Source organism: Microcaecilia unicolor, chromosome 1 (genome assembly GCF_901765095.1).
Source record: "Microcaecilia unicolor chromosome 1, aMicUni1.1, whole genome shotgun sequence".
Classification (NCBI taxonomy): Eukaryota; Metazoa; Chordata; class Amphibia; order Gymnophiona; family Siphonopidae; genus Microcaecilia; species Microcaecilia unicolor.
Genome location: NC_044031.1, coordinates 69,975,813 through 70,827,230, shown reverse-complemented (window position 1 = coordinate 70,827,230; position 851,418 = coordinate 69,975,813). Strand labels below are relative to the sequence as shown.

The following is an 851,418-nucleotide window of genomic DNA, read 5'->3' as shown; positions in this document are numbered from 1 at the left end:
AAGAAATAAAGTAAGCAAATCAAATCAATTAATGTGTACAGGAAGGAGAGGAGGGTAGGTGGAGGCGAGTGGTTACAAGTGGTTACAAGTCAAAAGCATTGTTAAAGAGGTGGGCTTTCAGTCTAGATTTAAAGGTGGCCAAGGATGGGGCAAGACGTAGGGGCTCAGGAAGTTTATTCCAGGCATAGGGTGCATTGTTAATTTTTTAGGCATCTGAGTTAAATGTGTATAGCACAGGGGAGCTGATTCAGTTTCTTAGAAACGTTTTAACCAAGTTCCCTAGCTTAATTGTGTTAGGTGATTTTTTAACATCGATTAATGAGAAGTTACTCACATATATGAATGCCTATTTTGTTGATTGTATGCAGGGCGTAGGATTTAGGCAATTAGCAAATGGAGTAACAAGTGGGAAGTCAAACACTGGATCTTGTTTGTCATTGAGTGTCATGGGTGACCCTCAGATTTGAGGATGTATCTGATACTCCAGCCCCTTCATCAGACCATCATGTAACAGTTTTTAAGTTATATGGCTACTCACAACAGAGGAAGGTTATTTTGGTGTGAAGTGAGAGACCTGTGGGAAAACCTTTGTGATTACATTCCAGGCTAAGCACTAAGGTCTTAGGAAAATACTTTTTTTAAAGGATTGGGTTGCCATAAGAACGGCACTAGGAGTTAGATCCTGGTGGATTTATAAATGGTTTGAAAACATTGGGGTTGATATTCAGCTGGCAGGAGATAGCCCAATAAATGCCGCGGTTGGCCTTGACCCCGAATATTCAACGTTGGGCTGTTTCCAGTGATTGGCATTTAATATCCAGGGTTTTTTTTGTTTTGGCTGGCTCTAACTTATCTGGCTAAGCAAATATTCAGCGCTGGCCAGTTAATAGTGAACAAAGATAGGACTGCTATTTATACGGTCCGATTTGCCCGCTAAACTTAACCAGACTGCACTGAATATTAGCAGCTAGTTGGATAATTGCTATCTAACTGGCCAGGAGCCATTCCTGGCCGGTTAAATGGCGCTGAATATTTGAAGGAGGGGGGATGTAGTTTATTACCAAATAGGTTTAAAATTAGTAAGTTTTTTATTTTGTTTTTGTTCCAAAAGTTTGTTCTAGCACAGTGACTCAATTATATTGCAAGGTCTGTAATATGTTATGCCGGGAGTATACTCAGTTATTTTAAATTGTGAACTGCCTAGAACCCTTGAGGTTGTCTATAAATGTCTGATGTAATATACCACATGGAGTGTTTATGGATATGTAGTAAATAAATCAAAATAAATTAATTAATGTAATAAGCAGGATGACATAAACCTGTTTGAACTCAGACTAGCTTTGCAATCTTTTATGTGGCTTCTGGGGACTGAGGGAGAAAGACTGAAGGAGAGATTTTTTAAAAAATACCACCTTTCTGTGGTATAATCAAAGAGGTTTACATATCAGATGCAGGCACTCTCTCTGTGCCTTGTGGGCTCACAATCTAAGTTTTGTGCCTGGGACAATGAAGAGTTAAGTGACTTGCACAGGGTCACAAGGAGCTGCAATGGGAATCAAACCCAGTTCCCTAGATTGCACAACTAACCATTATTAGGCTACTCCTCCACTCAGTACAGCACATTGTTTTAGCTTTGTGAAGGTGCGAGGCAGGGATTGGAGAGTACTTTTGACTCTGCACAGCTATTTTGAACTCAGGCAGGTGTGTGGGGGGGGGGGGGGGGGGGGATGTTGGGAGCTTGTGGCTACCTCCCTCACCCTGCATAAGATTTTGAAAGTTGCAGGAGGAAAAGTGGAAGCTGGGATGGTGCTGAAGGGATATCAAGGGGGCTACTGACTCTTTGGATCATTTTTAATTCAGGTCAATAGAAAGGATTTGGCCAGCCAACACTGATTTTCAGAACTGGTTACCTCTGTTTAGGTTCTCAAGGGCTGCACATACTAAGTTTTAACTACTCAGATTTAGGATGCGTTTCAACTGAAGATCAGCTTAGGTGGCTAAATGTGTCTCCTTAAGTTGGATGCTTAGTGAGCCACTGAAGCATCTTGACATGGTCCTTGCACATACAAAAGCGATGGAATCCTCTGGACAAAAATCAACAAGAGTCAAACTTCAATATTTACAATAATGCCAAAACAAAGTCTATGATTTGATAAGATTTAATATCCTTAGTTTTAAATCAGAAGCATTTGATTGCTTAAAAGTGACAGTACAGTGAACATTTTAGATTGCAATACAGTAGAACACCAATCATCCGGATTTCCAATTATCCGGACCCATTATCCAACAATACCTTCCTAACCAATCCTCGCAGTTTGTGCAGAGAAAGCCCTGCCCTTTCCTGGCTTGATGATGATGCGGGACCGACACATGCAGAAGCCTTTGAATGCTTACAACTATGGCTTGGCTAGAAAAGCAGGAAGAAAGCAGTGCAATCCAGCTCCTTTTTCTGAAAAGACTACACGATCTTGCAGAGAAACAAAAATCGGTCTTCAAGCAATTAAACATTACGTTTTAGTGTACAGTAGTGTATATACAGTATGTACAATACTGCACTGTAGGTTTAAAAGCAGTTTTTGATCAGAACTACTGTATTTTATACTTTTTTCTGCAAACATATTGATGGTGATAAAACTAATGTTTAACATGCAATGCTGTAATCTTGTTTTCTTTACAGAAATTTGATATGTCTAATTATCTAGATTTATGTTTATCTGGACTACCCTCTGCAGAGGACAGTCCGGATAATCTGCATTCTATTGTATTTGAATGATTCAAAATACAGTACTGTTACCTCATCTACACCCCCCCCCCCCCCCCCCAAACAATCCATGACCTCTTGTACTCATATTGAGCCACAATACAAAATGATATAATTGATAAATATTTAATTTTTAAATGCCTCATTTCAAATAAATCATATATTGTAATTACAAATCAACAAAATACAACAGGCAGTAACAATTTTCTTTCATTAAAAGTTGACATTACCATTAAAGGAACAGTATGTTCAAAACAGCAAAGTAATTATAGAATTAAATATTAAAAATGATATATCTAAAATCTGAAAACAGAACCTAAATACTTAAAATCATTAAAATGGACTTAAAATATATACCTATACAAGTTTTAAAAACAGCTCCTGTATTTTCAAGTGGAGTAGCCTAGCAGTTCAAGAAGCAGCCAGGGTTCAAATTTCTCTTCTCTCACTAATACGTTTACACTGGGGTTTACTAAGCCAATATCACGGCCGGCTGTGCTCTAGTGCCGACACAGTCCATTCACCTTGAATGGGCTGTGTCAACAATGCCGAGCAGAAGCCGCTAGCGCACCTTAGTAAACAGTGTCCTTATGTACCAGAACTCTAACTTACCTTGAGCTTTGGAAAATGCAAGGAATTAAGACTAAAATCCAACTCCTTGGGATCATAAAAATAAAATTAACCACCGTTCACCTGTTCTACATAATTTGTAACTACTTCTCTTACGATCTAGTCTGCTCATAAATTGCACATCGATGTTGCTTTAAAAGTTGCCGCTGCACATCTGTTAATAGTTGCTATCATACAGTACTTCCCAAAATATGCTACGCTTTTGCAGCTGGACTTTGAAAGCATTTTCATTAACAAAGTTCTAGTAAGAATAGCAGCTAAGAGCTTCTTCCTTTCTGCCCTCCACTATTGTTTCTGAAATGAGGTTGCCTGAAGCAGCCCTCCTTGCACATCCTCTCTTCAGCCATTATCTCATAGCTTCAGCTTTCAAAACGCCACTGTTGAAGAGGAGAACCATCACAGATCGCCATGGCAACATATCCCTTATGGTTAAGTGGATCAACAACTTCCATGCACTGCCCGACAGACACTTGGTAGAGACGATTATTTTTCTGAGAAAGAAATAAAATAGCATTTTATTCCCATGTTGCAACAAATATTAATACACATTTTGTACAGCAGCCAAGCAATATTAAATTTGTAATGCTCTAAACAGATCTATTTTACACAATGAAAAGCCTTTGATTCTGTGGTGAACCTTTTGAATTATAAGCTTGAGTACATGAAGGACACCCACACATCATAGATGTGATTTGCTGACTTTATATAGTGTTTGTGACAATTGAACTGTACATGTGAACACTTCAATATTATGTCCCTGAGAAAGAAAATTCAAAACATGGCCACGTTGAGCAACTTGCTTATATAAGACAATAAAAGTTTTGTACTGTTGCAGTAGTCTGTGTTGGGCCCTCCTTTTTTGGTGCTACTCCTAATGAATATTGTAATAACCAGAGGAGTAGCTCTCAGAGTGTAGAACCTATTCCCAGCAGAGTGCACTAGTTTGCCCCAAACAAAGAACCGTACCCAAGGTAGAATGGAAGATTTGGCCTGACCAGGAGAAAGGATTCAGGTGCAGCATTACAGGACTCCCCGAAAGCACAGCCGTCAGTCTTCTGGCAGTGGGAGGAGTTCAGATGAGGCTCAGTTTCCCTGGGTGACTAAGCAATAGGTGCTCGTACCAAGGAGAAGCTGAAAGTGGGAGGGGCAGCAAAATGCTCCTTAGGAAAAAGCCTTGGACAGATAGAACAGCATCCTGGAAACACTTCCCCTGAGCTGCTGGTGGCAAACATAGACGTTGTGGAGGAATGGGAGCTCTTTCCTGAGGAGCCAATGGTCGTTACAGCAGAGTGAGTCCCAGCTTAAACTGAGATTTTAAATTTCTGTTTGCTATTATTTAACAACCAGCCCAGTGGGTGGCTGCCAGGTAATCAGAACCATAAAATCCTGGCAAGTGGGAGATGGGATGCAGGCACAACTGTGTACGATTATGACCCAGAATTTCTGCTGGGAAAGGACTTGCTTTTTGGAATTAATATTGCAGGAACAAACTGTGTGACACAGAGAAGGGGAGGGAAAGGGAAGAAAGGAAGATTTAGACTCCCCTTTCGGCTCTACCTTGAAGAAGCTCAGAAACTGCAGCATAAAAGGGTACTGAAATTGCAAGAAACCCTGGGATTGGGTGCTTCTATCCAGGGCAAATATTAAAGCCATCAGGAGTTCTTGGAGATTTGTTGCTTAAGAAAGACTTGAACTAAGCTAAACAAAGTCAAGCCCAAATTCCTTGCTAAAATTTCTGTTTCTGGCTAAGGGGGTGAGGAAACAAAGGACTTGTGGGATTATCCTGCTCCTGAAGGAAACATTATTTGGCCTCTATAATTTTTCAGTCAGGGGTTTTGTTTTGGTTTTCAAATTGGCTATTTTGGACTAAAAATTGTTTGGAAGAAGAAACACCTAGTGTGGACTGTTGTGTGGATTCAGGGCTGGTCTTAGGCAGAGGCGACCAAGGCGGCCGCATAGGGCCCCGCTCAGCGTGCCTCAACTCTGCCTCGTGCCTCCGCTCCGACCGGGACCGCATCAAGTCACTCAACCTCTCTGCAGCCATAGGCAGATAAAGCATTCCTGGCATACCTTGTACATTGTAGCACTGTGCTGGATCTTTTCTTAATATTTTTCCTTATTTTTTCCTTTATTATGAGAATTGGAACTACTAATTGTAGTGGACTTGAACTGAATAATTTCTGGGGAGAGGAGGTTTCATGATGATAGCATTGTGCTTATTATTTCAATCAGTTTTTTTGTACAAGTTTAGCTTCATTTGTCTTTATTTGAAATTTCATAAATAAAAAAAAATTCTAAAAATAGAATAATCTTATCAATGGGGTGGAGCTAGGGTGGGGGCGGGGCTAAGACCGGCCCTGTGTGGGTTTGAGCTGTGGGGAAAAGTGATGCTTTTGTGAAGCTCCAGGACCACAGACCCCTCTAGCAAGATGACCAACATGAGGAAGATTTGGGAGAGATACCGGTTCTTTTGTGTTTTACTTGTATGTTTGCATGCGCCTGTGGCTGTATGTGTCTCTCTAATCCAGTGCAATTTTTCTAGCAAAAAAGGTGCCGGTACTCAAATGCCAGGCCACCCTTCAGGGGTGGGGTGATCACTGAGGGACTCACTCCACAATAGCCAGGCCCCCTGCAACCAGTCACAGAATCTATGACAAGGCAGAATTGGTGTCTTGAGCCTGAGCTCTTTCATTAAAACTTGTGGTCCATGGGTCAATTTTAGAAGACACTGGAAAAGGTGCCAGTACTCAGTACCCCCTCAAAAAAAAAAGGCCTGCTCTAATCACTAGGCAAGAGAGTGATTCCCAAATATTTCTTTATTTTGGAAAAAAACCAAAATGAAACCAAATGTGATAATATATTCAATTATTAACTGTCATTGTTGGATTTCAGAGGATTAATTTTACAGTTTAAGCCTAGGGTACACCTCAGTCTCAAGGCCACAAATATTGTCATGCTTCTTCACCATTAGTTGGCAGTATATATAGCCATCAGTAGTGAAGTGCACAGTTGAGTCTCATGAGTTGTCACGGTACAGAACAACCATGAAGACAGCTAAATAGTTCAGTCACTAGGACTAATTAAGATATAGGCTAGCAGGGATAGTGTGGCAGTAGTAAATGAGTGGTGGGGAAAGCCATGTGGCGCATAACTTGTAGAATTATTTCCAAGTCCTCTGTTTGCATGTGTGTGTGATGATCTACTTGTCTGCATAGCTGTATGTGTTTATCTGTTTGAGTTGGTGGATGTCTTATGTATGTTGGCTCTGTGTGAATCTGTGAAACCAGAGAACAAGGGAGAAGTGGATTAAATGGAGCTATTCCCAAACTGCTGTGTGTCAGTGTATCAGTGATAGTATGATGCAGAAACCAGAACTGCTTCTCCTACAGAAATACAGTGGGTCATTTTCTGGAGTCTTTAATTCTCTAGAATATAGGGCTGATCTGGCCCAATTTCAAAGAGTTTTTTCATGGTGTTTTCCTTCAACAACAAATTGGGCCCCATTCCATTAAAGTTTTGGTTAATTATTTTGCCCCCATACAGACATTCTCAACCCCTTATATATAATTTCTTTCAAACATGCCGTTTGGTTGGAAAGTATAAAAAGGCTATGGGCAGTGTGGTTCACATCATTCAATAACCTCGATTAATGCCAGTGTAAAGATTTGTTCAAAGTGCCGTCGCACAGGCTGGAGATGGTGCTGTCAGCTCTCATTAAGCAAAATGAGATTCGCTTTGTCAATGGACTGTCACTGATAGCTAATCCGAGGAGATTGTTCAATAGTGTCTAATGAAACCGCCAGTTATCTTTGGCTCTGCCAATCCTCCAGCCACATATCACTATTATCATCTCAGTAGCAACTTGGTTTTAGTTCCTTGATACATTGGACAGCTGGTACACCCTTGCTGCAATGGAGGAATTATCAATATTCGCTCTGCCCAGCTTCCAATCTATTTGCAGAACAATTTTGATTAATTTCATTCATAGGTTTAATTGCCTATCATTACCCATCTAGACAATGTGCAAACAGAACATAGATAAACTAGACAAAAATAAAGCTTGTGACATATCAAAAAATGTTTTGATATTCTGTTTCAATAAATACTTTACTACTACTACTACTTAACATTTCTAGAGCGCTACTAGGGTTACGCAGCGCTGTACAATTTAACAAAGAGAGACAGTCCCTGCTCAAAGAGCTTACAATCTAATAGACAAGTGAACGGTTCTTACTGCTTTCTTCATTTGGAACTTTTTTTAAACCACTTACAGATGATGGCTCTGCACTGTCAGATGACCTGACCTAGACCATTTTTGTGTCCGATTACACTGCCCTTCCTAATGCTGATTTTTATTTTTAGTTCTGTGCTTTGTAGGTAAATATTTTATATGCTTTTTTTTTTTACAATGCATAGTGTGTGTCCCAAGTTTAACCCCATCCTGATATTACAATGTTTTGCTCAGCAATGGGTTGTGGAGACATGGTAAAGTCCAGTCGATGTTTCACTCAGATATATTCATTCAAGTATTTATACATAGCTTAGGCCTAAGTGGTTTACAGTTTCATTTTACAGGTACAGGGTCTGTCCCTAGCTCACAATCTAAGTAGTATATTGTACTACTGTTGTAACTGGGGCAACAGAGGGTTAAATGACTTACCCAGGGTCACACGGAGCTGAATATGGAATTGAACCTGGTTCCCTAGGATCTCAACCCACTGCTGACCAACAGGCAGCAGTGGGAATCAAACCCAGTCCACAACCCGCTGCATTAACCATTAGGCCACTCTTCCACTATTGACCTCTGATATAAACACAGAAAAATGTAGGCAGATAAAGACCATATGGCTTATCTAGTCTGCCCATCCATGTCATCTACTGTCCCTAACACTCCCCTCAGAGATCCTATATATTTGTCCCAAGCTCTCTTGAATTCAGATACTCTTTTCGTCTCCACCACTTACACCAGAAGGCCATTCCACGACTTCATCACAGTAGTATTTCCTCTGGTTACTTCTAAGTCTATCCCTTTTCACCTTCATCCTATGCCTCCTCGTTCCAGAGCTTCCTTTCAATTGAAAGAACTTGCCTCTTGTGCATTTATGCCACATAGGTATTTAAATGTGTCTACAATATCTCTCCTCTCCCACCTTTCTTCCAAGGTATACATATTGATATCTTTAACTCTGTCCCCATATGCTTTCTGATGGAGACCACTGACCATTTTAGTAGCCACCCTCTGGACCGACTCCATCCTGTTTATATCTTTTTGAAGGTACAGTCTCCAGAATTGTACACAATATTCTAAATGAGAGTCTTAAACAGAGCCATCATCACCTCCTTTTTCCTACTGACCATTCCTCTCCCTTTGCACCTAAGCATCCTTCTAGCTTTCACCGTCGCCTTTTCTACCTGTTTGGCAAACTTAAGATCATCACATATGATCACACTCAAGTCCCAATCCTCTTTCGTGCACAAAAGTTCTTCACCCCGTAAACTGTACCATTCCCTCGGGTTTTTTCATCTAACATGTATGACCCTGCATTTTTTAGCATTAAATCTAAGCAAATTCCAGACCATTCCACTAGCTTCGCTAAGTCCTTCCTCATGTTATCCACACTATTTATTTCATTTGTATCCCACATTTTCCCACCTATTTGCAGGCTCAATGTGGCTTACATAGTACCTTAGTGGCGATCGCCAGTTTCGGTAGAACAAATACAAGGTGATAGAGTAGCAGAGTAAAAGTTCATGTGTGACAGACACATTTCGTTTGTAAGTAAAATAAACATGAGAGAGAGAGTTTTTGGACATAAAAATAACTAAACAAGGAACCAAGGGATTTGGCACATCAATTTTCAGAAAAACAACTGACAGGAACACCTTGTTGTATTATTCCAGCTTTCCCTCAACGTCATTGAAAAAAGGTGTTCCTGTCAGTCAGTTTTTTAGATTACGTAGGCTATGTTCCACTAAAGAGGAATTTAAAAACAAGCAGGGGACATGGCAACAAGATTCATTATGAGAGGGTACCCCGATCAGGTGGTTAAAAAAAGCATTTAAAAGAGAGGTCACGTGACGCCATGGTGCAGGGCTGACGCTGGAAAGCTAGGCTCCGCGCACATTCACCCGGAAATCAGATAATTTGACTTACCCAAGGAGCGAAACGCCACATTTTCACTCATAATCGGTGGGAGAGCGATTGGCGAGTGGAGATCGAGTGGAGAAACATAGAATGGCAGCGAAATCGGTGAGGAGAGAGCGAGACAAATCGAAACTGCCAGAAAACAAGATGGCCGACCAGCGAGATCCTGGAGAATTTGCGGTGGGATCCGCATGGCTGACCGAAATCACGGCCGAGGTTACAGCGGCGGTCGAAGCTGCGCTGGAGAAAAAACTTCAGCAATTGCTCGATCGGACGGAGGAAGCTCATGAGCGTATTGATAGTATAAATATGGAGCTAGATGAAGGTTTACAGCGGATTTCAGAGATGGAGGAGACGGTAGGGGCGCAGAAAGAGATCAACAAGAAATTGGAGCGGAGAGTACAGGATCTGGAGACAAAGATCGATGATATGGAGAATAGGAGCAGGCGAAATAACCTGCGTCTGGTTGGGCTTCCAGAATCGCTCATGGATAAAGATCTGCCCACCTTTTTGGAGGATTGGCTGCCGAAATCATTGCACTTAGAGGACAAATTACAGAGTTTTTGTATTGAAAGGGCTCATAGAGTTGGGCCTCCGAGACAGCATGAGAACAGGCCGCGAGTAGTCATACTAAAATCTCTGAACTTTCGACATAAACAACATATTCTGGAAGCGATAAGAGGAGACAATACCCTCACCTACCAAGATAAGAAGATCCTGTGTTTTCAGGATTACTCCCAGCAGGTGCAGGCGAGGAGGAAGTCCTTCGCACCTATATGTACGGACCTTTTCAATAAAAAAATAAAATTTGCGCTCCTATATCCGGCTAAGCTGCGCCTCACGATCAATGGAGTCACCAAATTTTTTGACACAGTTGAAGCAGCTAAAGCATACATTCAACAACATGGGGGTGAATAGATCCTCTAAGAGGAAGGATATAATTACAGAAGCATTTTCTGGAGCTTTACAGGACGGAGGTTTAATTGAAACTATTTTGCTATGGAAAACCACCCTTGGGAAACATTTTGATCTCTCAAAGATTGAACATTGAATGATGAAACAGAGATTTGATTAGACATGTTCAATGCTTGAATATATGGGATCTTATTGACGATACAATACATAGATGACAATAGGGGAAATAGACATGGACTGTGGAATATAATATGGAATTTCAAGGTCGTACGAGCATGGAGAGGCGGAATGCAAATAAGGCTGAAAGACCACACAGAACTGAAACACAGCACAGTATGCTGAACTATCGAAAGGTGGTTGCAACAGAAGATGATCAAAGACTGGTATATGAAAAGTGACCTGTTAATTTGTGAATGAGTAGGTCGTTAGGAATGGGAAGAGTTGGAGGGGTAAATGATAACTGCAGGGTGAATGCAGGTGTTAATAAGTGACTAGTTCTTTGAACAGGAGGGAGGGAGGGAGGACTTGAAGGATGGGAGATGGGAGGGAGGGAGGGGGGGGATGGGAGATAGGGAGACATATAGAATTTGGCTAACAGATTCTCAATTAGATACATGGAGTCAGAAGAGAAACATGAGTGAGTTGAATGATGAGCGGCTGCTTGAACAAATAGTAGGAGTGGTGCTGCTGGGACACCATGACTGCCCTTATGTGGATGTGGAATATTGGTTGATGCATGAGCGAGATTTGGGAGACTGATGGGATTAAGGATATACTCCTGGAATGTGGGAGGTATCACATCTCCCATTAAGAGAAAGAAAATATTACATAGTCTCAAAAAGAAAAGAGCAGATATAGCACTCCTCCAGGAGACACATCTATCGTCTCAGGAGCATCTTAAGCTCAAAACCTGGTGGGTGGGGACAGTATTGGAGACCCCTGCGGTGGGGAAGAAGGCGGGGGTAGTGATATTGTTCCATAAATCACTCCAGGTTGAGGTGGGGCAGCTGTGTATTGATTCTGAAGGGAGATACATTCTGGCACAGGTCAAGGTGAATAACACAGCCTGCCTCATTAGTAACATATATGCCCCTAATGTGTACAGTAAGAAATTCTTCCATACTCTCATAAGCAAGATGCAGCAATTTAATGTTTCGAAGAAGATAATTGGGGGTGATTTCAATGTAGTAGCAGATCCCACCATGGACAAATCCCATAATGTAGCAGGTGCGAGAGGGGAGATGGATAAAGGTATCAATTTGCTGTGTGGAGCTCTGGGAGTGGTTGATGTGTGGAGGGTTCTTAACCCAAATACCAAAGATTACACGCACTATTCTAGAGCTCACCACACGCAATCACAAATAGACTACATACTGATAGATGAAGACAGCTTTGCAGATATCATGGAGGCAGCAATTGATCCTACGATAGTATCGGATCATGCGGCAATATCTATTGAATTTAAAGATCTGAATTCACAAAGCAGACAGCTTCGATGGATATTTCCCTTGGATCTGTATTATGATCAGGATTTCAGACCATATATTAGGAGAAAATGGGAGGAATATGCACTGTACAATGCATCTCATACTGATACACCAATATTGTTCTGGGAGGCTGGGAAGGCTGTGTTAAGAGGAGAGATTATAGCATACAGTGTCAGAAAGAAAAAACAGAGAGATCGGGAGATCATTAGATTGGGGGAACAGTTGGTGCAATTGAGGAGGGCATATGGACAAGGGGCAGCAAATCATATCCGAGAGCAATTGTTAGCCACTCAGGTAAATTTAAATGAACTGCTACATCAGCGAGCCAGTAAATCTGCTGAATATTATAGATATCAATTGCATAGATTTGGAAATAAACCAGGGAAGCTGATGGCAGGGCTGGTGAGGAAGGCGAAGGGGCAGAGGAGAGTGTTGGCGGTCAAGACACAGAGGGGGAACCTAGTACATGATGATACAGAGATACGAGAAGTATTTCAAGATTATTATGCTAGGCTATATGCCAAAAAAGACGAAGATGATTTAGACCCTGACATATATTTAGAGAATATCAACAAGACAAAGATCTCAGAACAACAGAAAAGGGCGCTAAATACACCGATTGAGACTGAGGAGGTCCTTAAAGAAATTAAAGCTAGTGCTTTACATAAAGCTGCGGGGCCAGATGGATATAGGGCTGAATTCTATAAAATATTAATGCAGGACATAGGAGGTCCCTTAACTAAAGCCTTTAATAGATCAGTTGAATTAGGGGAACTTCCACAGTCTTTGCGACTTGCGGATATAGTGGTATTTCCAAAACCTGAGAGGGATCCAACTATACCAGACTCATACAGACCAATTTCACTGATTAGTTATGAAGCTAAGCTGCTAGCAAAAATTCTGGCCTCGAGATTGGCAAAAGTGCTTCCCAGCATAGTTGCAACTCCACAGGTGGGATTTATACAAGGGAGACAGAGTGGGAAAAATATTAGACTGATATTGGCATCAATAGAGAATGTGTGCAGAGGGGGTAGAGATTCCCTATTGATCAGCTTCGACGCCGAAAAGGCGTTTGATCGAGTAGAGTGGGAGTTCCTGTTCGCTTCATTAAGAGCGTACGGATTTGAAGGCTTCTTTACACAAGCAATCTCTATATTATATAAGAACCCTATGGCGAGAGTGCAGGTTAATGGAGCGTACTCTCGAAATTTTGTAATTAATAGAGGTACCAGACAGGGATGCCCTCTGTCCCCTCTACTGTTTGCTATTACGCTAGACCCGTTGGTCAGGGAAATCATAGATAACCCTGAGATTGAAGGTATAAATTTGGGAACCAGAGAATTTAAGATCTCGGCGTTTGCCGATGACATTTTGGTTCATCTAGCTAGACCGGAGAGCTCACTACCGGTGTTGATGGAGGTTTTTGAAGAATATGGGGCCTTTTCGGGATTTAAATTGAATTTCCAAAAGTCAGAGGGATTGCCCACAACTAATCAGGTAAGGGAGAAATGGAAGGGTAGGTTTCCACTGAGATGGGCGAACAAGGAATTTAAATACCTAGGCATAACTCTAACAAGTGATCCGAGTAGATTATATAGACAGAATATTGATAAGTTATTGCAATATACGCGCCACAAACTAGCAATATGGGAGGGACTACCCTTAACTTTAATTGGGCGAGTGGGTTTATTTACGATGATACTTTTTCCAAAATGGCTCTATGTATTAAGACAGTTGCCACTAGTTTTACAGACTAAAGATATAAAGAAGATTCGAGGCATGTTGACTAGGTTCTGTTGGAGTGGGAAAAAGGCTAAAGTTAAATTGGAATATCTCTATGGGAAAAGAACAGAGGGAGGCCTGGGGTTGCCTGACATTAAACAATATAATTGGGCCTGTTTAGCGAGACACTTAGCAGATTGGATTATGGAAACAGAAGAGCATACGGCATGGAATATTGAGTGTGAATTGTTTAGACCATATCATCCCTATTATATGATGCACGTTGAGAGTAAAATGTTACCAAAGGAATGGAAACATCATATTTTATTGCACCCAATGAGATGTATATGGCAGTACATATTGAGGAGATTAAATAAGAACCCACGATGTACGGACCTCCTCCCACTAGTAGGAAATGGAGCATTCGAACCAGGGAATGCTTACCCGAAATTTATTAAGTGGGCACAGGAGGGAGTGGTATTAGTGGCAGATGTTATGCAAGATACGGGAAAGATTATATCAAGGGAGGCTTTAGAGGACTTGGTGGGAGTAGAGAACGTGACATGGTATGCTTACTGCCAGATCCACAGCTATATTGAGAAATTACTTAGAGAAAAATGTGATAGAGGGATGTATGAGTTGCTGGTGAATTTGTTTTTGCCTCAGGGAAGAGAACAGACTACGGTGTCCACACTGTATAAACAGCTAAGCTTGATTGCTAAGCATCGTAGTTATGAAGCAGTGGCAAGACGATGGTCTGAGGATTTACAGGTAGAGATCAGCAGTGGAGATATAGTCCAATCACTAAAGGAGATAGTACATAAAGTGGCTAGTGCCAGATATAGGGAGATACAATTTAGAATCATTATGAGAGCGTATTTCTCTCCCATACAGGCTTATTACGCAGGTAGATTGCAAGAAACACATTGCAGTAAATGTAATTTTCAGAGAGCAACACTGTATCACATGTTCTGGGGATGTCTGGTTATACAAAAATTTTGGGGTCCAGTGCTGGAATATTGTGAGGCCTTGTTGCACAGGAAGCTTCGGCTAGAGACTAAAACTGTTGTGCTTGGACTAAGGGGACGAGGGTCAATAATGCGACATAAAGAAAGTCTATTTATCTATAAGGTACTAATTGTTGGGAAGCAATGTATATTACAACATTGGACACAAGATATAGGACCATCCTTCTGGCAATGGAGGAGCTCGCTTCACTCCCTGGTGCGAATGGAAGCACGTGCTATGTCCAGTAGCCCTAGAAATAGACAACGGTTTTGGGAAGTCTGGGAACCATATGTACAGGCTCTATCAAGCAGAGCTCGTAGTTTATTGGTGAACACACTCACGGGAAAGGAAGGGAAGGAAAGTTAATGATATATATGTTTATTGATTAATGGTGATATGAGAATTATACGGTTCAGGTATAGGGGGGGAAGGGGGGTGGGGGGAAGGGGAAGGGTACCTTTAAAACTTTTGATGACACTTTAGATATGATTATGTTAAGAAACAAAACGGACAAAGACCTGGATTAAGTAAATGTTTATTGACTATATTTGTTATTGACTGTGACATCAATAAAACAGTTTAAACATTAAAAAAAAAGCATTTAAAAGAGCACTATATTCCCATCGTGAGTGGTTATTAACGCCCCGTACTAAAGAAAGTGAAAATCAATTAGTGTGTGTACTTCCCTATTTCACCCAAGCCTCAGGTGGGATCATCCACAAATATTGGGATATATTAGGGGTTCATCCCTCCCTCACTAATCACCCCAAAATAGCGTATAAACGTAGTAAAAACAAAAGGGAACTTTTAAAAAACTCTAATACTGACGTGAGGAGTTCATGCTCCATGTGGTAGATGTGTGTATTGTCGATTTTCAATACACACTAATCATATTAAAGTACCTGGGACTGATAGGAAATTCTATCTGAAAGAGGATACCACATGTGATTCGTCACAAGTTGTATATTGCATAATATGTCCGTGTGGCCTTTACTATATAGGGCACACGAAATCGAAATTGAAAATTTGTATCGCGGACCATATTAGCAATATCAAGAATTCGTGCAAGGAGGCCCCCTCTGGTGTGTCATTGGGGCGAAAAAAGTCACACAACAGAGCAGATCAGATTTGCGGCTATATGCCAGGTGAGATTGAGGGGGGGGGGGGGGGGGGGACATTAAACAAGTGTTACACAATATAGAGCAAAGATGCATTTTTTTGTGTCGCACAGTCATCCCGGGCAGGTTGAATTTAGAAGCAGAGTGGCGATTGGCCACTTCGCATACCACATGTTGTGATTACATTGATATTTAACGAGTTCAGCATGGCTGGCAGGATATCCGCTCGGAATGACTGGTGGCGTCGATGCCCAGTGGACAGTAGCCCTTCTGGTAAGCAGCCGTTTTTTGTATCAAACATGAGTTAAAATGATATTTATTTAGTTTGTTACAACAAAAAATGTATGGGTTAAGATATGATGGTGGTTATGTATTTGATTAAAGGTAAAGGATGCTTCTCCCGAAGAAGATAGCAATCGAAACATGGTTCCACATAGAGAAGCAAAGGAAGTTTTATTGAAAAATGTAACGGTGCCAAAATGAAAGAAAATCTATCTAGGTTGTATTGTATGAAGACAAGATCTGTGGTATGAAAAAGAAATTATTATCCTTTTGAAACAACTGAAGGGGGAATTTTCCATTTGTGCTTGATTCAAGAGGTTATGGAACTAAGTTTTCTACTTGTGCTTGACCTATGAAGATAAGGATTCAAGTAAGGGAATACGATCATCATAGTGGGACTTAACAAGGACTATTAACAGTAAAGGATAAGGAGTGAAAAGAAAACAGCATAACACAAATAAGTACCTGTATACAATATGTAAGCCGCATTGAGCCTGCCATGAGTGGGAAAGCGCGGGGTACAAATGTAACAAAACAAAAAAAAATAACACAATGGGCTCTAAGGTGGATTATTAGAGAGTTAGCACAATGATGTATTAAGTAGGTAGAAACTTTTTGTTGACACTGTATACAACAAATATATAAGAAAACAAATGTGTGGGGATTAAGTAAATAAATGATCTTTATTTTAACTAAATAATATAAGCAGGGTCCTTTTGTTTAGTTATTAAGTGATATAATTGACCTCGCAGAAACATGTTGGTCTCCACAAACAGCTAGTAATTTAATATTATCTTTAACATATAATGCTACTCCCCCTCTCTTTGATAACCCTGCTCCAATGATTCAAGTTTAAAGCCCTTCAGTAGGTTAGCCAGTCTGATGCTGATACGGGTTGTACTTTATCTTGTATGTATGTTTGTTGACAGTATCCCTGATGACTAGACAGTTCTGTAGAGGTTTTGAATGGGTTAAAGTTTCAACATGTCATACACAACTTTGTTTTTTTTCATTGTTTATGAATAACCAACAAATAATGGACAATGAACATGACTTTCTCCCCTCTATAGCTTCCTGCTATACAGGGAAGTATTAATCTTTTAAGCACTCAAATTAATTTGTACTCACTAATATGGGAGCTGCAGTGCTGAAAACTGTTTACTATGAATAGTACTTCATGGTACTATAAAGAGTACTTCACTTTTTCAAGAAAAAGAAAGCCCAAATAGTCCTATTGCAGGAAACGTCTCATCTGCACCAAAGCGATTGGGTAAGCCAGGCATTCTATGCCTCATTTATCTCCAAGAGTAAAGATGTTTGTATTTTGATCCATAAAGTGCTCCTTGTATCTCCTAATAAGGCAATCCATGTTCCAGAAGGATATTGTATTACTGGAGTACACTGGTGCAACTTAAGAGAATGGCTCTATTCTTTTCTTCTCCTGTGTGGCTAATAATAGAAAGATCTTTCACAGTTTGTGTGCATCTCAGGACAGTACTCACTGACTGCGCACATACTTATTCCATATGGCGCCTGACTTATACTGTCTAGACTAGGGTATCAAGGCAGGCGACAGTCTCTGCTCATTCCCATATTTCCTTCTTTTCTTATCTAAAAAGGATGGATGGAAGAGAGATGCAAATAGGACAAGTTTGGTGTAAACAGCAGACAAACATATCCAAATTGTTAAAATAGTCTCTATATAATAGTCTTTAAAAAGGCCTTGTTTGATATAAAAAGCCAAGAGGTCCTGGACACTACACTGGCTAATATGGTGGAGTTTGCTCTATACAGAAAGTATAACAAATAGACGAGCATTCCTGTACTATTGCAAAGTCTATTAGAATCAACACAAAGCAATTGTTTGCATCCCTAATTGACAAATGGAATGCTTAACTTCTGATTAGAATTGATGAGGACTGGTTTTTAATTTGGTCCCAGGCCCGTCAAATTCTTTGTGCTGAAGACTTTATACCACGCCTACAGATTCCCCACCTTTTTTCAAACATTTCTTCTCTCCCCTTGTCCTCTATGCTGGAATCTGTGACCTTTGCGGATCACGTTTCTATGCCTTATTAAACTGTCCTATTTTTCAGAATTTATGTGCATTTTTTCTGAAATTTCTCAAGTTACCGGATTACATCTTATGCCTTCTGCTGAACTGGCTCTTCTTTTTTAAACTATCATAACTGCTCTTTGATATGGATCTGCCTCAAAGTTTCCTACATTCTACATGACGGTCCAAAAAATAAATGAAGTGTTTCTTCTAAACCTACTTTACAGCCATCGCACACAAACACCTAGAGAAACCTAATTCTATGTTTGCTCTCCCTCAATTAAATCCCTGCACTGACTCAGTCTCTCAGACCTAAGCACTATCCACATAAATTCATAGAAATTTTCCTCTCCATCCACTTAATGGAGAAACATACACTCATACATCCTCTCTATCTCATATACCAACCCCAACTGCCTTTAATGGAAATCCTTGGAATGTTCAGGTTCACACTTGGCATGAGGTGTTAGCTGTCGCGAGCCCACAAATTCAGCCACACATGCACAAGCACTGAAACATATAGTGTTGAGTTTAGGAAAACATTACATTTATGAGCACACAGCCAGCCGCCCATGTACCTTTGCCAGGGTCTCCAGATTGGGTTCCCAGTACAGTCTCTACATGCACTCACTGCATGGCTTCCTGAATACATGCACTTCCTCTGCATACGCATTCCCTCACTTGTCGCACCTTCTCTGGGCTTTCCCTCTCCCATATCCTGGACTCCAGTGCCAAAGCTGCGCAGACAATGGTCTCCCAGCTGCCTCTATACATGCTCCGGGACCCCTGGGTCTTCACATATCAAGGAGAGCAACTCCGGAGGCCCTGACAGCCTTGGACTTTCCTGTAGTCTACCCAGCGCTCCCACAATTCATACATACACATGCCCAGCATTCGCTGGTACAGACTCACTCAAACTCTGGGAAGCTCCCCACCACTCCCAAAGGCTCAAGGAAACATTCTTCGGCGCCATCAACCACCCAGACCACTGGAAACCGCCACACTTCTCCTAAAGTGGCAACAACACTTGCGGGACTCAGGATCAAGAACAGTTCCCCAGAACCATAACAGCACCCAGGTGAGCCACAACCTTTATTATTTATTAATCTGGGCACAACTCCTGCCCTACTTCCTCAGTACTTTCATTTAAAAATTTTTTAAGCCTACTGGTTACAATACAATGCGCAACTAGTGTCCATTAGCACACACTAATCTTTAGTAAAATATCCCCTTAATGAGTTGTGAATCAGCTTTTCAAAGTTGTGCATTTTGAAAAGTTAATACATTCCCTTTGCAGCAGGAGTTCTCAACCCAGTCCCTGAGATATGCCCAGCCAGTCAGGTTTTCAGAATACCCACTATGAATATTCATGAGATACATTTGAATGTCCTACCTCTATGGTGTGCAAATTTATCTTGTACATATTTATTGTGTGTATCCTGAAAACCCACAATGAAGATATGTACAATATGTTTTATGCATTTCAACATGGAGCAAGTCTTGATCTCATTATGTGGCTCCTCAACAGTAATATTGTACTACAGTATATGTCCAGCTATATTATTTTTGGTACCTTTTTGGTTTTGCTAATTCTCCATAAATACGCTGTAGTATTTTTGGGCATCACCTTAGTTGTCTTTCTCCGATACAATTTAGTGTCAAACACGTAGTTTATCTGTCTCACCTTTCTACTCTAAACCGTCATGTACGTCTTTCAGAAATACAAAATTATGATACAAATCCAGTGCTAGGGAAAAGTTTCATGATAAATCTTATAATAGGAGAATGAGCTTTATACAAAATGAAGAAACTAGATACCACATGGCCTAAGTAAAAATACATGCATATGAACCCACGGATTAAAAAGGCTTTTCAGCATTCTGGCATAGAAGGTAAGAACTACTCACTCCGAATAACCATTGCTGTGACCCACCAGATCCATGGCATTTCATCAGACGAGGTGGATCTGACGAGCGTATTTCTGACATATCCAAGCAAAGGAGATTACTTAAAATCAGCTCATGCTCTTCATTGTAACTCCATATCTGAAATATTAGTGTAAGAGAAGACAGACATATCTATAAATTAATAATATTTGGGCTAATTTGTGTCAGAACACATTAATTATATATTTTATGAAATAAAGCTGCAAAAAATGCAAAGAATGTTAAATTAAGCATGGCCTATATCCACTGTTTTTGAAATGTGAGTACACGTTACTGAATATTTATTATATCCATTATTTACTCACAAAACACAGACCCTATAATGAATTTTATGGAAACTGAAGCTTCCCATTCCTGATTATTAGCAGTCAAATTGCACATATAGTAAACCCTTAAACTCAAATACCATTTTCTCTGGAACACCACTAAAGGGATCCATTTCCCTACCATTCTTTGTTAGAACTTATTTGGTTGTCAATTATACATCTTTTTCTGCTTGACTAAATAAGGATTATGACACACATGAATGTGTGCTGCATCTGCTAAAAATCCCTGTATTACTTATATTTAGCTAAAATATGAGTGTGTTTTTCTTGAGGGGGTGGGGGGGGGAGGAAGGACAGAGAGGAAAGAGACCCATGGTAGCACTTTCTTCCTTTCTGATTCCAGCTCTGTCAGAATCAGGGCTGGGTTATATGTGGTTTTATTTGCAATGACCCTCCCTACTCACCAGTTGTTTCTGTAAAACACCCAGTTGTGCAATTTGTGTGAAGCCTAGTTTCCTATTTATATTTTTTAAAAAAGTGAAAAAAACAGAGAAACATCTCTGAGGCAGACCACTATAGTTGAAACAGTACCAATGTTAGGTCTTAGACAAACAGTAAGCAATGTACTTTGAATAACGTGACATTTATCTGAAAAAGAAATTGATTTACCATACTGAGTTCCCTCCCCCCCCCCCCCCCCCCCCCCAGAGTAAACTGTGATAAATATAATAACAATGAACTGTGATATGCTATATAGGATTTTAAGAGTAGAATGTTCATTGGTTGTTTTGGAGTTTTTACTAAAACACAAGGATGTACAAGGAGTTGTTGGCAACTAATGACAGTGTTCTGTGATATTTTTTTTTACAACGTTAAAGGATGAGTTACAAGACAACAGATGGCAACTCACACTACATTTTTTGAGATGAGCAGTTTATGCATTAAAATTGTGTCCTTCTCACCTCGATTTTTATACTAGTTAAAACCTAGCTTCCTAAATCTCTTACAAATGTCAAATTTATAAAATAAAAATAAAGGGGCTCATTTTCAAAGCACTTAGACTTACAAAGTTACATAGAAACTATGGAACTTTAAGTCTAGAAGCTTTGAAAATGAGCCTCAGAGACACAGATGTTTTTGGTTGCATCTTTCTACCTGGCCAAAAGATGCAATATAATAAATATTTTATGCTTCTACACATGTTAAGTGTTCTAAAGATCACTTAACATTGGGTATACCATATCTTTTGCTTTGTTCTTCACCACCATGCTTCCCATGTTAAATAGAGTTGAAACAGCTCATTTTAATGGAAATTATATGGCCACAACTTTTATTTAAAGCCCCAAAACAAAAATTCTGCAATCATATGAACAATTTGAAACTTAAGATCAATTTCTAAAAGACCCCACCAGCTAGTTTGCTTTCTGAACCTCCCTTCATACAGAACCTTTCTGTGAACAAATCTACCATATAAAGAGTTACTCCTTTGGCAAGAGACCACTGATGGGGATCTAGGAACCAACAGTTTGTCTATTTACATTTCAGCTTCCTTGATTATGGGAAGATTTTCCAGGGGCTGCTGAGCAGAGTGGGTGTCCACCTATTACCTAATAAGGGGCGTATTTTCAAAGCACTTAGACTTACAAAGTTCCATAATAACCAATGGAACTTTGTAAGTCTAAATGCTTTGAAAATGAACCCGTAAGTGTCTTCCACAACCCATCGGCTAACCTAATGAGGGTGCCTTTAAACTAGGTTTGTCGGAAATGAGTAACCAAAGTCTTCAGGTAAGTAAAAGCTCTCTTGTAAGTAAAACATTAAATACTACTACTAATTATTTCTAAAGCGCTACTAGATGTACGCAGCGCTGTACAATTGAACATGAAGAGACAGTCCCTGCACGACAGAGCTTACAATCTAATTAGGACAGACAAACAGGACAAACAAGAGATAAGGGAATATTAAAGTGAGGATGATAAAATAAGGGTTCTGAACAAAGTGAATAAGGGTTAGGAGTTAAAAGCAGCATCAAAAAGGTGGGCTTTTAGCTTAGATTTGAAGACGACCAGAGATGGAGCTTGACGTACCGGCTCAGGAAGTCTATTCCAGGCATATGGTGCAGCAAGATAAAAGGAATGGAGTCTGGAGTTAGCAGTGGAGGAGAAGGGTGCAGATAAGAGAGATTTACCCAGTGAACGGAGTTCCCGGGGAGGAATGTAGGGAGAGATGAGAGTGGAGAGGTACTGAGGAGCTGCAGAGTGAATGCACTTATAGGTCAATAAGAGGAGTTTGAACTGTATGCAGAAACGGATAGAAAGCCAGTGAAGTGACTTGAGGAGAGGGCTAATATGAGCATAACGACACTGGCGGAATATTAGTTGTGCAGCAGAATTTTGAACAGATTGAAGAGGAGAGACAAGGGGAAAATGGGCAATATCTAGAAAGCTGTTTGTATACAAATGCCCATAGTATGGGAAATAAAATTCCAGATTGTTGAGAGACTAGCATGCTGAGGCTGTGATGCAAAGTTTTAGGGCATTCAGAATTTTCCTTATTGCAAAGAAATTCATTTGTTGAAGCTTATCCTGAGCAAATCAGACTATGAATACCTTTTCATGAGCTCTCCAGCACAGAATGAGAGCACCTACAGTTAGGATGTTTTGAACAGGTGGAATTTGGAAGGAGAACCCTTTCAATAGATGATTAAAATAGCTGCTCTTGACTTTGACTTTATCACAAAGGACCTTGAGTGCCCTACACCCACTAAGATCAAAGAGGCCATTGAGCCTGACTTGCATGTTTAATCATTAGTTCCAACATCCTCATGTTACATGCAGAATCTTTAATCCTTTCCTGTGGAAGAAGTCAAATTGAGATGGCAGTCTTAAATGGAGTTTGGGGTAATTTATTATTAATTTTAGCAATGGTACTGTTTTTTTTAATACTTCACTGAGATGTGCCCTTGACTAATCAATTAGCAAGACAGTGAAACACCCCCCCCCCCCCAACTTGTAGAATAAATTGCAATGCCCTTGTTTCAATACACTGGCCCAAAATTTGCTTATAGAAATGTTCCAAATATGATTTAAACACATTATCTTTACTTCCTTACTCCTTTACTCTTTCTATCTATTATTACAAGGAGGAAAAGGTTCAGATGTTCTGAGAGATGATATCTCTGTGGGTAAGTGACATTATTTTATTCTGAGCTAGGGTTTAAAAGAGGAATTGTAGGATACTGATAAACAGAATTTTAAAATTAAAAAAAAACAAGCAAACCTTATTAGCTGGTCTCCATACCCTTTTCCCCAAAGTTTTAAAACTTGAAGTTTCTGCCATAATATTAACAGTCTCTAGAAGGCACAGAAGGGCCCAATTCAGTCCCAGCTCTCAAAGAACGAGTCCGTTCCCTTGAGGCTAGAGTAGCAGACTTGGAGGAGCTAAGGGAGACAGAGAGGTACCTAGAGGAGTCCTAGAGGGACACTGTAGAGAAGTCCCACCTCCAATCTGGCAGCCCCTGTGCTGCCTTGGAGGAGGGAGGTCTTCTAAAAGGAGAGCATCACCCTGGTGCAGCTGGAAGTAATCCTGTAGACAGGATCAGCACACTAGGGAATGCAATATCCTCTCGCACGGAGGATGTATCTCCAGGAGCTACTGCCCAGGTGGGAAGGGTTAGGACGGCTGTTGTAGTTGGTGATTCAATTATTAGGCATGTAAATAGCTGGGTGGCTGGTGGACGTGAGGATCGCCTGGTGACTTGCCTGCCTGATGTGAAAGGTGGCAGACCTCACGCGTCGCCTAGATAGGATTTTAGATAGTGCTGGGGAGGAACCGGCTGTCTTGGTACATGTGGGTACCAATGACACAGGGAAATGTGGGAGAGAGGTTCTGGAAGCCAAATTTGGGCTCTTAGGTCGAAAGCTCAAATCCAGAACCTCTAGGGTAGCATTTTCTGAAGTGCTACCCATTCAACGTGCAGGGCCCAAGAGACAGGCAGAGCTCCAGAGTCTCAATGCGTGGATGAAACGATGGTGCAGGGAGGAGGGGTTTTAGATTTGTTAGGAGCATCCTTTTAAAAACCAGCAGTCGCCATATTTAAACAGACGACATCAAGATATACTTGAAGATATTAACTAGGGACACGGAGGAAATTGTGCAGTTGGTTTGTCTCCTGAAGAAGCAGCGAAATGGAGGTGCTCTGTTGATCAAACCAAGGTTAACAGACATCAGCAAAGATAAGTGACAGTGTAAACATAAGAAAACCATTTATAAATTGCTTATGAACATTGGGAAAGAATTGTATAAAGCAATAAAAAACGAATAAAGCAACAAAAGTTTGAAAAAAAGTCATAAAACGAAAAAGATTTACATATAGGACGTTTCTAGGCTGATGAGGAAGTTCGCCCGGTAAATTGCAAAAAAACAGCAAAAACTAGCCGAGAACCTGAAGCCTTTTCCTCTTTGTAATAATAGAGAAAGTAAAGGAGTAAGAAAGAAGAGATAACTTGTTTAAATCATATTTAGAATAAATTGCAAGACATTTTGTGAACATATGCAACACTGAGGGGCATAATCGAACGTCGCCGGCCAAATACAGCGCTACAGCTGGCCGGAACCGTATTATCGAAAAAGATGGCCGGCCATCTTTTTTTTCAATAATATGGTTTAGGCCGGCCAAATGCCGTGGAGTTCGCCGGGTTTGAGATGGCCGGGTTTGTTTTTCAGCGATAATGGAAAGTTATGTCGGCCATCTCAAACCCCGGCCAAATTCAAGGCATTTGGCCATGGGAGGAGCCAGCATTTTTAGTGCACTGGCCCCCCTGACATGCCAGGACACCAACCAGCCACCCTAGGGGTCACTGCGGTGGACTTCAGAAAAGCTCCCACGTGCATAGCTCCCTTACTTTGCGAGCTGAGCCCCCCAAACCCCCCCCCCCCCCAAAACCCACTACCCACAAATGTACTGCACCCACTAAAATTGCTCCAGGGACCTGCATACAGCCTCTAGGACTTATTGCTGCTGTATAACTTTGGCACACCAGTTCACACCTGAAGACTAATCTCTCTGAAAAAGTCCTTTCTTGAAATAACCACTTTTACTCACAATTAACTGCAGATCAGAGGTTGTGCCCCAATGGCAAAGAGTCCCCTGGTACTAAGATTAGCAGTAGGTCAGAGCTGGCACAATGGTGTACAATGCCCTCTTTCAGCACCATTCAAGGTAAGAACTATGTTCTCTAACGTGGGTAACACAGGAAAGGGAACTAAAACTGGCTTACAAAAATGGCCACTACCGCATGCACTACAACAGGAAGCAAAACAGGGCACACTCTGACCCAGTTAACAGGGGGAAAAGCACCATGGGAGTAGAGCCCAGTACCCTACACCCACCACAATGCATTGCTAATGTGACTCTGCAGGGCACCTAACAGAAAAGGTGTTACACTCACCCGAGAGCCACATCGCAACCAGGGAAAGGCTGTCGGAGGATACAACACATTCTGCTATCATGGAGGTGGGTACGGCATTTGAGGCTGGCATACAGGCTGGCAAAAAAGGTTTTTAGTTTTATTTTTTTAGTATGGAAGGGGGTTGGTGACCACTGGGGGAGTATGGGGAGGTCATCCCCCATTCCCTCCAGTGGTCATCTGGTCAGTTGGGGCACCTTTTTGAGGCTTGGTCGTGAAAATAAAAGGACCAAGTAAAGCCGGCGAAATACTGCTTAACGCCACTTTTTTTTTTCCGTTATCTGCGAAAGCTGGCCATCTGGTAGCCATGCCCATGCCCCGCCTTCGCTAATCTACCGACACGCCCCCTTGAACTTTCGCCGGCGAAGCGACAGGAAAGCGGCGATGCTGTAAAAAATGCCGCTTTCGATTATACAGATTTCGCCGCTTTTAAGAAATTGCAGGCCATCTCCCGATTTGTGTCGGAAAATGGCCGGCGATCACTTTCGATTATAAGCTGGACTGTGATATTAGAGATAATTACTGAAATCACATTTTTGTTTTTTTTGAGAGGATTTGGAAAGCCATATGATCAGCAAGAGAAGCCAGCAGGGCAAAAAAGGGGCTGTACAATGTAAAAAAGCCTGCAGGTATGGCCCTGTCCCACAAACCCAGTGCTTTTCCTCTTTTGACCCTGCATTAGCCCTCATTAGAGGAACATCAGAGTCCAGGAATGTACTAATCAGTGAAGCATCACTACTGAACCTAATAGCTGGTCACTGATAATACAGACATTACATCTCTGCTAATGTATAACCTGATTCGGATATATGTGTATGTATATTTGTAACTGGACATATTAGTCACAGCAGACCACAATACTGGTATTTACTACTGTTAAGAGCCATTCCTATATATATAAAAAATAAAAACAACTCCCCTCTGTACTTCTACTAAAGAAATCAAATAAAATAGCTTTTACTATTCTCTTCATAAAATTGGCGAACGAGAGGTCCTCCAATGGAGGCCTTCTCCTCTCCTGTGGAAGAGTAGTAGCTGAAGAGAGATCTGAATTCTCCTAATGAATACAGTTAAGAACTCCAAGCACTCTCAGACTGAACCAGAAACAAAGACTGAAGAAATTATCAGAGTATCACCCTGTCTACTTAGCTCTGAAGCGATGGTAGGTAGTAGAGGAGCAACATTTACGCCATTTCCTCTCTTCACTTCGCACTTGAGTTTTCAACCTGAGTTTTCAAGAGGTGGAGCCCTGGGTGATACCATAAGAACATAAGAATAGCCATACTGGGTCAGATCAATGGTCCATCTAGCCCAGTATCCTATTTTCAACAATGTCCAATCCAGGTCACAAAGTACCTGGCAGAAACCCAAATAGTAGCAACATTTCATGCTACCAATCGCAGGGCATGCAGTGGCTTCCCCATGTCTGTTTCAATAGCAGACTATGGACTTTTCCTCCAGAAACTTGTCCAAACCTTTTTTTTAAACCCAGATACACTAATCGCTGTTACCACATCCTCTGACAACAAGTTCCAGAGCTTAACTATTCAATATTTCCTCTGTTGGGGAGAAGTGGACCATTGTTGCAGTGGTATTGAGGCATCTAAAATATTGACTAAAGAAAAATGAAATACAGAAACTTGATCCGATAGAACTGGTGGAGGTTCTAAAAGGTCTAATACTGATTTAAGTATCTGCCTATGTGCTATGTCTCATTGTATGCTGTTGGTATCAATAAAGATATTTAAAAAAAAATTCTAATGGATTGGCCAGAGGGAAAGGGAGAGGAAGACAGAACCAAGACAGATAGTTGAAAAAGAATTAATGAATGGTCAGACCATGAAACAGGATAGCTAGTAAAATTTGACAGAGTCAGAGCCGAGGAAGGCTGAGAAAAGATGAGATCATGTGGTTGATAGCCTAATGCTCAAACCACTAGCACCCTCTTCTGAAGCATAATTGACATACCTTAAACAAATGTTTCAGTGGTAATAACAAAAATTAAAAATAAAACCAAATCAATACAGTGAAGAAGGTATGGATTGATTACTGTGGTGCTTCATTAGCCACAATATTGTGTAAAACCAACATTTTTAATAAGTAGGTTCTCTTGGTCTACCCGGGCTTGCATGGCCTAATGAAGTATGAAAAGCAAATCCAAAGCTGGGGATTTGGATTAATCACCTGGTAGCAATGCACCAAAGCAAGAGCTAAAAGAAGCATATCAACATTCAATAAGTATATGCTTAGTAATTTGCTTATTTATCACATACATACTGTAAGTCTCAATCAGTATGAAAAGTTTTGCTTTATCATCAAGAGGCTACACCTGTTAAGAAGTGGTTTCCTATTACCTACCTGATTTGGATCATTTAAGTCACAATCCTTAACAACAACTAGTCCTCCTTTCTGACTCGGATGACCTTGAGCACTTAGACATTTGTTTGTTTGCAAATTGAAGAGCTGAAAATGAAAAAATAAATGGTTAAGAATTCCAAAACATGTAGAATGATGTTGCTGGGGTGCAGAAATGGGGAGTGGAAGTGGGTAGGAAGGACAACTAGCATGCAATGTGATGAGACTGCAGCTGGAGCAATGTTAGAGTACACAGAGAGATGCATAACTAGCACAATGAAACAGTTATTTACCTGTAGCATGTGTTGTCCCAAGGACAGCAGGATGTGATATTCTCACTGATTTTATTTATTTATTTATTTATTTATTTATTTATTTGCAAAACTTTCTATACTTCTCTATCTGATAGGTACGAACAGAGTGGTCAATGTATAGGAAAGCAGAGTAGTTAAGTTTAAAAGACAGGAACAGCTAATAGAAGAGAGTAAAACTAAACACACATAAAAATAAAGGCATGGTTGGGTGGGTAACACTGGTAGTTTCAATCAGACTGTTTCCCCAAAAGCTAATTGGAAGAGCTAGGTTTTCAGCTCAATTCTAAAGTCCTTGAAAGTGGAATTGCTAAGATTGTTCTAGGTGTGAGGAACAAGGAAGAAGAATGCGCTGACGTGTTGATTCCAAGTGAGCATGTTTCGGACAGGACAGAACTAAACAGTGATCGTTTAAAGAACAGAGGGTTCTGGAGGGGGCAGTTAGGGTTAGGCAGGAAAGATAGTTGGGGATACCAAGCCTGAAGGCCTTAAAAGTAAGAGTGGTGTGAAGAAAAGAAACAACTTCAAAATAATCAGGTTTTAGATGTTTCAGCACTGCTGGAAACATCAGACTTGGAACAACTAATAACAACTTTGGTGGCTACAGTTGCCTTAACACCAGATAAAATTTGGATTTTGAGATTATTTTTTCAAATAAAGAAAAGACATTTAAAGGTTTTAAAGTCCGAATTTACCCGGATATTTCGAGGGATACTCAAAAAAGACATCAGCAATTTCTTCAATTGAAATCACAAGCACTTCAAATAGAAGCAACTTTTTTTCTTAAATACTCTTGCAAATGTTTGATCAGATACCAGTTACAGAAATATGTTTTTTATGAACCTTCTCAATTGGCAGCTTTCATATCAACCAGACAACCAATAGGAAGTACTACCATCTAGCAATAACTCTTAGTAATAATGTAAATCTGTTATCCGTCCAGATTTCCTAAGTTTGATGATGTTTTTCTCCATTTATTAGGTATCTTGGATTCACATTATGGACTTACGTGAAGTTAACAGATATCATTTTCCTTCTTTTCTTTTTATTATGCCAATTCATACTATTGTTTAAAATTAACTGAACTTTTCTGTACATTTGCTTGTTAAATAATTTAAATTAACAAAAATAAAATTAAAAAAAAATAGAGTGGCAATTTTGTAAATAATCCTTTGTTCGACAGGAAGCCAATGATATTGTTTCAGCATGGGTGAAGTATGATCAGAGCGATGGGCACGGCAGAGTAACCTGATGGATGTGTTCTGGAGCGACTGAAGTTCCTTTAATGAGTGACAGAGCAATCCAGTGTAAACAATATTGCAATAGTCAAGATGGGTGGTAAAAAAAAAAAAAAAAAAAGAAGGATTAAAGCATGAAATTGTGGAGTGTCAAAGAAGTGATGAATTGCTCGTAGTTAACTTTAAGTGTGAGATTTGTGGCAGAGAGAAAGGAATTAAGGACAATACTTAAATAGCGAAAGGTAGATACCGGTGTAATAAAGTGCTAAACAGAGTAATGGGGGATGGAGGGGGGAAAGATGTACCAGAAAACCAACAGGCAACAGTTTTATCTGGATTCAGCACTAACTGATGATTTTTTAGCCGGCTAGCAACTGAGTCAAGGCAGGTCTGTAAAGGATTGAGGGAGGGAGAGGAAGAGGTACCTGTTTGATGCTGCTTTTAATTCCTAGCTTGTCACCTGCTCGTAACGTGTCCTGTCTGTCCTACCCTTATCCCTTATTTGTCCTGTCTGTCTGTCCTGATTTAGATTGTAAGCTCTTTTGAGCAGGGACTGTCTTTTCTTCATGTTAAATTGTGAAGCGCTGCGTACGACTGGTAGCGCTATAGAAATGATTTGTTGTAGTAGTAATGGGGTAGATCAGCAGAATATCATCAGCATAAAGATGGGCAGAGATTCAGAAAGATTAGATAAGAGCAGCAAGAGGACTCAGGAAGAGGTTAAAAAGAAAAGCAGGGAGTATTGACCCTTGGGGCACTCCCCAATGTTGTATAATCTGAAATGTGCAATTAGACAGAAAAAGAAGAGAATCAAGAGAGAACTGTCCTAGTGATGCCCAAGAAGAAAAATGTGAAAGTAAGAGAGAATGGTTAACCAGATCAAAAGCGGAAGAAAGGTCTAAAGAAACCACCCACACCATTCTATGTTGGTCAAAATGAAAGGGAAGTTCACTGATAAGTGCTGCTATGATGGTTTCTGTACTATAGTGAGTCATGAAGACAAATTGGCGAGGGTGTAGAGAGAGATTTTTCTCAGCAAAAGATGTGAGTTGGGCAAACACTATTTTTTCTAGTACTTTTGACATATAACAAAGATTTGAAACCGGACAATAATGACTAGGAATAGTAGGGTCAAGGGAGGGCTCTTTTTTTTTTTTTTTAAACATGGGGCAAATTATGGTCTGCTTCCAGAGGTCAGGAACTTGGCCTGAAGAAAGGTTAACATTAATCAAGGATAATAAAATTGGCAGCAAATCTAACTCTAGTACCTTAAGCCAGGAACAGAGAAAAGGATCACAATAGAAGTAGGTGGTTTTCATGGAAGTCATGTTTTTTTTTCCAAGGAAAAAAAAAAAGTTTGAACTTCAAAAGAAGACCAGGTAGGGAAGCCAGTGCGTGAATCTGTTAGAGGGAAATCAAGAAAGAAAAGTGGTCCAGCAAGTGGCGCAGAATGCCCAGATATCAACACAAGAGATTTCACTAGGATAACTATCTTATTAAAAAATAACATGGAGAGGATTTCTGCTGAAGGAGGTTTAAGCGCAGTATTTGCAGACTTAGACTTCAGCCTGCCAGTAGATGGAAAAGACGTTCTTAGAGGGATGAGAACATTTCAGGAGTTTCATAGTAATGTGATCTTTTTTTTCCTTTGTTAAGTGAAAATTATAATCATTATGAAGGAAATGACTTTTTAAGAGACTGGATGTGGTCTTGGACTTATTCCAAACCCTTTCATTGTGACGATATTGGTGGTTGAGGAGTCGCAAATTAATACCAAGCATTCCTTTTAGCGGAGCTATGATGATGGGAAGATTTAGGAGCAACCTTGTCAAGGCCTTCTGACAGAATGGAGTGCCAGGATTTGGTTTGATCATTCAGAGTTCTAGAGGGAAAAGTCCGAGGGAACATGGAAAAGTGATGGAGAGAGAGATGACACATCAACTTGAGAAAGGGCCCTAGTCCAACAGCCATTGGACACCGGCTGTATTGGAGACTGTGGAGGTAGGGAGAGTTTTAAAAGGATGAGATAGTGATCGGTCCAAGAAAGGGAAGAGGAGGAAAACACTGGTAGGCAGTCTGAGAGTCCTGCATAATAAGTACCAAATCTAAACTGTGCCTAGCTACACGGGATAAAAAAGAAATCCATTGACGTATGGAAAGATCGGAGAGAAAAATCACAGAAGGATTTAGTGCAGGGATTACTGGGGTCATCTACATGAATATTGAAGTCTCCTAAGTTAAGTAAATTAGAGAAACAAATGGTGGCTTCTGATAAAGCTTGTAAGCATGTTTCCTAGCCTTCTGCAGAAAAAGAGGGAGGAATGTAAAATAAAGGAATGTGCAGTGATATATCTGCATCTACCTTAACAATCAAGAACTCTGGGTAATGGAATGGGGAAGAAATTTCAGATACTTTCTGGTCAGTAGAGTATATTATTTCCAAACTGTCATCCAATTTCGATGACTGAGAAACCAAATAGACATCATAATATGGAGGAAGACAAGCATAGAGATGCGATTCCTTACCTGACCATATCCATGTTTCCATAAGACCCATAAGAAAACTTACTCAGGGTAAGTTGGTTACAGACAAGAAAGGATTTGGAGTGTAAAGACCTACAGTTAAGGAGACCAATGGAAACTTCACTGGGCAAAGGTGTGTGTGTTGCGGCGGGGGGGGGGGGGGGGGGGCCTGAAATGATTAAGCCTGGACCTGAAAGAAATGGGCCTAGGGGGGGTAGCGTTGAATTCTACACCCCAAATTTATTCTGAAGGAGTGTCCCATCCTGTTACAAACAATAGTGAGATTTAAATGTGTGGACTAAAGTCCAAGTTGCAGTTCTGAAATTTCCTCTAGGATCTGCTTATCTCAAGTGGGCTCCTCATGCTTTCATGGCTCAGACATTACGAGCTGTGACATGATCTTCTAGAGTTGGCCCAGCTGGGGTGTAAGTAAAGGAAACACAGTCCACTAATCAATTTGAAAGTGTGTGTTTGCTGACGGCAGCCCCCATTCTGTTTGGGTCAAAAGAAACAAAGGCTGAGTGGACTTTCTATGGGCTTTAGTTTACTCCAGATGAAAGGGCCAAGACTATCTTGCAGTCCCAAAGTGTGGGCATGAGGTTTTGGAAACAATGTTGATTGAACAATTAACTAGTTAAGATGGAACTCAGATACCACCTTAGGAAAGAACTTAGGATATTTGCACAAGACCATTCTGTTCTTGAAAAACGTAGTATAAACGTGAATCTGCAATTAAGGCCTGGAGCTTACTGATCCTGAGGTGACTGCCATCAAAAATAGGACCTTCCAGGTCAGGTAACTTCAGGTGATAAATATCCAGTGGCTCGAATGGATTTTGTACATGGGCACTATCACAGCTTCCTTTATTTGGGGGTGGGGGGGAGGGGGTAATCAAACTGGAGAATGTCTAATGTCTCAGCCCTGGGTTCAGCCTCAGTTTTCAACCTAAATGGGACCGATTTAGCTGTCTCCACTGCAAAAATCACAGTGGGGAGAAATCTGAGATAAGAACAAGGGACCCCGCCTGAAAAAGATCTCTGGTGCTGTCTAGGGGCACTCAGAATCTGACTCATAGAAGTATTCCCCATGTGACTTCCGAGTCTCAGCATGTCTCAAATGACTGACACTGGGGTCCGGCTTAGGCCTGGGCCTGAGGCATCAGGAATCCCATGTGCATTGGGAATGCGTCCTCCTGTAAAGGGCTGGAGATCAATATTGGTGACGTGTGCACTGACCCTGATGCCTCTCGAGGCCTTTGTGTCAATACAGTACTTTCAGGCAGCATGTGGGCCTCTAGGATGGGCTGAACTGCCTCCAGCCCCAGCATCCATGCCGTTGACACCGTTCTTGCCATGCAAAGAAGCATTCCATCTGCTCCTCAAGAGCTACCAATGACAACAGCAGGGGATCAGGAAGTGCAGTCATGTCCTTCAGAGACACCTGGGTGTATTGGGGGCTTGGTGTCAAATGCTTGGAGGCTGTCACACCCTGTCCAATGACAAAGGAGGGCAAGCTACCTTCACATCAGGAGTGCATTGAGGTCACCGGTGACCCTCAGTGCCTCAATGCTCTCAGTGGCATACTATGAGGAACAGCGATGACAGTGCACCTTGGCCTCCATCCAATGCTCCACAACTACACACTGGCATCCCTCGGTAACAGTGAAGAGGAGGATGAATCCAACCTTTTCCTTGGAGTGTGGGGGAGGAAATCAGAGGATGCCTGATCCAGACTATCTTTGATGCACTATGTTGAGGGAGGCTGAGACACTCTTGATGTCAATAAATATCTTGGAAGCAAAATAATAGTTTTCAGCAGTGAAGTTATCCTTTCTCAACTGATGAATATTTGTGCCAAATATTCATCAGTTGAGAAAGGATAACTTCACAGTGAGTTTGGAGATGGCTTTAACCCGAGACCCTGAAGAAAGACTCTATGAAACCTGCGGAGTCGGGCGTTTCAAGGGGCGGCCATAATCTGTTGTGAAGCAACGAGGCAACACATTTTGGTTCACATAAGTTCACATTTTGATTTCATTTTGAATAGAGCACTAAGCTGTGAGGCAATAGCACATACAGAAAATTAAGAGGGACCTGCTGAAAAAAGTGCTATACCACTGGGCAAAGAAACATATTGCCTTCAAAAAAAGTGGTTTTTGCTGAGGGCTCTCCTTATTACATGTACACTAAGAGCAAAAAGCAAAAAAGTATTTATTTGTATTGCATTAGCCAGGATTTTGAGTGGTTTAAGGAGTCTTGGTTTTTTGGTTTTTGAGTTCACCCCAAAATGAGCAACATCCAGTCAGACAATACCCATTCCCCTCCCCCTTATCCACCAGCCCCCATAAGTACTACAACATAGTCGTTGTTTACATGTGACAAGCAAATCTGGCTACTGGACATTTCAGTTGGACCTCTGGTAAAATCATTTTGATTGAAAAATACTTTCCTTGGGGGAGGAGCCAAGATAAGTGGCACATTAGTCTGAAAGAGCCCAGCATTTTACTATTTACTTTGTTTTGTCTTATTGAATTACCACTCTGATGGCCCCGAAGAGGAAAGTTCAGGCTTGCCCCTCTTCTGTGTCAAGAGGACTGCTTTCCTTGCAGCACATACTGGCCTCCTTTGCAGCATGGCAAAAAAAACATGAGTGGGGTGCCTGTTTCTCCTCCGGTGCTCTTGGCCAAGGGAGAGTAGTCTTGTTTTAGTCCCAATCAGCAACTTCTTCCAGCTTTGCAGTCTGCTGATCTCTACCTTCTGCCCAATAATACCATGTGAGGTCAAAAAAAAAGAAAAGTGTACACCACTTCCTGCTCCACCCTTATTATACCATCTAGAGCTATAAATAGCTTCATTTTCTCTTCCCACACCCCAACCCCAGGTAGAATATTCCAGCTCCCTCCCAGGGGCCAATAATCAAATTCCCCGTGCTGCTCCGAACAGCGCGGGGAATTAAAGTCTCAATGACCAAAACTAATAGCATGCAAATTTATGTGTGCTATTAGTTTTCATCATAGGGGTACTTCTGTGGGAGAAATTGCACCTGGAGGCATAATCCTCCTACAGAAGTTGTTTGACAGGTCTGGGATGTCAAAAAAATAAAAGTCCCCCCTCCCCAACACAAGGGGGCTGGAGGTCCAGTGAACTTCTAGCCCCCCGACAGCAAAAAAAAAAAAAAAAAAAAAAACCACCTGTCCCTGGTGGCCCAGTGGGCAACCCTACCCCCACCCGCCCTGGTGGCCTAGTGCCCCCTAACCCCTCCCCCGTACCTTCAGAAGGGAGAGGGGAGTAGTACTCCCTTCTCCTGGGGTGCCAGCTTCAAAATGGTGGTGTCCTGCCCTTCCCAATGCATCCTGGGATGCACTGGGCTGGGTTTCAATACCATATGAGCCCCCTTGTGTCTGGGGAGAGGGGGCAGGGAGAAGCCCCTTGTGTCTGGGGAGAGGGAGGAGGGAGACAGCTACTGGGCCAGCAGGGAAATGTCTTGGGGGGGCCTGTAAAAATGCAAATGCATGCTGAGCAGGGCTCCCCATTCCTTCCCTAAGTTGGCGTAGGGATTGCCGTGGCAGCAAAGTTTTTGCTTGGTGCTGCCTGCTAAACATGGGGGAGGAATAGTTAATGCACTGTTTAGCATGCATTTGCATGCTACTTGCAGTCAGAGGGAGTGCGTCGTTTCATGAGCTCACTGGCTCTGATCACGGGACAGGAGCAAACATGGGCGCTAGTATAGTGCTAACAGCCTCTAGCACCCACGTTTGCTTCTGACCACTGCCCTGCCCCCCCCCCCCCCCCCCCCAGTGCCTCTCCTCTCCCTTCTGCATTTATCTGAGCCATGGAGAAGAGAGAGAGGAAGGTGTTGCAGCAATAGGATTTGAAGTCACTGATGGCAGGCAGGAAAAGCAGTTCTGAAGTCAGGAAGCACAATGGATAGAGACACTGATTGAGGAGGACAGTGGATTTCCTTTTGGCTCCCTCCTGTTTTTATGGCTTCTAACCTCTTCTGTATTTGTATTTATAATTCTTTTATTAAAGTCACACAAAATCGCAGGCTCAAGATACATAGAACCATATAAACCAGGAAAACAGTAAAAGAAGTCATTCACAAGAAAACAATAATGACTCAGTTTTCCCCTCATTAATACCCAACTTCCCCCACCCCATCCCTACCAAAGAGATCAGCCAGCCATCAAAGAACACTGACCTATCCCGGTCCAAGTCATCCATGTTGTTCCTTCATGGTGGCCCAAACCCTAAGACAGCTGAAGAACAAGGTTCTACCCCATACCCAACCCACCTATCACAACACCCTAAGATTAGTATGTTGTAGATTACAAATTACAGGCACAACGAAGTAAAGTGTCCCAAATCAATGAACATGTTTGCTGAAATTGCTGCCAAGCCCTAGACAAGACCAGCTTAACATCCAAGCACTCCTTCTTTAGTAGATAGAAAAGTTAATTTTTCTAAGATGTCAAGGACAGTGCCTCCTGTTGTCGCCAATGGAGCAAAACACATTTCGGGGCCACAAAAAAGGCTTTTATAAGGCCCCCTATGCAATCACAATGTGACAAAGTTCAAAAAGAGCAAAATATCTACTCTCACAGAAATACACTTGCCAAGAATTGGACATAAATAGTTCAGAAGACACTCCCAAAAAAGTCAAATGTGCCTACATGTACAAAACACAGCCTTTCTTTATAGGGAAGTTGCCCCATCCCCTTTATCATTTTCGTCGCCCTTCTCTGTACATTTTCTAATTCCACTATATCTTTTTTGAGATGCGGCGACCAGAATTGAACACAATATTCGAGGTGCAGTCGCACCATGGAGCGATACAAAGGCATTATAACGTCCTCATTTTTGTTTTCCATTCCTTTCCTAATACTACCTAATATTCTATTTGCTTTCTTAGACACAGCAGCACACTGAGCAGAAGGTTTCAACATATCATCAACGACGACACCTAGATCCCTTTCTTGGTCTGTGACTCCTAACGTGGAACCTTGCATGACGTAGCTATAATTTGGGTTCCTCTTTCCCACATGCATCACTTTGCACTTGCTCACATTAAACATCATCTGCCATTTAGATGCCCAGTCTCCCAGTCTCGTAAGGCCCTCTTGTAATTTCTCACAATCCTCCTGCGATTTAATGACTGAATAATTTTGTGTCATCAGCAAATTTTATTACCTCACTAATTACTTCCATCTCTAGGTCATCTATAAATATGTTAAAAAGCAGCGGTCCCAGCACAGACCCCTGGGGAACCCCACTAACTACCCTTCTCTATTGAGAATACTGCCCATTTAGCCCTACTTTCTGTTTTCTATCTTTTAACCAGTTTTTAATCCACAATAGAACACTACCTCCTGTTTGAACAATTGTATGAGTATCTTCAAGAACAGAGAATTTTAGGTCATCAGTTCAGCTGTAGAAAAGATCAGGACACAGAAACATTGTTGATCTTTGTTGGATGGTGTTAAGACCGGTTTTGACAAAGGGAAAAAGTTTCTATTGATTACTTTGGGCATTTCTGCAGCTTTTGACACCATTAATCACAATATTTTACTGAACCGGTTACAATCAATTGGTCTGACTTGTATTATGTTGGTTTCACTCCTTATCAGGTAGGAGGTATTGTGTGTTTAATGATTTAGAGAAATCTGAGTTTGTTGCATGTTCAACTGGACTCCCTCGGTGCTCCTGTTTGTCTGCAGTGCTATTCAATCTTTTTCTTATACCACTATGTATGTTTTTGAAATGTCTTGGAGTGCAATATAGGTTGTATGCTGATGACATCTAATTTCTATTGCCAGCTGTAGTTTCTTTTGAGGACACTTTTGCAAAATTAAGATAGTGTCTTATGAAAATCACTCAATGGATGGAAGTTAAATGTTTAATCAATTAAAATTAAGCATATCAAAAACTCAAATTCAGGTTTTATTGATATTGATTGCCCCACTGTGTTTAAATTGATTCAGAGAAATCAGAAATGTAGGTGTTCAACCTGATACAACTTTGTCAATGAAGAAACAAGTGCAGAACATGACCTCAAAGGTCTTTTACAAACTTAAAATAGTTAAGACATATTAGACCTTTTGTTACAGAAGATAATTTTCGAAAGGTTGTTCAATCAGTGGTTTGTCCTTTGATGGACTACTACAGTGGCCTTTTTATTGGCATTGCGAGTGGTTCGTTGAGAGCTTTGCAAATTACTCAGAACTCTAAAGCAAGAATTATCACAGGGAGGTCACGTTATGATAATATTACTCCCATTTTGAAGTCCTTGCATTGGCTTCCTATTAGGTTTCATACTGAGTTTCATTTTGATCTTTAAAGTATTGAATGGCTGTGTTTCCCCAACACTTAGTTCTACTCTAAGATGTTATCAACCTCTACGCACTTTGACATCTTCCCAAAAACAGTTGCTTTATGTTCCATCATTTAGGCAAATTCATCTGGAACAGTATAGATCTTCCATTTTGTATGTTAAAGGTCCTAATTTATGGAATGCTTTACCTGTTGAGCTTCGCTCTGTACAGAATATTGCTCAGTTCAAGAAAGAATTTTAAAACCCATATGTTTGTTCAAGCATATGGGTTTTTAGATTAATGATGCTATTTTAGTTTTGCTAGTGGATGACTTTATATTAGTGCTGATTTATTTATTGTATTTTATGTTGTTTTTGTTACAAATTTTGTATTTATTTTTGTTCCCTGCTTAGAAGGTTTCAGATATAGAGGGATAGAAACAAAGTTTTATTATTAAGATTACATAAAGCACAACATACAGTTGATATGAGAACTGACATACAGCTCTCAAGATTAGCAATTATCTGACCTCAGCATCCACACCTGAGAAAAAATAAAAGGGAGAGGCACTTAATGTGAGCTGCCTCTTTTTTCCCTCCCCCCAAACGTAAGGACAGAAGAGCCAATAAATGTCCAGATTTGTCTATTGAGAGTCATACAGCTAGGATAGTTAGGCACCATAGATAGAAAAAAAAACCAAACACCATCTGACAGAAACAGTAAGAACATTCTGGCAAGAAAAGACAGACAGAAAATGTAAAGCATTATCTATGAACAAAAAGCTAGCCCTCCACATAGAGTCTCAGACAAATATTAGTTGTTAAAGAAACAAGAACAAGGCTTTCTTTTAGTAACTCATGCAGCTCAGCAGTAAAGAGTCTCTGCTGTGAGGAATGAATAAGCCAGATACCTGTGTATATTTAAAAAGAAACAGAAACAAAGACCACACTAATGCACTGAAATAGCTAAAATAAATCATAACAGGCTCACCAAATGCAGGTTGACTTCCAAAGGAGACATCGACGGTCCGGGGGAGGGGTGGCAGGGATCTCAGAGACCTCAGATATACCTCAGGTCCACAGAATAGCTGCCTTTTTTTCTTTAACAGGAGCTTATGCCATAGAAGGCACCCCAACGCAACTGAAACCCAGATATTAAATTGGGTGAGAAGAACAAGCCCAGGAGGGCACCCCTAACTCAACTGAATCACAGCTGAGAAGCTGGTTCTGGAGACAAGCCAAACAGGCACCCCCCCCCCCAAGTCAACCGAGACTCAGTATAAAACTAGCTCAGAAGCACAAAACCCCAAAACGATAAAGTTCATCTGAAACTAGTTAGAAACCAGATCAGAAGCAGGGCTGTCAGCCTATCATCCATCTGCTTGAGAGACAGAACTAAAAATGAACATTCCATGCAGCACAATACCCTTATGGGGCAAATCAAGTGACAACTAATTTTCATTCTCTGTCTCCATCTGCTGGTAGATGAACACAACCTATTGGTCTGGACTGGTCCGATTGGATGCTATGGAAGGCTATTCTTAAGTTCTAATGCATATGCAGCTTCAACAAACCAGACTTAATTAGATGTGATGTTTGTAACATTGTATTTTTTGGATCTGTTCAATTGCACTGAATGAGCAGAGAAATATATATGTCTGTTCAATCATTAATACTGACAACCTCTGGATGCAGGCACTCTACCTAAACATGGCCCATGTTGGGTCCTTTATTAAAATTTGTTTCATATATCCATTCTCGAGGCCTGTTGTGCTTCAGTCCCCATGCTTTGGATCCCTCTCTCCTGTTTCTTTCCATTTAGTAAGGGAATCTTTGCTTTTTAAAAAGAAGAAAATAAGTTCTAAGGCATAAGCACCTGAAACTGAAAATCAGTATTACTAGAGGAGCATATCCCCTGTCATTCCTGCTTTCAGTTGGGCAACAACTCTTCTGTTTTCAACTGTTAGAAGTTTGGAGCTAAAGGAACAATTATATGTTGTCAGAAAAAGCTGAAGCTGTTCCTCTATCAGGACGCCTTCAATAACTATATATAAGATGGGTGATGTAGGTAGAAAGGGACACCACACAGGAAACAGCAAAGATGACTCAAAAGAATATCTTGACAATGTTTAGTATCTAAAAGTTTAGTGTACAACTTCGTAGATTCAACATGGCAGTGTTTCGGCCAATTGGCCTGCCTCAGGAGTCTCTCAAGAACGTCTAAGCAATTAGATCAATGTTGCTTTCAGTATAAGTTGTGAAAACCACTGCTTGAAGTACTCTGGTTTTGGCAGGAAAGAGAAAACCAGCCAAAACGTACCTCACCACTATCAAGTTAAAGTATACGTTTTGGCAGTTTTTCTCTTTCCTGCCAAAACCAGAGTACTTCACGGAGTGGTTCCACTATACCAGTATATATAGTGGTTTTCACAACTTATACTGAAAGCAACATTGACCTCATTGCTTAGACTTCTTTGACAGACTCCTGAGGCAGGCCAGTCAGCCAAAACACTGCCATGTCGAGCCTATAAAGTTGTACAATAAACTTTTAGACACTAAGCATTGTCAAGGTATTCCTTTGAGTCATCTTCGCTGTTTCCTGTATGGTTTTCGAGTTTACAACGGTTTGTGTTGTTAGGTAGAAAGGGAACATCATGTATGCAATTTTATTGTCTTCTTAGCTGATGTATCATTTGTCAGCATTGCTATTTTTTTTAATTTGGATTTTATATTGGATTATGAACAATCCAAAAGATTTCTTGGACTGGTGGTATGCAATCTGTTTTCAAAATAAATCAGATAACAAAACGCAATAATAAAACTTAAGAAATTAGCCCACTCCATGACTCAGGCTGTAGTGCTGGACACTGTGATAACAGGGGATTTGGGTTTGGATACCTTACCACTTGGGATGGTAAAGGTCAATACAGAGGTGGTGTACTGAAGCTCAAGGGAAAAAAGCTAGCTACTGTAATGGCCACTGCTGCTTCAACACGTGACAGAGGGTTTGCCTCAGAGCAGCACCCTATAACCCTCAGGCTAGTGAAATTTCCTGATAGTGCTGGCATAATCTGAGGAAGGAATAGCAAAGATGGAGAGATTAAAGGGGAGAACTTATCCCTTAAATATTTTTCCCAAATCCATTATCTGAGAACAGAAACAGAGCATGCAGATAGGAACATCCTGTCCCTTACTCACAAACTAGTGTCTATATTATAGGGTGACCATATAGCATTATGTCAAGGGGGACAAGCTGAGAAGTCTTGGTTTTACACCATTGCAAACATAAAGATGGAATATTAGAACTAAGTATCCATCAAAGACTGGTGCAGGTCATCGCCCCTGACAAAGTGCTGCATGGTCACTTTAGTACAAGGAGTCCTCAAACTATGGCCTGTGAAGATTACTTTTCTGGCCTCCCATACTGTCTGTCCCTGCTTGAAGCTAAATTCTCATCCATGCATGGCAAAAGCAACAAGGCCTGTAGGGTTCCCAGGCTCCATCAAGAATAGTACAGCATGCCAACAAACTCCACAAATGCAATGCAGAAAAACAAAATGATTACTTACAAGTCTAATATTATAATATGATTTCTCATGTCCTCTAGATGATTTTTCAATTGCTTTTTGTGCCTCTTTATCAATACCATTTAGAAAAAAAATATCATGCACCTAACAAGTACTGCTCTTGTAAATGGACACAATTTCCCACTTTGGATTCATTCAGAATTCAATAAAACACATATTTACACTAAGTACAAACCCCATTCAAGCGACCAGGTTCACCAGATTTTCTGAATAAATGTGCACTATTCTGGACATCAGCTCACTTAGGGCCCTGTTTACTAAGCCGTGCTATAGGCGTGTTAACATTTTTAATGCACACTGTGTACGCGCCTACAATATCCCTATAGGTGCCTACACGGTTAGCGTGCGTGCTAATTGTAGGCGCGTTAAAAACGCTAGCGTGCCTTAGTAAACAGTGCCCTTAACTATTACCTCAGAACTTCACATTACTGTATAAAATAAAATCCAATAAAACCAAACCACAGTGGAATGCAATTACATTTATTAAATTCAATTAACAAATCATTTTTTAAACTCATAAGAAGGAAAACAGATTTTCTAAAAAAAAAAAAAATGAAACCATTTCTTACCCTTCCACGTTGCTGTATTTTTGGTCTTTTATGCCCTCCATTATTAAAAACTGGCTGCTGTGCTTTGGCATTAGGCCCAGGTATCTGCATTTCTGGGTAGACATTGACTAAATACCATTTAAAAGATTTGCAATTCAATTTATTTCTTAGTGACAGACGCTCACTAATGTTCCCATAATTTCTGGTCCTCAGTTCTGGTCTTACAGCAAAATATTGCTCCTATATTGAAAAAAAAAAAGAAAAGGACAGAGGCTCTTATTTCCGAAACAAACATGCAGTATTACAACACAATTCTAATATATATAATAACATGCATTGCCTTAAATGGACAAGTTAAAAGGCAGCTGTGGGAAAATGCAAGGAGTATCACTACAGGTACATCATTTTTCATTTCTCGTCATTCCCCAAAACACACTTGTGGTCTCAAATTTGCCATCAAAGTTGAGTTTTATAATAATGAATTAATTTAATAAAAAGAGGACAGAGGATCTAAGACAGAAGTAAAAGAAAATACTGGTATATCTAAATTGGACATGTCTTCAAGATTATCAGCTGAGAATATGGATTCTGCAAAACTGTTGGTTAGTTTTATTTTGAAGTCAGATACTTAGATTTTTTTTTCCTAGAAGATAGAAGTGTTTTGGGGTTTGTAGTTAGAATTTATGTAAATGTTACTTGGGAGACTCAAATTCATAGATGGTACATTTTGGCATAGAAACCAAGGGTTACAGTATGGTGGTCTTATTCTTTTTATATTATCCTTGTAAATGTAAGGTGATTTATCAGCAGAAAGGATATCTTTTCTTTGAGCTTGAACAATTAGCTACCTTTTGTCTGCTCATGCTTTAGATTCTGAATCATCCTTGGAAACTTAGGGGCCCTGTTTACTAAACCATGCTGTAGGCGCTCTTATCATTTTTAGTACATGCTAAAAATTAGCACGGGCTAATAGAAGAGACACCCATAGGAATATATGGGTGTCTCTAGCGTTAGCGTGCGCTAAATGTTAGTGCGCCTTAGTAAACAGGGCCCTTAATTTTGTCATTGATAGGTCAGGCTTGGTATAGATGTGGTTAATTCTGATGTAATTTGAGGACTGATTTGTTCTAGAGCTGCACCGAATAGCATATTTTATTATTCGGCCAAATACCGAATATGAATGGGAATTGAGCTTTAAAAAAAAAAAAAGAAGCAATGTGGAATCAGATATCTGTGTTAAATCCTACTTAAATAAACACTTGTAGAGCCCCGGATTATTCATATTCAAATTTAAATCACTATTCGGCCAAATCTGGAATGAATTGTCATTGGAGGTAAGGCGCGATCTTTATCATAAGTACATAAGTAGTGCCATACTGGGAAAGACCAAAGGTCCATCTAGCCCAGCATCCTGTCACCGACAGTGGCCAATCCAGGTCAAGGGCACCTGGCACGCTCCCCAAACGTAAAAACATTCCAGACAAGTTATACCTAAAAATGCGGAATTTTTCCAAGTCCATTTAATAGCGGTCTATGGACTTTTAGGAAAATGCTTAAAAAAACAAACACTTTTTAAAGAGATTTTTGAATGTCTAATACTGTAATGAATTATCATCTGAACTGTTTTAGCTATTATCTTTTTAAACTGTACTTTTAGTCTTTATGTTATTGTACTTTTGTTACGGCCTTGTCAATTGTACACCGCTTGGGAACGGATCTAGTGGTCTAGAAATATTGTGATTAGATTAGAATACAAATAATGTATTTGGGGCCGTAATTGAATAGGAATACTAAAATTCGTTACAGCTTTTAGGGCTTACCTTTGTAGTATGTATTTGCAATGGTTGTTTAATAAAACTACATGGAACAAACAAGAACAAAATACTTCCAAGGTATAAATATACAAGTTGAGCCTTTTTTTTTCAAAGGAAAGAAGGCTCTGGAATGAGGTATAGGATCAGTATGAAAACAGGTAGACTCTAGTATAATTTAAGAAAGTATTTCTTGGCAGAAGGGGTAGTGTATGAATGGAAGCGCCTTCCAGTGGAGGTAGTTGAGCATGGGACAAACACTGAGATACCCCCCTTACATCATTATCTTCTGAGAGGCCCAGCGGTGTGATGGCATGTAAATCCTTTTGACACTGCTGTCTGTGCGCTCTCCTGTAGTTTATAATCCACAAACTCCACACTTCCTCCATCTACATGGCTCTACTGCTCTGTTTCCTCTTTTATGTTATACTGCTTTGTGGCAGCAAGTCTCCATTTTTGGAGTCACTTCAACTCCACAGCAAATATTCTGAGGAAAAAAAACCAGGCTTATTACCTAGATCACCCTAGGCATCTTTCCTAATTAACCATTCCTTACCCATTGACATGGTCCCTGAGGTCTTTTTGCTTAGTTCTCCCAAACCCTAGATAAGCTCATAATGAAATGACCAGGCACTCTACTTTTTAATATTTGGCTCCCAAACTCTGGAACAACTTTCCCTCTACCGTTCATGCTGAACCATCTGAAGAAATTTAAGACCTTACTTAAGACAACTTTATTTATTTATTTATTTTACTTTGGCCTTTAGGAACCAGGGGTTGGGTTACTTAGATTGCGGTCTTTCTTCCCATCCTATTTGATTGTTATATTCATTTCTATCTCACAATCAGTTCTTTTTAACTAATTTTAGTGTACACTGCTTTGTCCTGCTTGCCAACTTAAGTGGTATATCACGTACACAGTAAACATCAAACAAGATACCGAGAGATCAAGCTCTAGAAAATAAGGGCCACCAGCATCTCTCTCCCATACAACTTCCTCACTGAAGCATAATTAACCCCCTCTAAGGAGGTAATCTCCCTCTGCCTGCTGAATTGGCTATTTCCTCCTCTTGCCTAGACTGTGGAATGTTCTAGCACCCCAAACTCTGCCAAAGTCATCCTGTTGGTTCTTTCCATGCAATGTTTATGGCTAGAAAAGGCTCAAAATGGAAAGTAAAAGCACTGCTGAAGTATGGCCATAAAAGAATGTGGGTTTTTTTCCCTTTAAAATTCTCTGGTTGAAGCTATTTTTCATGCAGTACAAACCTGATCTGTCCTTAAAGGCACTCTGGGAAACTTCAACTGTATAAAGAGGCAGTCAGCCTGTTCTGCAAGTTGTGCCCACAATTCAGAGTTGAAATGTCCGTGGTTTTACCGCAGAATTGGGTGGGTTCCCGCGGGTAGCAGCTTTTTGGGTGGTTTTCACTGCCAGGGCCCACGGGTTGGTGCGTTTCACCTCTCGCCATCCTATTGTTCAAACTTGACCAACAGGAAGGCAGGGGGGCGGGATCCATCCCACTTCTTAATTTTTTGGCCCCTGCCGCCCTCTCTCAGACTCTACCTTGGTGTGTGTGGGACCGGGTGTTGTTGTCAGTTCCTGTTGTTTGAACATCATGGACTCTTGGGCAAATGCATTTCAACTAAAACTCAACAAAGAAAAAACACACTGTCTCATCCCAACACAGCGCGGACAACCCCGCAACTATCAACACCCCAGATTACACCCTCCCTATCTCAGACAGCCTGAAAATCCTCGGCGTTACAATGGACCGCAACTTAACACTAGAGAACCAAGTGACATCCACAACAAAGAAAATGTTTCACTCAATGTGGAAACTCAAACGCGTGAAACAATTGTTCCCCAGGGAAACATTTCACAATCTGATACAATCAATGGTACTAAGCCATGTAGACTACTGCAATGGAATTTATGCGGGATGTAAAGAACAAACCTTAAAAAAAACTTCAGACCGCTCAGAACATGGCAGCCAGGCTTATCTTCGGAAAACCCTGATTTGATAGCGCAAAACCCCTCCGCGAGAAACTACACTGGCTCCCAATCAAAGAACGCATTGCTTTCAAAATCTGCACAATGGTTCACAAAATTATCTACGGTGAAGCCCCGAGATACATGACAGACTTGATCGACCTACCATCTAGAAACACATCCGAATCAACACGAATGTACCTAAAACCTGCACTACCCAAGCTGCAAAGGACTCAAATACAAATCAACTTTCGCATCCAGTTTTTCCTACATAAGCACACAATTGTGGAACGCATTACCAAAAGCCTTGAAAACTACGTACGACCACCTACACTTCTGGAGAACACTAAAAACTTCTGTTTAAAAAGGCATACCCTACCAACCCAACATAAATGCCTGATCTCTGCAACACAACAAAACTAAAATACGGAATGGACATAACACAATTCTTCCATTGTACGACTCCCTTATGTGGCTGTACCACATGAACTTTATCTTATCTCAACATCACTCTGTATTTGTTTACACTGGAGTCTACAAACGCATCTCCAGTACTATGTAAGCCACATTGTGCCTGCAAATAGGTGGGAAAATGTGGCATACAAATGTAACAAATAAAATAACAAGTCAGTCAGTTGATATAATATATTTGGTTTTTCAGAAGACATTTTTACAATGTCCCTTATGGGAAACTCCTCAGAAAATTTTAAAAAATAAAATAAAATCAGCTAGAAGTCAATGCCCTACTGTGGATTGAAAACTAGTGTAGAAAATGAACCTAACCATTAACACTGGTTCAGGCCTAAAATGATTATAAAAACTGACAGGCCAGAACTTGTGTGACACTGGCCTGAACTCCAGTGTGGCTCAGCTCATGATCTGTTGAGACACCCTGGTGCAAGCAGACATGAGGAAGGGGTGAGGGTGGAAAAACATAGTAAAATGGTTTAGCAACATGGTGGTCACAAATGTTTTAGTGAAAAATAGAACAAGATAACTCCTCAGGAAGATGACTTAGTCTTCCAGGAAGAGCTAGTCCATTATTAGCTTTTCCAGTAAGTACTAACCACATTATTATAATAGCCAATCAGTGTTAACCATAATATTATCATATATCCAATAAGTGTGATTATTGTCAGATCACCTAGGTATGACCTGTTATGTTAATGAACGTATATAAGTGATTGTATTTGCTACTTCTTTGGAGACAGTCACAGCCAGTACCTTTGTGCAAGCAGGGTTGCTCTCCCATTAGAAACTAATCAATTGTATCTGCATTGGCAAGTAATAATAAAATAATTGTTTTTCTTATAAGGAATAAATCCTATTGCTTTCTCATACATAGCCTTGGGTCTTATCTCTGCAAATTGGTTTTGGCTGGTAATTTGGGTGGGGGCAAAAAAGACCCTAAATTATTCACTAGCTAAAAACAATAAATAAAAGAGCAGGATTAATGGTCAGTTTCCCACAATGAGTAAGGTGATTAAATTTGCAGATAAAACAGCAGAGAATTGCAAGCAACTACAGAAAAATGTTGTGAGACTAGGAGACTAAGAGGGGCATTTTCGAAAGGGACGTCCAAATTGTGATTTGGATGTCCTTGCAAAACGGCAAGATCTAGGGGCGGGGAAACCCGTATTTTTGAAACAAGATGGACGTCCATCTTTTGTTAAGAAAATACCGTCAGGGATGTCCAAATCCTTAAATTTCGCCGTCCCTAGATTTGGACGTCCCTAGACATGGTCCTTCTGATTTTCGTCGATTTTCGAAACCAAAAACATCCATGTCAGAAACAACCAAATGCAAGCCATATGGTTGTGGGAGGAGCCACCAGCATTTGTAGTGCACTGGTCCCCCTGACATGCCAGGACACCACACGGACACCCTAGAGGGAACTGCAGTGAACTTCATAAATTGCTCCCAGGTACATAGCACCTTTATCGTGAGTGCTGAGCCCCCCAAAACCCACTACCCCCAACTGCACACCACTACCATAGCCCTTATTGGTGAAGGGGGGCACCTAGATGTGGGTACAGTAGGTTTTGGAGGGCTCGCTGTTTCCTTCACAAACGTAACAGGTAGGGGGGGCTGGGTCCGCCTGTCAGAAGTGCACTGCACCCACTAAACCTGCTCCAGGGACCTGCATACTGCTGTCACGGACCTGAGTATGACGTCTGAGGCTGAAACAACATATTTTGAAAGCTATTTTTTGAGAGTGGGAGGGGGTTAGTGACCACTGGGGGAGTAACGGGAGGTCATCCCCGATTCTCTCCGGTGGTCATCTGGTCATTTCGGGTACCTTAGTCGTAAGAAAAACAGATCCGGGTGAAAACGTTCAAGTGTTCATCAGGGACATCCTTGGTTTTTTCGATTATGGGTCAAGGACGTCCAAGTGTTAGGCACACCCAAGTCCCACCTTCACTACGCCTCTGACACACCCCCTTGGTCTTTGGCCATCCTTGCGATAGAGTGCAGTTGGGGACGTCCTAAATCGGGTTTCGATTATACCGATTTGGACATCCCTGGGAGGATGTCCATCTTCCGATTTATGTCGAAAGATGGATATCCTTCTCTTTCGAAAATGAGCCCATAAGTCACAGATAAATTTTAAGGTTGACAAGTGCAAAGTGATATACATAGGAAGATATAATCCTAACTATAAAGTGATGAGTTCCAAGTTTGGAATCACCAGTCAAGAAAAGATCTTGGGAGTCATCAGGGGTAATATGTTGACATTTTCACTCCAATGTACCACAGCTGCCAAAAGAGAATCTAGGATGTTAGCGATTATTTAAAAGGAATGGAGAACAAAACTGAGAATATCATTATGCCTCTGTATGGTTCATGGGGTGACTGCACCTTCACTTGTGTGCAGTTGCTCCATCTCAGAAAGGCTACAGCAAAAGCAGAAAAGGTTCAGAGAAGGGTTAGGGCTAAGGCTATTCAGCTTGGAAAAGAAACTCGGGGAATAGGACACAAATTTATAAAATCACAAGTAGGTTGGAAAGGTTAGATATGGGGATAACTGGCGGCTCTGTGGCATGGGAGTGTTCTACCAACAACGCTAGTAAACCTTGAAACTATCTGGCAGGCTATTACAAAATTAAGCTTATACGTGAGTAAAAGACTTTTTCCAAGTAGAGAAGGACTTGGAGTGTATAACATCTAAATTCATAGAATATGAAGGGACTTCAGTGGGTGGTTCAGCTTCCTGGGAAGAGCTAGGCAGGAAGGTTGCCAGAGTACAAGAAGTTCAAAGTAAGATACTTATCAGGACTACATCGGTAGCATGAAATATTGGAAAATAATATCAGGAAGTTAAATTTTACTTTTTTTTACATTTCCCCTGGATACCTCATATGACACCAAGGGATTATTTAAGAATAACTAGGAGAAATGTTGAAATTGCCACCTGAGGCATTACCCTCACTGAATAAGGTCTTCTATCTACCCTACAAAAGAAAGCAAATTGTGGCCAAAGGGACTGCGGTATTGCTAGACAGTTTGAATGTAACTGCTATACTAGAGATCTCCATGGAAGTGGTGGAAGACCGAGCAACTCTACTTGTGTCATTTGTTTTTAAATAAGATGTTCTAACCCTGTTTTTTTCAACAGACTTGAACTGTTTTTGAACAGTTTTTTCCAAATATTTGCAAAGAGACTCAGGAAAGGCAGAAGCAGTTCCTGAGTTTGCGAACAAGAGTAATTCAGAATAATGGTATTTTCTTTTTGAGTTTTCCTGTAAAATGTATGGTGAAGTTTGAGAATGTGAAATATACTTCTATAACCCTAACCCTAAGCAACTGCAGTGTTTTCTGGACAACAAATTTCCTCAACTTGTAAATCCTAGCTAGATAGATCTCAGTAGTTACCGAATACGGGTTTAGATTGGGGTCTTTTTTTTTTCTTTTTCCTTAGGGAATGGATTATTTCGATTTTTTCTTGATTGTTCCTTCCAAGTTTTCTGAGGGGGACTGATGTGAAGGGAGATTTAAATTGATTTACTGGGGGGTGGGGTGGGTTTCTCTTTGATGATGTAATCTTATTAGTGTGTGTGTTAACTCTTTTCTTGGATTTCTAAGCAAGTGTATTACTTGTATTATTTGCAAAAATTTACTATAAAGGGGCCCTTTTGCTAAGTCGCGTAGGCACCTACGCACGTCAAACTGGAGTTACCGCCTGGTTACTGCGTGACCCCTGCAGTAATTTCAATTTTGACGCGCGTCTGAAAAATATTTTTTAATTTTCTGAAGCGCATAGACCATTACCGCATGAGAACTTAATGCTAGGTCAATGGTTTGCGGTAAGGTCTCAGACCCAAAATGGACGCACAGCAATTTTCATTTTACAGCACCTCCATTTTTGGCATTTTTTGTAGGTGCACTAAAAAATAATTCTGCACACCCCCAAAACACGCGTCTACACTACCGGCCATTTTTCAGCGCACCTTAGTAAAAGGACCCCAAAATAAAATAAAGGATACCCTTTCAAACACTAAAACAAGAGGAAACTGCATGAATTTAACAATCAGTAAACTAAAAACAAATCTTAGTATTTTTTCATGTAGTACACAATTAAGCTGTGGAATCTGGTACTGGAAGACATGGCCAAAACAACTAATATACCATGGTTACAAGAGGTCTGGACAAATACCTGGAGGAAATACTGATAAATTATTAGTCAAGTAGACTTGGAAAGCCATTGCTTATTTCTGGAAATGAGCTAGAAGAAATCTAATCTACTCTTTGGAATGTCAGGTCCTCATAACCCAGACTGGCTACAATGACCTTATTCTGACTCAGCCTAGTTTCTCTCATGTTCTTATGTCATTTACTTCATATCAAGTCTTTCTTCTGGAGGTGTGGGGGATCCCTGCTGCATACATCTGCTCTGACCCTGAAAATGACTAAGCCAAACCAGTGGTACTCTAACAAATGCTGTACTCAAAAAAAGGTCATGATGTTCTATACAGAATGTAAATCAAACTTCCTAGGTGAATGTATAGATATCATTTCTGGATTTTAAACCAATACTGGGATTCTCTCTCCAACAATACGTGCAACAATTAAAATGACAATTAAGACTATTAGTATGCTTCTACACTACATAAATATCATCAATCTCATCACTTAAATGGAACCCTATTACCTTATATTCATCCATCCAGACATGAGCCAGCCGCAGAGAATTGTGTGCCATGGTATCTTGCCCTTCCGGTGATCCATACGGACGTCGCTTACGAAAAATGTGTCCAACCCTCGAGCATGGTATGATTAAAAGCTTTCCTCCGCACATCCAAATCTAGACAAAAGGTGAAAATAGTGTGAGTGTGTGGCAGCAGAGGAATGTCCATATTGTGAAATAACCACAGAAACATCTATGTAGAGGAATAGCCTAATGGTTAGAGTAGCCGGGTAATAACCAGGGCAGAGAACCAGAGGTTGATGGTTCAAATTCCACTGTAGCTGTTTCTAATTTTCTTTTCCCTTTTAAACTGTGATTACCTACTGTGACTTTGTTTATGCCATCCAGTGGAGAACTTCTCAATTGGAGCATCTTTCTTTAATCTGTATGTGCCAAGTACCAGGTTTAAATGTGGACATCCATCTTTTTGGACATGACTGTCTTTTCCCCTTCTGCAATCAGTTGGACATCTATATTTTGGCCCCTCCCATCCAAAATACGCACAGGCCACACCCCCTGCTATATGGACGTACTGCAGCTTTAGATTTACATATCCTGGTTTTATAAAATCAGGACTTGAACCTTCAATGCAATATGTATGTCTAAATGCCAACTTTCAGACATCCAAAACACAAACAGAGCTTCTAAAATAAGCATGATAGGTTAAATACAGTGGTGGAAATAAGTATTTGATCCCTTGCTGATTTTGTAAGTTTGCCCACTGACAAAGACATGAGCAGCCCATAATTGAAGGGTAGGTTATTGGTAACAGTGAGAGATAGCACATCACAAATTAAATCCGGAAAATCACATTGTGGAAAGTATATGAATTTATTTGCATTCTGCAGAGGGAAATAAGTATTTGATCCCCCACCAACCAGTAAGAGATCTGGCCCCTACAGACCAGGTAGATGCTCCAAATCAACTCGTTACCTGCATGACAGACAGCTGTCGGCAATGGTCACCTGTATGAAAGACACCTGTCCACAGACTCAGTGAATCAGTCAGACTCTAACCTCTACAAAATGGCCAAGAGCAAGGAGCTGTCTAAGGATGTCAGGGACAAGATCATACACCTGCACAAGGCTGGAATGGGCTACAAAACCATCAGTAAGACGCTGGGCGAGAAGGAGACAACTGTTGGTGCCATAGTAAGAAAATGGAAGAAGTACAAAATGACTGTCAATCGACAAAGATCTGGGGCTCCACGCAAAATCTCACCTCGTGGGGTATCCTTGATCATGAGGAAGGTTAGAAATCAGCCTACAACTACAAGGGGGGAACTTGTCAATGATCTCAAGGCAGCTGGGACCACTGTCACCACGAAAAACCATTGGTAACACATTACGACATAACGGATTGCAATCCTGCAGTGCCCGCAAGGTCCCCCTGCTCCGGAAGGCACATGTGACGGCCCGTCTGAAGTTTGCCAGTGAACACCTGGATGATGCCGAGAGTGATTGGGAGAAGGTGCTGTGGTCAGATGAGACAAAAATTGAGCTCTTTGGCATGAACTCAACTCGCCGTGTTTGGAGGAAGAGAAATGCTGCCTATGACCCAAAGAACACCGTCCCCACTGTCAAGCATGGAGGTGGAAATGTTATGTTTTGGGGGTGTTTCTCTGCTAAGGGCACAGGACTACTTCACCGCATCAATGGGAGAATGGATGGGGCCATGTACCGTACAATTCTGAGTGACAACCTCCTTCCCTCCGCCAGGGCCTTAAAAATGGGTCGTGGCTGGGTCTTCCAGCACGACAATGACCCAAAACATACAGCCAAGGCAACAAAGGAGTGGCTCAGGAAGAAGCACATTAGGGTCATGGAGTGGCCTAGCCAGTCACCAGACCTTAATCCCATTGAAAACTTATGGAGGGAGCTGAAGCTGCGAGTTGCCAAGCGACAGCCCAGAACTCTTAATGATTTAGAGATGATCTGCAAAGAGGAGTGGACCAAAATTCCTCCTGACATGTGTGCAAACCTCATCATCAACTACAGAAGACGTCTGACCGCTGTGCTTGCCAACAAGGGTTTTGCCACCAAGTATTAGGTCTTGTTTGCCAGAGGGATTAAATACTTATTTCCCTCTGCAGAATGCAAATAAATTCATATACTTTCCACAATGTGATTTTCCGGATTTAATTTGTGATGTGCTATCTCTCACTGTTACCAATAACCTACCCTTCAATTATGGGCTGCTCATGTCTTTGTCAGTGGGCAAACTTACAAAATCAGCAAGGGATCAAATACTTATTTCCACCACTGTATATCAGTATATACCAAGACTGTGTTAGAATGTCATTATGTTGAATATTGGTGCATTATGTTTTTGAATGAAGTATGTTAAAAGTCAGAAAGACAGACTAACTAGAGAAGCAAGAGTTCAAATCTTGATTCTTCCACTGACATTTTTATGTCCTTCATCCTCCAATGCTTCACATGCAACTTAGATTGTGAGACCATTAGGGCGTCCCTGATGAGCACTTGGACGTCTTTACCTGGTCCTGTTTTTCTTATGATCAAGGCACAAAAAGGTGCTCGAACTGACCATATGACCACCGTAGAGAATCAGGGATGACCTCCCTTTACTCCCCCAGTGGTCACTAACCCCCTCCCACCCTCAAAAACATCTTTAAAAATATTTTGTGCCAGCCTCAAATGTCATACTCAGGTCCATCACAGCAGTATGCAGGTCCCTTGAACAGTTTTAGTGGGTGCAGTGCACTTCAAGCAGGCGGACTCAAGCCCATCCCCCCCACCTGTTACACTTGTGGTGGTAAATGTGAGCCCTCTAAAACCCACCACAAACCCACTGTACCCACATCTAGATGCCCCCCTTCACCCATAAGGGCTATGGTACTGGTGCACAGTTGTGGGTAGTGGGTTTGGGGGACTTTGGGGGGGGGGGGGGCTCAGCACACAAGGTAAGGGAGCTATGTACCTGGGAGCAATTTCTGAAGTCCACTGCAGTGCCCCCTAGGGTGCCCGGTTGGTGTCCTGGCATGTCAGGGGGACCAGTGCACTACAAATGCTGGCTCCTCCCATGACCAAAGGGCTTGCATTTGGTCGTTTCTGAGATGGGCGTCCTTAGTTTCCATTATCGCTGAAAATCAGAAACAACCAAGTCTAGGGACGACCTAAATGTCAAGATTTGGGTGTCCCCGACCGTATTATCGAAACGAAAGATGGACGCCCATCTTGTTTCGAAAATACGGGTTTCCCCGCCCCTCCGCCGGGACATTTTGCGAGGACATCCTCAGCAAAACTTGGGCATCCCTATCGATTATGCCCCTCCACATGTGACAATTTTATGAACAAGTGGTAAAAGACGAACGGTAGATGATTTGATCTAGGTTGACGGAATCAGGTCCAGAGCACGTGGTGAAATGCACCTCTGCAAGGGATCTAGAAGGTGCATCACAGATTGATACATTGAAAAAAGTCCAAGAAGAAGTAGGGCGTTGATGGTAAAGAGCTTGGTTCTGAATCATATGAGGTTACAAGAAAAGAAGTCACCTTAGAAAGAAAAAACTGGGCTAATACATCAGCAGAAGGAACCATATACAAACTCAACCTGAGATGGTCAGATAAGATTTGAGAAGACAGAAAATTTTTGTTAGAATCAAAGGAGTTCTGTACAAGATCGTTATAATAATGCATTTGGCTTTTTTTTTTTTAAACTGTGTATTATAGTACCTCTGTTGAGCCTTACAGGCAAAATGTATATCAGCAGATTTATATTTGCGCCATTGGCGAACAACATGCCACACCTGATGTTTCAGCAATTTAAGGCTGTGATGCTACCAGGGTTTGTTTTGAATTTCGTCCCTTTGCAAAGTGTAATTGGGCTATATCGTTAAGTTTATCAGTCAGAATTGAATTCCAAAGAGAAATGTGAGCAGCAAAGTCATCTGGAAAGTCAGTAGAAAAAGGGGTATGGGAAGAGAGATCAATAGCATGTAACTTTGGGTACAGTATTCGGTATTAGATGGGGAAAAGGAGGATGAAAAAAGAATAACATGATCTGGCCAGGAGAGTGACACTGAGCAAACATTCTTACTGAGGGGCAAATTAGTAGAATTAGAAATGACTAGGTCTAATGTGTGACTGGCAGAGTGAAGCATTTTATCTGACACAGGTGTCAGGAATGGATTTTCAAGCACCATAATTTACATAAGAATACTAGCCATACTGGGTCAGACCAATGGTCCATCTAAGCCCAGTATCCTGCTTTCAACAGTGGCCAATTCAGGTCACAAGTAGAGAATCCCAAGTAGCAGAAGCCCCTGGAGACATATCCTTGGCGCGAGAGGATATTGCTTCCCCTGAGGTGCAGGTACTAGCTACAGGATCACTTTCTGCCTCTCCAAGGTGATGCTCTCCATTCAGGTGACCTTTCTTCTCCATGGCAGCAAAGAGGTTGCCAGACTGGAGGTGGGACTTCTCTAGTACACCCCTGTTGTTCTCCTCTGTATACCTCTCTGTCTGCCTTAGCTCCTCCAAGTCTGCTACTCTAGCCTCCAGGGATCGGACCCATTCCCTGAGGGCCAGCAGTATTTTGCACCAAGTACACACATACAACCTCTCACCAACTGGGAGATAATCAAACATGTGACACAGTGCAAAAGACTAAATAGCTCCCATCTTGCTGCTGGACTGCTGCCTGCATGTTAGTATTGATAATTTCTAAATCAAGTTGCTAATGAAGTAGGAATTTAGAAACTGACATCACCTACAACTGTTAGTATATTATAGGCTATGCTAATATTTAGGATTAAAAAAAAAAAACTATTGTTATCTGTAGGTTCCCCTCTATAGACATTTAGGCATATTTTCAAAACACTTTGGAAGGCTAAGTTCCATAGGTTTCTATGGAACTTTGGGAGGCTAAGTGCTTTGAAAATGAGCCTTATTGTAGACTATTTCTAATAACTAATTACTGGCTGATAGAGATGCCCCAATTAACTTTCTAGCCTTTTAATTGGTTCAAGACCCTTTAAATCAGAGATTAGGCAAGTGGTTGATGGGAGGGAATTAAAACTCTAAACTGAGGTTTCCTATGAATATCAGCTCTGTTCTACACTGATGATATGGTAAACTCCAGAATAGTCCCTTAACTGCTAGCCTACAGAACTGTAATAAAAGCTTTATGACACACAAAACCCTATTCCTTAAACTGCCTTTGCTAAATAAGCAGAGTAACAAAAATAAAGACATCGAGATTACTATTTAACTCTGTCTACCTTTTCCCAAGTTTAAAAGCAATTTCCCAGTAAATAACTTACCAGTGAAGTTCTGTCCTGCTCTGGAACTCCTCTCATAGCACCTCTTCTGATGCTGTTATGGTTAGCAACCCTGTGGCCTTGCAGAGGAATGCATCTAAGAATGATGGTTTATGGTTTATTGCAATATTATATATTGCCCTTTGCAACAAACCATAACATAGTAACATAGTAGGTGACGGCAGAAAAAGACCTGTACGGTCCATCCAGTCTGCCCAACAAAATAATCTCATATGTGCTACTTTATATGTATACCTGACCTTGATTTGTATCTACCATTTTCAGGGCACAGACCGTAGAAGTCTGCCCAATACTAGCCCCACCTCCCAAACACCGGTGCTGCCACCCAATCTCCTCTAAGCTTCTGAGGATCCATTCCTTCTGAACAGGATTCCTTTATGTTTATCCCACGCTTTTTTGAATTCCATTACCATTTTCATCTCCACCACCTCTCGCGGGAGGGCATTCCAAGTATCCACCACTCTTCTCCATGAAAAAATACTTCCTGACATTTTTCTTGAGTCTGCCCTCCTTCAGCCTCATTTCATGTCCTCTAGTTCTACTGCCTTCCCATCTCCAGAACAGGTTCGTTTGCGGATTAATACCTTTCAAATATTTGAACGTCTGTATCATATCACCCCTGTTTCTCCTTTCCTCCAGGGTATACATGTTCAGGTCAGCAAGTCTGTCCTCATATGTTTTGTAACGCAAATCCCATACCATTTTTGTAGCTTTTCTTTGCACCGCTTCAATTTTGTTTACATCCTTAGCAAGATAAGGCCTCCAAAACTGAACACAATACCCAAGGTGGGGCCTCACCAACGATTTGTACAGGGGCATCAACACCTCCTTTCTTCTGCTGGTCACACCTCTGTCTATACATTCACATAACAGTGGTGTACAATAAAAAATATATTGTAGAATCAATAAAATATAAAATGTGGGAGCTCCAAAAATGGGGGCAAGACTGTGGTGCAGGGAATAGAGTATTTCCTGACCTCTGTGGTGGAACCATATGAGCCTGAGAAGATAGATATGCCCTCAGATTTGCCCCAGTAAAATTCTTGCTGGATTAAACCTCCAGTGCTGACTCGAAAATCTCTATGGGTAGCATTAACTAGAGTAGACTTGGTGGTTGATAATTGCACTATATATTGTTTAATTCAAAAGGTTGATGGATTGCTGCTTACTCAGGAGTCCTGTACCAAAATTTGTATGCATAGATTACATAGATGAGAGGAAAGGAAGTGAATGTAAGAATAATTCTGATTCAAGATAAGATGATGCAGCAACTAGAAAATCAGAATAGGCATTTAAATCTGCACCTTCTGAATCTCCCTAAACACTAGCTTATACTCCAAAAGATTTAAACATGATCTCATTGAGGCTCTTGGAAAAGCATCAGGTGCTATACCTCCTGTCAATAAGATATATTTTATCAGGCTTTTCCAATTTAATCCTTATTGGAAAACTCTGAGTAGAATGTGCAATGTAGAACTACCTTGTTTTTTTTTTTATATTTGAGCAGGACATTAATCACATTATGCAACTTTACTTTCAGAACGCTTAAACACTGTTTATGGAGCAGATGGTCTGAATTTAACTAAATGTTACATGAGTGAGAAGGAAGCAATTTTTGTCTATAAAGAAAAAAAAAAAAAAAAGAGGTTCAAGACCTCAGGATGTCTTTCTTTTTTTAATCTTTATAAATGTAAAATGTTTTAATAAAATATAGTGGGGTGGGTTTCATTTTCTTTGCTCCAGAACTAAGATTTTTCATTCAATCTGTGCTTTGCACCTGCTTGACGCTTATTTACTTAGTTAAACTTCCTGATATCTCCCATGTAGTGATTCTCATCCCTCCTCTAATTTTGTAGTCTAATATAAAATTATGCTTCTTTCTTTTTCTTGAGAAAGAATTACAGATTTTTTATATTCTTTTCTATTGTTTCTTTTGTAATAAGAAAGTATAGTTTGTATTTCTTCAGCAAGGTTCACTTTTGATTTACTAGTCTGAAATGTTATAAAATAAAAAATAACCAGTTTCAAAACATAAGTCCCATTTTGCATAGGACATCTAGGTCAAAACATTCACAATTCCATATCTATTTTCCAAAAACTGCTACAGCCCATGGCCTTGGCCACCTTGAGGTTAGAATCAGCTAGAGGAGAAGCCCTCCTAGCTAACAGAGCCCCAGGGAACTCAACAGTCCTCAATCAAACTGGGTGCTGTCAGGTCCCACGCAGGGATGCTCAAGACTTTCCTTAGCATACCATGGGCCAAGTAGTCATGGATGACACAGAAGAATTATACTTAAAAGTAGTATCCTACCCTGATGCGCAGAGCTCTGCAAGAAACTTGATCTTGTTGGTGATTTGGTCTAAGGGGATTACTTCATTTAGAAGCCAAGTATTGCTTCTTTTAAAATTTAAAAATGTCCAATTTTTGGAGTTTTATATATTTGAGCACTAAACATTTGAATATACTACTGTGGATGGGAAATTTTGGGAAATAATTAAAATGGACCTATTAATATAATTTGCAAATGGAGTTCTAGTAGACTACTGTGTATGATGGTCCTTTAAAAAATATATTTGGATTCTATGAGAACCTTAATATAACTGAAACATTCTGTTGAAGTCTTTATAAAATAGGCACATTTTCGACTCCTTGATGCCTCATTATAAAATTTCCACCATAAAGTACCAAAATCCATGATATTTAAACTAGTCTTCTGTGTAGTTAATAGAGTAAAAGGAGTTATTTTAGAAACATCTACATATGTAAACAGCAGCATGTACAAGGATAAATTTCATGAACGTCTAAATGGTGATTTCAGAAAGCCAGCTGTAGATACAGATAAGCCTCCATTTACACATAAGGATCCACACCATGCAGATATTATTATTATTATTATTACATTTGTACCCCGCACTTTCCCACACAATGCAGGCTCAATGCGGCTTACATAGTAATTTGAAATACAAAGTTAATAGAATTTTAATAAAACAGTAGTAAAACAATGTAAAGTTGGCCTTAGTAGTGTATGATAAGGTGAGCTAGATAATATATGACTAGGATAAAAGAGGGTAGACAGGATAGGATAGTTTAATTTGGGAGAAAGGATAAGGAGGGATAAAATTAAGGAGAGATGGAAAGAGAAGGATGGGAGGTTGGTATTTAAGTCAGAACAGAATTGGGAGTGGAAGTTGGCGAGATTAGGTTGAGGCATTTGGGTAGGCTTGCTTAAAGAGATGAGCTTTCAGCATTTTTCTAAAGAGCAAGAAGTCATTTATTAGTCGGATTGGTCTGGGTATAGCGTTCCAAAGCTGGCTGCCCAAAAAGGAGAAACTGGATGCGTAGTAGGTCTTGTATTTAATTCCTCTACAATTGGGAAGGTGTAGGTTAAGATAAGTTCGTGAAGAAATAGATCTGTTTCTAGCAGGGAGGTCGATCAATTCATTCATGTAGCCAGGTGATTCACCGTGGATGATCTTGTGGGTCATTGTGTTGATCTTAAAATTTATTCTTACTTTGATGAAGAGCCAGTGAAGCTTTGCTCAAAGAGGTGATGCACTTTCGAATTTTGATTTGCCAAAAATAAGTCTGGCAGCCATGTTTTGGGCAGTTTGGAGTCTCTTCAGTATTTGGGTTTTGCATCCTAAAAGACACTGTTGCAGTAGTCGGCGTGGGTAATAACATAGACTGTATCAGGTTCCGGAAAGTGTTGAGTGGGAGATAAGGCTTCACTCGTTTCAATATCCAAATCATATTAAACATTTTCTTCTTGGTGAGTTTAGCGTGGTTATCAAAAGATAAATGGCTGTCTATCGTTACTCCCAGTATCTTTAAGTTGTCAGATATGGGGAGTTTGACATCAGGGGTGTTGAGAGTAGTCGGGAGATAAGGGGAGTATTGGGAAGAGAGAACCAGGCACTGCATTTTTTTTCTTTATTTAATTTCATTTTAAAAGCATTAGCCCAGGAGGTTAGAGTGGTAATGGCAGTATTGATTTTGTCATGGATTTCAGACAGATTGAATTTAAAGGGGATATAAATGGTGACGTCATCGGCATAAATGAAAGGATTTAGACCATGTTTGGTTGGTATTCTGGCCAAGGGGATCATCATAACGTTGAAAAGTATCGGTGAGAGTGGAGATCCCTGTGGTACTCCACATTCTGATGACCATGGGAATGATAGATTTGTAGCTCCTTTGACTTGATAGGATCTGGTAGTAATGAAGTTATTAATCCAGTTGATAATGTTTCCACCGATCCCAAGTTTGTCCAAGAGTTTGGTAAGGACTGAATGGTCAACCATGTCAAAACGCTGGATAAATCAAATTGTAAGAGGATGATGTTGTATCCGTTTGCTATTTCAAGTTTGAATTTAGATATTAAGGTTAAAAGAACCGTTTCAGTGCTGTGGGCAGGTCGGAAGCCTGACTGGGACTCGTGGAGGATGGAGAATTTCTGAATATATTCCTTAAGTTGTGAGGTCACTCTGTTTTCCAATAATTTGGTGATTAGAGGTATGAATGCAATTGGATGGTAGTTGGTAACGTCATTCACAGGTTTCTTTGTATTCTTTGGGATAGGTGTTAGTAATATGTTAGAGTACATAAGTACATAGTACATAAGTAGTGCCATACTGGGAAAGACCAAAGGTCCATCTAGCCCAGCATCCTGTCACCGACAGTGGCCAATCCAGGTCAAGGGCACCTGGCACGCTCCCCAAACGTAAAAACATTCCAGACAAGTTATACCTAAAAATGCGGAATTTTTCCAAGTCCATTTAATAGCGGTCTATGGACTTGTCCTTTAGGAATCTATCTAACCCCTTTTTAAACTCCGTCAAGCTAACCGCCCGTACCACGTTCTCCGGCAACGAATTCCAGAGTCTAATTACACGTTGGGTGAAGAAAAATTTTCTCCGATTCGTTTTAAATTTACCACACTGTAGCTTCAACTCATGCCCTCTAGTCCTAGTATTTTTGGATAGCGTGAACAGTCGCTTCACATCCACCCGATCCATTCCACTCATTATTTTATACACTTCTATCATATCTCCCCTCAGCCGTCTCTTCTCCAAGCTGAAAAGCCCTAGCCTTCTCAGCCTCTCTTCATAGGAAAGTCGTCCCATCCCCACTATCATTTTCGTCGCCCTTCGCTGTACCTTTTCCAATTCTACTATATCTTTTTTGAGATACGGAGACCAGTACTGAACACAATACTCCAGGTGCGGTCGCACCATGGAGCGATACAACGGCATTATAACATCCGCACACCTGGACTCCATACCCTTCCTAATAACACCCAACATTCTATTCGCTTTCCTAGCCGCAGCAGCACACTGAGCAGAAGGTTTCAGCGTATCATCGACGACGACACCCAGATCCCTTTCTTGATCCGTAACTCCTAACGCGGAACCTTGCAAGACGTAGCTATAATTCGGGTTCCTCTTACCCACATGCATCACTTTGCACTTGTCAACATTGAACTTCATCTGCCACTTGCACGCCCATTCTCCCAGTCTCGCAAGGTCCTCCTGTAATCGTTCACATTCCTCCTGCGACTTGACGACCCTGAATAATTTTGTGTCATCGGCGAATTTAATTACCTCACTAGTTATTCCCATCTCTAGGTCATTTATAAATACATTAAAAAGCAACGGACCCAGCACAGACCCCTGCGGGACCCCACTAACTACCCTCCTCCACTGAGAATACTGGCCACGCAATCCTACTCTCTGCTTCCTATCTTTCAACCAGTTCTTAATCCATAATAATACCCTACCTCCGATTCCATGACTCTGCAATTTCTTCAGGAGTCTTTCGTGCGGCACTTTGTCAAACGCCTTCTGAAAATCCAGATATACAATATCAACCGGCTCCCCATTGTCCACATGTTTGCTTACCCCCTCAAAAAAATGCATTAGATTGGTGAGGCAAGACTTCCCTTCACTAAATCCGTGCTGACTTTGTCTCATCAATCCATGTTTTTGTATATGCTCTGCAATTTTATTCTTAATAATAGCCTCCACCATCTTGCCCGGCACCGACGTCAGACTCACCGGTCTATAATTTCCCGGATCTCCTCTGGAACCCTTCTTAAAAATCGGAGTAACATTGGCTACCCTCCAGTCTTCCGGTACTACACTCGATTTTAGGGACAGATTGCATATTTCTAACAGTAGCTCCGCAAGTTCATTTTTTAGTTCTATTAATACTCTGGGATGAATACCATCAGGTCCCGGTGATTTACTACTCTTCAGCTTGCTGAACTGACCCATTATATCCTCCAAGGTTACAGAGAATTTGTTTAGTTTCTCCGACTCCCCCGCTTCAAATATTCTTTCCGGCACCATGCTTGATGGGGAAAGAGCCTTTTTGAAGTAAAAAGCTTAAGTGGGAGGTGAGATCAGAGATAAAGCATGAAGGGGCGCTTTTCAGAAGGTAGTTGGGGCAGGGGTCAAGGTGGCATTGTGATCTAGAGAGTTTTGATATGGTTATGATGACTTCTTCAGTAGTAAGGGGGGTAAAATTAGTCCAGTAACGGTCAACAGGTGTTTCATCAGTTCCAGGGTCCAGTACGTCAAGGAAGGTGTCAATAGTGGAGTTATCTTTAGAGATTGAGTTACGAAGATTAGTTACTTTTTCTCTGAAGTATTTTGCCAATTGATCTGCAGAAGGACGATTTAAAGGTGATGATGTCACTGGATCTGTGTTTAAGAGGTTTTTTATAAGTTGGAATTGTTTCTTCATGTCTGTGCCAAACGTTGAAATTTTTTGTGTATAATAGGTTCTTTTAGCATGTTTGATGGTGTATTTATAGTTTCTTTGCGATTGTTTCCACGTGATAAAGGCAAGATTATCTCTGGATTTGCTCCATGCTTTTTCCAGTTTCCTGGTTTGAGATTTTACATTTCTCAGCAAATCGTTAAACCATGGTGATGGGTTTCATTTATGTGTAGTCATGGGTCGTAGAGGTGCAATTTCATCCAATATCATTGTGCACCTATTACCCCAAAGTGTAAGAAACAGATCTGAATTAGGTTGGATTGACCAATTGTTCGCATAGATATTTTGCCAGAATTTGACATTATCGATCCATCCTCTGGTAAGGATGGTGGTAGGGACGTGAGATGTGGGCTGACCTTTTCTGCGCCATTGCAAGGTGAAGGATGATTTGTAGTGATCCAACCATGGAATGGGATACCAATCGATGTCGGATATAGTGAAGTATTGGTCAGAGGAGAATTTATGAGAAATGATGTTGAGAGAATGGCCTCTGATGTGAGTGGGTTTTGACGAAGGTATGGTGAGGTTTCAAGGGAGGGCATGGTTTGGTTGTACCCTTTGGTGCAACAAAAATCTATACATGTATTCTTTTTCACAAAAGGAAAAGAGCTTTATGGGAAATCATTTCCCTGCTGGGTTTTATGCAGATCAAAAGTATAACCAAGGCTCCACATGAAGGCAAAGGGAGCAATTCTCCTTTATCCCCACTATTTGTTTCCCCTTCCAAAATAAAGAAAAGTAAAAATTGTGGCCTCACTACTTAATTAGCTGCACTTACACGTCTAGGTTTATAAACTAGGGAGCGCTTCATGTGGAAGCGACTGGTTTTGTGCTGTTCAATTTTTCAACGTGTATATTTGACTGTCCTACTTGCATGTGTAAGCAAATACATGTGCATTCCTGCATGTGTTTATAAATTATGTTACTGATTGTTCCATGATCATCAGATCCTTTATAAAATATTGCTGAAATAAAATCCCAACCTGGACTTTCAATTCTGATCCTGAAGAGCTAAGTAAAATGGGCCTTAAAATGAATGACTGTACTCTCAGACATGGTATACTACATAGCAATTGAAATAAACATTTCAAGCAGAATTACCCGAAACGATATTTCCAAGTTTTCTCCACCCCAGATGTCCATGCCACTGTCATACTGACCAAGTTCATTAAAATATTCACGGTCCATTGCAAACAAACCTCCAGCCATCGTTGGTGACCTAGAAAAAAAAAAACATGGATGCTAATGTTTAACATTATCTTCAAGAACAAAGCTATAATGTAACAGAGTTTTTCAAGTATTAACATGTCCAAACACAGGATTAATCATTCTGTAATAATGCAGTGGATTGTACACATATAAGCAATAAGACATCTTATTTTGCTGCGGAGTATCATTATGATCTCTGAATGTACTATAAGGAATGAGGGTAAGTGCCAACAACCATATGAGTAGCAATGATGGGCTTCCCTGCAACATACACCCCAGAATGCCATGCTACTCTTACATTAATTCTCCCATAAGAAATCATTTTACAGTGATTACATGTAACCTGTATTGTTATGCTTGGAAACTTGGTACAGGGTAGAAGTATCAGCAGCCACCATGGAACCAAACCAAAGAATTTCATAATGCACAATAAGCAGCCTAACTGAAACCTCTACCTCTTTTCAAGCTTCTTCAAACAATCCTTACTGGTTTTGTTCTACTCACTGTAAAAATGAATTCAAAACAAAAAAAGACATTTGTATTGAATGTTTTCCTTTCTAAGGAAGCTGCTGATATGCTGCAACTCCTGGTCTCTTTGCTTTGCCATGATTTTGTCCTTGTTCTCAAAATCCTGGACACAAATAATAACATCCCTAGGCCGAGAGACCTTTTTAGGGCTTAGGCTACTGTAAATTTGTTTCTTTTGGGGGGGGGGGGTTATTTATAAGTAATTTTCAAATTTTACAAGAAAACTATTGAACAGAAAGATATGACATCTCATTAATAAGGAGTAAAAAAGCATACTAGACAATATAGCACCATTCCAAACCAGAACCTCACATAGAAAACTCAATACCTTGGTTCAACGAAGAACTGAAAACACTAAAAACACAAGTTAGAAGGCTAGAACAAGCATGGAATAAAATGAAAGACAACTCCGCACTAAATGCTTGGAAGCAACTTCAAAGAAAACACAAGTACACCATTAAACAAACTAAAAAATCATATTACAAAACTAAAATCGGAACAGACTACAAGGACACACACAAACTCTTCCAACTTGTGAACAAATTACTAGACACTACACCAGTGACTTCTAACAGCACAGACACACCAGCAGCGACATACTTCAAAGAGAAAATTGTAAAACTACGACTCACAAAACCTGCCATTACCACCGACTACGTCAAACTCCTTGATTGCCTAGACCCAAACCCTGGTGAACACCCAGCTGACAGAACCTGGATCAACTTCGACACACTATCGGACAACGCCATCTTCCAAACCCTTAAAAGGTTTGCCAAGTCACACTTCAAGTTAGACATATGCCCCAACAACCTTATAAAATCTGTTCCTCAACAATTTATATCAAACCTCACGAAGCACTTGAACTATATGCTACAAAATGGACTCTTCCCAAAGGATAAAGGAAACATTCTACTCACCCCTATACCCAAAGATACTAAGAAAAGTACAAGTGATCTAACCAACTACCCCCCAGTAGCATCCATTCCTCTGATAACCAAACTAACAGAAGGGATGGTGACCAAACAACTCACCAACTATCTAAATAAATTCTCAATACTTCACGACTCCCAATCAGGTTTTCGATCTAACCACAGCACAAAATCATACCAAGTGACATCAAACTCGACTACATCTGCTCCATGAATACCTGAATGTGGAGTTCCTCAAGGATCTCCCCTCTCGCCAACCCTCTTCAACTTAATGACACCCTTGGCCAGATTATTATCCAACCAAAATCTCAACCCATACATATACGCAGATGACATAACGATCTACATCCCATTCAAACGTGATCTAAAGGAAATTACAAATGACATCAACCAAAGCTTCCATATCATGAACGCATGGGCGGACATATTTCAGCTAAAACTTAATGCTGAAAAAACACGTCTTATACTATCCTCACAACATAACACCAACAAATTCACCACAATAAACACACCAAACCTGGCCCTCCCTGTTTCAGACACCCTGAAAATTCTTGGAGTTACCATCAATCAAAACCTTACTCTTGAAAGTCATGTGAAAAACACAACCAAGAAGATGTTCCACTCAATGTGGAAACTCAAAAAAGTAAGACCTTTCTTCCCAAGGACCATCTTTCGCAACCTAGTACAATCAATGGTGTTGAGCCACCTAGACTACTGTAATGCACTCTACATTGGTTGCAAAGAATAAATCATCAAGAAACTCTAAACAGCCCAGAATACTGCAGCCAGACTTATATATGGTAAAACAAAATATGAAAGTGCAAAACCCCTAAGAGAAAAACTACACTGGCTTCCACTCAAAGAACATATTACATTCAAGGTATGCACTCTGTCACAAAATCATTCATGGAGATGCCCCAGCCTACATGGTAGACCTAATAGACCTACCCCCCGGGAACGCTAAAAAATCTTCCCGCACATTCCTGAATCTTCACTACCCCAGCTGTAAAGGTCTAAAATACAAACTAACACATGCATCAAGCTTCTCCTACCTGAGCACACAGCAATGGAACGCACTACCGCTTAACCTAAAAACTATCCACGAACTAACCAACTTCCGTAAATCTCTAAAGACCTACCTCTTCAACAAGGCATACCACAATGATCAAGAACTATAAATGTAACACTTCCCCACTCTACTTATACTTGGAATCGCTTCCCTCTCATACTTATTGGATTAATGTTACTATGCCAGACATGTTCTCTATGTAATATTAATTTTATCTAATATGTTAAGGCTAATGCCATAACGATACACTGTAAGCCACATTGTGGGATACAAATGCAATAAATAAAAGTTCTCATAAAAAAGAAAAAAAAAACCAAATATATAATTAATACAAATCCAACTAATCCTCCTATATATCTCACAAAGAACTAAAGAAATATACAAAAGAGAATCATATCTAAAGTCCACAATTAATGGAGTGCAAGGCACCATTCAAAGAAATATTGTTACCCCCCCCCCCCCAAAAAAAAAAAGGAAAAACAAACAAAGCCCAGTCCAAGCTAATTATACTTTATGGAATAGATGTAGTAAGTACCAAAGCAAGGGGAGGGGGAGGAGGAGTAACAATCAGCTTAGAGTCCAAAAAAGTCACTAAATGTGCAGGATCAAAAAAACATATTTAACCAACTGAATTTTAATCACACATTTGCATGGAAATTTAAGCCAAAATATACCTCCTAGCTGCAAAAAACGTGGATGTAATTTTAAAAAAAGCTTGATGTCTCCACTGGGTTTGTCTGGAGACATCAGGAATAACTCTTATAATTAAGAAATAAATCTTGTCTATGACAAAAAACATCTTCAAAATCCAAACATGATCTGGTTGCAGGACAAAATCTACAAAGTAGCAGCCTGGATGCCAATGGTTTCATCTTCTATTGTCTGGGTGAAATTCAAATTATCAAAAGGTACTTCAGATCCCTCTGTTATCACCTGACCCATAGTTTTCTTTATATAGGGCAACAAATAGTATATTCTAGACACAGGTGGATATGATTGTTCTGGTATTTTCAGTATTTCAGCAAGATATCTTTTAAAAAATAATTAATTAGAGGGGCTACAGCAGGTAACTTTGGAAAATTAATAAAACGTATTGTCTTCAATCTTTGCTGATTCTCCAAATTTTCTATTTTCCTTTGTAATACTAACTTCTCTTTAATCACTGCACATTTTCCCTCCTGAAGTTTCCCAATATCAAGTTTAGTAGATGAACCAAAAGTCTCCAAATTCTGTACCTTTAACTCCCAAATCTGCAACTTTACCAAGAAGTAATGAGGTTTGAGTCACTAAAGTTGAAATTCTAGTTGAAAAAGAAGTTTCCAGACTCACCAGGCCATCCCGTATTGATTCCAATGTAATCACTGCTGGATTTGCAGGTAATAAAGACAAACACTGCTACTCGCAAACACCTCCTTCACCTTTGCTCCAGAAACTCCAACAAGATCTCTAGCAGCACTACTTCCTTGTGCTGCTACACTCGGCTGTTGATTGCTTTGGTCTACTCCTGCTCCCGAGACAAGCAAAACCCTCCTCAGAGCTCACTAACCCGGGAAGACCTCCAAGCAAAACTGCAGACATTGTTGGAGAACTCCGAATTACGGGCTGAGTGAGATGTGTGCCTCAAGCGGAAGGAGAAGTTCACCTCCTGCTGTTCCAATCCGCTGCGAGGCTGCCAGCTCTGGCATCAAACTTGGAACCGCAAAACGATCCATAGGTTCCACCGAAGGTCCAACAGGAACAGCAGGGTAAGTTCTCTGTTTCCCCCTTCGTTTAGGCATGAAACCGAGGAAAATCTTTTCTTAATGCAAAACTCTCAAGGTAAAGGTGAGAGAGAGGAGAGATCGGCAGCACTTCCTACCAAAACGCCATCTTGCCTCCTTTTTGTTTTTTTTTTAATTAGGCCAGGATTCTTCCTCTCATACTATGCTTTAATATTTCTTGACAGCGCAATTGAACAACCACTTTGCAAATGGAGAAACGGTCCTCCTCAGGAACCTCCTTGTATACAAAATTTATTGTTACAAATGCTTCAGTTTTATTCTAGTAACTTAATTTTGTGTTGCTTTAAGCAGTACATGCTGTTTTTATATCTCCATTATTGCTTCTTTGTGCTGCTCTACCTGGCCCTCTGTTTCCTCCCCCTTACTGCTTTTGCCCATCCTCAGTTTCTAAATCAAACGGGTCAGACATAGACAGCTCCCATATAAAAATCAAAAAACGAGAGCTCCTCTGGAAGGGACTTTCTCTTTTTATGTGAAAGAAGAGGTCTGAGGGAAGACCAAAGGACCTCGCCTTTGAGAAGCCCTCTGGTGCTTCCCCAGTCACCCAGGAGTGGTCAAAATCAGACTCATAAAAGTATTCCCCCGGAGACATTTTAGTTTCTAAATACCTTGCATGACTGACACCTTTGGTCAGGGCTGGAATGGGGACAATGAGGTACTGGGGATTCCTGGTGCCCCAAGAAAGCTATGTTCTCCCAAGTTAAGTGCAGACCACTGCCAAGGCCCCCTGAGGCCTCAGTGTTGATTTGCTCCCCGCAGGCAGTGCATGGGCCTCCAAGATAGGCTAGAGCTTCTGAAGAGCTGGCACCAATGCCCTTGATGCCGTAGCCTGTTGCTGGGCAACTAGATGCTCTATCTGCTCTTGGAGCATGGCTCTGAGCCACTCGGAGGGCTATCAATGAAGACTGGGGCTCAGCCAGACTGGTCTGGTCCTTCAAAGTCAATAGGATAGTAATCTGTGACCTGGTTTCAGTTTGATAGATGCTGTCTCGCCCAGTCAAGCTCCCAGGAGGGTAAGCAGTCCTCATTTCGGAGGCACTTTGAGGGCTTTGATGATCTCAATGCCTCAGTGCTCTCAACGCTGTGCTTCAGGGGAGATCAATGCCAACGCTTCTTGGCCTTCACATGACACATGGCATCACAGTCCCTCAGCATCAACAAAGATGAATCCTTCCTCGCCCATGAAAGGGGATTGGAGAATGCCCAACTCAGACAGCCACTATCAATAACTCAATGTCAAGGAAGATGAAGGACCTGGATGGAAGATGGAGTGGAGGAGTGGCCTAGTGGTTAGGGTGGTGGACTTTGGTCCTGGGGAACTGAGGAACTGAGTTCGATTCCCGGCACAGGCAGCTCCTTGTGACTCTGGGCAAGTCACTTAACCCTCCATTGCCCCATGTAAACCGCATTGAGCCTGCCATGAGTGGGAAAGTGCGGGGTACAAATTTACAAATGTAACCTCTCGATGTTGATGCATTCCCAGTGTCCAATGCAGCTAACTGAGCTTAGAAACCAATGCTTCCGATGCCAGAGTCGATGGACCAGACTTCTCAGTGTCAAAAATTCATTCCCCTCTGCTTCTCTCTACCATTAATATCTCCTCTTGAAATCTGTGAACAGATTGCAGGCACCAATTATACGTGTCTGTGAGGGACATGGTCCTGCTGCACCAGGTGCATTCTTAAACCACTGGAAGTTTTCTGGAACATGGTAGGAAAAATGGCCAAAGCAAAATGAAATGGCTCAATGGTGAAAAGTCCCCGACCAGATACCCAAGGCCTAAGGGTCAATGGGCCTCAGAAAGTCAAAGAAAACTTGAAAGTGCTGAATAACCTGACTAAACAAAATAAAACAGGAATGCGAGGGAACATTAATCCCATGTGAGAGACACACCTACACACTCATAATTTAAGGAAATAAATAAGCATTGCAAAACTGTGAAAACACACTAAAATGTGAGTTGTGGGGAGGAACTGAAAAAAAGTGTGCACATTGCTCCATAGGATAAAACAGAACTGAGCTGGTCTTGTACAATGACAGTGGCCAAGATGACACATGCACCATGGTGGAATGCTTCCAAGCGCTTCTAGAAAAAATGCTAGGGAGCACTTAGTGCACCAGGCTCCATCAGATGGATGTCATCCATCTGTAAGAAAATCTATATCCTTCTTGTTCTCAGAGAATCATTGTTCTTATTGAACAGAGCTATCAATGCAGTTTCATTAACATCCTATCACTAATCCCACTTCATCTGTTTTCAAGCTGTCACAGCTGCATGCAAACCCTTACCTCTAGGATGAAGGTGAAAGACGGCACACTCAAGAGTCATCTAGGAAATATTTATTTTCATAAAGGGTAAAGTATGATACAACAGTGGAGGTGGTGGAAACAGATACTATTTGAATTTAGGAAGGTATGATACAAGCACAGGAGGATCTTTGAAGAAGAGGGAGAGATTGTAAAACTTAGCAGTTGTTATGGATGGACAGACTAGATAAGCCAAATGGTCTGTATCTGCTATCATTTTCTCTGTTTCTGTGTTTCTCTAGAAATCTATGCTTTTTCAACACATATTTCTACCATCTATAAACTCTCTTCAACCTGTGGCAATGAACACTTCACAAGAATGTGTTCAATATTTCTGCTTTTATTCCTCATTAGCCCCCAAAACAAATACTTCTTCTGTAGTTTTCTCCATATAACATTTTTGGAATAGCTATGAACTCAAAACACTACTTTTCAAAAACAAAACAAAAAACACCACCAACTTAAAACCTTGTATATACACAGACTGGAATAGTTGTAATGGAAAGTAAATTATTTTTTTGACTTCACTCCAAGTATTTCCACCTCTCCATTTTGCACTCTCCCCCTTCCTAATCTGTCCTTGCCTCAATCTTTGTCTGCCCTCTTATTCATTCTTACTTAAAAGTCTCATTTCCACCATCTCCAAAACCTCTAAATATTCCCTTTTCTTCTATTCACTCTATGCATTCTTCCTTCTCAATCATGCCTCTCCTTCCTCTCCCTTCCTCTTACAGCCCCTCCTCCTATCCGTCTTCTCTTCTGCCCAATACTAGATATGAAATTCTAAGTGCACATGGGAGATTTATGAAAGCACACATCTACATTGATGACCTTTATCTTGAACTGAAATACATTCTTTTTTAATACAATGTCAAAAACCTTACTTGAATGGAGCAGAGGCGCCTTCAGATCCCTCCAATTCTGAGAGAGGAACGGGATCCCACTTGAAGTGCAAACCCCAGTTGAATCCTCCACGTACAATAGGAGAGGAGCTATAGATAAGTGTGTCAGCACTGATAATATCAATCACAGGACACACCACTGTCTTGTGGTCTTCTTTGATTGGAGTTAGTAAAGGCTGTAACCATGCTTCATTTACTTCACAGTGACTGTCCAGAAACACAAGGACTTTCCCTGAGACAACACATAAAAGAAAAAATACACATCACAAAAGCCATTTTAACTTTCAAACAAATAGGGAAAGCATGTCCATAAACCGGTCAGATTTGCAAAATTGCATCCACACAACTTTGCAAAACACAGATAAAAGGTTTGGCTCACACTGGAATAAGTGCCCACAGTACAGCATTGCTTATACAGAAATGATTTGCAGAGGAGCATTGCTGAAGGAAGCCTCGTCTATGACTTCAAACTTTGTCACCTTAACTACACAAAAGAACTTTTTGGAACAAACTATTTTTGATTAATGAAACAAAAATTGAACTCTTCAGACACTTCCACACATCTGGAGAAAAAAGGGTGAAGCATCTGAAGAAAATACCCTCCCAACCACCACAGGAGTGGATGTCTCATGCTTTAGGGTTGTGTGGTGACCAGCGGCAAAGGAAATAGTAACAGGGTAAATGTCGGCAAAGACCTACACAGTCAACCCAGTCTGCCAACAAGGCAGCCAGAGCCACACGCGTTCTTTCATGCACGTTACATTCCCTTATGATTAAACACTAGTACCACAAACAGAGCAGTCAGCAATTCAGGACCATATCAACCACACATAGGCAAAATATCACAATAGCGGGATTTTATTATTATAGCTGCAGCATAGTCACTTTCACTGTCAATACATGATTAAAACCAATAATCCCACAATATTGCTAACACTTTACTCACTAATTTCAACCTTTAAGATGTCTTCCACCACTTCCCCCACTGAGATACCCAGCACTCGTACTCACAGCAGATGATATGAATGTGATATAATACACATACTGGATCACAATCTGTCTTTTGCTATTTTCAGAATATCAAACTAGAGCTCTTGGAGTATCATCAAATCAATTTCTGGAAAACTCTAGACAGATACCCAAGCAAAAAAGATGATGTGATAAAGATAATTTTATTTATGCGGAGGAAAAGCCTCAAATGTGAAGGGAGCATTCCGTCGTTGATGATTCCAACATAAGGGAGGTCCCTTTAAATCATCACGGGCATAAAAACCTCCTTTAAGAAAAGTTGAGCTATTAGAACCTAAACATACTCTTAACGGTTCTAAATGGTACACTTATTTCTCAATCCTGCAGTCGTTAGAACACCTTCCACGGCCCAACCTCTGACCAAGTTTTGAATTCTGCCTCAGGGTCCGTGGTGTCCGACCAGGGAAATCGATATCGATTTCCCTGGTCAGACACCACGGACCCTGAGGCAGAATTCAAAACTTGGGCAGAGGAAGGTGTTCTGACTGAAGGATTGAGAAATAAGTGTACCATTTAGAACCGTTAAGAGTATGTTTAGGTTCTAATAGCTCAACTTTTCTTAAAGGAGGTTTTCATGCCCGTGATGATTTAAAGGGACCTCCCTTGTGTTGGAATCATCAACAACGGAGTGCTCCCTTCACATTTGAGGCTTTTCCTCCGCATAAATAAAATTATCTTTATCACATCATCTTTTTTGTTTGGGTATCTTCTAGAGTTTTGCTATTTTCAGGACACAGACCATAGAAGTCTGCCTGGCACTGGACTTATTTGCTCAACTACTGCAGTTGCCATCTAAGCACCACTCCTGCCCATCATAACACAACAGCCATGAGGTCATTACCTCATTAACAATGCTTCCAGTGAAGATAAGACCAGTGTTGTGATCAACAATGTCACTTATCAGTTCTCAACTTCTGTAAGGATTGTGGGAGTTTATTTGGACTCCAAATTTATTTTACAAACGCAAAATAAATCCAACTAGCTTTTTTTTAACCATGCATAAACTTTATCAAGTTTGCAAATATTTTGAGCAAGACCACTTTCAGTTAATTGTTCAAGCACTGATTTTAAGCTTGTTGGGTTACTATAATATTATTTATCTTGGCTGCTCTAAGCAGATGATCAGGAAATTACAGACCATTCAAAACATAGCTTTAAGTCTGATTTATTCAATAAAGAAATCTGATAATATATCACTTATTTACATGAAGGTTCATTGGCTCACATTGCATGTCACAATTGTATTTAACATTGTGTGTGGACATATAAGGTTGTGTTTGGTCTAGCACCTTTTATCTCTTTCTAATCATTTTGTATTCTCAACAACAGTGCAAGACACAAGAGCTTGTAATTTGTTCAGTTATACCCCTCTAAAGGGTAAAAAGAAGCTTAAGAAATTGGATAATACATTATCCTTTCAAGCAGCAAGACTGGATAACACTGATAAAACTACCTTGAACTTTACGCTCCCTGCTCTAGATTACACACATTTTAGATGTATGATCAAGACGTATCTCTTCAGGAAATCTACAGAATAATGATTATTCGCTTTATCACTCTAGTCATTTGATTCTTTTCTATTTTTGAACGAGATTTGTACTGCCATTGTTAATATTATTAGGCTGTAATTCTCTGGTAATATCCAGATCCATTTTCTGTAATCTGCATAGAACCGCAAGGTAGATAGCAGACTAAAGTTTTGTAATTCCATCCTCTTTCTATTTAGGGATCCTCTTGTGTTTATCCCACCCAGTTTTGAATTTTGACAGTGTTTTTTTTTTCTCTATCACATCCACCAGGAGGGCAACAGCAGATGATGGTAGATATAGACCTTTACGGTCCACCCAGTCTGCCCAACAAAATAAACTCATAGCATAAGGTATATGATACTGTATACCCCATCTTGATTTGTCCTTGCCATTTTCAGGGCATAGACTGTAGAGGTCTGCCCAGCACTGTCCTTGTCCTTCAACTTCTGAAGTTGTCATCGAAGCTCCGCTCCAGTCCATCCAAATCTGATCAGGACACAGACCAAAGAAGTCTGCCCAGAACTGGCTTTCTTTCCCAATTACTAGTGTTGCCATCTAATCACCACTAAGCTTCTTTGGATCCATTCCTTCCAAACAGGATTCCCTTGCCACGCATTTTTGAATTCCGTTACCGTTTTCATCTCCACCTCCCCCCATGGAAGGGCATTCCAGGTATCCACCACTCTCGCCATGAAAGTTATTTCCTGATATTACTTTAGGTCTACCACCCTGCAATCTCAATTCATGTCCTCTAGTTCTACCACTTCCCTTGTCTCTAGAAGAAATTTGTTTCTATAATAAATTTCAAATATTTAAAGGTCTGTATCATATCTCCTCTATTCCTCCTGTCCTCTAGTGTTCAGGTCTTCAATTCTCTCCTTGTATGCCTTTTGGCACAAACCACATACCATTTTTGTCACTTTCTCTGTGCTACTTCAAGTCTTTATATCTTTAGTGAGATACGGCCTGCAAAACACAACACAATACTCCAAGTGAGGCCTCACCAACAACTTGTATGGGGCATTAACACATCCTTTCTTCTGGTAATTATATCTCTCTCTATGTAGCCTACCATTCTTCTGGCTAAGGCCACCGACTTGTCACATTGTTTTGCTGCCTTGAGCTCCTCAGATACTATTGCCCCAGGTCCCTTGAGATCCCCAGATACTATCACCCCAGGTCCCTCTCCCAGACCACATTTATCAGCCTCTCACCAATTGACACATACAGTTCCTTTGGATTTCTAAATCCCAAGTGCATCACTGTGAACATCTTTGCACAAAGTTTTAACTGCCAAATATTAGACCATTCTTCTAATTTTTGTAGATTAATTCTCATTTTGTCCATGTCCACTCTGTTGCAAATCTTCGTATCATCTGCAAAAAGGCAAACTTTTCCCTTCTAACCTTCAGCAATGTTGCTCACAAATATAATGAATAGAATCGGCCCCAGTACCAATCCCTGAGGCACTCCACTACTCACCTCTCTTTACACTGAGCTAATTCCATTTACCACTACCCTGTCTTCTGTCTGTCAACCACTTCCCAATATAGTTTATTATTTTGAGTCCTAACTTTAGCTCACTGAGTTTATTAATAAGCCTTTTTATGAGGAACCATGTCAAAGGCTTTGCTGAAATTCAAGGAGACTACATCTAGCATGTATCCTCAATCCAATTCTCAAGTCAGATTTGTTTGGCACGATTTCCTTTAGTAAAACCAAGTTGCCTCAGATCTTGTAACCTCTTAGAATCCAGAAGTTTACTATCCTTTCCTTTTGCAATGCTTCCATTACTTTTCCGATCACCAAAGTCAGACTTACTGGTTTGTTGTTTCCCCACTTCTGTCACCTTTTTTTGTGAAGAGGGAATCATCTGCTCTTCTCCAATCCCACAAAATCTCACCCATCTCTAAGAATTTAGCAAGCAAATCTTTACGAGGACCTTCCCAGAACCTTTCTGAGCTCCCTCAATATCCTGGGTTGGATATCTGGTCCCATGCTTTGTCCACTTTGTTTTTTCACATTTTTCATAAAACCTTTCTTCCATGTTTTTCGTATTATGTAGGTAGGAAGAAGAATGGATTTAACTAAATATTCTCATAGCTACTTCCCCATAATCAGTGAAGAAACTGAAGCTGAGAAGATGTTGGATATTTCCGCAAGACAATGATTTAAAAAAAAAAAACCATGATGAAAGTTTCAGAATGTTTTCAAATTCTCTAGACTTGAATATTATTGAAAATCTGTGAGAATACCTCAAACATACAATATATGTAAGGAGAATATTGCTGAGCTAGAAAAGTTCTGCAAGAAACAGTGGGAAATAATTGCAAAGGCAAAAATAGAAGGCTCATTTGGCTACAGGAAATTATTAGAAACCATCATTTGTAACAGAGGAAGTGTCACAAAGTACTGACAGAAAGATTGCACAAACTTTTGCATCTGCCATATTCAGGTTTTTTTTCTTATTCAGAATCTGTAAAAAGAAACTGCACACAGTAATTATGAATTAAAATTTGCAGAAAGACGTTAACTTTGTTCCAATACTGAGTAAAAACCAGAAGTATCAGCAGAGACTCATGATCACCAAAAAAGTAAGACTAACAAGTTATAATTAAAACAAAAACAAAAAATGTGGTCAATTGCTAAAGGCCTTTAACAACATTAGCACACGCTGTTAGGGCTTCTTTTACAAAGCCGTGCTACTGATTCTTGGTGTGGCAAATAAGAGGAAGACCGTTCAATTCTTATGGGCTTCCTCTCTTTTGTCGCACAGGAATCACTAGCACAGATTTGTAAAAAAGCCCTCAGTAAATAACCATATATATGTAGTCAAAACTTCCTAATATAGAAAACTATTTATAAAGAAAAATATATTTTAGATTAAAAAAAATCTTTATCAGACAAATTCTTACATATAATAATCCCTATTGAGTGTAACACTGCTGTACCACCTAATTACACTGAGCAAGTTTTTGACCAATGAATATGTGACCCACTGAGCGAAAAGGTACCAAAAGTGGGGTATGTGACTTATTTATACCACAAGATAAGAGGAATATCAATTGTATAATCCTGCAAATTTTCAGCCTCAGGTATAATCATGTCTTTAAATCAATAAAAAAAGTAATTAACCCCAGAAATCACACACCCCACTTTAGGTACCTTTCAGGCACTTGTGTTTTTAGGCTGTAGAACATGAAGAACATCAAGGTTACGAAAAATATTACACAGTCTCATTCTACTGACCCTATAGTACACAAAGAGGAGCACAATCGAACGTGAACGCCCATCTCCATGGGCGTCTCTCTCCGAGAACAAGTACGTGAAGGGGCGGGACAAACCGTATTTTGAAAAAAATGGGCATCCATCTTTTTTCCGATAATACAGTTTGTGCCAGCGAAATGCATCGGATTGTGCGGATTTGAGCTGGGCGGTTTCGTTTTCAGCGATAATGGAAACCAAAGGCGCCCAGCTCAAAAACGACCAAATCCAAGGCATTGGGTTGTGGGAGGGGCCAGGATTGGTAGTGCACTAGTCCCCCTCACATGCCAGGACACCAACCGGGCACCCTAGGAAGCACTTGTAACAATTAAAAAAACAAAGCAAACTACCTCTGAAGTCCATAGCTCCCTTCCCTTGGGTGCCGAGCCCCCCAAATCCTCCCCAGAACTCTACACCATTACCATAGCACTTATGGCTGAAGGGGGCACCTAGATGTGGGTACAGTGGGTTTTGGGGGGCGGTTTGGAGCGCTTACATTTACCACCACAAGTGTAACAGGTGGGGAGGGGAGGTGAGCCTGGGTCCACCTGGCTGAAGTCCACTGCACCCACTAACAACTGCTCCAAGGACCTGCATAGTGCTGTGATGGAGTTGGGTATGATATTTGAGGCTGGCATACAGGCTGGGAAAAAAAGTTTTTAAAGTTGTTTTTTTTGAGGGTGGGAGGGGGTTAGTGGCCACTGGGGGAGTCAGGGGTGGTGATCCCCAATTCCCTCCGGTGGTCATCTGGTCATTTAGGGCACTTTTTTGGGACCTGTTCGTGAAAAAAAAAGGGTCCAAAAAAAGTGACCTAAATTCTTGCTAAAAACGCCCTTCTTTTTTCAATTATCGGCTGAGGACGCTCATCTCTCCTCGGCCGATAAACACGCCCCAGTCCCGCCTCCGACACGCCCCCGTCGACTCTGGCCATTTCCGCGACAGAGTGCAGTTGAAAACGCCCAAAATCGGCTTTCGATTATACCGATTTGGGCACCCATGCGAAAAAGATGCCCATCTGCCGATTTGGGTTGCTTTTTGGACGCCTTTGACTTTCGATTATGAGGCAGAAAACGAACTAAAAAATGAAAGTTGTCCAAATTTAGCCCTTCCTTTATCTCTGTTATTTGTAACCCACTTTTGGTACCTTTACGGTCAGTCACAATTACATTTTTTTTTAAAGTTTATAATTCTTTTTCAAAAAGTAATTTTTGAACACTTATACAGTCAATACTGAAGGTGAGGTCGCAACATGGAGCGATTCAGAGGCATTTTAATATTCATGGTCTTAATTTGCATTCCTTTCCTATGGTTCCAGAGGAGATCCGGGAAATAATAGACTGGTGAGTCTGACTTTTTCCTGAGGGCATCCCCGCAGGACGGCCCCGTGAAGGGGCAGGGAAACCGCTATTATCAAAACAAGATGGGTGTCCACCTTTCGTTTCGATAACACGGTCGGGGACGGCCAAATCTCAACATTTAGGTCGACCTTAGAGATGGTGGATCTAAACGTTGAGATGGCCGTCCCCGGTTTTCAGCGATAATGGAAACCGAGGACGCCCATCTCAAAAATGACCAAATCCAAGCCATTTGGTCGTGGGAAGAGCCAGCATTCACAGTGCACTGGTCCCCCTCACATGCCAGGACACCAACCAGGCACCCTAGGGAGCACTGCAGTAGACTTCACAAATTGCTCCTAGGTGCATAGCTCCCTTATCTTGGGTGCTGAGCCCCCCAAAACTCACTACCCACAACTGTACACCACTACCATAGCCCTAAGGGGTGAAGGGGGGCACCTAGATGTGGGTACACCTGCCTGAAGTGCATGCACCCACTAAAACTGCTCCAGGGACCTGCATACTGCTGTCATGGAGCTGGGTATGACATTTGAGGCTGGCAAAAAAAAAATTAAAATTTTTTTTTTAGGGTGGAAGGGGGTTGGTGACCACTGGGGGAGTAAGGGGAGGTCATCCCCGATTCTCTCCAGTGGTCATCTGATCAGTTCAAGCAACTTTTTGAGACTTGGTCGTGAAACAAAATGGACCAAGTCGACCAAATGCTCGTCAGGAACGCCCTTCTTTTTTCCATTATCGGCGAGGACGCCCATCTCTTAAGAACACCCCAGTCCCGCCTTCGCTACGTCTCAGACATACCCCCGTGAACTTTGGTTGTCCCCGCGACAGACTGCAGTTGAGGACACCCAAAATCGGCTTTCGATTATGCCAATTTGGGCAACTCAGAGAAGGACACCCATCTCCCGATTTATGTCAGAAGATGGGCGCCCTTCTCTTTCGAAAATGCCCCTGCTAGTCTTTTTCTTGAGTGCTGACTCCTAAAGTGAACCCTAGCATCAGATAACTATGATTCGGATTATTCTTCCCAATGTGCATCAGTTAGCATTTGTCTTCATTAAATTTCACTTGCCATTTGGATGCAGTCTTCCAGTTTCCTAAGGGTCTTCCTGCAATTTTTCACAACCTGCTTGCATTTTGACAACTTTGAATAGTTTTGTGTCATCTGCAAATTTAATCACCTCACTTGTTCCGATTTCCAAGACTTGTCTTTCTCCTACACTATCTCTCCTCTTGGCCTAGACTATTTGTGAGCCATTTTTCCTGGCAACAAGAAATTCATTAAGTGGTATCAATATACTATACCTGTAGAATGAGATGCGCCTATCATCCTTCCACGAATTAGTCCTTCCCTCTTTGCATTTCTTATAATTTTTACTTTACTGGGAAGATCTGTTTGGATATATTCATCCAGTTCATTCTTTAAGTCAGCTGAAATCAAAACAAGTTTGTTACTCATCTGTAGGAGATGTTTTTCCAAAGGTGATACTTTAAGATGGATTTCAATGCATACATGAAACCTATTTGGTTTCTAAAATAGCAAAGTTATCTAATTATGGTGAATTTAGATTTGGATTCCAGATTTAAAATAAAAAGTTAGGGGCACGTTTACTAAAGAGTAGTAAAAATTTGCACTTACCACACGTTAACAGCCAAAATTCAGTCAAGGTAAGTATAAATGCTGTGTAGTAACCATTGGAAGCATGACCAGCATTCCCCCTGCAGTTACCATACAGACCAACTCCCTACCATGAGTTGTCAAGTGCACCTGCACTAACACATTTGACAGTGTACTGCTGTTATAATTGAAGTCCCTGCGCCCTCTCTGCCAATACCTCGCCCACTCCCCTCTCTTTAGCATGGAATTTTTACTGCATTGGCCATTTCAGCATGTGGTAACCATTAGTGTCAGCCTAAATTAACAGCACACACTAAAACCTGTTCTAACTGCTTACTACGCTTTAGTAAACATGCCCCTTACTTTCCAAATCCAAATTCAAGTCAAGTTACATACAGGAAAGGTAATTAGTACCCTAAGCAAGAAGGCCTACAGTCTAATAAGGTCTATGTAATAAACTACACTAAGCTCTACATAGATGTTTACTTCCAGTTTAGTGATGATATTTTTTATGTTACTAGGATTACTTCCATTGTAACAATATCTGAATTGTTTAACCAAATGAAAGGTGCCCAAATGTATATAAAACTAGACCTCTAGGGGGCATATAATCTGATTTGTATAAATGAAGAGGACAAGAACAAGACAGCTTTCAGCGCCCCAGGTCAGTACAAGTTAAAGTTACAAATAGTTATGCCTATAATGCCCCTGCTGTCTTCCAAGACTTTATTAACAATGTTTTCAGAGATATGCTAAGACAGTACGTTATCATATATTTGAGTGCACAAGTGGAGGATTGGCCTAGTAGTTAGGGTGGTGGACTTTGGTCCTGGGGAACTGAGGAACTGAGTTTGATTCCCACTTCAGGCACAGGCAGCTCCTTGTGACTCTGGGCAAGTCACTTAACCCTCCATTGCCCCATGTAAGCCACACTGAGCTTGCCATGAGTGGGAAAGCGCAGGGTACAAATGTAACAAAAAAAAATGATTGGTGTACCTGAAAGTGGGACTTCTGACCATATTGCTAACGACCAGGCCAGTATCATCTACTGTCTCAAAATTGAGATTGAGAGCTCCCTGAAAACAGATGATCAGAGGCTTTTGGCTTATCCTTCAGCAATTACTATGACTTAGTTCCCCCAGTTCTTTCACCGAGTTAATGAGATCGTCTCCAAATAGCCACTTGCCTAGAAAGGGCAGTTTAATTATATGTGACCAATGCTGCAACCAGAGTTGCAGACATGAAGTAACAGCCAAAGACATACTGTGGGCCGTAACCCATAATATGTCAAACAGCATCCACCGAGTAGGCCAATGCCATTTCCAGCTGGGCATTATGGCACCCATCTTGTGTTGCAGACTGTTATGCAACTTCAGGCATGCTCTAACCACAAACAAGCTGCAAACTGTCGATTGAATGACCAAAGAGGCCACTTCAAAGGCTTGTTTCAGTGAGCCTTCTAGCCTGTAGGTCATTTAGGGCAATACTTCCTTCCAATGGCAAGATCGTCTTCTTAGTCAGCGCTGTAAACCAGAGGAGTCCACCCTTGGAAGCTGCAATTTATCTTTCTCCTCCAGAACTAATGGACAGAGGCGAGTCATAGTTCTTCCCACTCTCAACTCCATGTCCAGTGAGACCCAGTCTGCTGTAATCAGGTGTTGAATGTCTGAATATATTGGGAAGACCTATAAGCCCACTTGTGATTGACAAAGATGGAACGCCTAACGCTGAAGCAGAAAGCTCCTCAATGGAAAGCACCGCCAAAGCCGAGAGCTCCTCAATAGAAAGCACCACCAATGCCTCAAAAATAAGTGCATTGAACTCCTCTTTATGAAACCACCTCAGTACTTTCAGGTCATCCTCCTCCTCAAGAGGAAGCTCTCCCTTTTCTAACAGCTCCTTCAACAATGGCTCCTCTGAATAGACTGAGGCAACAGCAGATGATGAGGAAGAAGCTCTCTTACAAGCCAGAGTGGCAGCAGGGCAAGAAACTCGATCACCTTGAAGCAATTCTGACTGTCCCTGCTTCAGTAAATAGGCCAGATATAAGAGCAATATAAACTCTGGAGAAAACAAAGATTCTGATGCAGCTCAATGCTTTGTTGGACCCTGAGGTGGTAAAATGGCTGCTGTGCTCTGTGTGTGATCAAACAGAGGCTGTTCCTAACTGCCAGTCAGCCCTGACAAAATGGTTCCCCGTTTCTGCGCTCTCCTGCATCAAACTGCAAACTCGCCCTGCCAGAGAGCCCGACATCCCCGGCATATTCAGATGCTGTGCCAAATCCAAATATGTGCTAACACCAACCATTTCCCCCACGTCCCATTAGATTCCCGACTTACATGCTCTGCAATGCCAGCCAGTAGGTCTCACAGCGGGAAAACCACTTAACTGCCTCTGTGGGAGTCTCCATTCGCCCAGACTGGCACAATTGCAGTCACAAACACAGTTCCAAGCGGTAAGTCAGGATCCCTCCCCTGCACCAAGTAGCCCTTCAAGCCATTCCAAGTCAAACTTTATTTGGACTTACCGCTGCCGGCTGCTCCCCCCCAAGCTGAGTTTCCACAAGATTTACCCCTGAAGAGAAAGAATCAGGACCAATACTCTGTCCCAAACTCTCCAGTAAACCTCTTTCCTTTTTTTTTTAAATATTAAGATCACTGTACTGGAAAAGGAGAGTGCTGCAGGAAAACCAGGGAGATGGTGAAGGGGGCACCAGAGACAGGGATCTGAAGACCTTCAGATATGACACTGCAAACTCAAGGCACCTGAAAAGCTCAACTGGAAACCAGTTGAACAACTAGAAAAGGAACAAATCACTTAGACCTTGATGCACTAAAGTCCTATTAAAGCAGTGATCACTATTTCTAACTCGGTAAATATTACCAAGTTCGAAATAGCCAGCCATGCTCAGAAGAAACGTGATGCAAATGAGCTGCTCACAAAAACAGCCAAAAGCTCAGTAAGGGGAAGCCAATTGCTCGGTCTTCCAAGCATGCGCAGAACAGCCAATTGTTAAGCATGGCTGCTCTGCGCATGCTACAGACATCTTTCATACACAAAAGCAGTTGGTAGCCTTTTTTTCTTTTTGGTTTTCCACAATTTCAGAGCCATTGTGATGTTTCCCAAAGACTTCTTTGTCTTCATCTGTTTTCCTCTATTCCTGATTCCATTCAATTTCGTCAAACTGAATACAAATTATCTACCGATATAAAGATCTTGGGCGTATTAGCAGATAGTGCTACTTCATTGGAAGCGCAGATTGTTACCTTATTTATTTATTTATTGCATTTGTATCCCACATTTCCCCACCTTTTTGCGGGCTCAGTGTGGCTTACAATAGGATATGAATAATAGAAATACATTTGTTACAATTTGGTTATGGATTACATTGTGCAGAGTTGTGCGAGACATTCGAATATCAATTAGGAATATGACAATGGGACATCAACATAGAAATATTGGAAGGAGACAATGGGAAGCTAAAGGGCAGTGTTAGACAAAGACATATGGTGTACATAGTTCCGTGGATAAGTGTATGATTGACTGGATCAGAAGTGGATGTATGTTGCATTGATGAACAGTGAGTATGGACTCTATCTGTTTTGGCTCTTTCCGTAAGTTTGTTCAAACAGATGAGTCTTCAGTAGTTTACGGAAGGAAGCTTGATCGTTAATCACTCTTAGGTTGCGCGGTAGTGTATTCCAAGCCTGCGTGCTCATGTGGGAAAAGGTTGACGCGTGTAGCGTCTTGTATTTCAGGCCCTTGCAAGTGGGGAAGTGGAGGTTGAGGTGTGTTCGGGATGATCTTTTAGCGTTTCTGGGTAGTAGGTCTATTAAATCAGACATGTACGCTGGGGCTTCGCCGTAAATGATCTTATGGACTAGTGTGCAAACTTTAAAAGTAACGCGTTCCTTAAGTGGAAGCCAATGTAATTTCTCTCGTAGTGGTTTTGCCCTTTCATATCTTGGTTTTCCGAAGATGAGCCTGGCTGCTGTGTTTTGGGCTGTTTGAAGTTTCCTCTGTATTTGCTCTTTGCAGCCCGCGTATAGTGAGTTGCAGTAATCCAGGTGGCTGAGGACGAGGGATTGCACTAGGCTGCGGAAGACGAATCTTGGGAAGAATGGTCTTATCCTTTTCAATTTCCACATGCAGTAGAACATCTTCTTGGTTGTGTTGTTTGTGTGGGTTTCGAGTGTTAAGTGGCGGTCGATAGTGACTCCAAGGATTTTTAGCGTTTCTGAGACTGGGAGGTTTAGGATTGGTGTGTTTATCGCGTTGAATTTATTTGTGTTGTATTGGGAGGTGAGTATCAGGCATTGGGTTTTTTTCTGCGTTTAATTTCAGGCGGAATGCATCTGCCCATGTGTTCATGATGTGTAGACTTTGATTGATTTCGTTGGAGATTTCTTTGGTGTCTTGTTTGAATGGGATGTATAATGTCACATCATCGGCGTATATATATGGGTTGAGGTTATGGTTTGATAGGAGTTTTGCTAAAGGGATCATCATTAGGTTGAATATAGTTGGTGAGAGAGGTGATCCTTGTGGGACTCCACATTCAGGTGTCCATGCCTTGGACGTGGTTGAATTTGATGTGACTTGATACGAACGCAGGGTTAGGAACCCCTTGAACCAGTTCAGGACATTTCCTCCTATGCCAAAGTATTCAAGTATGTGTAGTAGGATTCCATGGTCAACCATGTCGAAGGCGCTTGACATGTCAAATTGTAGGAGGAGTATATTGTTGCCAGTTGCAATTATTTGTTTGAATTTGGTCATGAGGGTGACTAATACTGTTTCTGTGCTGTGATTCGAACGGAATCCTGATTGGGCATCATGGAGTATTGAATGTTTGTCTAGATAATTTGTGAGTTGTTTAGTTACCATACCTTCAGTTATCTTGGTTATTAGTGGTATGGATGCTATTGGCCTGTAGTTGGTTATTTCGCTCGTGTTTTTCTTTGTATCTTTAGGAATTGGGGTGAGTAAGATTTTTCCTTTTTCTTTTGGGAAGAGTCCATTTTGTAGCATGTGGTTTATGTGGTTTGTTAGGTCTATTATGAATTGTTGAGGAGCAGATTTCATGAGGCTATTTGGGCATATGTCTAGTTTGCAGTTGGATTTGGCATATCTTTTGAGAGTTTTCGAGATGAGGTCTTCTGACAGTAGTTCAAATTCGGTCCAGGTTCTGTCTGCTGGGTGTGTTCCTTCTTCTGGATCTAGACAGTCTAGAAGAGTGGTGTATTCTGTAGGGCTGGCGGGTATTTTGTGTCGTAATAGTATAATTTTCTCCTTGAAGTATGTCGCAAGGTTGTCAACACTTGGTGTATCTTTGCCGCTGGTTGTAACTGGTGTGGTGTCTAACAGTTTGTTCACGAGGTTGAAGAGTTTATGTGTGTCTTTGTAGTTTGGTCCTATTAATGTTTTGTAGTGTAGTCTTTTTGTCTGTTTTATGGTATATTTGTATTTTCTCCGAAGTAGTTTCCAGTCGTTTCGTGTTTGTTCGTCTCTCTTTTTGTTCCAAGCTCGTTCTAGTCTCCTGACTTGTGTTTTTAGTTTTTTCAGCTCTTCGGTGAACCATGGATTTGCATTTTTCCTGTGTGATGTTCTAGTTTGGACTGGGGCGATTTTGTCTAATGTTCTTGTGCTTATATCGTCCCATTCTTGGAGGAATTGGATGGTGTCAGCGTTTGTAGTCCATTCGTTCTGGTAGATCTGTTGCCAGAATGTTGTGGGGTCTATTTTTCCTCTTGTTGTGTAGGTTGTTCGCTCATGTTTATTGTTCGTGTTTAGTTGTGTTTTTCGCCAGCAAAGAGTGACATTTGCTTTATGGTGGTCTGACCATAATGTAGGTGTCCATGTTGTATTAGCGAGTATGATAGTTGAGTCCGGTTCGAATCTATTCGTTATGATATCTAGTGTGTGTCCTTTTTCGTGAGTTGGTTGTATGCTAGGTGTTTGCAGATCCCAGAGTTTTAGGAATTCTTTGAATTCTCGTGTACTTGGTAAGGTGTCGTCTTCTAGGTGTAAGTTGATGTCGCCTAGTATGAGGATGTTTGAGGCTGATACGCAGGTATTCGAGATGAAATCCATGAGTTGTGTTTGGGCGTCTTGCCATTTTCCTGGTGGCCTGTAGAATAGGATTGTGTTGAGGTGTCCTATTAGGCTTGGATGGTTGATTCTAGTCGATGCAATTTCAAGTTGTGGTGAGGTGGATTCGCCCGTGATTGTGATGGTGAATTCAGGTTTGTATATAATAGCTATTCCGCCTCCTCTTTTTTTTCCATTTCTTGTCCAGTGCGTGATTTTGTATTCTGGTGGGCACGTTTGTAAGATGGCGGGGTCTGTGGGACTATGGAACCAGGTTTCTGTGATAAATAGGAGGTCTAATTTGTCTGTGATGATCCTATCTAGTATGTTTACTGAGTTGCTTACTGCTGATCTTGCATTGATGTATCCTAGTTGGATTGAGTGATATGGTTCCAAGGTGGGGTGTGACGTGTTTATTTTTATTAGTTGTCTGTTTCTTCGGTAGTTGGATTTGTTGTTGTCATTGTTTTCCTCATTTTGTCGGTGGTGTTCATATCCGGAGATTATTGCAGTTGGTTGGTTGTTGTGTCTTTGATTTGGTAGGTTGTCTAAAGGTTGTGCATAGGATTGGTGAGATGTAAGTGGGTTGTTATGGTTGTTGTTTTGGGCGTGCATTGTGTGTATATGAGTGTTATGCGGTTTGTGAGTAGTGGGGTTGTTATTAACTAGGTTGTGGGTTGTGTTTGCGTGTAAGAATATAATGAGGCACTGGATGGTTAGGAGTGCATTGCTGGTGTTCATGTCTATGTGTTAGGCGCTGTGGCAAATATGTACAGTGGTGGAAATAAGTATTTGATCCCTTGCTGATTTTGTAAGTTTGCCCACTGACAAAGACATGAGCAGCCCATAATTGAAGGGTAGGTTATTAGTAACAGTGAGAGATAGCACATCACAAATTAAATCCGGAAAATCACATTGTGGAAAGTATATGAATTTATTTGCATTCTGCAGAGGGAAATAAGTATTTAATCCCTCTGGCAAACAAGACCTAATACTTGGTGGCAAAACCCTTGTTGGCAAGCACAGCGGTCAGACGTCTTCTATAGTTGATGATGAGGTTTGCACACATGTCAGGAGGAATTTTGGTCCACTCCTCTTTGCAGATCATCTCTAAATCATTAAGAGTTCTGGGCTGTCGCTTGGCAACTCGCAGCTTCAGCTCCCTCCATAAGTTTTCAATGGGATTAAGGTCTGGTGACTGGCTAGGCCACTCCATGACCCTAATGTGCTTCTTCCTGAGCCACTCCTTTGTTGCCTTGGCTGTATGTTTTGGGTCATTGTCGTGCTGGAAGACCCAGCCACGACCCATTTTTAAGGCCCTGGCGGAGGGAAGGAGGTTGTCACTCAGAATTGTACGGTACATGGCCCCATCCGTTCTCCCATTGATGCGGTGAAGTAGTCCTGTGCCCTTAGCAGAGAAACACCCCCAAAACATAACATTTCCACCTCCATGCTTGACAGTGTGGACGGTGTTCTTTGGGTCATAGGCAGCATTTCTCTTCCTCCAAACACGGCGAGTTGAGTTCATGCCAAAGAGCTCAATTTTTGTCTCATCTGACCACAGCACCTTCTCCCAATCACTCTCGGCATCATCCAGGTGTTCACTGGCAAACTTCAGACGGGCCGTCACATGTGCCTTCCGGAGCAGGGGGACCTTGCGGGCACTGCAGGATTGCAATCCGTTATGTCGTAATGTGTTACCAATGGTTTTCGTGGTGACAGTGGTCCCAGCTGCCTTGAGATCATTGACAAGTTCCCCCCTTGTAGTTGTAGGCTGATTTCTAACCTTCCTCATGATCAAGGATACCCCACGAGGTGAGATTTTGCGTGGAGCCCCAGATCTTTGTCGATTGACAGTCATTTTGTACTTCTTCCATTTTCTTACTATGGCACCAACAGTTGTCTCCTTCTCGCCCAGCGTCTTACTGATGGTTTTGTAGCCCATTCCAGCCTTGTGCAGGTGTATGATCTTGTCCCTGACATCCTTAGACAGCTCCTTGCTCTTGGCCATTTTGTAGAGGTTAGAGTCTGACTGATTCACTGAGTCTGTGGACAGGTGTCTTTCATACAGGTGACCATTGCCGACAGCTGTCTGTCATGCAGGTAACGAGTTGATTTGGAGCATCTACCTGGTCTGTAGGGGCCAGATCTCTTACTGGTTGGTGGGGGATCAAATACTTATTTCCCTCTGCAGAATGCAAATAAATTCATATACTTTCCACAATGTGATTTTCCGGATTTAATTTGTGATGTGCTATCTCTCACTGTTACCAATAACCTACCCTTCAATTATGGGCTGCTCATGTCTTTGTCAGTGGGCAAACTTACAAAATCAGCAAGGGATCAAATACTTATTTCCACCACTGTATCTGGTGTACCTTTAAGCGAGTCAAAGTTTACAATTGCATTTGAGCTTGGCTACAGTTCAAGCGAGGTAGTGCTGGCATTTGCTATTAGCTTAGCAAAAAATTTAATTTAAAGCTGGCAGCAGTTCCGTGCTAGGCAAACGGGTGGTGCTTGTATTTGTATTTAAGCTTGGCAACAATTTAATTTAATTTAATTTAAAGCTTGGCAACAGTTTATTGTTGGCAAGCCTGCACTTAATACTTGGTAACAGTTCATTACTAGGCAAATGAGGTATTATTTGCATTTGCATTAATTTTAGCAACAATTTAATTTAAAGCATGGCAACAGTTAAAGGTGCTATATTGGTATAGGACACAGTTGCTTTCAATTTAAAGTATGCAGAGCAAAGCAAATAAAGCGAGGATTTTTAAATCATGCTAAAGCAGTGCATGCATGTTGCTTTCAATTTAAAGTATGCAGAGCAAAGCAAATAAAGCGAGGATTTTTAAATCATGTTAAAGCAGTGCATGCATGCAGTTAAGATGAGCAGGCATTTGATTGCTCTGTTCAGTCACGACAGTGCAGCTCCTGTTCCTTGGTTGTGATGCTAGGCAGGTTGGTCTTCCCAGTCAGTCTTAGACATCAACAGTCAGCCTTGGCAGTCTAAACCAGTAGCTCGGCCTTCTGGTCAGAAGGAGAGCTCGACTTGCTCCCAGCGATCCTCCGATCTCGATCCGATCTCGCTCGTCCTGCGTCTTAACCGGTTTTCGGCGTCACGTGGCCTCAGGCTGCCATCTGATCAGCCGCTAGCGCTGGGCTCGGTGGGTCAGGCTCTGCGGTCCCGCTGGGGTTTAGCGGGTCAGGCTCTGCGGTCTTGCTGGGGGGGGGGGGGGGCTCGGCGAGTCAGCCTCTGCAGGCAGTTCCGTAGCTCTTTGCCCGGCAGCGTCCCTCTCGGCAAGCCGCTCGAAGTCGCCAGATCAGTTACGGCTTACCCTGTTGTCTTCTCCGACGTCGGTCGCTCCCCGAATCGCGGCCCGGAAAGTCAGACCCAGCGTCTGCCTCCGGGTCGGGTCTCCCAAATCCGCAAGGCTGGGCAATTCGGAACGAGGGCCTCTACTCCAGCGGTGTCCGAACCCTTCCGGTCCGGTCAGGGCACTCGCCTCTACTTGGATGACCCCGCGAGTTCGACCGCTCTGGGTCTTGGTCGTCTGCAGGCAGATGGGCCGCGTGGCGTGGTCAGCTCCTCCAGAACTCGCCGGTTGCGCTCCAAATCCTTGCCGGCACGGTTTCTCCCGGTCTGCTACGGCAACGGCTCTAGGCAGTACAGATGCCGTATGTGATGCTCGGCGGCGGCCACACCACAACCAGGTACCCGCGGGATGTCTTTCTTATGAGAAAATTGTGCTGCATTAGCAATGTTGCATGCATCTACATTTTCCTATATGGGCATGCAGCTATGGAACGCACTACCACGCAACCTGAAAACGGTCCATGATCTGGCCAACTTCCGCAAACTACTGAAAACTTATCTCTTCGAAAAAATATATCACAAAGATCAACACGTGTAACTGCACAATCTTTATTATAGACTTGTAAAAAAGCCCCGTTTCTGATGCAAATGAAACGGGGGGTAGCAAGGTTTTCTTCAGAGTGTGCATGTGGGAGTGTGTGTGTCCCTGCCTTCTGCCCTCTCTCCCTCCCCCTCCGAGTCCAGTCCTTCAGTGTTAAGTTTCCTGCTGTTCTGTGTTTGTGTTACAGAGAGAGTGAGGGCATCTCTCTCCCCTCCCCCCTCTGAGTCTTTCACTGTTACAGAGGGCCAGATGATCAAAAGCCCTGCGCTGTTCCAAACAGCGCCCTAAAAATAGCGCCGGCACAGCGCAGGGCTTTTCTGCATCGATGATCAAAGATAATGCATGCAAATCTAAGCAGCGCTATTATCTTTGATTATGTTTAAAGTGCGGGAGAATTGTGCCGAGCAATCCTCCCGCACTTGTTTGACAGGTCTGGGCTGTCAAAAGCCCAAACCTGTCAAACAGCCTGCCGAGGCCCGAACCCCCCCCCCCCCCGAACCCCCATAAATCCTGGTGGCCGCCTACGGCCAAACGCTATCCCACCCTCCCTCCCACTCAGCGACGGGGGGGGGGGGGGGGGGGGCTGGAGGTTCGGTGGGTCTCTAGCCCCCCAAACCCCAAGAAATTGTGGCCTCCACCCTGTTATCCATCCACGAAGGGGGGTGGGGGCTAGAGGTCCAGTGGACCTCCCAGCCCACCCCAACTCCTCCCCTCCCCCAGCATTCTGAATCCCTGGTGGTCCGTGGTCACCCACCCACCCTCCCTTCCAGCCCCCCCGGCTGGCTCCCCTACCTTTTGTTGGAGGAGGGACGCAGCCTGCCTGCCTCACTCGTCTTCCTGTTGACGCCACTGCAAAATGGCGACGCCCAGCCCTGCCCATTGCATCCTGGGATGCGCTGGGCGGGGCTACAGACCATGTAAGGGAGCGACGGACCACCAGGGATTCAGAACGCTGAGGGAGGGGAGGAGTTGGGGTGGGCTGGAGGTCCACCAGACCTCCAGCCCCCACCCCCCTCCGTGGATGGATAACAGGGTGGCGGCCACAACAATTTCTTGGGGTTTGGGGGGCTGGAGACCCACCGAACCACTAGCCCCCCCCCCATTGCTGAGTGGGAGGGAGGGTGGGATAGCGTTTGGCCGGAGGCGGCCACCAGGATTTATGGGGGTTGGGGGGGGGGGCTGGAGACCCACCGGATCTCCAGCCCTCCCTGAGCATGGAGGGGGTCGGATCATCAGGGGGACCGGAGGTCCACCGGACCTCCAGTCCCCTGTTTGCGTTTGCTTTGGGGGGGAACGGGGGCCTGCCAGCATGCAACTGCATGCTGGACAGGGCTCACCATTCCTCCCCAATGATCCACAAAGTCTAACGCCAGCTCTGAGCTGGCGTTGATTTTGCCGCAGCCAGCGACCCAATCTTTGGCGCGCTGGCCGCTGATCATTGGGGATGAATGCATTAAGCGCTGCTTAGCATGCATTTGCAAGCTAATTGCGCTCGAAGCCCTGTTTAGCATGCTACTTGCGCTAAGAGCCCTCGAGTGCGTTGTTTCAGGCGCTCGAGGGCTCTGATCATGGATCGGCAGCAAACTCCGGCGCTAGTATGGCGTTAACAGCCTCTAGCGCCGGAGTTTGCTTTTGATCATGAGGGTGAGAGAGAGGGATTTCGTGCTGTGCTGTTTTCCTTCACTCATGGGGAATCCGGATATCTCTGGCGCTTCACACTTCCGGCTGGAGGCTTCAGTGGTGCCTTTTATATATATAGATAGTAATGTCTTATAACGTCTTTTGTTATAATACAACCATGTACTTCACCACCATGTAACCCAAACCTTCTATAAACCAAAATGTATATTTTCTACTTTATATTTCCAATATTCACAATGAATTGTAAGCCATATTGAGCCTGCAAAGAGGTGGGATAATGTGGGATACAAATGCAATAAATAAATAAATAGTTTTGAGACAACTACATTCAGTCTACTGGTACAGGCATTACTTTTGTCACAATACCACTGCAATTTAGTATATCTAGTATGTACTAAATCTCAACTAACAAGAAATCAAGCCATTTAGAATACTGCTGCATGTCTGAAATTTGGCTTATCAAAATAGGATCGTATTTCCTTTTATTATATTAAACTTACAGTTGCCTTTTGAGGCCAGAGTTTTGTTTAAATTGGATTGTTTCTTTATAAATTATTGCATGGTCTAGCTCCAAACTACCTATATTTGCATTTTCAGTTTGCAGTTTCACTTAGATCTAGAAGGACTACATGCAATTATTTATTCTCTTTTCTTTCTACTAAAGGTATTTTTCTCCTCATATACTTATATGCTATTTAGGAAAAAGGTCAAGACTTTCTCGGAAATTTAATCTTTTAAAGTAATGTTTTACCTTATCAGATACGTCCTTTAGTATCCCACAGATTATCCTGGTTTGTCTTGCTTTCATACCCGCCTTGAACTGCAAGGTATTGGCGGGATATAAGCTTATATTGTATGGTATCGTACCAGCTGTTAAATGCCACCCTATCAGAGCACTGCACCAAAAGTAATCTAGGCAGAAAGTGAATTGGCTATTGATACAACTGTTCCTCACCTAATTCACTAAAGTCATCCACTAAAATAATTTCATGAAGAAGATTTGATGGAGTGCGATCCAATACACTGTGTACTGTCCGAAGCAAGGCAGAAAATGCTTCGTTGTAGAAACAAATAACAATGCTGGCAGAGGGTAGCTCAAATGGGTACAGTTTGTCTCCACACCTGCAAACATAAGAACACAGCAAAAATAAGAAAAATACTGTTCCAATATTTCAACAATTGTATTGCAGAATACATGAAATTTCCCACAAGGTTCAACATGATGTGAAAACAAGAATTACCTTTTAGTTTTATAAATCAAGAGTTTGAACATATTCGCTCTACAAAATTATTTTCCCATCACTATATTAGATTGTTAATACACTTACACAGCAGTGTGGAAAATACGATGGTTTTGAATTAAACACATTCAGAAGACTCAAAAACTAAAAAAGTTAGGATACTTGAAGGCAACTGTTTCCCCATTCTAGTTTCCTTCCTGCTCTTCCATGCCTACATATCCAACATGTAAAAAAAAGGTGTGCTTTCGGTCACTTAAAAGCAAGGGCAAACATCTATTATCAGGCAAAACACCCTTCCCTACATGCATGCTACTTAAGAGACAGCTTTTAGACTCTGCCATAAAAAAGGAAGTGGATAGTAAGAAAACATTTTTACAGACAACTGATTGGTTCTGGGCCTATTAATAGTAATAAGCTGTTCTCTTTGATTAAAAAGGACAACCTCAGCAAAAGATTCTGCAATTTCTTTAATGCAACCATCTGCTCATGAATTAGCAGATTTGTTTTTCTCAATAAGGTTGCTCAAATTCGACTTAAATCTGCTGCAACCTTCTTCTACACGTAGTAATTTAACTTCTGTTTCTTACCTAGGTCCAGATCAACCTATAATGGCTGATCAGATTTGGGATTCTTTTCCATATATTACTGTTGATTCTATTTCCACTTTATTAAAGAAATTCTCACATTCACAATGCATACTTGACACTTACCCTGTTTCATTACTATCGACAATTCCTCAAGTTCTTATTCAATGTTTGACATCTGAAGTGAATAAGTTATTGCTTTCAGGTATTTTACCAATTGATATGGGCCAAATTGTACTTACCCCTAAACCCAAGTATCCTAATGTTGATCTAACTCTACCTTCAAACTATCGCCCTGTGGCTAGTATACTACTACTACTACTACTACTTAACATTTCTAAAGCGCTACTAGGGTTACACAGCGCTGTACAATTTCACAAAGAAGGACAGTCCCTGCTCAAAGGAGCTTACAATCTAAAGGACAAAAAATGTGCAATCAATCAATTTGGGGCAGTCTACATTTCTTGAATGAAATTGAATGAATCATATGTAAATCAATTGCTTATGGGATATTTAGAGAGATTTTCTTGTTTGCATTATTCACAATTTGGATTCAGACCAGCTCACGGTACTGAGACCCTGTTACTAGTACTTTCATCATATGCGAAGGAGGCACTGGGTGCCGGAAGTCAGATACTTCTCCAAATTAATATCTCTGCCACCTCTTGACGTGGTGGACCGTGATCTTTTGCTATCTAGGTTGGAAGAAATTGTTATCTCGGGTTCTGTGTTAAATTGGTTCCGGGAATTTTTGATTCACCACGGTTACTGTATACGACAAAACAAAATGTATTCTGAGTATTGTTTCCAGGATGTAGTGTTCCCCAGGGTTCACCTTTGTCCCCTGTTCTTTTTAATTTTTTTATGTCCTCATTAGGAAGAAACAGGTTGAACCCTGGTGAACTGCTGCAATCCTATGCTGATGACTTTTTTTTTTTTTTTTACTTCTGCCAGTTCCTCTTAGTTTTAGAGGTTTACTTGAAAATGTTTCATCTGGAATTAATAAGTTCAGCAATGGACATTCACTAAAGTTAAAACTAAACCCAAACAAAACCAAAGTGCTTTGGTTTCAAAATCCAGATATCAAAGTGCCTTCTCCATTAGCATTGTCCAATAATAGGGTGATAACTGTTGAGGCAGAGTCCAGAGTACTGGGCTGTGTCACATTTGCCACGCTGGGAATCACTAGTGCAGTTTAGTAAAAGAAGCTCTTAGATCGTGAGCCCTCTGGGGACAGGAAAATAGCTACTACCTGAATGTAACTCACCTTGAACTACTATTGAAAAAGGGGAGAGCTAAATCCAAATAATGAAGATTTTATGCAATCCCAAAGATTCTATATAGCGTGACCTAAGTTGTGCATGCAAATCCAGTCATAGTGTAGATTTGTGCATGCAACTTAATTAGTTAAACAAGCCAATCAGTGCCAATAACTGCCACTTAAGCAATTATTGACACTAACTGGCATTAATTAGAATTTACATGCACAACTGTATAAGAATATTCTATAACGTGATGCGTGCAAATTGTAAGTTGCATAGTTGAAAAGGGGCGTGGAATGGTGGGTCATGGACATTTCTAAAATCTATGTACGTTACAGAATACACCCGGTTCGCACCTAATTTAGGCACTGGCATTTACATGAAGTTTTAATTGGTTTAATTTCCTGTGACTAAATTCAGTCACTCGGATGAGCGACCGGTGTATTCTATAAACCACGCAGGAATTTAGGTTCATTCTATAAAGTACACCTAAATGTAGGTGTACTTTATAGAATACACCTAGGAATATTTCGTTTCGGCACCGATTTTTTTTACACGTGATATATAGAATCTAGTCCAGTGTGTCTAAAGGTATGTGTCTGCAAAGTTTATTTATTAAGATTTATTTACTGTGTTTTTGAAGACATTCACTCAAGGCAGTTTACAGCAAATATCACTGGACACAGGCAAAGCGAATGCTACATACCTGTAGAAGGTATTCTCCGAGGACAGCAGGCTGATTGTTCTCACTGATGGGTGACGTCCACGGCAGCCCCTCCAATCGGAAACTTCACTAGCAAAGTCCTTTGCTAGTCCTCGCGCGCCCGCGCGCACCGCGCATGCGCGGCCGTCTTCCCGCCCGAAACCGGCTCGAGCCGGCCAGTCCAGTATGTAGCAAGACAATACACTTCAAGGGAAGACACAACTCCAACGGGGAGGCGGGCGGGTTGTGAGAACAATCAGCCTGCTGTCCTCGGAGAATACCTTCTACAGGTATGTAGCATTCGCTTTCTCCGAGGACAAGCAGGCTGCTTGTTCTCACTGATGGGGTATCCCTAGCCCCCAGGCTCACTCAAAACAACAACCATGGTCAATTGGGCCTCGCAACGGCGAGGACATAACTGAGATTGACCTAAAAAATTTACCAACTAACTGAGAGTGCAGCCTGGAACAGAACAAACAGGGCCCTCGGGGGGTGGAGTTGGATCCTAAAGCCCAAACAGGTTCTGAAGAACTGACTGCCCGAACCGACTGTCGCGTCGGGTATCCTGCTGCAGGCAGTAATGAGATGTGAATGTGTGGACAGATGACCACGTCGCAGCTTTGCAAATTTCTTCAATGGAGGCTGACTTCAAGTGGGCTACCGACGCAGCCATGGCTCTAATATTATGAGCCGTGACATGACCCTCAAGAGCCAGCCCCGCCTGGGCGTAAGTGAAGGAAATGCAATCTGCTAGCCAATTGGATATGGTGCGTTTCCCTACAGCCACTCCCCTCCTATTGGGATCAAAAGAAACAAACAATTGGGCGGACTGTCTGTGGGGCTGTGTCCGCTCCAGGTAGAAGGCCAATGCTCTCTTGCAGTCCAATGTGTGCAGCTGACGTTCAGCAGGGCAGGAATGAGGACGGGGAAAGAATGTTGGCAAGACAATTGACTGGTTCAGATGGAACTCCGACACGACCTTTGGCAGAAACTTAGGGTGAGTGCGGAGGACTACCCTGTTGTGATGAAATTTGGTGTAAGGGGCCTGGGCTACCAGGGCCTGAAGCTCACTGACTCTACGAGCCGAAGTAACTGCCACCAAGAAAATGACCTTCCAGGTCAAGTACTTCGGATGGCAGGAATTCAGTGGCTCAAAAGGAGGTTTCATCAGCTGGGTGAGAACGACATTGAGATCCCATGACACTGTAGGAGGTTTGACAGGGGGCTTTGACAAAAGCAAACCTCTCATGAAGCGAACAACTAAAGGCTGTCCTGAGATCGGCTTACCTTCCACTTGGTAATGGTATGCACTGATTGCACTAAGGTGAACCCTTACGGAGTTGGTCTTAAGACCAGACTCAGACAAGTGCAGAAGGTATTCAAGCAGGGTCTGTGTAGGACAAGAGCGAGGATCTAGGGCCTTGCTGTCACACCAGACGGCAAACCTCCTCCAATGAAAGAAGTAACTTCTCTTAGTGGAGTCTTTCCTGGAAGCAAGCAAGATGCGGGAGACACCCTCTGACAGACCCAAAGAGGCAAAGTCTACGCCCTCAACATCCAGGCCGTGAGAGCCAGAGACTGGAGGTTGGGATGCAGAAGAGCCCTTCGTCCTGCGTGATGAGGGTCGGAAAACACTCCAATCTCCACGGTTCTTTGGAGGAGAACTCCAGAAGAAGAGGAAACCAGATCTGACGCGGCCAAAAAGGAGCAATCAGAATCATGGTGCCTCGGTCTTGCTTGAGTTTCAACAAAGTCTTCCCCACCAGAGGGATGGGAGGATAAGCATACAGCAGCCCCCCCCCCCAATCCAGGAGGAAGGCATCCGAAGCCAGTCTGCCGTGGGCCTGAAGCCTGGAACAGAACTGAGGGACTTTGTGGTTCACTCGAGATGCGAAGAGATCCACCAAGGGGGTGCCCCACGCTTGGAAGATCTGGCGCACCACTCGGGAGTTGAGCGACCACTCGTGAGGCTGCATAATCCTGCTCAACCTGTCGGCCAGACTGTTGTTTACGCCTGCCAGATATGTGGCTTGGAGCACCATGCCGTGACGGCGAGCCCAGAGCCACATGCTGACGGCTTCCTGACACAGGGGGCGAGATCCGGTGCCCCCCTGCTTGTTGACATAATACATGGCAACCTGGTTGTCTGTCTGAATTTGGATATTTGGTTGGACAGCCGATCTCTGAAAGCCTTCAGAGCGTTCCAGATCGCTCGTAACTCCAGGAGATTGATCTGTAGACCGCGTTCCTGGAGGGACCAGCTTCCTTGGGTGTGAAGCCCATCGACATGAGCTCCCCATCCCAGGAGGGACGCATCCGTAGTCAGCACTTTCCGTGGCTGAGGAATTTGGAAGGGACGTCCCAGAGTCAAATTGGAGCAAATGGTCCACCAATACAGGGATTCGAGAAAACTCGTGGACAGGTGGATCACGTCCTCCAGACCCCCAGCGGCCTGATACCACTGGGAGGCTAGGGTCCATTGAGCAGATCTCATGTGAAGGCGGGCCATGGGAGTCACATGAACTGTGGAGGCCATGTGGCCCAGCAATCTCAACATCTGCCGAGCTGTGATCTGCTGGGACGCTCGCACCCGCGAGACGAGGGACAACAAGTTGTTGGCTCTCGTCTCTGGGAGATAGGCGCGAGCCGTCCGAGAATCCAGCAGAGCTCCTATGAATTCGAGTCTCTGCACTGGAAGAAGGTGGGACTTTGGATAATTTATCACAAACCCCAGTAGCTCCAGTAGGCGAATAGTCATCTGCATGGACTGCAGGGCTCCTGCCTCGGATGTGTTCTTCACCAGCCAATCGTCGAGATATGGGAACACGTGCACCCCCAGCCTGCGAAGCGCCGCTGCTACCACAGCTAGGCACTTGGTGAACACCCTGGGCGCAGAGGCGAGCCCAAAGGGTAGCACACAGTACTGGAAGTGGCGTGTGCCCAACTGAAATCGCAGATACTGTCTGTGAGCTGGCAGTATCGGGATGTGTGTGTAGGCATCCTTCAAGTCCAGAGAGCATAGCCAATCGTTTTGCTGAATCATGGGGAGAAGGGTGCCCAGGGAAAGCATCCTGAACTTTTCTTTTTCGAGATATTTGTTCAGGGCCCTTAGGTCTAGGATGGGACGCATCCCCCCTGTTTTCTTTTCCACAAGGAAGTACCTGGAATAGAATCCCAGCCCTTCTTGCCCGGATGGCACGGGCTCGACCGCATTGGCGCTGAGAAGGGCAGAGAGTTCCTCTGCAAGTACCTTCTTGTGCTGGAAGCTGTAAGACTGAGCTCCCGGTGGACAATTTGGAGGTTTTGAGGTCAAATTGAGGGTGTACCCCTGCCGGACTATTTGCAGAACCCACTGATCGGAGGTTATGAGAGGCCACCTTCGGTGAAAAGCTTTCAACCTCCCTCCGACTGGCAGGTCGCCCGGCACGGACACTTGGATGTCGGCTATGCTCTGCTGGAGCCAGTCAAAAGCTCGCCCCTTGCTTTTGCTGGGGAGCCGCGGGGCCTTGCTGAGTCGCACGCTGCTGACGAGAGCAAGCGCGCTGGGGCTTAGCCTGGGCCGCAGGCTGTCGGGAAGGAGGATTGTACCTACGCTTGCCAGAAGAGTAGGGAACAGTCTTCCTTCCCCCGAAAAATCGTCTACCTGTAGAGGTAGAAGCTGAAGGCTGCCGGCGGGCGAATTTGTCGAATGCGGTGTCCCGCTGGTGGAGAGACTCTACCACCTGTTCGACTTTTTCACCAAAATATTGTCCGCACGGCAAGGCGAGGTCCGCAATCCGCTGCTGGATTCTATTCTCCAGGTCGGCGGCACGCAGCCATGAGAGCCTGCGCATCACCACACCTTGAGCAGCGGCCCTGGACGCAACATCAAAAGTGTCATAAACTCCTCTGGCCAGGAATTTTCTGCACGCCTTCAGCTGCCTGACCACCTCCTGAAAAGGCTTGGCTTGCTCAGGGGGAAGAGCATCAACCAAGCCCGCCAACTGCCGCACATTGTTCCGCATGTGTATGCTCGTGTAGAGCTGGTAAGACTGGATCTTGGACACGAGCATAGAGGAATGGTAGGCCTTCCTCCCAAAGGAGTCTAAGGTTCTAGCGTCCTTGCCCGGGGGCGCCGAAGCATGTTCCCTAGAACTCTTAGCCTTCTTTACGGCCAAATCCACAACTCCAGAGTCATGAGGCAACTGAGTGCGCATCAGCTCTGGGTCCCCATGGATCCGGTACTGGGACTCGATCTTCTTGGGAATGTGGGGGTTAGTTAATGGCTTGGTCCAGTTCGCAAGCAATGTCTTTTTCAGGACATGGTGCAAGGGAACAGTGGACGCTTCCTTAGGTGGAGAAGGATAGTCCAGGAGCTCAAACATTTCAGCCCTGGGCTCGTCCTCCACAACCACCGGGAAGGGGATGGCCGTAGACATCTCCCGGACAAAGGAGGCAAAAGACAGACTCTCGGGAGGAGAAAGCTGTCTCTCAGGAGAGGGAGTGGGATCAGACGGAAGACCCTCAGACTCCTCGTCAGAGAAATATCTGGGATCTTCCTCTTCCTCCCACGAGGCCTCACCCTCGGTGTCAGACACAAGTTCACGGACCTGTGTCTGCAACCTCGCCCTGCTCGACTCCGTGGAACCACGTCCACGATGGGGGCGTCGAGAGGTAGACTCCCTGGCCCGCATAGGCGAAGCTCCCCTCCGCCGACGTAGTCGGGGAGCCCTCCTGGGAGGTGGCCGCGGTCGGCACCGCACGCGGTACCGACGTTGGGGACCTCAACCTGGGCGATGGGCCAGCCGGCGCCACGCTCGACGGTACCGGAGGCGCAAGCACCGCCGGTACCGGAGGGGTAGGGCGCAACAGCTCTCCCAGAATCTCTGGGAGAACGGCCCGGAGGCTCTCGTTCAGAGTGGCTGCAGAAAAGGCTGAGAGGTCGATGCAGGCGTCGACGTCAGAACCTGTTTCGGGCGAGGAGGCTGTTCCGGGCTGTCCAGAGTGGAGCGCATCGACACCTCTTGAACAGAGGGTGAGCGGTCCTCTCGGTGCCGATGCCTGCTGGGTGCCGAATCCCTCGGCGACCCAGAGCTCTTGGTGCCGACACGGGGAGGAGACCGGTGTCGATGCTTCTTCGATTTCTTCCGAAGCATGTCACCGGAGCTCACCCGGCACCGACGAGGAGGACGTAGAATCCATCCGTCGCTTCCTCGGGGCCGAGGCCGAAGGAGGTCGGTCTCGGGGGGGCTGTACCTGCAGGAGCCCTCAGGGTAGGAGGAGACCCACCCGAAGGCTCACCGCCACCAGCAGGGGAATGGACAGCCCTCACCTGCACTCCTGACGATTGCACCACCGTCCGACGACATCAGCAGACGAGGTCCCGGTACCACCGACGTCGATGCAGCTATCCGATGTCTCGGCGCCGATGCAGAGGCCCGATGCCTCGATGCAGGGGCGGCCGAGGAAGATGGTCTGGACGCTGACGACGTCGATGCACTCGAAGATCCCGGTGCCGATGCCGACGAAGAGCCCGAGAACAACACGTTCCACTGGGCTAGTCTCGCTACCTGAGTCCGCCTCTGAAGCAGGGAACACAGACTGCAGTTCTGAGGGCGGTGCTCGGCCCCCAGACACTGAAGACACGACGAGTGTCGATCAGTGAGCGAGATAACCCGGGCGCACGGGTGCACTTCTTGAAGCCGCTGGAAGGCTTCGATGTCATGGGCGGAAAAATCACGCCGGCGAAATCAAAATCCGAAATGACGGAAAAGAGCACCAAAACTTTAGAGGGAGAAAATCTCGACCGAGGCCGAAAAGAGGCCTACCCCGACGACGAAAGAAAACTTACCGGGGCAAAAAGCTGGAAGTACGGGGAGGATTGACACGAAACCCGGTGGAGGGTTTCCGGAGCACTTCCCGACTTAAGCAAAAGCTTTTCCGAAGAAAAAACACGCTCAAAACAATTTGGACGCGCGAGGTCGACTTTCCGGGGCTCGACACGGCGAAAATACGACCGTACCGAGTGCGGACAAAAGAAGACTGGCCGGCTCGAGCCGGTTTCGGGCGGGAAGACGGCCGCGCATGCGCGGTGCGCGCGGGCGCGCGAGGACTAGCAAAGGACTTTGCTAGTGAAGTTTCCGATTGGAGGGGCTGCCGTGGACGTCACCCATCAGTGAGAACAAGCAGCCTGCTTGTCCTCGGAGAATTTATAATTATAGAGGCAGCATGACTATAATAAAATGTTCAAGTATCAACAGAGTGTACAATTAAAATAGCAAAGTAACATAGAAATAGGCAAATGAAATCACAAAAATAAAATATGTTCACAGTAAATCATTCATATTAACAATACCCATTAAAACACAATAAAATGCTTATAAACAAAGGAAAGAAACTCAGTGTCAGAGAATACTCGCAAAAACATCAGCAGACAATAAAGGAGGCATGAGAGAGGAATATGTACACAGACAAGACAGGATACAGCAAATGAGTTGAGATAAATAAAAACACCCTTATGTAACAGCTTGACCCCTAATGGTAATACCGAAAGATTAATGCTAGGGGTCATGGTAGGTGTTTTTTAATCCAGAGCCCTACGATCAAGAGTGAGTAGGGATTAGTCTTGCTCCCACTATACAGCAGGGGCTCCAGCAAGGCCAGGATGGGGGGGGGGGGGGGATAGGAGGATATGCAGTAGGGATGATTATTGGGAACTGAGGGTACTGGTACTGCTGGATTGGGGCAACACAGAGAGCAGGAGCACCAAACCGGGGGTGGGGGTGGTATGCACTTGTTTTCCTCACATGCATCTTTTTGAAAGCGTTGCTCCCGCTGGATGCACAAGGCCATCAACGTGCAGTCCTGCACCTATTTTACAAACAGCTCTACGTTTGGCTGAGCCACTTATAAAATACTGTGGGAATCTTCCATGTCTCAGCCTAGATGTCTAAATTCCCTTCTCTATGACCTTTCTAAAATACAGCTCCATGGCAATTCGATATGCAGTCCACTAGCCAGTTTGATCAAATGTCTTTAATTATTGCAGTTACTATTCTATTAGAATTAAATGATATAATAATTTGATTGCACTGGCAATGAGGCTGTGATCTTATGTAATATGCCTGTATATCTTTACAATCCAGTGTGTACAGGGCCTGTTCATCCTTACGTTTAGTAGGCCTTGAAAAAAAACATAGGAAATGCAATGGATTGGTCTGGCTGAAAAGGAAATTTTTGGACAACCCCATTGTAGAAGATCTGCAGATACAGAGAATAAGATGAGTGCTCAATTTTGCTTATTGATGCTAAGCAGAGATATAGTTCCATCTCAGCTTCATAAAGTAATGATTTTCTGTGTGCCTCCACCCCTTCATGAACTTTTATATAGACAAAGTTTCCCTGCTTTGTTGGGGGGGGGGGGGCAAGGGGGTTGAGAGCTCAGACTGGTGGCAGCAAGGAGGATAACTTTCTCCCCCTCCCATCAAGATGGGCAGTGATGAGCTTTTACACTCTTACTACTCTCCTGGCCCCAACCCCCTCCTCCCACACCGAGAGCCACCACTAGCCTCAAACTTCCCAACTGTTCAATTGTAGATGAAGCAGGTTGACAGAAAATATTTTCAAACCTATGCATTTCTTTATGTCAGGGGCATAGCCAGACCTGACATTTGAGGGAGGGGCACTAGGCATATAGGTGTGAGTAGAGCTTGGTATACTCCTAAATAATGCCTTAAGTAAACAGTCTGTCCTGCATCAACATAAACAACATGCACACTTATGGAAACTTTGGAAGCGCTGACATTTTTTTTAAATGAAGTTGCATTATCCTATAACAAACTCTACCATTATAGTAGACTTGAGTCTGGTTACCTCTCAGCACACATCGCAGTACCCTGGAAAATTACTGCACTGGCACATATCCCTCAACTTTACTTCTTAAGAAATATAAAATACCTCGATATGCGCCAGGATTTAGGAACTGGGAGCGGAGGGGTCTGTGGGAGCTGGGTCAGGTGTGGGAGGATGGGGAACTTCTCACTTTTGAGGCAGTGCCTCCAACGCCTTCCAATTCCGCCAATTGAGGGCGTACAAAGGAAGAGTTGAGCCTGGAGGAAACACAATTAGAGCGGGCAATGGCTGGAGGAGGTGGTAGAGGAGGGATATCTCGGCTCTATAAAGCACTCCTATTTCAATCACAGCCCATCCTGCACTATACACAAAAATGGGAGAAATTACTAGGGGCTTCCTATGAATACCACATGTGGGAAAGGGTGTTTACATCTTTGCTTAAAGTGTCAGTCTCTAATGCTTTGGTAGAAAATGGCTACAAAATATTATATTGTTGGTACTTATATACCACAGAGACTAGCCAAGATGTTTAGGGGGGGGGGGGGGGTCTGCTCTCTGCTGGCAACAATGTGGTATGGAAGGTGACATGGTTCATATCTGGTGGGCTTGCCCACAGGCTCAACAGTACTGGATGAGGGTTTTGAAATTGATCGCTAGTATAACAAAAAATTGCTTTTCCCATGAAAATGGACCATTGCTTACTACATATAAGACTGCAGGACAGCAAAAAGTATGCGCACCAATTGGCCACTCAGATATTGGCGGCTAGCAAACTAGAGCTGGCAGCAGCATGGAAGCAGCAGACTCTGTCGAGATTAATGGCAATCCTGTGGAAATTGGACTATATTCAGTTGATGTCTAAGCTGACTGCTATGCGACTGGGTTGTCTGCTACCCTATCATCGTGTTTGGGATCCATACACTGAGTGGTTGGCACAACCGGACTCTACCTTGATAATTAACTAGGGGGGAGGGAGTGGTGGTGGGGGGGGGGGGGGGAGGTGGGAAGGGGGACATAAACAGTTGGTTAAAGCTATACAGAAGGTGTTAAAATTTGAAGTTGGAAAGCATAAGACTGAATATTTGCATTTACATTTGTATGTTTTGTCTTTATTCAATAAAAACTAAAAAAAATATATATATATATATAAAATACCTTAAGCTGTATTAATAAAATAAGTCTTCTTGTCCTTTCCTTTGGTTCTACTGCTTTCTCTCCTTTCTGAAGCTGATATGACCCCATAGTTATGCCACTGCTTTATGTTCCAGTTTTTATTCTTTATTTAGATTTATTTTCTTTTATCTAGCTTTTCCTTATAAATTTATCTTTATCCACATTTCCTCTCCCTTCTGATTTCTAAGGTTTTTTTTTTTTCTGTTGCTCAATTTATTTTATAATTTTTATAACTCTGCTTTATTTTTGGTTCAAACATTAACAGTCTCACTGTATTATTAACAAATCATAGAAATCCCCTCAGGTCCTGTAATCCACTGGATTCCACTATTTTCTGTTTTAGAAGCATTTCCATTAATTTATTCACCACAGAGGTCAAACTAAACAGCCTATAGCTCCCAATCTCCTCCTTACTACCACCCATCTCCAGAACTACTCCCAACTCTATAAAAGCACTAAAAAGGACATACAGTGGAGCTGCCAGACCTCCACCATCTACAGCCCCCCCTCCCCGACATCCCCTACCCGACATGAGGGCCCAGGGGGCTGGAGATCCGGTGAATCTCCAGCCCCCCTAACACCCAAAAAGAAGCCCTGGTAACCCCATCCCCATCTTCCCTGGATGTCTAGCGGAGCCCTCCCCCCAACCCCGTACCTCTCTGACAGAAGAGGGAGTAGCACATTCCCTTCTCATCCAGCGCCACCTTCAAAATGGCAGCATCCTTCCCTGCCCAGTGCATCCTGGGATGTGCTAGGTAGGGATTCTCCCTCATATAAGGGCCCCCCGGGCCCTCGTGTTGGGGGGGAGGGGTGTGGGGGCTTGCAGGGGGCACTAGCCACCAAGGCCTTGATCACTTTTGGAGGGGTTTGGGGGGCTTGCAAATGCATGCAGGACAGGTCTCCCCATTCCTCCCCAATGTTCCACAAACCCTAACGCCAGCTCTGAGCTGGCATAGGGTTTGCTGCTGGAGCAGCAACAATACTTGGCGCACTGCCCACTGAGAATTAGGGAGGAATAGATAATGCCCTGTTTAGCATGTGGTTGCCTGCTCATTGTATTCAGAGCTGATGAGCACATTGTTACATGTGCTCACTGGCTCTGATCATTGGGCGGGAGCAAACGGAGGAGCTAGTATGGCGCTACTGGCCTCTAGTGCCCGCATTTGCTTCTGATCATCAGGGCATCAGAGACTTATCACTGGAATGCTCTGATGTTTCACTTATATATTCTGACATTTGTCATCTTTTGCTCAATTCTGACCTGAAGGTTCTACTTTTGAAAGCTATCAAAAATATTATTATGCTAATCCAATAAAAACGGTATATAATATCACTTTCTTGTTTTATTTCTATTTAACGTTAAAGTGGACTAAAATGGCAACCACACTACTTTATCCATGATTTAAAAAGGAACAGCAGCTCTCCAATATTACATCTTCCAAAGGATAAAATCAAAACAAAAACAAAAAAGACTGATGAATTTAACTTGCAACTGAAGTAACATTTTTGCTACTAGTATCACTATGAGGCTCATTTTCAAAGCACTTAGCCTCCCAAAGTTCCATAGAAAGCTATGGAACTTAGCCTCCCAAAGTGCTTTGAAAATATGCCTCTATGTCATTTTGATAAAAATTCAATGTGTAATTGAACTTGTTTCTGGTAAACGTATCCTTATATTAAGGTACCCATCAGGATCCCTCCTGTTTTCACCTGCCTGCTAAGCAAACAATCCTGGATCTTAAGAAGTGAGCCTAGGTCTCTAAATAGGGTAGATGAATAAGCATTGATCTTACATGCAATTCTTAGGAGTTACTACAAAGGCACAGTAGGAACGACAATACAGAACAGTGACAGAATGTGAATGACATACTTTGGGTCCCTTGTATCTGGCACATCTCTATGGTAGCCCAACCGGTTACTAATAAGAACATTGAAGGAATGCTTCTGATATCCCAAGTCTCTCACCTCCTGATCTTGTTCATTAAAAATCATGCCTGCAATGCAAAGATGTTGAAATTAGTTACACTGGCTTAGAAACTAGGCATTTACACTCATCATGACAGCAATTTACTTCTATATAACAAAAGAGAGGAAACGAAGTACAAACTAAAGTCCAAACAAAAAAAACAGCACCACGGGCCTTTAAAAATGGAACACAGTTCTTTAATGAATGAGCCTTGACAAAAAGACCCGACACGAGCCATGTTTTGGTGACTAGCACCTGCGTCAGGGGTCACAGTGATGACGTGGAAAACTCTGGGAATAAGTCGAATATATTCCTCTACAATATATTATTCCTTACCCCACGTTTCATATAGTAAAAGCTACAAAGCACCAAGGCACTTTCACTTTCTGTATCCAAACGGATGAAAAAGTGAAAGTGCCTTGGTGCTTTGTAGCTTTTACTATATGAGACGTGGGGACCCCTGACGCAGGTGCTAGTCACCGAAACACGGCCCGTGTCGGGTCTTTTTGTCAAGGCTCATTCATTAAAGAACTGTGTTCCATTTTTAAAGGCCCTTGGTGCTGTTTTTTTTGTTTAGCAAATTACTTCTGCCATAAATTTAAATCGCTAAAGAAAAGCTTAAACAGGCCTATACCAACTATAACAAAAGGCAGATAAAGCAAAACTGCTGTTGTAGAGTAATAAAATAAACTATGATTCTATTGCTTTTAACACATTTTCTGTTTGAGTATGCATCACAAACTCATTTTATTTATAAAAAAAAAAAAGATGCACTAAATCAATAGCATGTAAATAAATTTAAAAATTAAGCGTAAGTGAAGTGACCTACTTCTTCTTCTACTTATATCTATAGCACTACTAGACGTACGCAGGGCTAGGTACTTTATCTGTCCCTAGTGGGCTCACAATCTGAGGTGTGTGGTGGTTTGTTTTGGTTTTTGTTTTTTTTGTACCTGGGGCTATGGAGGGTTGTGACTTGTCCAGGGTCACAAGGAGCTGCAGTAGGAATCAAACCCAGTTCTCCAGGTTTGCAGATCACTGCACTAACCATTAGGCTCCTCCTCCTAAATATTTACTTACGCAAAGTAGGCTTGTCTAGTATTTTTTTTGCTATTGCTCTTCTTTTGTGGAACCTTCTGCCCAGTAATTTGAGAACAGAATCTGATTTATCGTCATTGCACAGGGGCCTAAAGACCAGAATGTTTTCTTTATAAAGCTTATGATACTGATCCACAGGTGTTTTACTGGATCATTAGGCTATTTTTATTGTTAGACTGAAAGGTTTGGAACAGAAAATTTTGAAGCGTCTTGGAATTGGTTTTCTATTAAACGCAATTTGTTTTTAATAAAACTTAGAAACAGGATATTAAAAATCTGTATGTGTGTTTGATTCCCACCCCTACCAACATTAGCTACATTCTTTGATTTATAAGTTGTAAAACTAATTAAGTGAGCAGGAGAGAAATTGATTTCATAGCAAGAATTAAATACTTTTATCAATAAGCCAGTAATCCTAATCTTGGCAATAGATTAATTCTAGTTTTCCTGCAGGTCACTGAAAAGCAAACATAAAATAAAGCAAACAAATACACAGGGCTTTTTTTGAGGGGGTACTGAGTACCGGCACCTTTTCCACTGTCTGCTAAACTTGACCCATGGTTCTCGTATTTTAATGAAAGAGCTCAGGTTCTAAGTACAAATTCTGCCTTGTCATAGATTCTGTGACTGGTTGCAGGGGTCCTGTCTATTGTAGGGTGGGTCCCTCAATGATCACTCCACCCCTGAAGGGTGGTCTGGCATTTGAGTACCGACACCTTTTTTGCTAGACAAAATGCACTGCAAATACATCAGAGTCTTTATATTAGTTTAAGCATCCTTACTTCCTTAATAACTTTAAATAACTAAAACCTCACCAATACTAAGATGCAGATAGTAGTCCAGCAGTGAGATGGGGACAATTTCAATCTTTTGCACACAGTGCCACATGTATGATTATCTCCCAACTGGTGAGAGATTATATGTGCGCACTCAGCATAAAAAGCTCCTGCCTCTCAGAGTACAAGTACAATCCCTGGAGACTACACTGGCAGCAAAAAGGAACAGAGGGGACCTACAGGGAAAAAGAAGAACAGGCCCATCTCTGATCTGGTAACTTCTGTGATATCTTGGAAAACAAATGTCTACTAGAATGAAATCACCATTTTGATGCAGCAGATCATGATCCTCATGCTCCAGGTGATGCATTATCTAATGGGGCAAGTGTCTTAGAAGGAGGGGTTGAGACTGCTGGAATGTGGATAGCTGGAAGGCTGGTGAGCATGAGGATCAGTTGATTGTCAAAGTATAAAGGTGGTGGACATCACGCATCATCTATATAGGATTTTAGGCATAGGAAGAAAGCAGTTGCAAAGCTTGGCTTATGTTAATTAGGCTTGATATACTATAAATCATATAATACCTGTGTAGTTTACAAATGTATTTATTAAAAATCAAAGAGAGAGAAAGGAATAGGAAAGAAATGCCTAGGAATAGACATTCAATTTTATATAGACCAGAAAAGCAGCATAAAGGGTATGGTACATATAGCTCCCCATCCTAGCAAGCCTACCTAACTCTTCGTCCTTCGAAGTTCAGCCTGCAGGAAAGGGCAAGGGTTCTTAAACAGGAAAAGCTTTATGGGAAAAAAATTAGTTTTCAGAGCTGTTTTGAAATTTTTTAGGGATGGCTCCAGTCTAACCTCAAGAGGTAACCAATTCCAGAGGATAGGCGGACTAACCTTGAATGCTATTTTCCTAGTTAATTTAGTACATAAGTATTGCCATACTGGGAAAGACCAAAGGTCCATCAAGCCCAGCATACTGTTTCCAACAGTGGCCAATCCAGATCACAATTACCTGGCTAGATCGCAAAAAAGTACAAAACATTTTATACTGCTTATCCCAGAAATAGTGGATTTTCCCCAAGTCCATTTAAAAACGGTCTATGGACTTTTCCTTTAGGAAGCCGTCCAAACCTTTTTTAAACTCCGCTAAGCTAACCACTTTTACCACATCCTCTGGCAACAAATTCCAGAGTTTAATTACACGTTGAGTGAAGAAAAATTTTCTCCGATTCGTTTTAAATTAACTACATTGTAGCTTCATCGAATGCCCCCTAGTCCTAGTAATTTTGGAAAGCATGAACAGACGCTTCACATCTACCCGTTCAACTCTATTCATTATTTTATAGACCTCTATCATATCTCCCCTCGGCCACCTTTTCTCCAAGCTGAAGAGCCCTAGCTGCTTTAGCCTTTCCTCATAGGGAAGTCGTCCCATCCCCTTTATCATTTTCGTCACCCTTCTCTGCACCTTTTCTAATTCCACTATATCTTTTTTGAGATGCGGCAATGAGAATTGAACACAATATTCGAGGTGCGGTCGCACCATGGAGCGATACAAAGGCATTATAACATCCTCATTTTTGTTTTCCATTCCTTTCCTAATAATACCTAAGATTCTATTTGCTTTCTTAACCGCAGCAGCACACTGAGCAGAAGGTTTCAACGTATCATCAACGACGACACCTAGATCCCTTTCTTGGTCCGTGACTCCTAACGTGGAACCTTGCATGACATAACTATAATTCGAGTTCCTCTTTCCCACATGCATCACTTTGCACTTGCTCACATTAAAAGTCATCAGCCATTTAGACACCCAGTCTCCCCGGCTCGTAATGTCCTCTTGTAATTTTTCACAATCCCCCGCAATTTAACGACTTTGAATAACTTTGTGTCATCAGCAAATTTAATTACCTCACTAGTTACTGCCATCTCTAGGTCATTTATAAATATGTTAAAAAGCAGCGATCCCAGAACAGACCCCTGGGGAACCCCACTAACTACCCTTCTCCATTGAGAATACTGACCATTTAACCCTACTCTGTTTTCTATCTTTTAACCAGTTTTTAATCTACAATAGAACACTACCTCCGATCCCATGACTCTCCAATTTCCTCTGGAGTCTTTCATGAGGTACTTTGTCAAACGCCTTCTGAAAATCCAGATACACAACATCAACCGGATCCCCTTTGTCCACATGTTTGTTTACTCCTTCAAAGAACTGAAGTAAATTGGTCAGGCAAGATTTCCCCACACAAAAGCTGTGCTGACTTGCTCTCAGTAATCCATGCCCTTGGATGTGCTCTGTAATTTTGTTTTTAATAATAGCCTCTACCATTTTCCCCAACAATAGCTCTGCAAGCTCATTTTTCAGTTCTATCAGTACTGTGGGATGAATACCATCCGGTCCAGGAGATTTGCTACTCTTTAGTTTGTAGAACTGCCCCATTACATCCTCCAGGTTTACAGAGAATTCAGTTTCTTCGACTCGTCAGCTTTGAATACCATTTCCGGCACCGGTATCCCACCCAAATCTTCCTCGGTGAAGACCGAAGCAAAGAATTCATTTAATCTCTCCGCTACGGCTTTGTCTTCCCTGATTGCCCCTTTTACTCCTCGGTCATCTAGCGGTCCAACCGATTCTTTTGCTGGCTTTCTGCTTTTAATATTTTACTATGTGTTTTTGCCTCCAACACAATCTTTTTTTTTGAAGTCCCTCTTAGCCTTCCTTATCAGCACTTTGCATTTGTAATGGATAAAATCTATAGTGGAGGACAACCAGCATATTCTGCTGTAAGGAGCATATAGCATGAGTAGGCATAAAAGAGATGAGAAGATTATGTATGAATAAAGGCATGCCAGAGTGCACAACAGGATTTACTAGAAACATGAATAGTATTCCGTAAGTTATTGTGACCCAACAGAAGTCCTTCAGCAGTGGCGTAACTTGATCAAATTTCTTTGCCCCTTTATTGAGCTTGGCTGAGGTGTTATGTACCATCTGGAAGAGACTACACTGTGATGATTTATTTTCAGGCGCAGCGACAGCAGTGAAGAGGACAACACAGCTTCTCCCTTCCCTCACACAGTGTCCTGCCCTTACGGAAACAGGAAATGCATCATCGCAGAAGGCGGGACACTGTGTGAGGGAAGGGAGAAGCTGGAGGCGAGCCCGCTGTGTTGTCCTTTTCACTGCCGTTGCTGCGCCTGAAAGTAAAAGGCTTAACCACGCCACAAGGGGGTGGGGGAAGGATGGAGAGGAGGGCTGTCAATTGGGGAGCTGAGGGCGGGCAGGAGCAGAGGGACCGTCCGAGAGCTGCCTGGCTGCAGCCCTGCTGCGCCAGGCAGCCCTGCATTTGGAAGGACAGGAGCCAGGGGAAGGTCATGGTTGTGCTTTGAACACCATTTCTGGCACCGGTATCTCTCCTAAATCTTCCTCGGTGCTGCTTAATACTGATTATAAGATGATATTCACAAAAATCCAGGCTCGCAGGCTGCGGGGGCTGATGCCCCACCTGGTCCATGAGGATCAGGTGGGCTTCACTGAAGGCCAACAAGGCTGTGATAATATTCGATGCCTCCTACATGTGATCCAACAGGTTAGAGATGAGACCACCCCGGTATTATTGCTCTCCTTAGACGTTGAGAAGGCGTTCGACCGGGTGGACTGGACATTTTTGTTCACGGTGTTGAGGCAGGTGGGCTTGGGGGATAGGTTTCTCCATTGGGTGGCTCTGCTTTATACTGGCCCCTTGGCAACGTTGAGAATTAATGGCTCGGGGTCCAAACTGGTTGAGCTTCATAGAGGCACACGACAGGGCTGTGCACTCTCTCCTCTGCTCTTTGCTTTATCTATAGAACCCCTCGCTAAAATAATAAGGGAGCATGGGGACATACGGGGCGTGATTAGAGGCAGGAAGGAACATAAGATCATGCTTTTTGCAGATGATATTTTGATGACGCTGGCCAATCCATCCCGGTCCCTCCATCATGTTATGGCAGTACTGCAGCGCTATGGCCGTATGTCCGGCTTTAAAATTAATGTTGCAAAATCAGAGATACTGAACATCTCGACGACCCCGCATGAGGCGGATATGATAAAGAAGGCCTACCCATTTATATGGGCAGCAAAGTCAATAAGATATCTGGGAGTCCAGATTACGGCCAAGGTAGAGGGTCTCTTCACTGCGAATTTCCCAGCGAAAGCCCGGGAGCTTTTCTCGGAATTAGATAGATGGGAGGGTCTCAATGTCTCCTGGACAGGTAGGATTAACGCAGTCAAAATGATTCTTCTGCCAAAATTACTATACATGTTTATGGCGCTGCCAGTGCCGATTCCACGCTCCTTTTTCAGGCAACTCAATAAAAGAATGTTTGCATACCTCTGGAAAAAAAGGCCTCCCAGGGTGCGACGTGCGGTAATGTTTCAACTGCCCAAGGCGGGGGGCATGGGAGTCCCCAATTTCTATCTTTATTATCAGGCGGCTCAGTTACGAGTGCTGGCTGAATGGGAACCGCATAACACCAAAAAATGGCTCCATTGGGAGAGGGCATGGATGGGCACTTGGTTCCTGGGTAAGGTGCTGTGGGGGCAGAAAGAGGGCATGTTAGCCGCAGCACGTAGACTCCCGATAGTAATGAATCATCCGCTTTGCACATGGCTCTCAATAAGGAAGAGGGTATTCCCTGACACACTGTACTTCCTACAAACAGCCATCTGTGCCGCCCCTGGCTTTTTGTGGGGTGAGAATGAAAAGGCATACCAGATTTGGGCGAATAAGGGCCTATGCACGCTAGGACAACTGTGGGAGGACGGGAGAGTTAAGGGATTTGAGGAGCTACAGGCTGATTATGATCTAAGGGAGAGAGATATGGTCTATTACCATTGCCTGAGGAGCTATATACTCAAGAAGGCCTCTGAGGAACTGGATCTTGCTGAGACTGGGCTGGAACGAGCATTGAGAGGGGGAGGGAGGAAAGGGAGTATAACACGGATTTATCGGGCAGTATTGCTCTTGACCACCCCTATAGAGCCATATACCCGAAGATGGGAAGAGGCATTGCAGAAAACGTACACAGCGGAGTGGTGGGCGAGTAGCTTTAGATTTTTATTAAAGCCTTCTATTGCCCAGCCAATGATTGAGAACGAGTATAAGATGCTATACTGGTGGTATTATACTCCGGAGAGGCTACACAAGATCTATCCAGGGGTCCCTTCAGACTGTTGGAGAGAATGTGGCGATATGGGTACCTTCATGCATGTCTGGTGGGGATGTCCAAAAGTGCAAACATATTGGCAGCAAGTGATTGACAGGGTCAATAGCTTGTGTACAGGGGTTTATCAGACTAGAGCGGAGCACTGCTTGCTTCATGTGCGACCACCAGGATGCCGTGCGTCAGAACATAAGCTCGCTATAATTATATTTACAGTAGCTAGATTAGTCCTGGCGCGAGCATGGAAGCAGGTGGAAGTGCCATCAATGCGCAGGATGGGTCTTAAACTGGATCATATCTACCAGATGACCAAATTAACAGCATTGAGGACAGGGCACATTCAGAAGTTTCAAAAAGTGTGGGAACCTTATGAGAAGAATAATGTTGTTTTTCAACCTGCCGACAGATAGTTGAGGTTAGAGGGGGGGAGGGTGATCTCTGGGAGGGGGGGGGGGGGCGAGGTTTTGATGTTATTTGCATTTACTAGGAGCAACATGTTAGAATGTTCAGATTTTTTGTATTAAGAGGTGATTGGGTCTGCGCACCCAGACAGTTGCTGTTATTGGAAAATTAAATAAAAAATTTTTTTTAAAAAATCTTCCTCGGTGAAGACCGAAGCAAAGATTTCATTCAATCTCTCTGCTACGGCTTTGTCTTCCCTGATTGCCCATTTTACTCCTCGGTCATCTAGCGGTCCAACTGATTCTTTTGGCAGCTTCCTGCTTTTAATATACCTAAAAAAATGTTTACTAGGTTTTTTTGCCTCCAGCGCAATCTTTTTTTCAAAGTCCCACTTTGACTTCCTTATCAGCGCTTTGCATTTGACTTCCCATTCCTTATGCTGTTTTTTATTTCAGTCGGTTCCTTCTTCCATTTTCTGAAGGATTTTCTTTTAGCTCTAACAGTTTCCTTCACCTCACTTTTTAATCACGCCGGCTGTCGTTTGGGCTTCCTTCCTCCTTTTTTTATATGCAGAATATATTTGGCCTGGGCTTCCAGGACGGTATTTTTGAACAGCATCCATGCCTGATGTAAATTGTTGACCCTCGCAGCCGCTCCTCTAAGTTTTCTTTCACCGTTCTTCTCATTTTATCATAGTCTCCTTTTTTAAAGTTAAACACTAACATATTTGATTTCCTATGCATACTTACTTCAAAGCTAATATCAAATCTGATCATATTATGATCACTGTTATCAAGCTGCCCCGGCACCATTACCTCCCGCACCAGATCATGCGCTACACTAAGGACTAGGTCTAGAATTTTTCCTTCTCTTGTTGGCTTCTGTACCAGCTGCTACATAAAGCAGTCCTTGATTTCGTCTAGGAATGTTACCTCCCTAGCGTGCCCCAATGTTACATTTACCCAGTCAATATCAGGATAATTGAAATCACCCATTATTACCGTGTTGCCTAGTTTGTTAGCGTCCCTAATTTCCTACAACATTTCTACATCCATCTGTTCATCCTGGCCAGGCGGACGATAGTACGCTCCTATCATTATCCCTTTCCCCTTTACACATGGAATTTCAATCCATAGGGATTCCAAGATGTGTTTTGTTTCCTGCAAAATTTTAAATCTATTTGATTCAAGGCCCTCCTTAACATACAGTGCTACCACTCCTCCAATTCGATCCACCCTATCACTACGATATAATTTGTACCCCGGTATGATAGTGTCTCCTTCAACCAGGTCTCAGAGGTGCCTATTATATCTAATTTTTCATTTAGTGCAATATGTTCTAACTCTCCCATCTTATTTCTTAGGCTTCTGGCATTTGCATATAGAAATTTCAAACTATGCTTGTTGTTCCTAGTTATATCATCATGCTCAGTACGTGACAGTATTAATTTGCAATCTTTTGTCTGATTTTTATTTTTAAGGACACCTAATCTACTATGGTTTCTTTTGCAACCTCACTATCGGGATACCCTATCTTCCCTGTTTTGGTTGTATCTTTGAAATCCGAACCATGCGCTTTTGAGCAACTGTCGGCCTTCCCCCAGTTTCTAGTTTAAAAGCTGCTCTATCTCCTTTTTAAATGTCTATGCCAGCAGCCTGGTCCCACCCTGGTTAACTTGGAGCCCATCCTTTCGGAATCGGCTCCTCCTTCCCCAGAATGTTGCCCAGTTCCTAACAAATCTAAAACCCTCCTCCCTGCACCATTGTCTCATCCATGCATTGAGATTCCAGAAGGGTCCAAGATTAGAATCATAGTTAAACAAAAGAGCTTAGTCACACCTTGCCAGTGCTGCTTTTTCAGGCTCATGTAGGGTCAACCAAGCCAGAAACATTTTTAACTGCAATACCATGTTTCACTTTGCTAGCATCCAGCACTGGGGCCTTCTGCATCTATCCTGGCTTTCACCATTACTTCATTTTCTTAAAAACAAAAATAAAAGTTCCCTCTGTACCCTGCCTTCTTAAACACACATCCGCAGGCCAAATGCACAGCATTCTAATGAGTCAGCCACCTGTGCAAATACAGCATAAGCTCAATAGTAATTAAGAAGCAAAGTCACAGTAGCACAAGCCTATGTATATCTGTGCACTCAGGACTATGCTATTTTTCTCCTGTCAAATTTACCTGACATGAGAAGCTGTTGGTCATCTAGGATGGAAACAGAGACCAGACATTAAAATAGCTCCCCAGTTCTATCACAAATTTCAGCTCTCATATGTTTTATACTACTAGTCTTTTTACTACCTCCCCAAATTAGTACTCACCAGCCACCTGCAATTTAGAGAGATAAAAGACTAGAAAGGCCACGCGTATGAGAAAAGCAATTCTTTAATTATTTACCAAGAGAAAGTTACAATTACGGCCAGTTCGATGAGCAGAATCAAGATGGCGTCAGTAACGGTTGAGTGATCCCGGACCTCCTAAAAGTTTAAGAGTGAACGAGCGAGAGAATTTCTATCCCCAATTTTCAGATGGGGAAAAGAAAGGGGAAAACGCTGGCTCCTACCTCCGCGGTTCCAGCGCCGACGCCAACCTCTTGTCAAGCGACGCTCGAGAACTTTGGAGTCGGGATTCTTGGCGGGCAGGCATCTACTTCAACGGGCTCGCCCCTCTCTGGAGCACAGCGCAGCGCGGAGGGAGCAACACCGAGTCCCCCCTCTCTCACTGCTCCTCCACAACCCGGAAGTGTATTAGTGCCGGTGGGATCACAGCAGTTTGAAGCCAGAACTTCAATGTTTGTGGACGGAGGACCCTCGAGCACGTCGACCCCGGGGAAGGAAACAACAAGTCAGGAACAAACGCTGGTCGGTGTCCCTGCTACTCGTGGCCCTACCTCTGAGAGTGGTGGTGGATTGAAAAGACCAACTCAGGTGACTATGAATACGCTATGGGACGCAATTCAAGAGGTGAATAACACATTACTTCAGATGAATGTTTCCATTAAAGGTGAAATTATGGAACTGAAACTAACTAGTCATAATCTGTCTATCAATGTTCAGGAACAAAAAGAACAAATATTGACTATGGAAAATGAGGTTAAAAATTACAAAATTTAACGCTGACCTTGATTAAAGATAAAGAAACTCAGGAAAAAAAATTAGAATACCTGGAAAATAAAGGGCGGAAGAATAACCTGAGACTATTGAATTTTCCCAAGTCGCCTTTAATTACAGCAATAGATATGCTTAAAAAATGTTTTGGCGATATATTGGGGATCCCAGTAGAGGGGTATCCCCCCTATAACACGGGCTCAATATATCTCTGGAGTAGTGAGATCTTCTAAAGAGCAACCCCAGGTTACTCCTAATTTGAATTTGACTGAATTTCTTGAGAACTCCCTGGAACTGATTACAGCGAGGACAACGTTAATTGTTACCTTTGCTCTTGAACGGGACAGAAATAATATTTTAAGATTATATTTTCGCCACTTAAACGATAACTTCTTGGGACAAAAGAGTCAGATTTTTCCAGACATGGCAAGGAGTACACAAAAGAGGAGAAAAGAATTCCTATTATATAAATCCAGAGGGCTTAAATTAGGAGCTACTTTTTTGTTAAAATTCCCTTGCAAGTGTCATGTTACTTTTGAGTTGGTTAATTATATATTCTTTACTCCCTCGAAGTTGCTAGAATTCATTGTATCGAAGGAAACTGTTAAATCTCCTGATGACTTGCCTCCTTAATTACAGTGCTGTTACATTGGCTGTACACAGCTGCTTTGACCCTACAGTTATAATAACTTAGTTTATTATAGGTTTTTTCTTTCTTTATTATATTGCCTAGTATCTTGATTCAATTTATTGTGGACAAATTTTAATATGTTTTTCCTTTATACCAGTATTGGTTATAAGTAAATATTTCCAATGTATATTTATTTACTGATATTACCTATATTGATGTTAACGAATGTAAATGCAAAACTTATAAATAAATAAGTTACAATTACAAATGCTAGTTTCTCATGTGGAGAGCAGGGGACACAAACATGTGGTCTGCCACTGCCTCTCCAACGTAATGTTCTGGTTCAATTGTTTATATACCTTTTGTGTTAAGCAATGCTTCACATTACTTCAGCACTTACCTTCCTCAGAGATCATTCTGTTCTCACCATCTATTTTCCCTTCCTTAAGTTGCTAAATCACATTCTTCTGTCCATCCATAATTGCACCTTTCCCACGCCAGCTTGCCCGTAAGGGTATCATAATAGATCATAAATCCCTGAGTTTACACAGGCTCATGTTCTTTAATAAATTACAGGCTTCTCAATCTCTGATAGATTCCAGAATCACACCGGCTTGTCAGTCTCTGCCCTTTTTGACCTGTGCTGGGGTGCTGACCTGTGCTCATGATTCTACACATAAGAAAATTTTGTTCAGTCCTCATTTCAGATTTTTCAAACTACCCATTTCATTTTCCCCTCTACACTTGGAAGCATGCAAATACTCCATAAACATGAATATCTTCAGAATGAACTAGAGACAACTTTGGATTTTAGATTTAATAATCACCTTTTCCACATTTGAGCTCAAGGTGAATTACAGGTTCACAAGTTATTTCTCTGCCCAAGTGTTCTTTTCAGGAAAGCTTTAATTGCAACTCCTGCCATCATGTTAAAGTACACAATTGCTCCCCTGCTTAGATTCAGCTGATAATGGAAACAATGCACTTACCCATTTCTGGTAAAAGCTCAGAGTTTCCTTCTTCTAGATCCTCCACATGATTTCCAAACTGATTTCTTACCCTGCTGTTCTTTTGATGATCAGATAGTTTAAATTGATTACGTGTAAAATGGGGATAAAACCTTTTGGGAAATGGCTTATAAGGTTCAAGCCCCTTGACGGGCACATTTTTGAAAGTTTGGCTTTCTTCGCTAACGTTGAAATAAATGAACAGCAGAAGCGTCCAAGTTACAGAGGTGAAAAGGCATCCATAGCAAAAGTAGCGAAGTGTGGCACTGCCCATTATACACCTAGCATTATCGAAGGTCCATTCTTAATTCTCTAAAAGGAGAAAAAAGAAAAAGAAATCACTTTTGATTTATCTACAAGGTTCTTGGGCAACTTCTTGTAAATCACAAAAATACAGGTACATCTGTTCTTATATGCCTCAGTTCACAAATGACGTAAATAATAAACTCCTAAGGAACATTAAAAATGATTAGAGCAAAGTATGCATACCATGATTCATGGAAATCATTCCAACCTCTCTGCATGTAAGTGTGTGTGTGTGTTGGGGGGGGGGGGGTAAACATATTTGTATGTGTTAGTATACGTGCATGTGTTTTCTGGGCATCTGTGATCAGGACATGAGAGCGGAAGGCAGGCTAAAAGGTGCAATTTCTTACTCACGGTGTGCACCCCCCCCCCCTTCTCATTCTTCTTCCCCCGGGCGCGCACCCACCCTTCTCATTCTTCTTCCCCCTGGCGCGCACCCCCCCTTCTCATTCTTCTTCCCCCCGGCGCGCACCCCCCTCTCACTCTTCTTCCCCCCGGCGCGCACCCCCCTCTCACTCTTCTTCCCCCCGGCGCGCACCCCCCTCTCATTCTTCTTCCCCCCCCCGGCGTGCACCCTCCTCTCATTCTTCTTCCCCCCCCCCCGGCGCGCACCCTCCTCTCATTCTTCTTCCCCCTGGCGCGCACCCCCCTCTCATTCTTCTTCCCCCTGGTGCGCACCCCCCTCTCATTCTTCTTCCCCCTGGCGCGCACCCCCCTCTCATTCTTCTTCCCCCTGGCGCGCACCCCCCTCTCATTCTTCTTCCCCCTGGCGCGCACCCCCCTCTCATTCTTCTTCCCCCTGGCACGCACCCCCCTCTCATTCTTTCTCCTCACCAGCCATCGTTGTATTACTTTCCTACCTTCCCCCACGGTCGACCCTCAAGCATGCTCTTGCCCACACCAATGGCACTCTCAGCTAATTTTGTCCCTGCCCCCACCCTCACCCCACTGCACAATCTGTGCCACTCTCCCATCCCCATAACACACACTCACCTTGCTTTACCCCCCCCACCCCCACAACCCCAGGGATCAAGGTGAACATAGTGTCAAGTAGGGACTGTCTCTTCGTGTTCAAGTGTACAGTGCTGAGTACGTATAGTAGTGCTATAGAAATGGTAAGTAGTAGTAGTATTACTATATTCACCTTCATCCCCACCCCCATCCTCATGGCACATTCACCCTACATTCCTCCAGCATAATTGAAAAACAGAACTTCTTAAGGTGATTGATCTGGGATTCAAAGGTCAATTCAATCTTGTATCTTGCTGTCTAGGGCTTTTGAAAATCAGCGTACAAAGCTCAGCTATGAGAGCATGTGACTCTCTCTCTCATTAATTTGGCATTTTGAGTTTCTGCCTCGGATACCTTTTTTTTTCCATATTTCTCATTCTCTGTAAAATTTGTACCTCTCACTGGTTTATATCTTTGGACCCTGCCAACATATCATGATATCTGCAATTTAGTAGTATCTATTTGTAAACTGAAGCATTGGCACTATGTCAGATATCTGATCCTGCATACACCTCTGCATTGCTTGAATGGCTTCCTGCAGAGTTTCTACTTCTCACGGGATTCTTTCTACCAAGGCTCACCTGTCAATGTATCAATTTCCTGATGAAGGAAACCAATTTTATTTTATTGTCATTTCAATAAACATTCCAATGAATATTTCACTTGAACAGAAAATAAGAAACAATAAATCATGAAAATCCAATTTTTTTTAATATGAAAAAGGAAAATCCCAATCTAACATAGTCCATGACATAGTGGGGGAAGAATCAATGGAAAATTAAATAAGAAAGAAAGGACTCCCCCCTCCCTCCCCCAATTCACTCATATCATGGCTGCAGACAGCATAATTGCAACACCAGTTGACTATTTAGAGACCATATCTGCCTCTCTAACTGGTGAGCTAGTGTTCATTCTCATGCCACTCATGAACCCAGAAAGTTGAGAAGATTCGAAAAAGATATACTTCACTGATTTCCACTTAATCACACATTTACAAGGATATTTGAGAAAAATAGCGCCCCCTGCTGGACAAGTGCAGGTCTCATCAAAAGAAAAGCTCTCCTCTTTTGGAAAGGGAAATGGGACTTGATATACCGCCTGAGATTTTTGCAACTACATTCAAAGCGGTTTACATATATTCAGGTACTTATTTTGTACCAGGGGCAATGGAGGGTTAAGTGACTTGCCCAGAGTCACAAGGAGCTGCAGTGGGAATCGAACTCAGTTCCCCAAGATCAAAGTCCACTGCACTAACCACTAGGCTACTCCTCCACTCAGTCTCTAGTTAAATCTGGAAATATTGTGACTTGCAAACAATAGCCACAACATAGGCGGTCAGTGACTCAGACGTTTGGGGAGGCTAAAGAGGGGCAAGACTGGGTAAGGCTAGGGTGAAGTGAGTGGGGCTAGGAAGGGGGGTAGGATGGGGCGGAGTGTGGGGGTTGACACCTATATTGGTAGTAAATGGGTCACATTTTAACACAACAGGGAAGCATCCCTCCACTGTGTCCCTGTGGTACAGCTGCACCAGCTGCCTCCCTTGCTAGTACCTCTTTGATGGTAATATGCACATTAAGTGACTTGCCAAGCAACATTAGTAGTTGAACCCTGGTTCTCACCCTGTTACTCTAACCACTAGATACAACAGTAAACTAAAGGCCAACAGATCTAAAGCCCGATGGTCATTTGGCAATCTAATGTAACTCACCTTGACCCACTACTAAGAAAGGAATGAGCTAAATCCAAATCCAAAATCCATTAGAAGACATACTGTGAATCAATACAAAACCCTACAGAAATCACTCAAAACTTTTAAAGCAATCTACCGTATCATAATACACTAACTTCCAGGAGTTACACAACATGGGCCTACCAAAGCAAAGGCAACACACTAAAGATAGAAGTGGGCAGAAGAACATCAATACACAATTAGGAAAACTAAATAAATCAGATTAATTGATCCTACAAGGACAATCAATACCTTTTTCACACAAACAGAACACAGATACACCACCCCTTACCACCTACAGAATAAGAAAACACAAACTAAGAATAGAAAGATGTACTTAAAAATTAAACTGAATCCCCAAGAAATCAGACTGCATATAGTGCAACACCAGAGAAACAAGTGATGCATGTCCTCCTGTACTGTGCAAAATAAAGAAAACGGATAACTTTCATAAACTTATACATGCCAATCACTACATTACAAATTAACAAATATAAAACAAATAATCAAAAATAAGGTCATACCTTTTTGTCTGTCTTTTAGAGGCCAAAACCTCCTTCCTCAGGTCAGGTTCTATCCTGACCTGAGGAAGAAGATTTTGGCCTCTGAAAGTGCTAGCTAAATAATGATCTAGTCCAATGAAAATATATCACCTTATTTTCCGTTTTTCACTTTATTTTAATTTATTAAGCTTTAAAGTGGACCAACATTGCTACCATACTACTTCACCCTAACTTAAATTTTTAAAAAATGGCTACCTTTGTTGTCTGGCCATTTAATTTTTTTTAATCATGTAGGTCCCAGTCTCTGATCACTGCTTTCCTGTCTTTTAGCTCTCTTTCCAGGGTCTCCTGTTTCTCTTCCTGTCTTCTTCACTTTCTCCAATAAATTCATCTCCGACACTGCCTCTTGTTTTCTTCACTTCCTCCACTACATTCATCTCTGACACCGATCTCTTCCTTTCAGCTTTCTATTTTCTGCTTCTATATCCATTCAAATTTCATTCACTCTTACTATCCAGTCTAAAATCTCCCTTTATTTATTGCATCTACCTAAAGCTTTCCATATATTTCACTCTACCCAGACCCTCATTTCTTTCCTCTTATTTCTCAGTCTCTTCTCCCCATCCAGTACTACCCCCTCTCTTTCCTCCCCATCCACCATTACCTTATCTCTCTGTCTCACTTCATCCCATTCTGTATTATCCCCATCTCCATGTCTCTCTCTCCTATCCAGCATTAACCCATCTCTTTCTAATCTCCCCATCCAGCATTACCCCATCTCCCTCTCACTTCACCCTATCCAGTGTTATCCCCATCTCTCTTCTCTGTGTCTCTCCCTTCTATCCAGCATTACCCCATCTCTCTCTCTCTGCTCCCCATCCAGCATAGAGTGCGCGAGTCTTCTCCTCATTCAGCATTATTCCCTCTCTCTGTCTCATCACCGCCTCGTCTGTTTGTGTGTCTCTCTCTGTCCCTTCCTTTCTCCCCAGTAACCATTACCCCACCTCTCTCTCTCTTCTTTCCAATACAGCATTACTCGGTTTCACTTCTCCTCTTTCAGCACTATTCCCTCTCTCTGTCTCATTTCATCCCATTCAGCATTACCCCATCTCTCTCTCTCTCTCTTTTGTGTTTCTTTTCCATTATCCAGTATTGTCCCGTCTCTCTCTCTCTCACTCTCTTCCCCCCATCCCATCCAACCACTCTCTTTCCCCCTTCTGCTCACCCTGTTGCTGTTTTCCGATCGGGCCATATCATTTCTATAAGCAAAGATGGGCCGGACCATTTTCCTGTGTGCCACCGCAAGCTCAGCTGCTCCCATCCCTCTGATGTAAACTTCCTGCATCGGAGGGGTGGGAGCAGCTGAGTTAGCGACAGCATGCATAGGAAAATGGTGCCACACATATTTGTTTCTAAAAATGACACCGCTCAACCAAGCAAACAGCAATGGCATTGGGGGGGGGGGGGGGAGCGAGAGAGAAAGGAGAGGTGCTGGGGGGGGGGGTTGGAGGACGCACAGATGCAGGTTGGGGTGGTAAGGCAATATTTTAGGGTGGCACTTGCTACCCCTTTCCACCCCTTGGTGACACCTATGTACATGTGCCCATAGTGAATTTATTACACTGCAAATACAGAATCTCCAAAGACTGCCCTACCTACAACCTACTACGATAAAACTTACTTTAGCATTTATAGCAAAACAAACCCTTGTCACTCCAACAGTAGTCATCTATAGCATAGAAACACGACGGCAGATAAAGTCAAAATGCCCACCCAGTCTGCCCATTTGAAGCATCCTCTATCTCCTCCTCTCCCTAAGAGATTCCCATGTGCTTGTCCCACACTTTCTCGAATTCAGGCACAGTGTGTGTCTCTACCACCTCCACTGGGAGGCTATTCCATGCATCCACCACCCTTTCCATAAAAAAAGGACATCCTTAAATTACTCCTGAGCCTATACCTCTTAACATAGGCCCTGTTCACAAACTAGGACTGCAAGATCCAATTAACAGCCAAAATCTCAGCACATACCTCAGACAGAGTAGCTAATTATTGATCTCCAAAACGATGGGATAAACTATTAACCTGTAAAGAATTCATAATGCTCCAGCCAATTCTGAACAAACACTCAGATTTCTAATTCTTTTTCCACCAGAAACCTATCACGGATGTACTCATTAAATTTTACATCTGTTTAAAAAGTAACACTTTATGAAACCAATGGTTAAACAATAATGTTTAGTTAGACATATTCACTGCATGCAATTTTATATGTAAAAGAAAAGGTCTGGAAAAACAAATTCCCCCCATCTGCATGTATTTGTCCTTATATTTGTGAATGCTCATTTGGGCTCATACTTATGTGACTTAAAGGGTGTGTGTGGCTGCGTATGACAAAAGGGCGCAGTCTTGGGGGCATTTTCTCCAAATGGGCTATTTTTGCACATACCGTGACAGTAATGAACCTCACTCTTAAGCTAGGGTATGCGGAGTATGATCTCAATCAAACTGCTAACACTCACCATAGTACTTGTATTGTGCCAAAGAAAACTTCTTTCTCGAGTTCTTAAGACGTAATGCGTATAGGCAACTTATCCAGATCAAGCCAGGCTACAGTTTGTGTGAAGGAGGTTGTGTGTATGCCGTGTTTGAGTGGCAGAGGAGCTTGTCTTTTACAGTATGTGCATGGGTGCTACAAAATATTGCTGTATACATAGATATGTGGATGAGTTAAGAGACAGATGGGATAATATTCAGCCCTGGCAGTAAGCAGCTTGTATGTTGCGCACAGCTGTGGGCTGAACTTACCCCGGACATTCAATGCTGCAGCATATGAACTGATCCGAAATTAACCAGATAGTCAGACCAGTACCCAGTTAATGAGAAACAATGTGAAGACAGCCTTTCTAACGTTACACGCTTAGCTGATTAGCAGACTGAACATCACCACTAACCAGCTAAATGATGGCTTTGCCCAAGCTGAGCCCCAGGACTGCTCCTAACCTGGCAAGTTTGTGGTAATATTCAGCAGCACTCTCCAGTTATGTGGAGTGAATACTGCCGGCCTAACCTCTCCTACCTACTTTTGAATAACGACCTAAGACAAACTACTACTACTGCTTATCATTTCTATAGCGCTACCGGACATACGCAGCGCTTCACACTTGAACATGGAGAGACAGTCCCTGCTCGATAGAGCTTACAATCTAATTATGAGACAGACAGGACAAGTAAGGGATAAGGGTTAGGACTGACAGGACATATCAGGGATAGGGGTCAGTTGAAGATTTAGGTGTTAAAAGCAGCATCGAAGAGGTGGGTTTTTAGCCTAGATTTGAAGATGGCCAGAGATGAAGCTTGGCGTACCGGCTCAGGAAGTTTATTCCAGGTATACGGTGCAGCAAGATAGAAGGAACTGCATCAAATATTGAAAGAAATGTCCATCTCTGCATGCTACGTGTGTGTGTAAAAGGGATTGCACTGGCTTTAGAGAAGAAATATGTATGTGCATATGTGTGACACAACCAACCACCCTGTGAATTGGAGAGATGAAGATGGGCATCAAATGCCAACCAATAACCCTGGTGTTCTCCGCAGCACAATCCCAAAAAGATGATAAGCAGCTGCGGCACATAAGGGATACCCGCACTCTGCCGCTAGATACCAAGTCACAAACTCACACGTCACCAAGCCTCCTCTCCGTGGTCTTTCTTCCGCGACCCGACATCTCCCCCTCAACCACCACCCCACAGCCTAACAACAAACTCATCATACCTGAGATTGCCTACCAACAACACCGCAGCTTTCCTTCTCAGTGCCCCATGATCCCTTCAGACATAACTTTACCCCCTCCCTCTCTGACAAGGAGGTGGTCGCGTCCCGCTTTGACAAATTGCCGGAAGCAGGAAGTTGCGTCAGAGGAAGGCGGGCCACCCCACCCCGAGAGAATGGAAATAGTTCCTGCCAAGGACGGCGGCGATTAGGTTAGGAGACGAAGTGAGGCGATGTAGTCCATTATGTGAGTTGAAGCCAGTGGGCGGAGCTTGGCTCGGTTTTAGTACACCCAAAATAATAGTAAACGCTATTGAAGACAATAGCAAAATATTATTAGAAAGAAGGGACTGCCTGTGCGTAGTCAACCTGTAACAAGTCTAAAGCTGTTCCAGTTGGATAGGCAGTGTTTTAAAAGGTGGAGGACAAAAGATTTTTTTTATTTGAAATTATTTGAAAGCTTCCCATATTTAGATATAAACAGCATGAAATAAAAATTGAATACCACTAAGTACATAAGTACAAAAGTAATGCCATACTGGGAAAAGACCAAGGGTCCATCCATCGAGCCCAGCATCCTGTCCACCACAGTGGCCAATCCAGGCCAAGGGCACCTGGTGAGCTTTCCAAACGTACAAACATTCTATACATGTTATTCCTGGAATTGTGGATTTTTCCCAAGTCCAGTTAGTAGCGGTTTATGACTTGTCCTTTAGGAAACCGTCCAACCCCATTTTAAACTCTGCTAAGCTAACCGCCTTCACCACTTTCTCCGGCAACGAATTCCAGAGTTTAATTATACGTTGGGTGAAGAAAAATTTTCTCCGATTTGTTTTAAATTTACTACACTGTAGTTTCATCGCATGCCCCCTAGTCCTAGTATTTTTGGAAAGCGTGAACAGACGCTTCACATCCACCTGTTCCACTCCACTCATTATTTTATATACCTCTATCATGTCTCCCCTCAGCCGTCTCTTCTCCAAGCTGAATAGCCCTAGCCTCCTTAATCTTTCTTCATAGGGAAGTCGTCCCATCCCCGCTATCATTTTAGTCGTGAGGCAGCCATGGAAATAATTATATATAAGAAATCATATTAAGTGTTAAGTCTGTTAAAATCTGGGGTTTAAAAGTGGTGTTTGAATTCCTATTTCAAAATCAGCTTTTTACCTTGCAAGCAGAGCAAAGGAATGCCAGATGGTTCATATTATTTGAAAGTCTTGGCCGAGCTAAGGTTAGGAAAGGTCAGTGAGAAATGAAACTCTGTCCCTTGTGAATTGCCAATGCTAGCTGGCACAGCTGTAAACTATTATGAATGAATAAAGGAATGAGCCAGACATATGATTAATTGTAGTTTAAAATGCTTAGATAGAAAATACTATTTAGAGAGAGAGAGGCAATAGATTAGTATTTACAAGTTTTTGATATTTAGAATATGTCTTATAAGAAATACTGATTCTGTGTAAATTAATAAGGTTTGTGTCTGTGTAGAATATCTGTTAAATTCTGTATTACTCTTTGTCTGCTGTTTAAGAGGTCAAGCAAGGACTGCATTGAGGAGATCAACATGTGGTTTGACTTAGCCATAGTTCTGGCTGGTTCAATGTATAAGCTGATAGGTGAAGAGGTCAGAACTAGTCAGCTCTCTTCTCCTTGATTAATTATAGGTAACTGTAGGAATAGTCCTGAAAGTATAGCAGTATGCCATTAAGTAAGATTGGCTTTTGACCCCTTTAATGAATGCCAGAGTTTAGTTAGCAGTTAGTACTAGGAATATGAGAAATCAATCATAATAACATGTAAGAGACTGGAGACCAAATGTCTGGCTTAAGGGGCCCCAGGTCGGAGGTCAGTTTAGGATGTCTGGAACCTATGTAACTGATATTTCAAAAGTAATGATTGGTTGAGGCAAGGTAGCCAATCAATTTCTTAACCAATTGGGAGTAAAGGGGGCTAGGCTAGGAGGAGGGCTTAGGACCCTATTTAAGTAGGAGCAGAAGCAGTTTACGTCAGAAGGAGCTCAGAAGAAAGAGAAGGACAGAAGGAACAGACAGAAGAAGGAGAAGACAGCATAAGAAGAGAGCTGAGACAAAGACACAGAGAGCTGAGAGAAAGACCCAGAGAGCTGAGAGAAAGAGAAGAGAGCTAGAACTGATGTCTTGCTTTGTTTGCTGGCAAATAAAGAAGATTTTTCTCTCATACTGGTGTGTGCTGTCTGACTCCTGAAGCATCACAAATTCATGCCTCCATTCCTGCAACAATTCTTGGTGGCAGCGGTGGGATGAATCCTGCATTAATCCCAGCACCCAACTGACTGGAGAACATTCGCCGGGTATGTATTCTGTATTTTGTATTGTAATTCTAGCTAGAAAATTGTAAATCAGCCCCTCAAGAAGGAGGGAAGGAGAATCTGATCAATTCTCAGCGAAGGCCCTAGTACCTTCTAGTCGCGGGGACTAGAAGCGAAAACGCTTGAGCTTATCTGTATTTGAGAAATCTGAAATTGTTGGGTGGGATTTTCTGTACTGAATGAATGTGTGATGCCTGAATGTTAATGAGTGCGGACTTCTTATAGCTGCATTTCCAATTAACGCGAGTTCAATTGGTCAGCAACGGAAGGAAGCGATTGCTGTCTGTCTACCTAGTGTCTCGAGAGTGCAGACCCCTTACTGCACTTTCAAAAATTCCCTCCCTTTTTGTGTGTTGTAACTGTAAGCATTATGGGTGGGACATCATCTAGACAAATTGATACTCCCCTAGACTGTATGCTTAAGAACTTTAGAAAAGGATTTTTAATTAATGACTATGGACAGACTTTAAGCTCAAGTACTTTAAGAACCTTGTGTGAAGTTGAGTGGCCATCTATGGGAGTGGGGTGGCCCCCTAGTGGCAGCTTAGATATTGAAGTAATCCGGAAGGTCTACAGCATAGTTGTAGGAGAACCAGAATATTCTGAACAACTCCCTTATATAGATTCCTGGGACAGCCTTGTGACTGACCCTCCCTCGTGGTTGAAAACTTATATGGGATCCCCAGTAAAATTCATGTTAGGCCGTGTTCAAAGAAAGATTAGAAAATCTAAACTAGAAGAGGGAAAGAGCCCTAGGAAGCTTACCACCCAATCAGTGGCTTCCGCCCCTACCCTGTCTGAGAAACCCATACTCTCTGATGACCCCTCAGACCTTGAGCCACCACCTTATGGCCCATTGTTGGGGTTCCGTGCCGCCCCTAGAGATCCACGTCGCCCAGCCCAAGCTTCTCCAGCACAGGCTTCTCCAGATAGTTCCTCCCCCACTGTGCGAACCCCACCACATCCTAGGTTGGACTTTTCACCTGGCCTCTACCCTTCTGTGCCAAATCCTCTCCTGTTAACCTCTGAAGACCCGTTTTGGGTTCCACTCCCTGACTCCTCAACTCCTGACAGCCCAGCCTCTCCCTCTAATACCCCTACCCACTCATCAGGGGCCCGGCATCCCTTTCAATGGACTGACTCACCTGTGACCACCTCTCAGTCTATGAGTACCCCTCCCCATCCCTCAGGGGTTCAACATACCTCCACTGAATGGGTTAGACCCGCTGCAATCACCTTTGAGCATGATAGGAGGGTAGCTCCTAGCTCTACCTCAGGTTCCATTCCCACCTCCTCGAGAGTTCTGCCCCTCCGCCAGGTAACTACCACTCGACCAGATCCTAATAATCAGGGTCAGGTTATACAGGCACAGGCCTATCAGTATGTACCCTTCACAACCACCGATCTCCTGAATTGGAAGACGCATTACCCCTCTTATACTGAAAAGCCTCAGGCAGTGGTGGACCTAGTGGCTAGCATTATGGCCACCCATAACCCAACCTGGACTGATTGTCAACAACTTCTCCTGACCCTCTTCACAACTGAGGAGAGGCGGAAGATTTTGCAAAATGCTGAGGCCATCACGCGAGAGCGTGTCCCCGGGGGGACACAGGACCCAGAGGGATGGGTTAGAGCTCGGTTTCCTCGCGCAGCTCCAGATTGGGATCCAAATGATGGGCAGCACTATGAACTGTTGTCTGGCTATTGCCGGGACTTGCTGGAAGGTATGAGGAAAGGCATAAAGAGGCCCATTAATCTGGCAAAGGTCTCTGAAATTCTCCAAGGGGCAACTGAATCCCCTGGGGCCTTTTTAGAGCGACTAATTGAAGCCTACAGAACATACACCCCATTTGACCCTGAAGCCCAAGAAAATCAGAGAATGGTGAATAGTGCATTGGTGGCCCAGAGTATGCCAGATATCCGGAAGAAGTTGCAGCGTCAGGAGGGATTCGCAGGGATGAATACCACCCAGCTAATTGAGATCGCAACCAAGGTTTTCATTAATAGAGATCAGGAGGTGCGCCGAGAGGCTGACCGGAAGATGCAGAAGAAGGCCGACCTTTTAGCGGCAGCCATTACTAATTCCACCCTTAACCGAGGTCGACCTCTAGCTAATGGGAAGCCAAAGTGGGACCCCGGACCACCAGCCAGGCCCCGAGATTCCTTCAATCAATCCCGGCCAAGGGGGGAGAATCCCAGACCAAGATTGGAGAGGGACCAGTGTGCCTATTGTAAGGAAAGAGGGCACTGGAAAGATGAATGCCCCCAGAGGCGCCAGGGACTGAGAAGGGGACCAGGAGATCGAGGAAGCCGAGGCCGAGTTCGAGAGGGAAGATATGAGCCTCCTGAATCTGACATCATCGGGATAGCCGAGATGGCAGAATGGGACGAATAGGACAGACCGGGTTCCTACAAACTGGGCTCCCAGGAACCTATGGTCAAGCTAACTATAGGGAGCCGCTCAATTCCATTCATGATTGATACAGGAGCTGAACATTCTGTTGTGACGGAGCGATTAGCGCCTGTGTCTGGAAAAACTGTCCGAGTGGTGGGTGCCACGGGGGTGCAGAACCGGAGGCCCTTCCTGACAACCCGTAGATGCCAATTAGGCTCACACATAGTCACTCATGAATTCCTGTATATGCCAGACTGTCCAATCCCTTTGTTAGGCCGAGACCTGCTGTCCAAGCTTAGGGCCCAAATTTCCTTTGACTCTGATGGCCAGACTTCAGTCTCCTTTCGGCCCCCGACATCCAGCCCTAAGGGTATATTGAGTTTCTGCTGCCCTCTTGAAGAAGAATGGCGGCTGCATCAGTCGCAGGGCCAAGTTGACCTACCCCTGGCAGACAGCTTTCAGGTCAGTGGGGTATGGGCAGAAGATAATCCCCCAGGGTTGGCCCGAAATATTCCTCCTGTACATGTAGATTTACTTCCAAGTGCCCGGCCAATCCATCTTCGCCAATACCCAATTCCCAGAAAGGCTCTGGAAGGGATTCAAGCACATTTGAATCGTCTGTTATCCCATGGAATTATTCGTCCTTGCCAGTCTCCATGGAATACGCCACTATTGCCAGTTCAGAAGCCAGGGACTGAGGACTACCGGCCAGTCCAAGACTTACGAGTGGTTAACAAATCCACTATTTCATTACACCCTGTAGTGCCTAATCCATATGTCCTGCTAGGATTGATACCTTCTGGAGCTACCCATTTCACGACACTAGACCTAAAAGATGCCTTCTTTTGTATTCGGGTGGCCCCAGCCAGTCAATTGCTTTTTGCCTTTCAATGGGAAAACCCAGTAACAGGAAGGAAGCTTCAGTATACATGGACCCGCCTGCCACAGGGGTTCAAGAATTCCCCCACCATTTTTGGGACTGCCCTAGGGCAAGACCTTAAGACTTTTAAATCTGAGCCTTCCAGGCGAGTTTTACTCCAGTATGTAGATGACCTCCTGATTGCAGCAGTGACCCAGGAAGAGTGTTTTGAGGCTACCAGAGAATTGCTGGAGCTACTCTTGGATGCAGGCTATAAGGTCTCACGCTCAAAGGCCCAACTTTGTCAGTCAGAAGTGAAGTATCTGGGCTTTTGCATTTCCCAGGGAAGTCGGAGACTGGATGCTAGTAGGAAGCAAGCGGTAGCTGCAATTCCCCAACCCAAGTCCAGAAGGGAAGTTAGGGAATTTCTGGGAGCAGCTGGATTTTGCAGAATTTAGATTCCAAATTTTGCATTGATGGCGAAACCCCTTTACCAAGCCACAAAGGGGGGTGAAAAGGAACCATTTGAATGGGGACCTACTGCTCAACAATCCTTCATTGCCATAAAGAAAGCCCTACTCCAAGCCCCTGCGTTAGGCCTTCCTGATGTGGAGAAACCTTTCTCATTGTATGTCCACGAGCGACAGGGGGTTGCTCTGGGTGTGCTGACCCAGATGATGGGATCCTGGCAGAGGCCTGTTGCATACCTGTCTAAACAGCTGGATGGAGTGGCTAAAGGATGGCCAGCCTGCATGAGGGCCATTGCAGCAACAGCCTTACTGGTCCAGGAAGCTGATAAGTTGACCTTGGGGCAAGAACTGGTTGTTAAAGTCCCCCATGCAGTTCTCACCCTCATGGAGTATAAGGGCAACCACTGGTTTATAAATAACCGCATGGTTAAGTACCAAGCCAGCTTGTGTGAGAATCCACGGATACACCTGGAAACAGTGGCTACATTCAATCCTGCTACTCTTTTGCCAGCATCTGAGGGACCACCGGATCATGACTGTATCCAAACTATGGATGAAGTGTACTCCAGTCGACCAGATCTTAAAGATGTTCCTTGGAGGGACCCAGATGTAATTTATTTCACAGATGGAAGCAGTTATGTGGAGAACTCCAAGCGACTGGCAGGCTATGCTGTGGTGACAGAGGACAAGGTGATAGAAGCAAGAGCCCTGCCCCAAGGAACTTCAGCCCAGAAAGCAGAACTTGTGGCCCTCATACGAGCTCTGGAGTTAGCAGCAGGACTGGTAACCAACATTTATACTGATTCCAAATATGCCTTCACAACTCTACATGCTCATGGAGCTTTGTATAAGGAAAAGGGACTCATAAATGCTGCAGGCCAACCTGTTAAGTATGGACCTGAAATACTTCAGCTGCTAGAGGCTGTGTGGGCCCCTAAGAAGGTAGCTGTTATTCACTGCAGGGGACACCAAAGAATAGATACTCCAGTGGCCCGAGGGAACCGCCATGCTGATCGGGTGGCCAAGGAAGCTGCTCGAGGACCCCCAGCAAGTACTGTGACCCCCCTGTTCCAAATCCAACTGCAAGAATGGACACCTATATATACCCAAGTGGAAGAGAAATGGGCTCAAGAGGAAGGTGCAGTAAGGAGACCTGATGGCTGGTTACATCTCCCTGATACCAGAGTTCTGGTGCCACGCCACCTAGCTTGGCCTGTAGTGTCTCAAGCTCATGACCTATCACACTTAGGGAAAACAGCACTAGCCCGCCTACTCAATCGAGTAGTGGTGCTGGAAGGATTGGATAGTCTGGTTGCCACTGCCTCTGCCCGATGTACTCTCTGTGCCCAGAATAATGCTCGTCAGGGACCCCGTATTCCACCAGGAGTTCAGTCTAGAGGACTAACACCCTTTGAGTCCCTAGTTATAGACTTCACAGAAATGCCCAGGAGCGGTAGGCTCCGATACCTCTTAGTCATGGTCTGTACCTTTTCTGGGTGGGTGGAAGCATATCCTACAGTCACTGAGAAAGCCACAGAAGTAGCTCGAGCCCTCCTTAGGGATGTCATCCCCAGGTATGGACTGCCCCTTGCCATAGGTTCAGATAATGGTCCCGCCTTTGTTGAAGCTACACTTCAGGCCCTGTCCCGCGCATTGCGCATTACCTGGAAATTGCATTGTGCCTATCGTCCCCAGAGTTCAGGGCAGGTTGAGCGGGCAAACAGAACCTTGAAAAATAGCCTAGCAAAGATTTGTCAGGAAACCCAATTGAAATGGCCACAGGCATTGCCACTAGCCCTCTTTCGCCTCCGATGCACCCCAACTAAAGGAACAGCCCTCTCTCCCTTTGAAATTGTGTATGGGAAGCCCCCAGCCATTTTACAGGGAATTAAGGGAGACATAGGGATTATAGGGTCTGCCCAGGTGCAGGAGCAGGTAGCCCTCCTGGGTAAGATAATTTCTGAGCTTCAGTCTTATGTGAGAGAAATAAACCCTGTCCCCTTCCAGGCTCAGGTACATTCCTTCCTGCCAGGGGATAGAGTTTGGGTGAAAGACTGGAGGCTCCAGCCTTTGGGGCCCCGATGGAAAGGACCTTTTACTGTTTTGCTTTCTACCCCTGCAGCTGTGAAGGTCGCAGGGATTACTCCATGGGTCCATTGGTCTCGAATTAAGTCTGCTGACCAGACTGAGCCCAGCACGGATCAGACGGAGCCTAGACAGTGGAGAGCAGAAAGTGATCCAGCGGAGCCATTGAAGTTGCGCCTGACCCGAACCAAAGAATCTACTAGCTGAAAAGAAGGGTCAACTGCATACTGCAGGAGCGGCTGAACTTCGGCTTCATACTGAGACTCTTTCTGTCCAGATTCTGGCTTTCTTGGAATTTGAAAGCTTGATCCTTATCAGTTGAGGGTCTATCCCAACTGGTATAAGAACTCAAAGACTGAGAACACTATATGAGAGTAATCTGTGATTAGCACAGACTGTTGAAATATTACTGCTTAATTAGTTTGCTGTATTTGTTTTAGATTAGGAAGAAGAAAATGTTAGTAGTTTGGATGCTTTTGTTGTTTTCTACTCCTTGCCTCCTTGTTCCTAATACCCCAACTCGCTCTAACCTTTGGTTACACTCTGTCCAGGAACTAATTAGCCAGGCAAAGATTACTTCCCCTTGTATTGTGTGTTCCCGATTTTCTCCTTATACCACAGATGTCCCAGCTGTACCTGTCCCTGTGCAGCTCCCAGCTCTTATACCTCCCTACTTTTCGAGTTCAGGCCCTTGGAGCCAGGATTATACTTGGTGGTCCTTTTATAATGCTACTTCCCCCTCTGAATCTTCTCTAAGGCCAGTTTTTACGTCTCCCTATCCAGCCTCTGGAGTGTTTTGTTTAACAAGAAGCATCTCAACTGTTCTTCCCATTCCCTGTAATTATACTAATGTTCTCCCAGAAAAAGGAGAATCTGTGTGGGTAGTTTCTCCAGGTACTCCTATGTGCCCTGCTACCATACCTGTAGATTATGACCCAGGTGATTATCTGGCTCCTAAGCGTACCACTGAGAAAACTATAGTGTCCCATCCCATTTTCTACTTTCATAAGTCCCCGGGGTATGAAGAGTTACTAACAAATGAGCAGCCTGTCACAATTGGGGATTGGCGCCTATGGTGTGCAAAGTCTCCATTTCGTCTTCGTTCCCCCTGGGATAGGGGCTCGCATTATGGGCACCCTAAGTACCCTGTCCAGCCTGAGCCAACATTTATTGGGAACTTTCCTCACCCTCTCCTTGGTCATTACTGGCTCTGTGATAATGTCCTCCACATGATTCTTCCCCCTACATATGATTTTTGTGTATTGGTAACCTTGAATTATTTTCCTAAAGTTATTCCTCTTAAGCCACTATTCCCGCACCGCTCTAAGCGAGAGGCTTTGTCCTTACCCTCCTCCGTTGCCACAGAGGATGAGGCGATTGAATTAGCCCTCCAGTATATCAATTCTACTTATCCTCTGACTAAAAAGAGACTTGTAGCCCTTTCTGCCACGGCCTGGATTCCAATTGGAGGCCCGGTAGCGGGTATTACTGAACTAGGTATGGCTACCCGGAGACTTCAATCCCTACTCCATGTTTTAGTTCATGAGCTGAACGTGGTAGTCAATGCATTGCAGGATCAAATTAATGAATTAAGTATAGTTTCTAGGTATAACCGTATGGGTCTTGACTATCTCTTTGCAGCCCAGGGTGGTCTCTGCACAGTGCTAAATTCTTCAGAGTGCTGTACTATTGTCATAAATAGGACGCATGTGGTTAGGCATGCCATGGATAAAGTCCTACAGTTGGCTAGCCTTAATGTGGAGGATTACCGAGGAGGATTAGACCTTACCTCCTGGTGGTGGTCATTGACCTCCTGGATACGTCCTTTGTTCATTTCCCTAATAGTCTTAGTTTTAGCAGGGTTGTTGTTTTGTTTCCTGGCCTCATGTGCTTCGGCAGTATGCCGTCGGACCTTAACAAGTAGGGTAATGGTGATTCACAAGTCTATTCCTAGTTAGGATCACTATAATCTCCAGAGTTTGAGTTGTGAGACTTATCTCTGCATAAGCTGATTTTAGTCTCAAAGGGGGGAATGAGGCAGCCATGGAAATAATTATATATAAGAAATCATATTAAGTGTTAAGTCTGTTAAAATCTGGGGTTTAAAAGTGGTGTTTGAATTCCTATTTCAAAATCAGCTTTTTACCTTGCAAGCAGAGCAAAGGAATGCCAGATGGTTCATATTATTTGAAAGTCTTGGCCGAGCTAAGGTTAGGAAAGGTCAGTGAGAAATGAAACTCTGTCCCTTGTGAATTGCCAATGCTAGCTGGCACAGCTGTAAACTATTATGAATGAATAAAGGAATGAGCCAGACATATGATTAATTGTAGTTTAAAATGCTTAGATAGAAAATACTATTTAGAGAGAGAGAGGCAATAGATTAGTATTTACAAGTTTTTGATATTTAGAATATGTCTTATAAGAAATACTGATTCTGTGTAAATTAATAAGGTTTGTGTCTGTGTAGAATATCTGTTAAATTCTGTATTACTCTTTGTCTGCTGTTTAAGAGGTCAAGCAAGGACTGCATTGAGGAGATCAACATGTGGTTTGACTTAGCCATAGTTCTGGCTGGTTCAATGTATAAGCTGATAGGTGAAGAGGTCAGAACTAGTCAGCTCTCTTCTCCTTGATTAATTATAGGTAACTGTAGGAATAGTCCTGAAAGTATAGCAGTATGCCATTAAGTAAGATTGGCTTTTGACCCCTTTAATGAATGCCAGAGTTTAGTTAGCAGTTAGTACTAGGAATATGAGAAATCAATCATAATAACATGTAAGAGACTGGAGACCAAATGTCTGGCTTAAGGGGCCCCAGGTCGGAGGTCAGTTTAGGATGTCTGGAACCTATGTAACTGATATTTCAAAAGTAATGATTGGTTGAGGCAAGGTAGCCAATCAATTTCTTAACCAATTGGGAGTAAAGGGGGCTAGGCTAGGAGGAGGGCTTAGGACCCTATTTAAGTAGGAGCAGAAGCAGTTTACGTCAGAAGGAGCTCAGAAGAAAGAGAAGGACAGAAGGAACAGACAGAAGAAGGAGAAGACAGCATAAGAAGAGAGCTGAGACAAAGACACAGAGAGCTGAGAGAAAGACCCAGAGAGCTGAGAGAAAGAGAAGAGAGCTAGAACTGATGTCTTGCTTTGTTTGCTGGCAAATAAAGAAGATTTTTCTCTCATACTGGTGTGTGCTGTCTGACTCCTGAAGCATCACAAATTCATGCCTCCATTCCTGCAACAGTCGCCCTTCTCTGCACCTTTTCCAATTCTACTATATCTTTCTTTCAGCGACCAGAATTGAACACAATACTCAAGGTGCGGTCGCACCATGGAGCGATACAACGGCATTATAACATCCTCATACCTGTTTTCCATACCTTTCCTAATAATACCCAACATTCTATTCGCTTTCCTAGCCGCAGCAGCACACTGAGCAGAAGGTTTCAGTGTATTATCGACAACGACGACACCCGATCCCTTTCTTGGTCCGTAACTCCTAACGTGGAACCTTGCATGACGTAGCTATAATTCGGGTTCTTTTTTCCCACATGCATCACCTTGCACTTGCTCACATTAAACGTCATCTGCCATTTAGCTGCCCAGTCTCCCAGTCTCGTAAGGTCCTCTTGTAATTTTTCACAATCCTGTCGCGATTTAACAACTTTGAATAACTTTGTGTCATCAGCAAATTTAATTACCTCGCTAGTTACTCCCATCTCTAAATCATTTATAAATATATTAAAAAGCAGCGGTCCTAGCACAGACCCCTGAGGAACCCCACTAACTACCCTTCTCCATTGTGAATACTGCCCATTTAACCCCACTCTCTGGTTCCTATCCTTCAACCAGTTTTTAATCCACAATAGGACATTTCCTCCTATCCCATGACCCTCCATTTTCCTCTGTAACCTTTCATGAGGTACCTTGTCAAATGCCTTTTGGAAATCCAGATACACAATATCAACCGGTTCCCCTTTGTCCACATGTTTGTTTACTCCTTCAAAGAATTGAAGTAAATTGGTCAGGCAAGATTTCCCCACACAAAAGCCGTGCTGACTCGGTCTCAGTAATCCATGTCCTTGGATGTGCTCAAAAACAGCTTCAAAAATTACTGTAGCTGGTAGCATTAAGAGCAGTTAAAAACTCTGTATTTTGTGCTCATTTTTCTACACTTGTATACAATACGATGGCCAAATTTCAGTGAGGATATCCTGTTTCCTGATGTTATAAAGATGATGGAATAGCCTGAAATTAAATTGAATTCAACTCTCCTTTTATTGGGGCACATACTTTTAGATACACAAATGGATTATTCTGTTTTGAACATGTTTCAGGTGCAAATGGTTTTATAAGTCAAAATAAAAATAAATATTTTGTTTCATGCAGATCTCATACTTAAATGCAGTCCATTGGTTTTCTTAAGTTTCTTCACTGGACCAAACTTGCTTTCCTTGTGCTATCACTATCCAGCAGGTAGGCAGTGTCTTAAAAGGTGGAGGATGAAGGATTTTTTTTTTTTTTTTTTTTTTTAACATTTATATCACACATTATCCCAAGCAAAGTCGGGTTCAATGTGACTTACATTTGAAAATACAGTGAGACAGAATGATAGAATTCAGTTCTATCATGGGAACAAATAGATTAATAAGTCTGAAACATTTAACAAAGTTGAGATTAGTATATATACCCAACTGGGCATTTAAAAGTTTGTCCTTTAATGATGCCACATGTTCAAAAATCATAGCTATAAGTATAGGCAGTCAGTGGCGTAACTAGGTGGGGCGCCAGGGGAGCGGCCGCTCCCCCAAATGGAGTTCTGCCGGCGCCTATTTTTCTCTCGTCGTGTTGCATAGAAAATGTGCACCAGCACTAGCGGAAGTCCGCTCTCGCGCCGCTTTCGCTCCCCCCACGCTGTAAACCTGGCTCCGCTTCTGTAGGCAAAGATTATCACAGTCACACATTACAACAGGCATCTATCACGTTGCAAAAGTAACATAGTAGATGACGGCAGAAAAAGACCTGCACGGTCTATCTAGTCTGCCCAACAAGATAAACTCATATGTGCTACTTCTTGTGTATACCTTACCTTGATTTTTATCTGCCATTTTCAGGACACAGACCGTAGAAGTCTTGCCCAGAACTAGCCCCACCACCCAAACACCAGCCCCGCCTCCCAATCTCGGCTAAGCTTCTGAGGATCCATTCCTTCTGCACAGGATTCCTTTATGTTTATCCCACGCATGCTTGAATTCCACTACCGTTTTCATCTCCACCACCTCCCGCTGGAGGGCATTCCAAGTATCTACCACTCTCTCCGTGAAAAAATACTTCCTGACATTTTTCTTGAGTCTGCCCCCCTTCACTCTCATATCACGTCCTCTCGTTCTACCGCCCTCCCATCTCTGGAAGAGGTTCGTTTGCGGATTAATACCTTTCAAATATTTGAACATCTGTATCATATCACCCCTGTTTCTCCTTTCCTCCAGGGTATACATGTTCAGGTCCGCAAGTCTCTCCTCATACGTCTTGTAACGCAAATCCCATACCATTCTCGTAGCTTTTCTTTGCACTGCTTCCATTTTTTTTACATCCGTAGCAAGGTACGGCCTCCAGAACTGATCACAATACTCCAGGTGGGGCCTCACCAACGACTTATACAGGGGCATCAACACCTCTTTTCTTCTGCTGGTCACACCTCTCTCTATACAGCCTAGCAACCTTCTGGCTAAGGCCACCGCCTTGTCACACTGTTTCGTCGCCTTCAGATCCTCAGATACTATCACCCCAAGATCCCTCTCCCCGTCCGTAACTATCAGACTCTCCCTGCCTAACACATACTTCTCCCGTGGATTTCCACTCCCTAAGTGCATCACTTTGCATTTCTTCGCATTGAATTTTAATTGCCAAACCTTAGACCGTTCTTCTAGTTTCCGCAGATCATTTTCCACTCCCTCCTGGGTGTCCACTCTGTTACAAATCTTAGTATTGTCCGCAAAAAGGCAAACTTTACCTTCTAACCCTTCGGCAATGTCACTCACAAATATATCGAACAGTTGCAAAAGTAAACAACAACTTCTACAGAGTACATCCAAAATTTAATTTTTATTTTATTTCCCATCTTCCAAAATTTCAGACAGCAGATGTACAGATCAGCAAAGCATTTCAAAACAAGTAAAGTCAGAACAACATAGTTTATACCTAATTGTTCATCCATCCTTAGAATTCACCTTTGGGTTTAAAAAGTAAACCATGTGTATGTAAGGTCTGAATAAACAAATTAAAACAAAGTTTAAAGCAAATGCCCATATGTAATACGTGGTAACAATAATGAAATAATGATGTAATATTCACATAGCAGGCAGCCTGAGCCAACAGATTTATTTTTAACTGAACATAATTAACTTTGTATGAACGTGGCGGCTAATAGTGTTCTGAACTGGACAATGTTAGCACATTTAGACTGACTCTGACATCTGCATGAAGGTAGTGTCATGTCCCCTACCTCAACGCAAGCGGCGTCCTCGGGCTGTGCAGGGTCCCATTGACACGCACATTTGACTGGCACAGCCCTGAGCTAAGTGTGTGTAGTTCTTCTCTGGGTTGGTTCAGAGAGAGAGTGGTTGCAGGCTCCTTGATTGCTTTGCTTCCGTGCACCTGTCTGCTCTCTCTCTCTCTCTGCTTGGCTTCCCTTTCCCTATCAGCTATGTGTGCTGACTGAGTTCTGGTAGGAACATTCTTTGTCTTCCCTTGCTTCTCTCCAATTGGTCTCCCGGTTTCCTCCTCCTCCTCCTCCTGCCCTTATCCTATGGCTGTGCTCCTTCTCCCGGCCGGTTCCTGCTGATGTCAGATGCCAGCAATTTATTAGCTGAGTTCTTCCTGGACTCCATGCTTCGACTTCTACTTTGGTAGGTGTTACTTACTCTGTAGTGTGCTTCTTATCTACTTGTCCCTCGTTGCTGACTTTGCCTGTACCTGGATTACTCTCTTGCCTGCTGCCTGCGTATTGACTTTGCCTGTACCTGGATTACTCCCCTGCCTGCTGCCTGCCGCCTGCCTATTGACATTGCCTATACCTGGATTACTCTCTTGCCTGCTGCCTACCTAGTGACGCTGCCTACTTCGGGATTATTCTCCTTTCTGCTGACCTCCTGGCCAAATCCCTTGGCGCTCTTTTCTCGTCTCTCCACGTAAGTCCTTCCGGCCGCCTGAACCTGGGGGCTCAACCTCCGGGGAACGGTGGTCACTGCAAGTGAACCTTGGGGTTGCCCAGCCGCCAAGCAGAAATTGGGTTCGCTACATCAGACTCAGCAGCGCTCTACATAGGTTACAATCAGGCTTATTTTCGAAAGAGAAGGACGCCCATCTTTCGACACAAATCGGGAGATGGGTGTCCTTCTCCCAGGGTCGCCCAAATCGACATAATCAAAAGCCGATTTTGGGCATCCCCAACTGCTTTCCGTCGTGGGGACGACCAAAGTTCCCGGAGGCGTGTTGGAGGCATAGCGAAGGCGGGACTTGGGCGTGCCTAACACATGGGCGAACTCGATCCTTAATCGAAAAAAAAGGGCGTCCCTGATGAGCACTTGGGCAACTTTACTTGGTCCTTTTTTTTGTTACGACCAAGCTGTCAGAAGGTGCCCGAACTGACCAGATGACCACCGGAGGGAATCAGGGATGACCTCCCCTTACTCCCCCAGTGGTCACTAACCCCCTCCCACCCTCAAAAAAAACTTTAAAAAAATATTTTTTGCCAGCCTCAAATGTCATACCCAGCTCCATGACAGCAGTGTGCAGGTCCCTGGAGCAGATTTAGTGGGTGCAGTGCACTTCAGGCAGGCAGACCCAGGCCCATCCCCCCCTACCTGTTACACTTGTGGTGGTAAATGTGAGCCCTTCAAAACCCACCAGAAACCCACTGTACGCACATCTAGGTGCCCCCCTTCACCCATAAGGGCTATGGTAGTGGTGTACACTTGTGGGGAGTGGGTTTTGGGGGGGGTGGTTGGGGAGCTCAGAACCAAAGGTTAGGGAGCTATGCACCTGGGAGCAATTTGTGAAGTCCACTGCAGTGTCCCCTAGGGTGCCCAGTTGGTGTCCTGGCATGTCAGGGGGATCAGTGCACTATGAATGCTGGCTACTCCCACGACCAAATGGCTTGGATTTGGTCGTTTCTGAGATGAGCGTCCTCGGTTTTCATTATTGCCAAAAATCAGAAACGACCAAGTCTAAGGACGACCATCTCTAAGGACGGTCTAAATGTCAAGATTTGGTCGTCCCCGACTGTATTATCGAAACGAAAGATGGACGCCCATTTTGTTTCGATAATATGAGTTTCCACGCCCCTGTCTGGGGATGTCCTGCGAGGATGTCCTCAGGAGAGCTTGGGTGCCCCTTTCGATTATGCTCCTCCACGGGGCTCATTTTCAAAGCACTTACAAAGTTTACAGTGGGGCTCATGTTTGAAAGAGAAAAACATCTAAAAAAAAACAGCACAAAAAGCAGATGGACATATTTCTTGCCAAAAAACGGCCAAAGCATATAATCAAACAAAAGAAAACTGGTCCAAATCACTAATATGTTTAGATTAGGATGTCTCCAGAAGGTGCATTTTGGACATGGGAGGTGGGCACATGGACGATCTTACAGAATGAATGTTTCCAGCCCAAAATGGATAGGAAAATGACTTCCCAGTGGCAGGAAGAAAAACGTTTGCAATTAGAACTGCTTTAAAAGCATCTAGGGTAAGAGCAAAGCTGTGTTTAGACCGATTTGCGAATTTGTTGAGTTAGAGAGTGGAGAGCTGGACGTGATTGTTTGATAGAAAGTTGAGAGTTGCTGAGGGCTGTGTTACCATTTTGTTTGCCCTAGTCTGAACCTTGTCATCCTTACATTCTCTGACTTCCCTCCTCTGTGTCTCAGTACTGAATTACAAGTGGGAAAAGTCACCTCTGAAAAAATTGTGAGAGTTAGCACTAAACAATGTGCCATACAAAGAGAAAACCTAGACTCTGAAAGTGACTCTGATCTGGAAAGTCTCTTTTTGGGTCTGTCTGACATTAAAAAGCTTGAGAGATGAGATTCAATTCTAAAACCTATCATCACTTCACTAATGTCAAGCGATCTGCTGGAGTTGTCCTCTTGCTCCAAAGAAACTAAAAAATTATGGAAGCAGATCCGGCTTCAGCTGATAAGAGGGATCCTATGTAGAATGATAAGAAATCCAAGAGATTTTTGTGAGATAAAACAATTAGTTGCTCCTTTGAGTCTTCAACGTGAAGTCTGGTGCAAAACACACTAACGCTGGTCATATTGCTGAAGAAAACATTTTGAAAATGCTGAGGAGAAATTATTACTGGCCTACCATGATAAGTAATATAAAAGCTTGGATCAAACCCTGCTCCAGATGCGCTTTGACAAAAGATGTCTTTCCACATTATAGGAGTGAAAAGCAGTGCTTCACAGCCTCTTATCCATTGGAAGTGGTGGCAGTTGATTATACCACTCTGGAACCAGGAACTGATGGGATAGAAAATGTACTAGTCATCATTGACCTATTCACCCGTTACGTAATCACAGTCCCAACCCATAACCAGACGGCTCTGACTACTGCTAAAGCCTTACACACAGGAAAGAAACTTTGAGGCTGCTATAATCCAAGAATTATATCAGATCTATGGAACTGAGAAGAGCCAAACGACACCATACCATCCTCAAGGCAACGGGGCTTGCGAGAGATTCAATAGCGCTCCCCATGAAACGTTATGAAGCCTGCCTGTCACCAAAAAATGTTAATAGACCAAATACCTGGCAGAACTCACATCCTATATAATAATTCTCACCTCCAACGTTCTGTGCTTGGGACCGTGGCTCCCTGGAGGTGGTGGTCTGCTAGGCAGACATGCACTGACGTCACTGACGTCAGGACACCTGATTCGAAAGCAAGGGGAGAAGTAGGGAAACGCGTAGCACTTTGGATGAGTGGATAAAACAGCATTTGCAGAAGTGGGATGTCGCCATCCGAATCGCTGCAGAGATGACTGAGTAGACCCTGAGGTTGAGAGTAGGGATGAACTACGTTACACACAATGCATTCCTCACGTATCTTTGCAGTGGGAACTGCAGCAATGAAGATCCTTAGAAGTGAGAATGAGAGTAAAGGCATTAAACACATTTTAGGGTCACATTATGAACTAGTGCAAGGCTGTCAGAGGACAGAACAATAGGTTCTCAGCCTACAGCCACAACCTAGTATAAGGGAGTGTTGAGAGACTGCAGGCCTGGGACCCCCCTCCTCCCCCAGCTTATCCTCAGCCTGCCTCTGGAGCAGGGCCAGGATTTGTTCAAGGACCAGGTGCTGGGCCTGCAGCTCCTGCAGCACAGTAGTCTGTCTATCAGAAGGCCCTGGGCTCCCCAGCTGGGCCTTCAAGCAGAAGGAGAGTGGGCTCTTCTTCTGCCCCTGGGTCCTCCCCCTGGGTGGGGATGTGTGCCACCTCCCAGGCGCCAGCCTCAACCTCCACTGTCTCCCACTTTCACTAGTCCCCGCCTGCCTTCTCCACTGCAGCCGACTGGTCCCCAGCTGCATCTTCCACCTGCAGTGGGATGGTCCCCAGTTGCCTCCTCCTCTTCCTCGGCTGGCTCATCCCTGCCTGCTTCTTCCTCTTTCTCAACTGGCTCTTTTCCGCGTGCCTCCTTCTCTTCCTCGGTCGGCTCATCCCTGTGTGCCGCCTCCTCCTCCTCGGCCAGCTGGTCCATGGCTGGAGGGTATCCTGTGTGTGGAAATAGTTGGCAGGTAAGATCCTACATGATTTGCCTAGTGGTACAGCTGGCTGATGGGAGGCAGATACAGGAACAAACGTGGCAGGAGTTGTTTCCTAGTGGCAATGAGATGACATAGCAGGGAACCTTGGAAGTACTGTGATCAGAGGGGCTACTCCAAATGTTGGGTTATGGGTTCAACTCCCACAGTGGGTGTTAATGAGAACTGTACTATTTGCCCTGCTGTTGTGGCTGCATTGTGATAAGTAGGTTGTTGTGTTTCCCATACCGAGGCCTTTGTTATTGACGGATGGTGTGCAATTTGTCCCCCACCCCTTCCTTCCTATGTCATCTCATAGTTTGTAGGTTGGATGCAACACGTGGGGTTTGCAGGCTCACTCTAAGGAGGGTAGGTGCATCCTCAGGTGCTCTGGTTGTGGTACTCACTTTGGCACTGCATGCGCTCCCTTATGCCCCGGATCATTTCAGGGTTTTCACGGCATATGCGCCAGTACCCGGTGGACTCTGTATCTCCTACAACACATAAGTTGGTACAGACAGGGTTCAGATGGGAAGCCTTCTTGCATCCCCTACATTATTATGTTTACATACCAGTTGTGCTATGCTCATCACATAAGCTGTGACAGGTGGCAGACAGACAGATAGGGGTATGAGGTCCAGGGGAGAGCATTACACGGGCAAAGATATTATGTCAGCAAAGGTAGCCAAGGAGATAGGGAACTGCATGTTGGCCTTTCTGTGCAGCATTTGCTGGGATGTGGGGATTGGCAGTGGGTTGAAAAATGGTGTGCATGTGGTCAGCAGACTATACTTTAAGGAGCTGATGCCAACAGTTCAAGCACTATGAAGGGAGGGGCCAGGATAAGGGGAGGAAAGGGTGTAGATCTGTGCAGTCCATCATTATGGCTTGCCTTGGTGGGGACCATATGTTATGGACTTCAGATTTTTTTTTTGTTACATTTGTACCAGGGGCGTAGCCACGGGCGAGCCCGGGTGGGCCTGGGCCCACCCAATTTCGGGTCAGGCCCGCCCAGCAGCAAAGTTCCTGACGGCGATTCTACTCGCAGGCTCCGCTCGCAGTGATTCCCACACACTGCCTGCCAGTGCCGGCTGCCACTCAACAATCTCCTTGCGCTACTAAGCGCTAACCCGGAAGTCTCTCCTCTGCAGGAGAGACTTCCGGGTTAGCGCTTAGTAGCGCAAGGAGATTGTTGAGTGGCAGCCGGCAGGCAGCGTGTGGGAATCGCTGCGACTGGGAGCGGAGCCTGCGAGTAGAATCGCTGTCAGGAACACTGCTGCTGGGCGGGCCTGCAAGGAGGGTGAGATGCTGCAGCTGCATGTGGGGGGGGGGAGGGAAGACGGAAAGAAAGATGCTGCACAGGGGGGAGGGAAGATGGAAAGATGAGGCTTGGTTGGTGGGTGAGAGAGATGCACGGGGAAAAAGGGAGAGATGCAGCAAAAGGGTGGAGGGGTGAGGAAGGGAGAAGTCTTGGCTGTGTATGAGGTGGAGGGGAGGGACACATGCTGCATACAGAGGGGATAGGTGGGGAGGGGGAGAAATGGTAGGCATAGGGGTGGAGAGGAGGGAGAAATGGTGGGTATAGTGGTGGAGGGAGCGTGGAGCAGAGAAAATTTTGTGCCCACCCACTTTGGGCTCAGGCCCACCCAAAACTGTCTGTCTGGCTACGCCACTGATTTGTACCCCGCGCTTTCCCACTCATGGCAGGCTCAATGCGGCTTACATGGGGCAATGGAGGGTTAAGTGACTTGCCCAGAGTCACAAGGAGCTTGAAGTGGGAATCGAACTCAGTTCCTCAGTTCCCCAGGACCAAAGTCTACCACCCTAACCACTAGGCCACTCCTCCACTCCATACAGTCAGATATTTTCCTCTCAATTCCTTATTTCCGTGATGTTACATTTTTTTTATGCTGTCACTTGATTAATCCTGAATGGGAGATACTGCAATAATATTGTACTGGTGTGACAGCAATAACATGTATTGCTACCACTGTTCAGTATATGAATGCTGCTGTGCTACCGGGGGGGGGGGGGGGGGCAGGCAATGCTGGATACTTACCTTGCCAGGATATCTCTTATCTGTCTCCATGCTCGCAGGGAGACATTTCTTGGGGGGGGGGGGCGGATGGTAGTAATATTTAAATAGCAGTATCCTATATCTGAGGCACAGGCGCACTAGGAACAGTGTCTCTTGCACAGAGTAATTTGGCTCGCTTCTGAGGGACATGTTTACTCTGTCTTGAGCATTGTTCCATGTGAAGAACTATATATAGACATCTTGCATGTCACAGGAACGTGTTTGCATGCTACTGCAGTAGTAACGTTTTCAGCTGGACGTTTTACAGTGGTGGAAATAAGTATTTGATCCCTTGCTGATTTTGTAAGTTTGCCCACTGACAAAGACATGAGCAGCCCATAATTGAAGGGTAGGTTATTGGTAACAGTGAGAGATAGCACATCACAAATTAAATCCGGAAAATCACATTGTGGAAAGTATATGAATTTATTTGCATTCTGCAGAGGGAAATAAGTATTTGATCCCCCACCAACCAGTAAGAGATCTGGCCCCTACAGACCAGGTAGATGCTCCAAATCAACTCGTTACCTGCATGACAGACAGCTGTCGGCAATGGTCACCTGTATGAAAGACACCTGTCCACAGACTCAGTGAATCAGTCAGACTCTAACCTCTACAAAATGGCCAAGAGCAAGGAGCTGTCTAAGGATGTCAGGGACAAGATCATACACCTGCACAAGGCTGGAATGGGCTACAAAACCATCAGTAAGACGCTGGGCGAGAAGGAGACAACTGTTGGTGCCATAGTAAGAAAATGGAAGAAGTACAAAATGACTGTCAATCGACAAAGATCTGGGGCTCCACGCAAAATCTCACCTCGTGGGGTATCCTTGATCATGAGGAAGGTTAGAAATCAGCCTACAACTACAAGGGGGGAACTTGTCAATGATCTCAAGGCAGCTGGGACCACTGTCACCACGAAAACCATTGGTAACACATTACGACATAACGGATTGCAATCCTGCAGTGCCCGCAAGGTCCCCCTGCTCCGGAAGGCACATGTGACGGCCCGTCTGAAGTTTGCCAGTGAACACCTGGATGATGCCGAGAGTGATTGGGAGAAGGTGCTGTGGTCAGATGAGACAAAAATTGAGCTCTTTGGCATGAACTCAACTCGCCGTGTTTGGAGGAAGAGAAATGCTGCCTATGAACCAAAGAACACCGTCCCCACTGTCAAGCATGGAGGTGGAAATGTTATGTTTTGGGGGTGTTTCTCTGCTAAGGGCACAGGACTACTTCACCGCATCAATGGGAGAACGGATGGGGCCATGTACCGTACAATTCTGAGTGACAACCTCCTTCCCTCCGCCAGGGCCTTAAAAATGGGTCGTGGCTGGGTCTTCCAGCACGACAATGACCCAAAACATACAGCCAAGGCAACAAAGGAGTGGCTCAGGAAGAAGCACATTAGGGTCATGGAGTGGCCTAGCCAGTCACCAGACCTTAATCCCATTGAAAACTTATGGAGGGAGCTGAAGCTGCGAGTTGCCAAGCGACAGCCCAGAACTCTTAATGATTTAGAGATGATCTGCAAAGAGGAGTGGACCAAAATTCCTCCTGACATGTGTGCAAACCTCATCATCAACTACAGAAGACGTCTGACCGCTGTGCTTGCCAACAAGGGTTTTGCCACCAAGTATTAGGTCTTGTTTGCCAGAGGGATTAAATACTTATTTCCCTCTGCAGAATGCAAATAAATTCATATACTTTCCACAATGTGATTTTCCGGATTTAATTTGTGATGTGCTATCTCTCACTGTTACTAATAACCTACCCTTCAATTATGGGCTGCTCATGTCTTTGTCAGTGGGCAAACTTACAAAATCAGCAAGGGATCAAATACTTATTTCCACCACTGTATGTGGCATCTTTTCGAATGGCAGAGACCTTCTTCTCTTTTAGGACGTTTTACTTCTAGATGTTTGCTGGATTTTTGATCGTCTAAGGACATTTTGTTATTTTTTCGATTATACCCCTGTTATTTTGGCCATTTTCTGATAAATGTCTGCAGAAGCATTTGGACATTATATTGAAAATGCCCCTCTTTGTATGACAGTGTAAATAAACATAAGGATAAAAGTGAGACAGTTGATATAGGGGCTTATTTTTGAAACAGAAAAATGTCCAAAAAGCAGCACAAAGCGGCAAATGGGTTTTGTTTTGTTTTTTGCCAAAACAGCTAAATTACTATTTTTGAAACCCATTTTTAAGACGAGTTTCTGTGCAATTAGTTTGCAGTTCATCCAAATCGCAAGGGGTATCAGGGGCATGTTGGGGAAAGGATTTGGGTGTTCATAAAACATGGATGTTTTTCTGCCATAATGGAACAAAGCAATGTTCAGGGCTAACACGTTTTGGACTAGACCTGTTTCAATCAAGACTAAATCACAAAAAGATGCCTTAAGTGACCAAATGACCACTGGAGGGATTAAGGCTTGACCCTCCTTTTCTCCTCCAGTGGTCACTGACCTCCTTCCACCCCCTAAAGATGTGAAAGAAGCAGTACATAGCAGCCTCTATGACAGCTTCAGATGTTATGGCCAGTCCTATTACAGCAGCAAGCAGGTCCCTGGAGTAGCCTAGTGGTTGGTGCAGTGCTCTGTAGAGAAGGGAACCCAGTCCATATCCCACTCTAACTGTTACACTTGTGGTGGAAAGTGTGAGCCCTCCAAACACACTAAAAAAAACTACTGTACCCACATAAGTCACACCTGTAACCATAAGGGCTATTGTAATGCTGTACAGTTTGTTACAATAGGTTTTTGGTGGATTTTGGAACCATACAATATAAGGGGCTAATGGTGAGATATGTACCTGTGAAGTCCACTGCAGTATCCCCAGGGTGCCCCACTGCTCTGTTGGGATGTCTATGTAGCCAGTAAAATTGTTGGCCCCCATACATCCCAATGGCTTGTTTTTGTGTGTTTTTCCCTTGGATTTTTGTTTTTTTTTCAAAAATGGTCCAAAAAGACAGAAGCACAGAGCAAACAACATCTAGCAAATAGCCATTTTTGAAACAAAAAGACATTTTCTGCTTCAAAAATCGCTATGTTCGCCACTTGATTATTGGGCATTTTCAGCAAAATGTCCAAAATTGGATTTAGGCATCATATTGAATATGCCCCTCTACATGTATCTAGAGTTTCAAAAACATGTGACAAGTCCTTTGCGAAAGACCCCTAAGGAAATTAAAAAATATATAAGCAGGAGTCAATGTCCTGTTGTGGAATAGGAAGTTGTTAAAAGGTAGATAGAAAATAGAGAATATGTTTAAATGGCCAATTTTTTTTCCAGGGAGGAAGGTGAATGTTGGAGTGCCACAGGGATCTGTACTGGAACTGATGCTTTTTAATCATATTTATAAATAGTAACATAACATAGAGGGGAATAATCGAACAGTGCCGGCCAAATAGATCGCAGGCGATCTATGTTGGTGGCGGCGCTACAGCTGGCCGGAACCGTATTATCAAAAAAGATGGCCGGCCATCTTTTTTGTCGATAATATGGTTTAGCCCGGCCAAATGCCGTGGAGTTCGCCGGGTTTGAGATGGCCGGGTTTGTTTTTCAGCGATAATGGAAAGTTATGTCGGCCATCTCAAACCCTGGCCAAATTCAAAGCATTTGGCCATGGGAGGAGCCAGCATTTTTTATGCACTGGCCCCCCTGACATGCCAGGACACCAACCAGCCACCCTAGGGGTCTCTGCGGTGGACTTCAGAAAAGCTCCCACATGCATAGCTCCCTTACTTTGGGAGCTGAGCCCCCCAAACCCACTACCCACAAATGTACTGCACCCACTAAAATTGCTCCAGGGACCTGCATACAGCCTCTAGGACTTATTGCTGCTGTATAACTTTGGCACACCAGTTCACACCTGAAGACTAATCTCTCTGAAAAAGTCCTTTCTTGAAATAACCATGTTTACTCACAGTTAACTGCAGATCAGAGGTTGTGCCCCACTGGCAAAGAGTCCCCTGGTACTAAGATTAGCAGTAGGTCAGAGCTGGCACAATGGTATACAATGCCCTCTTTCAGCACCATCAAGGTAAGAACTACGTTCTCTAACGTGGGTAACACAGGAAAGGGAACTAAAACTGGCTTACAAAAATGGCCACTACCGCATGGACTACAACAGGAAACAAAACAGGGCACACTCTGACCCAGTTAGCAGGGGGGAAAAGCACCATGGGAGTAGAGTCCAGTACCCTACACCCACCACAATGCATTGCTAATGTGACTCTGCAGGGCACTTAACAGAAAAGGTGTCACACTCACCCGAGAGCCACATCACAACCAGGGAAAGGCTGTCGGAGGATACAACACATTCTGCTGTCATGGAGGTGAGTACGGCATTTGAGGCTGGCATACAGGCTGGCAAAAAAGGTTTTTAGTTTTATTGTTTTAGTGTGGGAGAGGGTTGGTGACCACTGGGGGAGTATGGGGAGGTCATCCCCGATTCCTTCCGGTGGTCATCTGGTCAGTTGGGGCACCTTTTTGAGGCTTGGTCGTGAAAATAAAAGGACCAAGTAAACCCGGCGAAATACTGCTTAACGCTGCTTTTCCATTATCAGCGAAAGCCGGCCATCTGGTAGCCATGCCCATGCCTGCCCATGTCCCGCCTTTCGCTAATCTACCAACACGCCCCCTTGAACTTTCACCGGCGAAGTGACGGGAAAGCGGCGATGCTGTCAAAAATGCTGCTTTCGATTATACCGATTTTGCCGCTTTTAAGAAATCGCCGGCCATCTCCCGATTTCTGTCAGAAGATGGCCGGCGATCACTTTCAATTATAAGCTGGATAGTAACATAGTAGATGATGGCAGAAAAAGACCTGCACGGTCCATCCAGTCTGCCCAATAAGATAAACTCATATGTGCTACTTTTTGTGTATACCTTACCTTGATTTGTATCTGTCATTTTCAGGGCACAGACCGTATACGTCTGCCCAGCACTATCCCTGCCTCCCAACCACTGGCTCTGGCACAAACCGTATAAGTCTGCCCAGCACTATCCCCGCCTCCCACCACCGGCTCTGCCACCCAATCTCGGCTACACTTCTGAGGATCCATTCCCTCGGAACAGAATTCCTTTATGTTTATCCGACGCATGTTTGAATTCCGTTACCGTTTTCCTCTCCACCACCTCCCGTGGGAGAGCATTCCAAGCATCCATCACTCTCTCCGTGAAAAAATACTTCCTGACATTTTTCTTGAGTCTGCTCCCCTTCAATCTCATATCATGCCCTCTAGTTCTACCTGTTGGATTATTTGTAGTAAATAATTAGCAGATTTTATACACACAGCTTCAGCTTTAGAAATGTTAATTTCTTTTCTTCATCTCTCTCTCATTCACCCCAGAATAATTCACTGCTGAGTCACTTTAAAGTTGAAGTAACAAAACATCTGTTTACTCACAGTTTGTAGTTAGATTATATTCAGACAGGCTTATATATACATAATACTATACATTTGGATTATCAGCTCTTTCCATGTGCTTAGATGGTAATGGATGCTCACACCACCATAGATCCTCTCAGGTTAGGAGAGATCATGAGCTCCATGTGCTGTGCCTAACCCCCACAGGAAGTTGCATGGCTGTGACCTCTCTAGGTAATTCACATCAGAGGTCACAGAGTAATCACAGAGAAAAATTGGTGACAGGCAATGCATGTAAAATACAATACATTATTCCAACAAACCCCTTCTCATGCATAACTGTCATGCAATTATTTATTCATACAAAGTCCAAGCTTTATACGCAGATTCTCAAAACGTTCTCTGGGTAACGGTTTGGTCATGATGTCAGCTGTCATCTCATTGGTGTGACAATAGTGTAGACTGATGACCCCTTCTTTCGCCAACTCTCGCACGTTGCGGTATTTCGTTGCGATGTGCTTGGTGCGTGACTGAACCTTGTCATTCTGTGACAGTCGGATGCAGCTCTGATTATCTTCCATTAACTGGATTGGTCTCTGTTCAGCTATTCCAAAATCCAGCAAAAGTTTTTCAATCCACATCAGTTCTCTGCATGCTTCTGATACAGCCACATATTCAGCTTCTGTAGAAGACAGACTCACAATACTTTGTTTATGACTGGCCCAAGAAATTTTTACATTTCCATACATAAACACATATCCACTTGTGGATTTATAATCAGAATGATCCCCTGCCCAATCTGAATCACAGTAACATATTAGTTTTGGATTACTATTGGCTGAAATCTTTAATTTACAATCAATGGTACCCTTTAAATACCTTACCATCCTTTTAACTGCAGTCCAATCTGATTTGGTAGGTGAGCTGACCCTTCTGCTCAAAATTCCTACTGCATTTGCTATATCAGCCCTGTATGTGGTAGTCAGATATAAAAGCTTACCTATGGCTGATCTATATTGGATGTTATCTGGTAAAGGTTCTCTTACTGTTTCATCCTTCAGAAAATCAGTGATCATGGGAGTGCTTACAACTTGGGCATCTTGCATACCTAAACTTTCAATAAGCTCATTTATTTTCTGCTTCTGGCTTAGAAGATAAGAACCATCATTTTGTTTCTCAATTTCTATACCAAGATAGTATGACACATTACCAAGTTCTTTTATCTCAACATTCAGGTTTAAATATTTTACAATGTCCTTGTACTCTTGCTCACTTTTGCTTGCAATGAGCAGATCATCAACAAAAGCTAAAATGTATGCATATTGTCCATTTCTGCACCTAGTGTACAAGCATTTATCTGCTTCACCTTGCTTAAATCCTAAATTTGTCAATATTTCATGCAATTTGTCATTCCAACATTTTGCACTTTGCTTTAATCCATAAAGACCTTTGTTTAATTTACACACTAGCTGTCTTTGTTTTGTATTTATGAAACCTGTTGGCTGTTCCATGTACAAGTCTTCAGTTATATCTCCATGAAGAAATGCTGTTTTCACATCAATGTGGTTGACTTGCATGCCTTTTGAGACTGCAATGCTCAGAAGTGTTCTGATTGTCGTGTGTTTCACTACAGGTGCAAACACTTCATCAAAATCTTCTCCATATTTTTGAAGATATCCCTTTGCGACTAATCTGGCTTTATACCTTTCCACTTTTCCTTGTGCATTCCTTTTTAACTTGAATACCCATTTGCATCCTATAGCTTTCTTGCCAGGAGGTAATTTTGTAAGAATCCAAGTATTATTTTTATCCAATGCATCAATTTCTTCTTGTGCTGCTTTATGCCATTCAGCAGCTTCTTCTGCTGGCATTTTCTCAATCTCATCCCATGTTAAGGGCTCTTGAGCTTCTGCTGACTTTGTTAGGTAAGACAGTCTTGGGGGTGGAACACCTTTGTTTTCCCTGGATGAGCGTCTGACAACAGGTTGGTCTGACCTTTCCGCATCCTCTAAATCTGAGAGTCCTTCTCCAATTGATTCCCCTTCTCCAACTGTACTGTCTCCTGCGATGATCCTTTCTGTGTCTGCTTCCTCTGCCTGTTCCTCGTTAGATACAGATGAGTTGCTTTCAGACATCTGCCTTGGTATGGCATTTATATACACTGGCATGTCTATTATGGTTCTAGTTTCATATTCTGGATGATAAGGCTCATCTGGGATAATCCAGCCTTTATCAACCCTTTTGTTTTCATCAAAATATGTAACATGTCTTATGCCAACAATGCCAGTTTTCAGATTCAAAATTCTATATCCTTTGTGTCCTGGAGCATAGCCAACTAAAATGCCCCTTTCTGTTGTGGAATCCAGCTTATGCCTTCTTTGCTTTGGTATATGAGCATATGCTGTACTTCCAAATGTTCTTATGTGTGACAGGTTTGGCTTCCTACCATGCCATGTCTCATGTGGTGTGCGCTCAGCGCCTTTAGTTGGCATTCTGTTTTGTAGGTACACTGCTGTGAGAATGGCTTCCCCCCATAGTCTTTTAGGGAGATTGCTATCTGACAGCATACATCTGGTCATTTCCACAAGTGACCTAAATTTTCTCTCTGCAACAGAATTTTGCTCTGGTGTATAAGCTACTGTTGTGATATGCTGAATGCCTTCTTGTTCTAGAAATGTGCGCATGCTTTGTGAAGTGAACTCACCACCATTGTCGGTCTGAAGAACCTTTGGTTTTCTTTCAAATTTATTGCTCACCATGGCTACGTATTTCTTCAGCATGTCTGTGACTTGACTTTTTTCTTTCAGCAAATAGGCCACACAATATCTAGAGAAATCATCCAAGAATATTAGCACAAATCTGTTATTTCCCAATGATGGGATATTAAACGGTCCACATAAGTCACTGTGTATTAAGTCCAGTACTTTATTACTCCTATTTCCTGTGTATGCAGGAAATGAGGGTCTCACACCTTTTTGAGTAACACAATCTATGCATTTCTCCATTTTACCAGTACCTGCACTTATCTGAATGCCTGTGGCTAGTTGCTTATTGTAAAGATCCTGGATCACCTTAACATCACGATGTCCCAGGCGGCGGTGCCAGATTTCCAGACTACATTTACCATCATTCTTCCTTACTTGCGCCATATGTGAGGCTTCACCTGAAATGCTCAGTTTATAAACATCATTATGCATAAAAGCTTCAGCATACACTTCATCATTTTTAGAGATTGTGCACTTACTGTTTTCAAAATGAATCACAAATCCCTTCTTATCTAATGTAGATACACTAAGCATATTGCAAACTGCTTGGGGAATATACAAGACATCACTTACAGGAATTTCTTTAACTTCATTAGACACTTTGCATTTTAAGAATCCAATGCCTTTTGCTTGGATCTGAGTAGTCCCTGCGTTTGCAGTTTTAAGAATACCTTCTTCTGGACTCATTTCCTGAAAGAAATCCTTAGAATTGGTTAAATGGCATGTGCTCCCCGAATCCAAAATCCAAGTACTTTCATTTGAATTATTATTTACCATAGTCAAAGATTTTTCTGCCATTAGAAAGCCCTTATGTTTATCATTGTCTTTCATACATTTCCTGGTTGGAGAATTCTTTTGTTCCATTGGCTTAGGTGAGCTAGAGGGAGTGTTTTGTGTTTCCTTACACCATTTAGATACATGTCCCTCCTTTCCACATGAGTAGCAAATCAGCTTGCCCTTGGGTGGAGTTTTCCCATAGCTCCGCCTTCCTCTGTTCTTTGCCAAGAAATTTGTTTCATTTCTCTCTGACTGACTTTGAGAACACTTCTCCTCAGAATCATTAATTATGCATTCCTGCCTCAGTTTTGATGCTGCCTGTTCAAAAGATTGCCCTTCAATGGCTTCATTTACAGACCTAAAAACATCAAACTTCTTTGATAGTGAGGTAAAAAGAAATGCTCTTTTCAATGCATCACACATGGGAATTCCAGAAAGTTCTAACTTTTGAAATGAAGACATAAGATGCATAATGTGATCATTACACTTACTTTTATCCCTTAATTTGGTTTCATTCAACTCTGCCAACCAAATTGGTTGCTGTTTTGCATATGTAGTTGCATACATAGTTCTCAGTTTATATAAAATGTCCTTCACTGCAGGGGCGTATCTGAACTGCGGCGGTAGGGGGGGCCAGGGCCAGAGAGGGGGGGCACATTATAGCCCCCCCCCCCGCCGCCGCCGCCGCCGCCGCCGCCGCCATTGCCGATCCCCCTCCCCCCAGCCGCTGCCATTGCTAACCCTCCCCCTCCGTTGCTCGCCTACCTTCGCTGGCGGGGGACCCCAACCCCCGCCAGCCGAGGTCCGCGTCCTCCTGCCGCTGCCGGCTGCCTTTGGTCCTTTCATTCTTCCATTGAAGCTGGCGCCGACGAAAAAGTTTCTTTTGAATCTGACGTCGCTGCACGTTGCACGTTGTACGTGCAGGACGTCAGACTCAGAAACAATTTCTGAGTCTGACGTCCTGCACGTACAACGTGCAGCGACGTCAGACTCAAAAGAAACTTTCGTCGGCGCCAGCTTCAATGGAAGAATTAAAGGACCAAAGGCAGCCGGCAGCGGCAGGAGGACGCGGACCTCGGCTGGCGGGGGTTGGGGTCCCCCGCCAGCGAAGGTAGGCGAGCAACAGAGGGGGAGGGTTGGCAGCGGTAGGGGGGTCCAGGGCGAAATCTGCGGGGGCCCAGGCCCCTGAGGCCCCACGCAGATACGCCCCTGCTTCACTGTATCTTTTGCCTCCACTAATATGGCTTGTTTCTCTGAGAGAGCTTCCAAAAACATGCACTTCACATAATAGTTTGCATTGTCCCATTCAGCCATATTTTCAGCTGTTCTGTTTTGGTCTAAGCATATATTTAATTTCTTTGCTTGAAGGAGACATCTGAATCTTAGTTCCCACTGCTGATAATTAAATTCAGTTAATTTAGGCACCTTGAGAGAGTAGAAAAATGGTGAATTTCCTCCCTCAGCCATTTTCTTAGCCTTCTGTTTGGTGTGTGGGGGGAGAGAGAGACAGACTGAATCTTTCTTTTAAAACTTAAGAGAAAAATGTGGCTTTTTTTTTTTTCACTGCCTGGTAATATTTCTCCTCCTTTTCAATTCCTGGACCCTGGGCCCATAACCCTTTTTGTTGGATTATTTGTAGTAAATAATTAGCAGATTTTATACACACAGCTTCAGCTTTAGAAATGTTAATTTCTTTTCTTCATCTCTCTCTCATTCACCCCAGAATAATTCACTGCTGAGTCACTTTAAAGTTGAAGTAACAAAACATCTGTTTACTCACAGTTTGTAGTTAGATTATATTCAGACAGGCTTATATATACATAATACTATACATTTGGATTATCAGCTCTTTCCATGTGCTTAGATGGTAATGGATGCTCACACCACCATAGATCCTCTCAGGTTAGGAGAGATCATGAGCTCCATGTGCTGTGCCTAACCAGGGTTGCCAGGTGGAAAATTTTTTGCCAGCCCAATCCAGCCCCAAAACCAGCCCAAAACCCGCCCAAACACAAACCCCGCCCCTAACACCCCCACCCCCGCGTCATCACCCCGCCCCCGCCGTCATCAACCCCGCCCCCGCCGTCACCGGCCCCGCCTCCCCGTCATCGGCCCCGCCTCCCACGTCACCGGCCCCGCCTCCCCGTCATCGGCCCCGCCTCCCACATCACCGGCCCCGCCTCCCACGTCACTAACCCCGCCCAAAACGTCACTAACCCCGCCCAAAAAACGTCACTAACCCCGCCCCCCCGCGGCCGAAAAACAGCCCAAAAAACCGCAACCCGCCGCGGGCAAAAATTTCCCGCGGCGGGTCGCGGAAAACCGCCCAATTGGGCGGTAAAACCGCCCACCTGGCAACACTGTGCCTAACCCCCACAGGAAGTTGCATGGCTGTGACCTCTCTAGGTAATTCACATCAGAGGTCACAGAGTAATCACAGAGAAAAATTGGTGACAGGCAATGCATGTAAAATACAATACATTATTCCAACACTACCGCCTTCCCATCTCCGGAAAAGGTTCGTTTGCAGATTAATACCTTTCAGATATTTGAACATCTGTATCATATCACCCCTGTTTCTCCTTTCCTCCAGGGTATACATATTCAGGTCCGCAAGTCTCTTCTCATACGTCTTGTAACGCAAATCCCATGCCATTCTCGTAGCTTTTCTTTGCACCACTTCAATTCTTTTTACATCCTTAGCAAGATACGGCCTCCAGAACTGAACACTCCAGGTGGGGCCTCACCAACGACTTATACAGGGGCATTAAAACCTCTTTTCTTTTGCTGGTCACTCCCCTCTCTATACAGCCTAGCAACCTTCTACTTACGACCACCGCCTTGTCACACTGTTTCGTCGCCTTCAGATCCTCAGATACTATCACCCCAAGATCCCTCTCCCCTTCGGTACCCATCAGACTCTCACCGCCTAACACATACGTCTCCCATGATCTATAAATGATCTAAAAATGTGAACAAGTATGATGATCACATTTGCATATGATTCAAAATTATTCAAAGTTGTTAAATCTCATGCAGATTTTGACAAATTGCAGGATGATAAATGCAAATGTATACACATGGGGAAGAATAGCTACATGATGCTATGTTCCACATTAAAAGGCTAAAGGGGGCGGGGTTAGGGGTGGGGCCAGAGACGGGGCTTACATCCATAATTGTCTGACAACAGAAAAAAATAAGTAAAAATAAGTCACAATTAATACCTTTTATTAAAGTTAGATATCAAATATGTATCATATGTCAAAGAATAAAGTGGTTGCTCAAAGCATGTACTAACCACAATTGCTCAACTGCAAAACACTATGCACAAATTTGTGCAAAAACACACTCATAAACCTTACTGTACCATAACACTGGGCAGACCCTATTAAACCAATATACCACCCATACGGAAAATGCAGACCGTCAACAATATGAAACAAGGGATCATAATATCACAATTCTCATGTAGAGCCACAATACACCCTTTTAGGGTGGAAAGTGTTCACAATGAGCTCCTTTTATGAATGACTATATGTAGATCCTTCAAGAGGTAGTGTGTCATGATTTAGGCTCTAAAACCCTTTCTGATGATTTGGTGCCACCTCAGTAAGGCCAATACACAATCTCTCCACTGCAAAACACTATACACAAACTTGTGCAAAAACACACTCATATAGCCTTACCAAACCATAACAGTACTAATTCCAAGGACAGGACGAGCTAAACCTTATGCGTGGAAAGGCAGCACTGTAATTACACGGGACTCTAAAACTCCAGTGTACAACCTAGTGAAACAAAAAAAAAACAACCCAAAAAGGGCTGAAAATACTACACGCTAGCAGAATACTGCACCTTGATCACACATGAAAAATACATGACACAACAGATATGAAGGCAAAATACTGAACTGGAAAGTTACCTCAAGAAGTCAGACTCAGCATGCAGCAATACTAGAAAAATTGAAATTTACATGCAAAACATCACAGATGCACAATTCCAAAAGCTGACATATTCCAGTTAATAAATTCTGAATAAAATACTTTTTTCTACCTTTGTTGTCTGATCATTTAGTTTTTCTATTCGCTTTGGTCCCAGTGTCTTCTGTTTTATGCAGTGTCTTCTTTCCATTTGATATTTTTTCTCTCACCATGTCCACCATCCTCCTGTGTCCTTATGCGTCCTGTCTACCATCTGTAGCCATGTCCCTATCCAGCTCTTAAATTCAACAGTTTTCCCTCCATCCATATCCATCATTTCTCCTCACTTCCCTCCATCCATGTGCATATACTCCCCTCCCCTCCATCCATGTCCAGCACCTTCCCTCTTTCTCTCCTACCATGCCATCCAGTGTTATCCCTCTTTCTCTCTCCATCCTTCCACCCATTATCCTCTCCCAATCCTTCCGTCCATTGTCTTCCTCTATCTCCCCTTCCTTCTAGACAGTTCTCTCTTGACCCTTTTCCATTCAGCATGTCCTCTCTCACCCCATCCTTCCAGTGTCTTTCCTCTTTCCCTCCCTACCAGTTTCTTCCCTCCTTCCAGCATTTTTCCTCTTTCTCCCTCCTTTCATCCAGCCAGCATTTCTCAGTCTGACAGCTAGGGTCTCCCCCAGTTTCTCCCCAGCAGCTTCTCTCTCTCTCCTGCCCATGGCCCCTCTTTCTCTCCCCATCTCTTTCTGGCTCTCCCTTGCTTTTTTTTTCCATGTCCCTGGCTCTTCCCTGCTCTTTTCCATGGCCCCTCTTTCTCTCCCCATCTCTTTCTGGCTCTCCCTTGCTTTTTTTTCCATGTCCCTGGCTCTCCCCTGCTCTTTTCCATGTCCCCTCTTTCTCTCCCTATTGCTCTCTGGCTCTCCACTGCACTGGCCATGTCCCCTGGCTCTCCCCTGCTCTCCTTCTCTCCCCTCCTACCGTTTCCAGGCAGTGGCCACGTTCTCTTCTCTCCCTCCGGCCCGAGCCTCTTTAGCTGACAGAAGAAAAAGCAGCGTGGGGCCGCAGCAGCATTCAGACATGCGCTGTCGGCTCTGCCAGTCCTCTACCCCCGGAACGGGAAATTGACGTCACGGGGCAGAGACCGGCAGAGCCGACAGCGCATGTCTGAACGCTGCTGCGGCCCCGCGCTGCTTTTTCTTCTTGTGCTGGCTCTGAGAGAAGCGGCGGCAGCGGATCAGCTGCATAGATGTCGTTCCTGGCCGCCGCTGCTCAATAGAAGCGGCGGCAGCAGAAGATTTCGGCAGGGGCAGGCCGCGGGGAAGGTCAGAGCTGGGCTGGGGAGGCTTAGCCTCCCTAAGCCTCTTATACGGGGCGCCTATGCAGGCAGCCTAACTTTCCCACAATGCACTGGCAGTGCTACAATAGCTCTGCAGTTCAACATCTGACATAGCAGGTCTAGCACCACCTGCTGCAAGGTGGCTGAACTGCAATTCCCCATAAGGGAGTATATCTAGGGATGTCGGCACTATGTCCCTCACTGCCTCACAAGGGGATAGAAAGACTCTCATATGAGGAAAGGCTAAAGAGGTTGGGCACTTCAGCTTGGAGATGAGATGGCTGAGGGTGATATGATAGAGGTCTATAAAATCCTGGGTGCAGTGGAATGAATAAATACAAACTGATTGTTTATTTAAAAAAAAAAATACAAAGACTATTCAAAAGCACTTATGTAGTCAGCCGATAGTGCTCACTGCACAGGTATTTTTTCATATATTTTTTGCCATCCCAAAGAATGGATACATTTTGGCCATATAAAGTGCTATATAGCCAAAATGTATTCAAAGAAAATGGAGAAGACCCGGGGGCAGGGTCTGAAGCACTGTTTTTCTAAGCTGGATGCAGGGTCGGAAGCACTGTTTCCTCTAAGCCGTGTGGAAGTCCTCAAACTGCATTGCTGCCAGTGGGGGGGGGGGGGGGGGGGGGGTTCAATATTGTGTTTTCAATTGCTAGGGAGAGGCAGGTTCCCTGGAGTCCTGCAGTGCTTGCCTGTTCCTCACTTCTGAAAATCTGATAGTGAAACAGCACCCCCTACTGGTAGGACTGTAGGTGGATGAATCCTGCTCAGCTTAGAGGGAACAGTGGTTAGTAGTTATACGGACAATGGTGTTATTCAGACTGAATTTCATGTAACGTATGCATTCAAGTTTGCATACAGAAGTAGCAGGGATAGCTTTATTCAGATAAGCTATCCATATAAGTTTTGGTAAGTATTTTTAGCCAAACTATACATTCAGGTCTGAACACTGAAAATGCTGGCATAAATATATACAGTGGTGGAAATAAGTATTTGATCCCTTGCTGATTTTGTAAGTTTGCCCACTGACAAAGACATGAGCAGCCCATAATTGAAGGGTAGGTTATTGGTAACAGTGAGAGATAGCACATCACAAATTAAATCCGGAAAATCACATTGTGGAAAGTATATGAATTTATTTGCATTCTGCAGAGGGAAATAAGTATTTGATCCCCCACCAACCAGTAAGAGATCTGGCCCCTACAGACCAGGTAGATGCTCCAAATCAACTCGTTACCTGCATGACAGACAGCTGTCGGCAATGGTCACCTGTATGAAAGACACCTGTCCACAGACTCAGTGAATCAGTCAGACTCTAACCTCTACAAAATGGCCAAGAGCAAGGAGCTGTCTAAGGATGTCAGGGACAAGATCATACACCTGCACAAGGCTGGAATGGGCTACAAAACCATCAGTAAGACGCTGGGCGAGAAGGAGACAACTGTTGGTGCCATAGTAAGAAAATGGAAGAAGTACAAAATGACTGTCAATCGACAAAGATCTGGGGCTCCACGCAAAATCTCACCTCGTGGGGTATCCTTGATCATGAGGAAGGTTAGAAATCAGCCTACAACTACAAGGGGGGAACTTGTCAATGATCTCAAGGCAGCTGGGACCACTGTCACCACGAAAACCATTGGTAACACATTACGACATAACGGATTGCAATCCTGCAGTGCCCGCAAGGTCCCCCTGCTCCGGAAGGCACATGTGACGGCCCGTCTGAAGTTTGCCAGTGAACACCTGGATGATGCCGAGAGCGATTGGGAGAAGGTGCTGTGGTCAGATGAGACAAAAATTGAGCTCTTTGGCATGAACTCAACTCGCCGTGTTTGGAGGAAGAGAAATGCTGCCTATGACCCAAAGAACACCGTCCCCACTGTCAAGCATGGAGGTGGAAATGTTATGTTTTGGGGGTGTTTCTCTGCTAAGGGCACAGGACTACTTCACCGCATCAATGGGAGAATGGATGGGGCCATGTACCGTACAATTCTGAGTGACAACCTCCTTCCCTCCGCCAGGGCCTTAAAAATGGGTCGTGGCTGGGTCTTCCAGCACGACAATGACCCAAAACATACAGCCAAGGCAACAAAGGAGTGGCTCAGGAAGAAGCACATTAGGGTCATGGAGTGGCCTAGCCAGTCACCAGACCTTAATCCCATTGAAAACTTATGGAGGGAGCTGAAGCTGCGAGTTGCCAAGCGACAGCCCAGAACTCTTAATGATTTAGAGATGATCTGCAAAGAGGAGTGGACCAAAATTCCTCCTGACATGTGTGCAAACCTCATCATCAACTACAGAAGACGTCTGACCGCTGTGCTTGCCAACAAGGGTTTTGCCACCAAGTATTAGGTCTTGTTTGCCAGAGGGATTAAATACTTATTTCCCTCTGCAGAATGCAAATAAATTCATATACTTTCCACAATGTGATTTTCCGGATTTAATTTGTGATGTGCTATCTCTCACTGTTACCAATAACCTACCCTTCAATTATGGGCTGCTCATGTCTTTGTCAGTGGGCAAACTTACAAAATCAGCAAGGGATCAAATACTTATTTCCACCACTGTAGATAACTTTGTTTGTTTGCTGAATATTTATGTCAGCTTTGTGACCTCAGACTTCCTAGCAGCAGTCTGTTAGAGGGTTGGAGGCTGCAGCTTTGACTGAGGGCACTGCCAGAACAGAATTGCCTAGATATCATTCTTGTGTCCCCCTCCCCCTAGTAGAGGCTGAGGGAGTGCTTTTAATTTAAACTGGAGCAGGGAGGGAGTTGTTATTTCGTAAGGGATTGGGGTTGAGGGGTGGAGTTGGGGGTGGCTATTCTTAAAGGGTTAGAGATATGGTGAAGTTGCACCCCTGTTCATTTTGCATAATAATGAGCTACTTTGCATGTATTTATATGCTTCTCAGCTCATTATTTAATGTGTGTTGCAGTAACAAAAAAAAATCCACTTTAAGCTGCATTATTAGTAAATGACACGTATCAGTGCCTTAACACCTTGTAGTCAATAGTGATTTCAAAGTAGAGAGTTGCATGGGGACAGAAATCCAACCCATCCCCGCCCATACCCACTGGAATCTAACCTGTCCCCGTGGGGAATCTAACCATCCCCGCCCGTCCCCACAGAGAATCAACCTGTCTCTACCTGTCTCCACAAGAATTTAACCTGTCCCCACCCAGTCCCGCAAGAATTTAATGGTACATAAAAAAAAAAAATTCCTGTCTGCTCTCTGTCTCTCTCTGGGTTCGAACCGCCGCACTGCAGGCAAGAAAGAAACGGAAGTTGGAACACTCTGGTGCGCACATGTTAGACTTCTCTGATTCACTGGCACTGTGTGCTAAGAGATCACCACATGCATGTGCCAGTAGGTCAGATGATATCTGATGCTCATGCCTATGTCAGAACTGAGGTCTGCACATCAGCTCGGGAGCAGAGAGGATTAATAGTAACATAGTAAATGACAGCAGATAAAAACCAGAACGGTCCATCCAGTCTGCCCAATAGACATAATCATTATCAATTCATGATTAAATCAACAATGAATGTGATATTAAATACTTGATTATGGTTTTTCTGTGGTGTTTCTGGGACATAGACCATAGAAGTCCGCCTGGCCATATCCTTATGTTGCAACTGCTGGAGTTGGTCTCAAAGCCCACTCCAGCCTATTCATCTTCTCATTTGCGGGACACGGACTGTAAAAGTCTGTCCAGCACTGTCCTTATGTTCCAGCCACTAAAGTTGCTGTCTAAGCCCTTTCCAGTCCATCTTAAACCAGATTGGCATATATAAGACACAGACCATATATGTCTCCGATATCGGCCCTAGTTCATCACATCCAGAGTCGCCATCTAAGTATCACTCGACACATACACACACATGCAGCCATTTAAGTTTAGGTTTTTTATAACTTCCTTTTTCTAATTAGAGATCCTCTGTGTTTATCCCATGCCTTTTTGAATTTCATCACCATTTGTATCTCTACCACCTCCCTAATGGAGACTTTCCGCATCTGTGCTGTTCAAGCAAGGAGGAGGAGGAAGAGACAGCACTCAAAGAACTTGGTACTCGGTAGGTGAGAGGCTGGCGCAAGTGCAGCATACACTTCCACGGAAACCCCGCAGGAACTGCTTCCGTCCCCACGGGAACCCCGCAGGAACTGCTTCCATTCCCGCGGAACCCATTCCCATGCAGGTCTCTATTTCAAAGTGCAAACTCTCTTGGGACACGAGAACACCTATTGTACCTGAATATAACTTGTATTGAGCTACCAAGAAAAAGACGTGAGCGAAATCCAAACTAAATCTCCAAGGAGATTCCCTGAGCCCCCAGGAACAACTCCACTCCCTAGTATGGCCCTGCAGCCAAAATGTTTGCACATCCTTGCCATAACCATCATTGACTAGTGGTTTTTCTTACCTGCTCTTTAACTAGAGGCCTTCTGGGCTTATCCCATGTTTTCTTGAGGTCTGGCATAACTTTTATCCCCACTGCTTCCACTGGGAGGCTGTTATGTGCATCCACCATCCTTTCCATCAGGTAATATTTTCTGTTGCTGCTCTTAAGTGGAGCCACAATGTAATGAGCTTTTATTGTATTGTATCAACTGAGAAAGGTTTGATTTTTTAATGTTATTTATACCTTTGAGGTATTTGTCTCCATTACACCCTCTTTCCTTCTTCTCACAATGCACTCATGTTTATCTCTTTTAGTCTCTCCTCATAGGGCTTTTGAAACAGAGTCTGCACCACTTTGAAAGCTGCTGGAATGCCTTAACTCTTTCTATATCCATTCAGGGATACAGCCAGTCAATTCCAACACTGATTATTTCGAGGGTCATTTTAAGAAAGTTGCCTATGTGTGAAGGTCATGTAGGTGCCTATTTTATAAAGTCACATGGTCAAAAGCAGCAGAAATCACACCTAGAGTGAAGCCACAGACATTTAGGCCTTGTCAGAAGCAGGTGCAAATGTTAACAAGTAAAGTATGCACTTGCATGCAATTTTTTACACAAAGCATGTAAATTGCAACTGCCCAGGCTCCACCTAAACTTCACCTCAAAACACATATACATTGGATTACATAAAAACATGTGCTTTCTTGGTTATTTACTCATGTGGTAAGACAAGTTTATAAAAAGGCCTTTATATGCTAAAAAAAAACCTTTATAAAATCACCCCCTCGTGTTATTTTTAATATTCTCACTAGATGGAGCTCAAGAATAATCCAACAAATGCAAAACCTACCAAACTGAGTAGTTTTCAGAAGTCTAAGAATGGTGTATACTAACTTCTGAAGTATGACATAAAGGGTGCAGGCAATCTAAATGATTTTGCATCCCTTTTTGCACTTTATCTGATGATATCCACATGGGGGAGAAGCAAAATTAAACAATTTACTCATTCAAACCTCATATTAGCTTTAAATTGGCATGTCTGATATATAAAGTCTTCGATGGCACTAACCTGGATTATTGATTACTTTACTTTCTTTTCCTAAGAATATTAAGAAGTGTCATAAGTACATAAGTATTGCCATACTGGGAAAGACCAAAGGTCCATTAAGCCCAGCATCCTGTTTCCAACAGTGGCCAATCCAGATCACAAATACCTGGCAAGACCCCAAAAGTACAACACATTTTATACTGCTTATCCCAGAAATAGTGGATTTTCCCCAAGTCCATTTAATAACAGTCTATGGACTTTTCCTTTAGGAAGCGCTTCAAACCTTTTTTAAACTCCGCTAAGCTAACCGCCTTTACCACATTCTCTGGCAACAAAGTCCAGAGTTTAATTACATGTTGAGTGAAGAAAAATTTTCTCCGATTCATTTTAAATTTACTACATTGTAGCTTCATCGCATGCCCCCTAGTCCTAGTATTTTTGGAGACGCTTCACATCTACCCGTTCAACTCCACTCATTATTTTATAGACCTCTATCATATCTCCCCTCAGCCGCCTTTTCTCCAAGCTGAAGAGCCCTAGCCACTTTAGCCTTTCCTCATAGGGAAGTCGTCCCATTCCCTTTATCATTTTCGTTGCCCTTCTCTGCACCTTTTCTAATTCCACTATATCTTTTTTGAGATACGATGACCAGAATTGAACACAATATTCAAGGTGCAGTCGCACCATGGAGCAATACAAAGGCATTATAACATCCTCATTTTTTGTTTTCCATTCCTTTCCTAATAATACCTGACATTCTATTTGCTTTCTTAGCCGTAGCAGCACACTGAGCAGAAGGTTTCAAAGTATCATCAACGACGACACCTAGATCCCTTTTTTGGTCCGTGACTCCTAACGTGGAACCTTGCATGACGTAGCTATAATTTGGGTTCCTCTTTCCCACATGCATCACTTTGCACTTGTTCACATTAAACGTCATCTACCATTTAGACACCCAGTCTCGTAAGGTCCTCTTGTAATTTTTCACAATCCTCTTGCGATTTAGTGACTTTGAATAACTTTGTGTCATCAGCAAATGTAATTACCTCACTAGTTACTCCCATCTCTAGGTCATTTATAAATATGTTAAAAAGCAGCGGTCTCAGCACAGACCCCTCCCTGGCAGGCAGGGTTTGCTGGGAACTCAGCGCTGTCAGGACACTTTCATTCTTCCTTCAGGTACTGAGAGACTGTAGCTGAGCCTAGAACAGAAGGGAAATGAAACCTCTCCAGCACAGCATCAGGGAGTTACTGTACCATCCCAGAAGAGAGAGCCTGGAGCTGGGACCCAGGAGCCCAGAGGCGGAAGCAAGGAGGGGGGTGTTGCCGGCTCTCAGCCACCATGCTAAGTACCCTGCAACTCAGACCAACTTCCTGAATTGCACTTTTGCACTGATCAGTGCTTCTGTGACAGTGAGAACCCTTGTATTTCTAGATTCTTTCTTCCAGGACCGAAGGAGTCCCTGGATGTATTTTCCTTTTCTGTTTAATATTTCTTTGGAAAAGCACGGTGAGCTGTTTTTCTCTTTGCTGGACATATGTACATTTCACCCAATAACCATCCTTTGGGAAAAGTGAACCGTGTTCAGCGTGAGCTTTCCTATTAAGGAGCTGTGTGTCTGAAAACCATCCAGATGTGTCTTGATTTTTCGTAAGAAGAAAACGAGAAGTGTCAGACCTACAGACCATTATACCAAGTCAAAGCGTAGCTGCATTACTGGCACTTTAATAAAAGACAGGCAAAACTCCCAACCGTCCTCTACCCACAGCTTTCATACATGCTGCTTGTATGCATGCATGTAAGCTATGGGTAGCACATGCTGTTCTGACCATGCACAGAGCAGCCACGCTTAGCGAGTGACTGTTCTGCATATGACCAGCTTACCAGCTGGCTGTCCCCTACCGAGTTGCTCGCTGTTTTTGCGAGCAGCTCATGTGCATGCGATTTAATTTGGGAATCGCTCACTATTTACAGCTCGGTAACTTTTATCGAGGTGGAAATAGTGGGTGGTTCCCTCCGAGGACCTTTGTGCATCGGCTCCTCAGTATTTTATAGACCTCTGTCATATCCCCCCTCAGCTGTCTCTTTTCCAAGCTGAAGAGCCCTAGCCCCTTTAGCCTTTCCTCATAAGGAAGACGTCCTACCTCCTTTATCATATTCATCACCTTTCTCTGTACCTTTTCTGATTCCACTATATGTCCTTTGAGATGAAGTGACCAGAATTACACACAATATTTGAGGTGTGGTTGCATAATGGACTAATACAAAGCATTATATTATTCTCAGTTTTGTTCCCCATTCCTTTCCTAATAATTTCTAACAAGCTATTTGCTTTCTTAGCTGCTGCTGCTGTACACTGAGCAGAGGGTTTCAACACATCATCAATGATGACACCAAGATCCTTTTCCTGGGTGGTGACTCTTAATGTGTAGCTGTAGTTTAGGTTCCTGTTTCCTACATGTATCACTTTGTGCTTTCTCACACTAAAATGTCATCTGCCTGGTCATCTTTGTGTGCTGAAGTTAGTGCACTCTTTGGACCCATTCAAGAATGGGACATTGTGTACGGCATGTTATAACTGTGATTAGGTGTAGGCAATATGAGGTCTTAGTATCTTTACTGCAAAGGTGGAAGCAGGAGGTTATTTGCAGTCTAGCTATTATGGTATTGCTTTTGAAAATGCAGATATCTTTCTGGAGTAGCAGAAGGGGGGATGCACTAAGCCACATTAAACTGGCTATTAATGTGCAATAAAAGCTGCTTTTACTACAGGTGCTATCCACCACAAAACAGTGCTGCCCAGTGTTCAAAATAGCATTGAACCTAGTGTTTTGTGACAGTTAATACTGAGGCTGGACCAGTGGTGTAGCCATGAGTGGGCCCAGGTGGGCATAGGCCCACCTACTTTGGATTCAGGCCCACCCAGTAGTGCACATCCTCAGTGTACCTGGTGGAGATCCACAAGCCCCGCCTTCTGAAGACATCCTCTACTGGAAGCCCTGGGTCTTGTCAACACTGGGGATGTCAGCGGTGCACTTCCATCCACCGACACCTGCACCCCCTGTGCATTCTCAGTTCATACACATGAACTGAGCATGTTTAGGGAGTGCAGACGTCGGACGGAATCACATCGTCAAACTTCACCAGCATTCACATGGTCCAGGGGGTTCCAGTGGAGGATGTCTTTAGCTAGCAAAGCTTGGGGAATCCCCACTAGTTAAGGTATTTTTCATGCTGGAGGTGGGAGGAAATGTGTGGGCCCACCCAGAAATTCATCTCTGGCTATGCTACTAAGGAGGGCAAAGAACCAAATGAGGTTGGCTGGCACCATCTTGCATGGCAGAACAGGAAGCAGGAGTTTTCTTCTATTTCGTTCAATTTGCAGAGCAGCTGCTGGCCAGGGCCCAGGGGGTAGGCAGGGGGGATTCTGGCCTGGGGGAAGGAAGGAGGATAGGGTTTGAGCAGAGCTGGCTTAACCACTAAGCAAGATTGGGGAGTCATCTAGGAGCTTTGAAGAGACTTTAAGGAGACAGTAAAGAGCAGCTGCAGTCAAAGTGTCACGGTTCGAGGGAAGTAAGCCCTTGGGCCAGTGGTGTGCTGGTAAATTATTAACAACAGGCTCTCTCCCCGGGTATAGTCAGCCCTGCAATTCTTTTTTGTTGGGGGAGGGGGTGCAGAGGTCCCAGTCTACCTCTGCGCCCCCCCAAAAAAAAAATTGCAGGGCTGGCTAAACCCAGGGAGAGAGCCTGGGAGGGGGCAATGCATTACTCTCTCCAGAAAAAAAGAAAGATTTTAAATGCTCTCAGGTTCCAATCTAATTCATGTTTAATGTGGGATAAAATGCCAAAAATAAGTAAATAGATAGATAGAAACTCTGAATGTTGAGCACCTGATTCTCATAATATGATGTCTCTTTTAGTAGACCTTTTACCAGGAGAAAAAAAATCTCTGCAAGTATAGAACACATGCTAGGGTGTCCCTGTAACCAGCCCCTCCTCCAAATGACACACTAATTACGATTTATTACAAATTACTACTCTACCTATAAAAAGTTATACTTTCTGTAGTACATCCGTATGCTGCAGCAGCTGGCTGGTATGTTTGAAAATATAACTAAGATTAAATAAAAATGCTACCAACAATTAAACACAATGTGGTTGCAGCAGCCCTTATCCAATCCGATCTGCTCCGGCTCCCTCCACCCTCCATCCCCCATCCCAGACTCACACTTTCTATGGCTCCTCCGGCTTCATCCTCTCTGGTGGCGCTGCAGGTCCTTCTCTCCTGATGATCTGCTCTCTCTGACAATAAGAGCAGATTGGGAGGGGACCCGCCACCAGAGGCACCTTCCATCTGGCGTCTGTCTCCGCGCTGCAGCACAGCCAAGAGGACCAGGCCAGGCCATGTGAAAAAGCTGCCTGCAATCAGGGGGGCACAGAGACAACTACTGGCAACAAGTCAAGAAGGTGCGCAAGCGAGCACACACTCGGCGGCGCGATCAGTTTTTTTTAAAGCAGTGCTGATATACGTCAGCAGGGAACAGGCTACTTCAGCCAATCCCAGGGGCCTTCCTTCAGCCTGTCCCACCCCAGAGGGCTGAAGAAAGGCCCCGGGATTGGCTGAAACAGCCTGTTCCCTGCCGATGTATACCAGCACTGCTTTAAAAAAATTAAGTGCTCCGCGGCCGGCAGTACAAGAGGCAAGGAGGTGCAGGGGGGCAAAAATTGAGCGCAGAAAGGTATGGGGGGGAAGTGGGGAAACAATATGCCTAGCCTAAGCCACAGACATAGGGGAGGGGGATGCCGATGCGGGTATCCAAACCCAAATTTTGGGAGCCGGTTGTTAAAGTAGGTACATTAACAACCGGCTCCCAAAATTCTTAAAAATTTAACAAACGGCTCTTGCGAGCTGGTACGAGCCGGCTCCAGCACACCACTACCTTAGGCCCTAGCAAGGTTGGATGTACATGTGCAATGCAAGCGCAGCACAGGTCCTCGCTGCCAGCTGCTGACACAGTCATTGACAAAGTCCAGGACCCAGTGGCAACTCCAAGCTGGGGGAGATGAAGGCTGGGGCCAGCCACAGATAGACAAGAACTGGAGCAGACCCAAGGTCTAGGCAGACAGCAGGCAAAGTCAGGAACAGGCCAGAGGTCTAGGCAGTCAGCGAGCAGTCAAGGTCAGGAACAAGCAGGACAGTAGCAAACAGGCAGGAACAAACAGGTAGGAATGAGACAGGGCAGGAGCAAACAGGCACGAATGCTGGAATGAGGCAGGGAAGGAACAAACAGTCAGGAATGCTAGAACAAGGAAGGGAAGAAACAAACAGGCAGGAATCCTGGAACAAGGCAACACACACTGAAGTCTGCAGGACATCAGGAAGCCTGTTGCCAAGGCACTGGTTAAGTGGATGGAACTTCTTTATATGCTTAGGCAGGATATGTGTATACTTTTCAAACTATTAGTCTTCATATTTAAGTCCCACATGATTGGCCTACCCCACTACCTCTCCTATCTCATTATTCCATACTCATGAGTCCGCCTTCTCTGTTCACTTAATGATCACTATCTAGTCTTACCTGGCCCTAAGCTTGCTCAGTTAGAATTCACTCATCATGTTGCCTTCTTTTTGCCACCCATTTCCACTGAAATTCCCTCTCATTAGATATCTGTGCCCCCGTGAACTTTGGTCGCCCCTGCAACGGAAAGTAGTTGGGGTCGCCCAAAATCAGCTTTCGATTATACTGATTTGGGTGACCCTGTGAGAAGGACGCCCATCTTCCGATTTGTGTCGAAAGATGGGAGCCCTTCTCTTTTGAAAATGAGCCTGATAGTGTACCTATTGATGGAACAGACAGGGCCCAATATATAAAAAGCAAAATGTAATAAAACAAAAATAGTGATAAAATTAAATAAAATTATATTAGCCCAAAACACCATTTAAACAAAAGTAATTTAAGCATATGCCTTCACAGAAAATGCTCAGTGCTTCAAAGGTTACCTACAGTGAGCTTCCTGAAGAACATTATGTAAGCACATGGTCAGGTGAAAGCAAAGGTAGTGCTCCTAAAGTAGGAACAATAAAATAATTTCTAGGGCCATCTAGTACAGACCTCAATGATTACAAGAAACACAGTGGGCTGGATATGGTGCCCAAAAAATTGGCACTGAACAGTGTTGTAGAAAGGGCGCTCTAGGATGGGTGCCCTTGATCCACGCCCAGTTTTGGGTGTGAGCATTTACACCAACTGAAACCAAGTGTAATTCCTAGCTCACAAGTTAGGCGTGGATCCCCCGAATTTTATAACAGTGCGCACATTATAAGGGAACGCCCCTGCTCCGTTCCCATCATTACACCCCCTTTTCAGATCTGTGCTGAAACACTTAGGCACTATTCTATAACAAGGTGCATAAGTGTAGCTCCATTTTTGGGCCATTTCAGCACTTTGCTTCCATTATAATGCTTTTCCATGCCAAAATATCAGTGTGGAAATACTACATAATGCTAGGTGCCATACATAGAATTCCCTAGAATATACAGAATTACATACAACTATCTACTTGTAATGACCTTCAAATGCTGGTCTCATTTGAAAAGCATAGATAAAAATTGTAGGATTAAAAATAAAAATGAAAATAGAACATCTTGCAAGAAGTATGTAAGTACCAGCCTCATCTGCAGAAATCACCTGCAATTCATACAGAAACAATCCAGAAAGATAAAAATGTTAAGGATCAGATGGTACAAATCTTTCCTTGGTGCCTGAATAAAGATTTTCTGTCTGCAACTCCCGTCTTGAGAGTCGTGTGTCATCCTCTACTTCAGTGGTGTATACAAATCACACAAAACATCATGGATCTGTAAAATATGAGGACATAAGAAACACATAAGATTAATTAAATATGCTAAAATAAATCACGATTTGAAGAGACAATGCATAATTTTTAACCAAAATAACTTTAAAAATAGCACAATATAAAAACCAGAATGTTTGCCTTCAGTGTGAGGGGACATAACGAACATATTGAGCCCATCAAAACTGCTAAAAATACACTAAAGCATTTGTGATTTTAAAAGAGCAGAGCATAATTTCAAGCCAAAATAGTTTTAAGAGTATCACAGAAATAAACACCAAACATTTTTGGCGGGGAGCCCAGTTGAGTGGTTTCAGGACTATACATGTTCTGATCTTCCCATTAGATTTTCTGACCAGCAGCAGTGCTGATATCCACTCTGACGCTCCTGCATCTTAACCAGAATCCCGTGACCCTCTAACTCTTTAACTCTGCTTTGACTTTGTCCTTGATAGGAATTGAGAAACAGCACAAAGGTATCTGGACTGGTTAGATAGTGGGATCTGTTCCTATGTTTAGCTGCCAGTGCAATCTACCATACCCAGCGAAGGCATCCAGAAATGGGCTACATATCTGGTTTGTCTGTTCACTTTTCCCTGGATTCTATATAGGTCGTCCAAAGCTGGGAGCCCAAATTTGGGTGCCTAGAGCAGATGTGTGAACAAAGTAATTAGTTAATGAGACATCAACAATCAATAGTTGAAGTTAATTGGCAACAATTTGGAGTAACGTGCACACCTGCCCTAAGTGCAATTCTATAACATACTACTACTACTACTTATCATTTCTATAGCACTACTAGATGTACGCAGCACTGTACACTTGAACATGAAGAGACAGTCCCTGCTCGACAGATCTTACAATCTAATTAGGACAGACAAACAGGACAAACAAGAGATAAGGGAATATTAAAGTGAGGATGATAAAATAAGGGTTCTGGACAAGTGAATAAGGGTTAGCAGTTAAAAGCAGCATCAAAAAGGTGGGCTTTTAGCTTAGATTTGAAGACGGCCAGAGATGGAGCTTGACGTACCGGTTCAGGAAGTCTATTCCAGGCACATGGTGCAGCAAGATAAAAGGAATGGAGTCTGGAGTTAGCAGTGAAGGAGAAGGGTGCAGATAAGAGAGATTTACCCAGTGAACGGAGTTCCCGGGGAGGAATGTAGGGAGAGATGAGAGTGGAGAGGTACTGAGGAGCTGCAGAGTGAATGCACTTATAGGTCAATAAGAGGAGTTTGAACTGTATGCGGAAACGGATATGAAGCCAGTGAAGTGACTGTGCATACATTTTATAAAGTGCAACTCCAAAGGGGTGTCACTATGGGAGAAGCATGGGCAGATCAGGGAATGTTCGCAGAAGTTAGGTGCAATGTTAAAGAATACTATAAAATGCACATCCAACTGCCATAAATTGAGTGCCTCTCTCAAACAATCCCCTAAGGGACAGACAAGATTTAAACCTAATACTAATAAGTCAATCCCAAAATTCACTGGTGAAACACTAAAGGAAAGAACAGGATGCTCACGGAGGACTCTGTACAAAATTCATATGCTTAAAATTTGATTAAAGAGAAGAACAGGAGGACTCAGCAGGGCCGCCGAGAGGGGGGGACAGAGGGGACAAAATTCCCGGGGCCCAGGCCTCTGAGGGGGGGGCCCGGCGCCGCCGCCACAGTCCAGCCCACCCGCCCTCCGTCACTCCCTGGCATTGAATTTAAGCGCCTCACCTTTGAAAGCGCAGCAAGCAGCAGCAGACCACTCCTTCCTTCCGTGTCCCGCCCTCGCCTGACGTAACTTCCACGAGGGCGGGACACAGAAGGAACGGTCTGCCGCTGCTTGCTGCGCTTTCAAAGGTGAGGCGCTTAAGATCAGTGCAGAGGGCCCGGGGGTGGCCTTGTCCCGGGCCTGGCCCGGTCTCTCGGCGGCCCTGGGACTCAGTATAGGCTGCACTTGCTGAGAGGTGTGTCTGCGAACATTAATCTCATGTAGCCCAGATAAGTTGGCTCCTGCAGGGTCTTTTACATCCAGTGTTGGCAATTTTTTTAGTTAAAAGAGATTTTGCTAATAGTCAAGCTCTGCTCATGGTATTTTTAGCAATTTATGCTTGTAGTTTTCACTTCCTCCAGGTGAACTTAGGGGATACGGGATGTTCAGGGAGTACTTATAATTTGATTTTTGTTCAAAGGGTATTCACTTTATGCAAAAAATTATAAAAAAATCTCAAAAAAAGAGTGTGAACTTTTGGAGGACAAGTTATGATATATAGAGCTGTTCAGGTGAGCCGCTTTCTAGCATTGTGACTCACTGAAATTAAGCTCTGGCTGTAGGTGCAGCCTATACTGAGTCCTCCTTTTCTTCTCTTTAATCAAGTTTTAAGCATATGAATTTTGTAGAGAGTCCTCCGTGAACATCTTGTTCTTTCCTTTAGTGTTTCACCAGTGAATTTAGGGATAAATTGAGTGCCAGCATTTACACCAGATTGTGGCAGGCATAAATGCTGGTGCCCAAAGTTAACAAACTCAGAAGTGGGGAATGAAGGAAGGCTGGACAAACCACAGGATCAACAGATCAAATTTATTGCTGCGATGTATAAGAAACAATGCTCAAGACTCGACAAGGCACCATGTTTTGGCACAAAAAGTGCCTGCCTCAGGAGTCTGATGATACGGAAATGAAAATGAGATTGTGCAGCTTAATGGGAATGATGAAGAGGCTTTTAATAGACCGTGCATGCATGACTGATGCACTATAGAAAAACATATGGCAATGCATGCCTAATACTCAAAGCACGAGTGCTAATTCTTCCGCATTAGGAGACCACTTCAGCCCCATTCAGCCGTGTCAGGTCTTCAGCATTGTTTTTATGCATTGTTTCTTATACATCACCGCAATATATTTTATCTGTTGATCCTGTGGTTTGTCTAGCCTTTCTTTGTTCCAGGGTCGCCGAGAGGGGCGGGGCAAGGTTCCCCTGGGCCTGGCCTCCAAGGGGCCCTGGTGCTGGAGTCTCTCTCTCTCTCTCTCCTGCTCCTGACGGAACCCGGGTGATCGCATCCTGACAGGAGTAGGAGAGAGAAAACTCTGGTGTCAGGCACCCCTTAGAGGTTGGGAAGGAGCATACACAAGGCTTTGGGGCTTCTTTTTGGCTAGCGGGGGTCCCCAGGCCCCACCAGCAGATGAAGTCTTCCTCCAGCATTGTTTTTTACTCCGTTGTATTACCTGCCCTGCAGCTGCTTTTCCCCTCATGTCATGCATGCTCGGTTTTGATGAAATTGAACATGTGCGACGTGAGGGGAAAAGCAGCCGCAGAGCAGGTAATGCAACAGAGTGAAGAACAGCGCTAGAGGAAGGCTTCTTCTGCTGGTGGATCCTGGGGACCCCCAAAGCGAAGGGAGGGAGAGGGGGAGAGGGAGGGAGGGAGGGGAGGCCTGGAACTGGGAGGGACTGGAATTGGGAGGGAGGGAGCGGGGGGGCCTAGAACTGGGAGGGAGAGAGGGAGGGAGGGACTGGAACTCAGAGGGAGGGGTCCTGGAACTCGGAGGGAGGAAGGAGGGGAGGAGAAGGGGGAGGGGGACGGGGAGAGGGAGGGGATGGGGGAGGAGAGGAGAGGGAGGAGGATGGGGGAAGGGAAGGGGAGGGGAGGGGAGGAGAGGGAGGGGGACAGGGGAGAAGAGGGAGGGGGAATGCACCACCTGTCAAAAAAAAATTTTTCAGCACCTCCAATCATTTTGAAAAGTTGGCTTCTATGACCACAACAGATTGCTTGTCATCCCATGGAAAATTTGACACTGGGGTAACTGTCCACTGGATTGATAAGAGTCTTTAGGGAGGAAGTCTGCTTGTCTGGCCTTAAGATTGAAGGGATCCCATACATTTGATGTTCTTGCATCAATTCTCAAAAATATTCAGAGTTTGCCATCAGACGAAAAATTGTTAGAAAAACAGAATGATTCCAACTTTGTGAAAGTGTTCTTTGTAATTGAAAAACAAAAAAGGCAACAGTCTACTTGCTACATAAAAGTCTGCTACCCAAGGACAGGTTACCCAGGGAGCTCAAAAATCTATTAAACAAATAAGGCAAGAGTGGGGAACCCTGTGGGACCCCGCAACCGGGATTACAATTATGAGATCTTCCACCCCTCCCCTTTACACTATAGGTTCTGTTACCCAAACACTGTTTAAACCATTCAAGTACTTTTCCGGAGATCTCTAATTCATTCATTTAAAAAAGTAATATAGAGTGGTCCACGGCATCAAATGCTGCTGATAAGCCGAACTGTAACAAAAAAGCCTCCCCACCCATTCCGAGAATATATCTTATTTTTGTAGCAAGAACCAAGAGTAGAAGTATCTCAGTACTATGACAAGTCCTAAAACTATGTTGTGTCTTATGAAATATATCAAAAATCTCTAAGAATCTTAAAAGTTGCTCATGTACCAAAACTCCATAAGTTTAGCCTTCTAAGGAATACTGGCTACAGGCAGATAGTTTTCAAACTTGGATGGATCTCCATTAGAGTTAATAGAGGAGTTAAAAAGTTTCAGACAGTGATTTTGGGTTACAGCCTTCCATCAATAACTTATTTATGAATTCTGTCAGCCATAGAAGAATCTGAGCTGGAACATCACTTAACAAATAGGAGGGATAGGTATCCAAAATACAACCCTTCTTATAAAATCTTAAAGAGTAATTCATGAACTGAAGTAGTAGTTACTCTTTCAAAATTTTCCATTTCTGCGGTTATACTACAAAGATAATTTGTACACAGGATAGATAGAATCAGAACCACATTAATGACTTATAGGGCCTTGGCAAACACTTGTGGGTGGGACCCTTGTAGCTCTGAGATCTGTCAAGCCAGCTAATTCAGCTAGAGATTTGATCATCTGAATGTATCAGCCACATTATTAGTTCTCTTGTCCATAGGAAAAAGCAGGCCAAGATGGGACAGGACTAATCTTGCTAACTGATACATTCTCAGTATATTATCAAACACGTAAAAGCAAAATCATGGGAAATACTTTATTTAGACACTAGCCGTTGAGCCCGTAAAAACGGGCTAGTAAAGGAAGGGGGGGGTTTGAAAGCCCCCCCGGATGGGTCGCCGCCGCCCCTCCCCCCCAGATGGGTCGCCGCCGCCCCTCCCCCCCGGAGTCACCACCGCCCTCCCCCCCCGGAGTCCTCTCCGCCACTCCTCCACCCGGGCCGGGTACCTGGCTTCACTATTCAAACCGCCGGAACGCAGCACACAGCTCATCTGAGCTACCATCGGCCTTCCTTCTTCTCTGTGTGTGTTCCGCTCTCGTGTGACATAACATTGGCGAGGGCGGGACACAGGCAGGTAAGGAAGGCCAAAGGCAGCTCAGATGAGCTGTGTGCTGCGTTCCGGTGGTTTGAATAGTGAAGCCAGGTACCCGGGCCGGGTGGAGGGTGGGTGGCGGCGGCGACTCCGGGTGGGTGGGGGGAGCAGTAGCGGCAACCCTGGGGGGGAGCGGTGGCGATGGCGGTTCCCTCACTCGCATGTGCGCAGGTTCCCTCTCTGTCATGCCTCCGTCATCACGTATTGACGCGGGGGGCGGGACAGAGAGGGTCTCTACTGCGCATTTGCGAGTGAGTACGCCTCTTGCCATTTATATGTTTGATTTTGGGCTGGATTCAGGAAATGGTGCTCAAAATTCAGTCTTCTATAACAGGTGTTCTGGGATTGGCACCCTTTAAAGAACAGCACATAGCATTGGGATCTGCACTCATTTTTGAACCCGAGGAGTTATACCAACTGAAACCAGATGTAAATCCTGGTGCACTAATAGGGCAAAATTCACATTATTCTATAACACTGTGCACATTTTAAGGGAACACCCCTGACCTGCCCATGCCCCTCCCATGGCCACACCCCTTTACAGATCTATGTAGAAACACTTAGGTGCTATTCTTTAATGGGCGCATAAGTGTGTTTTCACACAGATCTGCTGTTTCTGCCCCATTTCGGCAAACCTCAGGAATTACAATGTTTAACCAAATTATACAATAATTAAAAAAAAAAAAACCATCCTCAGTTACCATGAACTAATAACATTTATTAAAAATAAATGTCTTAAGAGCTTTCCTAAACTAAAAATAACCACATATACTTACTATAAAAGAAGGAAGAGAATCCCAGCATTGTGCAGCCTGATAACAAAAAGTAGATTGAAAAATCGTCTTTACCTTTGCATGGCGAAATGAGGGAAACTTTAATAAAAATTGATTTATTAGTAGACCTAGAAATAAAATCATTTTAAAAAGCAAGCTGAACACCTAAATAAGCAGGGGTAGATCCATACAATGCTTGATAGGTCAAAGCAGATGACTTAAATTGAAATCTTGCTTCTAATGGTAGCCAATGTAAATGACATAACAAAGGAGTATATAAATTCCCGTTTATATTATGACCCATTAGCTTTCTCTTGCTCATTTAGGCTTCAGTCTCTCAAAGCCTGGCTGTACTACAGCTACTGTGCATTTTTTAACCCTTTTAAATCTAACCACAGAGCTGCCAGATTATCTAGTTCCAGAAGTGGAGATTTCAGACCAGTTCTGGATTTCTGAGAGTCCCATCGTGACGCATTATAGGACTTACAAGACTGATTTCAATGGGTAGAACCAGGAGCGGGAGGTAAATTCAAAACCAGGATTGGCCAAAAAGGCTCTCTCCTGGAACTGGATAACTTAGCAGCTCTGTTAACCCAGAAGAGAGCAACCATTTTTTGTAGAAAGGCCACAGCAGGCAGGCATAACCTGGTCATAGTATCGAGCAGGAGCAGGCTGAGAAGTTCCACTACAATCAGCTGTTTTCAGGGTTGCAGGGTGGGTGTGGCATTTTGCTGTGGGCTGGATCAGATAGAGCCATGAGTTGCATCTGACCTCCAAGGTTTCCCGTCTTTATGTAGCGCAACTAGTACAGTTGGAAATCCTCTGCGTGAGAGGCAAAAACCACTGTCTGTAGAATCTGGCACAAGAGTTCCCCTGTCCAGCTGTTAGTTGATAGTATTGTATGATGGCTGTGACTCCTCCTACCTGGGACCGGTAGCATAGCTACGTGGGGCCTGCCCCCCCCCCCCCCAAAAAAAAATTTGCTCTGGGCCCCTGGCTTGGATGGCGAGGGTTCCCAACCCCCGCCAGCTGAAGACTTCATCCTGCGCTGGTCTCCGGCACAGCCACATTGCCTGCCCTGCTCTCTCTTCCCCTCATGTCCGGCACACTCTGTTTCACTAAAAGGAGCATGCCAGTCGTGAAGGGAAGAGAGAGCAGGGCAGGTTTCTGTTTTTGTAGTTTTCATACAGGCTGAGGCAAAAAAAAAGTAACCCCCAAGAGTTTTTTGCTATTTTCTCAGCAACCGCTTGGAATTTCAACATGAAATTTTACAGCTTTATTTGTTACTATATATGTTTATGTGTCAAGTGGAGTGAGATTATCTTTAAACATTGCAGACTTTTTAGTGTGAGAACCCAGCGATTTTCGAACGTTTAAAAATGGTTGCAAGTACCATTATTTGGGGAAAAAAAAAAAAGAAAGAGAGAGAGATACCAGCTTACTGTTAATCACATCAGAGTGACATAGACTTTTGTCTGGGGGGGGGGCAATGTTGGAGGCCTATCACAAGCTCCACCCAAAGCCGCAAATAATCGCTGATTTCAAGAAAACGCTGCAGATGATCTGGACAGTTTGCCCCAGGGACCAATTGATAAGGCTGTTAAGAACTTACCAAAGTGACTGAAGGCCTGTGTTAAAGCTGGGAGCGGACATTTTGAGCATTTACAGTGACTGTGAAATTCTGACACATTGTTAAATGTATGTACAGTATGAATGACGTTATTTTATTGTGTTTTAGCTCAAACATTTTAACACGCAAAAATCGCTAGGAAGTAACGCTAAAATGTCAGTAAAATCAACATAGCTTAAGATAACTTAATGCTGTTTAATAGTAACATGTAAGTATGATGACTAAGTATGTACAATTTCTTGTTGAAATTTAAAGCAGGTGCTGAGAAAATGGCAAAAAACTCTAGGGAGTTACTTTTTTTTTTCTCCTCACTCCTTACAGTGGTGGAAATAAGTATTTGATCCCTTGCTGATTTTGTAAGTTTGCCCACTGACAAAGACATGAGCAGCCCATAATTGAAGGGTAGGTTATTGGTAACAGTGAAAGATAGCACATCACAAATTAAATCCGGAAAATCACATTGTGGAAAGTATATGAATTTATTTGCATTCTGCAGAGGGAAATAAGTATTTGATCCCCCACCAACCAGTAAGAGATCTGGCCCCTACAGACCAGGTAGATGCTCCAAATCAACTCGTTACCTGCATGACAGACAGCTGTCGGCAATGGTCACCTGTATGAAAGACACCTGTCCACAGACTCAGTGAATCAGTCAGACTCTAACCTCTACAAAATGGCCAAGAGCAAGGAGCTGTCTAAGGATGTCAGGGACAAGATCATACACCTGCACAAGGCTGGAATGGGCTACAAAACCATCAGTAAGACGCTGGGCGAGAAGGAGACAACTGTTGGTGCCATAGTAAGAAAATGGAAGAAGTACAAAATGACTGTCAATCGACAAAGATCTGGGGCTCCACGCAAAATCTCACCTCGTGGGGTATCCTTGATCATGAGGAAGGTTAGAAATCAGCCTACAACTACAAGGGGGGAACTTGTCAATGATCTCAAGGCAGCTGGGACCACTGTCACCACGAAAACCATTGGTAACACATTACGACATAACGGATTGCAATCCTGCAGTGCCCGCAAGGTCCCCCTGCTCCGGAAGGCACATGTGACGGCCCGTCTGAAGTTTGCCAGTGAACACCTGGATGATGCCGAGAGTGATTGGGAGAAGGTGCTGTGGTCAGATGAGACAAAAATTGAGCTCTTTGGCATGAACTCAACTCGCCGTGTTTGGAGGAAGAGAAATGCTGCCTATGACCCAAAGAACACCGTCCCCACTGTCAAGCATGGAGGTGGAAATGTTATGTTTTGGGGGTGTTTCTCTGCTAAGGGCACAGGACTACTTCACCGCATCAATGGGAGAACGGATGGGGCCATGTACCGTACAATTCTGAGTGACAACCTCCTTCCCTCCGCCAGGGCCTTAAAAATGGGTCGTGGCTGGGTCTTCCAGCACGACAATGACCCAAAACATACAGCCAAGGCAACAAAGGAGTGGCTCAGGAAGAAGCACATTAGGGTCATGGAGTGGCCTAGCCAGTCACCAGACCTTAATCCCATTGAAAACTTATGGAGGGAGCTGAAGCTGCGAGTTGCCAAGCGACAGCCCAGAACTCTTAATGATTTAGAGATGATCTGCAAAGAGGAGTGGACCAAAATTCCTCCTGACATGTGTGCAAACCTCATCATCAACTACAGAAGACGTCTGACCGCTGTGCTTGCCAACAAGGGTTTTGCCACCAAGTATTAGGTCTTGTTTGCCAGAGGGATTAAATACTTATTTCCCTCTGCAGAATGCAAATAAATTCATATACTTTCCACAATGTGATTTTCCGGATTTAATTTGTGATGTGCTATCTCTCACTGTTACCAATAACCTACCCTTCAATTATGGGCTGCTCATGTCTTTGTCAGTGGGCAAACTTACAAAATCAGCAAGGGATCAAATACTTATTTCCACCACTGTATATGTTTACAACACAAACATTTATTAGACATTGTAAATAATGCCTGCATTATCAAATCTCTGAGCCCATGATTTAAGGTGCTGCCAAGTTACGTGGAAGTGCATGCGGTAGCTCACCGTGTCAATTTGTTAATTTTGAACATTTCTGACTGCGGTGCACTGGGAACAAGACACGGCACTGCTGTGAAATGGCCTTGAGCCACTCACACAATAAATCTGCATTCCATGTTGTGGCAACATTACTTCACTTAAAGCTGCCACAATATCATTTAATTGGTTTTGAACTGCCTTCTAACGTTCAAAGTCTCCTGGAAAGGGCAAGGCAGTGTCTGGTCAGTATTATTATTTCATAAGTCTGCAGATGTTTACATTGTTACTTGTACTCTCGTACAGGGGTTCTCAGCCCAGTCTTCAGGATACATCCACCAGTCAGGTTTTCAGGGTAACCACAGTGAATATACATGTCATAAATTTGCTTGCGCTTTTCCTGAGTGTTGTAAAATTAGGTAAATGTGCTACAGATACCATTACAGTTAATAGATCATTACTAAGGGGGACGGGAAGGGGATTTTGATTTAGCTCACACTTTTTCTGCACTTGCAGCTCAAGGCAGGTTACATCCACCTGTTTCTTTCACTCTGGAACAGCGATCGCCATGACAGATCAATGTAAGCCAAATTGAGCCTGCAAACAGGTGGGAAAATGTGGGATACAAATGCAACAAATAAATAAATTCAGGTATAGTAGATATTTTCCTGTTCCCCCCCGGAGGGCTTACAAGCAAAGCAGTGCTACCGATTAGCGTGCGCTGAATGCGAAGAAGCCCATGGGAATTGAATGGGCTTCTTTGAATTCAGTGTGCCAGTAATCGGTAGTGCCACTTTGTAAAAGAAGCCTTTAGTTTGTGCCTGAGGCGGGGGGGGGGGGGTGGGTTAATTTACTTGGCTAGAATCACATGGAGCCTAAGGAATGTTGTTCTCAGTTTGTCTGTGCAGTGAGCAATTAGAAAAACCTGTTGTTCAGAGCTGACACTTAAACCCATGTGCAGTTACTTCATCCATAAAATATATTACCCTGGGCATTGCATTTCAAATATTCTTCTGTGATACGTTGCCAGTAAGGTTGGAAAACCACATAGAATTCAGCTATTTGTAAATTAAGAAGTGGATTAAGATTGACAACCATATAACAATAACAATAAAATAAGAGTGTAAAGCTGCCTCTTGGACTCTGATATTTTAAGCTTGAGCAATTAAGCAGCATGAGAGGTGGGGACAGAGATTAGTTTGTTTGGGCCTCCCAACCAAAAGGTGTTCCAGTTCCCTTGAGCAATGTCTTCATCCAACCCTTCTCCTGCTCAACAAGCTTGGACTTCTTCCCTCTCCCCACATGATGCTAAACTGAAATCCCTCCAAACTTGCCCATCCCCTGGAGGACAAGAGCCAGCTCCCTGCTGATAATCTGCCATTCGCTTCAAAAATGTTTTGCACTTATTTGGGGGTTGGTGTCAAGGAGGGCTAAGCCTTCCTGGCTTACAAATCTATAACATGGCCTGTTTGTTGCATCGTATGCATGATTGGTTCATAGGCGGATCAGTTTACACTAATTTACAAAATGAACAAACATTATTGGCTCTTTGGCATAGCCGTAATCTACTGCATGTTCCTGGTAAGATTCTTTCTATCTCACAATGTTGTAGCATTATTTTGATTCCTTTGAGCTATTTGAGTGCAGTCACATTCTGCATATCATTATGACATGTTCTAAATATTGGCTTACGGTTACTGTGAGGGAGTGGATGGTATATGGAAGAGCACTCCCTCACTGATGATACAGTTCGGCCACCTTGCAGCAGGTAGCGCTAGTCTGCCAAGGTTGAGGCTGATGCTGAGTCAGAGGGGTGGGGCTCAGATCAGGCTAGAGCTAAAAGCCCTGAGGCTGAATAGATCAGGGAGGTTTCCTTATGGGAGGCCCTGATACAGAGGCCCAAGGAAGGAGCTGCTGCTGCAGTTCCTGTGTACTAATTGTGACCTGGCAGAGATAAGCCAATTTACTGCTTGTTTACGATTTGCCTTACTTTGAGGTCTGGCTTCAGGTCTCAGAGAAACCGAGAACTTATGGACTGTGTTGGGGGCATGGCAGCCCCACCACCCACAGACTATTTGGCCTGCCAGACAGAGTCCTGCTCAAGACTGTTTACTGAACCAGAGACCTTTGCACCCGATGTTCCTGGTCTGTGAAGTAACAGGTTTCATGGCTCAGCTAAATAAACCATTTATTTTACATTTATATACCTGTCTGTCTGTGTTATTCACAGGGCCACACCACACCCTCACCCAGGGTATTGCAGTTACCCACAGTAACCTTTAGTACACAAGCATACATGAATGCAAGCTTATTATGCATCATATAGCTGGGTATTCCTTGTTCTTGTAGGTAATATGTAGCTGATTATTGACCTTGGTCAAAATAATCAATTAAGCAGTCAATTATTAATTGTACCTGGGTAATCTTATCAGCAATCAGTGCACAGTAAAACTACAGAAAATTCTTGAGGGTGGAAGGCCAGTGAGTTTATGATGGAGGCTGTTAGAGTAAGCTTAGTGGGTGTGATCCAAGCACTTAAAGAGGAAATGTGATAACAGCAGAGATAAAGAGGAGGGACACATTTATAACACAGGTAAAACCATTCATAAAAGACATGACAGATTGCTTGTACAATTTTATTTTATACAAGCAAATATTGATGCAAAAAAAAAAAGAAAACCCCCCCTTAAACTGTACTTGCCATAATCAAATGTTCTGCAGTCATAAGAGCATAAGAACATAAGCATTGCCATACTGGGGCAGGCTGAAGATCCATCAAGCCCAGTATCCTGTTTCCAACACTGGCCAATCCAGGTCACAAGTACATGGCAAGATCCCAGAACAGTAAAACAGATTTTATGCTGCTTATCCCAGGAATAAGCAGTGGATTTTCCCAAGTCCATCTTAATAATTGCTTATAGACTTTTTCTTTTAGGAAAGTATCCAAACCTTTTTTTAAGCTCTGCTAAACTAACTGATTTTACCATATTCTCTGGCAATGAATTCCAGTCCTTTCTGTATGAATTGATAAGCATGTGGAGCATGGCTCATGGAATTGTGTATGTGTGTGTGTATTTTGCCAAATATGCACATATCTATGAGTATGTGTGAGCCAGGTCATGAAGTGGTTAACTCTATATTGAAGAGTTTCATTAAGTGCTGTTATCCTGCATACATATGCTTGTTGTTTATGTGGGGTAACACTTGCCCAGTAACTAGAGATGATGGAATGGAAGGGGAGTGGATTGTGCAGCTGTCTCTCTCCACTAGGAGGTGGTCAAGGTAGGGGTTGTAAGGTCACATAGCTTATAAATATGGGTGCTTTTGAATGGAAACAGAGATGGAGAGGGAGAGAAAAGCTTTGGAGGGTTTACTATTTATTCCCAAGAGGGAAGGATGTGTTTTTAATCTACCCCTCTATAGACCCCCGCAGGACTCTTCCACACGGAGGTGTACAGAGGGCTTGTTCTTCTAAGATCTTTTTAACCGCCTCCCTGAATTCCAATGACACCCCTTCCCATGGGTATCGGCGCTGGAGAGGCATCAGAAGGCGCAGTTCAAATCTTATTCCCATGACCACAGCTTTCTGTCTACTTGGATCTAAGTGAATTTTGGCCATTTATGTTCCCACATAAAATCTATAAAAACTGTTTCAGGGAGGAATCTTACTTGTGTGTGTGTGATACTTTGTAAAATAGAAGGCAAATAGAGATTAAATTAAAGCAAAGACAGAAACAGTTTAGTTATAGCAATAGTCTTTTATTCTCACCTTTATCAGGTTTTAATCTGGTACATTCAGCGGACCGATTCTGGAACCGACCGGCCAGAGCTTTGCCTTCTAGGATGCGTTGGGGAAAAAACGTTCCAACGAGAGCTCTGAGCACCCTCCTTATATACAATCTGGTTCCAATACAAGTCTATGGAGAGGGACTTTTTTTTTCTAATCTTGCTTCATCTCTGAATCATACTTGACCTCCGGTCAGGTGCCCACCTGCCCCTCCTCTCAAAGATTGCTTAATAATGCCAGTTTCAACACTTTCACTTCCCCTTTTCCAATTCTAAGAGACAGATCTGTGTCTTTATATCTTGTGATACTGAGAGCCATTTTATAAAGACATTCTCCATCTTAAGAACCAAACTCTTTACCATTTTTGTCTCTAATTTCCTCATCTTGAGTGTTACACTCAATTTGAAAGTTGTACCAGGTTTCCTTAAGACTCACCAAGCAGTCCTGCTCATGCAGGCTCTCTGCTATAAGGCCATCAGCTGGTTATCAGGCCTAGTCAGTGCTTTTCAGCTGGTTAGAGCCGTGTAGCTTGGCCCACCACTATTCCAGTGGATAGGTCTCAAGCTAGAACACATATTAACAGATGCAAAGATCTTTTGCTACTTTTCTGCCTCCTAGAAGCAGACTTGATGCTCAAGGGGAGGAGCTTCTAGTCAAGTGGAAGGTGGACCCTCAAGACTAGGGCTTTAGAGTAAAGGAAAAAGTGGGCACTGTCTCCATTCTAGGCTGAAAAAGAAAATGGAGTGGGTCTGCACACAGTGACTTGTCAAGGTTAAAAGTCACAGGCAAGGGAAGTGCCTAATCAATGCTGAGTCTGGGTGGAATACCAGAGGTGATCTTTCATCAGGAAGAAGATCTGAGGTGTAGTAAAGAACTCGGGGTGGTCCTAAGCTTAAAGTCTGGGGTGACTGCCAGTCTGGAATCTCCCTGAAGAAAGTGAGCAAAAGGGCCTGGAAATTGTGATTATTTGATTAGTTATTTATTTATTACACACCTGTCTCATAGTACTAACAGCCTCTTTTATCAAACTGTGCTAGCGGTTCCCCGTCCTGTAATGCCGACAAAGCCCATTCTTTGAATGGGCTTCATCGGCATTGCCACAAAGGAACTGGTAGTGTGGCTTGATAAAAGAAACCCTAAGTACTGTATAAACCCATCCATATTAAAAACATAACATTTAAAACAATGAGCAATAAAAAAAATCAGTGAATAAAATTAAAATAATAAAACAAAAGCAGTCATAAAATAAATAGGCAAAAATATATATACATAAAGACAACCAAAAAATAAGTTTCACTTTCTTTCTAAAAAAAGGCAATGCATTCCAGAGCCTTGAATCTTTCACAGACAAATTCTGAAACTGAAAAACAAATTTTGAACAGATTTACTGGAAGGATAACGTAATAAATTATGATTGAACAAAGCTCCTGTGTTGCATAGTATCTCATAAATAAACCTAGTAATTCACCCCCTAGAAATGCCTCTAAAAGCTGAAAATACCAATACAAGTAATTTAAATTGACAGTGTTGTTAGATTGGTAACCAGTGTTAAAATCTACTGGTTCCTGAAAGCAACCTTGCTGCTGCATTCTGAGCCATTTGAAGAGGTTCAGGGTAGATACAGACAACCCTACATATAAAAGAATTCAATAATTGGACATATTTAGGATCAATACCTGCAAAATCACCTGAAAGTAGAAGAACAGGATCATATTATTCAAAGTAAGTGTAACTTTAAAAATACCTTCATAACAACTTGTTTACTTTGAGTGTGTATACTCGGCTGTGAATCGATTGTAACTCCAAGGTAATGGAACAGCTGCTAAAAACATGAGACTGCAGTTTCTGAGGCAGCATGGTTTAACTAGAGGTAGGTTTAGTCAGATGAATCCGATTAACTTCTTTTACTGGGTAACTAGAGAGTTGGATCAAGGGAGAGTACTAGACGTGGTGTACTTAGATTTAAGATAAGAGCCTCTTCTTATTATAGCTGAACTGATTACTGTAGAGAAAAAGACCCCAGTTACAAACGCTTTGCCAAAAACTTTCTAGGGCTAAATTATTTATGTTTTGTTTTGTTTATTTCAGTTTGCTATACCACCCTTCATTCTGGATGCCAAAAAAGTGTACAATTCAAATAATAGAAAAAGAAAGGAACTCCATCAATTACAATAAGAAAAAAAGACAAAGGACAAGGAAATCAGAAGGAGCAGAGGCAGTGAAATTTCACATGCTCATCCAGCAGAGTCCCACCACTCAGGAAGGAGAGTCTGTGGCACAAGAACAACAAAAAAGAATGCCTAGGAAATTCAGGTCTAGCACAAGCTACAATGGAGATGTTAAAGCGGTAATCATGAAACCAGTGGAGCGAGCGAGCAGGAGAATGCGTAAGTACATAAGTATTGCCATACTGGGAAATATCAAAGGACCATCATGCCCAGCATCCTGTTTCCAACAGTGACCAATCCAGGTCACAAATACCTGGCAAGATCCCAAAAAAGTACAAAACATTTTATACTGCTTATCCCAGAAATAGTGGATTTTCCCCAAGTCCATTTAATAATGGTCTATGAACATTTCCTTTAGGAAGCCGTCCAAACCTTTTTAAAACTCTGCTAAGCTGACCACCTTTACCACATTCTCTGGCAACGAATTCCAGAGTGTAATTACACATTGAGTGAAGAAACATTTTCTACGATTCGTTTTAAATTTACTACATTGTAGCTTCATCACATGCCCCCTAGTCCTAGTATTTTTGGAAAGTGTAAACAGACGCTTCACATCTACCCGTTTAACTTCACTCATTATTTTATAGACCTCTATCATATCTCCCCTCAGCCACCTTTTCTCCAAGCTGAAGAGTCCTAGCCGCTTTAGCCTTTCCTCATAACGAAGTCGTCCCATCCCCTTTATCATTTTCGTCGCCCTTCTCTGCACCTTTTCTAATTCCACTATATCTTTATTGAAATGCGGCAACCAGAATTTAACACAATATTCGAGGTGTGGTCGCACCATGGAGCGATACAAAGGCATTATAACATCCTCATTTTTGTTTTCCATTCCTTTCCTAATAATACCCAACATTCTATTTGTTTTCTTAGCTGCAGCAGCACACTGAGCAGAAGGTTTCAATGTATCATCAACGACGACACCTAGATCCCTTTCTTGGTCCGTGACTCCTAACATGGAACCTTGCATGACGTAGCTACAATTCGGGTTCCTCTTTCCCACATGCTTCACTTTGCACTTGCTCACATTAAACGTCATCAGCAATTTAGACTCCCAGTCTCGTAAGGTCCTCCTGTAATTTTTCACAATCTTCCCGCGATTTGACTTTGAATAACTTTGTGCCATCAGCAAATTTAATTACCTCACTAGTTACTCCCATCTCTAGGTCATTTATAAATATGTTAAAAAGCAGCGGTCCCAACACAGAGCCCTGGGGAACTCCACTAACTACCCTTCTCCATTGAGAATACTGACCATTTAACCCTACTCTCTGTTTTCTATCTTTTAACCAGTTTTTAATCCACAATAGAACACTACCTCCTATCCCATGACTCTCCAATTTCTTCTGGAGTCTTTCATGAGGTACTTTGTCAAACACCTTCTGAAAATCCAGATACACGGTATCAACCGGCTCACCTTTATTCACGTTTGTTCACCCCTTCAAAGAAATGTAGTAGATTGGTGAGGCAATAGTGACCCTCCCAAATTAGGAGCTGGAAGGACTGGACACTAGGTCTGAGCCAATAGAAGCCTCTTCCTATGAGGAGATGGAATATCTGGAAACTGGACAGTATGGTGGAAGCTTTATTTTGACAAGCCATTTTTTGAAACATCCTTTTGAGGTTGGAAATAAAAATCCCAGCAAGAAGGTCTACACTGGCTACCAATAGGAGCAAGAGTGATCTTCAAAATTTGCACTTTCGAGTACCAGATTATACACGGCACAACACCAAGCTACATGATGTAATTGGTTGAACTTCTGCACCTTACCCTCAAGGAGAAACTGAGAGACCACCTCATCATACACCATCTCAGCTCTAAAGGGGTGGCCTACAAAGCAGCTCACATCACAAACTTCCCATTCAACGCGGCCAGATGGTGGAATATTTTGCCAAAGGACACACAACACGACATCACCTATGAAAGTTTTTGCAAAAAATTAAAAACATTCTTGTATAAGAAATTTCTGTTGATTGACACAACCTAACTCAAACGACAGACAACACAACAAATATACTCAGATCATGATACTGCACTACCTCCCAAGATATGTCAACTGTACATTCTCCCTACTCACCCTCTTCTCACACCCCTGACCTATAACTAACACATCTGATCTGTAGATCTGATTAGCTTCAAAGGGGTTTCGATGTTAGCTTAAGAGGCTTCGATGTTAGTTTCAGAACTTTTAGTACAAGAACAGTGCTGGGCAGACTTCTACGGTCTGTGCCCTGAGAATGGCAAGGGCAAATCAAACTCAGGTATACATATAGCATATAAAGTATCACATACCATGTAAAATGAGTTTATCTTGATGGGCAGACTAGATGGACCAGTCAGGTCTTTATCTGCTGTCATTTACTATGTTACTATGATTTATATACATGATTAGTTATCAGACCTCTATTTATATACCTGAGTGAGCCATGCAGAACTGAGTTTGAGACTTGGAAGTGTGGGGGGTATAAATCCAATAAAGTAAAGTAAAGGTCTAGGGAAGGTACTAATTGCCATGTGGGTGGGACTTTGCCAGTCAATATCTCCAAGAAGGCAAGTCTTGGCAAGGGGTAAACAGAGGAAATATTTTACAGCAATGTGGTTTTTGTTTTGCTTTTGACTTGTACCTGCACTGAAGAGTGTTTTTTGTTTCTTTGTTTTGAGGAAGCCAAGTCATCTGCTGGGAAAGTGCAAGAGCTTGAATAGCAGATAGGGAGAGGGGAGAAATCCACCAACCCTGAAGACACAGTGGAAGCTGGTTTAAAAGGATTTGTGGCTTTAAATAACGGATTACAGCGCCCACCAACAATGCTTTTGGAACTTTTGTGCAAGTAGCCCATGAGACAGGACTATTCTTGAGATTAAGGCACTGACTAGGATACAGCTGGTATTGTTTATTTGGATAACTGATGGGTATTTTTTAGGAGAGATTACCCTAGAGATCATTTCTAGTCTGCCTTGAATGGGGAAATCAGAGTTTGATTTATAGTGAACCTTGGATTATAAAAGACAAAGGGAAAAGCAGCTGACTTTTTGAATTTCAACTTCTAACAAGGTTTCCATATCTTTTATCGCATGCAGGAGGACCTTGGGTGGCTGGAAGACTTGTTATCCAAATGGCAGATTAAAATTAATGTGGACAATTGCAAAGTGATATAGATTGGGAAGAATAACCCACATTATAGCTACACAACACTAGGCTCCACATTAGGAGTCACCACTGAGGAAAGGATGTAGAAGTCATTGTGGACAATATGTTGAAATCTTCAGCTCAGTGGGCAGCAGCCAAAAAAGCAAATAGAATGTTAGAAATTATTAGGAAAGGAATAGAGAACAAAACAAGAAAAATATATCATAATGTTTCTGTATCGCTCCATGGTGAGATCTCACCTTCAGTAATGTGTGCAATTCTAGTCACCACTTCTCAAAAAAAGATATAAAGGAACTGGAAAAGAGAAGAGAGTACCAAAATAATTAAGGGGATGAAATGATTCTTATATGAGGAAAGCCTGAAGAGATTAGGGCTCTGGCAGAGAAGGTGAAACAGATAGGTGCACAGGTGGTGTTCTCATCAATCCTCCCTGCTGAGGGTAAAGCCCAAGACTGGAGATGAATGTGTGGTTGCACAGATGGCGTCATCGAGAGTGTTTTGGCTTCCTGACCTGTTGCTGTGTCTTAGAAGAGTTGTATGAAGAGAACCTATGACTCAGTTCCTAGAAGCCAGCACAAGTGGAAAGAGTATCCATCGCTGCAGATGCCAAAGCTGGATCCAGCTGCAAATCCCACCCCACCCTGCAAAAACACCTATATTCAGACCTTTATTTTAAAAAACAAACTGTCTTAATAATGAGCACTAACGTATAGGACTCCAATAGCAACAACCCTGCTGATAAACAGCAGCATCCTAGAATACCAATGTACTTCCTAGTGAAAAAAAACAGCTAAAAAGTCTAGACTGTTACAGACTCCTAAACAGAAACATTAGCAGAATACCTCACTTCTATCGTTCCTGCAGATAGAGTCTCAAATACAGAATAAGCAACCACAAACTAGAAATAAACTCCTAGAAGTTTGAATGAATTACAACACTGGAGAAACAAAAATGCATTTCCTTCAGTATTCTGTAAAATATAAAAGTTATCAGGGTTGCCTATTTTAAAAGCTGACCTATTCCAGTCACAACTGAAAATAAAATGTGTTCTGTATTTGGTGTCTGGGCATTTTATTTTATTATTCCGTTTGGTCCTGGCTTTTTCTTTCAACTTTTCATGGATAACATTGATTTGAATCTTTTGGACTTTGGACTTTTGTATTAATTATTAGATTAAAACATGTTTTTTTAAGTTTTGATTGTACTGTAACATTTTGCATAATAAACCGCCTTAGTGGTAAATAAAGATAATAAATCAGTTCTTTTCCAGAGTCTAATTTTCATTTCTTCTTTCTTCTCCTGCTTTTTTTCTCTAAATTTGTCTCTGATATTGATCATTTCCATTCACCATTTTACTCCTTTTCTCTTCTGTGCATCTTCACTCAGCAGCTAGATTTTACCCCTAATTCTCCCATCTCTAGTCCTCAGTTCTCTTTTCACATCTTACCTATCTAATGAGATTTCCATCTTCCATTCTCAGCTCTCCACAGCCCTGATTTATCTTCCTCCAAGACTCATTCCCTCATCAATCCCAGCTCATTGCCTGTCATTCAACATCTCCTGGCATCCAGCCTCCTTTCTCTTACTTGCTACCCAGTTCCTTCATTCCCTTCACAGATCTGACCCTTTCATGTTTCTTCTCCATTGTCTCTCACCCTTTTTCCATTCCCTCCACATCCTTCATGTCTTTCCCCTTCTTGCCCCTCCCTTCTTCTACAAGTTTCCCTTCTTACCTCCTCTTTCTCCATTCTGATCCCTTCTCACCAGTTCCCTCCCTCCCTTCTGACCCTTTCCTTCCATTCCACTTCTCTCTTATTCCTCCCTACCTGTACTCAAGCCTCTTTTCCTCCTTTGCCTTCTCCCCTAGCCCCTTCCTCCCAGGCCTAGCACTAAACCCATCTTCAAGCCCAAATCCCCTTCTCTTACCTGTCACCCCCTCCTCCCCGGCCAGTATTAGAACCTTTCTCCCATACCCATCCCTTCTCCCAACTCCAGCACCTGTGTTAGTTCCAAGCCCCCTTCTCCCATCCCCAACACCAGACTTTTATCCTAGACCTAGTATGAGCCCCCATCTATCACCATCAACCCCCTTCTGCCATCCCTAGCTGTGTGTTAGTCCTTTCTCCTGCTGCACTTTCAATACTGGCCCCCTTCCCAACTTCTCCAGTGCTGTAGAACAGCAGCAGTCTACTTCTTCGTTGCCACTGCTCTGACTGTCCTCTGTCGGCACTACACAGGAACTGAAAGCGGAGATCAAGCTCTTCCAGTATGATACAGGAAGTACTTGCTCTCCAATTTGAACAGGCAGAGTAGGAGGAAGGGAGAAATAATCTCCTATTGTTCTGCAGCTCACTTAGGGGCCCTTTTACAAAACGTTGGTAAACCCAATGCAGGCATACCGCATGTTAATCTGGAGCTACTGCCGGCCCAATGTGAGTGCCAGTGGTAGTTCTTGCACTGGGAAAAAATAGGACTGTATTTTTTAATGTGGTGCTAATCCTGCGGTAATAGGGCAGCGTCGCGTGCTATCTGGTTACTGCCGGGTTAGCGCAGGAGCATTTACTGCCACCTCAATGGGAGGCAGTAAGTGCTTCTCCTTGCATGGCCATGCGGTAAGAGCAATCTTACCACATGGCCATGGCTATTTTCAGCCTTTTTTCTTTTACCCACTGTGGTTAAAAGGGCCGCAGCGCACTGCAAAAACAGCCCCCACTGCTAGGGCAGGGCCCTTTTTACCACAACTTGGTAAAATGACCTCTAAGAGAACAGGAAAATGTCAGAATGCCAAGGATGGCCCATCCCAGTGAGTGAGACTGATTGTCAGTGAATGAGGTTTATCTTGCAGTGCATTCAGGATATAAACTTGGTGTGGTAGTGGAGGGATTGAAGCTTGAAAAGAGGCTGCTGACTACTCTTATTTATTTATTACATTTGTACCCCACACTTTCCCACACAAGGCAGACTCAATGCGGCTTACATCGTAACAATATAAAAATAACAAAGTTGTAAGGAATTAAGCGTTAGGGGGTAGGCGTAAGGAAGTAGGAAAGGAATAGTTAATGGATGGTAATAGGATAATAGTAAACATGGTCAGTGTTTAAACAGTCATCATAAGAATCATGTGCTAGCTGACAGTGTATATAAGTGAAAACATTCAAGCATTACTATGACAGTCTGACAGGGTTGGGGGATGGGGGTGGGTAGGAGGTATGCATGGGGACATCAAAGCATATCATTGATATTCTAACGGGATAGGTGTGGATAGGTGAGGGGAGGGTGATCAACAGAGAAATACAGCTTTATGGTTTATAATGGGCTAGGAACCCCAGATCCTTGTTAAGTCCTTTCTGTTGGGTGTTAAAATATTCAATCATTTTGACTTCAAAGGTCTTACGTTCTTGTATGGTTTTAAAGTTACCTTTCAGGATTCTCACTGTGAAATCACTGGTACAGTGTCCTGGTCCTGTAAAATGCTGACCAACAGGTTGATCACCCCACCCCTCACCTATCCACACCCATCCTGTTAGAATATCAATGATATGCTTTGATGTCCCCATGCATACCTCCGACCCACCCCCATCCTCCCACCCTGTCAGACTGTAATAGTAATGCTTGAATGTTTTCACTTATATACACTGTCAGCTAGCACATTTGCTTATTTCCGATCTGACGAAGAAGGGCAACCTTCGAAAGCTAATCAAGAAATGTATTAAGTTATGTCCAATAAAAAAGGTATCATCTTATTTTCTTTTCCATGTTTTATTTTGTTTGATTTCTATTGGTGTACATAAATAAAGTACTTTTGATTTGTGTGTATATGTGTGTGTATGTGTGCACGCATGCACCACATTTCTATAAGGTCCTATAGCCAGCTGTTAGCCACAATGCCACAGGGTCCATCACCAAATATTTGGCTAGAGCCTTATAATTGGTTAAAGCAAACTTGCCCGCACTGCTGAGGCTGCTAAGGCAGACATCTCTGCGTCTGACTCCAGAGCACAATTTCCCTTCCACAAGGTGGCACCAACCAATGTAAAACTGATAGCACCCATCATATTAGGCTGGCAATGGCACAGAACTGTGCTAACACAGTCTGTCCCTAAACAACATATATAACTGCCAGTGCATCTTTCAGAGTCAGACAATGAAGATCTTGACTGAAAATTCTTTCTACTATAACCATAACAAAGAAAATATTCAAAATGAAGCAAGCTCAAAAGATTGCTAAAGGAGACTCTAGAATATGGGATAGGATGAGGATGAAAAGGGGCAAGACATATATTTTGCACAGAGGAGTGAAAGCAAGCAAAAACTGGGGGGTTGCTAGAGATCTCAATAGACTAGAAGAATTTGAAATGAGCAGAAAGACAAAGGAGGAGAGAAAGATACCAAGGAGAGATATGTGAGGACAGGACTGACAGGGTTAGTGAAGCAGCCGTAGAACCTGGGAAACCAGGTTTGATTCCCACTGTAACTCCTTGTGACTCTGGGCAAGTCTCCTACCCTCTATTGCCCCAGGTACAAAATAAATACCTGCACATAATATGTAAACTATGTTGATTGTAACTACAGAAAGGCAGTATATTAAATCCCAAATTTGAAACATTTTGCCATCATTTTACTTTATTCCTTTGGAGTGTATGTTTTATTTTTATTGCACTGCATTTATACATTTTTGCTTGTCTGGACTGGAGGATGCCCATTAACAGGCAATTCTATAATTTGGCATCAGAAAGTAGGTGCCACAATGGGGTGTGCCAGTTCTATAACAACACTTTGGAGCACCTAAGTCATTATACTAATGCAAACCCGCTTTTAGTGTGCCAAATGTTTGGTGCAATAACTTACGCCAGGTCAGACCTGGCTGGTGTAAGTGGAAGCACCTAGGTATGGTGTGTGGCTCTTAAATGTATGGGTTTTCCTGCTGATTTTATAATTCCTTTATTTTTATTTATTGGGATTTGTATTGTACACTGCTATGTTCTTGAATACTGTGGAGTGGAATGGGTAGACATGAATCGCTTGTTTACTTTTTCCAAAAATACTGGGACTGGGGGCACCCAATGAAGCTACTAAGTAGTAAATTTAAAACAAACCAGAGAAAATATTTCTTCACTCAGGGGTCCTTTTACAAAGGCGCACTAGTGTTTTCAGCTTGCGCTAATGATTGGCACGCATTAAACGCTAGAGGTGCCCATAGGAATATATGGGTATCTCTAGCATTTAGAATGTGCTTATTTTTAGTGTGCACTAAAAACGCTAGTGCACCTTTGTAAAAGGACCTCTCAATGTATAATTAAACTCTGGAATTCATTGCCAGAGAATGTGGTAAAAGCAGTTAGCTTAGCAGGGTTTAAAAATGGTTTGGATAATTTATTAAAAGAAAAGTCCATAAGACATTACTAAGATGGATTTGGGGAAATTCCACTGCTTCTCTTTTTTTGGAAACAGGATACTGGGCTTGATGGACCTTTGGTGTATTATAATTATTTATTACATTTGTACCCCGCGCTTTCCCACACATTGCAGGCTCAATGCGGCTTACATAGTGGTTAGGGTGGTGGACTTTGGTCCTGAGGAACTGAGTTCGATTCCCACTTCAGGCACAGGCAGCTCCTTGTGACTCTGGGCAAGTCACTTAACCCTCCATTGCCCCATGTAAGCCGCATTGAGCCTGCCATGAGTGGGAAAGCGCGGGGTACAAATGTAACAAAAAAAATACAATTACAATAGCAAGGTCTTAAAGAGAATGTTATAAGCAGTGAAAGTGAGGTTTAAGAATAAGTAAGTTGAGTATGTAAAGGTAAACAAAGGTAGGATAAGCAAAAGGAAAAGAGATTGGGAGGGGTGAGGGGTATCCCAGTATGACTACACTTATGTTCTTATGGTATAGAAATTTAATAAACTGTAAACTATAACTACTATAATAAAAAGCAACCTCAACATTCTGAGGACACTGACGTCACTGAAGTCAGTCAGTCTCCCAGAATGGTTCGTGGATTCATGGTGGTGAAGCCACCCCACAGACCCGTGCCCCGCCCTCGCGTCATACGTCATGACGTCAAGGGCAGGAAAAAAAATCACCTAAACAAACGGTTGACCCCCCCCTAAAGCTGCAGCTCAACACAAGGACCTCCAGCACCCCCCCCCCGCAACAACCCCCTCCTGAGACACCCACCTTTGCGTTGCTTTGCCGGCGGGGGATCCAAAACCCCGCCAGCACAAGCCCTGTCTGCTCACTACGGCGTCATCTTTGGCGTTCCTAGCCTGTGGAGGCAGGGCTTCTGTGCGTCTGATGTCCTGCACGTGCATGACATCAGACGCACAGAACTCCGCCCTGCACAGCTACCAACGCCGACGATGACGCCGTACTCAGCACACAGGACTTGTGGTGGCGGGGTTCCGGGTCCCCCGCCGCCAAACCAACGCGAAGGTGGGTGCGATGGGCACGGTGGGTCGGATGGCTGCGGCCAGATGCATCGCCGTGGGTGGGATGGTGCCGGGAGGGGGGGGCATCGCACCTCACAGGCAACTGCTCAATGAGGAAAACCTTGCTAGCGCCCGTTTCATTTGGGGCAGAAACGGGCCTTTTTTTTACTAGTAAATTAATAAATATGCACAACAGATAGTTTATCCTATAAGTTGTGTGAATTGTTTAGTGACACACCCATGGTCTATTCATGCTCCGCCCACATGTACGCCTCTTGCAGTTATATGCTATAGCACTTATTAACTACCTTTTAGCATAGCAGCTAGTTTATTTATTTTTATTGTTGTTACATTTGTACCCTGCGTTTTCCCGCTCATGGCAGTTCACATATGCATGACACAGCCAATTATTGATTCCAACGATATGCACAAGTGGCATGTACTTCTAGGTGCCTATTTATAGAATTACCAAGTATATGGCTCAGTATATCAATATCAGCCCCCATAGTTGCTTCACCATGTGTGGGTTGCTTGTGCCTGCCCAGAGACTATTTAGAGCATTTTAAGCCAAACTGTTTAAATATTTTCTGTGCGAATGAGAAGAGAGTGGTGGAAAAGGTTGTGAGATTTGAATTCAAATCTTTTTTAATTTTTTAAAAAGTAAATAAACAAAACATGTACATGTATACAAAATGAAGAATATAAAGATACAATATGAACATTTTAAAAAATATATAAGATCACAACATGATTTTGTTTTTGTAAGTTTTTTTAAATTTTTCCTTTTCAATACATTTCTGTCAATTGATCCTGTTGCTTTATCTCCCCCTTCCATTCTCCCCATTATGCTTTATTATTTAATTCTTTATATATTTATGATTCTTTCCTTATTGATATATGTGGGTTTATGTATTTTTAGATATTTTGTAATGACTTATTTTTAGCTTGTTAGCCACACTGAACTCAAAATTGTAAGGGAAAAGAAAGCACAAGACAACTCAGAGTACCTCAGAGGGAAAGGAAGGGATTATAGAGCTGAGCAGATAGTGATGATGGGCAAACAAGAATTCCTATACTGTCTTTTGCTGTAATGTTCTGTTTGAATGACAAGGCCAGATATAGCATGAGACCTGCTTGTCACAGGATGCAGGTCTTGTATTGTTTTGTCAGATAAAGCCATGATGACGGTGAACTCAGTTTACTTGTGCAGATTACTTTGTCCTTTTTTTTCTTTTTGTAAACATATTTTATTGAAGGCTAACTAGATATAATGAAACAAGGAACTATGTACAATAGTAAAGGCAACCAAAATAACAGGCAACTAACATTTTATAGTTTATCCCCCCCCCCTCCCACATACACACACGAGAACCCCCCAAGCAGCTGTTCAGCAGTGGCGTTCCTAGGGCGGCTGACACCCGGGACGGATCACCAATGCGCCCCCCCCCCCGGCAAAACAACACCTCCCCCCCCAGCGAAACGACCCCCCCAGGTGCATTTTTACCTGCTGAGGGGGGGGGGGGGGTGCCGCGCGCCTGTCTGCTTCGCTCATTCCATGCTCCCTCTGCCCCGGAACAGGAAGTAACCTGTTCTGGGGCAGAGGGAGCATGGAACGAGCGGCGCCGACAGACGCGTGTCACCCCCTCAGTGGCGTGCACCCGGGGCGGACCGAACCCACGGCCCCCCCTAGGAACGCCAATGCTGTTCAGTATTGTGAACAGCCTACTACAACCCCCACAACAGAACCAGCCTGCCTAGTCTAAACTGAACTGCAATGATTTTGCTGCATACTTTGCCAACAAAATTAAAAGTCTCTGCCAAGATTTATAGGCAATCCTACCCAGCCTCCAATCAGTTAACCAGGAGTGCACAAACTTGCCCCTCCTGACAGAGACACATGGGACACTGTTAACCCAATAACAGAGGAAAGCCTTCACAAATCTTAAGAGACCTTCCACCAACTACTAGCTCCCTCAACCCCTGCCCATCAAAGATAGTGCAGCAGGCAAATACGGGCCTCACAGAAGTTGCCAATAAAATTGTGAACAACTCTCTTTCCAATGGGCAACTACCAACAGCATTAAAAAGGGTGATGGTTCACCCTTTGCTAAAGAAAAACAACCTTGACCGTGACAAACTTGAAAGTTACTGGCCAGAATCCAACATCCCATTTCTAGGGAAACTTATAGAACAAACAGTCTGTGTTCAACTCAGTGATTGGCTAGAAGAGTGAAACAGGCTAGATCCATATACAATCTGGATTCAGACCCAGTTATGGAACAGAAACGGTCCTTATATTCCTACTAGATGATCTTCACAGAAACCGATTTGTCTCGGTGTTAGTACTGCTAGATTTCTCAGCAGCTTTTGACACTGTGGATCATGATAATCTTGCTAGCACAACTGGCAGAAACAGGTATCAATAGAACAGTACTTGTGTGGTTCAGATCCTATCTATCAGACAGGCAACAATCTATAATGTTTGGCAGCACCTCATTGCCACCATGGACACTGACCTGCGGGGTACCACAAGGATTGATACTGTCACCCATTCTGTTCAATATCTACCCCATGCCACTAGCCAATTGATCTGGTTGACGGACACTCAGTTCTACATCTATGCAAATGATGTGCAGCTATTCATACCCATTGAACCTGACATATCTACAGCCCTGAGTAAACTGATTACCTAACATCAATTTAAGAATGGGCTAAGCACAACAAACTTTGCCTGAACCCAAGTAAAACTGAGCTTCTCTGGGTCCCTAACACAAGTGGACACATACCTGACATCAAAATCTCTTTTAGAAAGTAAGAACTCCCCCTCAAATCACAAGTCAGGAACCTTGGAATACAATTAGATTCAACACTTACTCTGATTCCCCAAATCCAAGCAACCTTCAAGAGCTGCTTCTTCTATTTGCGACAACTATGCTGCCTCTCTCCTTACACTGAGAAGGAAAATCTTATCCTAGTTGTGCATACCACGATAACATCAAAACTGAATTACTGTAATGCACTCTACAATGCTCTGACTACAAAGGGCCTGCACCAGCTCCAATTGATTCAGAATGCTGCAGCAAGACTCATAGAAGGTTGCAAATGATGTGACCACATTTGCAAAAACTTCATTGCTACCAGTACAATATAGGGCTAAATTTAAAACTCTATGTCTGATCTTCAAGGCCCTTAAAGAAAATGGCCCCAAGTACTTGAAGAACAGGATCACCCTCTACTCACCTCCAAGGACACTAAAGTCCTCCTAAGGGGTATCCCTACCACACCCTCTCCAAAAGACATTACATAATGTGATACCCGCAAGTAAGCCTTCTCCGGAGTACCCCCACACTGGAATGCACTCCCTGAAAGGCTCTGCTTAACACAAGACTATCGCTACTTCAGGAAGCAGGTAAAATAGCAGAAGAAACTACTAACTTCTTAGTCTCACAAAGGCACACACACACACACACACACGAGTGACACAGGCTGCACATACTGCAGCAGGACATGTTTATTTATTGCATTTGTATCCCACCTTTTTGCAGGCTCAATGTGGCTTACAATTCATCATGAAAACTGGAAATGGAAAAGAATATACATTTGGGTTTACAGCAGGTGTTAGGTGCATGATGGTGAAATACATAGTACTGGAAATAGAAAAGAGTATACATTTATGTTAGCAGACGTTTAGGGTGCATGGTGGTGAGATATATGATAGTATTAAGTCATAGACATTAGGTATATGATAGTGTGAAAGCAAAGGGCATTGAAGAGCGTTCCTGGATATCTTAACGAATGTGGAGTTATGCGTGTTGTTCTTTATGATATATTTTGTCGAAGAGATAAGTTTTCAGGATAAGTTATCAATTCCTACCCTAGCTGAGATAACATTTAATCATCTCTCTGACCTCATGTGCAACTTTCTTTAAACTAGTCACTTTATTTTCTAACTTCTCTTACTCTCTTACCTATCTATATGTTCCATCTTTGCTGTCTATTAAAATGTTTTATTACGTATTGTGTTACTTTGTATTGTTGTTTGAATATTTTTACTGCTGTAAATGTCTACTGCTTATGTTGGTTTTATTCTTACTATACACTGCCTTGAGTGAATTCTTTCATAAAGGTGGTAAATAAATCCTAATAAATAAATAAAATAAAATCACGATGCAATAAAGGAAAGAAATAGACAATCTAAAGCCCACTACAATGTACATTTCTAACAAATAAATATCTGATAAATTACTGTTAATGTGCAAGACAAACATCTTTATATATATCTCACAGATACCTCAAATAAGAGGATTTTTAAATCAATTTTGATTATATGGAGAAAAAGACCTCACTTATCTGATTCACTAGTACACAAGCTGTTGCAAATGAGGAAAGGCTAAAGAGATTAGGGCTCTTCAGCTTGGAAAAGAGACGGACGAGGGGAGATATGATTGAGGTCTACAAAATCCTGAGTGGTGTAGAACGAGTAGAAGTGAATCAATTTTTTACACGTTCCAAAAGTACAAAGACTAGGGGACACTCAAGGTCGTTACATGGAAATACTTTTAAAACAAATAGGAGGAAATATTTTTTATTCAACAAATAGTTAAGCTGTGGTACTGTTTGCCGGACGATGTAGTAACAGCAGTTAGCATATTTAGGTTTAAAAAAGATTTGGGGGGAGGAGTCAAGATAGCGGCTCAACGCTGAGACTTCGCGGTCGCATAAGCTGAAGTTCTCCTGTTTACCTCTAGATTCAGCAATCTTAACAAATGCCGCATACAAAGAGAAAGGGGGTAGTAAAGGGTCTACCACTGCCGGCCCGAACACCTACCCCCGGTCAGCAAACGCTTCTGCGATATGTCTCTAGTACCCCAGTGAATACCGGTGAGAGGGATCCCGTGTTTGGACTAGTCGAAGGAGCGACGTCTCCACTAGGGATCGAGACATCATTATCCCCACCGGAGCTTAATCCACCGCCTTGTCCTGCTATTTTTCAGCCAGGCGTGGAAGGTACGATGGAACCGGAAGTCGGAGACCAGAGGCCTTCAGACAGTGGCGCTTTGCCGCGGGAAGCAGACGATAGGAACAGGGAGTTAGTAACTCCCCAGGCGGTGACTCTACAATCTATCTGGTCAGCTATACAACAATTAACGGTTGCGGTGACAAAAACATCCCAGGATATGGCTTTGCTGGTAAAAAAATTTGATTCTTTATCGTTAACCCTTGAAAATGTAAAAGTTGAACTATCTACTCAGAAAGCTACAATCTCCTCCCTTAATGTAGAAATAGATACCTTGGTAAAAGATAAGTTGAAGGTTTCTTTAAAGTTGGAACACCTTGAGAATTATAATAGACGTTTAAACCTACGGATATTGAATTTTCCTGTTTCAAGTGGAATTGCTCCGATTGATTTCCTAAAAAAATACCTTCTGGAAGTTCTTGCTTATCCTCAATCTGCTATTCCACCAATTAATAACATTTACTACTTGCCGGAATCCAAACAACCCAAGGTGAATCCAACAGTAAATAATCAGTCTTCTGAATTGAATTTGCAAAATATATCAGCCTTTTTGGAAGAGTCTTTATCAGAAGTACCTACCCGAAGGACGCTTTTGGTATCATTCGTCTTCGAGCAAGACGCGAAGGCGCTACTTAGACTCTATTTTAAGAACTCAAATAGAACTTTTTGCGGACAAAAATCTGGATTTTTCCAGATGTGATAAGGTCTACACAAGATCGTAGGAAAGCTTTTCTAGTTTATAGAGAGGAGATTAAAACAATGGGTGCTACATTTATGTTAGCTTATCCATGCAAATGCTGTATTAAATATCTGGGAAATAAATACATCTTTTTTGAGCCAGACCAGCTTAAAGCATTTATAGATAGCAAGAAACTGACCAGATAGAGTTTGTGGAGTATTAAGTAATAGCATAATAATAGGGGTTTTTTTTGAGCCAGGCCATTTACATCTGCAACAATGCCTTATTTCTCCTTAAATAGTTTTCTCCTTACCCCCATTCACGATTGTGGTCTAAGAAAGCAATTTATATTTTCTTATTGTTTAAATATTTCTTGAGAATGCAAAATTAAGTGAATGTTTGGAATATTTTCTTTTGTAAATCAGGAATAATGCAATCTCTGTAATTATATTGCTGGGTTTCCGATTTATAAGTGTCTATCTTGTAAATTTGAAAATTTAATAAAGAAATTTAAATCAAAAAAGATTTGGATAAGTTCCTGGAGGAAAAGTCTATGGTCTGCTATTGAGACAACACAAAAGAAAGTGGAAAAGAAACCAACTCCAAGAGATCAAACAAAATGCAAGGATAAGATGCTCCAAAACACAACCTTTATTCTGACCCAACACGGGCCGTGTTTCGGCTTTTACAAAAGCCTTCTTCAGGGGTCGATCAGAGAGTGCACAGTCATATACTGATTGACAGTGGAGCACTTAATTCTATATACAAGGAGGTATACTAAAAGGGACTTGAAAAAACTGGGAATATGGTTAAGGGTTTGGAAAATGAGCTTTAGTACAAAAAAATGTGTAAAATCATGGATCTGGTTCACAAAAATCCATTTGACACCTTAATTGTAATGATAACAACAGAAACCAACAACTATGAACAGGAAGAAAATGATAATGTTCACTTGTATAGGCATTTTACCTACAGTATTCTTTTCTGTTCTGGAGACTCTACCTTCTGAACAACATTGAGAGGACAGAGGCAGTTCAGGAAAAACTATGCAAGGCCTGCCTGCACTGTAAACCCTACAAAGACAAATTGAAGCTACTCAGCATACTGGAACCAAAAAGGGATGAGGGACTTGATAGATGCATTCAAATATTTAACAAGCTTCAATATAATGTGGGGAGTCAAAACTTTCCATAATAAAGGAAACAAAGACTGGTTGTGATGTCACAATATTAAGGTGTAGGGAGGAAAGTTTTGAAGGAAACATTACATACCTGGAATAGCATACCAATAGAGACAGTGGCAACCAAAGCAAACATGTTTCATTCCATTTAATTTTCATATTTTTATACTGCCCTACTCCATATAAAGACTCGGGGCAGGTTAGAGTCAAATGATGCAATAAAAATCAGAATTCAAAATATGATCTGATACAACTCAAAAATGTAAGTCATATCATCTTTATCATCATGTACTTTAAATCCCTCCTACAATTTAAATGTAATTAAATCAAGGGAGTGTAGAAGACTTGAATCCCCTAAGGAGCTACTGGGAAGTCCTGCTATAGTGACTGGAAGTTTTCTCTCATGGTGATTTTTCCATCCTTGGGTTGAGCGGCTCTGGGATCAACTGAGCACCTGGGTGGCATCACCTCCTGTCCAATGCCTCTGCATAAGAATCATAGACAACTGCAGTATGTAACTGTGGGTTTCTGCCCGAAGGAGCATGTTCAATGGGGTGTACCCTTTTGGAGACAATCTGATGCTGATTGGGAGCACTTGAAAATATATGAGCAGGCTTGTACAGGGTTCCTTGATGACAAATACATGGAACGGTAATGTCAAATAATCCCCTGAAATTAAGATTTCAGCTTGTCAAGGCATTATGGCCTCTTATGTACTGACAAGGAGAAGACAAGAGACAGTGGTTGACTGCTCCGCATTAGGTTCACCTGTAGATACTCCAGTGATTAAAGTGTTAGGAACAATTAAGGAGTGTATTAGTAAGGGGGAAAAAAAACAGATGAGTGGGTAAGGGATGGAAGAAATGAAAAAGGAGGTTTGCATGCTTCAGAGGCCCATAGAGGGGAAAATACAAACCAATAGGTAGGGGAAAGGTGTCACGGTTGGTGGAGACATCCGTGCCTTGCTCGTCAGGGCACTCGTCAGTGCCCTGTTCCTCTTAAACCTTCTAAAATTGCCTGCAGTTCCAGTGACCTGTGGGGTCACTGTAGAGTGGTGGAGGCCAAGCTGGTGCTGTCATCACCACTGAGCACTTCTTAAGCTGGCTTCTGAGAGTGCTCAGGGTTCTGGTAATTATCCTTGATGAGGCCCAGGCCTGCCTGGGCTCTGCTAGTTCCTACGACTATTTCTTTGTGAGGCCGTGGCCTGAAGTTTTGCCTACAGTTTTCTCCTTATGCTGTGTTCCAGTGGAAGTCTGCTTCCAAGCCAGGAAGTCCTGAGGAGTAAAGCTTGGCCTACAGCTTTTACCTTATGTTGTCTCCCAATGGAAGTCTGCCTCCAAGCCAGGGAGTCCTGAGGAGTATAGCTTGGCCTACAGCTTTCACCTTATGCTGTGTTCCAGTGGAAGTCTGCTTCCAAGCCAGGGAGTCCTGAGGAGTAAAGCTTGGCCTACAGCTTTTACCTTATGTTGTGTTCCAGTGGAAGTCTGTCTCCAAGCCAGGGAGTCCTGAGGAGTAAAGCTTGGCCTACAGCTTTTACCTTATGTTGTCTCCCAATGGAAGTCTGCCTCCAAGCCAGGGAGTCCTGAGGAGTAAAGCTTGGCCTACAGCTTTCACCTTATGCTGTGTTCCAGTGGAAGTCTGCTTCCAAGCCAGGGAGTCCTGAGGAGTAAAGCTTGGCCTACAGCTTTTACCTTATGTTGTGTTCCAGTGGAAGTCTGTCTCCAAGCCAGGGAGTCCTGAGGAGTAAAGCTTGGCCTACAGCTTTCACCTTATGCTGTGTTCCAGTGGAAGTCTGCCTCCAAGCCAGGGAGTCCTGAGGAGTAAAGCTTGGCCTACAGCTTTCACCTTATGCTGTGTTCCAGTGGAAGTCTGCCTCCAAGCCAGGGAGTCCTGAGGAGTAAAGCTTGGCCTACAGCTTTTACCTTATGTTGTGTTCCAGTGGAAGTCTGCCTCCAAGCCAGGGAGTCCTGAGGAGTAAAGCTTGGCCTACAGCTTTCACCTTATGCTGTGTTCCAATGGAAGTCTGCTTCCAAGCCAGAGAGTCCTGAGGAGTAAAGCTTGGCCTACAGATTTCACCTTATGCTGTGTTCCTGTGTAGCCTGCTTTCAAGACTGGTATTTCTGAGGAGTAATAGCTCTGCCTACAGCTTTCACCTTTGCTTGGGTCCAGTGAAGCCTGTTGCCAGGCCTGTGAGTCCAGAGTCTCCCATACTTCGTTTGAGATTCGTTTGTGAGTCCTTAGTCACTGTATACAGCGAGTGGCTTTGTGCTGTGTTTGGGACTGGGCTGGCTAGATGACGGGGAGTGCTGCAGGTGCAACAGCTGAGGCCATGTCTCGAGGTATCTCTGGACAAGGGAGCGGTACTTGGAGTGCGGAGGGGTCCCCGTGGGCTGATCCTGGCCCGTGGGTGCTGTGCAGGGCTGTTGAGTCTTCTGCCTTGGGAGCATCGGCTCAGGTTTGGCTTCTTCACCTTGCTTGCCTTGGAAGCATCAGCTCAGGCTTTGTTGCTTTATCCTGCTTGCCTTGGGAGCATCCGGCTCGGGCACCTCAGTGACTGTTTGCTTGTCTTAGGTGTCATCTCACCAACCCACTCAGTTAAGAAAGCCCACCTTCTATAATTACCCTAATCACTCCCTTCCTTCTTCTTTCTTCCCTTACTTAATCTCTGCACAATACTAAATGTATCTGTTATCCTGTAATGACAATGTTAACAAAACTATGTAAGCCACATTGAGCCTGCAAATAGGTGGGAAAACGTGGGATACAAATGCAATAAATAAATAAAATCTCTGGTCTTCTGTACAATGTGCATGACGTCAGACTCACAGAAACAGAATGAAGCCTTGTGCCAGAAGAAGAGGACCTCGGCTGGCGGGGGTTGGGGTCCCCTGCCAGCAAAGGTAGCTGACGATGGGTTGGCGGCGGGAGGGGGGGTTGAGAGGGTCGTCGGCAGGAGTTGAGAGGGTCGTCAGCGGGGGGGGGGGGGGGGGGGCTAAGTTGTTGGTAGTGGCGGCGGCGGCGCCACCGTGGGCGGGGTGGCAAAAATGTGCCCCTCACCTTGGGCTCTGGACCCCTCTCCTGCCGAAGTCTGGCTATGCCCCTGGAGTGAAGGTATTTTTGCCATTGCCTAGTGCTAGACTTGGAGGGCATGGTTTGCTGTCCCTCAGGACTCATACACTGAGTTAAAAACAAACAAACCTTAGTGTACCCCAGGAGATAACAGCCAAAAACAGTACTCCACTGCTGTGGCATAGCTAGAACTGTTTTTTTGATAGAGCCTAAAGTTAACGTGGGTGGGCATTAGGCAGTGTGGATGGTGACTGCCTGTAGTTCTGTTATATTGACGTGGGGTCACTGCGCTGGCTGTGCGAGTCTGACCCCAGTTAAAAGGATTGTGGCCCATCAATGTGCATACTGTCTGTTAATTTGTCCATACAGTGGACCTTGATAGGAATGATGTCGGAATACCAATTAGAAGAATGGATGTTAGCCACAATTAGGTTTACGACAGAATATACGGAGTAGGTCAAGCAGTACCAGGGGCCTGCCCTGAAGTTCTGTCTCAGTGACATCATTCAGCTTTGGCAAAGGGGTTCCTTGTGGCATCGGGGCCTGTGCAACCACCCTGCTCTCTCCCCTCCTCCTCCCATTTGAAAATGAGCACATAATACAGAAATGATGCTATTCTAGGTTCATTGACAGCTATAACCAATCAATCAAGGCTGTCCACTCTTTGGATTCTCGACTCCCCTTCCTCTTACCCACTGCTGCAAACTACAACCCCCCGAGTACTAATATGTCGACTTTCATAAGAGCCACATGTGGGCAGTGAAGGAAAGAAAACTTTAGCACAACTTGAGTACAAAATGCATTGCTAGACTTGATGTCTCCTCCTAGTGAAGCGAATCACGTAAGGGAATGCATTGGCCGTAGGTTTTCACTTCCTTGAAAGTTACAGGTGTAGCTTCCACATTCTTGTTCAAATGTGGGGCCAGACGATTCATGATGTATCTACTAGACAGAAACAGGCCAAGTGAATATTTTCGCCCTGGGGGTGGGGGTGGGGAGGCTAGGACTATTTGCAGGCTGAACCTCGAACTTTTTCTAGTGCGCTTGAAGCCTGTGAAACTGGTGCAGGCTGTTCGCCCGGCGCCACCCTTTGCTACCAACCCCTTTTTGCATTTTTTCACAGGAGCGAAAAAAAAAAGAAAAAAAGAAATTGCGCAACTGTAGATGGCCCTGAAAACAAAACAAACAGGGCAGAGCCACCACATGCTTGCAGACGCGCATGGCAGCTTCCCGTCCAATACAAGCGATTAAGGAACCTGGCTCGCTTGCATCCTTCTTTTGCAAAAAAATTCGTACAGAGAAAACGCCTGAGGCGGAGGGGGGCACAGTGACAGCGCCAGTGGCCGGGCAGGATCGCAGCTCTTTCCGTTCCAGTGAATCGCGGCGCTGGGGGAGCAGAACGAGCAGTGAAAGGTTCAAAGCCTCCACCGAAGGGGTGCGGGGGCCAGCTGGCTCCCAGCAGGGCCTTGAGGACGTGAGGAGGAACCTTGCCCCGGGAACACGTTGCAAAGGGACCGTAGCTGGCGTTTCCTGGAGGGGCCCTCGGCGCTACTTTACGGGGGTTCGCAGCCTGCTGTAACGCGCGCGAAGCATGGGCAGCACTGCCATGGACACGAAAAAGAAGAAGGAGGGTGGCAAGAAAAACCCGAGCCAGAAGCGGCGTATGCTGCGGGTGCACATTCCTGTAAGTGCCCGGGGCAGAGGGGGAGGGGTGCTGGGTGTGTGACATGTCAGGGAGCGAGCATGTCGCGGGGGGTGTGTCTGAGCGTGTCAGGCAGCGGCTTGGGGGAGACTGTGTGTGCACTCGTGTTAGGGAGTGAGGCTTCTAGAGAAGGAAGTTTCCGTGGGCTTGTGTGTTAGAGAGTGAGAGTGACACACAGAAACATACGTATCGTGTTTCAGGCGCAAACTGTCAGTGAGGGGTCTGGGGGCTGAATATTTTGCCGGAAGGGGCAGCGCGAGCCGGGACATTGTGAGGTTCTGCACGGAACCCGCACGTGTCGCCAGCAGCTGCTGGGGTGGGTGTGTGTGTTGTGGTGGAGGTGGGAGAGAGGGTCTTTTACTCCCTACTATAAGCCGCAAGTATCAGGCGCCTGCGCCTTGCAGCTAGAGGGGGCGGGACCAGTCCTCAGCGCCCGCATAAACAGGACTCACCAGTTGGGCTTTATAAGTATTGCTGCTCTGCATGCCAGTGCGTTTTGCTACAAAAGTGATTGTATGGTTGCGGACTCCGTAGGAATTTGTGCAGGAGATGGGTACACAGCTGAAAGGGGCTTTATTGGCTTTACTGCTGAGTGCACAAATTATATGGAGAAGAGCTTCGGTTGCTGAAACAGACACACACACCACGGCAGGATTTTGTCTGCACGGCATAAACTTGAAGGCAGACCTTGGAAAAGTGTTAAAGCAGTGCTTCACAAGCTTTTGTACTGAGCTGAAGTTATGACAGCTGACATTGTGGGACCTGTGAAGCACGCAAAGGAGATGTGAAAAGTTTAGGAAATCCACTGTAACCCCCCGGAATCCATATGTGGCGCCCAGACTTGCACGCCCATATTTGAGCGTGTGCAAATTAAATAAGACCCCTGAACCATCAGTAAAAATTTGGTGCTAGCTACCAATTATTGATGTTAATTGGCACCCATTAAAATTTGCACATGCATCTGGCTGTGTTCTATAAGGCAGGGTGCCCAACTCCCGTAGGCTTATCTCAAAAGGGAGCATGGGCGTGTCAGGGGCAATCCAAAAAGTTTGTCATCCTGGTGCCTAACTTTAGTCGATCTATAGAGAATTTCCTCCATAGAACATATGTGGTAACATTTCATAATGAGTTGGGGGTTCTTGCTCAATATTGGGGGCGTACAGCTTTTGACCTCACCAGTTTGACCGTAGTCATAATATCCAATATGAGCAGTCTGTCAGTTCAAAAGCATGATAATCAAAATGGCAAAAATTGTAGCAAAATGCACCCAGAAGAAATTCAGCAGCTATAGAATACTGGGTAAGTGTGCCCAACTTGGGTGCCAGCATTTACACCAGGTTTCAGCAGGCAAAAGTCTGGCAACCAAAATAAGGGCGCGGGAATTGGCACAACGTGCTGATTTTTTTTTCAGCACCCATTTTTGATCTTTATGTATAGAATCAGGCTCTAAACATTTATGCCTTAAAATCACACTTTTTTACTATGATGCTCTAAAACTAGATTTTTTTTTTTACTGATACCACAACCAGAACTGCTACATTGCATTTTGTTCAGCAAACATGCCACCTGATTATCCCCTGCTTTATTTCTCAAAATCCTTCTTTACAGACTGGCCCTGAGAGCCAGTGATTTTCTGAACTGTGAATGGGCTGTCGACACTACTGCACGGCAGGCGCTAGTGCAGCTTTGTAAAAAAAAAAAAAAAGGGGGGGGGGGTAAGTTAGTCCAATAAAAAAGGTAGCTTATTTTCTTTTCTCTGTTTTGATTTATTTCTATTTATTACCTGAACTGTGAAGAAAGCAAACACTCTGGAAGGGTGCCCAGGGGATGTTGATGGATCTTGTTTACTTCGTGTAGGTACTGATAGGGTATTCTAAAGTACTGTGCATGTGGTTATTAAAGATTAACTTGATAATTGATGGCGCAAAAATTAGAAAACAGTCCTACATTCTCTGCATGAAGTGTTGTGGAAGGATTTTATATGGCTGCCCTCAGTTGTACTCTGTGAACAGATCTTAGGTAATTAATAGCAAGGTGTGCACAAATTGTATAGGGGTGACCCCTCCATAGTTTGTACCTTGGTGACAGCTAAATGATTAAATTCTGTCTCAGCAGTTACAATATACTTAGCAGTCAGTGCCATCGATGCCAGCACCCTGTGAATACTCAGTTACTGATCTTGTATAAGAACTGAGCATGTGCAGGGTATTGGAATTAGTGGTACTGACTGTCATGGCTTTCGATGGGGGTTGGCAATTTTGGTGGGCTACTAGTGTCTTCACCTGGCAGGGCTTGGGGATCCCCACTAGCTACACCAATGGTGCACCACTGTTGAGTGGGCCTTAGGCTACACCTCTGTGTGTAAGTGGCAGAAATCACGTTTATCTATCAGTCATGAATATTTACACTTGCATACTAGCTTTAGTGTATTTCTAACCATGTGTATACTTACAAAGTCTGCCCATATTGTGCTCAGATTCCACTCCTTTACATGCCTACTAGCAAAGTGGGCACCATCATGTCATGACATGTACCAGAGGCATAGCCAGACACCCAATTTTGGGTGAGCATGAGACCCCTGCCTCCCACCCAGCATCTCTCCCTCCCCCCCCCCCCCAGGCAACTGGGTGTCTCTCGCCGCGCCGCCCACCCGCTCCTCTGAACCATGATTTCTTTGCCAGCGAGGGAAGGTTTGGGACTGCCATGAGTTGCTGCATGCTGCCGGTAAAGAAATGAAGGCTTTAAAAATGAAGGAGTTCAGAAATGCTGGAATGCCTGTGGGGGAGGGAAGGGAAAGATACTGAAATTCTTCAGCTGGCAGGACTTGGGGAGCCCTAACAGTCACATCAGAAAAGAGCCTTCTGGGTGGACCTGAGCCCAAAGTGGGTGGGCCTGTGCCCAGCTGTGGATACACCATTGATTCATGTACTTTTATGCTGGTTAGTTTTTATATGAGACCATTTAAATGACTTTATAACATTACCCCCGGGGGGGGTGTGTGTGTGTGTGTGTGTGTGTGTGTGTGTGTGTGTGTGTGTGTGTGTGTGACTATTGAGACCTGGCTCCCACAGGAACTGGGACAGGAGCTGGAGTGTCAACGGCTAAGTGCTGAACATATACACTGCACTCGCATTTTCAATTATGTGGAGAAAGCACAACTCATGGCCCGGTACAGGCAGTGTAGATCACTTGAATATAAAGGCACAAAGCTCCTGCTGTTTCAGGACTTTTCACCTCGGGTCTTGGAGCAGCGCTGCTTGTTCTTTCCTTAGTGCTCACAGCTTTTTTGAGAAGGGCATAAAATTCATGCTGCAATACTTGGCATGGGTGAGAATAGTCCACGATAACAAAACTTTAATTTTGGACACGCCGGATACCCTGAAGTCTTTCCTGGAACATCATAATAGGTGGGAAAATGTGGGGTATAAATGCAATAAATAAATAAATAAATAAATAAGTGGCTTTAAGGGACTTTGAGAAAGCTTGTTGTATGCAGGAGCTATTATTGGGTGATCCCTGATGGGGAACTTCTGAGGCTCCCCTTATTGTCATATTTGTTACTCTGGCTTTGTCTCGTATGTCTCATTCCCTGGATTGTGATTTGTTTAGCCCAAAAGCACTGATGGACCTTTTTATGCTGGCAGGGGCTAGGGTGATGCTACAGAGGCTGCCTACCTCTCGGACGTGTGCTTGCTTGAGCATTATGACCTTAAAAGAGACAGTAAGGCAGTCTGGTTCTTGCCACGCTAGTATCTCCGGACTAGGTACTGGACATGCGATGGCTCTGCTGGGTACCAATAGGTTGCACTTTGAATTGCCTGCCTTTTTTTGTCTTTGCCGCCAGGAAGGCACCGCGTGCAGATGTGGTGCTTGGGTCCCGCATACTCATTGTTTATTATATATTTTTTCTTTCACCATTTTTATTATCATTTCTATTTTTACTGTTATTATTATTATTACATTCCTTCTTCATGTAAAGGCTATCCAGGGATTGGAGGTTCTGGGGTTTCAGTTGATCTTTTCGTTAATCTTTTGGACTAATATTGTTGTTGAGATACAATGATGATTGGTGGTGCATCCACCTCTTTATCTATCTTTGTTTTTTGCACCATTGTTTTGGGGGATTTCCTCAAGTATTTGGTTCTGTGGGTGGGGGGAGGGAGAACTGGTCCTGTTCAGGAGTTGGGAGGACTGTTGGGACAAGAGGGATTGTTGAGTGCTTGTTATCAGTGTGGCGGTTTCTTTGAGCGTCTCTGGGGTATTAGGGAGAGTATGTGTGTGAATGTTGTATTTGGGGGGGGGAGAGGGTTGAAGAATGGGTAGGTGGGGATGGGGAAGAGTGGGACAGGTGTCCTCCAGTGTCGCAAAATTGCTTGTTCCGATGCTCTCTTCCACTTTTGAGTTGGGGTTCCAGTGGATTCCTATGGGAGTGGTGCAGCTGGGACACCACTTTGTTGTGAGCTCCGCTAAGCTTCTGAGGATCCATTGTTACCCCAACCTGTATTTTGGGAAGCAGGCAAGGCAGTGATGGGGGAAAATATTAGCACACGCTGCTCATGTGCGCAGGGAGAGAAATAGACTTCTGTTGTCACTTTCAGAATGCCTGCATGAAGTGAGGGGATGCCATATCTTGACAAAAGATGAAGCGGTGAGGCGAGAATATAATGAAGTTAGGAAGCAGATCAAAGAAGGGTGGCCCAAGACATACAACTGTACAAATATAACCTACACAGATGGGGGAACAAAGCGGGGAATTTGCTCTCAGAGAGGGGCAAAATTTCTGTGGATGCAGTTTAAGATAAGTGGATTGGGATTGGATTTATTGATTTAATATACTGCTCTATACTGACGTGTCTGAGTGGTTTACAACAAAAAAGGTGAACATGCAACATACATCATATAAATCATACCAAAACTATATAACATTTTTAAAAAAGAAGTGCTGCTTATTTCATAAAGAGTGAAGATGACTGTAGCAAATGTGACCGAGTTTGCGATTGGGATTGCTCCTTAAAGAGTGAAGAGCATTGCTGCAAACTCACAATATTTATGACAATGGTCTAGAATTGTTGTTATAATCATGGTTGTGGTGTAGGAGTGAAGACAGTATTAGCAATGTGTTGCAATTATGATATATAAGAAAATGTTTTAAAAAAAAGCTTTTTTGAGATGCGGCGACCAGAATTGAACACAATATTCGAGTTGCAGTCGCACCATGGAGCGATACAAAGGCATTATAACGTCCTCATTTTTGTTTTCCATTCCTTTCCTAATAATACCTAACATTCTGTTTGCTTTCTTAACCGCAGCAGCACACTGAGCAGAAGGTTTCTACGTATCATCAACGACGACACCTAGATCCCTTTCTTGGTCCGTGACTCCTAACGTGGAACCTTGCATGACATAGCTATAATTTGGGTTCCTCTTTCCCACATGCGTCATTTTGCACTTGCTCACATTAAACGTCATCTGCCATTTAGAAGCCCAGTCTAGTAAGGTCCTCTTGTAATTTTTCACAATCCTCCCGCGATTTAACGACTTTGAATAACTTTGTGTCATCAGCAAATTTAATTACCTCACTAGTTACTCCCATCTCTAGGTCATTTATAAATATGTTAAAAAGCAGCGGTCCCAGACTAAACTAGATCCTGCAGTGCCTGCTAGAGGCTATCTGTTAATGCTGTGGTACAAAGTTCAAGTTGATAAAATTTGCTTTTTTCTATTTTTATTCTGCCTATCACTAACCTACAATTCCTCCTTCAAACCCCAATCTTTAAATTCCTAAAGCACAAAGCAAAATAGTGTTCACTTACCAGAGAAATGTCCTCTTCTCTCAGAACGTCTCAGAAAGAAAGTTCAGTGGGACCTTTCCTCTCTATATAGCTTTGAATCTAAGCGACGTTTTTTTAAACAGGCTCTTTGAAGCTAACTCTGCAACCTATGCAAATATTCTACTTCCCCACACTTTAGTTAACACCTAATTGAGGTCGCTGGACTTGCTACCTCTCCAGCAGCCAAAGAACAGAAAATAACTGCCTTTTAGAACAAAAGTTTTTGGCTGTTAAGTTTCTACCTCTAGAAAAGGTTTCAGTTTAAAACTATGGGGAAAATGCCTATTTCTAGAGAAAATTTCAGTTTAAAACTATGGGAAAAGGGTTGTACACTATCAGGCTTATTTCCAAAAGAGAAGGGCGCCCATCTACCAATACAAATCGGGAGATGGGCGTTCTTCTCTCAGAGTTGCCCAAATCGGCATAATCAAAAGCCAATTTTGGGCGTCCTCAACTGCTTCCCGTCGTGGGGATGACCAAAGTTCACGGGGGCGTGTTGGCACCGTAGCGAAGGTGGGACTGGGGTGTGATTAGGAGATGGGTGTCCTCAGCCGATAATGGAAAAAGAAGGGCGTCCTTGACGAGCACTTGGCCGACTTTTACTTGGTCCATTTTTTCTTGCGACCAAGCCATGAAAGGGTGCCCGAACTGACCAGATGACCACCGGAGGGAATCGGGGATGACCTCCCCTTACTCCCCCAGTGGTCACCAACCCCCTCCCACCCTAAAAGAAAACTTAAAAATTTTTTCCACCCTCTATGCCGGCCTCAAATGTCATACCCAGCTCCATGACAGCAGTATGCAGGTCCCTGGAGCAGTTTTAGTGGGTGCAGTGCACTTCAGGCAGGTGGACCCAGGCCCATCCCCCCCTACCTGTTACACTTGTGGTGGTAAATGTGAGCCCTTCAAAACCCACCCAAAACCCACTGTACCCACATGTAGGTGCCCCCCTTCACCCCTTAGGGTTGTGGTAGTGGTGTACAGTTGTGGGGAGTGGTTTTTTTTTTTTTGGGGGGGGGTGGGGGGCTCAGCACCCAAGGTAAGGGAGCTATGCACCTTGGAGCAATTTCTGAAGTCCACTGCAGTCCCCCCTAGGGTGCCCGGTTGGTGTCCTGGCATGTCAGGGGGACCAGTGCACTACAAATTCTGGCTCCTCCCACGCCCAAAGGGCTTGGATTTGTTCATTTTTGAGATGGGCGTCCTCGGTTTCCATTATTGCCGAAAACCGGGGACGACCATCTCAACATTTATGTCGACCATCTCTAAGGTCGACCTAAATGTTGAGATTTGGGTGTCCCTGACAGTATTATCGAAATGAAAGATGGACACCCATCTTGTTTCGATAATACGGGTTTCCCTGCCCCTTCACCGGGACGTCCTTAGAGATGGGTGCCCTTAGAGATGGTCGTCCCTGTTCAATTATGCTCCTCCACGGCAACTAGTTAATAATGCTTGCTTTTCTCGCTCTCTTTTTATTCACCCCCTTAATACTAAACTAGGTCCTGCTTGCTTTTCCCCTTCTCTCTCTCTTTTTATTCCATCTTAATACTAAACTAGATCCTGCAGTGCCTGCTAGAGGCTATCTGTTAATGCTGTGGTACAAAGTTCAAATTTTAAAACTAAGGGGAAAAGACTATGGAGATTAGTTGATAAAATTTGCTTTTTTCTATTTTTATTCTGCCTGTGACTAACCTACAATCCTCCTTTAAACCCCAATCTCTAAGTTCCCAAAGCACAAAGCAAAATAGTGTTCACTTACCAGAGAAATGTCTTCTTCTCTCAGAACTTCTCAGAAAGTTAGGGCTATTCAGTTTGGAAAAGAGATGGCTAAGGTAGTTATGATTTTTAAGGGCGTATTTTGATCAAGAAGCCTTTTCTGTACTGGTTCGATGTCATTAAAGTTCAATATGGTGTACAATAAAATATAAAAAATAATACCATCATAAAGAAGAAATAATAAACAACATAAAAAGAAAATTTTATCCATACTGACAAAATAGCAAAAATTACTTTTCATATGTGATCAAACAAAAATGTTTTTACCCTTTTCTGAATCAATGGTAACAGAGAACATAGTATTGGTCATTTTATAAAAACAAATATTTTGGAAAGAAGGGGGACGAAGTATCAATTGATTACTTAAACAAGCGGAGAGTCTAGGCAAAGACACAGAAACAATTCGTATCAACAGTTCAGAGGTACACCCATTGAATATTTGAAAAAGCAAGCAAGCTGCCTTAATAGAATTTGTTCCTTGATTAAAAGCCAATATAACTTAGTAATATAACAAGAGACACTTATAAATCTACTGAGTCCAAAAAATCAATCTAACTGAAGTGTTCAGTATCACTTGCACCTCCCTATTTATTAAGCCGTGCAATGCCGACACAGCCCATTCAAAGTGAATGGGCTGTATTGGCATTAGTGCACCGCAGCTGCTAGTGCAGCTTAGTAAACAGGGGGTAAGTGTGATAGGATAGACATTTGAACCAGTACAGAAAAGGCTTCTTGTAAAATACGCCCTTAAAAGTCATAATTGCCTTAGCCATTTCTTATCCAAGCTGAAGATCCCTAACTTCTTTAGGCTTCTCGCACATGAGAGTTCCATCTTCCTTATTATTTTGGTGACCCTCCTTTGAACCTTTTCTGATTCCGCTATATCTTTTTTTTGAGATATGGTGACCAGAATTGCAATAGTCCAGGTGAGGTCACACCATGGAGTGATACAGAGGGATTATAATATTCTTAGTTTTATTTTCCATCTCTTTCCTAATAATTCATATCATCTTGTTTGCTTTTTTGGCTGCCGCCACACACTGGGCAGAAAATTTCAGCATGTTGTCTACAATGAAACCTAGGTCTTTTTTCTTGGGTGCTGACTCCTAAAGTGGACCCCAGCATCAAGTAACTATGATTTGGATTATTCTTCCCAATGTGCATCACTTTGCATTTGTCCCCATTAAATTTCATCTGCCATTTGGATGTCCAGTCTTCCAATTTCCTATGGTCTTCCTGCAATTATTCATAGTCCTTATGTGTTTTAACAACTTTGAATAGTGTTGTGTCATCTGCAAATTTAATCACTTCACTTGTCGCTCCAATTTAAAGATAATTTATAAATATGTTAAGTAGCACCGGTCCCAGTAGAGATCACTGTGGCACGTCACTATTCCTATTCCTCCACTGAGGAAAATGGCCATTTAACTCTACCCTCTGTTTTCTATCCATTAACCAGTTCTTAATGCACAACAGAACATTTCCTCCTATCCCTTTCATTTTCTCAGGAGTCTCTCATGAGGGACGTTGTCAAAAGCTTTCTGAAAATCTAGATACACTACATCAACTGGCTCACTTTTATTCACATGTTTATTCATGACTTCCAGCAGTGGCCAGTTCAGTTCACAGGTACCTGGCAGAAACCCATGTTTATTTGCACCTTCAACGAAATAAAGCAAATTGGTGAGGCAAGAATTCTCTTGGCTGACTCCATGCCGAGTCTGTCCCATTAAATCATGTTTGTCTGTGTGCTCAGTAATTTTATTCTTTATAATAGTTTCTACTGTTTTGCCCGGCACTGAAGTCAGGCTTACTGGTCTGTAGTTTCCCGGGTCACCCATGGAACCCTTTTAAAAAATCTACGTTACATTGGCCACCCTCCAATCTTAAGGTACTACGGATGTTTTAACAACAGGTTACAGATCACTAAGAGCAGATTGGCAATTTCATGTTTGAGTTCTTTGAGTACCCTGGGGTACATTCCATCCGGTCCGGGTGATTTACTACTCTTTAATTTGTCGATTTGGCTCTTGTCTTTCATGTTCACCGAGATTTGGGTTTCTGCCAGGTACTTGTGACCTGGCTTGGCCACTGTTGGAAGCAGGATACTGGGCTAGATGGACCATTGGTCTGTCCCTGTATGGCTACTTTTATGTTCTTACGAGATTAATTTCAGTTCCTCCACATCGTCACCCTTGAAAGCCATTTCTGGTACAGAAGGGGTGCTTCCAGAGAGGGAGAGATCTTTACTGGTAAGAATTTGCTGGGAAATTGTTTTTAAATTTGGGGAAAGGTAGACTTAGAGTTAAATAGGTATCCTCAGGGACTTTATTTTAAATTACTCTGCTCACTGAGCAAAGGGGATTAAGGAATAGTATTTCTTAGCATATAAAGTCTCTGTTACAGTTCCAAAGGCTAGCATTAAGGGGACTATCTTAAAATTACCATAGAATCATTATAAAGCACAGCTATAAGGCACAGGAAGTCTCAGTTTAGACTCTAATTGCCTCCCACCCACCCCCGGCCTGATCTCTGATTTATAGGCCCTTGAACCAATTAGGAAACTACAGATTTAATTAGGGCATCTCTGCCAGTAATTAACTCTTATAAATGCAGTCTAGTTAGATTCATAGAGGGGAACCTACTAATATTAAAAAAAAATAGTAATAACTAAATAGCATAGCCTTGCTTATAACTAGAAATCTTAGGGGACTTTAGTTTACATATTCACACTCCAATAGCAACTTAAGAAATCACCAAATAATAAGATACAGCCAGCAGTTCAGCAGCGAGGTGGGGCTACCCAGTCTTTTGCACTGCGTGTCATGTGTGATCATCTCTCAGTTGGTGAGAAGTCGTATGTGTGTACTCGGTGCAAAGAGCTTCTATAACTCAGAGAACGGGTCCAATCTCTGGAGGCTAGAATAGTAGACTTGGAGGAGCTGAGACAGACATAGAGGTACCAGAAGATTGAAGGATGGCCAGTGTAACGCCAATTATTAAAAAGGGTTCCAGAGTTGATCTGGGAAATTATAGATTGGTGATGTCAGTGCTGGGCAAATTAGTAGAGACTATAATAAAGAACGAAATTACAGAGCATTTACATAAGCATGGCCTAGTGAGACAAAACCAACATGGATTTAGTCAAGGGACATTTTGTTTCACCAATCTACTACATTTCTTTGATAGGGTGAATAACCCCAGAAACTGCTGGTCTGTAAAAGTTTGACCTAGATGTCACTGCCATTTATCCTTCAATTTAGTAATGCCTCTACTCGGGGAAATAGATTTAATACATTTATACCAATATGAAAGTTTGTTAAATAATGCCGGTGTCTTGGCAAACAGCTTCCCACACCCCCATGTGTCGGGTCCCTGCCTATGCAGCATTTCCCAATAATTGTGGATCTGGAGTTATGCAACAAGTGCCTGTATGGCAAGCACCATTTGTCCTGTAGCTGAGAGAAAGAGAGGAAGGATCTGTGACCCAGCTCCATTAGGTGTTGCAGCATTGAACACTACCTAGAGGCCCACTCTCTAAAAAACTAACTGCCCCCACCCTGCAAGAAAATCAGAATTGCCATACTGCCCTCCAATCGCAAAAAAGGGGAAATCTCCGGGCATTTATGTTGGGCTTTCCACCACCATTTCCAAACCTTCCGCACTGGGGACAAGAACTGAACCTTGGATCTATACTTCACAGCCAGCCCCTCCTGAGTGTGAAGTAGATTGGTAAAACTTAAGTGGTGGGCTTCAACCCAACCTTCAACCCACCTCGGGGAGAAATATTACAGGACACTACTGTAACCCTCAAGGATCCATCTCATAAAGGCAGCCACATTATATGCCCAAATATCAGGAATGTTGTGACCCACCTCACTTTATCCAAAATCAGCTTGTCCATAGTAATTTAAGCAGGGGCAGCGGAATGCCTTTTTGTTTGGGGGTGCCAGGCTCTGCCCTTAACCCCCCCCCCCACCCATGGTCCTTCCCCAGCACCAGCATCTCCATTTACGTACCATCCCATAGTTGCCCCCCTCCCATGGCTTTCATCATCTTTCCCTACCTTTGAACCCCCACCAACATGGTGCCTAGCATTTCTTTCCTCCCCTCCCCATAGTCTCCAGTACTGTGGTCTCCAGCACTTCTCTCCTTCCCTCTCCCCCTCCCCATGGTCTCCAGCACTTCTCTCCATCTCCCTGCCCCCCTCCATGATATGTTTAGTGCCTTACCTTCCTTCCCCAGGGTGGCAGTACTCCAACTGCCACAGCTTCTGCCCCTCTCTGTCTCTCTGCCTTTCCATCCAGCATCTACCCCCTCTCTCTCTCTCCCTTTTCCATCCAGCATCTGCCCCCTCTACCCTTTCCATCCAGCTTCTGCCCCCTCTCTTTCCCCTTTTCATCGAACATCTGCCCTTTTGTATCTCTCCCCTTTCCATCCAGTGTCTGTCCCCCTCTCCCCTCTTCATCCAGCATCTGCCCCTTCTTTCTCCCCAGTTCCTTACAGAGCCTGGTCCTTCTCTTTCCCCATTTCCACCCAGAGTCTGTCCTCTTTTTCTCCCTCCTCCATCCAGCATCTGGACTTTTACTCTCCTCGCTTCTGTCCAGAGTCTGGCCCCTCTCTCTCCCCAGTTCCATCCAGTGTCTGCCATCTCACCATGTCATCCAGCGTCTGCCCCCTCTTCCTTCTTCCATCTGGTGTCTGTTCCCTCTCTCCCTCTCATCCATCTGGTGCCTGTTTTCTCTGTCCCCCTCCCCCTCATCCAGCATCTGTCCCCCATCCCCCTACATTCTCTTTCTCTGCCCCCACATCCAGCTTCTACCTCCTCTCCCACTCCCACCCAACAGCCCCACCCAGCTGCTGCTGTTTATTCAGACCAACAGCAGCAGAAGTGGCAAAACAAAAGTAAAATAATCATGGGGCGGCTCTGTTCCTACTCACGGCTGTTGGTCCTGCCCCCCTCCGACAATGCGTCCTGTTCCATGGCAGCTGCAACCAGGAATAGTGCGGCCCCGCAATCTCTTTTTGTTTGTTTTTGTTGCCACTGCTAAAACAACAGTGGTGGTGGCAGGAACAATGAGGTGTTGGGTGGGAGTGGGGAGAGCCTAGTGCAACTCCTGCCCCCTCTGAATTTTTAGGGGTGCCATGGCATCCGTGGTTACCCCCCATTCTGACACCTATGATTCTAGGTGCCCTAGACCTCCAAATGAATTTGGATATGACCGATCAAAATTTAAATTCCTTCTGATGGGTCAACCATATAGTAGTGATCTGCAAAGGGTAGCGTAGTTTCGGGACCATTACCATCTTTACCAATGCCACCTGCCCAAACATTGAGAGTGGGAGATCCTTCTAGACCTGAAACAACTTTCCTATCACCTTCAGGTTATGAACCATGTTAGTTTTGTAGATAGTGACTGGGTTTGTGCTCAGGTACATTCCCAGATGTTTTCTAGTGGGTGGAATAGCTAAGGTATCCTGCCAAGCTTCTGGACTACTGCTGACCAAAACTAACAGCTCAGATTTATCACAGTTCACCTGTAAGCCCGAGAGCTGTCCAAATTGCTGCATTAAGTGCAAGGCAGGATTCAAATGTATTGGAGCCTGATCTAAGTAAAGCAAGATATCATCTGCAAAAAAAATTATCTTGCTCTCCCTCCCTCCAATCAACAGTTCTTTAACATGTCAGAGGTCCTGCACCTAATTCTGTATGACAGTTCTTCTTAAGAATGGCATCCAGCTTTTTCACCAGTCGCTTGACCGTAGCAGTAAAGATCAGCAGCATGGAGTGCTCATATAGTGGGCTTTTATAGAAGGCGGGGATATAGGTACGGGGCTATCAGAGACAAGGCCCTTTGCCCTTGCACTGTATTGTTTTGATTTGCATTGAAGAGTTTGCTGCAGATTCCTTATGTATTGCAAAATGTTCACTTCTATGTTCACTTTGTAAAATTAATAAACAGATTTAAATATAACATGTCAGAGGTCCTGATCTTAATAGCCAGAGGTTCAATAGCTGGAAGAAAATTGGGGACAGAGGGCAACCTGGTAGATGCTCCTCTGCAATTCAAATGAGTTAGTGAGCTTCTCGTTAACCAAAATGCGAGCATAAGGGCTGGTATATAGTGCTTTAACAAAGCCCAAGAAACCACCCTCCCATCCATGCCTGGCCATGACCCTAAACAAATATTCCCAGGAAATGCTGTCAAATACCTTTTCCATATCTAATCCTTCAATAGCAGAGGTGTCCCCATTAGTTCTATGAACTTGCAAAGCCTCCATGACTCTCATTAAGTTCATGGAAGCATACCTACCCGGGACAAACTCCAACTGATTGGGATGGATATTAAGGGGTAAACAGGCATTAAGACGTCGGGCTAGGGTAGCTGCAAGTAGTTTCATGTGTTGTTTCAAAAGAGAGATGAGCCTATAAGAATTGACCTGTCCTAGGTTCTTGCTCGGCTTAGGCAGAAGCACCACATTAGATTCATTATCTCATACTTGCTGGGGATCTCGAGTCAAGGTGTTACACATATAGCGCTCAATGGCTTGGCCATCAGATCCTGAAGAATTCTATAAAATTCTGCACCAAATCCATCTGGTCCCGGTGCCTTTGTAAGCTTAAGAGCCTTAATGCTGGATCTCGTCTCCTCCTCTGTAATGGGCACACTCAATCTTCTGAGCTGGTCCTCACTAAACTGGGGTATAGGCAGGTCCTGAAAAAACTGAAAAAGATCCAATTCTATCAGGCCTTCCTCTTGTAGAGCAAGGACAAATTGCTCTGCTATCTGATCTGCTCTGTCAAATTTGGCCCCATGCACATCCTGAATTGTTGTAATAATCTGTTTCTTTTTAGGAGGGCAGACTAGATTAGCCAAAGGTTTTCTTGTTCCCCCACCACCAGCACTTGATCAGTTTATATCTCTGAAAATACAGAGATTGTTCAGCTTGTATTCAAAATGCTCTAATATCCTCTGCTCTAGAAGCTTGATCCAGGCTACTAATACGCTGTTGTCTAAACACATGTAGCTGCCGAGAAAGCTCCTTCTCTCTCTCCTTTTTCTTGTGGGACACATAACAGATTATATGGCCCCTTAACAAGACCTTGGAGGCCTGCCAGAAACTGACCAGACCTAACTCGGGGGTAACCTTGTCTACCTGATACTCTAGCCATTTTTGTCTTTAAAAAGTGTGGAAGGCTGTGTTATTAAACAAATAAGGTGCAAGCGCCACAAAATCTCTCTCTGTTCTGATGTGATGGTAAAGGAGATCCCCACTGGGGCATGGTCCGAAATCATAGGAGAATGAATTTGCGCCTCCTGTTCCTTTGGAAAAAGGCTGTTAGCAATAAGAAGGTAGTCATCTTCCTGCCACTGTGTCTTACTGGATCCTGCAGTTTCTGCAGGCTTCATCTCCAGTCTTCAAGCACCAGTTAACTTCTGTTCTCTGGACTCATATACTAGTCACACAGAGCAACCTGTGACTTTTAGATCTTGCATTAGATGAAATGATTTATGTTTAAAGAAACATTTCAAGGTCCCGATATTTGAAGGATTTATGCGCCTCACTTACAGAGTTAAGCTTATAAATTGGCCTCTTTGGACATTTACTAGGGCTGAATGCATAAGTTTTTATTCAAAATGTCACTAAAGAGCCCTTTTACTAAGCCATGGTAGGCTCTATGCGCATGTAGCTTTCATCCAAATGAGACTACCGCCAAGCCAGCTCACCCTCCTGGCAGTAATTTCAGATTTGGTGCATGCCCATAACGCATGGATGAATCATTTATTTATTTCCGCCTACACGCACCAGTTCCGGTACTTGGTGCGCTGACCAGTCACTACGCATGTAGCGCGTGAGCCTTTACCGCTAGATTAATGGGTATCGTTAAGGGCTCAGGCCGGTTTTGGACGCATGCTGTTTTCATTTTTACTGCAGGCCCTTTTCCCGTCCCATTAAAAAAAAAGCCCTTTTTGTAGATGCGGTAAATACTGGCACAGTTCTCCCAATACATGTGCCTACACTACCACTGGCAACTTTTTACCACTGCTTAGTAAAAGGGCCCCAAAACTCTTAAATTTAGGAGAATAAAAAGTGGGTGCCAACAGGAGTGGATTTAGGGTGGGTAAAAGAAGTTAGAGCTGAGCACTGATTTTCAGTATTAGGCTCATAAACCTAGGCAAATGAATGGCAGACCTAAATTTTTATCTGTTTAACTTGGCTGCGTCCCTTCTCGTGGATCCAGCATCATTATACTCGTGCTTTCCTAGCACTCAAAGTTGGCTTGACGTCCAGCAGAGGATCTGTTGACCCCTGAAGAAGGCTTTTTTGCCGAAACACGGACCGTGTAGGGTCCCAATAAACTTTGTTTGGAGCTCTTACTCCTGTGTTTTGGCTGGTCACTTGGACTTGTTTTCTTCCACCCTGTGTTTGGTAGACCTAAATTTATGAGCATAACTTTTAATCTCCTAAATTAAAATGAATTTTCAGCTGAAAGGTTATGCTCCTAAATTTGGCTGAAAATAGTGCACAGATTTAGGAAATCAGCATTTTCTGCATATTGAGCCCCAATAATTTTTGTTTTTGAACTCTGGGGAACCTCCTGGCTTCTAGCTCACTAACCTGTTATGAAATTATTTTTCTGCATTAGAATTCCTTATTAAGAATTAATGGGAATAGGCCAGGGTAAATGAAGCTATATTTTCTAAGGGGCCCTTTTTCTAAAGGGTTGGCACACAGCAGTGGGCTTGCCGCATGCCAATCTGGAACTAGCCTGGTGGTAGTTCCCACCCCCAGTGCGTGCAATTTCTGATGCTACAAAAAATTATCTATTTTTGTAGCACCGGTGCTTACCTGGCAGTAATCGCTGCTCAGTTACTGTCGTGTTAGCGTGGGAGCCCTTACTGCTACCTCAATGGGTGGCGGTATGTGCTCCCCCCTGAAATGGCCATGCAGTAAGTAGTTCACTTACTGCACAACCATTTCTTAAAGAAAAAACAAAAAAGAGAGAGCCTTTTACCCACTGTGGTAAAAAGGGGCTTATTACACGTCAAAAACACGCGCTGATGCTAGCGCAGACCCCCTTTTACCACAGCTTAGTAAAAGGCATGAATGCATAAAGTTACATTTTATAAATTTAAAGTTTTTTTTTACAGTACATATGAAAAATCTGAAAATTTAGTTCTGATGTGGCCATATCTGTCACAGGAGCTGTCCAGGCCATAGTGCTGAACAGTACTGAAACTGGATTTAATATAAACCCCAGTATTTATTGGTCATTCTTGTTGTCCTGTTTATCTTCTGTATGTTTAATTTAGTCTTCAGGTTTAATGCTGTTGCATCTTCAAATTGCTCCTGTTTACAGTATGATAATAGCTGCATAATGTGATGGCTCACAAAACCTTGTGCTGCGTAACCCTAGTAGCGCTTTAGAAATGTTAAGTAGTAGTAGTAGTAGTAATACACAAAACAGTGTGCCAAACAGAAAAAAGGAAGTCTTATTTAGTTTAATTTACATATTTATATTACGCTTTTTAAAGGAGAAACCTGAGAAAAGTGAATTGCAATATATTTTAAAACAAATTAAATCACATAAAAAAATTTAAACAAATATAAAAGTCAGTTAACATCATAAAAATATAATAAAGCAGAATTGAGATATTTGAACAATGTAGAACTAACACAGTAAAATTCCATTTTACACAGAATGTTCAGATCAGAATTGAGACACCCAGGTTGGGATGTAATCAGTTTCACCAGTAATTTACAAAAGGCTGCACCAAACACATGGGGGTCCTTTTAGTAAGCTGTGGTAAGCACTAACGTATTTATTTATTCATTAGATTTATTTACCGCCTTTTTGAAATAATTCACTCAAGGTTGTGTACAGTAAGAATAAATCAAACATAAGCAATAGACAACTACAGCAGTAATTTGTAATAGAACATTTCAATAGACATCATAGGGTATAAGCAAAGATGGAACATAAAGGCCCCTGTTTACTAAGGCGCGTTAGCATTTTTAACGCGCCTACAATTAGTGTGTGCGCTAACTGTGTAGGCGCATATAGGGATATTGTAGATGCGTACATAGTTAATGTGCATACATGGTTAGCATGCGTTAAAAATGTTAACGCGCCTATAACATGGCTTAGTAAACAGGGTTGCAAGTTGCAAAGCTTCCTGTTCTTCTGAGTCTGACGTCCTGCACGTACAACGTGCAGGACGTCAGACTCAGTTTCAAATTCTGAGTCTGACGTCCTGCACGTTGTAAGTGCAGGACGTCAGACTTAGAAGAACAGGAAGCTTTGCAACTTGCAGCCTGCAACGGAAGAGATGATCTCGGCTGGCGGGGGTTGGGGTCCCCCGCCAGCAAAGATCGGTGACGGGTTGGAGGTGGGAGGGGTGTGTGTGGAGAGGGTCAGCGGTAGGGGGGTCCAGGCCAAAATCTGCAGGGGCCCAGGCTCCTGTGGCCCCACGCAGATACGCCCCTGAAGGAAAGTAAATAAAAGTAAGAGGAAAGGAGGCTGCTTTGGTTCTCAAAAGTAATAGCTGAAAAGGTAAGGAAAAAGAAGTTAGCCTTTATAAACTACAAGAGATTGCAGAAAGAAGAAGACAGGCAGCAATATCTGGAAAAGCTAAGAGATACTGCTAGAGTAGTCAGGAAAGCAAGGTGCAAAAGCCAGTAAGGTAAAATGGGGGGACAAGACATTTTTTAGATATGTTAATGATAGGAGGAAGTGCAAACGTGGCATTGTAAGACTCAAAGGTGAAGAGGAGGAATATGTGGAAGCTGATAAAGACAAGGTAGAATTGCTTACGATTCAAATTTCTTTATTTCTTGATATACCGCTAAAGGGCGGTTGCTATCAAAGTGGTTCACAATATTAAATAAACAAGCAAGAGAATTAATGAAAGGAGCTACAATGTGCAAAGGAAAGTAAAGTAAGCAAACAAGAGGAGTGAGATGGGGGGAAAGGGGCAGGCGAGAGAGATAGGGGGAGGTATAATTCCCAGCTGGTGCAGGAAGTAATGCTGCTGGGGCCACTTGATAACAGTGATCATAACAAGTTTCAGAGATTTCATATAATCTCTGGACTAAATACACAGACGAAATCTAATACATTAGCAATTAACTTTCAAGAAGGAGACTATGATAAAATGAAGAGAATGGTTTAAAAAACCCCAAAAGCTTAGAGGAGGAGCAGCTGCAAAAGTAAAAAATTTACATCTGGCAAATCCTGGAAGCCCAGACCAGATATATTCCATGTATTAAAAAAAGGAGGAAAGAAGGTCAAATGATAGCTGGCAAAGTTAAAAAGTGAAGTGAAGGAAGCTATTAAAGCTAAAAGAAAATCCTTCAGAAAATGGAAGAATGATCCGACTGAAAATAATAGGAAACAGCATAAAGAATGGCAAGTCAAATGCAAAGTGCTCATAGGAAAGGCAAAGAGAGACTTTAAAAAGAAGATTGCGTCAGAGTCCAAAACTCATAATAAAAACTTTTTTAGGTATATTAGAAGCAAGAAGCCAGTAAAAGAACCAATTGGACTGCTAGATGACTGAGGTGTAAAGGGGGCACTCAAAAGACAAGGCCATAGGGGAGAGATTAAATACCAACATATTTACGGACCATTTTTAGACTTTTCACCTTTCCTTATTATCTATTTTCTCTGTTTCTTTGATTCTATCTAATTTAATTCTAATTTAATTGTAACTGTATCTCCTCTGATCTGGCAATAGCCTATCAGTGCATTGTAAGCCACTTTGAGCCTGCAAAACTGGGGGAAAAACGTGGAGTATAAATGTACAAAAATAAATAAATAAAAAATTCATTGCTTTGGTTTATACCGAGAAAGATGTGGGAAAGATACCAGTACGCAGTGCTGATGAGTCAGAGAAACTGATTAAAAAGCTCTGTAAACCTTGAAGATGTAATCGGGCAATTTGACAAATTGAAGAGCAGCAAATTGCCTGGACTGGATGATCTATATCTCAGAGTACTGATAGAACTAAAAAATGAACTTGTAGAGCTATTATCAGTAATATGTAATTTATCTTTAAAATCAAGCATGGTACCGGAAGTTTGGAGGGTGGTCGTTGTAACTACAATTTTCTAAAAAGGGTTCCAAAGGTGATCCGGGAAATTATATAGTGGTGAGCTTGATGTCAGTGCTGGGCAAAATGGCAGAGACCATAACAAAGAACAAAATTTACACAGCATATACATAAGCATGGATTAATGAGACAAAGCCAATATGGATTTAGTGAAGGGAAATCTTGCCTCACCAATCTACTGCATATCTTTGAAGGGGTGAATGCACATGTTGACAAAGGTGAGTTGGTCGATATTGTGTATCTGGATTTTCAAAAGGCATTTGACAAAGTACCTCATGAAAGACTCCTGAGGAAATTAGAGATTCATGGTATAGGAGGTAATGGCCTATTGCAGATTAAAAACTGGTTAAAAGATAGAAATCAGAAAGTAGGGTTAAATGGTCAGTATTCTCAATGCTGCTGAATATCAGCATTAATTACTAAACTGCAATCCAGCTATTTTATAGGTGGTCCAGGGCAGAGTCAGTAGTTAACAATCTAAGTTAACTGGAGAAATTAGATTGCTTAAAAACAGTCCTCTCCTTATCCGGTTTTACTTAGACAGTTTAGGGGGTCTTTTACAAAGCTGTGCTAACATTTTCAGCTTATGTTTAAAAAAATCATCAGTCGATAAATACTGAGACGCCTATTATATTCCTATGGGCGTCTCAGCATTTACCGCCAGCTGATTTTACCATGAATTAAAAACGCTAGCGTGGCTTTCTAAAAGGCCCCCTAAGTGCTGAATATCACACAACTGGAACTGAGAGAGCTAGCCACATAAACCTGGCATTGAATATCTAGGCATAATGATGGTGTTGGCTTATGTTTAAAAAAATCATCAGTCGATAAATACTGAGACGCCTATTATATTCCTATGGGCGTCTCAGCATTTACCGCCAGCTGATTTTTACCATGAATTAAAAACGCTAGCGTGGCTTTCTAAAAGGCCCCCTAAGTGCTGAATATCACACAACTGGAACTGAGAGAGCTAGCCACATAAACCTGGCATTGAATATCTAGGCATAATGATGGTGTTGGCCAAAGAACGCTGACTGCCATTGGCTGAATATTTACCCCATTGTTGGTATCACTATATCCTTTGCTTAATCATCCATTAGGGACAAAGATCTAAATTCTAAATCATCCTTTAGAGAGTAAACTCAAGATGACCTCAGAAACCACTGTTTTTAGAAGAATCACAAAAAAATTCCCACTTTATCAAATTTGGGTGAACGAGAATGATAGGCAGTTGCTCACTCACAAATAATTTTAGCAGAAATTAAAAATTCAGGAAAGGCCTCCGCTGATTCAACAGAACTCTTAGTGGTCAGCAGCTTCGCCATCTAAGAAAGACCCATTAAAGAGGTCACTATGTGAGAAATGTTGAAAGCAGCATAGTGCATCTTAGCAGCCTGAACCTGTTTCCTATGTTCCAACATTTTGGCCACATACTGCAACTTGTTTTGGCCATTCTGGTTCTTATGTCACCTGTGTTCAACTACACCAAGGCTCCATTAAACCAAGAGGCAACCAGCAAACACCTCTGAGAACGCTTCACCTCTATTATTATTATTATTATTATTTTTAATCATTTATTTATAATTTTCATTTTACAAGGGTCACTTGCAAACAGTAATACAGAGATGACTGTACATTAATACAATATTAGAAGAAAACAATCTCAACTAGATAAACGAATTATATACAATCTTTCTCTTTCTTAGACCACAAAGTAAATAGGGAGAGTGAAACAAGACAAGGAGATCAATTAAACAACAGTAAACCAAGAAAACGTGGTATTAACCTGATTATCCCCAGTTATTATTTATCTGAATCATTGTTCCACATTGATCATCTGGTTGGCCTCCTCAAACCCAAAACGGTGTATAGTCAATTAATTTCATTGGAAACATACTTATTGTCCAATATTAGTGGAAACAATACACCTGATTTCATTTTCGATCTATTATTATTATTATTATTACTATTAATTACATTTGTACCCCGCACTTTCCCACACATAGCAGGTTCAATCTCCACTATCTCCACTGAGTAGCTGAAGTTTGAGAAGCACTGCTCAAACCACTAGATTAATCCTTTTTTGACCATGAAGATACTACCTTGACTTGTTCTTCATTGCAGGACCATTTAGGACCTTAATTATTCACCTATACAGTAGAATCTGTATATAGTTCAGTATATTAAAAATTTGCACTCAATAGACATTTTATTTTTGTTACACTTGTACCCCGTGCTTTCCCACTCATAGCAGGTTCAATGCGGCTTAAATATTATATACAGGTACTTATTTGTACCTGGGGCAATGGAGGGTTAAGTGACTTGCCCGGAGTCGCAAGGAGCTGCCTGTGCCTGCAGTGGGAATTGAACCCAGTTCCCCAGGACCAAAGTCCACCACGCTAACCACTAGGCCACTCCTCCACTCCAGTTTGTCCTGCTCCCTCTGCTTTTGAACAGTTAATGGATGTTATGTTTTGTTTGTTTGTTTGTTTGTATGTATGTATGATTTCACTGAGATACCCTATCTGGTACGGAATCTGTGGTACACAGGGCTGAGTCTTTGCTGCCCTGACTGCCTGGGCATGGATTTGTCTGCCAAAATGAGATTGTTATGTTTACTTTTATGTCAGATAGTGAAAGAGGCAGCTCTAAACTGCTTCTGGCTATGTTGTAATAGAACCTGAAACAAAATCATGCCGCTTATTTCTCTTTCCTACTTTTTGCTTGTACTGTTTGTTGTTGGTCTGCATCTGTGATGAAAGTAGCAGTTCATGTTAGCAAGGTGTAATTTTCTGAATGATGGGGTAGCCTAGTGGTTAGAATTGCTGGCTGAGAGCCAGTGAAGCTAGCATTCAAATCTCACTTTTCCCTTTGATGCTTCTTGCAAATTTGGGCAAGTCGCTTCACCCTCCATTATGTCAGGTACAGGCTAAGGTGGTAAGCCCTCTGAAGACAGAGAAATGTGTACTGTACCTTGAGATCTATTTAAAAGGTATGAACTAAATCCAGACTGCTAAGTTGCTCTACTTTCTTTACATTCTTAATTTTGAAGGATGTAATCAGACATGTTATTCTATTAGATTTTGCATTTCTTCCACATTTTTCTTCTGAGCTTTCATACTTGCCTCAGTCAGTCTGAGATTGTTCCCTGGACTGGAGTGGAAGGGAAACATCTTCTGAGGGAGATTTTGAAAGACTATTATGAATTCAACACTGTAGATCTTCTGTTTGTGGTAAGCAGCATGGAATCTGGCTATGTTTTGGGATCCTATCAGGTACTTGTGACCTGGATGGGCCACGGAAACAAGATACTGGGCTTGATAGACCTTTGTTCTAACCCAGTATGGCAGTTGTTATGCCAAAATGCAAAGGTATCAACCAGAGGGCAAGACTAGTATACTAGAAAGGCTAGCTCATGAAATCAATTATGACTAAACCTGTCACATGTAAATCTAAAAAAACAGTGTGTATAACCCAAACTGAGCCTCATCAACATGCTTTCTATACAGGGAGGGCTGGGGTACAAACTGTCCTGTCTCAGAGGTTGTTCTGATTACCCTTTATTGAATTGTTCCTTTGGTTCTTGTCTTCAGCAGTTATCATGATTTTCATTTCTGTTCTGCTGCTTCAGTTTTGCAACTTTAGCCCATAGGAAGCTAAATTATAGGCAACCCGAATGACAATGTACCAGTAATCTACAGGTTGGCCAATCTAAATCTCCAGGAAAAGTCAGTGCCAGGCATGATTGTATTTTTTTTTAATCTCAACCTAAAACAGCGTTGTGATTCAGTGGAAAGCCATGATGATAGGCCAGTATAGCTGGTCTAGGACTCAAAGTTCTCTTTTAAGGAATCATGCACTGGTTCAAAAGACACTATAAGATAGAGGTACTTCTCTCATGGCATACAGAGCAGAAAGGTATTTCACAGCCTGCATATCAGCTGTTCATTATCCAGCCTTGCAGTGTGATATTTAAATGTTCCTATGAGGGAGTCTATAGAATGCTGCCCCTCTCCCTTATGAACAGTCTCCCTAATAGTCGGAACCACCTTAACAGCTCTTCCCTGGGAGGAGGTGAACTGGGAGGGGTGGAGCTCATTCTGTTGAGTATGAAGGATAGGGCCAGGCCAAAGCTAAAGAAGCCCAGGGAGGAAGGACCAGATGCCCTTAACTGTGGTAATTTGTCTGAGGTATGCCCTTTGCCATTAATAAAATAAACACTGCAAGTTTTGCTGTATTGAGATCTGGCTGGAGCCAGACCTGAACTTTTTGAGAAGAGTAAAAATTGTGTTTGGGGCGTGGCAGCCCCGGCAGCCATAGCTGAGCTAGGCCTGTTGCCAGAGGCCTGCATAGGACTTTATTTTCTGAACTGCAGAAGTACTCACGCTATGACTTGGGTCATGTGAAGGAACAAGCCCGAGAACTTTTGTAAATAAAATATTTATCTTTGCACTCTACCCTGTGTCCATTTGTCTTATTCCACTGACCATGCCCAAACTCTGCTCAGGGATCTTACAGGTTTTTTTTTTGTTACATTTGTACACCGCGCTTTCCCACTCATGGCAGGCTCAGTGTGGCTTACATGGGGCAATGGAGGATTAAGTGACTTGCCCAGAGTCACAAGGAGCTGCCTGTGCCTGAAGTGGGAATCAAACTCAGTTCCTCAGGACCAAAGTCCACCACCTTAACCACTAGGCCACTACTCCACATCAGTTCCCTGCTTTGTTAACTTTTCAGTTTGAAAAATGATGCGAGCATTCTGTTTGAACAGGACCTTTACTTTGAATGTGCCATTTTGTATTGTCCTTAAGCATCCCTGCATTATGGTGATATGTCACATATGAAAAGCCAGGTGTGGAAGAGCTGTGTCTTGGACAACTCATCTGACAATCCAATGTATCTGCAGAACCCCTTAGGTGGTCCATACATTGCTGAGAGAATACCTTAAGGGAAAACACTTATTGGAGGAAGTTTCTGTTTTCTGATAAGGTTTTCTGGGTACATGTCCAAGGCCAGGACTACAAAGAGATGTGGAGCCCAGCCGTCAGGTTCCTAAGAGTCTCAGGAAGGAAGAGCAGTGAATGAGGAAACATCACTCAAAAGTGTGCAAACAAATCTCAAATTATTTTCATGGTGTAAGAAGCAGACTTGAGCTATAGTTAGTTCTCTGACATGAGGCCTGATATATATATATATATATATACATATATACATACATACCCTGGAGAAGACTGAGGGGGCAAAGAGTGGAGTAGCCTAGTAGTTAGAGCAGTGGGCTTAGAGCAAAGGAAGCCAGGGTTCAAATCCTGTTTCTCCCACTGATGTTCCTTGTAACCTTGGACAGGGCATTTCATCCTCTACTGCTTCAAGTATAGCTTAGATTTTGAAATCATTTCAGCAATAAAGTAGCTCATGTACCCAAAATGAAACACACAATGAGCTCAGATTTGGAAAAGGTAAGTAATTAAATCCTGATCTAGCCATTTTTGTGGCTCAGGGGAAATATCTGTGGTACTTTGAGTCTATAAATAGCAGAGTCATTCATTGTGCTAAATGAAGTTAGACGTGACTGCTTTTGAAATTAACTTTTCTAGAGGTGAGGAATATCCCCTTTATCATCTCCCTGTCAGCTTCATTTAAACCTCTGGTTTTATTTCTGTAGTGAATCCATGTAACATTTGTATCTGTTTGTTTGTGGAGGGGTGAAAAATGTTATTGAATATATTTTGGATTTCTGTTCTGTGTTTTCTGCATCCTAAGATCAATAAAATGCTTTTAATGTTTTACTTGGCCTGGAACTGTTGATTTGTTCAAGCAGGATAAAAGCAGATTGTCTTCCCCGCATGTCCTGTTTGCAAGACACAGTACAAAATAATAGGAAAAGTACATTTCCTAAAAACGAGGCAGCCAGTCAGAGTCCTGTTGGAGGCTAGGGGCCGGGCACGCATTGATCAGGCACAAGACAGCTAGGTAAAAATATTTAGTGTTTCCACCACACTATGGATCCTGGTGATTTACTATACGCCTCTCTTTTTTATAGAAAATATCCCATAAGAAACCAGTAATAAGAACTGGGTCACGTCGCTGTCTATCGATTTTTAGCAAACTTGTATGTGGGCATTTCCTGTTCTTCACTTTGATACAGAAATTCTTTGTAAGGGTCTGATAGTTCACCAATTTGCCTTGTGCTGCCCTGAAGCATTTTCCTGGCATTTGGGACTTTAATTATGCAGAGGGATAAACCAGGCATTATTTCTAGTTGTAAAAGCATTCCATTTTACATTGTTTTGACTGGAAGCAGTCAACAGAGCACTTGCATACAATATACAGTATTTCTTTATCATCCATACTGCCCCCCTGACAGCAGATAGAGCTAAAGAAAAGAAAAGCTCAGAGCTGACTTCACTTCCTTTACAGTGGGCTGATGCTGCTTTCAGCTCCTCAGTATTTCTCTGGCTTCAGCAGATGGTGAATACATGCAGTCTGGGGCAGCAGCTATGAGTAGATTGCTCCTGGGAAAGCTGTATGTCCAGATTTCTGGTGAAACAGCCCGTGTTTGGGAGACGCTGTGGGTAACAGTTCTTTGGGAATGAGTTCCCTCTTCTCTTGGTAAGCAATAGAAGTAGAATAAAATAAAATATAGAAAAGAAAATAAGATGATACCTTTTTATTGGACTAACAATACATTTTTGATTAGCTTTCGAAGGTAGCCCTTCTTCGTCAGATAATAAGCAAATTTTGATAAGTAACAGCATATATTAGTGAAACATCAAAGTGAAACATCACTTATATATGGTGTTACTTATCAAAATTTGCTTATTTCTGATCTCATGAAGAAGGGGTACCTTCGAAAGCTAATAAAAAATGTATTTAGTCCAATAAAAAAGGTATCAACTTATTTTCTTTTCTATGTTTTATTTTATTCTATTTCTATTGATTACCTTTAAAAGTGGACTAACACGGCTACCACATCCCTCTTCTCTTGGGAACAGACTTAGTTGGAGTCCGAATTCCCGTACTAGTGGGTTCAGTGCTGGGTGGTCCCCAGTGACTTTTCACTCTTGGTGAGTCTGACAGCAGGAGCTACTGATAGCACACTCCCTTCTTCTAGCTATGGTGGGCCACTGGAAGGTTGTGAAATTTACACCCCCTAAAACCCCTTCCCCCAATGAAAATAACAGGCTTTCAGCACAGCCTCTTTCCCACCTGTCTCGTTGTCTTCTATGGTACTGTGTCGGATTTGGACTCGGGATATGAGGCGATCACACTCTTCCCTCTACCCCCACTTCCTTTTAATACGTGATGAACTGCAGATAAGTCATAGCAGTTCAGCAATTTGCTTTCACTCCCTGGCATCCAGTGTTTCTGAGAAACTGCCTTTCACAAGCTTTGCTGACAAGCTAAGTACTTTTTAAATATGGAATATAAATGAAAGATGTCCTAAGAATTTCTAAATTTGAAGAATACTTTTGAAAATAAAAGAAGGTGGAAGGTTTTATGAAGTCAGTGATTGCTGGGGAAGTGGCGGTTGCTACGCTATGGGGGCGTCGAGGGTTCTGTTCTCTTTTGCTCTTCTCTTGTCTTTGAGCGCTGCTGTCTATGAGGATCAAGTGGGGAAATTTGACTGGTGAGTGCTGAGAACAGACTGGGGAGGGATCTGAGCGTGTACTTTAAAATCTAGACTGAAAGCCCACCTCTTTAACATTGCTTTTGACTCGTAACCACTTGTAACCACTCGCCTCCACCTACCCTCCTCTCCTCCTTCCTGTACACATTAATTGATTTGATTTGCTTACTTTATTTTTTGTCTATTAGGTTGTAAGCTCTTTGAGCAGGGACTGTCTTTCTTCTATGTTTGTGCAGCGCTGCGTACGCCTTGTAGCGCTATAAAAATGCTAAATAGTAGTAGTAGTAGTAGCAGTGATTGACATAACAATTTTTTTTGAAGCGTATTAACCTACATCTGAGGAGTTTTCCTTCCTGAGAAAATGATAATGTGAAAAAAATATATATGTATATAAAGTAGAAAACACACATAAAAGTATACTTGCTGTTTAATGGTTGTGGAAGCTTTGAGTACATATTTGGTGAAGTGGATGTAGTAGCATCGAGATATACTTCACTGCTCGGGATTATTGTTTGTTAGACTACTGGGTGGCAGAAAGCCATGAAAGCTCTCAGCAGTCTAACAAACAATAATCCCGAGCTCCTTAGACGCTCGTGCTAGTACGGGCATGCCGAGCGATGATTCTTCCCGCTCAATGGAGCTGGCAGTGGGCGCCATTTTGGAAGCGACGCATGTCTTGACCCTCGCGGTTGCTGAGGAGTCTGAGTATAGGGGGACGCCTCGTTTAGAGGCTGCCAGAGGAGCTCCTACATCCGTTTCTCCTAATTCGGAGGCGGAGGGTCAGGGTGAGTTTTTCTCTCCTGAGTTTGTGCTTTTAATGCATAAGGCCTTCATGCTGAAAAGAGCTCTGCTGCAGGTGTCTGACACTGCGTTGCATCCTGGGTTCCCTCCGGGTGTTGATGGCTTCAGAGTTTATCTCCTCCCCCGAGCGTTGGAAACACGCTAAACATAGACGGGCAAATTCCCCGTCTGAAAGTGGCGCATATCCTTCCCCCCCCCCCCCCCCCCCCGTGGTCGGGCTGTGGGGAGTCTGAGGGATCTGGTAGGCCCTCAGGGACAGATGATCCAGAGGGAGGGTGCCTGCCTGTTTGCCACTGGATTTGGATGATCCCAGTGCTGTTCGGATTTTCCACCGCGACGAGCTGCTGGCTCTCATTACTGATGCCTTGCAGGCCCTCTCGATTGATGATCCTGCTGAAGAAAAGGCCTCCTCTGTTAATCTTAGGATGGCGAGTACTAAGAAGCCTACTCGGGCCTTTCTGGTGCATGACTCCATCCAAGAGCTTATTTCAACTCAATGGTCTGACCCTGATGGGCCTTTGAAAGTGGCCAGGGCTGTGGGTCAACTTTACCCTCTGAGTGAGGTGCACTTGGCCCCTTTGGGGATGCCTAAAGTGGATGCGTTGGTCACGGCGGTGACTAAAAAGAACAATTTCCCAGTAGAGGGAGGGGTCGCTTTGAAAGACATGCAGGACCGGCGGCTGGAATCAGCGCTGAAGCGGTCATTTGAAATTGCAGGCCTTCCCTTAAGGGCATCTATTTGCAGTTCTTATGCAGCCTGAGAATGTCTTTCCTGGTTACAACAGGCAGTGGACCTACCCGCAGATGATGCAGGGTCCCTCTCTGAGGTTGCCCCGTGGATGGAGTCGGCCCTGTCATTTTTGGCTGACGCCCTTTGTGATCTGGTCAGAGCTTCGGCTAAACAGATGGCTGTGGCAGTTTCTGCCCGCCGCCTTCTTTGGCTACGGCATTGGGCGGCTGACATGGCCTGTAAGCAAAGGCTCATGAGGTTACCCTTTCGGGGCCTCCTGTTATTTAGAGAGGAATTGGAGAAGATTGTGAAAGACCTGGGGGACGCTAAGCCCCAGCGATTACCTGAGGATAGGTCGCTGGCCTGTCCCTTGCTGCTCATCCAGACATTGCCCAATTTCTCAGAGGGGTGCTTAGGCTCCGTCCTCCCGTCCGGTTGCCCTGCCCAGCCTGGAACTTGGGGCTGGTGTTGAAGGCTCGCCAGTGTTCACCCTTCGAGCCGCTTAAGCGAGCTTCGGAGAAGGATGTGACTCTCAAGACAGTCTTTTTGATGGCCATGACATCGGCTAGACGCGTGTCTGAGCTGCAGGCGCTGTCCTGTCGGGACCCTTTTCTACAATTCTCGGAGTCCGGAGTAACGGTTCGTACAGTGCCTTCCTTCCTGCCTAAAGTGGTTTCAGCGTTTCACCTGAACCAGCCCATTTTTCTTCCTTCCTTTTCTAGGGAACAGTTCCCGGACTCCTTTGGACAGTTACATCTTTTGGATGTCCGCAGGGCGCTGTTGCAGTATCTACAGATGTCAAATGACTTCAGGACTTCTGATCACCTTTTTGTCTTGTTGTCAGGTCCTTGACGTGGATGCCTAGCATCTAAGGCCACTATAGCCCGTTGGCTCAAGGAAATAATTTTTTCTGTGTATCTGCTTTCAGGTTGGTCTCTGCCTGAAGCGTTTAAGGCACATTCCACGAGAGTGATTTCCTCCTAGTGGGCTGAAACGGGTGCACTCTCTCTTCAAGAGATCTGTAGTGCGGCTACTTGGGCTTCTCAGCACTCATTTGTCCAGCATTACAGGCTAGATGTTGCAGCGAAGCAGGACGCTATTTTTGGAGCTCAAGTGCTTGCTCGCAGTGTGGCCTGTTCCCACCCTATTTAGGGAGTGCTTTTGTACATCCCATCAGTTAATGGATTCATCTGCTGCTAATGACAAGGAAGGGAAAATTAGGTTCTTACCTTGGTAATTTTCTTTCCTTTAGTCACAGCAGATGAATCCATGATCCCTCCCTGTCTGACTTTGTTTTTTGTTCAGATCTTTCATGCAGATATAAATCTCTTTGGCAGACATTGGAAACCAGTTCTCAGAATTTCTACGAGATGTTCTACTACAGGAGTTTGAGATCGTCCCTCCTTTGTATGGTTATTGCTCCTGTTCTGGGGCGTTTGTTCGCTGTGAGGAAAGTTTATGTTATTATACCTTTATAGTTCACTCTGCTTTGGAAATCTCAAATACTGAAGGCAGTTGGGGCTAGCCGTCCAAGGGTCACTGTGGTTTTTCAGTGTTCTCTATCTCCACCTGCTGGTAGGCGGATACAACCCATCAGTTAATGGATTCATCTGCTGTGACTAAAGGAAAGAAAATTACCAAGGTAAGAACCTAATTTTCCCTTTCTCTGATTTATTAAAAATGTTCTACCTATTAGTTTACCTGCGTGCCCCCTAGTCTTAATAGTACTATTTTAAAGGTAAAATAACTATTCCTTATTTACTTGTTCTTCCCCACTCATGATTTTATAAACCTCCATCCAAAAGGCTTCCAGGCCATCTCTTCTCAAAACTGAAGAACTCTAACCCTTTAAGCTTTCTTCACTTCAGAGTCTATTCATCCCCTTTATCATTTTTGTTGCCCTTATCTTATCTTTTCTAGTCCCACTATGTTTTTTGTGAGATGAAATGACCAGACCTGTACACAGTATTCGAGGTATGACCACACTGTGGATTGAGACAGGAGATTTTGACATTCTCCATTTTCTTCTCCTTTTTAAATAAGCATGAGAGTTTTCAGTTTCCAAGTGTTTAAATTGTCAAAACATTATTAGCATTTTCGTGATAGAGATGAATCAGGGAATTTCATTGCTTGCAAAAATGAGGGTCTGTATATGTGTTCTTGTGCGGAATTTATTTATTTATTGGGATTTATTAACTACTTTTATGAGGAGATTTACTCAAGGTGGTGGAGTGTGGTAGCCCCCATCCTCCCACCCTGTCAGACTGTCATAGTAATGCTTGAATGTTTTCACTGTCAGCTAGCACATTTGCTTATTTCCGATCTGAGGAAGAAGGGCGACCTTCGAAAGCTAATCAAGAAATGTATTAAGTTATGTCCAATAAAAAAGGTATCATCTTATTTTCTTTTCCATGTTTTATTTTGTTTGATTTCTATTGATAACCTCAAGGTGGTGGAATTGCAATAGTGCAATCCTGCAAGTTAGTTAACAAAGCAGATTTGTTTTGTGGATTACTTTCTATGTGTTATCTGAAGCCATAGTTGTGAAGGGGGCATTCCTAACATCAGATCTGCCTCTCGAGTCACCCTTCCTATTTCCTGACCCACAGTAGCTGAGTGAAGATGAGGCACTGAAGAGCGAGCTGTCTGAAATTGGGGGCCCTTGAGCACCCGCAGTGCCTGCAGAACTGGTGCCTTTTGTTGCTTCAGAAAGTAAATATTCAGTTACCCACCAAGCGCAAAAGCAAATGAACAACATTGGATCTTTACCTTTCAATGTGTGACCCCTAGGGGTTTAAATAATGACATTGACCGGATTGACTGCATTTGATTTTGACAGCTTTGCAGATTTTGGTTGGTCTATAATGCCCATGTGGGTATCTGATCTTTTCTTATGTTCCTTGAGATCAGTCCTTGAATGCTGACATTAAAGTCTCTCAACAACGGAATCTAGAAGCAGTAGGCCACAGGTGTTTTGAAATAAGGGGTAGACTCCTGGTTTAGCTTTGAGAAGTGACATTTTGATGCATTTATATGCAATTAGAAAATTGTTTTTTTTAAGTATTAAGATTGTAAGAGATGAGGAACTGATGATTGAATGAATGGTTGAAGCCCATTGCTAGGCACCCATTATTTTCACTGAGTTTTATGTTTATTCCAATTCTTGACAGACCGTCCTTCATCGGATGTGGAGGTGGTGGAGATGAAGACTAACTGAATTCAAGAATGTGTTGGACAAGCACATAGGAAGAGGGAGGGATAGTAGATGGTACGGTTGGGCAGATAGTAGATGGTATGGTTGGGCAGACTGGAGACCATATGGTCTTTATCTGTTGTCGTTTTCTGTGTTTCACATTTACTTCAGAAAAAGCTTGATTCTTCATCCAGGCATATTCAAATCAGCTCAACTACCGTGACTGGAGACATGTGGGCTTTATTTAACTATGGGTCTTGTTGAGGCAGTTTTTGAAAACAGAGCTAATTACAAAGGGCATATAGGTTTACATGATCAATACTTTTTGGTTTCTTATTTTTAATTGCATTTTGAATATTTTTAAAACTGTTCTTTCATTTGGAAGTATAGAGCATGCTGTGTAGACCAGTGAAGGAAATTCCTACTTTGTTGCATTCTGATTTGTATTTTTGAAAGATCAGTATGTGAAAAATGTACAGGAGTTGGAAAACTTCCGTGGCACCAAACACAAACTTGCGCGCACACACACACACACACACACACACACTGTACATATATTCATATGTAAGTGTTTCACATGACTGACTGAAGCACCATAGGCAACCAAAAAACGATAGACATGTTCTAACTTGTTGCTTCATGAATAATTGGCAGGAATCATTGTTTTTCTGTTAATTTGGAAAACACACAATAGTTTCAGTGTGAATATTACTGTAATAAGATTGGTAATTTTAGTATTTGGCTTATTTTAGAGGAATCTGAGGAATGTTTTTCCGCTCATAAATGTAAGGAGCTGGAGAGTATTGGCACATGCTAAATAAGACAGACTATGCACCATCAGCTTTGACAAGGTACCTGTTTCTCAAGAGCTGTAATATTAAACCACTAGTAAAAAAAGCCCCGTTTCTGATGCAAATGAAACGGGGGCTAGCAATGTTTTCTTCTGTGTGCATGTGGGAGTGTGTGTGTCCCTGCCCTCTGGCCTCTCTCCCCTCCCCCCTCCCCCCTCTGAGTCCTTCACTGTTACAGAGCCAGCGATTTGATTTCGTGCTCTGCTGTTTTCCTTCACTGACTGTGTTACAGAGAGGGCGGGGCAGACACTCATAGGGAAACCGGATATCTCGCCCCCTTCACACTTCCGGCTGGAGGCTTCATAGAACGTTGGTGTTGCCTTTTATATAGAGAGATAAGATATTTCAGCGCTGATGATTAATTGGGAGCCAACAGTTTTGAACAGAGAGGGTGAGATAGATTCTCCGTAGGAGACGTGACGATAAGCCTGGGTGCCTTATGCAGCCAGAACTGTAACTTGTAGACACAATTATGATGATAAAGGCCACTGAAGTTTCCTAGCCAGAGTGCTATAAACGTTATGAACTACTGTTTCTGGAAACACTCAAATTTCCATAATAAAACGGAGATGGATCTATCTACTACAAACTCATGAGCACAGCAGCCCCCATTTATGCAAATTCTGACAGACTCTTCCCATGACTAACTAGTGAGACCTAAAGTAGCTGCAAACAATGTAGCACACCAGTGGAATTAAAAGAAAAATGTATGCAAAAAGCAAACATTTCCACCCCATCAGAGGGTCATCTCCATGGATAGCAGCACAAAACACTGATTTGTTTTTCTTTACATTATATCCAAGATGGCAGCAAGTAGAACTCTAAGGGGCCCTTTTACTAAGCAGCATAAGCATCTACGTTCGCCCAATGCGTGCCAAAATGGAGTTATCGCCCAGTTACCATGTGGCTCTAGCGGTAATTTCATTTTTGGCACGCCTCTGAAAAATCATTTTTAAATTTGGATGCAGCTATTAGACGCGCACCAAGTGGCATTTGACACGCGTAGGTCATTACCACACGGTTACCGTGTGAGACTTTGCCACTAGGTCAGTGGCTGGTGGTAAGGTCTCAGACCCAAAATGGACGCATGGCAATTTTCATTTTGCCGCATGTCCATTTTCTGCAAAACTTTTTAAAAGGCAATTTTTACTGGTGTGCTGAAAAATGATTCTGCGTGTGCCCAAAACACGCGTCTACACTACTGCAGGCCATTTTTCAGTGTGCCTTTGGGGCTCATTTTCAAAGCACTTAGACTTACACAGTTCCATAGGTTACTGTGGAACTTTGTAAGTCTAAGTGCTTTGAAAATAAGCCTCTTTGTAAAAGGGCCCCTAAGCTACTTGTAATAGGTTGCATTATTTTCTCTTTGCCTTTATTAATTTTATTGCTGTAATAAACATAAGAGGAAGGTGAAGGTATTTCCTTTGGATCCCCTACTATCTTCATTACTTCTAGAAGCCTCCATGAATTGCACCTCTATTGCCATGACAGCTAAGGAAGCAGGCAATCAGCTATAACATTTTGTCATCCAGCAGCATCTGTTAACTTTTTCCTGTGCTTTGCTGGAGCATAGCAATGAATCATCCTGTGCAGTGATACAGCTAACACCAGTAGAAGCTGAGCAGTCTAGCATGATAGGAGAAACATCTTTGTTTCTCATTTGGTTTCGCCACTGATGCCCAGGATGGTTGCAGTCTCCAGCCTGGCAAGTGATGCAGGATACAAGGAGCTTGATATGCCAAAGGTCTTGTGCAGTCAGCACTGCGTGTCAACCACATAAGCTCGTTTTTCAGTTCCCTACCTCTTAAGGAGCAGCTAACTTTCATTGTATTTTATTTAAGATATTGGTAGCCTGTAGTTTCCGAAAATCGATGTTGGTTACAACTTAACTTTCATACAGTTTGTTTTTTTTAAATTGATGAGGGTTACAACATAACTTGCTATAGAACACAAGTTAGCTGTTTTCATTTTGGCGGGATTCAGTGAGCTGTGGCAGGTCAAAATCTAATATGGATATTGGCGATATTGAGCCACAGTCCAGACAAGATAAACATCTAAAAGGGGCAGTTACTAAGCTGTACTATAATATTGCATTTTACTGCAGCTTAATTTATCACAGGTCATTAATCTGTGGTAACTAAGAGGGGCATAATTGAACAGGGCGCCAAGTTTTCATGAGGACGTCCTCGCAGGACGGCCCTGTGAAGGGGCAGGGAAACCCATATTATCGAAACAAGATGGGCGTCCATATTTTGTTTCGATAATATGGACAGGGATGCCCAAATCTCAACATTTAGGTCGACCTTAGAGATGGTCAACCTAAAATGTTGAGATGGTCGATCTTAATGGCCATAATGGAAACCGAGGACGCCCATCTCAAAAACGACCAAATCCAAGCCCTTTGGTCATGGGAGGAGCCAGAATTTGTAGTGCACTGGTCCCCCTCACATGCCAGGACACCAACCAGGCACCCTAGGGGGCACTGCAGTGGACTTCAGAAATTACTCCCAGGTGCATAGCTCCCTTACCTTGGGTGCTGAGTCCCCCAAAACCCACTCCCCACAACTGTACACTACTACCATAGCCCTAAGGGGTGAAGGGGGGAATCTACATGTGGGTACAGTGGGTTTCGGGTGGGTTTTGGAGGGCTCACATTTACCACCACAAATTTAACAGATGGGGGGGATGGGCCTGGGTCCGCCAGCCTGAAGTGCACTGCACCCACTAAAACTGCTCCAGGGACCTGCATATTACTGTCATGGAGCTGGGTATGGCATTTGAGGCTGGCAAAAAAAAAATTTAAGTTTTTTTAGGGTGGGAGGGGGTCGGTGACCACTGGAGGAGTAAGGGGAGGTCATCCCCAATTCCCTCTGGTGGTCATCTGTTCAGTTCGGGCACCTTTTTGAGGCTTGGTCGCAAGAAACAATGGACCAAGTAAAGTCGGCCAAGTGCTCGTCAGGGATGCCCTTCTTTTTTCCATTATTGGTCGAGGACGCCCATCTCTTAATCACGCCCCAGTCCCGCCTTCATTACGGTGCCGACACGCCCCCGAGAACTTTGGTCGTCCCCGCGACGGAAAGCAGTTGAGGACGCCCAAAATCTGCTTTCGATTATGCCGATTTGGGCGACCCTGAGAGAAGGACGCCCATCTCCCGATTTGTGTCGGAATATGGGCGCCCTTCTTTTTTGAAAATAAGCCTGTAAGTAGCACAGGTACAAACTCCTACAATATAGGAATAATGCAACTTGTGAACAACCTTTCAAGCTGCAGTATTTTTTTCGGGAGCAGCAGGTAATGCGTTAGGAGCCCAATGCTCCCAAGGGCATCTTAAAGGAGCAGGTGTTAAAAAAATAAATAATAATAAAAAAGAAGTCCTACATGGACCTGCCTCTCCATCCCCTGAAGACCCCCCCCCCCCCCCCCGAACTTTAATCAAGATCTATCTGCTGAAGATCCCTGTCCCCAGGACCTCCTGTTGGGGTTTCCCTGGTGTTTAGGGGATAGGGCAGGAACAATCCCCAGTTGCTCCTTCCCTGACAACCTCAGGGTGTGATATGATGCCAACTGACCCCTAGCCATATTTGACAGTATGACCCCTAGGATAATACTACAAGACTACCGCTACATGTCAACAAGCGCCATTTTACACAGGACTGGCTACACTCATAGGGCTGTGAAAAGAGAAATAAGTTTTGGAAAAGTGACAGTGGTTATTTTAACAAAAGAAGATGTGCATGATGATAAGCAGAGGTCAGATGTGGATCCTCCCCAATTCACATTTCTAGTTGCACCAACCCCTACAAATTCTAGACCTTTTTTATTTGATTGGCTTTGGAAAATATCTTCTTTTGCAGGCCGACAGAAGAAAGAGAGAAGCTCTGGAAGGAAATTGTATCACCCACAGGGCTGTTTTGGAATATTTTAATAAAGCGTATGGCCTTTTCCCATGAAAATCTGGCCTGAAGCCTTCTGCTACATTGTATTATATTTTTTGAGCAATATTTTAAACTTTTAATACATAGCAGTAACATTTTGGATTGATTGTTGTAATGTTAGACGATGCCCTAATGTGATTGTGCCACGTGAACTTGATCTTACCACAACATCACATTGTATTTGTTCACACCGGAGTCTGCAAACACCTCTCCGGTACTATGTAAGCCACATTGAGCCTACAAATAGGTGTATAACAAATAAATAAATAATGTAATTTATGAGGGCTTGCTGAAGTTGATGAAAAAGATTTGACAAATGATTCAAAATGCTATGATTCAGTTTTTAACAGGGTCCAGGAGATTTTTTTTGTTACATTTGTACCCCACACTTTCCCACTCATGGCAGGCTCAATGCGGCTTACATGGGGCAATGGAGGGTTAAGTGACTTGCCCAGAGTCACAAGGAGCTGCCTGTGTCTGAAGTGGGAATCAAACTCAGTTCCTCAGTTCCCCAGGACCAAAGTCCACCACCCTAACCACTAGGCTACTCCTCCACTAGCAACATTCCATGTAGAAGCCTGCCCTTGCAGGACGTCAGACTCACAGAAACAGAAGCCTGCGCGGCTGCAAGGGCAGGCTTCTACATGGAATGTTGCTAATGGAATAGCAACATTAACATTCCACGTAGAATCTCAAATAATAGCAACAGAATCTCAATAGTAGCAACATTCCATCTAGAATCTCCAATAGGGAAAGGGAACTGGGACTTGATATGCTGCCTTTCTGTGGGGTTTACATAGTATATACAGGTACTTATTTGTACCTGGGGCAATGGAGGGTTAAGTGACTTGCCCAGAGTCACAAGGAGCTGCCTGTGCCTGAAGTGGGAATCGAACTCAGTTCCCCAGTTTACATTATATTGGCTGCTGATACAGAATAGCATATGATTTATAAATAGTTGTTTGGTTTTTAAGGTTAGGTAGATTAGATGCAACTGAGTTTGGTCACTCTTGGGGGTATGTCAACCACAGGGCTTAGCGTGTGCTAACACAGGACTTTCCCAGGTTCTAAGTGCATTTCGAGGATGCCCAGGATATAGGGAATTTTCAGTGATTTTTGTTTCAGCTCATGTACTAATGTTTGCATTAACGTGCATTACTTGAAAATAATTAATGAGGAGGAGGCATAAGGGCTCACTTGTTAAGCCAGCATTAACCAGGTAGTGTTCACTAATGTGGACATGCTATCTGGTTAACACTTCCCCACTCATTCTCCGTCTATGCCACATCCCTAGCAAAAAATAAATGAGAAAAAAAACAATGTGCATTTAGTGCATGCAGCTACAGAAAAATGCTTTAACAGATCTTGCAGTAAGCGTTTTCACACAAGCTAAGTGTGAGGGCTTAACATCCTTTAGTAGACGCACCCCTTGGAGATCTTATGTACCTGCTCATATTTACACTCTTCTAGTCAAAATTTGGTTGAGATTCCAGTGGTATGATAGTTAGGGAAGAGATACATTTCTTGTGGCAACCAACCCCTTTGACTGTACTGTATATAATAATTTTACCACTGACAACACGTCCTACCTCCTAGACACTATGCTTAGGGTACTAGGCCCTCTCATTCCAGAGTTTTCCTTCATATGAAAGAGGCTCACCTCCTGTACATTAATGCCACAGAGGCATTTAAACATTTCTATCATATCTCCTCTCTCTCGCCTTTCTTCCAAAGTATACATATTGAGAGCCTTAAGTCTGCCCCATATGCTTTATGAAAGACATCACTGACCAGTTTTGTAGCCGCTTTCTGGACCGACTCAGTCCTGTCTATATCTTTTCGTGGGTGCAGTCTCCAGAATTGCACACAGTATTCTAAATGGGGCCTCACCAGAGACTTATACAAGGGCACTGTCACCTCTTTTTTTTCCTGCTGGCTATTACTCTCCCTATGCACCCGAGCATCCTTCTGGCTTTGACCATTGCCTATTCTACCTGTTTGGCCACCTTGAGATCGTCAGACACAATTACCCCCAAGTCTCACTCTTGTCACCTATTCTACCTGTTTGACCACCTTGAGATCATCAGAGACAATTACCCCCAAGTCTCGCTCTTCTTTGGTACACAGAAGTACTTCACTCCCTATACTATATCTTTCCCTTCGATTTTTGCAACCTATGTATACGACCCTGTATTTTTTTAGGATTAAATCTGAGTTGCCAATTGCTGGACCATTCTTCATGCTTTGCCAGATCTCTCTGCATGCTACCCACGCCCTCCGTGGTGTCTACCCTATTACAAAGTTTGGCATCGTCTGCAAAGAGGTCAAACCTTAACAGGCAGTCCTTCCGCAATATCACTCACAAAGATGTTAGCCAGGCCAAGGACCGATCACTGCGGTTCACCACTGATAACATCCTTTTCCTCGGAGCAAACTCCATCTACCACTACTACTTTCTGTTCTTCTTCCACTTAACCAGTTTTTAACCCAGTCACTTTAGCACCCATACCGAGGGCACTCAGTTTATTTTTCAGTCACCTTTGTGGAACTGTGTCAAAGGCTTTGCTAAACTCCAAGTACACCACATCTAGCCCCCTCCCATATCCAACGGTTTGGTCACTCAGTCAAAGAAATCAATCAGATTTGTCTGACAAGAGCTGCCTCTAGCAATCCGTTTGATTCTAGAAACCTCACAGTCCTCCGCTTTAGAAGCATTTCCATTAGTTTACTCACCACCAAGGTCAGACTAATAGATCTGTAATTCCTGACCTCCTCCTTAGTACCACTCTTGTGCAGAGGGACCACATCTACCCTTCTCCAGCCCTCTGGGAGCACTTCAGACTCTAAGGAAGCATTGACGAGGCCAGACAATGGAGCCACCAAAACTTTCCTGAGTTCTTTGAGCAACCTTGAATGTATTCCGTCATGCCTCATCGCTTTGTCTATTTTTAGTTTAACCAGCTCCTCCTGAACACAGTCTTCTGAGAATCGGTCCTCATCCACCAAACATCCATTCCCATTAGCATTTATTTTCTGTGGTCCTGCTCCCGGCCTTTCATCTGTGAACACAGAACAGAAATAATTGTTAAGCAGTTCAGCTTTATCCTTATCAGCATCTACTTAGTCCTTCCTTTCACCCTTGAGCCTCTCTTTGCCATTTTGGCACTTCCTCCTATCACTTACATATCTAAAAAATATCTTGTTCCCCAGTTTTGCTGTACTGGCTATCTTCTCTTCCATTTGTATCTTTGCTTTCCTGACAGCTTGGGTATTTTTGACTGAATTCCTCTTTCTGTGTCATATTGTAACCTATGAAGGCTAACCTTTTTTCTCTCATCTTTCAGTTACTACATTTGAGAACCAAAGTGTCCATCTTTTCTTCTTACTTACTTTTCTAACATGAAGGTTTGTTGCCTTTAAAAGAGCTCCTTTCAGTTTTGCTTGCTGCTTTTCTGCTTCCTTCAGCTGTTGCCATCCAACTAACTCTCCCATCTTGGCAAAGTTAGTTCTTTTGAAGTCTAGAACCTTCAATCTTGAATAAGCCTTTTTCTCATGTGTCTTAATATTGAACCACAGCATCTGGTGATCACTAGATGCCAAATGATCACCCATCATAACATCAGAAACACTCTCCCCATTTGTAAGCCCCAGGTCCAGAATAGCTTTGTTCTGTGTAGGTTCCATTACCAACTGTTGGAACAATTCTTCCTGTAGAGAATCCAAGATCCCCTTGCTTCTAGATGACCCCTCAGCAGGGACGCCCCAATCAACATCCGGCATATTAAAATCACCTATCAGTAGCACTTCACCTTTCATAGCTATCTTCTGAATATCTTCAATTAAACCTCTGTCCATTTCTTCTGATTGTGAGGGAGACCTATATATCATACCAATGTAAATACTTTTTTCCATTGTCTCTTTCAAGATTAATCCACCGTGCTTCTTCCTTACCTCATATGTCCTGCATTTCTGTCACTTCAATATTATTCCTAACATATACTGTAATGCCACTTCGCCATCCTTTTTTTCTACCCTGTCTTTCCTGAATAGATTATAGCCGGGTATAACTATATCCTAGTCATGGTTCTCCGTGAACCACGTCTCAGTGACTGCCACTAAATCCAAGTCAGCTTCTACCATTACTGCCTCTAGATCTAGAAATTTGTTTCCCATATTATGGACATTGGCATACAAAACTCTTCAGATATTGCTCTTTTTTCCCATTTCTATAAAAGTATTAGATATCTTGCATTTCTGAGAGTTGTTAATGATTGGGGCTTTTCTCACCCATCTCCAGTAAATCTAGTTTAAAGCCCTCTTTAGTACATTAGCCAGTCTGTTACAGAACACATAGATGGACGCCAACTCTGCTCAGTAGATCTTGGAAAAGCATCCCATGGTCAAGAAAACCACACAATCACACATTCAACTCCAGGATGTGATCTTCTCTCATTCCGCCTTTACCCTCAACAGGAAGGCTCAATGAGAATGCTGCCTGTGCACCTAACTGCTTCACCGTCTGTCCCAGAGCCATTAAGTCACATTTGATATGATCAGCAGGATACCTAGCAGTATCATTTGTGCCAACATGGATGAGCAGTATAGGATAGTGGTCAGTATGTTTGATGAAACTCTGTAAACTTTCTGCTACATCCTGAATCTTGGCACCAGGCAGACAGCACACCTCCCTGGACATAATGTCTGGGTGACGGATGGGCACCTCAGTACCTTTCAGAAGAGAATCACCAACTATGACTACCTTTCGCTTCTTGTTGACCACCGATTCAGCAGCTTTGGGATTATTGAGCTTTGCTTCCTCCTGTTCTTGAGATATTTTTAGCTCTTCTACCTCCAGGGCTGCAAACCAGTTCTTCAGTTCAACAGAAAATGGAGTGGGGGGGGGGGGGGGGGTTGATATTGCAGGATCTGGTGATCTGTGTCCAGTTGTCCTCTTTTTGTACAACATAGTAACATATAGTAACATAGTAGATGATGGCAGAAAAAGACCTGCACGGTCCATCCAGTCTGCCCAACAAGACAACTCGTGCTAGCCCCGCCTCCCAACCACCAGCCCCGCCTCCCAACCACCGGCTCTGGCACAGACCGTATAAGTCTGCCCAGCACTATCCCCGCCTCCCACCACCGGCTCTGGCACAGACTGTATAAGTCTGCCCAGCGCTATCCCTGCCTCCCAACCTCCAGTCCTGCCTCCCACCACTGGCTCTGGCACAGACCATATAAGTCTGCCCTGCACTATCCCCGCCTCCCAACCTCCAGCCCCGCCTCCCACTACCGGCTCTGCTATCCAATCTCGGTTAAGCTCCAACATATCCTATCCCTTTCTTGGAGAACCCCAATGCCTTGAGATGCATTTCTAGGATTGATTTCTGGTTGTCACAGATGCTTCTTAATCTTGCCACCTCCTCTCTTAGTTCTTGTACTTCTTTCATGAGAGATTCAAGGTGCATATATTTTGCATATGAAACCAGTCCCTCGCCTTGGATCCAGTGTTCAGTCTGGACAGAAGCAGAAGCTTGAGACACAAAAGGTCCATCTCCTAGTGACCTTCTGTTGAGTCCTGTTTTTTTTTACCTGAAATATAACAACAATTATAAATTACCAAAGTATCTGATAAAGAAATTTCCAACACTTCCTTAAGATATTTCTTTGACAAAATCTCCAGTTTCAACAGATAAATGGAAAATTCAAGAAACACTATTTGTATTTTCATGTGCTTTCAATTTAAAATGAATATTAATAGAGTCCATCATTGCAGACACTGAAGTAGCTTGTAAAGGAGAAACCTGTGCTTCAGCAGATTACAAATGCTTATCTAATAGGGCAATGTTAGCATTCACATTAGTAAATGTTGTCATAGTCTCTTAAGAAAAAACTACTATCTTGGAAATCATAGACAAAAGCATACCCTCCATTCTGGAAATTACTGACCAGAAATCCTTTATGGTAACATCCAGTTGTCCACCCTCAGATTCTGGGGTTGGGACTCCATTTAAAGGTAATGAAGCCTTAGGAAGACTAGTATAGGTTAATAATAAGAGGGAGCCTTATTGGCCAGATTCCCAACCTCCAAGGTTGAAGAGGTGGCTAATTGGAAGTTGACAGAGAAACTAGACTTTAATAAATGGAGGGGAATGAGCGGTGCACTCAGCCAAGCTCAAAGAAACTCCTACTGGAAAGAGTACCTGTGCACTTTCAAAAGAGAAAACATCTCAAAAACGGCATAAAGTGGCATTTGGATGGTTCTTTTTCAGAAAAATGGCCAAATCACAATTTTTGAAACTTGAATTTGAGACATTTTTCTCTGCAGTGCATCCAAATCACAAGGGGGCATTTTGGGGGTGGGAATTGGGCATTTCCAAAACTTACACATTTTTCTGCCATAATGGAACAAAGCAAACACGTCCAGGGCTAAATGATAGACGTTTTGCTCTAAACCTGTTTCAGTTATGCCTAAGTCACAAAAGGTGCCCTAAATCAGTGTTTCCCAAGTCCTGTCCTAGAGTACCCCTTGCTAGTCAGGTTTTCAGGATATCCACAATGAATATGCATGGAAGAGATTTGCATATAACAGAGGCAGTGTATGCAAATCAAGTTCATGCATATTCATTGATGGGCACCGGCTACATGTGGACAGGCGGGGTGATGGAACATATGTAGGCTCAGCTGATATGCAGCTGGGACTGGTGGAAGAGTAGCCTAATGGTTAGTGACATGGGCTTTGATCCTGGCAACCTGGGTTCAATTTCCACTGCTGCTTCTTGTGATCTTGGGCAAGTCACTTAACCCTCCATTGCCCAGGTACAACCCCCCCCCCCCCCCCATGTTTTAGGGTTTATAGTTTGGTGATTGAGGTTTATATAGGGGTTTTTGGGGGGAGAGTAGTTGCTTTATGATGGGTGCTTATGATTTGTGTATGAATCTTTGATGTTTGATGTATGTTTTATTATTTGTTATGTTATGTTATTTGTTATGGAATGCTGTGAATGGCAGAATACAGATGTGTTTTAATTAAATAAATACATAGGTATGCTACATAGGAAGAAAATAATTCTAACAACTTTTAGTAAGTTCCTCATCCCCTACATGCTCCTCTGTTTCCTTCGCTCTGATGATTACAACCTTCTTTCACTACTGTCTTTATCAGAACTCCACTTGACCTCTTCCTAAAATACTGCCTTCTGTTATCTTGGTCCCAAATTATGGAACGAGCTCCCACTCCACAACAGGAACCAACCAACTCACCTGCTTCCACCTTTATACTCAGTCCTTTGGTACAGCTGCTAACTAATTCCTCTGTCTTTTATTCTACTACTACTACTACTATTTAGCATTTCTATAGCGCTACAAGGCATACGCAGCGCTGCACAAACATAGAAGAAAGACAGTCCCTGCTCAAAGAGCTATGTAATAAAAGTGAGCCAAGTATAGGACAATCAAGCCATTGTGACATCACTGATGAGGTTGGCTCTTATTGGTGGACTGAGGCATTATGACATCACAATATTAGCTCTGGTTACAAGAGACTACTACTACTACTTATCACTTCTATAGTGCTACAAGGCGTACGCAGCGCTGCACAAACATAGAAGAAAGACAGTCCTTGCTCAAAGAGCTTACAATCTTTCTTTCTCTCCCCTTCTTATCATTCCCTCCCCTTATTTTAATTTTGTGAACCGCATTGAAGCCTAGCCCAGGCCATATGGTGGTCCATCAAGTGAAATAAATAAATATATATTAAACTCTGCTGCTACCATCTATTTTTGTCAATTTTGCAGAAGAAAGGGGTTCTGAACATCTTCCAGAGCACAAGAACATGCAGCACTTTGCTTGGACTTAAATCACTTAGCATGGAGCAACATCTCAGAAATCAATTATGGAGCCCATCTGCTAATTCAAGTTACCAATAAGCTATTTAAATGGGAAGCATCAATAGCCATGGAGCCTTATAGTAGTTAACATATTTCTACAGGGGCATAAGATCATGGGGCTCAGATCCAAAGGCCGGGGCCTGATGGTTGCCATCCTCACTTTTCAAACAGGCCATATTTTTCTGCTTGAAATCTTTTTCAGTGGAAGACCTGATTTCATATATTTTGTATTGGTTATGCGTTTTATCTGCTTTTCCTACTTCAAATTGATTTTCTCATGCATCAGCTGTTAGGAAAAGGGTTTGCTTTGAAGAGTTCACATGTAGTTCCCTCCCACACTGAGCTCTGGAAAGCAGACATTATTTGACATGACAAGACTTGGGAACTTACTACAGCAACATTTCTGAGTTCTTGGCATGGCTTCACATGCACTGTGTCTCTAGATTTGTTGAGACACTGCAACAGCACATTAGACTTCTGAGCTCCTAATATGTACTTTTTAATTTCTTTGGTAACAACCCAACTAGTACATGACATACTTTTAGAAGAGAAGAAAAGAAAAGGTTATTTTCCTTGTAGGATACCACATAATATGTGATTTAGTAAGTAGATTAACTCTTGACCAGTTCCCAGTCATTTTTATGTCATCCTAGTTTTTCCTATTGCACTGAAAGCTTAACTTGAAATTGATAAGAGACAGACCATGCTTTCATCCCAACCATGCACACATCAGTCTTGTGCGTTTACTGCCCACTTTTGTTGCAATGTAAGAGGTGTGTGAATTGTGTTGTATAAATATTAGGTATGGCCTGGTGGTTAGGAGAATGCACAGAGACCCAGGAAACTACTGACACTCCCTATGAGTTTGAGCAAATCGCTTTATCTCATGATCTCTCAAATACTCAGTTATATTGTGAGTTCCTTGGGGCAAAGGCTTAGTCTACTGAGCATTAATAGTGCTGTAAGGTGTTTTGAGAATCATTTGGAAAGACAAGCTAAAAATCCAAGCATCAGTCAGAAAAATCCAAGCAATTTCAATTTAGTTAAAAAAACAAACAGATTTACTGCATTTGCAGTTCAGACCTGTCACAAACCATGAGGTCTTGGGGCCAAAAAGCTTCAATAATAATTGTGTTTGACTTTAATCTCTCTCACAAATGAAAATACAGCATCCTTTTTCCTACAGTGGCCAGTCCAGGTCACAAGATCTCAGAAAATTGATCAGTTTATCATAGCTCATTGTCAGCGAAAAGTAATGGCTTTCCCCAAGTCTGCCTGGCTAGCAGTTTTTATGGACTTTTCCTCCAGCAATTTGGCCAAGATGGCAGCTGAATGAGCAGCACAGGAAGTCGCTCCGATTGTTGCAGTCACTTAATACCTTGAAAAGCTATCTACTTACATAAACTATGCCTAAAAGGAGAGGCAAACAGCGAATTGGACCCGCAATTCCTGTATTGCCGAGAACTGCAACGCTTGACCACTTACTTCTATTGGGAACGACTACGGGATCATCCTCGCTGCCGAGAGGAGTGGAGGGAGACCCTCGCTCCCCCGGCTTGAGGCGGAAACAACGCTCAGTCCCGAAGTGAGGATCCCTCCTCCGATGCCGGTGATGGCGTCAACTACGGCCCAGAATACTCCGGGTGAGAAAACTCCGACGGGGTCTCCCGGCGCGGGCGCCGAAGTGGTGTCAGAGACGCCGACAAACCCCGCATCGATGGAAGCGGGTGTGAGCGGAGGAGAAGAGGTTACTGGGGAAGACCCTGGAGATACAGGAGGAAACTCGGATTTTCCCTCTTTTCCTGACTTGGGAACCCCAAGTAAGTCGTTTTTGCCCTGTAAGCCTCAAATTATTACACTAGAAAATATATGGGAGGCACTTGTGGGACTGGAAGCCTCATTTGTGCAGAAGTTTACTCAATTTACCCAGAAATGTAATTTAGAGACAAAAGTAACTTCTCTGGGTAAAAGTATGGAAAATAACTTAGCTGCTGTTCAAAGCTGTCAACAGATTCAGATGAATTTGATCAAGGAAAATATTTTTCTACAACACAGGATTGAAATCTTAGAAAACCACCAACGATCAAATACTCTGAGGCTGATAAACTTTCCTAAGCAGCTTGCTATTTCACCACTGATAACCTTTAAACAGTATTTAACTGAGAATTTAAAGATTCCAGAAAAATCTCATCCTCCGATATCCAAGATTTACTATATAGAACCTTATCGGAAAAAAGAACTGTTACAGGAGGATAAGATGGTTCCTCCAGCAGAGACATTGGACTTGAATTTGGATTTGACTCAAATAATAGAAGGAGAGAATGTGGGTTTAACAACTGCTACTCTTAAAGTATTTTTCATACTTCAGCCAGATAGAGACTGGATACTCAAGCAATATTTCCTTAATAAAAGTCAGGATTTCTTAGGTTGTCAAATTAGAATGTATCCAGACGTCTCTAGGGCGACCCAGAGAAAAAGACAGGAATTCCTTAAATTAAGGCCGAAGGTATTACAACTTGGTGCACTTTTTTGGCTGAATTTCCCATGCAAGTGTGTAATAAAACTGAATTCAGTAAAGTATGTATTTTTTGAGGCAAAGCAACTAAATACTTTTATAGAGGCTAAACTAAGAGATTCCTCGTCCCCATTTCCAATAACTGTAACAACTTCAACCCCATGATTGATTTAAGAATCCCGATTGCTCTCACCAGCCACTTTATTCTTAATTAGAAATTGTTTTTCTGATTTATTAATTTCTTTTCTTAAGTTAGTAGGGGCTCCCTTTGTATTGTGGACTAAAGATGATAATTTAGTTTATTGTATTTGCCTCTATTGTTTTTCCTGTATAACTGGAAAAGGAATTATTATAATCATCTTTTCTATATTCAAGATGTATACGTGATGTAAAAATTAAAATCTTATAAATAAAAAAAATATATATATATATCATCATGGAAGCCCAGACCAGATGTATTCTACATATTAACAAAGGTGGAAAGAAGAGCAAGTGACAGCCAGCATGGTTAAAAGGTGAAGTGAAAGAGACGATTAGAGACAAAAGAACATCCTTCAAAGAATGAAAAAAGATCCGAATAAAAATAAGAAGCAACATAAGCACTATGAAGCTAGATGCAAAACATTGATAAAGAAGGCAAAAAAGAATATAAAGAAAAACTTTCTACAGAGACAAAAACTCATAGTAACACCTTTTTTCAGGTACATCAGAAGCAGAAAGCCTATGAGGAAATCTGTGGGACCGTTAGATTGTGAAAGAGCAAAAGGGGCACTCAAGGAGGACAAGGCCATTTCTACCTGCGGTAGTTTTGAGTGCGCTGGGCCATTTTTTTACCACGGCTGAGAAAAAGGGCTTTTCTAATGGTAAGGGCTCACGCGCTACCCATGCAGTAACCATCCAGCGACACCAACTGCTGATTACCTCTGGGAGTAACCCTGTGGTAGAAACTAGAAAATATTTTTTACCGCAGGATTTGGTGCACACCAAACTCAGAATTACTACTGAGCTCATGTGCTAGCCCAGCGGTAGTGCTGATTTGGTGTGTGCTACCCTAAGTTAGCCCTCTCATACCTCAGTAAAAAGGCCCCATGATAAGAGATTATTATACTCAGACTACAACTAAAGCACTGCCTTACAAATTAACACGTATTATATCTCTTACCTTTGCTGTGCAGAACCACATAAAGTTTCACAGCCCGCTAGCTGATGAAAGAAAATGGCACCAGTTTTTAAACAAAATGCCGAGAGAAAGGGGGTCCTGGAAGTGATGGTAAAATTACCTCATCTCTGGAATCCCTATCAATATGTATTATAGTAAGTCTTCCATTTACATATTATAAGAATACTATCCATTCAATGTTTGCATTTAAACCCACTGATTCTAATGTATTCAGACTATTAATCCAACACTTTTCTAATTGTATCAATTTTTTACCCCAGTCTCCACCCCTGATGTTACTCTCCGCTTCATCTAGGACAAAGCATCGTAATTGATTCATAGTATGACCTAAATTTGAACAATGTGATACTATTGGTGCTTCAGGTTTTTTTTGCAATTCAAATTTGATCAATGTTCTATCATCCTCACTTTAAGTGGATGGATAGTCTTGCCTACTTAGATCTTCTGGTAAGGACAAATAATTAAATATGTAATAGTCACTCATACAGTTAGTTTCATGTCTCAAAACATATGTTTACAAATTTGTAGGATTTTGAATTTCACTCATTTTGAATGATTTATACGATCATTGAATTTGAAATTATTTTTTCATGTCAGGAACAGACAATGGATAGGTCTAATGTCAGAAAAAAATCCACCTGGTTCCCCTCGGGGCCATTGGTCCCTCTGGTAATGGCTTTTAAGCAGTTAGTAGAGCAGGATTAAAGAGTAGTAAATTCAAGAGTAGTAAATCACCTGGACCGGATGGCATACATCCAAGGGTACTCAAAGAACTCAAGCATGAAATTGCTGATCTGCTGTTAGTAATATGTAACCTGTCATTAAAATCGTCCATAGTACCTGAAGATTGGAGGGTAGCCAATGTGACACCCCAATTTTTAAAAAGGGTTCCAAGGGTGATCCGGGAAATTATAGACTGGTACGTACCAGGCAAAATAGTGAAAACTATTAAAAAGAATACAATTATAGAACACATAGCAAACATGGTTTAAAGGGACAGAGCATGGGTTCAGACGAGGAAAGCCTTGCCTCACCAATTTGCTTCATTTCATTGAAGGCGTGAATAAACTTGTGGATGAAGGTGAGCTGGTTGATGTAGTGTATCTAGATTTTCAGAAAGCTTTTGATAAAGTTCCTCGTGAGAGACTTCTGAGAAAATTAAAGAGTCATAGGATAGGAGGCAAGGTTCTGGTGTGGATTAGGAATTGGTTATTGGACAGAAAACAGAGGGTAGGGTTAAATGGTAATTTTTCTCAATGGAGGAGGGTGAACAGTGGGGTGCCACAGGGATCTGTGCTGGGACCATTGCTATTTAACATATTTATAAATGATATAGAAATCAGAACGATGAGTGAGGTGATCAGATTTGCAGATGATACAAAACTATTCAAGGTTGTTAAAACATGTGCGGACTGTGAAATATTTCAGGGAGACCTTAGAAAATTGGAAGACTGGGCATCCAAATGGCAGATGAAATTTAATGTGGACAAATGCAAGGTGATGCACATTGGAAAGAATAATCCGAATCACAGTTACCTGATGCTAGGATCCATCTTGGGGGTAAACTCTCAAGAAAAAAATCTGGGTGTCCTTGTAGAGAGTACGCTTAAATCTTCTAGTTGGTGTGGTGGCAGTCAAAAAAGCAAACAGGATGGCAAATAAGACTGAAAATACTATAATGCTGCTGCATCGCTCCATGGTGCTTCTACTACTACTACTACTACTACTACTACTATTTAGCATTTCTATAGCACTACAAGGCGTACGCAGTGCTGCACAAACATAGAAGAAAGACAGTCCTTGCTCAAAGAGCTTACAATCTGATAGACAAAAAATAAAGTAAGCAAATCAAATCAATTAATGTGAACGGGAAGGAAGAGAGGAGGGTAGGTGGAGGCGAGTGGTTACAAGTGGTTACGAGTCAAAAGCTTCCGCACCTTGAGTGTTGCATTCAGTTCTGGTTGCCGTAACTCAAGAAAGATATAGCAGAATTAGAAAAGATTCAAAGAAGAGCGACCAAAATGATAAAGGCGATGGAACTCCTCTTGTATGAGGAAAGGCTAAAGAGGTTAGGGCTGTTCAGCTTGGAAAAGAGACGGATGAGGGGAGTTATGATTGAGGTCTACAAATTCCTGAGTGGTGTAGAATGAGTAGAAGTAAATCAATTTTTTTACTTCTTCCCAAAGTACAAAGACGGACACTCGAGGAAGTTACATGGAAATACTTTTAAAACAAATAGGAGGAAATATTTTTTCACTCAATGAATAGTTAAGTTCTGGAACTCTTTGCCGGAGGATGTGGTAACAGTGGTAACAGCGGTTAGTGTATCTGGGTTTAAAAAAGGTTTGGACAAATTCCTGGAGGAAAAGTCCATAGTCTGCTACTGAGAAAGATGTGGGAAGCAACTGCTTGCCCTGGGATTTGTATCATGGAGTGTTGTCACAAGTTGGATTTCTGCCAGGTACTTGTGACCTAGCTTGGTCACTGGAAAACAGAATACTGGGCTAGATGGACCATTGGTCTGACTCAGTATGGCTACCCTTATGTTCTTAAAATAGGTTCAAAAAATTAAAGATTTCAACATAATCTATCTTCAGCAGAACGGCAAGCTTTAGTTTCATTACAGACTGATTCATCTATTACGAAGAGCAGATAAGGGTGGATCAGTTGTGATTCAGAATAGGGATAACTACGAAGCTGAAATAGAATGATAGTTGGGAGACCGATTGGTGTACTGCCCTTTGGAAGATGATCCTACAGATGAATTGAAGAAAAAAAAAACAAATTCTGGATATTACAAATTCAGGTTGAGAACCTGTGTTTTTTTTAACCAAATTGGAATTTCAATTTTTGAATCTAAAACATCCTGTTATATCAGTATTACACTGTTCGAAAGATTAATAAAACACTGAATAATCCTCCAGGAATGTCCTATTATATCAGCTTCCGTATCATTATTGGAACCATTATCTATATATGTGGATTGGTTTTTAAAACCTTTGGTTGAGCGAAGTACCTCATATATAAGGGGCAAAACACATTTTTTGAATTTGTTGTGTGACAGAATCAAATCAATTCCCTTTTGCCTTAGCTACTTTGGACATAGCCTCTCTGTATACCTCAGTTCTCCAAGATGGGAATTACAAGTTTTGCAACATTATCTAAATACATGCCCGACTCCTCATCAAGTTCCTACAGAGTTTTTACTATCTTTAGGAACTTTGGCTTTGAAAAAGAACTTCTTTTTGTTTCAGGAACAATTATACCTACAGATTTCAGGAGTGACAATGGGTGCCACGTTTGCTCCATCAGTGGCCTGCCTCTGTATAGTGGGATTTGAACAGCGATGGTTATCTATGGCTCCATTCTCTGTAAATGGGTGCATTATATAGATGATGTATTTGTGTTATGGCATGGAACAACATCACAATTACAGTTATTTATGGATTATTTAAACCAATGTGATATTAATATTGAGTTTACTTCACAGTTTTCTCAGAAACAGATACATTTTTTTGGATGTGAATGTTATAGAAGAAAATGATAATTTTACAACAAAGATTTGCAAAAAGCCTACAAATGAAAATTCGATGTTACAGTTTGAAAGTTGTCACCCTTATAGTTTAAAATGCAGTCTCCCGTTTTCTCAGATGGTGATATATCAGGGCGTTTGTACAGATATAAAATATTTCCATATACAATCAAAACAATTAATGGAGGAGTTGGAAACTGGATGTTATCCACAAAAAGCTCTAGCGAAAGCTTATAAGCGAGCCAAATATAACAACCGTGATCATCTGCTGCAACATATTAAGAAAGAGTCAGATTCTTCATTGTTTCAGACCAGTGTTATGAAATTTAATCAAAGCTTCAGACAGATTACCCATATATTACAAAATCATTGGCAAATATTGCAAAACCACCCGGAGTTCAAAGAGCTAGGATTGAGATTAGCTTTTTCAGAGGGTGAAATCTTAAAGAGGTCTTAGTCCATCAGTTTTGTACCCTCTGCAAGCAAGGAATAGAGTGGGCCTCCATTTGAAATGTGGCCAATGCGCAATTTGTTTAATTCTATGGAATTGAGTGAATTTGAAAATCCTACAAATTTGAAAACATATGTTTTGAGACATGAAACTAACTTTATAAGTAACTATACATAGTAGATGACAGCAGATAAAGACCTGTACGGTCCATCCACTCTGCCCAACAAGATAACTCATGTAGTACATTTTATGAATACCTGACCTTGATTTATCCTTGCCATTTTCGGGGCATAGACCATAGAAGTCTGCCAAATACTTTCCCCGCCTTCCAACCACCGGTGCTGCCACCCAATCTCCGCTAAGCTCCTGAGGATCCATTCCTTCTGAACAGGATTCCTTTATGTTTATCCCATGCATTTTTGAATTCCGTTACTGTTTTCATCTCCACCACCTCCCACGGGAGGGTATTCCAAGTATCCACCATTCTCTCTGTGAAAAACTACTTCCTGACATTTTTCTTGAGTCTGCCCCCCTTCAACCTCATTTCATGTGCTCTAGGTCTACCGCCTTCCCATCTCCAGGAAAGGTTCATTTGTGGATTAATACCTTTTGAAACACTGAATGGAAAGTATTCCTATAATATGTAAATGGAAGACTTACTATAATACATATTGGTAGGGATTCCCTAGATGAGGTAATTTTAGTGTCACTTTCGGGACTCCCTTTCTCTTGGCATTTTGTTTAAAAACTGGCACCATTTTTCTTTCATCAGCTAGCGGGCTGTGAAAGTTAATGTGGTTCTGCATAGCAAAAGTAGGAGATATAATACTTGTTAATTTGTAAGTCAGTGCACTAAGTAGTCTGAGTATAATAATCTTTTATCATGTTTTTATTTATTTGTAGGAACTGAGTGGCATTAACTGGTGAAATTAAAAATCATATTCTCAGGGCAGTCAGGCTCCTGAAGAAGTCGACTAAGGGGAAATGGATGACTCCGTAGATCCCAAAGAAGATTTGAAAGATAAGCTCATAGCCACTACAATATTTTGGACATTGAGAATTCTATATTGAATACTAAAAATTAATTAGGTTTCTGCCAGGTACTTGTGACCTAGATTGGCCACTGTTGAAAGAAGGATACTGTGCTAGATAGACCATTGATCTGACCAGTATTGCTGTTCTTATGTAATTATTGTACTCTTAAAATAGAGATAAAATTATAAAAATGGGTTTTTTAGACCAATGATGGTGGTAGTAAATGTGAGGCTAATCATACGCTTATTATTAGGCTATGAGGCTACTGAGGTCTTTTCCCCTGCACAGTAACAACTACTACTACTACTTATTTCTAAAGCGCTACTAGACGTACGCAGCGCTGTATACTTGAACATGAAGAGACAGTCCCTGCCCAACAGAGCTTACAATCTAATTAGGACAGACAGGACAAACAAGAGATAAGGGAATATTAAAGTGAGGATGATAAAATAAGGGTTCTGAACAAGTGAATAAGGGTTAGGAGTTAAAAGCAGCATCAAAAAGGTGGACTTTTAGCTTAGATTTGAAGACGGGCAGAGATGGAGCTTGACGTACCGGCTCAGGAAGTCTATTCCAGGCATATGGTGCAGCAAGATAAAAGGAACGGAGTCTGGAGTTAGCAGTGGAGGAGAAGGTGCAGATAAAAGAGATTTACCCAGTGAACGGAGTTCCCGGGGAGGAATGTAGGGAGAGATGAGAGTGGAGAGGTACTGAGGAGCAGCAGCGTGAATGCACTTATAAGTCAATAAGAGGAGTTTGAACTGTATGCGGAAATGGATAGGAAGCCAGTGAAGTGACTTGAGGAGAGGGCTAATATGAGCATAGCGACACTGGTGGAATATTAGTCGTGCAGCAATTGAATTAATAGTGGATAAGAGGAAACTCAGGTTAATAGAGTGTGTATTACTAAGAGATCGACCTGTACCAGACACGGTTTTCAAGGGTGATGATGCAGAGGAACTGAAAGAAATCTTGGTAAAACTAGAAGACATACTGAGCCAAATCGACAAGTTAAAGAGTGATAAATCACCTGGACTGGATGGTATACACTCCAGGGTACTGAAAGAACTCAAACATGAAATTGCTGATCTGCTGTTAGTGATCTGTAACCTGTCATTAAAATCATCTGTAGTACCTGAAAATTGGAGGGTGGCCAATGTAATGCCGGTTTTTACAAAGGGTTCCAAGGGTGATCTGGGAAATTACAGACTGGTAAGCCTGACTTCAGTTTGGCAAAATAGTGGAAACTATTATAAAGAATAAAATCACAGAAGACATAGACAAACATGATTTAATGGGATAGAGTCAGCATGGGTTCAGCCAAGGAAAGTCTTGCATCACAAATTTACTTCATTTCTTTGAAGGCATGAATAAACATGTGGATAAAGGTGAGCTGGTTGATGTAGTGTATCTAGATTTTCATAAAGCTTTTGACAGAGTTCCTCATGAGAGACTCCTGAGAAAATTTGAAAAATAGGCAACCGATCTACAAAATCCAGCACGGAGACAAAAACAGTAGATCGTAGAAAGTTCAAAAATTGTCCAATTTATTCACCACTAAATTAATAAATACATAAAAATTAAAAGCCCAACATGGCTATGTTTTGTCCTCTCAAGGGCTGCGTCAGGAGCTTGTTAAAATACCTAGGGGTGTAGTCACAAAATACCACGTAATGAAGTTAAACTCCAGTGTAACAGCGGCATGTGGTGAATCAGATGTAGTGTATCTATATTTTCAGAAAGCTTTTGACAAAGTTCCTCATGAAAGACTCCTGAGACAATTAAAAAGTCATGATATAGGAGGCATTGTCCTTCTGTGGATTAGGAATTTGTTATTGGATAGAAAAGGCAGCCGAGGGGAGATAAAATAGAGGTCTATAAAATAATGTGTGGAGTGGAATGAGTAGACGTGAATCATTTGTTTACTCTTTCCAAAAATACTAGGACTAGGGGGCATGCAATGAAGCTACAAAGTAGTAAATTTAAAACAAATCGGAAAAAATATTTCTTCACTCAACTGTAATTAAACTCTGGAATTTGTTGCCAGAGAATGTGGTAGAGGTGGTTAGCTTAGCGGGGTTTTAAAAAGGTCTAGGTGGCTTCCTAAAGGAAATGTCCATAGACTGTTATTAAATTGACTTGGGGAAAATCCACTGCTTATTTCTGGGATAAGCAGCATAAAATGTATTGAACTTTTTTGGGATCTTGCCAGGTATTTGTGACCTTGATTGGCCACTGTTGGAAACAGGATGCTGGGCTTGATGGACCTTTGGTCTGTCCCAGTGTGGCAATACATATGTACTTATGTATCCTAGTGGATGTAAGCACTCTCTCTGCAGCATCCACATCTGTGGCCTGGGCTGAGAAGCAGAAACCAGCTATTGAGTCTAGGTCTGCTGCACAGAAGTGCTCAGCACTCTTATTGATCCATTGTACTAGCCCCTTGAAGAATTCTTTGAGGGGAAAGGGAAATGGGACTTGATATACCACCTTTCTGTGGTATTTTGCAACTACATTCAAAGTGGTTTACATATATACAGGTACTTATTTTGTACCTGGGGCAATGGAGGGTTAAGTGACTTGCCCAGAGTTACAAGGAGCTGCAGTGGGAATCGAGCCCAGTTCCCCAGGATCAAAGTCCGCTGCACTAACCACTAGGCTACTCCTCCACACAAGTTAAAGATGTTCATATTAATGTATTATCTGAAAAAAAGACTTTCTGTAAAGTATTACATATAAGGTAGATACCTAGAGGCAATGCCAAGGATGACTGGAGAAAAACAATTGTCTGTGAGTGAACATTGCTGTTATTGTTTTAAAAAAATCATAAAACTGTGAGCATTTTTAACAGGAGACTGAGCTAGATAATGATGGTAGATTGTTCAGAATGAGCTAAATAGCTAATGGCCACTAATGTTCCATAACAGGAAATGTAATGCTAGGCTTTTAACGGAACCAACAATTTTCTGCATATCCCCAAGAATAACTCTAATATAAATAAAAATAGGCAAACTTACATGTTCCCCGAACAGTTTGAAAACCAGAACTGTTTGCATCTCTTGGAACAAGTTATATCCATCCATCATGATTCTTAGCTTAATTTCTTGAATGCCAGTATCATTTTTTTGCAATGCAATCTAATGCTTGTTTTTAAGATCATGGTAACTGGCACTGACCTTGTAAAGGCTTGAAAAGGTTCAGAACTTAAGATTTCTTTTTGATTGCAACAGAATCAGAATTCTCTTGACGAAGAACATCAAACACTATGTGGGGCACGTCATGATTTGCTTCTTCCTTCCAGCCTTTACAGGGCTAGGCTGGGGCAAATTGGAGACCTCATTCCTTTACGACTGAAATGAACCCTCCAACAATTCATGAAAGAGTTTGGACTATAGGCTATCACAGTGGCCTTATGAGTACCGAGACCCATCTACAAGCTGATAGGTGTAAAGGACAATTTGAACCATGAGCAATCTACCAGAAGCAGCGTGCACCTTGAGGAAGGTGAATAGTGAAGCACGAGAGGGATCTGTACTGGCACCAGTTGCTTTATAACATAATGATCTGGAAATGGAAACAATGAGTGATGTGATGAAATTTGGAAATTACACAAAATATTCAAAGTTGTTAAATCGCATGCGGATTGTAAGAAATTGCAGGATGGCCTTGGGAGACAAGATGACCTGGTATTATTTACACTCTCTGTTTATACTTTCCCCTTTTCTTTATTGAAAATGGCGTTCTTTTCTCTCTATTAATTTACATAGTAAAATAGTAGATGATGGCAGAAGAAGACCTGCACGGTCCAGCCAGTCTGCCCAACAAGATAAACTCATATGTGCTACTTTTTGTGTATACCCTACCTTGATTTGTACCTGTCCTCCTCTTCAGGGCACAGACCGTATAAGTCTGCCCAGCACTATCCCCGCCTCCCAACCACCAGCCCCGCCTCCCACCACCCTATTATGTTCTCAGGAAGGATGGTATATTAAGTCAAATGAACCATAATCAAGGAGTGGCAGAACATCACATCCAGGAGACTAATAAACACATATCGTATAAATGGCCACAGAGGGTTGCCTTCCCATAAGGACAGTTAAGTAGAGGCTTTAGTAGGTATGGGCACTGTTTTGAGGGATTGCGAAACAAATGGACAACAAATTAAAAAACTGCAACCCCAAACCAAATATATGTATTTAACTGTATTATACATTTTATTGGTACAAAGGATATGTGCAGGCAGCAATGAATTTATAAATAATATTAAAACATACAATATTCTTTACTGTAAATTCCATATGACCAACTGATTTTCACAGAATACTTTGGTTGATGTTTGCCACACTTTTGTATCTGTAGCCAGCCTATGGGGTATGTTTACTAGCATTTTTAACGTGCCTGTAAATTTAAGGCGCATTAAACACTAATGCGCCTATACATTTCTATGGGCGTTAGCATTTAATGTGTGTAAACCATTTATACGCATTAAAAATGCTAACGTGCCCATAGCGCCGCTTAGTAAACATAGGCGTATATTTGCTATTTATCCAAGTTTTAAGAAATGGAGCTGCATCCCAATCTGCTAGCTCTGTCTCTAATAAATTCATTGACATTCAATCTGACTTATGATTTACTGTCAAACTATTTCTCAACCTATATACCAGTATACCTACTATTAGGAAATTGTAACAAACTGGACTGTTACAGATTTCTACACAGACACTATATGCTAGCAGAATGCTTTACCTCAGTCGCACTGCAGAACAAAATACAAAATAGGGAGCCACAAAAAAACATGCGGACAAAAACTGGAAGTCCTCAAGAAAGCCAGATTCTATAGGCAGTGTCTGTTAGATTGTAAGCTCTTTGAGCAGGGACTGTCTTTCTTCTATGTTTGTGCAGCGCTGCGTATGCTTTGTAGCGCTATAGAAATGCTAAATAGTAGTAGTAGTAAAATACTGGTAAAAGTAACAGAAATGCATTTTCTTCCATACGCTACTAAATACAAAATTAGAAAAGATGTACATTTCCAAAAAAGCAAGCATCCGTGAGCAGCATGTCCCCCTTTCCTTTCCCTTCTCTTCCCTCCCATCCATGAACAGCATGTCCCCCTCTCCTCTGCACGTCTCCCTTTCCTTTCCTTTCCTTTCCTTTCACTCCCATCCATGAATAGCAAGTCCCCTCTTCTCTCCATTCCCTTCCATCCATGTGCTGCATTTTCCTTTCCCCACTCTCCCTACCCTTCTCTCCATGTATAACATGTCCCCCTCTCCTCTCGCTCGCATCCTTGTGCAGCTTGTCCCGGAGGAGATGCGAGGCGGAGGCGCTTCACTGTTTCGTTTTGTTTTTTTAAGACTGGGTGGCAGGAGATGTCCGTCGATGGAGCTGGTGAGCAGAAGTCGCTGGGAACAAAGGCAGACTGAACACTGGAGCAGAGGCGTGTATGCGCACCCCCCCCCCCCCCCCCCCGGATGTTGGCTGGGCGGGTCTGGAGGGAAAGTGGCTGGGCCTGGCCCCGTCCGGGCCCACCTGTGGCTACGCCCCTGGGACTGAGGATGCCACCCCTGCCCTAGCATTTCTTGATACAACACTGTGACATTTATCCAGTCAATATTTGGGTAATTGAAATTGCTCATTATTACCTTCCCCTAACTTATGTTAACATTTCAGCATGTGTGTGTTCATTCTGGGCAGGTAGACAGTAGTATACCCTCACCAGCATTCTCTTCTCCTTCATACATGGAATTTGTATCCTTATGGATTCTGTGTTATAGTCTGATTTCATTTCAGCAGAATTTTTGTTCTGTTTGACCCGGTTCTCTCTTTAACATATAACTTGATCCACCCTATCATTGTAATATAATTTGTATACTGCTATCACAGCATCCTACTAGTAATCCTCCTTTTGCTAGATCTCTGAGGAGATGCCTATTACAGCTACCTCTTTATTTATTGAGATTTATTAGCTTCCTTTATGAAGAGATTCACCCAAGGTGGTGTACAACAGATACAGTTTAACATAAAACTTACAATTTTGTTAATTTTATTACATTTGTACCCTGCGCTTTCCCACTCATGGCAGGCTCAATGCGGCTTACATGGGGCAATGGAGGGTTAAGTGACTTGCCCAGAGTCACAAGGAGCTGCCTGTACCTGAAGTGGGAGTCAAACTCAGTTCCTCAGGACCAAAGACCAGCACCCTAACCACTAGGCTACTCCTCCACTAGCAACCTTCCATGTTGAAGGCTGCACAGGCTTCTGTTTCTGTGAGTCTGACGTCCTGCACATACGTGCAGGAAGTCAGACTCACAGAAACAGAAGCCTGCATGGCTGCAAGGGCAGGCTTCTACATGGAATGTTGCTAGTGGAATAGCAACATTAACATTCCACGTAGAATCTCAAATAGTAGCAACATTCCATCTAGAATCTCCAATAGTATCTATTTTATTTTTGTTACATTTGTACCCGCGCTTTCCCACTCATGGCAGGCTCAATGCGGCTTACATGGGGCAATGGAGGGTTAAGTGACTTGCCCAGAGTCACAAGGAGCTGCCTGTACCTGAAGTGGGAGTCAAACTCAGTTCCTCAGGACCAAAGACCAGCACCCTAATGTAGCAGGGGGTTAAAGGGGGAAGAAAAAAATTAAAAATAACTTTTTTTTTAATAAACTTACCTGGGGTCTGAGGGGTCCTGCCATTTTCGGGGGGTCAGTGTTGCAGGGGGCAGAGTCGGGATGTCGGGGCCGATTTCAGGCCCGTTAGGGAGCTGGGGAGGTTTTTCGGGCCGATTCGGGGCGAATCGTGCAGCAGGCAGCGCGACCTGGTGGGGTCTTCGGGCCCTGTTTTGGGGCCGTTTCGCGTCGGGGTTTGGGCGCGGGGTGGTGGGCGCAGAAGCACCGTCGTTTCCATGTCCGGGGACAATTGCGGATGTCCCCGGACCAGAAGAAATGACGTCGGGTTGGCAGTGGGCGCAGTAGCGCCGAAGAAGCCGGCGAGGCCTGTTTTACAGGGCCGGAATGAAGAGGAGAGGCGGGAGGAGCCAAGGAGTTCGTGCATGCGGCAGCGCGCCTCATGCACGAATCGGCGACGCGCATCGGCGAAAAAACTCCGTGTAGGCCGAAGCCGGGGGCTAAATTTTGGGCCCGGCCACGGAGGTTTTTTTGTTTTTCCTCCGTTTTGGAAGAGGGATCACCGGGACCGGAACCAGCGGGGGTCTTCGCGAAAGAGGAAATTCTTATTTCAGGTAAGGGGTCGTTTGACCCGAAATTTTACTTTATTGAATTTTAAAATGTAGAAATAGTGTTTTTTATTTTTAAAAAATCGGGGTTTTGAGTTTTTTAATTTCGGTTTTCAGTTTTGGGGTCGGGGAATTTTTGGGGATTTTTGTGGTGGGTTAGATTTTGAATTTGCATATTTTAAGTGGGAGTTTTTGATAGGGTGCTGTTAGAAGGGGTTCTGAAAGGGTTAATTTTTTTATTCGACGGGGTAGGTTTAGAGGGGGGAGTTTGAATTTTTGGGATATTTTTAGAATTTTTGGGGATTTTTAAAAGGGGATTTGAGGGAAAATAGTGTGGTATGGTTTAGAAAGGGTTAAATTTAAATTTTGAAATTACTGCTAGTTAGGGAATAAAAGTGTTATTGGGGATGGGAATTTTGGGGTATATTGGAAGTTGTTTAGTTGGGTTTTTATTTTAATTATTGATTTCCCCATTATTTTCTATGGGAAATCAGTAATTAAAATGGGGATTTAGCACTGCTGGCCAAGATTCCGCCGGTCAGCAGTGAAGCTCGGAATGTTAAGGGAGAGGGCTGATTGGTTGGGAAGGGCTTGGAATGGCACCGAAAGCTCCGTATCCTTGGATACGGAGTCGTTGGCGGTTGGGAGAAGGAGTTGGGATCTGGTGAGGAGAGGGTGTGTTTTGGAGTGGCTGGTGGAGATAGGTGATTTGAGGGTGAGTGGTGTGGATTTGAGTTGGAAGAAGGGAGTGAGTGGTCAGGAGGAAAGTGAATAAATAAGGATTGGGTGTTAAAGAGTGAATTAATGCTGGTGGGGCTGATTTGTATATATAGGGAGTTGAATGTGAATGTTAGGGTTACTGGGGGGGGAAAAGAGTGATTGTGGGGTGTTGTGTTGGGTTCCGGTTGATCACCTGATCGCTCCTTTATTAGTTTAGGGTCCATAATAAAATAAGGTTAGGTTTTTTTAGATTAGGGAATTATAGTTATATTTGTTTAAAAGTTAAATAGAACCAAAGTTTTGATAGTGTAAGAAAGTAGTGTCATTAAGTGGGGGTATTTACAAGGGAGAGAGGGTCTTGCCTCCTTTTTGGTTTTTAAGGGTGAGGTTAGAGCGAAGACGTGCTGGAGGAGTGAAGCTGAGAACACGGGCCCCCACGCAAGAAAGACTACCGACCAGCTAAAAGGAGCGTAAGGAAAAGACTGCATTGCTGCATCCGTTTAGAAAAACGGGACTTTTAAAAAGGGAAAAGAACAAAAAAAGGGGGGGGGGGGGAAAATAGAATATAATATAAAAATAAATACTTACCTGGTTCTAGGGAAGGTGGGTCCGATATCCCTGTAAAACATAAACATCACACAAAGAATCAAAATCCTTATATGAACACAATTCTGGAAAAGAAATTGAATAATTTATTTGGATATTGTAAAGTATAAGAATAGAGGTTAAGCATAAGAATACTTATCTGAGACTGGGGGATGTGGAGAGAAAACCTGTGAAAGGAATAGAGAAATAAAATTACCTAGTTGTTTTACATTATAAATTTTATTAAATGTTATGCAAAAGGTTACATCTGTTTAAAATAAATTCTTAATCATTTGAAATTTTATATGGTGAATTGGTGATTTGTGCTCTCAAGGAGTGGGAAAATCTTGAAATTAGTTTACATTCCTCTCTTGCTTCAGAAGCAGGGGACGAGGTTAGTGACTGTTGTCTGCTCCTCACTCCTGGGAACTGGTTCCTGAAGAGCCGTCACGACTACTTCCATCAGGCTTACCAGGGTCCAGTTTATTGACATCATCCCGGGCGTGAGGGCCGACTAACATTTGGCGTAGTCGGCAGGATTTTCCCGTTGTTGAGGGTAACAAACGGGGACATTGGTAACCTCAGAAGTGTATATTGGGCTCTGAGAAATTTGGGAAATATTGTATTAACAAATCTTCTCTTCAGGGTTTCCAGTGATACGGGAGAGCTGTGCTAATAAAGATATTGGGGAAAAAAAAAAGTGGTTGGGGTTTTTGTCTCCCGGGATCTCTGTCTCGAAAGCAGACCCAGTCTCCTGGAAGAAGAGAGAAGATGGAAGGAGAAGCCGCAATGGGAAGCCGAGTTCCACAAATTGTGACCCACACGGTGGTGATTCCACAAGACCGAACTGTGCCGGATTTCCATGGGTTCCCGAAAGGGCCGGACGACCTTCAAGTTGAAGAGTGGATAGATAAAATGAAATCCAGATTGAGGATTCTGAGAGTTCCGGTGGAGGACCAGGTGGAGGTGGTACGGGATCACCTGAGAGGGATAGCACTCGACACCATCAAATACTCCTTACCTAGAGATTGCTCTGTGGATGCCATTTTTGATGTACTTCGACAGGTATATGGAGACAAAGTGGCCCTTGGACTTCGAATTCAGGAGTTTTACAACTACCGACAGGGTGAACGTGAATCTATCCGAGTGTTCGCCTATAAGTTACAAGAAAAGATGGAAATCATCATGAAGCGTGACAGAAGGAGGATGGGCAACGCCGAAGAGTCATTGAAAGAGCAATTTATCATTGGGTTAAGAGATGAAGCGTTGAAAAGGGAAATTTCGAAGCGGAGTGAGGACAACCCGAACATGCCTTTCTCCGATCTGATGCAGGCTGCCATCCGGTGGGCAGGAGAGGAACGAGGGTTGACGTCATGGGAACAGACGCCGAAGAGAATTTTACAGCGGAACAGAGAGGAGGCCGGAGATTTTTGTCGTGCTGGGGAATCAGCCACGGTTGCCATGATGCAGCAAATGACATCTATGTTTACAAAAATGTGCGAGCGGCAGGAGCAGGAGTGGGATCGCCAAAGAAAGGAAAGGAACGAATGGAGGTATGCAAATCCCCCAAGAGAGCGTGCGGGCCCTAGCCAGAGCTGGGGGCAGTCTAGAACACAGACTGGGGAGATCATTTGTTTTAGGTGTCGGGAGCCAGGTCATATGGCCAGGAATTGTCAGAGTGAACGGCTCAGTAGACCCTACTCTGGGCCCAACCGAGAAGATCCAGCAGTACCAAGTACGAGCGGGAGTGTACCCAGAACCAGCGGTGTCCGTGGGGAAACTTCAGAATCACCAAAAGGGAGTGATCCTCGGGCGGCTGTCAGAATGCAGAGGAACTTGAGCATGGAGGCTAAAGAGGAAAAATTGTTTGGAGAGAGAGCTATTGGTGCGAGCCCGGTGCTGAAAGTGAAAATCAATGGAGTGGAAACAGTATGCACAGTAGACACCAGGTCGAGTGTTTCCACCATTCTCGCAAGTTTTTTTAATAAAACTTTTAAGAATACGGAGAATCTTCAGGATGCGAGTCAGCTGACACTGGTAGCGGTAAACGGGACTGATCTACCAGTGTTAGGGTACATCGATGCGGATGTGCAGTGTTTGGGGCAGTTGGTACCTGAGAGGTGCATCTTCATTGTAAAGGACAATTTTCAGAATGGGCAAGTGGACAATACCTCCACTCAGGGTATTGTGGGAATGAACGTTCTTCAACACCTGGAAGGGTTATTTAAGGACCTATCCTGCTTTACCCTGGAACCGGTAAAGATAGCAAGAATACTATCAAAAATCTCCCAGAAAAAGTCCAATTCCAGAGAGAATGAAGGTTGGGTGAAGTTGCAGGGGAGTTCGGGTGAGGTAATCCCAGCTATGTCGGAGAAGATCATCATGGGAAAATGTCAACACGTCCGGAAGACCTCTGGAGTTCTGATGGTATCAGCATCAAGGAGAGTGAATTTACCGGATAAGATTATGGTGGCCAACACCCTGGTAAAGCAGTGTAGAGGGAATGTTCCGGTCCGGATGATAAATATTGGAAGCAGAGATATCAAGATACCGGGAAGAACTCAAATCGCAGAGGTGAATTCAGCTGAGTTGGTTGCACAGGAACCAGAGCTGGAATCGGCTGAGGAGGTGATGGAAGGTTGGGAAGAGTTACTCCCTAAGGTCAAGGTGGAGTGGGAAAAGCTGACTACAGAGCAAGCGCAAAGGTTGAAGAAGCTTTTATGGGAACACAGAGATGTGTTTTCTGTAAACGACACTGATATTGGGTATACTGACCTGATTACTCATAAGATAAATACGGGGAACGTACATCCGATCAAGCAACCCTTCCGGAGAGTATCTCCTCACCTGTTCGACCAATTCAAGACACACGTGCAGGATTTGGTGCAACAGGGAATTCTGCAAAGAAGTTTTAGTCCGTGGGCATCACCCGCGGTTGTAATAAGAAAGAAGGATGGAAGTCTTCGCTTTTGTTGCGATTACCGCAAACTTAATGCAGTAACAGTACGAGATGCGTACCCTCTACCGCGCATCGATGAATCATTGGACGCCTTGGGGGCTTCTCGCTGGTTCTCTTCATTGGATATGACCTCTGGCTATTTCCAACTGGGAATGTCTCGGGATGACATAGAGAAAACTGCCGTTACCACTCCCTTCGGTTTGTTCGAGTGGACTAGGATGCCTTTCGGCTTGTGCAACGCGCCAGCGAGTTTTCAGCGTCTTATGGAAACAGTCTTGAGTGATTACGTGTTCCAAATTCTTCTGCTGTATTTGGACGACATTCTGGTTTACGCTTCTAGCTTTGAAGAACATCTGAGAAGGCTGAATATGGTTTTCCAGCGGTTGAAAGAAGTGGGCTTAAAGCTGAAGCCTTCCAAATGCAAAATTGTTTGCCAGGAGGTTCGTTTCTTGGGGTATGTGGTATCTAGTCAAGGAGTGTCAGCTGATCTTGACAAAGTGAAGGCCCTGAAGGAGTGGAAAGTTCCCACAACGAAGACAGAAGTGCGTAGTTTCATGGGGTTCGCCAGTTTTTATAGGCGTTTTGTCCAAAACTTCGCTCAAGTGGCAGCCCCATTGCATGCCTTAACTGGGAAATCAGCATCTGAAGGGGCAGTGATTGTGTGGAATGAAGAGTGTCAGTCAGCATTCGAGACACTTAAGGAGAAACTTTCAACCGCTCCTATACTGGCATATCCAATATTCACGGAACCATTTATTTTAACGACGGATGCTAGCTGTAAAGGCTTGGGGGCGATCTTGAGCCAAGTTCAAGAAGGTTGCGAGAAGGTTATCGCTTTTGCCAGCAGGGGGTTGAGAAAATCTGAGAGAAACTCCAGCAACTACTCTGCATTTAAACTGGAGCTCCTTGCGCTGAAGTGGGCAGCTACAGAAAAATTTAGAGAATATCTGCTGTACCGAAGATTCATAGTAAGGACGGATCACAATCCTCTCAAATACCTGGAGACGGCTAAAATTCAGGCAGTGGAACAACGTTGGCTTGCGCAGCTGGCCGAACTGGATTTTATAGTCGAGTATAAGCCTGGAAGAAATAATTTAGCGGCTGATGTATTGTCCCGACTGCCGGAGAGAGAGGAGGCGGAACTGAGTGAAGAGGAGTCTGGGAAAGATTTTTTGAAGATGACATGCTCGGCAATTACAGTGAAGGCGAAGAGGAGAAAAGCTGCAAAAAGAAAATGTGATGGAATTTTGACTGAGGCTCAGGAGACAGAGATTGAGAAATTGCAAAAAGAAGATGAAACCCTATCTAAGGTCATGTTATGGCTGGAATCTAAACATGTCCCCGTATCAGAGGAGTTGACTTCTTCGGAAGTGAAGGCACTGTGGAAAATAAGATCCAGATTATGTGTGAGAAAAGGAATTTTGTATAGAATATTTGAAGATTGTCGACATGGAGGAGAGGTATACCAAGTGGTGGCTCCGGAGGCAGTGCGAAAGGAACTTCTGGAGATGTTTCACGATCGGAGAGGACATTTCGCGGCAGAGACTACCTTCAAGAATCTAAGGAGGAGTTACTTTTGGTTGAATATGAAGGCCGATGTGGAGAGATGGATACAAAGTTGCAGGAGATGCTGCTATTCCAAGGAGTTGTTTCCAAAGGAAAGAGCCAGAATGTCGTGCTTTAATGTGACAAAGCCTCATGAAGTGTTGGCTGTGGATTTCACAGTTCTGGAAAAAGACAGCAGAGGATTTGAACATGTGATTGTGATGACGGATATGTTTTCTAGATTTACAATTGCTGTGCCAACAAGGAACCAGACCGCTAGAACAGTCGCAAGGGAGTTGGTAAATAGGTGGTTTTCTGTTTATGGAATCCCGGAGAGATTACATTCCGACCAGGGGTCTAATTTTGAATCTTCCATCATCAAAGAATTGTGCAACTGGTACGGTATTAAGAAAACCAGGACAACACCGTACCATCCCCAAGGCAATGGAAGATGTGAAAGGTTCAATCGAACTTTTCACCAGATTATGCGCACCTTTCCTGAAGATAAAAAGAAAAGCTGGTCCAAATATCTCCCGGAAGTGAATCAGATCTATAATAGTTCTTTACATCATGCCACCGGCTATACACCGGCATCCCTGTTCTTGGGAAAGGAGAGTTTGATGCCACAACGAAAGTTCGTGGAGGAGTGGGAGGAAGAGGTAACTGGAAGGAATTTGGATGAGTGGGTGCAGAATCACAAGGAGAGATTGGAATGGGCGCAACAATTAGCCCGGGAAGCGGATGAACAGCAAAATGAAAAAATGAGAAAATATCATGACCGGAAATATGATGTAAAACCTCTTCAAACAGGAGATTGGGTTTTGTTGAAGAGGCAGAGATTTCCGGGACGGCATAAAATTCAAGATATTTGGGAACATCAACCGTATCAGATCATGGAAATTCTTGGGAATACTGACAATGTATTGAAAATTAAGAATGACTTATCCGGGGAGAAAGTAATTCATAGGGATTTGGTGAAAAAATATGACTTTGATGATATTATGTCTGGGGATGGGCAAATACAAAATGTTGCTGTAGAACTCAGAAAAGATATGTGTACGGTTCCTGTATTGAAATCAAAAAAATGTGGTTGGTACACTATTTGTACGGAGGTGATGATCACTCCTGCTGAGTCTGATTGTGGAAAACTGGGAAATGTAAGAAGTTCAAGTAGGCCTAACAAGGGAATATGTTCTTCATACTTAAGTGAGTATTTTGTGTTAAAATAAAGGAGCAATCCGGGAATGAATGGTGTTATGGAGGTGTTGACTGATGATAAGAGTGGAATGTGTGGGAGGAAGGAAAGTTCTGATAATGGTAAGAATGTTAGGGTTGTGAGTTTATGAAAGGAATATTGGGGACAATATTTGTTTTCAGCATGGGTGAATGTAGCAGGGGGTTAAAGGGGGAAGAAAAAAATTAAAAATAACTTTTTTTTTAATAAACTTACCTGGGGTCTGAGGGGTCCTGCCATTTTCGGGGGGTCAGTGTTGCAGGGGGCAGAGTCGGGATGTTGGGGCCGATTTCAGGCCCGTTAGGGAGCTGGGGAGGTTTTTCGGGCCGATTCGGGGCGAATCGTGCAGCAGGCAGCGCGACCTGGTGGGGTCTTCGGGCCCTGTTTTGGGGCCGTTTCGCGTCGGGGTTTGGGCGCGGGGTGGTGGGCGCAGAAGCACCGTCGTTTCCATGTCCGGGGACAATTGCGGATGTCCCCGGACCAGAAGAAATGACGTCGGGTTGGCAGTGGGCGCAGTAGCGCCGAAGAAGCCGGCGAGGCCTGTTTTACAGGGCCGGAATGAAGAGGAGAGGCGGGAGGAGCCAAGGAGTTCGTGCATGCGGCAGCGCGCCTCATGCACGAATCGGCGACGCGCATCGGCGAAAAAACTCCGTGTAGGCCGAAGCCGGGGGCTAAATTTTGGGCCCGGCCACGGAGGTTTTTTTGTTTTTCTTCCGTTTTGGAAGAGGGATCACCGGGACCGGAACCAGCGGGGGTCTTCGCGAAAGAGGAAATTCTTATTTCAGGTAAGGGGTCGTTTGACCCGAAATTTTACTTTATTGAATTTTAAAATGTAGAAATAGTGTTTTTTATTTTTAAAAAATCGGGGTTTTGAGTTTTTTAATTTCGGTTTTCAGTTTCGGGGTCGGGGAATTTTTGGGGATTTTTGTGGCGGGTTAGATTTTGAATTTGCATATTTTAAGTGGGAGTTTTTGATAGGGTGCTGTTAAAAGGGGTTCTGAAAGGGTTAATTTTTTTTATTCGACGGGGTAGGTTTAGAGGGGGGAGTTTGAATTTTTGGGATATTTTTTGGAATTTTTTGGGGATTTTTAAAAGGGGATTTGGGGGAAAATAGTGTGGTATGGTTTAGAAAGGGTTAAATTTAAATTTTGAAATTACTGCTAGTTAGGGAATAAAAGTGTTATTGGGGATGGGAATTTTGGGGTATATTGGAAGTTGTTTAGTTGGGTTTTTATTTTAATTATTGATTTCCCCATTATTTTCTATGGGAAATCAGTAATTAAAATGGGGATTTAGCACTGCTGGCCAAGATTCCGCCGGTCAGCAGTGAAGCCCGGAATGTTAAGGGAGAGGGCTGATTGGTTGGGAAGGGCTTGGAATGGCACCGAAAGCTCCGTATCCTTGGATACGGAGTCGTTGGCGGTTGGGAGAAGGAGTTGGGATCTGGTGAGGAGAGGGTGTGTTTTGGAGTGGCTGGTGGAGATAGGTGATTTGAGGGTGAGTGGTGTGGATTTGAGTTGGAAGAAGGGAGTGAGTGGTCAGGAGGAAAGTGAATAAATAAGGATTGGGTGTTAAAGAGTGAATTAATGCTGGTGGGGCTGATTTGTATATATAGGGAGTTGAATGTGAATGTTAGGGTTACTGGGGGGGGGAAAAGAGTGATTGTGGGGTGTTGTGTTGGGTTCCGGTTGATCACCTGATCGCTCCTTTATTAGTTTAGGGTCCATAATAAAATAAGGTTAGGTTTTTTTAGATTAGGGAATTATAGTTATATTTGTTTAAAAGTTAAATAGAACCAAAGTTTTGATAGTGTAAGAAAGTAGTGTCATTAAGTGGGGGTATTTACAAGGGAGAGAGGGTCTTGCCTCCTTTTTGGTTTTTAAGGGTGAGGTTAGAGCGAAGACGTGCTGGAGGAGTGAAGCTGAGAACACGGGCCCCCACGCAAGAAAGACTACCGACCAGCTAAAAGGAGCGTAAGGAAAAGACTGCATTGCTGCATCCGTTTAGAAAAACGGGACTTTTAAAAAGGGAAAAGAACAAAAAAAGGGGGGGGGGGGGGAAATAGAATATAATATAAAAATAAATACTTACCTGGTTCTAGGGAAGGTGGGTCCGATATCCCTGTAAAACATAAACATCACACAAAGAATCAAAATCCTTATATGAACACAATTCTGGAAAAGAAATTGAATAATTTATTTGGATATTGTAAAGTATAAGAATAGAGGTTAAGCATAAGAATACTTATCTGAGACTGGGGGATGTGGAGAGAAAACCTGTGAAAGGAATAGAGAAATAAAATTACCTAGTTGTTTTACATTATAAATTTTATTAAATGTTATGCAAAAGGTTACATCTGTTTAAAATAAATTCTTAATCATTTGAAATTTTATATGGTGAATTGGTGATTTGTGCTCTCAAGGAGTGGGAAAATCTTGAAATTAGTTTACATTCCTCTCTTGCTTCAGAAGCAGGGGACGAGGTTAGTGACTGTTGTCTGCTCCTCACTCCTGGGAACTGGTTCCTGAAGAGCCGTCACGACTACTTCCATCAGGCTTACCAGGGTCCAGTTTATTGACATCATCCCGGGCGTGAGGGCCGACTAACACTAACCACTAGGCTACTCCTCCACTAGCAACCTTCCATGTTGAAGGCTGCACAGGCTTCTGTTTCTGTGAGTCTGACGTCCTGCACATACGTGCAGGACGTCAGACTCACAGAAACAGAAGCCTGCATGGCTGCAAGGGCAGGCTTCTACATGGAATGTTGCTAGTGGAATAGCAACATTAACATTCCACGTAGAATCTCAAATAGTAGCAACATTCCATCTAGAATCTCCAATAGTATTTATTTTATTTTTATTACATTTGTACCTGCGCTTTCCCACTCATGGCAGGCTCAATGCAGCTTACTTGGGGCAATGGAGGGTTAAGTGACTTGCCCGGAGTCACAAGGAGCTGCCTGTGCCTGAAGTGGGAATTGAACTCAGTTCCTCAGTTCCCCAGGACCAAAGTCCACCACCCTAACCACTAGGCCACTCCTCCACTCTGTGTTATGCTGTTAACAGCATAACAACAGTAAAATGACTAAGTAAAAACATAAGTACAATAAAAGAGGTAATCTTGAAAACTGCAAATTGAAACCTAATAATGGGACTACCATGAAACAGGATCAAAAATATACACATTTAAAAGCACTAAAATTCAAATAACTGAGATATAATATGATGTCAGCATAATACTCATGAAACAGCTATATTTAGTACTATATAGTCATTTGCATACAGACATTTATGAGCAGTTGACAGGAATAATTAACAATCTTTACTCTGTCCATGTAGTGTTCCATTAAATTGACCTGGCTTACTTGTGCCTTTGTTGCAACTTCTCCAGCAGGATGACCAAACTTCCCTGTTTTGATAATATCCTTCAAAAGAGTCCTCAGTCTGAACTATGTGCTCCTGAGCAACTGTTGGACTGTTTCACAAAACCAAGTATGTACGGGGAGGGGGGAGGGGTGTCAGCACAGCATGATGTGGCCTGGCCCAGTAGCAGCAGCAACCACTAGGCTTCACATGGAGGAGGGCTTCTGCTGGTGGGACTTCGGGATCCCCAAAAACTCACATATGTGGGATCTGGGGGGGGGGGGGGGGGGGAACAGCTGCAGGGTATGAGGCAAAATTGTGCACCCCCCATCACCACTTTTGGCTCAGGCCCCCCTAAAATTTGAGGTCAGGTTACACTCCTGCTATACTCTACTCTTCTTTGGACACCCTCAATACTCCTGTCATTCCCCATCCTGTAAGGCATAAGAAACCTTAACCTTGGCTGACCTCTAGAATCTGCTACCTACATTCCTGTGCTCACTCTGTCTTTGGCTAACATCCCATATCTATGCTGACTTCATACATTTCAAGTTCTTGTTGAACTCCTTCCAGTCTGTTATTGCATTTGGCAAACAAGAGCATTATATCCATTTGACAAACTTACCTTCAACCCTCACTGTCTCTTTACCACGCTAAATTCTCTCCTCAAAATTCCTCCAGCTCCAACTAACCCTTTTTCTTTCTGCCCAGCCTACGGTTAAGCACTTTCATGATGAGGTTCACAAGGTTAATTTTGATTTCTCTACTAGATCACCATACAATACAAGTAGAGAGGGTAGTACAGCATACATATAGAGTATACAAACAAAAAAAGCAACACTGGGCCTTCAAGACTGAGACAGTAGTGGTTCTTTATTGACCTGTCAATAAAGAACCACTGTTATCTCAGTCTTGAAGGCCCAGTGTTGTTTTTTTTTTTTTGTTTGTCTACTAGTTCACCTCCATCTCCTCTTCGCTCACTTAATTCTCACATCCTTCCTTCAACCCTCACCACCCTTTCTTCCTTTTCTCTTCCGTCAAACTCACTGCCTGTTTTTCTGATCCCATTCCCACCCATCTACCCAGCTCTATGTCCTCTACTGTCATCTTTATCTGTCATATTTTCAACCTATCACTTTCCACTTCAGCAGTTCCAGAGGCCTTTAAACATGCTGTGATTATGCCATTCTTCGAAAAAACCTTCATTGAACCCTATGTGCCCTTCCAACTGTCTTCCCATTTCCTTCCTCCTTTTCACATCCAAGCTACTTGAACGTGCTTGTTCACCACTGTGGTCTTGATTTTCTTTCATCTCAAGTTATTCTTGATCCACTCCAATCTGAATTTTGCCTTGTATAATCTTTACCAAAGTCTCCAGGTCGCCTTTACTCAATCCTCATTCTTCTTGGACTATCTGCTGCTTTCAAAACTCTTGATCACTATTGACTCCTTGATACACTGTCCTCAGTTGGATTGTGGTACTCTGATCCCATTCTTTGTTTTCTCCCTATTACTGTTAGTGTATGCTCTAGTGCCCTGATGGCGAACGTATAACACGCGTGTCAGCACTGACACGCGTAGCCATTTTTGATGACACGCGGCGCTGCCGCAGTGTGATCCGCCCTCCCTCCTCGCTCCTGGAAACTAACCTTAAAGCCTCCTTTCACGTCGCAGCAAGCAGCAGCAGGGCAGGCCACTCCTTCCTTCCGTGTCCTGACCTCGCCTGATGTAACGTCCGCGAGGGCGGAGCACAGAAGGAAGGAGGAGAGGTCTGCCCTGCTGTTGCTTGCTGCAACGTGAAAGGAGGCTTTAAGGTTAGTTCCGGGCCCGGTAGCGGGTGGAGGGGGGCCCGGCGACCTCGGGTGGGCAGCGATCTCAGGTAGGGGGGGCCCGGGGGCGGTCCTAGTAGCAGTGATTTTTCTTGAAGTGACACACCACCCGAGTTATGCTTGGTTTTTTGGTGAATTTTGACACACCAAGCTCAAAAGGTTGCCCATCACTGCTCTAGTGTATTCTTTTCCAATGCTATCCCAGTGCTCTGCCCTTTGTCTTAGGGCCTTTATTTTTCTCTTTCTGTACTTGTTTTTTGGGGGTTTGATATCCTCCCATGGTTCTTAGTACCATCTTTACACTGATGACATCTCTCTATATTTGAATTTTCACTGGGAATCCAGGCCCACGTCTCAGCCTCCTTGTTCCACCCCCATCTGAAACTGAGCATAGCTTTTTATCCACCTCTCCTCTTCCTCTATTCTCTATTTCTGTGAATAACACTGTCATCCTACTTGTCTCCTCAGCTTCTACCCTTGGTGTCATCTTTGACTCCTCTCTCTCTCTCTCTCTTTCTGTGCATTTATCCAAAAGAAAATTCCTCTCCTTTTTTTAACGCACTACCAAAACCCTTATCCACGTTGTCATCACCTCCTGTTTATACTGCTGCAACCTGCTCCTTACAGGTCTCTCACTGAACCATCTTTCTTCACTTCAGTATATTCAAAATTTTGCTGCACAACTAAATCTTCCATCAATGTCACTACAGTTATCTAACCCCTCTTTTCATGTCGTTTCGCTTTCACCCTATCCATTATCACATGCAGTTCAAACGTCTCTAGTGGATTTATTCTGCAGCTCCTCAGTTTCTCTCCTCTCTTGTCTCTGCCTGCACCCTTCCTTGAGAACTCTATTTTTTTTTTTGTTACATTTGTACCCCGCGCTTTCCCACTCATGGCAGGCTCAATGCGGCGGGCAATGGAGGGTTAAGTGACTTGCCCAGGGTCACAAGGAGCTGCCTGTGCCAGGAATCGAACTCACTTCCTCAGTTTCCCAGGACCAGAGTCCACCACCCTAACCACTAGGCCACTCCTCCACTCAGTGGGTAAGTCACTCTTATCTGTGCCCTTCTTCTCCACTGCCAACTCCAGACTCTGTTTCTGGTCTTATTCAAATCCAGGCTAAAACCCCACATTTTGGAGGCTGCTTTGAAATTTAAACCCCTTATTCACCTCTTTTAATACTCATGTTTTTATAATTATTCCCACTCCCTAATCTCTTATTTGTCCTTGTTTGTCTTTCTTGCATAGATCATAAGCTCTGTTGAACAAGGATTTTCTCTTAAATGTTTATGCAAAGCACTGTGTATGTCTAATAGCACTATAGAAATGAGAAGTAGTTGTAGTAGTAGTGGAAGCAACCACACGAATAACAGGAGGAAGAGCAGAGAATCCCCCCTCCCTTGCCCCACACACACCCCACCACCATCACCACCACTTCAACCAGCAGTTGCAAAGAAATGGAAAAGTGAGTCAGTCCTCACCCATCCTACCACTGAATGAGATGGTACAGAAGAAGATACAAGTTTAAGCCAGTACTTTTTTTTGGTTTATGCTATGTAAATAATCATTTTTAACTTGTTGATTTATATAGGGGGTGTGTGCTGTCAATTCCTGTTTAGGGTTGTGATATCTCTGTTGGAAATAAGTCAGCAGTAAATGCCACAAGAAGGAGGGTTTGAGTCCTTAGGAGCCGACGCTGTGGGTCTTGAGCACCCCCAATATTGAGAATATTCCTTGTATGTATCCAAGGAAGGATTATTTCTACTGGGCTTAGCACCCCCAATAATTTTGAAAAGTTGGCTCCTATGTTTGAGTCATATACATGCACAGTGTTTTGAGTGCCTGATAATTGTATGCAGTAGTGTTATCTTAGTGATGGGTGAATCCTGCTTACTGATGTAGCACTAAAGTATTCCAGTACTATATGTCCTTTGTTAAAAAAAAAAAATGCAGTACTGTGTATCGTTATTCCATGTACATGTTCTCTTTGTTGGAGAAAATGAGAGGTGCATGTGTTAATATACATATAGAATAAATATTTTTTACTGACAAAGGATAAGCCTCTGAATAAATTTTATTTATTTATGTATTTATTTATTAAGATTTATTTACCGCCTTTTTGAAGGAATTCAGTAAGAATAGATCAAACATGAGCAGGAGGCAATTAGAGCAGTAAAAAATATTTGAACAACAATACAAAGTATGGCATAGTATACTACTTGCAATGACAACACAATCCAGCTTATTTTCGAAAGAGAAGAACGTCCATCTTCTGGCCCAAATCGGGAGATGGCCGTCTTTCTTTCGCGGGCGCCCAAATCGGTATAATCGAAAACTGATTTTGGGCGCCCCCAACTGCAGTCTGTTGCGGGGACAAACAAAGTTCCCGGGGGCGTGTTGGAAGGGTAGCGAAGGCGGGACAGGGGCGTGCAGGGGCGTGCTTAAGAGACGGGCGCCCTCAGCCGATAATGGAAAAAAGAAGGGCGGCCCTAGCGAGAATTTGATCTGCTTTTTTTGGACCCTTTTTTTTAGGTCCAAGTCCCAAAAAAGTGCCCAAACTGCACAGATGACCACCGGAGGGAATCGGGGATGACCTCCCCTGACTCCCCCAGTGGTCACTAACCCCCCCCACCAAAAAAAAAATGAACTTTTAAAACATTTTTTTGCCAGCCTCTATGCCAGCCTGAAATGTCATACCCAGCTCCATGACAGCAGTATGCAGATCCCTGGAGCAGTTTTTAGTGCACTTCAGGCAGGTGGACCCAGGCCCATCCCCCCCCAACCTGTTCCACTTGTGCTGGTAAATGGGAGCCCTCCAAAACCCACTGCACCCACATCCAGGTGCCCCCCCTTCACCCATAAGTGCTATGGTAATGGTGTAGAGCTGTGGGGAGTGGGTTTTGGGGGGGGGATTTGGGGGGGGCTCAGCACACAAGGTAAGGGAGCTATGCACCTGGGAGGTATTTTAATGTTTTTTTTTTTAATTTTTAAAAGTGCCCCCTAGGGTGCCCGGTTGGTGTCCTGGCATGTGAGGGGGTCCAGTGCACTACAAATCCTGGCCCCTCTCATGACCAAAGGGCTTGGATTTGGTCGTTTTTGAGATGGCCGGCTTCGGTTTCCATTATCGCTGAAAACCGATGCCGACCATCTCAAATCCGCCCAAATCCTAGGCATTTGGCCGGCACCAACTGTATTATTGAAAGAAAAGATGGCCACCCACCTTTTTCGATAATACGGTCTGTCCCTCCCCTTCGTGCCCCCGTCCTCGGAGATGGGCAGCCATGGAGATGGGCGTTCCCGTTCGATTATCCCCCTCAATATGTACTAGAACATTATAATTGGTAGTGAGGGGTAAGGCAAGGTTGTAATACATAGATGAGTAAGAAAGTAGGAAGAATCAGAAAGCAAGGAGACTGATCCGAAGAAAGTTGCACATGAGGTCAGAGAGATGGTCAAATATTATCTCAGCTAGAGTAGGAGTGGATAAACATGTCCCGCTGCAGTATGTGTAGCCCGAGTCAATCCTTGTGTGTGTGAGTGAGGCTAGCAAGTTAGTTACTTCTTCCATCAAAGGCTTGGTTGAAGAGCCAAGCTTTCACCTGCTTCCTGAAGTAGAGATAGTCTTGTGTTAAGCGAGGCCTTTCAGGCAATGCATTCCAGAGTGTGGGGGCTACTCCGGAGAAGGCTCACTTGCGAGTATCACTCACCCCCCCCCCCCCCGATCACAGGTCCTATTTTCAACTAAATCTACAGTGTCACTTCCCTGTTTACTAGATCTTGATTCCTGCTCCCCACTGAACACATAGCTACAACCGCCTCTTTCTTATAATTGTTCTTAACTTCTCTATTATCCTGTTGGTTGTTAGCCTCGCTGTTACAATTAAACTGATTTGTGGTTGATTGGTTGTTCTAGTTAGGTTTCCTGTTATACTGTAAAAATTATATTTGGCATCACTGTGGGGCTCGTTTTCGAAAGAGAAAAACATCTAAAAAGTGGCATAAAGCAGCATTTGGACGTTTTCCTCACAAAAACGTCCAAATCAGTATTTTCAAAACCTATTTTTCAGACGTTTTTCTATGCTGTTCTTCTGCAGTGCATCCGGGGCATGTCAGGGGCAGGATTTGAGTGTTCCTAAGACTTGGATGTTTTTCAGCCATAATGGAACAAAACAAAACCGTCTAGGACTAAAGCTAAGATGTTTTGATCTAAACTTGTTTTTATAATGAATAAGGCACAAAATGATGCCTTAAATGATCAGATGACCGCTGGAAGGAATCAGGAGTGACCCCCACCTAATACCCGCCCAGTGGTCACTGATCCCCTCCCACCCCCCAAAAATGTGAACAAAAATATGATTTACTGGCCTCTATGACAGCCTCAGATGTTATAGTCAGGTCTATTATAGCAGCATACAGGTCCCTGGAGTAGTGTACTGGTCGATGGAGTGCATTATGGAGTGAGGGAGTCAGGTCCCTATCTCCCTCTACCTGTCACAGTTGTGGTGGAAACTGTGACCCCTCCCAAAGTCACCAAAACCCAACTATACCCACATATACCTGCCCCCTTCACCCATAAGGACTATTGTAGTGGTGCACAGTGGAAGGTAATGGGTTTTGAAGGGCTCAGGGGACAAGATAAGGGAGCAAAGGTGAGATGTGTACCTGGGAGCATTTGTATGAAGTGCTCAAAAGTGCCCTCTAGGGTGCCCCATTGCTCTCTTGGGATGTCTGGGGGACCAGTCTGCTAAAAAATGCTGATTCCTCCTATATCCCAATGGCATGAATCTCTCTGTTTTGCACTTATTTTTTTTATTTTTGGTACATTTTGTATCCTGTGCTTTCTCACTCATGGCAGCCTCAATGCGGCGGGCAATGGAGGGTTAAGTGATTTGCCCAGAGTCACAAGGAGCTGCCTGTGCCGGGAATTGAACTCAAGTTTCTCAGTTCCCCAGGACCAAAGTCCACCACCCTAACCACTAGGCCACTCCTCCACTCCATTTTTTGGGGGGTTTTATTTTTGAAAACAGACCAAAAAAAAAAATGTCCACAGCACAAAACCTTGTTCAAAACAGTATTAAAACAATAAATAGATGTTTTTCTTGTTCACAAATGACCTTTCCTAATTTTGGATGTTTTATGCAAAATGTCCAAAATCGGACTTAGATGTCATTTCGAAAATGCCCCTCCACATTAACCATGTTTCACGGATCCTGTTATTCTGTAAGCCCATAAAACCAAATTTGATTTGGATAATATGGGATATAAGACTAAATAAATGGAAATGGAGAATGGAAAATATATGAAATATAGTTCTAAATGTGTGAGAGAAAGGGAGTGAAGATGCTTATGAAATAAAAATGATTCATCCATCAATCTAAGAGAGTTGGTGATGTGATTGTTGTGTAGGGTAATGGGGGAGGTAAGATAGGGCAAAACATTTTTTATTTGAGTAGATGCATTTGAAAATAGGTGGTTTAACGTTTTTGTCATGTTGTCTAATAGAGTAAAGAAAAAGGCCTTGTTGCAAATAGCTTTTTATTTTGCAAAAAATATAAATACGTTTAAATGTATCAAAATTGCTCTCAAAGGGGACAATAATCAAACATTTTTACATGAGTAAATGCTTATTTCCCACATTATGGGCCCTGTTTACTAAGGTGCACTAGCATTTTTAGCCTGCGCTAATGCTAGAGACACCCATAGGAACATATGAGTGTCTGTAGCATGAGTGCATGCTAATTTTTAGCACACGCTAAAAACGCTAGTGCTCCTACAACATGGCTTAAACAGGGTCCAAAATGTGATTTGGTTATCCCCAGCCTCCTCTAGTGCAGGTAATACTGTGGGTGCTATTCACAGCACTTGTATTTTTATCTGCACAAGAATAGTGGTATGGACAGTTCCGGAAGTATACGTATGTGCAGAAATTGGCTCCATGCATGAGGTGCTTCTGCTGCTCCTGCTCTGCCACAAACAGAAAGGGATGTTAGATTCAGGGGGCAGAATGGTGTGGATGGTATGAAGAAGGATCTAGCGATGCTTGAAGAATGGTCCATGACAACTAAGTTTTAATGCTAAGAAATGCAAGGCCATGCACTTTGGGGTACAAGAATCCAAGGGAACGGTACATTGTAGGGGATGAAGTGCTTCTGTGTACAAAAGAAGAACGGGACTTGGGGTGATTATGTCTGATGACCTTAAGGTAGCCAAACAGGTAGAAAAGGCGACGGCCAAAGCCAGAAAGATCCTTGGGTGCATAAGGAGAGGGATGACCAGCAGGAAAAAAAAGGTGATAATGCCCTTGTATAAGTCTCTGGTGAGGCCTCATTTAGAGTACTGCATGCAATTCTGGAGATTGCACCTACGGAAAGATATAAACAGGATGGAGTTGGTCTCGGTCATACGACATATTGGATCAGGCTTAGGAACCTCAACATGTATACGCTGGAAGACAGGCGAGAGAGAGGGGATATGATATAGGCATTTAAATACCTCAGTGGCATCAATTTAGAGGAGGCGAGCCTTTTTCAAATGAAGGAAAACTCTGGAATGAGGGGGCATATGATGAAGTTAAGAGGAAACAGGCATAGGAGGAATCTAAGAAAATACTCTTTCACTAAAAGGGTGGTGGATGTGTGGAATGGCCTCCCAGTGGAGATTGTGGAGGCGAGAACTGTGGCAGAGTCTAAGAAAATGTGGGACCCCTTAGGAAAGGAAGAGTTAGTGGTTACTGAGGATGGACAAACTGGACCTGCCACTTGGCTCTTATCTGCCATCATGTTTCTGTGTTTCTACGTTTCTAGAATTATTACAGCTGCATGGGCCCCCAATCTTTATTTGCTGCTCCACTAAGGACAGCCTTGCCATGGGGTGGCAGTGGGAGAGGACTTAAATGAATATAGGTTTTGGTGGTGTGTTTTTTTGTTTTGTTGTGTTTTAAGGAGAAGATTGCTCATACAAATTGTTATGCAATTCTTTTTGTACCTGCTTTATGGTCTTGAGCCTTATATAGATATTGAGGACAAAACAATTTTGGATGTTAAGTTTTGCATGAAGACTATCAGCTGGTATTTTGTGTGCAAGTCCAGCTGGTGTTTCCAGCTATTATTGTTGGGTTGGCTCTTAATTCAAACCTGCTTGTCAACAGGTTACGCCAATCGCATGTAATAATTTCATAACAATCTAGCTGTGCACAAATAGAACAAAATCTTCCAAACCTCACAAGAGACACAGAGGGGCATAATGGAACAGAAACGCCTATCTCCATGGGCGTTAATCTCCGAGAACGGGTCCGTGAAGGGGCGGACCAAACTGTATTTACGAAAAAAATAGACGCCCATGTTTTATTCGCCAATGTGTGAGCTGGGCGTTTTTGCTTTTCAGCGATAACGGAGAATGAAAGCGCCCAGCTCAAAAACGAATAACTCCAAGGCATTTGTTCGTGGGAGGGGCCAGGATTCGTAGTGCACTGGTCCCCCTCACATGCCAGGACACCAACCGGGCACCCTAGGGGGCACTTTTACAAAAACAAAAAAACAGGTAAAAGAGCTCCCAGGTGCATAGCACCCTTCCATTGTGTGTTGAGCCCCCCCAAATCCCCCTCAAAACCCACTGCCCACAAGTCTACACCATTACTATAGCCCTAAGGGGTGAAGGGGGGCACCTACATGTGGGTACAGTGGGTTTGGGGGGGTTGGACGACTAATAAGCATTAAGCAGCACAATTGTAACAGGTAGGGGGGATGGGCCTGGGTCCACCTGCCTGACGTCCACTGCACCCCCTAACAACTGCTCCAGGGACCTGCATACTGCTGCCTGGGAGGAGGGTATGACATTTGAGGGTGAAAATAAAAAGTTGTGAAACATCATTTTTTTGTGGTGGGAGGGGGTTAGTGACCACTGGGGGAGTCAGGGGAGGTCATCCCCGATTCCCTCCAGTGGTCATCTGGTCATTTAGGGCACTTTTTGGGGCCTTATTCGTGAAAAAAACAGGGTCCAGGAAAAGTGCCCTAAATTCTAGCTACAAACGCATCCATTATCGGCGAAGGGCGCCCATCTCTGTTCGGGTGATAACCACGCCCCAGTTCCGCCTTCGACACGCCTTCGACACGCCTTCGACACGCCCCCGTCCACTTTGTCCGCATCCGCGACGGAGTGCAGTTGAAAGCGACCCAAATTCGGCTTTTGATTATACCGCGTTATTCGTTTTTGTGAGATAAACGCCCATCTCCCGATTTAGGTCGGAACTTGGGCGTTTTTCTCGTTCGATTATAAGCTGGACACTCTGTTAAGTGAAAGAGATCAACTTTCTGTAGTTTGACTTTAAAATACTTAAAAATCTGCCAACATGCAGCCCACTGTTTAGCATGGTGACAGATACTAAGATTTCGATAGATTTGTGACTCATTTTGGGTTTCACAGGTTGTCTGCGAATTAACATGTAGCCTTCGTGGACTTGCTTATACATTTGAGCACCAGTCATAACAACATTATGCTTGTGTTTATGTTTTTAAAAAAATTTGCTATACCACCCTTACTCAAAAACAATATCAGAGAGCGATTTAGTTCCCTATCATCCTGCTAGATCAGGCCAGACCTAAGGGTTATCTCCCCATATCAGCAGATGACATTAGTGTAACACACCAGAAACATTCCGGTAAATCTCTGCCTCCATCAGGTGGTACAGGTGGACAGGTACAGCAGTTTCTGTTTTATTTGTTTTTTTCTCATTTGGGTCATAGCTTCAGGCTACGGCTCTTGGCTCTGTGGTTGACGTCTCGTCGATGGACTCCTTCCCAGGATCTGAGCCATGGCCAGACCATCGGTTGAGGTAGAGGATGGCTGATAGTTCCTCTGTGGCTTGGAGTCTCAAGCTAGGCCTTTGCTTTGTGTGCTGGGTTGCATCGGAGCCTGCAGAGCCTCAGAGCAGGGGTAGGTGACTTCCCCCCAACCTTGCCCTCCCCCATGGGGCTCTTAAAAAAAGCATTGGGGCTGGTACTGTTTCTTCCCTGACAAGGGGATGCATTTAAAACAAACAAACAAACAAAAACATAAGACAGGAATAGGAGGCAGAATGGTAAGCTGAGGCACAGTAGTCTTTCTCAGCCTTACTCATGTAGGTGGCAGGCCTGTTGTAGTGGACGAGAGGCAGCCAATTCCACCTCTTCCAGGGCTGGGGGAGAGCTGTGCATCTGCAGCTGTACTGGGGTAGTGCTATCCAGGCATTCTGTTATATGGGGAAGCTGCAGGGAGTGCCCAGGACTGTCTCTGGCAGTGGGAGCACACTCTTGGGGAAGTCTCCATTTTTGTTGCACCTGAATTAATTTCAGGAAGAACGGTCGCCATTTTGTCCCCAGAACTCATTTTGAACACATGGTCTAAAATAAGTAGGTTTCTTCCATTGGGGGTGTTGGGGGGGAGGGTCTCCCACACTACTGAAATTGGGGTCACAGGGAGACCCCAGAGACCCATTGGCTGGATTAAGGCCCCAGTTTTCAGCTAGCCATTCTCTCCCCTCCTCCCTTATTCCTGTCTTCTTTCTTTTTTTCTAAACCATATTTGCTGTCAGGGAAGAAGCACCACCAGCCCTCAGTGCTTTTTTTTCACAGACACTTTGCTCTGCTGCTTAGCCCTGGGGGGCCCAATGCAACCCAGCACACAGAGCAAAGGCCTAGGTCGAGGCTCCAGGCCAACAAAGAGAAATGAACAGCTCTCCTCTACCTGAAACCAGTGGTCTGGCCATGGCTCAAATCCTAGGAGAAAGTCCATCAGTGAGTCTTCAACCACAGAGCCATGGATTGAAGAAAAAAAATCAGTCAAAGAGAAACTGTGGCACCAGTCTGCCTGCTGGAGGCAGAGAAATATTAGAATGTTTCTGGCTTTATTGCTTTTTACATTGATAATGTCATCAGTCTCTCCCCCATCTTCTCATAGGGAGACATAACCCAACATTCTGGACTGGCCTAGCAGTTCTTAAGGAAAGGAAAGGAAATTAATGGACAACAACAACTTTCACCATAAAATCAATAATAAGAAAATGTAAAGTATAGAAAATGACCATTTTCCAGAAAGCAGCAATCTTCCATGAGTGCCATTTCTCCTCAATCCCTACATCACTTAGGGGCCCTTTTACTAAGGTACAAAGGCACCTACACGCATCAAATTGGCACTACTGCCCAGCTACCTCGTGCCCCGGGCGGTAGTTCCATTTTTGACGCACGCCAAAAACACATGGTACAAAATATTTTCCATTTTTTACCGCGTGGCGCTTACCCGTCAGTAATCGACAGTTGATGTGCGTTGAATGCTTACTGCATGGTTAGTGTGTGAGACCTTACCGCTAAGTCAATGGGTGGCGGTAAGGTCTTAGACTAAAAATGGATGCATGCTGGTTTTAATTTTCCCACACGTCCATTTTCCAGCACAACCCCCCCCCCCCCCCCCCCCGCTTTTTTCTAGGCATGCTGAGGAAATGGACTAGCGCGTGTCCAAAACATGCGTCTACACCAGCACAGGCCATTTTTAGGTGCGCCTTAGTAAAAGGGCCCCTTAATGTTTGCCTGCCTCCTGTTCTCTAGAAACACATTACCAAAGTATAATTGAATGGAATCCTCAGTAGAGCCATCAGAATCACTCTTATTTCTCATATTCTATGATGCATCTCATCTGGTCTCATTGAGAAAAACGAAGGCAGATAAAGACCATATGGCCTAGTCTGCCCATACATGCCATCCCTTCTTTCCTCTTAGAGATGTCTACGTATTTTCCTAAGCTTTCTTCAATTCAGATACAGTTTTCCTCTCCACCACCACCACCGGAGGCTGATCTACAAATTCATCACCCTTTCCATGAAGAAATATTTCCTTGGCTTACTTCTAAGTCCATCCCCTTTCACCTCCATCCTATGTCCCCTCATTCCAGAGCTTCCTTTCAATTGTAAGAGACATGCCTCTTGTACATTTATGCTGCAAATGCTACAAAGGTATTTAAATGTCTCTATCGTATCTCTCCTCTCTCACCTTTCTTCCAAAGTATACATAACAATTGAGATCTTTAAGTATGTCCCCTTACGCTGTATGACAAAGACCACTGTCCATTTTAGTAGCCACCCTCTGGACCAACTCCATCCTGTTTATATCTTTTTTGAAGGTGTGGTCTGCAAAATTGTACCCAATATTCTAAATGAGGTCTCACCAGAGTCTTATACAGAGGCATCATCACCTCCTTTTTCCTACTGACCATTCCTCTCCCTGTATACCTAAGCATCCTTTTAGCGTTTGCCATCGACTTTTATACCTGTTTGGCCACCTAAAGATCATCACATACAATCACACCAGAGACCCGCTCCTCTTTCATGCATAGAGGTTCTTCACCCCCTAAACTGTACTGTTCCCTTGGGTTTTTGCAGCCCAAATGCATGACTTTGCATTTTTTAACATTTAATCTTAGCTGCCAAATGATGGACCATTCATCAAGCTTCACTAGTTCCTCATGTTATCCACACCATCCCCTATTGCAATTTTCATTGACATCGGTGTGGGTTAATATCTGCCATGTGCCATTCACGTATCTCACTATACACAGTGGGTGCAGCTTTTCTGCACACACAGGTTCTGTTCTAAGTCATTCTATGACTAATCTATAATGTCTGTCGTGTGGGAGTATGAAGGCAATAAACAGTGGTTCATTAAGCACCAAAGTCGAGGATCTAGTTCACCATGAAAGCTGTTTATTCTGACTGTACTCTTAGGCAGTGCATGTTCTTGTTTTTCTAAGATAGGTCTGAAATAAAAAATATTATTGTAGAGAAAAACTTGCTTAGTAGTATGGCCCAGTGGAAAGCATAGGATGATAGATTTCAATGGAGAAAAACAAAATCCTTACGAATCAACTAAAGGCTAAGGGATAGCGTTCCAGGGAATGGTTATCCTGAAAAAAAGAAGAACTAGGAATATACATTTTTCACAGAAAGACTGTATGAACTTCATTTGCACTGCCTAGTTCATATGTGATCCAGGTCACTAAAATACCCTAGTGAACTGATAATATTTGCCTCTATTTTAACTCAGTTTCTAATGGCATAATGTACTTTGCGCTGCAGGCTTATGTGTCAGTAAACAATCATGTGCCCCACCCCTTCCTGTAAGACCTAGATTAGGGGGGTGGGGGGGTCTGTGAGGACACATGACACACAGGATCCTATGCTGAATGATGCTACTGTTGCCACCACAGCTTTGAATAAGTGGATGAGTGGAAGCGGAGGGAAATGGAGATCTGCTATTTTGTTTTTGGTTACATTTGTACCCCGCGCTTTCCCACTCATGGCAGGCTCAATGCGGCTTATATGGGGCAATGGAGGGTTAAGTGACTTGCCCAGAGTCACAAGGAGCTGCCTGTGCCTGAAGTGGGAATCAAACTCAGTTCCCCAGGACCCAAGTCCACCACCCTAACCACTAGGCTACTCCTCCACTAGCAACATTCCATGTAGAAGCCTGCCCTTGCAGCCGCGCAGGCTTCTGTTTCTGTGAGTCTGACGTCCTGCACGTACGTGCAGGACGTCAGACTCACAGAAGCAGAAGCCTGCGCGGCCGCATTGCTGGTCTGCAAGGGGAGGTTTCTACATGGAATGTTGCTAGTGGAATAGCAACATTAACATTCCATGTAGAATCTCCACTAGTAGCAACATTCCATGTAGAATCTCCAATAGGGAAAGGGAACTGGGACTTGATATGCTGCCTTTCTGTGGGGTTTACATAGTATATACAGGCACTTATTTGTACCTGGGGCAATGGAGGGTTAAGTGACTTGCCCAGAGTCACAAGGAGCTGCCTGTGCCTGAAGTGGGAATCAAACTCAGTTCCTCAGTTCCCCAGGACCAAAGTCCACCACCCTAACCACTAGGCCACTCCTCCACTCATCAAAATCTGGGGCCACATGACTTTAAGTGTTAAAATGGGGTCATATTGGATAAAGGTTTGGGAAACACTTCACTAAGGTAAGCTGGCACTGTATATAGTGTTGTGTAGTGCTGCACATTACTTTTTTTGTTTGTTTGTTTGTTTGTTTCCTGACATAAACCCTTAACTACAACCACTGTTTATCTTATCTATCTTTGTATTACAAGTTTAATGTATTTTTATTTCAGCTGTCTTCTCCTGCTCCTTTGGGCTTAATCAGATCCAGTCTCTACTAAGCCTCAGGCATTAAACATTACCATGTGCCGATCACTGGCTGATCTTGACACAACCAAATTTCTGTTATATAACTGATTCTTTACACACTCAAAGCTTGTAATTTAAACTTTGCTCAGTTTAAGAACAGTCACCAAATACAGTCCTGTACAACTTAATATTCAGCATATGGTAGGATAACATTTTCATGGCAGGTAAAGCATTCCCTTCTTAGTGTACTGCTAGCAGTGGCGTTCCGAGGGGCGCTGACACCCGGGGCGGATCGCCAATGCGCCCCGGCCACCTGGGTGCAGCGCCCCCCCGTGCAGCGCGACCCCCCCACCGGTGAAGGGACTCCCACCCTGGTGAAAGAACCCCCCCCTCCCCCCCGGGTGCACACCGCTAGGGGGGGGGGTGCTGCGCGTCGGTCAGCGTCATTGTTTTCCATGCTCCCTCTGCCCCGGAACAGGTTACTTCCGGGGCAGAGGGAGTATGGAAACCAACGACGCTGACCGGTGCGCGGCACCCCCCCAGCAGCGTGCACCCGGGGCGGACCGCCCCCACTGCCCCCCCCCCCCCCTTGGTACACCACTGACTGCTAGGGACACCATTTTGGAGGTGGTGCTGGCTGGACAGGAGAGAAGGAGGATTGCTTCTGCCTGTCAACCACTAAACCACCATCCTCACTGCATGGGCGTAGCCAGACCTCGAGGTGGGAGGGGGCCAGAGCCCAAGGTAGGGGGCACATTTTGGTTGCCGCTCCCCTCTCCTATGCTGCCCTCCTCCACTGCCTCGCCGCTTCAACCCCTGCCAGCTAAAGCACCGCTGCTGCAAATACCTTGGCTGGTGGGGGTCCCCAACCCCTGCTAGCTGAAGACTTTGTCCAGCACTGATCTCCAGCGCTGCCGCATTGTCTACCCTGCTTTCTCTTTCCCTCATATCCTGCATGCTCCTTTTAGTGAAACATTCAAGTCTAAAACGTCCAAATTCAAGCCATTTGGACATGGGAGGAGCCAGCATTTTTAGTAGACTAGTCCCCCTGACATGCCAGGACAGCAGTCGGGCACTCTAGGGGGCACTGCAGTGGATTTCATAAAATTCTCCCAGGTACACAACTCCCTTACCTTGTATGTTGGGCCCCTCAACCCCCCCCCCCAAAAAAAAAACCCACTACTCCCAACTGTATACTACCATAGGCCTTACGGGTGAGGGGGGCACCTATATGTGGGTACAGAGGGTTTCTGGTGGGTTTTGGAGGGCTCGCTGTTTCCTCCACAAATGTAACAGGTAGGGGGGGTATGGGCCTGGGTCCACCTGTCTGAAGTGCACTGCACCTACTACTAAACCACTCCAGGGACCTGCATTCACTATCATGGACCTGAGGCTGGCAAGTAATATTTTTAATCATGTTTTTTGGGGGTGGGAGGGGGTTAGTGACCACTGGGGGAGTAATGGGAGGTCATCCCCAATTTCTTCCAGTGGTCATCTGGTCATTTCGGGCACCTTTTTGTGCCTTATTCGTGATAAAAACATGTCTGGGTGAAAACGTCCAAGTTTTAGTGCTGGACGACTTTGCTTTGTTCCATTATGGCTCAAAGACGTCCAAGTCTTAGGAACTCCCAAGTCCCGCCTCGAACACGCCTCCAATACGCCCCCTTGAGATTTGGACATCCTTGCGACAGACTTCTGACAAAGACGTCCAAAATCGGGTTTCGATTATACCGATTTGGACGTCTCTGTGAGATGGGACGTCCATGTGCCGATTTATGTCACTTTTTGGACGTCCATCTCTTTCAAAAATGAGCCTGAAAGTAAAGTATCCAACTGTCTCATATATGTTGAATTTGATAGGTCTGTGCTATGGTATACTGTAAATTATCTCACTGTACTAACTGAACAGTTACCATTGATGGAAGCTAATTCACTAAAGTGCATTAACACACAATAACGCGTTATTAGTGACTAGGTACAGGACCGGATTAACCATTAAACAGACTTGGGTGGTCATCTAGGGTGGCAGCTTTTAGGTGGTTGGCAAAGAGCAGCAGTAGTCAAAGGAAAAGAAAAAGTCCCGATATCCAAATAAATTAAAAGAACCATTGCAATGTACTTTTAGCTTCAGTTAGCTCGTTTACCTGAGTAAATGGGTTTTGCAAACTGCCCTCATAGGGGTGGTTTTATAACAGGGCACCTACAGGGTGAGGTAAATAAAAGTGACCTCCTAACAGTTGTTTGCTGTTTTCTCAGCGACTGCGTGGAATTTCATTGTGAAATATTACAGCATTATTTGTTGTTACTATATGTTTATGTGCTGATTATCTTTAAATACATCAAAGTTATAGACTTTTTAGCATCACCACCCAGTGATTTCCGCGCGTTCAAAAATGTTTGCACTGTAAATGTAAATCTACCGTTGTTTGGGGAAAAAAACAGGGCAACAGCTTTCTGTTAATGGTGTCACAGTGATGTAGACTTTTATAAACAATAATTTGAATTTGAATAATTTGTATTTGATAATATGATAATTTACAGATAATTTCTTTTAAAAGCAAACAATTGCCAACGTCAAAGAAGCACTGCAGATGATCTGGAACAGTCTGCCACAGGGACTGATCTGTTAAGAACTTCCCAAAGTGATTGAAGGCCTGTATTAGACATTTTGAGCATTCATAGTGACTGCAGAATTCTGACACATTGTTAATTGTATTGTTTGAATGATGTTATTGTACTGTGTTTTAACTCGAATATTTTTAACATAGAAAAATTGTAGGTAGTCACGCTAAAATGTCAGTAACATCAACATAATTTAAGATAATTAAATGTTGTCTAATAGTAATACGTATGTCTGATGACTAAGTAAGTACTTAACATTTCTCACTGAAATTCAAAGCTGTTGCTGAGAAAACTGCAAAAAAATGTAGAAGGTTAATTTTTTGTGTGTTATCCTGTATATTGCAGGTGTTTCTTTGTGAAGCTATGGTGATCTTACAAAGTGTTCTACTGAAAAACTAAGTGCATGATTTGTAACTTTTTTTTAATATTATGAAACATAAAATTTTGATGCACTGAACATATATTGTTTTGTTGTGACACATCTGAAGAAGTTTTTGAAAATTGCAAGATTTTTTTATATGTACTCATGAATTATCAGTGGACCGATGATTATATTCCAAGGCATGTTTTCAGTTTCTTTGAATAGCTTCATCTATGATGGGCCATTAAAATCATACTGTTGACAATAGTGTATATCCGGGTTTATTTGACTTACTTTTATAAAGAAAACATAGGCATCTATGTACTGTTCTAAAATAGGGGAAAGGAAAGGGGATGAGATTTGATATACCATCTTTTTGTGGTTACAATCCAGGGGCGTAGCCAGACTTTAGTGGGAGGGGGGTCCAGAGCCCAAGGTGAGGGGGCACATTTTAGCCCCCCCTGTGGCACCAGCCCCCCCGGCGCCACCACCACCAACAACAACTTTGACCCCCCCCCCTCCCGCCGCCAACCCTCCCCTGTCGCCGTTGCCGGCTACCTTTGCTGGCAGGAGACCCCAACCCCCGCCAGCCAAGGTCCTCTTCTTCCGGCGCAAGGCTTCGTTCTGTTTCTGTGAGTCTGACGTCCTGCACAGGACGTCAGACTCACAGAAGCAGAATGAAGCCTTGCAGATCAGCCAGCAGGACCAGAGGACCTCGGCTGGTGGGGGTTGGGGTCCCCCACCAGCAAAGGTATCCAACGGTGGCGAGGGGAGGGGTTGGCGGTAGGGGGGGTCGAGAGGGTCATCGGCAGTGGGGTCCAGGCCAAATCTATGGGGGCCCAGACCCCCGTGGCCCCACATAGCTACACCACTGTTACAATCAAAGTGGTGTACATATATACAGTTACTTATTTTGTACGTGGGGCAATGGAAGGTTAAGGGCCGGATTCAGTAAATGGTACTCAAAAATTGACACTGAAAAAAAAATTGGTGCTCAATGCTATTCTATAATAAGCACTCAAAGATCAGCGCCCATTATAGTATAGCATTGAGTGCCAATTTCGGACTTACGCCTTCTGAAACGAAGTGTAATTCTTGGCGTCCAGTTTGGGTGCACATCCCCCAGTATTCTATAACACTCTGCGCAACTTTTAGGAACATCCCTAACCCGTCCATTCACCTCCCTTGGCCACTCCCCCTTTTGGTTTCTGGACTATAGCTCTCTGCACACGGCCCTTCATGCTTTGCTTATTTCCCGCCTAGACTACTGTAACATGGTCTACCCTGGATTTCTCCTCTCTCAGATTAAAAGACTTCAAACACTTCAGAATTGCGCCGTATGTTTTCTCTGTAATGCAAAGTTTTTTGATCGAGTCACACCAATACTCACCAAACTTCATTGGCTTCCTGTTAAGTTTCGTTTTCATTTCAAAATCCTTTCGCTAGCACATAAAGCTTATCATGCTGGTGACCCTGGCTATCTTGCTAATTTAATTACCCCTTACACTCCTTCTCAGAACCTTAGATCTTTAGATGTTAAAAGACTGGTTATCCCCAATCCCGGACATATTACACATGAATCTACCCGCTATTCGGCTGTTTTCTGTTTGGTTGCTACACTTTGGAACAATTTACCTGATCACATTTGCAATGAATGGTCTCTCAAAATTTAAAGTTCTCCTTAAAACTGATTTCTTTAATAAGGCTTTTGTTGGATCCCTGCCTTTACGCTGTGGGCGGGTTCCTGTCGTGAAGTATTTGAGTGTTTTGCTGATCGGACTTTTCTGTGTGTTTGTCCACTGTCCTATTAATTATGGCATTCCTTTCTGATTTTATTCTAAATGTTTTATCTCTTTTATTGTGAACTGTTTAGACCCTCTTTTGTTGGAATTGGTGGTTTATCAAACTTTTATTAAAATAAACATAAAGATTGTTATAGAATAGCACGTAGCAAGATATGTACGCAAATTCAAACTGGTGTCAATTAGCATCCAATTATTGGCACTATTTGGCTCTTTAGCCAATTTAGTTGGGTACACATCTTTGAATCAGCGCCCGAATATTGGCACCCAATTTTGGGTGCCATATATAGAATCCCGGGGTAAGTGACTTGCCCAGAGTCACAAGGAGCTACAGTGGGAATTGAACCCAGTTCCCTGGTTCTCAGGCCACTGTACTAACCATTAGGCAACCAGAACTATCCCCAACATTACATAAATGCTCTTGCATAAATTTGTGCCTTTTCAAAGGCAGGTACAGAGATATACATGCACTTCTGGGGAGGTGAGTGTTTATAGAAGGCATTTTCTGCATGTAAAGCATGTCTTATTTGCAGAAACTGGGTCTTATGAAACTGTATAGACACATAAAATGTAGGTGCTTAAAGGAAAGATTGAACTTTCCTTTATGCAGTTTGTGCATAAGTATTTCTGAGGGTGTGGCTTGTGTGGAGCTGGAGCTGTGATAAATGCATGTAATTTACAGAATGCTCATGTACACAGATAGAAGTGGATTTTAGAAAGGATGTTCAAATTGGAAATGAAAAAAGAAAAAAAGGAGTGGGAATGACCAATGCGATGAGTCAGGAAAGGGATAAAAAAATGTCCTTTATTCATATGTGCAACATGTGCTTGAAGACAGCACAAAAAAGGAGATGACAAGAACTGGAGTACTAATGCCCTGTAATAAATTTCTTCCAAACAATCCAACGACTCGACACAGGCTGTGTTTTGGCTAAAAAGCCTTCTCACAAGTCTCACAGTGTACACGTGGAGAGGCATAATCGAACGTGAACGCCCATCTCCATGGGCGTCTATGTCCGAGAACGGGTACGTGAAGGAGTGGGAGAGACCGTATTTTTGAAAAAAATGGGCGTCCATCTTTCGTTTCGAAAATACGGTTTGTACGGACCAAAATGCCATAGATTTAGTCGTTTGTGAGCTGGTCGTTTGTTTGTTTTTTAGCAATAATGGAAAATAGAAATGCCCAGCTCAGAAACGTCCTAATCCAAGCCATTTGGTCGTGGGAGGGGCCAGGATTTGTAGTACACTCGCCCCCCCTGACATGCCAGGACACCAACTGGACACCCTAGAGGTCAGTGCGGTGGACTTCAGAAAACGCTCCCACATGCATAGGTCCCTTACCACGGGTGCTGAGCCCCCAACCCCCCTCCCCCAAAACCTACTACCCACAAATGTACAACACTACCATAGCTCTTAGGGGTGAATGGGGCACCTACATGTGGGTACAGTGGGTTTTGGAGGCCTCCCATTTACCAGCACAAGTGTTACAGGTAGGGGGGGATGGGCCTGGGTCCCGCCTGCCTTAAGTGCACTGCGGTACCCATTAAAAGTGCCCCAGGGACCTGCATACACGCAGGCCTCTAGGACTTGTTGCTGCTGTATAACCTTGGCACACCAGTTGACACCTGAAGACTAATCTCTTTGAAAAAGTCCTTTATTGGAATAAGCACGCTTACTCACAGTTAACTGCAGATCAGAGGTTGTGCCCCAATGGCAAGGAGTCTTCCTGGTACTGAGATTAGCAGTAGGTCAGAGCTGGCAGAATGCTGTACAATCCCCTCTTTCAGCAACATTCAAGGGAAGAACTAAGTTCTGTAACGTGGCTAACACATGAAAGGGATCTAAAACTGTGTTACAAAAATGGCCACTACCTCATGGACTACCGGAAACAAAACAGGGCACACTCTGACCCAGTAAGCAGGGGGGAAAAGCACCATGGGAGTAGAGCCTACCAACTACCAACATCATGAGCATTTAACACAAGCTACTGGAATCATGGAGCCCAATACCCTACACCCACCACAATGCATTGCTGATGTGACTCTGCAGTGCGCATAACAGAAAAGGTGTCACACTCACCTGAGAGCCACATCAGAACCAGGGAAAGGCTGTCAGAGGATAAAACACATTCTGCTGTCATGGAGGTGGGTACGGCATTTGAGGCTGGCATACAGGCTGGAAAAAAAAGTTTTTAAAGTGGGTTTTTTTTGGTGGGAGTGGGTTAGTGACCACTGGGGGAGTCAGGGGAGGTGATCCCCGATTCCCTCCGGTGGTCATCTGGTCAGTTGGGGCACTTTTTTGGGACTTGGACCTGAAAAAAAAGGGTCCAAATAAAGCGGACCAAATTCTCGTCAAATACGCCCTTCTTGTTTCGATTATCAGCTAAAGACGCCCATCTGTCCTCCGCCGATAACCACGCTCCAGTCCCGCCTTTGCCACACCTCTGACACGCCCCTGTCAACTTTGTTCGTTCCTGCGACGGAGTGCAGTTGAAGACGACCAAAATCGGCTTTCGATTATACCAATTTGTTCGCCCACGGGAGAAAGACGCCCATCTCCCGATTTGGGTCGAAATATGTACGTCTTTCTCTTTCGAAAATAAGCTGGATAGTTGATGTGGCATCAAAAGTCTACAGTCAGCAATTAAGTCTTCAGTAAACAGAAGATAAACTTCCGATATTACTGTCAACTAAATAAGTCCTCGCAATGAACTGATTCATGCTCTTAAACACGTTGCTGCATTTGTCGTGAATGTACACCACCAAAGGCTCAGTCAAAAAGGGAGGGGAGGGTCCATCATAAAAAGAAGCTTAAGATTCTTTCATATGCATTTCACATTAGAGCCACCTTCTGTAGTACAATCGTCAATCTCACTTTTTCCAAAAGCAGAACAACCAGTGCAAATCCAAAAAAATGTGTTTTCCATCAAAATAGCCACTGATTACTTAACTGATTGAAGGTCAGAAAAAACACCAACGTGATCATGTGTCAAATACTACTCGGTATCAAGGTGTAGCTCCATCATGAAAATCCAATTCCAGTAAACACAATTTTCGCGGCTAATTAACTAAAGTTTGCATTCTTCATGCCACCAACTCATGGGCTTTGGACGTGATCCCTTGATTTGCTGTGTGTTTCTTGTGTTAGCATACATTTTTGTATAAGAATCAAGATGGCTATTTATAACACACTATAAATGTACAGTGGTTCAAATGTTCTAAAACTCATACATTACTATACTGCTGTTTTGTGACTTAAATCTCCTCTTTACAAAGGCAACGGACCTTCAGAGATGGGCTTCCATAAAATACTGGAAGAGTTGGAACAACTTATATCGTCATAAGTCTGAGCAGTAATTTTATATTTTTGTACTTTTTTTAAATGAATGATTCTTTAATTTTCATTAAGTGTCACAAAACATCTTACATTTACTTATAAATATTCACTAGTACTTATCTTAGGCATTCTTCATTCAATCCAAAGGGGATAAGTGCTGAGCAGGCTGAAATGTGGCCAGATGAATATAAAGGGGGACTGCCTTGAAACAGCAAAAGGTGAAACGTGTTGGCACTTATCCCCTTTGGATTAAATGAACAATGCTTAAGCTAAGTACTAGTAAATACTTACAGGTAAATGGAAGAACTTTTGTGAAACTCAATGAATATTAAAGAATAATTTATTTAAAAAGTTCAAAAATTTAAAATGGATGACGATATAAGGTGTTCCACCTCTTCCAGTATTTTATGCTAGCTCACCTCTGAAGGTCCGTTGCCTTTATAAAAAGGAGATTTAAGTCACAAAATGGCAGTATAGTTGTGTATAAGTTTTAGCATATTTTGTGGACATCTTACATAGACACCCTACCCTGTATGTGTGTAGCTTGCATCTTCACCTCAGCTATACTAAAATGCTGTTTCCTGGAATACCTGTGTGTGAAATATGCAATACATTAATTTGTATGTGCACATCCACCTGTGAGCTTTTATAATAGCCATGTTCTGCATGCGAAGCATGCTTTACTTATAGAAAAGAGCTGGAGGGCATAGAAGCTGACAAATGCATGAAGAATGAGTTTTAAACAGTGTTTGGTCATCAAGAAAATTTCAGTGCCTTTGTCTTTTTGGCTTAGTGATTTCTTCCTGCTCTTTCGTACTTTTAGCACAGCTGAAACCAACCTGTGCTGGGCTATGGCTCTATAAACATTCATTCGCAGATACCTAAGGGGTCCTTTTACTAAGGTATGCTGAAAAATGACCTGCGCTGGTGTAGACACATGTATGGGACGTGCGCAGGTCCATTTTTCAGCGCTCCTGCAAAAAAGGCCTTTTTTGGAGGGCCGAAAATGGATGTGTAGCGAAATTGGCACCCATCCATTTTGGGCCTGAGACCTTACTGCCACCCATTGACCTAGCGGTAAAGTGTCATGTGTTAACCGGGCAGTAATGGTCTATGCGCATACAATTCTGATTACCACCGTGCGCCGGAAATTTTCTGGTGCGCCTAGTGGATGAGCATAAAAAAATGAAATTACCACCCGGGCCACATGATAGCCGGTCGGTAGTTCAAAATTGACGCACGTTGGATACGTATACGCGGCTTAGTAAAAAAGCCCCTATATTCTAGGGCTGTTTAAACTACAGCCCATGGACTAAGTATGGCCTACAGGCTGTCTTAATCCAGCCCGTAGGCAGTTAGAGCGTTCCTGGAGTTCTGGCCCACAGTTAAGTGTTTCCAGCTTAAGCGAGATCATGACCCTACCAGCCCCAAATAGGGCATTTTAAGAGTTGCAGGCAGTTGGGATTGGGGCGTAGCCAGACAACAGATGTTGGGTGGGCCTAGGCAAGAAGTGGGTGGGCACCAAGTGTCCCCCCCCCCAACCACCACCCAAAAATATCTCAGCTGGTGGGAAAAAGCTTCTTTCCACCTTGGCAGTCTGCAGCAAGTATGCGCTGAAAACTGAGCATGCGCAGGTGCTGGTATCATGGCAAGTAGCGTTTTTGTTACCGTCAAGGGAGAAGTCTTCAGCTGATCGAGCTTGGGATCCCCACCAGCTACCGCTAAACGTGTGCTACTATTGGGTGGGCCTGAGCCCTAAGTAGGTGGGCCCTGGCCCACCCAGGCCTACCTGTGGTTACGCCCTGGTTGGGAAGAAGAGGCAGCAGTAAGTGGGCTTTGCTGCATTAGGATCAAAGAAGAGTAATGCTGATTGTTGGCATCAAAGTCTGAGTGAATCCATTGCTGTCGCAGAAAGGAAAAGGTAGAAGAATCATTTCTGTCACTTTTTGTAAGAGAGGAAATGAAAGTGAGGGGACTGGGTCTTGAATGAGACGGCTGCTGAGGAGACAATGAGAAGCAGTGTATGTGTATGAGAAGAGAGTTGGCTATGAAATAGAAAGAGACTGTGTCAGACTGTGCAGACTCCTCCTGCTTCCTCTTCGTTGGATTGTCTCTGGTTCTTCAAATACTGCCCCCCCCCCCCCCCCCAAGATAGTTATAGCTTCCAATGTGGCCCTTGGGTCAAAAGAGTTTGCTGCTACTGCCCTATTCCATATCCCCCTCCCAACTCAGTCCAACAGTTTTGGTGATGGTCCTTGGCTGGGAGCTATAAGATACTGCTTCTTCTGGGGCTTAGCTAAGTCCATTCACTAGATTCAACTGTTGCATAATGGCTGGGGTGCTTTCCTTCAGGGACAGTCAGAACATCCCCTGCAATATCCCCAGCCTCAGCCAGCGCAGAAAGTAGAAGATGCAGCCTGGGAATCGAACGTGGGTCTACAGTGAACAGTGCAGCCACTGAACCAACTCTTCAGCATCTTTTCTGATTGAAAATGCACAGAGGTGCACCCCTCCCCTCCCCCCCTGTCCTCTTCCACTGGGTGCTCTGCAAAAATCAACAATTGCAAGACCTGACTTAAGTGATAAGGTGAAGTTTCTTGCTGTGGCCAGACAGCAAGGTCAACTTTTTCATTGCTCAGCTGAAATGGCTCTGTACTATGAGTTTTCTGCTGAGGCGCAGAAAAAAGTGGAAGAGGTTTGAGGAAGTTGCAAATCAACTGAGAGCTGTAAAGTACAAATAGGCTATTTTATTTTCTACCTGCCTTTGCATGGAAACAAAAAAGTCTTGTACAGTAAATGCATAGGAGACAGGCCTCTTTCAATCGAAAGGAAACTCTGGAGGGAGGCGGACATAGAATGAAGGTGAAATGGGATAGACTCAGGAGTAATGTAAGAAGATGTTTTTTTTATGGAAAGGGTAGTGGATGTGTAAAACTGGCTCCCAGCAGAGGTGATGGAGAGGAGGACTGTATCTGAATTCAACAAATCAAAGGACAAGAACAAGAGGATCTGTAAGGGAGAGGAAGGGATTAAAGAGCTTAGTGGTAGGTATGGATGGGTAGACTGAATAGGCCATATAGGATGCAATTGTATAAATTGCCATCTCCATTTAGGCATGCTAATGCTATGCGCTGGACAGCAATTCTAAAACAGTATCTGTGCACAAGGATTATAGAATACTAGCATAAATCCGCATGGGTGTGCCTCAGTTTAGATGTGAACATTTACGCCATGTCAATTTCAGGTGTAAATGGGCGCTCCTTACACGCACCAAGTGATGCAGATAGGTGATAGTATTCTATACATTATGTGCATGCCAATGCTCCACCCATGTATACTTCCCTTGCATTCATGCTATAGCACTTCGGCACTACCTTATAAAATAACGCCTAGTGCACATTCACACCTATCAATTATTGGCGCCAATGCTGCACATAAGTGGTGCATATGTTTAGGCACCAATTTATAGAATTATCTCCACAGGGGCTGATATTCAGACCACGGGAGTTAGCCGGGCTGCCTCCCGCGGTCAGCACTGACCCTGAATGTCAATGTTGGGCCATTTCTGCTTCCCGGCATTGAATATCAGGTTTATTTTTGGCCAGGTTCAATTTAACCGGCCAAGCCGATATTCAGCACTGGCTGATTAAGTTTGGACCAACTAAAGATGTTCCAGGTATTGATGTGGCCATATTTGGCCACCAAACTTGGCCGGCGACGCACTGAAAATCAGTGGATAGCCGGTTCTGTTGCATGATGTAACTGGCTATCCGCTAGGCGTTAACTGGCGATATTCAGCAGGAGGCAGCCGGCTGTCTCCCACTAAATATCACTGGATAGCTGGCTAAGTACCATTTAACCGGCCAGGAACAGAATTCAAAAAGCATGGGATAAGCACAGAGAATCCTTCGTTTCAGATACAAGGGTAAGCCAAAACTATCCTGCCTAGTTCATTCCTTTTCAGTATCGGGCCCAGTGTGTCTTAGAACTTATACAGATGATCTAAAAGGTTGATTTTCTCTGTAAAATATTTTCAGTACGACAATTAATACTGAGAAAATCATTTAAGTATACTATCTTGCATCATTCAAGGTTAAATAATATAATTAAAAGAAATACCATGTTTCAGTTATTGACAAATCAAGAAAATTATGTGATTTTCCTATGAGAAGATTTGGGCTAGATTTGCTAGCATGTGCTAATATGAATAATGCATTTATGGGGCAGTTCTAGAAATGGACACCTAGTACATGCCACTTGCATGCTTCATGGGCACCAGTAGGTGGCAATAATGTGCATTTAGATATACCTTCATATTTTATGTAGCGGGTCCCACATTATGGATTAGTCTGCCATTAAGACTTAAGAAAATTCAGGAGATTAAGCAGTTTAAGACCTTTCTCTTTATAAAAGTTTATGGGTCAGATAATGAAATGAGCTGAGAAGATGGAAGAGATCAAGTCAGATATAGTAATTGAAGCCAAGATTTTATGTTGTATATTTATTTGTGATTTTGTTTTATAATAAATGGTATGATTATATGTATTTGAATTTTATGTATGTAAATTTGTAAACTACTGAGAACTTTGGGATTCTGTGGTATATAAAAGAGTTCAATAAAATAATAAATAGTGCAGTGGTTCCAAAACCTGGTCCTGGAGGCTTCCCAGCCAGTCAGGTTTTCAGGCTATCCACAATGTGGGATACAAATGTAACAGATAATAATAATAATAATAATAATATTCTTGAGAGAGATTTGCATGCAGTGAAGGCAGTGCATGCAAAATCTCTTTCATAAATATTCATTTTGGATGTCCTGAAAACCTGACTGGCTGGGGTGCCTCCAGGACCACATTTGGGAACCATTGCACTAGGCGCTGTTCTATAAGGCAGTATCTAAGTGCTAGAGCATATAAAGGGCGTTTACATGAGCTGAGCATGGGCGTGTCACCAAAGAATGCATGCACGTTGATTGGCGCACCTAGGCACGCCCACTTATATCGACCATTGACCTGGCATAAATGATCACACCTAACTTTTGGCGCACTGAAGTGAGTTTGTGCTAATATTCTATAGTGACTTAGGCACGCTTGAATGCAAGAATTGGTGCTAAGCAGGCCTCATTGTGGCACCAAATTATAGAATGGCACCCCCTGATAAATAGGCCCTATTGAGAATAATGGAGTTTATGGAAAATAGCATGCAGTAAATCACCTTAACGCTGTTAATGTTAGTAAACCTAACCCTTAGTTTTGTAAGAAGAAAGATTCTTTTCACGCCACTTACACTGGTGATTCTAGGAGGGTTACCTGTTTATTAAAAAAAAACACATTTACTCCTAGTGAAATCAGATCTAGAGGGAAGATACTTGTTTTTTTTTTAATGGTTGACTTTTAATGGAGATTCATTGCTGTGGCTATATTTACATCTGATTTAAGAAATGAAAGTCATGTTTCTTTGGCGAATCATTGAATGTTAAATCATTTCAATGCAGTCTTGGAACTGTTCCTTGCATAGGCATGGATTTTCGGAAGTACAGGTAGAATTAAAATATGTTAGCAGATACCTTGCATTCCCAGGGTTTTATGAGGTATGGAATGCGCTAAGTGCTGAGATAAAGGCATATTCATGCTTCTTGAGCTCTTATGATTTTCTGTCAAGGTTGGATATGTGCCCCATATAATGTAGTAGTACAATCAGCCTGCTATGTCCTCTTCTAATGTATGGCAAGTATGTACAAATCAGATACCCAAGGTCAGATCTGTAAGACATTGAATAGTCTGCCTAATAGTCTGCTATTTGATCTACACTCACACTTTAGACTGTCTTGAATTTCCGCAGTTATTTAATCAAGAATGTATCCAGTCACTGCCCTTCAAAAATAGATCCCCCCCCCCCCCCCATATTCAGCTGGTGTAGGGCTGCACAGTGACTGCCAGACGCCTTGCACTCACACTGGATATTCAATGCTGGCCCATATGCGGTGACCAGCATTGAATGTACGGTTTTACTTTTGACCACGGCAACTTAACCGATTAAGCTGATATTCAGCATTAACTAGTTAATGCTTAGTGGTTAAAGATAGGCCTGCTATTTAATGATATAGTTGCATTAGAGACAGTACAGAGAAGGGCAACGAAAATAATAAAGGGATGGCTAAGGCTCTTCAGCTTGGAGAAGAGATGACTGAGGAGAGATATGGTTAGGGTGGTGGACTTTGGTCCTGGGGAACTGAGGAACTGAGTTCGATTCCCACTTCAGGCACAGGCAGCTCCTTGTGACTCTAGGCAAGTCACTTAACCCTCCATTGCCCCATGTAAGCCGCATTGAGCCTGCCATGAGTGGGACAGCGCGGGGTACAAATGTAACAAAAATAAAAATAAATGATAGAGTTCTATAAAATACTGAGTGGAGTGGAATGGGTAGAAGTGATCCACTTGTTTAATTTTTCCAAAAATACAAAGACCAGGGGGCACACAACGAAGCTACTAAGTAGTAAATTTATTTATTTTATTTTGTTACATTTGTACCCCGCGCTTTCCCACTCATGGCAGGCTCAATGCAGCTTACATATTATATACAGGTACTTATTTGTACCTGGGGCAATGGAGGGTTAAGTGACTTGCCCAGAGTCACGAGGAGCTGCCTGTGCCTGCAGTGGGAATCGAACCCAGTCCACCACAGTAACCACTAGGCCACTCCTCCACTCCACAAACCGGAGAAAATATTTCTTCATTCAAAATGTAATTAAACTCTGGAATTAGTTGCCAGAGAATGTGGTAAAAGCAGTTAGCTTAGCAGGGTTTAAAAAAGGTTTGGATACTTTCCTAAAAGAAAAGTCCATAAGCCATTATTAATATGGACTTGGGAAAATCCACTGTCCATTCCTAGGAAAAGCAGCATAAAATCTGTTTTACTGCTCTGGGATCTTGCCACGTACTTGTGACCTGGATTGGCCACTGTTGCAAACAGGATACTGGGCTTGATGGACCTTTGGTCTGTTCCAGTATGGCAACACTTATGTTCTTATGCGGCACTTATGTTCTTATGTGCCTAATTTAACTGCTAAACATAGCTGGCTTGACACTGAATATCTGCCCCTAGCCGTCTCTGTCGTGCCATAGAGCTGGTTAGCAGCTAGCCACAAACTGCGAATATTCAGCAGAGATAACCAGTTATCTCTTGCAGAATATCCACAGTTAAGTGCTTAAACACTGTTTAACCAGCCAGGAGTTGTTCCTGGCCAGTTAAATAGTTTTGAATATTATCCAGAGAGTTATTGGTAGTGGATTTGGAGTGTATGGTTTTATGGAGATTGCATTCTTATTGGTTAAGAAAATAGTTATGCATGAACAATTACATTCAGTTACATTTCCCTGAAAAGGACAGATTATGAGACATTGCAGGAAGTCTTTGTGAGACTTGGACAATAGGCATTAAAATGACAGATGAAATTTAATGTGCACGAGTGAAAGTGATAGACATAGGGAAGAATAATTCAAACTACAACTATAGGCTGCTAAGTTCCACATTAGGAGTCACCTGGGCCACTTTTACTAATGAGCAATAGAGGCAGCTGCCCAGGCCCCTACATAAAGTGACCCCAGCCACCCAGTTACTCATTGGACTCCAGGCTAACTATCAAACTCTCCCTTTCCCTTCATGGGTCCAGCATCTCTACCTCTCCCTTCCTCTCCTTCTTCTTCCCTGCAGTCCTCTAAACTGTCTTTGGTGGCTGGCAGAAATTAAGACACGTTGCTTCCGGCTGTCCATGGGGCCTTATCTCTGCTGTGCCCTGCCTTCTCTGATTGCAGTTTCCTATAGGGAAGGCCTTGTGTCTGGCCAGAGGCTGCCTGTTTTAACTGCTGCTGGCCACCAAAGGCAAGTTTAGAGGACTGGAGGGAAGGGGGATGGAGGGGGAAAGGGAGAGATTCTGGACCTGTGGGGGATGGGAGAGAGAGAGAGAGAGAGAGAGAGAGAAAGAGGCTGGATGGGGATCCAGGGGGAAGAGATGATGGACCCATGGAGGGAGATAGAGAGACGCCGGACCACGAGGTAGGGCAGGGAGACACAGGGAAAGATGCTGGCCCTGGGGTGGGGAAGGAACCAGAGAGGGGAGGGACAGGGACACAGAGAAGAGATGCTGGGCAGAGAAAAAACATGAGTAAGAAAAAACTTTCTTATTCATGTATATGTTACAACTTTGCCTTACCCTTCACTACCAATTATAATGTTCTCTTACGTATTGTGTTATCATTGCAAGTAGTATACGATGCCATATTTTGTATTGTTACTTGAATATTTTTACTGCTGTAATTGCCTATTGCTCATGTTTGATCTATTCTTACTGTACACCGCCTTGAGTGAATTCCTTCAAAAAGGCGGTAAATAAATAAATAAATAGGAACAGGAACACAGAGGAGAAATGCTGGATGGGGAGGGGAAGGGACAATAGGACACAGAGGGGTAATGCTGGACACAGAAGGGGAAAAGGGACACAGAGAGGAAGTACTGGAAAAGGGGGGGGAATAGGAATACAGTAGAGTGATGTTGATCACAAGGGACGGTTTAGGAACACACAGGGGGAGGGGGAGGGACACAGAGGGGAGATGCTGAATATAGGGGGAAGATAGGAAAACAAATGCTGAGCATGGGAGAAGGATAGGGACAAGGACATAGAGGCGAGGTGCTGGACAGGATGAATAGGAACACCGAGGGAAGATGAACGGTAGATATGGAGAGAGAAGAAATGTCAAATGGTTAAAGAAAAGAGAATAGAAAAATGAGTAGAAAAATAAAATGCTCAGACAACAAAGGTAGAAAATTTTTTTATTTTGAATTTACTAATTGGAACAAGTCAGTTTTTGGAAATGTATATTTCTAATATCTTTCATTTCAGTTTCTGTTTTTCTAGTATTGCTGTGTATGCCGAATCTGACCTAATGTGGTTTCCAGTTCAGTTTTTTGCCTTCATATCTCTATAACTGATCTGTTGTTCCTAGTTTCATATTTGTTGAGGGTTCGTTTTGCACATGTGACCAAGATACAGAATTCTGCTAGCATGTAGTTTCTGTATAGAACTCTGTAGCAGTTCCACTCGCTCTGTTTTACCAGTAGTAAGTGTTTTTCTGTAGAGTTACCTATTCATAGGTCGAGTTGGTGTGCTACCGTAATATAGCAGGTTTACTACCTTACTAAATTAGGATTTTTTTCAGGTTTTGTTGCGGGAAGGTTGGATTTTTGTGGATGTAGAGCATGTTTACATTTATCTCAGAAGAACTGTTATACTGCATCAGACCAAAGGTCCTTGAAACATTTAAGTTATGCTTACAGTATTTATTTATTTATTTGTTTGTTTGTTACATTTGTATCCCACATTTTCCTACATATTTGCACGCTCAATGTGGCTTACATACTACCATAGAGGCGATCGCCAATATCGGTTTGAACAAATACAAAGTGAGGTTGTGGTAAAGTTAGTTCTTATGTGAGTCATAAGGAGGAAGAGTTAAGTTATGTCCAGCATGAGCTTTGGTTTTGTTGTGTTGCTGGGTTAAGGCATTTACGTTGGATCGTTAGGGTACGCCTTTTTGAATAAGGTAGTTTTTAATAGTTTCCGGAAGTTCAGGTGATCAAATGTTGTTCTCACAGCGTTTGGTATAGTGTTCCATAGCTGTGTACTTATATAGGAGAAGCTGGATGCATAGGCTGATTTGTATTTGAGACCTTTGCAGCTTGGGTGATGGACATTTAGGAATGATCGTGTTAATCTTGATGTGTTTCTGGTTGGTAGGTCTGTAAGGCGGGGCTTCTCCGTAGATGATTTTATTTACTTATTTATTTGGTGCATTTTACCCTACATTTTCCCACATGAGCAGGCGCGATGTGGCTTACGTTAAATCAAGAGGATACAATACAATACATTGATGGCACAGAATCGGAATGTGACAGGAGGGGAAGGTACATGAGATGACACGGGGTAAATGTCAGTGGTGAAGAGCCAGCAAGCGAGAGAGGTTAAACATTGGAGTTGCCAGCGGAATAAGCCTTGTCGAATAAGAATGTTTTTAAGGACTTCTTCAACAGTTGGTGGTTGTCTATTAACAACATTTCCATTGTTTGTATGTTTCATACATATATCAGAGGTTGTGACCCACGGCAAAGAGTCTCCCTGGTACTGAGATTAGCAGTAGGTCAGAGCTGGCAGAATGCTGTACAATGCCCTCTTTCAGCCACATTCAAGGTAAGAACTAAGTTCTCTAACGTGGCTAACACAGGAAAGGGAACTAAAACTGGCTTACAAAAATGGCCACTACCGCATGGACTACAACAGAAAACACAACAGGGCACACTCTGACCCAGTAGGCAGGGGGAAAAACTCCATGGGAGAAGAGCCTACCAACTACCAACATCGTGAGACTGTAACACAAGCTAATGAAATCACGGAGCCCAATACCCTACACCCACCACAATGCAATGCTGGTGTGACCCTGTACTGCACCCGAGAGCCACATCTGACCCAGGGAAAGGCTGTGACAGGATCGAACACATTCTGTTGTCATGGAGGTGGGTACGGCATTTGAGGCTGGCATAGAGGCTGGAAAAAAAGTTTTTAAAGTGGTTTTTTTTTTGGTGGGAGGGAGTTAGTGACCACCTGGGGAGTCCGGGGAGGTCATCCCCGATTCCCTCCAGTGGTCATCTGGGCAGTTGGAGCACTTTTTTGGGACTTGTTCGTGAAAAAAAAAAGGTCCAAAAAAAGTGACCCAAAATCGCGGTAAAAACGCCTTTTTTTTTTCAATTATCAGCTAAAGACGCCCATCTCTCCTCGGCTGATAACTACGCCCCAGTTCCGCCTCCACCACGCCTCCAACACGCCCCCGTCAACTTTATTCGTTTCCGCGACGAAGTGCAGTTGGAAACGCCCAAAATCAGCTTTCGATTATACCGATTTGGGCGCCTTTGCGAGACAAACATCTATCTCCCGATTTAGGTCGCACTATAGGCGTTTTTCTCTTTCGAAAATAAGCTGGACAGTGTCAAAAGCTGCTGAGAAATCTAGCAGTACTAACATTGAGGTGAACCCCTTGTCTCGGTTTCTGTGAAGATCATCTAGCAGGGATACGAGGACCGTTTCTGTTCCATAACCAGGTGTGAATCTAGATTGACATAGATCTAGCCAGTTACTCTTTTCTAGCCATTCATTAAGTTGAACACCAACTGTTTGTTCTATGAGTTTCCCTAGAAATGGGATGTTGGATACTGGCCTGTAACTTTCAAGTTTGTCCTGGTCAAGGTTGTTTTTCTTCAGCAGAGGGCGAACCACTGCCCTTTTTAATGCTGTTGGTAGTTGCCCATTAGAAAGAGAGGTGTTTACAATTTTTGTGGCGCCTTCTAAAAGGCCCATACTTGCCTGCTGCACTATCTTTGATGGGCAGGGATCGAGGGAGCAGGTAGTTGGTTGAAGGTCTCTTAGGATTTTGTCAAGGGTCTCCTCTGTCATCAAGTTAAAAGTGTTCCATCTGTCTCTGTTTGGAGGGGGCAAATTTTTGCATCCCTGGTTGACTGGTTGGGCACTGGGTGCAATTGCCTGTAAATCCTAGTGGAGACTTTTAATTTTGTTGGGAAAGTATGCAGCAAAATCATTGCAGTTCAGTTTAGACTGGGCAGGCTGGTTCTGTTGTGGGGGTTGCAGTAGGCTATTTACTATACTGAACAGCTGCTTGGTTGAATTGGCAGCCTGTGCATTGAGAGAAATACTGTTTTTTGGTTGCTGTTAAGACTTGGCGGTACTTTGCCATGTGCTTCCTGCAGTTTAGCCTGTCTTCATCCAGGTGAGATTTGCGCCATCTCCTTTCCAGTTTTCGTCCTTCGCGTTTAAGGATCCGAAGTTCTGGAGAAAACCAAGGTGAGCATTTGTGAGTGGGGCATAAGACCTTTCGAAGTTCTGGAGAAAACCAAGGTGAGCATTTGTGAGTGGGGCATAAGACCTTTTTTTAATGCTACTGTTTTCTCTAAGGTCTTGGCTAAGTGTGTATTCCAGATGTCAACTTGTTCTGACAATGTTGTCTTTTAATCTAGATGTGGATAGTCCAAGGCCTCTAGGAAATTCTCAGCGGTCAGAGGGCCATATAAATGTCAGCAATATCCTTAGCGGGCCGCACACAGAAAACAAACAAATATGCCCTATCATTCACTGTCAACAAAACTCATTGTGATGACTGAATGAACATAAATTATTACCAGAATGGTCAGTTACCTTACACTTTTGTGTTTCCAAACAGTTGCTAACACTGTCATAGTAACATAGTAGATGACGGCAGATAACGACCTGTACAGTCCACCTAGTCTGCCCAACAAGATAACTCATCGCATAAAATATGATGTGAACTACATTTGTATACTTGATCAAGATTTGTCAATTAAGTCTTGGCCTATTGCTGTATCCTTCAGCTATTCCATTTACAACAAAACTCTGGTTAATGATGTTTATGCAGGCTGTTTTCTGTGAATACTTCCCATGGTCTCGCAGGCTACATATATTTCACTGGTGGGCCACAGGTTGCCCATCCCTGGCCTAGGGCTTTCCCAACCAGTGTTCCATCTTGACATGGGGAAAGGAGTTTTAGCTCCCATAAGCTAATCAAAAATGTTCCTCGTTATTAGCAAATAAGATATCACCTTATTTGTTTTTAATTTTTATTTATTAACTAGTAAAAGAGGCCTGTTTCAGAGCAAAGGAAACGGGCACTAGCAAGGTTTCCGTCGCCAACACCCCCCCTCCCTCCCTGGCCAACCCCTTCGTTATTCTTACATTGCTCCGCCCCCAACGTCATGACGTTTGACGCGAGGGCGGGGCCGGAGCGATTTCCCACCCCCCGCCTCCCTGCCTCACTCCCTGCCAACCCCTTCGTTGTTCTGCCATTGCTCCGCCCTCAAGGGTGGGGCCCGGAGTGATTTCGCACCCCCCTGCCTCCCCTGCCAACCCCTTCGTTGTTCTGCCATTGCTCCGCCCTCGAGGGTGGGGCCCGGAGCAATTTTGGTGGCTTCACCACCACGAACCTTCGAACCTTTTTGAAGGAAGTCAGGGCTTGGCTTCACTGACGTCAGTGTCCTCAGAACGTTGAAGGTGAGTTTTATTATAGTAGATCTTTATTTCAGTGCTCCTACCCAGTATGCCACTGCATACTGACGTGCCATGGAAAAAAAATCACCAGTTCCTCATCATATCCACACCAGCAGATGGGCTCTGTTTTTAGCATGTGACAACAAGAAGACACTGGTGGTGGCTTTTAGACATGCAGAAGCTCATTTCTGAGCAAGTTCAATTATTCCTAGATGCAGCATGAGCTCTTCAGTGTGAAAATTGACAGGCATCATATATGGGCTCAGATAGCCAGTTCCTGCGATGTGCATCACATGCCATACACACAGCACTTCCTCCTCATCCCCTTCCTGACTACTACTGCTACTACTACTTGACATTTCTATAGCGCTACTAGGGTTACACAGCGCTGTACAGTTTAACAAAAAGGACAGTCCCTGCTCAAAGGAGCTTACAATCTAAAGGACGAAATGACAAGTTGGGGCAGTCTAGATTTCTTGACTGAGCTGCTACTTTGTGTCCATGTTGCCTCTGATGGGACTTTGAGTGGTTTCCTAGCTTTTCTCTTGCCATATGAGCTCCCTTCCATGCCCACACTACCTACTCCATAGAGAGCTGTGCCACACAATGTTTTTGAAAGAGTTAAGTGTGGCTTGGGCTTGACGTTTGGAAAACACTTCCCTAGGAAATATACGTCTCAAAGAAACATTATTGAAAGATTTAAAATAGAAATAATATGATGACAGATAAAGATTATTAGGCCTCTCTGTTCTGCCAGTTTTCATTCCTAGTGCATGCCAAAGACCTCAGTTAATTTTTGGCTTATCCTCATATCTGAAACAAAGGATTCTCTGTGCTTATCCCATGCTTTCTTGAATTTTATTCCTGTTTGTTTTTACCTTCACCATTGAGCTGTTTCATTCATCTATCCTTTCTGGGAAGAAATACTTAGAACATAAGAGTAGCCATACTGGGTCAGGCCAATGGTCCATCCAGCCCAGTATCCTGTTTTCCAGACAGTGGCCATGCCAGGTCACAAATACCTGGCAGAAACCCAAATCATGGCAACACTCCATACTACAAATCCCAGGGCAAGCAGTTGCTACCCATGTCTGTCTCAATAGCAGACTATGGACTTTTCCTCCCGGAATTTGTCCAAACCTTTTTTAAACCCAGATACGCTAACTGCTGATACCACCCCCTCTGGCAAAGAGTTCCAGAGCTTGACTGTTCGTTGAGTGAAAAAATATTTCCTCCTATTTGTTTTAAAAGTATTTCCATGTAACTTTATCGAGTGTCCCCTAGTCTTTGTACTTTGGGAACAAGTAAAGCATTGATTTACTTCTACTCGTTCTACTCCACTCAGGATTTTGTAGACCTCAATCGTATCTCCCCTCATCTGTTTATTTTCCAAGCTGAAGAGCCCTAACCTCTTTAGCCTTTCCTCATACGAGAGGAGTTCCATCTTTTGAGTTTATCTTCTGAGGCCTCATACCATGACCTCTTGGTTTGGAGCAATTTTTCCTGTGACAAAGGTTTGCTTCTTGTGTATTATTGATACCTTTGAGGTCACAGTGTTTATCACTCTTTAATGTGGCGTGACCCCATTTTAATGGGGAAAGACAAAAGCACAACCCCCAACTCCATATTGTTACCCATACTGCTGCTCCCCTTGTCCTTCGTATAGCATTGGCTATGATGCTGCTATAATCCTGTTCCTCCTGTGGAGCCTGCGCAAGTCACCATCTTGAACCCAAAAGCAGGTTTTGTGATCAGAGTTTGGGAAGTTTTATTCTATCATATCCCCTCCCCCATTTCACTTCTCCTTTAGAGTATATATTTTCTTGTCTTAATAGTTCAAACTCTTTCAAGCTGGTTGGGAATTATCTGTGGACTGCAGGCTTCAAGTCTTGTCACAGGTTTTTTCTATTGGATTTAATGGTTGAGGAATTTAAAAGGTCTGTGTTACAGCCCTACCCCTATCTCTCCTCATCTTTAGAGTATATATATATGTAAGTCCTTACAGTCCCTTGCAAATGTCTTTACATGTGTGTACATTTTTCACATTCTGTTGTCTAAAAGAAATAGTTCAAATGCATTAAAATAGTATGTTTCACTGATCTAAACAGCATAATGTACACTTACAATGTAAAAGAACAATCAGAACATTTATAAAGTACTTAAGATTAAAAAAAGAAAAAGCTTTAATTGAATAAGTCTTTACAGCCTTTGACTTAATATTTGGTAGAAGCCCCTTTTTGCAGCAAAATAACCATGAGTTGTTCAGGATACGAGTTACTCCTCTGGGAATACTGCACTCCTGCACACTGCGGAATTTCCCTACTAGGCAAATTCTGCACAAGGGACCAGGAGGCAGTGGTGACTCATATTGCTGCTCTCCATCTTCTCAGGGTGCATGCACACATCCTCCCTTCACAATAACCCCCCCCCCCCTCACACACACACACACAAACACACACTCACACACATATAGGCACTCCTGACCTGCAGGCATCCCCAGCCTGGCACTGATAACCACCAGCAGAGGAGTAGGAGAGCAGCTGCACATCAGGCCATGTCCTCTTCCTTTGCTATTATGGTGCTGAATGCAAGCTTTGAACACCAGGGCTCTATGGTGGCCCATGCAGTTCAAAGTCTGTATTCAGTGCCAAAGCAGAGAAGACTGACATGGTCTGATTTGCAGGCGCTCTCCTCCTCTGCTTGTGGGGAATCAGCACTGGGCTGGGAATGCTGCGAGGGGCGGTGGACATGCTGTGGGGAGGGGAGCTGCTGCAGGAGGGGAGAGAGCTGGGTATCTGTGTGCTGAGAAGGGGGAGGGGGCTGCAAGAAGGGAGAGATTTGGGTGTCTGTATGCTGGGTGGCGGCAGGAGGGGAGAGAGCTGGTATATGCAGCAGCAGGAGGGAACAGAGCTAGGTATCAGGATGGCAGTATGTTCGGAGTTCAAGTCCACAGTCCACAGATGGTAGGACTTACAAACTTAAGTTTCATACCACGTGTGAATCGAAGAATGTGGTTTATCTTTTTTCGATGCCCTTGCAATTTAATCTACATAGGGCACACTACTCGACAGTTTAAAACGAGGGTGATTGAACACCGGCATTGCATTACTAATTCCAAGTGGGAAGCTCCTATGACTCGCCATTGTTATCAGGCTCAACATCAGTTCGATCAGTTACAATGCATGGTCATTGATCAAGTATTTATGGGTAAGAGAGGGGGGGATTTTAAAAAAATCTTATGGCGTAAGGAACAACACTGGATATATATACTTAAAACAGTTGCACCCTCAGGATTAAACAAAAATATCGAGTGGAATGCTTATTATTAAGTTTTAAGTTGGAGATGTGGTTTCCTTCGCTTCTTTATCATGATTGGTTAAGATAGGACGTCAGGACGTCATGACGTCACGACATCGTAGTAACATTTAAGAAATTGAATTTCAATCGGAGTTCCAGCTCCTATACCATCTGTGGTACTTATACGACAGAGACTCGGTTTCCAGCGTCGTTTTTCAGTAGCTGATGGATTTAAAGCGCCCTTCCTGAAGCACCCACGAGGGTGGCGAAACAAGGCGCTCTTGTTGGAGGGTCGGCATTTTTTCGTCGAATCAAATACATTTTTTGCAAGGCTCCGGAGCCCTTGAGGGATTGCAGATCGTTAGTGGCCAGCATTCTTCACAAAACATCTATGCAGGTTCCTTTTCAAGTTTCCATGGTGGGACGAAGCTAAGTACAAGAACTTTTTACACTTGGGATGCTTGGCCATGGGGGTCTTCTAAGTTTACTATACAGCGGGCAGATTTGGGTTTTCTCCTACTGCTTTAGTGCTTGAGTTAGTTTACTTGGGGCTCTCCTCTCCCGAGGGGTCTCCTAATAGGTAGTCTGGTTCTGAGTTGGGGTTAGTGTAGGTAGGTGTGGTTTTGGTGTTCCTTTTACAGTGTCTTTAAATTTTTACAAGAGGGGAGGACAGTTTTTTAACCCATACGGTTTTCTCATTGTAGATGAGTTTTTTCGTTTGGGCTTTTTTTCTCTCCTCCTTTCTTAGTAGGAACCTATGATAGTAACCTACTCCTGTATACACAAGGTGTTATAAGCACTTAGGCATGGTCCCTTGTTGGAGGTTTGAGGTTCCACTTGTTAGATAAAGATTGTAAAGGTTGGAGTTTCTTTCTCCTGTTTAAGGGACACTTCAAAACTTACTACATTTCTACTTCAAGCTTCATTGCACAGGTTGTAGTATTCTATTTAGAGCTTGAGTTCTCCAGTAACTGTTAGTATGTGCAGAGACTCATTGGGTCTCATTTAGGGCTGAAAAGCAGGGCCATGTGAATAAAACAATTGCTCATCAATGGTAGGGCTAGCCTATTGGATGTCTGTGTGCTGGGGGAGGGGCAGGAGAGAGAAAGTTGGGATAATATATTGGAGGGGACTATGCCATGGAGTTGTATTGGGGTGGTCATCATTGAGAGAGAACTGTGGGGGAATGTATGCCACAATGGGTGTATGGCAGAGCTGTGGGAGGTGATGTGGTTGAGGAGAGGGTAGGGGGGTATGGGAAGGTTGGTATTGAGAGAGAGTAGACACAGCTGTTACCATCTCCCTGCCAATCAGTCCTTAAATCGCCTAAAAGGCAAGTCTATCCCCATCTATCAGACTCTACATAAGCTCTAAATAACTGAAATAAGAGCAAATCTTGCTCAAGCACCAAATACCTTCATAAACAGATGACATTTCAACCTCCTGTGAAAAGTCACAGTATCTGATGTTGATCTCAGGAAAAAACGAAGATGATTCCATTTAATAGGCCCAGTCACTGAAAAAGCACTTCTCCTTTATTTTCCTGGTGGGGACACCTTGAGGTCATAAAAATGGTGATGGCCTCAAAGATTCTGTATATTCTAAGTATGCTACCATTACAGTTCCCTTTTAATTGTACTGTCCTTCACTAAGTTCAGATCTGGTGTAAAAATCTTTCTTTTTCAAAACTTATTCGACTGCTGAGGGTTGCTGTTGCAGGTGCTCTGGAGCCTGGTGATATAGCACGGAGAAAGAGTATATTTCTGTCTTGCTTTTATGGATTGTAGCTTCCCTCTTTTATTTTCTTATTTGGTACACCGGTGTCTGCAATAAATGGAAAATATGACTCAGAATCATTCAGATAAGTTTCAAGACAACATTTGCTGGTCATATTGTGATTAGTGACGTTTTACGACAAGCACTAGATGTTGAGAAGAACTGTGTAGTTATTTAATCTTGCTCCGTTAGCGGTCAGTGAAAGTGTATAGTTTAGTGAGTGGTCTGCTGTGTTTTTCACAGTTTCATCACTAATCATAGATGTTTGGTGGGGGTGTTTTGATCAAAATTTGATAATTGATTCATGACTCACGTTCTGTTTTTTGGCCACAATATTTTTTCTCCTTATAGGAGTTTTTTTTGATGATTGTGGTCTTTTTCGGAAGGTGGTAGGGCCTGTGATGTTAGCCAATTCAGTGGAGTCCTATGCATAGGTTCCCTGGGCATCTGAGGCTGGCTTTTCAATTATATTTCAATTATTTTTTGATCATAATCCTACACCAGCATCATTTATGAAAAAGGAGTGGTGGTAATAGTTTCTTCCATTAACTGCATTATCAAGAATAAAATGAACCTTGAAGCCCATTGAGCATTTGCTGATACAATTTCTCTGGAAGAACTGGCTCCTATGGATAGCCCTGTCAAAGCTTAAGCAGATAAAGTGGATGGAAGGAGATAGCTTTCCAGATTGTCTCCCGTTTACTAAGCCGTGTGTTAATGCCTGTTCAAAGTGAGTGGGCTGTGCTGGGGGTATGTCATCTATCATGCTTTGTTTATATTGAGACAGGGTGGACTTTAGTTTCAGACCCAGTGGGATGTAATTAAGCCCACCTGACTGGAACTGAAGAAAGCTTTGACTGCTCCCTTTGTGTTAAGTCCTCTTCCAATAATGTCCTTTCATCCAAAGCCATGCGGTGGCCAGTAGTGGTCGCTACTTGTTATGAATATGAACCTTGGGCCCAATATTCAGCCAGCAGTGATCATCATTTTGCTGGCCGCTGCCGGTGATGGCAGGCCATGTGTAGACACTGGCACTGAATTTCTGGGTTTCCCAAGCCAGCTAACACCTAGCAAGTTAAGTGCGATATTCAGCACTTAACCAGCTATAGGTTACTACATAAAGATAGGACTGACTTGTATGTGGTCATATTTATGCAGTTAACCCGGCCGGTTAATACTGGCACTTAACCGGCCAAGTGCTGACTCTGCCCCTGGAATGCCCCCAAAATATAGTACAGTCTTGCTTCTCCAATCTTCACTGATCTGACCATCCAGCATATCTGTCAGACCCCCAGTGACATCACATGTCTTCTCTTTCCGTTTTCTGAACCTGGGATCCTACTTTTACCACCATTGTGGGCTGGGACCCTGCTTTTGCTGCCTTTGTTTCTGCATTGTTTGAGGGGTTACCATTGTTGTCCATATTATCCAGCTTTTCATTTATCCGACAATGGTTTTCATTTTGTTGCTAACTGGTTATTTTCTGTGGCACTAACTGGTTAAATGCCACTGAAAATGAGCAGTCATGGCTGAATAGGCGATTTAATTGGCCAAGAGACATTTCTGGCTGCTTAAATCTCTTTGAAAATTGATCCCCTTGTATGTGTGTATCTATAATTGTTGTTGTATTAATTTCATATTATGTGTAAATTTGATAATATATAAATATGGGCGATAATGCCTAAGAGGGAGGTATGCAAAGTATAATAGGATTTTCTATATGCACATAAGTATATAAGTATTGCCACACTGGGATAGACCAAATGTCCATCAAGCCCAGCATCCTGTTTCCAACAGCGGCCAATCCAGGTCACAAATACCTGGCAAGACCCCAAAAAAGTTCAATACATTTTATACTGCTTATCCCAGAAATAGCAGTGGATTTTCCCCAAGTCAATTTAATAATGGTCTATGGTCTTTTCCTTTAATAACTTGTCCAGGCCTTTTTTAAACCCCCGCTAAGCTAACCCCCTTTACCACATTCTCTGGCAACGAATTCCAGAGTTTGATTACATGTTGAGTGAAGAAAATTTTTCTTTGATTCATATTAAATTTACTACTTTGTAGCTTCATCGCATCAGCAGTATGGTATTATTTTAATTTTTAAAGAGGCCTTTCTATTATTATAAAGTCAATATTTTTATATCAATTTGTGTCTGGGTGTTCCACAGATTTGTTGTACTGCTGAGACAGGCTGAGGCTGAAACGCAGCCACATTGAGTGTTTTGTCTTCAATAAAGTTATTTATATGTCATTTACATCATGTGGTAAAACAAGTTCAAAATCACAATATGATAGAGGGAGATTAATCCTTGGAGGGCACCACCCTTAAAATACTGTCATTTCCAAGGATAGAATCTTGTTTCTATAGGTTTCAGAAAAGACTGATAGATGTGGAGAAAGTGTAGGAGGCTGAGATGGAAAGCTCTCTAATGGAGAAATTATGGAGCTAATTTTGGTCCAAGGGTATTAGAGTAACTCATCTAGAGTTAGTGGCACAGTCATCATTTTTTCTCTCTCATTGAGCATTGTGGATCTCGCTGAAAGCAATGAACCATGATGCTACTCGGTAAATGCATGGTGGTGATGTAAGGCAGATTCTGGCACCCTTTCTCACTTGATATGCTTTTGTTCGAATGTGCATATATTCTGAACCTAGGTTTGAAGGTGGATATCTGTGATAATGAAGTCTAAGCTTTTAACATAGTTATTTGGACATCCTTATCCTATGAGATGAGCTTCCATCAGCAAACTCCGTATTTGACTTTCTCATATGTAGGGGGCTAAAAGTAATTATTAACCACTGGAAGAATATTAATTCAGCTCTTAGTTTTCATACGTGGTGGAATTATAAACATTTTTAGCATGCGCTAAATGCTAGAAATTCCAGTGTATTCCTATGGACATCTTTAGCATTTAGCACGCGCCTATTTTTAGCGTGAGCTAAAACGCCAGCATGTCTGAGTAAAAGACCCCATAAACATTTAATAGCACTGTACAACAATTATATAACAAAGAAGTATGGTGAATGTCAGTGGAGTAAAAATGATACCATAGTAGGTAGCACGGATAAACATTCATATAGATAATAATACTCATATTAGCACAATACAAATGAAAAGCCTTAGTAGGTATGTATTAGAACATTCAGATACCATAGATAGGATGCCAGTGCTATCTGTTCAATACAATGAAACTTCTTAATAGGTAGCTGAGGGTGCAAGTGCAGTTGAGATATATAGATGGGACAAGATGGTTAGTACAAAGTCATTGCGATAAATAGATGGATGACGAAACTGAAAGTAAATTATGCACAATCATAACGCTCACCATTCTTCACCCTCTCTCTGGGTGCTGAAACCCATTTGACAGAATCAAATAGGAATATTTTTATTTTATGTTTTCTTATGGTACATTTTGGCTAAACTCACAAAGTCTATTGCATTTTATTCAAATGTATACAGTGACTCTCCTGTCAATCTGTCTATCAATAATAGATTATTGGCCTATTTTAGTTTGCCTTGGGGATATAAAGGGGTGTCATTACTATTTAAGCAGGCCTAAGAATCTAATGCAGCTGGGTCCCTAATTCACTGGGACTGAGGATGACACCAGGGATGGGTGCAGACAACACATGATTTCTGTAGCTGCAAAATCAACTTCTACAAAATCCTCTCCCTAAGCACATAGAATATTTATAAAGGGCTCCTGATGGCCTTGTGTGTAATCTGTACATAGGCTCTGGACAGGCACACTAAACCCAAACAGGAAAATTAACTGAGGGAGGCAAATCAGGGTTAAAATAACAATACCCAGTTATTGGGCCCTCCCTTAGAGCACAAAAGCATACAAAAGTAGTACTATGTAAATAATAAGGCACAGAGTCCAAAAAAACAAAGTAAAGCAATTACAAACAGAATCCAATGTGCTGAAAGTATTTACAGTCCTTGGTCTCCTCTGTGGTGTGTTTTCTTCTCTGCTCTCCTGCTTCTCCTATGCTCTTTTCTCAGATGGACAGCTCTTGAACCCTTTTTACTCCTTTGTAGATGCCTTTAAACCCTAGGGACCTCTAATAAGACCCAAATTCTCTTTCTCCAACAGCAGTAAAGCAATTCGCTTGCTAGGGAATGTGAATCATCCCTCTGACAAAGTATTTCCCACACTATCACTCATCAGGCTCTGCAACCACACACTTCTTCGAAACAGTCCCTTCTCCGGGACTCCAGTCTCATAATTCTTCACAACTACACCAACTACACATTTCGGTCCCTTTGGACTAGGCAGGTAGAGTGTACCTAAGATGTGGATCCTACATCCTATCTACACTGGCTTCTTGCATTCAAAGTTCCACCATGCTCCAACCCCAGATCTTTCCCTGTTGAGATTGTAGACTAGCAGTGGCTTCACTCTTTCCACTCTTCCCTGAGAACAGGACAAGATCTCCCCAGTGATCTCTCCTTTATCCTCCTTAAGGCACTCTGTATCTAGAGGTTCAGACTTAAAACCCCTCACTTTTCCTTTTTCTTAAGGGGACAGGCTCTACTCCTAGCTTTCCCCTTCTCCCCTTAAACTCTTGGGTAGAAGACTAAGGGCTGAATGGGGTAGCCACCTGTGTGTTCCACATCCTTCTGTACTGGTTTCCTTCCTAAAGAGAAGACAGCCTCACTCCTCCCATTACCCCTGCCTTATAAATTCCTCTGAAACGGAGAGATACTCACAAAAAGCGAGACAAGCATATGCATACTCCTGTACTGCTTATGATACTTGGCAGTCCACGTGCACAGCTTTAAACGTGTTACTCATGATCGCACAGTTAAAATGTGATTGGGCAAGGGGTCCTACCATTTTATGCAAATGAAGTATTGATTAGTTTAATACTGAAACCTGACCGGCAGCCTGAACTACCCGACTCTTATCAGCCAATCTGTCTGATAAATGTTGATCTTAAACTCTCCAGAGTTTGGCTGACCGACTGTCAACCTATTTGCCTAATATTATTGGAGATGACCAGGTTGGATTTGTGAGGAGCCAGCAGTTGGTCTGCAATATTAGAAAGGTGTCATTGGCTGTGTCCCACTGTCAACAGAATGGAGAGCCTTCTCTGCTGGCCAGCTTGATGCAGAGAAAGCCTTCGACAGAGTCCGATGGGAGTTCTTCTTTTCAACCCTAGAATATATAGGACTATCGGGATGGTATTTGGAGGCTGTCGGACTCTGTACCTTTAGCCGAAGGCCTCTTTAATAGTCAGTAGAGTCCGGACTGCCTCCTTTCCTATTGAAGTTTGAACCAGACAGGGTTGACCTTTGTCTCCTTTGCTCTTCTTAATATCCTTGGAACCTTTGTTATGTACTGTACATGTTGAGGGAGGGGTAGAGAGAGTGTCATTGGGGGATAAGATGATCAAGATATTAGCTTTTGTAGATGACCTGTTATTGGTATTGACAAATCCATCTTCTTTTTTCAATTTATTGAACTTGATTGAGGATTACGGTGGACAACTGGGCTTTTGTTTAAACTTGTAAAAATCTAAAGTGCTTCTGGAACTTTCTAGTATTAAGACGAATTGGGAGGGGCAGTTTCCATTAGTTTGGGCGGACTATGTCCTGTAAGTATTTGAGCACTGTCATTCCAATGGATTTGACAAAACTTTATCATCTAAATTTATCCTCCATGTTGCAAGAGACTTAACATAAGCTTGCGTTGTGGCAGTCTTAGCCCCTTTCTTTGATGGGAATGGTACATCTTTGCAATATGATGATCATACCTTGGTGGCTTTATAAATTTCAAATTCTTCCCTTATACCTGAAAACTAGGGATGAGAAGCATCTCCATAGGTTGTTTTTTTATGGAAAGAAAAAATGCCCAGACTGACTATCCACAGAGCCATGGAGTCCCGGGATGGAGGGGGATTGGGGCTGCTTAATGTAAGGCATATGATGCTAGCGAGTCATATGCTGCATATTAATGACTGGTACAGGCGCATGGTGGAGTTCTCTATCACATCTATAGAGATACAGTTGAAGCCCAGACTTCATTTTAGTGTGCCCTTACATGCCCCAATACCATTGGTATTAAAGGACTTCCTGCTTTTCTGGCCTCTGCATGCCATATGGTGATGGATATGCAACTATCTTGAAATCTCATAACAGTGTTGCCCTTCTTTGTCGGTCATCATAATCCAGAGTTTTTACTGGGGAGTGACAACAAAGTGTTTTTGGACTGGGATGCGAAAGGCATCCATTATCTATGTCATGTGGTAAAGGATGATGGATTGATGAAAAACTTTGCAAACAGAATATACTTTGGTGAGGAGTGACATATAAGCTTACTGGCAATTGAGGCATTATTTCCATGGACCTCCAAAAGAGCATTTGAACGAGGAGGCGCAGGAAAAGCTTAGTACAATGCATACACTGGTTTCCCAGCTCAAAGTGCCATTAAAGCATCATCATGTGGCTCGTCAGGAAGCAGCACTTCCAGCCACATTTGATGTTTTAGCTGCTCATTGGTCGGAGGAGTTGCATACGACATCACAGTAGATCTTTTGTAGACCTGTCTGAAACAGCTCCGTGGTGTTTTGGAGAACATTTCTTTGTGGGAATTGCAATATAAGTTCCTTATACAACTCTACATATCACCTTATGGAGCCACACAGCTTCCTTTCAGCAACATGACAGATGCCCCAAATGCAAAGCTCCAGGGGCTTATCTGGGCCACATGTTCCTGTCCTCATGTGGCTTGCTTCTGGATACAATTAGTGGAAACGCAAAATTACGGTTATGCCTGACATTGTTTGGGAAATATAACATTCCCTTCCCTATTCCAAAAGGACTTAAAGGATTTCTAGATAAAGCTACCCTAATGACTAAGAAGGCAATATTGCTCCTTTGGATAAGTGAAGAAGCACCATCGCTAGTGCTGTGGCGCACTCAAATGATACATCTGCTCACCATGGATAGATATGGAGTCACAGACATTGCTTTGATGAAAGGGGTGGAATTTCAGTAGACCTGGGAAACCTTTTGGGTCATTCTCACCCCCATGGCATGCAGCCGGATCTCTACCTTCTAATAATGCATTTATGCAACTGTTAGATGTTCTCTGGTTTGATGGTTGAATCGGGGTACCATCCCAGGGGCATAGGTGGGAGTGAAGGGGAGGGAGAGTATTGTTTGATATTATTTTATATTATAGTAAAAGTGGGAAGATGTTCAAAGAATGTCTAGTATGGGAACATCATGTTGCTACAAGTTAGAAGCAAGATACTGGGCTAGATAGACCATTGGTCTGACCCAGTATAGCTATTCTTATGTTCTAAGATATTCTAAGATAATCTGGAACAAAGTTGAAATTCTGCCCTGAATGTGCACCCGTCATGAGTCAAGAAAGGTGAACCTTTGGGCCACAGCTGGGTTAATGCTACCCGGTCAACCCGAGGTTTAGCTGGGCCCTGGTTGGTGGCAGGCAAGTCACCCAGACTAGGCGCAGGACAGATAGGACCAGGCACTAGGCTGTGCAGGAACTGAAGACAAGGCACAGCTGGTGCTGAAGGCATGGCTGGATTTCTCCCATTACCAACAGACATTTTAACTGCTCCACGGCTGTTGGGTTAAGACATCACCTATGAATTCCGCATGATGTTACATTCTTTCTCCCTCTTCTGTGTCAGGATTGTAGTGGAGGGCTGGTTCCCTGTACCAGAATCCTCATTGTTCAGATTCAGCAGCTGTATAGATTATGTTAGGTGCACCTCAATCCTTTTTGTCTCCAGATGCTGTTGCTGTGTGAGCCAGAGGCCCTCTTATTTTCAGTAGGTGTATTTAGTTAGGGAGGAAAGAACCAAGCCTCTTCCCTTGCAGTAGTGGTCCTTACATCATCCAGGCACTTATCAGCAGCTGGGGGGGGGGGGGGGGGGGGGCTGTTCACAGCGAAAGCCAGGAATTCCTTTGACCAGGAAACATGGTTCTCTGTGCAGTATGTACATTCTCACAGACGAGCTCCCCATTTCACTGAAAGAAACCCCCCTTTTTATTAGGCTTAGAACTCATGTTCAGAGCTAAGGAAAATTACAGAATGCTTGAGAATAGGTAAACAAGCCATACTGTGGGAATGCGGTCATATGTTTCCAAGTCCAGGTGGCCAGTCTGAACTCAAAACCGGAAACAAGCTCCAGCATTGAATATCCAGGGTCAGTGCTGACTGCAGGACTTATGCGGACTGCCTCCTGCTGGCTGAATATCAGGCTCCTTATATCTTGCCTGAGTTACTTTGCAAACTGTTTCAACACAGTCTTTATCTGACTGTTAAGTGAACAAGCCCTTGATGCCCGTTTGAAATCAATGCCATCTCATTCAGATTGTTTGAGTGGAGGAGTACCCTAATGATTAGTGCAGTGGGCCAGAGAATGTGGTAAAGGCAGTTAGCTTAGCGGGGTTTTTAAAAAGTTTGGACGGCTTCCTAAAGGAAAAGTCCATAGACCATTATTAAAATGGACTTGGGGAAAATCCACTGCTTATTTCTGGGATAAGCAGCATAAAATGTTTTGTACGTTTTTGGGATCTTGCCAGGTAATTGTGATCTGGATTGGCCACTGTTGGAAACAGGCTGCTGGGCTTGATGGATCTTTGGTCTGTCCCAGTATGGCAATACTTATGTACTAGTGGCCAGGGAATTGGAGTCAAAGACAAGGCTGCCTTCTGAATTTTATCTATACCCACACAAAGAGGTCTTCTCCAATCATTGTCAATCACAGGCAGAATAGCCAAACCTTTGTTTCAAAAGCTTTAAGAATGTTCTAAATCAAAAGTTGTATAGCTTATCCTGGTAGTGAGTTAAAGCCTTTGTGGAGCTCTTTTTTTTTTTTTTTTTTTTAGCAAGCAAAACCTGAAGGCTTCTACACTCTTTATTTAAACAAAGATATAAGAAAGGCATCAATACTTAATTTGCGAAGTACATAAACCATCAGTAGTCCCATGAATGTGCAATGAAAAAAGACCCCTCCCAATAGATGAGTCAGCACACAATAGACCAAACTTGACATCATGCATCTGACCTCCTTCCTGCCCAGTACAGGCCCCAGACACCATTCTATGTATGTGATCTTCTTTGTATACATTGGGGGTAATTCTCTAGAGGTTGTCTAAAGTTAGGCAAAGGATGATGTGTGCTAAGCACAAATTCTATATCAGCAATTACGCACCCCTGACCCGCCCATGCACCTCCCAGGTCTATTCCCCCTTGCAGTTGTGCAGTATGGATTTTGCGAACTCAATTTGTAGAATATTGACTAAGGGCAATCATGCACATAACTGCAAATTAGTGCCAATTGGCACTAATTATAGATAACATTAATTAGCGGACAGATGTGAAGTGTTTGTTTACACTTTCAAACAACAACAAAACCAGGGGACTCAAGTTGAAGCTAGAATATGGTAGAATTATAACAAATAGGAGAAAGTTTTTCTTTACTCAGTGTGTAGTTGGAATTCGTTGCCGGAGAATGTAGTGACAGCAGCTGGCCTTACAGAATTTAAAGGGGGTTTGGACAGATTCCTGAGGGAAAAGTCCATTGAACATTATTAAAAAATTTTTTTTTTTTTTTTTTTTTTGGGGGGGGGGGGGGGGGGGGTTGCCGGGTTATTGAAGCCTGGATTGGCTGCTGTCGGAGACAGGATGCTGGGCTTGATGGACCCTTGGTCTTTTCCCAGTATGGCGGTGCTTATGTACTTATGTACTTATGTACTAAGTTACACATTTAATTGACACTGTTCTATAACTTGTGCATGCAACATTGTGCGCTAACGCCTGGATTCTATATATGATGCCTAGATTTCTGTGTGGAAATCGAAGAGTATTCCATAACAGTGTGCATAACCTAATTGATGACAAGCCAGTCAGCATTAATAATTGCCAATTAACAAGCAATTATACCACCGACCTACTCAAATCCCTTTATACCCTATCTCCAATCTTTTCTTTAACATCCTTTTTACCTCATCCCTCCCTATCTCCTTCCCTTTTTACCTATCCTATCCTTGTCTACCTTCCCTATCCCAATTCATATATTTTTGCGCACTGCTGCCAATGTGTCTTTCACAGTTTATATTACTCCTCTTACATGTGCTTAGTAATGCTTTTTACTATCTAAGCAGATATGGTTATCACAGTTTATAATGTCCTTCTTACATGTTTCTTCTGTAATGCTTTTTACTATGTAAGATGCACTGAACCTGCTGTATGTGGGAAAGCGCGGGGTACAAATGTAATGAATAAATAAATAAATAAATTTACATGTAGAACTGTCTAGACATGTTCTGTAACTTGCTGCGTGTAAACTCTAAGTCTCATAGTTGAAAAGTGGGCATGGTCATGGTCATGGATGTGGAATGGGCAGGTCTTGGGCATTTCTAAAATCTATGCACATTGTTATAGAATGCACCCGGTCTGCGCCTAATTTAGGTATTGGCATTTACACCAGGTTTTACTTGGTGTAACTGCCCACAATTAAATTTAGTCGCACATACAGGTGCTTGGTGTATTCTATAAACTGTGCAGAAATTTAGGCTTATTCTGTAAAGTATACCTAAATTGAGGCATACTTTGTAGAATGCACTTAGGTGAATTTCATTTCGGTGCCGAATTTTTAGGTGTGATATGTAGAATATAGTCCTAAGTGTAACATTGTGTATGCAGGTTCATAGAATTATGGGGTGTATGTGATATGCTCTGTAATTTCTACCTCTGCAAGAACATTCCTCAGTGCTGTATGTTAGGGATATACCACCAGTAAAATAAATTATTAGTCTGGATGCCTGAAGACGATGTGCGACCAGTGAATATATTGGTCTGGGTAAGTCATCTTTCCACTCCTTGCCCAAAAGATACTGTAGCGGAGTGAGGGTCACCCAGACTTTATCAAAGATAATGCATTGTACCCTAAACCAGAAGTCCACAACCTTGCACAGCTCCACCACTTATATATGTAGGGGCCAGTTCTGAGCACCCCCAGTATTTAGCAAACTCCATCATTCTAGGTCCCTAGACCACTACATCTCCACTAAGATAAAGTAAGGACTAGATGGTCCAAATCTGGCAGAAAATCAGAGGGGTGTGATGAGTCCAGTGAAATGCTTTATTCATCAGTTCCTTACTCCCGTTGCACAATGAGATAGATTAGAGGTTCATCCAAACCCCCTGCTAATCAGTAGAATCAAGATCCAGCTGTAGATCAGGATTCTACCTGTTCACGAACCTTGCTAATGTTCTATATTAGATTCTTCTAAATGATGATATGAATAAAATTTTGTGATCACGTTTGATGGAGGTGGTGCACATGATTATTCTTTCAGTCTGTCCCAGGGGTACGGACTAGCCAGTGGATCACTTCCCCCACCCTCTGCCCTGATTTGGAGATAGGCAGGCAATTTTGTAAAAAGTCAGTTTCTGCAAGTAAAATACTATATTACCTGCAGAAGTTGCATTGAAAATTACCATTTTAGTAGATAATGGCAGAAAAAGATCAATTGGCTCTCCCAAACTGCCCTGTTACTCCTGTCCTGTATACTTTGGAAGAAAGACAGGTGAGGAGATCTATGACAGAGATGTTTAAATACCTCCATGACATAAATGCACAGGAGACAAGTCTCTTTCAATTGAAAGAACATAAGAGTAGCCCTACTGTATCAGACCAATGGTCCATCTAGCCCAGTATCCTGTTTCTAACCAGTGGCCAAGCCAGGTCACAAGTACCTGGCAGAAACCTAATTAGTAGCAACATTCCATGCTACCAATCCTGGGGCAAGCAGTTGCTTCCCCATGTCTGTCTCAATAGCAGACTATGGACTTTTCCTCCAGGAACTTATCCAACCCTTTTTGTAAACCCAGATACGCCAACTGCTGTTACCACATCCTCCGGAAAAGAGTTCCAAAGCTTAACTGTTCGTCGAGTGAAAAAATATTTCCTCCTATTTGTTTTAAAAGTATTTCCATGAAACTTCCGTGAGTGTCCTCTAGTCTTTGTACTTTCGGAACGAATAAAAAAATCAGTTTACTTCTACTAGATCGACACCACTCAGGATTTTTTAGACCTCAGTCATATCTCCCCTCATCCTTCCTTTTCCAAGTTGAGAAACCCTTTAGCCTTTCCTCATATGAGGGGAGTTCCATCCCCTTTATTATTTTCATCGCTCTTCTTTGAGCCTTTTCTAATTCTTCTATATCTTCTTTGAGATACGGTGACCAAAGCTAAACACAATACTCAAGGTGCGGTCACACCATGGAGTGATACAGAGGCATTATAGTATTTTCAGTCTTTTTCACCATCCCTTTCCTAATAATTCCTAGCATCTTGTTTGCTTGTTTGGCCGCCACCAGGAAGCTCTGGAATGAGAGGCCATAGGATGAAGGTGAAAGGGGACAGACTCAGGAGTAACCTGAGGAAAGACATCTTCATGGAAAGGGTTGTAAATTCATGGAATGGCCTCCAGGTGGAGGTGGTGGAGATGAAGACTGTATCTGAATTCATAAAAACTTGGGACAAGTACATAGGGAGAGGAAGGGATAGATGGCATAGATGGCCAGAGTGGACAGGGCACATGGTGGCCGATTTCAGACCATAGGAGTTAGCCGAGCTGTTTCTGGTGACCAACATTGTATATCCAGTTTATTTTTGGCTGGTTTAAACTTAACTGGCCAAGTCAATATTCAGTGGCCAGTTAAGTTTAAACTGGCCAAAGGTAGACCTGTTATCTAGTGTGGCGCTGAATATTCGTGGATAGCTGGCTATATCGCATGTTATAGTTGCTTATCTGCTAAGTGCTGACAGTGAATATTCAGCAGGAGATAACCGGCTATATCCCACTGAATATTCATGGATTGCCGGTTAAGCACTATTTAACCTGCCACGAGTTGTTCCTGGCCAGTTAAATAGTGCTGAATATTGGGCAAATGATTTTATCTGCTTTCATATTTTCTGTGTTTCTATATTGTGAAAAGATCAGGGTTATGGTGTTTGTCGCTTTGGTTACAGTTTAACCTCACAAATAACATCACCTTGTCTAAAGTGACCTTTTGGCGTGAATCCAACAGGACTGGACTGCTGTAAACATGGTTTTGAAATGTCTCTGAGCTTGGGATGTACAGTGTAGAGCCTAACAGAGCAGAGAGTATGAGGCCTATCTTGCCTGTCCAGTTTACTTCCTGTTGTTTTGTCCCAGCTTCTCTTAATAAAAGGATGATGGATTTAGATTAGTTAGGAATTGGACAACGTTCTGGGGAAGGGGGGGACCTATTCCAAAAGGATGGTCTCCATCTTAACCAGGATGGAACCAGGCTGCTGGTGCTAACTTTTAAAAGGGCGATAAAGCTGCTTTTAAACTAAAATGGGGGGAATCTGACAATCGCCCAGGAGTATCCCTAAAGGATACTATTGAAACAGGACATTCAGGGAATCCCAATAGAGAGGTCTCAATAATGGTGAAAGAAAGCCAGGAGTGTTTAATGGGAGAACAGAGTAAAGGATGCAAATTATTCTCCTCAACTTCAAAGCAGCTAAATAGTAGTAGTAGTAGTAGCAGCTTGTAGATGCTAGGAAAAAACACAATTTGAAGTATCTGCATACAAATGCTAGAAACCTAAATAATAAGTTGGAGTGTATAGCACTAAATGAAGAGGTAGATAAGTACATAAGTAGTGCCATACTGGGACAGACCAAAGGTCCATCAAGCCCAGTATCCTGTGTCCCACAATGGCCAATCCAGGTCACAAATTCCTGGCAAGATTCCAGAAAAGCTCAATACATTTTATGATGCTTATCCCAGTAATAAACAGTGGATTTTCCCAAGTCAATTTAATAGTGGTCTATGGACTTTTCCTTTAGGAAGCCGTCCAGACCCATTTTAAACCCCACTAAGCTAACCACATTTACCATATTCTGTGGCAACGAATTCCAGAGTTTAGTTGCACATTGAGTGAAGAAAACTTTTCTCAGATTCGTATTAAATTTACTATTTTGTAGCTTCATCGCACGTACCCTAGTCCTAGTATTTTTGGAAAGAGTAAACAGACGATTCACGTCTACCCGTTCCACTCCACTCATTATTTTATAGACCTCTATCATATCTCCCCTCAGCCATCTCCTCTCTAAGCTGAAGAGCCCCAGATGCTTCAGCCTTTCCTTGTAGGGAAGTCGTTCCATCCCCTTTATCATTTTTGGCGCCCTTCTCTGTTCCTTTTCTAACTCCACTATATCTTTTTTAAGATGCGGCAACCAGAATTGAACACAATATTCGAGGTGCAGTCGCACCATGGACCGATACAAAGGCATTATAACATCCTCACTTTTGTTTTCCATTCCTTTCCTAATAATACCTAGCATTCTATTTGCTTTCTTAACCGATGCATCTCAGAGACTTGGTGGAAGGAGGACAATCAATGGGACACATAAGGGTACAAATTATATTACAATGACACAGTGGATCAGATTGAAGAGGGGGGGTTGTGCTATATGTTAAAGAGGGAACTGAGTCTACAAAATAAATATTCTACATGAAACAGATAGCAGTGTGGAATCCTTATGGAAATTCTATGTGTGAAGGGAAAGAATATACTGGTAGGGCTTTACCATCTACCGGGACAGCATGAACAGGCAGATAAACAAATGTTCAGCCAACGTAGCTCTTGCCTCACCAATTTGCTTCATTTCGTTGAAGGCATAAATAAAATGAGTTTATGCCAGGTACTTGTGACCTGGATTGGCCACTGCTAGAAGCAGGATACCGGGCTAGATGGACCATTGATTGATCTGACCCAGTATGCGGATATAGGTAAGCCAGTAAATGTAGTGTATTTGGATTTTCAGAAAGCTTTGACAAAGTTCCTCATGAGAGACTCCTGAGAAAATTAAATAGGAGACAATGTCCTTCTGTGGATTAGGAATTGCTTATTGACAGAAAACAGGTTAGGGTTAAATGGCCATTTTTCTCAGTGGAGGAGGGTGAATAGTGGAGTGCCACAGGGATCTTTACTGGGACCGGTGCTACTTAACATGTATAAATGATCTGGAAAATGGATCGATGAGTGAGGTGGTTAAATTTGCAGATGACACAAAACTATTCAAAGTTGTCAAAATGCATGCAGATTGTGAAAAATTGCAGGAATACCTTTGGAAACTGGAAGACTTGGCGTTCAAATGGCAGATGAAATTTAATGTGGACAAATGCGAAGTGATGCACATTGGGAAGAATAATCTGAATCATAGTTACCTGATGCTAGGGTCCACCTTAGGAGTCAGCATTCAAGAAAAAGATCTAGGTATCATTGTAGACAATACGCTGAAATCTTCTCCTCAGTGTGAGGCGGCAGCAAAAAAAGCAAACAGGATGCTAGGAATTATTAGGAAAGGGATGCAAAATAAGAACAAAAATATTATAATGCTTCTGTATTGCTCCATAGTGCGACCTCATCTTGAGTACTGTGTTCAGTTCTGGTTGCTGTATCTCAAAAAAGATGTGGAGGGGCATTTTCGAAAGGGACGTCCAAGTTGCGATTTGGACGTCCTTGCAAAATGGTGAAATCCAAGGGCAGGGAAACCCGTATTTTCGAAACAAGATGGACGTCCATCTTTCGTTTCGAAAATACCGTCAGAGACGTCCAAATCCTTAAATTTGGATGTCCCTAAATTTGGACATCCCTAGACATGGACGTTTCTGACTTTCTGCAATTTTCAAAACCAAAGACGTCCATGTCAAAAACGTCCTAATGCAAGCCATTTGGGCGTGGGAGGAGCCAGCATTTGTAGTGCAGTGGTCTCCCTGACATGCCAGGACACCAACCGGGCACCCTAGGGGGCACTGCAGTGGACTTCATAAATTGCTCCCAGGTACATAGCTCCCTTACCTTGTGTGCTGAGCCCCCCAAACCCCCCCCCCCCCCAAAACCCACTACCCACAACTGTACACCACTACCATAGCCCTTACGGGTGAAGAGGTCACCTATTTGTGGGTACAGTGGGTTTGTGGTGGGTTTTGGAGGGCTCACATTTACCACCACAAATGTAACAGGTAGGAGGGGTATGGGCCTGGGTCCGCCTGTCTGAAGTGCACTGCAGTACCCACTAAAACTGCTCCAGGGACCTGCATGCGCTGTCAAGGACCTGAGTATGACATCTGAGGCTGGCACGACGTATTTTTAAAGATGTTTTTTGAGGGTGGGAGGGGGTTAGTGACCACTGGGGGAGTAATGGGAGGTCATCTCCAATTTTCTCTGGTGGTCATCTGGTCATTTTGGGCACCTTTTTGTGCCTTATTCGTAATAAAAACACATCTGGGTGAAAATGTCCAAGTGTTCATCAGGGACGTCCTTGTTTTTTTTCAATTACTACTACTACTTAACATTTCTAAAGCGCTACTAGGGTTATGCAGCGCTGTACAGTCAAGTATGTCCAAGTGTTAGGCACGCCCAAATCCCGCCTTCGCTACACCTCCAACACACCCCCTTGAACTTTGGCCGTCCTCGCGACGAAGTGTAGTTGGAGACGTCCTAAATCCGGTTTCGATTATACCAATTTGGACGTCCCTGGGAGAAGGACGTCCATCTTCCAATTTATGTCGAAAGATGGATGTCCTTCACTTTCGAAAATGAGCCCAATAGTGGAATTAGAAAAGGTTCAAAGAAGAGCAACCAAAATGATAATGGGGATGGATCTCTTCCCATATGAGGAAAGGCTAGGTTAGAGCTCTTCAGCTTGGAAAATAAAATGCTGGGGGGGGGGGGGGGGGGGGGGGGTTATGATTGAAATCTATAAAATCCTGAGTGGTGTAGAATGGGTGAAGTGAATTGATTTTTCACTCTTTCAAAAAGTACAAAAACCAGGGGACACCTGAGTGGTGTAGAATGAGTAGAAGTGAATAAATTGTTTAGTCGTTCCAAAGGTACAAAGACAAGGGGACACACAAAGAAGTTACATGGAAATACTTTTAAAACAAATAGGAGGAAATATTTTTTCACTCAACAAACAGTTAATCTCTGGATCTCTTTCCTGGAGGATGTTGTAAAGCAGTTAGCATATCTGGGTTTTAAAAAGGTTTGGACAAGTTCCCGAGGAAAAGTCTATAGTCTGCTATTGAGACAGACATGGGGAAGCAACTGCTTGCCCTGGGATTTGTAGCATGGAATAGAACATAGAAACATGATGGCAGATAAAGGCCATATGACCCATTCAGTCTGCCCATCCTCTGTAACCCCTAATTCTTCCTGTTCCTAAGGGATCCCACATGCTTATCCCATGCCTTTTTAAATTCTGGAACAGTCCTCGACTCCTCCACCTCCACCAGGAAGCAATTGCACACCTCCACCACCCTTTCTGTGAAATACTACTTCCTTAGGTTACTCCTAAGTCTATTCCCTCTTAACTTTCTCATATGCCCCCTCATTCCACAGCTCTCCTTCATTTGAAAAAGGCTCTCTTCCTGTACATAAATGCCCTTGAGATATTTAAACGTTTCTATCATGTCTCCTCTCTCCCTCCTCTCTTCCAGCGTATACATGTTGAGGTTCATAAGCCTGTCCCTATAATTTTTGCATTCAAGACCGCTTACTAATTTCGTAGCCGCCCTCTGGACCGACTCCATCCTGTTTATATCTTTCCGTAGGTGTGGTCTCCAGAACTGCACGCAGTACTCCAAATGATGCCTCACCAGAGACTTATACAACGGCACTATCACCTCCTTTTTCCTGCTGGTCATGCCTCTCTTTATGCACCCAAGCATCCTTCTGGCTTTGGCGATTGCTTTTTCTACCTGTTTGAAAGCTTTAAGGTCGTCAGACACATTCACCCCCAAGTCCCACTCTTCCTTCGCACACTGAAGCACAACACCCCCTATACTGTACCATTCCCTCGGATTTTTGCGACCCAAGTGCATGACCCTGCATTTTTTGGGATTAAACTTTAGTTGCCAAATATCAGTCCATTCCTCTAGCTTTGCTAGGTCCTTCCTCATGTCATTCACACCCTCCAGTGTGTCCACCCTGTTGCAGAGTTTAGTATCATCCACAAAGAGACAAACCTTACCAGACAGCCCTTCTGCAATATCGCTCACAAAGACGTTAAAAAGAGCTGATCCCTGCGGGTATTCCACTGATGACATCCTTTTTCTTCAGAGCAAGCTCCATTTACCACCACCCTCTGTCTCCTACCATTCAACCAATTTTTTAGCCAATCAGTTACTCTAGGTCCCATACCGAGGGCGCTCAATTTATTTATCAGTCACCTGTGCGGAACCGTGTCAAAGGCTTTGCTGAAATCCAAGTATACCACATCAAGCGCCCCTCCCACATCCAACTGTTTGGTCACCCAGTCGAAGAAGACAGATTCGTCTGACACGACCTGCCACTAGTGAAGCCATGCTGCCTCGGGTCTCACATTCCATGTAGTTCAAGAAATGTCACAATCCTCCTTTTTAGAAGCGTTTCCATTAGCTTACTCACCACCGAGGTCAGAGTGACAGGTCTGTAATTCCCAACCTCTTCCTTACTTCCACTTTTGTGTAAAGGAACCACATCCACCCTTCTCCAGTCCACCGGGACCACTCCAGTTTCTAAGGAAGCATTGAAGAGGCCTGTCAGCGGAACCGACAGAACTTCTCCGAGTTCCTTAAGCACCCTTGGGTGTATCCCGTCAGGCACCATTGCTCTGTCTAATTTTAGTTTGGCAAGCTCCTCACGAACACAGTCCTCCGTAAACGGGTCTTGGTCTACCATATGTCCATCCCCTTTAGCCTTTGTTTTCTGCAGCCCTACCTCCGGTTTTTCATTCGTGAACACCGAGCTAAAATAATCATTAAGCAGTTCAGCCTTTTCCTTATCATCTTCCACATATTTCTCTCCCTCAGCTTTGAGCCTCACAATGCTATTATGGCCCTTCCTCTTGTCACTTACATATCTGAAAAAGGTCTTGCCCCCCAATTTTACCGTATTAGCTATCTTTTCCTCCATTTGCCGCTTCGCTTTCCTGATAGCTTTTCCAGCTTCTCTTCGCTTATTTAGGTATTCTCTCCTGTCTTCATCTTTCTGAGTCGTCTTATAACGTGCAAAGGCTAGCCTCCTTTCCCTTATCTTTTCAGCTACTACATTCGAGTACCAGAGAGGCCTTCTTTTCCTCTTACTTTTATGTAATTTTCTAAGTCGCCTTTAATATAGCCATGATTTGAGTTTCTGCCAGTTACTTGTGACCTGGCTTGGCCACTGTTTAGAAACAGAATACTAGGCTAGATGGACCATTGGTCTGACCCAGTATGGCTATTCTTATGTTCTTAAATAAAAATAGTTAGGCTCTGGAAATCGCTGCTGCAGGATGTGGTAACAGTGGTTAGCGTATCTGGGTTTAAAAAGGGTTTGGACAATTTCCTGGAGGAAAAGTCCATAGTCTGTTATTGAGATGGACATGAGGGAAGCCACTGCTTGCCCCGGATTGGTAGCGTGGAATTTTGCTACTATTTGGGTTTCTGCCAGGTAGTTGTGACCTGGATTGGCCACTGTTGGAAGCAGGATACTGGGTTAGATGGAGCATTGGTCTGACCCAGTGTGGCTATTCTTATGTTCATATGTCCTTTCCGATTGAAAGAGACTTGTCTCCTTGCATTTATGTTAGAAAAACTCAAGTTAATGTTTCCAAATAATGGATGCCGGCCGTGCTGGTGCGGCCTTTGCAAGTGTAAGTAGTAGGTTTATACTAAATCTAAATGACACAGTGCATCTAAGTACTGATTTTAGAAAAGCTGCTCCTTACATCTGTATATCCGTGGCACACACAGTTTTCAGAGTGAAATGTGTTTTGGGAATTGTGTGGATGGGTCTGATAGTTATGGAGGCAGTTTTATAACAGGGGACCTATATTTCTACGCCACTTGAGGGTATAAGTGTACAGAATACTTTCACTTTCATGGGCAAATGTACATTTATGTGCTCAAGTGACAGTAAAACATGTAAGCGCTATTCAATAAGAGCTTGCACAAATGGCATAGGGCTGGATTCAGTGAATGTCGCCGGGAAATATTTACGCTCAGCACTATTCCATTTTTTATAGAACAGCACTTAGGGCTGAATGCTATATATGGTGCAGAAAAAAAACCACTATTCTGTAAGCCGCATTTAAAGTTATGTGCGGTTTATAGAATAGCGCTTACACCCAGAAATCGAACCAAACTTTAGGTGCAGCCATTTGCACCAACTGAAATGTGGTCCAAATGTACATGCCTAAATTGGGTGCATACTCCCACATTCTGCTATGATGCATGTAAATGCTAGGAACACCCCCGTTCCACCCATAACCCTCCCATTTCCGTGCCCTCTTTTTTTATTCACGTGTAAAATTTAGGCGCAGATTCTACACATAACATAGCAAGGCACATATTTCTTTTGGAATGCCCCTGACCCTGTCATAGCCACTCCCACTTTTTGGTTGCACGTGTGAGGATTTGGGTGTGGATCTTTAGAGAATCACATGCAGCCAGATCCGTACAGAAATGCAAAATAGAGCCAATTAACCTGAATAATTGGATTGGATTGGATTTATTAATTTGATATACTGCTCAATACAAAGAGTCTGAGCAGTTTACAACAGCCACTTTATTGAATGTTAATCGTGCCAATTAATGTCTATAATTAACAGGTAATTTATTTGTAACGGCTCATTAACTAATTTACTTGCACGCGGGTCTCAGGATCATGTGCAATTTTAGTTACCCAAATTTGAACACCATTTATAGAATCCAGGGGATAGTACATAAATGCAAGGGGTGCTCACACAGACACGGCATGGGAGGACTGCTGCTTACGCATGAAACTTACAGAATACAATAAATTACACACACTCATACCACACTTGGGTACCCGCAGCAATGCCAGGTCTATGGCTGGTGTAAGGCATACCGATACTGGGTTACGGTAGAATTCCATAATGGAATCTATGCGCTCAGGTGTCTTTATAGAATAGACCCTCACCACATGACATTGGGGTACCTATAAGGAAGTGCCCGCTTATTACTCATTGCAGTGGTGGCACTCATTCATGTGTAAGTACCAGCATTTATGTGTTCAGGGCCTCAGTTGTGTGGCTCTATATTTGACTCTGTTATTTGTTGTTGTTGTTGTTTTTTTTTAAATAAAATGGCTGTTCCCACTGGAGCTGCTGCAAAATACATGAGCCTTAGAAGTATTTTACAAAAAGCTCCACATTCAAGGTGTGTTATATAAATCATGCCTGCTTCATAGATTACACTGATTACTGTACCATGGCCCCCATGTACAATTTAGCCTCTACAATTTGCATAAAAACTAATGCTTAGTAAGTGCAAAGGCCATATGTTAACTGTTGGATGTGTGCCCCTCATGTCCCTCGTAGTTATTACATAGAAATGTTCTTAAGAGAGCCACTGGTAGGAGCCTATCCTATAAAGCAGGGATTCTCAAACCAGTCCTTGGGACACATCTAGCCAGTCAGGTTTTCAGGATACCCACAATGAATATGCATGAGATAGATTTGCATGTGATGGAGGTAATGCATGCAAACTTATGTCATGCATATTCATTGCAGGTGTCCTGAAAATCTGACTGGCTAGATGTGTCCCAAGGACTGGATTGAGAATCCCTGCTTTATAGGATAGGCTCCTTCCAATGGCTCTCTTATAGAATTGACCTCCCCCCCCCCCCCCCCCCAGAAGTGCAGAATAATGATGCACCTATGGAAAGTCTACCCAGGTCACAACCCCAAACATAGGTTGTGTGACCCCCATTACCCCATTTGTAGTCCTGACCCACAGTTTGAGAAGCTCTGGGCTATGCTATAGAGTTACCTCTTGAGAAGGCATTACTACTACTACTACTACTACTTATCATTTCTAAAGCGCTACTAGACGTACGCAGCGCTGTACACTTGAACATGAAGAGACAGTCCCTGCTCGACAGAGCTTACAATCTAATTAGGACAGACAAACAGGACAAACAAGAGATAAGGGAATATTAATGTGAGGATGATAAAATAAGGGTTCTGAACAAGGGAACAAGAGTTAGAAGTTAAAAGCAGCATCAAAAAGGTGGGCTTTTAGCTTAGATTTGAACCACCTAATTACATTTATGGCACTCAAAATGGCGTGCACATGCCCAATTTGCATGCACAACTTAATTGAACAATGAAGCAATAAGCGCCGATAATTGGATGCCAAGTAATCAATTATTGGAGCTAATTGGCAATTGAATTTACACATGCATCTTTGTAGTCAGTATTCTATAAAGATGTGCGCATAATTTTTTATGCATGAATCCAAAAAGGGGGGGGGGGGGGGGCATGGCCATGGGAGGGGCATGGACAGATCAGGGCTGTTTCTTGAATTTTCGTGCAGTGTGACAGAATACGACAGATCCATGCCTAATTTAGGTGCAAGGATTTACACCAGGTTTCAGTTGGTGTAAATCTTCACACCCAAAATTGGATGCAGATCCTGGCTCTAAACACTGTTCTGTAAACAGTGCCCAACTTTGAGTGCCATTTATAGAATCAGTGGCGTAGCCACAGGTGGGCCTAGGTGGGCCAGGGCCCACCCACTTAGGGCTCTGGCCCACCCAACAGTAGAACATATTTAACGGTAGCTGGTGGGGATCCCAAGCTCTGCCAGCTGACGTCTTCCCCCTGATAGGAACGAAAACGCTGCTCTCCACGATACCGGCATCTGCGCATGCTCAGTTTTCAGTGCATGCCTGCTGCAGACTGCCAAGGTGGAAAGAAGAATTTTCCCACTGCTGAGATATTTTTGGGTGGTGATTGGAGGAGGGGGGAGAACACTTGGTACCCACACATTTCTTGCCTAGGCCCACCCAAAATCTGTTGTCTGGTTATGCCCCTGTGTAGAATAACGCTTAGCGCTTGTTTTTTTTGCGCCCACATTTGGGTGCCATTTATAGAACTTAGCCATAAGTGTGCTAACCAGACAAGTGACAGCTACATTGAGCAGTCCCACACCAGTTCTCCATATATAACCCGCTCAGTGCAGTGAATATAGGATTTTTAGCACACTGACTATTTTGGGCGCACAGTAGCATGTTAAATCTTGTGCTAACTGCTTAGTGCAGGTTAATAAACAGGTCCCTTAGGGGCCCTCTTACTAAAGGGTTGCTGTGCCGCAACCCAGAACTACTGCCGGCCCCACGCGGGAGCCGGCGGTAGTTCCATCCCCTGCGCGCGTCATTTCTGGTGCTAGCGGAAATATTTTAAAAATATTTCTGCAGGGGGTTACCTGGCGGTAATCGGGCACCGTCGTGTGCTAACCAGTTACCGCCGGGTTAGCACGGGAGTCCTTACCGCCACCTCAGTGGGTGGCGGTAAGTGCTTCCCCCCCAAAATGGTCACGCAGTAAGTGTCGAACTTACCGCATGGCCACTTCATTTTTGGCCATTTTTACCCACTACGGTAAAAGGGGCCCTGGCGCGTGGCAAAAATGGCCACCCCCGCTAGCACAGGCCCCCTTCTTAAATAATTTCATTCCTTATTTAATCCTCGTTCATTACTAGCCTTTAGTCACTACTGACAATGATAACAGCTTCTTGATAGCTTATTTTTTCTATGAAGGAAGCACTAAGACTTCGTATCATTCCGTAAGGGCCTTAAAGCACATCTGTTCTGATCTGCCTTTTGATGTATGCTTTTTAATATTTGTTTCTTATGATGGTTGCTTTATTAAGTATGTTTAATTATAAACATAATGAAATGATAACGAAGTGAAATGAAATGCTCCGCAAACTGTGAACATCCAGACTTGGGCATCCTTTTTCCTACGTACACCCTCTGTGCACTATCAGCTCTATAGGTGTCTATTTAACTAACACTGGATCTTTTGTATTGGCGACGTACTGGAAGTGGAGGTGTCAGGTCAGGTTTTTAATTCTGTAGCATATGGAAATCACTGGGAAAAGAGATTTGCTTGCGTGCTACATATTTTAATTTTAAATTGTGGTATTGCTTCTTTTTCCATAGCAGGCCAAGAAGAAGAAAGCAAGCCTCCTTGATACAGATGTTTAGAGCATGCCAGCTGACATTAGTTAGTGCAGTAGGGTAACATATATACCAGATATTGTTTCTGGTAGTCCAGCTAGTGGGGGCGCTCCAACAATTCACTCTCCTGGTGTTATTCCTAAATAAATAGATGGCCTTTTTTTTTTTTTTCATTGCACAGCAGCACATTATTTTCTCATAAGCAAATTTGTATGGCCAAGTGAATTTCTGACACTATCATCACGTGATCATTTGCTGTGGTGTGGGCTGGACACAAACAAGAAAACTTTGCAGATGATCCTAGATATTTAATGATACTCTCAAATATATCCAGAAATGTTAATAATGCCTTCTATTATATTACTATCTTGTATTCCATTACCATGTAACCCAAAATCCTTATGTAACACCATATGTCTACTCTCTTCTAATTTCCACTATCCATGATGTATTGTAAGCCACATTGAGCCTGCAAAGAGGTGGGAAAATGTGGGATACAAATGCAATAAATAAATAATACATTGCCGCTGGAGTTCTGGGGATAAAAAAACAGAGGACCTACAGGGGCTGAGTGAATAATTGCCTCTGTATAGTACTGCCGTGCCACCCCCACCCAAACAAGGCTAGCAGCTAGGAAGTCCATTCCTCCACAGCCCAGTTCTCTACTCGCCAATTTATTTTCTGCATAGATACCCTGATTGTGCCTGGCTGTAGAATGCAATGGGTTAACTGGCCTTGTGCTCCATGAAATTCTTTAGAGACGGTGAACTTCCTGAGCCCCTACGTCTTGCCCCATCCTTGGCCACCTTTAAATCTAGACTGAAAGCCCACCTCTTTAACATTGCTTTTGACTCGTAACCACTCGCCTCCATCTACCCTCCTCTCTTCCTTCCCGTTCACATTAATTGATTTGATTTGCTTACTTTATTTATTTTTTGTCTATTAGATTGTAAGCTCTTTGAGCAGGGACTGTCTTTCTTCTATGTTTGTGCAGCGCTGCGTACGCCTTGTAGCGCTATAGAAATGCTAAATAGTAGTAGTAGTAGTAGTATATCCCAGTAATTCACAGCACTCAACTTTTGCAGTCTTTATACACATTTGAACATAAAGTATTGCATTTTTCCATGTTTACTGTTATTTATCTGTGTAGGCAATATCATAGTTTCTTGCCTTCTGAAAGTTCGGCGGCAGGTTGGTGCTTTCTTCTAATTGGGTCTCCAGATGCCTTTGTAACATTTTTTGCCTATAGCATCCTGGGTTACCTTGTGCTCTCCGCCTTTCTCCTGTTGAGCAGCGCTGAGAATCAGGAACACACCCAGCATTGATTCCATCTGTTGCTGCAGTAGCAGAAGCATGAATAGCAGAGGCTGAAGTGCTTCAGCTCACTTGCCCGGTTTAATGTATTTGCTATGGACCTTTCCAGCCAGGCCCCGGGATTTTTCCGAGCTGTAAGTTTGCCATTTATACATGTATTTTGCTTTGTGTAACAAGCATCCGTGTGAAACTGCTATATTTCAATCAGACATGAGTAAATAAAACAATTCAGCTGAGAAGACTTGTGGTGTGCAGCCTGTAATGAAAAACATTCCTGTTTTGAGTGTTTTGTTGTTGTTGTTTTTTTTTAACATTTGGATAACAACAGTTGCTGTTTTGGAATGAGACCTTATCTAAAATGCTGCAAGGCTTTGCAGCATCTTTTCTCCTGTTGTTCAGACCTGTTTGTTTGTTCAGAATTTTGATGTGCATTTTAAATTAATTCTGTGTGTGTCTCTTTAGGAGGGGTGGTGGTGGTGTCTAGAAATGTGTGTTGATGTCTATTTACCAATATGCAGGATTCAAGAGTTTGCATGGAAGCTTTGATTCTCTGAGCAGAGAGCATTGTACAGGTGAAAATCTCAGCTTGCAGAGAGAGGGCCTGTTTTTATCAAGAGCTCCTTCCCATTAGGTGCCTATAGGGAAAACCTGTAATAAATTAGGCCCAGTGTGTGCTGTGTTTTTGTGTCAGGTAGAAGTCACTGGTGATGAAGCAAGTTTATGGGCATGGAAGGAAATTCTTTTCTCTCTTGTCATTAAGGTGAAACTGATGTTGTGTTTGAGCTGATGATAAAAAATGTTTCTCCAGTGATTAACATAAAGGTGTTGATAAATAAGGTGAAATGTTACTGTTTTGATGTTATACTTAAATTAATCCTGTTTGCCAATTCCCTTTATGCTTATCAGTGGAGGGACATTTTAATCATAAACTCAATCACAACATCAGTCTCATCTTCATAAGAGAACACGGAGCCTCCTCCACCCCTACCCCCACTCTGTATAATTTTTTTTTAATGCGATCTTTGGCCTTTTTGCATTCCTAAAAGATTTTTCTGCTGAATTCATGCAATAAAATAACTTTCTTTTGGAATCCAAATCAGATGAGAGTATCTGTGGGGAACCCCACCCGCTGCGTGATTTAGTCCTTAGATGATGTTATAGTATGAGAGTGTTGTCTGCTGATTTCATGCCTGGGAAGAATCCATCCTGTGCTTTATGATCATTTCACAGAACGGTACTTCGGTAGTTGAAACCTAAGGACAGGGCCGGGCGGACTTCTATGGTCTGTGTCCCAGGAATGCCAAAGAGAGACAGTGGTCAAGTATTTTATATCACATTCATTGTGGGTTTAATCATGACTTGATAATGTGTGACTGATGGGCAGACTGGGTGGACCGATCAGGCCTTTATCTACTGGCATTTATTATATTACTATGGTACTGAGTATATACAGATATGAATTTTTAAAAAAAAAGGGAATGGATTCACCTGAGGAGGTAGGATGCAGCCACTGGAGGCCAACCCAATAGATTCATTTTCAGGAACTAACCGGGATGAACATGGAGGAAGGGGTAATGGAAAGGAGGGTGAGTCAAAAGATATGGAAGAAATTCTTAAAATACTTTGGGGATAGCAGAAAATAGAAAAAAAAAATGAGAAAATATCCAAACAAATCCTGAAATGTTTCCTGGAATATCAGACCTTAGTTTTCTTTTCCAGATTGCTATAAAAAAAATGTAGCTCAAGGCTATTTTTATTTTAACCAATGAAGAAGTACACCCCAAGTCTTCACAAAACAGCTTTTCTTTTTTCATAATGAGTTTTATTTTTAACAGTATCGGCCAGTAATTAGCTCTTTACTTTGATCCATAGAGAGGAACCTACTAATAACATTAAAATAATAATAATAATAATAAATATTAGCATAGCCTAGCACATAACTAGCAATCTTAGTGGGCATTAGTTTACATATTCCTACTCCAATAACAACTTAATTAAGAAATCAATAATAAGGTGCAGGCAGCAGTCCAACAACGAGATGGGGGCTATCCAGTCTTTTACACTAAGGGCCCTGTTTATAAGCTGCGCTGTAGGTGTGCTATCGTTTTTAGCACGCGCTAATGCTAGAGACACCCATAGGAATTTATGGGTGTCTCTAGCATTAGCACATGCTAAAAACGCTTGCACACCTTGGTAAACAGGTTCCCAAGTGTCACATGTTTGATTACCTCTGAGTTGGTGAGAAGTTGTATGTGTGCACTCAGGGAATGGGTCTGATCGCAGGAGGCTAGAATAGCAGACTTGAAGGAGCTGAGGCAGACAGAGAGGTTTATAGAGGAGGCCTACAGAGATATAGTAGAGAAGTCCCACCTCCAATATGGCAACCTCTGTGCTGCCATGGAGGACAAAGGTCTCCTGAAAGGAGAGCATTACTGTGGAGAGGCAGGAAATGATCCTGTAGCCAGGACCTGCCCTCCAGGGCATGCAATATCCTGTTGCACTGAGGATGTGTCTCCAGGGGCTTCTGCTCAGGAGGGAAGGGTTACAATGGCCGTATTAGTTGGAGAATAGTCTCTCAGGTAGACTGAGCCACCTTAATCCCACTAGTCCCGCCCAGGGAGGACGCTAGACAGCAGGGGTGGAGCTAAAAGGACAGGAACCAGGGAGTATAAAAGGCAGGTCCAGAGTGGGGTTAAGGAGGCACAGGGAAGAAAGAACTGAAGCCCAGTCTATGCCGTTTACTGAATATGTCTAGCTGCTGTGACCTGGCTGAGGTAAGCCAATCTTTTATTTGAAGACTTGTGAGCCTTGTTCTGAGGTCTAGCTGAAGCCAGACCTGGAAATTCCAAGAGAAACTACAAACTGTGTTTGGGGCATGGCAGTCACAGGCCATAGACTGTGTTTTGGGCTCTGTTAGCCAAAGACCCATTTTAGTACTTTTTCCCCCCTCTGAAGACAAGAGATTTTACTTTTGTTCCTAGGCCACAGGTCTCAGGTTTACGCTAATAAAGCACTTATTTTCATGTTTATAACCTTGTCCAGCTGTGTTATTGTGAAAGCCCACCCTCAACCCTTGCTCACAGTATCACAGGCTTGTAGATAGCTGGGTGGCTGATGGACGTGAGGATCACTTGGTCACTTGCCTGCATGGTGCAAAGGTGCAGACCTCACATCAGGGGCGTATCTGCGTGGGGCCTCAGGGGCCTGGGCCCCCGCAGATTTTGCCCTGGACCCCCCTACCGCCATCAACCCTCCCCCGCTGCCGTTCTTACTTTTGCTGGCGGGGGACCCCAACCCCCGCCAGCCGAGGTCTGCTTCCACCTGCCGCTGCCTTCAAAACTTCTTCTTCAGCCGGCGGGGGACCCCAAACCCCCGCCAGCCGCCCCGCGCTGTTTAAAATTCATCTTCGGCCTCCGTGGCCATGCTGCTGGGATAGGCGGCGCTGTTGAAATCCACTTCGGAGTCTGACGTCGTTGTACGTTGTGACGTCGCAGCACGTACAACGTACAACGACGTCAGACTCCGAAGTGGATTTCAACAGCGCCGCCTATCCCAGCAGCACGGCCACGGAGGCCGAAGATGAATTTTAAACAGCGCGGGGCGGCTGGCGGGGGTTTGGGGTCCCCCGCCGGCTGAAGAAGAAGTTTTGAAGGCAGCGGCAGGTGGAAGCAGACCTCGGCTGGCGGGGGTTGGGGTCCCCCGCCAGCAAAAGTAAGAACGGCAGCGGGGGAGGGTTGGCGGCGGGAGGGGGGTGGAGAGACTAAGTTATTGGTGGCGGTGGGGGCGCGGCGGCGGCGGGGGGGGCGCTAAAATGTGCCCCCTCCCTCTGGCTCTGGCCCCCCCTACCGCCGGAGTCCAGATACGCCCCTGCCTCACATGGCACCTAGATAAGATTTTAGACAATGCTGGGGAGGAGTTTGCAGTCTTTGTACATATGGGTACCAATGACATAGGGAAATGTGGGAGGGAGGTTCTGGAAGCCAAATTTAGGCTCTTAGGTAGAAAGCTCAAGACCAGAACCTCCAAGGTAGCATTTTCAGAAGTGCTGCCCAATTTACTTGCAGGGCTCAAGAGCAGTGCTGTAGCGAGGGCTAATGACACCCGGGGCGGGTCGCCGCTGCGCACCCCCCCCTGGGTGCAGCCGGGGCAGAGGGAGCACAGAACCAGCGGGGCTGGCACCCCCCCGAGCGCGTGCACCGGGGCGGACCGCCCCTCCCGTCCCCCCCTTCCTACGCCACTGCTCAAGAGTCAGGCAGAGCTCTGGAGTCTCAATGCATAGATGAGGCGATGGTGTAGGGAGGAGGGTTTTAGATTTATTAGGAATTGGGCAACATTCTGAGGAAGGGGGAGCCTATTCTAGAGTGATAAGCTCCACCTTAACCTGGGTGAGACCAGGCTGCTGGCATGAACATTTTAAAAGGAGATAGAGCAGCTTTTAAACTAGAAACTGGAGGAAGGCCGACAATCACTCAAAAGTGCATGGTTTGGAACACGGTATCTTTAAAAGATATCACCAAAACAGGGTAGATAAGGCATCCCGATAGCAAGCTTCCAATAGAGACCATAGTAGATCAGGTGTCTTTAAATAAAAAGCAGACAGATTTTCAAGGATTGCAAATTATCACTGTGAAATGTTGAGCAAGTTGTAAATAGGAACAAAAACATTGTTTGAAATGTCTATATGCAAACGCCAGAAGCCTAAGAAATAAGATGAGAGAGTTAGAATATGTTGCACTAAATGTAAAGATGATAGATATAATAGGCATCTCTGAGAACTGGTGGAAGAAGGATAACCAGTGGGACACTGTCGTACCAGGGTCCAAATTATATTGCAGTGATAGGGTGGATCGAATTGGCGGAAGAGTAGCCTTATATGTTAAGGAGGGCCTAGAATCAAATAGACTAAAATTTCTGCAGGACACGAAACACATCTTGGAATCCCTATGGATAGAAATTCCATGTGTAAAGGGGAAAAGAATAGTGATAGGAGTGCACTACCATCCATCTGGCCAGAAGGAACAGACAGATGTAGAAATGTTATCAGAAATTAAGGAGGCTAACAAACTAGGGAGCACAAAAATAATGGGTGATTTCAATTACCTTGATATTGACTGGGTAAATATAACATCAGAGCACACTAGGGAAGTAAATTTTCTTGATTAAATCAAGGACTGCTTTATGGAGCAGCTGGTTCAGGAACCAACAAAAGGAGAAGCAATTCTAGACCTAGTTTTTAGTGGAGCCCATGATCTGGTGGAGGAGGTAATGGTGCTGAGGCCGCTTGATAACAGTGATCATAACATGATCAGATTTGATATAAACTCTGGATTAAGTACACACAGGAAATCCAATACGTTAGCATTTAACTTTCAAAAAGGAGACTATGATAAAATGAAAAGAACAGTTTAAAAAAAAAACTTAGAGGAGCAGCTGTAAAAGTCAAAAATTTACATGAGGTGTTAATGCTGTTCAAAAGTACCATCCTGGATGTATTAAAAAAGGAGGAAGGAAGGCCAGGCGACAGCCGGCATGGTTAAAAAGTCAAGTGAAGGAAGCTATTAGAGCCAAAAGAAAATCCTTCAGAAAATGGAAGAAGGATCCGACTGAAAATAGTAGGAAATAGCATAAGGAATGACATGTGAAATGCAAAGTGTTGCTAAGGAAGCAAAGAGAGACTTTGACAAGAAGATTGCATTGGAGGCAAAACACATAGTAAAAACTATTTTATGTATATTAGCATCAAGAAGCTGGCAAAAGAATCAGTTGGACCACTAGATGACCGAGAGGTAAAAGAAGACAAGACCACAGCAGAGAGATTAAATTAATTCTTTGCTTCGGTCGTCACCTAGAAAGATATGGGAGAAACACCAGTGCCAGAAATGATATTGAATGCTGATGAGTTAGAGAAACTGAAATAAATCTCTGTAAACCTGGAAGATGTATTGAGGCAATTTGACAAACTGAAGAATAGAAAATCATCTGGACCAGATGGTATACATCCCAGAGTACTGATAGAATTGAAAAATGAACTTGCAGAGCTATTTTTAGTAATATGTAATTTATCTTTAAAATCAAGCATGGTACCGGAAGATTGGAGGGTGGCCAATGTAACGCAAATTTTAAAAAGGGTTCCACAGGTGATCTGGGGAATAATAGACTGGTGAGCCCGACGTTGGTGCCGGGCAAAATGGTAGAGACTATTATAAAGAACAAAATTACAGAGCATATACATAAGCATGGACTAATGAGACAAAACCAACACGGATTTAGTCAAGGGAAATGTTGCCTCACCAATCTACTACATTTCTTTGAAGGGATGAATAAACATGTGGATGAAGGTGAGATATTTTTCTATAAATCTGACCCCTTTCTGGTTCCCTAATAGACACTGCCCTTCACTGCTGCATTCCTGCACCATACCATGGCAACTCGGTTGAATGGCAGCTTGGGCGTGCCAGCAGAGCATTTACTGCAGGAGCATCCAAATGTTTTCAGCAGTGGGCCACATGATCAAAACTCCAGCCAGCCAACAATCAGGCAGGGTGAAATTTATTAAAATGCCAACCACCACATCTGAATTATATTGGATATTTAATATCAATATCCAGATAGTGACCGGCATCAAATGTCGAAATTCAGCACTGTCTGCCTGTACTATCTGGATACTGGTGATATTCAGCACGACATCTGGACAGCCTTTGTGCTGTCCAAGATTTATCCGGTTAGTGATCCAGTTATCAGACTGAATATCGCCACTAACTGCATAACTTACAGAACCATCCTCACTCCACTCACAGACGCTGAGACAGTCTACAATGATTATCCAGATAGAGCTGCAATCTGGGGGTGGACCTGGTCAGTACTACTTATGCAGATTGCAATACCTGCTCCCCTGATAAGTAGCTTTGAAAATTGACTGGCATGGGTATGCAAGCCACTTGAATTTTTTTTTTTTGTGGTGGGCCACAAGATCAGAAACGTGGACTGCGTGAATATTTTAGGCTGTTGTAGCCTGAATTATATTCATCAAAATGTGTGAATTTTTTCTGAAATTGTGATTTCATATCTTTCAAGTAACTTTATACTTCATAAAAATCATGTTTGTGGGCTAATTAGGTTGAAGTTTTCTGAAGCAGTGGTATCTTGGTGTTATTTGTGGTGATATGAACCAACTATTGTAGCAGTGTTTTTTCTTGTGTTAGTTCTTCTGTGGTAAGACATCGAGACAGTAAAACACATACTCAGACTCCTGAAGAAGGCATATTATTGCCAAAACACGGGACCATGTCAAGTCCATTTTATCTATTTCTTGGCAATAAAGACTTTTTACTTATCTGCCTCTGGAGTGCTGCTTGTTTTGGTTGACCTACGTCCCTTCTCTATTTCGTTGGATATAGCTTTTTTTCATAGGAAATCCTTCCTTGTTTGTCAGGTGTTGGGACTATCTCAGCCACATATCAAAGATTAGAGGATGTTTGGTGGGAAAGCTAGAGAGAAACAGTAAGTTTTCAGCTGAGATTTAAAATTACTGAAAGAGCCTTCTAGTCACAAATACAAGGGAAGGGCATTCCATAGAGTTGGCGCAAGTACGTTAAAGCAGGGAGCTTCTAGAAACATCTAGGAAAACCTGACAGAAGGATGGAACTTGCTTAGTGGACTGAAGAGATCTGACAGGGGAATAGCGAAATAGGATACTGATGAAGAAAGAAGGGAGACCTAAGGATAAAATATTAATCTTAAAAAGTATCCTAAAGGCAACTGGAAGGTTGCAGACCAATAAAATGGAGAAGTACTTGAAGGTGGTGTTAAAGGAAGTGGAAGGACAGTGGATTAAACTGAAAGGGGCTGTGAAAAGGGTAACAGATCTTTATATAAAGAAACTAAGTAGAAGCAAGAGGAAAATGAAAACTATATGGTTCCCCGAAGAGGTGGCCGCAAAAGTAAAAGGCAGCGTTCGCAAAAATGCAGATGTTCATGAAAAAGAATACCACACAAAACTGAGAGAGATGAGGAAATAAATCAGTGTAGCAAAAACACGGGCAGAAGAAAATGGCAAAAGATGTTCAACCAAGGTGACCAGACCCTTTTCAAGTGTATTGGCAAAAGGAGAAAGGCCTAAGGTGGAATTACAAAACTCGAAGATACAGAGGGACAATGTGTACACAGAGATGAGAGAAAAGTGGGATTGTTGAACAATTACTTCGGTTCAGTATTCATGGAAGAAAAACACAGTGAAGGTCCACAGAGGATTGACAAAGATACATATGGGTATGGCATAGATACTGCACAACCCTGGCTGCCTTTCTGGGCAGACTGGATAGGCCACGCTGGACTTTACCTGCTAAACAATCAAAAGCCCAACGCTGTAAATACATTTCAACATGTGCTGCTGGCCAATCTTACGTTCAAACCTTGGACCTCTGTGGCAACTCATTTCACACGAGGTGACACCCCATGGCTCGCTCAAGTCTTCATCAGTCCATGTGTTTTGATTTTAGAATTTTTTGAATAAATATATATTTTTAAATGATTTTTATTTTCTCATTATAAATATTAAAATTGTACTTAGCTTAAAATGAGACTTTATAGGTCAGGACCTAGCCAACATGGGCCATGTTTCGCCAATACTGCGGCAGGGCCTGGTCCTAGTATATAGACATGCTGTTCTTTCCTCACTTAGCAATCTAAAAAAAATGACTTTATCTGCTGTCATTTACTATGTTACTATGTAAGCTCAGGGAGTAATCATAAAAAGGAAAAACAAAAACAGTCACAGACTTTTTAAGGAGATACAAGCTGAAAGGAATCTTTATATAGTGCAGCCCATTGTCCATAGTTTTGATCAACAGTCGTTTTACGGTAACTATTTAAGGGTTTGACTCCGGCGCTGTCTTAAAGTAAGAATCAGAAAATAGCTTTGCGTACAGAAGTAAAATCCCTTTGTAACAATTAAGTACGCGCCTTATTACTCAACTTAGAAGCAGGTAGTTAGCAGCTCTGGGCCGCATGTTTATGCCAGCTGGAAGGCTGGCCTGGTGACAGAAGAGAGTGCAGAGCTTGCCTCGGTGTTCACTGTACTACATCTGGAAGAAAAGGATCGAGAGAATGGAGACTTTACACAATAAGCAGATACTTTGAGATAATTTTATATGAGAGCAAGTAGGTGTCTGCTTACAGGTAGATGATATTTTGTAAATATACATTTTATAAGGCAGAAATTGCACCTACCTTGCTGTTGGTCAGGTACTTAAGTCATTCAAGTACACATGTAAATTAGTTTATTTTATAACTATATGTGTCTTGGCAAACTCCATCTACACTCTGTCCAATCTGTCATACAGGCCTACCAGTAGGATCTGCGCCTAAATTTTATGTGTGAGTTAAAAAAGGGGGCAAGGAAATGTGAGGGTCATGGGCGGAACAGGGGCATTCTTAAAATTAGCGCACACTGTTATAGAATAAAGGGGAATGCGCCTAAAGTTAGGCGCAATTCCTGGGCGTAAGCTCAATTCTGTAAACCATGCCTAACTTTAAGTGCAGCTTATAGAATATTGCTTTTTTCAGCGCCTTACATAGAATTCATCCCTATGGTCGCAGTTCTATTACTGGATAACCTAATGCCACGTGGCAAGAGCCTATTCTATAAGGGCGCCCAGATTAGCCTAACATAGTATTCTGTGTGTTATATATGTAACAGGGAGCCCCGCCTAAGCTCCTCCCATGTGTTCGTTCCCTTGAAATTGCCTGCCATAGCACTTACAGAATAGCGCATGAGGTGTTTTACACCCCTAAGTGACAATTTTCTCAGCATTTACATGTACCAGGCGGGAGTAACCACAGGCATCTAGATATAGACTTGTTTTTCACATCTTTTTCTCTATCGGGCGTAGCCAGACCTCGGTGGGAGGGGGGGTCCAGAGCCCAAGGTGGGGGGCACATTTTAGCACGTCTCCCCCCGCTGCCAACCCTCCCCCGCCACTTTCGACCCCCCCCCCCGCCAAGTACCTTGGCTGGCGAGGGTCCCCAACCCCTGCCAGCCTTAGTCGTCTTCAGTGCCGGTTTCTGGCGCGTTCACTGATCTGTGCTGTGAGTCCTGACTGACATCCTGCATGCACGTCCTGCACAGGAACGTGCAGGACGTCAGTCAGGACTCACAGCACAAATCAGCAAACGCGCCGGAGACCGGCGCTGAAGAAGACTAAGGCTGGCGGGGGTTGGGAACCCCTGCCAGCAAATGTACCTGGCGGCGGCAGGAGGGGGGGGGGGGGTCAAAAGCGGCGGGGGTGGTCGAAAGTAGAGGGGGCCAGGGCTAAATCTGTGGGGGCCCATGCCCCAGTGGCCCCACCTAGCTACGCCCCTGCTATCCGTGAGGAGAGAATGATACCCATCCAGATGCAGGTGTACAATCTAAAGCAGTTCCCTTATTTATGTACAGTGAAGCAGGGGAATGTATTACAAATGGCCCTTAGTGTGGGCTTTATTCTGCTGCTTACATCTATGTAGTTTTAGTTTTGTGGTACTGTTATCTCGGGTTTGCTACATTAGTGTTTTTGTTGAAGGTTATCCAATAAAATAGTTCTAGTTTGGGGGGGGGGGGGGGTTGTTTTTTTTTTTTTTGCCTTTTCCCTCTTTTATTGCCCTTCCTCACCAGAGAGCTGAAGGGACATGTTCAGCACCTTGCCAACTATTGTCCTTTTCTCTTTGCATCGGATCACACCATACCCTGGATTCTGTATAGGTCGCCTAAAGTTGGTCACGGATCCCAGATCCACATGCAAACTAATTAATGAGCTGTTAACCATCAATAATTGGTGTCAATTAGCCCTCGTGTAGTTACACTCGGATCTGCCCTGCACCTTCTCCTGTACCATGAGTGCCTAACTTTTATGGCGCACAACTCAAAAAGGTGCATGGCCATGAGAGGGACAAGGGTGGGTCAGGTGCCTTCCCAGAACTTAGGCATGATGTTATAGAATACTGTCATTTATGTGCCCAACTGCCATTAGTTACGTGCCATTATTTATACCAGGTTTCAGCAGGCGTAGGTCCTCGCACCCAAGTTAAGTGCGAGATCCGCACTAAGCTCAAATTCTGCAAAGGGCGCTACACTAGTTCGGATCTTCCCGACATCTAACTTTGGGCACCATTTTCTGAATTCCCTCCCTCCCTATCTGTTTTGTGGCACACCTGGAATTGGACTATACTTGTAGGGCCCAGTATTCAGAAAATGCTGAGCTCCTAAACTTATGCTCCCAAGTTACTCCTAAATTTATGCCCTATTTTCAGCCAAGAGCATAATTTCAGCTAAAATCTTAAGGAGCTTAAAATTTATGCTCATCAATTTAGGCCTGTCATCATAGGAGCCAACTTTTCAAAATGATTGGGGGTGCTGAATTTTTTTTTTTTTTACAGGTGGTGCATTCCCCCCTCCCTCTCCCCTCCCCCTCCTCCCCTCCCTCCCTCCGAGTTCCAGGCCCCTCCTCCCTTCCTCCAGGCCCCCTCCCTCCCTCTGAGTTCCAGGCCCCCCTTCCTCCTTCCCTCCCTCCCTCCGAGTTCCAGGCCTCCCTCCCTCCAAATTCCAGGTGCCCTCCCTCCGAGTTCCGAATTTTAAAAGTCATGTTAGCTCGGGGTCCTGGCAGCAGCTGCAGCGGTGAAAGGTGTGCAGGCTCGGTGCTTCAGCCTTCCCTTCTCTCTCTCCGGGCGGGACCAGAGCCGAGCGAGGGAGAAGGGAAGGCTGACGTGCTGAGCCTGCATGCCTTTCACTGCTGCCGCCGAGACCCCGAGGTAAGATGACTTTTAAAATTCTGGGCGGCACACAAGAAGGCAAGGGCGGGCACTGGGCAGGTCGGGCTGGCGAAGGGAACTTCCGGTTTCGGCGGGTGAAATATTGGGGGTGCTCAAGCACCCACAGCACCCACGGAGTCGGCGCCTATGCCTGTCATAAGTACATAAGTAATGCCACACTGGGAAAAGACCAAGGGTCCATCGAGCCCAGCATCCTGTCCATGACAGCGGCCAATCTAGGCCAAGGGCACCTGGCGAGCTTCCCAAAAGTACAAACATTCTATAAATGTTATTCCCAGAATTGTGGATTTTTCCCAAGTCCATTTAGTAGTGGTTTATGGACTTGTTCTTTAGGAAACCGTCTAACCCCTTTTTAAACTCTGCTAAGCTTTAAACTCTGCTAAGCCTTTCACCATGTTCTCCAGCAAAGAATTCCAGAGTTTAATTATACGTTGGGTGAAGAAACATTTTCTCTGATTTGTTTTAAATTTACTACACTGTAGTTTCATCGCATGCTCCCCTAGTCCTAGTATTTTTGGAAAGCGTGAACAGACACTTCACATCCACCTGTTCCACTCCACTCATTATTTTATATACCTCTATCATGTCTCCCATCAGCCGTCTCTTCTCCAAGCTGAAAAGCCCTAACTTCTTTAGTCTTTCTTCATAGGGAAGTCGTCCCATCCCCGCTATCATTTTAGTCGCCCTTCGCTGCACCTTTTCCAAGTCTACTATATCTTTCTTGAGATGCGGCGACCAGAATTGAACACAATACTCAAGGTGCGGTCGCACCATGGAGCGATATAACGGCATTATAACATCCTCACACCTATTTTCCATACCTTTCCTAATAATACCCAACATTCTATTCGCTTTCCTAGCTGCAGCTGCACACAGAGCAGAAGGTTTCAGTGTCTTATCGACGACGACACCCAGATCCCTTTCTTGGTCCGTAACTCCTAACGTGGAACCTTGCATGATGTAGCTATAATTCGGGTTCTTTTTTCCCACATGCATCACCTTGCACTTTCTCACATTAAACGTCATCTGCCATTTAGCCGCCCAGTCTCGTAAGGTCCTTCAGTAATTTTTCACAATCCTGTCGCGAGTTAACGACTTTGAATAACTTTGTGCCTAGATTTATGAGGCTAGTTTATAAAGCCTATTACTGAAAATCAGCCTTAAGTTCCTTACTTTTCCCCTTAAAGCCTTCCCTGTTGCCACCCACTTTTTATGCTTCTAAATAGTGCAAATCTAAATTTTCAAAGACCCAGTTTATAACTCTCAAAATTAGGAGTATATATCCTTTGAATTTTGGGCCCATACTTTTTATATACACAAATTATCTTTTTTAATTTCTAGATATTTATTTCTAGGCATGTTTTGTTTACCTAGGGGGGTCCTAGATATCTGACTAACTAGACACCAGCCTTATAGTGTTGGGTGGGAGCAACCAGGTTCTTTACCCCTGGGGTTGTGTTGGACAGGGGCAAATGAACTGTTAAGGTCCCACCTTTGTGGGATGGAGTCATCTTTCTAGACTGCACCAAACACTTTCCTTCGGGCTCAGAGCAAGAGGCCACTTTCCAGGCCAGTTTCTTGAATAAAAACTCAATTAATTGCAGTGATTGTTCTTCAAAATAAACAAGCCAAAACACACTGAAGTACATGCAAATAAAATCTTCTGTCAAGACATGGCAGATTAGCTGGCTATTTATTCAGGCCTATGGTTAAGTTGACATACTTTTTAATTATTCCGAGACTGTTCATACAGCCTCAGTTTTGAGTTACTTAGCATTGCAGTTTCTACTGTAAAGAAATAATACGGTTCTTTGTGTAACTTGTCCTGCAGAAACACTACTTTGCTGTGTTCCTGTTACCTTCTTGTTTAGATAGGAGAGCAGAGTTAAAATGTAATAATCTCATGTTCAGTATCAAACCCTAAACTACTCAGCCAGATGCAGTAAAGAGAATTTAAAAGCCTTTGAGCATGAAAATCCATTTTACAAATTGAAAAGTCCAATTTATGAACGGGGAAAACAAGGGGCATGGAGGTCTGTGTGGCAGCTTAGGAATGTCCATATTATAAAATGGTCACACACATGTCCATGCAGAGCAGAAATGTAGCCTAATGGTTAGAGTAGCAGGCTAAGAATCAGGAGACCAAGGCAGGGCTGCCGAGAGGGAGGGGCAGGGGTAGGGTTACCATATGGCTCCAGTAAAAGGAGGACACATTGATCCAGTTCAGGTTTTGCTTCCGTTGAAAGCAATGCAAGTAAAACCCAGACTGGCTCAATCTATCCTTTTTCTGGAGCCATATGGTAACCCTAGGCAGGGGGGAAAAAATTCCCCAGGCCTGGCGTCCAAGGAGGGCCTGGCACTAGCCATGAAAATCTAGACCTGCCCTCTGAGGTCCAATATTGTTGTTGTCCTTACCTCCTCCCCTTCAGCGGTCTTCCATCTTTTCTACGGGCTGCCAGCAGTGTCAATAAGGAGAGCAAGCTGCCTCTGGCTGGCCCCGGAAGCATTCCCCCTGCTGTGTTCTGCCTCCTCTGACACAACTTCCCGTGTCCGTGTAGGTGAAACACAGCAAAGGAAACGCTCAAGCCCCCTCCAAAACTGAAGTGCTGGTTTAATGGCTGGCTGGGATGCCAAAATCCCACCAGCCGGAGAGATGCAATGCCCAAGTCCCTGCCTGAGTAACCTGGAAGTTAGTGGGGTGCTTCAGCACCTGTGCTGGCTAATTCTAGGTCTGGAGCTTGAGACTTTATCCATGCCTGTACAGCCCTACACAGAGAGAACCATAGAGTATCATGTGCATGGTGAGATAGCGTATCTTTTCAGATGTTAATATCATGAGACTGTAGAGTCCCATAGTTATACCAGCACATTTTACATCTTGAAATGTTGCCTTTCTGTGGTTACAATCAATCAGTTTACATATTATGCAATTTATGTATTATATACAGGTACTTATTTTGAACCTGGGACAATGGAGAGTTAAGTGACTTGCCCAGAGTCACAAAGAGCTGCAGTGGGAATTGAACCCTGTTCCCCAGAATCAAAATTCACTGCACTAACCACTAAGCTACTCCTCCACTCTTATATCACCATCCTTTTCCAAATCCCTCATCATCAAATGTTAACTGTTAAATTTGCTGAGTTTTAATTAAGATCAGTATCTGAATAAGAAGTAGTCTAGTGGTTAGAGCACCAGGCCGACAGCCAGCAAGTCACTTAAACCTACATTGCCTCAGGTACAAAACTAGACTGTAAGCTCGCTGATGACAGAGAATTACCTAGCCTACCTGAATGTAACTCACCTTGAGCTACTACTGAAAAAGTGTGAACTAAAGCTAAAAATTAAAATCCTAAATAAATAAAAATAATTAGTGATCAGAACACATAACTATTTGTCTGGTTTCATTATAACATTGAATTATATTGTTTTCCAGTTAAAAAAAAAAAAGTAAGCCCAAAGTATGACCTTGGGAATTTGCTGTGAGTGTGATTTTCTGCTGGTAGCTCATCACTGCCGTTCCAACCATGAATTCCTCAGCAATATTTGATCCTCTAATATCATCTGTATGACTATTAAAATAACCAGTTACAGTAGAGTTTCGTTTATCCAGCATAACCATGACTGGCCCATTGTCAGATAAGTGAAAAGTCGGATAATACAGAAAACAATGGGAACCCCACAAACAATGCATCAACAAAGGCATAGAATTCACAATTTTCAAATATTCTTTATTAAAAGCACTATAGCACAATCTACAACATGATTTGAGTGCTAAAACATACTGTAATCACTGTACTATTTCATAAAATAAGACCAATACAGAACTGTAAAAAACAGAACCAGAAAAGAGTACATAGAGGCATATTTTCAAAGCACTTAGCCTCCCAAAGTTCCATAGAAACCTATGGAACTTAGCCTCCCAAAGTGCTTTGAAAATAAGCCTGCTACTGTACTATATACCTAGTAACATTTCGTAAAAATTAGTGATTGTTTTCCTCGCTGCAAGGTCATGCTAGCGTCTCAATAACATTACATCAGTAGCTTTCACTTTCTTTTGTTGTTCCACATATGCCAGTGCAACCTCAGTTGCCTTGACGCGTTCACTGTGACTTTTACAATTCTAGTTTCAGCCTCATTCAAGGTGTCTTCATCACCATCATATCCATTCCCATTCACCAGATCAATCACATCAGTGCCAGTTAGCTCTTCTTGTTCATCCGTCGGCATCCATTCTTGTATGCTATCCTCACGCATTCTCGCAGCTCAGTATTTCCTGTAACAAAGGAAAGAGATCTTCCTTGGCTGCTCTGTGTTCCGCATCCTGTCCTTGTTCATTTTCATTCTCAGGAATTAACTTTCTCCATGATTACAGCCTATACTGAATTCTCCTTTGCCTCCCTTAAAAAATTATTCATATAGTAAGCTTATTGATATTTAAGTACAGGTCCCTTGGAACCTGATAACATATTTATTTATTTGGATTTTGATCACACCTTTTTCAGTAGTAGCGCAGGGTGAGTTACATTCAGGTACACTGGGTATTTCCCTGTCCCTGGAGGGCTCACAATCTAAATTTGTACCTGAGGCAATGGAGGGTTAAGTGACTTGCCCAAGATCACAAGGAGCAGCAGGATTTGAACCTGCCACCTCTGGATGTCAAGACCAGTGCTCTAACCACTAGGCCACTCCTCCATTTTTTTGTAGTGGGACTGATTCTTTTTTTGTGATTTTATAAATAAATAGAGAACCCCAGGTACAAGCCCTAAAATGACTGACTGAGTTAGAAACTGGTTGAGTGGGAGGCAACGAAGGACAGTGGTAAATGGGGTCTGCTCTGAGAATAAGAGCTTTAGGTTGAACACAGGGATCACTTCTAGGTCTGATTATTAACATTTTTATAAACGATATTGTAGAAGGGCTGTTAGGTAAGGTTTGATTCTTTGGAGATGATACCAAAACCTGCAATAGGGTAGATACCCTATGAAGGAGTACACTAGTGAAACTTGAAAATAATGTAGAATTTGACAGCTAAGATTTAATGATAAAAAAATGCATGAACATGCATTTGGGCTACAAAAACCCAAGGAAAATGTACAGTATAATATGTCTGTTCATGAAAGAAGAATGGGAACTTGTGATTGATCATATCTTGTGAATGATCATACCTTATGTTCTTAAGGTGGCCAAACATGAAGAAAATGTTATATGGCAAAGATCAGAAGGATGCTTGGGTGCATAGGGAATGGCCAACAGAAAAGGGAAGGTGGTAGTGTCTCTGTATAAATCTCAGGTCACACCTCATTTGGACTAGCGTGCAGTTCTGCATACTGCACTTATGCCAGCTCAAAGACTGGGGTAAATGTGGGTACCTAAATGTGCCAATCTGCCAAATGCATGCAAAAATGCAGATATTTTGTAACCTGTAAATGCATATGCTGGGCATGCCCCTGACCCACCCATGCCCCTCCCACATACACGCCCCTTTTGAAGATTCACGCCCTAGAATTTAAACGCCCAGTTATAGAATAGGGACTAAGGGCATTTCGGCATGCAATTGCAAATTGGTGCCAATTAGCACCAATTAACTCTAATTATAGCCAATAATTGGATATTAAGTCAAATTAACAGACCATTATTACATTAATTTGCACATGCAACTGACCTTATTCTATAACAGCATACGGAAATTTGATTACTAACCCCCAGATTCTATATAATGCGACTTATGTTGCGCACAAAACTCAAGTCATATTCTGGATTTGGGAGCGCAGCTTAATTACTTAAGTCAATCAGCGCTAATAATTGCCACTTAAACAATTATTGACACTAATTGGCATTAAATAGAATTTACACGCAGAACTATCGAAGAGTATTCTATAACATGATGCGTGTAAATTCTAAGTTGCACAGGTGAAATGGGGGCATGGCCATTGGCGTGACATGGGAGGGCTTGGGTGGTTCTATCTATGCACGTTGTTATAGAATACACCTGTTCCGTGCCTAATTTAGGCATCGGCATTTGTCTGCACCTAAATTTAGTCACGCAGATGGGTGCTTGCCTTATTCTATAAAGCACTTGGAATATTGGGCATATTCCAGAAAATTTAGGTGTATTTTTTTTTTCCATGTGGAATTTTCAGGTGCCATATATAGAATCTAGCCCTGTCCATTTTACATGCCTTTTTATAGAATCCGGGGGCTAGTGTGCAAATATGAGGGGACATCCACAGGGAAAGGTGCATAGGTGGGTCATGTGTATATCCAGCATTTATATGCATAACTTACAGAACATTGTAGGCTACACAATAAAGTGCTCTATGCCATGTAGGCGTGCACATTTGTGCCTGCTGCATCTTGGCACATAACTTGGCAGTTATTGAATTGTTCCCTTAGTGTGTAGTGTGTTTTAAAAGGTTTGGACAAATTCCTGGAGGAAAAGTGCATAAACTTATTAAAGTAGACCTGGAGAAAGGCTCTGCTTATCCCTGCAGGTAAGTAGCCTAGAAACTATCTACTTTTGGGGATTCTGCCAGGTATTTTTGACCTGGATTGGGTGTGGCCTAGTGGTTAGAGTGGTGGACTTTGGTCCTGGGGAACTGGGTTCGATTCCCACTGCAGGCAAAGGCAGCTCCTTTTGACTCTGGGCAAGTCACTTAACCCTCCACTGTCCCAGATACAAATAAGTACCTAAGCCGCATTGAGCCTGCCATGAGTGGGAAAGCGCAGGGTACAAAAAAACAAACAAACTGTTGGAATCAAGATATTGGGCTTGATTGATCCTTGGTCTGACCCACAATGCCAGTTCTTATGGGGGTAAATATTCATCTGGCGGTGGTGAGTGTTTTGTTGACCACTACCAGCGTCATTCCCAGATACTCAGTGCTAGGCCATAGCCTGGCTTCGGCACTGATATCTGGTTTATGTGGCACTGGCTAATGCCTAACCGGTTAAGTCGATACTCAGAATTTAACCAGCCATGGGATGCTTATAAAGGTAGGACTGTATTTTATGCAGTCCTCTTTATGCTGAATTTTGGCGCTTAACTAACCAAGTGCTGACCGCCCCTGGAACACTCCCAAAATAGCTGATTTTCATTTAGACACTAACCGCTAGTTTTTAGTGGCAATAATCAGTTAAGTCCTGCGAAAATGAGCGGATAGGGCAAAGAAGCAGTTTTACAGGTCAGTGGCTGTTTCTGGCCTCTGAAGTTGTTTTGAATATATACCTGCATGTTCTTAAGATGATAACTCAAGTGTAAAAGTAAGCATATTCTTTCTGCTCCTTCTGTGAGCAAGGTTTTTCATCTGCCACCTGAGCAATTTGATTAGTTGCAGATCAGGACACCGAGGAATGAGGCTCTTTCTATCACCCCTTGCATGTAAACAGTGTTTACAGCTACCCTGTGTATGTAGACTCAGGAAACAGTTTTAAAGTTGTTTGGTTTGGACAATTTTCCCATACTCAGGAAAACATGAATTAAATTCTCGTGAGTCATTAAATAAACCTACCTTGTTCCTTAATTGTGAGAAGAAGTACAGTGCTGTTGAGTTCTGAATTGCACAAGCCATGTAGCTAGGGTTAGATGCATCAATTAAAGAAAAGTATAATTACGAGACAGAGTGCCTCATGTAAACAGTAATTGTCAGATTCTTCATAATATTAGAGTGCCAGTTTCTAGACTGGATTGCTTTTTTTTTCTCTCCTCGTGTGTTTCCTTCTGGGTTTTTTTTTTTTAAAGCCTGATATGGTTCTTATGCAGCTGGTCCCTTAGTGGACTACATGCTGCAACTTCAGGTACCTATAGACTTTACCTCCTTTAGGGATGCTGAAGAGTGGGGGAAAATTGCTCTTCAAAGCTCTAGTGTGCATGCACCACCTCCAACATCTCTCACCCTGTGTCCTGACTCTAAACTAGAGCCAGCTTAACCATTAGGCAGACAAGGCAATTGTCTAGGATGGCAGCTTCTTGGGGGTGGGGAGGGGGGAATAAAGGGCAGTTGGAGACAAAACAGTAAGTCCAGACAGTCACAGAAACTTAAAGAACAATCAGCATGGGGGGGGGGGGGGGGGGGGGGGGGGGAGGAAGGCGAAATAACCCATTCATGTGGGCACATGGCTTTACATATGCAAGACAAAGGTGGCTTTTACTATATTGTCTTAAGCATTTAACATGCTAATTTGTGTGAGTTAACCGCTACTGCACAAGTGCACTGTTAGTGCAGTAATTTAGCAGATAGTGCATATTAATTCATACTATAAGTGCTTTCTGTATTGCGGTAGAAACTAGAGAATGGGGGTGGATCGCATTTTGTTGTTAATGCGGGATATGTAGCGCATGCTGTCAATTGTGCTGGTAACGTAGCATCACTTAGCACCTCCTCAATAGGCGGAGCTAAACTGGGGATTCTATACAGCGTGCCTAGAGATCCATGCCAAAACCCAAGCAGATTCTATAACAATATACGTAACTTAACAAGCTAATGAGCACTGATAACAGCACTTAACAAACAATAATGAACACTAATTGGCATTGATTAATAAATATAATTTAGGTGCACAGCTCACTAAGTGTATTCTGTAACAAAGTGCACTGAACTTCTAACTCGCCCAGGCAAAAAGGGGCATGGGAAATGGGCATTTTGGGGGGGGGGGGGGGGAGGCGTTCTGAAATTTATGCATATAGTTCTATGATATAGGTCAGTGCACGTAAATCTACGTGTCGGAATTTACGCCACGTTTTCATTGGTGTAAATGGATGCATATAGTTTTAGGCACAAAAATATCAACTGTGTTCTATAATCAGTGCCTAAATTGGTGCCGATTTTTTTTAGGCGCCATATATAGAATCTCATCCTAAGTGTGTCTGTTCTAATTGCGAGCAGTGTTAATGCATGGTGATGGATATGCGTGTGCTGAGCACACCCAACAATTAGCAAGCAGCCTTTGCACTTACCGTATTTTTCGGACTATAAGACGCACCGGACCATAAGACGCACCTAGGTGCTCCGGTGCGTCTTGTCCGAATCCCTCCCGCCAAGTTCGGGATCGCCCTCAGGATTACCTCCGTAGGTAGAGATTTGGCTGGCTGGCCGGCTGGCTGGCTGGCAGGCCGCCCGCCCTCCCCCCTCCCTCCGAGTTCGGGATCGCCCTCCCCCCGGCCCTGTCACCACTTCTCCCTACTCACGCGATCTTCCCTGGTGGTCTAGTGATGTCGGGGCAGGAAAGAGCCCCCTCTTTCCTGCCCAGCGCACTGCTCTCCATCCTCATGTATGCATTGCTGCCTGACGGTCTCGGCGAGATTCAAAATGGCCGCCGAGAATTGAAGTCTCGGCGGCCATTTTGAATCTCGCCGAGACCGTCAGGCTGCATACAGGAGGATGGAGAGCAGCGCGCTGGGCAGGAAAGAGGGGGCTCTTTCCTGCCCCGACGTCACTAGACCACCAGGGAAGATCGCGTGAGTAGGGAGAAGTGGTGACAGGGCCGGGGGGAGGGCGATCCCGAACTTGGAGGGAGGGAGGGCGGGCGGGCGGCCTGCCAGCCGGCCAGCCAGCCAGCCGGCCGGCCAGCCAAATCTCTACCTTCGGACTATAAGATGCACCCCCCATTTTCCTCCCAAATTTGGGGGGAAAAAGTGCGTCTTATAGTCCGAAAAATACGGTAAGTATTGTTATTTTTTGCGTTAAAGCGCATTAAGTGCAAGAATTTAGTGCACTGTATTAAAAGTACCCCATTGTTTAAAGTTTTAAAAGTGTGATGTTCATCTACACATTTTTACAAGATTTTTCTAGGATGATTGCTGAACATAATTATGAAAATCTCAGGGGCTGCCTAGGAGCATGAATGATAACTGAGCGAGAAGTGGGGGTGGGGGGGAACATAAGGCGAAATGTTCATCTAGGGCTTCTAATACTCTTACACCGGCCCTGCTTAAAGTTAACTCAAAAAGTCCAATGTCACTCCAGAACTTTATTAAAAGAATATACTTTCCTGGGTGAATCCAGAAAATAAATCATCTGCTGATTTTCTGCCACAGCAAGAAAAAAAAAATCTCAAAAGGCAGAAAAATATAAAAAGAAAAATAAGACACTAGTTACTCCTTCCTCTGCACACTCCTCTTCTCCATAGAACTTTTTGGGTCCTTTTTCTGGAATGTTCTTCTTTACAGGGACTCTGTATAGTAAGGCCCCCCTTCTTCCCTGAACTCCGGAGGACTTTGGTTTGGCAGTCTCCCTAAACTTCCACTGTTGGCTAAACACCAAGCGTTTCCGTAAACATCCCAACTGCAAGTCCTCTTTCCTCAAAAGTAGTTTACCTCTGGTAACAAGCTTTAGTTCGGTACTTGCCTGTGACTCCTATATGTGGCAAGCTAGTTGTCTACAGACACCACTCCACTTTCTTTCTTGGCTAGAAAAGAGATAAACCCCTAATTGCTCCTTTTTCCTTTACCCCAAGCCCTGTTCTAGTACTTAAGGATCTGCCCTCTATACAGCATGAGGCTTTCTATAAGAGAACCTAGCCTGCTTCCAGGAGGCAGAAGAAAGGCAAAAAAGCTCTTTCCCTCCCCAAACACCACAATTTATAGAATTAGTAACCAAATCCAGCCCCTCCCTGCAGTAGATAGGCAAGGGCAAGTAGTACCCCTACAGTAAAATAGCATCCGCTTCTGAACATGTAGTGACGTGTGTCACAATTACGAGTCAAAACCCAACACCAAGACCAGTGTGATGTAATGCCACAAATCAGTTTATGAAAATACACCCTAAAATGCCCAACTCTGCGGGTTTCTTTGTTAAAGAAACTGCCTCAAGGACTCAGGTGAAGATGCCAAATATCAGAAAGTTTCTCACTTTCTTAAGGACTGCATACATTGCTGTATATGCTGGCTTTCTCAGTCAAAATTGCTGATATTACAAAATTTTTGTAGTGTGAAGTTTTTTGGATGATTATGTTTAATATTGAATTATCATTGAGCACAAAGTTTGTTGAAATATGGGTGCACTTAGATTACATTTAAGGTTGTGTAATAAAGGAAACTGAGGGCATCCTCTGTTCACATAATATATTTTTTATATATTTTTTCTTTTTTTCATATTTTTAAACATTTTGCAGCACTGTGATTATAAATTGATTTGTACCATCTTTGTGTCATTGGTTGGATTTTGTATCATTTCTCCAGTGCTTGGAAACTTTATCATTTGTCAGTTGACACAAAGTCAGGCATTTTATGGAATACATTTAAAAATCTTTTGCATTTGCTTGTTGTTGGTTTGTACTGTGTTTGTATTTGATGGGGCTCATTTACTAAGTTGTGTTGAGCAGCTAGCACGGGTTTTACTGTGCATTAAATGTTAGTGTGGGCTCGCATGAATAGTTAACGTCTCATTAAAACAGCCGGCACAGCTGCTGTAGCTGCTTAATATGAGTATAGGGGTGGAACAGAGAAATGGCTTTCGGTGACAGCTAGAGTGTAGGCCAGTACTGCATGCTAGCTGTCACAACTGTTGATAGCGCAGCTGCACTGAATGGCACCTCAAGAAATGGTGTTAAGTGCAGTTGTGCTATCTGCAGTCTGGTTGAATTGCTACTCAAAGGAGAACAGATGCAGCAGTGCTCCTTCATTGACACATCCCTGCCTGCTGATCCCCCCCCCCCCCCCCCCAACACAAAGCTGTTTTTAATTCCCCCCTTTGGATCCTGACCACAGTTGAAATCCCTCTTCCAATCCCCCCTTCTGATCCTCCCAATACAAAGCCTGCTCCCTGAAAACAAACCCCACTCCACAGAGCTCAACTCTCCTCCTCACCCTAGGACCTACCCAGGGGTTGCATTGGTGGGAGGGGTCAGGCTGTGGATGGCGGGGCTTGCTTTCGGTGGTCGGCTTTGTATCGGGAGGATCAGAAGAGGGGATTGGAAAGGAGCTTTGAGCGGGAGGTGGGGGGGGGGGTGGAATAGGAATGGGGGTTTTATGTTGGCGAGTTCTGCCACCGCGGCTGTAGTATATGTAGGTATTTATTTTTATGTAAGCCTGCACCACATTACATGCTGTGGTAGATAGAGTGCTCTCATGTTGTCACTGCATGTAATAGGGTGCTTGTGCAGTAAAATGCAGGGTAGATGCAGGGCAAGCCCCCTGCATTTACTGCATATCAGTTTTTGCTACTAATATGCAGTAAATTCAAAACGTTTTGCATTTTAGTAAAAGGGCCCCTGTGTGTACCAGTGTGACATCTAAACGGGGTTTTCTCTGGAGCAGCACAACTGTGACTTGGCTTTCTTAGATTGGTAATGGCAGAGTGATTGAGTTGGAAGATCCTTCACACACTCTAAACACACTTCTTTTTAGGAATTAAATTAAACTCGGAACACAAAAGGTTCATTTTAAAGATCATAATGGCCAACAGAGGTTCGTCCCCAGGCTGGTACAAGTGGGTCATCCATTTTCTCCTTTTCTCTCATTAGGATCTCAGCTCCTTTGCCATGCCATTTCTGGATGGAGACTTGGAGAGCTCGGAAAAAAATGCCTCTCAAAAGGTAAGAAAGTGAGGGAACTTCATAACACGAGAACGTTCTTGTAATGCAGAGCCATGTTCTGCTTGATTCCTGGCAAATGCTCCCGTTCTCCAACATCTCTGGATGGAGTGTAGTCTTCTGTCTTACATTTCCATGAGCTTTAGCTCCTTATGGCCAGAGCTGGATTATGGCATAGCAAACTAGGCACACGCCTAGTTCCTAAATGTTTATGAAGGCTCTGTTAGAGTGCCGAGGACTCAGATGCCTAGGATTACCAACTATTTCGATTTTTGCAGGATTCCACGAATTTGTAAATGAACTGACTTGAAGCCAGAATAACGTCTGTAGTGTCTGGATATTTTTCAGAGTTTAGCCCTCTACAGCTCTCCAGTCCTCTCCCTCTTCCAGTGGAGAAAGGCTGTGGTAGGACCCACCCAGCTAATGGAAAGGCTGCTCTAGTGACAGGAAGGAGGGGCTGAGCTGGGAAACTGAGAGATCCAGTGGCACAAGTGATGATGATGGAGATGATGGATACTTATAGCCCCCTTCAATCCCTAAATTTAGGTTAAGATCAGGTTAACAGCTACAACAAAAAGGACAACATCAGTCCAGAACTACAATGATAAATAATTATAACGCAAACAAAATTACTATAATTTCATAACAAAAATTTTTGAAATCAAATACAATTTCAACTATTTACAAAAATGAATGTAGGAAGGACATAATCTGACTTCTACTTGGAGTATATTCCAAAGTTTTACTATTTGAAATGTACTACTACTACTACTTAACATTTCTAGAGCGCTACTAGGGTTACGCAGCGCTGTACAAATTAATAATTAAGGACGGTCCCTGCTCAGAAGAGCTTACAATCTAAAGGATGAAATGTCAAGTTGGGGTAGTCTAGATTTCCTGAGTAGAGGTGTTGTGATTAGGTGCCCAAAGCGACATTGAAGAGGTGGGCTTTGAGCAATGATTTGAAGATGGGTAGGGAGGGGGCCTGGCGTATGGGCTCAGGGAGTTTGTTCCAAGCATGGGGTGAGGTGAGGCAGAAATGTAATTGATTTCTCTTGAAAATGTTTCAATTTAACATGTCTAAAGGAGGGAAATTGCAACCTGAGGTACATTCAAGTTCGTTGATCACTAAAGTCACCCAATAAAGTAATTAATAATGTCAAATCAGTTGGACAGTGATTCTCTAAAATTTTTAAAGCAAGACATATTTTGAAAGCTATTCTTGCTTTCACCAGGAGCCAGTGCAGATCGATCAACAATGAGGACACATGATCGAATCTGGTTTTATGAAAAATAAGCCTAGCCAGTGGCATAGCAAGGAGGGCTGCCACCCGAGGCGGTTCGCCGTTGCACCCCCCCCCGGGTGCAGCACGATGACACCCCCCCTCGTCGCATCAACACCCCCCCAACCCAGTGCCTACCCTCCTCAGCTCCCTCCAACCAGCTCCCGCACCCTACCTTTAAAGAAATTTCCGAAGCTGTGGAGAGGTGAGGCGCAGCGCCTCGCACCTGTATGTAAAAGAAGCGTGGATCCTCATCGGGCCTTCCCTCATGCTGTCTATCCCTCCCTTGCGGAAATAGGAAGTTGCGTCAGCGGAGGGTGGGACAGAGAGCATGAGGGAAGGCCCGATGAGGATCCACACTTCTTTTACATGCAGGCGCAAGGCACTGCGCCTCGCCTCTCCACAGCTTCAGAAATTTCTTTAAAGGTAGGGTGCGGGAGCTGGTTGGAGCCGGAGGGAGCTGAGGAGGGTAGGCACTGGTCGGGGGGGGGGGGGGTGTTGATGCGCCAAGGGGGTTGTCATCATGCTGCACCGGGGGGGGGGAGCTGGCAGGGACCACACCCCCCCCCCGAGCTGACACCCGGGGCGGACCGCCCCTCCCGCCCCCCCTTGCTATGCCACTGAGCCTAGCTGCTGTGTTCTGAATCAACTGCAGCCTCTGTAATTGCTTTTGATTAATTCCAATATACAAGGAATTACAGTAGTCCAATTGTGATAGAATTAATAACTGCACTAGCACCTTAAAGTGATTAGAAATAAATAAGAACGAACTAATTGAAGTTGTTCAACTTGAAGAAAACCTTCCGAAATAAATGTTTGATCTGAGCATTCATAGTGGAATCTAGAATAACCCCCCAAATTATTGAAGTTCTATTCACCATCAACTGAGAACCATCTAAACAAATAATATAGCTGGAAATGTTATCTACGTTTACAATGAACCAAAGAACTTTTGTCTTACCTGTATTTAACTTAAGCATAACAGAAGAGGACCAGTGCCTAATCTTCTCCATACCGTAGTTGATTCTAGAAAAAGTAATATAGTTGAAAAAGTCCACTGGAATGAGCAAAAAAAATTGCATCAACATATGACAAGAGTTTCATACCAGTCTCCAGTTTACAATGTCCAAGTGAGCTCATATAGATATTATAGAACAGCAGAGAAATAGGAGACCCCACAGCAAGATCGCCAAGGAAAAGAAGATACACCATCCTTAATAACCTGGTATTTGCCTGTTTTTCAAAAAACAGCTGAACCATTGAAGCACATTAGCAATGAAACCTAATTCTGATAACAATTAGCTTATTATGGTTGACCATGTAAACGTCAGCAAGCAGGTATATCAAATTGTAGTAACACCATCCCCATAATTCTATAAAAGTCACTAAAAATTGCGCACACAAATTTTTTTGCATGCACCCAGTTTGCACATGCAATTTAATTGAATAAAAAGCCAATAATTGACTTTGTAACAAGCAATTATTGGTACTAATTAGATTTAATTGGCATTTACATGTGTATATTTAGGTGTGGGATCTGCGCCTGAAATTTACATGTGATCTGAAAGAGGGGATGCGAAAATGGGAGGATTGTGGCCATATCGGGGGCGTTCCTAAAATTAATGTGCATTGTTATAGAATAATGGGGATATGCGCCTAATGTAGAAAAAGTAATATAGCTGGATAAACAAAAAAACATTTCAGTTGGTGCAAATGACCAAGCCCGATTCCCAGGCATAAGCGCTATTCTATAAACTGCACCTAAGCACAGCTTATAGAATAGCGCTTTGTTGGCACCAGTTTTTTTGGCACCATTTATAGAATCTAGCCCCATACCTCTAACTCTACTTAGTAGACGCTTAACTTTGTTAAGTTGTTAAAGATAATAAGAGTGTCTCTGTACTATGATATGTCCTAAAATCATGTTGAGATGCAGGTGGTGCCAGGGGATTTAGGAGGCACAGAGTGTGGGGTGGGGGGGGGGGGAATCGAGAGGTGTTCCATTGGACCATCAGGGATTTTTGTGAAAGTTGGCAAATGCATTTGACAGCTTTGAGTCACACACAGCGATTGATGCACAAAGGGGGACCTGTGCATCTCATTTGTATGCGATCCCCTTTGTGTATTGGTCGCTGTTTGCAACTCGGTGACTTTTACCGATGCAGCCATATTTTATGGCTGCCTTCGTGCATGGGGCCCAAAATACTTTGAAAATGATCCCCTTGTTCACGTATAGATGGCAAAAAATTACAGTTCAAAGTAAAATTGCAACAATAGTGATCTGGCCAATAACTAGTATTCATGAACAAAAAGATACTAACCCAGAAAAATGACCAGCTACCATATCAAGATGAATGGGAACAAAAGCTGATAAACTAAACTGTGAGTTATCCAACAGTGACAGAAATTCAGAAACATCAATATCATCACATTTGTCTAGATGAAATTAAAATCATCAAGTATTATTAAATGAATACATTTTGTGTTGGCATAAAAAATTTGCTCATACAGAATCCACTGACCAGGAGGTCTATAAACCAACAAAATCCAAATAGAATTTGAAGCATGTTCACCAGTTAATTGGCAGAGGAACAACTCGGGCCCTTTTTACTAAGCTGCGCTATAGGCGCGTTAACATTTTTAACGCACGTTAACCATGTAGTGCATTAACTGTGTACGTGCCTACAATATCCCTATAGGCGCCTACATGGTTAACGCACGCACTAATTGTAAGCACGTTAAAAATGCTAATGCGCCTTAGTCAACAGGGCCCTTTAAATTAGTTGGCATGGAAGAACTAATTATAAAAGTGATAGAAAAATCTTACGAATAACAGCTAAACCTCCACCCTAGCCCTTCCCAACAACTCCAGTGGGGGTGTTGGGAAGGACTAGAAATCTAAGAGGAATGGGATGAAGTATGAAGGGCCTCTTGCAAGTTGACAAAAAGAGCTAGTAGCAAATGCAAGAACTTTACATGTTGGGAGTCAAAGCTGGTTTGACTGAATGGGCAGATGAGGAGCAGAAGCCACACTGCACCAGAGGGGTGTGTATGTGTCGGTCTGAAAAGTGACAGAGGGTGTGCATGTGTGTGCCTGATGGGGAGTGGCAGGGTGAATGCATGTGTGTGTGACTGAAGTGCGTTAGAATGCATGTGTGGGTGTATGTTTCCGTATCTCTTGTGAGGGCAGCCTCGTATAAAGAGAGCTTTGAAAATTTCAGCTGGAGTAAAGGTAATAAATAAAAACATAGAAAAGAAAATAAGATGATACCTTTTTTATTGGACTAAATACATTTTTTGATTAGCCTTCAAAGGTAACCCTTCTTCTTCAGATCGGAAAGGGTCTGATCTGAAGAAGAAGGGTTACCTTCGAAAGCTAATCAAAAAAAATGTATTAAGTTAGTCCAATAAAAAAGATACCATCTTGTTTTCTTTTCTGTGTTTTGATTTATTTGTATTTATTACCTTTAAAAGTGGACTAACACGGCTACCACACCACTTTACTCGAGCTGGAGTAAAGAAGTCCGCTGGTTCAAATGTACCTGTATGCATACTAAATGAAGAGGCGTTTTCAGCCCAGAGAACTGACCCAGCTAGACAGATGAAATATGTGTATGCATTGGGGAAGGGGAGTAGGGGGTGGCATTGAAGGCCTTGAATAAAGATCTTAGGTGGGAGCGTAGAAGAGGGCTCACATTTTTGTCTAGGACCCAATATAGTATTAATTCATCCCTGCTCATGGCCCCCGTACAGGGCTGATATACGGGAGAAACCAGAAATGAGCAAGGGCAGATTTCAAGCTACAGCACTTTAATGGAAGGTCTTAGTTTTATGAATAGGTGGTGGGAACAGGTTCGATCCTAATGCATTATGTTTTTGCTTCCTTACTGCTATTTTGTGTGTGCGTGTGCGCACCCATTTTTGGTTGGTTATGGAGTTTTGCTGTTTATGATATGCACCATTGCAGAAGATGTACCTTGTGGCACACTAACATCAGTTTTGCACTGGTTTTCAGGGTAACATAGGAACAAATTCTCAGCCAGCGCAATCACCAGATTAAGTTAAGTGCACAGTCTGAGTATCCAGTGTCGCTATCTGTACAGGAGCAGCCCCAATCATGTGAATTGACTGGTGACTGCACTGGTGCTACCCATTGAGCAGCTAAGGGTTGCCTTCTCTGTTCTTCTATCCCAGGCCACACTTATAGGGATCGATAGCATGGTTTAAGCAGGCAGGAGAGGCTAAATATTGGCTCTAACTGCTCATTTGAAATTTGGGCAGTCCTGGAGCATTCCGGGGCGGTGGAGTAGGCAGTTATGCAGGCATAGGTCACATTCAGTGCTGGTGCCTGCGTAAGTAAACATGCAGATTGGACAGCTTTTTTTGTGGTCCTATCTTTGCTTGCTTAGCTGTGAAGATGCCAGCACCCACATAAAACCACTACCACTGCCACTCCCACCCCTGCTCCGATTCCCCAACAGCTCCCTGGTTCCAATCCCCTCCTGGTCCCCCACCCAAGATCATCCCCCTGCAAGATAGACCCCCTCCCCTCATGAGTGTACCCTGTCCTGAACCCCCTCCAACAAGAGCAGTATCTCCCACCCAAAATCAGCCCCACCTGTACGCCTCTCCCCAGGTCTACCTTAAAAGTCCCCTGATTGTCTAGGGGGTAGTTCAGGAAGCAGCAATACCCAGTTGCTCCTGCCTTTGCCGGCACTGATTTTCAAAATGGCAGCTGCTGTGACCTCTAGTGGAAGTCTCCCAGCACTACCATTTGTGTCCTGACATCTAGCAGTAGTACTGCAAGACTACCACTAGATGTCGTGGGTGGCCACCATTTTGAAATCCAGTGCTGGCAGGGGCAGGCATGAGTGGGCATTGCTCCTGCCCAGACTACCCCCTAGACTACCAGAGAAGTTTTAAGGTAAGCCTGAGGAGGCCTACGAGGGGGGGCAGTTTTGGGTGGGGGCAGGGAGGAGACACGGCTCTTGTTTGGGGGGGTGGGGATTGAGAAGGGATATACTGTTGTGTGAGAGGCAGGAAGGGGTCTATCTTGAGAGTGCCTGATCTTTGGGGGGTTTCAGAAGTGGGCACTACTCTTTTGGAACTGGATATAACCACCAGATATTTACCTTGCTACCTGGTCAGCTAACCGAATAGCAGGCTGAATATCGCACCTGCCCACATGCATTCTGGGCATAACCAGAATCCAGCCAGAACCCAGATATTCATAGGTGCCAGCACTGAATATTGGGGCCTAATTCAATCTGCAGGGTCAGCTTTAAAAAAAAAAAAATGCTGGCCACTGTCAGCTGAACATTGACTGTATAGTATTGAGCCATTTAGTGATTTTAATGACTCAATAGTATCTGTGTAATTTCTAAAAATGTATACACAAAGGAGTTAATATGTTGGTAACGGGTAGCAGATTCTTAAATCAAATATGTGCAATTACATGATGTCACATATATTTATCATACTGGAGATGAGATCCATGAATATGCAGTAAGAGACCAGTCAGTGGTAAGGGTGGCATGCTGTTTCCTTCATCGTTAGTATAAGTCAATATATTTTCTGTTCATATTGTTCAGCATCTTGAGAACGTATAACTCACTAGGGATATCTCCGGCCTCACAGTGAACCCAGGTTACATGTTCCACTCCCTGGGCTGGTCTGGATAAGACTGCAGATGCCACCAAAGCACATAGAGAAAGGGTGCCAGTCACTGTGCAGCAGTAACACCTGTTGTTCACATATAGGGCTCATGAACATAGGGGTTTTGACATGGCTACCTGTTTCTGTAAGGAAGAAAAAAAGTGAGAACAAAAATCAAGGTGCCAGAGAATCCAAAAATGTGAAATATCACTTCAATTTATTCATCAAGCAACACAAAATAAGGGACAGTCCAATTTGCTGTCAATCACTTGAAACAACTGGAGAAACAAGACTCGACACGGCCTTATTTCGGTGAGAGTGCCTGCATCAAGAGTCATTGAGCATCTACGTGTAACTTCAAAAAGAAAAAAAAAACCCAACTGGTTTTTTTTTGTTGTTACATTTGTACCCCATGCTTTCCCACTCTTGGCAGGCTCAATGCGGCTTACATATTGTATACAGGTACTTATTTGTACCTGGGGCAAAGGAGGGTTAAGTGACTTGCCCAGAGTCACAAGGAGCTGCCTGTGCCTGAAGTGGGAATTGAACTCAGTTCCCCACAGTGGCGTTCCTAGGGGGGCTGACACCCGGGGTGGATCGCCGATGCGCCCCGCCCCCCTGGGTGCAGTGCCCCCCCCCCCGGATGCAGCGCAACCCTCCCCCAGCGAAAGGACACCCCCCACGAACCTCCCCCCTCGGGTGCACGCTGCTGGGCGGCACAGGAAGTAACCTGTTCCTGTTCCGGGGCAGAGAAGAAGCATGGAACGAACGGAGGACAGGCGCGCGCGGCACCCCCCCCTTCCCCAGCGGCGTGCACCCAGGGCGGACTGCACCCACTGCCCCCCCCCAGGAATGCCACTGGTTCCCCAGTTCCCCAGGACCAGAGTCCACCACCCTAACCACTAGGCCACTCCTCCACTCCTTGTTCTCTACTATTGAAATTAGAACACTGTCTCCTCTAGCAGTAAGGAGTATAACAGTAGTGAAGCTTTCAAGTGATTGACAGCAAATTGGACTATCCCTTATTTTCAGTTCCTTGATGAATAAATTGGAATGATATTTCACATTTTTGGACTCTTCCCCCCCCCCCCCCCCATTTTTTTGTCCTCACTTTTTTTTTTCTTCTTTATGTATTTACCCATGAGGATTTTGCTGTCCTCCTTTCTTGTGTACCTGTTGCTGCAGTCACCAGGGTAGGTGAGTTGGGAGGGGATGTATGTCATCGTTTGCTCAGGGGGTAAATTTTTGTTGATCGTTCGGTATGGCTGAGTGGGTGGTGTAGTGGACTGCAGGCAAAAGCACTCAAAAGCAAGCATGAACAAGTCTGTTTTTTGTGGCACCTATAATTTGTGCTAATCAAAGCCTGAAATTACTGCAAGTGACTCCAATACCACTGCTTCCAACTGGCTCGATTTTCATTTAGAGGCAAAGCATTTATTTACAAGCTGTTCCAAAGGTACAGGTTGAGCGTACACAGGCTTTAATTATTTGGGTAGGGCATAATGGGTTCCAGTTCAGCATTCCTTTCACAGTTCACAGATTTTACACATCCTTCCTCTCTGAAGCTATTCCTAGTATGGGTTTTATCTGGAGCTTTGGGATAACAAGTCTCAATTCAATAGCAAATCATCCTGCTCAAACTTGGAGTAAAGTTTCTGGGTTGTAAAGCATGTGGCTTCAGCCTCAGCTTACCCCAGGAAGGGATCTTCTGACTCAGAGACCCTTGTACTAAGCTGTGTAAGTGTCTATGTGTGCCCAACGCACACCAACATGGAGTTACCATCCTGCTGCCGTGTGGCTCTTGCGGTAATTTCATTTTTGGCACGCAGCTGAAAAATAATTTTTATTTTTGGATGCACGTATCGGACACATGCCATGTGGCATTGTACGCACATAGGTCATTACCGCGTGAGACTTTACCACTATGTCAATGGCTGGCGGTAAGGTCACAGACCCAAAATGTATGCACGGCAATTTTGATTTTGCCGCAAGTCCATTTTCGGCAAAAAGTTTAAAAATGCCTTTTTTATAGGCACGCTGAAAAGTGGATCGGCACGTGCCCAAAACCCGCACCTACACTACCGCAAGCCATTTTTCAGCACACCTTAGTAAAAGGACCCCTCGGTTCTGTACTGAATTTTTCTATTTTGTAGCAAGTGCTGCCTGGTGAATTCTTGTGCTTCAGAAGTCCCATACAGTGTAGCTGGATCCTGTTATGCCCAGTCTTCCAATTCGTGACACACTGCCTGGAAACACAGTAGCACAGTAATACAGAGAATAATGTTTTGTGTGTGGCAGGTGTGTGCAGAAGTTAAACCTATTTTGTGAGGAAAAATGGGCCTACACTTTCCTTTTGAAAATGACCTCTCAGATAGTTTATACCCATGTTTATACCTGCTATGTAGTAAGCACAGAGATCTCCTGTGCTGGATCTTGCCAGGTATTTGTGACCTGGATTGGTCACTGTTGGAAACAGGATGCTGGGCTTGATGGACTTTTGGTCTGTCCCATTATGGCAATACTTATGTACTTTTGTACTTATGATTTATTGTACACGCATACTGATGTATGTTTTGTTTTTACAGTCTTTCCCAGCTCTACCCCAGAGAGTGTCTTCAGGCAGGTCAGATAAACTTAAGTGCACACAGGCTGTATGTGCATATACTCAGTGAAATTTTATAAAAGGATATTTCTGTGAGCGAAACACTGCTTCATCTGCAGAAATGCTTTGAAAAATTACCCCCATAGTGAATGATGTCATGAGTCTTCATTTTCCTCTTGATTGATGTTTCCTCCTCCTTGCATCTGACATAACAGGGCTGGTTTTTGCAGTAACTGTTCTCAGCTGCTCATCATGCACCAGGGCTTCTTCCTAGAGTCTGCATTCATGCGCTTGGAATCCTTAAGCAATGTCCATGGCTTTATCTCTCCCCACCCACCCACCACAGACAACCCAAGTTGTGGGGATCAGACTCTGGACCTTTTTCATAATACCAGGCCAGCCCTTTCTCCTCTCTTTAAGCAATTCAATTTCCATTTTCCTACCCTCAGCAACTTTTTTTTATTCTGTCCTTTTTCTTTTTTTTTTATTTTCTAAGAGTTTTGTTTACTTGGTTGATGACTCTATACCTTAGTCTTAGCTGGGTGTTCTCACGCCATCTCTGGCCGTCTTCAAATCTAAGCTAAAAGCCCACCTTTTTGATGCTGCTTTTAACTCCTAAACCTTGTTCACTTGTTCAGAACCCTTATTTTATCATCCTCACTTTAATATTCCCTTATCTCTTATTTGTTCTGTTTGTCTGTCCTAATTAGATTGTAAGCTCTGTGGAGCAGGGACTGTCTCTTCATGTTCAAGTGTACAGCGCTGCGTACGTCTAGTAGCGCTATAGAAATGATAAGTAGTAGTAGTAGTTTTTAACTTGGGATATCTAATATCAGTCACTGGTAACAGAGGTGAAGAAGAGGCTATTGCTTAAGAAAAACACAAGATAGTAATCCTTTTCTTGAAAGATTATTGATAAGACCATATTACAATAATATACTTTAAGAAATCTGAACAACTGTTACAGGGGAAGGGCTTGCAAAACTTGTGAGGTGGATTTAAAATTGGTCACTACATGTCACTCAAAGAGATTGTGTGCAGCAAAATTGCTTGTTTTGGCCATTCGTGGCATGTCTGTCTTATTAATTCATTAGGATTTATTTACCGCCTTTTTGAAGGAATTCACTCAAGACAGTGTACAGTATCTGTCCAAACTAAGCAACAAAATTTATTTAGCAAGATTGGACATAGCTGTTTGAGTTCTTTTCTAATTTCATTGGCCATATAGTGTACTAGACCTCCACTAACTGTGATATTTGGCTGGACACTTCTGTGAAGGATAAGCGGCATGGTCATTCAGTCTGCTATAGAATGTCTGCTGATCCAGCTGAACTGATGTTCCCAAAATGGCTGACTTCTGTTTATAGTGGTCATAAAAGGTCTGCTTTAAAGTTGATATATTATGCTACCTGCAACTGGCAGTACTTCACCTATGGTACAGATTGATAAAGAAAAGTGTTAAAAGTTCAGTGCATTGTGTGTGGGTTAAAATCCCCTGTTTACTTTTGTGCATTGTAGTGGAATACCTAATGGTCTCATTTACGATCCATTTTAATGTACTGTGTATTCATGTATATCGTTTAAGTTATCCCCTGCCCTGAACCCTCTCTTGATAACTGTGTGCTTCTGCTCACAGTAACTTTCTTCACTGGCCCTATGGTACTGTAGCCCAGTAGAGTTTGACACAGAGGGAAAATCTGATTGATTGAAATTCAGCCCATGCCATATCTCTTGTTTTTTTTGTTATCACTGCCTGCACTCAATCTCAACAAAAGCACCATAGACGCAGGAAGCTTTGCAAGCGGAAGTTCCAGCGAGAAATCAGCTCTATTTCAGATAGCCACTTCCTTATTTCAGCAAACACTGACTGGTTAAAAAAAAAATCCCTTGTTCTAAATTGAATTAATAAGTACAGTAATTTACATTCATGAAATCTGTAAGGACCCAGTTTTGTGAATTATTCCACCACAATCGCTATTTGGCCCATTTGTTTCAGTTCAGCTTTCAGCAGACCATCCCTGAGAATCCATGATTTGCTATAGATCAGACCCCTGCTGAGAAGTTAATTTCCCATGTGGATTAAAAAGAGTGTCATTCAGAGATATATTCAGTTTGACAAACCTGGCAGGGGGATAATATAAATCAAACTGTGAAATACAGTTTTCCTCTGAGGAATGTAGGTCATTGAGGCCGCCGAGATGCAGGTATTAGAAATAGTGTCTTGGTCAGGGGTGTAGCCACAAGTGGGTCTGGGCGGGCCAAGGCCCCTCCATTTTGAAATCGGGCCTACCCAGTCAATGGCAGCAGCAGCAGCAGCACAGAGCCAATGAAAGGAGAATGGGAGGTAATGTCAAGATCTCACTACCTTGTGTCCACCCAAGTTAACCTTGGGCGCCACCAAAAAAATTATTTCTGGCTATGCCACTGGTCTTGATGGATGTATTTTCTAAAAATCATAAAATTGTGTCTAGAAAAGTTTATTACAGACAGATTTAAAGAAATGCTTTGAGTCCGAAATAAATAATACTAGTTCAAAAATATACAAAGAGGTAACATTTTCCAATGAAAAAGATGCTAAAATGTCAGTAACATCAACATAGTTAAAGATAATTAAACGTTGTTTAATAATAATACGTAAGTATGATACCTAAATAGATGCATAAAATTTCTCACTGGAATTTAAAGCAGTTGCTGAGAAAATGGCACAAAACTCTAGGGGGTTACATATTTTTGCCTCACCCTGTAAATGAGCCAACAATGGGAAATTTCTCTCATTATACCCCCCTCTCACGTTCACATGAATTAGCAAGGGGAGAGCACACATTCTCTGTCCTGCTTCCCTTGGTCTGACACTAGCACCTTCTCCTTTTCTCCTTCTCCAAAGCCCAGCTGTTTCTCCATTCCTCCCTCCTTACCCAGTACTTCCCTCCTTCACCCAATATGAACCTTCAAGAGTAATGTAGTTTTGTGTATTCCAGACCCTTGCCTCATTCAAAATAGGAGACCACAAAAAACAAGCAGTGTAATTCTGGTAAAAGAAACAGAAATGCATCTTTTCCTGTACTCTGCTAAATACAAAAATAGATAAGATGTGCATTTCTCAAAACAGACACATTTCAATCCTTAAAAAGAATTAAATAAAATTAGTTTTTGTTCTGCTTTTGTTGTCTGAACACTTTTCTAATTGGGTTGTTCCCAGTCTTCTAAATTTTTTCCAGGTCTGCCTTCCATTTCTTCTCTCTCCTTCCTTCTCTATATCCATCTGGCACTGATCTTTCTTTTTATGTTTCTTTTCTCTTTTCTCTACTCTGCCTCTGTATCCACCTATATATGATTTTTTACCCCTCCCCCAAATCTTTCTCTCACTCTCTACTTTTCATTTCACCTTTCATCTACCTACCAGCTTTTCCCATCTCCCTCTCATCTCTCCAGCAATCTTATTGCCCCCCCCCCCATCTATCTGTCTTTTTCCCAAGTTTCCTGTTCCCCTCCTCAGTTCCCCATTTCCAGTCTTTTGTACTCATCTACTTTCCACTGCCTCTCATCCCCTCACCAGCCCCAGCTCCATCCCTGTCTCTTCTTCCTTCCCTTGCCTCCAGGCCATTCTTCAATACCCCATATCCTAATGCCTCTCTTTCATCCTCTTTTTAACCCTATTTCCACCCTCATTCAATTCCTTGGGACACCCATCCCCTTCCTATGATATCCTTCCCCAGTACCCCCATCCCTTTCAGTGCCTCTCATTCTCTCTCCATTCTTACAGGTCATTCACACTATGTCTCAGTCATTCTCCCAAATTCATTCATGTTCTCTTAACCCTCATTTCATACCCTCGCTCATTCTCCTAACCCATCAACATACCCCTACTCATACTCTCCAATTGCCAAGTACTCACTATCCCCTTAAAATTCCCGCTCTATCTGTCCCATCTATAATTTCCTGTTCTGCCCCCCAACACTCTCCCATTCAATCACCAAGTCCTAGTCATCTTCTGCTCTGTTCCCATTCTCCCCACCCCTAGTCCTATTCATCTTCTGCTGTGTACCCCTTCCTTCCCCTCTAGTCCAATTAATCTTCTGCTTTGTTCTCCTTCTCCTCTCCAGACCCATCCATCTTCTGCTCTGTTCTCCCTTCTCCCCCACCCTCCACATTCCATCCATCTTCTGCTCTTTCCAGGTGTCCTGCCCATTTGATATTACTTCTCTCTCCAAGTCCACTGTCATTCTATATTCCTCTTTGTCCTGTCTAGCTCTTCCCCTTTGTGTCCCTGTTCCTCCCCCTGTCCAGATTCTCCCCTCTCTTCTCTTTTTCCTGCACTCCTACACTTAATCCAGCATCTCCCTCTCTCCCCATGTTATAACATCTATCTCACTTAAAACTGCTTTGTTGTACCACAGAAAGGCTGCATATCAAATCCATGACCCTTTACCCTCTCTCTCACTCCCTTCCCAGGTCCAGCGTCTCTCTTATTCTTACCCACCGATCCATATGATCTCTCCCTTTTCCTTCCTCCACTCAACCCCAACCCAGCATCTCCCCCCCCCCCCCTTCCCTGTGGGTCCAATATTTCTCCTCCTCTCTTCCCCATCACCTCATCTGAGCTCTCTCTTCCCTCTCCCCCTCCACCCATGGTCTAGTATTTCTCTCTTTCCTGCCCCCCATGTAATGTGGCAGCTCCTCCCTTCCCTCTCCCACAATCCATAGATGTGGCATCTCTTGCTTCCTCCACTCTACCACCCTCCATGTGGTCCAGTATCTCTCCCTTTCCACTCCTCTTAGCGCTACTCTCCTGCAACCTCTGGTGGGCCACCGACAATGCCAGTGATTTAAACATGCTGCATTTGGCTGGTCCCAAAAGCTTTCCCTCTGCAGTGTTCCGCCTATGCGGGAACAGGAAGTTGCAGCAGATGGAAAGCTTCCAGGGCTGGCCAAAGGCAGCATGTTTAAATCACTGACTCTGCCATTGACCCACATAAAGATTAGAGGAGTGCAACGCTCTGGGCAGCGGGAAGGGAGAGATGCCTATAGGTAAGAGCAGCTCATGTGGGGGGCAGTGCGCCTCTGATCCCCCCCAAACTACGCCCATGTGGAGGGTTCTTATTCCTGACATTGTTGCCAAGAAATAAAAATTAGTAAATAAAGGTTAGAAAAATATAAGGTGATATCTTTTTATTGGACGTTTTATCGTTTTATTGAGAGCTAACATCTCTCACATGCAAAGGGGGCATTAAAGTGGGAGGGGCATCAGCGTGTCAGGGACATTACGACTGTTCTCGCACACATTTTGTTGAATAGTTGCATTTATGAGGCCAACTGCCGCATTGAGGCGCCACCATTTACGCCAGCCATAGATATGGCATAGGGAATCCAGCCTAAAGTTTGGTGCATGACTGCGGACGTATGCTAGTATTCTAGAACAGATTTGGTGCGCAACTCTGTGGTTACAGAATACTAGCTGAGCACCCAGTTTTTTGGTGCCTAATCATTAGTGACCTACATTGAATTTACCCCTAAATGACGGCACTTTTCAAGGGGAAGCATACACATACTTTCCTTTTGAACACTACTCCATGAAAAGCACATCCACATTTAAACCTGCTACTTAGTACACACAGTTTCATTTTATATGCAATAGATTTGATGTACTGACTTTCTGTGGTACCAGCAAAGCAGTTTACATATTATTGGCAGGTACTTTCTCTGTCCCTAGTGGGCTCACAATCTACACTTTTCTACCTGAGGCAATGGAGGGTAGGGGACGTGCCCAGGGTCACAAGGAACTGTTGTGGGAATCAAACCCTGTTCTCCTGGTTCTCAGCCCACTGCACTGACCATTAGTCAAGTCCTTTGCTCAAAGTAAGTGTGTTAATGCTGATCCCACCCAGCCCTTCCTCTGGGATCACTTCTGCTCAGTTTGGGTAAACTTAGGCACATCCAGGTTGTATGTGCAGTATCCTACTGGTTAGTGCAGTGACCTGAGAGTCTAAGGAACTGGGTTCAGTTCCCACTGTAACTCCCTGAGACCCTGACCACCTGTATATAACCTGTAAACCACTTTGATTGTAACCACAGAAAAGCAATATATCAAATCCTATCCCCTTTGATCCATATATAGTTCCAATAATTAAAAAAAACACCCCATCTCTACGGATAAACCTCTATTTTATACATGTAAATGATCTTTATTATTACCCCAAATGTGTTGCTCATCCAATAAAAAGATATCACCTTATATTATTTTTGCTTTTCATCTAATTTCATATATTTACACCTGCCTATTGTGACCCTTTTAAGCATGATTGTTACAGTTGTCCAGGTCTTATCTTAAGGCAACACATTTCTAAGCAGTTCACAAATTAAACATTCATAATAATTATATCTACAAAATACATGAAAATAAAAAAAATTAATAAAACAAACTAATAAAATGCTGAGGTAAATAAATTTCCAACCCTTTCCTAAAGGTTAAAAAATCCTGTTCTGATGGGTGTTCGTTCTAATGCTGAGGACCATTCACTGAGAATACCTGTCCTCACATTGAAACTTTGTGGACATTAGATATTGTTGGTACTGCCAACAACCCTTGCTGACTTAATTGCAACAACAAGGTGGCTTCTTCAGTAAAAGCAGGGAGGTCATTTGTTAGCTGTTATTTCTGTGCATTCAAATGGACGAAGATAGTACCTTGGTTCTTTATCTTAATGATGTTAAAATTGTACCTGGATGCATGTCTTGGAAAGCACCATGGCAGTAAATGCCTTGCTGTCTTAATTACACAAGCAAGGTGGTTTCTACAGTAGAAGTAAGGAGGTCGTTTGTTAACCTTTATTTCTGTGTCACATAAAGCCCACCCAATTCACTGTTGTGATTGAAACAATTTTAAGTTGATGATAACTTTAATGATACATGAAGCCCCATTTTGCATAGGAAGGCTAGTAGGCTCATTTTCAAAACAGAAAAATGTCTAAAAATTGGCATAAAGCAGCATTTGGACATTTTTCTCACAAAAACATCCAAATCAGTATTTTCGAAACCTATTTTTAGATGTTTTTCTATGAAGCCCGTCAGAAGTGCATCCAAATCTCAAAGGGGCATGTCAGGGGCATGTTCAGCCTGGGGCTTGGGCGTTCCTAAGACTTAGACATTTTTCAGTCATAATGGAACAAAACAAAACCATCCAGGACTAAGATTAAGACGTTTTGAGCTAGACCTATTTTTATTACAAATAAGGCACAAATAGGTGAACTAAATAACCAGATGACCACTGGAGGGAGTCAGGGTTGGCCTCCCCTTAGTCCCCCAGTGGTCACTAACCTCCTCCCACCCCACCCCCCAAAATGTGATGAAAAACATTACTTGCCAGCCTCAGATGTTTTACTCAGGTCCATTAGAACAGCATGCAGGTCCCTGGAGTAGTCTAGTAGTGGTGCAGTGCATTGCAGACAGGTGGACCCAGGCTCCTACCTCCCCCTACCTGTTACATTTGTGGAGGAAACTGTGAGCCCTCCAAAACTCACCAGAAACCCACTGTACACATAGGTGCCCTCTTCATCCATAAGGGCTATGGTAATGGTGTACAGTTGGGGGTAGTGGGTTTTGGGGGGCTGAGCAGACAAGGTAAGGGAGCAATGGTGAGATGTGTACCTGGGAGCATTTTATGAAGCCAACTGCAGTGCCCTGTTGCTTTCCTGATATGTCAGGGGGACCAGTCTACTAAAAATGCTGGCTCCTCCTACATCCCAATGGCTTGATTTTATGCGTTTTGCACTTAGACTTTTTTTTTTTTTTTTTTTAATGGACCAAAAAACAAAACATCCAAATCACAAAACCTTGTTCCAAACAGTAGTTTTTTTTTTAAGATAGACATTTTTCTTTTTTAAAAATGACCTTCTTTCTTATTTAGATTTTGAACATTTTTTTGCAAAACGTCCAAAGTCAGACGTGGACATCATATCGAAAATGCCCAAAAAAGGGATGTCTAAGGAAAGGAAAGGGGATGGGACTTGATATACCAGCTTTCTATGGTTACAATCAAAATGGTTTACATATTATATACAGGTACTTATTTTGTACCTGGGTCAATGGAGGTTTAAGCAACTTGCCCAGAGTCACAAGGAGCTGCAGTGGGAATTGATCCCGGTTCACCAGGATCAAACCTTATTGCACTAACCACTAGGCTACTCTTCCACTTCTTGAATGTCTAAATTGGGACATTCAAGATTTCCAGGTATGTTACAAAAGATTTGCTTATCACAGAGCCTTTTGTAAAGTATGTGTTATGACGTGCAGGAGTTCACATGTAGCTGCCGGCAGGGAACATCCATTTTACAAAAAAACCTGCAAAATCAGTGCTGTTTCATTGAGGCTGTGTTGCATATGTATTTGCTGGCACTTAGGGGGATAGGTTAAAGTGGGAGTTACTAACCTTTGGCATCTCAGTACCGCAGGATAGTGACTCCCATGGTACATGAATAACGCAGCTTGTGATTTTTCTTGCCTGCTAACCTGCAGCCCAGGGCTCCCAAGCCACACCTTGAAAGGGCTGGGAATTAAAAGAATATTCTTCCCCTTACCCCTGAAGCCCCACCTCCAAAACAACCCCCACCAAACACATTGTCGCTGAAGATCCCCACCCCACCAACCCTACCCCTCTCCACCCACCCCACCCTAGGCCTACTTGTTCAAATCATTGGTGTTTAGTGATTTCAGGGCAGGAGCAACTGTGAAATACCAGTTGTTCCTGGTCCTGCCAGCACCAGGTTCAAAATGGTACTGCCTTTGGCAATCTCTAGCAATAGTCTTGTGGGGCCTAGGTAGGGTGAGGGGTCTTTAGGAGGAAAGGGAAGTTCTTTGGGGGGGTGGGCTGTGTTGGGGGGGCTATTTATGTATTTATTTAAAGCATTTATATCCCATATTTTCCCACTGGTTGTAGGCTCAATGTGGCTTACTAAAGCATATCAGGACTACAGTACTAATAGTAAATTTAAACAGTACAAACAGTAAATTAAAAATTGGCATTATATTAAACAGTTAGTAAGTATATCTCTCAATCTCTGTAATTTTCACCTTGGCGTTTTAGGAAAAGACTTCAGACACTTGGTACCTGCTGCAATTTTTCAGCTCAGCGGTCCCGTTCACTCAACGCACCATAGAAAAATGTCCTTTTCTTGAAGTATGTGCAGTTGGCGAGTATCGTCATAAGTCTAAAAAAACCTCTACTTAAATACATCAACACTTATGCTGGAATATTAGTAGAACTGGTACCACAGCTAAGTACCAGTTCTACTAATATTCCAACGTAAGTGTTGATGTATTTAAGTAGAGGCTTTTTTAGACTTATGACGATACTCGCCAACTGCACATACTTCAAGAAAAGGACATTTTTCTATGGTGCATTGAGTGAACGGGACCGCTGAGCTGAAAAATTGCAGCAGGTACCGAGTGTCTGAAGTATTTTCCTAAAACGCCAAGGTGAAAATTAGAGAGATTGAGAGATATACTTGCTAACTGTGTACCCTTAGATTTACTCTATTTTGGCAAGTACGAAGTATATATATGAATTAGAACATTATATTAAACAACAGAATAGTAAAGAAAATAGGTTTAAGTGTCACTGGATTTTTTGAAACCAAAGAAATTGATCAGATTAAGTTGCATCTGGAGAGTAGACCTTTTTGAATAGGATGGACTTTAATAATTTTCTAAACTTTAGATAGTTCTGTGTTGATTTAACTAATTTGGGTAAGGCATTCCACAGTTGAGTACCCAAAAAAGGAAAGTTGGAGGCGTATGTAGATTTGTATTTGAGGCCAACACAATCCGGATAGTGTAGATTTAAATAAGATCTGGAGGAATTAGATCTGTTTCTGGGTGGTAAGTCAACTAAATCTAGCATGTATTCTGGAAGTATGCCATAGATGATCTTGCGAATTGAGGCTATTGAGGAAAGGGTAGAAGATTCTTTTAATATTTCGCCCATTTATGATCCAGCATAGGTGCATAAGGCCACGGGTGAGCAGCCCGATGCTCAAGGGCTGTGAGCTGGCATTAGTTTTCCAGGAATAACACTACAAGCTGTTTTGCATGCATTTGCATGCCTGTGGTAGAATGGCCATGCAAAACACAGAGATAGCAGGTTCCAAGTCAGGCTTGCTGTCTTTTAAAGAACTGGTCTGATTAAACCTAACTAGTGAATTTTGTCTGCTCTGCCACCACTGATTACCATCTCCAATGCAATTAAAAGCCAGCAGTTGATTTTTAATCTTTCAACATGCGAAGAAAAATTCAGAAAGGAAGTGTGTGTGCCTTCCCTTTTCTTGTTCCAGAAATGAGCCAATTTTCGTTCTAACCACTGGTTTGCATGGAAACAACAGCAGTATGAAAAACATGCAGAAAACATAAGTGATGTATCGGAGTTAGCTGTTTGCCTTGAATCACTCAAATGCTTATTAATGTCATAAGTGGTAGTAAAAGCGAGTGCTCACATCTTTCAATTAATCCCTATCCATTAGGGACATTTAAATCCACTCCTGGCTTTTTAGCTCCGGAATCCAAGGTTTCTGGGATCTGTAGTCTTTTGCAAGTACCCTGTGAAAGTAGGGCAGCAAATGAAATAGGAAGATGGAAGTTTCAGAACTGGAGCTCTTTGGCACCAGCAGCCGTGTGGTGTCACTGATTCTGAATCAATGGGCCTTGCAGCTGATTCCAGATAAGATAAACATGCACATCCAAGAGAGCTACGGCCTTACCTTTGAACCAGAAGGGACAGTCCAAAGTGAAGGCCAAACTATTCCAGACTTCTAAGACAAAATGTTTTGCTCAATTAGCACTGACCATTTTGCCATTAAAAAAAGAAGCCGAAGAAACATTCTGAGACATTGAAAACCTGAAACTCATCTGGACCTGAATAAAGAAGGTGCAGGACACATGTTGTCACAGAAGAGTCCAAAACAAGTCTGAAAGTGCCTCCGGCGTCCAGCAAAGCCTGTGTAGCGCCACTTTAAGAAAACTGTCTTTCTCTTCATATGGTGCATATACACAGAAATGTGTCACATTAGTGTCCAGCGCAGTGCTCTAGCAGCCATGTGGAAGACCCAAGCTCAGTTCCTGGCTGAGGCTTCTGCTCCTTGGATTGGTGGAGATGCTGTGGAGGCAGTGTTCGGAGCCCCTAGCAGGAAGGGAATCCCAGCTAACATTCAGCAGTGGCTTTCCTGTGCCATAAATAAATAAAATCTCACTTTGCCAGGTTCCTAAAACAGCCAAAGGATTGTCACCACGATGACTGAGCTGGTTTGAAGTGTACATGACGAGGGCAATTGTATAATTTGGCACCTTGATTTAGGCTCCACAGTAGTGTGCGCTGAGTGCCAATTCTATAATGGCATCTGGGTGCATCTAAGCCATTTAAAAATACTAGCATAAAGCTGCTTTGTTGGGCCAGACTTTAGGTGCAAGCACTTATGACAGGTCGATGGCTGGCATAAGTTGGTGCACATCCATCAATCATTGGGTTAATCATTAATTGATGAGTGTGACTGTTGGGCAGACTGGATGGACCATTCATGTCTTTGTCTGTCGTCATCTACCATGTCTCTGTGGGGCCCTTTTACAAAGTGGTGGTAAGCCCCAACTGCTCGCTAAAAGGGAAATGCTGCCAGGCTACCGCAGCAGCCCAGCGGTAGTTCCCTCCCCCAGCGCGTACAGTTTCCGGCGATGCAAAAATATTTCAATTTTTGTAGCACCGGTGTGAACCCAGCGGTAATCAGGCAGTGCCATGTGCTGCCCGGTTCTTGCCAGTTAAGCACGGGAGCCCTTACCACCACCTTGATGGGTGGCAGTAAGTGCTCCCCCCTCCCCAAAATGGCTGCACGGCAAGTGCTTCACTTGCTGCATGACCATTTCTTGAAAAAACCCCAAAGACCTGCTTTTAACCCGCTGTGCCAAAAGGGGGTCTGTGCTGGCATCGGCGCGTTTTTGACGTGCACCGATGCCATCGCACAACCCCTTTTTCCGCAGCTTCGTAAAAGGACCCCTATGATACCTAAGAGTGCCATGTAACATGGGCAACTGATAGTATTCTATAAGTTACACATATCATGCAGGGGCGTAACTATGTGGTGCCACAGGGGCATGGGCCCCCATAGGTTTGGCCCTGGCTTCCCTGCCGACGACCCTCTCGACCCCCTCCCGCCGCCACCATCGGGTACCTTTGCTGGCGGGTGACCCCCAACCCCCGCCAGCCAAGGTCCTCTTCTCTGGCACAGCCGCGTTGCTGATCTGCAAGGCTTCGTGTAAGTACGTGCAGGATGTCAGGCTCACAGAAACAGAACGAAGCCTTGCAGATCAGCCAGCAACGCGGCCGCGCCAGAGAAGAGGACTTCGGCTGGCGGGGGTTGGGGTCCCCCGCCATCAAAGGTACCTGACGGTGACGACGGCAGGGGGAAGGGGGGTCAAAAGGGTTGGCGCCGGGGGTCAAAGTTGGTGGCGGGGGGGGGGGGGGGGGTCGGCGGCACCGGGGGGGGGGGGGGGCTAATATGTGCCTCCTCACCTAGGGCTCTGGACCCTCCTGTCGCCAAAGTCTGATCTCATGGTAACATGGTAACACACTCATGGCCTTTCCATGATCCAACCACATGTACGCCTCTCTTGCATGTACATACTGTTGCACTTATTTGCTACCATACGGAACGCATATAGTGCACTTGCCGCCCACTTATAAAATTGCCCTGAAAATGAAGAGGAGCCCTGGTTAGGTGTAAATCAATCACAGAGGCAGACAGAAGTCTAATGTCTCTTGGCTTGCCGTCCTTCTGGGTTATCCATTTACAGACAGTTTGTCAAATAGTTCCTACTTTATAGAATGACTATTGATATGCATCTTCAGCTATCTTTTCCAAGATTTAAAAATAAATTGAATATTTAAAAGTTTGAACTGATCAGTTCTTGCGCTGGAGCGTGATTGGATTCTGACACAGCAATGAGAAATGGATGGTTTGAATATTAGTTTTTTTTTTTCTTTCTATGATTATTTTAACTTTTTTTTTTATTTTTACAATTTCTTTTGTTTTGCCTTTATTATACACCGCTCAGATGTTTTACAATCTGCGGTATATCAAATGATAATAAACCATAAATAAAGGCTTAGGAAGCTTTAGCCCAGTTTGGGCAGGTGTTGGAGCAGGAAGCCCAAAAGAAGGACATGGCTTAGTTAAAAGTCATTTTACATGTGTACATGGAATATGTCGTACCTTACAAATATTTGTGAGCTAAAAACAACAAAGAGAGTCCAAAATCTCCCGCAAAAAAAACAAGAAAACAACAAAACAAGCGGAAGATATCCAGAAGGACCAGACTCAAGCCACAGATGTTGGAAACCAGAATAATTTATTACGACCCAACACGGTCCGTGTTTCGGCCGAAAAGGCCTTCTCCAGGGGTCTAAAACAAAAATATGACATGTATAATAAAAACATGAAAACACGTATCATATATAACAGTGGCATTAAAATAAAATTTGTATTAAAAATGTACATATAAAATACATATATGTAATCGCAACCCATTTATATAATGAACCAAAAATATATAAAAACTTAAAAAATATTACATTTAAAGTAACAAATTAAATATACAACATGGAGGCAGAAAGGCTAATGGAAACAGTAGTCTTATAATGGCCATACATATTATACATACAAAAGATAAAATATATGAGATTTAAGAGTGCGATAAATTAATAAAAATTAATAAAAATCTATATAAGGATACAAACAAGTGTAGAAATAATAGTTATAAAGACACCAACACTTGCATAAATGTTATTCAATATTTGTCATACCTTCAGACTGGCTTATACTGGTATTCCTCCAAAAGGATCTCACAAAAGTGAGACGATCTGGACAAAAATAAATGCAAAAATATGAGTGAAAAATGTATTGATAAATATAGGAAGGTACTAAACAGATGGCAGACTATATGGTATAAAAATGTATATAGCGAAAAATATATCATATAAAAATATATAAATATCTATTGCAGGTACTTTAAAATATAGCCTTTAAAAATACATTCAAAAGAATGTGTATATATGTGGCCGTCTGAAATCTATTTAAATTGAAATGAAACCTACAGATATAAACGTTTACCGCCGAACTGGATGAAAATATAAAAAATAAGAAAATAATGAAATATCCTTAACAAAATAGCGGATTCGATCCATATACATGTGCACAATTGACTAATATATAAGTACTCTCAGAAAGAATCATGTGAAAAAATTAAAGTCATACCGCTAATACTATTCGAATAGCAGTCGACTTGCCGGTAACAAAAAGCGCTGTTATTTTAGCCAATGAGTGACGTACACTTATTTTTGTCCAGATCGTCTCACTTTTGTGAGATCCTTTTGGAGGAATACCAGTATAAGCCAGTCTGAAGGTATGACAAATATTGAATAACATTTATGCAAGTGTTGGTGTCTTTATAACTATTATTTCTACACTTGTTTGTATCCTTACATTAATTTTTATTAATTTATCGCACTCTTAAATCTCATATATTTTATCTTTTGTATGTATAATATGTATGGCCATTATAAGACTACTGTTTCCATTAGCCTTTCTGCCTCCATGTTGTATATTTAATTTGTTACTTTAAATGTAATATTTTTTAAGTTTTTATATATTTTTGGTTCATTATATAAATGGGTTGCGATTACATATATGTATTTTATATGTACATTTTTAATACAAATTTTATTTTAATGCCACTGTTATATATGATATGTGTTTTCATGTTTTTATTATACATGTCATATTTTTGTTTTAGACCCCTGAAGAAGGCCTTTTCGGCCAAAACACGGACCGTGTTGAGTCGTAATAAATTATTCTGGTTTCCAACATCTGTGGCTTCAGTCTGGTCCTGGATATCTTCCACTTGTTTTGTTGTTTTCTAAATATTTGTGAGCTACATCACTGAAGAAAATTTCTAAAGATGACTTAACAATATGCAACAGTAGTTGCACTGAGCCGAGATTGGATAACAGAGCCGGTAGTGGGAGGCGGGGCTGGTGGTTGGGAGGCGGGGATAGTGCTGGGCAGACTTATACAGTCTGTGCCAGAGCCGATGGTGGGAGGCGGGGATAGTGCTGGGCAGACTTGTACGGTCTGTGACCTGAAAAAGACAGGTACATATCAAGGTAAGGTATACACAAAAAAGTGTCACATTTCTTGGGCAGACTGGATGGACCGTGCAGGTCTTTTTCTGCCGTCATCTACTATGTTACTATCTGTAATCCTCAGAAGGCAAAATCACTTGGTCTGATTTTTGCTAGAGTTTGCCTGGCTGACATATGCCATCTGACTCCCCAGTCATTTAAATAGATGTTGATCATTTCCCATCTCCAACCCATATTGCTTCCTGTGGTTCACCAGTAGAGAGGGCAATGGGACTTAATGGGTTTCCGGAGGGAGAAGAGTAAAACCTGTTTTTGCTTAAGGTGAATTTTAATACTGGTTTTAGAGTGGTAGCTCAAAGCCAACCCAAAAGTTGATTATACTTAAAAAGCTCTTTAAAAGGTTGTAGAGTATGAGTAAGAATGATGTTAGACATCCAACGCAAGTTAAGCTAAGGTATCAATCAAACGTTATTCTCTTTAATTATAGAGGATGCATGTGTTAGAAACTCTGAGCTCCTGTATGCTTTGCAGGGTCAACAGTCCTGAAAATGCTGCCTTGGGGGGGGGGGGGGGGGGGCTCTGAAGAGACAGAGGGCAGCCAGAAAGAACCATGAAATGTATTTCACCATGCTGAGTATTTAGAGATTGTCAGGCATGGGTGCATGACTGCAAAATCAGCCTCTCCCTCTTTCAGGTTTGCTTGTGTAACGGGGGAGTACTGTTGACAGGGTGGTCCACAGATGAATTCACACTTTGTTTGTCCCAGTCCTTTCCCCTCAGGTCAATGCATGCACAGTCTTATTCAAGGGAGCAGGTTTTTCTGGGGCAAGGGATTTCGCTTCAGGGCCCTCGCGTAGAATTATCTCAAAAACAATCATGTAGAGAGAGAACTGGGGTGCTCCAACTCTCTTTACTGAAGATAAGTGCAAAACAATTAGTGCTTTGAGGTAGTCTTTCTGCCCTAAGACTGAACAGCATTGAATAAACACTGTAACACTCCACAGTCTTCCTTTATTTGTGTCTTGATCCTTTTCAATAATAACCAGTCTTTTAGGATAAAGAGTTCCCGTGTACTGTGACAAACTTATTCACTTTTGAATAAATCACACAGCCCCTCCTTTCTGGGATCCACTTCCAGACATTCTTCCAAGTAGGAATAATCTTGAACACAGTACCTCCTCTGGTAATTCAGATCCTGAGTGGGGCTTCTCTCTCCATGTCCCTTTGGCTTCAAAATCGAGCTATTGCAGCACTCCTTAATTAACTAACCGGCAGGATATAACCTCTGTCTTTCACATTCATAGTTGTTGGAATGAGGGGCCACAGGGGCCCTGGCTCCACCAAACTTTTCCTGCCACCTGAATCTTCACTTACCCCTGTAGAGCGACGAAGACTCAGACATGTCGGCATTAGGCCCCATTCTCCCTCCTTTCCTCCCATACATTCTGACATCTGTCTCTCTCTTTCCCACCCTCCCCTCCCATAGTCTGGCATCTCTTCCTGCCTACTTCCTCCTCCCCCTCCCCCCCGTGACTTTCCAAACTTGCCATTGTTCACTGATACCGGCAGCCTCCCTCTGCTGTGTCCTGCCTCCTCTGATGCAACTTCCTATTTCCTCCCGCGCAGGACATGGTAGAAGAAGAGCCCCAGACCAGCCAGAGGCAGCTTGTCTTCAGTGCTGCCCTTGCTGGTGGGAAAAGCTAGTTTAAAGGACTACCTTGAAGGGGACAGGGAGAGGAAGGGATGCTGGATCCTTGAGATATGGATGAAGAGAGAGAGAGAGAGAGAGAAAGAGAGATGCTGAACTGGGGAGAAAGGAGGGAGGGAACAGGGAGGGACATTTGCTGGATTCCTGAGGAGAGAGGAAGAGGAATGGGAGAGATGCTGGACCCCGGGGAGGTGTCAGGAGGGAGAGAAGAGAGAGAGGGAGAGATTCTGGCTGTTGACCTGAGGGATGGGGGTAGGAGGAAGAGAAGAGTGAGGGGAGAAGCTGGATATGGGTAAGGATAGAGACACAGTTGGGAAATGTTGGACATATAAGGGGCAGAGACACAGAGGGGTGATCCTGGACATTTTGGGGGGGGAGGATAGGGATACAGACGGGTGATGCTGGACAGATCAAGAATAGGGACACAGAGCGAGAGGAGATGCTTAGCATGGTGGAAGGATAGGGGCAACAACACTGCTGGGCAAGGTGAATAGAGACACAGAAGAAAGATAGATGGTAGACATAGAGAGAGAGGAAATGCCAAATGGAAAAGGAGACCCTGAACATGAGAATAGCCATACTGGGTCAGACCATTGGTCCATCTAGCTCAGTATCCTGCTTCCAACAATGAATGATTCAGGTCACAAGTACCTGACAGAATCCCAAATAGTAGCAAGATTCATGTTACTGATCCTAGGGAAAAGCAGTGACTTTCCTCATGTCTGTCTCAATAGCAGACTATGGACTTTTCTTCTAGTAACTTGTCCGAACATTTATTTATTTATTGGGATTTATTAACCCCCTTTATGAAGAGGTTCACCCAAAATGGTGTACAATAGATACAGTTTAACATAAAACTTATAATTTTGTTAACAGCATAACAATAGTAAAATAACCAAGAATAAACATAAATTCAATAAATGAGGTAAACTTGAAAACAGTTAATTCAGTATAAAATATACACATTTAACAGCACTGGAATTCAAATATCAGAGATATAATATAATATTAGCATAATACTAATGATACACCTAATAAGCATGCATTAGAACATTCAATTAATATAGATATCATATAGCTTAGGGACCAAGAGCAGATATATGATAGGAACAAGATGTGTGATAGAGTCAGTTGGGATAATTTGATGGTTAGTTCATTGTATAGTTAAGCAAGAGATAAGGAACTGATCTAAGTTACAGTATGTAGCAAGCTAATCCAGGTGTGGAATGGGTGTATAGTCAGTCACACTATATATTAAAGACTTGGGAGAACAGCCAGGCTTTCACTTACTTCCTGAACTGGGAGTAAATTCTAGATTCTGGGGGCTACTCCTGAGAAAGCTTGCTGGAGGGTATCACATCGTACAATTGCTTTTTAAACCTAGATATACAAATCACTGATACCACATCCTCTGGCAGCAAGTTCCAGAGCTTAACTATTCATTGAGTGAAAAAATATTTCCTCCTGTTCATTTTAAAAGTAGTACCATGGAAGTTTTTTTGCACTTTTTTAAAGAATAAAAAATCAATTTACATTTACTCATTCTACACCATTCAAGATTTTGTAGACCTCTATCATATCCCCCCTCAGCCATCTCTTTTCCAAACTGAAGGGCTCTACTCTCGTAAGCTTTTCCACATATGTGAGGTGTTCCATCCTCTTAATCATTTCGGTTGCCCTTCTTTGAACCTTTTCTAATTCTGTTGTATCATGCTCCATGGTGCAAGTGCACCTTGAGTATTGCATTCAGTTCTGGTCACTATTTTAAAAAAAGATATATTGGAATTAGAAAAGGTTCAAAGAAGAGTGACCAAAATGATAAAGGGGATGAGCTCCTTTCGTATGAGGAAAGGCTGAAGAGATTAGGTCTCTTCAGCTTGGAAAAGAGATGGATGAGGGGAGATATGATTGAGGTCTACAAAATCCTGAGTGGTGTAGAACAAGTAGAAGTAAATCAAATGTTTTACTCATTCCAAAAGTACAAAGACTATGGGACATTCAAGGAAGTTACATGGAAATACTTTTAAAACAAATAGGAGGAATATTTTTTCACTCGATGAATAGTTAAGCTCTGGAACTCTTTGTCGGTTAGCATATCTGGTTTAAAAAAAGGTTTGGACAAGTTCCTGGAGGAAAAGTCCATAGTCTGCTATTGAGACGGACATGGGAAGCCACTGCTTGCCCTGGGATTTGTAGCATGGAATGTTGCCACGATTTGGGTTTCTGCCAGGTACTTGTGACCTGGATTGGCCACTGTTGGAAACAGAATACTAGGCTAGATGGACCATTGGTCTGACCCAGTATGGCTACTCTTACATTCTCTGTTTATTAGGGAGGTCTGTGTGGACATATTTTTGAAAATGACGCCAGACAGTCATTTATGTCCCTGATTATTTTCTTTTTCAAAAGTTGGACGTTTCATTTTGAAAAATGGCTATTCATTTTAGACCTTTTCAGTGCAAAAACAACCATCTCGCATTCTTACTCAAACAGTATTAATAGAAATCAAACAAAATAAAACATGGAAAAGAAAATAAGATGATACCTTTTTTATTGGACATAACTTAATACATTTCGGTATGATCTTATTTTCTTTTCCATGTTTTATTTTGTTTGATTTCTATTGATAACCTTAAGAGTGGACTAACATGGCTACCACACTCCTCTACTTAAGATGGAAGATACCGCATACAGCCGCATGAAAAAGCAAATGAACAAACGTTTGGAAAAAGAAACAAAAGTGAACAGTCATCTTTACTTTCTGACAATCTGCAAGAAGAATGACATCATTCCCAAAGGACTGAGGACCTCCTACCCACCCCCATCCTCCCACCCTGTCAGACTGTCATAGTAATGCTTGAATGTTTTCACTGTCAGCTAGCACATTTGCTTATTTCCGATCTGACGAAGAAGGGCAACCTTCGAAAGCTAATCAAGAAATGTATTAAGTTATGTCCAATAAAAAAGGTATCATCTTATTTTCTTTTCCATGATTTCTATTGATTACTCAAACAGGAAATGTAGGGTTTTTTTTTTCTGTTTGATTATGCCTGTGAGATAGCAGTTTTGAAAATGCCCCTCCAAGTCTATGACTGGTGTAATTGTTGGGCCTAAATGTTGGGTATGCCAATGCCGGAATCTGGGCACTCATATGCTGTTACAGAAAAGGCTCTCTCTGTGTAGCATTGGGCTCCTAAAAGGAGGTGCCCACTTAGAGAATTGCCCCCCCCCCCTTATATATGTTTGGCATAAGGCTCTCTATTCAGCAGGCCTTTTGTAAAACAGACTGAAAATTGTGACTGTCCCAACTTAGAGGTTTTTCTCACCTAGATGCCCTATGAAAACTGGGACTTCATATGTGCTCTGTTGAATGAAAGGAAAGAGGAGGGCTGAATAATCAGTGAAAGGTCACCAGCTTTGTCAAGTGATTCTAGATCAGTGCTGAGTGTCCTCTGATGGCTCGTTTTCCTGCCCTGGATTAGAAAATGTTATAACGTTACCCACTGCCGTCACTAGGTGACACTTTTTTAAACAAATGTGTTAAATGCAGAAACGTGCCACGTTGAAAAATGTAATGAGAAGTGTCAGTTTGAAATAAGAATCTCACTGCTTGTATGCTATTAATGTTGTGTGACTAATAAGTCTGTTAATGATTTTGCATTTCTGTGCAGTCACACCTGAATGTAGAGCCAACAGGCTGTGAAAGGAACATTTGTGTGTGCATGTGTGTATATAACTGATGTTTTTGCTCTCTCTTTTTAGACAGAAGAATCCCACAACACCGGAAGCCCTTCCAAAAGCTTCTTTTCCAAAGGACTTCATAACAGGCCTTCAAGCCCTGTGTCAGCACCTGTGAAGTCAAAGCTTAGTCCAGGGTCACCAAAAACAGTATTTCCCTTCCCATATCAAGAATCTCCTCCTCGTTCCCCTCGCCGAATGAGCTTCAGTGGCATCTTCAGGTCCTCCTCCAAAGATTCTTCCTCCCCTGGTTCCAGTTCGTCTACCTCACCTGGTGGCATCAAATTCTTTACAAGATCCCGGAAAGGTAAGACTTCCACCATTTTGTTTTAGGACATTACCTCTGAGCATAGCACTTCCTTTAACTTGTTCTTTTCATATAAGTACAAGTGCCGGTCCAAGTGCCCTTGGCAACAGACTCTACCGATATGTGACTTCTTTGCTGAAAGTTGCGTGTCCTGACTACAGGCATCTTCTGTGAAGACTTGGGTATACAATGTAAAAGAGGGCTGTACATCTACCTTGGAGATAGGGCTTGCTGACAAGGAGATTTTAGGTTTTAGAAGACGAGAGCTTAAAAAGGGAAGTTATCAATATGGGCTAGCATTAAGTTGTGTTATTTTACTATTAACCCCAGATATTAGTAACTAGGCTTCGTTGCATAAAATGGGATCTGTGGTAAAACAGCACGAGTTAGTTAATAGTAGCCCATGTTGATCACTTCAGTACTAAATGCTTTGTTGAATGTGGTGTATTCTGTTGGATTTAATGCTGGTTAAAGATGGATGAGACAGGATTACAAATACTACAGCATACTGTGATATAAGTTCAGATGCAAGGGAACTGCTAGAATTTCATTACAGACCCCAGGCTATCTATAGTGATCTTTTCCTATCCACTCCTACTCTAACTGAGATCATTTTCATCCACCTTTTCTAACCCCACGTGCAATTTTCCCTTAAATTAGTCACCCATATTTTCTAATTCCTGTTATTCTATCTTATCTGTCTATATGCGCCATCTCTCTTATACCCAATGCTGTCTGTCAAGATGTTTTAATGTGCATTGTGTTGACATTATAAGTGTTTGGATATTTTTGCTGCTGTAATTGTCTATTGCCTATATTTAGCTTATTCATGCTTTACGTTGCCTTGGGTAAATTTCATCAAAAAGGCAAGAAAGATAGATATAGGAGCTGTAAGGAGTAGTGTATGTACTACAGGTTCATGCCCTTTGTGGAGGAACTGAAGACCTGTCTCACTCCCTGACTATTGGTGATTATTACCCTTAAGAGCTCCCAAAATGAACAATTATAAAATAAATGAACAATTCATACAGAGACCCCAATACACAGGACCGTCTAAGGCCCCATCTTCAGATCTCTAAGTTTCTCCAAAGGCTGTTAGGTCTTGCGTTTATTCCAAAAGCTCAAAAGATCTTTACAGTGCTGGACTTTTCCCAGTAACTGGTTTCACAGATCAAGTCCCACACATGAGAAGTCCCACGTTTCAGGCTAGAAACAATATGTCTCCCATCCTTTCCAAGACACCCTGGTTGGAGGAATTCAGACTGTCTCCCTCAATTATATTCCTTAACACAAATATTATCTGTGGGAGCAGATTTCTGGACCAACTTATGGAACTACCTATCAGGGATCCTGAAGGTGCAGCTGGTCAAAGATCCTTGGTTATATCTTCTTGACAAGGCTAAAGACTTGTCACTTAAAGATAAAATAAATATGTTATTTCTCCATAAGCCAAGTTTATTAGCAAAACATTGTATATTATTCCATTGGGTCAGTGACTATCCCCAACAGTGATGCAGTGGAAGAATCACATGTACAAATTGTTGCAAATGAAATGTATATCTTTAGAGTTGGCTGGTAGAGTAGCAAAGACGTTTTTGAAAGCGTGGACTTCCTTTCCTTGGGACCCTATTGATAAAAGAGCAAGGTACATGATTGAACAATTTGGGAGTTTAAAGTACACTAGTTGGAACGTTAGAGGGGAAGGGAGGTTGAGGAAGAGGATTTTTCTCCTGCTGTGACCAGTATGTACAAGTTGAAAGAAAGTCAGCTTGTTAGTTCACAAATCTTATGGTGTTACATTTATAACAGCAATGTTTATATTTCAATAAAAAGATTCATATATTCCTTAACACAATTTACTATATCCCTTCTAGCCAATCCATTCAGAATTTTGAAAATCAGTGTTAGTATTTTGGACTCAGATCTCTGTTTTATAGATAACCAATGGAAGTCATGCATTTACAACAGAATTACACCTCTCAGTTCCTGACAAGAAGTTTCGGCTTTCCCTTGCTCTCCTCACATTCACACCTTTCTAAGTTCAAGAAATAGCTACCTGGGACCCTTGCTGATTCAACTTATACTAGATCCCCTTCCCTGTAGGGATGATAGGAATATCTCATGGGGAACTGAGTTCAGATGAGGCTCTGCTTCTCCTTCCTCAGTCTATATACATGGATACCTCTAGTCTTTTCTTTTGACTCAAACTCCAGGTGATCTTGAAGACAGCATTCAGGCCAGATCAGTAGAACAAGGAGTCCTTCCAGGTGGGTGTTTCCACACTATATCTGGGATAATGGTAAATTGGGTGTGAGAGCTGAGTCTGTCAAGTAGCCAACTTTCTCTTCCTTCTGTTGTTGAAAATAGTGTCTTCCTGTACCTGGCTCTGTGAGATATGTACAAGTTGGGTTGGCTTGAATATCCAGGGCAGGCTGCAACCTACTGACTTTCAGGATTGAAGAAAAAGATATTTTTCCTCTAAAATCTTGAGTATATATAGTTTTACCAACTGCTCTCCTGGTCCCTCCTATAGGATTGGACTTAATAGATGGTCTGTGGAAAGGTACTAAATGTGATCTCATGCTGATTCCAAGGCGCAGACTTCCCTGAATGCCTAAGAATACACAATGGGTTAACACCAGGCTTTAGTGCACCTGGAACATTAAAATAAAACATTTCTCTCTGAAATGCCATTAGTTTAGAACAGCTTTGCAAGTACAAGGGTCAGTGTTTTCAGTGGTGGGAGTTCCCTGGCTTCCTCCTTATCTTCTGTTTTTCTGCTGATTTCAGGCTGTTTTGTCATTGCTAGGAAGGAATGGTAGTACTATAAGGGCAGTAGTTCAGGTTTTGAATTTTTTTCTTTTTCTAATTTCCACTAACGCTTGCTTCCTGCAGCTTAAAATGCATTACTGCGGGGCGCACTCAAGTGTCCAGTGCTAATTTTGGAATCCGTGTGTGCTTCCCACATGCTGGGGGCAGAGAGTAGGCGTGTACTGAACTAATTGGTTAGCACAGTTACATTGCCGTGTGCTAACCGATTAGCGTTTGGCAGAGGCGTAGCCAGACTTTAGCGGGAGGGGGGTCCAGAACACAAGGTGAAGGGGCACATTTTAGCCCCCCCTGGTGCTGCCGACCCCCCCGCCACTTTTGACCCCCGCCGGCGCCCCTCCCCCGTCCCTTTCAACCCCCCTCCCACAGCCGCCAATCAACCCTCCCCCGCCAGGTACCTTTGCTGGCGGGGGTCCCCAGCCCCGCCAACCGGTCCCCTTCAGCGCCAGTCTCCAAGTCTGGTGTGTTCGCTGCTCTGGATTCTGTTTCTGTGAGTCCTGACGTCCTGTCAGGACTCACAGAAACAGAATCCAGATCAGTAACGCAATTGAGACCGGCGCTAAAGAGGACTTCGGCTGGCAGGGGTTGGGGACCCCCGCCAACAAAGGTACCTGACAGCAGCAGTGGAGTAGGGTTGGCGGCGGCGGGAGGGGGGGTCGAATGTGGCGGGGAGGGTCGGCGGCGGGGGGGGGGGGTGAAAGCAGGAGGCCAGGGCTAAATCTGCGGGGGCCCATGCCCCCGTGACCCCACCTAGCTATGCTCTTGGTGTGTGGTTAGCGCATGAGCCCATACTGCCTACAAATAGGGGCTCAAGTGCCAATGGGGAAATTAGCGCGTGAGCATTACTGGAAAAATGGAAGAAGCTGCTTTTTACCAGCAGCGCTAAAAGTGGCCTCAGCGTGTGGGAAAAGCCTGTGTTAAGGCCACCCCAAGCCACTTTCTTGCGCTGCTTGGTATAAGGGCCCCTCAGTTTGCAATCTGTCATTTATTAGCTGAATTTACCTAATAATTGCTAAACTCAGCTCAGCTGCATTTCAGTTGATGACAGAGAAAAATAAATCCATCAAAGGAGAGAGCTCAGTTTTCTGTATGGAAAGTGCTGCTTGAAAATAAATACATTAAAAAAATCCTACTTCATAAAGCTGCAGTAAGCAATAGCACGTACTTACCGCAGCTTAAAAGGGTTTACCACGGGACATGCTCAGGCGTCCCATGGTAAGTTCCAGATGAGCACACACTACCCATGAGCTAAAAAATATATATATTTTTTTGGCTGAGGGGGCAAGTCTGGGGGTGGTGAGTGGGTGTTTCTGCACTAATCAGTAAGTACTCTACATTACCTCATGCTAACTGCATAGCACAGGATTAGCACGCAAGCCCTTACTGCCTACAAAATTGCACCCGTGCTAATTTTTGTTAATGAACATGCGCTAATGGCAACATTAGCACATGACCATTAGTTAGCAAAATGGAAAATCGGCTATTTTCCGGCCACAAAAAAGTGGCCTTAGTGCACAAGAAAAACATGCATAAGGGTGTGCGTAGGCCACGTTTACTGCAGCTTTGTAAAAGGACTCCAAAGACAACTAGTTAATGATCTTCTATAAGTTCCTTGAATTGGGAGTGCTTGTTGTCGTGCCTTTCTCTATGAGGACACGACTTACGGCGTTGGCCAGATGCAAAGGTTTTGCTTTACCATTAACGGAACCTCGTAGTCGAAATGTAACATTGAGATCTTCATTATTCATTGCAACATAATATTTTGCAGACGTGTTGACCCATGAGGCAGGCATTTGTGCCGAAACACGGATCTATGCCGGGTCTCTAGGCTACATCGTGGTCCCCTCTGGTGGACATCAACTTTGGACTTCTTAAAGTATTGTTTGTGAGATTTGTGGTTTCAGTAAAGACTTGTTACGTGCTCTCTCTAGTCCTTCTTCCTGTGGAAATCCATTGGTCCATCCCTACTCTGAAAAGCTTGTACTGTACTTTGGCGTAGGGTTCCTGATCTCTTCTTCTGTACCAGTGCTTGTTGTAAACCATGTTGGAGAGGAAGTCAAGCAGTGTGGCCTAGCAAGGGGGAGATGCTGCGGTTTAGTCCTGGTCTGCTGAACTGCAGCTGCTAGAGAAGCAGCTCATTTTCTGACAGCTCTGCATGATTTAAAATGATCTGAAAATGGAGTAGGTATGGAAAATTCAGCAACAATTTTGCATACTGATACAATCAAAGTCAGCAAACAAAAAAAGAACTAAATAATAAAGTGAAAAATTTTTTGGGACTAACTTAATACCTTTCTTGACTAATTTTTGGGACTTAAAATCCCTTCCCCAGGCCCAAACAGGCTCCTGAGGAAGGGAGTGCTAATGTTCAAAAAAACTACATTAGGATAAAAATGCTTTTTTGCTTTGACCTTAATTTCACTGCATTCAAGTGGACTATCAGCGCTACAACACCAATATGGTAACTAAAAAAAGAAGCAAGATAACTAATACTTGCAGCATTCTGTGGTTTCCTCGGTCTGAGAGTTCCTGTTTTTACTCTGTCTCATTTTTCTAGGGTAGCTTTATAAATGACTCCAGTTACTTCCAGTGCTCTCTGGCTGGCTTTTCGGTTCCCAGTACAGTTTCATTGTTCTAGTCGCACCTTCAAGCAAGGCGCAGTGCCCCGTAGGGTGCACGGAGCCAAAAATAACATGGCGCCGTGCCCCGACGGGCATGCGCTCCGTGGCCAGCTGGGAGCGAGCAAGGGAGGAAGGGGCAGGACCCCGACGCTCGTGGATCCCCGCTGGCCATAGGAGGGGCTAACCAAGAAGGGTTTAAAAGCCCCAGAAGAGAGCGGGGTCAGCCTCTTCATGGCCAGGTCAGCGGCGGGGGGCTCTCTTTACAATGCTTAGCCAGTCTTGCTAGTGTGGCGGACTTGGCTTGGGGGTGATTGAGCCAGAGGCTGAAGCGGCTTGGGTATGCCCAGGGTTAAGATATGTTGTATTTGAAATAAAGCTGCGGCCCAGTTGTGCCACAAAAAGAAATACCATGTGTGAAGTCTTATTGGGGTTATAGTGGTAAAGAGAAGAATGGTGGTCCCGAGGGGTCTCGGTTGCCTATGTTATGGTTTCATGCACACTGGGAAGAAATTTGAGCAGACTGCAGTTAGCATGTTCCAGCCACACTGGAGGAGCAGCCAGCCACAACCATCTCCCAGAAGGAAAACAAAGATTTTCCAGATCCACAGTTCAGTGAAAAATACTTTCATTAGCAAATATGAATCAAGCTACTTAAAAGAATGGGTAGCATTAGTGACCTCAGTGCGTTGGCCTTGGAATAAAAGTGCTTGGAATCGAATAAAACCGTAATAGATGAATAATTCAGAGAAATGATGAATCTCAGATGTGATCAGAGATAAGATATTTTAGTTAGGGGAAGGGGAATGGGATTTAGCTCACACCCTTTTCAGTAGTAGCTCAAAGTGAGTTACTACTCCAGTAACTGGGGAAGCAAAGCCAATGCAGAGCAGACTTCTACGGTTTGTGTCCTGATCCTAGCTGGATAGATTCGGATGGGCTGGAGTGGGGCTTTGATGACAGCTTCAGTAGTTGGAGAACAAGGCCAGTGCAGGGCAGACTTCCAAGGTCTGTGCCCTGAAAATGTAATGGACAAATCAAGATCAAGTATGCATATGTAGTATCGCATCATACCTTACGCTATGAGATTATCTTGTTGGGCAGACTGGAAGTTGCTGTGTTACAGTTTAAGGCAGGGAAGGGTTAAGTGACTTGCCCAAGATCACAAGGAGCATCAGTGAGATTTGAACCAGGCTTCTCTGGTTCTCAGCCTGCTCTAACCATTAGGCTACTCTTCTCTATATACTGGGGGGTAATTCTGTATAGGTCACCTAAAGTTAAGTGCCTAAAATAGGGCTACTTAATACTGGTCCTCAAGGTCCAGTGGCAGGCCAAGTTTTCAAGATGTCCACAATGAATATGCATGAGAGAATTTGCATACCAAGGAGGCACTGCATGGCACTCCTTCTTGCATATTTATTGTGAATATTCTGAAAACCTGGCCTAACTGTGGACCTTGAGGACCAGAATTGAGTAGCCCTGATCTAAAGTGTGTGTGGTAAACGTGCTTAATTACCATTGCAGAATATTAGCGTGTCTGAAGTTATACATTCATTAACTAACAGTATTCAAAAAGCTTAGCGTACAAGTGCTCAATATGCTGTTGCCCTCCCCGGCGCCTCAGTAATTTCTTAGGTTTGTGTGTAGGTTTTACATTTATAGTTCATTTGTTTTATTACTTTTGCTATACTGCCTGCCCTATGCTGACAAAGCAGTGTAGTCTAGTCTAGAATAAGTTGTTCAGCCATAATGGAACAAAACAAAAACGTCCAGGACTGAAACTAAGACGGTTTGAGCTTGACCTGTTTTTAGAATGAATAATGCACAAAAGGGTGCCCTAACTAGCCAGATGACCACTGGAGGGAATGAGGGATGACCTCCCCTTATTCCCCCAGTGGTCACTAATCCCCTCCCACCCCCCCCCCCCCCACGCCACCCCCAAAATGTGATGAAAAAATTACTTGCCAGCCTCAGATGTTATACTCAGGTCCATTAGAACAGCATGCAGGCCCCTGGAGTAGTCTAGTGTTGGGTGCAGTGCACTGCAGACAGGTGGACTCAGGCTTCTACCTCCCCCTATCTGTTACACTTGTTGAGGAAACTGAGCTCTCCAAAACTCACCAGAAACCCACTGTACCCACATATAGGTGCCCCCTTCACCTGTAAGGGCTATGGTAGTGGTGTACAGTTGGGGGTAGTGGGTTTTGGGGGGGCTCAGCACACAAGGTAAGGGAGCAATGTTGAGACATGTACCTGGGAGCTTTTTATGAAAGCATGTGTGTAAAGTACTGCATTTAAATTATCATATTTATTTATTTGAATTTTGTTCACACCTTTTTCAGTAGTAGCTCAAGGTGAGTTCATTCAGGTACCCTAGGTAGTTCCCTGTTCTTGGAAGGCTCACACTCTGATTTTGTACCTGAGGCAATGGGATTTGAACCAGGCATCGCTGGATGTCAAAGCCTGTGCTCTAACCACTAGGCTACTCCTCTATTCCACTCCACTCATGTCTGGAGAGATCTGGAAGGATGGCTCATATTTATGGTGGAAAATATGAAAGGGGGATCTAAGGAATGTGTGGGGACAGACTGCAGCTCAGTGGGAGCTAAAGAGTGTATCATCCACTTTTAATTTTCCATCCCCCATTTGATGTAGCTTAAGCCTGTATCATTGCCAAAGCTGCAGTTATTGGTCACAACTTATCTATCTATATATTGTGTATTGTGTTATATTATTGTTTGAATATTTGTACTGCTGTAATTGTCTTTTGCTTATGTTTGACTTATTCTTATTGTACACCACCTTGAGTGAATTCCTTCAAAAAGGAGGTAAATAAATCCTAATAAACTAACTAACTAAATAAATAAATGAATAAGTAAAATAAAGATAGAGGGACAGAGGGGGGAGAAACAGGTGAACAGATGAAAGGTAGGGAGAGGAAGTACATGGGAAGGGGCAGATTGGGGGCAGGGTTTTTTTTTCAGAAAGTTGACAGTCCTACCTAGCCTTGTCTGAGGAACGTGTGTGAAGACTGTTCCACTGCTAAATATGTCCAGCACTTCCCTGTATGCTGGAAAATTAAAGTAGTTCTTATTGTATAAGCCCTGTTCCTTTTCCCCATTGTTTACTGCTTATAATTTCACAGTTCACTGTTGTCTTCTTTTTTTGTTTTGCTACTAAAGGGCCCCTTTTACAAAGCTGCGGTAAAAGGGGCCCTGCAGTAGTGCAGGCAGGCAGATTTGCTGTACGCCAAGGCCACCTTTTACCACAGTGGGTAAAGACTTAAAAAAAAAAAAAAAGGAAAGGGCCGTGTGGCATAGGAGCCAACTTTTCAAAATTATTGGGGGTGCTAAGCCCAATGGAAATAACCCCTCCCTGGACACATACAAGGAATTTTCTCAATATTGGGGGTGCTCAAGCACCCACAGAGTCGGCTCCAATGCCATGTGGTAAGTGAACCACTTGCAGCACAGCCATTTCCTGGGGCAGCCCTTACCACCACCTGCTTAGGAGGTGGTAAAGGATCCCATGCTAATCTGGTGGTAACCGAGCAGCATGTGGGGCTGCCCAATTATTACCAACTAAACCCTGGCACTAAAAAAATATTTTTCAACGCTGGAAATGGTGTGCATTGGGGGCAGTCACTACCTCTGGGCTCCTGTGGTAGCTCAGCAGTAGTGCCAAACTGGCACCTGGCAAAGGGGCAGTGTGGGTATGGGTACTGCCGCTTTGTAAAAGGGGCCTAAAATGTACTATGACGGATTGGAGGTCCCTATATTTTTTGTGATAACTTGCAGGCATTTGCTTAGAAGCAAGGGACATGGGCGTGAGACATTGTCCTGCTTAATAGAGCCATCCAAGTCTCCATAGGGTTAACTCCTTATAGTTGTCTTGGTAGTTTTAAGGTGTTTTATTTTTTACCCAGCTAAATGGTACATCTCATAGTATAAAAGATATCATTTGCAGGACCTGTTATTTAATAGAACAAGACAAACGTGTTGTAAGGCCTCTGGTTGGCCTGGCTATGGTAAAGCCTCCGATGGGCCTGGCTATGGTAATCCTCTGATAAAGAGCACACAGTAATCCACAGGGTAAGGCAAGTCTTTTTAATCCACTGGAGCACAATTTTAGATTCAGGTAGCTGAGCAAAGCGATTCCAAAGCAAACAGCTCAAGAATCCCCGCAGTGTCAATAAAGTAGTTCAAAAACAAACAACTCAAAATTCTCAGAGGTGCCAGTAAAACAGCTCCAAAACAAATAGCCAAAAATCTCAGCAGTTTCAGCAAACAGTTCCAAAAACAAACAGTTCAAAGCATTGCAGCTGAAAAACATTGTACTCCAAGAACACTGCAGTTCCACAGCATTGTACTTCAAAATATTGAAGTTCAAAACCTCCAGTTCAAGCAGTGAAGCTTCTTTCCCTACTTCCCCTTCTCTGCCCAACTCTCCAGGCCAGGGAAGTAGCAGGGTCCTACCCTTTACCTGACAGCCACTACTCCTGACAACCACCCACTCTGACCCTGTGGGGAAACAGCCATGCTTTCTCCTTCAACCCCTGCTCTGGAGCAACCACTTCCTTCCCTTCCTAGCCCAGCCTCCGCACCAGGCTATTACCTTCTGGCCAAATTCTTTCCCTCTGGCTTTGGCAAACCCTGCGATATCCATGGCCTCTCCTTCTCCCTCTTGAATCTCCTGTTCTTCTGCCCCTTGCCATTCAATGGGCTCCTCTACCCCACCCTCTTTCCACCTGTACTGCATCTCCATGATTAGAGGTACTTCCACTCCCTCCCCCCTCCCTGAACTTCTCCTTAGTCTCCTCTGGGGGCTGTTGGCAGGGTTGCCAGGTGGAAATTTTTTTTCCAGCCCACTGGAGCCCAAAAAACAGCCCAAAAACCGCCCAAACACAAACCCCGCCCCTGACACCCCCACCCCCGCGTCATCACCCCCGCCCCGCCGTCATAAACCCCGCCCCCGCCGTCACCGGCCCCGCCTCCCACGTCACCGGCCCCGCCTCCCCGTCATCGGCCCCGCCTCTTACATCATCGGCCCCGCCTCCCCGTCATCGGCCCCGCCTCCCCATCATCGGCCCCGCCTCCCACGTCATCGGCCCCGCCTCCCACGTCACTAACCCCGCCCAAAACGTCATTAACCCCACCCAAAAACGTCACTAACCCCGCCCCCCCGCGGCCGAAAAAACCGCCCGAAGCACAAAAACCAGCCCAAAAAACCGCAACCCGCCGCGGGCAAAAATTTCCCACGGCGGGTCGCGGAAAACCGCCCAATTGGGCGGTAAAACCGCCCACCTGGCAACACTGGCTGTTGGTTACATGAATCCAGGACTCTGGGACAGAGCTTCTGCAAAGCCTGCTGGGGATTGTAGTCCCGATTTTAAATGTATGTTTCCCTTAAGGGCTGCTGGGAATGGTCGTTTTTACCTTTTTTCCTGTTTCCCGGAGAAAATGCTCTCCCATCACCTGCCTCCTCCTTACAGTGTGCATTAATTGACTGGAATAATTATAAAGGAAATACCAGATGCCATGAACCAAATCTAAATGAAAGTTAACAAGTTGCAACGGATGAATTACAGATACTGGGGGAGGGGGGGGCTCAGCATTTTCCATATAGCAGAGCAACAATATGGTAGCAACCTCAGCGAGGAACTAAGACCATTAGAGCTGGATGGAATTTTCCAACTAGTGCATTCTTTACCTCCCAGCTTATTAATACCAGCAATATTAAAGTTTCATGGATATCAATTGGAAGAAGCCAAGAACAAACAGGTGCCAAGATTTCTACAGTAACCCTGAGCACATAGCCTCGCTTACAGAAGAAACTCATTTGTGATGTGTTATGTCTGAAAATACGTGTGGTGAGAGAACATATTGATTCCTCCCAAAATGAACAGTCAGTTTCTGTCCACAAAATGATAGACAAATATCATTCTTCTTATTGCTCAATAGAAAAACAAGGATATGTCTATAACTTATGAGAAGAGAGTCCTCCTGTCAGGGATGCAACTTCCGTCCCTATTCATGAGTGAATTTAGGAGACAAAAAATGGTTTTCCATTGCTCATGAACAAGCTCTATTATTTATACCAGAGGGGATTCATTTCAGAATCTGAAGTAATTGCTGAATGTGTAGTGGCTTACTGAGCACTTTCTCTCTTTCTTTCTGTCAGCTTCTCTAGTAGGGGGAAAAAAATGCTTTGTCCCTGGCATTCAATCCCCTACTCAAATTGGTCTCTTCTGGAATAAGTAATGAAGCGCAGAGGAGTATCACTTTATGCCCAGAATTTACTTACGAGAGATGGGAGGAGGGAGGGGCAGCTTCACATCTTATGGGCATGGTTAAACCAGCATTCCCACCCTAACATTAAAATGTGAGTGTATGAATTTGGGATTATGTAGAGTCTACCACTGAAAGATTATGCTAATGCCCTGTATGAATCAGTGCTTCTGAAACAGGCCTAAAGACACCTCGTGTTTGGTTTGAAATCTTGGTGCCACTTTTGGCACTTGAACTGTATGTAAAACTTTCCAGGGTGAAGGATTAGCTCTGCTAAACACCCAATTCCTATGACTCAAAGACTAAGGGGAACAGAGGAGAAGGGAAGAGCCTGGAGTGAGTTCTGTCCCCCATAGGAGAGAAGAAGGGGTTTAAATCGGAGCCATAGCTAAACCCAGAGGCACAGTATGCCATAAGGAGGAGAAAGCAAGGACCAGGAGGCAGGATCCTATCCTAAAAGAGAAGTAAGGAAGTAGAGAGTTGCACGGGGACAGAAATCTAACCTATCCCTGCTAGAGTCTAACCTGTCCCCACAAGAATTTAACCCCTCCCCGCAAGAATTTAATGGTACCTAAAAAGAATTTCTGGTTGACTTTCTGTCTCTTTCTGGGTTCAAGCCGCAGCACTGCAGGCAAGGAAGGAATGGAAGTTGGAACACTCTGGTGAGCACATGTAAGACTCATCTCTGATTTGCTGGCACTGTGTGCTGAGAGGTTGCCATATGCATGCACCAGTAGGTCAGGTAACCTCTGATGCTCATGCCTGTGTCAGAGTTGAGACCTGCAAATCAGCCTGGAAGCAGAGAGGATTTATGGAAGACTTTCCGCATCTTCACTGTTAAAGCAAGGAGGAGGAGAAGGTGGCACTCAAAGAACTTGGTACTTGGTAGGTGAGAGGCTGGTGCAGCTTACACTTCCCCAGGAACCCCGCAGGAACTGCTTCCATCCCCGCAGAACAGCTTCTGTCTCTTCAGGAACCCCACAGCCCCGGAGGGGATTCCAGTGAACCCTGTTCCCATTCAGGTCTCTAGTCTGAAGCTGCTGCTAATTCCACATCCAATATGGGGAGAATTGGGACCCAGAAGTAACATAGTGCCCAATATTCAAAACAATTTGAGCGGGCAGGAGAGCATCTTCCTGCTTAAATCATGCTGAAGATGCTATCTGTCAATATTCACATACAGCAAAGATAAAAGATCCCTAGCAGCTGTCTTAATGTTCTCTGAACAGTCTCTACTCATGTACATGCGATGCACTAGAAAAATCACTAAGGGATGCTAGTAGGAATTTGTACAATAATATCCATTTAGGTAGCCTAAAGTTAGGCAGCAAGAATGCACATTTATGACTGTCATACTTGCAGTGCAGTATAGTTCACTAGAAATTCCACTTACAGTTCAGATGTTGGCTGTCATGAGGCTCATGAGAAGCAGGCTATTTGTACCTGGAATCCGCCAATGTGTTCTAGGATACTCAGGATCCCTGTAGATGTTGGAGCTGGCATTTTTTCTTCAGCCCTGTGATGTTCTTGGACCACTAGTAGATAGGATAAAATCCAGGTCAGCTTGCTGTGATAGAAACACAGATATGAGTGGAGGAGTGGCCTAGTGGTTAGAGCACCAGTTTTGGAATCCAGAGGTGGCCGGTTCAAATCCTGCTGCTGCTCCTTGTGATCGTGGGCAAATCACTTAACCCCGCATTGCCTCAGGTACAAACTTAGATTGTGAGCCCTCCTGGGACAGAGAAATATCCAGTGTACCTGAATGTAACTCACCTTGAGCTACTACTGGAAAAGGTGTGAGCAAAAGTCTAAATAAATAAATATACTAGTCTCTCCTTGTCCTCAGTAACTTAAGAGTTTGGTGAAGGTTTCCCATTCCCTATGCCATCCACCAGGGCAAGTGCTTAAGTGGCTTTCTGACATTAGATTCTCCTGGATACTCCTTGACTTTGTGGTACTGGCTTGGGTAGCACTAATCCTTATAATCTTCAAGGCCCTTAAAGGAAATGGACCTGAGTACTTGAAGAACAGGATCACCCTCTACTCACCTTCAAGGACACTAATGTCCTTCCAAGGAGTATCCCTAACCACATCCTCTTCAAACAACATTACACAATGTGATACTCGCAAGCGAGCCTACTCCAGAGTAGTCCCCACACTCTGGAATGCACTCCTTGAAAGGCTGCGCTTACCGCAAGACTATCTCTACTTCAGGAAGCAGGTGAAAGATTGGCTCTTCAACCAGGCCTTTAATGGAAGAAGTAATTAACTTGATAGTCTCACACACACACATGGGCTATATTTATCCACTCCTACCCTAGCTGTGATAACATTTAATCACCTCTCTGACCTCATGTGCAACTTTCTTTAAATCAGTCTCCTTATTTTCTAACTCCTCTTAGTATTTTACCTATCTATTTATTTATTTATTTATGGTACATATCTGTATGTTCTATCTTTGCTTATACCCTACACTGTCTATTAAAATGTTTTATTACGTATTGTGTTGACATTGAGGCATATTTTCAAAGCATTTAGCCTTCCAAAGTTCCATAGGTTTCTATGGAACTTTGGAAGGCTATGTACTATGCCATACTTTATATTGTTATTTGAATATTTTTACTGCTGTAACTGTCTAGTGCTTATGTTTGACTTATTCTTACTGTACACAGATGAGTGAATTCCTTCAAAAAGGTGGTAAATAAATCCTAATAAATAATAATAATAATAATAATAATATCTGGGCTATAAAGCTAAACCTTAAGATTGAAGGTTCTCCCTTTATGCTTCAGGTCAGTGGCTAGGGAGAATGGGATCATGGATTTGATGTACCGCCTTTCTGTGGGTACAACCAAAGCAGTTTACATATATTACGTGCAGGTACTTTTTCTGTCCCTGTTGGGCTTACATTTGAAGTTTGTAACTGGGACAATGGAGGGTTAAGTGACTTGCCCAGGGTCACAAGGAGCTGCAGTGTGAATCAAACCCAGTTCCCCAAGTTCTTAGCCCACGGAACTAACCATTGGGCTGCTCCTCCACTCCTCGAGGAACCTGACAGGATTTCAACAGTGAGACAAGGTTTTATAGTTGGGGGTGTTTTCTCCTGCAACCAGTCACTTCTAGCTTCTGCTTCTTTCTGGAAGAGACCAGAACTCCAGATGATCCAGTATTACGGAGATCAGACAAGAAGTGAAATTCTATTGGATAAAGTAGTAGCACAGGGAATCTAAGCAGGCATCCCTACTGCTAGAAGGCCTATGTGTACGTGTACCATTGTGCAATCTACATACAGATGTCCCTGTATCTGAATTCAAGAAAGCTTGGGACATAGGGTCTCCAAGGGAGAGGAAGAGATAGTAGATGGTATGGATGGACAGACTGGATAGGCTATATGGTCTTTATCTGCCTTCATGTTCTATGTTTTTATAGTTTGGATGGAGCAGAGGTAAAGTTGCAATGTACAAGCATATTTTATAAAATAAACATGTTCACACACAGGAGATAATTTTATAAGGGAGTTAGTGCCTACTTGTTTATTGGCACTTGATATAGTGCAAATCTTATACAAGTCTAGCATTTACAAAACATCATAATATATCAATGAAAGGAAAGAACTCCACTGCCGACAGCATAGACCTATCCACACAGATCCATCTTAACATTCTCCCCAGCCCCCTCCCAAACCTTCCCATCACTTGCACACATTTACATTCATGTCTATTTCACATTCTGAGACAAAACTGTGGCATCCAATCCTGGAACAACCGACTCAAAAGCCTTTGTAAATTATAAGGCTTTTTAACAAAGTTTAAAATTGTGATAAGGAGGCCTATTCCTAATGGAAGTTGGTAAATGATTCTATAAATACAGCACCAATAATAAAAAGCATACTTCCCAGTAACAGCCCTACGTTCAATAGCTACTGCCGGTAGCAGCATACAGGTATCATTTACGGATCTCAAATCTGTTGTGGGAACTAATGCGGCCAGGTATAAGAGAGACTGTATATAAAGCACTGAATGTGCTAAAACTAATAACTTATACTGTATCCCATAACTTACTGGTAACCTATGGTATTTTATATACAGTGGTGTGGCATGTTCATATTTGTGGGCACCCACAAAAGTCTAATAGCCGTATTTTGCAGTGTTTATAATCTCTTCATATTAAGAGATGACAGTCCTACGTAGATTATGATCCCATAAGCAATCTGTGAGATCAATAATGTGTGTATCACAGAATGCAAGGACAATTCATCCAAAATATATTTGTGAGACTGCAGCTGACGCAACATATCAAATCCTTTCCAAACTAACTTGGTACTCTGCTAGTAAATGTTAACTGGAAATCAGTGCATACTTCCAAATATTTAAACTTGCCAAGGACAGGTAGAACTCTGCCAAATAAAACCAGATCAGTGTAGGTCAAGCCAGATGACCTAAGGATCTTATTATAAAATCAAGCCCATAGTGAAAATATTCAGCTTCTATACAGATAAATTTAGCCATATAAGTGGACCACACAAACAGAAGACTGAACTTTGTAGATAACCTATTAGTATAAACTTTGGACTGTGTATTCACATAAAGATAGCTTTTCCACATATCTTTATGGAGTTGACCTCTTGCTGAATATATTGGCAGTAATATTTCTAATGTCCAGCTAGGGGATCACCTATATTCCACTGATCTTATTTATTATTATTATTATTATTATTATTTATTGCATTTGTATCCCACATTCCCCCACCTATTTGCAGGCTCAATGTGGCTTACATAGATTTGATAACATTGTCATAACAGGGTATCGGATACAATTAGTAATGTGTAGCGCTTAGGAAGGGGTGAGGGAAGAGAGTTGTTAGAGTAATTGTAGGAGGTGTGCGCTCATAGTTGAGTGGACTTAGTGAGGTTATAAGTTCTCATTGTAGGCCTTGTTGAAGAAGAATGTTTTCAGAGATTTCCGAAAGATAGGTGTTTCTTTGATTGCTTTCAGGTCTGCAGGTAATGCATTCCATATCTGCGTGCTCTTGTAAGAGAAGGTAGTGGCATGCATCATCTTGTATTTAAGTCCTTTGCAGCTGGGGTAGTGCAGGTTGAGAAATTTACGGGATGATCTTGTGGCGTTTCTGGGAGGTAGGTCTGCGAGGTTTAGCATGTAGATTGGGGCGTCTGCATGAATAATTTTGTGTACCAACGTGCAGATCTTGAACGTGCAATGCGTTCCTTCAGTGGAAGTCAGTGAAGTTTCTCTCTTAGTGGTTTTGCGCGTTCATATTTGGCTTTTCCAAATATGAGTCTGGCGGCTGTATTCTGGGCAGTTTGAAGTTTTTTGATTGTCTGTTCTTTGCACCCAGCGTATAGTGCATTGCAGTAGTCCAGATGGCTTATTACCATTGACTGTACCAGGGTACGGAAGATGTATCTCGGGAAGAAAGGTTTTACTTTTTTAAGTTTCCACATGGTGTAGAACATCTTTTTCGTTGTGTTTTTCACATGGGTATCAAGAATGCGGTTTCGGTCAATGGTGACTCCGAGAATTTTCAAGTTTTGTGAGACCGGAAGAGAACAGTATGGTGTGGTTATGGCGTTGAAGTTTTTTGTGTTATGTTGTGAGTTGAGTACAAGACATTGTGTTTTTTCTGCATTAAGTTTTAGTTGGAATGCTTCAGCCCAGGTGTGCATTATTTGGAGGCTTTGGTTGATCTCGTTGGTGATTTCAATTAGATCTTGTTTGAATGGGATGTAGATTGTGACGTCATCTGCATAAATGTAGGGGTTGAGGTTTTGATTGGTTAATAGTTTGGCTAGAGGTATCATCATTAGGTTGAACAATGTTGGTGAGAAAGGGGATCCCTGGGGGACACCACATTTAGGTATCCATGGTGGTGATCTGTCTGCGTTCGTTGTTACTTGGTATGGTCTTGTGGTCAAGAATCCTTTGAACCATTTTAGAACTGTGCCTCCTACTCCGAAGTATTCTAGTATATGTATTAGTATTTCATGGTTGACCATGTCAAAGGCACTGGACATGTCGAATTGCAGGAGGAGGATGTTGTTACCTGTCGCAATTGCTTGTTTGAATGAGTTCATTGCGGACACTAGTACGGTTTAAGTGCTGTGATTCGTCTGAAATCCTGATTGGGACTCGTGCAGAATTGAGTGTTTATTTAGGTATTCAGTAAGTTGTTTCGTCACTATGCCTTCCATGAGTTTGGTCATGAGTGGAATAGATGCTACTGGTCGGTAGTTAGTTAAGTCCATTGTGCTTTTTTTAGCATCTTTCGGTAACGGAGTGAGTAGGATGTTTCCTTTATCCGTAGGAAAGAGTCCATTTTGAAGCCTGTAGTTTATATGCATCGTGAGGTCTATTTTGAATTGTTTGGGTGCGGATCTTATTAGACTGTTAGGGCAGATGTCTAATTGGCATTGCGATTTGGCATATTTTCCTAGCCAGTATGAAATTTCTTTTGATGAGAGCGTATCAAAGTCGGTCCATGATCGATCTACTGGGCATTCTCCGGGTTTGTGTAGTCTGTTGTGGTAGTGGGTATCATGAGTCGGAGCTTTATGATTTTTTCGTTGAAGTAGTTCGCAAGGTTAGTTGCTGATGGGGTATCTGAGTTGTTGGAGGTGACCTTGGTAGTATTTAGAAGATTGTTTACGAGAAGAGTTTGTGTGTATCCTTGTAGTTTGGTCCTATTTTGGTTTTGTAATAGGTCCTTTTCGTTTGTCTGATAGTGTATTTGTATTTTCTTTGTAGTTGTTTCCATTCTTTGTGTGTGTTTTCGTCTTTTTTCTTGATCCATGCTCTTTCCAATCTTCTGATTTGTGTTTTTAATTCTTTTAATTTATTTTTATTTTTTTGTTACATTTGTACCCCGCACTTTCCCACTCATGGCAGGCTCAATGCGGCTTACATGGGGCAATGGAGGGTTAAGTGACTTGCCCAGAGTCACAAGGAGCTGCCTGTGCTGGGAATCGAATTCAGTTCCTCAGTTCCCCAGGACCAAAGTCCACCACCCTACCCACTAGGCCACTCCTCCACTCCACATTCTTCGTTAAACCATGGTATTGAGTTTTTTCTGTGTGAGGTTCTGGTTTGAAGTGGTGCTATGTTGTCTAGTGTTATTCTGCATCTGTTCTCCCAATCTTGGAGAAATTGGGGTGAGTCTGTAGGTATTGTCCATTCATCAATGTAGAGTTACTGCCAAAATGTTAGTGGGTCTATTTTGCCTCTCATAGTATATGTTTGTTGTTTTTGTTGTGTCTTTTTTGTTCTCCAGTGGAGGGAAAGGTTTGCACTGTAGTGGTTGGACCATGGCCTGGCTGTCCATTTTGTGACTATTAGTGTGATATTTGGTTCTGGTGAGAATTTGTGAGTGATGATGTCTAGTGTATGACCTTTTTCGTGGATGGGTTGTGTGTTTGGCCAGTGGAGTTCCCATAGTTGAAGGAAGTCTTTGCATTCACGAACATTGCTTGAGTTAGTATCTTCAAAGTGAACGTTGATATCACCTGCTATAAGAAGGTTCTGGGTGGAGATACATGTATTCGATATGAAATCCAGAAAGTGCGTTTGTGCATCTTGCCAGTTGCCTGGGGGTCTGTAGAATAGGATTAGGTTTAGGTGATCACTTAAGTTGGAGTGGTTAATTCTGACTGAGGCTATTTCGAGTTGGGGGAGAATAGATTCCGCTGTTGTTGTGACTTTGAATTGAGATTTATAGATTATTGCTATGCCTCCTCCTCTTTTTCCTTCTCTTGTCCAGTGGGCAATTTTGTATCCTGGGGGACAGAGTTCTAAAATTATTGGATCTTTGGGATCATGGATCCAAGTTTCGCTAATTAGTAGTAGGTCGAGATGGTCAGTTGTAAACCAGTTGGTGAGTGTCGTGGTTTTATTGACTGTCGATCTGGCATTGATGTATCCTATTTGTATTTGTTGGTGGTGTTCAGTTAGGTTTGGGGTAGTACTAATTTTTATCAGTTGTCTGTCTTCTTTATGTATGAGTTTGTTATGTTCTTTCATTCCTTCCTGTTGATGGTGACCATGGCTAGTAGATTTTTCATGCCATGGTCTGATTTTCTGGAGAGGCATGCTGTGTGTGTGTGTTGTGTGGATAGTGTGCTTTAATATGACAGCTGTATTGATGTGTGGATGTATAAAAACCTATCACAGCATTCTTTGCTCTGCCAAGTTGGAGACCCTCATTTATTTAAGGAAGCACTCTAGATCCTAGAAAAGTAACTAGTTTTTTCAGTTAAAGGTCAGTGCACACCTGGATAGAGGTTCAATATATTTCACTGAAATCAGCATTTGAAAGGTTTGTTCAGCTACCTATGGGAGTCAGCCAAAGAAACCCTCCTTTAAAATTTCAACCCTGCTGACTACCTAAAGTATGAGCTGACAAGTCAGGGCATGCAAACCTATTCACTGGGATAAAAAGAGGTAGTGCTGGAGGCGTTCTGGGGTGTGGTTTCACTGCTGAGTACCAACCTTCAGAAAAAAAAATAGCAGCTTAATCCTAAGCAAACAGGTGACCTAAAGTCAACTGGACAGTTTTACCAGTTACCTTTAACTGAGTGTATTCAGACCGCTGGATACCAACTGAACAAAGTAATACAGTATGCAGACTAGCATATCTACCCAGGGTGGTACAGATTCAAATTCAGATAGCTTTATTGTACGTATGTTGTCAAAGAAATACATTTACTGGTTATAGTAAAGAGGGAAATAAATAGAAATAAATCAAAACAGAGAAAAGAAAATAAGATGATACCTTTTTTATTGGACTAACTTAATACATCTCTTGATTAGCTTTCAAAAGTAACCCTTCTTCTTCAGATTGGAAATAAGCAAATGTTGACAGATATCAGAATACATAAGTGAAACAAAAAAGCACAAAAACAAAGTAGAGGGAAAAACCCCAGAATGAGGTAAGTTACAAAGTAATAGTAACAAAGAGGAAGACAGCAAAACCTGATTTGAATAAGGAGAAATACCTTAAAATTGCTTAAAGTTCTACAGCTGCTTTATATCCTTTTAAGCTTAATAACTAGGCAGAATGAAAGGACTGACTAAGTCTTTTTTGCCATCATCTACTATGTTTCTAGGGCGGGGGGTTGAAGGGGTGGGATTGGAGGATACCCTAGTTGAATCCTCTTGCTGTAGAGGCAGATTCCTGGATCTACAGAACAAGTTTTTAGTTTTTGTGGTTCTCAAGGACGTTTCCAAGGCCTGCCCCACTACTTGCTCAGTGTCAACTCCAATCTCCTCCATCCGCTCTTCTGCAAAGGATGGGCTGTCCCAAAATTGAATCCACAGCACATGGTAAGGTTTACTGAACTGCAACATAAAAGAAACATCAATGAATCCGTGAACTTCATCTTGTTACAGTATCTCCCAAAAATGCACTTGGAAACATATTTATAGTTCGGGTAATAGGTTCGTATAACAGTCTCAATCCACCTTTAAAGTTTTCTGCACTTGGGGAAAATCCACTATTTCTGGGATAAGCAGTATAAAATGTTTTGTACATTTTTGGGATCTTGCCGGGTATCTGTGACCTGGATTGGCCACTGTTGGAAACAGGATGCTGGGCTCGATGGACCTTTGGTCTTTCCCAGTATGGCAATACTTATGTACTTATATGTAGATTTTCCCCAAGTCCAGTTAATAACGGTCTATGGACTTTTCCTTTAGGAAGCCGTCCAAACCTTTTTTAAACTCCGCTACGCTAACTGCCTTTACCACATTCTCTGGCAATTAATTCCAGAGTTTAATTACACGTTGAGTGAAGAAAAAGTTTCTCCGATTCGTTTTAAATTTACTACATTGTAGCTTCATCGCATGCCTCCTAGTCCTAGTATTTTTAGAAAGCGTGAACAGACGATCCACATCTACCCATTCAACTCCACTCATTATTTTATAGACCTCTATCATATCTCCTCTCAGCTGCCTTTTCTCCAAGCTGAAGAGCCCTAGCCGCTTCAGCCTTTCCTCATAGGGAAGTCGTCCCATCCCCTTTATCATTTTCGTCGCCCTTCTCTGCACCTTTTCTAATTCCACTATATCTTTTTTGAGATGTGGCGACCAGAATTGAACACAATATTCGAGGTGCGGTCGCACCATGGACCGATACAAAGGCATTATAACATCCTAATTTTTGTTTTCCATTCCTTTCCTAATAATATCTAACATTCTATTTGCTTTCTTAGCCGCAGCAGCACACTGAGCAGAAGGTTTCAACATATCATCAACGATGACACCTAGATCCCTTTCTTGGTCTGACTCCTAACATGGAACCTTGCATGACGTAGCTATAATTCGGGTTCCTCTTTCCCACATGCATCACTTTGCACTTGCTCACAATAAACGTCATCAGCCATTTAGACGCCCAGTCTCGTAAGGTCTTCTTGTAATTTTTCACAATTTCTCCCGCGATTTAACGACTGAATAACTTTTGTGTCATCAGCAAATTTAATTACCTCACTAGTTACTCCCATCTCTAGGTCATTTATAAATATGTTAAAAAGAAGTGGTCCCAGCACAGACCCCTGGGGAACCCGACTAACTACCCTTCTCCATTGAGAATACTGACCATTTAACCCTACTCTCTAGAACTCGTTTCTGGAGGATGTGGTAACAGCAGTTAGTGTATTTGGGTTTAAAAAAGGTTTGGACAAATTCCTGGAGAAAAGGTCCATAGTCTGTTATTGAAATAGACATGGGGATGCCACTGCTTGCCCTAGGATTGGTAGCATGGAATGTTGTTACTAATTGGATTTCTGCCAGGTACTTATGACCTGGATTGGCCACTGATGTCAGCAGGATACTGGGCTTAATGGACCATTGGTCTGACCCAGTATGGCTATTCTTGCGTTCACAAATCCTTTGTGTGCATGCGTCTAGCAGCCCCCACCCCACACAATTTGCACACAAATTCCTTGCACATAACATTTACGGCCACTTAGCTTGCTGCTTGACACAGTATTAGGTTTGTGGTAGAAGCAGAAATCTGTGCTTGGCTCTACCTGTAATTTTCTGCATTGGCCTCTAATTCTCGTCTGAGGCACAGCAGACCAGAGCAACAACAGGTATCTTGAGCAATAAAAGGCTGACGTTTTAGCAAGCAACTCTTTACAAACTTGATAATCTGCATTGCTGGCTCACGTGGCTGCTTTCATTTTTGGGGTGATGATGTGAGGATGAGACTGGGTTGCTTTCTCCTTTCACTGTATAAAGCAACCTGTCTCTGCATGAGGAATTTGGAACTTGGCTTAGCTTAAAAAGGAACAGGGGGGGAAAAAGCTAGGAGCTTTAATTCTCTTTGTGCTTCCACTTGGTCCCACGCTGCTCATCATGAACGGTTTCTCAGAGCGCCTTTGCTATAACAGTGACTCAGCATGTGCCACAGGAGGGGGGAAGGGGGACTGGAAATTTCCTACAGAAGCTGCTCTGTGGTCTGTGCTCCTGCAGCCCTCATCTCCTGGGGATGGGTTTCCTACAGCTTGCCAGGCAGCACAGTCCCCCAGGTGAGAGCACAATACTTAAGCTGGAAGAACTGAACTAGAGAACTACTTTTAGCAACAAAAACCTCTAAAGTTATTTATTTCAGGAGCAGAACTGGGCCCTTGTCTCCCTTCCCCTCTCTCCTGAACTGCAAGCCATAAATACTTCAGTAGATTAAGGGAATGTTTGGGGAAAGCAGCTTAAACAGCTACACAGATCAAATCAGATTAAAAGCAGCTTGTACTAATCTGACAGGTGACTGATTTCAAGTGTGTCTGAGATCATGAGTCCCAGTGACACAATCTTTTCACACAGGCAAGAAATATGGAGTTGAGTTCAGAAGCAAGGGTTATGTTCCTCACTTAGAAAACAACTGAAAGAAAGCAGAAGAGCCTGCTGCATTGTGAATCATTCCTAATAAAACCTCATATACAGAAGTAAAAATGACCCAAGGATCTGGTTTCTACAAGGAGACCTTAGGCTAGTGAGGACCGGCCTTAAGCAGAAGCGATCACATAGCACCCCCCCCCCCCCCGCCCCCGCCCGCTGCTAGTGGCCCTGCACTTAATTGAATCAGCTTTGCAGCTGGCGGTTGATAAAAAGTTAAAGCTTCTTTTCCCTTTCTGTTTCCATCGCCCTCTACCTCTCCTTCTCTCTCACTCTCCCTCCTAGTTGGTAATCGTGTTTCTCAGCACCAGGGGCATAGCCAGCCCTCAAATTTGGGGGCTCCAGGGATGAACTGGGGGGGCAAAGCATTCCTCCTTCCTCCTTTCTCCCCCTTCTCCCACGCACGCTATAAACATATCTTTGGTGGCGGGGATGCAGAGGCCCTGTCAGCCAAAGTAATAAAGTGCCCAAGCCATTCCCCTTCTTCTTGCGTGCTTCTGTAATGTGGGCGTTGGCAACATGTCTCCAGCTGCCGACTCCAGGACTCCCTGAGCATGCTCAGTTTACGCCACTGAGCCCCTCCCCTCCTCATTGTGCTGCTTCTTTAATGCAGAAATTGGTGGCATGCCTCCAGGCCGGCAGCAGTGTTGCCAGGTGGGCGGTTTTACCGCCCAATTGGGCGGTTTTCCGCGACCCACCGTGGGAAATTTTTGCCCGCGGCGGGTTGCGGTTTTTTGGGCGGCTTTTTGGGTTTCTGTGCGGTTTTTTGGGCGGCTTTTTGCCTTTTTCGGCCGCGGGGGGCGGGGTTAGTGACGTTTTTTGGGCGGAGTTAGTGACGTTTTGGGCGGGCCGATGACATGGGAGGCGGGGCCGATGACGTGGGAGGCGGGGCCGATGACGGGGAGGCGGGGCCGATGACGGGGGAGGCGGGGCTGGGGCCGGTGACGGCGGGGGCGGGGGTGATGACGCGGGGGTGGGGGTGTCAGGGGCGGGGTTTGTGTTTGGGCGGGTTTTGGGCTGGTTTTTGGGCTGGATTGGGCTAGAAAAAAATTTTCCACCTGGCAACCCTGGCCGGCAGTGGCTGGAGGCACATCGCCAATTTCTGCATTAAAGAAGCAGCACAGTGGGGAGGGGAGGGGCTCAGGCACTTTATTTCTTTGGCTGGCAGGGCTTTGGTATCCCCACCAGCTGTATCCCCGCCGTGCTGCAGTTCTAGAGGAGGCCCTAGCCCAAAGTGGGGGGGGGGGCCTGGCCCCCTGTGGCTATGCCACTGCTCAGTATTTTTACTCCTTCCACCACACCGCCAGCCAGCCCTTACATCTCCTCCCTCTCAACCCCCCTTGGCCTTTGGTTTTGCACTTCTCAGAGAGATAGTGCCATTTTACTGTCTTTCGGTCCAAGCTTGTAAATCACTAAGATTAGAATGGTAGTCGGCAACTAAAGAATTCTGTTTAAATAAATATATCTCTGACACCTCATTAAAAATCTTGAGTCCCAGGCTGAGGCCTCACCAAACTGGTCAGCAGTGGACCCACAGTTACTATGGCTAGCCCTGTCGTCAGTCCTGCCTTTTTGACCCCTCTCCTCTGCCCACCCACCCCCATCTGATGCATTTTGGAACCTATAGCACAAGGGTTCTTAACCAGTGGTACCTGCAAGAGATCAAATGGGGTGTGGCGAAGGGGTCTTGAAATCTGAAGCAATTTATTAAACCTTTTTAGACAGCGTGAAGGCAGTTATTAGTGACATGGCAGTTATCACTGTTAGCAGCTAACAGCAATATACATAGCTGTCAGTCGCCACTAGTGGACACATAGTTTAGGAAGAGGATGTGAGGGTTTCAATGATCAGTTAAAGGGGTGCAGGAACCAAAAAAGGTTAAGAATACCTGCTATAGTGCCAGGGCCGCCAAGAGACAGAGCCAGGCCTGGGGCAGGGCTGCCACAGCCGCTGTACCCCCCCCCCCCCAACTCGGGACACAGCCGCCGTCCCCCCACTCAGAACATACGCAGCTGGCACTGCCATCCCTCACTTACTCGCTCACTCAGGCTGCCACCGTCCCCTGCCCCCTACCTTGCTGTGTCAGTGCGTCTGCTCCTCCCCGGCCTCCAAGAGGGGCTCGGCGCTGGGGTCTATCTCTCTACTGCTCCTGTGTGCCAGGACCGCATTATGCATACACAGGAGCAGGAGAGAGACAGACCCTGGAGGCCAGGCCTGGAGAATTTTGCCCCCCCCCCCCCCCCATCCACTTCTCAACTGCCCTGTACAGTGTTAATTTTGAGCAAAAGAAGAACCAGTAAAACATAACGCTCAAACATCCCCTTTCAGAAACGAGATCATTTGGGGGGGAGGTGCAAAGAGAGAAAAACATTCTCTCCAGAGACCCAAAGTTGGCATCATCCCCTGGCTTATCTTGCCTTAAGAATGGAGGTGTACACAGCAAAGAGGAGATGTGAAAAAGGGACAAGAAATCCCCTGGTCAAAAAAAAAAGCATGCTGTATCACTTCGATGATGCCATCAAGGATCTCATGGCTTGTGACCATTTGGTATTTCTAGAGCTGCATTTAGTACAGAGCTGAAGGTCACTGAAGTCAACTCAAACTATCTTTTCTTAATATCACCCCAACACTCTGTGGTGTTGCTTGATTTGTTGGCAGGGTTAACGTAGGAGAATGTATTTTGGAGCCCAAAGTAAATGAGTTATCCCAAAAACGTGGACCTACCTGGGTCACAGTTTCCCTATAGTTTACAGTTTATTATTTCATCTGCTATACCACCTTTCCAGAGACAGGTCAAGGCGGTCAATTCTAAGATAAGAACAGGAAAGATCACACACATAAAGAGGAATAGACAATCATAACATATCTAAAATATATATAAAATAAAATAAAACAAAAAAATAGAGAAACAATTTTATGCGTGCATCCTACCTCCCAGACAAATCTAGACCGGGTTAAAGTCAGCAAAAATACTTTTGTAAAAAAGTGGGATTTGAACACTGACTTAAAATTTTGGGAGGGAGATTATTCCAAAGAATCAGGGTAAAAAGAAAAAAACCGGAGGGTCTGGTAGATTCATAGGACCCTGTTTACTAAGCCACGCTGTAAGGTGAAGATCAGTCGATAGTCCCGATCGTCGACTGATCTTCACCTGGAGTCTCCATGAAAATCATTACGTTCTCCTGAAGACGCCTACCGGCGAAACATGCAGCATGTTGAGAATGTGACAGTACTGATTAAGAGTTAACCAGCACACACTTAGTACCACACTATAGCACTAGCACGAGCAAGAAAAAAAGTAAAAAAAACTATGAAGATAAGAATGTGAATTGATTGGTAGCCATTTTATCCGCTGGTACACCTAGCAATTTAGTGGAATACATCTGATGCAGTGGAGCTAAGTATTACTGTTATCAGCATCATAGGGCATACATTATATAAAATTGAATATTGACCAGTTTACCAGATTTCTGTATGTCATTTACTGTCAGCTCCATCAGCAGGTAGGAAGGGAGGGTAGTGCAATGATGTTGGTTTCCAGTGGCATGATACAAGCTGTTTAATAGCTGAAATCCATGCACGGCATTCTGAGCACTATTATACACTATTGCACACTACTTTAGAGCACACGGTATATAAGCAATAGTAACGAAATATTTGAGGTTTCTAATTCTTCTATATATTTATAATATAAGAGAAACCTATTGTTTAATCCCCAGTATTTCTTTATTAAATTTTAACTGCCAGACCCTCGACCAATCTTCTAACGTTTGGAGATCCCTTCTCATTGTTTCTGCTCCCTGAAATCCAAGTAGATTACATCTAACACATGTCCTTCATCCAGTTCTTTGGTCACCCAGTCAAAGAAGTCAATAAGATTCATTTGGCAGGAGTTTCCTTTGGTAAAGCCGTGTTGCCTCAGGTCCTGTAACCCGTTGGCTTCTAGAAAGTTAACTATCCTTTCTTTCAACGGCGACTCCATTACTTTTCCTACCACCGAAAGGAGTACAAGTTGATGAGAATCTAAAAATTGGAGGGTTCTTGTTGGAGTATACGGAATAACTAATTTGGATACATAAGGAGGGTCTCCTAGATGTAGGAGTTTGTGGGTTAAGCATAAGATCTTGAACTGAAAAACGATACTGATCTGGTAACCTACAAAGTCCTTTGATTGTAGGCAAAACATTTCAGGACAGTGTGTGCATTCACTGCAGCCATGCACACTAATAGGTTAAAAAGGAGACGAAAAAAAAGGTGCGTTTTCATCAAGCTATATAAATTGAATAAACCACAAACTGTGTCCTATCTGTTCTCACAGTGATTTGTGTGGGTGTAGAAATTGGCAAAATAAAAACAGTAGGGCAAGAGATCATCAGATGAAGTTTTGTGGATTATTGCCAGGCATCAGTGGGGTGGCATTTTGTCTTACACTGTCTGTAAAGATATGACAGTTCAATTACTGGGGTGAGCAGGCTATTCACTCGGCAAGAGCGTGAAAGTCCATTTCTGTATTCAGAGTGAAATACAGCCTTCTCCTAAGAGAGTGCATTCAGACATCCTTGGCTCCTGCACTAGCGATAAGGTGTTACTGAAACTGAAGAAACAAATCTTTTCCTCTTAATTAATATTTCACTGGAAATGCTGACATGGATGAAATACTTCAAATTGTCCAAGGTTTAATCCTCAAACTCTTTCTGTAGGCTACAGCATTCAGGTGCTGACACTGCACAGGTTTAAAAAGGAATGTCACCAAAATGTATGGATTCCCATGATGAAAATCTGTTGCATTTTTTTTTTTTGTTTTACTGAAAACCTGTATAGCATTCTCGCCAAAGCCTTTTACACCAGTGTTCACTTGTGTTCCTGAGGCAGGCAGGCTAAAGATGCAATGGCATTCCCAAGTGTGGTCTGGCTGACTACGGGTAACAAGACTGGTGTAGACACGTGTATTGGGCTTGCGCAAATCCATTTTTTAGTGCACCCTCAAAAAGGCCTTTTTCTTTTTTAGCCGAAAATGGACATGCGGCAAAGTAAAAATTGGCATGCGTCCATTTTGGGCCTGAGACCTTACCGCCAACCATTGACCTAGCAGTAAAATCTCTTGTGTTAACCAGGCGGTAATTGTCAGTGCACGTACAGTGTTGATTACCGCACGGTTAGTGCCATGCACCAGAACTTTTCTGGGGCACGTAGTGGGTGCACATAGAAAATGAAATTACCGCCCGGGCTACGCAGTAGTTGGGCAGTAATTCAATATTTATGCGCATAAGCAGCATAGTAAAAGGGCCCCTTAGAATTTTATGATAATGCGAGTTATAAATAGATTTTATTATTATTTTATTTATTATTATTATTGTTATATTCAGTGCTGGCACCTGCATTCCTAACCGAGCAAAGATAAGAGTGCTTTTTGTGTCCATATATCTTTTGCCTTCACCACAACAGTAACCAGACAGTGCCATGGTGGTCAGACTGGATTTTTAGCAGCATTGTACAGTTAAGTGTGGTGGGTACCTTTGGGGGTGTATTGAACATCAATTCAGTGGTGGTGGTAGTGGGGTAGGCGTTTCCTGGACCATTGCAAAAAATATGCTGGCGGTTTGTTTTTAAAATTCACCCTACCTGCCAGTGCGCTCGGCATGATTTAAGTGGATAGAAGACTCTCCTGCCTGCTTAAACCATGCTGAATATTGACCCCATTCTTTTTAAATGGGTGCTGGAGGAAAAATGAACTAGAATGTATGGAATTGGACCTATTTACTAATAACGCACACTAAGGACCTTATTATATGAAGGCTATGCTCCTAAATTTACACTCCTAAATTTACCAGTGTAATTTATGCTCCTAAATGTATGCTAATAGTCCCTAAATTAGGAGCATAAATTTAGGAGCATAGATTATGCTAGTAATTTAGGAGTATAAGTTTAGGAGTGTAACTTTTAAGAGCTTAAATTTAGGTGCATGACCTTTATAGAATAAGGCCCCATGGGGGCAATTCTATAACTGTGCACCTATATATATGTACTGAGAGGGCACCCGACAGTCACCTATTCTTTAAAGGAAAGCAGTTGCCTACTTTCCTGCATAGAATACTAGTGAACTTAGGACCCTGTTTACTAAGCCACGCTAGAGGCGCGTTAACATTTTTAGCGTACGCTAAGCATTAGCATGCGCTAACTGTATAGATGCCCATAATATTCCTATGGGTGTCTACACAGCACATGGTAATTTTTAGCACGTGCTAAAAATGCTAGCTCACCTTAGTAAACAGGACCTTTGGTCTATATATGTCTACGCTTTTTGGCGACTCTCCATTTAGTTATTAGTGGACCTGTCTTTTTCAAGACAAGCTTTGTTTTTCATCTTTGGGTGACTTAACTCTCTTTCACATATAGACCCCTGACGCAGGCACCTGTTGCCAAAATGCAGACGGTGTCGGGTCTGACCAATAAAGTATAGCTGAGACGCTCTCCTTTTTCAAGGCTCCTTGTGCTTCTTTTGGCTTTTCAATGATTTAACCAGCCAGGAGCCATTTCTGGCTGGTTAAATCTATTTGAATATCGACCCCTTAATTTTTATTGTAGAGAAATTCAAACTAATTAATTAATTATTTATTTGTTGCATTTGTACCCCACATTTTCCCACCTATTTGCAGGCTCAATGTGGCTTACACAGTACCGTAAGGAATGTGCCAAATCCGGTAGAGAACAGATACAAGGTTATGTTGTGTTCGAATAAGGTAGATGTATTCCAAGCTCCATTGGGGTCGAAAGGAAAGAGGTGGTATATTGTCCAGTATGGTCTTTGGTTTAGTTGCTGGATGTTGGGATTTACGTTGGATCTGTATTGTAGACTGTTAAGAGGTTGTTTTTTAGTGATTTTCTGAAGTTTAGGTGGTCGTGGATTGTTTTCACAGCTTTTGGGAGTGCATTCCATATTTGTGCGCTTATATAGGAGAAACTTGATGCATAGGTTGTTTTGTATTTGAGTCCTTTGCAAGTGGAGTAGCCAGACGTGCCATTTTGGATGGGCCTAAGCCCAAAGTGGGTGGGCACAACATTTTTCCTTTGCCCCTGCCCCCAGTAACCTCCAACTCAAATTATAAATACCTTTAATAAAAGAGATCATCACCAAGGCCCACCAGCTGAAGAGGTCCTCCTCCAGCGACCAGAATACTTGCCTATGCTCTGCAGTTGGCAGCACCATCTGTGGGTCACTGCCACACTGGACCCCTCAGCGTGCTCAGGTTTGGTATGTGCAAGAAAACTGAGCATGTGTGTGTGTGGGGGGGGGGGACCAAATGTAGCAGCGGCCAATGGACAGTGCCGCCAACTGCTGAGCACAGTGGAGTGTTCTGACCGCTAGAGGAGGACCGCTTCAGTTGGTGGGGCTTGGCGATTCCCACTAGCCTTAGCAAGGGTGCCACAGTTTTGAGTGGGTCTGATCTCAGTGTGGGTGAGTCCAGGCCCACCCATGGCTATGCTACTGGTACCAGTGATGTGAAAACACTTATAAATGCACATTTTTTATACCTTCAAAGAATCCTTTAATATGTGCAATGTATAAGCACCTAACAGAAGAAGCCTTCTGCCCGATATTCAGGCTGGGATGGTTAGCGGTTTTTTTAAACACTGGATACCAGTGCTGAATATTCGGTTCTTTGGTGGCCACTGCCTGGGTGACTTAGAACAATCTTTTTGGCAGCCCAACTAACCCAGATAGTTATGAATATCGGTGGTGCCCGGATAAGTTCTGCTGTGCCTTAGCCTCACCCCAGCACTCCCCGGACAATATTCAATGGCACTGTCTGGTTTTGTGCCACTGAATAGCTAGCAAGGACCTGGGCAGCGGGAATTAACCTGACAGCAGCTGTTCCTATGCAGTTAACTCCTGCTAAATATTGACCCCTCCCCATTTATAACCCACTTAAACAAGTTAGCTCAAGACACAAAATAGTTAGGTCTTCATTTACAAAGCAGTGCTACTGATTAGTGGCGCACGACGCAAAGAAGCAGAACTGCTTTGTAAAAGGAACCCTTAATACATAGATCATACAAAAATTATACATGAGCAATAAAACATCTCACAGTTCACAGTTCAAGTTTATTTACTATACCACAAATAAAATACTTACCTAAGTGGTGTACAATTAAAATGATAAAGGAAAGGAAAAGGGGGAAGAAAACATAGGGATGTCTAGATTACAGTAATGCAATATATAAATATAACAGGAACAGACTCTATAACAGGAATAGAGTCTGTTCATGCTTTCCAAAAATACTAGGACTAAGGGGCATGCGATGAAACTACAGTGTAGTAAATTTAAAACAAATCGGGAAAAAAACTTTCTTCACCCAATGCATAATTAAACTCTGGAATTCGTTGCCGGAGAACGTGGTGAAGGCGGTTAGCTTAGCAGAGTTTAAAAAGGGGTTAGACAGTTTCCTAAAGTCCAAGTCCATAAACCACTACTAAATGGACTTGGGAAAAATCCACATTTCCAGGAATAACATGTATAGAATGTTTGTACGTTTGGGAAGCTCGCCAGGTGCCCATGGCCTGGATTGGCCGCTGTCGTGCACAGGATGCTGGGCTCGATGAACCCTTGGTTTTTTCCCAGTGTGGCATTACTTATGTACTTATGACAATTAGAATAAATTAAATTAATTGATAAGGTATGATACAATAGGAGGGGAGGCAGTGAAAAGAATAACACAGAAGGGGGGAAAGGGAGTTTGTTGCAATGGGGGGCATAGGGCATGATTCCTGCAATATCTTGTTGGGAGGGTGGTGAGGAGCAAACTATCCATCAAGTTGGCTTGTGAAAAATAGTAGGCTTGAGTATGGCCTTAAACCATAGAAGGGACAATTCCCTCCGCAGATCAAGTGGGATATTATTCTAGAGGGTGAGGGAAACAGTTGAAAAGAAGGAGGGTCTAGTGAGATGTGAATAAACCGGGAGATATATGGGAATCACAGAGGTGCTGATTTCAAGATCATAAGGAGCGCATAGGTGTGTAAGAGATAAGAAACAGTGCCTTAAAAGAAACAGAGGCACACCGGAGTGAAGAATTTGAAAGGTGAAGATAAGTATTTTAAAGCGGATCTGATACCGGATTGGTAGCCAGTGTTCAGTGTGGATTAATGGGATGACAGTCAGTTTTTCTGACCTCATGTATGAATATGACAGCAGTATTTTGAATAATTTGTAAGCGACATATCTGATATTGGGGTAAACTCTGGAGAAGTGAGTTGCAGTAGTCCAGATGGAAAATCACAAGGGAGTGCATGAGGAGACAAGAGATCGTGCTAAACAAATTTGCCTGAAAACGAAAAAGAACTTTTTAACTATGGCAGAGATATGATTCTTGAATGTTAACCAATTATTAATGTCACTAAGGATTTTGACTTCATCCTTGAATGGGGTCTGAGTTCTAGAAATACAGGGACCAGAAATTAGGGTAGAAGGATCTGTCAAAGGGAAAAAGCACAGCAGTGGTCTTTGATGGGTTCAGTTTTAGGCAATGTAGGGAGAATCAGTCGGCAGTCCTGTCTAGTTTGTGAGAAATATCTGCGATCAGAGAGGAGTCCTCTAGTTTCCTGATAGACTGGCATAACTGAAGGACACTCCATCATCACTTCCAACATTGTTATTGTAAGACAGTAACAGAGTGAATGATGGCAAAGACCTACAAGGTCCATCCAGTCTGCCGACAAGGCAAAATTGCACCCTCCACTCTGTGCAGGTTATAGTCATTTATGCTTAAACACCGGTTTGTTACGTGATACTGCAAGTGATGATAAAGTGACTTTCAGTTATGCCAGTCTATCAGCTTCGCTCTGAAAGGTACGGGCTCCCTGTAGAGGATTAAGTATATAGAAGTCATCAGTCTTATGTGATAGTGTACCCTGACACAGCCTGAGGGCAAAACGTGGCCTCATCAGGTTTTACGTCCAATAAATTCTTTTTAAAGACTTTACTCTGGTATGGAAACATTTACATTGTCCAGCCTCTCTGTGTTCCTCATTGGCAGGTTGGATACCGTTCATGGGCTTTCTAGCAGATTAGTTATGACTATTGGCTGCAGTTACTCTGACATGAGAGTGAAAATAATCTGGGTCAACAACGATCACGGCTGGGAACCTTGTTGTCTATTCAGCTACTTTTCCTTTTGATTAAAAATTGATTGAGTTTTCTTTCCATTCAAGACCTGCTTGATGGTGCAGATCTTGTCTAAGAATGAATGCAGTGGTGAAACAGCATTCCTTTGCTTGGGCGTGCCCCCACCCTTCCTCCCTCAGGCTAGGTATATAACTAGGTTCTTTTCATGGATCCCAGGTTCTGCTTACTCAGAAACAAGTGGCTACGTCATGCCAGGGGCTCGAATTTCCTCTGAAGGGAAACCACAGTCCCCTCTAAAGTAGCATGTCACACACACACACACACACACACACACACGCACATGCGTGCGGAAGCTCACTAAACAGTGCTTCAGAAAAACAAAGAATTGTAGCCAGTTTATGAGCTAGGCATTATTTATAGTCCTGCTTCATTTCAGAGCAGAGCTTTGTCAAAGAGTGAGTTGAACTGATGCCAGGCTTCTCCCCCAGGGTGTGAAATAGTCTTCTGAACAGAAGGCAGCAAATCCCAGCAGTTCCACAGGGTACCACTGCATCCTGGAGGTGATTGCACAGATAGTTATAAACTCCCAGTAGCAAGTGCAAGGAAAATCAAAATGTCCCCAAATACGTATTCTTCTCATGGGAAGGCCCCAGAATGTGGTATTTGAGGGTTCTGTCTTTCTTGATAGCTTCCCCTGTGTTTAGTGAGATGCCAGCAGTCCCTTCATTTTACTGTACCTCAGGCAGGTTATTGTATCAAAATTCTACATATTCTTAGAGAGCTACAGAGAGCTCTACCCCAAATTTTCTCTACAAGACCCATCTAGGCTAAATTGACCCCATATGGCAGTGTTTCTCAACCCAGTCCTTGGGCCACACCCATCCAGACAGGTTTTCAGGATACCCACAATGCATATTCATGAGATCGATTTTCATATACTGCCTCCTTGGCAGTGGCATACCTAGATTGGCTGCCACCTGGGGTGGGTCGCCGCTATGCCCCCCCCTCACGGTGCATCACCCCCTCCCCCCCGAAACGCATCATCCTCACTACATGGGGATGCACAGAGCAGTCACACAGCTGTCGGCTTCGCCGGTCACCTGTCCTGGAACAGGAAGTAACGTCAGAGGGGGCAGGGAACAGGCGGAGACGACAGTCATTCAACTGCTCGATGCATCCCCGCTCCCACCGCCCCACTCTTGGTACACTACTGCTCCTTGGTAAGCAAATCTACCTCATGCGTATTCATTCTGGATATCCTGAAAACCTGACTGGCTGGGTGTACCCCGGAGAACTGGGTTGAGAACCACAGCCATATGTGATAGGTGTGCTTTTCTCCCGCTATCTAGTACATTAGTGGTATTCAGTGATGGTCCCCAAGAGCTGCAAACACCAAATGATTATGCTTGAGATAAATTTGCATGCGTACCACCTCCATTGTGTGCATATCTATCTCATGTGCGTTCGTTAACTTGAAAACCAGAGTCATCTGCAGTTGTTGAGGACTAGAAGTGAATAACATTGTACTACATCCGTTCATGCATGAACTGTCTTGCCACTGAAATGTACTTGATTCTTGCTAATTTCAGCTGCATTCAGGAAGCATCTGTGGTCCTATTTTATATCACTGATCACTAGAGCCCTCTGCTGGATCGCTCCCACAGATGCAGTCTCCATGCACAGTTCATCGGTATGATATTGGTCTGCCACATCTGCAACACAGTTCTTCTGCAAGAGGCTGAGACCTCTGCTTGCCCTGGTTTGCACTGTCACACTAAAAAGCATTGGTCTTGACATAGATCCCAAATGAACCATAAAGTGAGCCCAAATGAACAAGAGTCAGAAATATCAATCAAAAGCTTGTGGTTGTGACTCATTTCACATCAATGGTTTTAAACGTGATTTGGAGAACTGTGGTATGGTGATGCAATGGCTTGGAAAATCTTAAGTGTATGCACTTCAAAGAAGAAAATATTATTAGAAAAAAATAAGTTAAGTAAATGAATCAATATTCAGGTGGAAGTTTTTTTAAGACTACTGATATGATATAACTATAATCTATAGGTTAAATGTGACTTAAACGCTGATCTTTTTTTCTCTTTACATTAAAAGTTGATTGATATTTATGACTCATTTGGGCTCACTTTACAGTTCATTTGGGATCTGTGTCATTTGAAATTCTGATACTTTTTTGGGGGGCGAGGTCACTTTATTGTTTGTTTGGATTGGCACGTTATGATTTCCAATATCTCTCAAATGCAAAGCTTCTCTGTACTCAATGAGTGCTAAACTTCTTTGAGATTTGCATCACCCTGGACTGGAAATCTCACCGTAAGACTGCTAGGATAGCAATACGCTGGACAGCCATTCCCACAACGAACTCTATTAATGCTCAGTCTTTGTTGTACACGAGTTTCTGCCCCTTCGCCCCTGCCATTGTAGGAGGTATCATACTAATAAAATCTTACAGGACATAAACTACCATACAGGGACTAACACTGCACCTGGACCATCCTTCTTACAGGGTAACCTCTGGCTGCGTCTTCATGACAGGCATGAATGCATGGATTGATTGTACAAAGAGAGTGGTAGCAGGGTATTACATAGTCAGAACAGGTAAATATGCTATTTGATGCAGAAACATCCGGTTTGTTTCTCTCTAACACAGTTGAAAGATTTTGCCAATGAAAGGTTGTGTCTTCAAACCTTATACTTCTCTTTCATCTGATCATGTTGTCAAACATGAAACAGGAACTTCACTAACCCTTTAAAAGAGTACTATGTTAATCCCTTCCTAAAATGTAACATCTTTTGGTTGTGTAATAGGGAAGTTCTTGATTTATTTTTACTAGTGGAGTGGAGGAGTAGCCTAATGGTTAGTGCAGTGCACTGAGAACCAGGGAAACCAGGGTCGAGTCTGAAGGGTGAGATAAATAATACCTAGGGCAACAGGTACCCACAGATTACTTATACCAAGATTCCCTGATGCAGAAGTCTGCCTAACAGACTCACTAGCTCTGTCTAGGGTGAGATACAGGAATCTTGCTTCTGGCACCTTTCCAGGTGTTTTGGTGTGTAGAGTGAAAAAGAAAGACACAGCTGATAGATAGATATATATTAGCTTTATTATGGATAAGAAAATAGAAATACTCTGCGCTAGCTTATGCAATAAAAATATCCCTTACTGATATGAGCACTACCAAAATATATTGTCTAACTACACTCTGATTATCCTGAGACTAAGTACGGTAATGATTAGAACAGTACAAATGATAACCTAATAATCCTTATGAAACTTATCACATCTTATGCAAAATACACATTAGCTGCTTTCCCTGACCAAGAGCTGACATAAACCAGTCGTACTTAGATAAAACCACTGCCTAACCCCAGACCAGGAAATATATCACTGTGATCTTACCACGCTGTCGTGATGACGGCTTCAGATAAGACCGGAGCAGAATCTCCCCAGAGGCTATTTTAGCTGTCTGTGTCTTATGTAGTGCAGGTCTTTATCAGCCCACGTAGGTTCCCGTCACTCCTTTGGTTATCAGAGCCAATATCTCTGCCACAGGTATTTGCACCAGGATGCAGGTCACGAGGTTGGTATCATACAAAGTCTCTGGCTCCCCCGAGCCTTGCTGGATTTCTCAGGTCCTCTTACCAGTTGCCCCTCTTCCAAGGGTCTCCGACTCCTGTTCCCGCTTTCCCCGTACCTCTCCGTCAGGTGACGGTAGGAACCAATCAGGATCTTGTCCAGTTCAGTACATGGCAAGAAGAGTTCTTTGTTTTGTGACCTTGGAGAATGGTAACTTCTGGAGCCATGTCTGCCTCCCTACTCCGTTCTCAGGGTGATAGAAGGGGGTGTTTAGAACACAGACTGTCCTTGGCCTTAGCAAGCCTGTCAGTGATTTTCCACAAGCTGAAGCTGGATCTTGCTGACACAGAGATGTTGCAGCAGCCATCTTATTATACCAAGATGTCATAGGCTTGTATAGGCCAAGACCAGCTTAGGCTAGATCACAGGGAAATACCCCTACAAGTCCCACCGCTGTTACTTGTGATTCTGAGCAAGTAATTTAATCCTCCATTGTCCCAGGTACAAAAACTTAGATTGTGAGCCCTCTAGGGTCAGAGAAAGTACCTGAATATAATAATAAATGTAAACTACTTTGGTTGTACCACAGAAAGGCAGTATATCAAATACATTATCTTGTTTTGGGATCTTGCCAGGTACTTGTGACCTGGATTGGCCACTGTTGGAAACAGGATACTGGGCTTGATGGACCTTCGGTCTGTCCCGGTACGGCAATACTTATGTTCTTATGTTAATGGCTGCTAAAATTGCCTAGGTTTATCCACTGATATTTAAAAGCATTTAACCAGCCAGGTAAATGTGCCATAATCGACTAGGCATAAGTTGGAAAAGGAGGCACAGAACATTTGCAGATACATTTATGCACACACATGTTACTTAAACCCAGAACAAAATATCAAAACAGGTTTTATGTTGCTTATCCTAGAATATGCAGTGTTTTTCCCAAGTCCATCTTAATAATGGCTTATGGACTTTTCTTTTAGGAAATTATCCAAACCATTTTTAAACCCTTCTAAGCTAACTGCTTTTACCATGTTCTCTGGCAACAAATTCCAGAGCCCTAGCTTCTTTAACCTTTCCTTATAGGGGAGTCATCCCATCCCCTTTATCATTTTCATCACCCTTCTCTGTACCTTTTCTAATTCCACTATATCTTTTTTGAGAAGCAGTCACCAGAACTGCACACAGTAATCGAGTTGCAGTCGCACCATGGAGGGATAGAAAGGCATTATAACGTTCTCCGTTTTGTTTTCCATTCCTTTCCTAATAATTCCTAACATTTTATTTGCTTTCTTAGCCGCCACTGCACATTGAGCAGAGGGTTTCGTCATATCATCAATGATGACACCTAGATCCCTTTCCTGGTCGGTGACTCCTAATGTGGAACCTTGTATCACATAACTATAGTTTGGGTTCCTCTTTCCCACGTGCATCACTTTGTACTTACTCACATTAAAAGTCATCTGCCATTTGGATGCCCATTCTCTTATTCTCATAAGGTTCTCTTGCACGTTTTCACAATCCTCTTGTGATTTAACAACTTTGAATAACTTTGTGTCATCAACAAATTTAAATGACCTCACTAGTTATTTCCCATCTCTAGATCATTTATACAGATGGGAATAACTAGTGAGGTAATTCAATTAAATTTCTGCACATAAGCCTCTGTTTTGTTCATGCTAATAGGTTTTAAAATTAAATGTGCCGCCCTAGTCTGTACTTTCTGCAAACTTAGTGTGTTATTTGTTCTCTGTCACATCGTGCTGTGCAAAATCATAGTGATCAAATATAGAAAGAGCCAAGTTTGAGTTTTGGCTACTGAGGCTGTCTAGGTCTGGGGATGCTGAAGAGGGAGCTACTCACCTTCCTTGAAAGGGTTTCCCAGTCATTACTCAACAGTGGCACCTACTGGTTGACTGAAGAGAGGATTTTTTACAGATTCTGGAGGATTTACAAAGTTATGGTAAAAATTGGCCTTAGTACACCATTGTGCGGATCATTCCTGTGTGCTAAGGCCATTTTTACTGGGCCATAAAACCCCTGTTTTTATATATTTTTTCATTAATGGCCTTGCGCTAATGTTGCTATTAATACTTGGCGGTTTCTTTTTAATTACTGCGGTAGCACTTACTGCCACCTATTTTGTAGGCAATAAGAGCTCCCGCGCTATCCATGCACTAACCAGCAAATGTGTGATAATGTAGATGTGCTAAATGATTAGCACAGGAGCACCCACTCTATGCCCTTTGCATTCCCTTTCAAAAAATACAAAAAAATTATTTAGCACATGGTTAGTATAGAAACATAGAAACATGATGGCAGATAAAGGCCATATGACCCATCCAATCTGCCCATCCTCTGTAACCCCTAATTCTTCCTGTTCCTAAGCAACCCCACATGCTTATCCCATGCCTTTTTAAATTCTGGAACAGTCCTCGACTCCACCACCTCCACTGGGAGGCCATTCCACACCTCCACCACCCTCTCTGTGAAATAATACTTCCTTAGGTTACTCCTAAGCCTATTCCCTCTTAACTTTGTCATATGCCCCCTCAATCCAGAGCTCTCCTTCATTTGAAAAAGGCTCTCTTCCTGTACATAAATGCCCTCAAGTGAGATATTTAAACGTTTCTATCATGTCTCCTCTCTCCCTCCTCTCTTCCAGCATATACATGTTGAGATTCATAAGCCTGTCCCTATAATTTTTGCATTTAAAACCGCTTACTAATTTCGTAGCTGCCCTCTGGACCGACTCCATCCTGTTTATATCTTTCCTTAGGTGCGGTCTCCAGAACTGCATGCAGTACTCCAAATGAGGCCTCACCAGAGACTTATACAACAGCACTATCACCTCCTTTTTCCTGCTGGTCATGCCTCTCTTAATGCACCCAAGCATCCTTCTGGCTTTGGTGGTTGCTTTTTCTACCTGTTTGAAAGCTTTAAGGTCGTCAGACACAATCAAATACCATTTGACGCTTTAGCACATCCCATGTTAGTCCATTTTTTGCTGTGTTAGGTGTACATTAGCATCTAACACAGCTTAGTAAAAGGACCCTATGATAACTGGACTGGGAGGAGAGGTACAATGGGGATCAGCCAACTGCAAATGAAGACTTCTGACATCCAAGCCCTAACTGGGGGCAGTTCAGTAAAGCTGGAAATTCAAAGAGAAGCAGGAAAAAATTGGATGTTTTTGTGTGACTCTTGCCTTATCATCATTATTATTACTATTATTATTATTATTATATATTGTGCATTACACAAACAGAGAGTTTTCTGGTATCATCAGAGAATTCAAGCTTCACTTGGAAGCTTAGGAATTATCTAGGTATCGTCGCAAAAGACTGTCCTGCTTATAATCGAACGAGGGAAAACGCCCAAGTTCCGACCTAAATCGGGAGATGGCGTTTATCTCACAAAAACGAATAAAGCGGTATAATCGAAAGCCGATTTTTGGATGTTTTCAACTGCAATCCGTCGCGGATGCGGACAAAGTTGATGGGGGCGTGTCAGAGGTGTGGCGAAGGCGGGAACTGGGGCGTGGTTATCTGCCGAACAGAGATGGGCGCATTTCACCGATAATGGGAAAAAAGTATGCGTTTTTAGCTAGAATTTAGGACACTTTCCTGGACCCTGTTTTTTTCACGAATAAGGCCCCAAAAAGTGCCCTAAATGACCAGATGACCACTGGAGGGAATTGGGGGATGACCTCCCCTGACTCCCCCAGTGGTCACTAACCCCCTCCCACCACAAAAATGAAGTTTCTCAACTTTTTATTTTCACCCTCAAATGTCATACCCAGCTCCCTGACAGCAGTATGCAGGTCACTGGAGGAGTTGTTAGGGGGTACAGTGGACTTCAGGCAGGTGGACCCAGGCCCATCCCCCTACCTGTTACAATTGTGCTGCTTAATGCTTATTAGTCGTCCAACCCCCCCAAACCCACTGTACCCACATGTAGGTGCCCCCCTTCACCCCTTAGGGCTATAGTAATGGTGTAGACTTGTGGGCAGTGGGTTTTGAAGGGGGATTTGGAGGGCTCAACACACAAGGGAAGGGTGCTATGCACCTGGGAGCTCTTTTACCTTTTTTGGAGTTTTGTAAAAGTGCCCCCTAGGGTGCCCGGTTGATGTCCTGGCATGTGAGGGGGATCAGTGCACTACGAATCCTGGCCCCTCCCACGAACAAATGCCTTGGATTTATTCATTTTTGAGCTGGGCGCTTTCATTTTCCATTATCGCTGAAAAACAAAAACGCCCAGCTCACACATTGTTGAATAAAACATGGGCGTCTATTTTTTCCCAAAATACGGTTCGGTCCGCCCCTTCACGGATCCGTTCTTGGAGATAAACGCCCATGGAGATAGGCGTTTTCGTTCAATTATGCCCCTCTGTATAGCCTGAACCCAGAAAAACTATTTTTTTATAAGACCATTGATGTCAAATCAAAGATTTTGTAGAAAGTTGTCCAGCTTTGGTGTAATGCTGCCTAAGGCTCCTACAACAATGGGATTAACCTAATATAGCTTGTTCCAGAGTTTTGCCATTTCTATTGCCTGGCCTAGGTACTTTGTTAATTTTTCCAGTTCTCCTAGTATCACAGTGTCGATTGAAACTATCATTACTACTAATTTTTATTTCTTTATTTGCCTTTTGTGAAATGCGATTTCCAGGGCTTCTTGTTATCAATAGAAATCAAACAAAATAAAACATGGAAAAGAAAATAAGATGATACCTTTTTTATTGGACATAACTTAATACATTTCTTGATTAGCTTTCGAAGGTTGCCCTTCTTCCTCAGATCGGAAATAAGTAAATTTGCTAGCTGACAGTGTATATAAGTGAAAACATTCAAGCATTACTATGACAGTCTGACAGGGTGGGAGGATGGGGGTGGGTAGGAGGTATGCATGGGGACATCAAAGCATATCATTGATATTCTAACAGGATGGGTGTGGATAGGTGAGGGGAGGGTGATCAACAGAGACATACAGCTTTATGGTTTATAATGGGCTAGGAACCCCAGGTCCTTGTTAAGTCCTTTCTGTTGGGTGTTAAAATATCAATCATTCTGACTTCAAAGGTCTTACGTTCTTGTATGGTTTTAAAGTTACCTTTCAGGATCTCACTGTGAAGTCACTGGTAGAGTGTCCTGGTCCTGTAAAATGTTGACCAACAGGCGTGGGAACCCTGCTGGCACCAGTATTGTTCATATGATGTCTATGTAAATTGAATCTTGTCTTAAGCATCTGGCCTGTTTCTCCAATACAGCATCCTTCGTTACATTTTTTACACTGAATGATATATACCACATTGGAAGATGAGCAAGTGAAAGATCCCTTTATGTTGAATATCTTTCCTTTGTGGATGACTTTGGGGTCCTGTGAAATATTTTGGCATAGTTGCAACTGGATAAATTACAGGGAAGTGTGCCCTTCTGTTCCTTTTCAGTCTGTGATGGAAGTTTACTTCTGATTAGCTTGTGTTTTAAATTGGGTGGCTGTCGGAAGGCCAGTACTGGTGGGGATGGGAATATCTCTTTCAGTAATTCATCCTCCTGGAGTATAGGTTGCAGGGCTTCTTGAAAACATAATCTATAGCCTCCGAACCTCTACAGTCCTTTTGTACTAACAGCTCATTTGCTGTGTTTAAGACACCCAAGGACAGACAAATCCTGATGTTTCCTGTGAGGACTATAGGTTCCATGATACACTGCACCTTTAAGGGAGTCTCCCTCCATCAGACTAAGATGGAAGCTGTAATACTGGAAAAATCTCATTGGACAAGTCCCTTCCTCTCCACTGACAAACAGCATATAGTAACATAGTAACATAGTAGATGACGGCAGAAAAAGACCTGCACGGTCCATCCAGTCTGCCCAACAAGACAACTCATGTGTGCTACTTTTTGTGTATACCCTACTTTGATTTGTACCTATGCTCTTCAGGGCACAACTGTATAAGTCTGCCCAGCACTATCCCCGCCTCCCAACCACCAGCCCCGCCTCCCAACCACCGGCTCTGGCACAGACCGTATAAGTCTGCCCAGCACTATCCCCGCCTCCCACCACCGGCTCTGGCACAGACCATATAAGTCTGCCCAGCACTATCCCTGCCTCCCAACCTCCAGTCCCGCCTCCCACCACTGGCTCTGGCACAGACCGTATAAGTCTGCCCCGCACTATCCCCGCCTCCCAACCTCCATCCCCGCCTCCCACTACCGGCTCTGCTATCCAATCTCAGTTAAGCTCCTGAGGATCTATTCCTTCTGAACAGGATTCCTTTATGTTTATCCCACGCATGTTTGAATTCCGTTACCGTTTTCATCTCCACCACCTCCCGCGGGAGGGCATTCCAAGCATCCACCACTCTCTCCGTGAAGAAATACTTCCTGACATTTTTCTTGAGTCTGCCCCCCTTCAATCTCATTTCAGCAGTGTCGCTTCTAACTCATTTAAATCTACTGAACTATTTGTGTAATACATTCTTGTATGCCAAGAAATCTTTGTAAAAAAATTAACCATTATAATATTTCGTTAATTCACCTCTTATGTTTAGTAGATCGGTCATTACTACATCAGATGTGGATAGTAATTCTATAATTGTCTCTCAATATATTAACTTGGCTAATCCTATTCAAACCTTCAGTAAGATTATGAGCAAGTGCTGAAGCTTCTGCTGCACAAAACTGACCTTGAAATGCAGATGGGAACATATGATTCATCAGACTGCTATATCAGAATAAGACAAACCAGAATGGTGAGAACTTGCTGTCTATTGCTTCTCTAGGTGATAGCATATAGTGTGGCTGCCCTCTGGTGGGCATTTGGTGAAATTGTTCGTTCCAGTTCAGAGCCAGCCCAGCTCAAATGTCTCCTAAACGAGTGCCCTCTAATTTTTAAAGGAAAGGGAAAAGTGGTAGAATCAGATGCCATGAAATACCCATTTGTATTTCCCAAAAGCAAATGTGTATGTCTCGGTGAATGTACAGGCATAAAATGTTTAAGGCAAATGCTCTTAGGTAGATAAAGCACAACATAATTTCTGAAATAAGACAGAAAATAACTACTGAATTAGAAGTCTAGCTGTTTCACACTTCATAACCCGACATTAAGGGGCCTGTACAATAAAGCTTAGCATTCATTTTAAATGGTGTTTTTTTCCCCTAGAAAAAAAGGGTGCTGGTACTCACATACAGGGGGCAGGATGGCTGTCCATAGCTCTGCCACCACAGTAGCCATTCCTCCTGCAACCAGCCACAGAGCATACGAAAAGGCAGCATTTCAAACCAGTCTCTAGTACACTGACATACCTGTTAATGGGAAAACAGAAGAAGCAGGATTCTCTACACAGAAACTGTGTGTCAGAAGAATACTTCACCTTGGTCACAAAGACCGAACAAGCATAGAGCTTGATTGTATAGAAAATAAGAAATAGAAATGTGCACAGAAAATCTGAATTGGTAACCAAAGAAGCCCCATCCACAATCAGCATCTCCCCTCCCTTCCTTCCTTCCTGCCATCCATCTATGCACAGCATCTCTCCTGTCTTCCCTTATGAGGTTAAGGGCTGTACGTCTAGCTCCATCTCTACCTGTTTTCAAATCTATGCTGAAAACCCACCTTTTCACTGCTGCTTTTGGCTCCTAGCCATTACTCATTTGCCTCCCCCTTGTTCCTTCTCACCCAATACTTCCCTCCCCTTATTGTCTTGTCTGTCCGTATTATTTTTAGATTGTAAGCTCTATTGAGCAGGGACTGTCTCTCTATGTCAGGTGTTCAGCGCTGCGTGCGTCTGGTAGCGCTATACAAATGCTAATAATAATAAAATTGTACTTAATCATATAAGTTTTAGAAGGCAACATGTAACCAGATATTCAGTGCCCGTGTCTAGAGATGACCTGGCATTGAATATCTGGGAATACAGCCAGTAGTGTATATAAGAACGCTGATTGCTGCCAGCCGAATATCGGCCGGACTGTTGACTTTAGAGTTGCACCTATTGTTCAATGCAGATTATTCCCAATACTGTCTTGATATTTTGGTTTGTAACTGCTGCCCGGAGCAGGTTACACTACTGCTTTGTTTCTGTTCTCTTGCCAACAGGGATCCTCTATGTTTATCCCATGCTTTTTAAAAAAAATTCTGCCACCATTTTTGTTTTTACTATCTACTCTGAAAGGGCATTCCAGGCATCCAACATCCTTTTCAGTGAAAAATACTGTCTGATCTTGTTCTGAAGTCTACATCCCTGGAGCAAAAATAGCATGTTATACAACAATGACTTAGCATACCTGCTAAACAGGTCAGGAGATGTTATGTTAAAATTAACCTGAATGTCCAGGAAAAGCAGGAGATTGGTCATTACTACATCACATCTGGTCAGTAATTATTTTCAGCACTTAATATACTTAAATTGAGCCCCGAGGGGTCTATGTGGTTTACAGAGAAGGGCGACGAAAATAATAAAGTAGATGAGACAACTTCCTTATGAGGAAAGGCTGAAACGGCTAGGGCTCTTCAGCTTGGAGGAAAGATGGGTGAGGGGAGATATGATAGAGGTATAGAAAATAATGAGTGGAGTGAAATGAGTAGACGTGAATCGTTTGTTTACTCTTTCAAAAAAATAGTAGGACTAAGGGGCACGCAATGAAGCTACAAAGTAGTAAATTTAAAACGAATCAGATAAAATATTTCATCACTCAATGTGTAATTAAACTCTGGAATTCGTTGCCAGAGAATGTGGTAAAAGCAGTTAGCTTAGCAGGTTTTAAAAAAGATTTGGCTAGTTTCCTAAAAGAAAAGTCCTTAAACCTTTATTAACATGGACTTGGGAAAATCCACTGTTTATTTGTAGGATAAGCAGCATAAAATGTACTGTTTTAGGATCTTGCCAGGTACTTGTGACCTGGATTGGCCACTGCTGGAAACAGGATACTGAGCTTGCTGGACCTTCTGTTTGTCCCAGTATGGCAACATTTATGTACTTAGGTTTGAAAACATGGGGTGGGACTCGGATGATTCCCTCTTTGCATGATGAGAGCGGTAAGATTCATAATCACAGTGATCATACAGCCCAAATCTTTGTCCAGCATTTTCAGGCCCTATATTTAGCTCTTGATCCAGTGCCACTAGGCAGAGTTCACTCTTTTTTGGATAGGGCCAATCTTCCCAAATTGTCCACGGAGGCAATAGAGTTCCTAAATCAACCTTTTCAGGCCAAAGAAATTTAGCAAGCAATCAGAGCTTTGAAACCTTGCTCTGCCCCAGAGGCTAATGGCTATATGGGGAAATTTTATAAGGCATTACAAGTGCCTCTAGTGGGGCCTCTATTGTCTTACTATACAACATTGGTGGAGGAAGGCTGTTTTTCCTTGTAAGATAATACCGGGTTGCCTAAACCTGGAAAGACCAGACTGGGTGGGCGCCTACTGACCAATTTCTCTTATAAACGTGGATATCAAAATTCTGTCCAAAATTGTAGCTACCAGATTGGCCAATTACTTACCCACCCTAGGTTGGTTTTGTTAAGGATAGCCAATCTGTTCTAAATGTCTGTAATGTTTTGTTGGCTCTAACTTATGGTAAAGTACATAATATTCCCCTTTTGGCTGTGAATCTGGATGCAGCAAGGCTGGGGACAGGAACAGGCAGGACTGGAAGCAGGAACTAGCCAGGCAAAGAACATTGGAGAGGCACAACTCTGGAAGTCGGTTGCCAAAGCAATGGCGGAGTGTAGAACACTTCCTTATATATCCCTAGCCAGGAAGTGAGGTCATACGTCCACACCCCATCTACTAGGGCTATAAAAGGGAAATGCAGCAACCAGGAAGTAAACACTCACAAGACGCTTAGGCATGACATGTTGCAGGACTCTAGCAGCTTAATGAACCAGGTGAGGGGCATGACATCTACGCAGTGGTCACTTGATCTTCAGGTCACAGTGAACTGAAAACATTTCTTCTACACATTCCCAAGGATCAGCAAAGTATGCTTCATCAGGAGACACTGTATAAATTTGCCCTTCATCTGTTCATCTCACCTAGGCAAGCTCAATATGCAGGTTTATCTGCTCAAGAAGTTGCCCTAAATGCTCTATGCGGGAAGCTATATTAGGACATATGTTTTGGACATGCCTGGTAGTAATGGATTTTTGGAAACAAATGCTGGGAACTGTGTGCCAGTTATGGCCTTATCCAGTAGCAATGCATTCTCATTAACTCCTTAATTGCTTTCCATTACCAGTCCCTCTGCCACCAGGTTTTAGAGGATTTTTGCGACAAGCAGTCTTTTTTGCTCAAAAATCCATCTTGGCAAACTTGGGCGATACCTGCATTTCCATACAGCAGTGCAGAACATATAGATTCATCAAATGCGTCTGGAGCGGTTATCTGTTTTGGATTTCTCACACACTAATGGGCTGATGATCAGAAGCAAACGCAGGCACTAGAGGCTGATAGCGCCATACTAGCACCTACGTTTGCTACCGCTCCATGATCAGAGCCCCCGAGCACGTGAAACAACGTGCTCGCAGGCTCTGAATGCAACTGGCATGCAAATGCATGCAAAACAGGGCTCTAGCACAAGTAGCATGCAGATGAGTGCTAAATGTATTCCTCCCCAATGATCAGCGAGTAGTGTGCCAAACATTGGCACGCTATCTGTGGCAAACCCTGTGCCAGCTCAGAGCTGGCATTAGGGTTTGCAGACCATTGGGGAGGAATAGTGAGCCCTGTCCAGCATGCATTTGCATGCTAGCAGCCCCCCCCCCCCATTCACCCCAGTGCAGCAGCTCCCCCCTTGCAGGAGCAGGAACCCCATCCGGACCCCCCCCCCCACCAGCAACAGTGGACCAGCCCCCCCCCCCCCACTGACACAGGTTCAGGGGGATCTCCAGCCCCCCTAACCCCCCCTAGCATCCCCTCCCCCCAACCTGGTGGTCTAGCGGCCCTCTTCCCCACCCCCTACCTTAGTTGGAGGAGGGAGGTGGCCTCCATCCTCTTCTATTGGCACTGCCTCGAAAATGGCGGCGCCCAGCCCTGCCCAGTGCATCCTGGGATGCGCTGGACAGGGCTTCACACCATCTAAGAGAGAAACTCCCTTATATCTCCAGATTTCCCCAAGTTCTTAATTGTCCATTTCTTCATTAGAAGCTTCACTCTATACAGCTGGCCCCAATGCTTTAACTCCTCCCCACCCCCTCCCTATCCCCGTATGTTTTGTCTGTGCTTCTCTATCTCTACCTTTATCAGAGACTATTATGTATGTACTTAATGCAGGAAGAATGGCCTAATGTAGTATGTGTAGTTTCCTGTGTAGGTTTTCCGTTAGCTCATGGTAATTGTGCGCTATTTACTATTTTACATTTTTTTGGCAAGGGACGTGTCACGGGCAGAGAATGGGGGTGGAAGCGTAAACCAGTGAGCACGCTGGCATTACCCACATGTACTGGTTTATCTGTGCTTCCTAAATAGGAGATGGAAAGTGCTCCCATGTTGTTTTTTTCAGTTGCTACGCACTAATGATAAGATCAGTGCACGGCCTGAAAAGAAATTGAAAAATAGCAATTTAAGACCGCGATAGAAATGGCCATAGCACTCGGAAATGTCCTGGGTTACCACACACTAAAGCTGTTTTTTTACCACAAAGTAGTAAGAGGGCCCCTAAGTTAAGTTACGTTACACGTGTAACTGACACCATTCTATAAACTGCTTACACAGTTTTATGTGCTAAGGGTTGAATTCTATAAATCATGCCGAAAATGCTTAAGCGCTATTCTATAAGTGCTTAAGTCCCAGGGGTCGTGCGTAAATTTAGGCGCATCCATTTGTACCAGTGGCGTAGCTACAGGGAGCCTCGGGGGCCCAGGCCACCCCATTTCTACCTCAGCCCCCCCCCAACAATAGTGGCTAGCCAGACTGTTGGCTGACCCTTAAAACTGGCACCAAATAAGCCACTTTTTTGCTCCCTCAGGCTCTCCACTCCCTTTACCACAGTCAGGCTCTCCCTCCCTCCCTTCCTTCAGGTCCAGCCGGCTACATCTCTCCTCCCACTTCTCATGGTCTTCTCAATCAGCAGTAAGCTGCAGCACGGGCAGCGCTGACGGCAGCTGCTTCTGGCTGCCCCAGTCCATTCGCTGCTTCATCCCGCCTTTTCAGCTTCCTGTGTGTGGGACTAAGCAGCGAGATGGACCAGGGCAACCGGAAGCAGCTGTCTTCAGCATTGCCTGCGGCTCACTGCCAGGGAGGTTTGATTGAGAACAGGAGCATGATGCCAAAAAGCTGAAACCACGGAAATTAATCTCTCTTTGCACTCCCCCACTCAGCTGTCATCCTGATTCTCCATACACTCAAAACAAAGCAAACAAACCTATGAGCTGCCACATCCACGTTCTCATTTTATTTGAGCCCACTTATATTTTCAAACACGCTGGCTTGTGCAGCATATGGATGTACACAGATGAAGTACAGTAACAGAATAACTTTTCGTAGATAGAATAGTAATTTGTTATAAATTGTAATCAGTGTGTCATTTGGAGGGGCTGGTTATAGGGACACCCTAACATGCGTTGTATTTGTGCAGACATTTTTTCTCCTAGTAAAGGGCCACTAAAACAAACATCATGTTATGAGAATCAGGTGCTCAACATGCAGAGTTTCTATATATGTATATATATATATATATAGTTTTACTTATTTATGACATTTATATCCCACATTACTACTACTACTACTACTTATCATTTCTATAGCGCTACAAGGCATATGCAGCGCTGTACACCCTACACAAAAGACAGTCCCTGCTCAAAGAGCTTACAATCTAGATAAACATGAATTAGTTTCAAACCTGGGAGCATTTACAATTTTTTTTTCCTGTGCCTAGAGCAAAAGAGAAAGATGGTATATGGGAATTTGGCTCCTTCTGTTTTGTGGAATGCAGTGGTATATTATAAAAATGCACTTAATATTGTTTTTTACTACTATTTATGAGAGATATTGAATAATTGTATTGTATTGTAACATTTATAATAATGAGGGCACAGCTACTTTCATGCAGAAGTCCAGAATCAGTCTAACGCCTATGTTTACTAAGCAGCGCCATGAGTGTGTTAGCGTTTTTAATGCGCATACATGGTTTACGCACGTTAAACGCTAATGCGCCCATAGAAATGTATAGGCACTTTAGCGTTTAACTTGCCTTAAATTTACAGGCGCGTTAAAAACACTAACGCACCTTAATAAACATACCCCTAAATGTGCCAACATTTTCCAGTTCTGTGGTATCTATATATATATTTTTTTCTTCAGGTTTGGTTGTAAAAGGCATTTTTTTTTTTGGGGGGGGGGGGGGGGAGGGGGGTTAATCTTTGTCTTCTGGCAGTGTGTTTGTATGTAGATGAGTCCAGGGACTAATGATGGCTAAAGGAAAGCAGCAGTAGAAGAGTTGGAGCTGAATGACATTTATGTTTTCCAAATGGTGATGCATAGCTTGATGGGATGTCCTCGTTGTAAGACCAGAGTAAACCATTTCTTACCTTGTTGGCTGTGAAGCAACTGTTACATTTATTTGCATGTTTAATTGCCTTTTTTTGATGTGCTGACGTTGTGAAATTTGAAATGTCAAGGTTCCAAGGCTCCATTGCAATCAGCAAGCGTAGATGATAGGAAGTTCAATTTAAACACTGTACGGTCTTATATAACGTCTTTGAAGAAGTCCAGACACAGCAAGTCTATGTTAGACTCAGTTTGTAAAACTAGATTCCAGGGGTTTATAGTTTGCATTGACAGTTTGCTGATGCTGTATGACTTCCTGATTGGTAAACCTGCATATCAAATGAGCTTCCTGTGTGCCTTTAAAGTAAGCCTAGACCATGTAGAGTAATTGTTTGGCAAAATTCGGCATCTCTGGAACTGTAACAACAACAACCTGTCAGCTAGGCAGTTCATTGCTGCTTATAGAAAAAATGCTTGTGCATAATGATATGCAAAGTATTCTCCAATGTAATTGCCCGCCTCTGGAAACTGTTCCCATTTTAACTGTATCAAGCAATTACATAGCCAAAGTAACACCCTCAGCATCAGTCCTTAACAATTCTATCAGTGGACACAGTCTCATTGATCTTGATGAAAGCGTAATGCCGGACCATGATTACACTTATATCCCAAGTCCTGCCCATCTCTCCATGTGTTCAGACAAAATTTTTGTATATATTTCTGGATTTGTTGTTTTTAAGTTGCAAACATCTCTACATTGTGAGCCCTACATTAATGCTTTGAGTGACGATATTGGCAGGAAAGTAAAGGTGGTCTTATTTCAACAGATGTTATTGAAATTTGTATTAAGTGTGAAAAGATTTTGGACACCATAGAGGGGCATAATCGAACGGGGCGCCCAAGTTTTCCTGAGGACGTCCTCGCAGGACGTCCCAGAGAAGGGGCGGGGAAACCCGTATTATCGAAACAAGATGGACGTCCATCTTTCATTTTGATAATATGGTCGGGGACGCCCAAATCTCAACATTTAGGTTGACCTTAGAGATGGTCGTCCTTAGAGATGGTCGTCCCCAGTTTTCGGCGATAATGGAAACCGAGGTCGTCCATCTCAGAAACGACCAAATCCAAGCCCTTTGGTCATGGGAGGAGCCAGCATTCATAGTGCACTGGTCCCCCTCACATGCCAGGACACCAACCGGGCATCCTAGTGGGCACTGCAGTGGACTTCACAAATTGCTCCCAGGTGCATAGCTCCCTTACCTTGGGTACTGAGCCCCCCCAACCCCCCCAAACCCACTCCCCACAACTGTACAACAAAACCATAGCCCTAAGGGGTGAAAGGGGGCACCTACATGTGGGTACAGTGTGTTTCTGTTGGGTTTTGGAGGGCTCATATTTACCACCACAAGTGTAACAGGTGGGGGGGGGGGATGGGCCTGGGTCCGCCTGCCTGAAGTGCACTGCACCAACTAAAACTGCTCCAAGGACCTGCATACTGCTGTCAGGGAGCTGGATATGACATTTGAGGCTGGCATAGAGGTTGGCAAAAAATATTAAAACATTTTGTTTAGGGAGGGAGTGGGTTAGTGACCACTGGGGGAGTAAGGGGAGGTCATCCCTGATTCCCTCCGGTGGTCATCTGGTCAGTTCGGGCACCTTTTTGAGGCTTGGTCGCAAGAAAAAATGGACCAAGTAAAGTTGGCCAAGTGCTCGTTGGGGACGCCCTTTTTCCCATTATCGGCCGAGGACGCCCATGTGTTAAACACGCCCCAGTCCCGCCTTCACTATGCTTCCGACACACCCCCGGGAACTTTGGTCGTCCCCGCAATGGAAAGCAGTTGAGGACGCCCAAAACCAGCTTTCGATTATGCCGATTTGGGCGGCCCTGTGAGAAGGACGCCCATCTTGCGATTTGTGTCGAAAGATGGGTGCCCTTCTCTTTTGAAAATAAGCCTGCATGTCTCAAATCCATCTAACCCAGCAGCTTCCCTTTCTTGGGTTTCTTGTTTTGAACTAGTGCAGTCTGTGTTAAGAAGCTTCTCCAACAGAACTATCTTCTCCGATTGGTCAGGTCACATGTATGCGCTTTTGTTAATTAAAACTGTAGCAGAAAAATATTTACAAGTGTAATTTTATTATGCAGGCAAACAATACACTGCCAAATTACAAAATAGTGAGCAGCATAGTATTAGCCGCCAAGTTCATACAAATTTAATTATTTTCAGTGGAAAATAAATCTGTTGGATTCCTGCTATGTGAATATTCCATCCTGTTTCATTATTGCTACCAAGTATTACATATTTAGGGCATGTGCCTTCAACACAGATTGTTTAAATTCTTTTATCTAGTACTTACATGTAGGCAAAACTTAAGGGTGGTTAAACAATTTGGTATGAACTGTGTTGTTTATGACTTTACTTGTTCTGCACTGCTTTGGGTCCTCCTGGATGTTCAATGCCGGTCACTGGAAACAGACTGGCATTGGATATTCAGGATCAGTGCCGATCATGGTACTTATGCGGGCTGCTTCCTGAATATCGGACCTGTGTACCATAAGATTTTTAACATTTCGTGGGTATCCAACTAATTTATTTGTGGGTTTTATTTTGGAGTAGAAAGTGATCTTGCATTTTGCTTCCTACAGTAGATAATGCATTTTTATTTTTATTTCTACTGTGCTGTACTGCTTATAGAGAATGTGATTTTGTAAGTGTTTCCTTTTCTAATTTTGTGGTCCTTTATTCTGTAATTGGTGAGGACTGGTCTGTGTTCTTTGAGTGACTGAGGTAAGAGACTTAAATGTCAATGTTGCCAAAGTTTCCATAAGTGTGAATGTGGTTTATGTTGACGCAGGACAGACTGTTTACTTAGAAATCCATCACAAAGTTCGCTCTAAGGCATTATTTGGTATACTCCTAAACACTACTCACACCTATATGCCTAATGCCCCCATGTTAATTCTGTGTCCCCACAAAATGTCAAGTCTGGCTACACCCCTGGTGCAAATGCCCCTGCCTAAATTATTCGCGGAACCCCCTTATTTTATAATTACACATGTAACCCCAAACCATGCCTATGATCTGCCCCGAACCACCCATGACCCTCCCATTTCCACATCCTCTTTTTCAGGATATCCATAAAATTTAGGTGTGCACATCTTAATTGATTCCAATTAGCGCCAATAATTGCTTTTTAAAAAGTCAATTATTGGCACTAATTATCTTGCTATTCAATTCAATTGTGTGTGTAGGACATGTGCCTAAATTTGCACATGCAATTTTTAGTGACTTCTATAGAATTACTACTACTACTACTACTACTAGCATTTATATAGGAGGTAAATGTAAAATTGTGCATTCAAGTTTATAGAATTATGGGGTCTGTCTTACCCTGAACAAAAAAAAGATTGCTAATTATTCAAATGCCCTTCTCTACTGACAGATGTTTCTGTTTGCCAAATAAATGTTTCTTGTTTTGAAGCAGGATGCACTAGAAGCTTAACTTGGTGAGCACAGGCACAAAATCAAGAGTAGGGGGCCAGCCAATCTGACTGTATGTGGCTGAGGAGTGGGGAATTTGAAGTCCAGCCCATTTGTGCTTAGTGACGAGAATAAAATTGCTTTTTTTTTTTAACTGATTTTTTAAAATAAAAATTCAGATGGAAATAATCCTAAGAAAATGAATCTTATTAATTCCTCTCAGAAGACAGACAAAAGCAGAAAAAAAGCAGAAAAATTGAGGAATTTGTAAAAAAATGTTAACAGGAACATTAGACACATTTCTTGCTCAAAATACATTCCCAGATTGCAACGATGGCCACTACTGGGAATTGATTCTTCATGTGGGGAGTAATTCCGTAAGGAGGTGTCTAGTTTTAAGTGTCAAGAAAATGCATAAATTTTGGTATTCTAGTCATTTACATGTATATATCAACACATTCACGCTTAAATGAGCAGTTTCCAGCTAGGTAGTGTTTTGTAAGTGTCTAGATATGGTGGTGTATACTTTGTGAGTGGGCATTCTCATGGGCAAAGTTTGGGCAAGCCACATAATTATATGCATAAATTATAAAACTTCTGCAATCTGGGCACGAGCATTTACACTAGCTTTATGGCCAATGTAAGTGTTTTCTTCTTAAATATAGGTGTGGTTTTGGCCACTTATGTTAGTATTCTAAAAGGAAATCTAGGAGCCTATTTTTCTTGATAGAACAGGCTTCACATAGGCACTTTCCTAGCGCTTAAATCTAGGCGTCCCCTTAGAGAATTACTCTCCATGCTTTAGCTGAGTAAGGAAAACATGTGTAGAGTGATAATGCTTTCTGTAATATTTCACACATCGCAAGAGATGTGGAGGCACATTTCAAAGCACTTAGACTTACAAAGTGGCATAGAAGGACATTTTCGATATGAGGTCTAAATCCAACTTTGGACTTTTTGCTGAAAACATCCTTAAATCCAGTAGCGAACATGGCTATTTTTTTGAACCTGAATAACATCTATCTCTTTTTTTTTTTTCCCAAAAATGACCTTTTGCTAGACGTTTTTGTGTTCAGTGCACCTATCTTTTTGGACCATTTTCGGAAAAAGAAAATCCCCTGTCCAAGTGAAAAACACACAAAATCAAGCCGTTGGGATGTAGGAGGCGCCAGTATTCTTACTACACTGTCCACACAGACATCCCAGCAGAGCAGTGGGGCATCTCAGGGGACACTGCAGTGGACCTCCCATAAAAGGTCCCAGGTACACATCTCACCGTTACCCCTTAAATGGTAAGCCCTCCAAAAATCTTCTATACCCAAGTTTACACCACTACAATAACCCTTATGCTTGCAAGAAATAAGGAAAACAAATGAGGATTTTTGTGACTCTTTGTTTCATGCCTGTATACAGCACTGGTGTTTTGAGGCTGACCCCTTATTGTCCCTCAAGGTTGTTCAGATCATCCCTGTAGAATCTACATGTAGTCCCTGCCTTTTGAGAAATCTTCTACATTTTTATTTATTTATTTATTTTATTTATTCTTACTTGTATCCCACAGTTATCCAAAAACGAGTTTTGGTTCAATATGGCTTACATTTAACAGTTGCTACAGATTGCATTGATTCAATTACATTTACAAGGTTATATGATGCTTTGTTTTACAGTGATTAATTAGTAAGATAACTATTAGTTCATATGGAATTCTCATTGGGTTTCTTGTGAAGTTATGTCTTAGTTATTTTCTTAAATGAAAAGATGCTTTACAGTTAGATGTTGTGTTGTGTATTGTTGGTCCAGAATGATTAGTGCATTTACTCATAGAATTTCTTTTCTGAACTGGACTTAGTTCATGATGCTTCTTATGACTATGGGAATTGAGTTTCATTTTGAGCCCAGGTAGCTAAATCCCACCGTGTGGGTGGACTTGTGTAGTCTGTTTTTGCAGTTGGGCGGGTGAAGTAGTAGGTAAACTCTGGTTCCTGGATTTGCAATTCTTGGTGCTAGTTTGATCATGTCTAGCATATAGTCCGGTGACATGCCAAACAGTATTTTGAAGATGATTGTTCTAGTTTTGAAAAATAGTCTGGCCTTGATCGGGAGCCAATGTACCATTATGAGTAGTGGGATTGTGCAATCATATTTCGATTTTTTGAATATCTTTATTTTATTTGTTTATTTATTTGTTACATTTGTATCCCACATTTTCCCACCTATTTGTAGGCTCAATGTGGCTTACATAGTACCGGAGAAGCATTTGCCGACTCCGGTGTGAACAAATACAATGTGATTTTGTGGTAAGATAAAGTTCATGTGGCAGAAGCCACATTAGGAATCATAGAGCGGAAGAGTTGTGTTGTGTTCATTACGTGCTTTAATTTTTTTGTGTAGCCGAGATCAGGCATTTAAGTTGGATCGGTGGGGTATGCCTTTTTAAACAGGGTGGTTTTTAGTATTTTCCGGAAGTGTAGGTGGTCATACGTCGTTTTCAAAGCTTTTGGTAGCGTGTTCCACAATTGTGTGCTTATGTAGGAAAAGCTGGATGCGTAGGTAGATTTGTATTTAAGTCCTTTACAGTTTGGGTAGTGTAGATTTAGATATGTTCATGTTAATTCGGATGTGTTTCTGGTTGGTAAGTCAATTAGGTCTGTCATGTATCCAGGGACTTTGCCGTAGATGCTTTTGTGAACCATGGTGCAGATTTTGAAGGCAATCCGTTCTTTGAATGGGAGCCAGTGTAATTTTTTGCGGAGGGGTTTTGCACTTTCAAATCGCGTTTTTCCAAATATGAGCCTAGCTGCCATGTTTTGAGCAGTTTGAAGTTTCTTTAAGGTTTGTTCTTTACATCCTGCATAGATTCCATTGCAGTAATCTAAGTGGCTGATTACCATTGATTGTATCAGGTTGCGAAAAGTGATGGCTCTCCAGTGTTAGGTTACGGTCCATCATAGCGCCGAGGATTTTCAGGCTGTCTGATATAGGGAGAGTGTCTGGGGTGTCGATACTAGGGGGGTTGACCGTGCTGTGTTGGGATGAGAGGATGAGACTGTGTGTTTTTTCTTTATTGAGTTTTAGTTGAAATGCATTTGCCCATGATTCCATGATGTTTAAGCTTAGCTTGATTTCTTTGGTGATTTCTGTCAGTTTAGTTTTGTAATGGATGTATATTATGAGATCGTCTACGTAGATGAAAGGGATAAGGCCTTTCATCTAAGGACTTGGCTAATGGGGTCGTCATTAGGTTGAAGAGGGTCGGTGATAGCGGTGATCCCTGTGGTACTCCACAGTCTGCCCTCCATGATGATGATATGTTTGAGTTTGATTTTACTTGATATGTTCTCATGGTTAGGAAACCCTTGATCCAGCTGAATATGTTCCCACCGATCCCGAACTTGTCTAGTAGTCTTATTAATATATTGTGGTTTACCATGTTGAATGCGCTCGACATGTTGAATTGTAGGAGGAGGATGTTTTTGCCTGTTGCAATTTCTCGTTTGAATTTGGCTAGGAGTGTGAGTAGTACTGTTTCGGTGCTATGGAGGGGGCGAAATCCTGACTGTGATTCCTGTAATATTGAGAATTTGCTTATATAGTCTGTAAGTTGTTTGGTTACCATCCTTTCCATCAGTTTGACTACCAACGGGATAGACGCTACTGGGCGGTAGTTAGTAATTGCATTTGCTTTTTTCTTGGTATCTTTTGGTAACGGGGTAAGTAGGATATTGCCATATTCCTTGGGGAAGAGACCCTGTTGGAGCATGTGATTTAGGTGGGATGTGAGGTCTGCTATGAAGCGAACAGGGGCGGATTTCATTAGGTAGTTAGGACAGGTATATAGTTACAGTGAGTGTTGGAGAACTTGTTGATCACCTGGGTAACTGTTTCGACGGTCAGGAGGGCAAAGTTTGACCAGGTTCGATCAGCCGAGTATACACCAGAGGTTGGGTCCAACTCATCAAGGAAGTTTTCGATGTCAGTGTTGTCTCGAGGTAGCATGTTGCAAAGGTTTATAATTTTTTCATTAAAATACTTGGCAAGTTCATCAGCCTCAGATGGTATAGCCAGGCCTATTAGAGAAGTAAGCAGGTCCCTAGAGTAGCATAGTGGTCAGTGCAGTGTACTGTGGAGAAGGAGACCCAGGCCCATATCCCACTCTAACTGTTACACTTGTGGTGGAATGTGTCAGCCCTCCAAAGCTCACCAAAAACCTACTGTGAGTGGAGGAGTGGCCTAGTGGTTAGGGTGGTGGACTTTGGTCCTGGGGAACTGAGGAACTGAGTTCAATTCCCAGCACAGGCAGCTCCTTATGACTCTGGGCAAGTCACTTAACCCTCCATTGCCCCATGTAAGCCGCATTGAGCCCGCCACGAGTGGGAAAGCACGGGGTACAAATGTAACAACAAATATAGGTGACACCTGCAGACATCAGGCTATTGTAGTGGTGTACAGTTGGGAGTGGTAGGTTTTGGGTGGGTTTTGGAGAGCTTAGCAGACAAGATAGGGTAGCAACGGTGAGATGTGTATCTGGGAGCTTTATATGAAGGCCACAGCAGTGCCCCATTGCTCTGGGAGGCTTGTGTGGCCAGTCTACTAAGAATGCTGCTGGCTCTTCTTATATCCCAATGGCGTGATTTTGTGCATTTTGCATTTGGACTTTTTTTTTTTTTTTTTCGAAAATGGACCAAAAAGAAGTGTACAAAGTACAAAAACATCTTGCATGTGGCCATTTTCGAAAAATAAAGATAGACATTTTGCTGTTTCAGACTCTGGACGTTTTGAGCAAAACATCCAGTCGGACTTAGATGTCATATCGAAAATGCCCCTCCGCGTAACTTTGTAAGACTTAAGTGCTTTGAAAATATGCCTTCATTTAACTTTGTAAGTCTATGTGCTTTGGAAATAAGCACCTTAAATTGCTTAAGTTAAATTTAATTTAATATAAACAAGAATATAGTGGAATAGCCATCCTAGTATGGGAAAGTTCTGGGAAGAAGATTTGGCAAGGAAAAGAAGGTAAAAGCTGAAGACGGTTTTGACAGACAAAAGGGAGCTGCCTTCCTAAAAAGGAAAGCTGGATGGTCTGTAGTTAATTTACTTATTTTGGTTACCCTAATATAATAAGCCTGTTTGTAACCCTAGAAGACCAGACATGACCATTTTTAGTTCAGAGGTACTAACTTTCTAAAATATGACAAAATTAGTTTTAGCTCCTACTGCTTAAATGCATTAAAAACATGTTTGTGTTAATATTAGCTGCTGTTTTTGCTTCCCCCAGCTGGCTTATTTATCTCATTTCATGATAACCCAACCTATACAAGCAGGGAGTCAGTACAAAACAATTCCTACTACTGACTGATAATGTCGTTTACCTCACAGCCAAGGTGAATTATTAGCTAATCCGTTCATGGTTGCAGTGAGGGGTGGTGGTAGGGAGGGGGGTAGTTAAGGGATAAATATGGAAGTGTAACCTTTAATACTACAAACAAATCCAGTTGGGAGGTGATGAAAGCAGTTGGATGAAGCAACCAGTAATGTTTGTGCTACAGCAGATGAGAACATTTCATTTTTCAATTCATGGAAATAACCAGCTCAAAATGGGTGAAACCAGGGACAGAATGACCACTGGGGCAATAGGGCAGTGCCCGAGGACCCACAACAGTAGGGGACCTACTGTACCCTAACCTCTATCTAGTTTAGTCACTTTTGATATGTGGTTAGGGGCCTATGACCCTTTTTGCTTGAGGGCCCTGATCATTGTCAGACCACTCCTGGGTGAAACAGTCATAACTGGATAAGTGCATCATTACAACACCTTATATATATATGTTTTGTTTTACATTATTATATATTATTAAAAATAAATAGATGCTGGCAAGTTATATCTAGTAGAGAGGTTGTGAGTCTCATTCATTCTGCAGCAGATTGGCTGGATACTTCTAGTGTGGGAATTTCTAGGGTCTATGAAGGGTTGATCCCTTATCAATCTTACAATGTTCAAGGAGTAGCCTAATGGTTAATGCAGTGGATCGAGAACATGGGGAACTGGAGGGGTTTGGTAGTATTAGCCCGAATCAGGGTTGCCTGACTGGGGCTAATAATACCAAACTGGTGTGAAACAACTGCAGGCACCAAGCTTGAACTTTTCTCTTCCTCACAGAAACAGGTCCTGCTGCAATTGAAGTCAGCCCATCAAAGGATAAAACTTTGTTGAGTCAATTGACTGTACACCCCTCCAGTTCTGTTGCTTGATCAATAAATTTATCTTGGATAACCTTCACTCTGCATTTTGGTTTGTTGTCTGTTCACTGGTTTGAGGTTACCAGGACAGGTTGAGGAGATCCTGATCTACAAAATTTACCTGAAGTAAATTTTAACTATCGAGAATATCTGGTATACCTGTTTGTAGTGAGTCTGGATTTCCCAGTTCAATTCAGCATCTTCATGGCCATTTGTATGTATTTATTTATTTATCCCTTCATTTGATATACTGCTTTTCATAAAAGAGTCACAAAGCAGTTTGCAATCAATAAAGCAACTCCCTCACTCCTGCCAAACGAATCTTATTGACTTCTTTGACTGGGTGACCAAAGAACTGAATGAAGGACGTGCGCTAGATGTAATCTATTTGGATTTCAGCAAAGCCTTTGATTCGTGAATAAACTGAAAGGGCTGAACTTAGGACCGAAAATGGTGAACTGGATAGGAAACTGGTTGGCCGACAGGTGGCAGAGGTTGGTGGTAAATGGAATCCGCTCGGAGGAAAGGAAGGTGAGCAGTGGAGTTCCTCAGGGGTCGGTGTTGAGTCCTATTCTGTTTAATATATTTGTGTGAGATATTGCTGAAGGGTTGGAAGGAAAGGTTTGCCTTTTTGCGGATGACACGAAGATAGCCAATAGAGTGAATACCCTGGAGGGAGTAGAAACGATGAGAAGGGATCTTCAAAAGTTAGAAGAATGGTCGAGGGTCTGGCAGTTAAAATTTAATTGGCTGCATCCGGGGTATAAGTTATCATCCGGTTTTATTTATATTACTCAATTTCTACCAAAAAAACAAATTATATTAACACACTAAAAAACTACCTAAAAACTATTTGTGTTGTGGTGCACAATTTTTTTCTTTTTTTGATATATGCTAATGGTGCTCAGTGACTGGGTATCTTGCACTGAACCAACCCGCAGTGTGAATCTGCTGTCTACCCGCTTTTGCATCATTGCACCCCCTGCCATCACCCTTTCCAATATTATCACTTCTGTGGCTGTTTATTCTCCTATTCCTGATAAACTAAAGTATTAGTTACAATCCAGTCATGTTTAAACTGGGTCAAATGTTGTCTCTTTGTTGTTTGTGACAGTACATTATTGTAGTATATACTTGTGTGTCAGGCGTGCTACTTATCTTGATGTGAGGTGGTGGCAGGGGTTGCTGAGAGTTGGTCCTATTGCGATCCCAGTCCGTGATTTAACGTGCTTTAAAATGAATGCCCTGTCCTGGGCCTCAGCGCTTGTTACTCCTCAGATTACTTCGGTTCCCTACATGCAAGCATGTTTTGCCCACTGGCATCTTCAGGGGAATGTTATACTGAAACAAATGCAATGTAATCAATCAATAGCACATTATGGGATTGTTTCTCTGTCAACATTTCGTAAATCCACTACACTCTGAAATAAGTATTCCCAAAATTCTTCCATAATTAAATACTGTTTGACTGACCTGTAGCGGTAACAGTTTAGCTTCAGACTCCCAACCGGTGGGAACGCCGGTGCATGCGCGGTAACCACATTGTTGGTGCCTCCCTCCACCTTTAAATATTGGGGGGGGGGGGGGGTGCTACCACCCACCAGTCAATTTCCTTGTTCAAACCTTGTGGATTCACTGTTTGCCATTGGTAAATTAATCGCTGTTCTTTGCGGAGTAGTGCTGACACTGCATCCCCAGTGGTGTTAGGTGGTATTTGATCTAATACCACAAACAGGAGATCTTTTTCCTTGTGCTTTGCTTGTTTCCAATGTGACACTAAAGGTGCCTCAATCTTGTGAGTTCGCAAGTTACTTTGATGCTCCGCTATACGGTCTTTTACCCACCGTTTTGTTTGCCCAATTTGCCACATCGCGCAGGGGCATCTAGTACCATATATTAAAATTTAATGCCAAGACGTGCAGAGTGATGCACTTGGGGTGTAGAAACCCAGATGAGAGATACTGCATAGGAGGGGAGAGATTAGTAAGCTCTATTCAGGAGAGAGATCTTGGGGTGTTGGTGTCAGAGGATATGAAGGTGAAGATACAATGTGATAAGGCGACGACCATGGCCAGAAGGATGCTAGGATGCACAGAGAGTGGTATAACCAGCAGAAGAAAGGAGGTGTTGGTTCCCCTCTACAAGTCGTTGGTGAGGCCCCTCTTGGGGTATTGTGTTCAGTTTTGGAGGCCTTATCTTGCTAAAGATGTAAAAAGACTGGAAGCGGTGCAAAGAAAAGCTACAAAAATGGTATGGCCATATGAGGAAAGACTTGCTGACCTGAACATGTATACCTTGGAGGAAAGGAGAAACAGGGGTGACATGATACATACGTTCAAATATTTGAAAGGTATTAATCCGCAAACAAACCTTCTCAAGAGACGGGAAGGCGGTAGAACTAGAGGACATGAATTGAGGTTGAAGGGGGCAGACTCAGGAGTAATGTCAGGAAGCATTTTTTCACGGAAAGAGTGGTAGATACATGGAATGCCCTCCTGCGGGAGGTGTTGGAGGTGAAAACAGTAATGGAATTCAAACATGTGTGGGATAAACACAAAGGAATCCTGTGTAGAAGGAATGGATCTACGCAATGTTAGCGGAGATTGGATGGCGACACCGGTAATTGGGAAGCAAAACTGGTGCTGGGCAGACTTATGGTCTATGCCTGATCATAGCTGAATAGATATGGATGGGCTGGAGTATAAATTTTAAGGGGCTTCAATGTTTGCCTCAGAACGTTTAGTACAAGAACAGTGCTGGGCAGACTTTTACGGTCTGTGCCCTGAGAAAGGCAAGGACAAATCAAACTTGGGTATACAGGAGTGGAGGAGTGGCCTAGTGGTTAGGGTGGTGGACTTTGGTCCTGGGGAACTGAGGAACTGAGTTTGATTCCCGGCACAGGCAGCTCCTTGTGTCTCTGGGCAAGTCACTTAACCCTCCATTGCCCCATGTAAGCCGCATTGAGCCTGCCATGAGTGGGAAAGTGCGGGGTACAAATGTAACAAAAAAATATAAAGTATCACATACCATGTAAAATGCGTTTATCTTGTTGGGCAGACTGGATGGATTGTTCAGGTCTTTATCTGCCGTCATTTACTATGTTACTCACTCACAAGAGCCAAACTTTTCAAAATGATTGGGGGTGCTAAACCCTATGGAAATTACCCCTCCCTGGACACTGTAAAGCAGTTTGCTCACTAATGGGGGTTCTCATGCACCCACAGAGCTGGCTCCTATGCCCTCACTTGCCCTATAACTGGGATGAGAGGTGGCTACAAAGATGTTCTATTAATTCAGTGCCAGTGTTTACAGCTTTTCATTCACTCAGCCCTGCTCCTTCGCAGGCTCAGCACTTCAGTGGAGTGTGGAAACCACATCCATTAGGCAGAGGAGACCATGATGTGCAGACGCTGGTTCACAGACGTCAGATAGTCTGAAAGGGGTGGCTTTATTCAGCTTGTAATTATAGGAATTGTTAATTATATGGACCACATGAAACTTGACCAAGGCTCTTTCTGTTGGTTGCCAGGGTGATGACATTGATTTTTCATTTTTCTCTCTTTTTTTGTGGGCATTATGTAATAATAATTAAGACAATTTTTGGAACTAGCTAGACACTTACCTCAGCAGTTCTGTTGTTTTACGCTGTTTAGCAGCTCGGTGGTTTGTGATATACATGAGGTTCTCTCAGTGTGAAATTATCCAGGTGGAAATTTTAGGTCTGGACAGGTGTAACCCGTGGAACTGCGAAATTCAGGGTACCTGTGGACCTTCTTCCTAAATATCAGGGTGCATGGGCTGTAAGTATCCTTTGACTTTGAACCTGCAATTTGTGTGGGCAAAATGTGAAGGAATTTTGCGTGCATGAATTTGAAATTAAATCTATATGTGTTGTTTTTCTACCCCTTCTCCAGGAACACCTCCCCTCATTCTGGCTAAAAGTAGAAACTCAAACAAACTTTTAGGAAGGTAGAGGAGGGCATTTTTCAGCCAGGTCAAGGGATCCCTGGTAAATTGCTTTGCTTAGACTTGCATTTAGTAGAAATTTACTCTAAGACTGAATAGAATTGGTATACTGGCAACAGAGACTAAGAATAGGCTGAGAATGGAGTCTACCTGTGGCTTTGTGTGCTTTTGTATACAGTTCAATCATCATCTAGCTTCCTCATCAATGGCTCGCATTCACACTTTAGGCACACTGAGGATTTGTGCAGGTTGTGATATCTTTCATTGGGCCAGCATATTATTTATGTAGGAGCTGTGCAGAACAGAATGTCCTTTATCAGATGTTAAGCGCATTAACTCACATGCGTTTGGAACTCAAATGGAATGTATTTCAGACTCCTCAAAGTTATCTGAGGACTGTACTGCATACAGACAGGGTGTTAGCTGAGTGTGACTAGAAGCTGATAGTGCTCTCAGTATTGTGACATTCTCACAGGCCACCCCTCTGTTGTGAAGCATTAGGAGCTATTGGTTGCTTTAGGTTTAATAATAATAATAATAATAATACTTTAAGTCCACTCTTGCACAGGTTGTCTGTGTAGAAAACGGGACATTCAAGTCTGAATGTTCACAATTTACAGAATATTTTACCAAAAGACTCACTGAATGCAAAGCTTTTTGTAAAATGCTTAAGGCCATGATATGTCTGAGGGATTAGAATAGAATAGAAATGTATTTTTCATCACTCAGGGCTTTGAATCAGTCATGCAGCCAGACATTACATTTGGGGGGGGGGGAGGGGGGCCAAAGTGTGTGTTGAGGGGGCAACAAAACTTTGCCTTACACTCGCCTAGTGACTCTCCCTTGTGACCTAAGCTGGTGGGGATCCCCAAGACCTGCCAGCAGACAAGGTCCTCCACTGGTGGCCTGGCAGTTGGCCCCTTTTCCATAAGCTGCTGCTATACCCCCCACCCCCCTCACCAAGCATGCTCAGTTTACACACATGCAAAAACTGACACATGCCCGGGGGGGGGGGTAGCGCAGCAGTGGCGACCCATGGAAACAGCCACCGACTGCCAGGATGCCAGTGGAGGACTTTTCCTGCTGACACAGTTTGGAGAACCCCACCAGCCACAGCAGACACTTCTGCAATTTTGGAGGGGCCTGAACCAGGGGCGTAGCCAGACAGCAAATTTTGGGTGGGCCTAGGCAAGAAGTGGGTGGGCACCAAGTGTTCTCCACCCCACCCAAAAAAAATGCTTCTCTCCACCATGGCAGTCTGCAGCAGGCAGGCGCTGAAAATTGAGAATGTGCAGGTGTCAGTATCGTGGAGAGTAGCATTTTCATTACTATAAGGGGGAAGTCTTCAGCTAGCAGAGATTGGGATTCCCACCAGCTACTGCTAAATGTATATTACTGTTGGGTGGGCCCTGGCCCACCACAGCCCACCTGTGGCTATGCCACTGGCCTGAACCCAAAGTGAGGACGCAGGCTGCCTCTCCCCTCCCCATGGCTGCACTTACGCATGTAAAACAATTTTGCAGCCTACCTATGGTAAGTACAGAAAAGAGGAGGAGTGGCCTAGTGGTTAGGGTGGTGGACTTTGGTCCTGAGGAACTGAGTTTGATTCCCGGCACAGGCAGCTCCTTGTGACTCTGGGCAAGTCACTTAACCCTCCATTGCCTGCCGCATTGAGCCTGCCATGAGTGGGAAAGCGCGGGGTACAAATGTAATAAGAGAAGTTAACACAATTGCTACATCCCCAGGAGTAGCCTAGTGGTTAGTGCAGTCGACTTTGATCCTGGGGAACTGAGTTCGATTCCTTCATCAGGAGTGACGTTAGAGGGCAGTACTAAGAATACCCGACTTAGACGCTACTCTCGAAGGTTCGCAGAAATAGTTCCTCCTGATGAAGGAATATCTGAAATGCGGTCTCACATTGAGGAACGGCAATGAATAAATCCTTGCTCATTAGCATGAGTTGTTGGTTTTGTGGCGTTCCAGTACCTGCTAAAGTGACCCGTGACTTATATGATTTGGATGGTATAATTGACAAACAATATCTGAGTCAACAAAAAACCTGAGCACAAGTGTCTTTGCAGGTTTGGACATCATTGCAGGCAAGAATTTCTCGCTGGTTGTAGCGGGTTAGAGTCCCGCTTTTGATTGAACTTTCGGACAATTATGAGACCTGCTTGGTATAGCTAACAACTGAACACGTTGTGTGGATTGACTGTGAGCCATCTTCATTGAGTTGGTATAACAAGGGTTGGATTATGGGTACTTGTGAACCCTGCAAAATTTGTGTGATTTAAAAATGTATGTGGATGTTTATGTGTTGGTATATTAAAAAGTTTGTATATTTATAATTGGAGTGCATTTGGGGTATAGTTATATATTATTGTACTCTGATATAAAACAATATTCCCCTGTATTTACATATATATATATATATATATATATAGCCATTGCTGATGGAAACTGTGGTGTCTAAAAAAAATTGACTTTTTCTGGGGGGTAGTCAATTTTGAATTTATTGTAGGATGGTATGTATTGAAAGAACTGTGAAATTGTTTGCAAGTCTCTTCTCCCTCAGTCGAAGTCATAAAAATGTCATCAGTACCAGTAGTATTTTAGGAGTTTAGTCTGGTATGTATTCAAAAATGTCTGTTCCAGTTCTGCCATGAACATATTAGCATATTGTGGTGCCATCCTGGTGTCCATCGGAGTGCACATGATTTGCAGATAGATATCATTGTTAAAGCGGAAATAGTTATGAGCGAAAATAAATTTGATTAATTTTGTAATACTTTCTAGTGAGTATTGGTGGTCCAGTGAGGATGTTTTTAGGAATTTTTCACATGCAGCTGTGCCGTTTGCATGGGGAATGTTGCTGTATAGTGATTCTACATCCATTGTGACTAGAAGAGCACTCAGTGGTAACTGCTTGATGTTTTTAGATTTGTTCGGTGTCTTGTATGAAGCTGTTTATATTGTGCACAAACGATTTAAGAATCCCCTCTGTAAGTCCAGATATTTTCTCTGTAAGTGTGCCAGTGCCAGATATGATTGGTCTGCCGGGTTTCCAGGTTTGTGGATTTTGGGTACCATGTAGAATGTACCCACAGAAGGATGGTTTGGTATGAGTTTTTTTTTAGATGTGGCTGTACTTGCTTTTGGAAGTGTTTTGATAAGATTTTTCAACTGTTTTGTACAATCCTGTGTGGGTTTCTCAGTCAGTTTCCTATAGTATGTCTGACGCCTCCTTTTTCTGCAGGTTTGATGACAATGTTTCGGTTATTTTGTAGGGTTTTTATGGCCGCTCTGTTTGCTTGTTGTTATTTGCCATGATATACCAATAAATATATATCTACTTAAAAAATGTAGTGAGGAAGCTGACCCTAGAGAGTGACACTAAGTTCACTAAGTTATAGGAAGAGTCGTAGATTTGCACATCTGCCACAGTCCCTAACCTCTTCCTATAGGAATATCTGAAACTTGGATAATTCTCTCTAGGCCTTTAGACTTTCACTTTAGTTAAAGGTACATTTCCTAGCATCCCCAGGTACCTGATGGACTCAGCCTTAGGAGACTCATTTCCTTGAATTTTTGAGTCTCCTTGGTACATATGCAAACTCAGCCTTAGGAGACTCATTTCCTTGAATTTTTGAGTCTCCTTGGTACATATGCAAACTCAGCCTTAGGAGACTCATTTCCTTGAATTTTTGAGTCTCCTTGGTACATATGCAAACTCAGCCTTAGGAGACTAATTTCCTTGAATTTTTGAGTCTCCTTGGTACATATGCAAGCTACATCTAATCTATAGGAGTAGCCTAATAGAGGAGTGGGCAAGGCTGCTTTAACCACTTATGGGGCCATGGGCAAACTTATGTGAATAGGTTACCTTTCATTTTTTTCTACATTGAAACCACCCAACTACATCCTTCCTCTCCTCCCCACCCCCAAAAAGCTTTGTTTCTCCTCAGCCCTCTCCTGGTCCAGAAGCTTCTCCACTCCCCTGCCAGTCATGCTTTTCCCAGGAAATAAAAAGTGGCATAAAGGTGTGGATCCACTGTTTTGCTTAAACTGTAGATAGCTTTGCCAGTCTTGCCCTGTAGGACATGAACTTCCTATTTCTGAGGGTTGGGACCAGTAAAGCCATCAGTGATGCAGACTAGACGGAAGCTCTGAGCCTCTTTTGCTGAGAAGTAGTGGGACCGGTGGGGGTGGGAGAGGAGACAGGGCGGGAAGGAAGCAAGGTAGCAAGCTGCTAGGTTGAAGCAGGGTGGGCTAGATAAATTTTAGCTCCATTTCTGAATCATTTCTGAGTGGAGGAGTGGCCTAGTGGTTAGGGTGGTGGACTTTGGTCCTGAGGAACTGAGTTCAATTCCCACTTCAGGCACAGGCAGCTCCTTGTGACTCTGGGCAAGTCACTTAATCCTCCATTGCCCCATGTAGACCGCATTGAGCCTGCCATGAGTGGGAAAACGTGGGGTACAAATGTAACAAAGATAAATAAACTGGCAGACAGGGTAAATAGTAGTTCTCCTTGTGATCTTGGGCAAGTCATTTAACCCTCCATTACCTCAGGTACAGACTTATTTTGCAAGCCCTCTGAGGACAGAAAAATAACTGCTGTACCTGAATGTAACTCATTTTGAGCTACAACTAAAAGAGATGTGTGCCAAACCAAAAACCCCTTCCTCTCCCCCCCCACCATAACGAACAAAACCCCAGAAGAATCTCATGACAAGTGATGATCTCCAACAGCACTGGTAGCTCTGCTAGAAGTTTATATTTCTTTGTCTTTCCTTGTACTGTAAAATCCGCTGTGTGAGCCTTTTCACAAGTCCAGCTTGCTAGTCTTTGTAATTAGCTCCCAAATATTTACTGTATGCAATAACTATGGTCTGCCAGTGCTGGGTTTTCTTAATACTTGGCTCAGGGTTTCTGGTTTGTAATTCATTTCAACATTCTGCACAAAGGGGTTTTTATTAGAGGAGGATTTAGCTTGATTATTTATCCTTCATAAGTCATATTTGTGTTGGGAGCAGCTTTCCTCTCTCCCTCCTCCCCGACATGTAGAGGTATGAAAGAATTGCAGGATCCAGTACAGGCAGCAGTCACACACCAAGCTTTCCAATTTAAGAAGATTGGACTTTTTTAGTAGATAGTGATGCAAGCTCCCCTCCTCCTCCCCACCCCCCAACACACCGGTGAGCCCATTAGTCATGAAGGCATTCTGACGTCTGTCCACTGGTTCTCTGGTAGGCAACCCTGCTGCTCTGCTCCTGTACAGACCCTGAAGCACATGAGTCAAAATAGTTGTGTGATGTCATGTCATAATGAGAATGTGCTCTGGCCAATTGGTGCCAAAGATTGTCTGGACGGGGTGGTTTCCTTTTACAGTCTTTTTAAAGAGACATCAGGCACCACTGCACATGACAATTCTCCTGAAGAACACTTGTGCCACTTTTGCCTCTGTGCATTTTTTAAAGAAAAGAAGGAGCTTATCAGTCAGTTACTGACCTTTTCTGAACAGGCGGACCTGCTGATGTAACATGATTTCAGATTCTAAAGCTTCTCTGCCTACTTAAGGGCAAGGACTGCAACAGGCTGGACTCTTTTCTTTCACTGCTTCAGACAGTACAGCTCCTTGCAGGATAGATCCCATAACGTGGAACCTAGACTACAGGCACCTTGCGCAGTCACACTTTGACTAAGATTTGTTTTGACTTTTTTTTTTACTGGATTTTATCACAGCTAAAGACATCAGTTGAAGTGTCTGTGGATCAACCCTTAACATATTTTGTTTTTCAGAGTGCAGGTTTTGTTTCAGTTCAATATTTGCAGGATTTTTACTGTCTCTTCCCTTCTCCTCCTTTTGAAGCAGACTTGTTAATCTGGTGGGTGGGACGCTTTTTCCACCCCATCTTCCCATCCCATCCGCTCCTGAAATTCCACCAGTTGGGCATGATTGACTGCTGCTGTAGCTTCGATACCCACTGCAGCCCATGAAGCGCTTTGGCAGTCTCAGAGGAAGCAAGAAACGCAAGGAGCAAGGAAGGACCACTGAGAGGCGCCAGTCAGAGCCACATGGCGCCATAGGTAGGAAAGCTCTGCCATGCACATTTGGGCATTCAAGAGCCTGGCCATGGCCAAATCTTAAAAAAAAAAAAGTCAACTTGACAAAAAAGTCAGTAATTCCATCGAACTTGCAGTACGTTCTGAAACCATTAGGCAGTTTAGCATGAAATCATTGTTTTTAAAATGTGCATAGGAAATCACGCATCCTCAGGGAACCCAAGGTATCATTGTGATTGATAAAGAGTTGCACTAGTAGCATGGTTTACGTCAGAAGAGTTTAAGAAATTTCACACACTAGGTTGTTATTATTTTCACCAAGAATCTACTTTTAAAAGATATAATGAAATTACAGGACCCACCACTAAATAAAATGAGCTGAAGATGCAGATTATAGAGGTCCTTTTAGAAGGCATGCATGGTGTTTACACAGGAATCTTGCCAATATGTGTGAAAAGCCATTTCAGAAAGCTGCTTTTTATACATGTAGATCTGTAGCATACACAATTTCCAAGTAGGTGTGTTTTGGGCGGGATGGAAAAATATAATAATAATACTAATGCATATACTGTTAAATACCAAAAGCTTAAATTGGTTTGCAGTAGAAATATAGAGGCTGACATTCAGGCCGCGGGAGTTAGACCGGCTAACTCCTGTGGTCGGCACTGAGCCCGGATAGTAAATGCCAGGCCATTTCTGGTGAACGGCATTTAATATCCAGGGGTTTTTTTTTTGTCCGGTTTAAAGATAACCGGCTAGGTTGATATTCCAACTTAGCTGGTTATGTTTAAACCGGCCAAAGATATCTCACATTTTCACGCAGGCAAATATGGCCGCTAATCTGGCTTTAAAAATTGGCAGATACTGGTTATATCGGGTGATATAACCGGTTATCTACTAGCCACTACTAGCCACTAACTGGGGATATTCAGTGGGGATAGCTAGTTATCCCCTGCTGAATATCGGTGGATAGCCGGTTAAGCGCTATTTAACCGGTCAGCAGCCATTCTGGCTGCTTAAATAGCACGGATTAACAGGCTGTCACTAACAACATAGATGTTTTTGAAACAACAGATTATGAAAGTGCACATTGTTTCATTCAAGTCTTCATTTCAACAGGAAGAGAAATCCATAAATTGGGTGAAACAGTTTCTTATGAGATGATGATAAATGAATATGAATGTATGTATGCATGCGTTTCCAAGTTTGTAATAACAGCACATTCTCACTTAAAAAGAAACTGTTTCAAGGCAGGTGTAAATGTCAGAAAACTGCTAGTTGATCAGGTCTGTCATGTATCCCTGGGCTTCACCATAGATGATTTTGTGAACCAGGGTGCAGATTTTGAAAGCAATGCGTTCTTTGATTGGGAGCCAATGTAGTTTTTCGCGGAGGGGCTTTGCGCTTTCAAAGCGCGTTTTCCCAAATATTAGTTTAGCTGCCGTGTTTTGAGTAGTCTGAAGTTTCTTTAAGGTTTGTTCTTTGCATCCCGCATAAATTCCATTGCAGTAGTCTACGTGGCTTAGTACCATTGATTGTATCAGGTTGCGAAATGTTTCCCTCGGGAAGAATTGTTCCACGCGTTTGAGTTTCCACATTGATTGGAACATTTTCTTTGTTGTGGATTTCACTTGGCTCTCTAAAGTTACGGTCTATTGTAACGCCGAGGATTTTCAGGCTGTCTGAGATAGGGAGGGTGTAATCTGAGGTGTTTATACTTGTGGGGTTGTCCACATTATGTTGGGATGAGAGGATGAGACAATGTGTTTTTTCTTTTTTGAGTTTTAGTTGAAATGTGTTTGCCCATGAGTCCATGATGTTCAAGCTAATAAAACCTTTGATTATAACGCAACAAAATTACTAGCAAAAAAAATTACATACAATAAAAGACAATTTCCCTGATATTCAGCGCTATTTAGCTGGCTAGGCCCCCCTGAATATCCCCGGTTAGTATCTAGCAGATAGCCGGTTATATTGTCCGATATAACCAGCTATCCGCTGATTTTTAAAGCCGGTTTAGTGGTCATACGTGGTCGGGTGAAAACATGGGATATCTGAATATTGACTTAGCTGGTTATCTTTAAAACAGCCAAAAGAAAACTGGATATTCACTGCTGGCCACCGGAAACAGTCCGGCATTGAATATCCGGGCTCAGAGCCAACCGTGAAAGTTAGCTGGTCTAACTCCCGCGGTCTGAATATTGGCCCCAGTTCCAGCCTTCATACAAATATATCCTTATCATATCCCACTTAAACAAATGCCTAATGAAACAAAAAGGCCTTAAGCTGTGTTCTAACATAAGATGAGAATCAATTTTACACAAATCAGTAGGCAAAGCATTCCACAAAGTAGGTCCTATTTCTTGGAAAGTAGAGGATCAAAGACCAAGTAAATTCACAGATCGATAATCAGGAATTTGCAATAACAATTTACTGGCAGGCTTCGATGGCCGAACAGGTTTGTACATTTTTGAAGTGGAGGACATAATAGATGGTGCTTCATTTTAAATCTTAAAAACCAAAGTTAAAATCTTAAAAGAAATCCTTTTCTCAATAGACAACCAATAACACAGGAATAATATGCTCTGATAACAGAATTTTTGTGATCAAACGAGCTGCAGAGTTCTGTGACACCTGTAAAGACTTCAGAATATAAACTGGAAGGACCAACCAATAGAGTATTACAGTAATCAAAATGTGCTAGCACATAACTGTGCAACATAGTTCAATTATTTGATGTAGAAAGCAAGTCCCTCATTCTCCTCAATAAATGTAGCTTAAAAAAAACAGTTTTTATAACTTGCTTGATATGACTTCATAGAAAGCAACGAAGAATCCAAAAGAACTCCCAGATAACGTATTTCGGACAAAATAGGTACCTTAATCACAAATAAAACTAGAAGGACAATCAGTGCTCTTAAGTCTAGAGAGATACAAGACTTGAGTCTTACCAACATTGTTGAAATCTATTTGCAGCTAGCCAACTATTAGGATCAGAGGTTTTGACAGATGTTTCAATGCTTCATAAATAGTATTATTGATTGGAAAAAAAATTGCAAATCATCTGCATAGATTTTGTATTGCCGCTCCAAACATTTCAAAATAACTTACAAATTGATGTCATATATAAATTGAAAAGAACAGCAAATAACGCTGATCCCTATGGCACTCCAGCAGTTATCGGAATCCAAGAAGAAACACTATCAGTCACTGAAATGCTTTGATGTTCCCATGCATATCTCCTAGTCTCTCACCTATCCACCCCCACCCTGTTAGTCTGTCACTGAAATGCTTTGATGTTTCACTTATATATACTGTCATCTACCAACACTTGCTTATTTCCGATCTGACGAAGAAGGGCAACCTTCGAAAGCTAATCAAGAAATATATTAACTTATGTCCAATAAAAAAGGTATCTTATTTTCTTTTCCATGTTTTATTTTGTTTTATTTCTATTGATTACCTTTAAAAGTGGACTAACACGGCTACCACACCTCTCTACTCAAGGCTTATTTTCGAAAGAGAAGGGCACCCATCTTCCAACACAAATCGGGAAATGGGCGTCCTTCTCTCAGGGTAGCCCAAATCGGCATAATCGAAAGCCGATTTTGGGCGTCCTCAACTGCTTTCCGTCATGGGGATGACCAAAATTCACAGGGGCGTGTCGGCACCGTACCGAAGGCGGGACTGGGGCGTGATTAAGAGATGGGTGTCCTCGGCCGATAATGGAAAAAAGAAGGGCATCCCTGACGAGCACTTGGCCGACTTTACTTGGTCCATTTTTTTGTGCGACCATGTCTCAAAAAGGTGCCTGAACTGACCAGATGACCACCGGAAGGAATCGGGGATGACCTCCCCTTACTCCTCCAGTGGTCACAAACCCCCTCCCACCCTAAACAAACTTAATTTTTTTTTTTTTGCCAGCTTCAAATGTCATACCCAGCTCCCTGACAGCAGTATGTAGGTCCGTGGAGCAGTTTTAGTGGGTGCAGTGCACTTCAGCCAGGTGGACCCAGTCCCATCCCCCTTACCTGTTACATTTGTGGTGGTAAATGTGAGCCCTCCAAAACCCACCTGAAACCCACTGTACCCACATCTAGGTGCCCCCCTTCACCCCTTAGGGCTATGGTAGTGGTGTACAGTTGTGGGGAGTGGGGTTTGGGGGGGGGGGGCTCAGTACCCAAGGTAAGGGAGCTATGCACCTGGGAGCAATTTGTGAAGTGCACTGCAGTGCCTCCTAGGGTGCCCAGTTGGTGTCGTGGCATGTGAGGGGGACCAGTGCACTACGAATTCTGGCTCCTCCCACCACCAAAGGGCTTGGATTTGGTCGTTTTTGAGATGGGTGTTCTCAGTTTCCATTATGGCCGAAAACCGGGGACGACATCTCAACATTTAGGTCGACTGTCTCTAAGGTCGATCTAAATGTTGAGATTCGGGCGTCCCCGACTGTATTATCGAAACAAAAGATGGACACCCATCTTGTTTCGATAATACAGATTTTCTCGCTCCATCGCAGGACCGTCCTGCAAGGACGCCCTCATGAAAGCTTGGGCACCCCATTCGATTATGCCCCTCCACGACAAGTCTTAACTTCTAACGTGCAATTAGTTAAGAAAGAATTAAACCACTCCAGAACTTTCCCTGACAATCCAAAACTCCACAAATGTTCAAGCAAAATTTTATGATTAACTGTATCGAATGTGATAGATATATCCAAAGTAGCTATCAACAACTGGGACCCATCATGAAAGCCCAGTTTAATAATATCACAGACAGATATCAAAAGAGTTTCTGTATTATTTTATTTATTTCAATTATATATCACACATTATCCCAATAAGATCAGGTTCAATGTGGCTAACAACTTATTGTAATTAATAGTACAAAAAGTGGTGTGGGATAGTGTACATTAAGCAGTAATAAAGTAAATGAGGATTATTAGAATATTTAATCTGGAAACGAATGCTAGATGCAAAAAGGTAACAATTCATAGTCATCCATTTATAATAACAATTAGAATGGAACTGAGAAATTGGAATAATTGTACAGTTAGGGGTTTAAATTAATTGTGATAGTCTGTGATAAACTGCTTAAGCAGAGATGCTTTAAGGTATTTCCGCAATATCAAATAATTTGGTTCCTATTTGATGAATTTCAGGAGGGAATTCCTCCATTTGGTACAGAGGTAAGGGAATCCTGACATATAGGTTGACTTGTAGGTCACATTTTTGCAACTGGGATAGTGGAGGGTTAGAACCAGGGAGAGCGTTGCGAAGGGGGAGATCAATTAAAGGTTGCATATAATCAGGGGTTAAGCCATATAGAGTTTTGAAAACAAATGTACATAGTTTGAATGTTATTCTGGTTTTGATTGGGAGCCAGTGTAACTTTGTAAGCAAAGGGGCTGCACTTTTGAATCTCGTAGCCTTGTAGACTAATCTGGTTGCTGTATTTTGAGCTGTCTGCAGTTGTTTCAAAGGTTCCTTACAGCCAGCATAGTTGGTATTGTAATAATTGAAGTGTGATAATACTAATGTTTGTACTAAGGTTCTAAACATATCATTAAGGAAGAGCTGCCTGATTCTTTTTAGTTTCCACATTGCTTTAAAGGTTTTTGTGATGATTGCATGGACTTGGATGTCGAATAACATGTAGGAATCAATTATTATACCATCAGGCTTATTTTCGAAAGAGAAAGGCGGCCATCTTTCGACACAAATCGGAAGATGGGCGTCCTCACAGGGCGGCCCAAATCGGCATAATCGAAAGCCGATTTTGGGCGTCCTCAGCTGCTTTCCGTCGCGGGGACACCCAAAGTTCATGTGGGTGTGTCAGAAGTATAGTGAAGGCGGGACTGGGGTGTGCTTAACACTGGGCTTCCTCGGCCGATAATGGAAAAAAGAAGGGCGTCCCTAACGAACACTTGGATGACTTTACTTGGTCCTTTTTTTCTTACGACCAAGCCACAAAAATGTGCCCTAAATGACCAGATGACTACCGGAGGGAATCGGGGATGACCTCCCCTTACTCCCCCAGTGGTCACTAACCCCCTCCCACCCTAAAAAATTTTTAAATATTTTTTCCAGCCTCTATGCCAGCCTCAAATGTCATACCCAGCTCCATGACAGCAGTATTCATGTCCACTTGTGGTGGTAAGTGTGAGCCTTCCAAACCCCACCACAAACCCACTGTACCCACATCTAGGTGTCCCCCTTCATCCCTAAGGGCTATGGTAGTGGTGTACAGTTGTTGGGAGTGGGTTTTGTGGGGGGCTCGGGGGGGCTCAGCACACAAGGTAAGGGAGCTATGCACCTGGGAGCTTTTTCTGAAGTCCACTGCAGTGCCCCCTAGGATGCCCGGTTGGTGTCCTGGCATGTGAGGGGGACCAGTGCACTAAGAATGCTAGCTCCTCCCACGACCAAATGGCTTGGATTTGATCGTTTCTGAGATGGGCGTCCTCGGTTTCCATTATCGCCGAAAATCGGGGACGACCATCTCTAAGGACGACCATCTCTAAGGATGACCATCTCTAAGGTCGACCTAAATGTTAAGATTTGGGCGTCCCCGACCGTATTATCAAAATGAATGATGGCCGCCCATCTTGTTTCGATAATACGGGTTTCCCCGCCCCTTTGCGGGGACATCCTGCAAGGACGTCCTCAGGAAAACCCCGTTCGATTATGCCCCTCCATGTATCTTTAGTTGAGACTCCAATGGATAAGTTACATTATCAATTGTGAAGTTCTGACAGTTTGTGACACAGTGAGGGTTAGATAATAACAGAAATTTTGTTTTCTCTCTATTCAATTTTAGTTTAAAGGTAGAAGCCCAATTCTCTATCAGGTCTAGACCACTTCTTCAATAGAATCTTTGAAAGATACAAAGATGGTTATGTCATCCACATAAATAAAATTATTATAACCATGGGCATCCAGCACCTTTCCTAAGGGGGATATCATAAGATGGGTGAAAGGGGGGGATCCCTGTGGGAATCTGAAGTGGAGCCTATTGGGGGAGATGGAATTAGGAGATTTAACTTGATAGGATCTAGATTTTAAAAATCATCGGACTTAATTTAGGACAGACCCTGACCCTCCTACACCTAAGTTGTCCATTAGTGCAAGTAACAAATTATGGTCTACCACATTGAATGCACTAATGCTTTGGTCGAAATCCAAATTGGTGTTTATCAAGTAAATTATGTTGCTCTTTAAAATCCTGTAAGTGCTGGAACACCATTGTCTTCAAAACCTTTGCTAGAAACGGCATAGAAGATACCGGTTGATAGTTACCTTGTACTGAAACATCTAACATAATTTTTTTTTAAGTGGAGTATTAGAAGCTCTTTTTAAACACTGTGGCATTTTTTTTTTAAAGTAGTCAGCTAAAGGGCATTAATTTTATCCACTTTATTAATAAATAATGGTAATGAGGAAAGTAGCTCGGGGGGAAATATCCTCGAGTTGACTCAGCTGTCAACGGTCCCCATTATACAAATCAGGAACCTCCACCTCGTTACTAGGCAAAATGTTAAAGAGAATTTAATATACAATTCACAGTCATTCAAGATACCAGAGAAGCAAGGAAATGAAATTTAGGGAAATTAAGAACTTGCAGTTCCTGGCTGTGAAAATACTCTCTAATAGTTCAGCTTCCCTTTGTAAAGACAGACTATCCGGAAAAAGTTCAGAGCAGGCCACAAGTGCTGGCCTTTTCCACTTAAGAAAGGATATGCTTTCTACCTACAAGCATGCCCACAAATGGTTATTCATCCAAAATGTTATTTACATTGTCAAAAAAATCCCTTCAGTCCCTTCATCTTTTCTCCCTTTTCCCTAGTACGCATGCTCAGAGAGTCCATGTTGGCAGGCACCCTGCTTTTTGTTTAATAGATTTTGTCACAGTAGCAGCAGCTATTTGCCATCTTTCCTTGAGCCTAAACAAATCACGTTCATGCCACAACCAGGTATTCACTTCTGAGAGCTCGTAGACCTGAATATATTTATTCTTCCTTGAGGCTGGTGTAAGTGTGAGCCAGAACATAGAATGGTTGTGTCAATCTCAAAACCTCTACATTTCTTCTTCGTATTGTTCTGTTTCAGGTGATAGATGTCAGGATATGTTACACTAGGAGTAGAAAAAAAGTTCTAGAACAGGGCATCATAATATTAGGCCCAAAGGGGTAGACTCGGAAGTAACGTTAGACAATATTTCATCACAGAAAGGGTAGTAGACACATGAGACAGTCTTCCAGTGAAGCTGGTAGAGGTAAAAACTGTAACAGAATAAAGGCACTTATATGCCTTTATAAAATAGAATCACTGCACATAACTCCTCTTGCACAAACTTACATCTGCTGGGAAGACGTTGTAAATGTGTGCATGTACTTTATACATGTACTAATGCATTTTATAAAATGTGCACATATATTGCACCTCAGCCCCAGCTCCACCCACACTCTTTCCATGTATATACTTTTTCACGTATATGCCCATGCCATTTATATGAACCTTCTTCCATATGTCAAACATGCTTTACATGGAGAAAAGGCTTTATAAAATTATCTCCCTTTAGGACAATTTTCAAAGAAATTTACCCCATAAACTGACCTGACTGAAAGCTGCTTTCTCCACCGTGCCCACCAAGCAGCTAAAAAGTGCATATTGATTTCACAACCCCATGTTCCTTTCATTGAACTAGGCTGGGGGGGGGGGGGGGATTACAAATTTGCAGCAAAATATGTAATTTTACCACAGCTTAGTTTACTGAGGGATTCACTAACCTACGGTCACTTTAGTACCACAAGTTAGTGACTCCCACAGTTACGAGAAACATAGAAAGCTGGGTTATTCTGCTCCACCGAAGTATTGAGTCACCAACACATAACTCGATGCTCCCAGAGAGCCTTTCTTAAAGGGGCTGGCGCAGTATAAAAAGAAGAGTGGTATAGGATCCCCTCCCCTTCCCAAGTACTCTCTCTCCAAAGGATAATCCCCTCAAAGATACATTATACCCCCACTCCTCCTGTAGACCCCTGGACGCCTACTAAAAAAACCCCAACCCTCTGTAGTCCCCCCTGGCCCCCTCAGGTCTACTGTGGTGATCTAAGGGTGCTGGAGGTGCTGCAGAGGCAATCTTCATAGCTCCGCTGCAACATGGGGATAGTCATAGTTATTGCTCAATGGGTGATATGTAATGGCAGAATTTAGGGTCCCGGATTATAGGGTTCTGGAAAAAATGGTCCAGACATCTGAAGTAATTCTTGAGCTGGCCAAAGATCCATTCTATGATGGTTCAGGTACTCTTACGCCTCTTGTTGTACTCCTCCTCCATTTCATTTTGGGGGTTGACAATCTCCCCCTGGGCATCACTTACAACCTACATGTTTATGGAGTGATATGATTTTCTATTCCTGTAGGTGTCTTTGTGTGCCTGGGGGGAGGGTGTCTGAGTATATTGTATGTGCAGTTGTTGATGCGAAGCTGTCTATGGCATAGAACTGAGCCATATTGTTCTGGAGTGGATGGGCGTTGTAGGGAAGGTAATATAGCGTGAGATCTGGCTGAGACAGGCATCGAGAAACTGGACAAGACAGTTGGCGATAACAGGCTGGGTGAGACCTGCACTGACTGGAAAGTGCCGGTGGCCAGAAAGGTGAGGGAGGCAGTGACCTTCAGATGGGCTGACACAGGATTATTCCTGCATGTCCTGGGTTGGAGGAGGGGTTGTATCTGGTCATAGAGTTGCTGTATGGCAGCCCTGTCAAAGCGGAACCTAGTAAGGTATTCCTGGTCAGTGAGATCCAGGAAGCAGGTGCAGGGCCTCCCCTCCAAACTATATACCTCCAGCAAGGCGTGAGCCACCAAAGCAATCAGCACATCCATTATTGACATGCATGTGTCCCACCACCCTAGGTGACACTGACCCCTGAAACACCACTATGCACACTTCCACCTTCTGTACCTCATAAGACCCAGCACCAGCACACAGTTGTTGTGAGACACACACCAGATGCCCAAAAGCAGATATAGGGAAGTATAATGGGAGGAGTGAGGGTTTGGTGAGGGAAGGAGGCAAGATACAGAGGAAGGGATGGGTGTGGCTGGGGGGCTAGCAGGTGAGGGCAAGGAGTTGAGGATGTGAGACACAGAGGAGGCAAGGCAGGAAATGTGCGGGTCAAGGTTCAGACTGGGACAAAAACACAAAGGTAAAGCACTCAGCAACTCTCCCCTATTTCTCACAAACGATCACTTCCCACCTCTCCAACTCAGCAAAATCACACATGAATCTAAAGACTGGTCTAATTCCGGACATTTTTCTTTCTGCTTCTGGGAAGTTGTTTTGCTATCCATTAGTGGCAAAAAAAAATGTTCATCATGTAACAGCGCCCATGAAACACCCCCTCTGGAAACATCTTCAGCAACTAGAGGATGGACTTTTTCAAAAAGATTCCGCGCTTTAGACATTTTTCTGTAAGAAATACACATATCGGCTTGTTATGCCATTGTTTGGATGTTACTCTGTTTCGAAAATGAGCCCCATAATCTCCCACTGCATTGCTGTCAGGAATCGAAACTCCCACAAAACAACAACTTCCTCCCTGGACATAATGCCATGTGCTCCTTTCTTTAAGCTTTTTCACAGGGCCTTCTGTGCCTCTATGTTTGTGTTGTTATCAGTGTGACCTCCCCTCCCCCCTGAATCTGTACTCTGATATGGTATGGAGTGGCTGCTGGAAGTTATCTGGGTATGGATGATATTCTGCACCAGTACTACTACTACTACTACTATTTAGCATTTCTATAGCGCTACAAGGCATACGCAGCGCTGCACAAACATAGAAGAAAGACAGTCCCTGCTCAGAGAGCTTACAATCTAATAGACAAAAAATAAATAAAGTAAGCAAATCAAATCAATTAATGTGAACGGGAAGAGAGGAGGGTAGGTGGAGGCGAGTGGTTACAAGTGGTTACGAGTCAAAAGCAATGTTAAAGAGGTGGGCTTTCAGTCTAGATTTAAAGGTGGCCAAGGAAGGGGCAAGACGTAGGGGCTCAGGAAGTTTATTCCAGGCGTAGGGTGCAGCGAGAAAGAAGGCGCGAAGTCTGGAGTTGGCAGTAGTGGAGAAGGAAACAGATAAGAAGGATTTATTCATGGAGCGGAGTGCACGGGAAGGGGTGTAGGGAAGGACGAGTGTGGAGAGATACTGGGGAGCAGCAGAATGAGTACATTTATAGGTTAGTAGAAAGTACAAAGACAACTATCTAGGCTAGCCCTTTTGCTGTCCTAATTTACCTGGATAGTTGTCTAGGTAGAGGTGCTGAATATGTACTACCCAGATAACATCTGGCTTCACCTTAGCTCCTCCCCCAGCCCACCCCAGCACTACCCGGATAGGGCCAAGATGGTTAGAGATGATTTTCAGTGGCATTGTCCAGATAATGCCACTGAAATTTCAGAAATAATCCCAGTGAATGACACTTCTCTGTGGCTCCTATCCGGAGAAGTTCTGCTGAATATTGGAGCCTGAACTTTTCTTCTGTATTTATTTTTTTTTACTTTTTGTTTGCACTGCAAAACATACAGTTGGCATGTCAAAAATGATGTACTGATGCAGGATTCTGACAGAATGTGCCCTTGCAGAATGCAAACAATATTTTTTATTTCCCCCTCTCTCCCAATTATCAGAATTCTAAGGAAGCACAGCATATCTGGGTTTAAAACAAAGGTTTGGGCAAGTTCCTGGAGGAAAAGTCCATAGTCTGTTGGGCAGATAGACATGGGGAAGCCACTGCTTGCCCTGGGATTGGTAATATAGAATGTTGCTACTAATTGGGTTTCTGCCAGGTACTTTTGACCTGGTTTGACCACTGTTGGAAGCAGGATACTGGGCTAGTTGGACCATTGGTCTGACCCAGTATGGCTATTCTTGTGTTCACATGTAGTGTGCCTCTTTGTTTTAAAGCAAACAAAAATTATGTAGGAAGTGGTTCCAATCAGAAGAAATGATCCCTCTAGTCAACCTCCACACCCCAATCAACGCACTTATCACTCCTTTCTCTCTCCACTGACTTAAAGGTGACAACTGGGAGAGGATGCAATCAGCACCCTTTGGGTGAGGATAAGGAGTAAATTTTGAAGTACTGGGGTGGGTACCAATCAGTGAGAAAAGGTGTTTTATTTTAATTTATTATCTAGTAGCAATATATATATTTATTTTGAATTTTTTTGTACTAGGTTTTACTGATTAGGTTTTGCTTTAGATGTGCAATGATTCTTATTGTTATGTAATGATGTTATGCTGCAATACATACTGTAAACAGCTTTAGCACAATGCTGTGGAAGGCAGTACATAAGGTCAATAATTCAAATCAATTGTAAGGAGAGGGAAAGGTTGCTCCAGATAGGAAGGGCAGAGGAGGGAAAAGGCTGTACTGACAGAAGTGGAATCAATATTCCTGCCAGAATTCTGCACAAAAAAAAATAAATCAAAATTCTGTGCAAAAATATTGTAAATTCTGCAAGTTTGTCAAAATGTAACCAATATTACAGCCCCCTGTACACAGATACCATCAATATTTTTCCCAGCCCCCTCCCAGTACCCATAGCATCCATATATTTTCTAGCCCCATCCCTGCACCCACACATAGCATCCACTTTTACAGCCCCCTCCCACCCGCACACACATAGCATCCACCTTTTTTTACATCCCTGCATCCCACCCACCCACACTTACACCCACAGCATCCATTTTTTTTAGCTCCCTCCCTGCCTGCATCCACAGGCCAGCAATATCAATATTTTTTTTCAGCCCGCCCCTGGACCTAGTCATGAGGTAGGGTCTGCATGGGAGTTCCTCTTTGTGGCAGAAAAGAACCCCACTCTTTCCTGCCCAGCCTGCTGCTCCGCCAAAGCTTCCTGCAGCAGTCTCACGAGATTACTGCATGAAGTCTTGGTGGCCATTTTGAAAAAGCAGCGGCATGAGCCAGGGAGTGGCAGCAGCAGCAGGCAGGAAAAAGTATGGCTGTTTCCTGCCCCTGAAGAGGCCACTAGAACACCAGGTAGGCCTGGGAGGGCGGCGGGGGAGTCAGCCAGCCTGCGTGCCCTTGCCGCTAGCTGGGGAGGGCCTGCCGAAGCTCAGGGTTGGCAGGGAGGCCAGCTGTCCAGCCTCAGAATGCAGATTCTATGCAGACATGCGGAATTCTGCGCACCACAGTCACGCAGAATTCTGGCAGGAGTAAATTAGTGAGCTGATGAGAGAGGAAGTCAGGGTGACAGTGGATGGGCAGAATGAATTGCTGAATCCACTGAGATATGGACCGTAGAACAAACCTGGAGGGGGTTTTCATAACTATAAGGTTACTTTCCTGTAAGGTATCAGGTAGCAGCGTGTTGGATATCAAACTGCCAGTTCCAAGAAGGAGATTTCAGGCCAGTCCTGGATTTCTGACAACCCTGTCCTGATGCATTGTGTAACCTGCAGCACTGATATTAATGGGCCTGAACAGGGGCCATAAATAGAATACTGTTTTGAGCTATAAATGCAAAAGTAGGACTTCCAAAAAGTCTCTCTCCTGGAACTGGGTAACTTGGCAGCTCTGAGATATAGCACAACTTGGCACAGTGGAAAGTCACAGTAGCCAAGGTGGAAGGAATCAGAGGCAGAAGCACTGATATTCTGGTATGCGGGGAACGCTATGGAAGTGTTAAGAGGCCATTTGTAGATATGTGAAATGAGTGACACTTCAGGAACTGGGTACTTGTAGGTTATAGACCGAAAAGGCAAGTGGTATTTTTTTATTGCTATAATTAGCAGCAGCAGAGTGAGAGTTGTGGCAGTGCTAATGACAGTAAGGTCATGGCCAAGGAGGACAGATGGTGCCACTGTTAAAGAAGGGTTTTTTTTAATGTAAAGAGCAGTGCTTCTGTCGGGCTAATGTTGTGGTGTTTATGGCTTTTCTTATTCAATTTTATGGTAGTAATCTACGCTGTTATTTTCGGATTCAAGAACCTATGTGAGCGTTTATTGGCATCATATTTCTATATGTTTTGCTATTTTTATACTGCTCACTTTAATTTATTTATGAGTCAGTATTCAGTGTGGTTTAAGCAGACAGGGCTGTGGAATCGGTAAACCAAATCTTCGACTCCGATTCCAACTCCTACTGATATTAGGCTTTAAATTTTTTGTGCAGGGTCTGATGTACTGGTAAATATATGTACCAGTACTTTAGATCCAGGACAAAATAAATACATACATTTATTTTAAGCATGAAATGATAAATTTAACATATATTATAATGTACTGAAAGAACTCCAACATGAAATTGTTGGTCTTTTGTTAGTGATCTGTAACCTGTCTTTAAAATCGTCCGTGATAATGCCAATTCTTAGAAAGGGTTCTGGGGTGATTCGGGAAATTACAGACTAGTAAGCTTGACTTCAGTGCTGGGCAAAATATTGGAAACTATTATAAAGAATAAAATTATGGAACACATATGCAAACATGTTTTAATGGGACAGCCAAGAGAAGTCTTGCCTCACCAATTTGCTTCATTTCAAGAGGTGTGGTACCCAAGTTAGTCCACATTTAAAGGCAATAAATAGAAATAAATCAAAACAGAGAAAAAATAAGATGATACCTTTTTCATTGGACTAACTTAATGCATTTCTGATTAGCTTTTGAAGGTAACCCTTCTTCTTCAGATCGGAAATAAACAAATGTTGACAAATTAAGTGAAACACGAAAGCATTGCAATGGCAGTCTCACAGGAAGAGGGTGGGGTGGGTTAGGTGAAAAAACAAGGAGAGCTGGGTGGTTGAGAGACAGGGAGAGATGGATGGCTAATAAGAGAGTGACAAAGCAGTAGAATTTTATGGTTTATAGTGGAATAGAAAACCCAGATCTTTGTTAAGTCTTGTCTGGTAGGTGACAAAATATTTCATCATTTTGACTTCAAAGGTCAAAGTGCTTATTTCTGATCTGAAGAAGAAGGGTTACCTTCGAAAGCTAATAGAAAAATGTATTAAGTTGTCCAATAAAAAAAGGTATCATCTTATTTTCTTTTCTCTGTTTTGATTTATTTCTATTTATTACCTTCATTCTTTGAAGGCATGAATAACATGTGGATAAAGGTGAGCTGGTTGATGTAGTATATCTAGATTTTCAGAAAGCTTTGGACAAAGTTCCTCATGAGAGACTCCTGAGAAAATTAAAAAGTCACGGGATAGGAGGCAATGTCCTTCTGTGGATTAGGAATTGGTTATTGGACAGAAAACAGAGGATTATCTCAGCTGAATAGTAGCACTTGCAAATAGCAGCTAACTGGCTATGTCACGTGATATAGCTGGGTATCTGCGAATGTTCAAGCGCTGGCCGGCTAAGCTTAGTGAGCAAATTGGACTGCGTAAATAGCAGTCCTATCTGTGCCTGCTATTAACATAACCGGCCAGCACTGAATATTCACATAGCCAGATAAGTTACAGCCGGCTAAAGAAAACCCTGGTCACTAGAAGCGGCCCGGCATTGAATATTCAGGGTCAGCACCTGCCACCGGCTGAATATTGGGGGGATCGCGCCTAACTGCAAAGGAGGCATTAACATGGGAAAAGCATGGGTGAGTTGGGGTGTGCCAGGCATTTACATGCTAAGTTTATAGAATAATACTGTCAGATACGAGACCAACTGACAGTATTTAGGTGCATCACCTTTTATGGATCATATAACTTTAAGTGCAGGGTTATAAACATACAACTAAGAATACCCAGCATCAGTTTTGTTCTCAAACTGACATCTGTATTATATTAAGATTATAACGAGGTGTATTTTCAAAGCACTTAGACTTACAAAGTTCCATAGTAACCTATGGAACTCCATAAGTCTAATTGCTTTGAAAATGAGCCCCAATGTCAACCTCACTCAGATTTTGTAATGACAAAATACCTCTGTAATTGATTTTTGGGAACTATCTGAAGTGATTTCAATGAAGCAAGCAAACCTACAGCTTTCTGCCAATTTTGGATGTCCTTAGCTGCCCATTGCAGAAACGGCAACATTTGGACGTCCTCAACTGCCCCGTCGCTATACCTATCACACCCCCTTGAAATTTGGCCATCCCTACAACAGGGCAGTTGAGGAGGTCCATCTTCCGATTTAAAGATGGGCGTCCTTCTCTTTTCATTGGTCTCCAGCCCAGACCTGTCAAACAAGTGTGCTGAGTGCATGCTCAGGCACAATTCTCCTGCACTTCTACCCCATAATCAGAGATAATTGCGCTGCTTAAATTTGCATGCATTTTCTCTGATCATAGGTGTAATGGCGCCCCGCGCTGTTCCAATGCTAATTTAGAGCGCTGTTTGGAACAGTGCGGGGCTTTTGATCATCTGCCTGTGAATCTGTTAGATTTCTTAAAACTAAAGTCAACCATCAGCCCCTGCATTAAGTTTCCAAAGAAATTCACATAGAAGTGCTAAGTACAATCATTTGTTTTCATTTGTTGGAAGCCTTTGATCTTTGACTCTCTTTGCTTGTGAAATAAGCAGGATTTATAACTGAAAAAACCTCCAGAGATCTGCATCAATTGGAACAAAGGACACCAGGATCAGAAACTGCTAACTAAAACCACCACTACAACTTTTGAGTTAATGTTCATATCTATAACTTATACTACCTCTAAAGCTCTGTTATCTTGCTGAAGCTTCTTCAGCATTAAAACTTCCAAATAATTTCACAGGAGTGAAACACATCCATCTGATGCATGTCTTTGATGAACAGAAGTGCCTGTTAAATATTAGATACTGGACTTTAAAAACCAAATTACCAAGCATTTCCCCTGGCTACATTCCAAGGTATGGTTATGGTCAATGACGCCTCTTTGTCTTACAAATTCTTGAACCTCTCAGATAATCTCCTCTTCCCCTCTCCAAGCCTGCATTTACCATCTAAGCAATTGCATAAAGTTATGCAAAACAGCTGCCCTAACTTGTGCTGAGTTAATCGGGCACCAGTCTGAATTGGCCCCATGGGGGACCGCACGAGGCAGCAGACGGTGCTCGGGGAGCCCGTGCGGGTCCGGCAAACGGCACCGCTCTCACCCTCGGAGCGATTTGCATATAATGGAGACAGCGCATGAAAATTTATCTCCTGCATATTCATTGTGAGTATCCTGAAATCTTGACTGGCTAGATGTGTGTCACGTTTTCAAAAGCAGGAACTAGGTTAGTGAGCCCTTGGGCCACTGCCGAGGAGCGGCAGTGGCAGGCAAAACCACCCCACGCCAGGAACAAGACAGAACTCAGATAGGAACAGCAAGACTTCACCTACACTAGCCGCCCTTCCCCAGGAGTTGAGCCATTGGCTGCAGGCGGCCGACAGGACTTACAGGACAGGGTAGGAACTGGAAGCTGCAAGCAACCACTAAAACAGCGGAACAACACTGACAAACACGAGACAGAACTGAAAGCTTACCAAGCAGCCACTGAACAAGAACACAGACAAACAGAAACTAAACACAAAGACAGACCAGGAACAAGTCTAGGAAACAAACAATAACCCTAAGCTAAACTACACACAGACTAGCTAGCATCAGACAAGGAACTAGAATAGAACCAAGCTAGGCAGAAGTGCAACAAGCACCAACAAACCAGGGCCTTAGGCGATGCAAAGGCAAAGCAGAGAGTGTCCCAAATGGCTAATAAGCCCCAGCAGCAGCTGAGATTCAGCTGGCAGCAATCACCAGGCAGCTACGGGTGCTGTGCAGGCTCAAACAAGACAAGCAAGTCTGGCAGGCCAGAAGATCCGGACTGGACTGGGCTGAAGTCTGGAACGGGAAACAGCACACAGACAATCCAAATGCAACCACCAGGCCTGGCCACCAGGGGGCCAGATGACTGAGGAGCCTGAAACCAGGGCACGACCGGTCACAGTGTGTCCCAACAACTAGGTTGAGAAACCCTGGGCTAAAGGAAAGGAGAAATGCACAGGGGTTGCCAGTGTGGTTCACAGCTGTTCTTTGGTGCATATGTAAAGAAAGAGGTAAAAAGAGTGAACTAATTAAGGGTTGTCAGTCTAACCTACAGCTGTCCCCTGAGGCACAGTGTCCAAAAGAGAAATAGGGACTAGATCATCAGAGAGATCCTGATCCTCAAAAGAGAAAGACTTGAGTGAAGCTGCTGAGAAAATACAATCCTTAAGGGGAAAGGATCTAACTGGTGAGCGCTGATAGCTTAAAGAGACAGGAAGTAGGGCTCTCCTTGTGGGTGCTGATCAACTTGCTTGTTCAAAGAGAGAAAGAGCACTGGGTAACACAAAGTCACAAGGGAGAAATGTGTGATTTGAGCACAGGAATCTATTTGCTTGCCAAGAGAGTGAGAGGAGTAAAGAACAGGGCTTAACCCATGGCCAAAAACTAACAAAAAGGAGAGAAACTACCAACTAACTTGAAGTAGACTAAAGGTACATTACTAAGGAGTAAGGATTTTAACAGCTGTCCAGTCTGCAAAGAGGTGTGAAAGATACATGATCTAGAAGTAGCAGAGAGCACTGCTCAGAGGAGACCAAGAGCACTGAATTCTTTGAAACGTTATGGGGGTTTCTGTAAGTATTTTTCTTGACTATTTGCCTCATTGTTTTTCTAACCTTCTGTTGTATATATTGGTACACTATTGGCCAATAAGTGGGACTTTTATTATAATTAAGAACACTGTCAGTCACCTTTTTGCTTCTGACTTTACTGTTCCTATCTAATACTGACTAATAATTTTCAACAATTGACAACATACAAGTGGTCACAGTTTTTTTTTTTTTTAAAAGGTACCTAATCACACAAAAATATATCCAAACAAAGGTTCCTTATAAAAATACTAAAAAAAAATTTTTTGTGGACCATCAGAATAGCGGTTAAGCTCTATCTTGGAAGTGTAGTAAAACACTCAAGCACCACGCTTAAACTCCTCATCAATCTGTTTTATATTATCAAAAAAATTCCTTTTCTTCAGTTCATAATTCACAAATAAACTTAATAAACTTTCAATTATTCAATACAGAGTAACCAAGTACTTATCTTTTTCAAATTTTGAGCTGTTAGACTGCCAAGAGTCATCTCACTGAATCGGCATCTGCCAATAGAAGGTATATCAGCTGTTCTCATATCATAGGTTCGACATAGCTCTATGTTTCGCTATGAATGGATAGCTGCTTCAGGGGTTTTTTTCAGTCACACTTATGCGGGCTTAAAAATGATGGCAATTATCAGTGCCGATTGGCTTGTTAACCAGTTAGGTTATGTGTATTGTTATGGAATGTGCTTTGATTTCTGCGTGGAAATCTCAGCGCAATATATAGAATCCAGGGGATAAAGGGGTCAATATTCAGTCAGCGGTGGTCAGTGTTTTCCTGACCGCCACCCAGTGGCGTACCAAGGGGGCAGTGGGGGTGGTCTGCCCCAGGTGCACGCCGCTGGGGGGTGCCGCGGCACGCGCCTGTGGGCTCCGACTTCGCAAACTTCGCTCGTTTGCTGCAGCTCCCTCTGCCCCGGAATAGGTTACTTCCTGTTCCGGGGCAGAGGGAGCTGCAGTGAATGAGCGAAGTTCGTGAAGTCGGAGCCCACAGGCACACGCCGCGGCACCCCCCCAGCGGCGTGCACCCAGGGGGGGTGTCATCTTGCTGGGGAAGGGTGAAGGTGTCATTTCGTAGGCGGGGGGGGGGGGGGGGCGCATCGGCGATCCTCCCCAGGTGCCATCCACGCTAGGAACGCCACTGCTGCCACCATTTTTATTCGCAGATATTCAATGTCAAACCATGTCTAGGCACTGGCAATGAATATCCAGGCATACGAGGGTGGCTAAATCATAGCCAGTTAAGTGCAATATTCAGTACTTAACTGGCTATGATGAACCGCGGTTCTATTTATGCAATTAACTTAGCCGGTTAGGGCCAGATTCTATATATGGCACCTAAAAAATCCATGTGGAACTAAGCATATTCTATAAAATGTAGGCGTGGTATATAGAATACGCTTAGTTGATACCATAGTGCCTAAATCTACGCGTGTGCATTTACGCCAATAAAAACCTGGTGTAAATCCGTGCACATAGATTTAGGTGCACTGACCTGTATTCTGTAATTATGCATGGAAATTTTGGAACACCCACAAAACTCCCATAAGTATGCCCATAAACACGCCCCTTTTAAGCTATGCATGTTTATTTTGAACTGCACGCTTTGCAGTTTAGGCGCAGTTCTTTATAGAATACGCTTAGCGATTTCTGTGCATAAATTGTAATTATTGCCAAGTAGTGCTTGTTATTGCATGTTAAGTGCTTTTAACAGCACTGATTGGCTTGTTAAACCAACTGAGTTACGTGTGTATCTCCGTGCAGAATCTAGGCACCATCTATAGAATTCAGGGGTTAAGGGCTGAATATTGGCACTTAACCAGCTAGGTGCTGACTCCACCCCTGAAATGCCCACAAAGTAGCTGGTTTCGGCATAGGCACTGTCCGTGCATTTCCAGCAGCACTATCTGGTTAAGTGCACCGAATACGCCTGGGTAGCCCTGAACAAGTGATTTAAATGGTCAGGTGCTGTTTCTGGCTGTGTAAATCGCTTTGAATATTGACCCCCAATGAAAGAGAAAAATTGGGGGGGGGGGGGGTACAAAGATATGTAAAAAATACCCCCCTCCCAAACAGATAGCATGCCACAGTTCCCAGAAAGTCATTATATAACAGGGCATCTAACTAAGTGCAAGGCCAAATATGTCTCTATTTAAGCCTATTTTATAATGGCACATAGGCATCTATGAGTATTTACTAGCACAAAACCTGCCGAATTTGTGGCTACAATGCAAATGCATACATTACACTGCTCAGGAGCAGGTGTAAATTTACCTGGCTATGGGTGTGCTTTATAAGCTACATGTGGATTTTGTTGACTCATCCCTTTCTCCGCCCAAACTCCTCCTCCAAACACACCTACCCTGGATTACATCCATGTATGTGCTCACTTGTCTTAGCCTGTACTTTTAGATTAGGGTAATCGTATAAGTGGATTTTTACACACACACAAATCCATTATAAAATTATCCCCATAAAGTGAAATTACCAAAGCAAAAAATGGAGAAAGAATGTCCAGTAGATGTCGCAGTTTCATTTTGATACTATTTGAGAAATAAAAAGATTCAGTATAACTCCTATAAGCAAAACGACTGCAGAGGCAAGATTCCCAGGTGCCGATGATCAGTTCCCTGCGATGTTTAGAACAGTGTGGGGAAAGATACCGCTGGAACAACGCATGGAATGAACACCCCAATGATCAACGTTAATAACATACAAATTTATGTGCTTTATTAGCATTAATCATAGGGGGACTCTGCAGGAAGACTGTGCCTGGGTTATGTGCTGAATGATTTTCTCCCGGGCCTGTCAAACCTAAAGACCTGGTGGTCCGGTGAACCTCCATTTCTCCCACCCTTCCAAATACAAGAGCCTGGAGGTCCGGTGGACCTCAGGCCCCTTGGCCACTGTCGTGGACAGGATGCTGGTCTCGATGGACCCTGTGGCATTACTTATGTACTTATGTACCCACCTCGAGCATATCCCCCCCCCCCCCCCACACACACTGAATGCTCTGGTGATCCAGCAGTGAGACCCGCAACCGGTGGGCCTGACATGACCCAACCCCCCCCCCCCCAAAGACTAGTCCTGGTGGTCTAGCAGTGAAGGGGTCCCCTAACCCAAACTCCTCCCCTCCCATAGCACCTTTAAGTTGGAGAAGAAGGAACTAGGAGTCCCTCCTCCTTTGCGGTCACCAACTCAAAATAGCAGTGCCCTGCCCTGCCTAGTGCATCCTGGGATGCACCGAGCAGGGCTTCCATATAAGTCCCTGCTCCTCTAACTTAGAGGTACTATGGGTCTTGGTTTCGGTTGGGGGACCCCACTGCCACTGCTAGACCACTATGGCTAGCCTTTGGGAGGGGGGGAGTTGGATCACTTCAGGCCCCCCTATTGCGGGTCCCACTGGACCACTACGGCATTAGGTGTGGGGGGGGGGAGGTATGTGCTCAGGGGAGGTGAGGGGTTTATGGGTCCACCAGACCTCCAGGCCCCTATATGTATTGGGGGTCTGGGGGATCTGAGGTCCATTGGACCACCAGGGCTATGTTCACTGGTCTCCCCCATTCTTTCCTTGCTCGGCAAACCCTAATACCAGCTCTGAGCTGGCATAGGGTTCGCAGCAGGAGCAGCTCCCTTGTTTGGCGTGCTGCCCACTGATCATTAGGGAGGAATGCAGGAAACCTTCCTTTGCATGCAATTAGCAGTCAGAGCCAGCAAGCTAGTTGTTTCACGCGCTCACTGGTTCTGATCCTGAGGTGCAGGCTAACGTGGGCGCTAGTCTGGCGCTAATGGCCTCTATTGCCCGTGTTTACTTTTGATCATCTGGGCACCAGTGTGAGAAACCAAGCACAGGCCACATCTCTCTACACAGCAAGCGACTGACATACAAGAAACTCCAAGGCTTTACCCATGGCCCATGATCTTCCTGCGCATGAACCTACACCCCCCCCCCCCCAGATGGCCACAAATTGTCATAAAATATTTTGTGGAGGAGTGGCCTAGTGGTTAGGGTGGTGGACTTTGGTCCTTGGGAACTGAGGAACTGAGTTTGATTCCCACTTCAGGCACAGGCAGCTCCTTGTGACTCTGGGCAAGTCACTTAACCCTCCATTGCCCCAGTTACAAATAAGTACCTGTACACAATATGTAAGCCGCATTGAGCCTGCCATGAGTGGGAAAGCGCAGGGTACAAATGTAACAAAAAAAAATGCACAATTCAATTCACTTTTTTGTGGCACACACTTTTCAAAAAAATTAGTATAATTTAAGGAACCCTTTTACTAAGATACACTAAGAAATAGGCTTAGGGCATTTTAACATGGGACTTTCACATGCACTAAAGCCCATTTATAATACATCCCTAAAATAGGGCTTTTTTCTTTTTACATGTCTTGTACTAATTTTTCCGTTAATGTGCAAGACCTGCAAAAATATTAATGTGGAAGCACTTATCCCCAGATTCTATATATTGTGGTGCGTGGAAGTCGAAGCGTATTCCATAACAATGCACATAACCTAATTGGTTAACAAGCCAATCAGCACTGATAATTGCCAATTAACAAGCAATTATTGACATATTGACATTAATTAGAATTTACACACAGAACTGTCTATGCGTATTCTACAATGTGCTGCATGTAAATTCTAAGTCGCATAGTTGAAAAGGAGGCATGGCCATGGGCGTTGAATGGGCAGGTCATGGGTGTTTCTAAAATCTGTGCGCATAGTTATACAATACACCCAGGCTGTGCCTAATTTAGTCGCGTGTACGGGCATTGGTTGTATTCTATAAACTGTGTGGAAATTTAGGCTTATTCTATAAAGTATGCCTGAATTGAGGTGTACTTTATAGAATGCGCTTAGGCGAATTTCATTTTGGCACCAAATTTTTAGGCATGATATATAGAATGTAGTCCTTGGCGTCTCCTATTTAGGAGGCACTAAGTGCTCCCGCGTTAACTCCACATTAGCTAGTTAGCACATGCTAATGCAAATATACTAGCTGGATAAAATTTCTATACCCATTCCCATGACACACACCCTCCCAACAAAATGACGTAACAAATAAATAGCACGCAATTAGCACATTATAACAGGCAAATTATCGCAAAACTCTTTAGCCCATTTTGTGGTAAGCCTTTTCTTATGTGCTAAGCCTGTTTTAGGACTCAGCACTTTGGTAAAAGGGCCCCTAAGTTAGCAATTAGCCTACTGTCATTTTTAAAGGACACTGGTAAACAAGACCCCAGGGTGAAACCAAAAGATTAAGGCCAAGATGCACTAAAAAATCGTTAAAGCCCTTCCCTTACTGATTCCTGTCACGTCTGTGGCCGTGACCACCCTCAGCCTTACCTTCTTTCTGGGGGTCAGCAGCTCTACTGGCTTCTGTCTGTCTTTGTGTTAGTGTTGGCTCTGGCTTTGTGTGCTGATTGCTCCACTAGACCTCACCTGTGTGGGCTCTGTCTCTCTAGGGAGCCAGCAGCTAAGATGGCTGCCACCGGCTCTATGCCAGCTTCCAAGATGGCTCCTGCTTGTCTTTCCCGTGGGCTCACTTCCTTTGTGTGTCAAGCCTCTCTTTGGGGTCAGTATACTTTCTGCTTCTGTCCTGCTGGTGGTGACTCATCAGTGAGAGCCTTCATAAGGAAGTGCTGTGCTTGCATTCAGGGCCTTTGCATGGTGTCATGCCTAAAGGTCAGCAGGTTAGTGAGAGTTCTGTTATGCTGCTACTAAGCCTGTCTCTAGGTTCCTACCCATCTGCTTTCTGTACCTGTGGACTGCTAGTCCTTCCCTGTGGGCCTTGCCTGTGATTGGCTCAGAGACTTCCAGGTCTCTCAGCTGAGTGAAGGACATCCAAAAAGGCTGTTTTTATTATTATGGGGGGGGGGGGGGGGGGGGGAAAGACGTCCAAAAAAGATGTCTTTTTGGATGGACGTCCTCAATTGCACTCTCCTGCTAAGATCGAGCCGCATCGGAGCCTTCCTGCACCAGGCCGTGGAGGGGGTGAGCGGCGTGGCGTCTTCCTTTCGGGCAGCACAGGTTTTTATTAAGTGAAAGACGTCCAAAAAGAACGTCTTTGGAGTGGGGGGGGGGGGGGTTCAGGTGAAGGACGTCCAAAAAGGACGTCCCTGATGACATTTTTTTCTTCCGATTTACCCCAACGAGGGGTGCAGACCTCCCGTTAGGTTTTTCACGGTAAGGGGATCGGAAAACCGTAGTGCATCTCATTATAATAGCCTTGCAATAGCCTTTGGATCATCTGCATTCCGTTTTCATTAGCTGCTACCGTGATTGGAAAATGGCTGGGAGAAGCCTTTAGTACATGCCAGGGTTTACTACTTGCTCGTTAATGTCTCATTAAGTTTAGTGCATCTGGCCCTAAGAGCCTTTGATCCCTGACAGGCATGTCTCTGTGTCAGTCTGGATAGCAGCACTTGTTAAACCAATAAAAGGACCAGAGTCCTACCCCCTACCTCATAACATCAATGTCTTGGGCCCTCACAGCAGAACAAACAGCGAAGTGGACTAAAACATGGATGATGCTCCAGGGAAAAAAAAACTTTATTGATTGATGAACACAACTCGACACAGCTGTGTTTCGGCCTAAGGGGCCTGCATCAGGAGTCTAATTACAAAACAGCATATAAAAAAGGTAAAAACATGGACATAAAACAAATAGAATGTTAAATATTGACACAGTAGTTAGTATGAATTTGATTAAAATGAAATAAGAGCTCTGATAAAAATAAAAATATAAATACAAATAATTGTAAAGAAAGGGCTCTTATAAACATTTTTTAGACATTGTTTTAAAGGGTACTAATTACAAACAGCACATAAAAAACATGGACATAAGACAAATATAACATTGAATATCAACACAGTAATAGGTATCAATTTAATTAAAATGAAATAAGAAATAAAATAGAAATACAAATATAAGTACAAATGAATGTAAAGGAAGGACTTTTATAAACATTTTTGTAGAATGATATTGTGAGCAGCATCATTGTCTGTTTGTTTTAAAGGGGGCATGTCTTGAATCCACAGAATGCAAAATTCATATAAATTGGTTATGTTGTAATAAACAAGGTCTTGTTTAGTAAGAAACAACAAAGAGAGAGAATGATAATATATGCATATGAATTTGTAAAGCCTAAGTCTTTCTTGGTGTTAGGATGACAAAAAACTGTTACCTTGTGTGATCTAGAATTCACTCCTTGTGTCTAATAAAGAAAATATATTCATGTATCAGTTAACATAGACACACCATGGCTTTCTATTTAAAGGTTGTTGCAGAAACCTTTAAATAGGAGTGGAGGAGTGGCCTAGTGGTTAGAGTGGTGGACTCTGGTCCTGAGGAACTGAGTTCTATTCCCACTTCAGGCACAGGCAGCTCCTTGTGACTCTGGGCAAGTCACTTAACCCTCCATTGCCCCAGGTACAAATAAGTACCTGTATATACTATGTAAACCCCACAGAAAGGCAGCATATCAAGTGCCAGTTCCCTTTCCCTATTGGAGATTCTAGATGGAATGTTGCTACTATTGAGATTCTGTTGCTACTATTGGAGATTCTACATGGAATGTTAATGTTGCTATTCCACTAGCAACATTCCATGTAGAAGCCTGCCCTTGCAGCCGCGCAGGCTTCTGTTTCTGTGAGTCTGACGTCCTGCACGTACGTGCAGGACGTCAGACTCACAGAAGCAGAAGCCTGCGCGGCCGCATTGCTGGTCTGCAAGGGGAGGCTTCTACATGGAATGTTGCTAGTGGAGGAGTGGCCTAGTGGTTAGGGTGGTGGACTTTGGTCCTGGGGAACTGAGCAACTGAGTTTGATTCCCACTTCAGGCACAGGCAGCTCCTTGTGACTCTGGGCAAGTCACTTAACCCTCCATTGCCCCATGTAAGCCGCATTGAGCCTGCCATGAGTGGGAAAGCGCAGGGTACAAATGTAACTAAAATAAAATAACAGGACATACTATCGAAAGATTGTTGCAGAACCATTTAGGGTACTATAGTAATGTAATATTGTAATGCGTTAAACATAGTTATACATCCTCAAAGTGTATAGGTGCTTCATAATATTGAAAAACTGAGTTTTTGGAACAAGAAGTGCCCAACAGGTAAACCCCATACAAATTGTGAAGAACTTACTCGTCATTCAATGGATGGTGTTGAAATGGAGCTGTAGCGTCTTGTGCCTCAGAGCCACATAGGTGACCTTTGTTTACAACTTGAGCATACACAGATGAGCTACCTGATAATTGGTGCAGAGAAATTCAACAAACTGTATTTCTGAACACGTAGGTCTGCGCTTCCAGACTGTTTCAAATCAAAGCAGTAAGTACCCAACTTTGTAGTGTAAGCACAACAGCCAGGACAATTTGGAAGCGGCTAAATCTGGTTGTCTAAAGTTTCTCATGCTTAGAAGTCCTTGACCTTTCTCCACGTCTGAGCAAGAATGAAGGTGAAACGGAGCTGCTGCAACACATTTTGATATGATCGGGACACACAAGGCAGTGTGGGGGGGCACTGCACTCTCTGTTCAGCATATTATTAAGCGCTTGGCACCGGATCAGGAAGATATGGCCAAGGAGAGTGTCTGCTGCCATTTCACTAAAAAAAAAAAGTATTTTTGTGTAAATCCTGACATGCTATGTCAATATCAGGTTATTCTTAATGAGACACACAAAAGATAGAAAGTTCTAATGCTAGTACATATTATGCAAAGGTTTAGTCAGGAGAAGAGAAAGTCAAGCGTGAATGGCACTTTCTTTATCTTTATTAGAGGGATTCCAAGAATGATTTATTTTAATGCTGCTGATATGAGGTTGTGCAGAGGGCAAGGAGAGGTGGATGGGACTTGTAAAGGGAAGTGAAATAGCAGAAGACAGAGGCTCTTATAAAGGTATCTGTAGGGGCCAGCCCAAGGGCTCAATGGCAATGCTGCTGGTTTCTGTGAGAAAAGCAAGGCTCAGTGCCCCAACGGGTGCACGTAGCTGCCATTAACATGGCGCCGTGCCCCGATAGGGATGCGCAATAGCCTGAGCGGGGCGAGGCGGGCTCATTCCCGCCCCTCAGAGGCACCCCGCTGGGAAGGGTGGAGAAAGAGAAGGGGGTTTAAAACCCCTAGGCTGAGCCCGGACGTCCTCTTTTGGCAACCGGGCATCAGCATGCACGAACCGGAGCAGCCTCTGTTAATCTGAGCACTGCTGCCTGCCTTGCAGTGCTCTCGTCAGCCCCCGCAGACAAAGAGGGGAGATTACTCAGCTTCCGCTCTTCTCACGGCCCGGTCTGCTTTACCCTCCCCCGCATCAGACAGAAACTCTGGGGGCCAGCTCTCCTGCTGAAGCAATGCAACGAGGCAGTGGCGTAGCCACAGGTGGGCCTGAGTGGGCCAGGGCCCATCCACTTAGGGCTCAGGCCCACCCAACAGTAGCAAGCTCTACCAGCTGAAGACTTCCCCCTGATGGTAACGAAAACACTGCTCTCCATGATACTGGCACCTGCGCATGTTCAGTTTTCAGCTCATGCCTGCTGCAGACTGCCAAGGTGGAAAGAAGCATTTTCCTGCCAGCAGAGATATCTTTTGGTGGTGGTGGGGGGAGAACATTTGGTGCCCACCCACTTCTTGCCTAGGCCCACCCAAAATCTGTTGTCTGGCTACACCCCTGCAACGAGGTAAGAAGGAAAAAGGGAGCACGACTGGTGGGGACTGAATGAAAGTTGTGGAATCGGCGCTTGTAACCGGAGCTCATCTCCCTTTTCACCCTGATGATCGGAGTCTGCCTTGCCCGGCCCATAGGTGCAGGCAGCCACGTGGGCTTAAAAATTTAAAAAAAAAAAAAAAAAACGAGGGTGATGAGCCTGATCAGAGAATGCAGGGGATAATTATCGACTTTTCCCATGCAGCCTGGACATGTGCCGGTTAAATGGGGGGTGGGAGGGAGGAACCCACTCCACTCCAGGCCAGTCTCTTAAAGATGGCGCTGGCAGGCTATTCTCCCTGCAGCAATAAGTTTGTATCCAGGTTGTTAAGAAGGTCAGATTCGTTGCCTGGCTTTGCGCCCCAAAGGAGGAAAGCAGAGCCTTGCTAAGTTGCTTTACTATTAGGATTGGAGTTGTGCTGCTCTTTAACAGCTGACCCCCTCCCTCCTTACTCTCTCAATAGCTGCAGGGCACCACAGGCCCCCCTTTGCAATGCCTTTTCATGTTTAATTGTTGGAGCTAGCTGAGAAAGAAGCCTCCAGCAGGGACATGCAATTAGAAGAATAACAGACCATACTTAAGTTACATCTTCTCTAGAATGTGGTCATTAGAACTACTTTCTCCGTATTTCAAATAAAGGCATTAAATCTTAGCAAACTTTGGTTATTTTGATAGGGCGAGTCAGAAAATGTTACTGTACATGGATCCTTAGCCTTTCCAGTTCAGAATTCATTTTCATATGCACTTGTTGAATCTCAGACTGATTCATCACATTTAGTTAGGTTTGGAGTATAACCTTTATCTGCTGGAAGGTTGCATGTTATGTTTTTTAATTTCCTAGCTCCCCTTTTAGCTAGTATTTATCGCTCTACAGTCCCTAATATGGAGGGCAATTTTTAAAAAAATTTAAAATGATCAAGTTAGTAGCTCTATAAGATTCTTTATAAAAGTCATCCCATTAGAGATTACACTACTTTATCAGAGAAATGGATAAATCAGGAGCTTCATACTTTGTTAAACTGTACAGCGCTGCATAACCCTAGTGACGCTCTAGAAATGTTAAGTAGTAGTAGTAGTTAAAGAGATGCCTTGGGTGGTTGACAGTGCAGATTTACTGGAATGTCGCGTAGAGTCCTTTCCCGGGCATACTTCACACAAATTCAGGTGTGTAAATCAGACTGCATTCAGACGTTTGTATGTTTGAAGTGAGGGCTGAAGAGAATACCTTGAACCATGCGGCTCAGGGGTCAGCGGCCATCTTGGTAGGCCATGCCATAGTATGTGAATGCTGGATCAAAGAAACTGTTAGCGGCCATCTTGGTAAGCCTTAACATAGAATTGGTATACAGGCTCAGGGATGGTAATCATCTTGGGAGGTCATAACAGGGAATTGAAGGCAGGCGATAATTCCGAGTGTTGCCTTCAGCGGCCATTTTAGGAAGGGCAAAACAGATAGCCGCCATATTGGTAGGTAGAGAAAGGGAATGTGGGGAAAAATTTTATGGACATGATTACGGCTATCATGTCTGCCTTACATTTAGATAGTCCTGGGTCCAAGCCCCACTGGAAATACTTCCCGGGCCAGACAGCTTCAGCAACGGCACGGAGCGGGCCGCGCAAAGGGCGGTAGGCCGTGCTCGACCAGCTCCCAAGTACAAAAAAAGGGGGGCATTCCGTAGGCGGCATGCCGCTGGGAGTGGGGTCGTTCCCCATGCAGCCCTGAGCAGCCGAGTGCGGATCACTGGTCCCTCCATTGCAACGAAGCGTATTTATAGACCACGAGCCTGCTCTCTCACGAACCATTTAACTATGCCTTCGAAAGAGATGTTCCCAACAGTAACCAGCAGATGGCAGCATAATAGGGATATGAGAATAGCACAGAAAAAAAGGGAAATTCTGATAGCATTTGGGCTTGTTTCTGTCTCATCTCTTTCTCATATTTTAAAGCAGGTGCAGATGGCAGCACCCTCATGTCGACGGCAACATATGGTAACAATACAAATAATAATAATATTTGTATTTATATGTATATACACTCTATTCCATACCTTGTAGCCGCACTGAACCTGCTATCGAGCAGGAAAGAGCGGGGCATAAATGCTATAAATGAACAAGATAAATAAATATGTATATATATGTATGTATGTATGTATATATATATATAGATATATAAATATGTGAGAAAGAGATGAGCTTCATTTTCTGCCTTGCTTTATTCATTCAGGCCAACTGGGGTAGGGGACGGTATAGTCTCACTCAAATGCCTTGCAAAAATGAACCAATTAAAGGAGCGCAATAATAACCCAGGGAAGACGTAGACGTACCAGAACATAGTAACATAGTAAATGACGGCAGATAAAGACCTGAATGGTCCATCCAGTCTGCCCAACAAGATAAACTCATTTTATATGGTATGTGATACTTTGTATGTATACCCGAGTTTGATTTGTCCCTGCCGTAAAACCGTAAAAGTCTGTCCAGCATTGTTCCTGTACTAAAAGTTCTGAAGCTAACGTCGAAGACCCTTAAAATTTACACTCCAGCCCATCCATATCTATTCAGCCGTGATCAGGGCGCAGACCATAGAAGTCTGCCCAGCATTGGTTTTACTCTCCAATTACTGGCGTCTCCACCTAATCTCTGCTAAGATTCCGTGAATCCATTCCTTCTAAACAGGATTGCTTTGTATTTATCTCATGCATGTTTGGATTCCATTACCGTTTTCATCTCCACCACCTTCTGCGGGAGGGCTTTCCACATATCCACCACCCTCTCCGTCAAAAAATACTTCCTGACATTACTCCTGAGTCTGCCCCCCTTCAACCTCAATTCATGTCCTCCAGTTCTACTACCTTCCCGTCTCCGGAAAAAGGTTTGTTTGCGGATTAATACCTATCAAATATTTGAACATCTGTATCATGTCACCTCTGTTTCTCCTTTCCTCCAAGGTATACATGAAAGCGGAATATCGTTTAGGAAACAAACTTCTACACAGTCATGCAATTAGACTCTGTGGGGACAGTTCTGCAATTGGGTGCCTCCACTTAGGTGCCCCAAGGAGGCGTGGTGAAGGCCTATTTTACAACACCATCTGGGTGCCCAGACTCCATTATAGAATACCAGCATAACCCAGCATCAGCGTGCCTTACATTTGCACCACAACTAAACAAAAAAAGGGGTTACTAACCACCACTTTCAGATCCAATAACCAAAAAATAAAAAATAGTGGCAAGATGCTTCATGAATGGACAGCAGTTCTCATAGATAACTTAATCTATGAGATTAAGCTAAGTGCTGCTTTTGATTGCTTGCAGTGTCTTTATAGTATTGTGATTTGAATGTGGAGTTGAGTACTTTAAGCCTATATGAGAAGAGTAAATGATCGGAATAAATTGGGACTTAGGCTTGAGGCCTGGAATGGGATGTCTAAGTCCGACTTTGGACATTTTGCAAAAATGTCAAAAATCTGAATAGGAAAGAAGGTCATTTACAAAAAAGAAAAACGTCTGTCTTTCTTTTTTTTTTTTAAATACTGTTCTGAAAAAGGTTTTGTGATTTGGACGTTTTGTTTTTTGATCCATTTTCAAAAAAAGAAGTCCAAGTAAAAAAAACGCACAAAATCAAGCCATTGGAATGTAGGAGAAGCCAGCATTTTTAGTAGACTGGTCCCCCAGACATTCCAGGAAAGCAATAGAGCACTCTAGGGGGCACTGCAGTGGACTTCATAAAATGCGCCCAGGTACACCTCTCACCACTGCTCCCTTATTTTGTCTGTTGAGCCCCCCAAAACCCACCCAAAATCCACTACCCTCAACTATACACCACTACCATAGCACTTATGGGTAAAGGGGGCACCTATATGTGGGTACAGTGGGTTTCTGGTACATTTTGGAGGGCTCACAGTTTCCTGGCCTGGGTCCACTGTCTGCAGTGCACTGTACCCACCACTAGACTACTCCAGGGACCTGCATGCTGTTCTAATGGACCTCAGTATAACATCTGAGGCTGGCAAGTAATGTTTTTAATCACATTTTGGGGAGTGGGAGGGGATTAGTGACCACTGGGGGAGTAAGGGGAGGTAATCCCTGATTCCCTCCAGTGGTCCTCTGGTCATTTAGGGCACCTTTTTGTGTCTTATTCGTAATAAACCACACTCAATAATTGGCCGTTTCAATTGACTATTAGACTGGTCAAGGTATATCTCTCACAGTTAACAAAGCCAGTCCACAGTGTATATATTGTATTTCTTCACCAAATATATACTTAAATATTGTTCAAAAAAATTCTTCAGCAGTCAATATCATCTTATAGCATTTATATACTTTTATAGAATGCCTCAGTGATGTCTGTCGTCCACCACCCTTACAGGCTTTATGTGGCGACCAATATTAACATCAACCTCTTCATTGGCCCAATTTATTCTTTTACATGCTACTTATTATTCATAATAAAAACAGGTCTAGCTCAAAGCGTCTTCGTTTTAGTCCTGGACAGTTTTATTTTGTTCTATTATGGCTGAAAAATGTCCAAGTGGAAATGCCCAGATCCCACACTTAACACACCCTTGACATGCCCCCTTGTGATCTGAACGCACTTCTGACAGACTTTATAGAAAAACATCTAAAAATTGTTTTTGAAAATACCAATTTGGATGTTTTTGTGAGAAAAATGTCCAAATGTGTATTTATTTCAATCCACAACAAGGAATAGAGAGTCCTGATACTATTGTACAAAACTATCTCTCTAGTATAGGTAGCAAAGTACTTTAACAAAACTATAATCTTGTGAGGTGCAATTGAACCTTGATAAGAAAAAGGGAAAAGCCTCTGAACCCAGCCCAACCTCCAACCAAAATCAATGTTTTCAAAAACAAAGGTGGAGGAAAATATATAGGCTACTTCTCTTCATTGGCATTAAAAAACCCTTAATTTTTTTTGGTTCAAAATTGCTAAACATCACAGAAATGACAATTAATGGATCCACAAAAAGAAGTAAAAGAGCCTCTCCCACCTCGAAAAACCAGAAATATTGTTAGAAGAGGCGGGAGTGGCAGAAGAAAGGCCCTACACTGGCCAGAAGCAGCGTCTGTTCAACACTATGGGCGTTGGTCTTAAGCAAGTTTGGCGGACCACGAGATTGATTGGCAATGTGTGAGATTCTAAAGGTTACGCATGTGAGCTGGTGAAGGGATCCAGATGTGTGTGTCACATGCTAAATGCGTGTGACTTGGCATGTTTGGAGGAAGATAAAGATCCTGAATGCAGCTTTTTGGCAGCCTGCTACATATAGTTTCTGTATTTCTTGTTTCTCCTGCTCCACAGTGGTCAAGAATCATGACAATGTACAAGAGAGAGGGAAGGATGAAGCTGTCCCAGTAGCTTATACTCAATGCTGGCCTCGACTTGATCAACAGATGTGATATAAAAGTTATGAGTATTATAGTTTTGTGTCATTGTTGGGAAAATGCTAGCTTCACCACTTCTGAAAGGGTTAATTTATGCTAAGAGGCAAGAAAAGCAGAGAATAGAGTTCAGAACCTCAAGCAGGTTGTCAACTTGAAAGACCAAAATTGTTGCTATTGAAGTGTGTCTTGTAAGGAAAATAAAAAGGAGACCTGCAAACCACAGATTATTGCAAAAAAAAAAAAATGAGCCCAAGGATTGTGTGAAAAAGGCATGTAATAGGCTTATTTTCTCTCACAACTCATTCTTCATGCTGCATTGCACGGTAGCTCTTTTATCCCCACCCCGTGCTCTTGATTATTATTTCTCTAATTTTTTTTTGCATTGCATGCTCAGTGGGAAACTTAAAAGCTGTCCCTCTTGTGCTGTGGAATTTGGGTTCATTTGTTAAGCCTGACGAATTGCAGTGGGACTTACTTTGTATCTGCTAAATGTACTGTAGCTATAGCAACTCGTCAGCGCACGGGTCTGAACACTATAAATAGATCTCTCCATCTGAGAGGAAGCATATCAAGGAAAATGAGAGAGCAGCCAACAGGGAGAAATCTCTTGATCAGTTTCAGTACAGAGCCAAGCAAAATGCATGAAACTAGAAAGAGCTCGCTTCACAGTCTGCTTTAGCTCGCCAATGTGATCTTCTCGTGCACAGCAGCTCGCTGTGTGCTGATGGTGCTCTCAAGTAAAATCAACATATGTGGAATGAGAAGGCAATATATTTATATTTATTTTACATTTGTACCCCGCGCTTTCCCACTCATGGCAGGCTCAATGCGGCTTACATATTATATACAGGTACTTATTTGTACCAGGGGCAATGGGCCTGCAGTGGGAATCAAACCCAGTTCCCCAGGACCAAAGTCCACCACCCTAACCACTAGGCTACTCCTCCACTAGCAACATTCCATGTAGAAGCCTGCCCTTGCATTCTGTTTGTCTGACATCCTGCATGTACATGCAGGACGTCAGACTCACAGAACCAGAAGCCTGTGCGGCTGCAAGGGCAGGCTTCTACGTGGAATGTTGCTAGTGGAATAGCAACATTAACATTCCATGTAGAATCTCAAATAGTAGCAACATTCCATGTAGAATCTCAACTAGGGAAAGGGAACTGGGACTTGATATGCTGCTTTTCTGTGGGGTTTACATAGTATATACAGGCACTTATTTGTACCTGGGGCAATGGAGAGTTAAGTGACTTGCCCAGAGTCACGAGGAGCTGCCTGTGCCTGCAGTGGGAATCAAACCCAGTTCCCTAGGACCAAAGTCCACCACTCTAACCACTAGGCCACTCCTCCACTATATCCTTGCAAACTAAGTTTAATGGTTAATTTAAAAAGTTTGTGCCTATAGATATTATCACAGAGCTTTCTTTTACTTTATATTTATTGAAGTCAAACCTAACACAAGTACAGATAATTTGATAAAGGAAAACTCAAAAGCAATATAGAATATCCAAGAAAATAACCATATGAAACAACCTGTGCTATGTCCACCCACAATACCAAGGGCATAAAAACCCAGGAGGATTATTAAGGAACTAGTAACGAAGGCCCGTTTCAAATCGCAATGAGACGGGCGCTAGCAAGGCTCCCCTCCGTCCCTTTGTGTCTCCGTGTGTCGCCGGCCCCCATGCAGCCTCCGTGCGAATGTGCTGTGACCCTGGCCCTTTTGGCACGCCCCCCAGCATCCGTGACCGTTCCCTTCCCCCCGATGTGTGTGTTGCCAGTGCACCCCCTTCCACCCCCACCGATGTCATCGCTGCCGGCGCTCCCCCCCTCTCCGAAGGCCCCCCCACCCCACTGACCTGCCGAAACAGAAGATTTCTGCGTCATGTGAATGCCCCTGCAGTAGGAACCGATAGAGTAACGTGTGCTCCGCCCTCGACGTCATCGCGTTTTGACGCGAGGGCGGAGCAGAGCTACAGTGCAGTACAACGTTGGAGCTGAGAATGTGCTCCGCCCTCAATGTCATAACGTTTGACGTGAGGGCGGGGCCCACAGACTGTGATTTTGTGTGGCTTCAGAGCTTCGAACTTACGAACCTGGCTTCAGTGACGTACGTTGAGGGTGAGTTTTATATATATAGATTATAACAAAAAAAGAATGATAAATAGAACAGATGAATGTGACTCCAGGGTTACAGCCACTCTTACTAAAGGTGCTGTGTACAAACAAGACATTGTTCTGGGAGTAATTCTATAAGAAGGTGTCCGTAACATGTTCCAGAAATGCACCCATGTGATGTCTTTTATAAAATAGGCACCCACAGCTATTATCAGTAGAGCACAAATTCTCTCACAAAAACGTACCCCAGCTCCAAGGCAGATGCAAGTAGGTGCGTGTATTCCAGGGGTCCTCAGATCCGGTCCTCGAGGTCCACAACCCAGCCCTGATTTTCAGAATTTCCAAAATGAATATGTATGTGATCTATTTGTATTCACTGTTTCCATTGCATGCAAACAGATCTCATATATATTCATTATGGAAATCCTGAAAACCAGGGCTGGGTTGTGGACTTTGAGGGCTTACATCACAGCGCTGCCCGAACTGCCCTCACAGGAATGCAGTTTGGGCACAGTTGGGCAGTGTTGAGTCAATATTCAGCTACTGGCACTTAAATTAATACATATGCCTAGTACCCCCACCTTGAGCCAGTGACACAGGGGCTGGAGGTCCGGCGGATATCCAGTCCCCCCAACCCCCCTGACAAGTTCAGGGGGGCTGGAGATCCGGTGGGTTTCTAGCCTCCCTAACTCCTCCTAGCATCCCCCCAAGTACAGCCCTGGTGGCCCAGTGGGCCACAAATCAACCCCCCCCCCCCACCTGGTGTCCTAGTGGCCCTTTTCCCCACCGCCCTACCTTTGTTGGAGGAGGGAGGTAGACTCCCTCCTCTTCAAGCAGCGCCAGTTCGAAAATGGTGGCACTCAGCCCTGCCCACTGCAGCCTGCTAGTTGCATTCAGAGCTCGCAAGTGCATTGTTTCAAGCGCTCAGGGGCTCTGATCATGGGGTGGAAGCAAACACAGATGCTAGTATGGCGCTAATAGCCTCTAGCGCCTGCGTTTGCGTCTGATCATCGGCCCATCAGCGTGCACTCATTAGTATGATTTAAGCAACATGCTGAGATAGAATTTCCAACTGTTGAAGGAGTTTCCTCCAAATGAAATTCTCTGCTGCATGTAGGTTTATTTATTTGTGACATTTATATTCCACATTATCCAAAATAAGTTTGAGTTCAATGTGGCTTACAATAAACTTTATAACAAAGAATAATGCATAAAAAAGTAATTTGTTGTAAGAATCCAATTTTACAATACAATATCATAAACATACTGGGATAGCTATGGATGTTTAACATTTAGAAAATCTATTATGAATGAGAAATTGTACATAAACCAAAGAGAAAATTAATAGTAAATAGAGTAATAACCAATTCAGGTAATAATTAATTGTTTGAGATATGGTTGTTTTTTGTGAGGGTTTGATGAATAGGAACAATTTGAGGATTTTGTGGAATGTAGTATATTCCTGTATAGTTCTTATTTTGGGTGGTAAGGAGTTCCACAATATGGTTCCTAGGTAAGTGAAGTCTGCAGAGTGGACAGTTTTCTAGATCACTTTTTTGCAATTTGGGAGGTGTAGTCTGAGATAGTTTCTTGTCTCATATTTAGTGCTTCTGTGAGGTAAGTTTATTACTGGTACCATATAGTCTGTTGCTGTGCCATTTAGTATTTGAAAGATAAAGGTGCATAATTTGAAGGTAATTCTCGCTTTGATTGGGAAGCCAGGATAATTTGATTAATAAAGGGGAGGCACTTTCAAAACGAGAGATTTGATATATGAACCTGGCTGCAGTGTTTTGAGCTGTTTGGAGTTTTTTCAACAGTTACTCCTTACAGCCAGCATATGTTATTACAATAATTTAATTGGGATAATGTTAATGATTGTACCAATGGTCTGAATATTTCTGATGAGAAATAGGATCTGATCCTTTTTAGTTTCCCAAAGAGACCTGAAAGATTTTGTGATTACTGAGGAAACTTGAGTATCAAATGTTAAATGTTTGTCTATAATTATACCTAGAATTTTCAGTTTATTGTCAGTGGGGAATGAAGTGTTGTCAGTTGTGAAACTGTTGTGGTCGTTTTGGTCAAATAGGTTGGTAATGACCATGAATTTAGTTTTTTATTTAGCTTTAATTTGGATTCCGAGGTCCAGGTTTCCATCAAATTTAAGCTAAGTTTTGCCTTTTGTAAGATGTCTTGAATGTTCTTTTTGAAGGCTATGTATATGGTAACATCGTCATCATATATGAATGTTTTGAATCCTGCTGTTTCTAGTCTGTTTCCTTGTGGTGACATCATTACATTAAACAGAATGGGCAATAATGGAGAGCCCCGAGGGACGACACCACAGTCCGATGACCAAGGAGAGGATAAGCTTCCTTTCATTTTTACTTTGTAAGATCTTGATTTCAGGAATCCTTGAAATCATTTGCGGACTGTGCCACATATATAACAAATATATATCACATATATTAAGGTTGTTTATAGTGATGACTATGTTGATGTGAATACTGTGTGCTGCTGGGCCAAAAATGTAAAGATTGTATACCAGAATGGGCTGATTGACACGATCAAAAACAAAGTGGTCAACCTGTGACAGCAACGGACTAGTCTAACGCAAGAAAGGTTGACCAACTCATAAATGACAATCAGAGGATCACTCAAAGCATTACATTGCAACCCTGAGAGAAAAACTGTATTTATCTTAAAAATGTAATATATAAATACTTGAAAATAATATTAATCATACTTATAAAAAATGAATGGTGAGCTATGAAGAACATGCTCATTATGTCAAGATAACTTACCCAGTTGACTATCCCAGCAAAAATGGTGTGAGGTCTAAGGGGTCCTTTTACAAAGCTGCGGGAAAAAGAGCCCTGCGCTAGTGGTGGGGGCAGTTTTTTCCGTGCGCCAGGGCCCTTTTTGCTGCAGCTGGTAAAAGCTCCCCCCCCCAAAAAAAAAACAATGGCCACATAGTGAGATAACTCTTACCGCGTGAGATAACCAGGCAGTGCGCAGCAACACCCGATTACTGCTGGGTTATCGCTGTGCAAGCCATTTCCGGGAGTTTTCTTTTTCCTCCAGAAATGGTGTCCGCTTGGGGCGGGACAACTGCTGGCGGCACAGGGGTAGAGATATGGACATAGAGTAGAAGATGCTCGACTGGGGAAGAAGAAACTCAGAGAAGGGGGATGCTGAAAACGAGGGTAGGATAGGGACACCAATGGACAGGAGATACTTGCAAGAATTACTACTACTTAACTATTACTTAACATTTCTAAAGCGCTACTAGGGTTAAGAGAAGACAAAGGAAAGCAGAAACATGAGACTGGTACCAGTATAATTAAAATAAAATGAGCAGACAAAAATGGTTGAAAAATAATTTTATTTTGTATGTAATGATTAGAATATTGCTATTGTTCTATTACCCTATCAGTTTCCCGTTGTCTCTTTCCACTGTTCCATTGTTCTCTTCCTTTGTCCTATTCCCTAACGATACTTGACTCTGTCTTCACATAACTGTCACAATGTAATCCATAACTGAGTTGTAACAAATTATACTTCCATCATTTACAATGTATTGTAAGCCACACTGAGCCCGCAAATAGGTGGGAAAATGTGGGATACAAATGCAATAAAATAAAAAATAAAAATAAATATCAGTTTTTGGAATGTACATCTGTCAGAGCTGAAGTTAGACATGGCAGGGATCCAGGGCAGAAATTTGGGAATGAGAGGGTACACCAAAGCCCACTACTAAGCTGTGTTTTTTTCAGGTTCAGGCAGGCTTGGGACCCTCTTTGGCCAGAGGATCAAGGCGATTGCCCTGGCTGCACTGACCCCCATCTTTATCTTTTGTACAGCACAGGGAGAAATGCATCTCTTTCTATTTCTCTGGTGTTGTGCTACATGCAAGGCTGGCTTCTTGAGATTTCAGTTTAATTTCTGTCAGCATATTTCTATTTTTAGTTTATGGTCAGTTATTCTGTATTTGGTATCTATGTTCTGTTTGGGTGACTGGGACCAGGCATTCTGTTAGCATGCATTTTCTATTTAGTGATCTGAACTAATTTGTCTCATTCAGTTCACTCAATAGATATATTGATGCTCTACGGTGTTGGAGCTGTTTGGCATTTTTCTTTATAGTAAATGTCACCACACACCACTGGCTTTTTATCATCACTATGTGCCAACAATTCTAAACAATGTTAGTGATAAAATACTGTGGTGCTTAAGCTGCAGTCCAGGCATACTTAGGGCCCTCTTATGGTTGTGATTTATAGTTTATTTCGACTTAATATTCCGCCCTTCCTGTAGGCATCACAGGGCAGTTTACAATTAATATGTAAAACCAATACATAGTAGAATGCAGAAATGAATGCTAAAAATAATAGGAAAAGGACAGTCATACATACACTCAGAAAAGGAGAAGGGGAAAAAAAGACTCTGAAAAGATTGGGTCTACTTAGAAGATCAGTGGACCCTAACCACCCTGATGCCAGCTGTCACGACATTACCAAAGGCATTTTGGAAAAGGTGGGTTTTGAGGGCTGAACGGTATTTAGGGTAGCACGACTCCAAGTGCACCTGTGGTGGAAAAGCATTCCACAGGGATGGTTCCGCTGATGGTGCTTTATAGTGCAGCATTTGATGGTGGATGTGAAGAGAAGATCGGGACCAGGGTGAGTTGCCGCCAGTGTTTGTTTGTTTTGGAACTATTATGCTTTTCTGATTTTTGAGTTTTGCGTTTTTGAACTGGGGATTGGAATTGTTCATTGGTGAATTGCCTGTGTTAGTGCCAGGTTTTTTGGGAACAGTCTATTTTTCTCCGAAGTAATCAGTTGGATGTTTTAGCTATGGTTTATAATTTTATGGCATTGCTTAGTTTAATATTATATAGAGAATAATTTTGTATTTTCTTGGCATGTTGTTACCAGTATATTCTTATCGTTATCCGCAGGGAACCAGAGTATGGTATCTGTGGAATATAAGATCTGTGTAACATAACATAACATAACATAACAGGCTTAGGTTCACATGAAGGCATTACTTGTCAATAACAGTAGTCAGCAGCCTTTCCTCAGGCCTCAGTCCCTCTGGGAACCACTTGCCAAATTTATACCCCAAATGCACCACAAGGAAAATCTCAGTCATTGGCCTTCAATCTCACTTATTGGAGTGGTAAATCTCTCTTTTTGAAATGGACCACCCTTGGTGTTTCTGAAATTTTCCTGTTCTCTAAATCTGCTGCAGAATAGTGGAAGTTTGCTTCTTCATTCCCTGGCTGTTGAGATCAGGTCGCAAATAATTTCTATATCATACAGGAAATACGTGTTCTCCGATTTCAACTACTGCATGGTGCTGGCAGCCAGAACCAATAGAGGAAAAGGCAGAGAAGAGGGAACAAAGAACAAACTCTCTTGCCTCTCTGCAGCTGATTTCAAGGCATGAGAGAGGCAGGGAAGAGGGCTGATGCTGAGAGTAGGGCAGGGAGAAGGGGCTGATGCTGGGGCTATTTGCTGGCGGAGCTGAGGATGGCAGCAGGGGCCTGATATTGGCAGATGGGGGGGGGCAGAAGGGGGATGATTTTGTTAGATGGTTGGCGGTGCAAAGAGGCTCATTCTAGGGCTTGGAAAAAGGTTTGATGCTGGGGCTGGGAGAGGGGGCTTGGAGCTAACACAAGGCCTGGGGTTGGGATAAAGGGAAGATGATAAGGGATGAGTTTTGGAGAAGGGTTCCAATATTGGGCCTGAGGGCAGGGGCTGACAGGGAGGTAGGTAAGAGAAGGCGCTTGGGGCTTGAAGATGGGTTTGCTGTGGGGCTGAGAGGAAGGGCTAGGTGCTGATACGGGTACTGGGAATAGGTAATGGGAGAAGGCATAGAGGGAGGGAGAAGAAAAAGTGGAGTGCACTGGGGAAGGGGTCAGAATGGAAATGACAAAAAGGGATCAGAATGGAGGAAGAGGGGGTATGACAGGAAAAGTATGTAAGGAGGGAGGGGGAAGAAGGGGAAAACTGGAGGAAATGAAGGTGTGAGAAAGGGAAAGGATTAAAGGATCTGGAGTGGGTGGAAAAGGGTTGAGAGGCACTGGAAAGAAACAGATTAAAGGAACCAATCTGAGAAGCAAATGGGTGGCAGGTAAGAGAAAGAAGAAAGAGGCTGGATGCTAGAAGGGGTTCAATGGTAGGTAATAGCTGAGTCCAAGCAGATTAGCCTTTCACATGGTTCCACATAGATGACTGTGATGGGGTGTATGTATTGTTCAAATAAAACAATTCCCAAAAATAAAACATCAAACATTTACATGGAAATCAAAGGTAAAAAGTAGCAACCATTGAAATCACCCAAGATTTCACAGCCAAAATTCTTTTTGCACCAGCTGAGTTGAATGGCAACAACTGGGAAAAGCTGAAATCTCTGACCACAAAAAGAAATATCTTTATATTGAAAATATGCTTTCATAATAGCACTCCCTCTATTAGAAAAAGAAACTTGTGAAGCCTGCAGAAAGGCTGAAAGATCAAACTCTCAGCCCTTTCAAGAACATCCAAACCTCCCTCTGTATCATCTTTGGTTGAAAGATTGAATAACTTTAAGATACCAATCTCTTGTGAATTAGGCAGCTTTAGGTGTTCATTTTCAAAGCACATAGGCTTACAAAGTTATGTGGAGGGGCATTTTTGATAGTGCGTCTAAGTTGGACTTCAGACGTTTTGCGCTAAATGTATTATTATTTTTATTATTATTTATTGCATTTGTATCCCACATTTTCCCACCTATTTGCAGGCTCAATGTGGCTTACAGAGACCTGTTATGGCGTCGCCATTCCAGGGTAAAAGATACAATTGGTGTTACAAAAAAAGATCAAGGATGACTAAAAGATCTAAGCAAACCATTATAGAGAGATGACTTTCTTTAACATTGCTTTTGACTCGTAACCACTTGTAACCACTTGCCTCCACCTACCCTCCTCCTTCCTGTACACAATAATTGATTTGATTACTTTATTTTTTCTCTATTAGATTGTAAACTCTTTGAGCAGGGACTGTCTTTCTTCTATGTTTGTGCAGCACTGCGTATGCCTTGTAGCGCTATAGAAATGCTAAATAGTAGTAGTAGTAGTAGTAATAAGGGTAGAGTGGTGAAGTGTTATAATTAAGCTATGGATTCTTGTGGTAGTCCTTGTTGAAGAGAGAGGTTTTCAGAGATTTACGAAAGTTAGTTATTTCATTAATTGTTTTCAAGTCTGTTGGTATTCATTCCACAGCTGCGTGCTCATGTAGGAAAAGCTGGTCGCATGTGTTAGTTTGTATTTTAGTCCTTTACAGCTGGGGAAGTGTAGATTAAGAAATTTGCGGGCTGATCTTTTAGCATTTCTGGGAGGCAGGTCCACGTGTAGGTTGGGGCATCTCCATGAATGATTTTATGAACAATCGTGCAGATCTTGAACGAGATACGTTCTTTAAGTGGGAGCCAGTGAAGTTTCTCTCTTAGGGGTTTTGCACTTTTATATTTTGTTTTTCCAAATATGAGTCTGGCTGCGGTATTCTGGGCTGTTTGAAGTTTCTTGATGGTCTGTTCTTTGCAGCCAGCGTACAGTGCGTTGCAATAGTCTAGGTGACTTAGCACCATTGACTGTACCAGGTTTTGGAAAATGGATCTCGGGAAGAAAGGTTTTACTCTTTTGAGTTTCCACATGGAGTGGAACATCTTCTTTGTTGTATTCTTCACGTGGGTTTCGAGTGTGAGATTTCGATCAATGGTTACTCCGAGAATTTTCAGATTGTTTGAAACGGGAAGGGAAAAGTTTGGTATGGTTATGGTGGTGAATTTACTTGTGTTATGTTGTGAGGTGAGTATAAGACATTGTGTTTTTTCTGCGTTAAGTTTTAACTGGAATGCATCCGCCCAGGAGTGCATGATTTGGAAGCTTTGGTTGATCTCGTTGGTGATTTCCTTTAGGTCATGTTTGAACGGGATATAGATCGTGACATCATCTGCATATATGTAGGGGTTGAGGTTTTGATTGGCTAGTAGCTTGGCTAAGGGTATCAACATTAGGTTGAAAAGGGTTGCTGAGAGGGGGTAGCCTTGGGGGACTCCACAATCAGGTGTCCATGAGGCTGATATATCCGCGTTTGCTATTACTTGGTATGATCTTGTGGTCAGGAATCCTCTAAACCAGTTAAGAACGTTACCTCCAACTCCAAAGTATTCTAAGATATGTAGTAATATTTCATGGCTGACCATGTCGAAGGCACTGGACATGTCGAATTGTAGGAGGAGTATGTTGTTGCCAGTTGCAATTGTTTGTTTAAATGGGGGGACGTTAGCAACCCCGGCTACCATTAAGATAGGTTATTTTAGCACAACTCATGCTGTTTTAACACAGGTCCCATTGTATTCAATGAGTCCTAATTACTAATAACTGGGGTTAACAGTAAAAATAACTTCCCCTCCTAAATAGGCAATATGAAAACTATTCACCCTCCATGTATGTAGTGACGGTTTGTTGAGTTAATGTGGCTATCAGGACCTATTGACTGCACCTCTCTTTGCTGTTCCCTAAAAGCTGCCACTGTAGGCAACTGCCTGACTACCTAATGATTAAGCAGGCCCTGGAGGACAGTCTTTGATAGGGTGTGCAGCATAAGTGTTTTATGTACCAGCCTTTCTTGAAAGCAATTAAAATTCGCCCAGGCAGGCAAAAGTGATCTTAAGAAACAAGTGCAACATTACCATGACAGAAGAACCAGGAGGCATTGCTAACTAAGATTTGTCTCCAAGGAAGGAGAATGACATTTATGCATTTTCACAGGGTCACATTTTTTTCCTCCCTTGTGTCTCAGGCACATTAAAAATAAAACTGGTTCCATTAGAGCCTGGCAGCGACGAACACCAAGTCCCCTGTTACAGTTTAAATACCAGGTGGCGTGTGTTAATGCCTGCAGCAGCTCTGATCTGTGTGCTTATGTCTCCTAACAGCCAGCTGTAACCGGCACACATTGAGAGCTAGGCAAGTGATCCTTAGCATGTGATGCTGCGCCTTTCCCAGGGTCAGGAGGTTTCTGCCTCAGGAGCTGGTGTGATATGGAATGGGGCTCAGAGCTCGATGTGTCAGGCATTGCGTTGGGATGACGTGTTGGGTGTGGGCTGGAGTGGGGAGGAGCTGTATCATTTGCTGAAGGGAATACTTTCACTTGAACAGAAGAATTTGAATGTGGATTGTTCTCATCAGCAGCTACTACTACTACTACTACCACTTAACATTTCTAGAGCGCTACTAGGGTTACGCAGCGCTGTACAGTTTAACAAAGAAGGACAGTCCCTGCTCAAAGGAGCTTACAATCTAAAGCTGATAGTAGTGCAGTCAAAAGGCCAAGTATGCTAAACGGATCTTTCTTGAGTCTGTGGCAGAGAAAGCTTAGTACATGTTGCCCATAGCGTGTAACTGGGAGGGGCATGCCTAGCATTTATGCATGCGGGCTATAGAATACTAAGTTACATGCCAAACTGCCTAAAATTAGGCAAGTAACTGTGGACTCTCACTAGTATTTTATAAATGCAGTTACGCGCATAACTGCCGTCAAAGAATTTGCACTTAGCAAGCATCGTCTTAGCGCCTAACTTCAGGTGATCTTTTGAGAATGATCCCACCTTGAGGGGCATAATCGAAAGGGACGCCTAAGTTTTGTTGAGGACGTCCTCGCAAAACGTCCCGATGGAGGGGCGGGGAAAACCCGTATTATCGAAACAAGATGGACGTCCATCTTTCGTTTCGATAATACAGTTGGGGACGCCCAAATCTTGGAATTTTGGTCATCCTTAGAGATGGTCGTCCCTAGACTTGGTCGTTTCTGATTTTCGGCGATATTGGAAACCAAGGACGCCCATCTCAGAAACGACCAAATGCAAGCCCTTTAGTCGTAGGAGGAGCTAGCATTAGTAGTGCACTGGTCCCCCTCACATGCCAGGACACCAACTGGGCACCCTAGGGAGCACTGCAGTGGACTTCATAAAATGCTCCCAGGAACATAGCTCCATTACCTTGTGTGCTGAGCCCCCCAAACCCTAAAACCCACTATCCCCAACTGTACACCACTACATTAGCCCTTATGGGTGAAGGGGGCACCTAGATGTGGGTACAGTGGGTTTCTGGTGGGTTTTGGAGGGCTCGCTGTTTCCTCCACAAACGTAACAGGTAGGGGGGGATGGGCCTGGGTCCGCCTGTCTGAAGTGCACTACACCCACTAAAACTGTTCCAGGGACCTGCATATTGCTGTGATCGACCTGAGTATGACATCTGAGGCTGGCAAAAAATATTTTGAAAGATGTTTTTTGGGTGTGAGGGGGTTAGTGACCACTGGGAGAGTAAGGGGTGGTCATCTGGTCATTTCGGCCACCTTTTTGTGCCTTGGTCGTAAGAAAGACAGGACCAGGTAAAGTCGTCCAAGTGCTCGTCAGGGACACCCTCTTTTTACCCATTTTGGGTCGAGGACGTCCATGTGTTAGGCACGCCCAAGTCCCGCCTTCGCTACACCTCCGATACACCCCCTTGAACTTTGGCCGTCCCTGCGACGGAAAGCAGTTGGGGACGCCCAAAATCGGCTTTCGATAATACCGATTTGGACGACTCTGCGAGAAGGATGCTCATCTTCCAATTTGTGTCGAAAGATGGGCGTCCTTCTCTTTTGAAAATGAGCCTGCTTGTCTCCCAATCTCATCAGCTCCTCACAATCAAGACATGGATTTAACAACTGAATAATTTGATGTTATCTGCCAATTTGATCACCTCGCTCTTGGCTCTTTTTTGCATATACTTTATATAAAAGTGAAACAGGACTGGCCCAGTACAGATTCCTAGGGAATTCCACTATTTCTTTCTGTCTATTGGGAAAATGGATTGGTTGTCCAGGTCTTTGTTTCCTATGTTTTAGCCAGTTACAGTTCACCATAAGACTTTCCGGGCAGTTCTATAAGCTGGCACCTGTGCCATTTAGGCACATCTATACTATAATGTAGTGCCTAAGTGCCACAGCACTTCACTGCAAGGGGGCATGTTTCCCAGTTATGCGCACACCCTCGGATTCTATATATGGCGCCAATTTAAGATGTGCGCCCAATGAAATTGTTTCACAATTCAATTAATGCTGATAATTAGCAGCTAATTGGCAATAATTTGGAACTGGGCGCACATCTTGCAATGCGCTATTCTATAACAATGTGTGCTCAAGTACTATAGCATGCAATCCAGAAGGGAGTGTGGCCATGGGAGGAGCATGGGCGGGTCAGGGGTGTTCCTGAATTTTGCATGCAGTGTTATAGAATACCGGGGATGTGTGCCTAAATTGGGCACTAAGAATTACACCAGGCATAAGTCCTGCTGCCCAAATTTGAACGCTGAAATTGGCTCTCAGTGCTATTCTATAATGGGTGCTCATCTATGAGTACCCGTTATAGAACAGCATTGAGTGCCGATTTTTTTCACTGCCATTTACTGAATTTAGCCCATAGTTTATAGAATACTATAAATTACATGTGTCACTTGGCGCTCTTACGCCTGCCATTGACGCCTGTCATTTGGCACACCATCTGACGCCTGCCATTGACATTGTATAAGAGAATGCACCTAAACATGAGTACACCAATGCCAACACCCTAGTATTCTGTAATGGAATCTTGGTGCTAAGATGCCAGTATATAATTGGTATTAAGCGTACAGCATTGGGGTGCTGAAACTGAGACACCAATTTATAGGGAATTGCCCCAGTTGCCTTCTACCCCATGAATTTTTAATCTTGATGTTATGATCCTACTGAGACAGGCAGGGTAATGACTGGGTCTTGCTCCTGATTGGCCATGTCAAGGATTGGGCTGACGTCTGAGGCAGTTGACGTCAGATGCCAGACCCTTTGAAGCCTATCTCTGTCTGCATAGTACGCTCTAGTGTTCTCTCCTTCAGCTGTTAGCTTCATTTGCTTCTGCATAGTCTGCGCGTGTGGCAATGTGTGAATTTTCTTTTGTGTGGTTGCCATTATTCTCTTTGTCTGTGTTTGTTCTTTGAGTCTGTAGGAGTCTGCTTCCTCTGATTGCTTTGCTGTTGTTCAGCTGTGTTCAGCTTCTCTGTGTATGAGAAGGCTAGGGCTTTTCAGCTTGGAGAAGAGACGGCTGAGGGGAGATATGATAGAAGTGTATAAAATAATGAGTGGAATGGATCGGGTGGATGTGAAGCGACTGTTCACGCTATCCAAAAATACTAGGACTAGAGGGCATGAGTTGAAGCTACAGTGTGGTAAATTTAAAACGAATCGGAGAAAATTTTTCTTCACCCAACGTGTAATTAGACTCTGGAATTCGTTGCCGGAGAACGTGGTACGGGCGGTTAGCTTGACGGAGTTTAAAAAGGGGTTAGATAGATTCCTAAAGGACAAGTCCATAGACCGCTATTAAATGGACTTGGAAAAATTCCGCATTTTTAGGTATAACTTGTCTGGAATGTTTTTACGTTTGGGGAGCGTGCCAGGTGCCCTTGACCTGGATTGGCCACTGTCGGTGACAGGATGCTGGGCTAGATGGACCTTTGGTCTTTCCCAGTATGGCACTACTTATGTACTTATGCTGCTTCCCTGTGTGCCTTGCCTTTCCCTTTCCTGCTGTGTGTGCTGAGTGAGTCTGTGGGAGCTTACTTCCTTCATTTGGGTTTTCCTATTAACTCTACCTGGTGTATCTGTTGAGGACTGTTCCTTGTCTAAGCTGTGTTGCTTGAGCAGTCTCTTTTAATCCTTTTCCTGCTGTATCTGTTGCTTGGTTCTTGTGAGCACTGCTTCTCATCTGAGCTGTGTAGCTTGAAGCAGTCTTTCTGTTTAGGCTGCCCTAACTCTTTACCTGCAGTATCTGCTCTTGTGAGTACTGCTCCTTGTGTAAGCTATGTAGCTTGAGCAGTTTCTCTGTATAGTCTGCATCAACCCTTTACCTGCTGTTTGCTTCTACTGAGGACTGCTCCTTACCTAGCTGTGTAGCTCTTGCTGTCTTTCTGTGTGGTTTCCCTTGTTCCCTATACTTGCTGTAGCTCTTGTTTGGATCCTATGTAGGCTGCTCCTTCGTTTAAGCTGTGTGGCACAGCTTGGGTTGCCTCTCTGCATGGGTTCCCTTATTCTGGTTGTTGTCTGTATATGTGTGTTTGGTCTGGTGACCTTTCGTTGGTGACTGTGTGTGGCGCAGTGTGCGTGGCCCGAGTGCCAGTCCCTACCTAGATTTCTGTCTGTTCTTTTCCCTTCCCTTTTGCATGTTTGGGTTCCAGATCAGCCTTGCCACCCGTACGTTTGGACTCTGTACATGTGGGTTCCAGTTCAGCCTTGGGGCCCGTACAAGAGGTCTATTTCTCTTTCTGGTGGTGCTCATTGGTCTCCCTGAGTGTGCTGGGCTTCATAGCCCTTTGTCTGTATAGTGTGAGCTTGGTCTGCCCTAGGTCTCAGCCTAGGTCTATCCTAGGACTCGGCCTAGACCCAAGGGCTCACGATCAACCTATCATTCCTGAAGAGTTTCTCATGAAGTACCTGCATATAATAAAATGCAAACCGCTTTGTTTGTACCACAGAAAGGCGGTATATCATATTCATGACCTTTTATCATTATTAAAGGTAGAATATCAAATATAATCACTAAGATCAAACGTGCATGCCAGGAACCTTTTCCAAAGTCCACAAAATAGCAGTAGGAGGAAGGGGAAGGGATTTGATATACTGCCATTCTGTGGTTACAATCAAAGCGGTTTACATACTATATACAGGTACTTATTTTGTACATGGGACAATGGAGGGTTAAGTGACTTGCCCAGTCACAAGAAGCTGCAGTAGGAATTGAACCCATTTCCCTTGGTTCTCGGGCCACTGCAGTGACCATTAAGCTACTCTTCCACTCTAAGGAGGAGTGGAGGAGTAGCCTACTTCTCAAATCTCAGACTTGTTTGCTTACGGGGGAAAAATTCCGCAAACATTGTCTAATGTCCTTGTTTTAGAAGACCTATGTACATTGTAGACATGCTTAACCCAGTGTTTAGACATGTATATTACATACATATGTTTAAATCCCAATTTTACAATGCTGGGATATAGATGTCTATATCTCAAAAGCATGCATATGGCAAGGGGGCATGGTCTGGGCATATTTGGGGCGGTACTAGAATAGGGATAAAAAAAATAAGCATGCGCTCCGCATTTTAGAAGGGGAATGCGTGTCTGTGTCCAAAAAGATGGATGGTGTTTCCTGTAGCACTCCACTGGAGGGATTAAAGTTGTCACCCCCTTAATCCTCCAGTGTTTCTTATTCTTCCCCTCCCCCCCCCCCACAAAACGGATACCAGTCGAGGACAGTGGTCCATGTGACAGTGTCAGAAAACATAGACATGTGCAGTATGTTTCTTACATGGATAACATACACATGTATGTACCAGCACATACATGTGTATGCTCTGAAATACCAGCACATATACATTTATTTTGCCTTGTTGTCCCACTTATATTTACGTTTCTGTAATGGATTCTCCTGTGCATGTAACCAGTGCGTAAACATTCATTTTACCATGGATCTTTTAACAGTCTCTTTGTCAGCATAGATCCTATTCTAAAATACTAGTGAAACATGAGACTTCCCAACCTGCATGTCCTTTCTAAAATGCTGCTACAGCTCTTCAGCTTGGAGGAAAGATGGCTGCAGGAAGACATGATAGAGGTCTATAAAATAATGAGTGGAGTGGAATGGGAAGACATGAATCACTTCTTTACTCTTCCCAAAAATACTAGGACTAGGGGACACACAATGAAGCTACAAAATAGTAAATTTAAAACAAATTGGAGAAAATATTTCTTCACTCAACGTGCAATTAAACTCTGGAATTCGTTGCCAGAGAATGTAGTAAAAGCATTAGCTTTTGGATAGCTTCCTAAAAGAAAAGTCCATAAGCCATTATTAAGATGGACTTGGGGAAAATTCACTGCTTATTTCTAGGATAAGCAGCTTAAAATGTATTGTACTGTTCTGGGATCTTGCCAGGTACTTGTAACCTGGCTTGGCCACTGTTGGAAACAGGATGCTGGGCCTGATGGACCTTTGGTCTGTCCCAGTATGGCAACACTTATGTTCTTATGTTCTTAGCTGCACAGGATATACTGGAGTTGAGTCCTATAAGTCTAGTCTGGAACTTCCAAACACGCATTCCCCTTCTAAAGAGTGGAGTGGAGGAGTGGCCTAGTGGTTAGGGTGGTGGACTTTGGTCCTGGGGAACTGAGGAACTGAGTTTGATTCCCGGCACAGGCAGCTCCTTGTGACTCTGGGCAAGTCACTTAACCCTGCATGTAAGCCGCATTGAGCCTGCCATGAGTGGGATAGCGCGGGGTACAAATGTAACAAGAAAAACTTGGAAGAAGCTTAAACTCTTTAGGAATCCTCGAGCTGGGTCCCTAAGACCTTTGCTGAAACTAGTGGCTGTAACCAGCTGGACATGCACATTTCTCCCAACCGTTCTCAAACTCCTCTTTTTCTCTGGTAGACCAATCCGGACCAGGACACCTTCTCTTCTGGTTCAAGCTCTGGCTGGCCATGAAGAGAGGAAATTCCCTAATGCTGTGCAGAAGCAGCACAAAGCCCTTGAACCCCTTGGGCTCTAACAACCACTCTCAAGCAAGGTTGCTAATTTTTGATTATGCAGAGCTTTTTCTAGTTCCCTCCAATAGTTACAGAGAACATCCTTTTACTGGGACAGACATCTTAGCCCATCCTCCAGAAATTTCCTTATTCTAAAAGTAGGAGAAAATGTTTGACACAGCTAGTTACATTTGTAATGATGAAATTGGTAACTACAGTAGCAGTCCATAACCCCTTCCCTTTGAGCACTAGCCCCTGGAGACACATTCTTGGTGCAGGAGAATTCTGCATCACCTGTAGGGCAGGTCCTGGCTACAGGATCACTTTCTTCCTTATTGGAGGAGTAGCCTAGTGGTTAGTGCAGTAGACTTTGATCTTGGGGAACTGAGTTCGATTCCCACTGCAGCTCCTTGTGACTCTGGGCAAGTCACTTAACCCTCCATTGCCCCTGGTACAAAATAAGTACCTGAATATATGTAAACCGCTTTGAATGTAGTTGCAAAAACCTCAGAAAGGCGGTATATCAAGTCCTATTTCCCTTTCCCTATTGGAGATTCTAGATGGAATGTTGCTACTATTGGAGATTCTGTTGCTACTATTTGAGATTCTACATGGAATGTTGCTACTATTGGAGATTTTACATGGAATGTTGAAATTCTGTAGCTACTATTGGAGGTTCTACATGGAATGTTGCTATTCCACTAGCAACATTCCATGTAGAAGCCTTCCCTTGCAGATCAGCAACACGGCTGCGCAGGCTTCTGTTTCTGTGTCAGACTCACAGAAGCAGAAGCCTGCGCGGCCGCATTGCTGATCTGCAAGGGGAGGCTTCTACAAGGAATGTTGCTATTGGAGGAGTAGCCTAGTGGTTAGTGCAGTGGACTTTGATCCTGGGGAACTGAGCTCAATTCCCACTGCAACTCCTTGTGACTCTGGGCAAGTCACTTAACCCTCCATTGCCCCTGGTACAAAATATGTACCTGAATATATGTAAACCTCTTTGAATGTAGTTGCAAAAACCTCAGAAAGGCGGTATATCAAGTCCCATTTCCCTTTCCCTATAGTGATGCTCTCCTTTCATGTCTGACTCAGTATGACCCAATATGGAATATCATATGTTCAGATGAGCCAGTGCTAGGTTACTTGAAGACTTTCCCCCCAGTGTTCAAAAACATTTAACTGGCCAGGATCAGCACGTGTCCGGTTAAATGCCCCATAGCTGGCTATTCAGCAATATTCAGCGGGGGATAGCCAGCTAGCCTCCGCTGAATATTGCCAGTTAGCACCTAGCGGTTAACCAGTTATATTGGCCGATATAACTGGCTAGCTGCCTATTTTCAGCTGAAGTTTAGCGGCCAAATATGGCCACTTGAAAACGTGGGAAATCTTTGGCCAGTTTCAAGATAACCAGCTAAGTCTGACTATCTACTTAGCCGGTTATATTGAAATCTGCTAAAAATAAACCAAATATTCAATGCCGGTCACTGGAAACAGCCCAGCATTGCATATCTAGCATCACTGCAAACCGCAGGAGTTAGCCGGGCTAATTCTTGTGGACTAAATATCGGCCCTTTTGTGCATGATTGCTAGGCCTGTTTTAAATTGATGTCTGCTTTTTTGTTTCATTGTCACTATGGGACAGCATAAGATGTAGGGATTACATAAAGTTCTACAAAAGGTGCTTGAGCGAAATCCATAAGATGCTTCCTTTATAAGTGAGCAAAATTCTTTCAGACAGTACCATAATAAAGATATTCCTAGTGATAGCAGCTCTGCAAAATGTAGACCCTTGGGAACAGTTAGAGCTTGCTGACAGTGGTGAGCTTTTATGAGGAATCATGTACAGTGAAGGTGAATGATGTATTGATATTACACAAGGATAACAGGATTTGAATGTTCAGCTGGCTGTGGACAGTGGCTTTTTGTCTTCCGCTGGTGCTAAAACTGGAAATTCAAGGCCTGGCCCTGTACGGGCATCGGCATTGAATTTCTGGTTTTGTAAAAGCTGGCTAGCACATGCCCAGTTAAGTCGATATTCAGACTTAACTGGCCATGGGCTAGCACATAAAGACAGCTATTTATGAAGTCCTATTTACCGTATTTTTCGGACTATAAGACGCACCGGATCATAAGACGCACCTAGGTTTTCCTCCCAAATTTGGAGGAAAAATAAAGTGCATTTTATAGTCCGAAAAATAGTTACAGGCCCCCCTCCCTGTTCCAGGCACACTCCCTCCGTTACAGGCACCCCCTTCCTCCCTCCGTTACAGGCACCCTCCCTCCCTCTGTTACAGGCACACCCCCCTCTCTCCCTCCGTCGGAATTTTAAAACGCCTCACCTCGTTGGTGTGACTCACGGTAGCAGCAGCGCTTCAGCGTGCATGCTGCTCGTCAATCTTCACTCAGCCTTCTCTCTCTCAGCTCTCTGGTCCCTCCCTCAAAGGGCGGGACCAGAGAGCTGAGAAGAGAAGGCTGAGTGAAGATCGCCGAGCAGCATGCACGCTGAAGCGCTGCTGCTACCGCGAGTCACACCGACGAGGTGAGGCGTTTTAAAATTCTGACGGAGGGAGAGAGGGGGGTGTGCCTGTAACGGAGGGAGGGAGGGAGGGAGCCTGTAACAGAGGGAGGGAGGATGCCTTTGACGGAGGGAGATGCCTGTAACGGAGGGAGGGAGGTGCCTGTAACGGGGGGGTTGCTACATTCGGACTATAAGACGCACCAACATTTTCCTCCCAAATTTGGGAGGAAAAAAGTGCGTCTTATATTCTGAAAAATACGGTATGCACTAACCCTGGCCGCTTAGCTCTGAAAATTGGGAACTAACCGGACTTGGCCTCTGAAATGCACCAAAGTAGCAGTCCTCCACTTCGGCACTAACTGGTTGTTTTTACAAGCAAGTTAACCGGTCAGTGGCCGTTCCCAGCTGGTTAACTCGCTTTGAATTTTGGAGATATATATATATGAGATGTTACGAACATATATATACACTAGTGGAACCCAGCCTGTTTCCTCAACAATGAAACAGGCCCTAGAAAGGTGGCTCTCTTGTAAGCGATTTTTTGTCTCTCCCCTGCCCTCCCCTCCCCTCCATGTCCAGCGATTCTCCTCTTCCCTGTCCTCCCATTCCATCCCCTCCCCTCCATGTCCAGCGATTCTCCTCTTCCCTGTCCTCCCATCCATGTCCCGTGATTCTCTTCTCTTCTCTCCTGTCCTCTCCTCCCATCCCATCCCATCCAATCCCATCCATGCCCATCGATTCTGTTCTGCTCTGCTCTGCCCTGCCCTCCCCTCGATGTGTCGCAATTCTCTCTTCCTTTGTACCTCATCGTTTTCTGGCTGGCCTGGCTGGCTTCCCTTCTGTTGGTAACATCCTGACGTCAGCTCGCCTCCAATGTTCCCTTCCCTCTCACTGTCCCGCCCTCTGACGTCACTGCGTTTTGACGCAAAGGCAGGGCAGTGAGGGGGAATGGAATGCTGGAGGCTGGCTGACATCATGAGATGTTACAAAACCAGGCAGCCAGACAACGATGGAACGTTGGAGGTGCAAATTATTATATAGGAGATTATATATATATATATATATATATATATATATACACAAACTCATACAATCTCAGGGGCCTGACTGCAGACTAGATGGGCATTGTGGTCTTCACCTATTTTGGGGCTATGTGTCTTTATAAACGCAGAAATCACAGGTAAAATGAACCCTGGATATTTAGTGCTGGGCCGTGTGCAGACATTGGCAGTAAATATCCAGTGCTAATTTTGGTTGTCCTGGCCACCGTAGCTTATGTGATCCTGGCCAATAGTCAGTCGGGGCTCACATAATACTGTAATGCGAACCCCGACTGAATATTGGCTGGGACTCACATAGCTTAACCCCCCCCCCCCAATAAAACAGCAGGCCTTTCCAATCCCACTCCCACCTGGAAACACCCATCCCCCATTCGATCCATCTCCCCTTGCAGCAGCAATCACCACCCCACCTGGCTCGCCATCACCATAGGCCCTCCCCAGGCCTACCTGGCACCCCTGGTGGTCCAGTGGGAGTGTTGGGGGCAGCAGCAAACCCCACTTGCTCCAGTTCCTAGTGATGGTTTCAACAAAATGGCTGCCACAACCTCATGACTTTTGAGCTGTCCTATATTTGCCCACTTAGCTATGGGGGTGACAGCAGTGAATATTGTCAGCACCTGCATAACTTCCAGCTCCTCCCCAACACCACCCCCTGTACCACCCCTGACCTGTACACTTTTTTGTTGGCCTATCAGAGCCAGTATTCAGTGGCACTGCCCAGTTTAGTACACTGAATATCAGCAGTTGGGCAGCCAGGAGCGATTTAAGTGGGCTGGAGCCTCTTCTGCCTGCTTAAATCACTTGAATATTGGGGAGGTATATGTATATTTTATAAACAGTGAGGGCAATTCTATAAAGGGCAGCCTACTTGGATCCTAATGTAACCCATAGAGGGTTAAATAATTAAATTTTACCTGGGTGCCTCCGTGACCGGCATTGGCTTCGGGGCGTTAGTTTTGGAGAGACATCTGGGGCTGCGGGAGCCGATTTGGGGCATTTCTTCGACCCTTTGCGGGTCCGACGTTTTCGGCGCTGGGTTTCAGCGTCGGGGATGGAACAGCGCGATTTGGGGCTTCCCTAGGCTTGCTTCGGGGATGTTGGGTCCCGATTCGGGACGGGAAGGAGCGAGGGCGAAGAAGGGGAAGCCCGGGGAAAGCTTGGGGAGTGTTCTGGGCTCTGATTGGCCCTGCGTCGGCGTCTGACGTCGACGTAATGACGTCAGACGCACGTTTTTGACGCAGGGCCCGGGATTCTTTAGGCTTAAAGGGAACCGGCTCTTTTAAAAGTGCAGAGCCGGTTCCGAAGAAAAGATAAAGTCGGCGTGGGACCGGAAGAAGAGTGGGGGAGTGCTCCGGTGCACTCTCCCAGCATTTATTTTTATTTTAATAAAGTGGCCGGTCACGTAGTGGGTGCTGCACGCGCCAGGGAATAGATGGGGGAGCGTGAGGAGGAGAAACAGCAGTTGGCACGAGCTGAATGCTGGCTCGTGGACGGAGCTGAGCAGGAGGCTCGTGCCAGAAGAGAACAAGGAAGATTTTCGGGTTTCAGGAAAAAAAAGGTATTAATATTTGCATTTATTTAAACAGCTGTGTATTTCTTTATGTTTAAAATGTATTTAATATAATGTGCAAAGGCTATATTTGTGTACTGAGGGTTTAGAGTGCCCGGGGCTCGTGCTTAGAACTCGAGCTCTGGCAGAGATGTCATCAGGTTCTAAACGGGGCAGTTGGCAGTTGGGAGGTAGGTGCAAAGCTGACCAGACCTGTAGTATAGGTCTCTGGTCAGTGGATAGTGAAAACATTATAAAACTGACAAATTAGAGTTTTGGGAAACGTGTGTGTCTAGAGAGTGATTTAATATGATTGATTAATTTGTCTAAAGCCTGCCGCGTCTTTAAAGGCTTTTTAAAGTTGTGGTTGGGAACTGTGTGAGCTGGCTGAAGTGTTTAGGATAACATAAATTAATACAGTCAGCAAGACTTAACTGTTTAATAAGCTGGTAAAGCTTGTTCAATGAACTACTTGTCTTGTGAAATGTACAGGACTAAGGTGACAGTTTAAATGTTCATTTCTTACTGTCAGATTAAGCAGGGGTTTTGTGGATAATTTATAAGGAGGAAAGAAAATCCCTGCAGATTTCAAAATTAATTGCTTTTATTGTTTTAACATTTTAAAGTTAAAGTGCATACAGTGCTACTATGTGAGATTTTCTGACTCAGAAGAGTTCAAACTCTCCGCTTTCCTTTGATGATCTCAGTGAGTCTGGTCATAAAGGATTAATTATTCTGAGAAACATTATTTGAAGGGTGGGATTAGATTAGGGTCAAACAATTATATATTTCTTTTATTGGGGAAGCTAGTTAGGGAAATATTTTTAAGTTCATTTAAAAAAAGGCTATTTCTTTACAGAAGGAGGTAGGGTCTAGGGTTTTTCTTTATTGCTTTTTAAAGCTCAGGTTAGTAGGTACCCCGAACCACGTTCCTGCCTCTAGCTGATACGGTACCCAACGTTAAAGAAAGAAGAAGAACAGAAGATATACAAGAAAGCGGGAAGAAAGATAAGTGACTGAGGTTAACATACAAACAGCACAAAGACTGTATAAGAAAAGGCTAACCTAAGAACAGGAAAAGAAAGAAAAAACCACAAACTATACTTACCTGCTTGTTGAATGAGAAACCTGAAAAAGAGAAAAAATACAAAGAATCAATTCTTATAGAATAGGGGAATGTTTAGACAAAATTTTAAGATTAGATACATATTCAGTTTATGAATTTTGCTAAAGTCAAATGATACTTATCTGATAAGACATAGGAGAAGTTGATCTGTTGGATTGTTGATGAACTAAAAAAAAAATATATGTTGAATTTGTTAAAACGAATCGGAACTTGACACATATCCTTAACATAAATAAAAAGAATAATTTATTGAATTATCTATGTAAAAGTCATTTGTTCTCCTGGGTTATAACGAAATATAATAACAAATTTAGTTTTATTTCCTCTTCCCATTTTAGAAATGGGAAGACAGGGCTAGTTTTAATGTCTGTACTTCAACCCTGTCCGATACATGATATTTTGCCCGAGGTATTCTAAGGGTATTGTAGGGTAAAATATCGTGCCCAGGGTGAGGTCACAGGTGCACTATTCTACAAAGAAAAGTAGCGTAACCGGGTATATACGAACTGGTATAAATATTCATGCCTTGATTTGGAAAATACATGCATAAAGTATAGTATTCTGTAAGTTACATGCATAAGTGTGTGCTGCACCATGCAATGGCTTAGCCAGACAGTCAATTTTGGGTAGGCCTGAGCCTAAAGTAGGTGGGCATAAAATTATCTCTGCCTCGCTATACCTCCACCTCAAAATATAAATACTTTAGTTAATGAGGATCTTCAAGCTCTGTTAGCTGAAGACTTTCTCAGAAGGAGGCCAGAACTCCCTTTTACCAAGCTTGGCAGGCAGCAGCAATGTCCCTAAGCCACTAATGCCAGCACCACATGCGTGCTTAGTTGTCGGTGGCTCAAGGATGCTGTCGCCAACTGGAGAGTTTGGTAGAAGGGAATTCTGGCTGCCTTTGGAGGAGGTTCTCAGCTGGGGATGCTTGGGGATCCCCACCAGTTATATAGCAAGGGTCAGGGCCAGTGTCAGACATACTGTGGCCCAGGTCAGAAAATAAAGGAGGGCACTTTCTCTGATCCCCTCTCCTCCCTGCCTCCCCTCCAGTTTTCCCACCTGGCAATACTATCACACCGACAGACCTTCACCAAATACAGACCAAGGGATCACAAATTAGAAATTAAAATATTTACACAGAAATTGAATTGAGAACCCCAAGAAGTTAAACTTGACAATACTACAACACGGGAGAAATAAAAACAGAAATGAATTTCCTTTCTATTGAACACAATGCAAAGACATTTGCTCTGCACATTTCCCAAAGCTAATATATTGCATTTAAAACATTCAGAATAAAATGCTTTTTTCTACCTTTGTTGTCTGAATGTTTTATTTTTCCATTATGTTGGTTCCAATTTCCTGTCTGTCATCTACTAATTCTCCTTCAAGCGGCTGCTGAACATTTGTCTTCTCCTCTCTACTGTCTATTCCCTCACTACACCTACCTCTGATATATTGATTGTGCCTTTTTAGCTTTTTCCTCTCTTTTTTTCTTTTCTGCCTCTCTGTCAACTCAAATTTCACTCTCTTTCTCATCCTTCTCCTCCTTTTTACTTTTCAGCTACCGATCAGATTTCTGTCTTCTTTCACCCACTAGCTCTCTCATTCCCCATCTCACTCCTTCCCCAGCCTTCCATTCCCTTTCATCTTTAATCTATTCTCCATGACCATATCTTTAATCTATTCTCCATTACCATATTTCTACCCTCTGTAATCACTATCCTCTCATCCATTGTCTTGCCAACCTCCTCCTCTCCCTCCTCCTGGCCTCTTCCACATGGTTCCACCATTCCCAACGCCTTCCTCCCTCCACTCTTCTAGCCCAGCATCTGCTCTCTCTTTCTTCCCTCCCCACCTTTGTAGCCTGATATATTCTGTCCCTTCTCTCTTCCCTCCTGTCCTGTCTATCCTCTCTTCCCCCCTGTCCCCCATGGCCCACCATTTCTTCTTCTCTGTTCCCTCACTCCCATTGTCTGGTATCTCTCCATCATTTTCATCTGCTCCTGGATCCAACAGCTTCTTCACTCCCCTTTCCACCTCCTGTGCATCTCTCCCTGCCTTTCATCCAACTCCATGCCCTACATCTATCTCTCCCCCTCCCTTGTACCCCAGATCCAACATCTGTCTTCCCCCTCCCTCCCATGCAGCATTCATTCCCTTCCTTCACCATGTCCAACATTTCTGCCTCTCTCCCACTGTCCACCATTTCTCTCTCTCCCTCCCTTGTGCCCCAGGTCCAACATTTCTCTCTTCCACCCCCCCATACAGCATCTCTCCCTTCCACTGTCATGTCCAACGTTTCTTCCTATTTCCCCGTGCACTATCTCTCCCTTCCCTTCACCTCTATGTGCAACATTTCTCTCTCTCTCTCTCTCTTTCACCCCTCTCATTCATACCATAAACACATTTATGCACTTGACAGGCTATTTTAAACTGAATTCGGGATTCAATTCTTAACCAGTGCGACTTTATTAATAATGGACTGGCTTCACTAAATTTTCCTAAGCCATATAACAGACTATTCCATAATATCACAATATATTCGGCGATTTACACACAGTCTCCTCTTGTGTTCTCCCTCTCTCTGCTTTGTCCCCCACCCCCACCCCTCTCTCCCTTCCCTCTAGCACCCCCACCCCAGGGGCCCAGCACTTTTTTCCCTTCCCCTCCAGCGACCCCCTCCAGTCCCCCCCCCAGTCTAGCACTTTTCTCCCCCTCCAGCAACCCCCCTACCCAAAATGGTCCAGCACTTTTCTCCCTTCCCTGCCTCCAGCCCCCAGTCCGGCAACTCTGTACTTTTTTCTCCCTGCTTCTGCTGCGGTGTTTGCAACTTACAGCATTGGCGCTACCCAGCAGCGATTCACACACTCACAGGCTTACAGTAGCTTCGGAGTTCCCTCTGCCATGTCCTGTCCTAAATAGGAAGTTGCATCAGAGAGGGCGTGACACGGCAGAGAGAACGCCAGAGCCGGCCTGTGTGTTTGTGAATCGCTGCCGGGTAGCGCCAATGCTGTGAGTTGGAAGCACTGCGGCAGAAACAGAGAGGAAAAAAGAGAAGTGCCGGATCTGTGGGATGGGGTGGGAGTGGAGGGAAGGGATCATTGGTGGTCAGGGTGCACCATTCCTAGGTGAGCCTCGGGCTTAAGTGGTTGGGCATGGGCCCACACAGGCCCACCCATGGCTACACCCCTGGCACCATGTGAATGCCCCCCTGCAGGTTTGCACTATTGAAGATATGTTCATACTTACAGGATAGCACGTAGCTGGATTATTGTTACATATGTGTGTATGTGTTCACATATGTGTGTAAATGGCTAGAATATCAGCATTTATGCACATACTTGCTGTCTAAATTTAGGCAGCGCCTTATGGAATTACCATCAATTAATCTGCTTGCAGTCTGTCCAAAATCTGTCCCCGAGCATGCGTGCATTCCTGCACATAAAAATAGGTATTCTTGTCATCAGGCATACGTTTTGCAGGGAGGAGAGGGTTAATTTTATAAGAGGCATTTTGACCCATATACTGGCATATATACATAAGAAATCCTTTGCAAAATTACCCCCATAAAGTATAAGTATTCATTCACATGGGACATTTCCAGACCAACCAATAAAAATCCCCCAACAATGAGTGCACAACAGAAGTGGGACATTTCACTTGACAATTCAACATACAAAAAATTTTTTTTTTTAAATTCTGGAATTACATCAATAACAGCACTGCAAATGCCTTCCCTGCTGCCAGGCACAGTAAAATAATATAAAACCCTGCAAGCAGACATTCAGAAGTTTACCATACCATACCAGCACCAAGTCTAAGAATAAAAACTACACCAACCTCACCTATGAAACCTTGGCACTGCAAGTGCCTATAACACCAGTAGATGTCCATTTGGGAAAAGAGAACCTACTACTACTACTACTACTAATCATTTCTATAGTGCTACTAGATGTATGCACTATGCAGTGCTATACACATTATATGCAGGTACTTTTTCTGTCCCTAGAGGGCGCACAATCAAAGTTTTTTTTTGTACCTTGGGCAATGGAGGGTTAAGTGACTTGCCCAAGGTCACAAGGAGCTGCAGTGGGAATTGAACCCAGGTTTCCAGGATGAAAGCCCACTGCACTAACCGTTAGGCTACTCCTCCACTCCAACCCAGGCTGTTATAGATTCCTACACAGGTTCCCTTACCATGATGGGGGTGGAGCGGTCAACTAGGGAGTAGTTGTGTAACCCTTCAAACAATATAAAAACCAAATTGAAAATGTACCTGTATGACTTATCCTCTGCCAGTGTTACTACATTCACGTAAACCTGCTTCTAAGTAATTTTATTGGCTCCCTACTGTTTCCAGGTATAGTTCAAACTTCTGTTACTCATCTAGAAGTCCATTTGTTCTGCAGCTCCTCATTACCTCTCCTCTGTTTTCCTTGGGAACTCTGCTCATTAGGTAGCTTATTCTTATCTGTGCTGTTTTCTCCATTGTAAATAACAAAGTGTTGAGCTGAGAATCTAATCTCCTTACAATATTTCTCACCATGAGGCAGCAGATAAACTTTTCTAAGTGCTGGCTCTTCATAGACTCCAGTATTATCATTGATCAAAAACCTCTATTTTTTTGTATAACTTTTTTCAGTGCGTACTTTCATATATCTTTTTCAGTCTTTATTAGAGAAAAGATTTGAACTTTGAAAGGCACTTAGTAGCTTCACCTACTATCCAAAAATAGTTTAAATATTTGGAGATGAAAACGGTAATGGAATTCAAACATGTATGGGATAAACATAAAGGAATCCTGTTTAGAAGGAATGGTTCCACGGAATCTTAGCGGAGATTGGGTGGCGACGCCGGTAATTGGGAAACAAAATGGGAGCTGGGCAGACTTCTACAGTCTATACCCTGATTGTGACTGAATAGATAAGGATGGGCTGGAGAGTAAATTTTAAGGGGCTTCGACGTTAGCTCCAGAACTTAGTACAAGAACAGTGCTGGGTAGACTTCTACGGCCTGTGCCCTGAGAAAGGCAAGGACAAATCAAACTCAGGTATACATATAAAGTATCACATACCATGTAAAATGTGTTTATCTTGTTGAGCAGACTGGATGGACCGTACAGGTCTTTATCTGTCGTCATTTACTATGTTACTGTGTATTTGAATGCACTTAGCTTAGCTTTCTGCCCGTGCCAGTGCCAGACTCTGTTCTTTCCCCTGTGCTGCACCATACCCCTGGAGTACACTTCTTGAGTCAGTGTTTCCTGCTCCCTCTCTGGCCTTATTCAAATTCAGCTTAGCCCATTTGATGCTGCTTATCAATCTAAGGGCCCTGTTTACTAAGCCACGCTATAGGCGCTAACCTTTTAGCACACACTAATGCTAGAGACACCCATAGGAATATATGGGTATCTCTAGCATCAGTGGATTAGCCAGAAGTCAATTTTTGGGTGGGCCAACAGGTTGGATGGGTGGGCACTAGACAGTGGTGTGCTGGTAAATGTTTAACAACAGGCTCTCTCCCCGGTCCACCTCTGCGCCCCCCCCCCCCCCCAGTCCACCTGTGCACCTCCCCTCAAAATTGCAGAGCTGGCTATAGCCGGGGAAAGAGCCTGGGGGGTGGGGGAGGCAATGCATTACTCTCTCCAGGAAAAAAAACATTAAATGATCCCAGGTTCCAATCTAATTCATGTTTAATGTGGGATAAAATGCCATAAATAAGTAAATAAATATAAACTTTTAATGTTGAGCACCTGATTCTCAAAGTGGACATGTTCCAAACACTATAATGAAAATAAAATGATTTTTTTCTACCTTTGCTGTCTGGTGACTTTGTTTTTCTGATCATACTGGCCCAGTATCTGATTCTGCTGCTATCTGTCCTCTTTACTCCGTTTCCAGGGCTTCCTTTCCATTTATTTCTTTACTTTCCGCCTTTCTTCTTCATTTCTTGCTCTGGGTCCTCCATAGACTTGACTGTCCAGTGGATCCAGCTTCTGCCTATTTTCTTCATCCATGTGCAATTTTCTCCTCTCTTCCTTTTCCCTCATCTCATCTCCTTCCTCACTCTTCCCTCCCCTCCATCCATGTCCAGCATTTCTTCTCTCTCCCTTTCCTCTCCTCCATCCATATCCAGCAGCCTCCTCTCTCCTGCCCTTCCCTCCATCCATCCATGTCCAGCAACCCTCCTCTGCCCCCTGCCCTCCCCTCCATCCACCCATGTCCAGCAACTCTCCTCTCCCCTCCATCCATCCATCCATCCCCAGCAATTCTCTTCTCTCCCCTGCCCCTATCCATCCATCCCCAGCAATTCTGTTCTTGCCCCTGTCCCCTCCATCCATCCATTCCCAGCAATTCTCCTCTCTCCCCTGCCCCCCACCTCCATCCATCCATCCCCAGAAATTCTCCTCTCTCCCCTGCCCCCACCTCCATCCATCCCCAGCAATTCTCCTCTCTCCCCTACCCCCCCCACCTCCATCCATCCCCAGCAATTCTCCTCTTTCCCCTGCCCCCCACCTCCATCCATCCATCCCCAGCAATTCTCCTCTTTCCCCTGCCCCCCACCTCCATCCATCCATCCCCAGCAATTCTCCTCTCTCCCCTGCCCCCCACCTCCATCTATCCATCCATCCCCAGCAATTCTCCTCTCTCCCCTGCCCCCACCTCCATCCATCCATCCATCATCCCCAGCAATTCTCCTCTCTCCCCTGACCCCCACCTCCATCCATCCATCCATTCCCAGAAATTCTCCTCTCTCCCTTGCCCCCCACCTCCATCCATCCATCCATCCATCCATCATCCCCAGCAATTCACCTCTCTCCCCTGCCCCCACCTCCATCCATCCATCCCCAGCAATTCTCCTCTCTCCCCTGACCCCCACCTCCATCCATCCATCCTGTGACTCTCCTCTCTCCCCTCCCCTCCCGCTCCCATCCATGTGTCCAGCGATTCCCTTTCACCCCCATGCATCCTTCCCTCCCATTCCACCTGCCCGCCCTCTCTCTGACGGCAGCGCTTCCCAGACGCTGCCTACCGCCGCCACGATCTACCTCTTCCCTCTGTCTCACTCTGTCTCAACAGCAGCGGTAGCGATTCAAACACGCTACCTCCTGCTTCTAACCCGGAAGCGTCTCCTCTGCAGAGGAGACGCTTCCGGGTTAGAAGCAGGAGGCAGCGTGTTTGAATCGCAACGCTACTGCTGCTGTTGAGAGTGAGACAGAGGGAGGAGGTAGATCGTGGCGGCGGTAGGCAGCGTCTGGGAAGCGCTGCCGTCAGAGAGAAGGAGGCAGATGCAGGATCAGCGCTGCCTGCTCCCTCCGCTCCGCTTCTGGGTGGGCCTGAACCCAAACTGGGTGGGCCTAGGCCCATCCAGGCCCACCCGTGGCTACGCCCCTGTCTAGCATAAGTGTGCGCTCATTTTTAGCGTGCGCTAAAAAGTTAGCATGCCCACAGCGTGGCTTAGTAAAGATCAGTTATTCTCTTATTCACACCCATGTTGATTTTAACCATTTTCTATAATAATTGAAGCTCTCTAATTCTCCTTTTTGTCCTGTGTGTTAAGTATATGTGTACAGTATTTCATAGCACTATAGAAATAACTAGTGAGATTACTGACCTATGTAAAAGTATGATATCCCTAATACTACTTAATAGTAATAAATATTACTTCTGAACAGCATTCTGTTAAATATATTTTTCACAACTATTACCAGATGAAAGAATTAGAAGTGAGAATGGTAAGAATGCCAAAAATAAAGCAAGTAAAACCAAATAATTCTTAGAGACCAGAAAGTCTTCCAAATAGGCTAATATTTTGTTATAGATACTACAATGAAGTACCAATCAGATTGTAACATATTTTCATGCAGAAATTTAGATATTTGCTTTCACCTGGGATCTAAAGGAATGTACAGTCAACCTTCGATTTAACAGATCCTGATTGAATAGATTTTGGATTTAACGGACAAGATTTGTTTTAAGCATAAATTACTGGTGGTTATGTGTGTATTATAATGACAATGCTGACATTAATTATTCAACAGTCACAGCTGAGATTTCAGAATTCAGACGCAGCAGAATTCCAAAACAAAACAATTAAAATGTATTTATATGAATGTATAGCACATATTTCTTAATGCATGATATGTAATGTTCTTTCAAATAGCTAAATTTGTGGCTTTTAATATGAAAACAAGGGCTTTTTTTGTGCCGGTACACGCCAGTACAGCATACTGGCATCCACTCATTTAGCGGACTTTTGATTTTGCAGGGTTTTAATTTTTCAGATATTTCAATTTAACAGATGTAACACAGACACTTCCTCCCCAAATTAGTCCGTTAAATCGAAGGTTGACTTGTATAAGCAGAAAACCAGGTTCTACTAAATTATTCTTGCAAGTAAATCATCATATATAACCGCTTAAATGTGTTTGGCACGGTGCTGAATTACTGACTGCCCTTTTTGTGATACCAGTGTTTAATCACAAAGGAGTGTAACGTGCACATAGTGAGAGGTGCAGTTCTGGCTGCCTTGTTGGGTAGAGTAGACAGACAGCGTAGACCTTTATCTGCCATCATTTACTACATGTGTTACTACATTCGTTTACTGAAGGCTTTACTTTGTAGTCTGACATTTTTAACAGTAGTAGTTCAATTAAATTGTGTTCTGCCTATACTTGGAAGTAGTGCAGTCCGATTTAGCCAACATTTTTTTGATTCAATTCACTCACATGAATCGATTTTTTTTTAATTTGATTTGATTCAGTTCTTTAAGGCTACTATCAATAAATAGAAAACAACATTAATTTTTCTACTTTTGTTGTCTGGTCTTTTAATTTTGGGAATCGTGTTGGTCCCAGTTTCTGGTTTCTGCTGTCCTCTGTCTTCTCTTAAATCTTTTGCCAGGGTCTCCTGGTCCATTTGGCATTTTTTCTCTGTCCATGTCCATCATTCAACTCCCCTCTGTGTCCCTGCCCCTATCTTCCTGCCATGTTAAGCATCTCCTCTCTCTGTATCTTTATTCTTGCCCTGTCCAGCAGCACCCCTCTTTGTCCCTATCTCCCTTCCCATGTCCAGCATCGCATCTCTATGTTCCTATCATTCCTTATGTTCACCTTCGCCCCTTATTCCTTCTTCCCTCCTGTCCTCCCTCCCCTCTTGTCCTTCCTCCCCCCAGGACCAGCATTTCCATTCCTTTGCTCTTCTCTTCCATCCAGTGTGTGTCCTCCTTCTCTGCCCCCTTTCCATCCAGCCTCTGTCCTCCTCTCCCTCCTTCCATCCAGCCTCTGCCCTCCTTCTCTGCCCCCTTGCCATCTAGCCTCTGCCGTCTCCCTTTCCTCCCCTGCCTGGATGTCATACCTCATTTGTGGTATAAAAGAGAAAAAAGGGCACACGGACAAAATGAACAGGGTGAGGGGCCAGATGCAGCTGTAAATCTCACACGAGGACAGGGGACACTGAGGGTTTCTTTGTGGGGTGAGGGGTTGCAAAGGGTTGGGAGCAGATTTTTATATATGGTTGAAGAGGGATGTGGGGGATCTGTTTTGTGCTGGGGGTTGTAAATAGAGGTCTGGGTGTGAGTATGGGGAAATAGGGAAGGGCTTTTGGTGGTGTGTGAGATGCAGAGGAATCTGCATGCATGCTTATGTGAGGATATCATCAGTTTTAAGCCCAAATTCCTGCAACAAGTCTGGGGTAAAGTAAGCTTCCTTTTCTTCTGCACTATGCCATGTATATTTTTCCAACTGTAATTACATGTTTGTTTTAAAACCCTTTAGTGTCCAATGTTCCCGTAATAAGCCATATGGGAACAGATTGATGGGAACATTGGACACTAAAGGGTTAAGCATCAGTTTGAGCCCCTCCCCCCCAGCGTACCTTTAACTGTTGTTCTTCTCCAGCAGCGAACAGGAGCAACCAACAACTGATACACTGCCAGCGACACTGCTCCCACAGGCCCCACAGCCTTCTTTCTGACGTATTCCCGCCTCTGCGGAAACAGGAAGTCACGTCACTGGGAAGGCTGTACAGCCGGCGCAAGCAGTGTCGCTGGCTGCTCGTTCTCTTTACCTGCTCGTTCTCATTGCCAGTGAAGAACAACAGTTTTAAAAGGTAAGTGGTGGGGGTGGAGAATCGAATTACCGATTTTTTTTTTTAGAAAAAAAAATTGATTCAAATCACTTTGCCAAAAACGAATCGGCAAATCGATTCGAAGCGCGAATTGGACAGCACTGCTTGGAACCTTGGTTACATTTTAGAAGGTTACTGTATAAGGAATTGCCTAATTTTAGGTGACAAAAACTTGTGTAAATGCCAGTATTCTAATCATTTACCCTCTATGTGGATACTTTCAAGCACTTTCTGACCTCATTTGCAACTTTTCTTTAAGTCCCTTATTTTCTTACTCCTGTTACTTTATCTTTGCTTACACTCTATGCTGTCTATTAAAATGTTTTGTTGTGTACTATGTTGACAATGTAATGTAGTATATTGTGCCATCTTGTACTGTTATTTGAATATTTTTACTGCTTTAATTGTCTATTGCTTATGTTTGCCTTATTCTTGCTGTGCACCGTCTGGAGTGAATTCCTTCAAAAAAGTGATCAATAAATCCTGTGCATAAATGAGCATTTTCCAGCTATGTGGTATCTGTCAGTATGGACCCCCGGTACATGCCCCACACTAGACCCTTTACTTGTCCTGTTAAATCTGTGTTTGTTGCTTTGTGGATAGGTTTTGGCAAGAAAGAGATAAAGGGATTTAATACATCTTTTGAATATCAACACTCATATAGTAGGCTCAGGGCCGCCGAGAGGGGGGGACAGGGGGGACAAAAGGGCCCGGGCCACCGCAGTCAGGCCCGCCCGCCGGCGCTCCCGAACTAACTAACCTTAAACGTCTCCTTCCTTTTCTTTCACCACCTTCATGGCAAGCAGCAGCAGGGCAGGCCACTCTTTCCTTCCGTGTCCTGCCCTCGCCTGACCTAACGTCCGCGAGGGCTGAGCACGGAAGGAAGGAGAGGTCTGCCCTGCTGCTGCTTGCCGCGAAGGTGGTGAAAGGAAAGGAAGGAGGCGTTTAAGGTTAGTTCAGGGCCCGGTAGTGGGTGGAGGGGGGACCCAGCAGCGACAATGACCTCGGGTGGGGTGGGGTGGGGGGGCCCGGGGGCGGCCTTGTCCCGGGCCCGGCTCTGGCTCTCGGCGGCCCTGAGTAGGCTAACATCTTTCTTTTTTGAAACTTGTAAGCAGTAGCATTATTAGCAAGGCTTGAATTTCCATTATAACTTACTTTCTTATCTCCCATTAGCTTGCAGTCCCCACAGTTATTTCACAAATGTAGAATTTTAGGAAATGAAGGAGTAACTAGGGAGCACAGACCTTGTTTTAAAGGTGAGACTTATTAATCTAAGGAAGAGAAGTTGAACTTTGATAGGGGAAGTCAAAGAAAGAGGAAGGATATTGCAGTCTTGGTGAGGGGGAGAAAACAGGACTGCACTAAGAAAGGGAAAGAATTAAGGACAGGATAAAAAACTGGTAGAGAGCAGGACCGTTCCATGCTATAAGTTGTGCCCTATGCTACTCGCTCACTTTTCGTCCACCAGTGAGAAGAGACAGTGGATGAGAGCATGTTTCCTCTCCACCCCCCCCCCCCCCCCCCCCATATTTGCGCCTTGTGCTGCCTCTCTGCTTATACAACCCTTGCTTTGGCACTAGTGGAGAGGAATAAAATTTCGTAGAAAAATAAAGGTTGTCAGAGCCGACTATTCCAATTCACAATATGGGATTCTTGATGTAAGAGACTTGTAAACACTACCTATATCAGAAAACCTGAAAATTCTGGGAGTTACCATTGATCGAAACCTCACACTTGACACCCACGTGAAGAATACAACGAAAAAAATGTTCCAATCGATGTGGAAACTCAAAAGAATTAAACCTTTCTTCCCAAGAAATATCTTTCGCACCCTAGTCCAGTCACTAGTTATAAGCCACTTGGACTACTGCAATGCCTTGTACGCAGGATGTAAAGAACAGACCATAAAAAAACTCCAGACAACTCAAAACACAGCAGCCAGACTCATCTTTGGAAAACCTAAATATAAAAGCGCGAAGCCCTTGAGAGAAAAACTGCATTGGCTTCCGCTCAAGGAACGAATTGAATTCAAGATATGCACATCCGTGCACAAAATCATCCACGCAGATGCCCCACTCTATATGCTAAACCTAGTAGACCTGCCGCCCAGAAACGCCAAAAGATCGGCCCGCAAATTCTTAAACCTGAACCTTCCCAGCTGCAAAGGAGTAAAGTACAAACAAGCATATGCCACGACCTTTGCATACAAAAGTACACAGTGCTGGAATGCACTACCCAAAACCCTGAAAACCACGAACAATCTAACCAGCTTCCGCAAAGCTTTGAAAACGCATCTCTTTAACAAAGCTTACAAAAGTCTCCATCAATGATACAACTCTTCCCCCAATTCACCTAAACACATCTAAACACCTCTCATATAATCTACCCAAGCATCCGCCCAACTACCACATCTCTTACCTCTGTTTTTGATCAATTGTATTTAAATTAGGCACTGTCTTTATCATAACCTACTCTGTAAGCCACATTGAGCCTGCAAAAAGGTGGGATAATGTGGGGTACAAATGCAATAAATAAATAAATAAATAAGATTGATTCTCAAATTTTAGTTAGAACACAAGAAGATTAAAAAAACGCCTGAGTCAGACTGAATATTTATCTAGGCCTCTGTTCTGCCTCTGATAGTGGCAAACGTTGAGGGCTTAAAGGAAGTATGGAAGAGGGAAACAGAGTGTAGAGCTATTCATCTTACTCCAACCCTGTGATTTAAATTAAGGGTTGCGTAGATTACGCTTTCCACTGGGGAAACAAGATTTTTTTAAAACCCGAACCACATAACCTTTCTACATGACTTAGGATTTTCAGAAACCTAGCCACAGGTTTACCAATTTCTCAAGTAACAAGCAAATTCTAAATGTTATTCCTTTTTCATTACAAAAGCTCTTAAAAGATGTTGGCTAGATTTTTACTGCCTCTTTTTATGGCTTTCTCCATAACGTCATTTGTTCTGCTTGAATTGCCTGGGAGCACTTTCCCTTTTATGTGTGAAGAGGTTTTTTTTCTTCCCAGGGGAAGAAGTTGAACCTTTTCTTAAACCATTTGAACCATGACTGTTAAGTGCTCTGCAGTGGATTGTTTTAAGCTAGGCTGCATAATGAAATCTAATTTTCTCTTCCTCAGTATATAACATAGCTATAGGGTCTATTTTATTTATGCAGACAGAAAATCAGTTAGTCTGGTAATTTTTTTTTTTTCAGGAGCACGGGGGGGGGGGGGGGGGGGGGGGGGGCTTTTTCTCCCTTTGCTTTCTAACCTAGGATGACTGGCCAAGCGAGCCTGATTGCTTTGCCAATAGAGAGAGGTCAAAGAGATGTTTATACCTAGACTGACTTCTTTAATGTCGGTCTAATATTAATAAAGTGTGTGCTGTAATGAAAATTGTCTTTCCTGGTCCTCAGGTGCACCTTCACTTGGAGACACCTGATCTCTGTTATACAAGTCATGAAGGGCCATGTTTACAAAATGTTAGTGCACACTAATGGGAAGTAGCAAGCACTAACTTTCATCTCACCCAGAGGAATAATATGAGCATGGTTGCAGTTAGCACAAACTAACATTTATTAAATTTCACCTGAATAGTGGTCTAAGACTACAGACTGAAATTATCTTGAAGTCTATGAATGTAGTATGACAATAAAAATTTGTAATGGACCCGCTGAATATTCATGGATAGCCGCTTAAGTGCTATTTAACCGGCCAGGAGCTATTTCTGTCTGGTGAAATAGCGCTGAATATCAGGGGGTGTATATGCAAGGGGAGCATACACATGAGTTGAAGGATAGGAAACAGAGAGTGGGGTTAAATGGGCAGTATTCACAATGGAGAAGGGTAGTTAGTGGGGTTCCTCAGGGGTCTGTGCTAGGACCGCTGCTTTTTAATATATTTATAAATGATTTAGAGATGGGAGTAACTAGCGAGGTAATTAAATTTGCTGATGACACAAAGTTATTCAAAGTCGTTAACTCGCGACAGGATTGTGAAAAATTACAGAAGGACCTTACGGGACTGGGAGACTGGGCGGCTGAATGGCAGATGACGTTTAATGTGAGCAAGTGCAAGGTGATGCATGTGGGAAAAAAGAATCCGAACTATAGCTACGTCATGCAAGTTTCCACGTTAGGAGTCATGGACCAAGAAAGGGATCTAGGTGTCGTCGTTGATGATATGTTGAAACCTTCTGCTCAGTGTGCTGCTGCGGCTAGGAAAGCAAATAGAATGTTAGGTATTATTAGGAAAGGAATGGAAAACAAAAATGAGGATGTTATAATGCCTTTGTATTGCTCCATGGTGCGACCGCACCTCAAATATTGTGTTCAATTCTGGTCGCCACATCTCAAAAAAGATATAGTGGAATTAGAAAAGGTGCAGAGAAGGGTGACGAAAATGGTAGAGCAGATGGGACGACTTCCCTATGAAGAAAGGCTAAAGTGGCTAGGGCTCTTCAGCTTGGAGAAAAGGCGGCTGAGGGGAGATATGATAGAGGTCTATAAAATAATGAGTGGAGTTGAACGGATAGATGTGAAGCGTCTGTTTATGCTTTCCAAAAATACTAGGACTAGGGGCCATGCGATGAAGCTACAATGTAGTAAATTTAAAACGAATCGGAGAAAATGTTTCTTCACTCAATGTGTAATTAAACTCTGGAATTCGTTGCCAGAGAATGTGGTAAAGGCGATTTGCTTAGCAAAGTTTAAAAAAGGTTTGGACGGCTTCCTAAAGGAAAAGTCCATAGACCATTATTAAATGGACTTGGGAAAATGCACTATTTCTGGGATAAGCAGTATAAAATGTTTTGTACTTTTTTGGGATCTTGCCAGGTATTTGGGACTTGGATTGGCCACTGATGGAAACAGGATGCTGGGCTTGATGGACCTTTGGTCTTTCCCAGTATGGCAATACTTATGTACTTATGAACATGTGCTAAGCCCATTTCTTAGCGCATCTTAGTATAAGAGACTCTAAATAACTTCAAATTTTAAAAGAAATTGGAGAAAATATTTGTTTCACTCAATGTATATTTAAGCTCTGGAACTCATGGCCAGAGGATATTGAAAAAAACAATTAATGTAACTGGGTTTAAAATAGTTTGGACAAAGTCCTGGCAGAAAAGTTCATAATCATTAAGGTAGACCTGGGGAATCTTGCTACTTTTTGGAAATCTGCCAGGTATTTATGACCGAGATTGGCCACTGTTGGAAACAGGATGCTGAGTGAGATGGCCCTTGGTCTGACAATTCTTATATTCTTAAACATATTCATTTTGGATATTCTGAAAACCTGATTGGTTTTGTTGAGAAATTAGGGGTCCCGAGCCCCCCCAAGAAGGCTGGAGTGACCTTAATCTGACTCCATCTCTAAATAACACTAGTACTGGGGTAATCCCGGAGTTATGAGGTTCTAAAAGGAATTGCCACAGAGAGAGACGTTAGGTCTAAGGGACCCGCATTAGTCCACCTCTCAGCACTGGCAAGGAATGGATACCAGCCTTATGACAAACTGGATTTAGGTTACAAGTTATACAATGCCGCGAAAGATAGCCTGATATAGCAAAAGCATTTATACTTACAGCCTTTCATCATTAAGTGAAGCACACAAATCATCATTTGGAATGGGGAGTTTATTTGCCAAGGTTTAAGTCAAATCAGTGATTGACAATAGGCATGTACAATCAATTAATTATAGGAATATAATAAGCTGCAAACAGGTGTTAATTATTTGCTAATCTTTTATAATTTCTTTTACCAATTAGAAGTTTTACAAGGGAAAGCAATTAGGTAATTTGTCAATTCTGCTGGACACATTGGTTTCCCTTGGAGAGAGAGTGCCAACCCTTTTCTCTCTAGCTTAAACCAGGAAAAACCCTGATTTTTATAGGTGCCCTCAGGATATGGGTAATATGACAGTAGATATACCTGATTGGATCTATGCTAATGTCATGGTTGTCACTGATTGGCTCATGCTAATGAGTAGCTTCTATCTTGCTACGCCTTCCTTTCTCACACCAGCTGACCACAATCCTGCTCACAGGAAAGTCTCCCTCCTCTCTTGGACAGCTAGTTCCCTATTTTCTATGCACCTGGCATGACTCACTCATTTCTCAACTTGTTTTTCTAACTTACATTAGAGAAAATTCCACTTTGTAACAGATACAGCTTCCATTTTGTGTTGAAATCCTCCATTTTGTTTCCATATCTATTAACTTTTCCTAATTTAGCTTATTTAGGCCTCAATGTGGGCTACAAACTAGGCCATACTTTTCCAGTAAGCTCCCAGTTGTGTCAGCCATCAGATTTCTGACTCAGCCAAGGTCTGTACTGGCCTGAGCTCTGTGACTGGGCCCTCCACCATTCCAGTGTGGGGGGGGGGGTCTCTAGCTGTACCATAATTATACATTCCCCACTTGTCACCCCCTCTGGGGAGGGGTGACACAAAGCTCGTCAAGCTTGTCATCATCCATTCCAGAAGGTGGCAAGCTATCAAATGAGAGGGGGAGTTTTGGTCTTACAAATTGCTAGAAGGTATGGTGCAAGATAGGAAACTTCATTCTCAGGTGATATATTATTTGGGCATATGGAATTCCCTTTATATTACCCAATCCCTTGGGCCTTAATCCTGATGTCATCTCTCTTGAGACTTACTCAAACCTGTAGTGAGACATGTTTCATGAATGGGACAAATCCATGAGTTCATCTACAAAATCTCATGAAGTATAGGTATGCTGGTAATAGCAATTTCAGGTGGATCATGCTAATAAATACTTTCAGGTCTTTCTATGGCTTCTATTGTATCTGCTGCATAGTGCATGGGGAGATAATCTAATGTATGTATCTCAGTGGTCTTGGGAAGGAACAGTGGTTTCGATTGAGCATTGTTATGGGCTCAACAAATATATGGTTAGTACTCTGATTGCAGGCTGTTTTAGGTTGTAGGTAGTCAGAATCCTTAAACAGGTCGGAATTCCTGGACCTTACTATTACTCATCATTGGCATCCAATCATGAGCACTAAAAGTGGATAGCAAGTATGAGGTTACCTCATACAGCAAAAATGGCCAATCCTAGGAAAATTTATATTAACAAAGGTCATGCATGGATCTTGACATATGCATAATGACCTGGAGGTATGGGAAGCATTTCATATATCCGTTACCCCACTTGGAGCTTAGTCAAACCTACAGAAAGACATGCAACTTAAGTAAGCCTACACCAAAGTTAAACAAATGCATAACTGGTTGATACTAACAGAGTTTACACCTACATTATGATATCATAGCCAGTATTAGGGTTTGATGTTACCCTTGTATCTGAGCAATATCAACTTCAATTCAAATTACATAAATAGAAGTAACGGGGAAACTCTTAGAAAAACAATAAGAACAATAAAGGAAATAAAAATAAAACCCCAGTACTAGTGTTATTTAGAGATGGAGTCAGATTAAGGTCACTCCAGCCTTCTTGGGGGGGCTCGGGACCCCTAATTTCTCAACAGTTTGCAGCCCTCAAGCACTGGAGTTTAAGAACTCTGATTTTTAGTATCCTTAAAGTTTTACCCTATAAGGCCCCATCATTTTGTTAGTCCTGCTGTTACCCCGTTTCTGTCTCAAACCTGCCCTAGAGGACCACCAGCAATTGGGTTGTCAGGATACCCATAATGAATTTGCATGCATGGCACACATCTGTGATATATTTTGTAAATTCTCTCTGAGCTTGCATTAAAATTCATTCCCTTCCTTTTAGGAGGTCCTTTTGCCAATGGAATTAGATTAAGTGGCCCTTAGTGGTTCTCTTAACCCATACTTGTTCATCCCTAAATCTGTCAGTTTTCTTTCTTTAACTTTGTCAGCCATATGCAGCTGGGACAGCATCAAAGATTCTCTGAATATTGCAATCATCTTTTTGCCTTGGTGGTTCCCACTACACCTTTGAACATCCAGGTCAATTGGACTATAACGTTTTGGGGTTGTAGAGATGAGAGCCTTCATTCAGAACTACCAGGAATTTCCCCCCCCCCCCCCCCCCCCCTTATAATCCTCAGTTACTAGCTGCTCTTATTGAAGAGTTAGTCCTGGACTGGAGATCACAAATTCCAGCTTTCCCTTGTAATTGTGAGCCCTAAGTCTGGCCACTAGGTGTCACCATTGAATGATGACTGAGAGTTCCTCTGTCCCATAGGCTGTGAATATTGCCTTTTCAGTAACACTGTCACCAAACCACCTAGCTAGCACCCCCTTCCCCAGCACTCTTGATGTGACATTTGCTCTAGAAAAAAAGTGGGTCTAATTCATTTTTCACTTTGCTCTTTTACTCTCAGTTTTAAAGCTGCTTATAGAGAGTTGTTTTTATTGAACTTGGAAATAAGAGGATTTTGTTCCTCATTTCTTATATTGAAATTTTGCTTTGTAGATGGTTGGTCTGTTCTTAATTCTAAATTAAGTGTGACTCATTAAAACCCTGCTCCAGGTTATGTGTTGCTTCAGTATTAAGTTTGGAAAACTTCAATAAATATGAATAATTAAAAATGTTGAGAAGCAGGAGTCATTTCAGTACAAATGCTGAAGTGCTTCACCTCTGAAAGGTCATTAATTTGTCAAGCATATACCCTAGGGAGGCATTGATGAGTACAACTGTGGAGAAATTCCAGTTACCAAGTACGAAGCTGCAAATGCATTTTCATGTGGTATGTGAACATAGTGAGGTTTCTGCCTTTTTGAAAAATATGGTAAATGGTGCCCAAATTTGAGTGCCCAAAAAAATGCATGCTGAGCACGATTCTATAAACGGGGCTCAATTTGGGGACCATGTATACAAAAGCACACAGTGCTGGGATCCACATCCAACTTTTAGGCATGAGGAGTTACACCAGCTGAACCCTGGTGTAAATCCATGTGCCTAAATTAGGTGCAAATCCCCCCTGAATTCTATAATAGTGCACGTATCTGTAGTGAATAGCCCTGACCCGCCCACGCCCCTCCCATGGCCACGCGCCCTTATCAACTACACACGAAAGGATTTGCATGCGCATCTTTATAGAATAGCGCTTAGCAATGTGCATGTGTAAATCTAAATTGAGGCCAAGTAATGCCTATAATTGATAATGCCCAATTTTAGGCACTAATAGGCTTGTTACTCAAATTGCGTGTGCGTCCAGATTTGTGCATTGCAGTTTTAAGCACCATTTATAGAATTCCCCTCTATGTCTACAGAATTAATACAAAGGGCATGAACACTAAAATTAAGTAGGGCATTAACCTACTTGTGTACTTATGGCATTATGGTCCAATGCCATAAGTACACAAGTATTGCCATACTGGGAAAGACCAAAGGTCCATCAAGCCCAACATCCTGTTTCCAAAAGTGGCCAATCCAGGTCACAAATACCTGGCAAGATTCCAAAAAAGTACAAAACATTTTATACTGCTTATCCCAGAAATAGTGGATTTTCCACAAGTCCATTTAATAATGGTCTATGGACTTCTCCTTTAGGAAACCGTCCAAACCTTTTTAAAACTCCGCTAAGCTAACCGCCTTTACTACATTCTCTGGCAATGAATTCCAGAGTTTAATTACACGTTGAGTGAAGAAACATTTTCTCTGATTCGTATTAAATTTACTACATTGTAGCTTCATCGCATGCCCCCTTGTCCTAGTATTTTTGGAAAGCGTAAACAGACGCTTCACATCTACCCATTCAACTCCACTCATTATTTTATAGACCTCTATCATATCTCCCCTCAGCTGTTATTTGAATATTTTTACTGCTGTAATTGTCTATTGCTTATATTTGATGTGTTTTTACTGTACACCGACTTGAGTGAATTCCTTCAAAACGGTGGTAAAAATCCTAATGAATAAATAATATATGAAGTTTCAAAGCAATACTGCCAGGTCAAATGAGATCAGAATGCACTGTACTTTTTTCCCTCATTTATATTCCCCTTGGAACATAATTAGACCAGTCATTGTAACAATATTCCTTAATTGGAGCCCACGTAGCAGCACTCTGGCCACTAGTTGGCACTGTTGTGCAGTGACAGGGGCTTCCTCCCCCTGCCCAGGGATAGAATTTGAGATTTTGGATTTAGCTCATGCTTTTTTTCCATAGTAGCTCAAGGTACAGTAGATAGTTTCCTGTCCCCAGAAGGATTACAACCTAACACGCAGATAATCAGAAGCCCCGCGCTGTTCCATACATTGCTCTAAAAATTGCACTGGAACAGCGTGGGGCTATACCGCTCCTACGATCAGAGTTAATAACAAGCTTAAATTTGTGTGCTGTTATCTCTGATCATAGGGTAAAAGTGCGGGAGTGCTCAGCCACAATCCTCCCACACTTGTTTGACAGGTCGAGGCTGTCAAACACAGGGGCTCCCTCAACTGCAAGGCCCCTACATGCCCCACGAGCCCCCACACCCCCCCCAGGACAGCAAAACTCCCTTATATGATAGGGAAGCCCCACCCAGTTTATCCCAGGATGCACTGTGCAGGGCTGGGTGCCACCATTTTGAAGGCGGTGCTGAAGAGGAGGGAATGTGTTACTCCCTCTTACACCACAAAGGTATGGGGGAGAGGGGCCACTAGACCACCAGGTGGGGGGGGGGGGGGTCTGGGCTTGTGGCCCATTGGGCCACCAGGGCTTTATTTTTTGAGTGTGAGGGGTGTTAGGGGTTTGGAGATCCACCAGATCCCCAGCCCCCCGTGACCCTTTGTTGGAGGGGAGGCAAGGGGCACTGGAGGCCAGCTAGACCTCCAGCCCCCGTGTTGCTGGCATGGGATGGGGAAGTCGGGTTCCTGCGGGGGGGGGGGGGGGAAGGCTTGGGTTCTGTTCCTGTTGGGGCGGATGGGGGAGTCTGCTAGCGTGCAAATGCATGCTGGACAGGGCTTCCCATTCCTCCCCAATGCTCCGCAAACCCTAACATCAGCTCTGAGCTGGCGTAGGGTTTGCTGCAGGAGCAATGCCGATGTTTGGTTCACTGCATGGCATTACAGGGCATTGGGGAGGAATAGGTAATGCCCTGTTTAGCGTGTATTTGCATTCTCATTGCGTTCAAAGCTGGCCAACACATTGTTACACACACTGGCCAGCTTTTGTCATAGGGTGGGAGCAAAAGCAGGCACTAGTATGGCGCTATTGACTTCTAGTGCCTGGGTTTGCTTGTGATCATTTGCCTATGTTTGTACATGAAGCAATGGAAGGTCTAGTGACTTGCTGAAGATCACAAAAAGTGACAGTGAGTTGCTGTAACATTAGGCAACTCCTCCACTACTTCAGGGGGCAGAAGCTGGACCCAGGAATTTAACCGGGGTCTCCTGCACCAGGCCAGCTCTTACACACAGATTTAAGAAAAATAATGGTTTTATACCTACTTTCATTAAATTAAGAGCCGGAACTTGAAGGTAATTATGAGGCATCTCGCTCATACATGAATCATTAAGGCAAATAAATTGCCCTGCTTATACTTGCATTTCAATCCATAAGCACAATTTGTTTAACAGATACACTTTTTAAATAGAGAAACTCTTAAGAGTTTCTTCATGTTCAATTGTGAAGCGCTGCGTACGACTGGTAGCGCTATAGAAATAATTTGTAGTAGTAGTAATGGTAAAGAAATATAAACTTAACAATAGCCTTTTAGGGGATAATTTTATGAAGCTTTATTTGTGTGTAAAGTCTGTTTTCAGGCACAGGCAGCTCCTTGTGACTCTGGGCAAGTCACTTAACCCTCCATTGCCCCAGGTACAAATAAGTACCTGTATATGTAAGCCACATTGAGCCTGCCATGAGTGGGAAAGCGCGGGGTACAAATGTAACAACAACAAAAAAAGAGGGCTTTCATAAAATTGTACAACTGCATACATGGATCAAAAGTGTGTGCACGGAAAGTGTGTGCCTACTTTTATGCAATCTGCTTATATGCATTACTGGAGACATAGGGCTTCTTTTACAAAGCCAAGCTAGCGGTTCCTGCACTGTAAATGAGAGGAAGCCCATAGGAATTTAATGGGCTTCCTCTCGCTTGGCGCACAGGAATCGCTAGCACGGCTTTGTAATAGAAGCCCAGAGTTTGGATGGAACGGAAGTGGAATTGCAATGTATCTATTTATTTTATAAAATATATGGGTATACATATAGAATATGCATATACATTTACACCTTTTGCAATTGTATTAAGCACCCTAGGCAGGTTGTCAGTTTTCTGCCCCCCACCCCCACCCCAGTTAATTTCCATCCCTCCCACATATTGTGATAATAAAACAATAACTGAGATTACCCCCAACACCAATCCTCCCAGGACCGTCCTGCAAAAGTGCTTTATTTTACAACACAATAAGGGAAATATCCAACAGGTAAGGGTTATTTGAATCCTGCCACCCTTCCTGTAGGTAAATGTATGTGCGGACTGTTATGATTGTTTTGAGCTGCTCTTTGGTGTCCTCACAGAAACTGCTGTCCTGGGTGATTTCCTAGAGTTGCCTATTGGTTAATCCGGCCCTGAACAGGTATAAAAATGTGTGCATTGGTATCTGTGTACTATAGGGGCTGGATCTGGGAGCTAATTTTATAACGGCAGTAGGCATGAGGAAGAATCTTTGGAGGTCCCAAAAGCATGCCTCTTGAAATATCTATCCCTCTGAAAGTAAATAACAAATTGTTTTGTTTGACCTTTTCTGAAACAGCTTGATCGTGGTCAAATGTGCTTTTGCTATTAATTGAGAAACACAATCTCCAGCCTTTGGTAACATTGACAATTGCCTAGTAAGGTCATGACTTTGGAACTTTGAGAGGAAATTTCCATTGACTTTTTATTTCACTTTTCTGGCAAACGTGCAGAGCTTGCTCCTTTTTGTAGTGTAACTGGTGTCTGATTGGTGGGTTCAAAACTTCTCTGTTTGGGGGTTTTTGAATGCATGGTTGTCATGTCATGGCACAGGGTGATTGGCATGATGGATGGGGCGTTCCAGACCCCTTTGTTCCTTAGGTAGGTCTCCCTGCTCAAGCTATCAGTAGGGCACTTGGTGTAGGAATTTTCTTGAGCCAATGACCCTGAGATTAAACATTGCTGTTCATAACATCATGGGTGGGTCATGCAGAATAACTTATTAAAATTATATTCCTTAAGCACAGACTCCACAGCATAGCAGACAGCAAAAGCATCATTGCTGTTTATGGCAGTATATATTCCTTTCCATGTGTTGAGTTCTGTGATGGACCCTGGCATTGCACTCTCATGGTGTAGCAGCTTATTGATGGTAAGGCTCCTTATTCCAAAGAGCATACCATATCTTCTGGCAAAACCAGAGTTGTCCTCCTTTTCCTACTCCATGAAGTATTTACTCACTTTTTGACTGCAAGTTGTGGTGAGGCCTCTAGATAAAGTTTTCATGATCTTCCCATATGCCTGTAAGTGAAATATTATGCACATGATCAGTGGTGTGCTGGAGCAGGCTCTCACAGGCTCGCAAGAGCCGGTTGTTACGTTTTTTTAGAATTTTGGGAGCCGGTTGTTAAAGTAGGGCCCTCCATGGCTACTTTAACAACTGGCTCCCAAAATGTGGGCTTGGGCCCCCTGCTGAATTCTCTTTTACTTTACTGGTGGGGATGCTGAGTCCTGCCAGCCAAGCAGGCTGGGACTTCTCGAGCATGTGAAAGAAGTTCCAGCATGCTGCTCAGAGCAAGATGTTGGGAGTGGTGGCAGTCCATTTATTGGCTGCCAGCAAAGGTATGCCTAATGTGCCCGCACGAAGGGAGGGAGGAGAGAGAGGCAAGTTTTGCTCTCCACCCCCCCCCCCCACCCCCCCTGGCCAGCCCTGACGCTTCCAACTGCAGAGCTGGCTACATCCGGAGAAAGAGCCTGTTGTTAAGAATTTACCAGCACAAAAGATTTATAAGCACACAAAATGCAAACAATGAATAGTAGATTCTAGAATGCACACAACTGCTTTGTGTTCCGTTCTTTCTAGAATGCTCATTGGACATACTCCTTCCATATTAGAAATGACATAATTTCTCTTTGGAGTTGCAACGCACATAGTACCATTACAGTTAATGATACCTCACTTGTGGTCAGTAGTGCTATAGAAAGTAGTGGTAGTAGGATGCTCACCATCTGTTTTACTTCTGGAATACTATATAATGTTCATCCTGTGTTGGAACTCTTTTTCTTTTTCAAAATATAATATTTCTTCTTTTTAACAGCCTCGGGACTCTCCTCAACACCATCTACTCCAACCCAAGTGACCAAGCAACCTACGTTCCCCCTCGAGGCATATAAATATGAACCTGAAAGGTTAGAAGCACGGCTCCGCTCTTTCTCCTCTCCTCCAGACACAGGCCAGAGGTTCACCTTACCACCCATCCAAACAGTAATGACTAAACCACCTCCAGTGACATCAGCTCACAGTGCTACCTCAAAAGCAGTAAGTCAAACATCCGTCTTCACTATTTTATTTTTGAATGGAGTAAGATATTTGTCCATGCTTTATGGAGGTGGAAGGATCTGATGTAGTACTTGGGCTATAGTTTGGGCTTTATGAGGTAAACCTGGTACAATAGCAGGAGTAACATTGTGAACTGTTCTAGGGGTTGGGTCCAGTTGTCTCATTTATTGGGAATTGTTCACATAAGCTTACAGATATGGTTGTGTAACCTGGGTCTCGCCTCCAACTACTAGCTCAGCTCTAATTACTCATGACCTGGGCCATAGGAAAAACATTCTTTTACTCTTCTCCCTATTCTTCACACTCCACTCTGCTCACTCCCCATACTCCACTCAGCACAGTCCATCCAGTTCGAGCTTGGGAGTGGGTCAAGGTCTGGAATAGAGGTCCGGGGATTTGGGCAGTTTAAGTGAGGACTTTGCACAGTTATCTACCAGTTCAGGGAGCCAATGCCCTCACTCCCCACTTCAGTGATAAACCGCACTGCACTCCAAAGATTCTGTTTAATGCACATTCAGCTTTACTGAAACTTTCTGCAATGGCAGGCAAAAGCAGTATTAAACTTCATCTGTACAGTAGACCTTCTGTCCGGTCAAGACCGTATATCACAATCTCAATCCACTTTTCCAACCTCATCTTTTTAGGGTTTTCAGTATTTACACATTTACAGATGCCCCTGTCCATTTACGCATCCCGGGGGCTGGTAATAATCCAAGGCTGTTAATGTACTCCTTTGATTCCAATCTGCTTCCAATCTACTTCCCTTAGTCCCAGACCCTTTAGGCTGTCCTTCTTCCAGCGATGCACGTCAGGAGTTGCATCCTGGCCTTGAACAGGCTTTCCCTGTCCAGATTCCTGCTTCAGGCTGGGTTTCCCTTACCCATCCTTAGCTCTGACACCATCACATTTTCCACTTGATGGGGCAGCAACCACTCCTTAGTCAGCCTGAGTTTATTTAGCCACTTTGGGATCCTCCTGTCCACCAAGGGTCCCGGTGGGGGTACAGACAACCAAAGACCACTTCTCTGCCCAAACAGGAGCTTTCATCACCTTTATCTCCACCTCCCTTATCAATCAACTACTAACCCACCTTCTTTCAGCAACTTATTTCAACACCATTCCCTTTGGGCTGGGCCTTCCTCCCACCCAGAGACATCCCAGCTCTCCCCCCAGTGAATCCTGAGAGCTGACAGCACAGTCTAGTAATCCCCATATTATTTATTATATTTGTATCCCGCATTATCACACCAAATGGTAGGTTCAATGTGGCTTATATGGAACAATGGGAAAGTACAAAAGGGTGGTTACAAGGTTAGGAGTGGGTTGACAGTTGTCGGGTGGGATATGGAAATCAATATGAATAGCTGGCGATTGTATAAGCTCTTATTGAAGTAGTAGGTTGGGTGATGGGCATCAGATCAATTTGCTTGATTCATTGTTGTAGAATTACAATGAGAGCCAAGTGGGATTACAGTGGATTAATGGGGGATCACAGTTGTAAATCAGTTGCAACTGCTTTGTTGTTGCTCAATATGTTTTTGATCTGTGACTAAATGAGACTGCAGTTTGATGTAAGATTAATTCTTTATTTATTTATTTTGGGGCCTTTTTATGAAAGCTTAGCACATGCTAACAGATATTAGTGTGAGCTAAATGCTGGGCATCCTATTTTATACCTATGGGCCATGTGGTATTTGGGCACATTAATGGCTGCTATAAATTTATATTCTATACTTTATTAAAACTTACTATACCGCCCAAGCTGACTTGCAGATCAGGGCGATTTACAATCTAAAACAAATAAATGTTTGAAAGGAACTACAATTTGTAGCTAGGAGAGGTTCAAGCATTCTTCAATTAGGACAAAGAACTTAGCAAAACAAAAAGATGGAGGAATCCAGAGGGTAGAGGAGGCACAGAATTGGCAGGGGAGGGGAGACAGTAGTGGAGTATGATGCAACACACCCTCACCCCTCAAACTACTGAACTGAGTTAAGTGCATGCTCACACAGCCAGGTTTTTAAGGCTTTCTTAAACTTCTTGAAAGATGATTCTGAGCAGAGAGAAAGCTTTAGTAAAAGGGCCCCCTTAGTTATTTTATTATTAGGAGATTCACCCATAGTGGTGTATAACAAGTGTGGCTTGATATAGAAACTTACCTTGTAGTAATAGTTTAACTATATATATATCTCAGCATGTAAGCTCTGCATCAGTTAAGGGGTAGATTCTGAAGCAAGAGGTTGAAAATATTTCACCCAAATTTCTGAAATTTTGTAGAAATTCCACTAGTATTACTTCTACCACGAAACGTGTATTAGTAGTGATATTCACTCTGCTAACCAGTTAAGCGGATAAAATTAGGACAGGAAAAGGCAGTCCTAGTTTTATCCTCCATACACCAGTCTGAATATTGGGTGACAACCCGGTTAAGTTCCAGGCGACTGCATTTACCCAGAGATTCAGTACCAGAGCTTGGACATAACCTGGCATTGAATATCTGAGCTTAATTCAGCCCACAGCGGTCAGTGGCTTAAAAATCGCTAAGCCTGGGGCTGAATATTGGGCTCTCTAAATTTAAGTGCGCTAATAGTGATTAAGTTTAGGGCATCATGTTATAAAATGACAGGGTTGAAAGCCATATGCTTCATCACTGAAAAATCAGGGGGGAAAAACCCAAACACAAAAAAAGGAAAAACATTCCTACCAACACTTTAGTCTATTCACATGTTTTTATTCTTGTCCTTTTTATTAGGGCCCAAAGTACTGGGTTCTTTTTTTTTTAACATTGTTGTCCAAAACTTTTATTCTTTAATCATACTCTGAATATATCAGTGTCACCACATTTTCACGATAAATACGCAGCATGTATAAATTATATTCAGGCCAATACACCAACAAAAAAAAAAAAAAAAGATTTAGCTGTTCTGATAAATGCTTTCATGATTTCTAGAGTTTGTTATTGTAACACTTTATGTTGTGAGCTTTCAAAATATCAGCTAAGAAGACTGCAGCTATTCAACAGAAGATAAGATGCAGTATTTTGTACTAAGAAAACTCCTGATCACATCGTTCCTGATTTAGCAGAATTGCATTAGTTCCCAGTTGAACAGTGTGTGCTTTGTTTTTAAATTGCTGGGTTTAATATGTCTAGAGGGACCTGAGTATTTGTGAGATCTTTTGAAATATATGAATTTTCTAGACTGCTTTGTTCTTTTCAACAGGTTTATCTGGCTGTACCCAATGAATTTAAATTTCAGTCCACTTATAATGGATCATTTGGAATTTGGGGGCCTAAATTGTGGAATGATGAATTTAAGATACAGTTAAATAGATTTTTCAGGACATTTGTGATTAAGAATTAATGTCTGGGTTACCATGACTTCTGTGGTTTCATCTCACTTATGGATGAAAACACATAAACTTAAACTAAATACAGAAAAAAAACCTTCTGTTAGTCACACTAAGGATGTAAATGAAACCAGTGTGATGATAAGCCAGGCAAATGTATTATTTTTCCTCTTCCATAAGGATATTAGGAATCATGTTGGATGGTAAACTAACTTTATAGATTATCAGATTAACAAATGTATTCAAAGATAATTTTTACTGATGCGCAATTTACGATGTATCCGAAAATATTTTGATCATGATCGCTTTCGACTTATAGTACAACCCTTGATTTTGAGTTTATTGGATTATTTTATTTATTATTTGTTTATTTGTACCCTGCGCTTTCCCACTCAAAGCAGGTTCAATGCGGCTTACATAGTAAAAGGGATTACAGAGTATTGATAGAGAAAATATAAGTTAAGTACATAAGACAACATGGTTTTAAGTACATAAGTAATGCCACACTGGGAAAAGACCAAGAGTCCATCGAGCCCAGCATCCTGTCCACAACAGCGGCCAATCCAGGCCAAGGGCACCTGGCGAGCTTCCCAAACGTACAAACATTCTATACATGTTATTCCTGGAATTGTGGATTTTTCCCAGGTCCATTTAGTAGTGGTTTATGGACTTGTTCTTTAGGAAACCGTCTAACCCCTTTTTAAACTCTGCTAAGCTAACCGCCTTCACCACGTTCTCCGGCAACGAATTCCAGAGTTTAATTATGCGTTGGGTGAAGAAATGTTTTCTCTGATTTGTTTTAAATTTAACACACTGTAGTATAGCCAAATAGCAAAAAAAGATAGGTAGAGAAGGGCAAGGGTGAAGGGAGTAGGAGAGGTATAAGCAAGGGTAGGTGAGCACTGGAGGAGGGGTAGAGGAGGCAGGAGGGGGATGGGATACGGGATAAGCATAGGGAATTTTGGAGGGAGAAGTAGTCTGGTCATTGTCGTAGTTTCCTGGATATATGTTGGGTTATAGAGTTCATAGGATTTATTTATTTATACATTTGTACCCCACAAATGGAAGTTGTTGGAGGTGGACGCAATCCTACTTCAGTTCTGTTTGTGATCATGTGCTTTGGTGTGTTGGTCAGGATCTCCTGGCTATGCAATTTCATTGGAAAGGAATTGCCTGAAGAGATGAGCTTTCATGTGTTTTAGGAATGTTAGATAGGTCTCCATGGGCCCTCTTTACTAAGGCACGCTATTGTTTTTAGCTAATGCTAAAGACACCTATATATATATATATATATATATACTAGTAAAAAAAGGCCCGTTTCTGTAGGCAAGGAAACGGGCCTTAGGCAGGCAATTCCCCCCCCCCCCCCCCCGCGCTACGGCCCCCTCGAACCCCCCCTTCCACGACCCTGTCGACCCCCCCCCCCCGTGCCGGCGAAAACTGCCCCCCCCCTGCTGCCGCCGCCGTTGTGCTACCTGTGCTTACAGCTGAAGTGTTGTTGTGCCCTTGCTTCCTCAATCATCTTGTCTGGAAGTTCCTCTGCGTGCGTCTGACGTCAGACACACACACAGAAACTTTCAGCGAAGATGATTGAGGAACCACGGTCCCAAGCACAGAACGTTGGAGGTGAGAATTATTATATAGGATATTATATAGGATATATATATATATATTTCTATGGGTGTCTCTAGCATTAGTGAGCCTGCAAATAGGTGGGAAAATGTGGGATACAAATGCTACAACTAAATAAAATAAATAAATAGCACATCTACAGCACAGGGCCCCATGTATTTTAAGTCTTTCGGTAGAGAGTTCCAGATCTGCACTCGATCCGCAGCCCCTCCTTACCTCTCTACCCTCATCTCCCCTTACGTTCCTACCCGTAACCTCCACTCTCTAGACAAATCCCTCCTTTCAGTACCCTTCTCCACCACTGCCAACTCCAGGCTCCGCCCTTTCTGCCTCGCCTCACCTCAAGCGTGGAACAAACTCCCTGAGCACATACGCCAAGCCCCCTCCCTGCCCATCTTCAAATCACTGCTCAAAGCCCACCTCTTCAATGTCGCCTTTGGCACCTAACCACCACACCTATACTCAGAAATCTAGACTACACCAACTTGATATTTTGTCCTTTAGATTGTAAGCTCACCTGAGCAGGGACCGTCCTTCTTTGTTAAATTGTACAGCGCTGCGTAACCCTAGTAGCGCTCTAGAAATGTTAAGTAGTAGTAGTAGTAGATGTATGTAAAGCTGGTTGTAAGTATAGATTTGTATCTTAGGCCTTGATATTTAGGATAGTGTAGTGTTAAACAGGATCTTGCATTCTTGTTTATGTTGCATATTGGTAAATCTATCAGACCTGTAATATATTCCGCAGCGAGGCCATAGATAATTTTACGGGCTAGGGTACATATCTTGAAGTGTATTCGTGCTTTGATGGGCAGCCAATGTAAGTTTTGGAGTAGTGGTCTCACTCTGTCAAATCGTTTTTTTCCAAATATAAGTCTGGCTGCTGTTTGTAGTTTTTTTTAATGTTTGTTCCTTGCATCCTGCATATATTCCGTATATTATATTATTGCAATATAATCTATTTGGGAGCCCCTAAACAATTGATGAAAAAACTTCAAACTATTCAGAATGTGGTATTGTGACTCATTTATTCATTGAAAAAATATTTCTCAGTATTATAGAAAGCTTCATTGGCTTCCTGTGCATGCTAGGATCTGGTTTACATTTTTTTGTTTTATTCATAAGACTAGTAAAAAAGCCCCGTTTCTGATGCAAATGAAACGGGGGCTAGCAATGTTTTCTTCTGTGTGCATGTGGGAGTGTGTGTGTCCCTGCCCTCTGGCCTCTCTCCCCTCCCCCCTCTGAGTCCTTCACTGTTACAGAGCCAGTGATTTGATTTCGTGCTCTGCTGTTTTCCTTCACTGACTGTGTTACAGAGAGGGCGGGGCAGACACTCATAGGGAAACCGGATATCTCGCGCCCTTCACACTTCCGGCTGGAGGCTTCATAGAACGTTGGTTTTGCCTTTTATATAGAGAGATATTATGGGCCCTGTTTACTAAGGCACGCTAGCGTTTTTAGCACATGCTAATGTTAGAGACACCCATACATTCCTATAGCACAGCTTAATAAACAGGACCCTATATGGTTCAGCTCCAGTTTATTTTTTGAATCATTTTCAGGCTTATTTTTGAAAGAGAAGGGCGCCCATCTTTCGACATAAATCGGGAGACGGGCATCCTTCTCCTAGGCTCGCCCAAATCAGCATAATCGAAAGCCAATTTTGGCTGTTCTCAACTGCTTTCCGTCGCGGGGACGACCAAAATTCACGGGGGGGGGGGGGTGTCGGAAGCATGGCGAAGGCGGGACTGGGGCGTGCCTAACACATGGGCGTACTCGACCGATAATGGAAAAAAGAAGGGCGTCTCTGACGAGCACTTGGGCGACTTTACTTGGTCCATTTTTTCTTGCGACCAAGCCTCAAACAGGTGCCGAACTGACTAGATGACCACCGGAGGGAATTGGGGATCACCTCCCCTTACTCCCCCAGTGGTCACTAACCCCCACCCACCCTAAAAAAAAAAAAAACTTAAAAAATATTTTTTGCCACCCCCAATGCCAGCCTCAAATGTCTACCCAGCTCCCTGACAGCAGTATGCAGGTCCCTGGAGCAGTTTTAGTGGGTACTGCAGTGCACTTTAGGCAGGCGGACCCAGTCCCATCCCCCCCTACCTGTTACACTTGTGGTGGTAAATGTGAGCCCTCCAAAACCTACCACAAACCCACTGTACCCACATCTAGGTGCCCCCCTTCATCCCTAAGGGCTATGGTAGTAATGGGGAGTGGGTTTTGGGGGGCTTAGCACATAAGGTAAGGGAGCTATGCACCTGGGAGCTTTTTCTGAAGACCACTGCAGTGCCCCCTAGGGTGCCCGGTTGGTGTCCTGGCATGTCAGGGGGACCAGTGCACTACGAGTGCTGGCTCCTCCCACAACCGAATGGCTTGGATTTGGTTGTTTCTGAGATGGGCGTCCTCGGTTTCCATTATGGCTGAAAATCGGGGACAACCATCTCTAAGGACGACCATCTCTAAGAGAAGGAAAGAGAGAAGGATGCCCATAGTAACATAGTAGATGACAGCAGAAAAAGACCTGCACGGTCCATCCAGTCTGCCCAACAAGATAACTCATATTTGCTGCTTTTTGTGTATACCCTACTTTGATTTGTACCTGTGCTGTTCAGGGCACAGACCGTATAAGTCTGCCCAGCACTATCCTCACCTCCCAACAACCAGCCCTAAGGTCGACCTGAATGTTGAGATTTGGGTGTCCCCGACCGTATTATCGAAACGAAAGATGGCTGTCCACGCCCCTTCGCTGGGACGTCCTGCAAGGACATCCTCAGGAAAATTGAGCGCCCCGTTCGATTATGCCCCTCCACGTCTTTTTACAAAAAACTAGAATCACTAGAACATTGACTCTATTTACCTTTGCATCCATACAAAATGTTAAAAGAACTAAATTATTAGACATTCTCTTTTCCTATCAGGCAGTTCATCTGGATAAGTATGTTCAAAGTTTGTTACTCTCAATGACTAGTTACAGCCAGTTTCGGAGGCATATAAAACCCTATTTATTCAAGAAATTTGTACTGAATTGTAATAATCAATAAGTCGTCATTTTGTGATTAACTTGTATCTGTCTTTGTATTTCCTGGAAATGACCAGCTTCTTTTTATATAATCTGCATTGAACCGAGAGGTATAAGTTTTATTATTATGTTATGTTAAGGGGATGGGTGGTAATGGGAAATGAAAAATGTGACATGCTGAATTATTATTTTGATTGGAAATCACCTCAAGCTTATATAGTGAGGTATGCTATTATATATTGTAAATTACCTACCTCAGAGTACTCCACAGGTACTTTTTCTCCAACACAGATATTGGTGTACCAAAACTACTACTACTTATATCATTAGCTCTCAGCTGAGTCAGATATGGATTACGTGCACTTCATATTTATCATCAAATTGCCATGGCAATACTTGGGACACTGCTGTTTTTTTTGTCTCTGAATGGATCTTGCTACTTACCGTATCAAACTTAGTACAATGCTGTTTCAATTATGTAAGTGGGTTTGCAGCATTTGTTAATTGTATATAAGAGTTCCTTTATTCTGAACATGTGTAAGAAGAGACTGTGGAGAGCACGTATCATTTTGTATTGGAACTGCATTTTGCAGATTAGATAAAATGAATGAATGAAAGATGGTGCCATGATTAGATCTTATGCTGAGTAATCAGGCAAGTATGTTCTGATATGTTTAGCTTAAAGCAGCTTTTCATTTCTCTCTCGCTTTTTTGTCAAAATGTATGTGCTTTGCCTACAACTAAATATTTGGTCAACAAGAAAGAGTTTATGTTCTTGTATTAAATTAAGTGGGTACACTGCCCACATAAATTTTAATAATTGCAGGTAATTGCCTTCCCCTCCTTAATCATGCTCCCGGGAACACCTACACAAAACTGCTAAATATAGCTATCCAAATGAGAATAGTTTGCAATAATAAACTGGTCAGCAGCAGGACAATTTTTTTAAACAAGGGATTCAGCCAGTTAACCTTTTGAATATTGTTCTTGTATTCCCACACTACCATCATGGCTGCTGATCTGACTGCCAGAGAAGAGGGGAAATCATGGGGGAGGCTAAAATGTGCCCCCTCAGCTCGGCTCTGGACCCCCCTAACGGCGAAGTCCAGATACGCCCCTGGCGTTAAGGGCCATCTTCTACAGTATACAGGCAGTCATGAAGACAGATGTGACCAGTGAACTCTGCTCCAGATAAATGTAGAAGCAAACTGTGACCAGGATGCTTTCCACTGCAGTATAATAAGAATTTCATTTGTGGGCCAGTAAAGCCAGATTAAATCAAATGCCTTGTTTGGATGCCTGGGGAGATGAAGAGAGTTGGCTCCAGACTCAGAGAGAGCCAGTGGGGAATCTTGTAAGCATGCTGCAGGAGGTACTAATGAATGGCAGCTCAGTGCTGGGATCACCTGGCCTCTCCTCCTCCTCCTCTTAGATCTTTGTCATTATACATGGAATCAGTTGTTTGTTTCAAATAACCCACAAACCATGGATTGATTTCTCCTTTTATGCCAGGTACCAGTGAACAATACCTACATGACTGATGCCCCGATGATCAGAAACCCTGTGCTGTTCCAAACAGCACTCTTACATTATCACCGGAACAGCATAAGGCAATAATGCCCCTATGATCAGAGCTAATAGCATGCAGATTTATGCACGCTATTAGCTCTGATTATAGGGGTAAAAGTCGGGAGGATTGTGCTTGAGGGCATATCCTCCCACACTTGTTTGACAGGTCCAGGCTGTCAAATGCAGGAGATGGAGATCCATTGGACCCCCCCAGACCCCACCATCGCTTCATCCCTGGTGGCCTAGTGCCTCACCCCCAGACAGCAACATGGGGGCTGGAGGTCCGGCAGACTGCCAGTCCCCTCGACTCCCCCCCCCCCCCCCGACACAAGTCACAGGGGGATGGAGATCCAATGGCTCTCCAACCTCCCAACCCCCCTCATATCCCAAAAAACATCCCTGGTGGCCCAAGTGGGCTGCCAACACAACCCCACACCCACCCTGGTGGTCTAGCAGCCAACCCCCCCCCCCCCCCCGCGTTCCTTGATGATGGAGGAGGGAGTGGCACACTCCCTCTTTTCCAGCACAGCCTTCAAAATGGTAGCACCCTACCATCCCTACCATATAAGAGAGTCTGTGAGAGATTACTGGCTCACACACTGACAAGAAGGATATTTAACAAAAAACAAATCACCAGATCTGCACCCCCTCCCCCCACAAAAACATAAATCCCTGGTACCCTAGTAGTCCCCCCCACAAACCTGACCCCCTGCCCTTGACATTAAAATAAAATGTTCCTTGATAGTCTAGTGTATTCCCTCCTCTCTCTGACCCCCCCCCCCCCCCACCCCACACATCTCAAACAGTGAAAAGGCAGGGGTGATGCCCACTCGCTTCTGCCTATGGTGCTGCCATCAATTCAAAATACTGGTGCCTGATCTCCAGTGATGGGTTCTGATGTACCGCTAGGGGGCATTCTACCAAATAAGGAATGAACTTTGCCTTATTTCATAGGCCGGTGCATCAGGATGCCCTGCTAGTGTTCAGTCTACCAAACAGCGCCACCAAGAGACTGAACTGAGCCCCCCCCCCCCCCACAAGACTGCCACTGCTGCCCCCCTGGCCCACCGCATAGCCAGACTACAAAAATTGGTGGGGGCCAGAGCCCAAAGTGTGTGTGGGGGGGGGGGCACATTTTGCCCCACCTCCCTGCCCCCTGCCACAACTCCACATACCTTGGTTGGCAGGGGTCCCCAAGCCCCGCCAGCAGAGGCCTTCCTCCAGCGCTGCTCTCCGCCACATTACCTGCCCTGTGACTGCTTTTCCCCTAATGCTGCGCATGTTCAACGTGAGGGGAAAAGCAGCCACAGGGCAGGCAATGCGGCAGAGAACAGCACTGGAGGAAGGCTTTTGCGGGTGGGGCTTGGGGATTCTCGCCAGCCAAACCAGAGGCCCCGAAGCCCTGTGTCTGCTCCTCCCCAGCCTCTAAGGGGGGCCCAGCGCTGGAGTTTTTTCTCTCCTGCTGCTGTCGGGACTCGATCACCCGGGTCCTGTCAAGAGCAGGAGAAAGATAGCCCCTCTCGCCGGGCCCCCCTTTGAGGCCAGGCCCAAGGGAATCCCTGCTACCAAATAAGGCACATATTGCCTTATTTGGTAGACTGACTGCTAGCAGTACATTATAATGCAGGAGTCAGGTTCTGCCATTTTGAATGATGGCAGCACCGGAGGCAGGAGTGAGCGTGCATCACTCTTGCGTTTCCACTTTTTGAGGTGGTGGGATGAGTCTGGGAGGTTCAGGGAGCGGACTGAATACACTAGACTACCCGAGATTTTTTTTTTATGTCGGGGCAGTGGGGTCCGTAGACTACCAGGGAATTTTTTTAATAGTTGGGGGAGGGGAAGAGTCATGCTGGGAGACACTAGACTATCAGGGATGCTTGTTTTTATATCAACAGCAGTAGAGTGTTTGGGTCAGGGGCCAAGTAGGCTACCAGAGCAACTAACCCTTCTATGCCACATCAAACATGGCGGGTGGTACATTTCTCATGTTGTATTCACATTGTGCTCTGTCAAAAACTTATTTTCATTGAGGCTGTTTAACTAATAGGAACTTTTGTTTTCAGTTTTTACTTTATTCTGTTTTTCCCTCTGGTATTTTATCAGTAAATGTTTCAACACAAATAAAAAGGAGAGAAAATCAGTAGAAAAAAGTAACCCATTTTCTGGGTAAATAACAATTGATGAGCAGAAGCCAGGATAGTAAAATATATTTTATATATTAGCTAAACAGTTAGGATCCTAGCGCAGTCTTTGGGGCTCTTTTATTAAAACGCTTTAAGCACATGAGTAGATTCAAGGTAATAAATAGAAATAAATCAAAACATAGGAAAGAAAATAAGATGATACCTTTTTTTTATTGGACTAGTTTAATACATTTTTGATTAGCTTTTGAAGGTAGCCCTTCTTTTTCAGATGAGAAATAAGCAAATGTTGACAAATATCAGAATATATAAGTGAAACACAAAAGCATTGCAGTGACAGTCTCATAGGAAGAGGATGGGGTGGGTTAGGTGAGAAACAGGGAGAGCTGGGTGGGTGAGAGACAGGGAGAGATGGATAGCTGATAAGAGGGTGACAAGCAGTGGAATTGTATGGTTTATAGTGGGATAGATTCCAGAAAGGAAGCCAAAAGCTAGGCTCAAAAAAATTGAGTGCTGCCACTAAGCAAGTATTCTATAACAGCAAAGATGGACGCCAAACTGTTACACAATACTAACGTAAATTGTATTTGAGCACCTACGCCATGTCAAAGGTTGGTGTAAATGCCTGGGCCTAAATACTGTCAGTTAGGGACGCTATTCTATAAACCTAGCAAATAAATCTGCACCCTGGTCCATAAAATTATCTATGGCAAAGCCCCAAGATACATGACAGACCTCATAGATCTGCCAACCAGAAACGCAACAAGATCAGCACGAACATACCTAAATCTTCAATACACAAACAGCAAAGGACTCAAATACAAATCAATGTGTGTTTCCAGCTTTCCCTATTTAAGCGCAGAACTATGGAACACACTGCCAAAAATAGTAAAAACAACATACAACCACCTAAATTTCCAGAAAGAACTGAAAACAAACCTGTTCAGAAAGGCATATTCCACCGACCCAACATAAAAGCCTGAGCACCTGCAACACAACAAAACCAAAAATCGTAATGGACACACCCCAACTCCCCTCTTCCTCCCTAAGTACCCTAATTTACCTACCTTACATGAACCTATTCTACTACAATGACACCTGTATTTGTTATTCCAGAACTGGCGAACGCCACTACGGTCCTATGTAAGCCACATTGAGCCTGCAAATAGGTGGGAAAATGTGGGATACAAATGTAACAAATAAATAAATAAGTGCCTGATCCGTCCATGCCCCTCCCTTATTAATGCCTCCTTTGCAGTTACACGCTGTAGGACTTAGGCCAGTGTTCTCCACGCTTATCCATGTGAAGGGCCACAAAGTGGACACAGGACAGCTCCAGGGGCCACCAAAAGATTTTCGGCTTACAAATGTAATTTTAAATACTAATTTTGATTCTACAAAGATATTTTAAAAAATCACTTTATTTTGGCTTGTCAGTAGTTACAAAAACCATATATGCCTCTGCTTCTGTTACTAGTAATTCTGCCCATCCCACATGAGCCCAAAGGAACGAAATTATGTTTATCCTTAATAGTCCTGAGTCCTCTAGATATATATAAAAAAAGAATGTACTTGGAGGGTTTTACAAATGTAATATCTTGCATTTTGGGTGGAAAAATCCAATATAATAGTCAAGGACATGAACATGAAACTGTTAAATAAGAATGATGTATAGATTTAATAGTTCACACACTAAAACAGAAAGTAATGCTTGCTCACCTGATGCATGCAACTGTATGGTCTTTACCTGCCTTTATTTTCTCTGTTTCTGTGTTACTATTAATCTTCCCCATACCACATGAGCCCAAAGGAAATAAATTATTTTTATCCTTGATAGTCCTCTGGATATACAAGGAAAAAGAATTTACCAGGGAGGTCTTAGAAATGGAAGCTCATATTTTTACTGGGTTTCCTCAGAGTCCTCAGCAGCAGACTACTAGAGCAGCAGACTGGGGCGAGAGTCAATCAGTCCTTCAGGAGACCACTGTTTTCAAAGTGAATTATGTGGGTAAAACGTTGTCTGAAAGTTGGCCACACGACATGAAAACTTGTAGTCAATTTGATAGGAGGTGCTCCCAGGGGCACATTTATGTTTTTAACTAAGGTGAAAATTAGTTTACACTGATGATGGCATTTTCAAATCTTCATGCTTAGTACTTCAAACACCAAAACAGAAAGCAAGGTTTGCTCACCTGATGGATGCGGCCATTCGAGGCAGAGGTGAACCATTGGGAGATTTTGCTGCTGCTGCTGCAGGTAGAGAAAAGGCCCCACAAAGCTCCACTGGGTCACGTGTGACTGCATAGATGGCGGGGTAACTGAACATGCTGTATGAAAATAACGCTCCTGATGAAGCCAGTGTGAAACAGTTGCGCTGTAGAGCAAAGCAGATTTGTTTCAGATAAGTACCCGATTGAACATGATCATATTTGGACTCTAATATTGAGGGGGAAAAAAAGAAAACATTGTCAAAATATTAAATAAATATGGAACTAATTGTATAGGAGGGGTTTTTTTAGAGCTGATGAAGAAGTAGGGTGGGTCATTAGTCCAAGCCTCATTTCAGACGTGACCTAAGCCACTGAAGTCCTTTTTCCTCCTATTACTTTTATTCTTAGCAAATTGGACGTTACTCGCTAGTACTTTATAGGCATACATGAAATACTAGCTTAACACGTGCACATGCTGACACATACACATTTATGTTGCCGTGTTGACCCATTGGTATTTTAGACTAGTGGTTCTCAACCCATCAACCCAGTCTTCGGGGCACATCCAGCCAGTCAGGTTTTCAGAATATCCACAATTGATATGCATACTAAGGAGGCAGTATATACTCGACAGAAACAGCACTCTCTAAAGTCTGCAATGACCTGTTCCTTGCCAAATCCAAAGGTCACTATTCCATCCTCATCCTCCTCGACCTATCGGCCGCCTTTGACACCGTTAATCATAATTTACTTCTTGACACACTGTCCTCATTCGGGTTCCAGGGCTCCGTCCTCTTCTGGTTCTCTTCGTACCTTTCCCAACGCACCTTCAGAGTATTTTCTAATGGCTCTTCTTCCACCCCCATCCCGCTCTCTGTTGGGGTTCCTCAAGGATCTGTCCTTGGACCGCTTCTTTTCTCGATCTACACCTCTTCCCTGGGCTCGCTGATCTCATCACATGGTTTCCAGTACCATCTCTATGCTGATGACACCCAGCTTTATCTCTCCACTCCCGACATCACAGTCGAAACCCAGGCCAAAGTTTCGGCCTGCCTCTCTGACATCACTGCCTGGATGTCCAACCGGCATCTGAAACTGAACATGGCAAAGACCGAGCTCCTTGTCTTTCCACCCAAACCCTCTTCTCCTCTTCCCCCACTTTCCGTCTCTGTTGACAACGCCCTCATCCTCCCCGTCTCTTCAGCCCGCAATCTCGGAGTCATCTTCGACTCCTCCCTCTCCTTCTCTGCCCATATCCAGCAGACAGCTAAAACCTGTCGCTTCTTCCTCTTTAATATTAGCAAAATTTGCCCATTCCTCTCTGAACAGACCACCCGAACCCTCGTCCACTCGCTCGTTACCTCTCATCTTGACTATTGCAACCTTCTTCTTGCTGGCCTCCCGCTTAGCCATCTATCCCCCCTTCAGTCTGTCCAAAATTCCGCCGCACGTCTTATCTACCGCGTGAATCGATACTCTCATATCACCCCTCTCCTCAAGTCGCTTCACTGGCTCCCGATCCGCTACCGTTCAAGCTTCTCCTATTGACCTTCAAGTGCACTCAATCTGCAGCCCCCTTTACCTCTCTACCCTCCTCTCCCCGTATGTTCCCACCCGTAACCTCCGCTCTCAGGACAAATCACTACTATCTGTACCCTTCTCTACCACCGCTAACTCCAGACTCCGCCCCTTCTGCCTCGCATCACCTTATGCCTGGAACAGACTTCCCGAGCCCATACGCCATGCGCCCTCCCTGCCCATCTTCAAGTCCTTACTCAAAGCCCATCTCTTCTCCCTTGCTTTTGGCGCCTAACCACCTTCCCCATTCATGTCACCTACACTGACTACATAGTTTATAACCTTTAGATTGTAAGCTACCTACATTGACTACCTAAGTTGTAAGTTACCTACACTGACTACATAGTTTGTAACCTTTAGATTGTAAGCTCTCTTGAGCAGGGACTGTCCTTCCCCATGCTAAACTTGTACAGTGCTGCGTAACCCTGGCAGCACTATAAAAATGCTAAGTAGTAGTAGTAGTAGTAATCTGTCTCATGTATATTCATTGTAGATATCCTGAAAACCTATCTGACTGGGTTGAGAAGCAGTGTTTTAGATGATAATGGTTGTAAAATACGTGTTGCTGCCACACAGAATTGGCACATACGTGTTCATTCCTGGATGTATTGTAAATCAGGCTCTACATTGGCAGATCCTGTACAATATACTAGCAAAACCTCACATGTCCCAACCTGGTGTCTTAATTCAAGTGTGGACTTTCTATCTAAAATATTATTATTATTATTATTACATTTGTACCCCGCGCTTTCCCACATAATGCAGGCTCAATGCGGCTTACATAGTAATTTGAAATACAAAGTCATATAATAGAAATTTCAAAACATTATAAGTTGAGCTTGATGGGAAAATTAGGTTCTTACCTTGGTAATTTTCTTTCCTTTAGTCACAGCAGATGAATCCATTACGAATGGGTTGCGTCCATCCATATGCCTTTACATGTTTTTAATTAAGGTGAAAATTAGTTTACACTGATAATGAAGGACCCTAAATTTATGTAACACAGACATAAAAGAGCACTGTACTGGAATTTACTAAGTTCCGTTTGTAATCCCCTGTTAAATTGGGATTACTTGATCAAGTCACCCATCCAAGAGTTAAGAAAGCTGAGGCCTAAGATTACCTTTAAAGAATTATACAGCTCTCTGACTGAGACCTGGGAAAATGTTGACCAACAATTTCTAGATCACAAACGTGTCCCATATGGAAGGATGACAAGAAAAGCCTTGTGCCACATGGTATTTGCAAAGAAACACTTAGGGGGAAAGTTATCAACGTGGGCTACCATTAAAGATGGGTTATTTTACCACAAACTTGTGTTAATGTTTGCACAGGTCCCATTTTATGCAATGAATTCTAGTTACTAATAACTAGGGTTAACAGTAAAATAATCCCTCTTAACGGTAGCCCATATTGATAACTTCCCCCCTTGAAGGACACTGCATGTATGCAGGAGAAGGTTTAGGGCTCCTTTTACTAAGCTGCGTAGGCGCCTATGTGTGGCCAACGTGCGCCAAATTGGAGTTACTACCCGGCTACCACATGCCCCTTGTGATAATTTCAATTTTGGCACGCATCTGAAAAATATTTTTATTTTCTGGTGCACATAGCGGACGCACGCCGGTCATTACCACCTAAATTCTTTACCGCTAGGTCTATGGCTGGCAGTAAAGTCTCAAACCCAAAATGGACGCGCAGCAATTTTGATTTTGCCGCACATCCATTCCCCCCCCCCCCCAAAAAAGGCCTTTTTTACAGGTGCGCTGAAAAATGATTCTGCGCACACCCAAAACCCGCGCCTACACTACCGCAGTCCATTTTTCAGTGCGCCTTTGTAAAAGGACCCCTTAGTGATCTGATGACACCACCATGGTCACATAAAGCAACCACCAAAACAAAACAATAATGCAACAAAATAAGATGATAGAATGAAAAAGAACTTGGATTAAAAGCCAGATATAAATTTTAGAATTTTGCCTGGCAATACTTCTCAGTCAGGTTTTTATCATTCCAGAATGAAGAACTGTTTAAGATAAGGTTTTCAAATTGTTTATTATAAGTTAGTATGCATTATTTATGGTTCTTTTTAGCAGATAAACACTGATAAAACAGTTCTATGCAAAAATAAATAAAGTAAATATCCCAGGACAGTTTGGACTTAACTGCATTTCTTGAAAAATCAGATTCAGAAGTGGTGTCTCGTGAGACTCTATTGGTAACTTTTGTTTTTCCACTGAACAGGGGGAAATGTATTAAAATCCTATTTCCATCACAGACAAAAACAGTTTCTGGTTCAGAAAGTTTGATTTTGCCAGATTTAATAAAAGTAACATAGGAAAGAAGGGAAAAAAATTTTTAGCGATGAGGCACCAAGTAGTTTCACTTAGTGCAACATTTATGCATGCGTTTTCCTTGTAAATGTAATGTGTTATTTACCTTTAACAAATATAGGGGCTCTTTTACTAAGCCACGTAGGCGCCTACATGCGCCAATTTGGAATTACCGCCAAGCTACCATGTGGTCCTTACGGTAATTTCATTTTTGGCGCGCATCCGCTACGCGTGTCTGAAAAATAATTTTCTGACACACGTCAGCTACGCACGTCAAGTGGCATTATACGCACATAGGTCATTAATGCGTGAGACCTTACCGCTAAGTCAATAGCTGGCGGTAAGGTCTCTGACTCAAAATGGATGTGCGCCAATTTTTATTTTGCGGCACGTCCGTTTTGGGCAAAAAGTTTTAAAAGGCCTTTTTCACAGGCGCGCTGAAAAATGGATCTGTGTGCACCTGTAAAAAATCTCTTTTTAAAATTTTAGCCAAAAATGGATGAGCGACAAAATGAAAATTGGCGCGCATCCATTTTGGGTCTGAGACCTTACCGCCACTCCAGAAGCGGAGCCAGGTTGACGGTGTGGGGAGAGTGAAAACGACGCGAGAGCGGACTTCTTCCGCTTCGCACATTTTCAATGCAACATGACTTGAGAAAAAAATAGGCGCCGGTGCCAGCAGAACTCCGTTTAGGGGGAGCGGCCGCTCCCCTGGCGCCCCACCTAGCTACACCACTGCACCACCCATTGACTTAGTGGTAAGGTCTCATGTACCGGGCAGTAATGGTCTACGCATGTATTACAATGCCTTTTACCGCCCGGTTCGCCATGCGCCGGAAAATAAAATTGAAATTACCACCCAGGCCATGCGGTAGCTGGGCGTTAATTCCAAATTGACGCACATTGGGAGCGCATAGGCGCCTATGCGGCTTAGTAAAAGGGCCCCTCACTTTCCTTAGTACTCTTTCACCTGCCCTAGTGCTTTTACTGCTGCACTGACAACTTCTCAACTGCACAGATACATATATTTGAATCAACTGAAAAGTGTACCTAAGAACATAAGAACAGCCATATTGGGTCAGACTGATGGTCCATCTAGCCCGGTATTCTGCTTCCAACAGTGGCCAATTCAGGTCACAAGTACCTGGCAGAATCCTAAATAGTAGCAGCGTTCTATGCTACCAATCCCGGGGCAAGCAGTGGCTTCCCCATGTCTGTTTAACCTAGAAATAGTACCTGCATGCAAAGCACTAGGTTTAGATTGTCTAAAAGGACTCCTAATTAGCTGGAAAATAAACACTTAAGGGTTGATGTTCAGTGAGAGATAACTGGGCAGTAATGGCTGGCTCCTGCCTCCTGACATGAATTCAGTGACACCTAATGGGATAGTGCCACTGAATATCTTGTCTGCTTAGTTGTCGGGAGGGGGGGGGGGGGGGGGGGTGAAGTACAGACAGAGCTGGAAGTTATCAGGGCATCACCAATCAGTAAAAGTGCCCAGATGACTGTTCAGGCAAGTAGGACTGCTTAAATGGCAGTCTTAAATTACTGGATAACTATCTGGAAACTGTGAAAATTGGCTGTACCTGGATACCTTTCAGCAGCCACCCAACACCAAGGTATTCAATGCCAGTAGCCGGATATGGCCCAATATTAAATATCCAGGTCTAATTAAGCCTGTGGTATCCAGCATTTTATTATTACCCAGCTGAATATTGCCTGGCTAAATTTAAAAGTTGGGCTCCCAAAAAAACAAGTAGGCAAACAGTTTGCTAAGCATTTTAATCTACTTTATTAAAGATTTATAAGATTCTTCCACTTTACTACTACTACTACTACTTAACATTTCTAGAGCGCTACTAGGGTTACGCAGCGCTGTACAAATTAACAATTAAGGACGGTCCCTGCTCAGAAGAGCTTACAATTTACAAGTTGTAAATACTTAAGAATAGAATGCCTAACAATGCTGCAGTTTGTTTGGATGGATTTTATAAGATCTTTGATTGAGAAATATAGCAAGACAAAGTTCTCCCAATTGATATCTTTCCTTAATATCCTCGTTTTTTTCGTGCCATCATCTTTTTTTTTTCCAGCAGCTCTTTTTTTTCTGTTCCTTTTGATTTATTGTTTATTCTAGTCTGCTTTGTTACAGTAGATTTCACCTGGAACTCAGCTGCATTTTCTTTTAAAATTTATTTCAAGAACACATTCAGATTCTGTGCAATGTCTTTTTAAAGACTAACAGAAGCTGTTTTTGTGCATATCTCTACTTTCAGTTACAGTTGGTGAGATTTTTGTAAGACTACTGAGGCAGACACTCTGTGCCGAAACACGGAGCTGTGTCGAGTCATCTAATAAAAGTACTGTTCCTCCTTGAGTTACGTTGTTTGTTGAGCCTTCTTCTCCCGCCCGCTCATTTGGCCCTTCTTCTCCCTCCCGCTCATTTGGCATTTTGTAAAATAAACACAGCACATCATCTTGTTAACAACAACCTTATAGTAAAACAGGGTAGTGGCAGAGTTATATTATGGGTATTCTTTGCAGAAGCTGGAACAGGGAATCTTGTGAAGATCAAGGGCTAGACAGATGGTACAAAGTACAGTGGAATCCTGGAAGAAAACTGTTCCTGCTGTAGACTAGAACCAGGGAGAAGATTCAACTTTCAGTGGGCCATCGATATTAAGCACAAAACAAAAGCACCAGTGGAGTAGTTGAGCAAGAAGAAGGGGAGGGGCCAATATTCAAAAAAAGTTATACCTTCACTGGTGGCTGATGACTATTTAATTTCCTTATCCATGGATTTTCAGCCAGTATACAGATAGAATTGGGCCTAGGTTTGGGGCAGAGCAAGGATAGGCCAAGGAAATTAACCAGATAGTAGCTATATTCTGCCATTGTATGGATAAGCTATCCATTTAGCTTAGAGTTGTATATTTTATAAAATACATGGATATACTGCAAGTACACACAGAGTACATGCATACATTTACAGTTGTTTTAGAGCAAGTATAGATGTATGCATCGGCATTTGCATGCTGTCTGGGCTGGTTCTGGGGCCTACTTCAAAAAAGGTAAAAAAAAAAAAGCAACCCCTTTAATCAAAATTTCACCAATATTTAAGACAACATATATGAAAAAAGCCTAAACCCCATTATAACAGCAATGTAATAGTTAGCGCACTGTCATATAATAAGTGAAGTCGACACCATTAAGAACTTATTGACCTTGCTACTTAAATTATTGGAGGAGTGGCCTAGTGGTTAGGCTGGTGGACTTTGGTCCTGAGGAACTGAGTTTGATTCCCGGCACAGGCAGCTCCTTGTGACTCTGGGCAAGTCACTTAACCCTCCATTGCCTGCCGCATAGAGCCTGCCATGAGTGGGAAAGTGCGGGGTACAAATGTAATAAATAAAATTATATCACTTTTTTCAAATGTTGCCAATAAAATCAATGTCTAAAAAAAAAGACAAAAGTACTTAGCTGCACAGACTAACCTGTCTTCAAAATGTCAGCCAGGAGAGTTCTCAACTTAATGATTCCACTCTAACATGATAGCATATTTCATTAAGACACTGCTTCAGGGAGAATAGCTGCTAAATAAATTATGAAGTCCATTTCTTGTGGAAAAACCCTAATCCAGTATCAGCACTTTCTTCTTCTTCAGTCATGCTAAGTATTGGATGCGAGTAATACTTAGAATAACTAAAGAGGTGAACCTGATAAATTATTTTGAAGCTGTTCTCTCTGAAACAGTTTTATAATGAACCATATCACGTCAAACTGGAATTACTAGGTTGAGAACTCTTCTGGCTGATATTTTAGTGAATCTATGCAATGAGTTTTGCATTTTTGTTTAAAAAGAAATTCTGTTTGTTGATATTTTTTAAATATTATGTTCCACTGCACTCATTTGTCTTCATGCTATTTTTTGGTGAGATCTAATCAGAAAAAAATAGTACTATTCAATTTCTGCATTCAACCCAGTAGGTTGCACCAAACTGAGTATACAAATCCATTTTTGATCACATTGACACTACAGTAAATTGCTGTATCCACTTCAGTGTGACAGTGGGATGTGATTATAAGTACATAAGTATTGCCATACTGGGAAAGACCAACCTGGAGGTTTTTTTTTTTAACTAGGTTTTTCAAAACAACTAGTGGTAAGTCCTGAGGCCTCTTTTCTCCATTTTACTTATTGACTTTCTCTTAAGTGTACAACCTATAAACATAACTTCGTAATTCCTTTCCTTTTCTCACTTGACTAGCCGTTAAGCCTATAAAAACGGGCGAGTATTGCAGCCCTCCTCTCTCCCCTGGCCTCACCCCGTCCACCGATTTCCCCCCCCCCCATATCCAGTGACCCTCCTCTTTCCCTTGGCCTCCCCCCCCATGTCCAGCAACCCTCCTCTGTGCCCTGCTTTCACCCCAAGTCCAGCAACCATGGCCTCTCCCCCCTGCCCTCCCCCCATGTCCAGCTACCCTCATCGCTGCCACTCCCTCCCCCCTCCATGCTGGGCCCCCTGTACTAACCTGACAGCGTCTCTCACCTCCGTGTAAAAGTGCTACAGGCAGCAGCAGATCGCTCTGCTGCTGCCTGCAGCGCTTCCACACGGAGGTGAGAGGCGCTGTCAGGTCAGTGCAGGGGGCCCGATAAGGAGGGGGGTGGGAGCGGCGGCGGGGAGGGGGGAGGTTGTTTCGCGCGATGTTCCTTTCCAGGTGGCAGCGGCGGTGTCCGAAAATTCGACTCCGTTTCCCTCTCTGTTCCGCCCTCTGACGTCATGACGTCTTGACGCGAGGGCGGGACAGAGAGGGAAGTCTGTATTGCGCATTTGCAAGTGAGTACGGTCACTTGCCATTTATATGTTTGATTGTATATGTACAGCTCAAAACATACCATTTCATACAAGTCTTCTACTAGAAATCCCAGCCCAAGGCTCCCTTGATTTCAGCAGTGCTGCAGTCACCATTTTCTGTTTTTGCATCCAGGCACCCTAGATCCCTAACCATTGCTATTATGCTTTGCCTAAACTTTAATTCATCTGGGGATAAGTAGCTGTCTCTCTTTGCAGATATCTTTTTTGTGTTCTTTGTATATTTAATCTATATTGTTTCACTTCTCTGATATAGAGCTATATATGTTAAAGACACTTTCCAGGGAATATTATGCATTTCCACATGTAAAGCAGTGCTTTACACATGTAGAAATGACCTGTTACAAAAACCTCCAATCCAGTATCCAAGTAAATTTGTACACATATGTTCCAAAAGTCAGGATTGGAGAGGGATTTGCATTTAGGTGCACACTTTTAAAAATTCAAATGGTTATGCGTAATATTACCAAGAAAAATTGTTTGCCTGCGGTACGTAGTTTTCATGGATTAATTTTAAAAGAAGTACTGTTGCAAAGAAAGTCCAGGAAAGTTAGCACAACGCTCATTAACAAGAAGTGTATCTAAAGAGCAGGATATGCGTCTTTGGGTGCTACTTGGGAAGAGAAGTAGCCTAATGGTTAGTGCAGCAGGCTTTGATCCTGATGACCTGGGTTCAATTCCCAGTGCAGCTTCTTGTCACCTTGGACAAGTCACTCCATTGTCCCAGCTACAAAAACTTAGATTATGAGCCCTCTTGCAACAGGGAAGTACCTGCATATAATGTGCACTGCATAAATCTAGTAGCGCTGTACAAATGATTAATAGTAGTAAGTACAATCCCTGGGGGTGGCTCCTAATATTCCTGCTTGGCTCTTCAATCTATACATTTTTTATGTCTTCTAGTACCTTGCTCTTGTCTTTCTCATACAATTTATTTGCAGTAGTTAAGCGGAGACATCTTCGTGTTCACACATGGTCAGGAGGTGAGGTCCATTGTGCAACAGGTGTCTTATTTCTGGCAAGGGCCAGAGATTCCTCTCAGCCAGCCCTATTATTAATGTAAGGTCTCTGTGGTCTAAAGCTACACTTGTAAAGGGATTTGATAGTGATAATGATTTCACCATTCTCTGTGTTACAAAGACATGGCTTAATGAGGGTGAGCTTGCCTATTTACAGCAGCACAGTGCTTCACCAGGGTATACATTTGCGTATAAAGACAGAAATGGAGAGAAGGTGGTGCTGATATTTTTTCAACCCGTTAGGGTCTTTACTGTGGTGGAAGATGCTTACTAGGCACAGTCAGAATTGTTTTAATCTTAAAATTAATTTCTGCATACTTTCATGTTGCCATTCTCCCTCTTTAACAACTAATTTGGAAAAGATAGGGTAATTAATCTCTATTTTAGTAACTCAATACCCCTGCCTAGTGATTTTTGGAGACTAATGTTCAAGCAAACTTGCCTTCCAAACTTAAAATATTATGACTGATTTGGGCTTGTCACAGCGTGTCTTGAGTTCCTATATTTTCAACACGTCATGCACTTCATTTCATTTTAGTTTAGAAGATGGCCTTTATCCTTAATTTCACAACACTATTACTTCCATGGACAGACCATGGGTTTGTGAGCTTCACTTTGCACGTGGCATTTGAACCTTCTCGAACTTCTGTTACATTATATCAGAATAGGAATATTAACTTGGTTGATGCTGATTCTTTTCCAGACTTGACCAAATTTTGGTAGATGAGCAGGTTTAGACCTGGAACACGGCTTTTTACTATTTTAAACTCAGTTGCCTGCTTGTACTGTAAGTGAGACCCTTGGTTTCATCATGGCTTACATTTACTTAAGCACCAGATGAGACAAGCTGAACGCCTATAGAGAAAGGAGAGGAATGTAGGCAGTTTTGCTCGATATAAAAACTCTCTCTCTTTATATCAAAGTTAAAGAAGAGAAGTTAAATTAGCTAAATGAACATCTTATTTAAAGATTATTAAAGGTAGCAGTAATCAATCTAGGAAATTTATAATATAGTCTTTAGCAGTGGCATAGCCAGACAGCCAGTTTTGAGTGGACCTGAGCCCAAAGTGGGTGAGCACAAAATTTTCTCTGCCCTGCCCTACCCTACCCTCACTTCAAAATATAAATTCTTTAGCTAATGAGGATCCCCAAGCTCTGTCAGCTGAAGACTTGAATCGTTCCTATTCAAACAATTAATTATTACCTGAATAGGTTATTACTCTATTTACCATTAACTTTCTCTTTACTTCATGTACAACTTCTTATTCATAATAGATTTTCTAAATGTTAAACATCCAGAGCTATCCCATTATGTTTATGATATTGTATTGTAAAATTGGATTCTTACAACAAATTACTTTTATATGCATTATTCTTTGTTATGTATCCTATACTGTTTATTGTAAACCACATTGAAATCAAACTTGTTTTGGATAATATGGAATATAAATGTCACAAATAAATAAATAAAACTCCCTTTTACCAAGCTTGGCAGGCAGCAGCAATGTCCCTAAGCCACTAATGCTGGCACCCCACTCATGCTTAGTTGTTGGTGGCTCAAGGATGCTGTCACTGACTGCAGAGCTTGGTAGAAGAGAGTTCTCTTTGGAGGAGGTCTTCAGCTGGGGATCCCCACCAGCTACAAAGCAAAGGTCAGGACTGGTGTTAGGGCCCAGGTCAGAAAATAACAAATAAAGGAGGGCCCCCATCCCCGATTCCCTCTTCTCCTTGCCTCCCTTCCAATTTTTCCACCTGCCATTACTATTGTCAGCAACCTCCCCAAATGTCAGCAATCGTTGTCTAAGGATGGTCCCAGGTCCAGTTCGCAGAGGCAGTGGGTTCTCAAAGAATACACAGTCCACACGGGTTTGTATATATATATATATATATATATATATATATATATATATATATATATATATATATATATAAAGTATATTATATTTTGCACATATATATAGGCTTACAGCACTTGGTACAGGTAAAAGGGTACAAGGCTGTCTCTGGGTGTGTGTTTAGAGTAAGAGAAAGAAAGGATAGGGTGTAGGTTCAGAGGAAGAGAGAAGCCTTGGAATAGGGCTGTCTGAGAATGAGGGAAGCAGAGCCAGGTGCTCTGGTGGCTAAAGATGGAGGTGTGCAGAGAAAGAAAAAGAAGAAACAAAGGCAGCCCAGCAGAGTCCTGTGCACTCTGCTGCAGGGAGAAAGAAAGAGAGAGGTGTAGTGCCCAGGACACAGAGAAGTGCCCGGGACAGAGAGAGGGGAGGAGAGCATGTGCTCTGTTTTTATACCTCAAGAACAGAAAAAGATCAAAACTTATCTTTCTTCCTAGCCAACTCCAGTGTACTTTTCTTTGAAGTGAGGAGAGATGAGCAATTTTACCAGTTGTCCTTTTTGAAGTTACAAGCCATGGGAGCCTCTATGTCTGGCCTCCTTTGTTCTCAAAGAGAGCTCTGCTGATCAAGAGCAATTAAACCCAGGGCTATTTAGGCCATTTGGTCCTTGTCATCCTCAGTGGTTCCTGAGGGGGAGGGGGGAAGTTCTCAGAGGTCAGAAGCTGGTTTCATAGTAATATAAGTATGTCCAGCAATACTTTTTACTTCCAGCAATCCTGACAACTATCATACTGACAGACCCTCACCAAGTACAGAACAAGGGATCATACATTAGAAATAATATTTAGGCATAAAAACAGAATTTCATTTCAGCTGAGCAAACAATACAAAGACATTTGCTATGCACATTTCCCAAACCTAACATATTCCATTTAAAATATTAAAAATAAAATGCTTTTTTTCTACCATTGTCTGGACATTTTATTTTTCTATCATGTTGGTTCCAGTTTTTCTTTTCTGCTTTCCTGTCTGTTGTCTGCTAATTTTCTTTCAAGTGGCTGTTGTCCATTGTCTTTTGTCCTCTCTCCTGTCTATTCCCTCACTGCAAACACATTCTTTTTTTAGCTCTTTCCTCTCTTTTTTTTTTCTATTCTGCTTGTCAACTCAAATTTCACCCTCTTTCTCACCTTTCTCCTGGTTTTTACTTTTCAGTTACTTACCAAATTCCCATATTCTTCTCTCACTGTCATGTCCCCTACCTCAATGCAAGCGGCGTCCTTGAGCTGCGCGGGGTCCCGTCAACACGCACACTTGACTGGCACAGCCCTGAGCCATGTGTGTGTAGTTCTTCTCTGGCTGCAGGCTCCTTGATTGCTTTGTTTCCATGCACCTGGGTCTGCTCTCTCTCTCTCTCTCTCTCTCTCTCTCTCTCTCTGCCTGGCTTCCCTTGCTTCTCTCCTATTGGTCTTCCGGTTCCTTCTTCCCCCTGCTCTTGTCATATGGCTGTGTTCCTTCTCCCTGCCGGTCCCTGCTGATGTCAGACGCCAGCACTTTATCAGCTGAGCTCTGCCTGGACTCCATGCTTCGACTTCTACTTTGGTAGGTGTTACTTGCTCAATAGTTTGCTTCTTCTCTATTTTGTCCCTCGTTGCTGACCTTGCCTGTACCTGGATTACTCACTTGCCTGCTACCTGCCTGTTGACTTTACCTGTGCCTGGATTACTCTCTTGCCTGCTGCCTGCCTACTGACTTTGCCTGTACCTGGATTACTCTCTTGACCTGCTGCCTGCCTGGCCAATACGTTCACCACCCCGCTTCCAGCTCCATCTCATAAGTCCTGCAGGCTGCCCACACCTAGGGGCTCAACCTCTGGGGATCGGTGGTCAGCGCAGGTGAAACCCGGGGGTGTCCGGGCGCCAAGCAGAACCTGGTCCGAGTACCGTGCTCAGCAGCGCTCTACTTGGTACAAGAACTCACAAGTCTGACACCCTCTAGCTATCCCATTCCCCACCTCACTCCCTCCTTAGCCCTCCATTTCCATTACTATATTTCTACTCTCTGTAAACACTATCCTCTCATTCATTTGCTTGCCACCCTGATTAGTCTACAATAATCTATACTGTGGTAGTAAAACTTTCTAGTTTGAGTATCATTGCAGTTAAGTTGCTTTATGCTGCAAGGAAAAATGATCAAGGGGCTCATTTTCAAAAGAGAAAAACGTCCAAAAACTAACATGTCTGCATTTGGACGTTTATGTCACAAAAACGTCCAAATCAGTATTTTCAAAACCTCTTTTTAGACATTTTTCTCTGAAGTCCATCAGAAGGATGTTTAAAGCTCAAGGGGGCGTGCCAGGGGCATGTTCAAGGTGGGACTTGGGCGTTCCTAAGACTTAGACGTCTTTCAGCCATAGTGGAACAAAACAAAAATGTACAGGACATTTTGAGCTACACCTGTTTTTATCATGACTAGCTGCAGTGGGAATTAAACCCACTACAACAGGATCAAAGTCCACTGCACTAACCACTAGGCTACTCCTCCACTCCACACAAAAATATGCTCTTAGTCCCCCAGTGATCACTAACCCCATCCTACCCCCCAAAAATGTGATTAAAAATATTACTTGCCAGACTTTTATGTTATACTCAGGTCCATTAGAATAGCATGCAGGTCCTTGGAGTAGTCTAGTAGTAGTACAGTGCACTGCAGACAGGTGGACCCAGGCTTCTACCTCCCCCTACTTGTGGAGGAAACTGTGAGCCCTCTAAAACCCACCAGAAACCCACTGTACCCACATATTGGTGCTCCCTTCACCTGTAATGGCTATGGTAGTGGTGTACAGTTGGGGATGGTGGGGTTTGGGGGGCTCAGCAGACAAGGTAAGGGAGCAATGGTCAGATTTGTACCTGGGGGCATTTCATAAAGTCCACTGCACTGCCCTCAAGGATGCTCTATTGCTTATTTCAGCTGCTCTATATTTTTTCATCTTATTTCTATACACCTGGGATGCCACTTTCCTACTATTCTACCTGATGCCAAGCTTTCTTTTTTTTTTTTTTATAACATCTGAGCCTTGTGTCTATTGTTTATTGGTAGATTTGGGCTTTGAATTCAGATCTATAGATAAAAAGGAGGTCTCATTATATATATCTAAATACCAGAATGCTATTTTTCCATACTTCATAGCAAGAGTGTACGTTCCCTAATTACCTGTCCCAATACAACTGAAGCTTTTACCTCCTCAGTGCATGTAAATGGTTTCATCCGTGTGTGGATTCTCTGATGCCGTGTGAGGCTTTCTTTCCAACCAAAGCTTTTACCACACTCAGGACATGTAAATGGTTTCACTCCTGTGTGTATTCTCTGGTGCATCATAAGGTTTACCTTCTGACCAAAGCTTTTACCAGACTCTATACATGCAAATGGATTCTCTCCCATGTGGACTTTCTGATGCGCTTTGAGATTTACATTACAACCAAAGCTTTTACCACATTTAGAACATGTGAGTGGTTTCACTCTATTGTAGATTTTCTTGTGTATTTTGTACATTTTGCATTTGGACGTTTTTTGTTTGAAAATGGACCAAACAATAAAACGTCCAAATCACAAATTGTTTTTCCAAACAGCATTTTCAAAAGGAAAAGATAGACTTTTTTTTTTGGTAGAAAATGACCTTTCCTGTTCTGATTTTGGACGTTTTACAAAAAAAGTGCAAATTCAGACTTAGATGTCAAATCCAAAAATGCCCCTTGTGCACAAGGAGTAGCAGTGGAAATTGAACCCATGTTGCCAGGATCAAAGCCCACTGCGCTAACCATTAAGCCACTCCTCCTCCTATGTTTTGGACATTTTGCATTTGGACGTTTTTTGTTCGAAAATGGACTAAAAAAAACCCGTCCAAATTACAAGACTGCCACGAAAGATAGACGTCTATCTTTTTTGAAAATGACCTTCTTTCCTGTTCAGAATTTGGACGTTTTTGTAAAAACGTCCAAATTCTGATTTAGACGTTCTATCAAAAATGCCCCTCAATGGCACTGCATGCTTCACCCTTTTAATTATCCCGTTGGTATGTCTTTGACAGGATGGTATGATCCTAATAGCTCATAGCTGCTTCAGTTTCTGATTCATCTCTCCTATGGAATTTATTGCAGTTTCAGCTTTTCTTTCAAGCTCATTTAATCTTGATGTTCTTAGTGTAGCTTGAGTTCTTAATATAGTACTTTTCCTGGAGAACATTGCAAAGTGGTTCACAATGAAAAATAGAGGGATAATGTTAATACAGTGGTAAATTTCTAACTGACCTGAGCATGTAGAACAGTGCTTTACACACTCAAGTAGGAGCTTACAAAATTGGCTGGGTATGAACATGCATAAAAATAGGTACGTAGAACACATATCATTTGCCAGCACCAGACAATAGACGGAATGGGGAGAGAAAGTCAGTCTTACTGTACACCGCCTTGAGTGAATTCCTTCAAAAAGGCAGTAAATAAATCCTAATAAATAAATGTTAATGCACATACTGTAACTTTGTGTGGCAACTTTCAGCTAGCAATTGCTAATCAAGCACTCTTTTTTTCAAAAATTGATATCAATTTTTGAAAAAAGTGCTTGATTAGCAATTGATAGCAGAGTATTGTTGTACAATTAAATCGTTTCTATTTTTATACTCTGTACAGTTTTTTGGATTTTTGGAACTTTCAGCTAGGCAAACTTTGCTTTCTAACTCTTTGGCAATGTCGCTCACAAATATATTGAACAGAATGGGCCCCAGCACCGTTCCCTGAGGCACTCTGCTACTCACCTTTCCCTCATCCGAGCGAATTCCATTAACCACCACCCTCTGGCGTCTGTCCGTCAACCAGTTCCTAATCCAATTCACCAAGTTGGGTCCTATCCTTCAGCCTGTCAAGTTTATTCAAGAGCCTCCTATGAGGAACCGTGTCAAAGGTTGTGCTGAAAGTAGATTACATCTATCGCATGTCCTTGATTCAGTTCCCTGGTCACCCTGTCAAAGAATTCAATGAGATTCGTTTGGCACAATTTACCTTGTCTTGGATTTTGCAACTTATTGGATTCCAGGAAACTCACTATCCTTTCCTTCAGTATCGCTTCCATTACTTTTCCAATAACCGAAGTGAGGCTTACCGGCCTGTAGTTTCCAGCTTCTTCCCTGTCACCACTTTTGTGAAGAGGGACCACATCCGCTGTTCTCCAATCCCATGGGACCTCCCCCGTCTCCAAGGATTTATTAAACAAATCTTTAAGAAGACTCGCCAGAGCCTGTCTGAGCTCCCTCAATATTCTGGGATGGATCCCATCCGGTCCCATGGCTTTGTCCACATTTAGATTTTCAAGTTGTTCATAAACACTCTCTTCCGTGAACTGTGCTATATCTGCTCCATTCTCATATGTACTTTTGCCAGTCAATCGTGGTCCTTCTCCAGTATTTTCTTCAGTGAAAACAGAACAGAAGTATTTGTTTAGCACATTAGCCTTCCCTATGAGAAAAGGCAAAGCGGCTAGGGCTCTTCAGTTTGGAGAAAAGGTGGCTGAGGGGAGATATGATAGAGGTCTATAAAATAATGAGTGGAGTTGAATGGGTAGATGTGAAGCGTCTGTTTACGCTTTCCAAAAATACTAGGACTAGGGGGCTTGCAATGAACCTACAATGTAGTAAATTTAAAACAAATCGGAGAAACTTTTTCTTCACTCAATGTGTAATTAAACTCTGGAATTCATTGCCAGAGAATGTGGTAAAGGCGGTTAGCTTAGCGGAGTTTTAAAAGGTTTGGACGGCTTCCTAAAGGAAAAGTCCATAGACCATTATTAAATGGACTTGGGGAAAATGCACTATTTCTGGGATAAGCAGTATAAAATATTTTGTACTTTTTGGGGATCTTGCCAGGTATTTGTGACCTGGATTGGCCACTGATGGAAACAGGATGCTGGGCTTGATGGACCTTTGATCTTTCCCAGTATGGCAATACTAATGTACTTATTATCCACATAGTGGTTCGCATCATCTTTCAGTCTTACAATTACATTTTTAGTCTTCCTCTTTTCACTAATATACCTGAAGAAATTTTTGTCGCCCCCTCCTTATGTTTCTAGCCATTTGTTCTTCCACTTGCGCTTTCGCCAGACATATCTCTCTCTTGGCTTCTTTCAGTTTCATACGGTATTCCTCTCCGTGTTCTTCTTCTTTCTAGGAGACATGCTGTGCCCACATGTACACCCTACCCTCTTTGTAGTTAGGTGCTATGGCACTTAGGCACTACTTTATAGAGTAGCAGCTTGTGCACAGAGGTGCCTGTCAGTGGCCGCCTTTGATGTGCCCCTTGGTGTACTATTTTACCTGTACAAGAAAAAGTTTTGATACATTAAGAGCACTCATCAGGGTTATCATAGAATACTGTCAGGACCCCCTTCTGGGCAGGAACAAAGATGGAGTGGTTAGGTCCAAGGCAGAGTTGAACAGTATATGCATGGCACAGAAAACAGTGATGTAGCCATGGGTGAGTCCAGGTGGGCAGAGACACAGCCATTTTGGGCTCAGGCCTACCCAGCAGCAGGACACTCTTGCTGTAGCTGGTGGGGTTCCTCATGCTCCGCCACAGCTGAAAACCTCCTTGAACATGGCCAGAACTCTCTCCAATGCACCTCCATGGTTGTCACAGCTTTTCCATGCTGCCTGACACCAGCACTCAACGCATGCTCAGTTTTTGCATATGTGCAAAACCAGATTATGCATCAGGTGCTGGTGTTGGGCAGCTCCGATGTACTAAAGTACGAATGAATCCTACGGAATTGACAAAGATAATAAAATTAACTAACTACATGTGAAATATAACTTTCAAAAGATAGCCCCGCATCTAGTTGTACTCCCAGACCTCGTATTTGATCTTTAGTAACCATTGTTGATCCATCCCATATCAAAACAGGACAAGGATTTGAACAACTATCTCTGTGAACCCATAGTAAATTCTGTCTTAGAAGAATTCAGTTGAAGTTTATTCAAAATCATCCACTTTAAGCTGAACCTAAAGGAATATATAACTGAATATCATCTGCGAATGTATGAATATGAGTACTATGATTCAAAGCAATATCAATAACAGACCTAGCAAAGATTAAAATGTAAACGTGTCAAAAGAGCATCCTATGGGACTCGAAACAGCAAAGGCTTAGGTTTAGAAAGCTCAGAGCCTATCAAGACATGTTGACTCCTATCTTCTAAAAAGGATTTAAACCACAATAGAGCTATATCACAAATCCCAATTCTAGATAACCTACCTAAAAGGATAGAGGGGTCCAAGGTATCAAAGACAGCACTTAAATCTAACAGAATCAGAAGAACATCCCTTATCCAGATATTTCCAACAATCAACAATATCCAGCAGAACTGTCTCAGTACTATGGTTGAAGCTAGGTGTCCACTGCAGCTCAGTGGCAAGTTTCTGTCTTTGGTATACAGGTTTATGGGTTCAAATCCCATAAAACCTCACAGTCAGAGCTACTTTTCAGATCAATGTAATTATTTATAACCACTTAACCAGTTCTTTTATTAATAAACCCCAAAACTTGTCTTTTACCTAATAGTCCATTATCACAGCCAAGTGTATATATGTTGTTGTCAAAACGCTGTGTCTATGCTATTTTCAAAATTAATTAACTTATAAACCATCTAGGCGAGTCTTTATCAAACTACATTACTGGCAAAATGCCTGTTCTTTCAAAACAAATTGTCACCAATAAACATATATTATTGTCAGCATCATGTATGCATTATTATGGAAGTACTTGCTTTATATATCCTGCTCAGTCTGGCAAAAGACAGACAGTCAATACTTTATAAAGCTATTCCTGGAAGAACACTTGACAGGATCTTGTTTTGCTATATCCGTGCCTGCGTGAGGGGAAACTTTTGCCATTCCACCACTGGAAAGACAAATTTTAAAAAAAAGTATTACAAAGAGGAGAGGCTGTTCACAGAAAAATATTTTTAGTTTTCCTCCCCAGTAGAGGCAGCATGTCCTTCCTCCCTCCCTCTCTCCTTTCTCCCCCAAGTTTAGGAAATATGCAGAGCATGGCACATGCAGATTCACATTTTTGATCTTCACTAGTAGACCACTGTTTGCCATGGGCATTATCATAAAAATGTTCTTGGCAGTTAGCAGTGTCTAGATCTTGTGACTTGAAGATGGTTGGGTTCATCCAGTCATTCAAATTTATGTCCAGGATTTGGCATGAAGCCCAAATGTGTCCTATAGGCAAACATCCTCAAACATACCTAAGCATAAATCCATGCTCATTTGAGAATCTTGCTAACATCTGTGCCAGTGCCTGAATAATTTATTGCAGGTAAACTTGGAGAGAGAGAGAGATAGAATATGTTGCTGCTACCTGTAGCCCTGTGCTGTGAAATGTGTTTGCCACAAATTGTCAGGATTCATATCACACAGGAAATCAACCAATTAAATATAACCCCTGTCAACACTGCTTGACAAGGAAAAAATTGCCTGAGAGCAAAAGTAGCCCGTTGGACGGTAAACTACTGTTGACATCTGTGGTAAAAATATAGCACCTCTCAGAAGGGTCCTTTTACAAAGGCGTGCTGAAAAATGGCTTGCGGTAATGTAGGCACGGGTTTTGGGAGCGTGCCAATCCATTTTTTTAGCGCGCCTGTAAAATAGGCCTCTTTTTCACTGAAAATGGACGTGCGGCAAAATCTAAATTGCCGCGCATCCATTTTGGGTCTGAGACCTTACCGTCAGCCATTGACCTAGCAGGAAAGAATCTGGGCGGTAATAACCTGCGCGCATCCGTTACATACGCCAAAAAATATTTTGCAGACGCACACCAAAACTGAAATTACCGCAAGGGCCACGCGGTAACCGGGCAGTAACTCCAATTTGGAGTGCGTAGGCGCCTATGCGGCTTAGTAAAAGGGCCCCAGAATGGCCTTATCCTATGAAACAAAAATGAGCAGCAATATTCATTCTATCTGTGGAGGCATTTGGTCCAACATTTTAACTATCTTTGCAGTTTAACAGATAATCTCATGTCCACAAACATGTCTGTACCGTTTCAGGGTGAACAGAATTTAGTTTACAATAAATCGGTGATCACCAATGGAATGCGTGGAAATAGTGATGTGGCAATATCACAGAGAAAGAAATAGTTTGTTACTATTATGCTTGTGGATAGTAAGGGTAAGGTCATTTAAAAAGTAACTAACAAAACAATATTCACATCAGCAATTCTGTGTTGTAACAATCATAATTCACAACTTAACTCTGCACTTGATTCTACAGTGGTGTCCGGATACAGTATTAAAAGAGATATATCATTATAGCAATACCGAACAAAAACCTGAAACGGCTTACCTATCAAACACTTATGGCAAAACACTAGAGTCGTCCATATGTTCCTTATGAGCGACTTAGTGTTTAGCACGTGCTAATCAGTAGCGTGCGCTAAAAACACTTAACGCACCCTTAATGCTGCTTAGTAAACAGGACCCTTAGAATCTAAGTTCAGTTGAATTTTCATGTTTGCTCAAATAAGTGTTGGTATTTTTACAGTTAAAACAATCTTTATATAGTTACCAGACAACATGGTATACAGTACACCATTTCCTTGCTTAGGTTTTTTCCTCAACATTTTCCCCCCATTTCAACAGTCCTCTCTCATACATGCTCTTAGTAACCTAACTTCACCGTTTCTAAGGGGTCAATATTCAAAGGGGTTTAGCCGTGAAGGAGAGGCTCCTTCATCATTAAACCCTGCTGATATTCAGCCAGCTACTGATATTCAGCAGACCTTATTTGGGTAGTGCCGCTAACCAGCTAGGTTAGTAAGTGGTGTTGGGGGCAGAGTTTGGGTGGAGCTTCAACTTAGCTGGTTAGTGGTCCTAAGTTATCTGCTGAGTTAATTGGGCACAAGTGCCGGGTTAGCTGCACATACCCGGATATTCAGTGCTGGAAGCTGCATATGCCCCAGCTTTGAAGATCTGGGATTAGCTCAGGCTATGGCTGTGAGCACCTTACAGGCCGCAAGCTGAATATTATCCCCTATGAATTCAAGAAATCTGAATCCTTGTTTGTACAATTCCATATACGGCATATTCTCTTGTGGCATCACTGACTGTCCATTCAGTGGGATCCAGGGCAGACTGACCATTCAGGCAATCGGGCAGTTCCCCATGGCCCAGAGGCTGTAGGGGGCCCACAGGCTCTGCCCAGTTGCCCGCCACTGCCAGAGCACATTGTGGCCCTCCCCAGACCTACCTTGAAGGGCCTGGTGGTCTAGTGGCTTCTTAGGGGGCAGGCACCATTGTGTTTTAAAAATGGCTACTGAGACTTCTTGGACCCATGAGACTGCCATGGTAAGTCTCTTGGCAGCCATTTTGAAAAACATGGTGACGCTGCCACCGCCAGGCACAGTAGCATTTGCGGGCAGGAAAGAGTGGGGTTCTTTCCAGCCCCCAAAGAAGCCACTAGACCACCAGGCCCTTCAAGGCAGATCCAGGGAGAAGGGTGGCAGGCAGTGGCTGGGGAGGGCTTGACATGCATTTCAGATTATTTAAGCTTCAAACAATGCATGCGTAATAGATGACTTAAGAAATTTTACATAGAAATTTATTTCTATTACTATTATTATTAGCAGCCCTAGTGAGAATATAGAAGTTTTGGGTGAGTATAACTTCTGCCTCTTCATTCTTCTCATCAACACCATGTACTGTCACTTTGCAGAGAAGAAACAAAATGTAACTGTCTTCTGAGCAATCTGATCAATTTTATGGCTTTATCCTCGTGCTCGGAGCTCCAGTCAGTCCCTCGTGACAAAATTGATTTGCTTCAGTGGACCCTCTTCCTGTTCTGTTGCCAAAGATTTTATTCAGCAAAGATGCTGGATCTTCAGTTTCTCTATTACAGCAGTTCAAGAGGCGTCAGACTATAAGAAGTGCATGTAGTCCCTGCTGAGGCAGCATTACGTCAATTCAAATCACCTTCCATTTGGCACAGTTTGCTTGACAGAAAAAAAAATCCCCTTACCTGCTAAAATGGCAAAGTTGATTCACAATCCTGCTTACAATTATAAAATAACATGTTTACTTAGTGGTGATACAGAGCTGATTCACTTCTAGATAAACACTCCCAAGTGGTTTGCTGAGGGACATGGGAGGAGGCAGGTATTAAGGGCCAGATGCATTAAACTTAACGAGCCATTAATGAGCAAGTAGTAAACCCTGGCATGCACTAACGGCTTCTCCCAGCCATTTTCCGATCACGGTAGCAGCTAACAAAAATGGAATGCAGATCGCAAATTAGTATTATAACTAGTAAAAAAATGCCCATTTCTGACACAAATGAAATGAGCGCTAGCAAGGTTTTCCTCGGAGTGTGTATGTTTGAGAGAGAGTGTGTGTGAGAGTGACTGTGTGAAAGAGAGAGAGTGAATGTGTGAGTGTGTGTGTGTGTCAGAGAGAGAGTGAGACTGGGTGCGAGTGTGTCTGTGAGAGAGAGAGTGTGTGTGTGAGCATGAGAGTGTGTGCCAGGCCCCCCTTCCCTCCCAGTTCCAGGGTCCCCCCTCCCTCCCTGCCTCCGAGTTCCAGGGTCGTCTCCTCCCTGCCTCCCTTCGAGTTTCAGGGTCCCCTCCCTCCCGTGCATTATGCTCTCTCCCCTGCATTTATCCATATGCAGGCAACGTCCTCTGTGCCCTGCCCCTCCATCCATCCATGTGCAGCATCTTTCCCCTGCTCCTTCCACCTCCCTCCGAGTTCCAGGCCCCCCTCCCTCCCCCCCTCCGAGTTCCAGTGTCCCCCTCCCTCCTTCCCTCCCATTTCCAGGGTCCCCCCTCCCTCTGTCCCTCCGTCCCTCCCTCCCAGTTCCAGGGTCCAATGGAACTGGGAGGGAGGGGGGACAGAGAACGTTGGAGGAGTGACATCAGCAGGTGGTTACAATCCCAGTGACACACATTGGAACGTTGGAGGAGAACATTGGAGGAGAACGTTGGAGGAGTGATGTCAGCAGGTGGTTACGATCCCAGTGAGACACATTGGAATGTTGGAGGAGCAAATTATTATATTAGATGTGTAGAAACTGTATTGTAATGAGATGCACTACCGTTTTCCGATTGCCTGACCGTGGAAAATCTAATGAGAGGTCTGTACCTCTTGTTGGGGCGGCATGGGATTGAAAACCTTCTATAAATGTAACAAAAAAAAAATCGGAGAAAAAAAACGTCCAAGTGCTCGTCAGGGACGTCCTTTATGGACGTCCTTCACTTGAAACAACGCCCAAGTGCTCGTCAGGGACGTCCTTTATAGACGTCCTTCACTCACAAAAAAAAAACACCCTTAAGCCTTAGAGCTGGTTATTATTTGTCTTGTTTAATACTGTTGCATTTAAAATTGTGTTCCTGTAGATACTAATGGGCAGCGCGAGATGGTCCAGGAGGAAGAACCAGAGCCCAAATTGTTTGATTTTTAATCCAGGCTACTTTTTTTGTTCTCTGAAACTTCAGATGCTCCCGTTCTCTGCCCCAAATGTGCCTGCACGTTTCCGCCAGATAATAAAAAGGAGTTTTCATGATTTCTAGAGACACCAAAGGCAAAAAGCGTTTAGTGGCTCCGATGTGGCTCGATCCTAGCAGAAGAGTGTAGTTGAGGACGTCCATCCAAAAAGACGTCCTTTTTTGGACGTCCTCCCCCCCCCCCCCCCCCCCCCGCAATAATAAAAACGTCCTTTTTGGACGTTCTTCACTCAGCTGAGAGACTTGGAAGACCTGAGAGACTTCCAGGTCTCTCAGCTGAGTGAAGCACGTCCAAAAGGGACGTTTTATTATTGCGGGGGGGGGGGGGGGACATCCAAAAAGGACGTCTTTTTGGATGGACGTCCTCAACTGCACTCTGCTGCTAGGATCGAGCCGCATCGGAGCCTTCCTGCAGCAGGCCGAGGAGGGGGTGAGCGGCGCGTTGTCTTCCTTTTGGGCGGCGCAGAGCGGCCAGCATAACGCTTGGCTGCTCTGCCCATGCTCGACCGGCCGACTGTACGACTGTTTACCGATGGAATAGAGAATGCAAGTGAGCTACAACGAGCAGCTCATTTGCATTCCTTTTCCTTGATGCATGCCTGTTCCTTACCGATTCGCTAAGGGAATCTGTAAGGGAAGGGCTTTAAAGAGTCTTTAGTGCATCTTCCTCAGCCTGTGAGAGCTGCTAGGTAGTGGTGTTTGGGGTGTCATCTTGCAGGGGGTGGGAGGAGCCAAAGCAACATTTCTGCAAATAATACCCCTCCTTTCCTCTCCAGCCAGTTTCAGCTGTCCAGTAAAAAACACTGTTATAATTTACTTCATTCAGCAAATTCTTTTATGTGGGAGTGGTCTAGTTTCTTTAAAGCAGCGTTTTTCAACCGGTGTGCCACGGTCAACCGAGCACTGCCTGAGGATCCACAGCAGCAAGGGGCCCAGTGCCTCCCCCATCGTGGAACAGCATTTCTCCCACTCTCCTGTCTCCCCCCTGCCCTGGTCTACCTTAAACCGCATCCTCTAAGGAGGTTCCCCAGCAATGGCAGTAATTCACAGCTGCTGCTTTCAGCCTGCTCAGAGCCTCTCTTCTGCAGCAACCCACCCCTTTCTAATGCAACTTCCTGTTTATGCAGGGGTAGAACAGAAAAGAGGCCCTGAGCAGGCAGCAAACAGCTGTGAATTATTGCCACTGCTGTTGAACTTCTTTGAAGATGTGATTTAAGTTAGATGGCGGGGGAGGTTTGCACCTGGGGGTGGAAGGGGAAAGGAAGAAAGAGACAAATGTGGGAACTGTGAGGAGGGGAAGGGAGGGAAGAAAAAGAAAAATGCTGCACCTGGGGAGTAGAGGAGAGTTTGAGGAGAAAGAGAGAAAATCCATAGACCGGAGGGGGCAGGGGGGAAGGCAGAAGTGACGGACATGAATAAGAGAGAGTTGATGGACCCAGAAGAGGAGGGGAAAAAGAGAGAAGTTATGGACTCAAGGAAGAAATGATGGATCCAAGGGGTAGAGGGGAAGAAATAAAAATGATAGACCTGAAGGTGGAGGGGAGTACATATGTACATAAATGTTGCCATACTGAGAAAGACCGAAGGTCCATCAAGCCCAGCATCCTGTTTCCAACAGTGGCCAATCCAGGTTACAAGTACCTGGCAAGATCCCAAAACAGTACAATACATTTTATGCTGCTTATCCTAGACATAAGCAGTGGATTGTCCCTAAGTCCATCTTAATAATGGCTTAAGGACTTTACTTTTAGGAAGCTACCAAACCTTTTTTAAACCCTGCTAAGCTAACTGCTTTTACCAAATTCTCTGGCAACGAATTCCTAGAAATAATTCCAGAGTTTAATTACATGTTGAGTGAAGAAATATTTTCTCCGATTTGTTTTAAATGTACTACTTTGTAGCTTCATTGCGTTCCTCCACTCCACTCATTATTTTATATACCTCTATCAAATCTCCCCTCAGCCATCTTTTCTCCAAGTTGAAGAGCCCTAGGCACTTTAGCCTTTCTTCATAGGGAGGGAGAAAAATGTTGGGCCATAGAGGCAGGGAGGGAGGGAAGAAATGTTGGGCCATAAGGGCAGGGAGGGAGAGAAGAGATGTTGGGCCACAGGGGCAGGGAGGGATGGGAGAGAAATGATGCAGGGAGATGCTGGAGTGAAGGGAAGAAACATGCAAATGTCAAGCTACAAGGGAGGAAGGGAGGGTGGGGGGGGCAACAAAAGTGAGATGGAGGAAGAAGGAGTGGAGAAACTGGGAATGGGGGAATCAGGGAGAGATCATGGGGAGTTGTCAAGGAGATGAGTGAGAGGAGGATAATATGTACAGAGGATAAAAATGTGATAATGGGGAGTAGAGGAAAAATAGAAGGGATTAGGAGGCGGGGAAGGAATGAGATGGGGAACTGGGAGAGCTAGGGGTGAGAGAAGAGAATGGAAAGGTGATAGGTAGTTGAAAAGTAAAAAGAAATAGATGGAGAACTGTGGGGTGAGAAAGCAGTTCAAATCTGAGTTGACAGAGAGACAAAAAAAGAAAATTGAGGAAAGAGCTAAAATGGAAAGATAAATATGTCAGAGACAGATGTAGTGTGGGAATGAAACAAGACAGGAGGAGAGAAGAAAAATGAGAAATAGACAGCAGCCCCTGGAAAGAGGAGAAGACAGGAAAGCAGAAAAGAAAAATTAGGATTGACATGATGGTAAAAATGTCTAGACAACAAAGGTAGAAAAAAAGTGTTTTATTTTGAATTTATTAACTATCCCCCCCCCCCCCTCCGTTTACTGAGCAGCACTAGCAGCTGCCACGTGGCAATGCCAACAAAGCCCATTAGCGTACGGCAGCTGCTAGCACGGCTTAGTATACAGGGGGGTATGTTAGTTTAGGTAATGTACATCATGAATGCCTTTGTATTATGTTCAGTATAAGAGAAAATGCATTTCTGTTTTTATTTCTCCCATTTTTGACTTCTTGGGGTTCCCAGTTCAATTTTTGTCTTTATATCTCTATTTCTATTTTGTGATCCCATTCTGTATTTGGTGAGAGTCTCTCTGTGTTTTGCATGTGACTAAAGTACGGTATTCTGTGGGCATGAAACTTCTTTGTAGAGATCTGTAGCTGTCCCACTTGTTCTGTTTTACCAGTAGGAGGCGGTGTATTGGTGTTTTGGGGCCCAGTCTAATATTTGTAGTGCTGCCTATTCGTATGTAGAGTTCTTGCTATTTGAATGATATGAATTAGTGCTACTGTTGTATGACATATTTATAAATTAATGTTAGGATTTTTTTCAGGTTTTGTATTTCACAATGTGCTTTGTAGTGGAGAGTTTTATTTTGCTATAGTTCACATTACATGAGAACTGGAATATTTTTTGAATGGTGCCTTCCATGTTGAATACATGTTTTTTTGTGGCTAATTTCTTATCTTTATCTTTGTTATTGCCGTTTTGCTAACTTTCTGTCTTCAATAAAAATATTCAACTATAAAGATAACAAAATGATTAAAAATGTAATAATTGAACTTTAAATACAATCTTAATACTCGTTTGTTAAATGATAAAATATATATCCTTACAAAACTGATGGCGTGCTTTGACAATTTTTGCTCCTTGTCATTGTGCGGTTAGATGAAAAAGGCTGAAAATCACTGCTTTAAAGGACTGGTCAGAATATAAGCCCTGAAGCTCTAGTTTTGTATCAGAAACTCCTCGTTCCCTAATAATGAAGCTATTCTCCTTATAAGTCACCATATAAAAAAAATTCCAATTGTGATTATCAACCCAGAACTAGTACACACTCCTTTCATTGCCAGACACTTTGTTCAAAACATATGTTTTATTTTTATATTTGTGACTTTACAGGATATGAACACCACTAACATTTTTATTTTGGGTGACAAGGGTGCTCTAAATCCTGCTTTCAAAGAAGGCCAGACGCTTTACAAAATAATTCAAGACCTTGCAAAAAGACACTCAAAATCTATAAAGGAAACATACTAAGCCATAACATCCCTAATCCACCTATGAAAGGACAGTGCTTTAAATACTATACTGGGCCCTGGAGCACCAGTATTACTCCTGCTGTGAAACTGGAACAGGCTGGACAACACCAGCACTATATGTTAGCAGAAACCATTACCTCAGTCACACGTGCAGAACATGGACAGACCCTCACATGATAGAAAATAGAGGACTATGAAAAACATGCAGACAAAAACTGAAATAGAGACCCCCCCCCCCCCCCCCCTCCTGTTCACCCAAGAAAGCTGACTATCAACAGTGCAATACTGGTAAAAGAAAAACAGAAATGCATTTTCCCCTGTACTCTGCTACTGTATATATAAAAATAGAAAAGATGTATAGTTCTCAAAGAGGACACATTCTAATCTATAAAATGCATTAAATACAAATACATTTTTTCTTTTCTACCTTTGTTGTCTAGGAGCTTTTCTAATTGAGTTGGTCCCAGTCTGTTCCAGTTTTTGTGTTCGGTGTTCTAAATTCTTTGCCAGGTTGGCCTTTCCATTTCTTTTCTTTTCTCTCCTCTAGTCCTTCTTCCCTTCTTTCTCTATATCAGTCTGGCACTGATCTTTCTTTTTTATGTTTCTTTTCTCACTTCTCTACCTTTATATCCGCCCATATATGATTTTTGCCTCTCATTTTGCCTCCTTCACCCTCTACTCCTTAGTCTCCTTTTCACCTTTCATCTACCTACCAGTTTTTCCCTCTCCTTCTCATCCCCTCTCCAGCAATCCTGTTGCCCCCTCTGTCTTTCTCATTCCCAGTCTCATATCCCCTCCTTTCATTCACCCACTCCCTAGTCCGCCATTTTCACCCTCTCAGCCCCAGCTCTATCCCTGTGTTTCCTTCCTTCATTTGTCTCCAGGCTACTCTATCTTTTACCGTCTACTCCATCTCCTATTGCTGCTCCTTCAACATCTTTTTAAACCTATTTCTACTCTCATTCAACCCTTCAAAGATCCATCTCCTTCCTCTCTCATACCCCTCCATAACACCTCCATTCTTTTTCAATGCATTTCATCTGCGTGTGACTTGGTATGTCTGTACTAGCCGTTAAGCCCGTTGAAACGAGCGAGATTTCCAGCTACCCTCCTCGCCGGCGCTCCCTCCCCCCTCCGTGCCGGGCCCCCTGCACTGAACTGACAGCGCCTTTAACCTCCATGTGAAAGCGCTGCGGGCAGCAGTAGATCACTCTGCTGCTTCCTGCAGCGCTTCCACACGGAGGTGAGAGGCGCTGTCAGGTCAGTGCAGGGGGCCCGTTACGGAGGAGGGCGGGAGCGGCGGCGGGGATGGGGGGGTGGAGGTTGGTGCGCGCAATGTTCGTTTCCAAGCGGCAGCATCCGACAGTGACTCCGACTCTGTTTCCCTCTCTGTTCCGCCCTCTGACGTCATCACATCTTGATGCGAGGGCGGGACAGAAAGGGAAGTCTCTACTGCGCATTTGCAGGTGAGTCGGTCACTTGCCGTTTATATGTTTGATGAATAACATGGAGGTATGGAGTTAACTTCATGTTATTCATACAGATATATCAAGTCACACGCATTGGGCCCTGACTGCAGCTCACATGCCAAAGCTCCCTCCTCTTACGCATTGAGAGGAGATAACTTTGGCGTCTAGTCAAACAGCAGCGTGTTCCTCTGATCTCCCTTTCCCAACTTCCTTGCGGCCGCTGTGCTGGAATGTATGTTGAGTGCAGCAGTGATCCTCAACCACTGCCATCTGGGCCGGATCCATGATTTATAATGGTGGCAGCAAACTCTCGTGAGGCTAGCACGAGAGGTCGCAGCCGCCATTTTGAACTGTGGAGCCAGCACAGGTAGCAATGGCTGAGGATCGCTGCTGCACTCAATACACATTGCAGCTCAGCAGCCACAAGCAAGGTGGGAAAGGGGGATCAGAGGACATGCTGGGCATAAGGAAGGTGGAAAAGGAAGATTAAGATGTCATTGTACACACAGAGGAAGGTGGGAAGAGAGATTGGGGAGGAGGAAGGTGGGTGGGAAGATTGGGGAATATGCTGGATATGATGGAAGGGGAGATTGGGGGCATGCTGGGCACAGAGCAATGAGGAGAGATTGGGGAACATTCTGGGTATGCAGGGACTGTCTTCTGTGTATGGTGTACAGCGCTGCGTATGCCTTGTAGCGCTATAGAAATGATAAGTAGATAGATAGATTGGGGGACGTGCTGGGCATGGAGGAATGTGGGAGGGGAAATGGGGGGGCCAATCTGGGCATGGAGGAGGGTGGAAAGGGAGATTGGGGTGATATGCTGGGCACAGAGGAGTGAAGGTGAAAAGAAAGATTAGGGGGAGGTGCTGGAGAAGAAGGAAGGGAAGACTGGAGAGATCCCTGGCATCTATGGAAAGGAAAGGGAAAAGAGGGGAGATGTTAGAAATGGGTGAGGGAAAGAGACGGAGTTAGATAGAAGCAGTAAAAAGAGGGAGCTGGAAGACTGGAGGATGAGAAAGAGGGATAAAATTTATCTGGTGTTGTGCTGCACGTGAAGTCTGGCTTCTTGAGGTTTCAAGCTAATTGTTGTTTATATATTTCTACTCTTAGGGGTCCTTTTACTAAAGCTTAGTTTGCGCTAACGGGAATTAGCATGCGCTAAGTACCCTGTGACCCTTAGGTATAAAATAGGACATGCAGCATTTAGCACATGCTAATTCCATTAGCACTCGCTAAGCTTTAGTGAAAGGGCCCCTAAGTTTGTGGTCACTTATCCTGTATTTGGAGAGGGTTTATTTTTGTTTGCACGTGTGACCAAGGCCAGATATTCTCTTAGTGTTGATTGTTTGTTGGGACCTGTAGTAGTAGTAGTAATCCAGCTTGTGCAATTTTCCCAATAAGTGTATTGATGCTGTGGTCTCACCACAGTATTTCTGAGGCTGCCTTTTCCTAGAAAGGTCCTTGTTGGTGATGTTATGGAATGGTACGTAGATTTGTGTTATACAGGTCCTGAGTGACTTTTGTAGGGTTTGTATAAATTCATAATATGCCTGTTACTGGAAAGAACAGTTGTTGTTGTTGTTACTGAGATAAAACCAGAATCAGACTGATGTGGGCTACGTTTTCTTTGACCTGGCACGATTAGAAAGATTTCTTATTGATAAGAAGCCAGGTGATGTCTTATTGTGAGTTTGGTCATGATATTCCAAGTTTGATGAGAAAATTAGTATTATTCTTGATTTCCTTAGATTAATATGTTTGCTTTTCTCTTCCTCTCATTGATGTGGACTTTGTGATGTTCGTCAATCTTTTTTTAAGTACTGTGTAGTAAATTTTCAAAAGAAAAAGAAAAATACGATTACCAAACAAACAGGGTCTTTTACTGAGGTGCGCTCGCGTTTTTAGCCCACACTAAAAATCAACTGACGCTATAGTGCTGAGACGCCCATAGGAATATAATGGGCATCTCAGCATTTAGCACCAGCTGATTTTTAGTGTGAGCTTAAAAAGCTAGCACACCTTAGTAAAAGACCCCGAAAGGTAGGAAAAAATTATTTTCTATTTATTGATTAGGATATGTCAGTTTTTGGAATGTACATATACTAGAGATAGTTTAAGACATGGCAAGGACCCGTGAGAGAAATCTCACTCATTGGCATTTAAATCTCCAGCATTGTGGGGGCAAATCTCCAGCCTTGGGATGGGCCACCCTTGGCGTCTCTGTATTCATGAGTATATGCACTGGGTATTCTTAAAATCAGTTTCTTATATATGAATATAAGTAAAAATCAGAAACTCCAATTTTAACTCAAAATTTAAATATACAAATAATGAAGAGATTAAAACATTTTTTATGATATGTGCTCAGTTTTAGGTGTATACACTTAAACTCAGGAACTGAGATGTTATAGCACCTTTCCATACATCATAGCACACCCTGCCTCCTCCTGATAAGTTATAACTCAATCAAATCTTCAAAGTAAACCAAAAAAAATATTTTTGTTAATACAGATTATGTAGCACTGTTACTTAGCTTAATCAGTGGGTTTAATGCAGTCAATGGTGTGTATAAGTCGTTTCATACAGATTCCTGGTTAGTGTATAACTTTTTTTATATATAGTGCAAAACTTCTTCATTCAAAACAACACAACTTCCCAAGTTCCCTACATGGGCCATGTTTCGCCAGTCAAATGGCGTCTTCAGGGGAACGCAACTGTGAAAAAAACAAAGATGTTTCAAAATTCTAAAAGCTGCAACATAATCCTTTGTACAAACTTATTCAATCCCCACAGAATTTCAATCTTATTTTAATCTCTTCATTGTTTGTATATTTACATTTTGAGTTAAAATTGGAGTCTCTGTATTCATACCATGTCTCAACCTCTTCTCACCCTTCATCCCTTTTCTCTTATCCTTATTTCACACCATCACTCATACCCCCAGCCCATCTAACCTTCCCTATTCATACCTATCCCCTCCAGATTCCCATCAATCTTCACATTCCCTAAAAAGTGCCCTTCTCTAGATTCCCCTTTCTTTCAACTCCCTCCCCTCGATTCAGTATCTCCTCCTCTCTCCACCCCCTCCCTTCAGGGTACCTTAAGACTTTGTTTAGGGGTTGCCAGCTGTGGTAGCTAATTATATACTCTGTCTGCAACCTGCCTTAGTGCCTTCCCTCTGCTGCATCCTGCATTTAATGTTCTAGTTTATAAAAAAAAAAATGATGCCTATCTCCAGCTCATGTTCTGATTAGTAATGAATTATGTTCATCGAGTCACATTTGCCACCGTGTTGATAGGAAAACTGGGCAAGGAGGTGGTGTTTGGTAATTTGTAAGGATGTGGTAATTTTGTCTACTTTTAATTCTAGTTACACTGAGGCCATATTAATTAGAAACAACATATCTGTGTTGTGTATATCCCTCCTCACCTTAATGGCATTTTTGGAATGGCTATCATTAGAGGTCAATCTCTTGACTACAATTATGGTTGGCAATCTTTACAGTTGTTTTGATTCCAGAAGGAATCATTTGTGCTTATCCCATGCATTCTTGAATTCCATTACTGTTTTTGTCTCCACTACTTCCCGTGGGAGGGCATTCCATGCATCCACCATCTATCTGTGAAAAAGTACTGTTGACCCCCTGTAACCTCAGTTCATGTCTTCTAGTTCTACCACTTACCCTTCTCTGGAAGAGGTTTGTTTGCATAGTAATACAAGTGCTGCATGTCAATTAAAGTTTTTAATTGTGGTTAATCATGCAATTAAAACATTTTAATCACAATCACACAAATTAAAGGTATTTTAATTATTTATTTATTTCCCGCTGCAGCTCCTTGTGACTCTGGGCAAGTCACTTAACCCTCCATTGCCCCAGGTACAAAATAAGTACCTGTATATAATATGTAAGTAAACCACTTTGATTGTATCCACAGAAAGGCAATACATCAAATTTCATCCCCCTTCTCTTCCCTAAAGGACTAATAATCACAGACTGTTCACTTACTGCAAACTATGTTGACAGTCGAATGCTGGGTATGTCAGCGTTAGATTTCTCACAAAAGATTATGTTTTTACTGATGGACACATTTTAGATTTTCTTTTCATACCTGAAATTAATAAATCTGTTGATGTAATAAGGTGTCAGGCCTAGTGGTTTCATAGTCTGTTCATGAACTATTGAAGATTCTTTCTCAGTGTGTAATGCATTTATTCCATTGACAAACATACTAATTATAAATGTAATCAATTTTTGTCAATTTTTCAGCATTCCATACTCTTATATAGGCTTTCCTGATATCCCGACTGGAATATTTCAATGTAATCTATGCCAGTATCCCTTCCTATCAAGCCAAACACAAATAGACTGTCCACAACACAGCCCTTTGGCTCCTCTGTCACACTTAAATGTTCGACCATATCACTCCTTTATCTTTGTTGTTCTTTTTAAGATTCTTTGTCTTACCCATAAATCCTATCATACAAGTGTCCCACTCTACCTTTCCTCTTTGACTCTCTCTTATGCTCATATGAGGTCCTTAAGATTCCTAGTTTATCATCATCTTGTTCTGCCTGGACCTAGATTAGCTCACCATGAATCCACCCGTCAATCCACCTCCTTTTTTCTGGCTCTGGAATGACCTTCTCCTCCCCCCAAAATTTGTGGGGGACATTCATTCACAAAGTTTAAACATCTTTAAAAATCTATTTTTTCCACAAGGCATTTGAAAATTTGCCAGGGTGCCCAGCCAGATAGTTTGCCTGCCAGTATTTGCATTCAACCAATTTATTGTTCTTTGTGAGAATATTTGTAAATCCTTTCCTTTCCAATTTTATGTATTTTTTTTCTTGTAAACCGCTTTAACCCACTCACCAGACTTTGCAGTATATCAAATCTTGAATAAACTGTAAACTCTAATAAACTGTAATTACCCCAGAGAGAGAGTTCTTCTGTTGCCTGGCTTTATTCAAACTCTAGATGTACAGATTGAGCATGTAATAACCAGGGCCGGCGAGGGGGGGGGGCAGGGGGAACAAAATTCCCCGGGCCCGGGCCTCCAAGGGGGGCCCGGCACTGGAGTCAGGCCGCCGGTGCTCCAGTTCCCGGTCTCACCTGCCTGCCTCCTCGGCTCCGGGCCCCCTGCATTCGAAGCGGCAGTCATAGATCGCCTCCCTTCGGGCCTTCCTTCCCTGTGTCCCGCCCTCGCGGAAACCGGAAGTTACATCAGACGAGGGTGGGACACAGGGAGGGAAGGCCAGAAGAGAGGCGATCTGCGACTGCTGCCTTGAATGCAGGGGGCCCGGAGCCATGGAGGCAGGCAGGTGAGACCACAGACTGAAGCGACAGGGGGAGCGATGGGGCGGTAGTAGCAGGGGGAGCGATGGGGGGCGGAGGTGGGGCGGCCTTGCCCCGGGCCCGGCCTAGTCTCTCGGCGGCCCTGGTAATAACTCTTTGGTTTACTGGTCAGTTACGTGAGTAAGAATGGTTACTTCACAGGGTAGAAAGAGCACAGAGAAACATGGAGGGGCATTTTCGATATGATGTCTAAGTCTGACTTTGGATGTTTGGAAAAAACGTCCAAAATCTGAATAGGAAGCATAGAGGATTTTCTATTAAGCAAAGAGAGTGTAATTGTGAAAATTTAATCCTGAATGTAACACTGTATAGTAGCTTGGATTAAGTCAACAGAGCATGGTGCAGTCTTTGGTTTAACAATTAGAGAATAGGCTTTATTATATTAGCTTATAATTTAATTTCTTTTTCTTGGATCAATTCCTAAATTGTGGTCGATAAGAGGTTTTTTTTCTATTTCTCTTTGTATTACTGTTTTCTCCTTGATGATGTTGCATATTTCGTGTATTTTATTCAAGATTTTTTGAATATTGTAATTATTAAAATTTGAAAAAAAAATCTGAATAGGAAAGAAGGTCATTTTCAAAAAAGAAAAACGTCTATCTTTTGTTTTCGAAAATACAAGGTTTTGTGGTTTGGATGTTTTGTTTTTTGGTCCATTTTCAAACAAAAAACATAAGTGCAAAACACACAAAATCAAGCCATTGGGATGTAGGAGGAGCCAGCATTTTTAGTAGACTGGTCCCCCTGACATCCCAGGAAAGCAATAGGGCACCCTAGGGGGCACTGCAGCGGACTTCATAAAATGCACCCAGGTACACATCTATTTCTCCCTTATCTTGTCTGCTGAGCCCCCCCCCAAACCCACTACCCCCAACTGTACACCACTACTATAGCCCATACGGGTGAAGGGGTACCTATATGTGGGTACAGTAGGTTTCTGTTGCGTTTTGGAGGGCTCACAGTTTCCTCCACAAGTGTAATAGGTAGGGAGAGGTATGAGCCTGGGTCCACCTGTTTACAGTGCACTGCACCCACCACTAGACTATTCCAGGGACCTGCATGCAGTTCTAATGGACCTGAATATAACATCTGAGGCTGGCATGTAATGTTTTTAATCACATTTTTGTGGGGTGGGAGGACATTAGTGACCACTGGGGGAGTAAGGGGAAGCTAACTCCAGACTCCGCCCCTTCTGCCTCGCATCACCTTATGCCTGGAACAGACTTCCCGAGCACATACGCCATGCGCCCTCCCTGCCTATCTTCAAGTCCTTACTCAAAGCCCATCTCTTCTCCCTTGCTTTTGGTGCCTAACCACCTTCCCCATTCCTGTTACCTACACTGACTACATAGTTTGTAACCTTTAGATTGTAAGCTCTCTTGGGCAGGGACTGTCCTTCCCCATGTTTAAACTTGTACAGCGCTGCGTAACCCTGGCAGCGCTATAGAAATGCTAAGTAGTAGTAATAGTAGTAAGTCACCCCTTATTCCCTCCAGTGGTCATCTGGTCATTTAGGACATCTTTTTGAGCCTTTTTCGTTATAAAAGGTCTAGCTCAAAACATCTTAGTGTTAGTCTTGGATGGTTTTGTTCCGTTCCGTTATGGCTGAAAAGCATCTAAGTGTTAGGAATGCCCAAATCCCGCCCGTAACACGCCCCCCCTGACACGTCCCCTTGTAATTTGAACGCACTTCTGATGGACTTCATAGAAAAACATCTAAACATTGGTTTTGAAAATACCAATTTGGACGTTTTTGTGAGGAAAAATGTGCAAATGCAGATTTATACCACTTTTTGGATGTTTTTCTCTTTTGAAAATGAGCCCATCAGTCAACTGAACACACAGCGTATATAGATGTATTGAAAAGATATACATCACAATTGAATGAAGCTGAAGTAAAGTTATTTTCCTGCAAAGATGAGTTGTTTTATAAGCATTTGAATTATTTCAAGTGGTACACTACCTATTAGAAGCACTGAATACAAAATCTGATATAGCTTTAACAGCAAAGGAATTTGGGGCTTATTTAATTCACAGGGTTTTGGAGCATGCTGTTTTTCCCTAATCTTAAGCTGTAGTTTAGATGTCAAACTAATGCCTGGTGGTGGTATTTGTATCAGAGGATCAGCTAATCACAAAGAGGTGTATTTTCAAAGGATTTAGACTTACAAAGTTACAAATGTCTTCCCAGAAGTATTAGGGCTCTGTTTACTAAGGTGCACTAGCGTTTTTAGCACACGCTAAACACTAGAGAAAGCTATATATTCCTAAGGGTATCTCTAGCATTAGTGCACGCTAAAAATGCTAGCGTGCCTATAGCACGGCTTAGTAAACAGGGCCCTTAGAGTACTAGCTTTAAAAATTGCTGGAATGGCAACCAAAATTCAGTGTGGAAGCTCAAGAGCTAGGCTTTTTAGCCTCCTCTCCCTCTCATGACATCTTTTCTTAAACTTTTTAATTAAGCATTGTACTCTGAACCATTAGATTTTTTTTTATTGTAGGGTTCCCTGGGTAAGGCACCATGTAGGTCCTGTAAACATAAGAACAAATTTGATGTACACCAGTCTGAGAAGATAGTAGAAGAGGTCCCTGTTTTGTTTTGCTTTGATTTTTTTTTTAATGATTACCTGGTTAGTGTGCATATTTTGGTTATCTTGGAAACCTGATCTATTGCAGATTCTGAAGGACAAAACTTGAGCAATCATTCCGTTAGTGTTGTTAATTCTCTCTTCCACAGTGTGTTTTTGCTTTCAGTCAGAAGCGACTTATCTTTTCTCTGCTGCTTTGGATATATTATTTTGTAATTATCTGCCAGCTGTTTTGTGAATGCTAGTGCTTAAGCTGTTTTTTGCTGCTTTGTCTCAGATTTTTGTTTGTTAATGATCAGTTCCCATCTCACAATGGTGGTCAAAATTCTGCATCACACACTTGTTGAAACAGGTAGAGCTGGGCGGAACATGTGAAGTTTTATATGAGTACTGTTATAAAACTTCACATGTTCCGCCCAGCTCTACCTGTTTCAACAAGTGTGTGATGCAGAATTTTGACCACCATTGTGAGTACTGTTCTGCTGTTTTTTTTAAATTAAATTTACGCAAACCCTGACACAGTTCTATTTTTGAATCTTGTACTGTAGCTGCGACCACTACTGTGTTGGACTGTATGCTCACTACTGAAGATATGTTTATCTAAAGTAGTAACCCATGACTTACCACATGCTGCACTGCAGATGAAGTAATAAGCTGTTTATATTGCTACAGGTGATACACGTTAGTCTCATGACACACCACAATGTGATGTCTCCCCGCTTGTACATTTATCTCAGTCACTGCTATAGAAATCACAATTTTCATACTGTCTCTTCCCATAGAATGGGCTTCAAAATTACATATTAGGTCAAGCCTACATCATCATACGATACACTTAGCATACAGAAAATAACCATAGTTTCCCAATCACCTACACTAATTAAAAACAAGCACTTTTTTTTTTTTTTGGAAAATGAGATCATCAAAGGCCATCAGACAGACAGGCTCACCTAGCAGGCATTCTTCATGAAAAAAAGCACGATCATGGGTCTCAGCCAAATTGATTCCAGAGGGAACTTGTGAAGGAAGTTCCTCTGGGAAAAACAAAAAGATGTGACAAGGCATATATTGCTGAACACTTGCTGATATATATGGTGAAGTCATCCAATCCATTTTTAAGTTCAGTCCTCTGCACAATCAGTAGCCAATGTAGACGCCTAAGCACAGGCTGAATGTGCTCCTATTCTAGTCATCGTGCGCTATTTTGTATCAATTGCAATTTCCATAACTGCCTGTTTGGCAGACCAGCAAATGCTTTCTGTTTGATCCCTGGATGAAGTTTTGACTAAGGGTTAGTATGGCGGCATCACAGCTTATAAAAATTAGTTTGCTGGCAGTGCTTAAGTAGGAGGAGATTAAAAAAACAAAAAACTAAAACAACTTTAACAAGTTGGTATGTGCACACTTACAGGATACTGCAGGTGATCCGCTTCAATCCGGTTTTCGCCCTCTTCACTCGACAGAAACAGCACTTTCTAAAGTCTGTAATGACCTGTTCCTTGCCAAATCCAGAGGCCACTACTCCATCCTCATCCTCCTGGATCTATCCGCTGCTTTTGACACTGTCAATCATGACTTACTTCTTGCCACACTGTCCTCATTTGGGTTCCAGGGCTCTGTCCTCTCCTGGTTCTCCTCCTATCTCTCCCACCGCACCTTCAAAGTTCACTCTCATGGATCTTCCTCCACCCCCATCCCCTTATCTGTTGGTGTTCCCCAGGGATCGGTCCTTGGACCCCTTCTCTTCTCAATCTACACCTCTTCCCTGGGCTCCCTGATCTCATCTCATGGTTTCCAGTATCATCTCTATGCTGATGACACCCAACTGTATCTCTCCACACCAGACATCACCGCGGAGACCCAGGCAAAGGTATCGGCCTGCTTATCCGACATTGCTGCCTGGATGTCCAACCGCCACCTGAAACTGAACATGTCCAAGACCGAGCTTATCGTCTTTCCACCAAAACCCACTTCTCCTCTTCCTCCACTTTCTATCTCAGTTGATAACACCCTCATCCTCCCCGTCTCATCTGCCCGCAACTCATCTCGCCTGGACTACTGCAACTTACTCCTCACCGGCCTCCCACTTAGCCATCTATCCCCCCTTCAGTCTGTTCAGAACTCTGCTGCACGTCTCATATTCCGCCAGAACCGATATACTCATATCACCCCTCTCCTCAGGTCACTTCACTGGCTTCCGATCAGATACCGCATTCAATTCAAGCTTCTCCTTCTTACCTACAAATGCACTCAGTCTGCTGCCCCTCACTACCTCTCTACCCTCATCTCCCCTTACATTCCCGCCCGTAACCTCCGTTCACAGGATAAATCCCTCCTCTCAGTACCCTTCTCCACCACCGCCAACTCCAGGCTCCGCTCATTCTGCCTCGCCTCACCCTATGCTTGGAACAACCTTCCTGAACCCTTACGCCAAGCCCCCTCCCTGCCCATCTTCAAGTCTTTGCTTAAAGCCCACCTCTTCAATGCTGCGTTCGGCACCTAACCCTTACCGTTCAGTGAATCCAGACTGCCCCAATTTGACTGCCCCGATCGGACCGACCGTTCACTTGTCTATTAGATTGTAAGCTCTTTGAGCAGGGACTGTCTCTCTTTGTTAAATTGTACAGCGCTGCGTAACCCTAGTAGCGCTCTAGAAATGTTAAGTAGTAGTAGTAGTAGTAGGTGTGGGCAGCCTCTGCTTTCGAGGGTCGCAACCCAGTCAGATTGTCAGGATTTTCCCAATGAATATGCATGATCTATTTGAATACAATGGAGATGGTGCATGCAAATAGATCTCATGCATATTTATTGGGGAAATCATGAAAACCCAACTGGGTTGCAGCCCTTGAACATTAAGGTTGCCCACCCCTGGTATAGTATTACAAAGTGGTGCATTTGAGTCTTTGGATGGAGAAAGTATAGAGGTAGTGTATGTGGGGGGTCATGTTAGTGGTTTGTTCGCTTATATAAGATCAGAAGTATAGTAGGCTTGGGGATGTTGACTCTGGGGCAATGAAGTTGGGTTGTATATATGTATAAATATAACTGTATCTTCGACCTCATGTGCAACTTTCTTTAAATTAGTCACCTTATATTCAAACTCCTCTTACTCTCTTACCTATTCCATCTTTCCATATGTTCAGTTCTGGTCGCCGCATCTCAAAAGAGATATAGTAGAATTAGAAAAGGTGCAGAGAAGGGCAATGAAAATGATAAAGGGGATGGGACAACTTCCCATTAAGGAAAGGCTAAAGCAGCTGGGGCTCTTCAGCTTGCAGAAAAGACAGCTGAGGGGAGTGGGCAGACTTAAACGGTCTGTGCCCTGAAGAGCACAGGTACAAATCAAAGTAAGGTATACACAAAAAGCAGCAAATATGAGTTATCTTGTTGGGCAGACTGGATGGACCATGCAGGTCTTTTTCTGCCGTCATCTACTATGTTATATGTTATGATATGATACAGGTCTATAAAATAATGAGTGAAGTGGAACAGGTAGACATGAAGCATCTGTTTACGCTTTCCAAAAATACTAGGACTAGGAGGCATGCGATGAAGCTACAAATTAGTAAATTTAAAACGAATCGGAGAAAATGTTTCTTCACTCAACATGTAATTAAACTCTAGAATTTGTTGCCAGAAAATGTGGTAAAGGTGGTTAGCTTAGCGGAGTTTAAAAAAGGTTTGGACGGCTTCCTAAAGAAAAAGTCCATAGACCATTATTGAATGGACTTGGGGAAAATCCACTATTTCTGGGATAAGCAGTATAGAATGTTTTGTACTTTTTTGGGATCTTGCCAGGTATTTGTGACCTGGATTGGCCATTGTTGGAAACAGGATGCTGGGCTTGATGGACCTTTGATCTTTCCCAGTATGGCAATACTTGTGTACTATGTACTTAATTAGAGCTGGTGTACACCCTTTGTAGCCTGACCGGTGTAGAGTGCATTACAGTAATCCAGTCTTGATGTTATCATGGTATGCACAACTGAAACAAGATTTGTCTTCTCATTGTAAGGAGAGAGGCAGTGTAGTTGTCACAAGTGATGGAAGCTGCTGTTGAAGGTTGCTTGGATTTGGGGGATCAGAAAAAGTGTTGAATCTAACTGTATTCCAAAGTTCCTGACTTGTGATTTGAGGAGGGCTTTCATAGTTCCCAAAAGAGATTTTGATATCAGGTATGTGCCCACTTGTGTTCGGGACCCATAGAAGCTCGGTTTTACTTGGGTTCAGGCAGTTTGTTGTTTTTAGCCCATTCTTGAATTGATGTTAGACAGATAGACAGTTTATTCAAGGCTGTGGGTAAGTCAGGTTCAATGTGTACGAGCAACTGCATATTATCCACGCAGATATAGAAATGACTGTCAATCAACCATATCAGCTCAGCTAGTGGCTTGAGGTAGGTAGTGAACAGAATAGGTGACAGTATCGGTCCTTGTGGTATCTGTGCCCATGGCAGCGATGAGGTGCAGCCAAACACTATGAACTGTTGCCTATCTGATAGATAGGATCTGAACAATTAAGGCTCAGGCCCACCCAACAGTAGCACACATTTAGCGGTAGCTGGTGGGGATACCAAGCTCCGCCAGCTGAAGACTTCCCCCTGATGGTAATGAAAACGCTATTCTCCATGATACTGGCACCTGCACATGCTCAGTTTTCAGCACATGCCTGCTGCAGACTACTAAGGTGGAAAGAAGCGCTTTCCCACCAGCTAAGATTATTTTTGGTGGTGGGTGAAGGGGAGAACACTTGATGCCCACCCACTTCTTGCCTAGGCCCACCCAAAATCTGTTGTCTGGCAACGCCCCTGGCAAGTACTACTCTGTTTCTGCCACTCATGCTAGCATAATATAAATCCAATGTTCCAATTGCTGTGGGCAAGTCACTTAACCCTCCATTCCCCCAGGTACAAAATAAGTACCTGTATATATGTAAACTGCTTTGAATGTAGTTGCAAAATACCACAGAAAGGCGGTATATCAAGTCCCATTTCCCTTATGAATGTTTGATGTTCACTATACAGTGCTCTTCACTTCCAGTTCTCAAGGGCTCCCAAGAAGTCAGACTTTCAGGATATCCGTAGTGAATATGCATTAGAGAGATTTGCATACATTGGAAGCAGCAGGCAAGCAAATCATCCTCATGTATGTTCACTGGGATATCCTGAAAATCTGGCTTATTGGTGGCCCTTGAGGACTGGGAAAAGATCAAGGATCTAATGAGACTATCACCTACAACTACTGCAATAACTAGAATTCCTTTAACAATATCAAACACCCAGTGCAGTTTCTACATATACAGTGGTGGAAATAAGTATTTGATCCCTTGCTGATTTTGTAAGTTTGCCCACTGACAAAGACATGAGCAGCCCATAATTGAAGGGTAGGTTATTGGTAACAGTGAGAGATAGCACATCACAAATTAAATCCGGAAAATCACATTGTGGAAAGTATATGAATTTATTTGCATTCTGCAGAGGGAAATAAGTATTTGATCCCCCACCAACCAGTAAGAGATCTGGCCCCTACAGACCAGGTAGATGCTCCAAATCAACTCGTTACCTGCATGACAGACAGCTGTCGGCAATGGTCACCTGTATGAAAGACACCTGTCCACAGACTCAGTGAATCAGTCAGACTCTAACCTCTACAAAATGGCCAAGAGCAAGGAGCTGTCTAAGGATGTCAGGGACAAGATCATACACCTGCACAAGGCTGGAATGGGCTACAAAACCATCAGTAAGACGCTGGGCGAGAAGGAGACAACTGTTGGTGCCATAGTAAGAAAATGGAAGAAGTACAAAATGACTGTCAATCGACAAAGATCTGGGGCTCCACGCAAAATCTCACCTCGTGGGGTATCCTTGATCATGAGGAAGGTTAGAAATCAGCCTACAACTACAAGGGGGGAACTTGTCAATGATCTCAAGGCAGCTGGGACCACTGTCACCACGAAAACCATTGGTAACACATTACGACATAACGGATTGCAATCCTGCAGTGCCCGCAAGGTCCCCCTGCTCCGGAAGGCACATGTGACGGCCCGTCTGAAGTTTGCCAGTGAACACCTGGATGATGCTGAGAGTGATTGGGAGAAGGTGCTGTGGTCAGATGAGACAAAAATTGAGCTCTTTGGCATGAACTCAACTCGCCGTGTTTGGAGGAAGAGAAATGCTGCCTATGACCCAAAGAACACCGTCCCCACTGTCAAGCATGGAGGTGGAAATGTTATGTTTTGGGGGTGTTTCTCTGCTAAGGGCACAGGACTACTTCACCGCATCAATGGGAGAATGGATGGGGCCATGTACCGTACAATTCTGAGTGACAACCTCCTTCCCTCCGCCAGGGCCTTAAAAATGGGTCGTGGCTGGGTCTTCCAGCACGACAATGACCCAAAACATACAGCCAAGGCAACAAAGGAGTGGCTCAGGAAGAAGCACATTAGGGTCATAGAGTGGCCTAGCCAGTCACCAGACCTTAATCCCATTGAAAACTTATGGAGGGAGCTGAAGCTGCGAGTTGCCAAGCGACAGCCCAGAACTCTTAATGATTTAGAGATGATCTGCAAAGAGGAGTGGACCAAAATTCCTCCTGACATGTGTGCAAACCTCATCATCAACTACAGAAGACGTCTGACCGCTGTGCTTGCCAACAAGGGTTTTGCCACCAAGTATTAGGTCTTGTTTGCCAGAGGGATCAAATACTTATTTCCCTCTGCAGAATGCAAATAAATTCATATACTTTCCACAATGTGATTTTCCGGATTTAATTTGTGATGTGCTATCTCTCACTGTTACCAATAACCTACCCTTCAATTATGGGCTGCTCATGTCTTTGTCAGTGGGCAAACTTACAAAATCAGCAAGGGATCAAATACTTATTTCCACCACTGTACATAGGCAGGAGTCTAATGATCTGTGAATGGAGACCTCGGCAGTGACTCATTTCATGCTTGGAACACTGCCTGTCAACTCACTGGTCTTATCATCGGTCCCCAATATTTCATAGTGATCAATTCTAATAAATGTTGCAATTTTATTATCTCAAAATTAAATATATCTAAAAGAAAACCAATTTAAAATTTATTAAAGCAAAGCTACATCAGGGCCCGGTTCTAGCAAATACAAAAAAAGACAATTAGAATATCTAACAATCTACTAAATACAATAAAACTTACCAACTAACTCACATACCTATGTTGACGCTGTCAATCTCCCAGCATCTAAACGATCTTTCAAGATGGTAATAGCCTCACTATCACCACCATTATACAAACTCACTGACTAGCCAAACCAATAAAAATCCAGTGATGTCATATTAAAGAAAACCAATCTATTTTTAAGTTTAAACCCCCAGGGACTACAGTATCAAGAGTGAAGATCCATCGCTGCTCTTTAAAATTAAGCAGAGATGCACCGTCACCGCCTTCAACCCCCAAATTAATTTGTTCCAACACCCGCCAACACATATCTTTTAACAGTATGATTCTACTCCAGCCAGTGGGTTGCTAGAGGAGCCTGTTTATTCATATAAGCTATCCTTTACATGCTGTGTTAACCGCTGTTATATATATATAGGATTCTTCCTATATAAATTAGCCCATAATGACATCAAGCTACAATGTAGTAAATTTAAAACAAACTGGAGAAAAATTTTCTTCACTCAACGTGAAATTAAACTCTAGAATTCGTTGCCAGAGAATGTGGTAAAGGCGGTTAGCTTAGTGGAGTTTAAAAAAAGGTTTGGACGGTTTCCTAAAGGAAAAGTCTATAGACCGTTATTAAATGGACTTGGGGAAAATCCACTATTTCTGGGATAAGCAGTATAAAATGTTTTGTACTTTTTTGGGATCTTGCCAGGTATTTGTGACCTGGATTGGCCACTGTTGGAAACAGAATGCTGGACTTGGTGGACCTTTGGTCTTTCCCAGTATGGCAATACTTATGCACTTATGTAACGTAAATTACAGAACTAGAATTACAATCAGTGTTGTCCCAAGAAATTATTTTAATGTGTCTTGGCGTATCCCAGCTAGAACCTGTTATGGCAGTGTTGCACAACTGACAATGACCACAACTTTCATGCTCCTTAATAGTGTCTTCCTGAGCTGAATAATCTAACCTTTTGTATGACAAAAATCCACCTATAGTCTGCCTCATCTGATAAGCAACAATAGGTGGTTCCATAAAAAGTTGATGAATCTGTAAAACATTCCAAAATTTGTATAACAAAGAAACCACCAAAGATATGGGGTAGTATAAGGGAAAACTGCTACTAATCTGTCCTGTATACCTGTACTATTATATTGTGACAACACCTCATGATGGGCAAATTTTGCTCTATAGTATGCTTTCTTTAAAGCTGAAGAAGAACCCCCCCCCCCCCCCCCCCCCCGGGCATTAAACCTATCCCATAAAGAACTAGCATGAAATTCAAATTGCTCATCAGTAGAACATATTCTTCATACCTGAAGGAACTGACTAATGGGAAGATTCATGCACAATTTATAAGAAAGGAAGCTACTAAAATGCAATAGAATATTCCTAACCACTTCTTTCCTGTACAACATAGTATTTATATTTGTACCCACACAATATAGATGAACATCCAAAAATTCAATGGCAGCTCTATCAGACTGAATTGTAAACTGAAAAACAGTAGTTAAGAGTTCAACAATTTTTATTGATGACTTCTTGAAAGGTAACACAAGCCATAGATAACCAAAGAAAAAACATTCCAAACTGGCGTATCCCCAGTAAATCAAACCAGCCAGCCATTAAAGTTTTTCCCCCCAATAAATCAAACAAGCCATCAAAGTCCTCCCCCCCTACAACCCCCGTCCCAAAATCCCAAATGCTACGTCAACAAGAATGGAAAGAAAACCTCCAGGGCCAAGGCCTGTACTCTTGATACCTCTAGCCCCCCATAGGAAAGAGAATTAAAATAAAACCTCTTATGGTTACCCCCTTCCCCCCTCCTCCCGGAAACCCAAATAACTCCCTTCCTCCCCCTAAAGACTCATGCTTCTTAGTACTACACAATCCCTCCACATCGTCCCCCTAGGCTATAACAAATTTAACAGTAAGCTTCATCCCCTAGAACTCAGTATATGTAAATAAACAGTCCATATTGAAAGAGAGCCACATGCTGCCCTCATCTCCCAAGTGGCTAATAAGTGGATTTGATTCCGCTAATGCCAAACTGAGGAAGCCTTCCCTGAGGTCCAGTACTGAAAGATACACTTGCGGGCAATGAGGCACAGTTTACTAAACAGAAGAATTTGCTCCTTAGTCCCATTCCTATAAGCTAACTAATTGCTCCACCAAGCCGAGCAGCCCCACCCAGAACAGAAATCATGTATTGCATGACAGCTGACCAGAATCTTTGAATCTTGGGACATGTCTAAAAAGAATGCCCCAAGGTGCCAGCAACTCCACCACATTTAACACAGAGAAGCAAGTGTACTCCACATGCATGAAACAACTGCACTTGTGAAAAATAAGCACAGTGTATCACTCGAAAATAGCATTCCTGGAGCCACGTCCCCGTCACCAAATGAGGAGAGCCCGAATATTTTACTTGGATCCCAGGCTTCCAAGTCTTGCCCCAAATTCACCGCCCAATGATTCTGAAGATTGGACAGATCTCTTCCCACCCGCCGGGAACAAAGTGCACGATGCAGCCTAGAGATAGAGATGCCCTCCCTAGAGAGTGACTGAAAGAAATCCTTCAAGGTGGCACCCATCCCTCAGCCCAACGACATGGTCAGCAATGAGAGGACATGGTGGTGTAGTTGGCAATACCCATAGCGATTACCCCACTGGGTCCCAGCTTGTTGCTGAAGGTCCTCAAAGCTTTTGACATTAAAATGTGTTTCAAATGTGAAATACCGTGGGACTCCCAGGCTCAAAATATCGCATTGTCCATCCCAGGGTCAAAATCTGCATTTCCACAAATAGCTAACATAGTAGTAATGACAGGGTCACCCCACAACAAAGCAACCAAGGCCTTCCATACCACTCGGAGAGGTCTCAGGAGAATAGAATGCTTGAAACAAGGCAGAAGCTGAGCAGATGTACAATAAAGCAATGAAAGGCAATTGTACAGAGCAAAAAATGCCTGCTCCAGAGTCAAAGTGTAAAACGTGACCTACCCAGTCACCAATCACCCATGTGGCACAATAGGCATGTCTGGTTGTAAAGTCTATAGTCAGGTAATCCCAAACCACTCTGGCTCCAATTTCCCAAGAGGAGATGCCAATGTATCTTAGGCTTCTTCCCCACCCAGCAGAATCTATTAAAAATATCATAAAGCTTATGGAGATCACGGTGTAAGAGTTGAAGAGGCAGAGTTTGTAAGAGATAAAGCCATTCAGGAAAAATAACCATACAAAGCAGACTGATGCGCCCCATCAGAGATAATGGAAGGTCCATCCAGCCTTCCAGTAGCCTACAGATTTCCTCAGTTAGAGGGGGAATATTAATGGCGTACAGGGTCATTGGATGCATGGTCAACTGTATCCCCAGATATCGAAAAGACTGAGTCGCCCATTTCAGCAGAAAACCCGAGCCCCAGAAAGTCCTATGGGATGCTGTAGAAGACAATGCCTCCAATTTAGTGAGATTCAATTGAAACCCAGTGAAATCTCCATACTCCAAAAACAAGGCTAAAATGCTGGTAGCGACTGTTCAGGGTGGGTGATGTGCACCAAAGGATCATCAGAGAAAGCCACTACCTTAAAGCACAGACCACCCACCCGAATCCCATGAACATCCAGAGTGTGGTATATGTCCCTCAACAACAGATCCAAAGTGAATATAAAGAGCAGCGGCGAAAGTGGGCAGCCCTGCTGGGTACCCCGTTGTATAGGAAAACAAGCAGGCACAGAATTGTTAACCAGTACATGAGCTCTAGGAAAAGAATAAAGCACTTGAACCATAGAGAGAAACTGTCCGTCTATGCCATACTTAGGCAAAAGGGCAAAAAGAAAATCCCAGCATACCCGGTCAAATGCTTTTTCCGCATTGAAGCTAAGTAATAATGAACGGTAATCGCCTCATGCCCGGTGTTCCAGCATCACCAATATTTTCCATAAGTACTACTACTACTACTAACTAGCATTTCTAAAGCGCTACTAGGGTTACGCAGCGCTGTACAATTTAGACATAGAAGGACGGTCCCTGCTCAAAGAGCTTACAATCTAAAAGACAAGAGAACAATCTAAAGACAAGTGAACAATCTAGAGGACGAGTGAACAGTTAATCTGATAGAGTGGATAGATAGGAAAGACCAAAGGTCCGTCGAGCCCAGCATCCTGTTTCCAGCAGTGGCCAATCCAGGTCACAAATACCCGGTAAGATCCACAAGTTCTTCGCAATGAACCAGCCACGCACAAATCCCACTTGAGCCTCATGTAATAGAGAAGGTAAATATCGTTCTAGTCTATTGGCCATCGCCTTAGCAAGTAGTTTAAGCTCAAAGTTGATCAAGGAAATAGGCCTATAGGACTCAGGCAGAAGAAGGTCCTGTCCTGGTTTAGGGTGGACAACAGTGCGAGCCGTGTTCAGCTCCGGTGGTACAGCCTCCGCATTCACCATTACATTAAACATTTGAGTAAGTGGTAACACACATTCCTCCCCCATCAGCTTTTAAAATTCATCCCAAAACCCATCTGGACCAGGGGCTTCCCCCATCAGCTTGTAAAATTCATCCCAAAACCCATACGGACCAGGGGCTTTCAAGAGAGGGCTATGCGTAAAAGCAAACCGAACCTCATCCATGTCTAAGGGTTGATTCAATGAGTTCCGCTCAGCGGGAGTGAGAGCAGGTATGAAGATATTATCCAAATATTGTGATGGTTGTAAGCCTTCATCAGGGGGCATGTCATATAGTCAATGATATAAGTACATAAGTATTGCCATACTGGGAAAGACCAAAGGTCCATCGAGCCCAGCATCCTGTTTCTAACAGTGGCCAATCCAGGTCACAGATACCCAGCAAAATCCCAAAACTGTACAAAACATTTTATACAGCTTATCCCAGAAATAGTGGATTTTCCCCAAGTCCATTTAATAACGGTCTATGGACTTTTCCTTTAGGAAGCCATCCAAACCTTTTTTAAACTCCGCTAAGCTAACCGCTTTTACCACAATCTCTGGCAATGAATTCCAGAGTTTAATTACATGTTGAGTGAAGAAAAATTTTCTCCGATTCGTTTTAAATTTACTACATTGTAGCTTCATCGCATGCCCCCTAGTCCTAATATTTTTGGAAAGCGTGAACAGACGCTTCACATCTACCCATTCAACTCCACTCATTATTTTATAGACCTCTATCATATCTCCCCTCAGCCGTCTTTTCTCTAAGCTGAAGAGCTCTAGCCGCTTTAGCCTTTCCTCATAGGGAAGTTGTCCCATCCCCTTTATCATTTTTGTTGCCCTTCTCTGCACCCTTTCTAATTCCACTATATCTTTTTTGAGATGCGGTGACCAGAATTGAACACAATATTCGAGGTGCGGTCGCACCATGGAGCGATACAAAGGCATTATAACATCCTCATTTTTGTTTTCCATTCCTTTCCTAATAATACCTATCATTCTATTTGCTTTCTTAGTCACAGCAGCACACTGAGCAGAAGGTTTCAACGTATCATCAATGACGACACCTAGATCCCTTTCTTGGTCCATGACTCCTAACATGGAACCTTGCATGAAGTAGCTATAATTCAGGTTCCTCTTTCCCACATGCATCACTTTGCACTTGCTCACATTAAATGTCATCTGCCATTTAGACGCCCAGTCTCCCAGTCTTGTAAGGTCCGCTTGTAATTTTTCATAATCCTCCCGCGATTTAACAACTTTGAATAACTTTGTGTCATCAGCAAATTTAATTACCTCACTAGTTACTTCCATCTCTACGTCATTTATAAATATGTTAAAAAGCAGCGGTCCCAGCACAGAGCCCTGGGGAACCCCACTAACTACCCTTCTCCATTAAGAATACTGACCATTTAACCATATTCTTCACAAAAATATCCTGAATATCTTTGTCATCTACAACCAAACAGCCCCTGTGGTCTCGTCAAAACCCGAATCGTTCCTCCACGGTGTGAGATCAGATGGACTAGCATCCTCCCACATTTGTTGCCTTGAGTATAAAGACGATAATTATAATAAACTAAAGATTTCCACGTTCTCTCCTGTAAAAGCTTGTTAAGCACTACCTGAGTCTTTAGGAGTTGTTTTCTATGAAAAGGATCATGTGTATGGCCAAAGCGTTGTCTGGCAGAATGCACAAGAGCCTCCAAGCGGAGAATTTCACAATCTTGTGCCTTCTTTACATGGCTTGAATAACTGACTATTTCCCCCCCATAGAACCGTCTTGGCCACCTCCCAGTACAGCAGAGGGTCATCCTGGTGGACAGCATTATGAGCCTTATAGTCAAGCCAATTCGGGTGCAGCCTAACCTGAAAAATCGGGTCAGATGACAAAGGTAATGGGAAGGCCCACCACTTGTTCCAGTCTGATCCCAAATCAAGTTGCCAATCCATCCTGACCCATGTGTGGGCTGAGATAGCATATGGTCCGATTTCAGCGTGTCGCACCAAAGAAAATAGGGAAGCGGAGATGTAATTTCCAAAAAAGCCGGTATAAAGCAATACAAGTCTTGAATAGGTCATAATTCACTGAAGGGAAAAAACCAAGCCCTTACTCCAACACCGCGCATTGTTGAGTGAGGATAGTATCGGCAATAAAAACTACTGATGATCCTGACTCTTCTTGGCCCAGGTACACGGTCTCACATTTTATTGGTCCTGATAACTTGTCTTAACTAGAATTCTTAGCAGAAATACAGGCTCTCATGTAGCTGAGTGTCTGGTAGGCTGTGCATAGGTCCCCTATGTAGACTGCTATATAGACCTAGTTCATGAGTGTCTGCATTTCTTAAGTCTTCTAGTTATTACAGTAGTTGCAGACAATGTACCAGTCAGACCTAGCTTCTAGCTTATCTATTTCATCACAGCCTAGTTATTAGAGACACTTACTAGGCTGTGATGAAATAGATAAGCTAGAAGCTAGGTCTGACTGGCACATTGTCTGCAACTACTGTAATAACTAGAAGACTTAAGAAATGCAGACACTCATGAACTAGGTCTATATAGCAGTCTACATAGGGGATCTAAGAGGCTGGGTATCTGGAAAATGTCCATGCTGGTTTTGCTGTCCAGATTGTTGCAGAGTTTTGTGGAAAAGGTTGGTGCTGCAGGGAACTAAGTGGGAATCATGTAATCTTGTTTACTCAAGATGCCAGAGAACAAATGGGAAAGAAAGTTTATGATGGATAGGGAGAGATTATTATTATTATTATTTATTGCATTTGTACCCCACATTATCCCACCTTTTTGCAGGCACAATGTGGCTTACAGAGTAGGTTATGATAAAGTCAGTACATGATTTAAATACAGTTGATCATAAGCTGAGGTAAAAGAGGATTTAGATGAGCGGATGTTGGATAGGTTGTGTGAGAAGTGTTTTAGGTGTGCTTGGGTGGTTTGCGGGTAGTCACACTCTGTGGCTGGTAGTTAGGCTGTAGCAGTGTGCATGGAATAGTTAAGCTTATTTGTTCTTTTTCTCTGTTCGGTTTTCTTAAAAATATATATTTAAGAAAGTTGTTATGTGTAGCAACCTGGATGGAACGGCTGCTTTAAATTAGATGGCTTTTGTATACGTTAAGTACCCAAAAAATATGTAAATAGGAACTAAATGTGAGATTCATTCTTTGCACTTCTTCCCTAATGCAAGTTTACATGCATCATACTGCAAATAATTGTTCTCTGTTATACTTGCTGTGTAAATGTTCTGAAACTTTTTTCTGGGGACATTAGCAGAACTTCATCTGTTACTCGCTATCATAGATAAAATATCTTGAAGGAAGTTTTAATGCTCCTTAGTTACAGTTCCTCTAAAATAACAAATCTCAACTGGCTTGTACTCTCCTGTACCATGTTGTCTGGCCCTGTGTGCATGAGCTACAGGATGACAAGCAGCAGAGGGAGTCAGAGTGTGCTGCAGTGAGTGAAGGACAGTAGTTGGATTACACTCTATATACTGCAGAAGAGAGGTTGGGCAGGTTCGCAATAGGCTAAAAGCGCAGGTGTGGAATAGGAAGAGTCATCAGGATTTTTTCAAGTCCATAAATAAGTGTACATACCAGCTGTGCAAGTGTTTCCAGTATCTTCCTTGGGGAATTGTAGGCAGGCAGTTGCTCAGACTTCTCATTCAATTTGATATAAATGAACTACAGGACTGATGATATCAAGCTCAGATTTGCAATGAACTGAAGAGAACTTTGGGCATAGGCCAAGAGTAGTAGCAATAACAACAATGTATGTAGGTGAGAGCTGGTACTAGGGAAATTATATCCGTGACAGAAAATATTACATTCAATGCCATTCATTCACCTAATGCACCAGAAGTACACACAGAGAATATTTTAAGACTGCAGTTGTAGCTGTTGGAATTATTACTGCTCTTCCCATGAATTTAGTTACCTCCATAGGTGCCCTGTGTAAGAGGCTTGGGGAGGCTAAGCCTCCTCAGCCGCAACTGTGACTTTCTTCTCTCTCCCAGTGCTAGTGGAGGTGCGTGAAGAAAATTAGTCCCACACATCTTCACATTGGATTATAGCTGATGGCTTCTGTTCTGCTGTCCACCAGGGAAATCTGTAGTGGGGGGGGGGGGGGGGGGAGAGAAAGTGAGTGGTGCTGGCATCAGTGGGGGGAGCAGAGAAAGATAGCCAGAAAGAGAGAGAAAAGAGAAGGGATAATGATAGATGAGGGAAGAGAGAAAGATTGGGGTGGATGGGGAGAAGAAACAAACAGAGAATGGGGTAATGCTGAATGGGGGAGAAGAAACAGAGAGAGAGTTTGGGATAATGCTGGATGGGGAGAAAAAAATGGAGTGAGGGAAAAAAAAGAAAGAAACACACAGAGAATAGGGTAATGCTGGATGAGGAGAAGAGGCACACACACACACAAAAGAGGGTAATGCTGGATGGGGGAGAAGAAACACACAGAGAGAACGGGGGTATTGCTGGATGGGGTATTGCTGGATAAGGAGAAAAGAGAGAGATGGGGCAATTCTGATTTGCAGAGGAAGAAAAAGAGACAGAGGAGAGATGCCAGGCAGGGGGAGAGAAAGGGAAAGAAACAGAGTAAATACTGCATGGGAAGAGGAGACAGAGAGGAGATGTTGGATGGGAGGGGGAAAGACAGAAGAGTAAATGAAAAGACTGGGGAATCAGAGGAAGGTGAGAAGAACAGCCACATGAAGTGGAGGAACGCAAGTCCCTATGACCGTATGAAGACGAACCAGAGTAGGATAAAGGGGTGGCACATCCAAGAATCACAAGGGAGATGAGATGATCTTTATATGCAGTATTTATTTGAAATACACCAAATGACTCATTTGGACGGCATTTTCGATAATGTGTCTAAGTTGGACTTTGGACGTATAGTTTCTGGATAGGAAATATACCCATTAAAAAAAAAGACTATCTTTTTTTCGAAAATACTGTTTCGAACATGGTTTTTATGCTTTGTGTGTTTATTTTATCATCCCCACCTTAGTAATTCCCTTATCTCTTATTTGTCCTGTTTGTCTGTCTTAATTAGATTGTAAGGTCTGTCGATCAGGGACTGTCTCTTCATGTTTAAGTGTACAGCGCTGCGTACATCTAGTAGCGCTATAGAAATGATAAGTAGTAGTAGTAGTATCTTTTCAGGCCATTTTTGAAAAAAAGAAAAACAACGAACAAGTTAAAAATGCACAAAATCAAGCCATTGGGATATAGGAGGGGCCAGCATCTTTATCAGACTGGTCTCCCAGACATCCCAGGAGAGCAATGGGGCACCCTAGGGGGTACTGCTGTAGACTTCATATAAATACTCCCAGGTACACATCTCACCATTGCTCCCTTTTCTTGTCTGTTGAGCCCTCCAAAACCCACACAAAACCCACTACCCCCAACTGTACACCACTACAGTAGCCCTTATAGGTGAAGGGGTCACCTATATGTGGGTATAGTGGGTTTCTGGTGAGTTTTGGAGGACTGTTAGTTTCCACCACAAGTGTAACAGGTAGGAGGAGGTATGGGCTTGGGTCCACCTGTCTACAGTGCACTGCACTCACCACTACACTACTCTAGGGGCCTGCATGCTGCTTTAATGGACTGCCTTTAACATCTGAGGCTATTTTTATTCATATTTTTGGGGGGCAGGAAGAGGTCAGTGACCACTGGGGGAATAAGGGGAGGTCATCCCTGAATCCCTCCAGTGGTCGTCTAGTCATTTAGGGCACCTTTTTGTGTCTTATTCGTTGTAAAAACAGGTCTAGATCAAAACATTTACGTTTTTCGACCTAGATGTTTTGGTTTTGTTCCATTATGGCTGTAAAACATCCAAGTGTTAGGCACACCCTAAGCCCACCCTAATTCCGCCTTTGAAATGCCCTGACATGCCCCCTTGTGATTGATGCATTGCAGACGAAATGCATAGATAGATGTCATGTCTGCAAAACAGGTTTTGAAAATACTGATTTAAAAAGAAATCCATCCAAACTGTGCTTTATGATACTTTTTAAATGCTTTTCTCTTTTAAAAATGAACCCCTTGGTGTATTTCAAATAAATACTGCATATAAAGATCATCTCATCTCCCTTATGATTCTTGAATAAGAAGAAGGGGAATGGGAGGGCCTGGATGAGGAAACGATATAGAAAGCTATAGGTTGATGCAGTGAAAAAAGGGAGATTGAAGAGTGGATAGTTAGAATGAATGAAATCTGAAATCAAACAGGCAGAAAAATAAAAGAAAACAAAGAAAAGATCAGTATTAGAGATGGATGTAGCGCAGGAAGTGAAGAAGACAGAAGATTAGCAAAATGAACAGGAGATCCTTTAAAGGAAAGCAGACTGGGACTTACATGATTAGAAAAATTAAATGCTCAAAGGTAGAGAAAAAATTTTTATTTTTAATTTAGGATACAGTAGTGTTGTAGTTCTGTCAGTCCAGTTTAATGGTTATTAAATTAAAATAAACAAAAAAAAAAAACCCCAAAACAAAACATAAGGTGATACCATTTCATTGGACTAATTCAATATATTTTTGACAGGCTTTCAGAGGTCAAAACTTGACCTTGACCTGAGGAAGGTGGTTTTAGTTAGTCAAAAATGTTTTGAATTATTCCAATAAAAAGGTATCACCTTATTTTCCATGTTTTTATTTTTGTTTGTTAATTTGTAATATAGTGATTGGAATGTCTCCGTTTTCGAAAGTTACATCTGTTGTCTTTATATTTTGCACAGTACAGGGGGGCATGAATAACTGTTTCTCTAGTGTGGCACTATATGGACAATCCGGCTTTCTAGGGGTTCAGTTTGATTTTTATCTACTTATTTCTATTTTTAGGCCCCTGTTTACAAAGCCACGCTAGCGGCTGGCTGTGCAGTACTGCCGATACAGCCCATTCACTTTGAATGGGTTGTGTTGGCAATGCCGCGCAGCTTTCTAAACAGGGGGGTTACTTATTCTATACTTGGTGACAGTCTATCTGTATTCTGCATGAGTGAAAAAGGTATTGAATGATCAGTAGTTAGATTATTTCATTTTCCCAAGTGCAGCCTTTTCCTAGATAGGTTCTTGTTGTGTAACTCCTAGAAGTTAGTACTAATTGCCTTATAGGTCTTGAGTGACTTTTATAGGGTATTGATTTCACAGTATGCATGGTAATGAATTTTGGGTTTGGATTTAGCTCACACGTCTTTCTCAGTAGGTGAGTTACATCCAGGTGCTTTAGGTATTTCACTGTCCTTGGAGGACTTACAGTTTAACTTTATACCTAAGACAATGGAAAGTTAAGTGACTTGTCCAAGTTGTAGTAGGATTTGAACCCTGGTTTATCTGGTTCTTATGCTGCTGCTCTAACCAATAGATACAACTAACACAGCTATGGGGAATTTCTGTATATGGCACCTACAAAATTGGCGCTGAAATCAATGCCGACTAAGTGTATTCTATACTTGGTGCCTAGATTTAGGTGCCGATTATGGAATATGCTTAGTTGATACCTCAGTGCATAAAACTACAAGCATCCATTTACACTAACAAAATGTGGCATAAATCCTGGCACTTAAATTTACATGCACTGGGCCATATTCTATAATTACACGCGCGTAAATTTCAGAATGCCCACAAAATGCCCATTTCCCAGCCCGTAACCACGCCCCATTTTGCCTGTGCACGTTAGAATTTTGGTGCACTTCATTACAGAATACACTTAGTGAATTGTGCAAGTAAATTCTGATCAGTGCCAATTAGTGCTCATTACTGATTATTAAGTGCTGTTATCAGTGCTCATTTGCTTGTTAAGTTACACGCATTGTTATAAAATCTGCTTGGATTTTGGCGCAGTTTTTTCGCTACATAGAACCTGGGGGATAATGCATATTCTAAACATGATTGGTAGCTCAATAATAAACTACAGGCCAGCAAATCTTAAGCCTGGTGGTCAATTGGCAACCTACCAAAAACAGTGATAGGTAAATCATTTATGGTTGCAGAAACAGAATTTCTATTACAGTGCTGCTGAACGCCACTGTTCATGTGGCCACCTGGAAGATGCTGGATAGTAGGGGACTGGGGCTGACTGGAAGCCAAGTGTTAAAGAACCTTCACATAATACTGCGTATCCTATTCTATTTAATATGTTGTTATTAAGCTGGCGCATTGTTTTGATTTTGGCACATAATTCTCTGGAGTGTATGCAGAGTGAATATTACGCTCAGTAATAGAAATACTGGCGGGGGTGGGAGAGAGGTAGCTAGAACAGCTGCACCAGAGTGACACAGTGCAGGGGTCCTTCCCAGTTCTGTTCAAAAGTGACCTGCTGTCCATGTACTGCTGACGTGGAGGGGCATAATCGAACGGGGCGCCCAAGTTTTCCTGAGGGCGTCCTCGCAGGACGTCCCCGCGAAGGGGCGGGGAAACCTGTATTATCAAAACAAGATATGCGGCCATCTTTCATTTTGATAATACGGTCGGGGACGCCCAAATCTCAACATTTAGGTCGACCTTAGAGATGGTCGACCTTAGAGATGGTCATCCCCGGTTTTTGACGATAATGGAAACCGGGGACGCCCATAAGTACATAAGTACATAAGTAGTGCCATACTGGGAAAGACCAAAGGTCCATCTAGCCCAGCATCCTGTCACCGACAGTGGCCAATCCAGATCAAGGGCACCTGGCACGCTCCCCAAACGTAAAAACATTCCAGACAAGTTATACCTAAAAATGCGGAATTTTTCCGAGTCCATTTAATAGCGGTCTATGGACTTGTCCTTTAGGAATCTATCTAACCCCTTTTTAAACTCCGTCAAGCTAACCGCCCATACCACGTTCTCCGGCAACGAATTCCAGAGTCTAATTACACGTTGGGTGAAGAAAAATTTTCTCAGATTCGTTTTAAATTTACCACACTGTAGCTTCAACTCATGCCCTCTAGTCCTAGTATTTTTGGATAGCGTGAACAGTCGCTTCACATCCACCCGATCCATTCCACTCATTATTTTATACACTTCTATCATATCTCCCCTCAGCCGTCTCTTCTCCAAGCTGAAAAGCCCTAGCCTTCTCAGCCTCTCTTCATAGGAAAGTCGTCCCATCCCCACTATCATTTTCGTCGCCCTTCGCTGTACCTTTTCCAATTCTACTATATCTTTTTTGAGATACGGAGACCAGTACTGAACACAATACTCCAGGTGCGGTCGCACCATGGAGCGATACAACGGCATTATAACATCCGCACACCTGGACTCCATACCCTTCCTAATAACACCCAACATTCTATTCGCTTTCCTAGCCGCAGCAGCACACTGAGCAGAAGGTTTCAGCGTATCATCGACGACGACACCCAGATCCCTTTCTTGATCCGTAACTCCTAACGCGGAACCATCTCAAAATGACCAAATCCAACTCATTTGGTCGTGGGAGGAGCCAGCATTTGTAGTGCACTGGTCCCCCTGACATGCCAGAACACCAACCGGGCACCCTAGGGGGTACTGCAGTGGACTAACTGATGCACTAACTGAACGGAAAAAGCCCTTCCCTTACCAATCCCTTAGCGATTCGGAAAGGAACGAGCATGCATCAAGGAAATCACATGCAAATAAGCTGCTTGCTGTTAGCTCATTTGCACACGATTTCCTTCCTAGGGAGGGGAAGCCAGTGCAGAGCAGCCAAGCTTTATGCTTGGCTGCTCTGTGCATGCCAAAGACGGCTTCATACATGCAGACAAGCTGCGTGTATAATAGCCTTCTACAACCTTAAATAAATTACCATCCTCAACCTTAGAAAAACAGAAGTCCAACTGAAAACATCCAAGTGCTCGTCAGGGACGTCTTTTTTTTTTTCTGTCCCTCGCTATGTCTCTGTCCCTGCCACAGCAGTAGAGGACGTCCAAAATGTAGATGTTTTTGTGAGAAGGATGGCCATGCCTTTGTTATGCCTGTGACACCCCTTTATTTATTTATTTGGATTTTGGATCACAAGTAGCAGCAGTGGGATTTGAACCAGCCACCTTTGGATTGCAAGACCAGTGCTCTAACCACTAGGCCACTCCACTCCACTCCCTTGAAATTTGGCCGTCCCTGTGGGAGGGGGGGGGGGCAGTTCAGGACGTCCAAAATGTTTGAAAGAAGGAAGCCCACGCCTTCGCTATGCCTCTGCTGACACACATACACCTCCCCCCCCCCCCCCCCCCCCCCAGGGACCTGCATATTGCTGCGATGGACCTGAGTATGATATTTGAGGCTGTCAAAAAAAGTTTTTAAAGTTGTTTTTTTCAGGGTGGGAGGGGGTTAGTCACCACTGGGGGAGTCAGGGGAGGTCATCCTCGATTCCCTCCGGTGGTCCTCTGGTCAGTTCAGGCACCTCTTTGAGGCTTGGTCGTAACAAAAAATGGACCAAGTAAAGTCGGCCAAGTGCTCATCAGGGACGTGCTTTTTTCCATTATCGCTCGAGGACGCCCATCTGTTAGGCATGCCCCAGTCCTGCCTTCGCTATGCCTCTGACACGCCCCCCCCCCCCCCCGGGAACTTTGGTCGTCCCCACGACGGGAAGCAGTTGGTGATGCCCAAAATCGTCTTTCGATTATGCCGATTTGGGCGACCCTGAGAGAAGGACGCCCATCTTCCGATTTGTGTCGAAAGATGGGCGCCCTTCTCTTTCGAAAATAAGCCTGATTGGTGTTCCTGCACCCCAAGGATTTTAACTTACCCCACCATGTCCCAGCCCAGCCTACTCCCCAGCCCCGCCTCTGTTTAGCCTTCCCAAACAAGATGATTCACCGACCCCCTATGGTTACTGGAGAAAGGGGTAAGAAATAGGAAAGGAACTGATAGCAGAAAGGGGTTGATTGGTGGGGAAGTATCTAGGGCTGGTAAGCAGCAAAAGAGCAGATCGATAGTATAAAAGGTTTTTGAGCTTTTTTAATTCTTTGGCCATAATTTAACTAGAAGCATTTTTATGTTATGCAAGGGGATTGATTTAACTGCTTTTTAATGAGATATATATCTTTAAGCTCTCAACTTTTTTTCCGAAAGCTTTTGATAAAGTTCCTCATGAGAGATGCCTGAGAAAATTAAAAAGTTATGGGATAGGAGGCAATGTCCTTCTGTGGATTAGGAATGGGTTATTGGACAGAAAATAGAGGGTAGGGTTAAATGGTCATTTTTCTCAATGGAGGAGTGGAATGCCATAGGGATCTGTGGTGGAATTGGTGCTGTTTAACACATTTATAAATGATCTGGAAATCGTAACAAGTGAGGTGATTAAATATGCAGATGACACAAAACTATTCAAAGTTGTCGAAACATATGCAGACTGTGAAAAATTGCAGGAAGAACTTAGGAAACTGGAAGACTGGGCATCCAAATGGCAGATGAAATTTAATGTGGACAAATACAAAGTGATGCACATTGGAAAGAATAATCCAAATCATAGTCACCTGATGCTAGGGTCCACCTTAGGAGTCAGCACTCAAGGTGTCATTGTATACGATACGCTGAAATCTTCTGCCCAGTGTGCGGTGGCAGGCAAAAAAAGCAAACAGAATGCTAACAATTATTAGGAAAGGGATGCAAAATAAGACCGAGAATATTATGATGCCTTTGAATCGCTCCATTGTGCAACCTCAGCTTGAGTATTGCGTTCAGTTCTGCTTGTCACTGTATCTCAAAGAAATAGTGGAATTAGAAAAGATTCAAAGAGTGACCAAAATGATAAAGGGGATGGAACTCCTCTCATATGAGGAAAGGTTAAAGATGTTAGGGCTCTTCAGCTTGGAAACGAGACAGTTGAGGGGAGATATGATTGAAATCTACAAAATCCTGAGTGGTGTAGAATGAGTAGAAGTGAATCGATTTTTTTAATTCTTTCAAAACGTACAGACTATGGGACACTCAATGAAGTTACATGGAAATACTTTAAAAATAAATAGAAGGAAATATTTTCACTCAATTAATAGTTAAGCTCTGGAACTTGTTGCCGGAGGATGTGGTAACACTGGTTAGCATATGTGGGTTTAAAAAAGGTTTGGACAAGTTTCTGAAGGAAAAGTCCATAGTCCTCTATTTAGATAGAAATGAGGAAGTCACTGCTTGCCCTGGGATTGGTAGCATGGAATGTTACTACTGTTTGAGTTTCTGCCAGGTACTTGTGACCTGGATTGGCCACTGATGGTCCCTCAAGCCCAGTATACTGCTTCTATTGGTCTGACCCAGTATGGCTGTTCTTATCTTACCATTAGGTGATCCTTTTTGACTACACCTGTCGAGTATGTGACTGTTTATTTCACTTCCTCACTTGTATGCATGTTTTAACCTATTGTTATGGATTATTTACAATCTATTGATCACTATATACTGTATATACTCAAATATAAGCCCATCCGAATATAAGCCGAGGCACCTCCCCCTCTCCATAAAAAAAGGGGGGGGGAATGGTTGACTCGAATATAAGCCAAGAAAAGAAAATTGAGAGATTGTGATGAGCCAATCTACAAAGACTATCAAGACTAGACATCATTGCCATAACTATATACATTTTTATTTATCTGTTTTAAATATGGCCCCTGTACTATTCAAATGAAACTCAAGTCCAAAGAGTGTATCCTGGTACAATGGTAACTAGAACTTCTATAGAAAAAAAAGATTTCATTCTGGATTACATCTGTAATTTCAGAAAGCAAATATCTGTAGCTTTTAATGTTTAAATGCATTGGTTTGGGTAGTAAATTAAAAAAAAAAACTTTTATGTTATCCTTTAGGGAATGTGGTTGAATGCTGGTGAAAGGTGGCTGTTTTTTAACAGATGAGTATATTAAAACTGAGCATCAAAAGGCAATGAGGACACCTATTTACCTCCTGTCCATTTTAATGTAATAATGGACTATAGTACCAATGTTTCAAATGAACCATGCCACAAAGCAATTGGAGTCTTCAGTATTCCCATTGCCACATTATATTCTACAGTATGATCATGTGACCCCTTTATTGATGGCAGAACACTGGTTTCCTGTGAGGTTCCACGTTTTTTTCAAAGTCTTTAAAATCCGCCAGACTGGCCTCCCTTCATTTTTGGCCTGCCAATTGGTTTCCTGTGTCCCCTCTAGAGCTCTTCAATCAGCTCACTTGTGCCAGTTGGTAGTGCCTTCCTTCCTTCAAGTCTCCTTGATTTCATAGCGGACTTCCATGTTTAGCATGATGGATCCTCAGCTGCGGAATCAGCTGCTGATCTCTTTGAGGTTGGAAACCACTCTACTGACCTTTAAGAGGGTGCTTAAATTGTACTTCTTCCAGGAGGCCTTCCTCTAATTTTTTGAGTAGTTCTTTTTTTTCCTTTTTTCTCAGCCAGTGGTGACAGTAGTGTGGTATCCTGGGGTTTGGGTCTCTGGTGACACAGCAGGCCTTTGTTTGTGTTTTTGCTTTGTTCTGCTTCTTTCCTTTCTAATTGGTTGGTGTTCTTCTACTGATTTTAATTAATTATATTATTTTTTAATTTTGTAACCTGCTTTAATGGTTGTCTCTAAGTGGCCTATCAAATAAAATAACCTTGAACCTACAGCAAAAGCTCTTATTCCACTCTTGTAAATTATTTAGGGCCCTGTTTACTGAGCTGCACTGTAGGCGCGCTAACCTTTAGCGCACGCCAATGATAGAGACACCCATTATATTCCTATGGGTATCTCTAGTGTTAGCGCATGCTAAAAAGTTTGTGCACCTACAGCGCAGCTTAGTAAACAGGGACCTTAGTGTCAGCTGATGAGAGTATTTCAGTGTAATAGCATCTTGGCTCTGTTTTCTTGGAAGCTTTCATACTATTATATTATTGATGCTGATATAAAGACTGTTAGTGATCTAAATGAACAGTACAATTTTTGAAAACTGCGGCGACCAGTATATCTTTCTCCTTCACCTCCCCCCCCCCCCCCGCTGTAGTGACCGCAGTTCTTCTTACCAGTATACCTGCATGTTGCCTCTGATACTCCCGCTGATATACAAGTATGGTAACTGTACACTGGGCTGTTGCTGGGCCTTGAGCATATGCACATGCTCAAGGCCTGTCCAATCCCGCAGGCGTATTTCTGTGTCAGCAGGAGCAGAGGCAGCGTGCAGCCATACAAGTAAGAAGAATCACGGTCACTGTGGCGGGGGGGGGGGGGAGGGACAGAGGAGAAAGACACGCTGGTTACCATAGTTTTCATAGATCTCACTAGAGTTAAAGTAGTGATAAAAAAAACATCGAAAGCTGCTAGGGGGTGGGGGTGGAAAAGAAAGACATGCTGGCCACTGCAGGGGGATGGAGGAGAAAGGAAAAGCAGAAATTGTTGTGCTGACTCAACTAGAAGCCAAGGGGAGGGCAGGGGAGAGAGGAGAATCGCTGGACATGGATGGCAGGGGAGGACAAGGGGCAGAGAAGAATCGCTGGACATGGATGGGAAGGGAGGGCAGGGGAGAGAGGAGACATGCTGGTCATGAATGGGAGGGGAGGTCAGGGAAGAGAAATTCGCTGGACATGGATGGAAGGTGAGGGCAGAATCGTTGGACATGCATGAGAGGGGAGGGAAGAGGAGAGAGCAGAATCGCTGGACATGGATGGCAGGGGAGGACGGGGGACAGAGGAGAATCGCTGGACATGGGAGGAGAGGGCAGGGGAGAGAGGAGAAATGCTGGGAAAGGATGGAGAGGAGAGCAGGAGATAGAGAATTGCTGGACATGGATGAAGGGGTTTGGGGGGAGAGAGGAGAAATGCTGGACAGATGGAGGAGAGGGGGAGAGAGAATTATTGCTTTATATGAATACAGGGGAGGGAAGAGAGGAGAAATGCTGGACATGGATGGAGGGGAGGAGAGAGGAGACGTGCTGGATATGGATGGAGGGGAAGAAAGAAAAAAGAAGAAGATGAACATGGATGGAGATGAAGGAAAGGGAAGAGAGGAGAAAAACTGCACATGGATGGAGATGAGGGAAAGGGAAGAGAGGAGAAAAACTGCACTTGGATGGAGAAAATAGGCAGAAGCTGGATCCACGTTATACCTCCTCCAGTCAATTCCACAGAGGAGGGCATAGCTTTTACTTATGGATGTAGAGCAAGAAATGAAGAAGAAAGGAGGAAAGTAAAGAAATAAATGGAAAGGAAGCCCTGGAAACGGAGTTAAGAGAACAGATAGAGAGCAGCAGAATCAGAGACTAGGACCAATATGGATAGAAAAACAGTCACCAGACAACAAAGGTAGAAAAAAAATCATTTTATTGTTTGGAATATGTCCAATTTGAGAATTGACATCTGCTGTCTTATTTTGCACTGGGTATACTGGAGCTGTAACAGCTTACCAAAATGATTTATAATGAAAAAAAGTCACGTTATTTTTTTCTCCTATACTAGTATATTATTTTCAATGATGTCTGTTTATATGCACCATGACTGGTGTAAGGGGTGTGGCTATCATAGGGGTGGAGCCATATGTGGTGACCCTGCCCATAAAGCACTGCTTCCAAGTGTTAGGAGGTCACTGCTTGAAATCTCAGCAGTGGGCAGGTCAGCAGCGCTGAGCAGTAAAGAGTGAGGCTCTTTCCTGTCCCAAAGAGGCCACTAAACTACCAGAAATGATAAGTATTAGTAATAGTAGGGGAGGCGGATGGAGTCATGTGGGTGGAGGGAGGCTGAAAAAAGATTGGGGAGAGGGATGCACATGGGGAGGGAAAGGGGGACATAAAGAATATGGAAAGGGAGGAATAGTGGGGGGGGGAGGTTTGCTGCTAATGGATGGGAGAGAAAGGAAAGAGGAACATGCTCAAGGATGTTTGTGTTTTTTTGGATATGTACTTTTTATTTTGTATTAAGCAGAGTATGGAAGAAAATGTATTTGTTACTTTACCAGTATTTTTACTGCTTATAGAATCTAGCTTTCTTGAGATCAAGCAGACTGTGTGGCGTGGGGGCGGGGCTGCATATTTTGTGTCCTTTTTTTTTTTTATTTTTTTTATTGTGCCAGTAACTCTAGGACTACTGGGTTATCAGGGATATTGCTAGGGCAGATGTAGAAAGCTGTATCTAGGCCAGGGCCAGCGACAGTGACCACTCCATACCCTTCAATGTACTGCTTAGACCTGGCAGTACATTTTCTCCTCTTATGCAGCATCTTAAAAAAGCTGCATTGCTGCATATTAACAGCCACCTTACCCTAGGCTTTAATATGAGTCTGCTGATGTCTACCATTGGAGTTAATTTCCGTGCTAAAACAGTAGTCCGCTTGTTAACCCCCTCTAGCTTTTTGCATCAGTCTCAATGTGTCCTCCTAGGTAAGGTTTAGCCCATAACTCCCTTCCTTCAGCTAACCAAACCATAAGTCTAAGTGCCTTTCATTTGATTTTTAGGCGAATAAATACTATTCTTTTCTTCTATATTTCTCTAAATGTTGTGCCTCTGAGAACCAACACCCTAATCCCCACCTTCACTACCGTCTCCCCTCAACCCTAAAATCACGTCGCGCCAACCTTCTTCCCGCCATAGGCGAAGGATCCCAAATGAAAGAGCCGCGTGAGAAGAGAGAGAGCCGGCTGTGTTTTTTTTTTTTTAGTGAGTGAGAGAGAGTCTAGCTGACGTTCGCGTTACGTAATCCTTGCGTCCCTTTTAGCTCGCGCTTCTGCGACGTTGCTCAGCTGTTAGCTGCGAAAAAAGGGGGAAAAAAAATAAACAGCCGGCTCGAGCTACGCCGCTTCAGAAGACGTAAAAGGTAGGCAGGGGCCGTAGAAGTATCTGTGGTAGTTGGTTGGTGAACGGGCTTCTCCCTCCAGCCAATCGGCCGGCGGTTTATAGTGGGAAGTGCAGATTCAGTTGGGGTGGGGGAGGAGGGAGGGAGGTGAGTTGTTGTGGCGAGTGTGAGTAAGAAGACGGAGTCTGCGCCTGTCCGGCTGCCGCAGTAGCGTCTTTGGATGCTTACCGGTATTTCTGTTTCCTTCGCAGGGCTCCGCTGAAGGCATGCTGGAGAAACTGGAGCTGGACGATGAAGGTGAGTGTATTATGGGTGCTGCTGTTCTCTCGCTTCCTTTTTTTTTTTTTTTTTTTGTCATTTTTGCTTGGGGACATAGCGACGGTGTGATTTAGTCGCTTGCTTCCCCGGGAGTCCTCATCCCTGTTATCGTAAAACTGCCTTGTATTCTCAAGGCGCTGGTAGGGTATTTTATTCCCCCCCCCCCCCCCCCCCCCCGGTTTCCATTTTCTCTCCCTAGTTCTCCACCCCCTTTCGTCAAAGTCCTGGAACGTACCTTGAATATGAAACTGGCATGTTCCCCACTGTGCACAGGTAAAGGGCCAAACAAACGTACCAGGGGAAAACCCCTTTCAGTGTATCTTGGCTCTATTTAAAGATAGCTGAAAAGAGAGGTGTGCGCACGGGCGCCCTGCCTGACTCAGTTGAAATTCTGGGTTTATTTTAGATGATGCTTTTCTTGGCAATGGAGCTGTTGCTTTCAAATGTTAATATTTATGCTGCAAGTGTGCTCGAGTTTTCATGCACCTAATTGGTTGTCTTTCTTATCGAGTAGCATTTATTGAGCTATTTGTTGAATGAGCTTTGGCAATGACATGTATGTATATTACAGTAATTTTGTAATATGCATGTTATGCTAAATACCATTTTTGTTTTGTTCTAGCTTAACGACCTAGTTAGTGTTCTCTCACACTAAGAACTTTGTTAGTATTTATGACTGGTTACTTTTTAAAGTCCTATGAAAGGTTCAGTTTCTGTTGGCTTCACTATAATGATTTTCTGTCAGTACTCTAAACTGGGATGAGCTACAATGTTTAGCGTTCAAATCCATTTCTATTTAAAGTCAATTACAGTGTGATGTAGGGAGGTGGGTATACTTGTATGTAGTCTCTTCAGACTGCATTTTTTTTTATTGCTATGCCTGGGATTGCCTTTGTATGTACCTTTAACCTATTAAAGAAAATAGTATATATGGTTTTCCACAAGTCCTATTGATAGTACAGTTGATGCTTGTATGTATTTCAAACAGTCAGATTTCTTGAACATATCTAGCAGACATGATGGGATTAATATAATACTAAAACAGCCTGCCTGGTGTGGAAAGTCCCCTGGTTCAGTCTATGTCTAACTTCTTCTGGTTGAAGGCATTCATCTATATGGACCATAATCAGACTCCTGTTCTTCAGTATTCATAAATTGTAAACATTTTTCTTGGACCAGAAGGTCCGGAGATGGGTGTGTTTTTTTTTTTTTTTTTCCACGCTTAAGCAATGACGATACTTGGATTCAGAGCCAGTGATTTTCAGGGTTCAGTAGGAGCCGTGGTGTATAGCCTTTGGCCTAGGACTGTCAGTATAACGATACAGGGCTGTTTGAAGAGCAGGCCAGAAAAGCACTAAGCCAGCATAGGCTCTACATCATCTGTTGAATCAGTCCGAGTATGACCGTGCAAGCCCCAAAAAATGAGGGTGCCGTTTTGCAGCAACCACACTAGTGGTAGACGAGGTATGTTGGGGGATGAGGTTGAGATTAATAGGAGTAAAATCTGTAGGTAGTTGTACCTGAAGGCTGTTGAATCTGTATTTCAGCCCTCCTGATTGATTTGGAAGTGTAAAGGACCAAGAGAAAATGAGTCAAAAAGACAAAGGATTACTTTTGCATTACGGGGTGTATTTTCTTTTTGTTTGCTTATCTGTTTCTGTAATAGAATGCGTGAGGAGGGTAGATTTAAGGCATCTATCTGCGTGAGTGCAGCTAAATTACCCCATTAGAAAACTGTATTACTCCCCCCCCCCCCCCCACACACACACAAACAAACAATGTAACATGCTTTTTGTGGTATAGAAAAAGGGTGGGAGATGGGAAGGGTGAGTATATCTAGAGTTTTCATATTGAAATCATGTATACTCCTTACTAGATTTTTAAAAATCTTGCATGGCGTTGCCCTTTTGAAAATAAACTTCAGGTCTGGACCTGCCAAGCTGCCTGGGCAAGTTCAGATTTGCCCTTTTAAGGTATTCTCCAACTCTTGTGTGTTACGTATAACATCAGTTACTTTTGTTTCACAGATAACCTGTTTAAAATATCTGCTTGCATAAGGATAATAAGGGATTCTCATTACAGAGTACTCCTGGAGCTTGTATTAAGCAAACATTTGTTTTCCCAGAGTCACATATAAATGTTAGAAATCAAAAGTGATCCTAAGATACAATACAGAATGGAGTTATCAAAACAAATTCTCCATTAAGGTGCTTCAGAGCCATATTATAAGGGCTGCTCATGTTGCTATTTTGGAACTCTGTCCTGGTATTTGTTGTGTACTTATGAAATGCAGCAGAAAAGCTTTACTTGGCAGTGTGGCTGTTGTGAGTCATTACATTGCAATATTTTATATATCACATATCTGTTACAGCTCAGTGCAGACTCAGAGTAACAAAAAAAAGAAGGCTAGGTACTCCTAAGGATTACATTTTCGGCCTCCTTTTTGTCACATTAGGAGAGACTGTAAAATAATAGGAGGAGTCTTTAAAATCTAACTGGTTGGGAGACATCAGCATAATAGTATAGGTTGAATCTGTTTACCTAAATAGTTCTGTTATATTGTGTGTGTGTGTGTGTGTATATATATATATATATATATATAACTGTTATATAGTATATATACTTTTCAGGCTTGGTTATCTAGCTGGGTAGATTAAAAAAAACAAAAAAAACCTACTTAGCTGGAAAATTTTCAAAAAAATCATTTATTTCTGGATACCTTTTTCTGGAGGAATCATGTTCTATAGTTTTGCATCTGACTTAGGAGTAAGTAGGGGTTTGCATTTGAGTGCTCATTCAGTTCTTTCAGAAGCCTAAAGATTAGACTACATGTAAACTGCTTGTATACATGAATACCTGTGAAATAATGTGCATGCAATTGACTGCATACGTTTTATGAGTTTTTGCATGTGTAGAATGCATGTCTTTAAAAAAAAAAATGAAATAGGTCAAGTACACATGGAAAAAAAACCCAGCCAAGTGAATGGGAAAAATTCATTTTAAATGAGCATAAACCATTTTGTCTGTGCACGCCCCTAGTCAACATAAGAAAGGCACAGAAATTGAGTGGAGCATCATGTAGTACTAAATAATGGTGGTTGTCTAGTTGAAAATAAGTGTTTATTGGATATAATGTATGCCACTGGAGGATTTCTTGGGTGTTCATAGGTTAAAACCTAACCTGAGAAATTGTAATTATAATACAGCAGGAAAATTGCAAAATTTCACAGTAAAAAAAAAAAAATCATATTACTATTTACTGGATTGGATGAAGCAGTCTATTAGTTTGACATTCCAACAGAAATATATCATGAGATAAATGATCAGACTGATGTAGTACAGCAAGGTGTGGGGGAATTAGATTGGTATCAGGCGAGTTCCCACCCACCAATTCCACCTAGGACAATTCCCTCTTAAGGGGGGCAATTCTCACCCTCCCTAGCCCTTTTTTTTTTTTTTTTTAACCAACTATAGCTTCTTTTTTTGTATTGAGTCCCATAAGTCTTCGCAGTTTCTTTTTTTACGACATCTGGAATAAGGAGGTTAGAGCAGCATACGAATGTACACAGAGGACGCATAGTAACAAAATAACTTTTCATAGGTAAAGCAGTAATTTATCGTAATCAGTGTGTCATTTTGAGGGGCTAAATTAGGTTGAAACCTAGTTTGGGGGGGGCATTGCCCCCCACATGAACTGTAGTTTGTATTTATGTATGTATTTATTTATGACATTTAGATCCCAGATTAAACATTAATTAGGTGGAAACCTAGTTTGGGGGGCATAGGTAGAGTAGTAATTTGTTATAAATTGTAATCAGTGCGTCATTTTGAGGGACTGATTTAGGTTTAAACCTAGTTTCTGGGTGTGAGAGAGGCCTTCCCCCTCCCCCCCCCCCCCCCCTATACTTGAATTGCAGTTTGTATTTATCTATTTATTTACTTATGACATTTAGAACCGGATTAAACATGAATTAGGTTGAAACCTAGTTTGGGGGTTGTGGAAGGGGAAAAGGATGTGTAAAAGATAATGTGAGGGGGGGTGAGGGAGTACTGCCCCCCCCCCCCAAAAAAAAAATCTACAAGAGAAAAGGGAGGGAGATTACTTGCCTTGTGTGTTTTATTTTTTGGGGTTATGGGTGGGAATTGTCCTCCTTGGTGTGGTAGGAATTGTCCAGTTGGGAACTGACCTAGAACCATGAGATGATAAATCAGTGTATGAAGAGATGTACAACATAAGTATGTGTGGCAATCTGTTTAGAGAAGTATTACATTTATTCACTGACCCAAGTTCACTACAATCCCCTGTGTTTGGGTATCATCTGTTTTTGTGTGAATATTCTCTTTCCTGTTTTAATACGGTGCTCTTTTATTTTGTTTAATTTTATTATTGTAAACCGCTGTGACCTGTACTTAGAACGGTGGTATATCAAGTGTAACAATAAACATATCTGCTAACAAGCACTGGCCATCAGAATTCCATAAACAATCGTTGATTTAGCAAAACAATTTAGAGAGAGAATAAAATACCATTTGACATTGAACTTATTAGGAGAATTATCTAACTCAACCCCCTACTGGCAAAATCTTCACTATATCTGTCCCTTGATATTTGAGTGGTTTGAGTCTCATAGACTGAAATTGTACTTTGAAAAATTCTTTGTGGTCCTTTACGCTAGGACTGGTTTGCCTGAACTGCAGTCCCTACTGTTGATTGCTGGTAGAGTCCCTTTTCAGTCTACTGTGAAGATCCTAGGTGTTCTACTGGGTCAAAATCCATATTTCCTTGGAGTCAACAGATGAATTCAGAGATCTGTGGGTTGTGGCTGTCTACCAGCAGATGGCGATAGAGAGAACTCAATTGAACTGTGCCTTATAGGACAGAATGCTTCTTGGGCAGGCAGACAGATGGACTGACTCTCACAGGCTCCTGGCATCATCTGACTGCAGCTCCTGTTCTAGTTCTTTTCTAGTTCAGTGGAGCTTAGGGGGTGACTGGCTGATCGGCACTAGCTTTGGGTATACACCTAGTCACCTCAAGTCACTACCCCACCCTAGACCCCTCTATTTAACTGCCTCCCACCAGCTCCTTCCTCATGGGCTGACTGCATTGCTTAAAAAAAAAAAAAGACAAACCACATTGTTTTAAAGACAGCAGCAGTGGTATTTCTGCCATGGTGGGCTCTGGCACTTCCTCCAGTGCTAGTGGGTAATTTGGCAGAGAGGGGGGTTGTGCCAGCCCCCAAGCCAGCATTGCCTTCTGTGGTAGGAGGTGTTAGCTGGGTGTGTGTGGCTGGGTGAGTGTATCTTTCCGTTTCCCCTGGGACCCTTTTCTTTGCACTTTGCCTTCCCTGTTAGTTTCTATGGCGACTGAGCTGGTGAAATGCTGCTCTCGTTGTTGGAAGTGGGGAGCAGTGTCGTGTCTTTGCCCTGGGGGAGGTGCTCGGGCCCTGAGGCACTGGAATATGTGGGCAGTGATGTTGGCGCTAGAGATTTCCTTGCACGGGAGGTGCACACTTCTCCTTAGTCCGGGGTTGCAGTTGCCATTTTGTCTGCTCCCGCAGCGGTTATCAAGGTGTCCACAGATGTTATGTCCCTGATGTCTGGTGCCATTGGCGCTCCTGTGGTCAGTGCAGGTAGTGGTTGGGAGAATCCAGGGAGTTCTGTCACAAGGGGTTGGGTGGGCTTTTGAGCCTGATGAAGAGGTCTGCGGCAGGGGTGCTTACTGACAGTGCCTTTGGGAACCCCTCCGCTGGAGCATGCACTCAAGGGTAAAAATGGAGGCGTTGTAGGTCTGGTTCTGAGGATGAGTGGGTGCTTCTGTCTCTCCTGGCCCTTATGGTAAGGGCCTGCTTTCCTCGCTGCATCTGGGCTGGACAGCTTGGAGGATGCAGAGCTGCAAGCGCATGACCCCATGGTGGTGTGGGTCTTTCATAAGGAAGAGTTAGCCGCATTTATTACTAAAGTGTTGCAAGCTTTAAATACTTTCTCAGAGATGCATCTATGGCTTCAGCAAACCCCAAGATCACTAGCACCAAGAAACCACCCAAAGCTTTCCTAGTTCACGAGGCTGTACATGAACCCATCTCAGTGCAGTGGGCTACTCAAGATGAACTGGACTACTTGTGTTTGCCTGAGGTTGATGCCTTAGTGGCAGTGGTGACTAAAAAGACTATCCTGCCAGTTATGTGCAGGACTGCAAGCTGGAGTCTGCAGTGAGAGGTCTTTTGAAATTTCTGCTTTGGCGTTGCAGGCAGCAGTCTGTGGTACGCGGCTCATGCTTGTCTGTCTTGGGTGCAGCAGGCGGCTGATTCTTTTTTCGATTTAGGGGTGCAGCTGTGGCCTGAGTTTCCAGATGTAGAAACGAGGTCTGCTTTTTTGGCGAATGTGTTGTATGATCTAATCAGGATGTCAGCTAAGCAGATATCCTGGGCCATATACCACCTCCCGCTTTGCTTCCCTATGGAACTCTCCTCTCGCCTCCCCCCTCACAAGAGGCGGCAGTGTATGGCTGCACATTAGGCCACATCCTTATGCTTTTCTAGGCCCTTATGGCTGTACAGAGATAGTGCAGTTCAAAAGAACAATTGGATCCAGAACAGGAGGCAGGGGATGTGGCCGTGCCTCTCCTCCTTTTGCTCACTTGAGTAAGGGGCAAAATATGCCAGCTGTGTTGCTCGTCTCCTGATGCTGCTACCTGCACAGAATTTTGCAAAGGAAGCGCAAAATTCTGATCAAGTTGTGTAGGATTTCCCCAGGATTAGCATTTGATGGATACCATTAGTAGCAGACTATTTTTAGACAATTCTTATGTAGAGCTGGGAAACCATTTTGTGAAATTTTGGATGGCAGCTAGGGCCTAGAATTTGGGTCCTGATATCATACCCTCCCAACAAGGTCAGCTGCTCTGGACTCGGATAAGTGCACCACCTCTTCTGCTGTTGGTCCTAGACCGAAAAGAGGTACAGATTCCTAAGGGTTTCCTCTCATTTACTGCGTGGGAATTGCTAGCGCAGCTTTGTAAAAGAAACCCATAATGCAATGTCAGCATAATACTAATGAAACATCTAATAACACGATTTCCCAAAGAAATGCTTGTCAGACTTGCTCATCCTGAGATCAGAATATTAACGTTTGTGGTAGAGAGGAAATTCAGAGGTCCTTTTACAAAGGCACACTAGCGTTTTTAGTGCATGTTAAACTCTAGAGACGCCCATATATTCCTATGGGCGTCTCTAGTGTGCCTTTGTAAAAGACTCCCCCCCCCCCCCCCCCCCCCCCCCCCCCCCCAGTGTGTGCCTTCTAATACAAAGGGTAGTAAGTTAGCAGACTAAATTTAAAAGAACTCCATTCATAATAAATAGGAAAGAACTATAGTCACATGAGGAGACAACCAAGCAGCACAAAAGGTAAAAATGCAGGCGTGTCAGATTCTAGGTTGGCACTGATGAAGTTAGAGCCAAGATAATTGAAGGGAAAGATAACCAATTGGTCTGTGCAACTTGTGTGCATGTTGCATTATTGTTGTAAAAATGTTTGTATGTTTCTAGTATTTCCAGTACAGCCATCTGCGCCATAAATCAGGCAGAATATGCTTAAATCCTCTTTCTCACTTACTCTTTCAACATTTTACCATTTTTTGCTTTCTTTCTCCTTTTGTTATATAACATGGTAATGTGCAACTGCTAAGCACAAGACAAGACGTACTGCTCTCAAGTGCTTTTGCTCCTGATTTTTTTTTCTGCATTTTTAGCACTGTTGTTTATAACCAACTAGACCTTGGGATGAGGTGGAAACAGTAGCACAGAACAGAATAGCCTCCTGATTCTAGTGGCTCCTCTTGCTGTAGCAGCAGTGCTTTCTGCACCTCAGTTTGAGTTACTATGGCATATTGTGAAGTCATTTTATATTTATATATCACCTCCCAGTTGATTTGTTTTATTCTTTATTAACACATCTTCTATCTCTATAATACACCCACAAACCTTTTAATTAATTCAGCGTTTGCGATGGACTCAAAGTGCTGAAACCAGAATATAAATTAGGGTTGTTCAAGAACGGGGCAATCTAACCACATTAATTATTACCTTGGGGCAGCAGTTTTAAGATGCCCATTCTATGAACTCTCATTCCTGTCCGTCAGTGTGGCCAAAAGTACATGCATACCTTGGTTACATAGAAAAGGGATGGGGTCGTGAATGGAGTGGCCCAGTGGTTAGAGTGGTGGACTTTGGTCCTGGGGGACTGGGTTCGATTCCCACTTCAGGCACAGGCAAGTCGCTTAACCCTCCATTGCCCCAGGTACAAATAAGTACCTGTATATAATATGTAAGCCGCATTGAACCTGCTATGAGTGGGAAAGCGCGGGGTACAAATGTAAGAACAAGAAAAAAAAAAGTAAGATGAAGAATGGTGTGTACAAATGGAATTTCAGTTTACAAGCTCTTCCATGCATGCTGTGTAAGTGTAGGAAAGCAGGAGAGGAGTCTACAGATGTGTTTTGTAGCCATGGTCTTTTGGCTAATTCAGATTTTCTAAGAGGATCTGTGGTGGTCTCTTTGAAAATGAGCTTTTAGCCTGTTTGCCTTTCCAAGGGATCCTAGTGGTAGCTATTTACTTTGAACTAGATTGAGACACCAGCCTATTTTGTGTATGCCATCAAATCCATGCAAGATTACTTTTCCAGTCATAAGTAAAGCACAAGAACGGCATTGCTAATAGAAGTGTTCAGAACCAACCAACCATTCTGCCCTGCATCTAGAGTAAAAAAAAAAAAAAAAAAAATCATCCAAGTACCAGAAAAATGCAATTAAAAACAAAATGTGGGAGTAAAATACAGAAATAATCCCAGTTGACTAAGGTGCCACTGTCTTGATTTTTAAAAAATGTCATGTTTTGCCTGTACATTTTAAACCTTATGAACTTGAGTAAGACACTCACAACGCAAAAATGAAGATAAGCAATAGTAGTAAATCTGAAATAATATCCTGGCTTATAAGTGAGGTTCATTACTGCCATAATATGCACAAAACTAACTCATTTGGAGGCATTGAGGGGCATAGTCAAACGCGAACGTCCATCTCTGAGAACGGGTCTGTGAAGGGGTGGGCCGAACTGTATTTTCGAAAAAAATGGACGTCCATCTTTTTTTTCGAAAATACATTGGATTAGGGCGTTTTTTGAGCTGGGCGTTTTTGTTTTTTAGCGATAATCGAAACCGAAGCGTCCCAGCTCAAAAACGACCAAATCCAAGGCATTTGGTCGTGGGAGGGGCCAGCATTCGTAGTGCACTGGTCCCCCTGAGATGCCTCTATGCCAGCCTCAAATATCATACCTAGCTCCATGACAGCAGTATGCAGGTCCCCAGAGCAATTTTAGTTTAGTTGGTGCTGCGTGGGACCCATGCAGAGAGGAAAAATCGGAAGAAAAAAAAAAGCAAGCAAGCAAGTGCAGTCAGGGACGTCCAAATTAAAAGATAGTAAAAGGGGGAATTGAACCAGCAACCTTCTGATTACAAGCTCAGTGCTCTAGCCAGTGCACCACGTTATTCAGGTGCTTAGACGTCATTTCCTTTCCATTAAGTCCCTCCAAGTTTCTGTCAGCCAATCACAGCTCATTTAGCTGACACAGATGTCAGCTAAATGAGCTGTGATTGGCTGACAGAAACTTGGAGGGACTTAATGGAAAGGGAAGGACGTCTAAGCACCTGAATAACGTGGAGCACTGAGCTTGTAATCAGAAGGTTGCTGGTTCGAGTCCCCCTTTTATGGTAATTTAGACGTCCCTGACTGCACTTGCTTTTTTTTTTTTCTTCCGATTTTTTTCCTCTCTGCATGGGTCCCGCACAGCACCAACTAAACTAAAATTACTTCGGGGACCTGCATACTGCTGTCATGGAGCTGGGGATGACATTTGAGGCTGGCTTACAAGTTGGGGAAAAAAGTGTTTAACGTTCGGTTTTTTTTTTGGTGGGAGGGGGTTAGTGACCACTGGGGGAGTCAGGGGAGGTCATCCCCGGTTCCCTCCGGTGGTCATTTAGGGCACTTTTTTGGGACCTGTTCATGAAAAAAACGGGTCCAACAAAAGTGACCTAAATTCTCTCTGAAAACGCCTTTCTTTTTTTCATTATCGGCCGAGCACGCACATCTCTGCTCAGCTGATAACCACGCCTCAGTCCCGCCTTCACCACGCCTCCAACACGCCCCCATCAACTTTATTCGTTCCCGCAACGGAGTGCAGTTGGAAACGCCCAAAATCAGCTTTCGATTATACCGATTTGGGCACCCGCGTGAGAAAGACGTCCATGTCCCGATTTAGGTCGGAATATAGGCGTTTTTCTCTTTCGATTATAAGCAGGATTGTCTCCAAGAGTGCCACTTCTGCAGATGTCTCTTGGGGCAGGTATTTAATATATTTAGAAATCTGTTTCATGTAGATGTTTCTCTACTTGAATTTTCCTTTTGTCAACATTGTGCTCCATCATATCACGGTTAGTATACCGGGTATGTTGCTTATTGCTAGGATAAGCAACATAAAATGTATTGTACTGTTTTGGGATCTTGCCAGGTACTTGTAACCTGGATTGGCCATTGTTGGAAACGGGATGCTGGGCTTGATGGACCTTCGGTCTGTCCTGGTATGGCAATACTTATGTACTTATATACTAAACAATAAAAAAATCGCCTTCAGTATAAATCAAAAGTTCAAACATTAACTATTTTATAGTTTCTGAACTTCTTGAAGAACAAGGAACTGAAACTGCATCACCAGTAATGCCTGTGCAAAATATTAACTTGTCTAAACTGTTTTTGTTTTTCTTTTCAAATGGATACTTGGATTTGTAGGTGTATTTTTTAGAGTGTGTTAATACTCTTGCTACTTGTGTTTTGAAGGATTACTACAGAAGTGATTCCCCCCTCCCCCAAACCTCTGGTTTTAAACATTTGCCTTACAGAAGAGCTTAGGATAATTTTGTAAAATAAAAACGCTACCGATCAAAGTAGAAAGCTTTGTTACCCTAGTGACCAGGTCCCCAGATAACACAGTATAGAATCAATGGAATATAACCTGTCGCTTATTAGACACTGAGCTCTACACTGCTTCTGTCTGGATTATGACAGCAAACTATGGCTCATTAAAAAATTTTTTTTGCTTATGCATAATTTTTATTCTAATTTTAGAAGGCTTCAGCCTTACATACTCACCTGACATTCTGTCCGGTTGGTGACAGATTTTGTTAATGATACTTAAGCTGTTTATTGCTTTCTTTGTGCAGCTTGATAATACAGCATGTAAACAGTTTGATAAATTTCATTTCAGAATTGCCTCATGCAATCATCTTTTTGTACAATGAAGAAAAAGAAAAAAATTAACTGTTTATTACAAAACATCTTGATTGTACACTTTTTTGTTCTAAGGCCAATGACTACTATTATCTTAAGATCTGAAGAAATCTGGTTTACTCTTCCTTGTTCAACAGCTGCTTCTCCTGCAGGGCTGTCTTGTGTAGTGTTTCACAGATTTTAGATGGGGGAAGTACTGCAGCAAGCAAAACAGGGAAGATGACTAACAGGAACAAAAATAAAAAAACCATGTAGAAAAACATCAAAATTTAAAAATAATCATAAAATGTTTAAAAAAAATAATACATAAAAAAGACGACACTGGTTGATACTGTAGCGCTAAATCATACTCTAAAGCTGCTCTGATCTTTTCCGCTCTACCTCGTTTTCAAGTATGATTTAGCGCTACAGTATCAAAAAAGAGACATATATTTCTCCCACAATTGGATAGAATTAGTAATCAGCATACGGTGAGAAGACTCCTGACGCAGGCCTGTACGGCCGAAACACAGCTGTGTCGAGTCCCTTTCTCCCTGCTATTTCTTGGCTAATAAAGTTCATTTTTTTAATTTTCACAACCAGTGTCGTCTTTATGTATTTTTTTATGTATTTATATTTTTAAATACATATTTTATGATTTTCAAATTTTGATGTTTTTCTACATGATTTTTTTTTTTAATTTTTGTTCCTGTTAGTCATCTTCGCTGTTTTGCTTTCTGTTGTTTTTCTTGCGAAGACTGGTTTCTCCTTCACTGACGTTGCGCCTTCGCTTCCCTGCCAGCCGGACGGAGGTAAATTTAAAAAAGATTTAGTTGGGGGGAGAAGAGGGTGGGCAGTTGGGACATGGGAGAGACAGCGATCATCTTCACGGGGGGGGGGGGGGGCCGCGTGCGCTCCAACTGCTTGTCTGCGGGGGGGGGGGGGCGCAGCACCCGATCCCCTGCCGGGGGGGGGCGCCCCGATCCCTTGCAGGGGGCGCCACAGACCCTTGGCACGGCCCTGCGTGGGGGGGGGGTGGAGGCCCTGCGTAGGTCGCTGTTTCTCGCTGTGTGTTGGGGGGGGAGCGTCGGAGGGCGGTGGAACTGGCGATTGGCTGAGTGTCATAGCCCCGCCCGCCACGTCATCACGTTGTGATGTGAGGGCGGGGCAGACCCTCATGGGATCTTGCAACTACAAATTTACATTTAGAATGTTGGGGTTGTGAATTGTGTGGATGGGGCATGGCTGAGGGCGGGGCTATGAGTGAGAGTGAGTGGTGCTGACAGCCTAGAAGACTACAGGGCTTCAGTGTTTCCCTGCCACACAGTGAGGTTCAGAATGTTGGAGGTGAGAATTATTTATATAGATAGCAGCTCACAAACTTGTCCAGGAGGAAAACTGTACTAGTAGATCTAAATATTTTAAATAAAAAGTACAACCTGCCACGTTTTGCCCTAAGATTGCTTCAGAGGTAATGCACAAAGGGCCCTGTTTACTAATTTGGTCTAGCATTTTTTAGCATGCACTAATTCTAGAGACATCCATAGGAATATATGAGTGTCTCTAGCTTGCATATTAAAAATGCTAGTGCGCCTACAGCTTGGCTTAGTAAACAGGGCCCAAAGTATTTGTAATCTCAGAATCCAGTGAGAAAAAGAATTGGTTGTCATTTAGTATTATCTCACATAAGCAACAAAACCTCACAGCTATTGAGCAGCTTATATGGCTGAATTATTTTTTGAGCCTAATGGCTACTTCAGATAAGTAAAATTGAACCCTCAACTGGGGTAATGGCAGCTACCTAGCATTTGTTCCTCATTTTTTATCATCAAACAGTGGTTATATAGGTCTGTTCTGAAGGGGAAAATCTAAGGGGTCGTTTCTTTAGAAGCTCCTTTGGGTGCATTGGGTCTTTCAGTCTAACCCCCAACTACTGTAACTCTTCTTATTCTGCTTTCGGGCAGTCTTTTTTTTTTTTTTTTTTTTTCTTCTGCCACCCTGCTCTCTGGCATCACATTCTGCTCGCCACCCTCCGAACTTGCCTTGTACACACTGTGGCAACACGCTGCTGTACTCCTCTCTGTAGCCGGAGAGAGGAGGCCCTGAAAATAAGAGTTCAGAGAATCGGAGATCAGGAATAAGATGATTAGAAAAATAAAATAACCGGACAACAAAGGTAAGAGAGATGATTTTAGTTTCAGTTTAGTAACTGAAGCAATATGTCAGTTTTGAGAACTTCTGCAGTCTGTATTTTGCACTGTACAGGCGAAAATGTGAGGGGGACGCTTTATGTGATCATTCAGTTAAAAATTTTAATCGGTGAATAGCCCTAGTCTAGAACCTTTTGTGGGTTGTAAATATGAATATGAGTTAACATACTGGTCAGATGAAGGGTCCACCATGGCCAGTCCAGGTCATGAGTACCTGGTACAGTCTCAAAAAGTAGAAAGATACCTTCCTTAGCATCCCTCCGGACCGGACCAGGATTGGACTGATGGGTTGTGTACGCCTACCAGCAGGTGGAGACTGAGAAAGTTCTGAGACTAGAGAGCCAATGAGAGCCCTGGCTATGACGCTAGCCTCAGTATTTCTCAGTCTCCCAGCAGGTAGGAGTTGAGCCCTTTAGTCTCTCTTGTCAGAATTATTTATTTTATTATTCATTTTTCCTTCTGTGCCTGGGGGAAATCTGTTTTGAGGTTTTCCTTTCTGCCTCTGGGGTGTTATACTTTGGTATCCTGAGTTCCTCCCCACCTCCTGTCATTTTCTAGGGAAGGGCTACCCTTTCTGTGGAAAGGTGTACTGCCTTTTTTTTTTTTTTTTTTAGTTTGGGAGAGGCAGCCACCTTTTGTTTAACCAATCTTTTTCCCCTGTGTTTTAACAGCAGTCAGCTCTGTAAGGGAGTGAGTTTGATCAGCTGTTTAGTTTCTGAATCTTTTTTTTTAAAATTTTTTTTAAACTTGCTGCCTGAGCTCTTAAACGGGTAGTTTTTTAATTTTGCTTTTGCTTGGCAGAGTCCCATTTCTTTGCGTTGCAGTGACTGTTTAAAAAAAAAAAAAGTGTGCATCGCTTTGTCGGGTACGCTCTCCTCCGCTATGGCGGAGAAATTGAAGCGGTATTTAGTATGCCAGCGCCGTGGAGTGGGCGCTTCGGGTTCTTGTAAATTTTGTACCGTAGTTCAGGATACTTCACCATCTGTTCCTCCGTCGGTCTCTTTGTCTGCCACTGCTTCTGCGTGCCCCGCCGCGGTCTCCTCAGACGCGTCTGTTTCGGCATTAGATACGGGACCCGCGAAAGTGGCGCGAACAGCCACCATTTTGAATTCGGCTGTCTCTGCGCCTCGTGAGTGTTCTGCTTCTCGTCGTTCAGCAACTTTAGGGGAAGCGGAGACAGGGACTCAGGAAGGGGGTTTTCCTCCTGAGTTTGTCCTCCAGATGTATCAGGCATTTTTGATGAAGGCTGGGTCAGCAGCAGGAGTGTCAGCAGGCTTGCCATCCTCTGTTCCTCCTGCAAAAAAGTCTAGAGGCTGTGATTCTCAGACAGATCTTTATTTTGACCAGGATCAGGAGATGCCTTTATTGGAGGAGGGCGATGTCTTAATGTTTGGGAGGATCAATCTTCTATTGATCCTGAGGCTAACTTTTTCCCAAGGGGAAGATCCCTCTGTAGCTAGGGTATTTCATAAGGATGATTTGCAGGCGCTTATCTCTTTTGGTTTCCTCTACTTTGCATTTTGAGGATCAACCTCCGGTTTCAGAAGTTTGTAAGGTTAACCTGTTGGTTAAAGGCACTAGAGCTTCTAGAAGAACTTTTCCTATGCATCAAGATGTTTGGGCTGTTGTTAAAGCTCAGTGGGAGGTTCCAGACTCTGCTTTTCGACCAGCCAGATCTATGTCCATCCTTTATCCAGTGCCGGAAGTAGACAAAGCTATTCTTAAGGTTCCGGTGGTCGTTGCAGTGGTTTCGGCAGTTACCAAGCGTAACACAGTTCCTATAGATGGAGGAACAGCTCTTTGGGATGTTCAGGACAGAAGGTTGTACTCTCTTCTCAAGAATAGTTTTGATGTTCTTCTTTGGCAGTGCAGGCAGCTATTTGTGGTTCTTTGGTGGCCAGAGCCTGTTTTCGCTGGGCGGAGAGAGTCCTGGATAGGTCTTCGGACGATATTGCTGCTATAGATGCAGAGGTAGCTAAGATTGAGACGGGTTCTGCTTTTCTGGCAGATGACTTGTATGATCTGTTGAGAGCTTCTTCTAAATCCTTAGCTTTGGGTGTTGCAGCTCGTCGCGATCTCTTTGGTTACGAGGTTGGTCGGCGGATGCTGCTTCTAAGTCCAAGCTCAGTAAGTTTCCTTTTAGGGGCTCTTTTTTATTTGGAGAAGACTTGTATAAGTTGGTGTACTCTTTGGTGGGAGAATCTAAGGTGCCTCGTCTATCTGGTCTGGGTTCTTTGTTTGAAATCTACGAAAATCTCTCGCCCTACCACGACCAAACTGGGCGAGGAGCTCAGGCTCAGAGGTCTCGGTTTTTCAGTAGGACTCGGTCCTTTTGCGGTTTCTGTACAGCAGGTAGAATCTCAGGTGCTGGTTTTCATATCCCCTTCCGCTCTTCCCAATGAAGGTGTGAGGCCTCTCCTCTGGTTCCTGTAGGAGCTCGGCTTTCTCAGCTCTATCAGAGGTGGGCCCACATTACTTCTGATCAGTGGGTCTTGGAAATTATTTGCGAAGATTATGCCTTAGAATTCGCAAGGCCTCTTTCAGATGCCTTTCTAGAGTCTCCCTGTCGCTCTCGTCAAAAGGCAGGTGCGTGGTTCGGGAGACTCTATAAAGGCTCTTAGATCTTCAGGCTATTTGTCCAGTCCCTTCTTCCGAGTACAGACAGGGTCGTTACTCCATTTACTTTGTGTTTCCCAAGAAGGAAGGGGTCCTTTCGACCAATTTTAGATCTCAAAGCTGTCAATCAGGCTCAGTCACAAGTTTTTGAATGGAGACTCTAAGATCAGTTATAGTGGCAGTTTAGACTGGAGAGTTTCTAACGACCTTAGATCTGACAGGCTTATCTCCATATTCCTATTCGGCCTGCTCACCACATGTTTTGAGGTTTGCGATTCTAGGTCGCCATTTCCAGTTTCGAGCTCTGCCCTTTTGGCCTAGCAACAGCTCTGCTCATTTTCACCAAGGTTATGGTCGTGGTAGCGGCTCTCAAGAAGCAGGGAATCCTAGTCCACCCATACCTAGACGACTGGTTTATCAGGGCAAAGTCTTATCAAGAGAGTCGCCAGGTTACAGATCAGGTGGTAAATTCTTTGCAGTCTCTAGGTTGGGTGTAAATGTGGCCAAGAGTTGTCTGGTTCCTTCTCAGTCTCTGGAGTATTTGGGGGTTACATTCGACATGGCTCAGGGGCGAGTTTTTCTTCCTCAGGGCAGAGTTGTCAAACTGCGTTCTCAGATACTAAACTTACTCCACAGACGTGACCTTTGTGCTCGAGATTATCTTCAGGTCCTGGGGTCCATGGCAGCGACAATAGAGGTAGTTCCCTGGGCCAGGGCTCGTATGAGATCTCTATAATTGTCTCTGCTGTCCCGGTGGTCCTTTCAGACGGGCTCTCTTTTGACGAGGTTACCTCTCAGGTCACAGGAGCGCAGTTCTCTCTTCTGGTGGCTACAAACAAAGAATCTTGTCACAGGAATGCCGCTGGAGTCTCCTCAGTGGGTAGCCTTGATGACAGATACCAGTCTCCAGGGCTGGGGAGCCCATTGCTTGGGTAGGTGGACCCAGGGTCTCTGGTCTCCTCTGGAGGCGTCCAACTCCATCAGCTTTTTGGCGACCAGAGCTATTCGGCTGGCTCGTTCTTCTCCACTGTTTGGAGGCTACAAACAGCTTTTGTTCAGATCATCTTGTTTTTGTGCTGTTTTCGGTGCGCAACAAAGGAGCTCTGGCCTCCAAGGCCACAGTAGCCTGATGGCTTGGGAAGGTGATTATTTCTGCCTACCTAGTTATAGGGAAGGTGCCACCTCTCCAGGTGCAGGCAGAGTCTTGTTTGGTTCTGTTGGACGATATTTGCAGGGCTGCTATGTGGGCTTCTAGTCATACATTACTAAGCGTTACCAACTGGACATGGTAGCGCACCAGGATGTGGCCTTTGGGGCGGCTCTGTCCCACCCTACTTGATGATTGCTTTGGTACATCTCAAGTCTCTGGCTTGATCTGGCATACACTGTTTCAACCTTTTAGACTTGGCCAGCTGGTGGCAATTTTGAAAATGAACACAGATTATACATATGGAAATCACTGTCATGTGCTCACCTTGCATGTTTACATTTATATGCAGACATTTACAAACCCTGTCACCAGTTCTGGAGATAACGTTACTGTGGCTAGCAAAGGGCATATTCTTACCTGAAAAGTAAACTTCAGTGGTGATGAGGTGGACATGCTGGTGAGAGAGAGGTGCTAGAGCACCTCAGAGCCCTCTTTGGTGTGCAAGGACAGTACCTTAGTGCATACGTGAAACAGAAAACATGGGTTGGGATCTGTCACTTGCTGAATGACATTTTCAATAATAACCATGCTTCAGAGAACCTGCAGCACAGTTGGAAGGAGCTCAAAAGAAAAGTGAAGTGGAAAATGAATGGCATACTGATAGTAAAGAAGCAGCAGGTGCTGCAGGCATTGGAGGGGGAAGCCCTTCATAAGGTTGGCCAGCTTGATACCTCTCAGCAGCCAGAGACTCACTGAAGTTGGAGTGGAAGAGTGGCCTAGTGGTTAAGGTGGTGGACTTTGGTCCTGGGGAACTGAGGAACTGAGTTCGATTCCCACTTCAGGCACAGGCAGCTCCTTGTGACTGGGCAAGTCACTTAACCCACCATTGCCCCATGTAAGCCGCATTGAGCCTGCCATGAGTGGGAAAGCACGGGGTACAAATTTAACAAAACAAAAAAAAAGTTGAGCAGCCTTGCATTCTGTCTGATTGCTTGATATCCCTAGGTGTTACACCCGTTTTTATTTGAACTTGTGTACGCGTCATGAATATGACACAGGCCCCAGTGGCCAGTATCAGGCAAGAAGTCAGCTCTCTTGTAGGAGGGAAGATTGACTTGTTAATCACAGTTTACCAGCATTATGAAGCTGTAACAGCACCTGGGACCTGTCCACATCCCCTTTAGTGAGGATTTCTCTAATGGCCATTTGAGATTCTGTGTAGTATTGTTGTTGCAGTAAACATATACAGATAATGGGGGGAATAGGGAACAACAAATCGCTAGTATGTAATACAAAGTTCCCAAGTAATAAGATGCTGCCTGAACTAATTTTAACAAGGAAAAAAAAACGGCCTCAAAGAGCTCACGTATATGATATATCTACAGATCTGAAGCGGATCAAAAAGATCCTCTCCATCATCGGCACGTAAAAAAAAAAACCTGAAATGGAGTGTTGGCCAAAGAACTGAAGATGTGGCCAATCATAAATGATTCAAATTTAATCTCCATCTAGGGCTAAGCTTCGGACTTCAGATGATCTACCATCTGTAGCTGAACTTTAAACTTCAGGCTAAGCAACCAGTTGAATGTAATTGAATACAGAAAAAAAGGCACTTATCTTTCTGGCTGGTGCCAACAGGCTTGTTCTGTGCCTGTGTCTGCTGAATGAATCCGTGTGCAATAGTTGCACTGTCTGTTATAGCGGCAGTTTAAATCTTCACGCCCCAAGCTGACGGTGGCCAGTGTTTCGTTTTTGCTGCATCAGGGTCTTGGAGGCTAGGATGCTGCTGCAAACAGATGAAATGTTACAGAATTACTGCAGTGTATTAATCACATTCTTTTAACTGATATCACATGACTTCAAAGTACCTCTACTCAGTCAGACGGCGACCAAAGACAAGTGCTGTACGGCGTCGTTTGCGACAATTCTTGCTTGGCTACTGTATCCTTGAAATACTCAAAGGGGAGGCAGCTGAATCTGACTCCAACAGCAATGATGGAGACTGGGGAGGAAGAGGGTCAGATTCCAGTTCCTCCACTGTTGCCATTTGTGGACTGGGAGGAGCCTGCAGAGAGTGACATGGAAGGTATTGGAGGTGGTCAGCAGCAGGCATTATGACGTAGGCAGGAACTGGTTAGGTGTGCCAGGAATCCAGTGGATCAGAACAAGGACTACATGGCACAGAGTAAGAGAGAGCTTCAGTTGCAGGAACGGCAGCATTTTATGTTAGAGCGCCAGGTATACCTGCAGGAACAGCAACTGCAAGAAACTCAGGACGTGGTATGTGTGATGCTCTCTGACCGCTCTGGGATGCAGATTATGCTTAATAAAGATGAACAGCCTCAACAGAGCACTGGAGAGACAGCAGACAGCCGGCCTACTCACACCCAAGAGATTGAGAGTATTCGTGAGACAGCAAGCTGCAAGCATGTGTGCCATCAGAACTGCTGCTGCCACCTTCTCTGACCCAGCACCCTGTGGTCCTGCTGCTAGCATAGCAATCCCAGCTTCATCACAGACGCTGCGGGATTCACCTCAGTGGCCCATGGTTTTCCCCACTGTTCATGGGACCACACATTGTTCGGGATTGCTGGATGAGGGGTCTGTTTTCTTGGACAACAGTGGCATTGTCAGCCAGCAGCCTTGACTGGCATGGCAGCCAGAGTTTCTCAGTGGAGGAGGCCGGACCTCTCTGAGGGAGGGAGAGGGTAGAAAGCAGATGGTGGAACAGATGGCAGGGTAGGGATGTTGGGAAGCACAATGGCTGCTGTGGGATGATCATTTATTTTTTCACATCTTATGGCTCACTTATTGAAATATAATCACCTACCTTTGCTGGAATGACCTGTGTATTGATTACTTGTAGCGATCCCTTGCTGATGTGGGTGCATGTGCTGTTGTGTGGTTGGTGGCTCCAGTCACTTAGGCAGAAGGACCCTGCATTTAATAGCAAATTTGTGAAGCATACAACAGGCCAGGAAAAATTTTGCAGAGGTTTTTCAGGTTTGTAGATTAGTTCTTCTGATCTGTCTAAGCAGTAAATGTGGCTCTGAGCAGGCCAAACATCTGTTCAGTGATGGCTCTGAGCAGGCCAAACATCTGTTCAGTGATGGCTCTGGTTTGATGGTGTGCCATATTGTACCACTCCTCAGGTTCACATGGGGTGGGGGAGTCATTAGCCAGGTCCTCTGTAGGTATCTCCCTATCACCTTTGTAGGATGGAGAGAAAGCAAGAAAAGTGAGAGGGTCAGAGGTTGCGTTTGGAAGTGGTACAGGGTACGTGCACAGCTGCCTCTGTGTTGGTGCAGTGAGCTGTGTGATAGCACGTGGGACTCATGGCTGTGTCTGGCAGGTGTCTCTGTATGTGGGTAGGTACAGGGCTGACTAAGGAGCCAGCCACCAGTGACTCTGGTGTCTTCAAACCAGTTGTAGATCTGCAAGTGAGCCAGGATGTAGGAGTCTTGGTGGAATCCAGGGAAGCCGAGGGCGTTGCACACTGTTTGCATGTTGAGGGAGTTATAGGTCTTTCTGTTATGGGCTATCTCCCTTTTGGCCATGTGGGTGCAGTCAGATATCCAGGACATATGAGAAGTGGACCTGGTTCATTGTCTGTTGTCTCTGCTGGATAATGTAAGGGAAGGCTATGTAGTTGGAGGTATGTGTGAGGACTGTGAGATATTGTGTGAGGCACTGAGAGATGGCAGACTGAGGCCCTTCGTGGTTACGAGGACAATCTGGAAACTGCCAGTGACAAAAATGGCAAGTGCTGCAGTAACCTTGCTGTGTGGACACAGGTTGCCCCCTATGAGTGGTGGAGAAGGGACTCTAGCTTTTGGCAGAGATGGATATGGCAGCCTTGTCAAAACCCTCTTTAAAAGATGATAGGTTTTTTGAGTGATTATAAAGAACTAGTGGTGGTGCGAGAGTCAGTTTTGGTTCCTGAAGCAGTTTACGAAACAGGGATTATCGTTGGACCCACGCCTGTCATGAACCATCAAACGTCCAACTGATATTTTGAGATAAGTGCATGATTTATGAAAAATTTGGTACACTGAATTTTTTTTTTTTGATCTGCACATTTATGACAGTTTTAAGATAACATTTATTTGATGAGACTGTAATGGACACCATTTAATTTGGCACTTTTGGGACATACCTATGATGTGAACACACAACAAACAGCAGTTCTATAGAGACAGAGTTGGTTCAAGCCATAGCATGTGAGCTTGTCACAAGTTTGCTACAGCAAATGCGAAATAGTGAATCACTGATGGTCTCAGTCTCTCATTTTTAGCACAGATATTGTGCATTACCTATGTATCACTCATTTCAATGCTTACCACTGGGGAATAAATCCTAATAAATATTTAAATAAATTTAAACATGAATAGCATTTTTCCTTCGGGATTTTTTTTTAGTGAGAGAACTTCTTGGATTTACATATACCATCTATACTCAAATATGAACTGAGATTTTTGCCCCCCCCCCCCCCCCCCCAAAAAAAAAGCACAAAAATGGGGTGTTTATATTGGAGTCTCTCCTCCACCCCCAGCTGCTGCATTGTGCTTACCGCCATTTCTGCTTCCATACCCACCACCCCCTCCCCACAGTTACCAGCAGTTCCTTCAGCTGACGCAGTAAAAGTAAGTTTTATGTTCTGGGCTGATGTAGGGCTTTGTGCATCTGCAGGGGTGTGAGGGTGGGGTATGGAGGAAGACATGGCAGTAACCTCCTCTGGGTTATATTCGAGTTAAGGTTTTTTGAGAGGGAAAACTTTGGTTTATATTCAAATAGGTTTATATTTGAGTATATATTGTAAGCTAGACAAGCATCAGCTTTGGACCTCGCATTACAAGAGGTCTCATGTATTAGACATGTTTAAGTATTAAAGTACCTGATGTAGCATTTTATGCATATTGTTTCACTTAATTGACGGGGGCATCTTAAATGTTACAGCTTGGGGGCCGCTTTACACACACACACATCTGAACGTAGAAGTCAGATGGCTGCAAAACACTGACCGTTGTTGGATGAGGACCTATATATTTAAAGAACTTTTGAGAAGTTTTTTTGTTAACCTTGCTATAAAATCTCTTAAGGGTGGGGGGGGGGGGGGTTGGTTTTGGGTTTGTTTGTTTTTTTAATGCTGATGACTGGATTTGTTAAACAGTGTTTGACTTGGGTGCTTTTTGAAAGTTCTGAGGTCTTTTCTTAAGAGAAAGCAGTGATTTACTCTGTGATACAACAATTTTACACTATATATTGTATCTAGTTTATATTTTGAAATAGACTCCATTAACCTTTTTCCTTAGCGTCCCTCCGGACCAGACCAGGATTGGACTGATGGGTTGTGCACGCCTACCAGCAGGTGGAGACTGAGAAAATTCTAAGACTAGAGAGCCAGTGAGAGCCCTGGCCATGTGACCCTAGCCTCAGTATTTTCTCAGTTTCCCAGCAGGTAGGAAGTGAGCCCATTAGTCTCTCTCTTTATCTTTCTCTTTTAGAGGTTGTTAATAAGAACAACAACATTGCTACCTGTTCTGTGCCTAGGAATTCTCTGTTAGACGCTGGTCAGGTAGGGACTTCTTTTCCTTTCTTTCTTTTACAGCCTCTGGGGGTGTCAAACTCGGATGTCTCCGGGTCCCTCCCCCCTTCCTCCCCATCTCCCATATGTAGCTGGGAAGGACTACCCTTTGTTTAGAAAGGTGTATGTCTTTGGGAGAGGCAGCCACTATAGAAAGTTAAATCTGATAAGCTACATCCCCCCCCCCCCCCCCCCCCCCCCCAGCTTCTAAGGAGCAGACAGCTCTGTGTTGTTCTATTACTCTTCAGCGGAGTTTTCCCCATTACTTTAACGAGCAGGCAGCTCTGGTTGCTGTTTTGGGTGTCTATATTATTTAGCTGGTTAAAAAAAAAGAGGCAGCAGTAATTTGGAGGAGTTTAGGTGTAAAAAAAAAAAATTAAAGACAACTTGTCCCCACTGACTGAATGAGCAGACAGCTCCGTTTGATTGCATGGGAATGCTGTGAGTCAGCTGTGTTAAAAAAAAAAAAAAGTAAGCGGCAGCATTTTGTTTTCAGCCCTCTTAGAGTTGAGCTGTATTTTATTTAGCACTGCCGTTTGTGTTCTTCCCTTAGCGGTTTGTTCGGCGGAGCAGGGCTTAAAAAAAAAAAAAAAAAAGATTTTGGTGCGAATCGGATACGCGCGTGCACGCGCATTACTGTCTTGTCCGAGAAGCTGAGACGCTGCGCTGTATGCCAGCGTCGGGGGATCTCCTCTTCCGGCTCCTGCAAATATTGTGTGCCGCTGGGGGGTGCGTCGGGACCTTCTCTTTCGCCGTCTTCGGGCCTTTTGGGGCTGATCTTAGGAGTAGCCTATGTTCTTTAGGGGGGTCATTTCTTTGCTGTTTATGTTTTTAATGTTGAGTAGCTGGTTGCTGTAGCCTAATAGGCAGCAGTACAGTCGGACAGACAGAACAAACGAGATAAGGAGATTTTAAAGTGAGCAGGTTAAAATAAGGGTTAGGAGTTAAAAGCAGCATCAAAGGTGGGCTACAGAACTGGGTGCAGGTCCCAGTTTTAGCAATTTATTTCTCTATCTGGGACTCCTGTATGTCTGTGTCCCACTATATATACATCACTTGGCCAGCCTGTTTGATGTTTGTTTCTTTATAGTCTCGGGTGGCGTTTGCCTGTGGGCTAGGAGCCAACTTTTCAAAATTATTGGGGGTGCTAAGTCCAATGGAAATGACCCCTACCTGGACATATACATGAGTTTTTCTCAATATTGGGGGTGCTCAAGCACCCACAGAGTAGGCTCCAATGTCTGTGGGAAGGTAGTTCACAGTTGTTGTTTTTTTGTTATAGCATTTTTCGAAAGGTTGCTTTTCATACCAGGATATTTCCTATATGTTAGCTATACGTTTGTTCTTCCACAGGCATGGGGGCAGTAAGGATGTTATCATAGGTACATGCCACTCTCACCTGTTTAACTTTGTGTCATGAAATCATAGTTGCAGGCTACTCTTACATGACAGTCATCTTCTTATTTCCTCTGTCCAGGAGTTCTTGCGGTTTTATTTTTAGATGGTTATGCTTTTCATTTCGCCTCCTTTCTCTATCGCTCTCACGGCAAGGCATGTGAAGTAGGGGTCTCTCTACATAGACTCTTGGATCTTAGACCATTTTCTCTCTTGATTCTTCCGAATGCAATTTTAATTTCTATTTCCTAAGAATGGATCTCCCTTCCTCCTATTTGGAATCTCACTGTCGTCAAGCGCACTCTCAATGTCTCAAATCTTTATCACAAGAACCTAGTTCCTAAGAAGGAATTTTCCTTCCTTCTATTTCAATTCTAAATGCTGTCAAGAGCGCTCTCAAAGTCTCAAGTCTTTTTCATGAAAGCCTTCGATCCATAGTGAAGCTTCGTGCAGCACATTTTTTGATACAAACTTTTCTGCATATTTCTCTTAGGAGAGTTTCTGAGAAGGATAGAGCCCGGAGTGAAGGAAGCTAAGCAGGGTCCGCCCGGGCTGGGTCCTGGAAGGGTGACCAGCTCACAATGCGCAATAATGTCCCTTCTCAACACTGTTTTCCAGTCTCTAAAAGTTCATCATAGTTATGCTACCCCTCAGAAAAGGGGAGATTCTTCTTCACTCATGGCGAGTCAGCTAGCTATTTAAAAAAAAAAAAAAACCTCTTGTCGACAAGTCAGCAAGTCGCAGACCGAGAAGTGCAATTTTTATGGTTCTCAGGATGCCTAGTACTGGTGGGCAAGAGTCGTCTAAATATTTCGCAGTCTCCACAATATTTTGGGGTTACGTGCGACATAGTTGCAAGGTTTTTTCCATGGGCAATTGCCTTTTGCAGTCTCATGAGCTGCACTCCCGTGCTCTTTATCTTTTTGAGTGTTCTGAAGCATTTGCAGCTTCCCTTTTGTTTTTTTTCCCCGAGACTGCTGCTCTTCTTTTCGGCATTAGTTGAGTAGGACATTCCTCCAGGCATTTGGTTGTTACTTCCAGGACTACCATGTGGTCTCTTTACTTTGCAACTAGGGGACTGTCAGTCGCTCTCGGAGCAAGGAGGTATCCCTGAGGGCTAGCGTTTTATTCTGAGCACTCTGTCTTTGGTCAGCATTGTTGCCATGTTATGTTAGTCCGGAATGCTCTTTCTGTACTCTCATAGGACTGTTATCATCTTAGGTTACTTCAAAGACTCAATCCTGCTCTCTGGCAGGACTGTTTCTAGCTTATGGTCTTCGGTCTCCTGGTAGGTCTGTTGCCTTCTTAGGCTACATATTGAGGCCCCTGGTAGGTCTCTGGTCTTCTTGTGTATTGAAGGTACATCCTTTCCTCGGACAGGTCTACTATCTGGTCATTCTGTTTCTTTACAGGGCTTGCATGTGCCCCCCTTTACACGATTGACATGTATGTCATTTTATTTTTGCATGTTTTCACTTTTCTCTGTAAGCTGCCTAAGGGGTAATCTAGCGAACAGTGCAGTGAGACGTCATCGGGGAGGTCCAGCTTCGGTTCTCACTCTGACTCTAGTCGTCCTGCCTCCTAGGTGGGTTCACATCCGCACTGACGTTTGGTTTATTTCATGGCTGATGTCTGTTTTATTCAAGGGATGTCATTTGTATGGATCTACCATCTGACCAGCCCTGTAGCATGCCATCCCCTTCTGGCATGGTGGCCTTCTCTTCAGGTCGGGCATTTCGCTTAGATATTTGGATCTCAGGGGCATAACTCTTATGTTTTTTTCCTTGCAGATATACCAGGCTGCCTTTTAGGTTGTCATCTTGACTTTTTATGGAGCTGGGGGGTTTTCTATTTTCTCTAGAGGACCTTCTCTCTTCCCCAGTCCGGCCTCTTTGTTTCTCGCTTGCTCAGGCTGGTGCATGCTCTGTCTGGGACAGGCATTCAGCCTTGCTAAGCAGGATGGCATCTTTTGTAGTTGCAGTATTCTCTTCTCAGCTTTTAGCCTCTGTGCCTTAGTGACATTGTCAGAGGGACAGGGTGTTATTCTTCTTCGCACGATAATTCAAAATCATCTTGTTTCCTTTAAGGTTTCTTTCTCCTTTCAGACACTGTTAGTAGCCATGGCTTCAGCTAGCAGGGTCAGAACTGCAAGTTTCTCTCATACAGGTTTTCTTTTTTTTCCAAACAGCTAGTACGTCTAGGTAAGAAGTATTTCTTCACCTGGGTATTTCTTTTTCACTCTACCGTAGTTTCCCATTTTTTTTATCTTTTCCAATCACTTTTTTCTTACTGGTCTGGACTCTTCTACTGGCGTTCAAGATCACAGGAAATTATATGCTTTATATATGCTTTACATATTAAAACACATCTTATATATTTAGAGTGCTGTTACAAGCTATTTGGTCCTTCCTTTTGGTACTTCTAGTCAAGGTAAGGTTGCTGTTGTTTCGGCCTCACTATATCTCGACGGATTAAGGAATTCATACCTTCTATTTGTCTACTCACTGGGGGACCATTTCCTGAGAGTGTTATAACATATGCTCCATCTTGAGAAGCGGGGTTCTTTCCCTCGCACAGCGATTTTTGGTGCACTAGGTGCACATTTTGTACGGTGCCATTTTGAGCTTAGCTTCATTCTCTTTTGATTGATATACACTCTACATGTTCATTGTCGCCAGGAGGTGATCTATGCAACTCGGAGATGCTTAGGGGTTTGAAAGGGTCCCTCCCTTAAGGTTACTGCTTTGGTACTTCCCATCAGTCCAATCCTGGTCCGGTCCGGAGGGACGCTAAGGAAGGAGAAATTAGATCTTACCTGCTAATTTGCTTTCCTTTAGTCCCTCCGGACCGGACCAGGCCCCTCCCATATTTTGTCACTTTTTCAACGGGGGTATTCAAAAAGGAAAAAAAAAAAAAAAAAAGACGCTTGTACATATATAGGACTTTAAGTGGACCATGCCACGTCTCTGGTCGGAGTTGCTGGTGGGTTCAGTTGCTGGAATATATATGTATGTATATATTTATATATCTATATATGTATAGAACTTTGAGGTCCTTAGCACTTCTGTGCTGAGAGTTGCTGGTGAGTTCTAATTCAAGTGAGCCATACCACTTCTCTGGTAGGAGTTGCTGGTGAGCTTTCCTACAAAAGGCACATACCACTTCTCTGGTGAGAGTTGCTGGGGTACCCAATTGCTGGTATATATATATGTGAACCTTTAAGTAAGCCATGCTAGTATATATATGTGAAACTTTAAGTAAGCCATACCACTTCTCTGGTGAGAGTTGCTGGTGAGCTATAAGACAAGTGAGCCATACCACTTCTCTGGTGAGAGTTGTTGGTGAGCTCTGATACCTGGCCTTGCCGGGTGCTTTGTGGCTGCTAGGAAATGTGGCACAGAAGTCTCGTATTTCTTTCTTTCCTGCTTTTAGTCAAATACTGAGGCTAGAGTCACATGGCCAGGGCTCTCATTGGCTCTCTAGTCTTAGAATTTTCTCAGTCTCCACCTGCTGGTAGGCGTGCACAACCCATCAGTCCAATCCTGGTCCGGAGGGACTAAAGGAAAGCAAATTAGCAGGTAAGATCTAATTTCTCCTTGGTTAGGTATAGAGGTCATCTGAAGTTTGGTTTCGTGTTTCGTCTGAAAAAACTGGTGCATGTTCGGCTGAAACAGAAACTTTGCCCCCCCCCCCCCACGTCCACCCCTGGTGGTCCACCTGAAGGCCCTCTCTAGGCCTACGTTTTAAATGTCATAGCCTAGTGGCCTCTTCTGTGCAAGAACATTCCCCATTCGCTCTTGCCCCTGTTGGTTCCTCAGCCAAAATGGCTGCCAGGACTTCCCACAGCAGCCTCATGAGACTGCAACGGGAGGTCTTGATGACCATTTTGAGACTGGAACAGATATAAAGCAGGAGCAACTTGAGATTGTTCCAGGTTTTGCTAGCTACAATCTCAAAATGGCTGCCAGGACCACTCACGGTAATCTCATGAGGCTGTTGTGGCAAATCCCAGCAACCATTTTGACTGAGGAGCCGGGGGGGGGGGGGGGGAGCAATTGGGGATTGCTGTTGCCTGGAATAGACTGCTTCACGAGGGCTGTTGGGTGTAGGGGGCGGGAGGCCGGCTGATGAGAGGGGGGTGGCGGTGTTTGGCCTGAGAGGACTCGTGCACGAGTAGGGGAGGCGACATCGGTTTTGGCAGAAACTAAACGGCAAATTTTGGCTGCTGTTTGTTTCCCCCCCCCCCCCCCCCCCCAAGTCAAAATCAAGAACCCCAGTTTTGGTCACCCTCTAGTTTGGTGCATATGCACTACTGGGGATGTTTCTTGGTTCCTATTTTATAAAGGTTCATAAGTGTCTATGCTGCCTTTATGAAAGAAGAGGTGCCTGTTAAGCTTTTAGGAAATATTTCATGTCATATCACTTCCATTTTGTTTACAAGAAGGGATTTGTTTTAGCATTTTTCATTGTGGGAGCTATGCCATTGTGAGGGCACACTATTCACATGTGCCTGCCGTACTAACAACACATAATATTGTAATTTTTTCCTGTATTTTTTGTTTGAAAACCTGGAATGATATGGGGATTGTTTCAAATTAATGTACTTTTCATTCAGCTTGCCTGTTATAAAATCAGGCGCTTAGTTTATATTAGGAACACATGTATAATTGGCATGCCAGTAAATTCTCTATCACAATTTCATGGTTTTGATTTTAAGTTTGATAGAGTGACGGGGTTACCTACTCCAGGGTGCTTCACACAGTACTTTTTTCCTGGAGAAACACTGTGGAATCTGTTCTGTGGAACTTCAAAGAGCACATTGTGCTCTGCTTGATGGGCAGCTAATTCCTGAGGAGCTAGCCTGCCCTGCTGCTGCCTTTTTTTTTTAATGGGCACCCTTAAATAAAAAAAGTGAGGCTCATCTTCCATATGCTAAGTGCTCATGGCCAAAATAAAGTTTTTCAAGGTTCCACTTGATTTTTCACATTGGCTGATGTAATTTAATTCTCTGAATGCACTGATGCACAAATGTTTTCCCACACATTTTTTTTTAGGTCTTGCAGAGTATGTCCTTCATTCAGGAACAGTTTCTTCATCATGACCTCAGATATTGCATTTGTGGCTTTTCCTAGCAGCTGAGCTTTCATTTGAGTAGCATAAATTTTTTTCTTCTTCTGTGAAACTCATCATAACCTGTTACAGCTCTTTGTTTTAAAATGTGAAAATAGAACATTGCTGTATATTTGAGAAGCACAGATTGTGTATTGTTAAAGAAAGGAATATAGTGATATAAGTAGTTAAGACTCTTCATTTCCTGGGAAGGAAAACCACTCATTTTTAATTGCCTTAAAATACGATAATGAGGGTAGTCATTTCTACAGGCTAAGACTAGAAATTAGAATACCAAAACCTTTCCCCTGTCTTTAATTGTATATGTCTAGTTTTGGTTGACTTTCAGCTAACAATTTGTCAACAAAGGGATAATTTTCTAAAACCTTTTCAGTGTGTAAAGTTTTACATGCAGAAACTCATTCTCAGAGTTGCACAGTCATGTATGCATAAATATTAGGCGTACCAAAAGACACCACCTACTTTTTACATGATCTGCACATAAATATTTCTTAGGTCATAGTATGAGTAGAGCTGGGAGGAGTTGGTGATGTAACCTTGTATGTTTGAAGATGTGTATACACATAGGGGCAATTTATAAAGGCTGCCCAAATATGAGCACTGAATGTGAATTTTATAGTGGCATCTGGGTGCCCAGATTCCATTGTAGAATAGATATTTGGAATTTTCATTTATGCCCTGTAAAGCGCAGGTATAAATGTTGCACTCCAACATGTAACTTTACTATTCTATAAGTTACATAACTAAGTGTTGGACCCACCCATGTGTACCAGGGGCTTAGCTACGGGTGGCCCACCCAGGCAGCCGGCAGCTCTCTGGTCCTTCTCCTCCTTCCTACCCATTTTTTTTTTTTGTAATGCAGGCCAGGGTCCTGATCCGGAAGTGAGTAGGTGTAGGCGGCGGCCATTGTAGCACTACACATCGACACCACTACTCCGTCGCTGCTTACTCCCCATCCGGTTTCACTCTGCTGCTTTACGCTCCTCCATAGTGCACACAATTATGCCACAGTGCTGCAGGGGGAAATCTGCTGGCTGTCATTGATGTCACGTTCCTCACTGTCCCCGCGCTGGATCAATCAGCTTTTTTTGTTGATCTCTTCCCCCCCCCCCCCCCACCACGGCCTCGGCCTTAGCACTCCCCTGCAGCCCTACAACAGCACACAGTGCTCTTTGAGTCTGCACCAGTGCCTGCCACCACTGAAGCCCAGCTACCCAGCCCAGGTAAAATAAATATATTTTTTACATTTTAATGTGTACAGTCTGATGCTGACTGATGGTGGGGTTCTGAGTGGGGGTGGGCTCTTCACTTTGTAGGGCAAAAAAAAGAGTATATTTAATCATTAAATATACCTTCCCCCCCCCCCCCCCCCCCCCCCCCCAGGCAGTGAAGTCTAGCCCTACCCAGAAACCCATCAACAATAAATTTTAATAGTGCCCAGGTTGTATATTTGTCATGTTGGAGCTTGGTGGGTTTTTGGGTGGGGTTGGTCTTTGAAGTGCAGTGCATTGGTAAAATTAAAAGTTTTTAAATTTAATGTAGGTGGGTTTCTAGGTGAAGGTGGGCTCTGCCATGCCCAGGACATTTAAAAAAAGGGTCATATTTATTGCTGGTGTCCTTCAGGAGGGTGGGGGGGGGGGAGAGATGACAGGGCTGGCACTAGGCTACAGGGAGGTGTGGGGAAGGGTAGAGCTGAGGGCTGATACTGGGATGGATGGGGGGGGGGTAAGATGGTGGACTAAGGGGATGGATAGGAGGGTAGGGAAGGGAAAAGCTGATTCTGGTCTATGGGGATAGATGGGGGGGGGGGGGGTGAAGGGAAGGGCTGATGACTTGTTTCTAATTTTTGGTCCTTTATTCTGTAATTGATGAGGGTTGGTCTGTGTTCTGCATGTGACTGAGTAGGTGAGAGATTCTGCTGGCATGTGGTTTGTGTGGGGATCTGAGTCTGACTTCTCTGGTATTCACTGCTGCCTTTGTAAAGGTACTGTTATTGGAATTGGTGTTAAGGTTTGCAACATAGGATCTGAGAAGCTTCTATGCAGGATTTAGTGCTACTTTACAAAGTACCTGGCAGTGAAGGGATTTATTTTTTTATTTTTATTTTTTTTTGCTATTATTGAGGTGCTACCAGAATTTGAAGACATTGTTATATGTCATTGCTGTAATTATATTGCAGGATCCTGTCATGTGCATTGAGATGTTTGCCATTATAGTAGACTTATGTCTGGTCAAGTTCGATATTGCATAATGTAGCTATATTTAAAAATATCAGTTTTTCCATTAAGTATGTCTGTGGTTTATGTTGATCCAGGGCAGCTGTTGGGCAGACTACTTAGAAATCCATCATCAAGTGCATTCTATGGCATTATTTTGTAGTATCCCAAGAAACACTACTCATACCTGTATATACAGGGCCCACCCAAAATGTCAGGTCTGGCTACGCCACTGATGTGTACTTATCCCTTGCAATAGTGTGCTATGTAGATTGTGCGCTAAGCTTGTAGAGTATTACTTGGTGCCCAACCAGCATTTGTGTGCAAATGGTGCTTACATTTAGGCGTTAAGATCATAGAATTAGGGGGATAGGGTACATGCACCTATTTACACCTTCTTAGGAGTAGATATGACTTTGTGCACTGTTTAAAATAGGCTCCCAAAGTTATCCCTTAAAGGCACATGGGTATCTAGGTTCTCTGCACAGAATGTACCTTTTTAGACATTTCACATGGGTGCCGTTATGAAATTATCCCAATCCTATATCTTGAAATGAGACTTAATGATGCCCTAGAAGTATTTTAAACCGAATATCTGTACGAAGTAAGAATTGTCCAAATATATTGTTGCATGCAATTTCTAAATCATGTAGGTTACTTTTAGGGCAATGTCTCCAAGTGGGTTCATTTTGTGTATACCATGACAATAATGAACCACACTCCTAAGTCTCAGGGTATGTGGAGCATGATCTCACTTTCTCTCTCAAATTTACTCCTAACACTTGCCATCGTGCGAAAGAGCTGTCTCAAGTTCTAAGATGTAACTTGTATAGGCATTCAGTACAATAGGGAATATTTTTGTTTTTGCCACACATTTTCTTGGTATCTGACTGCATTGCTTGGTATGTGAAGATCTTTCTTTTGTACACAGAATTATCATTTGGTACTGATAGCTCTATCAATACTGTTCTTGTGTTTTTCTCCTTTAGCATAATGGTCAGCTTACTTGCATTATGCTTTTTATGTCCCAAGTGACCATAACCTCTCATTTTCCTTAAATTTTCTTAAGGTCAGGATCCCAATGCTTTTCTGGTACAATGATGTTGTGGCTTAGAATTTTCGTTGGATAAACTACCTTATTGTGCCTTTCCGTACATAAACCACCTCCCATGAGAATTTTGCAGCTAGAAAACTGTTAGCAACTTGGTGTGGTTTCTTACAGGATTAGAAAAAGATGGGTAGATAATAGGGTTACATAGTGGAAAACATTTTCCTGCTACAATGGGCTCATTCTTCAAAAGAAGACATGATGAGCCTAAAAGTTATTATTTGACTACAGTTTGCTTTTTCAGTGCTGTGTATAAGCAAAATGCATTCTGGCGCGCCTAGCAGTGCCTAAAGTGGATGCCCTAGTCTCGGCTGTGACAAAGAAAACTACCCTCCCAGTGGAAGGAGAAGTTGCCCTGAAGGACATGCAGGACCATCGCCCGGAGGCAGCTGTGAAACGGTCCTTTGAAATTTCAGGCCTATCCTTACGGGCATCTGCATGCAGCTGCTACGCTGCCCCAGCCTGCCGGGAACGAGCGAAGCAAACAGGCGCGCAGCACCCCCCAGCAGGTAAAAATGCACCCGGGGGGGGGGGGGTGTCTTTTCGCCGGGGGGGGGGATGGGGGGGTCGCGCTGCAGCCAGGGGGGGGGGGGCGCATTGGCGATCTGCCCCGGGTGTCAGCCACCCTAGGAACGCCACTTTTTCCTTTTCTTTCTTTCTCTCACTTTAGTGTGACGCTAGTCACACTTGCTATGTGTTGGAGCCTGCCAAGAGAGACTATGTATGTGTGTTTCCAAGAGAGGCTATGTATGTGTGTTTTCTTTGCTCAATTCTCTGGACACTCCCTTAGCAGATTGCCAGGGTTTTCTTAGGATCCATGAAACCCGATTTTTAGTTACTCTGGTTTCAATTATTTTCTGTGACATGGATCATTTGGGACACAGTAGCTCTGGCCATCTTGGCCTCCTGTCTTCTCAGTCTGTGACTTCTCATTTTGATCTGAGTCACATGGGCTGTCTTTTAATTCAGAGCCTTGCCTGCTTTGCATACATCCATGTATGCCACACAGTCTCACTGTATCTTGACATATTGCCCTATGGTATTTCTCATTTTTTTGTCCAGGTTGTGTGTTTTAGCACGCATTAGGTATTGGGGACTTCCTGGCCCTGCCAGTCGTCTTCAGTTCATTCCTTTTGAGGCTTCTCTCTCACCTTGCTGTTTTTGGTGATTCTTCTTTCACTGAGAGAACTAGAACTTTTGAGTTGTTTACATATTCTGTGCTTCTACTATATTTCTCCCTCCCTAATGGGAAAACTGCTTTGCTACATCCTAGTCATCTGGACTGGTCTGGTATTGTCGAAAAGGAAGGAAAGATTGTTACCTGATGATTTTCTTTCCTTTGGTCCTACCAGTACAGAACCCCTCCTATGGTGGTTCATTTATCCTGGTTTATTTTCAGATGTCATCTTTTCAGTTGCCCATGGCATCAGACGTTGTCTTCAGTGCATTCACTGTTTTTCAATGGAGTATACGCCTCTCTATGATAGTACTCGGATTGAGTGGCCTTATTGTTTTTTCTGTGTTCAGTATGCCTCTTTGGGCACCAAGGCTTGGCTATTTGAAATACTGAGAATTCCAGGCTGCATGATACCCTTAAGGGGCAGATTACTTGGGGCTGTTTTTTTTCTGTGTCCATCTGCTGGTAGATGGACATAACCTGTTTGTCAGGACTGGTCTGGTAGGACTAAAAAGAAAATTTGGGTAAGAACATAATTTTCCATAACACATTTAGTGGTTGCTGCTAAACCTATAATTCTTTATCAAGCTTGTAATGTGTCTTACAACTTTATTGCTTCTGTAGCATTCCACAGTGCATGATGCATACAACTTTTCTGTAGTAAAAGCTGTCTAAAAACAAAACATACTGCATATAACAGTTTTCAATGCACTGCATATTACTTTTATTTTTCTTTTCAGCAGTTGAAGAATCGGAAAGTGATATTTATATGCGGTTCATGAAATCACATAAATGCTATGACATCGTTCCGACCAGCTCAAAGCTTGTTGTTTTTGACACTACATTACAGGTGAGTATTCCTTTTTTTTTATCTTGACCCAGAGACCCTTTCTCCTTCAACCGAGTCATGCTCACTGATGTACAGACTAATATCTTCTAGGATTTCTAGAATTTGAATAACTCAGATACTGTTAAGCATACTGTTAAACTGTACACATTTATTCTTTAGAGACTAAGATACGTTTTCTAAATTGCTTCACATACTGTGGAAACAAATATAAACAAAATTGTAGTAAACATTTTTAGTTTGGGTATCAAGTTTCGTGTTTTGAGTGCTTCTTCTGTTACTCCTAGAGCAGTTTGGCACCAAAAAATGTAAACATTCTGTACACAGTATTTTAAAGTTCTGTATGCTTTGGAATAAGGTAAAGATGGGGCTGACAAACTACTGTTAGATTCATATGTTCCAAAAAGGTGAAAGGAACACTTTACCCTCTAGTCGACATTTAACAGCTATTAAAATGTCTTTAAGGCGTGGAGCAGAAGAACAGCATAGTACTTATATTATCAGCTAAAAACCAAGGAAGGTAGGGTTGAAATCATGTTTCTTTCACCCTCTATTGTCTTAGTTACAGCTTAGATTATGTTGTACAGGGAAATTAAAGCAACCAAAATAAAGGAGATGGAACTCCTCCCATATGAGGAAAGGCTATAGAGGTTGGTGCTCTTCAGCTTGGAAAAGAGATGGCTGAGACGGAGGATATGATTGAGGTTTATAAAATCCTGAGTGGTGTAGAACGGGTGAACGTTAATCTATATTTCACTCTTCATGAAATGTTGCTACTAATTTGGGATTCTGCCAGGTATTTGTGACCTGGATTGGCCACTGTTGGAAGCGGGATACTGTACTAGATGACCCATTGGACTGATCCAGTATGGCTATTCTTATGTTCTTACTTTCTTGTAATTCACCTCAAACTTGGATCCAGACAAGGCAAGTATGAAATTTCAAATCCAAATCAAGAAAAGGTTGAGGATGGGAGACAGGTGTGTATGTGTGTCAGACTTTAGTGCCTCCCTTTGCTTTTACTTTAAATTGCAGTAATTACAACAATCTAATAATGTTTTTCTCCGAGGACAAGCAGGCCTACCATTCTCACAAGTGGGTCGATGATCTGCGCCGCCCGGGAACTGGCAGCCAGCAAAGTAAAAAAAAAAAAAATCTTTCCAAAGCCTTCTGAGGGGCGAGCCCCGCAACGTCTTTCTCTCGTCAGTTTAATACAGTAGCATAAAAATGAAACAAAATACGAAGGAACAACTCCAAGGGGAGGTGGGTGGGATTATGAGAACGTGAAGCCTGCTGTCCTCGGAGAATACCTGCTACAGGTAAGTATCTTCCCTTTCTCTGAGGGCAAGCAGGCCTACCATTCTCACAAGTGGGGAATCCGTTGCATACAGGCTCACCCAAAGCAACAAACAATTGGGCCTCACAATGGCGAGGACACAACAAAGATTAACCTGAAATAAAATACAACTAGATGAGGGTGCAGCCTGGAATAGAATAAAATGGGCCTAGGAGGGTGGAGTTGGATTCTAGACCCCAAACAGGTTCTGCAACAATGACTGCCCAAACCGGCTGTTTTCATCGGGTATCCTTCTCAAGGCAGTAGTGAGATGTGAATGTATGGATTGAAGACCACATTGCAGCCTTCCAAATCTCTTCGACAAAGGCTGACTTCAAGTGGGCTACTGATGCAGCCATGGCTCTAACATTATGAGGGTCTGTGTAGGACAAGAAAGGGGATCTATAGCCTTTGTCACACCAGACAGCAAACCTCCATTTAAAAGAATAACACCTCTTAGTGGAATGTTTCCTGGAAGCCAACAAGACCCGGGAGCCACTTGTGAGAGTGTGAAGCCTGCTGTCCTCGGAGAATACCTGCTACAGGTAAGTAGCTTTGCTTTCCATGCAGGCCATACAAATTCTGCAAGAGAACTGAAATGCCCTAGTTATGTTTTGGAGTTATTGAAGCTCTTCCTAGACCTATAATTTACCTGGTTAGACTAGAAGTTAATTAAAAGGCACATCGATAAGAAATCCTTTGTTTTTCTCCAAGAAATAGACTAGTAACTGCCAATAAGCTGCTATAACAGAACATTGCCAAAACATGTGACTTAGTTACATTGTTCCTTTGGACATTTTGAACAGTTGTCCGTAATCATATAAAGATTGGCAATAGACAGTGCCATAGTACAGCCCATATCTTTGTCTCCTCTTTGATATTTTCTTTTAAGGGCAATTTCAGCAAGGGATGTCAAATGGAACTGGTAGTCTCACAGCAATGTCTACTGCCAATCTTTATATGGAAAATTTTGAAAAAAATCTTTCTGAATTCACATAATTATAGCAAATAAGGATCTGGAAAACATACATTGATGTATTTATAGTTTGTAAGGGACAGAGTGATGGCAGCCCCATGTTCACCATAAAATGTTTGTTAGCTTGGCATGGCCATCCAAAATTACTGCAGAGGTAATCCCAGCGGTCGAGGCCGCCTTGGACGAAAAAACTCCAGCAGGTCTTTGATCATGCTGAGGGAAGGCCACAAGCGACTCGATGTCTTTGGCATGGAGCTGGACACGCAATTACAAAACCTGGGGAGTTGGAGGACCAGGCCCATACCATGGCGCAGACACAAGCCCAGCTTTTAAAACGGATTATGGAATGATCATAGAGATTTGTGCACCTTTTTGGAAACGTGGATTCTTCAGTCGCTACAACTTGGTGAGCACTTGGACACTATCAGGGTGGGACAGGTTCATAGACTAGGGGTAAAGCATCGAGGTTCGGATCATCTCCGGGCTACTATATTCAGGGTGCTAAATTTTGCCCATAAGCACTCTACCCTTCAAGGTTGAACTGCGCCATGATGGCAAGAAGATACTGTGCTTTCAAGATTATTCAACCTCAATACAAACTCAGTGTAAACATTTTTGCTGATTTACTTGGCTCTGTATACCAAACAGATCAATTATGTGCTTCTTTACCCTGCAAAACTGAGGGTACAGCATAATGAAAGTAATCGGCTCTTAGGTCACTGATAGAGGAGCTTTGAAATAAGCATTTTCCCCTTCAGCTCCGTGCAAACAGCGAATCTCCCTCCTAGAACTAGATGCCTGACAGCCAAAACAAAGCCTGCAAAGACTAATTGTAGTTGACCCCTGAGGCAGGCGCTGTTGAGCGCCAAGACACGGCCCGTATCGGGCCCATTTTATTAAAGATTGTATCATTGTTCTAGTTCTGGAGGCCCTTTTGTGCTGCTTTACTCTGTGTACTTCTGGACCATTATGTTGATACAACATAATGGCCAGCAAAAAATATTTGACACTGACTTACGCGCAGGAATTTCTCAGAGGACTGGAGGATGATTTGGTGCACACCTGATATTCTATTACTTCATCTTTGGATCTTCAAGGATTAATTCATTTGGGCAGTTGTTCAACCTGCCCTAGCTTTAGGGCATGCTGCATTCCTCTGTCATAAATGTCTTTATGGGCCTCATTCTCAGTGGATTAAAAAAATGTGTTGTTGAACAATATCCTCCTCCTCTGCCTCCAGGCGGGCATGCATGTATTTGAACATTGGTACTCAAGGATTGTGTGTACTTGGGCGTCCACACACAATTTTACCCTTCACTAACTACTTTGGGTATGTGCAGCATGTTCTTGATTCGGGAGCTATAGGACCTCGTTTGGGACCTCCTTGAATTTTAACTCTCATTGTGGGTGAGTCCCTCAATGTGTGTCAAATGTAAAGGTAATCCACCCTTTCATTTTGTTCTAGCTGATTTCCACCTCTTGTGGACTTTATATCATCGAATACTCTCCTGTGCACTCCTACAAATGCTAACTAATGGTGTATTTTTTTGTTGGTACTTTCAGGCTTATTTTCGAAAGAGAAGGGCACCCATCTTTCGACACAAAATCGAGAGATGGGCGTCCTCCCAGGGTTGCCCAAATCGGCATAATCGAAAGCCAGTTTTGGGCGTCCTCAATTGCTTTCCGTCGCGGGGATGACCAAAGTTCACGGGGGCGTGTCTGAAGCTTAGCGAAGGCGGGACTGGGGCGTAACTAACACATGGGCGTCCTCAACCAATAATGGAAAAAAGGACGTCCCTGACGAGCACTTGGGTGACTTTACTTGGTCCAATTTGTTTTACGACCAAGCCTCAAAAAGGTGTCTGAACTGACCAGATGACCACTGGAGGGAATCAGGGATGACCTCCCCTTACTCCCCCAGTGGTCACCCTCCCACCCTCAAAAAAAAAAAAAAAAAAAAAAAAAAACCTTTTAAAATAATTTTTGACAGCCTCTATGCCAGCCTCAAATGTCATACCTAGCTCCATGACAGCAGTATGCAGGTCCCCGGAGAAGTTTTAGTGGGTGCAGTGCACTTCAGGCAGGTGGACCCAGGCCCATCCCCCCACCTGTTACACTTGTGGTAAATGTGAGCCCTTCAAAACCCACCAGAAATCCACTGTACCCACATGTAGGTGCCCCCCTTCAACCCTTAGGGCTATGATAGTGGTGTACAGTTGTGGGGAGTGGGTTTGGGGGGCTCAGCACCCAAGGTAAGGGAGCTTTGCACCTGGGAGCAATTTGTGAAATCCACTGCAGTGCCCCAAAGGGTACCTGGCTGGTGTCCTGGCATGTGAGAGGGGTACCAGTGCACTATGAATGCTGGCTCCTCCCACAACCAAATGCCTTGGATTTGGTCGTTTCTGAGATGGGCGTCTTCGGTTTCCATTATGGCAGAAAATCAAGGACCACCATCTCTAAGGTCTTCCTAAATTTCGCGATTTGGGCGTCCCCGACTGTATTATTGAAACAAAAGCGGCCATCTTGCTTTGATAATACGGGTTTCCCCGCCCCTTCGCCAGGACGTCCTGCGTGGATGTCCTCAGGAAAACTTGGGCGCCCCTTTCGATTATGCCCCTCCACGTGTACTTGCACTTTTGAGCCTGGTTATTTCTTTAAAACCTCCCTCGGGATGGGCAGATTTGTTTCCCTTATTAATTCTTTACTGACTACATGTTTAAAATGGGAGTAGGGGCAGTGTGTCTAGGGACCTGACCTTTTAGGAGGACGTTAGATGGTTGGGAAGGGTTTTTTGGATTGTGGATTTTGGGAAGGGGGTTGGGGGAGTGGGATGTAAGGAGAGTTTGAGGTGTTGTGGAGGATATAATGCTGCTGTTTTGCTTAATTTCATGCTGTTACTGTTCTTGGAGGTAGAGGTGAGGGAGAGATGAGATTATTTTTGCTTTTTGCACAAGTATTTGTTTTGGTTTGAGGTGAGACTGGGTTTTTGGTTGTATATTTGCTGTTGGAGCTGCTGAGATTGGGATGCTGGCTGGGACGACATTTCATCACCGCATTTTTAATACTTCTGCTGTTTAGGTTTGCTCCTGAGGGGATTACCTCGTGGCTGTGAATTATTTTCTTGGAATGTAGAATGCATTTCCTCCTCTATTCAACAGACAAATGTTTTGCATAGTTTACATCAGGGGAAAAAACTGTTGTAGTTATGCTTCAGGATACTCATTTGACTGTGGTTGAACACAAGAAGTTGAAATCCTGGTGGGTTGCAGACTACATAGATGCTCCAGCTAAGGGGAAAAAAGGTGCGGGTCATTAAACTGTTTCACAAATCTTTACATGTTCAAAAACAAACTATATTGTTGATCCGGAGGGGTGTTACATCATTGCTAAAGTTCTCATTGATAGGGTTCCCTTACTATTATGCAATGTTTATGCCCCAATATCTACAACAAAAATGTTTTTCAAATACTTATTTCACTGATACACTCATCCACTACTGGAGCTAAGATGATAGTGGGGGATTTTAACTTAGTAGCAGACCCTAACTTGGATAGGACATTTAATTCTCATAATGCTAAGAGGGCCAACACAAGAGGAATCCCCATACTTTGTAGTACTCTTGATGTAGTTGATGCATGGAGAACACTTGGGGCCATGGATTTTACTTATCTTTCTCGGGCTCGACCCATTCTAGAATTGATATTTCAATTGAAAGAACCCAGTCTTCTTATTTGCTGGGGGCAGAAATACTCTTGCAATATCCAATCATGCACCTGCCTAGGTGAGCCTTAAGGGGTTGGGCCCTGATAACTGATAAATCTTGGAGCGTCCCTTTGGATTTATATTCTGATGTTAAATCCTTGAACTATATACATACATACCAAATGGGTTGACTATAAACATTTTAATGCCCAACATGCCTCAGATTCTGTTCGTTATTAGGATATGTCAAAAGCCATCTTGCGGGTGACATCATTGCTTATAGCAGCTCCAAAGGAAAAATGTAGAAATAGTGTGATACTTCAGCTGGATCATAACTGCCCACCCTGCCTCAGATGTGATGGTGCCTCCACTGGCCCTTTGAGGGCTCAATTGTTGGCTATGCAAGCTGCTTTAAATGAGTTATTTCACCACAGGGCCAAAAAATCCAACTCTTACTACTAATACCAGTTCTATAAATATTGCCACACTACATGCAAATTGTTAGCATGACTGGTCTCTCCTTAAATTTGTTCTGCTAAGACATTGACTCTCAGGGGCCCTAGTGGTACTTTAGCTAATGCAGATAAAGATATTGACTTGATTTTCAAAGAATGCTATTGGCAGCTGTATAGCTTTAATGATTCTGACGATTTGGATCCAGACCTCTATTTAGAGAGTGTATTTGCCCAACATTACTCCCTAGGAGTAGCCTAGTGGTTAGTGCAGTGGACTTTGATCCTGGGGAACTGGGTTCGATTCCAACTGCAGTTCCTTGTGACTGTGGGCAAGTCACTTAACCTTCCATTGCCCCAGATACAAAATAAGTACCTGTATCTATGTAAACCGCTTTGAATGTAGTTGCAAAATTTCTTTCGCCTGTAGTGAAGGTCACAGGTTTTATATACTGCCTTGCTGTGGTACAGTCAAAGCAGTTTACATACAGGTACTTTCTCTGTCCCTAGTGGATTCACAATCTTAAGTTTTCTACCTGGGGCTGCTTTGGTTTCTATGATTGATATTTGTTTTCTTGACTGGGGATGTGAAGTATTGTGGCATCAGCTCGATCTTGGCTCTGCGTTTGATTTGATTGATCGTGAGCCATTACTTATTTGACTGCAGGACTTGAGAGTTAGTGGGACAGTACCAAGATGCTTTCATTCTTACTTTTCTTCCAGGTCTTTTATAACTGCTCTAAATTTGTCATTTTCTGATCCTTTTCCTTTTTGTGGAGTACCTCAAGGGTCTATTCTTTCTCCTAATTTCTTTAATCTGCTTCTGGCTCCTTTAGCCATTCTTTTCCAAACTTTGTTTTTTGTTTTTTTTTAATGAATTCTTTGCTTCGATCTTCACCGAGGAAGATTTGGGAGAGATACCAGTTCTAGAAATGGTATTTAGAGCTGGCAAGTCAGAGAAACTGAATCAAATCTCTGTAAACCTGGAAGATGTAATGGGGCAATTTGACAAATTGAAGAGTACCAAATTGCCTGGACCGGATGGTATTCATCCCAGAGTACTGATAGAATTTTTAAAATGGACTTGCAGAACTATTGTTAGCAATATGTAATTTATCTTTAAAATTAAGCACGGTACCGGAAGATTGGAGGATGTCCAATGTAACGCCAATTAAAAAAAAAAAAAAAGGTTCCAGAGGTTTAGGGTTAAATGGTCAGTATTCTCAATGGAGAAGGGTAGATAGTGGGGTTCTGCAGAGGTCTGTGTTAAGACAGCTGCTTTTTTTACATATTTATAAATTATCTAAATATGGGAGTAACTAGTGAGGTAACTAAATTTGCTGATGAGACAGATAACATTTGATGTGAGCAAGTGCAAAGTGATGCATATGGGAAAGAGGAATCCAAACTATAGCAAGGTTTCACATTAGGAGTCACCGACCGGGAAAGGGATCTAGGTGTCATCGATGATACGTTGAAGCCCTCTTCTCAGTGTGCAGCAGCGTCTAAGAAAGCAAATAGAATGTTATATATTATTAAGGAAGGAATGGAAAACAAAAATGAGGATGTTATAATGCCTTTGTATCACTCCTTGGTGCGACTGCACGTTGAATACTGTGTGCAATTCTGGTCACCACATCTCAAAAAAAATTTTTTGCTTCCTCCCAGCAATCAGCTTTATGCTGTTTTGCACCTACTCTTTGGAATTCATTCCCCATGGATATTCGTTGTGAGTATTCACTATGCAAGTTTAAACTGTTTTAAAAACCTTGCTATGGACTTCAGTGACGACATCAACATGATGGCAGCCTCAGCCTGAAGCTCCATCTGAGCCCTGCATTAAAGATGTATCTAGAGCGATATTTTTCTTCAGTCTACTGGATACAAGCAGTTACAGTGTAGGAGACTACAGTGACAAACTTACGATAGCTTGCCAACTCCTGAGGGAGTTAAAACGGGAAACAATGAGTGAAGGAATTGAAAACTGATGCAGAATCTAGGTACAGGGGTGGAAGAAACTGGACTACAGTTGAAGGCATATAGTGAGCACTGAGACATGCTTGAGAAGCGAGTAACACATTATCTTATTGGAGAGTAAGTGAAAAAGTAGATTGTGGAAAATAGAGCGCACCAACATATCTGCTTGTGGGCGGTACTGGAGGCAGAGGGCGAAGAAAACTCTGCTCTTATTGTAAGAGATATGCTCCAATTTATCTTCAGCAACTTTGAGCACTGACCCACCACTGGAAACAGTACCCACACTGGACCCACCAAATAATAGACCCCAGGACATTGTGGCCCGTTTTCACTCCTACCTAACCAAAGAAAAGGTGCTAATAACAAAATGAAAAGTAGGGAAAGTGAACTTTAAAGACATTTGTCCAATGCTACATTGCAAAAGTGGCGGACTTTTGACCATAGAATGTATCAGATACAAACGGTGGTTCATGTTTGGATTGTCGTTTATGTTAAGTGGCAAACTTACTGTGTAAAAACACTGGTTGAAGCTTGATCTTACCTGAGAAAGACAGGCCTTTGGAAAGAAAGAGCCGGTGGCCCCAGCCACACAAGACTGCAATGACTCCGCGTTGGCAGCATGTGCCAGACCATGCACATGGGCTGAAGCTTCAATTGCTGAAGCTTCCACAGTCCTGATGTTCCTGGATTTTACTTGTGCTCATGTCTTCATATGCAGTTATTACTTAGTGGTGATGGTGTATGGTTTGGATTACGTTAACAGCAGAAATCTAGGGCTGTTGGTAGGCACTATTCTGAGACAGTTTCCCAAGTTCTAAATAGCTTTCTGTATCCGTTAATGATACTTGAGAAATGACTTGTGCGTCTAAGGGCACTCAAACTTCTATGTGTTCAGTAATTTTGTGTGATGTTAGGAGGGAAGGGGTGGGAAAGGGGGAGGGAGTGGGAGGTGGGAAAGCTTTGGGAGAGAAATGGCAGTGCATGGGTCTGAAGTATGTTCGGTTTGAAAAGTTTTGGATCTGGAAGGTGTTTCATCCCGGGGAGTGTTTTTTACTTGTATCTCTAGGGCACATCTCAGTGAAAGTAGATTGATTATTGATTTCAGAGCATGCCTTTCCCTGGGTTGTCTCAGCAGATATTATCCCAGTTGGGATTTCTGATCATGCCATGGTGCTGTTAAATTTGACTTAGATCAGAGGGAATTGACGCTTGCCGATCTGTCTTGAGGATGTTAATATTCACAAATATCACCTATCTAAGTAGATTGTACACACAATTGGGTACATTCTGACACCGGGATTATTCTGGGAGGCAAACAAAGCAGTCATGCATGGAGAGACTCATATACACTATAGGAAGAAACAATTTAATCATAATATTCTCCTTCTGCATGCACAGCTTAAATGGGTACATTGTGATGTAGCTAATAATTTAACATTGGCTAATAGGGAACAATATTTCTCCCTCCAGTGTACCCTTAATGAGCTTTTGCATCAGCGTATCATGAAGGGCTTTCAATATCAAAAACAAGTTTTTATAGATATGGTAACTTCATGGTGGTGTGTTTGGCAAGATTGGTATGAGCAGAAGGGTGTGGTTCATTGTAGTGATTTCGACCCTGAAGGGCAAAAGGTGACATAATTACATTTGTACTATACTTACCAACCATTATAAAATGTTGTATGCCCATAGAAGGGACGCAGTACACCCAGTAACAGATTTTCTTGCGGGTATTCGCCTTCCTGCTTTGCAGGAGGAGGATTTATTTATTTATTTATTTAGATTTTGCTCACTCCTTTTTCAGTAGTAGCTCAAGGTGAGTAACATTCAGATGCACTGGGTGTTTTTGCTATCCCTGGAGGGCTCAGTCTGTTTGTACTTGAGGCAATGGAGGGTTAAGTGGCTTGCCCAAGATCACAAGGAGCAGCAGTGGGAATTGAACCAGGTACCTCTGGATATCAAGACCAGTGCTCCAACCACTAGGCCAGTCCTCCACTCCTTTAGCCTTACTTAGTGAACCACTCCATCAGTGGAAATATGATATACCATGAAGACTATTACACCCATCAAGAGCCTGGGCCCTGATGGGTTACTAATAGACTATTACTGAATTTTGCCCCCTTCCCCCCCCCCCCCCCCCCCCCCCAGGTGACCTCGACACTCCTGGCAGTGTATGAGGAAGTGTTAACTAAGGGTAATTTCCCTGACACAATGGGTGGTGATACCATTTTTCCATACCTAAATTGGGATGGGATCCTCAGCTTCTACTTATAGACCAGTTTCCCTAATAAATATAGATGTAAAACTATATGCAAAGTTGATAGCTTATCATTTGTTGGATGTTGGTTCTATCAGGCTAGATTTGTTAAGGGTTGGAATGCATTAATGAACATACGATGCCTGTTAAGTGTAGCAGACCATGTTAATGCTACCATTGTAGAATCCTTATTGGTTCGATTCAATATTGAGAGAGCTTTTGATATAATCTCTTTGGTCCTATTTATGGGAAGTTTTGGACTGTTATGAGTTTCGTGGACTGATGCTGGAAATGATAAAACTGCTATATAAGAATCTGTGGGCCCAAGTATTAGTGAATGGAGTGTTATCAGCAAGATTGCACAGTCAGACCAGTGTCGCTATGCTCATATTAGCCCTCTCCTTAAGTCACTTCACTGACTCCCTATCCGTTTCCGCATACAGTTCAAGCTCCTCTTATTGACCTATAAGTGCATTCACTCGGCAGCTCCTCAGTACCTCTCCACTCTCATCTCTCCCTACATTCCTCCCCGGGAACTCCGTTCACTGGGTAACCCTCTCTTATCTGCACCCTTCTCCTCCACTTCTAACTCCTGACTCCGTTCATCTCGCTGCACCATATGCCTGGAATAGACTTCCTGAGCCGGTACGTCAAGCTCCATCTCTAGCAGTCTTCAAATCTAAGCTAAAAGCCCACCTTTTTGATGCTGCTTTTAACTCCTAACCCTTATTCACTTGTTCAGTACCCTTATTTTATCATCCTCACTTTAATAGTCCCTTATCTCTTATTTGTTCTATATGTCTGTCCTAATTAGATTGTAAGCTCTGTCGAGCAGGGACTGTCTCTTCATGTTCAAGTGTACAATGCTGCGTATGTCTAGTAACGCTATAGAAAGTAGTAGTAGTAGTAGTCAGGCACTCATCAGGGCTGCCCCATTGTCTCATACTGTTTATTTTTGGACTAGAACCCTTAGTGTTGAAGTTTATTGCAGGATTGGAAGATTGTGGGTATCTAGATGGGCGGCAGTAAATTTAAATTAGCACTGTTCGCAGATCTCTCTAGATCTCTGACCAAGGCCTTTCAAAATTTGGAAGTTTGAGGATCAACTGTGATAAATCTGAAGCATTGACTCTATGGGGAGATTGTTGTAAAACCTGGCCTGGAGTATTACCATTATGCAGGGAGGGCCCTTCCTTAAAGTATTTGGGTTTATGGATCCTGAGAACACTGGCCCATTTGTATCACTATAATGTTCCCAACTTCCTTCATGAAACCAAATTAATGGATCCCTTTACCACTTTCGTTGAGGGGTTGCATACAATTCTTAAAAATGGTCCTACTACCCAAGTGGATTTGTACCTTGCAGCATTTGCACCTTATTCTCAAGTCCCTGGATTTGAGCATTTGGAATGGAATGTTTAGGAACTTTATCTGGGCGGGGAAATGTTCCTGGACCTACCTTCATGAGTTGCAACTCACTTGGGGGGGGGGGGGGGCTGGGTCTTCCCGATTTATGGGCATATAGTAAAGCATGTCACCTCCAATATGCCTGTGATTTGGATTTTTCAGACCTCAGAATTTTGTGATGTGACATGAGCAACAAATAAGAGGATCTTTGAGTCTGGCCTATATTTTACATGCGACGGCAGGGATACTACCACCCATGGTGAAGAATCATGCTCTGGTACGATTGGTGTGTTGGGCCTGGAGTCTTATTTCATAAAAGATTTGGACTGCATGCGCAGTGTTCCCATTATTTGCCTATTGTGGGCAATGCAGACTCTACCCCCCCCCCCCCCCTCCGGGTATGGGATCCAGTAATTTATAGACAGTGGGAGGAGAGGGGATTAAAATTAGGGAGGTGGTGGAGGAGGATGAAGCAAAAATGGTACCTTATTCTAGATTGCAGCAGAAATTTGCTATGACTATTCAAGATTGGTGGTGTTATCAGATTTAACATTGTTTCCTCGTATAAGTTTGAAACTGACTTTCAGCAAAATGAATGCTAACCCATCTTAGGAGTACATAGTAACATAGTAAATGACGGAAGATAAAGACCTGTGCGGTCCATCCAGTCTGCCCAATAAGTTAAACTCATTTACATGGTATGTGATACTTTATATGTATACCCTAGTTTGATTTGTCCTTGCCTTTCTCAGAGCACAGACTGTAGAAGTCTGCCCAGCACTGTTCTTGTACTACATTCTGAAACTAACGTGGAAGTCCCTTATAATTTACACTCCAGCCCATCCCTATCTATTCAGTCATGATCAGGGCATAGGCTGTTGAAGTCTGCCCAGCTCCCATTTTGTGTCCCAATTACCGGCGTCTCCACCCAATCTCCACTAAGATTCCGCGGAACCATTTCTTCTAAACAGGATTCCTTTGTGTTAATCCCATGCACGTTTGAATTCCATTACCGTTTTCATCTCCACCACCTCCCGCAGGGAGGGCATTCCACATATCCACCACCCTCTCTGTGAAAAAATACTTCCTGACATTAGTCCTGAGTCTGCCCCCTTCAACCTCAATTCATGTCCTCTAGTTCTACCACCTTCCTGTCTCTGGAAAAGGTTCGTTTGCGGATTAATACCTTTCAAATATTTGAACGTCTGTATCATGTCACTCCTGTTTCTCCTGTCCTCCAAGGTATACATGTAGGTCAGCAAGTCTCTCCTCGTACGGTTTGCAACGCAAATCCCATACCATTTTTGTAGCTTTTCTTTGCACTGTTTCCAGTCGTCTTAGCAAGATACGGCCTCCAAAACTGAACACAGTATTCCAAGTGGGGCCTCACCAACGACTTGTAGAGGGGCATCAACTCCTCCTTTCTTCTGCTGGTTATGCCCCTCTATGCAGCCTAGCATCCTTCTGGCCATGGCCGTCGCCTTGTCGCATTGTTTCTTCACCTTTAGATTCTCAGACACCAACACCCCAAGGTGTTTCTTCCAAGTTGAAAACTTACTAATCTGTCCCCTCTTATTCAGTATCTCTGTTTCGGGTTTCTGAACCCCAAGTGCATCGCTCTACACTTGGCATTAACTTTAACTCTTATCTTTTTCTGGGGTAGATAATCTTTCTGGTTTCACGTTTACTATTGTATTTGTTCTGAAAGAAACGTTATAGCCCTTTTTTTTTTTTTCTTTTTTTTTATTATGCTCTTACAGTGAAATTATACACAATATATGTTCTAATATTATTATGACTGTGCTCAGTAATCACACATTACTCCGGCTAGGCTGCTCTTAGCAATAAGATATAACCACCAACATAGCACTGCAGCCCTCCCTGCCTCCTTACATCATTACTTATTCGTTTTTTTTCTTTTTTTCGTTATATATAATCACCCAAACCACTTTTCTTTTGTACCATCTTTTCTCCGAGGACAAGCAGGCTGCTTGTTCTCACGACTGGGTGACGTCCGCGGCAGCCCCCACCAACCGGAAGAAGCTTCGCGGGCGGTCTGCACGCAGGGCACGCCCACCGCGCATGCGCGGCCGTCTTCCCGCCCGTGCGCGACCGTTCCCGCCAGTCTTGTTTTTTCCGCGCTGGAGCGAGTCGTGCGTCGCCGCTCTCTCATCAGCCCCGAAAAACCGTCGCGTTTTCGCGAATTTCTTATTTTTTGTTTCTGGTTCCCGCGCGTTCCGGACCTTTTTTTTTTTTTTTACCAAGAAAAGAAAAAATAAGTGAACGCGCTTGTTTTCTAGCGGGGGCGTCGCGTTGCGGCCTTGTGGCCGCATGGTCGATTTATTTTTCGAGGTGTGATTTACCGCCACCATCGACGACTTTAATTTCGCCGACGCGATTTTTCCGTCAATGTCCTCGAAGGTCCCGAGTGGATTTAAGAAGTGTGGTCGGTGCGGCTGGCCTATCTCGCAGACCGACACCCACGCTTGGTGCCTCCAGTGCCTCGTGCCGGAGCACAATATCAAGTCGTGTTCTTTGTGTTTTGGTCTCCGGAAACGGACTCAGGTTGCGAGGCAAGTTCTACGGGACCGTCTTTTTGGAACTTGCGCCGGCCCCTCGACGTCGACCTCGACGGCATCGGTATCGACGGCCAGTTCTTCGGTACCGGTATCGATGTCCGCAAAATCAGCACCGATGGCATCGACCCCAGGAGCACAGGGCTTGCCGGTCCTCCGGTGAGGGTAGGGGTGAGAGGCCGCGTGGGCAATCGGCCCCGGTCACTCCCTCTGCCCATGGCCCTCGGGACCGAACCCTGTCTGACCCAGTTCCTCGAGACCGAGGGGGATCGACCTCCTCCTCCGTTCCACCTGGCGTCGATGACGGGCACTGCAAAAAATCAAAGAAGCACCGTCATCGGTCGCCTTCGATGCACCCGGCTATCGGTGCCGGCGAGGAGTCGACGCCGAAGCGTCAGCGTCGATAGGAGAGGTCCCCTTCGGTAGTGGAGGTACCGACGCGTCAGGGTCCCAGCACTTCGGTGCAGTCTCCTGGACCCGAGCAGCTTCCGGCACCGACACCTCTACCGGCCCCCCCGTCTTTCCTGACAGCGGGCCTGGACGAGTGCCTCCGAGCCATCCTTCCGGGGATCCTGGAAGGGCTGATGCGCCAGGCTGTGCCGGCGCCGGGGGTGCTTGCGCCCTCGGCGCCATTGACTGTGGCGCCGGCGAGCTCTAGCCCGGTGCCGAGGCCTTCGACACCGCCGCCGCTTGCGGCTCCGGTCTCTATCGCCACGCAGGTGGAGTCCCCGTCGACTTCGATGGAGGGAGCTTCGTCCCCGCCGGCGCGGGAGTCCACCGCTCGACGACACCGAGGCCTCGGTGCCTCGACGTCGAGCCGGGCCCGGTTAAGGACTCAGCTACACGAGCTTATGTCCGATACCGAGGAAGAGGCCTCGTGGGGGGAAGAGGAGGACCCCAGATATTTCTCCTCAGAGGAGTCTGCGGGCCTCCCCTCTGACCCCACGCCTTCACCAGAAAGGAAGCTCTCGCCTCCTGAGAGCCTCTCCTTTGCCTCCTTTGTAAGGGACATGTCCATTTGCATTCCCTTCCCCGTGGTCTCTGTGGATGAGCCGAGGGCTGAGATGCTCGAGGTCCTCGACTATCCATCACCACCTAGAGAGTCCTCCACGGTGCCGTTGCACAATGTCCTCAAGGAGACACTGCTTCGGAACTGGATGAGACCATTATCTAATCCCATCATTCCCAAGAAAGCAGAGTCCCAGTACAGAATCCACTCGGACCCAGAGTTAATGCGGCCCCAATTGCCCCATGACTCGGTGGTCGTGGATTCTGCTCTCAAGAGGGCACGGAGTTCGAGGGATACCGCCTCGGCGCCCCCGGGGCGGGAGTCTCGCACTCTGGACTCGTTTGGGAGGAAGGCCTACCAATCTTCCATGCTCGTGACCCGCATCCAATCTTACCAGCTCTACACGAGCATCCACATGCGGAACACTGTGAAGCAACTGGCGGACCTGGTCGATAAGCTCCCGCCGGAGCAGTCCAGGCCTTATCAGGAGGTGGTCAGGCAGCTGAAGGCGTGCAGAAAGTTCCTGTCCAGGGGTATCTATGACACCTGTGACGTGGCATCTCGTGCTGCGGCCCAAGGTATAGTGATGCGCAGGCTCTCGTGGCTGCGTGCCTCTGACCTGGACAACCGCACCCAGCAGAGACTGGCCGACGTCCCTTGCCGGGGGGATAATATTTTTGGCGAGAAGGTCGAGCAACTGGTGGACCAACTGCATCAGCGCCCTCGACAAGCTCTCCCACCAGGCGCCTTCAGCATCCACCTCAGCAGGTGGACGTTTTTCCCGGGCCCGGCAGGCTGCGCCCTATGCTTTTGCCAAGCGTAGGTACACCCAGCCGGCCCGAAGGCCTCGACAGGCACAGGGACAGCCCCAGCGCGCTTGTTCTCGTCAACAGCGTGCGCCTAAGCAGCCCCCCGCGCCTCCACAGCAAAAGCCGGGGACGGGCTTTTGACTAGATCCACGGGAACATAGCCGCCCTCAAAGTGTCCGTGCCGGACGATCTGCCAGTTGGAGGGAGGTTAAAATTTTTTCACCAAAGGTGGCCTCTCGTAACCTCCGACCAGTGGGTTCTCCAAATGGTGCGGATACGCCCTAAATTTGGCCTCCCTTCCACCAAATTGTCCTCCGGGAGCTCAATCCTTCAGCTCCCATCACAAGCAGGTACTTGTAGAGGAACTCTCCGCCCTTCTCAGCGCCAATGCGGTCGAGCACGTACCACCCGGGCAGGAAGGGCAGGGATTCTATTCCAGGTACTTCCTTGTGGAAAAGAAAACAGGGGGGATGCGCCCCATCCTAGACCTGAGAGGCCTGAACAAATTCCTGGTCAAAGAAAAGTTCAGGATGCTTTCCTTGGGCACCCTTCTGCCAATGATTCAGAAAAACGATTGGCTATGTTCCCTGGATTTAAAGGACGCATACACTCACATCCCGATACTGCCAGCTCACAGACAGTATCTCAGATTTCGCCTGGGCGCACGGCACTTTCAATATTGTGTGCTGCCCTTTGGGCTCGCCTCTGCCCCACGGGTGTTTACAAAGTGCCTCGTGGTGGTGGCGGCGTATCTACGCAAGCAGGGAGTGCACGTGATCCCATATCTCGACGATTGGCTGGTCAAGAACACTTCGGAGGCAGGAGCCCTCCGGTCCATGCAGTGCACTATTCAACTCCTGGAGCTGCTGGGGTTTGTGATAAATTACCCAAAGTCCCATCTCCAGCCAACCCAGTCTCTGGAATTCATAGCTCTGCTGAATACCCAGACGGCTCAGGCCTTCCTTCCCGAAGCGAGGGCCAACAACCTCCTGTCCCTGGCTTCGCAGACCAGAGCGTCTCAGCAGGTCACAGCTCGGCAGATGTTGAGACTTCTGGGGCATATGGCCTCCACAGTCCATGTGACTCCCATGGCTCATCTTCGCATGAGATCGGCTCAATGGACCCTAGCTTCCCAGTGGTTCCAAGCCACCGGGAATCTAGAGGATGTCATCCGCCTCTCCACCAGTTGCCGCACTTCACTGCTCTGGTGGACCATTCGGACCAATTTGACTCTGGGACGTCCATTCCAAATTCCACAGCCCACGAAAGTGCTGACGACGGATGCATCTCGCCTGGGGTGGGGAGCCCATGTCGATGGACTCCACACCCAGGGTCTGTGGTCCCTCCAGGAAAAGGATCTGCAGATCAACCTCCTGGAGCTCCGAGCGATCTGGAACGCACTGAAGGCTTTCAGAGATCGGCTGTCCTGCCAAATTATCCAAATTCGGACAGACAATCAGGTTGCAATGTATTACGTCAACAAGCAGGGGGGCACCGGATCTCGCCCCCTGTGTCAGGAAGCCGTCGGGATGTGGCGTTGGGCTTGCCAGTTCGGCATGCTCCTCCAAGCCACATACCTGGCAGGCGTAAACAACAGTCTGGCCGACAGACTGAGCAGAGTCATGCAACCGCACGAGTGGTCGCTCCATTCCAGAGTGGTACGCAAGATCTTCCGAGAGTGGGGCACCCCCTCGGTGGACCTTTTCGCCTCTCAGACCAACCACAAGCTGCCTCTGTTCTGTTCCAGACTTCAGGCACACGGCAGGCTAGCGTCGGATGCCTTTCTCCTTCATTGGGGGACCGGCCTCCTGTATGCTTATCCTCCCATACCTTTGGTGAGGAAGACCTTACTGAAGCTCAAGCAAGACCGCGGCACCATGATTCTGATAGCGCCCTTTTGGCCCCGTCAGATCTGGTTCCCTCTTCTTCTGGAGTTGTCCTCCGAAGAACCGTGGAGATTGGAGTGTTTTCCGACTCTCATTTCGCAGAACGACGGAGCGTTGCTGCACCCCAACCTTCAGTCCCTGGCTCTCACGGCCTGGATGTTGAGGGCGTAGACTTCGCTGCGTTGGGTCTGTCGGAGGGTGTCTCCCGTGTCTTGCTTGCCTCTAGGAAGGATTCCACTAAAGAGTTACCTTTTCAAGTGGAGGAGGTTTGTCGTTTGGTGTGAGAGCAAGGCCCTAGAACCTCGTTCTTGCCCTGCACAGAACCTGCTTGAATACCTTCTGCACTTATCAGAGTCTGGCCTCAAGACCAACTCAGTAAGGAATCACCTTACTGCGATTAGTGCTTACCATTATCGTGTGGAAGGTAAAGCCATCTCTGGAGAGCCTTTAGTCGTTCGATTCATGAGAGGCTTGCTTCTGTCAAAGCCCCCTATCAAGCCTCCTGCAGTGTCATGGGATCTCAACGTCATTCTCACCCAGCTGATGAAACCTCCTTTTGAGCCACTGAATACCTGCCATCTGAAGTACTTGACCTGGAAGGTCATTTTCTTGGTGGCAGTTACTTCAGCTCGTAGGGTCAGTGAGCTTCAAGCCCTGGTAGCTCATGCTCCGTATACCAAATTTCATCACAACAGAGTAGTGCTCCGCACCCACCCAAAGTTCCTGCCGAAGGTGGTGTCAGAGTTCCATCTTAACCAGTCAATTGTCTTGCCAACATTCTTTCCCAGACCGCATACCCGCCCTGCTGAACGTCAGTTGCACACATTGGACTGCAAGAGAGCATTGGCCTTCTACTTGGAGCGGACACAGCCCCACAGACAGTCCGCCCAATTGTTTGTTTCTTTCGACCCTAACAGGCTAGGGGTCGCTGTCGGGAAACGCACCATCTCCAATTGGCTAGCAGATTGCATTTCCTTCACTTACGCCCAGGCTGGGCTGCCTCTTGAGGGTCATGTCACGGCTCATAGTGTTAGAGCCATGGCAGCGTCAGTGGCCCACTTGAAGTCGGCCACTATTGAAGAGATTTGCAAGGCTGCGACGTGGTCATCTGTCCACACATTCACATCACATTACTGCCTCCAGCAGGATACCCGACGCGACAGTCGGTTCGGGCAGTCGGTGTTGCAGAATCTGTTTGGGGTGTAAATCCAACTCCACCCTCCAGGACCCGCATTTATTCTGATCAGGCTGCACTCTGTTAGTTGTTCTTCGTAGGTCAATTTTCTGTTGTACCCTCGCCGTTGCGAGGTTCAATTGACCTGGGTTCTTGTTTTGAGTGAGCCTGAGAGCTAGGGATACCCCAGTCGTGAGAACAAGCAGCCTGCTTGTCCTCAGAGAAAGTGAATGATACATACCTGTAGCAGGTGTTCTCCGAGGACAGCAGGCTGATTGTTCTCACCTACCCTCCCTCCTCCCCTTTGGAGTTACGTTTTCATCATTTTTGCTTGTCATTCAACTGGCGGGAACGGTCGCGCACGGGCGGGAAGACGGCCGCGCATGCGCGGTGGGCGTGCCCTGCGTGCGGACCGCCCGCGAAGCTTCTTCTGGTTGGTGGGGGCTGCCGTGGACGTCACCCAGTCGTGAGAACAATCAGCCTGCTGTCCTCGGAGAACACCTGCTACAGGTATGTATCATTCACTTTTAGCTTGTACACTTAGGGCTGCGCTTCCTTCGTGCTACTGGTGATGTGGTTATGCCGCTGGAGTAACTAGTACATGTAGTATTGTGCCCGTGATAACTACATAAAAATCTTTTCACTCGGTTTTCATCCGTTCACTCAATTCCCACTCAGTTCTCAACACAAGCTGTGTTTCTCTAGTTATTCGCGTCATCAGGAGAACTTTTTGTGTCTGGTGTGGAACATCGCTCCTACTCAAGACTCATCGTTTCTACTCCTTCCAGGGTATCCACTCTCTTAGCTATTTTCATGTCATCCGCAAAAAGGCACACCTTTCCTTTCAACCCTTCAGCAATATCTCCCACAAATATATTAAACAGAATAGGCCCCAGCACCAACCCCTGAGGAATTCCACTGCTCCCCTTTCTTTTCTCTGAGCGGATTCCATATGCCACCACCCTCCGCAACCTGTCGGTCAACCAGTTTCTTATCCAGTTCACAACTTTCGGTCCTAAGTTCAACCCTTTCAGCTTATTCATGAGTCTTCTGTGGGGGACCGTATCAGTCTTTGCTGAAGTCCAAGTAGATTACGTCTAGCGCACGTCCTTCATCCAGTTCTTTGGTCACCCACTCAAAGAAGTCAATAAGATTCGTTTGGCAGGATTTTCCTTTGGTAAAGCCATAAAGGACTCTTGTGCTATTACTCTACCTTAAAGCGGCCATTGGGAAATTCCCCTCTACAGGGAATAGTAGATCAGTGGATTTTTGACTTTGCTATTTATTCTGTGGACAGTTCACAGTGGAAGGAATCCCCTCGCTTAGTGGAGAGCACCCAATTAACAAGAATTAGATTACAACTTCCTGATGCATCTTTTCATGTATCCTTCTCGAGCTCAATAGATGGGCTTCCCTACAGATGGGGCTTGTCTCGAGTGTGGCCAATGAGACGCGTCTTATAAGCAGTGTGTATGGGACTGTATCAATTTACCATTTTTGGGAAGTATGTACTTTTTTGAGTGCTATTTATCACAAAGGTTGAACAGCTACTCCACAAGTATGTGTTTTAGATGATATGCAGGCTATTGCTCAAGGTACTTGGATGTCCAGTCTTTTTTTTTTTTTTTTTTCAAAAGGCATCTCTGATGGCCAGGAGATGCATTTTTTCCTTGTCACCTATACTAGATCAGTCCATACTAATGGGTTGTGTCCATCCACCAGCAGAAGAAGACAGAAAATAGTTTAAGTACTTAGCCCCTTAAGGATATTATGCATCCTGGAATGCTCAGTATTTTCTGTGTCTCCTAGCGGATGGTGGAATGCTCTTGCAGCTTCTCTTGGTGACTGGCACTTAGCTCCTGTCTCAGCTTGTTCTGTATGACAGTGGAGCCAGGGGGTGTCCTGGTAGACCTGATTTGGGTATTTTATGATGATACTCGGTGGTATTGCCATACTGCTTTGGAAGCTCCAAATACTGAAGAGAGGCAGTGGAGCATACTTTTAGATTGTAAGCTCCTTTAGCAGGGACTGTCCCATGTTAAATTGTACAGCGCTGTGTAATCCTAGTAGCGCTTTAGAAATGTTAAATAGTAGTAGTATTGGGTCCCTTATCTGCCAGCTATGGTGACATCCAGTGGAACTGGTTCCCTCCCCTCTCCTACTGCGTCTGTCAGCATTTGAGGCAAGGCGATGGTCGGTGGCATGGAGCAACTTTACATGACCTATGGCACTCTTTTAATTGTTTGTGACCAGGTATGGCTTGGTGTCGGCTGCCTGTGAGGTAAGCTGTTTGTATTTTCTTTCCCTAGAGGCCTGTTATGGGAGTTTTTTTCCTTGCGCAACTCAATATCAAAGGATATTAAAAAAAAAAAAAAAAAAAAAACATAGCCAAAAGCGACAGCATTGGTTTGCATTTTCTTAATTTCCTTTGCTTTTTACCTGCTGTTCTGGGGGTCTCAGAACTTGTTCTTTCCTCATGGTGGCGTTTTTTTCCACGTTGTTTTTGGCGGGCTCTTTGAGTGCTTGTATGCATGCTGGTTCTTCGTCAGGGTTTCACTAGTGAGTTTGCTTCTGCCTTCCAGCACCGAGGTATGGTGTAGTTTGCGTTTTCTTTTGTTTTCAGCATTTCTCAGCGTCGGAACCTTTGATTCTTGATTCCCATTGTAGCTTCCACCGACCACTTGCCTGTACCGCTTTAGCTTGTAGGGTTTCGCTATGTTGTTGTGGGCACGATGGTGAACATCTGTTCCTGGGGTTTTTTGGGATGCCACTTATCCGGGACATTTCAGTTTCTGCTGGTGTTTATTGCCTTAGGCCTTGATTCCCATTGTTAGGCAGATCGTGGGGCATCCACTGGGGTTCTGGCGTTTCAGAGTAGCTGGATTCTTTGTTTGGACTTCCTGCAGACCTCGGGCTTCTTGGCGCCTGGGTGACCTGGATCTGCATTTCCACAGTCCGGAGGCAGCAGAGGGCCCTTCTGTCTACGGTTGGCTGCTGTGTTGCTCGGTGCCCAGTCCTTCTGCTACACACTTGCTGGTACGGTTTATGCTTCTCTTAGTTGTCTCTGTAGAGTGCATTGGGCCAAAGCTTCAAGAGGCATGCCTCGGCGTTTTAGGCACGACAGTTTGGGCACCTTTTCTCCCAACCTCTGTCTGGTCTCGGTACTGGTGGCTCGATGCAGCTCTTTGCCTGCAGGCCATCTGGCTCTCTTTTGAGCCGCCCCCTTTTCTGTGTGTAGCAAGTTCTTCACTTTGCCGTCTTTGCAGGTTATTTTTGCACAGCACCTTCCCTGCGGTGTGAATGCCATTTTCCTTTCATGATGACTGCGGTCCATGTCAAGTTGTTGGCCATAGCTGTTCCTCTGCCAGTGTGGCAGTTTCATTGCTTCTTGTTCTCTGCATCACCCTTTTGGTAGGTTGCCAGTGCCGCCGCCTCTTTTTGGGAGTGCAGCTCATGTTTGGTGAGACTCTGTCTTCGGCTATGTTGAGGCCTTTCTTGCTGCCGGTTACTCTCTGGCCAGCAGCTTTGTATCTTCAGATAGGTGCTCCTCTCTCCCAGCGGGGTTTGCACTCCTTCATCTAGGTTGGTAGCTCGTAAATGTACACCTTCTGGGGAGCTCAGTTCATTTTTTTTGTGGTTCCCAGTTCTGGTTGGGTATGAATCTTATCTTGTTTGAGGGCACTTTATTCTGAGCTTGTGAGCTCCATCTCTGCCACTGGGGAGTCTCATCTTTTCTGCCTCGGCAGCTCAGTTTCTTTCTGAGGGATTGGTGTGGCCCCCTCTTTGCAGGTCATACAGACCCAGTTCTACTTCTTTCCTGCCCTTCCTCCTTGGTGAGTGGCACATGGCTTACTCACTGCACCTTGCACTCTAGTGCAGCATGGTGTTTGGCGTTCAGGCGCACCACTATCTCAATGGTTCATGTGTGGCCCATCCCTGCAGATGACTGGTTTTCATCCATGGACCTATTTGTGGATACAGGCTCCATTTTGGGAAGGGGTGAGAAGCTTCTTTTCTGGGAGTGGAGCGTAGCTACAGCTCCAAGTGTGGAGCATCGTTTAGATGCTGACTGTGTAACGTCTCTCCAGCACAGGATGTGGAGCAGTGCTCCATCGCTGGAGGTACACCATTGCTCCATCAGTAGCTGTCTAGGATACCTCGATAGCAGGATCTCTAACCTTGCTCCTTCACAGGGTGTTGAGCATTGCTCCATTGCTGCATGTTGAGCAGCGTTGGCTTCTGTGCATCACTTTATTATTGGAATGGTAAGCATAGCTCTGTTGCTGGCTGTCGAGAAACGCTCCATTGCTGGCTGTCAAGTGGCACTGTTGTTGCATTGCCGGATGTTGACCATGGTTCCATTTTGGCTGTAGAGTGCAACTCCCTCTGTGGATGTGAGACACTCTTTCCCTTGCTGGCTGTATGGTCCTCTCTATTTGCTTGGGGAGCGCAACTCCCTCTGGGTGTTACATGCGCAGTGCTGGCATTGGTGGTAGCACAGCGGGTCATTGTTGGCTGTGGGGCGCAGCTCTGTTGCTGGAGATTGGGAGTTGCTTCTTCTATTCGGTTATTGGCCTGGCTATTATGCTGGCTGTTCAGCGAGCTTGGTCTCAGCCATTGGGTGTTGCTCCACTTCTGCCTGTGGAGCCTTGCTCCACCTCTGGTTGCAGAGAGTTGATCCATTGCTGGTCATGGGGTATGGCACTATCTCTGGCCATTGGGCATGTCTCCAGCTTTGCCCAAGGAGTGCTGCTTCTATGGGAGTTGTGTGGCTTCTTCTGTGGAGGCCAAAGACACCAAGATGGTGCCAAAACATGAGTTACACCTCAGCCACCAGCCAGAGCAGAAAGCATGCCTGAAAAGCAGATACTTGGTTACCACAGCCAAAGAGAAAGCGAGCCAGGTATGGACGAACGCTCTATACCAAAGACAGAGGTACACATAAGCAACACAGCCACGCTGTCTGCCCTCTCTCTTCAGGTGCGGGCTCCCACCTGGGTTCATCACGGTCACAGTTGGGGCGCCACATCTTCTGTTCTTACAGCAGAGTGCAGCTTGTCTGGGTCTTCGGGCTCGGGCAGTACTTTTGGGTCTTCAGCCTACAGTATGTTAGCGGTATCTGCTCAGTCTTCACAATCGGGTTGTTCTTGTTGAGTGTTCCTGGTATTTGTTTCACCCTAGGGTACTGCACCATGCCTTCGTGGCAGCCTTGCGCTGGTCATCTACAGGGGTAGCATAGTGCTGTTTTTCCTGGGGTGTTCAATCTCTTCGGCAGTGTCGGCCTGTAGTGCAACTGGGGACGATTCGGCTTCACCTTTTCTGGTGCCTTCATTCTTCCGTTTTCCCATCCTAATGGGGCGACTGCTTTGCTACATTCCATTAGTCTGGACTGGTCTGGTATAGATGACAAGGAAGGAAAAATTATGTTCCTTTCTGTATTCATAGAAAAAGTGCAAAGAAACCAAAGAGGAGGGAAAAAACCCTCACGAAACAGTGAGACGTAAGAAAGAACAGTGAGGAAAATCCAAGGAGGATAACAAAGAAGTCTTTATTGAGATACTTAAAAACCGACCCACACCAGTCCAGGCGCTCTCCCTAGTGGACGTTTCTTCTGTTTTTTAGTTTACTCTAGGGTTTGTTTGACGTGTGTGCCTGGGCTTCCTCGAGTTCTCGGAGGTATTGACCATTTCATCATGTGGAAATGCGTTGTCTTTCTCCTTGCCACCATACTCTGCCAGTTCAGTGTAGCTCGGATGCAGTTTCTGCATTGAGCCCTCTTCCCTACGTCAGATATCTTTTTCGTGGTGCATGAGAAGCAGCCAGGAGCCACATCCTTTCGCTGTGCATCTTCTCAACGACACTTTTACTTTGCCTTTGGTGCAGGAGCTGCCGGAGGCCCAGCTTTTGAGCACTAGTGCCTTTCATGTTTACCTTTCTTGTGTTTTATTATAGATGTTTTATTATAGAAGTTGAGCACCATTGCTTGTCTATTCAAAATACTGAACATTCCAGGCTCATTGATACCCTTAAGGGGTGAAGTACTTGGAACTATTTTCTCTGTCTCCTTCCACTGGTGGATGGATACAACCCATTGATCTGGTATGATTTAAGGAAAGAAAATTATCAGGTAAGAACATAATTTTTCCATTGCATTGGATTTCTGATACATCCCCTTTTATGAAGAAATCGAATGTTTAGATTTATAATGGAGTGCCTTTCCCTGGATACCTGAGGTCGGAAAGCTAAAACATCCTCAAGCTGTGGACCCCATATTTAAACATGTTGACGGGTCGTGTTTGTTATGTATGCAGTGTGCTCAAAATAGAATACCTCCATGACTTTGTTGGTTATAGTTAGGTGGGGAGGGAAAGGAGAAGATGTAGTTTAGCGGGAGGCCTAGTGTTTTCCCTCAACATCTTGTTCATTGTCCATTGTTTTGTTTGGACTTCTTGTTGTTTTTGCTGTTCATAACCTTACGCTTTTACTAGATCTTTTGCTGGATGACAGATATCTACACATGAACCTGGCTATTTGTCCAGGCTTTTTCAGAATTCGTAGTTTGAGATTTTTTTTTCCTTTTCTTTCTTCCTCCCCATTCTGTGTTTCATTATGGTTGCGTTAGGGTTAATTATTGTTGGGCTATTAATATTTCCCAATCCAAATCCTTTCAATTTGTCTGGATGTTAGTTTATTATATTAATATTTAGTATTATATTCCGTTGGATTTTACTTTTGTTGTTCACTGGCTTGCTGGACTCCAAATGGTGGTATATCAAATAGTCTGGGTCAGTATTGAGCCTCAAGCTAAATTTAAACTCAGATATTCTGTTACAGAAGTTATGCTGATACAGCTGATATTCAGTGCCATACCCGCGTAGCTAACGGCAAAGATATGACTGCTTTTTAAGCAGTCCTGCCTGCCTAGTTAGTTATGCAGATGCTAGCACGGAATATAGATGGTGCCCACAACCGCAACATTTCCAGAGCAGTCAGGGGCATCTCCTTTCCAGTTAGTAGAGCGCTTTTTGAGTGCCTTTCGGCTAGTTTTTTGTGGCTAATTGTGTGTTTCTGGTTTCTTTTGCACGCAGTATTCAAGGTGTTGTTGCACCATGGAGCAATACATAGGGAATATAACGTCCTCATTTTTGTTTTCCATTTCTTTCATAATACCTAACATTCTATTTGCTTTCTTCGCCACTGCTGCACACTGAGCAGAGGTATTGTCAAAGATGACACATAGATCCCTTTCACCCCTAATGTGGAACTTTGCATCGCGTAGATATAGTTTGGGTTCCTTTTTCCCCATATGCATCACTTTGCACTTTTACATTTAAACGTCATCTGCCATTTGGATGCGCAATCTCCCAGTCTCGTAAATTCCTCTTGTAATTTCTCACAATCCTCTTGAAATTTAACAACTTTGAGGTAGGCTCGGTCTTTGCCTTCTCCATAGGGGATCTTGGCTGACGTTGATGAGGACTACTGTTGGGAGACAGATGACCTTCAGTACTTCTCGGAGTAGGAGTCTTATAGCGTACCATCTGACACCTCCCCTCCACAGTAAAGGAGAGCAGTCTCTTCCAGAGAACCTCTCCTTTCCCTTTTGTTTTGTCAAAGAATTGGCAGCTGCCATGCCATTTCCTTTAGAAGTGGAGGACAAGCCCAGGGCTAAGATGCTTGAGGTCTTGGACTATGAGTCTCTTCCTAGAGAGGCTGTGATGGAGGATGTTCTCATGCAGAATTGGTTGTCTCCTCCATCTGTCCTGTTACTGCCCCCCAAAATTGACACTATATATACTGGATTCACAGTACCGCACGGTTTGATCAGCCTTAGCTGCCTCATCATTCCCTAGTGGATGAATCTTCCTTCAAAAGGGCCAAGTGTTCTAGAGACTATGCTCCGGCGCCCTGAGTAGAGAGGATAGAACCTTGGACTCTTTTGGGTGTAAGGTGTTGCAGTCCTTTATGCTCGTGTTCCATAGTCAATCATACCAGTTCTTAATGAGCATGTACGTGCAGGACTCATGCAAGTTGCTAAATTTGTCAGACGCTCTCCTACCGGAGAAGGCCAAATCGCTTTGCCAGTTGGCCAAGCAACAAAAGACATGTTGTAAGTTCTTGACCAGGGACACCTCTGATACTTTTGAATAGCTTCCAGGATCTCTGCTCAAAGTATAGCGATATGCAGATTCTCATAGCTGTGTGTCTTTGACTCAGATCTGGCAGTTCAGCAGAAGTTGGCGTATTCCCCTTGCCGGGGGGATACATTTTTTTTTTTTTTTTTTTTTGAGAGAAGGTTGAGGTCGCTGACCAAATCAGGACACACTGATACCATCCATTCTCTCTCCTGCCAGGTGCCTTTTGCATCTTCCTCCTTCTAGGAGACATTTTTGGGAAGTCGAGGAAGGGTAGTTATTACTCACAGAGGCATAGGTATGCTACCTCCTCTCGCCCGCAGGATCAACCCTAGCGCGCTCATTCCCGTCAACAGCATGTGCCTAAGACCCCAGTAGCTCCCCAGTCGAAGCAAGGGGCAAGCTTTTGGATGGTTCCAGCAAAGCATAGCCACAGTACTAGTGACAAATGGGGAGGCTGAAGTTTTTCCACGAAAGGTGGCCCCTTGTAATCTCCAACCAGTGGGTTCTTCAAATAGTCCATCTTGACCAAATTGCCCACCGATAGCTCATTACTTCAGCTCTCAGCATGAGCCAGATACTTGCAGAGGAACTCTCAGCCCTTCTAAAGGCCCATGCGGTTGAGACCGTTCCACAAGGGGGGGAGAGTGGGGATTCTTTTCCAGGTACTTCTTTGTGCAAAAGAAGACAGGCAGGATGTGCCCTATCAAATTCCTGGTCAAAGAAGAATTCAGAATGGTTTCTCCAGGGCACCCTTCTCCCCATGATTCAGGAAAACGATTGGCTGTGCTTTTTGACTTTGAAGTATGTTTACACTCACATACCGATACGTCCCGCTCACAGGAAGTATTTATGATTTCAGCTGGGGATACAGAACTTCCAGTTCTGTGTGTTGCCTTCTGCCTTGCGTTGACTCCCAAGGTGTTTACCAAATGTCTAGGGGTAGTCACAGCATCGAACTGGGAGACCATTTGTTCCCTTATCTGGACGACTGCCTAATGAAGAGCATGCTGAAGGCCGGTGCTTGGGAGTCCTTGAGGAGGATTATTCAGGTGCTTGAGCTGCTAGGATTCATTTTAAACTCCCCCAAGTCCCATCTACACCCTTTACAGAGATTGGAATCCTGCTCAGTATACAGAAGGCTGGAGCCAGGAATGAATGCTCTAGTCGTACTGACTTTTTGGGTTCGATCCTCTCAGCAGGTCACGGCTTGGCAGATGTTGAGGTGGTTTGGCCACATGGCATCCACACTGCTCATAACACATCTTCACATGAGAATTGTTGAATGGACCCTAGCTTCTCAGTGGTACAAAGCCACGGGGAATCTGGAAGGTGTCTCGCTCTTGCTGTTTAACATCCGATCCAATTTGACTTTGGGATTTCCATTCCAAGTTCCTCAGCTGCAAAAAGTACTGACAATGGATGCATCCCTCCTGGAGTGGGGAGCTCATGTCGATGTGCTTCACAATCAAGGTGTTTTGGTCTGCTCAGGAAGCCGATTTCAAGATCAATCTCCCAGAGCGTCAGGTGATTTGGAATGCTCTAAAGGCTTTCAGAGATTGGCTGTCTCACCAAATTGTACTCATTCAAACAGCCAATCAGATTGTGATGTATTACACCAACAACCGGGCGGGGGGAGGGGGGTACCAGATTACTACTACTACTATTTAGCATTTCTATAGCGCTACAAGGCATACGCAGCGCTGCACAAACATAGAAGAAAGACAGTCCCTGCTCAAAGAGCTTACAATCTAATAGACAAAAAATAAATAAAGTAAGCAAATCAAATGAATTAATGTGAACGGGAAGGAAGAGAGGAGGGTAGGTGGAGGCGAGTGGTTACGAGTCAAAAGCAATGTTAAAGAGGTGGGCTTTCAGTCTAGATTTAAAGGTGGCCAAGGATGGGGCAAGACGTAGGGGCTCAGGAAGTTTATTCCAGGCGTAGGGTGCAGCGAGACAGAAGGCGCGAAGTCTGGAGTTGGCAGTAGTGGAGAAGGGAACAGATAAGAAGGATTTATCCATGGAGCGGAGTGCATGGGAAGGGGTGTAGGGAAGGACGAGTGTGGAGAGATACTGGGGAGCAGCAGAGTGAGTACATTTTATAGGTTAGTAGAAGAAGTTTGAACAGGATGCGAAAACGGATAGGGAGCCAGTGAAGGGTCTTGAGGAGAGGGGTAGTACGAGTAAAGCGACCCTGGCGGAAGATGAGACGGGCAGCAGAGTTTTGAACCGACTGGAGAGGGGAGAGGTGACTAAGTGGGAGGCCAGCAAAAAGCAGATTGCAGTAGTCTAAACGAGAGGTGACAAGGGTGTGGATGAGGGTTTTGGTAGAGTGCTCGGAAAGAAAGGGGCGGATTTTACGGATGTTGTAAAGAAAGAAACGACAGGTTTTGGCGGTCTGCTGGATATGAGCAGAGAAGGAGAGAGAAGAGTCAAAGATGACCCCAAGGTTTCGAGCTGAGGAGACAGGGAGAATGAGAGAGCCATCAACAGAAATAGAAAACGGGGGGAGCGGGGAGGTGGGTTTGGGGGGGAAGATGAGAAGCTCGGTTTTGGTCATATTTAATTTCAGGTGGCGTTGAGACATCCAGACAGCAATGTCAGACCAGCACGCTGAAACTTTGGTTTGGATGCAAGGTGAGATATCAGGGGTAGAAAGGTAGATTGGGAGTCATCAGCATAGAGATGGTAGGAAAAGCCATGGGATGAGATTAATGAACCAAGGGAAGAAGTGTAGATAGAAAAGAGGAGGGGACCAAGAACAGAACCCTGAGGTACGCCGACAGGCAGAGGGTTAGAAGTAGAAGAGGATCCACCAAAGTGAACACTAAAGGTGCGGAGGGAGAGGTAGGAAGAGAACCAGGAAAGGACAGAGCCCTGGAATCCAAGTGAGGACAGGGTATCGAGAAGTATGCTGTGATCGACAGTGTCAAAAGCAGCGGAAAGATCAAGAAGAATAAGGATGGAATATTGACCTCTGGATTTAGCCAGTAATAGGTCATTGGAGACTTTAGTAAGCGCAGTTTCGGTTGAGTGGAGAGGGCGAAAACCAGATTGTAGTGGGTCAAGAATAGCATGTGAGGAGAGAAAATCAAGGCAGCGGCGGTGAACAGCACGCTCAAGTAATTTGGAGAGAAAAGGAAGGAGGGAGATGGGTTGGTAATTAGAGGGACAAGTAGGGTCGAGTGAAGGTTTCTTAAGGAGAGGTGTGACCACAGCATGTTTAAAGGCAGCAGGGACAGTCGCAGTGGAAAGTGAGAGGTTGAGAATGTGACAGATAAAAGGAATAAGAGCAGGAGAGATGGCATTAAGAAGGTGGGTGGGAATGGGATCAGAGGAACAGGTGGTACATTTTGAGGAAGAAAGGAGAAGTGTAGGTTCCTCAATAGTAACTTCAGGAATGAGGGGAAGGAGAGAGAGGGGAACGGACTAGTGGAGGGAGAGGTGGTGAGGTAGAGAAAGCAAGGTTTATCTTTTCAACCTTGTTGTGAAAGAATTCAGCAAGGGTCTGAGGAGATAATGAAGGGGGAGTTGGGGGAGGGGGCACCTTGAGGAGAGAGTTCAATGTGGTGAAGAGAAGTCGAGGATTAGAGCCAAGAGAGTTGGTCAGTTGGATATAATAATCCTGTTTGGCACGTGAAAGAGCAGATTGGAAGGAGGTCAGCATGAACTTAAAGTGTAAGAAATCAGCAAGGGCCCGAGATTTCCACCAGAGGCGTTCGGCGGAGCGGGTACAGGAACGTAGGTAGCGGATATTAGAAGTCAGCCAAGGTTGGGGTTTTGTACGCCTTACAGGGCAGGTCATCAAAGGTGCAAGAGTGTCTAAGGCAGAGGATAGAGTATTGTTGTAAGAAGAAACAGCCTCGTTGACAGATGTGGATGGTGCCACAGTAGAGAGGAGGTTTGAAACATGGGAGGATAGAGATGAAGGGTCAATATCATGAAGATTCCTAGATAAATTAGATAAGATAGGACGGGACTGGGAGGGAGGAGATTTAAGTGTGAAAGTTATAAGATGGTGATCAGAGGAGGGAAGATCAGAGGCAAGGCAACTAGAGGGTGAACAGTTGGAGGAGAAGATGAGATCAAGACAGTGACCATTTTGATGAGTGGGGGAGGTGGAGCATAGTTGGAGATTAAAGGAGGACGTTAAAGCGAGTAACTTGGAAATATAAGAGTTGGAAGGATCATTAGCAGGAATATTAGTCACCAAGGATAAGAGAGGGGGAGGAAGGATCATGGAAGAAGGCAAGCCAGGCATCAAAGTCACTGAGAGGATGAAAGGGACTTATCAGGGGGACGATAAATGACCGCTATTCGAAGAGGCAGAGGAGAGAAAATGCGGATAGAGTGGACATCAAAGGAGGAAAAACAGTGAGATTGAGGTGGAAGAAGGGGTTGAAATCTGGAGGAGGGAGAGAGAAGTAGTCCAACACCGCCCCCACGGCCAGCAGGGCGAGGAGTATGTGAAAATAGATAACCGCCATGGCACAGGGCTGCGACTGAAGCAGAGCCAGGTTTCTGTTATGGCGAGCAGATGGAGGTGACGCGAGATAAAGAGGTCATGGATATAGGCGAGTTTGTTACAGATAGAGCGGGCATTCCATAGGGTGCAAGAGAAGGGCAGAGAAGAGGAGGGGAGTAGAGAAATAGAGATGAGGTTAGAGAGGTCGCGGTGAGATCTGTAGAGTTGGGATAATAGTTGGTGAGGGGGGCCAGGATTGGGATTGATGTCACCGGCTGAGAGTAAGAGGAGGAGTAAAAGAGAGCGGAGGAGAGTAGGAGAGGTGTGGCCACGAAGGCGTTGAAGGCGAGAGGTATTTAGGTGGAATGGGGAAGGCAAAATGGACGGAAGAAAGAGGCGGAAATTAAAAGCCAAGAGGGAGGAAGAGGGTAGGAGAGAAGGTGAGGTGATGAAGTCGATGGATGGGCAGTGAGTTCCTGTAGCGGAGAGAGGTAGGGGGTGAGGGAAAAGATTAGGAAGGGACAGGGCTAGGAAGAGAATATGAATAGGGGCAATAAATTACTGAGGTACTTTAGCAAGATTAGATGTAAAGAGAAAAATGCCCCGGTGCGCGGCACCTAGAGCTGAGGCCCTGAGTGGATCGGAGTGTCACCCCGGAGAAGGCTGTAAGGATATGCAGATGAGCTGCAAGTCCTCCACAGCACCTGAAAGGCAGCCGGTGGTAGAGCTGGGCACCTCTCAGCTGAGGAAAGGCTTACCAGGGGTTAGGCCGAAGCCAGCATTCCTCCCCCTGAGGGTCGCCTGATCCTAGCCAAAAAGCACCTGGAAACTCTGTGCACTTGGAGCGAAGGCCCTGGGAAGATCGGGGTGGAACTGGAGTCACCCCGGGTACAGCTGTGAGGAAATGCAGAAGGGCTGCAAGTCCTCCACAGCACCTGGTGGGAGCACTGGGCACCTAGAGCGGAGGCCCTGAGTGGATCGGAGTGGACCTGGGTGTCACCCCGGAGAGGGCTGTAAGGATATGCAGATGAGCTGCAAGTCCTCCACAGCACCTGAAAGGCAGCCGGTGGTAGAGCTGGGCACCTCTCAGCTGAGGAAAGGCTTACCAGGGGTTAGGCCGAAGCCAGCATTCCTCCCCCTGAGGGTCGCCTGATCCTCTGTCAGGAGGCTGTTCGTAAGTGGTATTGGGCTGTCCACCGTGGTATACTCCTTTGCATCATGTATATGGCAGGCAAAAATAGCCTGTCTTACAGACTGAGCAAGGTCATGCAACTACACGAGTGGTTTCTCAATATGGGCGTTACCTGAGAGATCTTCCAAGCACCCCTTTGGTGGATCTCTCTGCCACCCACATCAATCACAAAGTCCCTTAGTTCTGTTCCAGGCTCCAAGCCCACGACAGATTAGTGTCTGATTCCTTCCTTCCTTCCTTCATTGGGGGACAGATCTTCTGAATGCGCATCCTCCCATACCTGTCATGGGTTAGGCTTTGCTGAAACTTGTGCAAGACCTCGGGATCATGATTCTGATCGCTCCTTATTGGCCTTAACCAATCTAGTTCCCTCTTCTTCTGGAGCTATCCTCTGAAGAATTGTGGAGATCGTAGTGTTTTCTGACCCTCATCACACAGAACAAGGACTGTCTACTGCATCCCAACTTCCAGTATCTGGCCCTCACAGCCTGGATATTGAGAGCCTAGAATTTGCTTCCTGGTATCTCCTGGGTCTTGGCTTCAAGGAAAATTCCACCAAGAGGTTTTACTCTTTTAAATGGAGGAAGTTTGCTGTCTGGTGTGAGGGCAGGGGCCTAGATCCTGTTTCCTGCCCTAGTCTTTCCTTAAGACCAACTCTGTACGGGTTCACCTCAGTGAGATTAGTTCTTGTCAACGTGTACAGGGTAAGCCCATTTCTGGACAGCCTCTGGTTTCTCGAGTTATGAGAGGTTTACTTTTATCAACCCCCCCCCCCCCCCCCCCCAATCAGGCCTCCACCTGTGTCATGGGACCTTGACGTTCTCGCCCAGCTGATGAAAGCTCCTTTTGAGCTGCTGCATTCCTGTCATTTGAAGTGCTTGATCTGGAAGGTCATATTTTTAGTGGCTGTTACTTAAACTTGCAGGGTCAGCAAGCTTCAGGCCTTAGTTGCAGATGTACCTTATACTAAGTTTCACCACCACAGAGTAGTCTTCCGCACATACCCTAAGTTGCTGCCTAAGCTTGTGTCTGAATTCCAGGAGCTCCAGCCAACTTTGCTGTATTTGGGGGAATGGCAGGTTGTTGGGGTCTGTGTGAGTTTGAGTCATGAAGTCAGGGGAGCAGTTGGCATCCAGGTGGTCCTTTGAGGAGTTGGCAAAGAGGCTAACACACTGTCCCAGTGAGGGTATGGTTGGCATGCTAGCCTTCTTCCTCACTACCATCCTTCCCTGGTTTAATAAATTTTTCTCATGACTACATGGTCAGGAGAAAGCCAATGTACTTAAGTGCTACTGGGTGATACAAGATTAGAAGTTCATTATTGCTCTTAAATAATGAGCTTGGCTTAATTTGTTCTTCACTCTGTCCAGTACCCCTCTTGATTCTACCACCTTTTTTTTTTTTTTTTTTTTTTTGGAGGCTTATTTTCTTACTCCTATTACTCTCATCTATCTATCTGTTCCATCTGTGCTTACACCCTATGCTGTCTATTAAAATGTTTTATTGTGTATTGTGTTGACATTGTAATGTAGCATATTATGCTATACTTTGTATTCAAATATTTTTACTGCTGTAATTGTCTATTGCTTATGCTTGACTTTATTCTTGCTGTACACCGCCTTGAGAGAATTTCTTCAAAAAGGTGGTAAGTTCTAATAAATAGATATAAAATAAATAAATCCACATTCACCCTTCCGGGGAAGAAATTCTTTTCTACGGTACTCTGGTCTACTATTTTCCTGTCTTGCATTATAACAATTATTATACTGTGGCTCTTCTTTCATTGTCCCAGTATGGCAACACTTATGTTCTTATATGTTTTATGCAGGGTATTTCTAAAGGATTTCTTAAATCTTGTTGCAGGTAAAGAAGGCATTCTTTGCTTTGGTAGCCAATGGTGTTCGAGCCGCCCCACTTTGGGAGACTAAAAATCAAAACTTTGTAGGTAAGGTGCTATTTACTTAGATCATATTGGTGAGATGGCTGTCTTACTGTGTTACTGTATCTCAAACATGGGAGTTTTAATTGGCAGCTTTTTGTTACATGTAGTTTCAGATGTCAATATATTCAGTGCTGGTATCTCAGGATGTAAGGAGACAGAACTGTACTAAATTTGGGATTATTAGCAAGCAGAAAATTAGGTTCTGTGTGTTAATTTTGTTTTTGATTTTTGAAGGAATTAAAGACTGCAGAAGTAGTGTTCTAATTCTCAATGCTATACTTTGCCATCTGATGGGTTCAGGGGAGGCAGAGTTAGATTTTGAGAGATGGTAGTGTGAATGTGAAGCAGGTTTGAGCTGCCTAGTTAAGACTGATGAGACAAAGGAATGCAATGTTGCCAAAAAATGAAATATACAAGGAGATTTGTGAGCATCATATGCCTGGTTTTTGGACCATGGGCACTAAATAGTGACAAGGCATTTTTTTAAATGCTTAACATCACTTTGCACCCTGATGCCCCTGAGATTTCAACTGAACTATCCTGTTTCCTTAGGAAAGAATTCTAAGTGTTGGTGGCATCAGAGGTACATATTTACCTTGTATTGCCTGACAAAAAATTGGATGAAATATTCAAAGATTATTAGGGGCAGACTGGGTGGACCGTGCAGGTCTTTTTCTGCCGTCATCTACTATGTTATGTTACTGTGTTATTAGGGGGATTCATAGAACTGATATGATTTATATGTCCAGTTTCCTTGCAGGAAACCAAGCTACAAGGTGGCTTTCAGCATTGTATATATCTAGTGGCACTATAGAACATTACTGGTAGTCATTTAAGTTGCAGCTCATTAATCTTTAGTAGATTTTGGAAAACTGTAGCTCTGATTTGGAATCAGTTTGTGAACTGACTTCCTCCATACATTCTCATGTCCCGGAAAGGTAGTCTAGATATGTACAAATATAGAAGTTCCAAAGGAGGTGGGGGGGAGGGGAATGCTGATTTTTTTTTTTTTCTTCTGTGGGAAATCACTCATGTTTTGGACCTACCAAGATGAAGTTAAAGTGCTATCTAAAAGAAAATGCTAAAATATTGGACAGACATTTTAAAAAGGCCTAATGTGATGATGCCTCAGCAGCAGCGTAACTTTTTTTTTTTTTTTGTAAATTCTCAAACTAGATGAAAGACCCTGGAAACCCATAGAATATATTATGTAACTGATGATCTGTCTCATGTTAGAAAAAAAGTAGAAAATCTTTCAACAAACAGGTGCCAAAGGCACTGATGAAACACATGGGACCATGGAGGCACCTACCACTGGAGATCTGGAAATGGAAGAGAGAATTTTTCGCAGAATAAACTGGATGTTCAGCCTTTGCACATGGGTAACATCATCCAGTGGAGTTTGGGCAATAAAAAAGTAAACTTAAGCTGCAGGAGTTTCTAGAGCAGTGAACACCATATGTGTAGATCCTCCTGCTGATCCTCAAATCCTACAGCCTCCTTAGGATTAGGGGGGCTGTAGTTGGGGGGGGGGGGAGGGCAAGCACTCTAAAGGATTCTATAAGTGGACACTGTCAATTTATCCTCAAGTGACATGCATGAGGCCAGCGCAGTTCTTTTCCCATGAATCCCACCTATTTGGTGTTTTGTGTTTTTCTCTGTAGTGTATTTATTTAAATGTACATGGTAACATAGTAAGACAGCAGATAAAGACCTGAATAATCCTTTCAGTCTGCCCAACAGTCACATTCATTATCAATTCAAGATTGAATCAACAATGAACGTGAGATTATATACTTGATCATGGCCGTTCTTTGGTGTTTCTGGGACCTAGACCATAGAATTCCACCCAGCTCTGTCCTTTTGTTCCAACTGCTGGAATTGCTGTCAAAGCCCATTCCAGCCTATCTGAATCTGTTGTCATTTGCAGGACACAGACCGTAAAAGTCTGCCTGGCACTGTCCTCATGTTCCAAATTACTGGAGTTTGTTGAAACAGCCCATTCTAAACTGGATTGCGACAAGCGGGACATTGACCGTACAAGCCAGCCCTGCACTGACCTTAGTTTTTACAGCCAGAGTTGCCGTCTAAGCACCACTTGGTGTGCAAACACATATGCAACCCTTTAAGTTTAGTTTTTTATAACATATGTAACCTTTTTTTTTTTTTTTTTTTTTGTTATCATTCATTTTCTAATTAGAGATCCTCTGTGTTCATCCCACACCTTTTTGAATTCTGCCACCATTTTTTTCTCCACCACCTGCCTCTGGAGGGCATTCCAGGCATCAACAACCTTCTCTGTGAAAAAGAATTTTCTGACATTACTGCTAAGTCTACCACCCTGCATCCTCAGTTCATATCCTCTAGTTTTACCATTTTCCCTTCTCGGGAAAATATTTATTAATACCTTTCAAATATTTAAACGTCTGTATCACATCTCCCCTGTTCCTCCTCTCCTCTAGGGTATATATATTCAAGTCTGTCTCTTCTCATACATCTTTTGGCACAAGCCCATACCATTTTTGTCGCCTTCCTCTGGACTGCTTCGTCATCTTACATCTTTAGCAAGATACATCCTCCAAAACTGAACACAATACTCCAAGTGGGGCCTCACCAACAACTTGTACAGGGACATCAACACCTCCTTTCTTCTGCTCGTTACATCTTTCTATGCATCTTAGCATCCTTCTGGCTATGGCCACTACCTTGTCACACTGTTTCGCCTTCAGATCAGATATTATCACCCCAAGGTCGCTCTCCCTATCTGTGCATATCTACCTCTCACTGCCTAGCACATACAGCTCCCTTGAATTTCTACTCCCTAAGTGCATCACTCGGTGGTATTTTGCATTGAATTTGAATTGCCAAACATAGGCCATTTAGTTCATTCTTTTTCAAAAGTAGCTTAAGGTGAGTTACATTCAGGTAAGTCCCTGGAGGACTTACAATCTAATTATATACCTGAGGCAATGGAGGGTTAAGTGATTTGCCCAAGATCACAAGGAGCATCAGTGAGTTTTGAACCTTTGGTTCCCTAGTTATCAGCCTCTTACTCTAACTACTAGGCTATTTCTTTACTCTACTGAAAAGTGGTGTTGGTTGCCTCATTTTTCACTTTTCCTTTTCTTAGATACCCTTTAAAAATAACTGAAAGCCCTCACTAAAGTGGCTTTTTTTTTGGGGGGGGGGGGGGGTTTGTTAGCACAGTTGGTCTGTATGGCATTGGTGCACCAAGTGATATTGGAGTAATTGTAGCATGCATATGGTACCATTATCATTTCTGAAAGTCAAGGGAAAGGGTACAAAAATTGGTTCTGGACGGGCTGTGGCACACACACATAACAGTTGGATACATTCAAGCTATGTGTGGTATATTTCACCCATTCTAACCATGCATTTATATCACCATATCCTGTCTCGATAGCAAAGGTGTCTGTCAGGTCAGTCACATTAAGGACCTTGATGGTAAATTTTACATTTTCAGGAACTTGGGGCATCAATGAATATGAATTCTCTGGATCATTATCAGGAATTAATTTTCCAGGTGTAGGTAGAGTAGGGTGTGTGACAAAAATGTGAAAATGACCCATAGGGTCTCTTAGTCGCATCTATACCTACAACATAGGTACGATTCATGTCCAGGTTGATTCCCTGAAAAGTAAGAACCACTGTATTGCATCGTCCTATTTTACAGGTTGCATGATCAACGTATGGTTTGAATATGGAAATTTTTCTTAGGGGTCATGCCATGTCATATGAGACTTATCAGGCCAACCACCAGGACCAGTGTACCACCACAAACCAATATCCCAAGCATAGCAAGGATTATTGAACCAAGGGAACCAATTTATGAGCATGCCACGTGAGTAGGTACACACATAAACTGGAAACCTGGAATAATGTCGTTGCCATGGCAAGTTCCCACATTTTGCAATACTACAAATGTCAAATTGAAAAGTAACAGTATCCATAGTCAAATCATGTCTGCGGTAACAGGGTAGGAAGAATTGGCATAAACACTGTCTTTGCCATCGTATATACTATAGTCTGTGGACCTAAGAGCGTTGCTTACATAATGGGTGAAACATAAAAAGTACAATAGTATGGTATGCATCATGAAAGATATAAACAGGACAAAATGGAAAACAGTTAAGATAAAAATGGTAAAGGATAGGGATAGCCCCCAAGCGGTGATGTCTGTTAATAATTTCAAATAACTCAAATCTGTCTCCCCTTTGCCTACAAAATAACCAAGGGTGCCAACGTCTATCTAATACCTTGTGGGAAACCAACCAAAAGTATACCAATTCTCCAATGCTAGGTCTGGACAGTGGTATACTTGTTCAACTTTGAGCCAACTAATGCCATAAGTCAATTGCTGCTAAAATAAAAGTTTGGGGGGGCGGGGAATAGACTGAGTAATTTAAATGAATACAGGTTTGGGGAGGCTATGTGGCAGCAATTTGTTAAAGTACTATTTTGCTGCACTCTGCCTCCATACCCCTTCATTCAGGAGTCACTGGGAGGACTGCTTGGGCAGTGTTTATGCTGTTCTATCCAAGTCATAGTTCTCGATCACCACCAATCCAAATGAACTTTTTACTAAGAGCATTAAGCTGTTAATGTAGGCATTAGCACTCGATAACAGTTAACATGGAAACAGACAGCTCATGGTAATTCTCACAACTACATAAAGGGTCATCGATTTGATATACTACCTTTCTGTGGTACAACCAAAGCAGTTCACATTTATTATATGCAGGTAATTTCTATGTCCCTAGTGACTCTCAATCTGGGGCAATGGGTATCCACCCACTACACTAACCATTAGGCTACTTCTTCGTGCCATAGCATGGAATGGGAAGAAATGGATATAGGCTGTGCCTTGCATTTAATGTATGTTAACTGTTAATGCAGTAGATAACATGGATCACTTCATGCCATCTTTTAGGTGGCATTAAGTGATCCATATCTGGCATGCACTTAATCAGTGATAAGTATGTTGTGTCTGCGCTCTGCATCCTCCAACAGGTAATGCTGAGACTTTGCAATCACCACACTAATTTGGGCAATTACTTTGCAGTACCTGCAAAATGTTATTGTACTTTAGTGAAATGGTCTTCAAGTTAGTCTCTCTATCACCTCATTTAGATCCTGTACTTTAATTTTCATACTATGGTGATAATGTGGGCATTAATATACATAGCTTTAACAGTGGTGCTCTTTTTCTGATTTTGTATGCAGGTGTTTAATGTTTTACTTTTGCCAAGATCTATGGCCATCCATCCCTGACAGACTAAGTTTAAAGCCTCCTTCAATAGGTTTATAAGTCTGTTCTGGAAGATACTTTGCCCCTTCTTTATCACGTAGATGCTATCTTTGTTAAACAGCCTGTGGAATATTGTCTTATGGTTCAGCAAACCAGAGAGTTCTTGTTGACACTATCTCGGTAGCCATGCATTCTTTTACAGAATGTGAGCTTTTCTGTTTCCACCTTTTATTTTCCACCAGAAGGACTGAATACCATCTGTGCACCTATATAATTTCTTCCAGAGCTACAAAGAGACTTTTGACACTGTGTCCCCCTGAAATGCATCATTCATACCAACATGGATATGCAACATTGAGTAGTAGGCTTGATGAGTCTCTGCAGTTTCTCTATAATGTCTCAGTTCTTGGCACCTGGCAGACAACACACCTCCTGGATATCATCTCTGGGCATCAGAAGAATTTGATGACAAAATTTTCTAACATGTGTAAAGTTTCAAACTGTTTGAAAGAAATAGTAAAGCTTTTAAAAAGTCTGATGCATCAAACAAGATGTGCATAAACATAAGCCTGAACGAAAACAAAAAGGACAAGGAGCCTTCAGGAATAGGGATGTCAACTCAAACTTTTATTGAACAGACCTTGACAATCTTTATTGATTTATTTATAACATTTATATCCCACATTATCCCAAACAAGTTTGAGTTCAATGTGGTTTACAATAAACAGTGTAGGATACATAACAAAGTATAATGCATAAGAAAGTAATTTGTTGTAAGAATCCAATTTTGCAATACAAAATCATAAACATACTGAGATAGCTATGGATGTTTAACATTTAGAAAATCTATTATGAATGACAAATTGTACATGAAGCAAAGAAAAAGTTAATGGTAAATACAGTAATAACCAATTCAGGTAATAGTTGTTTGAGACATGGTTGTTCTTTGTGAGGGTTTGTTTGAATAGTAATGATTTGAGGATTTTGCGTAATCTAATATATTCCTGTATATTATTTTGGGTGGTTCCTAGGTAAGTGAAGTCTTCAGAGTGGACAGTACTTGTTTGCAATTTGGGAGATATAGTCTGAGAAAGTGTTTTGCCTCATATTTAGTGTTCTTTAAGGTAAGTTTTTATTAATGGTACCATATAGTCTGGAGCTGTGCCATTTAGTATTTGAAAGATAAAGGTACATAATTTGAAGGTAATTCAAGCTTTGATGGGAAGCCAGGGTAATTTGATAAAGGGGAGGCACTTTCAAAACGAGAGATTTGATATATGAACCTGGCTACAGTGTTTTGAGCTGTATGGAGTTTTTTTTCAACAGGTACTCCTTACAGCCAGCATATGTTGTTACAATAATTGAATTGGGATAATGTTAATGATTGTACCAATGGTCTGAATATTTCTGATGAGAAATAAGATCTGATCCTTTTTAGTTTCCCAAAGAGACCTGAAAGATTTTGTGATTACTGAGGAAACTTGAGTATCAAATGTTAAATGTTTGTCTATAATTATACCTAGAATTTTCAGTTTATTGTCAATGGGGAATGAAGTGTTGTCAGTTGTGAAACTGTTGTGGTCGTTTTGGTCAAATAGGTTGGTAATGACCATGAATTTAATTTTTTCTTTATTTAGCTTTAGTTTGGATTTTGAGGCCTAGGTTTCCATCAGATTTAAGCCAAGTTTTGCCTTTTGTAAGATTTCTTTTTGAAGGTTATGTATATGGTAACATAGTCAGCATATATGAATGTTTTGAGTCCTGCTGTTTCTAGTCTAAGTGATGACATCATTACATTAAACAGAATGGGCGTTAATGGAGAACCCTGAGGGATGCCACAGTCTGGTGACCAAGGAGAGGACATTGACATTTTGATGACTTTTGGATTTCAATATCATTGCAAGACCCCTGTCGCAGGCAGCTTCACTGAAACACGGGTCATGTCAGGTCTATTCAATAAAAGTTTGAGTTGATGCCCCTATTCCTGAAGGCTCCTTGTGCTTTTGCTTGAGTGCATCTTGGATACCCTCTCCTGTGCTTCCCATAAACATAAGCCTAACATGCATTAGTAACAGAATATTTTGCACAGATTGTACTGGGAACTGGAGAAGTTTTGTATTTGCACACACCACAGTAGTGACCATTAGATTATATGCATCAAATATTTGTATCTGGAATGCCATCATGTAAATCTCTGCAGTTGAGCACGTTGCCCATCATTTCATAGCTGTTGCACCTCCACTTTAGCCCTGTGTTCAACAATGTAATCCTCAGTCCCCCAGATATTTTTTTCACTAGATTGTCCATCTCCTTCAGTAAAACTAGGAAAAAGAAAAGGTGTGTGAGGGGGAGAAAAACAGTCAATAAACTGTCAATAGCATTAGCCATAGAAAGTGAACTAATTTTTTATTCTTCTCTTCAGATCACTTGCTAAATCGTCAGTATTTAAAAAAAAAACAGATATTAAGCCTTCAGATTCTATACATGCTTCCTTGCATCCAGCTTTCATAGCTAATACCTTCACTACCATTGGACTTAAAAAAAACAAAAAAAGTGTTGTCTATGAAGCTTTTTGTGCACAGTTTTCATGTGTATTAAGCCTCTCTGTGCACAGCCAAAGAGATTCACTGCCTGAGCGGCCCCTCCTTGTGTTGCAGAACAGAAGAAATTGGTGTTGTGCCTCCAACCCTCCGTGCCAGGACTCTTCGTGCATGCTGAGTTTGCAGAAGAACTGAGTATGTGCAAGGAGTTCCAGCGTCGTTGGCTGGAAACAGCCACTGACTTCCTCTGTCTTGCAGCGACAGAAGGAGGAGGGGGCAGCTTGGGAAGCGTCTCTTTAGCCCCATGTCCCAGGCCCTCTGGTGGCTATGCCACTGCTTCATACTAAAGGTATTACTGGTTTACTCATTTGAAATTCTAATATATTAGGGAAAAAATTAGCTAAAAAGCCTCGTACCTCCTGAAATTCCCTTTTGTAAACCAAGCATCAAAAAAATAACCCAGCAAACTGACAAGCTATAAAAAAAAAAAACCCTGCCTTGATGTTGATCCAAGATGGCGACGTTGTGAGTTTAATCACCAGACGCGCTCCAACCTACCTCCACTAGATGCTGAAGAAGGCGCTTTGCCTGTCGATTGTGATGGGCAAACGGAGAGGCAAAATCAGGGAGGCTCCCTCTACCCCTGGCGGAACCCACCAACTTCAGCAAACAACGCTGGAACGGTATGGAATCGCGCCAGGCCCCGAGATGGTGTCTACTCCTGCTGCCGGAGCTAGCGCATTGACGCTAGCCAACAGTATAGACGGAGCTTCCCTAAGCCCCGTCGAACATGCGGCTCCCCTGCAACCCGGACGAGGAAGTACTCCATCAAGTCCTGCCACGCTACTCCCAGGAGGAGAACAGAGTGAAAGGAGAGGGAACTTGCTGGAGACAGAAGGAAAACTGGATGCTAGCAACCTGGGTGAACCAGTCTTTAATTCTGATCCTGTAGTAAGATCAAAAACAGTGAGTACTCTGGACCAGGTTGTTAAAGCTCTCCTCCCGGATTTTTTAACGGGGAAAATGGAAAAACCAGCCATAGTGACCTTAGAGTCACCGTGGGACTTAACTTCCAACATGCACTCCACACTACAAACTTTGGTTAAAAAAAAATACCGAGACAATTAAAATTCTAGCTGAGAATGCGTTGGCTCAATTGCAAACTAATGATCTCCACACCTCTGAAGTTAAAGCTCTGGCTTAAAGAACTGAGAAGGTTGAGCTTATGGGTCAAGCTTTTCTAAAAGATAAGAACTTCAAGGCAATTGGAGTATTTAGAAAATCACTCCAAAAGACTGAACTTACGTTTTGTAAACTTTACTAGATCACTGCTTGTTACTCCATTGCAAATGGTTAGGAAGTACTTGATTGAGATACTAGGTATGTCTGAGAATTCACTGCCTCCAATAACTCGGGCTTTTTATTTGCAAACTAACACTAAAGATGTAAAGGAAAATTTGCAAGCCCAGAAGGAGGAGGAGGTAATGAATCTCACTACTTTTCTTGAATCGTCACTTGAGGTGATAACTCAAAGAACAACTTTGTTAACTACCTTTGCACTGGAATTAGATAGAGACGCAGTGCTCAGACTTTCCCTTAGACATCTAGATTCTTTATTTTTGGGTTCAAAGATAAGTGTACCCGGATTTATCTAGGGATACACAAAAGAGAGACAAGGTATTTTTAACCTTGCGCCCTAGGGTGCTTGCAATAGGTGCTAATTTCCTGTTAAGATTTCCTTGTGTATGTAGAGTATTGCACCAGCCTAAATCCTATCAGTTTTTTGAACCCAACCAGTTGGAGGATTTCCTGATAAGTAGAGAGGAGGTTAATGTGATAATTTAGTCACATATGTAGTACTTTATGACGGCTTAGAGTGACCACTTGGGACAAGATGTTCTCTTTCATTTGTTTTGCCTGTGTTTAATTTTTCTTTCTTGGATCGTTTTCTTAATAGTATTGTGGACGATAGAAAGGAAACCTTAGATTTGAATTTTTTCTTATCTTCTATTAACTATTTGTGTAAACACTCATAAGAGATTATTATGATTGTTAAAAATTTAATAAAGAGAAAAAAACCCTGCCTTTATTAAATCTTGAAGTGCATTTTTGTAGTTTGGCCAGCAGGTGGTGCATGTTTATGCTTAAAGCTGTTACAAAGGATTGACCTCTTTCTTTCTTTTAGTTAACACAAAGATAAAAGAAAGTGCCTTGCAGGGATGTAACCAGCTTTTTTTCAAATGTTCCATAGCGTCCCACAGATCAATCCAGAGACTTGTGGGTTGTGTCCCTCTACCAACAGGTGGAGATAGAGAGAACCGCAGAGGTTTGCTATATGTGGACCTGTGCAACCAAGTAAATCTCAGTATTCTCTCTATTGAGCAGGTGGACAGACATCTCTGTGCAGCTCTGGTTTGATCTGGCTACTGGTGTCCTTTGGGCCTAGTTTAGTACAGACAGGGGTTGAGTGGCTGTGTGCAGCTTGTGGTGTACACCTGGTGGTGCCAGGTCCCTCCCAATCTCCCCCTACCTTTCCTCCATTGGCTGGGGCTATTGGCCTGATCGGGTGTTTCCTTTCTCTCCTGACAAAAAAAAAAAAGGTACGCGTCTCTTTAAGAGCCTTGGTTTTTGTTTAATCATACAGAGGGGCTAGATGGACAACAGAGTCAATTTTGGGGCAGGCATTTGAGGAGCATGTCTACCTTCTGAGGTGGCTAAGCGCTGCTCCCGGTGTGGGGGGCCAGAGAGCAGCGTCGGGGGAGTGTGCGTCCTGCCACCGTCAGCCCACAGCGGGTGTTCAGCACAGCGGGAGTTCCCCTCAGGCGTCCAGAGACTCGGAAGTGCAGGGGATAGTTTCGGTGGTTTCCTCGAGGCAGTGCAGCGGGCGCATTTTTCTCCTCTCAAGTGCAACCCACTCCGCATGTGGCAGTTGACAGGCGCAGAGCGCTTCTGTGGCACAGGCTCCGATGGAGGGAAGCGATTTAGAAGGAGCAGGGGAGACCGTTTCAGTTACTTTTTCCCCAGATTTTGTTTTATTAATGCACAATGCCTTTTTTTCTGAAGAAGTCAGGAGCTTCTCTTCAGGCAGCCCCGTCTCTTCCTCAGCAAATTTTGGTTGCTGCAATCTGTCTTTCCTGCCAAAACGTCCCCGGGTTTGTTTCCGGGCTGTCCCTCAGAATCATTGGATTTAGCAGATGAGGTCACCCTGCCTTCTGAGGAGGGGGATGATCTAATGGCTGCCCGACTTTTTCACAGGGAACCGCTTCCCTCCCTGATTGCTAGGGCTTTTGAGATTTTGGCCATTTCACCCCCTGAATTGTCAGGGGGAACAGGTTCAGTGCCCTCTATTATGTCTGGCACCAAATGCCCACCTCGTTCCTTTCATGTGCATGAGGCCAAGAAATTCCTTATTTCGATGCAGTGGGATACGCCGGACAGTGGGTTTAAGGTTGATAGCTATGTTGCGTCTTTTACGCGCTGCCTGCTGCTTACTTAGACTTGCTGAAGGTCCCTATGGTTGATTCCTTAATCACAGCAGTCACTAAGAAAACCACTCTCCCTGTGGAGGGTGGCACGGCGCTGAAGGACCCTCAGGATTGTAAGTTGGAGACTTGCTTGAAGCTGTCCTTTGAAGTAGCGGCACTTTCCCTGCAAGCCTCAGTTTGTGGTTGTTATGCGGCGCGGGCATGCTTATCATGGGTACAGAAAGCCTCCTCTCCAGAGGAGCTCGTGGCTGTTTTGCTAGCCTTAGAGTCCGGTTTAGCCTTCCTTGCGGATCTCCTTTGTGATCTTTGCCCCATGTAAGCCGCATTGAGCCTGCCATGAGTGGGAAAGCACGGGGTACAAATGTAACAAAAAATAAAATTGCTTAATTTAAGATTGAGCAGCCCTAAGTTTGGGAATCATCGACTTGTGATGGCTCAATCCTGTTAGTTGACTGAAAAAGCAATCTTGTTCACCTGTAACATGTTGTTTTCCCCAACAGGATTGATAAGCACACAATCTCTCTCACCTCTCCAAAAGTTGTCAAAGTTTTGAGATTTTGAACTAAGAAGCTGGGGAGATTTGCACATGAGAGAGGCTATGAATGCTCAGAACATTATGCTAAGTTCTGAGCTCTGGAATAACAGTTCTGTCTTGGCACTGTTGGATGACATTACCCATTTGTGTGCCTTATCGGTCTTGCTATTTATGGGAAAACACCTATTCCTTGTTTTAGTACTGCATGCGTGCAAGAAGCAGGTGTCCAGTCCTTCTCAGTTTGGCGACCAGCTTTGATTATGACAACCTTGGTGTTTAAGTTTCTTTAGGGAAGTTTATGAGTTTTACAAAAAGTGATTTTTTATTACTCTGCGGATGATAAAACATAATTTACTTCATTCTTGTCTTTGCTGCTATTTCTGTTCATGCAATAATCATTATGAACACACAGCCCTCATCTCATTCTCAACCAATTCTGAACCCAGAACAGGGGGAGAGGCAAATGATTTAGACAAGCTGCATCTGCCCTACATTCCATGAAGGGGAGAAGAGCTCAAGGCAGCTCAGACCAGGTAGAGCAGGAATGAAGACTCAAAGCAAGAAAGGTGCAAAGCAGGCAGACACTAATATAAACTGACAATACAGTACAGACCGACCCATTGTCAGATGTGAAAAGTTGAATAATATGGAAAACACTGTATAATCCCTTCAAACAATGCAGAAACAAAGGCATAGTTCCCGATTTTCAAAAATTGTTCTAAAACAGATTTTAATGGAAATGTTTACTTTGTGGGGGGGGGGGGGGGTCTGCCAGATATGCCAGATGGTCAGATTAGCGAAGGTCGAATAATCGAGACTGTAGTTGGTTGGATCAGAATGATGGATCACTTGGTCATATCTAAGTACTGTTAGGAGGAAGCAGCAATGTTTGAGAATGGAGAAGGGCGCAGCAGGAAGTTTATGCAAGGAACATACCTATCAATATCAGCATGGGATATCTTAACCCCCCCTCCCCCCCTCCAAAAAAAAATCCTGTAATTCAGATGTAAGCCAAAGCTTTGATTGTTAAGCTACAACCATTAGTTTCAAAGGGACATCATGATTCTTAAGCAACAACCACCACTGAAAATATTTTTTTTTTTTTATTTCATCTGCAACATTAACAGGAATATCAGTAAAGCATTTGGTTCTATGGATATTGGAAGCAGGTCCTTTTTTTTTTTTTTTTTTTTTTTTTTAATTATCAATCTTAATTTACCACCATTCATAGTAGATCAGTGGCTTACAATGTTATCAAATAAAAAAAAAAAATAGAAGGAAAGAAAAAAGCTCAATACCACTGTCTCCCATTGCACACCCAGAATAGATCAGTCTCCAAAAGCTCACTGGAAGAAGAGAGCCTTAAGGCCCACTTCAAATTTTGGTATTATCTCAAGGCAAAGAATTTCAGTATAGAATTCCACAATAAAGGGACAAGGATGTAAAAGGCCGGGTTATGGGTTGACTCCAAACAGACTTAAGTAGGTGGTAGAATTGCAAAAAACTTATAACATGAGCACAAATGAAGTGAGAAGGCCTGAGGGATAAGTACATTAACTGTGTTAGAGAAAGGGGACAGTATAATAGCAGGAAATTGATATGGTTAGGTAAGCCCAAGAAAGCTATAATAGCCTCAGAGAAGCCTTAAATAGAGGAATCTTCTACTAGTGGAAACAACTTAAATAAAATAGCAACACTTCCTCCGTGTCTACCCAGTATGATGTTAGACTGGAAACGGAGTCGACTGGTTAATGATGTTACTATGAAAGGGGACTTACGAGGACAAGGAGATGTCTCTATATAGATGAGCAATTAACCCTTTAACTTTACCCTTTCCTAAAAAAATGTTCTTCAAATCCTTGCTCAAAGCCCACCTCTTCAATATTGCTTTCGGTACCTAACCTTTATACCTTTCAGGAAATCTAGACTGCCCCTATTTGACTGACTGTACATTTGTCCTTTAGATTGTAAGCTCCTTTGAGCAGGGACTGTCCTTCTATGTTTTGTACAGCGCTGCGTAACCCTAGTAGCACTTTAGAAATGTCTAGTAGTAGTAGTAGTAGTAATGCAGCCCTGTTACACCAGAGAGCATGTTCTTCTTAGAAACATTTTTATATTGAAATTATTCTGTACCGTGTACTTTTATAAGTATTTCAGTTAATGTTTTATGTATGGGTTTTTGTTTGTTGTAACCTGTCTAGTAATCAAGCTAGAAATGTTTTAAATAAATACAGAATTCCTAATCTGAAAAAATAGGGACTATTGGCCTATGCAGCACTACTACCATCTCTGTCTGATCAGTGACTACCTTATTAGAAAAGAACTGGGAAAAATTAAAGGAACAAAAATCCTTTCAGGGTCATCTCCTATTTGCCTAATGGATCTCTGGGCAGACAAAGGTGTGAACTGGGGAAGGGGAAACATTTGCACCTTTATATTGTACTACTAAGTTGGATCTATTAATTGCTTTCAATTTATAATATCTAATTGTTTTGTTGCAGGAATGTTAACAATTACAGATTTTATAAACATATTGCATAGATACTACAAGTCTCCAATGGTGAGTATCATTGTCTTATTTTATAAGTTTTCAGGTCAGGTTGAATTCCAGTTAATATTGTATTGCACTGTGGATAATTGCATTTTAGTGGTATTGCTTCTCATTATATATTATGATAAAGGTCTCTGTCAATCAGAGTATTTTTCCAAAGAGGCCTTAAGAATCCTGTAAATTTGAGATAATCGTGTTTCGGCTGTCATAATTAAGTATTGGAAGTTGGGTTTGAATTTTAGATGTAATTCACCTTTATTAAGTCCAGGCTCAAGGTGAATTGCAGTCAGACACACAAGGTATTTCCCTGCTGAAGTAGACTTTCAGTCAGTGTTACCTGAGGCAATGAAGGGCAAAGTGACTTGGCCAAGGTCCCAAGGAACATTTAGTGGAAGTTGAACCCTGTCTTCCCTGATTCTCAGCATGTTCATCTAACCATCATAACATAACAGAAAAAAAGCTGATAAGGTCATGACACACAACCACTCAAAATGCCACTTTATATATATATATATATATATATATATATATATATAATTTTTAAAATCAATAAACAGTTCATGGTGTAGAATAGTTCTGCAGACATACTACTTTGGAAGTATTAAGGGTCACTGCAGTACAAATTCAGACATACAAATAGCCTGTCTCCAAAAATGTCAAATATGTGCAGAGTAATCCTGGCAATCTGGGTACATTGGTGTGGTAATTTTTATTAAAATTGAAGTCCCTTACATCTCTGCTGTTCATAAATCTCCCAGCATTGGCGCCTTTTGTTTCACCTTTCCTGGAGTTCTTCAGGGAAGTGCTAATACCACAGTGTGTTGTGTTCATGTACGATAACATAGTAACATAGTAGATGACGGCAGAAAAAGACCTGCACGGTCCATCCAGTCTGCCCAACAAGATAACTCATATTTGCTACTTTTTGTGTATACCCTACTTTGATTTGTACCTGTGCTCTTCAGGGCACAGACCTTATAAGTCTGCCCCACCTCCCAACCACCGGCTCTGGCACAGACCGTACAAGTCTGCCCCGCCTCCCGATCTTGACTAAGCTCCTGAGGATCCATTCCTTCGGCACAGCGCACGTTTGAATTCCGTTACCGTTTTTCCACCACCTCCCGCGGGAGGGCATTCCAAGCATCCACTACTCTCTCCGTGGAAAAATACTTCCTGACATTTTTCTTGTCTGCCCCCCTTCAATCTCATTTCATGTCCTCTCGTTCTACCATCTTCCCATCTTCGGAAAAGGTTCATTTGCGGATTAATACCTTTCAAATATTTGAACGTCTGTATCGTATCACCCCTGTTTCTCCTTTCGTCCAGAGTATACATGTTTAGTTCAGCAAGTCCCTCCTCATACGTCTTTGTAACGCAAATCCCATACCATTCTCGTAGCTTTTCTTTGCACCGCTTCAATTCTTTTTACATCCTTAAGATACGGCCTCCAAAACTGAACACAATACTCCAGGTGGGGCCTCACCAACGACTTATACAGGGGCATCAACACCCCCTTTCTTCTGCTGGTCACACCTCTCTCTATAGAGCCTAACAACCTAGCTACGGCCACCGCCTTGTCACACTGTTTCGTCGCCTTCAAATCCTCAGATACTATCACCCCAAGATCCCTCTCTCCGTCCGTACCTATCAGACTCTCCCTGCCTAACACATACATCTCCCGTGGATTTCTATTCCCTAAGTGCATCACTTTGCATTTCTTCGCATTGAATTTTAATTGCCAAACCTTAGACCATTCTTCTAGCTTCCTCAGATCCTTTTTTTATAACATAAAGCAGTGTTGCTTACCTGTAACATATGTTTTGTTTGTAGACAGTAGGATCATTAAGCCACACAAGTGGATGATTAACAGTGCAAGGACAGAACTGCTTTCCCAAAGTTCTGAGCATGCACCATCTCTTCAGCTCCTTAGTTGGTTCCAAAACTGAACACAGTTAAATACCTGTTGGAGGAGGGAGGAACTGTGTACCTTTATCAATCCTGCAGCCTATGAAAAACACCTTACAAGTAAGCAACCTTCTTTTTCTGTCGAGAAACAGGATTGAGTAGGTACACAGATGATTCTCAGATTTGCTGCTGCTTGGTTACATATTGTCTGCGTTTTTAGAGCAGCCAGCGTAGTTAGGTGTGAGTTAATTAGATCAACTTTATTCAAAACTAGGATACTGCCACTGTTATTCAAAACAAATCTTATTTACCCAACTAAAGTGGCCAAAAAGTTCCAACAGTTGCTAATTGTATTATATAAATGGAGGAAAAAAGCCTCTGTATTCCCGCTTCCGAACAGGGCGTACAAGAGTGAAACCAGATTGCAATTATATTGGCGACACTAAAGATAAGTGTTCGTTAGATGTGATTTGTTTGTTAAAGTTACAATTGGAGGTTTTTTCTAGCCTATGAAGATTCCATCCCGATACAACAGACGTGATTATGTTCTGAAGCGGGAATACAGAGGCTTTTTTCCTCCATTTATATAATGCAATTAGCAACTGTTGGAAGAGTTAATTAGATGACAAGGACAGTTTGCAAACACTGCATGACCAAAGGTGCTGTCCTGTGCTAAAGCCTGACCCAAGCAAAAATGCAGTGAATGTATGAAGAGAGGACCAGGTAGCTGCCTTTTAGACTAGTCAGAAATGGATTTCAAGAGGGCTACTGTAGTTGCTGTAGTTCTAATTTTGTTGAGAATTGACCTTGGAGATAAGGGAAGTATGTGCTCGTTTTTTGCAAGAATTGTATGCAACAGGCCAGCCAGTTTGTAAAGGTTCTTTTTGCAGCTGGCTTCCTGGTTCTATTCAAATTGAATGAAATTAATAGTAGTGTTGACTTCCCTGAATAAAGCAGTTCTGTTCAAGTAACAGGTGAGAGCCTGTTTACAATATAGGTTGTGAAAGTCTTTCTGTTGAGCGTTTGAATGATGCTTCAGACAAAGTGAGAAGCACATTCAGGGGGTTCACGTGATGCTACCTGAGCAACAGGAAGGGAGAGCAGCTTTGCGAAAAACTTGCCAAAATCAGCTTTAAAAACCAAGAGACAACTTTTTACAAGACCCCTGCGTCACAGGTTTGCCACCATCTGGTAGTTAGGACCTCATTGAAAGTAGCTGCAGTGGTTTGTTGGTCGAGGTATGCCCACGGGAACACAGAGGATTGAAGAACCCATGGAACCTGGCTCAAGCAACATGGCGGAGCCCCAGGCGATTCAGACCTCGACATTATTACAGACATCTGAATGGGTGTAGGAGCTATCTCGATGAGTATCCACAGCACTGCAGGATGGTCTTAAGTTTCAATCTGCTGTGGATGAGATTTACGAAAAATTTGATTCGCATACACGTTGGCTGTTGAAAGTAGAGCAGCGGGTATCAGCTAGAGAGGACGAAGCACAGGCTATGGCGTCCCAGATTGCTGCGCTGCAGAAAGAAGCAGGGGAAGTCCTTGACCTCATCAAAGAGCAAGGAAACCGTAATAGGAGAAATAATTTGAGTTATTGGATTGTAAGCGACAGTAATGGACAAGAATCTTTACCATTTCTTCGATTCCTGGCTACCGGAACACCTAGACCTTGCAAGCAGTGGGAGTGCCTTCTGCTGCGATTGGGCCCATTGATTAGGAGCAAAAGGAGAACCTAATGCCAAGCCAAGAACAGCTATTGCTCATTTCATGAAGTGTCTGGCAAAAGAACAAATACTGAAAGTGTTCCGAACTAAAGCCTCATTGGAATATGAGGGTTGTCTCGCTGCGCAAGGCCATGGCGCTACATAAGATGGGAGTTGGGTTTGCTCTACTCTACCCTGCAAAACTACGCACTTGGCATGGAGGTCAGACTTTATTTCTTCATGAAGCTGCAAAGGCAAGAGCTTTTTTGATGAAACTTAACTGTGAGAATGCGGATGGAATGGGGGATGACCCATGAACTGGGGCATGGACGTATTTGTGCCTTTGCATCGCTGATGCTTGAGACTCGTTGACAGAGTTAACACTTCCATTGCCCATTTAAATTTCTGGCTACAATTAATGTGGAAAAGCAGCCCTATATCTGGTTGAGGAAGGCTCTGGATTGTCTCTGCTTATAGCCCACGTGTAATCCCAGGGACACGGACATTTTTCTTTTTTCTCCTATGGGCACCTAGTGAAGGTATCAAGGACTGTTTTTTTTCAGATGGGGAAATGGGACTGCCATATGAATCCTGAAAAGCGTTATTTTTATAGAGATGGTGGGGTTGGGGGGCAGCCTTCCAGTTGGCCTTGGGCAGAAGAAGGATAGGGGTGTGTTTTTTGAGGGGGAGGAAAAGGGGATGGTGGAAGTCTTGCAGCAAATTTAGTGTGTGTTTGTGGATAGTTGTTGTTATGCTGTGGATGGGGAGGGGAGAATTAGGGAATGATTTTCTGCAGAGAGCTTCCAGGAACTTGATTTGTTTTGGAAGGGGAGAAGATTGGTGGGTTTGTCATATTTTCTGAGGGAGGTTAATCGGTAACTGCAGCCGGTACAGTGGTCACTTAAAGGAAGTTGCTGCAGAGGGTTCTTCATCTGTTCTTTTAACTCCACAAACTCTTATAATTTCCTGGGTTCAACAAATAAGTAATCAGGAAATAAAACACAAGGGAATCGCTCTAGGAAGGTCCTACCTAGGGCAATGATTCTTGGCTTAAAAGCCAAGAGTTCACACCTCCTAGTCTGCGATTCCCTTGATATGTCAGGAAATATATCTATCTTTGAACCCAAAAAAACTATCAGCCATATGTCGGAAATACAATTTCAAAACATTGTTTCTATCTAAATCAAAGGCAAAAGTCACTAATATAACTCTATATACAGGGTATTTTAGGAAAATTTATCTTTCTCAAGTTTTTTCCTTAATTGGTTCTCCAGAAGTTCCAATTTTTTACAAGAAACATAATTGTCCTTCATTACCAGATTAACTGATTTTCGTAGAGAAACCATTTCCAAAATCAGTCTTTATTTTTTTTTATCTTGGACTTCCACTTTGTTAGATAAGTATTGATATAATCACATATTTATTCCTAAAAAATTTTGACATCTGAAGAACAGTTATTCATACTCTGCAGCACTTCCCATAGTGCGTCCATTGTGACATTGTTTGGCTTCACCAGGTCCAATTTCTCCACAGAAACTGCTCCGGATATCTTCATGGGGAAGAGCTCACTCGCCAATCCCCTAGTTGGTTTATTATCCGGAGTCAATGCTGCGCCAGGACCTCCTCGGATCGCGTGAAAATCCTAACCGGGTGTTTCCACTGTCGACCTCCATAGCGAAGCATTACTGTTTCTGGGTCTTGGAGAGGTCATGCCAACAGGGGGACTTAAAGTCACTCCCTCTCCACTGAGATTCGGCAATAAAGCCTTGCTGTTCCCCGAAGCAGGAACCAATATCCTCGACGTTATGACCCCGAATCTCTCCAAAGTACACTGAGAAGTGGTGGGAACCCCAGCCGTGTTCGAGGAGAACAACACCACGGCTTTGCCTTTCTTCTTCCCCATTCTCTGGGGAGTGCGCCTACTTCTTCAGGTATTCTGGTATAAAACGGGAACTCAACTAACATACATCCTCCCTCGACGCCATCTTGGATCCTCCAATTTGGGACACTCTTTGTCTGGTTTCTCCTCAGAGGCCTGTCTGATATGGGTAACCCTTCAGCATAGCCCTCTGAGTCATTGAAACACGGAAGCCCCTCCACCACTTACAAGGTGGTGTCCCTTTGGAGGGGTGAGCTCTTGCTTCTGGCAAAGGTGGAGGGATCCTGCGGGTTTAGCTGGGAGACACGCGAGTCTTACTGTCATCTATATATGCTGTTTTCTTTTTCTCCCGTTGCTATGGTTAATCTGAAAATGTCTTTTAATGTTGATGGTATACACTCCCCCATCAAGCGGACCAAGATTTTATCATGGCTGAGAAAAGAGGGAACTGACACAGTCTACTTAAAGGAAACACATTTATCACTATTGGAACACCAGAAACTGAGAAGGAAATGGGTGGGGGAGGTGGTGCACTCTCTTATAACAATAGAGAGGGGTGGCTATATTGTTACACAAGCAGCTGCCTTTTCATACTCATAAAATTATTCAGGACAGAGAGGGGCAGCTTTGTACTCTTGGGGAACTTTGAGGCCGCCACCTTCTGTGTAATGTTTATGGCCCAAATACCTACTCACAAATTTTTCTCTGAATTGGTAGCTAAAGTGGTACCCTATTCCAGTTACCAACTTGTCATGGAGGGTGATTTTAACACACTCGCAGATCCGTTGATTGTAAACCACCCAAGCTTAGAGCTGGGAACATGGACACTAGGGGTGTAAATTTCCTGACCTCACAGGAGCAATAGATATTTGGAGGATTTTCCACCCACATGATAGGGAGTTTACGTTTTTCTCCCACCCCCACAACGTGTTCTTTAGGCTGGATTATTTATTACATGCCCGGTCTCTATTCCCACAGACTAAAGGTGCAACCATTGTTGATACCATTTTCTCCAACTACTCTTCGGTTTCAGTCATTATTTCTTTTGCTATGGAACCAAAGGACAGGGTACGGAAATTTTCTCCATCCCTGTACAATGATAGGACCTTTCATACTTATCTGAGGGAAAAGTGGATGGATTATCAAACCCATAATAACACATCAGATGTAGGCCCCATTACTTACTGGGAAGCCTCAAAAGCGGTCATGCGAGGCGATATACTAGCTTACACTTCTTCCCAGAAAAAAAGGAGGAGGCTGTGCTCTTACGCCTCTCCCAGGAATATCAGCAGATTTGCAAGCAACACATACTGCAGATTAGGAGAGAAATAGACATATTGTTAAAGCAGAAAGTGACATTTATTTCCAACGCTTCAAACTGTTTAAATGGGGTAGTAAAGCAGGCAAGTTTTTTTTAAGCTAATTTAGTGAGACCGCCTCACAAGAAACAGGTTATCACTTCCGTTAAGGACGGGAGCAGGCGGGTATTTACCAAAGAATCACAAATCATGGACCAATGTATTAAAGTACTATGGATCATTATACCAAGTGAGGGAATTCAACATAGTTGCATGTGATATCTTTTTTTCAGAATATAAAATTGCCTTCCCTCACGCATGAACAGATTAATGCCTTAAACTTACCTATATCAGGGCAGGAAATTTAGATTTGGCAGTAAATCCTTGAAAGTAACGAAGGCCCAGAGTACTCTCGTATTCTGTCTGGTTATCTCACTTTTAAGAGCCATGTTTAATGGGCTAGTTTCAGGGGGGGATTGGGTCTACAGCAGAACCTGGCCCACATTGTGTTACTTCTGAAACCGGGTAAAGACCCAGTCCAAGTGGGCTCCTACCAACCCATTTCACTCTTAAACCAGGATGTTAAATTATTAGCGGCTATATTTGCTTACCGATTGAATGCAGTTATTTCCGCTCTTATACATAGGGACCAGGGTAGGTTTGTACCTGGTCACTATGCCTCTATGAATCTCATCCAGGCCATGTCAGCTATCCATGAACACAGAGGGAAAGGCGGTCTGGGGGCTATAGTGGGATTGGACATGGAGAAAGCTTTTGATAGAATATCATGGCAGTACCTTTTTTGGGTTCTAGAACGCTTTTGGCCTGAGGGGGACATATGTTGACTGGGTTTCTGCTCTTTATACTTTCCCCAGAGCACAGTTGATGATCAGTGGTAACTTAACAGACACTTTCTCTCTGCAAAGGGGAGCACATCAGGGATGTCCCTTGTCACCACTCCTCTTCCTGCTGGCCATTGAACCCCTGGCCATCAAAATTTGCTGCAGTGACCACATACAGGATGTAGATGTGTGGAATCAGGGAAGCATACATAAACCTCTTTGCAGATGATATTCTGCTATATTTGGCTCATGCTCCCAGACACTTGTCAGAGGCGTTGCGTATAGTACACGGCTTTGGAGACCTCTTCGGGTTTACGGGTCAATTGCTGTAAGTCGGAGCTTCTAACTCTGGGGGCGCTGTGGACCCACAGTTTTCTGCTTTGCCTATACCACCTGCAAAAGGCTCTATGCGTTATTTTGGGATTTGTTCAAACTGGAAAGACATTTCCCTTTCATTGATGGGTATGGTGGCCTTAGTGAAGATATTACTCCCTAAGCTCCTATATCCGATACAAGCCGCCCCCATTTGGATTTTGCAGAGGAATGAGCATTTATTCCACTTCTTAATATGCTCCTTTGTTTGACTCCGGAGGGGGTGGGGGTGCAGAGAGGACATCAGAGGCTAACTCAACAAGGAACTAGGAGGTCTGAATCTCCCGGACCTCAGATTATATAATATAGCAGCCCTTATTCAATTTATTTTTGAAGTGATTGTGGGAGTACATCATTTTTCAACCCCAGTATGGATGGAGGAATGGGGTCACCCATTATCCTTTATAAACCTTTTTACATATGACTCCCAGTAAATATCCTCAGGTGGCCTCCAAATTGGGATTGCTCCAATCTCTGAGAAGGGTGTGGTGTTGGTGGCAAGGACGCCAGTGCAAAACTCTGGATGCCTCTCCTTTTCTAAGCCTCATGGGTAATGCTGCATTCCCAGCGGGCCTGAGAATCTTGGAATTCCAGAGATGTGGGGGGGGGGGGGGGGGGGGGCTGTGTTTGAATTGGCCAGTTGCTTTTACCCAAGTTGAGGAGTTTGTTGAACTGTCACATGTTGCCATACCTCCAGGCGAGGCACTACTGGTCTAGTTTGAAAGCCAGGTTTGGTGCTGGCAGGACATATGGGGATCTGGACCTCATGCTTCTCCGCATGCCTAATACATTGAACAGACTGGCTACTTGTTGTAGGATCTTGAAAATGACCCTACCAAAGGATGATACGGAGAAATTGTGGCCTAGTGGTTAGAGCACCGTCTTGCAATCCAGAGGTGGCCAGTTCAAATCCCACTGCTGCTCCTTGTGATCTTGGTCAGGTCACTTAACCCTCCATTGCCTCAGGTACAGACTTAGATTGTGAGCCCTCCTGGGACAGAGAAATATCCAGTGCACCTGAATGTAACTCACCTTGAGCTACTACTGAAAAAGGTGTGAGCAAAATCTAAATAAATAAATACACTGTAATGGGGATTTGGGCCTAGAGTACACACACCCCCAGTTCTGTACACTTTTATCCACACTATATGAAATGGTAAATCGACGGATCTACAGGAAATACAATCTAATATAATAAACGCACCGTGAACGTTCTGAAGACAACGTTCTGTGAAGCCGGAAGCTTGAAGCCGGAAGTCTGAAGCCTTGAAGCCATCTGACGTCACTCCCAGGCTGAGGCTGAAGGGTGCGGGGATTCGTGGTGTGAAGCCTTCAAGCCAGCCAGCCGTCTCTGCCCCGCCCTCGCGACAAAACAAACAAATCCGGAAGCGAAACGTCAGGGAAGGAGGCGGCGCTCCCGACGTCTAGCCTTCCCTTCGCTGTGTTCCGCCTTCAAAACAAGGCGGAACACAGCGAAGGGAAAGCTAGACGTCGGGAGCGCCGCCTCCTTCCCTGACACTTCGCTGCACGAACCGCCACGGAGGTAAAGTTAAAAAGAATTAAAAAAAAAAAAAAAAAAAAAGGGATGCATGGATGCGAAGGGGTGGGGGGGCATGGATGCGAAGGGGTGGGGGGGCATGAAGGGGGGGCATGGATGCGAAGGGGGGGGGAGAAGAGGGCGGGCCAGGCTGGGACATGGGAGAGAGCGTAGCATGGATGCGAGGGGGGGGTCATGGAAGGGCGAGAGGGGACTTGCTGGAAAAGGATGAATGGAGGCGGCAGGGGACAGAGGAGCATGGATGGGTATGGATTAGGAGGGCAGGGCACAGGGAGAGAGGGGAATTACTGGAAATGGATGAATGGAGGGGACAGAGGAGCATGGATTACAGAGCAGGCCTCAGGCAGAGAGGGGAAATGCTGGATAGGGAAAAATGGAGGGGCCAGGTGACAGAGGAGCATGGATGGGCATGGATTGGAAGGGCAGGACTCAGGGAGAGGGGAATTGCTGCATAGGGATTAATGGAGGGGACAGATGGGCATGGATGGATATGGATTGCAGGGCAGGCCTCAAGCAGAGAGGGGAAATGCTGGATAGGGATGAATGGAGGGGGCAGGTGACAGACAAACATGGATGGCCATGGATTGGGAGGGCAGGGCTCAGGGACAGAGGGGAATTGCTGGAAAAGGATGAATGGAGGGGGCAGGGGACAGATGGCCATGGATTGGAAGGGCACGGCTCACACTCTCTCTCTCATATACAATGTCTTTCTCACTCTCACACACTCTGTCTCACACTGTATCACATTCACTCTCTATGTGCCACACAGTCACTCACACACTCGCTTGGTCTCATACACTCACTCAAACAGAGAATCTGTGTCTCACACACACTCTCACTCACACTGTGTCTCACATACACACTTGCACACACTCTCATTCTCACACACACACTCTCTCACAAACACACTCACACCCAGACTCACGCTCTCTCTCACACAATCACACTTTCACTCCGACTCTCAAACAGTCACTCTCACATACACTCTCCCAAACATACACACTCCGAGGAAAACCTTGCTAGCGCCCGTTTCATTTGTGTCAGAAACGGGCCTTTTTTACTAGTATAAAATACTACATAGAGCTTACATCTCTAAGGCAAAGGGGGCTAAGATAGGACTCTGGGATCATGACCGCTGTAATAGGTGTCATTCTGGTAAGGGTTCTCCTTCATACCTTTCTGGACTGTCTCACCCTCTCTCTTTGGAATGAAGCATTCCCACTGCTTAATAAGGTAGTTCAGAAAGACCTGGAGTGGGACTATGCCACATTACTTTTGGGAGACCAAACACTATTACTTACACTGTCTCACACAACCCCAAAGGCATCCCTTGGGCAGCCCAGATGTGCTTCGGGCTTTGGCCAAGGGTATGTCATTGGTGGTTGCTGTGAGGCGTCTGCTCTAGCTGAGGGCCTGGGCGGCAGATGCCTCACAGATGCCCGTCTGGTCAAATTGCCCTTTCAGGGAAAATTGATGTTTGGGAAGACCTCAGCAATTTGGTTAAGGAGCTGGGTGAATGTAAGCCTCAGCGACTCCCTGAAGATATGCCTTGTGCCTCAGGTCACTCTCTGGGTTTGGCATGTGCCCAACTTTGTGACTGCAAGAAATATAAGCCTGGGCACCTGGCCTTTGGCTTGCAGGCACACTCTCAGCTCCTGCAGTCTTCCTTTCAGGGCACAGGAAACTTACCGGGGAGGCGGTGGGTGGCTGCTGCTCCAGGCAATCTCAATGATACCGGGCCGGCCCCTTTCCGGGCTGATAGGGGACGTGTAGGCCACTATCACCACGGACCAGTGGATGCTGGATCTTCTGCGCGATGGCTACAAGTTGGAGTTGTCCTGCCTGGTTGCTCCTCACTTCTAGTGGTCCCCTTGTCGAGGGGCCATCAACGGTGCAGATCAGAGGTACGGTGGAAGCCTTGTTGGACCTATGAGCCATTATATCCATCCACCAAGTGTGGGCTGGAGCGGTACTCCCATCTATTTCGTGGTCCCAAAAAAGGAGGGTTCCATGCAGCCTATTCTGGACCTCAAAGTGGTAAACAAGTGTCTGCGAGTGACCCATTTTCAGATGGAAACCCTCAGGTCCATAAACACATCCATGCGAGAGGGGAAGTTTATCACAGCTTTTGGCCCGAAGGAGGCATACCTGCACATTCCCATCTGGAGGCCACACCAGCAATTCCTTTGCTTTGCAGTTTTGCGCCATCATTTTCAGTTCAGGGCCCTACCATTCGGCCTAGCCACAGCCCTGAGGACCTTCTCCAAGGTCGTGGTGGTGGTGGCGGCGTTTGTGCGGAAGCAGGGAATTCATGTTCACTTGTACCTGGATGACTGATCCGGGCGTCGTCTTACCAAAAGAGCGTGGAGGCTACTTCCAAAGTGGTCCACCTTTTGCAGTTCTTGGGTTGGGTGATCAATTTTGGAAAAAGCAGGCTAGTCCTTTCGCAACAGCTGGGGTGTTTGGGTGTCCTCTTAGATACCCAGCATGCTCAGGTCTTCCTGATGGAGGGGCGGTACGAGAAGCTGGTGCGTCAGGTTCATTCGCTCCTGCTTCTTCCCTATTTGCGGTCCTGGGATTATGTGCAGGTCCTTGGCTCCGTGATAGCTGCCATGGAAGTGGTTCCTTGGGTGAGGGCACACATGCATCCACTGTGGCAGTTTCAGAGGACTACAGAATCCAGCTTCCTTGGACGCCGATGGCCTGATGGAGCATGAGGTGATGGCTGCTTTTCTGATCGTTGAGATTGGGCATGCCCTTCCCGATCCTGCATTGGGAGGTGGTGACTGCAGATGCCAGTTTGTTGAGCTGGTGTGCCCATTGCGGGGGTCACCTGGCTCGGGGCTCTTTGGTTCCAGTTGAGGCATGTTGGCCTATCAATCTGGAACTTTGTGTGCTGCGCAGAGCTCTGGAGGCCTTTGCCCCAGTTCGGGTCTTCTCAAACAGTGCGATGGCTATGACCTATCAACAAGTGGGGGGGGGGGGGGGAAGACTCACAGCTGTCAGCTTGCAGTAGAGTCAGGATTGTTGAAGGCCTTGATGGAGAGGCATCTGCGGTGCCTCTTGGCCGCTCACATTGTGGGGTTGCTCAACATGGAGGCCAACTTTCTTAGTCGGCACGCTCCGGATCCTGGCGAGTGGGAGCGGTTGGCCAGGAGCATTCAGCTGGTAGCCTTTGGGACGTCCTGTGCTTGGATCTCATGGTCTTGAAGGCCAATGCCAAGGTTCTACCATTCTTCAGCAGTCGCAGGGAAAGGGACTCTCTGGGTCTGGACGCCCTGGAAATCATGGCCGAGCGAGGGTGTTCTGTATGTTTTTCTCCCCTGGCCAGTGATAGGCCGATTGAGGAGAGTGGTATGTGGATTAAGGAAAGGTATGGAAAACAGGTGTGAGGATGTTATAATGCCGTTGTATCGCTCCATGGTGCGACCGCACCTTGAGTATTGTGTTCAATTCTGGTCGCCGCATCTCAAGAAAGATATAGTAGAATTGGAAAAGGTGCAGTGAAGGGTGACAAATGATAGCAGGGATGGGACAACTTCCCTATGAAGAAAGACTAAGGAGGCTAGGACTTTTCAGCTTGGAGAAGAGACGGCTGAGGGGAGACATGATAGAGGTATATGAAATAATGAGTGGAGTGGAACAGGTGGATGTGAAGTGTCCACGCTTTCCAAAAATACTAGGACTAGGGGGCATGCGATGAAACTACAGTGTAGGAAATTTAAAACAAATCGGAAAACATTTTTCTTCACCCGATACATAATTAAACTCTGGAATTCGTTGCCGGAGAGCGTGGTGAAGGCGGTTAGCTTAGCAGAGTTTAAAAAGGGGTTAGACGGTTTCCTAAAGGACAAGTCCATAAACCACTACTAAATGGACTTGGGAAAAATCCACAATTCCAGGAATAACATGTATAGAATGTTTGTACGTTTGGGAAGCTTGCCAGGTGCCCTTGGCCTGGATTGGCCGCTGTCGTGGACAGGATGCGGGGTTCGATGGACCCTTGGTCTTTTCCTAGTGTGGCATTACGTATGTACTTATGTAAGGAAGCATTTACAAATTTGAAACTCTGCTGCGCTGGTCAACTAGCTCATTTTGTGGGTCTATTATCCAGGCTGCATCCGGATAGTGTTGGCTATAGTCCCAGAATCTGGTCATTTCTTAGCAGAGGTGGAGAGCTCAATCTCCCTTGCCTGCTCAGATAGAAAATCTCTACTTGATTGTCCATTCAAATTAGTATAGATGAGCTGCGAACACTGATTCATATAGTAACTGAGAGCCGTACTCGACTGATTGGATAAGGAAGGAAGCTGTGAAGACAGTGCAGGGATATTTGTACGATGTAGATTGCACTGAGTTTCAAATGATCAAGGTGGAGAGTTGACTTATTTCATGGCCACATTCATGGATTACCCTCAGATATTTCCTAGCTTCAGGTTATCTCCCCTAAGGCTAACAGTGACCCCAGTTATCTGTTGATCATGGAGTATTAAATTCAAATCTATGGCTGCTTAGGACAGTATGGGAGGTCTAGGAAACCGACCTATCTAAGTAAGATCGTGTTGTGGGCCAGAGGTGACAAATCTGTATCTCTGGCCACCTGAGAGCCATCAAACACTCCAAGCAATACATGTTTAAGTCTATGGTGCCATCTAGTGGTGGATAAATTAGTATCTTACAGGCTACTGAAATAACAGACCATGCTGCATAAATACAGCACTTTGGGTCTGCCTTGAAGCCTCTCTTGAATAAAAATTGTGGAGTACTGTACCAATACATTAATAATTTGTCCATTTTCTTTAATAATATCTGAAATCGAAAGAGTTAATAATTTTAACAATATCAATCCAAGCATTATCAGATATATTTGCCTCCAGATCCTTCCTCTATGTGATCTTTTGTGGTAGCTTAACAAACTTATATTTTCTAACTATTTATATAAACAAGAGAACAGTTTTGAAAAATTCAGCTGAGACCAAAGTACCTCCAGCGGGCTCCTATTCCTAGTAATCACTGCTTTGTAGAACCTCATAACAAGACAAGAGATATAAATAAGTCAGAAGGGGGGTAGTTGATAACTCGGTTCTTAAAAGTGCAAAGGATTTCAATCACCAAATAAGTGTCCCAAATGTCGAAGCCCCGTGCCCTCCCATCCCTGAAAAAAGGATTCATAAATTGGAACATGTCTATGTAACATCAAAGACAGGTATGTAACACCTCCTCTGCCTCCCAAACTCCCCAGATGCAGCGTAAAGCCATAATTTTATAATATGTTTTAAGAAGCGATTCATAATATTGGTGTGCCAGGATACATGCCTGGAGCCCCATAAAGGGTTACTTTACCTTCATATACTTGCTCAATCTGACCAAAGGGTTAAAGATGCTTCCTTGGTTTCCAGTCCCAAACCTGGCACAATTGCACTGCCATGTAATATGATCTCACATCTGGAACTCCCAGTCCTCCTCATTCTTTGACACAAAAACATTATCCGAGCTATTCTCAGATGCTTGGCTCACCAAATAAATTGTAAAAGCAACTGTTGCCATTGTCCCAAAGTCTTAGAGCTTATAGGAATCAGCAGTGACTGAAATATAAAAAATCTCAGGAGGACATTCATTTTTACAGTTGCCACTCTACCCAACCAAGAGTATGATCCTCTATTCCATTCCATGAGGTCAATCTAAATCTGTTGTACGAGAGGTATATAATTAGCAGCAAATGGTTGATCAACAGAAGGGGTTACTTTAACCCACATTTTTAAGGTGGTGAGTCACCCATTTAAAGGGAAAGTTTACTTTCATGGCATCCAATAGCATCCACTACACTTTGCTCCAGAAATAAATTAAGTGCTTCTATTTCAACCATGTTGGCCTTTAAACCCAGAAACGTTCTTATACCACTTCATCTCTTGAATCAGAATGGGAAGGGTTGTATGCAGCTGAGTAAAAAAAAATATTGGACATCAAAATGATAATCTAATGGACATCATGTCCTATATTGTCAACTTTTATGTCTGAGAGCTCTTGAATGCATTGTGCAAAAGGTTCCATCACTAGAGCCAACAATGGTGAGAGCAGGCATCCTTGTCTGGTCCCTCTGCCCAGAGGGAAACTTAGGTGTATACCTCCCCACAAAGGATTAGAATACACAGCTGATGATCAGGAGCAAAATCCCTCTTGCCACAAATCTCCATACAATGTCAAACATTAGTGGCCAGTGTACCTGATCAAAAGCTTTTTGGCGTCAAGGACCAGCAACATAACTGGGATCTTCCTAGAGTGTACTGAACATACTTAACATTGTCCATCTGCCACCCTGTCATGAACCCTGCCTTTTGTAGATTGATTACCTTTAGCATCCATGGCACGAACCTGCTTGCAAGTCTACATTTATCAGGGAGATAGCGCTATCTGTGGTTTATATATATATAATTAGCCAAGTCCCTGTCCAGTCAAGGCCTTAACCCTTTTCTATTTGATGACAATGTCACAGTATTTATACCTTTCAAATCAACCCCATCAGAAATCACCAACGAATTTAAGAACTGCATGAGCATCATGGGTATCTGGGCAACGGTATTCAAATTAAAACACACTCATTCTCTTATCACGACATAGCACAAACCACCCCACAACCATCAATACCATGGGATACACTCCCAATCTCAGACAATCTGAAAATCCTCAGTGTTACCATAGACAGCAACTTAACACTAGAGAACCAAGCCACAGCCACTACAAAAATGTTCCACGCGATGTGGAAACTCAAACGCGCAAAACAGTTCTTTGAGGGAAACATTTCGTAACATGATTCAAACAATGGTATTAACCCACGTCGATTACTGCAACGGAATCTACGTGGGATGCAAAGAACAAATCTTAAGGAAATTTGACAGCTCAGAACACAGCAGCTAGACTCATCTACGGAAAAACACGATTTGAAAGCGCGAAACCCCTTCATGAAAAACTTCACTGGTTACCAATCAATGAACGCATAGCCTTCAAGATATATATGCTGATTCATAAATAAAATCCGCGGCCTAGCTCCGGGCTACATGACTGAATTGATCGACTTACCAATTAGGAACATTCTTGCTGATTCAATTGTTTCTAAACTTTCACTTCCCAAAATGTAAGGGACTGAAGTACGTGTACAGTTTCTCCTACATATATGCACACAACTCTGGAACACATTGCCAAAAAACCTGAAAACCATGAACTATCTAAACGTCCATAAAAACCTAAAGACTCGCCTTTTCAGAAAGGCATACCCCATAGAATCAACATAAAAACCGAACAATGCAACACAATAACTAAACTAGGAAACAGTCAATACTGAAATCCTTAACCGCACGATCCTACCCCATGCAACCTGCATAGGGCGAACCTCAGCAGATCCATTTAATTATACAATTCACCTGTATTCACTCCGGTGTCTGTAACCACCTCTCCGGAATTATGTAAGCCACATTGAGTCTACATTTAGGTGGGAAAATGTGGGATACAAATGTAATAATATAAATGTATGTGTATATATGTATATACAGTGCACTCCATTTAAGTGCACGTCGGATAAGCACATGCTCTGTTTAACTGCATGCCATACTTCAGTCCCGTTTTTGGCACCATCAGTTTCTATGGGGACAAACTTCAGTTTAGCACACCACTAGTAAGTGCAAGATTCGCTTATATGCATGGTTCAAGACCGCTCCTCTGCAGGAGAGACTCCGCATAGGCGCGCACATGGAATGTGGAAGCCGATTGGCGCGTGACAACCTTCGTTCTGTTTCTGTGAGTCTGACATCCTGCACGTATATCGTGCAGGATGTCAGACTAAAACGAAACCTTGTGCGGGATTGGAAAGAAGAGGATCTCAGCTCGGCTGGCGGGGTTTGGGTTCCCCCGCCAGCAAAGGTAGGTGACGGTGGGTTGGTAGCGGGAGGGGGGGTGTCAGGCGGGTCGTCGGCAGGGGGGATCAAAGTTGATAGGGGGGGCTAAAATGTGCCCCCTTACCTCGGGCTCTGGATCCCCCTTCTGCCGAAGTCTGGCTACGCCCCTGGTCATGAGGTGAATTCTCCCCACTCTGGGGCTCCTTTATAAGATTATTGCTTGGGAGCCATAATTTGAATTACTGCCTCTGAACTAAAAGTTTTTGAGAGTGAAATTCCCATGTCTATGCCATACCTTTGTCCTGTTTTAAAAGTACATAGAATATAAAAACATAAGAGCTGCCATCTAACCTAGTATCCTGTTTCCAGAAGTGGCTAGTCCAAGCCACAGGTGCCTGGTTGAGTCCCAAAAAGCAGCAAGAGTCCATGCTAATTAACTCCAAGAGAAAGATGTGGCTTTCCCCAGGTCTACCATAGTGGTTTATAGACCTTTCAGTAATTTGTCCAAACCTTTTTTTTTTTTTTTACCCAGATTAACAGCTTTTATCACTTGCTCCTACAATAATTTCTAGAGTTTAAAGATATCTGTGCAATGAAACTTGTGCACATATCTTTAGCCACTAACCCCCAGATTCTATATATGGCACACCACAATGTAGCGTAAATTTGTGCATGCTGCCAATTTACATGCGCTACTAAATTAGCCAATTAGTCTTGATTGGCTGATTATGACCAATTAACATTAATTGGGCATAATTGGAATTTACACACACTTATGTGTATTATAAAAAGCGATGCTCGTAAATTCCCACGTGCGCATCCAAAAAATGGGCCCGGTCATGGGAGAAGTGTGGGCATGTTGGGGACATCACATCTATGCATATGGTTATAGAATTCAGGGGAGTGCGCAGGCATTTACACCAACTTTTCACTGGCATAAATGGCTGCGCCTAAATCTAGGCGTGTCCACCTGGCCTATGCACTGTTCTATAAACGGCATCTGAATGTAGAATACTGCTAGGCACATGAATCAGATGTGCCTAGATTCTAGTCACCACATATAGAATCTGGCCTTAAGGGGATAATTTTACAGCAGTATACCTATAATATAGGTGCATATTCTATAAAGAAAAGTAGGCGCCTACTTTTCTTTATAGAGTACAAGGTTAACTGTTTAAATACATATAGGTGGCATAATCGTGCGTTGTTCCTTCCTTCTGGAAATACATGTGTAACTCGTATTCTTTAAACCGTGTGTGTGTGTGCCCCACTCATGCTCTATTCAGATTCTGCTCATGTGTAAACCCCCTTGCAAACTATGCATGTGTGTACTATTTTAATAATTTGTGTACAGTTTTTGCAAAAATGTTAGCAGCTATTATTACCTCAAAAGCAGTGGACAGTTTTCAATCCAGAGAATTTACTCAAGTAACTATTTGGTTAACTGGGCAAATTTCTTTTGAAAACTACTCTTGCATTGCCCCCACTGTTTCTTTCAGAGATGGCAAAGAAAGACAATTATCATTTTGTGCTGGGTTTCATTTACAAAGCAATATGGTACTTAAAATCTTTTTAGATTTTATATTCTGGGCACACCATCAGAAGAAAACTTGCTCTTGGGCTTTCTCTTGCCTTTGGGTCAGTAAATCTTTCTTTGGGATGATTCACTCTTCAAATATGATTTTTTTTTCCTATTCCTAAGAGATTGATGGTTGTATTTAACTGCTACCATCTGAGTAAACTGGGCTCTGCTAATCCTTATTGGGACCACACATAAGTGTATTGTAAATAGAATAAGCATAAAGGGAGAGTTTTTTTTGTTTGAACAACTGAAGATTGGGCTCAAGAGGGTTCTTTTTGTTCTAATATAAAGGTGGAACTATGGTGTTAAAGTGGGCATTTCTTATTGCAAAAAGAGAAATAAAATACTTGAAGCAGAAGTCTTTATAAATATAAGACAAAAAAAGAAGCAAAAGAACCGAGGCAGACAAAGAATGTAGCTAGCGTGCTGCTTAAATTACTGTATAATGTAATCCTGTTTTGCTGATATGGATGACTTTTTATCTTGTTGATCACATTTGTTAGCATTTTTCCAAAGACTCAATGTGCAACTAACCATTATTGTGCACTTGTATCAGTTTGTTTGGAATATACACTGGTCTAACCTCTTTGGTGCTGGTGTTGGAAGCACATCTAGGCTTTGATTGAACTAGAATTATTTTGTGGTACAGCTTTTTACACTGTGCCAGGATTGCATGTCTTAACATGTTTTGATGAATGTGGGCCATGATGGTAGAGAAACTGTTGACCCTAGAAACTATAAATAAGGTGAATCGTAAGCAGCTCTCTTGTTATTGTACACATCCAACAGTATTCTAGAGAATGTTTGGCTCAGTCTAATTTAGATTATAGTTACTAAAATTATTCAAGTGTGAGTAAAAATGTTTGCTGTTACATTTTGTAATTTATGCATATGTACTCAGTACAGCTGAGAAAATAATGCACTACAAAGGAGTCAAATAATTATACAAAGAAAACTCCCTCTATACTAAAAAATACTAAGATGTATACCTCATATCTATGAGGCAGACCATCAGTATACACAATTATATGGTGTACCTCCACATAACACCATAAAAGAGCCACAGCATTACTGAAGATGTCATTCAGTAGTCACTATTCAAATGTAGCTGTTAATTTCATCACCAGTCATTCCTATAAAGGAGTGTTTTAAGTGTGAAAAATATGTCTAAACCAATGGTTCCCAAACCTGGTCCTGGAGGCACCCTAGTCAGTCAGGTTTTCAGGAGAGGTTTGATAAGAGATTTGCATACAGTGGAGACTGCATGCAAATCTCTCATGAATATTCATTGTGTATATCCTCAAAACCTGATTGGCTGGGGTGCATCCAGGACCAGGTTTGGGAACCAATGGTCTAAACAATTAAATTAGTCATGACATGTCCAAAAATCTTGAAGTCACATCCCCAAACAGATGACTGTATTGTCTGGTCACATTATAACACTCATGGTAATAAATGCAAAACTTGTCTTGGTGCACAATAATGCCATCCAGGGTTTGAAAAGGCAGATTCATTGTGGGTACCCAGAAAAGCCAATTGACCAGGTGGTCCCTGTGCTAAAAAAAAAAAAAAAAAAAACCTGTCCTAGACTTCTTGTGGAAGAAAATTTATCATGGTTCTATTAATAGTTGCCAGGCCTTGAAAACATCTATTTGAAACTGAAACCTGTTGATTTTGTTCACTGAATTGTATGAAATCTTATTTTCTTTAACTAGTTTTTCTTTATTTTATCATACACATTGAACCTTTGGGATAATTGTGGAATAGAAGAACCATCTAGGAATCTCGGTTCTTTGTTCCATCTTAACCCACGAGGAATTCTTCGTTTGTGACCATATTCTATAAGAGTCTTAATATGAAACTCAGTTCTTATAGCAAGTTTGTTGGTCCATAAAATATTGTTCCAATCCACCCCTATTTCTGCCTCAGTTGAAAATAGAAGCTCCCCCATCAACAATTCTTGGATCTGCTCCGTCGGAAGTCCCGACTTGCTGTCCCACCCCTTCGCCATATTCCCTCTGCTAATGTCAAATTATAACCTACTGGGAATATATAATCGTCCACTCGTTTCCAATCCCGCGGAACCTCTCCCATCTCTAAAAATCTATTAAATCTTGAAGAGGTCTCGCCAGGACCTCCGTGAGTTCCCTCAGTATCCTGGGATATATCCCAACTGGCCCCATAGCTTTGTCCACCTTCAGAATCTCCAGCTGTTTATAAACTTTCTCACTAAACTATCTTTAGAACTGATGGAATCTTCATCCTTAAAGTATTTAACATAGAAAATATTTGTCCTATTTGTAATCTCATCAGTAGAAAGAATCAATGTAAGGCTTAGTCATATACAAGCTATACCCACAGTTGTATCATAATAAGGTGGTCTTCAGGATTTCTTTTGTTTCTACCAAATATGGTCACATCCTTCTTTATCAGTGGAATGGGTTTTGCCTACCTTCTATCCTAAGACCCATTCTTGTCAGGGTGAGATCATTCATACTACAGACTACACTTGTGCTCTCACCTTCTTCCTAAGCAGGTCAAAGGCTCATCAGGAAGTCTACATGGATTTTTGTGTAACCAAAATTTAGTTTGGTGTTCCGGTAGCAAAATATATGCTAGCAAAATGAATATCATGCTGTTGTTCAATTTTGTTATAGTTAAGTGCACATTCCGCCAACCAACAGAATTAAATTCATGTCAGAGTAAATGCCACAGTGGAATCTCTCTTAAAGTTTGCTTCTCGTGAAAGGCATATGCAAAGGGGAAAGGGAAATGGGACTTGATATACTGCCTTTCTGAGGTTTTTGCAACTACAAAGCGGTTTACATATATTCAGGTACTTATTTTGTACCAGGAGCAATGGAGGGTTAAGTGATTGCCCAGAGTCACAAGGAGCTGCAGTGGGAATCGAACTCAGTTCCCCAGGATCAAAGTCCACTGCACTAACCAGTGGGCTACTTGCTCCATATTTTATATTGCACTATTGCCTGGACCAGTCCTAAAGCAGAGGCTATGCTGAATAATCTATCCATATGAACTTTTCAACTCTATACACACCTAAATGGGTAGATCCTAACTGTTGGACCAATTTTCTTGGATCTGGAGCAAGCCTTGGCTTGAGGAAAGTCCCCTGAGTGGGGTTAATGGAGTTTGGGAGAATTTTGAGGATGGGAGTTTAATATTTTTGGCATTGTAAATGGTAGTTTATTTTAGGCGGTGGCTTGTGGTTGCGTTGATACCAATGATGATCACCAAGATTTGGTAATGATATGGATGCCTTTAGGAAATCCAGTGTTATATTTGTTTTCTTAATTGTTACTGTGTATGTCTTTATTGTAAACTGTCCAGAGCTTAATGACTGCATATAAATGTAATAAAATAAACTCATAAGTACATAAGTATTGCCATACTGGGAAAGACCAAAGATCCATCAAGCCCAGCATCCTGTTTCCAACAGTGGCTAATCCAGGTCACAAATACCTGGCAAGATCCCAAAAAAGTACAAAACTTTCTATTCTGCTTATACCAGAAATAGTAGATTTTCCACAAGTCCATTTAATAATGGTCTATGGACTTTTTCTTTAGGAAGCCGTCCAAACCTTTTTTTAAAACTCCGCTAAGCTAACCGCCTTTACCACATTCTCTGGCAACGAATTCCAGAGTTTAATTACACGTTGAGTGAAGAAAAATTTTCTCCGATTAATTTTAAATTTACTACATTGTAGCTTCATCGCATGCCCCCTAGTCCTAGTATTTTTGGAAAGCGTAAACAGACGCTTCACATCTACCCATTCAACTCATTATTTTATAGACCTCTATCATATCTCCCCTCAGCTGCCTTTTCTCCAAGCTGAAGAGCACTAGCCGCTTTAGCCTTTCCTCATAGGGAAGTCATCCCATCCCCGCTATCATTTTCATCGCCCTTCTCTGCACCTTTTCTAATTCTAATCTTTTTTGACATGCGGGGACCAGAATTGAACACAATATTTGAGGTGTAGTTGCACCATGGAGCGATACAAAGGCATTATAACATCCTCATTTTTGTTTTCCATTCCTTTCCTAATACCTAACATTCTATTTGCTTTCTTAGCTGCAGCACAACACTGAGCAGAAGGTTTCAACGTATCATCGACGACGACACCTAGATCCGTTTCTTGGTCTGACTCCTAACATGGAACCTTGCATGTCATAGCTATAATTCGGGTTCCTCTTTCCCATATGCATCAGTTTGCACTTGCTCACATTAAACGTCATCTACCATTTAGACGCCCAGTCTCATAAGGTCCTCTTGTAATTTTTCACAATCCTCCCGTGATTTAACGACTTTGAATAACTTTGTGTCATCAGCAAATTTAATTTATATCACTAGTTACTCCCATCTCTAGGTCATTTGTAAATGTGTTAAAAAGCAGTGGTCCCAGCACATACCCCTGGGGAACCCCACTAACTACCCTTCTCCATTGAGAATACTGACCATTTAACCCTACTCTGTTTTCTATCTTTTAATCAGTTTTTAATCCACAATAGAACACTACCTCCTATCCTATGACTCTCCAATTTCCCGTGGAGTCTTTCATGAGGTACTTTGTCAAACGCCTTCTGAAAATTCAGATACATAATATCAATCGGCTCCCATCTCTTCTCCATCAATATTATATCCTGGGAATGCCAACATGCAAATTATATAACTTTTTTTTTTTAACTGCTTAGAACTTTATACAAACCTTTTAAATTAAGTAGGCACATACTTTGGACTCAATTCTATAAATAGTGCCCAAACCTAGGTGCCAATTTAAAAATTGGCTCTATGCACTAGTCTGTAAATGGTGCTCAGAGTTGGGTGCCATTTATCGAACAGTGTTTGCGCCAGGATGTGCACCCAAATGTTTGGCCTGAGAACTTACACCAAGTAAACCTGGGGCAAATTCTTGCACCTAAATTATACACGGGTCTCCCTTTTATTCTGTAAAATTGCACTTAAATTCCATGAATTGCTCCAATCCGCCCATGCCCCTTCCGTGGCCCAGCCTCCTTTTTTATGTACAGGTTCCGGTGCCTAAAGAAGCACACACATTTCAATTAATGTTAATCACCAGTAATTAGTGTCCAATTATCAGTGCTAATTGGTTTGTTAATCAAATTACATGTGCAAATTGGGTATGTGACGATATTTGTGCATACAATTTTGAGCACCATCTATAGAAGTAGGCCATTTATACACACTTGCTTTTTGTGTGCATAGGCAGCTGAACAATTTTATAAAAGCTATTTTCCATGTGTAAAACAAGCTTTATATGTTACTCCTAGGGGAATTCCCCTGCCTTGCAGAATGTACAGAATTCTGCTCAGTGCCAGCATCAGATGTCTCTTCCCCCTCCCCTGCAGATATCACCTGGCAGGAGGAGGAGGACATGAATCCTGCAGGTCTGGTCACTTTCTCCTCTGTCAACTTAGACCAGCCTGTGAACTGAGGGTCCTATGTTTCACATAAGCAATCAAGTCTAAGCCAGCAGAGGAGGAAGAAGTGACCTGATGTGCAGTAGTTCACTTCCTTTTCCTCCACCCACTGCACAATCTCTGCGGGGGAGTGTGAGAACCAGCTCATGGAGTACAATGGCGGGGGGCAGAGAAAGGTGAATGTGCCATTGGGGATGGGGGATGCTGGACCTTGAAGAGGAGATTAGGAGCAAATTTCAGAACTTAGGATGGGAAAATTCAGTGCAAAAAAGCTATAAATAGCATAGAATTTTGAAAACTTTTTGTGCAGAAATCCTCTAGGAGTTAATATGTTTGTGGGGGAGCTTTACATCCCCCCCCCCCCCCCCCCCCCCCCAAAAAAAAAAAAAAATACAATACAGCCAAACCGTCTACTTTGGTACTAGTTACTAAAAAGGGTATAGCTTTTCCATTGTCTGCTGATAGTGCAGCATGTGTGTGACTCGGTACTATTAAAAACAATGTTTCCAGTTCTCATCCTTGAAGAATTTTGTTGACATGCCAACTGTGCTCCATACCCCCCCCCCCCCCCCCCCCCCCCAAAAAAAAAAGAAAGACCCACTAAATTTTCTGCTATAGACATTTCGACAGTCATCTTCAGAGTCATTGCATGGTGTGCTTAGCACAGCAATCTAACCGTGCAGGGGGGAAAAAAAAAAAACAGAATCCCACTACTTGTAAACTAGAAAAATCTCTAAAGGAACTGTTGCAAATTTAGAGGGTCTTTTACTAAGGTGCACTAGTGTTTCTAGCTCACACTAAAAATCAACTGGTGCTAAACGTGAGACACACATTATTTTCCTCTGGGCATCTCAGCATTTAGCACCCGCTAAAAACACTAGCACACCTTAGTAAAAGACCCCCTTAATGTGCAATAAATCTACTATGTATAAGGAGGAAAAAGACCTCAGAAACTGTGCAGTAAGACTCAATCAATGCTTGATTGGTTCCACTCTTTCATTGGCCTTAAAAACAATTTCCTTATGTTAAACATTTCTCTAATTCGTTCACTATGCCTTTTCTTCTTAATTTAAATTATATTTAATTTTTTTTGTATATTTTTATGCTTTTTTTATGTAGTGGTAGTGTTTCATAATGCCATCAGAAATGACAAAATTCAGTGGAACACTTATAGAACCTGATAGAGACCACTGTTTCACCAAATCTATCTATAATGACTGACTCCACTTTTTGTGTCTTGGATTTTCTCCTTTCTTGAAGGTTTTTCCTTCTTCGCTTCGTTGTATTAATTTCAGTGGAACAGCTAGACATTGTAGTGGGTATTAATTTCAGTGGAACAGCTAGACATTGTAGTGGGTATTAATTACAGTAGCAAAACCAAGTGGGGTTCACAATTTCCACAAAAGTTCAACAGCACAAAAGGAAGTGGAAAAGAGACCAACTTCAAGAGATCAAACAGAATACCAGGATAAAATGCACCAACACACAAACTTTATTCTGACCCTACACGGTCCGTGTTTCGGCTTTTAAAAAAGCCTTCCTCAGGGGTCGATCAGTGAGTGCACAGTTGTATACTGATAGTGGAGCACATGAATTGGTGTCTCTAAATACAGAGAGGTGTACTGTCTCGCACTCACTGATCGACCCCTGAGGAAGGCTTTTTTAAAAGCTGAAACACGGACCGTGTAGGGTCAGAATAAAGTTTGTGTGTTGGTGCATTTTATCCTGGTATTCTGTTTGATCTCTTGAAGTTGGTCTCTTTTCCACTTCCTTTCATGCTATTACAGTGGAACAGCTAGACGTGGAGTGGCTAACCAAGGAATCTTTTAAAAAGAGTCGTTTTTACATGTTTTCTAAATTGTCCATAGTCATGTAAGTAGATCAGGTTTAAGTTCAAGTCCTTCCAGATTCTGTGGGCTTGATATGCTATAAGTTGTTCATAGATACAGGTTCTTATTCCTCTTGGAGAAAGAAATGCAGAAGGAGGTGGAATTATTAGGTTTTCTTAATCTCTTACTGGTAGTAAATTCCACATGTGTAAGCAGATAGCTTGGGCATTCTGTGAGAATTTTGAATAATATGCAAGCTAGTTTGAATTGAATCCTAGCCTCCACTAATAGCCAGTGTAGTTCTAAGTAGAGATGGGAAATGTGGTCATGTTTCTTAATGAGTATATTGGACAGATTGCTTTATTTTGCGTAAATGGTTCTTTTGGGCTCCCAGTACTAGAAGGTTGCATTAGTCTAGTTTTGATATCTGAATTGTACTGTCTCAAAGAATTTCCTTATTTGCCGTAGTTCACTCGGAGGAGGGAAAGGTGAGTAGTGGAGTGCCTCAGGGATCGGTGCTGGGGCCGATTCTATTCAATATATTTGTGAGTGATATTGCCGAAGGGTTACAAGGTAAAGTTTGCCTTTTTGCGGATGACACCAAGATTTGCAACAGAGTGGACACCCCGGAGGGAGTGGAAAACATGAAAAAAGATCTGCGGAAGCTAGAAAAATGGTCTAACATTTGGCAATTAAAATTCAATGCGAAGAAATGCAAAGTGATGCTTTTAGGGAGTAGAAATCCAAGGGAGACGTATGTGTTAGGCGGGAAGAGTCTGATAGGTACGGACAGGGAGAGGGATCTTGGGGTGATAGTATCTGAGGACCTGAAGGGGACGAAACAGTGTGATAAAGCGGTGGCAGTAGCTAGAAGATTGCTAGGCTGTATAGAGAGAGGTGTGACCAGCAGAAGAAAAGGTTTTAATACCCCTGTATAAGACGTTGGTGAGGCCCCACCTGGAGTTTTGTGTTCAGTTTTGGAGGCCGTATCTTGCAAAGGATGTTCAAAAAAAATGGAAGCGGTGCAAAGAAAAGCTACGAGAATGGTATGGGATTTGCGTTACAAGACGTATGAGGAGAGACTTGTTGACCTGAACACATATACCCTGGAGGTAAGGAGAAACAGGGGTGATATGATACAGACGTTCAAATATTTGAAAGGTATTAATCCGCAAATGAAACTTTTCCGGAGAGGGGAAGGTGGTAGAACGAGAGGACATGAAATGAGATTGAAGGGGGGCAGACTCAAGAAAAATGTCAGGAAGTATTTCTTCACGGAGAGAGTGGTAGATGCTTAGAATACCCTCCCGCGGGAGGTGGTGGAAATGAAAACGGTAACGGAATTCAAACGTGTGGGATAAACATAAAGGAATCCTGTTCAGAAGAATGGATCCTCAGGAGCTTAGCTGAGATTGGGTGGTAGAGCCAGTGTTGGGAGGCGGGGCTGGTGGTTGGGAGGCGGGGATAGTGCTGGGCAGACTTGTACGGTCTGTGCCCTGAAGAGGACAGGTACAAATCAAGGTAGGGTATACACAAAAAGTAGCACAAATGAGTTTATCTTGTTGGGCAGGCTGGATGGACCGTGCAGGTCTTTTTCTGCCGTCATCTACGATGTTACTATGTTAGTCTTTTCATTGTTGAAAATGAGCTTTTCACAACATTTGAGATGTGTACGTTGAATGATTTTGGCTTGTCGGGCGTTTAAGTGCTTCAATTGCTTAACCTCAACAGTTCTGTGGGGAAAAAAACAGTAAAATTAATCATCTTATACAGATATGTGAACAAAGTACTTCATTATAACTTATTACTTATTCTAGGAAACTGCTTACAGTATTCTCGCTACATAGTCAAAATGACTCCCCGACTTTGGAAATGCTCTTAAACTGATGTTTCAGTACTTGATGACATCACTTCTGTAGAGTATCCAAGCTTGCAAAGTGTGCGAGTGTTTTAAAGGAGCACTCTCTAGTCAATAGAAATATTCAGTCTTAAAGGTTCTAAAGTGTTTGGTTGATAAATCTACCTAGCCTCTGTTGCAGTGTACCTATCACCACCTCCTATGTGTAATCAAACCATAGTCACTTTAATTTTCTGTAAAGTAGCAAGAACTCGGTCAAATCCACATACAAGAGTTCTTTACACAGTTAACTAATAGTTCAGTGGACCATCAGAAGGTGAATATATGCTTAAATGGAGGAGTAGAGAGTGGAGGAGTAGCCTAGTGGTTAGTGCAGTGAAATTTGATCCTGGGGAACGGAATTCGATTCCCATTGCAGCTCCATGTGTCTCTGGGCAAGTCACTTAACCCTCCATTGCCCCTGGTACAAAATAAGTAACTGAATGTATGTAAACCGCTTTGAATGTAGTTGCAAAAACCTCAGAAAGGCTATATCAAGTCCCCTTTCCCTTAAATCTTCACCATTTATTTTTCATTATATTTCCTCAAAAAGTATGTACTTGTTTAATCTTCATACCAAATCTTCTCTAAAATTATCCAGATTAGGATTAATTCAAAAAGAAAGAGTTTACTTATCTTTGCATTGCCTGTAGGCTATAGACTTGCAGTCCTTCACAGCTAGTCAGTCCAATATAGCACCATGTTTCCCTTAATAGCTGCATCAGGGAAGGCGATTGTGAAGAATATCAAAGTAAGTATTCTCTGTCATCTACCAATATGAATATTATAAAAGAGGTTCTATTAACTCACTTCACTTCTTTGGCACACTATATAAAGCCTCTCAGCACATACAATATGGTGACAGCGTCTGACATAAGCACTATAACTAGGTATCATTAATAGTTACTTACAATCAAATTACACTAGGGAATACCATTCAAGATCTTCATGTAAACTATGTGGTACCACTGTTTTCAACTCAAATATCCACAGATTCCCTTCATAGTTCCTTTCATCATCCCCTTCCCTCCCACCCACATTATATAGTATCTATAACTTGCCATTTTAATGTCCATAATAGAATGGTGCTTTTGAAGCCAATGAGGTACTATTGGTTCAGACAATTGAGTATTGATATATTTATGCTCATATTTGTTTTAATGGGTCTGGTAGTTCTCCCTATATGAAGTTTCTGACAGGGACTTGTGATTTTGCATGTGTTGTGTATATGATCCAAAGTGGTGTTCATCCTAACAGATTTGTCGAGTAGTTCCAGGAAGGCACTAAGTAGAACCCTCTATACTGTTGACACATCATTGACAATTACAGCATTTAGAATGAGTAAAATTTTGCAGATTTGGATTCACAACATATTGCCGCTGAAGTTACCTCTTTGTAAGGCCATAATAGGAGGATCTAATGGAATCGATAAAAGGCTCACAACGGTTGACGAAGTTGTGTCTGTGCTACATTCCTCCTCTTGATGCAGTCATTTCAAAACAAGGGGGGGGCCCTAGGCCTTGTTGGGGTTTTGGCAAGTGCAGTTGAAAATATTGATCATTGCTGCTGGAGTTGCAGATACAGAGGATCGCCCTTCAGTTGGATTATTTATTTATTTGTTACATTTGTATCCCACATTTTCCCACCTATTTGCAGGCTCAATGTGGCTTATTTAGTACCGTAAAGGCGTTCGCCAAGTCCGGTAGAGGAATAAATACAGTGTGCTGTTAGGGGCGAATAAGGTAGGTATGTTTCAGGCACATTAGGGGTCGAAGATAGGGAAGGGGTGCTGGTATGTCTAGGGTAAAATAATAAGCTGTTTGTCTAGTTAACAATTCACAGCCAACTGCTCAAAAAATCAGGGCTGGTTTTAACAATGAGGCAGCCTAGGGAACTGCCTAGCATGGCATCTTCTAAGGGGCAGCAAAGAGCTGCTACAGTCAAGGCAGACCCCTAGGTCATGACCTCTACATAAACTTGATCTTTTAGCTGCAGGGAGGGTGAGCACTTTTCAAATGTCTTTTAGAAATTGGCTTTATGTATTTATCTCTTGAAGAAAAGTTTAATATTAACAATATGATTTCCAATTATGTGCTTTTACAGGATTGTTCTGTAAAGCAGTGGGTTTCAAACCATCCCGAGGAACCACCAGTCAGTCCGGCCCCCAGGACATCCCCAACCAATATGCATGAGACAGATTTGCATGCCAGTCATCTCAATTGTATGCAAATCTTCCATGCATATCCACTAGGGACATCCCGAAAAGTTTGTTATTGAAGTTACCGTATTTTTCGGACTATAAGACGCACCGGACCATAAGACGCACCTAGGTTTTAGAGGAGGGAAATAGGAAAAAAAAATTTGCTTTTTCCCTCCTCTAAAACCTAGGTGCTCCGGTACGTCTTGTCCGAATCCCTCCCTCCAAGTTCGGGATCGCCCTCAGGGTTACCTCCTCCCCCCTCCCCGGCCCTGTCACCACTTCTCCCTACTCACGCGATCTTCCCTGGTGGTCTAGTGACGTCGGTGCAGGAAAGAGCCCCCTCTTTCCTGCCCAGCGCGCTGCTCTCCATCCTCCTGTATGCAGCCTGACGGTCTCGGCGAGATTCAAAATGGCCGCCGAAACATCAATTCTCGGCGGCCATTTTGAATCTCGCCGAGACAGTCAGGCAGCAATGCATACAGGAAGATGGAGAGTAGCGCGCTGGGCAGGAAAGAGGGGGCTCTTTCCTGCCCCGACATCACTAGACCACCAGGGAAGATCGCGTGAGTAGGGAGAAGTGGTGACAGGGCCGGGGGGAGGGCGATCCCGAACTTGGAGGGAGGGCGGACGGCCAGCCAGCCAGCCAAATCTCTACCTTCGGACTATAAGACGCACCCCCCATTTTCCTCCCAAATTTTGGGGGAAAAAAGTGTGTCTTATAGTCCGAAAAATACGGTAAGTCTTTTTGGACTCTTTATTCCTAGTGTACAATTAATTGGAATGTTTTTCTGTTTTTCTATTTTTTTTTGTATCAGTTTGGAAACTCCATGGGAAGTAAATTGTGTTTGAGATTTTTGGGGTGTAACTTGTTCTTGAAGTAGTGGTTTTTCCTCTCATGGTTTTTTTTTTCCTACTACTGTTTCCCCACTGAGGTCTATGATAAGAACCCATTAAGGGGTTTGTGAAAAGTCTGAGACTCTCCCCAGGCAGTTGAAGCTTCTCTTATTTAAAGAAGCAATATTATAAGGTTTACTCCCATGTCTTTAAAAAATTTTTATAGTATACTATTATTTTTGCTGTCCATATATAGTGGAGGAGTGGCCTAGTGGTTAGAGTGGTGGACTTTGGTCCTGGGGAACTGGGTTTGATTCCCACTGCAGGCACAGGGAGCTCCTTGTGACTCTGGGCAAGTCACTTAACCCTCCATTGCCCCAGGTACAACTAAGTACCTGTATATAATATGTAAACCGCATTGAGCCTGCTATGAGTGGGAAAGCGCGGGGTACAAATATAAATAAAATAAATATATTGATCTTTGACATATAAGTGGTGGCAGTTAATGTTTGAAACTGCCAAAATAATTTTTTAAACATTGGCAGATGTTTTTAAAAACAAAATGGTGGATTGAGGATATTTACTAATTTAATCTCTCTTGCAAAACCCTGGCTGAAATGATCACATCTTAAAATGCCGTGTGTGCTTCTGAGTTGATCTTTATTATCTCAATTTAGGTGCAGATATATGAACTAGAAGAACACAAGATTGAAACATGGAGAGGTAAGAGCAATTAGGATTTTTAGGTAATTGGAAATTTGTATTAGTCATATGCAGTAAGAGAAATTCATGAGATCAAGCTGCTTTTTCATTACTAAGCAAAATCTATTGGCTTGTTGAACTGTTGACCTGCATATATTATAGTACTGTTTAACTTTAAAATTATGCACATCATGGAAAAGGTTATTTTATGAAAATACAGAACATGTTTAGTTGGAGGAGGCTTGGGTATTACATGGGGGATGGGCTCTTTTTTATTATGCATTGTACTATGGTATAATAATACTTCTTGAGTTAAATTGAAATTGAATAAAAAATGTATTGAAACAAACAAAAAAAAAGAGAACATGTTGACAGATCATGTAGACTGACCATTTTCCCTACCTACTTTACATGCTTAATTTCTTGATCTTTATATTTTTTCCCACCACCAAAGTTTTTTTGCTTTTCCCATGCCGCCTTGAACTACAGTACTGTTCTGCACTTAACCAGCGTTGGGAGGCTAATCTTACATCTGCCACTGTTTTGGAGAAAGTTACTTTATTCTATTACTTTAAATTCTACCCTTCGTTCCTCTCAAGATTTTTGTGTTAATGTATTGATTTGTGTTCTTGATAAGGCTAGTAGCTACTTAAAAGGATATCCCACCTTCTCCCTCTTCAGTTCATAAGATGAAATATGAGAACTAATTTTTTTGGCTTGCTCTAGAAATATAGTTCCATTACCTAGCTTCCCACTATTCCAGAACCTGTGGGATAGTTGTCCATCTACCAGCAGGTGGAGATAGAGAGCTGAAACGTCTCTCTTGGCATCCAGTCCCAGCTACTCAGTGTTTTGTGTTTTTTTTTTTTTTTTTTTTTAAATCTCCACCAGGTGGATGGACACACTTTTCTGGTTCTGAGTGATTTGCTCCTGGTCCAGTTGGTCAGAATGGTCCCCTTGAGCTCATATCTGGAAGCTTTCAGATCCCTGTCTCTGGTGCCACATGAATTTACCTCTCTTAACCTCTCCCATTTCCTGTGAAGCTCTCCTTCCCCTGTACAACAGCTTAAAAAAAAAAAGAAAGGGAAAAAGGTTTGCTGGAGAGCATGGGACAAAGTATCAGTTTGGTTTGTGGTACGGCTTGTGGAGACTGTGAGCTTGGAGGGAGTAGCTGAGAGTGGTAAGTTCTACTTAGAACTGCTTGAAGGACTGTTAAGTTCCACTTGGTGCAAGGGAGTGATCCTAACTCACCGCTTGGGATACACTGTGCTACGCTTGTTACACTTGGGGTTAATGGCGACTCTCGTGGAAGCAATTAAGTGGTGGTCATCCTGGGGACCTGCTGGCATTCGGACATTATAGCATGTGCAAGCTAGGAATCTTGTGGAATGCAGAGAAACCAGTCTGCGGCAGCACATCGTCAGATATGACATAGAATCCAAATACGCCAGGGTCTTTGGGCTCTCTGGCAGGGCTGGTGCACAGTTTGATGCAGGAGAGTGTGGAAATAGGTGCAAAAACCAGCCTCTGATCAAGTGCGGAGCACAGCTGCCATTTTACAGCCTTAGGGCCTGACAGAACATTCATCTGCATTGGGCTCTTTGTTTTCTCCGGAGTTTATATCGTTCTTACACCAGGCCTATTTCCTGAAGCAAAAACAGAGTTCCTGCAAGGTGCTTCAGTTTCTTGGCTTGCTGCCCCTCTGGCTTCTAAGAGATCTCGTTTAGACCTCCAGGAGTCAGCAGATGAGCCATCTCTACTTCTCCTCCCTGTCTGATGTGGGCTCACTCGATTTAAAGGAGCTGTTAGAGGGAGAGCGCCCTCCTGAGGAGGGGGTTAATCCAAAAGTACTGAGATGGTTTCATAAAGAGGAGCTCAGTACTCTTATTTCTGATGCACTGGCAGTGCTTTCCGTTGAAGAGCCTTCTGCTTTGGTGTCAGGAGTTCCTTCGTCAGTCATAAGGTGGCTTAGACGTTCTTCTAATGCCTTCCTGATGCATCCAGATATTCAGGACCTGATTACAGCAGAATGGGTCTTGCTGGACTTGGGCTGAGAGTGTGAAGAGCCATGGTTCCCCTCTACCCGTTAGTTTCGGGCAGTGGTGTGCTGGTAAATTTTAACAGGCTCTCTCCCCGTTCCCCCTCTGCGCCCCCCCCCCCTCCCAAATTGCAGAGCTGGCTATAGCCGGGGAGAGAGCCTGGTGGGGGGGGGGGGGCAATGCATTACTCCAGGAAAAAAAATCCCAGGTTCCAATCTAATTCATGTTTAATGTGCGATAAAATGCCATAAATATTAACTTTTTTTAATGCTGAGCACCTGATTCTCAAAGTGAACATATTCCAAACGCTATAATGAAAATGATTTTTTTCTACCTTTGTTGTCTGGTGATGTCCGTTTCCAGGGCTTCCTTTCCATTTATTTGTCTCATTAACTCTATTCTTCCCCCTTGCATCTAGCGTATCCTCCTCTCCCCATTCATCCAGTGCCCCACTCTCTCATTCTAACCAACGTGTATCCTCCTCTCCCCATTCATCCAGTGCCCCCACTCTCTTTCTAACCAACGTGTCTCCTCTCTCCCCCTTCCGAGTATCTCCCCCTTCCATCCAGCATGTCCCCTCTCTCTCCTCCATTCAGCTTCTCCCCTTCTGTATCTCTACTTACATCCAGCTTTTCCCACCTCTCCCATCTTCCATCCAGCATGTCCCCTCTCTCTCCCTTCCATTAAGCATGTCCTCTTTGTCTCCCCCTTTCAACCAGCATGTCTCCTCTCCCCTCCTTTCAGCTTCTCCCCTCTGTCACATCTTTCATCCAGTCTTTCTTTCTTCCCTCCATCCAACATCTCCCACTCCCTCCCCCTTCCATTCAGCGTTTTCTCTCTTTATCCTTCCATCCAGTCTCTCTCTCTCTCTCTCTCTCTCTCTCCTTATTCTCTGATGCTAAAGAAGACATATCAGAAATTAAAGACTGTCTCTATGATAGTCTGAAATGTTCCAATTTAAAAGTTGAAACTATTGAAGCAATGCAGCTAAGTACCGAAGAAAACATTAAAACCCTGCAATGCATTCCCCTCTTAGAGAAAGAATTGGAAGCCCAAAACAATCGCTCTAGAAGAAACAATATAAGAATATAGGAATTCCTGAAGCCATGGAAGGAGCTAACATAACTAAATTCCTCAAAGATCTGATACCCAGATTACTTGAAAAAAAACTTTGAACATACCTTTGAAATAGAATGCGCTCATCGCGTTCCTTCACATAGAAACAATGACAAGTTCTGCAGGCTTATCCTCCACGCTGTCCGCTACAGCCACGTGGCAGACTTACTGGAAAGAGCTCGTCTATCGCGCCTTCTGACTCTGCTCTACTGCTCTCAGTCGCCGGGAGAGGAAATGACGTTGGGGAGAGGGGAGAGGCTGGTAAAGTCGGCAGATGTGTGAGTACAGGATGTGAGTGCAATCCCGCAGCTCTTTACTATTGCTCGTACTTCTAAACTGGCAGCAGTGGTGGCAGTCAGAGTTAGCAATGGGAGGAAGGTAGAAGTCATTTATACCGGGCGCCTATGACGGATCTGGAGGGAGGGAGGAGAGCCGGCTCACGGTTTCTAACAACCGGCTCGCAAGTCGGAAGGAAAGTTAACAACTGGCTCTTGCGAGCTGGTGGAAGCTGGCTCCAGCACACCACTGGTTTCGGGGGAGAAAGATAAATTGCAGCTTCCCAGGGTGGATTCTCTGGTTATAGCAGTGATTTACGAAGACCACCTTGCTGGTGGAAAGGGGCATTGCCCTAAAATACCTACAGGATAGGAAACTAGAAGGCTTGCTAAAAACAAGCCATTGAAGTGGTCTTTTTGGGCCTTTTAGCAACAGTGTGTAGCTTGTTCATGGCAAAAGCATGCCTGAAGTGGCATCAGCAGTCAGCAACACAAGATGGGTGCCGTAACGCCCAGCTGGAAGTGGGGTTGACGTACTTGGCAGATGCTATTTATGACATGCTATGGCCCGCAGTATGTTTTTGTCTGTCATGGCATGTCTGCATTGGGCAGCAGATGCAGCTTCAAAGTTGCTTCTAGTTAAAATACCCTTTTAGGGCAAGTGGCTATTTGGAGAAGATCTCAGTAACTTGGTGAAAGAACTGGGGGAACTAATCCACGGCAGTTGCTGGAGGATAAGCCCGAAAGCTTCTGGTAATCTGTCTTCAGGGGGCTTTCTATCTCTATTTCGAGACAGCAGACGGTACCGGCCTGGCCATCAGCAATATGGTCAGATGTTCTGCTTTCAGGCCCACCAGTCTTCCTTTCGTGCAGACAAGAAGATGTCCTCCTCAGCTAGTGCCCAGTGCCTCCAGAACTTCACAATGATACGAACCTGGCCCACTCCTTTCTTCTGGTGGGAGGGTGGCATGAGAAATTTGGGAAGGAGTGGGCCAAAATCATGTAGGTTCTTGATATTCTCACAGAAGGTTACAAGTTGGAGTTCTTCCACCTGGTTGCTCCTCTTTTCTTGCAGTCTCCTTGTCGAAAGAGAACCAAGGTAGTTGAGGTTCAGGATACCGTAGATTAATTTGCTGGCACTCCAGTCCATTGTTCCGTCTACCAGTTTTGGGCGCGCCTTAGTAAAAAAGCCGTTTAAGTAGCTCTAGTGAAAGATATGGGACTAATTCATCAAAAGTTGGAACATGTATAGAGAAGACTGTTTTCTAAATCTGTGGATCCTTAATTTTCTAAAACACACAATTTTATCACCAAGTGATATTTTTAAGAAAAATATATAAATTCTACAGATCCTTAGGGATGCTCTGCCTCCGTTTTCTAAAGCTTACCATATTACCCTTGGACTCTGGACCCAAGTTTCTCAACAAGAAGGACCTGCTTGTTCTGCTTTGGAAGATCTTTCTGCAGACAGTTTAGACCTTGCTGGGTTTTTGGAATGTTCAGATTCTGTAATTGTCAGTTGTGCTACACTTTTAGTTAGCTGTCTTTGCTTTTCCAAAGGATAAAGGGTGGTGGCAATATTTTAAAAATATATAAATAAATTCTGAAATGGCTTCTTCTATAATGTGTGCCAGAAAAGAAATATGTATTTGCCAGCATCCTTTTATGGAATGTCCTGACCTGGATGTTCCCTTTCCTACCTAGAGGTTCTGTGTAAAATGGGACTCTTATTGAGTATCCCTCAAATAAATAAATTGGCCTTTCTAAGAATAATGAAATAATTGTAATCAGTATTGTGATAATTGTATTCAACAAAGAAGTTGTAGATGATAGCTTTGTCACTAAGGGATCCTTTTACCAAGCTGCAGTAAAAGGGTCCTACGCTAGCGTGGCGCTTGTTTTTGACACGTGTTGAGGCCCCCTTTTTACTGTAGCAGGTAAAAAGCTATCCTTTTTGCTGGGAAATAAATGACCGTGCAGTAAGTGAACCACTTGCTGTGCGGTCAATTCAGAAGGGGGGGGGGGCACTTACTGCCATCCATTGAGGTGGCAGTAAGGGCTTTCGTGCTAACCAGGCGGTAACCAAGCAGCATGTGCTGCTGCCCGATTACTGACGGGTAAGCAGTGGCACTTCAAAAATAGAAATATTTTTGTAGCACCAGAAATGGCATGCCCTGGGGGTGGGAACTACTGCCAGGCTCCTGCTGTAGCACGCGCCAGCCCTTTAGTAAGAGGGCCCCTATGGTAACTTCTGACTAGCTTTCTAGAGATGTGCTTTTTATGGGTCAATCCACATTCCTTTAAAGTTAGTCATAAAGTTAATCCAGAAAACTGTTATCACCTATATCTTGTCTGAGTTTGATTTCTGTTGATCCAAGAGGACTAACCAGCAACCATATTATTTAAAGGATAAATTCAGTTTTCCTATTGCACCAGTGACCTCGTTTGTTTGTTTTTTTTCTTTCACATAAAATGCTCCATGGAATATTTCACCTGGTTCAAGATTTTCTGTTATTGTTTGAGAGTTTTGTGTTTGAAATTTTAATTAATAAATTGAATTAACTCTAAATAAAACGTGCTTCACTTTTCATAAAACACAGAGAAGTACCATGCCTGAGTTCTCTGAAGCAGCAAAGTACAGCTGATAAAGTTCAAGATAGTTTCACTTAAGAAGTGGGGGTTTTTTTTCAATACACTACTACTCATCATTTCTAAAGCGCTACTAGACATAAGCAGCATTGTACACTTGAACATGAAGAGACAGTCCCTGCTCGACAGAGCTTACAATCTAATTAGTACAGGCAGACAGGACAAACAAGAGATAAGGGAATATTAAAGTGAGGATGAGTAAGGGTCAGAAGTTAAAAGCATAGATTTGAAGAAGGCCAGAGATGGAGCTTGACGTACCGGCTCAGGAAGTCTATTCCAGGCATATGGTGCAGCAAGAAAAAAAGGAACGGAGTCTGGAGTTAGCAGTGGAGGAGAAGGGTGAAGATAAGAGAGATTTACCCAGTGAACGGAGTTCCCGGGGAGGAATGTAGGGAAAGATGAGAGTGGAGAGGTACTGAGGGAGCTGCAGGGTGAATGCACTTATAGGTCAATAAGAGAAGTTTGAACTATATGCGGAAAGAGATAGGAAGCCAGTGCAGTGACTTGAGGAGAGGGCTAATATGAGCATATCGACACTGGCAGAATATTAGTCGTGCAGCAGAATTTTGAACAGAGATGGCTAAGTGGGAGACCTGTGAGAAGCAAGTTGCAATAGTCTAAGCGAGAGGTGATGAGAGTGTGGATGAGGGTTCTGGTAGTGTGATCAGAAAGGAAAGGGTGAATTTTGCTGATACTATAGAGAAAGAAACAGGTTTTAGCAGTCTGTTGAATATGTGCAGAGGAGAGGGAGGTTACGAGCTGATGAGACAGGAAGGATGAGAGTGTTATCCACAGAAATAGAGAGTGGGGGAGGAGGGAGAGGTTGGTTTGGTAAGAAGCTGTCTTGGTCATGTTTAGTTTCAGATGGCACTGAGACATCCAGGCAGCAATGTCAGACAGGCAGGCTGATACTTTGGCCTGGATTTCGGCTGAGATTTCTGGTGTGGAGAGGTAGATCTGGGAGTCATCAGCGTAAAGATGATACTGAAAACCATGGGATGAGATCAGAGTACCAAGGGAAGAAGTATAGATGGAGAAAAGAGGTCCGAGGACAGATCCCTGAGGTACACCACCCGACAGTGGGATAGAAGTAGAGGATCCACTAGAGTATACATTAAAGGCATGCAGGGAGAAAAGAAGAAAACCAGGAAAGAACAGAGCCCTGAAATCCAAGTGAGGACAGCATATCAAGGAGTAGGTTGTGATCAACAGTGTCAAAAGCAGCAGATAGATCGAGAAGGATGAGGATAGAATAGAGACCTTTGGATCTGGCCAGGAGCAGATCATTGGAGACTTCAGCAAGGGCTGTTTCAGTTGAATGAAGGGGCGAAAGCCAGATTGAAGTGGATCAAGAATAGCTTGAGATGAAAAAGTCAAGGCAACGGCGGTGAACAGCACATTCAAGTATCTTGGATAGGAAAGGGAGGAGGGAAATGGGGCGATAGTTGGAAGGACAGGTAGGGTCCAATGAAGGTTTTTTTTAAGGAGTGGTGTGACTACAGCATGTTTGAAGACATCCGGAACAGTCGCAGTGGACAGTGAAAGGTTGAGGATATGACAGATAAAAGGGATGACAGTAGGAGAGATAGTGTTAAGTAGATGGGTGGGAATAGGATCAGAGGAACAGGTAGTTAGTTTCAAGGAGGAAATAAGATGTGTAGTTTCCTCTTCAGTGATTTCAGAAAAGGAGGCAGGGGTTGGAGGGTTGAGAGAATGGACTAAGGGAAGGAGAGGTGGAGGTGAACTGGTTGAGAGTTCAAGTTTAATCTTGTGAACCTTATGAAAGAACTCAGGCAGAGTCTGGGGGTAAAGTGAAGGGGGGGCTGGAGGTGAAGGCACTTTGAGGATAGAGTTCAGGGTGGCAAAGAGATGTTGAGGGTTTGAGCCAAGAGAATTTGTCAACTGGATGTAATAGTCCTGTTTGGCAAGTAAAAGAGCAGACTGGAAGGAGGTTAGCAAGAATTTGAAATGTATGAAGTCAGCATGGGCTCAGGATTTCAGCCAAAGGCGTTCAGCAGAGTGGGCACAGGAACGTAGGTAGCAGATTCTAGAGGTCAGCCAAGGCTGGGGTTTGGTACGTTTTACAGAACGCGGAATGGGAGGAGCGAGAGTATCAGAGCAGAGGGGAGAATAGTATTATAGGAAGAGACAGCCTCATTGACAGACTTGGATAACATAGTGGTAGAGAAGAGATTTGAAACACTGGAGGACAGAGTAGAAGGGTCAGTAGCCTGAAGATTCCTAAATGTATTGGTTAAGATTGGATGGGACTGGGGAGAGGAGGATGTTTAAGTGTGAAAGTTATCAGATGATGGTCAGAGAGGGGAAAAGTTGAGGCACAGAAACTGGAGAGTGTGCAGTTTGAGAAGAGGAGATAAGATCAAGACAGTGGCCATTCTGGTGAGTGGGGGTAGTGGAGCACAGATGAAGATTGAAAGAGGATGTTAAAGCAAGAAACTGAGAAGCATAAGAGTCAGAGGGATCATTAGCATGAATGTTAAAATCCCCAAGAATGAGGGAAGGAGTTGAGGGTTCAAGAAAGAAGGAAAGCCAAGCATCAGTCAGTGAGAAAGGAAGAAAGGAAATTATCAGGGGGTCGATAAATGATTGCTATTGGAGAGGCAGAGGCGCAAATAGATGGATGGTGTGAACTTCGAAGGAAGAAAAACAGTGAGACTGAGGTAGAAGAAGAGGTTGCAATCTACAAGAGGGTGAAAGTAGTAGCCCGACACCACCTCCACGGCCAACCGTGCGAAGAATATGGGAGAAAAGAAAACCTCCATGGCATAGGCCCGCGACTGAAGCAGAGTCTTCAGGGTTAAGCCAGGTTTCAGTTAGGGCAAGCAGATGGAGAGTATGTGAGAGAGAGGTCATGGATGTAGGAAAGTTTGTTACAGACAGAGCAGGCATTCCACAGAGCGCAAGAGAGGCAGGGAAGAAGGGGGAGGAGAGGAACAGAAATCAGATTGGAGATATCACAGTGTGCCCTGCCCAAATAGGATGAGAGCTGACGTGGAGGACCAGGATTGGGATTAATGTCCCCAGCGAAAAGTAGGAGAGGTATGACAGCAACGAAGGCAAGATGTACTCATATAGCAAGGAGATGGATGAATGTAAGGAAGGAAATGTTGAAGGTTGAGAGCTGAGAAAAAGGAAGAGGAAAAAAGAGATGGTGAGATGATGAATACAGAGGGTGGACACTGTGTTCCTGCAGTGTACAGTGGTTTCAGATGGAGAAACAGATTAGGAAGGGACAGTAACTGGGAGAAAAATAAATTTAAAGAGAAAAATGCCCCCTGAGGGTCGCCTGATCCTAGCCAAAAAGCACCTGAAAACCCTGGGCACCTAGAGCGAGGGCCCTGGGAAGATCGGGGTGGACCTGGGAGTCACTCCAGATACAGCTGTGAGAATATGCAGAAGGGCTGCAAGTCTTCCACAGCACCTGGTGGGAGCGCTGGGCACCTAGAGCGGAGGCCCCGAGTGGACCTGGGAGTCAACCCGGAGAAGGCTGTAAAGGATATGCAGATGAGTTGCAAGTCCTCCACAGCACCTGAAAGGCAGCCGGTGATAGAGCTGGGCACCTCTCAGCCGAGGGAAGGCTTACTTACCAGGGGTTAGGCCGAAGCCAGCATTCCTCCCCCTGAGGGTCACGTGTCCTGAAGATGGGAAGGTTGCTGTCCTATTTATACTAAGAGGATGGGAGTATTGTCTTTAAACCTTTTCAGTTTCAAAGTGTGAATTGTTTTGGTTTTACATTCTATGCAGTTGACATAGAAAATAATATTCAGAACTGCTGTGTCTTTCCTTTAAACTGGTTAAAAAAATCTTCAGTATTTTGCAGTATTTTTTGTATTGATTGACACACATTTTTTTATTCTTTATGATGCAGAGCTTTATTTGCAAGAAACATTTAAGCCTTTAGTGAACATATCTCCAGATGCAAGGTAGGCTCTCGCTTTTTTTTTTTTTTTTTCTTTAAGTGAGAACTGGAATGTTAATATTAAAATGTCAGCTATATCTATACCTGCATGCTTAAAAGTTAAGTTCAACTTATTAGTTCTTTTGATATGGATCCCTCCTTTTTTGATTTTGTGGATTCTTTTAGTATCCTTTACCTTTTGAAACACAAGGGTTTTTCTGTCTGTGATGAGAACCCCCTCCGATGTTAAACGAGCACTACGGCTCTCAATGTGAAGCCATATATAGCTGTGCCACAGCTATTATACATATATATATATATATATATATATATATATATATATATATATATATATATATATGTATATGTATAATAGCTGTGGCACAGAAAAAAGTATTATATATATAAATACTTTTTTTCTGTGCCACAGCTATTATGAGAGCTTTTCTTTTTTTGATAGCTTTGTATTGTTTAACATATTACTCTACTGTTTAATCCACATAACCATTCAGATTTGTTAAGACCTAAATAACAAAGGATACAGCCCAGTGACTTGCTGGTGATTGTAAGGTATTAATGGAACTGTGCAGATTCTGATTTGGGTATCTACAATGTGTGACCTTAGTTCATCTTTCTGATTCTGGATCCAAGCACTCCTGGGATTCAGCATTTCAGGCTCTGGTGTTCTGTGAAGAAGTGTACCATCAGGAACCTTATGATATTGTGTTCATGGAAAGCAATCACCTGACTGAAAGCCAGCCTAGCTATGGCCTCTATTTTTTTTCCCTGATCCCTAGACCTGTTCTTTTTAGATTTCAACCCCCCCCCCCCCACCCTTCCTTGTAATTAATCAGTCCCCAGGCCTGTCTTGCTGAAGGGAGAGCATGCTTAACTGTTTATCTCCTCTGCTGGCTATCTTTAGTTGTGCAGTTTGAATTGCTTGGGCTTGCATGGGTCTTGCTAGCCCAACAGTTCAAACAGACTGAAGCTAGCAGGGGAGACAGAGGCAGACAAGCCTGTCAGTTAGAAGGGAAGGATGCAGATAGGCTAAAGTTTTAGAAGGAGGGGACTCTTAGAGGATAAAATAGGGGAGATAAGCTATTCTTTTAATGGGGGATAGGAAGGGGGAAAAATATGCCCTGCCCACCCCTAAAAAAAATTACCAGTAGGGATTCATGATAATCAAGCCCTTGAGTGTGACCCAGAATGGATACATATTGGTATACATCCAGAGTGATCTATTATGTACATCCTAGTTTAACTCCTTTAGTTGTTAATTCATTCATTTGTTAATTACTATAATAGCTTGCAATGTTTCTTCAGATGGTATGAGCTTGTACATAGTAGAGACTGTCACAATAAAAGGAATTTAGTGATCTGTAGTACTATGAAGTAAATGTTTAAATTTAGCCTTCTATTTGAGTCGTTAACTGTATGTTTTTAAACAATGGGGCTGATATTCAAAGCAGTTTAACCAGGAAGGATTAAATTCCTGCCTAGTTAAATCGTGCTGGGTGGCCCTGGAGCCAATATTCAGCTTCACTTAAACAGTGCCACTAAATATCAGCGCTAACTGCCATGGCACTCACCAATTAGTGCCGGGGGAGTTGCTGGGAGTTATAAGGGCACTGGTGATATTCAGGGCCAGGTCCTGTGCAACTAACTGGACATGTAGGCATGCACAAAAGACATTCCTAACTGTGTAGCTGTACAGCTTCCAGATGCTGCCAAAGATCTGGATATTCAGTGTTGATGGTCAGATAGGGCCTGGCATGGATTATCCAGGTCTAAGTGATAGTGTGTGCATATATATAATTCCTAGTATAGAATAATTGATTTGAAAATTGTTCCTCTGGTACTTCTAAGTGTCATTCAGTGATTTGATGCTATTGATATATGAATCAACAATGTGGTTTAGCTTTTATGATTACTGAAAAGTGACCAACCCACTTTGTTGGACCCAGATACCAAGGGCTAGTAAACTTAATTGGTGATTGATTTTTAATGTATTTTTCTGTCAATGAACTTGATCAGGCACACAAGTGGGTGACGACTGCAGACATCACTGGGAAGCAACAGATTGCCAGAGCTTAGAATGTAGTGTAAAAGTATGAGCATGCACAGCTTTTCCTCACTCCTCGATTTTGTTTTTCCCCAATCTGCCAAATGGTCATTAAAACAAAGCTCTCCCATCTGTTGGGGTTTTTACATCTCAATTTTCTAAGGTTGCTGTTTGCCATTTTTGTTCAATTTTTTTTTTATTTCTTATCTAAAGATAAACATTTTGCTAGTGCTTCTTGCATACAGTGTGGAAGAAACTTCCAGAACGAGGACCTGGTTCTGCTCTTTGCCCTCCTTCCCTTTTCCTTGACCATCCACCCGCTTGCCTGTGCAGCATCCTATGAGGTTCAGCTACACAGGAGAAAAACTTACATCATTTCAACAGCATCCGAGCTCCTTGAAGGTTCCCAAACCAGTAATGCTTTCATTATTTTGATGCTTCCTGTGGCCTGAAGCCAAAATATCCCAGACCTAAGGGCAAAGCAGTGCAGACTGTACACCACAATGAGTGCTGAGACTTTAGAGCAACTTCCTCACTTCGTTAGTAGCCAGCTTGGGCCTCATCACCACAGAAGACAGATGACTTGGTATATACTGAGCTTTTAGCACACTTTACTCCCTGTGAATAAAGGACCTCTTCAGAGCAGATTACCAGTAATATGCTTTGCACTGAGAATTGTGCACAACTAGTGTTCCCTACACAATGCTGTGTTTCTTTTTGAACATTACATGAAGAGATTCCTTCCTTGATTTTTGTGCTTATCGCATATATTTCAATTGATCATACATTTTTCTGGCTTGACACAACAATTCCAAATCCGGCAGTATTCTGATCCTCCCAGCCTCAATTTCCAGTTTCCTACAAAACCATAAGACTGGCCTCGAGGGCTTTCACACAGTCATATTGATTGCGCCCATCTCTTCTTATAGAGTTTGCTAGAGCAAATTAGAAGGAATACTGCAAAGGTGGTCGGAAGCAATTTAAAGCCTCTGAGCAATGCTATACTAAGTCGTCTTGTTTCTTTTGCTGTGCTGACAGCAGATGTCTCTAATACATAATGGGGGCCACTTTTATCTGCACATAAAGGCAATTTTTCCTGTGTAGCTGAAGCTATTTAAAAAAAAATGCTTGCCTAAGATTCATTCACTCTAAGTGTACATTTTACTTTCAGTATGACACAGAGCGATGTTCTTATTTCCATGGCCTCTTTGAATTTTCTATATAACAAAACAGGCCATTCTAATGGTACCAGTACATGGTCTTATAAACAAACTCCATCAGTTTTCAGCTAGGTCCAGTTCTTGCTTTTTCTAGTGGCAGTTAAAACCACTATGAATAACTCTAGTAAAGACCCTCCATTTTGGCAGGGTGATTTTCCAAGGACCAGTGCTTTTCAGCCTGCATTCCTGCTTATCTGCTTGGAGTATGCTTCTGAAAGCGGACCAGGCTTTGTTCCCCAGTTTCTGACTGCAAGCACAGTTGTACTTGATAACTGTCTTAATGTTGATGGTTGAGAATTACAACCTATAAGATGGTTTCAAGAGTTTCACCTTTTTGGTCATTGCCACTAGTTGGCTAGATTAGTTACATGCCTCTGGCTTTCTTAGTTCATACCAAACTGGTGGATATGTACTGGTGACTTTGGAGAAAAAGTAAATGATGGTGTATATTGTAAAAGACAACTGATCCATTTTACAGTATTTCAGCCAGTGCTTTAAGATGTACCAGTATTGCTGGAATTGTTACTATGAAAGTGTTCTTCCTGTTTCAGAGACAAGGGCCAGCCAAATGCCTGCTCAACCAAAACAGCTTTATTTTGGACACACATGCCCATCATAGGCAGTATTTTCTCCTAAATCTACACACTTCCCTGTCTTTATGGGTTGAGGTTCGTGTCTTCCTTTGACACTGGAGGTAAATTGCCACAGATTCCTGTGTCCTCAGCATCAGGGGCGTATCTGCGTGGGGCCACAGGGGCCTAGGCCCCTGCAGATGTCACCCTGGACCCCCCCTACCGCCGTCAACCCTCCCCCACCGTCACCTACCCCCGCCGAGGTCCGCTTCCTCCTGCCTGCCAGTGCCTTTTACTTCAGCTGGCGGGGGACCCCAACCCCCGCCAGCCCAGCCGAGGTCTTGTTTAAGTTGTCTTCCTTGTGCTGTGCTGTTAAAAGCTGCATCCCTTCCCTTCCAGTTGTCTCTGTTAATCACACAGGACAAAGGCATTCTTCTTTACCACATCAAAGTGTAGCCCTGAATGGTGTGGAAATTGAGCAGTGCTTAGTCATGGCTCTAGGTCTTCTAACACATATTGAAGATACTTTAATTGCTGTAAGGAAACCATCAGATACACACATGACTTCAAGTGGAAGAGGTTTTCCATCAGATAGTTTATGAATGGTCTGATGCCGGCAGAGGCTGTTGAAAAGTTTATGCCCTTGAAAAAGCAGTTGACCGCGAAACAGGGTCCTGTCGGGCTTACAGCGATACCGGAGGTGTCAGTATGTTGATATAGTGAACCTTTGAAACATGATAAGCTCCAGCCCAAGAAGATGGCGTATTTTGTCCAGAGCTATCAAGTTAAGTTGATTTTTTGCATTATTTGTCAATTTATTGCAATAGTGTTTAATTTTTGAACAGTAGTGCACTTTTTGATTTCTGCGCCTGAGCACTAATGTTTTAATGAATAAATAGATAGACATTTCGACACTCAGGCTTCTATAAAAGACGGATATTTGGCACTACTGGTTGGCTGGAGGTGGTCTATGATTACAAACTTTCACATGCCTGTGAGCCGAAAAGCAGTTGGCACAAACAGGCTTCTGTGACTATATGAGACACCTTCATTAGCCAACATTTCTTTGTTGCAGTAAATTTGTTTTGTCTGGTTCGAGTTGTGTATTTTTACAAATATATACAGACAAAGCGGAGCCATTGTTTGTTTGATTTTTGTATTTCTAGGATAAGCAGCATAAAATGTATTGTCCACACCTGGATTATTGTGTTCAGTTTTGGAGGCCGTATCTTGCTAAGGATGTAAAAAGAATTGAAGCGGTGCAAAGAAAAACTACGAAAATGGTATGGGATTTGCGTTACAAGACGTATGAGGAGAGACTTGCGCACCTGATCATGTATACCCTGGAGGAGAGGAGAAGCAGGGGTGATATGATACAGACGTTCAAATATTTGAAAGGTATAAACCCACAAACGAACCTTTTCCGGAGATGGAAAGGCAGTAAACGAGAGGACTTGAAATGAGATTGAAGGGGGGAAGACTCAAGAAAAATGTCAGGAAGTATTTTTTCACGGAGAGAGTGGTGGATACTTGGAATGCCCTTCCGTGGGAGGTGGTGGAGATGAAAACGGTAACAGAATTAAAAAATGCTTGGGATAAACATAAAGGAATCCTGTTAAGGAATGGATCCTCAGAAGCTTAGCCGAGATTGGGTGGCAGAGCTGGTGGGGGGAGTCGGGGCTGGTGGTTGGGAGGTGGGCCTGGTTCTGGACAGACTTCTATGGTCTGTGCCCTGAAAATGGCAGAAACAAATCAAGGTCAGGTAAACACACAAAGTATGAGTTTAAATTGTTGGGCAGACTAGATGGACCGTGCAGGTCTTTTTCTGCCGTCATCTACTATGTTACTATGTACTGTCTTGGGATCTTGCCAGGTACTTGTGACCTGGATTGGCCACTGTTAGAAACAGGTTGCTGGTCTTGATGGATGTTCGGTCTGTCCCATTATGGCAATACTTGTGTACTTATGTAAAATGACCCAGAAGATACAATAGTGGTAGTCCATAGATCATGTTAAAAACAAGACAGTAGCATTTAAATTGAATTCTAGGATGAACTGGTAACCGATGGCTCTTTATAAAGTACTGAGTTACACTATCAGACTTTTTCAAAGAGTAATTCAAACAAAGGGAAGTATTCTGGATGGTCTGTAATCGCTTAAGAAGTAATTTAGGAACACCCAGATAGATAATGTAACAGTAGTCTAACATACTCAAAATCAAAGATTGCATAATCAAAGTATTTGCTTACCCACCAAAGATTACACATGAAAAAAAAAAAGCTGTTGTGTGAATGTATTGACATGAGAATCAAAAGATAATTTGGAGTCTAATAAAATACCCAACACTTTTATTGATGAAGAAAAACTGATATAAAGTCTGATTAATTCTAGCACTATTTTTCTTTTCTAAAACTGAAGGACTGACCAGTAGAAATTTAATTTTTTTCAGCATTTAACTTGAGCTTATGTGTTTTTATCCAGAGATCTAAAGTATCAATAGCATTATAAAGTAAAACGGAGAGATGCAACTGTCTAGTTTATAGGGACCAGAACTGTAATATCAGCATAACTATAAAAGTTAAGCCCTAATTTCTCCAAGGCATAGCCCAGCAAATATATTTATAGACATTAATAAAAAGTAGGGATATGGGGGGAATCCTGAGGAATACCACAAGGGTTACTCCATTTCTCTGAAAAATTCCATCTAACTTTGTAATTACGGAATTTGAAAAAATCTGAAAAACTATACACCTTGTCAGTAATTCTTAAGCTTTCCAATTTCTGCAATAAAAATGTTATGATCCACCAAGTTAAATGCACTTGATAGGTCAAACTGCAACACCAACACCTTCTTACCTTGGCAAACTAATTTGCGGATGTTATCTATCAATGAATGGTCTTGGTGCTGCTGATTGATCTAAATCCCGACTGTTTATAGTGTAAAATGCTACGGCGGTCCAAATCGGACAACTGGTGGGTTACCACTCCCATCAATTTACAGAAAAGCAGGATGGAGACTATTGATCTATAACTTGAGGTTGTCACTAGGTTCCCTAGGATTTGTTTTTACAATAGGAATAATAATTTCCCCCAAAGTTTTGAGGAATAAACTCCAAATCTAGCACAGTATGGGGGAAGGCAGCAGGGGGGAACTGAGAGGAAATGATTGCCCCCCCCCCCCCCCCCCCACACACACACAAAAAGGTTCTGGCTACATCCCTGGGGGAGATGTGACAGAGGAAAGGCTCTGAGTTGGTCCAGGCAGCATGTTGTTTCTGTCACTGTGGGCAAAGAAGGGGAGAGGGGAGGATGGGGCTGAGAGATGATGAGGACAAGGTGATGGGTCTGCGACAAGAGGGGAAGAAAGAGAAGAGACGTGCTGCAAACTTTACAAAAATAATACCCGCTGCTTTTTTTGTATGCTAGCCCCACAACACACACCACCCCGGGTGCTTGTGACACACCAATTGAGAACCGCTGCTCTAAGCTAATAGTATTATGACCCCCCCCCCCCCCCCCCCCCCCCCCCCCCCCAACTACCAGATTGCAAAGGAAATTTTATTTTTAAGGAGAGTTTTATGTTAAAACGGGCAAAAGTTTACATTTTGAAATTTTACCATGTATTTAAATGGAAAGCAGAGAGAGATTTCTCTATGTTGCAAAACTCATGGTTGAAGGTGAAAGACAAATTTCCATTTCTTCCATATCTCTTTACAAACATCTGGAAAACACCAGAGCTGTTAACCCATAAATGTTATCTATTTTGGAAAAAAAATTCATAATTAAATTTTTATCATTGTTGAATACCAGGAGAGTAGCTTGATCTGCTATAACATCCAACAGTCTCCAACAGTTAAAATCTCAAGTGATAGAGGAATCATTTCATCTGTTCATTACTAGGCCTTTTACCTTCTGTTTCTTATATGGTAAATAAAAGATCATAAGTGGTTGAGCACCTTTTGATGAAGGCTTTAGAACTTCAGTCAGTTATTTTCTAAATTCCCTTGGATCTATGGAAGGCAAATGAAAATGTTTAACACCCTAACATTAAAGCTTCTCAAACTATTCTCCAAATATTCCAGTTTGTGATGACAGTCCAGTCCTGTACAATCTTTGCTTGCATCTTGAACTGCCTCCATTTTTCTTTTCATCATAACAATTCTCTCAAGAGGGATCCTTCATGGTCCCTTCTTTCACAATCTGCTGTTGGTTTGTTTGGGTTTTTTTTTTTTTTTAATCCCCAAAACACCTCTCAACATGGTTCACTTTTAGTCAGTCAGATCCAGTTGGATAATTCTTGCCATATGGCTTCACCATTCTCCCCACATCAGTGGAGATACTGCATTAGCAGAAGGGCTCTGAAGATAATATAAGCTGGGACTCGTATGAGCACTTGGTTGAGGCCCAGTGTTTGCACTATTCAAGCTTACTCAACCTACATGTGAAGTGTTCACTGGATCCCCAGACAGGACAGTTGCTTTTCTTTGCATGAAGGCCTCCGATTCCAGTAGCTCCTGCCTGAACCTACAGGTACTTTCCTCTGCAGTGGCTGGGCAGTTCATATGAGGCGGGCAGCGGTAGAGAGAGGAACATTTTCTCAGGGCGAAGCATTCCTCCCTCTATTGCCACTCCAGCACCAGACTTTCCAGCAGAAATCATATATATAATCTTCTCTGGGGAAAAAGTGACTAAAGCAGCAGATCCAAAATGTTGAGTGGCTGATTTTTTTTTTCATGTCATGAGTATGTGAGCAGTCTGCAAAGTTATGTGTTTTAATTTATATAAATGTTTTGTTTTTTTCACATAAGAGGATGGGGTTTGGACTGTTGCATTAAAAAATACAAAAAAACTTCTAGAGCACCGTTGAGCATCCCAGTCCCTAGTCATACACCTTTGGCCATCTTGGGTCGCTACACAGTTGTTTGACTCCTTTGACTCCCAATGACATTGGCATTCCAGTCACCGAAAAAAAACTTTAGCTAATAGGGTTTCTAGCATCCTATTTACTTATTACATAAGTACATAAGCATTGCCACGCTGGGAAAAGACCAAAGGTCCATCAAGCCCAGCACTTTGTCTCCGACAGCAGCCAATCCAGGCCCCAAGAACCTGGCAAAAACCCAAAATTTAATAACGTTCATTGGACTTTTCCTTCAGGAATCTGTCCAGACCCCTTTTAAACTCTCACCTTTAAAATTAAATCTCATCAAATCTGAGACTGATCAAATGAGTCTTTTCAGCTACTGTAGCTCTTTCACACTCTGCAGCTACCTGATCCTTATTTCATACATGTACATCACATTTAGTGCTTGAACCAGTCAACAGTAAGCGAGTGCATTTGGTTGAGCTGCGATGGCCATTCTGTTGGTGTGATATTGCAACTCTAACATTCTTTTTCCTGATGTGCTTGCTGCTCCTGAACAGTAAGTGTAAAGTTGAGCAGCCCTGAGCTTGGGAGTTCACCCACATGTGTGTTTGACCCAGTCCTGCTTGTCAGTGCAAAAAATATTCTTTATCATATATGTAATAGGTGTTTTCCATAGACAGCAGAATTTATCAGGTACATAAACCCTCATGAGCTTTGGAACTAACCGAGGAGACTAGCGCACATAGGAAGGGCTTTGCATGTTCAGAACTTAGTTCAAGGTTTGAGAAGCTGTTCCATTCTGGTGTCATGTGCTGACATCCATTTGTGTGCCTGATCATTCTTGCTGTACTATTTGAAGAATTACTAAAGGCTTTCCTTGTCTTTCTTTTCAGCCTCTTTGATGCTGTATATTCATTGATCAAAAACAAAATCCATAGGTTGCCAGTCATCGACCCCATCAGTGGGAATGCACTTTATATACTTACCCACAAAAGAATCCTCAAGTTCCTTCAGCTTTTTGTGAGTACTGTCATAGTGTTTCATGAGAATGTGAATTATTTGTTTTTAACTGTGACCAAAGGATCTTAAACACAGGGAGGTCAGTAAGATACACAATTTAAAGTTATCCAGCTTGGCCTAAAATTATGGGGCTCATTTTCAAAGCATTTAGACTTACAAAGTTCCATAGGTTACTATAAAACTTTGTAGGTCTAAGTGCTTTGAAAATACGCCACTGTGTATATCAAGCCCTCATAATTAGGGTGACCATGAGGGAGCCTGTGCAGACTAACCTCTTCAGCTTAGAAAAGTTCTGAAAGCCTTAAGAGGCACCATCGCACTTCTTGCTTCATGTTGTCATATGGGACTTCCTGTATTTGATTTTTCTATGGAGCCATTTGAATGTTTCTCATTTATCTGCATGAAATATTTGGGGTTTTTTTTTAATCATGTTTCATGTGAACATCTCTCTTCTCTTCAGTTTAATCAGAGTTTTTTTTTTTTTTTACGTTTTCTAAGTTAACTTTCATTTTTCACTGCCACTCATTGCGAGCCCCCTTTTGGGACGCACAGTGCCCCAGCTGGTTTCTTATTACCAAAACTGAGTCATTTGCTTTCACATTCTTTGGCGTTGGAGACATTGGTCTAAGAGGGTGCAAGAGCTGCACTAGGTTGCATTGATTATCCTTGACATCAAGTGTTCCTAGAGGCCACCAGGTCTGGACATAACCCAGTTTTGATTGAAGAAAAGGAAGGATTCTTATCGTGCACGCTGAGGGAGCTTAATGTTGAACATTAAGAGAGTCCAAGAAACATTCACATCAAACTTTGCTAGAGCACTGAGGTACTGGTGCTTACTATGCCCTCAGAAACTGAGGCCACTCAACCTTCCTTGACATCAGAAGTTTGGATCAACTTAAATAGAACCAAAACCAGGCAGAGGACGTGTCCTCAGTCACTGCTCCCTATCTGACAATGACCTCAAACAATGCTTATTAAGCTCCTCTTTCAAGACTGTCAGTGCCAATGCTAATGAAGAAACCACGCCAATCAACCCTCAGTAGAAAAGGAAAATCAAACAATGACCTAAAAAATATCCAAGTCTAGATATTAAAAAAGGCATGAGCACCAAACTCTCTCGTTTTATATTATATATATATATAATATAAAACGAGAGAGTTTGGTGCTCATGCCTTTTTTAATATCTAGACTTGGATATTTTTTAGGTCATTGTTTGATTTTCCTTTTCTACTGAGGGTTGATTGGCGTGGTTTCTTCATTAGCATTGGCACTGACAGTCGTGAAAGAGGAACTTAACAAGAAACTCAGTGAGACACTAATTCATCTTTGCTTAACACAATGTCTCCGCTTCAGTGCTGAAACAGGATTCTGCAACCAATTTTCAAGACCCATGATATCCCAGTGGCGTAGCCAAGGCAGTTGTAATCACACATTTTGTACCGGCACCCTATTGTTCCCCACCAAACCACCCCCAATTCACCATTCTGTGCACCACCTGTTCTCAAGATGGCAAGCTTACACACGTCCCCCACCATGCCTCTTAAAGAAATGTAGACTCTCATTAATTCAAAAGTTTGCTAATTAAAATCATCGGTGTCACTCTTTTTTCAAAGGGAAGAGAAAAAAAAACTGTGAAAAACTCCTCTACAGGAGAAAAGACTGTTCTCAAAAAAAAAATCCTCCCCCACCATACCTCTTAAAGAAATGTAGACTCTCATTAATTCAAAAGTTTGCTAATTAAAATCATCGGTGTCACTCTTTTTTCAAAGGGAAGAGAAAAAAAAACTGTGAAAAACTCCTCTACAGGAGAAAAGACTGTTCTAAAAAAAAAAATCCTCCCCGTTTATATATTTAAAATAAGGGTCGATAGTTCCTACAGTGGACTCACCTCCTGAAGCAGCAAATTCTATTTTCGTGAAACAGTGGTGCAAGTTTGGGGTATTTTTTCTAGTTTGTAATATGAACAAGGGTCAGTGAAACATGGAGAAAGCTGAGATACCCCTGGAGTGCCAGTTTTGCTGAAAGGTTAGTGTCTTCCAGGATGAGGGGCAGTGTCAGCAGACAATGTGATCTGCAAGCTAAGTGTTTACATTTAATGTCAACGGTTTTTAATCAGAATAACAATAGAGCAACATTAATATTACATTTGACACTCTACCCACAAGCATAGAGTATCAAGTAAACAACAATGCAGAAGATGTTTCTATGCATTGTATTGAACAAAGCAATATTGCATAGAAACAGAGAAGTTCTGGATCACAAATGTAGGAAAAAACCCACTAACCCCGAACCCCATTACCTAGCGTTCTCTGTGGCCAAGTACAACAATGCCATGAACTACCCCTTCATCTAACCTTGGCCCATCCCCAGTACCCCTCCCCTTCGCTTCCAATACCAGCCTCATTGTAGGGGGACTTGTTTTATAGCTACTGACGATAAGTACCTAGAAACAACAAAGTGAAATCCCAAAAATCATATCATGTAATTTGTTCAGTACAAAACTTTGTGCCATTGTATGCAATAATTGGATATAGTCCATCCACACATGTAAAAAAAAAAACAAACAAACATTTTCTTCTCTTGAATGTACGGTTAGTATCTCTCAATTCCAACAGCAGCAAATTATGAAATTGGATACATCATTGCCAATATGTGGGCATGGTCTGACCCACACAGCTTTGTAATACATGTCTTGCTAATGATACAAGCTTTCCAAATCAAAAGGCACTTGCCCATCCCAACAACGTGAAAGGACCCAGTCTGATCTAAGGTGGCACCCAAAGGCGAGCAGTTCATTGGCTGCCCAACTACTTGTGTTGAGCTAAAAAGCCTTTTCCAAAAAGATTAAAATAAGTGGGCAACTCCATAACACATGTAAAAATACAATCTGGGGTTCCTGGTACTTGGCAGATGCCTAATTGGCCACCACTCCCATATAGCATACCTGTCTTTGTGTGACATACCCCCTTAAGAGGATGCAGAATGGGCATTCATGCAGATCAGCTGAATACACTGCAAATGTCTGACCTAGGTCTAGTTCAAGCATTTACTAAGCATAACTTTATAATCCACCAGGGCACTCTTTTTTAGCAGACTTCTGTGGAGGTCAGAGATGGTTGGAATCCCCTACAGGAAATTAACTATGTGTGTTTAGATCTATGATAATGAGTTAATAAACCCTTCCACAGGAGAGAACTGATATGATATACATAAGTATTGCCATACTGGGACAGACCAAAGGTCCTTGAAGCCCAGCATCCTGTTTCCAACAGTGACCAGTCCAGGTCACAAGTACCTGGCAAGAGCCCAAAAAAGTATAATACATTTTATGCTGCTTATCCTAGAAGTAAGCAGTGGATTTTCCCCAAGTCCATTTTAGTAATAGTCTATGGACTTTTCCTTTAGGAAGCCGTCCAAACCTTTTTTAAACCCCGCTAAGCTAATTGTTGATAAGCAAAACTGTGTGGGCTTGACCCAATTAGTGTGGAGCAGCTCTGAAAACACCACCAAAAGCACCCCCCCCCCCCCCCCCCCCGGTCAGTATCTGAACTAAACAAAGCACTGTTGTCCTCTCCTGGCAAAGGAAAACTTCCAAATCTCAACCCCGGGGGGGGGGGGGGGGGGATCCACATTCCCTGTAATAGGGAGTAAATCTGAAGTACTTGGGGTCCTGACCCCAGAGACGGGCTATAGCCCTCCAAGCCACCCGCAAAGGTTGCACAATCATTCTCCTGGCAAAAAGTTTAGGCAAGGATTTAACAAGAGCATGGAGAACAGAGCAAAAATGCCAAGGGGCCAAGATGTCTCGTTTGTAATCAAGGGGAAGTATAGTCCAAGGTGCCAAAAACCCAATCTCAAATATGTTGAAGCAAGCATGCCATGTTATATTTGCCTAGATCGGGTAATGACCAGCCGACCATACAAAAGCCTAATCTGCAGTTTTTCCTACCCTGCCATGAAAAGCACATTAGAAGATGTCAAAAGCCTAAGGTCCTTCTTCAGAAGACAGAGGGAGAGCAGCTGCAACATATAGAGCCATTTGGGAAATAGACATTTTATATCAACAGATACATCCTGAAAGAGAAATCGGTAGATGCCGCCATTGCTGAAATGCTGCCCTGGAGCCCCCAAGCAACATGGACACATTAAGAGCATAAATCTTAGTACCATCCCCTGTAAGATAAATACCCAGATATTTGAAGGCATCTCCTACCTACCAAAGGGGAAAAGTGTACCCCCCCCCCCCACCCCCATCTCACCAAAGTTAGTGGGCAAGGCTTCAGATTTCAATAGCTTTAACTAAAACCCAGAGAAGTCCCCATATTCCTGAGAACTCTCCAACAAAGCCAATCTTAAAAATGGTCCGCCACAGCTGCATCCCCTTAATGTCTGGATTCAAAAGAATCTCCTCAACTGCGTCCTCAACTGCCGTCGCAGTGACGGAGGCATATCGAGGGTCATACTCTTAAAAAAAAAAAATAATAATAATAATAATAAATAACGTTTTTGAAATGGTTTTTTTCGGGGTGGGAGGTGGTTAGTGACCACTGGGGAAGTCAGAGGAGGTCATCCCCGATTCCCTCCGGTGGTCATCTGGTCAGTTCGGGCACCTTTTTGATGCTTGGTCGTGAAAAAAAAATGGACCAAGTAAAGTCGGCCAAATGCTCGTCAGGGGCGACCTTCTTTTTTCCATTATAGGCCGAGGATGCCCATCTGTTAACCACGCCCCCGTCCTGCCTTCGGTACACTGCCAACATGCCCCCTTGAACTTTGGTCATCCCCGCGATGGAAAGCAGTTGAGGACGCCCAAAATTGACTTTCGATTATGCCGATTTGGGCGACCTTAGGAGAAGGACGTCCATCTCCCGATTTGTGTCTGAAGATGGGCGCCCTTCTCCTTCGAAAATAAGCAGGATTGTAACATAGTAAGTGACGGCAGATAAAGACCTGAACGGTCCATCCAGTCTGCCCAATAGTCACACTGATTATCAATTCATGATTAAATAAAAGTGCCTACTACACAAACAAGGTGTCAAACCTAGCAGAAAAAGCATTAAAGCCATTTTTCTTTACTTTAAAAAGCAAATATCAATGATTTCTGCATTTGCATACAGTGGGGGAAATAAGTATTTGATCCCTTGCTGATTTTGTAAGTTTGCCCACTGACAAAGACATGAGCAGCCCATAATTGAAGGGTAGGTTATTGGTAACAGTGAGAGATAGCACATCACAAATTAAATCCGGAAAATCACATTGTGGAAAGTATATGAATTTATTTGCATTCTGCAGAGGGAAATAAGTATTTAATCCCTCGGGCAAACAAGACCTAATACTTGGTGGCAAAACCCTTGTTGGCAAGCACAGCGGTCAGACGTCTTCTGTAGTTGATGATGAGGTTTGCACACATGTCAGGAGGAATTTTGGTCCACTCCTCTTTGCAGATCATCTCTAAATCATTAAGAGTTCTGGGCTGTCGCTTGGCAACTCGCAGCTTCAGCTCCCTCCATAAGTTTTCAATGGGATTAAGGTCTGGTGACTGGCTAGGCCACTCCATGACCCTAATGTGCTTCTTCCTGAGCCACTCCTTTGTTGCCTTGGCTGTATGTTTTGGGTCATTGTCGTGCTGGAAGACCCAGCCACGACCCATTTTTAAGGCCCTGGCGGAGGGAAGGAGGTTGTCACTCAGAATTGTACGGTACATGGCCCCATCCATTCTCCCATTGATGCGGTGAAGTAGTCCTGTGCCCTTAGCAGAGAAACACCCCAAAACATAACATTTCCACCTCCATGCTTGACAGTGGGGACGGTGTTCTTTGGGTCATAGGCAGCATTTCTCTTCCTCCAAACACGGCGAGTTGAGTTCATGCCAAAGAGCTCAATTTTTGTCTCATCTGACCACAGCACCTTCTCCCAATCACTCTCAGCATCATCCAGGTGTTCACTGGCAAACTTCAGACGGGCCGTCACATGTGCCTTCCGGAGTAGGGGGACCTTGCGGGCACTGCAGGATTGCAATCCGTTATGTCGTAATGTGTTACCAATGGTTTTCGTGGTGACAGTGGTCCCAGCTGCCTTGAGATCATTGACAAGTTCCCCCCTTGTAGTTGTAGGCTGATTTCTAACCTTCCTCATGATCAAGGATACCCCACGAGGTGAGATTTTGCGTGGAGCCCCAGATCTTTGTCGATTGACAGTCATTTTGTACTTCTTCCATTTTCTTACTATGGCACCAACAGTTGTCTCCTTCTCGCCCAGCGTCTTACTGATGGTTTTGTAGCCCATTCCAGCCTTGTGCAGGTGTATGATCTTGTCCCTGACATCCTTAGACAGCTCCTTGCTCTTGGCCATTTTGTAGAGGTTAGAGTCTGACTGATTCACTGAGTCTGTGGACAGGTGTCTTTCATACAGGTGACCATTGCCGACAGCTGTCTGTCATGCAGGTAACGAGTTGATTTGGAGCATCTACCTGGTCTGTAGGGGCCAGATCTCTTACTGGTTGGTGGGGGATCAAATACTTATTTCCCTCTGCAGAATGCAAATAAATTCATATACTTCCCACAATGTGATTTTCCGGATTTAATTTGTGATGTGCTATCTCTCACTGTTACCAATAACCTACCCTTCAATTATGGGCTGCTCATGTCTTTGTCAGTGGGCAAACTTACAAAATCAGCAAGGGATCAAATACTTATTTCCCCCACTGTATATAAAACAGAAAGCAGACAAGGAAGGCAGCTTAAGGCTATGCCTTCCTGCTAGTGGCTATGATTGACAGTGCAGTCCAATCAGAGGCGAACAAGTCTCTAATAATAAAAACATCAAAAAAAGCAGGCTGCACTGCCCTTATGATACCTTCAGGTTTATTTAAAGGCATGCTATATCCCGCAGATCAAAACAAATCTATCCGGCTTACAATACTAAAATACATAAGAAATATAGGAACTAAAATGTGAGAGAGAGAAGAAATAGAATGGGGGAGGGAGGAAAACTCCATTATTGGATAGAAAGATAGATAAAAGATGAGTAAGAGGAGAGGGGTGCAAGTCTAAACTGGTTGGCAGGCTGTCTCAGGACAGTGCTTAGGATAGTATGAAGTCATTCTCAAACAGGTAGGTTTTAAGATCTGCCTTGAATTTAGTCAGGGAGGAATGTGACCTACGGAAAAAGGGCAATGCATTCCATAGGGAGGGACCTGTAACAGAGAAGATAGACTCATGGGTAGCATTGATGGTACGAGCGAAGTGTGCATAGGAGTATATGGCTAGAGCCAGAAAAGGAAGCGATCCAGAATTTTTCTCTTTGAAGACCAAGAGAAGAGTTTTATAGGTGAATCCTGTGTGTTAAGTGAGAAGTGGTGTGACATGATTAAGTTTCCATGAACCTGTGATTAATTTGATGGAAGTGTTTTGTGTCATTTGTAGGCGACGCAGATCTTTGTCTCAAACCTTTATAAAGCGAGTTACAGTAGTCAAGTTGCGTAATTACCAGAGAATGAACCAATATGTTAAGGGTTGAAGTGTAGGATAGGAGTGAGCTAATGGAACAAATCAAATGCGGTTTAAAGAAAGTGTTTAATAAGCGAAGAGAGTTGCAGCTGTAAATTGAGAGAGTTATCAAGAAAAATTCCCAGTAGCTTTAAAGAGGAGACTAAGGGGATCTGGACTGTACAGAGCAGGAGTGGCATAGGAAGTGTTTTATTTGGAGGATCTGAAAACAAGAGTGCTTTATAGATTTTTCTGGATTGAGTTTGAGCTGCTGCTTTGCAGGAGCCAATTATTTTGCCTTTTTAAGGCATGAAAACGTAGTTCTAATACTTCTGCTACTAGGTTGGCACCTTGGATTTGCAATAGGCACTTTGGTTTTGGACTCTTTCACCTTTTCTTTTTGACTTTCACTTTCTCTGCCTTTTCATTCTTTGTAATTTTAAGTGGTCTTATGTACAAGACTGGTACTAGATGGTGTCTAGATCTAGGAGAATTTGTTTTATTTTGATTTGTATTGTTAGAAGTACAGAATGACACTTGGACAATGTTTGTCCCCATCCCTGCCCCATCCCCGTGGGTTCTGTCTCTGTCCCCATGGGCTCTGTCCTCATCTGCAGAAGCCTCAAACAATTATGATTTTATATTTAAATCTTTTTATTACAGTATAAAAAGAAACAATATGCTGTGCAACTATTGTGTATAAATTACAAATAGAAAACAATATTAACAGCGAGCATCTATAATAACAGTCTTCACCACCACCCTCTACCCTTCCAACCCCAACAATAGCTGATTTCTAGTACCCTAAGGAATCCTAATCCACCCTGTTAAAATGTCCAGGGGTACAAAATGCAACCCGTTCTGTATGCTCTGTGGATTAATGTCATCAACAATCGCAGGATTCAGTCTAGCTCTCCTGTCTTCCATAGTCCTTCCTGCAATAGAAGATGTCTTCTTAGAAGATGTGCTGGTAGCAGGATGTACAGGATCCCCCATGCAAATTTTGCTAGATGTGGCCAGCATGTTTGCTTGTTTTTCCAAAAAATCAAAATATCATCGTCTGCATGACTCACAACATAAATAAAAGTCCAGTTCATTAACAGGCTTCAAAGTAGAAAACACGAGGACAAGTTTGTCCCCATCCTCACGGTTACTTTGGGTCCTCATCCCCGTGTCATTCTCTAGTTTAGAAGCTAGCAATGTCTGGTTCCCACAATGGGTTTTCATTATTTTTTGTAATCATGGAACGCTGTCATGTTCAGTTTTCTGACAATAGTTCAATTGATTTCACACTCGTGTAAACGTTTTTCTACTATGTGGTATAGTAGTATTTCTGATAATGTATGCATGTAGACTTTTTTTTTTTTTTTTTTTTTTTGTCTGTTCTAGGTTTCAGAAATGCCAAAGCCTGCCTTCATGAAGATGAATCTAGAGGAACTCGGGATTGGAACATACCACAATATTGCCTTCATATATCCACACACTCCAATTATTAAAGCCTTGAATATATTTGTGGAAAGAAGAGTTTCTGCATTGCCTGTTGTGGATGAGTCAGGTTTGTACCAAGATTAACAAAAATGTTCAATGATGAGAAACGGTTTAATTTGTACTTGATTTAACAAACTAATATACTTTCCAGCATTCACTTTAGATGCATTAAAAAAAAAAAGTTGGAAGCCTTTCTACTAGGCTGAGAGAACTTGAGATCCCCAGGAATAATGAGAATGTTTACTGTGATACCCTTGTTTAATTGAAGCCAGTCTTGTCTTATGCCAGTGGTTCCCAAACCTGGTCCTGGAGGCACCCCCGTCAGTCAGGTCTTCAGGATACCCACAATGAATATTCATGAGAAAGATTTGCATACTAGCCATGAGCCTAGTGTGAGACCCCTGGACTCTTAACAGCTCAGTAGATTCAGCTGACAAGTTTCCTTAGACCCAGATCAACAGAGCCTTTAATAGTGCGTCCAAAACAAAGAACAGGGAGTCCCCATTAGCTTTGACAGTCACTTTATTACTCAGCACCAGTGTTATAGTTTATTAAATCTTTGCTAAACCACTCTTACTGACAGAGCTAAGCTGTGTACAGACTATAAAAAAAAGAGGAAAGGAACTCCATTATTCAATAGGAAAGATAACAAAGACTTTAAAAACAGAGAGAGAAAGGAAAGCAAAAAAAAAAAAAAAAAAAGCGTAAAAGTAACGTGACAATACTTTTACTCTATTTATTTATTTGTATTTATATCCCCCATTTATCCAAAGCAGGTAATAAACATACAGAAGCAGTAAAAACATGAATACACGTAATCATCATTAAAAACAACCACTTTTACTTGTAGTGGAGTATTAGCACCAATTCCAAGTACGTTTACCTCGTTACATTGCAGTTTCGTTACAAGTAACATGGCTGAAGAACTCAGTTTTCCTCCCCACTCCTCCTCTTCATGTAGCAAACAACCAGTCCTCGTCCTCACTCCCAGCTCAGCCAATTAGGAGCGCCCTTTTAGGCCCCAGACAGGCTCCCTGACAAATCAGTTGGCTGCACTTCTGTAGCTCAGCCACATAAAAAAAACTGTGGCTGAGTCCAGAGAAGTACAATTGATTGACTGTGACTGCGATCAGGGTCGGCGCTGTGCTCAGCCCAGCTGCTCAGGCCGCTTTCTCTCTGACTCCAGGTGAACAGCCAACTGCTCTTGGGCAGGCCACTTCCTGTCTGCGATGCAGGCAGTCGGGATAAGATTATTGCCAGAGAAATACTGTTTTGATTGTGGTAACACCAGTAAGATTGATTATATTTATTTTTATTTATTAAACAATGAACCTCATTAGCATAGGCTGCCTTCAATCAGGGATGCTGGAACAGAGAGAGGGGGAGGGAAGGAAAGGGGAAGTCAGATGTTAGATCCTTTTACTTTTACCTAGGCTATAACTCATAAATATTTTGGTATTAATATCCTGACAGATTTGAGTAAACGTCGTGCATTCAATGTGCCGCCTTTGCTCAGGAGTTTTAATTGTAAACTAACTCTGACAAACATTACCCTTATCCTTAATTTAGAATGTACACCTTTATAACTTGTCAATTCCAACAATTTTGTAGTTTTTCGAGATTGCTTCCCCTAAACTTGAGGGTGAAAGATGAAAAACTTTTGTTGAGATGGCGCCAGAGGTTCCAGTGAAGGTGGTAAATGACCTCATCTACCTGTGTCTCATGTTTTGAAACCTAGAGATAAGTGGGGATTGGGAGTGCTGAACCTTCGTTATTTATGAATTGTGAGCTATATGCACCCATATCAGTGACTGGTTTAGGGGCAGAGAGGATTGTTCAGTGACTTTAGAATTGCATCAACATCCCCATTACCATTTTAGTGCATTGTTACATGCACCTTCTGGGAAACTGCCTGGAATTTTAAAAGATTTCTTATTGTTGTAACCGCTGTGAAAGGCGTGGAGATGGGTTTGCAATTTTCACAGACTTTCTTCGACAACCATGCCATATTTGCCTATCAGAAATAATCCAGCTTTTCCACCGGGCTGTGATAGCCAAACCTTCCTAAACTGAGAGACCAAGGGTGTATGTTCTCTATCAGTTGCTCAATGGCTTAAAAATCTTTGTGGAACTTCAGAATGAGTTATCTCTACCACAGACTGATGTCTTTACATATCTTCAACGTCAACGTTATGTCCATAGTCTCCTACGCCTCACTTAACTGATGGAAGTGCATGAAACTTTAACCACTGCTTATAAATTTGGTTCTCAACATCATGTCCCACTTTGTTTTCATCATGTGGCCCTGCATGAGATGACAGAGGAAGTCAATTATAGAAAAAGAGCTTTGAAATGGACTGAGGAATTGCACACGGACATGACAGCAGATCAGATTCATGAGTGCTTGCTTGGTGGAAGAAAACTTACAGATAATGTTACCCTATGGAAATTGCAATATAAATTTCTGTTACGCCTTTATTTCACCATACTACATAGTAACATAGTAAATGATGGCAGATAAAGACCTATATGGTCCATCCAGTCTGCCCAACAAGATAAACTCATTTTACATGGTATGTGATACTTTATACCTGAGTTTGATTTGTCCTTGCCATTCTCAGGGCACAGACCGTAGAAGTCTGCCCAGCTCTGTTCTTGTACTAAGTTCTGAAGCTAATGTTGAAACCCCTTAAAATTTACACTCAAGCCCATCCATATTCATTCAGTCACGATCAGGGTGTGGACTGTAGAATTCTGCCCAGCACCAGTTTTGCTTCCCAATTACTGGCATCGCCACCTAATCGCCGCTAAGATTCCGTGGATCCATTCCTTCTAAACAGGATTCCTTTGTGTTTATCCCACACATGTTTGAATTCCATTACCGTTTTCATCTCCACCACCTCCCGCGGGAGGGCATTCCACATATCCACCACCTTCTCCATGAAAAGATACTTCCTGACATTACTCCTGAGTCTGCCCTCCCTTCAACCTCAGTTTATGTCCTGTAGTTCTGCCGCCTTCCGTCTCCGGAAAAGGTTTGTTTGCGGATTAATACCTTTCAAATATTTGAACGTCTGTATCACGTCACCCCTGTTTCTCCTTTTCTCCAAGGTATACATATTCAGGTCAGCAAGTCTCTCCTCGTACAGTTGGCAACTCAAATCCCATATCATTTTTGTAGCTTTTCTTTTCACCGCTTCTGGTCTTTTTATATCTTTAGCAAGATACGGCCTCCAGAACTGAACACAATACTCCAAGCTTTTAAAGCTTTGTTGCAGACTCATGGTGGTTGTCTGAAATGCAAGACAGAGAAGGCAACTTTGGGCTACGTAATTTGGTTCTTTCTCCCCCCCCCCCCCCCCCCCCCCCACAATTTTGAGTGAATGTTCTGACCTTTGCCCGTCTCCAGTGGCAGCATAAGCTGTAAATACTACCTAGTGTGGTGTTCGGTCAGTATTGTATAAGTCACCCTATTCTGAGGAGACTAAAATCATTTCTGAAGAGAGCTGTACTGATGGCTCGGAAAACTATTTTACTGTTGTGGATTATGGCAGATTATCCTACTTTGGCTTTATGGTTGATACAAGTGCTTACTATAGAATGTTATATTTCAAGGGGTGTTCGATTTATTTCGAATTTGGGAACCATTTTGGATTACTTTAGCGACCGTGGCGCATAGATAATTTTTAACTTCCCTTAATTTCTCAGTATTTGATTGTACTTCTTAGTATTTCTTTGAAAACTATACTGTTAAAGTATCCTTACGTGAGCCATAGAGATAAGATACAAAGGGGGGGTGGGTAGGGCAGAAATGGGATAGTACTCTGTTAATTTCTGTTTACTGTTTTATATGTGTGTTTGGTTGCCTTTAAACATAAAATCTACAAACCAGGAACACTGCTGGCGCAACTGTGGAAATCAGGGAACCTTTTCCATAGCTTTTGGTCTTGCCCCAAAGCATAGGTGTTTTGGAGGCCTTTAGACACCAGATAATGAAAGTAATTTATCCTTTTATGGCAAAAAGCTGCTTGTTGCACTATAAAACACCTATGGCAATACCAGACATTAACAAATTGGCAGCTCATTCATTCACAGTAGTTAAAGTTTTGCTGGCCCAGTATAATATGCCAACTCTGGAACTGGTTCTTAAAAAATTGGATTTAATGTATCTTATGTACACATTAACAGTGTGTAAAAATGATGCAGTATTTAACTTTTTCATAAAACATGGGACATGTATGCTAAATGGAAACATATATGATTCCAATAGCTAAGGTTTGGACCTCAGTTTTTATATATTAGCTTAATTGCATTAAGGGGTCTGGAGACAGATGAGATTACAAATAAGGTGATAGTAGAAGAGGCAGGGGAGTTTATATAACATGTTTTTCTTTGTATCATTTGAATAATTGGCTTATATATGTTTTCATTTGCAAAATAAAAAGTATATTAAAAAATTAATGGCGAGTAGAATTGTTGAAGACATAAAAGAACAGAAGGACATATACGGTTAGGGTGGGGATTTAGGGGAGGGGAATGAAAACTTTTGATGTTCCAGTTGGGTGAGTTCTATTTACATGTAATAACATGAAATGACAATGTTGTGGAAAAAAAAGAAATGTTATGATTTTGTTTGGACAGTTGAACATCAATAAAAATGATTGAATCATAAAAAAAATTAATGGCATATGTGTGTGCACATACACATGTATAAGCCAAAAGTGCACCTAAGTGCTATTCTGTACCTTTAGCGGGTATTCAAGGACAGCAGGCTGATTATTCTCACAATCCCGCCCACCTCCCCTTGGAGTTTTTATTTTCTTATGCTATAGGACTTAAATGAAGAGCGTGGTCGTGCGACGGGCGGGAAATCAGGCCGTGCATGTGTGATACGAGCTGCACATGCACCAGAAGGCTCTGGCAAACTTTGTTTTGCTATGTTCATGCCGGTTCCCGTCGACCCAGTTGTGAGAATAATCAGCCTTCTGTCCTCGGAGAATACCTGCTACAGATAAGTATCTTTGCTTTACTGTCTAGGGCTCCATAGCTGTTTTCCTGTTGTGCCAGACTCGATCCACCTCGGTACCCTCTAGCCCTGCCCAATACAGCACAAAGGTGATGTCACAGACCACCACTATTTCAAGCTTACTATCTGCGGTGTTTGTGGCACAGAAGGAGCACACACACAAGGAGAGCAGGTCGTGCTCCTTAGGTGAGCTCCTTAGGGCGACTCCAATCTCGTGACATACCGTATTTCCCACTCTTGGACTGTAAGTTGCAGTCTTCCTTACTTTTATTTTTATTCCTTTGGTTTTCAGGGACCTTTTCACTAGTTACACGGATGGCATCCATCCCTGTAATCTGGGAAAATCAACCTAAACCCCCTCCCCCCTTTTTGTGCAAGGCCTATCTGTCCTGGTTCCTTGTTCTCCACTTGCTCCCGCAGCAGCAACAACCCCTGCACTGGTTTTCACAGTTTGTTTCTACCTCTGAATTGCTGGTCTTTCTGTAATAAAACAATACTTATTCATGACACTCTTCAAGCACATCCTCAGTCAATTTTCTTTCTAACTGAAACTTGGCTCTGTTAAGGGGAAGCTCCCATTCTCTCACAATGCCTCCCTTCTGGCTGTTCAGCACACTCCTCTGCCTGTTCACTGAGTCGAGGTGGGGGTGTAGCAGCTGTTGCTCCTTCCTTCCTTCCTAACAATCTGTCATAGACTATGACTCTCTTCCTCTACTAGATTCACTTCTGTTTCATTTGAATGGTTCCCTTCCTATTCACTTCTTGTTTGTTTTGTTTTTTTAATTTCCCTCCCTCCCCTTTGGCTTCCACATTTAAGAAACTTACTCATTGCCTTACAGACATTTCTCTTCGTTTTCATCACCTAATCATTTCAGGAGATTTTAATTTTCACTTTGATAATGCTATTTGCCCCCGAGACAAAAGGTTCTCATCTTTACTAACCTCTCTCTCCACCAATATGTTTCTTTCCCTACTTCTCAGGCAGGACACACTTTAGACCTAGTCTTATCTGATTACCTGCCTAATGAATCTCAGCCAGTCAAGATCTGATTTTGGACTCCTTACTTTCTCTTCTTCTTGCTTTCTTTTTCCTGCCTATTTGTTTATTGTATTTATATTCCCTTCCCTTCCCCTCTTTCTCTGTTCCTTCTATCCTCTCTACTGTCATTGTAATTGTTAGTTCATTGTAAGCCGCTTTGAGGCTGCTAAACTGTGGTAAAAAAGCAGGGTATAAATTATCTAAATATTACCCCAATATGTTATCTTTTACTAACTACTTTCACTATTTGATAAAATTATCAGTTTCTCTGCTTAAATTTGGCTCTTCCATTTGCTTATCTGGCTTATATTTCCCTGATTACAAATCTATGGAGCCATCCACTGTTCTCCTCTCCATGCTGTTTTTCTTTCTGACTTTAATGATTTACTGCTATCTAAGCAGTCATCAACCTGGGACACTGGTATTAAAACTGCACTTCAACCCCATGTCCTGTGGTATAATGGTGATTTACTCTTAACTAAATGCGGCTTTGGCGTAAAACATATTCTCCAGAACATTTTCACTCCTGTCAGTCACTTTTGAAGGAATATTTCACCTATTTGAAATCTTCCTGTGAGTATTCTAATTTGATCCATGAATCCCCTAATCAAGTGCATACTTTGTTCCGCCTTCTTAACAAGCTGTCATCTTTAGATCCTTGCCATTCCTTACCCCCTGATTTTGCACAGTGCTTTATAGGTAAGGTCCAAAAAATCATTGATCTTAATTTTCCTCCTGTTGTTAATCCGTCCATTAATACTATTCAGCACCCCCTGCTCTCTCCTCCACTCCTGCAGTCTCTGCCTATTCTCAGTCCTCTTGGTCTTGTTTTAACATACCATCTGTTAGGAAAACATGCTGTTTGTTGGACCTTTTGCCTACATGCTGGTTGGATACTCGTACACATAAATTGGAACCATTGGCTTCTTCTATGATTCACAGCAGTCTTTCTAATGAGAAAAGTCCCTTGTTTGTGGAAAACCTCAGTAGTTAATCTTGTATTAAATTCCGCCACTCTTGACCAGTTGGATCCCCTGAATTATCATCCCATTTCTCATACACCTCTTCTGTTATGTGTTAGAAAAGATAGTCCATTTACAACTTACTGATCGCACTGATGCCTCCAATAGTCTACATCCAGTGCAGTCTGGATTTAGGGCCACTCCTGATGGAACAGTTTCAAAATCATAAAATGCAATAAAACAATGCAAGCCTGAAAAAGAGTAGCCTCAGTGCTAGCACAGTTAAGTATTTCCCCCTGCTGAATGTTTACTGAAATAGTTATACTTTTAAATGTTTGCAAACATCCAACAGATATGGTTAAAATTCTACTTGATGTGTGACAATTGGGCTTCCAAGATGTTTTGTTTTTTCCAGATGTATTCCACATTTAACCAAAAAGGTTGAAAGAAGGACAAATGACAGCCAATATAGCTAAATAGTATTAGAGCAGATTACAGCTCTTCAGCATGGAGAATTCAATTTAATTTCACAATTTACATTCTGCAGCTTTCCGTCAATATGACTGTACAGCATGGATCACAAAATTAAAAACACGGTATACTCTCACACTTATTTACCCCCCAACCCCAAATCCACCAAACAAAATGGTTTAAATATGGTTCAGATAAGTTTCTGGAGGGCAGGTCCATTAACAATTATTAGACAGACATAAGGATTGTTACTTGTAGAAGTAAGCAACATAGAACACATCTTTTCTATTGGGTTCTACTCGGGGCTTTTTTTGAGGAGGTACTTGGGGGTACTGAGTACCAGCACCTTTTCCATTGTCTGCTAAAATTGACCCATGGTTCCCAAGTTTTAATGAGCGAGCTCAGGCTCTACACACCAATTCTGCCTTGTCATAGATTCTGTGACTGGTTGCAGAGGGCCTGGCTATTGTGGGGTGGGTCCCTCAGTGATCACCCACCCCTGAAGGGTGGCCTGGCATTTGAGTACCGGCACCTTTTTTCGCTAGAAAAAAAACACTGGTTCTACTACCAAGTGTCAGAGACTGGATGCTGGGCTTCATGGACCATTTGTCAGACCCAACATGCTACTAGCCGTTGAGCCCGTAAAAGCAGGCTAGTAAAGGAAGGGGGGGTTTGAAAGCCCCCCCCCCCCCCCGGATAGGTTGTCGCCGCCGCCCCTCCCCCCCGGGGTCGTCGCCGCCACCCCTCCACCCGGGCCAGGTACCTGGCTTCACTATTCAAACCACCGGAACACAGCACACAGCTCTCATCTGAGCTGCCGTCAGCCTTCCTTCCTTCTCTGCGTGTGTTCCGCCCTCGTGTGACGTAACATCGGTGAGGGCGGGACACAGGCAGGTAAGGAAGGCCAACGGCAGCTCAGATGAGAGCTGTGTGCTGCGTTCCGGCGGTTTGAATAGTGAAGCCAGGTACCCGGGCCGGGTGGAGAGTGGGTGGCGGCGGCGACTCTGGGTGGGTGGGGGGAGCGGTAGCGGCAACCCTGGGGGGGGAACGGTGGCGACGGCGGTTCCCTCACTTGCAGGTGCGCATGTTCCCTCTCTGTCACGCCCCCGTCATCACGTATTGACGCAGGGGCGGGACAGAGAGGGTCTCTACTGCGCATTTGCGAATGAGTACGCCTCTTGCCATTTATATGTTTGATTATGTTGTAACTTTTGTTCCTGTAAGAAATTTGTATTAACATGCATATTTCTTTTTTAGGAAAAGTTGTAGATATTTATTCCAAATTTGATGTAATAGTAAGTACAATCTTTTTTAAAATTATATATTGAATAATTATTTTTTCCAAAATACATGTTCTTGTCACTTAAGTATTCATTAGTAGGTTGCATGTGTTTTGAACTCACAGTATACTAGTGTTGCTTCTGTCTTTTTTTTTTAATTATTTTTTTAATTATATTTTATTAATGTGGCTTGATCTATTCAAAAAAAATGTTGGCAATTTTTTATTGGTTTCACATACCATGTAAAATGAGTTTATCTTGATGGACAGACTGGATGGACCGTTCAGGTCTTTATCTGCCGTCATTTACTATGATGTATATATAAGAGAGAGAGATTAAAGTTGCAAAAGAAAGGAATAGTACAGTAAAAGTGACCAACTGTTTGATGAAGAACATATTACCCCCACCCCTATAACCCACCCAAACCTAAAGCTACCACCATACCTGCACAAGAAGAAATACCATCCCAACCTGAGTCAACTTTATTCCTTCACAATGATCCAGAGACATTTGATGTATGCTAATTTTTTTTTAACCATTTGCACATCTGCAGTCAAAAGTAGTTCACAGATAGCATGTTGTATCTGGTATCCAGAAATCATGTACAGATAGGGAGGGTGACTGGGGTAGAACAAACTGGTTTAGTAAACAAAGGTTTCATAATATTCATCTGTATTATTATATAATAATCACCATTGTATATGTCTTCTATACGAGAGACATGCCAGTACATTCAGGGGGTCCATGGAAACCACTGCTGGGACAGAGTATTTCTGGTCTCGTCTCTATTCCAGACGAGCACAGTTCCTTGAAGTCAAGCAGCAATAGATGTTAGGGTGTTAAAGCAGTCTCTTGATCAAGAATATCAAACTGCAGTCCTGGAGGGCTGCAAATCAGTTTGTTGTTCAGGTTATCTATGATAAGTATGCATATGAGAGATTTGCATGCACTCCCTCCATTGTATGCAAAAATATAAACTAGTATGTATTCATTAATACTAAATATATTGGATGTCATTTTAATAGTCAACATACATCAATTATATAATGTCTAAATTTTTATATTCACTTATCTTCATTCTACGAAAGCTTTCCGAAGAATACATATAAAACCTATAAATACAAAACTGAGTGTGCTCCTGCACTATCTAAACTCATATGACAGCTTCTAATACAACTTATAAATATATCATACAATACATATTATAAATTGCTTATCTTCAACAGTTCCAATATGATGTTTTTTGTAATATAAAAATCACTATGCAGTCCTTCAGTTCTTCCATAAACTGTCAACTCTCCTATGTTACAGACCTCCCTCTAATTGGAACAATAACCAATCCACCTTCATGGACTTTATATCAAATGCCTGCATCAATAATTCCAGTGTATTACTAATTGGGGACTTGAATCTACATTTAGAGGATCCCAACTCTGCCCACACTCTCGAATGCAAGGATTGCCTTCATCTTTGTAACTTTGACCTCCCTCCTATACAACCCACCCACAACAAAGGTCACTCGTACGACATCATCTCTTACAAATTCTCTACAAGCCTTAACATCGACATTTCTGATATCAACTGGTCTGCCACCCCCTGGACGGATCATCATAAAGCGACAATATCCCTACACTGGCGAAAAAAGGGCCAGCCTAAAAAGCAAGACCCTGTAACAATCATCACTAGAGGATGGATTGACAAGGAAAGGTTTTGGCAACAAATGTACAACAACTGGCCTACACAACCTAACTCAAATCACTTCCTTACTGAATGGGACAACAGATGCGAAATTATACTCTAAATAGCCCCATTACATACTAAAACTCTATGCCGACGCAACCCGTCACCATGGTTTAACAAACAGCAGGCACAGGCAGCTCCTTGTGACTCTGGGCAAGTCACTTAACCCTCCATTGCCCCAGGTACAAATAAGTACCTGTATCTCTTCAACAGAGCCTACAAAAGTCATCCTCAATGAAACAAATCATTCCTAAACCACCCAAATACACCAAAGAACACCTCTCTCACGACCTTACCTAACACCTTTCCATCTTAATCCTCTTTCACTTCAGCTTATCAACTATTTTTGTAAAACATGTAATGACGTTCTCATATCTATACTCTGTAAGCCACATTGAGCCTGCAAAAAGGTGGGAAAATGTGGGGTACAAATACAATAAATAAATATAATATGTAAGCCGCATTGAACCTGTTATGAGTGGGAAAGCGCGGGGTACAAATGTAAGAAAAATAAAAAATAAATTTCCTACTGAACATGGCAACATACTACTTACACCAATACCTAAAAACCCCAAGAAAACCAGCGAGTGATGTCACCAACTACCAGGGTGTTGCCTCCATTCCTCTGCTAATTAAATTGATGGAAAACAGGGTGACCTCTCAAATCAATGATTTACAAAAATTCTCTATTCTACATGAGTCGCAATTGGTTTACCTTCCAGCCCACAGTACAGAAACCATCCTACTCACTCTAATATCCAAATTCAAACAAGAAATCTCATTTGGAAACAACATCCTCCTCCTACAATTCGATTTATCCAGCGCATTTGACATGGTAAATCATAATATTTTAACCCTAGAACGCATATTGGGGGCCTTTTAGGCCCCCATGCTTACATTTTTGCTATTATCTGCAAAATTACTTTAGTTAGAATTTTGAAACTCAAGGTATTACTCAAGTATGTCATTGTTGATAATATCCAGTTGTTCATATAATTTTTTTTCATAGGCATTATGGTGTAACAATGCTTGTTTGGTGAAGTGTTTGTGTCTCAAGTTACTTTATTTGTACTCAGTAATGCTGGTGGAGGGGCCAGGGTGTGGATAATATGTGAGGATGTCATGTGATTTTTGGAGGGAGTGATAAGGCCATGACATCACCTCAGGTCCTCTGAACACTGAGGACAGTATACACTGTGAGCTAATTGCTGAAGGACCTGTGATAAGATAAGCTGTTGAGAGGAAATCTGTTTCATTTTCTAACATCTAGTCAGCAATGGCACAGTCTTCCTCCAAGTGTCTGACTGACCAAGAGATTGAAGCGATTGTTTCAAAGCGATGATGAAAGTGAACTATCTTTGTCTGATGAAGAATATCTGCCACCAGCTAATCAAACATCCTCATCCAGTGATTCTTCTGATGATGATGAAGAAGTGAATCTAGTGGATCCTCAAAAAGTGATAAGTAGAACATCCAAAACGAATGTTTTTTGGGACAGTAATCCTACATTAGTCGGACGTACTCCAATACACAATATTGTGAGACAGGCTCAAGGAGCTGTGGGAAGTCCCAGTTACTTTACCCCTAAAGATGTATTCTGTACTTATTTTTCTGACAATATTGCAGAAGAGGTCCTATTATGTTCAAACCTAGAAGGAAGACGTATCGCTTCAGCAAAAAATAAGTCCTGGAAAAATATCTCAAAAGAGGAACTTTATGCATATATTGGACTTTTCCTGCTGGCAGGGAGTCAAAAATCGTATGATGTCCCAATACGAGAATTATTTCTGGACCCACTTTCTGATCCACACTATAAGGCGACAATGTCAGTGGGCAGATATGAGGAAATTAGAAGGATCATTCGCTTTGATGATAAGCGAACTTGTGCAGCGAGGTTTGAAACAGACAAATTAGCCCCTATCAGTTATATCTGGAACATATTTATCAAAATTGCACAAAACTTTACAATCCTAGTACTAATGTTACTGTAGATGAGCAACTTGTACCGTTCAGAGGACGCTGCAAATTCATACAATACATGCCCAGCAAGCCAGCCAAGTACGGTATAAAAATCTTCTGGATGTGTGATTCTGCAAATTATTATGGCATAAATGGTGTAATCTACTGTGGCAAAGAGGTTGGTGCACCAGTACAGAAGGATCTGGGGTCTGAAATAGTCAAAACTCTTGCTGTTCCAATATTCAATTCAGGTAGAAACATCACCATGGACAATTATTTCACCAATGTTGAACTAGGCAATTTTCTGCTTGCAAAAGCTATTACACTTGTTGGTACTATAAAGCAAAACAGACGAGAAATTCCAGCAGCACTCAAACACAATCGTCAGCGAGCACTTTATGAGAGTGTCTTTGGATTCAATAACAAAGCGACTTTGGTATCTTACAAGGCAAAGAAGGAGAAATCTGTAATTTTACTCAGTACCATGCATCACGATTGCAGTGTTGACAGCAATAACCAAAAATTGAAACCAGAAATCATCCTGCATTACAATGCAACAAAAGGAGCTGTAGATAAAATGGATGAGATGGTGGGAGAATATTCGTGTAAGAGGCAAACAAAACGATGGCCTGTAGTACTATTTTCAAATATGCTTGATGTAGCAGCCCTAAATTCATTCATTATTTATACAGAAACTCATCCTGAATTTCATGCACAGAGGAAGGACAGGAGACGCTTATTCTTGAAGGACCTTTGTCATGAACTTGTAATACCTCACATGATAGAGCGAAGCGACTTGAAATGCTTGCCAAAGAAAACTAAAGAAGCAATGAAACGGTGTGGCGTACAGTTTCAGATTACTCCAGAGCCAGGAGAAAGAAAACGAAAGCGTTGTTTCATGTGTCCAAGAAACATAGAGAGGAAAACTGAGCGATATTGTTCCACTTGTAAGGAAACTGTTTGCAAAGAACACTCTTCTGAAAAAATAACATGTCAGAATTGTTTGGAAGACTAATATAATAGAAAAGAAAGTTAGAATAAAAATGTAGCTGCAGCTAGTTTGCTATAGATTTCTATGCATTTTTGTGTGTTTTCATGTCTTTGCGTGAAATTTGGGAAAAAAAAAGATTTTTTGGTATTTTCTGTGAAAAATTATAATTAAAATGTTGTCCACTATTCATATTTTATTGAGCAATTTTGAAATAAACTTGTGAAAGTTATTTAAGTGTGTTTTTCTACATTATGTGCATGGGGGCCCCCATGATGTTAATATGTATATTTTTAACGTCATGCGTTCTAGGGTTAACCAAACTATTGGACAAACTTGGAATCAGCGGAAATATCATTAATTGGGTAAAAGGCTTCATCACCTCAAGATCTTACAAAGTTGTCATCCTCAACTATTTCATCTCCCTGGTCACCAAACTGCGGTGTACCTCAAGGATCCCCTTTATCGCCGATACTCTTCTGTCTTATGATGATCCCACTAGCCAAAGCTCTATTCAGACATGGTCTCAACCCTTTCATTTATGCTGACGACGTCACCATATTCATTCCCTTCAAATCCAATCTAACAGAAATCTCCGACAAAATATCCACGGGCATGAACATTTTAACCTCTTGGGCCAATGCCTTTATGATGAAATTGGACAAAGGAAATACACAATGCCTAATCCTCTCATCTCAACACTCCGCGCCCCTCCCATCTAATCTTAAAATCTCTGACATCACAATCCCTATTTCCGACAACCTGAAAATCCTTGGAGTGACATTAGACAACCACCTTTCGCTTGAAAATGACGCTAACTCCACTACAAAGAAAATGTTCAATATGATGTGGTTACTGAAACGCGTAAACCCTATCTCCCCCAGAAAACGTTCCGGAATTTGGTGCAATCCACGATACTTACCCATGTCGACTACTGTAATAGTATCTTCTTAGGCTGCAAGGCCCATATCCTGAAAAAACTTCAGACTGCCCAAAATACAGCAGCGAGACTCATTTTCGGCAAATCACGTTTTGAGTGCGCAACTCCTCTTCGTGCAAAACTTCATTGGCTCCCTATCAAAGAACGAATCTATTTCAAGGTCCACACATTAATCCACAAGATTTTACACGGCGAATCTCCAGGCTATATGCTCAATCTGATTGTCCTTCCAACCGGAAACATGTCTGAATCTTTGTGAAATTACCTCAACCTGCATTACCCCAACTGCAAAGGACTCAAGTACAAAACCTATTATGGATCCAACTTCTCCTTCCTAGGCAGTCAACTCTGGAATGCCCTCCCCAGACCTATCCGATCAATTTGTGACTATTTACCCTTCCGGAAAGCACTAAAAACCCATTTATTCAAGCAAGCCTATCCTAATGACCCAGACTAATCTTATGAACCCATCTACCTAACACATATCCATGTGACAACGACATTGACCTAGACTATATCTCCCACCTTACACCCTTCTCCATTGCCTATCTCTACCTACTCATCTCTTCTATTATTCTGGTATATTTAACTTTTACTTTCTCCAACAATATTCTGTATTCCCTATTACTATGTAAGCCTTATTGAACCTGCTTTGAGTCGGAAAGCACGGGATACAAATGTAATAATAAATAAACTCTGTCACCATGACTATTGCTGCTGTTAATATTGAAAATCTGTTCCTTATCGCTTGCCACTGCGAGCAATGGTGATAAGTGGACACCAGCTAATCTAATCTACTTGCTCACGCAAGATTGTGGAAGACTTCCCTCTTCATTCTACCTGTTACTAGGAAAGCAGACGTGCCGTATCCAGAAGGTTCCTAGATTCTAGAAACAGAAGCTGCCTCCAGTCTGCAGTAGATTAATTCATTCTGAAGGTATCAGAATTGCTTCTTTTTGCCCCAGGGAGAAATCCTTGCAGCCTTTCTCCCAGCAAGATCAGAGGTTTTCAGAACAGCATGCTCATTTCCTGCAAAGCTTCTTACCAGCTGTTTATGGGCTAGTACATCCAGTAACATTCTTCAAAAGATAAAGAATCTGTTGCTTTTCTCTGAGAAATGTGGTGACCTTGAAGCAGTAGTGCAGAAAACCCCTGGCAGGTTGATCTTTGATGTGTTTGAAATGACATCTAGATCTTCTGTATTCTTTACCGGACTGGGTGAACGCCTTTATGGCACCATGTAAGCCACATTGAGCCTGCAAATAGGTTGGAAAATGTGGGATACAAATGTAACAAATATATAATGATGCTCACAGACTCTCATGTCTGTGGGTCTAAGAACTCAAATTAGATATGCAGGATAAAGTTGCTGACATTCTCTGCAGAAGAGAGAACCTCTATGGAGATAGTCAAGGAAGCATTATCTTCTGTCCTTCCTCCCCATATATAATGAGAAGGATTTTGTTCTCATTCCAGAAATCAAAAGGCTTCAAAGCCATCACATATGTTTAATACTTCAGTTCCAAAGAATAACTTTCACAGAAGTGTGTTCAAAAATATACAAAGTTATAACAAGCAATAGTACATTTTCATAAAATCAGATGGAAAAGCCTCAAATAAGGATTTACAGCACTGTATGCCTTCCAATTATTCAATCAGGAAAAAAAAACCTAAGATAATGATGCATCTAATTTCTAAATTGTTTCTATCAAAGTCAGACTTCTGTTCTTTTGTAGTGTTCAGTGCTTATGCATTTTAAAGAATGGTCCCTCCCATTGATAGCCAGTATTTAACAAATATAACTGCTGCCTCTAGAAGATACTAGAACCTCGAGTGCAAATCTAAATGAAGAAACACTAAAATATTAGATGGTTCGCTTCAGTCCAAAAAAGTGACACACTAAAAATAAAAAAAAACTTGAGTTACTTAAAAATTGATATAAAGGTGGGATTCGAAGAAATTTGTAGAAAAAATAGAACCAGTCTATTGAAGAATTTAAACCATTAGGATAAATAATGTTCAAAGTAAATATCCAGTGTTGCTCCCTTTGTTGTAGAAGTCTGTCGATTCCCTCCTCTTGAGTTGGGTGAAATATAATCAACTACAAAGCATCTCAGATTTTGAAATGAATGATTGTGACAAATAAGTCACATCCAAAAGTGCATTTTTCTTGGTATTTAGAGCACTACGATGTTCAGCAATACTCCCCTTTAGTTTTCTAGATGTCTGCCCAATGTATAATTTTAAACATCACATATGTTTAGCCAAAGTAGACATGAGAAAATGCAATTACTTAGACAGCTATAGGATGTGATAGCAATATGCTTGTTTGAAACAAAACAAAAACAATCATTTACCTTTAAATAATATACACACAGTGTTAATAATGAGACTTGATTAGGAAGGTGATTATAAAGATGAAAAAAAGAGGGCAAAGAAAATTCTTGTTGTGCATGCCTATGGGGAAAGAGAGTACGCAATTCTTAGCAAAGGATGATAAGATAATAGAGATCTGGATTTTGACAGGTTAAGCTGAAGAAAATGAAACCAATAGCTCACGGACACAAAATTATATATTTTACTAGAGAGAGGGCCTGCTAAAAATGATGAGGGGAAAAAAGATGCATGCGTGTATGTTTACTCAGAGAAAGTTGATTGTGACCCCTGAGGCAGGCGCTTTGGCGCCGAAACACGGACCGTGTCGGGTCCTTGATATTGATATGAATATTCTGAATAAACTGTCTTTTGATATTATCTCCTTATTGGTTTGCGCATTTGTCAGCCTCTACTTTTGCTGTTTTGCTTTGACTTTCTGTGGAGGCTCCTCCTGTCTTCTTGGATTTACTACCCTGACTCCACCTCCTTCCCTCTGCCCTCAGCTAGGAATGCCAACAAGCCTTTTTTTCAGTGGCTGGAAGTATGCTTACTGTGGACAAGTGCATGCATAAATACATTAAACTCATGGGAAATAAACATCTTTGTATTGCGTAAGAAAATCATTTTTTATTTCATCTTCAGAAAGATACTAAAAATGCGTGCTTAGGGCCCCTTTTACAAAGGCGCACTAGCGTTTTTAGTGCACGCAAAAAACTAGCGTCTGCTAAAATCTAAAATGCCCATTATATTTCTATGGGCATCTTAGCGTTGCGTGTGCTAAAAAATCTAGTGCACCTTTGTAAAATACCCCCGTGGTGAACTAAATCAGTAGGGAGCTCGTTTTCAAAGCTCTTAGACTTGCAAAGTTCCATATGTTACTGTAAAACTTTGTGTGTTGAAAATACGCCTCTAAATATCCTGGAAAGGCAGCACAAATATGTTTTTTGGAGCATGACTGACAGTGACTAGCATATAAATGTGGACAGGTCAGTATTCAGCTGTGGCGGTTGATTTTTTTTTTTTTTTTTATTAAATTTTGAAATTTTCCAAAGAAAAAATAGGCTAAGCACCAGCTACAGAAAAGAGATATGATAGAGGTCTATAAAATAATGAGTGGAGTGGAACGGGTAGACATGAAGTATCTGTTTACGGTTTCCAAAAATACTAGGACTAGGGGGCATGCAATGAAGCTACAAAGTAGTAAATTTAGATTTAAATCCTTTTTTTTTTTTTTATTGCCACAATAATCCAAACAGACATATGTAAACTTCAAATAGATCATAACACAAATGCAATAAAAGCATCCAACCTGCCTAGAATCGGCAATAACATTTTTGTTCCTTCCCCCCACCCCCATACCCATATCTCCTTTTTTACATTACTAATAACATTCAACAATAGTACAAATATCTGCATAGCTCTTTATAGCTGTCAACGAACCCCCCTTCTTGATTCACCAGAGAACACTTAGAGTACATGCCTTAAAATATGACAATCATACCCCCTGCCTCCCCTCCTTCCCCACCCATTGGTGTGTACAATAACCTATGATCAGTCCCCCATCTCCCTCCCTATGCTTCCCTCCTGCCCGTTTCGCATTACATCGACATGGAGTTCAGAATTAAGCTGCGAGCTCTTCCCGCCAATGACTGAATGTACGGCTCCCATATATCCCAGAATTCTTTCTTACGTATAGCTGTATTCCGGGCCCCTCTCGCTTCCAGCACCATCAACCCATGAAATACATTCCTCCATCCCCAAAATGTGGGAGAATCCTCCTTTATCCAGTGTTGCAAGTTACAATGCTTCCCTGTGATCAAGACTTTGTGTATAAAGAGATATTCTACCCTTCGGAGTGTTGTCCTACCCCTTTCCAGTCCCAGTACTATGTCCTGTGGTCTTAGATAGATCTTCTTTAAAATAGTCCTGCTATATCTCTGTATCTTATTCCAGAATTCTGTCACTAATGGACATGTATACAGCATATGTAATATTGATGCATCCTGTTCTTCACATTTGAGAAACTGAGGCAGTTCCTTGCGGCCAGCATAGCACGCCTGTTTAGGGGAAAAGTATGCCCTTGTTAGAATTCTAAATTGCATTTCTCTGTGTCTTGCACTATGTGTATATGCATTTATCTCTTTCAACCTTTGTGCTACCACTCCCTCACGCACATGCATCTGTAACTCTTCTGCCCACCTTCTCTCTATATCTTCATATGTCCTAGGTGGATGGATTCTACCTAAAGCTTTATAAATCCCTGAAACTGTAATCTGGCCGCTCTCCGATGGCAGGAAAAAAAATTCTCCACCATTCTATATACTCTCCTAGAGCAGTTCTTCCCTATAACTTGCTGCACATACTTCTGGACTTGTGCATATATGAACCAATCCACTTTATCCCTCCCCACTATATTCTCCAAGCTTTCCCTTGTTCTTAGTTCCCCTGTTTCCAACAGCATGTCTGCTATATAAACTATTCCTCGTTTAGCCCACTCTTGTCACTCTCCCCGGCGTTAATCCAGGTCCAAAGTTCAGATTCCCTATTAGCGGCACCATATCTGTATTATTTGGGTTATTCCCCAACCTCACCATCAAATATTGCCAGGTGCGTCTCATGGGATATAATAGTACATGATGTTTCCACTTCTTAGGTGTATTTTTATGTGATAAATGTAGCAGATAATGTGGGTGTAGCGGCTGAAACAGCTCCCTCTCTGTCCCAGGGTGTGTATTCTTCTGTACCCATAATCCAATCTGCCAAATGTCTCATTAAGCACGCCCAATTGTACCATCTCATATTTGGCAGTCCTAGTCCTCCCAGTTTCCCCCCTCCATAGAGTCTCTCCAGTTGTTTTTTTTTTTTTTTAACCCCCCCCCCCCCCCCCCCCCAAGCAATAGATGGAAAGCATTGATCTGAGCCTTCTCAAATCTTTTTGCAAAATATAAATTGGCAATTGTTGCATCACATAGAGCCATTTGGGAAATACTATCATACTAAACAGGGCTATCCTTCCACTCAGAGATAATGGTCAGTATTTCCACTGTTTTAATTGCATTCCAGTATCCTGTAGTAACATTCCTACATTCTTTTTATATAACATCTGTGGGTCCGCAGACAACCTAAATCCCAAATATTTGAATTCCTCATCTGCCCAATGTAAGGGGAATTCTCCTATCCATCTATCTCGTAGACTTTTGTTAGTTGGTAACCCCTCCGACTTCTGGGTGTTTAACTTAAATCACTAAATAGCCCCAGTCTTATTGAATACAAAATATCTTTATTAAACACGTGTGCTTCAAAACCTGCTCACGTGTATTTAAAACCTTTATTCACAAACAATATTCTCTTATCTTTCATGCTCATTCACACCTTATAGTACCTGCATAGAAAATCTATAACAAGGAGGATTTATATATACATGACTTTCTTGAATATCATTACACACTGTGTCAAAGTTCATGATATCTCGTCTCTCAAAGAGGCATCACAGAATTAGAAATAAGACACCTTTGCATATGTCCATTCACTCTGTTCTTCCGGTTTCCGGTTTCACATGAAGTTTCATGAAAGTTCAAGACAAACCCCAACACACTTCTCTGGGGGTAAACAACTCCACTTGCAATAGATTTCAGGCACTACATTAGCGGGATGAGACTTTTCAATCTCATAACTGCTGTTACTCTAGTCCTTAAGCAAGCATCGGCTCCTCTATGCAGGACCGCATTTCGTTCTCTTCATCAGGAGGAACCACCATATCCCCTAAAATTACACAATTCCACTGTCACCCCTTCAATTCAAACCTTTAAACAAATTAATTTCTCATCAAAATACAATGTTTTATATATTATAATTGCACTTACTTTAACCAATTCTGTTTGGCAGCGTGCCAACAAAGGACTTTCTCAGGCCGGGACCCAACTGCCGTGGCTCTGAACTAACCAGGGAGAATCACAACCCCCACCCTTATATCCTCCCACAATGCATCGCTTCTTTTTTCTTTTTTTTCTTCTCCCTTAAAGAAACAGGCTCTTAAATCCATTCTACCTCTTGATTAAGTCCCATGGGTGTCACTGTTTGCCATGTATAAATATATCTCTGTTCTATGGCTAACAATCTAGAACTGATGTCTCCCCCACGGCTCCTGTCAAGGGGAATTTGTGTTAAAATCACACACTTTAACTGATCTACAGTATGATTGCACTCATACCAATGAGCAACCAGAGGGCACATCATTTTCTTCAAACGTAAATTACTTACATGCTCTGCTAGTCTGTTCTTTAAGGGACGTTTAGTGTGACCTATATAATAAAGTTCACAAGGACACATAATGCAATACACCACTTGGGAGCTATTACAGTTAGTGTTGTATCTTAATATAAATTCTTTATCACTGTGGGGTATACAAATCTTTTCAGTATTTAGGGAAAAGCGGCAATATACACATCTCCCACATGGGGAGTGTCTACCTGCCTCCCCTCTTTGTTTTGGTTTCTTTAATAATTCTCCCACATTAGCTTGTCGTCTATAAGCTATTTTGGGGTGTTCCCTAAATTCTGGGTGTATCGAAAGAACATGCCAGTGCTTATGTATAATACTGCTAATATTAGATGCTTTTAAAGAAAACGGGATAACACATGCCAATGCCTTCGAGGGAGATCTTGACTTAGGTAACATTAACCAAGGGCGGTGGGCGTATAATGCCCTTTTGTATGCATTTTTAAGGATCTTCATTGGATAACCCCGAGCTCTAAATCTTTCTATCATTTCAGCAGCCTGTTTCTTAAATTCTGAGATATTCAAGAGCTGGCCAATAATCAGAATATAGTTATCCAAAGAGCGGATAAGGGGGGTTCCGTGGTGATTATGGACAGGGATAAATATAAACAAGAAGCGATTGGACAGTTGGGTCAAGACCAATATTATATATTGTTAGATGCTGACCCCACGAAACAATTACAATTAGAGATAGAAATATATGTGAATGAAGCAGTAATGAAAGATATTCTTACAAAAAAAGAAAAACAATTTGTGTCATCCTTGTCCTGCTATTCCTTATATCTACTTTATCCCTAAAATCCATAAATCTACCAGGGACCCCCCAGGCCGCCCAATAGTATCCACTAAGAATTCAGTATTAGAGCCTTTATCTAAATACATCGATATGATATTGAACCCCTTGGTTTCGAGGGCAGAATCCTACGTGAGAGATTCTATGCATTATATACAAATGCTTGAACAGCTAGAACCCACATTGAATAAAAAAGATCTTTACATGGTGGGGTTGGACGTAGTTGCCCTTTACACAAATATTCCCCAAGATAGAGCTATACAGATAGCGTGTGAGCAATTTGAAAATCTTCACATTTCGCAGCTTAAAATTGAAGTACTGAAGCAATTATTAACGTGGGTGGTATGCTATAATTACTTCAAATTTGAAGATCTATTTTATAAACAGATAAAGGGGGTAGCTATGTGGGCAAGTGTTGCTCCTTCATTAGCATGCCTCTATATGATGTACTTTGAGAAAAGATATGTGTATGAGTCTAGATGGTTTCAATATATTACATCTTGGAAACGATATATTGATGATGTGATAATGTTGTGGCATGGCCCCATGGTAGAATTAAGGTCATTTCTGGAGTATTTAAATAGTGTAGATCCTAACATTAATTTTACTTCTCGAATAGCCCAAAATGAAATAGAGTTCCTTGATATTAAAATAAGTAGAACAATGGAAAAAGGGTTTGCGACTACTATTTTTCGCAAACCCACTGATCGCAACGTTTTGTTACATTATCAGAGTTTTCATCATCAGGGTTTAAAAAAAGGGATACCGACTGGTCAATTATTGCGTCTCAGACGATTATGCTCCTCTATCTCTGAATTTAAGAAACAGGCTGCTGAAATGATAGAAAGATTTAGAGCTCGGGGTTATCCAATGAAGATCCTTAAAAATGCATACAAAAGGGCATTATACGCCCACCGCCCTTGGTTAATGTTACCTAAGTCAAGATCTCCCTCGAAGGCATTGGCATGTGTTATCCCGTTTTCTTTAAAAGCATCTAATATTAGCAGTATTATACATAAGCACTGGCATGTTCTTTCGATACACCCAGAATTTAGGGAACACCCCAAAATAGCTTATAGACGACAAGCTAATGTGGGAGAATTATTAAAGAAACCAAAACAAAGAGGGGAGGCAGGTAGACACTCCCCATGTGGGAGATGTGTATATTGCCGCTTTTCCCTAAATACTGAAAAGATTTGTATACCCCACAGTGATAAAGAATTTATATTAAGATACAACACTAACTGTAATAGCTCCCAAGTGGTGTATTGCATTATGTGTCCTTGTGAACTTTATTATATAGGTCACACTAAACGTCCCTTAAAGAACAGACTAGCAGAGCATGTAAGTAATTTACGTTTGAAGAAAATGATGTGCCCTCTGGTTGCTCATTGGTATGAGTGCAATCATACTGTAGATCAGTTAGTGTGTGATTTTAACACAAATTCCCCTTGACAGGAGCCGTGGGGGAGACATCAGTTCTAGATTGTTAGCCATAGAACAGAGATATATTTATACATGGCAAACAGTGACACCCATGGGACTTAATCAAGAGGTAGAATGGATTTAAGAGCCTGTTTCTTTAAGGGAGAAGAAAAAAAGAAAAAAGAAGCGATGCATTGTGGGAGGATATAAGGGTGGGGGTTGTGATTCTCCCTGGTTAGTTCAGAGCCACGGCAGTTGGGTCCCGGCCTGAGAGAGTCCTTTGTTGGCACGCTGCCAAACAGAATTGGTTAAAGTAAGTGCAATTATAATATATAAAACATTGTATTTTGATGAGAAATTAATTTGTTTAAAGGTTTGAATTGAAGGGGTGACAGTGGAATTGTGTAATTTTAGGGGATATGGTGGTTCCTCCTGATGAAGAGAACGAAATGCGGTCCTGCATAGAGGAGCCGATGCTTGCTTAAGGACTAGAGTAACAGCAGTTATGAGATTGAAAAGTCTCATCCCGCTAATGTAGTGCCTGAAATCTATTGCAAGTGGAGTTGTTTACCCCCAGAGAAGTGTGTTGGGGTTTGTCTTGAACTTTCATGAAACTTCATGTGAAACCGGAAGAACAGAGTGAATGGACATATGCAAAGGTGTCTTATTTCTAATTCTGTGATGCCTCTTTGAGAGACGAGATATCATGAACTTTGACACAGTGTGTAATGATATTCAAGAAAGTCATGTATATATAAATCCTCCTTGTTATAGATTTTCTATGCAGGTACTATAAGGTGTGAATGAGCATGAAAGATATAAGAGAATATTGTTTGTGAATAAAGGTTTTAAATACACGTGAGCAGGTTTTGAAGCACACGTGTTTAATAAAGATATTTTGTATTCAATAAGACTGGGGCTATTTAGTGATTGACAATACGAGTGCTCCAGCAGCTCTATTGAGTCCCTAATTGTATAATATTATCAATGTTTAACTTAAAGCCGGAAAAAGACCCGTACTCTTTAAAGCATTCCATTAACACCTTCAGGGACTGGCAGGGATTAGCGAGATGTACTAATAGATCATCAGCGAACGCCAACATTTTGAAGTCCTCCCTCCCAATCTGGATCCCCTCTATTTCCGGGTTCCCCATGATCTCCCAAATCAGCGGATCTAATGTTAAGGCAAATAGTAACGGGGACAGTGGAAATGTTTGCGTGTATGTACCATTAACCCAGATCCTCGCCACGGGCCCACTATATAGTGTGTGCACTGCCTTCTCAATAAACTCTCCTATACCATATGCCCTTAATGTCTGAAACAGAAAATCCCACTTCACCCTATCGAATGCCTTTTTGGCGTCAAAACTTAACAGAGTGTCCTGCTGTATATGGCGCACAAACTCCAACGATGCTAAGATATTCCTTATATTTTTAACTGACTGTCTCCCTTTAATGAATCCCACCTGAGGATCTGCTATAAGCTCAGGCAAAACCCCTGCCAATCGATGTGCTACTATTCCCGCAAAACTTTTTGCCTCATAATTAGGGAGATGGGTCTATCCAGCTCAGGCTTACTCTGATCTTTTTGCGGCTTCAGGAACACTGTGATGTCTGCCATTTTTAACAAGGTTGGTAGCTCCCCTCTTTCAACCGCCGTATTAAATAGCTCTGTCAAGGGTTGTGCTATATCTGCTACCAGTAATTTGTAGAATTCTGCCCGATACCCATCCGGCCCAGGCACCTTATTAAGTGCACTTCTCTTTATCTCCCTGCTTGCTTCATCCGGGTCTATGGGTTTGTTTAATTTCACTCTTTGCTGTTCTGTAATCTGCGGCAAATCGACATTCCCAAGATACATCTGTGGATCTGACTCATCCCCCATATCTGCCTCATATAGGGCCTTATAATATTCATGAAAGATCTGCTGAATCTCTTCTTCTTTGTGTTAACCTTCCAGAATGATGTCATAAAAGTAGAATTTTTTGAATGCATGTTTTTTCTTTCACCATTCTAGCCAGCATTCTGCCTTGTTTATCCCCATCTATATAGTTTGTATTTATAATATTCTGCCGATTTTACTGCCCTTTGGTGTAGCAGTTCATCTAGAGCTGCTTGTGTGGCCAAGAGACGCTCTCTACATTCTCGTTGCCGTTAGTCCATATGATCTCCTTAAAGTTATTAGCTGCTTCCCCATCCTTATTTCTTTATCTCTACATCGCCTTTTCCAACAATAGGCCATTATCTCCCCTCTCAAGTCAGCTTTCGCTGCCTCCCAGTATAAGCCTATATTAGACCTATGGATCTCATTATGGGCCTTGTAATCTACCCATTTTTCCTGTAATACTTGTACAAATTCATTGTCGTAATATAGCTCCGGGGGAAATCTCCATCTTCTCGGAGTATTCCCCATCTCCCGTTCTTTCAGTTCTATAAATACAGGAGCATGATCTGAAATTATCTGATCTATTTCTGTGGCCTGAACCCTCACTAGACATCCCTCATCCGCCAAAATATAATCTATTCGACTTTGAGTATGATGGGCTCGAGAGTAATGAGTATAATCTCTTACCGCCGGGTTTAGCACCCTCCATACATCTACCAGCCCCAGATTCTCACATAGCATCGGTATACCTTTTGTGTTGTCCCTAATCCGTCCCTGCATGTTGTGCGATCTATCCAGCAGAAAATCAATACCCCCATTATGATTAAACTGGTGGTTCCTGATGAAGCCCTGAAGTGGGTGAAACGTTTTGGGCCCCGTTGAAGAAAAATGTGCAGTTGAAGTGGGGTTATCAAGCCATCTATACTATAAGCTAAGTTAATTTATGCTTTGGTTTTGGTTGGTTTAAAGTTTGTGTACTCAGAAATATGCTTTTGAAATACAAGGCTCTATTATGGGCATTTTTCTGATTGTAAGAGAATGGGAATGAAACCCTATGAAAGAGACTAGACCACGGACAAAAAATCTTATATAGATATCAATGTTCCATTGGTCAGACCTTGGTAAACATCTTGGTTTCTGAGAGTTTTCTCGTTTTACTATTTGTTAGCTTTTCATCTTACACAACCCTTTAGGATTGTGATTGGCTGTTAATCAGTTTGTGCAGTATTGGTGCATACACATTTCCAATAGTGTAGGGCACTCCATTGATCCTTAGCTTAGCCACAATATATCTCCCTTCCGGGTCTATATATAGCTGCTGTTTGTCCACAGTAAGATCTTTATGAAACAAGATTTCCCCTCCTGCACTTTTCCCTACTGCCGGGGCCTCTAGCATGTCCCCCACCCACCATGTGCATAGCTTCTGATGTTCGTGGGAGAATAGGTAGGTCTCTTGTAACAGCACTATCGAGGCCCGTTTCTTTTTAAGGCTGTGCAATATTTTCTTTCTTTTAATAGGTGATGAAATTCCACCTACATTCCAGGAATATATTTTCAATCCCATTACCCTATTCCTTCCGGTTCAGTGATCTTATGTCTGTTTGATATTGTTCCCTCACAAGCGTGCTGTCCCAGCTCCAGCACACTCTCGGCCCCATCCATTCCATCACTCCCCATACTCCAGGTCCTACTCTTACCTCCAGTCTCATTCCACAGCCACACCATAGCACTCCGTCTCCATGCATTCTGTCATATCTTCCCCCAATCCCCCCTCCCCCCCTTCTGCCTACTTATGTTCCTCCCCATATACCTCCCCTCGGAACCGGTCACTTTCACTGCCCCCGCCTTCCTTTCCACAATATCAAGTTATAAGCCAAAACATCATGTCATTAATACAGTGTTATAGCGCTTCTTCCTCCCCTTCTTCCCCCTATGTCCTATCAAATCTCATAACATTCACACTTTACTATAACCTGCAACCAAGATTGCAGCCTTCCTCTTTTTCTTCCTGATTAATCAAATATTCACTTTCCATAGCATATTGTCCATCTGTCCCTTGGGCCTTCAGTCTTTCCACTAACATCATGGGTGCAGCTCGCTGTCCGCTCAGCTCACCTCCGCATTCAGTTGTTGCACATAGGTGTTTGCCTCCGTCGCATTATCAAACTGCTTAGTCACTCCATCCACCGTGATCTTCAACTTCGCTGGGTATAACAGTGCAAAGCGAATATTCTTCTTGAATAACTCCGTGCATATCGGTGAGAAGGCTTTCCTTTGTTGCTGGACATGTTGGGAATAGTCCTGGAAGCAAAGTATGTTATGTCCCTGATATGTAAGTTGGTATCGTTTCCGTATCTCTGCCAGAATTACTTGCTTGTGTCTGAAGTTCAGACTTTTAAAGATGACCACTCAGGGTCGATTCCCAGAAGATTTAATCGGTCCAATTTGGTGTGCTCGTTCCACACAACTGTTGCAGCTGGTCTCACGGTATCCATTCTTCCAAGAACTTTGGCAAATCCTAATCCAATAAAGTCTCCGGGAGTCCCACCAATCTCAAGTTATTCCTTCTACTCCTGTTCTCCAAATCGTCCACTTTTAATTCGAGATCTGCCACTTGCTGCTGCAATTTCGCGTTTATCTCTTTCAGCGTCCCTGCTCCGTCTTCCAGGTCAGGTATACGCTGAAGCCTTGCATCCAGTTCCAAACATACACTATCAATATGTTCGTGGGCTTCTTCAGCGCGATCATAAAGCTGCTGCAACTTTTATCCAGCGCTGCTTCGACCGCCGCCATCACTTCAGCCGTTATTTCCCCTACCCATGCGGAGCTCACCGTTGTTTCTCCTGGGGTGCGAGGGTCGGCCATTTAGTTTTCTGGCTGTTTCACCTTCTCCCTTTCCTTCCTCACCGATTTTGTCGTCATTTCTGCACTGCTGATATCGGTTTTTTGTTTCACTGTGTTATTCTTCGCTTTTAGCTACCTTTGTTCAGCGTTTTGATCGCTTATCCGCTTATAATTCGCTGTTTTTTAGAAGACGCGCACGGAGCTCCAGTTTTCAGCTTCCGCCCCGTATCATGGCAGCACATGACCTCTACAAAGTAGTAAATTTAAAACGAATCTGAGAATTTTTCTTTACTCAATGTGTAATTCAACTCTGGAATTTGTTGCCAGAAAATGTGGTAAAGGCAGTAAGCTTAGCGGAGTTTTAAAAAAGGTTTGGACGACTTCCTAAAGGAAAAGTCCATAGACCATTATTAAATTGGACTTGGGGAAAATCCACTATTTCTGGGATAAGCAGCATAAATGTTTTGTACTTTTTTGGGGATCTTGCCAGGTATTTGTTACTTGGATTGCCCACTGTTGGAAACAGGATGCTGGGCTTGATGGACCTTTGGTCTGTCCCAGTATGGTAATACTTATGTACATTTACATTGATGCAATATTTACATCATATATTGCAAGTGTAAGGAATAGCATTCACAACGTAAGCCTGAGTCCAATATACAGGATACAAGAATGGAAAAAATAATCAAGAAGAATTAGAGGACAATTTGTCTACTAAAAGGAAAAAATCAAGGAAAAGAGAGAAAAAAAGCGGTAAATCAACTTAAAGCGAGAATAACCTAATAATTTAGGGAGGCACTAGGAGAGGATACAACAATTAGAACTGGTTCCACTCTAGCCTCCAAAATGTTTTTCAAATATTGCAGTTCCACAAAAACATAGGTATTACTTTGATATTTTACAGTGCATGTACAAAGAAGCTGCAGGAAATATGTTGCACCCAAAGCTAAAACTTGCTGGTACATTGCCAAAAAGGCTTTGTGCCTGCCCTGCGTTACTCTGGATAAATCAGGAAAAACCAACACATTTGATCCACAAAATTTAATGTCTTTATGACGAAAATACAATTAAGGAGTCCAATGCCTATTGGGTTCTAAGGCGAAAGGGACAATCAAAGTTGCCTTAGATAATATTAAAAAGGATTGAGTTGAGGTGGGAATATATAAACTATTGAGATGTTACTGAACATGGTTTATGTTGCACTGTTATGTATTTTGTGGCAATTTATGTAACTTGATTTGAGCTGCCTTCAATAAAAATGTTGAAACATAAAACAGATTGAGTTTTCCAAAAAACCCAAAAGGTCTAAACTCATTGCTTCATTCTTTCTTTCACCACTTTCTGTACCACCATCGCCCATGATAACATAGAATATTCTTGAGAGGGGTGGCATAGAATCTTTACGTATCTTAGGATTTCTCCAAAATACTGCTTCACCATATCCATAGGTGTACTTAAAAGAGACTTGGAAAGTTCACAAACCTTAAATTTAATCTCCTTTTGATCAATTCTCTGATGTACCCAGTTTTTATCTCTAACTCTTGCTGACAATCCTGAATTTTCCCAAGATTTCTATCAGTGCTACTAATCTCCCCTGCATGTTTCTCCAAGAGTTGCCCATGCTAAGCCACTTGCCCTTGGAGGGAGAGTAACCCTTCCCCAATCTTATACAAATGCAGCGTCACTGAATTTTCCAGTTATTCAGTGGCCTTGCATACCTCTGCCAAAGTTCCTGGCTTCTTTCTCAAAGCGTTAAGTGATGGCTCCGCTGCACTCACTTGATGGCAATACGCTGGGGGCCAAACCCGAAACTGTTTTGGTAACTCCATGCCCTTCAATCGCCAAAGCAGGTCGGGGATCAGAGAAGTGGGACAGCAATGCCTTTCCAACCAGAACAGCCCCGCCATCTCCATGAGCCACTGCAGTGCCTTCCACATTGGTAGCCCCTGGAAGTTGCTCTGGTGTGACTGTGAAACCCAGTCTAGAAGTCTCGCACTGTTCGGGACCAGCGATGTTTCCAAAACCGCCGGGGCGCTTCCTCCAAATGCTGTCTTCAAACTGTATCATGCCAGCTCCAGACGAGACAAAAGTTCTGGATCAAGGACTGGATCAACGTCAGGCTAAAGCTAGACCCTGATGGGCAGGCGGTCATCTTCACTAATACTTTTCTTTTTTTTCCCCATCCTTGAAGCACACAACTCTGAGCTCAGTCATCATATGGATCCCAGGTGATGTTTTTTAAACACCAGCTGCAGCTGTCAAAAACTATCAGGATATTCAGCCCCATTAGCCAAATAGTGGCTGGCACTGATTATCTGGATAACGCATCAACACAAACTTATTTGAAGAGCAGCAATATTCAATTCACTATCTGGATAAGTTATCCAGATAGCAGACTGACTATCACTGCCCTGGCTGTTCTCCAGCACTAATTAAGAATATTGAGCAGTGCTATCTGGTTAATGCCCCTGAACATCCCAGTCAGTGGCATTTATCCAGATAGCAGATAGTAATGTCTGGTATGTGCTTTTGAATATTGACCTGAGCAAATCCATACGGACAGATGACACAGCTATCATTGATAGGTGGGCATGAAAACAAGTTTCATTAGTGAAATATTTTTCATGTGCAGAATTATTTTCAAGTATTTTGTGGACCAGCTTTACTGTTTATAGTAAAAGCACCTGAGAATCCTATATGCATGAAGACAAGGGCATAAATATAAATCTCTATGGAGGCAAAGGCAAGAAAGCAATGGAAATTGTTGTTTGTTCTTTATTTATGAATTTGTTATACATTCACATAATATAAATGTCTGAAAACCTGAAAAAATACATTAAGGAAAATGACTCTCTTCCTCTAACATCAAGAGCATAGAAATTTTTATCATAACTTAGTCCACATCCTTCGGTCAAGATACAAAGAAATTTAGAAAAAAATAAGAAAATAACATCTGAATATAATCAACTGAGAGGGGGAAGCACAGAATCCAACCAGCGATTTTAGCTCCCTGTTGGTGCATTCGAGGTTAATTCACCACTGCTTTCCTTGGCAATAATAAATTGACGCATTTTATATGGATCAAAGAATACATAATTAATCCTATTCAAAGAAACTAAGCATCTACATGCAAACTTCAGTATGAAAATTCCTCCTAGTGCAAGAATTTGTGGCTTTAACCCCAGGAATTCCCTTCTTTTCTGTGTAGATTTGCTTATGTCAGGAAATACTTGTATCTTTGATCCAAAAAATTGAGTAGATATGAATCTGAAGTAAAGTCTGAATTTGTTGTTCCTATCAGTTTCAAAGGCGAAAGAAGCAAGAAGAGTCATGTGTTCAGTAATTGTCTCTAAGGAAGTTTCAGGAAATTCTGTTAAATTTAACTCCGGAACTGGTTCTATAGGTAATGATTTGACTCCTGTAATGTAATGTGCCTTTACAATGGGAGGAAGAGCTTCTTTCGAAATACCCAATACTGCAATGAAATATTTCCTTAACATTTCCATTGCTGGTATCAAAGGCGTCTTTGGAAAGTTTAAGAATCTAAAATTGTTACGCCTCAGTTGGTTATCTAGGTATTCTATCTTTTTTTGAGCATTATCTCTTTCCACAACGACGTTTCCAATGAGACTTTGTAGTTTTTTAATCTGTAATCCATTAGACTCACATTTGTCTTCGTGCGTTTTAACCCTCAAAATTAGATTGCTGTTGTTTAATTTCAATTACTTCAGTTTTAAATAAGTTCGTGGATTGAAGTGATGAATTCAATACCTGGATTGGGTTACAACAGCAGGTCTCAATTTCTCACCGAGTCTCGCAGAAGGAGTGGCCAAGATGGGGGAAGGTGAGGAATCAATGCCCCTCACAGTTCTATCCGTTGTCGACACATCTGGCGTTGAAAATCCAGCAGGGCCACCTCTAGCTACTAGAGATTCCATCTGTAGCTCTCCTGTCAGCATCAAATCTCCTCCGGGTCTCGGTGGAGCTGTTTGTGGAGGCGGGCTCAAAGAAGCCGCCTCTATGCTAAGATCTCCCGGAAGTCCCGAGGATCCAACCAAGGTCGATATCTGTGCTCCAAGCGTTTGGACCCTGAAAGCATCTAGGGTTGTTTGCCGGAGGGTTGGAATAACACTGGGGCTAAGAGGGGCTTTAGCCCCAGTTTCCACCTTTCTTTTTCCCATATACTTAGGGGAAAAAAAGAAAGTAAAATCTGTGGTTCGTTCTCTGAGGTTCAAGAGCACTCAAAAGCAGCACACTCTCTCACGGACGCCATCTTGACCAGCAATGGAAATTGTGGTAACCCTGGGTCCCGTGCACCTCTATCCCTCTGGGCTGCTGCACAATGCCACTAGCCTTGCAGTTCCCCACCAGTTCAGGTCAAGGCCACAAAGTGATCCAGTCCAGGTTTTCTTCATTTGTTCCCACCAACCAGTATTCCAATAAGTGCAGCAAACAAAAGAAACAACAAATCCCCAGTACATACAAGCAGAGATCAATATTCAGAGTCTTTTCAACCTTGCACAGTTCCCACAATATTTACCCTGTTAAGCATCCAAACAAACTTTATTCAGCAGTCTGCCCTTATCACTATTGAGGAGTGGGCAACTCAGCTCCCACTTCACAGCTCTTCTATCTCTGTGGCCTGCCTTTTCAGTACCTTGAATTGTCCATCAGCAAGCTTTGACACCAGGATTTCATTTCACCTCCCCCTCCTTCTACAGGGCTTGGAGGGTTCTGCTTCCAGGTAGTCCATGCCCTCTGCACCAGGAGGAACTCCTTGTCCTTCTAGGCCCTCCTCTCCCCTTGCTCAACTTTGTTTTCAGTTAGGCAGGTCATGTCCCCTCATCCCCCAGCTTCCTTGAGAGAAGGAATAGCATATTTCTTTACCTAAGGGAACTGGGCTTCATCCCTGGGGCTCCCCCAGGTGGCCAAACAGGTTAACTTTGGCTCTAACCCAGAAGGAATAACCCTGTTCCGTTCTCCCTGATAGCGTCCCAGGTCTTCCTTCCCTACCTTAGGTACAGAACTTCCCCGTTTTAGAACTAAGGGTCAGTTTACATGGAACCAACTCCCTAGAGAGAATCTTTGGAGGACTATTTCCTCATAACCCCTTACTTCTCCCTCCAGCCTTAAGGAAAACACCCTTCTATCACTTACAGGCTAATCCTTTCCTATTCAGCATGCTCTGCCAGCCCTGGGACAACTGCAGTTAGGGATAATTCCCTCCCAATCTAGGGGACTTCCCCTCCAGGTCTTCTACTTCCCTTGATCTCCAAACCACTCCGCACTCCTTATGTAACATAGTTAGTAACAGCAGATAAATACCTGAATGGTCCATCCAGTCTGCCCAGCAGTCACATTCATTCTCAGTTTTAGATTAAATCAGCAATGAACGTGATATATACTTGATCTTTTTTTTGTTGTTTCTGGGACATAGACCGTAGAAGTCTGCCCGGCTCTGTCCTTATGTTCCAAATACTAGAGAAGGGCGATGAAAATGATAAAGGGTATGGGATGACTAGGCTAAAGCGACTAGGGCTCTTCAGCTTGGAGAAAAGGTGACTGAGGAGAGATATATGATAGAGGTCTATAAAATGAGTAGAGTTGAACGGGTAGATGTGAATTGTCTGTTTACGCTTTCCAAAAATAATAGGACTAGAGGGCATGCGATGAAGCTACAAAGTAGTAAACTTAAAACAAATTGGAGAAACGTTTCTTCGCTCAGCATGTAATTAAACTCTGGAATTCGTTGCCAGAGGGTGTGGTAAAGGCGGTTAGCTTAGAGTTTAAAAAAGGTTTGGATGGCTTCTTAAAGGAAAAGTCCATAAACCATTGTTAAATTGGACTTGAAGAAAAGCCACTATTTCTGGGATAAGCAGTATAAGATGTTTTGTACTTTTTTTGGGACCTTGCCAGGTATTTGGGACCTGGATTGGCAACTGTTGGAAAAAGGATGCTGGGCCTGATGGACCTTTGGTCTTTCCCAGTATGACAATGCTTATGGAGTTGCCATCAAAGCCTATCCAAATCAGTCTTTTCATTTGCGGTCACAGACCGTAAAAGTCTGCCTGCACTTTCCTCACATTTCAAACCCGGCAATAGGGTGCCAGTACAGTGCCTTCCTGATTACAAAATATTTATTGGTATACAAAATTCAGCCAGTGATAGAAGTATGGTCACATTTTTGATTTCAGTAAGTCATTTGGGATCAGATTTCTGGAAGTGTACATATCAAATAAAGGCACTCATTTTTAAAGCACATAGATTTACAAAGTTAAATATATGCTATGTAACTTTGTAAGTCTATATGCTTTGAAAATGAGCCTCAAAATGTATAGTTAAGGCTGAAGGAGATTAAAGTGTTTGTATATGCTTCAATAAAGGAAGAGCACTGCATGTGGTAGATGGTAGTATATCAGAAGTAGAAGTCTAGTAAATTTATAGGCATGCAAAGAGAAAAAGGTAACTCAAGTTGGGAAAGGCACAAAGGTTGCAACCAAAGGAACACAATAGATTTTCAAACTGTAGTGTATTCTGCTTTGAATCTTAACTACTGAAAACATTTTGAGCAGGCTTCAATTTTTTGTGATAGAACTAGAACACAGTTGATTTGTCTATTAGTTGACTTGGAGGGGCATAATCGAACGTGAACGCCCATTTGTAAAAACGTCCATCTCCGAGAACGGGTCCATGAAGGGGCGGGCTGAACTGTGTTTTCGAAAAAAATGGACGTCCATCTTTTTTTTTCGAAAATACATTGGATTAGGGCATTTTTTGACCTGGGCGTTTTTGTTTTTTAGCGATAATCGAAACCGAAGCGTCCCAGCTCAAAAACGACCAAATCCAAGGCATTTGGTCGTGGGAGGGGCCAGCATTCGTAGTGCACTGGTCCCCCTGAGATGCCTCTATGCCAGCCTCAAATATCATATCTAGCTCCATGACAGTAGTATGCAGGTCCCCAGAGCAATTTTACTTTAGTTGGTGCTGTGCGGGACCCATGCAGAGAGGAAAAATCGGAAGAAAAAAAAAACAAACAAGCAAGTGCAGTCAGGGACGTCCAAATTAAAAGATAGTAAAAAGGGGAATTGAACCAGCAACCTTTTGATTACAAGCTCAGCGCTCTAGCCAGTGCACCACTGATTAGACGTCCTTCCCTTTCCATTAAGTCTCTCCAAGTTTCTGTCAGCCAATCACAGCTCATTTAGCTGACATCTGTGTCAGCTAAACAGCGGTGATTGGCTGACAGAAACTTGGAGGGACTTAATGGAAAGGGAAGGACATCTAAGCACCTGACAAATGTGGCTCACAGGCTAGAGCACTGAGCTTGTAATCAGAAGGTTGCTGGTTCGATTCCCCCTTTCACTATTCTGGTAATTTAGATGTCCCTGACTGCACTTGCTTGTTTTTTTTTTCTTCCGATTTTTCCGCTCTGCATGGGTCCCGCACAGCACTAACTAAACTAAAATTACTTCGGGGACCTGCATACTGCTGTCATGCAGCTGGGGATGACATTTGAGGCTGGCTTACAAGTTGGGCAAAAAGTGTTTCGTTCGTTTTTTTTTTTGGTGGGAGGGGGTTAGTGACCACTGGGGGAGTCAGGGGAGGTCATCCCCGGTTCCCTCCGGTGGTCATCTGGTCATTTAGGGCACTTTTTTGGGACCTGTTCGTGAAAAAAAAACGGGTCCAACAAAAGTGACCTAAATTCTCTCTGAAAACGCCTTTCTTTTTTCCATTATCGGCCGAGCACGCACATCTCTGCTCAGCCGATAACCACGCCTCAGTCCCGCCTTCACCACGCCTCCGACACGCCCCCGTCAACTTTATGCGTTCCCGCGACGGAGTGCAGTTGGAAACGCCCAAAATCGGCTTTCGATTATACCGATTTGGGCACCCACAAGAGAAAGACGTCCATCTACTACTACTACTACTATTTAACATTTCTAGAGCGCTACAAAGTGTACGCAGCGCTGTACAAACACAGAAGAAAGACAGTCCCTGCTCAATTTAGGTCGGAATTTGGGCGTTTTTCTCTTTCGAAAATAAGCCTCTTGGTCTTTTACAGCAGAGGCGGTATAATGAAGTAAAAATGTAGCAAAGAACAATTATAATGTTGAAAAATATACACAGAAGTCATTTTAAAATGCTAGAAAAGCAGAAGCCCTTTTTGAAAATGGAAAAGACAGATATGATGCAATATGAAGAAATGTGGCACCACCTACATTGAATATACGGAGCCAAGGACTCATGGGTACTAAATGGTAGCTCACTACTGCAGGGGGCATGCTCATCTGGTGGTATTTGATTGCTGGCAGGAGCTTGGTTGGGTGGGTTTCAGGGAGAGAAGGGGATGTTGAATCAAGGATGGGGAAATATGGGAGGGGTGGTGGATAAAGGTTGTTAATATTCAGGTGTGTTCCAAATGTGGTGGTATGCGATAGCTTGCTGATTAAGAATGGTTAATGACACTAACAAAGCTATTTTGAACTCTGTTCCAAGGTGGAATAATTTGATAGTGATGGGTTGTTTTGTGATACATTGAACTTCTGCCTAAAAATAAAAATATAAGGTTTAAAAAATAAAAACATGATTTGAAAATTGTGAAGTGCAAGGTCTTCACAATTTCTACTGTAACTCTGAGGTGATTGAGCATTTTGAATTCCAAATCGTACAGTGATTTGAGATTTTGACTTAAATCAGTTTGGTATTATGGGTTTCTTAACTAACTAGCCCCCCTCCCCCTGTTTACAAAGCGCACATCAATACCGACACAGCCTATTCAATGTGAATGGGCTGTGTTAGCATTAATGCATGGCAGCCATTAGCGCAGCTTTGTAAACAGGGGGGTAGTTTTTCATCTTTTCATTAAGGTACTTGTTCATATGCTTTATAGAACTCGCAATCTCTTCAACACTGCCTTGTAGAAATGAGGGTCAACCAACTAGTTGACTAACTTTAATACATATGTGATATGTGACTTGCTTTCAAGAGTTATTTTCTCCTTATTTTATCAGTGACCTAGTGAAGAGAGGATAATATTCGAAAGCTAGATATTAAGTTAATCTAGTAAAGTATCACTTAGTTTATTGGATACTAATTTGTGGGTATCCATTTGGGCTAATGTCACAACTACAATTGTTTGCTTCATAATGACAAAAATTGTGACTAAGTATCTGCTGCTCCTTCACCTGTCTGTCCCCCCCCCCCCCCCCCCCCCCTTACACATACACACACTTTAGTAGTAGAGTTCTTATGATGAAAATTTATGATAATATAATTCTATTTTTCAGAATCTTGCTGCTGAGAAGACTTATAATAACCTAGATATTACCGTAACCCAGGCCCTTCAACACCGTTCACAGTATTTTGAAGGTGTTGTGAAATGCAGTAAACCAGAAACACTGGAGACCATTGTGAATAGAATAGTAAAAGCTGAGGTAAGAGTCCTATTTTATCTTGATGGTTAGCCCTTATTTTCCTGGGGATGTAACACTTACCAGATATCCCTGATTAACAAGGCCAGGTGTTTAATAGAAGCCAGCTATATGGTTAAGTTGATAATAGTAATATGAACTGGTGCTGCTATCTGGAAAGAGACTAAAAGTTCCTGTAACACAAGTAGCAGGATTGAATTACACATACAAGTAGCATGTCGCCTGGACAGAGAGGCTCTACTAGATCTCTTGAACTGGTATTTCTGTCTGGAAAGAAAGATTAAAAGTTCCTTTTCTGTTGACGAGCAGGATTGAGGAGGGCACACAAGTTACTGGGATGGAAAGGTTCTGTTGATGTAACTAATCTTATTAAGAGCTAGAAGCATAATTATAAACAATTCAAAAACAATGATCACTTTGGAAAGTGCACTGGAACAGAGAGCAACCCTTTTGATGCAGCTATTAGTGAAACGGAGTCCCTGTCAGATTATGCTACACGAGAGAAATCTTTGATGGCATATTGTGTGAAGATATTACAAGATTGAATGACCGTATAAAGAATCAGCAAAGGAGATCACGTGACGTCATGACTAGGAGCGGTTGAGAAAGTCTCCGCTCCTGCCAACCTGCCCGTTAAACCCTCGAAACCGCGGAAATTGACCTGAAAACAGATCGCTGAACTAACCACCACACGCAAGAAGTTAAGGTACAAAATCGGTACGAAGCATACAGGGAATCAATGGCGGCGAGGAACGTTCGAAAAGAAAAAGAAAAGACGCGAGCCGGCGAAGAAAAAATGGCGGCTCCGGCGAGCCCGACTGCGACTGCCATGAGCTCAGTGTGGGTGGCGGAAGTAGCGGCGGAGGTGACAGCCGCTATGGAACCCTTACTTGAGCGACGATTAGGGCCAATAGATAGCAAAATAACTGCAGTACAAGAAAATTTAGGGCAGCTTACCAAAGAATTGATGGAATATCAACAACGACATGGGGCCCTGGAAGACAAGGTACTCAAGATGGAGGAGGAAAACACTAAGCTCAGAACCATGGTGGAAGGCTATGAAGAGAAGCTTGAAGATCTTGAGAACCGTTCCCGCAGAAATAACTTAAGATTTGTCGGGCTGCCTGAAGCATTAGAAACAACAAATCTGCGAGTGTTTCTAGAAAAATGGCTGTCAGAACAACTACAACTCCCAGAAGACCTTGGAGCCCTTCAGGTAGAGAGAGCGCATCGAATAGGGCATAAAAGTGCAGAAGCAACACGCCCGAGAGTGATAATTTGCCGCATCTTAAATTTTGCACACAAAGATGCAATACTACAAGCTTTGCGGAAAGAACAAGAACTGCACTATGGGAATAAGAAGATTTTATGCTTTCAAGACTACTCTGCATCGGTGGCGATGCAGAGAAGGAAATTTTCTCCCATATGTTCAAAACTCTTTGAAAAGAAAATCCGATTTGCACTACAGTATCCAGCCAAATTAAGAGTCACTTACCAGGCGGCCACGCAAGTGTATAATACAGTAGAACAAGCGCAAGCATTTTTGAACTCTGTGGAACATCGCTAACTGGGAGGCTATATGCAGGAACTACAGATATATCATGGAAGATGGATAGAAGAAGGTAAATCGCAACAGGAGTTGGATTACAAAGACTTAAGTGAATCTGAAGGATCTCAGAATCCGGAATGAGGACTTAGAATTATTGGTTTGGCAAGAGAGACAAAATCCTGAGAAAAAATCCTAGGAGATCACGAAGAATAACTAAAACCCTCGGGACTCTATAATGGATTGCATTTTGAAAGACAGACCGGGATATTTGAACAGAATGCCATTGAGGACTGAGAACTGTTCAAGAGACCTTCAAGAAAGTTACATCACAGAACCGGGATAATCTGCTAGAAAGCCCTGGATGTTCTAACAGTAACAGTGTTGGAGAGAGACCCAGAAGTGCCATTAAAGAGAGGCGTAGAGGAGCCTGCTCAAAGTTTGGAGTGACACTTGGAAACTTTGAAATGAGAGGGTTTGTTTTTTTTTTTTTTCTCTCTCTCTCTTCTTTCTCTTGTCTCTATTTGAAGTTGTTACTGATGTTAACAGAATTAAGTTGATATGTTAAGCGAATTTAAGAGAGAGATATACTGAGAGGGGGGGTGGGGAAAGAAGAATACTTACATGCATCCTAGATTGCAAGAGGGAGAGGGTAGGAGGCGTTATACGTGATGGTCTTATTGCGAGACCTAGACTCCGTAGAAGGGAGGTTGGGATCAAAGGGGGTAGAGGAATGTAGAAGGGGAGAAGCGGGAGGGTTTAGGGGACGGGGAGGATGGGAGACCTGGGGGATACGATTAATTGGACCTAGTAAGAATTTAATATGGCTTAGAATGGAGAGAGAGGAGGGGTGGGGGCTGGGACACCCCTTTTCCTTGAGTAATTGGTATGTATTTCATGAACAGGAAACATATATGATATGGGACCTCTAAAAGTAGTTACATGGAATGTGGGAGGGATCTCGTCCCCTATAAAACGCTCTAAAATTCTGCAACATTTGCAAAGACACAAAGTTGATATAGCCATGCTACAAGAAACACACTTATCGGCGGGGGAACATGCCAAACTCCGAACTTGGTGGGTGGGGGAATGTGCATCTGCAGCAGCACAGGGGAAGAAAGGAGGGGTCGCCATCTTGTTTCGAAAGGGAATAGCAGACAAAGTTAAAGTGCATTTTGCTGATCCTGGGGGTAGATTCATACTTTGTGAGGCTCATATCCAACGCCAGATGGTGCTGTTTGGCAATGTATATGCCCCGAACCAATATGAGAGGAAGTTTTACAAGATGATCACCTCGAAATTATTAATAAATAATTCGTTACCCATAATAACAGGGGGGGATTTCAATATGGTAATGGACCCATTGATGGATTGCACGGGGATTAGGAGGCAAGAGCTTAATCAGGCATCCAGAGGGCTGCCTAATCTTTGCCGACAGGTGGGACTGGTAGACGTATGGAGGATACTGAATCCACAGGGGAAAGATTATACACACCTGTCGCGGGCGCACAGCACACAGGCACGGATTGATTATTTGTTGATCTCAGAACAGATATTTAGTTCAGTGACGAAATCGGTTATAGGAGCAGATGTGATATCTGATCATGCCTGGGTGGAGATGATTTGGGCGCCCAATGAGGAGAAGGGAGGGGAAAAGAGATGGGTTTTTCCTGCAGAGTTATACCGAGATCAGAGATTTAAGGCCGTTATACAGCAGAGTTGGCAAGATTATAAAAAACATAATGCAATACATGTGGAAAACCCAGTTTTGTATTGGGAGGCGGCTAAGGCAGTATTTCGTGGAGAAATTATCAGCTACACAGCACATAAACGCAAAACTCAGAATAGAGAGATATTGAGACTAAGTCAATTAGTGTGCAAAGCTCGGAGAAGGTATGGTCAACAAGCCTCCACCGAGAATAGGCAGCATTTAATGCTTTTACAGACGAAATTAAATGAAATACTTCACTATAAAGCTGCGAAATCACAAACATATTACAAATATCAGTTATATAAGCATGGAAACAAGTGCGGTCGTTTAATGGCGCGTTTGATTGCAGCTAAACAGGGCAAAGCTAGGATCTTGACTATGAAGAAGGGACAGGGAGAACAAATTCATACGGATAAGGAAATCAGTGAGAATTTCTATCAATATTACAAAAGGCTATATGAGGCCCCACCTGATGATGGCCTAGAGGGAGATTCATATCTAGATCAGATTGCCAAAATTATCTCCCCAAGAAGGGCAATGGCTTAACACACTTATCACGCCAGATGAGGTGTACCTGGCGATTAACCAAAGTGAACTGCTTAAGGCGCCGGGAGTAGATGGGTACCGAGCGGAATTCTATAAAATCATGGGAGAAGAAATAACAGAACCCCTGGCCGCAATGTTTAACACTTTAATAGAGAAGGAAAGGATGCCTCCGGATCTAAATACAGCTTGCATTATAGTAATTCCTAAAAAAGGGAAGGATCCGGAGTTAGCTGAGTCATATAGACCTATTTCGCTCCTAAATTATGAAGTGAAACTGATGGCTAAGATTTTAGCAAACCGATTAGCAAGATTTTTGCCGAAACTTATACATGACTCCCAAGTGGGGTTTGTGAGGGGACGGAAAATTACTAGGAATGTCCGTAAGGTCCTGGCATCATTAGAAGCCAGAAATCGAGGGAATAAAAAGTCTTTGTTAATAAGCTTTGATGCTGAAAAAGCCTTTGACAAAGTAAAATGGAAGTTTCTATACGCGGTCCTTCAGAAATATGGAATCACGGACAGATTTTTGTCCGGGATCAAAGCTTTGTATGCAAAACCGAAGGCCAGAATATCAGTCAATGGTATAACAACAAGAGATTTTGAAATAAATCGGGGAACTAGACAAGGTTGTCCTCTATCGCCTCTATTATTTGTATTAACTTTGGATCCTTTGCTGAGAGACATTGAGGAGCAAAAGGCGGTAGCGGGGATATCAATAGGGGGAGAGGCCTTTAAGGTGGCAGCATTTGACGATGATATTTTGGTCCATTTATCAGACCCCCAGAACTCTCTGGAAGCTTTGCTGGAGATCTTCTCCGAATATGGAGACTATGCGGGCCTTAGTTTAAATTTGGAGAAGTCAGAGGCATTAGCCTCTTCGGAGGAAGTATGGCAACAATGGAGAGGCGAGTTTCCCTTGAGGAAAGCACAAACTTTTTTCAAATATCTAGGAATACTGATGCCCATAAATCCGGCAAGGCTGTATGACCTTAATATCAATAGGCTGTTGCAGGAAACTCAGAAGGTGTTACAAGGATGGCTGGATCTACCATTATCAATGCTAGGTAGAGTGAACTTGATTAAAATGGTGTTATTCCCCAGGTGGCTTTACGTAATGCAAACCATCCCGATGTGGCTTCGACGAAAAGACTTACAGAACTTCTATAAATTAGCATCAAAGTTTTGCTGGAGGGGCAAAAAACCAAGAATTCGCTTCTCGAATTTAGTAGGTAATTGGAGTCGAGGGGGGGTGGGGATGCCAGATTTAGAACTATACAACCAGGCATGCCAATTGCGTTATCTAGGAGATTGGTGTTTGGAAACACAGCGATACACCCCCACTGTGCTGGAAGCGGCACTCTGGGAACCTTATCAATTATTCTCACTCTTACACCACAAAACAGGTGATTTGCCAGAAGGGCTCAGTAAATGTGTGCTGTTGCGGCCGCTCAGGGAGATGTGGAGAGTGCTTATACGACACCTAGGGGGAGACCCTGAAATAACGGATCTATTAACAATATGTGGGAACTGTGAATTCTTACCAGGCTTGTCGAGCCGACACTTTGTAGTTTGGGCAAAGAAGGGGATTTCCAACCTGGCACATCTGGTGGATGGAGGTGGGCAGCCCCTTACAGAAGTAGAAATACTGGGGAAAGTGGGTGATTCCTGGGGTAACAGATTTGCTATAAGACAGGTGCGGCACTATATGGCCTCTCTCCCGGGAGACCCTTTGAGAACCCGGATGGGGGATAGGGTAACAAATTTTTTTCACTCTTTGGGTGAAGGTGAACTTACGATATCCCTGCTCTATAAAACAATATCAGGATGGCGACCCCCCAGAGATTATAGGAATCTGAAGAGCGCATGGGAAAAAGAATTAGGGACTAGAGTAGTTTCATGGGACATTACTAAATCGACAGCAAGAATACCTTTGCTAGTAGCTGATGCTCGCTTAAGAGAATGTGCCTATCGTATCCATAGGGGATATATAACTGCTGTCCAACTAGCTCACATGGGAGAGAACCGGAGACCAGTGTGTCTCAAATGCGGAAAAGACCCTGGCACAATGTTACACATGTTTTGGAGATGCCCCGCCTTAAAAAGATTTTGGACACAGGTCCGAAGTTTTTGGAAGGAGCGACTGGGGCTTCGGATTTTGGGGACAGCTGAGCAGTTGATCTTGGACATCCCGGGGGCCTTCAGAGGGCAGAATAAATTTGAAACAATATTGCTCAGAAAGATGAGTTTACTAGCCAGGAAATGTATCTTACAGTACTGGACAAGTAAAGATCCTCCAGCATATTGGCACTGGAGGAATCAATTACACCAGATGGCTTCTTGGGAGACTAGAGAATCCCGGCTCTCAAAGCACAAGAGAGTCACGTTCTTGGCTGTTTGGGGCCCTTATCTGAAAAGTCTAAGCCAGAGAGGTCGAAGTTTGCTCTTAAATGAAGGATAAAACCATAGACTACACTGAATAACTCCCAGGTCGAGAGGGGGGTGGGGGGAAGGGAGGGAGAGGGAGGGGAAGGATAAGTGGGATAAGAGCAATAAATAAAAGGCTGTACCACAAAATGCATAAATGACATATGTTTATTAACGAATGGTTGTATAATTAGCTTGAGATATGTTAAGGGTTAACTGCAGAGCCTTGTGTGGCTGTGTTTATATTTGTTGCAAATCTAATAAAAACCGTTTAAATATATATAAAGAATCAGCAAAGTATTTCAGTAAAATTTACTAACACACATGAAGCTGAACTGTTCTAATTTTTTGCATTCAAGTTACAATTTTAAATGCCAGTTCCTCAAAGATTTTTCAATTTCAGTTGAAACCAGTGGAGGGTTGTTTGGGTTTTTTTTAAATTTATCTATTATCTATTATGAAGCTGAACTGTTCTAATTTTTTGCATTCAAGTTACAATTTTAAATGCCAGTTCCTCAAAGATTTTTCAATTTCAGTTGAAACCAGTGGAGGGTTGTTTGGGGTTTTTTTTAATTTATCTATTATGGTTAAATGGTAACCCTGGAAAAATTGGGATAGTTTTTAGTTAACTGAGGTCGTTTTGGAGTTTGGTTTTTTTTTTCTTCATTTTTGGTTGTGAATAGTTTGAGGACTGGGATATATTGTTCCTGCCTGCTTTACTATAAAGAAGTGACCATTGTTTTTGAATAGAAAGGTTCTCCCAGAACTGAGCATCCACAACCCTTCTTACGTGCAGCAGTCTCCACAACACCTTGGTTTTGTTTGCTTGCATCTGTTTGACAGAACAGAAAAAAGTTCTGATTTTAAAAGAGGTTTAACTTCAGATACCTGACATAGTTTTTTGTATTTTTTCTTTTTCCTTTAAAAAAAAACAAAACAAAATCTCTTTGCTGGTTCCTGTCCATATGCCAACCAAAGGACTTTATTTCTGTCTACAGTGTGGGGAACAGATCCAGAACATTCATATTCACTCTTAGTGTTTAATCTGCTTGGGCTCTGACCATAACTAAGCTGAATGGGTCAAACTAAGCGCTATGGTTGAATGTCTCCATGAGCCTGCCTCAACTGGCTTTAAAATCTCTGTGAAGCAGAAAAGAGGCTTCTCGTTGCATGAAAGGAGTAGGAAGGGCTGCTTCAGCTAATGTTCTGTCTACCTCCTTGTACAGTGATGTTGAGTCCAACTACTTAGGAAAAGCAGCAAACATCAGTCAAACTGGTGTGCGAATCCTTGTAGGTTACCAAGCAGGTACAGCCTATGAGTTTCTAGCCCCGCCTGTAAGGGGCCCAGCTCCTGCCATGGTTTTTGCTAGAATGAACTTCTGATCTCCTATTTGGTGCCAGTGTACTTCACTAGGCAGGCTGGTCATATCTGCTCCCCCCCCCCCCCCCCCCCCCCCCCAAGCAAATGACTGTCATTTCCTTCCAGAGGCCATCTTCTTCCTTTTTCACTCTTTTTTATAAACCACTGTTTTTCATGCCAGAGTTTAGCCTACACCTTTCACGTGTTACCTAGAGCTTTGACTCCCTTTCTGCATCCTTCATTCTTTGCAGAAGCCTCCTTGACCTTGTGCTAAATCTTTGTCAAGTTCCAGCCTTGCAGCTTCTCATTGAGCTTGTGCATTTGTGCTCTTTACCTTTTTGCCCAGGACCAATTATTGACTGGTACCCCATATATGTATGAACTGATATTGTGATTAATCCTATTTTCACTTTGGAAGACAAGTAGAGATATACCTTGAAATATTGTCTATAGATCATGTATCTGCCGATATATTACCCAATAAAAATCTTGTGCATGAAATTGTGGAAAACATAAAGCAATATAGATTTGTGTAAGTCCGTTTTAACAAAGAAAACCATCACATACTCTGAGAATTGTCAACTGAGGTGTTTGAATTACATAATCCAGTTGTCAAGAGAGATGGCTTTGTGATAAAAGTATATTGAAACCTCACAGGGAAGGAAAGAGAATTTAGCGAGAAAATAAAAAAGTAAAGTAAAAATATATAAATAGGCTCATTCAGCTGGATAGTTTTCCCTTTTGGTGAGAAAAATAAAAGATCACCTAACTGTATTGCAATGTGGAAAATTGAGTATAGATAAAAGTACAAGGTCTAGTAAATGTTTAGTAATAGGGGAGAATACTGCACAGAGAAAAGAAAACTTATTAGGAGGAGTGGTCTACGTGGCGAGATCCTCTTATAGTGAGTATATGGAAGAAAAGGAGCCACTTTGGAAATATCCAAAATCTATCTTAGCTCATCAAAAAGCAATATTGACTTACCAATGCTCAAACAGTGAATCAAAGGTAGCCTTCTCTAAAATATAAAACAGCAACATCTGAGAGAGAGAGAGAGAATCTATACTATATCTACGTATAGTGTTGTGGTGGAGAACGTCATATATATGTGCACTCTGCATTAAAGATTATAATTTAAAAAATGTATTTAAAGACAATCGAGGTGCAAAAAAGTATAAAATAAGGAAGTAAGCAAAGGAGAGAAAAAAAAGAAAAAATGAAGAAAACACAAGTACGGAACCCTCTTCAATGGTGGGAAGGTCAAATACGTTAATGTTCCATGGAAAGATGACAGGACTAAAATGGAATCTGGAGAACAAAGCCACTAATAGAGGATGGTTGTTATAATTGTCTCATATGCTTACCAGTGCTTCAAGAACTCTGCTTCGCAGAATCAACAGTGAAAAGTCTCCTCCTCCAACGCATAAAGGGGGGAAAGGGAAATGAGTCTTGATATACCACCTTTTTGAGGTTTTTGCAACTACATTCAAAGCGGTTTACACATATTCAGGTACTTATTTTGTACCAGGGGCAATGGAGGGTTAAGTGACTTGCCAAGAGTCACAAGGAGCTGCAGTGGGAATCGAACTCAGTTCCCCAAAATCATAGTCCACTGCACTAACCACTAGGCTACTCTTCCACTCCAAACAGCAACAAGTTGGAACGTGAGTGAATTTAAACCTATGTGGTGACGTAATCAACTACGTCAAAGTATGTGCAGTATGTCCAACCAGGACAAACAGGAACAACCCAGAGCATCTCTATTCAAAGGAACTACCAGAGAAGAACCTTGCTTGCATAAAAATAATGACAGCTAGAATAAAAGAAATAATAAACTGCAGTGGTGTATTATATAATGTAGTAAAGGTTCTGCGGTTGTGGGGAAAAAAGTAAGAGATATATGGTGGGGAGGGGAGACTAGCAATCTGCCCATTTGTCCGGGTTTCTGGACAGGTGGGCAGGCTGACAGCCCGCCAGCCGGCCTGCCCGTTTGTCCGGAGGTCCGGACAGATGGGCAGATTGGCAAAACCCGCCCAGTTGCCCGGGCGTGCCCTCAAAAAGAGGACATGTCCTGGTAAATTTGGCCATATGGTAACCCTAAGTGAAAGACTTACCCCCCCCCCCTCCTCCATACAGCTTCTGCAGTAAAAGATAAGCTGACAACATACTAAAATTTCAAAAGGAAAAAAAAGAATTTTGCATTTGAGGGGTTCTGATGAAGGTTCTTGGTTTATTCAGTGCACTTGTAAATGGCCCTAGCGTACTACCTGCTGGAGTGGTTGCTTTAATTGAAAAAGTATCCTGTGTGCGTTTAGAATTTAAATAAATATATGCCACTTGAAAAAAAAAAAAAGTAAGAGATATAAACAACCATACATTTGAACACAAACGGCAAAAAAAGCAAAAAGTGGAACCTTGATCACTGCATGTAAATGTGAAACACATCCAAGCCTTTCTGTGCAAAAAAACTACCAAGTGCGTACTTTGCTGAAACAAAACTAAATAGAAGTAATAAACTACATAACTAGTAAGAGGATCTCACATTAGAAGGAAAGAATTGAGGTATAGCCAATAATACAGTTGAGAAGAAAAAAAACCAAAAAAATAGAGCCACAATCGTTACATAGAAATAATGATACCCTGAACATGAGTGCTAAAACTAACAAGTGTGAATAAAGCTGAACCGAGGGCTTAAAGAAAAATAAGAAAGAGAAAGTAGAGTAGAGTGTGATTGCTACATACAATTGAAATGATGATGCCTGGAACCAAGTGTAATCTTTAGTAAGATATTCTTATGGTCACACAAAAATGTTGTTGTCCATTGATATCATCACAGCCGAGTGCTTACTGCATACTTTATGTAGTATATATAGAAGATAAGAACTTTTTATTTTTCAACAATTTCAAAAATGATCAAGCAAAAACAAAAACTTGTACAGAAAAGTATGATTAAACATATTAGCATTATAGAAGTATTAAATGAAACAGAGAAAAAATCATATGAAAATCATACTCAAGTCCACAATTAGGATCCAGGATTACAATCAATGGAAATTCTAGTTTAGAAGTAAAATAAATTAAAGGTACATTGACCTAGCATGCCCCAGGATTCCTATTCATCAAAAGTGAAGAGAGCCAATCACTAGGTATATATTACCTCCCAGTGATATGTTTAGCTGACAAAAAAGCTGAAAGATGGGACGATTCATAAAAAACATATTTAACAGATTGGTATCTGACTATACAATTTACAAGGATAACGTAAAAAGAAAAGTAGCCCCTAACTGAAGAATACCTGGCTTCATTAATAGGAATTGTTAATATTTCTTCAGGGTGTCTCTGGAAACATCCGGAAAGATTTGAATTTTCAATCCCAAAAAAGTCGTCTTATATTTAAAGAAAATTCTTATTAACCAAATTTTATCAGGTGCCACCACCACAGTTGCCACCAAGGTTGACACTAAATCAGTATCTGAAGACTCTAAAAGAGCAGAAACATCCAACGATTGAATATCTTGGGCTTGTTGATTAACTGCTGGGTTTAGTAGGCAAATAATAAACTCGTGAAAAAGGTGGAATACTTCCTTCAGCAACCCCAAGTATTTTCTTAATATATATTTTAAGTATATCTCGAGAAGTAACTGCAAATATTTTAGGAAAATTAAGAAGTTGGAGATTTAGTCCTAGAGAAATTTTCAAGCGATTCAGCTTTCCTCCTCAAGCTAGATAAATCTTTCACTATATTAATCTGAAGAACCTGTATATTCTGAAGATCTCTCTCTTGTAGCTTAGTTTGCTGAGTTAGTTTCTAATCCAGCATCTGTTTCCGTCAGCTTCTCTTCCAAAACAGTCAGGTCTTTGACTCAATATTTGGGCCTAGGGGCACAAAGCTTTACCCAGGTCTACTATTAAAGACCACAAACTGTCCAGAGTTACTTCAGCGGGCTTAGAAAATGATAAAGCAAATTGTATAGCCGGTACATTAGGTTCCATACTAGAAGCATAATCTCTCTCCTTACAGCTTCCATCTCCCCCATAAAAATAGATGGAGCCGCAGCAGTCTCTGCTGGTGAATCTGGCATCTCCAAGCTCACCAGAACTCCTTCAGGTTGATCCAGTGCCTCTTGTCTCTCGACTCCTGCAGGGCATTCCAAACGCAGGGTCGATGATACCAACATCAAGGCGCCGCTGTGTGTTTCAGGGGGAGGGGCTCTCATGTCGGGGCCGAGTGACACCTCTAGCCCAGGGAGCATTCTGGGACCTCCATCTGCCCCATGTTGCTCCAGCGGGCTGCTCACTGACCCAGTAGAAATCCCGGTTCTCTGCACATAAAAATTCATCAAGCCAACAACAGTATGGTAACCCAGCCGCTGAGAGGCCAGCGGCCTGACCTGTTCGGCATCGTGGCGAATAACAAAGATTGCAGAGAGCACTCTCGCACATCAGGTATGTTCAGCAGCCATCTTGGATCATTTTGATTTCGTTTCTGATTCAAATAGAACATTTTAAGTACTGTTCCTAGTAAGTGTTTCATCTGGATGTGATATTTTACCATTATATCAGCTAATGTGAAAGGTGACACAGTTCTGAATGGCACAAGAAATTTAAAAGAAAAATCTTCTCAAATAGAAATGCAACTCATTGTGAATAGATTGTTAGGTTCATGTTTTGGGAATGAAAAGAAATTATATAATACTATGTTCTCTACCCTGTTCACAAAGGTACATTGTATCTGCACTTCTAATTCTGATCTGACTGTAATGAAAAACAGGTTAATAAAGCAGTCTACTGAAGAGTGTTGACAAGCTAGATTAACAAAATATGATAAATGAATTCAGCCAAAAACTGTTGGCTACAGAACATATGTTTACATACAGTATGTTTCTGTATTCTCTCTAGCATGAAGTTGTCTGCTGTTTTAATCATTTTTTAGAGGTTATTTCTCATTATTAGTAATCTCGTTGAGTGATTCTCTTCTCAATGTGTGTCCAAGCCAACGCACCAAAATGGATGTATTATGGATTTTTAAAATTATTTTTAGATCTTTTTATTAGAAGTTCAAGTCAGTGTTACAATGAAAAGTAAACTTACATCAAACATAAGAAGCAAAATATACACTATGTAAAACAAATCATTTTTCAAATATAAAGGCCCAAACAGGAACTTTTAATTTTGTGACTGATACATATAACCACCACCACACACCCTTGTGTAAGGTAATGCTGACAACTTGTTCCTCAAACAAATCCCCTCCCTCGACTATGCAATAAAATGAACAATGAATGAATGTCTATAAACAAATTCCATGAGTAAGAAAGGGTTCTCATATGCGCTCCTGTTTAACCAGGGTCTTGTTATGCTGTGCCATGATCTTTTCCATATCATCTAAAAACCAAAGTTCTGTAATCCATTTATATGGAGGTAGAAGAAGCTCCGAGTCATGCTGCATTAGGACAGTATTGGATAAGACATTGCTTTCTCAAGCATGTTTATGGAATTAGTCTATTAAGCAGGTAAATCCCAGGGTCCCATGATATCTCTGCATGGGCTTGAAACCACTCAGTGGCCACACACTTCTGAGCCTCTTGATAGAGAAGTGGGGCACACCAACCAAGGTTGCAATTTATATTCTACTGTTTTCCAATAAGCATGCACCCTGAGACGGGTCCACCAAATGTGTCCGTCCCTTCCTCTCTCACCACATTTTCTCCAACAAAGCGCCAAAACAGCAGGAAAAATGTGATGGAGTCTGGGAGTAAGATACTAATGATATATTAATTTAACCCCATTCTCTTGAAAGTTAACAGCTTTAGACAAGCTCAGCAATGCTGCTTCCATTGCCTTCCAATCACGCTTCTCATATCGAGTATCTGGCTCAGCTTTCCATTTAGCTCTGTGAGACAGATCAAGGGACAGCCTGTCCCTAAGCTAACGATACAGCACTGGAGTTAATTTAAGAATATTACAAAAATCATCATATAAATCTTCCAGGAGTTTTCCAACGTGACAACAGGCTTAATAGATTTTGAAGTTAAAAAATGATTCAGCTGCAAATAAGCAAAATGATCACTTGGTGGCAATTAATAAATCATGAGCCAGCTCTTTAAAAGGTATTAAGTCAGCATCATCAAAATGTTGCCCCCAACTAACTGCATCTGACGGCACCACCTAAAGACCCCCAGGGCTTTGACCAGGTGGGAAAAGAGGGTTATCCACAATAAGAGGAACTTTGATAATTGAAAGTTTCAATCTCATCCCAAAGAATCCCAAACATGAAGAGTATAACGTGTAGTTGGGGCGTGTAGTCATTGCAAGCTCCCTATGCTAAGGAGGCACCCACAACAAAGATTCAGAGTTCATAAGGCCAACTCGAGCCTGCGCCAACACATTCCACAGCTAATAAGAATGGACTTGAAACCACTCAGTGGCCACACGCTTCTGAACTTCTTGATGATAGAGACAAGTGGGGCATACCATGGCCTCCCTGTTTCCTGTTCCTTGAAAGAATGCTATAAGGCAAACATTTATTATTCCATATGAAGAGTGCTATGCGATTTAGAAGGTAAGACCCAAAACCTCTAGGCTAAGGTACAGGCAAGTCTTGAAATAATTATAAGATCCTAGGTAAAAGATTGTTATCGTGGCTATTTGACTGAACCTGGAAAGGGACAAGTGATCCTAGTGATCACAAGATAAAGCTTTAATTAATGTAATAATACAGGATAATTTGCCTGAAACAAACCAGAATAGTCAATGGTTATGTAAACACCCTGATATTTAATTTTGTTGTACACCTATTTAAAACTAAATGATACCTGAATTGTCTATTGAAGAGTACTATCTAAATTAACATCAAAAGCTTCAGACTTACTCATGTTAACTTTAAATCCTGAGATAGCCAAGTTCCTCTGCAGGAGAGAGAGATTTGGAAGTGAGGCTAGGGGTTTAGTAAGCGATAGATGTATATAGTCTGCAAAAAGAACAATTTTGTATTCAGTGTCACCCACACTCACACAAAGTCCACAAACATCCAGACTGATTTGAATAACACTTGCCAATGATTCAATCACCAGTCAAAAAGCAGGGGAGATAAAGGACAATCTTGTCGAGTCTCCGTGCTGAACTCAAACTGTTGTGAATTGGCCCCATTAATGTGCACACAAGCCCATGGCTTAATGTAGAATGCTGAGATCCAGACCCAAAATGGGAGCCCAGACCAAATTTTTACAGAACTGCAATCGTGACCAGGTCATTTGTTCTACAAATATTATCAGAGGCTTGCCTACGTGGAATAAAGCCTATCTGGTCAGTATGGATCAAGGAAGGTAGGATCGCAGCAAGCCTATTGGCCAAAACCTTTGCCAAAATTTTTACATCTGTGTTCAGCACTGAGATAGGGTGATAGGACTGGCACACTGTCAGATCTTTCTGCAACTTAGGGATTACTGCAATCCAAGCCTCCATCCTAGTCGGCAGCAATGTGCAACCAAAACGAACAGCATTCAAGAGATCAGTAAGTAATAGAACAAGCTTGAAAGTGAAAGCTTTATAGAATTCCCCCGAAAAACTATCTAATCCCGGAGACTTATGATTAGGTATGGATTTAATAGCTTCTAGCATTTATTTAACTGTGATCTCTCCATCTAGAGAAGCATGTTGTACAGGTGTTAAAGCTGGAAGAACAAGCTGAGACAAATAAGAATCAATGGCCGCCAAGTCAGCCCCAGAGTCCGTAGTCTACAATTCACTGTAGTGTTACCTACACTGCTCCTGTATCTGAGTAGTATGGGTCAATAAAATGCCAGATCTTTGATTTTATGTATGCCTCTATCAGCCTGTTGTCTATGTAGGTGCAAGGCCAAGATACAGCTTATCCTGTTGTTTTTCCCACAAGCCTGATGTTTCAGCCTGGCAGAGGCATAGGGCACTTTATCGGTGTAGTAGCTATCTAATTGCATTCTGGCAGTCTGCTTATGCCAAAAATCAGATTCAGAGCCTGTAAGTTTATGTAGTTGCTCTAAGCTGTTAATATGAGAAGTACAGTCTTGTCTAGTCTCCTGCTGCTTAAGTTGTGAAGCAGCTTTAAGAGGGAAAAAAAACCCCTAGAAACTGCCTTAAGGGCATCTCAAACAATACCTAAGGGCAGGCCAGAGTCCAGGTTACATTCAAGATAATCGTTTAGCAAAGCTCTAGAAGATTGAACCAGAGACTTGTCTCCCAACAAAGCATTTTTAAGGGACCATTTTCTAGTCCTAGGGTCTCCCCCAACATCAAATAATTCATGGGTTGGCGTTGTGCAGCCCCGACAGTTGTGGGATAGCGTGTGTTGGAATCTCTGACAGCCGCGTGGCTATGAATAAGTTAAAAATAACTTTTGAATCCGATCCCCTGATAATGCTATAATAGCGAAACATGGACAGTGTAGGGTTCAGGCAAGGGACTTTATGCATTTGTTAGGAGATTTTGAAACTCTGTTGAGGTTAAGATGTAACCAGCAAGTAGTGCAACATATCACTTCGCAATTGGAAGAGGAATCGGTGCTGGTTTTTCCGTGCATCTTTCAGAGGGTGACTCAGAGTTGAAAAGGCAACGGTGACTGGGATACTTCTGTTGGACATTTGGGTGAACATCAGTTTGATTGAAAGGACATTTGATGTCTGGGTCCATGGACATGTATATGATCGAATGGAAGGTTGGGTGATGTATATTCACAATTGTTATATGTAGAGTTCCAGATGATTACCTTGTAGTAGACAAGTAAAGAACTTAGATGTTTTAGGAATTGGAAGAGTGTAATTTATATTACAAAAGTTTTTAAGAAGAGTTGAAAAGTTTAAATAAAGTAATTTGTAAAGTTTGATAGTTGTTTAACTATAAATATACATAAGAGTATGGGTAGATTGTAACAGAGTGATGCCGAGAAGTCCAGTCCATCAATTTTGGCATTGGAAGCATTGGTCTCCATGGCTCTTCGAGCTGCCTCGGACACTGGGGACACATCTACATTAAGAGGGATTTCATCAACATTGAGTGTTAGGATCTGGCATCCTCTGATTCCACCCTGAGTGCAAGGAAAGATTCATCCTCATTTTCATCCGTTGCCAAGGGATTCCAGTGCTATGTGTTGAGTGGAGGCCAGGATGCACAGCATTGAGGGCTCCAATGTCATCGAAGTGCCCCCAACGTAAGTCATTTACCCTCCTGGGAGTCAGACGGACTGCAACAGCCTCCATCAAGCAGAGACCAGGTCACCAATACTACATAAGTCATAAGTATTGCCATACTGGGAAAGACCAAAGGTCCATCAAGCCCAGCATCCTGTTTCCAACAGTGGCCAATCCAGGTCCCAAATACCTGGCAAGATCCCAAAAAAGTACAAAACATTCTATACTGCTTATCCCAGAAATAGTGGATTTTCCCCAAGTACATTTAATAATGGTCTATGGACTTTTCCTTTAGGAAGCTGTCCAAACCTTTTTTTAAACTCCGCTAAGCTAACCGCCTTTACCACATTCTCTGGCAGCAAATTCCAGAGTTTAATTACATGTTGAGTGAAAAAAACTTTTCTCCAATTCGTTTTAAAATTTACTACATTGTAGCTTCATTGCATGCCCCCTAGTCCTAGTATTTTTGGAAAGTGTAAACAGACGATTCACATCTACACGTTCAACTCCACTCATTATTTTATAGACCTGTATCATATACATCTGCCTTTTCTCCAAGCTGAAGAGCCCTAGCCGCTTTAACCCTTTCCTCATAGGGAAGTCGTCCCATCCCCTTTATCATTTTCGTCGCCCTTCTCTGCACCTTTTCTAATTCCATTATATCTTTTTTGAGATACAGCGACCAGAATTGAACACAATATTTGAAGTACGGTCGCACCATGGAGCAATACAAAGGCATTATAACATAATCATTTTTGTTTTTCATTCCTTTCCTGATAATTACTAACATTCTATTTGCTTTCTTATCCGCAGCAGCACACTGAGCAGAAGGTTTCAATGTATCATCCCTTTCTTAGTCTGACTCCTAACGTGGAACCTTTCATGACGTAGCTATAATTAGAGTTCCTCTTTCCCACATGCATCACTTTGCACTTGCTCACATTAAACGTCATCTGCTATTTAGATGCCCAATCTCGTAAGGCCCTCTTGTAATTTTTCACAATCCTCCCGCAATTTAACGACTTAGAATAACTTTGTGTCATCAGCAAATTTAATTACCTCACTAGTTACTCCCATCTCTAGGTCATTTATAAATAGGTTAAAAAGCAGCGGTCCCAGCACAGACCCCTGGGGATCCCCACTTAACTATCCTTCTCCATTGAGAATACTGACCATTTAACCCTACTCTCTGTTTTCTATCTTTTAACCAGTTTTTAATCCACAATAGAACACTACTTCCTATCCCATGACTCTCCAATTTCCTCTGGAGTCTTTCATGAGGTACTTTCCAGGTACACAATATCAACCGGCTCACCTTTATCCACATGTTTCTTCACCCCTTCAAAAAAAGTGTAGTAGATTGGTGAGGCAAGATTTCCCTTCACTAAATCCATGTTTTTGAATATGTTGTGTAATTTTGTTCTTAATAGTCTCTACCATTTTGCCCGGCACCGACATCAGACTCACTGGTCTATAATTTCCCGGATCTCCTCTGGAACCTTTTTTAAAAATCGGCGTTACATTGGCCACCCTCCAATCTTCCGGTACCACTCTCGATTTTAAGGATAAATTACATATTACTAACAATAACTCCACAATTTCATTTTTCAGTTTTATCAGTACTCTGGGATGAATACCATCCAGTCCAGGAGATTTGCTACTCTTCAGTTTGTAGAACTGCCCCATTACATCCTCCAGGTTTACAGACAATTCATTCCATTTCTCTGACTCGTCAGCTTCGAATACCATTTCTGGCTCTGGTATCCCACCCAAATCTTCCTCGGTGAAGACCAAAGCAAAGAATTCATTTAATCTCTCCGCCACGGCTTTGTCTTCCCTGATCGCCCCTTTTACTCCTCGGTCATCTAGCTGTCCAACTGATTCTTTTGCAGGCTTCCTGCTCTTAATATAACTAAAAAAAATTTTTTTTACTATGTGTTTTGGCCTCCAACGCAATCTTTTTTTTTTTTAAGTCCCTCTTAGCCTTCCTTATCAGCGCTTTGCATTTGACTTGACATTACTTATGCTGTTTCTTATTATTTTCAGTCGGTTCCTTCTTCCATTTTCTGAAGGATTTTCTTTTAGCTCTAATAGCTTCCTTCAGATCACTTTTTAACCATGCTGGCTGTCGTTTGGTCTTCCGTCCTCCTTTTTTAATACGCGGAATATATTTGGCCTGGGCTTCTAGGATGGTGTTTTTGAACAGCATCCACGCCTGATGTAAATTTTTGACCCTCGCAGCTGCTCCTTTTCTTTCACCATTCTTCTCATTTTATCATAGTCTCCTTTTTTAAAATTAAATGCTAACATATTTGATTTCCTATGTATACTTCAAAGCTAATATCAAATCCGATCATATTATGACCACTGTTATCAAGCAGCCCCAGCACCATTACCTCCCATACCAGTTCATGCACTCCACTAAGGACTAGGTCTAGAATTTTTCCTTCTTTCGTTGGCTTCTGTACCAGCTGCTCCATAAAGCAGTCCTTGATTTCATCAAGGAATTTTACCTCTCCTCTGATTTCCGCCGCCCAGCGCCTCCCTCCCTCTCTCTCTGTGGCCTCCAAGTGCAAGTAGGACGTGTGTGGGTGACCCAACCCTTCGTAAGTGCCAACTGTTTAAAACGTTCTACCTCCTGCTCCGCCGGCAACAGTGAAGTCCAGCACACAAGGACACTGCTTCGACTGCCTTTGCTTTCGCTTCTGTTTCAGCTGTTCCTCTGGTCCCGCCCTCATTTCCTGTTTGCAGAAGGACGGGACCAGAGGAACAGCTGAAACAGAAGCGAAAGCAAAGGCAGTCGAAGCAGCGTCCATGCTTGCTGGACTTCACTGTTGCCGGCGGAGCAGGAGGTAGAACGTTTTAAACAGTTGGCACTTACGAAGGGTTGGGTCACCCACACACGTCCTACTTGCACTTGGAGGCCACAGAGAGAGAGGGAGGGAGGTGCTGGGCGGCGGAAATCAGAGGGGGGGGGGACGTGGAAATCGGAGGAGGGGAGCATGGAATTTGGACGGGAATGGGGCTGTCAGACTGGAGTGGGCCCGTGGAACTCGTAAGGATGGGAGTGGAGGGAGGGAGGTAGGGGGTCATGGAACTTGGGGGGGGGGGGCGATTGTTTACTCCCGGTGGCTGCTGCTGGGTTCCCTTCCCTCTCACTTCCCGTTGGTCCGCCCTGTGACGTCATCCCCAGGGCGGACCAATGGGAACTGTGTTACGAACCTAGGCATCCAGATGGAGGTGCAAATTATTATATAGGATAACAGCCTTATTAAAATAGTGTGCTTTAATTAATGGTGACGTCTTGGAAACAAACTGAAAAGCATATATCCGCATAGCCTCAGATTCCTTGAGACTTAATTCAACCCATTAGTTGACAGCTAATCAAATACAGCACTGAAGCAGTGACTTAAAGTAAAGCAAATTGATCTGGGGAGATTTAATCAGTGTTTGCTTTGGTCTGTATATCTTTTGCCAAATGGAAGCTGCTGAAACCCAAACTTTGAACAAGGTAGCTAATGGAGCAATGAAAATGTTGAGCAGGATAGAAGCCAGAACTGAAACTTGTAGTACCCGAGGAAAAACATTAGAGAAAACAGAATTATTAACTTGCAGTACACTTCTAAGTGTAACCTAATTTTAAATAAGGCTTTTTATGTGTAAAATTACTTCCCTAATGCTGAAAAGAGCTGAAGTATTTTCTCTCATCTGATTTATAGATTAAATATGACCTGATAAACATTTATATCCTTAAAGTGTATTGATTTACCTTCTGAATGGACCAAAACTTTCTGCTTTTGATGTTGCTCTTGTCTTAAGAACATGTGCAAAATGACTTTTTAGAGATCTCTTTTGGTATCCATGGTCTAACGCACAAAGTAAGCTGTCTAATGCCAAATGAAGAAGAGCATCTCAGGGATCCATAGATGTTCCACTTCATGGTCCTTTCTAAATACATTCAAGCAATGATTCCTTTGACTAGCCAAGACATACATCACCAAAAGGTCTGGATTAGGGTATAGGCAGCATAGATAACTGCCTTGGCACCAAATTTTGATGTGCGCCAGAGCATTGCTTCTGTGCCTCTATCCAGGCCTCCATTTTGTCTTGTGCCATCCTTGCAGTGAAATTTGAGTGCTGGACTGCCTGCCTTCATGCACATTGACAGGCCCTACTGTTGCCCTCCTCTCATAGAAGTTTCCATGGTAATAGAAACGTTTGCAAGGAGAGGAGGCAGGGCAAAACAGAGCCCGTCAGCATGCAAAGGCAGGGCAGCTTGGTGCTCAAGATTCATTTCAAGAAAGTACTGCTACTTCAGCTAGCATAAGAAGTGAGAACATACAGGAAGATGAAGGGTTGATCCAGCGAATGGCAACTCGGGGTAGGGAAGGAAATTCCCCGCCCCCACCCTCTGGGTGTCTGTAGTGTAAATTCAGATTTGCTCATCCACCCTATTATTGAGCCCTTTTATTCATAGTCTTTGCAGTGTTGAGTTGTTACTATAATGTCCTGCTGATCTCAGTGTGCTGGGGCATGGTAAATAGGAATTGCAGTAGCAATGTTGAGAAAAATACACTATAACAATGTATGCAGTTTTTCAGTTCCAGAAATTAAAACATAATTGATTATTGTTAATATGCCCTAATTGTAATGTTTTCGGCATCAGTAATGTCTCTCTAGATAACTATAACCATGTTACTTTATTAAAAAAAAAAATACCTAAGGCATTTCTACTAGTTATCATTTTGCATTATTTGATATACAAACATGGGTAAAGTTCTGGGGGGGGGGGGGGTTGTGTGTGTTTTTTTATTAACATTTAGTTCTGTAAAAATATATGTAAGACAGTCTCTTATTGGTAGAAATTGCAATCTAATCAATTATAATTCTTGGCCACAAAGAGAATGTGTTAAGTCATAGAATACTGTACTGTAATATTTACAACAGTTGAGTAACCCAAGTATGAAGTAACTTCATATGACAGCTTATTTTTAAGTTGAAAATATTGTGCCATTTATTTGATTCCATTGTAGGTTCATCGACTGGTAGTGGTGAATGAAGCAGATAGCATTGTGGGTATCATCTCCCTCTCAGATATTCTGCAGGCTCTAGTGCTGACCCCCGCAGGTATAGATGCTGGACTCTGACCTTTCCTTTGAACGCTCAGGTATACATTGAAGCATGGTGTTCAGTATGATTGGTGCATCTCAGGCCTACACTAGCAGACAGACTAAAAAGAATGCCAGGATTTTGGCAGGATAAAAACAGAGCATGTATTTATAGATTATTCAGCTAGCTAAATGGCCACTGCTGCTTTAAGACAACAGTTACCCCACAGGTTTAATGTTGATGATTAAAAAACCAGTTCTAGTTATCTGGCAATACCATGATACATATTAGTGTCCCTCATTAGTAATATTTACTGCCACTCTTTTTCACATTTGTAGTTTTCTTTTATATTGTACAATAAGAGTTATTTTTATGCTGTATCCTGTTGTAAAGGATTGATCTATCAATGTTGATGCCACAGCTTCTGTAGCATAGTGACTGGGACACCATCTTATGTAGATTTGCTATAAAAGGGACATGTGCAGACACAATATAGCCACTTGTATATAAACTTGCTAAGTTCTTCTTTCTCTTTGGCTTTCAACCACTTTGGAAATTGCTTCTCACTGTGTGTGTGCAGCTCTGAAATGGCAATTCTGAAGGGAAAGGGAATGGGACTTGATATACCGCCTTTCTGTGTTGTTTTGTTTTTGTAACTACATTCAAAGTTATTTACATAGTATATACAGGTACTTTATTTGTACCTGGGGCAATGGAGGGTTAAGTGACTTGCCCAGAGTCACAAGGAGCTGCAGTGGGAATTGAACCCAGTTCCCCAGGATCAGAGTCCGCTGCACTAACCACTAGGCTACTCCTGCACTCTGAGGCACCATAGATTTTCATTTGTAGCAGTCCTTCTTCTCCCCTTTGTTTTGAGCCCCAGATGGAAAGATTTGTACTGAAAGCTGATGCTTGGTTTCCTGAATGCAGGCTTCCATAAAATAATATGCTAGAGGCATGATATAGTATAAACAAAGATTTCAGACATGGCTACCTTGCTTTTCCCTTAATGCTCAAATATTTGACAAGTGGATTTTGGCGATATCAGGGTATTTTCATATTTAAAATGATGAGCTGATGATAATTTTAGAAAACGAGTTGGTAATCTGAGAGCACAAATAAGTTAAAAAGGTTCATCATAAACCTTCCCACTTGGAAGGGAAATGAGATAGCAGTTGTCCTCTATTCCCATTACTTTTTGTCATAGCAGTGACAACGTTACCAATAGAATCAAAATTACCCAGGCAGAGAAAGGATGACTCATAAGTGTGTTTTAAATTTAATTTTATTTTTATTCAATTTCAAAATTATACATCAAAACAAAATCTTGAGACAAGCAAAGGGATAGCATTACAGAAAAAAAAGAGGAAATACAAGAATTAAAACAAATAAGAAACCTAAACATACCATCCCTAAAGTCCACGATACTGGAAGGGAGCAAGAAAACAAAACTATTCAGTAGAAATAAACTCTAAAACATAATAAGCAATCAAACCTTAGTGTGCAGAGAGAAAGAGGCTCAATCCATAGCGCTCAGGTTCTCAGGAAGAGAACGCACATCATCCTCTTGACACTGATCCACTGTTTTATTACTCAGGATTATCACTAATTGTGATGAATCAAAAAAAATTATCATTTTTATATTTAACCATGCATTTGAAGGGAAAGTCCAACAAAAAAAGACCTCCAGGACCAAAGCCCTGGGTCTCATAAGTAGGAATTGTTTGCAATGCTTCTGAGTCGCTTTGGCCACATCTGGAAACAAACTTTCAAAGTACAGAACAATGTGTCCCTGTTTCAAAAATAAATCTTCAAGTGCCAATTCCTATCATCATCAAGCACCATGGTAACAATCAGTGTGGCTGGAATAGCAACTTCATCTTTCAATGACTCCAAAAAAGCTATTAAATTTAGCTTATCTATCACCTCTGATATAGGTGATAGATGATGATCCACATCACCATCTCCAGATTTTTTTTTTTTCTTAAACAGAGGAAGATAGAAAAACCCTAGATGCAGGCATTGAGTCCTTTGGTACACAAAGTATCTCCAAAAGATACTTTTTAAACATTTCTTGTGCAGAAACACCAGGGATCCTAGGAAAATTTATTTTATTGAAGATTCCTCCTTCACACTTGGCTCTCCAAATTCTCGCATTTAAGTTACAAACTTATCTGACCTTTAACCAAAGAAGGAACTAAATTGTCTATTCGTTGGACTGAGGTGGCTATAGTCAACAGAATTCTGTAATAATCAGTTTTGAATCTTGAACCTCCACCTTCTGTTCCAGTCCCACAACGTTTTGGTCCAAAGAATTGATTTTCCCAGCTTGAGTAGAAATTTGAGCTGTAATAGTCTGACCCAGAGACACAATCGTTTTCCAAATTTCCTCCAAAGTAAGATGTTGGTCTTACTGGCTCAAACACAGTGGATTGAGAAACTTTGGATCACGTTCCTACCTCCAAGGACAAACAGGGAAAAGGCTGAACAAAGACGAATCCACCACTGGAGACGTATATCAAACTTTATTAATGCAGATATTGAAGGACCCGACACGGCCCGTGTTTTGGCGTATTACACTGCCTACATCAGGGGTCAAATAAATAGTTTGTCCAAAAAAACTTATATCCAACTCTACATATATCAGAAAAAGGGAACTGTGATCCTTTCGGAATAATTGAAGGACTTGTGCAAATAAACCACCGTTTGCAAACTCAATGGGGTCTGCTCAAGTGTTGAAAAGGAACCAGGAAGCTCCGCCTGAGATGGTCCCAGTGCCGTCTGAATCGCTAACCAATAGTGCAGATTGTGAGTCTTGCCGGCCGGACGTCATTGCAGCCGACGACTCTAGCCCCTGGGAAACCCCAGTACAGCTCCCATCACCCAACTGACTGGTCTCCTCCACTTGCTACAGTTCTGGATTCGATGGCAGCACTTTCTCTTCAGGGCTGAGTAACAAACTGATGCCCAAAGATGAGGAAGGCTGAGCACCACCATGCTGCAATCCAGTCAGACTTGCCCCTGCCAATGGTAACTGCTCAGTAAACTCGTCAATTGTCCGTTGAGTGAGTACCGGAGTACTGGTTACCTTCCCCAGCTTGTGGGGATAACCTTCCTTGGCCTCTTCTTAGGCATTTTCACTGAAGAAACAGAGCACTGAGTACACATCTGCTCTCTAGAGTGCCATCTTGCCCTCTCATAAGTGTTATTTGTCGACAAATGCAGCTGACCAGGATACTCTGTTGGTATTGCTCTTGTGGCTTTAGTATGTTTCTGTGCTGCTTCTCCATTAATGGGCATAAAATATTTTTGGCTTTCAGTAGGAAAAGCACATAAGGCGCATATTATTGTGCCTGTTTTATAAAGGCATGTACTTACATAATTTTATAAAATTGCCTCCCAGAAAGCTGCTACACAGCTATGCTTGCTCTGAGGAATGAGTAACTTTGTGCATGTGTAAGCTAGTAAGAATTTGTGGTTATGCATGCATTTTTATATGATCCCTTCCTTGGGAGAGATCTATGTATATTGCATAAAAGCAGGTGCTGTGTTTTCCGAGCACTTACTTCATGTATGTATACACCCAAGCAGTTTATTTTAAAAGGCTTAACTTAAATGCAATAATTTTCATTTACAATGTTATATTTTTTAAATCATAGGTATAGTATGACATCATTGCCAAATATTATAAATGGGTAACTTTCTTTTTCAACATATAAGTTAAGAGGAGATTTTAAGCAAAAAAAAAAGAAAAAACAATAACTTTATTTTCCTGTTCTACTTTCTAACAGGTGCCAAACAAAAGGAAAGTGAAACAGAGGGACTACTGTGAATGTGGATTTTTCATAGGAGAACATCAGTGAATTTGTGTCAAGATCTTGCCTCCTGAACACTGACTGCAAAAGGAGTAGAATGGTTATGAGAATGTGTAGTGGGCTTTAGTGATGGGTAATGAGTGTCTTATTGTGAATAGCAGCATGATTTTAAAAGAAACGTATGCATTAAAGGTGTCAGGAGAGTATATTTCCATCCTTGAATGCCCTTCCAATTTTGACCTTGTGGAGACAGTCTAACCTCTGATACTTTGGCTTGTTCTGTAAAGCAAGGTTTCTGTATCTGTTGCCTCTTTTTTTTTTTTTTTTCTCCTTATATGCCTCTCTCCTTATCAGTTCCTGCTGAAGACATATCTGCTATCTTAAACACGAGATGGAGGGCACAAGGGGGCATGAATAACAGCAGCCAAGTAGAGATCAGCCAAATTGCATATAGAACAGCCAGGGGCTGCAGTGTTCAGAATGATTGGTTCAGCAGAACATCCTAGAAACATGAACTGTGAGTGCTGCTGAGAAAGATGGGCAGTCAAAAAAGCAGGAGCAGTATAGCTTCAAGAAAGATCTAGGATACTATAAGGGCAAAATATAGTTCCCTATATATAATTTGGTGAGGAGGGGGAGATCAGATGTTAGATTGTTAAAAATAATCCATTGTGAAATTTGTTTTCCTGAAAATAATCTTTTCTGTATAATACACATTTGTGACATAAGGCAGGTGAATGGCATATTCACTTTTCATAGTGCCTTATGTCAGAAAAGAGCAACATGTCATCACTGTTACCCATCAGAATCAGAGAGAAAGCATTGTGCTAGAAATAAGACACCTTATTTGAGTGTGAAGTCTCTAAACTAAAACCAAATCCATTCAGTTTTCATTAGACTTTCTTTGAGAGCTGTACTTTGAAAATTGATACATGACTAAGCAGCTTTAATTAGCTTTGTGTTTTGATGTCCTGAACAGAGATGTAAGACAGATTGAAAAAAAAGGCAGTTTTATTTATTACTTTCGTTGCCATTTTTTTACACAATTATGGTGGATCACAAAAAAGCTATATCATTCATTAATAAACTCTTGGTATAAGAAGAAAATAAAGAAGATTTTTTTCTTTGACAGATTTGGAATCACAGAAGCTGTAACTTGTAGAAAAGACCATTTTACTGCTTAAACTGAAAACTTCTGAAAGCATGCAATGAAACCTCTTATTCTGTACTGTAATGTAAATAGACAGGTATGGAAGAAACTAAGTGCCAGAGAAATGTATATTTTTCTGTGTATGACCATGTAAAATGTTTGTATGATTGCAGATATAATTTTTTGTATATTTACATTGATGTTTTCATACAGTTGCAAAGGGTTGGGAATGTTTTACTGATGTAAATGCATAGCAGGGCAGAGAAACTACACTAAAGTTGTAGATTTTTTTTTATTCTTTTTTTTTTTTTTTTCCAGATATAAGAAATTAAACAAATCCTACTTATGCCAGTTTGTTCTATCTATTCTTGAAAATGTGGTTTTAGAAGGTTTTTTATATTTACGTGTTTTATCTTGAAATAGCACAAGACCTGAAATGTTCTCTTTCCCTAGAAATTAAGTAAATTTTACTCTAGTATATAAATCCTGAGCTTATTCACTGATGTAAAATCACTAGGTTTTTTTTGTTTGTTTGTTTTGGTTTTGGTTTTTGCATTGTGTTCTCTTTTACAGTGGTGCATTTCATGCCTATGGGCTGAAATCTGTGTCCAGGTGATGCTTTGAGTTAATTCCTGCTGCTAGATCTGTAAGCAATAAAGCCCTCGGTAGTAGGTCACTGCAGGACCTGACCCTTGAAGTATATTAACAACATTCCTGCAGCAGATGGCTCTACTGTGGTTACAAAACTTCCAGGATGAAATTTTTTTAGACTAATGCTAAGTGAACATTGTTGCCGCTTATAAGTATGTTCGTTTTTGCACATTTGAAAGGCAATTCTATAAAAGTACACCTATGTGCGTAGGCTTATGTGTATAGGCATCTATTCCATAAAGGAAAGTAGGCAGCTGCTTTCCTTTATAGTCTAGTGGTGAAACCAGTGAAATATGGGAGACTAGGCAGAATACAAATAACCAGAGTAGAATAGAAATGTAAGCGTGTATTCACAAAGGGAAAGAGGATGGGGATTTGATATACTGCCTTTCTGTGGTTACAATCAAAGCAGTTTACATATTATATACAGGTACTTATTTTTTTTTTTACCTGGGGTAATGGAGGGTTAAGTGACTTGCCCAGAGTCATGAGGAGCTGCAGTGGGAATTGAGCCCTACACCTGAATGCCATAAATACTTGAAATATGCATATAACTTATAGTATTCTATAAGCTGACACATGTGAGTCCCACCCGTGTTCAACCCAGGCTCCACCTAAATGTACACCCATTTGTCAAATATGTGCTGTGAAAGATGTACATATATACAGAATAATGCTGAGGTGGAATTTTGGCATTTACATGTGTATGTGTACACATATGTATATGTTCTAAGCATTTATGCATGCATTCACAAATGTTATCACCCGCTTTATAAAATTACCTGCTTGATGTCCATAATGTAACGCAGAAAGTTTTCTGTTTGCACTAGTTTTACATTATTAGTATATAGATTACCAGATGACTCTAATTCATAAAAGATAAGCTTACACTGTCCAAATTGTGCTCCATTGTAAGTAGAATTTTTAGTCTTGCTTTTCTCAGGGAATTCTAAATTACAAGCTCATACGTTTAATGAGGGGAATTAAGACTAACCTGTCCCTAAAGACATGGAACCCAGTGTTGTCATTACCAGAGAAGTAGTGCAGGCTGCTGAACCAGTCAAAACACTTCAAACAGAACATTCCATGGGATTTATAATAGTATATAGTGCCATCCTAATTATGTTCCTTCAAACAGAGAAGAGCAATATCATACTGCCTTGCTCTGTAGTCAGAGTTCACCAAGTTTCTTTCTGCTGTGTTCAAAGATGTGGAGTAGATGCACTACTAAAGGCTCAGGAAGGGCAAAAGTGGCAGTCACTTATTCTGTCAGTAGCTCAGTTAAACACCTTCATGGCCTTGATAGTAAGGGAATGTCCCTTTTGGAGAAGTCAAAGGAATAAGGTTGGAGCCACCCAGAAAAAAACACGAAAGTGACAGAGGACACTCCTGGGGGAGAATATGTGGGGCATCCTTTCCAAAGCAATAAATCTGAAGGGACATTGAAGAGATTGGTTAGTACTTACCAGGCTCTTTGGCTTGGAGAGATGCAAAGCACATCATTAGAATCGTGAGAGAAACACAGAGAGAGCTGGTCATTCCCCACCAGGCTTGTGTGTTCAGAAAGTACAAGAAAAGAAATCAAACATCTATGAAAGTAAATGTGCCAGATGTTGATTGGCACTATAGTTAGAGATTGGGGGATGCCAAATTCCTTTCAGGGGATAATTCTCTTCAGACAGCTAGTTGCAGAACCTACATGGGGGCAATATTAGATTTTGTAGTCACCAACAGAGACAGTGTTTCTAATTTAACAGTGGGATGACACAATGGTCACTAGATACTGTGGTTTAATAACAAAAAAAAATAATGGTAAAGTTGAGGGTCTTTGATATTTCAGTGACAATTGTGAGATTAGTAGTGGAAGAGGATGTGGATAAAGGAACAGTGGGTAAATCTAGAACAAGTCATTAAAAGGGCACAGACATAGTTCAGTGAACCAAGAAAAAAAAACAGCAATTTTTGAAAGAAGTCCAAGAAAAGGGCAAAATAGTTGGCGCTTAGGAAGGATTTGAGAGGAGGATAGGGTATAATGTCTGGGAGAGAATTAGAGAGCAAAGGTGCAAACTGAGTATGACATGCCAGGGGCATTGAACAACAAGGTACCCTTTTCTTTTTAACTAACGTCTTAAAAAAAAAGGGGGGGGGGGGAAAGAAAGGTGTAGGCTAGTACCTTGAGAGTAAAAGAGAAAGTGGAGGTCAGTATTGGGGAAATTAAAACAGCAAGATAAAAATAGAAGTACTGAACAAATACTTTTTCATGTAGTAATCATGTGATTGGATATGTTAGAGCAAGCAGTTAATCTATGGAAGAAATACTAACAAAGCTGAGAGAGAGTGGGTGAAGTAATGAGGCCAAATGGGATGTAGGTAAATATTTTATTTATTGCATTTGTATCCCACATTTTCCCATCTTTTTGCGGGCTCAGTGTGGCTTACAATACATTATGAATGATGGAAATACAATTTGTTACAATTCAGGTTATGGATTACATTGTGAAGTTATACGAGACAAAATCAAGGTAGCGTTAAGGAATATATCAATGGAAAAGAACATTGAAACATTGGAAGGAAACAACGGGAAATTGAAGGGCAATATATGATAACAAAAAACATATGGTATACATTTTTCTGTGAGTACAGGTATGAGTGTGGTGAGATTAGGGGTTGAGAATTCATACGTGGATGTATTGATGTATTACTGAACGTTGAGTGTGGACTTTGTGATTTGGTTCTTTCTGTAAATTTTATCAAAAAGATGTCTTCAATAACTTGCGGAAGTTGGTTTGTTCATAGATCGTTTTCAGGTTCCGCGGCAGTGTGTTCCAGAACTGCGTGCTCATGTAAGAAAAGGTTGATGCGTGCAGTGCCTTGTATTTCAGGCCCTTGCAGTTAGGGAAGTGGAGGTTGAGGAAAGTTCGGGATGATCTTTTAGCGTTTCTGGGTGGTAAGTCGATTAACTCAGACATGTAGGCTGGGGCTTCGCTGTGAATGATTTTGTGGACTAATGTGCATACTTTAAAAGTAATGCGTTCCTTGAGTGGGAGCCAGTGTAGCTTCTCTCGTAAGGGTTTTGCACTTTCATATTTTGGTTTTCCGAAGATGAGTCTGGCTGCTGTATTCTGGGCTGTTTCAAGTTTCCTCAGGATTTGCTCTTTGCAGCCTGCGTACAGTGAGTTGCAGTAATCCAGATGGCTGAGTACGAGGGATTGTACTAGGCTGCGAAAGACGGATCTTGGGAAGAATGGTCTTATTCTTTTCAGTTTCCACATGCAGTAGAACATCTTTTTGGTTGTGTTGTTTGCATGGGTTTCGAGTGTTAGGTGGCGGTCGATAGTAACTCCAAGGATTTTTAACGTTTCTGAGATTGGAAGGTTTAGTTTTGGTGTATTTATAGCGGTAAATTCATTTGTGTTGTATTGGGAGGTAAGTAACAGGCATTGAGTTTTTTTCTGCATTTAGTTTCAAATGAAATGCATCTGCCCAGGTGTTCATGATGTGTAGACTTTGGTTGATTTCATTGAAGATTTCTTTGATGTCTTGTTTGAAAGGGATGTATATTGTTACTGACAATACCACTGCATCCTGTTCAGCGAATCTTTGAAGGGTGATGTGATTCCGTAGGAGTTGAGACTGCAGATACGTTCCCAATTAACACACAGGAGCAGAAAAGAAAATGAACTTGATGGGAAACTGATAAAACTACTACTAAAAGAAATAGAGTATCTTGAATCTAGAACATTGGTTTCTTTGTTTTATGTCACATCTGATTTTTTTTCTGACTGGCTGACTATAGACGTAGATTATGGTAGTGTACTTATAGTTCGGTAAAGCTTTTTCACTGTGCTGTACACAGGGGCTTGTTTATTTGAGCAGCTTGATAGTGGTACAGAAAGATGATACAGGCACCAATTCTGGAGCTAGTTCTATAATGTTTATTATAAGACTATCGTAACAGAATAGTTGGCTTGTCATGTGGATGACGTATCATTCTTCAACATAAGTTGGCATTA

General features: G+C 43.1%; 2 protein-coding genes and 1 long non-coding RNA gene across 13 annotated transcripts; 2 read left to right on the top strand and 1 right to left on the bottom strand.

Moving 5' to 3' along the window:
• Positions 1 to 2,143: 2,143 nt before the first annotated feature.
• GALNT11 (polypeptide N-acetylgalactosaminyltransferase 11) lies at positions 2,144 to 127,377 on the bottom strand. 3 transcript variants are annotated; one of them, XM_030198319.1, is made up of 12 exons: positions 127,230 to 127,377; positions 119,889 to 120,218; positions 107,568 to 107,691; positions 93,860 to 94,026; positions 80,943 to 81,068; positions 72,449 to 72,698; positions 64,843 to 64,960; positions 51,623 to 51,775; positions 42,697 to 42,915; positions 28,163 to 28,267; positions 20,032 to 20,169; positions 2,144 to 3,882 (listed from the first exon to the last, which is right to left on the bottom strand). In XM_030198319.1, exons 2-12 carry the CDS (start codon positions 120,178 to 120,180, stop codon positions 3,751 to 3,753), a joined length of 1,824 nt encoding a protein of 607 aa, XP_030054179.1. In that variant the 5' UTR covers positions 120,181 to 120,218; positions 127,230 to 127,377; the 3' UTR covers positions 2,144 to 3,750. The 3 variants fall into 3 exon arrangements, with proteins under 3 accessions (XP_030054179.1, XP_030054186.1, XP_030054193.1); XM_030198326.1 differs by having other exon boundaries at positions 127,244 to 127,377; XM_030198333.1 differs by lacking the exon at positions 127,230 to 127,377 and adding an exon at positions 125,487 to 125,506.
• An 83,853-nt stretch (positions 127,378 to 211,230) lies between these two features.
• On the top strand, positions 211,231 to 847,105 carry PRKAG2 (protein kinase AMP-activated non-catalytic subunit gamma 2). Of its 9 annotated transcripts, none has more exons than XM_030198247.1 (16): positions 211,231 to 211,739; positions 373,792 to 373,863; positions 404,046 to 404,328; positions 557,003 to 557,223; positions 637,334 to 637,379; positions 672,045 to 672,154; positions 707,368 to 707,449; positions 721,777 to 721,835; positions 753,757 to 753,802; positions 763,750 to 763,804; positions 773,394 to 773,520; positions 782,394 to 782,559; positions 791,248 to 791,285; positions 819,786 to 819,932; positions 841,714 to 841,847; positions 845,581 to 847,105. In XM_030198247.1, exons 1-15 carry the CDS (start codon positions 211,647 to 211,649, stop codon positions 841,825 to 841,827), a joined length of 1,659 nt encoding a protein of 552 aa, XP_030054107.1. In that variant the 5' UTR covers positions 211,231 to 211,646; the 3' UTR covers positions 841,828 to 841,847; positions 845,581 to 847,105. The 9 variants fall into 9 exon arrangements, with proteins under 9 accessions (XP_030054107.1, XP_030054097.1, XP_030054088.1 ...); XM_030198237.1 differs by having other exon boundaries at positions 211,232 to 211,739; positions 672,048 to 672,154; positions 841,714 to 841,807; XM_030198228.1 differs by having other exon boundaries at positions 211,232 to 211,739; positions 841,714 to 841,807.
• On the top strand, positions 710,034 to 719,799 carry LOC115466789. The gene is made up of 3 exons (XR_003941591.1): positions 710,034 to 710,162; positions 716,731 to 716,736; positions 719,789 to 719,799. It is a non-coding gene; the product is annotated as an uncharacterized LOC115466789 (long non-coding RNA).
• Positions 847,106 to 851,418: the final 4,313 nt, after the last annotated feature.

What these genes read in the sequence shown, in the direction of transcription:
- GALNT11 (XM_030198319.1), bottom strand. Translation starts at nt 120,180, where the DNA reads ATGGGCAGTGCCACACTTCGCTACTTTTGCTATGGATGCCTTTTCACC. An exon ending in CCAGATACAAGGGACCCAAA is followed by an intron (nt 94,027 to 107,567) that starts GTATGTCATTCA and finishes TTATGTTTGCAG; the next exon opens with GTGTGGAGACAAACTGTACC. An exon ending in AGGCGCATCTCATTCTACAG is followed by an intron (nt 72,699 to 80,942) that starts GTATAGTATATT and finishes GTGTTGTCTCAG; the next exon opens with GGAAAGTCCTTGTGTTTCTG.
- PRKAG2 (XM_030198228.1), top strand. Translation starts at nt 211,647, where the DNA reads ATGGGCAGCACTGCCATGGACACGAAAAAGAAGAAGGAGGGTGGCAAG. An exon ending in CTTTACAAGATCCCGGAAAG is followed by an intron (nt 404,329 to 557,002) that starts GTAAGACTTCCA and finishes TCTTTTTAACAG; the next exon opens with CCTCGGGACTCTCCTCAACA. An exon ending in ATTCCAAATTTGATGTAATA is followed by an intron (nt 791,286 to 819,785) that starts GTAAGTACAATC and finishes TCTATTTTTCAG; the next exon opens with AATCTTGCTGCTGAGAAGAC.